This window comes from Lissotriton vulgaris, chromosome 1_1 (assembly GCF_964263255.1).
Source record: "Lissotriton vulgaris chromosome 1_1, aLisVul1.2, whole genome shotgun sequence".
NCBI classification, from domain to species: domain Eukaryota; kingdom Metazoa; phylum Chordata; class Amphibia; order Caudata; family Salamandridae; genus Lissotriton; species Lissotriton vulgaris.
In genome coordinates, this window is record NC_141685.1 from 955156823 (window position 1) to 956310255 (window position 1153433).

General features: G+C 47.1%; 2 protein-coding genes across 3 annotated transcripts; both read left to right on the forward strand.

The window, feature by feature from the left end:
• Positions 1 to 103327: 103327 nt before the first annotated feature.
• STAT2 (signal transducer and activator of transcription 2) lies at positions 103328 to 637880 on the forward strand. Of its 2 annotated transcripts, none has more exons than XM_086959626.1 (25): positions 103328 to 103483; positions 148337 to 148396; positions 179047 to 179236; positions 196186 to 196330; positions 197566 to 197664; positions 221135 to 221227; positions 221881 to 221959; positions 311698 to 311777; positions 324525 to 324673; positions 325379 to 325537; positions 360377 to 360469; positions 399138 to 399197; positions 401077 to 401097; positions 402913 to 403006; positions 405320 to 405376; positions 420402 to 420479; positions 421163 to 421261; positions 439132 to 439267; positions 460796 to 460845; positions 465979 to 466073; positions 527166 to 527305; positions 546252 to 546440; positions 547517 to 547574; positions 586008 to 586084; positions 635970 to 637880. In XM_086959626.1, the coding sequence occupies exons 3-25, from the start codon at positions 179064 to 179066 to the stop codon at positions 636056 to 636058; spliced, it is 2313 nt and encodes a 770-aa protein (XP_086815752.1). In that variant the 5' UTR covers positions 103328 to 103483; positions 148337 to 148396; positions 179047 to 179063; the 3' UTR covers positions 636059 to 637880. The 2 variants fall into 2 exon arrangements, with proteins under 2 accessions (XP_086815752.1, XP_086815745.1); XM_086959619.1 differs by having other exon boundaries at positions 103330 to 103483; positions 324504 to 324673.
• Positions 637881 to 939976: 302096 nt separating this feature from the next.
• IL23A (interleukin 23 subunit alpha) lies at positions 939977 to 973758 on the forward strand. The gene is made up of 4 exons (XM_086927636.1): positions 939977 to 940228; positions 966331 to 966426; positions 967705 to 967830; positions 973570 to 973758. Exons 1-4 carry the CDS (start codon positions 939977 to 939979, stop codon positions 973741 to 973743), a joined length of 648 nt encoding a protein of 215 aa, XP_086783762.1. The 3' UTR covers positions 973744 to 973758.
• The last annotated feature ends 179675 nt before the right edge of the window (positions 973759 to 1153433 follow it).

Sequence of the window (1153433 nt, forward strand, 5' to 3'; positions counted from 1 at the left end):
GTGTGAAAGATGAACTGTACATAATTGAAGAAAAGGTTTTGAGGGGTAACATTAAAGAACAAATGAATGCATTTGGCACCTGAAGGACACATGGGGAGAAATGTGACCAAGGCAAGATTGAGTGAGTGTAATCTGTGGCTGGGGATGGATTGCCAGGTGGTGGAGTTGGTAAAAGACTGTTGACTAATGACACAAATTGGAAAACCAGAACCATTAGCTCCAGTTGAAATTCCAATAAAGCCTTGAACTAAACTTGGACTAGATATTGCAGGCCTTTTGAAATTTTGGCAGGAGATTAAAGATATGTATTTCTGTTAGTGGATTATACCTCTAAGTGGCTGGTCACAAAATGTGTAACTTCAGTAAACACAGGAACAGTGACTAAGGGGCAGATTTACAAGCCCCTTGCGCCACGTTTACGCCGCCTTCCGTGATGCAACAGCGGCGTAAACGTGGCGCATCCCTGTGAGGCATTTACAACGTGACGCATCTAGGGAGATGCGTCACGTTTTAAAGCCCAGCGCCACAATGGGGGCGTTCCCACGCAGGGCGGGCGTTCCGGCGCCTGTGCGCCTCGCAAAAGTGCATGCGTGAAATCTACAAGATTTCACGCAGGCACTTCCGCGATGCTGCTACGTCAATTCCTTACGCCTGCTTCAAGCAGGCGTAAGGACTGACGCAGCATGTTAAGTATTGGGCGGCCCTGAGCATTGCTGGAGTTGCGTCGCGCTTGCGACGCGACTCCAGCAATGCGCCGCCCTTACGCCGCGAGATGCGTCACGCATCGGCCTACCCTTGCGCCACGGTGCACCGCATTGTAAATGCGGCGCATCTGCCGTGACGCAAGGGTAGTTTTGTGTGACGCATTTGTTCTGGCGTATCTCTGCTGATATGCAGAGATGCGCCAGAACTCGTAAATATGCCCCTAAGTTTCTTACTAAGGAATTCTCTTGTGAAGGAATACCAAAGTGTTTGATAACAGACAATGGTGTACAATTTGTTTAACAGGAGGTGTGTATCCCTTAGAGCATTGTCTGTTGTACATTTCAAGACAGTTTTCTACTCCCCACAGGTCAATGGTTCGGCGGAGAGTATGAACAAGGTGGTGAAGAGTTGTGCACAAAGAGCCATACTAACGAAAAGATCGTTGAGAGAAACATGGTGGGCTCATCGCAACACACCAAATGGTGTGACTTGGATGTCACCTTTTGTTGCATTGAGGGGCAGGAAGCCACAGAATAAATGTAACCCTCCTTGGATGAACTCAGGTGCGAGAAAGGATGATGTGCCTCACTCTGAAAAAGAACTGAGTTTTCATAGAATAAAACACCAGGAAAAGTATAAGGCTCAATTTGACAAGAAACATTCTGTGTATTAGCAAGCAAAGAGGGTTGGTGACACAATGTTGGCCAGGAGGTCGAGGTTAGTGAAGAACGGCCGCTCCAAGTTCATGGGGGCCTTCTTCACCTCTGAAGCGAAGAAGCGCGCAGTTGTGTTGTATTCAGGTGATGTGTGGAGCATGTCATTCATGGTTGGCCAAGTTCTCTGATAACAAATCTGGAACTTACATGAAATATTTATGCAGGGAAAAAGTCTCATTATGCTACATAATAGCAGGCTGAGAGAATCTACGGTTGACAATGATGCTCGCAGGGCCAGGGTTAGGCCAGCCTGGCTCAAGGACAATGTGACTGATTAGGTATTGATCATACCCGTTTTATATTTACATGTATGTATACTGTATTCCAACGGTATGAGTAGTATTGATGATATCTACTTTCCAAATGCATTTCTGCTCTGCTTTAATTGCATGTAGCTGCTTTTTATTTATAATTCATTTTTGTATTCTTGTTTTATGTTTTGCTTTTTGTATATATGGTATGGGTGGGAAATGATAATTCATTCTCATGTCCTTGTTTTATTTTTTGCCTTTTGGGTATATGGTATGGCTGGGAGACGTGTTATGGTTTAGTGATGATGATAAGGTATGTAATGAAGGATTGTATTGGAACCTTCTAGAGCCAGATTGCTGGAATGTTATCTAGGCCAGTGCTGTCCTCACAATGCCCCGTGCGTCAGTCAGTCTTGTAGCTGAGGATCAAACATTGTCAGTGGAGTCTGGCTATTGGATGCGATGGTGGTCCTTACTTTAATCCTGCATTAAAGAAGCCTAAGAAGACATTTCAGACTCTGGTGTCATCCTTAATCAAGATCTTAACAATCGCCTTACTAATTCTGCACAAAAGGACAGAACCTGCACTTCAATCCTGTAACAATCGCATGGTTCGCTTTATAAATGCAAATACCATCACCACTAGAACAAGAGCTGGTCAACAGTGCCGAGTTATTACAGCTGGAGAAGACGGGGAGGCCTCCAAATGACATCACAGCTGGGGTCGGCAGGAGACTCACAGCTGGATACCACAGGGCTCCCTCGACTCAGGGTAACCCTAAGCCTTCCGGAAAGACATGACAATGCAACTTGCCTTTACACGCAGGCAGATTCCATATTCGCTTTCTAGGAGTGCTGCACTGCTGCCCAGAGTACAGAGCAGGTGGGGACCTAACATCTCGCTGAGTCTTCTTCCGCTGTTTACTACTCATTGTTGAGCCACTGATTGTGTTTCATGTATTTAATCTCAGCATGTGACAACACAGCTCACTTTTCATCATCTGTAACTCTTCCTATTGCGTTATGTCACAACGTGTATGTTTTTCAGTGTGTTATATATGTTTGTTCAAATTTACATGTAAGGTTCAATGATCCATTTTCAGGGTTTCCATTCTTTTGATGAGTGTTCTGAGCCCTGAGGTTTCTTGAGGGATCGGTAAGGAAGTAGAGGTCATGTTCTGCTTTGCTTACTGCACATGGGGCATTTCTATAGACCTCAAGGAATCAATGCTGTTGTACTGTATTGTAATTGTAATAATATGGTTTTTCATAACCTTTTTGAGATGATGAAGGTTATCAGCAGATGGTAAGCATGCTCCACTGTGGGGGAATGATTATTTGTGTTTAATTGAAAATGTGGCCTATATGACAACAGTGTTGGCGTCTTGTGTGGGTTACCAGGATGGTGCTCTAATCTTATTTTAGGTCGCTGCACTTAGGACTGTAATGGTGGGAAATGGACCAGTAGAGAAGCAGTTCTCTGCTTTACCTGGACGTAAACAGTAATTGCAGATGTTCTATATAACCCCTTGGAGCTAAGGCTAGCTGCGCAAGATGGCGGCAGCACCTTGATGGCGGCAGCACCTTGAGGGAGCTCATCGCTGGCTGCTGCAGACCAACCTAGCGCCTGCTGCCCCAGCTCTCTCAGAGCGATGCTGCACACCGCCACCAGGGGGACCTGATAGATGAAGCCCGACCCTGGCCTGAGAGGAGTGCCCTGATTGGAGGATGGCGACTGCCAGGGCTGCCATCTGCGTGGGCCCCTTGGAGCTCCAGCCACCACTAGCGAGGTGGCACTGGCAAGGGCTCTCTTCTTCCCCATACTGCGAGGGGACAACTGCTGAGGGGAATGCCAGAGACCGGAAAGCCTACAGGGACTGACCCGGGGACCGAGCCACATTGAGGCGAGTATCCTTGCACCTGGCCCAGGCACAACAGATCCCACGGCAGCCCCCAGCTAACCCGCTGACCAGCACCTTGGGACAGGATACACTGGAGGGCCCCAAGAACTTCTGCTGTGGACCCCAAATAAAAAACAACAATTGATGGACGTATTGCTGAACAATTTCAAACGCTCACCCCCCCATTCTATGCCCTGAGTTGTATTCCGCCCGTTTCCTGCTAGATTCTGTGCCCTTTTACTATATTTTACAGTATTTCTGCCCGTGTCTCCCCTGCTGTACTGTACCCTGTGCCCTTCTCCCTCCTTCCCGCCTCTGCGTCCCCTTCGTCCAGCTCCAGCCTCCCAGCTGCTCCTCCCTCCCACCTCCCCTTTTTATGGCGGCTGCTGGCGCGTTGCTGCCGCGCCTAAGGCAAGCCGTCTGTGCCCGTCCGCGCCTGGACCGCACCCAGCACCAGACCCCCTGACCCCCCAAATGCCACAACGACCACCGCCACTAGGACGCCAGCACCCTACACGCGCTCAACGATGGATAATCACATTCCTGCTTCCTGGCCGCCCGAGGCGCACACCCAAGGACCCTTCTCCTGCTGGAGCTGCAGCTTCAGTAGCCTCCGAGCCGCCAAACCGCCCACTGAGACAGGACACAACCACCTCAGATGCATACTTCTCAACACCCGCTCCGCCCGCAACCACACCATCGAACTCTGGGACCTGCTCAACACATCCTCCCCGGACGTCGCCTTCCTGACAGAGACCTGGCTGAATGCCTCCTTGGCACCCGACATCGCCATAGCCATCCCGGACGGCTACAAGATCACCCGTAGGGACCGCACCAATGGAATAGGAGGAGGAATCGCCATCATTCACAGGAAAACCCTCAGGGTCTCGACCAGCACCGACGACACCCTCAGCACCACCGAACATCTGCACTTCCAGACCCACACTGACCCCAACACCACCCTTAGAGGAACCCTCATCTACTGACCCCCCCCGGACCCCGGCCTCAGTTCAGTGACTCCTACGCCAACTTCGTCAGCACGCACACCCTCGCCTCCGCAGACTACATCCTCCTCGGAGACCTGAACTTCCACCTCGAGAACAATACCGACAGCTACTCCACCACCCTGATCGACAACCTCGGACTCAGACAGCCCACCCACTCGACCGGGCACACGCTCGACCCCATCTTCTTTGCAAGCACCCACGTCACCTTCAGCCACACCACCGAACTTCACTGGACCGACCATCGCTGCATCCACTTCTCCATCCAGAAATCCACCACGCACCACCACACTCAACAGACCCCCGACGCAGCTGGAGCATAGTCACTGCCCTAGCCCGAAGCACACCCTCCGACCCCATCGACACCAACACCGACACTGCCTCCCTTAACCTCAGACAATGGATCGACGACTGCGCCAACACTCTTGCCCGGATCAAAAAACCCTCCAACAGATGCACCAACAGGAAAGCCAGCTGGTTCACCGCTGACCTCCAGGCCTCCAAGCAGACCTGCCAAAAGCTCGAGAAGAAATGGCACGACGAACAGACACCTGACAGCTACGCAGCCCACAAGAATGCCATCCGCAGGCACCATCACCTCATCCGAACCGCCAAAAGGACCTCCTTCAAAGACCGCCTCGACAACAACGCACACAACAGCAAAGAGCTCTTCAACATCGTGAAGGAACTCACCAACCCCAGCACCAACACCAACGACATCCCACCATCGCAAGACCTGTGCGACTCCCTAGCCACCTTGTTCCATCGCAAGATTGCAGACATCCATGACAGCTTAAACTACCAGACCCCCGACATCTACCTCAGGCCCCCGCCCACCGTCCGCACCTACCCACTGCTCACCTAGACCCACGTATACGATGACGACGACACCACCAAAATCATGAACACCATCCACTCCTGCTCTCCGTCAGACCCATACAGCACCACATCTTCAACAAAGCTAGCGCCACCATCGCACCCCATCTCCGCAAGATCATCAACCTCTCCTTCGATACCGCGACCTTCCCGGAGAGCTGGAAGCACATCGAGATCAACGCTTTACTCAAAAAACCCAAGGCGGACTCGAGGGACCTCAAGAACGTCTGGCCCATCTCCCTACTCCCGTTCCCGGCGAAGGTCATTGAAAAGAGCATCAACAAACAACTAACCCGCTACCTCAAGGAGAACAACATCCTGGACCCGTCCCAGTCCGGGTTCCGCAGCAACCACAGTACCAAAACTGCCCTCATCGCCGCCACCGATGACATCAGGGCCCTGCTGGACAACAGAGTAACTGCAGCCCTCATCCTCCTGGACCTCTCAGCCGCCTTCGACACCGTCTGCCACCACACTCTACGCACACACCTCCACAATGCAGGGATCCGAGACTAGGCCCTGGATTGGACCACCTCCTTCCTCTCCGGCAGAACACAGAGTGTCTGCCTCTCGCCATTCTGATCCAAAGCCTCCGAGATCATTTGGGGCATACCCCAAGGATCAACCCTCAGCCCGACACTGTTAAACATCTACATGGCACCACTCGCCCACATAGCCTGATCACAGGACCTCAGCATCCGCACCTACGCTGACAACACCCAGCAGATCCTCCCCCTCACCATAGACCCCTCCACCGCCAAAACCAACCTCCACGAAGGAATGAAAGCTGTCGCGGAATGGATGAAGGACAGCCAACAAACTGAACTCGGACAAGACGAAAGTCCTCATCTTCGGCTCCACCCCCTCCACCTGGGACGACTCCTGGTGGCCGACCACTCTGGGAGCAGCACCAGCCGCGTAGCTAGGGGGGGGCGAGGGGGGCGGACCGCCCCAGGCGGCACTGTTTTGGGGGTGGCAGCAGCGCGTAACTGGTGTGCCTTGTTGCGGTGGCCTTTTTATTGTACCGTGCTGCTTGTACAGTGCTGCTCTGACACCTTCGGGTAAAAGAATGCATTAAATAAAATCCTGACGTTGAGGCTGTGCAATGATGACACATCCGTTAGTCTGGTTCGGTGGGGGGACGTCACGGCACGTCACGTCCTGCTTCCAAAGGCGGGGAAGATAGTTTTTGGAGCAGGAAGCGACTCGGCCTGGCTCTGCGGGCGCCACCTCTATTATGGAGGTTGAAGCACCTGCCTCCTGCTCACAGCTGCAAGGCCGTCCTGTGCTGTCTCACTTATCCATTACCGAGGCGAGCTGAGCTCACATCATGGAGTCGGTGACCGGCGGTTCCAGCAGCGTCCGCCAGGACAGTCAAGACTCTGAGGACAGCCCCGGACCAAGAAAGCGGGTGGCAAACTGATTTGAAGTAAGTACCAGCCACCCGACTTTCTATTAACACCATGCTGCTGCAGAAATACACGATCTTTAAAACGGTGCTGTCTGCAGAGGCACACGCTCTTTGGGGGATAAAATAATCAATAGATGAATACAGAAGACTGGTGATGGTGACTGGCAAGATGGGATGCACAAGAGGGCTCTAAATAAAAAAGAAAGTAAAGAAATAGGCGGCCTTCAGGGAGAGGCTACGAGCAGAAGCAAGAGAGGGGCACAAGAGATGGTAAGTCATGGAAGAGGGAAAGAAAGCACCAGCAGCAACAAGAAAGATGATGGGGGAGTGAGATAATTGAAGAGGGTCGAACATAATAGCATGGAGAGCTTGAAATGGAGATCAGAATGAGACACAGGTTTGGGACAGTGGTGAGTGGAAGGTTGGTGATGTAAGAAGTTGAGAAATGAAGGGCAGGGGAAAAAATGAAATGTAAAGCAGGAGGGGCTGATTGGGGGAAAAGAAAATGATGAAAAGAATGTAAGGGGAGAGCAATGGAATGAAGAGGGAGGGAAAGGAGAGCGTAAAGGAGACAAGGGTTGTCTTCCTTGGCCGGGGGACATGATGACTGCAGACAGAAGTGTGAGAAAACGAGAGTAAGAAAGAGAGAAGGAGGCAAGAAGGGAAGGACTGAGGACGTGAGAGAGGGAAGGGTAGGGTGGAGATACAGGGAAAGAATTAGTAAAGAAGTGAAGAAAGAATGACTGTGAGTGGGAGGGAGACAGAAGAGGAGGCTAGAGGGGGAAGATTTGGGGAGAAATAAGAAAGAGACTGGGAAATGGAAGGAGAGAGGGGAGGAAGGGTTAGAGAAAAAGGGATAGGGCCGAGAGGGGCGGAGGCTGTCCTATCATGGAGAGGGGGGGGGCTGTTTAAATAAGGGAATGGGGCAAGAGGAATAGGGGAGGGGTAAGGGTTCGAAGAGGGAAAGAAGGGGTGTAAAGAAAAGTACGAAGCAAATGTAGGAATCCAGGAGGGACAGAAGGAGAAAAGATTGTGAGAGAAAGTATGTGAATAAGGGCGGGAGTAAAGGAGTAAGAATGGAAGGGGAAAATAGAGGTTAAACAATGAGGAAAGGAGGCCGCTGAAAAAGAGTGGAAGTGAGAAAGGGGGAAAATATAAGGACGAAGGGAGTGAATGAATAATGGGACGTATGAAGATGGACGAAGGAAGAAAGTGAGACGGAATAAGGCAGAGAGACCTGACTAGAAGAATTAGATACATACTATGAGCAGACGTGTCAGTAACAGCTGTAGTGTTCCTGGTATATCCGCTCTACGAAGTAGGGGAACCAGATACCCATGTTTCTAGCAGGAGCAAATCCCTGAACTTTCCAAGGATGGGAGTGAGGTGGGGGACCAGTGAGTGAACACATTACACCTACAATTGTTTGCATTAGTTCACAATCACATGATATTACTGTGGTGAGTCGAAGCCCACTTCCTATCCAATTCTCGTAGACATACAAAAACCTTTTCCGTGTATTGACAACACATTCTTTTTGTCTTTATTTTGCACTTGACTTTTATACAGTGCGAATCTGAACCGAAGAAACGCTTTAAAGTAGCACCAGTCACGTGGCACTGTTCACAATTAGTTTTTAGGCCCGGGCAGATTTGAGTAATGGAATGATTTGCAGGTCCAATATGCTTCATGACCGGGTGTGCGCGCTATCTACCATACATTGTGTTATGCGAAGGCCTGACGATCTGGGAAACTGTCATATCAGCTGAAGTTGCATTACTCTGGGCTGATTTGAAAAGTCGCTGTGCAGCTACAGGTACACACAAAGAGGAAATATGGAAATAGGATGGTTTTGGCGGAGCGTAAATTCAGTTTCTACTAAGTAGAACGAAGTGTTTTTACCTATGTGCTTGTTGTTATGTTACACACAACATATAAAGTAGGTAATTTGCATGCTTTATGACTCTTCAATCAGCCCGAGTTTCTGTTGCACATACCTTGCCACGCATTTGAGGTGAGTAAAATATATATGCACATAACAACAGCCCCTTCTCAGGCAGGAGACACCCGATTTTTTTATGCCAAAAATTGCTTTATTGTAGCGCTGTCCTGCCTGAAATGCCGCTGCTTTAATATGTGAGTGCTGGCTCACAGGCCACATGGATGTGCCTGCTGTCTCGAAACGGGTCTCTATCGGGCTGTTTTTTTTTTGGACCTGGCACTTTTTTCCACACTGCAGTGACAGCAAACTGCTGTCACTGCAGTCCGGAAAAAAACGGACCACCTGTGCCAGGGCTCAAAACAGAGCCCGATAGAGACCCGTTTTGAGGCACCCTTTAAAAAACTGCCGGTGCTCAGACCCTTTGAGACCCGGTCCACTTAAAGCGCTGTCTGAGGCTTTCATGCACCCCCATGCTCTATTCTGTCTCAGTGTTAATTGCTTAGACTAACAATACAACTTCAGCCTCAGGTTGTGAATAAATAACGGTCGGCACCGCACACCCTGCTGTTATCTGCAAATCCATTTTTATCAAATTGCTCAGTGTGTCTTTTTGAGATAAATTACAGTCTGCAGAGGGGTTGTGCCCTTGTACCCTTCCATTTCCAGTGCTTTGCAGCCGTTTAACAATCTTCTTACAGTTTCACGGTGCTCAAATGGGTGTAATTTCGGATATTTGTGTTTCCGTTGTTTTTATTGCTTGATTTTCCCTGCGAATAAAGTGTCGCTCATAGTTGTTGAAATGTCACTCATAGTTACGCTGACATTATAAAAATGTCACACTTAGCAATCTGAAACTTTGGCAGCTATGCTTCCTTTATGTCCGGCCTGCTGTTGTTCGCCATACTTCCGGTGCCAGCTGCGCCCCTCCACATGCACAAACCATGAGCTGAACATTGCAGGCATTGCTCTGCAACTGCAGAAACGTAGACATGGCTGTCTGTTGTACAGTAGGGTGTCGGAGAACATTCCATAAAGTATAGAACCCTGCGAATGCTGGTAATTTCTAACTTGCACAGACATACAGTTTTACAGATAAAACTAATATAGCTCACAAACGATGTGTGGAAATCAGGTGTCAATCAATCAAACAAACAGGATTTGCATAGCGCTACATATCACCTGTGAGGTTATCTAGGCACTGTGGGGTGGGGGCAGTGGTGCTGTTGAGGGACGGTAATCGAATAACCATGTTTTTAGGCCCTTCCTGAAATCCTGCATGGTGGCAGTCTGTGTGTTCTCCTTTGTAGTGCCTGTCACCGGTGTATTTAACTGTGTAGCCTTGGACTGTGTCATGTATGTGCATGTAACTCGCATGATCAAGGTAACTATTAGCGGCGATACTACGTGTTTCTCAGTCCTTTTTCCCCAGCACCCCTCACCCTCCTCCCAGGGCGGCATTCTGAGGGATAGCCCCGGGCGCCACAAGCTCTAGCTACGCCCCTGAGCAGCACCGACCCCCACCGACCAAACACGCAACCTAGGATTGATCCTCAACTCAGCACTCTCAATGACCAAGCAAGTCAAGGCCCTAGATTGGACCACCTCCTTCCTCTCCGGCAGAACACAGAGTGTCTGCCTCTCGCCATTCCGATCCAAAGCCTCCGAGATCATCTGCGGTGTACCCCAAGGATCATCCCTCAGCCAGACACTGTTCAACATCAACATGGCACCACTCGCCCACATAGCCTAAACACAGGACATCAGCATCCGCTCCTACGCTGACAACACCCAGCTGATCCTCCCCCCTCACCAGAGACCCCTCCACCGCCAAAACCAACCTCCACGAAGGAATGAAAGCTGTCGCAGAATGGATGAAGGACAGCCAACAAACTGAACTCGGACAAGACAGAGGTCCTCATTCTCGGCTCCACTCCCTCCACCTGGGACGACTCCTGGTGGCCGACCACTCTGGGAACAGCACCGACCCCCACCGACCACACACGCAACCTAGGGTTGATCCTCAACTCAGCACTCTCCATGGCCAAGCAAGTCAACGCCGTCTCATCCTCCTTCTGCAACACTCTCTGCATGCTCCGCAAGATCTACAGATGGATTCCCACTGAAACCAGACAGACGGTCACTCAGGCCCTCGTCAGCAGCAGGTTGGACTACGGCAATGCCCTCTACACAGGAGCTTTGACCAAGCTCCTGAAATGACTACAACAAATACAGAACGTCTCTGCATGCCTCATCCTCCACATCCCTCGCCGCAGCCACATAACAACACACCTGAGAGTCCGGCACTGGTTCCCCGTCAACAAAAGGATCACATTCAAGCTCCTCATCCACGCACACAAGGCACTCCACAACACTGGACCCACATACCTCCACAGACGACTCACCTTCTACACCCCGAACCGCCGGCTCCGTTCTGCCGACCTCGCCCTTGCCACCATCCCCCGAGTCTGAAGAGCAACCTCCGGTGGCAGAACGTTCTCCAACCTCAACGCCAAGACCTGGAACACCCTCCCCATCCACCTGCGGCAGACCCAGGACCTGCTAACCTTCAGGAGACTTCTCAAGACTTGGCTGTTCAAGCAGTAGACCACCCCCCCCCCCCCCCCCCCAGCGCCTTGAGACCCTCACAGGTGAGTATTGCGCTTTATAAATGATTGATTGATTGATTGATTGATTGGTTGATTCTGAGATCTGGGCCTAAATCCATGTTTTTTTTTGCTCACCCCGCCATTTCGGTTTGGAACAGTCATATGCAAATCAGTTTTGACACTGCTTCCCATGGGGACAGTCTAGCCTGAACTGCCTGGCCAGGTCCCCACTGGACCAGAAGCAAGCCTCCTAGGTACGGTTTCGGGGTATCACCCCTCATCTGCCAGGATAGCCTGAATCCAGTGGCATGGCAAGCACGGGATCCACTTTTGGGCATACCTGCTGTGACAAATGCAAAAATAACAATTAATGGACAGAATGCTGAACAATGTCAAACACTTACCCCCAGTCAGAGATCTTGTCCTAAATCCATCATTTTTTTTGCTTCATCATGCCATTCCAGTGTGGATCCAGCAAAATAAAAATCAGTCTTGACTCTGCTCCCCATAGGAGAAGTCTAGCCCGAACTACCTGGCCAGGTCCTCCCCGGACTGGAAACAGGCACCCTAGGACAAGTTTCAGTATATCAGCCCTCATCAGCTAAGGCTAAACCGGTCCAAGTTGCTTGTGTGTCAGTTTAGGGAGGATCTAGCATGGCAATTTTGGTTGGAATGTTGCCAAAGGTGCAGGGTGGAGACAGATTTACATATGGCTGGGTCCAAACTGAGGCGGCATGGTGTCTAAAATAACAATGTATTGGGATGCGGCCCAATTGATTACCAGTGGCTGAGATTAATTCAAGCCATCGATCATCACTGTTTTGTATACGTATGGCGTACCCTCCAAGGCAGCGAAGAGAGCCATGGCTGCACTGCACCTCTGGGGGGACTTACTCCAGAAACCTGAGGATGATGAGCTGTGTGTCCTTGGCCCTCCAGGGCTTCCTCCTGCTGCTTCTCCTCCCAGGGCGCAGGTGGGGGGCCCTTTCCCTTGCTCCTCCATACAACCCATTAGTGCTGGCAGCGTGGCTTCCTGGGAGTCGACCCCACACAACCATACACCCCATTACCTCCGCTTCGGGGATTGCCCTTGGGAGAGATGGATTGACCGGGTGGCACCTGGGGGTCTGAAAGGAGTCGGGCATCGTAACTAATGGTATGTGGAACCTCGCAGAGTTTTTACTCTGAAGAATTCGGTGAAGTTACATAAAAACTCTAAGAGTTCTACGAGCGGGCGGACTCAGAACATCAGGCTGATTTTTAGCACCGGGAGCTTGTTCTGCATTGCAAAATCAGCGCGACTGGCACCACACGACATGCCAGAAGGCCCTACGTCTTTGCTGGTGCTCGAGTAGATTTTCTACTCAAGCAGCAGTTTTTTCACCGCGAGCGGCATGTTTCTCACTCACTGGGTGCCATCCTAGCGCCCTAAAATCACACCAAGGGACACCAGTTCTCACTCACTTCCGCTCGCCAACTTAAAGCTGGCGAGCTGCACATGAGAAAAAAACTCTGCTACACTGCAGTTGGTGGAGTTTTGCTGGAACGCCACGTTACAAGTGTAATGCAGAGTGGGCAAAACTCCACAAACTCTGCAGGTGGAGCAGAATTTATCACCCACCCCTAATCCTAACTCTGGGAGACCTGTTTGCAAAGGGGGAACTACTGCCCTTCTGAGAATTCCCATGACCGTACGACTTATCGGAGGGAGAGCGCATCTGGGCAATCTTGCAATGACACTGGGGGGGTTGTGTCCTGGAACCCCCTCAACATCCATTACTTCACACATTACATCTGATGGGCCAAGGGAGACGTTTAGTAATGTGGCTTTATAGTGCCTCTGGGCAGGACCCATTGCCAGCACTTGCAAGCTTATGATCTGGGTGGGAAGACTTCCTGTGCCAGCTATTCCACTACTCAGACTGGCTTAATGTGCTACGTACCCTAGTAAACTTCCCCACAACCCTTGCTTCAAATATATACAATTCTGCCTCCTGCACCAGGCCCACCTAAACCCCCACCAACTCCACCACATTTATCCCATGGTTCCCGACGAGTGTCCCAGATGCAAAACAGAACCGGATGTGGTGCACATGTTTTGGTCCTGTGTGTAGCGCTCTAGAGCTTAAAGAAATGGGCCACCTCCACCAGCGCACTCACAGATTCAAGTGCGGCCGCCCTTCAGTGAGCTCATTAAACCGTCGACCGCAGCCACACGGTGGGCACATTGGGTTGGGCGTTTGAATTATTTCATCGCAACCAGAGAAACAGACGGAGCAGTGAAGAGGTCCCAACTCTTCATTTTGGAGGAGACGAAATCTACAAACTGTTTGCACATCTCCCAAATACCGGCGCAACAACCGACAAAGACGCGGCAGTCAGAGCCCTGAATTCTCACTTCGACTCGCAGCTCAACCCTCACTACGAACGGTTCAAGTTCAGGCAATCCAGACAAAGAGAGGGGGAGACGATGGATGCTTTCCACGCCAGGCTCAGGGAACTGGCGAGCACGTGCCCGGAAGATGATCAGGCTAAGGAAGTCACGGCACAACTAATCCAAGGCTTCCGCAATAAGACCTTGAGAACACTCATACTCAGACAACCGTGCATCACCCTAGACGAGATCCTGCTTCTCACGCGGTCGCACAAACTCTCTGATATTCGCGCAACAGCAATGGAGGCTGCCCTCAATCAGCAGACAGACGCAAGCACCCACGTAAAAAACAGAGCGAGTGGACGGCATCCGCACACCAACTCAGAGCGGGCGAGGGTGATGGCCCAGCAGAACAACACGACCCACGCCATGTGGATACTGTGGCAAAGAGGAACACAACCCAGACGGATGCCCGGCGTGAAGCAAAACATGCTCAAAGTGCGGGATCCCTAATCATTTCGCAAGCGTGTGTCGAGGAGGATTCCGAGGCAAGGGCACCGCAGGGAAGAAGTCAGTAACAGGCGCGGTGAGGCACCTATCGCTGGAGGAACCAACGACGTCATGGTCAACGAAGGCACCGTCTCGCACCTATCAATGCCTAGATGACTCCTCAACTGATGAGGAAGGAGAATGCTACTTCGTGTCCTTTTCGAGTGACCTCAAGCGACGAAGAAGACCGCAGCCAACATATAGTATTGAAATAGATGGATCAGTGGTGACAGGCCTGATCGACAAGGGAGCCACGGTCAATGTGATGGGCCTGCAGCACTATAAAAGTTTAAAACCCTGGCCGCAACTCACACAGTCCAAAATCCGGATTCTGACATATGGCAGCCAGAAGCCACTACCCCTCCGAGGGAAGATGGTACCAGAGGAAAAGGCAGAGGACAAAGAAGTCACGACGACGTTTCACGTTGTAGACAGGGAGGCAGACCTACTAGTAGGAAGCCATAGTAGGAAGCCATACAGCGGAAGACCTGCAACTAATAGAATTCGCAAATGCGGTGAAGATGCTCCAGACGGAAGGCATATTAGAGCTATTCCCTCAACTTTTCAAAGGACTGGGAACCATCAAGAAGCACCGGTAAAGCTCCACCTCGACAAAGCAGTGCAGCCAGTGGCACTACGACATTGGCGGATCCCATTCCCCCTGAGAGCGCTGGTTGAGCAAGAACTACTAAAATTAGAGCAGCAAGGCTTGATTGAGAAGGTGTCCGGCCCCACCCCATGAGTGTCCCCCATGGTGATTGCCGAAAAACCGAAACAGCCAGGCAAATTAGGATCTGCATCGACATGCGGATGCCGAACAGAGCCATCAACCGGGAGAGACACCTCACACCGACAGTAGACTACATCCTCGCTGATCTGAATGGCTCGCAATGGTTCTTCAAATTAGATCTCAATGCCGGCTACCATCAGCTGAGACTATCGGAAGAGATTAGATATATTACGACATTCTCAACCAATCTTGGACTCCGCCGGTACAAGAGGCTCAATTTTGGCATTTCATCAGCCGCCGAAATATTCCAGAACACCGTGAAAGAAATACTATCAGGCCTCCAAGGCGTGCTCAATGTGAGCGATGATATTTTGATCCACTCAAAGACAGTAGAAGAACACCATTGGCGACTTAGGGCCACGTCTTCCAAAGTTTTCTATGTGAATACCGGAGCACCCCGCACTGCACCACGCAACGATCTCCGTGGTCACTCATGCTGGCTGGCCATGGCGGACACCCGGGTCGCTGAGCCGTATGACCCACAGGCCGCCCCTGAAAGAAAACTCAACAACAATGACAAAGCCAGTCAACGACGAAGGGCCGATCCCGGGTGCTAATCCGAGGGGACTCCATGTTAATAGGCGCAAGGCGACCTAGTGGAAAGTTCCGCACCCCCTGAGTCAGGGTCATGGACTGTGAAGTCAATGAAGGGCACGACCGTCACCGCAGAGAGGAATGGAGAAGTAGTAACGCGTAATGTGTCCTGGTTCAAGCAAGTACCTCCGATGGCTGGAGCATCATCTGAGCCAGGAGATATGCCAACAAATACCGACCCTGACATGACCGTCTCGGATGCTGGTATCAGCGAGCCTCCGGAGGACACGCCGGTGCGGCCAGCAACCCCGAGCGGGAGAAACAGGCACGAGGCCGCGTTACGGAACCCTCGGCCCAGCCAGAGACTTGCCGACTTTATGTGTTAATTGCTTACAGTTTAAAATGTTAACAAAAGACTGATTTGGGATGGGATGTAGCGCTCCAGTGTTTCTGCCCCAGGGTAGAAGGCAGGAAGTACACCCACACTTTGTAGCACTCTCTGGCCAGGCGTGGCCAGAGAGCTTAAATAAACGGGCCGGGGTCGCTCGAGACTTCCGGTCCAGACCACTGTACCACTGCGTAGACCTCCCTCTGTTACACTGGCATAAGTGTGTGATCAGGAGCGTTGATAGCCCCCAAGTATCCTTACACAGTGGGCCCTTAAGAAACTTTTGGAACCCTGCACTTGAGGATATAGCGAGAGCCGCGGATCAGGAAACACTGACTACCGCCAACACCTCTTGCCTGTCGCCCAAAGACAGGGAGGGCCAGGACTCGCTTCACAGACCTGGCGCTCTTCTGGGCCTAGAGAGCAATAGCGATGAGGTGGAAATCGGCCTCTCCCACATCGACCCTATATTGGCATGACAAAGTGGCCAAACGGGCACAGGCAGAGAGCTCCGCCCTCCGCAGAGAGGAGTACCAAGGCTTACGACAATTCCCTATAGCAGACCACTTAGACTCGATCCTTCATGACCTCATACCCCAAACTGGAGACGATTCCCAGTCCTCTAAGAATACAGGAGGCAAGTTTTGTACTATCACTCATGCCAGCAACCCTCTCCTGTACAGGACTGCGGGACACTGGCGCCTCCAAACCCCTTCCACCACAAGGCCGCAGGCCTGGCTCCCTCCTTTCCCACCTGCAATGCCTCAGGCTCTTTCACCCTCCTTGGCTGCAATACCTGCAACTACACTTCCAATGAGTTTCCAGTGGGGTTAGGGAAGAGGGTTTTCTACATTTGTGTTTCGTTTTTTAATTGTTGCTGAAAACGACACTACCATGCAGACCCGGGTCATCTAGTTAGGTGAAGAGCCTGCTCCAATGGCTTACTGACTTTGCTCTCTACACACTGTCTGCCGGTATATTCCTGTTTAATAGTCTATTGTGCCTGCACTTTTCTGTCTCAATAAAAATAGGTTGTTTTTTTTTTAAAACCTTGGAGCTAAATGTGAGTTCCCACGCGCTGCCCCACAAGCATGCACGATCTGTAATCCGCCCTGGCACATTATTTCAATCCAGAAATGGCACAGGACGGCACAGAGGAGCAGCAGCCATGGAAAATGCTCTGCAGACACTACTTGGGGACATAGGTACTGCCCGTAATAGTGCACTGGCTTTTAGGCAGCCAAAGCTGTATAGGGTCCTTTCAGGAGGAAGAGAAGGCGGACCGATGGCCATGCACTGGTAAGGGGCAGCCTGCAAGCGCTGTACAAGGTCCCTAAGGGGGGAGAAGCATCCGCATGGTATGCAGTCGATAAAAGCAGCCATTGTAAATTATATAAAGATTCTGTTTAGGAGGGACAAAGTGTAACATCTAGGCATACTCAGCACAAATGCGGCCGCAGCAAATCCTCTTTAGAGTCTACCTGGAGTGACAGAAGGACAGTCTGCAGCCCTGCACCGGGTCCCAGGCAACAACCAGGCTGCAATCAGGTGAACAGGCCCAGAAAACTAAGAATTGAGACAAATAAAAGTGGAAAGTCATACCTGAGCCTCCGGCCTAACACGCAGTGTGTTAATGACCTGCAGCCCTTTGTCCTCAAGAGTAGGCAGTGCCAGGCAGATTTCAGTATTTTTAGGTTTTGCCTGGCGAAAGATGCGCTCTGCGCATCTTTTTCGAGCAGGCGAAAAACCTAATGATTATAGTAGGGGAGACAGGAACGGCCCCCGTCTTTCATTGGCTAGCTCCATAAATGGAGGCTAGCCATTGGAAGACGGGCCTGTCCGTCAATGCCGGACCAGATTCGGGGGCATTCCCGAGAATTTTTGGCTTTTGGTTACGTCAGCCGAAAGCCTGTTCTCGGGAACGCCCCCGAATCTGGGTCTGCATTGAGCCGACACCCGCCTTCCTGCCGAAGGAAGCAGCCGTCCGTCTACAGCCAGGGCCGCGCTGGGATTGGCCCAGCAGGCCGAGCCTCAGCCGTGTCATCGGGAGGAGGAGGAGTGTTTTTTTTTTGCTAATGTAATGTTTTTCCCTCTCTTTTCCAGGTCCATCATGGCCCGTGTCTTCTACCTGCAGCTGTGTGCACCGCTGTGCAGGAAGTGGTTCCGACGGTATGTATGCTGCTATGTTTTTATCTTTGAGGTAAGTCATCTGCTTTATTTTGCTAATGTAATGTTTCTCCCTCTCTTTTCCAGGTCCAGCATGGCCCGTGTCTTCTACCTGCAGCTGTGTGCACCGCTGTGCAGGAAGTGGTTCCCACGGTATGTATGCTGCTGTGTTTTTATCTTTGAGGTAAGCCATCTGCTTTATTTTGCTAATGTAATGTTTCTCCCTCTCTTTTACAGGTCCAGCATGGCCCGTGTCTTCTACCTGCAGCTGTGTGCACCGCTGTGCAGGAAGTGGTTCCGACGGTATGTATGCTGCTTTGTTTTTATCTTTGAGGTAAGCCATCTGCTTTATTTTGCTAATGTAATGTTTCTCCCTCTCTTTTCCAGGTCCAGCATGGCCCGTGTTGTCTACCTGCAGGTGTGTGCACCGCTGTGCAGGAAGTGGTTCCGACGGTATGTATGCTGCTGTGTTTTTATCTTTGAGGTAAGACATCTGCTTTATTTTGCTAATGTAATGTTTCTCCCTCTCTTTTACAGGTCCAGCATGGCCCGTGTCGTCTACCTGCAGCTGTGTGCACCGCTGTGCAGGAAGTGGTTCCGACGGTATGTATGCTGCTGTGTTTTTATCTTTGAGGTAAGCCATCTGCTTTATTTTGCTAATGTAATGTTTCTCCCTCTCTTTTACAGGTCCAGCATGGCCCGTGTCTTCTACCTGCAGCTGTGTGCACCGCTGTGCAGGAAGTGGTTCCGACGGTATGTATGCTGCTTTGTTTTTATCTTTGAGGTAAGCCATCTGCTTTATTTTGCTAATGTAATGTTTTTCCCTCTCTTTTCCAGGTCCAGCATGGCCCGTGTCTTCTACCTGCAGCTGTGTGCACCGCTGTGCAGGAAGTGGTTCCCACGGTATGTATGCTGCTGTGTTTTTATCTTTGAGGTAAGCCATCTGCTTTATTTTGCTAATGTAATGTTTCTCCCTCTCTTTTACAGGTCCAGCATGGCCCGTGTCTTCTACCTGCAGCTGTGTGCACCGCTGTGCAGGAAGTGGTTCCGACGGTATGTATGCTGCTTTGTTTTTATCTTTGAGGTAAGCCATCTGCTTTATTTTGCTAATGTAATGTTTCTCCCTCTCTTTTCCAGGTCCAGCATGGCCCGTGTCGTCTACCTGCAGGTGTGTGCACCGCTGTACAGGAAGTGGTTCCGACGGTATGTATGCTGCTGTGTTTTTATCTTTGAGGTAAGCCATCTGCTTTATTTTGCTAATGTAATGTTTCTCCCTCTGTTTTACAGGTCCAGCATGGCCCGTGTCGTCTACCTGCAGCTGTGTGCACCGCTGTGCAGGAAGTGGTTCCGACGGTATGTATGCTGCTGTGTTTTTATCTTTGAGGTAAGCCATCTGCTTTATTTTGCTAATGTAATGTTTCTCCCTCTCTTTTACAGGTCCAGCATGGACCGTGTCTTCGACCTGCAGCTGTGTGCACCGCTGTGCAGGAAGTGGTTCCGACGGTATGTATGCTGCTTTGTTTTTATCTTTGAGGTAAGCCATCTGCTTTATTTTGCTAATGTAATGTTTTTCCCTCTCTTTTCCAGGTCCAGCATGGCCCGTGTCGTCTACCTGCAGCTGTGTGCACCGCTGTGCAGGAAGTGGTTCCGACGGTATGTATGCTGCTGTGTTTTTATCTTTGAGGTAAGCCATCTGCTTTATTTTGCTGATGTAATGTTTCTTCCTCTCTTTTCCAGGTCCAGCATGGCCCGTGTCTTCTACCTGCAGCTGTGTGCACCGCTGTGCAGGAAGTGGTTCCGACCCCGCTGTGCAGGAAGTGGTTCCAACGGTATGTATGCTGCTGTGTTTTTATCTTTGAGGTAAGCCATCTGCTTTATTTTGCTAATGTAATGTTTCTTCCTCTCTTTTACAGGTCCAGCATGGCCCGTGTCTTCTACCTGCAGCTGTGTGCACCGCTGTGCAGGAAGTGGTTCCGACGGTATGTATGCTGCTTTGTTTTTATCTTTGAGGTAAGCCATCTGCTTTATTTTGCTAATGTAATGTTTTTCCCTTTCTTTTCCAGGTCCGGCATGGCCCGTGTCTTCTACCTGCAGCTGTGTGCACCGCTGTGCAGGAAGTGGTTCCGACGGTATGTATGCTGCTTTGTTTTTATCTTTGACGTAAGCCATCTGCTTTATTTTCCTAATGTAATGTTTTTACCTCTCTTTTCCAGGTCCAGCATGGCCCGTGTCGTCTACCTGCAGCTGTGTGCACCGCTGTGCAGGAAGTGGTTCCGACCCCGCTGTGCAGGAAGTGGTTCCGACGGTATGTATGCTGCTGTGTTTTTATCTTTGAGGTAAGCCATCTGCTTTATTTTGCTAATGTAATGTTTCTCCCTCTCTTTTACAGGTCCAGGATGGCCCGTGTCGTCTACCTGCAGCTGTGTGCACCGCTGTGCAGGAAGTGGTTCCGACGGTATGTATGCTGCTGTGTTTTTATCTTTGAGGTAAGCCATCTGCTTTATTTTGCTAATGTAATGTTTCTCCCTCTCTTTTCCAGGTCCAGCATGGCCCGTGTCTTCTACCTGCAGCTGTGTGCACCACTGTGCAGGAAGTGGTTCCGACGGTATGTATGCTGCTGTGTTTTTATCTTTGAGGTAAGCCATCTGCTTTATTTTGCTAATGTTGTGTTTTTCCCTCTCTTTTCCAGGTCCAGCATGGCCCGTGTCGTCTACCTGCAGCTGTGTGCACCGCTGTGCAGGAAGTGGTTCCGACGCTATGTATGCTGCTGTGTTTTTATCTTTGAGGTAAGCCATCTGCTTTATTTTGCTAATGTAATGTTTTTCCCTCTCTTTTCCAGGTCCAGCATGGCCCGTGTCTTCTACCTGCAGCTGTGTGCACCGCTGTGCAGGAAGTGGTTCCGACGGTATGTATGCTGCTGTGTTTTTATCTTTGAGGTAAGCCACCTGCTTTATTTTGCTAATGTAATGTTTCTCCCTCTCTTTTCCAGGTCCAGCATGGCCCGTGTCTTCTACCTGCAGCTGTGTGCACCGCTGTGCAGGAAGTGGTTCCGACGGTATGCATGCTGCTGTCTTTTATCTTTGAGCTAAGCCATCTGCTTTATTTTGCTAATGTAATGTTTTTCCCTCTCTTCTCCAGGTCCAGCATGGCCCGTGTCGTCTACCTGCAGCTGTTTGCACCGCTGTGCAGGAAGTGGTTCCGACGGTATGTATGCTGCTGTGTTTTTATCTTTGAGGTAAGCCATCTGCTTTATTTTGCTAATGTAATGTTTTTCCCTCTCTTTTCCAGGTCCAGCATGGCCCGTGTCGTCTACCTGCAGCTGTGTGCTCCGCTGTGCAGGAAGTGGTTCCGACGGTATGTATGCTGCTGTGTTTTTATCTTTGAGGTAAGCCATCTGCTTTATTTTGCTAATGTAATGTTTTTCCCTCTCTTTTCCAGGTCCAGCATGGCCCGTGTCTTCTACCTGCAGCTGTGTGCACCGCTGTGCAGGAAGTGGTTCCGACGGTATGTATGCTGCTGTGTTTTTATCTTTGAGGTAAGCCATCTGCTTTATTTTGCTAATGTAATGTTTTTCCCTCTCTTTTCCAGGTCCAGCATGGCCCGTGTCGTCTACCTGCAGCTGTGTGCACCGCTGTGCAGGAAGTGGTTCCGATGGTATGTATGCTGCTGTGTTTTTAGGTTTTGCCTGGCGAAAGCTGCGCTCTGCGCAGCTTTTTCGCGCAGGCGAAAACCTAATGAGTATAGTATGGGGCTTGGAATCCGCCCCCTTCTTCCATTGGCTAGCTCCATAAATGGAGGCTAGCCATTGGAAGACACGTTTGTCTGTCAATGCAGGACCAGATTCGGGGGCGTTCCCGAGAATTTTTGGCTTTTGGCTACGTCACGCTACGTCAGCCAAAAGCCGGGAACGCCCCCAAATCTGGTCCGGCATTGCCGGCACCCGCCTTCCTGCTCGGGGCAGGGGAGTTTCGTGAAAAACACCCCGAGCGCTTCATAGCGCTTTTCTGCCCTAGCGAGTGCTCACCTCGCTTTTTTGTAATTAAATTGTCCCCTGGCAGGTGCCTAGGGACCTTGCCTCTATTGTTTATTTTCACCTCGAGGGAGCCCACCCCTCGGTGAATTCACTCCCCGTCTGCAGTAGCTGAGACGGGCCGCCGCGCTGCCCGCGACGACCCAGAAGCTGAGGGGGCGACCCGGAAGTCCCGCCCCCCCAGCGCAGACAAGGAGAAGCAGCTGCACCCACCGGCAGGGCTCCATGGTGGAAGAGGAGCCCCGCCGCCGCCCGTGAGAGCACCCGGCCCCAAGAAGCGGGACCGGGTGAGGAAGAGCTGCAGCGTCCAAGTACCGGTGAGTGCGGCCGCAGAGAAGGGAGGAGCGCCGGGACACGTCCATTACCCGGAACTCGCTACATGGACGCGCGGACCGGATGAGTCTTCTGACCTTCTGACTCAGGTGAGAGCCATCCCGTCCACCCGATGCTGACCGCAGTAGCCCCTTATTATCTCTCTCTGACCTCATTCTTATTTTCCCTCCCAGGTCGCCTCGAATAGTTCTAGACGCACCCGTCCAGTACAGTACTCCCACCTTTGGCACGGGGTGCCCTGGTCGTTTACTGTACTTTTTACCACGTGGCCGACTTTGTATCCAGAAGTCGCCACCACGGTAAGACCCCCTGCCACTGTCAGTCATCACGCCGCTCGCACTCTCGTCCTCTGATAATCACCCCGTTCTTTTTTCTTTTCTTAAGTCTTCCGAAGAGCACCTGGACATCCACAGAGCGCAGCAGGTGAAACGTGCATCATTTTACATTCCTTCCGACTAGCGGTTCTTCCATGATTTCCTTCCCCCCCCGCCCTCCTCTGTGACTTGTATACCTTTGTGGGGTTCTTCTTGTGTTATTGACACACGATATTAATATCCTCTTTCTATGTAGACTAGACTAAGGTCTCTCCCAGAGACTGTTTTTAGACCATGCACTACTTGAGCTTCTTACATGTCACTATATGACACTATATTACCTTCTCCTGCCACTCTCCAGTGTCACCTGCGTAACTGCCTTTATTCATTCTCCAGTGTGTTTGTGTGCTTAATACACGTATCATTACGAACTCTCGTCCTTTTCATTTACGTGACCCCCCTTCTATTTGCCTGTAACTACGCTTGGGCTCGGGCTTGCAGTGTGTGTGGGGGCTTGCAGTGTGTGTGGGGGCTTGCAGTGTGTTGGGGGCTTGCAGTGTGTTGGGGGGCTTGCAGTGTGTGGGGGGGCTCGCAGTGCGTGGGGGGGCTCGCAGTGTGTTGGGGGGCTTGCAGTGTGGTGGGGGCTCGCAGTGTGTTGGGGGTTCGCAGTGTGTGGGGGGGCTTGTAGTGTGTGGGGGGGCTCGCAGTGTGTGGGGGGGCTCGCAGTGTGTGGGGGAGGCTCGCAGTGTGTGGGGGGCTCGCAGTGTGTGGGGGGGCTCGCAGTTTGTAGGGAGGCTCTGTGGGTGTGTGGCGGGGGCTTTGTGTGGCTGTGTGTGTGGGGGGCTCTGTGTGGGTGTGTGTGTGGGGGGCTCTGTGTGGGTGTGTGTGTGGGGAGGCCTCTGAGTGTGTGTTGGGAGGGCTCTCTGTGGGTGTTTGCGTGTGTCATTTGCGAGAGATAAAGCTAGTGGCATTGTAAATGACAATGCCATTTATATTAAAAAAAACATAAATAAAAATATTGTCAAGAGCAATGCCAGTAGCTCAAACTTTACAAAGGCAAAACCATTGCATTGTAAATGCTTGTTTGTTTTTTATGGTCCATCTAGGAGCAAACAAGCATTGGCACAGCCAATAGGTCTTGCTGACACAAGAGCTAATGGATTTGCCAATGTTTTTTAGCTATGTTGTACAGCATTGTGGCTGCTTTTCAGCATGGCTAAAAGTTTGTGGTGTACGGTAGAGTAGAGTGGCATACAGCAGAGTGGAGTCGCTTAGAGGGAGGTAGGTTTGAGTGGAGCGGTGTAGAGTGGAGTAGCATAAAGTAGAGTGGGACAGTTGTGGCTGTAAGTAACTTAAACAAGTAACTGAACTTAAAATCAACATAAAGGTATGAGACATTAAAGGGATGAATAGATGAAAGGTAATGCAAATAGGTAAGTGGCAGCAAGCATTATGAAGGTGTAAATGTTTTTTTAGAGTGGCATTTATATGTTATGAAAGCGAAATCATACCCACGTAAAATGTAATTTTATTTTAGTTCTACGCGTAAGTCGCAAGATGCTGGCATAAATAAAACAATTCCAAAAATGCATTTGAAAACAGAATGAATGGAGAAAGCAGCACAGAATCTGAAAATAGTGGATGTTTCCTGAAACACGTACCTCAATCACAGCACAATCAGTTGACGGTCACTAATTAAGTTGAATCAATCCATACCCCACAGAAAGAAAAGGAACTAACACCTGACACGCTGTGACGGGGCACGGGGGCCGGAACCTCAGACTAATGCAGAATGGTGGACAGCCACACCTCTTTTACCGTGCCCCTTGTCCCCACAGAATACACCAGCGTCGTGGACCGAAGAGGACGAATCAGTCTGGATCCCAATCAGTAATTCGGAAGGTCCCTTTAAAACTTCTGACCCAGGTAACGAGTCTCCACCCCCTGAGAGCGTAACGGCGTCAAAAGCCGGAAAGACAGAAACCTCATCGGACGGCGTTTCCCAAGGAGCGGAGGCCCACGTGGAAGACGACGGGAGTTTCCAGGACTCGGAACAGAAGGAGAACGACACGCCAGGAGGCCAACGGTTTCACGCTTCGCCCCGCCACGTTCCCACGGGAGGAGCGTGGCTCCAAGAGGTACGGGGCCGGGTAGCGGGTTGGGTCGGGCGGAGGAAACAGCAGTGAATGTTTCTGTAGAAAAGCCCTCTATCCTACACCCCTGCACGAGCACTTCCTTTCCCCACCTGTTAGGGGTAGACTTAAGTAGTGCACGGGCTCACAACGGTTATTCCCTCACTCCCAGTCCCTTGAGAACCGTAACCACCTTTCTCCAGGAGCAAAAAGTGCCCTATTCTTGGGGGCACCCCTTCCGTCTCATCTTGCGCTGCCAAAATAAGCGGATTCAAGTGCATTCTCTGGAGGCGGCGATGGATCTTCTAGCCCTGGACCGCCCGGAGCCGGCATCTGGGAGCGGTGGCTCGACTGGCAGACGACGACGGTGCTCGGCGGAGTGGCAGAGAGTGGGCAAGCCATCGCAGAAGGGAGCGCCGGACTTGTCCGCAAGGTTGCACGAACGGGATGCAGCGGTCGCCTCGGTGGCCCAGGTCACTGATGCAGCAGCAGATCAAGATGAAGCAGCTTCATGAAACCAAGGGGGCCATCTGCAGGCGCCGGAGGGGGCCTCCACTCTGAGGTAACACTTGTGTTTACTCTCCATGATCGTGAGGGAGCCTGACGACACGATCTGGAGGGACAGTGACTGGTGCCATATCCCCCTGTCCTTCAGACTTTTTCTATTTTGTTCAGTGTATTGTGTTCTTTCTTTGGGGATGTTGGGGGGTTGGGCGGGGTGGGTTGGGGGGGACAGTGGAGGTAGCGAGGGTAGGTTCATAGCGCGTATTTTGTGGACTATGCTGGCGGGGCGGGTTGGCCGATGGGGGGAGGGTAGCTTGGGATGGGGGAGTCCTGCAGGGTGGTTTGATCTTGCCGTGGGCGGGGGGTTGCATGCTGCACTGGGGCCCTGGAGACGAGTTGGGAGGGGGGGACTGTTCGTCTGGCTCCACACCATGGTGGGCGGGAGCTACCGACCTTTGTAGGGCTATCTCGTAGGACCTTCCAATGTCAGCCTTAGCCTTAGGAACATGGAATGTGAAGGGGCTTACCTCCCCACAAAAACGCCAGAAGGTCTGGAAGTATATCATTGATCATCATCTCGATATAGTGGGCCTTCAAGAGACCCACCTGCCCAAAAAGGAGGATTCCCGCATTAAGCACAAGATGTTCCCATTAATCTACAGATCCTCCGCCGCCACGAAACACAGGGGGGTGGCCCTTATGTTTCCTTCGACCCTACACTTCCAACCTATGGGGGTACAGAATGACAGAGAGGGTCGCTGGGTCATGGTTAAAGACCTCTTGAGGGGTAGACTCTGCACATTTCTTGTCCTGTACGCACCTAACACAGGGCAAAATGCCTTTCTGCATACGCTGCTGAAGGCCATTGTTGATTTTGTAGAGGGGCCGTTGATTGCTATGGGAGACTTTAACATGGTATGGCAACCAGACTTAGATAGCACACACTCCCAAAGATCAGCTACGGGCGTGTTCTCCCCCGACACGCAGCAACGGATTTCTGACCTGGGCCTTGTTGACGCCCGGCGCTTCCTATACCCCCAATCCAGAGATTTCACCTCCTTCTCCCACGTCCACCGCACCTATTCCCAGATCGACCACTTCTTAGTGAGCCAGTCTCTGCGGGGGGATCTGAGGGAGGCCAAGATTTACCCACTTTCTGTTTCTGACCACAGCTTACTTGCGATAGGGCTCCAGTGGGGAGTGCGGAATAACGGTAACTCCAAGTGGTACTTCCCAGCCTCCCTGGTTCGGGACAAACCCTCATGCACCTCCTTACGGGGACTCCATAACGAGTTCTTCACACTCAATGCCTCAGGGGACACGTCAATATACACCACGTGGGATGCCTTCAAGGCGTATCTTCATGGACACTGCTTTGCACTGAATGCCGCTCTTATTCGGCAGCGCGGTTGGGAGCGGGAACACCTAGAGGCAGAACTCTCATCCTTAGAGCAGGTGCATAAGGAGAATCCATCCAGGTTGGGACTCAGGCGACTAACGGCCGTCAGGGGTAAACTCCGGGCCCACTATGACAACAGAGCTGAATACACCCTGCTGAAACTGCGGCAGCTCTCTTACTCCCAGGGGCAATAAGGTGGGGAGACACCTTGCCAGACAACTGCGCAATAAAAGGGAACGTGAGTACATTGGGGGTATTCAGACTTCACTGGGTGAGGTGACACATCAGGATGAGACAAAGGCGGAGCTCTTTGGGGCCTTCTACAAATCCCTTTATACAGGGGAGCGCCTGGAGGCTACTGCCCAAGCCGTATATCTGCAGGGGCTGATGCTGCCTCAGGTATCGGCAGAATGGAATGAGGCACTGTCCGCCTCCTTCTCCAGGCACGGCGTGCTGACAGCCATTAAGGCCTTAAAACCCCACAAGGCTCCGGGGGTGGATGGGTATATGGCCATCTTCTATAAAACTTTTGCTTCTGAATTATGCCCGCACCTGGTACAACTATTTAATCACGTGGCAAAAGAGGGCGGAACCTCCCGCACCATGGCGGAAGCACTTATTTCCGTCATCCCTAAGCCCGGTAAAAACCCGAGTCAATGCGCGTCCTATAGGCTGATTGCCCTCCTGAATCTGGACGCAAAGCTCTATTTCTCCATCATCGCCCAACGGGTCAACGATCTTATGCCGGCCCTTATAAACCCGGATCAGTCAGGGTTTATCAAAGGGCGCCACACCCATGATAATACAAGGAGGGTTGTACACCTTATTGAGAAAACAACTAAATTTAAAATCCCAGCGGTCCTGGTGGGCCTCGACGCCGAGAAGGCGTTCGACAGGGTGGACTGGGGGTTCCTTTTCAGCACCCTGGCTGCATTCGGCTTCTCCTCCAAATTCATAACAATGATACGAGCGAACTATCTCTCCCCCCGTTCTCGAGTGGTGGTGAACGGTCAGTTCTCTCCATTCTTTGACCATTCCAGAGGCACTAGGCAGGGGTGCCCCCTGTCACCGCTGCTATTCGCCCTTAGCATCGAACCTCTGGCAGTGTCGATGAGAGCTAACCCTGACATCTGTGGGATACCCTTCACTGGGGAATCCCACAAGATCACTCTCTTTGCGGATGATGTTCTCCTATCCCTATCAGATCTGGCTCATTCTCTCCCTCATGTGCAGGCGGCATTGACGCGCTTTGAGGCAGTAGCGGGTTTCAAGGTCAACTATGACAAATCCTATGTCCTCAACCTTACGATCCCCCAATCGGACATCCCCCATCTTAAGTCGCTCACTCCCTTGCCATGGACAAACTCCTCCATTCAATATTTGGGCATCCACTTGACCCCCACATTGGGGAAATTGTACTCTGCAAACTTCCCCCGCTACTTGCTAAGATCCAGTCAAATCTGGCCAGATGGAAACCCATGTTCATCTCCTGGCTTGGGAGGATCAATGCGATCAAAATGACCTTCCTTCCCAAGCTCTTATACCTGTTCCAGGCCCTTCCTATAGACCTTGATGCAGAATTCTTTCGGCGGGTGCGGTCAATGATGCTGCGCTTCATTTGGCAAGGGGGCCGCGCGCGTTTCTCTTTCACCATCCTACGCAAACCGAGGAAGGAGGGAGGTGTGGGACTGCCAGACATGCATATGTATTATAAAGCGGCGCAACTCTGCATGCTGGTCGAGTGGTCACAACAAGAATCAGAAAAACACTGGCTGCATATGGATAGAAGCGTGGCTGGGAGGACGATTTGGGATTTGGTGTGGCAACCCAAATGTGACCGACCAAAGAATGTTTACCTCAGCACCCCCACTAGCACCGTCCTGAAGGTCTGGGACTCTGTCTCTAAAGATGATAGATGGACCACCTTTCCCTCCCCCTTCACGCCCATACACTTCAATCCTGCCTTCCCCCCCGGCATCCCTTGAGGGGCCCTTCAGAGCTTGGAAGGACGGAGGGTGTCTGGCTCTCACACACCTGTTCCACAATTATGACCCACTCACCTTTGAGAATTACAAGAGGGACTAAGGGGTATTGGAGAGCGAGCGATACCATCACGCTCAACTACTACACAGGGCGCTCTTGCCCCAGGTGTGGGAGGCTGCCACCCGACCCCTCACGCCATTCGAGGCCTTTCTGACCAAGACTGCATCCATGAGAGGGGCAATCACTTTCATCTATGGGTACCTCCTCACCACTGCTACTTCCCCTAGGCCCAGGTATATGCATATGTGGGAAGGGATCCTCCAACATGACTTCTCTGACGCCGAGTGGTCTCACCTATGGTCTGATATTGCCAAGTTTAATCACTTGGTGGAGCTTAGGGAGGCACATATGAAAACCATGATGGATTGGTACTTACACCCCGCCAAATTGAAGCTGATCTTCCCGGGTACCTCTGATAGGTGTTGGAAGGGATGTGGGTTCTTAGGGGACTTCCAACACATCTGGTGGGACTGCACCATTATCCGCCCCTTCTGGGAGGAGATTCTGGCCCAAATTAAGGATATCCTGGGATACCCTATCCCTACCTCGATGGCTGCCACTCTGTTGGGCCTCCGTAATCCTGATCTCGAACACCAGACCAGAGCAGATAAGAGGATTTTGTGGTTCAGCATTGGTGCATCCAAAATTACTTTGGCGGCAGCCTGGAAGAAGAGGGAGGCTCCGGCCATATCTCTCTAGCATTCAAGGTTGTGGGGGTTGCTTTGTATGGAGAGGATGGCTGATATATTTTTAGACGACTTTAAAAACTTTGAATTTCGCTGGGGCCCGCTGGTAGCATTCCTCTCCAAAGGCCTGCCATCCGCAGTCTGCCCACCTAGCACCCGCAGGCTACACCTGTTTCAGGTCTGAATCCCTGTCGCTACACATCGGGTTCATTGTCTACGCTATTTGCTACCACCACTGGGGAGGGGGGAGGGAGGGCGGGGGAGTGATTAAATGTGTTTTCTTTGTTTGTTATGGCATCCCGCCTAGTGCTCCATCACATTATGGCGTACAGAGCCCTATGCCCTCAGCAGGGTCTCCTAGCACTATTACGAGCCGATCGTGCCAATCTAATAGGGGATTAACTGAGGTTTTCGCGTTGGTGGACTCCAGTGCACCTGTGACTTTTCAGCGCCCTCCACCCTAGGGGCCTACTGGCTACTATCCCATATGCTGGAAGAGTGGCACCACCCTGGGCGTTAGGCCGATTACAAAGACTTGAACGCAGATGGCCCATCCCAACTCTGTTGTGTCGCCCTTGGACGCTTGTTTGGCTAACCCCTGCGTGGGCTGAAATGCGGGATTGTCGCATGTTTCTTTCTTCTGGTTTTTCTTTCTCTTCTACTAAATGATCAATAAAAAACACCTTTGACAAAGAAGCGCCGTCGATCTTCGACTTCCCCTCGCTCGTCGCGGCTCAGGGTGCGGGTGGTGCCACCCCCGTGGCTCTGGGGGAGCCTGCGACATTGCCACCGGCCTACCCAACCTTTCTGGGTCCGGCGGCGCTGCCTGCACAGGTGCAAGAGTTTCTTGCTGCCATGGCCTGACTCTTTGGGCCGTCTGGCCCCGCCGCCATGCCTTCGGGCCCCATGGGCCTGACTGGGGGTCCTGTTCTTCGGACGCCCATGCTGCCTACTGCTGACGTTATTCCTGGTTTCAGCGCTGAACCGGACGCGGCGCCAATTCTGACGCCAATGGGGCCTTTCTACCCCTACATCCGTCCTCCTTATTTTCAGCCTGTTTCACAGACTTCAGAGGAAGGGGAGGACTGGGAGGGGTCTGAGGACCCTCTTACACAACAGTGTGGTGATGATCCGGACTGGGCATAGGATTTGGGGGAATGCCAGTGGTCTAGACACCTCACCTGACCTTGACATGCTGTCTCCTCCTTCTGTGGCTACGGAGGAGGGAGCCAGTTATGCAGTGGTGCTTCGTAGGGCAGCCAAGGCTCTCCACCTCGAACTCCCTATAGTGGCCGTAAGGACTAACCTCCTGACTGCAGTGCTTTAACCACTGCAATCTCTTCAGAGCCCTTGCTGCCTTTTAATGATGCACTGTCTGACGTTCTTTTGGGCTCTTGATCCTTGCCCAGCACAGGCTCTCCTATGGACAGGAACTTGACCCACCGCCGTCGCCCGGCTCCGGGCGACCTTCTCTTTCTCTCCCAACACCCCACCCCTGAGAGCTTGGTTGTCCAAGCCTCTGCATACCAGAGCGCATTCCCTTCTGCACCTCCGGAGAGGGAATCCAAGAAGCTGGAGCAGCTTGGCAAGAAGCTGTTTTCATCTGCCAGCTTAGGGCTGCGGTCAGTGAACACTGCAGGCCTCTTGGGTTGTTACTCCTGACTGCAGTGCTTCAACCATGCTATTGCAGCTGGGAGGGACGCAGCTTGGTTCACCATCCGCTGTGGCTGTGGGCTTGATACCGCCGACACGCTAGGCAGGGTGATTTCCACAATGGTTCTGGCTGAGAACAACTGGCTTCTCGGGGGATGTCCAGAACACCTTGATGGACGGGCTATGGACTCTGGCCTCCTGCCTTCATACCATCATGTGTAACACAGCGACACTCAGGTACGATCGCGCTGACCTCTTTACTATAAGAGATAGTCTTCTGGTGTGCAATCATGTCCCTCTACCTCCTCTTTCGGGACCTTATGAATGTACGTGTGGCTGTTTCACTCTGGCCTCCCCTATTGGGGTGCGCCCTGCTGAGGTGACCGCCCGAAGCACTCATACGGATTGTACCGAGCGAGTACTCAATATATGGAGCTTGAATGTTAGATCTTTGGTCAAGCACTATCAGTCACTCCGGGACATGATAGATACGGACTCTCCTGATATCATTTTTCTTACCGAAACTTGGCTGCAGGACGCCGACACCGCCATAATAAATCTGGCCTTCCCTTCTACCTATACGGTGTTTACTTTGAACCGCTCATCTAGGGGAGGTGGTATAACCATGGCGACTAAATCCTGCTTCCCGGCTGAGTGGAAAGCTCAGGACCTTCCAATGTGTGAAAGCGCCTCTTTTAAGGTAATGGTCAGTCATCAATTTACCTTTAGTGGCGTACTTATCTATCGTCCACCTGGGAACGACACTGCTTTCAAGGCCGCTCTTGCTGATGTGGTTAGCTCGTTGGCTCCTAGATGTGCTAACTTTAACATAGTAGGTGACCTAAATATACATCTTGATCAGACGTCATCTCTACCCATCAGCTCCCTGCTAGCGGACCTTGAAGCGATGCAACTTAACCAACTAGTCACCTCCCCCACCCATATAGGAGGACATATACTTGACCCCTTCTTCACCACCTTAGTTCGGGCTAGAACATCTGACCCGATGGCGGTGGGTTGGACGGACCATATGTTGGTTAAAGTGTCATGTCCCTTAGATAACCCACAACTTAAACCTGTGGATAAACAGATCCTAAAGCGCAATTGGCGTAAACTCAAGCTGGAGGAGTTTGTCAGGATATTGGAGGCACAGCCCCTAGGCAAACCGCAGAATGTGGAACAGGGATACGAACAGTTTTGCAACTGGGTCCTCACTGCCCTCGATTCTCTTATACCTCTGCGTTGGTCTAAATGTCACGCTAAAACCCGCAGCCCTTGGTATAATGAGACTCTTGCCGAGCTCAAGAGAACCTGCCGACAAGCTGAGAGGGCTTGGAGGAAATCCTTTGATCCCACGTTAAAATCGCTGTACTTTGCCCAGCTTAAGATCTACCACAGAGCTATCTGTCAAACCCGGGCTGCCTATTACGCAGCTGAGTTTTCCAACAGCCCTAACCCTTCCAAATTAATCTTCAAGGTACTCAAAGACCTGATGAGGAAACGGGCTACCTCGCTAGAAATCTGCACGGACTCGCACTGTGAAAGTTTGACATCCTTTTTCGTGGAGAAGGTGCAGGCAATCTACCGAGGATTTATACCATCTGTTCCCGGGGATGCTCCTAGTGATGTGAAGGTCTCGGTTTCTGAAACTCTGCCCTCCTTGCCGGCCATGTCTAACGAGGTATTTGACACTCTGAGCCTCAAAATTAAATCTGGCTCTCCCTTAGACCCGCTGAAGCCGGAGTTTTTTACTCTTCTCCTGCCCCTCTGTCGTGAGCCCATCTTGGACCTGATCAATCTCTCCCTCAGTGAGGGCGTGGTTCCTTCCTCCTGGAAGCAAGCTGTGGTCAGCCCTATTTTGAAGAAACCCAACCTAGACCCCTTGCTCCCGGAGAATTACCGGCCCATCTCCCTCCTGCCTTGGACCGCCAAGGTCACTGAGGCACACGTGAACTCCATCCTGTCTGCCCATCTCTCTCGTAATAATATTCTTGACGAGAGTCAAAATGGGTTTCGCTCACAACACAGCACTGAAACTGCTTTGCTTTTTATGACCGAGCATTTGTGATCAGTGCTGGATGCGGGGCAGACTGCGGCGCTCCTATTGCTAGACCTGAGCGCCGCGTTCGACACGGTGTCTCATGACATTTTGATGCGGCGCTTGGAGGAAGTAGGTATTGTGGGGAAGGCTCTTCAGTGGTTCCGCTCTTTCCTCTCGGACCGGTTTTTCAAAGTAGCCATTCCACCTGGCCAGTCCTCTTTCCACTCTCTGGGTCTGGAAGTCCCTCAGGGCTCTGCCCTAAGCCCCACATTGTTCAACCTGTATGTGAAACCGCTGGCCGCTGTCGTCAGGCAATGTGGCCTTACCATGACATCGTACGCCGACGACACGCAGCTGGCGGTGACACTCAGTGGGGACCCTGAGGTGAATACGCCCAGATTCCGTGCAGGACTTATAGCTGTGGCAAATTGGATGCGTAGCAACTGCCTACAGCTTAATGCTAAGAAAACCGAGGTCCTGATTTTAGGGAAGCAGGCGGAACTTTGGGGTGACCAGTGGTGGCCTCCCGAATTGGGGGTGTCCCCCATTCCAGCGGCCGAAGTTAAAAATCTGGGGGTCTGGCTGGATTCTAACCTCTCTTTCACCAGTCATACGAAGAAGACAGCAGCTACCTGTTTTGGTATTCTGCGAGGACTGAGACCTGTCCTCAAATTCTTTGACCCTCCCACTCGGCAACTGGTGGTTCAGGCCTCTATCCTTTCTCGGCTGGACTACGGGAGTGCCCTGCTGCTTGGAGTTAATCAGGCTGAGGCTACTAGGCTTCAGAGGGTGCAGAATGCTGCTGCACGGGCCATTGTTGGCCTTCCGAGACGTTGTTCTGTCTCCACTGTCCTGACCTCCCTTCACTGGCTTCCGGTCAGACAGAGAATCAAATTTAAGGCTCTCTGTCTGAAATTTAAGATCCTGAAGCTTTCCTCCCCTCCTGCCCTCGCGGGCCTTATTTCTCCGTATGTCCCCACGCGGTCCCTCAGGTCTGAATCTCACCACCTGGCGATTAAGCCTAGGTTCAGACTGAGTAGGATGGGAGGACGCTCTTTTCGTATTCTGGCGGTTGATCTATGGAATTCCCTGCCTGTACACATTCGTGCCCTAAATAGCCTGACTCTTTTCAGACGCGCCATTAAAACCCACCTGTTCGCCTCTGTTAATTGATTCCTTTTCTTTTCAGCTTTGACCTGTTATGTTGTGGTACCTGATCAGGCGCCAGGACGCCCCTTCGCTGGGGCAGCTGTGCGCCGAATAAAAGTTATTAACATAACATAACATAACATTCCTTTTAATGGCATTCGTCTTTTTGGCAACAAAACCGATAGTGCGCTGGAGCGTTTTGAGGATTTACGGGCTACGGCCAAGTCCTTGGTCTCTTGGCCACTCGGCATCCTCCACCTTCTGCTTTTCGCTCCTTTCGTGGACACGGAAGGGGTGCCCCAACACGTTCATTCCAGAGCCACAGGCCTGCGCAGCATCAACCTCAGCGCGGGCGCAGACGTGGGAACCGCCAAGGCCGTTCTGGGGGCCAGTGGGCGGGTCAGTTCACCCCCACCCCCGCAGCATCCATTTCGAAGCCTTCCTAGTCCGACCTTTCAGGCCCATCAAACTCCAGTGGGCAGCAGAATATGCCATCATCTCCCCCACTGGCGCAACATCACTTCGGACAGGTGGGTGCTGTAAATAATCTGAAGGGGCCATTCCCTCTCCTTCAAGACTACCCCTCCAGTCATACCACCTCGGTACCACCGCATGTCGGGGGACCATCTTGCGCTTCTTCAGCAGGAAGTCACGGTCCTCTTGGCCAAGGGGGCCATCAAGTGCGTTCCTGGGCCAGAAGTAGGTCTTGGCTGCTATTCCCACTACTTTCTGGTCCCCAAGAAGGACAAGGGCTTGCGTCCTATCTTGGACCTCAGGGACGTCAACGGCTTCCTCCGGAAGGAGACGTTCAAGATTTTGACACTAGCTCAGGTCTTGTCTGCCCTCGACCCTGGAGACTGGATGGTAGTGTTAGACTAGCAGGACATATTTCACATCCCCGTCCTGCCGGCCCACAGGCGTTACCTGCGGTTCACGGTAGGCCACGAGCATTTTCAGTTTACCGTGCTCTCCTTTGACCTTACCAGTGCCCCTTGGGTGTTCACGAAAATGATGGTGGTGGTCGCAGCTCATCTGCGCAGATCGGGGGTTCCAGTCTTTCCCTACCTTGACGACTGGTTGTTGAAGGCGGGCTCACCTCAGGCAGTCATCTCCCACCTCCAGACTACGGCCAACCTCCTGCATTTGCTGGGGTTCTCCATCAACGTGCCCAATGTGCACCTGATTCCCTCTCAGAAGCTCCTCTTCATCAGAGCGGTTCTGGACTCGGCACAGTTTCGAGTTTATCCTCCCGAGCAGCGAGTCCAGGATATTCAGGCTATGATTCCGATCTTTTAGCCTCTATCCCGGGTTTCGGTCAAGATGAGCCTTCGGCTACTGAGCCTGATGGCCTCCTGCATCCTGCTGGTGGATCATGCCAGATGGCATATGTGGGCTCGGCAGTGGGACCTGTAGTTCCAGTGGGCGCAGCATCAGGGCAACCTGAATGATTACGTTCAGATCTCGGAGGGCGCTGCACGACAGTTGCAGTGGTGACTCACAAACCGTGATTGGGTCAATGGCAGATCCTTCTCCCTTCCCCAACCGGAGCACACAGTGGTGATGGTCGCGTCCCTCCTGAGATGGGGCAGCCACATGGGAGAGGCGGAGATCAGAGGCCTCTGGTCTCTGGCAGAGTCCCGACTCTATATCAACCTTCTGAAGCTTCGGGCGATCCGACTTGCACTGAAGACATTCCTTCCCTCTGTCATGGGGAGAGTAGGGCAACAGAACCGCCATGTGGTACTGCAACAAACAGAGTGGGTGCGGTTGTGGACCCTATTTCATGAGGCTCTGCGCCTCTGGACATGGCTGGAACATCAGGGTATTTCCCTGGTGGTTCATCACCTGGCAGGATCTCTGAACGCCAGGGCGGATGAACTCAGCCGCCGGTGCATGTTGGATCACGAATGGCATCTGAACTCGGCAAAAGTCATTGAGAAAACCGTCAACAGACAACTGACCCACTTCCTGGAGGAGAACAACGTCCTGGACTCCTCCCAATCCGGCTTCTGCAGCAACCACAGCACAGAGATCGCCCTCATCGCCGCCACTGGCGACATTAGGACCATACTGGACAAGGGCGAAACCATGGCCCTCATCCCCCTGGACCTCTCGGCCACCTTTGACACCGGCTGCCATCAAACCCTGCACACATGCCTCCATGACTCAGGGATCTGAGGCAAAACCCTCGACTGGATCACCTCCTTCCTCACTGGCAGAACCCAGAGAGTCCGCCTCCCCCGTTCATATCCAAAGCCACCACGATCACCTGCGGCGTACCCCAAGGATCATCCCTCAGCCCGACCCTGTTCAACATCTACAATGCACCACTTGCCAACACGTCCAAGCGCACCACCTCGACATCATCTCGTAGGCTGATGACACACAGCTGATCCTCTTCCTCACCAAAGACCCGGACATCGGCAACCTCCACGAGGGAATGAAGGCCGTCGCAGATTTGATGAAGACCAGCCGACTGAAACTGAACTCAGACAAAACAGATGTCCTCTACCTCGGCACCACCCCCTCCGCATGGGACGACTCCTGATGGCCGACCATGCTGGGAGCGCCCCGACACCCACAAACCACGCACGCAATCTGGGTTTCGTCCTGGACCCAACGCTCTCTATGACCCAGCAAGTCAACACTGTTTCCTCCTCTTGCTTCAACACCCTCTGAATGCTCTGCAAGATCTACAGATGGATCCCCAATGAAACCAGGAGAATTATCACCCAAGCACTCGTTAGCAGCAAACTGGACTACAGCAATGCCCTCTAAGCAGGAACCACGACCACACTCCAGAAGAGACTCCAACGCATACAGAACGCCTTCGCACGCCTCATCCTCGGACTCCCTCACCACAGCCACATCATTACTCACCTAAGAGATTTGCCCTGGCTCCAGGTCAACAAGAGGATCACCTTCAAACTCCTCACCCACGCTCACAAAGCACTTCACAACGCCGGACCTGCATACCTCAACAAACGACTGTACGTCTACACCCCGAACCGCCAGCTTCGCTCCACCGACCTCGCCACCGTCCCACTCATCCGACGAACGACCTCCCGCGGCAGATCATTCTCCCACCTCGCTGCAAAGACATGGAACACCAGCCCTGCCCACCTACGTCAGACCCAGGACCTGCTGACCTTCAGAAGATGGCTCCAGTAGCTGCCACCCCCCCCCCACCCCTAGCGCCTTGAGACCCTCAAGGATGAGTAGTGCGCTCCACAAATACTTCATTGATTGATTGATTGAGTTTGCTGTACGGTGCAGGTAAGAGCAAGGGGGTTGTGTTGCTCGACAGGTGACTTGTTCCTAGAGTGGGGGGCAAAGGAAGGGGTTGTGGTGGTCGAAAGCAACTTGTTCTGGGGGTGGGTAGTCAACATCCTACTTGCTCACCTCCGCCACCCCTCTCCCAGCTACGCACTGAAGACTTTTAATATCTTTATTCGTGGGTGAAATGTAAATATTACATACCTGGGTGTGTTGATTGCTTAGATTGAGCTGCTCCAAGGAGGAAATCTATCTTGGTTTCATTCTGACTGAGCTACCTGTCATTCATCCAGGTATGAATTTCCTGGAAGATTAATTGTATCCTCTCTCAGTCTTGATTCTGTATTTGTGGACAGGTAGAAAATCACCTAGAAGTCGCCCACACAATTACGGCATCCAACCCAAGAATTCGTAGAAGCAAATGCAAAAGTTGCAAGTAAATAATAAATAATAAAGGTGATCAAAAATCCCTGGAACATTCTATATATGGTCAATGGGTGCAGGGTAAAATGACATTTCCTGTGCAACTAACCAAGATTGTCAATTACAAACAAAAGAGTGAAATCAATTTTCAGCCAGATCCAATAATGTTACCCCTTTCTCTTTTTAAGAGAGCAGATGAGAGTAGTCTAGTGTGTTGAACAATGATAAGCCTAGACGAATGAGTAAGGACCCTCTGCTTTATCCAGAATTCTCACCAATGATGACTGAATAACAACCATGGCTGTTTCAGTAACTCGGCTTGATTGGAAGCCCAACTGCGAATCCCCACAAACACGCAATATTTTGAGAAAACCATTAAAAGGAGGCACAGGGTAGAGGGCACATTAAAACAAGTATGGAAAAAAGTAATAGATGGTGTAGAAGCACTAGAGTATAGGTAGCCTAAAATGAATATGTCCATCTGTAATGCAACCAGCGCTTATGTAAAGTTCTCTGATACCTTCGGATCGAGTTTGCGCTATATAAAACTGTCAGAGGCCCAGAATCAGCTCTGCAGCCCCGCACTAATAAAAAATATGTAGTCTCAAACATGATGTGTGCTTCCAAAATCCTAAAAGCACACGTCGTGCTTTAGATTTGCTACATTCATTTTCCTAACAGTGTGCGGCTGCGAGGCTTATGTGGGCCTTTGATGTAGTATTCATGTTAATTGCAGTGCACATTGGCAATTAACAAGAATACTCTTTTAAAGACCCACATCTGCCCGCAGCCGTGCACTATTAGGAAAATGAATGCAGCAAGTGAATGCTGGTGAATGCGAGCCCCCCCACAGGCCGTAAGTGAAAACTTACCTGCCGCTCCCACGTGTCAACATCGTCTCTACCTCTGCCTCCTGGCCACAACCAGGAAATTACTGTTTTTAGCGCAGCTCACGTTTTAAAAGCGACGCCGCAAACGGTCTTGCGGGATGTCATAGTATGCGCGCTAAATCCAGGACACTGTGTGCTTGGGGGGACTTTGGTGCACACGCCCGTGTGCGCACCTTATAGGGAACAGTGATCTTTACCCTCCTTTGCCATTCATTATGCCTAAGTGGGACCTTAATTTGGTTTTGAATTTTTTGATGTTCACTCCTGTCGAGCCTCTACACAATTATCCCTTTAGGCTTCCTACCTGGAAAACAGCCTTCCTTGTGGCGATTACATCTGCTCGCAGCATGATTGAGCAGCAGGCCTTTTCATCTACGCTTCCTTACCTCTCAGTCTATCCTGACAAAGTAGTGCTTCACACTCAGGCCTCTTTTCTTCCAAAAGTGGTCACTCCTTTTCATGTAGGCCTGTCCATCACTTTGCCTACTTTTTTGGCTCTTCCGCATCCCTGTAAGGAAGAGGAGCGACTTCACCAACTGGACCCAAAAAGAGAATTGTCGTTCTACCTTGACCGCACTAAAGAGTTCCAGGTGGACGACCAACTCTTCCTGGATTATGTTGGTACATAGAAAGGTCGGGCAGCGCAGAAGTGGACCATCACCAAATGCGTCATGCTCTGCATCAAAATCTGCTATGCACTGTCCAAGAAACAACCTACTGAGGGTTTGCGTGTTCATTTCACCAGAGCTAAAGCAGCCACCACTGCATTAGAATGCAGAGTTGCAGTCCTGGATATCTGCCAGGCAGCAACGTGAGCTTCCCTGTACACGTTCCCCAAACACTACTGTCTGGACAGTCAGGTCCGCAAGGCTGGGCATTTTGCCGGTTCGGTCCTGCAGGACTTTCTCATTTGAAATTGGTTTGCAGACACTCCTCCAGGGATGGTATTGCTTAGGTATCTATTTTAAGGTAAGGAATCTAGAGCTAGAAGTCTCTATCAGATGAACAAGTTACAAACCTTCTGTAACGCTTTATCTGTTAGAGACTATATCTAGTCCAAGATTTCTTACCGGACCATCCATCTGCCCCGCTCTGCTAACAGATTTCTAGAGACTGGGATGACCCTTTTTTCAGGGCCCTAGGGCCAGATGTAGGTCGGTCGGTAACGGCCAAAAATCGGTATTTTCGGCCGTTACCGATCGGTAAATAGGTGATCGCTATGTAGGGGGCATTATTTTACCGAATCGGTAAAATTACCGATTCGGTAATTTTACCGATTCGGTAAAATAAAAAATCGGTAAATTTACTGAATGTGAGCCACCCAGATGTAGGTGGGACTCTTCAGAGTCCCAAAGGCCTTACCGAATCGGTATTTTACCATCAAATCCAATTTGATGGTAAAATACCGATTCCGGGGTGCATGCACATGTGTGCATGCACACCTATGCCATGTGACAGGCAGACCTGCCCTTAGGGCATGTATGCCTGCCACATGGCACCCGAGCCTGTTTTGGGGGTGCCAGAGGGTGTCAAAGTGACACCCCCTGCACCCTTGTGTAATTCGGTATTTACCGATTCAGTAAATACCGAATCGGTAATGCCCATTCATTCCTATGGGCTTCAAAGCCCATAGGAATGAATGGGCATTACCGATTCGGTATTTACCGAATCGGTAAATACCGAAATCATCCGATTCGGTTTTCCAGCACATCTGGAAAACCTACATGTCCCCCCCATAGATTTACCGATTTTTAATTACCGAATCAGTAAAATTCGGTAATTGAAAATCAGTAAATCTATTTCACCTACATCGGGCCCCAAGTTATGGCACACAAGTGGTCAGTGTTCTTCATGGCTCCGCACTTGTGGCGTGGAAAGTCGTTAAAGGAAACTGAAGTGAAACACGCCTGGGTGGCGCCTATATAGGTACTGCAATGTTACTTACGGGCCAGACGCCGAGGGATGTGGAGCCAATTGATGCCACCTTCTAGTGCGCAGGGGGTACTACTCACAAAAAAATCTTCTGTATCCATTCTGACACCCAGGGGAAATTCTATGGTAAGGAATCTTCACCTAGATATAGTCTCTACCCGATAAGGCGTTAACTGATAGTAAGTAACTTGTTCGTCAGGGCATGTAAAAGCACATACCCTTCTTTTTAATATACAGCACCCTCCCTTAGGGCTCAGTATGCCAACGTTAGGGGTGACTTACATATATTAAAAGGGAGGGTTTGGGTTTTGCCATTACTTTAAGTGGCAAAGTCGGGTTATAAACTGCTATACCAGTCTGCAGTGGCAGGCTGGGAGACATACTTTTGCTTCGTCACACTTATGGTGGTACACTAAGTGCGGCAGTACACGAAGGACACTTCAACTTAGAGGGCCCGGGTACCCTTGGTACAAAATAGTATGGTCTTATAAGTAAGTTAACTTATCCAAAGGACCCCCCCCTGCACCCCTGAAATGTATTTTTCGCATCATGTTACACACACACATGTCCTAAGGACATGTGCGTCCGTAACATGACTGCTTAAAAAAAGCATTTTTAAGCATTTTTACACCTTTTTCCAAATTTACCGAGTGGTTCAACCACTCGGTAAATTTAACCCCCTAATTGCGAATTCGCAATTTGAAAAATATTCATGCATTGCTTTTAAGAAATCACATATTTGCGATTTCTTAAAAGCAAATGCAATTTTAGAAATCGCAAAAATGATGCAAATTCTAAAATTGAATGATGCATTCCAAAAAGCTATTTTGGAGTCGCAAACGGCCGATTTTAAGGAATCGCACCGTTTGCGATTCCAAAATACTTTGATGCATGTGGGGGTATGTCTCTTCTCTTCCCGTCGAGGGTATTGTCAAGATAACTGTTTATTTGGCTAGGCTCTGTAAATAATATATTTGAATGGCGGGCGCGTGTTCCAGTGGGTGAAGGGAATGTGGCTGCGCTGGTTCTATGGCGCGCTTGGCACGGGTCACGCCCTTATTTATTGGGGAAAGCAAACCTCTGTGTTTAACAAGCATTTTCAATGCAATGGTTTCGCCTTTGGAAAAGTTTGAGCTGTTTGCATTGTTAATGACAACATTTTTATTTATGTGTTGGTTTTGAAAACAGATAAATAAATGGCATTGTCACTTACATTGTTATTAGCTTAATCTCTGCAGTCTCTAGAACTCCATAGCACACCCTAGTTACTCTACACTCCCTAGCACTGTGCACTCCCTAGCACTCCCTAGCTTCCCTAGTCACTCCGCACCTCTTAGCATTGTGCACTCCCTAGCACTCTCTAGTCATTTCTTAGCACTCCTTAGTCACTCCCTAGCACTCTGCACTCCCTAGTACTCTGCACTGTCTAGCACTCTGCACTCTCTAGTCACTCTGCACTCCCTAGTCACTCTGCACTCCCTAGTCACTCTGCATTCTCTAGTCACTCTGCACTTCCTAGTCACTATGCACTCCCTAGTCACACATGCACACTTAGAGCAACACACTCCCCCAGAGCCACACACTCCTCCCAGAGCTACACACACCTCCCCCCAGAGCCACACACACACCACCCCAAAGCCACACACACACCATCCCAGAGCCACACACACATACACACTTTGAGCTACACATATATATCCAGAGCCACACACATACACACTGATTACAAACACACCCAGAGCCACACCCAGATGCACACACAGAGCTACACATACATACCCAGAGTCACACACACACACACACACACATAGAGTTATACATACACCCAGAGTTACACACACATATACGCACACATACAGAGCCACATACACACCTAGAGCCACATACACACACCCAGAGCCACACAAAGACATACACACACAGAGCCACACACACATACACTTAGAGCCACACACACACACACACACACACGCGCACACACACACACACACACACACACACACACACACACACACACACATCCTGAGCCACACACACTCACATCCACACACACACACACAGAGCTACACACACATACCTAGAGTCACACACACACACCTAGTGACACACATACACCTAGAGCTACACGCACACATACAGAGAGCCACAAACACACCTAGAGCAACACACACACACACACACCCAGAGCTCTACAAACACACACACTCAGAGGCACACACATACTTAGAGCGACACACACACACTCATAGCCAGGCATACACATACATCTAGTCAGCGTTACACACACACACCCACTAATAGCTTTACACACATACACACCCCTCGAGACATACATACCCTCAGAGCCACATACACACCTAGAGCCGCACATACAGACACATACACAGAGCCACACAAACGCATATACCCAGAGCCACACACACACGCTTAGAGCCACATACATTCTTAGAGCCACACACACACTCATAGCCATACATACAGCAAGAGCGACATACACACCCAGAGCCACGCACACACACCCAGAGCCACACACACACCCAGAGCCACACACACACCCAGAGCCACAAACACACCCAGAGCCACAAACACACCCAGAGCCACACACACCCAGAGCCACACACACCCAGAGCCACACACACACACCCACCCAGAGCCACACACACCCACCCAGAACCACACACACACTCAGCAGAGCAAGCACAGCGAGGGGGCAGGGAAGCAAGCACATCGAGGGGGCAGGGAACTAAAAGTAAAATACTAAAAATAAAATATTCCATGTCGCAATTAAAGTTACCATCACCCAATCACTAGTTAATGACTGTAAAAACATCATCATCACCTATATACCGAAGGGAGGAGTAAAGAACCTCAGGATTCCACAAACAATTTTGCTGCACCTCTTCAGTGGGTGATTAGGAATGCAGAAATGGGAAAGAGACCTTCAAGCATTGGTACCAAAAATCTTGCTAAATTAGAGGCTTTGTACTATCTCAAATCATAAAGACCTGCATGCTCGGGGCTAAAGTTACTTGTTCATTAAGACATACCTTATCTTTTCTGAAACCATACTTTACAAACCTTTTTGATATCAGCCAACATCAAAGTGGGCACTAAATTGCAGATGTGCATATTAGAGATGCAATTTTTCAGGAAAAGTAGTCACCTCCATGCAGTCTGCTATCCATTAGAAATCCTGCAGTTTGGTGTTTGGAACTAAAGTTGAAGAAATCTAATTGGCAGCCATCATTAGTACGAGAATCAAGAGGGAGAGAGAGGACCAGAAAGCTAGTCCAGATCCCCGGTTTATATGTACGTAAATCAAAAGGAGACTAGCTAGAGATGGGGTTAGTCTGACATTAATGTTATTATTGTCATAGCGACTCAGTATCGTTTTGCCAATTGGCAGTGGCACCTGTTGGGTGTCTTTGGAAAGCCCTCACCCACCAACCTAGTTGGTGGCATGCTTCATCATCGGGCCCACCCAGTGACACCTAGCGTGTCCCGGGTGTGCTTCGACGCCTGATTACAGCGGAGCAGGTATGTCACTGTGTGTGCGGTGTAGGGTGTTCAGGTATGACGAACACATCTCCTATTTTAATTCACACATATTTTATTGTCCTGAAGAAAGCCAGATTAGTAATAAGGCACTGGCTGAAACATGTTGACACTCATAGGACGTAGGAGGTCGTAACCCGCTTCTAACGTCCCACAGCCTTATTTTTAACCGCTGACGGAGGCCCTTTTAATAAAGTATCCTCACCCCAGGGACCATCCGCCAAGCCGTTTTAATTTCACATACCTGAACACCCTACACCGCACACACAGTGACATACCTGCTCCGCTGTAATCAGGCGTCGAAGCACACCCGGGACACGCTAGGTGTCACTGGGTGGGCCCGATGATGAAGCATGCCACCAACTAGGTTGGTGGGTGAGGGCTTTCCAAAGACACCCAACAGGTGCCACTGCCAATTGGCAAAACGATACTGAGTCGCTATGACAATAATAACATTAATGTCAGACTAACCCCATCTCTAGCTAGTCTCCTTTTGATTTACAGCCATCATTAGTAGCCACTGCTGGACTGCAATTTAAGATTATGGTTGTAATGTTGTGTTATTTATTTATGTTTATCAACAACGTCCTGGTGTATTGCAATAAGGCCACATATGCGGATCTGCACCAGAGCCCCAAGACATTTGCTTTCTTCCTTGAAACAATTAGCATCCCAAAAGGCACTCTAAACGATGCCAGCACGTTCACTACTACCACTGACTGCACTGAGAATACCAAGCCAGGCTGTGAACAATCAAAGCAAGGGAGCCAGTTTCCAACAAAGTAGTGGTCCGTACCGCCCAGAAAATGTTTCCATTTGCCCTTTCCATATTTTAAAAGTTAGGTAATTCCTCAACAGATTTCCCCATAGAATTGGAACTTCAACTGGCGCATGCCTGGCTACCGCTCTGCCGAGGCCATGGATAGGATGAGCACGTAGTAAGAGCACATTTAAGACAGTGACTGGCCCTGTCATAATCTCGCGCTGCCTCCAGCCTCCCCCCAGAGCGCGCAGTGCTGCTGTCATGAACACTAATCCACTCCTGAGTACAAACCCACACTTAAAGAAACTCACTCACCGTATGCGCTCGCATGAAAAACATAAGCTCTGAAACAAAACGCCTGGGAGAAGACACGGTTACGAGAAAGGCAACATATGCCACACACCATGAAGTTAAAGGGCGAAATGTAACAGAGAACGCATCACTGATTCCAATTACCCAAATAATTCTCGCATACGTTGTCAACAAAGAAATATTGTCTCTGCCTGTAGAGTTAAGCAATTGAAAGACAGGGTCAGTTTCAAAGTCTGTTTTAAACTACAGCCGATGCTAACTACCCGCCGCATATAAACCCCCGACTCACACACAGGCACACTCTCTTTCTCGTTACTCCTCATCTCGCGTCTCACGCTGCCATAAGAGACAGACAATTAGTGTTGTGTAAACAGCGCCAGTCTTGCACTGTTTACACAAAACTAACGGGCTGTCGAAAAGCAGCGGTGTGTGTGTTTGTCAGGGGGAGGATTGTGAAAGGAATCCTAGTCCCCATGCCGGCGAGCCCCACCGCCACACACTGGTACAAATTAACCACTGAATGTACCTCAGGGGAGCACTTGATGATGCGCCTCTGAGGAACACTGAGTGGCGTGCCTCGTGGCGTGCCTCATGGCAGCGCCTGGTGCTGTACATCAAGGCACTGGATGATGTTGTTCAGGGCCATGGGTTGTAGATATTAGCGGCTCTGTGATTTGCAGTGAGGGACAGGGTGAAGTCAGAAGTTGTATGAACACATGTGCAATATAGCACACACTTCGATGTGCTGTAGTCAGGCACACAGGGTGCTATCATAGAGGGCTCAAATTCACCACATTCTGTACTACAGGCACACGGACAGCGGGAGGGGGTGGGCAGGCACATGGACAGCGGGAGGGGGGCGGGCAGGCACACGGACAGCAGGAGGCACACGGACAGCGGGAGGGGGGCGGGCAGGCACACGGACAGCGGGAGGGGAACGGGGACACGAACAGTGGGAGGGGGGGCAGGAACGGGAAGACGGACAGCGGGAGGGGGGTGCGGGAACGAACGGGCACACGGAAAGCACTCACCTGGACCTGGACTTCCTCCGGCGGCGGTCGGCCGCGGAATGACGAAAAGAAACCTCGACGACCCAAAAAATAAACCCCGCCCACCGCCGCATGACGTACTAAAAGGGGCAGGATGAGAAAAACATTGCCGGAACGCCCACGAATCGCCTTGGTGAATGATGGACGCCTCTGTCTTCCAATGGCTAGCCTACATTTATGGAGCTAGCCAATGGAAGAAGGGGCGGATTCAAGTCCCCCATACTGTAAACAAAAGTTTTCTCCTGGGCGGGGCACTGCTTCGCAGTGCTACGGCCAGGCAAAACCTCAAAAGCATCCGTGTCAATAGCTACCAGGTCTCGCGAGCACCATCCGCCTGGCGCCTGTGAACATGCCTCTGTGCAGGGGCATTGAGGCTCGGCTCAGCGCGAGCTGCGTGGGCCGACAGACGGCCACAGACCGGAGCAAATTACCGGCCCAGGCCGCCCTGCACAAAAGACTTTCTTTTATCTGTCTGAGAAGACACCATTTGGGCAGACACCGTCCACACACCATGCCAGCTGCTGACTGCCATCTTGGGGTTGGAATTACAGCCTACCTAGTGGTGGGAATAAAAAAATATACTCCGGGAGACCACACAGTGGGGCCAAGACAGGGGCGAAGTTATGATAGGCAGCGTCACGAGGAGCAGAGCCAATGACAGTGGCCATATGCTCTGGCTGTATGTTGCTATTATTTCCACAAACACTGCCCCGACAAAAAGTCAGAAGAAGTAAGAACGTGTTAGTTAAGCTCGTTTACTTAATTGTTCGCTAACCTACTGTATTTTGGGGTAGTTTATGGAGTTCATGCACGTGCTGCGGAGACCTGTGTGTTTATTCCGTGTGTGTAGATTCCATGGGCCTCATTTATGAAAAATTACGCATCGCTGCGTGAAAACAGCGATGCATCACTTTTCACTGCGCACTCCTTGCGACATTCCTGATGCGTCATATTTAATGTATGAGGCATCATGTCGCAAGGAGTTACAGATACGTCAGTATTTCTGACGTATCTGTAAGCGCAAAAGTGACGCATCGCTGGATTGTGTCACAAAAGTGACGCAACTCCAGCAATGCGTCCTTTCACATGTGGAAAGCCCCATGTGAAAGGGCTTGTGTCAGTCTTACGCCTGCTGTGAGGCAGGCGCAAGATTGTGACGCAACAGCGTCCTAAAAGTGACGCAGTGAAATCTCATAGATTTTACTGCGTCACTATTAGGAGGCTTTTTGCGGGGGAACGCCCCCTCTGCATACATTATACCTGACGCAGGTATAATGTGGCGCAGGGGTTTAAAAAGTGGCGCATCTACCTAGATGCGTCACTTTTTAAATATTGCGCAACAAGGCGCATTTTTTACACCGCTGGTGCGTCACAAAAAGTGACGCACCGGCGGCGCAAAACTGACGCAAGGCCTTCATAAATAAGGCCCCATGTGTACACTAGCATAGGTGGTTAATGCACCGACTGGAGAAATGTGTGATTGAAATCTCTCCTCATAAGGATGAAGCACGATAAAATAGAACAGATGGTTAATGTGATTCTGTAGAAGGTGATCTCTGTGTATAGTCATAATCTTGTGAATAGTGCCGCCCATGTGCGGGGACCCCGGAGCAATCGAAATAGTATCTTAAGTTTTCTTCCTCTACAGTCCTGCATAGACACTTAAGAGAAAATCAAAGACAAATAATGCAGCCTAAAACTACAAGGCTACATTGGCCAGCACTTCGTCTGGAAGTGAAAAAGGAAAGCCAAATAATGTCAAAATTTACACATTTTGTTAAGTTTCACACATAGAGAAATTCCCCTTCACAAAAATCCTTTGAAATGATAGAGAGGAAGGGTTGGACAGACAAGCCCCCATAGGCAGCAAATATGTGTCTGGAAAAGGGATACCGTGTCTTTAAGGAACTCTCCAGAGACCTTCGGTATCCCAGGATACACAGCCAAAGGCCTTTTATTTCAGTTCTTTTTTCCGACTCCTGCTAGTAGGATCCTGGAGCATTGAGCTCTACCTTTTTGGGTATTACTTCAATTTTTGCCACTTTTCCAGTTGTTTGAGTGTTTCACTTGATGTATGGGGTCTTCCTCTTCCAGTTGCTGTGCTTCATCGGCGAGTTCCCGGTCGCGGCGGCGCCGACGCTCGTCCGCAAAGAGGTCTTCCTCCAGAGCACCCTCCTCGGGGCCTGCTCGTAAGAAGAGAGTGCTTAGGTCACCGGAATCTGATTGTTCACGGACCTATTCGCCCTCTAGGCCCAGGACTCCTACGCCTCCTACTCTTCCGCCACTGCCTCCGAGGAAGCCTCCTCCTCCTCCGCCTCCTCCTCCTCCTCCTCCTCCACCGCCCCCCCGGCCTCCACAACCACAACCTGGGGTTCTGGCTCCGACTCCTCCGCTTCCGCCTCCTCCAAGGCCGGGGTTTCCTGCGAGACCCAGGAGGTCGAGGTCAAGGTCTAGAGGGAGGTATCGCTCTCACAATGAGCGCCGCTCCTCGACAAGGTCCTGTAATCACCATCGAAGGGAAAGGTCACAGTCCCGTCACATGGACTCTTCCAGTGACCGGAGGTGTTCTCCGACGTTATCGGACTCTCCTCCTATGAGAGTGTTGCCTGTGGACGACATTGTGACATTCCAGGATGTGCTGCCAGAAACCGGTCCCCGGAAGCTTGTCTCCTTTCTGGTGAAGAATTGGCTTGGTAGTTTGGTCTGCCCTGTTCCCATGATGCACTGGGCCAGGGACAGACTAATTTGCATATAGCCAGGTTCTGAGCTGGGATGGTGCAGTGAGCTAAATAACGGTGATGGATCAAGCCCTGATCTTTGGACTGGGTAAGAGTGGCCTGCTTAATTCAGACACTCTGTTCATCACTACCCCCTTTTCTGAATCGTGCTGCTGAGGGGGGCACCTAAGTTAGGGATCACATTGACGGTACCCACTCCTTCTACCTCTGTGATCTTTGAGACTTTGCACAAAAGACATCTCTCTCGCCCTTTGTTGCCTTTGATGCCAGGACTGGAGGAACCGGCCATGGAGCTGCTTCTGACGCCGGCCTTGTTTAAGTCGGCACCATCGCGACTTCAAAAGAAGTACTGGTCCCCGGATTCTGATCCGGTGTTCTTGAGGTCAGATCCTGTCCTGGATTCTGCAATTGTGACAGTGGCAAAGAAGCAGCATTCAACTGCCCCTTCGTCTATATTCCCTCCGGACAAGGAGAGCCGTCAGATGGACTCAGCTGGACGGAAAGTCTGCAGTACGGCTGCCACCTCAATGAAAGCGGCGAGTGCCTTGGCGATCTTGGGTCGCTATGACCGCTCCTTGTGGGAGTCCCTGCAACAGTTTATTGAGCTCCTCCCGAGGGATAGGCGAGAAGACTTCCAGGAGATATTGAACGAGGGCATGATGGTCTCAAATCAAGTCATCAGCTCGGCGGCAGACGCCTCTCTCCTGGCTGCTCATGGGTACTCATAAAAAACAGTTGGAGTAGGGTCTAAGGGGAAGTAAAATCTTTAAAGACCAAGATGCTCATGGGTACTGCCATGGCATCAACTTGAGACGTCATTCCTGGTTGAGCCTTACCTCTCTTAAGCCAAAGGCGCAACAGAGGGTCGTGAATTTGCCATTCTCGGGATCGACCCTCTTCGGTACGCATGCGGATGAGGAAATGGCCCACATGAAGGCGGAAGTAGAGACGCTGAAGGCTGTTGGTTTGGAGAAACCAAAGGAGCAACGGAAGTCCTTCCGTCCTTTCCAGAGGCGGTACGGTTCCCAGAGGGCAAGGCCGTTAAGCTGGCCAGCAGCAACAACAGCAGCAGCAATCCCAGCGACAGCCTTTCCAGAAGCGTCAGAGCTGCTGAGGCGGCCAGCAGTCCTCCTCGGCGAACAAGGGCCCGGCCAGGTTTAAAGAGTTACTTCCCCCTCGTCCGTTACCCGCTCCGGTGGGGGGAAGCATACAAAATGACTTTGCAGAGTGCAGAAAAATTACTCAGGACAAGTGGGTCCTGAATATTGTTTGCAATGGATACAGTCTTCGTTTTGTCAGCCCTCCTCCAGCAATTCCACCGGTTCGCTCGCAGTACCAGCTGCGCGAGCTTCAAGCGGAGGCTGACACCCTGTTAAGAAAAAGGGCGATAGAAGACGTCCCTCTGTCTCAAAGGGGAAAGGGTCTATACTCCAGGTTCTTTCTGGTACGCAAGAAGGACAAAAACAAGTTCAGGCCCATTGTGGATTTGCGACAAGCAAACAAATGGATTCGCAGGGAGAAGTTTCGCATGCTGTCTTTGCACCAGATTTATCCTCAGCTGCAAGGAGGAGACTGGCTTTGCGCAATAGATTGGCAGGATGCTTACTTCCATGTGCCCATTGCACAGAAACACACGAAGTTGCTGCGCTTTCTAGTTGGCACCAATCACTATCAGTACACCATACTACCATTTGGACTGAAGTCTGCACCCAGGGCTTTTTCAAAATGCATGGCAGTGGTGGCAGCGCACCTGAGAAAGAACAAGGTGTTGGTCTACCCGTACCTGGACGACTGGTTGATCAAAGCCTCCACTTTCCAGGAAGCGCAATTGCACTTCAACAGGTCGGCCGTTCTGTTGAACCAGCTGGGGTTGCACATAAACATGTCCAAGCCTGTTCCGACTCCTGTTCAGTGCCTACAGTACTTGGGATCCTCCATCGATACTCTTTCAGCAAGCGTGTCTACTTTGGAGGAGCGACGCTTATTGATCCTTCGGAAGGCTCAGGCTCTCATGTCCGTTGACAGTGAGGATGGTGTCATCTCTCCTGGGGTCGATGGCCTATTGCATCTTCCTCACGCCACATGCACGCCTCCACATGAGGCCGCTGCAGGAATGTCTGGCGGATCAGTGGGACCAGAAACGAGGGAGCTGGGACGACAGGATCCGACTGTCTCTACACGCTCAACTATCCCTGAGATGGTGGTGCTCAGCAGAGAATCTCCCCAAGGGGGTTCCATTCCACAAGAACATTCCCATTCAGACTATAGTGACGGATGCTTCTCTTCACGGCTGGGGAGCGCATTCAGACCATTTACAAATCCAAGGAACGTGGTCCCCGGCAGAATCCACGTATCACATCCATTTTCTGGAGCTCAGAGCTGTTCACTTGGCACTGAAGGCTTTTCATCCGTCCTTCCAGACCAACTCCTTGCTTGTACAGACGGACAATATGACCACAAAGTATTACCTCAACAAGCAGGGGGCTCGAGATCGTGCACACTGTCACAAGAAGCGCAGGCGATCTGGCACTGGCTGCTAGCCAGAGGACTGAAGATAACAGCTACCCATCTGCCAGGTGTGCAGAATGCTCAGGCGGACGCACTCAGCAGCCTGATCCAAGAAAATCACAATTGGGTCGCAAACGACGAGGTGCTAGGAAACATCTTCGACAGATGGGGCACTCCAGAAATAGATCTGTTCTCCACCGCCGAAAACAGAAAATGCCAAGACTTCACCTCCAGGTTCTACCAACCGGGGACTCTGGGGAATGCGCTATGGATCAGCTGGTCGAACCACTTTCTGTACGCTTTTCCACCCATTCCCCTGATTCCAGCAGTACTCATAAAGCTGTCTCAGTCCAGAGCACGAATGATCCTCATTGCTCCGGAGTGGCCTCGACAGTGGTGGTTCACAGACCTGCTCCACCGGTCTCTTCAACCCCACTTGCAGCTGCCGTGTCTGCCTGACCTCCTCACGAAGTTCGGGGAGCAGATGGTGCACCCAAACCTCTCATCGTTGAGTTTGGCGGCATGGCTCCTGATATAGTGCAATATGGACACCTGAATTTACCTGATGATTGCATGGAGATACTCAAGGAGGCGAAGCGACCTTCCACAAGGACTTCCTATGCCTACAAATGGAAAAGGTTCTGCATCTGGTGCAAGTCCAAGAACTATGATCCTACCACCTGCAAGGAAGATGTCATCCTTCCATACCTCTTGCATTTGGCTCAATCTGGCCTTAAATTTTCATTCTATTAAGGTTCACCTCACAGCCTTAACTGCCTATAGGAAATGCCCTTCACAAACATCCATCTTCCAGATTCCTGTGATTAAAGATTTTTTGGAGGGATTGAAGTAAGTGTTTCCCCCTGTTCGGCGTCCTTCGCCTTCATGGGAGCTGAATGTGGTGCTGTCTCGCTTTATGAAGGAACCTTTTGAACCTATTCATAAGGCTTCTCTAAAGCATCTGTCCTGGAAGATGGCCTTCCTGGTGGATATTACATTGGCCCGCAGGGTGAGTGAAATCCAGGCCTTCTGTTGTCAAGACCCTCACACTGTATTTCATGCTTCTAAGGTAGTGATGCGAACTCATCCGAAGTTACTTCCTAAAGTGATTTCTGATTTCCATGTCAATCAGACGATAACCTTACCTACGTTTTTCCAACATCCTTCCACTCCAGCGGAGAGGTCTCTTCATTCCCTGGATGTCAGAAGAGTTTTGAAATTCTATTTGGATAAGGCCAAAGACATACGTAGGTCAGACCAATTGTTTGTCAATTACGGATCGGTCAGGACTGGTCTTGCCACTTCCAAACAGTCTATCTCTAGGGTCCTGTATCCAGTTATGTTACCAAAAGGCTAACAAACCCTTAGGGGGTAGGCCTAAGGCTCATTCCACCAGGGGCAAAGCGGCTACAACAGCTTTGCTACGTAATGTTCCCGTTGCAGATATCTGTAGGGCTGCCACTTGGAAGTCGGTCCATACCTTTGCTAAACACTACTGTCTGGACTCTGATGCCAGGGCAGATGCTCAGGTTGGGCAGGCTTTGTTGAGAAATATATTTGCATAGTAGGGGTGTTGTCTGTTTCCTCCACCGCTGGTTTGGTTGTTGGGATGGGCTTGCCATTCTATTCACAAGATTATGACTATACACAGAGATCCCCTACTACAGAAGGAGTAGTTTCTTACCTGTAACTCCAGTTCTGTAGTAGGGGTATCTCTGTTATAGTCATAAGTGCCCGCCCTCTTCCCCGGTGGAGAAAATGATAATTGTACCATATGCTACAGGCCTGGCTTTGTACACCTTCAAAAAGAACTGAAAGTAAAAGGCCTTTGACTGTGCATCCTGAGATACCGAGGGTCTCTGGAGAGTTCTTTAAAGGCACGGTATCCTTTTTCCAGACACATAATGGCAGCCTGTGGGGGCTTGTCTGTCCAACCCTTCCTCTCTATCATTTCAAAGGATTTTTGTGAAGGGGAGTTTCTCTATGTGTGACATTATTCGGCTATCCTTTTTCACTTCCAGATGAAGTGATGGCCAATGTAGCCTTGTAGTTTTAGGCGGCATTATTTGTCTTTGATTTTCTCTTAAGTGTCTATGCAGGACTGCAGAGGAAGACAACTTAAGAGACTATTTCGATTGCTCCGGGGTCCCCGCACATGGGTGGGACTATTCACAAGATTATGACTATAACAGAGATACCCCTACTACAGATCTGGAGTTACAGGTGAGAAACTACTCCCTTCTAAACATGGTTAGGTGTAAGTCAAAGATAAGTTATGGGAACTCTGGACTGATGCGTTTGTAGTGATCCGGGTGTAACCTGGCGGTCCCAGTTATAATATTGTAAATTAGTAGCGAGTTCTGCACCCCCTGTAAACAGTGGTATCTAACCTATAAGGCACATGATTGAATCTAAGAACATTATACTTACTCCGTCATTATTTAGTCAAAGGTTGATAACAAGGCTCCACTGAGTAATAATAAACATGCATGAAGCAAGAACAGATCTGGTTGTGTTGTGTCCTATGTAAGTGGTCACTGGTCGTGTAATCCATACAGTCATATCGGAGAGGTGCACAACACACATAGAGCGTTAGTATTTCTAAAAAGCCGGCAAGGGGATAATTTGTGTGAATCACTCCCTTTGTTTTGCCCTGGTCAGTGTGAGGGAGGCTTCAGCAAAAAGAATGCTTACTGTTCATATGTTTTTCTGGTCTTTATATAAATGTGGATACTGCAACCATACGGAACCTTGGGAGGGGATCGTGCTTTTCTACATATTCAGTTTGCCAACCTACTTAGATTACCTCTCGCACATTAATTATCAAGCAAGAACTTGTAAAGGAGAGTGCCTCTGCCAGTTAGTGTATATAGTATGTTGCATGAAATCAAGCTGCGAGAAGGTACTGTGTGCGTCTAGGAATGCCCCCCATTGCGATCTCACTCTCTCATCAGTGTAAGATGACCCAGGACAGCCTGGGACTGAAAAGGGCCGCTGCTATGCAGCCCTCCTCTGCTCATCATACCCGGCTTCTTACCCGTGAAGAGGATCCGGTGACTGGGGGTGCTGTGCAGCGAGAGGCGGTGTGGGATGGAATAGAGGCCGGTGATTCTCTTCTGACCTGGACGGTGGCTGGCAGAAAGAATGCGGGACAGCAGACTGCACCGCTGAGTGGCTGATTGTCAAGGACGCTCTGTTGCTGAGGGTCACCTCGGCTGCATTACCGCTTGTGACCTCACTTGGCACGGTGGGCGCGTGCCCTTTCAGGGACGGCACAATGACTCCCTGGGAGTTCTTTCTGTGTGTTCTCACCGCCGCCATGGGTCAACAGAAGGAAGAGGCCGAAAGAACTATAGGCACCACGCGGGCAGGTTCTGTCCTCTCCTCAGGCAGGCACAAATAAATATATACAAGAGGAATCGTTTTACATTACCAGTTTTTGGTAGTTCCCCCATGGCACAAGCAGGCATCCACTTCTGTCATTACTGCTGATCGCAGCAAAGAGACAGAAGTGGATGCCTGCGTGTGCCCCGGGAGGACTGACATAAAAAAACAAGACGCTGCACTTCGCACTGGCAGTAGGGGGGAGGGAGAGAGGAGGGGGCCTGCGCATGATTCCCTTGCGGGCTCGAGCGCTGATACCATATGTTTGCAAGTTAATTACAAACATATGACAGCGCTCAAGCCTGCAAGGGAATAGCCACAAGTACACGCGTTGCCATTGAAGGCAATGGAAGGCGTGCACTGTTGTGGCTTAATAAGGGGACTGATGGCATTAGGTCTCCTCCTATGCAGCGCATGCGCGCTGCGTAGGCGAGACCTAAAAACTAGCAGCATTAGCCCAAACTTTGGTGTTGATCATGCAAAAAGAGCCATTTTATTACACCATTCCACCTCAGTTTCGACCCAGCCAAATGCAAATCAGTCATGACCCTGCTCAAATCGGAACAGTCCAGCCTAAACTGCCAGGCCCGGTCCTCCCTAATCCAGAACATTTGCAACATAAGCACAGTTTCTCCCTGATTGGGGCTCTTCATTCGGGTGTACCTTGGATCCAGTGGCACAGTGAGCATGGGTCCAAAATCTGGGCATGCCCGTTGCGCTCAGGGCATTGCACTGAAGTATACAAAACAGTGATAAATGATATATTTGAATTAATCTCACCCACTGGTAATTACTCTGGCTGCATCCCAGTCCATCTTTATTTTGCACACCATGCCACCTCCATTTGGACCCAGCCATTTGCAAATAAGCCCTGGTCCTGACACAGTTGGAACAGTCGGGCCCGAACTGCCAATCCAGGTTCTCGCTGAACCAGAATAAAAACAACCCAAAACTGGTTTTGACATAGTTGGGCCTCGTCAGTAGAGTGCAGCTTGGTTCCAGTGCAGGGACAGGAACTGATGTGGTTATAGCTTATAGAAGCAATGAAGGACTGCATGATCTTCATATCATCCCTGGAAATGATTAGTCTAATACCATAAGAATGTGTAAGGGGGTATGGTGTGACTGTATTGCCACTCCCATGCCCCCTTCCTGGACTCTGTATCTTCTGATGGACCTCCGGGGCAAAGTCATCCTGATTTGAGATCAGGTCAGCAGCTGTTGATGGCATAGAAAATCCTGGAAATGATGGGAAATTTCAGGATTTGCTGAAACATCTACCTTCTTCATCGTTCTACCTTGGGCCAATCACAATAAACAATAAATATATTTGCTGTGATGAACAGGATTTTGACTATTTTTGTGGACAGTTCAGTTTTGGCCTACTAAATGGTTAACTCTCACAGATGGGCATTTTCTGCTGCCATGCCTCTATTACTAATTGTAACAAATTGGATTCTTATTTGGTGTGAGTGACTACCCATCTCAAGGAAATATCACAACCCTTATCATGGTGAACCCTGAAAGTCACTAAATTAATCTGAGCTCAATCCCTGCGTAGCTAAAACATAGAGAGAACAGGCTTAACTTAGGGCAATGTGTAAAGTATTTACACCGCACCAACATAGTAATAAAGTTGAAATACAACACAATAAAAATCCCAAACCGAATTAGAAGACGGAGTAAAATTTAATAAACAAAATTACACTAATGTGACAAGAATCCAATAAAGGGAACTGGAGATATAACCTTTTAATGTTTTAAGTAGGCATCAAGAAGCACACACTGCCAGTAATAGTCCATGTTCGCCGAAGACCATTAACCAAGGCACAATTTGATGCTGACATGATAGAACGCTGGTTGTATATACCAACCTGGTTCGTCGTGGTAAAAGATTTTTCCTTCTGACTTTACTCCTTTAAGTCCCAGTCCTCCACTGGATTACACTTCTAAAACCCCAGCACCTCAGGGAAAGTGTAGGAAAGTGCCCATTTTTGCATGGTTACCCCCTGAATTTTTTTTCCAGATACCTGATGCCAACTTGACTGAGTGGGTGATGAAATCCTGGTAACCAGGTCCCAGCACATGTGTTCTTTCCTAAAACTGTACCTCTGTACCCACAAGTGGCACACCTCTGGGCTCCCTGTAAGTCCCTTGTAAAAGGTACCACTGGTACCAAGGGCCTTGTGACCATAGAGGGACTCTAAGGGCTGCAGCATGTATTATGACACCCTCAGAGACCCTTCACCTTAACACCTCCACCTTGCCAATAAGGACTGGGTGTTCTGATGCACACCAACTAAAGAGTTGCCATGCCCACATCCTTGTGTGCCATGCCCACCAACACTGTCAGGGGCATGGGTAAGTCACCCCTCTAGCAGGCCTTACAGCCCTAAAGGCATGGTGCACCATACCTAGGTGAGGGCAAAGCTGCAAGAGTAATATGCCCCTACAGTGTCTGCGCCATTCACAGACATTGTAAGTGCAGTGAAGCCATTTTTAACTTCACAGCTCCATTTGGACACAGAACTACCGGGAAAACCTAGCCAGGAAGGGAGCTCTGCACACCTTTTGTCATCCACACCCCTCAGGTGGGGAGGGGAAGTGAATGCCCCCTCTCAGTCCCGCCATCTTGGAGATGGGGGGACCCCTCCAATCAGGAAGAGGCTTATGCCCCCTTCTCATTGGATGGTGGCATACTAGGGGGTGTAGACACCCCATGGAAGGCACCCATTGGCCCCAACCTGCACATCCCTGTAACGTCCCTAAATCTAGTATTTAGGAGCACCCTTGCCTCTTCAGATTCAACGTGACAAGAAGAAAAAGGACCGAAGAGCCGTGCTGCAGAAGTGGAGAATGACAACAACTGCTTTGACCCTAGCCCTACCAGCCTGTTTCCTGCTCTGCAGCCCTGTGAGCCAAACCAAGCGTGTCCTGCAGCCAGCAGCCTCCAAGAACCCCTGGGGCCTACCCAGCCTTCCTAAAGAACTGTTATCCCCTGTGGACAACAGATTTGTCCAACAGCAATCCATGCCAAGACTCCAGATCCAGCCGGAACAGCAAGTCCTCGCCACTCTGCAGCCGACACACATGGCACAAGTCTGAGTGGCCCAACACATCAGCTAGGTCCCCCTCGGTGATCCTGACCTGTGTTCCAGCATTGGACGACCTTCGCCTCGACACCTGCAGCCTCATTCTGAAATTTCACCAAAACTGCGACCGGAACAGGTGAGAAGAACCCGATACAAAAGGACACACATGCACCATGCCCAACTAGAAAAGTAATCTAAAAGTACTGTAAATTTAATTTTAAGTGTTTTTTTAACAGCTTACCAATCGTTTTCTCAACTGCTAGTAATCTAAATGTTCCTACCAAACCAGTATTCACTGTCTTTTGAAAAATAACATTTTATGAAGAGTTTAACTTACTCGCTACTTAAGTCAATCTTGGTTCTAGAAATAAAACAACAAAATAACAACTTTTTATACAAACACTTGGTCTGGATTCAGTCTTTGAGCATACAACATCATTTCATGCCTCTGAGTGAACCACAGATGCTTAACACTAACCGCTGATAAGCCTGACTGCTCAACCACACTATCACAAAGAGAGTTGGGTGTTATCTACTTTAACCTCTGTTATACCTTTGGGGATCTACTGCACACCATACCTCACTTTGGTTTATTATTTACAGAGGCAGCTTCCTACAGGAGGCAATTAGAAACTGATAGGGTGTCGGCAGAGGCCAACAGTAAGGTCCAGTCCAAGTCCAGTGGCAACTGGTCATGTGGGCAGTTGCAGGAAAAGGCTTATTGCAGCTTGTTGGGTCCCTGTAGTTTTAAAAGGTGGTCAGCCTTATAACTAAGGGTCCCTGTTTGTCTGTATTTATTTTTAAATGTGGATAAAAACTGAAATTGGGGGCTTTTTGAGTGATTCTAAATACACTTTGCCATGACTGCCAGGACAATATTGTGTGGATTGATAGGGAAGGGGGTTAAAAATAGAAAGACACTTTAGTAAAGAGGCTTTAACAGCAGTAGATATGCACAATTCTAATACTGAAATGTGCATATTTTCATATAAGTGCATTGATTTATCTTCTGCGGGTGTTCATATCACAAACCAGGGACGCATTCAAACATGACTGCATATTTATTGGTTAAATAAATGTGGAAATATACCAGTTTCAGCGTTATTTTTTTCACAAAAAATACATACCATAAAACCGGGAGCCCTACTTATGACCCTTGGAGTTCACTTGTTTGTCCCAGGTAAAAGAGGGAGCAGGTCCAGTCCTCCGGGGACCCCTTCAGATCACAGAGATAGCAAGTTCAGTCCTCTTCCGTTCTTTCTCAGGTCCAGGAATCTTGGGTAGTGGATGTCTAGAGATGACACTTTTATGCCTAGCAGAAGCTAGTGGGTGAAAATTATTCCTGGGCACATCCTAGCCAATTGGGTAAAAGTTTCTGGTGCCAACCCTATCTACTTGGGCATTTTCAAGATGTCTTCAGCCATACTAAACTTGGGCTGTGTGTGGGGGGGGGGCGGGATACACAATGGTAATCTTAGTGTCCTCCCACTTCTAACACTAAGATGCAGTGTGGCACAGTCACTGGGACCACAATAAATTCAAAGACAGAAGTCTGGTGGAACAAAAGTAGAGTTGTGCATCAACCAGACAGTGGACACACAATAAATGTGTTGGCATCCTGTCTCCCTTGCTTTTAAGTGTGCCCACAGTGTTAGATGTAAACACAGAGATAGAAGTCTGGTAGAATAAAAGTAGTGTTTTCCAGCCGCCAGACAGTAGATATACAAGAATTGTTTTGGCATTCTTTCTCCCTTCCTTTAAAGTGTGTCCTTAGTAATATATGTAAAACCCAGCAAAACGGTTAAGCAAGATTTGACATTCAAGCAGAATTTGTTATGGCAAAAAGGATGCCCATACCCACCATATTGTGTCAGGTTCAGAAGAGTCCTCTCTGGCTGTTCAGTTTGGTCTATTGTTTGCTTCTGGGAGGCACTTTGTGCCCTTTTCATACCTATTTAGATGCTAATTCATGGCTGACAGAAGTGGGAGAGCAAATGCAAATTTAGCCTCCTGGAACTTCAGGGATAGAAAATATAACTTTCTTAAAGTTATGTTTCCTTACCATTTATTTAAAAGTGGACTTCACAATTGAATTGGATTTTTAATAACTGTGACAAATATATGTTTAATTATTTTTTAGCTAGTCCTATTCCCGAGATACAGTATTAGGATTTTAATCTATATCTGATATTTTTACCTAGGACAGCTAAGTCTGCAACAGGAACATTTGCTTTTGGGTGCTAGTCACTGTAATAACATGTTAGCATTACATTTCTACATGCCCAAGGCCTACACAGGGGTGACTCATTAATATTTAAAAGAGGGGTTTTGACCTGCCAAAAAGGTTTATTTTGACAGGTCAAATTGAAGTTTGTATACTGCTACTATCAGGCTACACTGGTGGGCCTGAAGCCTAGTTTGCACAACCACTGTAGTTGATGGCACAATAGATGCTGTAGTCCACTAGTGACATTTAACTTCCAGACCCTGGGTACATTTTGTACCATATACTAGGGACTTATAGGCAAGTTAAATATAGTGTGAGGATTTGGGTATATTATATGGTATCATTGTACGACCTTAATGTGCAATACACTCGCAAAAACTGCCCTGGGTCCAGTCAGTCTCATTTGTAAACCATCCAGCTCAACATTGGGTAGCTGTGGCTTTGAGCAGCAAGGCTTAAACAATCATTCAATCAATCAAGAGTATTTGTAAAGCGCGCTGCTCACCTGCTAGGGTCTCAAGGCACTGGCGGGGGGGGGGGGGGTTGCTACTGCTCGAAAAGCCAGGTCTTGAGTTTCTTCCTGAAGGAGAGATGGTCCTGGGTGAGTCGTAGGTGGGTGGGGAGGGTGTTCCAGGTCTTGCCCGCCAGGTAGGTGAAGGATCTTCCTCCGGTGGTGGTTCTGCAGATCCGTGGGACGGTGGCGAGGGCGAGGCTGGCGGAGCGGAGCTGGCGGGTTGGCGTGTAGAACGTGAGGCGGTTGTTGAGGTATTCGGGGCCCAAGTCGTGGAGAGCCTTGTGTGCATGGGTGAGGAGTCTGAACGGGATCCTTTTGCTGACGGGGAGCTAGTGCAGGTCCCTCAGGTGGGCGGAGATGTGGCTGTGTCGGGGGATGTCAAAGAGGAGTCATGCTGAGGCGTTCTGGATGCACTGGAGTCTTTTCTGTAGTTTGGCGGTGGTCCCAGCGTAGAGGGCGTTCCCGTAGTCCAGACGGCTGGTGACGAGGGCCTGGGTGACCGTTTTCCTGGTTACAGTGGGGATCCAGCGGAAGATCTTACGGAGCATGCGGCGAGTGTTGAAGCAGGAGGAGGTAACGGTGTTAACTTGCTTGGCCATCGTGAGGGAAGAGTCAAGTATGAAGCCCAGGTTGCGTGCGTGGTCCGTGGGCTTGGGTGGGGGGCCCAGAGCAGGAGGCCACCAGGAGTCGTCCCAGGTGGAGATGGATGGGGCGGGGATGAGGACTTCCGTCTTGTCTGAGTTCAGTTTCAGGCGGCTGAGCTTCATCCAGTCTGCAATGTCTTTCATTCCGTCCTGGAAGCTGGCTCTGGCGGAGGTGGGGTCGTTGGTGAGGGAGAGGATCAGTTGGGTATCGTCGGCGTAGGAGATGATGTTGAGGTTGTGCTTGCGTGCGATGGCTGCGAGGAGGCTCATGTAGACGTTGAAGAGGGTGAGGCTGAGCGAGGAGCCTTGAGGTACGCTACAGATGATCTTGGTGGCTTCTGCGAGGAAGGGCGGGAGACGGACTCTTTGGGTTCTGTCGGAGAGGAAGGAGGTGATCCATTCCAGGGCCTTTCCATGGATCCCGGCGTGGCAGAGGCGGGTTGTCAGGGTGCGGTGGCAGACCATGTCGAACGCAGCCAAAAGGTCGAGCAGGATGAGGGCGGCGGTTTCTCCGTTGTCCAGCAGGGTCTGGATGTCGTCGGTGGCCGCGATGAGGGCGGTCTCGGTGCTGTGGTTCGCTCGAAATCCGGACTGCGATGGGTCAAGGGAGCCGTTCATCTCCAGGAAGGCTGTCAGCTATTTGTTGACTGTTTTCTCGATGACTTTTGCAGGGAAGGGGAGGAGCGAGATGGGGCGGAAGTTCTTGAGGTCTGAGGGGTCGGAAGTTCTTGAGGTCTGAGGGGTCTGCGGTAGGTTTCTTCAGGAGGGCGATGATCTCTGCGTGCTTCCAGCTCTCCGGGAAGGTGGCGGATATGAAGGAGTTGTTGATGATGTCCCGAAGTTTGGGTGCGATGATGGAGTTGGCTTTGTTGAAGATGTGGTGTGGGCAGGGATCGGCTGGGGAGCCCGAGTGGATGGTGTTCATCGTGTGGGTGGTATCTTCTGTGCTGACCTGAGTCCAGGCGCACATGGTGGTGGTGGGGGGTGTAGGTTCGAAGGTGGGGTACGTGTTCTGAGCGCCGAAGCTGTCGTGTATGTCGACGATCTTACAGTGAAAAAAGGTGGCCAGAGAGTTGCAGAGGTCTTGAGAAGGTGTGATGTCGTTGTTGTTGGGGTTGGAGAGGTCTTTCACGACGTTGAAGAGTTCCTTGCTGTTGTGGGTGTTGTTGTCCAGTCGTTCTCTGAAGGATGACCTTTTGGTGGTGCGGATCAGCTGGTGGTGTTTGCGGGTGGCGTTCTTGAGGGCTGTCATGTTGTCCGTTGACTGGTTGTGGGGCCAGGCTTTCTCGAGGTCACGGCAGGATTTCTTGGAGTCTTTGAGATCGTTGGTGAACCACGCGGCTTTCTTGCTGTTGAGGTTGCTGGGAGGGTTTTTCAGTGGAGCAAGGGTGTCGGCGCAGTCAGTGATCCACTGTGTGAGGTTGAGGGCTCCTTCGCTGGGGTCCGTGGTGTTGGTGGGAGGGTTTAGGCGCAAGGAGGTGGTGAGTTGGTCAGTGGTGATCTTGCTCCAGAATCTTTGGGGGGTTTGTTGACGGCGGTGGTGGGTCGTTGTTTTCCTGAAGTTGAAGTGTACGCAGCTGTGGTCGGTCCAGTGGAGCTCGGTGGTGTGGCTGAAGGAGATGTGGTTGCTGGAGTAGAAGACAGGGTCGAGAGTGTGGCCGGCGTAATGGGTGGGGGTGTTGACCAGTTGCTTGAATCCGAGGTTGGTGAGGTTGTCTAGTAGGGCGGTGGTGTTGTTGTCCTGGTCGTTCCCCAGGTGGAAATTGAGGTCTCCTAGGAGGATGTAGTCGGGAGAGGTGAGGGCGAGTGGGCTGATGAAGTCTGCGATGGCCTCGCTGAAGTGTGAGCGTGGTCCCGGGGGTTTGTGGATGAGGGTTCCTCTGAGGGTGGTTTTGGGGTCGGTGTGAATCTGGAAGTGCAGGTGCTCTGCGGTGGAGAGGGTGTCATCGGTGTTGGTCGTGATGCGGATAGTGTTTCTGTGGGCGATGGCGATGCCTCCTCCGGTCTGGTTGACACGGTCCCTCCGGATGATCTTGTAGCCGTCCGGGATGGCAATGGCGATGTCGGGGGCTGAGGAGGCGTTCATCCAGGTTTCCGTGAAGAAGGCGACGTCTGGCGCTGTTTTGTTCAGGAGGTCCCATAGTTCGACGGCGTGCCTGTGGATGGAGCGGGTGTTGAGCAGGATGCACTTGAGGTGGTTGTTGTTGGCGGCTGTTTTGGCTGGCGCAGTGCAGGACCGAGTGCAGGTGAAGTAGCAGGCGTGGCAGGTGAAGGCTCTGTGGGTGCGTTTGCGTTTCAGGGTGGCTTGGTGGCAGGCTGGATGTCGGCCGGTGTTGAGTGCTTGGAGGGTGGTGGTGTCATAGCTCAGTCGGGTTGGCTGGATCTGGCGAGGTCCAGGGGTTCTGGCGCTGGTTGGGGTCCAGGCGCGGACGGGAGTAGACGGGCTTGCCTTTGGCGTGCCTTCGGCGCGCAATGGGCGCGCCCGCTGCGCGTGTCCGCTGCAAGTACGCGCTGTCCCCGTCATTTATGGCATAGTGGGAGGGAAGAGCAGCTGGGAGGCGGGAGCGGGGCGGCGAATGGGGAGCGGGAGACAGGAGAAGGGGGCGGGCCGCAGGAGAGCAGTGGTGGGGAGCAGAGGGGGGGGGGGTTGGAAAGAGTGGGAAAGTGGAGCGGGGAAGAGCGAGGGCAAGCCTGGGCAAGCCTGGAGAGCGAGGGCAAGCCTAGGCAAGCCTGGGGAGCGAGGGCAAGCCTGGAGAGCAGGGGCCCTAAGGAGAGGCGGCAGCAAGAGGGCCAAGCAGGCAGCGGCAGCAGAATCCGGGCACACGGGGCCGTTCGGTAGTAGAGTGACTGGGTCAAGGGTCACTCTACTACCGACAAAGGATCTAATGTAAACATTTAAAAGCACCAAACAATGAAATAAGATGGTCAAACAACATGAAAGAAATCTTTTGATGGAGGCAAGTGTCCCTCGTAGGCGATCAATCTAGACTCAGACACTCCGGCGCAACTTTTGGCCGCTAAGGATCAGTCTCTTAGAGTGCCCAGCGATGAATCTCCAGAAGTGGCTACTGACTTGTTGAGTTGGGCTACTTCAGCTTTGATGGCGCTGGTGCTGAGTCCAGGGGGTCAGCCGACTGACCCTTGGGTCACTTCTTTGGTCTGGGGCTTGGGAGCAACTTTTTATCAAGCCAGGAGCCAGAGGCACACTTCTCTCTTTGCTAGCCCAAGGTGCGACAGATGTAGTCCAGCAGGCGGTGCAGCCTCTCTTTGTCAGCAGGGCCATCCCCCTTTGATCCTTTCTCCAGTTCTTTAGTGATCTGAGGTTCAGGGTGCCATATAAATGGGCAGAAAGTGCCCTGAGAGGATGATGTGGTCACTATCAATGGGTTACCAGGATCTGTTATGTAGCATTTTAGGACCCTAGTGTAATTTTCCAGATCCATGCCCATATATAGGTATAAATCACCATATCCTTGTATATTCATATAAATCATAACCATATTTAGACTTAGTCCATGCAGTCCAAATACGGCATGGCTACTTCCACTAGCTCCGAAAATCCACAACGATTTCTTGGAAAACTCGCCTTCAGCAGTCAGGGACTTCCCCTTGCTTGAATATTGGTTTGTCCAAGAACTCATGGAGTTTTCAAAGAACTGCGAGTCTTTGATGACATTATTATGTCCAATTTTACGTCAAACTCAGCACCTTCAAGCTATAAATATGCCCACACTTGTCCTAGCAAACACACAGTGGTTTGGAGCAGTTCGACCACCGTGTTCGACTATCTACTTGTCCGACGCATCTCGCTACAGCAAGTGCCGAAGGAAGCCGACCCTCCAGCAGACGCACTGAGAGAGACTCTGTCTTTTCTCTTGCCGGGAAATCCAGCTCCAGTGTTTCCAAGCTACCCTTGCGGGTTGTTGGGAAATCAAGTCCTGAGAGAGAGATACCAGACCTCCTTCATTCTAAACCAAGGTACTGAGCTGATAAGACTCTAAGAGAATTCTTGGATAGATTCTTGGCAAAGAATACTAAAACTAAGCTACACCTCACTTACTTCTTCCCTCGTACTAAACTTAGGTTAGGTACACTGGGGTCGGCGTATTTTAGAAGCACCAGTTGAGTACTTTTAGTCATGGTTATTTATGTATGTTATTTTATATGGCTAAGAAACTATACCATGCTTTTACAGTATTATTTTATAATACTCTTCGTACTGTATGCATAGTACTTTGCGACCCGTATTACGATTGAAGCAGTTAATTTCTTCTGCATGAGAAAGAAGACTGTTCAATAATTGCTTTTTATTGAAAATGCCCGTCTCTCTATTTCTCTGCACCTCTGGTGGAACGAAGCATGCACAATTGACTGAGTGGAATATCTATCAACTGTTTCAGCGACTCTAGAGATTCATTTCTTAATCTTGGGCAACAAATTTGTCATGTTTATGCAGTTGTAAGACACTAATCCCTTCTTGTTTATTCAAGAAAGTTTCTAGTGACCTCTGAGCTAGCTGGCACTCACAATTAAGTCTAATATATTCGATAGAGACCTAGTCGACCTCAGTCCTACGTCTAACCCCTTCGAGGCTGATGACGAGCTGGGCTCGTCATGGTGTAGCCTCCTCGCAGACTGATGACGAGCCCAGCTCGTCATGAACAATGGGTTTTTTTAAATCTCAGCATACAAGCAGAGTAAGAGCAGCGCGCATGTGGCTAATCTATAGGATATATTATTCCAATGCGCAGAGCCTATTGGGAATATAGGAACTACACTACAGATCCCTCCCACACTTTGACGACTTCTGGCTATGTGTGGCATCTAGCAATCCCAGAGTGCATTAGTCTGCCCACTCCCAAGATGTCTAAACCCTTCCTTGGATGTTAGGAGTTTGGTAGCCCATCCTAGAGGTGTGGCTACCTGTGGGCTACACATCCACAGGAAAACTGGTTTGGCACTGGTTTCACCTCTCTGTTCCCTTCACCAGCTTGTATACCTGGACAAAGGGGCAGCCCTTCAGAAGTGTGATCGCCATTTGCTCATCAAAGGCGTCTCCACCTTTAAAGCTCACATTTTGGGCCAACACCATGAGTGTCTTCCTGCAAGAGGGGAGTAACCCATCTCCTTGTAGAAGGCTTATTTTGTTCCTGAGCCTAGGAGTCATTCATACAACTCTACAGGAGGGCAGAAGGCTGTCTGGTGGCCAACAGCAGAGTGAGGTCACTGGACAAACTGGTCAAAAGAGTGGCAACTTTCTAAAAGTTGTCTTTTCCAAAAAGTGACAATGAATTCGACTTGGGCATCAAGTCGGGTTTAATTCCATGATTAGTTCGATACCTCAAAGTGCCCATTTTAGTAGTCCCATTCAGAAGTTAGCTGGTCTTAGGAGTAAGCTGGTAACTCTGTGTTAGCCAGTGGTGTAGCTAGAGGGGGGCGGACAGCCCGGGCGGCGCAAGTTTCAGGGGTCGCAGCCTCCCCCATTGTTACCCAAATAGCAAGCCCCCCCACTCCTCAAGGCGTTTTGCCGCGGGCGGCAAATGGGGAAAATTTGCCAGCTCCCCTCCGGCTCTCCACTGTGGCCGCCGCGGGGCGGCAAAAACAGGGACCACCTCGGCGGCCAGAGGGCTAGCTAGACCACTGGTGTTAACCAATGGGGCGACTAACTTTTCCACAGCAAAAAAGATACTTTTGGGAGTTTGCTGATAGAGCATGTTAAATACATATGTCCTACTTAGTAATATACAGCTCCCTTCCTCAGGGTTTGGTAGGCCTTCCTTAGGAGATATACATATATATTGCAGTCGCCGCTCACATGACTCGCAGGTGGGGGCTTCACGCTGGGTAAACAACTTTTACCACAAATCTTTCTACCCGCAGCGAATCACAACGCTGTTGTTACAACGACCGCGTTGTGATTCCGCATACCATTACTTCGTAAGTCAGAACAACGACTTGCGGAGGGGGGAGAAGGTGTTGGATTTAAAATCCAACACCTTCCCTATTGTCCGCACAGACTGGAGTTGGAATAGTAATGATAGTTCAGAAAAAAAGGGGTTTTGAGTAACCAGGGATTGTCAAGGTGCTCTGCTAAAGTGGACGCAGTAGTTGAAAGAAGGGAAAAGATGTTGCTGTATGGTGCACATAGGCGAGGGGGGTTAAGCCCTGTAACCCCCCCCAATTGAGTCAGGAAAAACCCTCACAACACGAAATACATGCAAAAACCTAGGCACACATTAAATGGATATAATGTTCTGTTACTGGAGACATGTATAATACATTATGCAAGCCAACAAATACGGAGATGATTTCTTGATGAGTTTGAATTCGTTCAGTCTTTAATTTTCAAAACAAACCAGCCGACACGTGTTTCGTCGCATTTGGAACAATCTTTCCGCGACTTCCTCAGGGCTGGGAAAAATACAAGTGAAACGAAGACACATATGTATCATAATGTAACTGAATGTCAGTCTACATATATGTCGTAACTTAGATCATGTTCAATTTAAAATTTACTGGAGAGAGAGAACCCAGAACTTGTAAACTGTTTTTTTTAAAACACAACCGTGCTACCTACAAAGATTATATACGGACGGTGATGGTAGAGGAACAACATCGCGGAGACACAAAAAAATGCTAAAAGTGGAGGTTTTTATAACTTACCCTCTTCGTGAAATGTGTCTATCCAAAATTTCTTTGTGAAATGTGTCTATCCAGATAGCATGCTTGTGCATAGAGTAAGGTTTAAACAAAGGCAAACCATGTTCGCGGGAAAATGGAAGACATCTAACCTGTATTGAAAGATATTAAATCAAAGGATTGTCTGTGAGGAGAAAGAAAAGGGCAAAGAGTAAAACAGAGGGGAAAGAAAATTCTTTTTCCTTGAAGATAAGGGCAGTTAAAGAGTGAAGGCGAGATGAGACTTCTTCAGAAAAGGACCTATGTTAGACTCAGAGAAATGACACCACATGAAAAAAAGTGATGCCATAAGTCGAAAAGGAGGGTGACCAGGATATGTAGGGAAAGAGAGAGGAAGAAAAAGAGATTAGAGTAGGACGGTACATGTGCCAGAAAAAAATGAAAATGGAATAGTGGGATAGAACTTCTCAAGGAAATAAGCATTATATGCATAAAGGTGCTCACCGCTCAGCTGGTAATAATTCCGACCCGGCCGGGCCCGAGACAAGTGGTCAGCTGCATATATTGAGCAAGGAATCTAGGAGACGACGGGTAAAAAAGGGGGGAAAGAAAAACCCTTTTAGTATTGATAGGCTTACACTGTAAGTCCCCAAGCAGCTGTAAATGCGTTCTTGGTGTGTTACCAACTACGGGTGGAGTAAACGTGAGAAAAAAAGGGGGGGGGGGGAAATCTCACCTGGTCATATACAGGAAATCAACGTGAGATGAACTAAAAAACACTCCGACATTCAAAGGAAAACCCAAAGGTATTGCTGGAGTGATTACGGAAGGACGGCTGTGGTATGGCCGACAACTGCAACAAACATTTACAATGCAATGGTCTCGGCATTGTTAAAGTTACAGCTATTGGCATTGCTCATGACATTTTTATTTATGTTTTTGTTTTTAAAACATATAAATAAATGGCATTGTCATTTACAGAGCCAATAATTAATCTCTCGCAAATGTGAGACCTATTGCATTTGCACCCACACACAGAGCTACACACACAAAGCCACCCACACACACATACAGAGCCACCCACACAGAGCCACCCACACAGAGCCACCTACACAGAGCCACCTACACACACACAGAGCCACCCTCACACAGACCCATCTACACACACACAGAGCCACCCTCACACAGACCCACCTACAAAAAAAGCTACCCACACAGAGCCACACACAGAGCCCAATACACACACAGAGCCCAAAATACACAGAGCCACACACACACACACACACACACACACACACAGAGCCACACACACACACAGAGCCACACACACACAGAGCCATAACACACACACAGAACCACACACACACACACACACACACACAGAGCCACACACACACACAGAGCCACACACACACATAGACAGAGCCACACAGACAGAACCACACACACACAGAGCCACACACACACACAGCCACACAAAGCCCAACACACACACAGCCCAACACACACAGAGCCCAACACACACAGAGCCCAACACACACACACACAGAGCCACACACACACACACACAGAGCCATACACACACACACAGACATCCCTCAGTGTAGGTCAGCCACACGCCCATCTCTGCCCAGTATCACCCCAGGGAACAGAGGCAAGAAAAAACGCTCACACGCAGGGAACAGAGGCAAGAAAAAACGCTCACTACAGGGAACAGAAGCAAGAAAAAATGCTCACAAGCAGGCAACAGAGGAACTAAAAAAACGCTCACAAGCAGGGAACAGAGGCACTAAAAAAACTATCACAAGCAGGGAACAGAGGCACTAACAATTAGAAGAAAAAAGTAGCCAGGGCTAGAAAGCGTGAGCAGTAGAAGGACACTCACAATGAAAGGAAGCAGTAATTGGTCCAAGCTACAGAAATACACGAAGAGAAAGTGAAGCTGGCATGCACTGACCTAACAGGAGCCAGCAGATAAGTGACGATGAAGTCAACAAAAGGTAAGCAATGGGTAAGCTCCAAGCCCCTTTTAAGTTAACCTTGTGGTCTGATTATATATCAAATGTAGCTCTAACTATCAGAACGTGGGCCACATATAGGGTACACATGACAAACGTGCGGCAGGAATGTTTCTCAGTTAATTTTTAAAAACTGACTTTTAATAAATACTATCAATGCAAAACAATTTGATGTGCTAAAGTGAAATGCTTCTGTGTGTTAAAGAAATATACTTTTAATTTTAAAGACACCTTACATTCAAATAGGATGTTTGCTGCATTATTTGCATGCCAAATATGTTCACACCTCGGCTCGTGCACTGGCTCTTAAAGTCAAGCCAAGGGCAGCCCTTAGCTTGGCTCCCCATTAATTTGTTAGCTCGCTCAATTAAAGTACGTAACATCAGAGCCCACTACCACTTCAAGATTACACTTGCCCAAAAAGTTACCATTTTCAATTATTCTGTATCGACATTCAGCAATTTACCGTTCCTTATCAACTAGCAACTGATCGGGAGTAAGGGCTTGTTCGGGTAACGTCCGCGCTATATAATAAGCCACAGACACGCCAAGTTAAATGTTTGTGCCCTCGAGAGGCAGCAAGCCCCGTCCTTTTCAGACTGGGGGGCGTGTTTTTGCCTGAGGAGAAAGAAACGAAAAAACACTCCCCTCAATCCAAAAAGGACGGGGCTTTACTGTTCCTTATCAACAATCAACTGATCTTTCAATGAACATAGAGTTAAAAAGGGAACTGAAAATCTGGTCATCCCTTTACAATTCCTAAGAGACAATTCATGCTTTGATTAGTAAGTTATATTTATGACAGGGAGTATGAAAGGCCCAGTTAGTAAGTTATGAGGGACTTGGGTACAACTTTTAAAGAACATTGCAGGGCTCCACGCATTTTAACGATCTCCGCTTCTTTCAGTGTTACTAGTCTGTGTGTTCGAGATTCACACCACTGACCTCGCTTTTAATTACGAGCACCGCAGGCTAGCAATAGAGGGCCAGGCCTCGTTGTTTCTCCTTCACGTTAATTCAGCAGCACCGACCATGCTTGTGTTCACTGCGTGTGAAACTTCACACAGAGAAGTCAGTAACACAATTAAACTTCACACTCTTGCGACAGCGGCTGCTGTGGACACGCTAACGCCATCCCACCAGGTAGCGAGGTGCATGAAGGTGGCCCTTACCTCTCGTCTCCGGACAGACGAGCTCCCACGGGTGACTGCCCTCTCTCCGCTTCTGACTCTCCCATAGCGAAAACGAGGCAAGTAAGGGAAAAGTTGGATTCAGAGTGAAAGGCAGGCTGTGGGGCGGTACTAGGGAAGTCTCTATCGATATACTGCCGAGTAATGCCTGCGATTGGTTAGAAAAGGAACCGCCCTGAAAGAGAAAGCCCGCCCATTCCCAAAGTGTAAACTGCCTGTTGCTGCTGCTCAGGTGCAACGGAAGAAGCCCTCCGCGCGCGACAATAGATGCGGTCCAACCGCCCGTGTGCGGGCCCTGCAGGACAGCCTCTAGCTCACGTCTATTTCTCAGTATTTAAAACATAGCTCTGTGCGTCCTTAGCAACAGCGCATTGTCACATGACAATGAATTCACGTTATAGCAATTTTTCCACCGGTGAGGCTTTGGGAGTAAGGGCTTGTTCGGATAACGTCTGCGCTATATAATAAGCCACAGACACGCCGAGTTAAAAGTTTGTGTCCTCGAGAGGCAGGCGCTGTATAATAAGCCACAGACACTCCGAGTTAAAAGTTTGTGTCCTCGAGAGGCAGCAAACCCCGTCCTTTTCAGACTGGGGGGCGTGTTTTTGCCTGAGGAGAAAGAAACAAAAAAAACATGTCCCTCAATCTGAAAAGGACGAGGCTTAGCTGCAAAAAATGACATTACAAAAACCTCTTCTTCAATGGCTGGCCGCCGTTTAGGGAGCCAGCCAATGGAGAAGAGGGGCGGGTTTAAGCCTCGCTACTCTGAGGCATAAGATCTCGCCAGCGAGACTGCACATGCGCAGCCTACGCTAGCTGAGACCTAAAAATGAGACAGCACTAGTTTAAGCAAAAAGCCCCATGCTATACTTTAGCACCTCCAAAAAGCAAATGACCACGTTACTAGTGAGCCCAAACTTACCAGTGTGTGGCAGTTGGTCTCGGTGGACATTGTGGGGGAAAAGGAACAAACAAGGAGGAACGGATAACTCCTCGTGCTCCGGTATCTGGAAAAAGATAACGACGTCAGTAGAAATTCGACGTCCGTAAGTGGAGACAAATCTACAATGAGAAATGTCCTAATTGTAGAGTGGGGATTTAATCTTACCTTCGACTGTGTGAGTCAAAACGTCTTGTCCACGGGTCACTGTGTTCCTGGTTGAGGACACGTGATCTGTGACGTCTGGTTCTTCTCTTCGTCTGTCAGATTCCTTCTAACAGTAGTGTGTTTTGGATACAAAGGCAGTTGCCTCATTACTCCACATTCTTTTTTGAGTTTTATAGTTGCTGTTTTCGATTTTCTTATTGATCTGTGGTACTTTGTCACAGTTGAAGTTGGTTCACAAGGTCAGCTCAGTGATGAGCCGCGGGAAGCGGTCAATTGGGTTTGCAGAATTGTCAGCATGTTTCCTCAAAGAGTCTTGTCTTTGTCTATCAAGTACAATCCAAAAGAATTCCCAAAACCCGGGACTTATGTAAGTGATTATCTAACAGGCATGCGACTTTGATCCGCCTAGATTCTCAGGGAGTAGAATCTCGGAAAAACACCCGATATTAATTCTATATTGAGGTGTTTGTTGTCTCTAATGCCTTACTGTCCTAAGACAGACGATCTGGTCTGTCAATATTTACTGATTGTGGGGGGTTCAATATATTTTCAATATATTTTCAACTCGGCGCAACCAAAAAAATGTATCAGCCCTGCATAGAGCCATACACAGACCCACACATATACCAAAATAATAAATGAAAAAATGTGTGGCGGAGAGGAAGGCACCTCACGGGCGAACACCCTCGGGGCAATCTGGTCAGATGTTTACCAGAGACTTGGCCCCTTTCTCATCATAGGCGGCCGTTCCTATTCCAGAAAATTGGTGAATAAGTGAGAAGAAAGTAAAGAGAAGGTGCATAGCAAGGAGATTTAGAGCGTGACTCCTTGAACAAACAAAACAGAGTGAAGGATAAAATCAACAGCCACACCACTTGAACTACTTTTATTTATGAAGAGGGTGTGAGAAGTTGAAATAAAAAGGCTGGTTGCTTAAATTTGCATACCACTACCTGTGACCAACATGTTTCACTGCCCAGAAACCTTTATGGCAGATTCATCAGGGTCAATACTCTGTTACTGCACCCACTTCCAACATCTTTTAAACAGGAAGCCTTATTCAGCTATGCTCCCTCGTACCAGCTGAACAAAGGGTACTCCGCCAAGCAGTCGGTTGTCACATCAACCGTACACAAAAGTAACTGGGGCGTTGTATCATCCCAGGAACCATTTGTCTATCAAGTACCTTCTGATAGTGCTAAGTTTTGGATGCCTGCCGAGGCGATTTGCCGTCAGACAGTGAATGGTCCCGTGACCTGGAAGCACATTTATACTCATTTCCGGTACGCTATTTTGAGTGATGAAAGAACTGGAGCGTAAAACGCCCCTCAAGTCATTGCTAGAGCGCGAAAGTCTTGACAACCAAAAGCTTCTAATATGATGCGTCCATTCGCCATATGTGGGCAGTTAATGGACCGATAATGCGTTACTGAAACTGTAAATGACTCAATTCCTTATCTGGAGTTTGGGAAACATACCCAGTAATGGAACTCCTCTGTTGAAGTGAATCCAAAAGGGGTAATAGTAAATGAGACGGCCAATGGTATATACGGTAGTTCCACAAAACGTATAAGTACTGTATATGTACTAAGAAAGAGAAGAAATGTAGAAAAGGAATAAAAAGAACTGATAGCAAAAGGAGGTGTGTACAGGGGGACATGATATAATGGACACCCCTGTGACTTCTCATAGCTCAATGCAAGGGTATATACGTTAAAAATAAGTCATACCCCGTAATTAGACAATAGTAAATACATGGGAATTGTACCCCTTTCATAGTGTATTCAAAGATACAAAATTAACTTTTCACGTTACAATCCTGTGTTGATGTAGATGTATGACCTAAACACGTGATGTGAGAGGAAAAAGGCACTGGTGAGTATACTCTCTCAATGGTTACATATCGAGCTCATTATCTCAGTGATTGGACTTATGTAAAATTCTGGCCGGAGACAAATCTAAAGAATAATACATGGCAATAATGGCAAGAGAAATAGAAAAACAGGATGAGGGCATAATACAACTTTTACGGAATTGCTAGTATATAGATTATGGAATTGTTATGGGAAAACCCTAGAGAAGAGGTAGGAGGGAATCTGTTCTTCATGCGAAATTCTGTGTATTGATATTACATATTAAAAAAACAGTATTACTCACATACTGGGTCGCAATGGTTGTCACAGAACGGTCGAATATAGTGCATAGAAACATTTCATAATGAAGACATTATTTAATGTCAGGTCATATTTACAAACAAGAAGGTGAGCGTGAGATCTTACATTGCACGAATCACATTTTTCAAAGTGAAGACATTGCTGTACGTCTAGTCATGTTGAACAGTATGTGAAAGTTGTTCTATCGTTCGGAAAATGACAAAAAGTTAGTGACAGAATAATGATTTCAGCAGAAATACAATTGGGAGACACGTGTAGCCAAACAACAGTTCTTGCAAGGTATAACATTTCAAGTCTTTAAATTGTACGCATTTGAGAAGTTAATGGCGTGCAATACTTTCGAATGGGGTATTCCTTCAGTCCGCTAGGAAATATTGCATCTCATGGTCATAATTAAGGCCATGTTCTACTGTACATAGACTCATTATCCACGTTGCCTCTGTGCTTCTCAAACAGAGCTCCCTGTTGCCACCCCTTATATTAGATTATGTCACATCAATATCAAAGAAAAGGACCTTTTCTGTCTGTCCCCTGCGCTGGACATGCCGCCGCATGTAGTGCCACAGGGTATTTGGGGTCCTGCTTCAGAATAGCTCTGATGTGTTCAGTAATTCTATCTTTTAAGGGTCTGATTGTGCTGCCGACATAGAATTTGCCACACATGCACTCGATAATATATATCATGAATCTCGTCGTACAATTGATATTGGTTTTGATATCAAATTTAACTCCGTCCACATTAGAAAACTGCTTTGTGCTGTGTTTAGCCCACCTACATACTGCACAGAAACCACACTTATAGAAGCCAAGGGTATGTGGTCTCAACCAGGTGGAGCCAGTGATACTACGTGGTATGGTGGGACTCAATCTGTTCCTAAGTGTCTTACCCCTTCTGAAGGTGATCTGCGGGTAACTTGAGATATGTTCTTGGATAGTTGTGTCCGCTAGTAAGATGCCCCTGTGTTTCGTGAAGCTCTTCCTGATTGAATGGTGTAAATCATTAAAATCTGTGATCATGCGTACAGGTTGTTTCTGATGTCTTGTGCTGATATGTGACCTGAGTGTGTCTTCTCTCTTGACCTTCTTAAGTCTGTTCTCAGCTGTGTGTAGTTTAGGGGTTGGATAACCCCTTCTCCGGAATCTTTCATTCATTTCGTTAAGGCAATTGTGAAATTCAGTCTCTTCACTGCAGTTTCTTTTGACCCTTAGAAACTCGCCGTAGAGTATTGCCTGTATCTGATGTGGTGGGTGGGAACTATCTGCATGTAAATCTGCATTGCAAGCAGTTTTCTTCCTGAAAAGCTTGCTCTGAAGTTTATTCTGTCTGACATATAGTTCGACATCAAGGAATTCAAACTTGGTCGTGCTTGATTCCATGGTGAATTTCATCCCCCATGTATTGTCGTTAAGGTGTGTGAAAAATTCTTGCAGATGTTCTTCTGTGCCAGACCATGGTAGTAGACAATCATCGATATATCTTCTTAAAATAATGGAGTCGATCCAGTTTGCCCCTTTCGGGCCCCAAATCAGATCTGACTCTAGAGTGCCCATAAACAGGTTTGCAAAGGATGGTGAGAATTTTGATCCCATGGCCACCCCCCCCCCCCTTGTTTGTCTGTACCAGTGTGTCCCAAACATGAAAAAGTTGTTATTTAAAATGAGTTCCATCATGGAAATTAACATGTTTGTATGCTGTCATAGGGTGGCGGGTCTATTCTGTAAAAGTTGTGTGATTGAGCGCATTCCTAGGTCTGGGCTGATGCTTGTGTACAAAGCTACCACGTCTAGAGTGGCTAAGATGGCACCAGGTTGCCACTCCAGATCAGCCAGCACACTGTGTCCTGTATGTAGGAGGGAAGATTGCGAACTAATGGCCCTAAAAACAAATCAACATACTCCGCAAGCCTCTCTGTGGGCCCACCAATACCAGATTGTAGCGTGGGTGTGGGGTCAGAGATATACCGGAGACCTTTCTTGGGTAAACTGGGTTTCATTTTTAATAAAGCTCTTCTGCTGCGTGAGGTCAGTCTTTCCCTGGCGAATCCGGATTGGTCCGTGGTTGCAGTGGGTATAGCCTGTTCTGGTGCGGGGAACCCTTGCTGGCCGTAGGCAGGTCTTCAGGAGTCATCTCCTCACCTCCCGTCGTCGTCCAGCCAAAAGAAAACCAACAAGAGGGACCGCCGTTAGTTCACAGTATTAACACTGCTTGCCCTTAGAGGGGGAGACTGGAGTGCAGGGGACACCGCTGAAAAGTACTGTACAAGCTATCTTACAGTGATGGGGCAACGTGAGGGAATGTAAAGGGAAAGGTATGGGAAGGGAAGGCAGGCAAGGGAGGCTAGGAACGTAGGGAGAAAGGAACACAGGAATGTAACGCGGGTACGGGGAAGTATATTTACAGATATCTACACATGAGGGCCACCTCTCCTCCCCACCCAGGTCGACAAACGCCGCCGTACCTGCTGAAGCCACACTCCTCCCTCGGGAATGTGGCACGGCGCTTCGCGGGGACGTTGGCCTCCTGGCTGTCTCTCGCCGTCTTCTCCTTCACTCCTCCGCTCACGGTACTCCTCGCCTCTTCTCTCGCTCTCAAAACTCCGAACTCCGCTCTCCTCGCTCCGACCGCCTTCTTCCTCCGGGGTGACGTTGCACGACGAGTACAGGATTTCCTGGCTCTTGACCATTCCGGACTCCGGGACGTCTTCAGTGGGCGTGGTCTCGTCTTCGTTGTAGAACGCCCAATTAAAGGCACCTTCCTCCTTTTCAGCAGTGTCTACGTCACTCTGCCAGGTTTCCCAGTCTCTCTGGAGGGAAGGAGGGGATTCAGCGTCAGCGACCCACCAGTCATCAGGGTTCGGTTCCCTCCCCACCTCACTACACAGATACAATTGGTCTATCTGGCGGGAAAGGAAGGTGTTTATGAACCTTAGGTAATGTGTAAAGCCATGGAAAGGATGGTCTGAAGACTTTCAGATAAAGAAACTCCTCATCATGGGTTAGTCCAGCCGCTTTCCACGTCACTAGTTTTTTGTTTATTTCAATAGTCAGAGGTCCTATCGGGTTGTAGGTCATGCGTTCATAGCAGGTACTGTCTCCCAAGTGACTGTGAATTTCATCCAGGTAGTCCCGTTGGTTCATGACTACCACTTTCCCACCCTTGTCGGCTTCCCTAATCATGATATCTTGGTCATCGCTAAGTGATTTTAGTGGATGTATGTTGATACCACGCATACTTTTAGCACGCATACCATTACCACGCATTTTTTACAACGCAGGACCCATTACCACGGATACCTTTACAACGCATTACACTACAACGCAGGTACTATTACAATGCATACCATTACAACGTAAGTATAGGTAAGTATATAATATTTTAAAATAATGTAATTAATAATAATTTAAATATTTTAATTAATTATTAATTATTTTATTATTAAATATTTTAATTGATTATATTAATTTTTATTTATTCTTTTTTAAATATATATATATAAAATATCCCTGTACCCCAAAACCCAAACCCAACCCTGAAACCTAAAAATACCCCTGTACCCCAAAACCCAAACCCAGCCCTGAAACCTAAAAATACCCCTGTACCCCAAAACCCAAACACAACCCTGAAACCTAAAAATACCCCTGTACCCCAAAACCCAAACCCAACCCTGAAACCTAAAAATACCCCTGTACCCCAAAACCCAAACCCAACCCTGAAACCTAAAAATACTCCTGTACCCCAAAACCCAAACCCAACCCTGAAACCTAAAAAAAACCCTGTACCCCAAAACCCAAACCCAACCCTGAAACCTAAAAATACCCCTGTACCCCAAAACCCAAACCCAGCCCTGAAACCTAATAATACCCCTGTACCCCCAAACCCAGCCCTGAAACCTAAAAATACCCCTGTACCCCAAAACCCAAACCCAGCCCTGAAACCTAAAAATACCCCTGTACCCCAAAACCCAAACCCAGCCCTGAAACCTAAAAATACCCCTGTACCCCAAACCCAAACCCAACACTGAAACCTAAAAATACCCCTGTACCCCAAAACCCAAACCCAGCCCTGAAACCTAAAAATACCCCTGTACCCCAAAACCCAAACACAGCCCTAAAACCTAAAAATACCCCTGTACCCCAAAACCCAAACCCAATACCCTTAATAAATGTTATTTAAAAAAGATAAACTTACCCATAAACTTACCTAAGCTTACGTTGTAATGGTATGCGTTGTAATAGTACCTGCGTTGTAGAGTAATGCGTTGTAAAGGTATCCGTGGTAATGGGTCCTGCGTGGTAATAGATGCGTGGTAACAGTACTTCGTGCTAAAAGTTGCGTGCTAACAGTTACATACCGATTTTAGTGCCAGACGTTCACCTCGTGTCAAGTTATCCTTATACTTAAAAGAGTTTTTTCCCTGCTTTCTGTCATGTTTTTCAATATCTTCGAGGACACGTTTATAAAAATTATCAATTGTATTCCCGCCAGGGAGAGTGGGGGGTCCACCTGGATTTAGGTCTAAGTCCACTGGTTATGCTGTAATCAGACTCAATGTTGAGTTCTTCCAACAGTATCTCCATGCCGTAAGGTGTCTGTTCAATATCAGTAAGGGATAAGAGTAGATGCGTTGCTTTAATATCATTTATTGATAACACATCAGACCCAAAATCCGTAGGAATATTTTTAGATGCTTTATGCACAGTTTTGTTACAATCAAAATGTCTTTTAAGTTTAAGACCTCTGACAAACTTAAATAAGTCGATCTTGAGTTTACAAATGTCACCTGTAGCATAAGGATTAAAACTAGGTCCCCTACTCAGAAGGGAAATCATGTCAGGAGTTAAGGGTTTTTAAGAGAGGTTGATGACCTGTACCTCACTGTCTGGATTAGCCATCAGTTCTTGGTTGCTCCTGATCTCAATTTTTTCTTGTAATCCTCTGTGTTTGCCCCTCCTGCCCCTGTGGGTTTTGGATCTAATCTTTCTCGTATTGGTGGTGTTCTGTTGCCTTTCCTGATACGTTGGACCTCCCGTAAAAAAAGAGGACTTCTCTTGTCCTACGCTGTCCGAATTCTCTGCTTCACTCTCACTGATGCTTATGGCGCTCAGAGAGGTGTTGCTTGAGAAGACTGAAGTCTGTCCTGTACCTGATCTGCCTGTTTGATCTGCCTTAGTTACATTGTGAACAAATGAATCATACTTCTTAGCGTAGGTAAAAATCATGCCTTCTTTATAATCTGTCTCATCTCTCTTAAGCAGTCTCGCCTTCCTATTTTTGATTTTTTGATCTCGTTCTGGTGTTTAATTAAAATGTCCTCCAGAATGGCATAGTTTTTAACTGTTGCCTCTGGAAGATTCAAATCTTTGATCTCTTGTTCCAAGGTAGTAATCTCAGTCTGGAGTTAGTTTACTTTGCAGTCTGCACTCTCAATTAAGATGTCCATTAAAGTATTGGAGTTGCAGGTCAACCCCTCTTCCCATTTTCCTAGAAGATCTATATCAAGGTCGTCATAAGTCGGAAAGATTTGTGCTCTGAGACCTCTCGGAATTCATTTTAATCTTAGGTATTGTTTCATTGTAGTGCCGTCCCACCACTTGAAATGTTCTTGTTTTTTAAATGTCTCTAATTTTCTCTCTCTCCAGTAAATTTTAAATTGAACATGATCTAAGTCACGACATATATGTAGACTGACATTCAGTTACATTATGATACATATGTGTCTTCGTTTCACTTGTATTTTTCTCAGCCTTGAGGAAGTCGCGGAAAGATTGTTCCAAATGCGACGAAACACGTGTCGGCTGGTTTGTTTTGAAAATTAAAGACTGAACAAATTCAAACTCATCAAGAAATCATCTCCGTATTTGTTGGCTTGCATAATGTATTATACATGTCTCCAGCAACAGCACATTATATCCATTTAATGTGTGCCTAGGTTTTTGCTTGTATTTGGAGTTGGAATAGTAAAATATACTATTCCAACATCCAGCGTCCCCCCCCCCCCCCCTCCACAAGTCGTTGTTCCGACTTGCGGAGTAATGGTATGCGGAATCACAACGCGGTCGTTGTAACGACCGCGTTGTGATTCCCTGCGGGGAGAAATACAGCAGGATAGCATCATACATTGTTCACGCTAGGGTTCACGAGGGGGATGTTACTTTTTTTTTTAACTTACCTTACCAGCTCCTGCGATGCTTCCGCTCCTGGCTGGGTCCCGTTCCCGTATTTTCCTGGAACAGGAAGCTGGCATCAGCCCTCCCCTCCCCATAGCCAATCACAACGCTGCAATGGCAGCATTGTGATTGGTGCGGACAGCGCCCAGCCGGGCGCCTATAGGGAGGCCATTTTCTCTATGAAGTCTGCATGCAGCCTACATAGAGAAAGTGTAGAGTGCGCATGACTGGTTTGGTCGGCCTCAGAGGGTCGACCAAACAATTTGGGCCCACAACAGTGGGCAAGCCTCTCCTCCCCGACCTGCCCACCCGCCCCTCCCAACCAGGCATACCCTCCCACCCGTCCCCAGGCATACCCTGCCTTCTGCTTTCTCACAGTGCGATAAACAGAAACAAAATAGTATTTAAAATACCATTTTATGTTTCAGCTTCTCGCACTGCGAGAAAGCAGTGGGGCGATGCTCCTCGCACTATTGGAGGAGCCACCCCTGATATATTGTTAAGGGAAGTGGGGTGCTTTGCTGTTGGTTTAAATGGCAAAGTAGAACTAACAGTGTTAAAACTGCTCTTCCAGGCTGCAGTGAAAGGATAGGAACCATTTTGTACCTTCTCACATACAGGGTGGCACAACCAGTGCTGCAAATCTGGGTGGACACTCTGTTGTACATGCCCGGGGTACCATATACTGGGTACTTATAAGTAAGTTTAGGCCAATTGGGGATAGCCAATTTAAAATGAATTTTATAATGGGTTAGAACACTGACACTGAGGTCTGGTTAGAAGGCCTCAGTGCACTCTCAGAGTAAAAAAAACAATGGCAGCTGTTCAAAATTGTAGGGGGGACCATGCCAAAAGAGGCATTTCCTTGCATATACCAATTAGGTGCATGCTAATTTGCCCATTTTAAAAGGGGGAGCATGGGCACTTTACCACTGGTTAACAGGGGTAGAACACAAAGAGTGCTAAAGCCAAGAAAATACAGGGTCCGGCAAAAGACAACAAATCTGGGGTGATCACACAGAAAGGGCAGATTTCCTACACTAATGTTGCAGTGGATAAACATCCATTGGTTAAGAAGTTGTCGAAAATAATTTGTGTGTTGGTTCCCTTAGAACCAAAGTATTCGTCCTTCTCTGATGTGAAGTGGGATCTTAGGTTCTTTGAGAATTGGCCTTCTAACACAGACCCTTTTGAAAATAACTGTTAACTTGGCATTGTTGCTCTGCTTTCTCTCCTGTCATGGTGAGTCTGAAAACTCTGGATCTTGACTGGGGACTTTTTGTTCCTGAGTGTGTAACTTTTATTGGGGGAAGAAGAACTAAACATTGTGTGCCAAATTTAACAAAGAGTTGTGTTGCTCTTGTGCCATGCAACAGGGTGAAAAAGAGATGCAACTCTTAAATTAGATTTATGAAGCCCCGCAAGTGCCCCAGGGAGGCATTCCATGAGTGGAGCATTGGTGTTCCCATGCATACACCCAAGGATGTTGGCACATTTCCAGATTTTCTTTCATCAAAAGGGAGGGAAGAGGAATTGAGGTCCATTCAGTTCCCCTGGGTAGATAACGAAATAATCAACAGTGGGAATGGACACTGGTATCTACAATAACCATTGGTTATTTTTGACAACCCTCATAGACGCTTGTTGATTCTGGTGTTAACGTTGCGGTATATCTTTTCGTCCGCCCCTTATCAAGCGTCAGGGCATAGTCATTGGTTTGTCAAGTAACGTGCTATATGCCTGCCTCACCAGAGGCAACCTCAAGTTAGTGTAGAAGTGTCCAGAAATTCAGGGGACAGATCTCGGGAGGTAGTAGGTAGAAAAAACGTTAAAAAAACAGTGACACACCAGAGGCAAAATTTATTTTAAAAAAAAGGTGGGTACTGTTGGTTAAAAAAATGGTGTTATATTAAGTAATCGAGTTACCAGATTACCATATTACTCTTAAAGACAGGTCGACATGTTTCAGCTCACCTGGGCCAAAAGGTCTTTGGAGCTTTCGTCAGGACAAAACAAAAAACAAGACAATGAAAATGGGTTTATCTACTCACACAACTTGTGTAGTTTTCATAGAATAATACGAAGATCTCATATGGAGATTCCTGTGGTATGGGAAAAAATGACAATTCAACAAAGAACGTTACATGGAGCAATGGCATATAGCGCGCTTACAAAGCTTAAAGCTAAGAGAGAAGAACACTAGTTCCTCAAGTAAGGTGCACCTATTGCGGGCACTAAAGAGGGACGGGGGTCCAGAAGAGGAAGACAAATAGGAGGTACAGTTTACTGGAGTTAAGACATTCTAAAGGGTAAGAAGGCATTGCGCAGCAAGAGGGTTTGTTAAGTTTAAGAAAAGTTGCAGGTTTCAATAAGCCAATGGTGGAAGCTACGAGGAAAGTAGTGCGTGAGTAGCAATTTCTCACATACCTCCGTAAGTAGTTAATTTCTCCACATCAGGTTGCAAAAGAGTCGCTACTAACGTGGTCTTTGCTACGAAGATGAAATAAACAAAGGAGTTTAAAGGTTAGAGCCTCAAGTGTATAAGAGTAACAAAGGTCAGGAGGCGTTTGTTGACGGAGCTAGCCGCCATTCTTATCCGCGTGTAGGAGAGCATTCACTCCTAGTGCTGACTCTGCCCCTGGAAAGTAGGGAGGACCTACCGTTTGCACTATTTATAGCGGAAAATAGAAAAGGGGTTACCAGGAAGAATAGACCTACTTAAAGATGGTGGGTCTGTGAAGGTAGGTAGTGCACTCATTGGAGTAGGATTGAATGGAAACATAAATGAAACCTGTACTGTAGGATCGGAGAAAACAGTGTTGCGTATAGTTTCCATTGAAGAGATCGATGTTATATACGAATTCTCAGGATCGAGATTCTAGGGGGATACTTATTTCATTGGTCAAAAGTTTTCAGGGAACAGATTAAGAGAACTGGTGCCATGGAATATTGTCATTCATCCCAGATATGTGGGTTTTGAGGCGATTGACCCATCGCTGTTCCTTTTCGAAAAGGATCTGTTCAGCATTTTGGTTTTTGTCGTGGAGCATCTCAAGGATTGTCCATCTGAGGTCATCGCATGTGTGTCCAGCATCCACAAAATGTGTGCAGAGTTTTGTGGTATTTTTCTTCAGTCTCACATTACTTCTGTGCTCCCCTATGCGTATTTTAACTTTTCTGCAGGTCATGCCCACATATTTCAGTTGGCAGGGACATGTGACAAGGTACACCACATGTGTTGAATTGCAATTCGTGTGTGCTCTTTGGGTCCAGATTAAGTCCTCGGTAAGCTGTAATGTCTTAGTGGTCTTAGTAAATTTGCACACGCCACAGGTACCACAGGGAATATGTCCTGTTACGGGGGCCATGTTGACATTTCTGATGGTAGCTACAGTGGAATTCTTCTTTGGGCGAGTGTGGACCAGCACATCCCTCAGATTTTTCGTTCTTTTATTCGCGAATCTTGGTTTCGGCCAGTTGAACGTTCCTGAAGTAACTATCCTCCAGTTTTTCCTTATTAGTTTTTGTACTTCGTAACTTGCTGGGCAGTAGGTTGTGACACAGGTGACCAGGTCTTTTACCGGTTCTTTTTCGTGGATCTGTAGCAGACATTCTCGTGGTTGGTTCTTGGCTCTCTTGCTGCATTTTGCAATAACTCGGGGTGTATAGTCTCTTGCTCGGAGTTTATTGCTCAAGACTATGGCTTGTTCTTTATAGTCACATTCTTTGCTGCAATTGCGTTTGTGCCGGAGAAATTGACTGTACGGCAAGTTGTCTCTGAGTGGTCGAGGGTGGTAGCTCTGATATGACAATAGACTATTTTTGGCCGTTGGTTTTGTGTAAGTCTTAGTCTCTAGTTTACCGTTTTCAGAGAAGATGGTCAAATCAAGAAAGTCAATGCTTGCGTTGCTGGCGGTGAAGGTGAATTTGAGCCAGCGATCTTTGCTGTTCAACCATTCCATGAATGTGGTTAGGTTTTGTTTTGTTTCCCAAATCAACAGAATGTCGTCAATGTATCGTTTCCAGTATTTCATACTGGAAACGTACGGGTTCTCGTTGTTTAAGACAAACTTCTGTTCAAATTGACTGACGTATAGTCCTGCTACTGACGGCGCAAAGGCGCTGCCCATGGAGGTCCCGTGGCACTGTAGAAAGAGTTGTCCATTATATTCAAAATAGTTCTCTTTTAAGGCTAACCTACAGCATTCTAGGACAAAGTGGCGAGGAGTCCGGTGGGACCATTCTTCTTGAAAGAGTAGGTCTTCGAGCATTTGCATGGTATCATCTTGTGGTAAGCTCGTGTACAATGACTCGACATCTAGTCCTACTAGGATCATGGTCATGGGGTCGAATTCTTTGTCTGCAATCTGTATCAGCAAATCGCGAGTGTCTTTTAGGTATGTCAGGGTTTTCTGAACAATCGGTTTTAGATATTCATCCGCAAATTTAGAGAGGGGTTCGAGGAGTGAGCCAATCCCCGACACAATTGGGCGACCTGGCGGTGGTAACTTGTTTTTATGAGTTTTAGGAAGTGAGTAAAAAAATGGTATTTTCGGTACTCTTGGTGTCATGAAATCAGCTTCCTTTTTGGATATCCATCCGTTTATTTCTGCCTCATGAATCATTATTGCGATGGTATTTCCAAGTCTTGCGGTTGGGTCAGAATCCAGTCTTTTGTAGAAAATTTCATCAGATAATAGAGCAAGGCATTGCTGGTTATATCCTTCCTTCGTAAGGATCACTACCCCACCTCCCTTGTCTGCTGGTTTGATAATTATGTCATCATTATCTCTTAGCTCCTCGAGGGCTCGTCTTTCTCTTTTGGTAAGATTTTGGAAAGGTTTTTTCTTTTTGTCCAGATTGTCTATTCCTTTCAGAATGGCCTGCTCAAATGCTAATATTTCGATTGGTACATTGTTTGTGGGGGGTAAGAATTTTGATTTCCTCCTTAACGTTGTATCTCCATCATTGGTAGACTGGGGCGATCCGTCAAAGAATGCTTTGTGTTTTAATGTCCTACAGAATTCAGACAATTCACATTTGAGTTTGAAGGGATCCAGTGTGGGGGTTGGGACGAAACCAAGGCCTTTGTTCAGGACTATAGTTTGTTCTTGGGACAGAATGGTATCTGTTAGGTTCACTATTAGTGATTCTTCTTGTTCTGTTCCGTCTGTGCTGATGACATGCTGCGGGTTTGTACATTGGGAGGACGATCCTGCCATGTTATGTTTTTCTTTTGCCTCTTGGTTCTTTGACGGATCGCCCCAGTCTACCAATGACTTTCCAAAATCTTACCAAAAGAGAAAGACGAGCCCTCGAGGAGCTAAGAGATAATGATGACATAATTATCAAACCAGCAGACAAGGGAGGTGGGGTAGTGATCCTTACGAAGGAAGGATATAACCAGCAATGCCTTGCTCTATTATCTGATGAAATTTTCTACAAAAGACTGGATTCTGACCCAACCGCAAGACTTGGAAATACCATCGCAATAATGATTCATGAGGCAGAAATAAACGGATGGATATCCAAAAAGGAAGCTGATTTCATGACACCAAGAGTACCGAAAATACCATTTTTTTACTCACTTCCTAAAACTCATAAAAACAAGTTACCACCGCCAGGTCGCCCAATTGTGTCGGGGATTGGCTCACTCCTCGAACCCCTCTCTAAATTAGCGGATGAATATCTAAAACCGATTGTTCAGAAAACTCCGACATACCTAAAAGACACTCACGATTTGCTGATACAGATTGCAGACAAAGAATTCGACCCCATGACCATGATCCTAGTAGGACTAGATGTCGAGTCATTGTACACGAGCTTACCACAAGATGATACCATGCAAATGCTCGAAGACCTACTCTTTCAAGAAGAATGGTCCCACCGGACTCCTCGCCACTTTGTCCTAGAATGCTGTAGGTTAGCCTTAAAAGAGAACTATTTTGAATATAATGGACAACTCTTTCTACAGTGCCACGGGACCTCCATGGGCAGCGCCTTTGCGCCGTCAGTAGCAGGACAATACGTCAGTCAATTTGAACAGAAGTTTGTCTTAAACAACGAGAACCCGTACGTTTCCAGTATGAAATACTGGAAACGATACATTGACGACATTCTGTTGATTTGGGAAACAAAACAAAACCTAACCACATTCATGGAATGGTTGAACAGCAAAGATCGCTGGCTCAAATTCACCTTCACCGCCAGCAACGCAAGCATTGACTTTCTTAATTTGACCATCTTCTCTGAAAACGGTAAACTAGAGACTAAGACTTACACAAAACCAACGGCCAAAAATAGTCTATTGTCATATCAGAGCTACCACCCTCGACCACTCAGAGACAACTTGCCGTACAGTCAATTTCTCCGGCACAAACGCAATTGCAGCAAAGAATGTGACTATAAAGAACAAGCCATAGTCTTGAGCAATAAACTCCGAGCAAGAGACTATACGCCCCGAGTTATTGCAAAATGCAGCAAGAGAGCCAAGAACCAACCACGAGAATGTCTGCTACAGATCCACGAAAAAGAACCGGTAAAATACCTGGTCACCTGTGTCACAACCTACTGCCCAGCAAGTTATGAATTACAAAAACTAATAAGGAAAAACTGGAGGATAGTTACTTCAGGAACGTTCAACTGGCCGAAACCAAGATTCGCGAATAAAAGAACGAAAAATCTGAGGGATGTGCTGGTGCACACTCGCCCAAAGAAAAATTCCACTGTAGCTACCATCAGAAATGTCAACATGGCCCCCGTAACAGGACATTTTCCCTGTGGTACCTGTGGCGTGTGCAAATTTACTAAGACCACTAAGACATTACAGCTTACCGAGGACTTAATCTGGACCCAAAGAGCACACACAAATTGCAATTCAACACATGTGGTGTACCTTGTCACATGTCCCTGCCAACTGAAATATGTGGGCATGACCTGCAGAAAAGTTAAAATACGCATAGGGGGAGCACAGAAGTAATGTGAGACTGAAGAAAAATACCACGAAACTCTGCACACATTTTGTGGATGCTGGACACACATGCGATGACCTCAGATGGACAATCCTTGAGATGCTCCACGACAAAAACCAAAATGCTGAACAGATCCTTTTCGAAAAGGAACAGCGATGGGTCAATCGCCTCAAAACCCACATATCTGGGATGAATGACAATATTCCATGGCACCAGTTCTCTTAATCTGTTCCCTGAAAACCTTTGACCAATGAAATAAGTATACCCCTAGAATCTCGATCCTGAGAATTCGTATATAACATCGATCTCTTCAATGGAAACTATACGCAACACTGTTTTCTCCGATCCTACAGTACAGGTTTCATTTATGTTTCCATTCAATCCTACTCCAATGAGTGCACTACCTACCTTCACAGACCCACCATCTTTAAGAAGGTCTATTCTTCCTGGTAACCCCTTTTCTATTTTCCGCTATAAATAGTGCAAACGGTAGGTCCTCCCTACTTTCCAGGGGCAGAGTCAGCACTAGGAGTGAATGCTCTCCTACACGCGGGTAAGAATGGCGGCTAGATCCGTCAACAAACGCCTCCTGACCTTTGTTACTCTTATACACTGTGAGGCTCTAACCTTTAAACTCCTTTGTTTATTTCATCTTCGTAGCAAAGACCACGTTAGTAGCGACTCTTTTGCAACCTGATGTGGAGAAATTAACTACTTACGGAGGTATGTGAAAAATTGCTACTCACGCACTACTTTCCTCGTAGCTTCCCCCATTGGCTTATTGAAACCTGCAACTTTTCTTAAACTTAACAAACCCTCTTGCTGCGCAATGCCTTCTTACCCTTTAGAATGTCTTAACTCCAGTAAACTGTACCTCCTATTAGTCTTCCTCTTCTGGACCCCGTCCCTCTTTAGTGCCCGCAATAGGTGCACCTTACTTGAGGAACTAGTGTTCTTCTCTCTTAGCTTTAAGCTTTGTAAGCGCGCTATATGCCATTGCTCCATGTAACGTTCTTTGTTGAATTGTCATTTTTTCCCATACCACAGGAATCTCCATATGAGATCTTCGTATTATTCTATGAAAACTACACAAGTTGTGTGAGTAGATAAACCCATTTTCATTATCTTGTTTTTTGTTTTGTCCTGACGAAAGCTCCAAAGACCTTTTGGCCCAGGTGAGCTGAAACATGTCGACCTGTCTTTAAGAGTAATATGGTAATCTGGTAACTCGATTACTTAATATAACACCATTTTTTTAACCAACAGTACCCACCTTTTTTTTAAAAATAAATTTTGCCTCTGGTGTGTCACTGTTTTTTTAACGTTTTTTCTACCAACTACCTCCCGAGATCTGTCCCCTGAATTTCTGGACACTTCTACACTAACTTGAGGTTGCCTCTGGTGAGGCAGGCATATAGCACGTTACTTGACAACCCAATGACTATGCCCTGACGCTTGATAAGGGGCGGACGAAAAGATATACTGCAACGTTAACACCAGAATCAACAAGCGTCTATGAGGGTTGTCAAAAATAACCAATGGTTATTGTAGATACCAGTGTCCATTCCCACTGTTGATTATTTCGACATTTCCAGATTTACCATTACTGGTAGACCTGGAAATGCAACAAAATGCTATGCATCCCCAAGGAAGGCGTAACGAGGACAAATATCTTTATTTCTTCTAGTTTTTTCCTCTTTTTATGTGTGCTGCACTCTGCAGCACACATAGAAAGAGGAACATGCCTTAGGGGATTGTTTTTGTGCAGGAAGGTGCCCTTTCTGAACTAAAACAGTCCTGCTTACAATGCATGCATTTATGCGCCATGGTGCAAGGGGGCCTTGTGGGCGCTAGGCAACACATTGTGCAACAGCGCAGGGGAAAAGACAGGAATGCACCGTATAATGGTAAATATGGTGCATTGCTGCCCTTTCCATATCATGCAGCGCAGCAAGGTAGCCTGCTGCACTGTGTGATTTTTTTTATAAATATGCCCCCCAATGTGGTCTATTTCTTTCTTTCTTTCTTTTTATGGCTGTGCAGGTGTTATGTTAGCTTCATAGTAGCACTAGCAGCCCGTCCCGACCTTGTCCGGGAGCAATCAGGCTTCCCCAACCCCGGCCCGCCCCAACATTGTCAAGAAGCCCGGGCCCCCGCTCGGCCCGTCCCCCGCCTGCCCCGACCCCCGCCTGCCCCGACATTGTCCGTGGGTCCCCTTACCTCAGCCGCTGCTCCTCCCCCGCGCTCCTCAGTTTACCGCTCCGCCGCTCCTCGCTCCTCACCACCACTGGTCACCGCTCCTCCCACCTGTCCGCTGCTCGTCACCTCACCGCTCCTCCGGCCTGTCCGCTGCTCTTCACGTCACCGCTCCTCCCCCGCGCCATGTCCGCCACCCCTCGTCGCGCTCCTTGATGCCGCTCCTCCCAGCGCTCCTGACGTGAGCACGCACGTCGCGGCCGGCGCTACTTCAGAGCGACTACTTTTTTTTTTAATGTACATTTTTTAAATAATGTTTATTTTTTATTTATATAGCCTATAACCATCTGCACACCCTGACGATTACAACGGTGTGTCGGGTGTGTGGATTGGCGCTGTGGTTCCCGAGTTTACCCACCTCAAAGCCTCAAAGTTCTTCCTTTATTTTAGTAGTATAGATTATCGTTGCTTTCAATCCTGTGATAAAATGCGTAATTCTAACCATTTACTTCTGCAAGTTTTAATTCTGTTAAAGATACAGAGTCGAGGTTTATTTCCATCTCTGATTTACATTTTTATGTTTATGATAGTTGCCTGTGTAATGATTATATGTATTACTTGTTCTTATAATGGCCTGTTGAAATGTTTTAGAATAAAACGTTATTGTTTCTTCAATAGTTACATTTCTTTTTTTTTTTAGGAAACGATATAGAATGATATGTCTTCACAATAAAGAAAACAAAATAGCTGCACTGAAAAATTTTAGGAATTTTATGGAAAATATTTGATTGACTGTTTCACATGTTATGTAGCGTTCGGATTTCTGGAAGTTGTATGGTTTATTACTTTGCTATTGAGATGTTTTTATAATATGCTATTAACCCCTTGCATGCTCGGGACAGCCCCCGGCCATCATGCGTCATGGTGGGCATGTGCGGAGGACAGCCGGGGCCGTCCAAATCCCGCCCACTATTCAAATCGCCCGCACAGTGCAAAAATTCACGCTGCATGCAAGGGGTTAAAAAAAGTAAGTATCGCATAATCTACACCTCTTTCTCCTTAAAAGATTTAAAACTTTCAGGTGTGAAAGTTAAGAAAATTTGTATTAAATGCGAAAAGGGTTTGAATGCTAATATTTTCTTTTGTGTTTAACTTATTTATTTTGAAAAGTAAAAGCTTGAAACAAATCACGTTTGTTGTAAAAACTTACCAAAATGTAATGTGATTCCTTATCTTTAAGGGGTATCAAATCAAAAAGGTAATTGCAGAAAATACTGGCTGTAAATGAAGCTGTTTCAGGAGACTCATTCCATTAGATGGTTCTACAGTCTGGGCCTTTTAGGCTGAAGTATTTTTCCCATTTATTAGCTCAATTTATTAGGTGTTTTGTGGAACTCTATGCACAATATTTTAAAATTTTATTTTGATACATTGTTTTCTTAATTTGTGTTATTCTTCACGTCAAGCCTTTCTCATGAGTGTGGGCTTTCTGTGCACTTTTATGGCCTTCATTTCAAGGGCTGCTTGGTTTTAAGTCTTGCTTAGAAACCGCATTGCTTTCGTACCAGCCTCATGCAACCCCAAAAAGAAAAACACCATAAATGTTCAAAATCTATTTATGTGCATACACAGAGAGCCTTTGGATCAGCCCACTTCATCCATTTGTCTGCTCAACTGTCATTCACATTTTTCACCTGCCTCCAATAGTTAAGTTAGTGGGTCAGGCCACTAAAGCATTGGTTCTATTGCACTTAGAATGACAGCATTTTGCATTATAGCATGTGTACAGCCTCCTAAGAAATTGTGCACTTGGTCCACAGACCTTGGTCACTCTTGGCAATGGAACAGCTTACTACCAATATGTATGGAGCTCATTTGCATTTTGAGGCCAAGTGGAGACCTATGTACTGACTGATGTGTGAAGTACTGAATAACACTGTACCACCAGTGGTGGTCCTTGGGCCTCTTTGAATGAGACAAAGTGACTCCCTTCAATGAGCTGTGAAAGCTAAGAGTCAGAAGACAAAGACTATAGGGCAAGATCAGGACAGGGCAATACTCACTAAAACTTCTCTACCGACCCTACGCACCAGGGCACATCCCTCTCTTACACTCTCTCCCTCTTCGATATTCTTCCGGAATCTTCAATCTAATCAGGTTGTCATTCAGGTGTGAATCTTCCCAGTATGTTCTCTCCTTTCCTCATCAGCAGTAGCTCTTGCCTCTCTCTTTCGCACTCTCAGCATCGATGAAGAAGATGACTATCTACCTAATCTTTTAGTCACTCTAGTTATAGTCTTCATTTCTGCATGTTCCATCCTCAAAAGTTGCTAATATCGCTGGATCATGGACTGTAATTGGCCTGGGGTAGGGGAGTTGTCACCACATCATTCTGTCATGTTTATTTTTTTTATAAATTCTTTTGTCTAACAAACCCTTCCTTTTTAGCTCATTTATTATTCTACCTTATTTCTTTTCACATGTATTTAATGTTTCAAAATAAAACATATTTCAATAGTGTTCCACAGTCGAGAAAAGCGTTCACACAGTGACTTGTCCATGGCTCTTGGCAGCCTGTCAGCAACACGGTCAGCAGGTCACATCATTATCACACAGCACATGTCTAGCTCGTGTCCATCTTCACCTCCATCTTTTTTCTTTGCATATCGCATTAGGCCCAAACCTACAGTATTAATAAAGGAATCATAAACAGATTTTAATTTCTCAAATACATGATTTTCACTTTTCACCGCCCACTTCTACTCTATCCCATGTTAATTTCACTTTCTTTAAGCAAAAACATTAGCAGCAACAGCTCTCTTTAAGTTCAGGCAAGCATATGCCAGGTATGCGTTGCCTCAAGACCTAATATTAGTAATTCTTGCACATGCGTGAGAGTTTTCCCTCTCAAATGGGTTAGTCACATGGTTATCTACGTAGTTCTGACAACATACAAGACAAGGTAGATTTGCTATAAATGACCTGCACATCAAAAGTGTCTCTTTATTGTAATAGTTCAGCAACCATATACAAACATCAAGTGTTGAGTGCAACTTTGATGTCCAGCGCTCATCCGACTTGGGCGTCAAGTTCTGTATCCACAATGAGGGCAACAGATAGCACATTAACAGAAAAACACCAGAGCACATCACATATGGGTAACTTTCATCCTTGTGCAATCTGCACTCTTCTTCAATCAATGTTCTTATAAAAAGAATTTTCAATTCACGTAGGGTAGATCAGTCTGAATTTATTCGTGCATACAATATCTAAAATTCCAAGTCCACGCGAAGTCGATAAATTTAGCATTCATCCATGTTTGAAAACAACTTGAATCCAAACATGGACGAATGCAACATTTATCGACTCCGCGTGATGGAAAGTATTATGGCTCCACAACAAGGGTGATTACAGAAGACTTGGAATTTGACATATTGTATGCAAGAACGGGTGCTGAAAATCTAATGTGAATCTTACACTAAGTATTTTGAATATTGGAAACTTGAATTCTTGGAAAATCATATCCTCGGATATAAATAAAGTGTTCAATACATCGTGAATAAGCCTTGAGGAAGACCGCATAGGGCGAAATGTGTGTCGGCTGTGGAACATTGTGTTTTCAAAAGAATAAATTCTGACTGGTCTACGCTACGTGACTCTCATGGATTGAAAATTCTTTTTATAAGAACATTGATTGAAGAAGAGTGCAGATTGCACAAAGAATGAAAGTTACCCATATGTGATGTGCTCTGGTATTTTTATGTTTATATCTATGTAGTTCTGGCTTGCACATGCACAAAAGTGTTTTTACGGTTTAAAGTGAGGTTTGGTCACGCTGCAATTTATTCTTTGTTATTTAAGCGTGCATAAAGCTCGTTTCTCCATATGTGAATGTTGTGCTCATGTTATTTTCATCTTCTTTTACTCTTTCTGGTGATTAGTACTTGTTAATGAGAGATTGCTCCAAGCAAGTTTCGTTTTCTTGAATCCTTGCTCCATCAACATCAAGTTTTTTCCCAGAATTTTTCCATCCTTGTGGAGGTTTGACTGTACATCAGATTTTGGAGCTGTATCATATGAATCTGCATATACAGGGGTGATATAATGAATGCGGCTGTCATTCTTTTTGCCTTTTTCCTATTAAAATATCAATAATAATAGTTAAGCAAACAATGGGCACCTCAGTATCATGGCTGGTGGGCTTACATCTTTCTTTACTTTTAATCTATTCCACAGGTTTGGAAAAATATATATATATAAATAAACCATTGCCTGTTTACCAGACCTACTGATTTTGTCAATCAATCAATCAATCAATCAATCAATCATATCATTTGTAAAGCGCACTACTCACCCATGAGGGTCTCAAGGCGCTGGGGTGGGGAATGCTGCTACTGCTCGAAAAGCCAGGTCTTGAGGAGTTTTCTGAAGGTCAGCAGGTCTTGGGTCTGCCGTAGGTGGATGGGGATGGTGTTCCAGGTCTTTGCGGCGAGGTGGGAGAACGATCTGCCACCTAAGGTCACTCTTCGGAAGCATGGGACTGTAGCGAGGGCGAGGTCGGCGGAGCGGAGCGGGCGGGTAGGGGTGTAGAAGCTGAGTCGTCTGTTGAGGTACGTTGGTCCGGTGTTGTGGAGTGCCTTGTGTGCGTGGGTGAGGAGCTTGAAGGTTATCCTCTTGTTGACCGGGAGCCAGTGCAGGTCTCTCAGGTGGGGTGTGATGTCACTGCGGCGAGGGATGTCGAGGATCAGGCGTGCAGAGGCGTACTGGATGCATTGGAGCAGTCTCATGAGTTTGGCCGAGGGTCCTGCGTAGAGGGCGTTTCCATAGTCCAACCTACTGCTGACAAGGGCCTGGGTGACTGTTCTTCTCGTTTCAGTGGGGATCCACTTGTAGATCCTACGGAGCATGCAGGGGTGTTGAAGCAGGAGGAGGAGACGGCGTTGGCCTGTTTAGTCATGGAGAGGGTGGAGTTGAGGATGACCCCTAGGTTGCGTGCGTGGTCGGTGGGTGTTGGAGTGGTTCCCAATGCGGTCGGCCACCAGGAGTCGTCCCAGGGCGAAGGGTTGGATCCGAGGATGAGGACCTCTGTCTTGTCCAAGTTCAGATTCAGTCGGCTGTTCCTCATCCATTCAGCAACGGCCTTCATTCCTTTGTGAAGGTTGGTTTTGGCTGTGTGGGGGTCCTTGGTGAGGGAAAGTATCAGCTGGGTGTCATCGGCGTAGGAGAGGATGTTGAGGTCGTACCGATGGGTGACGTGGGCGAGCGGTGCCATGTAGATGTTAAACAGAGTTGGGCTGAGGGATGAGCCCTGGGGTACGCTGCAGATGATCTCGGTGGATTCGGAGCGGAAGGGGGGAAGGCGGACGCTCTGTGTTCTGTCGGAGAGGAAGGAGGTGGTCCAGTCCAGGGCCTTCTCTTGGATTCCAGCGCTGTGGAGGCGTGTTCGTAGTGTGTGGTGACAGACCGTGTCAAAGGCGGCTGACAGGTCCAGGAGGATGAGGGCCGCCGTTTCTCCGTTGTCCAGCAGGGACTTAATGTCATCGGTGGCGCCGATGAGGGCAGTCTCGGTGCTGTTGTTGCTGCGGAACCCGGACTGGGAAGGGTCCAGGATGTTGTTCTCCTCGAGGTAGCGGGTCAGTTGTTCGTTGACGGTCTTCTCGATGACCTTTGCCGGGAACGGGAGCAGGGAGATGGGCCGTAAGTTCTTGAGGTCCTTGGGTTCCACCTTGGGTTTCTTGAATAAGGCGTTGATCTCGGCGTGCTTCCAGCTCTCCAGGAAGGTTGCTGTCTCGAAGGAGGTGTTGATGAGTTTCCGGAGATGGGGTGCAATGGATGTGCTGGCTTTGTTGAAGATGTGGTGTGGGCATGGATCTGACGGAGATCCGGAGTGGATGGTGTTCATGATTTTGATGGTGTCATCGTCGTTGATGTTGGTCCAGTAGAGCAGGCGGTTGGTGCGGATGGTGGTCGTGAGGGCGGAGGTCTCAGTGGTTGTCGGGGTGGTCGTGGCGTTGAAACTGTCGTGGATGTTTGTGATCTTGCGGTGGAAGAAGGTGGCCAGCGAGTCGCAGAGGTCTTACGAGGGTGGGACATCGTTGGTGTTGGAGCTGGGGTTGGAGAATTTCTTTACGATGTTGAAGAGCTCTTTGCTGTTGTGCGTTTTGTTGTCAATTTGTCAATGGAAGTAAGACCTAGTCAGCAAGTGTGACGAACTTGATAGCCAAGGGCAGTGTCATGAATTTCTGTCCCAGAAGCAGGTGCTATGGATTAATACATTTCCCCCCAAACTGGCTAATTAGGTCCTGCCTAGGCAGCACATGCGCGGTCTCTTGAGATATGCTGGTTCTACTATATGGGCTTTCAGCACATCCATCTGTTTTGATTTGTTCCTTCATGTACCTTTCGAAATTCCTTTGTTTTCATTGGTGAACAGTTGACATTTCTCCTTTATTTTGCTGTTTTGGTCATGCCCTGGAGGCTGGCCCTGTTACATGGATCACTTCACTATTGACCATATCAGTTAGTTTCGGCGCACAACGTTTTTTTTAGCTGGGCTCATTTGGCTTTGCAAACGCGCTCAGCCAATGGCTGCGAATCATGTCCTTATTTTGTTTTCTACTGTCTTTAGTTTCACAAGCACTTTTCCAGCCAGAGACTATGTTGTTTTTCATCCTATATAATGTTTGGTTTCATTAGCTCAAATGTCCAAACCTTGAATAATATACTTACTTAATGAAAGTGTAGTTTAAGAAGATGGCTGAGAGTAGGATCAATCTATTTATATTGTGCTTTTGACAGCGTGATTATTTGGATACAATTAAAAAGGTAAACATGCCGTTATTGCTCTGTTTTCTGAAAATGGAAGCAGCTTGAAGTTGTGTGCTTTTAACTTCTGATGCTTTCTTTTAGGTTTGAATCCTTGGTGAAATATTAAGAATATCAAGAGATGCCTCCTCGTGCTATCCAAATGCGGCACATAATGTGAGGTTACTTAACAATATATCCTGCAAGTAGACAGTGGAACACCCCCTCAGCATCACCACCGCACCACTTCAGCACCAGTCAGTTTCTCTCATCACCACCTCAGCAGCTCCTTCACAGCACCACCTGAGCATCACTCAACAGCATCTGAGCACCACCACAACACCCTCACAGCACCACCGCAGCAGCAGCAGTGCAGCACCAACTCAGCACCAGCGTACCGCCACCTCTTCACCAGTGCAGCACCACCTCACTACCAGCGCAGTACCAACTCAGCTTCAGTGTAGCATCACCACCTCAGCATCAGCACAGCATAACTCAGTGCCACCACAGCATCACTCAGCACCACCTCAGCGCAGCATATCAGCATCACTCAATTCCACCACAGCACCACTTCAGCATCAGCACAGCACCACCTCCCTACTTCAGTGCACCACCACCTGCACAGCACCAACCCAGCACCAGCGCAGCCCTACCACAGCATGAGCACAGAACCACCTCAGCACCAGCTCACCACTAACTCAGCATCACTCAGCACCACCTGAGCAGCAGCAAAGCATGACATGATCACCACCAAAACATTACTCAGCACCACCTCAATATCACCCAGCACCACCTGAGCACCACCTCTGCACAAGCACACCACCACCTCAGCAACACCTCAGTAGCACTCAGCACCACTTCCATATCAGTGCACCACCACCACTGCAGCACCATCTCAGTATCAGCGCAGCACCACAACTACACTAGCACAGCACCACTTCAGCACCAACACCCCACCACCACCACAGCAGCACACCACCATCTCTGCATCAGCCCTACCTCCGCATCAGTGCACCACCACCGCCCCACCTCAGCACCAGCGCAGCCTCACCTCAGCACCAACGTACCACCACTTCAGCATCAGTGCAGCACCACCTCAGCATCAGTGAGGCATCATCTCAGCACACCACCCCCTCAGCATGACTCAGCAACACCACAGCATCACTCAGCCGCACTACAGCATTACTCAGCATCACCTGAACATCAGCACAGCACCACCTGAGCATAATCATAGCACCACCTGCTCATCAGTGCACCACCATCAGTGGAGCACCAACTCAGCCTCAGCGCAGCACCACCTCAGCATCAGTGCATCACCATCTCAGCATCAGCACAGTACCACCTCGACATCAGCATATCACCATCTCAGCATCAGCACCGCACCACCTCTGCATCAGTGCACCAAAACCAGAGTAGACCCACCTCAGCACCTGCGCAGCTCCACCTTGACAGCAACTCAGCACCAACGCAGCACCACTTGAGCATCAGTGCAGCACCACCTGAGCACCAGTGCAGCATCACCGAAGCACCAGCGCAGCACTACCTCAGCACCAGTGCAGCACCACTCACCATCTCAGCACCAACACAGCATCACTTCAGCATTAGCGCAGTACCACCTCTGCATCAGTGCACCACCACCAGTGCAGCACCACCTGAGCACAGTGCCTCACCACCATAGCACCAGCGCAGCACCACTTCAGCAGCATCTTAGCACCAACACAGCACCACTTCAGCATTAGCGCAGCGCCACCTATTCACCAATGCAGCACCACCTCAGCAGCAACTCCGCACCCACACAGCACCACCTCAGCACCACTGCATCACCTCATCACCAGTGCAGCACCACCTCAGCATCACCTCAGCATCAAGAAAGCATCGCTCAGCACCACCTGAGTACCAGCTCTGTACCACCAGAGCACTGGTGTAGCACCACCACCTCAGCATGACTCAGCATTACCACAGCATGACGTAGCACTGGCATAGCGTCATTCAATGCCACCACCGCATCACTCAGCACCAGCACAGCATCTCCTCAGCATCACTCAACACTACCACAGCACTACCTCAGTATCAGCACATCGCCTCCTACATGTTCAATGCACCACCAACACAGCAGGAACTCAGCACCAGAACAGCCCCACCAAAGCCTTGTTGCAGCACCACCTCAGCAACAAAGCAGCACCACTTTAGCATTTGCACAGCACCAGTGCAGCATTACCTCATTGCCAGTGCAGTACCAACTCAGATCCACCTGAGCACCAGCACAGTATCAAACAGCGCTACCAAAGCATCACTCAGCACCTCCTTAGCATCACGCAGCACCACCTGAGCACTACGTATGCACAAGCACAACACCACCTCAACATCTACACCTCACCACCTCAGCCAGCACAGCGCCATCTCAGCACCAGCACAGCACCACCTCCACATCAGTGCACCACCACCACCAGCGCAGCCTCACCTCAGCACCAGCGCAACCCCAGTTCAGCAGCAATTCAGCACCGCTTCAGCATCAGTGCAGCACCATCTCAGCATTAGCGCAGCATCACCTCAGTATCACTCAGCATCACCTGAGCCCAACCACAGCACCATCTAAGCATCTGCACAGCATCATCTCAGCATCAGCACAGCATTACCTCCTCATCAGTGCACCACCACCAGTGCACCACCAACTCTGAACCAGCGCAGCACCCCCTCAGCACCAGCACAACACCACCTCAGCATCAGCGCAGCACAACCTCAACATCAGCAGAGCATCATCTCAGCAACACCTCTGCATCAGTGCACTACCACCAACGCAGCAGCACTTTAGCATCTGTGCAGCTTCACCTCGGCACCAGCTCAGCATAACTCAGCACCACCACAGCATCAGCACAGCACCACTTCCTCCTCAACAGTGCGCCACCATCAGTACAGCATCAGTGCAGCACCATCTCATCACCAGTGCAGCACCACTTCAGCATCAGTGCACCACAATGAGTCAGCACCAGTAAAGTCCTACCTCAGCAGCAACCCGGCACCAATGCAGCCCTCCTTCAGCATGAGCGCAGCACCACCTCAGCATGAGCGCAGCACCACCTCAGCATGGGCGCATCACCGCAGCACAGCAGCAACTCAGCATCACTCAGCACCACCACCTGATCACCAGCTCAGCACCATCGAGGCACCACCACCTCAGCATGACTCAGCACCACTACAGTATCACTCAGCACCAGCACAGCATCACTCAGCACCAGGGCCGGATAGGGAACCACAACCAGCCCTGGCAAAGTGTTCGGCTGGCCCCCCCTACCACTGGGGGGGGGGGGGGGGTTGGAGGGGCCGCCAAGCTCTTTGCTGGGGACGGTTTTCGGCCGACTTTGGTACAAGGCCGATTTTGCAGCTATGCTGCAAAAAACGGTCCTGTAACAAAAACGGCCCCCAGGGGCTCACAACCGGCCCCCACCCGTGCGGCGCACCGGTGGATTGCCCGGTGCCCGCTATGGCCAGTCCGGCCCTGCTCAGCACCACCACAGCATCACTCAACGCCATCTCAGCACCTCAGCATCACTTAAAACCACCACTGCACCATATCAGCATCAGTGCACCGCACCACCTTCGCATCAGTGCACCACCACTAGCACTGCATCAACTCAGCACCAGCACATCACCACTTCGCGCATCAGTGCACCACCACCGGTGCAGCCCCACAACAGCATTAGCGCAGCACCATCTCACCACCAGCACAGCACCACCTCAGGGCAACTGAGCACCAACACAGCACCACTTCAGCATTAGCGCAGCACAATCTCAGCACCCTTACAGCATCACCTTAGTACCAGCATAGAACCAACTCAGCATCACTCAGCACCACCTGAGCACCAACACAGCACCACCTCAGCATCAGTCAGTACCAGCTCAGCATCATTCAGGACCTCTTTAGTATAACGCAGCACCTCTGCACAAGCAAACCGCCATCTCAGCACCACCTCAGTATCATTCAGCAACACCTCAGTACCAGTGCAGCACCAACACAGCATTAGCGCAGCACCACCTCAGTACAGCACCACCTGAGCACCACAACAGCACCACCTCCGCACGAGCACAGCACCATCTCAGCACATCACTCCCTCCCCACCAGGGCACCACCAGTGCAGCTCCACCTCAGCACTAGCGCAGCCCCACCTCAGGAGCAATTCAGCACCAACTCAGCATCCCTTTAGCAGCAGCGCACTACCTCAGCATCAGTGCATCACCTCAGCACAGCAGCAATTCAACATCATTCAGCACCACCTGAGCACCAGTGCAGCACCACTACCTCAACATGACTCAGCACCACAGCATCACTCAGCACCACCTCAGTATCACTCAGCATCACCTGAGCATCACCTCCGCACCCGCACACCACCATCTCAGTATCACTCAGCACCACCCCAGTCTGTACTCAGAATCTGGCATCTGTTGATTCTTCCCCTAGTGTCCCTTCGCTGCTCGTATTGTAATTCAGGTACTATTTACCAACCTTCGCCCTCCTGTTGTTTATGTGCCCCTTCCCAATAACAAAAAAAGCTGTAACAAACAAGCATTAGAACAGGCAAGAAGAAGTTGCCAGCATTGCAAGGACAAAAAACTAGAAGACATGTTTATGTTCATTATTTTTTAATAGGGTCGTTCAGTTGCACATAATGTCTTCTTGGTTATATATAAGGTAACAAAAATGCTTAAATACACTTCTACGTCCTCCATAGGGCCTATCTAACACCCGGTAAAATTAGGAAATATTTCGGAGCGGCCGAAGCAGCGTGCCCCAGATGTACCACAGAGGGAGCGGAAATGGAACATATGTTTTGGTCCTGCCCTGACTGAGGGATTACTGGCGGGCGATTGGAGACTCGCTGAACGAGGTGACAGAGGGAAGCCTACACTTTGATATGGCTGTCAGTATACTGCATTGGTTCCCACACGCTCCCAAAAATAGAGCTACAAGCAAATTTATTGATATGGGCCTTCTCCTAGCCAAAAGGGAAATCACGAGGCTTTGGAAGGCGAGAACGGGTCCCACACACAAGAGATGGGCTAATGAGTTCTTGAAATGGGCGGCTGCCGAAAGCACACTACGATACCAAATGGCACGCCGGAGACCAGACGACAGGACGATGGCTGCAGCGGCTGCATGGGAAACGTTGGTGCAGGCCTTGCGAGATAGTACATTGCAAGATGATGAGGGGCCACAGGACCCGGACGGGGACACTCCCCAAGACACACCAGGCACATCACATACCTAGACAACTATTAGCTCCGGATGACACCCATAGATGTAGACTGAACAAGCTCTAATGCGTAGGTGATGGAATCTAGGGGGGGAGGGAAGTTGGGGATAGTTTGCGGGATGTAGAGGGGGATAAGGGAGAAAAACTAAAAGCGGACATGGGAACTCCTTACGAAATGGATGCAACTGTATTTTGCACTACTGCTTATGACATTTCCCTGATCAACGCCGCCCAACCTCTGGGTTGTGGGTTCCAAGGCTGTGTAAGGAGCTGAATAATGATAGATGCAAGAGGAGGTCAAAGATGCAATGTTTACATAAAAGCATTATGTGTGTCATAAGTCTGCAATAAAAACTATTTAAAAAAAAAAAGATAACAAAAATGCTTGTAAAGCTTTATATTATAACTTTTCAACATGCTGACAGCAGCCACAATGCTCTACAGCATAGTTTAAACACATTGGCGACGCCAATAGCTCTGTTTAAACATGTATAAGCAGTGGAAGCTTGGTCAGTAAGATTGGGGGGGGGGGGTGAGCTCCAGATATTCCAACAACAACCCTGCCATATAATGTTTAAATACATTATACAACAAGCAGGGCGCATGAGAGGGGCATAAGAGTGAGTGGAAAGGGAGAGGAATGAGGATTGATAGAAGTACTAAGACATAAAACACAATATTTTGAAAAATAACCAATATTTTGAGTACTTTCAAAACAGAGTGTATGTGCGTTTTTGTCTGTGTAAGTAAAAATTCCTGATGAAATCCAACTGACCTCATAATACCCGACTAGTTAAAAAAAATAAAAAAATAAAAATTGTTAGGTTGGTGTAAACCATCAAGCATCCCGCCTGAAGCTAAGTCCCTGCTTGTAAGGTCCTAAAGGTGATACCTATTGGCTATGCCAGTGCTTGTTTTTGACTGAGATTTATGCTCCGCGCTGCAGCAGATTTGTTGGTGCAAGCCACCGCCGCGAGCCACCCGATCTGTTAAACGTCACAAAGGCGTTTTTTTTTGTTGTTGCTTCGCTCGTGCCTTCGCAGAATCGCAGCTGCTGAATGCGTGAAGCAGTCCTGCCGACTTCCGCCTGGACTGTCTCATCTTCGACGCCTACGTCGTCTATCTGTGAACTGGTCTACTGCCTGGGGGAGCTGCAAAAGGGGTGAGTCTGCGGGATCTATATGTTTATCATGCCCTTTTCTACGGGGTGTGGGGTGACATACAAGTGCACTCACCACTCCTGTCATTGAACGCTTGCTATATAATAACAGCTTTCTGTCTCATTGAAGAGTCGGGCCATTGAGACCCGCGGGGACGTTGACACCACCTTTTTGGCTACCATGTATTTTCATTGTAAATACTGCCTGGGCTATAGAGCAATCTGATCGTGCCCGAAGGCCTGGCAATTCCATTTAAGTGTAGGTGTATGGACTAGTTTTTGGCTGTTTGTGGGCCTCTTTTATGGCTCGTGTTTCCGGCTTTTACTGTTCATTTCTATTATATTACTTTAAACTTTGCAGGCAACAGGCACAAATGGATGCAGTCTCCCATCCCTTGCAAAACACATTAAAACATTTACACATTTAAAACTGGCCAGATTTGCATAGGTGTGCCACTTTTCAGATATGTGATTCGTTTATGGGGGCCACTTTGGTGCACGACCCTATTTTGTATTCCAATACGACCCTGATTGTCAACTTGCTGTCGTGCTCAAATATTTATAACAGAGATTGTTTTATACGGTGGTTTTCTGCCAAACCTGTTCATTCTCTAGGTTTGCAAATAAAAGGTTAGTTTTGGTGGTGCCAGTGCGCCTGCAACGCTTTGAGTGGAATGGAAAACCCAAAAGGGCTGCATATGAAGCGCGTCTCTAAATGGAGGGTGGTCGAAAAATCATAACAATCAATACTTTACAAGAAACATGGTGTATGGAATCGAGTATATTGTATACGACATTAAAAGAAAGACCTTGTGTATCAGGGTAGCATTAGTAAGGCGTGCAATGTGGTATGAGTTGCAACAGCATGAAAGCCGATTTGCACTGTCTGCTCCGTTTAAATGCCCCCAGCGACCTTTCTGGAGGCAGATGGGACCCTATTACCAAGGGGACGGAAGTGTCATTACCAGTCTCTTGCTGTACCGGCCCATTATTGTGTGCAGATTGGGCAGGGAGGCCCAAGCAGAAGTGGCCTAACTTATTTTCACTCAGGTGTTTTCCACTAGTGTGAACTTATCCGTGCACAGAGTCATGGCAGCATTTGCAGGGACTAGACGCGATTTCACTACTACTAAACCAACACGAATACCTCAGCTTACTATGTAGTGATCTCCTAGTTACAACGTTCCATAAAACTCTCTCTTGGCTATAAACTTGCGCTGTCTACCACGAGGTCCAATTTTTTTTGTCATTAATTTAAAATGACTGATTTCAGACTTTAAACGAGTTTCTTGATTACTATGAAATTAAGTAACCGGCTTTAAACGTGAACTACAACCACAGACACTGTGCTTCGCTACACAGATATAGAACTACAATTGTCTGCAACCAAAGCAATATTTAATGTATAAGTTGTTCAAACTTGTAGATACAAGTAATGCAAAGCCTGTACTATTAGAGCAAGCGTTGTACGGACATGCAGTGAGCTGTGATCTGAGCTTGCTTTGGTAGCAGTGATGCCAGTATTAAAACATGTTCAGATCTTTGCAATATTTAACTATTTGAGGCTACTTATGCTCCATGATTATATGCAAATACACGGAGAAGTCTTAAATCAAAAGTGATGATAGCTTTCAAAATTAAAAAGCACACAAAAAATGTGCAACTTTATAAAAAAATGTTTTGCTAAACTTATACAACTCTGGATACAATTTCTCTAAGGATTCACTTTGTAAAACGTGTTTGATGCATACCACTAGTTTTTACTTAAAAAAAATAAATGAGACTCATTGTAGAAACCATTATCGGCAATATTATGGAAAACTTGAAAATAAATGAGGATGCCGATGCTTGATGAAAATTACAAACGTACACTTGCAGATCTACATCCTGGCACTAGTACCGATTTCGGGCTGCTATGACTTCACAACATTTGGCCTGAAACAAGTTTTTAGGCCAAATGTTGTAGCAACTTTTGGTGACCTCTATTTTCAACTGAGGAAATATAAACACGTATGTTTTCTCTGCTGAGTAATTGCATAGTCACTTTACCTACACCACATTTTCCCCCATCCAGGAAATAGTTTTGCTCATGCCCGTGGTAAGAGTACATTTCCAACCTTTTTCAGTGTAGAAAGGGAATTATGGCCAGGGACTGCCGAAGGACCCCCATCCTTCCGTTAACCAACATTATTAACAGGACATGAGAGGGATTTATTTGGAAGGCGTGGGGTCGATTTTATTAAATCATACAAAATAAATCAAAAATTGAAATAAACAATATTTACACAATCACGCTGAAAACGTTACAATTGGTATATACAGATATCAGATGGCTAACCTTAACATACTTCTAGTACCAGGTATTTCCTATCCGAAACTAACATATCAATCACATTCATCAATCCATTGTAAGTCCTCTAGACAGTGCTGTGCTGCAGCTGTGCCTCTGTTCACAGTGGTAATTCCCCATTCTTAGACCTTTAGTCAGTGCTGCTAGCTGCTACTCTGGTTCCAGTGGTAATTCCTCATTCTAAGTCCTCTAGACCGTGCTTCAGCTGCTTCTCTGGTCCCGGGGGTAATTCCTTGTTCCTAGTCTCCCAGTCCTCTAGGAAGTTCTGCAGATACGTCTGTGGTCCCAATGACAATTGCTCATTCTTAGTCCTCTAGGCAGTGTTGTAGCAGCGTCTCTTTTCGTAGTCGTAATTCCTCATTCTTAGTCCTCTAGCCAGTGCTGCTGGCTGCGTCTCTGGTCCCAGTGATAATTCATTCTATGTCTTCTAGACAGTGCTGCAGTTGCTTCTCTGGTCTTAGTGTAACTTCTCATTCTTAGTCCTCTAGGCACTACTGCTAGCTGCTTCTTTGGTCAAATCGGTAAGTCCTCATTCTTAGTACTCTAGACAGCGCTGCTAACTGCATTCTAAGTCCTCTATACAGTGCTGTTAGCTACTTCTTTGCTCCTGTAGTAGGTAATTCCTCATTCTAAGTCCTCTAGACAGTGCTGCTACCTGCTTCTCTGGTCTCGTCAGTAATTCCTTATTCTCCTCAAAACAGTGCTGCATCCGTGTCTCTGTTCCCAGTGGTAATTCCCCATTCTTAGTGTTCTGGCAGTGCTGCAGATGCGTCTATATTCCCAGTAGTAATTCCTCATTCTTAGTAATCTAGACAGTGCTGCAGCTACTTCTCTGGTCCCAGTGGTCATTCGTCATTCTTAGACCTCTAGGCAGTGCTGCTAGCTGCTACTCTGGTTCCGTTGGTAATTCCTCATTCTGATTTTTCCAGACAGTGCTGCCAGCTGCTACTCTGGTCCTTTAGGTAATTCCCTTTTCTAAGTCTTGCAGACAGTGCAGCTAGCTGCTGATCTGGTCCAGTTGTAAATTCTCTCATTTTAGGTCCTCTAGGCAGTGTTGTAGTCCCTTTGCTTCCTGTGGTAATTCCTTATTCTGAGTCCTCTAGTTGTTTATGGGCGCAGTGGACATAGAACAATAGTAACTTTTTTTTGCCCCAAATATTTTGGTTTCCTGCTCTTGTGTAGAGCATACTATGGAAGAAAACAGAAAGTACGGTTAAATAAAAAAAAATAGTAACTTTTTTTTGCCCCAAATATTTTGGTTTCCTGCTCTTGTGTAGAGCATACTATGGAAGAAAACAGAAAGTACGTTTAAATAAAAAAAAAAAGATTTCTATCCCTCCACACTAGTGACCCAGCGTCCCAATCTAGTGGTCCACAAATTCCCCTGGTTGTAGGGTAAGTGAACTCTTTTACCACAGAACTGCTGTCCCTGGTCATCTAACTCAGGAGTTCTGAGGCAGATGTGCAGGTAAGGCGTGGAAGGGGACGTGGGTGCTGCGTGCTGTGATAGAGTGGGGTTAATTTGTTTTTAGCAGAACTCCTCGGTTCATGATTTGCATGGAAGTTCTAGGACGCTATATTGAGGGACTAATAAGTATTCTATAAGGCAATATAAAGTAATTCCAATTGGAGGAGCAGTAGTAGTGGGTTGAATCATGCAGCTCATGTTTGCCAGCGAAGAAGCCAGTTAAGGAGGGGAGTTCACATTCAAATAGAGGAAGTGTAATCAATTGAGAAGTGATACCCCAGGAAAGAGTGCCTTCTGATTGATTCCATTAATTCAGGAGATATAAGAGCGACGTAAGGCTATTGAGTGTACCATATCTTGGGAGTCATGAGGAAGACCAGTAAACCCACAAGTCATATGGGAAAGGGTAAGGTGCAATATGAAGAAAAAAGTGAAGCCCTTGAGAAAGGATTAGAGTCCGAACTGAAGGAAAACAAGCATTGGCATAGCCAATAGGTCTCGCCTTTGCGACCTTATAAGTGTTTAGCCATGCAACACTTGATGTTGTTGCACCAAGGATATCGTACTTGATAACTAAACACTTATAAAACCCAAAGGGGAGACCTATTGGCTATGCCAGTGCTTTTTATTTTTTATTTTTAAATGACAAGCAGGGCTATCAGCTCCGGCTGGCATTTAGTCCACCGCATCCCACGTAGACGCTTCCATCTTTGAGAGAGGTAGAGAGGTAGAGAGAGAGAGGTAGAGAGAGAGAGGTAGAGAGAGAGAGGTAGAGAGAGAGAGAGGTAGAGAGAGAGAGAGGTAGAGAGAGAGAGGTAGAGAGAGAGAGAGGTAGAGAGAGAGAGGGGTAGAGAGGTAGAGAGAGAGAGGTAGAGAGAGGTGGAGAGAGGTAGAGCGGTAGAGAGGTGTAGAGGGGTGGAGGTAGATAGGTGGCGGTAGAGGGGTAGGTAGAGAGAGGTGTAGAGGTGGGGGTAGATAGGTGGAGGTAGAGAGGTAGCTAGAGAGAGGTGTAGAGGTAGAGAGGTAGGTGTAGAGAAGTAGAGAGAGAGAAAGTTAGAGAGGTAGAGAGCGAGGGGCAGAGAGAGCGCGAGGGGTAGAGAGAGAGGTGGAGTGGTAGAGAGGTGGAGTGGTAGAGAGGTGGAGTGGTAGAGAGGTGGAGTGGTAGAGAGGTGGAGTGGTAGAGAGGTGGAGTGGTAGAGAGGTGGAGTGGCAGAGAGAGAGGTGGAGTGGCAGAGAGAGAGGTGGAGTGGCAGAGAGAGAGGTGGAGTGGCAGAGGTAGAGGGGGAGAGTTGGAGAGGGAGAGAGGGAGAGAGGTAGAGAGAGGGAGAGAGGTAGGGATAGAGGTAGAGAGAGGTAGAGAGAGGGAGAAAGAGAAAGGGAAAGGGGGAGAAAGGGAAAGGGAAAGGGGGAGAAAGGGAAAGGGGGAGAAAGGGAAAGAGGTAGAGGTAGAGGGGGAGAGTTGGGGAGAGTTGGGGAGAGTTGGGGAGAGTTGGGGAGAGTTGGAGAGAGTTGGAGAGGGAGAGAGTTGGAGAGGGAGAGAGTTGGAGAGGGAGAGAGTTGGAGAGGGAGAGAGTTGGAGAGGGAGAGAGTTGGAGAGGGAGAGAAGGAGAGAGGGAGAGAGGTAGGGATAGAGGTAGAGAGAGGTAGGGATAGAGGTAGAGAGAGGGAGAGAGGGAGAGAGGTAGGGATAGAGGTAGAGAGAGAGGTAGGGATAGAGGTAGAGAGAGGGAGAGAGAGAAAGGGAAAGGGGGAGAAAGGGAAAGAGGTAGAGGGAGAGAGAGAGGTAGAGGGAGAGAGAGAGGTAGAGAGAGAGGTAGAGGGAGAGGTAGAGAGGTAAGTAAGAGATAGAGAGAGAGAGGTAGAGAGGTAAGAGAGGTAAGAGAGAGGTAAGAGAGAGGTAGAGAGAGAGGTAGAGAGGTAAGAGAGAGGTAGAGAGAGAGGTAAGAGAGAGGTAGAGAGGTAAGAGAGAGGTAGAGAGAGAGGCAAGAGAGAGGTAGAGCGGGAGATGGAGATGGAGAGGGAGAGGTAGGATGAGGTAGGGAGAGGTAGAGAGAGTTAGAAAGAGAGGTAGAGAGAAAGAGGTAGAGAGAGAGAGGTAGAGAGAGAGAGGTAGAGCGAGGGGTAGAGAGAGAGAGGGGTAGAGAGAGAGAGGGGTAGAGAGAGAAGGGTAGAGAGAGAGGGGTAGAGAGAGGTAGGGGAGGTAGAGGGAGGTAGAGAGAGAGAGGTAGAGAGAGGTAGAGAGAGAGAGGTAGAGAGCTAGGGAGAGAGAGTTAGAGAGGTAGAGAGAGTTAGAGAGGTAGAGAGGGAGAGGTAGAGGTAGAGAGAGGTAGAGAGGGAGAGGTAGAGGTAGAGAGAGGTAGAGAGGGAGAGGTAGAGGTAGAGGTAGAGAGAGAGAGGTAGAGAGAGGGAGGTGGAGAGGTACAGAAAGAGAGAGCGGTGGAGAGAGGTTGAAATGCAGATGTTCACCCTGGTACAACAGTTATAAATCTTTGCAGTGTTTTGGGCATTTTTTTTAAGTGATTTTTTTTACACGATTGTGAACACATTCATGCCTCCCGCCCTAAGGACTTTGCCACGAGTGCACAAAGAGTCGATGTGGGTAAGACAAAGAATGGCTGCTCAGCTTTTCACGTCTTTCAAATGACAACAAACAGAGCACGGGCGAATTTTGACAAAGCAAATCAAGTTAGTTACTAGTTAGCGCTGAGAAAAAGCAAACTGCGGCATTTGGTGCTTTCTTAAAAGCAAGTTATAATCAACCGCCAATGTGGCGAAGAACAACAAGCATTGGCGTTTATTAGTCAAACATAGACGCGAGCACAGTGTCAGGGTTAGGGGGCAACGCAGGGGGCAGGATTACATATATATATCTCATAAACACCTTCAGAACTCAGCAACAGATTTCACTGATGGCCAGGGTGTAAAATTATCCCTGGACGTGCATGAACCCTACTTTGAGATGCATTTTATTGAGCCATGGCTTTCTTTATCTCTGCAGTTGTCTCTAATGATGTACAACTCAAGCATAGGAGTAGAAAAACTAACCCCTGAATCCGAAGGGATGGATAAAATAAAAGGAGTAAAACCAAGGAAACAACAAGAAGGAAGGAAGACAAATTACAGGTTTCCTTTTCCTCTTTAAATGCCACAGCCGCAACATCATCCTCAATGATAGACGGGTTATTATTAATGCAAAAGGCTTTACAAAGAGTCTTCAAAACCTTAGTTTTAAATAATGACGAGATCAAATCACAAACCAAATTGTTAAAGAGTATTGCATGTGAATTAAGGAAAATTAACAAATGTAGGCCTACCTTAATTAGGCCGGTTGAGGTAACATCTAGTGAAGATGCTCAGGTAATGGGTCTAGATGTGTTTTCTAAGGACACATTGTTAGAAAATGAGGGAACGGTGTACATCTCTTATAAACCTATGTTAGTCAGAAGGTGAGGAGAATGGCTCTATGCTAGCAAAAGGTTTAGGCAAAGATATAGAAGAGACAGAAGACTTATTAAAGCAAGAGAGAAGATATCTTTAAAGACAGAAGTAAACTACAAAGGGAAAAGAGGAAATTAGGGAGGAAGATGAAGACGCTAGAGAAGGCAGCTTCAATATGCAGTGTAAAGAAATCCCAAAAGAGGGTCAATCTGAAGGTAGGGGCAAAGAAATCTGCCTGCATTATTAGGAATGCTAAAGGGAATGAGAATATAGTAAATCATGAAAAAATCTCAGTTAATCCTCATAAGTTTAAGAAGAAGCATAGGAAATTCCCTGATTCGATGGTGAATGCAAATGCTGATCTGACAAATGTATATAAAAGTAGATAATGCTGTGAAGAGGCAAGGAAACAGACTAGGAAATAGAGACTTGGGGATGGAGAAAATTACTGTATATGCGTGGATATTACTAGAAAGGGTAAGAAAGGAAAAGCTAAAACTATTAAACTGAGGCAGCCTCTTGCACATTTTCAAAAGTTATTAAACCCTGTCCTGGAGCACCTCAAAAGATCTGAAACACATAGGCTTTGTAAACGACCAGTATTGGAAAGAGGTGACAAAGATCTGTTCTCTCCTTTGGTGAAATAATTGGTGGTGGAAGCAGAGCACAACTTGATTAAGATTGAAATATAAGGATAGTGGGACACAAAGAAATAGACAGGTTGGGGAGGAGAGAGTTCTTAAGGAATCACACACCCTTGACCAGAAAGCACATTTATGCTTCTTGGGAGGGAAAATTACTAAGACCAAATAGAAAACGTGAACGATAGAGAAGGGGAAATCTCACTCCCAGTACATATTATAAATTGTAAGGGTTTTCAGTCAGAGAATTGTTTTAATACTTTCAGTACTGAGGCTGATGTTACATGTTCACTAAGTGATATCGACTAGGATAAAAGTATCCCTCACACCTTAATGGTCTTATGTTGGAATGTTCACGGGCCAAAGGGGCTCATAAAATGAGGAAATACACAGAGGCTACATTACAATATATTATGTTTTCAAGAAACATAGGCGTGTGGGGATTCCACCACATTTCCATTATTTGACAATTCGTGCCTGTATACTCACTGGTGTCCCCTAACAAGCAGGGGAGAACATATGGATGTCTTGTGAGTTTGGCTTCAACCAGTATTGCAAGGGACAATAGTATTTAAGAAGCAAAACATGACTGGATCCAAATTAGCGAGGTGAGACTTTTCACAAATTCTGCTCAGTTGCAGTCTATTATACTTGTAAATGTGTATGTCATTGGCAGATAAGAAGTACAATGATATCCAGTGAGTAAATTAAAAGATTTTTCCACATTATTAACGTATTCTATGCAGAGTTTGGTTTTGCTTAAGGGTGATTTTAATGCTAAATTGTGTTAAAAAAAATGAAGTGGCATTGGAACATGTTATACCTCCAGCGGTATTTAACCCCTTCGATGCTCATGACGAGCTCAGCTCGTCATGAGGTACACCTCTCGTACACTCATGACGAGCTGAGCTCGTCATGAACAATGGGAATAAATCGGGATCAGCACAGGAGGGGAATACCATCAGCATTGATGGTGTTAACCACCAATCAATGTCCAGGTTTGATTAAAAGAAAGATGATGGAGGCTTTAATCAACTTGGGGCTGATTTGCCTGAATGGGCGTTTTTTATCGGGATATTCCGGCGGAAATAACTTTTAGATTTGGGGAACAGGAGTGTTGCATTGATTATTTGTATATTCCCATATGGCATTTTGATTGCCGCTCGCAAAGAGGTTTCACTGACCGTGTGTCCAGCGTCCTGCCCACAGCTACAGGAGTAGCGCCAGAGACTGTTTGCTGCTCTTTTGAACATACCGAGGAGGAGAACAGCTTTGTGGCCGCAGTAGGAGGTGAGAGGCGCGGCGCCCGGGACTGCGAGGACCAGCAATTATCACCTGCAGCTGGATCCTCTTCCCGCGTGAGCCGCGCCCCCTCCCAGTGCCACGCCTCCAGTAAATCAGCCTTTACCTCTCGCGGCCCCAGCTACGCGGGTGCCGCTCGCAAAGAGGTTTCACTGACCGTGTGTCCAGCGTCCTGCCCACAGCTACAGGAGTAGCGCCAGAGACTGTTTGCTGCTCTTTTGAACATACCGAGGAGGAGAACAGCTTTGTGGCCGCAGTAGGAGGTGAGAGGCGCGGCGCCCAGGACTGCGAGGACCAGCAATCATCACCTGCAGCTGAATCCTCTTCCCGCGTGAGCCGCGCCCCCTCCCAGTGCCACGCCTTCTCGCCCTCAAACAGCACTTAAGCAACCTCATTACCGCGCATCGCGGGACGCGCGCGGGTCGCAGCCCGGGCGAAGCCCGGGCCAAGGGCGGGCCCGTTAGTGCCCGATAGTGTCCGGTCCGGGCCTATCCCCTTGGTTCTCCACGTTAGATCGTCCATCTTTCTGTACCCAGGATCTCTCTTATGTCTACCATGCCGGGAAGAACAAGAAGTAAAACAAAGAACGCTCAGGCTGTAGCCCAGATCACTGGCCCTATAGATCTATTTATCACCAGGACCACCGAGGTAATTGACCACAGTATATCTCTCCTGGAGCGTAGAGTGTCACTTGACCTCATGAACGCCAAACGTTTGTCCCTGGATCTTACGAAAGCTAAACGATCGTCCTTGGGTCCTTTAGCATCTGCAGCTTCACCCATTCAGCAAATTCCATCTAGCTGTACCCTGGCCCCACTTGTGACTACCGCAGATACTAACATATTGCCATGTCTGGTTGATCTATCTGTAACACAACTCGAGTCAGAATCATTACTATCTGATGGTCTAGAGGTCACCCCGGACCTAGAAGCCTGTCAAAGTCAAAGTTTAGAAACAACCATTGATAATCACCTCAGAGGTGTAAGGGAAGGAGCAATCCCCAAGCAATGTAACTCTCACTCATCCGAAAACACAGTAGCCACCGTTCACCTCACGGTACCCGAGAAGGTACCCAGAGGGGATCAATCCAATCAATCCAAACAATTGACACAACGAGCCCCAGCAACGACACTTCCCTCAATTGAAAATAATATTTTACCACCTCCTATATTCACTGAGGATACCGACAATTCCTGTAAAAATTGCAAAACCATTTCGCAATTAGCTATTTTAATTAAAGATCTCCTTTCACAGCAGCTTAAACCCATACAAATCAGTATAAGAAATCTGGAAGCCCAATTGGCTATTCTATCACGAACCCACCCCAGTACGAATAACCATCAATTACCCAAGCAAGGGTCACATAATCCTACTCATTCTTCAAAAGCTTCCCATCCACAACAAACAATCGCTGTAAACAAACAACCTGCATCGACTATCCCTCCCGCCCAAAAACCAAAACCCAGTCCCCTGATACAAAACCAGCAAGCTTTAGTGCCCAGTGCACAAAAGACCACATCTACCATGGAGTTGCCCCATACGCCTAATATAGGCCCTGAAAAAACAGGCAAAACGGGGAAACAAGCAACTAACGTTACCACAAATCATTCCATAAATAAACCGACACTTTCATCCCATAAACCACCAGCCACACAACCCAATCTGTCAACAAAAAAGATAGTAAGACCTAGGCGCCTAGTGCATCTCCCAGTAGAGGCAACCCCTTATACAATTATTATCACAGGCGTACCCGAGTTAACAGAAGGTATGACTGAAACTAATTGGTCGCTTAAGAACAAGGTCATGCAGTGGCTAAGTATAAATAGACCACTAGAACCTTATCACTCTGGAGGGATTTCCACAGTCCGTAGAGTAATATGGATAGGGGACGAACCTAAGTCGATCCACGGAGTCTGCATTATAGTATCTTGCAGGGATCCATCTACTGTGGACCATATCTGTTCATGGCCATCTTTGGAGAAGAAAGGTGGATTAGACACCCATCATCTTTCCTTCTTCTATCCTCCAAAGAATACCCACCAATATACTTCCATTTCGAATTGGCAGCACCCCCAAGACGATCAATGGAACCAGGTGGGTAATAGCTATAGTCAAGGAAATAGAAACAGAAATAGAACCAGAGAATGGCACAATTACACCTGGCAAGGTAGATCCTATCAACCATTCGAGGGCTGGCAGGGAATTCCAACAAGAAACCGCTACGACTGTCTGGAGACGGTCGATTGACCGTTAAGCTCCCAAAAACCCGAGAGAAAGAATGCTCAAGCCCAAGTTCATACTATCCTTCCGTTATCGAATTTCATACCTCAGTCAACACCATCTAATTCCGGAAGTCAATTACAACAAATCCTCCCTAGTAATATCAACTCCCACCTCGAGACTATTGTAGATATTTACACTGTCATACCTAACGAAGTGACGACGGAATTCACAACTATCCCCACGGACAGTACAGATCAAAATTATCACCAACCAAATGATTTGATTAATACAACTAACTCTCTTTCTATATCAACAACGCAACTTCCCAGTGAAACCCCTGCTATACGTACACCCTCTGATTCCAATAAACTGTTTCTCTCTATAATGTTCTGGAACGTAGCAGGGTTGTTTGCTAAATTAACAATAGAATCTTGGCACGAAACAGTAAGGCAACATCAAGTACTATGTTTACAGGAAACATGGTGTACTGCTGCAAATCATTTAACGGGCTATAAAACCTTCTTTACCCCAGCAGTTCAGGGAGCTTTGGGAAGACCTAAGGGAGGTCTCGTGATTTATGTCGCTAATACTCTCCCCCTCTCTTGTATTAAAATGCTAAAAGAGTTTCCTTCATACCAAATTATGCAATTAAACTTCACTAATGATTCCACTTACATTCTTACCAATATTTATAATAATCTAACAACAACGGACTGTGTGATAACTCTAGTGGAGATTGCCACATATCTACTATCCCTGTTAAATGACTCTAATTCCAATACAGTACACTTACTATGGGGCGGCGATTTCAATCTACCACTCTGCCCAATCTATAAGAATGGAAATTGTGGATTGCATAACGAACACGGCACCCCTATGCCCCATTTTGCACATACGATCTGTGGTAATAAGTTAAACGAGATTCTATTCTCCTTAGATCTGGACTATGCAAACGAGTTAGTAGAGCCCCTGAAGGATTTTTCACCCACTTTCCATGGAAGAGGCTTTCTAACTACTATAGATTATATTTTGTCCTCTCCCTCACTTAAGGGACAAATAACGAATTTTGAAACCGGGACAAATCCTACGAGCGATCACTATCCAACTAGTGTAACAATCACCCCAAAAATGGCTAAGGTACATTCTGTCAAAACGAGTCTTCTAAGTCAAAACTCATTATTTATGAACAAGCTGAACGGCTACACAGTTAAATGGGCCAAGATCGACCCGACCGAAGTAACTGAGAAGATTCTGGAAAAATCCAAGCCCTGGATACTCGAATGTTTATCTCCAGTCGCCACACCTTGGTCAATTACCAACAGCTTTAAAAACATCCTGGAAGCAATCTATAATGAACTTTTTGTCAAGCTAAAGAATACAAAGCCCACCACCACGAGATGGTTCGACGGCTCTCTCTAGATTAACAGAAGCCCTACACAGATCCACTAGAAACCAACTGGAAATTTCTAATTTAAGGAAACTTTATAACCTAGCCATACGGGAACGCAAAAAAGAAATAAGAAAGATCTGTGGGCACAACTTCATGATAGTTCCCATAGAAAGGACAGCGCCCAATTTTGGCTAGTTTTAAGATCTCCTTTCCTGGCCGACAATGCAAAAGGTCAACATCTGGATGTAGCAGTCTCAGAGGATGACTGGGTAAAACACTTCTCTAAAATCTTCGGTTCTTCCTCACAAACCCCCATGGAAATTGGAATAGAACCTAGTGAACCCTCCATTCTGAAGAATAACACCTACCCCATAAACGTCCACTTTCATCATAGTGAAGTTGTTAAAGCAATTAAGGCATCAAAACCAGGAAAGGCTCCGGGTCCTGATGGAGTTCCAATGGACTTTTTTCTCCATAATATAGATCTTTGGTCTCCGATAATCACTCAGGTCCTTGCAGCAGTAACATCGGATGGACTCTTTCGGTCCTGGTCCACGTCAATCTTATTGCCCATCTTTAAAAAAGGCGACCGCAATGACCCAGCATGTTATAGGCCAATTTCCCTTCTGGATTCCATGGGCAAAATTGCAGGCCGAGTGTTCCTGAACCGTTTACAATCTTGGGCCCGGGAAAACAACATCATGACCGACCTGCAATACGGTTTCCAGAAGGGGCTCGGGACAGTGGAGCAGGCCCTGAACCTTGCCCTCTTGACAGGGAAATATGCTGGCTCCAAAGGAGGTAACATCTTCCTCGTCTATGTCGACCTTAGTGCGGCATTTGACTGCGTCCAACACGGAAAGCTTTGGAAGATCCTCAGTGATCTTGGAGTGGATCCCCCCTTAATAGCTTTTCTTCGCGAACTATACTCAAACGCTTCTGGGCGAGTCAGATTCGGTATTAATGGTGAGCTGTCCCGCTCATTCCCAATAACAAAAGGTGTGAGACAGGGCTGTGTATTGGCTCCCTTCCTGTTCAATCTTTACACCAATGGACTAGAGCAGGCTATGCTGGAAGGGAGCCAGGACCTACCTCAGATAAACCATCGACCAATACGACATTGTTATACGCTGATGACTCAGTTATCCTGGCACGCACATTAAATCAACTTCAGAAACAAATCAACAATACAGTAGCTTTATGGACTCACTTGGTTTGAAAATCAACATAAAAAAAGACTTTTACAATGCATATCGGCCCTAGGGTTAAAAATCCAAAACCAATAGTGGTGGACAAGACTAAGCTGGAAAAAACCTCTGTTTACCACTACTTGGGAATTCTTGTGGATGACGCTCTGAATTGGCGTCAAGCAACGGTGACCAGAAACCTTCTGTTCAGGCGTTCAACATCGGCCCTGATGTCATTTTCAAGAAGTTGGGGAAACCTGCACCATCGGAACTCTTGAAGATTTACTATGCTAAGTGCCACAGTGTGGCCATCTATGGAGCAGGAGTGTGGGGACATGCCCATATTGAACACCTGCAAACAACTGAGAATTAATTCATTAAATATGTGCTGGCCCTCCCGCAAAGTGCTCCGAATTTTGCCTCCCACAACGAGCTGGGCATGGAATACATAGTAGACACCATCCGTTGCCAACCTATTTTATTGTGGCAACGTGTATGGTCCAAACCCGAGTGCCATCTAACACGTTCCTTGATCACAGACTGTTTAGCCTTAACAAACTGGCAAAAGATTTCGTGGCTGGTCTATGTAAGGAACTTTTTTTACGACCTCGGCCACAAGTCATATTTTGATGACCCCCCCACTATTGAAGACATCTCCAGGAAACAGCTAAAACGGATGTGTTTGGCGCACTTGAGAGAGTTGAGAAACCAGGTGGAGATTATAAAATCTTCAAATATCCAGATCTGTGCGATACAACCTCTGAAAAGTATGCAACCCTACCTGTCGTTTTTTCTATCAAATCATGAAAAAATTTTATTAACAAGATTTCGCTTCAATATTTTTTTCCGATTGGTCTCATTCCCTGTAACTCACAACTGGTCTCGTATGCTCATGAACTGCCCATGTGATGGAATGTCTCCACAAACAACAATCCATGTTATTCTTTTCTGTAAGTATTATACAAATCCCCGTAAATCTTGGATACTTCCGCTTCTTCGATCTGTCGGACTGAGACAGTGTCACCTTGCATTTTTGTTTTTGCAACGTTTGGATTCACCGCATGTAGCCAAATTTGTAGCAAGGTTCTTAAAGGCTACCCTCGTAATCCGTCAAAAACTTATAAACTGAACAGATGAACCTAACTAACAAGCTCTTTTTTATCTCTTTTCTTAAAAACTCTCTTATTTTTAAACCTTTGTATATGATTAAATGTTTGGCTGTCCCTTTTATTAACTATGTACTTTTTATGATTATACAAACTGTAATCGAATAAAAGTTATTGAAACTGAAACTGAAACTGAAACTGAAATTTAATGTATGAAATGAGAGTGGTAGTGATAACTTCCCTTCAGTGTGGATTTGCGCCAGTAATTGATAAGGGCATTAGGGCCAGATGTAGGTAATCCCCGATTTACCGATTCTTAAATACCGAATCATACCGATTCGGTATTTAAGAACTGGCAATCGGGATGTAGGTATATTTACCGAATTAATTACCGAATCGGTATGATTCGGTAATTAATGAATCGGTATTTACCGAGTCTGTAACTGCCATTGTTTGCTATGGGCCTTGAGGCCCATAGGAATCAATGTCAATTACCGAATCGGTAAATACCGATTCGGTAATTGGGGGAAATATTGAAGGGTGGCAGGGTGTCACTTTGACACCCTGTTGCACCCCTCAATTGTGCATGGGTGCACATGTTGCTGACATACATGCCCTTAGGGCATGTATGTCTGCAACATGACACTGTTTCAAAAGCAAAAAATATGCTTTTACATGGTTTTCTTAATTTACCACCAACTACTAGTTGGTGGTAAATTAAGAATTCTTAAACCCTTGTAGCACTGAAAACAGTGCTACCTACATCTGAGATTACAGAATCGGTAATTTTACCAATTCGGTATTTTACCGAATCGGTAAAATTACAGATTCGGTAAAATTACAGATTCTGTAATTTTACATGCCCCTACATACCAATGTCCAAATACCGGTCGGAAACGGCCGAAAATCGGTATTTTCGGCCGTTTCCGACCGGTATTTGTACACCTACATCTGGCCATTAGATCCTTATTCCCAATTTGGGTGGAATGTTCTAGAATTATAGTTAGTTGGATGCAGAACAAATTGAACTTCTTGCCCATTGCATACACATAAATTGATGGAGTTGAATACAAGTCAAGTAGGTTTTAGGTCTCGCTTAGGCAGCGCTTTGCGCAGTCTCTTCGAGACATGCTGTATTCAGGTATGGACATTAAGCTCTGCCCATTTTCTGCCCATCTTTTCAATTGGCTCCTATTACTGTCCTTTGTAAATGGTGGCTTTTGAGATGTGAATAGGTTTAGTTGTCCCTTCTTAGTACCTCCCTCTTTTCTGTTGTTCTCTCCCATGAGGACAGCCAAGTGGCGGCTCCTCCGCTATGGCGGAGGAGTGTCGCCCCACTGTTTTTAAGCAGTGCGAGGAAGAAGAAACATAAAATTATAATAACTTAGAGTTATTATAATTTTATGCTTCGTGCAACTTTACAGGCAGGTGGGCAAGGCTGCTCTTCTCTTGGAGCAGAGCAGGGGAGGAGTGGTTTGCCCCTCCTAAGTGCACAATTTCAGTTTGGTCCAGGCCGCCATTCTCTGGTTGAGCGTCGAACCAGGACGCTCAAAACCAATCACAATACTGTGTTGCAGCATTGTGATTGGTCAGTGGGGCCTGCTTGCTGTTCCTCGAGTTCCACGAGGAGAGCAGGGAGCAGAGACGCAGGACCTGGTGGCAAACTAAGTTTATTTTATTTTATAATATTTTCTTTCATTGCTACTAAACTAAATAAATAAAAAAATCGTGGAGGACAAAATCGGGTTAGTTTTGGGCACAACGCCTTCAGCTTTAAAATGGCGGGCGTGTGTTTGTTTTGTTCTACACTGCTTGCCAAAAACAACTTTTACTACACTCTAACGTGGACTGTAGTAAAAATTGTTTTTGGTGTATTGCGTAGAACAAAACAAAAACACAGCTGCCATTTCGCCATTTTAAAGCTGAAGGCGCTGCATATTTTTTCCAACTTGTTGCGTTTGGCTGTGAGCAGAGTCAAGCATTCTCGTCCATTAACTGGACACTGCCGGACATGCGTTTTTTTGTGTTTTTTTTTACAAATTAAGCACTGAACCTGAGCGCGACCTGTTGGCCATTTTCCCTCTCTGATGGCTAGTTTCCACCGAATGTATGACGTTACAACGCATAATTTTACAACGCATACCTTTGCAACACATTTTTACAACGCAACATCCATTACAACGCATTCCATTACAATGCATACTACCTTTACAACGCATAGCATTACAACGCATAACATTACATTGCATGTATGGTAAGTATTGGATTGTTTAGGGGTAAAAAATACTATTCTAACTCCATGGGGTGCAACAGTAGGGTAAGTGTTGGATAGTGTAAGGGTACTATGTGGTGTAATGGTATGTGTTGTAATGGTATGTGTTGTAATGGTATGTGTTGTAATGGTATGCGTTGTAATGATATGCGTTGTAATGGTATGCGTTGTAATGGTATGCGCTGTAATGACTGCGTTGTAATAACATGCGTTGTAGTGGTATGTGTTGTAGTGTCATGCGTTGTAATGGTTGCGTTGTAATGGCTTGCGATTTAATGGATGTTGCGTTGTAAAAGTTGCGTTGTAAAGGTTGTTTCCCGTTTACACCCACCCTAAGGGTTTTGTATTGATTTTCTTTATCTTCAGTTTTCCAAAACCCTTGTTGACACAGGAAACTTTTTACTGTGCTTTTTGTACTTTTTTGGCACTGTTGGGCGGGTCGCAACATCTTTTATTGGCAGGGGGCGTGTCCTCTTTTATTGTCAGATGACCCCGTCCAATGGGTTTGGGGTCACTGAAGCAGAGGTGGGCAAAATCCTTGGTGGGTGCCCAGAGACCCGGCTCTGCTCAAGAAAAGTGAGTACTTCCCAGGCCCTGCGCAGTGGGGGGAGTGCACAGGGCCTTACCAATGCACAGCATGGCCAGTAGAGAAGTGATGTCACTCACTAGTGGGACAAAGGTTGCCAACGTCTTACCTCACAGATCAGTAATCAAGCCAGGCCGGCCTGCCCTGGTGTGCTTCCCAAATGCAGAACTCACTGCCCGTGTTCCTACTGTATGAGAACGAAGCAGATAAATATTGGCCACCCACAGCCCTAGAGGTTCCTTAAACACGGTGTTGTCATCTTCAAACTTCTCACATGGAATACCTAGGTTGTACTCCTCTGAGTACGCATTTGCATCAATCAATGCCCATACTTGTTAGTTAAAAAAAAATGATTTCTATTACATTGTTCGGAATATGAAAGGAAAATATAATTTGTAGAAGTGCTCCTTTACAGTCGGGAAGAATACAGAGAAATGATTAAATGAAGGTAGAACGAGATAAAAGAAGACAAAAAGAAACATTCAAATGTGTATGTCTAACTTTCATCACTTGGGGGGGGGGGGCGGTGGTTCATTTTAGGTAATTTCTAGAATTTGATTCATACGCAAGTATTTACTTCTTCCTAGCCATCTGACACATCTAAGGGGGCGATCACAAGTGGCCCAGTACATGGGCGCATTAATACTCAGTGCACGATTACCGTACAGTATTTCCTCCCCAGCTCAGGTCATCCTGAGTTTTGCAGCTGGGATATGGAATAACATGCAGGAATCTGTGCTTTTGAGCCAAATCAGGCACGTTATTTGCTAATTTTGCCCAGAATATCACCCTGACATTTTGCTTGCTTTCTATTTTTAACTTTGTCATTTTTAACATGCATAATAACATTAACTTCAGAAAAATATGTGAATGCAGTATCACAGCATTATAATATTCCAGACAGCCGTCCAGCTTGTTCTTCTATCACTTGAGTTGTGCTACTAAGACTACAAGCACAAAGTGCATTCTTTGTATCTGGTTTTGCCAGTGCTTCACAGTATGGAACAGCAGTGTAAAATGCTTGCAAACCAAATAAACAGACCTTAAAAACGTTGTCATTTACAACACCAATAGCTCTAACTTTCACAAATGCGAGACCTATTGCATTGCAACTGCTTTTTAGGGCTCGCCTGGCGTTGCAGCGCGAAGCGCTGCCACCAGCGAGCCTTATTGGCGTTGTGTTGCCTCCCCAAGTGGTACAGACCGGTGCATGAGCAGACTCCGGTCTGTAAACGCGCTTCCTAGAAACGGGCGAAGATTGCAGGCGCCGCCACTGGCACGAGCCGCAGGGAACGCCAACGTGCACGCTCACTGCGTCACGCTCCTGCCCTCCCGTGTCTCTTCCAAGGCTGTTCTGCGCTCCAGACCCGACTTGTTGTCCTTTGTTCCTTGTTTACATAACGCAACTAGACCTGAAGGGCTCAGAGCGCTTTACATGAGCACCAGTTGCATTACAGACAAATACATTAATTTTTAGGCACAGAGATATTAAGTGATTCGCAAAGAATCCCAGGATGTTTAAGTCTCCGCCACACACTAACCTGGTTCCCTAGCTGCAAGGTCAGGCGCTCTAGCCGTGACGCCACACCCTATCGTTTGTGTTAATAGACCGCAGCTCGAATTAATAGTCATCCCAGTTTACTTTTAAAGCTTTCAGTTGGAGTAAAGAAAATACGTAAAAGGTCACCGGTATGAAAAAACAACAACCATACTGCGTGACCGTAGCCACTGACGTGAAAAAGGAGCATATATTGACCAATAAGACGAGGACGCGCACCGACCAATCGCCATCTGCGTGAATGGACCAATCATAGAGTTACTTACATTTGTTTCCCAGGAACTGTATATTACAGCCGGTCCATCTGTTCTGCACACTGAGGGCTGTACCTAGGACTGTGCAGAGATCTCTTAGTGAGTGCACGGTTGCAAAATCCTCTCGGAGATTACCAGGAGAAAGGATGGCAGCGGCAGAGGCTCAGAAAGTGCTTGTATACAGTGGAAGAGGAGCTCTGGGGTCGAAATGCGTGGACTATATCAAATCGAGGAACTGGGTTAAATGATTTACTGTTACACCATCAGTAACCAACTGTATCTGTTTCTCACTTAACAGTAACCGTATGCTGCATGCCTTTGATTAGTTGGAAAGAAAAGTGCCGCTGAGGGTCAGCATACACTTTTAAATGCAGATGAGATTTGCAAATTCGTCATATCTCTCCCAGTAGCAATTGTTTTGTTGTCAGTGTTTAGAAGCAGCTCCGACTCATGTTATGTTATGTTATGTTATGTTAATTAAACTTCTATAGCGCGCAGCTGCCCCAGCGAAGGGGCGTCCCGGCGCTTTGACCAACAGAGAAGCCAGCTACCAGCGGAAGTAAAGGGCAGCACAAACAGTAGCAGGGGCAGTAGCAGAAATTAGATCCTAGATGGAAAAAGGTGCGTCTTGTGCACCCTCCTAAACAAAAGAGGGTCATTAAGAGCACGGATATGGACTGGTAATGAGTTCCAGAGTTTTGCCGCTAAATAGCGGAAGGAGCGCCCTCCAGCTCTACAACGCTTAAAACGCGGTACCATGACCAAGCCTTGTCCTTTAGACCTCAGAGAGCGTGAAGGGACATAGGGGGTCAACAGGTTCTCAAGGATTTTGGGAGTGTCCTGTTTGAGAATTTTAAAGGATAGGCACAGTGTCTTGAATTGTATCCTTTGGGCCATTGTGAGCCAGTGCAGCTTCCAGATGGTTTCCTTCGCCGAACAAAACCTAGGTAGGCCAACCAAGGCCCTGGCCGCAGCATTCTGTATGCGCTGCATCAGGGTGATTTCCGCCTGGTTTGCCCCCAGCAGAAGAGAGCTGGCGTAGTCCAGCCGGGACAGTATGGTGGCCTGAATTATAAGTTGCCTGATGGGAGCATCAAAAATTTTCAGGATTGGTCTGATACCACGTAGAATGCCAAAACACGTGGCTGCAACTTTTTTGGTGTGGCCAGAGAAACTGAGGGAGGGGTCTAGCTAGACCCCCAGATTTTTTACCTTAGTCACCGGTATGGGTGTCTTACCCAGGACCGTAGGCCACCACTGATCGCCCCACAGATCGCTGTTCTTACCGACGATCAGGACCTCCGTTTTATTGGCATTCAGCTGGAGATATTTAGCAGTCATCCAGCCTGCCACTGCCGCCAGACCATCCCTGAACCTGGAGGCCTCGTAGTCTGAGTCCCCAGAGAGTGCCACCGCCAGCTGCGTGTCGTCAGCATATGGTACCATAACCATGCCCCACTGCTTGGCGACAGCAGCTAGCGGCTGCACATAAAGGTTAAATAGCGTAGGGCTCAATGCTGACCCCTGAGGCACTCCCTGCTCAATAGGATGGACTTGGGATTGGAAAGGAGGAGTGGCTACCAGAAACGATCTTCCAGAGAGGAACGATTTGAACCATTCAAGGGCTAGGCCAGTGATCCCTGCCTCTTCCAGGCGAGACCGTGTCGAACGCGGCACTGAGATCAAGGAGAACCAGTGCCGCCGTTTGACCAGAGTCAAGCACGGATCGCAGATGTTCTGTCATCGCAAGGAGGGCGGTCTCGGTGCTATGACCAGCCAAGAACCCATTCTGGGAGGTATCCAGAATGTTGTTAGTCTGGAGGGTGTTTGGTGAGTATGCTGTTGGCATGTGCTTCGGTCACCTTAGCAGCCCAGGGGAGGAGAGAGATCGGCCGGTAATTCTCAGGCTTGCTCGGGTCCAATGTAGGTTTCTTAAGGATCGGGGTTACAGAAGCTTGCTTCCATTTAGTTGGTACTGTACCCGAGGCAAATGAAATATTAATAAGTTGGCGTAAAGGACGCAGGCACAGCGCGGCAGAGTCTCTAAACTGTGCAGGCCTAAGCGGATCGGCGGGGGAACCAGATTTGACTTATGGAACATGCGTGCATGTTCCATATGTGTATTGCTGAAAGTAAGTAACAACGATACTTCACATTAGCGTATTCTTTTCTCGTTTGTCCAGTTAATTTCTTTCCATGTTTTATATTGTACACAAAGTAGTATTCTTTACTATATCAGTTTTATGTATGCAACTCCGTTTTCGTTTTTCTGGCATTGTTTAAACGTTTTATATAGACCCCAGTATGTCTGAGCAGCAGTGTATGGGTTGGCAGGTCTGTGACTGATTGCTGCTCTTGATAGTGTCACAGCGAGACTTCTCGTCTCTCACTCTGTCGGGGTGGATGGGTCTCACATGTTTACTCGCTGACTCAATATACATGAATATTTATTGTGAGCCTTGTCAGATCAGTGGCCTCTTGTACTTGAAATTCACCCTGTTACTGCTAAAAGTTTGACTTTTGTTCGAACTCGTCCTTAGACTTTGCGATACAGCTCTGATAGGAATAACCTGGACTTTGACTTCGCCATGGACACTCTCACAGAGGTCGGTTCATCAGAGGAGATTCAACCCTCGTTACACAAATATGACTACACCTTGTTAGAAAACGACCAGCAGAGCTCAGTAAAATACCCGAATCACTTTAGCATTCTCTAGATTCCCGTCCATAGAAATTGTCTTCCACAAGCACCCGTAGACAATAATATTATTTTCAAATCTTGTATTTTCAGTGATATGAACACCGAAGACCCTGATTTTATATTAAAAACAGAGCTTTGGACTATACCATTTCCAGCTGAATGGCAATATTTCTATCCATGTGTTCCCATGTGTGTCACACAGTTTGGTGCGTACTTTCCCTCCATGTTAAAGAGCAGTAGATGTTTCAGCACCCAGGGTAATGTGCTGCATAGCTAAATACATTTAAGGTCCAAAAGGCGAGACCGATTGCATTGCAAATGCTTGTTGTAATTGGTATGAGGAACTTATGTCAGAAGTGGTTACCTGCTTGAAGGTTGAGTTTAAGAAGTCTAATGTTCTTACACAACACAAACGTTTACCAGAAAAAAGGTTTAATTGACTCATTATCAAACGTTAACAAGCATTTGCAATGTAATTCGTCTTGCCTTTTGGACCTTATAAGTATTTAGCTATGTAGCACATTACTGTGCAGCATTTACTGTTCTACTGTGCTCGAAGCAGTGAAAGGGTGCAGTACCACAGGCTATCACTAGGAGTCCCTCGGGACCTCTTTTGGCCACATAAGGTACTGCACCCTGCAACTTAGTTAGAGAAAGGATATGGTGCACCAGCCAGAGCTGCCAACTGGGGAGCTGAGGATCCGTGTTTGAGTCTGGTATCGGCTCAACATCCTGTGATTATGGGCTGATCCTTTCATTTCCCCTGAGCGCTTGTATACTAGCGCTATATAAATGAAAGCTACTAATTTAAAATAATGCTAAGAAATCAATGCAGCAATCTCGGAGGTGGGGGCTGGCAAGCAGTGTTGTTAGGGTGCAGTACCACAGGCTGTCACTAGGTGTCCCTTGGGAATTCTTTTGGCAACATAAGGTATTGCACCCTGCAACATGATAGGGAAAGGATAATGGCGCAGTAGTGGCGGCTGCCGACTGGGGTACTCTGGATCCGTGTTTAAGTCTGGTTTCTGCTCAACATCCTTTGATTATGGGCTAATCCTCTAATTTTCTCCGAGCACCTGGATATCAGCAATATATAAATGAAAGCTATTACTTTAAAATAATGATAAGAAATCAATGCAGCATTCTCTGAGGTGGGGCGGGCAAGCAGTGTTGTGCCAGGGGGTGGGAGAGAGGACAAAGGGGGATTAAATGAGGGCACTGCAAATCATGCGTAAATTGACCAAATGAAAAAATTAGCAAAACGAGCAGTGGCATTGGAGGGGTAAGGGGGCCTGCGAGCAGTGTAGTGGGAGGGGTGAGGGGAGGCACATGGAGATTAAGGGACGGCAAGCAAATGAAGTGGACCGAAGTTTCATTGAACAAGTAAACAGAACACCTAACGAACAAAGAGGCAGGCCAACCAAAGAAAAGAGTGCTCTCAAAGTATAAATAACCTGAAGAGTAAGCACACATGTAAGATGGGCAGTCCTTGTGGGAGGACATAAAATTCCAAAAGAAGGGACTACTAAGGGTATTCACCAAAGGAAAATCAGCATTTCTAAAGGACAGCAAGAGGAACCTGTGAAAAAGATGGCCGTTTTTTGAAGCCCATATCTTGGATACCGCATGTCACAAAGAGAGAGTGCATGTGCTGCCTTGGCGAGACCTAAAAAGCAAACAGAAAATTGAGATCGCGGAAAGAAGGGCCCTTAGATGGCTTCCAGAAGAGGGGTGTTAACTAGGATCAAGCATTAATATACATCATTATTAAGCAGAAAAAGAGGGAATTCCACATGGAAAAATGGCAAACAATGTTTAAAGTGATTCAGTCTCAAAACATCAAGAAATTTTGGAAGCTAATTCAAGATGGAACAGGCACAAAATCAATGTAAACAAAAAATAAAATTGCATGGTCCCTGAAACCAATTGGAAAAAAATTCTTGAACAGAGATATAGTAAAGGATATAATGATCATCCCATAGTAGAGTATGGATGTTAGGAGGATTTTTTTAAAGAGTATAATGGTCATTACGGGCCAGATGTAGGTAAATCTCATTTACTGATTCATAAATACCGAATTTTACCGATTCGGTATTTATAAATCTGTAAATGAGATGTAGGTAAAAATTCTGTATTTTTTACCAAATCGGTAAGATTCGGTATTTACCGATTCGGTAAATACCGAATCGGTATTTGCTATTGAATCCTGTGGGCCTTGAAGCCCATAGGATTCAATAGCAAATACCGATTCGGTATTTACCGAATCAGTAAAAATACCGAATTGCTAAGGGGGACAGGGTGCCACTTTGACACCCTGTTGCACCCCTGTAACTGGCTTTTGCGCCATGGGGCATACAGACATGCCCTTAGGGCATGTCTGTGTGCCACATGGCACAGGTGTACATGCACAGATGTGCATGTACACAAGAATTCGTAATTTACCATGCAATTGTATTGCATGGTAAATACCGAATCCTAAAGGCCCTGTAGCACTGTTAAAAGTGCTACCTACATCACAAAATACATTTTCGGTATTTTTACCGAGTGGTAAATTTACCGAATCGGTAAAATGTACAGAATCGGTAAATTAACCGACTCTGTAATTTTACCGATTCTGTAAAATTACCGAATATGTACGTTTTTTTAGCCCCTACATCTCCATAGCCCTTTACAGGTCGGAAACGGCCGAAAATCCGTATTTTCGGCCGTTTCCGACCGATAAAGGGCTACCTACATCTGGCCCTAAGACTTACCAGAGGAGCTGGCCCTTACAATTTGCCCACAGTGACAATTAAGGTTGAACGCGACTGGTGGGCATTACTTTTTCTCCAACTTTTTAGAATAGTGATAACCACTGGCACTATGTCTGAAAGTTGCGATAATAACACCATTTTTGTAAAAAGGGGACCACAAAGACCCCACAAAGTATAAGCTCATTAGCTTTTTTGACATGAGCCTCAAAGTGTTCTCTGCATTTTTTTTAACAATTTAGGGCAGCACATAAGCATTATGAAATGTATACTGGTAGAGCAGGGGGGGCTTTAAGAAAGGTAATTCGACTATCGATCACTGCTTAGCTAATGGTCTGTAGCCAAAAAATCAATTGAGATAGTGGGCAATGTATATTACTGCTTTGTCTATTTTAAGACTGCCTTTGACTTGGTGAATCGCTTCGCGATACTCATGTGGAACGTCAATGGGTTAGGCAACAAAATCAAATGGGCCTGGTCTCTGCTTATCTTAAAAGAGTTAAACTCAACACACTGTATTCACTAGGGGTTCGAGGGGGGTAGCAGTTTTTGTCAGGAAGTCTCCCCCATTTCACGTCACCCAGCAATGGGTGGACCCAGACGGGACCTACGTAGCTGTACAGGGCACCTGGAGACACAAGCAATTTTTTCCAGCAAGTGTCTACGCTCCCCCACGATTGCAACATCGCACACTGGACAAACTCGCAGGACTCCTACTACAATCCGGGCCAGCCACAAATATCCTAGGGGGGGACTTTAATTATGTAATTGAACCAATGAGAGACCAAACACAAACACGACCAGGACCCATAGCCCCACGGCACTGGCGCATTTCCAGCAGAACCTGGAGCTGACCAATCTATGGCGTCGATAACATCCGGGGCAACAGGCCTAATCTAATTTCTCCGGTGCCCATAGGGTGTTTTGGAGGCTTGACTACCTCTTTGCTCCGGCAGGGGAGGTAGTGGGGATGGAGGCAGTAGAATATTTGGCCAGGGGCATTTCTGATCGCTCACCATTCATGTTGACAGTGGGGAAGAGGACTGACAGCCAACCGGCGACTTGGAGGTTAAGCTTGTGGGCCCTGAAGGACAAAAAGGTGATGGACGAACTAAGGGTAGAATCAGACCTGTACTTTCAGGAAAACATTGGTTCAGTTCAGTTGGCGTTCACCCTATGGGAGGCCTATAAGGCAGTACTCCGGGACAGGGCACAGAATATTGTTTCCCACAAACGAAAACAAGAACTTCTGGAGCTGGCGGCTCTAGAGGGCAGCCTGCTACACGTAGAGAGTAAGATTGCTGATATGGTCGATACCCGTGCTTATTGCCAACTGGAAATAATCAAAAAAGAGTATCCGGCATTAGCGACTCACGCAGTCTAGTCACAACAATTGGCAGTGCAACATCGATTGTATGAAACAGGGCAGGGAAACTGCTTGCGTGGTTGGGCAAGAAGGAACTTGAGGCGCGATGGCTGTTGTCCATCCAGGAATGCCAACACATATACCATTCCAGCAGACATAGCAGGGGCCTTTGCATGATATTATAAGGATCTTTACGCAGCTAAAACGCAGGCAAGCGTGGAGCAAATCACTCATTATTTGGGCACAATCCCGTTGCCATCACTGTCCCCAGAGAATAGGGATAGGTTAGAGGAAGACATAACTCTTGAGGAAGTGGCGGAGGCTATTGGCCACCTAAAACCGGGGAAAACCCCTGGTCCAAACGGACTTCCGGGGGAATTTGTTTAACTAAATAGGGGCTACTAGCCCCATATTTATTGCAGATGTATTTGGAGTCAAAAGAGCAAGGGATCCTATCTCAGGATCTCCGGACGGCCACAGTGGTGGTAATCCAACAACCAGGGAAACCACCACAGGAATGTGGATCCTATTGTCCCATATCTTTGCTTAATGTTGAAACTAAGATCCTGGCTACCATTTTTGCAATCCGCCTCTTGACAGTTATTACCCCCTTGATCCATAGAGATCAATCCGGGGTCATGCCAAAGCGAGCCACCCGGTTTAATTTGTGCCGCCTGGCGAACTTGATGGACACGGTCCAGGGCCGTGCTACTCTACACCTGCTCCTCTCCTTGGATGCAGAGAAGGCATTTTACACCATTAACTGGCCTTTCATGTGCTGTGCCCTAGAAAAATGTGGGTTTGGTCCCACGTTTAGGGAATGGTTGGCTTTTCTATATACTGCAGCCGAAGCTAGGGTTCGAGTAAACTGGGTAACATCCTCGAGTTGGGCTATTCAGCGAGGTACTAGGCAGGTCTGTCTCCTATCTCGTCTACTATTTGCGCTCATTCTGGAGCCCCTGACCTGTATGATCCGTTCCAGCCAGGGACTGGGTGGGTTTATAGATGACTCCCGCTATCCTGAGTTTAAACGCATAGCGCTATATGCGGACGATATCCTGCTTGACGTGACGAACCCGACCAAGACTCTTCCTAAGATTCTTCAGAACTTTGAAGCGTATGACTTTCATGACTGCTATCGGATCAATTAGAACAAATCCACTTTATATCCAGTGGCAGGGGTGGCGGACCCCTAGCCCTACACGAGCTGCCTGAAGGAGTCCCCGGAGGGGTTCACATACCTCGGATTGTACATCACTACTAACTCCGTGACCAGCCTAGAACATAATGTTCAACGTATCCTTGACAACTTCCGTGAGGATGTCAAAAGATGGAGGAAGCTCCCTCTAATGATCATGGGACGGGCAGCAATGTATAAGATGATCACTCTCCCACAAATGCTATAGATTTTACAAAACACATATTATAAAATCCCAGAGGGGATATTCACCTCCCTTAACAGTGAACTCCGTACGCTTCTTTGGGATGGGGCCAACCGCGAATAGCGCTGCAAACCCTACAACGGATCCAGTACAACGGGGGCTTGGCCCTACCTGATATCAGGGCTTATTATAGGGTGGCACACATTATTGTAATTAGTGAAAGGGGTCACGCACCTAGAGATCACCCTACTTATTTGTTAGAACGACTGCAGTTCAGGGATCGCACACATCTACACTACCTTTACGGTGGGTAGGGTTGCACTGACTCCTCCCAGCCACTCAACGGACGATAGAGGCATGGAAACAGGCAGAGCAGCAAATGCAATGGGATAAGAAACCTACTAGGGATACTCCGCTATGGGAGGGGACCAGATAGAAGGAAATTGGGAAGTTAAGAGGTTTTCGTCACTGGGATTTAATAGGAATCTCCAAGGTGGGAGATGTCATTGAAAGAGGCACATTGGAGCATTGTTCGCCTCTCTGCATGCCACTTATCAACTCGACCAGAATCAGGCCTATGCTTACCTTCGGCTGTAACATGCCTGGCATGCTGAAGGGTTAGATACGGAGACCCTGCCGGAGTATGCCCCCCTAGAAGGCAGACTCCTTCAGGAAGAGATCCAATGTAAAGCTATCTTGCTAACGTATAAGACACAAATCAATAATATTCTTGACCATCTGGCCCCACTCAGAACGAAATGGGAGCGCACTACTGGCTCGTTAAAGGACCTGGACTGGGAGGCTGCTCTTATGCACCCTTGTGAAGTGGCAATTAAGCTGCGGTTGCGCCTCATACAATACAAGATCCTACACAGGACATATTTTGATAGGGCAAGGCTGCATGCAATGAGTAGGGCGGCCAGCCTGGATTGCCTTGGGTGCCATGTAGAGCGCGGTACATTTATACATACCATCTGGGAATGTACCAAGATTCAGGTCTATTGGAATAAAATGGTGTGCGAATTAAATTAAAAACGGGGGGCTCAACATGAGCTGGAGCCTTGCTCCTTCTTACTGGGATTTGCTACTGAAGTAGATCTTCCACGACATAAACTGCTGCTGGTCAACCTGGGATTGATAGTTGCTACAAATTATGGGTAGACGGTCGGAGCGCAGCGATGACGCGCAGCGGGTGCGCGCCGGAGGTGCGCCAGAGGTAAGCCCGTTTGCGCCCGTTCGCGTCCCGGGCGCGCCCGGTGCGTTTGCCTCGGCCACTTATCGGGCGTTGGACCCTCCTGCAGATTCTCAAGATCACCAGTCGGTCACCAATGGGGGTAAGGACTGTTCTATGATCCTCCCTCCTTCTTTAGTCCTTTCTTGTGGTCTACTGAATGTGCGATCTCTGGTAAAACACCATGTGGAAATTGCTCTTCTGATAGACTCTTTACATCTAGATGTCCTTTTCCTAACAAACTTGGACTAAGTCTGACTGTGCTGTGGAACTTGGGTGGGCCTGCCCTCCGGGTTATCTTATAAAACACTCCCCTCGAACAACTGGCAGGGGGGGCGGTATAGGTTACATATTTAGAGATTCAATCTCCTTCATTCAGTTGGAGGTGAAGGATGTACTGGGATTTGAGACCATGGGCTTTTCTATCACGGCCCAGAGTGGTACTCTGGTAACAGGACTATTATGCTATAGGCCTCCCGCCTCAACCACCACAGCCATTCAGCCATTGATTGATCTTATCTACGACCTCTCAAACTCCCATAGTAGATTACTAGTGTTAGGTGATTTTAACCTCTGGCCTTCTGGCCCTCAAGATCTGGCATATAGAGAACTTTGCCAAGCATGTAGCAACATACAACTTGCACAGTTGGTTTCAGCACCTACCCACGTTAAAAAGGGCATACTCTAGACCTTGTATTTGCCGACAAAGATCTAGTCGTAGTGGGAGAGGTCATGGAGCAATGCTGGACTGATCACGCACTAGTTCCACTGTCTATCTCTCTGCCTGGTTCACTAAGGATAAGCGACCCAGGTGCCACTAAGATTAGTAGGCAATGGTCTCGTCTTCTGAAACATCCAACTAGACCAATCCTGCTGCCCAGGCCATTTGCGGTGAAGGACGGGGTGGATAAAAGCTATCCAGTCCTTTGCCAGCAGATTGTGACATCGCTGGACCAATTGGCTCCTTTAAGGAAAGTGAGGGACAGACCCAGAAGAACTAATGCCTGGTTCACTGAGGATCTTGGACAGCACAAACTTCGCTGTAAACAGGCGGAACGACTTTGGAGGAGAGACTATAGGGAGGCAGATAAGGTAGCATATAAAGCGACCTTGCAGGAATATAAGATTCAGCTGAAGAAGGCTAAGGCTCAATTTTTGGCAGACACGTTGGCCAAGGCCCCTAACAAATCGCAGGCATTGTTTAAAGTGGTCAACAACCTAGCCAATCCATCTTGTACTGCTCCGGCTATCCCCGTCTCCCAGAAATTGTGTGACGCTGTGGCCTCTGCGTTTGAGGAGAAGAGTAAGAAAATTCTGAGTGGACTTCAGATCTCTGGTCAGCCTACATCTTTTCTGCCCCTCCTCGCAGAACCTCCTCCCGCGGAGACCCAGCTGTCCTGTTTTCCTAGTCCTTCCCTGGAGGAATTCTGCCTTCTGGCGAACGGTGTGTCTTCAGGATCACCACTTGATCCTATGCCCCACAAGATCTGGAAGGCATTCCAAACTGAGCTGTTTCCACCGCTCCACGCCATTTGCTGCCAGTCACTGAGCACAGCAGTAGTTCCAGATAGCTGGAAGAGGGCAATTGTTACTCCATTGCTGAAGAAGGCCTCCTTGGACCCTTCAAGCCCGACCAATTACAGGCCTATTTCGCTTCTGCCTTTTATAATAAAGGTTGTGGAGAAGTGGATCACGAAAACACTAACCAGCTTTCTGGAAAATAACTCCTGCCTGGATACTTCACAGTTTGGCTTTAGGCCAGCTCACAGCACGGAGGCTGCTTGGTCACCGTGCTGGACGATCTACGAGCGCGTGTCGACATGGGCAAGTCAGCATTTTTAGTGCTGCTTGACATGTCGGCCGCGTTCGACACGGTGGACCATGCAGTACTACTGGACCGTCTCCGGAGCACAGGAGTAACTGGCCTGGCCTTGAGATGGATAACATCTTATCTCAGTGACAGACAGCAGGCAGTGGCATTACCACCTTTTCGCTCTGCCATGCAGCAAGTGGGTCAGGGTGTCCCCCAGGGGTCGGCGATTAGCCCGATCCTGTTTAATTTGTACTTGCGACCTCTGGTTGCCCTGATAAAGTCATTCGGCATATCTGTCATCAATTATGCCGATGACACTCAATTGATTTTTTCATTTGAGGGTACCAGGGCAATATCGAGAGACACCTTCCACTGCTGCATGGCGGCCACAGCAGAGTGGCTGCGAGCCAACTCGCTTCAATTTAATGGATCCAAAACGGAGGTTCTCCATTGCTCCTTAGACCGTACCCCTCGTCCGCTTCCGGACGATTTTTGGCCTACATCTATTCCAGGTACGGTAGAGGCTGCTGAGTCAGCCCGCAATTTGGGAGTTTTGTTTGAATCCAATCTGCAGCTTGAGGCCTCTGTGAACAGAACCGTAGCGGGCTGTATGGGCGTACTTCGTGCCCTACGCAAGATCCTACCGCTTCTCCCCAAGGAGGCAAGGGCAGAGGTAGTGCGCAGTTCTATTCTTAGTCGATTAGATTACTGCAACGCACTACTTCTGGGAGCACCAAAAACCTTGATTCTAAAGCTTCAGAGGATCCAAAATATAGCGGCGAAATTGGCCCTATCCCGTCCTTGATCTGCCTCTTCCTCTGGCGCATTAGCAGACCTCCATTGGTTACCCATCCATTAGAGAATCTTCTTCAAGGCGCTCTGTCTCATCTTTAAGGCCTTGCACGGACAGGGGCCGATACCGCTCCAAAACCTTTTTTCCTGGTATTGCGCTGCCAGACCCCTAAGATCCTCCTCCGCGTTTCTGGTGACGGTCCCCAGGATCAATAGAGTGAGGATGGGTGGGCGTGCTTTTAGCTTTACGGCCGCCACTCTCTGGAACACCCTCCCGTTGACACTGAGGTGTAGACAAGATTTCATCCCTTTTAAAAAGGATCTTAAGACCTTTTTGTTCCCTAGAGCAATGTAATTGGTAGCATGCCCGCAGGACAGACGCAGTCTCAGCGCCAGGATACCCTTTGGGTGGCAGCCGCGCTTAACAAGCAAATAAATATATATATATATATAAAAGGGACATAGCTCGCCATTGGGGTGCACCTCAACTCCCTATGTTAAAGGAATGGAGAAACAGCTTGAACTTGTATATGGTGGCACAGAAAATTACGTACGCAGCAAGAGGGTGTCCTCGAAAATTTCGTAAAATATGGTCAACATGGTTTCGCTACTATGGACGAGCTAGGATCAGAGAGGGAGGGATTGGATCCATCAGGGGGAGAGCCGGGAGGATTGCCTAGATAATCACATTGCCTGATCTATTGTGGGAGCCTTTGGTTAATGTTTAAAATGAAACCCAAAATGTGTGCATACGTAAAAATGCAAAGTAGAACTATGCTCGTTTTCAGAGGGAGTGTCGCTTTTTAGTCTGTCTTCCACCGAATGTCCATGTCTGCTGATTCATGCTTCAATTGGTTATTGTTTAAAAGCAAATAAAAATATTTTTTTTTTAGAGAAAATGTTGCTTACCTATCTAATCGATTCATGGAAGCAATACAGACGTGTACCCTTATATTTTCAATTTGCCTGACCCCTGTCAATGGAACATCATCATGAAATGTAGATTGGTATTAACCCAATACTGTATGGTATGAAGATACGCAACTGTTCTGTTCATTGCAGTGGTTACAGTAAATGTGGTATTAATATGAAATGTAGTAGGGTGCGCATTTTATTGGATTGTTAGTTATATATTGAGGAAAAGCTTGGATTGTTGAAAGCCATTTTAAATATGATATCAAAACACGCCAGGCAGCGTTGACATTCTTAAGTGGCATGAAGTTTTTAGAGTTAATAATTTCAGAGGGAAATCTTTTGCAAGCAATAGTAAAGGATATTAAGGGGGTCTAATTTATTTTAATGTTTTTATTTATTCATTTTAATGTACTTACGTCTTGATATTTGAGCATTTTATAATATTTAAAATGATCAATTAATGTTTATTATATAGGCTTGTGTTTATAGTTTAATGGACCATGGACCCTTACCTTTGACTCTCTCTTGCTCTCAGAATTGAATACCCCTTCACATGTTAGTTTGTGGGTGTGCACAGAGTGGTTAATTAGTAAAAGAATAAAGGGTGGTGCCCAAAGCGCAGCCTAGAAGCCTGTAGTTAGCACTATTAAATGCCAGCATGACAAAGTCTTGAATCATGCTTCTTTAATACACTACTAGACACTACTTGTTCATTTATCTCACTCTTGCAGATTCCCACTTTCTCCATTTGTGACTGTTTTCTCATTTTTTTTCTTCCTCCATCTTTTTGTTTTGTGTGTGTTTTTTTTCTCCATCCTGCTCTCTGTCAATGGCTGATGCCGAAAAAAAAGTGCACGCCCCCCCCCATAAAAAGTGCTGGTGGCCACCACCTGCAACCACCTGCTCAAATTAAGCACAATACAGATTCGTAGGACATTCCAACCCTGGAACTACTGCTTCATTCCTACCTTCTAGCCCCTCTATGTAGATCTGCTGAAAGGTGGCAAATCCAGAGCTGTGATAGAATCCATATTCTGTGATAATGAGCCCTGGCATAATTAGACAGACTTATCAAAGCTTTGATGTTTAGAGAACGCTGTGATAATTTTTTAACTCTCTGCATAACACCAAAAGTGACTTTTTTTTTACAAGACAAGTAGATTTTCTTCGCTTTTGGTCACTTGAAAAGTAGATATTCTATAAAATTTTCAACCCTCACTCCCAGTCTCCTCTTCACGTCACTTTCCCCTGCAGTCTCTACCTCTGCGTTAGTCCCTTGCCCCCGTTCTCTTCCCAATTCTTTCATTGTGAAGTTCCTCCATGTTTCACACTTCACCTCTTTCTTCATCATCAATGTCTCTCTCTTTTTTTTTTAATAAATCTTTTTATTAAACAATCTCGACATCAATGTACATTGCCACAATGATCAATGAGTAGGGTACAGCAGATTACAAAAAAGCATATGGTTACAGTAGAATAATTCAGTGGAAATCACGGGGAGGAGGATCGTCGCTGTCTAGTTCGTGAGGAGGAGTACAAATGTCACCACAATATGCATTCCAGGGGGCCCATATCTTAGACCATTTCCGGGGGCAGCCACATAGACAGTCTTTCCAATCACTGTCTTTTTCTCAATCGGTACCCGTGGGTGCATAAGTGGCTCCCAGAGCTGTGCTATATTCCTCTTGGCGATCATGCAAGCGAGAGTGACCCCTTGTGAGGCGTATGTATTGAGGTCAGTTGGTTCCCAGATGTTGAGAAGGCACCTGGGCGCTTCTGGCTTGATTTCGACCCCCAATGTTTCGCTCATGACTGCGTGAATAGCACGCCAGTATTCCTGGATTAAATCACAGTGCCAGAGAATATTCATGAATGTGCCTGTCTGAGTGCACTCCCGCCTACACGAGCCATCTGTCAGCCCACCCATGTGTATTAATTGGGGTCCAGTCATATAAACCCTGTGAAGGATCTTTAGTTGTACTAGGCGAAGCCGTGCCCAGATAGCAACAGTCCTGGGGAGGTGACGGTCGTCTGTCAATTTTCGTCATCTAGTTCGAACCCATCCCCAGTCCATTTTCACGCAGTGCCAGTAGGGGGGTCACCTATGTTACTGACCAGCTTTCGGTAGGTAAGGGAAATGGCCTTTTCGGGTAGGTGTCCGTCTAACAGCCTGTCCTCTAATGGGGAGCTTTCTGGGGGAGTGGTGTCACGGGCTAGTGTCGTCTGCAGTGCGTGTCTGACTTGGAGGTAGTGAAAGCGCTCAAAGTTTGCAACGCATTATTGGCTTTGTAGCGTTGCAAAGGGTTTCACGCCCTCCGAATTCCATAGGTCTCTGATGTGAGAGATGCCAATTAGGTCCCACTTGTCGAAACCCTTGGAGTTTCTCAAGTCCCCTAATTTTTGCAAGTCGAATAAAGGAGTGGCGAGAGTCAATATTTTATTCCAGCTGAGGGATTTGGTTGCAGCATGCCAAATTTTAACTGTGTGTTTTGAAGGGCCGGTAAGTAGGCACCTTTCTGGTTTGGAGTACAATCCCCGTTTGGGAGGAGCCAGCGGTCCATATTGAAACCCATATTGGCCTTATGTGCAATGATTAATAGCCGTAAGGTGTGGTGCTCAGTAGTACCTCTTAATGTCGGGTAACCCAATACCGCCGTCATACCAACTGAGCGTAAGTTTTTGCGAGGCAATGCACGGTCTTCCACCCCACAAAAGGTCTTGCTGGTGCGATTCGATCTCTTTAAAGTATGTGTTCGGGACAGGATCAGCAGAGTTTTGTAGGGCATATAGGAAGCGGGGTAGGGACATCATTTTAAAAAGGGCCGCCTTGCCTAATAGCGAGAGCGGGAGCGTCTTCCACTGCTTTATGTCACTTCTAAGTCTCTGCAGTAGGGGGGACAAGGTTACGGGCATGTCCGACCAATTGATCAAGAGAAATAAATATGCCCACATATTTGAAGCCTTCTGAAACTATGGGTATGGTGTAGTTCCGGTGTAGTGGAGAAGGACCCCCATATAGAACATAGAGGAGAGATTTCTGCCAGTTCACACGGAATCCGGAATATTTGCCAGAAGTGGCTACGATGTCAAAAACTGCAATAAGGGGGAAGTAAGATACAGAAGTATATCGTCCGCATATAGAGAAATGCGGTCTTCCGAGTCCGCCGACCATCCCATCCCTCGAATCATTACATCCTTAAGGATCCATGCTGCAAGGCGTTTGAGGGCCAGAGCGAATAGCAACGGAGAGAGGGGGACACCCCTGAAGGGTTCCTCGGCTGAGCTTAAATGTCTCAGATTTTTTATTACTTCAACTACTTGTGCCATAGGCCCACTATATAGCAGATGCACCCATTGACAGAAAACCGGTCCGAATCCCATTTTTCCAAGTACGGCAAAAAGATAAGACCACTCAAGTGCATCAAATGCCATAGTGGTGTCTAAGGAGACTATGACTGAATCCTCGCGTATAGTAGGTGCCCTACCCAGCGCCCCATGCAGTCTGCGCTGATTCTGAAACATTTTCCTTCGTGGCATAAATCCGGATTGGTCAGGATGTACAAATTCCCTGATTACTTTGACTAGTCTGTTGGCAAGTATTTTAGCTAGGATTTTGGGTTCTGCGTTCAGAAGGGATATGGGGCGGTAGGAGGCGCAGTCTGTTTTGGGCTTTCTCTCTTTATGGATCGTTACTATAGTGACGATTCTCTGATCAAGGGGCAGCACTCCCTTCTCAAGACTGTCTTCATACATGAGTTTCAGATATGGGGCTAATTTGTCGGGCGGAGCTTGTACAGTTCAATTGGATTTCCATTTGGGGCGAGGGCCTTGCCCGGGTGGAGTGTTCGTATTGCCAGTCCAATTTCGTCAGTGGTGGGGGTACTGTCTATGAATGTTCGGTCAATCTCTGAGAGTGTTGGAAGTGAGATATCTCTATTTAGGTCCGAGGAGTCTGACTCTGTGTAAGGCGCCACCGAGCTGTAGACTGTGTGGAAATGTGTTGCGAAGTGGTTGACTATGTTTTGGGGGACCGTAATAGGCGATCCGTCAACATCTCTTAGTTCTGGGACGAGCCTACTGGCATGTTCGTGTTTTTTTTTTTTGTCAAGCCAGGCAATTAATTTCCCGGCTTTGTCTCCCCAGTCATAGATGCGGTCTAGTCTGTCTTGCCCCAGTAGCTTTGCCCGTCGGTGACCAGAGCCAGATAATCGTCTTGGCACAGACGAAGTGAGTGCAGGGCTTCTGGGGTAGTGTCAGAGTTCATTTCTTGTTTGAGGCGGTAGATCTTTTGCTCGGCCTCCGAGATGTCTTTAAGCCTGTCTTTTTTTGGATCCTGCTATGAGAGAGAGGGCCTGGCCTCGAATCACGGTTTTAAAGGCCTCCCACAACGTCTGAAGGGACTCAACTGTACCCTCATTTTCCAAGAAGTAATTGTCTATAGATTTGTTATGGTCTTTACGGATGTTTGGGATTTTGAGGTACCAGGGATTAATAGGTGCAATGCGTCCTACTTGCGTGTGGTCAAGAACAATGTGGACCCATAGGGGGGAATGGTTGGATATACCTCTGGCCAGATGTCGGATCTCATGGATATCAGAGACTTGTGACGATGGGACAATTATGTAGTCAAGGCGTGAAAGGCTATTGTGGGCCTCAGAGTGGAAAGTGTGTTGGATCTTGTCTGGGTTGTGAATTTTCCAACCGTCCACTAAACCCATCGCCTCTAAAAACCTTGGAAATGAGTGGGCGGCCTGGGGTAGTGTACGAGGAGGTTGCCTGTCGAGTGAGCCCGACAAAACTGAGTTAAAGTCGCCGACTAGTACTAAGTGCCCATCTGGCAGCACAAGCAATATAGCACTGAGGTCGGTGAATGTTACGGCTTGTAGCCCTGGCGGCGCATATATGAACATGAAAGTGAAAGTTTGGCCCTCCCAGGTGCCTGTGATCCCCGCATATCTCCCACGGTCGTCTACATATGTGGATGTAATAGATATGGGGAATGATTTCCTTTGCAGAATACCCGCCCCTCTTGAGCTAGATGTGAAACCTGCATGCGCCACCATTTGGTATCCATATCTGTGCATTGCCTTGCATACATTGCCTATTAGGTGAGTTTCCTGGAGCAGTACAATTTCTGACGAGAATCTCTTGACATAGTGTAGCACCATCATCCTTTAATTCTGTCCCCCAACCCGTTAACATTCCAACTTAGGACTGATTTCGTTGTTCCGCTGTGCACCCACGGATTTGTGGGTATAGCGTGACAGGTTACATCGTGAGCAAGAATTGTACCATCGAGATAAACGAAATACAGTAAACAAGAAAAAGCAACCCCTCCCAACAATCCCCCCACCCTGCTTCCCTGCACTCTGGGATCTGAACTGCCCATTAATAAAAAATGCAGAGTGCATGTCGCCCAATATTATGACTAAAAGAACAACGTGGGGGGAGGCCTTAATGCCCCATATGCCCTCCCCTCCCACCGTTGTGGATTCTTGGTGCATTATGACAGTAAAATATCCAAACATAAAACATTAGCTGCTGAAGTATGCATGTTCCCAGTTCAGGATTGTCGAGTGTCAAAATACTGTGGCCAAGGACCAGATCACAGAGTGAAAAGGAGGCCCGGAACTGCCAAAAGCAAGTTGATCAAAGGATACTTTGCGCTTCAATGGTCACTAGGTCCTCACTCCGGCGATGCCTTCAAGGTGTCCAACCAGTGAGATGCGACCTCAGGCAAATCGAAAAACCTGGTTTTGCCATCAACCTCCACACGCAAACGAGCGGGGAAGAGCATGGCGTACTTGAGACCCTTTTCTCGCAGCCGTCTCTTAACATCCAGGAACAAGCGTCGGCGCATATGCACTGCTCGAGTGAAGTGGGGAAAGAAGGTGATTTCTGAGTTGTCCAGCTGAACCGGCGGGGCGACCCTGGCTGCTTGAGGAATGGTGTCCCTATCTTTCTAGTTCAGCAATCTAGCCAGGATCAGATGAGGCGGGCCACCCGGCCTTGGACAGCCTCCTGGGACCCTGTGTGCTCTTTCGACCACGAACATTGTGGACAGACCCTTCGGCTGCAGCTTTGTCGTGATCAGAATTTCGATGAACAGGTCAACGGCAGGCCCCTCCGCATTTTCCGGCACCCCGAGGGCGCGGATGTTATTGCGTCGCAAGCACCCCTCAGTCATCTAGCTTATCCTCAGCGAATCTTCGGAACGCCTGGAGCTCCCTGACGTCCGTCTGCAATTGCTATGTGTCTTCCACTAGACTGGTGGTGGTGAGTTCCAACTGTTTTCCCTTTTCCCTATTTTTGGTGAGGTCCGCCCTGATCAGCGTCACTTCAGATGATAAGGCATCAATGGATGTGCGAACCCACATTATTGCCGCCATTAGGTCTTTCATTGTGGGTTCAGAGGGGTCTTGCTCTGTGCCGCCAAGCTGCTTGTCACTAGCCCCTTTCCTGTCAGGTAAGTCAGCCTTCAGACAGGTGTAGCGATCAAGTCTACTCTATTTAGAGGCCCTCACGCCTTTCGCGTTGGACATGGTGAGGGCTGAATCAGCGCACAAGGCCAAAAAAGCACTGACTGACTGGCGGGCGTGCCTGGTAAAGGATATCTCCCCGCAAAAGTAGCACAGGACAGTGGACCGAAGGCCACTCCGGGGTGGGGGCCCAGTGCGCTGGACACAGTCCGTTGGATACAGTTTGTGTGCCCTAGGCTGCCTCTCGCTGCGGCACCCCCCTTTGTATGCGTCGCGAAGGCCCCCTTCAGCCACAGGGAGCAGGTTCAGTGTGGGTGGCCCGAGAGGCCGTGGTTCAGAACGCCAGAATAACAAGGGCCCTGTTGCCCCTTGCGGAGCAGGCTTGCCGTCGCAGTTTAGGTGAGTGGACCAGAGGAGGCAAGGTCAAGAGGGAGGCAGCGCAGGGGGCCCCCAGAAGCTGGAACAGACAAGGCTCTATCAGCGAGGGGGGGCACACCCGAACCGCTCACCTCCGTATGGGCTGTCTCGGGGGCTCCACTGTTCTGCACAGCAAGCAGCAGCTTCAGGCGGGGGGGGGTGAAGGTCAGCAAGGCCAATGGACAATGAGCCATGAGTTCGCAGACAAGGCCACTTCCTCTGATGTTCCTTCTCGCCAGGGCACTACCAGAGCGGCCCTCCGGTCACATGCGGCATCCCCATGTCGGCAATGGCCACACCGGGTGCCGGCCCGTGCAGTGAAGGGGTCCAGGCCGTTCACAGTACCGCTGCAGCCCCGGGCAGGTCCACTGTTGCGCCTCAAGGCCCAGCTCCACACCGCCGATGGCCGCACCAATATCACAGGCCCGGTGATCGGGGCCTAGCTCTGGCCTGCCAGACCAGTGCTCAGATGTTGGCCGCAAAGCAGGGTGTTACGCTGCTGTTAGGTGGCGCACTTTTTGATGGATACTTCTAGTAGCACTCTTCTTATCTTGGGAAATTTCCCCAAGCACTGGACTAGATCATGGAAATGTCTACAATAGCTACTGAAAGTTTGCAGTTGGTGATATTGGCCTCAGTCACAGCTCACTTCTGCCTCTAGACATGAGACAGAGTCGATATAGGCACCCCCTCATCTTGCTGACGTCCGCTCTTATTTTTTTGTGCCAGAAGACAAACATTGGCAGTGCTTCTGCGCTTTTTATTTTGAACAAGTTTGCTAATGACTTTTTTGGCTGCATGCAAAAATATGATCTCCGAAAACAGCAATATTTAATCAGTGCTGCGCGTTTTAGACACAGATGCATAGAAACCGTATGATGTCCATTTTTGGTGTCTTGGCACCAACCATGACTCTTAAGTTCTTAGACAGATGCTCTGTAGTACACCCAAGAGCCATCTGGATGCAGGAAACCAAACTATATATTTCTGAGTGTAAAATACTGGATCACTACCGTTCCTATTCTCCATCTACAGGTAAGTCCAAATAAAAATCTAAGGATACAGAGAAAACATTAGATACCAGTGTTTCTGTTGCTCATGGTCTGAGCCCCTAGTGTTGCCCTCAGATTAGATGTGTTGATTCTCCACCAGCTTTGGCGTAGAGTTCCCAGCCTGTTCGATGGAAATGGTCTCTGACGGGCTATAATGTTTGCCATGAAAGCAGGCAATGTTTTAATGACAGCAGACCTACGTCTCGTTCCATGAGATTACTTTCCAATGCTTGCTGATTCCATTAGTAGTATTGGAGGGTTGAGGATACCAAAGAGGCTCGCCTATTGCCAGGGGCAATCATCCCAGCCAATTCAGCAACCAATTAAATTGTTTGTGGCTGTAGCTGCAGGTCTGAAGGTAGAGAATGAGATTACAATTGACAGTTCCATTCCAGCCAGTCCTCCTCTTCTTCCGGCACCACTTCCAAACTTTGTTAGCTTCCTTTCCAGCAACCAGTTGGAGCCAAAATCCAGAGTCCTCTCACCTCACCCAACTGGCGTTCTGTTAGGACGGACCAGTGGGTTCTTTCAAATTGTTAAACATGGTTATGCTCGTCCCTTGCTGGATGTACCCTCACATTACTCCAGTTTGTGCACTCACATCACTAGATCATGCTGCTAGTTTCTCCAAAGATATGATGATGTTGCTCTCTAAGGGAGCGATTGTGTCTCTACCGCGGATCCTTGAGTGCAGAAAAAGTAAGACAGGACCAAGTGCAGCTGATGTTCGTGCCCCTGGATTGGGCTTGGAGACATTTGTACTCTGAAGTGTTAACTCTGAGCATCGGTCCTCTACTTTGTCTTCCTCTTGTGACTATCAGGTGTCCCAGAAGCAGAGCAGGGTGCGCCATCTGATCCTTCACAATCTACACCTCTGTCTGTTGCGTTGAGCAGAACCAAGTGTGTGGTTTTAATCTTCTGTCATAAGTAGTGGATGTTTTTGTGGCTGCCCACCACCCTTGCACCAGCTCCATTCAGTCACGCTGTTGAGCTCAGTGTTTCTCTATGTGTGAGGAGAAGCAAGTCAACCCGCTGTGAGCCAAAGTTTCTGATCTTCTCCCTTTTGCTTTGTCTTTGGCCTGACAAGGCTTTGTTGTGTGCAGAGTTATCTGCCTTCTTGGCCTTCTCTCGTTTGCCTGATCGACTTTCATTGTTCAAGTCACCGATTGTAATGTGTGTTTTTTAAAAGGCCTCCTAATATGTTTCCCACAGTCCCCCTTTGTCATGCCTTTGAGCTTTTTCACAGTTGTACTTTGCATTTGCTTACTTTAAAGATTCTTTTCTTCGTTGCAATTAGTTGTGTGTGTCCCATCATGGAGTTGCCAGCATTGTCAGTCCAGCCTCCGTATACTGCTTCTTCTTCCTAGCACGCTGGTTCTTAGGACAAGGGTATCCTTTCCTCTAAAACTGGTGATGTCCTTTCTTATCAGACAGTTCATCCACTCCCCACATTTTTGACACATCCCTCTAGGGGAGGAAAGGTTACACCAGTAAGATCCTTAGAGGTCCTTTGGCTCCTACATTAATAGAATTAAGGAGTTCCAGGTGGATGATCAGCTTTGTGTTGGTGCAAGGAAAGGTAATCCACAAACAGACTATCGCAATGGATTTTCCTGCTTATACAACTGTATTCTGAGTTGCACAAGAAAGATCCTTCCAAAGGTCTTAGGGCTCACTCTGCCCGGGCAAAAGCTGCGACTGCAGTATAGTCCTGGGGTGTACCTGTTCTGAACATTATCGAACTGTAGATTCCTCAACACCCATCCACCTTCCCATTCTGCGAAGGGGGCTTTCAGAAACTGATAGGTCCCTTGTTAGATTTGCCTCTACCAGCTAAATACAATCTGTCAAATATGGCCTACCTCTGTGGGTTCGGAAAACAAAGTAAAGGAATTGGCAGCCGTGTGCGGGGATCACACCCATATTGGCTCCGTGTCGTATGCCTGGAGGCGGAATGGTGCACAATCGAGACTGATGGCACCAGCTGTCAGCACAAGGTGCAATTGCAAGAGTTTTCCCGATACTATCTGACACCTGCGGAGGTTGACTTGGTAATGAATATGCAGTTAGATAGATTATCAACCAGAAAAGGAGTTATCAAAGGCAAGTAACTTATCCAACATGAATATAAAACCTGAAAGGGGACAGTTTGAATGTATTCTTTTTATGACTGCCAGTGCTGGTCACTGACAAGATTAGCCCCGCTTGTAGTGTTATAATTAGGACATTTGCAGTTTACAATCCAATATAAATGTACTCCTCTTGAGGTGTTTGTCAAATGCCGGGACACTACGGCCATTTCAATTGAAATAGTGCTGTGAGCCTTTTTGGGCCCCTTCTCAATGAAGGGGCAGGTGGTTTGGACTGATCCTGCGGGGCTAATCTGCTGGACTCCACCCTGAGGCGAGGTGACAGGTGTTGGCCTAGGAGACTCCCAGGTTCCCTCTGCCCTCAGGTGATGGCTCTGGCAGAGGCTGAAGGCACAACCAGGGAGGTATCCTGTGCTTGCAGGAAAATGATGATGACCAGCACCCCCCGGGGACGAACAATTATAAATATAGTGTCAATAGAAGAGCAAGCAGGAGCAAGGAAGAACGAAAGATTGGTAAATAGACAAGGGATACAAGGAAGGAATATTGGAAGGAAGGGGGGGTTGATGAGTTAGTGGATGTATAGGTGAAAGGATGGGAGAGTAAAGGGATGGATGAATGAGCGAATAGTGGGACAGGTGAACAAGCACAGTAAAGGGATGGGTGAATAGGTGGATGGACAGGTGAAAGGATGACAGAATAAAGGAATGGATGAGTGGGTGAAAGGACAAGTGAATGGATGGCAGAGTTGATGCATTAGCGAATGGATTGCAAGGTGGATTGATATGTGAATCGATGGCAGGGTGGATGAATGGATAGATTGATGGCAGAGCTGATGGATGGATGGATGGATGGATGGATGGATAGGAAACTGGATGATAGGCAGTTGGATAGCAGAGTCGATGGGTGGTTGAATGAATGGATGACAATCAATAGATGGATGATGAACGGATGACAGAGTGGATGAATTGATAGCAGAGTGAGTGAATGGATGGCTGAGAGGTTGGGTGGATGAATAAGTAACAGAGGAAATAGATAGATAGATGAATGGCAGAGTGGATAGATAGATGGACTGGGGAATGATTGAATGTTAGATGAAAGAATGAATGGATGACAGAATATAAATGTGCAATAGTGGACGTCAGCAGATGGGTAGAAGGGAGAAAGTATGAAAGGATAGAAAATCCAAGGGAACTCTTGTCTGGAGGGTTGGGCTCACTTGCTTTGCTTGCTTGGTGCCATTAGAGCTTTAGTTCAAGGTGGAGGGTATTTATATTTTCTGGCTACTCCCTTGAGCACCACATTTATTATGATTTGTCCTGGAGACCCCTAAACTGTGCCCCATTAGTGCATGCATTTGAAAAGAAAAATAAACTCCTGTCCTGCAGCTGAATGATCCATCCTCACTTTTCTCCTGGGAAGTAAAATCGCAACCTAGCCTCTTTTCCCACAGTTTCGACCTCTTTCAAACATATTTTTTTTAATCTTCAAAAAATACATGTTCACAGTTTAAGTGCAAAATTTCTATTTACATCTTAAATAACCAACTCATGATTTTAACACAAGTGCGTGCTACACGTGACAGACACATTGTCATTTTTGACTGTCCTCTTTATCATGCCTGCAAGCAGGTACTCTATAACCCAACAGCTGCTTTACAAGTTCAGTATTTATTCTTAGATTGAAAATATTGCACAATTTCAAGTTATCCAACTTTTGCCTTCATGTCTGCCTATTCCGTACAGTGTTTTGCACTTAAGTATTTTCACCATTTTCAAACTTATTTTCAGTTCAATCTGAATCATTCTTTGACTGTTGAATAATTGGAGACTCCATTGAATAAACCAAAAATTAAAGTGCTAAACGTGAGAATGGTAACATAATAAATACAAGTGACCGACCTTTCGAAAGTCATAGAAAAGTAAAGCCCTTTTCATGCATCACCTTCCAGTACTTGGTGGGATTGTACACCTGCATGTCAGTGTCTACCTTCATGAATCCCACCCCTTAAACCCATTGTGAATGATGAGGTGCAAAGAGAGTAATTGCATTTAAATGTATATTTAATATGTAACAGGATGTGTTTTTTCTAGGATTCCAAGGAGAAATCGGCGTTGAAGCCTGTCAGACTAGCCACAGCATCATGTCGTAAGGTAAGGAATTGGAATATTGTCTTAAGTAAGCATCCCTATAACTTTACTCTCTCTCATACTTGTATTTTTCATTTAGTATGCTCTGTCGTGTTGTGGAACTCTTACAGTGATACCCAAAGCTTCTAAATAGAGCTTCTGGAAAGAATTGGTGTAAACTTGCATTGTCACATCTTCCTGGGGGTGGCTCCCTTTGCTGGAAGCAGGGTTTGCCTTTGAAGCCCTTGTAAAATGCCAAGGGAGGGTGAAGGTAGCTCCTCCAAACTCTTTTGATTGGAGCCAGATAAAAATTCTAATCTGTATAGCTATCTTCTGCATAAGGATAGGCACTGCAGACTGTTGTTTGGGGTTAGAAATATTGTCAATTTGTTGAATGCTCTCAGTAGTTTGATAGAACTTAAATACTGTTTTGAGGAGACAACTATTTTTTTAGGTTGACTCTGCGACATGGCTTCCGCTACTTGCGCATGCTCTCTCACTTGCAAGACTATTGTGTATAGCAAGGGGATTGCAGCCCGCCCATTGCTTACCATTCATGGGCTTCTTTGTCACTCTTCTTTGGTGCCCCTTTATTGGTTAGGATAAACTAAACCGTCACTTCCGTTTCCTTCCTGGAGCACGGACCAAGCACAGATTGATTCCACTTAATTAGTGGCCGTCCACTGCTCGCACTGTGATTGAGGTACTATTTATTTTCCCCTCTCCTACTCCCCCATGTGCTTCATTCCCCTCCCACCCCACCTACCCCCTTCTCTATGTTGCTGGTGCCCTAGTGATATATATATATATATCTCAACAAGTTTGCCTGCAGGAAAGGAGGGGCCCACATGCAAGGTAACGTTCAGCCTTTTAATAACCTTGTTGGAAGCAGCAGTGAAATGGATGCAAATTTCAGCAACAGCATAGAAGTCCAGCCTGACGCGTTTCGTATCTCTACTTCATCAGAGGCTCGGTCTTGTTCAAAGGCAAACGATTTTAGGCAGCTACACAGCATTATAACTCCCGCCTCAGTGGGCGTGACCAGCCAAATGGCATCCTGATATTTGTAGTTACCTGTCCTCCCCAGTGGGTAGCCTGCCCTTGAGCACACGAATTGTCAAAATTAATCCACAGTGGGGTGTGCTGCATCACATCACAAAACGCAGCTGTCCTTTATCTTCCAACAGTGGCCCCTTGCTCCCTCTCGGTGGCGCTGTTAAGGCGTCTCCATGGTGGGCTATAATGTTACCTTGCTTTTGGGCTCCTCCTTTCCTGCAGGCAAACTTCGATGGATTTTGAGCGGCATGCCTGAGCCGCGGAGTGAGCCCTGGGGCTGTGCTAGCCCACCAGGGAGACGCCTTAACAGCGCCACCGAGAGGAAGCAAGGGGCCATTGTTGGCAGATAAAGGACAGCTGTGTCTTGCTATGTGATGCAGCACACCCCACTGTGGTTTATTTCTGACAATTCGTGTGCTCAAGGGCAGGCTACCCACTGGGGAGGACAGGTAACTACAAATACCAGGATGCCATTTGGCTGGCCACGCCCTCTGAGGCGGGAGTTATAATGCTGTGTAGCCGCCAAAAATCGTTTGCCTTTGAACACAAGCCCGAGCCTCTGATGAAGTAGAGATACGAAACGCGTCAGGCTGGACTTCTATGCTGTTGCTGAAATTTGCATCCATTTCACTGCTGCTTCCAACAAGGTTATTAAAAGGCTGAATGTTACCTTGCTTATGGGCTCCTCCTTTCCTGCAGGCAAACTTCGATGGATATATATATATATATATATATATATATATATATATATATATATATCTCTCGGCCTCAAAACAGGATATGAAGAGGAGACAACGTCAAATGTGGTGAAAGCTTTTTTATTTTTCTTTATCGCCGCTTTTCAACGCGTTTCGCCTGACCCAGCAGGCTTGTTCACAAATAAAGTTTCGAAGCTACATACAACATTTAAAGTGCAATGGTATCATGTGACTCATCATATGACCCGTAAAATTCATAGAACTGAACAACAGACTCATTTGCAATGCATATGATGTTAAATTCCATAGTACAAACACAATTCATTTGCATTGAAAGCGCTAACTTGGTGAATAATTACAAAACTATTCCTAGTTAATAAAAAGCATTTTAAATTCCAAAAGAAATTATTCAATTTAGAACGCAAATAGTCGCATTCGTCATTATGACATAATATTCCGGAAATATATTAGTTATAACCTATTCATGTAAACAATTAAGCCCAAGTGGGCATAAACACATTGAACAATTCAGGACTTAGTTAAGCCCCTTCTTTTATGCCAATCATTTCTTAGAATACGATTGTATAATGGCATCTAACCCCTTCCGTGTATCTATCTTATTGTCACATTTATATACAGATAAATGTTTAAATAGCATAAATATTATTCATTCTTGAGGAATAAATTCTGCTCTCACATTCCACTCAATGCTGAATTACATTCACAGTGATGTAGTGTGGAATAACAACAAAAAGCTTATTAAGCATAACAGTGCTGCCCCAGTGGGCAAGTCGTTCAGTTCATCATAAAGTGAAAAAAGCAAAATTAAAATTGTGATAAACAAAAATGAGGAATGGATGCCACTCTCTAGGAAGCAGGGATATGAAAATTATTCTTCACTTCAATGTTAATTCATATTCATAGGTGCGTATACAGATCCTCTTCAATATTTAATCCATATGGGCTTTTAGAATTTAATTCTACAATGTACCATGATTCGAGCTTACGTAGCCTCTTAATCCTGTCCCCCCCTCTCTCATTAACAGGTATCGAATCATTAACAAAGTAGGACAGACTGCTTGCATCTTTGTCATGAAATCTTTCAAAATGCCGTGCGACCGGGTATGATCGATCTGCATTTTTTATCGCCCTCAGGTGTTGTAGTACCCGTTGATGGACAGGTTTAATCGTGCTCCCCACATATTGCAGATTGCATTTACATTTCAAAACATAGATGGCGTAATCTGTTTTGCAATCATATTGTCCCTTTATCTTTTTGATCCTATTGGAGAGACCTGGTTTGTATGTACTCACATTCTTCCCATGTTCACACTCTTTGCATTTACTGCATTTTAGATATACTTTGTTTTGCAGTGTTCTATAGCGCAAACTTGAGCGCTTTACAAATGTACCAGTTACGTTACATTCATGATGTTTTTTGTTTTGTATTTTATTTAGGCATTGGGATACTATATTGCACAACGTTACATTTGTGTTTTTTTTTTTTTGCTTGTTTGTTTAGACACAGGGGATTAGGCACATTGCTAAGAATCACAGGATGTAGAGCCAAAGCTGAGACTTAAACCTAGTTAGTTCCAAAGTCAGCAACTCTGGCTGTAACGCCACATCTTCTCATATTGGCACCTCAGTATGGGTCACTGTTTTCTGTTTTATGGGGTTGATTGAGAGGAGGGACACGTATCAGAATGAAGCGATGCATTTGACTGTCTTTCTTCTGTTTTTGCCTCTCACGGAGCCACTGTCTTTCCCTGGCCTGCCTAGGACGCAGCACTCCACTGCAGTGTGTGCACTAATGCTTCCCTTCACCCAGTTTTACCAGGCAAAGCTGCTATTCCAGCTGCCAGACAGATCCTCCTAAAACAAGTACCGGATCATGACACAGCGGCCTTACAGAACAGAACTACCTAAAACGTAAAGAAATCCTTGTTGTTTACTTGGAAATCCATGGGGGAAAAAATACCCTTTTCCAGGAAATTTCCAAGCTAGTTGGAATAGAACATCATCCTGTGACGTACGTTACCAGTACATTATTTCTTGCTGTTTTTTTGGTGACCTTTAAACGATCAAACGTGTGTTTTTATATCTCCCAACTTTTTGTGTTCTCACCTTTTTTTAGGTCTTGCGCCTAGCGTTGCAGTGCGCCGCAGCGCAAGAGCTCTTGTATGGGGTGCTGAAAGCTGACCACACGCTCGTGCGTGTGGTTTTGCTTTCGGCAGCAGGTATTGGCTTTAGCGTGTTTTGAAAAAAAAAGGCACGCAATTGGGCAAAAGCGGGCGCATGTCCCGGCTTTGCAACTCCCATTCCTGTCCGAGTCTAGCACTCGCAGCAGCGCGTTCGCCTCGCTGCCGCGCTCCCTCGCCCCCGCTCCTCAGTGGCACGCTCTAGTGGCGTCGCGCATTTCTTTTAATCCGCAAAGCCAGCCAATGGCGCTGCTCGCCTTTATGCAAAATGCATGCTCGCCCCTATGCAGCGCTTCATTTTTTTTGTTACCGATGGAGGCCGTTCATGATGTTTATAAAATGCGCGGCTCGCCCAACTAAGGTTGGTTTGTCCCAGTTACATGAAATGCTGCAACTCCATTTTATCAACAGTTCTGCAGTCTCCATGTTCAGAAGACACAGCACGGCCCCGGGCAGGTCGACGCCATGCACGCTTCATCGGAACCCACAGCAGCAATTTCCACTATAACAAGGCTTTGGCTTGTTTTACAGATGTGTGACCTGACGGACAGGAGAGACGGTGTAATTTGCCCAAGATTGCACATCGCTTTAAATCCCGGTTTCTCTGTGCTCCCACTGCGCCCCATGTATGTTGCTATAAGGGCTCTCCTGTTGGTTTTCCAGCCAATTGCTTGTTTTAATAGTGCCGGGTTCGCCAGTTCCAGGGCCTCTCGGAACTTTAGGTCTGGTGAGGTAACTGAGGCATGAAGGGGCTGGTGAGGCATGAAAGGGGCTGGTGAGGTTGCTGAGGCATGAAGGGACGTGCAGCTCGAGTCATGTGACGCGGGGTAAGTGCCTTCCAATCCACTGCAATCACAAGACGATTGATACAATGGAGCAGTCTGGCTGACAGTGTTTGATCTTCTCCTTAACTGTCCGTCTCCTGAGCTTCTCCTTCCTATTCTTGCCGGGGTTCAGATTTCCTGTGGACTCCCAATCGCCCCCTGATTTTATCTTGTCTCTACCCTCGATGGAACTTAACACTCCGTTTTCCCTGCTCCTTGGTTACATCACCCGGGCTTTGTTCCCTAGGATCGGCGAAGTCTGAAAGTGAAACCACCAGGGCTCTTCCTCCTGAAACTGCTTTCAGTTCTGAACTAACACATGTGCTCAGCACAAAACAAAATCGTTTTTGGCCACTATAGGTGTGGCAGGGTATACTCAGACATGAGTCCCTTTCTCACTGCACCATCAGGATTCAAGCAAGCCGGGCCGAAGACGGCTGAAATGCCAGAAACCGGTCCCCGGTAGCTTGTCTCCTTCCTGGTGAAGAATTGGCTTGGTAGTTTAGTCTGCCCTGTTCCCATGATGCACTGGGCCAGGGACAGACTGATTTGCATATAGCCAGGTTCTGAGCTGGGATGGTGCAGTGAGATAAATAACGGTGATGGATCAAGCCCTGATCTTTGGACTGGGTAAGAGTGGTCTGCTTAATTCAGACACTCTGTTCATCACCACCCCCTTTTCTGAATCAGCACAAAACAAAGACATCCAATTCACCCCTCCCCACCCCCCTTTTGTACCAGCAGCCTCAGACAGGTACATAGACCTGGTCTGTGTCTCAGAGTTTCTCGCTGGACTCTGAAAGTTGTAATACTACTGAACGAGTAATACGCGCACACCGTTACTGACAACTGTTATGGAAGATTGTGAAAATGGCTTTTATGCCAGCCCTGGACTTGCACCTCTGCATTTTCTATTCTGGGCTTTTAGTTTCACTTTCAGTAATGCGTACAGGATTCAAACTTGACAGCCGAACCTACAAAACTTGCGCATTCATGATGAATAATACCTGTAAAAGCGTTGAACTATCTGGTTCCTGCTTACATTTCACCTGTTTTACTTAATCTTGCATTCCCTATGAGTGCTTGCTATTTCTAAAATGTTAAATTTTTTTTGTTCAGCCAGCATATTACTATTCTTTCCCCTCCTTCATAACCTATTTCCTATTTTCTGGTTATTCAGTGCTGCGAAGCATAGGTAACAGTGCTATGTAAATATCATCACTCCACTGCATACAAAACAAGCATTTGCAATGCAATAGGTGTCGTATTTACGAGAGTTTGAGCTAATGGCATTGTAAATAGCAATGCCTTTTTTATATATGTGTTGGTTTTTACAAACCGATAAATAAAAGGCATTGTCATTTACAATGCCATTAGCTCAAACTCTAGCAAGTGTGAGACCTATTGCATTGCAAATACTTGTTGTAGCTCGTTATGGATCTTATTTGCTTTCCTTTGCCTATCGCTTTGAGTTTCACTTGCAAAGCCAACCACAAACACCTCCCTAGCCGGCCTCCTTTTTATTATTAACCTTGTCACTGGTCGGCTCCTTCCACTAACCACACTTGTATGGTAGTGCTGTACTAGTTGTTCTGGATCACTGGGGGAGGCACTGTCTCAGCAAAGAGCTATTAACATATATTTATATTGCTTCTTTTGAAAAACGTGTTCATTGAGTACGCTCCGCCCATGTCCCCTACACTACAGGCGCTTACACCACTACTCCTTTAATCCCTCCCTGACCATACCCTCATAGGCAGAGACTTTAACTCTGTACTGGGCCCCCAGATGGACTCAAGCAACTCTTCTACATGCCGTACATCTGACTTGCCGGCATGGGTCTCCTCCTTGGCCCTTCCGACGCGTGTTTCTTACTCCAACCCCAGGCTAAGAAAATGTACTTTCTAGGCCCACTTTCATAACTCCACTGCTCGGCTTGACTATCTCTTTATACCCTCCATGTATACTGCTGGGTTGATCGACTCCCGCATCCTCCCACATACACTGACAGACCACGTCCAATTCACCCTGGCCCTTAGGTCCTCCAGGCGTCAGCAAATATGCCACTGGCACCTTAGCACATGGCGACTGACAGAGGCTGACTTTGCAGAATTCCTCTTTAAACAGATCTCCGTTTCTTTGACACCAATAACAATTGGTCGACTCTCTTACCAGGCTATGGGAAGCTCCGAAGGCAACCCTCCATAGCCAGAAAATATCTCACCTGACAGCTGCCTGATTCAAAGAGGTTGTGTCCCTCAAGCACAAATTGCGCTCAGTGTAGGAGGCCAATGCTGCAAATCCTACCACCCTGTTGTGACACTGGGTGGATTTGAGGAGGCTGACACTTCCCCTAAAGCAGCTGGACACAGCAACCTTAGCACACCTTGCCTCACAAGGCAGAATCTACCAGAAGGGAGACAAGGACGGAAAACTCTTACACTGGCTGGTGAGCAAGGATTTAGCTCCCCGCCTTGTTCCCACCTTAATGTCGGAGGCAGGCTGGGAGGTGTCAGACTCTCAACTGATTGCACAGGAATTTGCATGCCACTTCGTGAGCTTTTACCTCAGCTGCCTGGTGCACAAGGCTGACACAGTTTAACAAACAAGGGGACCCGATAAGGTAGCTTTGGACCTCGGGTAACTACTTATTTCACAAAACAAAGTTCCTTAGCTGACAAGCGATACTGAAACAACATTTACTATAGACTTAGATAAGTACTATAAGTATTCTTCCAATGCCTAGCCGGACAATGGAATGTTTATTACATCAATATAAAGGTATGAGCAAAAAATAGAAGTAGGAACAATTACAGAAGGGCACAGTCCTGTACCCAGCATGAAAGAAAAGAAATAAAGACAAAAGGTGTGAGACAAAAACAAATTATCAGGCAATAACTTTGGAGCAAATGGTGGCTTGCATTTCATTACAAACTGAAGCAAGCACAAACCAACAGTAACCACAATACATATACTCAATGGTTAACTTGCGGCACTGTTTGAAAAGTCGACGTTTCGATCCCTAGCTTCTAATATACTGGGATCATCTTCAGGACTAATAATATAATTGCCTGGTTAGTTTTAGCCTGTTGGTATAAGAGGAGAGAAAAGAGAACAAAAATAGGTGACCCTTAAGAATCATTTTAGATTGAAACATACAACATGTCAACAGCAGTTGTTATGGAAGTGGTCTCTCCAACCTAGACGGACTGTTTTCAACTTTAAACAAACTCATAGTGTTGTTGTGACACTCGGTGCCTGGTGATTTCATGCACTGAAGTTGCCTAGTACAATGTCCACATAAACGTTCAGTTGTGCCTGTGATGGTGATGATGGAATAATATTTGCCAATAGTAACAATTATGAACCGACAGTGAGTTGAACCGAGCCATTTCGCTTGTGTATATCTTAGCTCTTGGAGGTTCTATACGTATTTTGTGTACGTGAAGCAGAGTCGGTCAGGTCTGTGCTCTTAAGGTGATGTGAAGAGGTGCAGAGATCGAAGGCAGAACGTGATGTGAAGAGGCACAGAGATCTAAGGCAGAAACAACGCTGGGACTCTGGCTCATGGTAGCAAGTAATAAACCTCATTCAAAAAGATGTTTACGAAGTGTCTAAATTCAGCGCAGTGATAATTGTGACAAGGTGCTAATGTGAAAACATAGCGGATTTGATCTCGGGCTCATGGTTGCAATTATTACGTTCAGATTTGTGTTTGTTGAGGCGTGTTTAACATCCGGCGCAGTGCAGATAACGTTTGGAAATTATATTTAAAATACGGCGCAGTGCGAGTGATGAGATTTGTGGCAAAGTGTTGGTGTAATTACAAGGCGGGTTGGGTGTGTAGGAACCGGGGGGCTGGATATGGCTAACCTTATATAGGCTTTGCAGGTAAAAGCTAAGAGTACTTAAGGTAGTATTGGTCAAGACATCGGGTGGTGTTTCCTAGAAAAAGGGAGAGAAAAGGATATCTGGTTGCTCGACGGCTCGAGGGGCGAAACCAGTAGTAGGATGGCACTGGCGAGGGACATATACCTTGGATGTCTTGTTGTTAGAATTGTTTAGGATCATCTGTAATCGATGTTGGTCCGGGTACCCGTGTGGGCCCAACTTCGGATTTGGAGATCAGTGTAACCGCGAACAGTGGCGGTTTGGTTCCAATGGAGCTGAGGAAAGAAAAGGAGGTGTTTGAGCTTAGGGCAAGACTCAGCGGCCATAGAGGTCGGGTGGCGAGTCTTGTCAGCCATGGCGGTCCGGTAACAGGAGGGGAGAGGAGGGGGGTCTGCACGGGCGTTGGGCTTACCTCTAGTGAGTCTCGTGATGGGAGGCTTCAGTAACCTACGTCCATTTAGCTGGTTTTGACAGTGGCTCGGTGGAGGCCATGGTAGAAACTAAAAAGGGGACTGTTACAGCGCATGGGTGGTGGCCATCTTGGAATGGGGTAGTTCCAAGGGAAGGGGGGCTCGAGTCGGGGAATAGGGCGTCGGCCATATTGGAGTAGTGAAAAGAATCCGGGGAGGAGAAGAATTAATGGGCCATGTGATTGTGTTGAGTGCCCGCAATCTAATGGTATTGATGTGACTTGGTGAACTTGTGACTTAATGACATATCAAGACAATGCAATGGTGTGACAATATACTAAGCATAAACCATTAATTCTGGACTTTGTGCATTGTGGTATATACATATTTTCAATTGAAGTGGCAAAACCAGCCAACGGTGTGTTAGGCTGATTTTGAAATTTCCTCAGATTTCAACAGTCTGCAAGTTCACATTAGTGCAGCTGTGTCCTTGTATAGCGGCCAGTTTCTTGGATTCAAAGGACTTCACGCAATACAGTTCATTTATGATTTAAAGTAAGGTTGTCCAGTCTTCTGTTCTGTTTAATCCATTTCTTATTTGATCAAAAAGAATTATGGATTTTAGTTCCTCTCTGTTGAGTAATTGGGCCATATTACCACCCCTTTGTGGTAGTTTCAAAATTTTCAGGACTGTCCAACGAATGTCATCCTCGTTGTGGTTGGCATCCGTTAAATGATCCACAAGGGGGGCATTCTGTGTCCTGCATCTGATGCGGCTTCTGTGTTGGCTGATTCTTGTCTTTACTTTTTGTGTCGTTTGTCCAATATATACTTTCTTGCAAGGACAGTGAATTAAATAAATCACATTAGAAGTGTTGCAATTGGAAAATGAATGACAATTGACTGTGGTGTTATTGAACGTGAAACTTTTTCCTTCAATTGTTTATATACAAATATTGCATCCCCCACATTTAGAATGCCCAACATTGGGGGACCGACCCCAGGCTAATTCAAGAGTGGAAGAGTTAGCAGAGATGGGCAGAGCTGCCCTAACCAAATGGTCCTTTAGATTTCTACTCTTTCTAAATGCGAACAAAGGTTTATCGATATTTAGAATGCCTGCATTTATGATGGGCCAATGATGCAATATCATTTTGCGTAGTTTATTGGACACAGGTGAGAATGTAGTGACACATGCTATTCTTTCTAACTCTTTCTTGGGTTTGGGGGTTAGCAGGGTTTCTCTGGGGCAATACCATGCTCGTTTGGAAGCATTTTTCACAATTCTTTTTGGGTAACCACGGTCTTTTAATTTCGAGGTAAGGACTGCTACCTCTCTGAAGTAATCCTCTTTACACGAGCAGTTTCTTCTGATTCTCAAAAATTGATAGTACGTAAGAGAGTCCCTTAGAGCCCTAGGGTGGTTACCGGTGTAATTTAAGAGGGTATTGCACTCTGTAGGTTTTCTATATAGGCGTGTGAGTAGTTTGTCATCAGAGTGAAAGATTGTCAAATCGAAGAAGGCAATCGAGGAATTGTCAGTGGAGATTATAAAAGACAAGCCAGAACAATTATTGTTCATCCAATGTAGGAATTGTCATAGATCATTGATGTCATGTCTCCATATAATGAAGATATCATCAATGTATCTATGCCAAAAACAATTGACTGGAAAGAATGGGTTGGTAGGGGTCAGAATGACATTGGTTTCGAATTGGTCCTTAACAATTATTGCTAAATTGGGAGCATAAATTGCCCCCATTGAAGTGCCTTTGTTTTGCTGGTAGAAGAGGTTGTTAAATGTGAAGATATTACGGGTGAGGCAAAGTTCTAGAAGTTGTAAAATTAATGTGGTTGGGACAGCATGGGGGCGTAAGTCCAATGTTTTTTGTATCACCAAAAGGGCTGCTGTCTGAGGGATATTGGTGTACAAGGACTCTACGTCCATACTGCATAAGGTCTGTGATGTGGGGTTGCAAGGGTGATGTTCGATCAAGTTTATCATCGCCATTGAATCTCTTACGTAGCATTTGGTTGTTGGAACAAATTCTTTGATAGAGAAATCTACGTATGAACCAAGTGGCTCCAAAATGGAGCCGCATGCTGAAACAATTGGGCGGCCTGGGGGATTGGTTGTGTTTTTATGGATTTTTGGAAGAGTATATATAACAGGCGTGCGGGGGGATTTGACATTCAGAAAATTGAATTCCTTTTTGGAGAGGAAGCCAGCATTGAGTCCCTCTGTAGTTGTTTTTAAGATCAACCCTTGTATTTCTTTTGTGGGATTGGATGCTAGTCTAAGGTAATGATCTTTATTATCTAATTGACGTTGGATTTCTGCTATATATGCCACTTTCTGCTGTAGCACTATTCCGCCGCCTTTGTCTGCACTTCTGATTATGAGCGTTTCATTTGTTTTGAGTTGATTGATCTCCAGTTTTTCTTTGAGTGTGATGTTGTATGGAATAAACCTTTTACTGTTCTCTAGATTTGATAGGTCTTTAAGAACCATTTTTTCAAATGTCAGAATTTCTGTGGGTATCATTCCTGGCAATGGCGAGAATGTAGAGGGAGGGCGTAAAGGAGTGTGGGCGGTATTGTCCGGCGTGGGATGGATTTGAAAAAAGGCTTGCAGGCGGATACGCCGAAAAAATCTAAGAAGTTCCGTCTGAAGTTCCATGAGTAAGGAGAGTTCGTCTTTAGCCAGTGAATGATTGGAAAGATTAAAGATGGGGATAGCATCAATGTGTTGCATTACCAATACTCAAAAAAATACTATCCTTTGTCCCTACAGTCCCACCCAATTTCATGGAACTTCAGACGCTGGGGTCAAAAACGTATTCAACGTCTGTTGCAGCAAGAGAGTTAACCCATTGTATCCATCTCGGATGTAAAGCTTTAACATTTGGGATGCTTGCTTTGGTCACTGCCTCTAGGGCAGATACAGGTGTAACGATCATTATGCGTTTACCCTGCGCGAGAGCTCTTTCTTTTGCTACTGCAGTTTGAACCGCTGTCAGAATTTTCTCAGTAGAAGTGAACTTCATTTCAGCTTGTGTGTACAAGTGTGATTTGTATGCTATTGGTACCTTTTCTCCCTCATTAAAGGTCAGGTACGTGAATCCGCATCTTCCTGGGATGACTCGGATTACAAGGTTGCGAACGTTTTCGCGTGTCTGTAACTGATTTTTAGCTATCATGTCTGTTTGGACTGAACGCTGAATTTCTGTGTGTGCTTGAGTCCAATTAGTTGGTTTGAAATCAGGTTTGATTAGTTCGTAGAGAGGTTTAACCCTTTCTGCGTAATTTAGAACGCGAGTTCTTCCAAAATTCAGGAAAACTAGAATGGACTAAGTTTTTGGAGCCGCACACATTTTTCTAGAAAGTTTGCTGCCTGGCTTTTGCCTTCACTCGATAACTCGTATCCTAAAAAATAGGACATTGAGGTGGGCAATTCGTAATTTCTTAAAATTGAATTTATACCATTCAGAGGCGAACCCAAGTATTATAGTGTTCACTCTTTCCAAGTGCCTGTCCAAGTCGCATCGGTAAGATAGATGTCTTCGACATAAGACAATGCCTCATCATTGTACATTTGTAGTAACTCTGTTACACTGGCTGAAAATAACCCTGGACTATTCTTGAATCCTTGGGGGAGACGGCAACATTGTCGCTGCGTCCCCATTATTGGGAAAGCGGTCAGATGCCTGCTTTCAGGTGCAATGTTTTGACAGAAAAACCCATTTAAAATATCTAATGTGGTTTTATATTTTTTGCGCACGATGTTATTCGTCAGTGCTGCACTGTGTGCATTTTGCACTGCAAAGGTTTTGCAACAAGAGTTTAAGTGTCTGTAATCCAATACTAGACAATATGAATTGTCTGGTTTGGAGACAGGAAACAAAGGATTGTTCATTGACGAGGTGCATGTTTCAATCATTCCTTGATATTCAAGTTGATTTAAAATCTCCCTGACTTGTTTTTTAGCTTCTTGCTTAACTGGGTACTGCCTTTGTGCAGCAGGTTGATTTTTTTAACTGGATTTTATGGTGAGGAGAATCCTCATCCCATCCAACATGATTTTTAGGTTTCGACTGCAAAAAAGCTGCGCAAGCAGCTTTTGCGCAGGAGAAATCTAATGATTACAGTATGTTGCTCGGGAATCCCGCCCTCTGTTCCATTGGCTAGCTCCATAAATGGAGGCTAGCCATTGGAACAGAGAGGCGTCCGTCATGGCCGGACCAGATTCGGGGGCGTTCCCGAGAATTTTTGGCTTTTGGCTACGTCAGCCAAAAGCCGGGAACGCCCCCGAATCTGGTCCGGCCGGGCCGCAAGCATATCGGCTTTGCCAATGCCTGGTTGCTTAAGATGTGGTTTCCATAACGGAGCCAACTATTATAGTATAAAGGTGGAGGAGTACGAACAGCGCGATGCAAGCCCCCTGTAGAGGATCACACGATGTCAGAGTTAAAGGTGGTGGGCGGAGTTTCGTTTTTTTTGTAAATGTGTGTGTTTTCGCCATTCTGCGGGCGGGGGGGAGAGGAGAGGTTACTTTTGAAGAGTCCCGCATATCTGCATCTGGGGTGTGTGCTCAAACCCAGAATCCACAAGACGAACACACGGAGCCCGATTCTACTCTTTTAAAGATAACTGCCTCCCCGGGTCCTGTATAACCCTGCTGCCTTTTAAGTCAGCAAGATGTTACTCTCTCCTGTGCCGCATATCTGTCTCTGGTGTGTGTGCTCGAACCCCGAAAGTATCCGAATGACGAACGAACGGAGACTTGCTCCTGTCTAGTACCCTCCTGCCACTTCAACCCAACAAGCTGTTACTCCCCACAAGTGCCGCATATCTGCATTTGGGGTGTGTGCTCGAACCCCGAAAGTATCCCAATGACTGAATAACGGAGCCCGAGTCTGCTCTTTTAAAGAAAACTCCCCTCCTCCTGTCATGTACCCTCCTGCCCCTTCAACCTAACAATAGGTTGCTCTCTATGAGTGCCGCATATCTGCATCTGGGGTGTGTGCTCGGAACGCGAAACCAGGCGAACTCACAAGACGAACTAACGAAGCCAGAGTCTACTCTTTTAAAGATAACCGTCTTCCTTCTTGTTCTGTACCCTCCTGCTCCCCTTTAACTCGGCAAGATTTTACTCTCTGCGAGTGCCGCATATCTGCATCAGGGGTGCGCGATCTAACTCCGAAACTATCCACATGACAAACAAACATCTCGATTCTGCTCTTTTAAAGAAAAGTCCCCCCCCCCCCCTCTTGACCAGTGCCCACCTGCCCTTTCAGGCCAGCATACTCTGTACGCGTGCCACATAATTGCATCTGGGGTGTGTGTTTGAACCCAGAAAACACCCGACTCCGAAAAACGAACGAACGATGTCCGATTCTGCTCTTTTAGAAACAATCGCCCTCCTCTTTCCCTGTACCCTTCTACCCCCTTCAAGCCAGCAAGTTGTTACTCTCCACGAGTGCCGCATAATTGTATCTTGGCTGTGTGCTCGAAATCAGAATCCACCCGAATCTCACGACGAACTAACGGAGCCCGATTCTGCTCTTTTAAAGATAACCGCCACCCTTTCCAGTCCAAAACGTGTACCAGTAGTAGCAAATAGTGGACACCGGCACTAATTTTTGGGGAGCGGAACCGCAAATCAAATTTTGACGCAGAACAAGAGTGAATTCAAAGAGGTGGAAAGACAGGCGAAGAGATAGAAGGGAAAACAATGACAAAGGGAGAAAGCGGGGATGAAAAAACATGCCAGAGAACAAAAGGGAGAGAGTGTGGATGAAGGAAGGGCTAGGAAAAGGCGAGACCGGGCTGGGCTAGCATTCAACAATCAGCAGCATCGTGAAACGTTTGCCCCAGCACTTATAATTTTACAAACTGAGCACGAGCACTGTCTTGCCACCCTACCCTGCCCCTTTCCAAGAATTGTATTCTCTAAGAGTGATACATATCTGCATTTGGAGTGTTTGCTCAAACCCCAAACTACTGACAAGACGGTAGAACCAGCATGAGTTCCAGTGGAGGTGGCAGCTACTCCCTCGGCATGCCACGCGCCTGCCTTCTACGGGGGCGTCTGAACCCCGACATTGCCCGAGAGTACAGGGCCTGACCCTGGCTCGCACACTCCACCTGCGACTGTACTGTTCAGCATTACAAGGTCTGTGGGTGCGCTTGAACACCCCCACCCAAACTGCTAGTATGCATGAAGGGCACATTGGCTCTGACCCTTCCAACCACCACTGCCCCTTCTGCCCGCCCATCCGCTTTGTACTGCCCTTTCTTCAGCCCTCAAACAAGGATCCCACAGCCGGAGTATGTCACGCATCAGGAGTACACTATGGCCGCAGTACATGAGTGATCGCGAACCTCCGAAACAGTCCAGATGTGCAGGAGAGGGAGGGGGGTCTTGACGTTGCACCCCACTTCCCCGTTGCACACCCCCGTCCGCCCGTATAGCGCAATGTGACATGTGTGTCGCACACTTAGATTGCGGCATGACCGTTATTTTTCTGCGAGGGTCCCGATCCACGAAATGATCCAATGTAGCAGGATTTACAAACTTTGTGTCACCCTGACCCACCAGTTCCAACTCCAAGCCCTCAGCACCCACTGTCCTGCAGCGGTCTTCCACGAGTGCCAGGGGAGCTGAAACGGGTTGACGTGGCACGGCGACCCTGGACAGCAAAGAGTGGAGTTCGCAGGATACATGGAGTGGGTTTCACACGTCGTTTCAACGGGGGAGCCGGGCATTCTAGAAGGCACGCCATGGCCACTTTGAACATTGTTACAATATTTGGTCAAAGGAAAAAACATATCCTTCTTTGAAAACAGGAAGAGTTGGCATTGACAATCTAGTTCCCCCAGAAACACCCCTAAAAAAGCTTACAGTTTAAAGGTGAATAAAACCTGCATAGAACCGGTCCTCGTGCTCCTACTGTGTTTTGTGTGTCACTGCCATCTATGGGCTGTGAGAGCTGTATGGGCTGTGAGAGCTGTGTGAGCTGTGTGGGTTGTGAGAGCTGTGTGAGCTGTGAGGGTTGTGTGGGCTGTGTGGGCTGTGTGGGCTGTGTGGGCTGTGTGGGCTGTGTGGGCTGTGTGGGCTGTGTGGGCTGTGTGGGCTGTGTGGGCTGTGTGGGCTGTGTGGGCTGTGTGGGCTGTGTGGGCTGTGTGGGCTGTGTGGGCTGTGTGGGCTGTGAGGGCTGTGAGAGCTGTGAGAGCTGTGTGGGCTGTGAGAGCTGTGTGGGCTGTGAGAGCTGTGTGGGCTGTGAGAGCTGTGTGGGCTGTGAGAGCTGTGAGAGCTGTGTGGGCTGTGAGGGCTGTGAGGGCTGTGAGGGCTGTGAGGGCTGTGAGGGCTGTGAGGGCTGTGAGGGCTGTGTGGGCTGCGTGGGCTGCGTGGGCTGCGTGGGCTGCGTGGGCTGCGTGGGCTGTGTGGGCTGCGTGGGCTGTGTGGGCTGTGTGGGCTGTGTGGGCTGTGTGGGCTGTGAACTGTGAGAGCTGTGTGGTCTGTGAGAGCTGTGTGGTCTGTGAGAGCTGTGTGGTCTGTGAGAGCTGTGTGGGCTGTGAGAGCTGTGTGGGCTGAGAGAGCTGTATGGGCTGAGAGAGCTGTTGGCAATGTAAATAACAATGCCATTTATTTATAAGTAAAAAAAAAAAAAAGAAATGTCATGAGCAATGCCAATAGGTCTAACTTTTCCAAAGGCGAAACCATTGCATTGTAACTGCTTGTTATATAATGCTGGAGTCTGAGCTACTGCCCATTTTCTGGCATAAGTATATTTTTTATGAATTGGAATATGATTTGAGAAGTCTGGCATAATTATCTCTTCGCCATATGGGCACTCTCTGACAAATTCAGGTGGCCAGTCTTGTTCAGCTAGAAGAATGTCATAGCCCTTAGAGAGCTTTTCCCAAAAGAGTGCTCTTATTTTTCTAGTTATGTCCCCCCTCCATCCGGAGTGTTACTTCATATAACTTGTGGGGTACACTAACCCTGGTGTCTGCAGTTTCAACCTGAATGTATTCATTCAAGTCCACTGTCTCCAGATGATCCTTCAGGATCCTGCGAACTATGGTGACTTCAGCTGCGCTGTCTAGCATTGTTTGAGCCCACTCCCCGTTCTTGAGTTGTGTCTTCAAGATCCTCGGCATGTCTGATTTTTATGCTTGCTACCTTCTTTTTAGGAAATTGAGCTTTTTTACTTTGGTGAACGGGTTTTTTGTCTTTTGACTTGACGCGTTCCTCCTTGTTTTCTGACCGTCCTCTTCTTTCTGATTTCTGCGAGGAAGTCTGAAAAGATCGAGCGGGACGTGTATCATTATCTTGATATCTGTCAGGTTTTTTCAAATTATCCCTATTCCTAAGGTTATACCTTTTTTCAGAGGGCTCCCGTTGGGGAGACCTACCTCCCCTTTGGGGAGATCTTCCTCTGGACTGAGAACGTTTCTCTATAGGAAGAGTCTGTTTAGTGTTTTCCTACTTCCTTTTAATAGTAGTGAGATTATTTTTAATAAACACCTTTTCAGGATTTTCTGTTAATTCAGATTTTACTGGTTTACAATCCAAACTATCTCTTCCTAATTCTTCATAAGATTTTTCAATAATTCTAGCAAGCTCATACGGTTGATCTGTTATATCTGTTTCTTTTAACTTTTGGCGGATTGCCACGGATGCTGCTTCACCTTTAATGTTAGCTAACAACATAGCTGAGACCTGTTTGAAATCTTTCAGTGATTTCATACCTAGATTTAAGGCCGGTTCTGGACCGTATTCATTTTGAATCTGCCTCAGAACGTTTGGTATCACCGCCATGGACTGTACACCATGTGTTTTTGTGTAGATTGAAACAAAGACTGTACCCCAAGTGTCACAGTCCTCCACCTGTGGTGCTATCCCCTTTGGTAAACCGATTGTCAGAATTCTGTGTTCCTCCTGAGGTGTACTATCAGGGAATACAGCCTCTATCTGAGTAATTTTCTGAGCTCTCTTCACATAACCCCGCAAAACGCCGACCGGGCAGAGGCCTTGAGGCCGGCCAAGTGCCAAGTGGTGAGCCCTGTGGTATGCGTGTAGCGAACGAGTGGGAACACCGGGAGGAGCAAATACCGGGAACCACTGCGGAAATCAGCAGAGACAGCGGATTTCCCAGGGCAACAAGGAGTTGCGGTCTAAGGACTTCGGGGTAAGCGAAGAGTCACCAGTGCGCCAGCATCTGCCTTCCACCCTGCCATCTTCCTTTCTGCTCCCCTGCACCTCTGTACATCTGCCCCGGCGTGTCCTAGTGAGTTTCGAGGCAGAGGCAGTTTCGAGGGGAGATTGAGTTCAGGTCCTGCGGAGTGAACACGTGAGCAGAGGTAGCATTGGCAGTAGCAGCGGCGGTGGTGAAGCGGTGGCGGCAGTGGGAGCCCAGGAGAACAGCGGAACTGCGAACGCGAGAAACCGCGAGCCGCACCAGGTGCTACAGTGCTACAGCTACAGAGAAAGTCAAGGATCACAGCAGGAGTGGCGTAGGAGTTGCCCTACAGCGGTGTTGCGGTAAGCCTCGGATCCAGCGATTTGTAGCAGGACTGTCACATAGAGGCTGCACACAGAGGTTGCAGCGTGGAGCCGTGGGAATTGCAGGAGGCTGCAAGGGGGCTATAGCGGTCTCTGCCAGGAGAGCGGAGTCCCTGTCTCGGGCTTCCTGTTTCACCAAGTGCAGAGCTGCAGGGGACGGAGTCCCCACCACTTAGAACACCGTGGTCTTACCTTAGGCTAAAGCCTCAGCTTCAGTTTTGACTTGGTTTGGGCACCGGGCACCAGTCCAGCCCAGTAAGCAACCTTTGCAACCCCAGGTGAAGCACGAACCGTACTGTATATTTCAAGAGCATTTCAGCGGTTGAGGTGGTGGGAGTGGGTGAGAGGCGTAAGTCTCCACCCTATGCGCAAGATGACTTCAAAATAAATTACGCTCCGGTCGCGTACTTACCTCATCTCCTAGCTGTATAAGGAAATTGAGGTGATCATATAGTGTATGTATAGGTTTTATCACTGATCTACCCCTAAAACCCCGTTGATACAAAGTGGTGCAAAGCAGTGCAAACATGCATTTGCGCTGTGAAAAATTCACTTTTCCAGCATAAAACATCTTTTGCGCTGGATAGTTAATAGTAAGCTTGGCTTTGCGTCATGCTAGCACTGTTGTAATGCCGTAGAAAGTCTGGGCCCTAGTTCTCTTATGTTATGACTGTTAGGGTGTATGATTATTGCATGGTATTGCATACATTTTCAGTGAAGCTCTGTAGCCCCCCGCTTTAGCTAACTGAGAGGGCCAAATTGTTAAGGGATGCTTGACCATTATAGAGGGAATTAGCTATCATTTACCTTTTCCTCACAATATTCTAGTCTCAAGTAGATGAGACCAACTTGATGATCAGCTTGAGGACACGGTCTTTCTAATATGCAGAAGTAAGAGCTTTTAAGCTTCGACTGAAACAAAAGCTTTACGCTTTCACAGTTGAGTGAATTACTTAAAACGTTCTTCATGTTGATGCTCATTTCATTTACATGGGAAGGATTCATGGATATGCTCACCATTCCCTGATCTGAGCCTGTAACTAAGAATGAGAAGAATGACCTATCTCAGCAGTGATTGCTTAACCCTCTGAATTGAAGTATGCTAGTTTTCAATGCAAGTATCTGTCAGGATTTCATTAGTATGAGATTCGGAAACTGAGTCCTCTGTCGTTGATTAGACAAAAGACTCCTAAAATGCAGAGAACATTAGCATATCTGAAACATCTTTAAAGTTGCAGGTCAGAGCCAACTTCAGCCTCCGCGGGGGCTAGTAAGAACGGTGGGGCCAGCTGGGGGTGGGGCCAGCTGGGGGCGGGGGCAGATTTCCAGAGACGACCACAAGGGAAAATTAAATAAATAATTAATTTTCCCTTGTGGTCATCTCTCGAACCCCCCCCACTTTTACCTGCAGCGGCTGGCCCACTTTCACCACTCACACCAAGGCACCAACAAGGTAACTATCAGTTTTTAAAGTGATTTTCAGAGCCTGCCAAGTAAACTGAATGGAACTGATGTATTAAATCCTGAACCTCATGAGAAAACGCTTTCATGGACTCAATCGTTGAAGAATTCGTTGCAAAGAGAAACCCGGTGGCTCAGCAAATACCTCAACTCCACGAGATTTGTTTTTGCAGCCAATTTGCTGGCATCTTCAACCACAATGTTTTTTTGAAAAGTCATGGATTTGAAATATATGCTGAATGGCAGCGAGTACAGAATGAGTCAGTATGCCTTGTTTGCCATCTTAATGAATATGATCATGTCTCCCATGCAGCTAGACCACCCCACTGCCCTGAGTTTGAACATAACGTTCTGGAATAGCTTGCCTCTTTAGAGATGAATGATTGTCTCCCACATTGCCTGCAAGGAATGTCCAGAGCCACTCCTGTTAAGCTTTCCTAGCATGTGGTAATTTTGTCATTGACTGTTTTTAGGTCTCGTCTAGCGTTGCTGTGCACATGCGTAGCAAGCTTTGCGAGATTTATTGTTAATGAGAACTTTTAGAAAAGGACTTTAAGCCCCGCCCCTCATTTCCATTGGATAGCATCAGCGTTTATGGTAAACGCTGGCTTCCCATTGGAAAGGAGGGTGTTTCGTTGCCTCCCTTTGGATTTTTGGTCTGGCCCTCCCGGACTGACTCGCCTGCATCACGGCTGTCGCGGCAAGACTTTTCTTATCTGCGTGTTTATTTATCAAGCAGATAAGAAAAGTCTTCACAACAGTGCTCCTGGCTTCCTGCAACCAAGCTGCCTTCACGCTTGGAGCATGCGGGCTAGCCTGTACATCTCTCTGCTCCCCCTCCCCTCTAAGCCTCTTTTTTTCCTCTGGCTGGTTCCCGAATCCTGGGGGCTAACGCACCAGCTTCCGTCATGTGGACGAGGAGCCTCCAGCCCTCCCTCTCGTCAGCTGCAGATCCCCCCAGAGCCCCCAGCAGCTCGGGCTATTCATTAAGCTCGCTCCCCGAAGGCAGCGCTCTTTCTATTTGCGTCTCAACCCCTGCCCGCCCCTTCCCTGAGACTCACACTTCACCCCTCATCCACTGTAACTTCCAGGAAGTTTGAGAGAAGTTTACACCTAGGCGAGCTCAGACGATGTAGTCTGCCTGCTCCCCCAAAGCACAGAGAAGCCTGCTGCATCTTGCAGCAGAGTCTTTCATGTTTATGTAAGTTTCAGGCGCTTTGATTCTCGCATTCGTCGTACTATTTGAGAACATGTGGGCAATGAGGAGCATGGGGGATGGTGGTACAGGGAGACATCTGTGCGTTCCTTGTCTGTCCCTTATGTCAAGGATATTATAGGAGTTGACGGTTAAAATACACAGTTAACGCTCAGCGGCCAGGGTGCCTCACTCCGGGCTCCAGGGTTCCCGGTTCGGTCCCTGGTGACGGCGGCAGGTTAGCCTAGCACCATGTGACTCTGGGCAATACCTTGCTTAATCTTCCCGAGGGCCCCCAGCGCCGGGACACCACTTCAGAGGTAGCTGTGCGCTTTACAAATACTGGTATAAAATGTCATAGTCCTGCCACAGCTGCCCTGGGGCTCTGCCGCGTATCCGATATCACTGGGCACTGCATAGCTTTCACGGCGCTTTGTTCTCAGGCGGCTTTCCTTTTCATGCGCGCACACAAGCGTATCTTTATTAAATTGTTGCCGCTGTTTACTTTCAGCAGATAAAACCGGCTTCTTCTCATTGTGCAATCTCCTCTCTAAAGGGGGGTTTACTAGCACAGCTTCATGCTCCCTTTCGCTGCTTTGCTGTGACAACCGCCGCACTCACCCAGACAGACCAAGTTTTATTATAGGGGGTGTAAAGACATCCTGGTATATTAAGTCCTGGTATATTAAGTACAGGCTTGTTTTGCCTTATTGGAAACCCTCTCCTGAAACGCTGGAAACAGCGCAACAAAACCATAAAAAATAATGTTCACATATTGGAACGTTTTCCGTCATACTTTTCAAATGTTTTAATTTCTTAGGAACGGCACCCCAGTTCTCTGTTAATCTCTCTTTTAGCATTTGTTCTCTCTTTCATGTGACCAAACCTCGCTCACTTTCCTGTCTCTCATTGTTCAGCCTGTGACGATGCTGGGCTACGTCAGCTAAAGGGTGGAAAATACTAACACTGCCTGTAAAACAAGCATTACAAATGCACTAGGTCTCGCCTTTGATTAAGTTAAAGCCATTTGCATTGCTATACAATACCATTAGCAAAGCAAATGGCTTTAACTTAATCAAAGGCAAAACCTAAACAGAACGGTCTCTCAACGGCAACTTGGTAGTAAGGATGTGTAGTTAAACGAGTCTCTTAAAATTAAAGAAGCTTAGCTAGGTAGTGAAAAGCAGAGTCTTTAATTTACATCCAAAATAACAGTTGAGTTTCGATTTTTCAGTTCTCTAGAAGAAGCTTGTTCCATTTCTGAGTTGAGAGTGAATATACACACACACACACACACACACACACACTCTTTCTCGCTCTGGGCTCCTTTTAGACTAGGAGTTATTCATTTGAATTGTCACATGGATTTGACAGAACTGGCCAGTGCATAACTAGTCGCTTTTGATCACCTAAACCATAAACCAGCCCCATAGTAAACAACATGGAAAGCTTAGTGAGCTTTGCAACCTGCAGTTTATGTAAGAATTAATATGACACATTTTGTGAGCCTAAAGATGCCCATATCACAGCATTTTTCACTCACTGGAGAATAGCAACATCTTTTCTTAGGAGAAATCTAAATGGGGTAATTTAGAAGCAGCATAATCTTTCGCTTATTATCTTGTTCCACTAGTTACATTTTAGCCTGGATAAGTACATTAATTCTGTGGTTGCAGAAATTTGTGTTGCTGCAGCAGTTGCTAATTAGCTCACCATATTAAAAATGGAGCGTTTCTAAACAAATTCCTAATTTCATTTATATGTAAGCAATATGGAGTATTTTAATTGAAGCTGTCCATTAGTGAAAAGACCTATTATCAGTTTACAGTGGGCTTAGAGCCCACCCTTTGCTTACCGTTGGTTGGATCGGCTGTCACTCTCATTTGCTTGCTTTTCATCAGTTGTGTGGGCTTTCCTTCCACTTCATCTGTTTGTTTCTCTCCTGGAGCATGGACACATTTCTTGTATCCTTCCACTGCTCACTTTTCAGACGCTTCTTTTTTAGGTCTCGCGACCTATCAATGCGCGCAAGCACATTGAGCGGAGCGAGAATTCAAGTGCTCAAAATGCTCGTGAAACCAAGGGTTTCGTTCGTGCGGTTTTCTTTAAGTTCACGTGAATCACGTGACCAAACAAGCACGCCCATCAGCCTCCCTCCCTCCTAATTGCATTTTTTCACGGCCGCACAGCACATCAAAGGGCTTCTCCCAGCGTGTGCTGTGCGGCTTCTCCTCCCCTAATTATTCATGGCTGGTTGTTCTCTCTCTACATCTACTCCTCACTTCTTTAACTAATATCATGTTCACACAGTCTCCTTGTCTCTGGCAGCACAGTGTGCTCAATCTTTCCCGTCTCCCTCCTTCCATCTTTGTCTTCCTATCTTTGCAATCTGATGTGTATGTTCCCTTCTCGTTGTCTCCCATTTTCTGCCCTTCCTCCATTGCACTTTCTACCACTCTGATTCTAACCTCTCCTTGGTGTTTCAGTGTTTTTAATCCCCACTTCTTCTATAATCACCCCTGCATTTTCAGGTAGCTCTCTCTTTTCATTCCACACGCAGCTATTCTGTTCATCTCTCTAACCGCCCCCACGCCCCTCTCCACTATCTTCTCTGCCTGCCTCTTTATGTGCTTGCTGACTTCCGCGCTGCCCTTCTCACGCCATTTTCTCCGAGTGTGCTTATAGTATCTCTGCTCCTCCTCTGACTCTGCCCCCTCTACACTGCCTTCCCGGGTCCATCTTGGTGTTCTCGTCTCTGTCCTTGTATGCTGTTCCTTCACACCCCTTTTTTGACTGTCCCTCCCTTCCGAGTGATCCGACTGTTTCTTTCACGCTCGCCAGCCCCCTTTCTCGCTCGTTTCTGTGCTTCTCCCTCCTTACTCGCCAGTATATCTCCCCGTGGGGCCTGCCGGCTGCCGCCCCTCGGCCCTCCTTCCTCTTATTCTGTTACCCTGTCTCCGTCACGACCTCCATTGTTACTGCCCCTCTTCCTTATGATGCCCGGAACGCCACCGCCTCTTAGGATTTCGATCTGCGCCGGGATTATTTCAATAGCCGAGTTCGCATCTCTCAAGACCCATCTTCTACGGCACCCTCTTTCTGCACCCCAAGCTACCCACGTAGTGGTCTCTAGCAGTCCCTCCTCTGACTGCTCGTCCGTGGGCTACCAGCATTCCACCGCCCTCCCTCGGGAGGGGGGGGTCTCTGTGCCCGACTCTCTCTCCTGCTACTAGTTTCTCTGGTATTTTGTGGCCCCGGGGCGTGTGCCCCGCTCCCCAGTGAGCTGTCTCGGTGCTTGGCTGTCCCTCGAACCTCTTTCCACTGCCTCTTCGTGGTCACGGGATTGTTTCCCTCTCCACCGTCCTGTCTCCGTCTCTGACTGTCTCTAAAAGCCCCCCCTCCCTTTCATTCTACCCACAGTTGGGACATTATTCATGGACAGGACGCTTGGCTGAAAAATCCGCCTACGTGACATCGGCGATGTTCTTCAACCCGCCCCCTCCCGAAACACACACAGTCCCTTTCACTCTCCTCCCACACCAAACCCCTCCCGCGGTATTTAAATAGATAAAGAAGCCCCACCTATGAAGCCTCCTGTAACAAGCACTGGCGTTGCCAATAGGTCTCGCAGTAGGAAAGTTGGAGCTATTACAATTGCAAATAACAATGCCTTTTATTTTTATTTTCATTTTAAAAACATAAAGGGCTTTGTCATTTACAAAACCATTAGCTCCAACTTTCCTACTGCAAGACCTATTGGCAACGCCAGTGCTTGTTTTCTAAGCACTCCACAAGAGTGCAGGTGTTTCCAGCTGTGTCCCTTGTGTACTTCCCCCTGCTGTTACAGTCATGTTGCTCTTTCTCTGTATGCACACTTCTCCCCATCTCCCTTTCGTCATATGCTTGCCCTCAGTGCTTCTCCTCTCTGCGTTATTTTGGTCGGAATGCTTCTCCCGATCTCCACATTGGGCTCTCTCATCCATTTGTTCCCCCCAATATTTCTCTCTTCAGTTGCTTCCCCCCTTCATGCCCTAAGTTCTACTCCCTCCTACCCATGCCCCTGTGTGGCTTCCACCCGCCTCACGTGTTCCTTCTCCCGACCGCTGTTATTCCAGTTTTCCTCCTCTGTGTTGCTACACCCCACCTACGCTACTTTTTTAGGTCGAGCCTAGCACATGGCACATGCGCTGCTCTAGGAAAACGACCTCTTGGAATCATACTGAACTTTTCACACGCTCATGCGTGTGTTTTTTTTGTTAGCAATTTTTCTATTGAGCTTTGCGTGCATCTTTCTAAAAATACAGCACGCAATTGGGCAAAGGCGGGTACATGTTCCACCTTTCCCAGGAATTGTATCCGCCCACGGCCTACGGCTACGAGGAGGGGCGCCATCTGTTCGGGGTCATGTCACCATCTGATCTTAATTAGCGCATTCGCAGCGCTGCTGCGCTCACTCGCCCCCGCTTCTCTCTCACGCCATTCTTTTTAACCAACCCTCCCTTCACATGCCACATGCACACGTACAGCCCTGCCAATAGTCTGTTTGTAAGTGATAAGGTTGTTGCATTATTGCCTAGGAGACGGTCAATAATGCTAGTTGCGTACTGCATTTTGAGGTATCTCTTGGCTGTTCAGTTGTAGACATTTCAGCGATTGTCTAGCCACAAAAATATGCCTGTGGTGTTGATGTACCTGTAATTTGAACGACTTCCATTGATTCAAAAATAAATGACCCCGAAAGCAGTTCTGAAAATTCATCCGGTTTGAAGATTTTTGGCATCTCATTGTTCTACATCTGTGTCATGGGGCCATGTTTTTGCCTGCTGTCCCTCCCATTAGATGAGCAATTCGTTATTTAAATGACGTTTAAATGTTTTTTGATAATAAAATTATATGCCCAGTGAGTATCTCTGTATTTCTTTATTTATTTTATGGCCATTATTCATTCCCCTTCAAAGTAAAGCTTCCCGAAACAGATTTCCGTCCGGTGACAATATGAACAACATATTTAAATATTAGCATTCTGTAAAAAGTAGGAACGGCCTCTCAACCCCGAGTAAGCCACATGTGGGTGTATTTTGCCCGCAGTCCTGCGTGCGTGCTTGGCGGGCAGACCCGCTTGTGTTTGGGCCTGTTACCTTGGAGATCAGTGTATTCCGAAGAGGTGCTCTCGTGAAGTCACGCTGGGACGACCCCTTTCCCTGCTCCCTGACTGAAAGGCAGAGAAATAAAGACACAAGTGGGTAATAATGTGCTGGATGGCTTAACACTTATAAGGTCCCACAGGCGAGACCTATTGGCTATGCCAATGCTTGTTTTCTTTTTGTTTTACCAATCCAATTCAGATTAGTAAACCAAAAAAAATGTTATGTCAGTTTGCATTTTGTAGACCCGCCCATGTTTGCTGCATGCACCCACAAAATGACATGGCTGGCTGTGTTAAATGCTTTTTTCTCTCTTTTTTTAAATGATGTGGCACAGTATCAGAAATGCTGTACAGCGTGGCTAAAACCATTGCCAAAGATCATAGGTCCTAAAGGAGGGACCAATTGGCTTTGCCAGCACTTGTTTGTGAGACAACAAGAGTGCGGTCGTGTGAGTTAGCTTGTGCTAGCTTTTTCAGAGTAGTAGTCTCAGACAACCAGCAGCAATATAACAACCGCCACATCAGCATCCTCACACCTTTCAGAGACTAGTAATCGGGATAATGTACTGCATGGCTAAACACTTAAAGATGACACATATTGGCTATGCCAATGTTTGTTTTATGCAGACTCGCACACGGTGCTCTGTATGCTGAATACACACGATGAAAGATAGGAAATCATAACAGGCCGTGTTATGTATAATTGTAACATGACTGCAACAGAGAATTGATAGTCCTGGAGGTTTAATTTCATTTTTATAAAGCACAAGGGAGAGTGTAACATCCTGCTTACTGCTGGGATGAGGGCCCATATTTAGAAATAAAGCATGTGCGCTGGACTGTAAAGGTAAGAGGACGTTTCCTGGGTTGATGGTGACCCGCGATCACACATAATACAATAGGGGCCAGAGTCTCAGCCAACATCTCTGGAATCCATCACTCAACTTGTATGTCCAAACTTTGTTATACCATTTGTTCAGCAACCCGAGTTAAACCCTTGGAACCCTACCTCTGCATCCAGATAAAGTGTTTTAAGGTCTGACGTGATACAGCTGCTTTCGCCTCTCTTATGTAATTCCCAGAAAAAGAGATTTAAAAAGCAATTGTGAGAGAGGGTCTTAGGCTCCATCCACACGTTGATCTTCTCTACAAGCTTTTCATTTAATTTGTCCTAAGGTGTGTGTTTCTACTGAAAAAGAGTTCTTATATTATACAGCTTATGCTCTCTATTATGATCCAAAAATTTTAAGGTCACAGGCCAGTGATCAATTCTTTTGGACTGATTGGGTAATTAGTAAAAGTTTTCATATACCATAGGTCTAGTTTGTTTATTATGAAAAATTAGGCAGAAGCAGTAAGACTGCAGTCTTTATTGTGAATAATATACAGATCAGATCTGCCATAATTTTAAAAAAAAAAGAACCCTTGCAAGTTAAATCATTATTTTATAATGCTCTTTACCTCCCCTTTGAACACTTTTGTGATTTGAGAGGAGTGGGTATTGAGATTTATGTTATGAGCCTCTTTGTAATGAGTTGTGTCATTCCCCATCTTTCTCTCCTCCCTTCAGCTCTCAGGAAGCTACTCTATGACAATCTGTGTCCGCTGCGTTCAGCTTCTGAGGCCCTTTGGTCTGTACAGACTCTTTGGTGACATGAGTTTTTATTACAAATGTAATCTTCCATTAGAATGGCGTAATTATTAGTCATATTCCCATTGTTGTCTAGTACAGGCTGTGCTATGTAGCCCCCTTGTTTCTGTACCTTCTGTGCTCCTTTATTCTAAGCTCACCCCATTTCGGGGGTCTCCTAGTTTTACTTCCTCTGTAAAAACACAATTTTAAAATCTCTATTGACTTCAGTAAATCACAATCTCCTATTTCATATTTACAAACCAAGTTCTTGATGTTGTGTGTGCAGGATGGCTTTCTGCTTGTGACAAGTGTTCTCCCTGCAGTTGTCTTTTGTAACCTTATTTCGTAGCAGCGCGAGAGCCGTGATTATTGGATCGCTTCTTGATAATGTCTTGCCTCTCATGGTATGAAAACCTCTGCTTAAAAGTGGATCAGTGCTTCCTCTGTTTCTAAGGGCTATGTTCTTTTCTGTGGTGGCTTTCATTCATGCAAAACATATTGGTGATATGAGAGGATTGAGAGCAGGCTGGATTGCTTGTCTTGTGGTTTTACGGGTGAGAGTTATATTTAGGTGTCCTGCTCCAGTAATGAAGTTTAGAACCATTGCCTTTTGGGGATCCCCAAGAAGCCACAGAAATTAAATGTATTGCTTGTTGCCTACTACTCGTTTTTCGAAGGATCTCCATTATCTGGGAGAAGTTTTGGGTAGTAGGAGAGAATTGTTGTGCGCTGTTATGTTCCCCTGGATTGTCCACCACCATAGTGCGTGATCCTTTTAAATTGGTTGGAGGTATCTGCTATTGGTTGTATATTGCGTTACTGTTTTTGCTTTAGGGAACACAATTGTTGATGCGTTGCTTATGCTATACATATTATCAGTTATACTTTGGAGTAATTGCCATAATTGAAGGGCTTTGTAACACTGCAAAACTCTATTCTTTTTTCTGCTTTGTATTTTGGGGTAATTGTTAATGGAAAATAAACTTTAAAAAAAAAAAGGAAAATGATTCATGTTCTGCTGGCCAAATGGTATCTGCTGTTTTAATTGGTGGTGCTGTAATAAATAAATAAAAGGCTTTCACGCCTTGGGCCTTTTTTATTACAATTAACACACTCCCTGACCATAAAAAGCCATGATTTTCAGTGTGGGTCAGGTAGTCTTGAAGTCCATTGTCCTATTACAAACATTTATTTCAATGGACCCATTGCCTGTAGGCAAATGCAGTCACAAGTCAAAGAACAATTTGGAACACAGAAAAATATAGTAATTCAAAATAATCCATTTATTAGGTTTTGTTTTTTCTTCTACAGTCCTGCAAAATATGAATAGGAAGCACTATTAATTCCTTCCGGAAACAGGATATTGAAAATAGGTGAAATTGTCAACATCATAAATACCAATTCTATGTTTTGTGAAGGCTATGAAGCTAGATAAATCTAGTGCATGTGGACTGCTGCGCAGCTAGCTTTGGTAGATGTACATCAGGCACCTATTGCTCTATTGAGCAACAGTGATTGATTTCACCTCCTTACCTGTTCTGTCACTCTTTGGTTTACTTGTGGGCACTGGGAGAGCTAGTCTCTCGGTGCCGGTTTTCTGGAGTTGCCTGGCACCACCTTCGCCTATGCCTATTCCCAACTCCCCTAGATAGCGCCATCTTGGAAGGGCTAAATAGCCTTTTTCAAATGATTTTGTGCGTTTTTTTCACCTTTTACTTTATTTATCCTCTGTTCCCAGTATCTTTTTCACAAAGGGGAGCCTGTGTAGGGCAAGCGGGTTGCTGGGCCCCAAGTTTGACCCTTGTTTATTTTGACCTTCTGTTTTTAGTTTGCGCTTAGCACCGGCGTGTAGCCACGCCCCCTCATATGCAGGGCTATTTGAGGATGTCTACAGCGCATCCCCAAACAGAGTTCATTGTATCACCAAGGGGTGATTATTCCAATGTGCGTGGAGACTGAAATACTCAATCACCCAGTGGAAATATGTTTTTCTCAAAATAAGACCTACATTGTGATGGCTTCTTGATAATACAATACTGTGTCTAACTTACATTTTATTTTTGTAGCCATATGACATGAAATTTGCATCCATCCATCTGGCATAAATGTTTCGGCCTGTCACTCAACCTGTCTGCCTCTCCTTGTGTCTGTCTTTGGGTGTGTTTTTTGTATTAAAGCTACAGAGCTATAGAGACAATGAAGCTTCCTTAAGCAGTGCCAGGATTTTCAGCATAGCCTTGGTAACAGCGAAGAGGATCTGTTATCGGTCAGCATGGGTAGCTCGCTTTATAAGCGTGTTGGTGGTGTGGTCTCTGTTCCTCTGATTTCTTGAAGTGAGGTCTCTGCAAGGTTTGCTTAGCAGTCAATATGTTTTTGCTATTTCTATTCACTGAAGCTCCTCTGCTGTGTTTACTGTTTGAAAAGGTGGCTTCCTCATAGTCTGTGAACAGTTTGCACTGGTGAGTTGTCCTTCCCGAGCTGTTTGTTAGGTATGCAGGGTCATTTGAGCCCCCGCTTGGTGATGTGGATGGATAGCAGCCGAAGGGCATCACAAGACAACTGATCATGCCGTATTTCTTTCCAAACAGGTCTTTATCTGCACTGAATGCCCCCTGTCTGGCGTGCCACCCTCCCAGCCTGTGCCACCATGAGCCAGTGGCAAGTGCTATGCCACTTGGACAGGGCGTACCATGAGCAGGTCCTGCACTTGTACAGCTCTGAGGTCCTGCCTATGGAGGTGCGCCAGTACCTGGCTGCTTGGATTGAGTCTCAGGACTGGTGAGTGTAAAACATCCCCATTCCCACTGTTTGTTTATGAGCCTATATTACTAATTCAGCAAGTGTTCTTCTTCCTTGTTGGTTGCCATATTAATGTTATGTGCGGTTAGCTGAATCCTCTCCACCGTATGAGGATGCTTGTGAACAAATTGTCTTGAAGGCAAACATATACTGTACAATTAAGCAGAGAATTATTTCAAATAAGCAGAGAATTATTTCAAATAAGTTAACCAGAAAAATATACCAGTTAGGCCCAAAGCAGCCAATGACAATGACGCTGGGCACCCAATATTACAACTTTTCATTTTCAAAGAAAACTTCCATACCCAAAATCTTCATGACAGCCTGTTGCACATCATGTGCATCTAGAACAGTATCATGCTGTGCAACAATTTTTTGTTTGTGGAAAATGTCTTGATTGAGTTTTTGAATGATAATCGAGACCCCCCCCCCCTTCCAACATAGTCACACAGGGCCCAGTTACATTGCATGAAAAATACAGAAAAATACGATGACAAAAACATTTTCGAATGTCAGAAATATTGGCTTTCTTGAAGTTTCTAAAGAGTATTGGCACCAATAAAGATTTCAGCACCAAATCTGGACATTGAGTTTGACACTCTCTATTAAGCTGCATACTAGGTGAGATTGCAGAATCGTCATAGAAGGATAGCTTTCTGGTAGCCATTACTTTGCCGAAGAGAATTATGTAAATTAAAAATAAGTAAACTTATGGTAGTGCACATAATGTCTCGTGTTCATGATAGCCAGACATTTAAATTGCTTTTTGTCTTCAAGAGTCTTTGGAGATCTGTAGGATATAATTTACATTTCTTTATTGTCAGCAGAGTATTAATGTATTGTATAGACCAGATTAAAAGGTTCAGGGAATGGCCAAAGCTATTCTACCCTTGTGACACCTAAGGAGATCACAAAGGCTATAAAGGCACAGTGGTTTGAAGGCTGTGTACAACTGCGCTGCAAGAAAGCAAGTTAATGAGTGCAAGGTAAGCCAAGAGCCTACTTCACCAGAAGTAGAAGGGCTGCATTAACTTTCGTAATGTTGCAGGCTAGGAGTACATGCTGTGTTTTTTAAACTTGCTCTACTCTTTTGTTTGTAAAGCACGTTGCAGGAAAGATTGTGGGCTTTTGTTTAAGTACTCATGTTAATCACAGCCCCTTCACGAGCTGTGATTAACACGAATACTTAAACAAACGTCCACAATCTCTTTTGCAGCCATGCTTTACTAACAAAAGAGTTGAGCAAGTTTAAAAACGCAGCGTATACTGTCTGAAAGTGCACGCTGTGTTTTTAAACTTGCCTTGCTCTTTAGTTAGTAAAGCGCGGTGCGGGGAAAAGTGTGGGCTTTTGTTTAAGTATTCATGTTAATCACAGCTCGTGAAGAGGCTGTGATTAACATGAATACTTAAAGAAAAGCCCACAATCTGCCTCGCAAGTGCTAACAGCCCCAAGCCCCAAAGCCAGCCTTACCTGAACTCCCGAGTCCTGACTCGCCTCCGGCACATTACCGCATCCAGGAAGTGACTGATTTTCACGCAGCTCGCTTTTTTCAGGCAGCGACCCGACTCTCTCGCATGATGTCCTGTGTGTGTGTGTGCACATACAGCAGTGCGCGCTCACGTTAAGAGAGGTGCGTGCGCGTGCACCTTAATGGGAACAGTGCTCCCAACAAACAATAACAACTGAAAATTAGAATTTGAGCAAAAAAGAGTTAGGGTCCATTTCTGATATGTCCATGTAGTCACTAGAGGGCTCGTGGGTGCGGCTCCCAAATCCGAGTCAAAGCGAAGCCAGAGAGAAGGGAGAAGCTGTATGCAGATAAGCGGGAACAGGACATCAGAGGAGGACCTGCCCCCCCCCCCTCTTCCCCCCCATAAGGGTGATGCTGGTCTCGAAGAGGCTCCAGCTAAGGTGTAAATGACCTGTTTCTCTCTGACTATAGTGTCTTGATTCGGTCTGGAGCCAGTCGGAGGAGCACTTGGGCCTCCCCTAAGTCGATTGGTCGATTTGTCTGTTCCTTCGCAATCTCGGGTGGCTGCGGGAAAGTTGTCCCCCAAGTCCAGTATGCAATGTGCTTCCTCCGGGAACCTGGTTTGGTGCAGTTTCCCCGCGTGTTTAAAGATGATACAGAAGGGATGCCCCCAGGAATAGCGCACCCCAGCCGCGCAAAGGTGTGTGGTAATGGGGAAGTCTTGGTGTTTCTGGAGGGTGGATGCCACTATGTCCTGGTAGAGGACCAGGTGAGAGTCTTGATATTGTAGAGGGTGTTTAGCTCTGTCCTTCTGGAGAATACGCTTCTTTAAGGGGTAGACGTGGACACAAGTGAGAATGTCTGGTGGAGGGGCTTTAGGCAGGCCCCTGGGACCCACTCTGTGTGTTCTATCCAGTCGAATATTTAGCTCGGGCCCGCTTCCAGGATGGAACAAAAGAGGTCCTGCACGAAGGTGATGATGTCTGATCCAGAGGGAACACCACGGATCAGACTATTATTCCGGTGGGATCTAGTCTCCAAATCTTCTATGTGAACTTGGAGATCCAGGTTCTGGTCCCTAAGGTGTAAGATCTCCTGTTGGAGTTGCTCCAGCTCCTCTTCTCTGCCCATTTCATGGTCTTCAAGCGTGGAAACCCTCTCGCCCAGCCTGCCCAAATCCCGCTGTGTCTCTTTTAACTCACGAGGGACTTCCTTCCTAAAAGAATGAAGGTCCTCCCGTAGGGAAGCAAACAGCAACTCCAGGTAGGGGTGGGTGATCGACTCGTCCACGGAGGCAGAGGGCCCCTCCGGCGTCCGCGCAGGCGTGTCTACCCCAGGCCCTCTGGTGGGCTCTGGTAACATGTCTCTGATGTAGCGATCTTTTTTTGCTCTTGCTGTAGCCATTTAGGGGCAGAAGGGAAGCCAGGGACCAGCCGCAAATTCAGCATGGGAGGTTACCCATTGTCTCAGCAGGCACCCTGAAGTCAGAGCAGCCTCTAGCAGCAACCCTCCCGAAGCCACCCTGCCCGTTGCTCACCGCTGCTAGGATGCACCAGTCAAAGAGTGCGGGCCAGAGCTATCTTCAAACCAGTTCCCAGACGCACAAGTTCCCACCCATGCAGTGATATCTGGAGACTCCCGCAACCTTGAGCAGGGCTATCAGGAGCTATCAGGCACACTGTGGTCGGGTCACAAATGTCCGTAGTCGGGCGGGCAGCAGGGCGAGCTCCAGGGGTAGCCTGAGAGATCAAAAACGCTCACCTTGTTAACAGAAACAGAGCCTCTGTGCTCGATGTCAAAAATGCCCGGGCCGCGGAGCAGCCAAGAGGGCCCCCCTCTCGCCGCCCCCTTCGCTCTTTCAACAGGCCCCAGCTGTGTGTATCCTTGGGGTGCTGCCATCAGTGCAGGAACACCACCTGCTGTTCAAGCTTTGGCCAGAGCCATCACAGGCACAGGGTCTTCTGCTCCCCTGGTGAGGGCAAATCGCATCTCCAAAGGCACCTGGGAGGCCCCTGTGTACACGACCAGTCAGGAGATACCAAAAGAGCCAAGAGGCTGCCTACAAAAAGTTCTCGCTGCTGGAGCTCGACAGGGCCAACAGCTGCTCAGGCCCATGCTCCGGTTGCAGCCGGTGTGCGCTTCAGCCTCCGCAAAACTGTTTTCTGGCACCAAAGCAGGATGACAGCCAGGGCAGACACCACTCTATTCTCGCAGCCACCCCACCCCAGGCCTCCACAGGGCCCTGGGTGACCGTCCAGCAAAGTTCTTGGGAGGCGGTGGGGAGATGGAGAGGGCACCAAACTCCTGTGTGGATCCGCCCCCTACCGGTGACCCACACACTGGGCCCAGAGCTCAGGACGCACCACAGCCTGCACCCCGGGTAGAGAGCCCGCCCCAGGGAAATTCCGCAGCTTCGACCACTTCCTCCTACCAGGGCAATTTGCTTGGATCCTCAGGGATCGCGACCACCTCACCAGGGTACCATGCCACCAGAACCAGCCTCCCCATGTAGCGTCAATCAGGTGCGCCCGCTACTGTCTCCCCTCCACTCCTCACCGTCAGTCTGCCCCAGAGCACGCCACCACCAGGGCAGAAACTCCTCTGTCTGCCTCAGTGTATCGTTGTGGTCTGGACTCTGCAGGAGTCCCCCACTTCTTAGCCATCCGCACTCGCGAACGGACGTCGCGGCGGGCCAGCTCCAGATCTCTAGAGCTCATGGCCTGACGCCCTCTCTCAGTAGGTCATGCAGCTAGACCCGCTGCCCCGGTACCTAATCCAATCTGCATTCCCCACAGGGGAGACACACCGTAATGCTCTATGGTGCCCAAAGCTTCTCCTCCAACCAGGCTGCACAAAACAGTGTCTCGGGCTATGAAACCCCATGCAATGCTGCACTAAACGGCCTGGCCCAGCGCGGGGATAGGAGAGACACAAAAACACGTCCCAGCCGTCTATCTTGGCCGCACCCCAGGCACATCTTTTTTAATCAACAGGGATACCCCCCTGCTGTAATTTGACTACAGCGAGGAATACATCTCCGCCCACCATCGGGCCTTCAATCTAGTGGCGGTACCAGCAGTCAAATGAGTCTCCTGCAGGAATCATATGTCAATATTATGTCTCACCATATAGGCATGTACAAGTAGAGATTTGCGGTAGTAATTCAGGCCTTGTATATTCTAAGTAAGAAATCTGACACTAGAAATCACAGTGTACTATCGTAAAGTCGTGTCACGTAATATTGCTTACCCAGGGCTCCAGTCAGCAGCACAGTGGTTTGCATTGACCCTAACGTAGGTTAAGCTCCACATTAAGTTCCAACGTCAAGTCTGAATGTTGTCCGGGGTAGTTGGACCTGCATGAACATTCCTCCCCCTTGCACTCCCCCACAGCCCCCAACAATAGAAACATTGCAACCGTCAAACTCCCTACCACCCACTCCAATCCACCAATCAATTTGAGACAGCGTACCCCCCCCCCCCACCTCCCACTTTCCAAGAAACCCAATAACACAACAAGGTGGGATTACCCCCTTGGGTCATGGATCGCCTGGCATACGACGCTGTCACAAGGACTAGGGTGGCTGAGTGGTCGGTTGCGGGATTGAGATATATTGCCTTACTCCTAGCAGTTTGTGCTACACCTGCCTCTACAATCATCCACATTCATGGATGCCCACCATCACAGTTTGCCCTCTCCTCCGCGTCCTGGTAGTAGTCCCGGTAAGGGCGGCCTCCGCGACTTTCAGTCATTGTCGCTTGTGCAGCCCTCTTCTGCCAAGTGGGAGAATTTGGATGGGGCTTGCCTGTTCTTACTCAGTTGCTTGGCCAGTTTCATTGCCGCCGCTGGCTCCGTGAATGTTTGCGTGTTTCCTTCATGTGAGATTCTGAGCTTGGCAGAATGAAGCCGAGCATATTTCACCCTCACTTGGCTGGCAGGAAATCTCATCTCGCTGCCTGCACCGCCAGTGTAAATTTCGGGTAAAACGAGAGGGTGTTTCCCTGAAGGTGCATCTCACCATGTTCTCTATTATGGGGCAAGCCTGGGGCTCCGGGTGGCGGCCCCAGCCCCAGAGTTTTGTGTACCCTCTCAACAATAAAGACAGCAGATAGGTCATCTCCGAAAATCTCTTGCAGTAGATTTCCGAGGTAGTCTTCCATTCTAGTGATGGCTGTACTCTCTGGATTGCCAGTAATACAAATGTTATTTCTACGAGAGCGCGATTCCAAGTCCTCATTTTTAGCCCTTATTATTTCAAGTACTTGGTCCATTTTCAATAATTTATATCTGTCTTCCCTTCCTGGTCTCCCAGGTCTTGAGATTTGCGTCTCATTCTGCGTGATGCGTTTGTCGTGGGTGCCAACCCGTTGCTTGACCTGATCCGGCCTGGCAGTAAGGAGGTTTAATTTGTTGTCAGTGGTTTTCAGGCTAGACTTCACGTCCATCAGCAATGATCAGATGTCTTTGTCTGGAATTGTGTTGTGACTGCAGCTTGCACGCCCTGCCCCTCACCATCCTAAGAGGAGTCACCCAGTCGCTTGTGGCGCCGTCCATCAAAAATAAGTTTGGACTGTTTAGCATCAGGCTTGCCCATGTCCAATCTCCACAGTCTGCATGTGTGCCACCTCTAATAATGCAAAAAGAATAATTGATGGACAGAATGCAGAACAATGTCATACATTCATGCCAGTACAGAGATCTGTGCCTAAATCCATCGTTTTTTTGCTCACCATGCCATTCCAGTTGGACCCAGCCATATGCAAATCATTCTTGACCCTGTGCCCAACAAGAACAGTCCATCCTTATCTGCCAGGCCAGGTCCTCCCTGGACCGGAAACAAGCATCCTAGGACCGGTTTTAGGCTTTCAGCCCTCATCAGCCAGGATAGCTTAACCACGCCTTGGCATATCCGTCCCACTTGGTTTGACAAATGCAAAAAGAATAATTGATGGACAGAATGCAGAACAATGTCATAAATTCACCTCATTACAGAGGTCTGGGCCTAAATCCATCGCTTTTTATGCTCACCATGCCATCCCAGTTTGGACCCAGCCATCTGCAGATCAGTCTTGACCCTGCACCCAATGGGAACAGTCCAGCCTGAACTGCCAGGCCAGGTCCTCCCTGGATTGGAAACAGGCATCTTAGGACCGGTGTTGGGCTTTCAGCCCTAATCAGACAGGGGAGCTTAACTCCAGTGGCATGTAGAGCACGGGACCCACGTCTGAGCATACCCATCGCACTCGAGGTGACAAATGCAAAAAGAACAATTGATGGACAGAATGCAGAACAATGTCATACATTCACCCCAGTACAGAGATCTGGGCCTAAATCCATCTTTTTTTCATCACCATGCCATTCCAGATTGGACCCAGCCATATGCAAATCAGTCTTGACCCTGCGCCCAAGGAGAACAGTCCAGCCCGATCTGCCAGGCCATGTCCTCCCTGGACTGGAAACTAGCATCCTAGGACCGGTTTCGGGCTTTCAGCGCTCATCAGCCAGGATAGCTTGACTCCAGTGGTATCGAGAGCATGGGACCCACGTCTGGGCATACCTGTCCCACTTGAGGTGACAAATGCAAAAAGAACAATAGATGGACAGAATGCAGAACAATGTCATACATTCACCCCAGTACAGAGATCTGGGCCTTAATCCATCGTTTTTTCCTCACCATGCCATTCCAGTTTGGACCCAGCCCTATGCAAATCAGCCTTGACCCTGCACCCAATGGGAACAGTCTAGCCCGAACTGCCAGGCCAGTCCTCCCTGGACTGATCACAAGCATCCTACAACCGGTGTTGGGTAATAATGTCAAACGGTTCAGGCTCTGCCTGCCAGCACCAGTGACCCACTGGGTGAGTGAGGCTGCAGCGTCACCGTCAGTTCACAATGCTAGAGAGCTGGCAAGAGCCGCCCACAATGTACTTTTCGTCCCGGGTTCAGGAAAGCAACTACTCCTGGTGTGTATTTTTCTGGCTTGTTGTACAGGGGGGGACAGAGCCAAGTGGGAGGTCTGGATCTCAGCTGCGGCGCTCGCTCCCGTCGTGGGGTGCATCCACCTCGAGGTCCTTGGTGCACTAGGCCTCTGCGCTCCTTCTCCGACCGCCACAGGCGCAGTAGTTGCGGCTCCCTCGATCTTCCGGTATCTCCATCTATGCTGTACTCGGAGCCCTCAGGCACATGGACGGTCCGGTTCTGGGGTGCGGACTCTAAGTTCACTGGATTGTTGGTAGCAGGAAGTCTGGTAGAGTGGGGCGGTTTCCCAGGCGCAGGGAGGGCTGGGGAGGGGGATGCGGGTGGCCCATACCAGTCGTCTTTGTAATAGTGGCTGGCAGGAAAGAACCAGCTGGGCGAATGCTGGCTCTCAGGACCTCGTGTGGGGGTATAGTGGAGGTAAGGCCTACATGCGGACACAGACAAATAAGGGGGACAACCACTCGGGAGCTCGGTCTGTGTTGTCAGTTACGAGCACTGACGTCACGCTTTAATTCTACTCCCTGGTCCGTGCTGGGCCCAGGAAGTTGATTGAAACAATGTAGTGTTGGGGCCGGGTGGCTCACTACATCATATCTAACCAAAAGGTAGTCAAACAATATTGCAACAATGTAGTGTTGGGGCTGGGTGGCTCACTACATCCCATCTAACCAATGAGTAGTCAAACAATAAACTAAAATAAAAACCCAACGTAACAAACTAATATAACAAACATGGCGAAGTCCAAAGTATTCAAGAGGCAGCTCACAGTTCGTTTCAGTTTAACACAAAAAAATCTTTCAGTCGTGTGCTGGGTTGTGGGTTGGTTCGGAGCCGGTACCTTTGGCCTCCTCTGGGAGTGGGTACCTCTTCCCGTCCACATCCTGCTCCTTTGGCGGCCTCCAGGGCCGGAGTCTCTAGTTCTTCACCTCTCTCCCCGATAGGCGATGACTCTGGATCCTCTGTTGCTCCTGGCTCCTGATTCCCACCGGTTCTCCACCTCTTCTTCTTCCTGAGCAATCACAGGTACGGTGGCTTTCTTGAACCAGGATGCGTTCCGCACTAACTGGTTGGGGCCTCTTCTCGCTGTGACCATAGATCTTTTTACTTGTGCCACCTCCCACAGCTCTCGCTCAAATGATGTCTGAAACTTTGATCCGGGATGTCTATCTTTGACGACTACGTAATCTCCCCAGTAGATTTCAGATGGCTTGGCCCTCCTTCGCTGACTGACACTATCATTGATGCGTTGTCTCATTGCCTGAGTGCGCACCGGGTCCAGCACTGCCTGCGACCATTTTTCACTTGTGGGAATCACGTCTCTCGCGGCCTGCTGCGTTAGAAGGTCACTGGGTGCGCACTGGGTGGTACAGTGCGGGGTCTGGCGGTAGGCCCTTAAGTACCGATGTAGACACCCTTCCAAGTCTTCGGCCTGGTTCACTTCAATTGTCAATGCTTTGTTAAGAATTCTCATGAACCTTTCCACATCCCCGTTGGCTTGCGGCCATAGGGGTGTTATTCTGCGGTGTCGGATGTTGTGCAGGTTCAGGTATTCACGGAACTCTTGTCCCTGGAATGGCGGGCCATTGTCGGTGCGTACTTCTGCCGGTATTCCGAGGAGTGCGGATGTTTTTTCCAGTACTGGTTTGATGCTTTCAAACGCGATCGAGGCCACCACTTCCACCACTGGGAATTTGGAGTGATTGTCCACCATGACCACATTGTGTCTCCCGTCCGGGAAACTTCCAAAATCCATGCTTACATAGTCCCAGGGTGTATTGCAGGGTGCTTCGGTAATGACCGGGGTTGTGGGGGTTCCGCCCCTGTTATCATACATGCATGGCATCCTCTGACCTTTTCTTACACCATGCAGTCCACGCCCGGGAACCATACCTTGGCTCTCAGGCTAGCTTTGGTCTTCTCAACCTCTTGATGTCCTTGGTGGGCAGATCCACAGTTCTTTTCCATAACTTGGCAGGTATCACCATTCGCATGTCCCTTAGGATCACCCGCTCACAGCCTTGAAGGAACAGCTTCCACTGATGGTTGTGTAGAATCTGTTTGACTGCCTGTAGGCAGATGTCTTCTTTGGTTGCTCCCTGGATTTCCTCCAATGACCGCGCTCCCTGGCAAGCCTCTGCCACAATTTGCTTCACAAATGACTCTGTGCCTTCGTCAACCTCTCCCCGGGTCACCGTACCGATAGCCAAAGGGTGCCTTGATAAATAGTCCGCTGGGTTGTTTTAATGTTGTATTTGCACTGCCCATCGTTCGATCCGGGGCGGTCCATTTTGTGCTGTGCCTGCGCTCAAAGGTACCAATGGCTTGTGATCGGTGACCACGGTGAAGTTGTGACCCCACAGATAAATGTCAAAATTCTGACAGGCCCAGCGAATTGCCAACGCTTCTCGCTCAATATGAATGTACTTGTTCTCCACTGTAGTTTTCGCCCGACTGGCATAGGCAATAGGCACCCACTCTTCTCGCTGATCCCTCTGAAGGAGTACAGCCCCCATTCCCACCTGACTGGCATCCACAACGAGCTCCGTCGCCTGCCCAGGCTTGAAATAGGCCATGTGGCCCCTTGCAGCAGCGCTCGCTTGATCTCATTGAACGTCCTGGCCTCCTTGCTGGACCATTGCCATCAAACGTCTTTCTTTGTGAGGTTTCTGAGGGGCTCAGAGAGCGTGGCGAGGTGAGGTATAAATCTGCCGCAGTAATTTGCCATCCCCAAAAAACTCCGGACTTCTGATTGGGTTTGAGGTATGGCCGCAGCTCTGATAGCTTCCAATTTGGCCGGATCCAATTGCAATCCATTTGCAGAGAATCTGTACCCAAAGAATTCAACTTCATTGGCATAGAATTCACATTCGGCTTTATGTAAGGTTAATCCTTGCTCCGCTAACCTCCTCAGCGTCGCTCTGAGCCGAATATTGCGATCTTCCAGTGAGTTGGAGAAGATTAGAATGTCATCGCTGACATTTAGCACCCCCACCAGTCCTGACAGGGCCTCCCTCACTGCATCTTGAAACACTTCGGCTGTTGAGGAGACCCCAAAACTGAGACGTTTGAACCGTCGAGCCCCACATGCATTTAAAAGGTAATTATATATCGACTTTTCTCCGCTAGCACGAGCTGATGATATCCTGAGGTCAGGTCCACATCAATAGTAGGCGTGATGTGCCTCTCCCTCTGAATTGCTGTATTCCGCAGTCTCATATCCACAGAGGCGGGATCGCCCCTGGTTGCTTGGGCTTTGTTGTGATCATCAACGGTGACACCCACTGAGTGGGCCGTGACACTTTCTCTATCACTCTCTCCCTTTCCAGGTGCTCCAACTCGGCCCACACCAGCGGACGCAGATGGAGTGGCACCCTGCAATGCCATAGGGCGAAGGACTTGATGGTGGCATCAATATGGAGTTGCATTTCTACACCTTTCAGACACCAAACCACAACATATTTCAGGGAACTGAGGGATGTGCCGTGCAAACATCACGAGCCCGACATCTTCCGCTGAATGACCACCCAGTATTGACCCTGTCCGGTAACAGGTTACATGAAATTGAGTGCGTGCTGAATGGTTCCTGTGTTTGACCTCCACCTCTATCACCCCTGAAGAGGGATGGGCACGTCACCGCCGTAGGTGAAAATGTTGGCCTTCGCGGGTAGCAGTAACGGCTTGGGCACGAGTGCTTCGTACTGTTCTGCATCAATAATGTTCACAGAACAAACCTTTATCAATGAGTGCCTTTACACTGTTGTCCCCAATCCATATCTGACACACGGGCGGCAGTCATCTGCTTGTGTTGATGCCTCGTATGTTTGACACTACGAATACTTCATCGTCTTCCTCGTCCTCTGTGATGTGCATTTTCTGGCACCGACTGTCCATGTTCTCAATCTCCTGCACGGCCTTCACACTCTGCTGTAGTTTTGTTCCTCGTTTGTGGCCAGCCCCTGTGCGAGCTGCACTCATGCACATCTTCGCAAAGTGTCCATATTTGTTACATCGCAGGCACTGTTTTCCTTTTGTGGGACACCCTCTCTGGGAATGATTCACTAAATCACAGTTCCAGCATCCCTGTTTGCCTTGGCGATCAATAGTGCCCCCGGGGCTGACACCTCCTCGACTTGCACCCCACAATCAGCTGTGCTCTGGTTTCAAACAATAGGTCACTCCCCACGCAGGAACTTGCCAACTACCGCAGGCGCGCGAAGAACATGTCAATGGACTCCTCCGCCCTCTGTTTCACCTGGCACAGTTTAAAATGTTCAAATTCTGGATTGACCTGCGGGTCAAAATGCTGATCAAGCGGTCTCACAGCTTTGTCATAGTTATTGCTGTTCCCCGTGTCTGGAAGGTCCTGGAATAGGTCGTAGAGCTCATCTCCCCCCATAAGCAACATAGTGGATCGCTTAACTGCATTGTCTGTTTCTCTGGTAGCCACAAAATAATTTTCTAACAGACCAATCCATTTCAGCCACCTGGGCGCCGCCATGGCCGGATCTGCCAACTGGCTGAAAGGGGGAAGTGCCTTCACCGCCGTCCGTGAGCTTGCCATGCTTTTTGCTGCACCAGCCTCCTGTGCAGCCCCCTGCGCTTGTGGGTTGCTCATTGGTGAACCGGTCTGTCTCTCCTACGTGCCCCACTGTCCTCCAGTATTAACTAGGTGCCCTCCTGCATGTTCTTGCTACCCTGGTGTGCCCCACCTTCTGCACCACTGCCACCACACTCCACAATGCTGTGGTTACCACACTGCTACAGTCAGCCGCGAGCATGTGGGTTCATCTTGCTATCTAGGCACTTCTCCGTGGTTTGCACAGGCCTGACTGCTCCTCCTTGGCTCTCAGTGGGTTGCACGGGCCAGACTGCTCCTCCCTGGCGGCCCGGTGGCACCCCCACCAGCGCGCGCTCCTTCTCTGCACACGCGTTATGGCCGGGAACAGTGCATGAGCTCCTGCGCATGCAGGCCTGTCACGGTAGGCCTGCTCTCTTCTGGGCCGTCCCCGTCACACAGGACCCCTGCGGTCGCCTTACCGCAGACTTCAGTGCTCGCCACTTCCACCTGGCTGCTCTCGGGCCACGCGCCCACTCCAATCCTCCAGCGCCACCGCTCAGTATGCGGCCCGCACCAGCACACACTACCAATGCGTGCGCGCGGGACGATCACCACCCTCGTCGCCAATGTAGTAGTGGCTGACAGAATGGAACCGGCTAGGGGAATGCGGGTCCTCGGAACCTCGTGTGGGGGTGTGGTGGAGGTAAGGCCTACAACATGCGGATGTATTCACTTTATTCTAAAATATACAAAACCGGTCAATTTTAAAAAAACATAAAACACAATGAAATACACAATTGTAAAAGGCCACCTAATGTGGTCGGGGAGAGAGTTGATCTAAAGAGACACTTATATCTGTCTTTAGTCTGTCATTTCGGACTTTCATTTGTCAACACTAAGAGGAAAAGTGTTCCTTTTGTTCAGTCAAATTGTTGGCAATGCCGAATATGACTTTGAGGTTGGCGTCGACGCGTTTCGGAAGCTTAAAGACTGATAACGGCTTCCTTCTTCAGGACAATTTGCTTAAGTACTCTCCACACGTTGGTAGTAAACCTAATGCATAAATCACATGAAATGTAACTGTTAGGGGCTTTTGGCCTTTACACAATTTCCTATGTAACAGTACTATATGTATATTATGCGCTATTTCATAAATCTTAAAGAGAGTTGTACAACGACAATTCCTAATCTCAATTGGTTTGTCAGTCGTGTTGGTTCATTTAAGTAAATTCATTTGTTTCCCAATTTCATGTTCCAGCTTAGACACTAAACATTTCATCTATATAATTCATTATGCACTTGATTTCGATCATGGTGAAAGTTAAGATACACACAAATACAGAGAGATACAGAACAGCATATTAAACCAACCCAAAAAATCTATGTATCTAGATCCAAAAAGAAAAACTCAAATGGGACTATTTTACATTCATTTTAAAATATTGGACACTGCGAGGTTAACTTAGACCACATAGAATGCTTATTTTGGAACAGACCACATTGGTATACCCCGTTTGGGACCATATCTTTACATCCTGAATAATATGCCCTTTATTTATAAAACCAAACCACATACAAAGGGACCACACCTTTTTTTTGTTACTATAAAAATAATTTTTTGCTTTCTGGTTCATGTTGACACCGTTCTCTTACTTCAGAATGTCACATTCATACTGCACCCATGCGCACTGGCAGCAATAATACACTGACCGTAATCGTTAATTCTTTCCACAGAAAGGCCACCAGATATGTAGCGACCCTCTGTTTTTCATCCGTAGTAGTCACCTGGATTTTCTTAATTCATCTATCTAAAAATAGAGCAGTGTCTTATTTAATGATGGCTGGCACTAGTACCCTCATTACGTAGTGTACTAAGGTTAATCATATGGTTACCTCGATGCGTGGATGGATGTTTTTGTTGCAATACACGTCTATTTCAGTAACAATATTGTTCGTCTGTTGTGGGCTTTGCGCGTACCTGTGGCGATAACAAAAATAAATGTATCGCGTCATGAACCCTGTGCCTCAACTCATAGACTAATACTAAGCTTTCTTTTGAAAAAAAGAGTCGGAAGTAGAGATACCTTATGACTCGCACAGTACAGTGATTGACTTAAAATAATTTTTGGGAAACCTTTCAGGAGATGTTTTTTTAATATTATATTAAAAAAACATCTCCTGAAAGGTTTCCAAAAAATTATTTTAAGTCAATCACTGTACTGTGCGAGTCATAAGGTATCTCTACTTCCGACTCTTTTTTTCAAAAGAAAGCTTAGTATTAGTCTATGAGTTGAGGCACAGGGTTCATGACGCGATACATTTATTTTTGTTATCGCCACAGGTACGCGCAAAGCCCACAACAGACGAACAATATTGTTACTGAAATAGACGTGTATTGCAACAAAAACATCCATCCACGCATCGAGGTAACCATATGATTAACCTTAGTACACTACGTAATGAGGGTACTAGTGCCAGCCATCATTAAATAAGACACTGCTCTATTTTTAGATAGATGAATTAAGAAAATCCAGGTGACTACTACGGATGAAAAACAGAGGGTCGCTACATATCTGGTGGCCTTTCTGTGGAAAGAATTAACGATTACGGTCAGTGTATTATTGCTGCCAGTGCGCATGGGTGCAGTATGAATGTGACATTTTGAAGTAAGAGAACGGTGTCAACATGAACCAGAAAGCAAAAAATTATTTTTATAGTAACAAAAAAAAGGTGTGGTCCCTTTGTATGTGGTTTGGTTTTATAAATAAAGGGCATATTATTCAGGATGTAAAGATATGGTCCCAAACGGGGTATACCAATGTGGTCTGTTCCAAAATAAGCATTCTATGTGGTCTAAGTTAACCTCGCAGTGTCCAATATTTTAAAATGAATGTAAAATAGTCCCATTTGAGTTTTTCTTTTTGGATCTAGATACATAGATTTTTTGGGTTGGTTTAATATGCTGTTCTGTATCTCTCTGTATTTGTGTGTATCTTAACTTTCACCATGATCGAAATCAAGTGCATAATGAATTATATAGATGAAATGTTTAGTGTCTAAGCTGGAACATGAAATTGGGAAACAAATGAATTTACTTAAATGAACCAACACGACTGACAAACCAATTGAGATTAGGAATTGTCGTTGTACAACTCTCTTTAAGATTTATGAAATAGCGCATAATATACATATAGTACTGTTACATAGGAAATTGTGTAAAGGCCAAAAGCCCCTAACAGTTACATTTCATGTGATTTATGCATTAGGTTTACTACCAACGTGTGGAGAGTACTTAAGCAAATTGTCCTGAAGAAGGAAGCCGTTATCAGTCTTTAAGCTTCCGAAACGCATCGACGCCAACCTCAAAGTCATATTCGGCATTGCCAACAATTTGACTGAACAAAAGGAACACTTTTCCTCTTAGTGTTGACAAATGAAAGTCCGAAATGACAGACTAAAGACAGATATAAGTGTCTCTTTAGATCAACTCTCTCCCCGACCACATTAGGTGGCCTTTTACAATTGTGTATTTCATTGTGTTTTATGTTTTTTTAAAATTGACCGGTTTTGTATATTTTAGAATAAAGTGAATACATTTTTTACAGTACTAGCAGACTGGGTGGTTTTCCTTTCTGGTGAATGTTCGCCCGTTCCACTTAGATGAATGGTATGAATGGTGTGTGAAAGCTGAGTCCTGATTTATGAGCAGGTAACAATATCTCCCATTGGGAAATCTCTTGTTTTACTTTTAAAGTATATTGGTGCTCTATTTCCCTTTGGGTTATCAAGAGCCCCTCTCTTTCTTTTCTTACCTACAACATGCGGACACAGACAAATCAGGGGGACAACCACTCGGGAGCTCGGTGCGTGCCGTCAGTCACGAGCACGGACGTCACGCTTTATTTATACTCCCTGGTCTGCGCCCGGCCCAGGGAGTTTATTGCAACAAAGTAGTGTTCGGGCCTGGTAACTCACTACTGTCTTGTTGGCCACTAAACCACGGGGCCTGCTCTAAGCGTATCAGGCAGCGCCTCTCACACCTCCACACCCAACGACCTGCACACCCACCTGGTAGTTGTTGCAGCTCCGATCACTCCGGCAGCCCCGGTCGTGCAGCATTGACAGCAACAGCCCCCCGCTGCCTCAGGTCTCGCACAACGCCTCGCTCTCTGGGCGCCCCAGCAGCTCCTATCACTCTGAGCCGTCACGTCATGTAGTCAACTCCATCGGAGCCAACACACTCCTACGGCAGCTCCAGACTTCACCCAGTTGTCCCTCTTCATGTCACTACAGGTCTGCGATTCCTCCGGATCTATCGAGTTAGGGAGGCCCCGTGGTATCTATCGAGTTAGGGAGGCCCCGTGGTAGGCCACTATATCCGGGGGATACCTGGCGCCACCCGGCGTGGATCAAACGGAACGGAGAGAGGCTTCAATTGCGATAGTGTGTCTCTGCATCACTACAGACTGACTTTCCTGCTTTTTCAGCCTGGGTAGAGTACTTCTTTTTGTCACATTATGCCGGATTTAGTAGCTCGGCCGGCAGAGCCCACTTAATGTGCGTCCATCTTGCAGCCAGGCAAAGTAACGCCCCATGCTGCACAAATATTTTAAAGGTAGTTGATGAGTACTTAAATTGCCAGGATCAGATACCCACCACAATAGGTGCAATGTAAAAGCTTGAAGTGTTTTTCTTTTTTCCATTCACTCCCTAACTGTAGACCTGCAATTTTCTCACACTTTATGCCAGCAGGAGCAGTGAGTGAGGAAGTCCGGTCAGGAGCACCCAAGTGGTATTGCCTCGCCTATCCTAATAAACCATCTCTCTCTCTCTCTCTCTCTCTCTCTCTCTCTCTCTCTCTCTCTCTCTCTCTCTCTTTCTCTCTCTCTCTCTCTTCTCTTTTTTTTGCTCTCCCCCAGGAATCATGCCAAGCGAGAGGCCTCTGTAGCTCGAGTCCAGCTTCAGAACCTGCTCGAACACCTGGACTACCAGTACAACCGCTTCACCCAGGAACATAACATCGTAGAAAGACGCAGCATCCTCAAGTTCAAGCAGGAGATCCAGGTACTGGGCAACAATCTACCAGATCACAGACCATATGCACAGAATAGTGTACCAAGAACGTCTCTTTCACAAGTAAATGGTCTTTTAAAGACCTGTGAAGTACTCGGGTGCGGCTGTGTGTGTGCCCGGGAAGCTGTGTCAGCCCCGCTGGGTTGGTTCTGGAGCCCTTTGATCCCAATGTTACTTGCATTATACATGGAAATTATGGTCTGACTGCTGTACCAGAGTTTTGACTGTATACTATCAAGTCTTTGATTTATGAGTGAGTTGGAGGACATGGTGGTGGAAGGAAGTTGGATGAGGTTGTGGCCTTCCTTGAGGGTTCTATTGGCAGGTGGGAATTTGATGCATAGGGTAGTGAATATGCACTACATGAAATGGTGGGTGTTGGGAAGGGATGTTCACATCCCTGGGTGCATGATATGGGGATGCTCGAGGGTTGGGTAGTAGAAGGTAGTGGGGTTGGGAGTTCATGGTGATGGATATAAGATTTGGAAGTGGAAACCCATGGTGCAGGTACTGGGCAGCCCATAGATCCTGCAGATGGAGGATGCTTCCTTTCATGCCTCAAGGGTTGAAATACATACAGGGGGTCACAGATACTCACAAACAAATGCAGAGGGGACGTCACAGAAGCATAGCTACACACTGGAAATGGCAGCTACACAAAAACAAGGACACGCTGGGAATCGCAAGCACACACACACACATGTGTGCTGAACAGAGACACACAAACTGGCAGAACTCAGTGCGGGGCAGAGAAACTAAAAGCTAAATGAAGCGCGTGGTGGGAGCGTGAGAGACAGAGAGGTGACGCCATGCGCGTACACATTGCCTGTCCGGACGCGCACATGTTTTGTCCCCTTCGCACACCAAACCGACAACAAAAAGTCTCGCCAAGGCGAAGCAGGGCATGCGCTGCGTTCTGTAGGTGAGACCTAAAAATAGATGTACTGCACTGGGGCTTTGGGTTCCTCTGGAACCAGCCTGATTACGGTACTCCAAACCCCATGCCGGTGCCTTTTCAGCTGGAGCTCTCAGTTTCCACAATAGTGGATATGCATTGATGCCATCAGTACCAAAGGATTCATGCTCTAGCAGTTAGGCACATTGGCCCAATTTATTCTCCTTCCATCATTGTTATGGGACACCTACACTCTGCAGCTGCCTTCTCACCGGATTAGCATGTAACTTGAGATAAAATGTGTGTGTTTTTTTTATTTATTAATCCACAGGCTCAGTATCAGGAGCGCCCAGTAGAATTAGCACAGATTATATTTGATGTCCTCGAGGAAGAGAGAAAGATCATATCTGCAGCCAAGGATGCTGAGCAGGTACATTTATTACGCTACCTTGTTTTTATATAACCCACACTTGTCTATTACTCGGGTGTAAAGAAATAGTGGGAGCAGGAACGTTATAATGATGTTAGAGAGAGAAAAAGTTGCTTCTTTAGAGGATTTGCTGGCAATTTAGGGTAAATCAAGCAACTGAATTTTGTGGTTCACGCCCTCCGATGTACGAGATTTGTGAGCTCTGTAAATGAGCCCTAATCCAGGCCCTGATGAGAGCAAATAATAAAGAGTTGGGGTGATATTTGTATTTCCGTTTATGCTCGCTGCATAGCATGTGCTGATTGCTTGCATTATTTTTGTTGTGCCTTCAATTTATTTTACCAAGGTGCTCAGTTTTCAATCTACACCGAATTCATATGTTCGAGGCATGTGGACTGCTGAATTCATATCTTAGCATAGATCGCCGCCTAGTGTTGGGTCCGGATGTTTGCACCTTGTTGTCCTGGAAGAGTCTTCGAAGTATCACGAGATAGGTGACTCCTCCCCTGGGCTGGGCATTCTCTCCATCATCAGATTGTTTTTTTCCGCCATTGGGTTCAGATGCTATTCTTATACTCCAACTTTGGAACCGAAATTTTGCAACTTTCAAAAGGCCAAAATGCCTTCTACCTCGATGGTATTGTTCTCATTCGGTACCCCTTGACTCGATCAAACTTTCCATCTCGATCCGGTCGTCGACGCGGGCTGTTGGGCCTTTTCGACGCCACGTTGGCTTGCTGTTGATGGAAAGGAGCCCGTTTAAAAGGTGACCACAATGTCACTCCAAATTCCCACATACTGATAAACACACAGTATGCAACAAGTGTTTATCTCCCGAGCACAACGAAGATAATTGCCTGGCGTGTGCTCAGTTCCGATCAAAGAAAACTATCCGGAACCGATGGGCAGCTTGGCAAGAGATGCAGCGGCAGGCACCAGAACCGGAGAACATTTTCGATGACTAACACGACCTCCTAGAAGCGGTGGACTCTGACCTCGAAATCGTCACCGTAGAGGACCAGTCGGACTCCGATGACCAGATCACACCGGGGCAAAAAGTGAGTACCGAGCCCCCAACCCCGCTTACACCCAAACACAAGGCTCCGGTCGAAGCATCGCCTAAAGGCCTTAGCCGAGATCGACAAACGCCTTCAGAGACCCCGCCTTCCGGCTCGGCTCCGAAGCACAAACCCAAGCCTTCTGATACCCCGGGAGCGAGCAACACTCTTCCCAAAAAGGTCATCAAACCGAAGACGGTTGTCGAGCCGAAAGCCATCGAGCCAAAAAAGAGCCTCGAACCAAAGAGGGTCGTCGATCCGAAAACAACAGTCGACCCGGAAAAGGCCGTTGAGCCCAAAAAAAGTGTTGATCCACGAAAACAGGATCACACTAAAAAGCCTGTCGACCCAAACAAAGCCGTCGACTCGACAAAGAACATCCAGCCGAAAATGGTCGTCAAGCACAAAAGATACGCTCAACCATTGCAAGTTATCGAACCGAATAATCCGGTCGATCCGAAAAAGGTTGTCGAACCAAAGAATATCGCTGAACCAAAAAAGGCAATACAACCGGCTAAACAAGTCGAAAAATAAGTCATCGAACCAAAAAAGATCGCTGACCCGAAAACAGCAGTTGAGCCGAAAAAAGCTCCACAGTCAAAGGCCCTCGAGCCAAAAACTTCCCACAAACAAGTGACTAAGCCAAAACCATCGGCTCAGAAACCACGGACAGTTTAGGAAGAACTTTTCCATCCTGATCCAGTGAGCGAGGAACAACCTAAACTGTATATAGACCCTGAAACAGGACACGTTACAGTTTACCACAGGAAAAAGAGACAATTGGACACTGATACTCCTTCCCCTGTTCCTCCAAAGAAAAAAGACTTTTGGACAAGGATGAGGCCTTTTACTCCTCCTCCTTTCTTCCCTAACATGCCTTTTGTGCCTTACTCTCCTACACATTCAAACTATGATGAGGCAGACAACACAGGAGAAGATCCTCAGGATAATTTTGGAGAACCTGAGGATCCAGATGTATGGGATGACCAGAATGATCCTTATGATACACAACCCATCCCTGACACTTCCCCATACCCTACAAAGCTGTCACCTATTGACGACACTATTGTTTTTAACCAATTACTAGATAGGGCAGCGAAATACCATGGTGTAGACATGCACACTGACCCAATAGAGGAGGATTTTCTATTTGCCACTTTTCCTACTTCTGAAAAAAGTTTACGGACACTTCCTATGTTGAAAGGGGTACTAAAACACGCGCCTGACATATTGAAAGACCCAGCCAAAGCACATGTACTCAATCCCAAAATTGAGAAAAAGTATAAATCAGCCCCTACAGACCCTTCTTATATTAAGTCACAGTTGCCATTAGATTCACTAGTTGTGGCAAACGCTCGAAAGAGAGCTAATTCACAAACAGGAGATGCTCCCCCTCCTGACAAAGAGTCAAAGATATTAGAAACCTCAGGCAAAAGAGTAGCTTCACAGGCAGAAAATTCCTGGAGGATTGCAAACACACAAGCTCTATTAGCACGTTACGATTGAGCACATTATGACCAACTTGAAGGTTTACTACAACACCTTCCAGAACCTTTTAAAGCTAAAGCTAACGACCTGATACAGGAAGGCAAATTTATAACTAACGCTTCCATTGAATGTGCACTAGACACAGCTGACACAGCAGCCAGGTCCATTAATACTAGCGTATTACTACGCCGGCACGCATGGCTACGCATATCTGGCTTTAAAAACGAAGTGCAATCCACCATCCTCAACCAACCAGTTAACCAAGATTTCCTGTTTGGCCCTGCAGTAGATACCATCTTGGAAAAAATGAAAAAAAGATACTGAAACTGCTAAGTCTATGGGCGCACTTCAGTTTCAACAACCCAGAAGTTCCTTTTGTCGCTCCTCCTTCAGAGGCTCAGGGAGAGGCAACACATCACATACTTCTTCAACATTCAAAAGTAACACCCAGAGTACCTTTAATAAAGGCTCAAACAGAGGGGGTTATAGAAGCAATAATAACAAGGGCAGAGGACGTGGCGGCAACAACACCAGAGCCTCCGCCGCCACCAAACAGTGACTTGCTCACACTCCCTCCAGACCACTTAACACCGGTCGGAGGCAGACTACAACAATTCCTACCAGTCTGGAACAACATTACCACAGACAGGTGGGTGAGACAAATTATCCAGTATAGTTATTGCCTGGAACTCACTTCTACTCCACCCAACATACCACCCAAATACCGTCCTATGTCCAAAGAACACATCACGCTGTTACAACAAGAGGTCACATCCATGCTACAAAAGGGAGCCATAGAGCCAGTCCCCTTTCACCACCAAGGAACAGGAGTATATTCTCTATACTTCCCAATTCCCAAAAAAGATGGATCCCTCAGACCCATACTAGACCTCAGACCTCTGAACCAATACATACTCTCAGAGCATTTCCATATGATTACTCTACAACAAGTCTTCCCGTTGCTACAGCAAGGCGACTTCCTTGCTACATTAGACCTCAAAGATGCATATTTTCACATACCTATACATCCAGCTCACAGGAAATATCTCAGGTTCACAATAGAAGGTCAACATTACCAATTCAAAATGCTCCCCTTCGGGGTAACTACAGCACCAAGGGTGTTCACAAAATGCCTAGCAGTAGTAGCAGCACACCTCAAAAGGCAACACATCCACTTGTTTCCATACCTAGATGATTGGCTCATAAAGGCCAAATCATACGCACAGTGTGCAAGCCACACGTCTCAGACAATCCAGCTGTTGCACAGTCTGGGGTTTTACATAAATTACCTAAAGTCACACCTACAGCCCCCCCACATACAACAATAACTGGGAGCTACAATACATACCTCAGTGGCAAAGGCATATCCAAATCAGCCAGGATAGCCAGCATACAAACTCTCATTCAAATGTTTCAGCCACAGCACTCTCTGCCAGCTCGAGTGTTCATGCAGCTCATAGGCATGATGGCCTCCTGCATATTCATTGTCCCTTATGTCCGACTTCAAATGCGTCCATTGCAAGAATGCCTAGCACAGCAGTGGAACCAGGCTCAAGGACAACTTACAAAACTCTGCAGTGGTGGAATCCACAAAACCTTTCCAAGGGGCGACTGTTCCAAGAGCAGTATTGACAGCGGACGCATCACTGACAGGTTGGGGAGCCCACCTACTTCAATACACAGTCCAAGGGTTCTGGACAATCAAACACAAGACACTGCATATCAACCACTTAGAGTTGCTAGCAGTATTTCTAGCACTGAAAGCATTTCAGAAATACTTGTACAACAAGGCTGTGTTAATCCGGACGGACAACAAGACAGCCATGTACTACATCCAGAAACAAGGAGGGACACACTCTCCACAGCTTTCTCACCTAGCACAGAGCATATGGAAATGGGCAATTCCCAAAAACATTTTCCTCTCCTCGCGGAACGCCTGCCAGGGAAAGACAAACAAATAGCAGATCTGTTAAGCAGACACAGCCAATAGCTACATGAATAGGAGATTCACCCTCAAGTTCTCCAACCATTCTTCCAAGAATGGGGGCATCCAGAGATAGATCTGTTTGCCACAAAAAAAACTCAAAATGCCAGTACTTTGCCGCCAGGTTCCCACACCCGTTGTCACAAGGCAATGCGATATGGATGAACTGGTCTGGCAGATTTGAGTACGCTTTTCCACCAGCCCCACTGATTCCGCTGGTGGCACGCAAACTACGCCAACAGTCACTCACAATGATCCTGGTTGCTCCCACATGGGCAAGACAGCCATGGTACACAACGCTCCTAGAACTTTCAGTAGTTCCCCATCAAAGACTGCGCCTCTTGACACATCTTTTAACTCAGAACCATGGAGAAATCAGGCACCCAGATCCCAATCAGATGAATCTAGCGATCTGGCTGCTGCAGTCTTAGAGTTCGGATACCTTAACTTGCCTCCTGATTGCATGAACATTATCAAGGAGGCAAGGCGCCCAACTACTAGAGCATGCTATGCAGCTAAATGGAAAAGATTTGTAATTTATTGCAATAATAACCAAATCAATCCATTGGATGCTTCCATCCAAAACATTATCTGTTACCTGTTACATCTTCAAAGGTGCAATCTAGCATACTCTTCCATAAGGCTACATCTTGCTGCTATAGCAGCATATCTCCAAAACAGACAACACATGTCCCTGTTCAGAGTACCACCAATCAAAGCTTTTATGGAAGGACTTAAAAGGATAATCCCTCCAAAGCATCCACCTTCACCAGTCTGGAACTTAAACATAGTACTCACCAGACTTATGGGACCTCCCTTCGAACCACTACATTCATGTGAATTACAATTCTTAACATGGAAGGTGGCATTCTAGATTGCCATTACCTCCCTCAGGAGAGTGAGTGAGCTACAGGCACTAACCATTCAAGAACCTTTCATGCAGATACATAGCAATAAGGTAGTACTTCGTACAAACCTTAAGTTCATGCCAAAGGTTATATCCACTTTCCAGATCAACCAGTCAATAGAATTGCCAGTTTTCTTCCAAAACCTGCAGTCAGTGGCTGAAAGAGCCCTACACACACTAGATGTAAGAAGAGCTCTGCTATATTATGTTGACAGGACTAAATCATTCAGGAAAACAAAGCAACTGTTTATTGCTTTTTCTTCACAACATAAAGGTAATCCCATTTCAAAATCAGGAATAGCCAGATGGATAGTTAAATGCATTCAAATATGCTATCAGAAAGCTAAGCACACTTTAACAGTTCCCCCAAAAGCCCACTCTACGCGTAAAATGGGGGCATCCATGGCTTTCCTCGGAAATATTCCCCTAGAAGACCTATGTAGGGCAGCTACATGGTCTAACATACACACTTTCACTAAACACTACTGTGTCGATGTGCAAACAAAGCAGCAAGCTGCTGTAGGCCAGGCTGTCCTTAAAACTCATTTTCAAACTGCTTCAGCTGGGGCAGGTGACCACCGCTAGAGGAGATACTGCTATACAGTCTATGCTAAGATATGAATTCAGCAGCCCACATGCCTCAAACGGAAAATGCTACTTACCAGTATGTATCTGTTCTTGGCATGTTGGGTTGCTGACATTCATATCGCCCACCCTCCTCCCCGGTGCCTGTCACAGCTTCAGTAATCTTCCTACATCCACTTACATGGTCATTCGTACTTTTCTATATTCCATCTTTGCCACAATGGCGAAAAACAATCTGATGATGGAGAGAATGACCATGCGCACTGTAGTCCAGGGGAGGAGTCCCCTATCTCGTGATACTTCGAGGACTCTTCCAGGACAACAAGGTGCAAACATCCGGACCCAACACTAGGCGATGATCTATGCTAAAATATGAATGTCAGCAGCCCTACATGCCAAGAACAGATGAATACTGGTAAGTAGCATTTTCCTTTAAATCTGCTTCTCCATTATGCTTCAGGAGTCCATCTTCCCTACCTCTCTGTGCTACTTGATCCACAGGCCTCCTCCTACTCTAATCCCATGACTGGTGCAATTTCTCTTCTCCTTCCTCTTTTCCAATCACTTGCTTGAGTTAGTTACTTTGGCTTGATTAGACTTCTCATCTATCTTCCTCTGAATTTCTGTATTTTATTAACCTCCCAGTTTGTCGAGCCTGAGCAGCTAACATGCAAATCCAGTTAGGGGCGTAGAAGTTAGGAGGGAATTCCTGTAGCTGCTTCCATTGTGTGGTCCTCTTAGGGCTTGAAAGAGCTTGGTGCTTGATAACTTTCCTTGTGTCTCCTAAGATAAACTGCCAAAATAGCTTATTTGCCTTTGCTGTTCCCATTGATATAATTAACATTAACTGCACCTCCTTGTGGCTTCTAAGTCCCGGCCATATTACCTTCTCCCTACCAATACTACTTCCTGAGTCTCACTGTCCTCCGGAAAATTTAGTATTTTCATGATTCATCTTAAGTAATCTCTGAAGTGGCACCATCTTCCCATTCTTTTCATTTCCATTGATACTGAGTCACTTCTTAGCCTTAAATAACTTGCTGCTTTTTTAGAAAGCTGCACATTACACCGGTCACATCCCCTTACTGGCCCTTGTAGCAATAAATAATCTAAATGGTCTTTAGGAAATTGTGTCTACTGGTTGTACATGGATTGTTACCAGATGAAACTCAACCTCAGACAAATCTGGTGGGTTTTAGTAAGCTTCATTTTCCTCTGGACACACCTGTCGACTTCAGAGCCTAGGATAGTTTGAGGACCTCTCAGACCGAGGCAAATTTAATGCCATGCCAGTATCTGCATCCTGTGACGTCACTGTTACTCTATTCCCACAACCTCACGTATTGGATACTTTCATCCTCAGGATATTTCTGAGCACATTCAAACAGTGGGGCAAGTAACCGTACTCTTGCATGTACTCCCAATTCAAGAGAAATTCATTACTGTTCATACTCTCCCCACTTCCCCATCCCTTTTCTGCTAAGGCGCTTGTTAACCTAATTTTTCAATCTCTAACATCCTCCTTGCGTCACTGTCCACCTTCTCTCGTCTCTCCCAACTCCAACCTGTTGCTGCTCTCATACCTTTTTCTCCCATCACTTATAAAACGCCATCTCCCTTTCCTTCTCCTCTCAACTGTTTAAAAAAAATGCTGGCCCAGCACCACATTGAACTCAACAAAAAGGCATCTCTCATATCTAACCTCTTTATGATGGGAGACATCACAGGCTGGTGAGTAACTGGAGATGGTGACTGTGTTGCAGTAGGCACCAGGACTCCCACAGTTCAACAGTTGTTTCTAGTGTACCTCCAGCCTTATTAGCTGGCAGCAACTGTGCTATGGAAGAATGGATAGGACTTCCATTCTACTGGGTCTGCTCGGCAGGATTTGGGGGACACAGTACTGGGGCTCCGATTGACCATGAAAGTATTGCTTGCACACATTTGTTGCCCCCTAACCCCACCCAGCTAAAAGCTTCAGCCAATGGATGGCGGAGTAGTGTGGGCATGTGGTGCTGACAGGTGGCAACCTTCCCTGTGACTGCAAGAAGTTGCTCTGAGCTAAGTGACAGCCTCTGCCACAACCCGCGCCAGTACCCCAGCCAATGAAGGATTCAACAAGGACCTGCTCCATCCTCCCTAGCAAAGTTGTATCCATTTGCAAGTTTCAGTTCCCAAAAGTAAGTGTAATTGGTACCTATAGACCAACATCAGCCAAATGTATTCCCCTCACTTGCTCAGCCCATTGTTTGTGTGGACCACCAGAACTGGAAACTTGGGGACTTATTTGTAGCTTTGCGAACAAGGACTCATTCACAAATGTGACAGATGTTAGTCCATCATTATAAATGTGTCATTGACTACATGGTGGATGGGATATCTGCAGCACTATGACCGATTCTCTCCCCCCCACCCCTTCCTCGTTGTAGACCCCACCAAATTCCTACACTCTCACCAGATTCCTCTTGTCTTCCCAATTCACCCACCCTACATTTCTAATTTTCTTACTTTCCAATAATCTCCTAAATCTCCACACTTTGACCACCCCACCCCATCCCCTACCTAACCTCTTCTCTTTGACTTCCCACTCCTATCTTTTCCCTGCTCTACGACTCCTAACACCGACTATGCTGTATTTTCATCTTTGTAAGATCACTGAGAAAGAATCTGTTCTAATCATAAACATTTCACCCTTACCACCACCAGCGTCCCAGAGTTCTCTGGTGCACTGTTAGGTTCTATGTTGGTTAGATGCTTACCTTTATCACACCTCTGTGTACTCTTTCCGGCTAATCTACCACCGACCCCCCCCCCTCTCTTGCTGACAATTCTGCCTTGTCTAAAGCCTTTCTTTTTTTTAATAAATTTGTTTTATGCAACTGAACAATAATACTTAAGAAGTCATGTATGGTGCAGTAACAGAAGTAGAACTCAAATTGTTGCAAATATAATCATTATCATTGGACCCATTTCCCCCTCCTGGCCAATGAAAGCCAATATATGCTGTTGTCAACTGTCCTCGTTGTGAGGGGACTGTGTCTTGGACCGAGAAATGGTTGTCAGTAAGTTGGCCGAAGAGTCTTATGAGACATTATAGATTCAGGTCTCTGCCGAGGTCTCATGCATCGTGTGACCAGTGGACTGATGAGTCTTGATTCCCTATATCCAGCCCAAAGTGTTTTCTCCATGGGTACCATATCCTTTGAAATTTCTTTGGGCACCCCCTGCTACGATATGTGACTTGCTCAGCCGTCATGTACATGTCCATCCCCTTAATCCATTCCTGTATGGACGGACTGTCAGCCACTCCTCAGTTTCTAACTATGTCCCGTTTGGCCACCACCAACCCCAATGAAGCAAAGATCAACTGGGTCCTAGTGACGTCCACCTTGCTAGGGATCCCCAGGAGCACAAATTTCGTTACCATTGGTAATGTCACCCCCAAGACCTTTCCCAGTAAGCCAATCACTTTCGTCTAGTATGGCCTGAGTATAGGACAAGCCCAGAGCGTATGGTAGAAGCGGCCTTGACGACCACCTCCCTGGGATGCATCAATGCCGCCTACCATTCGATATTCTCTAGGGACCCCACGTCCCTCTCCCATCTTGTTCAGAGACCTAGTAAACCGTCATGAAGATTATTATTATTATTTTTTTAAACATTTTTATTTGCTTTTCCATAACACATACACATAATGAGCAGTATCCCATCTCTGGAATCCCTTTAGTTTACTCAATTCCCTCAGCCAACTACATCGCCACAGCAGCGTCTGCCTCGTTGGCTTACGCTCCCAGTCCATACATCTCGTCGCCTGTTCCCAGACATCTACGGTAACTCAGGTGGCTGGAAGCAACCTACTCTTTCCTGAGCCCCCATATAGATAGTGGAGGTATATGCGCTTTGCCATGACATGCCTCTCTAGTGCATAAGTAGGGTGTGTGGCTGGGGCATGTATCCAATCATTAATGGGCGCTAAATGTTCCTCCCAATAATAGGCCTCTATGTTCCGTAATGAAATCCCCCCACTATACTGATGCCTCTGTAGGGTCGTCAATGCCACCCATGGATGTTTACCCAACCACAAGAAGGCCCTCAGTTCCGCATTTATCTCTCGGAATAACCTTATCGCGATGGGGAAGTATTCGTTCTGGAGCGCATAGAGATACCTTGGGAGCGTCATCAACTTGAATAGGGCCGTGCGGCCCAGAATCGTGAGGGGGAGGAGCCTCCATCTAGAGGCGTCTTCCGCAAAGGTATCTGAGATTCTTTTAATGTTTTTTTCATAGGAGAGAGCCCTATCCAGTGTCACATATACTCCCAAATATACAAACCCCACTCCTGTCATTTGCAGCCTTCCCGGCAGGCCCGCCCAGTCCTCTCGACCCCCAGGATCATACAGAATCGACTTATGCCAATTTATACAGTATACAGCTCTTGCCCCGTATCTATCTAATTCTGCAAAGAGAGCTCCTATCGTCGTTGCAGGGTGCATTATATACAGGGGGACATCGTCCGCATACAGCGATATCTTCTCCTCTACCGTGTCCGCCTGCCCTATTCGGACCCCATCATATGTCCCCATTTTGTCTAACCGCGCCTGCCAAGACCTCAATCGTGAGGGCAAAGAGCAGGGGAGAGAGGGGACATCCCTGCCTGGTTCCCCGTCTCACCGGAAAATCACTTGATAGTATCCCATTGACCGTAACTTGTGCCCTGGGGTCAGTGTACAGCAATTTTACCCAATTCCGAAAATTGGGGCCAAAGCCAAAGCGCAGCAAGACCCCATCTAGGAACGGCCAATGGACAGCGTCAAACGCTTTTTCTGCGTCTAATGACAAGAACAAATGTGCCATTCTATGCTGCGCTCTGTCCCGCATAACCGCCTTAAGGGCCTCCCAGAACACTATCCTCGAGGAGACCGTGCCCTCATTTTCAGCAACATAGACTTTTACGTCTGCCCGGAGGCCTTTTACCACTTCTTGATTCTGCAGATCCCAGGCCGTCAGTCTCCAGAACCTGGCTCTATCTTTCCTACCCCTTCCTATCACCGCCAGCAGAGGCGAGTGGTCCGATACACCTCTCGCCTGGTACTCTGCAGTGTCCTGTACCGCTAGCGCCTGTCTTGCCACACAGATATAATCCAGATGCGAATACACCCTGTGTACACCAGAGAAGAACTAGAACGCCCTCCTCTCAGGATGGAGCCATCTCCACATGTCTATCAGTCCTAGTGCAGCCATAGTCTTAGCAAGCAGGGAAGGTGTTTGGGCCCTGGTCCTATCTCCCGTCCTGTCTGCCCCCGGAACCATCACATCATTAAAATCTCCCCCTAGTATCTGCTGGGTATCTTACATGTTCAATATGATTTCTGTGACTCCCTTAAGTGTAGCTGCTTGCAACATCGGTGGCGCATATGCCGAGATGATAGTGTATTCCTGTCTCCTCCAGTGTTCCCTCACCCCCACATATGTACCCTGGGGATCTATCCAGGTCTGTGCTACCTGAAACGGTGGATTCTTTTTAATCAGGATAGCTACTCCCCTGGAGCCCGAGGTGAAGCCGGCATGTGCCAACACTTTATATTGTCCTCTAGCCAAAAAACTACACTTGACTCCCTGCAGATGTGTTTCTTGCAGTAGGATGACATCCGGGCCCATTCGCTTCAAGTATGCATTAACTAATCTCCTCTTTATTTTACTGCCCAGTCCGTTAACATTCCAGGTGAGTATCCTAACCCCCTTTAACGGCTGTACTGTGTCCGTCGCACTATCCTGTGTCTGGCCCTGTGTCATGATATTAGCTGTCTGAAGTCTGTTGCAATGATGCAGCTAAATCCAGAGCACTGGTGGCCACTGCGTCATGCAACCAAACTGTCACCCTCCCCAACTCCTCGGTGACGGGGCCTCTAGGTCGTGAGCTGTCTTGGATCTGTGGCAACGGAGCAGCTAAATCCCAAATACTGGTGGCCAATGTGTCGTGCAACCAATCTGTCACTCTCCCATCCTCCTCGGAGACGAGGCCTCTAGGCCGTGGGTATGTGTGATCAGCCTGACCTGCTGTAACAATCCCCCCTCCCAAAACTCCCAGTCCATGCACATTGTCGAACCTTCCCCCCCATAAGTGCCCCAACTTGCAACAACTGCCCCACCCTCAACTACCCCCCCCCCCTCCTGACCCACCTTCACCATAGGCTCTGTATAGAACTTTCGGGCTGAGAAGTTCTGTCGCCCACTCCAACCACTCCCCCTCTACAAACTCAGCCCCCGGATCACGTCCGGGAAGCGAAGAACACTCCCTTCACCTGTGTTTACACATTCGAAGGCTAACTACCCAAAGAAACAGTTAAGCAAGAAGTATAGAGGTTGTAACCACTTGCGTGCAGTCCGGCTATAAGCCTGGTTCAGTTTCGTCCATGTCGTCCAAGTTCATGAATGTGAGTCCTGAGTGGCATCCTGCGATATTCCGGCCGTCTTGGCTGAGTCTTGTTCCATTTCGTGAATTGCAGCCACCAGCGCCAGTGTCATCCTCACCCTCCGATCGGTCGGTTCTCGCCAAGCAACGAAACCTGGAGCCTCCAGGATCCTCGAGGACAGAGGAGGCTGAATTCCTTCTTTGCCGGCGTGCTGGGCTTTGCGTTGGATACGGGGTCGTCTGCACCCTTCTGTTGCCCCGTGTTCCTCTCTGTCTCTGTGTCTTTGGTTGCCCCCACTGGGCTCCAGATGCAGTCTCATCTCTTGCCGGCCCTCCCTTCTCCCCCTCAGCTTTCTGAAAGGGGGGACGCTCCTCCAACCACTGCCACACATCCTCCGGGCGAGTGAAAAAGTACGTCTGCTCCTTATACATAACTTTCAACTTCGCCGGGAAGAGCACCATGTATTGAATCCATAAGTCTCTCAGTTTTGCCTTTACTAGATCAAAGGAGCGCCTTTGTTTCTGCACCTCCTGGCTATAATCCGTAAATATCATAATTTGCGTATTCTCCACTCGAATCTCTCCAAGCTTTCTGGCTTCTCTCAATATCAGGTCGCGGTCGGCGAAATTGAGAAAGCGGGCTATTACTGGTCTCGGTCGCGCCCCCACCGGTGGTCTCGCAATTAACGCCCGATACGCTCGTTCTATCAGAAAGCACGCGGAGAACTTCGCTGTCGGGAAGGTCCTCTGCAGCCATGAGTGCAAGAACGCCGCCATATTGTTCTTCCCAATTCCTTTTCTGAAGCCCACAAAGCGTAGGTTGTTGCAGCCGGCCCTATTTTCTGAGTCATCCACCTTCCACAGGAGTTGCCGATGCGAGGCCTGGAGTTCAGCCATGTCTTTCTTGAGGGTATGTATGGAGTCCTCCGCCTCTCCTACTCTGGTCTCCGCTGTGGTTACTCTCTCGGTTAAATTGCGAAAGTCCTGTCTTAGCAGAGTGACCTTAGAGCCCACCTCCCCAATCTTGACCTCCAGGCCTGCACGGGACGCTTTTATGTCGTCCCGCGATGCTTGAATGGCCCTCATCAACAAGTCCGTGTCCGGGCGCTGCCCCGTGACCTCGGTCACGGCATTGGGAGGTGGGGCGGCATATCGATCCAGGGTTCCCTGCCGCGGGGTCCTAGCCGGCGCCTCCTTCTTACCCATTCCGGTGGACTGGCAAGTGTCAACGTCCCCCTGTCAGATCTTCTCCTTTCCCCGTCCGGCCACTGCCTTCAGCCCGGAGCACCAACTCTACTTTTCCCAGTTTTGCAGGGCTCCCTGCAACAGAGCACTCGGATGTCCTGTAGGTCGGTGCCTCTTCTCGCCCGAAAACAGGCCTCTTCAATCCGCCCCCCGGGACCCAGCTCCAAAGCCTCTAAGGGCGTTCAGTTGCAATCACCAGATCCCAGTGGGCATGAGAGGAGAATGTGAAGGGGGGGGAGGGAGGGGCACGGTGCAGTAGCCCCCACGTCGTTTCCCCAGCCCCAGTCACCGGGTTTCCAAGCCGCTCTCCGCCGAAGCGTCACTTCGGAGTTGTCCCACCTTAGCCTCGGTCCGTTTCCCACTAAGCGCCTCTGTGTCCCTCAGCTGCCAGGCCCGCCCGCCCAGCGAACCAAACCGCTGCAGGTCCGAGCGCTCGGGAGGACTCCTCCGTACCGGCCGCTGTCAGGTACTCACAGCCTCAGCATCAGCAATGTCAGCAGCCGCCTCTGCTCCACAACTGCACCTCCTCACTGATCAGGGTCACCGCTGTCAGCGCCCCAACACTGTGCCCGCGTGGTTCAGGCCCGCGCAGGGGATTTCCTGAGCCACCTCCGCCGACCTCCGTTAGTGCCTCTTTCCGCCGCAGCTGCTCCGAGGCCCCCAGTGTCTCCGTCAGCGGCTGCCAGTACTGCAGTGCCTCTGCTTCACAGCCCGATACAATGTCCGCCGGGCGTTATCCCCCGGACACCTCCTCAATGCGCAGTCAGGCAGTCCCCTGCTCAGCAGTCCCAGCCTCTGCAGGTCCGGTTCCTTCAGCGGGCCGCCGCTATCTTGAGACTAGCGCCGCAGCGTCCCGGAGCCCGCTCGGAGTTTCTTACTTGTTTCTTGCGGTCTCACTGTGCGGCGCTCCCCTTTTCTTGCCTCTGTACATCGACGGGATCTTTGCCAGTCTTTCAGTGTCCAGATCTGGACTGAAGGACGCTGTTGTGAAGTCGGATCACAATCAGCTCGCCGGAGCTGCGGAGGCAGTCGACTTACTCGGCCATGCTGTTGGTCACGCCCCCTCGTGAAGATTATTATTGATGGTTTTATATGTGAAGGAGACCGCTTTACCAAGAAGTTCCTCCCGTAGGAGCCTATCTTTTAGGGAAGCGTATTCCAGGAGTTGCTCATGGGGGATGCTTTCGGCCTGCCACGCGTGTCGCAGTTGTGCATACTTAAGGAATTGAGAATCGGCCATATTATATTACTGTGCTAATTTAGTCCAAGTTTTAAGTTAACCTTTTTAGGTCTCGGCTAAGCGCGTGGAAGCGCGTTCTCGCCGAGAACCTATTGTCGGCGTGTGTGCTTCCCAGGAGACCATCCTGGCCGCGCGCATTGCCTTGGAGGCGATTTCAAACTGACACGCACTCAAGTACGAGCGCTGTTGCCAGTTTCTTGCAATGCGCGCGTTGATCCAGTACGAGCGCTGTTGCCAGTTTCTTTCAATGCGCGCCGCTCCAATACAACACACTCATGCACAGAAACACACACACAAGGGCACACACATATAGAGACACCACCCCCCCACATACACACACGCGCACACACACACACACACAAGTGCACCAAGCCCCCCCCGCCCCCACCGTCACCGTCGCACACATACATACATACACACACACGAGTGCACCAAGCCCCCCCAGCCCTTTGGGAACTTACCGGGCCAATGTCGCGCAACCTCCTGCTGGCGGCTCCAGGGCTCTCAACCGCGCCTGCCTCCTCTTCCGGTCCGGACCAGGCCCCGCCCCTGTCACAGGCGCCCTTGCCTGACTTCCGGTGCTGGCGCGTCGGGATTCCGGTGGTGTAGACTTTTTTTTTTTTTTTTTTTGGAGGAAGTGAGTTTGTGTCAAAATATATTTACCGCTGATCCTGCTGAGCCGGGGAGACTTACATCCGGTGTTATTTCATTAATGCCACAGAGCACAGGAATTCGTTCTGTTTTTGTAAAGGGAACGGACAGATTCAAACATGCTCTCCTCAAGAGTTATAAAGCGTCCACAGCACGGACTTACACAACTTGAAGGAACAAACAATGAAGCGTATGTACTGGTATCCCCGTGTTCATTAGTAAGCGCAGGATCCTTTTTTGCCCCGAACTGTGTAGCTAACAAACAGCTCTCTGATACATGGCGTTATTTTTGTTCTATTGGCAAATATCAATCTGTTAGGCCAGCTTTCTGAGACCATCAGAACTACAAGCCTGCTTCACCTCGCACTTGCCAACGATTGGGCAATTTCCATCCGCCTCCTGTCGAGTCTGTTCTCACGATGAGGGTCCTCCTAAGAGCTGGGGTGAGAGTACGGGCTGGAGAGAGGAGGTGCGTTTCATTGACATGAAAAAGAATTAGAGGGGTTCCTGTAAAGGTGTACGTAGAAACTGACGGATACAATTGAAAATTAGCAATAGGCGCAAAACGCAAATATGCCTGTGCACACAAGAGCTCTGCACACCCGGCATTTATGAAAAATAACCACAAAAACTGCACATATAAAGGGAAGCCCTCGGCTTATATGGATCCCTTTTTGCACGACTCGACTGTCCATTCCACCTGTGCCTTCCACCATACCAGTTGCGTAGCCAGAAACCCTTTTTATCGTTACCTCACTTGTAAGCACGCAGGCATGCCATACTAGATGGAATGGGGAGGAGTGTACCAAGCTGTACTACAGAACGGTTAAGAGAACCATTAAAGCAGGCTTTGTGCTTTTTCCCGTTCAATGTCTCAGGGTCGTCCGCAGGATTGGAGCCATGTCAGTGCCAGGTCTGCGCGTGTACCTACCTGTCCCAAGCTTGTCTCTTTTGGGTCCCTTTTTAGAATAGCAACGGCGGGCACAGGGGGTGAGTGGCAGAAAACGTGAAAAGCCTTGGTGCAAGGTCATCGGTTTAGAGAGAAGAAACGTGACCGCACAGATCCAGCCCCGAGGGGACGCCGAGAGAATGTGTCCCTGTGTATCTAGGGTGCGTTTCCACCAGCTGCCCGGGGCCCGGCGCTGTTTGCTCAGCCTGGCTCTGCTGATAAGCCAGGATTCCAACTTGTGCAAGAGCTTTTGACTGGATTAATTACCCCCGCCTCTGAAAATCAAGTAAAAGTGGCGTTTTGTAAACAGAGTTAGATCTTGCAGATTGCGGGGGCGGGGCAGAGGTGACACGCTTGGGTGACTTTATTGGGCGGGCGTGTCAAGGATTAAAGGGACTCAGCGAGGGCAAATATGAGGGCTGACCTAGTAGCGCTCTTTACAGCACAACTATGTAAAACGGAGTCCCGTTGTGAGATGAGACGTGGCTGAGGTGCATCATCAGAGCTGTGTGAATAATAACTGCGTCAGCCCCGTGCGTGAGGTGCATCATCAGAGCTGTGTGAATAATAACAGCTGTGAGCCCTGTGCCTGAGGTGCATCATCAGAGCTGTGTGAATAATAACAGCTGTGAGCCCGTGCCTGAGGTGCATCATCAGAGCTGTGTGAATAATAACTGCGTCAGCCCCGTGCGTGTGGTGCATCATCAGAGCTGTGTGAATAATAACAGCTGTGAGCAACAGAATACTCTTGCACACACTCTCACTGCTCATCAACTCAAAGTTTGCTAAAAAATGTATGCAACGCATTGTCATACACAATGCCAATAACTCAAACTTTAATGCTTCGAGACCTATTGCATTGTAAATGCTTGTTCAACTATGTCCCCTATCGTGGAAATGCCAAGGAGGTCCCAGGCCTCGAACCCCAGTAAGTTTGCAGATTTCTCTAAGCCTGGCCCCCTCCCAAAGCGGTGTGGAACGCGTAAGCCACTTCGTCCAACCCAGGGTCCTGCTAGCCTGCTTCCTTGCCATTAGTGTCACTTAAGTCGCCGGTAGCAGTCTTGAGCTTCCCTTTCCCCCATATACTTAATGTAGGTGTGTATGAGGTTGCATTTTCTGCCTTTCAAGACAGTATGTCGGGTGATCTCTATGTTTGTGCATCCATTTGTTGATGGCAATCAAGTGGGATGCCCAATAGTAGGCTTCTACATCAGGGAGTGCGATTCCTCCATTGTAGGGGTTGCGCCTCAGTGTCTGTAGCGCGATTCCAGGGTGTCCATCCTGTCAGACTAGAGATAAAATTTTGCTGTTGATTTTGGAGGGGCGTATAAGAGTTGCAGCAAGGTGATCATTTCAAAGAGAGCAGCGAGACCCAACAAAGTCAACGAAGGTCTTTTCATCTCTCTGTATCATCCTTAAAGTTGCCCAGGACGACATGCAGATTCTCGCGTCTGCACATCTCCACGTGGGGCGTTTTAACACAGATACCCAGATACTTAAAACCTCTCGACACCACTATCAATTCCCCAGGCAATGGGGGTGCGTCCGATGGGCTGTGTACCGTGGATCTATTCCAATTGATTTTGTAATCAGAGTGTTGTCTGTATTCGGTAATCAAATCAAAGAGAACGTAAAGGGAGATTTTCTCCTCTTCCGCGTCTGCGGGTGTGATGGGGAAACCCCGGATCGAAAGAAGAAGCCTAATAGCGCAGGCAAGAGAATCCAGAGTAAGGGCAAAAAGGAGGTGCGATAGGGGACAGCCCTGTCTAAAGCCTTTCTTGACCCCATCGTCCTCGACAATAGCAACTTATGTGTCTTTGTAAACCTCAGCATTTAGTTAGATATACTCAATGTAACCCCAACAGATCTCTTTTACTGAACTAAGAAGCAATATACATGCACCAACCAATAAATGGTCTGTTCACTCTGCCAGTCATACCCTGGGTGCAATCTTAGCACTTCACAGAAAACACTTTTTAACCTGCACTGACTGCCATGCCATCACCTTTCACCTCAGTCAACCAACCATATGGACTACTCAAATTTCCCCGAAGATCAAGACCTGTTTATGACCTTGGAAGAAACCAGGGGCTAGATGTAGGTAAATCTTATTTACCGATTCATAAATACGGAATTTTACCGATTCGGTATTTATGAATCGGTAAAAAAGATGTAGGTAAAAATGGGGTAATTTTTACCGAATCGATAGGATTCGTTATTTACCGATTCAGTAATTACCGAATCGGTATTTGCCATTGATTCCTATGGCCCTTGAAGCCCATAGGAATCAATAGCAAATACCGATTTGGTAATTACCGAATCAGTAAAAATACCGAATTGCCAAGGGGGACAGGGTGTCACTTTGACACCCTGTTACACCCCTGTTTCTGGCTTGTGTGCCATGTCTAAGGGCATGTATGTGTGTCACATGGCACAGGTGTACATGCACAGTTGTGCATGTACACAGGAATTCGTTATTTACGTGGAGAAGTGTGGCTCACTGGTTAGAGGAGGCAGACCTGGAAGCAGAGGTCAGCCCGGGACCAGGGTTCAATTCCCGGCTCGGCGGGGTCTTGAGTCCTAAAATGTCCATGGACTCGACAATTCTCGCTCCGGTGCCTACTCGATTCACGGGTTCCCACTCTGCGACTCTGGGCAATAGCTTGCTTAATCTCCACAACGGCACCTCGCGGCGGGATGCCTGGCTTTGACCTTGCGGATACCCTTCCGGGGTATCTCACAGGGGAATACCAGGACGGGTTCCCTAAGCAAGCGCCTTGATGCCTTCGGGTGATACGTGCGCTATATAAATCGCAATACATTTACATTTACATTTACATTTACCACCCAATGGTATTAGGTGGTAAATAACGAATTCTAAAGGCCTTGTAGCACTGTTTAAAGTGCTACCTACATAAGAAATTACAGATTCAGTAATTTTACCGATCGGTAATTTTACCGAATCTGTAAAATGACCGATTCGGTAAATTTACCGAATCTGTATGTTTTTGCTACCCCTACATACCAATGTCCAAATACCGGTCGGAAACGGCCAAAAATCGGTATTTTCGGCCGTTTCCGACCGGTATTTGGACACCTACATCTGGCCCCAGATCTTTGATTGCATCTAAAACCTCCCTGTTCCTTGCAAGTCAACACAACATAGGCTGGTTCGCCTAAGAACTTAAATAAGTAAACACAGAACCCTTCAAACACGTAGGACCAAACAATGTACAAAAATGACAAACTATAATTTCTGAATCCACTGTAGGCTATAGAAAATTGGCCTCAGAAAAGGTAGAGACACCTATCATGGCACACGCTACCAAAGCCATCTGCTCATCCAGAAAACTGAGCACTTTCAAAAAATTCCATAACTTTCAATGAACCTTTGCTTCTACAAAGCCAAAAGCCGAGCCCTTGATCCAAACCTCATGGTCAAACTCCCACCTCACTGTTGATCAAGCCATCTTATTCATGCAAATGGATGATGGCTACACCATGCTCAATAGCCTCATTTACTCCTCACTCACCTTCCTTAGGGGGACTCTACGTGCTGCTTCACGCCTCTTAAATTGCATGAAGAAATGTGACCACATTGCTCGCACACTAATTGAACTCTACTGACTCTGCATGCTGGCTGGCCCTCATCAACTGCACCTTCTACAAAGCCATCACATTCAGAAACATCTGATATCTGGCTAACGAGGTTACCACCCCTGTGGTGCCTCTTAGCACACGTGCAGCCGCTGAAGAAATGAAAAAAAACACAAGGCAGCAGGCCATCTCCATTTATGCACTGAGGATCTGGAATTATGTCCTAGTATCCAGCCTCACGCTCCCACCCTAACCCCTACTCCAGTATAGGAAATAGTTGAGGATGCATGTCTTGAAAAACTCTACATGGTGACAAAATAGCAATATACTTCCACTCTCAAAACTTGTCTACCCTTCTAATCACTTGTTGACAGGACAGAGCTCTGCAGCCTTTCGGCTATACACATGCTCATTTGAATCACACACACACATAAAATACACATTCCTTTGAGACCTCCTAGCAACAACCACCAAGCCCAAGACTCCTTGCCCCAGCCCTCCTCCCACTTTCAGTTGACTGCTCACCAGGTAAGAGTGTTCATCTAACACTCCCTCGCCAGCATATTTAGATATGAACCTCAACATTTCTTACATCAAGCCAACAAACAAGTGTTTGACTACTCAGACCTGTAAACCTCAGGATTTCTTGGGAAAGCTTACCGAAAGAATGGCCTTCTTGCAACTTTTTTTTTGTAAGAAAACAACATTCTTCCCAACTACCAAATTGGATTTTCCTCTTCCGCTTAAATAAAACCTTGCTGATTGCTATATAGTACATCATCGTATCAACAGTCCATCAGAGTGGAGCCGCTGCTCTCCAACCTTACCTACCCTTGGTTTATGATCTCGCTCCACCATTCTGTCTTACAGAGTCTGGGTGATCTCAAAATACGAGACATTCCATTCATGGCCTCACCTTTCCTACTCTATGAGACCACAGCATTGTTCCCCTTCTCTTCAATGTTTACTTCATTACTTTCTGAGACTTTGTTATATCCTTCGACCTCACAAGTACCCTGTCGACACCCTTATAATCTTCAAACTGAAAACATTCTCTGACTTGGATTTTTGCTGTTGAACTCTTTGGTTGCCAAAACAGGACCACCCAAGGGTTCAATGATCTCTGGAACCTGGAACTTCCCAACTGCCTCCAGCAAGGTGAGGAACTTTGAGATGATTCAATTCACTCTCTCTCGTATCCCAGGTAAACCAGATTCTAAATAACAATGACCTTACAACATGTATCCTACTCCTACAAGATCTTGGAAATCCAAGGTAGTCCTCTGTGCCTAGGTTTTGCCAGTGAATTGTACCCTAATGTTCCAGGTTTTGATCTGCACATGCCTCAGACTGCTAAACCTTCCAAGTCGTAACCATGACACTCTTGTCTTTCAAGCTCTTCAGATCCAATCCATGGCAGATTTATCTCCTTGAAGGCTCACTGCATCAACCTTTCGAGCATCAGTGGTTCTAGACCGATCTTTATGCAACATAAACTCCACACACAGTGACCAAGAAGGGTCATGTCATCGGAATTTGCACCACTCTTGACCAATGCCTGGTTTAGAAATTCAGTGCTTTTTTATTTAGATATGGCTTGACTCTCATACACTATCCCACCATAAATTACAAATCTCTCCTAATCAGGAATTCTGCATAGCACTAAAAAATTATTTGTTTCTCGCTGTATCCCACTCACCCACTTTTGTCATGAATCCAGGGCCACCGAAATTGCCTGCTCCACTAGTAAGGCACAACTGAGGCATCCGACTTTAGCCACTCATCTGAAGATGGTACATAGCGACATGTGTGACCCTAACAACCATAGCATCTTCTGCATCAGAGACCTGTGTATGTGCAGTACCAAGTCTGTGGTGACAGGACTGGAGCACCCCTCCAGCCCTCAGGCACAACACCCAATTCTTCCCATATAGATCACAATCAGGCCAACAGATTGGAACCACATTGCTTTTCTAGTCATACCCATGATGTGAATGAATTCTAAAAATGATGTAATAAAGTATAATGAAAGCTGAGTAGAGATGTATAATTTCAGTGTCAAAAACGCAGGCAAAATTTTTCCCTTTATTCAGTGCATATTTAGAACCCACTCATTCGTTAGAACAGTTTTTAAACTTTTGTAGTTATTAACCTTTTTCCTTCTCTGATGTGTTTGTTTAATGTCTTACTTTAGACCGCCCTCCCGAAAGCACAGCTCACAGAGCTCGCTCATTCACTGTTCCTATTTATAAGCTCAACATTACCTAGGAGCCAGAAGCCCTTCCCGCTTAAGCTCCATCCTACTTCTCCTGTCCTTAACTTGCTTAACCAAATAATGGTTCAGTTTGAAAGGCTGGGGTGATATGGAATAATTTTCTTGGTGCAAAAACAGAAGGAAATCTGTACTAATCATTGGGTATCTAGCGCTGTTGTGGAAAGCTTGACATCCTGTTCACTTGTCACTGATCTGCGAGAGTTCAGACATTGAGTCTTTTGGTTGTGGGGCCATGCTTTGTGACAGTGACCTGGTTGCTTGTGACACAACTTGATCTTGGGCACTTTACTATCTTGGTGTAACTCTGCTTTAAATAGGGAGCTTAGTCTCATAACCCCTCCATTCACAATTACATTAATTCCTAGCTATTAAAGCATAGCCCCACATTCAGAAGGCTTCTTAGCACTGAGAAACAAGTCAGACAGTGAGTTATTATTTCAGTAAGATGGGACGTGCCTGGCAACAGTAGTGTTCAGTACTAATGGTCCAACTTTTCAGTGCTTTCGTAAATTGAAAGTTGTAGCCTGCCTTGCAAATGGGATTTGTATGAACGCATAGGACATTACATTGCAATCTCTAGCACTTATTTTTGTTTTTTTTGCTAAGCATTGCAATGTTGAACGATTAGTGCAAAAGGGTGATCAACTTGGTGTTCATGGGACAGGCTTTCATGAGAAGGGTTTAGGTCTTTGCTTGTTAAACGCACTGCTCAGCCTACATAGTTTTGTAAATTCTTTTTATTTTTTGGCCTAGAAGCCGGTGATACGATACCAGTCAGAGTGACGTGGTTTTGCTTCTCCAAGGAAAGCAGGAGCCCCGCTACAGCATTCATGTAACTTCTTGTTTATGGCTTCAGATTTATGTAACGGACAGGGCAGAATTTAATCCTGAAGAGGCTAATGCTTTCATTCTTTTTACTCTTTATGGGAATGCCTAGAGGGGGAATGTGGAGTTAAGGGAAGATGGCATTTTTTCTTATTCTAGAGTGCCAGCTTAGGTTCCTTTGCGAGGGCCTGCTATTGCATTGGTGATGTTGGTGAACCAAAATCTCTCTCTTTAATGTGCTCCTCCTCTTCTCAGAGTCTTACAGAACACACGTCAAATATTACAATGGTGAACCAAAGACAACAAGAGCTTGACCATCGAGTGATGGAGATGAAACAGAAGGTGCAGGTAGGCTCAACAGCATGCATTATTCCTCATGCAAATTTACTGTGCACAAGTCAGTACCTGCAGCACACACTGCTATCTTTGTCAGGGACACATGTCTCACCCAGCTTTTGCACCTCATTTCTGTCTTGTAGCACCAATTGTCAATCCATGACTTGGGCTGACACACAGCTCGGCCTGAGCACACCCTTTGCTTCATGCTGTTGCTGTTCTGGAATTTGCATACTGCAGCTAGTTTACATCAGATCTGATTTACCAGAAACCATGCTCTTTGTTCTGTAACGGGACACACTCAGAGACACTCTCCCCCACCACACACATAGACACTCTCTAGCAAACACTCTTCCACACACTCCCACAAACACACAAACACTCTCCTACAAGCGTTCTCTCCCACACTCACACTGTCTCTTCCACAAACACATACAAACACGCAACCTTGCTTTCCCCACAGCAGCCAGTGGATTTCAGTTCTGACTAGAGCATCTTTTGCTGTCCCATTGTTAGGACACACAGACAGCTCTGCTAATACACTTTATCCCTGACTGGCTGCACCCACTTTTAATTCAGCAGTGAAATCCACACCTCTGTCACTTCACCTGTGTATGGACCTCTGCTAAGACCAATCTCTTTACTTGAGCTCAATTTCTTTTCAGGTCATTGGTCAAGAAGTGAAATCCCTGGAGGAACTGCAGGAGATGTTTGATTTCCGATTCAAAACCTTCCAAGCTCAAGGTGAGTTTGACTGAGTCATCGCCACACACCCACTAATGTAGTCTAGTCATCACCCCTCTCCTCGTGAAACCAATCCACATGACTCACCCTGTCTTGGAAATTGTAAGAAATTCCTTTATTAGTTATGGAGGATGTTCACCCACCTTACGTAATAAAAGCAGCCCTTGTCGGTGACTAAAGTCACTAAATGAATCTGAGTTCACCCCCTGGTAGTTATGCCAAGGACCAGAAAGGCTTAACTTGGAGGCAATGTGAAAATTATTTTTGCAGTACCAAAACAGTATTGTAGTCACAATGTAAAGGAACATAAATCTCAAACCAATTAAGAAGTATAGAGCCAATTTTAATACATTAAATGACACCAAAATGACCAATATCCAATGCTGAGAACCAGAGAAATTAGTTTTTCAAGTTTTAAAAAACAATTATCAACAAAAAGCGTTAAGCGCCACCCACGGTCAACTGGTCATGGTGGACTGGGATCTAGGTGTGATTTGAGGCCGCTGCGATGGACTGTGGGTTGGATACACGAACCAAGTTATACATGATCATAAGTTTTACCTTTGGCTTAGTCTAAAAAATTGAAGTCCACAGTCTTCTGCTGTGCAAGGCAGCAGGCCGTAGCCTGTCCCCGAGAAGGGCTCCACAAGATTGGATAACTGTTGGATTAGGTCCCAGTGAAGCCATTGGTTTTTGGCAGTAAATGAAAGCCCTAAACAGGAGGAATTCTATTTTCGTGCTTGTTAGAAATGGGATTTCTAGCCAGCTGAGACTGGCGCCAAAGCAAGGCAGAAACCACCAATCTAGTCAGGATAAGGGAGTTACACTTCTAAAATAACCCCTGCTCACCCCCTCGGTAGCTTGGCACGAGCAGCCAGTCTTATCTTAGAGGTAGTGTGTTAAGCATTTGTGTGAGAGAGTGCCATCTTTCTTGCATTGGTATGCCCCCACTTTTTGCTGAATTGCTGATGTGCTTTGACTGAGTGTGCCCTGGGCTTGTGCCAATCCGGTGCCCAGGGCCTGTGTTTCTCCCCTAAAACTGTATTGAAGCTGAAACCCAATTGGCACCTCTGGCCACATGTCAGCCCCTGGTAAATGGTACCCTAGGTACCAAGGGCATTGTGACCAGAGAAGACCCCTAAGGGCTGCAGCACTTTTTTTGCCACCCTTTGGGGCCCTGCACCCTGACACCCACACACACTGCCTTTTCAGGCTGAGTGGCCTGGTGCAGAACTAAGCAAAGTCTCGACATGGCACACATCCCTGTGTGCCATGCCCACACACCCACTGCCCTGGCATACATCAGTCACCCCTCTAGCTGGATGCCCTATGCCAGTGGTGTGGGCACAGGTTCATGAACCCTGTGCCCCTACAGTACCGAGGGCCATTCCTGGGCACTGGAAGTGCAGTGATGCCATTAACAGTATATGGTGCTGGGAGGTTGTCATTACGAACTCCACAGCACCATAATGGCTACACTGAAGACTGACAAGTTTGATATCAAATTTCCCAGCACATTAAACCCACGCTGATGCCAGTGTGGGATTTACTGTAAAATGCACTACAGAGGGCATCTTAGAGATGCCCCCTGAAAACTAACCTACAATCCACGTCTGGTCTGAGAGGCTGCCACACAGCAGAAATGTTGCTGGACCCCTAGGTGGAGAGCCCCGGTCGCAACAATGCACATCCTGGGCGAGGTGCTAGACCTCCTCCACCAGGATGGTCAGGGGGAAGCTTCAAAAGCATACCGCCTTTGTGAGCTTCTCCAGACCACTTGCTGTACTCAGCAACTGTCCCCACCGGTTCGGACCCCCACCCTGGCGGGAAGACTGGCGGGAAAACCTACGCCAGGAAAGGGGGTGTGCCAGCCTGTGTCAACTTCACCCCTCAGGTGGGAGAGGTCAGGTGAAGCACAACTCCGGGCTCCGGCCATCTTGAAGATGGGGAGCCCTGCCCAATTAGAGATAGGCTCCTGCCCCCCTCCCACAGGAGAGGAGCAGGATAGGGGGGTTACTCACCCCAGAACAGGCACCTTTTGGTACCTGCCCTTCCCCTACTTGTAAGCCCCTAAATGTAGTATTTAGGGGCACCCTGAACCTTCGTTCCTCAGATCCCGATTTCGAAACAAGAAAGAAGACCAAGAAGAAGAAGACCTGCTGTGCGGCTGCTAACAAGAGGACAACACCAACGGACTTGGCTCCAGCCCTACAGGCCTGTTGATCCTTGAACCTGCTCCTGCTAAAATCCTGGCGTCTCTTTCGGACAGCAACCTCAAGAACCCCCGGAGGACCTGCCTGCCTTGACCCTCTTAGAGACTGGGACTCCCAAGAGTAGGAGCTCTGCTCAAACAGCAATACCCCTGGTGCCAGCCTTGAACCGGAAATCCAGCCCACTCTGCACCCGCCGAGCCCAACCTGTGCCCAAGTGGCCAAAGACCCTGAGGACGTCCCCCTGGCGATTCTGACCTGAAACCCAGTGACCAAGGACCCTCCTTGACGACCCAGATGACGCCTGCAGACTCGGAACCAGGGACCCCTCCTACCGCGATCAGCAGAGGGTAAGATTTCCCGACGTCCAAAGACACCCCTGCACCCGGCCCCCCCGGCCTCCTGTGCCCAATCTGGGGTGCCAACCTACTCTCCAAGATCCCAACTTAGCCCTCGAAGTGTTGGTCGCTCCAGAAGATCCACAGTCCTGGGGCCTGCAGCCTTTGTTCCCTTTTCAAGATCTCCATTGAATAACATTGGTCACCCAACGGCTCAAAAGCACCCTGCACCCAGCCGCCCGAATGCCCCTGGTAGTGCAACCTGTGTCCTATCCTACTTCCCCCTTTGCCCTGAGCAAGTGACCAGGAGCCCAGCTCCCACAGCCATGGGGCCTGCTAGCCAGCAGCCAGCAAGCCTCTCATTGCATAACATTGGGCCTAACTATCTCTGCACCCGGCTGCCCCTGTGCCGCTGAGGGTGTACCAACTGTACCTACCTGACCCTGGGAGACCCTTGAGTCTATGCCCTGGACCTTACCTCTGCCAGTTGAGTACTTACCTAAAAGCCGATAACTCACTTTTCTTCCATAGGCTAACATTGACTGGTTTCACTTGGAAATTCTTCTAAGTGTGGAGTTTTGAAACTTTAAAATATTCACCTAAAATCAGCCGAACAACAAATTCCGATTTACTCACCTGTTATCAAGAGAGACCTCAGTGCTGCATCTTTTAGCCCCGCACCAACTCTTAAAAGTAATTTTAACCGTACTTACCAGTAACCTGAATTTTCTTCCATAGGAAACCATTGACTGTTTTTCTGTGAAATTTCTTCCAAGTGTCGATTTTTGCAAACTACAAATATTCCTTAATAATCGTACCAACAACCAAAACGTAATTACTTAGCTGTTTTAGATAGAGGTTCCGGGGCTGCACCTAGGAGTCCAGTACTGGATTACAAAAGTAACGTGAACCTACTTTACCTGCAATTGAATTCTCTTCCATAGGAAACCATTGGCTGTTTTTCTGTGTAATTTCTTCTCTCAATTTTTGCAAACTACAAATATTCTTTAAAAATCGTACCAGCTACCAAAACGTAATTACTTACCTGTTTTAGATAGAGGTCCCAGTGCTGAACCTAGGAGTCCAGTACTGAATTAAAAAAGTAACGAGAACCTACTTTGCCTGCAAATTCAATTTCCTTCAAGTTCAAAATTTGTATAGCGCACTACTCACCCAGAGGGTCTTAAGGCGCTTGTGGGAGGGGGGGTACTTTACTTGTCGAATATCCAAGTTTTAAGTTGCTTTCTGAAGGAGAGGTGGTTCTGTCTAAGGCAGAGGTGGGTGGGGAGAGAATTCCAGGTTTTGCCCGCTAAGTAGGAGAAGGATCTTCCCCCCATGGTGGATCTATGGATGCGCGGAATTGCGGCGAGGGCCTGATTGGACGATCGTAGTAGGCGGGTGGAGGTGTAAAAGGACAGGCGCGTGTTGAGGCATTCGGGTCCTAGGTCGTAGAGGGCTTTGTGTGCGTGGGTGAGGAGTCGGAACGTTATCCTCTTGTTGACGGGGAGCCAGTGGAGGTCTTTCAGGTGACCGGAAATGTGAGCTTAGCGGGGGATGTCTAGTTAATGTTAATGTTAATGTTATGGGTATCTTATATAGCGCTCGGCTACTCCGAGGAGTGTCCCAGCGCTTTCTAACCCACAGCAAACTACCAAAGAAACAGAAGAAGGGCAAAGGAAAAAGATCGATTATTGTCCATAGAGCCACGTTTTCAGACCTTTCCTGAAGGCCAACAGGTTCGAAGTACAGCGGAGCGACAGGGAGAGGGTATTCCATAGCTGAGGAGCCAGATGTTTGAAAGAGCGTCCCCCAACCCTTGCTTTCCTAACAGCAGGGACAATAGCCAAACTAAGAGATTCCGATCTAAGGGATCTTGTGGGTTTGTAGAAAGCAAGGCGTTTCTGGATATATTCGGCTCCGACCGCATGAAGTGCCTTGTGCGCAAGTGTGAGTGCCTTAAAAACAATCCGCTTTCTAACAGGGAGCCAATGTAGGGAAAGAAGCAGGTCCGAGGCTTTCGTACAACAAGGCATGCCAAAAATCGCCCGTGCCGCTGAGTTTTGGACTACCTGAAGCTTTTGTAGTAGATAGTCCGGAAGACCCAAATATAAAACATTTGAGTAATCAAGCCTGGAGCAGATAAGAGCCTGGACCGTCGTTTTCCTATGCACCAAAGGGAGCAAGGGAAGAAACTTGCGCAATATTTTAAGAAGACCATAACAGGTGCCAGTCAGGCCTAGAATCTCGGACTTAAGAGATAGGCTGTTATCAATTTTAACCCCAAGATTCTTGGCAACCAGAGAGGCGGACGAGGGTGGGAACATGTTCACAGGCCACCAATCCTGCCAGCTGGGGTCAGCCTGACACCCGAAGAAGAGCACCTCAGATTTATCAGGGTTACACTTGAGGCTGTTCAGCTGAAACCAGTCAAAAACAGCCCCAAGGCACCCGCGGATGCTCTCTCCGTTGAACTCCGCCCCCTTCCACAAGTGAAAAGGAGCTGGGTGTCATCGGTGTATGACATGATCTGAGCCCCAAAGGACTCCGCCAGCACCGCCAGAGGGGTCATGAAGATATTAAACAGAGTCGGGCTAAGCACCGACCCCTGTGGGACTCCGACCTCCAGAGGCGGCACTTCGGCGGAGTGAGGGGGGGCCCAGACCATCTGCCGGCGACCAGCTAAATAAGATCTAAACCAGCTCAACACCGTCCCTCTCAGACCGATCTCATGAAGTCTAGTATGAGTCTGGCTGAGGCGTTTTGGAAGCGTTGGAGTTTTTTCTGTAGTTTAGCTGTGGTTCCGGCGTAAAGGGTATTTCCGTAATCCAGTCTGCTTGTGACCAGTGCGTGGGTGACCGTTTTTCTTGTTTCGGTGGGGATCCAGCAGAATATTTTTTTGAGCATGCGTAGGATGTTGAAGCATGATGATGAGACGGCGTTGACTTGTCTGGTCATCGAGAGGGAGGAGTCCAGGATGAAGCCCAGGTTACGTGCGTGGTCCGTTGGTATGGGTGTTGTTCCCAGGGCCGGTGGCCACCATGAGTCGTCCCAAGCAGAGGGGGATGAGTCTAAGATCAGGACTTCCGTTTTGTCCGAGTTCAGTTTTAAACGGCTGTTCTTCATCCACTCGGCTATATCTTTCATTCCTTCGTGTAAGTTGGTTTTGGCGGTGTTTGGGTCTTTGGTGAGGGAGAGGATCAGCTGGGTGTCGTCTGCGTAGGAGATGATGTTGAGGTTGTGTTGGCGCGCGATGGATGCGAGGGGCCTCATGTATACGTTGAAGAGGGTGGGACTGAGTGAAGATCCTTGTGGTACGCCACAGATGACTTCAGTGGGCTCCGATCTGAAAGGGGGAGGCGGACTCTCTGGGTTCTTCCGACGAGGAACGAGATGATCCAGTCCAATGCTTTTCCTTGTACTCCGACGTTGCTGAGGCGTTGTATGAGGGTGCTATGACAGACTGTGTCGAAGGCTGCGGAGAGGTCAAGTAGGATGAGGGCAACTGTTTCTCCTTTGTCCAGTAGTGTTCGAATGTCGTCTGTTGCTGCGATGAGGGCGGTTTCGGTGCTGTGTTTGGCTCGGAAGCCGGACTGTGAGGGGTCGAGGGATTTGTTGGATTCGAGGAAGGCGGCGAGCTGATTGTTGCCGGCTTTCTCAATAACTTTGGCAGGGAATGGGAGGAGCGAGATGGGGCGGTAGTTCTTAAGTTCAGTGGGGTCTGCTGTGGGTTTCTTCAGAAGGGCGCTGAGTTCGGCATGTTTCCAGCTTTCCGGGAAGGTAGCGGAGTTGAGGGAGCAGTTGATGACGTCTCGGAGATGGGGTGCGATGGAGGAGTCTGCTTTGTTGAAAATGTGGTGGGAACATGGGTCGGTTGGCGATCCTGAGTGGATGGAGTTCATCAGGCAGATGGTGTCTTCAGTGGTGATTGGGTTCCAGGCGCAAAGGTTGTTAGAGGGGGGTTTTGGTTCGGAGGTGGGTGGAGTGGACTGGTCTCCGGACTGGTTTTCAAAGCTGTTATGTATGTCGGCGATTTTGTTGTGGAAGAAAGAGGCTAGGGAGTTGCAGAGGTCTTGGGATGGGGTGATGTCATTGGTGCCGGCGGTGGGGTTGGTAAATTCTTTGACGATGTTGAATAGTTCCTTGCTGTTGTGGGCGCTGTTGTCAAGTCGATCCTTGAATGCTGATTTCTTGGTGGATCGGATCAGTTGGTGGTGTTTGCGGGTGGCGTTCTTGAAGGTGGTCAGGTTGTCAGTGGTTGGGTTTTTTCTCCAGGCTTTCTCGAGGGTACGACATAACTTCTTGGATGTCTTAAGGTCATCGTTGAACCAGGGGGCTTTTTTGCTACTTTGCTTGATTTGATGGTTTTTCAAGGGTGCTAGTTCGTCGGCGCTGTGGGTGATCCATTGTGTGAGGTTGGTGTTTGCTTGGTTTGGGTCCGATGATTTGGCAGGAGGGTTTTGGTGAAGCGAAGTGAAGAGCTGGTCGGTGGTAATTTTGTTCCAGTTTCTTCGGGGGATTGGTTGTGGGAGGTTGTGGGTCGTGGTCTTTTTGTAGTTGAAGTGAACGCAGCTGTGGTCCGTCCAGTGGATAGCTGTGGTGTGGTTGAAGGAGATGTGCTTGCTAGAGGTGAAGATTGGGTCGAGCGTGTGCCCGGCATAGTGGGTGGGGGTATCAACAAGTTGTTCGAGTCCGAGATTGGCCAGGTTGTCCAGAAGGGTGGTGGTGTTGCTGTCGTTTTTCTTTTCCAGGTGGAAGTTGAGGTCTCCCAGTAGAATGTAGTCCTCGGAGGGGAGGGCGTGTGGGCTGATGAAGTCAGTGATGTCTTCGCTGAATTGTGTGCGGGGTCCTGGTGGTCTGTAGATGAGTGTGGTCTTGGGGTCGGTGTGGATCTGGAAGTGAAGGTGTTCGGCGGCTGCGAGGTTATCGTCTGAGCTGGTCATGATGCGGATGGAGTTCTTATGTACGATGGCAATGCCTCCTCCTGTTTGGATGGTGCGGTCCTTTCGGATGATCTTGTAGCCTTCCGGGATGGCTATGGCGATGTCGGGAGCTGATGAGGTGTTCATCCAGGTTTCTGTAAGGAAGGCGACGTCCGGCGATGTGGTGTCGAGTAGGTTCCAAAGTTCAATGGCGTGTCTGTGGACCGAGCGGGTGTTGAGTAGGATGCACTTCAGGTGGTTAGTGTCGGAGCTCTGTTTGGAGTCTGTGGATTTGGTGTGGGTCCTGATACAGTCGAACTTGCAGGAGTGGCAGGTGAAGGGTCCATGGGTGTTGGTAATTTCCAAGTGTCAACTTTTAAAGTACCATAATATTCCTTAAATATCTCTACTGTAACCAAAACGCTTTTACTTAACTGTTTACAGCTTATGTCCCGGGACTGAACCTAGGATCCAGTCCTGTGGTTAGAAAAGTAATCTACAAAGTTTAATTGCATTTACCCAGAAATTCCCATTGAGCTCAATGTTGCATTGTGTTTGAAATTGTGTTGCCTATTGCAACAAGCTGTAACTATTGCATTCAAAAAGTCTATTGCCTATTTGAAAAATATTTAACTAAAGCAACTCATCCTGAGAAAATATATTTTGATACCTTGTTGGTTCTAAAATAAAACAACTATATCTTTTGATACAAAACCATTGTCCTAGAGTTCAGTTCTTGAGTGTGTGAGACCATTTGCTGACTGAGTGTGTACAACAAATGCTTTACACTGTCCTCTGATACTGCCACTTTAGAGAGTAAGGTTATATTTAATTTTAGCCTCTGCCAAACCTCTCAGGACTGGGTACGCTATACAGACTGTACCTTACTTTAGTCCAGTATATATAGAGTCATTTTCCTACAATTTGCACATAACCAACAGTAAAACAGTCTACGCACTACAGAAGGACACCACACCAGTTTAGAAAAATATCAAATTTTTGTATACTTAAAACAAGACCAAATACGATAAAAATCCACAATACTATACTTCAAAATCTTCACTGCTCAAAATATGCTTTAAAAATAGTTCCTTGATGTCGATAGCTCTGTCCGGGGCTTTCACGGCGTCGTGAACAATAAATCCCAAAACAGTTCTGGTTGACCGTGGAGTCGCAGGCCAGCTACAGTGTCGGGAAGACCCGCAAACAGTACCTTTCAGAGATGCAACGCGATGGGGCCCTTGGAGTCACTCACGTTGCAGGTCGAGCTCTTTTCTGATGGGATCCGGAGCGCCTGCGCCAACAGGCGTCGGGTGCTGTGGTGTGAAGCGCAGCGGTGCGGTGTACGCTGCCCCCAGGTTGCGGTGCGAGCAACGGCTCGTGGCTGCGTCAGATGGCGTCGTCGGTGAGACAAGGGTCGCCATGCGAGATGGAAGCGGTGCTTGTCACAGTGCTTGCAGGTCACAGTGCAAGCAGCGGCGTTGTCGTTGCTGAAGCGCTGTCGTCGGCTGATGAACTAGAGTCTATGACACTGACGTAGTTGGGCCAAGGCTGCGCTGTGGGTTGAGGGCGGTGTGTCGTGTAACTTACGAGCAGTGCCCCCGAACAACGGTGCAGTCAGCGGCGTCTATTTATGCGGGAATTGGCGGCGTCAGGATGGCCACGGCGTCTTCGTGTAGCGAGGCGGTGTGGGCCCACAGTCGCGGTGCAAGCGGCGGCTCGGTGATGGCTTCAGCAGGCGTCGTCCGTGAGACCAGGGTCGCGGTGCGGCATGGCAGCTGTGCCCTCTGTGGTGCCAAAGCTTCGGCGTGAAGCAAGGTGGTGCGGAGTGTGGTGCCCACAGATCCCGATGCGAGCAGCGACTCAGTGATGGCGTCAGCAGGTGTTGTCGATGAGGCTAGGGTTGCGGTGCGGCGGTGCCCTCTGCGGTGCCTTCAGAACACGGGGTCGGCAGGGTCGGCGTAGACGACGTCGAGTGGCGTTCCAGGCGTTTCAGCACAAAACACACAGTCCCCAGTGCTGCGGGTCGAAGAACCTAAAGTATTTGCTGTTCCTACGACTTCGTGAACAGGGGGCAAGCTCTAACTCGAGCCCTTGGAGAGTCTCACCAATTCGGTTGCAGGAAGTTCAGTCCAGGCCTTTCACTGCCCAAGACAGAAGCAGCCACTGCAGGTCAGCCCAGCAAACCATGCAGCACAGCAGACGTTCCTTTTAGCAGTTTCTCCGGCTCTTCTTTTATGCAGTCTTCTTGATCCAGATGAGTTCTAAAGTTCAGGGGTCTGGGACCCAGTATTTGTACACAAAAATCCTTTGATCTTCCAGGCAGAGGGTGTCGGTGTTTGGCCAGAACCAGTTGGGCCTTCTCTTGTGTGAATTCCTGGCAGGAGGTGGAGACGGCTTTGTCAGAGGCAGACCAGTTCCTTTGAGGTGCAAAGAATTCCCCTCATTCTTCCAACATCGCAACCCAGGTCTATTTAGCCCTTTCCTGACCTACCTAGATTATCGGGAGCCACCCTGCTCCCTAGCCATCTGTCGTCAAAAAAGACAGACAGGCAATCCAAATTCCAGCAGAGGCACGCAGGATGACCGAGTAAAATAATACCCACTTTCTAAAAGTGGCTTTTATGAACTCAGAATGAAAAGGGCACTCTCGCTAAAGGCTGCGTCTTTAGACACTGAGTTCAGGCATACCAAACTTTATCCACTTATACCTTTTTCGGGCTACGTACGTGGGTGGCACAATCCGTGCTGGAGGTCCACAAGTAGCGGTTGACTCACAAGCCCCGGCACCTGCAGTGCACTGACAAGTAAGTCACACATCCAAGCATAACACAATTTACCGCAGGAGCACCAGCACTTTAGAACTGATCAGCAGTACGAAAAGCACCCAGAAACGTTATACCAGCAAAAACAGTCGAAACCGGGAGGGCAGAAAGCAAAAACTCGGGGGAAACTTGCCAAAAGATGCCAAGTCTAACAGTTCTCAAGGAAGGTCGCTTGCTGGCTTGATACAGTTGATGCCTTCGCCCAGTTAAGATTTCTCTGTTCACTCTTAGTCACTTTTTCAGAGCTGACTTCTTCCAGTGGGGCAAGGCTGCAGGAAATAAGGGCTACAGGATACCAGATATCTTCTCCGTTAGATGCCGCCGAATCAGATTTGCTGCTGCTCGGAGCGGGAGAAACCTGAATCTTCAGCCCAGCTGCAACGCATCTAGGTTGGAACGGTTTGTCTGGTTTGTCCCAGCCCTCTGGAGGTCTTTGAAGCCAAATAGTTTCTAAGCTCCAGGTTTTGCAGGATGAGAGGAGGAGTGCCCTTTGACACAGCCTGGGTGGTCCCAGAGCCTCAGGAGTGACTTTTGGGGGGTCAAGACTCCACTTGAAACAGGTCAGCTGGGCAGTTTCAGGAAAGGCCTCAGGTAGCTTGTTGTGTCCCTGTAGCTTCAATAGGAGGTCACGTCTTTGTCCTGGGTACAAAAGAGAGCAGGTCCAGTCCTGTAGGGCTCTTCTCAGGTCTCTTAAAGCTGGGTGAATCCCCTTCTGATCTTCCTCAGGTCCAGTAGTGTTCTAAAAAGAGTACAGGATGTCACATTTATGCCTCAAAGCATCTAGTGGGTGTGGGTGACTCCTGACGTCTCCATAATCAAGAGGGTAAAAGTTCCCATGTGTTACTCTACCCACTTTCACAGCATTTCATGTGTGCCCTTCGGCAAACGGTGCCACAGTGAGTGCCCCTCTGTGCCTAAATCCTAAATGGTGAAACCATTCTTCACTTGGCAGAGCCTGTGGACCCACCCAAAAGGTGTGGCCAGGAAACTAAGAAATACAACCCCTCCTCTCTGGTAACTTCAAACCAGTTCTGGGAGCAGCTCACTCCCCACTGGGATTAGAGCCTGACTGACTGGGGAAACAAAGGAAGAGCCCTGTCCAGGGGTAATCTGACATCTGAGTGTGATAGGGGAGGTCCATTCGAAGTTAATTACCTTTCTGGGCACTGCCCAAATAGCCATCCTTCCAGAGCAACAGAAACACTTCCCCACACCTAAGCCTTGGTCTCTGCTCTGGGAGCAGTTTTTACACCTCATTCAGGGTTGAGCACTAGGAGGGCTGCAGCTGAAGGCTAATGGAAATTAGCTTCCAGTGGCTTTAAGCAGGGTAAAGGTAACTTTCTTAAACTTTCTTTATGTTGGGGTGGGACATCTTCTGAATGGCTCTGGAGAGCATACTTCCTTGCCCAATGTTGATCTCATGTCAAGTCGCTTTAAAGTAGTATATGTTCTCTTGGGCTCTACTTCAGGGAACATTACAATCATGCATGTCCACTTAGGGTCTTCCTTTTTACATGGAGCATGTAATGTAATGTAGAGCTTTGTTCCGAGGTCGAAGGGCATGTAATAGTGCACCCCTCTTTAACAGTGAGTGGCTACTGCCCTCTCTACTCAGGCTGTCGTAGACTGACAATAGTGGCATTAGTATGTACTCGGAGGCACCTGTACCCTTTAAGAGGGGGTGCCTACCAGCTCCTTCCTGGTAAAGTCTGTGCAGTCTCAGTGGTATTTGGGATGTGTGTATTGAGAGCCAGTGGGTTTACTGAGTGAGGATGGTGAGCCATTGTGTTTGTGAACAGAGCTGGTATCTGTTCTACTGGACATTGCTGCCCCCCCGCCCCCTATTCTTAATAGAAGCTTGGTGAGTTGGGGTAGGCACTAGCTAGTTTTTATTTACCTAGGCCTCATCTGTATTTAGCTAGGGCCCTAGCGAAAGGGAGGGGGTTGTTCCAGCTGTAGTTGCTGGAACAACCCCCTCCCTTTCTGCTGAGTGTTAGATAGGGCCTCCTGGTCTAGGGTTAATTAAAATTCCTCTCTGCGGGATAGAACAGACAGGTACCAAGATTGGGTGAGCCCTCCTCACAAGGACTGATCTCGCAGGGAACCTGCAGGAAATATGCCCAGGATTAGAGGGCAAAAGTGGCAGGCCTCTTGATTAGAATGATCTGTCTTTCAAGGTATGATAAAAGTCTGGCCCCATTGCCCAGTTTTTGTTCAAGACTTTTCTCTTTTTCTGACAAGGCACCCACTAGGTGTCGCCGAGGAAGCAGAGAGTCAGGAGTTGAGTCCAGGAGTTATGTTGCAATTCTCCTTTCAGACCCAGGGATAATAAGGTAGAATTTGAGAAGGGGTCTCTGTGACGGATTATCGGTGAAAGAAATTTAGCAGTCTGATGGAAAGAGCTGGGCTGTAACGCGTCAAGCGGTGTCCCAGCGGAGAACGAGCAGTTAGCAGCTTGTGGAGGCTCTTATTTGTTTGGAACGCAAGGAGACTTCAGATAGCTGCACAAGATAAGGTATCTTGGTGCACAGCAACATCGGGGAAGACGGAGGACGTTACATTTTGGCATTGAAGTTGAGGTCCTTCGCTCCTGATCCCTCCCCTGTGCTGTGGGTGCTTCAACTTACCATCTGTTGCTGGGGGTCTAGTGACCTGTTAATGAACTTACTATTCAAACCTTAGGTCCCTGCCCCAGGACTTGCACAGTCTCCAGCTTTGTCCTTGCCTGTTCTGAATTAATAGCATCATCCCCTCGGTTGCCCTGCTGTTAGAAAATCTAGACTGCGACTAGAGGGCTTAGTGGTACAGGCCTTCTTTTCTGTCACCTGAAGGAATCTGGGTGGGCTGGCACCATTGCCACCCACCACCTTCCTACGGCTAGCCCAGTGGATATTGGACTAGTTGACCTACAGTAACTGTGCCAAGACACCAAGCACCCCTATACAGAACCCTGACACCTTCAGAGCTGTGTCATTGGCAAGGAAGAGTGGGCACTTGTATTGCATTGGGTGGTAGAACAGTGGGTGGACCAGGAACATTTGACTTCATATGACTGATGAAACCATACCACGGAAATACAATTATTGGTCCCATTGCTCAAGCGTTGAAAATTAACCCTGTGCAACATGGTCTGTATAATGCATCTTTAACTGTTTTTATAGTGCTTGGCGTCCAGGTGCTATATTACTGTTTGGGGTCAGAGCTCCGGCCCAGAGGATGGTAGAGACTTTTAGTTTTCACTTTTTATCTCAGTTTTAGGTGTTCCTTGTATGTATTGAAGTACTTTTGTCTATTTTTATAAAGTAAAGCAGTGATTAGACATTTATCTTAGTAGCTGGTATTACGGTGTAAACTATATTCTGAATGTCTAACCCACCTCACCTCCTTGAGTAAGCCTTGGATCGCTCTGTCTCACTACCTTGAAAAAAGCAAGTGCATGAGGAAGAGTACTTGGTTATCCAGTTTGGTATCCTGCAGTATTGTGGCCTCAGGACCCTAGTGGTGAAAAACTCCAATTGATATAACTTGTGCCCAGTAACCCCTGACTGCCCTGGTGCCTCAGGACCTCTTTGTGTTAAACATCATAGTTCTTTAGTGAATTGGGCTTTTAGTAAATGCTACAAAGAATCCATGAAGGATTCTGCCATGTTTAAAGGGGGAGCACAAGCACCTTACTACTGGTTACCATTGGTAAAGCGGAAAGTGATCTACAGTCAGCAACAACAGGGTTCAGCAAAATGGAAAAAATACAGGGTTTTCCAACAGAAAAGGCAGATTTCCTACAGAAACTAGTAGGCACCACTTTTGAATACTGGAAGCCAGTGTATACCCCTCACACTCATGAACGCTAATTAACATTTGGGGAAGCCTGCCAGCACACCTTGCAAGCTCATCCCTTTTAATCCTTGTCCCTTGCCACTGAAGGAAACTAATAGCCATCCCTTACTTGCTCAAGGACCCCAATTAGCTTCCCTTGCCCTCTCCTTGAAATCAGTGGGTTCTAATTAACTAGTCCATCAGTCATCCACCATTGAAAGCTCACTTGAGGGGCCCAGTCAGCACACCTTTTCAGCTATTTTGCCAGTGTTTACCTAGTGTGTTCATCTGGTTAACAGAATCAGTAAGAAGTCTGGATCAAAACACTGGGATTTGGTTTGTTGCACCGTAGAATCCATTGAAAAGAATACTAAAACTCAACATATCAGATATTGTGGTACAACAAAAGTTTAGCACTGAGTCTGGACACGCAGTATTGCTATTAGCTGCAGGTGGTATCTTCACAGAGTAGCCTCTGCGGTACATTCTTGCTGTGAGTCAGAGATCTAAGAGTGCTCTTCTGTTCAATTCTGAAACAATCTGTGCTTACTAGATTATGATTACAATCGTAAAGTCATCACAGGTGTGTGCTTCTCTCTGTCAGTTCGCCAGTTTTCTTTTTTAGTGCATTATAGTAGATGCTGTTTCTCAAAGTTTACTAATTTTTGATCTTCAGTTTACTTACATTTCTAAATTTTTAGCAAATATATACTAGCTCAGTCAATTGTGTAAATCTCCTGAAGTGAGTTTCACATTTTTTTCCATTCAACAGAGTAGTTCTTCCATTCAGCGATGATTGCAGGCTGCTTATATAGTGCTTTGGTTTATCATGAAATAAAGAGTTTGCTTGTTCACCGACACAGGCAACTTAATTTGATTTCCTTTCTGTTAGGAAGCTATTAATCTCGTCCAGATGGATGTTGTGTCTGTTCTCCTCTGGCACATTATAATAGACACAGTTCAATTTATGCTCAGTTTAGATTTTTTTTTGCAGAGCTTAAACAGTTACCTCATTACTCATCAGGACCATCTTTAAGTTCTTTCCACTAACACTCACGTGTTGTTGTGGTTCATGGTGAATGGGTATTCCTCGGAAATATGAACCAATTGCAGAACCTGGCACCCACGCATGTTCCTCATTTTCTAAGGCATGGGCAGTAATTGTAGCATGAAATGTTTTGGGAAGAAACTACGAAATGTTCAAACTGTGAACATGTGCTGGGCTGTTTATGCCCTCCATACAAACAAGTGCAGTCTTGTTGGTTAGCACCTCATGGCATTTGTTGGGATTTTGCTGTTCTTGTTTTGCCTTCTAATTTATGGCGTGCGCGAGGAAAAAAGGGTTCAAGCAGGACATCCAAGACTAGACGGTACCTAATGAATATCAACATCTACAGGTCCTCAGTCTCCTCCAAGGCTTCAAAATACAATTGCCACAATTCGATCGACATCTGGTATATAATGTGCCTCGTGGATCATTGCAAATAGAGCTGTTTGGCGTGTAGGCATTTCAAATTTAAATGGACTATCAATAACCATTGTTACTTTAGGCAGACATTATATGCCATTGGAATTGAAATATTACATGTATTAGCTTCAGGGGCATAGGAGGACTCTGATGAGGTTTCTGATGAGGACTCCTACGGTCCTTTAAGAGTAGCGAACCCAGACGAAGAAACACAATTCTATAATCATCAAAGATTTGTAGAAGTATTTGTGTCAAACGAAAAGTAGAGGCTACTATGCCTCCACCTCGTTGCAAAATGATCACTGCCTACACAAGAGTGCCACTCTGATCGAACAACTCCTGATAGAGGGGCTGAGCTCATTCTGTCCACATCTCAGTTCCGGTCACCTGAGGGTTCCTGTAAGTCTGCCTCAAAATACACTGTGATTCAGTCCTGGAAAACCGTTTCAACCCCAAAAGAGAATCAGCCTTAAAAAAAATGGTCCGAGGCAAACCCTCTTCAGGAACTGGTTCACAACCTAGTGATTTTAGGCGCAGAAAGAAGACCCAGCACAGAAAACAGCCAGAGGATAAATGGTGTGATATCTTGACTCCATCACACCACCACAAAGCAGATAGTCTGCACTATGGACAATAATCCTTTATTTATCAATGCTCTGCAATTCTATTGCAAATTGTGCTATATTTCTTTTCCATGAACGAGGAATTCCAAGTGTTTACTTCTGTTTAAGAACACTTGTCAACTGTAGCTGCTTACTTCAAAAACAGATACATTATTCTGCTTGTAAATTTTCAGTTCTTAAATTGTTCATTTAAGGGTTACAGACATGTATCCCACCTAGAGCATCCAGTGAGCATACATGGAATTTCAAATTTGTCCTAATCAATATACCAATATATTTACTTTACTTAAGGCCTTTACATGGAAGGGTTTTTTTTGGTCGCAGTCGCTTCCTTATGCAGAGTTAGAGAACTTCAAGCTCTATCTGTGGAAGCAACTTTCAATCAAGTCCATAACGACATACTGGTCTTCCACATTCATGCATGATTCCTTACAAAGGCTTTATCTTTTCATCTCAACCCAAATCATTGAACTTCTAACATGCTTGTAAATCCTTAAATCCTTTCAGACATGACAGACAGATCCCTACTCATTAGATGTCAAGTGAGTACTCCTATTCTGTCTCCTCCTCCACCTCCCACTTTGGTTTACCCATTTCTAAATGGAGCATAGAAAAGTAGGTTGTGTGGTGCATTCAGATGTGGTACAAATAGTCAGACAGACAACTTACTCCTCATCACATCCCTTTATATGTTTACAAACCGAACTGTGTTGTTTCATGCAAAAAAAGCAGCCCAAGTGGATCAGACTGTTCTAAAAACATTATGCATTACAACTACTACTGCTTTCCATCCAATACATTTGCAAGGTGACCTGGATCTTCTTTTAAGATAGTACATAGCACGTGATTTACAACAGCACGAACTGCAATGGGAAAATGTTATGTTCGAGGCATGTGAGCTATAGACAACATGCTGTGCATACTCCTGCCATCTAGTGTTGGGTCCGGATGCTTGCACTTAGTTTTTCTTCGAAGAAGTCTTTTCCAGTCATGAGATAGGTGACTCCTTTCGGTGATAGTGCGCATGTGCATCGACTCCATTGTTAGATTGTTTTTTTTTCGGCATCGGGTTTGGGTGTAAATTACTGCGGTCCGGTTCAACACCATTCCTTCGGTTTCCCTCGGTGCACAAGACACTCACTCTCCAATGTATTGTTTCCGATCGCGTCTCACATTCTTTGTGTATCGTATTTACTTCTTAAAACTATCTTTCGATTGGATGGCTTGTGGAAGGCCTTTGGGCCTACCCGCAGTAGATGGAACAAACTCCCTTCAAATTCTGCCCTTGGTGTCTTGCGAAATACCTGCGCACCGACTCACACGAAGTGTGCAACCTGTGTTTCTCTCTGGAACACAGAGAACAGGACTGAGACTCGTGCCAGCGCTTAATTTGAGCAGGTGCTTTCAGGTGCTCAGCACCAGCACTTCTTTCACAGGGCCGGGGCTACAATTTCTGACCCTGCAGGTGGTGGTCTGGATATTAATTGTTCAAATTCAAAATAAAAACATAGGAGTGGACGTGCAGCCCTTCGGCTCCGCCGGCCCCGGAATCCCGCACCGCAATCCTGTCTGCCATCCTGGTGTTTTTTTCGAACCGAAATGTGCGGGAAGCGGAGCTGGTTCTAATGGTGTTCCTCTGACCTCTCCACCCGCCCGGATACAGAAGTTATTGAACGGCTCGCCCTGGCCCGGGACCCTGTCTGCTCCGCAGCGCACTGCGGACCTTGCGGGCTTCGACACGGCCGATCTGCTGCGGAGGTGGTGCGACAGCACGGAGTCATTCTCACCCGCACACCGGCCGGTCACCGCCTGCCGCCAAGAATAACCGTGTGAGCGCTGGGTTGCACGGAGGTAGAAGGGAGGAGTGCCTGGTCTGCGAGTCCTTTGTCCGTGGCAGCCATGATTCTGATCAGCTCCTATTGTCCCTCTGGCCGGCATCGGTGAGCCCCACTCGGTTCTGCCTGATCCACCACACTGCCGCTGACTTCCAGACTACGCTGCAGATCGAGAGGTATTGTTTGCCCGGGGAACGACAGCTGCTGCCCGGTCGCGTTCTGCGACCCCCCTTCCCCCCCCCAGTGCTCCGGTGGATTGGGGGCAAGATGGCGATGCCTGGTATTTGCCACTGTGAGGACGACTACGCGCCCTCTTCACGGAACAGCGGACCCGCTTGCGTACAGGGGGCCGGAGCACATTCTTCCCCCGGACGTGCAGAACTATGGGAACTACAGCCTGAATGGACCTATAAAGACGTGTTGGCGACCTTGGGTGAGCTGCGATCGGCGATGCTACACAACTACAGTGTACTGGGTGTTAAACTTGATGCATGTGCCCACGCGCTATGTCGGGAGCGGGGGATCCATCCCTTACAAAGTTTCGACTTGGAACTGCTACAGTCTACCACCACACCGCCGCCTCGGAATGCTACAGTGGAGGTTAAAGTAGCCATTGCTGCGGCTTGTAGCGACTTGTTGCCAACCACCAGGTCTGTCGTTGCTACACTGTCTCCCCTTTGTTCCGTGTCTGACTGTATGCATCGTTCCATGGCTTCACAACTTTGGGCATCGGCTGCTTGCCCTCATGCCTCTTCATCTGCTCACTTATCACGGACTTTGCTCTCCCTGCTCCGTGACTTTTGTTATCTGGATACACCGGAGCAGCCTGCGATCGAGGGAGGTTCATTTTTTGGGGCCAGGCGCCGCTCTTTCTGTGTTTATGCACCTCCCCCCTCCTCTGGGTGGCCATTTTCTCTCGTCCACTTGGACTGCACTGGACTATCACGGAGAGTGGGTGAGAGGACGAGCCCCAGATCGGGCCAGGGCTAGGCGGACCCCTTTGTTGAATTGCCGGGCGGGTGGGTGGAGACTGTATGGGACCCGAATTTGGCCTGTTTAATTACGGATTGTGAATTGACTCTCCCTAATTGATAGACTTCTGCTGATTTTACTCGATGCCGATATTGGGGTGGAGAATGTTTATTGGGCCGGCGGTGTCCACGCATATGTGTAACTGGCCCTCCTCCCGGCCTTTCTTTAGTGGGAGTCCAAGGATAGAATTCTTTTCTTACTCCCTATATCACTGGTTTATATTCCTTTTGCTTTCTCTTTTCTTTCTTCTTCCTTCTTCTCTTCTCTTGCTGTATTTCGGGTTTATAGGGCGACAGACACTCTGCTGGGGGGGGGGGTAGGCCATAGCCTCTGCATGTGTGATGGGTGGGGGGTTATATTTTAGTACTTGTTAATTTCTATGGTGCCTATTTTTGCTTCTTTTATAATTTTTCTCCTTCTCTTGGCCCGTGTATAGGCATACTGGGAGATGGGTGGCGGCGGAGATGCGAGTGGGTTGTTGGGATTGCTTCTCTGTGGTATGGATATCTTGTGGCCATCCTGCCTGGTCGGGACTTGCTTGTTGAGATTTGAATTGGTCGGAAATTGTAGCTACTGTCATATCCCACCTACATGGACCTTGTTCTTTCTTTTATTATTTTCATGAGTACGGAACAACACGACCTGACCCTACTAGTTGCACAAAAACTTAAAATTAACCTTCATTGCTCCTGTGTCATGGTATTGCGGCGCTTTCCAGTTCGCTTTTTGTATAAGTAATTGATGTTATGCTGTATTACTTTGTCGCCTTATTGCATGCACTAGTGCTACATGAGAGTTCGTGGCCGGCCGGATGGTTGTGGGCCCGTATTTGTCCTGTTTTTGTGCACAATAAAGGTTTTCAAAAATTAAAAAAAAATAAAATAAAAATAAAAACATACATTGCAAGGTGACTGGCTGGTAAATGTTCATAGACAGGCCAGCATGCGCCTGTCCAGGCAGGCATGATTGTGTATCACCACGTTAGTGATGATGTCATCACGCCGATCACAAATCCAAAAAGTCATCGACAAACTATGGCTTGCATTCTATTCCCTGAGTCTGCTGCATCCTGCCACTGCCTGAGCCTAAGCCTCCCATTGGATAATTATTGCTGGGGGCTGGCTCATGACGGAGTTGAGGCAAGGAAGCTGCAAGGGCGCATTTGAAACTTGGGAGTGAGGGCTCTTGAGGAAGAATAAGCAAAACTAAATGTGGACTTTCCACTTGCTGCGTAGCCAGAGTAGCATATCCTGCAGCCCTGCATTGCTGCTATCCTCAACGTGCTCAATGCGGCTGTGGGCCAACACAGCTTTTGTGCGCCATTGCGTCACCTGTAGAATCGGTGCGCTGCACCGCAGCATGGTAATTGCTGACCGTGCATGAGTCCAGTAGGCACCACAGCCATACTTACCGGTATTGGCAGCATTACGGCTGGGGACAATGCCTGTGCTGTAGCAGGCAGGGTCACAGCAAGCTGAGCAGTGGATCCCGTTGCCGTCGCCATCCCTGAACCTACTAATTACAGGCAGCACTAGCATTGACATCACCTGCTGTGCTCGAGCAGCTGTCAGTTCCGCTATAAACCCAGTCATACCTCACTGATCAATATTTGCAAAAAAGGCATTTTCATTTGGTGTACATTTTGTTTTTGCACTCGGTGTAGGTAAGAAAGTAAAACACGCCATCTTCCAATTCTTTAGGAATGACAACAGGAAAACGCAGAGTTCAAAATTGCAGTGACATTTACAGGCTGACAACAGGGGTCACAGGCAGCAGCAGTGTTATAGATGAGAGAGAGAGGAGAGCAGGAGTAAAGAGAAGAAAGAAACAGGAGAGGAGAGAGATAAGACATAGCTAAGTAGAAGAAAATGAGAGCAAATCAGATACAAGGAGAAATCAGCCATGATGTGAAGAAGAGAGCATTAAGAAGAGAGAAGATAGAATGAAAGGATGTAGAGTACAGGACAGAGGAAAAAAGCAGACAAATGATAAAACGGAGACACTGCTAATCACTGCTGGAAGAGTGATAGTAGAGCCAAGATGAAGGGCAGAGAGAGCAGGGCATGGATAAAAGTGAAGAGGAAAAGGGGCAGGGCTAGAATAAATAGAGGGCAAATCAGAAATACAGGGAATAAGGTAACATACCAGGTGTGACAAGGATGATCGAAAACAATTAGAGAGGTGAGAGGATAGACTCTTAGAGCAAAGACTTAGGGGACAGACAACAGATCAAGGTTAGAAGATAGAGACTGAGACAGTGAGAGTGTTGAAAGTTGGGCTCACCGGAGGAAGAAGTGAGCCGTGGCCTCCTTGGCAACATTTTCAGCACCTACACTTCTTTGTTTACAAATTGCTTTCTGCTCCAAGAAAACACTTTGCGACCGTCAGGCTCGACGTTTCGACATGCAGGGCCAGCACACACGCTCCATTTCGGACATCTTCGGCCTACAATTGGACGAAGAGGCCGGGGTTGCCATGGGAATCGAGGAGGAGCACAGTACCCCTGTCACGAAAGGAGTGCCTCAAGGATCCACTCTCTCTCCCACACTCCAACCTTTTTAGGTCGAGCAGACCTACTCTCAATGCGTGAGCATTGAGAGTGTCTGCTTCAGACCTTTTGTGGCCCGTATTTAGGAATGTGGACAGCTACCAGACGCGCGCTTTGACGAGGTCAGATTTCACCTCGGGAGCGAGCGTCTGGTAGCTGCGCATGCGCGAATGAAATCCCTTGCTCACACACACACAGGCAGCCCCCACCCCTCTGCACGCACACACACACACACACACACAGGCGCGCGCATGCACACGCAGGCATACGACACACATACAGGCACACATACAGGCACACTATCCCCTACCTCGCATTCTCTCTCAATCACACAGTCACGCATGCGCACACACATTCCCACACACGCGCGCTCACACTCCCCCTCCCCCTCCCCCACCCCTCCCAGGCATACACACAGGCACGCACGCACTTCACTTCAGCCCTGGGCCCCACTCACCGACTGCACTCTTCCGGCGGGCTCCTCTCGCGTTCCGCGCGTCTCGTCTCCTCTTCACAATCGGGGCTCCCTCAGGTCCGAGGAGCCCCGCAACAGGCGCCACACTCCTCCTTCTCCCCGGCCCCCTCCTGGGGACCCGGGATGATTCGGACCGGCAGGGCGCTCCATGCGCCGGCAGCTCGCCTCGCGGACCTCGGGAGGCGGGACTTCCGGTCGGCCGCGACCGGATTGGCCGGCCGGCTAAGAGCTTCCGGGTCGCCGCGGGCCGCCTCCTCCCACCCAAAGCGGCCCGTAACCATCGATTTCCTCTAGTTTAAAGATTGCGGTGGGTTGACCATGAATTCAGAATCCTTTTCGGAACAGGGAACAGAGGATACCGAATTTGCACGGTATGCTATATTTGGCTGAATTCGAGAATGCTTGGTTTACCACTTAAAGTTACGAGGCAAATGCGATAATTACTGCTACAAGCCATGGTGTATTATTGCCTGGATTTGACAAGGCTAACTATTAATTTGAGGTTATGCCTGCTAATTGTGTGATGATGTGGCCTAAAAGGGACGATTGCTTCAGGTTATGCCTCATAACTGTGTAAGAATGCGGCGAGAAACTGACTTAGACCATTGTCACAACGGCCGATATAGTGTATTGCTTTACAATTGGCGAAGGCGAGATTCCCCCTAGTGTGTGGTTCGCCGATTTCCTTGTCAACATGTCCATGGCGCTACGGTTAACTCAAATTCCCCTTGATTGAATGTCTTTAAATATGAGGGACACACTATGTGTGATGGAATTTTGCTCCCCTCTACCCTCCCCCTTTTGTAGTTGTTTAAGCCGATTTGGTTGTAATGATTTTGCTAACCCGGATGCAGGAAGTATGACAAGGACAGAGGGCGCTCTGTGTGTCCTCAGTCCACCATCTCGGCACTGGCACTGCACCTCGCAGCCTTCCTCTCTTCGGCACAGCGCCTCGCAGCCCTCCTCGCTCGGCACAGCGCCTCGCAGCCCTCCTCGGCACAGCGCCTCGCAGTACTCTCCTTTGCAGCACAGCACCTCGCAGCTCTTGTCCACTTGTCCGGCTGCCATCAGGACTCTGCAGTGTTTCACGCGATGCACGTGCTGCGGTGCTCGGCACATTTCAGAGTGGCTGGTGGGTGGGGATTGGATAAAAGGTGTGCTCAGCTGTAGACATTAACAGCCCATAAAGGCCTTTTAATAGCCCTCCTGCCCTGCCTTCCTCAAACACCCCATCCTCGGTTCAGAGGAGGCGTTCATTGCTGGGTTACTGACACCCCTCCTCGCCCCTTCTTGCCCCCTCCCCGACCCAGCAGACGGCACCGTGAGCCCCCGGTGGGGCTGAGTGGGGATTATCTGGGCAGGGGGTGGGGTGTCCAGGTACCACGTGCAAGACCACCTGGCAGAGGCGCCCCCCCCCCCAGCAGGGAGGGGGGCAGTGTGTGGGGGGGGAGCAGTGTGAATACCTTGGAACCTCTGCGAGGGTGACTCCCCCGTCCAGACACCCGAGGCGCTACCCGTGGCACGCCTTTCATCTTGTCTGACGTGGGCTCTCAGCTCAGGCTTTTGGCACCGGGAGGGCAATTTGGCGGGGTGGGGCACTGTAGGGGAACAGTGTGAATACTTTGGAACCTCTGCGAGGGCGCCTCCCCTCTCCAGATACCCGAGGCGCTACCCGTGGCACGCCTTTCATCTTACCTGACGTGGGCTCTTTTGGCACAGGGAGGCAGCAGCGCCACAGAGAAGCCAATAAATAAATAAACATCCATCGGTTGTGTGAAAAATACCAAAACTCCAAAAGCAAAACACTTGAGTGCACGCCTTCAGCAAGCACGGGACCCGTCATGCCAGCTGTGCTCAGGGGCTGTACGGGCCGCCTACGTCATTAGTTACAGTGTGTGCGTGCCACAAGCTACCGTCACCAACCCCAACAGTGCGCATCTTATCGACCGCAGAATGATGAAAGGCTTAGCAGGCATAACCTTCATCAGCAAAGAGACAGACCCCAGCAGTGCGCATGTTATCGACCGCAGAATGATGAAAGTCTGAGCGGACATAGGATTCAGCAGGCAGGAAACAGACCTCAGCAGCAGGCACTAAACCCCTTGAGCTGAGATGAGCGCAGCCTTGTGATGGCAGAGGAGACTCCGAAGCTGCGCTTACCACGTTTGTCTCTCGAGGTCCCAAGGCTCCACATTTCACGTGTGTCTCTCGAGGGCCCGGGGTCCGCATTTCATTTGTCTCACTAGGCCGCACATTCCACTGTTCACAAAACAAGGCCTTTTAAGAATGTTGCTGGCCTCGGGGTACACACTTCCTCGCCTCCAGTCACGATTAACAGTTGAGCTACACAAACCCAAGCACTTTAATAACGTGTTCTTTGAGTAAACACTTGGAATGACCCTGTTGTGGCCTCGAGGCACTTTACTGAGCCACTAAGGCCACCGATTAAAGAGCGGGCTCAGGAGACGGCGCCCCTCTCACACCACTCTCCCCTCTCACCTCTCTCCTCTCTCACCACTCTCCCCTCTCTCACCACTCTCCCCTCTCACACCACTCTCCCCTCTCACATCACTCTCTCCCCTCTCACATCACTCTCTCCCCTCTCACATCACTCTCTCCCCTCTCACACCACTCTCTCCCCTCTCACACCACTCTCTCCCCTCTCACACCTCTCTCCTCTCTCACACCACTCTCCCCTCTCACACCTCTCTCTCCCCTCTCACACCACTCTCTCCCCTCTCACACCACTCTCCGCTCTCACCACTCTCCCCTCTCTCTTCTGTCCCCTCTCTCTCCTCTCTCCCCACTCTCCCCTCTCACCACTCTCACCACACTTCCCCCTCTCACCACTCTCCCCTCTACCCTCTACAACTATTAGCATTGTAAATGACAAAGCTATTAATTTAGCTATTTTCAAACCAAACGCATAAATAAAAAATTTGTCATTTACAATACCGATAGCTCAAACTTTCCTAATGCGAGACCAATTGCATTGCAAATGCTTGTTATCAATCAATCAATCAATCAATCATATCATTTGTAAAGCGCACTACTCACCCGTGAGGGTCTCAAGGCGCTGGGGTGGGGAATGCTGCTACTGCTTGAAAAGCCAGGTCTTGAGGAGTTTTCTGAAGGTCAGCCGGTCTTGAGTCTGCCGTAGGTGGATGGGGGAGGGTGTTCCAGGTCTTGGCGGCAAGGTGGGAGAACGATCTGCCGCCTGAGGTCGCTCTTCGGAAGCGGGGGACTGTAGCGAGGGCGAGGTCGGCAGAGCGGAGCTAGCAGGTGGGGGTGTAGAAGCTGAGTTGTCCGTTGAGGTACGTTGGTCCGGTGTTGTGGAGTGCCTTGTGTGCGTGGGTGAGAAGCTTGAAGGTTATCCTCTTGTTGACGGGGAGCCAGTGCAGGTCTCTCAGGTGGGGTGTGTTGTGGCTGCGGTGAGGGATGTCGAGGATCTGGCGTGCAGAGGCGTTCTGGATGCGTTGGAGCCGTCTCAGGAGTTTGGCCGAGGCTCCTGCGTACAGGGCGTTTCCATAGTCCAACCTGCTGCTGACAAGGGCCTGGGTGACTGTTCTTCTCGTTTCAGTGGGGATACACTTGTAGATCCTACGGAGCATGCGGAGGGTGTTGAAGCAGGAGGAGACGGTATTGACCTGTTTAGTCATGGAGAGGGTGGAGTCGAGGATGACCCCTAGGTTTCGTGCGTGGTTGGTGGGTGTTGGAGGGGTTCCCAGTTCGGTCGGCCACCAGAAGTTGTCCCAGGCCGAAGGGTTGGATCCAAGGATGAGGACCTCCGTCATGTTCGAGTTCAGCTTCAGTCGGCTGTTCCTCATCCATTCAGCAACAGCCTTCATTCATTCGTGAAGGTTGGTTTTGGCGGTGTGGGGGTCCTTGGTGAGGGAGAGTATCAGCTGGGTGTCATCGACGTAGGAGAGGATGTTGAGGTCGTGCCGATGGGCGACGTGGGCGAGCGGTGCCATGTAGATGTTAAACGGAGTTGGGCTGAGGGATGAGCCCTGGGGTATGCCGCAGATGATCTTGGTGGCTACAGAGCGGAAGGGGGAAGGCTGACGCTCTGTGTTCTGCCAGAGAGGAAGGAGGTGGTCCAGTCTAGGGCCTTCTCTTGGATCCCAGCATTGTGGAGGCGTGTTCGTAGTGTGTGGTGACAGACAGTGTCGAAGGCGGCTAACAGGTCCAGGAGGATGAGGGCCGCCGTTTATCCGTTATCCAGCAGGGACTTGATGTCATCGGTGGCGGCGATGAGGGCAGTCTCGGTCCTGTGGTTGCTGCTGAACCCGGTCTGGGAAGGGTCCAGGATGTTGTTCTCCTCGATGTAGCGGGTCAGTTGTTCGTTGACGGTCTTCTCGATGACCTTTGCCTGGAACTGGAGCAGGGAGATGGGCCGGAAGTTCTTGAGGTCCTTGGGGTCCTGTTTGGGTTTCTTGAGTAAGGCATTGATCTCGGTGTGCTTCCAGCTCTCCGGGAAGGTGCTGTCTCAAAGGAGATGTTGATGACTTTCCGGAGATGGGGTGCGATGGATGTGCTGGCTTTGTTGAAGATGTGGTGTGGGCATGGATCTGACGGAGATCCGAAGTGGATGGTGTTCATGATCTTGATGGTGTCATCGTCGTTGATGTTGGTCCAGTAGAGCAGGCGGTTGGTGCGAATGGTGGTCGTAGGGGCGGAGGTCTCAGAGGTTGTCGTGGCGGTCGTGGCGTTGAAACTCTTGTGGAATTTTTTATAACCTCTTTCTGTCATTCTGAACCTTGATAACATTCAGTAGCACATGTATGCAGATGACACGCAATTGTACCTGAAGATCTCCTCTCAAGAGGACATAAAAACTCTAAATGCTGCACTTTCACAAACCCAACCATGGTTAGCTCAGAACCATCTGCTGTTAAATACTCTCAAAATGGAATTCCTTTTGATTTCCCTCCAATCACTCGGCTTCTACCCTGGATTGGCTTAAACAACTCACCGCTCTGAACTGCACCCCTCATGTTGTAGACTCTGCCAAATCAATAGGCATCCCTTTGAATAAACACTTAAACATGCTAGCGCACATCAGTGCAGCTAATAGGGGAGCCAACTTTCAACTTAACACCCTTAAGAAAATCAAACCTTTCCTCCCCCTGAAGACATCAAGCTGGCGGTTCAATCCTTGGTTATCTCTAGGTTGGAATATGGTCTGGTGACCCTTGCTGTACTTCCCAAAGCTAGCTTGGCCCCACTCCGAGCAACCCTGAACGCATCGGCAAGACTCCTCACAGGCTCCAGAAAGCATGACCACATCTCCCCTGACCTTTTGCAACTAAATTGGCTATCTATTGAAGACAGAATCTGATTCAAGATAGCTTGCCTGACCCATAAAGCCATACATAATAACATTCCGATCTACTTGGCAAACAAGCTTGAACTCTTGGGCACTGGCTGAAACCTTAGAAGTACGTCCACCCTACTCTTGAAACCACCAAGATTAAAAAAAGAATAAATATTACAATCGCATTTTTTCCGGTCTGGCTTCAAGAATGTGGAATTCCCTGCCTCCTGCGATCAGATCCAATCCCTCCACACTATCTTTCAAGAAACTGGTCAAACGGCTACTCATGAACAAACTTTGACAACATCCACTGACTCTCACGTTCTTGTTTGTTAATATTCTGACTCTTATAGTAATGCACAAGTGCGCTTTATTGTATTCTGTTTTGGTCAACTGTTTTCGTGCTGTAGGACACCTCTGATACCAACAACTCTTAACGTACTTTGTTTCCCAACTTTGTTGTAACCTTCACGTACTGTCCCTTTGCGTTTGTTACCCTGGTTTTCCAATTTCTGTACAGCGCTCTGATACCTGTGTGGGTCTTTTTCGCACTTTATAAAACTTTTCAAATAAAATAAACAGACCCCCCCTTGTCCCAAGATCCACCTCAACACAAAAAGAAGGCTCCAGTCCAACCCGCGCCCTCGGGCTACAGTCGGCACCGAGACCACGCTTCTGACCCCCAACTTCCTGGCTCAGCACCAAAGCCTACAAAAAAGCCTTCCGGCTCCGAAAAGCCTCACTCCAAATCGCGCTCCGAGCTGAAACCTTCAGGGTCGAAACAAAAGTCTGGCTGTGAGCCACACCGTTCGGCACCGAAACACACTTCGGATCCGAAGCCATCAACGCCTAAGACTCCGGCACCGAAACATTTGGCGCTTTAACAGTCAGATGTGACAAAATCGCCCAAAAAAGTAAATTTTCGACGCTCCGATCGACAAACCGGACCCGAAACAGAAGGTGTTGTACATTCATCCTAAGACGGGACACATCACCACCTAAGTGACTTTAAAAAGACAGACTGATACAGAAGAGGAATATCACTTTCCTTTGAATAAGAGAAGCGTTGGAGCTAACCCTTCCCCTCTTCCTCTTCCCCCTCCTCTTCCATCACCTCCTTCCCCGTATTTTCAACCAATTTCATCTGAACATTCACCACCACTCACACCTGACAATCAGGAAGATGGGGATGAAGATTATCAGACAGTACCTACAGACCCATGGGACGACTACAACACTAATTCTCCCACAGGCAATGATCCCGACTTGTACCCTACCAAGCCCTCTCCACCGGATGACAGTGTAGGCTACATTGAATTACTGGGTAGAGCTGCCAACTACCATGGGGTGCAGCTGCACAAAGAATCCCTAGAACAGAATCTTTGGAACCCTTAGCAGCACACAAATGTCATCACACACACTACCTATGCTCAAAGGGATGATCATCATGTAAATGATATCTTAAATGACCCTGTCAGGGGTCGTATTCTTACCCCCAGAGTAGATAAGAAATACAAGCCAGCACTATCTGAACAAGTATATGTAAGGGGACAATTACCATTGGACTCCCTGATTGTGTCCAACACGTGAATAAGAGCCAACTCCCAAACTACAGGAGATTCTTCACCCCGGCATAAAGAATCTTATTGATGCTTCGGGGAAAAAGGATGGCCTGTCAGGCAGCAAACTTCAGGCGCATCCCTAACATCTCTAACATCTGGTTTTGACTTTGAGACAGCCAGAGGAACAGGCCGCCAGGAACTTCTGCTCTTGCTTGCAGGAACTGGCGGCGTGGATGGCCAATAACTGCCTCAAACTGAATGGAAATAAGACCGACGTACTGATTGTGGGGAAGGCTCCCTTGGTGTGCACCTCGGCCTGGTGGCCCCCAGAGCTAGGCCCTCTACCCACTCCGAGTGAACAAGTGAGGAATCTGGGGATACAGCTTGATACCAAATTCTCATTTGAGCACCACACTAAACGGGTGGCAAGCACCTGCTTTGGGATACGGAGGGTTCTCAGGAAAACACTGGACTTACTGCCACTGACAGCCAGGAAAACCATGGTCCAGGCCTTAATAACATCAAGGCTGGACTATGGGAATGTCCTCTATCTGGGAGCCAATGCCAAGTGCACTCAGAGGCTGCATCGCATACAGAATGCGGCTGCACGCCTGGTCTTGATGCTACCTAAGAGAGCACCTTCGAAGAGAGCACTGAGAACACTATACTGGCTTCCGATTAAGGAACGTGTAATGTTTAAAGCCTTATGTGTTGGCCACCGAATCTTACAGGGGAAAGGGCCCACCTACCTCCACAACCTGTTAACCCCTTACCACCCATCCCGACAGCTGAGCTCTAGCGGGGCGGTGCAGGTTCAGGTTCCAAAAATCAGAAGAGTGAGAATGGGAGGGCATTCCTTTCATGTCTTGGCAGCCCAACAATGGAACAGACTTCCTCTGAATCTCCGGCTGGAGAAGTCAGAACTGGTATTCCGCAAAGAGCTAAAAACTCACCTATTCCCCAAAGAGTAGGGAGGGGCTGGACGTTGGGACTGGTGGAATGAACAGCAGCAGAGGTTCTATGGCTCTGACATTGGCTTCTATAGCGCGGGGACACACTAGTACAGTGTAACCAGGCGCTTTATAAATTCAATTATTATTATTATTATTATTATTATTATTAACACTCAGGGTTTGCTAGTGCGATATGACCATGTGCACTGGGAAGAGATGGTACAATTGAGCCTATTTCTGCCCCAAGAACATAGATCTAAAGCGCAAGACCTGGTGCTTGAGGGACATTTTTATTTTTATTTTATTTCGTATAATGCATTTTACAGAGCTGTTTGTCAACAGCATGCAACTTATGGAGATATTGCAACTAATACACACCTCTTACGCCCACAACCCAGCGGGCCGGCAGCGATGTGTAGTTCTTGTTTCCTATCGTTTATAATATCTGCAATCATTCCAAAATGTGCTGACATCTAAAATGCATATACCCTATAGATATTAACTTAGAACCAAACCCCCCTTCCCCCCCCTGCCTACACCGAATTGTCATTGCACCAATCTATATGTCATGTCTCTGCTGTTAACGCCCTGGTTCCGCTGACCCACAAGATACCTCATTCACTCTCCACTCCGCCGCCCTCTGCCTGGAATCTCATATGTGTCCTTATAACCATAGGTGTCGGTTCGGGCAGCTGTTCCACAGCAACCCTAGTCATGACTAATGGTCTGGACAACGCGGAGGTCTGACCCACCCGAGTCCAGCCAGCTCACAAAGGGCCCCCATATGTCAACCAGTCTGGATCTGCTTGGAATTAGTTCCCAATAATGGGAGAGCTGATCCCTACAGTAAACTACAGTGTTAATCCATGCAGCGGCCGTGGGGGGGCTGCTGTTTTTTCCAATGTATTGCCACTTGACGTTTAGCCAACAGTAACAGCATGGCCGTAAGTTTGCGAGTGTTCTTTGGGAGATTAAGTACAAAGCCCAGAAGCGCTGTCAAAGCAGTAGCCTGTATCTGATTTTGAGTGATCTGTCTAATGTATCTGATTTTGAGTGATCTGTCTAATGAGTCTAAACACCTCTGTCCAGAACCTTGCTATCGGGCCACATTCCCATGATAAGTGTGCAATCGTAGCACTCTGATCTCCGCACCTCCAACAGCTAGTGTCTGGATGTATGCCCATGCAGTGTAACTGAAAGGGTGTTCGGTACAATCTATGTAAAAAGTTAAAATGTATAAGACGCAATCTGTAATTTGGTGAGAGGTTTTCTAGTTGCGAGCAGCAGAACTGCCACTGCTTGTCTGTAAAACAATGTTAGTGTCCCGCTTCCACTCCGACTTGGACGTTGACTGCACAATAGGTGTCTCTCCTTGCGTTATGCTGTAAATGCGTGTGATCAGTTTACGAGGAGAGGGGTTTGACAATAAATTTTCTAGCGCTGGTAGCATAGGTGGCTCTTGAGGAAATGTCTTGTATCTAGCTCGGCATGCGGCCTTTATCTGGTAGTACAGCCTCATGTCTGATGCCGATGCGCCCTTGTGGGACACATCTGCTGTAATGTCATGAATTTCCCGTCTGGGTATATATCACCTCCTTTCACCAATGCATTTGCCTTAGCTCGCATTGCAGCTGCCTTATTCGTTAAAGGAAATAGGGCCTGGTTCCCGCCTAACTGCATGGAGAGAGCATATAGTTCCTCCAGATTAGCTCTCCTTGCAATCCCCCTCCACGCCCAGCGTGTCGTTTCAACCGTGTTGATTTCTCAATGCGGCCTCTTATAAGGCTGGTATACTGCAGATGGTAGCGGAATAGGGGCCACTCTGTAAATTTCTATCGCCACATGTGGCTGATATGGTGTCGTGTGCTGCCAAAAGTGTAGGAATTGCGCCTGAGCGCTGTAAGTATATAGCTCAAAGTTCGGAGTTCCCAGTCCACCCTGGTTAAATGGAAGTGTCAACAAATTCCATGAAACTCTGGGCTGCTTTCCCGCCCACACTTAGTCAAGAATGCGAGTTCGGAGTCGCCTATAAAATTGAGCGTTCAGCGGCATCGGGATATTGACAAATAGATACAGTACTTTAGGCAATATCATCATTTTGGTGATAGCTATACGGCCTATCAATGATAGCGGCAGCAATTTCCATCTCTGAACCTTACTTTCTATCCAGTCCAATACTCTACCATAATTTGCTAGCCAAACTTCTTGTAGTGATCTACTTATCCATATTCCCAAGTATTTGACTTCACCACTGGCCCACTGTATAGGAAATTCTGTGTCAACCTGAGCAGTAGTGTCAGTAAGCGGAACCATTATGGACTTTGACCAATTTATTTGAATGCCAGTCAGCCCACCATATCTAATCAGTTCTCTCATGACTACTACAAAGTTTTCCTTGGGATTGGTCAAATACATTATCATATTGTCGACATATAGCAATATCAACAAGCCTCTGGATGTGAAACCTATGCTCACTTGAGTGAGAGGCTCCATATTGAGCATAGTTCACGCAAAGCCCTCGCCCATGGCAAAGGTCTATATTCCCTCTATCAGGCTACGGGGAAAAGGCACTTCTCGTGCTTATTGGAGGTGTATAGATCTAAAATCCCCGCAACAATACTGTATGGCATAGAACTTATAGAGGTGAAATATTGGGACTTTTGCCATAAGATTGAGGGGAAACTTCTAAGATCTCTTTCTTCCCTAAATACTGCGTGCTCTTTGGCCGCCTGCAGGCTCGACTTCGGTCTTAGGAGCAGCTGGGTACAGGGATTATGTGCCCTAGTAAGATGGGTGGCCTGCCTGGCTAGAGCAGATTTAGGGACGATGAGAGCCCTCCTCAGAAGTGAACTATTGGGTAATTTTAAAGAGTTTTCTCAACTTGTAAGTAATTTTAGAAAAGCTGTAACCCTTCTAAAATTAGATGAAAACACTCTGTTTTTGTACTCTCCCTTACAGTTAAAACTCGTTTTAAAAGAGGCCTCGTGGGACCTATGTTTTCAATCTGATAAAAAGTTAATCTGTGAAAAAAGGAATGTAGACCTTCTCCTTAATTCCTATGTGATGAAGTTGCCCCAAACCTATGTTACATGGAACCTGCCGCATGGTATTCGTAGATTTTCGTTTCTTTTACGTTACGACTTAGTACCTTTAAATCTACTCTTATCCAAATGGTATGGCTCCTCTTCCATGTGCAATTTATGTAAATTGAGTACCCAGGACTGTATGCATGTTTTACTGATTTGCCCCGCGCTCCGTAAACTGCGTCTCAGATGGTTAAAATTTATTTGTATCCGCCTGGGCATTTCCACCTTGAACGGCTTTCTGCATGCACTTTATTGCCCTCCTAATGAAATGTTCTGTTTCCATATTTGTAACTTTTTTAAAGGTTTTTTAGCTATTTATTAACATGCTTTTGGAGATGTTTGACTTTGCGACCTGCTGTAGATTTGTCTTTGTATGTTAGTTTTGTACTTAAACATGTTTCTCAAACGTCATAATCTTTGATATGTATTTGTCTTGCTTTTTACCCTGTAAATTTTATGTGGCCCTCTTTTGAGAGCCAAAACATAATAAATAAAATTGATTGAAACCTATGCTCCTATGTGTGTGATGTTGTCTTAGCCTAGCCGTCAGTCGTTCCGTAGCAATTGCAAACAATAGAGGTGACAAGGGGCAGCCCTGGCATTTCCCCCTAGTTATCGCAAAGGATTCTGACATCTGCCCATTAATTCGAAATCTCGTCGTTGGATTCGTGTATATCAATTGTATCTGTTTAATAAATAGACGGCTTAGTCCCATACGAGTAAACAGGACAAACAAGAATTTCCATTCTAAGGAGTCAAACACTTTGTAGCATCTAATAGTGCAGCAGAGGCCTGTACATGGGGGGCCAAATAGTGGAGAAGCCGAACATTGTTCTCAGATTGTGTGAGGTTGATCGACCCGGTATAAAACCTGATTGATCACATAAAGCTATCTACGGGAGTATCAGCTGTAATCTATTTGCAAGAAGTTTGGTGTATATCTTCGCATCTAAGTTGATAAGGGATAGTGGGCGATAGGAATTGGGCACCATGGGATCTTTGTCTGGCTTCAGTAATGCTATTATAGTTGCCTCACACAGTGTGGGAGGAAGGATGCCCGTTTCCATAGCTTCCAAGTACACCTGTAGTAAACTGGGAGCAAGTATATCAACGTATTCCTTGTAAAAGGCCGCCGTCAGCCCGTCTGCCCCAGGAGCCTTCCCGGCTGGCATACTGCTTATAACTTGCCTAACATCCTCCACAGTGATAGGAAGCTCCATATATTGCCGAGCTCTGTCATTAAACCAGGCTAGGGATAGTGTGTACAAATGTTCAGCTATGTCAGTCTGGGAAGGGTTGCGTTTAGAAGTATATAATGTTTCGTAGAAGTGGGACATTGTTTTCAAGATTTCTGTTGGTGTCTTGACCAGTTCCCCATCAGCCGTGCAAATTTCTGTTATATATTCAGCTCCCCTAGGTGGCCGGAGTAGGCCCGCTAGTGTTTTCCCTGCTCTCTCTCCCTCACCATATCCTCTCGCCTGAGCGTATTTGTGTAGATATGCTGTTTCCCTCTCCGCCTCTGCCTGAAACTCCGTCAATTTAGTCCTAATCAATGCCGTGGTGGCAGTGGATGTAGACCGCAACTGCGATCTTTCCAACTCCCTGAGGTCAATCTCCAGTCTCACCAGTGTATTGCGTATATCCCTAAGCACTCCTGTTTTAAGTGCAATACATTCCTCCCTTATCATTGCTTTAAACGCTTCCCATAACATACCAGATGAGTCCACCGTACCCTCATTCAGTGTGAAATAGTCTTCTATTTTCCCTTGCAGTTCCTCTCGGTCTAACAATGCATCAGAGGGGAGCCTCCAGCTGAATGGTGTTATGTACGGCATTGGTACTTTAAGTTGTACCTGGGTGGGTGCATGGTCTGATAGTGCGTGGATGGTGTGAAGCATTAGTAACCCAGGTGTGAATGTCCCTAAAGACTAGCCAAAAATCTAGCCTCAACCAAGCATTGCAGTGATGTCACACATGTGCCTTCCCTTAGCGTTGGGTGTAAGGCTCTCCATGAGTCGACTAACTGGAGGTCAGTTAAGATATCTTGCAGCATGGCCGCCGCCTTTGGGTGATGCTCACGTGAGGTTCCTGTCTGTCAGCCGTGTCTGAAAGAACTACATTAAAATCACCACCCCATATGACTGCTGTGTTATTCATTGCCTGCACTTTCTGCCAGATGAACGAAAAGAAGTCTGGATCATCCGTGTTTGGGCCGTATGTGTTTACAATTATCGTGGGTGTATTGTACAGAGTGCCTTGAAGCAGAATGTATCGACCTTCCCTGTCTATTATTGTGTGTTGGGTTCGCCACTGGAGTCCCTTTCGAATCAGCACTGCAACCCCTCTAGAGTAGGACGAGTATCCAGCTTCCACAACCTCACCCCATCTAGTGTTACGTAGCATGCCAGCCGTCGCCCTCGTCAGGTGTGTTTCCTGAAGTAAGCAGATGTCTACCCTATGTCTTTGGAGATAAGAGTGTACTAACCTCGATTTTCGTCGGTCATTGAGACCCCTAACATTCCATGTGAGGCAAGTTATGTGAGTCATAGTGGATATATACAGTACATAGTTCTTAGGCACATTGTTTGCAGTATTTCAACCAAAACAGAGGAACTGGGCAGTGTAAATACAATACAGACCAGATTTGCAATACAACTGTTGCAGCATGGCGGTCCATACATTTCGGTGCATTGCTGGTGAATTTGTATTACGCAACTTGTAACATTCCCTGGATTTTCCCAGTAGTAGAACATACCCAACTCCCCCTTCCCACCCACACCAACACCCCAATCAGGTTGTGAAATCCCCCCCCCCCCCCCCCCCCCCCAACTCCCCTCAACTCCGAACATTTACCCCACAGTGGTGAACCTAAGGGATTCATCCCATGGGGAAACGTGTGGTCACCGGCGGGTCTCCCCTTTGCTTATGACAGGGTGGCAGACCATTCTTCTTGCCACCTCTAATCTCGTAGCCCATATAGTTCACAGTGGTTCTAGCACATCCGTCTTGGCTGTTGATAATACATACACACAATCATGGCCTAATTTCAATGTGGAGAATTCAACTATCCCTCTAGCTATCGAATACCCAATATTTCAACAACACATGCATACAAACTTATCTGAATATCCAACGTAAATGCATGTAGGTCTCAGTCATTATCACCAAGATGGTTATAAGCTTGTGGATCAGTCGACGACGCTCTTTGTTTGTGGTCCTTGGCCATTTGCTTCGCATATGCCAACGCAGCCTTGGCATCAGTAAAGAAGGTAGGCTTGCCATGACCCTGAATACTCAGCTTGACTGGGTGTATTAACGAGTACTTGGTGCCTAGTTGTTGGAAAATCTTTGCGGGCATAAACTCCCTACGGGCCACTTGTACTTGCAGTGTGAAGTCCGGGTACATGGCAATGTCATTGCCCTTGTATTGTATGGCACCTTTCTCACGCGCCAGTCTAAGGATCATATTCCGGTCTCTTTAGTTGAGTTCTCTCACCAATATAGGTCTTGGTGGAGCGCCTGACCTTGGCCTGGGGCCTAGCGTTCTATGAGCACGTTCTGTTAAAAACATTGCAGACAAATCTGATCCAAAGAGCTCTGACATCATTGTTTCAATATATTTCTCCATATTTAGTATGTCCGTTGTTTCCGCAATTCCCGTAATTCTTATGTTGTGCTTCCTCGATCTCGCTTCCAAATCTTCGTATTTTTGCCTGAAGACATTCAGCACACCATCCATATCACACAATTTCTTGTCCATGTCCGTTTGTCCTTCTTCTGTCTCCGTCACTCTAGTTTCCAGTACACTCATGCGACCTTCCTGCTTTTCCACTCTTTGTGTTATCGTATCCATTGTCTCTGCAAGGGAGTCCATTTTGGAGTCTATTCCTTGAAGGCTTGTCTTCAAGTCCTTAAACATGGACCGGATATCTTTTTCCGGCGGTGTGGCACTAGTAGTATCCTCGGTTTGACTTTGTAGACTGGGTTCTCCATCCGCTGTTTTGTTGGGTTTCTTATCGAAGGCGATCTTAGGTTGTTGTGTGTCTGGCTTTCCCATCTTTTCCTCTACAGGAGTTGTCAGGTGACTCTACTCTGTTTCCTGCTCACTTGGTAAGCAGCGCCTGGCACAATTGCGTGGCACGTATCAGCTTTTATCCCTGCACCACTACTCTGGTCCACCTACTCTCCAATGCCATATAGCAATGAGTCTCCACATTTCTCGCAAGGTGGCTCACCTGTCCCCGTGCCCAGCGTTTCTCTGGGAAGCGTGTATGCCTCGCACTTTCAGCCACACACAGTGACCTATCCACTCTTTGCAGGTGGGTCTGCCTGCCACTGCCACCTGAAGCTCCCTGCACTTGCTCACAGCCCGTGCCCTTGGCGGTTTCAATATAGCGCAGGCTTGTGCTCCCAAACCGTGTCTTCCAATGCTGTGGCGCAATGTATCACGTTATGGTCAGCATCCACTGCTGTACCAATGTCACTGGTTAGCGCAGTTCTATGTGGGATGCATCCTAGTCAGTTTTCACCTCAGGGCATCTGCAATATCCCACCCATGCAGTCAGGCACTTATACCAGTTATTTCCTTCTCATTGGGAGTCCTAATCGACTATGCTCACTGTGGTCCGCCTGCCATTACTGTGTAACAGCTCATTTTCCTACTGGAGCCAGAGTCTTGTTTGAACCTCCAAAGGCGCCTCTTTGTAATGTGCCACTCCGCAGTTTGAACCTGGCCGCAATCGGCCGGCACTCCTCTCACGATCACACGTACCCAGCCAGCAGCACGCACTGTGTGCTATTTAGGCCGTGTCTAGTGGGAAAAGGTGCAGCCCTCCCGGGTCGCGTATTTCGTGGTGGCTCCCAGCGTTCCTCTCTCTGCGCAGTTGCGGGTCATACAAGGGAGGTGCAGGCATCCCTGCCGTCCCCTGTAAGGAACATCAAACGCTGCGCTTCTTACTTGTGCTTTATGTCGCCAGCTCACCGAGGGTGTTTCTCTGCTCCTCAGGGTAGCAGCGTACATTGCAGCCAGTCTTGGTTAGTCCTCCCGCGGTTAATGCTGGGCAGTCCCGCTGAAGTGCGCCCAATATATCCCTCACTGCGGTAACATCGTGCCTGCGTAAGAATCTGGAGTCACAGGCTCAGCAGTTCATTCTCCGCCATGCCCGCATCAGCACTTCCGTCGCAGCGCATCCCGCTGCCTTTAATCGGCGCCTGGGCCAGCAGTTACCAGAGTCCCCTGCTTCGTTCTGCAGCGTCTGTGGTAGGCCCCCAGCCTTCATCTGCTGTGCCAACGGACGTGCCCCCTTGCTAGCGCTGTTTGCGCAAGTCCTTAACCTACTCTGGGCACTCGATCTGGGCAAAATTGACGAATATTTAGCGGATTCATTCAGGACGGCCAGCGGAGCCGCTCTAACTCACGGCCATTCCGCAGCACAGCGAAGCCACGCACCCCTGCATGAGGGACAACTTATTTCAAACAATACAATCAGGTGCTGCCTAGATGCTGCAGACACTGCTGCTAGAGCTGTAAACACCAGTGTCCTTTAAAGGAGATACGCCTTGCTATGCATATCTGGATTCAAACCAGAGGTTCAAACCTCCATATTAAACACACCCTTTGATAAGGAACACCTCTTTGGCCCAGTGGTAGATTTTTCACTGGAAAAAATGAAGAAAGACACTGAAGTGGCCAAATCCATGGGAGCTCTTCAGTCAACACAAGCCTGTGGTTCCTTTTGGTCCTCTTTCTACCGCGGAGGCTCCAAAAATACCTCCTCAGAGACCACCTCCACCTACAAGGCCAATAACCAACCCTCTGACTCGAAGGGTTTCTTCAGAGGTGGTTGCTGTCAGGGTTGCTGGATATGTGCCGCTGGATACGTGCCCCCACAACAAAGTAACTACAAAGATGATGACTCCCAATTCGACGCATGCGCGTGAGCAGGCCAGGGGGATAAGGATGTACTGGCCTAGGACTGTGACGCTTTGGGTTCCAGCTTTGGGATCGTGTAGTTTGTTTCCGGGGCACTTACCTGCATTTCCGGGCAGTCGTTCACCTCGTTGATATCCCTCGTTGAGGCAGCGTTCTCTTCGGTCAGATTCTGCTCTTAGGCATTGCTTTCCTCCTTCTAGATCCCGTCTTTGTCTTCCTGGCGGGCTCGATTGATTCCTGTACAAAAGAAAAGACATTACGCAAAGCTGCATTAAGGTTATTTTTGTAACGCGCTTGTTCGCTGTCTTGTTCAAATATTAGTTGTGTTATCCATATACTTATCTGACATGAGTTTCAAGTCGTGGAGATCGACTCTTTCTTTTTTTGTTATTATCTTTAATTCCTGAAAGATCAGGAATACATTTAATTTACTTGACTCTAAGGTGGAAAATCCTCCAGAGTTTTCCAGAGCAATACATGATGTTGAGAAGGACATTCTGAGCAATAGTTCTATGTGTTTAGGTGGGTTGATTACTATATATTCACTGCAACACCTCTGCTCCTCATATTTGAATACGCTGCTTACCATGCTGTTTTCTCTATAGATACACACACCCTCTCTCTCTCACCCCAGTGATCAGAATATATGGAAGAAAGGAATCAATCCGGTAGACAACGGTGCAGATAGAAAGATATTGCTGATAAACAGAAAGACTATACATGCGTACCTCTTCTTCTAATATTTCTTTTCACAGACTTTTGCTTTTGGTCAACTAATCCTGTTTCAGACTGGGGTGCGACGTAGGAACTTTTGTGTTTCTCCTCCTTGTTTCTTTTCCCTTCTTCCCCAAGTTGCTATTGATACTTTGATTCTGTTTAGTGTGATATGCACTTCGGGGAAGTTGTGGACCTTTCTTCATTTCGTGACGTTCCTGCAGAAATGTGAGTAAAAGAATGGTACTTGACCGATCTGACAGTTACAGAGGCAACAACGGCAATGGCAGGGGTACAGGTTTAAACACATGCACCTACACTCCAATACAAAAGAGTGTCTTGCCTACACCTCCCTCCGACCACTCAACTCCTGTCTGGGGAAAACTTTCCGATTTTCTACCAATCAGGCAGTCAATAACAGCAGACAAGTGGGTACTACAAATTATCCATTCTGGTTACTGCCTCGACCTCACCAATACTCCTCCAAACATCCCCCCAAACTTGCACAAACTTTCACCAGTTCACCTACACCTCCTCAAACAAGAAGTACAGTCTCTCCTTCTAAAAGGAGCTATAGAGAGGGGCTACAAAGCCCATACCACCGCAACATCACTGGTCGGGCGTGTACTCTTTTTACTTCCTAATACCCAAAAAAGATGGTTCTCTCAGACCAATATTAGATCTCAATCATTAGCATTAGCATTAGCAAAGTGGCTGAAAAGATTATCAATCACCAACTCTCCTCCTTCTTAGAATCCAACAATCTTCTTCGTCATTCCCAGACAGGGTTCAGACCAGGACAGGGAACGGACACCGCACTCCTGGCCGTGATCGAAGAGGCAAGAACCATCCTAGACGCAGGAGGATCAGTGGCAGTGATCCTCCTGGATCTGAGCGCCGCTTACGACACGGTGGACCACGCCATCCTTATCCACGGTCTTAACATGGCAGGAATCTCTGGTACCGCTCTGCCCTGGATCAAGTCCTTCCTAGAAAACAGAACCTTCCAGGTGACTGACGGCTCGGTCAGTTCCAGAGTTTTCCTTCTTCAGTGTGGGGTTCCCCAGGGCTCCTCCTTGAGCCCCACACTTTTTAACATATACATGTCTCCCTTAGAAGACATCGTAACACCTTTCGGCATAAAGGTAGTCATGTACGCCGACGATACCCAACTGGTCTTCTCTATAAACCAGTCGACCAAATGATTGGACAACTTGTCTTCCTGCCTCCAGAATATGTAAATGTAAATTGATACTTGTATAGCGCACTACTCGCCCGCAAGGGTCTCAAGGCGCTTGTATGAATACCGCTGTGGAACCCATCCTGGATTTCCCTGTGAGGCGTCCACTCCTGGGCACCCCCAAGGTGGAGGCCAGGCATCCTTAGCGTTGTGGGGGCCGTTGTGGAGATTAAGCAAGCTATTGCCCAGAGTTGCAGAGTGGAACTCCATGATTGGAATAGGCACAGAGGCAAGAATTATCAGGTCCGTGGAATTTTTGAGCCCAAGACCCGCCGAGGCAGGGAATTGAACCCTGGTCCCGGGCTAGACCTCTGCATCAGGGTCTGCCGCTCTAACCATTGAGCCACACTTCTCCAATGGATGTGCGACTCTCGCCTCAAACTGAACGGAGAGAAGTCTGAGATCCTTTTACTTGGTGACCCACGCAAACTCCCTCCCTCCCTGACTTGGCCACCCTGTATGGGATCTCCTCCCACCCCCAAAAATGAAATCAAGAGCCTTGGTATCTGGATGGACCAGGACCTCAATTTTAAAGTCCAAGCAAGAAAAACCGCCGGCACATGCTTTGGCCTCATACAGATAGCTCGAAAAATCCTTCCCTTAATTCCCTTCCAGTCCAGGAAACTGCTAATGCAGGGTCTAGTTATCTCTAGACTGGACTACGGAAATGCCCTGTACCTAGGTGCCCCAACATCGGTCATCAACAGACTACAATGTGCCCAGAATGCCGATGCTAGGCTCCTTACCGGGACAAAATCCAGATGCTCTGCTAAACCCGCCCTCAAATCATTGCACTGGCTCCCAATTCAGGAAAGGATTACCTTCAAAACCCTCTGTATCTCACACAAAATACTTCGTGGCAGAGGGCCCCCCCCATCCTAAGACCTCTCATTGACCCTCATAAATCCAACAAACAGCTGAGATCAGATTACCTCTCCTTGGCCAGTGTCCCCAGAATAAGAAAAGCACGTTCAGGGGGACGTCTCTTCTCATATAATGCTCCAAAGTTATGGAATACCCTTCCGCTCCCCATCCGAAGGGAAACCAATCTACTGGTCTTCCGCAGGCTACTGAAAACCTGGCTCTTCCCATAAAAACTACCCTCTGGATCATGCAGGTCGAATGTCAGCGCTGGGACGCCCTTGGGTAGCTACGCGCTTTACAAATCTGAAATCAATCAATCAATCTTTGCATACAGCCTGATTATTTCCACATGGTAACACTTCAACAAGTACTACCTCTTCTGCAGAAAGGTGACTTTCTGTCTTCTCTAGACTTAAAAGACGCCTATTTCCATATTCCAATCCACCCTGCTCATCGCAAATTCCTCAGGTTTGTGTTAGCGGGTCCACACTTCCAGTTCAAGCTACTCCCGTTCAGAGTCACCACTGCCCTGCAGAGTCTTCACAAAGTGTCTGGCGGTAGTAGCTGCTCACCTGAGAAGACAAAGCATCCATGGCTTCCCATACTTGGACGACTGGCTCATCAAAGCCAGCATGTACCAGCATGTATCAGCACACTTTCAGAAAAATTCAGTTACTACATCAACTAGGGTTCACAGTCAGTGTGGTAAAATCACATCTCCAACCAGCCAATACTTAGGACTACTTAGGAGCCACTCAAGATACTCGCAAATCTCTGGCGTTCACCAACGCAGACAGAATTCGCAATATTCAGGCTTTAGTTCTCCAGTTTCAAATCAATCATCTGCTTCCAGCTCAGGTTTATATGCAACTGCTGAGAATGATGGCATCTTGCATCATGATCGTCCCCAATGCCAGGCTTTATAAGCGTTCATTTTAAGAATGCTTAGCCAGTCAGTTGAACCAGTCACAGGGTCTATTAACCGATCTAGTGTTGGTAAGCTGCCGTAATCCTCGCTCTCTGCAGTGGTGGACCACACAAAATGTATCAATAGGACGGCCCTTCATAGACACGGTTCCATAGATAGTACAAACAGCAGACGCGTCCCTCACTGGTTGGGAAGCTCATCTTCAACAACACGCAGTGCAAGGCCTGTAGAGCCAACAGCAAAAGTTGTTCCATATCAATCATTTAGAGTTGTTTGCAATCTTTCTAGCTCTCAAGGCGTTTCAGACTCACCTGGAGGTCAAAGCTGTTTTGGTTCGTACAGACAACATGACAGCCATCTATTACATACAAAAACAGGGGAGACACACTCTCTCCAACTGTCCCACTTAGCCCAAGACATCTGAAAGTGGGTCATTCACTACAAACTTTATCTCCTAGCGGAATACCTCCCAGGAGTGAACAACCAGATTGCAGCCCTCCTCAGCAGACAGAAGCAGCAAATACACGAATGGAAACTTCACCCTCAAGTTCTCCCCCCATATTTCCAGGCTTGGGAAGTCCTTCAAATAGATCTGTTTGCCACACACCCAAACGCAAAATGCCAAAGCTTCTCCTTCAAATACCCACACCCGCGATCCAAAGGCAATGCACTATGGAAGAACTGGTCGGTGATATTTGCCTACGCTTTTCAGCTTCTCTTCCACTCATTCCATTAGTGGTTCGGAAACTCAGGCAAACATCTCTCACACTAATCCTACTAGCTCCACTAGGGCATGTCAACCTTGGTTCATAACCCTGTTGGAACGGTCTATGGTCCCGCATCGAAAGCTGCATTTGACCTCCAGTCTCGTCACACAGAGCCATGGAGAAATCAGACACCCAGATCCCAAACAACTGAACCTCGCGATCTGGTTCCTGAAGTCATGGAGTTTGGTTATTTAAACCTTCCACCAGAATATAGGACTATCATTAGGGAGGGCCTACCACAAGAGCCTGTAATGCAGCAAAGTGGAATCGATTTGTTATTTATTGTAATAACAATCATATCTGAAAGAAACACACAGTGATAGATTCCTGACCTTAGAATTACCCCCAGGTGTCCGACTGGGCCGGGAAACGTTTTTCGTCAGCAGTACCCCTTCGTGTCGGTAGGCGTCGTCGTGTGGCTCTGCGTTCGTCGTTGGCGCCGGGATGACGTTGCTGGAGCTACTTAGACGTGCCCACTCACGCTGACATCCATTCTTTCTTTTTCCGTGCTAGCAGGCGCAGATCCGGGAAAAGCTAGTACCCCCAGTCAATTTTTGACTGAGCTTTTTCAAGGCCTTTTTTCCACATTTCTTAGAGTCAATCGACTCCTGGTGTCATAGGGATGCTCGGCTTCAAGAACTGCAGGGACTGTCACCGCATGATGTCGGTGACAGACCCGCACCTCGTGTGTCTCTTCTGCCTGGGGCGCGACCACGACTCCCAAGTCGTGCCCTGACTGCGGGGCCATGGCGCCCAAAGATTTTGCGGGAGCTGTCTTCCAAAAGTTGCTGGAAGGCCGGCAGTCGGCTCCGCGCCGCTCAAGGTCCCGGTCCCGTGGGAGGTCAAGGAACCGGTCGCGAAGCCGTCACCATTGTTCCTCTGGATCTAAGTCTTCGCACTTGGGGTCAGTTAAGTCGAAGCATTACAAAAAGTAGTCAAAGAAGCGCAGTCGCTCTTCGACTTCCCCTCGCGCGACACAGCTTGACGTAAATAATTAATTTACTCTCTTAATTTCTATGCAGGTAAGTACTTAATCAATAATAACTCAGTTCGGATGAAAGAAGACAGAGTCCGTGGTGTTAGAGTTCTAAGGGTTTTATTCCTTAAAAAGGAATGGTCATGGCCAAGATATCATGTTCTGACCACCACACGGGATGTCAGAAGGGATAGAGCGCGCTAACATTTTATTAACAGTACATAGCTTATATACTTATTGTACATCATTGAGAATAATATAGGAGGCGTAACAGCTGAGAGAAAACAAGATAACAGTTTACACGTGGTATATGCGCGTAATCAAGAGGCGTGAACTAGAGGTGTGTTCGGGTAACGTCACTGATGGGTGTCACAAAGGGGTGGCACTAACAGAAATTGTTGCAATGTCAGCAGAAATCGGAAGCTTGGATGCGCGCGCAGCTGCATGACGTGTAATTGGAGGGGTGCAGGGGATTTGACATTTACACTGACGGAAAGAGACAGAAGTCTGGCATGTCAGATCAACTTGTGCTTCTATCATATCTGATATCTGATGTTTAGGAACTATACTATCTGGGCGGAAAGGTCTCTAGGGTAGAAGCTATTCTATGCTAACTGTGGATGCGTGTATAAGCGCCTGAGTGTCTGCATGTGAAGCGTGGGGGCACGGGCCTTCCATGGGAGCCTGGTAACAGAGGCTATGAATTACTTGAATTAACTGCACAAAGACAGGCCGGCCCTTTGGCTCTGCAGCTGGAGAGGGATGTTTACAGGATCTAGTAGGCAGGAATGTATTTTCGGGGAGGAAAACAGATAACTCGAAGGTTATAGTCAATCTTGGCAGAAAACAGGCTGAACTGAGCGCGAGGGGCCGCGCTGAAAGTAAGTCAGAGTTCACGAGTACGGGGGCTGCCTGGGCAGAGACTGCCAGAGTCAGGAGCCACAAAAGAGGCTCGGTGGCAGAAATTCAGGGCCTACTTCAGCCAGAGCTGGAAAACATAGGAGTATACTACAAAAAGACGTTGGCATAGCATACTTAGGAACGGACCATTCGACCCATTCATGGTGGATCTGAAAGAGGACATGTTAACGTTGGACGCAAATGTATTTGCGTCTTCATAGCTGACACAGGAGGGAAGTTACATGCACTTTAACTCGTACATGGAGTCGGTGGGGTACTCGCTAGGGAACACAACTTGACCATAAAATTTTATATTACCTCATTCCCTCCTTGTTCCCTACGGACCCTTCATCATATATCGATCCTCATAAATCGGTCAGTCTGTTCTTGTAACATTATATGTTCATCTTTCTTTCTTTGACTGTTTGAGAGACAACTGGAATGTTTAATGCAGGAAGTGGCACACAGTCCACATATCGCTGGCCCACACTGTAGGCACAGGCAGCAACTGAATACTATGACTAGGCCAATGCCTAGGAAGGATAGGATCTTCCATCCCCAAGCTGTTAACGTTGTCCAGAACCAACCGGACCAAGTCCAGGTGCCTGGATTCTGATGTATCAGGTTTGCAATTTTATGTAGACGGGTAATAGCTTGATAGACAGATGGGGCATTTTGTGGAATAAAAACGCAGCAACTTGACCCGATGACCTTACAAGCTCCACCTCGATCTGCCAAGATGACGTCAATCACGAGACGATTTTGAAGGACAACAACCCGCATAGCAGATTGTTCCTCTGTTAAGTTACCTAAGGCGGAGGTAGTTTCATGTACTACTGCTTCAAGTGTTCTAGTTAATCTACGTATTAATTTACTGTTTTGGACAGGTCCTAAAAAGAAAAAGAATCCTTTATTGAAATCAGTGTACTGTTCCCATGCCGTTTCTGTGTAGTCGACAAGTGGGATATCTCTTTTAGGTCTATTCTGTACTAGATTCGTATTTCTATGGTAATCAGGGGGAGCTAGAAAAACAGGTGGCAGAAGGAATGCAATATAACAGGTACCATCCCAATCTGGAGGCAAACGTATGTATGCGGTATGACCACAAACAAAATAGGAGTGACTGATAGCTTTAAAAGACGATTTACCATGATCACTAAATTCGACCACAGTAGTGCATTTACTATGACCTACGTGTACTGAACCTTTCTTGCTAACACATAGTTCACCCGTGACTGGTAATACTAACATATGGGGCAGAACTGGAGCAGCTTCGGATTCAACGGTAAGGATCATAAGGCTAATTGTGTAGTTACCTAATCCATATACTTCATTCTCTAGATCAGTTCCTGTGCGAGTGGGGAGTCCCTCCTTGTCAGGGTAACAGACATCTAGCAGGACTGAGTTCAAATTTCCCCAAACCCAGCCTCCATCGAAAACAGCAATATCAGGATCTAAGGAATTAATTATTTTAAACCATGCTCCACAGGAGCCATTGTGGGTGAACGGGTACGGAAAGAGGGGCAGAGCTCCCTTGTAATTCTGGTAGGGAGGGAGTCGACCACATATCCAGCAGTTGGTAGCATTATTTGTCTGATGGGAGTGGTGTAACATACTAATGAATGTATTGTTGCGCAGCGCAAGTCTGTAAGAGAGTTCGTGTGCAGGAAGTTCACTAAAAGTGTGTTCAGCAGAGACATTGTAAGCAGATTGTTCACGCCTGAAAATAGGCCAATATATAGGTAGCAGAATGCTGGCAATAATAATTGGAATACTTAAGAAAAACATTATTAACAACGTCACTATACAGTGACTACGCAGTGATTTGCAGTATGTACGTTTCTTTGCTTCTCTCTCTCTATCTCGATCTAGGGGATACATGTCAGAAACTATTTAACCGATTCACCTAGGGGAGGACTTAAACAATTAAACTGTCTGACTTGCTAGATCGGAGTTTCATTCGATATAGTTCTTGGGGAGTCTTTTCTCGTTCGGACACTGTAACGTCTTTTCTTTCAACACAGTCTTTGGTGGGGGTGGACGAGTCAGAGTCCTGTTTTAGTCCGTTTTTTAGTTCATTGCAAAGTTTGATGTGACTCGTGTGAACCCACCCCTTTCTCCCCTCAATTTTCACTGCAGTCCTGGTGGTGAGCAGAACGGTCTTCGGGGATTTCCAGCGGGGCTCCAGCGGACTTTTCCGGTCGAAATTCCGGACGAGTACCAGGTCCCCAGGACGGACCTCGTGCTGCTTTACGTCAGTGTTGTCGGGGAAAGCTGCAGCAACCTGTGAACGACATGATTGGAGTGCAGACATCAAGGAGGCAAGGTAATCTGTCAACATGTTAGAATCAACATCCGTAATCTTTTTTGGTATGGGCGTCCCCCACATATTCGGTGGTCTGCCAAAGACCACCTCGTACGGGGATAGCCCTGATCTCGAATGGGCGACCATTCTCATGTAGAATAGTGCCACGGGCAGGGCGACTATCCAGTCGACCCCTTTCTCCTGACATATTTTGGCAAGGCGGATCTTTAGTGTCTGGTTATGCCTTTCAACAAGGCCTGCGGCTTCTGGATGTCGGACACAATGGAACTTCCACTGGTATCCCAGCAATAAGGAAACTTCTTTCATTAGTGCGGATGAGAATGGCTGACCATTATCTGAGTACACGACACGGGGCAAGCCGTATCGTGGGAAGAATTCACGAACCAGCTGCTTGGCAGTGGTCGGAGCTGTGTAATCGGGAACTGGGTATGCTTCAGTCCAGCGGGACAGAGCACAGACAATTACAAGGACGTATTTAAAACCTCGACAACGGTCCATCTGGATATAATCCATCTGGAGGACTTCAAAAGGGTGATCGGGAGGATGAAATCCACCTTGCTCTACAGGAACGCTTTTACCTGGATTGAACTGACAACAGATCATGCAAGTACGCACTTTCTGTTTTGCTGCTGCTCGTAAGTGTTTGTTGTACCAGAGGTTCTGTAAACTGTCTAACATCGCCTTCTCTCCTAGATGTGCCGGGCTATGTGCTGTATTTATCATGACTTGAACCATTGAGTCAGGGAGAAACCATATAGATTTTTCCTTCGTTATCCAGCCTTGATCGGTCTGGATCCCTCCTAGTTCAGTCCATTTCTTTATTTCATCTGGCGTAGCATGTGTCTGAATGTCGATAACATCTAGTGTGGGATCCCTGACTGTCATACAGTTTGTCGGATCTGTTGTACTTTTCGTATCATTCGTCTGAGTGTGAGTCAGTGCTGTATATTTTGCTGTCTGATCTGCCAGGTCGTTACCCTGGGAAACAGAATCTGTGACTTTAGTATGTGCTTTACACTTCATGATGGATATGGCTGAGGGCAGATGTATTGCTTCTAACAGTGCTTGAATGAGGGGACCGTGCTGAATCTTGGCCCCATGGGAGGTCAGGAAACCTCGTTCTTGCCAGAGGACTCCGAAGTCGTGTACAACCCCGAAGGCATAACGGGAATCAGTGTATATGTTAACATTTCTGTTCTTGGCTAGAATACAAGCTCGGGTCAGAGCGATGAGCTCTGCTGCTTGAGCAGACAGTGTGTCAATACGGTGTGTTTCTTTAACTTCAGTTTCAGTGGTCACGGCATACGCGGCCACTAATTCTCCTGCACTTGTTCTCATACATGAACCGTCCACATAAAGTGTCAGGTCTGGATTTGTCAAAGGAACATCTGTTAGATCTCGTCTAGGTTTTGTTACTGCATTAATGATCTCGATACAATCATGTGGAGCTGGATCTGTCGTAGCTGAGGGTAACAGTGTTGCGGGATTCAATATACTGCAGCGTCTGATTTCTATGTGTGGCTGGAATAATGTTAATTCATAACCTGTTAGTCGTGCTATAGTCAAGTGTTGAGTCTGGGTTCTGTTTAACAGAACCTCTACAGAATGTGGAACTTGTACTGTTAACTGATGACCTAGAACAATTGAATCGCTCTGTCTGATTGCTAACGCTGTTGCTGCTACTGACTTTAAGCACGCAGGGAGTGCCTGGGCTACTGAATCTAATGTACTAGAAAAATAAGCACAAGGCTTATGTGAACCTGCTTGATCTTGAGTGAGGACAGACAACGCTGTACCATCACGTTCTGTAACAAAAAGTGTAAACGGTTTGCTGTAACATGGTGTCGCTAAAACTGGTGCTTGACATAATGCTTTCTTTAAGTCTTCAAAAGCTTGCGTGTGTTCCTGAGTCCAAGGGAGGGCAGTCGAAGTCGCTGCCTCCTGTGTCGTTAACTGGATGAGTGGTTTAGCTAGAAATGCATACTGGGGAATCCATTGTCTGCAGTACGAGGTGAGGCCTATGAAGGCCCGCACTTCCTTTTGTGTCTGGGGTTGTGGCATATTTACAATTAACTGAATGCGATCGGGAGTGAGCTGTCTCCCCACTTTGGACAGCAAGTGACCCAAGTACACAACTTGCTGAACACAGAATTGTAGCTTCGAAGGAGACACCTTGTGTCCCTTGTCGGCCAGGAAGTGTAAAACTGTCAGCGATGCTTGTTCACATTCGGGCTCACTTCGTGCGGTGATCAGCAGATCATCGACGTATTGCAGTAAAGCGGTGTTAGCTGGCATTTGAATGCAATCTAGTTGTCGTTTCAGTGCTTGACTATAGATGCTGGGGCTTTCTGTGAATCCTTGAGGTGCGCGCGAAAATTTGAAACTGCGTCCTTTTAAACTGAATCCGAAGAGATATTGGCTCTCTGGATCAATAGGTACGCTGAAGAAGGCGTTCTTGAGATCAATTACAGTAAAGAACGTTGCTTCTGAATCAATAGCAGTCAATAGAGAGGAGATATCGGGGACCACAGGATACTGTGGAATAATGCATTTATTCAATTCTCGAAGATCAATCACCAGCCGATATACTGGCGGTGCACTGGGATCAGTACGTTTAAGAATCGGAATGATGGGGGAGTTACAGATATTGGAGTCGGTCTCGACGACCACTCCTTGGGCAATGAGCTCTTCAATGATTTTCAGTAAAGCCACTACAGCATCGGGTGGTAACTTGTATTGTCTGATTCTAGGTAATACAACACCTGCCTTGAGTGTAATGCGGTATGGTGTAATGTGCATACAACCTACATCAGCTGGGCCTTTTGCCCATAAGTGATCTGGTACATTTTTCAATCTGACATCAAATTCACGCAGAACATAATGACCCTTGAAATCCCGCAGAAAGAGTCTAACTCCCTCCGGGGAACAGCATATTATAGCTCCTAGAGCCTTCAATGTTTTAATTCCTAACAGATTTTCTGGACATGATTTCGTCAGTAACAGGTCTGTAACACGTGATAATGGACCCACAGCCAGGGGGACTGGTTCAGATACTTCATTTACAATGGGTTGTCCTGAAAAACCAAGGGAAACATTTTGTGAGCCTGAGAGGGGGGCCCCTGGAACTTCATCATGGCTGATTGTCGTGCGACTTGCCCCTGTGTCAATTAAAAACTTTCTGTCTTTTCCCAATACTTGACTGTGTACGTAAGGACCTTCTTGATCTACAGGAATCTCAATAAGAGGCAAGCCACCTTCCCTCTCTAGGCTGTTTCATGTGTATCGGGAATATTCGGGATAAGCGGACTGGGCATACTGATACATCTGTTGTGAGACTTGCTGAGTTGCGGCAATGGGCTGTGGCTGTGGTACTGCTACGGTCTGTGCTGTGTGAGATGGAGCATGCATAGGCTGTGTGTTCTGCATATCCTGTTCGTTCTGTGAGGTCTGTTGATGCCCATGTTCATGTCTAGGCGGATGCGGTCTTTCTTTAGTTTTGCCTGTCGCTATGTTATGTTTCAGAACTGGGCATTCATGTACGTAGTGACCTGGCTGCTTGCAGTAATTACATGTCCCTTTAACGGGAGCTGTAGTGTGACTTGTCTGGGTCGCACCCTTTCTGTGACCGTCGGATGGAACCGTTTGTGCTACTAACATTTTCATTTTCGTGTCTTTCATACGTTTCTGTTCCTGATCTTGTTCTTCTCTAATTCTGTTTTGATGATATTGTAACATCTGTAACATCTGTGATGGCGTGTTTGCCTGCCATGTACTCTCGACTTTATACACTCGATTTTTAACTAACGGTAAGGAATTCTCGACTAACTTTGATACAAAAAGATGCGGGTACGACTCGCTACTTGGCTGGAGGCCACTATTAATAATGAAACATTTCTCGAATCTTGAATAAAAGTCACTAGTATCTTCATCATGTTTCTGTTTACAGGACGAGATGGCGTCCCAATCCTCCTTTCTAGTTGTCAATAATCTGGGCAGAACCTGTACTATCAAACCTGGTAGTGCTTTAGTTTTGTCCCCAAGGCCTAACCCTGGAACCCGTTTTTTCTCTTCCTCTTCTATTTCTGCCCAAGCAATCTTTGTGTCTCCCACCTCCCATTCCTTTTCCTTTAATTTCTCGAAGATACCCGTAGGCAATAATACTTTCAACATTTTCATGATATCATCATATGTGTAATCTCCCATCAGTAACATATCTTTAAGCTCTCTGTGAAAACCTGCAGGATCTTTATCATGGCATGGTACTAGTTTCTTCATTTCTAACAGTTCTAATTTAGTCAGAGGCGTGTGTACATACACGCGTTTCAAAGTCTTATCCTCACCCATAACAGGGTGTACTTCTCGTAAGGGGTTCTGACTTTCAATACCACTCCCGCATTGCATGTGGTACATTTTCCTTTCTGAAGGTGGGGCGGGAACATATTCAGAGCTTACAAAGGTATCATATCTATGTCGCTGTTCTAGAATTATTTGAATTAATTTAGTGCTTAAGCCTCTCCATCTATCCATGAGTAGGGCTTCTAATGTTTCGTGTAAGGGACCTGGATCAGAATAATGTTTTCTGTATTTGATGAGAAGGTGCTGAATCATATATACACCTGCTAATTTCTGTTCGTCTGGGGAGAGGTTCAGAAATGTCTGCGCCACTGTGTCGTCATTATATATGTCTGCATTTTCGGCCCATGATACAGCTGATCGGGCTAGTTCTTGTTCATCCATAGAATTGAGTACATGGTACCCAACTCGATCTCGAAGTCTTTTATCAGTTTCCTGAAACTGGTGTTCGGCAGAATTCGGATTTGTTAAGGCAGAGAAGAAAACTCTCTTGCTTTCTGGACGGATACCCTTCCTAAGGTAAGTTCCCTTACCTACATATGCTATCGTTCCTACATTTCTTTCGGATTCTTCCTGTTCTTCTTCCTCCTCAGAGGGAGCCTCGTCTTTCTCTTTCTGGTGTACTGCTATCACTGCTTTCCTAATTTTCTTGTACATAGCGTCTATGCAATTCTGTCTGTCATGTCTTCCATCAGCTATATTTTGACCCCACTTATTCAATGCGTCTAATTCACTTTGATCTGTTCCGGGCCTGTCTCGTTCTCTTATTAGACAATTTATAAAAAATCGTAGTATCAGCGCTTGTATGCCAACTTTCTGTTTCTCCATGGCATCCTTAATACTGTCAGGGTCTTTCCCTGTCTGAACAAACTCATATATTCTGTCTAGACGCTCCTTCATTCCTACATAACATAACAGGCTGTCAGCAGCTGATCTTAACCGTAGTGATGCCAGGATCATTAGATCTTCTCTACCAGGTACTGGATCATATCTACAAACGGACATGTTTTCTCTAAAAGCTTCATAACGGGGAGACCTGTGAGTGAGTGGACTCTGCATGTCCCTGATACTGAGTCTGCGAGCTAATGGAGGGGTTTGAAAACCCGCGGTCGCACCTCCTGAAGCGGATGCTTGATCATTACCTATCTGTGGAGTCTGTATCTGAACCTGAATTTTCCGTTTAGTGTGATCAGGTAGGCCTTGTTTCGGTAAGTCAGTTTTGAGTACAGGAAGTGGTGGAGCTGGCGGAACGGGAGAGGTTTGTTGTGGGACTGGCGAGGCATGATCTGGGGCCGGGGTCCCGCCCCCGTCCCTGTCGGTAGGCAGGGCACGGACAGGCAGATTGGTGTAAGCTGGTGCTACATCCTCTAAGTATGAATTTAGGAATATGTCTTTAGTAGTCTTGTGCATTACTTTAGTTGGAACTAATGGTGGCGGCAAATTTTTCGGTATTTCTGAAATGGCGTCAGGTGTACCCTCGGCCAAAAGATACATGTTGTTCACTTGACTGTTTCGGATGCGATCTATTTGTTCTGATTTTACTCGAATTCCTTCAATAACTAATTCGTTTTCTTGGGCCTTTTCTGATTCTTTAAGTCTGTCTTCTCTACGGAGTGCTCTTTCAGCACGCTTATGTGATTCCTTACGCCAAAATTCTATGGCGTCTTTCTGAGATTGTCTGGCTTTCTTTTTCCGTAATGCTTCTTCTACCTTTATGATGCACTCAGCATCCCATGTTCCGTTAACTGGCCATCGGTATCTTTCCTCTAAGTGCTTGGTGTAATCGGTCCATAATTCTAGATACAGTATGGCGTCTATGCCATGCTTATTATACATAAAATTACCTGGAGTGTCCCTAGGGGGGATCGGAATTTCTTCCTCTAACATCCCTTTCCTAGTTCCTATCTGCTTTAACTTGTTAAAAAACGGCATTGTACCTATTTGATACTGAAATACGCAATTCTTGATTCTGAATGTAACTATTCATACAAGGAGACACAATAATGTACAACAAAAACAATCACATTCATACCACGACATTAATCACAAAAAACATTTGAAACATAGATGACTACCCCACTAAATTGGAAGTACTGCTCAACAGTACAGAAACACTGGTATAACAGTGCAAAAATTCAGAACTTCGGAATACTAGATATACTAGATATACTGCTAAACAGTACAGATACACTGCCTAAAAACAGTGCAGACCGGACTTGCGTACCCAAACCCGTCTAGATACGACCCAGCAACGGTACTCACCGGGAAGCACGGAAACAGAAGGCCTCGGAAAACTTCGGAAAACTTCGGAAAACTTCGGAAAACTTCGGAAAACTTCGGAAAACTTCGGAAAACTTCGGAAACCTGGTGGGCCTCTTGACACCTCGGACCTTGCTTCTTTCGGCTAGGCTCTGGTCGGGATCCTCCGCACTCCTCACCGCCTCGTCTGGGCACTGATCGCAGTCTTCGTCACCTCCGTGGGTCAGAGGTAGATGCAGGAAATCCTGCCGATACGCGTATGTTCCGGCTAACTGACGGCAGGGGACACAGGTTGCAACGCACCAACCGGCGCGTGAGGTGGGGGAGGGGTCCCTATTCGGGCGCCAAAATGACGTAAATAATTAATTTACTCTCTTAATTTCTATGCAGGTAAGTACTTAATCAATAATAACTCAGTTCGGATGAAAGAAGACAGAGTCCGTGGTGTTGGAGTTCTAAGGGTTTTATTCCTTAAAAAGGAATGGTCATGGCCAAGATATCATGTTCTGACCACCACACGGGATGTCAGAAGGGATAGAGCGCGCTAACATTTTATTAACAGTACATAGCTTATATACTTATTGTACATCATTGAGAATAATATAGGAGGCGTAACAGCTGAGAGAAAACAAGATAACAGTTTACACGTGGTATATGCGCGTAATCAAGAGGCGTGAACTAGAGGTGTGTTCGGGTAACGTCACTGATGGGTGTCACAAAGGGGTGGCACTAACAGAAATTGTTGCAATGTCAGCAGAAATCGGAAGCTTGGATGCGCGCGCAGCTGCATGACGTGTAATTGGAGGGGTGCAGGGGATTTGACATTTACACTGACGGAAAGAGACAGAAGTCTGGCATGTCAGATCAACTTGTGCTTCTATCATATCTGATATCTGATGTTTAGGAACTATACTATCTGGGCGGAAAGGTCTCTAGGGTAGAAGCTATTCTATGCTAACTGTGGATGCGTGTATAAGCGCCTGAGTGTCTGCATGTGAAGCGTGGGGGCACGGGCCTTCCATGGGAGCCTGGTAACAGAGGCTATGAATTACTTGAATTAACTGCACAAAGACAGGCCGGCCCTTTGGCTCTGCAGCTGGAGAGGGATGTTTACAGGATCTAGTAGGCAGGAATGTATTTTCGGGGAGGAAAACAGATAACTCGAAGGTTATAGTCAATCTTGGCAGAAAACAGGCTGAACTGAGCGCGAGGGGCCGCGCTGAAAGTAAGTCAGAGTTCACGAGTACGGGGGCTGCCTGGGCAGAGACTGCCAGAGTCAGGAGCCACAAAAGAGGCTCGGTGGCAGAAATTCAGGGCCTACTTCAACCAGAGCTGGAAAACATAGGAGTATACTACAAAAAGACGTTGGCATAGCATACTTAGGAACGGACCATTCGACCCATTCATGGTGGATCTGAAAGAGGACATGTTAACGTTGGACGCAAATGTATTTGCGTCTTCATAGCTGACACAGGAGGGAAGTTACATGCACTTTAACTCGTACATGGAGTCGGTGGGGTACTCGCTAGGGAACACAACTTGACCATAAAATTTTATATTACCTCAAGCTGAGGGTGGTGCCACCCCCGCGGCTCCGGTGGAGCCTGCGATGTCGCCACCGGCTTACCCACCCTTCCCGGGTCCGTCAGCGATGCCTGCACAGGTGCAAGAGTTTCTTGCTGCCATAGCGCGACTCTTTGGGGCTCCCTACCTCGAGACCATAGGTCCCGACCCCTGCGCACATTTGCCAATAGGTTTTACCCTGCTGTCATTAACACTATATACTTATTGATACAGATTGTTTTACTTCATATTTGAACATTTATTATGACACCATAAATATTCACTTGTTGTGCTTAATATTAAATCATAAAACACATATTACATACAATACATATCATGAAATCATTTGTTCATCACTTCAGCACACCTTCGGGCCCCGCCGGTCTGACTGGGGGTCCTGTTCTCCCGACGCCGGTGGCTTCGGCTCCTGCGCCGCTGTCGGCTTCGGCCTCAGCGCTGCCCCCTTGGATCCGTGCTCTGATCCCGGGCTACACCGGTTGACCTGATAACACCTCCACCGGTGTCGACCCTGCCTTCTGCACCACGTCCGACGTCATCTGGTACTACTGCCGCCGTCTAATCCCGTCTTCAGCCCTGAACCGGACGCTGCGCCGGAACGGGAGTGAACCCACAATTGAAGTCCCACTGAACTGTGATTTTGGATACAGGCATCTCCTGACATATATTTGGATTGCCGACTCCATTAGTTAGAACCTCTTGATTCTTTCTGTCATGTGTGGCCGGTCCTGTAGGCACATGCTGCATTAAGCCATAAATACTTTTGACCATGTTCCCGTTTGTGTGGCTATAGGTGAACTCTTCTCTATAGGACTCCACAACCTTCAGAAGCCAAGCCAAGCTCCAATAAAGGTCCGGCACATACGCTGATTCCAACGCAGATGGGGCCTTTCTACCCCTACGTCTGTCCTTCTTATTTTCAGTCTGTTTCACAGACTTCAGAGGAAGGGGAGTATTGCGAGGAGTCTGAGGACCCTCTCACACAACAGTGTGGTTATGACCCGGACTGGGCAGAGGATTTGGGGCATGCCAGTGGTCTAGACACTTCGCCTGACCTGGCATGCTGTCTCCTCCTTCTGAGGCTACGGAGGAGGGAGCTAATTATGCAGTGGTGTTGCGTAGGGTGGCCGAGGCCCTTCACCTCAAACTCCCTAAAGTGGCTGTCAGGACTAACCTCCTGACTGAAGTGCTTCAACCGGCGGCAACCTCTTCTGAGCCCTTGCTGCCTTTAATGATGTACTGTCTGACGTTTATTTGGGCACTTATGGATAGGAACGTGGCCCAACCTAATCGCCTAGCCCCTCTTCCTCTCCCAACACCCCACCCCTGAGAGCTTGGTTGTCGAAGCCTCTGCATCCCAGAGCACATTCCCTTCCACACCTCCGGATAGGGAATCCAATAAGCTGGAGCAGCTTGGCAAGTAGCTGTTTTCATCTGCCAGCTTAGGGCTGCAGTTGGTGAACACCGCATGCCTCTTAGTCTGTTACTCCCACACTGTGTGGGGCACGGTAGCGCAGGTGCTGCCCACTTTTTACGAGGAGGCCCAGATAGTACTCGCCCAAGTTATTTCAGCTAGGAGGAACGCAGCTAAGTTGTGGGCTTGATACCGCCGACTCGCTGGGCAGGGCGATTTCCACGACGGTGGCGCTTCGGCACCACGCCTGGCTGAGAACAACTGGCTTTTCGGGGGGATGTCCAGAACACCTTGATGGACATGCCCTTTGATGGCAATCGCCTTTTTAGCAACAAAGTAAATAGTGCGTTGGTGCGCTTTAATGACTCACGGGCTACGGCCAAGTCCTTCGGCCTCTCGGACACTCGGCCTCCTCCACCTTCTGCTTTTTGCTCCTTTTGTGGCCACGGAAGGGGTGCCCCAACATGTTCATTCCAGAGCTACAGGCCGGCGCAGCAACAAACTCAGCGCGGACGTGGGAACCACTGTGGTGGTTCTGGGGGCCAGCGGGCGAGTGAGTCCACCTCCACCCCGGCAGCATCCACTTCAAAGCCTTCCTAGTCCGACCGTTCAGGCCCATCAAAGGCCAGTGGGCGGCAGAATACGCCATCATCTCCCCCACTGGCGCAGCATCACTTCGGACAGGTGGGTGCTGCAGTTAGTCCCAAGGGGCTACTCCCTCCCCTTCGAGACTACCCCTCCAGTCATGACACCTCTGTACCACCGCATGTCGGGGAACCATCTTGCTCTTCTTCAGTAGTAAGTCACGGCCCTCTTGGCCAAGGGGGCCATTGAGCGCGTTCCTGTCCCAGAAGTAGGTCGTGGTTGCTACTCCCACTACTTTCTGGTTCCCAAGACAAGGGTCTGCGTCCTATCTTGGTCCTCAGTGACGTCAACAGCTTCCTCCGAAAGGAGAAGGTCAAGATGTTTACGCTTGCTCAGGTCTTGTCTGCTCTCGACCCTGGAGACTGGATGGTAGCGTTGGACTTGCAGGACGCTTATTTCCACATTCCTGCCGGCCCACTGGCGTTACCTACGGTTCACGGTAGGCCACAAGCACTTTCAGTTTACTGTGCTCCCCTTTGGCCCTACCAGTGCCCCTCGGGTGTCGCAGCTTATCTGTGCAGATCTAGGGTTCCAGTCCTCCCCTATCTCGACGACTGGTTGTTGAAGGCGGGCTTGCCCCAGGCCGTCGTCTCCCACCTCCAGACTATGGCTGACCTCCTGCATTCGCTGGGGTTTTCCACCAATGTACTATCACACCATTCTCACCCTCTGCGGGAAAACAATCTAACAATGGAGTCGATGCCCATGCGCACAATCGCCAAAAGGAGGAGTCACCTACCTCGTGACTGGAAAAGACTTCTTCGACAAAAAAAAGTGCAAGCATCCAGACCCAACACTAGATGGCAGGATTATGCACAGTATGTGAATCTACAGCTCTGCATCCCAAGAACAGATGCTTACTGGGTAAGTAACAAGATCCTTTCCTTTAACAAGCCATTTGTAGCTTGGTATGTTGTAGAAGCAGATGCGCCACCCACTTACCCTCTGGTCATTAATAGCAAGCTTTACTACATATTTCATACTTTTCTAAAAACACATAATCAGAAATGTATTTCGATTGGGAACAAAGAACGACCATAGTCTTGAATAGATGACCACAAAAGGCTTTTCCATTAAACCTTTGTAAAACTCTGAACCCAATACTAGATGTCAGGAGAGTGCATGTGATCTTCATGAAAAGCTGCAAACAGTAAGTTACATGTAAGTAACTTTTATCTATCCATTCACCAAAAACTTGTATATTTAAAATAATGGAAATAATTGACATGTCAGAGAACTAACTAACAGGTGTGTGGGAAACTCAGCCATACTCGTTGAAGTAATTAGTGAGAACTTTGGCATGTTGCAGGAGCTCTCAATCCCGCAGACACTGGCTTCTTGCAGTAATTGGTGGAGGCCTGAGCATGTGTGTAGGGTGCTTTTAAACATTAACATCAGTTCACCAAAATGCCATTTGTAGAGAATTTGATGCACACCCACACATCGGATCGTCTGAGAAGGCCATATCACATGAACTTAAATATTAACTGCATGAATAATATAACACAACAGAGATAAATGTCTATTTTAGACACTACTTGAAATATAATTAGTGTGCTTACAAGCTATGGAACCATTACTAATTATCTGATAGAGACATCTAGCCACCGATTCATTACCTTAGAATTCTCCCCAGGCATCAGACTTGATCCGGAAAAGTTTCCCAGCAGAATCTCTGCGCATCAGTTGAGGGCACCCTGCATCTCTGTATCGATGTTGAGTGAGTCCATATAAGCCCTACCCCAAAGCGTTGATGTCAGTATCTTCTTTTCCGTGTTGCAACGAGGATCAGGAGAAGCAGTTTCTCTGGTCATATTTTGGCCTGATATGAAGTTTATTTCATCTGGAACTGTGCCTTTTTTCTGTGCCTTCTGCCTTTAAACCTAGTGAGTCCTGTACCCGACACATGTTGAGCATGGACCGTCATTCTGTCTGTATGTGGTACTTGGGCGAGCATCACGACTCCTAGGAGTACGACAACTGTCAACAGATAAAGCCGAAGTTCTTGACGGTGCTGAAACTCACCTATCTTAGTCTCCTTCCCAATCAATGGTCTCTTCACAGGGACGTTCTAGGAGCCATTCCCTTAGACATCGCTTGTCGTCGACGTCCCTTTGTAAGCTGCATCGCATGCGGTTTTGCTTGCAACATCTCCCGGCTTCGTCTTCTCACAGCATGGTTTTCCACAGCTCTTCACGCCCTCAAGCTTAGGCCCCCATGCAAGTGTCTCTCCCATGCCTCCCTGCCTTTCTTGGAGCCGGGTCGACTTTAACCCAAGTGAGTAATTATTATTGTGCTCTCCAGGCGACTTCACCTTCCCCTGGAACACCTTCGGGCCCTAAGGAGGTGACGGGTGCTTTGACTGTGCCTACTCCAGCGGATTTTCCCTCGGCAAGTAACGCCCTTACACAAATAGACGCAGGTGCACTTTCCTTCGGCGTTCACACCTGTGGCGCTGATTGACTCAGACTTGGATTTGGGGCTCACTCCTGTGGTGCTGATCGACACAGAGTTCGCACCAGTGCACAACCCTTCGGGATTGCTCGTGCGACATCAGGCTCCCCTCGCCTCATTCTGTCCACGGTGCTGTCGGTGTTGTCAGAGACCCTTCCACTGTCTTCTCCCGACGTCGGTATGACGCTGGATTGGCGTCGATTGACATTGAGTACAACTCCAATTGGTGGATAGTTGGGTTGCTGATTTTGGTGAAGCAAGTGGGTTAAAGTCTTTACCTTCTTCTGGCCTTCTTTCTCCTTCTGGCCGGGTCACGGAGAACAGCTCTGCTTTGGTGGAAGGGTGGATGTAGTTTTAGTATTGTCCCTTCCTTCAGTGGTGAAGTCCACAGACCCCCTCATTGGAGTTATTCAACCTGGCCAATCAGGTGTGGAGACGGTATTGCCCTTTTGTGAGGCGCTACATGATGTTTTGTTACGGACTTGATCTAAGCCAGATACTGGTGTCCCTGTGGGCCGTGCTATTGCCCACCAACACCGCCTTGCACTCACAGATTGTCTCCTCCATCCCAGCTTCGTGGTGCAGGTCACTACAGCTTCTCATGATTTGGATTATCTGTCTCATACTCCACTTGACAGAGATTCCCGGAGTAGGACTCTTGTGGAAAGCATATTTTCTCTTCCAGCACTGCTGCTTTATATTCCATTAACACATCTTGCGTCCTCTGACGTTTTCCTCGTGCTTTTATAGGATTCATTAGCACATCTGTTGCCATCACTCCCGGAGGCTAATCGGAACGATTTGGCCCAGTTGATTTCTGATGAGCAGCAATCTGCTAAATTAATCATTCGGTGTGGGATGGACACTACCGATTTGGTTGCCCGTACTTTGGCTTATTCTGTGGCATTGCGCAGGCGGGATTGGCTTTGTATCACTGGACCTGCAGAGGCTGTCCGATCTACTTCAGTTGACATGCCTTTTGATGGCCTCCATTTATTTGGCACTCATGCTGACTCTGCTTTGTGCTGTTTTAGAGACATTCAGGGGGGTGCTCAGTTTCCCTGCTCTCAATCTCAATTGTTATCCTACAGCCAAGTTGTTTATGTTTGGCTTGTTTTTCTATGTTGCGTCATTGACTCACATCTGTGTTTTTTGGAGGGCCCCTATGTGGGTCGGCTCAGTATAGCATGGCACCCGGAGTGGTGTTACTTCTTCTGTAGGTCTTGTTCTTTTTTGTATTTACACTGTTGACAACAGGTTGTCTTTCTTTGTGTAACCTTATGGGGGTCTACTACCTATTGAATAGGTTTTTCTGTTATCTAAGCTGAAAGGCCCCTTGCCCAAGAGATCTTTTTTTCTATGGTATTTCTTTCTTGAACGAGATTGATTGCCGGTGTTACCTGCTCTTGAGGGCCATTTGCAGTAGGCATATTGCCATTCTTTTTACTAATTTGCTATCCCTTATGGGATCTTGTGTTTTCGCTTAGGGGAAGGTTGTGTACAATTTGTTGAGATGCTACTACTGGTGCATTGTTGGTCTCTCCTGATTATCTCAGGGAGTACCCATCATGTTAAAGGATTTTCCACTGGAGCAGTGCAGCAGCTGGTAGGTCATCTACTCCGCAATCCATGTTCTGGGCCTGGCCAGTGATTTCTGTGGGGACCTCCTTTGCTTGTGTTCCCATTTTCATACGGTGACCGTTGTCACCTTTCTTTGGCAGGTTGCGGAATGTTATTTCCTCTGTTATATATTCGTCTTGTTGATCTTCCTTATGGGTGGTTTATTCCACATGTTTGATCTGCCAGCCTTGTGTCCTTGTACTGACTCTTTCTGTCAAGTCCTGAATACAATTGTTGCATATATGCAAAGTAGTTTTCCTTGCTGCCTATATTTGGCATGGCGTCAAGGTGTTTACTTTTCTTTCTCTCGCCATGCTCCTCTACTACTTATGTGCTTTAGGGTTCCATTCCTGTTAGAATTGGTTGTTCTTTCTCAGACAGTTCTGGTTGGTTGTGCTACACAGTGTCATATAGCCTTCTCTTCGGGTAACCAGTGTTATTTGTGGAGTTCCTTTCTTCATTTGGTTTTTTCCACTTTGTGGTCATTCTAGTTTCTTTTTACTGCAGTTGTGTCGATTATTTGGATACACTTTAGCATATTATGTGCAGGACTTGGTCCTGGCAATTGCTTTTGCTTTCATTCATGGCCCTTCTCTTTCCTTCAGTTTTGATGATTCTTGCTTTTGGTGGAATTTCTGTTTAAACGAAGGAATATGTATTATTTTTATTTCAATTGCCTCTCCTTTCAGGTTGGCTTTTTCATTGTGCGCTCAAAGTTTTGGACATTATGCCTTATGCAGCTTCTTTTCTCTATGGGACTATGTTTTTTACTTTTACATCTGGTAGCCTTCACTGTTCCATCAGTATTGGCCTTTACTCACCCTGGCCAATTTTAGGCCCAGTTCAACTTTGTATTCTTTGTCATAAGGTTCCTTTTCCTGTTGTTTTCTTTTTTTCAGGATGTGGCTCTTACTAGCATTTTTCAGGCTTCTGATTGGCTACCATAATTTATTAATGCTTCACAGTTTTTTCTTTTTTTTTGAGGGGTGTCATTCCCTTTCTCTTCTCTTTTTCTCTCTACTATTTTGCTGATTGTTCAGCCACATACTACTTATATTTATGAATTTCGGCAGGGTGCTGCTGTCGTTCTTTCATCAGTAAATTTTTATATATCTACTATGGGTATGATAATGTTCTGTAGACATGTGTATGTATTAGATATGGGTATATATATCTGTATCTTGAGGTTTATATGTCTATATTTCTTTCGTACACGACCTCAGTGTCACCTTTTCGAGATAGTTTTCCAAATACTTTTGTATGCATTGCTTTTCTACTCTACCTCTCTGTGGTTATCCCTGTTGTGCGTTTCTAGTGGTGGTCTTCTGGAGTTCTCCTGGGACAAGACTTATTTTGTTGTTGTTTTGTCCAAGCAGATTTGTAGTGAAAACGTGCCTTGAACTTCCTCCTCTGCACATGTGTTCGAGATTTCTTCTCTGTGTTTTCACCCCATGTAGTCTCAATTGCTGTTGGTATGCAGGGCTTTCTTCTGTTATGGTTACTGTGGCCCTGGTCTTCCGGGCTTCAGCTATTCATAGCTGTGTGTGTCTGCTATTCACCGCAACGTCATCAGCGTAGGCTAATATCTTGCATGGCCCAAGAGCTGTACTGACTGGAGTGATCTCTGGTGCCGATTCTATCTTACGTATTAAGGGATCCATATAGATGGCAAATAGCAGAGGAGAGAAAGGACATCCCTGGCGAGTTCCTCTCTTGATTTTAAATTGACCAGTTATACCCCCGTTTATCCTTAATGCTGCACCTGGGTCCATATATAGAGTCTGAATTGCTTTCAAATACCCTCCTCTAATCCCAACTCTAACTAGGGTCTGCCACAAATACTGCCAGGAGACCCGATCGAATGCTTTTTCCGCATCCAAAAGCATAACTGCCATCGGGTCTCCCGCTACCTCCGCCACATCAAATAAAGTTATAACTTTTCTGATATGGTGAGTTGTCCCTCTACCAGGAATAAAACCATGTTGATTATCACTAACCAGGGTACTTATAATTCTTGCAAATCTTGCAGTCAGTGCCTTCGAATAAATTTTGGTGTCATTATTCATCAATGTTATTGCGTGAATGCGAGAGCTGAAACGCCCATGCGTAGACCTGAAGATCTGGTCCCGCCAGCCCTCCCTTCTCTCTGCGGCGTCTTATTTTCTTCCAAGAGATTCTTGGGCTCTTACTATTCCAAATAAAAGTAGAAATCGCGCTCTGCAGCTTTGAAATTAACTTAGGATCAAAAAAGAGTGGAATTGAATTGAATAAAAACGAGATCTTTGGCAGAATACACATCTTTACCAGATTAACCTTGCCTAAAATAGTGAGCGGAAGGTGTGACCAATCTCTCATGTGTTTACGGCACTGCGCTGCTATTTTGGCTAAATTTAAAGAGGCAATCAAGTCAATGTCTTTAACTATATTTATCCCCAGATATCGTAGTTGAGGTCTTTATGTTTCATTGTGTGTAATTAAGTTGATATTCCAAGACATTGACTCTGTTTTAGAGGCGTTCACTTCGTATCCTGAGATTTTACCAAATTTGAGAGCTAAGTCTATGACCTCTGGATATGCTGCATTAATATCTGTCGTAAAAATCATTATATCATCGCATAAAGTGCCACTTTTTTTTCCCAGTCTCCATCGACAAAAGGTTTGATAAGTGTGCTGTCTCTTAGTGTTTGCGCGAAGGGCTCTATATATAAATCGAAAATATATAAATCGAAAAGGAGTGGAGACAGGGGACAGCCCTGTCGGGTTCCTCTAGTTACCCTAAATGGCGCTGTAAGGCCCCCGTTGATCAAGATTGAAGCTGAAGGACTGCGATATAGCAAGTTGATTGCTCTACGGAATTTATCTCCGACGTTAAATTTTTTCAAGGCCTCCAACAGGTACAGCCAGTTCACCCTGTCGAAGGCCTTGGTAGCGTCCAACGTGAGAATAGATAGGGGAAGAGCTTCTTTTATGGCCACATCTACGGATCCTACTAGTTCATACGTGAGCTCATATAGCTGTCTCCCTCTTATGAAGCCTTTTTGGTTGGAGTGTAGTATGTCAGGCGCAACCTGGCTAAGCCGTTTGGCCAGTATAGTGGCAAAAATTTTGTAGTCTGCGTTTAAGATTGAAATAGGCCGATACGAGCCACAATCAGAGGGAGGCTTCCCTGGCTTCAAAATGAGGGTTATTGAGGCATTGTCCCAAGAAGCAGGTGGTACTTCTCCATCCCTCAATATTTGGTTAAATAAAGCCGCTAAAATTGGGGACACCTCTGATATCAAGTTTTTATATATTTCGCTCGGTAAACCATCGGTTCCTGCCGCCTTGCCCCCTTTTGCTCCCCTTATAGCCTGCTCTACTTCAGCAATACTTATTTCCTCTTCCAGAAGCCTGCTCTGTTCAAGTGACAAGGATGGTAGGGAGATATCCTCTAACCAGCTCGTAATGTCATTAGGTGTGACATTGAGATCTTCGTGATAGATTGATTGAAAGAATGTTTTGAAGGTTTCCCTGATTTCTGCGTCACTTGAAAAAGTGCCCTTTTCTGATGTGACGGAGGCAATGTTATTTCGAACCCGGTCTGATTTGACTTTCCAGGCCAGTAATCTTCCTGCCCCTTCCCCATATTGGAAGTGAGAGAGTTTGCTTGCCTCCCATTTCTGTAAGACACGCTTCTCTAGGACCGATGACAAGCTATTCTTTAGTCCGTCTAACTCTGCAATTTTCAGAGATAAATCGTGATTGTCTATAGTTCTACCGGTATCGATGTCGGACTGAATGGCAGACATGCTATTCTCAATAGAAGATACTTCTTCCGTGTACTGCCTTCTTCTATGAGCCACCCTGTTCTTAACGATACCTCTTAGTGTGCACTTGAAAGCGTCCCAAACTATACCTGCTGGGGCTGTGTCTATGTTGATAATGAAAAACTTGCGCGCTTCTGATTGAAGAAACTCTATATCATCCGTTGATGTGAGGAATGATCTATCAAAGGACCACAATCTAGTGGGAGGCTTACCACCCCACTCCAGTTCCAGCTTCATCGCGGAATGGTCTGATAGGTGCGATGGAATATAGTCTACTAAGATGATAGAATCGACCAAAGCTCTGCTAGTTAGGATAAAATCTATTCTTGATCTATGTCTATACTTGAGGTTTCTAAACGAAAAACCCTGCCTCTCTAAGCCTCCAAATATCGACGTATCGTATTGATTCATTAAACCTAATAGGCAGTTTCTAGATTTGGAGGAAGCTTGCTGTCTACTATTAGGAGATTTGTCCAGTAGAGGGTTCAAGGTGATGTTAAAATCACCGTTTATAATCACTGGCTCTGGAAATCTTAAAAGGTGTTGAAATAGAGATTCTAGTGCAGAAGGATCGTCGCAATTAGGCCCATAATAGCCTGCTAATGTTATTGCCGTACCTCCTGTCTCTACTGCTGCAATGGCCCATCTCCCTCCGGAGTCTACTTTCTGCTGTAAAATTTTCAAATTCGTAGGTTTTTTGAAAAAAATAGAAACCCCCCGCGTGTTTAGTGATTGAGATGTTGAGATTGAAGATTCTATCCACCTATTCCTCTTGGCTAGCTCAAATATTTCGCTTTCAATTAAGTGTGTCTCCTGGAGTATAATGATCTCAGCATCAGCGTCTCGAAGGTACTGCATGATTTTATTAGCGCGAGGTCTGGTGCGGAGACCATTGACGTTCCAGGATAAAATCCTGAGCCTACTCATAGTTTTGGGAATAGGGGCTAGATTGAAAGACTGCCAGTTTGTAAAGTTCCTTGTTTATCTGCCAGCAAGAAGTAAGAAAGATTGGGAGAAAAAACGTACAAAAATACGATGATTCCAGCTCTATCAAGAATGGATATTTTTTTCTATTTTTATTGTGCCCCTTCACCCCCCAGTGACCCCTGAAACCCCCCCCCCCTCCCATGGGAAACCCTTGAACTCACTGTCCGGAAGTTTCCGGAAGTAAGTGCCCCTTGCTCTTCCCCGACCCCACCTCATGTGCCTCTCAATATATTGTAATAACTCGCCTTACAAATATAATTGTGTATTTTTTGTTTGTTTTTTAGTATGTATATATTTTTTTTTCTTTTGATTTTTTCCTCCTTTTTAATAGATTATTGTTTTTACTATCACATCTAAGAGAAAGGCCTACACCTATATTATTGTCTTCTTTTTTTTATATTGTGAGTATTTATGTTTGTGTGTATATATATATATATATATATATATATATATATTTTTTTTTTTATTTTTTCTTCCCCTACTGCTGCTTTGGTTAAGCCTGAGCCTGAGCCTATGATAGTGGGGAATTACATTAGGGAGAGATTTTTATCGGTTGAAGAATAAAGCATCTTTTACCACTCAGCTAGCCCCCTTCTCCTTCCTGCTGCCTAAAGACATTAAGAGTTCGTCTGCAGCTTGCACTGATCGAATATTGTGCATTTTATTGTCCAACATAATCTTAAGGGATGCGGGGAAGCCCATCTGCACCGTTGCACCCAGTTTGCGAAAGGCGTCCATTCTTCTGCCTAGCTCCCACTGTTTATCAAGGGTGAATCTGGACAGGTCGGAACGTATTTGGAAGTTAAAACCTTTGCCTGTTAGTGATTTTTGCTTTAAGGCTAGGTTCAAGATATGCTCCTTCAAGGAGTAAGTGTGAAAGTTTACGAGAATTTTTCTCGGCTTTGCCCTCTGCGGGTTGCGCCTGAATGGGTCCCTGTGTATTCGTTGTATATCTGTTGCTAAATCCTCAATTGAGTGCGGGAAATTAAGAGATTCTTTTAGTAACGAGATAATGAAGCTCTTGATATCAGTGCCTTCGCTACCTTCAGGAACGTTCAGGATGCGTACATTACTGCGCCTGGCGTTATTTTCCAAAATCTCCATTCTCTCAGATAAGGCCAGATCTTCCCTTTTTAATTTCAAAATGTCTTCCTGGATGCCCTCAGCTCGCATAGAGATGTGTCCCACTGTTTCTTCCAAGGCTTGAGTTCTTACCGACAGACTAACTATCTTTTCATCTAGAGACTCGCAAAAATTCCTTATTTCTCTTTGATTTGAGGCCGACTCTACAAAACCTTGCTTAATCTCGGCAGATAGTGATGCAAACATCTGTTGCAGCGAGGCGACTGAGATGGGTGCTAAATTGGAGTCTAAAGCTCCATTTACTTCCATACCAGGAAGAAGATTGCCAACATCAGAATTAGAAGCAGGATTGGAAGCCAAAAAAGGCTCTGAAAGTACTCCGACTTCCAAGTTATTTTCAGTGTTATCTGAAGCTAAACTGCTGGGAGGGTCTTCACAACTACTCTCTGAAAGTGAGGGCGCAACAAGCGGTGTTGTAGCAAAAACTTTCTCTGATCGTGAAGCGGTGTCTTCAACAACTGGACCTGCTTGTCCAGTCTGATTGTTGTGTGGGTCTCCGCCCCCCCCCCCCCACAAACAGGGATGTACTGAGGAATGTAATGCAAAATCAGAGTCAAATTCTTCATGCTGGACTATGCTATCTGTAGGATTAATGAGCGCTGTGGCTGAAGCTAAGTCATGTTCAAGTGACGCCAAATCACTAGCCCCTGGGTTGAATTCAATAGAAGTACTATCCCTCCGTTGATGTTCTTGTCCAATTTCCAGCACTTGAGGGATAACACTGAAGTAAGAGCGCAGGGATGGGGTAATTCTAGGGATAGGGACAGGAAGAGGCTTCGCCTTACTACGCTTTCTTCCCCTCTTTGCTTTTACTTCAGTAGAAAGATATGAGGACGTTCTCGGGGCCTTCAGGTCAGGGGATACTTTGGCGGAGTTATGGAAACTCTCTGAAGCTTCAGGTATCTCCCTTACTGGCTTCTCCCCTGAATTAACATGCCTTTACCCCCCCTTTTGCGGGAAGCACTAGCCCTCTCCAGGCTCTTCGCTGCGCTTTTACCTTTATAGTTCTTGTCAGACTCTGCAGCATTCATGCAAACGGGGGGTAGGTTTGTGGCGCTCAGTACAGACCCACCACTCTTGCCTTTTACCTCATATACGCTGTCTCTGCTGGCTTCATCCTCCTCCTCGAGCGATGCACCCACGAGTGACCTGGTGGAGATATCCGCTGTAGAAAGGCACGGTGTAACGCTAGGAGCATACGCGCCCTTACTGCCTCGGCTCGTGTGACTCGTGTGGCTTGAATGGGAGTCTCCACGAAGGCTCCGTAACCGCCTGTTCCTACGGAGCTCCAGGGCGGCCTGTCTCCAGTGCAGCAGCTCAGGTGCGCGCTGGCCGCTCGCAGGGCGTTCACCACTGCCGGTCTCGGACCTCCCTTCCCCAGTGCCGCGGTGCACGCTTTCGTCAACACACATCAGAGCGCAGCTGTGTAGTCCGTGGTATCCGCAAGCCTGTAAGTAACAGCAGGCAAGATGTGCACAAGAATTGTTCGAAATTTTTGTCTTCGGCTTTATTATAGATGTTTAGCTGTTCGTAATGGTGCTAACAATTCATGATAGCGAGCCGCGTAAGACAAGCTCAGGCACTCGAACGGGAGCGGAGCACTGCAGCAGTCAGCCGACTGCCGCCATGTTTCCCCTGACTGACCTATCTATATTTCTTTCGTACACGACCTCAGTGTCACCTTTTCGAGATAGTTTTCCAAATACTTTTGTATGCATTGCTTTTCTACTCTACCTCTCTGTGGTTATCCCTGTTGTGTGTTTCTAGTGGTGTTCTTCTGGAGTTCTCCTGGGACAAGACTTATTTTGTTGTTGTTTTGTCCAAGCAGATTTGTAGTGGAAACGTGCCTTGAACTTCCTCCTCTGCACATGTGTTCGAGATTTCTTCTCTGTGTTTTCACCCCATGTAGTCTCAATTGCTGTTGGTATGCAGGGCTTTCTTCTGTTATGGTTACTGTGGCCCTGGTCTTCCCGGCTTCAGCTATTCATAGCTGTGTGTGTCCGCTATTCACATTCTTGCTGTGTGTGTGTCTCGCCCCTCCTGAGGCGGAAGCCGGGAGGTTGCTCTGTGATTACTGCTTTCCTCTACCCTCTCCCCACTGTGCCACGAAATTCTCACATTTTTAAACTGTTTTAATATTATTTTAATCTCGCCTGAACTTGCACTTTGCCTCGATTTCGGAGCGCATTGTGCTTCATTTCCCTCGTCTTTCTCGCATTTGGGGCCAGTTCGCAGCCGATTGAGGTGCTGAGTCGGCTGGCCCCTGGGATCAGTTTACAGCGGCCATTTTGGAGTGGGAGGAAGCGCTTTGCTCAGTCCAGCACTAAGCATAAAAGGAATGCATATGGCTCTGCGCAGCGGACGCGCCGGACCTGAGCCGGAGTCGCGACAGAGTCCTGCCCGCCTGCGCCCGTCAGTGCTGAGGAAGCGCTGAGAGCTGGGCAGGCTGCTCAGCTAGATCTAGATCTACTCTGTACATACCCTGCTATCCTTCAAACCCTCAGCAATACTTTGTCATCATACGGTCCCACCTGAGGGTTTCCCGGAGGCCCTTAAGTGCTTATGTACGGGGAAAGAGGCTATTCCCCGCCTTCATATCCCCCAAAATAGACACTCTAGACCGGGAAGGTACAAGCCCCCCCCAGCTTAGCAAAGAGACTGGGTTCCTTATTAATACCAGATCCCTAATTAAAAACAATCTCGCCTTCAGGGATTTTACTTCAAATAGAAAACCTCCCTGGGTCTTTATTACGGAGACCTGGGCAGCAGATCACTCTGGACCAGAACTCCTGGATGCTATCCCGGAGGGTTATTCGCTGTCCAGAATGGACAGAGTAGGGCGAAGGGGTGGGGGGCTGGGCATTTTACACAGATCCTTTATAAGATGCCGAACTGAGCACCTTTCTTTGCCATCTGACTCCTTTCAGGCTCTTTATTTTGTGCTCAACTCCTCCCCCTCAATCTCCTTCGCTGGGATGTTGGTCTACAGGCCTCCTGGCCCCTGGCCTTCCTTCTGTCAGAAGCTTCTTAAGCTGCTCGAACCCTACATTGATAGACCCAACTTCACCATTCTTGGAGATTTTAATTTTAATTTAGATATAGAGGATTCCACAGACACTGCTTCCCTGAAGGACTCATTTGCTTCTTTTGGTCTAAACCAGATAGTAGAGGGCCCCACACATTTAGCCGGTCACACCTTGGACGGGGTCTTTACCAATGACCCCAGGGTAGAGACTGGGATCCCCCTTCCTCTGTTCTGGTCAGACCATATGGCTATCCCCTTGGACTTTACATACCCCAGCTTCCCCACCTCCTTAGCAGTCCCCTGTAAGTGGGAACCCAAAAGAAACTTCAGAGGGATAAATAGTGAACTATTAGCTCCCCTTTTGCCCAGCCAACGCCCATCATTAGCAAATGACATTGACTCTGCAGCTTCTGATCTGCATAATGCTATTCCAAAAGCGGTGGATAAACTGGCCCCGGTCAAACAGACCTATTCTGCTAGGAAGCGTCCCTCGGCCCCTTGGTACTCCGATACTCTCAGGTTACTGAGGCAGGGATGTAGGAGACAAGAGAGGCTCTGGAGAGTCAATCTAGATCCAGATGAAAAGAATAAACACAAACTCCTACTCAAAGATTACAAAACTGCGGTTCTTGCAGAAAAGAAACTACATTTTTCTAAACTGACTGCTTCCCTCAGCTCCCCTAGGGAACTGTTCAAAATTGTTGACTCTCTGTTGGCTCTGCAATCCCCTAATCCGGTAACAGAAACCCAGGAACTTTATGACCAGATATCCTCCTTTTTCCACACAAAGATAGCTGACATTCACTCAAGCTTAGAAGCTCTTAACCAAGAATTAGGATCCCCCCCTGCCCCACTGCCATATCTTGTCACAGAAGACCCTACAGAGCCACCACAGGGTAGCTCCTTTATTTTCCCCCGGTCACTCTAGAGCAACTTAATGTGCATTTAGATAGTCTTAAATCAGGTTCTCCCCTCAATCCATGTCCTCTGAAGGTCTTCAAAGAATGTAGAGATGTTTTACTCCCTGCGTTCCTGGAAGTTATTATTCTGGTCATCCGTCAAGGTGCCTTTCCGACTTCCTGGAAAATGGCCATAGTTAAGCCCCTTCTTAAAAAGGCCTTGTTGGATCCTAGGATCCTAAAAAAAATTCGGCCTATCTCACTACTCCCGGCACCCGCAAAAATGCTAGAGGCCCACTTAAATCACCATCTGAGTGCCTTCTTGGAGAACTCCAGCCTTCTTGACTCCTCCCAGAATGGCTTTCGCAGGTCTCATAGTACAGAGTCCGCCCTGACAGTCGTCACTAATAACATCCGTGCTAAGGTCGACAGTGGCCAGACTACTCTTCTGGTCCTGCTCGACCTTACTGCCGCATTCAACACCCTATCCCCCCCATCCTAGTCGAACGGCTCAAGGAGATAGGAGTGGACGGACCGGCACTTAGTCTTTTGAAATCTTTCCTGGATGGCCGTGCACAAAGGGTCAAGCTGGGTGACTTTCTTTCCCCAGATAAACCTGTGCAGTGCGGGGTGCCTCAGGGCTCGTCCCTGAGCCCCTTCAACATTTATGTTACACCTCTTGCCAGGCTTGTAAGATCTTTTGGGCTGGAAGTTCTCTCCTATGCTGAGGACACCCAGATCATGGTCTCTTTTTCTCAAACTGCTGATATTACAGCCCGAAACTTTAATAATTGCATGGAAGCGGTTGCAAATTGGATGGTGAGGAATTCCCTTAAACTGAATGGGGAAAAAACGGAGGTGCTGATCTTTGGAGGCAAGGAGGAGATTTGTTCAATGGACTGGTGGCCTCCCACCCTTGGAGCCTGTCCATCGCCCTCCCAGTCTGCTCGGAACTTAGGTGTTATTTTTGATACCAAGCTCTCCTTCCAAAAACAAGTTAGCAGGACGACCACTACCTGCTGTGGTGTCCTTAGAACCTTGAGGAAATTAGTACACTATCTTTCCACTGATGCCCGTAAACTGGTTACGGTGGCGCTAATTTCCTCAAGGCTAGATTACTGCAACTCGTATCTTGGAATCAATAAATCCCAGATACAGCGTCTACAAACTGTACAAAACGCAGCAGCTCGGTTTGTTGCTGATGCCCCGAGATTTGCCTCAGCCACCTCTATTAGGAAGGACCTTCATTGGCTTCCTATCCAGGCCAGAATGTAAATGTAAATGTAAATGTATTGGCATTTATATAGCGCACTACTTACCCGTAGGGTCCCAAGGCGCTTCGACCGCTGCGAAACCCTTCCTGGCTTCCCTGAGAGATGGTCCCTTAATGGGTATCTCCAGGGTGAGACCAGGCATCCCCGGCGGTCTGGTGGGGCCATTAGTGAAGATGAGGCAAGCTAATGCCCAGAGTTGCCGAGTGTGATCGCTGATCAGAGTGGGCACCGAGGCGAGAGAATTATCGAGTCCGCTGACCCTAGTCCAGAAACCTGCCGCGCCGGGAATCGAACCCTGGTCCCGGGCCGTCCTCTGCTAGAGTTCAAGGCCCTGTGTCTCACCCATCGTGCATTGCACGGGCTTGGCTCTGAAGACATTAAACCCCTGGTGACCCCTTATGTCCCTGGCAGGACTCTTCGCTCAGCCAATAAATATCTTTTGTCTGTTCCTAAAACCAACAAAGTCAGATGGGGCGACAGAGCCTTCAGCTCCCGTGCTCCTAAAATTTGGAATTCTCTTCCGGCTGAGATTAAGGAACTCACCTCTCACTCTCCCTTCCGAAAGGCTTTGAAGACCTGGCTCTTCAGGGAGGCTTACCATTAACCATTCTCCCCGCTTTCCCCTCACACAGCTTTCTTTTTCCATCTTTAGTGCCTTGACGCCTACGGGTAAAGTAGCGCTATACAAATTCTCCCTCAACTCAACTCAACTCATAGTTCCAGTTCCCACTTTGGGTCTGGGTAATATTTTGAATCATATTAATTAGTGTTTTTCGACACATTGTTTTCCCATTGCCATGGGTTCTGCTTCCCCATATCTCTTATTTACTGTTATTGTCTGTGGTTCTTCTATGTTGTTTATGGTGAGGTGTATTTTTCCACCTCTCCTGATTTTCTCACTCCACTGGTCAATTTTGTCTTTCAGTAGACCAGTTGGTTCGATGTACACATTTTTTGGGAAGGTCAGTTCGCATTCCCACCTCCAGGAATGATGTATCTCTGGTATCTAATTCTAAAGTAAGGATCCTACTGCTTCACTTCTCTATCAGATGGACACATTACTTACCTTGGGTAATACCTATTCTACTAGAGACATGGTCTAGCCGCAGATTCCTTACTGACACACCCATCCTCAACGTTCTGCAAATTGTGTTCGTTTTACCTACAAGATCCGTTTCATTCAAATCATTTTATGGTACATTACCACTTGTGGTGGTTGATTCAAAGATGTATCTATCTGTTCGAGGCATATGAGCTGCAGATTGCACACTATGCATAGATTGCCACCTAGTGTTGGGCCCAGATGTTTGCAGTTTGTTTTGTTGTAGAAAAGTCTTTGGAAATCACAGGATAGGTGACTCCTCCTTTGGATGATACTGCGCATGGGCATCGGCTCCATCCCCAGATTGTCTTTTTCCGCCACCGGGCTCGGATGTGTTTCCAGCGCTCCGTGTTGAAAACGATTTCCTTCGGCGCGCAATACTCACCAACTTACAGGAAATAAGTTTCGAACGCTTTTCCACTCAACGCTATTCTTCAACATCCAATACTTCGATTCCGGTCGTCGTCGACGGCCTTTGGGCCTAGCTAGGCCTCAACTCCAGCTCATGGAAAGGACGCCATTTAAAAAGTGTCCTCAATGTGGGTCGAAGTTTCCCCACACCGACCTTCATGAAGTGTGTAACCTCTGCCTCTCCCCGGAGCACAAGGCCAAAGACTGTCTTGCTTGTGCCTCTTTCCGCTCCAAAAAGACTATCCGGGACCAAAGAGCGAGAAGAACAATGGCTCGATCTTCAACTTCCATTCCGGACAACATCTTTGAGGAAGGCGTCAACGTCCCAGAACAACACGACGTCGACAGCAGTTCCGAAGAAGAAGAAGAAGAAAAAGTAGATTCGGAAGTCGAGGACATCACTCCAGCGCAGCGGGTCGTAAGTAAGACCGTCGACCCCAACCCTTCCTTGACACACCCAAAGAAGGCCCCGGTTACACCCTCGCCCACAGGCTCGGGTGCACACTGACAAACTGCTTCTACTGCCCCACCTTTGGGCCCGGCTAAGAAGACAATTAAGCTTTCAAGCAAATCGGGCTTGATTCAGCCTTCGCATGGTTCCGGCGCCATCATACCGGCACCGAAAAAGACGACGACACAGGCTACGCCGACGTCCAAACCATCGGCACCTCAACCCACTACTCCTTTGGCACCAAAACCCAGGTCGGAACCAAGCAAAGCGCTTCGGATTCCAAAAAAACACCGGAACCGAAAAAACAACCGGAACCAAAGAAACCGTCAGATCCAAAAACAATACCGGATCCGAAAAAATCATCGGAACCGAGAAAACCTTCGGAGCCGAAAAAAGCTTCGGAGCCGAAAAAGGCTCCTGCTTCCCCGGCAAAGGACATTGTCAAAAAACCAAAACAACCCGCTTCGGGGCCGAAACCTTCACCCGCACCAAAAGATCGGACTCCAGCAGAAGACTTATCTTACCCAGACCCCGCTCAAAAGACTCTGGCTAGAGACCCAATCACTGGACAGTTGATTTTGGCCTCAAAGAAGCGACCACTGGACAAACCAGCTCCAGATCCGCATGCAAAGAAGAAGGACATGGCTACCTCGCCTTTAAGACTGCCTTCCCCTTCTCCTCCACCTATGCCATCCACCTATGCCATCACCACATGCTCCCATACCACAGCATTCCCCAGTATCCTCTATAGTACAAGATGATGACAACAGGGATGATAACTGATGATATGGGGGGTAACATACCTGATCCAGCCACGCCTACAGGATCACCTGACCCATGGGATCATTATACCACCCCAGATGTCCCCAATGTCCCTCAGGATGACTTGTACCCCTCAAGGCCTTCCCCACCAGAAGACACTCTAGGGTTTAACGAATTAATACACAGGGCTGCACAATATCATGATATAGACATGCATACAGACCCTGTAGAGGAAGACTTCCTATTGGATACCTTTGATAATGCACAAAGGTCCATATCCATTTTACCAATGCTTAAAGGAGTGATTAATCACGCTTCTAAAGTCTTCAAAGACCCAGTCAGGACTCGGGTCATTAACCCTCTTATAGAGAAAAAATATAAAGCTGCCCCTTCAGACCCGGCATACATTAAAGGGCCGGTACAACTAGACTCACTTGTAGTTTCCAACGCACTCAAGAGAGCAAACTCGCAAACATCGGGTGATGCCGCACCACCATATAAAGAGCCTAAGTTACTTGACGCATCAGGAAAAAGAACTGTGTCTCAAGCAGCAAACATGTGGCGTATTGCCAATACACAGGCATTGTTAGCCAGATATGATAGGGCACATTGTGACTAGTTAGAGTCACTAATGAGACACCTCCCTGACAGGTACAAGGATAGAGCTAACTAACTCATCCAAGAGGGTAAAAACATTACAAACACCTCCATTAGGTGTGCCCTGGATGCAGCAGATACTGCGTCTAGGGCTGTTAACAACAGCGTTACTACTCAGACATGCCTGGCTACGTATATCAGGTTTCAAACCTTAGGTACAAAGTGCCATTCTTAATCAACCGTTTGATGAGCAACACCTATTCGGACCCAATGTCGATGTATCTCTTGAAAAAAATGAAGAAAGATACAGACACCGCTAAATCTATGGGAGCCCTGCAGTCGCAGGCTCCCAGACGTTCATTTCGTCGCTCATCCTATGGAGGTGCCACTAGAGGATATTCCTCAGACACAGCTTCTACCTCATACAAAGCCCCCACACAGTCCACTTACGGCAAGCGCTACCAAAGGGGTGGTTACAGGGGTAACAATAATAACTCCAGCTCTACCTCTGTCCCATTTCACTCCTGTCGGGGGAAGACTCCAACAATACCTGCCAGCATGGGAAAACATCACATCAGACAGGTGGGTGTTACAAATAATTCAATCAGGTTACTGTCTGGATCTAAAGTCTACCCCCCGGACAGCACTACCAGTTCAAAGTGCTCCCATTCGGAGTCACAACAGCGCCAAGGGTGTTTACCAAATGCCTAGCAGTAGTAGCAGCACACTTAGGAAGACAACATATTCATGTCTTCCCGTATCTGGATGACTGGCTCATAAAAGCCACCTCATACAGCCAGCGTGTACAACACATGCACGCTACCATTCAACTACTTCACGACCTAGGATTCACAGTAAATCACACCAAGTCGCATCTACAATCCTCACACATAAAACAGTATCTCAGTGCTACATTAAACACCCAACTAACACTAGCTTATCCCTCTCCAGCCAGGATAACAAGATTACAAACTCTCATAACAAAATTCAAACCGCAACACTAGCTGCCAGCTCGAGTGTTCATGCAGCTCTTAGGAATGATGGCATCTTGCATATTTATAGTACCTCATGCAAGATTGCAAATGCGTCCACTGCAAGAGTGCCTAGCACGACAATGGAACCAGGCCCAAGGTCAACTGACAGACCTAGTGTTGGTAGACGGTTGGACTCATCGTTCTCTGCAATGTTGGAACACCAAAAACCTTTCCAAAGGGCGACCGTTTCAAGAGCCAGTTCCTCGAATAGTCATGAAAGCGGTCGCATCGCTCTCTGGCTGGGGAGCTCACCTACTGCATCACACCATGCAAGGCAGGCGGACACCGCAACAAAAGCTACTACGCATCAACCACTTAGAGTTGCTAGCTGTGTTTCTAGCCCTAAGAGCTTTTCAAACTCAAGTGTCAGGCAAAGCTGTCTTAGTCCGCACAGACAATATGACCGCTATGTACTACATAAACAAGCAAGGAGGGACACACTCTCTGCAGCTCTCTGTTAGCACAGCAGATATGGAGATGGGCTATAGCACTAAAGATCTTCCTATTAGTCCAACACGTCCCAGGAGTACAAAACACTATGGCAGATCTGCTAAGTCGACAAACACAGCAAATCCACGAGTGGGAACTTCATCCACAAGTTCTTCATCCGTTCTTTCAAATGTGGGGACAACCTCAAATAGACCTCTTTGCCACCCACGAAAACGCAAAATGCCCAATCTTTGCCGCCAGATACCCACACCCATTGTCCAAAGGCAATGCAATATGGATGAACTGGTCAAAACTATTTGCGTACGCTTTTGTTCCTCTCCCACTACTTCTATTAGTGGTACGCAAGCTACAGCAACATTCCCTAACGCTCATCCTAATCGCTCCAACTTGGGCCAGACAACCATGGTACCCCACGCTGTTACAAATGTCTGTAGTACCACACAAAAAACAAAATCTATCTCCACGCCTATTAACGCAGAACCATGGAGAGATCAGACACCTGGACCCAGCGCAGCTCAACCTTGCGATCTGGCTCCTGGGGTCATAGAGTTTGGTTACCTCAACCTTCCCCCAGAATGTATGAACGTTATCAAGGAAGCTAGACGCCCCACTACTAGAGCATGTTATGCTGCTAAGTGAAAAAGGTTTGTCATATACTGCCAAAACAACCAAATTAATCCTTTAGACGTGTCTATTCAACATATCATCGGATATTTGTTACACCTTCAAAGGTGTAATTTAGCCTACACGTCTATTAGGTTACACCTTGCAGCCATTGCGGCATACTTGCAAAATAGGCAACATCTATCTCTCTTTAGAGTAGCAGCTGTTAAAGCTTTCATGGAAGGACTCAAAAGAATAATTCCTCCCAGAACACCACCTGCACCAGTGTGGAATTTAAATGTGGTTCTCACACGGTTAATGGGACCTCCCTTTGAACCATTACATAAATGTGAATTGCAATTTTTAACCTGGAAAGTAGCTTTCCTAGTAGCCTTTACTTCCCTCAGGAGGGTTAGTGAACTACAAGCACTTACCATTCAAGAACCCTTTCTACAAATGCATCATAACAAAGTCGTTCTTCGTACTAATCTAAAATTCCTTCCAAAAGTCATTTCACCATTTCATCTAAATCGATCTGTTGAGCTGCCCGTATTTTCCTCGCAGCCTCAAACAGTCGCAGAAAGAGCTCTACACACTTTAGATGTCAAGAGAGCATTACTGTACTACATTGAAAGGACACAAGCTTTACGTAAGACAAAACAACTTTTTATGTCTTTCTCACTGCCACATAAAGACAATCCCATATCAAAATCAGGGATCGCTAGGTGGATTGCTAAATGTATACAAATACGTTATCAAAAAGCCAAACGTACATTAACAATCCTACCAAAAGCCCATTCCACCAGGAAGATAGGGGCTTCAATGGCATTCTTAGGGAACATTCCCCTAGATGATATATGCAAAGCAACTATATCGTCTACACCGCACACATTCACAAAGCACTACTGTGTAGATGTGCAAACTAAACAACAAGCCACTGTGGGCCAGGCTGTACTAAAAACTCTGTTTCAAACAACTGCAACAGATACTGGTGGTCACCGCTAGGTGTGGGAACTGCTATGTAATCTATGCATAGTGTGCAATCTGCAGCTCATATGCCTCGAACGGAAAATGCTGCTTACCAGTATGCATCTGTTCTTGGCATGTAGAGCTGCATAGTTGCACACGCCCACCCGCCTCCCCGGCTACCTTTATCTGTTCCAGTATTATCTTACTTACATACATATCACATGGACATCACTATCTCTTATACAGCTCCATCACTTCCCTAATGGCGAAAAACAATCTGGGGATGGAGCAAATGCCCATGCGCAGTATCATCCAAAGGAGGAGTCACCTATCCCGTGACTTCCAAAGACTTTTCTACAACAAAACAAACTGCAAACATCCGGGCCCAACACTAGGTGGCAATCTATTCATAGTGTGCAACTCTGCAGCGCTACATGTCAAGAACAGATGCATACTGGTAAGTAGCATATTCCTTTTGGCACACTATTTCCATAGCAAGTTTCTACGGTGGCTCCGCGTTTTGGCATGGAAATTAGTTTTGGAAGAAACTGACGTCAGCGCATTGGGGAAGGGCTTATATGGACTCTGTCGATGTCTCATCTGGTTGACGACATCGCTAGAGTAACACAGCACCCCCAACTGACGGGCAGAGGTTCTGCTAGAACATTTTCCGGATCCAGTCTGGCGCCTTGGACGAATTCTAAGTAAGGAATCTGCAGCTAGACTATGTCTCTACTAGATAATGCCAAAGGTAAGTAACTCGTCCATTTGAAGCGGAGGAAGTAGAGCTCCAAAACACAGAATAACGTAGAACAGCACTTGAAAACCTTAAATTATTTTGCTCAAACTATCATTTAATGGTTTACATAGTGACTACCTCAACAAGAAATGTATTGATAGATCAAAGAGGCAATTTTATTTTGTAAAACAGTAGTAGTTATGTCTACCTTGCAAGGGGTAATTCATTTGCAAGCACTTACTTCTACTAATTAGACACAGCTTAGTCATGTGTTGCTCACTTTCAAACCTGCAAACATTTGCTTTTTGAAATAATTTGTGCGAACTTGGGAATGTGCCTAGGCACTATGAGTTTTGTAGTGTTAGAGTTCAAATAAGTTTCCCGTAAGAAAATAATTGGAGGTTTTAAAGTAACTAGCCACCTAATCAAACCACCATATTTACGTCTATTCAAAATTCCATTAACGTTGACAGAAAGAATTTGACAATTACTAGATGAACTCATTCACAAAGTAAGAAAGATCAAAAAAACGCAACATCTTGCAATTCTATTTTAAATTGATTCTTGCACCATTTAGCGCCTTCCTCATAGCATCTGCTCATTTTCCAACTACCCCCATGCCATATCCTCCCACCCCACCCTTAGAAAATGCGGCTTTCCCCGCTGTCCACATTCTTGCCCCCAAAACCTAGTTTTGGTGCCCTGGTATGGCACAACAAGTGACCTTCCCCCCAACCCCACGAAAACAAAACTAAAACCTACAATTCGAAATCCATAAAAAGTAAGCCCTAAGACCGAAATCCGGAAAAATTAAAAAATTAAGATTTTGCGAAAAGAAAGCAAGATCTAAATGCTTCTATCCTTACTGACATCTGCAAAGAGGCTTATTAAGAAAGCAAAACAGTAGAAGGCAAGAACAAATCATTTCCCCGCTGAAATTAGCTTTAGGAGCTCATGCGCCTCTTCCGTACTTGTAAATAAGTGAAACTTCCCCTGCTCAAGGACTTTTAGTTTTGATTGTTGCGCAATAGAAGCTTGTGCCCCTTGGGCTTTAAAGAGATATAGCAACTTAACAAACTCTTTACGCCTCCTTGCAGCCGTCGCCGTCATATGAGAAAAAATTCTACATTTAGCTGCGTTCTTAATTTCAAATTGTCTCAACTTAATTGCCTTGGACAGAATTGTTTCCTTAATACGATAATCCGCAAAATGAACCAGTATAGTGCGGGGGAACTTATCATTCGGGGGAAGATGAGCTGGGACCCGATGAGCCCTAGTTACAGTTAGGTCGCCAGAGAGCTCAGGGATCACAGTCTTCTTTATAAAAGATTCGACCCAATTGAGAGTATCTGCTCCTTCGAGCCGCTCCGGCAGACATTTCAATGTGTACTTAAATAGTTATCTAGCTATACAATTATACATCCTCTTCATTTCCATGTTAGTATCAGTGTTTTAGCACATATCAGTCTTTGTTATATTGATATATGTGTTGATGTATATGTTGTCATTCGATCTCCACGCCCCCATTATGTAGGAGATTGCTTATATATGGTAAATAGTACCCAATAGCAATAGTCCTCTTCAAAGCTTCTTACATCGGACCCCCCTTCGCCCTACAGGGCTAGGTAAGACAATACCCATCCTTTCCACTGCATCTCCCATCACCTAAGGTACTCCTCTTCCCCCTAGACCCCCACTTGCTCGTAAGAGAGGTAGGGGGGCTGTCAGTGCATTCCCCATCAGTTCCTCTTCATCTCGAGGACTGACAAGGTTGTCTTGTATACCTTCCAGGATCTAATTAACCCCTCCTTCTGTTTTGGCTCCTTAGCTAATCGTTTTTTTCTGCACCGCATGATTCTTCCTATCTCCACTCTTCTCCACTGATTTTACCTGACTCTGGAGAACCCTCTCACTTATTTCCAGACTATAGTTAAGGACATGAATAGTTTATAGTTTTGGGCTGACTCGCTGACCCACTGTAATTGTGTCATCTTGTCAGCATAATTTTATTTTTGTACTTTATTTTTCGTTTTGCGTACATACATTATTTCAGAAGCTGTTACATTAAGTTTCTACAGTCAACAAAAGAGGCAATCAATAGGTTGACGATCACAGTACCATTAACACTAACATCATCAGATGTAAGTAGAAGGGGGTAATGACCTTGTGCATTAGGTCTTATACATCACGTCAGGGAGAGCATTCCACCAACAGTGCAACCATTAGGCACAGCATACTACATATCTCAATCTTATGACAATACATCCCATTTGTCTTTGCCGAAACGGGCCCATGTAACCCAAATAAAACGTAATTAAACTTGATCAACCAATCCCCGTGCTCTCAAGCTCATCACCTGTCTCTTCCGTCGCAGCTTGGTGAGTGAGGTGTGCCCAGAATGGGCCCCAGATATCTTTGGTTCTGCAATGCATTGATATGAGAGCATTGAAATGCTCTGTTTGTGTATTGCAATAGGACAGATCAGTGTACCATTCTTTGAGTGTGGGTATCGGGGCCTTCATCCAATGCAATGCTATCCTCCACTTTGCCATCAACAAGCCCAATGCCAGTAATTTACGCATTCCCTTGGGCAAATCTTTGACTTATCCCAGAAGATCCACTATTGGGGTTGCTGTAATTCTCACTTCTGCCATGTCCTGTAGCGCAACAGAAATTCTGGATTCCAGGGCAGTTGCTTGCAAGATGTGTAAACATTGCCCCAGTTGACCCTCATCTTTCGCATTTGTCATCTTCCCTCAGCCCATATCTGTATGGACAGGCAGGGGTGTAGTACACTCTTTGCAGGAATATAAAATGTTTTATACGATGCCTTCCGTTTTGTGAGATAGATTTCCTGCTAGCGGCACAATATTCCCTAGCTCCTCGGTGAGGTCTCGATCTAGTTGAGTGTGCCATTCTTGCAATTCCTTCATATTTAGGGACCTAATACCCAATTGTGAGAGTGTATACAATGTTGAGATTCCTCGCTGTAGGAATTTGGGTCGCAGTAAATACGTTAAAGGAGTACATTGACATGGCTCCAGAATTTCGTACCCGAGCGCCGCTCGAAGCACCTGCCTAGCGTGGTCATAATGAAATCTTGTAATTATGGGAGCACCCAATGATTGTGTTTGCAGCATGTCCCATTGCTTGACCACCCCTTCACTGAAGTAATCACCCATAGTCCTAATATCAAGTGCATGCATGGCAAGGACAAATGACTTCTCCTGCTATATTGGCAACCATTCGCACCACTCTAGTGGTAATTTCGGGGAATAAAGTAGGGTAATGCCCTGCATACCAGCAGCCATCCAAAGCAGAATTCTTGTGGTCCCAGCCGTATCTATCGTATTGTATCTCCTCCTGGGTTTACTGTAAAGTACTGTGGGAGTGACAAGGGACCAACTGTGACACTTTCAACATACAAATGGGGAATATCCTGAGTTCTGTGTAGCCAATAATATGCATGCACTGTTGTGCAGTGCAGTAATACAGCTTAAAATTCAGGGCGTTGAGACCCCCTGCAGAGTAAGTTTTAGTCAGTGTCTCCCATTGAACACGAGGTTGTTTCACGGCCCAGGCGAGCCTAATCAAAAAGGGACCTCAATGTACTAAAGAATGATTTTGTTAGTAATATGGGTATATTGACAACTAGAAAAAGGAAGCGTGGGAGTACTATCATTTTCATGAGCAAGATACGCCCCAGCAGCGACACAGTAGGCGGATCCATTTCTCAAAGGACTCCAAGAGCTTTTGTATATCCCTGCCATAATTCCCATGGACCACCACGTCCAGATCAGTGTGTATTTGCACGCCCAAGTAGCGTGTGCGATCTGTTGTCCATGTGATGGAGTAATCTGACTGGACTGGAAGATATTGGGGTAAGGGGGAATTCAAGCGATTTGCTCCAGTTAATGTGCAAACCGAAGTGATGTCTGAAACGCTCAACCTCCTGTAGAATTGGTGTTAAGTTTTGTACTGGGTTATGAACATATAGTTGCATTTCGTCTGCGTATGCAGTGATTACCAGATTATAACGTGGGAACTGAATACCCCGATGTCTGTGATATTCGCACAGTGCGCTCGCCAATGGCTCTGCAGTCAGTGCGTACCGCAAGGGGGAAAGTGGGCACCCTTATCTTGTACCTCTCGTTATGGGTATTGGTTCTGATAGCAATCCATTCACACGCATGTGTGCAGTAGGCTTCTCATACAGGACATCTACTAATTTAATGAACGCTTCCCCCACCAGTCTCAACACAGCCCTCAAGAAGCGCCACTCAACCGAATTAAAAACCTTCTCAGCATCGAGGACTATTGCCGCAGTAAGCTCCCCCGGGTCAATACAGGCAAATGTACCAAAAAGGGTACATAAGTTACGTGTCAATAAGTTAGTGGGTACAAATCCAGACTGCTCCGGGCGACCACTGTTGGAAGTAGGTGAGCTAGCCAATTCGCCAGAATTTTGGCAAATAACTTGGTCTCTGTGTTAAGCAAAGATAGTGGTCTATAGGATGAACATTGTTGTTGGGGATTATCCTTCTTCAACAGAGTTGTCAGAGTGGCCTCGCGCATACAGGGGTGGCATGATTCTGTCTTGCGCCATTTCCTCATGTAAGTCAACCAGATGCGGAATGAGCTGATCCTGAAATGCCTTGTAGAAAGCTACTGTTTGCCCGTTTGACCCGGGAGCTTTGTGGTTGGACATGGTTTTCAGCGCTGAGTTATCTCTGTCAGACGTAGGGACGCCATCAAGTGCTCTTCATGGGAATTTGACAGCCACTTCATTGCTATATATGCCAAATTATCTTCGTTGGATTCTTCTGTATTCAATTAGCGTGAGGGATAGAGCTCTGTGTAATAGTTGCGGAATCGGTCTGCTATCTACGCTGCACCGCTTAGCACTGCACCATTATCATCACAGCTCCAGCACCTCGTTCATCTCTCCTGCCGGACTGGTCAGCACGGCCAATGTGCCGCTGGGTCTCTCTCCCTCCCATACACTCTTGCAACAGCATACTTCCCAGGTGAATAACTTCAGCTTGGGCTTCTTCATTGTATTCATCAATCCTAGCACGTAACAGAGCGAGCACATCGGGGGAAGGATCTTTAATGGATAAACGCTCCAGCTCTGCTAATTCGGTCTCTAGTTTTTGTAGTCTCCCTCTAATGGTGCGAAGTACCCCAGCATATTTTGATATGTGTATTCCCTGCATATAAACCTTGAACATTTCCCATATGGTAGCCATTTTAGTGACACTGCCAAGATTAGTAGTGAAATAATGGTCTATTTCCTTTGATATCTCATCCTTAAATCCGTTGTCCAAATGGGAATACTGGGGAAAACGCCACGTCTGAACCCTGGGTTGTAGGTCATCAATTTTAGCGAAAGAGGCGGCCTGCACCGCAAAGCCTGGTACACACTGAACAGATCTCTGGCAGACGCAGCGCTGTGACTCAGCCTGAAGGGACGGAGGCAGAGTTGAACGGGGTGACCGTGCATCGGCCCGAGCTGCCATCAGGTCAGTGGTCACTCGTAGTCCGGGGGGGCGAGAGAGCCTGTACACAATCATTGCCTCCTCAGCCGCATTGTGGAACCGCACAACGGTTGCGACTTTGAGCCTTGGGCAAAGCGAGGAGAACACAGGAGTGACTGTGGCGCGAGGCTGAGGACGTGGTGGCTGCCATTTCCTGGCAGCGTGGAGCGAACTGGTGAGGTGAGCGGAGGCTCAGCGGGGAGGAAGCGGACATCTGGTGGCAGCGGGAGGCACTGCAGAGGGCTTCCATTGCTGTTCGAGACACCCTTGCGGCCCCAATAGCACTACTTTGTTTACCCTGTGGGGAAATTTAATTCAGCGGTGCCTTTTGGGAGCACTGGGTCCCCTTACACGTCAGCAGACCAGCACTAGAAGAGGAGTATCTCCCGCTCCACGCGTCACTGGAGCGCCTTGCTGTGCACAGCTCCAAAGGAGCATAGGGACCCAGTCTGCAATATCAGTGGTGACTTAATGATCCCCGGCCGTGCCTGACTCCAACATGACGCCCATTCTGCTGCAGCTACAGGAGGGACAGTGGTGGCCCACTCCAACTGATGTTCCACTTCCTTCACCACCAGGGAAGCTCATGGTTGCTCATAAACCCAATCCTGGGAACTGGCTTATCTCCAACAACAAGGGGCATGAGCATCAATCTGCGCCTGACCCCAAAATGGCTGCCACTGATCCCCTCCCATCAGGATACGGAATCTGTGAAACTACCTCTGACCATGGAGACCTAGCTTTTTGACCGATGCCCGGTGGAGCTACTTGATAGCTAAAGAGGAGATGGGCTGTGGACTACCTCTTCAGCCGTCATCTACTCAGCTGGTCTTTGGACAAAACTTACTTCGTCTCTCCGTTGTATTCTTCTCCTACCCCTTTACTCCACCCCTTTCTCCTTTACGCTCCATTTATCCCTCCTCTTTGCTCTTTAAGTGTTTTCTTATTGAGACCTAGCTATTTGGCTGATGCCCGGTGGAGCTACCCAATAGCTAAAGAGGAGATGTGCTGTGGACTTCCCCCACGGCCGTCACCTACCCAGCCGGACTTTGGGCAGACTATCCTTCGTCTCTCCATCCTATCTACCCCCTACCACTTTACCCCTCCTTTTTAGCCTTCTAAGGTCCATTTATTTCGTCTTCTACTCTCTTGAAATGTTTTCTAGTAACTGATGTAACGTGTAACAGATGTAATTTTGTAATTTCTGTGGAACCTTATGTAAAGCGCTCTGATACCTCCGGGTCTAGCCAGCGATATATAAAACTCTCAAAACAAATGAAATAAAAAATACTTTTTTAGCTGTAGCTTGACTGGGAAGTGATCTGAAAATGTATGTGGCAGATGCTCGCATTCTGTAATGAAGGGTATTAATTCTCTAGAGGCCAACCAATTATCTTGCAAGTATGAATATCATATACTGACGAGTAGTGTGTGTACTCCCTGCCCATGGGGGTGCGATACCGCCATACATCCATTAAACCCTCGGCTTATGCCATTGACGCGATGGCTTTAGCTGCTGACGATTGACTATGGTGGGGGCCCTTTGAATGGTCAAGTGTGGGGGATTGCACCAGTTAAAATCACCCCCCATGGAGTGGGCATTTTCAGATATGGGGAGAGCTTATTATGTAGCGAACTATAGAATTGGGGGTTATCATAGTTTGGCCCATATACTCCCACCATGCGCACGTCTAGATTTCCCTTACAACGCCATACAACTACACACCTTCCCTCAGGATCTGTTTCTACTGCATGTATTTTAATGTTAGTGCCTTGTCGGACCCATACCATTACTCCCCATGCATGTGTGGTGAATCTAGCTGCTACACAAGTGCCTTTCATCCGTCTCTGTGACAACAACCTGGAGTTAGGTGCCAGATTAGTTTCCTGCATCACTGCCAAATCAATCTGCTGCCTGAGCAAATATAGGACCACCTTACGTAACTTCCGCTTATCATTTAACCATCTGATGTTCCACGTTAAAAAGCTTTCTGCGTGATCTTCCTTTGCAGTTGTTGAGTCATACCCCCTCACTCATGCTTTACCAAATGTAATGCAGCAAATTAATGACTGATCTTTAATCCCCCTCCATGTCGCGTCCCCAAACATTTGACGTGACAACATGTTCCCCTCCCTTTGTACCTCTGAGTTCTACCCAATAATGATGTGTATTACACATGTGAGCGGTGAGTGCCCAACTACCTGTTGCGAACTCAAACATCGCCCCAAATATTATTTTAAACTACATAGTTATCCATGGCCTGCAACTGTAAAGCATACTCAAAACATAACACTTGAACATCAGGTCTGCAGAATATCCTCATCCCATTGTGCATAAAGGGGCTCACAGCCCCTACCCACAGCTTCTTGGCATTCTAGTATATAATAATCAGTATAAAAGGAACAAACTTTATCCCTACTTGGGGGTGCGGCATCTACCCTCCCCTCTACTTACTAATTAAGGATGTGCATCCATACAATACAACCTAATCCTACCACTGGCGTTTTTACTGTTCATCAATTTTATGACTAGCAAGTAGCTCATCAGTCATTTTGATCAAGTTATCCCGCAGAGTTCTTATCCCCAGAATTGTCCTCTTGCACCTGCTTTTTGGGTTGCGCTTTGGCATAGCTCTTGAGCACCTGTTGTGCGTTGTTGGGGTCCATGTAGATTTTGGCTTTGCCATCGACAGTAACCTTTAACCGAGCAGGATAAAGCATAGCATAGTCTATGTTAACCTCTCTCAGCTTACGTTTGATGGGAGCAAATCGCCTTTGTGCCTCCTGCACCTGGGGGGTGAAGTCCAGATACAAAGACAGATTAGAGCCCTCATAGTTAAGTGTCTGAAGCTCTCTTGCTCTTTGTAATGCTGCGTCCCTGTCTCTGTAATTCAGTAGAAGAGCTATAATTGGTCGTGGAGGGGCCTCATGCAGAGGTCTAGTGAACGGTGGGCGCGCTCAACTACAAAAATAGTAGAGAACACATCACGACCCAACAGCGGAATCAGTAGGTTTTCCACATATATCTCTGTTTCCGGTCGGGGTTGACTCTGGAAGCCCCACTATACACAGGTTGTTGCGCCTGGAGCGCACCTCAAGATCTTTGGCCTTAGCTTGCAGTATCTCCAGCAGTTTCCCCATTTGTTTCTGGGCACCTAAGGCTTCCACATTGTGATCTTTGATTTCTGAGACCCTCCTCTCGGCCATATCAATTCTCTCAGCATATCTTGTCTGCATTAGTTGACATGCAACAGCGCACACCACTAGGTGACATAGGGGATACTGATGAGGGGAAGAATGTGGTCAGACATAGGCCAACTCTCAGTCCCTCCTATTGACAAGCCTCACTCAACGGTGGAGATTAGCTTGTGGTGCCAAGGATCAATAGGTCTTCCCTGTGGCAGCAGTGTATAAAACTGAGAGCTTTTAGTGGGAATTTGGGCGTGAATGTAGGTCTTTTTCAAACCTGCTGATTTACTCATCGCTGTAGTCAGTGGGTAGCATGTGTAGGCATATTGAGGACTTACACCTACAGACATTCACTTTTTCGCTGTACCGACTAGGCACTTAAGCAATTGTTTGCAGAGTTTCAAAAATGCAGTCTTGCACTGTTTGCCGTAGCTAGTACAAGTTCGTACTGGCATACTGAGCTGTATTCCACTTAGGCACATGCTTGTTGCTAACATTAGCAGTATCTTGAACTATATACATTTTCTCTTTGCAGCATTAACATACGTTTGTGGTGGTGTGTTAGGCATAATGTGCTAACTTCGGCTGGCTTGTTGGTGACTCTCCCACCTTAAGACAGTAATTTCTTTTATTTTTCAGAACCTCTAATAAAGGCATGTTGGGCACTTCTGCTTATAGAAGTTAACCTGACTTTCTTTAGTAAATTCAGCCATTCAGATGCTCTCACGTAACTCTGTGCATCATTCAAAAGTAATTCAGGCACCTTTTTCCCTCTTGCAGTCGCCAGTAACCAGCCCATCGGGCAGAAAATGAAGATTATACTACAGGGCATGCTCAACAATCTGGACCAATGCCGAAAGGTAAGTCTGAATGGCAGCGGCGAGAAGGATTGACAAGGGAATAGAAGGATGTGATTGTGACCAGACAATTTGTTGTAAAACTGCCGCCAATGTACAGCTTAGGTTTGTGCAAATTCCACCCCATTGAAATAACATAATTATTTTCCTTCTAAATTTTCGTAATTATTTTACCATCTGGATTTGGGCTTTTGTGAAATCAAATATTTCTGTTGTCTGAGTGCTATGAGGGGTATGGGTAGAAGGAGAAAGGTGAGCAACGACACACAGGTTCAGCGTAAACTTCAAGGATAATGACAGCGTGCATAAATGATGCTTGAATTCATCCTTTAGATTGCATGGGTAGGTCCCAATATTAAGATCTGTCTTAAGCATTTGACAGGTAAATGGGCAGGAAATGAGAAGAGAACGTTCGCCCAAAGAGGCATTTTTTACGAAGATCCAACAGTTGATCCCTTGGCCAGATGGAAGAGATGTGTCTTTAGACTTCTTCATAACTTTTAAGAAGTCTTGGAATTTAGGAGGAATGGAAAAAGAGCTGAGGGCTGAGCAATGATCCCGCTGGAATGATCCAACAAATGAGAAAAGTACGAAGGAGTTGGTCAGGGGGATTGATTTTAAGCGACAGAAGAGTTTTGTTAGGTAGCCTTGTGCATAGGAAGAGAAAGACTTAAGGGCTGGGCACAACATTTTGAATTGCTATTGCATTTTGAATCGGGTCCCGTGTAGTGATGTGAGGTGAAATGTGATGTAATAAAGATGAGTAGCTCCAAATTAATTTAGATCATTTGCAGCTTGAGGAGTGTGATCATTAGTCAGTGTACAAATATCTAGATCTGAAATTGCTCCTTGGAATGTGAGGATGCACAGACAGCACGTTCGGGCATAGTTGGAATGACCGCAAAACATATCAACTGACTTACTTTTGGAAAAATGGGAATGCTAACCCAGAGTACCCTTAAGAACTGAGTGTTTGACCCAATGCAGAGAATGATATTGACACTGGTAACAAGTGTTGGAAGGATACCCAAGTGCTATTTGAACCAATGTCGTCCTCTGCCATCAGGGCCTGCATTTTTTTAAAGACAATACCGAACTCACCTCTCTCCAGTTCACCACACTTAATCAGGAAGTTCTTTGTCTTCCTGAGCTTTTTATTGCCCACCAATCGTGATCATTTTATGCTTCATGCTCAGTAGTATACATCTTGTGCAATCTGTCCAAGGCTGCAATCAATTTAGTAAAAACAACATTTTCCTAATCCAATGTCTGATATGTTTTAAGCAATACTAATAAATAAATCTGCCAAAATATAGATTTTATATTAATTCCATGGTATGATGTCAATGCCAGAGTACTATGGTACATCAATTAATCCCTTTAATATTCAGTATATGTTCAGTAACTAAATAAAAATCATATAAAGGGCTGACTAATTTTTAATTATACATTTATACGTATTGCCCTGCATATACACACATGCTTCTGGGTAGAAATGTAGCAGTAGTCCAATTTAGAAAGGTCACAGTTCAGAGTGTGTGTGTTTGTTTGTGTGCTTGTATATGTGTGTGTATACAGCTAATGATTTAAGATGTATGTCTATAGAAGTAAAATCTAATCCTGCAGCTTGTAAATGAAGCAGATAACATAGAATGTTTTGAGGTGATACATTTAGTGGATCAATTTCTTTTGAGTGACAATAATGAGCATAGTGTTTCTACTTTGCTGCATAGCATGCCCGTGTTGTGGGTCTTCTTGCTTCTTTTAAAATATCCATACATTCTGGTGATATATTTAGGTAAACCTCAGGAGCCAAATTGCAAGATTGGGTGATCTGGGATTTGGGTGTCTTACTGCTCATTGGTTCTGAGTGAGGAGGTCCTGTCTGTTGGATAGTAGTTGGTGTGGGACTATTGACAATTCTTGTAATGTTGTGTTCTGTGGTTGCCTGGCCCATGTAGGAGCAACTAGGATGAGTGTCAGGGATGTCTGCCTCAGTATGTAAATTACAAATGGAAGCAGGGGGAGAGGTGGAAAAGTGTAAGCGAATATCCCTGACCAATTGATCCAAAGTTCATAGCCTTTGGACTGTGGGTGTTAGAGCCTAGAGGCGATGATTGGCTTTCTGCATTTTGTGGGGTGGTTGCAAACCGGTCTATGTCCTGTTTTTCCCATTGTTGGAAGAATGGGTTTAGGTCTTGTATATTGAGTTCCCACTCGACTTGTTGGCGTGTCCTGCTGAGGAGATCTGCCAAGTAGTTGTATACTCCTGAAATGTCCTGTGCACACAACTGACTGTTGTGTTGTGGAGCAAACTTCCTGATTTTTTGTGCTAGGAAAGATAACTGTGGAGATTTGCATCACCCCCCCCCCCCCCCCTTGTTTTTGCAGCTAGCACATGGTAGTCATGTTGTCTGTTTTGATTAAGGCTACTTTGCCTGTGAGGTGAGGAAGAAATGCTGTTATCGCTAGATGAACAGCTAGCAGCTCTAGGTAATTGATAGGTAGAAGAGATTGACTGTGTGTCCAGTGTTCATGTACAGTAATTTCCTTTGAGTGCGCTCCCCATCCAGTCATTGATTCGTCCGTTATTATGGTTGTTTGCGGAGCTGGGCCTATAAACGGTGGTTCCTGTAACAGGTTTTTGGAGTTCCGCCATTGCAGAGAGTTGTAAACTTGACAGCTGATCAACACTAGAGCCTCTAATTGACCGTCCGCTTGAGACCACTGTTGCATTAAGCATTGTTGTAGAGGGCACATATTGAGTCTCGCCTGAGGTACTATGGCTGTGCATGGTGCCATGGTCTCTAGGAGATGCATAATTGTTCTCATTACTTTTTGTTTCCGAGACTGAAACTGTGGCAGCAGAGTTTTGAAAGTTTGTATTCTGGCTGCATTTGGGTAAGTTGCTTCTGTTTGACAATTTAGGATGGCTCCTACGCAAGGCTGTATCTGGAGAGGATACCAGTGGGAATTTACTGCACTGATTGTAAAACCAGTTGGTGTAGTACATTTATTGTTGTTTGTGTGTGTGTTGCAAACATTTGTGATATGTGTTGCTTTTGATAAGCCAGTCGTCTAGATATGAAAAAATATGTATGTTTTGTCTTTGCAAGTGGACTGCTACCTCTGCGAGTCATTTCATAAACACACCGGAGGCTGCGGTGACCCCTAACCGGAGCACTGTGAAAGTATTGTCTGTTGAAAGCGAACCAGAGGTATTACCTGTGTTCTGGGTGAACTGGTATGTGAAAATGGGCATCCTTTAGGTCTGATGCAGTCATGAAGTCTCGCTGTTGGAGAAGTGGAACAACATCCTGTAGAGTAACCATATGAAAATGTTCTGAAAGGATGTAGCAGTTTAGAGGTCTGAGGTCTAGGATGGGTTTTAGAGCTCTATCATTGTTGGGTATAAGGGTGTAAAGGGAATAGTCCCCTGTCCCTTGTTGTTGTAAAGTTACTGGTTCTAATGCTCCTTTGTCTAGTAGAGCTTGAATTTCCTCTGTTAATAGTGTTTGACGGTGTGATGATAGCCTGTAAATGCGAGGTGAAATGTTTGCAGGTGTTGCATTGAGCTCCAGACAATAACCATGCTGGATAATATCTAACACCCATTGATCACATGTGATATTTATCCATGTGGGAAGGAACTGTTGTAGCCTTCCCTCTATAGGATCCCCTTTATTACTCTGTAGAGAGGCTGTTTGATGTGTCTTGTTATAGGTGGTGGATGTGTCAGTGAACAGGAATTGGCATCTCTCAACAGGTTCATTGCGGGCTTTGTAGCCAACTCCCACTGTGTAAGGCCAAAGTCTGTGTGCCAGAGAGGTTGAGCAAACAGGATGGGTTGTTTGCATTGCCTAGCCATAAGCCAAACAGTGCAGCCAACTTGTGCTGCTCATGATCAAAGGCAGTGCACAGAAGGGCTTTAGGGCATGTGACATACAGCTGGAGATCTGCAGATCTCAATTGGCACAGCCCACGTGTAGAAGTGCTCTGGGTCACTTACTCTAGTCACTTTGCCAATGTAGAGCACAGGCGAGATGCTGACCACTCGCTTATACTGCTGTTGTCTCCTGACCTGTGTGCTCAGGCCGTGTTTAGTACTAGATGACACACCTGCTGTCACATTGTGTGTGTGTGTGTGTGTGTGTGTGTGTGTGTGAGCGTGCATGTGTGTGGCAGCACTGAGTGCTCACCATATAATAACACAGCAAAATAAAAGTTACAGTCTAAGAAAACATGCAAACAGAATAATTTGCAATATATGTATGTGTTGAAATGCAATAACACACAAATGAGGGGCCTAGGGAGATTTAAAGACCAGCAGGGGATGACTCCCCTTAATCAAAAGCAAAAACACACAGGGGCCCCTGGGTGGAATGGAGGAGTGCTAGAGTGTCCTTTTTACAGGATGGTTACCCTCACCCACCTGTAGGTGGCAAGCTTCATCATACGTTAACTTCCTTGCATTACGAACCTGGTTGCAATGCGGGCTACCACCCCCTCTCCGAGAGAGAGGAGCTCAGGGATGTTTTTAGTGTTAGAAAGAGGTCAACTAAAAACTGTAGATGAGCAGGGTGTGGTGAGGACAAAAGAAAAGTAGAAGTGTATGAGGGATCAAACTAACTCCAAGGTATGCCAAAACTTTATTGGGGCATCTGAAGTTTAGGGCTAAAAAGAATACTACGGTAGGAGGGAATTCAACCTATCATAGAGTAGCAAGGGTCAGCATGTTTCAGCCTCCGTAGAGGTGTGGCGGCTTTTACCAGGACCAAAATGAGATGTAGGTCGGTTTGCCTGTGTCGCTAAAATAATCAACCTTAAAAAGAGATGCAATCCAGCTCTGATTGCATCTTTGATCACAGTACTTAGATGCCGCCTCTAGTTTGCGCTGAGGTTGAGGTGGTATTGATTACCTGACATTGAGGGTAATACTACATACAGTGGAGTGTTGTCCACAGTGGCGGTCCACCCCAACCACTGGCCTTGTATATCATTCCTTTTATGGATGATATTTTTTGCGACACATGCAAACCGACCTATATCCTACTTTGGTCCTGATGAAAGCCGCCACACCTATTTATCTCTGTCACTGCTACTGTGTGCCAACCACTGCATTAATTAAACTAGTGGGGGAGCAATATGGCAGCTGCTTGACCGCTGTGCTAGCTGCTATGGTGGCTCTAGCCCTAATGAACAAAAAGATGATGGAAGGATCGTCTTGTATTAAAAGAATAATATGGAGAAAGAAACATGCCTTATTGATCCTTCACGGCTCTGTAGGCAGAGTGGTTTGCAGCTTCAAGGAACACGAACCGTAATCACGGCGGCTTTTCGGTTGGTCGGGCCGTGATCCCACAGGAAATGGCATCTAGGCTCAACTAGGCAGGGAAGGACGTCTCTGCAGAGGGACGAGCTTCGGCCAAGGCCAGTCTGGGCGTTCCGGCCAAGAAGCTGGAGGACGCCACTGTTTCTGCAATGACGGGAACAGAGCAAGAAGCCTGCAAAAAGCAGTGGAAAATCAGCATAGATACGGGCGGCTCCAAGCAATAATTAATTGCGTAGGTCTTCTCGTCAGCCGCCTCAGGGACGAAGCTGCCCTCCCAGCAAGTCTAAAGCGGAGAATGTCTCATCTGCTCTCGCACAAACAGGATTGAGTGGTGGGGCTCAGACGAACACCCCGCTTGTGGATACAATGTTGCAGCAGTTAAATTGCTTAAGGAAGGATTCCAGGGCTCATGGTTCCCGGAAAGGAGGGAGTCCTCTACGGACCTAGCTGCAAACTCAAAACATTTTACTTTATTCTTACTCCCAGGTCCTAATCTGTGTGGTATTCATCTGAGGGAAACTAATTCAAAGAATGTGCTGGGGTCTCCAGAGTTGGGGGAGAAGTTTTTCTCTTTAATGGACGAGTCTGACATATTATCATCTAGCGTTGTGCTCAGTTATGAGGAGTCCAGGACTGAGGGCTCGACAGTCAGCCCTAGGGGTAATCACAACAAACTTTCCACTCAAAAACAGAGAAAGAAGACCAAAGCAAGCACGCTATCTAAAATGGGACTATTCTGCTACCAGTCAGGTTTACAGTGAGGATGGGGGAGGAAAAAGTTTATCCCAAATTGTCCCCAGCAACTCCCCAGGTCCCATAGACCCCTCCCACCTCCTAAGGAACTTATCTACTCCCCCTATAGCAAATCCAAGGGGAGGCCTGGTTGGAAAATCGTAGGCAACAAAACAATTGCAAGGGTCAATTAGGAAAATCAGCAAAATCTGATCAGAAATGAAGGCGAGAGTGAGCCTTGTGGAGGAAAAAGCCGGAGTAATAGAGGGGAAAGTCGCGAAACTCCAAAAGCATGTGGAGGCACAGGAACTTGAAATGAATGATGTAATGTGGAAGCTTGAGGAATTTGAGAATCAACAGTGTCAAAATAATCTTCAATTTCTGGGCCTAGCAGAAAACCCTGAGGGAAATGATATTAGGGGCCAGTTGAAGGTCGGCAAATACCGTTCGGTAACGGCCGATTTCGGCCGTTACCGACCGGTATTTGCTAATGGAGATGTAGGGGCCTTAAAATATACAGAATCGGTATATTTACCGATTCGGTAAATTTACCGATTCTGTAAAATACCGAATCGGTAAATTTACCGAATCGGTAAATACAGATGTAGGTGGCACTGGAAACAGTGCCACAGGCCATTACCGCTTCGTTATTTACCATGTAATACTATTACATGGTAAATAACAAATTCCAGTGTACATGCACATCTGTCCATGTACACCTGTGCCATGTGGCACACAGACATGCCCTAAGGGCATGTATGTGTGTCACATGGCACACAAGCCAGTAACAGGGGTGCAACAGGGTGTCGGTGACAACCTGTCCCCCTTGTAAAATCGGTAATTTTACCGATTCGGTAATTACGAATCGGTATTTGCTATTGAATCCTATGGGCTTCAAGACCCATAGGAATTAATGGCAAATTCAGATTCGGTAATTACCGAATCTTACCGATTCGGTATTTTTACCGAATTTTTTACCTACATAGCAATTACCGAATAGTAAATACCGAATCGGTAAAATTCGGTTTTTACCATTCGGTAATTTGCTATTACCTACATCTAGGCCTAGGTCTTTTATGGTGGAACTTCTTACTTGAACTTTCCCGACTTACCTCAGTGGGACTGGGACACTGAGGTGCAATGAGCTCATCATTTCCTGATGACGCTAAGGAAAAACTAAGTGGCAGGACAACCTGAACGACCTCAGCAATTTTTGTTTTCTTTGGTAACTTCCTCCTCTGGCAAGCTATATTCGAGCAAGACCAGAAGCTTAGCGCACCTACAAGGGGCATACATTCTTTGTCCGCCCGGACGTTTGCCACACCACTGTGAAAAGGCGGTGGGGACTATGCCAGCTCATCTCATCCTTTCAGGGATTTAGCAGTGAGGCATATCTTTTAAGCCGGGCTTGTCTTAAAGTAATCTTTAATCGGAAGGTGTTGATTTATACGTCCAAAATTAAAGCTAGAGTACCTGAAGGAGATCAAAGGAGGGTCCGGGTTGGCAGGATCAGAATGAAAAGTTTCCTATGATGTTATCTGTCGGAGGGCTTTTGCAGCTGGCAGTCTATGGACGTTAAGCAGGGGGGGTTTTATTTACTTGACTTAATATTTTTACTTCGACCAGTGGGGAAGAGGTGAGGTCGTTTTTTGGGAGATCCACGATTGGCGCACCTTGAGGCAAGTGTGACTACAGGGTCCCTTCCGATGGGGCATTCCAACCCCTGACTCTAGGTTTCAAGGATATTCCAAATTTTTAGGTAGAGATTGACATAGGTCATCCTACATGGCGCTCATATCTTAATCTGAAGAGATTTGATAGGAGCACTTATATCTTGTCTTGATGAATGCCATGGACGTTCCGGGCCGACATGGCAGAAACATGTTAACGGCACGGATGGGGATGGGGTACTAAACCCATCGGGTCCCCACGCTTTACTTTTAATATTAAGCAAACACCTAACAAATAAATTATATTTGGCATTTGTATTAATTTTTAACCTCTCACTTTATCATGGGCCCCCCACTTAGTTCTTAGAAATGCCTCCCTCTCTTCATGTGAAGGCCCGCTCTCTACCAAATGCCGTTTCTAGAGAGCGAGGAATGCCAATGACTAAGCATGACACCTGGGGGTGTGTGAGGACAGTCTAGTTTTCACATATAAAATCAGATATTTATTCAGGGTAGCTTCTTTTGTGTGTACGTTCCCTAGGGTCTGGGGAGATAAATATGGTTGTTGGGTCATTGCTGAGTGCAAGTCTCCCAGGGTGGGAGTCACACTTTGTTCAGTATATGGGTCAGTCTTAGATGACCCTACGTTTTTTGAGTGGTTAAATTCTGAGTTATCTTTATGGCTACTAATCATATGTGCGGATTTTAATATCAATCTGAATGTGGACTTGGTGGCCATGGGGGATAAAAATTATAAAGGCTGTAAACCTAAGGTTCTTAGATCTCTGCTGGATCTAAGTTCAACCCACGATCTGCGGGACGTTTGGAGAGAGAAATTTCCCTTGGGTCATAGGTCCCACATAAAGTATATGCAAAGCTGGACAATTTTTTTATTTCATCAAGATCTTTTGCAGGGTAGCAGAATAGAGAAATGTCCCCTGGTCATGTCAGACCACAGCCCGTTGGTATTGGTACCAAGAACAACGGCTGGCCCGGCTTATCTAGGAGAGGATATAAGCCAGGCCAGCTGTGGTTCTTGGTCTTTTGAACTGGATGATGCATACCGTAATCATATGCAGGATTGGATCCCAGTTTTTATGTCAGAAAACATAGGCAGTGCTTCCGTCTGGAAAATCTGGGATGCCTTCAAAGCTAGGGTTCGAGGGGAGACCACCTGGTACAGCTGGGCCCATCAAAAAAAGAAAGACTCCATCTGGGTGACCTATATAAAGGGTTGTAACTTGCAGGAGCTAAGTTAACAGGAGCGTTGGCCTTGGATATGGAGACTCGGACGGCACAGCTGAAAGTAGCCGTCGCTAAGGCAGCGATAGTGAACCTTTCGACAAAGAAAGCTGCAGACAAATTTTTGGCACAGAAACATCTATATTATGAATATAGTCTGAGGGTGGGCCACCTCTTGGCGGTCCAGACGAGGCAGTAAATAGCCCAATCTAATTTTCGAGAAATTGAAGGCTGTCTGTAATAAACAGCAAAATCGTGTCTCCTTGGCAACACAGCTTTTTTCCAGGTTAAGGAACAACAAACAATATCAGGCGGGTAATCACACTTTTCGATGCAGGTCAGTGAAGGGAGACCCTATGGCTTTAATACTCTTGGATGCTGTAAAAGCATTCAATAGGGTCTCCTGGTACTATCTCTGGTTTATGATGGAGAAGATCGGCTTAGGGGCTGGGTTAGGCATAGCCATGAAAGCATTGTATCAGGAGTCTATTGCCAGGATTTCCATGATGGGTGGCTTGTCGGACCTTTTAAAGATACAGCGGGGCACAAGACGTGGATGCCCCTGCACTCCCTTGTTGTTGACCCTTTATATCAATCCTCTGATAAGGAGGATAGCAACAAAAAGTTAATACAGCCTAGGCCACAAGATTGGGAACCAAAAGTATTGGCCCACACTGACGATTTGACAGTAGTCACTACAGATCCCTGGGTGGCATTAAGAAAAATAGATGAAGAGGCTAATCAGTTTAGCAAATTTTCGGGATATCTCTTAAATCTGCATAAGACCCAAATTGGTGAAAATAGAGAAGTGAAACTAGAGGATAGACGTGAGGTTGACGGTGCTACCCGTTTGAGGGTAAATATAGTAGCTGAAGTAGATAAAATTGTACAGATAAATTTATATCCATTAATGAAAAGAACTAGGGTAGAATTTGGTTGAATAAATAACTTAGGAATGTCTCTGATAGGAAGAACTAACTTGATTAAGATGTTTTTATTGCCTAAAATACGCTACTTTTTAGAGCTATCCCTCTCGAAGTAGGGAACCAATGGTTTATGGTTATTGAACGGGTGATCTCTAGATTTCTACGGGCATACACTAGGCCAAGAAGGGAACTGAAATATCTGACCCTCCAGAAAGAGCGTGGGGGGCTAGCTGTACCCAATATAAGAATATACTACTGTTCCTCTGCCCTGTAACAGATGTCTGTTTTGTTGGGATAAAATGATAGGCTCATCAAAAGTCCCACCCCGTATGAACTTCTGATTGGAGATGCGGCATGGGGAGTACTTTGGCGGCAGCTTAAGTATGGGTACCTCAAAAGAGTTACATTTAAGAGAATCCGTTGCTCTTGGGCAGCGGTTCGGAAGAAAGTAGGGCTGGGCTGGCTGAACTTTTACATCCATTACATCCATTACATAAAAACCCTAATCTCCCAGTTATCTTTCGGGACTCCTGTATAAATCGATAGGAAGAGGGCGGACCTTCAAAATTAGGAGTTTCCTTCCAGGAGGGAAGGCTATCTCGTTTGAGATTCTACGGCACAGGTTTAATCTAGGGCACCATTAGTTCTTTAAATATCTTCAGATCCGTGATTTTTTGCTGAAAAAAGTGGGAGGTGCCGATGAATTATCTAGGATTGAGCTGGTTGATAGCGTCTTGGTTACGAAAACCCCCCATCGGGAGGTTTTATCAGCTGTTAATTGGGTTTTTGACAGATGATACAGAAAAGCAGGAAAAGTGGTGGGAAGAGAAGGTTCAGACAGGAACAGATGTCCTCTCGGAGTCCCGAAATCTTGCCCAGTCTGTCTTAATTTCTCTCTCTTTGCAATTACAGCACTTTAAACCCTTTTGCAAGTTGTACCACGTTCCAGGGAAAGTAGCTAAGTGGGGTGGAACCAGAAATGTGCATTGTCCCCGATGCCACTCTTACGGGGTGGATCTGATACACATTTTCACAACCTGCCCAGCCCTAGGGGGCCTGATAGAGGACATTACTGAGTTCCTGGAGGGAAGAATCGTTCTAAGTATAGAATTGAGCCCACAACTCATATTACTTGGGGTTAGCAATTAATTAATCCTTAGCCAGGCGCAGGCATTTGTGTTTATTGCAATGAAGACTTTTAGGCTGTGCTTGGCTACAGCATGGCAAGACCTTTCTCTGCCTTCGGTCTAACAATGGCTTGCCAGTCTATTGGCTATTTACACACTGAGGTGGCAGTATATGCAAGAAAAGGCAAGGGTGCTAGGAAGAACGGGTCCAGGGTGCGGGCTCCTCTAATGGGCTGGATAGCTACATTCCAGGAGGGATAGTAGAGTATCTTTTTACTTTTCTAAAATGTGAGAATGGGTGTCTGGTGGGTAATTTCTTCCGCGGGTGTCTTTTCTGTGGGGAAGATAGGAATATGTGTATAAATGTTTGTTCTGTGTATATGACCTGATATGAATTAATTTAGGAATGGATTTTCCACTTAGAGGAGAGGGTAAAAGTAAGCCATAAAATGTGCAATAAAGATATGTTTACATTTAAACAAGAAAACTAGTGGGTGCTGCTAAATTATAAATAGTATGAGCACAGCATGTAAACCAAGAACATATTTAAGAAGTGCTGCATATATGTTAAATGCACTTGTTTAGTGTGGAAAAAGTTACTTGCCTGCTATTATCATTTTTCAGCTGCTTGTGTTATAGATTCATATGTGATCCTCCCAACAACCGTAATGCACACAATTAACAGAATAGTAAAAGGCTTCGCCTTCTTTAAGCACACAGGCATGTACTGCATTAGAGAGTAACTGCCTTACCAAAGGTTGTTATATTTGTGATTTCAAGGAATGTGAGCAACAAATGTTGCAAGCCAAAATTAAAATGCTTCAAAAGAAAAATAAGATGCAATAATCTGAACCCAACATCAGATGACAGTAGAGTATACAGCACTTGAATCTCCAACAAAATTAACCTGCAACCCTTATTTTACAGATAAATAGTTAATTCAGCAGGCTCCTCCGTTATGGCGGAGGAGCTTCACCCCGTTCTCAGCGAGTGCAGCAGGCACACACATCAATCAAATGGTAAAAAATACCATTTTATTTTGGTCACAGGCTCATTCTGTTACAACTTTAGGGGGCAGGACTGATTCGTGCAATTGCACTGTTACTGCAGCCCCTGCCAGTGTGCAGCCGGTCAGTCTGACATGCACACTTCAGCCTGCACAATCCCAGGGCTGAGAAACCGCCAAGGGATTGCAGCGACAGGCCCCCAGCTGCAAAATGTGTGCTGGGTTAGCCTGCTCCAAACCAATCCTGGAGCTGCTCTGCAGCTGCAGGATTGGTTGGAATCACGTTGTACTAGGGAGTCCTTCCCTTAACTGCTGCCTGCTGGAGTCACCGCCAAGGAGAGAGACACCGGATGTGGCTCCGTGCAATATATAAGGTGAGTTTTTGGGTCCTCGGGTCCCATCATATTTTAATGTTGCCCGTTGCCACTGAGTTAATTCCTTACTAGTTTTGTTGTTGAAGTGTCCGTTCAAGAAGATCTTCTTTTGAGCTGATGCCTATTGCAGACTGATAGGAAAATCCAATTAGATGTGTGGCTGCATTTCATGGACCTGGATTAGTAGAAGGACGGAAAGAACTGCAGCAATAGAATCTTATTTTAGATTGCTATAGTGAAGGTGAGGTTAGCTATGAGCAATAAAAGCTTTGATCCAGGTGCTTGTGCCTCACATTTTGTCTTTTTCAATGGGATTTCAGATGTATTTTTCAACTCGACAGGAAATTCTGGCCCGGCTGCAAGAACTTCTGGGCCGATGTGAGACTCTAGTGCATTTTCTTGAAGAGGAGCTTGTGGAGTGGATGCGTCGGCAACAGGAGGCCTGCATTGGAGCCCCAGTTGATGTCAGCCTGAACCTCCTGGAGAACTGGTAGGTGTCACCTTCTGAGAGCATCAGTGTGGGCCTTGGGTTGCATAGATGCTTCAACGTTTTACGTTCCTCTATTACGGGGGTGGATAGAGTAAGCAAGCCGCTCACTTGACCATTGAGAGAAAGTTCATGTGATAACATTTTCAGGGACAGGCAAAGTTCTGAGTAGGAATGAGGCATGTAAAGTCATTTCAGATAACCCCTTCACATGCACGGCCCCTGTATACAGCACAATATTTTTGTGATGACACCAACCATTTATTGGGTGCTATGGCGCCATTTTGTTATGCAAAACCCCCACCTCTCTTGCCACGCATGGCCACTGCAGCTGAGGCATAGCCCCATTTTGAAAAGCCAGTGGATAGATTTCAGTTTGTCCTTGTGCTGGTTCAAGGGTTTGATAACTCAGTTTATAAACCAAAGTGATAACTCAGTTTATAAACCAAAGTACTAAGAGGTCAGTGGTTATCTAAGGACGCACAGAATGTTATGTATGTGAGTTGTGATCTGAGGTCACAGCTTCGGCAGTTTGAAATCAACAGCCTTCCCGCTACAACTCTTGTCAAATATCTGTCTTGAGAGCATCCATCTCTCTCACTCATTTTCCCAACCTGGAAGCAAACATATAGGAGATATTTAGAATGCTCTCTACAGTCTATAGTTACATTTGTGTTTGTAAGCTTCTGAGTTGATGCTTTTTTGCAGGTTCACTGGGACAGTAGAGGCTTTCTTCCAACTCCGCCATCTGTTGAAGGACCTGGCAGATCTACCTGAGAAGGTGTCTTATGAGAATGATCCACTAAGAACGGGTGCAGTCATTCTGCAGCAGCGTGTCCATGAACTGCTGACCTGTCTTCTGAAACGGTAATGGGGAAGCGAAAGAGGGTTCTTGTACAATCGGGTGCATGTTAGGCCATTACAGTCAGCTCTAATCTACTATTTCCTATTCTCTCCTACACCCTTGATCCTGCCCTTTGCAGTCTGTCAGGGAGTAGTTTGATCACCCATACTCTTTAAATTGTTCCACTTGTTCCTGATATTACATAGTTAAGTGTCGGGATAATGTATTCTGGAGGAAAAAAAGGCTAAAAAACAAGCATTTGCTCAGCATCAAGCAGTAACATTTAGACTTTAAAGTCAATAGGATACAGTCTTTTTCTTGAATCTGGGTCAGTACTTCAAATACAGTTATCTGTAATCGGATAAAGAAGAGCCTAAAATCCAGGGGTTGTATTTTCATGGGAAATAGCAGAGTTCATACATGGGTGAACACCTAGATAAGAACCTGTAGCAAAACAAAATCAAAGTGTTTCCTAAAAGCACTATTTATCGGACATTAATCATATGCATAGATTGTTGAAGCCATGATGACATGTCCTTGGATGTTTTTCTGGACATCCCGAGTGTTTTCTACCCAGTGGACTTAACAACCCTGCAAACTCATTGGAGATATTCCAGTTCATTGTTCTAAGGCATCAGAGCTGTAATCTGACATCAGAGAGCACCGGAAGTGCACCACTCTTTGTGAAGATGACTACTGTTCCCTCTAATCAGGATATGAGACACGGTGGTGGCACCATTATCCATAGCCGCCCTGTCTTGCAGCCCTTGCAGGCCTTTTACCTCTGGCTTTATGGAGTAATACTCTACTAAATCCTGTAACTAGGGTTCTGATGATGTCCTGGATGTGCATGCAGATTGATGGTTTGTGTGTTGGTTTCCCGTGTATACCTGCATTGTTGAACTGTGCAATTCAGTGAACTCTGTTTGTGTTTGTTACTAGATGATGGTCTTGTTCATGTGAGGCTTCTAATGGACATTGAGTACTTGGTCCTACCCAGTCCTGCTCTGAAACCAAATGTTCCTGTGGATGGGATGCTATAACCCATAAAGAGCCCCTTTGATGTGGCCACAGAACCTCTTATAGAATGATACCTCTGTTTCCTGCTTCCATATTCGGGATAACTTTTATTTAAGAAATGGCCATCCCCCCGTTAGCTGTTCTACTTTTCTTGTGACCCAACCTAAACCAGTCTCTTGAGTGGTACCAGGACTACTTGACCTGGACAAAGTTGCAGACAGTTTGATTGGTTAGGCCTGGCCTATGCGGAGAAAAAGAATACTTCCTCCCTAGCCAGCACACTGATGGAGGAGAGACGTCTGAAGGACCAGAAGTTGGACTGTGATTTAATCCTATGCTTGAGAAGCTTGCGGTCGATGACTTGCTAGAAGCTGTGGTGAAATGAAGACCTACTGGGCTGCTGTATAAGTGGAGTGCCCTTGCCAACAGTGACTGACCGGCCTTTCGGAACAGGCACCTGGAAGAACCTGCATGAGTCTCTAACAGAGAACACCTAAAATACTGTCAGATTGATAGAAGGCAACACTAATTTACCTACATTACAGTACTGATGGAGAACGGTCTCTTTTCATTCTCCCTTCATGGAATTTTTAATGGGTACATCTACCCCTACATTCCTCATTCTTTGAATCTCTTTCTAGGTGCCGGACTGGTCTGGAAGAGTTTTCCACAGAAATAGCTCTCTAAGACTGCCAGGTGGTGCCATACGACTACAGCTGCAACTCTGCCACCTTGAAATGACCAGATTATAGCATGTTTGGTGCTTGCCGGAGCTCTTACATCAGTGAGGCAATTCCTCACAATGTCCTTGTTAGACTTAAATGAAATCTTCATGCGGTGTTTAAGCTCGGATAAAGTGAAATCCTTTGTATATGTTTAATAGCAATGTAATTCACATTTGACTAGAATCCTTCTACTTGGAATGTGCACTTTTATAAAGTTATTATGGGAGTTCCCAGGCTGAAGATAAGGGCATCCTTTCGTGATCAACCTTCAGTTGGTTGTGGGAATTTATTACAACACTTTTCATGTGTGGTAAGTATAATTTCTTGGCAAATTCTAATACATCTTAATATTTAAAAGCGTGGCCTAAAGTAGACATTGTACAAGACACCAGCCAACAAGAACACTGCACTTTAAAGCTATGCTACAACTATATGCCTAGAATTAGCCATAAGGTAATAGACACCCTTGGAAACCTAGTGAGTAGAGAATTGTCTCAGATACGATAAAAACAGAATCTACTATAAAAGAAAAAAGCATTCTTCACAAATTGGCTAACAACCATCAGGCCCCTTACACAATAGCAGACAAAGAGGATGCAGTGGTTGCAATGGATACTCAATATTAGAAACAGAAAGCCCTAGAACAATTAACCGATTAAACAATATACCTGAAATTGGAATCTGACTACAGTTGAATTCATAAATATTTTGAACCGGATTCTAGATGAATCTGAATAGATGAATTGGATTTATAGAAACTACGTGTTTCTACTACAAAAGCATTATAAAAGTATATAGATATGCCTTTTCTCCATAATCCATAAAGATGCAAGACATCTTCCTGTTTTGGCCATTGTACCCAACCTTGGGTCTATCGTTGAGACTACGGGCAAATACGTAGACTACTTGCAACCTATTGTACAAAACAACCATCTTACTTGAAAGATACTACCCAACTGCTCAGTAGTCTTTCAAAAGTTGATCTAGCACTAGAAAAGCATGCCGCCTTTTTCACATTAGATGTGAAAACACTTTATAAATCCTTTCCGCATTCAGATGAACTTGATCTTGTTGAATGGTTCTTTTAAGAAACACCATACCAGGAGCTCAACCAGTCTTTATGCTGTCTTGCTGCAGACCTCAGGTGTCTAACAGTTCAGTTACTCTGCTTGTCCTCTCACTCCTCATTGCACTCCAGCTGCTCTTAACTGTTATTTTTTCAGCTGCTGGTTTTGGCAGCATTCAGCCTTCCTTACCTTTGTTCAGGCAGCACTAGGTTAACAGACCCTTGCTGAACGGAAGCAGATGAGTACAAATACAAAAGCGGAGGATTGAGTCTTATGTTCCTCCATTAGACTGAATCCAGAGAATTTTTCTTCAGCAGTACTCCTGCGCATCGGTAGGTGGCGTCTGTCGACTTCGCGTTCATCGTTGGAGTCGTGTTCGCCGGAATGACTCCGCAGTATCTAGTTAGATGCCGCCCCTCTGTGCTGACGTCAGTTCTTTCTTTCTTTTTCCACGCCAGTCGGTGCAGATCCAGAGAGCGCAGTACTTCGAGTCACTTTTTGACTCTATTTTGGCGACTTTTGTTGACGTCTTTGAGTCGTTACGACTCTTGATGCGCAGGGATGTCATCTTGGCGGACCGGTTTCAAGGCTTGTGACTCCTGTCACAAGCTGATGTTGGTGACGGACCCCCATCTTGTGTGTCTCTGGTGCCTGGAGCGCGACCACAACTTGAAGTCATGCTCCGAATGTCGGGCCATGACCCGAAGTCTTTGCAAGAGTGGTCTTGAAAGTTTCTGGAGGCCCAGCAGTCAGCCCCGCAGGGCTCAAGGTCCCGGTCAAGAGGGAGGTCGTGGAACCGGTCGCGGAGCCATCACCAAAAGTGTTCGTCTTCGGGTAAGCCGCCGGTTGTGTCCCCAGCTAACGTTGACCCCGGCCTCCCCCTCAAGCTGGACCGATGTCGCCTGACGTCGGTACCGGTACCGGTACCGGTACCGACTGGTACTTTTGTACCCCTGTTCTCCCCTGGTGTTCCCTATCGCCCTGAGTGGCTACCATAGGAGGGTGAGGTAGACTGGGAGGGGTCTGTGGACCCTTTGGCAGACCAGTTGGAAGAACCGGACTGGAGAGAGGAGTTGGGTGAGGCCAGTGGTCTGGACATTTCCCCAGACCTTGGCAACCTTTCTCCCCCTACCGTGGCTACGGAGGATGGTGCGTCATACGCAGTGGTGTTGCGTAGGGTGACTGAGGCCTTAAACCTCGAACTTCCTACGGTGGCGGTTAGGACTAACCTCATGACCGAGGTGCTTCAACCGACAGCAGCCTCTTCTGAGCACCTGCTGCCATTCAATGAGGCCCTCACGTACATCCTTTTGGGCACTTGCTCCAAGCCCAACACAGGCGCACCTGTGGATAGGATGATTGCCCAACGCCACCGACCGGACCTTGCGACCCTATTTTACTCTCCCAACACCCCACCCCTGAGAGCTTCGTGGTCCAGGCCTTGCCTTCCAAGGGCTCATTCCCTGCCGCACCACCTGATAGGGAATCCAAGAAGCTGGACCATCTTGGGAAGACTTTTTTTTCTTCCCCCAGCTTAGGACTGCGGTCGGAGAACACTGCAATTCTCTTGGGTCGTTACTCCCACTCTGTGTGGGACACAGTCACGCAGGTGTTGCAACAGTGTCCGGAGATGGCCCGGCCCGTGCTCTGCTGTACTGGGGACGAAGGGAGAGAGACAGTGAAGTTCGCCATCTGATGAGGGCTGGACACCGCCGACTAGCTAGGCAGGACGATTTCAGCGTCAGTAGCCCTTAGACACTACGCCTGGCTTTTCGGGTGATGTCCAGCTACACTTTTGGACATGCCCTTTGATGGCCCTCGCATGTTCGGCGACAAGACAGAGAAAGTGCTCTATCGCTTTAAAGACTCCAGGGCTATGGCCAGATCCTTGGGCCTCGCTTCTACCTCTCGCCCTGCGCAGTCTGCTTTTCGCCCCTTTCGTGGCTACGAAATGGGTACCCTGCCACGTTCCACCAAGAGCCACAGGCCTGCGCAGCTGGGGACGTGGGACCCACCGTCATGGGTCAGGGAGCCAGCGGCCAGGCCAGTCCACCAGCGCCCTCTCTGCAGCAGCCTCCAAGCCCTCCTAGTCCGACCTTTCAGGGCCACCATTCGCCAGTGGGCGGCAGGATTCGCCATCACCTCCCCCACTTGCTCAACATCACGTCAGACAGGTGGGTTTTGCAGATAGGCCGAAGGGTCTAAACCCTCCCCTTCAAGACTATCCCTCCATCCATGCCACCTCAATTCCATTGCATGTCGGAGAATCAACTGGCCCTTCTCCAACAGGAAGTTACAGCTCTCTTGGTCAAGGGAGTCATTGAGCAAGTTCCTGCCACAGAAGTAAGTTGTGGTTGTTATTCTCACTACTTTCTGGTGCCCAAGCAGGACAAGGGCCTGCATCCTATCATGGATCTCAGGAACGTCACTGCTTTCTCCGGAAGGAGAAGTTCAAAATGTTGACATTGTCTCAGGTCCTGTCTGCCTTCTACCCTGGAGACTGGTTGGTAGCGTTGGACTTGCAGGATGCTTATTTTCACATCCCCGTCCTGCCCGCCCACAGGCGTCACCTACGGTTCATGGTAGGTCACAAGTACTATCAGTTTACCGTGCTCGCCTTTGCCCTTTCCAGCGCCCCTTGGGTGTTCAGGAAAGTGATGGTGGTGGTCGCAGCTCCTCTGCGCAGATCAAGGGTTCCAGTGTTCCCCTATCTCGATGACTGGCTGTTGAAGGTGGGCTCGCCCCTGGCTGTTGTCTCCCACCTCCATACTACGGCCGACCTCCTGAATTTGCTGGGGTTTACCATTAACGTGCCGAAGTCACACCTGATTCCCTCTCAGAAAGCTCCTTTTCATCGGAGTGGTTCTGGATACAGCACAGTTTCAGACTTATCCTCCCGAGCAGCGAGTCCGGGATATGCGGGCTATGATTCCGATCTTTCAGCCTTTATCCCGGGTTTTGGTCAGAATGACCCTGAGACTACTGGGCCTTATGGCCTCCTTCAATCCTGCTGGTGGACTATGCCTGGTGGCATATGCGGACTCTGCAGTGGGACCTGAAGTTCCAATGTGCACAGCATCAGGGGAATATTTCTGATTGTGTCCAGATCTCAGAGGGCACTGCACGCCAATTGCAGTGGTGGCTTACGAACCAGGATTGAGTCAACGACAGATCCCTCTCCCTTCCCCAACCAGAGTTCACAGTGGTGACAGATGCATCACTGCTGGGGTGGGGCGGCCACATAGGAGAGGCGGAGATCAGAGGCCTATGGTCTCCGGGTATTCCGGGCTCCACATCAACCTTCTGGAGCTTCGGGCGATCTGTCTTGCACTGAAGGCATTGCTTCCTTCCGTCAGAGGGAGAGTAGTGCAGGTGTTCACAGACAACACCACCGCCATGTGGTACTGCAACAAACGGGGCGTGCTGGGGTTGCAGACCCTATGTCAGGAGGCACTTCGTCTTTGGAAGTGGCTGGAACATCAGGGCATGTCCCTGGCAGTTCAACACCTGGCAGGTTCGCTGAACGCTAGGGCGGACGAACTCCGCCGCTGGCGCATTATAGATCACGAATGGCGTCTTCACTCGGAAGTCGTGCAAGGTCTCTTTTCAACGATGGGAAGAGCCTTGGTTACATCTATTCACCACCAAAGAGAATGCGCAATGTCAGCTGTTCTACGCATGGAATTTCCGAGCCGGCACTCGCTCGGCGACGCTTTTTGTCGCGAGTGGAGTTGTAGTCTTCTATACGCTTTTCCGCCTATACCACTTCTGCCCAGAGTGCTGAAGAAGATCAAGCGCGGCCGGGCCGAAGTCATTCTTGTGGCGCCGGATTGGGCACAAAGATTCTGGCATCCTGAGCTTCTACAACTGGCCATCGATCCTCCGATCAGACTGCTTCCGGGAGGATCTTCTGTCGGAGTAGGAGGGGACGTTCCTCCACCCAAACCTGTCCAGACTCCCCCTCCTTGCGTGGAGATTGACTGAGGGGCAACAGTTGACACCTTTTGACTTTCCTCCCGAAGTCTGTAACATTATATTGGCAGCCAGAAGTCCTTCCACCAAAATGGTATACGCCTGTAGATGGAACAAATTTGTGGCATGGTGCGCAGCAAAGCCTGTGGATCCCCTTTCTGTCCCCTTTTCAGAGGTTCTCCTCTTCATTCTTTCTTTGGCCCAGCAGGCCTCTGCTCTGGGCACTCTTAAAGGCTATCTTTCGGCCATTTCGGCCTTCCTTCGGTTGCCTAACCAGCCTTCTCTTTTCAAGTCTCCTATTGTAAATCGCTTCCTTAAGGGCTTAACTCACTTGTTTCCTCCAATTCCTTTCGTAATGCCCCAGTGGGACTTGAATCGTATGTGCGCTCCCTTCGAGCTGCTACATAACTGTCCTCAGACTTCTGACCCTTAAAACTGCCTTTCTGGTTGCCATCACCTCTGCTCGCAGGGTGAGTGAGCTTCAGGCTCTTTCATCTAAGCCTCCTTTCCTTGCTGTTCATCCGGACAAGGTTGTCCTTCGGACTCAACCTTCTTTTCTTCCCAAAGTGGTTACCTCGTTCCACATAAGACAGACCATAACTTTGCCCACCTTCTTTCTGCCCCTGCATCCTTCTAAAGAGGAAGAGAGGCTCCACCGCCTGGATCCAAAACGTGCGCTTTCATTCTATCAAAAAAATTCTGGGTGGATGACCAGCTCTTTGTTCAATCAATCAATCGGGGAATTGTAAGCGCGCTACTCACCCGTGAGGGTCTCAAGGTGCTGAGGGGGAGGAGGGTCCGCAGATCTTTTTAGCCGAAGAGCCAGGTCTTGAGGGTCTTCCTGAAGGTGTTCAGGGAGGGGGCGCATTTGATGTGTGCCGGTAGCTCGTTCCAGGTCTTGGCTGCCATGCTCTGGCTCTGTGGATGCCAGGAGTCTTGTTGGCTATGTGGGTGCCAAGAAAGTTCGGGACGTGCAAAAGGAACCATCTTCCGATGGGTCGTTCTTTGCATCAAACACTGCTATTCCTTCGCGGAAAAGGAACCTCCAGTGGTGTTGCCCGCCCATTCCACCAGGGCGACGGCAGCCACTACTGCTTTGGGACGTGGAGTCCCCCTTCATGGCATCTGGCAGGCAGGTATGTGGGCTTCATTGCACACGCTTACCAAACACTACTGCCTGGACAGCCAAGTCCGGAGAGATGGCTTCTTTGACAGTTCAGTTATCCAGGACTTTCTTGTGTGAACTTAGTTCGCAGATCCACCTCCGGGTTTGGTGATCCTGGGGTATCTATTCGAAGGTGAGGAATCCCTAACTAATTGTCTCTTTCAGAGGAACACGTTACTTACCTTCGGTAACGATATATATCACCGCCCCACCCATCCTCCCCATTCTGCGAACTGACTTCTAGGGTAAGGAACTTCCCTTCAGGGCCTTAGTTTTGTGCACCAGTGGTCAGTGTCTTGCATTGCTCTGCGCTTCTGGCGTAGAATGTTGTGTTAAGAACTGACGTCAGTGCGCAGGGTGGTGTCTAAGTGGATACCGCAACGTCATTTCCGGCGACCACAACGCCAATGACGAACGCTGAGTCGACCAACGCCACCTACCGACGCGCAGGGGTACTGCTGAAGAGAAATTCTCCGAAATTGTCATTCGCTGCATTATTTGTGTATTTTTCACCTGTATTGTCCTGCCTTGAGATCGTGTGCCCGTGTTTGTTGTTAATTGCTGCATTATTTATCTGTTTGTTTATACCCCTGCATTAGCTGCCTTGAGATCGTGTGCCCGTGTTTGTTGTTAATTGCTTCATTGTCTGTTTATTTTTGCTCCCTGCATTGGCATTTGTGTGGCTGCCCCGCGTAGTTATTTGGTCGGTTTCACCCGACCCGGTCGGCGCTTCCGCCCCAGCCGCCATTGCTGTTGTTGTTGTTGTTGTTGCCCAGAGCCCGCCCCCTCCACCACGCACCCGCCTCCCAGCTGCTCCTCCCTCGCCCCTCCCCCCTCCCACTTATGACAGATGCTCTTGCGTGCAGCGTTCACGCGCAGCGGTCGCGCCCCATGCGCGCCGATGGTGCGCCAAAGGTAAGCCCGTCTACGCCCGGACCGCGCCCAGCGCAAGACCCCCTGGCCCTTGTACCACCTACCCCACCCGGATTACATACGACGCCACCGCCCTCTTAGCCCTAAACCCCGGTCGTCTCCCCAACTGCGTCCAAGCCGCTCCTAGACACACCCATGGACCCTTCTCCTGCAACTCCTGCAAGTATGACGGCACCAAGACCAACTCCTCACCCACTAACACCAAACAGAGATCTGACACCAACGACCTAAAATGCATCCTGCTCAACACCTGCTCAGTCCACAGACACGCCATCGACCTTTGGAATCTACTAGACACCATCTCTCCGGACGTCGCCTTCCTAACAGAAACATGGATGAACGCCTCTTCTGCCCCAGACATCACCATTGCCATCCCGGAAGGCTACAAGATCATCCGTAAGGACCGCACCGACCAAACAGGAGGAGGCATCGCTATCGTCCATAAGAACTCCATCCGCATCTAAACCAGCTCAGACGTCAACCTTACCAGTGCCGAACACCTTCACTTCCAGATCCACACCGATCCCAAGACCACACTCAGAGGCACCCTCCTCTACCGACCACCAGGATCCCGTGCACAATTCACTGAAGACATCACTGATTTTATCACCCCACACGCCCTCCCCTCCGAGGAATACATTCTACTGGGAGACCTCAACCTTCACCTGGAAAAGAGCAATGACAGCAACGCCACCACCCTTCTGGATAATCTCGCCAACCTCGGACTCAAACAACTTGTCACTACCCCCACCCACATCGCAGGTCACATACTCGACCCTATCTTCACCTCCAGCAAACATGTCTCCTTCAGTCACACCACAACTCTACATTGGACGGACCACAGCTGCGTTCACTTTAGCTACAATAAGACCACAACTCACAACCATCCTCAACCTACTCTGCGAAGAAACTGGAACAAAATCACCATCGACCAGATCTCCTCATCGCTTCTTCAAAACCCCCCTGTCCACTCCTCAAACCCCGACCAAGCAGCCATTAACCTCACCCAATGGCTATCCAACAGCGCCGACATCCTAGCACCGTTGAAAAAACGCCAAATCAAGCTAGGCAGCAAGAACGCCTCCTGGTTCAACGACGATCTTAAGAAAGCTAAGAAACTCTGTCGCTCCCTCGAAAAGGCCTGGAAAAAAGACCCAAACACCAGCACCAGGGACGCCTTCAAAAACGCCACCCGCACACACCACCAACTAATCCGGTCTGCCAAGAAAGCCGCACTCAAAGACCGACTAGATAACAACGCCCACAACAGCAAGGAATTATTCAACATCGTCTCAAAGAGTTTACCAACCCCTCAGCCATCTCCAACGACATCACCCCCTCTCAAGCCCTCTGCAACTCCCTAGCTTCATTTTTCCACAACAAAATCGCAGACATCCACAACAGCTTCGACAACCGACCCGGAGACCAACCCACCCAACCCTCTGCAGGACCTTCACCCCCCTTGAACATCCTTAATGACTGGAACCCAATCTCCACTGAGGACACCATCCGCCTGATGAACTCCATCCACTCAGGATCCCCCACAGACCCATGCCCTCACCACATCTTCAACAAAGCAGACTCCATCATAGCACCACACCTCCGAGACGTCATCAACTGCTCCTTCAACTCCGCCACCTTCCCGGAAAGCTGGAAACATGCCGAACTCAGCGCCCTTCTGAAAAAACCCACAGCTGACCTCACCGAACTCAAAAACTACCGCCCCATCTCGCTCCTTCCATTCCCGGCCAAAGTCATCGAGAAGGCTGTCAACAACCAGCTCGCCGCATTCCTCGAAACCAACAAATCCCTCGACTCCTCACAGTCCGGCTTCCGAGCCAAACACAGCACTGAGACCGCCCTCATCGCAGCCACAGACGACATTCGAACTCTACTGGACAATGGAGACACAGTCGCCCTCATCCTCCTCGACCTCTCCGCAGCCTTCGACACAGTCTGTCATAGCACCCTATTACAGCGCCTCAGAAACATCGGAATCCAAGGAAAAGCACTGGATTGGATCACCTCGTTCCTCACCGGAAGAACCCAAAGAGTCCGCCTCCCACCATTCAAGTCTGAAGCCACTGAAGTCATCTGCGGCGTGCCACAAGGATCTTCACTCAGCCCCACCCTCTTCAACGTATACATGAGCCCCCTTGCGGTCATCGCACGCCAACACAACCTCAACATCATCTCATACGCTGATGACACTCAACTGATCCTATCACTCACCAAAGACCCGAACACGGCCAAAACCAACCTACATGAAGGATTGAAAGAAGTAGCCGAGTGGATGAAGCACAGCCGACTAAAACTGAACTCAGACAAAACAGAAGTCCTTATCCTAGGTACCTCCCCCTCCGCCTGGGATGACTCTTGGTGGCCAGAGGCCCTTGGAAAAGCACCCATCCCGACGGACCACACACGGAACCTGGGCGTCATCCTCGATTCTTCACTCTCCATGTACAGACAAGTCAACGCCGTTTCATCATCCTGCTTCAATATTCTTCGCATGCTCAAAAAAACATTTCGCTGGATCCCCACCAAAACTAGAAAAACTGTCACCCACGCTCTGGTCACGAGCCGCCTGGACTACGGAAACACCCTATACGCCGGTACCACCGCAAAACTCCAGAAAAAACTCCAACGCATTCAGAACGCTTCAGCCAGACTCATACTAGACATCCTGCGTAAAGACCACATCTCTGGTCACCTGAAAAACCTCCACTGGCTCCCCGTCAATAAAAGGATTACTTTCCGCCTCCTAACCCACGCTCACAAAGCACTCTACGAACTTGGACCCGATTGCCTTAAAACACGACTCTCCTACACCCCCTCCCGCCAGCTACGATCCTCCAACCAAGCCCTTGCTACTGTAGCTCGCATCAACAAAACCACCATGGGAGGTACATCCTTCTCCTACCTGGCAGCTAAAACCTGGAACTCACTTCCCACTCACATTCGCCTCACTCAGAACCACCTAGCATTCAGAAAGCAATTAAAACTTGGATATTCGACAAGTAATTCCCCCACCCTTCTTCAAGCGCCTTGAGACCCTCTGGGTATGTAGTGCGCTATATAAATCATTTGACTTGACTTGACTTGACTTGACAGATATATTGTTACTGAAGGTAAGTAACTTGTTTGTTTATTCATAATCACTTGTTAACAGTGGAAGGTGAGTACTTGCGTGACACCCTGTGATACTATTACACAGCCCCAGAAAGTCTCTACAGACCCAAACTGCTGCATAGAAGAGCTGAGTAGCATTTTTGGGTCTAAGCCTAGCTAACATTATCTTGGGATCATTCAGAAAGTTTGCCTGGGAATGCATTCCACCCGTTGCTTACGTTTTGCTTTGTGGTTTGTAACTCGCGTTTGCTTGTTTTCCATTTGCTGGCTTTATTTGTTTTAGGCTGCCCAGCTTGAGTTCATCCCTTCCAATGTCCAAACTCTATTTACTGTATTTTTCCACCAGTACTTAATTTCTGTGATCAGGCCTTTAAATCTTGTTCTAATCTTGTCACATTTTCTGTGCATTCAAAGATAGAAGTCAAATGTCAGCGTCTGTTTTCCACGGAGCTTGGTGTTTACTTTTCTTTCTCTGACTTCAAAATGAGAGGATTTATGTGACAATCTTGCTGGGTACTTGGGGTGTTCTGTACAAAGTAAAAAAAAAATTCTAGCGCAAAACAAATTTTAAATGGACTGGTAAGATATTTCAGAATATGGAAAGAACGAATGAAGTAATTTTTTTTAGTAATTCTGGAGTGTGTTGGAAACAAGTATTTGAATGTGATCAAAACAAATCAATACACTAGCTGATGACATTCCACACATTATTAATTATGTGCTGTATATTTTTATCAGTACAACTGTATGTCTGGGCAAATGTAATGGCTATTTCAAGTGAAAATGGGGCGTCTGTACTGGCAGGGTGCTACCACACCATGTTTACTCCACTTTACCCCATTCCACTCTACTCTGCACCACTCTACGCCACTGTACTCTACTCTGCACCACTTCTCACTAAGCCACGCCACGTCACTTCACTCTACACTACTTCACTCGACGCCTCTCTTCTCTAAACCACTCTACACCTCTGCACTTTACCCCACATCACTGTACTATGCACCTCTTCACTCTGTGCCAAGCCACTACCCTCCACACTGCATTCTATGCCACTTCACCCTACTCTGACTCTATGGCACTGGACTCTATGCAACTTCAATCCAGCCTGCACCACTCTATCCCACTGCACTCTACTCCACTCTATTGTAAGCCAGTGCACTCTGACACTGCACTCTACTCCACTTTACTCAAAACCAATACACTTTACACCAATCTACTCTGCACCACTGCACTCTACGCCATTATACTCTACACGGCAACACTCTGTGCCACTCCACCGTTGTACTCTACTACACTCTATTCTGCAAAGCTGTACTTTCTGACACTGAATTCTGCTCCACTGAACTCTGCACCACTTGCTTTGTCCACTGCACTCTGCACTCCGTGCCACTCCACTGCACTCTATGCCAATCCACTCTACACCACTATAATACACTGTGCATCACTGCACTCCAGGACACTGCCCTCTATACAACTTCTCTCTGCAGCTCTCTACTCTATGCCAGTGAACTCTACCCCACTCTAGTATGCACCACTGCACTGCTGTACTCTGCATCACTCTACACCACTGCACTCTACTCTTTACCACTCTACTCTACACCAATGCACTCTCCATGAATGCACTCTACACCACTGCACTCTATGGAGCTGCACTCTACTCTGCGCCACTGCACTCTACTCTGCACCACTGCACTCTACTATGCGCCACTGCACTCTACTATGCGCCACTGCACTCTACTCTGCGCCACTGCACTCTACTCTGCGCCACTGCACTCTACTCTGCGCCACTGCACTCTACTCTGCGCCACTGCACTCTATTCTGCACCAATGCACTCTACAACACTACACTGTATGCCACTCTAATCTATTCTGTATCACTTCACTCTGCTCTGCACCAATGCACTCTACCCTGGACCACTCCACTCTACAACACTCTACGATACTCCACTCTGTGACACTCTACTCCACTCTATGCCACTCCACTGTACAGCACTCTAGTTCACTCTGTGCAACTGTACAATACTGTTCCACTCTATGACGCTCTACGCAACTGCCTATGCGCCACTCCATGACACACTACTCCACTCTATTCCACTGCTCCACTCTATGCCACTCCACTCTACAACACTACTCCAATCTGCCATACTCTGCGACCACAATGCCAATGATGAACGCGGAGTCGACCTACGCCACCTACCGACGTGCAGGGGCATGCTGAAGAAAAATGCTGCCATTCCATTCTCTTACACTTCTCCACACTATGACAAAATACTCCGCTCTACCTCACTCTACAGCACTCTGCAACATACTCTACGCCACTCACTTCCACTCCACTCTATAACACTGTTCTCCACTCTAAGCCTCTCAGCTCCACACCCTCACACTTTACAACACTCTACTCCCTCCACAACACTCTACACTATTCCACTCAACTCTTCACTACACCACCCTATGACTCTCTCCTTCCATAACACTCCACTCTACTCAATTTATGAAACTCCACTCTCCATTACCCCTCAAACTTTTTGCCATACTGGTGTCCAACATGGCTAAAACAGATTGGCAAAGCTAATTGCTCTTGCATAGGCGAGACCCTATGGGTACTACTTCCAAGACCAGCACATTTTATCTCTCAGATGCCTATCAGGGAGTGAGTAGGATCATTAGAGAACTCTGTTTGTACTGGACACCTGTCATTTATTGTAATCCTGTTTTATTCATTGGTGTGAATGAGATGGCCAGATTTTAAGGCTTGTACTAACATGAGCTTATTGATTTCCACTTATTTTTCTGTTGCTCATAGTAGGTTTAGATGGAATGTTTCCACTCTGCAGAATTTTGCATTACAGATTAGCTAGACACACACTTCAATCAGATGACCTTGTAGAGTTCCTCGGATACTAAACCAAAGGAAATGCAGTAGGCAACAGCGTTTTTGTACTTTCTGAAACTAAAATGAGGGCATTCTTGCACTATACACTGCAGTTGGCCCCTGCTTGTGCCATAGACTACAGTATAATAAAACATATAAAAGATACATGTGCTGGGGGGGTCAAAAGAGATGGACTGGATAATAGAGGGATGCTAACCGGCAATTCTCAGATTTCATGCTTTAAGGTAGGAGGTGGGCTAAACATGGCTACCATTGAGATAGTAATCATTGGGCAGTACTTGCAATATAATAGCTGTATGTGCTTTTACAAGTAGGAAGTTGGGTAGGATATTAGGCTAATAAAATATGGATGTGTGATGAAATATGATTGGAGTATATCTCCTGTTGAGTCTAATCATTGTATTCACTAATTTGTAGATCATTATTGTGGTAGTTCTTATTTGCGTGATCTGTAGAAGTATAGTAATGTATTGTGTACTGAGTATATTGTCAAATACCAGTGTGTGCATGTGTGTGCAATAATTTCTGATGGATACTTCTGTCTGCAGATTCCTCACCTCTTGAATCTCCCTAAGACGTTAGGAATGATCTAGAAATATAGCAACAGCTATCCTGCGACAGTAGGTGGCGCTCTGATGGGACATCATTAGGACATATGTGGTTCTATGAGAAACTCTGGAATCATTTTGTTTTTTTGAACTCGTCGACACAGATCTGATACTGCTTTCTTTGAAAGTTCTTCTGTTTTGAAGATTTTGCAGTGTTGTAGTCCATCTTTGGTTGCCCTAGCTCTCTTATTGGTCTTTGTTTCCACGGCAGCTTCACCGTGTGTGGCACTGAGTTCTAGACTGCTTTCGGGCACTGGTCTGTTGGGTCTTACCGCCCTCCGGTAGTTGCCAGATGTACTCATTATTATGGTGTTCATGACAATGTTTTCATCAACCTTATGCCTCAGGTTTTGTGAACCATGTACTACTTCTGGTGGGAGTTCTTTTTGTGGACCAAGCCTAATTGGACTGGTGTGTGTGCCACGTTCTGGCTTTCCTTAGATTGTTCCCCTTCCAAGGTGTGGAATTTTGTGTTCTGTTGGTGTCCTCCTTCGGGTAGAGGTGGTTTTATTGGGATAATCAATGTGATAACCTGTTACAGGGCTTGGTACATCTATTGTTCTGCACTACATTGTTTGTTAAGGCCTGTGACCGGTTGGATGGTTCCTGTTTGAATTTAACATTATTTATCTGTCATACCCCTCAGACTATCTGTTTTCTCTTTTCATGTATTTTGTTTGCGTATAGCAGGGTCTGTGGCATCCTGCTTACCTACGGACTGTTCTCTACTCTTGATCCTCTTTCGGCCCCTGCCCCCTTGAGTGGCTCTTTTCTCTCTTGGTTTTCCATTGCTGTCACATGACGTTCGAATGTCTGCATTGTCTGTTGCAGTACTTTGGGCAGTGCAGTGTGGGGTTTTGCTTCTGGTCCTGCAGGGCCTTTCACTATATCCTTATTTTGTTTTTCTTTGCCTACTGTTCTTGGTTGGTGTCTCTGGCTGGGTGGGGGGGATGTAGTTTTCGCATCCGATTTTGATCTGCAGTATAAATTAGATTTGCTTTGTGGAGGTGTTACGTATTGGTCCCACAGAATTCAATCTGTTGTGGACAATACAGGTGGTGCATTATCCGGCAACTATGTGTTGGGTCTTTCTTTCTCATTCTGTGCGCTGTGGGGTGGTGGCTATATGTGGGTGTATGATTTGTAGCAGATTAGATGTCCTTGTGTTCTGTTTTCACTCCTGTGGATGGTGGTCAGTCACTGTCTTTGAGAGCCTGGCTTATCCTTGGTTCCTGCCTTGAATTCACTTGGCTTTTGCTGTGATTTCTGTATTTGGCTTTTTCTACTGCTTGTTGTGGGTTATCACTCCAGGGCAGGTTGCAACCACAGCAGATCTCTACAAAGTGTTGCCTGCCTCCCCCTGATCGACCAACGACTGTTGTTGGGCCACAATTACTTGCAGGTCATGGCTAGCACTGACTGCCATCATCAGACTTGCTGTTGTAAATGAATCTCGGACCCTAGTGTAAATGTTCCCGATTCATGCCCTTATATAGGTATAAATTATCCGATCCTTATATAGGCATAGAAATCATTACCATATTTAGACTGAGCCTATGCAGCCCAAATACGGCATGGCTACTTTCACTATGTTCCAAGAATCAGCAATTATTTCTTAGAAAACCTTGCCTTCAACAGCTAGGGACATCCCCTTGCCTGAATATTAATTTATGTAGGAAATCTTGGAGTTTTTGAAGAACTGAGTCTTTGATGACGTTATTAAGTCCAATCACACGTCAAACTCGGCACCTTCAAAGTATAAATATGCCTAGATTTGCCCAGACAAACACACAGTGGTTTGGAGCAGATCGACTAACTACTTGCCCGACGCCCTGCAGCAGCAAGTGCCGAAGGAAGCCGACCCTCCAGCTGACGCACTGAGAGACTTTGTCTTTTCTCCTGCCGAGAAATCCAGCTCCAGTGTTTCCAGGCTACCCTTGCGGGTTACTGGGAAATGGAGTCGTGAGAGAGAGATACAAGACCTCCTTCATTCTAAACCAAGGTACGGAGCTGATTAGACCGTAGAGAATTCTTGATTAGATTCTTGGCAGAAAATACTTAACTTAAACTACTCCTCACTTACTTCTTCACTTGTGCTAGGATTAGGTCAGGTACACTGGGGTAGCCGTATTTTAGAAGCACCAGTTGAGTACTTTTAGCCATCATTTTAACACTGTATGTATTTTATCCGTTTTAAGGCAATTTATGGCTTTGAAACCATATCATGCTTTTACAGTACTACTTTATAATACTGTTCATATTATATACTCTGTACTTTATTACCAGTATTACGATGGCAGCAGTAAATTTCTTATGCTTGAGAAAGAAGGCCATTCAATAAATACTTTTATTGAAAACGCCCGTCTCTCTATTTTCTCAGCACCTCTGGTGAAACGAAGCATGCACAATTGACTGAGTGAAGTAGCTATCTATTGTTTCTGCGACTCTAGAGATTGATTTCTTATTCTTGGGAAACAAAGTTGTCATGTTTATGCGGTTGTCAGAAACTAATCCCTTCTTGTGAATTCGAGAAAGTTTCTAGTGACCTCTGAGCTAGCCGGCACTCTGATATATACGATAGAGACCTAGTTGACCAGGCCTACGTCTAAACTATAGTATATGTTATTCCAATGCGCAGAGCCTATTGGGAATATAGGAACTACACTACAATGTCTGGCTTTGGCACTGAAAAAACAGCACAGGCCACATGCTTCCGAACCCACTAATGCTACATCGGATTTGATCCAACCTTCTGAAACAAAACCTTCAGCATCAACACACCATTCTACCTCGATGCTGAAAATACCAGCTTCGGAAATGAAACCCTCATAACCGAAGATATATGACATCGGAGCTGAAATCGTTCACCTTCAGCAAACATGCACATTCTTCAGAGTCTGTGGAACCAGTGTTTCAAAAGCTTCAAGAGGAGTTGGATTCACGACAGAAGCATATTATGATATATCTGGGCACTGGTCGTATCATTGCGAGACCTCCTCACTCATAAGCACAGCCAGCTAAAAGATAACTATCATTTAAAGAAGCTTTGCAAGTCCAAATTCCAGCAAAGTACAGGAAAAAGGTGAACAAGGCCACAAGCCCAGCGCTCATCAGCCCCACCACCAACGCCAGCCGTGCACCTCACTCCATTACCACTGCCTTCGCCTGTTCAACCCATAAAAGACTCCCCAGCGGGTTCCTTTCTCTCCTACACAGGGGACGGAGACAAATTTTACATTCCAACACAGGATGACCCTTGGGACGCATTCGATGCGGAGCCGCCTGCAGATACAGGCCCAGATCTCTATCCCACTAAACCCTCTCCCCATACAACACTACCACCTACTAGGACCTGATAGGCAGAGCCACCGCCTTCCGCAAGGTTTCACTACATACTGAACCCTTAGAGGATGACTTTTTATTTGAAACCCTCTCATCTACTTAGTGTTCGGCACAACACTTGCCAATGCTTAAAGGCATGCAACAACACATGCCTGATATATTTAACGACCCTGTTAGGTTGCAAATCTTCACACCCAGTAATGACAAGAAATATAAACCGTCACCCAGCGACCCCTCATACATAAAAGGACAACTCCCACCTGACTCATTAGTAGTTGGCCTCTTATCCCGCTACAACAGGACCCACAGGTACGAAATGGATGACATCGTACAATAGCTCCCTGAAGAACACAAGAATGGGGCGTACCAAATTGCCTCAGAGGGAAAGTTAATCTCAAACACCACAATTTGCTGTGCCCTTGATGCATCTGACACCACAGCTAGAGGCACAAATGTAACTATTCCCCTTCATAGACATGCCTGGCTACAAGTCTCAGGGTTTAAACCTGAGGTTCAACAAAACCTGTTGGCTCTTCCCTTCGACGGGGAACCCCATTTTGATCGAGTGGACTCCCTTCTAGAAAAAATGAAGGATAATTAGAAGGCCACAGTCATGGGGGTTTTGCTAAATCTATTGCAATGTGGCTCCTTTCGCCACTTCTCTTATTGTGGAGGATCCAAAACCACCTCCCCTGAGACCTCCACCTCCTATCAGTGAACCCAGGCCCAGACGTCCTCTCATAGGGGATACTACAAACTCTCTTACCGGGGTAATAATTCCATGGGTAGAGGCAAGAGTGGCTTCACCAAACCCTCTGCCAACACCACCACCAAACCTTGACATGCCAGCCATCCCCCGACCACACAACTCCTGTCGGGGGTCAGCTACAAGTGTTCTTTCCCTTCTGGTAGAACATCACGTCTGACCAGTGGGTGTTGAATATTATCCAACATGGTTATTGTCTGGAACTCACTTCCATACCTCCAAACATTCCACCTCGCAAAACCAAGCTCTCAAAGGGCATCAACAGTTGCTCAGGGAGGAAGTTCAGACACTGTTGAAACAAGCATTTGCAATGCAATAGGTCTTGCATTAGTAAAAGTTGGAGTTTTTGGCGTAGCAAATATTAATGCAACATTACTAGCTCGAATTTTGTTAATGTAGACCTATAGAGTGTAGTTTGGTACAGTGAAGTGGTGTAGTATAGAGTAGAGGTAATTATTATAGAGTGTAATGGAGTTGAGAAGTTTATCGTTGAGTGGTGTTGAGTTGAGTAAAGTGGAGGAAAGTTTATAGAGTGGGTTTGTGTGTGCTTGTATTATGATATGATATAGTAATATTATGTATGAATGACTGTATGATAAATATAGGTTGGTGGTACTACATTTGCTCTACCAATTTATTTATAATGTGTTCAGTTGTGCAAGGTGACTTTACTTGTAACTGCTTGTTTAGTTGCCTGTTTAGGCTTTAAGCAGTGCATATAAAACAAGTTTAAGCTGTTCGCATTGTAAGTGACAATGCCTTTTATTTATATGTTTTCAAAACCAACACTTGGATAAAAGGTTTGTGATTTACCAGTAGCTCAAAGTCTTGTAAATGCGAGACCCATTGCATTGGAAATGCTTGTTCATTGTAGCACACATAATCGGACAGTCAAGGCTTCTCCAGTGTGCCAGAATTAAATGTATACTTGACAGTCTGTTGTTCTGCTGAGGCATAATTTTCTGATAGACACATGCATAGAAGATATAGTGTTGGCCACCGTCTCATAACCAGAAGCATTGGACACCTTCGTGAGATATCACACACACACACACCGACACCACACCGACACCACACCGACACCACACCGACACCACACCACACCACACCACACCACACCCCTGGTCTCATTCTTATTTCTATCATGCACTGTCTTATAATCAAATTAGTTGTATATAGAACTCCAAACCCTTGACGAGGGTATCAAACCCTCACACTGGCCTGTGTAATAAGAGTCTCAAGAAAACATGTATAACATGTATGAATGACTGTATGAGAAATATAGGTTGGTGGTACTACATTTGCTCTACCAATTTATTTATAATGTGTTTAGTTGTGCAAGGTGACTTTACTTGTAACTGCTTGTTTAGTTGCCTGTTTAGGCTTTAAGCAGTGCATATAAAACAATTTTTTTTTAAAATTATTTTTATTGTTGCATCGGAAGTATCACATATGTATAAATTAGTATAGGGTCGGGTGTCAACATTCCGCCCTGGCCGTCAGTTATGCAACTTTTATTAACTTTTTGTGTTTAAATAACATATTTGTTTGCATACCACACAAATCATGAGAACACTTAGCTCTTGAACTTGGAACATAAAAACAATATAAGAAAATCAATCAAATCCCCCGAAACAGCCGCGTGCCTACCCACCCCGATCCCCTTGCCCTCCCTGACACATTCCTCCCCCTCAGTGCAACATCCACCCACCTCGCATAGATAATCCGCGCCTTGAAGGTCTTGCCCGGCTATCAGAGCTCTCCTTCGTGCTGTCCGCTGCGGTCGGAGCTCCCCCTCCCTCCATCCCCACCCCGTGAAGCCTCATTCCAGTCCATGGTATTGTCTCCATTTTGCCCATACCCTCCGAAACTTTTTTGGGCAGCCCCTGGCTTTGTAGGTCACTCTCTCAGCCGCCATGTACATATCTAGTCCCCTCCTCCATGCCTCCAAATCTGGTCTTTCGGGTGCCCCCCAGTACCGTGCAATATCTCTTTTCGCTACAACGAAAGCCAACACCAGAAAGATAAGCAGAGGGCGAGTCAGGTCCACTTCTGTCGTCATGCCCAGCAGCGCCAATCTAGGGTCACGTGGTAGATCTACCCCCAGTACCTCCTCCAGTTCTAGGAATATTTCCTCCCAATATGCCTGTATGACCTCGCAGCCCCATAGCGTGTGGAAAAAATCGCCGTTCTGCTGGTTGCACCTAAGGCACGCTGTGTCAGTTATCTTCCCCATTTTAAATAGTCTTACCCTGTCAAAGTAGGCTCTGTGGAGCACCTTGAATTGAATGAGTCGGAGCCTTGACTTAATCGCGACCTCGCGTGGGTGCATAAGTACCATTTCCCAATCCAAATCCTCCATGACTCCCACGTCTACTTCCCATTTGTCCCGTAGGACCTGCAGGTCTCCTAGTATATTGTTGGTCAAGGTTTTATATGTGAGTGACACCGCCCCGCCCAATATTCGTTCCTGTAGTAGTCTACCCTCTAGTGGTGCGTATTCCGGAAGGTCTGTAAGTGCGATGTTTTGTGCTCTCCATGCGTGCCTCAGCTGTGCATACTTGTAGTACTGGGTGTTGTGCAAACCAAATTCTTCCCTTAGCGCCTGAAAGGGTTTCACATATAAAACAAGTTTAAGCTGTTCGCATTGTAAGTGACAATGCCTTTTATTTATATGTTTTCAAAACCAACACTTAGATAAAAGGTTTGTGATTTACCAGTAGCTCAAAGTCTTGTAAATGCGAGACCTATTGCATTGGAAATGCTTGTTCATTGTAGCACACATAATCGGACAGTCAAGGCTTCTCCAGTGTGCCAGAATTAAATGTATACTTGACTGTCTGTTGTTCTGCTGAGGCATAATTTTCTGATAGACACATGCATAGAAGATATAGTGTTGGCCACCGTCTCATAACCAGAAGCATTGGACACCTTCGTGAGATATCACACACACACACACACACCCACACCACACCACACCACACCACACCACACCACACCACACCACACCACACCCCTGGTCTCATTCTTATTTCTATCATGCACTGTCTTATAATCAAATTAGTTGTATATAGAACTCCAAACCCTTGACGAGGGTATCAAACCCTCACACTGGCCTGTGTAACAAGAGTCTCAAGAAAACATGTATAAATGGGGTGCAGTGTATCGCTCACATCGGTGGTCCCCGGCGTCACTGCACCTGTGGCACCATTATTAGCTATATCCCTGCCTAGGGAGGGGCAAGCTTGCGCACTCGCTCGGTGGGGTAGGTATGAAGGTCCCACTTGTTCCAAAATTCCCTTGCCGCCCGCATGTAGTTCCCGTCTGCTGCTGGAAGCCTTGAAGCTCAGCGGGAGTTGCCATAGGCCTCCAGAGCCATGCGCCATGTGCTATGCATGCGAGCCACCTCCGGGACAAGGGTTGCCGTAGATATCATGGGGGAGAGCAGGACGGCTCTTGAGACTGGTGAGCAGGTAAAGAGCTGGCACTGGACCACATGGTTTCATGCCTGGAGGAGCCCCAACTTTAGAGCAATGCCATCCAGGGTTGCCAGACCCGGCTGCCATTTTAAAGACCCATTTAATTATCCCTCCTCTGAAGTATATTGGCGCTCATGCATAATAGTCAAAAAATGTCCCCGCACCACAAACAGAATTACATATCCAACCTTTCTGCTCATTTACGCTTTTCATTAACATGTTTCCGGTTCTAAAGAAATGCCTCCTCAATGAAAACTGCTAAATGGCTCAACCCTAGTTGCAGCCTCTTATTTGGAGAATCTTTTCTCCTCAGAATCAATGTACACCCAAGAGCTGTGGTCATGCAAACGGCCAGTGGGAAACACTCAGGGAGGGTTGGGTGGTCTAACCCAAGCGAACGCAGAGCTTGTTATCCTAAAACGTACCCTCGATGTTGGTGTAAAGGGGGTTTCCGGCACCGCAGGTGGGTTGAGCATCGTAGATCGTAGTCATTAAATTGGGCTCCGCTGAGCTACCACCCAGGGCCGTGCCCCCACCTGGAGGATCAGAGCAACTCCCCATAGTGATTATTTGGCCATGGTTTGCCTATTTTCGGGAACGGCTGGAATACAAGAGTACCCCTCCTCCTCTACCCTCCTGGCTGGTCCCTCCTCGCCCTCTCCATGGTTACAGACACCTGCCGGCGGCTGTGAGAGAGCAGCTGTGAGGCATCCCCGGCTGGGGCCTCCCCTGCTCTGTGCGGAAGGGAGCAGGGACCCTTGAGTCTCGCACACCCACACGACCACAGCATCACTCTCACCCTACCGTGAGGGAGGCGGCCTCTCCCCTCACGCTAGGGAGCTGCCTGAAACAAATGTAAAGGTGTTGTGTGTCAGGGGTTGCATATGTGTGTAGTTAGCAGTGTCTTCTCATACAGGTACACAGCCCTATTTGTTTGCACGTACGTACGCACTCATAGGCGCAAATGCACAATACATCCAGATACTACTCTGTGCACACTTTTTTTTGTTGAACGAACCTCAAGCTCAGCCAACATGCACATACATGAAGTGGATGCATATACAATGTTTCATGCACACGCCCCTCAACTACACTGATGCGCATCATACACACCTTTATAGTATTTTACAAGACCATCTCATACTCAGTGACACAGAACACGCAGACTTCCTGAAAACAGTCCCTCAGATGCAACACTGAGCACACAGACCGCCAGCACCGCTTACCTGCTGCAGCTTGTGCCAGGTCAGGAACCGGTGCCAGCGCTGCTTCTCTGTGAAATGGATCCAAAACAAACATGGCCGCGAGTGGTGTGCACGCGCCCGCCACAGCAAGCCATGTGGTTTCAATTATCGCGCCCTTGGTCTGGGCATGATAATTGAAACCAAATGATAGCCTGGTGAGCGTAATAGACACCAATAGGCCGTGGGCGGAGCTATGCTCTCGCCTTTGGCCTATTGTGTGCTGTCTTTTATAAAAAGACGCACGCAAAGGCCAATAGCGGGCCACAAAATGAAAAGCACACTCTCATGCATGTGCCATTCCGAGGTCAGCTTTTGAAACCCTATTTTTACCTACTAAATGTCTCGCGATGCGCAAGTAGGCATGCACACTGCAACACTACAACACTACAACACTGAGACCTAAAAGGGGCCATGGAACCTGTGCCATTACACCATCAAGGCACAGCAGTCAATTCACTCTACTTCCTTATGCCTAAAAAGGACAGGTCCTTAAAGCCAATCTTGGACCTCCGATCCCTAAACAAATACATTCTCTCAAAGCACTTCCACATGGTCACTCTTTGAGATGTTATTTATTTAATACAACAATGCAACTTCATGGCTGCACTTGACCTGAAGGACACCTACATCCACATTCCTATTCACCCAGTGCATCGCTGATACCTCAGGTAGTAATAAATGGGCAGGACTTCCAATTCAAAATGCTCCCCTTCAGGGTCACTACAGCCCCCATGGTTTTCATCAAATGTCTTGCAGTAGTAGCTGCTTACCTACGCAGGCAAAACATAACATTTTCCCCATATTTAGATGATTGACTTACTAAGAACTTAACACGTCAAAAGTTCTTCCAACACAGTCAGACCACCATAAACCTACTTCATCAACTAGGTTTTACCAACAGTGTAGCCAAATCTCACCTCAAACCCCTTCAAATACAACACTACCTGGTAGCCATCCTCGACTCACATCTGGGGATAGCTTACCCCTATGCCGCCTGGATTCAATCCTTCCAAGCTCTCATTCCCCAGTTCCAGCCTCATCATTAGGTAACAGTGAGGACAGTTATGTGTCTTCTCGGTATGAGGTCTTCATGTATAGCCATAGTACCTCATGCCAGACTCAACATGCGTCTGCTTTAAGAGTGCTTAGTGCACCAATGGACTCAAGCGTAGGGTCAATGGGAAGATCTAGTGTTGGTAGGCCATCAAGCTTGCCACTCTGCAGTGGTGGAACACCAACAATCTCCTAAAAGGATGGCCTTTCCTAGGCACAGTTCTTCAGAGGACATTAACAAAGTACGCCTCCCTCACGGGTTGGGGAGCACATTCACAAAATCTGACTGTTCAAGGACACTGGACCACCAGCCAAACACATTTCCATATATATCACCTGGAGTTGCTCACTGTTCATCTACAGCTCAAAGCCTTCCTTCCCCATCTAATTGGCAAGGTGTTCCTGATCAAGACAGACAACATGCCTGCCAACTATTATCTGCAAAAGCAGTGGGGCACCAGGTCCCTCCATCTCTCTCATCTAGCCCAGAACATCTGAAGGTGAGCTCTTCGATACGACAGTCACCTGTTAGCGGAATGTCTAACGGGAGTGGACGACCACTCTGCCGATTTCCTCATCAGGAGGCGCCAACAAGTCCACGAGTGGGATCTGAACCCGCAAGTCATCTTCCCATTCTTACAGCATTGGGGTCACCCAAACATAGACCTTTTCACCACAGCAGAAAATGCCAAATGCCCATACTTCGCATTCAGGGTCCATAGTCAAGGGGCAATGCACTATGGATGAGATTGTCTGGGATATTTGCTTATTCATTTCCACTGCTCCCACTGCTTCCGTTTGTGGTTCGCAAACTTTGGCAGACCTCTCTCACCCTCATCCTGGTGGCTCCCACATGAGCGCGACAATCATGGTTCATCATGGAAGAACTATCTGTAGTTCACCACCATGTACTCCCCAACAGGCAAGACCTTCTCAGGCAGAACCATGGAGAAATCAGACCCCCGACCCAGGCACCTCAGCCTTGTGATTTGGCTCCTGAAGTCCTAGAGTTTGGTTATTTAAATCTACCACAACCTTGTATGACATTTTCAAAGAAGCACAATTGCCCATTACTCAGGCGTGTTGTGCCGCTAAGTGGAGAAGATTTGTTCACTACTGTCGTTCTAAACACATTGATCCTCTAGAGGCCAATGTTCAAGACATTATTTATTTTATTCATGTACCTCCGGTCTAGCTTTTACTTCTATAAGCCTACAACTTGCTGCAGTAGCAGCATATCTACAGAACAGACCACACTCGTCACTATTCAAGATTCCAGTCATTAAAGCCTTCCTGTAGGATCTCAAGAGTCATTCCTCCCAGGATACCACCAGCTCCTACATAGAATCTCAATATTGTGTTAACAATTTTAATTGGCCCTCCATTTGAGCGCCTCGACTCCTGCCCCCTACAGTTTTTATCTTGAAGGTAACATTCTTGGTTGCTTTCACTTCATTCAGACATATCAGTGAGCTTCAGGCATTAACTGTAAAAGAATCCTTCTTCCAATGGTAAACAAATAAGGTGGTACTACGTGCCAATCCTACATTTTTTCCAATGGTGATGCCTCAGTTCTACCGAAATCAATCTATCACATTGCCAGTATTTTTCCACAACTTGACTCGTTTGCGGAAAAGGCTCTAGATATATAAAACGCTCCCTCATGTACTATATTGATAGAACCAAAACATCTAGAAAAACACTCTTTGTTGCCTTTTCAAAACCAGACAAAGGAAGGGCCATTTCTAAATCAGGTATTTCAAGTTTGTTGGATTGTCTAATGCATCAAGCTTAAAAACTCGTCCTATCCCTCCAAAAGCTCACTGCACTAAAAAAAGGAGCTTCAGTGGCCTTCCTAGGAAATATACCTATCGCTGCAATATGAAAGCTGTTACATGGTCTATGGTGCATATATTTACAAAATATTACTGTAGCAATGTGCTAGCCCGTTAGCGAGCTAATGTAGGCCAGGCTGTTCTATGTGCACTATTTCAAACTGCAGCTCCCACAGGTTAGCCACCTTTTATAGAGGAGGACTGCTATATAGTCTTATCTATTCAACAAAAAACAGGAGCGACCCATGTCCTTGCGAACTGGGCAGCCAAATGACAGTTGTTCATAAGGAACTCATTTAGACCAAAAACCTTCAGTATTGGCAATACATTAATCTCCTGCACCATTTAAGCAAAACAAACATATAATGTAGTCAACCAATATTACAATTAACACCACCAAGCAATATTATTTCCTCGATTTTAGAGAACACATACGACTCAAGAGCATACTGCACCACACAACCATATTTTTAAACTACACCCACTTCAGCCGAAGTGAGCGTGTTTTATTTGCAGTAACAATAAGAAAACATGGAAAATTCTACTTCTGTTGTGTATTAACACTATTTACAACATTAAAAAATAACTTGACTTATGTGACCCCAATGGAGTGCCCATAACCAAACAGTGAAATAGCTATAGTGACAATGTTTAAAACAAGGGATTGGATATTTGAATGAAAAGGATGTTCTTCAGGTATCAGATTAAATCATTCATTCTAGAATATGTTTCTAGTATTCTGGGACTATCTTTTTCTCATTAGTCGACGGCGTTTTGACTCTCTCTTAGTACTGGGTCTCTTCAGAACCGGGATTCTGGGGACCCAGGCACTATGAAAATGCCAAAGGTGTGATCCGATAAAGTTGGTAATAAGAGAACTGAGTGGCCTCCTTGGCTATAATCAGTTCCTATTGTACTGAAAGTTGCCAGCCAATGTCGAAAACGAGGTGTAATTTACGCTCCTGCTATTCTGATGCCCAGGGATTCCGTAACTACGACAGCTGCCTTGGATATCCGTGCATGTAAATGTCAAGGTATTTGTAGAGCGCACTGTCACCAAGCGGTTTCCTGGCGCTATTACTCATACCGCTGTGGAACCCCTCCTGGCTTTCCCTGTGAAGTGTCCACTCCTGGGCACCCCCAGGGTGAAGCCAGGCATCCACAGCGCTGTTGGGGCCGGTGTGGAGGTTAAGCAAGCTATTGCCCAGAGTTGCAGCGTGGGACCCATGATTAGAATAGGCACCGAGGCGAGAAATCAGGTCCGAGGAATTATGAGCCCAAGACCCGCCGAGGCGGGAATTGAACCCTGGTCCCGGACCAGAACTCTGCATCAGGGTCTGCCGCTCTAACCATTGAGCCACACTCCTCCACATAATATAATGCATCCACTTATAGGATCTCTCACCGCTTGGCATTAAACGATTGAATCTAATCACGCCTTTGGCATGCTTAGTGCCTAGGTCCCGAGAATCGCGGCCCTGAAGGGACCTCGTTCCAAGAGAGGGTCGAAATGTCATCAAATATTGAGAAGAGGATAGTCTCAGAATACTAGAAAAATATTCTAGAATTAATAATTTAATATGATATCCGAAGGACATCCTTTTCATTCCAATAATCAATCCCTTTTGTACCGCTTTTGGCCGCCATAAGTGTGGCAGGGTATGCTCAGACGCGAGTCCCTTGCTCACTTCGCCACTGGATTCAAGCAAGCCGGGCTGAAGACGGCTGGAATGCCAGAAACCGGTCCTCGGAAGCTTGTTCCGGTCCAGGGAAGACCTGGCTTGGCAGTTCGGGCTAGACTGTTCCCATGAGGCACAGGGTCAGACTGATTTGCATATAGCCATGTCTGAACTGGGGTGGCAGAGTGGGCTAAAGAACGGTGATGGATTAAACCCAGATCTTTTGACTGGGTGGGAGCGCTTGATTGATTCAGATGCTCCGTCCATCACCACCCCCTTTTGTACCGTTGTTTTAAATATTGTCACTACAGCTATTTCACTGTTTGGTTATGGTTACTCCACTGGGGCCACATAAGTCAAGTTATTTTTAATTTTTTTTAAATAGTGTTAATACACAACAGAAGTAGAATTTTCCATGTTTTCTTATTGTTACTGCAAATAAAACATGCTCACTTCTGCTGAAGTGGGTGTAGTTTAAAAATCTGATTGTGTGTATTCTCCTGAGGTATACGTGTTCTCTATAATCGAGGAAATAACATTGCTTGGTGGTGTTGATTGTAATATTGATTGACTCTATTGTATGCTTGTTTTGCTTAAATCCTGCATGAGATTAATTTATTGCAAATACTGAAGGTTTTTGGTCTAAATGAGTTCCTTAAGTTTATCTAAGCATGTGTATCTACAGCCACAGATGCCTCGAATGGAAAATGTTACTTACCCAGTAAGCATCTGTTCATGGCATGTAGTGCTGTAGATTCACATGAGCCCAGCCTCCTCCCGGACACCTGTGTTTGTTCCAGTTACTTTCAATACTTATCCTACATTCTTTTTGCACGGTCATCTCACTATACTGCACTATCCTTCACACTCCATTCTCACCCGTCTTGCTTGAAAACAATCATGGAGTCGATGACCATGCAGATTACCAGCACAAGGAGGAGTCACTATACCTCGTTTGAAAGACTTTCTTAGAAGAAAAATAACTTGCACACATCCAAGCCCAAGACTTGGTGGCAGAATTATGCTAAGCATGTGAATCTACAGCACTACATGCCAGAAACAGATGCTTTCTGGCTAAGTAACATTTTCCTTCTGGAGCATGCTCTATATACCTGCAGATTCCTCGCCAGCCCGCCCGCCCAATTTACACTCTGGGGATTCGTTGTGGTACTGATGTTAATTTTGTGCACTGTGTTCCTTTATGTTCTTCAGGGTTGTCTCTCTAAGGGTGTGGGGGTAAAAGTATGAGACCTGACAGAAGAGCACTGTGTGGCGCCATGTGGGGCTCTGTGTCATCATGTCTAAGAGGTGCTAGAGGAAACTTGGAACCATGGTACCACCTACCATTTTAGGAGAGTGCTTGCAGAATTTCAGGATCCAGTCCGAAGCCTGGGATAGTGGTGGATGAGGTGAGGAAACTGCAGATTGAGTATTCACCAGAAAGATCATTACCAACTGTAAGCAACTTTTTGTTCGGGTTTCGGGCCGAGCATCCTCAATATTTACACAGGAGAGAGCTCCAACAGGTTTGTCCAGCTCCCAAACATTCCTAGCAAAATTTGCATTACTCATTTGTAGGGCTGAGACCCCTTCCAATCTTCCTCTGCTGGAAAAGGGTCAGTTTCCTTCGAAGGTATAGGGAATCTTCTGGGTGTTCCTCAATATTCTAGGCAGGGCCGGCTTTAGGGCAGTGCGACCAGTGCGGCCACACTGGGTGCTGATGTGTGGGAGGCGCGCTGACCTCAGGGGATAAGTAATAACTTATGGTTTAAGAGATATGGGGCGCTTTTGCCCCGGTGGGAGTGAGAGAATCTGAGGAAGGGGGCATGGGGTGTGGGGGTGCCAAAAATGATTGTTGCACTGGGCGCCCCCACGCTAAAGCCGGCCCTGAATCTAGGGAACATGAAATGGGAGAGGGGCTATATTTGCACCAGATATAATAACTAAGAGGGATAGTTCCCAGGTAGATAGAAGCTGGAACAGCTTTACAGCTACTGTGCAGGAAGCCACAAGCCCAGCACAGCAAATAATCAGCTTGGCATCCAGACAGTGATGCAAACCAAACCAACTGAATTGGTATATTTATCATGTAGATGCCTATGCTATATTTAGAGAGAACATGTCTTTCTTTTCTCAATACACGGACATCTGGAGGAAAGTAGCTTACGGGGTAAGGATGCTTCATGCAATAAACATAAATTAAATCAGATATATACCTTGAGGTATGCTGAAACCCCCGGAACGGAGGCCAGAAAAACTTTGCATGCTCTGTGGCAAGAGCAAAAGCAAAATATAGGCACTGTCTAAGGAACTGCTGTCCATTATACCATGATGTATTGATTTTACAATTGTTTTTCCTTATGTCTGCTGCAATTCACAGCAATAATGGGATTTGCATGTCATTTCCGTGCATTGTTTTCCAATAAAATAAGCGGTTCACATATATTATCAAACTTTGTGGCCTCACTGAACCACATAGAATATCTTCTAATAAAACTGAGATACCCATTCATATGGTCACCATCATCTGTCAGGTCTGATAGGTAACTGGACCAACACATCCACTGTGGGGATCACTCACCTTTTCACCCTGCTGTGGTTGATAGAATAATTATTAATGGGTTGTTTAAACATACACATCTGTTATCTGTCAATAATGTTGAGAGATGCTGAGGGGTGAGAATACGCTCTACAAATGCACTGACTAAGATATTTGCAGTCATATCTGTTGTCATTTACAGGGACATTTAGAATTTTTAGATGTTGTAGCATTACCTTAGGCAGGGCTCTCACCCCCACCAAATTTGTGGTTTGCACCTTCTTATTTAGAGGTGGAGGAACCATCAAGTTTAAGGTAGATCATTAGCTAGCACTGGCGTTTTGAAACCCATGACAGGCGGAGCATTCGCGACACATACGCCGGTCTGTGTGTATCCGAAGATACACCCCATGCAGCAGGCTTTACAACATTTTGCCTGCATGGGACCTCCACACAAAGCATGGGAGTCTTGGCCAGGGAAAAAAATCAGTGGCCCCCTCACGAAGGCAGGCAGAAACCTCACGTCAGGGCTGTTGACCAATTTTTCTCAAAAGTAAACCCTCCTTACTGAGTTTGCTTGTAAGATACAAAAATAATCTTAAGCTTACTGTGCAGCCCACTGGGCATTACTATTTTTGTAGTAGCATTGTAAATGGATTTATATAGCGCTTACTACCCCAGATGAGGCGTGACAATCTTTAAGCCAAGTAGCACGATGCTCCGGAACCCAAAGTTAATCCAGTATTATTGGTTATTGTTAGCTACTGGAATTACTCTTGTGAGCCCAAGCAAACAATTCCTGGCATTCGTTTCTTTGTGGTGGATTAAACTAATTGAAATTGTTACTGGTCATTAGCTGGGCATATGTGACACACAAACATTGTTGGTGTTCTTGATTGATGATCTAGTGGAGATTAGGTATTGTTAGGTTGCAGAGGCAGAGCTTTCAGAGGAGGACAAGTTGTGATCTTGTAGATAGGTGTAAGTAGTTTGCATAAATAGAATAATAGAGTTATGGCAACCATGCATGTAACAGAATAATGTGTGTTCACAGAGAGAAGGCATGCAGAGCATGTAAAGGGAGAAGAGGGACATTTGAAAAAATAAAGAAAAGACGACAATAAGACGATTTAGGTAACGGTCAGTTTTTCATGCCATATTTTAGAGATATGGAGGATCTTTTTTGAGATAGAATGCAATTTAATGATGCAAGACTGTAGAGAAACATGGCATGACTTACGTATGAAGATAGTGCTATATGATCAGCTTCTCCAGGCAGTAGAAGTGTATGGCTTGCATTTCTGAGGGTGGAGCTCCAGACACTGAGGTATGACGGTTGGTGACAGGGCTCCCTTGAGAAATTCAGCGAAGGCCTTGTTAGCAAAGTGCTTCTGATTAGACTTCCTGAAATACTGCCCTTTAGTAAATAGTAAGGGTGAGGAGTGTAACTACAGACTTTGTTGCACAAGGTGAAGGGGGCCCGTAGGTGAGGCCCTCATTTTGTCCTCCTTGAGTACACTTTCAGTCTGGCTGCCTAGAGCAGAAATCTCACATCTCTTTGCGAGTGTGTTGTGGGTGCTCCCAAGCTGTCGACTACCCTGCTGCGAGGGCACCACTACACAAAGGCTGTGTCTGGAGAGCCGCCTGGAAAGGATATATGAAAAGAGGACTCCCCCACACCTGCTCTGATGCATGAGACCGTGGATGCCCTTGCACCACGAGTAATGTGAAATTCTGTGTTTATACAACTATAGGCAGATTGTTTAACGTACAAACACCATACACAGAGCTTAAAGGATATGGGCTGCCCTGCTGGTCAGTTGTGGGCTGAATTAAATTTACACCATCTCACCCTCACCCCAAGAGAAAGTTTCGTTTTCCAGAATTAATAAGCACAACAATGTGGCCCTTAATTGGAAACTGATACACATTGCTTGCATCTTTAAGAGCATTCTGATTCTGGGTGGAGTCATGCTGTTTTCATGTAGCTGCAGTATAAAAGTGTTGCATTAACCCTTAATAATCAAGGATCGCTGCACACCAATAACTGGCCAGCTGATGTACCTTAAAGGAGAAGGTGTCACAGACTTTCTGGCAGTATTTAAAAGACATTGCTGTGCAGTCGGAGTTGTAAGCAGAGTAACCAAACTGAAATCATTCAGCGCATCACAGAGATCTCAGAACAGTAAAATAAGAGAGCATTGGGGTGGGGACGCAAATACCCCTGTTTATGTCTCTTTAAGCATGTAATCACTTTTGACAGTTCATTTGGGGACTCCCCTCCTCTGCTACTGTTGTTCAGTCATCTCCAATCCGTTTACAGATACCAGTGCGAGAGAATGTGGCAGCTGTGCAGACGACAAGGCAGGGGCTGTCAGCCTAGCCCTCCACCTCTCTTGCCAGTGTAATACTGTCATCAGTACTTTTAAGAAATTTAATTCAAAGGCTTTGGATGTACTGCTTTTCCATCACTATATTTTATTAACACTCAAAACACAATCTTAGTATTACTGTACTCATCCTAGGACCTCAAAATCAAGCCTGGATGAGTCCGCCTAACCATAATTACAAAGGTTGGGGAACATAAAAACACAGTGACCCTGCTATCGCTGCTTGACTTACCAAAGACATCCGGCACACGCCCCCCCCCCCCAGATGGGTAATGCCCCAGTGTTGGCGCAAGAAGAGGTCACGCCATCTCGTCTTCCTCCCATCCTACCACACATACGTTGGATGAAGGTGGTCCTGCTGTGTTGGGACCATCCCTTTCTTAGGCCGGTGCCCTACTTTTAATGTAAACAAACATGACCATTTGGAACACATTTTTTTACAATTTTCCCTCTCTAACACTGAGCTGGTATCTTCCAGCTTGTGGCTTGCAAGTCTGAAAGACTGGATCAAGCTACCTGCCATTTAAAGGGATGTATGACGTTACAACGCATACTTTTACAACGCCTACCTTTACAACGCGGTTTTTACCACGCATACCATTACAACGCATAATGCTTTTAGGCGCTGGATAGTGAATAGTTTAATTTACTATTCCAACTCCAGTCCCCGTGGATAGTAGGGAAGGTTATTGGATAGTAAATTAACCTATTCCCTATCCTAGAGCGCCCACCAGAGCAATGTGCTGTAATAGTTTGCGTGGTAAAAGTTGCGTTGTAATGGTAGGTCGTTGTAAAAGTTTCGTTGTAAAGGTTGTATACCATTTAAAGACCAAGGGATTAGTTTAACAACGTTCTTTGAAGTCGAAAGAAAAATAGCGCATCATGTTTACCTCTCTGGGAAACTGATATTGCTGCATTCTGTTCAGAATCACTACTTAGCAGATGTGACTCGGTCATATGATATGGGTTCTCAAACAAGTAATGGTTAACCAAAATTCCTCTTGTCCCCTTGTCCTTTAGGGCCTTTGTGGTGGAGGACCAGCCCTGCATGACTTTCCCTTGTAAGAGGCCATTAGTGTTACGAACCAGCGTCCGCTTCTCTGTCAGCACAAGGTGAGTTGAGTGTTGCACACATGCGATTAGGTAGCACAAATGCGTATCCAAAATCAGTTTGTTAAAATAATTTTGTATTGGACTCTCCAGTATGTTTTGTGATATTTCCTTTTGTTGGCACTCAAGCAAATATGTCTGCATGTGCAATCTCATTTCAGCTGGGTTATAACCCCTTTTGTTATTAAAAGCACCAAGAGAACACTTAGTTTGTGATGCAAACTGTATTCAATTAGATTTTTTCTTGTATCTGTCCTTTTGTGAGCACATAAATAAAAGTTGTACTTTTCAGTGAAAATAAACTATTTATATCAATGCCACCAATAAGTCTGCATTACAATTCACACTAAAACTAATAATTTGAAGAGTTACAGTTCCTAAATATGAGGGCTGGGTCAGGTGATGGTAATCAAAAACATGAAACTGAGGTTAATTAAGCCAAAAGACAACAGTGTAGGGCTTGTGTGTGCAGGTTTGAAGTTTTTCCCAGTGTTGTTGATACCATGTTTCTCATAGATAATTCTAACCACAGATTCTCATCTTTTGGATAGTCTCTAGGCATCAGACTGGGTCTGGAAGATCTTCAAAAGTACACCTGTGCGCTATAATGTGACACATTTCCACTCCAGAAGTGTCATGTGGAGTCTCAAGGGTGCTGATATTAGTTTATTTTGTTCTATTCCACCTGATGCAGATACGGAATTACCCTATGTCTCTTTGAGAGTGTTTTAGCTTACAAATATTTTCTAAAAATCAGTGTGCTAGGTAAAATTTAACCCCTCTAAAACTAAATGGTCCAAACCTCCCAGGGACTTTTGCAAGCAAATGTGTGTGACAGATTCCTATCAAATGTGGTGCCTGGAGACAGAACATGACTTGAAGGTCTGCACCAACTGTCTCTATATTGCCAAGCACTGGAAAACTCCACGCCTTAACTGATCAAGGTCGAAGAAAAGGTCCTGGACCCGGTCTCACTCCCAAACTCATTCCTGTGGTTTATCTTCATCACACTAAAAGTCTTCGGCGAAGTTGAAAAAGTTGGACTCGACCCCCTCCCCCTACTTTCGAACTGTAGAGAAAGCGCAAGGCCATCAACGTTCTTGGTCTCGCTCTCTAAACTGATCTCCTTTCAGAGCCGATTCCGACCCTTGTTCCGAGCCATTACGAATTCCTCGACCTATTGGTCACACCCCAGCAAATCCAGGACTTTCATAATGCGATGCCGCACCTACTTGGCTCATTACCTACACCCTCTGTAGCACTTCCGGGCCCCAAGAAATCACAAGGACCTCCATCAGGAACTCACCGGCAGTTCCGTCCTCAGTGCCTGTTGGACGCTCTGGCCTTGCCACAGACTCTGATCCTATCACCAGGGCACATGTCGGATCATGGAGCATTGACGCTGGATGATGAAGTGGTGCAGATTTTATCTTGAATGAGACCACGGCCTGATCTGTCTGGGTCTCAGCCTTTGGATATCCCACCTGACTCCGATATACTGCCTTTGCCTCATGGAAGGGCCCAAACGTTACATCTCTTTTCAGACCAGATTCTGATAACCACAAGTATGATACTGGGGATGATATTACCCAACTATATACCAAATATAACTAGTCTCAAAATCTCCAGGATGCCATTGGCCTGGAGACCTCACCAGACACTGTATTAATTTGCCCACCTGTCCCTACTACAGAAGATGGCACAGCTTTCAGAATGGTTATGCAGAGAGCATGGAGGTGAAGACCAACTTCCTCACTGAAGTTGCCCTTGCCTGGGCCTACCACTGCGGAGCCAATACTTCCATTTAATGAGGGCCTTACAAGCACCTTTCTTCGGACCCTTTTGAAACTCTGTTCCAGACCCCCAGTGATCAGACAAATTGCGATTTTGGGGCTCTCGGCCAAGCATATTTTGGGGACTCCTGTTTGGAACAGCTTTGAGTTTATGATCCAGTTTCAGCTGTTTCATGCCATCTTTGGCCAGGTCACTGACAGTGCACAGGCACACTCATCCAAATTCTGAATGTGTTTATATCTAATTTTCAGGGATAACGATGTGTGTTTTCAATATTGTAATGCAGCTTCTGTTTTGCTACAGATACATTTTTATGGATGTTGCATGAAACATTAACACAATATTATAATTCACAGATCACCCATTTTGAAAATCAATGAAAGGAAACCGGTATTTATACCAATTTGTTGAAGAATTTTTCAAGGTAATCGGGGCAAGACTCTCTGCAGAACAGAGCTGGCGTTATGAGGGGGCCCCCTAAAGGCTGGGGCCCTGGGCCAGCGCCCACTTTGCTCATACCTTAAAACATATCAGATTGCAGGACGCCATGGCCGGCCCCGGGATCCCAAATTTGTTTTGACTCCCCACCACACGCCAGAGAGCAGTGCAGAGCAGAGAGTGTAGGCCTCATGGAGTAAGGTCAGCCTGAATGTGTTACCTACCACTATGAAAAAGTGGCTCTATATATAATTGACTAGAATGAAGTACAGTGTGTTTAGAGTCCACCAACCCCAGAGGTATAACAGAGGCTAAAGTCAGAACTGACCTTACTCTCCAAAGTGGTAGCTTGGTCGAGCAGTAAGGCAGTACTAGAGGACAGTGTAAAGCATTTGTTGTACACATTCAGTCAGCAAAAGGTTTCACACACTCAAGGACTGAACTCCAGGCCAATTGTTTTTATATCCACAGATATAGTTGTTTTACTTTTAGAACCAACAGTTTTAAAAATATACTTTTCTGGTTATGAGTAATCTCATGTAAATACTTTGCAAAGGGGCAATAAAGGTTGTGCAGGCAATGATTACAGTATAGATAGTAAGCAACACAGTCCTGAAACACACTTTAGCATTGAGCTCAATGGGTTTTCTACATATAAGTACAGTTGATTACTTTATAGATTACTTTGGGAGTTCCAGGACTAGGTTTTAGATTCAGTCCTGGGGTCTAAGCTGAAACCAGATTAGCAAAAACGTTTTAGTTACTGTAGTGAATGTTCATGAATTTAAAGCTGTTTTAAAAGTTCACACTTAGAAACTTTTCAATGTAAATCTCACAATGTTATTCAATGGGAGGAAATTCAGGTTGCAGGTAAAGTATGATCGCGCTACTTTTGTAACCCAGCACTGGTCTCCTAGGGCCAGCTCTGGGGGCTTAACTCAAAACAGGTAGGTAATTGCGTTTCAGTATTTCGTATGATTTTTAAAGAATATTTGCAGTTTTCAAAAGTAGACACTTTGAAGAAATTTCATAGACAAGCAGACAATGGGTTCCTATGGAGAAAATACAGATTACTAGTAAACCCGCTAGGGGTTACTTTTGCGGTTCAGTACTGGGCTGAAAGGTACAGTACTGGCTTCTCCCCTGAACCCAGGTGAGTACTTCGGAATTCAGACTTAGGCTGATTTTATAGGAATATTTTCAGTTTTCAAAACTTCACACTTTCGAGTCAAAATGAGTCAATGTTATCCAATGGCAGGTAAGTGAATTACCGGTTTCCAGGTGAGTACTTGGTTGTTGAAGGTAAGGTTCTGGGCATAGACTCAGGGGTCCCCCAGGGTCAGGTAAGTACAGTTAGATCAGTCCCAGTGGCACAGAGGCGACCGGGTGCAGAGGTAGGTAGGCCGAATGATATCCAATGAATGAAAGGGGGCCTTCGGTTGGTGGCTGCTGGCAAGCAGGCCACGCAGCTCTAGAAGCTGGGCTCCTGGTCACTTGCTCAGGGCAAGGGGGGAGTAGGATAGGACAAGGAGGTCACAGCCAGTGGCACTCGGGCGGCTGGGTGCAGGGTGCTTTTGAGCCGTCGGTCGCTCAATGTTATCCAATGAGGATCTTGAAAAGGGAACAAAGGCTGCAGGCTTGGGACGGAGACTCTCCAGGGGCGACCAGCACTTCGAGAGGTAAGTTGGGATGTTGGAGCACAGGTAGGTACCCCACAGGGAGGCACAGGGGGCTGTAGGGCGCTGGGTGCAGGGGTGTCTTTGGGTGTCGGAAAAGCTTACCCTCAGCTGGTCGCGGTTGGGGTGCCCCCTGGTTCTAAGTGCGCTGGGGATGCTCAGACGTGGGTCCCAGGCACTCCACACCACTGGAGTCAAGCTAGCCGCATAAGTGCCCTGGTTCTGAGTCCGCAGGTGTCGTCTGGTTCGTCGAGGTGGGTCTTTGGGCACTGGACTTCAGGTCCCAGTTGCCGGGGGGACGTCCTCGTGGTCTTGGTTTGGTTGGGCCCGGCCCAGGCTCGGCTGGTGCAGAGTGGCTGGTCAGGACCTCCCTTTCTGGCACCAGGTGGGTTGTTGCAGCAGAGCCTCTGCTGATGGGAGTCCCAATCTTCAAGAGGGTGAAGGCAGGCAGGTCCTCTGGGTGTCCCAAGGTTGCTGTCCGCAGGGGCCGCCGGGTTTAGGCAGGAGCAGGTTCCAGGATCAACGGGCCGGTAGGGCTGGGGCCAAGTCAGTTGTTGTTGTCCTGTTAGCAGCTGCACAGCGGGTCGTCGTCTTCTTTATCTTCTTTCTTCTTCTTGGTATCCGAATCTGAGGAAGGAAGGTTCAGGGAGCCCCTAAATACTAAATTTAGGGGCGTTACAGGTAGGGCAAGAGCAGGGACCAATGGGTCCCTGTCCTGGGGTGAGGACATGGTGAGTAGCCTGCTCCTCTACTGTGGGAGGGGGGAAGGAGCCTAGCTGGGATTGGGCAGGGCTCCCCATCTACAAGATGGCCGGAGCCCGGGTCATGCTTCACCTCGCCTCCTCCACCTGAGGGGTGGAGTTGGCAAAGGTTGGCACACCCTCCTTCCTGACGTAGTTTTTCCCGCCAGTCTCCCTGCCAGAGTGGGGGTAGAACGGGTGGGGGGGGGCAGTTGCTGTGTACAGCAAATGGTCTAGAGAAGCTCTTGAAGGCAGTATGCCTTTGAAGCGTCCCCCTGTCCATCCTGGGGGAGGAGACATAGCACCTCGCCCCGGATGTGTATTGTTGCAGGCCCAGGAAAGCGGGGGGCTCTCCACCCAGGGGTCCAGCAACATGTATGCTGTGTGGCAGCCTCTGCAGCCACTCAGCCTAGACGTGGATTGTAGGTTCGGGTTTTGGAGGGCATCTCTTAGATGCCCTCTCGTGCATCTTACATATAATCCCACACTGACATCAGCGCTGGTTTAATGTGCTGAGAAGTTTTGTACCAAACTTGTCAGTCTTCAGTGTAGCCATTAGGTGCTGTGGAGTTCGTAATGACAACCTCCCAGCACCATATACTCTTAAATGGCATCACTGCACTTACTGTAGGGGCACAGGGCTCATGCACCTGTTCCCTCACCTCTGGCATAGGGCACCCAGCTAGAGGGCTGACTGGAGTATGCTAGGTCAGTGGGGTCTGTGGGCATGGCACAAAGGGATGTGTGCCATGTCGACTCTTGTTTTAGTTCTGCACTTAGACACTCAGCCTGCAAAGGCAGTGTGTAGGTGCCAGGGTACAGGGCCCCTGAGGGTGGCACAATAAGTGCTACAGCCCTCAGTGGGCTTCTCTGGTCACCATGCCCTGGGTACTTAGGGAACCATTTACTAGGGGCTGACAGGTGGCCAGAGATGCCAATTGGGTATTTTGTTTCAGCATAGCTTTTCTTTTTAGGGAAAGAACGCAGGCCCTGGATACCTGATTGGCATGACCCAGGGCACACTCAGTCAAAGCACATCAGCAGTTCAGAAAAGAAATGGGGGCTTACCAAGGCAAGAAAGATGGCACTTTCTCACAACCACTCCACCAGAATGGGAATCCAAGCACTTGGAAACAATTGGGAAGCACATGTTTCCTCTTCTAGTTTGGTTCTGCGCTTGGTTAATGCCAGCTGCCTCCTGGGGCATTACAACCACGCCTTTGGATTCTAAAGTCCAATCTTGCCTGGTGTCCCTGAAGATTTGCATCCACTCTCACACAAGCCATTCAAGACTGCTGTAAATTTACTATTCAATTTGGCTTAGAAACTATGGGTTACCTTGTTAGGGCAATTGGCACTAAAATGGCTGTTGGACGCCATGTCTGGATGAAGTCCATGGGCTTTTTCAGTGACATACAGTCTACCTTGATGGAGAAGCTCTTTGATGGCTCCCACCTGTTTGGGGGGACAAACTGACTCGGCCCTTGAGTGCTTTAAAGATAGTAGGGCCACAGCGCTGTCATTGGTGTGCGAGCTCCTCCATGTGAGCCTCATCACTAATTTCTTCCCCTCTGAGGGTACAATAGGGGTTTTAAATACTGCCATCCGATGCAGCCAGTCAGGCAAACTCCTCAGCTCTTCTGTGGCAGTCCGTGACTGTAGTACCCACAGACCACATGGTCAACAGGACCAGTGTGCAGCCCAGTATTCAATCCCTCCAGCTACCACAGCCTCAAAACCTCTTTGTGTCCTTCACGACACACAGCCACCTGTCTGAATGCAGGGTCTTGCACTTTCTACCAGTGTGGCTGGTAGTGAACAAACAAGTAAGTCCTACAAATTGTACATTGGGGTTATGCCCTACCATTCACTGTCACCCTGCCTCATCTTCCACCTTCCTCAGAACGGCTAACTGAGGACCATCTGCCAGCTGGAGGTGCAAGCCCTTCGGGCTAAAGTTGCCTTAGAAAGGGTGCCAGAGTATGAAGTAGGCTGTGGATGCTACTCCTGCTACTTTCTGGTACCAAAGAAGGATGGAGGTTTGTGTCCTGTTTTAGATCTTCACCATCTCAATGCCTTCGTTTGGGATCACAAATTCAGGAAGCTCACCTTGGCCCAGGTCTTGTCTACCCTCCACCCTGGAGACTCTGTGAAAGCGTTGGTGCTGCGGGACACTTATTTTCACATCCCCATCCTTAGGGTCCACAGGCATTGCCTACTGTTTACGGTATTGCAAGAGTATTTCTAATTCTCTGTGCTCTCCTTTGGCCTCACCAGTTCCCAATCGCGTGTTAATGAAAGTGATAGCGGTGGTTACTGCTTTCATCCGGAGGTTATGGGTCCCAGGCTTCCACCTACCATGATGACTGGCTGTTGAAGGCAGTTGCCACCCACCTCCACACTATGGTGAACCTCCTTACATCATTGAGGGTCACTTTCAGTGTGTAAGAGTCACTCCTTACTCCTTCAAAGATGCTCCCTTTCATCGGTACCATTCTGGACATGGTGCAGTTGTTTGCCTTCCCCCTAGAACGGAGAGCCCAGAACATATGGACTATAATCCTGATGTTTCAGCCACAGTCCTTCATCTCAATGAAGATGACTCTGAGGCTTCTTGCATTAATGGCCTCCTGCATCCTAGACTAATGCATTCGAGGTGGCAAATGCAGGTTCTGAAGTGAGATCTGAAGCCACATTGGGCATTTCGGAGGAGTCTGCAAATAATTTACAGCGGTGGTTGCAGGATCACGATTGGGTCAATGGCAGACCTCTCTCCCTACCCCACCCAGAGCTCAAGGGCGTGATCAATACATTGCTTCTGGGTTGGAGAGCAGCAGCATCTTGTCTCCTGTGGAGGCCTGGTTCCACCGCAACCTTCTGGGGCTGCTGGCTCTCAGCTGCTGTTGAAAGTCTTCCTACCATCCATAGGAGGGAGGCTGGTGCAAGAGTTCACGGACAACACCATGTAGTACTGTAACAAGCAGTGTGGGTGGGGTCTTGGACTCTGTGCCATAAGGCATTACACCTCTGGAATAGGCTGGAACACCAGTAGGTTTTTTTTGGTTACACCACCTGGTAGGATCTCTAAACTCCAGGGCAGACTAGCGGATCACAAATGTCAGTTGCACCCAAAGGTGGAGCATGATCTCTTCTGTGAATGGGGAGGACATTGGCTTTATCTTTTCACCAGTGCACAGAATGTGCAATGTCAGCACTTTTGTATGTTGGGATTTCCATGGCATCTGTCTCATAGATGTGTTCTGTCTAGAGTAGATCTCAGAACTCCTGTATGCCTTACCTCCGATAACTCCCCTCCCCAGAGTTCTGAATCAGATCAGGAATTACTAGGCCCAAGCCCTCCTGGTGGGATTGGATTTATCAAGGAGAGCATGGTAGGAGGAGCGCATGGGCACAAGCATCTGTATTACGATCAGGCTGCCTCTTCGGGAGGATCTTCTGTTGCAGGGAATGATCCTACATCTGAACCTACCCACTCTCCACTTCCATGCTTAAAGATTGAGTGGCAGCAGTTGACTGCGTTTGACCTACCGCCCGATGTTGTCTGTTATCTTGGCAGCCATATGTCTCCTGACAAAATGTGTATATGCCTGCCTTTGGGATAAATTTGTGAGTTGGTGTAGTGACTGCCTGATTAACGCACTTCATGCCATACTGTCTGAAGTGGTGGAGTTTGTCTTATTTTCAGTCCAGCAAGCCTTTGCTTTGGGCACCGTTATGGGATACTTGTCAACCTCTTTCAGCTTTTTGCAGTTGCTCGATCAGCCTTCTTTGTTTCAGTCACCTGTTGTGATGCTTGCCTTGAAATGTTTTTAACATATGCTTTCACCGTCTTTGTTTACCATGCCCTAGTGGGATTTGAATTTGGTCCTTACTTTCCTCATCTGTACTTATGTTGACTGCTGCATAGCTGTCTCCTTCGGCTTCTGACTCTAAAGAGTCTTTCTGTCTTTCATATTGCCTTTCATGAGGCCATCTCCGTCAATCTACCATACACAATGTTTTACCCGGGAAAACTAGTCCTGAGAACTCTTGCATCCTTTGTCCTGAAAGTGGTGATTCCATTTCATGTTGGGCTAAATATCACACTGCCAGCATTCTTCACTTCACTTCACCCCTCTAAAGAGGAGGAGAGACCCCACCACCTGGTTCTTAAATAGCTTCTAGCTTTTAGGTAGATGTTATCAGAGAACATTGCGTGGATGATCAGGTGTTTTGGGAATTTGCTGGAGCGAACACGGTCAAGGGAGGTCAGCAGAGGACCACCTCTTGGTTGATCATTCTCTGAACTAAAATCTGCTGTGCAATGGCCAGGAAGCATCCCACAGAAGGTTTGCAGGCGTATTCTGCCAGAGCCAAGCCTTCTATTACTGTGTTGGCATGCTAGGTGCCTGTGGTGGATATTTTCCAGGCTGCTACGTGGGCGTCACTCCATACGCACAGTAATCACTATAGTCTGGACAGCCATGTCCATTGAGATGGGCATTTTGCTCGCTCAGTCCTGCAGGACTTTTTTTTTAATGGTTCACAAACCCAACACTGGAGAGGTACTGCTTTAATATCTATTAAAAAGGTGTGGAATCAGCAGTTGGAAGTATCAGAAAAACAAGTTACTTCACTTCGGTAAAACTCTGATCGAGGCATATGAGCTTTAGATCATATGCTTTAGCATAGATCGCAATCTGGTGTTGGGTCCGGATGTTTGCACTTTGTTTTTGTTACAAGTAGTTTTGTAGTCACGAGATAGGTGACTCCTCCTTTCGGTGATAGTGTGCATGGGCATCGACTCCATCCTTAGATTGTTTTTTTCCGCCATCGGGTTCGGATGTATATTGCTGCAGTTCGGGACTGTTTTCGGACCCCTTCTACGCGCAATCCACTACTCTCGACGATATAGCTATCGATCGCGTCTCCTCATTCGAGGCGCAAAGTCTTCGAAAATTCTTTCTATCGGAGAACTCGAGGCAGGTAGTCGGGCCTACCGTGCCGGCCACGCTAGCAGTCGATGGGATGGACTCCATTCAAGCTATGTCCCGGGTGTTGTGCTAAATTTCCATGCACCGACTTGCATGAAGTGTGCAACCTCGGGTTGTCCCCGGAACACGACGAGAAAGACTGTGACACTTGTCGATCATTTCAATCGAGAAAGACACTTTGTGATCGTTGGGCTTTGCGCCACGAGATGCAACATCAGAGCAACTCTGTTCCGGACATCTTCTGCAAAGATTCCGATACCCAACACCCAGCTCAATGACCAGAGGAAGAAGAGCAGATCTCTGTGTCCGAAGCTGACTCCGACATGGAAGAAGAAGAAGACCTCATTGCGGGTCAGCATACCGTGAGTAAAGATCCCCCTGTGCCCATTCAACAAGAGACAAAGGCTCTGGTCCACCTTCGCCCTCTGGTTCAGGTCGGCACCGACAAAATGTTTCCGATGCCCCGCCTGCCGGCCCGGCTCCGAAACAAAAAGAGAACACCTCCTGGCTCGAGCCAGCCCCACTCCGATGCCGAACCGACACCTTCGGCACCAAGACATAGGACCAAGCATCCATCGGTCAACATACCTTCAGGACCAAAGATTCCACCTTAGACACCGAAAGGCTCAGACCCGAAACCTTCCACTGCCAATAGACTTGGAGCCAAAACCCTACAAGGCTAAAGACTCAAAGCCGAAACCCTCCAAGACCAAAGACTCTGAGCTGAAACCCTCCGAGGCCAAACGCTCGGAGCCGAAACCTTCGACGCCCAAAGGCTCTGGGCCGAAACCTTTGGTGCTGCAAGCACCACATAAAGAGAAAGACGCTCTCCCTAAAGAGCCTCCGTCCAAAGAGCCAACTTTGAACCTGAAGCTGAAAAAGCTGGTGATAAACCCTAAAACAGGACATATTCAGGCAACCTTTCCAAAAAATGGAAAATTGACCTACCAGAGGACTATCCTATGCCTCTTAAGAAGAAGACTGGGGTACTAACCCTTCCCTTCTTTATATTTTACCTCCTTTACCTCCTCCTAATCCGAACCTGATTATCACACCATTAAATTCACCACCAACACCACTTACACCTGACCCACAGGATGAAAGGAATGGGGATGAGGATTAGGATCCACCACAAGACACTGACCCTTGGGAGGATTACCACACAAATCCAAAGCAGATAATGTCCCTGATTTGTATCCCTCCAGACCCTCCCCACCTGATGACAACACTGGCTTTGTCGAGCTCCTTAACTGGGCTGCTCATTATCAAGGAGTAGAGCTTCATATCGAGCCTTTAGAAGATTTCCTCTTTGAGACACTTGCATCCTCACAAAAAACTACTCATACCCTGCCAATGCTAAAAGGCATGTTAAAACACACAGACAAGGTATTTAAAGATCCTGTAAGGGCAAGAATAATCACACCTAGAGTAGATACAAAATACAAATCAGCTCCTACTGATCTGTTTTATATTAAAGGTCAGCTGTCCTTAGACTCTCTTGTAGTCTCTAAAGCACGCAAGAGGGCTAACTCACAAGCCACAGGAGAGACCCCTCCTTCTGACAAGGAGTCCAAGGTTATTGATGCCTCGGGCAAAAGAGTGGCTTCACAGGAAGCAAACAACTGGCGCATTGCCAACGCCCATGCGCTGCTAGCTTGTTATGACAGGGCTCATTACGACAAGTTAGAAAAAATCATGCAACATGTGCCTGACAAATATAAATCTAGGGCTAATTACCTTATTCAGGAAGGTAAACTCATTACTAATATCTCCATTAGGTGTGCACTAGACACAGCAGACACTGCAATTAACACCAGTGTACTATTACACAGACACTCTTGGCTCAGAATTTCTGAATTTAAGCCATAGGTGCAAACCTCCATACTTAACCAACCCTTTGACAAAGAGCATCTTTTTGACCCAGCTGTTGATGCCTTGCTGGAAAAGATGAAAAAAGACACTGAGGTCGCAAAGTCCATGGAGGCTTTACAGTTTTTGGCAGCAGGGGTTCTTTTCGCTGCTAATTTAACAGGGTACAGGGGTGGTTCTAAAACGGTGTCCACTGACAATCCCTCCTATTACAAGGGCAACACCCAACCCCACTCGTCCAGAGGTTATTCTAGAGGAGGTTTTAGAGGAAACAATGGTAGGGGAAGAGGTAGAGGTAATTCCACACGCACTCCCCCCGCAAACAAACAGTGACTTCCTTCCGCTACCTCCCGATCATTCCACTCCTGGCAGCGGACGTCTCTCCCAATTCCTACCTGTCTGTAATTCAGTCACCTCAGACAAATGGGTGCTACAAATTATCCAATATGGTTACTGCCTGGAGCTTACATGCACTCCCCCAAATATTCTTCCAAAAGCACATGCAATGTCACCGGAACATCTCACCCCCTGTATTTCTTAATTCCCAAAAAGGACGACTCTCTCGGGCCTAAACTAGACCTCAGACAGCTGAATCTGTGCATACAGTCGGACCACTTTCACATGTTCACTCCAACAGGTGTTCCCACTACTTCAGCAAGGCGATTTTCTGTCCACTCTAGACTTAAAGGACGCCTATTTCCATATTCCCATTCAACCTGCTCACAGAAAATATCTCAGGTTTGTGGTAGACGGACAACATTATCAGTTCAAAGTTCTCCCATTCGGTGTAACTACAGCACCCAGGATTTTCATCAAGTGTCTGGCAGTAGTCACAGCTCATCTAAGAAGACCGCACATTCATGTCTTCCCTTACCCAGACAACTAGCTGATAAAAGCCAGATCACAACAAAGTTGCCTACACCGCACTCGAAAGACAGTCCAACTGCTTCACGACTTGGGGTTCACTGTAAACCTCACTAAGTCTCACCTCCAACCATCCAAAACTCAAGTGTATATAGGAGCCACAGTAGACACTTTCAAAGCTCTAGCCTACCCCAACCCAGTCAGGATTCGCGACTTGCAAGCTCTAATATCACAGTTTCAGCCTCAACATTCATTACGAGCCCGAGTGTTCATGCAATTGATCGGAATGATGGCCTCTTGCATTTTAATCGTTCCCTATGCAAGATTTCAAATGCGTCCCCTACAGGAATGCTTAGCACGTCAGTGGAACCCAGCTCAAGGTCATATATCAGATCTGGTGTTGGACCTTTACATGGAGAGGCCATTTGTTGATCCGGTTCCACAGATAGTGCTAACAGCAGACACATCCCTCACTGGTTGGGGAACTCATCTGGATAAACATACCATTCAGGACATGTGGACTCTGCAACACATAAACCATCTAGAACTGCTTACAATTTTTCTAGCATTGGAAGTCTTTCAACTTCATCTAGTATTCAAAGCTATCCTGGTTCGCACAGACAACAAGGCACAATGTACTACATACAAAAGCAAGGGGGGGACGCAGTCTCTTCAGCTCTCACAGCTAGCACAGAGCATCTGGAGATGGGCCATACCTCAAAAAATATATCTCCTTGCAGAACATCTTCCAGGAGTAAACAACCAAATTGCAGATCTGCTCAGTCGTCAACGACAGCAGATCCACGAATGGGTACTCCACCCTCAAGTACTCCTCCCATTCTTCCAAATGTGGGGCTTCCCATAGATAGATCAGTTTACCACCCACCTAAACGCAAAATGCCCAAACTTCTTGTCAGGCATCCACACTCATTATACAAAGGCTATGCACTATGGATGAATTGGTCAGGGATATTTGCTTACCCTTTTCCACCTCTCCCACTCATTCCGTTAGTGGTTCGGAAACTCAAACAGCACTCCATGACGCTTATCCTAGTTGCTCCCACATGGGCCCGACGACCTTGGTTCACAACCCTATTGGAGCTATCAGTAGTTCTCCACCAAAAACTACACCTTTCCCCCAGGTTTCTTACTCCGAACCATGGAGAGATGAGACATCCAGATCCCAATCTGCTCAGCCTTGCGATCTGGCACCTGAAATCCTAGAGTTTGGCTACCTTAATCTTCCGCCAGACTGTATGAATGTTATCAAAGAGGCTAGATGCCCTACTACAAGAGCATGCTACGTAGCAAAGTGGAAGAGGTTTGTTGTTTACTGTAACAACAATCAGGTCGATCCACTAGATGCTTCAATCCAAGACATTTGCTATCTATTACACCTACAATGCTCCAATTTAGCGTACACATCCATACGCTTACATCTCGCTGCAATAGCTGCATATCTGCAAAATAGACAGCACTTGTCACTTTTTAGAGTGCCCGCTATTAAAGCTTTTATGGAAGGACTTAAGACTCATTCCCCGCAGACCTCCACCTTCTCCAGTGTGGAATCTCAACATAGTCCTTTCAAGACTCATGGGTCCCTTTGAGCCATTGCACAAATCTGAAATACAATTTCTCACCTGGAAGGTAGCCTTCCTTATAGCCATCACTTCTTTAAGAAAAGTCAGTGAGCTTCAGGCACTAACCATAGAGGAACCATTTTTACAAATACACCAAAACAAAGTGGTTCTTAGGACTAACCCCACATTTTTACCTAAAGTCTCTCATATCAACCAATCTGTTGAGTTGCCTGTGTTCTTCCCTCAACCAGATTCAGTGGCAGAACGTGCCCTTCACACATTAGATGTTAAGAGAGCATTACTATACTACATAGAAAGAACAAAACCTTTTAGGATCACTAAACAACTTTTTGTTGCTTTTGCTCCACCACATAAAGGCAATCCCCTATCAAAATCAGGCATTGCAAGGTGGATAGTTAAGTGCCTTCAAATATGCTACATTAAAACTAAACACACATTAACATTTTCCCCTAGAGCGACTCTACGCGGCTTCTATGGCATTCTTCTGGAAACATACGCATGGATGACATCTGCAAAGCTGCAACATGGTCTACACCACTCACATTCACAAAACATTATTGTGTTGATGTGTTAGCAAAACAACAAGCTAGTGTGAGCCAGGCAGTTTTATGAACACTATTTCAAATCACTGCAACAGCTACAGGTTAGCTACCGTTTCACAAATAACTGCTTTATAGTCTATGCTAAAGCATATGATCTACAGCTTGTATGCCTAGAATGGAAAAGGCTACTTACCCAGTATGCTTCTGTTTTTGGCATATAGAGTTGTAGAGTCATATGCGCCCACTCACCTCCCCGGGTACCTTTACCTGTTGCAGTGATATCTTACTTTGATACAATTTACATGGACATCTATCTTTACTACTTTACTAACGCCATCATCCCCCTTTATGGCAAAACAATCTAAGGATGGAGTCGATGCCCATGCACACTATCACCGAAATGAGTAGTCACCTACCTTGTGACTACAAGACTTCTTTGAACAAAAACAAAGTGCAAACATCCGGTCCCAACACCAGATGGTGATCTATCGTAAAGCATATGACTCTAAGCTATATATGTCAAGAACAGATGCATACTGGTTAAGTAGGATTTTCCTTCTAGTAGATAGTATAACAACAGATTCCTCACCGGCCCTCCTATGCTTCCTGTTCTGTGAATTGGACTCTCTTCATCCTAAGGTTCCATGTCTGGAGAACTGCATACTGATTTAAACAAATGTATTATTGGGCTTTGTGTCTGGGGGCACTGACAGCATTGAAAGCAATACAACATAGGTGTGGAGCCCCGCAACGCCACCTGATGGCGCGCAGGGGTACAGCTGAAGATTTTCCATCTCCAGTTTGACGCCTGAGGAATATTCAAAAAGTGGGGAATCTGCAGTTAGATAGAGTTTCTACCAGGTATACATGTTTGTCGTGAATTAAAAGCATAGAAAGAGGGGGCTGGATCAATGGCAGTTGTTCAGGATAATTACTGGCAAATTATTGTGTTCCATTGTATTGCAGCATTTGCACAGCAGTTTTTTACCCTTCGGATACAATAAAGTGACCTGGTTTACATAGTTCCCTGAATATACTTTTCGAGTGTGTGTCTGGAAGGGTGATGGATGTTGTATGTCCATGGTGAGAGATGTGTATTGATGTCCTTGAGATTTAGAGGCATGCATCACAGAGCACAAGCATGTAGTGTTGCAGAGTGGGAGAAATACATACTTACTAATTAATTTCCATAGATCATAATCTGTAAAGTGATGAGATGATCAATCTTTTAATGTTTTACATAATTGGAGGTGCTTGTCAATCCTCCTTATTACAACAGGCATTGTTTTTCCAACTTTGGCTGACTGAAAGCAGAAGGAAGTTTCAACAGTTTGTATCTTTTCGAAGGAAGATATTTTCAGTACTGATGCCAGCTATGAGCACAATGGTATGTGCATAGTTTTTTATTAAACGAGGAGTATCTAGGCCAGTTTATTGCTCAGTCAAGTATGCACCTTGCTTTAAAAGTGATCCTTCTATCTCTTGTGAGCCAGTATAAAAAGATGTAACCAGGAGAGATAGGGTTCTGCATCGGTAGGCTGAGAAGCAATCTGGCAGCTGTCATGTGTATATTCTGTAGCTTCCAAAGTATTACCAAAGGTGCTGCAAAATATACCCATGGACATATTCAGCATGAAGGGTCCCATTGAGATTGTAGCATAGACGTTTTGTGGAAATCATGTGTGGAAGTTTTCTTTAGACCATGAATTTACTAAAGGCGTAAGTTATAGATTGGGATTCATTATCACCCCTAAATTCCTCATTTCAGTTGAGTGTGGTTGTACAGATCATAGATTCTGGACCCAAATGATCGATGTATGATGATTAGTGTAGTTACCACATGTAGAATTCTCAGTTTTTGCAGTGTTGAGCTTAAGGTGGTTACCAGGCATCCATTATTTGATGACATGTTCACGTTTCCTCATGGTACCAGAGTCAAGCTAAGATTAGCTTTCAAGCTTTAGAATGATTAGTTGTTGTCCGCATTTGAAGCAGAGATTAAAGGAAGATATCCAATCAGGTAGTCCACTGATTTTGTTTTTAGACAGGAGAGGAGCAGTGGTTAAACCCTAAGGTGTGCCAGCTGTGGAATGTAATAATTGAAAGGTGAAGGGGTTGAAGTGATGCTGTAAGCCTGCTATCAGTGATGTATGATATAATCTGTTTTAGGACTGTTTGTAGAAAGCTGGCTCTTTATGTGATATATCAATAATCTGATAATCTGTGTCAAGAGTCCAGAGGTTCCTTTATGAGTGGACAGGGTCTTCCTGTGCTATCCCAAAGTGCTCTGTTTGGGAATAGTTTGATCGAGCAGCCTTAGACTTAACACAGAGGAGTGCAGGACATTTGCAAATACACACAATGATCAATAAATGACATAAACGACTCAAGAAGGCGATCCACACCAATTTATAAAAAAACAGCAAGCATCTTTATATTTGGTTAGGCATCAGAGAAAATCATCCAGATTCGTATGTTTTTAAACGTAAATTCATTTCACTGTCAAAAGTGGACACAGTACAATTTCTGAGTTCTGCAATGTTATCCTATGGAAGGAAGAATACGTTTTGCAAACAGCTACTTACAAGACCAACCTCCAGGATTTAAGATTCGTGGTCCAAGGCAGCGGCAACAGTACACCACCACCAGCAGCACGAGGGCGGCTGGGTGCAGCGTGCAAAAAGGCATCAGGAGCCTAATAGGTTTCTTTGGAGATTGGTCACAGCGGAAAGAGGCTGCAGACTCTGGCTGGAAGGCCAGGTAGGGTCAGCCTACAGGGAAGTTCAAGGTTTGCGAAGCTATGGGATGTAGGGACTGCTCGGTTCCTCTACATCACAGCGACGGATGCAGAGGTACCTTTAGGCGTTGGATTTCCTTACCGGGAGCAGTTGTACTCACGGGGGCCTGCATGCAGAGGCTGCAGGCGACGTTAGGGTGTCCACAAGGGGTGAAACAACAATGGATTTGAGGGCCGGGGGATCTTGTGGACACCGGTAGCCCACTTCAACTCAGGTCAGGGGCGACGCATGCAGTGACCGCTTCAGTTGTTGAATTTTGATATTTTGAAAGCCTCCGAGTCTTTGCTTTTGGAGCTCCTGCAGGATGCAAGAGGAACAGGTCCTCTCTTCACAGAAAGTCTTGGCGTTTATCAAAGGCAGGCAGTCCATTCAAGGTTCTGGGGTCACCTCTGCAGGACGAGTCAACTTTGCCGCATTTTTCAACGAGGGGTACAGACAGCCCGGCAGGGTTGGTACCAGGTCAGCTGCTTCTTCTCTCCTCTCTGCTTTTGTGGCTCTTCGGTGTCCTCTCTCTTCTTAGGTTGTCAGGATCTGCTTCTACGGTGCCAGGGGTTCCTCTAAATAATTAATTTAGGGGAGTGTGGGATAGTACCCAATGGGCTACTGACCCTTGGGGCCACTACGCCCCCTATATGACCACTTCCTGTGGGAAGTGGGCATACCCCGATCCCTGAATTCCTTAGTATGCCATCACAAAGATGGCTACTGCTGAAAAATCATGTCCACCTCACAGTAGCCCACCTCAGGGGTGTTCCCAGCCTGCAGGTGGAACGCTTACCTGACTAGCTAATTTTCCCGCCTGTCCAAGTGCCAAGGGGGCTCTAGACGGGGGGGGCTTCCTCTCCTGTGAGGGAAGCCAGATTTGCATTCCAAAGGTAGCAGCTTCTTTGAAGCTCGCCGGCCCAAGGAGGCTAATCCACAGGTCATCCTGTGGGAGGGGTTGTTGCACCCTCTTCCCGGACAGGCTTTTGTTCTGGGTCTCCTGAGAACAACTCCTCTCACCCTAGGAGGTCAGAACAGCATCTCAGGTGGCAGGCTGGTGGAAACTAGTCAGCATGTACACTAGAGGCTGGTAGGTTTTCAGGGGGCACCTCTAAGGTGCCTCCAGGTGCATGTATTGGTAAATCCACACTGACATCAGTGTGGGTTTACCAATTTGAGATGTTTGATACCAAACACCCCTATTTTCAGTGAATCCATCATGTAGCTGGGGAACTTGTTTTCACCAGTGTGCAACACATGTTTTAAAATGGCTTCTCTGGTCACTTGTACTGGCATTAAGAGGAATGAACAGCACGAGGGCATATCTGCTCATGAAGGTATGCCCTCACATGTAATATTCATCAACCTGCCCTAGAGATATTAGGCCTGCTGTTGGGATGACTTAAAAATATGACATGCAGTGGTAGGGGACATGGCACACAAGGATGTGTGACGTGTTGTGTTTTCACTTTTGTCTGCAGCAAGACAGGCCGCCTACAATGGCAGTCTTCCATGTGCTTGGCGAGGGGTCTCTTACAGTGTCTTAACCCCTTCAGCGCGGCGCACATTTTCGCGCTGTGCTGAAGGTTCTAATGAGCCTATCGGCTCATGACGGAACGGTTCCGTCATGAGCACAGCTCAACCGACGCTCATGACGGAACCGTTCCGACATGATCATGGAAGGGGTTAATTTGTGCTGCAGCCCTTGGGGACCCTATTTTGTACCTCAGGCCCTTGGTACCAGGGTACCATTTACTTGGGACTTACAGAGGGTGCTAAAGGTTTTGCCAATTTCAGGAACTAGTACAGTTTTGAGAAAGAGCTCTGGCACTGGGGACCTGGTTATCAGGACCACAGTGCATTTTCAGTCGAAATATCGTCATTTACCAGACAAAAAGTGGGTGGGACCATGTCGAAAAAGGGCATTTTCCTACACTGTTCCTTAAATTTCTAAGTCATGAAGGGTCAGATGTACAAAGCTTTTTGAAATAATAAACCCTGCGATTGGCAACATTGCAAGGTTTGCTTCGTATCATGAATAAAATCACTTTTACGAATTAGAAAATGCTTTCTGACTCTCAATAGGGCTTTTTCAAACCTTTGCAAATTGCAAATAGAAGGTGGTGTGCAAGGGGCTTTCCCTTCCTATTTGTGCTTCTGAAGGGGATGTATCAACCACAATTGCAGTTACAAACCATTAATCAGTTAGTAACTCTAAGTATGTGTAATTTAAAAAAAGGGGAATCTTTCCTGATGGGACAGCATTTCCCTTGAGAACAGTGTTGACTGCTGCAGGAGGGGGAAAGGTGGTAGTCAGGAAGACCATTGCCTTTCCTCCTCAATAACTTCCCAAATGGGAAACATTTTTTAAGCAAAAACTTTGTCTTCATCATATGTCGATTGCTTTAAAAAATGTTTCAAGTTTAGAATGCAAATGCAGCATCAGATGTATGTCTACTGCCCCAGCAGACCTTCTTCCCTGCCTTTATAGGTAATCACAGCGGGCCACAAGTTATGACCTGCTTAATATTTTTTGGCAGGTTGTTTTTTTGATCCCCTGTGAATGGACAGTTTGCAGTCTGGCCTATTATTACTTAGGTCTCATTGGAAAAGTAAATTCTTAAATACAAACTATGTGAAAGTCTTAAGTTTGTGAATGGTAATAGTACACTTGGCCATAGTCTTTAAAAAGCATGGGTTTACAAACTGTGTTAAAGGCTGATGTGGCATTGAGCAGTAGGAGGGCTATTACTTCATTTGGACAATTAGAAAAGAACACCCTGCCAAAGTAGATGATAAAGGGTCCTGTACAGGATCCGATTCTGGTAAGAGGGGAGCAATATCAAATGAATATCAATAACCAAGACAGCAAATAGATGATAATCAGTTCATTTATTTTATAGAGAATAGGTGTTTCTTTTATTATTATTTGTTTTGATGTGATCAGTCATTTTTAAGAAACAATCAACAGCTAGCAAATTCTAGAATTAATAAAAACCATCAGAGAAGTTCATCATTTCATATGGGGACAACATTTTTTCAAGGGATTAGGTGTTCCAATCACTCTAGGGTATTTAAAGGGGCTCAACAGACACTCACATCTTACAGGGGTCATTCATACTCATACAGGTTCAACCGCTTCACACAGGTAGATCTTGTTTTGCCTGCAACAAAAAAGTTGGGCTTATGGTTGCATGGACGGGGGTGCAACTTAGGAAGGGCAGGTTGGGTGGAATATTGTTGCTGTTCTAGATGGTAGCGCCAACGCGCGTTTCGGTGTGAGGCACCTTTGTCAGGGCTGGCAGAGAAGATGGGGAGAGGGGAACACACAAGCTGTCGCTAGCAAGGGACCAAAGGTCTAGTGCACACTTTTATTCTTGAAGGTCCTAATATCTTCGGGTATCCGTGGTTCGGGAGGTTAGAGGGTTTTACTGATAGTGTCACGGAAGGGTGGGCCACGTCTAACAATTAGAACTCAATCGGGTTGGAGTTCCGGTCTAGGTGCTTCCTGCGATGTAGAGATGCAATGTAGGGAGATTCCTGATAAATACCAAGCCCTGGGAGCTGCGTCTGCGATGGAAGGAAAGTGGAGAGCGGGAAGCTTCCACTGTCTTTCGTTTTCTTTCAGCGAGCCCGGCATGCTCATACGGGTCTCTCAGCACATGGAGTATCAAGGCGCTCCCAGACGGCAGGGGTCGATCGTCTCAGGTTCCTATCAGGGTGACGTGGAGTCCGGAATCGAAATTACTTCATTTGGGTCTGAACTGGGCTGGCAAAGGGAGTTCAAGAACGATAATGTATTCAACCCAGATCTGTGACTGAAAAGTTTCAGTGCTCTGTCCATCATCTCCTTGTGGTTGCTTTGTATACCCAGACGTGGGTCCCTTGCTCATTTTGCCACTGATTCAAGCTAGTCTGGCTGATGAGGAGTGTTACCCCGAAACCAGCCTCAGGATGCTTGTTTCCGGTTCAGGGAAGACAGGGTTTGGCAGTTCGGGCTGGACTGCTGCCATGAGGCACAGGGTCAAGACTGATTTACATATGGCTGGGTTTGAACTAGGGTGGCGAAGTGAGCTAAAGAACGATGATGGATTCAACCCAGATCTGTGACTGCGGTTGAGTGTCCTGAAAAGTTTCAGCGCTCCGTCCATCATCTCCTTGTGGTTGCTCTGTTACTTCATTTGGGTCAACAGTTTTTATATCATCCCGCAGTTCTATTAATGATGCCGCTGTGCCACAGCACATACAGAAACCCTTTTGTCGTCAGCAGGTTGTTTGGCAATGAATGCAGATATCTATTTGAAGTCAATTTGCCTAAAAAAGAAAGATTGGCTGTTGGTCAGTAGTGTTTAGTGACAAAGTGATCCTGTACAAGCTGGCTCTGTATATACTATAAGGTATAGTGTGCATAGAGTCCAGTAGACCCCAAAGGTAGGCAGAGGTAAAAGTAGATAATACCTTGCTCTCTATTTTTGGTAGTATTGGCGAGCTGTAAGGCTTTATCCAAGGGTAATGCTAAACATTTATTATACACACTCAGGAAAGAAATTATGTCACACACTCAAAGACTGAACTCAGACCAATTTGTTTGTATAAAAATATTATTTCGTTATATTTATTTTCTAGAACCAAGCAAGCCTGGCAAAGGTAAGTGTAAATGGTACTTTCGCGGGCAGATTGAACAATACAAGCAAGCTGAATGAAAATGACTGTGTTAAAGGTTTGTGAATACTTTGAATGCAGGTGAAATTACTGTTAGATTACTTTTGATTACTTTTGAGAGTACTTTTTAGAGTACTTTTTCTACTAGTGTGTTATGCCCAGATATCACACTGGTAAGGCCACTGGTTAGTCTGGGAGGTTAGAGACTTCAGTTCCTCCACAGGTAACACAGCACAACAATTACGACAGCTTGAATACTTACTTATAAAGGAGGTTAACCAGCGACTCCACACAACAACCTTGATGGAGTACTACAAGGTTAAGAGGATCCCAAGAGGGTTGCGGATTGCCTTAAGACCCATGTTATTCAAGTTCAATAAAGCCTTCATGTCGCGTTGGTACGCAATATTGAATACATGTTCCTTAGACCTGATCCTTTTGATTATCGAGGAAATATCATCAATTCTGGCTGAGCGATCACTTGTTATCAATAAATTGAAGGACGAAATTTCCCAAAAAATGGACAAAGAAGACTGGAATAAGGTATTGGAAGACATCAATAGGAACCTTGATATACATGCTAAAGAAGTTCACAAACGCAAGATTCGAAAATTCCGAAGGGATATTATCGATTATAAATTAGACAAGGTATATACTTGGGCCGAGACTTGCGCACAAAAAAGGTTTTTTTTTAAACCGGGAGCCACCTCCTCAGAGGAGAGCATAGTACCTGATCAGGATTTGACCACTCAGCGTCCTAAAGCCACAGTAGTACAACAGCAAAACATTGTTCAACTACATGAAACGGCAACATCATCAGGTGCACAGCAACCTTTTTTAGAAGAGGGCCCTTCCTCAAAATTACCACCAGACAAAATTCAGACACCCGCAGAGATCGCACCCGCAGGGGAAATAGTAAAAAAAAGCACCAGAAACTGGCAGACCCCAGAGGAACCTTAAGAAGTAGAATCCCTAGTAAGGAACATTTCTAGTAGAGCTTTGAGTAAGGATGAGTTGCGAATCTTGAACAAAGGGATTTCTTTTGTTCCTAGATATACTTCTAATGAATTGGAAACTGAAGTATCTTTATTCAAATTTATGCGAAAACTACGTCTCAGATGGTTTTTCTCTACAACAGGATACATCTATCACTTTTCAACCAGCCGACCAGGATGGAGCCTTGGTGGTTCTAGATACAGTCTCAGGTGGATTCACATGTACAAGATGAGGAAACACATATTTTACTCGAGAAGGATCCAACGTTCAAAATGTTAACTTTATTGACCAACATTGTGACGAGCGCTGTGAACAGAGGCATTATTGATGATAACACTGGCAAATTTCTTGTGAACTCTACACCCAAGGTCCCGCATATTTATATGCTTCCGAAAATGCATAAAAACAGACTGAAGCCACCGTTCCGACCCATTGTTGCAGGTTGTAGCTCTATACACAAACCACTTGGCTACTATTTGGGTCATCACTTGCAACCATTGGTACAGCCATGGGAGACGTACATTAAGGACACCACTGATTGCCTATTAAAATTGGAAAAAGTACGTCATATATTTGATGTGGAGGTGATTTTGTGTACCATTGATGTAGTTGCCCTGTATACATCAATAGCCCATAATGAGGGCATAGAGGCCGTTGAATGGAGGTTACTGGCCTCCTTAATAACATCTGACAAGAGTATTTTCTTACTTGATCTGTTGCACTTTGCGCTATATCACAGTTACTTTACTTGCCCAAAAAGATTTTACCTACAGAAGACAGGCACATCAGTGCGCTTTCCTGGGGCCCCATCATATGCCGACACGTTTATGTCTTACTTTGAACATACACATATTCTCACGAATTCAAGATGGAAGGACAACGCAGTTCTATTCTTACAATATATAGATGACATACTTGTCATTTGGAAAGGTTCACAGACCTTAGTGGAAGAATGCACTGCTGAACTCAATGGTTTCAATCCTAGAATTCAATTCACATATGACATTCAAAATGAGAGAATCCATTTTCTGGATATAGAAATTCGCAGAACCAACTCAGGTTTGCAGACATCAGTTTATAGGAAACCTACAGATGTAAATAATGCGCTTCATTTCTCAAGCGCTCATCTGTATTCCCTCAAGCTGCATTTACCAGTTTCTCAACTCACAAGGATAAAAAGGATTACATCAGATGCACAAGCTTGTACTGACTTGATGCAGGATCAAGTGATGCGATTCAAGATCAGAGGTTATCCTGATCAGACTCTGATAAAGGCTGCACAGAGGGTAGCCTCCAAAACAAGAGAGGATCTATTAAAGCCATCTGAGAGGCACCCTAAAACCCGCGAAGTCTGTTTTAAAGCATCCGATACAAGCATTTCAGATGAAATCTATCATCAGAAAACGCGGGGAAATCATAGCTCAAGAACCAGATTTTGTAAATGTTTTCCAAGGTTTTCCGATATTTGCTCATAATAATATTAATAATAATAAGGAAGTTTATAAAGCGCCTGGTTACGCCCAGCGCTGCAGTAAGTGAGAGATTCAGAACCCCGTACCCAGACTGAAGTGCCAAGGTCTATTAGTGAAGGAACAAGTATGTTTTAAGCTCTCTTCTGAACCTCTGCTCAGAAGGTTCTAGCCGGGGCTCAGTAGGGAGTTTGTTCCAATTCCTGGCCGCCAGAAGCCTGAACGATCTGCCACCCATCCAAGTTTTCCTAACTTTAGGAATCACCACCAGGCCAGTTCCGGTAGCTCTAAGAGAGCAGATAGGCCTGTAACACGTGATGAGAGTTTGCAAGTGCCTGGGCCCGGAGCCTTGAATAATGTAGTGGCACATACAAAGGCCTTAAACACTATCCGCTTCCTAATAGGAAGCCAATGGAGTGCGTCCAAGGCTTTTTTTGAAGCGGCCCTTCTAGGAAGCCTAAGGACCAGCTGAGCCACCGCATTTTGCAGCACCTGGAGCCGACCGAGACTCTTAGTTGTGGCACCTAGATAAAGTATGTTGCCGTAGTCCAGACGTGAGGTGACAAGTGCATGAACCAGCGTCCTCCTAGCTTCCATAGGAAGAAGGTCCATGGTCTTACGCAGGCCCTTGAGGACGCTGAAGCACACTCCCACCACACGTCTAATCTGGGGTTCAAATGTGAGGTCCGAGTCTAGCCATACCCGCAGGTTCTTAGCCTGGGAGCACGGACTCGGAACTGGGCCCAAGCAGGAAGGCCACCATGCCGATGACCACACAGACGGGCCTCTCCCGACCACGAGCACCTCAGTCTTGCTACCGTTCAACTTCAGGCAGTTGTCGTCCATCCAGGAGGCAAGCTCCTGCATACATTCTCTGAAGTTGGATGCAGCAAGATCCGGTGCCGGCGATAGCGAGACAACCAACTGCGTGTCATCGGCATATGACACAATCCGTATACCGAAGTTCTCCACTATGCCCGCCACTGGGGACACGTACAAGTTAAAAAGGGTGGGACTCAGGGCAGAGCCCTGGGGGAAACCCTGATCCAGCTTCACAGCTCCAGAATGATGGGCTCCTAACCTGACCTGGAAACTACGTTCCGTCAGAAAAGATTGTATCCATTTTAGTGCCCCACCTGAGACGCCGCCCTTATTCAGACACTGCAGCAAGGTGTAGTGCGCTACAGTGTCAAAGGCGGCACTCAGGTCCAGAAGGATGAGGGCCATTGTCTGCCCCTCATCTACACACTGCTGGATGGCCTCCGTGGCCATAAGTAAGGCTGACTCAGTGGAGTGGAGGAAAACCAAACTGCGTAGGAAGGAGAAGGTTGGTTTCCTCCACATAGGCCATAAGTTGTGAGTTTACAGCCTTCTCGGCCACTTTTGCTAAATAAGGCAGCAGCGACATAGGGCGGAGGTTGTCCAATTTCTCCAAGGTGATGTTGGGCTTCTTCTGAAGTGGAAGAATCACGTCCTGCTTCCAGACATCAGGCACCTTGTGCGTGCTGAAGGATACATCAAGGATATGCCTGATATAAGGCTCAAGAGAGACAATAATCTCCCTGAGCAGTTTAGGTGAAGCCGGATCCCTCGGTGAGCCAGACTTTATGGAACTGCAGATCCTACAGAGCAGCTCAGGGGGAGGAGTGGTAAAGCTATCTAGCCTTCGATTTCCCCCACCATCTCCCATCACTTCCACAAACTCTGCGCCCTCCTTCCTGGCTCCCAGAAAGGAAGAGTATATGACTTCCACTTTCCTTGCAAAGAACCCCGCGATACAATCGTAGGATTCCTCTGAGCTATCCAAAGGAATAGTGGACGATGTCAGAGTAGAAATCTCCATATAGATCTTAAAAAGTTCCTTCGTGGAGTTTTCTGCTGCCTCAATTCTTTCCGTGTAGTAGACGGCTTTGGCCCGTCTAATAAGCCCATGGTAGATTCTCCGCTTATTATGGTACTCCAACTTGGCCTGACTGAGAAAGGCCCTCCTCCACAACCTCTCTAAGCGTTTGCATTCTGTCCTAGCATGGCGCAGATCATCGTTATACCAGGGAGCCGATTTCCGAGGTCTTCTCACGGTTTTATTCAAACGCAGAGGAGCTACACTATCAAGGGCTTCTACTATGAGTCTTTCTAGATTACGACACGCTCTTTCAATGTCAGCACCCCCCAGCGGCCCACCTAAAATAGACCTAAAAACTTACATGAACTACTGAAACCCAATACCAATGTTGTAAAACAATCGACCAAGGGAATGAGGAAATGCTACAATTGTGGACAAAGCCGAAATGTAATTGTAGGAGACATTTTTACGCATCCACACACAGGTAAAAAAATGAAACTACACCACACATCAGACTGCAACACAGAAAAAGTAGTTTACGCCATCAAGTGCCCATGCGGATTGGTTTATGTAGGGCGAACAAGTTGTAAGGTCGAAACGCACATGGTAGAGCACAAGAGTAGGATTCGGAACAAAAACACTAGCCCTCCACTGGTTACAAGCTTCACACACCATCCCATCCTAGAACAGGTAGCTATGTGTTCAGGAATAGATGTCAACACCGTGTTGGCGCATAGGGAGACACATTGGATAAAAGTATTAGGTACAGTGGCCCCAGGAGGGCTCAACGAACACTATGAATTATTGTGTTTTCTTTGATACTTTAACTCCACCTTTATACCTATGTACAGGATTTGCACTCTATCTTTTCACTTAGGTACTCGTTTTACACTTTCTTTCTTACATAGTAGTTGGCTGATAACTTTGCAGCGAGTTTGGAAGTTTCATATTTCGATATTTGAACCTTAACACTTCTTGCATCTCTCTAAGTTTCTTGCCTCATTGGTGGTCTAATAATGTTTATTGAATCCTGTTATCTACAGATTGGCGTTTTGCTAAGAGCCAGTGCACAAAGTTTGCAGCTACAATCTCTTTGAAAATACTAAATATTTGGTTTAGACGTTATTTCTGCTTTGGGGGCCAATTTGAATTGAGGCTGGTTGCTTTTAACTTTGAACTCGCATGTTACGGTCTGTTCTCCTTCTTCGGTATTTGCCTTTCGTGTGTTGATTTAACATATTCTAGTATACTTGTGTATTTACAGATCGCTGTTTGCGTGATACTATTTACCTTAGATCTTGCACGCATTTGTCTGCATACAAGTAGTAATAATCCAAGGGGCACGTCACTGTTACATTTAGTGTCTTGTCTATGCGATTAATGTTTATTGAAAAATAATGCAGAAATCGCGATGTCTCTTACAATATTCCCTGAGTTACGCTGCCGCGGTTCCTTTAATAACGCTTAGCATGCTGGGATTAGTTGCATAACATGGCTAACACTGGCATCAGTGTGAGTTTAATGTGCTGAGCAGTTGATACCAAACTTTCCAGTTGTCAGTAAAGCCGTTATGGTGCTGTGTAGTTCATAGTGAAAAACTCCCAGCTCTATATACTCTTAATGGCTACTGCACTTACTGTGTCTAAGAATTGGTTTAGACACTGTAGGGGTACAGGGCTCATACACTTTAACCCTCACCACTGGTATGGTGCACCCTGCTAGAGGGGTGGCTTACCTATGCCAGGGCAGTGGGTTGTAGGCATGGCACACAGGGATGTGTGCCATGTCAACTCTTCACTTTGTTCTGCGCCAAAACATGCAGCCTGCAATGGCAGTGTGTGTGTAAAGGTACAGGGCTTCTAAGGGTAGCACATTACATACTGCAGTCATTAGAGGCCTATCCTGGCCACCGTGCCTTTGGTACCTATGGCACCATTTACAAGGGACCTACATGTGGCCAAAGAGTGCCAATTGAGTTATGTATCAATGCAGTTTAGAGAAAGAACTTTGGCACTGGGTACCTGGTTGGCAGAAACCCAGGGCGCCCTCAGTCAAAGTACATCAACAGTTTGGAAAAAAAGTTAGGGCATCGAAGCAAAATAGAGGGCACTGTGTTACTAATCCAAGCTACATTTTTCTATTATAGCTTTAATGAAAGTTGTTTTGAGTTCTCTTGAAGGTTCCTGTCAATAAAGAATAATTGATTATGGACCTGCCTAGGGTGACTGAACACTTGAGGAGAATGTCTTTGAAAATATGGGCTGTGTTTGAGTACACTGGTGAAGTGGGTGAGCTGCCGTCTTTTTTGTTCTGGTGAAATCTTCTAAAGTAAGAGGGTCAAATAGTAGTAATATCAGGCCAGTATTAGATTTGTAGATATATTGATGGGTGAGTACTGGGTCATGGTGTCCTCATTTTTATTCTTAAAGTAAAGTTCAGGGTGTTTTTATTTTTTATTTTCAGAGAAATTGCATGCCAAATTTATTTATTTATTTATTTTGAGAGTTTTATATTGCGCTGGCTAGACCCGGAGGTATCAGAGCGCTTTGCATAAGGTTCCACAGAAATTACAAAATTACATCAGTTACAAGTTACACCAGTTGCTAGAAAAACATTTCAAGAGAGTAGAAGACGAAATAAATGGAGCTTAGAAGGGTATGGTGGTGGGGTAAAGTGGTAGGAGGTAGATAGGATGGGGAGACGAAGGAGAGTCTGCCCAAAGTCCGGCTGGGTAGGTGCCGGCCGTGGGGGAAGTCCACAGCCCATCTCCTCTTTAGCTATAGGGTAGCTCCACCGGGCATCAGCCAAACAGCTAGGTCTCAATGGGAAAACACTTAAAGAGCATAGAGGAGGGATAAATGGAGCGTAAAGGAGAAAGGGGTGAAGTAAAAGTGTAGGAGGGAAAATACAACGCAGAGACGAAGTAAGTTTTAATGACATAGCCCCTGGGAGTGGGTCAAATTGTATCAATGCATTCTGGTTTTGAAATTGGTTAATACTTTTATTAAGTTCCTTCTTTCAGCATGCAGGTATTGACATATGGGGCAAGTAGTGTTTTTTTTCACGATAATTGCAGGGGCGGGATGGCTTCTGGACCAGAGTCTGAGTGCTATCCTTTCATTGTTGTTGTAAGGTGTCTTTCAAGGGTCTTTCTGTTAGTTTTCAATGATTTCACCTCTGGTGTTTGCCAACCAGGAGTCCTGTACAGCATATTTGCTGAGATTCATGTGAGTGGTATGAATTCACAAAATAAGTCCATTTGTTACTATGTAGATGGGTAAAAAGGTGAGTGAGTTCCATTTATATTCATTTGATGTACCTTTTTTTTTACATATCTTCTGAAAATTAGGCATATATCCAGCTCTCCTGAATCAACTTTTGACACCCTCGCCTCTGTCTTCTTTCCCCCAGCAGTTGTAAAACTGCCTTTCTCGCAGATACTTCTAACTGCAGATTCCTCACCTTGTAAATCCCCCCAGTAGCCGGAGGGGGTCTGGAGATTTTTTTCCTCAGCAATTCCCTTGCTTGCCGGGGTGGTGGCATCATTTAGCTCAGTATCGAGTCAGTCTGGCTCTGGAAGTGATGTTGGGCAACATATAACAGTACCCCTGTGCAACGTCTGTTCCTTTCTTTCTGCATCTTCCAAAGCACATCTAAAGCATGCTCCTTCAATTCTGACACTTGACAGAAGCTTTCTTAAAAATGGTATCAGTGTGCAAGGGACATCTCCCCCTAAAACAACAAATTTCAAACCGTACAAGGAGTGCCATAAACAGATGTTTGGGCTGGACCCTTATGAGGTCTTTGTCTGGGCTCCTTGCATGACGTGAAACCATGCGACAACTTTGCTTGGATGAATCTAAAGACCACTCATGATCATAATGCCAAACTCTTCATCGCCAAACGCTGCAGGAAAGCACACAAGCCTGGTTTTGGTTTATGTCGAGGATTATAGATGCATCCAAGGCTACACTCAATAAAGGTCTTTGACTTACCACATGAATTTGAGTGAGAAGAAATCAAAAAAGAAACCTAAAAAGTTGAAGCGTGACTCCCCGTCTTCCAGCCACTCTCATCGAGAGAAGTCATGCAGATGTCGGTGTACCTTAGTCTCGATCTAGCCATAAAACCGATCCAATCCCTCAGCTCGTCCCAATCCAGCCCAATTCCAAGGCCATCTGAAATGTTGCAACAGACCCAGCCCTTCAAAGAGGCCATGTTGCGTATCTTTGGTATCCTTCAGCAGCACTGCTGGGCCCCAAGGATCTTTATGTGCCTCCAGTTGTACTAACACCTATGGATCCTTCCCTGACACCAGCTGTTCCTCAAACCCATTCCAAGGTCTGACTCCTGCTCCTACATTCCACCCGGCACCAAAACCCTTGCTTGTTTCCCTGTGCTGCAAAGCAGACACCGGAGGGAGAACCTATAGTCCTATCTGATTCGGAAGAGAACCCATCACGACCTTCACTAAAGTTGCGCCCAACTAGACCTCAACCCCAGCCTCATTCGGACTGAGAAGGTACACTTCCTTTTCCACAACACTTCTCAGACCCTGAGTCCCATGAGGATGATGATGACTATTGTGATAAGTCCAACTACTAAGTAGATGAGTGTTTATTTATGGCTCCCCAAGATGCCTGGGCCTGGAATTTTTCTCTTCCTGCTGAACTCAACTATTCACCTGGCCCTTCTGCAGAAGAATCTGCTTCCGTTCCATGGTTATTAGGAGGGCTGTGGAAGTTCTCTGCCTCCAAATGACCTCAGTGGAAGTCGAAACAAATGTCCTAACTGAGGTTTTGCAGCCAGGGCATATTTCTTCAAGGTCACTCCTCCCTTTTAAGAAAGCCCCCACAGACCTCTTGATGGGTACTTGGGCAAAACCAGAATCCCCCCACGCCCCTCCCCCCTTGTCAACAGACAAATTGCGTGGTAACATGGCCCAGCTCCAGGGGATCCACCTTTCCTCCTCCAGCATCCCACACCAGAAAGTCTTGTAGTAGAAGCATCTACAGTCAGGTTGAACTCAAGCTTGTTCCCACCAAACCTCCCGACCGTGAATCCAGACTCATGGAGGCCTTTGGGACAATTATGTTCTCCAGTTTCAGCCTCTCCCTCTGATCTGTTAACTCTCATTGCCCCCTGGGATTTTACTTGCATAGGTTGTGGGACATGGTGGGTGAGATCTTGCCCATGGTCCCTGTTGATGTTTGGGCCAATTTGTCACACATAATACAAGATAGCCAATACACATTCCAAAATATGTCTTCAGGTCATACTTGGGCAATGTGACTGTTTGGGTCAGGCACTTTGTACCTTCATGGTGCTTCAGCTCTGCTCATAATTAAGAGCCACAAGCTTCTCAAGTGATGTCCAAGCATCACTGATAGACATGCTATTTGATGGCACATGTCTCTTTGGAGACAAAGCAGACTCAGCCATGAAGTGCTATAAAGAAAGCTAAACCACAGCTCGCTGTATGGGCTTTTTAGTGCCCAGGTGCCAATTTCCCGGCAGTATCACCAATTTTGAGTCTTCAAAAGGCGCAATAAGCAGAGGCAATGCAAAAAACCTGCCTCCACAACAATAGACCTCCTAATGCTTTCGGGGATGAGCTGGGGTTCCAGCTAACAGTTTACCTGCCCTCATGGAGAGCTCACTACCCAGTATCTTGCCATCCCTCCGACTTTGTCGCCACTCCAAACGGCATTTTGTTAACCCTTTACTGTACATAGTAACCCTATGTGATGCGGCATCGTCCCCTACCTCGCTTGGGCCGCATCTCTTCGGACATTCGCCCCTCATGGAAAACGACCTCGAAGCATCCTTGGATACATCCTTAACGACCAGAACCCCACCCCTCTGTCCTCTTTTCCAGGAACCAATCAGGAACGTTCTCTCTCCGGAAGCACACCACCACGACCCCGGAAGTCCCTCCTCTAACCCAGACCCGGATGCTGGAAAAGCCAGAAGCAGGGACCAGACCGTAGTCTGAGAAACTATCTTGTGGCAGGAGACCTAGACCGGAGCGGTGACAGAGAAGGCGACCAAAGAAGACGTGTGGAGCGAGGACTGGTGGAGTCCACGGAGGTGGCTGGGGAGCGGCCGCAACTCACAGGAGAGTTGCGGCGGAGCGTGTGAGTACCTGAGAACAGCCCCTGTAGCCTATTAGGTGCAGTGTATATAATTCTCTTTAGAGTCACCCTGCCTCTCGTTATCACTGTGAATATTTGTATAGCACTGTTTACCCTGTACAGCACTATAGATAAAGAGTATCCCCTCACGAACCCCTCACAGGACACACCTTCCTCCCTCGCGGTCGCTTCTATGCCTCTCACGTTTACCCTGGTGTTGGTTACGGTTCGTACTCAGTGAAGTCCGGCAGGACTAACGGCTCCTCTGTTTTTCTTCTTTCTCCCGATAACCTCTGAGGACACCCCAAGCTCGAACCCCCTCGAAGGACCAAGACCCCAGCGTGATCCGGACCAGACCTAGACGTCGCCCAGTGGAGCCACCTTTTTGTTTTCTCAATACCTCCTTACCATATTGTGTGCATCCTGTGGAAATAAACAGTCATTGCCCACTATATCCGGCCTCCTCGCTTGTAATTCCGGCCCGCGGTCACCCCACGCCCACACCCTATTAGAGGCCGAATAGGTTATTACTTCCACGGGTGGCAGAGCATCACATCGGACTGATAGGTGCTTCAAATCTTCCACTACAGTTACACCCTTCCTTTCTTGTCAAACCCTTCAAACATACCACCTACACCACAAATACTTCCGGAGGACCACTTGTTCATCTTACTTAGGGAAGTTTAGACTCTCTTAGACAAGTGAGTCCTAGAGAGAGTGCTGACAGAAATAGAGACTGGATGACACTCCTGTTACTTTCTAGTGCTAAAGAAGGACGGAGGACTTAGTCCTATTGTAGATTTTCACCCACTGAAAATGTTGCTCAATCCATAAGGATAAGTCCAAAATGCTCACTCTAGGGCAATTTCAGTCTGGCCTGATCCAGGTGACTTGATGATGGTGTAGGACATGAGGGCACCTATTTTCACATCCTCATCCTGCAGCGCCACAGACGTAACCGAGGGTGCCAGGAGGACCATAAACATTTTCAGTTGTCAGTGCTACCCTTTGGCCTCACCAGTGCCCCACAAGCGTTCATGAATGTGATAGTCGCTGCACATCTTTGGAGGTTGAGAATACTTCTCTTCCCATACCGCGATGAATGGTTGCCAAAGAAGGACTCACCCTAGTCAGTCGTTAACCACCTCCAGCTGATAGCCTGTTAACATCCTTGGGAACTTCCATAAATGTGCTGAAGTCACAGCTGACTTCTCCTCAGAGGCTCCCTTTCATTGCAGCCATTCTGAATATGGAGCTGAACGGAGCCTTCTTTCCACCTTAACAGTCCAGGATATTCAGGCACTGATCCTGATGTTTCAACCTTTGACTTGGGACTTACTGAGAGCATTTCCCGGACTACTTGGTCTCCTGCATCCTGCTAGTGGACCATGACAGGTGGCCACTGCTGTGGGATCCTAAGCCTTAGTGTGCTCAGCATCAGGGGGACCTGTCCGATTTCATTCAGGTGGCTGAGGAGACTTCAAAAGACCTGCAGTGGCGGCTCCTGGACTGCACTTGAACCAATGGAAGACCTTCTCTATACCCCCACAAGGACTAGCCATTGTGACAAATGCATCATTGCTGGTTTAATGACGGCATCTAGGAAAGGTGGCAATCAAGAGCCATCAATTTGTTGGGGTTGTGGACTGGTGGCTTGCTACTAAAAGCCTTACTTCCAAGCATCAAGGGGAAACAGGTACTGTTCCTCACGGACATTACCACTGCCTTGTGGTACTCCATCAAGCAGGGACGAGGGGTGGTTTAAGGGTCATCTGTCCTGTGCCAGGAGGCTTTACACTTCTGGAACTGGCTGAGCCATCATGGGCTCTCCCTGGTTGTGCAACACTTGGCAGCATCTTTAAATGTCAGGGCGAACAAACTCAGTCAGCATTGGCTAGCGGATCACAAATGGGGACCACACTCTAAGGTGGTGTAGGACATCTTTCAACAATGGGGAGAGCCTTGGTGTGATATTTTCACCACCATCAAGAACGTGCAATGTCAAAACTTTTTCACGTTGGGAGTTCTGAAGGCAGTTCTACCTCAGAAATGCCTTTTGGCTAGGATGGATCTCTGGGCGCCTGTACTCCTTCAGGCATTACGTCTCCTGACCAAAGTTCTGAGGAAGATCAGAAGTGACCAGGCCCAAATCATCTGGTAGTCTGGGAGTCAGCTACTTGTTGGGCTTATCTGCCTTTTTACGATTGCCTATCTGCCAGCTATCTCTGTTTAAATCACCTATTGGGATGTACTTTCTAACAGCGCTTACCCATATGTTTCTGCAAAAACCTTTTGTAATGCCTCAGAGGGACCCTGAATTTGTTGCTCATGTTCTTGATGTGTGCCTCATTTGAACTACTGCACAGCTGTCCTTTACTGTACTTACCCTGAAGACAATGTTCCTCTAGCGATCACATCAGCTCGTCACATGAGTAAGCAGCAAGCATCATCTGTCCAGCAACCATCTTCCACATATTTTCCCGACAGGCCATCGCCAAGGAACTAAGGCAGCATTTCTCCCAAAAGTTATGATGCCTTTTCATTATAGCACTCTACTACTCCGCTGATGTTCTTTGTCCCACCACATCCGTCCAAAGAGGAAGAGAGACTCCATCATTTGGTCCCAATAAAACCAAGGCCCATTAGTGGGATGATCAGCTCTTTGTGGGGTTCCCTGGGACTAAGAAGGGCAAAGCAGTGCAGAAACTGATCATCTATAGATGGAATGTGCTTTACATCAAGATCTCCTACACACTAAACAAGCATTGGCATAGCCAATAGGTCTCGCTGTTGGGACCTTATAAGTGTTTAGCCATGCAACAGTTAATGCACCAAGGATATTGTGCTGCATAACTAAATACTTATAAGGTCCCAAAAGCGAGATCTATTGCCTATGCCAATGCTTGTTTGACTGATGGTGTGGAAAAATTGTTTTTCTTACTTTCTGGTACCTGGGGAAGTTCATCTTAGTTAAAGATGTATCTGCTATTCACCATGTTTCTTATTGTAGGTCACACAGCAGGCTTAGGTTTGCAAGGGATCATGAATTTATAGGACTTCAGAGAAGTGTCCAGCGGTATGAAAGGATATTTGAAGCTGACCAAAAGCTAACTTGGCTTCGGTTTCCTACAGATAATGTACACAAAGGTAGCATAAGTAATGTGTGCACCATAACGAAGTAAAGGGGCAGCTGTATGTGCTCCCGAACATTTGGTTACATAATAAAAAGAAATACTTTCAAGAGATAGAGGGATGAGAAGAAATAAGTGATGTGCAACATTTTAGGGATATCACTTTGCAATTTAGCTTTCTCCAAATAATCTTTGTCAAAAGGCTTTGTGTCCCTGGCCCTCCACCTCTAAGCCAGGCCTTGAGTGTTCATCTAATACACCTGGCGGAAGGGGAGCCAGACGGAGTGATCCCACACATACCGGATATGCGTCACTGGAACAGCTCTCTTGTCTTACTTTCTGGTACCTGGGGAAGTTCATCTTAGTTAAAGATGTATCTGCTATTCACCATGTTTCTTATTGTAGGTCACACAGCAGGCTTAGGTTTGCAAGGGATCATGAATTTATAGGACTTCAGAGAAGTGTCCAGCGGTATGAAAGGATATTTGAAGCTGACCAAAAGCTAACTTGGCTTCGGTTTCCTACAGATAATGTACACAAAGGTAGCATAAGTAATGTGTGCACCATAACGAAGTAAAGGGGCAGCTGTATGTGCTCCCGAACATTTGGTTACATAATAAAAAGAAATACTTTCAAGAGATAGAGGGATGAGAAGAAATAAGTGATGTGCAACATTTTAGGGATATCACTTTGCAATTTAGCTTTCTCCAAATAATCTTTGTCAAAAGGCTTTGTGTCCCTGGCCCTCCACCTCTAAGCCAGGCCTTGAGTGTTCATCTAATACACCTGGCGGAAGGGGAGCCAGACGGAGTGATCCCACACATACCGGATATGCGTCACTGGAACAGCTCTCTTGTCCCTTCGCGTGGAAAAGCTTCAAGGAGATTAAGTTCTCCAGATAAGAACCCGTTTTACCCACCTGCTCGCTCGGGGGTACTAAAGGGTACGACTTTAGGCGCCTTTGGCAGCATCAATCAATGAAATTCAACAACAATAAACTCCTAATGCATTGGGGATTACGTCTTAATAAAACGCAGCCCTCCTCCATGCTGATTGGTGGGTTTTAGTGTAATTCATAGCACGAAGAGGCACTTTTAGGTGAGGCTGGAATGAAATGCACGACACCTCATTCAGACAAACTGTGATATTTAGATAGATTTAATACCGGGTTTAAATCGAAAAAAAAACAAGAATTTTGCAATGTTTCTACAAAGTGAGGCGCGGCCGGCATGTAATGTTGCCCTGAAGGGCTCCGGAACTCTGCGATAGGAATAAACCTTTTAGCGTCAGCTTTTAAGTTCTTAGTATGTGTCCCTACCGGGGGAGGGATGGCGGACACAGATATTTTAAGGGGGAAGCAAGGGTGTGGAAAGATTAAAAAACAAGAAGCGCGAGCAACAAGCCCGAGAGTTCTGTGCACCCGCAAAAAAAACACGCGAGTGGTGCCCCTGCAAGAAGGATTGGCCAGGGCGCTGAAAGCTGGCGGCTGCGCGCGTGCACGAGCACGAGCGAGTGAAAGCAAGGCCGTGTGGCAGCACTTTTAAAAGCCCTAACTAAATGCGTTGCTGAGCAGCGCATGCGCTGGCTCAGGCGACACCTAAAACCAGCCTCCAGGCTCATTCCACCAGAGCCAAGGCTGCTACCACAGCGTTGGTGTGTGGAGCTACTGTTTTGGAAATCTGCCAGGTGACTTTGTGAGCATCAGTTTACATGTTAACAAAGAACAACTGTCTGGATAGCCAGGTTCGCTGGAAAGATATTTTGCCTGTTTGGTTCAGCATGACTTTTTGATCTGAACCATTCCACATCCCCATCATCCGGGATGATACTGCTTTAATAACTGTTCGACTAGTGAGGAATCTGCGGTTAGAAGTATCCATCAGAAGAACATGTTACATACCTTCAATAAGGCTCTTTCTGGTAGATACTCTGTCTAACCGTAGGTTCCACACCATCCCACCTACCACTCCATTCCATATTATTGACTCTTTTCTACATCTAAATAGGTCCCAATTGGAGATATGCACTCTGTCAAATCTGATTCTCGAACGGCAGCACATCCGATGGATAGGTCTGGTATTATTAGAAAATGACTTCGCCGCACATGGGTGGGGGTTGGATGTGGCCACAATGCCACTTCCAGAACCGAAAGGAACTGTTGCGAAGCTACACAATTCCGGGACTCAAAGGAATTGCTGAGAAAAAAATCTCTTAACCCAGTGTGGTACCCAAGGTTGTTTACAAGGTGAGGAAACTGCAATTGGAGTATCCACCAAAAAGAGCGTTAACGAAGTTAAGTAATTTGTTCTTCAGCATCCCGCCATTAGACTCCTTGTGACTTCTTAAAGTCATTGGCTGCACCTACTGGTTTCTTAATAACCCCTTAGGGACTCTGTTCCTTAAGTGGAGAGTGTGCATTGTGAAGTATAAAATGTCATTTTACAGGGCAATTTCTGTAATGGAATAAAGATACATTATCAGCAGGGATCTCGCACATAGAGGTTGTCAAGATACTGTCTGCACACTTCCCAATATTGACAGTGAAGGGGTCATAAAGGCATGAGAATATAATAGGTGGTATAATCTACACGTTGACACGCCTCACCTTTGGTGATGTCATCTGTGGAGTTTCCATTTGTTCTTGTGAGTGCAGCTCGTCTTTTGTACGTTGATTCAGACTTGCAGCTTATAACTTTGGCTTATGTTACTTTAATATCTAAATCCACTTGGCAGTGAGCTTCTGAGTTCTGCACTAATCATGGATAATATGCCTTCCGGTTCTTCAGGTAGATATGTTTTCTCCAGTCATCAACTTCTAGAGAAACCAAGCACGAAGAGTGTATCATGTATGGCACTACCTTCAAGTAGACATCCGCAAAATAGTTAGTGATTTCCCAAATTCGTCTATTTTTCTGAACTGTTCACAAGTAGTTTACCTTTTCTTGTGGTTCATTGAGCTTCTGTTATTTGTCATTAACATGAGAGAAGATTGTGCAATATATCTGCTCGACTGGTGATCATGCGATGAAACTATGCTTTAGACCACAAGACGCTGACATCAGCTGTTGGGTTGACTGAATGTGCACCTCTTTGTCTGATTACACTGCCTTTGTGACATGAGTGCTTCCTTTCCCTCAGGCTGCTGGTGAAGCTGCAGGAACTCAACCATTCCTTAAAGGTGACGGTTTCCATTGACAAGTGAGTAACCAACATCAAAGAAGAATGTTGCTGTAACGTCTCCTCTGATTGGACCCTGTACTACTCAGCCCGAGGCTCCCTGAACTCCGAGTCTCTCTGAATATTTAGGAGTCTTCTGCACTGCTTGATAGCTACTTGAAATACTCTAGACATTGATGCTGTTTCCTTGAATCAATGAAGAGGACACAGCCGTTCCTGCATTCCCCTAGATTGGATTTTCACTGGCTGACCTCTCTGAACGTGATACACGTTTCCCAATTCCTCTTGAAGTGATACATATTTTTCTGAGCTTCTCTGAAATTAGTTCCATCAAAATATTTTTCAGATTAATAGCAGCTCGAAAATTGATGCCCCCTCCCGAGAATGCATAAAAAAGCTTCCACATGGTCTTATAATTTACACGTTAACCCGGCTCTATCTGAAATGGAAATAAATATCCACTAAAACGGTGTTACCCATGTCCCTTTTACATGGTTAAAATTACGCCTTTAAACTCCTGAATCAAATACACCCCCCATCCGTAGAATTGTATAACATTTTCCTCCATTTTTCATGTAATTGTGTATAGCAAAACCCTAGGCTCTATATACACGTAGCACCAATTCATGTGTCGTTTAAATAAGCCAGTGCTATACATTTCCTTCAAATGAACAGAATTACCCTGCAGCTTCATGAATGGAACACGACTGGTGCTATGTAAAGCGCTCTGATACCAGATACCGGGTCAAGTTCGCGCTATAGAAAACTCCGTAAAAAAAATGATACCTTGCCTTTTCCGAGGTCCAATGACTAAGCCTACGTTCACTTGGTTAGCACCCTTAAATTTCATATTAAATGTGATACCGGTTTTACACATTTTTAGAATTCCTTTAAAATCTAAAATCTCCCAATTATGTGCTAGGGAAGCCTTTTCAAAAATGTTTCCTGACAAATTTAGAGCAAACTGTGATAGAGCAAGCATAGTCACTTGGATGCATTTTACAGTTATTTCTCCAGGTTTTTACAAGTATGCTTTCCCAGGCATATTAAGAAGAGGGGTTGGCCACGTAAATTTTAGAAACAAAATTGTCAAAGGTTCTTTATTCAATCGTGATGGGTTCAGTTCTGAATTCTGCACCAGTAGTAGGTTAGAAGCCACATATATGCACTCATACATACAATCAGTGCCAAGTAATGTGTGACATAGCTGCCATGGTGACATCTTTGCCAGACATTGTGCAGGTTTCATTACATGCATCTGTACAGCATTATGTGAGCTGGAAATGTTTCTGTCTTTGCGTAGTCTCTCGAATCTGCCACTTCGCTAATGGACATTGCATTCATCATACCGCACACCTTACAATAACATTTGAGCAAACAACAAGTGGAGCTAAGGTCTGGCATAAATTCAATCCCCACACTATATTCCATATTTTGACTGTGATCTCTGCACATTTGCAAGGTCTCTCTACTTCATAAGAAACATATTAGCGGGCAGTTGTAGTTTGTAAATGTCTGATGCCTGTGATAAGTGCAGGATGAATTGACAGTTGAGGTGATGGAGACTTGGGCTGTGCAGGGCCTATCCAACCCTCATTAGTATCCTAAAAAATACCTTTTAAAAGGACTTGTTTTAAACAATACGTTTTTTAAGTCTTTTTTTAACTCACATTGGCTTGTACAATTTTTTTTAAAAAAGGTGTATTCACTTGTTATCATAGACTAAATATATATTTCCTTTCCTGGAAAATCCCAGTCAGATGAGCCCAGTTTCAATAAACTACAACTTGAGATCTTGCCAAATGTTTAAACCACCTTTTGATTAAAAAAAAAAAAGAACCCCTTTAGACCTGAGATGGAATCATAAAAATCTAAACGTTTCTGTTTTTTGATTTTGCAGAAATCCTCCGTCTTCCAAAGGGTAAGTCCCTTCCTACATCTGGTTATGTTAATGTTCTTACTGAATTACCATTGGTGTGACCTATTGGCTGTGAGTGTGTTCCTGACTCAAGTTAAGGTTGCAGTGGATGTCCCGCACACACTGGCAGTTTCAAGGAGAGTTTAGGCGCACAGTAGTTCAAGTCCAAGGTGGGTGTCTTCAAGGAAGTGAGGGACAGTCATACCTGCAAGAGTGATAGTTGAAGTTAGAAGGTGGTGAGAGAGGCATAGCTACATGAGTAACCCCTCCTGCTGCAGGTGAGATGAGATTATTACACCAGCTACAAGTGTAAAACACCACTGCTAGAAGGTTACAGGTGCAGCATTTCTTAGTACAAGAGTGAATCCCACCTTTATGAAGATGCCAGAGGGGTTATTCTCGTACTCAAAAGAAACCTCTATAGTTACAGTGAGGCGGGAGTTTCATTTCTAGCTTACAGAGATCCGACTACTACACAGAGGCGAAATAGTCATTGCTAATTACCAGCTTTCTCCCTGCATGTTTCCGCTTGCAGTGAGTGTCCTAACCAGGACTGGTATGCATGGATTGCAAATTGTGTCCCACACTTATGCAATCCTGAGGGCTTTACTGGTTAGAGAATACAAATCGGACTAAAAAATGATAGCATTTCATTTTTATGTAAAAAGGAGAAAGCTGTAGGGGGCCCTAGGATGGAATACTAAGGTCCTAATATAAAAATGAAAGTAGTTAAAAAGCCTATATATATTTTTTTTTAAGAGGAAGAAGGGGTACTGGATAAAGAAAAGATAGTGTTGAGGTAATCTGTTTCCTATTTATTCCATTACCTGAAGGAAAGATGAAGAGGCGAGAATACAGAAGGAAGAAGATGGTCAGGGAGAAATCTAAGAGGGCTAAGATGAGCAATAGTTGGGGGAAATACTGAGCTGAGGGTTAGAAGAAAGTTGTGCAAAATACTCATTCAAGCATAATATTAAAAAAGCATGCAGAGATGAAGCACGCGGGCAAGGAAACTAGAAACAAGCACTGTCAAAGCCAATAGGTCTCACCTTTGGGACCTATTGGTTTTGCCATCTGTGTTTAGCCAAGTTAGGCAGCATTGATGGTGCTGTGCACCATGGCTAAAGAATAAAAAAAAATTGACAAGGCCAGCCTCGTATTTTTTTAGGCATGCACACTTCACCTCTGTGTGCCTACAAAATGAAGCAGCTTTTGTATTTACCTGCCCACGTTGGATCCATGGCTAAGAAGAAAAAGAAGAAAAAAACATAGAAAAGCAAGTTTTATTTAAAGAGGCCAGTGGGAACCAACACAGGGGGATGTTCGGAAGCAAAAACTAATAATGTATGTGGGGAGAAGAAACACAAAGTGCAGGGGTACGGAAGCAACAGGGCAGGGGGACAGAAGCTAAACATAGGGCTGGGGACAGAAACAACACTGAGGGTTGTGGGATGGAAGCAACACGGAGAACGTGGGTGGGAGAAAAGCAAACTGGCAAGATAGAGCAACATGAAGCTGCCAGGCAGCAGCACACAGTGAGTGAGAGGAACATGAAGCGTGGCGAGGGGTAGAGAAGTACACAATGGCGACAGCTAGAACACATGTGCACTCTTGTGGAGGGCTTAAACAAAAGGAAGTTGTGCAAAAGCTAGCAATGTAAAGACATAAATAAAGGGCCCATGCTCCGAAAGAGGGACAAACACCCCTGAATGATGTTTGACTATAAAGAGGAATTACAATGTCTGGTGCTAAATTAAAACCGTATTGACTGCTTTTTAACACCCTTGGTATCCATTTCTTTTCTGTGATTGTCGAAAGGTATCGGAAGTTCAATGTACTGGGCACCTTGGACAAAGTGCTGGGCATGGACGATGTGCAGAAGAAGGGTCTTGTGGCGGACTTCAAGTTCTTGGTAATGTCACTATTACATATAATGCTTGGAAGGGACGGGTATCTACTGTTAGCACCAGGCTACCCTCTCAGGGCAACAGCGCTTACTGTAGATAATTTTCTATCATTCATCACTAACCATAGCTCCTTGTCCTAGGTAGTGCATAGATCGCTATAGGCAGTATGTAGCCTGCATGCAGCAAGGTTTATTTATTTTAATACCTCAAGTCTGTGCATGTTAATGAAAGTAAGCTCTGATTGGGTTCTGACAGCGTGAGAGCAGTGGAAGGCTCCATACCCAATTCTGCCCAAGATAAAACAGTAGAGGCCTCTCAGGAGGGAACAGTGGTAATCATCTTGCACTCCCTGTGTAGGAGGGAGCAGAGAAAGCAGTCCTGCTCACCCCTGCTCATGAGGGAGAAAGGTGTCCTTCTTCACTCCAATATCTCAGGGGGGGAACGTGGGAGTCATGTTAGCCCCCCAACCTCGCCCCCCCTAGGGTACAACAGTGGTAGTTATTCTACTGTCAAACCCAATAGAGAGTGGTGGAAGCTATCCTACTCTCACCATCTCTGGAGAGAGCAGTGAAATCCAGCCTCTGTCACCCACCAGCGACAGTGTAATAGAAGCAATCCTACGCACTCCCTACAAGAGAGAAGTGAAAATGATGTTAAACTTTTCAACTTTGAAGAAGGCCATTGGGTTTTGGCTATGTCTCTTTGCACACTAGAGAGTAGTGAAAGAGAGCTCACTCTCTATGGCCAGCATAGAACTACAGAAGCCTTCTGTCCTCTACTGAGGTGAGGATGATAGAAGCAATACTACCCTCCACTCCTCTACCCTGGAGAAGAAAAGATTTCAGTGCTCCGTCCATCATCTCCTCGTGTTTGAATATTCATCCTAAGTTGGCAGGGTATGCCCAGACGTGGGTCCCTTGCTCACTTTGCCACTGGATTCAAGCTAGCCTGCCTGATGAGGGGTGGTTCCCCGAAACTGGTCCCAGGGTGCTTGTTTCGGTTCCAGGGAAGACCTGGCTTGGCTGTTCGGGTTGAACTGTTACCAACGGTTAAGGATTCAACCCAGATCTGTGACTGGGGGTGAGTGCCTGAAAAGTTTCAGCACTCCGTCTTATCATCTCCTTGTGTTTGCTCTGGAGAAGAATGGAGGCAATTCTGCTCTTCCCCACCCAGAAGAGCAGTGCCCCTCCCCCCCCCCACCCTGGAGAGAGCAGAGGAATCGATCCTTCCCTCCCCTCTCACCGCTCAGAAGAGTAGTGGAAGCAATCCCCATCTTCCTCAACCAAAACAGAGCAGTGGCAACCATCCTAATCTTTCCGCTCAACAGAGTATCAAAAGCAGTCCTACTCCCCTGATCCCCCACAGGCGAGAGCTGTGAAATCCCCCCTTTTCTTCCATGTCCTGTTCCAAAGAACAGGATTATAGCCCTTTTGAAAGAGAGCATGGTCTGCTCTTCAATCACAGTGGGTGGCAACCTCCAGATCATGTGTGGCAGGTTGGGCGGTGGCACCTGTCTTTCTAGCAGCATGGCAAATTCTCCTTTATGATGTGCTTGTCTTTTAGTTTTGTTTCCATGAATCAAACCTCTGCAGGCGTGATTGACGTGAAGCTTATGTAGAAGCCTAGAATAACCTCAGAAGTGAGTCTAATGACAGACAGTTAAAAGTTGAATAGGCGCCGGCGGGAATAGTGACAGGTAGTTAAAGCTAGCGTTCAGCTCTTTTCAGAAGATAACCGAGTTTTTGATACAAATAGAGAGAGACTCATTAAATGTGCTCTGTAGAAACCTGGAGTGTGCTGCAGAAATTGACAGTCTTGTTACTACTGATAGTATTTTGGATTGTGGGTCATATTCTTGTTCTTAAAAAAATGCAAAATTGTGAGTTGATTCATTGGTAAGATATGTGATGGGAGACGGTAATTTAATAACAAAAGAACACGTGTTCAATGGGGACCCAGTGAGGGACGGGTGAGGAGTGTAAGGGCAGAAGAGTTGCACGGTGTACAGTATGATAAAACATGATGATACAAATGAAAAGATAACGTTTTTCTTGGAGAGGTTTATTCTTCACCTCTGTTGCCCCTGAGCTGCCTGTTTTTCGACATGGCTGTGCCTGATTATGTCATCAATGTGTTACCAATTGCAACATTCTATTGGTTGGTAACATGAAGTTGTCTGTACAGGACAGCTACTTTTCAGCGAAGCTGAATGGTTGTGTCAACACTTGTCCATACTGGCTTTGTGCAGGGAGGGCTTATGGTATGACCATGGCTCATATTCAGACTGCGTTTATCTATTTTTTTTCTCTTGACTGTAGACTCTTAAAGAGCAGCGAGCTGGAGCTGGAGGCAAGGGAAGTAAAGGAATTAATGATGTAAGTATGCATCTTTAGTCTGTGTCATTCCCAGCTAGGCAATTTCTTCCTTATGCTGGCCTGTGAGGACCAGAGCTTTTATAACGCAGTCCTAGGCTTTGCAGTAGACACATACATCTTATTACAGGCCTTTGGACAGACCCCATTCTTATGCTGTGAATTTGTGCCGATTTTTAGGGAACTGTGACTGACATGCTTGCCTCTCAGCCTGTTCTTAGCGTAACATCCGGCTGCCTGTAGAAATGCAGCACTGCCCTTTTTTTAATGTACCTTCTCACACTTCGCAAAATTGAATAGATTATCTTTTGCAATATTGGACATGTGTGTGAATGTATGGGTTTCTAAATATATTGACATTTTTAAAAAATGGGCCCTGAAACAACCATTAAAACTGCACATTAATTAATAGTTTTTCTAAACCAAAACTGTGTGGCAAAGATTTTGTCACTCTGTGTGACAATATATCGTTTTATGTGAAGTCTGAAACCTTTTAAACAATTACGGCACTCCATTTACTTATATACACGTCATAAAAGGTGTAATGTTAAGACAGATGCCCCTGCTACGGTTGCACCAGCTGTCTGCAAACTTTAAAAAAGTTATCTGAAATGGAAGTTTCCAAGGCATCTCTGCAGCAAAGGGGTTAATATAGAAGGACATTTTTAAAAACCTGTCCCACTACAAATAATCTCCATTAGTAAAGTGGATTTCTAACATGAGAACTGTGTTGTCAAGAGGGAAGCATGTTTAAACTTCTCTTTAGTAACCTTTTGCTCTTTGTGGTGTTTACTCTCTTAACTCTTTGTAGGTATAAAGGCATTAGAGAAGATATAAACACTGAATATGTTATATTGTTTAACATTGATTGCATCAGCTTTACAGGTGTATGATGATCACTCGCATTACGTACATTGTGGACACATTGTACCTCTCCAGTCAATTTTCTTTTTTTTTCTAACAATTGGTATTTTGTTTGGTTTTACGGTGTTCCTGGACAGTTGTTAACAAAAATCATTCAAGATCCTGAACTCTTATTAAGAACATGAGATTAATTTCCTCGTTTAGTATTCACTCTAGCATCAAAAGAGGCTAATAGTTTTCATGCAGTTTTCTTGACGTTTTCATGTAGTTGATAACAGCAGAGGTTAAGTGAAGTAAGCTCTAAAGCTTTTGCACAAAACAGAGTTAAAAAAGAAACTGCCAAAAAGAAAAGGGAAAAATCTCTAATAAGTAGGCATGATAAAGAAATAGAGCTTTAATTTGTAATAGTCAGCAAATTCAAATTAAGAAATCAGAACTCCGTGCCTAAACTCACCTTACAAGCAGACCTGTAGCGATCAATCTTGAGTGGTTTAATAAGTTAACAGATTTATATATCTAGAAACCCACACTCGTCTGCTAGTGACAATGTGTCAACCATTGCAGTTTAAAGATGTCTCGTGAAGATCAAATCTCCAAAGTCAACGTGTTACATCTATGTAACTATAGAAGAATTTTGTACAGGATACGTTCCAGAAGCTGTAGACTGTTCGAATGTTAGGGTATGACTGTAAGTCTTAGTGAAGTCAGTTGCTTCTGACTTGAAAACGTTGGAGTGCACACTATATTCCGCTTGGAGTTTTAGAAATTATCAGCTTGTCGTCCGCAAACATTGGAATGGGGATTTTTCTTCCAGATAGAACAGGTGCATCTGTTTGGATGGCATCAAGGAAGTTTGCGACTACATTTATGAAAAGAGAGAACAATGTGGGAGCCAGCACACATCCTTGACGGATGCCCTTTCGCACAGGGAAGGGATCTGTCTAATTTCCTGGCACCCCCCAAAGTATTTGTGCGTAATTTACATAATGGAGGTGGGCAATCAAGGAAAGTAGGTCGAGTGATATCCCCATCTTCTTCAAGACCTCCCACAATTTATTCTGTGAGACCAGGTCAAAAGTGGATTTGAGATCGACAAAGGCAGCATGCATGCTAGCCTTGCCAGGAACTAATGTCCACCAATATATAAGGACAGAACGAAAGACCTGGTCAATTGTGTTAATATGGGCCAAAAAACCTGCCTGGAGAGGGGTAAGAATGGTATTTTCATTGATCCAGGCCTGAACCTTGGCCAAAATAAGACTGGCCACCACTTTTTGTATCAAATCTAAAAGGCTTATTGCCCTATAGTTACAGTGCATGGATTTGTCTATGGGAATTATCCCCTCCTCTCCCCCCCAAGTGGCCGGGATAGGTGCTCCTTGGGCTATGGCATTAGCAAGTAATAGTATAGAGTTGGACCATTTCGATCTATCGAACAGAAAAATATCGGCCGATACACAGTCCATCCCTGTTGTTCCACCTCCTGTTAGTGCTCTGAGAGCCCCTCTAACGTCTGCCTCATCAAATACCCTGCCGGCAGGGTAGGGATGGATTGGAAATGGTAAACTCTCCTCGCTTTCGTCACAAGCATATTGAGTGGCAAAGTGGGTAACCCACACATCAGGGTCGACGTGATTTTCCTGGGGCTGTACTACTCCTCCCTTACCCCATTTAACCACGTTCCAGAACCGCTGGGAGATGTTGCTATCACAGGCATGTTTTAATTCATGCCATCTGTCCTCATCCCAAGCTTTTTTGGCACGATGAATAGCATTCCTATAGGTAGATCTAGCAATTCGCACTCTAGCCACAGCTCCCAACTTAATCGCTTCACTAAGGGCATTACGAGCATGTCTTCATTCATGGTTGTACCAGTGTTGTTTTGGCTTAATAACTTTTGCTCTAGCCTTCCTCGGTTTTTGGAAGTACTTGCATATTCTTAAGAACAGTAAGTTGTGCAACTGTGTGAATTCTTTGGCCAATTTGAGGTTAGGGAGGCATGTCTCCATCGCTCTAACTGTGCTTTCCAATTCGCTACTTATGGAGGATAATGTTTCCGGGCATTCTGCAATCATGGGCCATTCGACTCGGCGCATATTGTTTGAGAGCAAAAGATCACTGGTGATAGGTAGGGTATCAGGTTGTGCAAGTGCCCTTAGGTCCCTAAATATGAACCTTGAACATAGTGGATCGTGATCACTCTCCATGGTGCCTGTATGGCCGTTTCCTCAAGGGTATGCCAAAGGTTCAAGCTGACTAGGAGGTAAGTTTTTTACTGGTATCCTTTGTAACTTGTAACTGATGTCTGTTTGCAACTATGTGGACCCTTATGTAACGCGCTCTGATACCTTTGGGTCTAGTCAGCGCTATATAAAACTCTTTAAATAAAATTAAAAAATCAATGCGACTAGAGTGGTAACCATTATTAAAAGTCTTTGACCCTTGTCTACCGGAGTTGAATCGACCGGTGGCTGCCCTTAAACCATGTTCTAAAGAGAGAGCTTTTAGTTGAATGGCAGCTTCAGTCCAACTTTTAATTGGGTGTATTTCCAGGAGCGGGACACCCAGAGCCGGTCCTAGGCCTTCTGAGGCCCCGGGCGAAAGGGAAGATGTGAGGCCCCTCTAATTGCATATTGCGTCGCAAGAAGTGACATCACAGAAAGTGACTTCGCAGGACTTGTGATCTTAGTTATTTGGCATCACTGTAGCAAACTAATGTGGATATTAGTAACATGGACAAAAAGTAGAGGGGATGGAAAACAGGTGAGCAAAAATCCATGAGTGTAACACTTGCCGGATCCTTGAATGATTAGCTGGACATGCCCCCAAATTCCAAAGGAACCAGAGGGTCAAGAAAACAGCAATATAAATTTCACAGGCTTTCACTATGGTTCTGCTTTGTGAGGGAACCATGGTCCCGATGTGTGACCATCGTTAATCCATCGCTTCACGGACATCAAATGTCCCCGTCATGGAGGGCAGGTGTCATTTTTGGCCTCTATGTTCACAATGTAGGTATCCCTGTTCCCACCTCCACTCTTGTCATACCTCTATCACTGAAGGAATGTATTACACTTGCTTTTGCACTTGGCCATTGCATTATTGTGTGTCGTTTGAATAACACAAATGTAAGGTTGGTAAACCTGTGCAGATGTTTATCCCCTGGAGCTTTGGGGCGGAGTCCAAGGAGGTAGGACTCAAGGGTGGTGGGCAACCCATGGCCCGCCTTTTCAGCTATGGTGGCCATAATCTCCATCCACCTCCGTTGTTGCGGAGGACGGTCCAAACTATATGATAGAACCCTGCTTCTACAAGTTTACATCGTGGGCACTCAGGTGGAGATGTAGGGAACATATGCTTGATGTGTTGGGGGTAAATATATGCTTTCCCCACGTCCATCAGGTAGTGTGCTGATAATGCCTCGTATAACATTCGGCGCCCATCCACCCAACTTCAAAATCCCTCTTCTAGGTCCCAATCAAGCCCTAAACATACTCTCTTGGCTTCTGGATGTACAATTAAACAAGCCCCATCTGCCATTAGAAACTTTTGTCCTCTTTTGTATTCTTAAAGCCCTCAGGTATATTTACCCAGGGTGAAGGACACATTCTGACTATAGAATTTGAAACTCACCCCCACTAAGCCTTCAGCAATCCAAATGTTCATCAATCTCTCACGCATTCAAATGTTCTGGTAAGCCAACAGCCCCTCCTTCCACTTCTCCACTGACAGCCTCCCATGTCCAGATAGCCTCATGCTCTCCTTCTTACTGTGGACAATCTCTCGGCCTGAAAGAACTGTAAATCTGGGCTGACACAACATGTATCTTACATAACATGGCATGACATAAAAAACAACGCAAACCTACACATTAAAGAAAATGACATTCCCTGCAATCACGATGCCGCCACACATTGATGCGGTAATTATGTGTGTTCTATTTTTCAGTCCTCTCCCATTGGGCTGCTAGTCTGGTCGGATGGGGGAGAGCTGTAAAACAGCAACCCAGCAAACACCAACAGCAAAACATTTGTTCCTTGGTGCACCAGCACGCAGGTGGTCAGTGCACTCCTGTACTGAAGATAACCTCTTTATGGTTGGGTGGTGGCGGTCAAATAAATGCACCTTATGTGGAGCGCCACACAGGCAGTAGCATACCGCTGTGTACATTTCTGTTGGAAACATCAATTTTGAAGACCATACATTTGTGGCTCTAATATTAGCGGTTTCTTAACACTGGTATCACAGGCAGGTGCCAGGCCGACTCCGAGTGAGACGCTCGCTCCCCACTCACATCTGCTTTGATCTGTAACTGTAAGCCTTGGCAGTTTCAATTCGACCCTATATAGTTCAGTTCCAGAGATAGTAAACTGTCTGTGATGAATCATCTTACCTTACCATCTAAGACTTTATGCCAATGCGGCCCGAACCTACTCCGGACTCCACCCTGCTCTCGGCTGAAGAGAATAGCGACTGTACAGGCCAGGAAGCGCATGCGGCGTGCGTGCTGCGTCACTGCATTTTAGCAGCAAAGCGCGCGGGCGGGGGCTGGCCAAAATCATGTCCAGGGCAGTCATTGGTAGCGCTTTCGGGGGCTACCATATTGACTGCCCTGGGACCCAAATCATTAAACACCAGCAGCCCACGTCCATGCCTTGCCTAGAGTGCCGCCCCCTGTTTGTGTGCTAGAAATGCACAAATGCACAAACCACTGATTGTGCTGATATATGACACCTGCGCGTATGCAACAAACAAATAAACTGTGTTTTCAACAATCTCCTTGCATTCCCAGAGTAGAGAACCACTACACAGCCACGCGAAGTGCTCCCGCCTGAGAGTGGAATTTAATGCGCTAATGGAAAGCGTAAAAGCAGTAAAGCACCCTCACTTCGCTGCCGCGCGATACGCGGGGGGAGCGAGGCTCACAAAAGTCCACTGTTGCCGGAGAGGAGGGCCAGGTATCAGATGGCCACAGTCCCTTGGGTGGGGGTTGATGGGACTGGGGGACACAGTCTCAGTCCTGCAACCCTTAGCGGTTTCATGGCGGTTGGAGTCAGAGGAGTTCGTGTTCTGAGTGGCAGGCGGCAGCCCCAATCATGTGTCAGCTGCTACCCCAGCGCGCGCTCCATCCCTGATTCAGGGCTCAAGAAGGCACCGGCTAGAACAGAAAGCAGACAGGACTCTCAGCTCGGTTTATTGTCTGTACCTTCCACTCCTTGCCCAGGGGTCCAAACCTGTGATGTCATCGCGGGTAACAATGTGAGTGATGTTACTTTCGCTGCACTTGCATTTTAGGCATCAATGCCCTAAAGGCACGGCACCACCACGCCAAAACTAAGGCACCACCACCACTAAGCTAGGTGGTGGTGCGTGCTTGCACGGTAACAATAGACTTCCACTAACTAACTGCCTGCGCGAGTGCGTTCCGCGCTTTTCCCGCATTTTGCACGGTGACGATGCACTTTTACTAACTAGCCGCCTTACTGCCTGCGCACTGCGCGCAGCGCTTTTCCCGCATTTCATGTCGAGCCGGGCCCCCTTCTCTGTGGTCTACTCTGCGGGGCAGGTGGCGTGGCCCCCCAAGCGCGAGGCCCTGGGCAGCTGCCCATACCGCCCATGCCTAGGACCGGCCCTGGGGACACCCCAGTACTCATCTTCCTCCCTCGCTAGGTCATTATCCTCTGTATCAAGAGGTTTGAATGTTTTGTTTAGATCCCCAGCTACGACCACTGCAGCTTCCCCTGGGACTGCGTCTAAAAACCTGCCTATGGCGTTAATAGTTTTGGATCCCTGCCCCCAACTAAGACCTTTAGTGTATACATTTAGGATGACAGTTGTTCCATATGGCCCAAGCGCCACCCTGATTGGAAGAATTTCACTACACTCTGAGCCCTATGTCTTGTCTTACCCAGATTGTAAGGCCCCCCAGTGGACGGCCCCTAGCACCCTGTGTTGCCGGGATGTAGTAATTTAGGTAGCCAAGATGGAAAGTGGCCCTATGGACTAAGTTTCCTGCAAGGCACGACTATCAAATGTTTCTATAAAGTTGTTCCTATCTGGAGCAACACCCCTATTCCTCAGCCCCGCAATATTCCTGGATAATATTGAAATAGTGTATGACATTTGAAGTATGTTGGTAGTGTGGGGGCACTAAGGGATGTAGGTCCTGATACCTGATCTAGCTGACTCCGAATGCTACCGGGAAGTCTTGTCTCAGTTGGAAGATTCCCTATTGTGACTGGGATGATATGCTCACTGGTGTAATCTATCATAGCTGCCAGCATGGAATGCCCGGGAGAAGGAGGAAACCATCAATTTATTTCACTTAGCGTGGACACAATAGATTGAGGAGCAGCAAGATGTTTGAAATATAAATTCGCTGGTCCCACCTGGGGGTCTATATTTGAGACGGATATTAGTTTTAAAGAGATGTTGAGTCCGTAAGTCATAAAAGATAGAGTGCCTTCTAGCCCTAACTATATCGTCCCTTATTAAGGATCGGCATCCCCAAACTCACCAGATCCAATGGATAGATTTTTTAATCTGTGACGCCTCATCCTCTGTATGGGTCTAGGTGCAAACTTAGGTACGTTGTTCAAGTATATTATCTGCTTCCGCACTGGGGGGATGCCACTTTCATGGGGATGGGAATGCATATTGGCCTGGGGCGGTGGGATGTTCGCTAGAGGGACCTGCACCTGTTTCGAGACTGGAATATTAGGGCGGTGGGGCCGCCATATTAGCTTTATCCCCCTACAATCATGATGGACTCCCTTGGCCCTCCCTTGGATTGTACTGCTGCCACTAGCGTCTCTGTTTATGCCCTGGTGTCCCCCTGACAAAGTCGATGATTACCTAACCCGCCCTTGCCATACGCCAGGCAGATGACTTTGGATACTAGATTTTCCTTTAGTAATTTGACATTGTTATGTACCTTACTGAAGGATTCAGTGAGACAGCCCACTACTGCCTTGAGTGCTCTAATTTCTTCTGTCAAATTCATGATTTGGGCTGATAACGAGCTGAGCACTGTCAGCTTGCTGCATGTGGGATTTGTATGTGTGTCAATAGATATATTTATTTTGTACACTTACGTCTTCATTTCGGACATTACACAGAATAAACATCTGTCAATGGGCAACAAAGTTGGACCATTTCTCAAAAGCATGTGGAGCCATTAATGGTCTTCCAGTTAGAGATAACACCCACATTTATTGCCTGAAGCAGTGTCTCCTCATTCTAGCCAGTCATGAATGCTGAAATCCCTACCCCTATTCAGTCCTCAGAAATGCACCTTATTTTCAAGTGTTTTCCTTAATTAGGGATAATTCAGTGGTCATTGCAGGGTCTCCAGTATAGAAAAGACTCTGACTTTAACAGAGTAGGGCATAAGTACAGTAATAAATATTATTTTAGTATTTTTATGATGCTTCACGCCCTTCATGGGGCCCCCAAAGCGCTTTCTTGGTGGTTGAGTTTGTGAATACTGAGTAGTGATGTATAATGGTTAGTGTTTTTTTTTCTAGTGTGCCTATGTGTAGTATGTTTAGTGTTGTGCATATGATATAAAGGAGTGCTCCAATTGTGTTGCAGCTACCTTGTAGTAGTGCTTATGCAGGAAAGTAGATGTGAAAGAGATATAGGATCTCAGTTTGCATACATGTCCTTTTACATCCTATAACCTGCACCTGATGAATCACATGTTAGGTAGCAGGCAGGCGCTACTTTTAGGGTCTAGCTGGTTGTTGATTATCTTTATTATGTTGGAGAGTAGCTAGGATTGTTAGCAGTCCCAACATGGCACTTTCAGCATTCCAGTTCTCCTGATCATATTGCTGTAGGTGGAAATCACAACCATAGGCTGCTGTTGACTCCATAGCTGGGCAGGCTCAAGACCTATCTGGGAACAGCTTATTGGTGTCAGGGGGAGATTGTACCAGAGGTTTGGTTTCTGGACAGAGAAAACCAGCCAATGTGTTTTTTTCTGAAATGATGGAAGTCATGTGGTTACTGATATCTGAAGAAAACAGGTTAGTATTAGATTCCTGACCTTAGAATATCCCCAGGCGTCAGACTGGATCCGGAAACTTTTGCGTAGCAGTACCCTTGCGTGTCTGCGGCTCCGCGTCCTTCGTCGGCGCCGAGATGACGACGCTGGAGTACTTAGACGCCGCCCTCGCGCGCTGACGTCAGTTCTTCTTTTTTCCGCGCCAGCAAGCGCCGATCCGTAAAAAGTGTTACCCTTAGTCAATTTTTAACTAAACTTTTTCGATAATTTTTGATCTATTACGAAGTCTGTACGACTCGGACGGTGCCGGTAGGGATGCCCGGGTTCAAACCCTGCCCCGACTGATGTCGGTTACCGACCCCCATCGCCGGTCCCTTCATTGCCTAGGCCTCGACCATGACGACAAGGCCTGCTCCGACTCTCGAGCCCTGACGTCTAAGGCTAGGCGGGAGCGGTCCCGCAAGCGGCTCGAGCTCCGGCAGTCGGCCCGTGCCGCTCGAGGTCCCGGTCCGCGAGGAGGTCGAGGGACGGTCGCAGGGTCGGAGCCATCATGACTCCGGGAGTTGTCCACGATCTTCGGGCTCGAGGTCCTCAGGGAAGCAAAAGAAGTCGAAGAGATGTCATCGCTCTTTCGACTCCCCCCGACGCTCGCGCAACTCGGCCGGGGGTTCGGGCGACACCGGCGGAGCCGCGGTCGTCGCGGCCTGCTTCATACCCGACGGTCCCTGGGCAGCACGCGACGCCGGAGGAGATCGAGGCCTTCCTCACAGCCATGAGGTCGCTCACTCCTCCGTCGGGCTCCGCAGCGCCTTCGGGCTCTGCGGCCCCGACTGGGAGTCCCAGCGGGTCGGGTGCTTTGGCTCCGACCCCGTCGGGTGCTTCGGTCCCGACGCCGCCGGTGACCTCGGTCCCGGCGCCGCAGGCTCCCGCAGGATCCGGTTCCGGATCCGGGTCGCCGCTGGTCGACCTCATGACCTCGCCGGCGTCTGCCCCCTGGCGCCGCTCCCGATACCTCCCTCAATTCAAGTCCGGCGCCAGTCGGCGCCGTATCCGACGAAGCTAGGAGATTTCTACTTCTATGACCCGGCCCCATCCTTTGGTCCTGAGTTTCAGGAGATGGGTGGTGGGGGAGATTGGGAGGGGTCTGAAGACCCTCTGGCATGGGAGTGCCAGTCTTCTCAGGACTGGACAGGTGAGCTAGGGACGCCAGTGGTCTGGACTCCTTGCCAGACACTGGTTTTGTCTCCCCTCCTACTGTGGTGTTGACGAGGGCAGCCAAGGCCTTGGGCCTGAAGCTCCCCGTCGCGGCCGTGAGGACTAACCTCCTCACTGAGGTCCTTAAACTGCAGGCAAGCTCGGCCGAGCCTCTGCTGCCATTTAATGTGGCCTTGTCTGACGTTCTTCTGGGCACTTGGTCCAGGCCCGCTACAGGTCAGTCTGTAGATAGGAACGTGGCCAGACTCCACCGCCCTTCTCCGGGCGACCCTGCTTTCCTGTCCACCCACCCCACCCCCGAGAGCCTGGTCATCCAGGCCTCTAACTCCCAGACCGCATTCCCGACGGCTCCCCCCGATCAGGAATCCAAGAGGTATGAGCAATACAGGAAGAAAGTATTCTCCTTCCTGAGTTTGGGATTGCGGTCAGTCAACACCGCATGCCTCTTGGGCCGCTACACCCACTCTATGTGGGACACGGTCGCGGACGTACTGCCACAATGTCCGGAGGAGGTCCGGACTAAACTCACCCAAGCCCTTGCGGAGGGTCGAGATGTGGCACGGTACTCCATCTGGTTTGGGCTGGATACCACGGACTCACTGGGCAGAGCGATGGCAACGACGGTGCCGATTCGTCGCCACGCCTGGTTGAGGTCCGCCAACGTCTCGGCTGATGTCCAAAACACTCTTATGTACATGCCGTTTGATGGTCGTCGCCTCTTTAGCGACAAGGCAGACCATGCGCTTGAGCGCTTTAAGGACTCGAGGGCTACGGCTAAGTCCTTGGGCCTCTCGGCCCCGCGCCAGCCATCAGCTGCCTTTCGCTCCTTTCGTGGCCAAGGAAGGGGTGCCCCCACACGTGAAGCCAGCCACGGACCGCAGACTACCGTCCAGCGCAGTGGCATACGTGGAAACCGCCGTGGCGGCGGTCGGGAACCACGGCGCGGCCAGTCCACACCTGCCCCTGCAGCATCCACCTCAAAACCTTCCTAGTCCGAGCTTTCAGGCCTATGTGACGCCAGTGGGTTGCAGGGTTCGCCATCACCTCCTCCACTGGCGCACTGTTACAATGGACAGGTGGGTGCTGCAAATCGTCTGAAGGGGCTACTCCTTCCCCTTCGAGGCGACCCCTCCAGCCATGCCACCGTAGTACCACAGTGTGTCGGGGGATCACTTGGCACTTCTCCGCGAGGTATTTACGCCCTCTTGGCCAAAGGGGCCATCGAGCGCGTTCCTGGGCCAGAAGTAGGGTGTGGTTGTTACTCCCATTACTTTCTGGTACCCAAGAAAGGCAAAGGGGGCCTACGCCCTATCTTGGACCTGCGGAACGTCAACGGCTTCCTCCGGCAGGAGAGGTTCAAGATGCTAACACTAGCTCAGGTCCTAGCTGCCCTGGACCCAGGAGACTGGATGGTAGCGTTGGACTTGCAGGCCGCTTATTTTCATATCACCGTCCTGCCGTCCCACCGGCGTTACCTGCGGTTCACGGTAGGCCACGAGCACTTTCAGTTAACCGTGCTCCCCTTCGGCCTTACCAGCGCCCCACGGGTGTTCAGGAAAGTGATGGCGGTGGTCGCAGCTCATCTGTGCAGGTTAGGTGTTTCAGTCTTCCCCTACCTCGACGACTGGTTGTTGAAGGCGGGCTCGCCCCAGACAGCCACCTCCAGACTACGGCCGACCTCCTGCACCTGCTGGGGTTCCCCATCAATGTGCCGAAGTCACACCTGTGTCCCTCTCAGAAGCTCCTCTTCATCAGAGCGGTTCTAGACTCAGCACAGTTTCGGGTTTATCCTCCTGAACAGCGGGTTCGGGATATTCAGGCTCTGATTCCGATCTTTCAGCCGTTATCCCGAGTTTCGGTCAGGTTGACGCTGCGGCTTCTGGGGCTGATGGCCTCCTGCATCCTTCTGGTGCATCACGCCAGGTGGCGGATGCGGGCTCTGCAGTGGGACCTGAAGTTTCAGTGGGCCCAGCATCAGGGCAACTTGTCCAACCATGTCTTGATCTCAGAGGGCACTGCAAGACAGTTGCAGTGGTGGCTCACGGACCGCGATTGAGTCAGCGGCAGATCCCTCTCCCTACCCCACCCGGAGCACGTTGTTGTGACTGACGTGTCCCTCCAGGGATGGGGGGCCACATGGGAGAGGCGGAGATCAGAGGCCTCTGGTCTCCGGCGGAGTCCTGGCTCCATATCAACCTTCTGGAACTGCGGGGGATCCGACTTGCACTGAAGGCATTCCTTCCCTCTGTCCGGGGGAGTGTAATGCAGGTGTTCACGGACAACACCACCGCCATGTGGTACTGCAACAAGCAGAGCGGGGTGGGGTCGTGGACCCTATGCCAGGAGGCTCTGCGCCTCTGGCAGTGGCTGGAACATCAGGGCGTGACCCTGGTGGTTCAACACCTGGCAGGGTCCCTGAACGCCAGGGCGGACGAACTCAGCCGTCGGTTCATGATGGATCACGAATGGCGTCTGAACTCGGAAGTGGCGCAAGGCCTCTTTCAGCAGTGGGGAGAGCCTTGGTTAGATCTATTCACCACCGAACAGAACGTGCAATGTCATCAGTTCTGCGCGTTGGAATTTCTAAGGCGGCACTCGCTCGGCTGCACTTTTCGTCGCGAGTGGAGCTGCGGTCTGTTATACGCCTTTCCGCCTATACCACTTCTGCCCAGAGTGCTGAAGAAGATCAGGCGCGACCGGGCCCAAGTCATCCTTGTGGCTCCGGACTGGGCTCGAAGATACTGGTATCCCGAGCTACTCAGTATGTCTGTTGATCCCCCGATTTGTCTGCTTCTTCAGGAGGACCTTCTGTCGCAGCAGAAGGAGACAGTCCTCCGCCCGAATCTGTCCAGTCTCCACCTCCATGCTTGGAGATTGAGCGGCGACAGTTGAGGCCATTTGACTTGCCTCCTGAAGTTTGTACTGTGAATCTGGCAGCCAGGCGTCCCTCCACAAAGTCGGTATACGCCTGCAGGTGGAACAAATTTGTGGCATGGTGCACAGCAAAGGCTGTGGATCCTCTCTCTGCACCCCTTTCTGAGGTTCTCCTCTTCCTTCTTTCTCTTGCCCAGCAGGGCTCTGCTCTGGGTACTATCAAGGGTTACCTTTCTGCCCTTTCCGCCTTCTTAAGGCTACCTGATCAGCCTTCTTTATTCAAGTCCCCGATTGTAAATAGGTTCTTGAAGAGCATCATTCATATGTTCCCCCCTGTTCCTTTCGTGATGCCCCAGTGGGACTCGAACCTGGTTCTAACTTTTCTGATGGGTGCTCCTTTTGAGCCGCTTCATAACTGTTGTCTTTGTCTTCTTCCGCTTAAGACTGCTTTCCTGGTTGCCATCACCTCTGCCAGGAGAGTGAGTGAGCTCCCGGCTCTTTCCTCTAAACCTCCTTTCCTTTCTGTCCATCGGACATAGTTGTGTTGCGTACAGACCCTCTTTCCTGCCCTAGGTAGTCACAGCCTTCCACATCGGGCAGTCCATCACCTTGCCCACCTTCTTTCCGCCTCCGCATCCCTTGAAAGAGGAAGAGAGGCTCCACCGTCTGGACCCAAAACGTGCACTCTCCTTCTATCTGGATCGCACTCGCCAGTTCCGGGTGGATGACCAACTCTTTGTTAGTTACGTGGGCGCTAAAAAAGGTCGGGCGGTGCACAAGCGGACCATCTCTCGGTGGGTCGTCATGTGCATCAAGGTATGCTACTCCTTGGCTAAGAAGGAGCCTCCTGTTGGGCTGAGGGCCCATTCCACTCGGGCCACGGCAGCTACTACTGCCCTGGGCTGGGGAGTCCCCTTGCAGGACATCTGTCAGGCAGCTACGTGGGCCTCGCTGCACACGTTCGCAAGACACTACTGCCTGGATAGCCAAGTCTGGAGGAATGGCTTCTTTGGCCGTTCCGTCCTTCAGGACTTTCTGGTGTGATTATTGGTACGCAGACCCACCACCGGGGTTGGTATTGCTGGGGTATCTATTCTAAGGTAAGGAATCTAATACTAATCTGTTTCTTTCAGATGCACAAGTTACTTACCTTCGGTAACGATATATCTGTAAGAAACAGTAGTTAGTATTAGATTCCTTACCGACCCACCCATCCTCCCCGTTCTGCGAACCGATATCTAGGGTTAAGGTCATCCCCTTTCAGGGCCCTAGTTTCTTGGCACCAGTGTTGGTTTTTATCATGGCTCTGCGTTGCTGGCGCGGAAAAGCTGTGTATAAGAACTGACGTCAGCGCGCAAGGGCGGCGTCTAAGTACTCCGGCGACGTCATCCCGGCGCCTATGACAGCGGCGACGGACGCGGAGCCGCAGACGACGCCTACCGACGCGCAAGGGTACTGCTACACAAAAGTTTCCGGATCCAGTCTGACGTCTGGGGATATTCTAAGGTAAGGAATCTAATACTAACTACTGTTTCTTACAGATATATCGTTACCGAAGGTAAGTAACTTGTGCTTTACTAATGGTTAGTGTAAATCAACATCTACACTGGAGTTTTTAAGTCAAACACATGTAATGCCTCTAAAGAGATGCAATTATTACGCTGGTCCAGGATCCTGGAGAAGTTGTCCTTCTTGCAACTTCAGAAGTTCTTAGATGCTAGACATATTTTGTGTGAAGGCAATCTGGTTGAACAACGCATGGCTCCTGTCTGAAAGGTCTGCAGTCACTCTTCCCTGAAGTCTTCACAACATCTCTGGGAGCTTTTGCTTTTCAACTTACTAGGATTCCTTTCACATCCCACGTGTCAATTTATTCACATGTTTTCCTTTTCCCAGGAAATGGCTAGGTGTCTTTTGACATTTGATTGTTGGTCAAAGACTGCATGCGATAAGACGTGATTTCCAGACCCATATTCATTTTGTTACCCTGGCTGATAGGATTCAGATGTTTGTTGGTAAATACAATTATGGCTCCTGAATCATTGGCTGAGTGTTGTTTTGTTCCAGGGGCTGGTGACAGAAGAGCTACATCAGATACATTTTTCCATGAAGTTCAAGTACCAGGAACTGGAGCTCGACCTGGAGGTGTGTACGAATCGCCTGAACCTTGCTATTATGCTGGCCACCTCACTCCATGTCATCACAGACCTCATTTCCTTTCCTAGTCTTTTGTGCGTTAACTTAAGCATTCTTTGTGATATTGTCTTGTAAGTTTCCATTGAACTAATTGTATTAATGTAACAAAAAGCAGTTAATTGTGGGTGAAATGCTCAGGGATGGAAACAGTGTCAGTGATGACATGCAACGTGCAGGTTCCCATATCCACTAAACCGCACAGCTAACAAAGTTGCTACTTTTGATTGTTTGCGGTAAAAAAGTTCCCACATTGTTTTCCTGCAGAGAAACAAACATTATTGAGTATATATTGAGTAAGACTTATAAACCTTGGAAAGTAATTTTTTTAAATCAAAGCTGCAGAGCTTGAATTTTTGAAGATTTCTCTAGAGTTAAGATTGCTCGGAATACAAAATTTTACCCACAAGGAAAAAAAAATACTCACTGTACATTATTCGGTCACTACAGTGGAGGCTGAATAAAGGAGTTCTTTGACTGTGGGCAACAATATGGTTGGATGTCAATTATAATTCTGTAGGCACAGATGTTAATGTTCTCAGAGGAGGCAAGGAGTGCAGTGTTGTTCATCAGTATTTTCACCTAGCTTCTGTTGGTGGCTATCAGTAAACCCTTTCCTTCTCTCTGTCTTCCAGACAAGCACACTGCCATTGGTGATCATTTCAAACGTCAGCCAGCAGTCCAGTAGTTGGGCATCTGTCATCTGGTTCAATCTTCTGTCTACAGAAACTAAGGTAAGATGCTTCAAAGGGTGGAGGCGTGCAGGAAAAGGGTTGATGTGGAACTCTTGGCCTTTCTCCATTGTCTCTAGTGTGAGGTAACCTTTTGAGGAACAATCTGATGTCTAAGTGTATTTCCTCCAACTGCTACAAACCGGTTGTAAGATCTCTATGATGTCCTGGAAATAGCACCAAAGCTTTTATAGTTTGAATGACCTTTCCACAGCAGAACTAGCTTCCAGTTGCAGTTGTGGATGTGACCGAACCCCTTAGCTATACCAAATGGACAAGACTACTGGAATTGTGTGAAAAAGGAGAACCAAATGATGCAACACAATAGGCTAAATTATGCAGCACATTCTGTGGCAATGTTATCTAGCTCTTTTAATTTTCACAACCCTTGATGCAAAAGGAATCCCACAACTCTGCAAAATACAAAGGTTTTGTCCTGTTTAAACGTATGGTAGCTCCATTGTATTTTTATCGACCCTCAAACAGTAAAATAATTTGTGTCAAAACATAGTGTTGCACTGAGAAAGAAAGCATTCACGTAATAAAAGTTGTATTTTAAAACAACAAGGGAACACAAAAGGATCAGCCAGGTACATTGGGAAGTATTATGTGAGCAACAGTGGTCCCGGGATGAAGGAATTTTTGTAAACAATAAATATAGACTCAGTCATAGCTATATTGAAATGACATGTCCAGCCGGACAGAGGTCTAATATTTACTGAGGAGAAATGAAAATGAATTTTTTTCACAACAATACACAAAATGGGCCACCAGCCTGTGACCTACTGAACCCAAGAGAAGCGTTTACAACAGGGAAAGCGACACACAAAGGGCTTTAGGCAAAGCTTTACGGTTAGTTGTGCCTATTCAGATGAGCAGTGTCAGGGAGGGCAACAAATCGCTTCATACACCTCTACAATTTAGGTACACACAAGGTTTCAATTGTATCAGGTGTCTTAAGTGTTGACGGCGTTTCGATGCGACTTATAATTTGCGGATCATCATCAGGACATTTGATATTGTGCCTAATACGTAAGAAAGCCTCAATTGCCTAGGGAAGGAAGGGAAAGAGAAAAATAAAAGATGCGAAACATTAAGGTAAGCATAGTATGGTGGAAAAATTAAGGAGTGACAGTCCTGCATGCAGCTCCAGACAAGGGTCCATGTGGCTCAAGGTGAATTCCATTAGCTGTGGTGCGGGTGGAAGTGATTTGAGGTGGTAAGGTTAGATCATGGAGGCTTCTTATGTGTATAGAGAAGCAGGAGTATGGGGGTGTATAGTTGACTCAACTGCTTGACAGGTTGTGTGCGCTGTGTCTGAGGGAAGGTAAAGGGTCCTGTATAGGAATGTGGGTCCTAGATAAGGGGTGAGAGTAAAATAACGTGTCTAGGGTGGGAGGTTCAAAAATTATCTGGAGCGAAGTGTCTATTGGAAAGTGAGCAGTGAAGCCTTCCTGTCTTCAGTTCTTCATATAATATGGAGCATAATGAAACCAATTAAAACGTAATAACATTTCGTTCAGCCGTAGATATAGTGAATTGTATTAAGAGAGCATGTGACTACATCATATTTATCATGTAGCGTCAACTGGCATATTTATAGGATTCAACCTCAGGTATGAGTAGAACATATTGACCATGCAACGTCAGATGGCATATTAATAGGAAAATTAAAGCATGAAGACCCAATAGGTGTGACTAAAAGATATTAACCATACAGCGTCAGATGGCAGATTAATAGGGTTGTACATATAGCAAAATGCAAGAAAAGAGATTAAGTGCCCAACTGGTGTGGATAGAAGCGTGCACCCGCATTAATTGATGGGACTGAGCGGTTTAGCATGCATTCGCGATCACTTAAAAACGGCTAGGGCTGGTTACGATGAAACGAACGTAAGCACCCTCAGGTCTGGATAGTCCAGAGAAATGGGCTGTATGAGTACAACCTACAAGGGGGATAGCGGAAGCATTCTCAGCTCGCCCTGTCAGTTGCTGAGACTTCCAGTAAATAATTGCTGGCGGGGAATTAAGGATGCGGTAGCATGTAGCTACCCCTATGGGTGGGGAGGAGCCTATCGTTAGTATGCCATTGAGGGGCCTTGAATTAAATTGAGTCAAGCATGGTTAAAAAATTCACCCGGTCGGTGCGAGTAATGTCGTATTACTCGGAGGAGGATGAACCGGCGCGATGGCCTGGGGAAGAGCGGAGAATTGAATTTAAAAACGGTTTAGGAGCCTGGCAAATAAGGGAGTGCACATAGTAGAATAAGTTCTTACCAGTCTATAGGAGTCACTCACGGCACAATGGCGGGATCTGGAGTGAACACAGGGAGAACCAGGAAGTGGTTCTTAAGGGGTGGGGCATGTAATCTCATTGGCCCGTTAAATCAGGTGCTCGTGATAGGGTGCAGCAAGGGACATGGTGATCATAAGAAAGGAAGGACTTCTACTAGCTCGGAGTGGGGGCCATATTGGGTGATGTTGAAAGCCGAGGGTGAGACTGAGTGGCATTATGAACAGTAATTTATAGAGTACAAGTTGATAGGACTAGAAATACAGTTTAAAAATGGTCATTCAGCAATATTACAGTAGAGAATGATTGGGCTTCAACCAAAACAGTATTGAGGATGATAATTCACAATAGTGCAAAATGTACATTAGATTAAAGCTGTCCAGTCCTTAAGGCGGTTTAATCCTGTATTTAAGCTGTCAGTTTTCAGGATCCATTTTAATTCCTCTTTGTTCAGAATTCTGGCAATGTCTCCACCTCTTGGAGGCAATTTTTATTGATGGAATAATAGTCCATCGAATGTCGTTTTCTGAATGTTCTTTTTGTGCAAAATGTTCCACCAGTGGTGCTTTCGCTGTTTTGCATCGGCTCCTGCTACGATGTGGACTGATGCGCAGGCGTAATTTTTTGGGTGGTCTGTCCTACATATATCATATTACAGGGATAGAGGATGGCATATATCACATGACACGTGTTGCAATTTGTAAACATTTTCAGTTCATTCCTGACATCCCCAAACACAAATTCCTTACATTCAATTGCAAATTCGCAAACCACGCAGTTTCCACACTTTGAATGTCCCCTCAGAGGTGCGAGGGACCATAGATTATGCAGGGTAGGGTTGCGCTCTTTTGTGGGTAAGGCTGCACGTACCAAATGATCTTTAATATTCTTGCTTTTTGTGAAAGCAAACAGTGGGAGATCGAGGTTTAGTGTGCCTGCATTCAAGACTGGCCAGTTTCTTCGAATAGTTTTGCGGAAAGCATTGGAGACTGGGGAGAAAGTTGTTACACAGACAAGGCGGTCTGTGTGTGTTTTTTATTTAGGCTTGAGTAGGGCATCACGTGGGCAGTACCATGCCCTCTTCATTGCATTACAGACCAGCCGTCGGGGGTAGCCCCTGAAGGTAAGCTTGGAGCATAGTATTTTGGCTTCAGAGAAATAATCAGTTTTGAGGGCACAGTTTTTCCTGATTCTAAGGAATTGAGAATAGGGGAGACTGTCCCTGAGGGCACGGGGATGGTTGCTGTTATAGCTGAAGAGCGTGTTTCGTTCCGTTGGCTTGCGGAATAATCCAGTTATGAGAGGTCCGTCTACATACTTAATAAGTAAATCGAGGAAGGGGATGGATGTTTTATCATATGTCAAAGTGAATCTCAACCCATCACAATTGTTAACTAACCAATGATGAAATGATTCTAGAGAAGGTAGATCACCCTTCCATATAAGAAAGTATTGTCTATGTAGCGCTTCCATTGGGAAATACCTGCATAGAAGGGATTAGCATCAGTCAAAATATTGTTGCATTCAAGTGAGTCCATATACAGAATAACCAGGTTGGGAGCAAAACTAGCCCCCATTGAGGTACCTCTCACTTGTTGGTAAAATTGTTCTTCGAATAGGAAGAAGTTCCTTGTGAGGCAGACCTCCAACAATTGCAGGATAAAGGTAGTAGAGACTGTGTGTGGTCTAGATCTCTGATTGAGTACACTCTCCATGACTAGCAATGAGTCCTTTTGCAGAATATTGGTGTGCAGGGACTCTACGTCCAATGTACACAAGGTCTCGGTTTCGGGGTCAAAAGGTTGGGTTTCAATCAGGTTAACCATAGACATACTGTCCATAATGTTGCATTTGGTTGAGGGTACAAAGTCTTTAATAAAAATGATTGACATACTGTCCCAATGGTTCCAGGGGTGGAACCACATCCAGGAACAATTGGGTGACCAGGGGGTTTGTGTAGTCTTTTATGGACCTTGGGCAAGGTATATATTACAGGGGTGCATGGTGATTTGGTGTTAAGGTACTCATATTCATGCTTGCTCAAAAAACCTTCCTGTAGGCCTGCGTCTGTGATCTGCCTTATTAGGGACTGTAACTCCTTAGTTGGATTAGTCAGTAGCTTACATTAGTGGTCAGTGTTCGACCATTGAAGGTTAAGTTCTTCTTTATAGTTGTCGAGTTCTTGAAGAACTATTCCCCCACCCTTGTCGGCTGGTTTAATGACCACGTTTGGGTTTTCACGTAATGAGGTGATGGCGGACTTTTCCTCTGTGGAGATGTTATAAGGAATAAAATGGTGTGAGTCAGCCAGACGCGATGCATCTTTAGTACCATCTTTTCGAAAGTTATGATTTCGCTAGGAACCATACTTGCGAATGGTGAAAAGGTAGAAGGTGGTTGTTGGACACCTTGGGTGGGCCTGGGTTCTGTAGAAAGTAAGCGTGTAGCCTAATTTTTCTGAAAAACCCGAATAGTTCTGACTGTAGGTCCAGGAAGTTGGGACCTGGTCACCCAATTGTTTCTGGATGTGGTTCCATCCTGGAACCATTGGGACAGTATGTCAATCATTTTATTAAAGACTTTGTACCCTCAACCAAATGCTACATTAGGGACAGTATGTCTATGGTTAACCTGATTAAAACCCAACCTTTTGACCCCGAAACCGAGACCTTGTGTACATTGGACGTAGAGTCCCTGTACACCAATATTCCGCAAAATGGCTCCTTGCTAGTCATGGAGAGTGTGCTCAATCAGAGACCTACACCACACACAGTCCCTACTACCTTTATCCTGCAATTGTTATAGGTCTGCCTCACAAGGAACTTCTTCCTATTCGAAGAACAATTTTACCAACAAGTGTGAGGTACCTCAATGGGGGCTATTTTTGCTCCCAACCTGGCTATTCTGTATATGGACTCACTTGAATGCAACAATATTTTGACTGATACTAATCCCTTCTATGCAGGTATTTCCCAATGGAAGCACTACATAGACGATATTTTCTTATTTGGAAGGGTGATCTACCTTCTCTGGATTCATTTCGTCATTGGTTAGATAACAATTGTGGTGGGTTGAGATTCACTTTGACGTATGATAAAACATCCATCCCCTTCCTCGATTTACTTATTAAGTATGTAGACGGAACTCTCATAACGGGATTATTCCGCAAGCCAACAGAACGAAAAACGCTCCTCAGCTACAACAGCAACCATCCCCGGCCCTCAGGTGCAGTCTTCCCTATTCTCAATTCCTTAGAATCAGGAGAAACTGTGCCCTCAAAACTGATCATTTCTCTGAAGCCAAAATACTATGCTCCAAGCTTACTTTCAGGGGCTACCCCCGACGGCTGGTCCGTAATGAAATGAAGAGGGCATGTTACTACCCACGTGATGCTCTACTCTAGCCTAAATCAAAAACACACACAGAACGCCTTGCCTATGTAACAACTTTCTCCCCAGTCTCCAATGCTATTCGTAAAATCATTCGAAGAAACTGACCAGTCTTGAATGCAGGCACACTAAACCTCGATCTCCCATTGTTTGCTTTCAGAAAAAGCAAGAATATTAAAGATCATTTGGTACGTGCAGCCTTACCCACAAAAGAGTGCAACCCTACCCTGCATGATCTATGGTCCCTCGCACCTCTGAGGGGACATTCAAAGTGTGGCAACTGCGTGGTTTGCGAATTTGCAATTGAATGTAAGGAATTTGTGTTTGGGGATGTCAGAAATGAACTGAAAATGTTTAAAAATTGCAACACATGTAATCTGATATATGCCATCCTCTGTCCCTGTAATCTGATATATGTGGGATAGACCATCCAGAAAATACGCTTGCGCATCAGTCAACATCGTAGCAGGATCCGATGCAAAACAGTGAATGCACCACTGGTGGAACATTTTGCACAAAAGAACATTCAGAAAACGACATTCGATGGACTATTATTACATCAATAAAATTGCCTCCTAGAGGTGGAGACATTGCCAGAATTCTGAACAAAGAGGAATTAAAATGGATCCTGAAAACTGACAGCTTAAATACAGGATTAAACCGCCTTGAGGACTGGACAGCTTTAATCTAATGTACATTTTGCACTATTGTGAATTAACATCCTCATTAGTGTTTTGGTTGAAGGCCGATCATTCTCTACTGTTATATTGCTGAATGACCATTTTTAGGTCGAGCTGACGTAGCATTCATGCGAAAGCATGAATGCTGTCATCAAGACAACTAATGTTATCCGTATTTAGGAAAGTGGACAGCAGAGTGTCACGCGCTTTCCCAGTGTCGGATTTCACCGCGGGAGCGCGCCTCTCAGACGTGCTTGCGCAGAGTAACTCACAGCCCCTGCTCACACAGACACAGCCAGCCCCCACCCCTCTGCATGCACGCACACACACAGGCGCGCGCATGCACACGCAGGCACACAGCCCCCTCTCACACAGACACAGCCAGCCCCCACCCCTCTGCATGCACACACACACACACACAGGCGCGCGCATGCACACGCAGGCACACAGCACACATACAGGCACACAGCCCCCCCCTCCCTCCCCTCCCCTCCCTTTAACTCACCGGAGTCGGACTCGGGCTCGCACCATCTGTTAAGGGAGCCCCGCAGAGCACTCGAGCTCCTCTGACACTCTATCAAAAAGCGGAGCTCTCCCCATAGGAATGGGGGCCTCGCAGTCTCCCCGCTGGTCTTCACCCGGGCCCCCTCCTGGGACTCGGGACTTCATGCGGCACTTCTCTTCTCCGGGCTCGCGCTCCGACCTGAAAACGAAACTGAAGAGTGGTGCATGCGCAGGCAGCCCCCGCCCTCCCACTCCTCACAGGCCGGCGAAAAGCTGATGGTAGCGGAGGACTGGTTTAGTTTTGTATAGCGCAAACTCGACCCGAAGGTATCAGGGCGCATTCTGAGCACCAGTTGCATTATAGACTGACGCATTCTTTTTTAGGCACGGGGAGACTGAGTGATTTGGCCAGAGTCACCAGCTTCAAGGTCGGCCTTGGAACAGAAGGATGCAGAAACTTCCGCTATAACATACTACTGTGCCCAGCCCTCCCCATTCTACCCTCCAGGGAGCCCAAGAGACAGCGCTACCTACAGTTGTCATTCACTTCCAGGGTCGTGCTCCTGTGGCATGTTGTACTCCCGGAACGCCGTACCCCTGCATGCTACATGAGCTCGCATGCACAGTTCCAGCCACGCGAGCTGCCGCTGCCCCTGTCTTGCCCCAGCGCTGCTTTGGTCAAACGCCTTCAACACAACAGACGGCCTTTGTCGTCTCCGACCACCCACAGCACAGCGAGTTAAACACCGTCATGCCACAGATCAGGACTCAGCGTCTCAAAGAGACTGCACAAGGAGTTTGCATTTAGTGTACTGGGGTGTAACTGTGATTTAGTGGTTACATCGTTGATTGTGGAACTCGAGGCCTGGGGCTGTAACCCTGGGATACCCCCTGACTCAAACATTATAGTCACGGGACTCGCACTTCTCTCCGTGAAGGCAAGGTCCATTCCGTGCGAACCTGGGGGCGCTCAGTGATACGCGCGCACCACGACAGTCGCTATGACCTCTAGGTGGGTCACTAAGCCTCTGACTTTGTACCACACACTTTACCAGCAAGAGGTCTCAAGGCGCTGCTTCTCATAACCCTTGGCTTCATTAGGCGCTGCAGCACGTGGCACCTGCCTTCATTAATGGAACCAAGAACAGGGTACTTAAGAAATACACTCAGCCCTGTCTCTCCTGTCTTTGCATTTCCCTGTCGTGTTGCAATTATAACGGGAGAGAGGGGAGGGTGTATGCATGCCTGTCACAGGATGTACCACTTCCATACATTTCACGGGGCAGCGTGAGATCTTCCGACCGACATATCTGTGCATCCGATTCACGCTCTGCACCGAGCATCTAACTATAGGGTGGAGGAGACAGAAGAAAGGTGCTATTATGGGGCATAACACTGGATGTAGCCTGCATGATGTACGTTTGCACCCCAGCGGGGTCAACTCAGTCTTTCATCATTCCAGGGTCGTACAAAAAGAATGCCATTGAGGTTGGTTTTATCAACATATCCTATGGATAGCAAGGTAAAGCTCCAAAACGGTGTCAGTAGGTGCAACTTAAAATGAATATATTGTATTCCCCCCCTGAACCAGCCTGCCAGCGGTATGGAGCGCTTAAAGGATTACCAATAAAAAACAGTGACCAGCACTTTCTGGTTTGCATCTGCCACCCCATGCTTCCTTTGTGCACCCTGGATAATCTTGTCTTCGCATTCACTGCCCTGCTCTGGGCTGTCGGACCCCCATTGCCTACTGTGTTCAGGGCTGGTGATTGCTGCCTTTGTGAGCTGGCGAGTGAGGCTGTAGGGCCATGCTTGCTGAAGCGTTGGTATCTGTTTTGCATTATGGGAGGCGCTGTGTCACATTTGCGAAAGTTATAACTATTGGCATTGTAAATGACAAAGCTATTAATTTCGCTATTTTCAAAACCAACACATAAATAAAAACTTTGCCATTTACAATACCAATAGCTCAAACTTTCCTAATGCGAGACCTATTGCATTGCAAATGCTTGTTAAACTGTATTTCTAGTTCCTATCAACTTGTACTCTATAAATTACTGTTCATAATGCCACTCAGTCTCACACTCTGCTTTCAACATCACCTAATATGGCCCCCTGTTAGACCTGTCAGCCCTAGGGTGGTCTTTCCCTATTTTTTTCGCTCTTGCCTCATTTTTTCCCACCTTCTTTTTGTTGACCATAGGTCTCCGGGCACCTTCCCATTGCTAATCAATGCTAAGGTGCAGGTGCTCTCTTCCCCCAATATGGCTGCCACTGACCCCTGCTACTTCAGCGTGGTCTTTTTAGACTCACTCTAGTAGCCAGGAGCTGGCTGGAACCCCTAAACAATGTTGCAACACCAGCCTGACTTCCCTGCCCATAGCTAGAGTGAGGACGCTCCTGGAACCTTCCGGAATAGGGGAGTGGTCACCAACTGCCATCTTAGAGAGTGGTCACCTGACCTGGGACTATAAAAGAAAAGGGAGGGAAACTTTCCAGTCAGTTGGGGCATCACTGACCTGGGGGACCCTACGCAGGAGACTTAGGCGGTAGGGCCTATTCAGGAACCTATACCACTGGGGGTGACAGGGTTTAGGCACTGCCCACCAAGCTGTGTGAGGAACACTGAACTAGCCCACTGATCTGGCCCGGCGGGAGGGGAACCCTTGGACCACCTGAAGTGACCTGCTGACGAGCCATCAACTCAAATCCCCCCGCCCCTCCTCAAGAAACTAAGAATCTACTTCACAAGGGCACAGGAACAAACAAGCGCCGAGAAGACCCCCTTTCTGTGCCCCCAAGGCCTACTGGGGATCAACCAGGTACTCGGCTGTGCCACCTCTACGCCCCCCTGCCTTCACCTGGGCCCCTGCGCTGTCCTGCCTAACTCCCCCTGACTGAACTACCTATCCTGCTGGGACTGCTACATTGCCCGCCTTGTCTACTCAGCGCTCTCCTACTGTGCCCTGAGAAGCGCTGCAATCTGTGCCAGAACTGGTGTCATTGCCCCCGAAGCGCCGCAAAGTTTAAGGGCGCTATTCCTGCCTTGCTAGTGCGCGACTCCCTGAAGCGCTGTTGCCGATTGAGCGCTGTGACCCCTGAGGCGCTAGAGGTGCCAAGCGCCATCTTGCTTATCGCGCTGTGCCCTGAGAGAGGGAGTGCTGAACTGCCCCTGAAGAGCCGGGGCGGAGAAGCGCGGTTGCTAGGCTGCACTCACCGCTGCGGCCTGAGCGCCGCTCGTGGGAGACCTCCGCTGCCTGTGGTGGCCCTGAAGTATTCCTGCCTTGTCCGGGATCTCCCTCGCGCGGCCCCCAGAGTCTGAGGAGGGCCGCTGCGGGATTGCGGGGAGGCTGCGCAAGGCCTTCGAGGCCAAGAATACCGTCATCACGTGACGGGGGCGCCAGCCGCGTCATCGGCCGCGCCCCCGTCATTGAGACCTACTAGTGGAAGGGAGGTGAACCCGCCCGAGGGCCGCGCTGTCATTGGCGGCCGTGGCGTGCCTTCCCCAATCGCCGCATTCTGATTGGTCCTGGGCCTGGGGAAGCCTCTGGAGGCCCGGGACCATGAGAAGAGCCAGCGTGGACGCCCCGGAGGAGCCCGAGTGACCCCACCTGCCCGCACAGGCCCCTGGAGGGCCGGAAATTGATTGGAAGGCCGCGTGAGGCTTACCAGGAGGGCCCACTCTTCCCCGAGACCTCCTCTCTTCGAGAAACACCGCAAGGGCTCCTCGAGGAGCCGAAGACTTCAGGTAACCCCTGGGGGAGGAGGGCGGCAAGCTCGAGTGGACGCGGGGCTTCCAGGTTGCCAGAAGGAGGCCTGAGATCGCCCATCCCCCGGGAAGACTGTGGTTGGGCCCCGGTCGCCCCAATGAACCCCAAGAGAGCCCTCTGGACATGGGTAAGGCCCTCTAGTGATTGCTGGGCCACTACAGTTAACCCCTGCCTGGGATCAAGTTAAAAGCCAGCTAATGTAGGCCCTGATGCCTGGGTTATTGGTTGCTTGATGAAGTACTTTTGCCTGGTGCATTGTTTATTCCTGTGAAATGGAAATGTCGCTTTCAGGATGAAATGATCCTTTATGCCTAATGTTGATTCTTGATGCCTAGTATCTATGCTCATTTTACCTTAGGCACTGCTTATTCTTGCCTTACTGAAACTCTCCACCTACGGTAAATGAAATGTTTATTCCTGTCTGATGAGTGGGCCATCACTGCTAAATGAAAGGTCCCTATTTGCTCAAGGAGTTGGGTATTCCTATGTAATGAAATGTTTATCCCTGATCCATGAAATGTTTATTGCTGAGCAATGCAGCGTTTGATTTCCTTGAATGAAATGGTTGCTTTATATGAGGAAATGTTTATTTCTGAATAGGAAGATGCTAATTAATTGCCTACAGTGACATAATGAAATTTTCCCGCTGAGGACAGGTGCTAATGAGTTAATGCATTGAGTAATTGCATACCCTGTATTTTATTCCAGATAAAAGCACATTGTTTTAAAACAAAACTCACTGGTGTGGTCTCCGTCACTGCGTGCATTTATTCTCTCAGTGGATGCGTGTGCTGTGTAGTCACTTAACACCTAAGCTTTCGGGTGCCTACCTGCTCGGGCCAAGCCACCCCCCCCCCCGGGGAACTGGTGACCCCAGTTCCTACACCCCCACTCCGAGTTAGTAGCAGTCCTTCCTTTGTTATGATGACCATGTCCCTTGCTGCACCCTATCACGAGCACCTGACTTAACGGGCCAATGAGATTACACGCCCCACCGCTTAAGAACCACTTCCTGGTTCTCCCTGTGTTCACTCCAGATCCCGCCATTGTGCCGCGAGTGACTCCTATAGACTGGTAAGAACTAATTCTACTATGTGCACTCCCTTATTCGCTAGTCTCCTAATCCATTTTTAAATTAAATTCTCCGCTCTTCCCCAGGCCATCGCGCCGATTCATCCTCCTCCGGGTATTACGACGTTACTCACATCGAACCGGTGAGTTTTTAACCATGCTTGACTCAATTTAATTCAAGGCCCCTCAATGGCATACTAACGATAAGCTCCTCCCTGCCCATAGAGGTAGATACATGCTACTGATTCCTTAATTCCCCCCCCAGCAATTATTTACCGGACGTCTCAGCAACTGACAGTGCGAGCTGAGAATGATTCCGCCATCCCCCTGGTAGGTTGTACTCATACAGCCCATTTCTATGGACTATCGAGACCTGACACACGACAGGGTGCTTACGTTAGTTTCACCATAACCAGCACGAGCCGTTTTTTAAGTGATCGCGAATGCATGCTAAACATATAACATAAGTATGGTTGCCCTAAAACACCGTCAAGTCTCAGGGGTCCTGAACCTGGAACACAGGAAGTCGTCGACTAAGCCAATTAAGGCAGTGCTCCAGGTCTATGAAGCAAAAGCTCTGAGCTCAGCGCTTTACGGCGCTGAGCTGTGGGGCTTTGAAAAATGTACTCCGCTATCTCTTTCTGAAAATAGATTTCTGAGAAATGTTACTGGTCTTCCGCAGAGTACACCCTTGAACCCATTAAGATACGACTTGGGAAGAAGGGCCGTTGCAGATATAGCGAGGTTATGCCCTGTTTTGTACTGGCAAAGAATTTGGCCCACGCTGGAGCTCTCACATTATGCCGAAGGTCTCATGGATGTCATCAAATTGGATGCTTTCCATGAGATTGGCTGGCTAAAAAAACTCTGTGAGACCCTGACAGGAATGGGTATGCGAATGTGCTAGGATGACCCGGTGGTAGCACTGTTTCCATCGAAACAGACATTAAAAGAGATATAGTGGGAACAGGTGGCGTTCCGTATTTGGAGTGACGTAGATTCCTCTGGAATGACGGGGCGTTTTTTAGAGGCAAAAGTTATTCCCAAATTAGAACCATACTGGGATTCCATCACTAAACCTGGAGACCGGAAGCTTTTCTTCCAGCTTAGAGCTGGATCATTGCCACTTAAATCTCTTACTGGAAGGTGGGCTGGGGCAAGTGGGGACATTTGCCCGGCTTGCCAGAGACATCCGGAAACAATTGCCCATTTTTTGTTCACTTGCCCTGTCTATGAAGTTCCCAGACGAGTTTGGCTAACCCCAATGTGTAGAACTATGGGTACAAAAAGTAGTGCAGTAGCACTAAGAATAATATGTACCAGCACTCTGCCATTAATTTTGACGGTGGTAGCCAAATATCTCGGGTGGGCTTGGACTCTAAGGCAGAAGCCCATGTTGTGATCATTCTGTGTCTTTTTTAGGCTGAACATGAAGCTGGAAATGGGCTCTATGGGTGAATTTCACATTTATGCACATTATTTGTACTGTGATAGATTTTACATTTTTATTGTGTTCAAGGTTTTACCATGATTTTTTAGAATGTATATATTAATCAGTTTTAACATTTAATAATGTGAAGTGCAGGAGGTAATTGTTTTTTTCCCTGTGTGCTTTTATGAGTGTAATTCGAATAAAGCTGAAATTGACTTGACTTGCATGCTAAACCGCTCAGTCCCATCAATTAATGCGGGTGCACGCTTCTATCCACACCAGTTGGGCACTAGGGGCCCGATGTAGGTAATTCTAATTTACCACTTCTTAAATACCGAATCATACCGATTCGGTATTTAAGAAGTGGTAAATTAGAGCAGGGGAAATGTAGGTAATTCAGAATTGGTAAATACAGAATCGGTAAGATTCGACATTTACCGATTCTGTAAATACCGAATCGGTATCCCCCATTGATACCTATGGGCCTTGAAGCCCATAGGAATCAATGTGGAATACCGAATCGGTATTTACCGATTCGGTAAATTCCGATTGTTGCAAGGGTGCAGGGGGTGTCACTTTGACACCCTCTGGCACCCAAATTCCGGACTTGTGTGCCATGTGGCACACAGACATGCCCTAAGGCAGAGGTCTTCAAACTTTTTGATGCCGAGACCCCCTTGTAAAACCTTTTTAGGGGTAAGGACCCCCTTCCGACAAAAGTTTCTAGAAACTGGTACTCCTCATTATCATCTTTTGACAACCATAAATGCGCCTGTTAGACCTCATCACATCCATCCATCATTCATCCACCCACACTTTCACACATCCATCCATCCTTTCATCTTTCCATCCATACATCCATCCTTTACCCCTCCACCCTTCCATCCATCCACCCATCATTCATCCACCCACCTTTTCACACATCCATCCATCATTCATCCATTCAACCTTTTATCCATCCATCATTCATCCATGCAGTCTTTTATCCATCCATCCATCCATCCTTTCATCCATCCATCCATCCATCATCCGTCCACCCTTTCACCCATACATCCATCCACCCACCCTTTCATCCATCCACCCACCCATCAGTCATCCCCCCACCTTTTCACACATCCACCCATGCATCATTCATCCATCCATGCATGCAACCTTTTATCCATCCATCCATCCATCCATCCTTCATCTGTCCACTCTTTCATCCTTCCATCCATCCACCCTTTCATCCATCCACCCTTTCATCCATCCATCCATCATCCGTCCACCCTTTCATCCTTACATCCACACATCTATCCTTCATCCATCTATCCTTCATCCATCTATCCTTCACCCATCCACCCTTCACCCATCCACCCTTCACCCATCCACCCTTTCATCCTTACTTCCATACATCCATCCTTCATCCACCCACCCCTTCATCCTTCCATCCATACATCCATCCATCCTTTACCCATCCACCCTTACATCCATCCACCCATCATTCATCCACCCACCTTTTCACACATCCATCTATCCATCATTCATCCATGCAACCTTTTATCCATCCATACATCCATCTACCCTTTCATCCTTCCATCCTTTATCCGTCCATCCTTGCATCCATCCATCCACCCATCAGTCATCCCCCCACCTTTTCACACATCCAACATTCGTATAGGCAACCTTTTATCCATCCATATATCCATCCATCCTTCATCAGTCCACCCTTTCATCATTCCATCCATCCACCCTTTCATCCATTAACCCACCCTTTCATCCATCCATTCATCCTTCATCCGTCCACCCTTACATCTATCCTTCATCCATCTATCCTTCACCCATCCACCCTTTCATCCTTCCATCTATACATCCATCCTTCATCCATCCACCCTTTCATCCATTCATTCACCCATTATTCATCCACCCATCTTTTCACACATCCATCCATCCATCCATCATTCATCCATCCATCCATGCAACCTTTTATTCATCCATACAACCTTGTATCCATCCATACATCCTTCATCCATCTACCCTTTCATCCTTCCATGCATCCACCCTTTCATCCATCCATCCTTTCATGCATCCACCCTTCCTTCCATCCATCCTTCCATCCACCCTTTCATCCATCCATTCATCATTCATCCACCCACATTTTCACACATCCATCTATCCTTCATCCTTACATCCATCCATCCACCAATCATTCATCCACCCACCTTTTCTGTGCCTCTCTCATGTGGGGGGGGGTCAGTATCTCACTGCTCTTCTTCCTTCTTTCCCGATCATGGGAGGGCACCTCTGTGCCTCCCTGCCGGGGGCGGGGGTGGTGTCATGGGACCCACAGCTCCAGGCGCGCAATATGCATTGACCTCAAAGGGCTACACTTCAGCCTGCTCCCCCAGCCCCCCTCCGTCCCCCCCCCCCACTTCTCCTCCTCCCCCAGCTCGAAATGGCTTCAGGGACACACACACACAGTCACACCCTAGTACTTGACAGGTCTTTAGAAGGCCTTTTACTTGTTAATGAGGCGTTGATGTTTTTCACACCTGCGTGCTCTGGCAGAATCTGCGACCCCCTTCCAAGGACTCCACGACCCCCCTGGGGGTCGCGCCCCACAGATTGAAGACCTCTGCCCTAAGGGCATGTCTGTGTGTCACATTGCACAGGTGTGCATGCACAGATGTGCATACACACCTGTATTCGGTATTTTACCACCCAATAGGATTGGGTGGTAAAATACCGATACGGTAAGGCCTGTGGGACTCAGAAGAGTCCCACCTACATCTCAAAGTCACCGAATCAGTAAAAATACCGATTCGGTATTTTTTCCGATTCGGTAAAATAGGGCCCCTACATCAGGAATGTCCATTTACCGGTCGGTAACGGCCGAAATCGGCCGTTACCGGTCGGTAAATGGACACCTACATCGGGCCCTTAATCTCTTTTCTTGCTTTTTGCTATATGTACAACCCTATTCTGCCATCTGACGCTGTATGGTTAATGTTTTAGTCATACCTATTTGGTGTTCATGCTTTAATTTTCCTATTAATCTGCCATCTGACGCTGCATGGTCAATATGTTCTACTCATACCTATGAGGTTGAATCCTATTATTATACCAGTTGACGCTGCATGATAAATATGATGTAGTCACATGCTCTCTTAATACAATTCACTATATGTACGGCTGAACAAAATGTAATTATGTTTTAATTGGTTTTATTATGCTCCATATTATATGAAGAACTGAAGACAGGAAGGCTTCACTGCTCACTTTCCAATAGACACTTCGCTCCTGATAATTTTTGATCCTCCCACCCTAGACACGTTATTTTACTCTCTCCCCTTATCTAGGACCCACATTCCTATACATGACCCTTTACTTTCCCTCAGACACAGCGCACACAACTTGTCAAGCAGTTGAGTCAACTATACACCCCCATACTCCTGCTTCTCTATACTCATAATAAGCCTCCATCATCTAACCTTACCACATCGGATCACTTCCACCCGCACCACGGCTAATGGAATTCGCCTTGAGCCACATGGACCCTTGTCTGGAGCTGCATGCAGGACTGTCACTCCTTAATTGTTCCACCATACTATGCTTACCTTAATGCTTTGTATCTTTTATTTTTCTCATTCCCTTCCTTCCCTAGGCAATTGGGGCTTTCTTACGTATTATGATTCAGAAAAGGGGGTGGTGATGGACAGAGTATCTGAATTAAGCAGAACACTCGTACCCAGTCAACAGATCAGGTCTTGATCCATCGCCGTTTTTTAGCTCACTGCACCATCCCAGCTCAGAACCTGGCTATATGCAAATTAGTCTGTCCCTGGCCCAGTGCATCATGGGAACAGGGCAGACCAAACTACCAAGCCAATTCTTTTACTGGAAAGGAAACAAGCTTCCGGGGACCGGTTTCTGGCATTACAGCCGTCTTCGGCCCGGCTTGCTTAAATCCTGATGGTGCAGTGACTGGGTAGGAGTATTCTGCTTAGTTCAGATACTCTGTCCATCACCACCCCCTTTTCTGAATCAAATTCTTACGTATTAGGCACAATATCAAATGTCCTGATGATGATCCGTAAATTATAAGTTGGATCGAAACGCCGTCAACACTTTAGACACCTGATACAATTGAAACCTTGTGTGTACCTAAATTGTAGAGGTGTATGAAGCGATTTGTTGCCCTTCCTGACACTGCTCATCTGAATAGGCACAACAAACCGTAAATCTTTGCCTAAAGCCCTTTGTATGTCGCTTTCCCTGTTGTAAACCCTTCTCTTGGGTTCAGTTGGGCACAGGCTTCTGGCCCACTTTGTGTATTGATGTGAAAAATTTTCATTTTCATTTCTCCTAAGTAAATATTAGACCTCTGTGCGGCTGGACATGTCATTTCAATATAGCTACAACTGAGTCTATATTTATTGTTTACAAAAATTCCTTTTTCCCGGGACCACTGTTGCTCAAATAATAATAAAAGTTGTGCCATACTTTATTACTCCTTTTTCAATTCCAACTTTCTTGCTCCTAATCCTGGTCAAAAATATAACATTAACAAAGGTGTGAATGGAATTTAAGGTAGAATGAGAAGAATGTTTTGCTGTAGTGGAAGCACCCACTTTTAATTGGTTGATATTCCTGCAATACAAAGAGTTCTCCATGGGTGGGATGGTCTGTGGGGCACTGTTGTTCCCTGTTGCTATTGAAGTGGCTCCATTCTCTTCCCCCACCTTTTTTTGTCCGCAGAACCTGACATTCTTTTCCAATCCTCCTGTTGCTGTCTGGACTCGCTTGGCCGACGCATTAAGCTGGCAATTCAGCACCACCACTAAGCGGGGACTTAATTCTGACCAACTTTCAATGCTAGCTGAGAAACTATGCGGTAAGGTACCTCTCTTTCTGGTGGACATACAACTCTCTTCGTTCTTCTCTCCAGCATCTGTGTTTATCCCATCTGAAATTTCCCATCCCAGTCACTCGGTTCCAGAGATAGACATAACATTGGCATCCTCTTTTTTTCCTTTTTCAGTCTATTCTGTCTCTCCATCTCTTTTTCTTTCTTTCATTCTTTTCCTCTCCTCCTCTCTCCCGCCCCCCCCCCCCCTTTTCTCGCTTTCTTTATTATAGTCACTAATTTTGGTATTGTACAGGCACTTCTAGGGTTCTTTCTTCAGAGCCTTCACTAAATATAGTTTTTTTCTGGTAGAGACTTCCAACCACAGATTCCTCTCCTTATGAATACTTCCTCAGTGTGGAAACTTTGGAACAGTACATCTGCGAGGCCTCCGGGTAGTTATGCGCTATACAAGTGTAATTTTTCATTTCTTTTCATCTGTGCTCTGCCATTTGCAGCCTTAAGGTTCCCCACTGACGCTAATACGCACAAGAAATGACTTGCGGAGACAGTATAGGCTCCCCTCCTGTACTTGAATGTCATTTCCTTTCTTTCCGCACAACCAGATGCAAATTCCGGAGCTAACACTTGTCTCTTTTGAGACTCATTTTACCTCAAATTTACACTGGGTGAAATGTCACCTCCTGAGACAATAGATTTTAAACCTTATAAAGACTGTGGTTAGCAAATCTCTGTGGCAGATCCACATCAGGTTTGCCTGTGGTGCCTGGGGTCAGGTCATGACTCTAAGGCCTGCAGTAATTGCGCAGCGATGAATTTGAAGGTTATACAGGACCGCGAGGTGAAGTCATAGGTCACCAACCATTGCAAGACCCCCACATCGGGGCCTAGGGCAAGTCCAAAGGTAGATCCAGTTCCCAGTCTAGAAGTTGGTCTCGAGGTTGAAAATAGTTGCGCCTAAATCCAAGCAGGACTAGGCCCCTTTCCACAGCTTTTGTACACCTGAGAAGGCGTTAGTGCATCACCATGCCTCTCAATCCTGCTGCCAAAATCAGTTAACACCAGGGACAATCCCTTCCGACTCCTGGTGCACCTGTTGGCTCCATAATACTGAGCCTCTGTTGCCTGTTAGTGAGGCTCTTACCAACACTCTTTTAGGATTATGGGACAAACCTTGCTGTGATCCAGCTATGAATCGTCTGGTTGCACAGCACCATCGCCCTGCACCCGGTGACCCTGCTTTTTTGACTCAGCACCCTTTCTGTGAGACCTTGGTGTTACAGGCTTCCACCAGTCAGACAAACCTGAATATATTCCTGACTACTTTCCAGCATAGAGAGTCTAAGAGAGTAGAGACCTTTGGGAAGCGGGTATTTTCTTTTCATACGTTTTGTTTTTCGGTCAGTCAATGGCAATTGCCTTTTGAACTGCTATTCCAGTGCTCTCTAGGATTCTCTAGCTCAAGTCCTCACAGGTATCCAGAAAAAACGTTGCCCTATACTGACCCAGGCTATGCAGGATTGCTGTGAGGCCAAGAAGTATACCATCCGCAGTGGCCCGGATAGCTCGGATTCCACCGAGCGAGCCATTGCCACCAGCTTTGTTATCCGTCGCCATGACTGGTTGAGATCAATGGGTTTTTCTGGCAGTGTTCAGTTGTCCCTTATGGACATCCCTCTTCATAGCCTACTCAGAACTAAAAGTGGTAGCAGATGCATTGCTTCTGGGCTGGTTGGCCAGCTGGGAGAGATTGAGATCAGACGCCAGTGGTCTCTGGCTGAGGCCCCGCTCCACATCAAACTCCTGGAAACCCATCCGTTTGTTGCTGAAAGCATTCCTGCCATCCATGGAAAGGCTGAATGAAGCAGGTGATCACAGGCAACACCACCACCATGTGGTATTGCAACAAACAGTGTGGGTTGGGTAATGGACTCTGTGCCAGGTGGCGATGCTTCTCTGAAAATGGCAGACCATCAAGGATCCTTTCTGCTGAGGAACCACCTTGCGGGAACTTTGAGTCGTCATTGTCTAGCAGATCACGAGTGGCAGTTACACCCGGAGGTGGCACAAAGTTTCTTTCACTCATGGGGAGAACCTTGGCTCAATCTCTTTGCCACTGCCTAGAACTGGCAATTTAAGCAGTTCTGCACTTTCGAGTTTGCAAGCCCTCTCTCTTGCTGAGAGACATTCCGCCTACCAGGCACTCAGACATCTGTATGCCTTCCCACCAACACCTCTCCTGCCCCAAGTTCTGAAGAAGATCATGAATGGCCGGGTCCAGGTCATCCTAGTGGCCCGGCATTGGGAAGGGAGCATATGGTATATGGAGCTCCTTGTCTTGAGCTTCTGTCCTCCGGTTGTCTGCCCCTCTGGGAGGATCTGATGTTGCAACACCTACATGCTTGGAGATTGAGAGGTAACAGCTGATAACATTTGACCTTCCTCCAGGGGCGGTTTATGTCATCTTGGCAGCCAGGAATCCCTCAACAAATATTGTTAACGTCTGTCTTTGGGTCAAATTTGTGGTTTGGTGTGGTACTCAACAGACACCCCCAACCCCTCCCCCCCCCCCCCCCAGGCCAGTTTAGCTGATGTTTTGGTGTTAGTTCTCTGGCTCACCCAGCAAGGCTTTGCACATGGTTAAAGGGTACTTTGCACTTCTTTCCACCTTCTTATAGTTGCTGAAGCAGCCCTTGTTACTCAAATGCTCGTTGTGATGCATTTTTTAAAGACTCCAGCATTTGTTTCCTCATCCTTTTGTTATGCCTCAGAGGTCTCTTAACTTGGTTTTCACATATCTGATGTGCACTTCCTTAGGGCCGGTGAACAGATGTCCTTTGTCGCTTCTAATCTTCAAGACAATGTTCCTAGTTGCCATAACATTGGCACAGGGATAAGCAAGCTCCAAGCTTTGTATGTGAACCTGCTGAATACCACCTTCTTCCCAGACCAACGTGTTCTGCGGACTCAGGCATCCTTCCATCCAAAAGTAGTGATGTTGCTCCACGTCGGTCAAACCATCAACTTACCAGTGTTCTATGCTTCACCTCAATCCTCTGAGGAGGAGGAACATAGTCCATTTCCTAGACCCCAAAAGGGTGCTGAGGTTTTACATTGATCGTACCAGAAGACACCAAGTGATCAATGTAGGAAAGGGCCCCTTTTTGATATAGTTACCCCCACTGTTTGCCAGGTATTCAATGCAATTTGTATTTGAAGTGCTCTGGGTTCTTGCTAACCAGGACCCCAGTGCCAGATCTCTTTCCCTAAAACTGTGCAATTGTACCCCAATTGGTACTACCTTTAGCACTCTTATACGTCCCTAGTAAATGGTACCCCTGGTACCAAGGGCATGGGTTACTAAAGAGGGTCCCTTAGAGCTGCTGCATGAATTGTGTTACCCTAAAGGACCTCCCACCAAACACAGGCAGACTGCCATCGCAGGCTGCGTGTCTTCGTGCTGACAATAGTGAAATCATGTCATGGCACACATCCCTGTGTATTAACTTGAGAAAAAGCTAGATAACCAAAGCGTACTAGTCACACCATAGACTACTGGTGCTCTAAGGCTTCATAGTGAGCAATATCAATCAAAATATTCCAAATAGTCAAATGATACAAAATTAAAAAGAGATCGAAACAGTAATGTGATAATTCAAAATGATTTAATGAGTTGGTTGTAGGCTTGTCGTGTTGTCACAAATGTTACATCACACTATGAAAATCTATAATTCTAAACTTGAAAAGGTGTTCACGGTTGCAACACATGACCCAATGCATTTTGGGTGAGAAGCACTCTTCACCCGGGGTAACTGTGAATGCAAGAAAAGACTAGCTAATTATACATCTAAGAAACCATCACAGGTTCAAAAAACAGGCAATATTGAATTTGGAAAGACTAAATTCCATCTAAATCCTTAGGCCAACTGTTATTGCGATGCTTGCTAAATATTACTGCAAATTGTTGTGAACTAGAGCGTTGTATTAGCAGGCTATAAAAAGCAACACACAGAATCAAGTTAATTCAAGGTAACGTTATTCGGTTTCAAACAAAGACCATAAAAGTTCATAAAATCATCATAACAAATTATGATTTCCGAAATCTCTGTACAAAGCAGCAGAATAAACAGTTCATACACGTCAATTCATTATATAAAATGCGGGAGAAGTGTACACCTTAAAACATTCCTATAGTAAAAAATAACAGTCTATATTACAAGGTACTTATCACAATTACAGCATGCGGCTCCCTCCATAAAAACACTTCAGTACTTAGAGTTGTGTGTTAGAAAGTTACACTAGTTGGGTTCCGTAGCAAAGCCTATTACCGTTTCCTAATCGCCATAGGTACTTTAATATAGTTGGAAACCCTAGTGCATATATCATAAGCGGCCAGTGAAGATAAATAATAAAGCCCTAGAACACAGCCTAATTTCTTTTAAAATCGGAACAAAAAATCTCCCTCTTGGTTCTTTATATAGGGGGCAAAATAGCATAAAGTGCACAGTGCTCTGAGCTGCCACGTTATCACATGGGCAAGGCTTCAATTTATCTTCCCACCCCTATTGTTTTGGGAACGCAACCAAAAAATGCAAGTTAACTAAACGTAATCTAGTTAAATAAAATCAAGTCTGTACATTTGTCGTAAATGTCAGGTAAAATTGCTGTTGATTAGGAGATAAACAAAGGCGCCCGTTACGTCCGGGTTAGAACCAGATATCTTCGCCCCTGTAGAGTTTACCTCTTTTATGATATTTGTAGCATTTTTAGGGATGCTGTCTGGACAATCAAAATAATGACTCAAATCCTAGAGCCACTTGCAGCGTGGATATGGTGGGACCCCATGATTAAAGGTCTTAGCTGGACCGAATCCTGGGAGGACCGCATATCATTATATGCTGACGATATCCTTCTTTACATGACTCTTCCTCAGCGGTCAATCATAATTCTTCTTAACATCTGAGATTTTTGGAAGGGCCTCGGGATACACAATCAACTGGTCCAAGTGGGTTTTGTTTGTCCTTAAGGGACCCCCGCCGCGGCTCCCGGATGACTGCCCACTGGTGATCACTGATGAACCCTTTAAATATCTAGGGGTGTGGGTAACACCTAATCAAGAGGCCTTCTTTCACCGCAATTTATCGCCTCCAATTGAGCGATTCCGCACGGAAGTGAGGCATTGGCACACCCTACCACTGACTCTATTAGGGAAAGCGGCGTTATTTAAAATGATGACCCTACCACGACTATTGTTTATCCTTGAAAATACACCGTTTCTTGTGCCTCCAAAATACTTTACGTCCATAAACACACTGGTCTCCGGTCTCCTGTGGGGGGACAAACCGGCGCGCATTTCCCGGAAGAAGTTGGTTCGGGGATGGTTTGATGGAGGCATATCACTTCCAGATATCCAATTGTATTATTGGGCAGCTCAATTAAAGACCATAAACTATTGGCTCCATGCTCCACAGACTGAGCCAGCGTATATAGCGGATAGGTATGACTTAGGGGGCGGAGGAGTGCCGGCTGCGCTTTATGACCCCAAGGGTGCGGCGGCCCTGCTGGGCCCCACGGCATATACAGTGAGGTTGTGGTATCTGGCCTCTGCTCGCCTTAAATGTAAAGACAAGATCACGCAGATGACGCCGCTTTGGTCGTCGCAACTCCTCGGCTGGCTCTGTATCAGTAAGGGATTTGAGGCCTGGGACTTGATAGGCATATCGATGGTTGGAGACCTCTGGAGGCGGGGTGCCGTTCTTACTTTTGACCAACTAATGGATCAATTTGACTTAGTGCATACGGAACGTTTCCGCTATTTGCAGGTTAGCCATGCTCTCAAATCGGTGATTCCACCGGATAAGGACTACCCGAATCCACTCCTTTAGAAGATAGATTGCTTACGGAGCATATGCTCAAAAAGGCGACCTTGCTGGTTTACCGTAAGCTGGTCAACAATATGCCTGACCCTACTGTGAGACTTAGAGCTGCCTGAACTGCGGAGGTAGGCGAATTTGATGAGTCAGACTGGCAGGCCGCACTCTCCTCTCCTCGGGAGGTTGCTGTGCCGTCACGACTCAGACTGGTACAACTGAAAGTTTTACATAGAGTCTACTATACTAGGGTCACATTACACAGGATAGGGAGAATTGCACATCAGTATTGTCTGAGAAGCTGTGGGGAGTAAGGGACCTTCTTCCATACCATTTGGGATTGCCCCCTGATTGCCTGTTTTTGGTCCAAGGTTTTGCGAACTATATCACAAGTTGTCCTCGAACCGCGTTGCTGTTTGCTGAATATTTGGGAGCCTAATGATCTTAGTCACTCCCTACATGACTGGGCTACGCTCGGCATTATGTATGCTAAACGAAATGTGGCTAAAGCTTGGGGTTCCCCCTTGGTACTCACGCTCAGGGACTGGTGTGCTGATTTTGACTCCGCGATGGTTGCCGAAAAGACGGTGTATCTGAATCGGAAATGTCTGCGGAAATGAGCCAAGATTTGGGGAGCATGGAATGAGTATAGAGGGTGCATCTGCGAACCGCCTCAATTGAATAGTGATACTGATTCTGATTAGAGGGGGGAAGGGGTGGGAGGTCCTGGGAGCGGGGTGGAGGTACTAAAGCGCTGCCACAACTGTACTGCTATTTCCTCTTTAAAATGCTCTGCTGTATCTATTTTGATTCTCCTTTTTTATTTTGTCCTATTGATCATGCACTGAATGTCTTCTGAAATGCCCATTGTTTATTTCTGTATCAATAAAAATTGTTTAAAATAAAATAATGACTCAAACCTAACTTACAGAAGCTGTCCATTACGAATCGAAGCTAAGGGATAGAAAGTGCTCCATCAAGATTAATACAATCCTTAATAACCTGTAGAATACTATCTCTTCAGACAGCCACATTTTGGCCTGTAATAACAGAGGGGCAATTTCTATGCGATCCTCTACAAAATCAAGCCCCAGCTCTTCGTGACAGAAGATTTTGGGGGCACTGTTTGGAGTCATCAATAATCTTTTAATACATTTGTTTTCCATTACTTGATGCTGTCGGTTGTTATGGTATCCCCACACTCCTGCCCCATATGTTTCAACAGGCACACATTTGGATTTATACAGGCTAACCAGGTCACACACAGGCATATGGCCCAACTTTCTGGCAAAGCATAAAAGCCCCTCAACTACCCTGCCTGCCTGTTGCACCCTTGCCGTAACTAACGGGTCCCAACTCAACCTATTATTAAAAACATTCCCTAAATAGTTAAAATTATTCAGTTTATCAATTCTCTTGTCTCCCACCATATGTTTCCTTGTTTTTGTCATTTTGGGGCCATACACCATGATATACGATTTTATAAAATTCACTTTTAGATCAAGAGCCAGCATAAAATCTGTAAATGCATTAGGCAGTTTTTGGAGGCCGAGTGCTGTTAGTGTCATTGACACAGTGTCATCCACGTAAGAGAGTAGGTGGACCCGTGTGCCTCCAATACGCGGACAATCAGTTTTTTTATCTATTAAAAAGGCCTCCAAACCATTGGTGTAAATTAAAAAAGAAAGGGGGCATATATACATCCCTACCGTACACCTCCAGAATCATAGAAAGGTAGTAACAACCCTTAGCAAGAACGACTAATCTCTTCATTGGGCAAAAGAAGAAGTAAACGTAAAAAACAGATCACAGCATTCACTGGTCCTGGTGGACGGAATCCCAGCGTGCTGTCAAAACCGCCTGTTGTGTGCAAACCCGAAATGGTGAGTTTACAGGGCTATGCATGTGAAGTACAGAGTAAAAGACAGCAGTGCATATAATCAATTCCTGGAGTGAACCATGAATTATACGAAACAAACAAATCAGAGAAAACAATGGAATCGCTGCAAAGTGAGTCGGAACAATCCCCTTCCAAAACTAAACAATAGGCAATACTATGAAATAAATGTTGGATTAATGATACCAACGCCGAGTTAGTGTGGCGTGTGAAGTAAAAATACCTTTGGGATTCAGCATAGTGTTCAACGGTAGCCATGTGATGAAACACTGGACCAACTGTTGACTCTGTAAACCAGGATATGTAGTTAAGTAGTCTGATGCAAAAGAATCATGCCTGATAAGGTAAGATGAAAAATTGTGATATACCTGCAGAGTGCAAAGAATCCAGAGCCTCATGCTGCAACGAGATGTAGTGACAAGGAGGTGTGCCCCGAGGGGAGTGCCAGAAGTATCTATAGAGAAAATGAGGAGCAGCGTTGTGGTACAAACAAAGTGCGTAAAGACTAACAACAGACTATCTGAAGACTGGACCGGCTTCCTTGGCTCCATGGATTTAGAAATGCCGTGGGCACTATCCCCACTGAGTGAATGCAACCGTGAATTTAATAAAAAAAGATAGGAGACGTGTAGATTGGTCGACTCGTCGCGTTGTGGATACAGAGAACAGAGGTGACTGTCACATCAACCAGTCATACTACCTTGCATTGCCATAGGTAGAAAATGAAGAGATGGCAGCTTAACAAGACCTAATGTTCATTTGGCAATCTTAACAACATACACATAAGTTGTAATGATAATAAGTATGGAAAAGCGAAACTGCATGAACTGATGCAACATTCATGAAATGCAAAGCATAACAGTCATGCACATAAGCTGTGATGACAATAAGTATGGCGCGTTCAACTTGTCATCCTGTGTTAATTGTGAGAATTCATGCATTAGATTATCGCTGTTGTTTGGTTTTAACCAATGTCACTTCACGAAAATTATGTTTTCCTTGGTATTTTCTTGCATGTCACTTTGTAAGTATACCTCCGCCGGTGAATAGGCATTGCTTTGATATATACTAAAAAGTAGAGGTGGGTGACCCATCAAATTAATAGGGAGAGCCAAGCCAAGGGTCTGGCTCGATTCTAGGATCCTGTGCCCAGGCTTAACCCTGAAAATGTTTCCTAAGGAACTCATACAACAAGCATCACGTATAAAGGAATAAAACCTCTTCAAAGAATTCAAAAAGTCTGTTTCTTTAACACCTGGAAGCTTTGAATACATCACATTACAGCACTGCATTGAGAAGTACTTTTTAAAAGAACTAAGAGGCAAGACAGTTGTGTAAACCCTGTACATGGCCCAGATTATTACAGAGCAACATGATACAACATGATAGTTTATTAAATCAAACACAATAGGTTTTGTACAGCTTGTATTCTGAACTTACTTATTTTAAATATCCTTCTTACATGATAATGACAAAAAAGGAGTTTTGGTGGAATGGAATATTTGCCTAAGATCACTTTGTGCAAATCGGCCACTAAATTGGCATCTATGTGCGTATCCTTTTAATGTTCACACTTTAATTTTACTTTTTTGTGCATTTTTATATCATGTGAAGTCGACTAGGAGGCTAAGAGCCCTATACACGAGCACCAGTTACATTGCAAAAGGTCACATTCATTTTTGACAGGCACGTGGAGTTTAATGATTTGCCACAAATCACAAGATGCTGAGCCGACACAGAGACTCAAGCCTGGTTCCCTAGTTCTGTAGTCAGCAGCTTTGGTCATAACGCTACATCTTGGATAGAGGGAGGGTGGCATGCAGAATCCATTTGAAAGCTCGGCTCGCTGTGGGCTCGAGGCACCAACATGAATTCGAGCTGAGTCTGAGACAGAGCCAGGCTTCAGACACAAACCTGGCTCGAGCTTTCAGTGGCTTGCACACCTTTACTCAAAAGCTGAGGAATCTGCAGTTAGAAGTCTCTATCAGTAGGACAAGTTACTTCCCTTCCGTAATGCTCTGTTCGAGGCATATGGGCTGCAGATAGTACATTATGAATAGATCGCCATCTGGTGTTGGGCTCGGATGATTGCACTTTGTTTTTCTCTTGGAGAGTCTTTTGTATCTTGGTGACTCCTCCCTTGGTTGGTAGTGCGCATGGGCATCGGCTCCATCCTTAGATTGTTTTTTTCCGCCATCGGGTTCGGATGAGGATCGAGACGCTCCAGATCAACTTCAGAGGAAAGTGATTTATCGGCGCGTATTCCCTTTCCAAATCGACGGTATTGTTATCGAACGCGTTTCATTTCCATTCCGACGCGTTGCAAATTCAAAATCGAAGAGAAAAAACTTGGACCTACGTCGACGAACAGGAGGCCTTTCTCGACGCAGTCAAGCCCGGAGTCCATGGAAAGGACTCCATTCAAAAAATGTCCAACGTGTGGTGCTAAGTTCCCACACAAGGACCTACACGAGGTGTGCAACCTCTGTCTATCGCCTGAACACGAATCCAGGGACTGCGAAGCCTGCGCAGCATTCTCCTCCAAGCTAACGATTAGAAATCGTCGAGCTCGAAGACACGAGGTTTCCAGAATGCAGTCGGAGGCGATCCCGGAGCTGTTCGGAGACGAGCAAATTGAGGAAGAAGAGGATCAGTCGGGGTCGGAAGGGGACCAGTCGGAGGTTGAAGAACTCATCGAGCAACAAACCGTGAGTGACGACGTCCCCTTACCGAAAAACCGACCCCGTGCGGTACCGACCCCGCCTTCGGGCCCGGTCAAACCGCAGAAAAAAGTTTCCGACGCCCCGCCCTCGGGCCCGGCAACGAAACCGAAACTGAAACCAAAACACTCGGACTCCCACCATGTCGGATCCGAGAAAAGGGCGACATCGACTTCGGCACATGGCTACATACAAGGGAAAGCTCGGTATCGAAACATTCCATGTCGAAACATAAATATGATTCGTCGTCCAAGATTCACTCGATACCCAGGAAGTCGGAATCGAGTAGACATTCGGTGCCGAAAACACCAAACACTGACGATCGAAAACATAAGCACCTTTCGGAACCAGGACCTTCGGTACCGATTCAGGAGCAACAGACAGATCCCAAACAAAAGATCTTGTTTATCGATCCGCAAACTGGCAAAGTAGTCACGAAGAAGAGAAAGAATGAACAGACAGAAGATAAATCTCTTCCTTCAAAAAAGAGAACAATGGGGACAAATATAACTCCTCCTGCTTCTCCTCGACCTAAAGTCACACCCTCTTCTCCTATTCCTCACACTAGGCCAAATATTCCTACACCTTCCACACCAAGACCATCTACACCTCAGTCTGATGTAGACAGTGATCTAGGGGAGGGAGAACCTCAAGGGGATGACGAAACCATCCCAGATGAGGATGACCCATGGGAAAATTATGACGTAGGGTCAGATGAGGACAACGACCCAGAGTTATATCCCTCAAAGCCTTCACCACCTGATGATAACACAGGGTTTGTGCAGCTCATTAATAGGGCAGCAAAATATCATAAAGTAGATATACATACAGAACCTCAAATAGAGGATTTCCTGTTAGAGACGCTACCTAATGCACAAAGAACATCAGGTACTCTTCCTATGTTGAAGGGTCTTCTCAGTCACACAGAAGAAATATTCAAAGACCCAGTGAGGGCTAGGGTGTTAAACCCAAGAATTGATAAAAAATATAAGGCGGCTCCAAAGGATCCAATATTTATTAAAGGGCATGTACCTCTAGACTCGCTGGTGGTCTCAAACGCTCGTAAAAGAGCAAACTCATTATCTACAGGAGAGGCTCCTCCACCTGATAAAGAGTCAAAATAAATAGATGCATCAGGCAAAAGAGTAGCATCACAGGCGGCAAATAGCTGGCGTATAGCCAATACACAGGCACTACTCGCACGTTATGATAGGGCACATTATGATGAATTAGAAAAACTCATCACACATCTCCCCAAAGAACATCAGAAAAAGGCAGATCAGTTAATACAGGAAGGTAAAATAATAACTAATACTTCCATTAAGTGCGCCCTAGACGCAGCAGACACTGCAGCAAGATCTATCAACACCAGTGTCATGTTAAGGAGACATGCATGGCTTAGAATCTCAGGATTCAAACAGGAAGTACAAACGGCCCTACTGAACAAACCATTTGATCAGAAGACACTGTTTGGTTCAAGCACAGATGAGACCTTAGAAAAAATGAAAAAAGATACAGAAACGGCTAAGTCAATGGGAGCATTGCAACAGCCAACACAAAGAGGTTCCTTTCGTAGATCCACCTATAGAGGGGGCTCAAAGAATACAGGAACAAATCAGCAATCCACCTCTTTCACACCAACATCACCCAGAGGTAATTCAAGAGGCAGTTACAGAGGTAACAACAACAAAGGTAGAGGCCGCGGAAATAATAACAACCGCAACGCCTCAACACCAAAACAGTGACTTCATAGAACTCCCCCCAGACCACATAACACCGGTCGGGGGACGTCTATCACAGTTCCTACCTGTCTGGGAGAACATCACATCAGACAAGTGGGTGAGACAAATTATCCAACATGGTTATTGCCTGGAACTCACAGCTACCCCACCAAACATCCCCCCCAAACAGCGTCCAATGAGTCAAGATCATCTGACATTGTTAAGAGAAGAAGTACTAGCACTTCTACAAAAGCATGCAATAGAGAAGGTCCCAAAAGATCAACAAGGAACAGGAGTATACTCTCTATACTTCCTGATCCCCAAAAAGGGCGGGTCCCTAAGACCAATATTAGACTTCAGACCTCTCAATGCTTACATAAATTCGGAGCATTTCCACATGGTCACGCTCCAACAAGTACTCCCTTTACTGAAGAAAGGGGACTTTCTTTCTACACTGGATCTAAAAGACGCTTACTTTCATATCCCAATTCACAAAGCCCACAGAAAATACCTAAGGTTTGTATTAGAAGGACAACACTATCAGTTCAAAGTCCTTCCGTTCAGTGTCACAACAGCACCGAGAGTTTTCACAAAATGCCTAGCTGTGGTGGCAGCACACCTAAGAAGACAACAAATACATGTCTTCCCATACTTGGACGACTGGCTAATAAAGGCCAAGTCAAAAGAAGAATGTCTTCACAACACACAGAAGACAATTCAATTGCTGCACCACCTAGGGTTCACGGTGAACTACAAAAAATCACACCTGCAACCAAACCAGATTCAGCAATACCTGGGGGCTACAATAAACACAGAAAAGGCAATAGCATACCCCAACCCAATCAGGATACAAACAATGGTCGGGTTAATACAAAGATTTCAACCACAACACTCACTACCAGCACGAGTGTTTATGCAACTATTAGGCATGATGTCCTCCTGCATACTGCCAATACCACATGCCAGACTACAAATGCGTCCACTACAGGAGTGTCTAGCGACACAGTGGAATCAGGCTCAAGGTCAGATTACAGATCTGGTGTTGGTAAACGACCGGACGTATCGCTCTCTGAAGTGGTGGAACACGGAAAACATTTCCAAGGGACGGTCGTTCCTAGAGCCAATTCCACAAGTGATAATAACAGCGGACGCATCGCTCTCAGGATGGGGAGCGCATATGGACAAATACACAGTGCAGGGGAAGTGGAGTGTGCAGCAAAAGAAACTGCACATCAACTACCTAGAACTATTAGCAGTATTTCTAGCACTAAAAGCTTTCCAAATGCAAATTACAGTCAAGGCAGTCCTGATCAGAACAGACAACATGACTGCAATGTATTATATTCAAAAACAGGGGGGGACACACTCTCTCCAACTATCCAAACTAGCACAGGACATTTGGAGATGGGCCATTCCTCAAAAGATCTATCTGTTAGCAGAACACCTACCAGGAGTTCAAAATCAGATAGCAGACATCCTAAGCAGACAGTCAGAACAAGTACACGAATGGGAGCTGCACGACCAAATACTGCAGCCATTCTTCCAAAAATGGGGGCAACCAGAGATAGATCTGTTTGCCAATCATCAGAACGCAAAATGCAAAAACTTCGCATCCAGGTACCCACACCAACGGTCCCAGGGCAATGCACTATGGATAAATTGGTCAAACAAATTTGCTTACGCGTTCCCTCCTCTACCACTAATTCCGTTACTGGTTCGGAAGTTGCAGCAACACTCAATGACAATGATACTAGTGGCACCCATGTGGGCAAGGCAGCCGTGGTTCACCACACTGCTACAACTCTCACAAGTACCACATCAAAAGCTAAGATTATTACCCATGCATCTTACACAGAACCATGGAGAAATAATGCACCCAGATCCCAAACAACTGAACCTAGCGATCTGGCTCCTGAGGTCATAGAGTTTGGATATTTAGATTTACCACCAGAATGTATGGAAATCATTAAACAAGCAAGACGTCCTACCACCAGAGCATGCTATGCAGCAAAATGGAAAAGGTTTGCTATACACTGTAACAGTAAGCACATCAACCCTCTGGACGCATCCACTAAACAAATCATTTGCTATTTACTACACTTGCAGCAATGTAACTTAGCATACACCTCTATAAGAGTTCATCTCGCAGCTATAGCGGCGTACCTACAAAACAGGCAACATCTTTCCCTGTTTAAAGTACCAGCAATTAAAGCTTTCATGGAAGGACTCAAAAGAGTCATTCCACCAAGAAGACCACCTTCCCCAGTCTGGAATCTCAACATAGTACTTACCAGACTAATGGGGCCACCCTTTGAACCTATTCATAGGTGTGAAATACAATTCCTCACATGGAAGGTGGCCTTCCTCATAGCTATCACGTCACTTAGAAGAGTAAGTGAGTTGCAGGCTTTTACAATTCAAGAACCATTTATGCAGTTACACCAAAATAAGGTGGTTCTTAGAACAAACCCAAAATTCTTACCAAAGGTAATTTCAGCATTCCACATCAATCAGTCAGTGGAATTACCGGTTTTCTTTCCAAAACCACAAACAGTAGCAGAAAGAGCCCTACATACATTAGATGTTAGAAGGGCCATATTGTACTACATAGAAAGAACACAAACTTTCAGAAAGACAAAACAGCTATTTGTTGCGTTTTCTCCAACACACAAAGGCAATCCCATCTCTAAAGCGGGCATTGCCAGATGGATTGTAAAATGCATTCAAATATGCTACTTAAAAGCAAAGAGAACATTAACTGTTCCTCCTAGAGCTCACTCTACACGTAAACTAGGAGCATCTATGGCATTTTTGGGAAACATTCCACTAGATGACATATGCAAAGCAGCTACCTGGGTTACACCGCACACCTTCACAAAGCACTATTGTGTAGATGTGCACACAACACAACAAGCTAGAGTGGGACAAGCAGTATTAAAAACTTTATTTCAGACAGTTGCAACAGACACGGGCGACCACCGCTAGGGAGAGAACTGCTGTATAGTCTATTCATAATGTACCATCTGCAGCCCATATGCCTCGAACGGAATATGCTACTTACCAGTATGCATCTGTTCTTGGCATAGAGGGCTGCAGAGTGGTACATGCCCTCCCAGCCTCCCCGGAAACCTGTGTCTGTTCCAACATTATCTTATTTAGATACACTTACATGGGCATTCTTATCTGTATTCTACTACACTACTCCATCTAACCCTACTATGGCAAAACAATCTAAGGATGGAGCCGATGCCCATGCGCACTACCAACCAAGGGAGGAGTCACCAAGATACAAAAGACTCTCCAAGAGAAAAACAAAGTGCAATCATCCGAGCCCAACACCAGATGGCGATCTATTCATAATGTACCACTCTGCAGCCCTCTATGCCAAGAACAGATGCATACTGGTAAGTAGCATATTCCTTCTGGTGGAGACTCTAACCATAGATTCCTCACCAACTATCCCATCCTCCACATTCTGTGAATTTTCCGTTAAAAAGATCCCAAGACAGGCAACCTGCACACTGGTCGATGCAAATTTGCTGTTGAAGCTCTGGGTCAGGGAGCACGGACAGCATCGAAAGCAACTGGCGTCACCTCACGGGAGTGGTACCTCTGCTGGCTCTGCACGTCCTTTCCGGAACAGTGTCAGTTCAGAGCTGCACAGTGCCACCGGACTGCACACAGAGGTACTGCTTAAACGTTTTCAGATCCAGTCTTACACTTGAGGAAGTATTCAAAAGGTGAGGAATCTGCAGTTAAATTGAGGCTCTAACAGAGCGGTACCGAAGGTAAGTAACCTGATCTTCAGAGCAGCTGGACAATTGAGTCTCTCGATCATAGTCACAGCATTCATGAGAATAAAAAGGGATTTGGCATTACTCTGGCAGCACTCACATGAGGGAATGCTGGGTGGACCATGTCACTGGAGAAGAGCGGACTTGTCTTAAACCTATAAAATGGGCCAGTGCAGTGGAGCTAGCAAGGATAGCGATGAATACACCCAGGGTAGCGGAATGGGAAGGATACCTTTGAGTCAGCCGTGGCAATGGAAAAATGGTTGAGTTGGGCAAGAGCAGAGTCAGTTTCCTAAATCACTGTTTTTTATTTAGCATGCTCTTAAATTGCAATATATGTGTGATGGTATTGCATTGCTCATTGACAGCCCTATAAAAAGAAGGGTGTTAGCTTTACAGTGCACTTCAATCTCTTATACTGTGATTTCTGGCTCAGTAGATGCAACTTCACTCTCGTGTTTTGTGTGCTTCCATGGGTAGCTTTCACATGAGCAATATACTTCAAAGAAGCAAAATTCCCTCAAAATACTCAATAGTAAATACACAAGACTGAGGTTAGTTGATTATCTTGACACTCCTTATCTGGTAAAGAAAATGATTCTCTATTCTGAACTAGACGGTTTGGTAACATTAGGGCTGTGGAGTTCCTGGATGAGTTTCTCCTTCACAGCCTGTCATTATTAAGACTAGAAACCTTAATTCTAGAGCAGTCCCTTTTGGAGTGGGAAAAAACATAAATAAGTCTTTTGTTTTCAACTCATTAGATGCAAAATACAAACTACTTTATGATGATTGGTAACATATCCGCCAGTCGGCAGTAGTTACTGCTGCTTCTTCGGTGCTAGATCCAGAATCTAAAGTTTGGAAATATCAGAACTAAAAATCATATCCGATAACAAAATATTTCTTTATCCCATTACAGATTAATACAGCACTCCGCAAACTTTAGAACTGAGGTAACAGAACAGTTGTCTATTTGCTCTTACCTGAGGTGGAAGATAAGATTTCCTTTAGGCTGTCGAGCACAAAAGGTTGCTGTACCTTTGAGACCAATAAAAGCCTCACAGATGCTTGGGGCTGTTTGCAGGGACATGCTTGGCTTTGAACTGCTTATCTGATTTGTAGCATACATAATAAGGTGCACAGCATGTTGTCAAGCAGTAAAACCTTTATTTTCTACATCCTTCGAGGACCTGTAACATAACAGGCAGCTTTTTAAGTGGTGGAAGCAAGCTGACTCCACCACAAAACTGGAATTTGGCTCACAACCACAGTTCTCTCCCCCTAGGATCAATCTGGAATCTCCGACGGTTCCTATTGTGGAGTCTTTCCCTTGGCCAAATTCCTGTAAATTGTCTATGGGCCATGGCATTATATGGACATCCAGGGTGCTTACAGCCAAGTTCCCATCAAGTAAAAACACTGAAACTATCTGTGGTTTGTAGTATGTGTATAAATGCTTTCAGTACAGATGCTAGCTACTGAGCCTAAACCCTGCAACTAGTATTTTCAAATTCTCTTTCTTTTCTGGGTGTCCACTATGCTTTGATGGGAAGCATATTCACCGTCTTTTGCCTCTCTTCAGACAAAGGTTGTTCAGTACGCTGTTGCAGACACTGGAAAGACTTCAGAGATTATGAAATATAAGAATGTTTGATCAACCAGAATACATCCCAAGTGATACCATGTAAAAGGATTAAATTAATCACAACTTCCTTAGGCCTGGCTTATTTTCCAGGATGAATTATTGTGCTTGTTGGACTTGGCACTTTCTACAGGGTCATCCCCAAACTTTTTTGCCTTCATCTTTCTGTTTTATAAACACTTGTTTGTTGCCTTTTTGGACTCTGCACACTTTACCATTGCTAACCAGTGCTTAAGCACTTGTGCTTCATCTCTCTTAATCATGGTGAAATTGGCTTACACCCAATTAGCACTTTTAATGTACTTGTAAGTTCCTAGTAAAGGAGAACTACAGGTACCCAGGGCCTGTAAATTAAATTCTACTAGTAGGTCTGCAGCACTAATTGGACCATTCACATAAGTAGCCCTTTAAAAATGTTTCAGTCCTGCCAATGCAGCCTGTGTGTGCACGTTTAAACTGCAACCTCGATCTGGCAAGATAAACTTCTTGCCAGGCCTAAACCTTCCTTTTTATAACATAGCTCACCCCTGTGGTAGGCCCTAAACAGCCGACTGGGCAGGTGCATTTTATTTAAAAAGTTGGCAATGTACTTGTAACTTTTGCATGTCCTGGCAGTGAAAAACTCTTAAATTTGTTTTTCACTACTGTAAGGCCTACCTATCCCATAGGATAAAATGTGGCTACCTTATTACATTTAATAAGTGCTAACTTAATTGGGAGCGAGTATAAATATTGAGTTTGGTGTCTAAAGAATTGTACTTTAAAACACTCTTTAATAGGTAAGTGTGATCTTAAGTCACAATTTTGAAAATGCCACTTTTAGAACGTTGCCATTTTCATGTCCTGGAAAGTGAATGTCTGTATATTGCACACACCTATTTATTTATCTGTAGCTTAAAAATAGTGTTTGAAACTTCTTATCTCACTATTTGTATGTTTAGCATGCTGGTCAAGATCTTGTGGCTGCCTACCGCATGAAGAAAGTATACCTTACTGCAAGTGCCACTGTTAATTTGTAACCTAGCCGCACAGCTCTCGAATGTATCACAGATATTAGCACAAAATAATCTAGTGTCAGAAAGGTTTGATCAAAAGTATTCATTTTCTTATTCATCATGTAGACTGTTCATATTATGTCAGTTTAAAATATATATTCACAGAACGTTTCCATTTGTGTTTTGTACAATAAACATTACAGCAAACTCAAGGAAATCAATCTTTCGGCCTTTTTAACAAATGAAATCACTTTAACTGCAATGTGTTAGGTGCCTAATGTATTTTGGGATTCCTATCTCTTCTTCAGGGGACACTGTGAAAAATAAACAACAATAAAAAGGGAGGCAAACTTACACACATCTTATTGATTTGTGCTTAGTTTCAAAATGATGCACGTTTTAATCCAACAAACTAATAACTGTGATTAAAAATGTTATGCATGTCTCAAGAGACGGATTATAGGCCTTATTACGGATGCAAGATGACCACTAAAGAAGATTGCGGTGCCTAATAAAAATGAACCCATGCTCGACAGAAAGAGAGTAACAGTTACCATCACCAACACCAGAAAATGTGTGACAAAAGATCCATAATATTTGAAAAACTGAACTTCACTGAAAAACAAACGTGTACCTTGAGATGAGATCCTCTAACTTCAACAAATGCCTGCTGTGTAGCTTTGTGAAAAGTTTTTGCTAAATGCCTGAGTACTTACCCAGTAAAGACTAGAGTCAAAGTGCATTCCTTCTACCAATCAGTGTGCACGTTCCTCGTGTATGTGATCTAAAAATAAAAACTGACCATCAACTGTGGTGCAGATAAATAGTTTCACTACTCATTTCTCAGTATGATGGACAAATGTTCATACCTGTATTTTGACTGCTTAAGTGCAAACTGTTGTTATGCTACATGTGTATCTCAATTAGGCAAAGAGTTGATTAATCAGAGGATTCTAATGTTTGATGATTTATCAGATGGTTGGTACATGCTATATACAGTATGTGTGCTTCTTGAGAAAAAATATTGGGAAGCAGTTCAAGAGCAAATTACTTAGGTTTTGCTACCTGTAGGCTTTTGAGAATAAAGTCGATCTCCTTTGGCAAACATGAATTTATGTAATGTGCCCAATAAAGGGGATCCATGTAAATTGAGGAACCATGTGCTAACTGTGACAGCCAACCACCACAAATTATATGCCACTTTTTCATTGAGATTTGAGGCTTCAAAACACTGTTGTGGGTGGTTATTTCATCCTCCAGTTACTTATGCACCAACTCATTGGGTTTTAATTCTAGTCCTGATGTGTATCATGCACAAGCCTTCTTAGCCAAGGACCTTCTTAAACACAGGTATGCCTGTCTGGAAGATGGCCATGCAAGTGGATCTTACTTATGCTGGGTGCATTAGCAAACTCCAGACCCTCTGTGAAAACCATAAATTGACTTACTTAAAAAAAGGTCATTCTACAGTGGATTACTTGATTCTTCAGAAAGTCAACACTTTGAAAGCCTACACTTCAGGATTCTTTGACAGGAAAAAACGCTCAATAACTTGAGTGTTTGTGGAGTACGAATATTCTACCTCTACTCCACTATACAATCTGAATATTTGTTAATTAACAACCATGGCATAATTCAGGCAACTGTGTCCTGGAATTCGATGAGTTTAAGATGCTTGTGAAACTTCATGTCCTTTGTGTCCAAGCAAGGCTGGGTTTCGAGATCGCTCAGACATATATACCTAGTGATATGAACCCACTACAGAATTCTGGAGGGCAGTAACATTGGTCACTCCTTATACTTCTCTCAAGCATTGTTCTCTTGTTACGGGATTGATGAAGTATCCTGCATCCTGCTTTTGTGCCGTACGCTTTGTTTTTGTCAATCCTGCTTAGCATATACTACTTCCCACTTTCTTTCAGTGTAGAATCAGGATCCCAGCCAGTACAAAGAATGAAGGCAATCAACTAAAGAATAATTATCCTGAAGCTGATTCTGCCTCTTCCGCTCTTTGGTTGTCCACTTTTAGTGCATCAAGTATAAAAGAAACGAAGAATTGAGGTGGTGATGCATGCATGGGTATGCTGGACCAGTGCTCGTGAAAGAACCCTTACTTCATGTGGGGGGTGGGGGGGGGGGGGGGGGGGTAAATGTTTTAAGTTGTGGTTATTTTTTTTCTGGGTGCTAAAGTGATGGAAGGAACATTTTTGCTGAGTTGTATATACAGAACTGTTCTAAAATTAAGCTGATATGCCTGTTTCTGTTCAAACCAGGATGTGAGACAATAACATATTCTGACTGTCCACTGGGAGTCACTGCCGCACCAGTTTGTAAAAATGTTAAACTATGACTGTCCACTCAGTCCCATTGATGTCTTTCTTCTCCCTCCAAGGTCCCACTAAGGCTACTCTGAATGATTTTTTGGGTTCATTGTTGTTTGTCTTCTCCCTCATGCACCTCAAGCAATGCGATATTAATTGTTCATTAAAAGTCACTGCAGAATAGAGATATCCTCCTTTCATGACCATAGCCAGTGCCAAACCATGATTAGTTACTGCATTCTACTCCTAGACCAATGTCTGCTCCTTCCGGGACCTAAGCCAGTGTCATTTGACTGACCACTGGGTTTACCTCTTGCACAAGTGTTAGGTCCTTTATGGACCTCAGTCAATGCTATGCTTTGACTGGTGATAGGTTCACACTGCTACATCAGTATCTGTCTGCATATTCCTTCCAATTGAAGCAAAGGCCTGCACTGCTGATTGATCCCACCATCCTCTCTGTCCTCCATTCCAGAGGACTCCAAACCTAACCTCTACAACAGATCACAGCAATTTCCACGGAACCAAAAAGAAGGTATTTTTTCTTTGTTCTACTGTTGTGTTAGTATGAAATATTTCTTTCTTTTCAAAGGGCCTCATCCGAAACCAGACAGCCAGGTTAAGTGGACAAGATTTGCTAAGGTAGGTAACATAGCCCATGAACCTGGAATGGGCTGCTATCTGTGACCTTCCTTGTCAATGTCAATGTTTTTGCACAGAGAGCACCTCAACCTTTACGTGTTTTCATACCCACAATTGAGCCACCTTGGTGTTTACTTTATTCTTGCACATTTAATCTGAAGTGTCTGTCCTCCTCATTCATTGTAGGCTTAGCCTTCAGATAGCTTTATCTGTTTATTATTGAAGACCTATTCTTTACAGTGCAGTATATAGAGTTGGGTCAGCCTCATAATTGAATGCTTTCTTATCATTCAGTTCAATGCCTTTCCTCCCTTTTTTTGTTTTTTTCCACCTTGGGAGCATAGTTTCTTTACCATTCTTTTGTTCATTTGTATCGTTCCGCTGGTGACATCAGGAAACAATTTATTCGTAGCATGTGTTGGCTGCAGATATACATGCTATGCATACTCCTGACATCTAGTGTTGGGCCCGGACTTTACAAGTTATTTTTCTTGAGGAAGCTTTATGATTCTTGTCGTTCGTCGTTTCTCCTTCCCCTCAAGGCATTGCGCATGTCGAAGTCTTTGTTCCTCAGAAAGCTTTTTTCCCCATCGGGCTCGGACGGATTACATTGAAGCTGTTCAAGATTCAACGCCACGTGGCCTACAGAAAAGAAGTAATCACCAGAATAGATTTCTACACCGGGGGAGGGCTTACTGGATTCCGAATACAGTCACCCGTCAAGAATGATTGTGTCCAGGTGATGGAGAAGAAGAAAGAATTGACGCACAACACTGATCATAAAGCTTCCTCGAGAAAAACAACATGCAACGTCTGAGCCAAACCCTAGATGGCAACTTTTTTGGAGGGCCTCACAGCTCTCGTTTAGTGCGAAGTTGCTCCACCTTAGGAAATACTCTTTTATGCAAGTGATTTTTAGGTCTCGCCTGGCGTTGGAGCGCATGCGCTCCTCGCCTACCAGAGCTATAGTAAACAAGTTACTTTTGCGAAGGGGACTCAAGCCCGCCTCTCCTTTCCATAGGGTAGTGTCAGCATTTATGGTAAACACTGGATTCCCATTGGAAATTAGGTTTTTAGTTGCCTCCCTTTGCTTTTTTGTGGACTGCCTCGCCTGATTCACTGTCGTGAAATCTTTTCTTATCTGCTTGTTTATTTAACAAGCAGATATGAAAAGTCTTCACGCCGGCTCTCCGTCATGCTGCCTGCACGCACCATTCGGGCTCTGTGATTGGGCATGTATTACAAATCACGCTGCCTTCACGCACCATTCTCTCCACAGAGACGTCACTGTCCCTCCTCCCGGCTGCGCAGTTGTACTTGTTATCTCTTGGAATTAACCACCCGGGATGGTTGCCTTTTTCACACAAGTAGGATAACTGTTTTTCCTAAATAAAAAAATAGAAAAGGTATGGCACGTCGTGCTACTCAGAACCCGCCCACTACGACCGCTGGTTCGTAGCCGTCCTGTAGTTGGGCAGTGTTTTTGTCTGGCGCGCGTACTACATGCCTGCTGTTTCTAAGTGGCGTTAACGATAGGGTATGTGCTCTTGTCTTGCAGTTTAATGGAATAGAAACTCGACACTATGAGGCTGTTGAGATCTCACCCTTAAGTGGTGCTCACTTTGATCTAGACCTGCATCGCCTTCTCTTTCTCTCCAGATTTCTCTTTACCTTCGAGGCCTCTCTCTGCCCCTGTGCCCTGCCTCTGTGCTCCGTCCAGTCAACTCCTGCTGCCCCGTCCCGCACCCCCTGTCCCCCTGACCTGGATAAAGCTCCAAGCACTTGTCTCTCAGCTGTCGGTGGAACTAACTATCTGTAGCTCAGCCGATAGGCTTTGTTAGAAGGGAGCACTTTGGGGCTTCGCTATATTGCGTGATTGTAGGCTTGGTATAAAGTGTTGCAGAGGGCCGATGATCCGCGAGGGAAAATACCCCACAAGGCAAGCACACATTAAAAAAAAAATAGCATTGGTAGCTGAGTGCATAAAATTATTGATGGGGTCCGAGTGTGACGGGTTTATCCACTTGAAATGTGTTAAATCTGATCCATTTTAGGAATGGTAAGGTTATTTTTTAAATACAATAAACCCATAAGAATATACGCGGGTTTATGTGGTATCAAAAAACTAAAACTGGCGGATTGGGGGGGTCTCTCACAAGGGCGTGGTCGATGTAATTAAGGGCGCAGCTTCAAAAACATGCCAAAAATCTGTACTTGGCATAGTGTACCACTGGATACTGCTTGTCATTGCATCCAGATATAGAATACAAAAAGTAACATTACACCTTCAAAAAGCTGGGACTATTGGCTTTGTCAATGGTTGTTAGTTGCATAAGATAAATTAGCAACACCAATGGCTTTGTTGTATATAATATTGATACTGTTTCAATTCTGAAAGGATGAGACTGCAAGAACTATAACGAGTGTCTTTGAAGTTATATCACAGTCAGTGAAGAGATGTACATCTGCAGAGTTAATATCTTTTTTCATCCTGATGATGAGGGCAAAAATGGAGAGTCTGATAGAGAACAGTCTGCGCAATGGCAGGACCCTGCCCACTTAAAGCTCTGGATATACAGTTTAAAAATCTATGGCCAGTCACTGCTCTCTCTGCCCACAAACTACCTGTATACTCACATATAAAGATTACCACAGCATCATGCCCCTATCCTTTCTGTCTACACACTACCGCTTTTGTTGATACTTTACTCCCTACCAGTTCTGCTCACACATTGCTTCCTCTGCTGACTCACTGACAACTGGTCATACACTGCCCCTTCTCATCAGAACATGCCCCATCCCATACGCTGTTTCCTGGATATTCTGCTCATACTGGTCCCTGTTCTCCTCCTCTACTCCCTCTGCTCCATGGCCCTTCTTCTCACACACTGCCCAATTTGCACCCTGCTCAACAACTAAACCTTCTGCACACAGTACCTTCTGCTTACACACTGCCCCTTCTATGCACACAACTTCCATTCTGTGCACACAAACTCTCTTCTGTTCTCACACTTCCACTCTGCCCCTTGCCCCTTCTGCTCTCACACTGGTCAAGTCTAACTGACTCCCAAATCGGCTCCCTGTCCATTCTGCTTGAAAAATCCCCCCTCTTTTCACAGACTTCCCAACTGCACTCTGCCCAATCTACCGGCCCCCATTGACAACACACACTACCCCATCGGCTCCCTCAGGGCACAAGTCCTAAAAAAAGAAGTGGGGGTACTAACCAAGTTAGGCAGTATGCAAGTAACATTCATGGTGCTTGAAATCACAGCACACCATCATGGAGCGGCTTCACAGTAAGTGATACGAGATCTTATCACCGTACACATATGTTTTGCAGGTCTGTTATGAGTAAATTTCAGCTTATTATGAGATTTAACAAATTGAATTTGGATCTGGGTTGTGCCAAAAAAGTGAAGCATCCCGACCCAAAATGTTGAGCTATTGCCATTGTAAATTGCAATGCCTTTTATTTATGTTTTGGTTTTTAAAAAACATAATTAAAAAGCACTGTCATTTACAATACCAATATACCTCATACTGCTCTCCACACTTTCCTACATTCAAAACAACACTAAACTCATCCACACTTCATTCCTTCTCCCTATTTAATATCCGCGCACCTTTCTTCTGCCGCATAGTATTCTAATCCTCACTATACTTCATTAACCCTCATGCTATTCTTCTAATAATTCTCTTACCTAAATCTTAAGCACTGCTCCTCTCCTACTAAACTATACTTTAAACTACTACACAGCTAACAAATACAATTCTAAAAACATAAAATCACAACATATCACAAACTTACACTGATTAATACAAAGATATAAAGCAATACCATTAGCAAAGCAAATTGCTTTAACTTGAAAAACGAGACCTATTCCATTTCCAATGCTTGTTTTTAAACTCACCGCTCCAAGTGGCATCTGCCATCTTGGTGGTAAATAAATACCTAACTAAAGTGTCTACCACATCATTCAGTAGGGACACTCATGCGTTGCGACACATGCCTACCCATGTCATCTTCCATGTGAACTCCTTCTGAATGATGCAGTTGCATGACATCTAGATGTGTCTGAGTGCAACATTTCATTGTGTCTTTGTTTTTTAATTTTTTTGTTTTGCCCCATCGGCAAAACAATGTGCCTTTTTTGTCATTCAAGAGAACAGGTCCCCGAGGTGGAAAGTATTGGCTTTACCAATGCCTATTTTAAATTTTTTTAGCATAACCTGGCAGCTGCACTATGCTACTATGCCACTCGTTTTCCTGCTGCACACTGCTGCTGTGCTGCTCAGTTCTATTTGCAGAGCATCCATGCACAGAATTAATTTCTGAATTTATTGGTAAATTAACAAAGTATAAAAGAAAAAAATACAAAATGTCCACCACTCATGAACACTTATGCGCACATACCTACAACCATTTTTGGTGGATTATTAATTTTTACTTGCGAAAACATATTCCAAGATGGTTACCCTTCCCCGCTTTCCCCGTACGCTTACATACTTGTGGATTCACTGGCTTGCATCTTCCATTTCTTTTTGCAAACTATTTAAAAAAAAATCAAAATAGGTGCTTATGTGCATACACACCGCCACCCACATGTGCTTCTTCTTAGCCTTTTTGAAAGAGTATTGCATAGAGCTTTTTTAGAAAGCTTAAGAAAATGTATTCCTAAATGGCACCTGTGGGTACGCAGGGCCGCCAGCTGAGGGAAAAAAACATTGTGAAAGCCAGTAGCACGCCACCTGAGTTTGAAAGGTGAGTCCTATTAGCTTTTGCAATCCTTTTTATTTTAGTCCTTCTGTCCTCACTTCAAGAGCATGGCTTTTTCTCATCAGATTGGTCTGCAAAGATGGTGTTTAGCGCCAAAATAGTTGTTGAAAGTGAGGTTGTGCCATTGATCGTTTTCTTGACACCACGCAACTTCGAAACAGGTGATTGTTACAGATAACTTTACTTTTCTGTTTTGTCCCCATTCTCTAACTTTGCCTCTTCCTGTAGCTCATTTTCATTATGTAGATTCCCCATCGACTTGGTCAGCCTTCCTCTCCATTGTCTCTTTGAAACTCTCTTTCCAATAGTTTCCATTGGCTTTCTAACCCTGTTGACAATGTCTTCCTACACAGGAGAACGTATCCGGATATAACTTCTCCTTTTGGACCTGGTTTGATGGGGTCCTGGAACTGGTCAAGACACATCTGGAGGATATCTGGAATGATGGGTAGGTGGAGGAGTTCAGCAATGATACAGTAATTCACCACTTTTGCATGCCAACTACCCGGCCAAGCCAATGGGAACATTTTCTACACGGACATGTTCAGCCACTTCCATGAATAATGCTCAAGGTCACCCATACTAAATGTGAGGCCTTTTCTTGGATCTTGGGGCAGACAAAGGTTGCAGACAGTGACATTTGTGGTTATTGTGGTTAACTATTGTATTGCAGAGTCACAATAAGTGTGCAGTCAATTTGAATAATCAAGATGATGCTCCTCTTCAGGCACTTTACGCTCTCAAGATAGTGATTATGATTAGCCGTGGCTAATTTCATGAGTTGGTAGGGTTTAGAGACACTGATTCAATGTGACTAAGGGCCATAAGTATCAAGCCATTTTTGAATCGCAAAGGCCGAAATTCGCAGAATTTAGGCCTTTGCGACTCGCAAACGGCTGTTTTGCACGTTTTGGAATGTATGAAACATTCCGAAAATAAGGAATTGCAAACTTGTGCGATTCCTTATTTTTCCATAGCATTTAGGGAATCGCAAATTTGCGATTCCTTAAATGCTGTGTATGTAGCCAATTCCAAATCTTTATTTCGATCACATGATCATAAAAGATGTACAAAATTACCACATCAGTTAAAAATCCAGAATATCAATATGTCATTAGCATAAAATACATTGAAGGTTAAAAGGAAAATAATAATGATAAAATAAAAAGTGCCAGTGAATCAAGGGGTGAGAGTTTTTCAAGAGTCTCCAACCATCTTTATCAATCGGGTTCGGGCATACCACATTGCAGTTAGAAATTTTGCCAAGGCAAACACAGTTGGCGGGGATGAATCAGTCTTTAAAACTCTGTATGCGGGTAAGAATGTTCTAATCCCAAGTTTTTGAGGAGGGGGACAAGCCAATATTTCGTGCTTTTCTGGTAGGCTCGACAGAATAAAACCAAGAATAAAACCATGTGCACATCGTTCTCCTTTGTATGGGCACATGCAGGGCACGTCTCTGTGGCAGGCCGACAGGACCATGCTTTAGTAAAAGACCCTAAAGGAAGGGTCCCGTACCTCCATTGCAGGAATAGTTTTCTTGTTAGAGCAGGAGCCATGCCATCCAAAACGCTTTCAAGGTTATATGAATCTTTAGTTTTAAAGAAACAATGTGTCAGGGATCCCTCTCGAGTGCTATCCAGGGCTCGGAGAAGCATTTTATCATAATATGCTCTGGACAACGCTTTCCTCGGCGTCCTGTTACTTGTGCTTTCTGGGTCTGACCATAGTTCTGGTAATCCAAGGGTCTCGCAGGTTCTCTTGATGTAATTTAACCAAGGCGTCTTGGTGGCGCTGGGAAGGGATAGAAATTCCTGTAGCTCAGTTCTATAGGTGGTAAGATCTTGACTGCTCCAAAGACAACGCCAAAAGGTTAATGGTGTAAGCCCTAGTTCATCAGTAATGGGCCTCAGACCCAGGTTCAGTCTCAGGGGCAGGAGTGGAGTACTTGGGGGAAGAGCTGTCAGCTGCCTAGGGAATTTGTTTTCTGTGGTCAGCAAATTGGACGACGGAATGTGTCCCCACAACCCTCCCCCGTAGGTGACTTTCCCCGCGCCTGGGCTTTATAAATTTGGATTGCAGGGCTGTGTGGGCGATATGATGACTTACTCGCAATTCTCATAATGCCACCCGCCTTCTGGGCCAGTTTCATGTTTGCTTTTGTCTGGTGTGCCCCCCACGTAAGATTTTGATTTAGGGTTATCCCCAGGTACTCTATTGTGTAAACCCTTTCCAAGCGCACTGTGCCAAGCAAGGGGTTGGGGCGTTTGAAGGACATGGGGTTTAGGATCATGAATTTAGTTTTCTGCGGGTTGATTTCCAGTCCCCTTTCTGTGCAGAATTCCAGGAAGCCATCCAACACCCGCTGTATGCCCATGGGGGATTTGGACAGCAGCAGGGTGTCGTCCGCGAACATAATTGCGGGCACCCTGCTGCCGGTCAGTTTTGGGGCATCAGTGTTGGCAATCCTTGTCAGGTGCGCGATTACCCCGTTCACAAAGAGGCAGAACAGGGTCGGTGCAAGCACACACCCCTGTCTCACCCCTCTGCGAACGGGGAATCTTTCAGTTAAGTTACCGCTTCTCCCGCACCTGACGCGTGCGAAGTTATTTTGATGTAGTTTTATCAGGATTGCGAGGATGTCTTTCGGGACGCCTAACTCCTCCATTACCTTCCACTTTTTTGATCTTTGCACCAGATCGAAGGTGGCACGTAGATCCACGAAAACCGTGTACAAAGTGCCGCCCTCGATCAGTGCAGTCCTCCAGTAAATAAGATGTAATCTGAATATTTGAGCAATTGTAGACACCCCCCTCCTGAATCCTGCCTGGTATGGGCTCAGGGTATCTGTCTCCTCCAGCCAGTTCTGCAACCGGTCCAGTATTAGCCTACCGAAGAGCTTCTGTGATACGTCGATGAGGCTTATTGGGCGATAGTTGGCTGGGAGCAGGGGGGATCCCTTTTTGAATATTGGAACCACCTCTGCACCCAGCCAAGTATCCGGGACCTCAATTCCCTTGAGGACCGCATTAAATATCAACAGGAGATAGGGGGCCCCTATCCCTGGCTCCTGCTTGAATAGATCGCCTTTGCAAAAAACACAGTTGATGGACAGAATGTAGAACAATGTCATACATTCACCCCAGTACAGGGATCTGGGCCTAAATCCATCGTTTTTTTGCCCCCCACACCACCCTGGGTTAGACACTAGCTATATGCAAATCAGCTCTGACCCTGTGCCTCATGGGAACAGTCCAGTCCGAACTACCAAGCCATGTCTTTCCCAGACCGGAATCAAGCATCCAAGGACCGGTTTCTGGCTATCAGCCTTCATCAGCCTGGATAGCTTGACTCCAGTGGTGTGGAGAGCCTGGGACTCACGTCTGAGTATACCCAGCACACTCTGGGTGAAAATTGCAAAAAACACAGTTGATGGACAGAATGTAGAACAATGTCATACATTCACCCCAGTACAAGGATCTGGGCCTAAATCCATCGTTTTTTTGCACTCCACACCTCCCTGGGTTAGACACTGGCTATATGCAAATCAGCTCTGACCCTGTGCCTCATGGGAACAGTCCAGTCCGAACTACCAAGCCATGTCTTTCCCAGACCGGAATCAAGCATCCAAGGACCGGTTTCTGGCTATCAGCCTTCGTCAGATGGATGGTCTGATGAAGGCTGTCCATCAACTGTGTTTTTTGCAATTTTCACCCCGAGTGTGCTGGGTATACTCAGACGTGAGTCACTGGCTCTCCACACCACTGGAGTCAAGCTTTCCAGGCTGATGAAGGCTGATAGCCAGAAACCGGTCCTTGAATGCTTGATTCGGGTCTGGGAAAGACATGGCTTGGTAGTTCGGACTGGACTGTTCCCATGAGGCACAGGGTCAGAGCTGATTTGCATATAGCCAGTGTCTAACCCAGGGTGGTGTGGAGTGCAAAAAAACAATGGATTTAGGCCCAGATCCTTGTACTGGGGTGAATGTATGACATTGTTCTACATTCTGTCCATCAACTGTGTTTTTTGCAATTTTCACCCCGAGTGTGCTAGGTATACTCAGACGTGAGTCCCAGGCTCTCCACACCACTGGAGTCAAGCTATCCAGGCTGATGAAGGCTGATAGCCAGAAACCTTTCCTTGGATGCTTGATTCCGGTCTTGGAAAGACATGGCTTGGTAGTTCGGACTGGACTGTTCCCATGAGGCACAGGGTCAGAGCTGATTTGCATATAGCCAGTGTCTACCCCAGGGTGGTGTGGAGTGCAAAAAAACAATGGATTTAGGCCCAGATCCTTGTACTGGGGTGAATGTATGACATTGTTCTACATTCTGTCCATCAACTGTGTTTTTTTAATAGATCGCCTGGCACCCCATCGAGCCCCGGGGCTTTGCCTGTTGACAACCCCGCAATAGCTGCCCGAACTTCTTTTTCAGTAAAAGGTTCACCCGCCGGGTCACTCGCTATAATGCAGTGGGGGGTACTCAGGGCCTCATCCTCTATTGCATATAAGGACTGGAAATGGTTTTGCCATATGCTCGGGGCACTATTGGGTTCAATTGCCGAGGGGAGATCTTCTGATCCATTATTAACTACCCGCCAGAATTTACGAGAGTCTTTGGTAGCTAATGCGCCAGAGAGTTCCTCCCAGTGTTGTTGATCCCATTCGGCCTTGGCGTTTGCCAGCAGTTTCTTATATGCCCGTCTTCTGGCTTGTTTCTCCTCCCGGCTTCTACACACCTTAATTGCGAGTAGAAGTTCTCGTTTGGAGTCCCGGCATTTGGCATTGTACCAGGTCTTCCTGTGTGTCCTGCTAGTTCTACCTGCACCCTTTACAAAAAGATCTAGCTCCATGGTGTTTATTGGATCTTCATGGGTTCAAAGTCTATTACGAAGCTATCCCGTGGTGAGGTAGATCACCTCCGAGCACCGCACAAATGACTACAAGAGTCTACTTCATTTCACAATTTAATCATTGTTAATACATCAAAAGTTCATCGCTTGTTCAGCATTCCATTAATTTCATGGCTTTTGCTTTAACTTTCACCATAAGTCTTTCTCAAGTTCTTACATCCAATACAAGTAAATAGTAATGTTTATGTGTCCCAATGCATTTCGGGCTCTATTGTGGCCCTTCGTCAGGGGATACTCTACAAAAAGAAAAAGGAGGATTGCTATGAGTTATGGGTAAGAGTACATTGATGTTTTTAAAAAACAATGTCTGTGATGGTGAGACATGAGTGTCAATGTCATTAAGACGTGCATAAACCCGATATATACAAATCTCATGAAAGCATGCCGGCGACTGAATTCTAGAATTCATGTGCTCTGGGTGATGAGATTGTAGAAAGAACCCAAGTGAAGCAAACGAAGTATTGTGCAGATGAAAAACGTGGTAAACCCGGCGTGTATAAAAACGGCGTGTATAAAAACGGGAGCGCTTTAAATCATAAACCCACCCAGTAGTGCAGCGTGTACCTAAAGTGAACTAAAGTCATGCAAATGTTCGATGCATGCTAAGAAACCAAGTCATGGACTCACATGAGCTCGCTAGTGGCTGTCGAGGCCTGAAAAACAATGCGTGACAAACGTCCGGTTAAAACCCGGTTTAATATGATCAAACGGACGTGCTGAAAGAGTCCTCCGGAGAGGTACTTTGTCGGTAACGACGATGTAAAAAGATCAATGTGTGGTGGTCCCTCCGTATGGTGATCCCTCCATGTTATCGGGAAGTAGCCTCTGTGGGGAAGTTCAGGTGAAGTATACGCTGCTTGGACACTACAGCGATTCCGCCGTAGCACGCCACAGACCATTAATTGGAAGAAAACCGATTACTATAAGCAGTGCCAGCCCAAATCATTTTCTTTGTCAGTTCACTATCTTCATGGGTTCGCCCTAACTGCTCTCTATTTTTCCCATTGCTGAGTTCCTCACCAAGAGCAAATGCCTTTTCCAGCACTGGGGTGATTCTGGCATAGAGCCTGGGTAACTGAACGTCACTTGTGGCCAAATTTCCCCACCTTACTCTCCTTCTGTTGTTCTCCAGGAGTAACCCTGTCTTTGCACTTTGTTTGTCCTGTCCCATGTCCTCGTTACCTGGCATGGCATATTCAAGTTCCAGGGCGTTATGGTCACTGTCCCCTCTATCAATTACCCTGAAATCAACGATTCGTGACCAGCATGACAATTGGACTAGGACATAATCTAGTCTGGATTCACTTCCTACTTTATTGAAGGTGCATTTACTTGGGATATCTGATTTGATGCGCCAATTGCAGGCCCTTAGGCCGTAATTGAGAGTAAAGGCGGTTATCTGCAGTGCGAGGGAAGTCCAAGCTCTTGGTAGGGGTGCCGCCGTGGCAGGTATCAGCCATCTTAAATCCTTCTCTAGGGAGGGTCCATCAAGAAGGCCAGGCAATGGCTCGTAATGAGAGTTCAGGTCCCCTCCAACCACGTAATGGAGCTCCCTTGGGATTTCGTTGAAAAAAGCGGAGAGTTCCTCGATGGAATTTGATTCTCGTGGTGTAGCTACAGGTCTCGAATAGACGTTTATTATCACCATTTTAGAGGAGTTTGGCCATTCTAACAGGACAGGTAATATGTCGTCAGAATCCACAGTTAGGCATCTGGCCTGGCAGCCCAATTGGGAAGCTACCCAAATTGCCAGCCCTCCTGACGGTCGTCCCCTACCCCCCCATTTAGCAGGTTTTGAAAACACTGCGAACCCCTGGCATGTATTCTCTTGCCCAGGTTTCCTGGAAGAGGCAAATACTTTTTGAGTTAATAAAGGAAGCCCACTCCTGACAATCCATTTTATTACCCAGCCCAGCTACATTCCATGAAATCAGGTTCAGTGTTGCAGGTCTTGAGGATGGTAGCTCGATTTCGTAATGGTTGTTCTCATTTGTGCCTGGATTTGCCATTGAATGTTGTAGCAATTCCCCCTGGCCTGCCCCTAAATTACTGCCATTGCCAGATGTATCTGCTATAGAGTGGCCGGGGTCTCGACAATGTGCAGGTTCATTGGGAGCAGCTATCTGTTCCCGTGAAGCCGGGGCTTGTTCAGGGGAGGTGGTTCTATCCTCACTACCATCTATAGGATGGAAGTGGTACTGGTCCCTGCCTTTGGACTCGAGCAGTCAATCAACCATTTCAAGGCTGCTGTACCTGTTAGAGGTGGGAAGGTAAGCTGGCTGGTGAATTCTATAGGGCCTGGGAACTCCTCTCATTCTTCCCCCCCATCCGCCCCTCCTCCTAGTGCTAATCTCCCAGCCCTCCTCATCGCCATATGGGGGTAAATGCTCGGGCACCATACTCCTAAGATAGTAGGGGTCCCTCCTCCCTGCACAATTGCTCTCCCATTCTCCCAATATTTCCTGATGATACCCCCATCTCTGGTCTTCTGATGTATACATACTCGATGGGTAGAAGAATGAGAGAGGGAGAGACTGGATGTGACTCCCTTGGTAGTCAGGGGACCAACTGCAGATGTAGGAGGCTGTCCTGGGTTCTCTAAAACTAACCAGGACACAATCGCCACTGATTGTTTTTCCCATGTTTCCCACCCAGGTAGCCCGTCTTACCATAAGAACATCGCTAGTTGTGCCTTGTGGGAGAGGTCTGTATATAGACAGCCAGTTGATAACTTTGTTCTTAAGGGAGGCGGTCGTCTCTGTGGCGGTAGGTTTTAACTCGGGTACACCCGCTAAAATCACTGTGTAGGGGGACGCCTCAGGTGGTAGGTTCACAGGTTTGGTTTTGCGGGGATTATTTGGCATGTTATCAGGGGGTTTTGAATCACTCTGTGGTTTATCAGAGGGAATGGCATTATCTTTAGGATGTGTAATTATGTTTGGGGATGAAAGTGATGGTGCCTGGGTCTGTGTGGGTGGGTTAATTGTATTTACGGTAGCAAAGGGTTGAGGGATCTTATTTTGGTTGGGTTTGTGTTGTGTATGTTGAGAAGTAGCTGGGCCATTTTTGTTTGCCAGGGTTATTGGCTCCGCACCCTTTTTAGGCTTTGGATCCGGCCCCCCTCTGGCTCCCTTGCTTTGTAGTTTCAGGCTATCTGCCAGCTGGACTGTAGATTTTTCAATGTTAACCAGCCTAGCTTCTATCTTTATCAGACGGGCTTCAAGGGAGCTTAAAAAGACCTAAAGAGTGTACCTATATCTGCAAGTGTGATATCCTCACTAGAGGATTCCATTGAAATATTGTTGGAGTGAGATGGTGTGTCCATAAGTACAATAACAATGGGTGGGGCCTCTACGCTGACCTTGGATGAATGGCCGGAGCTAGTATCGCCGGAGCTAGCAGCGTCCTTTACGGGATTGGACTTAGGAGTTTTTGGCTTACTTCCTCCCTTAATTTGCCCCCCTTTCTTTCTTTTTTGGATAGCTCCTTCCCTGGCTCCCCTTAAGAGATCGGAAACGTTCTCACTAATGGTAGCTATGGCCGAGTCATGGCCAGGGATTGGAAGTGGGGTTTGTGGTATTTGGCCCGTCGGTAGGGTCATTAGGCTCATATCCTCGAGATCATTTAAGGCTTCGATTGTGAGGTCTGGGTTAGTAGGTGACTGATTGACCCCCGAGGCCCCATGGCTAGAATTGTTAGCCTCTGGCCTTCCCTCAGAAGTCTTGGCCAGAGCCATTGGGCCCATTGATGATCTCCTTACCCAGTCAGTTTCCTGAGAAATACGTCTCTCAAGCACAGCAATGTCCTCAATCAGAAGTGATCCTGCTTTAACAAAATAGTTGTCGATGGTACCTTTAGCGGCTCCTGCCGCAGCCAGCGAGGATTTGCTCCTTGTTTCCCTGGTACACATTCCGACGACTATATGATCAGGTCCTTGTGGGGAATGGGATGATGGAATGGTCTGACCAGGGAGAGTGGCCCGGTCCCGGTCTCTCCCGTCCTCGAACGGCCTCAAACGGCCCGCCCTTTGCCCGGGCTTCGCTCTGCGCGCGTCCCGCGTGCGCGGGTGTTGGACTGTTTATGCACGTGTCCGCTGTGGGCGTGGCTTACAGGGAGAGCGGGCTAGGTGTCAGCTATTGGCCACGCAGGGACTCCTGGTTGATGGAGTCCCTGCCGTCACGCTCGCAGCCCTGTTTCGCTGCCACAGACCCCCGGTGGATGCCCTTGTGATGCGGGACCCGCGGAGCGGCTCCGGCGAACAGAGTCCGGGGCTCAGGAAGCAGAGCAGTGCAGGTTGGTCAGAACAGCAAGTCCTGTGGTCCGCTTATTCCAGGATACCAAAAGAGCAATTTTAGCTTGAGAATTTTGTTTAAGAATTTGCAAATTACCACCAACTTTCAGTTGATGGTAACTTGCGAATTCTTCCAGAAATGCACAAATTGGCATTTTTAAAGGTGGCATATGATGCACACACATGCCCATAGGGCATGTATGTGCGCCATATGCACACACATGTTCTTTTCAGGGGTGCAGCAGGGTGTCTTTGAGACCCCTGCACCCTTGCAATAATTCTCAAATTGCGATTAGCAAGTTGCGAATTCGCAATTTGAGAACTATTTTGCATTCATTCCTATGGGCCTCCTGGCCCATAGGAATGCATTGGAAATTATTCCTTTATTGCGAATTCGCAAAATGCGAATTCGCAAATAAGGAAGCTTAAGGAATCGCAAATAAAAAGCGATTTTCAGGTACATGCATCAAACTCGGCATTTGCGATTCCTTAATTGCGATTTTTAAGGAATCGCAATTAAGGAATTGCAAATGCCTATGCATCAAGAAATCGCTAAATAAATTGCGATTTCTTAGAATTCCTTAATTGCGATTAGCATTTTGCGAATCGCAATTAAGGAATCCCTTCCCATTCATTCCTATGGGCCTAGAGGCCCATAGGAATGAATGGGAAGACAATCTCAATTTGCGATTCGCAATTAGCTAATCGCAAATTGAGATTGCGATTTCAAGGGTGCAGGGGTGTCCAAAGGACACCCTGTTGCACCCCTGAAATCAAACAATGCACATATGTTGTGTACACACATGCCCTAAGGGCATGTGTGTGCACAACATGAAAGTTAAAAAAATGCAAAAAATTGCATTTTTCTAACATTTCGCAAAATTACCATGAGGTCCAACCTCATGGTAATTTTTTCTCTCTAATTGCGAATTCGCAATTTTTTTTAGTTTCATGCATTGCTTTTGAGGAATCGCAAATTTGCGATTCCTTAAAAGCAATCGCACTTGAAAAAATCGCTAAAATAGCGATTTATTCACTTTTAAGTTGATGCATCCCAAATAGTGATTTGGGAATCGCAAACGGCCGAATTTTGCGATTCGCACCGTTTGCGATTCCCAAATCGCTTGATGCATGTGCCTGTTTGTTCATACATACCATTTTGCATTTCCTAAATAGTGATTCCTTAAAATTCGCTATTTAGGAAATGCAAAATAGTTGGATCATACATATGGCCCTTAATAGTTAAGACAGTAACTTCCATATCCAGTTAGTTTTATAAAAAGAAAATAATAATTACTGCCAGCTAAGTAAACTGTATGGTTATAATGAGGAAAGATTTATGCTCCTTCTCTGCCCAAGTCACAACATGAAATGTATCTATAGCTTCTTTGCATTAGGCGCTAAGTTTTCATTTAGCATTTAGCCCTGTGGCCAATGTTATCCTATTGGGAAATGTTTCATTTGACTCCAGACCCCTCTGGAGCATTCAGGATTCATAGTTTTAGAAGATTTTAAATGAAGTGATACAGCTAAGGGTGAATGTACCCAGGCTCTACTTGATGGCCCAACTTGCAACTCAAAGTATGCTCTAAGTAAAAGCCATTACACTTTAAAATAGGCTCTATCCACATTATAGAGACACAGTTTTGTTTCAGTAGTCAAATTTGACACCTCACTTCATATAAAGTACAATTTCTGCACTCTTACTAACGTTGTCCCTCTTCCATTGACTAACCTGCACCGCACTTGAGGCAACAGACCTCAGTAGAAGATATAATAGTTTGCTAATTGTGGTGCATATTGACCAGCTGGGTGAACAGTTATAAGGGGGAGCACAAAACAATTGACTTTTAGGCATAAAAAATGTGATTTCCCCTAGGAGATTTTTCTTCACGCAGAATTCCAAAACTGCTGAATGAATATTGACCTCATTTTTATGGAACAGTGGTGACCTTTCTGTCATTAGTGCCTTTTCGTGGTTTGATGAAAATCTTCATCCATTTTGAAGGAACAAAACAAAAATTGTGTGTCCAGAGCATGTCAATATACCTCTATATCTCAAATAGTTTGTGAGCAACAGGTAATTGACTGCATACAATAGAAAATGGCATTTGCGCAACATTTTATGCACTTGCAGTCAACATTCACTGCCCACCCATCCCAATGTTCGCAAAAATTGGGAGGCAAAGCAGCAAAAGTAAAGCGATAGAACTGGAGAGCCGCTGCTAAAATATTCATTCATTGGCAGTCTTTGGTTCAGCCAAGTTTGCATATCTCTCTCTTGTATCTTTCACCCCCTTCCCCATCTTTCAAGGACCAAGGATGAATGCAATCACAACCTTCCACTTTATGTGGATGTATTAAAAATACTCCCTCCGCTGCCTAGTATTGCAGCATGGTAGGGTTTGTTTTATTCCCTCCTGGGGATTGCCGAGGTGTCAGTGAGAAAGGACAATTTGCACACAACCCTCCCTTGCCTTACTCAAAAGCAGACACATTGTTCTTTAGGATGGGATATATGCTTTAAGCACAGGGTGAGGGTGGGTAAAATTCCCCCTCAACTTGCATTGCCCACGTGTGGAGGGCTTTTCTTTCACACCTCTCTCATTGTACCCAAAGAGAAGGGGGAAATACACTTCTGCATTTGCCCAATGGTGTAAGGGCCTTTACATACAAAAGCCCCTTGCTTTGGGTGAGGGTGTGTAAAAAGAAAGAGCAAGCATTGGCTGCTGCCTCACTTCTTTGACCTCCAAAGTGCTGCAAGGCACAGACAAACAGGCTGGTTTACATCTGTCAAAGCATTGTGTTAACATTTAAGAGCATTACATTGGAACTCATAAAAAGCAGCTGTCCCAGCACTGTGTTCTGTTTCATACCATGTCTATCAAGGGATTATTACCCTAAAGATTTTTATGCATGTTCTCTTTTTAAATCTAATGTGATTAAATATAAGGAAAAAACATTCTGTCTCACTGGACAAAAATAGAAATGTCCGTTGAAGTTTCTAAGTTTAAAAGACGAAGCCCAACCATGTTGAAAACTGGTGCCTTTTGGTAGGAGGAAAGTACGCTAAAAGAAAAGGCTCAGTGGCTACAAGATACTGACACTAAAGGTCAAAGATGTTTCCTAGTTAACCTTACAGATCTGGAGTTCCTAGAAAATATCCTTGGTAGGACATCCAAGAATGCGAAGTCTGCATAGCATCGAAAACAAAGACTGTCTAGCCCAAACATTAAATTCTCTAAAGTGGATGCTAAATCCTTGATGTTGGAGGCTTGTGAATCAAGTGAAAAAGCGATAAGAAGAGACAGTTGACATCTAAATGCTCAAAAAAGAGATGATATACAATCGAACAAAGAAAATTGACATCAAAAGATCAACAAAAAAAACATGATATCCCAGGTAGTGTCAAGCGCTGGAAAATCTGTAAGACTCCTTTCTTCTACATTTGTGGTTCTTAATCTTTTGACTTCCGTAAACCCCCAACTGAATCACTACTGGAAGAACGAAACTCCCACCTAGGCAATTTCTATGATTTGAACTTCAAAACAATACAAAAATACAGAAACAATTGGTGGATCACAGGATAAGAATCACTGTTTTAGATAAAACAAAAAAAGATACTGGTATTGAAAATTCCCAGGTCGTCGAAACAACCGCTAAGTCTGATTAAAGTTGATAGAGGGGGCATCTCCTCCATAGTATGACTAGGGCTAGGCTGTGAAGCCAAATGAGAAGAATCACCAAAGGTAGTCAAAGTGGAAGGCCTGTCAGTGGAGGACCTGTAACTCGATTGACCTCCTCCAATAAGTAAAGTCACAATCAAAGGTAAAGTGTGGGAGATTTAATAAAACAATTACATGAAGAGTATCAAAAAAGTTCTACGGCATTGGTGAATAAAGACAAAATAGTACTCAACACATGCTTAAAATCAGTTAAGACAGAACAGAAACTACTGGTGAGCTTTCAAATGGGGCACTGCTGGGGCACTGTTGAGGAGACATGCCTAGTTAAACATATCAGGGATTAAAAAAAGATTTTTCTGGCATACACTATAAATGCTCCTTTTAATGGAGAACCCCTCTTTGTCTACTATGTGAACACCAAATAGACACTATGTAAAATAGCACAGAATACTTCAAAGGGGATGGGTTTTATAAACTACAGGATTGTTCAAAAGAGGAACAATAAATCTAAAAAGAGGTCAAGGACATCCGCAGTGTGCATCTAACCCATCCCAGTTACACAATTTATCAAAGACAAACTCAGTGACAGCAATCTACTCTGACAAAACAAATGTTTTGAGGCAGAGAAAAAAGGTAGGAACAAGAGAATCTTCAAATTACTTGCTCTTTTTTAGTTTTTTATTTGGTTTACCTCAGAAGTTCAGCAAAATAACAGCCTTCCTCATTAACTCATCAAACAGATACAATAATAACATTTCAACAGCCAATTGATAACATAGCATTTCAAATAAGATCTGAAAAATTGTGCAAATTGGCTCCACTGAGGGGGGCCATATATCATACAACACACACATAGCAACAGGAGGATTGCAACAGTTATGGAGTTATAATTTAGAAAAAATGTCATGAGACATTGCAGGTTATGCAAGATAACTAAAATTTGTACAAAGTAACAGGAGCTATGGGGGGAAGCATAAAAACAAGATATGATTGAGCAATTGATTGGCATAAAGTGTTAGTGCAACACCTAAGTTTAAAAAAATACATTATAACAGGCATTTACAATGCAATGGGCTCGGCATTATTACAGGTAGAGCTATTGGCATTGCTCATGACATTTTTTTAAAAATCATAAATAAATAGCATTGTCATTTACATTGCCAATAGCTTCATCGTTAAATAAATGGCATTGTCATTTACAATGCCAATAGCTTAATCGCTCGCATATGCATGACCTATTGCATTAACACCCACACAGAGCCACACACACACACATACAGAGCCACCCACACACAGTCATTCACATAGAGCCACCCACACACAGCCACACACACACACACAGAGTCACACACAACCACACAGACACACAACCACACACAGAGCCACACACAGAGACACACACAGAGCCAGAGACACACACAGAGACACACACACAGAGACACGCACACACACACAGAGCCACACACACACACATACACACAGACAGAGCCACACACACACAGACAGAGCCACACACACACAGCCACACACACACACACAGCCACACACACACACACAGCCACACACACACACAGCCACACACACACACACACACACACACACACACACACACAGCCACACACACACAGAGCCACATACACACACATAGAGACACACTCAGAGACACACACACAGACACACACACACACAGCCACACACACACACACAGACACACACACACATAGAGACACACACACACACACAGAGCCACATACACACACATAGAGACACACACACAGAGACACGCACACACACATTGTGCCACACATACACACAGACAGAGCCACACACACACAGAGCCACACACACACAGATCCACACACACACAGAGCCACACACACACAGAGCCACACACACACACAGCCACACACACACACAGCCACACACACACACACAGAGCCACACACACACACACACACACACACACACACACACAGACACTCACACAGAGACACGCACACACACACAGCCACACACACACATACACACAGACAGAGCCACACACACACACAGCCACACACACACACACAGACAGAGCCACGCACACACACAGACAGAGCCACACACAGAGAGCCACACACAGACACAGCCACACACAGACCCCAAGTGACAGTAAGCACTTCTGAGCCCGCCTCCCCCGAGACAAAATAGGTATTATCTGCTCATTTCAACCTCCCAAATTCCATGTTCTGGAGCCGCTGGACCAAACGTCGCCCTTGGAGAAAGCTAAAAGCGCTTGGTTTTGCTCATGACCTGCCTGACAAACAAAGCAAAGTTTGTCTCTTTTCTTCTGTACTAATGTTTTAGCTCGGCTTCAACACACAGAGGAGTTCTATAAAGTTATCTCCGATGCACTAAAGAAATGAAACCTATCTTAAATAAGTCTAGTTGTTTTCCTAAAAACAAAGTTATCTTACAAATCGCTGTAATTAGAGGGTATCAGGATCTTTATTGCTTTTAAAATGTGTTTCTGCGAACTACGTAAAATATGGACAAGTATGCAGTATAATCTCACTTTTATTCGGGAAGAATAGGATGTTTGTGAATGTGACTGGGGGAACCTTAGCAGCAACACTCCATGACAACCCCCCACCCACACACCCCGCCCCCCATCGCAAAATGTAATGCCCGTGAAAGAAGTGTCATATGGAAGATAGTCCTGAAAGCACGATTAAAAATGGAATCTAAATATAGTGTATGGTTTAAACTATGCACCAAAAATGGTGATGATATAAGATGAACCGAGGCGTGACATATAATATGCAATGCACTGTGCGCAATGACAGATTCATTAGAGAGCACGATGTAACGCAGGCACTAGCGCATGCTATGCGATATGCACCTTGCATTGCAATATGCAGAAGGCAGTGTTGTGTAACCTAACTAGTCTCTAAAGTTGTAATATAAAATATGTGCTGGGGCGTGTAACGTTGCATATGCACTATTTACTGTAATACACCACACGCGCTGGGAATGTGACAAAGATATGGATCATAGATTTTAATATCTATGGCAAAGCGCCGTGCGTTATAACATAGGCATCGAGGCACTCAACACCCGTGTGTACTGCATAGTGTGGAAGGCATGCTAGATGTGGCAATACGACCCATGCGATGGCAAGTGTGTCATGACATATTCACTGGGTGGTGTTACAGTGCACATGGGCATTCGCACTAGCTGGTTGCATACAACACAGCGGTGTGTGGCACAGGGCGGGTACTGGTGGGTGTACCACAGCATCGGGCTCAGCCAGGAGCGCGCTGTGGCTCTCAAGCAAGGCTCGTCTCCTTTCCAGAGTAAAATAAACAGTATTACACATCCGGCGGTGCTTTATTTGTTTTATTAACCGTGAGGTGTGTGGGGGTGGGGGGTGAGGGGGTTCTTGCATAGTTTTTGTAGAATCCCGTGTGAATGGCTTGTTGTGCGCGTGTATTGAATGTGCCCGTTAACAGTTTGTATAAATAAACAACAATGGTGTGTATTTGTGGGTACGGGGGAGCGGGAGTAAGCGCTGTAGGGTCGTCATACACGTCAGAGCTTCACTAGCTGTGTAAATACATTCCACATGGATTTATTGTATGCACGGGGCACAAGGGGCTTGTAAATAAGCCCCTAAGAGTATCCGATGTTGGCTCTTAGATAGGTATGAAACTCGGATGAGCCCAGGATCACACAACGTAGTCACAAGAGATTAGAACCCAGATTGAAATTCATTTAGCCGCATTCATTTCCCTTCTGAGGTGAATTGCACAGCTGCACGTGTATTTATTGTATTGAGAGAAGGTACATTTACACGCACATGGGGTAGTGTTAGTGTGTCTGATGCGTATATTGTGCATGGGGTGATTTCACTCTATCAGACACCTCCCTGCAGGATCCCAAGCGCCCCCCGCACAATCTCGGCACCTTAGATCTTTTTGTCTTTCTGAAGGGATATCGGTGACACAGCTATTCTGTTCCGAAAGGCTTGTGGTACCATCAAAGGCCGACATTAACCCCCCCTCCCCCTCCCCCGCCCCTCCATGCAAAACAAAGGAGCCTAATGGCTGCACCGCGAGCGGAGCGTGCGCACGGATGGATCGCAACAAAGCCACGGTGCGAGTGTGTGTGTGCAGGGAATCCAGCCTTACTATGGGGTAGAGACGATCTCAGCTGTGGGGCACCAAGGGCTGTCAAGAGAAGTCCAGAGGCCAGCATCGAGGTAAGATAATCGTGCCTATAATTAACTGGTAGTGACTCAGTATGAAGAGCCAAGAGAAAGCCCCCCCCCCGCCCGTCCTGCAGCCGGGGAGGTCAGCCAAGTAGCTCCTATTTGCGGTACCATAGATTATGGCATCGGCCCCCAGGGAAGCGTCACCACCCCACATTAGGAACTGTGCCCCGACGAATTCAGCACGGCGGCTTCTGGGGCCAGCTGCTGCTGAACCCTCCAGTGCCCTCAACACAAATCGCAAAGGCGATCTAATCTTAGCGAGAGACAGCCTCGGAGGGGGGGGGGCTACCTGCCGCCGCTTACAGGTGCACAGCAGTGTTAGCGATCCCCCTTGTTGTCTATGTGGGGAGGGTGGTGTACATTCTGGATTCATTCAGCTCCAAGAATATTCGATTATCCCGAGACAATTCTGGCCTTGCCCTGAGGCAGTGGCGTGTGCTTTGCATTTAGAGGAGTGACGTCGGTGTTTCGCCACTGGGTGAATGCTTGGTATGGTCAGCTTGCTATGTCGGTGTCTGTGCACCGGAGTTCATTTCATTGGCATGGTACAGGCTGCGTATCCTAGCCTCCTTGCCTGCCCAGTGCTACAGTCCGGACGCCCGCCTAGCACCGTAGCCCGGAGCGGAATCGACGCGCAAGAGTGGTAAGAAATAGCGGGTGTGGGAAGCAGGACCGAGGAGAACCCGCCTGCACCGCCACAGCCCACCCCGCAAAAAGACTGCTGCTTAATTGTTTGGCTGCAATAATCCCCCCGCACCGGAGATCTGTTGCATAATGGTAATGAGCTTCTTCTCCGACTGAGCACCAGGAGAAGGCCTGTGAGTCATACGTGGATGCTGCAGCTGGAGCAGGGCTAGGCTGGGCTCTCTCCAAACAAGGCCATGGGCAGCACTGGACAGAGGAACGGAGCACTATAATAGAGGGGGCACAAGAGCCTGAAATATGATATTTTGTAAGTAGAGAAAAAACAGGTGCCAGGTGGTATTTCCTCAGCTTCGTGTAATTTTTTCTCTCGCCGGAGAGCAGGGAAACAAACAAAAAACAAGTTACGGGCTTCACTTCTTCCCCTGCCTGGAGCTCTTAAATCCCCGCGGGAAGGAGGGGGCAGTCGGGGAGGTTTTTGGGAAAGCCTTCGCACACTGTGAGAACTTGGAAGCCACGCACGGGCAGCTGGCGACGGTGTGAGCATGGATGCTGCGAGGAGGGAGGGGGTGGGGAGAGCAGAGAAAGCGGGTATCAGTGCGCTTCCCGCTGCGCGGGCTGGCTTCAGAGCATAGCTTCTGTAAATCACGCTGTTTTCATTGATTCCACTCTGAAAGTACATTAACTCTCCTCGGGGCTCCGAAAACACTTGCGCGACTGTTTGTAACACAGGGAGCTGCTCACAGGAGCTCTTCCCGGATTAGAGCCTGCGAGGAGGGCGAGCGCCGCAAAGATAAAGACCGTTCACTGAAGAATGCGCAAAATCAGCAATAAAAGCGCTGTGTGACAGGAACACCAATGCCCCTTTTTACAACTACTGGCTCGGATCAGGAGAGCCCAGAAAAAGTGCTGTGTGAGCCTCTTTACCGGGAGAGCAAAACAACCACTCTAGACAAGAGAGGAGCGCTCCACATGACCATGTTTCTCCGAGGCAAGGCGGAAATGCCTCGGAGAAACACACGGCCATTTTCGGATTCGGGGGCGTGTTTTGCTGTCCTGAGTGACGGACGACGTCACTGTCTAAAGAACAGCAAAACTTACGCCCCCAAATCCGAAAAAGACGGAGCTTCTTTGGAGGGACGGCTCTCTCCTCCAATGGCTGGCCTCCGTTTAGGAAGCCAGCCAATGGAGGGAGAGCCAAAAAGAGGGAGGGATAAAGCAGCCCTCTTACTGACAATAAATCTCGGACTTCCGGTCTGCCGCCTCGACCTAAAAAGGGGGGAGACCCAGGATATTCGAGAATGACCAGATAGCCTATATATCCTGAGCGCCACAGAAGGACAAAGAGGCTGATTGTATGCTTTAAAAGGTAACTTTAGGGTTCACCATGGTTCAGCCATTGAAAGACTAAGCTCCATATCCAGGCTCTCCATTTCTGAACCTTTCAACCCTTACACTCGTACAGCTTAGTTTCTAGCGTGTAAATAGCTAAGAATCTAGATTTCTATTCATAAAATGTGGGGGGCTCCGGATTATGCCATCTTGTAGCAATGCACATCCGTATTACTGCCATCACAGTAAATAAAAGATAGCCCTCCTTTTTTGCGGGCTCATTTCCTGCTAAATTTAAACAAGATGGCCATTGGAGAGGAACTTTCCTAAGGAAGCTCCAGGCTAAGGATACACGTTACTTGCAAATCCCTGGAATAGCCAAGCCATCCACCACCCATTTCCTCCTAAAACGAAGGAATACTGTGAGATTAGGTGTTCTGGACTGTCTCTGATTGAGTTTGTGAGTGCGAACACTGATATAATTCATAATTCTAGGACATAATCTTACCAGATGGAAAATTCTCGGCATTGAGACTTTGCCACTTCAAAACGCCAACTGGAGACTGAACTGGTAAATGGACGCAATTGCGAACGGCCGCCTTCAGCTGTTCAGCAGCAGTCTCCTGTCGCCTCTCCGGTCGCCAACTGCCTCGAAATTCTTGCTGCCCCCAATGGTGGGATGGCTATCAGCATGGGCCTTGCTTTTGCAGCTCCGACCCCATTGGCCTTGCAGACCTTGCTGCCAGTTAAGTGTGGTCTGGCTACAACCGCAGGATCATGCTGAGCGTCCCCCAGGCTTGTCCCGCTCCTAAGGCTCGTTGCCTTGGCTGGCTGAGAGGCCTTTACCGTAGTTTTCTACTGGAGGCCACACCTGGGACAAGTGCTGTTGGGACACCGATCTCGGTCGTGGATGGAGTGGATGGATATCAGCAACAGCAGCCTGCAGATGCAGCTCTGACCCCACTGGCCACACAGTCCATGCTGCCCGTTTTGTGTGCTATGGTGATCGAACCGCTGGTTCTCGGTGAGCATACCCATGGGCCTGTGGCGTCCCCAAGGCTCTCCGCCATCGCCGGCTGGTGAGGCTAATTTTCAGGAGATCTGGTTGAGAGATCGTTCATGGGACGGATGCTGTCTTGGCATCTTTCGTTGTTGATGACTCTGCGCCTGGAACCCTAATTATACTGTTTGTAATGTTTCAGTGAATCTGGCCTGGTCCCCTGGGTTTCTGTCTCGCGGCTGCCGGGGGAGACTGTCCGGTTCTTTGACTGTGGCGGCGCGCTGAACTTGGACTTCCTGTCCGCGTCCTTTTTGTACTCTGCACCTGTTAGATCAGGGCTGTCCTGTGTCTCGCCTCCGACAACCCTCAGGCCGACTCAACCCCGATTTTCCTGTGGGACCCTGCCGCTGCACTGACCCCGGGGCCTTTGTGTTGTAATACACCTGGTGCTGCTGCCTTTCCATTTTCTTTTGCGATCCTACTCTAGCTGGGTGAGCGGGTAGAGCTGGTTGTGGCTGCCTCACTCCCCAGCCTCCTCCTGGTCCCTCGCCTTGCCGGTGATCTTCCTCGCATGGTAGTGTGCTAGAGAAATTGGGTACAGCCGTCTGGTGTCTTGCCTTCATTATCAAGACTTTATGGTGCCCCCGCCCATTATCTCTACTTTGGTCACTCTTTGATTATCGTGCTTTGCTCCTGGTTGGAGGTACCTGTGTTTGGGCCCTAGCATCCCCTCCATTTTGTGAGCCTCCCTCCACTCTACCTTTGGGGCTTCTCAAGATGGCGACTCTGAATCGTTATTGAAAGGAAAAAAGGACTCACCTGTCACTGATTTCCGTTGAAACAGAGGTAGGACGTACATTTTACACTGAAATTAAAGAAAGAATTCCTACCTTATGCACAAGCAAGCACTACTGAGTCACTACTGGTCGTCCATACTGAACAGTAACCTTTTGATGTTTCTTTTAAGTCAAGTAGCTAGACATAAAGTTTGCATCTCTGTCAGATACTAACTCCTTAGGAAACGCCACTCTTGAGAACACTCCCAAGAGGGTTCTTGCCACAACAGGTGCTGTGGTGGTCCTAAGGGGAATTGCCTCTGGGTACCTAGTGGCATGATCCACTACCACTAGGATAAACCTGTGCCCAAAGGCAGTTTGAGAATCCATTGGTCCAACAATGTCAATCCCCACTCTCTCAAAGGGAACCCCCACCACAGGTAGTGGTATCAGGGGGGGCTTTGTAGTGCCACCTGCCTTACCACTGGTTTGACAGGTTACACAGGAGCGACAAAACTCCTTGGTGTCTTCAGACATGTGGGGACAGTTAAAGTGTGGGGCAATCCTGTCGCCAGTCTTGTTCTGGCCTAGGTGTCCTGCTAGGGGAATATCATGGGCTAGTGTCAGTAGGAAGCCCCTGAATGCCAAAGGTATGACCAACCTCCTGGCTGCACCAGGCTTGGGGTCTCTACTCCCCAAGTACTTCCTAGAATTCACTCCTGAGGCGGAAGCCGGGAGTTAGCATTGTTTTTACTGTGTTTAACTTTGATTTTACCTGCTAAACTCCCCTAACTCACTCGAGCAACACCAGACCGGCCAGCCGATTTAGGGCTGACGCGGAACACTGTTGCCAGGGCGACGCCGCCTTCCTTCCTGCGGACACGCCCACACGCGCTGACCACGCCCCCTCATACTACAAGAGCGAGCGCTGACCACGAGCGCACGTTCCTAGAATTCACTCCTGAGGCGGAAGCCGGGAGTTAGCATTGTTTTGACTGTGTTTAACTTTGATTTTACCTGCTAAACTCCCCTAACTCACTCGAGCAACACCAGACCGGCCAGCCGATTTAGGGCTGACGCGGAACACTGTTGCCAGGGCGACGCCGCCTTCCTTCCTGCGGACACGCCCACACGCGCTGACCACGCCCCCTCATACTACAAGAGCGAGCGCTGACCACGAGCGCACGTTCCTAGAATTCACTCCTGAGGCGGAAGCCGGGAGTTAGCATTGTTTTTACTGTGTTTAACTTTGATTTTACCTGCTAAACTCCCCTAACTCACTCGAGCAACACCAGACCGGCCAGCCGATTTAGGGCTGACGCGGAACACTGTTGCCAGGGCGACGCCGCCTTCCTTCCTGCGGACACGCCCACACGCGCTGACCACGCCCCCTCATACTACAAGAGCGAGCGCTGACCACGAGCGCACGTTCCTAGAATTCACTCCTGAGGCGGAAGCCGGGAGTTAGCATTGTTTTTACTGTGTTTAACTTTGATTTTACCTGCTAAACTCCCCTAACTCACTCGAGCAACACCAGACCGGCCAGCCGATTTAGGGCTGACGCGGAACACTGTTGCCAGGGCGACGCCGCCTTCCTTCCTGCGGACACGCCCACACGCGCTGACCACGCCCCCTCATACTACAAGGGCGAGCGCTGACCACGAGCGCACGTTCCTAGAATTCACTCCTGAGGCGGAAGCCGGGAGTTAGCATTGTTTTTACTGTGTTTAACTTTGATTTTACCTGCTAAACTCCCCTAACTCACTCGAGCAACACCAGACCGGCCAGCCGATTTAGGGCTGACGCGGAACACTGTTGCCAGGGCGACGCCGCCTTCCTTCCTGCGGACACGCCCACACGCACTGACCACACCCCCTTCCCATGGCACACGCTGGTCAATAAATTATGTGCTACGATCGGAAGCGCAGCGGACGAGCGCAGCGGGCGCGCCGATTGCGCGCCAAAGGCGCGCATAAGGCAAGCTCGTCTGCGCTCGTCCGCGCCGAGGACGGGCCAGGGGCCACTCCCCTTGCTACACTAATACCACGACCACCATTGAATACGGTGAGACGAAAATACTCAACAGCTGATCTACTAGAACTTAAGCATACTGCCGCTATACCCCATGCTCCACCTTTCCTAGAATATTCCAATCCCATTGTAGGTCCAATCCGATGTTCAACATGCACTAAAATATCCTCGAAACCTGATAAAGCTGTCCCTTCACAGATTCAAGCAGCGCTAATAAATGCTAGATCTCTCCCCAAACACAAACTAGAAATCGCCGACTTGATCGACGCATACAAACTGGATCTCTTGTTCATCACAGAGACCTGGGGCGATGAAGCCTCTGGACCCGACTTTAGAGCAGCCACCCCCGCCAACTTCAACGTAAGCAGATTGGACAGGCCAATAAAAAAGGGTGGTGATGTTGCGATAATTTATAAAGATTATTTCAAAATCACAACGAAACATCTAACTTGTCCGGAATAAGAATCTCTCCTTTTTTCGTTATGCCTCTCCACCAAATCTTCCTTCAAGGGCATATTAATTTATCGCCCACCGGGCTCAAGAGCCAAGTTTCTAGCAAATTTAGGCAATTTAACTGAAGCAGCTGCAGATTCCTCCCATTTTACACTACTAGGTGATTTTAATTTTCACCTTGAAGCACTTGATAACCACAATACCTCACAGCTACTAACAGACCTTGCAGCTGCTGGCCTGACTCAACTGATAACTTCTCCCACGCACCAAGCAGGCCATACGCTAGACGGTCTGTTTACTAATAGCCCCTTAGTAAAGGTTACCCGAACTATCCCTCTCGTTTGGACAGACCATGCAGCGATTTTCTTCACGGTAGAAACTAATCCCCCAAAACCTACATTCACAGCCCCCTCCCAATCTTCATACAGAGATTGGAAAAACATCAATCTATCGCACTTAGCGGAGATGATGCAAGAAAATCTCATTCCTGACGAGCATGACCCCATCATTTTTTTTTTTTTTTTAAATATATTTTTATTGCAGGAATCAGTAAATCAGTACAGTAACGACCAGCATGGTATCATAAGCAATAGTAACAGAATAAAGCCCTCTGGCCCCTCTCCATAAAGTCTGTACACAGCCAACCAGCCCACAACCCTGGGGTCGGGCGGCGAATTGCAATGGGGGTCAGTAGGATGCTGGAGCTGGTCCGGATAATGCACTGTCCGTCATCTGCTTTTCCAAACAAGCCTAAAACCCCCAAAATAAACCCCCTCCCCATAAATGTCTACTAACTAAGAGAAACCCCCCCCCCCCCACCACCAGCGCCGGGGAGCTATCAACATAGGATCTGCTATCGGACCCACGGGGAAGGCAATAGGACTGTCAGTACTAACGTTCACCGGGACTCGGGGTGAGTCGCTTCTTCACTTTCAGAGTCGCTAGGGGCACTATAATCCCTGAGGGCCTGCACCAATATCTCCCACTCCAACGCGGCCTCCTGCGCCTTCTCATTACCCTGCCTCCAAGCCAGTTGATATCTCAGTGCGCTCTCTCCCGCCGCCCACTTCACAAGCTCACTGTGCCATCTGCTGCCCGCCGGACCAGCTCGTGCCTTCCAGTTCCTAGTCACCTCTCGTTTAGCAAGGAGGAGCCCCAGGTCGATAAACTTACTAGAAATTTTATTCCTGGGGGTATGGGGAAACCAGTGTAGGAGCCCCACCGCCGCATCCAATGATAAGAGTCTCCCTGTCACCTCCTCCAGGGTCGTCGCTACCTCCTGCCAGTAGGATGTCAGTCCTGGACAGGCCCATAACATGTGTAGGAGGTCCGCCTCCTGAGCCGGGCATCTAGGGCATTCCGCCGAGGCCGTGGCAAAATAACGCCTGACTTTCACCGGGGTCAGGTACGCTCTATGGAGGACATAATAGTGGACCAGTTGGAAACGGGCGCTGCGTGTGCCCTTCCAGGCCCGTCTCACCAACTGGGACCAGGTCGTTTCCGGGATCTCCCTACCAATGTCCTCCTCCCAGCGGGTCCTCAAAGTGGTGAGAGGAGCCAATCCCTCGGTAATCAACCTGCCGTATAGGCAAGTGACCGCCTTCACCGTGCCCGCCGACATCATTACGTACTGGCACACCTGAGATAAGTGGGGTTCCTCCTGCCCGTTCTTCCAGTGTGCCTGGATCGCTCGTACAATGGCCGAGTGCAGCAGAAAGTCACCTCGGGAGATCCCAAAGCGGTCAATGAGATCCTGAAAGGACAAGAGCGCGCCGTCCTCGTACATATCACCAACGAGCTGTAAACCGGAATCCTCCCAGGCCGCCAAGCGTGACCAATCCCCTCCGTGGGGGAGGGCCGTCAGCATCCCCAACGGTATTTCAGGCGCATATGGTGTTCTCAGTTGGCCTCGGGCGTGGGCCCGATTCCAACACAGGCGGACAGTCCGCTCCTCCATCGACAAGTCCCGCAGGACTAAGCGTTGTCGCAGCGCTATAAAGGAGAGAACATGCCTGGCCATACCTGTCCCTCTTCCGTCTTCCGGGCCCCGGAATTCCCTGGCGATCTCCTGGGTAAAGGTCTGGAGCTGTGCCGCCAGATAATACTTTTCGAAGTCCGGCACAGCGAGCCCCCCCTCGTCTTTCGGCCTCATCAAGGTATTGAGGGCCACCCGCCGCCGGCCCGTTCCCCAGAGGAATCCGACCACCATAGAGCGTAATCGACGGAACGTGGCCGGTGGGACCCAGATCGGCAAAGTCCGGAAGTAATATAATAACCGGGGAAGCGCCACCATTTTGAGCAGGGCGATGCGTCCCGCCACTGAGAGCGGCAGCGTGGCCCAAAAGTCCATGCAACCTCGGAGTGCTCGAATGCAGCGGGCAATGTTTCCATCTAGGAGGTCGGGTTGTTCGTGGTAAACGAATACCCCAAGGTACTTAAAGCAGTCGGGCTCCCATCTAATCTCCCTACTCAGCGCAGGGGCGGGGGTACCCCTGCGTACCGGAAAAAGACAGGTCTTAGACCAATTCACTCGGAGGCCCGAGACCTCTCCGAACTCCGTGAGCGCCAATTCCGCTCCCCGTAAAGCGTCGACCGGGTCCTCTAGGAAGAGCAACAGGTCGTCCGCATAAAGCGAGACATAATGCGGGCCCGCAGACGTCCATAAGCCCGTATAGTGGGCTCCCGAGCGAAGGTGCAGCGCCAGTGGCTCCACCGCCAGCGCAAAAAGAAGCGGGGACAAGGAGCACCCTTGCCGTGTGCCTCGTTCCACCGGATACCGCGATGAAATCAATGGGCCCGCTCGGACCCTGGCCGAAGCAGAAGCATAAAGAACCGTGGTCCATCGGACAAATCCCTCCCCTAGGCCGAGTCTCCGTAACACCGTGCAGAGGTAGTCCCACTCTAGGCTATCAAAAGCCTTCTCCAGGTCCACCGATAAGACTACCGGGGACGGGGCATCCACAAATGGTTCCCCTAGCAAACGGAACAACCTACGAATATTCATAGTCGTGTTCCGCCGTGGGATGAAACCGGCCTGGTCCTCATGCACCAGAGAACTCATGTGTCCCAGCAGCCTCGAGGCCAAGATGCTGCTCAGTATTTTGTAGTCCACCGTCAACATCGATAGGGGACGGTAGGACCCCGGGTCGGATGAGTCTCGGCCCGGTTTGAGGAGAGGAACCACCAGCGCCTCACACATCGAACTCGGGAGTCGCCCCAGCCTCTTCGCCTCCCTGTAGACCACCAGTAATCGAGGGGCTAGTAGGTCAGCGTAAGCTGCATAAAACTCCACTGGTAGGCCATCTAGGCCCGGGGTCTTGTTTCTCGCCATCCGTTTAATGGCCCCGCGGATCTCCCCTAATTCAATGTCGGAACCCAGAGTTTTCGCCACTTCCTGCTCCACCGTGCGGAGCTCCAGTGGGCGAAGGTAATTATCAAGCCGGTCTGGGTCACGTGCGGAGCGACTGCGGTATAAACCTTCATAATAATGCCGGAAGCAGCTAAGAATCTCCGGTTGGGTGCATACCTCGGTTCCGTCTGCCCCACGCATATTTGTCGTCGTTTGGGACTGGCGCGTAGGGTTGGCCAACCACGCCAACAACGCACTCGCCCTGTCCCCCTCCGCGATAGACCGGACCGTATAGGCCTTATAATCAAAACAGCGGAGCCGTTCGACCTCCACTGCCACCTTCTCCCTCGCCTCCGCCGTTTGTGCTTGCAATTCCGGGTGTCCTGGGCGTCGAATCTCAAACTCGCGGAGTTCCCGGTCCGCTGTGTCTAGATCAGCCAGGATGACGCGCCTCATGCCCACCTTCTTGGAGATACAGTAGCCCCTCACCACTACCTTAAAAGCGTCCCATTCTAACGCCCTAGTACTCGCGGAGCCGCCGTTGGACGCAAAATAATCCGATATTCTCTCCCCCAAGTCCGCCTTGAAGACACTGTCCTCGAGGATCTCGGTCGCAATTTCCAGGTGGGCACCGCCGGCGTCCCCGGAAACCAGCGAAGGTCCAGTAGGAGGGGGTTATGGTCCGAGATGGTCCTCGATAAGTACTCCGATCGGACCGCTGCCGAAACCAGTTCGGGCGATCCAAGAAATCCATCTAGTCTGACATGCAACTGATGGAGGCTCGAGAAATATGAGTAATCCCTAGTTGCGGGGTGATGCGCCCTCCAAACGTCCGTCAAACCCCAGCGGGTCTGCCAATCCTGACGACCCTTAGCCGTGCGACGGACGGGGAATCGGGAAGCGGGGGATGCGAACGGTCTATGTCCACATCCCCTACGGAGTTAAAGTCTCCCCCCAGCAGGAGGGGCCCGGCGAAAAAGTGGGCCAACGAGCCCGATAACCTGGAAAGCAAGGCAGTCTGGTCTACATTAGGAGCGTATACACAGCAAACGTTCAGGTCCCTCCCCCCTAGAGTGCCCGAGATGGCCACGAACCGCCCCTCTGGATCTAGTACTGTCCTCGTGACTTGGAAGGGGACCCCTGCCCTGATCCATATTAGCGCCCCCCTGGCATAAGCAGAGTACGACGTGGAGAAAACCTGCCCCCGCCACCTACGCTGAAGCGCCGCCCCTTCCGCCTTGTTCAGATGAGTTTCCTGTAGCAGCGCCATTTGCACTCCCCTACGCACTAAATAAGCGTGGACCTTGTGGCGCCTGGACATAGTGTGAAGCCCCCTTACGTTCCAAGTAATACATTTCAAGTTAGCAACATCAGCCATTGTCCCAGATTGTTCTTGCACAGTCCCCCCATCCGGGTCCCGTCAAAGAAAAGACATCAATCCTCCCAGCGCTGATGGCGGCCATTTTCCCCAACCCAAACCAAGCAACCCAAAAACCAACCAAACTCCCCCCCACCCACCCCAGAACAGGACCCAAACTGCACCATCTAGATCCCATCCAAACCTCGTCCTCCATCAACCCCAGAACCCCCTCTAATCCTACGGTCGCCACCGTAGGAAGGCCTTATGGGCCAGGTGCGGGCTGGGCGGAGGCAGTGGGCCCTCGTCGCCCAGGCCACCAGGACTATAACAAGCCCCAAACAGTGTCAAGACCTCCCGGGGCAAAAGCAGAGGCCCCCCAACCCTTTCCCCCTCGTTGTCATCAGTAAGGAACGGCAACCGCCTCCCCCCTGCCGGGCCCCCACCCAAAACAAAGCAGTATACCCCGTTACCCTTGTCCATCCAAAAGGTCCTCCACCGATTTCGGTGTGATCACCGGTGTATGGGCACTATCTGCTACTGAACCCTCCGAGTCCGATGGTGCTCCCTCATCACCCGGGTTTTCTTCCTCCTCGATGACTTCCTCCCTTGCTCCCGACAACTCCGACAATACTTCCAGCACTCCCCTCCGTTCCGATGATGTCTCCGCAGTCGAGGGCCCTCCCGTGCGGCCGCGGCGATTCCTGACCCTCTTGGATCGCCGCCTTTGTTCCGGCTCATCTGCTTGTTGGGACGAGGAGCCAAAGCCATCTTTCCCTGTCCTGTACAGGTCGAGCCAGACACAGACATCCTCCGGGGTGTCAAAGAACTGGGTTTTGTCATCGACAATGATGCGGAGCCTTGCAGGATATAGGAGTGAATACTGAATGCCCTCGCTCCTGAGCTCGCGCTTAACCGCCAGGAAGGAGAACCGCTTGCGCTGCGTCTCGTAGGTGTAATCTGGGAAAATGTTCGCCTGACTGTTCGCTACTTTGAACGGGCCATTGTGCCTGGCGGCATTGAGGATTAAGTCCCTGTCTCGGAAATGCAGCAACCGCGCCACCACCGGCCTCGGGGTGCGTCCCTGCTGTAGGGGCCGTGCTGGGACTCTGTGGGCCCGTTCCAGAGTGTAGAAGGAGGACAGTCCCTCCGGGACCACCGTGTCTCGGAGCCAGGTCTCCAAGTATTGCACCATGTCGCCATCCTCGATCTTCTCCGGCAGGCCCACCACTCGGATGTTGTTCCTCCTGTTGCGGCCTTCCGCATCCTCCGCCCTCCGTTCCAGGGTCTCAATTCGGGATAGGGCATCCTTCATCGTCGCAGCCAAAGTTCGCTGCGCCGGCTCCAAGGTTTTCACCGTGCCCTCCACCTCCTTGACCCGGTCTGAAAGTTTGCCATGGTCCGCCCTGAGGAGGCCCAGGCTCGTCGCCACCTGAGCAATGTCCTGTTGGAGGGCTGATCTCGTAGTCTCTATCGCCTCCAGGACACGGTCGAACTGTTGCTGCATCGGCGCGCCACTAGAACTTTTTGGGTCCCCATGCTCCTCTTTGTCCTGGGCTTCAGAGTCCGAGGCGGTCTGGGTGGATCCCTTGGCTCCTCTGGGTTTCCCCATGCCTCCAGGGGCACTCCATGAGGGTCCCGTAGTAGGCGTCTCCGTGTGCGGGTGTCGACCACGACCTTCCCGGGTGCTTGTTCTCAATTCGGGTCCGGGCGACCTCCTTCTCCAGAGCCTGTGGAGACTCCGCCGCTTCGGCTCACGCCATCGCCACGGCGTCCGAGGGCACCGATGAGGGGGCGGAGACAGCCGTCGTCGAGTCGGGCAGACCCGTTCACCCACTATAATCCCGGGGTGAGGGCCACGTACTCCCTCGGGTGATCTGTGGCGCCAGAGTGTCGCGCCTCCCATGTAGGTGGACTGGCCAGGAAGACGTAGCTAGTCGCGGAGTCGCGAAGCGAGCCACCGCTTGGATCACTGGGCGTCCGCTCCCGGTGCCCTCCACTGCATGGGCATCCGCCCGGCCGTCCAACCGAGTGCAAAACCGTTGCAAGAGGTCCCATCCAGTAATGTCCAATGTCCAGAACAGCCGGGGAAGGCGAAGCAGGGCGCCAGTCGCCACCCGCGGCACCTCTTCAACTCAGTAGTTCCGAATAGGGGGACAAAGGGGTCCGGGCGCCATGTTGGGTCGCACTCCGCAACTCCGCAAACTTCGGTTTTACTCCGAAACTACCCTCGTCCGAGCTTCACCAGGGGTCCCGGCAGGTTTCCGTCGGCACGCGCAGCAGAATGCGGGGTCTGGGGTGCCCCGCAGCCTCCGATTTTCAGGATAATTCCGGGCTTAGTCCCGGAGCCGAGCTCTCAGGCGACCATCGCCATCGGCGCCCAAGCCACGCCCCCCGCATGACCCCATCATAGCGTCTTCCACCTACTTGAGGAACCTAAACATGGCTTGTAATAAGCTAGCCCCCATCAAAACCTCCTATCGAAATAGGAAAACACCATCAGCCCCATGGTTTAATGAAACCCTTCGAATGCAGAAACAACACTGCAGGAATCTTGAAAGGCACTGGCGACGCAACTATAGTCCTGCAGACAAAACGACCTATAAAAACGCCCTGGCCATCTATAAAGGACTTATAGTTGCTGAAAAAAGCCGCTACTATACCTCTCAAATCGAGCAAGCAAAAAACTCAGCAGGAGAACTTTATAGTGTGGTCAACACTCTGTCCAACCCCCCGGTACCACGCCTAGAAGGCTCTCAGTCTTTAGTGGATGCCCTGGCCAACTACTTCGAGGAAAAAGTCAGATCCATTTTCATCACCTTTACGCATTCTGCTCCCCCTCCCTTTTCAGAGGCTCCTCCTACTAATATCTCGCCCTCCCTACTATCCTTCGATACTGTCAATCAGGATCATATTAATCGCTTGGTATCCAGCATCAAATCCGGTTCCCCGCTTGACCCTTGCCCTCCAGCTATTTTAAACCGCATCCCTGATGCAATTTCCCCTGCTTTGACCACAATCTGCAACGCCATGTTTGCATCTGGCGTATATCCTTCAGTCTGGAAGGAAGCCATCATCAAGCCCCTCCTAAAAAAGCCTACATTGGACCCTCAGCTTCCAGCTAGCTACAGACCCATCGCCTGTCTCCCCTTCCCAGCCAAAATTTTCGAAAAGTCTATCAACATCCAGCTTTCCAAATTCATCAACGATAACAATCTTCTTGATGAGTCCCAGTTTGGTTTTAGACAGGGACATGGGACGGAGACGGCACTACTAAAGGCCGTAGACGAAATCAGAGCAACCATGGACATGGGAGGAGCAGCAGTCCTAATACTTCTGGACCTCTCGGCTGCTTTTGACACGGTCGATCATGTCACTCTGATCGACCGTGTCTCAGCTCTAGGAATAAGAGGCAAAGCTAAAGATCTGATTGCCTCATTCCTAGCTAACCGCCCTCAGACCATCAAGATGGGCAATTTCACCTCCCACACCTTCTCCCTCCCTTGTGGTGTTCCTCAGGGCTCCTCGCTAAGCCCGACGCTGTTTAATATCTATGCGTCGGACTTAGCGAGGGTGATAAAATCTTATGGAATTGCCCTCACTACGTACGCCGATGATACCCAACTAGTACTATCGGTGCACAATAATGGAACATCCGTCGCAGCCAACTTTCAGGAGGGAATGAAGGCGATAAGCTCCTGGATGTCATCAAACTGCCTCAAGCTTAACTTCGACAAAACGGAGGTGATGACATTCAGGAGCCTGCACCCAGCATGGTCTCCTCAGTGGTGGCCACCTCAGTTGGGGCCCCCACCCCAGCCGGTGGCAAAGGTCCGCAATCTGGGAGTCATCTTTGACAACAAGCTGACATTTCACCAACATGCCAACGCCGTTGTTTCATCTGCTTTCTATACCCTAAAAAAAATAAAAAAACTGCTTCCTTACCTTCCACAATCAGCGGGAAAAACTCTCATAAGCACACTAGTGTTCTCGAGAACCGATTACTGTAATTCACTTCTTCTGAATGCGCAGGAAGGAGTTCTCAATAAATTACAAACAGTACAAAATGCTGCAGCCAGAACGTTACTGTCTATCCCAAAATTCTCATCCATTTCCCCGTACATCAGAAAACTCCATTGGCTCCCCATCAGGAGCCGAATCAAATTTAAAGCTATGTGCATAGCTTATAAGACCCTGAACAATACAGGACCACAGTTTTTAAAAGAAGCTCTCCGTCCAGTTGAACAACATAGGATTCTACGGTCCTCTTCAGCCTTTCAGTTGAAAGTCCCCCGCACAAAAAGGGCCAACTGGGGAGACAGACGCTTCACCATTGCCACGGCCAAACTGTGGAACACTTTACCTCTCCATATCAAAACTGCCCCCACACTTCTAAAATTTCGTAAAAGCCTCAAGACATGGCTATTCTCCTCCTTCTGAATCCTCTGTCTAGACACAGCTATCCTCCACCTTTAACTCCCCTGTCACCTCTAAGTGAGTTCTGTGAATTTAGCGCCGAGACACCCTTATGGGTATTTGTTTGCGCTTTAAAAATTGCAAAAAATAAATAAATAAATAAATAAATACTCTCTGAATACAGGAGTCCATCATCCCAATAAATCTTATGGGTGCCAATAGCATTCCCAGCAGCCTCAGCAGCAACTTGCTGTCTGAGGGGTTCAAGAGAAGGGCAGCTCTGCTTCGCCTGACTCAGATCTGCCCTGGAAGGACCCCCCTGTCCCTAAGAACTCAACCTGATCAGGCTCACGCTCCTCTGGGACAGTTCCGTCTTCAGGCCCACAATCATCTTCCTCAAAAGAATGATCATCACTCTGAGTCGGGGGGAGGCACTGCCTTAACCCTACTGCTCCTTTTCTTGGTAGGCGCCTGGTCCATTATTCCAGAATCCAGGGCCTGTCCAGTGTTAGACTTTCTGACCTGTGACCTAGTCACTGCAAGGACATGTTCTGAGATTCCTAACATTTCTGCATGGGAATATATACTCCACTTCAGACCGGGCTGAAGTCTCTAGGTCATTTCAAGCAAGCATTCAACAGGGAGGTCTGCACTGATCACAACTTTCTTAATGCCAGTTACCCCTCCCCAGGAGAAATTAACAACTGCCAGTGCATGTGTAGTCCTGACATTGCTAGCATTGATCAGTTAGTAAGTCTCTCCAAGTATGACTTGTCCAGAGTCCACAAAGTTTGGGTTCACCATTGTGACACTTGCCCCTGTGTCCCTGTAGGCTTCTGCCTTTTTCTCATTTATCAAAGGTGTTCGTCTGTACTTGCCCAGGATACTGGGCCTCACAGAGGAGGTCATATCCATGCCTCCACCACAGACTAAAACAGCTTGAGTTGGAACTCTGACTAGGCAGAACCCATCTCATATCCCAGGGTCAACCCTACTACACCCTTCTTCTGAGAACGACCACTTGTAGCTAAACTAGGGGGAACAGTTCCCTTAGAGGCAATGGTGGCTGGAGCGGTCTCCTTTTTGGTGCAGTCACTGGTCCAGTGACTATTCTGCTTACAGACTTTGAACCAGGGTTTCTTTGGGCCTTCTTTCTTTTTCGAAGATTGGAAGTTCCCACCATTAGAAGCTTTTTTTTTTTCACAACAATTTTATTGATAAAGATGAGCATATGAAATAGAGTGGCACCCCACATTCAGGATGATACCACCAGACATTTTGATACAATCGCAACATAGGACTGAGTGTCCAATCGAGGAACCAATGCAAATCAAGGATACAAGGAAACATTTACCCCACCTTCATCTCTTTAGTCAACCACCCACCCAACTCCCAGAACCCTCCCTGGAACCCGCCCTAACCCCATGCATGTGTGTACGAACTGTGCTGATGTAAGGTCTTGATGAGGCAATTGTATGCGTAGGAAATGGGTTTCGCCGGACCATATGGGGCTAAAGGTCTTCCTCTTGTTCCGCCGGGGGGTCCAGTGTCAAGCCCCTGTAGTCCGCCCACCTCTTCCATACCTTAAAGTGCTTGCGGGGGCATCCCCGTGCTTCAAAGATCGGTTTCTCCAGACCCATACAGAAGTCTATGCCAGCCTTCCATGCACTCAGGGGGGGGGGGGGCGCACGTCCTTCCATGCTCGGGCCAGGTCCCTTTTGGCTACCACTAGCCCCAGGAGGAGCAGGTGTCGCTTCTAGATATTGCCACCAACCCCCTCCAGTACGGGGGAGGGTCCAGCCCAGCACCTCCGACAGGCATCCCCATACACCCCTCCAGAAGCCAATCAGTTTGGAGCATGACCATACTGTGTGGAGCAGCGTAACCACCTCCACCCCACATCGCAGACACTCTGGGGACTCAATCCGGCCCGCCCTCCACAGCCGCTCACGGGTATAATAGGCTCTATGAAGAATCTTGAATTGTATCAGTCGAAACCGTATTGCGATAGCCGCTCCCCTCGGGGATTCTAATGCCTCCCGCCAATTATCTTCATCTAATGGACCGACATCCGCCTCCCAGGTTGTCTTCAGTGGAAGAAGGGTGGAGGAGCAGTGGGTGACCATCGTCTGGTAGATTCGCGATACTTTTTTATCCCCGAGGTCACCCATGAAGACCTTCGCCTCAATCGGGCTAAATTCAGGGAGTGAGTCAAGGTTAGTGATACTGGGCGTCAGTGCATGCCGGAATTGTAGGTATCGAAAAAATTGAGATGAGGGCATATCGAATTCGGCGCTAAGTACCTGGAAGGACTTGAGCGTCGTCCCGGACATCACCTGGCCCAGCTGCGAGATACCTATTGCGTCCCAGCCATCGAAGCCTGATAGCTTAGACAGTTCGGGTAGTATACCGTTACGCCACAGTGGCGTTTCCGCGGTCAGTCTGCCCCACCAGCCCATGCGACGCAAGGCCTGTCGCCATACAGCAAAGACAAGTTGAGTGACCCTCGGCAACGAACGACGCAGCCGGGGTGAGTAGAGGATACGGTGGAGCGAGTTATCGCCCATCAATGTACGTTCCAGGGCATAGGCTGGGTCTCCACCGTCACCATACCACCATTCGTTCAGAATGAGAAGATGAGCGGCTTGATAATACGACTGCAGATCCGAGGTGGCCAAGCCCCCACAGTAGGTGGACAAAAAACACGTACGCAGTGCCACCCTGGCGGCACCTCCAGCCCAAAGAAAGCGGCCCAAAACCGAGTTGACCTGCCTAAACCACTGGGGTGGGATAGGATACGGATGATTCTGTAGTTGATAGAGTAGGCGCTGGAGCGCAACCATCTTGAAAATCGCAGATCGGCCAAAGATTGACAGGGGCTTTCGAGACCAAGTTTTTACATCCGTCTGGACCCGCTCCCAGACGGGCAGGAGGTTGCGTTCCCAGGCCGTGTCCGCCGAGTCCGAGAGAAACACCCCAAGGTACTTCAGACCAGCTGTAGCCACCCGCAGCCCCGAAGCCCAGGGATCCGTCACCGTGCCTCCTTCCAGCACACACAGAGTGGATTTATGCAGGTTCAGATACAAGCCTGAAGCTTCCCCAAATAGTTGCATAACCTCTTGGACACGCGGGCCGGAGCGCTGAAAGTCGGTAAGAAAGAAAAGGACATCGTCCGCGTATAACGCAATCTTATCCGATAGGGTGGCATTCCACACAAAGCCCAGAATCAGCGCATCCAGGCGCACTCTGGCAGCCAGGGGCTCCATGGCCAGAGCAAATAAGTATGGGGAAAGAGGGCACCCCTGTCTGGTCCCGCGGCCAATGCGAAACGTCTCTGACACCGCCCCGGCGACCCGCACCGAGGCTGTGATGTCTGTATATAGGAGCTTGACATATGACAGGAAAACCGGGCCTAGGTTGAGACAAGGCAGCAATGTAAATAAGTACGACCAGCTAACAGAGTCGAAGGCCTTGTTAATGTCAGCCAGCAACAACGCCGCCTGTTCCCCGAAGGCCCCAACAGCGTCGATTGCCGCCTGCGCACGTCGGATATTGTGTCTCGTTGCCCTGTGGGGCATAAAACCTGCTTGGTCCGAATGGACTAGGTCCGTGATATGTGGAGCCAGTCGGTTCGCCAGGGCCTTGGCCAATATCTTAGCCTCAATATTAATTAAAGAGATGGGTCTATATGAGTCATGGCTATCTGGGGGTCTACCAGGCTTCTGAAAGACCACTATTTCAGCATGGCGCCAGTCCGGGGGCAGTACACCCCGTGCACGTGCCAGCTCAAGCACCCGGCGATAGTGTGGCCCCAGCTGCACATGGATTTTTTTTTTAAATTCACACGGGAAGCCATTCGGGCCAGGGGCCTTACCAGCATTGAGTTGCCCCAGAGCGTCTCCCAGCTCCTCAGCTGTGAGGGGTGCATCTAGGGCCTTCTTGGTCTCATCCGATACCGGTACAGGCGGCAACTCTGCGAAAAAACGGGCTAGCTCGCCCTCTGACAATTGGTCGCGCGGGGCATACTGGGCTGTAAAGTATGTGGCGAAGCTCGCCGCCAACTCGCCTGGGTCGGTCAGGACCTCCCCACTGTCATTCGTGAGACCCGGCAGCATGAGGGGCTGGAAGTTGCATTGGCACAGTCTATGGAGCATTGAGCATGACTCGTCCCCCCATTGGTACACCCTACTTCTCGTGGCCAGCCACGCCTGTTTGGCTTCATCCATCAACAGGGATGCGTATGATTGCTGTGCCTGTAGAAGCAGCCGTAGCCCGACTTCATCGCCTCCCTCGCGGTTTTCTTGTTCCAGGGTCGCCACTCGCGCAGCCGCCTCTGTAGTCTGTTCTCAACGCTTCCTACGGGCCGCTGAGCACCATGCGATATCTACCCCCCGTATGGTAGGCTTCATAGCCTCCCACACCACTCCCACATCGACACCCTCTACCAGGTTTTCACGCCAATAGTGGTCTATGGTTTCTCGCAAGTGTTTAGTACAGGCAGGTTGCAGGAGATGCCACGAGGACATTCTCCATCGAAACGGCTGCCGTTTCCGAAGGAGGTCGACTCCAACTGAGACTGGGGAGTGGTCGGATAGGCCCCTCGGCAAGATGTCAGCGCTCTTCACTCTACACAAGCATTCTCTAGGCACAAACACACAATCCAACCGCGAGAAGGAGCCATGTACAGCTGATACATAGGTATATTCACGGGCTGCAGGGTGCATATGCCGCCAAGCATCCACCCAGCCCAGCCCCTCACTCATAGCATACAATCTGGTGGGTGGAGGGGAAGGGGGGGGGTCTCGGTCACTGCCTGACGTCTCCGGCGATCCACACATACGTCCATCACGTCATTCCAATCTCCCCCGATCACTGCCAGTGATCCGGAGACATCCTCCCACACTGCAAACAACCTCTCGGCCAGGGCCCACTGCAGTGGGGGGGGGGTTGGGGGGGGGGGCGTAAACACTCCCAAACACCACAGGCTCCGTGCCCACCATGCCCTTAATAAACAGGTAACGACCCTGAGGATCCACCCATTGCTTCTCATGGACGTACGCCACCCTGCGGTGTATCAATATGGCTACTCCCCTAGATCCCCTGGAAAACCCCACATGGAAAACCTGCTGATAACCAAACCGCTGTAGGCCCAGTGCCTTTGTGCCCATCATGTGAGTTTCTTGAAGCAATAGTACATCCGCAAGTTCCTTTTTCCCCCAGCGTAACACCGCCCCACGTTTAATTTTGTCCAGGAGACCCCTGACATTCCACGTAATCACTCGCATAGAGTCTTCAGGGAGTCTATGAGTCGTTTCAGCTATAGTCCATTGGGATCCACCATGCGAGCCCCCTACGCCAGCGCCACCCATCGCACACCATAAGGAACATCGTTGCGACACACACATGCATTCTACTGTCTACCCCAAAAAAAAACCCTAACCCCTCAGTCCCACAGTCCCCAACGGTTCCCATCCCCAACTCAGCAGCCACATCCCCGGCCGCCCACGCCCCGCCTCCCCCACCCTATACCTCAATGAACAATGAAGTACCTGTCGCGGCATGGGTAGTCTCGAGACCAAAACAGAGGGCCCGGGCCCACCCATACCAATGGATCCCAACATCCCAAAAAGAACAGTGAACTCACCCCCCCCCTCCCTCGTTGTCCCTCTCACTAATGGGAGAGTGGTAGCCCCTACTATGTAGTCCCCGAACCCCCCACCCCACAACCCTATCCACGATCAGAGGACAGAAGCAGTACTGTCTCAAGGCAGCAATACAGGTCCCAGGCGACCGGGTGCACCCAGCCAGGATTTACAGCATTAACAGCAGAAGAGGGAGCCGAGGCCCCGGAGTCCTCAGTGATCTGTTCCAGACTGATCCGAATCCTCGGTTCTACCATTGCCCTGTGTGCCATCGACTGAGGCCGCGCGCTTGCGCGATTTGGAGCGCTTGTTCCGTCTGTTCTTTGCCGTCCGGTCACTCTGTGCCTGTGATGACCCCTCAGGAGAGCCTGGATTAAGCCCTGGTTGGGAATTCGGTCTGAGCCGCACTGTTTCATCCGTCCACCTGAAAAGGTCCTCCGGTGTATCAAAGAACAGTGTCTGTGATTGGAAGATCACCCTCAGACGCGCCGGGTATAGCAGGGAATACTGGAGCTTAAGGCCTCTCAACTTTGCCTTTGCGGCCAAGAAAGAATGGCGCTGCTGCTGTACAAGTTTGGTATAGTCAGGGAAAATCATTATCTTGTGGTTTTCATAGAGGAGGGCTTCCTTGGTTCTAGCTTCCCTCAGTATGGCGTCCCTGTCATGATAATTTAACAGCCTAGCGATTACCGCCCTAGGCCGTTCGCCCTCAGGTGGCCTTTGCGTCAAGGCGCGGTGTGCTCTCTCAATAATGAAGCAGGCAGATAGCGTCCCTGGGGGCATCCATGTCTCTAGCCACTGCGTGAGGAATTGTTCCATGTTGCCCTTTTCACAGCGCTCCGGAAAGCCAAGGAAGCGGAGGTTGTTACGGCGTGCCCGCCCTTCGGCATCCTCCACGCGGAGCGCTGTGTTCCGCTGCGCAGTTTCCATTGCCGCCATTTTCTTTTTAAGGGTACTCACGTCTTCTTCCACAACCGACACCCTTGATTCGGCCTCAGTAATTCGCGCCACGGCATTTCTCAGGTCCTGGCGCAGCAGGGTTACGTCTGCGCCAACTGCCCCTATTTTGGCGTCTAGCATGTCCCTTGACTGAGTGATGGCCGCCATAAGGGCCGCATTGTCCGCCCCCCCTCCAGGTGGACCACCCCCCCGACGGCCCAGGGCCCCCACAGGGCCCCGTAAATTTATCGATCGTTACTTGCTTGGTGGGGCCTCCACCTCCTCTGGTCATGACTGCTGAGATTAGAAGGGCCACGAAAAGTGAAAATGTACGTGCGGGGCCCCAACTGCCCTCGTTGAAGTCTATCCAAAGGGGGGGAATCAATACACAGTCACTGGCCCCAGGGGTGGGTCCCGGAAGTGTCGCTCCGGTATGGCCCAGTTCCGGACTCAGAGCGCGGCGGGCCTCGATTACTGCCCCCAAGAGCTGCCCCCCCAGCCGCCAACGGGCAGGGCCTCCCGCGACCAGCAGCCCTCTCCCTGAAGGTGTACAGGCTGAGTGTGTCTTGCGCCACCGCGCCGGTGTCTCCTCCGGTCCTGGGGGGGTAGGGGGAGGGCCACTACTCACTATTTCCGCAGGGCGACTGGCGACTATTTCCGCCAGTCGCCAGTCGCCCTGCAGGTGTGCCCCGGGCCGTCCACCGCTGGGCGGGACCACCAAGACGTCCGTCCCTCTCCGAGTCCGCAGGCCCCCGGTTGACACGGGGGCCGCGAAAATCGAGGTCCCGGCTGCGCCTGGGCCACCAGGCCGCCGCAACTGTTCCCGACTGTTTGCTGCACCCGGGCCTTCTCTCGATCTAGCCGGGCCCCGGGATAAGAATCGCCAGCAGTTCCTCTGCATCCCTCAGCGTCTAGGATCGCTGAATGTCGCGGCCGTCACCCGGCCAGTCGACTCACTTCACGGGAGCACCAAAATCGAGGCCCCGGCTGCTCCTCAGCCCTCCAGGCCGCACCTCTCGCCTCGCAGCCCAGCCCGGTCCAGGAGCGCGGGACCACCGCCGAGCACACCGGAGGATCCCTGGCACTTCTGGCAGCATTCGCCCCTCTTCGGTTGTGGGTTTTGGGGTCAGGGACCAGGATAATTAGCCGGATTAATGGCGGGCAGGCGGGAGCTCTAGCAAGCTGCGACCGCCATCTCCGCTTGCGTAGCCACGCCCGCCCATTAGAAGCTTTTGGGGAACCTTGTGAAGACTTCTGGTCTTTCCCTTTCTCTCCACCCTTTTGATCTTGCTTCTTTTGGTCACCACCTTGGTTCTGTACCTTCTGCTTTACCCTGGTTCTGACCCATTTGTCTGCCTTCTTTCTCAATTCTTAGGGAGAGGTCAGATCAGAGTCCTCCAGGTGATGATGCAACAGCTGGTTTTGACAGTTATTAAGAATTTGTTCTCTCATGATCAGATTATACAATCCTGTATAGTCACACACTTTACTGCCCAACAACCAGCTCTCCAGAGCCTTAGTAGCACAATCTATAAAGGCAACCCAGTCCTGAGTCTGTGCCTTCTGGGTGTCTCTGTACTGTATTCTGAACTGTGCTCAGTTGTTAAGCCAACCCTATCTTTAAGAGCTCTCTTCAGGACCGTGTAATCATCCGCATCCTCTTCTCTTACAGTGAGGAGCTTATCTCTACCTTTGTCTGCAAAGGAGAGCCACAAGATTGCTGCCCACTGCTCCTGGGGTACCCTCTGTACTTTGCAGGCCCTCTCCAGTGCAGTGATCCATTTGTGGATGTCATCCCCATTCTAATAGGGAAGGACAATCTTGCTAAGGTTTCTATGGTCATAAGACTTCTCAGTACCACTAGGGAAATTGCTTCCACCATGAGGCTCTAGCCCCATTCTTTTTCTCTCTCTTACAAGACCTGGGGTCTCATTTTCTAAGGCTACTTTCTGTCTCCTTATCCTCAACTGAGCTTCCTCCATTCTCACCTGATGCTCCCTCTTCCCCTGGGAGGTATTTCTCCTATGGACAGAGGGAGAGGACCCTACAGATGTACCAGAATGGTTAGATTCCTGGGAAGGAGATATTTCCCTTCTGGGCACACCACCAACCCTTCCTGGGGGGACAAACATAGGTCCATTTTGGCCCTCCTCATCTCCAGGCAGAACTGGATTCTCCAGGTCAGGGACATTGTCACCTTCCTGGTTTCCATCAGTTAGAGTCCAAATGAGGTAACTCATCAGCGTTCTCTTCCTCTGATGTACCCACCATATTGCCTACCTGTTCAGGATCTGATGCTGTCTTAAAGTCATCAAGCAATAACACCTCTATAAGGCGTTGGGTATTGGGATTCTGTCCTGGCCTCAATTATCTCATGGCACACAGAGCCCTTAACTCTTGGAAAGGGAATGTGTCATACTTAGATGTCTGTACTTGACTGACTTCTGGGAGAGACCCACTTTGAGGACATGACTCGTGAGGTGTGGTATTGGTTTCCTACTAACCTCTCTTGAGTTGTGGTGAGGGTGTGCTAGGCCCTTACCACACACAACTCTAAGTTCAGTAGAACTTACTGTATTATAAGCTTGGATTATATGTACCTATGGTACCTTTAGGGGTTTTTTAAATGATATTCTCAAGATTATCTGGTAAAACAATGCAAGCTGGAATCCCACACGCTGCACACCAATGTGAGAAGTTGGGCTGGCATATGATGTCCACTGTTCTAGGGGGCACCTTGCACCAGTCCAAATGACCCTTCTTGATGGTAGGTTTAAGAAAACCTTTTTAGAAAGCTATCCTAGTGGTAGCTGTGGAGAGCATCCTTCAGGCTAAGTCTTGAAGGAATGTAAAGCAGCTTGTTTTACCAGTCTATAATCCCTTGAATAATAAAATGAAAGGAGATCCACACCAGGTATATATCAAATATATATGTATTTATTCTAAATACAACCCCTCTAGTCTCTTTATGAGGCTAAAAGTAAAAGTGAAATACAAGAACTTAAATAGCACACAGTAAATTAGCACAGTATACGTTTTGGCCTAGGGGCCTCACAAACCAATTACTAAGAAAATGGTATAAGAACCCCATGAGGGATAGAAGTTAGGCCTAGGGCCTGTAGAACCTCTGGGGCAACCAGGAACCACCCAAGGTAGGGACGCAGGAGACCCACAGGGGACGCATGCAGTGTCTAAACACAGCCGTGAATCACCATTGACTTCTATGGCGAAAGTTAAAGAATAAGGACACTTGGGAGTGGACTGCGGTAGAACCCCTTCAGTACTGGACACTTCGAGAGTCAAGACCCATGGGAGCACCGAAGTACTTGTGTTACCTCACCCAGGGAAGCCGAGTGCATAGGTGTCTTTCTGTGTCCGGTTTCGTAGTCGTTTCCAATGGAGAGCTGCAAAGAAGTGCTGCAGGAGACCAGGTAAAAAGTGTCCGGATGGATCCAATGGTGGGACGGAGATCTGAAGCACCTGAAAGCAAAGGGGACAGAGTCTGGGTCATTACCAGGACCAGGAGACCAGGAGGGCGACAAGAAGATGCCAGCTGATGTTGGGTGCTTTAAGGTGATGCAGGTGAAGCTTGACTCTTCAGCCAAGAGGACCAGGAGGCGTCAACGACAATCAGGAACTGGATTCAAGCTGTCCCAGGTCGAATGTCAAGTGCTGCAGCGTCTGTATCCGGATTGGACCCAACAAGCCTTGGCAACAGCAACCCACGCAAGATGACAAGATTGGCTTCAGTGCAGACCAGCAAGGTCTGAGGGACTCACCCTTTGGAGTGAAGTCAGGGCACGTCTGGAGCAACTAGGAAAGCCTAAGAAACAAAGGATTTACCTTCGTGGGGACCCACCAGTCAACGGACTAGGGATCGCAAAGGCGCCTCGAGCGGAAATGCTGAAAGTGGGCCCAGGGAACACTCGTGGAGTGTAGGCCCACAATCTTCGATGCAATAGGAACTCAGGGCTTGGACTACAAGTAGCCCAATGCACAACTTCGGGAAAGCTCGAGAAGTCAATGCACTAGCAAATGTGCAGGATGTCCAGGAGTTCCGGTCCCACGTCTCTCATGATAGCTACATGTCTCAGCTTTGCTGGGGACTCGTGTCAGCCTCGGAGATGTCTGGAAGTCTATGTTCTGTGTCGCAGATTCTTCGGGATTCGGCAGGAGCCTCGAAAATGCAGAGCGGCAAGATGCTTCTTTGGTGCCTGTTTGAACAGGGGAGTCACTCCTTGACCCCAAGGGAGATTTCTTCCAGTCAATATGGAATGTCGAAGGTCCAAGATTTCTGTATCAGAGTTTGTCCAGGGTAATATACTTATACCAAGTTTAGAGGTTATACTAACTCTAGGGTCCCACCTATGGGAGGACCTGGGGAGGGGGTGGTTACACCCCTTCCCCTTTGTCCAGTTGCGCGCTAGAGCTGGGGCTGAGTGCCCCAGCAACCGGGTTGAACTGGGAAATGCACGGGGACACCTTGGGTGTCCCAGGCACTGTCTGGAAAGCATTCACTGAATCCAACCCACCCTGCCCCAAAACACTAAAGCCTGTCTGGGGAAGTGCTAGCACCTCCCTGGACAGGAAACCTATTGTCTAGGCCTCCCCTGCCAGAGTTTTGTCCAGCAGCAGGAGGTCAGACTCGTGTCTTTGGCAGCAGCATCCATTTTGTGATGCTGGGGCTCTTTAAAACTATTACTGGGAAAGTAAGTGTGTACATGTCTTCTCCCTCTAGAAGGGTGGAATGCTACCCCCGCCGTCAGAGCTGGCGGGGGGTAGTATTCCAAAGTGTTTTACACCAAACACGACATGTTTTGATAAAGCCTTTCCAAAGTTAGCATTAACCGCGAGGATTATAATGCACTTAAGAGTATATGGTATAGCCATATCACAGAACAGCTATAAGGAAGGGATTCCGAAAGCTGCAGAGGGGCTCCGCTCATGCTAGGGCACCCTCTCACACAAAACCAAGCACTCTGCCTTCAGGATTGTCAAGACCTGCCATAGAAGTGACTTATAGATTTATATGTGTCTGTTTTAAAGGGTAGATATAGGTATACAATATATAAGTACGGGCTGCTTACAATACCTTACCCTGGCTGCAAGTGCAGACCTGTGGTGTCATTTTGGAAGGCTTCCCAGGGGTGGCATAATACATGCTTCAGACCCTAGTAGGCCTCTGGGGTACCTATACCCTCAGTACCTACGGGATCATATACCAGGGACTCACAAGGATAACCCAGTAAGCAATCTGGAGTGTACCTAATGTACATGCAATCCATTTAGAGAGAGAACAGCTAGGCTGGGGCGCTGGTTAGCAGTGCAACAGCCAGACTAAAGTCGATAAACCAGTGAAACACAGCAAAAAGTGGGGGTAACCATAGTAAGCAGATCCTACTCTCCTACAGTGGGGTACACCAAAAATAGACCTATTTGCAACACACCAAAATGCGAAATGCCAACACTTCAAATCTAGGCAACCAGACAATTGGTTACAAGGGAATGCGATATGGATAAGTTAGTCAAAGACATTTGCATATGCTTTTCCCCCGATTCCACTGATACACAGGGTACTCGGGAAATGCAGGATCAGCAACATGTCACTGATACTAAAAGCACCTCAGTGGGCGAGACAGTCATGTTTCTTGCAAATAGTGGAGATGGCGAAGGCACCAGCACACAGATTCTGAAAACGAAGGGACCTGTTAACAATGCAGAACGGAAGGGTGCTACACCCAGAGACAGAGAGCCTCAGCCTGGTGGCATGGCTCCTGAAGACTTAGAGTTTGCACACCTCAAACTATCGGCGATCACAATGGCAGTGCTCAGTGAGGCAAGAAGGCCTACCACAAGGAAATGCTACGTAGCATAGTGGAAGAGATTCTCATAATGGTGCATTAGGGAAAAATTGCAAAGGAAAATCACAAGGTAGTCAACAATGCTAAAATACTTAACACATCTACTGCAAAGTAAACTAAGCTACACATCCCTAAGGGTACACTTAGTGGCGATTGTGGCTTACACTAGAGGAGAAACGGGGAAAAGTTTCTTCACCTCCCAAGTTGTAAAGAGATTTCTAGAAGGGGCGAAGAGGATCGCACCAGAATGCCAGCACCAGCATGGAACCTCAACGTAGTGCTGACCCAATTGATGAAGGCACCATTCGAGCCAATGCACAAGGCTACACTGCACATGCTTATGCTAAAGACGGCCTTCTTAGTGGCTATCATATCGGAGAGTAAGAGAGTTGCAGGCGCTAACAATTCAAGAGCCCTACCTGCAGATACACAGTGATAGGATTTTAATGAGAACAGACCCACACTTCATGCCAAAGGTGGTGTCTCGGTTGCGCATCAACCAAACAACCCAAATACCTAGTTTTTCCAAAAACCAACCACAAGCACAGAGAGAGGGCTGAACACACTGGACGCTAGGAGGGCAAACAGTTTTTTGGACGACCAGTTACCAAAAATACTATTGCACAATGGATTGCACAAACCATTCAACTATGCCTCAAACAAGCTGAGCAACAGTTACAAGGAGCAGCTCGTGCTCACTCGTGCTCACTCAACAAGGAAGAAAGGAGCAACTATTGCGTTTCTGGCTAATAAACCAATTCAAGACCTTTGCCAAGCTGCAACATGGTCTTCAGTGCACACGTTCACTAAGCACTACTGTGTGGATATCCAAATGATCAAAGAAGCGCAAGTGGGACAGAAGGTCTTAAAACACATATTCAGTAACCAGTGCTCATCTTCCACCCGGCCACCACATTAAGGGCAAACCGCTACAAAGTCTATGCACAGCATAATGAATCCAGAAAGATTCATGCTGCAAAACGTATAGTTTCTTACCTGTCGGTGTAGTTTTGCAACTTGAAGACTTTCTGGATTCACTAGCGAATTCTCCCTTCTCCACCAGAAAGATGAGACAGGAGGAAAGGGATTAAAGATGAACAAGAGGGAAAACAAGAATAACACCGGCAAGAAAAAAGAATTCAAAGATGGCGGCCAAAGGTGGAAGCTTCCGTAGGAAAACCTTTGGACTCTTTGAATTTCGCTTTCCCAGGTCCATGCAGATAGTTCAGGAAAGGCTCCTTTGAACAACTCGATAATAAATCTACGTTGGTCCCCTCCCTCTGCCCCCTCAGGTATACCAAGTACTCTCAGATTCTTCCTTCTCAGCCTGTATCCGTCATCTGGCCTTCCAAAGATTTCACCAATTTTCTGCCATTTTTTGCTTTATCTTCTAGAGTACTTATTCTTGCTTCTACTTCCACTATCCCTTTTGTGAATTCCGTACATGTTTTTGCAACTTTTCTAATTGCTGCTTGTACCTTTCTATTTGCACGTGAGTTTTCTTGCTGCCTGAATGCATCTCATCTTGGTGCGCCATAATACTTTGATAGATTATATCCAAAGTAGATGTGTCCGAGTGTCCTGGTCCCCCCGAAATCATGACTGAAGAGTTGACTCCTTCTAGGCCTGGAGTGCCTGAAAGGTATTTTACTTCTCACAGTTACAGCCTCTCCCTGTTGAATGCCTTTTTCTGGGGGCGCACCTTTGTTGCTAAGGATATTCTCATGCGAGCCTTGAGAGTCTTTCCTTCTAGAATGATCAATTGAGTCGGGATCCTCTTAATTTCCATCAGAATGAGCAGAGAGTGAAAAAAACAAGTCCCTAGCGTCAATAGCTTAACGTCCTTCAACGTTGTTATTACCCTCCTGGGTTACACCTTCCAGGTACAAGAATTGATCTCTCGGTAAATCAGGAAGGCCCTGTGGCTCTTTATCCAACTGTTGTGGCGCCCTTTACCAGGGGGTTTCCTTTGTAAGTGGTTTAGATTCAGCCAGAACGGTAGTAGACACTTTTTTCTTTAAATACTCTGATGCTGCTGCTGTTTTTTTCTTTTGGCTCCCTGAGCCCTGTTCTGTCAGGTTCGCCAAGTGTTTCCCTCCGGTTCTCTCTTCACCACTCCGCTTTGTCTGGATGTAATTTTTTTACTGGGAGCAGCTTCAGCCGCTCGGGCTTTGGCCCCTCCGGCCTACTTGGGGGCCATGGGGAGGATTTGCTGCAACGTGTCTCAGCAGCAGCCCAGTCTCCACCTCGACAGTTGTAGCAGCACTCCGGGTCCTCTGCTCGCGATCCGCAAACAGAGCGCTCGTACCAGGTGACCAGCCCAGGATCTGTTCCCCTCTGCGTACTGCAACCCCACAGATTCCCGAATATCGAGCCGGAGGCTGATCTGGAGAGTAAGCAGCAAGGTGTCAACTAGCTGCACATACAAAATCTGTAAGACTTTCGTAATCCGCGGTCCATATTCGAGGTGAGTTTCCGGTATTGAGTGAGGTAGGGGAGTGCACCCTCTCTGGCAGCTCATGCTGCTGCCATCTTGCCTCTGTTTCCAAAATGACTTGTTCTGTGTGCATGCACACACAAAACATCTGTAGGAGCCAGAAGAAAGGACTTCCACAGGTGTTAGCAGTCAATAACTAAAGTCAGTTACAAAATGTAGTTCAATATGCATCTTGTGTAGCGCTTATGAACAAATACCAACAACAAAACTAAAGGAGCAAAAGCACAAAACACAGACATTTAGTCCAGAATCGTCTCCAGAGCTGCAGAGAGGGTACAAACAAAAGAAAAGTACTAAGAACAAGGATCTGGCTTTCTGAATTTTTAAATAAAAAAATCTGTGCAGTTACTGTACAGGATTTAATTTCATTTTTTGGAGAAATACGACTTTCTAACAACTATTGATTTGAAGATAGCTAATGTTTGTGATACAAAATGTGCATCACCAGTTCAAAATGTTACCCTTCTGCATAAAATCAGAAGGGTTTGGGTGGTGGTAGCAGCACATCTAAAATACCAAGTTATCCATGTATATATTCATACCAAGATGATTAGTTGATAAAGGGTAACAAAATGATGGAATGGCATCTGAATATACAGAAAGTAATATTGTGCTGCGTCAGCTGGGCTTAACTGTGAAAATGAAAAATCATCCCTTCACCCAGAAAAACAGAAGGCCTTCTTGGGGGTAGAGAGATAAATATGCACACAGCTTTAGCCTTAGCAATAATAAAAAGAGTGATGGGGCTTCAGCAGCAGACTTCCCTTAACAAGACGTTAGTGCCCAACATGGAGGGTTGTGATAAAACTGTTAGGAACGATGGCTTCATATATTCAGTTAATTTGAAAGCCATACTGCACATGAGACCAGTTGATGAGTGGTTGAACAATCGATGGTCACAGGTCAAGGAGGCCGTGGAGGTTCTATTGGTTTCTACAAACTCAGGGTGTCAGTAAATCGCAGTAGTGGCAACAGAACACATAAACATTTTAGGCACTAGGAATGTTTTACTGGCTTTAAAGGCTTTTGAGAAATGCAAGCAGAAAGAAGTGGCACAAAACAAATCACACAACAGCCATATTGTCCTCAAACAGCAAGGAATGGTATCATACCTCCACTCTAAGTGGTCACAGAAAAGTTTGAAATGAGCAATAGCAAGAAAGATAAACATTGTGGCTCACCATTTACCTGGGACACAAAGCATTTATACAGACAAGCTGCCAAAAAGGAGTGTCAAACGAGTGGGAACTAAAACAAGGCACGGTCACTCAGATATCCACCATCCCCTGCTCCGGTCCCTCTCACATCGACACTGGATGAGGATGTACAGCCTATAATACTATCCGACTCCAACCAACGTTGCGCCTGGCACTGACTGGCATGCAACCTCCTTTGCAACCTTCAAGGTCACTGTGCCACTCTTTACATTCAGTGAGGCACTTACTGATACCCTTTTGGGCACCTTGGCTACACCCTGTTCAGGGCCTTCCGTCAATAGAGAGGTACCCCTTTGACATAGTCCTGCGCCTGGCGACTTGGCCTTCCTAACTTAGCGTCCCATTCCGGAGAGTTTGGTGGTTCAAGAATCCACCAGCATGGTCAGTCAAAATGCTTTCCCTTTCACTTCCTCAGGCCGTGTGTCTAAATAAATGGATTAAACAATAGGGTGTGCAGTTCCTCTTGAGAAAAAAAGAGAGAATTTGTAGTGTTCCCGGTCATAGCAGTAGGCTCCAATAGGAGCAAGTGCCATCACGTACCCCAAGAGGTGTAATGTTTCATCATTTGGGCATGCTTCTCATCAGACCGGTACTGCAATGCCCGTTAGGCACCCACTAGGGGGCTTTTTGCCTGAGAACTTATATTCGCCGTATTATGAGGTGTGGGTGTGTGGTATATGTTGTGTGTGTAGTGTGGTGATCAAAAGTGGATTAAAATAGGTGAAGTGATGCTTGTCATAAGAATATTTTAACTGTAAAACTGTGGTGCTCAATTGGGATACGATGGTCTTAAGGAGTAATGTGAGTCATTAGTTGTAGAATGAGGTCAACATGTTTCTTGCCTATACCTGTTGAGAATGGCTTAAATGGCAATTCTTCAGGATCTAATATCATTAACCTTACACTACTCAGTGACTAGATTCAGTAGCTTGTGTTAAGTACTAAAGTAATCAGTCACACATTGGGAAACAAAGTGCACTTGTAGCTTGTCCTAGAAAATTACCCTCATTAGGGCCAAATCGGACCCCAGGAGGATAGGGCAGAGTGAAACGCCTATTAGAGTCTCAGACGCGAAGCGGCGTCTATCTTGAGACCTATTTGTAGAAGCGCGCCATGCCGTGCTTTCACTTTAATGGCGGCTGCTGTATTCTGAATATGACGAGCAGCGTCTAAAGAAAGGGTCACGGCCATCAGGAAAGTGAAAGCACCGTATAGGGGGCTTTCACCCTCCAAAAAAAAGAAAAAGGTTTCGTAGCTCGGCCACTAAAGTTAAAGCAGACCGTGCTGACAAATAAGATGAATAAAGATGCATGACCGCTATAGTTGAAGTGGACTGCGCTGGCAAATTAAATAAATAAAGAAGCACATTCACTATAGTTAAAGTGGACCACCGCCATTATAATAAAAAATTTTAAAAGGTCAGCGTGCTGCATTGTAGATCTAAAAGAAACAAGTTAAGCGTAGGATTCCGTACCTTAGAATTACCCCCAGGCATCAAACTGGGTCCAGAAAGTTTTCGTCAGCAGTACCCCTGCGCGTCGGTAAGCGTCGTCGCGGGCCTCTGTGTACGTCGCTGGCGTCGTAGTCGCTGAGATGACGTCGCTGGAGTTACTTAGACGCCCGTGCGCGCTGAAGTCAGTTTTCTCTTTCCTCGCCAACAAGAGCAGATCGGGAGAGAGCAGTACCACCAGTCAATTTTCGACTGAGTTATTTTTGGGACTTTTGTCTCTGTTTTTTGAGTCTTTGACTCCTGGTGTATAGGGATGCCTGGTTTTAATACTTGCAAGGCTTGTTCCTGGACGATGCCGGTGAAGGACCCGCACCCTGAGTGTCTCTACTGCCTGGGGCGCGACCACGACTCAGAGTCGTGCCCCGAATGCCGGGCCATAGCTCCGAAAACTTTGCGGGAGCAGTCTCGAAAGTTGCTAGAGGCCCGGGAGTCGGGTCCACGCCGTTCAAGGTCCCGGTCCCGTGGGAGGTCGAGGGACCGGTCGCGGAGTCAGGACCACCATTGTTCGACAAAGTCTTCACACTCTGAGTCAGGTAAGGCGAAGCACAAGACGTCAAAGAAGCGTTGTCGCTCTTCGCCTTTCTCTAGCCTGCCGCTCGACACGGTTGAGCCTGCACAGTTGCCGACAGCCTACCCACCCTTTCCGGGTCCGTCAGCGACTCTGGCCCAGCTACAGGACTTTCTGGCAGCCATGACCCGTCTTTTTGGCCCATCGGGCCCCGCCTGCATGCCTTTGCGTCCGACTGGGGGTCTTCGTTCCTCTTGTTCTCAGGCCCCGACATCGTCGACGACTCCGGTCTCAATGCCGCGAGACCCCCATGGATCCATGCATGGATCCCAGCCGATGTTGGGTGACCTCATATGACCTACATCGACGTCTATGGCCTACACCATCCCCGGTTTCCACCCCGATGTGGAGACGGAGCCAGCCTGGTGTCGATCAACGCCGATTCTGATGCTGATGAAGAATTTCTATCCCTTTCTCCATCCACCTCCCTCTTTGCTGCCTGCCCGGCAGGTTGGGGAGGACGGGGAGGACTGGGAGGGGTCTGCAGACCCTCTCGCAGCCCAATGCGAGTTAGACCCAGACTGGGAAGAGGATTTGGAGGACACAGGTGAGCTGGATTTTACTCCAGAACCTGGTCCACTGTCTCCTTCTACCGTGGCTACGGAGGAGGGTGGTACATATACTGTGGTGTTGCGTAAGGCAGCCGAGACTCTCCACTTCGAGCTCCCTACAGTGGCCATCAGGACTAACCTCCTGACAGAAGTGCTTTGGCCGACGTCTTCCTCTACGGAGCTGCTGTTGCCTTCCAACACAGCGGCACCCAAACAAATTTGTTTCAGAGCAACAGGCCTGCACAGCAACAGTCTTAGCGCAGCCGCAGTCTTGGGACCTGCAGAGGTGGGTCACTTGGCCAGCGGGCAAGTCAGTCCACGACCACCCCTGCCTCAACTGCCTCCAAACCTTCCTCTTCCAGTGTTTCAGGCCCACCAAATGCCAGTGGCTGGCAGGATTCGCCATCACCTCCCCCTCTGGTGCACCATCGCTTTGGACAGGTTGGATTTACAGTTAGTCTGAAGAGGATACTCCCTCCCCTTCAAGACTACCCCTCCAGCCATGCCACCTTAATACCATCGCATGTCGGGGATCACTTGGCAATTCTCCAGCAGGAAGTTGTGGCCCTCTTGGCCAAGTGGGCCATCAAGCGCGTTCCGATGCCAGAAGTAGGTCATGATTGTTACTCTCACTACTTCCTGGTTCCAAAGAAGGACAAGGGCCTGCTTCCTATGTTAAACCTTCGGAACGTCAATCACTTTCCCCGGAAGGGGATGTTCAAGATGCTCACACTTGCTCAGGTCTTGTCTGCCCTAGACCCGCAAGACTGGATTGTAGCGTTAGACTTGCAGGACGCTTACTTTCATATTCCTGTCCTGCTGGCTCACCGGTGTTACCTGCGGTTCACGGTAGGCCACGAGCACTTTCAGTACACCATGCTCCCTTTTGGCCTTACCAGCGCCCCTCGGATGTTCACAAAAGTGATGGAGGTGGTCGCAGCTCATCTGTGCAGATCGGCGGTTTCAGTCTTCCCCTATCTCGACGACTGGCTGTTAAAGGCGGGCTCACCCCAGGCAGTCTTCTCCCACCTCCAGACTATGGCAACCTCCTGCTTTTGCTGGGGTTCTCAATCAACGTGCCGAAGTCACTCCTGTTCCCCTCTCAGAAGCTCCTCTTCATCGGAGCGGTTCTGGACATGGCGCAGTTTTGGGTCTAACCTCCTGAACAGCGAGTCCAGGACATTCGGGCTTTGATTCCGATCTTTCAGCCCTTGTTCTGGGTTTCTGTCAGGATGACCTTGAGGCTGCTTGGCCTCATGGCCTCCTGCATCCTGCTGACCAATCATGCAAGGTGGCATATGCGGGCTCTGCAGTGGGACTTGGAGTTCCAGTGGATGCAGCATCAGGGGAACCTGTCCGACTATGTCCAGCGGCAGATCCCTTGCGTCCCCAATCGGAGCACACAGTGGTGACGGATGCGTCTCTCCTAGGATGAGGCAGCCACATGGGAGAGGCGGAGATCAGAGGCCTCTGGTCTCCGTCGGAGTCCACGCTCCACATCAACCTTCTGGAGCTCCGGTCGATCTGACTTGCACTGAAAGCATTCCTTCCCTCTGTCAAGGGGAGTGTAGTGCAGGTGTTCACAGACACCACTACAGCCATGTGGTATTGCAACAAGCAGGGCGGGGTGGGGTCCTGAACCCTATGTCAAGAGGCTCTGTGTCTCTGGACATGGCCGGAACGTCAAGGCATTTCATTGATGGTTCAACACTTGGCAAGTTCTTTGAACGCCAGGGCGGACAAACTCAGCCGCAGGTGCATGATGGATCACGAATGGCGTCTTCACTCGTAGGTGGCACAAGGTCTCTTTCAACAGTGGGGAGAGCCTTGGTTAGATCTATTCCCTCTGTCAAGGGGAGTGTAGTGCAGGTGTTCACAGACAACACCACAGCCATGTGGTATTGCAACAAGCAGGGCGGAGTGGGGTCGTGAACCCTATGTCAAGAGGCTCTGTGTCTCTGGACATGGCCGGAACGTCAAGGCATTTCCTTGATGGTTCAACACTTGGCAAGTTCTTTGAACGCCAGGGCGGACAAACTCAGCCGCAGGTGCATGATGGATCACGAATGGCGTCTTCACTCGTAGGTGGCACAAGGTCTCTTTCAACAGTGGGGAGGGCCTTGGTTAGATCTATTCGCCCCTGAAGAGAACGCGCAATGTCATCAATTCTGCGCGTTGGAATATCCAAGGCGGCACTCGCTCGCCTACGCTTTTCGTCATGAGTGGAGTTGCGGGCTATTGTACGCCTTTCCGCCTATACCATTTCTACCCAGAGTGCAGAAGAAGTTCAGGCGTGACCGGGCCTAAGTTGTTCTTGTGGCTCCGGACTGGGCTAGAAGAGCTTAGTACCCCGAACTACTCAGTATGAGTGTAGGTCCCCCGATCCATGTGCCTCATCGGGGGGGATCTTCTTTCGCAGCAGCAGGGGACGATCCTCCAATCGAACCTGTCCAGCCTCCACCTACATGGTGGAGATTGAGCGGGGACAGCTGATTCCATTTGACATGCCTCCTGAAGTCTGTGATATCATTCGGTCAGCCAGAGTCCCTCCACTAAATCGGTATATGCCTGCAGGTGAAACAAATTTGTGGTATGGTGCACAGCTAAGGCTGTAGATCCCCTTCTTGCCCCTCTTTCAGAAGTACTTTTGTTCCTTCTTTCTCCGGCCCAGCAGGGCTCTGCTCTGGGCACAATTAAGGGCTACCTTTCTGCAATTTCAGCCTTTCTTAGGCTTCCTGATCAGCCCTCTCATTTTTGGTCCCCTGTTGTTAATAGATTTCTTAAAGGCATTACTCATCTTTTTCCTCCTATTCCGTCCTTACTTATCTGATGTGCGCTACTTTTGAGCCGCTTCACAACTGTCTTTTCCGTTTACTGACTTTGAAGCCTGCTTGCTTGGTTGCCATCACCTCCGCTAGGCGTGTGAGTGAGCTCCAGGCTCTTTCCTGTAAGCCTCCTTTTCTGTCTGTTCATCCGGACAAGGTTGTGCTTCGCACTTGTCCTTCCTTCTTGCCAAAGGTTGTTAAAGCCTTCCACATCGAGTAAACTATCACCTTGCCCACTTTTTTTCTGCTTCTGCACCCTTCTAGAGAGGAAGAGAGGCTCCACCGTCTGGGCCCAAAACGTGCGTTTTCATTTTACCTGAATCGCACACAATAGTTCCGGGTGGATGACCAGCTCTTTGTTGGCTACTTAGGTGCCAAGAAAGTTCGGCCTGTACACAAAAAGACTATCTCCCGCTGGGTCTTCTTGTGTATCAAAGCCTGTTATTCTCTGGCTAAAAAGGAACCTCCAGTGGGGTTGCGCGTCCATTCTATTAGGGCGACGGCAGCTACTACTGCATTGGGACGTGTTGTCTCCCTGCAAGACATCTGTTAGGCAGCCACGTGGGCCTCTCTGCACACTTTTACCAAGCATTATTGCCTTGACAGTCAAGTCCGGAGAAACGGCTTATTTAGCCGTTCTGTTCTCCGTGACTTTCTGGTGTGATCTTAGTTCCCAGACTCACCACCGGGGTTGGTATTGCTGGGGTATCTGTTTAGGTAAGGAATCTGTCACTAACGAGTTTCTTTCAGATGAACAAGTTACTTACCTTCAGTAACGAGATATCTGTAAGAAACATTAGTTAGTGATAGATTCCTTAACGCCCCACCCATCCTCCCCGTTCTGCGAACTGATTTCTAGAGTTGAGGTCATCCCTTTAAGGCCCTAGTTTTATTACACCAGTGGTCCATATCTTGCATGGCTCTGCGTTCCTGGCGCGAAGAGTCGGGTACAGAACACGTCTGCATGTGTGAGCACGTCTAAGTAGCTCCAGCGACGTCATCTCGGCGACTACGACGACAGCGACATACGTGGAGCTGCATGACGACGCCTACCGATGCGCAGGGATACTGCTGACGAAAACGTCCGGATCCAGTCTGACGCCGGGGGGTAAATCTAAGGTAAGGAATCTATCACTAACATGTTTCTCACAGAAATATCGTTACGGAAGGTAAGTAACTTGTTCAATAGTACGTTGTGAGTGGAATAGGGGAAAATCATTAAAGAAAATAGTGCTCACAAACTAGATAAAGCAGACTGTAACACCACAAGTAAAATGTCCAGTCCTTATGAGAGGTTACAAATGCAGACAAGGGCAGTACCAAGTAGGGACTACAAAGCCTATTTATGAATCGAAAGCAACAATTTAGAAAAAACAGTAACAAGAGCCAATAGAAAAGATGGCCGGAAAATGGGTGTAGCTTCAAGTCCATACCTGAACACAGCATGCGTCACAGAGCAGCACTACCCAGGCTTGACCCAAAAACCTTCTCCGTACATGATGATTTTTTCTTCTGTATAGACTACCTTAGTTCAGTCTAAATTGAAGGTTCTATCCAGAAGCTCATATAGTATATTTGACAAGATCCAGGATGCTCAATTTTTTTCAATGGGTTAAAAAAGAGTTGCTCACATGAGAGGCTGAGGTTTAATCTCATGGGTCCATGTTGGGTTTTGGGGGTTTTCAGGATTAATTTTCATTGAATAAATTGTATTAAATATTGGTATTTGGGTATTTAGTTAGATGGTAACGCTAAGGCAGTTACAGGATAATTCTCAGGTGGTAGCCCTGGTTTGCCAGATAAAGGGTAGTTTCCCACAGTGTGTCGGGATCTGGGGGCTATACCATCTGCTGGGGCCGAAGAGCCTTGACACTTTGTCATGGTGCCAGGATCCTTGGTTCAGTGGGGAGAAACTGATGGCTAGTACTCGGGTGGGTTACCTACTACATCACCAGCGTGGGTGGAGGGGTGGGTAGAAAGTGCAAGGGGGTTGTTGCTGTGTGAAAATGAGGATACTTACCAGGGTTAGATTTCAAAACTCAGTTATTGGGACTTGTTCTGCTATACGCATTATTGTCATTTTTTTATTACAAGCAACAAGTTGAGAGTACCATGGTCCCTTTGGAAACTTTTTTACATTATAACACTTTATAGATTTTTTGGACTTTTTATTTTAATGGCTTGGCAGTCATGAATTACTATATTGTTACTATTGTTAACATATTTAGTTTAATCGTATATGTAAGCATACGGTAATTTCACAAGTTCCATTGGGCCAAAGGGATGTTTTAATTCACTATTTGGAAGCTGGTTTGATAATATTTTAATCTGAGCTGTATTTAAGCCACCACAGATACTCTTATGGGTGATAGTTTTTTTCCCTTCAATGCTAATGGCTTAAACAATACTCGCAAAGCGTATGCGATTGAATCAAGGATATTGACTCACTACCCTTCGATTATTCTGTTTCAGGAAACACATATCCTCACATCCATATTAAATCATTTTAAAATGTTTAAAACCTGGCCTAGTTTTAAATGTTTTTCATCATCAGTGGCCTCACACAGTGGAGTGGTGGTTACTTCAAAGAACATCCCAATGCAGGTACACTTGTGGCAAAATGACAAAGCTGGCCCGGTGGTGCTTGGTTCACTGTACTGTTGCTTCTGCCTGTCTTACCTTAATCAGTGTTTACTCCCCGGGTGAAGGCAATCCAGACGCCCTCTGCTTTATTTTTACCATTCACATATATCGTATACTGTGGAGATAATTATAGGTGGCAAATTATTATATATTTTAGATTTTTAAAGAATCCCAACATAAACACTAAAGTCCTAACCTAGAGTTCACCTGACCAGTTAACGTGGTCACAAATGTGATGGGAATCCCATCTGCCGAGTTACAAGTTCACTATTCCTAATGGCACTTGAAATACGGCGGATGGAATATCTGTCATGTTTGTTACAAGTAATTTCCATCTGAACTATAAATTAGGCCCTCGAGCATTGGGCAAAAAGCAACGAAAACCTTAAGTGGCTAGAGCAAAAGATCAATTAAAGGCTGAGTAAAGGCTCATAGATCCATGAAGGGCTTGTTTCCCTCACAAGCTGTAATATACCTCTGTCTCCGCTAGATTTTCTTCAACCACCCGTATAGATTTTTTCTTACCACTACTTCAGTTAAGTTTGTAAATATGGTGGTAATACTGAATTATTTGGGGGGGATTATTCAGCCATGCAATTACAGATCTGGGGCTTTAACAGAGATAGGGCTCCTAGAAGATCAATCTTCAACAAAACATATTTAGAAAACAAAAGCTGGTTTAGGGAGTATAAAAAAATGTTTCAGATTTTTTGGCAGCTAATGTGACTCAGCCCTCCCCGGAAGTGGTTGTGAGAAGTTGGCCTGATATGTGATGTCCACTATTCTAGTGGGCACCCTGTATCAGTCCAAACAACCCTTATGATGATGATTGTAAAGTCAACCTTATAGTCCAGCTATCCTAGTGGTAGCATGGACAAAGCAGCCTTAGGCTAAAACTTCAGAGAGCATGTGAAGCCAGCTGTTTTACCATATGTAACCCCTTTAATACCAAATGAAAGGACACCACACAGGTTATATATAAAATATATATGTATTTCTTACTAACACAACCCCTCTGAACTCTTTATGAGGTCAGAGGCACAAGCACATAACAAGTTACTTAATTATCATACAATAAGTTGCACCAAATACAGTCGAGCCCTAGGGGCGTTGCAAACCATATACTAAAATAGTGGTATAAGAACCACGGCACGAACAGGGAGTAGGCCTAGGGCCTAGGGAATCGCTGGGGCTACACTGAACTACCAAACGTTAGGAGGCAGGAGGCCCACGGGAAGCGTGTGCAGTGTCTTAACACACAAGTGGGTTCTCATAGGAATACAATAGGAACGTAGGAGTCAGAAACTAGTTGATTTAGGACACTTCCGGATGAAGTAGGAGAAAGCTACTGAAAACTAGGACACTTGGATAGTCAATACCCAGAGGAACACCGGAGTACTCGCGTTACCTCACCCACAGGAGCCGGGTGCATAGGTGTCAAGTTGTGTCGGGTTTCGTCGCTGAATCCTATGGAGACCTGTAAAATGATGCTGCAGGCAACCAGGAGAGAAGTGTCCGGTTGGAGCCAAGGGCGGATCGAGGATGAAGAGTACCTGAAAGCAGAGGGGACAGAGTCTGAGTCACTAGCCAGTGACCAGGAAGGAACCAGGCGATGTCGTGAAGCAATCAGGTGATGTCGTGAAGCTTGTCTCTGCAGCCACGAGGTCCAGGAGGCGTCGACGACGACCAGGCGCTGGAATCGAGCTGTCCCACGATGGATGTAGATGTCTGCGGTGTCAGGACCCGGATTGGACCCAACGAGCCTTGGCAAATGCAACCCACGCAGGAATCGAATATTCGCTTCGAGGCAGAGCAACAAGGTCTGGGGGGCTTCTCCTTTTCAGGGAAGCAGGAGCAAGCTTGGAGCAACCAGGCAAGCGGTGTAGATTCAAAGGTTTGCCTTCACAGCCAATGGGCAAATGACCGGTAAGGCACGTCGAGCTCAAAAGCAACAGCAGGCCCCACGCAGCACTCGTGGAGGGCTGTGCGTCGGTGCACATGTGGCTCGGAGCTTCTCAATCCCCAATGCACAACTTCGAGGGTGCCTCGGAAGCTGCACAATTAGCAATAAGCAGGTTTTTCAAGATGTCCGGTCCCACGTCTCTCGTCACCTCCACGGGTCTCAGCTCTGCTGTAGATGTGCGTCGGGGTCAGAGAAGTCTGGAAGTCCAGTTCCTGTCTGCCTCTGTGCTCGGGCTCCGGCGGGAGCGTCGACAAAGCAAACCGGCAAATCACTGGTGGGGCCTGTTTGCACAGGGTGGTCACTCCTTGACCACAAGGGAGATTCTTCAGTCTTCTAGTTGGAGTAGAATGTCGAAGGTCCAGAGTTTCGTTTCAAGTTTCAGTTCAGTATAATCTAAAGTCTCTAGACTCAGCTCCTACCTATATACGAATTAAAGGGGCTGGATTACCTACTAGGTCCCTCCTATGGGTGGGACCAGGGAAGGGGGTGGTTACACCCCTTTCCCCTTGTCCAGTTTTGCGCCAGAGCTGGGGCTGGAGTGCCCCAACAACTGGTTTGAACCGGGCTATGCATGGAGCTCCTTGTTTGCCCCAGGCAGTGTCTCATTCCATGCAGCCCTCCCTGCCCCAATACACTATGGCCTGTCTGGGGTGGTGCTAGCACCTCCCAAGACAGGAAACCTATTGTCCAGGCCTCCCTCGCTGGAAGGATTCCCAGCAGCAGGAGGTCAGACTTGTGTCTGTGGCAGCAGCATCCATTTTGTGATGCTGAGGCTCTGGTTAACTTTAACTGGGATTAACCGAAACAACATGTCTTCTCCCTCTAGAAGGGTGGAATGCTACCCCCGCCGCCAGAACTGGCGGGCGTAGTATTCCAAAGCGTATGACACCTTACATGACATGTTTTGATAAAGCTAAACCAAAGTTAGCATTAACCGCGAGGATTATAATGCACTTAAGAGTATATGGTATGGCTATATCATAGAACAGCTATAAGGACATGGTTCCGAAAGCTGCAGATAGGCTCAGCTCATGCTAGAGCACCACCTCACATAATACCAAACACTCTGCCTTCAGGATTGTTAAGGCCTGCCATAGGAGTGACTTATAGGTATATATGTGTCTATATGTAACGGTAGGTATAGGGATACTATACCTAAGCAAGGGGTGATTACACGACCTGGCCCCAGCTGAGTGATCAGCCAGTTGTGTCAATTTGGATAGCCAGCCAGGGGTGGCATAATACATGCTGCAGCCCCTGGTAGGCCTTGGATGCACCTATGCCCTAGGTACCTATAGTACACTATATAGGGGCTCATAAGGTGACCCAATATCCAATTGGAGATGTACCTAAAGTACATGGAGTCCATTTTACAGAGAGAGCAGATAGCCTGGGGCCCTGATTAGCAGGATCCCAGGCCCACTAAGTCGAAAACCAGCTAAACACTAGGCAAAAAGTTGGGGTAACCATATAGTCAGATATCCACCTTCCTACAGTGGTTATGCCAATATTATTATATCATGAATTTTGTTCCTAATTCTACATATCAGCAAAAGGTGTGAGGAAAGTAATCTTGTTGGTTGATACCTAGCGTGGCAGTCCCTTGAAAAGGTTGCCCAAAATGCTCTAAATTTTGTAAGGTGCATGAAATCTGGATAAAGTATTTTGCATAAATATTCCAAGTAATACTATGTTTCCCCTGTTGGGATATTATCATTTGAATGGCACAGCAAGGACATTTCAGAAGCTGATTTACACAGCTATGTCAGTGGCATTTCACTAATATTAAAGTGGTGGAAGACTTCATTAGTTCCATCTTTTATGGACTGGTATGATAAAATAATTCAAGTCAGACAATGTGAAGATTTATATGGTGAACCTGCCGGTACCTGTTCAAAAGTCATAAAGAAATAGGGCACATATTTTGCTAAAGATAATGTCGAACAATACATTTTTAAAGATGTAACATGATTTTCTTGTTTAATGCTTTGTATATTGTTGGGATCTACAAAGGTATGAGAATGCTGTTTCAGTTAGGAAAATTGGTTAATTTGCACTTTATTAAGAGATGTATTTTAGAATTTTGTGTAATTACATCTGTCTTGTAGATGATGCAGATTTTTGTACCTTTTTAACGTAATAAAGATGTTGCAGATTTTTTGAGTGATATCTAGGCACAATTGCACTTAAATTAAGTCTGCACTTCAGAATCATTATTAATTCTTGCATTTCCATTGAATTTGATCGTATTTATGGTTTCCTTTTGATTATTTATACAAATGTACTGGGTACTTATGTATGTTAACAGTTTTTGATGTAAGCTTCTGAAAGTAAAAAGAAAATGTAAACAAATAAAAATAATAAAAGACCTCATATATGCCTGGTCTGCAGATAAAAGGACCAGAGGGAGTAGGACTAGTTGACTAAATGTGAGAAAGGTGGGTGTCAACAAGCTACCTGCTATCCTTTAGTTTTTTTGTAATTTTAAGTGGAAAAGTAAAATGAGAACAAGTTTCATGGGCCATGTAACTGGTCATTCATTCCTGATGACTTCTCATAAGTGTACAAGAAGAATATTTATTGGCGCCGGACTAGAGGGACCTTTCAAACTAGATGAAAACTGTGTGTTCCCTTTTCTTTGGCTCACTAGATTTAGCCTTTGGAGAGATGGCATACAAACGGGTCATGATGTTATGAAGCAGTGATCTGACCTGTTTTAGTAAGGTGATTCCATGGGTAGAGCTTTGTCCATCTTAATAAAGCTGCATGTTCTGGTTAGTATGTTTGGACTGAGCAGCACTCAATTTTTGTTTTCACTCCTTTAGGTGGATCATGGGTTTTGTGAGCCGTAAGAAGGAGAAGTTACTGCTGAAGACAAAAATGGCTGGTACTTTCCTCCTACGCTTTAGTGAGAGCTGCAAAGATGGTGCCATCACATTTTCATGGGTAGAATTCCAGCCTAATGGTAAGCATGCTTATCACTCCTCTTGGGTTTCCAAGTGTTCTTGCCAGTATCTAAAGGATTATTGGTGTTCATCACAGAGCAATCTTCATTAGATTCGCATGTTTGACTCAATTTGTTTAATGAATCAGAACTGCCTAAATTAAACTCAAGTGGTGTTTAGAAGTCTTGCCTTGCCATACTTCGGGATTCTTGTGCATCGGTAACAAGCACCTCAAGCAGTTTGCATCTGTGAATGATGTGTGTAGCTCTAGATCATATGGAATATTTAGGAATTTGGTGTTGGTCATTTCATCAAAACAAAAAATTATTCAAAAGAGTTTTGTGTGTGGCAAAAAAGTGTGAAGCTTTGATTGATGTATGAGAGTCGACCAAACACTGCCTCCTGGCACTTTCTATAGTTTCCCACACTGGCCCCATTCACATCACCACCTTCCACATTCATCTTGTCCATATAAGCCTTCAGTTACCTATTCACTTATGGCCCCAACCCAGACCCGCCTTCATCTACTCCTTGCAAGTCTTTAGTGGCTATGTTTACATTTATACTTTGTATTTCTCTTTTGCTGGTGTATATTGGCCTTGTCAGCTCCTTCCTACTAACTTAGCCGTTGATGGGCCCTATCCACAAACTTGGTTACCTCTTCTTTCTTTACATAGCCCATAATGGCTCCAGCTAAGTTTTCATCCACTTTCTCCCCATTTTCCTGCATGTCCTTTCACAATTCCCACCGACATTCACCCCCGATAACCATGTGATTTCCACTGCTTGGTCATTGAGAATTAAAAGAAACAGTATGTGGTTTGTACAAAGCACAACTGTAGAAAGTAGAGACCCCGCACCTGGATTTGCTCTCAAATGAGCTTCTTGGTCACTCTTCAGTAAATATGAGCATTGGTCTAGACTTAGCAGGCTCTTTCATTTTGGGCCAGAAGACGAGGGGCATTACTCAGACTGGTTATAGACATTTGATTTATGTTGAGGGGAGTTTAAGGGGTAGAAGGAACATGCCAATCGTTTTTTGGCACTGAATTCGCCTTTGTCTTCTTGGCTCCCTGTTAACCATGTTGGTCTGTATGGGTGTTTGACTCTTCCATTTTTCTGTACCTGTACCTGTATCATCCAGTCTCCAGACCATGCTGACAGTGGCCACTTCTCTGCCTTCCTCTTTATCCTTCATCACTGCCCACTCCTCTTTTGATGCTACACTCTTGTTTGATTTTTACTTCTGGCTGAGCCACATTTCTCTCTTGTTTTTGTTCCCAACAAATGTCTGTTCTAGATTAATATGCTATGCGTTTCTCCCATCAAGTGGTCTGATTGAAAATTCTCAGTGCTCTTCTTAAACTGTATTTTTAAGAGGAAGTGAGTGTTGAACCAAAGAAAATGTATTCAATAAGGCTTCTCTTTGATGCTGAGCCACAGCTCCGCCTTCCCTCGCCATACCTATTCACCATTCTCACATTGGTTTTCCTCCAATGGGTCACTTTTCAATGTTCAGAGTGGGTACTTTTTTTCCAAAATGAAATGGGGAGATTGTTTTTTCAGCATGAGGTACTGACAACAATAACTGGGTCATGAGATATTGATAATTTTTCAACAACTGATTGAGGGAAGTCTTATTATAATGGCGACATATTTGATATGTTGGCATCTTATGAGACAGCCACTACATGTAAGTGTATGAAAAGGGCATAGGAAGCATGGAAGTGACAAGACTCCTCTCTCTCTCACTACTTCTGTTGAAAGTTAAAAGAGTGCTTCCATTATGTAATAGTCTTCCATGCACAAAAGTGTCTCACCCTCTGCCAAGCCAGCATTGCATTGATTTGTCTTGTGTTAAGACGCGCGCCTTCCTGAAATGTCATCTTACCAAAAAATCGATCTGCTTCCGTTCATTCTATTCATGTCCCCAAAATGGTAATAGCCTATAAATACCTCATACCCCAACATTACTACTTCATCATACCCCAGCGTGACTGCTTTCTTCATGTGTTGGCCATGGGTAGCAAGGGGGGTGTATTTGTGTGTGTATACACATGCACTTATATTACTTGCTCTAAACCTTTTCTCTGCCAGTGTAGGAAGCTTGCTCTGGTTCTGCCTATGCTGTACATGTTCTGTGTGTACATGGAAAGCTTGCAGTTCTTCATGTACGAGAAGCTTACTCTGGTTCTGCTGTACATGTGGTATTTCGGCTGTTCTGAGCTTGCACTACTGATGTTCTTGTAGTACTTCTTATCTTTCTGTGTGTGTGAATGCTTTTTTTTTTGCAGTAGTCCCGCCTGTGCTTAAGTGAAGCTGTGTTACAATCCTGTGTTTGCATCGTGTGTAATTGTAGGTCACACTCAACATATTATCCTTTCAGCTAGTGTTGTGTTTGAAACATTGCAGCTTGTTTACTTCAAAGATTTAGTTTTGGGTTTCAGAAATCATTTGTGATCATGTTGCGCAAACCCACAATGCATCCGCTAACAAGCTCCACCTGATCAAATCAAGAGAATAGATATTACGAAATAATTTCGACTATACGTCTGCCACGAAAAGACTTGAAATCTATTAAACTAACCCTCGAATCCTACATACTCATCATCGAAGTCTTAAGTTAAGGACTCGTTATAGAGTGTGGGTTGGAAAAAAATAATTTTTGAAATAAATCATCAATAAATTGCAAAGTTAGCAGAACCTGATAGCATAGGGTTTGGAATCTGGGCTCTTCGAGATCACAATGAATAAAACTGTTTGACATGTCTGTGTTTCTGTAACCAGTGTATTTGTAGGTGGATTTACTACGCCAATATGGCGATGAAAGTTCGGGACAATATAGCTTCAGAGTTTGAGAACGTTGATGAGTACCCGCATTCCTTGTGGAATTCACAACCAGTACTGTATAGCTAATTTTTGGGAAGTGTGGTCTGAACACAATTTCATTACATGACCAAACCAAAAAGCAGTGGGATTCTGCATCAAGTTAAAAAGCAAGTGATGTCTCCATACCAGGTTGAGGGAGAACACAAGACATGACTAACAGAGTGCGGGCGGACATCCTTTTGTGGAACCGGACCGCCCGCCATTGGTGCGGTATCCCGTTGGTGACATTAGGATGCACCCACCACACTGGCGTCCTGCATTCTTGACATTGCGGCGGGCGGTGCTCTCAGCACCGCCCGCCGCAATGCCAAGAAGGCATGTCGTGCACTTCCGCGCGGTGCCTGCCATGTTGTGCATGGAACTGCAGGGAGTACCATAGGTACCCCCCATGTGCACCCCCATCCCCCAGAATCCCTGGGGGCCCGCTACGGGCCCCCAATGGGGAAAACCGCCTGCCTTTCCATTGCGGAACCGGCAGACGGTCTTCCCGTCCGCCGGGGTACCCCCTGCCATGGTAATGTGGCGGGGGGAATTCTTCTGCGGGCGGTGGTTTTTTGTGGGCGGATCGCCACCGCCAAGCGGGCGGTGGTGATCCGCCCGATACCTTAATGAGCCCCTAAGTCTCTGCTCTGGTCAGCTGAGTGGATCTGCCTCAAAGCATGAGGTGATTCAGCCCCAAAAATAACTTCAACACCAAAAGAAGATGGGCCTCCAAAGACTGCTTCTGAAGACACTTCACCTTTGTATCCTGATGCAAGACCATCTAAATTTGGACACTGAACCACGATACACTGACACCAGAAGATTGCCATGACTTAACAAAACATAGTTTTATCAGTGTAGATGCAAGCTTTGTAGTTGCAAAACATATCAAAATTGATATGTTTAGGCTTACAAAAGTTGTCAAAGCAACTCATCCTACATATTATAGTTTACCACCTCATGGCAAGTCTGGTTTAAGTGCAAAGTTTCTCTTGATGGTGCTATTTCACCACATTTGCACCAGATGTATAAAGACCACTTAACCAGATAAAGAGCCAATATATAATTGTACACTTTTTTTTCAACATGATGCCACATACTCATAATTTTTGTCATGTGTTCACACGGATGAAGAGGAGGATCAAGGTCAGCCATGTGATGCCATTGTCCAAGCATTGAAGACACATGATATAAATATTAATTGGACCCTTGGAGAACCAAATTAGAGAATCACTATGAGTGCTAAGGGTTTACCCAGATTTGCTACCTATGCATAATAGCCAGATTTATCATCCCAATCCGCAGTCACTCTGTCTACAGATTTGGCAACTGAGGTCAAGTAAATGGCTATTCTGAAGGAAGCTCGTTGCCCAACTTCGCATGTGTGTTATGTTCCAAAGTGGGATTTTGTTCATTACGACTAATGTGCCTCCTCGCCTCCACTCACAGCAGGTCCAACTTAAATTATAAAATACTTTTATTCTCCTAAAGAATGTGGAACAAAATGTAAAAAAACTGCTACAGCACTAGTAACTTAATTTTGAATTACATCTTTAATTACTCTAAAAATATTTAACTAAATTACATTTTTTCTGAAGTTGTAATAAAATTTCGACGTCAATAATGGATTAAAATGTCAATTATATTTTAATAAAAATAAATGTTATATTAATGTATAAATTCAAAACAGGTTACTATAGTTTATAATTAAATAAATGTTTTATGTTACCTTATTTTTAACATTAAATTATATTTACGTATATTTTTAAATATTTTTGATAATTTAATTTAACATTCTTTCCTGTGTATTTGAGAAACTTACACTCACAAATGTATCTCCACCCCTTTTGACAAAGTTATCGAGCTACACTAAGCCAAGGACTTGAGGAAGCCTACATAGAGGGTACAAGTCTTCCTTGGATCAGGTCCTACATACTTAATAGAACAAATGTCAGCAATGCTCTTCCTTTCTCATCCAACCCTTGCAGAATAAATGCATGAGTCCCTCAAGGCTCTTTCATCTCACACATGCTTTTCCACATCTACATGAAATCATTACTGGGAATGATCAGCGATTTTGAGTTCAGCTGTTATAAACGCAGATGACATGCAGATACTTCTTAAATTGGAAAGCCCCAAGGACACTGGGAACTCAAAACATATTTTCTTGCACCTAAGATTTCCCTCACAAGTTCCAAACAACAATCGCTTTTGTCCTATGAAAACTGAGTATGTGAATAATCTATATCATGGCTCACCTTTATCAATCATAAGAAGATTGCAGAAAATTCTGAACTCTGCTTCCAGACTACCCCAACATGTAAAGCCACAAGCACACATCTCCCATGCCTTGAGGGCCCTACATTGGTTACCAGTTGCCAGAGGATCTTCCTTTAGGCTGCTCTGTATCACCGACTAAAGCAATACATGGCAAAGGACCATTTTTTAATCTTTAGGAAAGTCACAAAATACACACAGCTAAGGAACCTTCACTCTAAACTGGCACCCTGCCTCACAGACCCAGCATACAAGAAAAAAACACTGGGTCGAACATCTTTCTCTGTCCAAGCAGCTAAACCTTGTAATTTGTTACCCTAAGCATAAGATCCATTGACAACCAACTCAGCCTCAGAAGATTAGTCACTAGTTGGTTCTTGCCTACATAACCGCAATACAGCAATGTCCAAGAACAGTAGATACAAAACATTACAACTATAACAACTGTTTAGTGCTTTTCAGACTGTATGGCGCTAGCCAGTCTCATGGTAACTCAACACTGTCTTGAACCAGCTAATGCTACCTCCCTTTGAGCTGTTCCACAAGTCACATCTTAAGTGCATCAACTGGAAGAGGTTCTTTTCTCCTAGTGATTGCATCAGGAAGTAGGGTAGGGGAGATGCATGCATTCCCCATAAAGGAACCCTTCCTCCGATTGACAATGGACAAAGTAATTTTAAAACCAATCCTCAATTCATACCTAAAGTCCTTACTGACTTTCATCTGAATGAACCCATTATGCTACATCCATTCCTCCTGAATCCAACAACTGCAGGAAGATCATTGTACTGTTCAGACGTACGCAAATGCATTAGGTTCTAAATGGACAAAACAAAGCCCATCTCATCAGATCAACTGTTTGTCTCTTATGGCCAGCGCCAAAGGGGTCAACCGATGTCCGCCTGTATCACCTTTTTATATAACAAAGCCAAGTGTCTGCTCCAGGAGAGAGTGAGGATGCATTCCACCAGGGGAGTGTCTAAGACTGCTGTACTTTGCGTTTGTGTTCCATTGTAAGCATATCCCTTGCAGCTACCTGGAGGAGCAGGCACACATTCACTAAGCACTACTGCCTAGATGTGAATGCTGAAGCAGGCTCAGCAGTGGGACAAGCAGTCCTCCAAAACCTGTTTCGGTAAAGGTGAGCCTGCACCCGCATTCTTATACTTTATTGTGATTGTACTACACTGCCTACTTGTTTGTCTGACTGAAGTATATGAATATATGAAAGTTCCAATGCTGGAGAAGAAATTGGTTACTTCTGTGTAATTCCAGTTCTCCAGCCCATAGTATATTTCATGTATTCACATGGGACCCTCCCACCTCCCCAATCAGAGTCTATTTATTATATAATATACTCACACTTTGTACTTTAAAATCTGAACTATCGTGACCTCTGGAGGGACTAGAAGTGCTAGCTCTTTCACCTCTTTGCCTGAAGTTTGGATTGCTTCAAATTAGGTGGCTTTGCTACTAAACAACGACTGTTTTTGAGGCCTTTGGCCATCTTAACACTTTTTACTACTATTTAATATTGCTGTGGATTCTCTGCCTGATGACAGGGAATGATTCAAGCATGTGACCATTTGAAAGATACCAATGCTTGAGAATTTGAGTTACAAATACGTAACTAATTTCTTCCATGTCAATTCACTGTCTTACTTTGAAAAATGAAAGGGATGTCAATACAAAATAAGAAAATTTACAAATAATTAATCTAAGTACGGTTTCTAGTTTTCAGTTAAAGCAAATTAGAACCGATAATACACCACCAAAAGGGAAAAGTTGCTTTTCAGAAGTAAGAAAACACCAGATTTTGCTGCACTTTTACAGTTTTGACACAATATGATGTCAAAACGGTGAAAATTTACCGTCTAGCTCTCAGCAGTTTCTTTGATAGATGCTCCCGCTATGACTCTACTTACGCCATCCTAAGCCACTTAATGTTCCTATGTGACACCCCAGTAACAACCTTGTTCTAGATTTACCTCGTGATGGTATGAAAAGCAGGCCTTTAAGAGCTCACCCTCTCCTACAGAAGGTTTAGCCGTCATTTTATGAACATCTTCAACAATCATCCATAGGGCCATGTGCAAAGGGGTTCATGTGCCGGTTTTGTTGAAACTGCACTGCCTACTACCCATAAATTAACACAGAAAAGCTACAAGATTGTTTGAGTTGTTAAAGCATGAAGAGGCAGCCATTGCTCGGTGTTTTCTAGCATATGCTGCAGACAGGCAATTTGAGCAAAAAGGGTGCATGGATCATTGTTGAGCCTGAGCACCCATGTAGAATGTCCCAGGATCACTAAGTTCAACTTTTACTCCTACTTCCTCAATTACAAAATGATTTGTGGAACATAAGATATTTAAACAACGCTTCACACTTGGCCACATACCTTTTACAAACACATCTGGCTTGCTGTCCTACATTTATAATACTGAGCTGTGCTCATCTTTTCCCCCAAGATGGAAAATGCACTAGAACAGTATACCCTGCACAGGACACAAAGTACAACTCTTCCGAATGCCCATCAAGAGAACAGTCCTGCACTATTTTCAGATAACCAAAGGCCTACATGCTTGGTAGAATTCTGTGCAGCTAGATTTCAAATATAAACAAAATCCCAAAGGCATGCCCCAACAATGTAAAATAAACATCATTCACAGTGGGTGTGAACTGCACAAGCAAACACCCCAGGGCATATTGCGGGTAACAAAGCTTTTTTTTAACTACCTCAGCCCTTTATTTTATAGCAGCACTGTTGACTGTTACTAAAGGACCTAGATCTAACAATATGTATATTAATTCCTTTGCAGCCTCCTTCCTTGGGACTAAGTAGAAGCAGAATAAATTAGAATCTGACATTATTAATACATTTATGAGCCCAGTCCTTTCTTGGGTTCTAGTGCACTATGAACAGGGTTTCACACTGGCTTGCAATAACAGAACACCAAGCACCCCACAAGGAATATTTAATGTCCTAAATAGAAAGTCTTCATTGAGATGATGTTTGCCATTCGTCTGAAGACTAGAATAGCAGAAACATGAGTAAATGCTCTACGTTAACTTTTTACTGCTTCAGTCAAATCATAATGAGGTGCAATCTAGTTTCCATTCATGCACATCCTTGATGTTTGGTGGGACTGGATTGCTGTAAGGATGAGCACGAAGGCTGATAAATGAGGCAGACAAGGAGGTGAAACAAATAACAAAAAGTTGTTATAAAGAGCAAATTGAAGGAGAGGGTGCAAAGAGGATTCGAGCAAGACAAAAGGAAGAAAGAATTGACAACAGGAATGAACAAGGGAGAATAAAAGTAACCTTCTGCGTTCTGTACAAGCAGTGGAAAAAAAATGTCCTCATTTCTTTTTTTTGTGTAGCAAAAAAGTGTAAACATGGATAGCCACTGATTTGTTTACAATTTTTAAACTCATTATAAAACAGGGAAACATTTCCACAGGAATTCACAACAAGTAGAAATTGAAAACAAGAAAGCCTAAATATAAGCCAAACTAGACCCAAATGTCTTTATAACTCCCTTGTGCTAGGCACAGAATTTTCAGTGATGATTTGTGCTATCCTATAGGAGATACTGTGGGGCATCTGACCTTTTCAAAAGTGTCAGCATCTCTTAGGAAAATATGGAGGTGATATATGGAATACTGGCAGGGATACTGGCACACAAGTTCTGCTTCTAAGTATCAGATTTGGTCCCAAGGGATAGTCTTGAATTAACAGCTGTCATCCCTAAAGGTAGTTTAAGACAAGGATTAAAGGAGGGCACACACCTAAAGTGATATGCTCAATAACCCACCACACAAACAAGATTCCCATCCAGAAGAAGGTTCTTAGGGGTTTCTGGTGGTGCCCTGCTGGACTCCGTGCCCAGTTACTTTTGTCCAGTTGAGAGGCACAGTTAAGTTGCTGGAGTCCTCGGACCAGTTAAAAATCCATCTGGTGCATGGCTAGTGATGGATTCCTTTGAATTGTCCATTTCCAAATATGTATCACAAATGTGCATTTTCTGCAGGGGCCTATATCAGAATATACATGTTATCATAGACATTTTCTGATGGATTTTATCATGCACATCCTAATCATGCAAATTAAAAACTTCAACAACTGATGACAAATGCTCTTTAAACAGAATTTCTCATCATCCTTCAAGAGCAAATTTGATTCTAATCACATGGAATGTTTGAAAGTACAGGGTTTCTCACCAGTAGCAACAACAGTGGCTAAATACTTAGGTTTCATTCCGGCTGCTAGCCTCATACTAACACCTCACATGGTCAAATCCTCAGACGTCTGTCTCCAGTCCCTCAAAAAAATAGAGTACCTCATCTCAAATGATCATCTGAAAACAGCAGTTAATTTTTTAGTTGTATCAAGAATTGATTTGGAAATTCTATTTTTAGCAAAAGCTTTGCACCACTCAGTCTTTCTAAACTTGACTGCAAGTCTTTTACACTCTACAGTCAGATCTAATCACATTACCCCTATTCCAAAACACACATTGGCTACTCATCACAGCCATAATCACATTCAATATTTGCTGCCTTGTGCAGTGAGCCGTTCCCCAAAACACCCTGTCCTATTTAGCCAATCTTCTTATCCTCTCTAGCAGATCAAGGAAACCTAGCAGTGAGACCCCTTCTTTTACGGCCGCCTACATTCAGAACCAATACTGCAAAGGAACAGTTGTTCTCTGAAGAGGTCACTGTAAACTAGAGCTCGCTGACCCTCAATCTGAGGACACTGATCTCACTCTCGACCTTCCATAAGCAGCCAAGGCTCACCTGTTAAGACAACTCCTAGACTAAATTTCATACAGATTGTATAACCCCTTACTGTAATTTTAGCTTTTACGAAACTAAAGTTTTCTCAAACTAAGGTAGACGCTAGCATGATGGTTTAAACAGTTCTGGAGTCAGGCAACCCTCCTCTAGTCAAAGTAACCTGACACTATGCCTGTACTTGAAGATAAACTTTCTTATGCTTTCTCAAGTGCTGCAAAGGACGTAAGGTGCACCCCATGTACTCAGCCTTCTCAATCCTGAAGGCGATGGAACAGGTACTCAGCCCAGATGCCCACGGATCTTCTCCTGGGCAGCTGGGCTGGGGTGGCTTCTTGACTCTTAGGCAGAAAATCAAGTTCTTAGACTGTACACATGTTGTTCTTTCCAGTCTTTTTGGACTTCTGCTAGCTTCTGGAGATGTGATGTGATCATTCCTCTGGGCAGGTGCAGTCTAGTCCTCATCTAGGCAACCTGTAGGATTTCTAGGCCCAACACAGAGGGAGAATGGCAACCAGGCAGAGATGTTCCGGTATTAGTCCTTGTTTTCCTTCCTCACACATATGGGAAGGGCTTCTTGATGTCTTCCCGATGAAGGTAAAGCATGTACTGGCTAATGAGGCCTATACCAGCAGTCCTTTGGTGGCCCAGGTGGGCTGTCTGAGCCAGTCACCGGGTTTACTACATTTAAAAGTTGAAACGCTCCTCCAATTCTGCAGGAGCATGTTAATATTGTTGCTGATCAGATTTCATCGGAACCCTTCCCATTGTCCACATGGGGTCCAGTTTGAGGTGACCGGGTATGTATTAGCCCCGGTCAAGAACCTTTTTGTCATGGGAGATGGCCCAAACACAGGAAGGCACACTGGGGTTGCAATTAGCTAAGGCCTTGCAAAGGCTGGGGAAATCTAGACTGGAGACTTGGGGAATAGACTGGAGACCTCCCCAGGTCTAGTTGTTTTTTCAGGTGGGCAGGGACAGCCCAGCACAAAATAAACTACTATCTTATGTGGCACATGCACATTGTGTTCAAAAGACCCCAATGCAAAGATACAATAAACACTCTTCATGTATGTCCAAGGCATTATGAAGGCAAATAACCACAGTTGGGGGAATGAACAAGTTTGGTAGGGACCACACAGGTACAGGTATAAAGACCTGAACTATATTTAGTTGACTCCCATGTCAGTTACTGCATTGCCTGGGTTGAATTGGTGGTTGACATTGTCACTCTGGGGGGGGGGGGGACTTTGGTTGTACCCATGACAGAAGAGTGCTGGTTTACTCTGAACAAAGATGTTGATTAAACAAGTGAACACCTCCAGTGAACTCACATGACTGTCATGCTGCTTGCGATTGTAAACTTTCATGGCAGTCCAGAAACTTACAAAGGCATGGAGACATGGTTGGAGCAATACGAAATGTAGACAATTTGTGTTCCAAGAGGGATTATGATCAAGAAATGCAAAGCTCTTGCTTGACAAAGATAGTGTTAGCACCAGCATGGGTTTGAAAGTTAAGGTGCTGCCTCCTACTGGGGGTATCTTTAGTTCTGCAGATTAAGATCAGGGTATACCTTAGGCTACTCAGTTGGGGGCAGAGATCACTTTACATGTCATTCCAAGCTCAATAGACATAGTAGTAGAGTGCTCCTGAGGTCACATAGTTTGATGCCTTTTTTCTCCATCTGAATGTATGGAAGTACTCCATACAATACAGTGGAAATGATTTGTGGTATCGTATCTAGGCAGTCGCACCTTAGTTTTGCAGTTCACTGCTCCGTATATTCTTAAGTACCTTTTATACCCATCAAAGAAGCACTATCGGATTCCTCATTCAGAGTACATCACTTTTTTAGTAGTTTAACAAAATGCCCTAAATGTACTTTGCCATTAAGAGGACGGTCTGGACAAAATTTTTAATTTTAACATCTTTCTCTGTTGGCTCATGTATCACCTTTTTGAGCCTACACAAAGCAAACATTAGGAAGAATATGTTAAAAGAACGTTTTGTGTTACTGCCCCTTCTCTAAGACCAGTAAGTAAACTTCAGGCACTGACTCTCTTCCAGTTTCAGAAGAATGAGGTAGTGCTACATACACACCCAAGGTTAATTGCTATGCTTATGTTATCTTTTTCATGCCCCCTCGTAGGTTAGGGGTGCAGTTAGCAATAATGCAGAATGCAGAAGACATAAGGGTTAGGAAAACCAAAAATACTGTCATACACCCAAGGAAGGAATTTACAAATAATTAATCTAAGTACGGTTTCTAGTTTTCAGTTAAAGCAAATTAGAACCGATAATACACCACCAAAAGGGAAAAGTTGCTTTTCAGAAGTAAGAAAACACCAGATTTTGCTGCACTTTTACAGTTTTGACACAATATGATGTCAAAACGGTGAAAATTTACCGTCTAGCTCTCAGCAGTTTCTTTGATAGATGCTCCCGCTATGACTCTACTTACGCCATCCTAAGCCACTTAATGTTCCTATGTGACACCCCAGTAACAACCTTGTTCTAGATTTACCTCGTGATGGTATGAAAAGCAGGCCTTTAAGAGCTCACCCTCTCCTACAGAAGGTTTAGCCGTCATTTTATGAACATCTTCAACAATCATCCATAGGGCCATGTGCAAAGGGGTTCATGTGCCGGTTTTGTTGAAACTGCACTGCCTACTACCCATAAATTAACACAGAAAAGCTACAAGATTGTTTGAGTTGTTAAAGCATGAAGAGGCAGCCATTGCTCGGTGTTTTCTAGCATATGCTGCAGACAGGCAATTTGAGCAAAAAGGGTGCATGGATCATTGTTGAGCCTGAGCACCCATGTAGAATGTCCCAGGATCACTAAGTTCAACTTTTACTCCTACTTCCTCAATTACAAAATGATTTGTGGAACATAAGATATTTAAACAACGCTTCACACTTGGCCACATACCTTTTACAAACACATCTGGCTTGCTGTCCTACATTTATAATACTGAGCTGTGCTCAGGACACAAAGTACAACTCTTCCGAATGCCCATCAAGAGAACAGTCCTGCACTATTTTCAGATAACCAAAGGCCTACATGCTTGGTAGAATTCTGTGCAGCTAGATTTCAAATATAAACAAAATCCCAAAGGCATGCCCCAACAATGTAAAATAAACATCATTCACAGTGGGTGTGAACTGCACAAGCAAACACCCCAGGGCATATTGCGGGTAACAAAGCTTTTTTTTAACTACCTCAGCCCTTTATTTTATAGCAGCACTGTTGACTGTTACTAAAGGACCTAGATCTAACAATATGTATATTAATTCCTTTGCAGCCTCCTTCCTTGGGACTAAGTAGAAGCAGAATAAATTAGAATCTGACATTATTAATACATTTATGAGCCCAGTCCTTTCTTGGGTTCTAGTGCACTATGAACAGGGTTTCACACTGGCTTGCAATAACAGAACACCAAGCACCCCACAAGGAATATTTAATGTCCTAAATAGAAAGTCTTCATTGAGATGATGTTTGCCATTCGTCTGAAGACTAGAATAGCAGAAACATGAGTAAATGCTCTACGTTAACTTTTTACTGCTTCAGTCAAATCATAATGAGGTGCAATCTAGTTTCCATTCATGCACATCCTTGATGTTTGGTGGGACTGGATTGCTGTAAGGATGAGCACGAAGGCTGATAAATGAGGCAGACAAGGAGGTGAAACAAATAACAAAAAGTTGTTATAAAGAGCAAATTGAAGGAGAGGGTGCAAAGAGGATTCGAGCAAGACAAAAGGAAGAAAGAATTGACAACAGGAATGAACAAGGGAGAATAAAAGTAACCTTCTGCGTTCTGTACAAGCAGTGGAAAAAAAATGTCCTCATTTCTTTTTTTTGTGTAGCAAAAAAGTGTAAACATGGATAGCCACTGATTTGTTTACAATTTTTAAACTCATTATAAAACAGGGAAACATTTCCACAGGAATTCACAACAAGTAGAAATTGAAAACAAGAAAGCCTAAATATAAGCCAAACTAGACCCAAATGTCTTTATAACTCCCTTGTGCTAGGCACAGAATTTTCAGTGATGATTTGTGCTATCCTATAGGAGATACTGTGGGGCATCTGACCTTTTCAAAAGTGTCAGCATCTCTTAGGAAAATATGGAGGTGATATATGGAATACTGGCAGGGATACTGGCACACAAGTTCTGCTTCTAAGTATCAGATTTGGTCCCAAGGGATAGTCTTGAATTAACAGCTGTCATCCCTAAAGGTAGTTTAAGACAAGGATTAAAGGAGGGCACACACCTAAAGTGATATGCTCAATAACCCACCACACAAACAAGATTCCCATCCAGAAGAAGGTTCTTAGGGGTTTCTGGTGGTGCCCTGCTGGACTCCGTGCCCAGTTACTTTTGTCCAGTTGAGAGGCACAGTTAAGTTGCTGGAGTCCTCGGACCAGTTAAAAATCCATCTGGTGCATGGCTAGTGATGGATTCCTTTGAATTGTCCATTTCCAAATATGTATCACAAATGTGCATTTTCTGCAGGGGCCTATATCAGAATATACATGTTATCATAGACATTTTCTGATGGATTTTATCATGCACATCCTAATCATGCAAATTAAAAACTTCAACAACTGATGACAAATGCTCTTTAAACAGAATTTCTCATCATCCTTCAAGAGCAAATTTGATTCTAATCACATGGAATGTTTGAAAGTACAGGGTTTCTCACCAGTAGCAACAACAGTGGCTAAATACTTAGGTTTCATTCCGGCTGCTAGCCTCATACTAACACCTCACATGGTCAAATCCTCAGACGTCTGTCTCCAGTCCCTCAAAAAAATAGAGTACCTCATCTCAAATGATCATCTGAAAACAGCAGTTAATTTTTTAGTTGTATCAAGAATTGATTTGGAAATTCTATTTTTAGCAAAAGCTTTGCACCACTCAGTCTTTCTAAACTTGACTGCAAGTCTTTTACACTCTACAGTCAGATCTAATCACATTACCCCTATTCCAAAACACACATTGGCTACTCATCACAGCCATAATCACATTCAATATTTGCTGCCTTGTGCAGTGAGCCGTTCCCCAAAACACCCTGTCCTATTTAGCCAATCTTCTTATCCTCTCTAGCAGATCAAGGAAACCTAGCAGTGAGACCCCTTCTTTTACGGCCGCCTACATTCAGAACCAATACTGCAAAGGAACAGTTGTTCTCTGAAGAGGTCACTGTAAACTAGAGCTCGCTGACCCTCAATCTGAGGACACTGATCTCACTCTCGACCTTCCATAAGCAGCCAAGGCTCACCTGTTAAGACAACTCCTAGACTAAATTTCATACAGATTGTATAACCCCTTACTGTAATTTTAGCTTTTACGAAACTAAAGTTTTCTCAAACTAAGGTAGACGCTAGCATGATGGTTTAAACAGTTCTGGAGTCAGGCAACCCTCCTCTAGTCAAAGTAACCTGACACTATGCCTGTACTTGAAGATAAACTTTCTTATGCTTTCTCAAGTGCTGCAAAGGACGTAAGGTGCACCCCATGTACTCAGCCTTCTCAATCCTGAAGGCGATGGAACAGGTACTCAGCCCAGATGCCCACGGATCTTCTCCTGGGCAGCTGGGCTGGGGTGGCTTCTTGACTCTTAGGCAGAAAATCAAGTTCTTAGACTGTACACATGTTGTTCTTTCCAGTCTTTTTGGACTTCTGCTAGCTTCTGGAGATGTGATGTGATCATTCCTCTGGGCAGGTGCAGTCTAGTCCTCATCTAGGCAACCTGTAGGATTTCTAGGCCCAACACAGAGGGAGAATGGCAACCAGGCAGAGATGTTCCGGTATTAGTCCTTGTTTTCCTTCCTCACACATATGGGAAGGGCTTCTTGATGTCTTCCCGATGAAGGTAAAGCATGTACTGGCTAATGAGGCCTATACCAGCAGTCCTTTGGTGGCCCAGGTGGGCTGTCTGAGCCAGTCACCGGGTTTACTACATTTAAAAGTTGAAACGCTCCTCCAATTCTGCAGGAGCATGTTAATATTGTTGCTGATCAGATTTCATCGGAACCCTTCCCATTGTCCACATGGGGTCCAGTTTGAGGTGACCGGGTATGTATTAGCCCCGGTCAAGAACCTTTTTGTCATGGGAGATGGCCCAAACACAGGAAGGCACACTGCGGTTGCAATTAGCTAAGGCCTTGCAAAGGCTGGGGAAATCTAGACTGGAGACTTGGGGAATAGACTGGAGACCTCCCCAGGTCTAGTTGTTTTTTCAGGTGGGCAGGGACAGCCCAGCACAAAATAAACTACTATCTTATGTGGCACATGCACATTGTGTTCAAAAGACCCCAATGCAAAGATACAATAAACACTCTTCATGTATGTCCAAGGCATTATGAAGGCAAATAACCACAGTTGGGGGAATGAACAAGTTTGGTAGGGACCACACAGGTACAGGTATAAAGACCTGAACTATATTTAGTTGACTCCCATGTCAGTTACTGCATTGCCTGGGTTGAATTGGTGGTTGACATTGTCACTCTGGGGGGGGGGGGGCACTTTGGTTGTACCCATGACAGAAGAGTGCTGGTTTACTCTGAACAAAGATGTTGATTAAACAAGTGAACACCTCCAGTGAACTCACATGACTGTCATGCTGCTTGCGATTGTAAACTTTCATGGCAGTCCAGAAACTTACAAAGGCATGGAGACATGGTTGGAGCAATACGAAATGTAGACAATTTGTGTTCCAAGAGGGATTATGATCAAGAAATGCAAAGCTCTTGCTTGACAAAGATAGTGTTAGCACCAGCATGGGTTTGAAAGTTAAGGTGCTGCCTCCTACTGGGGGTATCTTTAGTTCTGCAGATTAAGATCAGGGTATACCTTAGGCTACTCAGTTGGGGGCAGAGATCACTTTACATGTCATTCCAAGCTCAATAGACATAGTAGTAGAGTGCTCCTGAGGTCACATAGTTTGATGCCTTTTTTCTCCATCTGAATGTATGGAAGTACTCCATACAATACAGTGGAAATGATTTGTGGTATCGTATCTAGGCAGTCGCACCTTAGTTTTGCAGTTCACTGCTCCGTATATTCTTAAGTACCTTTTATACCCATCAAAGAAGCACTATCGGATTCCTCATTCAGAGTACATCACTTTTTTAGTAGTTTAACAAAATGCCCTAAATGTACTTTGCCATTAAGAGGACGGTCTGGACAAAATTTTTAATTTTAACATCTTTCTCTGTTGGCTCATGTATCACCTTTTTGAGCCTACACAAAGCAAACATTAGGAAGAATATGTTAAAAGAACGTTTTGTGTTACTGCCCCTTCTCTAAGACCAGTAAGTAAACTTCAGGCACTGACTCTCTTCCAGTTTCAGAAGAATGAGGTAGTGCTACATACACACCCAAGGTTAATTGCTATGCTTATGTTATCTTTTTCATGCCCCCTCGTAGGTTAGGGGTGCAGTTAGCAATAATGCAGAATGCAGAAGACATAAGGGTTAGGAAAACCAAAAATACTGTCATACACCCAAGGAAGTAAAGGTATAAGACTTTGGAGATTTCATTGCATACAACATACAGTTGGCTGTCTTCAGAAATGTAGTTTCCCCATACATTCTAGAATATTTCCTTCTTTGAACTAGCTTTCAGAGCTGCTCTTTTAAGTGTAGCTCACTTTCCTATCTCTTCTATCCATTTCTCAATTTTAAGCTGCCTGATCCAAGACAGACTTTGGACAAGGGGTTGTACCATGTATACAGATGGGCTGCTAATTACAAAATAAACAATCAATACTTGGACCAAAAGTAGACTCCATTAGGGCACAAAGATCAGCGTTCACCTTTATAGAGAACAACTCTCTCATTGAAATAACCAAAGCAGCAACATGGAGTATTACACACACTACATATCATGCTATTTTATAGACTCAAATACAAGGAGAGACAAGCCAGTGGAGTAAGTGGTGAGTAAAGTCTTCAAAACTGCTTTGATCTCTTTCCCTCCACGCTGAAAAAATGCTTATTACTCTATGCAAACCACTTGAATTGTTTCCAGATTCATGCTGCAAACAGACTTAGTTGCCTGTTGTTTACTTAAGATGGTATAGATTCACATATAAATCAAATCACCCTTATTAAACATTAAAAATACATACAAGCACACATCTAATTATGGTGCAAAAACAAATCTGAAGATGGCAGCTAGCTGTGTCTCAACTTCAAAGGAATCCCATCATATAACCCTGGCCCTTGCCCCTTTTGATGCCCACCTTAGCCTGAAAACCTTTTTCAAGAAAAAAACAATAAGAATGTCTGACTCCTCAACTTGATGGCAGAAGTATGCTTATCATGAGAGCCTACACCATTTCAGACTGCAAAACTGTTACTACATTTAATTCTCACCTTGACCATGTCCCTTCACATGAGCCTTCCACAGATTTTGTAGTTCAGCAGCTCTCCATAACCGCCCCATTCTTTCTCAAACCGGGAATCAAGAGCCAGTAAGGACAGGGATTACAAATATGATATAGTGAAGAAGGGATACAAACTCAAGGGTTTGTGTCAATCTCCATTCAGGGAGAGGCAGTAGCTCGCAAGACGCTTCATTAACAGTTTATTTACAAAAGCATAATCAATTTACTGTATTGACCAGGCACTTTGTTCTCCATGCCTAGATCCCAACAACCCCTACTGCGGATGTACACTGATATATCTACAGCCCCAATGGTCATCTTTAGCCAAAAAAACATGTAAGACATTCATTGACCACAGTGCAGACACTACTGTACTCCAATTCACACAGACGACCTTACATGTCACACAAGTATCGAGCTGTAGTGACCAAGCCCCTTTTTATCTAGAACACATGCTGCTGCCTTCTGGATCTTGTTGTCTTTCCACAAGAGCTGTAGGGGTCCTGCATTTTAATGCAGACTTCTCACCTCTCATTCTCCCCTCTTCCCTCACTTCTTTGTTTTTCATATGCTCTGTTTGGTAACCTGCTGTTCTACCTTCTTCAATTTGCTTAGGAGATCCCACTGTACGCTCCGTTGTGCCATACACCAAGCGCGACCTGTCATCGATCCCGCTGCCAGAGATTGTTCGAAGCTTCCAGACCTTGGTTGAAGAAAATATTCCAGAGACCTCCCTACTATATCTGTACCCGGATATCCCCAAAGAAAAGGCCTTTGGCAAATACTATGCAGAGTACAATGCAGGTGAGCTCCTGGTCTCTCTACCACCTGTTCTGCTTTGAAAGGTGGTTAATGACCCAGCACTTCCTGGGGATTCGGCAGTGTAGGAGGTGGTGTGACTAGTTCTCTGTAACTTCAGAATCTGCGCACAATCCTTTGGACTATCTGTGAAATGAGGGCCAAAGGCTTAGTCAGGAGTGAGAATTAACCAGGCAGCACTGGGTGAAGGGAGAAACAGAACTGAACAGGAAAAGAAACAGAGGGCTCTTGCAAATGATAAGTTGTGCTGAAAAAATGATCGGCAAAATGCAGTGGAGGAAGGAAATGAGAAATACCATGCAGATGGGAGGGAGGGACAATCAACGGTCTACAGGGTAAAGGCTGTGAAATGGTGAAGAAGTAAGGCATTGAGGAAAGGAAGTAGCAAGGCTGTGAAAATAGGAAGAAAATAAAGACTGCGGGTTGGGTGAGAACAAAAGGCAACAAAAATAGAGAACCTGCGTGGAATGGTAAGAGCAGGATGTGGATGGCAGCAAGAAAGGCCATGCAGAAAGATAAAGCGGAAGAGGACCAAAGGAGAATATGATTAAAGGAGGGAGCACAAAGACAATAGAAAAAAACATTAGGATCTGCGATAGTGGAAGAAGTAATAACCAATGGAATGATACAAGCATGGTAGGGGAGAAGGAGGGAAGGCCTCATACAACGTGAAGCAGAGGAATTGAGGTCTTGCTTTTGGCCCTTACCATAATGCAAGAAAGGTACGAAGGAGATTCCACTGCTAAGGAAGGAGGGATGACATTCAGAAAGGCATTGACTTGGAGCTAACAGGGAACTCAGGAGCTGCAGGGAGAGTTTAAACTATGCAGAGGGAACTAAAAAGGAAGGAAGTGGAGCAACAGCAAGGGTAAAAAAAATAAAAAACAATGCATGAAAAGTGTAGTGGCAAAAGAATGAGAGACATTTATGATCAGCAGCCATGGAAGGGACCTCTGTAGTCTATTCAAATTCTTCACCATGGCCTAGTTTCACCACAGGCTCCACAGAGTTCAAAATTCCCAATTTCATTCTCTGTCTCTCTCTGCCTTCTTCTATTACAGAGTGTTTGGAAGAGTATAGGCGGTACATGAAGCGCAGGCTTATCGTGGTATCTGAAAGGTGAGCCTCTATCATCCTGAGAAATTGTTGTCATAACATTTTTTTGTCTAATTGCAGCAGTGCTCCCTTTGGCGGTGTCCATAGATCTCACAGTTGTCCTGCAGATGCGTTTATTATATTACATTTTTGATCAAGGTCTTTTTTTTAAATAGGATTTGACATAACAATAAGACCATAAATTTCCCCTCAGTCAAGTACTTTTTGATATTAATTTGAAATAGCTGTTCCCTTGCCTCCACCCCATTGCTGCTATAATTGATTCTTCTGTCAGTCTTTGAGCAGTGATTGTAGATCACTCGTCTATTATGCAATCAGTTTAACTGGGCAAGTGTCTCTCTGGATGCTATAATTTTTTTATTAGTTAGGTGGTGTTGGCACGCTAGTAATCAAATGGGTGTACTACTCTTCGTCTGGCGGGTACATATTGCTTTGTTTAATTTGTTTCAGGTAATCAGAGTTTCCACTCCCCCTCCCAACCCGTTTCTCTGCTTTTCTGAAGTCACAGATTTGGTTTCTAAAAGCCAAACATTGCCATTGCGTCTGAAACCACTGTGTTGCACTTGGGGGCTCTTCTTTCTCTTCCAGTCTAGAGCAATTAGGAACTTACTGCCTCGTCATCTGCCACTGGAGGACTCTATGCATTACAAATTAGGGACTGTCTGCCCAGTCATTTGCCACCTGAGGACTCTATGTATTGCATGTTCTTGAACCGAGTTCTCACCCCACAGGCCTGCATAGGGTTGTCCCTTACCCGAGAAAAATACCACCAATCTGTTCATGTTTTAGAATTCTGCAAGGGTACAGACTTGATACTTTAATGCAGATTTTTAGAAAAAGTCTGTTTTCATTTTTAACATAGTTTTTATCTCTTTGTTTACTTTAGTTAGTGGTCTGGGCTCATTAAGGCAGCTGAAGAACACATTTTAAAGTCCTTTCTTCTTATATTTACTGTTTAAGTTATATACTAATGAGGGGTAAAATATAGTATATTTAATGTATTTTGTAAATGTTTTACTGGTTGGGATTGTTCATTCCGATACAAAATGGCCAGGTGGCAACACCAGCCCCGCAGCATCGTTTCCAGCTCATCTGGCACCTGGTATCCCAGCACCTCCTAATGTGACTGAGAATCTCCTTCCAGAACGGTCATTATTTGTAATACCCAGCATGTATATACCATCGTACCTCTCTGCCTTACATCTCCAACATTCATTATTTGCTTCTGGCACTTAAGAGTGGAGGTTTTTGGGTGTAATGTACCATTGATAAAGTACTTTGTAGACTCTCTAGGGCATTCTACCCGCCTTTGTCTGAGATTTCCCTCCTCAGAGCTGTCTTCCATCTCTCTTGGTATCTCCATTGCGACTTAACATGTTCTTCTCTTAGAGCTTTATAAATGCCTAAGAACATGCCCCTTAGGTGTGTTCTTACAAATTTCTTCCACAGGGCTTTGACTTTTTTTGTCTTCTGCCTTATTTGTGGGGTGTAAGTTTTGAATTGGTTTTGATGGAAAATGCCTGAGAGATCAAATTCCCACTTCTGTCATGTCTTAAACTTTCCCCCTTGAAGCCCCCGGGGGAAGAGTGAGTTATCTTGTAAACACGTGTTAGGGGAGGGGAATGTAGTGATCTTCCCCCTTTTTGGTGATTCTGTCCAAGTGCTGCAGCACTGCGTTGACTAGCATAGCTCGTATGCGTTTTGCAAGCATTGATTTCTAGCTAACCAGATACTCCATAGAGATCTGCTTTCTACGGCTCGGTCCATGGGAAGTCACCTATTGTCGGATTCTCCTACTGTCCACTCTACAAAAAAGTGAAAGTGGGATGCTTGAAAGTAGCGAATGACATCTGGGCATGTTTATCCTCCCTTTCATGTATTAACTGTAGGCCTACCTCTCGTCCAAACAAACTGCATCGTTTTCATCTGAATTATTTTCATTTCTATTGGGATTGACATTGAAAGTGGCTGGAGCAAGTAGAAAAACCTAGATAACATATTTTTCTTCAGTATATTTATCCTATGAAATGTACAGGTTGCCACATTTTAAACTCTTCCAGGATTTTTCTCTTTAGGGTCGGCCAATTTACTGCACACGTCCCATCAACTTGATAGTATGCTGAGGTCCGAATATCTAATATTTCCAGTGGGCCAGCAGAAAGGGCAGCCCACTCTCTTTTCTTGCTCTAGTTCTTCTGGAGTCCAGGCATTTTGTGTCAGATTTCTGTTTGATTTTACAAAGTCTTAGACTTTTTCAAAGTTTTGTAGTTCAACAAGTGGTTTGGTAATGGAATTCAGTGGGTCAGCCAGAGTTAGTACAACGACATCGGCAAATACAATTATTTTGTGTTGTTCAGATAAGAATCTAATGCCTTTAAACCTTGCTCTCCTTATTCTGTCTGGCAGTGGGACCACTATTAGTACAAAAAGCAGGAGTGACAGGGACATTCCTACCTCTTACCCTTTGGTAGACTAAGTTGGTCAGAGCATCTCCCATTTACTCACCCTCTAGCAGTTGCTGATGCATATCCCGCAAGTATCCACTTTCTCATGTTTAGTCTGAGACTCTTTCATTCCAGTACCACTCTTGAAAAGCCTCAGCTAACTTGGTCAGATGTTTTTTCAGCATTCGAGCTTAGGAGGATCATTGGTATCTTTTTCCGTAGTCTTCTCTATTAAGTGTGCATTTTAATTATTTAAATCAGGGTTCACCCAAAGCTAGTCCTGGAGGGGTAGATCCATGCCAGATTTTTAGCATATCTACATTCAGATAAATCTAGTTATCTAAAAATTCTGGCATGGATTCGGGCCTCCAGGACAGACTTTGGAGAACGTGCATTAAATGATCCCTGACCGCCCTTGATAAATCCAGCTTGATTCCAATATATCAAGTATGGCACCCATTATTTGTCAAGTCTATTCATTAGTATCTTTGTATGCATCTTGGTGTCCAAATTTAAAGGGGGTGTCTGCCTTTAGGAGACACATTCAGTTGGGTTATTTCTTGGTTTAGTGATGAGGGAAATGGCCACTTCTCTCAGAGTTAGAGTTGCACCGTTCCACTGTAGTACATGGCTGAAAAAGTCTGTGGTGATATTCCTATTTGTAGGAGAAAGGTTTTTATAAAAGAATACCATGATGCCATTGGGATCTGGTGCTTTATTTTGTTTTATTGCTTTTCTTATTTCTACTTCCTCTATTGGCCTTCTTTTGCTTTCACCTCCTCTTGTATATAGATGTTGGTAGAACTCCCTAAAACCAACTTGCTTCCTTTAGTTTTCTTGGTAGCCCAGGTTCCATCTTGGTTTTTGATCCCTAATAGTTTATCTAAAAGGGTGCTCACTATTTTACTCAAAACCCTGGTACAGGAGGTCTAGAGCATGTATGATCGTCACATGGCACCTTTTGTTTTTAAAAAAATTGCTTTTTGAAAGGAATTCGCAACTTACCACCAACTTGAAGTTGGTGGTAATTTGCGATTCCTTAGGGACAATTATCAATTTTTTTTTGCATGATACATTGCATTTAAAGTCGCAAATTGTGCGATTCCTTAAATGCAATCGCAAAGTAAGGAATCGCAAATTGTGCGATTCCTTATTTTGAACCACATTTGCTTAATACATACCATATTGAGAATTCGCATTCCCAAAGGCCGAAATTCTGCGAATTTCGGCCTTTGCGAATGCGAATTTCAATGATACATATGGCCCGTTGTATTATTAGCTTTGCCATATGAAGAAGGGAATTCTGAAAGAATGCTTTAATAGAGTTTAAATCAATTCTGTAAGGCCCAATGCTCAAAGGATATCTCAGGGTGTAGATGCCATAGTATCAGTATATTTACATAGTCAAGGGTCCCTACCCTCCGAATCACCTACTAGGCTTTTGCTTACCCTGGCTGGTAATCACGAAATGCCATGGGAGAGGGATTGTATCCCCCGGGGGGCTGCGTGAAGCTGTGTCTGATTAGGAAGCAAAGTAGCCAATGGGGCTGTAGGACTAGTGTTCTATGAGATGGCTCTGGTGTAGCACATGAATTCCAGAAGCACTCACAGGTGCTGCAAGGCCCCAGATGAGTGAAACTGAGCACGTGCAGGTGTGCTAGCAGCGGTGGAGCTCATATGGACCATCAGTAAAACGAGTGCACATAAGTGCAGGCAGAGCGTTGCCTTCATTTCCTAAGGCATGAGCGTACATCCTGGTGTGAGAAACACTGGGGATGTACTTCCCAAATATCCTCGAATAAAGAAGTCACATTCAATACTGAGGAATGTATTGTCAAGGCACGTGCGAGACTCGTGAGAAAAAAAAGATTTTCATTGAATTAGAGTCTTTTTTGCTAGAAGCGCTGACAGGGGAAATTGTATTAAAATCTGGGATATTAAGGGAGTTCTTTACACAAATGTAACCCATACATATAGAAATTTTGTATATGTATATCAACACTTGGAAAAAACGCGTATTTCTTCTTTTACACTGGGACGCAGGTCCAGTGCCATAATATGAGGTGTCTGCAAGTTTTTCTTTATTAAAACCATGTACGGGGAGGGATAAAGTCGGAGAATTAATTGTAATATCAGTAGGTTGTCCCGAAGATCTGACATCTGCGCAAGCTTGTTTGTGGAACTCTTACTCTCTAAGAAGAGTCTTCTATGAAGTTAATGGCAGATTTCCCTCTTAAAAAGTGAGAGATCTATATATGATGCTCCTGGTATAATGCTAGTGAGGTGAAATCATCAGTAAGAACTCAAAATGAACAAGATCTACTGGAGTTTCAATTGCTGCCACAGTATCTCATACTTAAGCCCTCTTTTATTCGTATGCAGTTTATCAACCCACTTCAGTTCTTTCTCTAGGAGTTTGTTGTTGATGCCTGCTTGAGGAGTGAGTTTTTCAATGTTTGACAATTTTATGTCTTTGTCGCTATGGTTTTTCTCCAAGAAGTGTGTAGTCAGTTTCGTGGAAGCTCTCCTACACCATACCGTACTCCTGTGCTTACTGATCCAGATTTGTACTTTTCTGGTGGTCAATCCGATATTACGGAGGCAACATGGGCATGTGATGATGTATATGATATTGCTACTGTTCCAATTAGTGTGTGTTCTCTGTTTCCACACAGTTGCGAGTCCCAGTTGTCATGTTTTAATCTGCTTAGTTGGAGAGCATACGGAACAGTATCCGCTGGGGTAGTCCCCTGTCACTGGAGGAAGGTCCCACAGTATAGTCTGTCGTTCAGGTGTTATTTGCCATATAATGCTATGGACCAATTTTTCTCTAATGCTTTTGTTTCTTTTGAATGAAAATAGTGGTTTGGTAAAGGACAGCTGGTTGGATGTGAGTATCCGCCAGTGCTTGTTTACAATCTTTTGATGGTGTAGGACAAGAAGTGGTAAGTGCTGACGAAGCTCAAGATGTCATTAACCAGTTTGGTGTTGGTTTCAAGCAAGGCCTCTCTCAGGACAGTATGTGCCTTTTTTTTAGCTCTTCAGGATATTCTTTTTCCTTAAGCTTTTTGGTGAGAATCTCTGCTTCTTTTTTGAAGACTCGCACATCAGAGCAATTCCTCCTAATTCATAAGAACTCCTAATTCATAAGAACTCCCCATGGGCAGATTGTCTCACAGGGCCTGGGGGTGTGTGCTGTTAAAGTGCAGGAGGCTGTTTAATCTGTGGGCTTCTTATATAGGGAGGTGGTAAGTCTGCCACTCTTGGCTGTAATTTTGATGTTGAGAAAGGATACAGTATTCCTGTCTGCTGTCATAGTGAATCTCAAGTAGGGATTCCTGTTGGTGAGCCATGTTTTGAACGGTTCAATTGTTGTATCATCATCTACTAGCTTGGCACTACAATATGTAAACATGGTCTGTCTGTTGAGCCGATATACATACACATATACACACATACACACCCTTTGGGATATGGCCATCGAGAAGTTGCCTGCAGTTCCAGAGGACCACTGGGACTTTTTGGCTCAGGTGATAATTGTATTTTTTTTAGCACAATTTTATTAGCATTTTCCAATACACATGAAACATTATGTAGTTAAATTTTCAGTTATATATCCGCCGTCAGATTACTTGCATATCTTAACAAGTGTGGCTCAGGTGATACATGATGGGCAGGAAGCAATCAAGTATGTGATCCGTGCTGGTCTGGATACGACAGATTGCATTGGCAATGTGGTCAGTACTAGTGTTGTCCTTTGTAGAGATGCTTGGGTGATGTCCACTGGGTTTTTCTGCAATTTGCAGGCTTCTTTAATGGGCAAGCTCTTTGAAATGTCTCACCTCTTTGGAGAGAAAGCAGACTTCACTTTGAAAGGCTTTAAAGACAGCAGAACATTCGTTCAGGAAATGTAGGGGCTGTTCCAAGGGGTTGGCGTAAAAGAAGAGATAACTCTTTGTGAGCCAGTGATGCAGCTGACAGGCCAGTCCTTTCGGGGTTGCAGTCGTTGAGCCAGCCGATGAAGCGTAGGTCAGCAAAGGCATCTTCCTCTAATTCCTCTTCCCCTGCTACAACGGACACCCAACCGCTTTAGTTTTCACTTAGTTATTCATGCCCAACAAGTGGGAGGCAGAATCCAGGACTTCCTCCCAGGTTGGCGATCCATCACATCCGACAGAAAGGTTTTACAAATTGTACACGTAGGTTATGCTCTACCTTTTCTGTCATCCCAACCCTGTATTCCTTCTACACCGGAACAGCTGTTGATCCTGCTAGAAGAAGTAGGTCTGCTGATCGCCAGACATGGTACCGGACTCTGAGAAAGGTAGGGGTTGTTACTCTTGCCGTTTTCTCCTTCTGAAAAAATACAAGACATCAGTCTTATCTTGAACCTCCGGACCCTGAATGCTTTTTTGTAGATGGACAATTTCCAGATGCTCACATTGGGTCAGATCCTATCTGCTCTGGATGCAAAAGACTGGTGTCCTTGGACTTAAAGGATGTGTATTTTGATATATGTTCCTGCAGTCCCATAGGGATTGCCTGCTGTTCAATGTGGGACAGGTGCACATTCAGTTTGCTGTGCTCCTATTGGGCCTCAGCAGCACCCCTTCGATGTTCGCAAACATGTTGACTGTGGTCGCTGCCTGTCTTTTAGAGGTCGAGTGTTCTAGTGTTCCCACACCTCAGTGATTGGCTGCTGAAGTTGGGTTGTTTGCCGCAGCCAGTTGTGGACCACCTTCAGACTAATGAACAACTTAAAACATTGCTGGGCTGCACCATAAATAAGCAAAACCCCCACCTGAATCCCCAACAGAGGCTTCCTTTCTTTGGGGCAATCATGGTCACCGTGCCGCTCTGGGCCTTTCCTCCACAGCAACTAGTGTAGGACATTTGGCCTGTGACCCCGATGTTTCAGGTTTGGCATTGCATCCAGGTGAAGGACAGTTATGAGGCTTCTTTGTCATTTAGCTTTGTGCATCCTCCTTGTCAGCCATGCAAGATGACACATTCCAGTCCTGCAGTGGATCTTAAAATAATAATGTTTTTTCGGCTGCCTTCTCATCATCATCCAGGTCTCGGAGGGTACTGCTAAAGATCTGCAGATCGCACTGTGTCCTGTAGCGGGCCAGAGGTGACAGTGGTGATGGATACATTGCTGCTGGGTTGGAGGGGGTTCTGTAGAGGAGGTAGAGCTGCTGTAGAAGTTCAACTCAACCTGCTGGAGTTTAGGCCACTCATCTGGCCCTGAAAGCCTTCCTGCCATCCATCGGGGAGGCAGATGCAGGTTCTCTCAGACAACACAACTGCCATGTGCTACTGCAAAAAGCGGGCGGAGCGCGGTCCTGTGCCTCGAGGCTTTGCATCTCTGGAGGTGGCTAGAGTGTCAGAGCATCTTTATGGCCATCAAACACCTAGCAGGGACCCTGAATACCAGAGCGTACAAACTGAGCCAACACCTTCTTGCAGATCACAAGTAATGTTGCATCCAGAGGTAGCGCAGGACATGTTCCACTAGTGGAAAGGAGGCCCGGTAGATGTAATGTTATTTGTATCTATATAGTGCACAAATCACCGGGAAGGTATCCTGGTGCTGAAGCACAAGCTTTATGGGCCGAAACAGGGTCGGAAAGTAGCTTGCATTTGATTAGTTGACATATCTCACAAATTTTTTGCATTGAGTGTGCTTTATGGTTTTCGTAAAACATGCATCCTCCTTCCAAATTAACTCAGGTGACCTGCCTTTTTCCTTCCCATCCACAAGTATCATTATCTTTCCTGCAGTTTACCTTAGGGTAGAACATTGCTTCGTAAGCCAAGACAAGCAAACCTTTATTCTGACAATAGGAAGTTTAGAAAGTTTGCTCTTTTTCTGAAAATCCATATGGTAAATATATCTGGTAAAGACATCTAGCCACAGATTCCTTACCTTTGAATTTCCCTGGGGTGCGGCTGGATCCGGTAGACTTTTGCTCGAGCAATACACTTGCACGGCGGTAGGTAGTAGCAGTCAACGTCTTGTGACGTCGTTCGCGCCTGAATTGACATCCTCGTCACCTATACAGGCACAACCTCGGCGCGCTGTCAGTTCTTTTCTTTCCGCGCCAGCTAGCGCACATCTGTGAAAAGAGCTTGTTTGAGGCATATGAGCTGCAGATCACACACTAGGCATAGATCGCTATCTGGTGTTGGGCCCGGATGTTTGCAGTTTGTTATTGTCTTGGTACAAGTCTTTGGATGTCACAAGATAGGTGACTCCTCCTTTGGACAATAGTGCGCATGGGCATCGACTCCATCATCAGATTGTTTTGTTTTTTTCCACCATCGGGCTCGGATGTGTTCGACGGGTTCAGTTCGGTGTCGTTACTGATCTGCCTTTTGACGCGCAATCCTTTACCCTTTCTTCTGTATTGTCTTTGATCGCATTTCCCATTTGACGCGCATCTCTACAAACTTGAACTCTTTGGTTCCAGACGGCGACGCAGGCCTTCGGGCCCATCTGTGCCATCAGGCCCTTTGGCTCATGGAAAGGTCTCCTTTTAAAGAGTGTCCTCAATGTGGATCCAAGTTTCCACACGCCTATCTTTATGAGGTGTGTAACCTTTGCCTTTCAACTGAGCACGAGGCCAAAGACTGTCCTGCTTGTGCCTCTTTCTGCTCCAAGAAAACTATACAAGATCGTCTAGCTCGAAGAAGCATGGCTCGATCATCAACATCAGTACCTGATGATATCTTCCAAGAAGGCATCAATTTACCGTAGCAGGGGCACATCGAAGAAGACACCTTTAGTTCCTCCGAAGCCGAAGAATCCAATGTCAAAGACATCACTCCAGGGCAGCGGTTCGTAAGTACTGATGTCGACCCCTCCTCCCCCTTCCATCCAATACAAAGGCTTCGGTAACACCTTCACCTTTGGGCCTAGGTGCACACCAGGATAAAACTTCCCTTCACCCCGCCTTCGGGCCTGGCAAAGAAGTCAACATATAAGCCTTTAGGTCACTCGGGATCGAGCCAGCCTACCGTCGGTGCCAAAATCCCATCCACGGCACAGACAACAAAAGACTAAACCGAAACAAAAATCATTGTCTTCCTCGGCACCAAAGCCTGGTTCCTTTTGGCGCACTCTGCACTGAAATCTTCAGAGACTGAACCTTCGGATCCAAAAAAATCGGATGTATGTCAAGACATCGCATACTAATACCGCGCGTGCCATTACAACGCAGGTGTTACTACGCGATGTCAATGACCTCGCATAACATTACATCGCATACTTTTACAACGAGTATGGCTTTACCACGCATGCCATTACAACACAAAGGCATGCGTGGAAAAGCCATACTTGCAGTAAAAGTTTGCAAGGTAAGTAAAATCCCTTCCCCTAAACCTACACAACACACTACTTCCACCTCTACACTACCCCTAACCCAAAACCACTACCCCTACCCCTACACCAGACACTACTCCCACCCCTACACTAACCCTAACCAAAAAACACGACCACACTACCCCTACACCAGACACTACTCCCACGCCTACACTAACCCTAACCCAAAAACAGTACCACACTACAACCACTACCCCATCCCTACACAACACACTACTCCCACCCCTACACTACCCCTACCCCTACCCCAACCCTAAACCTAAATTAAAACACACACAGCACAAACATTACCATACTACTTATACAGTACCCTAAACACTACAAAAGTAACCTCCACCCCATGCGCAAACCCCCTTACCTCTCTCCTCTCAAGCGTCGCTGTCGGATCCTGCTTCCTTCTTCCTGCTTGGTTCTCGTCGTTGTGAGGAAACAGCCTAAGTTTCCTCACAACGACTTGGATTGCCGCCCCTGCCGCCATTACATCGCATGCGTTGTAATAGCGCATGCGATGTAATGGTATTCGTGGTTTTACCACGCGTTGTAACATCGCATGCGTTGTAACGCATGCGATGTAAAAGCACATGTGGTAAAACTCGCGTTGTAATGGCTGTTCCCCGAAAAAATCATCGGAACCAAGGAAACAACCGGTTCCAAAAACCACTACCATTGAACCTTCGGATCCGAAAATATAATCAGAACTGAAGAAACAACCGGTTCCAAAGACCACTGGCACACACACTTCGGATCCGAATAAATCATCGGAACCAAACAAACAACCAGTTCCAAAGACCCCAAGCAAACCTTCGGAACCCAAGAAAACTCCCGATTGCAAACCTAAGGAGCATAAAACAACTCCAAAAACTGTGCCACACAAAAAATCGGCACTGAAAGAACAAACTCCAGAAGAGGAGCTTTTTCGACCTGATCCAACCTAAAAAATTCTGGAAATAGACCCATAAACAGGTCGTCTTAGAATTAGTCCTTCCAAGAAAAGGAAACTAGATAAACCTACACAACCTCCAATTACTTTAAAGATGAGTGACATTGCTACTTCTCCTTCAAGGATTCCATTTCCACCTCCTCCTCCACAATACATCTCTCCTATACCATCTCCATCACCCTCATTAACCCCAGAGTAGAAAAGAAATACAAGTCTGCCCCAACTGACCCTGTTTACATTAAAGGCCAGCTTCCCTTAGATTCCTTGGTGGTCTCCAACGCCAGGAAAAGGGCTAACTCCCAGACCTCAGATGATGCTCCACCGCATGATAAAGAGTCTAAACTCTTGGATCCATCTGGTAAAAGAACAGCATCCAACATATGGATAATTGCCTACACACAGGCCTTACTGGCTAGGTACGATAGGGCGCTCACTGACAAACTAGAGACCCTACGACAACCCCTTCCAGATCAATATAAAACAAGGGCCAATGATCTCATCCAGGAAGGTAAACTAATAACCAATACCTCCATTTGATGTGCTCTAGATGCGGCAGACACAGCCTCCCGAGCTATTAATAAAGTATTCCCTTACGCAGGCATGCCTGGCTACGGATTTCAGGGTTCAAACCGGAGGTTCAGACTACCATATTATAGCAACCCTTTGACCAGGAACATCTATTTATTTAACTTTTTTAATTTAATTTAATTTAATTTTTTAACTTTTATGCAAGGAATAATGATTCTTCAACATATACAACAGTGGGTAAGTGGGAACAAAATCAGAACACTGCAAAAGACATACATTAACAAATATGGCTGCAAATACATTAAGATCAAATCATGAAAATGTGTTGGGAACAAACAAGAAAACAGCAAAGCGAGCAAGAACAAGAGGAGAAATGGAACACATGATAAAAATAAAGAACAATCTCTTAAATCCACCCTGCCACGGGAGCCCACATTTTCGTCCCCCTTACTCTCTTCCTTTTCCCCTTGGTCTTATAAATTGCAACTTCAAGGTTGTACATCGCCAGAAGTCTTGCCCGCCAGGAAGTAAATGAATGAGAGTCAGCGGAAATCCAATCTTTCGTAATACAAGCACGCAGAATCACCATGCAAATAAACATAAAAGAGGTCATAAATTTAGATCTTATTTGCGCTTCAGAGTCTAGCTTGACTCCTATCAGCACTAGCTCCCCTGTAATAGGAACTGGTGATCCCATTATTAATGCAAGAAAGCATTCAATAGAAGATAACAAGTCAGCCAGTTTAGAGCACGAATAAAACATATGCACAGCATCTGCGGCAAATGCACCACACCTATTACATTTAGTTCCAGCTCCTGTGCCCCATTTAGAAATGTTACCCGGGGTATAGTACAGATCGTAAATAGTCCTGTAATGCTGTGCTCGCATCCTGCCGGTCAACAAAACTTTGTTTGCTAGGAAGATAGACGTGTTTAGATCAATTCCCTCTGTATTTAAGTTCCTTGCCCACTTCTCTTGACACTGCTGTAAATCATCTGGTAGAAGCTTTATCAGATCTGAATAAAATAGTTCTATGGGCATTCCTTTCCACATCCGCTCTATTAGTATTACATATGTTTATTGAGAGTACAACAGGTGGTGAGACAACTACTGGCATTTTCCGCATGACAGCTACCATCCAAGTGCAAACCCTCCATGCAGTGCTGAGGAGTACCCACGACTTGACCACCTTTGTGAGAAAACAAATTTATACACAGCAAGCCGCCTACAACCCAACCAGGGCCGGCCGACACATAAACAAAAGGTGGCGAGTGCGTTACCCTGAGGCATAACCACAGCCCATCCCACTGAAGGTCCCGAGAACTTGATGGATGGTCTGTAGTGCAGCTGCCACAGCCTGGCACTCCGTCTGCAATCGGTGGTTCCCGTCAATATTGCATATCCGCCACCCGGTGCCCCTCGCTCGAAAAAGGTTCAATAAACCACCCCAACTCAGAACAAAGCAGGGAAGAAAGGAAAGGGAAGGCCTAACAGTGTCAGTTTCAATGTCTCTAGAACCTCGAACCCACCCCCCCCCACTCATCCTACCTCCCCCCATGACCCCCCGAACGGTGGGTCTTGCTTACTATCCATTTCGTACAGGCGCTCGGGGTCTAATACCTGTAGGACACAAGTTTCGTAAGCTTGTCTGTGAGGCCCATGTGGTAGGCTGAGTGTCGTGCCCTGTAATAGACTCCCTCCCACTTTTTGTGTGTCAAGGCTTTCCCCAACTCCCTATCCCAACGCACCCTGCCTGCATTGTACGTGTGTTGGTGCTTCTGCATCAGCATCTTATAGAGGTCTGTGATTAGTTGCTTGTCGTCGGTGCGGGAAATTAGCCAGCGTTCAAATTTAGTCAGGAGTCTATCCGCCGTCGGCCGAACTGTGGCGTCGAGCGCCCAATGCCTCACCTGTAGGTAGCGGAGCCTTTCGGACTCTGGCAGATCAAACTCCAGTCGGAATTGCCGAAAGGGTATCATCCCTTCCGCATCATAAACCTGATGGAGAGCCCTACAGCCGGCCGGTTTCCAGCGCGCAAACGCCCTCTCATCCAGCCCTGGGTGGAACTCCGGGTTTCCTATGATGGGTGTTAAGGGGGAAGGGTGGGTGGTGAATTCCTGCCTAATCCCCACTCGGTCCCAGATCTCCAGGGGAACCCGTGTGATAGATGATGCGTAGAGGTTTGGCGGCCTATGTTCCCGCCTCATGAAGGGAACTTCCTGCAGCATCCGTCCCGCAACTGCCTGGTCCTGAAACAACCAGTGTTTTCCTGACTCCCACCTGACCCATTCAACTAGATAACGGAGCTGGGATGCCTGAAAGTATGTCGCTAGATCTGGGATCCCGATTCCGCCCTGATCTGGTGCCAGCATAGTGATCTGGCGTTTCATGCGGGGTTTACGCCCGTTCCAAATGAATTGCGACAATTCAGACTGCGTCAGTTTTATCCAACCCCGAGGTGGTGCAAGAGGGATCGTCCAGAAAAGGTACAGGATTTGGAGTAGGACCGTCATCTTCACCGCAGCCACTCTGCGCAGCCAAGACAGCGGGTAATATTTCCAGCGGTTCAGTTCCTTTCTGACCTTCTGCCACAGTTTGGTGTAATTGACGTCTACCGACTTCTGAAGAGAGGGCACTAGCTGAATCCCTAGGTAGGGGACCGTGTCCGACGTCCACGGTATGGGGAACAGAGCCTGTAAATGGGAGCGTGTAGCGGGGTCAAGAGACAGGTCAAGGGCCACCGATTTGGTCATATTGACCTTAAAGCCAGAGACCCTGCCAAACCTCTTTAGGACCGATATGCATGCCGGCAAGGAGCTCCTCGGTTTAGCGAGGGAAATCAGCACGTCGTCGGCATATAGGCTGACGGTGTGGATGTTGCAGCCAAACTTGATACCCTGCACCTCCTAGTCAGAGCGCAGGAGGTGGGCAAGAGGCTCCATATATAGGGCAAACAGAAGAGGGGATAATGGGCAGCCCTGCCTAGTACCGCGTTCGATATCAAATCGAAGAGACGTGCACCCATTGACACGAACCGCCGCTGTCGGGAATTTGTAGCAATTGAACACTCTGTTCCGGAATTTAGGCCCTATCCCCGCCTTGAGTAGCACCTTCTCCAAGTAGGGCCAGTGTACCCTGTCAAACGCCTTTTCAGCGTCAATGGTCAGCATCATGTACTCACCCTCCGTCCGTGCTGCTTTTTCAAGGAGATGAAAGGCCCGTTTGGTATTATCCGTGGTCTGGCGCTCCGGGATAAATCCGGATTGGTCCGGATCAATCAATCCCCCATATACGGCCCCAACCTTGCGGCGAGGATCCCTGTATATAGCTTAAGGTCCACGTTTAGGAGGGAGATGGGCCTATAGGCTCCACATTCGGCCGGATCCTTACCCGGCTTAGGTATCACAGCGATCGACGCCTCTAACAGATCCCGGTGGATCGCCACCTTCTCTGCGAAGGACGTGAAGAGTCGAGCGAGAATTGGCCGCAGAATGTTTTGTAAAAGCTTCCCGGGAAACCGTCCGGACCCGGGGCCTTTCCTGATTTAAGCCGGGAGATAGCCGAGATAACCTCCTCTGGGCGGACGTCTTTTTCCAGGCAGTCAATTTGGTCCTGTGTCAACCTGGGCAGGGTAACACTCGCCAGGAACTCTGATTCCGCCTCTTGGCAAGCAGGGTCGGCTTTGTACAATTCCGCGTAGAATGCACTAAATGTCTCTGCTATGGCTTGATTTCCGTACACAGCTGTACCATCACCCTTCCGTATTTCCCGCACCTCTCTACGTTGAGTGACCTCGCAAAGCTTGTGTGCTAGCAAACGCCCACACCTGTCCCCGCCTGTGTAGAATGCATGTCGCAGCCGTAGCGCTGCCTACTCTGCTCTATCGAGGTCAAGCGCCGCGAGCTGTTTTCTGACCGCTTTTAATTGTCGCCAAATCCTCGGGGCCCCTGTTCTCCGGTGCATTTGTTCTAACTCCCTGGTTTTCTGCGTGAGCTCCTCTCTTTTAGCTTGACGTTCCGCGTTCTCTGCCGTTGAGAGTGAAATGAATTCCCCCCTGAGAACTGCCTTAAGCGCGGACCATTGCGTGGCCAGCGTGGTGTCGGTGTTGCTATTGTGCGCCAAGAAGTCCTCGATTGCACCGTGGATTTTAGAGACTACGACTTTTCTTTGCAGGAGTGAGTCTCGAAGGCGCCAAACCCTGCGCGGACGTTGTGTGTCAGGCATGGAGAGGACGACTCTGACTGGAGAGTGGTCGGAGAGCGAGGCTGTGCCGATGTCGACACCAATGGCTAGGGACTTTACTGCCGTAGAGACCAGCAGATAATCGAGGCGTGCATAGGTTTGATGCGCCGCCGAAAAATACGTGTAGTCTGATTCCCCAGGATGCAGCTCGCGCCACAGGTCTATTAGGCCTAAGTCCTTCAGTCTGTCCCTACCAGCCGCCGTGAGTACCCCCACCTGTGTAGTGCGTTGGCAAGACCTATCTAAGACGTTGTCGAAGACTAAGTTCAGATCCCCTCCTAGCACTATGTGGTGATCAGTGGTGTCCGTGACTTCTGTGAGTGCCCTATGCAGAAAGTGTTCCTGACCGTCATTGGGCCCGTATATCGATCCTATCGGGAGTGTCCTGTCGCCTAACGTGAATCTGTAGACTAGCAGGCGCCCTCTGATCTCAGCAAGCCTCCCCAGCACTCTTCCCTTAAACTTTTGTGCCACCAAAATTGCAACCCCCGCTTTCTTGTCCAGGCAGGAAGAGAAGAACTGGTGTGGGAATTTACGGGACCTCAACCTATGACAATCTCTAGCTAGAAGGTGTGTTTCCTGTAATAGGCATATGTCCGCCCCAGACTGTTCCAGATGAAGCAGGATCGCCTTGCGCTTAACGGGGTTATTAAGGCCGCGGACGTTCAATGTGAGAACAATCAACTCATCACCCTTCATCTATAAGAGTATTTCCAGTCCTGTCTTCTGGTGGAGCCCTGAAGCGGCCAAGGCCGCCAATCTCCAACTCGCCTCTGCCTCTGCCTCGTGACTTCAACATCTTGACCCATCGCTGCCCCTGTCGAGATCGAACCATGGACCATTTTCCCTCCCCAACCCCAACTCCCCACCCACCCCCCACCCAACAAATACTGAATGTCATTGTCTCTCATCCTAGGATGAAAAGAAGGAAAAACAGGAATAAATGTAAGGTAGTCTTACTAGTCCGGTCGGGAGCGCCTTCCCGCCAACGGCCATGCGGCCAGAACGAATCTCCAGGACAATTAAGCGGCAGTGTGCCTCTCATCCCGGGGACCCGGCCACGCCGTCCGTGGCCACTGCTTTTACTGCGGCTCGTTGACCTGCTTCAATTTCCGTTGCTGGGGGTCTCTTGACTCGCTTCCGTCGCCTCTGGTGGCTCCACTGCGGCTTTCTTCCGTCAGTGCTTGGTGCTGATCCTTGGGCCTCGGCCTCTTCCTCTGGCTTCTCAATTCCCAACAGCGTGCAGGCCTCCGACAATGAACAAAGTTGGTATTGCTTGTTCTCCAGTTTGAAGACTAGGCGGAAGGGATGGCCCCAGCTGTATGGGATGCTGTTCTGCTGTAGATAGGTCGTGACGGGCTTGAAAAGTCGACGCTTGTGGAGCGCGAGCGCCGCCAAGTCCTCAAACAACTGCGGAGATGTGCCCTGGAATGATATCGGCTGATTCTGGCGTGCTTTCTGCAGTATATCCTCCATGGTACGGTAGTCCTGAACGCACACCAAAATGTCCGGAGGAGGTGCGGTCCCTGCCCGTGGCGGTCCGGTCCTGTGGGCTCTATCCAGCTGTAAAGGGGTGTCCAGCGGTCGCCCCAGCACGTGGTTGAACAGTTCCCTCGCGTAGCGGAACACATCTCGGGTGGCGTCTGACGTTGCTACATTACGAATGCGAATGTTGTGGCGCCTCGAGCGATTTTCCAAGTCCTCCAGGTGAAGTTGTAAGTCTACCTGCTGATCGTGCAGCCGGATGATCTCCTGCTGTTGGGCCGCCAGTTCTGTATCTCTGTCGTCGCTCTTGGTTTCCAGGTCCGCCACGCGCTCCCCTATGCCGTCCATCTCGCGCCTCACCTCTCTGATTTCGTTGGTGAATTCTGTTTTGAAAGTCTGTATGTCGTCCCGCAGGGACACAAAGAGGGACTCTAGAAAGGCCTTCGTGATGGGTTCCGAACCGCTGCCGGAAGCTTGGTCCATCTTCTTCGGTGCTGGGGTCCCCGCGTCCTTCTGTGGGGGTGTCTGCGATTTCGCGCATAATTCCTTCACTGTTTTGCCCCTGGGGGGCCTGTTAATCGACATCCCGTGGTTCCTGCGTCTGTGTGGCCGAAGCAGCAGCCTCCGCGAGAATCCCCCCGAGTCCAAATTCTCTCCCGTGGCCACGACTTGATGCCTGTTCGTCCCCTTCCGGTGGGATCTCGCCTGTGTCCCCTGCAAGGGCGCCGTGACTCCCCCGGTGCTGGTGGGCTCACGAGTGGCCTGTCACGGGTCCACGTTCAAATGGCTCCTCTGCTGTACGGGTCCCTGTCCCCTCACAGGCAGGCCCCTCTCACTCCGAGCACTCAGCCGCCCTCTCCGTCACCCGTGTGAGTCTCTCCTAGCTCTGCCACCTCTAAAACCAGCCCCCCCCCCCCTGTCGCGGTGCTGGTGTGGGCGCCCCCCGCCGTCAGGAAGGCCAGATGTTGCCAGCGGGCCCAAGTCCGAGGCCCTACTCTCTGCTGCCCGTCCGGGCCCTCACCATCGATTTCGACAGAGGGGGGCATAGTTATCCGGGACTTTGGCTTGATTGGAGCACCCTGGGGAAGCTGCTTTGCCCTCGGGCCAATAAGCCCGCCGAGGGGTTCCTCCACCCCAAGCCCCTGCACTCTGCTCCACCCAGGACTCACCGCCTTGCCGCCTGCGAGTCCCGGGACCGGCCCTGCGGTATGTCTCCTCAGCCGTCTGTACCCCGTGGCGTCCGACTGCTGCTCCGCTGTCTGCCGGGACTACCGCCCGGCTCCGCCGCCACCCGGGAGCCTCCGCTGCCACCGCGGTCTCCTGCGCCGCCCCTCTGTGCTTGCGGGAGACACCCGCCTCAGGCCTCACTGGTCTGCCGCTGCCGGAGGCGCGCCGCTCGGCCACGTTCCTCACGCCGAGGCGGCCTCGCTCCCAGGTCAGATGGGGGAGGGAAGCCTCGCGCCTTCGGCTCCGCTGCTGTCCCGTACCGCCACTCACTGCTCCGCCGCCGCAGTCTCCGGGTTCGTCCTGCTCTATGGACGATTCCGACTGCCCAAAGCCTGGAGCAAGGGCGTCGGAACCAGTGCTGATACAGGGCCGTTGGCAGGAGCTGAGGCGAGACACGTCCGCTCACTCCGCCATCTTGGCCACGGCCCAGCCATCCGCTCTATTAAAGGAAATTTTCTGAATTGAGACATTTCAGCCGGGCCTAGCGTACTAATAAAACTACGGATTTGCAAGTATATTAAAAAATCATGTTTTGGCAAACCATATTGTAATTGTAACTCTGTAAAGGACGGAAATTGGCCATTCGGACAAATATCTCCTAAGCGACAGATCCCCTTCTGCCGCCATCTAACAATAGTTAGATCTCGAAAAATAAGGAGTACACCTGCGGCTTCCAAAGGGTGTAAGCATTTATATTCAACAGACCCAAATGCCGCTTTTCCCGCCTCCGTACAGCATAGGCTGCCTTGTGAATTTTAAACTTAGTTTTTTTAAAGTAGCTGGGTTTCAGAACTTTAGCCAAACAACCATTAGCCTCTTCACCCAGCCCAAACTCGTATATTGAGGGGCTATGGCAAGGCAAAGGCCTAGCCCTTTCTCCAACAACCAAAGGGGAAATAAATTTCAAAACTGCCTCCCAATAGTAAAACAAAAAATGCGGGATGCCCCAACCCCCACAAGTTCTAGGGATCACCATCTTTTTGTACGCCCTTCTGTGCCTTTTGTAGCCCCATAAAAATCTAGAGCTAATATTCTCAAGTCTTTTAAAGCACAATGCTGGGAATTCAAGTGGGATGGCTCTGAACAAGTAAAGGAACTTGGGCAGCACGGGCATCTTTAAAACATTCGACCTCCCATACAGCGATAAATGAAGATGGTTTATTCGCTCTAGCGTAGAGTTCACTTTATCTAATACAGGGTTCATATTAATTTCAGGATTCTTATTAATTGGTGAGCAGAGCTTAATTCCAAAGTAGGTGGCTTCCGAGACGGTGGGTATACCATCCGGAGATTTGCCCCTGACACATAAGATCTGTGTTTTAGGTAAATTTAGCTTGTACGCAGACAAGAGCCCAAACTTTGATGCAAGGCCTTTAGTTATTGACAATGCGGAGGGCGGTTCAGTAGTAACAATCACAATATCATCCGCATAGGCCAGAGCTCTATACTCAATGTCTCATACTTTAATTGGTTTAATATCAATAAAATGGTTTAATTTAGATAAAAATAAATCAATATATATAAAGCAAATAATAAGGGTGAGCTCAGGCAGCCTTGTTGTGTTCTGCCGCTAATTGTGAAGAGATCAGACTCTCTACCTGATAAACGTATACAAGCAGAAGGTAGCTGATATAAAGACTTCACTGCTGCAATATACCAGGTCCGAAGCCCTTCAGATGTAGAACCTCCCACAAATATGGCCAAGACACCCTGTCAAATGCCTTCTCGGCATCCAACAGGGCGATTCCAATAGAGGTCTTTCTAGCTTCTGCCCATCAAAGCTATCACACGCCGCACGTGGTCGGTCGTGTCGCGCCCGGGGATGAACCCCTGCTGGAATGGTGATACTAGGGTTGAGATGATCCTTAAAAAGACGGACGGCTAAGATTTTGAAATATATTTTACTATTGGCGTTGATTAATGAGATAGGTCTGTAAGAGGATGGTAAAAGGGGGGGTTTATCTTTTTTTAAGAATACTGTTATTATTGATTTCCGCCAGGACAGTGGGACTAATCCCCAAAACGTCCCCAGCATTTGCTCTTTTAGCACTGACAGAAAAGTTCTAAAAAATTCAAGCGGGATCCCGTCTGGTCCCACCGCCTTACCTACCACAAGCGAAGATGTTGCTGCCTCAAGTTCCTCATAAGTAATATCGGCCTCTAGCTCTTCTTTTTGTCCGATAGTTAATTTAGGAAACTCCTTATCCCCCCAAAACTCTGCAACTTTCTCTTCTATTTCCATGGTATCCTCATTTAGGTAAAGCTGGCTATAAAATTTGTTAAAAATCTCAAATACTTTCGCAGGTTCCGTGTGGATTTGCCCATGCTCATCCTGAATTGGGGTCCCTTTGTTTTCCAGTCCGCCTCTACGCGGCCTTTACCTGTTGTCTTCAAATCAGTCCCGGAGGACTGCAACACTATCGCCTGCACTAGCGCCATGGACTCCAACTCCCAGAGTCCCCGCCGGCGCTAGCAACGCAAGCTCACCAGCACTTCGCACCAGGAGGTGCTCAAAACTGGGCTCGGGCTCCCGCAGCGCGGGTCCCTACGTTTTCCAGCCCGCCTCCACGCCGCCTTTACCTGTTGCCTTCAAATCAGTCCCGGAGGACTGCAACACTTTCGCCCGCACTAGCGCCAGGAACTCCAACTCCCAGAGTCCCCGGCGGCGCTAGCAACGCGAGCTCACCAGCACTTCGCTCCAGGAGGCACTTAAAATAGGGCTCGGGCCCCCGCAGTGCGGGTCCCTTTGTTTTCCATCCCGCCTCCACGCCGTCTTTACCTGTTGCCTTCAAATCAGTCCCGGAGGACTGCACCACTTTCGCCCGCACGAGCGCAAGGGACTCCAACTCCCAGAGTCCCCGGCGGCGCTAGCAATGCAAGCTCACCAGTACTTCGCGCCAGGAGGTGCTTAAAACTGGTCTCGGGCTCCCGCAGCGCGGGACGCACGCTGGCAAAGCCCGGGCCAAGGGCAGGCCCGTCCGTGCCCATCAAAGGCCGGAAGAGGCCGGGCAGGGCCACCCCTTTGCTAGCATTCGACCTTCCTCCTGAAGTCAATAATGTTATTTTGGCAGCCAGACGTCCCTCTACCAAGACTGTACCCGCCTTAACCCTGGGCGGAGCTGGCATAGTGCCTCTCCGCTCCGCTCCCTCCTTGCTCCCTCCCCACTCCCAAATTATTTAAAAAGATATAAAGAAGTGACTTACCTGTCTTTCTGCCGCTTCCCCTGCCGAGATGCTCCCCTTCCTGCTCCTCTCTCGCGTCATCCATCTTCTTTAAAAAAAAAAACACTACAGTATAAATCTTGCGCATGCGCATACGCAACGCGTACAACGTGTTTTTTTTTTTGAGAAGTTTGACAACACGAGAGAGTAGGAGCAGGAAGAAGAGCGGCCAGGCAGGGGAGGCGGCAGAAAGATAGGTAAGTCCCTTCTTTAAATCTTTTTAAATGATTTGGAGGGGGCAGGGGGCGGCTAACTTTTGCCTACTCCGCGTTCGCCACGGAGCATGGAGTAGGCAAATCTCTGCAAACTCCGCTGGTGGAGCGGAGTTACCCACCCAGGGTTAACACGCCTGCCGGTGGAACACATTTGTAAAATATTGTATAGAAACATCAATTGATCTTCTTTCTTCTCCCCTCTTGCAAGTCTTATTGTTTATTTGTACCCTTGCCCAGAAAGGGTGTGCTCTGGGAGCTCTTAAAGGGTACCTTTCGGCCTTGTCTGCCTTCTTGAGGCTGCCAGACCAACCCTCTTTATTTAAATCCCCTATTGTAAATAGGCTTTTTAAGGGGCTTGTACATATGTTCCCACCTGCCCCTTTCATCATGCCACAGTGGGACCTTAATTTAGTTCTTACCTTCCTAATGTGTGCTATGTTCGAACCTCTGCACAACTGCCTAATCTGGATGCTTACCAGCAAAACAGACATTTTAATGGCAATAGCTTCTGCCAGGAGGGTGAGTGAATTGCAGACTTGTCATACAAGCCTCCTTACCTGACCATCTTCCCTGATAAGTTGGTGCTCCGCACTAGGGCCTCTTTCATACTGAAAGTGGTAACACCATTCTACGTGGGATAGTCAGTCACCTTGCCCACTTTCTACGCTCCTCCGCACCCCTCTGTAGAAGAGGAGCGACTCCACCGTCTGGACCCAAAAAGAGCATTCTCGTTCTACCTTGACTGTTCTAAAGAGTTCGAGGTGAATGAGCAACTCTTTGTGGGGTACGTTAGATCAAAGAAAGGTTGTGTTTTGCAGTATAGGACTATCTCGCGATGGGTCATCCTCTGCATCAAAATTTTCTCTGCTCTAGCCAAAATGCAGCCTCTTAAAGGCTTTTGGGGCTCATTCCACTAGAGCGAACACTGCTACCACTACCACGGCATTGCAATGTGGAGTTCCAGTCCTCTACACTTGTCAGGCAGCAACGCGGGCATCCCTGCACACGTTTACCAGAGCTAAGGCTCCTACCACAGGATTGCAAGGTGGAGATCCAGTCCTTGACATTTGTCAGGCAGCAACATGGGCATCCTTGCACACGTTTACCAAACAACAGTTAAGTCCGAAGGGACGGCTTTTTTAGTAGCTCTGTCCTGCAGGACATGCTGGTCTAACCTTGTCCACAGCCCCCCCTCTGGCGATGGTATTGCTTCGCTATCTATTCAAAGATAAGCAATCTGCGGCTAGATGTCTGTATCAGATGGACAAGTTACTTTCCTTCGGAGCGCCTTATCTTGTAGATATAATATAGCCACAGATTCCTTACCGACCTACCCATCCTGCACGCACTGCAGACAGGTTTTTAGGGTCAGGGATGTTCCCTTTCAGGGCCCTAATTGTTTTAAACAGCGCAATGTCTGTGCACTTCATGGCTCTGCACCCCTGGCATGGAGAGTCGTGAAAAGTAACTGACTTCAGCGTACCAAGGTGGCACCTATATAGGTGACGCAGACGTCAGTTCCGGAATGTACGACACCACAGACGTCCCACTGAGTCAACTGACTCCACCTACCAGTGCACAAGGGTATTGCCTGTGCAAAAGTCTTCCGAATCCAGCCTGACGCCTGGAAAATTCAAAGGTAAGGAATCTGCAGCTAGATCATGTCTCTTCCAGATCAGGCATTACCGAAGTAATATAATTTGTCCTTTAAGGTGCTTGTTCTGATTATAATGCTGGCTCAAAGCATTTGTGACAGTACAGCTTTCCAATTGCTCACTTTTATAACTGTGAATGCTGACTTCAGAATTCATCTTTCTAACCTGGATTCTCTGCAGTTTTTTGTTGGATACCAGGTCTTTTAGAAAGCTAAAAACAAAAGCTCAAAATGCATTCCACACTTTACATAGCATAAATTATAACAAAGACTGTTAAGACCCTAAAATCAAAATGGAGAAATGTTTGTCTAATAGTTAAGTCTTTGCCTGTTTATCCAGGAATTGTGGCCCCAGTGCCCACTTTTTATCAATCCATCCAGCCCTGGGCAAAACAAGTTAACTCCTTATACCATAATTCCAGCATCTCTCAAGATTGGGAGTATGTCTAAACAGGTTGTAAACCAGTACTAATCCGATTGAAATCGAACCTTTATGCGACATTTTTCCTAAATGGTGATACTTTTGTAGCTAATGATAAAAATGTGTACCTACAGTTTGTAGTCTTTCAAAACAGAGCCATGAACATCTTCTGTGTTTTGAGAAAAATAAGTCAGTCAAAAATCAAAATCACATCAGTAATATACTTGTAACATTCCATTGTGCAAAATACAACATATAAAAACACCGGAAAATAATACAAAACATAGGCTCAGTAGTAGAGTAATTATGAGAGGTCTCATAAGTCCAACAACATATCTGGCTGAGACCATGCCAGACTTTTTTTGAGTCCTTCCTTCTTGCGTCCAACTGATATAAAAACAGGTAAAGAGTAACAGAAAGTTATGCAAGACCCAAAGAGCAATTGTGAGTATACATGAAATAGAGACATAAAAATTCATAAAAACTACACAGAATCATTTCATAAGCAAAAAGTGGCCCTAAATGACCTAAAGAAGTGCTTATTTGCTGGTGTCCGCCCGACAAAGAGACCCCCACTGATTAGAACAACAAAGATTTTCTTCTGTTCATAGCGAATTTTAAAAAGGAACAAATAATGTTATGTTATAAGTGTTTTGTAGCGCGCTCAATTATTCATGAGTGTCCTGGCGCGATTTGCACTACAGGCTAGAAAGGGGAGAATAATTAAATGACCTGATTAAAAAGATGAGTTTTAAGTAGTTTCTCAAAAATGAGAAAGTCCGGGGTGCGGCACAACAGAACAGGAAGACTTTTCCAAAGAGTGGCTACCTTGACCGAAAGTGACTGACTCGTCATCCTAGAACAGCGGAAACGGGGAGCGGCCATCAGACGGTGGGAAGCAGAGCGTAAGGATCGGTAGGGGATGTAGAAGGCCAACCGTTTCCTAATATAGGAGGGTCCTAAGTCATGCAGCGCTCTGAGCTAAAGTAAGGGCCTTAAACTGCACCCGCTGGGCCAAGGGCTGCCAGTGGAGGTCGCGCAGGTGTGACCTTATACTAGATCTCTTAAAGATGTTAAATAAGAATCTGGCCACCGCTTCTGGATCAGTTGGAGTTTGTTGCCAATAAAAAGCGCGTTGGCGTAATCCACGTGGGACAAGATGAGAGCCCGCGCCACCATTTCCTTCTCCGGCTGTGGAAGCATAGGGAAGAATCTGCTCAGTGACTTAAGTGTGCCAAAACAGACACCCGTCACTCTCTTAATGTGTTAAGAGAACCTGAAATCCTCCCCGAACCAAACTCCCAAGTTCTTAGCCGGACCACCCTCAAAGTGGGCGAGGGAAGTCAGGGGGCCACAAGGCTTCTGTAAAACGCTGGGGAAATTGATCATACAGCAGTATCTCCGATTTCCCCTTGTTGCACATAAGTTTAGCCTGTGCAAAACAGCTCTGTGCAGCCCCCGTACTCAAATCGAAACCATTCCAAGTAAATAGGAGCTGGGTGTCTTCAGCGTAAACCATGATTTGGCACCCAGGTCCTCAACCAGGGAGATCAACGGAGTCAAATAGATATTAAAGAGCAAAGGGCTCAGAGTCGAGCCCTGTGGAACTCCAGTTGATACCTCCCTAGCCGAGGATGAAAAAGGGGGCATCTAGACCTGCTGAGTATGAGCATCCAGAAAGGATCCTAGCCAGGCCAATACTGCCCCAGAGATGCCAATGGAAGAGAGACGGGCAAGAAGACGGGCAAGAAAAAGCTGGTGAGGCACCGTGTCAAAGGCGGCAGGGAGATCTAATAAAACAGAGCCACTCTGCTGCCCCGTCCAAGCACTCCCTAATTGCCTCTGCCATCTCCACCAGCTCTTTCTCTGTGCTGGAATATGTTCTGAAGCCAGGGTGAGCAGGATGCAAAGCCTCAGATGTTTCCACAAAGGACTCCAGTTGGCAAAATGCCACCTTTTGCAAACTTTGGCCAATGCTGGCAATAAGGAGATCGGGCGATAATTAGCGGGCCCAGAGGGGTCCGCAGTAGTTTTCTTAAGAAGAGGGAGGTTGGAGGATGGAGAATTAAGTTGTTTCAAATCAGGGCAGCACCACATTTTCTACTTCCCTGTTCCCTAATAATTGGGATTCAAATCCTTTTAATGAAAACTAAATAAAATTGACCCAAAAAAATTAAATGAAGCAGGCTCTGGGGGATGATTCATCACAAGGGCATATTAAGATTTTAGTTGAATCAAATTGACCAAGAGGGAAACAGAGATGCCATCTCACAAAACCCAACCTAAATCGGATGAAGAGCAATCTGTCCCAGGTACTATCGACCCACTCTAGGTACTGCTCCTAGGTTGGTGTCGTTTGGAGCAAAACATACTCCCTTATAGTAATTTTTTAGTTTTCGTTTTTCTCCCTTTGGCAATGCCTCAACACCTTAAATGTTTTTTTTTAACCCAGACCGTATCAAGTTTAGTCATGGCAATGGGATTAGAAAAGAGGACGGGCCTCCCCAGGTTTGTCAATTCCGTCTTAATGTATTTGAGCCAGGGGATTCTCAGTCCTCTGTCGCATGATAGGCAGTCACTGATGACCTTCCTGTTAAATGAGGCATGTGGGTTCTCCCAAATAGAACACCACAGGGCATGGGGGTGCAGGAAAGTAGAATCTGCTTTTATGGTTACCCCCACATTTTGCCTGGTGAAATGCTGTTTCTGACTAGACTGACTGGAATCCTGCTAACCAGGACCCCTGTCTCAGTGGTTTCTCCCCTAAATTGGTAATGGTAAGTACTTGGGTACCTCCCAGATTGGATACTGGTGTGCCTGTATAAGTCCCCATTATATGGTACTGAGGTACCCAGGGCATAGGAACCCCAGAGGTCCCCCATGGGCTGAAGCATGTATTATGCCACCCATGGGGGACAACCCAAACTATAACTACAAGCCTTCCATTGCAGGCTTTGTAAGCTGATGCTAACACCGCTTATGAAAGATATAGGACACTGCACTTGAAATCTATTAATGAGCCTTAAAGCAGGCCTTTCATTCCTGAAATCTGAAAGAAACACGTTAGTGTTAGATTCCTTACCTTAGAATATCCCCAGGCGTCAGTCTGGATCCGGAAACTTTTGCGTAGCAGTACCCTTGCGCGTCGGTAGGCGTCGTCTGCAGGCGTCTCCTGCGGCTCCGCGTCCGTCGTTGGCGTCGTGCGCTGTGATGACGTCGCTGGAGTATATAGACGCCGCCTCCGCGCGCTGCCGTCAGTTCTTCTTTTTTCCGCGCCAGTGGACGCAGATCTGAAGAGCGGTACCCGGTCTTTTGACCAAGTTTTCTCTAGTTAATTACTATCTTTGTGCCTGGTAAGGATGCCCGGTTTCAAGAATTGTGACGGTTGTGACCGCACGATGTCGGTCACGGACCATCACCGCCTCTGTCTCCGGTGCCTGGGCCCCAACCACGACGTCGACGCCTGCGTTGATTGCCGGGCTCTGACAAGCAAAGCTAGGCGGGAGCGGTCCCGCAAGCTGCTCGAGCTCCGGGTGTCGGCCCCGCGTCGAGAGCGGTCTCGGTCCGGCCGGAGGTCCAGGGAGCGTTCAAGGGAGCGGTCGCGGAGCCGCGCCGGACGCTCCGGAAGTCGACATCACTCGTCGAGTTCGTCAGGTAAGAGACACAAGAAGTCGGGGCGTCGTCATCGTACCCCCGACTCTCGCGCGATGCGGCCGGGGGTTCGGGTGACCCCAACCCCGCGGCTCCGCGAGAGTCGCCGGCGCGGCCTGCCCCATACCCTCAGGTCCCTGGGCACGGTGCGACGCCTGAGGAGATAGAGGCGTTCCTCATGGCCATGAGGGCCCTATCTTCTCCGGCGGGTTCCACGGCGCCTACGGGCCCAGTGAACCCGTCCGGGGGCCCTAGCGGTTCAGCTGACCCTACCTCGACGCCGTCGGATGCTCCGACACCGGCGCCGCCGGCGGCGCCGATTCCGGCGCCGCTAGGGCCTTCGTGGTCGACGCCGGATGGACGTCCATCCAATCCGGCGCCGATTCCATCGGGGTTACCCCCGACGCCGCCCCCGCGCGACGCCGGTTCCTCGGTGCCGGCTTCGGGCGGCACCGGGGCTCCGGCGCCGGCTCCGGGCGGCGCCGTCCCCATACCCTCACCGAATCCGGACGCGGAGTCGGACCGGCGTCGCCCGACGCCGGGCTCGACCCCGATGGGGCCTGTCGACCCCGTGGAGCCGGTCTACATAGTTGACGGAGGAGGGAGCTGCCTATTCAGTGGTGTTGATGAGGGCTGCCAAGGCCTTAAACTTTGAGCTCCCCGTCGCGGCCGTGAGGCCTAACATCCTCACTGAGGTCTTCAAACCGCGGTCATGCCCACAGGAGCCTCTGCTGCCGTTTAACGAAGCCTTATCAGACGTTCTGTTGGGCACTTGGTCCAGGCCCTCTTCAGGTGCGCCTGTTGATCGGAACGTGGCCAGACGCCACCGTCCTTGTCGGGACGACCCCAAGTTCCTGTCCACCCACCCCACCCCTGAGAGTCTGGTGATCCAGGCCTCTACCGCCCAGTCCGCATTCCCGTCGGCCCCGCCCGATCGGGAATCCAAGAGGTATGACCAATATGGCAAGAATGTCTTCTCGTCCCTGAGTTTAGGACTGCGGTCTTGCAACACCGCTTGCCTCTTGGGCCGCTACACCCACTCTGTGTGGGATATGGTCGCGGAGCTGCTGCCAGAATGCCCCATGGAGGTGCGGGCAAAACTCAGCAAAGCAGTTGCTGAGGGCCGAGATGCAGCTAGATATTCTATTCGATGTGGTCTTGATACGACCGACTCGCTAGGCAGAGCGATGTCCACGACGGTGGCGATTCGTCGCCACGCCTGGTTGAGATCCGCCAACTTCTCGGCAGATGTCCAGAATACATTGATGGACATGCCGTTTGATGGCTGTCATCTGGTTGGTGACAAGGCGGACCACGCGCTGGAACGCTTCAAGGACTCCAGGGTCACGGCAAAGTCCTTGGGTCTCTCGACCCAGCGCCAGCAAACAGGTTCGTTTCGCTCCTTTCGTGGCCAGGGAAGGGGTGCCCCCACACGTGCTGCCAGCCACGCACCGCAACAATCACTTCAACGCGGTGGCGGCCGTGGAAACCGCCGTGGAGGCGGTCGGGGTCAACGGCGGGGTCAGGCCACATCTCCCCCCGCAGCATCTGCCTCAAAATCCTCCTAGTCCGTGCTTTCAGGCCCACGTGACGCCAGTGGGTGGCAGGGTTCGCCATCACCACGCCCGCTGGCGCACGATCACATCGGACAGATGGGTGCTGCAAATCGTCCGAAGGGGCTACTCCCTCCCCTTCGAGACCACTCCTCCAGCCATGCCACCGCAGAACCACCGTGTGTCGGGGGACCACTTGCAACTTCTGCAGGAGGAAGTTACGGCCCTCTTGGCCAAGGGCGCCATCGCGCGCGTTCCTGGGCCAGAAGTAGGACGTGGTTGCTATTCCCACTACTTTCTGGTACCCAAGAAGGACAAAGGGGGCCTACGTCCTATCTTGGATCTGAGGAACGTCAACGGCTTCCTCCGGAAGGAGAAGTTCAAGATGTTGACTTTGGCTCAGGTCTTGGCTGCCCTAGACCCGCAAGACTGGATGGTAGCGTTGGACTTGCAGGATGCGTATTTTCACATCCCCGTCCGGCCGGCCCACCGGCGTTACCTGCGGTTCACGGTAGGCCAGGAGCACTTTCAGTTTACCGTGCTCCCCTTCGGCCTTACCAGCTCCCCACGGGTGTTCACAAAGGTGTTGGCGGTGGTCGCAGCCCATCTGCGCAGGTTAGGGGTTTCAGTCTTCCCCTACCTAGACGACTGGTTGTTGAAGGCGGGCTCGCCCCAGACAGTCGTCCACCACCTCCAGATGACGGCAGACCTCTTGCACGGCCTGGGGTTCTCCATCAATGTGCCAAAATCACACCTGTGTCCCTCTCAAAAGCTCCTTTTCATCGGAGCGGTTCTGGACTCGGCGCAGTTTCGGGTTTATCCTCCGGAACGGCGGATCCGGGATATTCAGGCGTTGATTCCCATCTTTCAGCCGCTATCCCGGGTTTCGGTCAGGTTGACGCTGCGGCTGCTGGGACTGATGGCTTCCTGCATCCTTCTGGTGCATCACGCCCGGTGGCGGATGCGGGCTCTGCAGTGGGACCTGAAGTTTCAGTGGGCCCAGCATCAGGGCAACTTGTCCGACCACGTCTTGATCTCGGAGGGCACTGCGAGACAACTGCAGTGGTGGCTTACGGACCGCGATTGGGTCAGGGGCAAGTCCCTCTCCCTTCCCCAACCGGAGCACGTTGTCGTGACGGACGCGTCCCTCCAGGGCTGGGGAGGCCACTTGGGAGAGGCGGAGATCAGAGGCATCTGGTCTCCGGCGGAGTCCCGGCTCCATATAAACATGTTGGAGCTGCGGGCGATTCGTCTAGCACTGAAGGCATTCCTCCCCTTTGTCAACGGGAGTGTAGTGCAGGTGTTCACGGACAACACCACCGCCATGTGGTACTGCAACAAACAAGGCGGGGTGGGGTCGTGGACCCTTTGCCAGGAGGCTCTGTGCCTCTGGCAGTGGCTGGAACGTCAGGGCGTGACTCTGACGGTTCAACACCTGGCAGGTTCTCTGAACGCCAGGGCGGACGAACTCAGCCGTCGGTGCTCGATGGATCACGAATGGCGTCTGAACTCGGACGTGGCGCAAGGCCTCTTTCAGAAATGGGGAGAGCCTTGGTTAGATCTATTCGCCACAGAAGAGAACGCGCAATGTCATCAGTTCTGCGCGTTGGAGTTTCCAAGACGGCACTCGCACGGCGACGCCTTTCGGCGCGAGTGGAGTTGCGGTCTGTTATACGCCTTTCCGCCTATACCACTTCTGCCCAGAGTGCTGAAGAAGATCAGGCGCGACCGGGCCCAAGTTATCCTTGTGGCTCCGGACTGGGCTCGAAGGTACTGGTATCCCGAGCTACTCAGCATGTCAGTCGGTCCCCCGATCCGCCTGCCCCTTCAGGAGGACCTTCTGTCGCAGCAACAGGGGACGGTCCTCCACCCGAACCTGTCCAGTCTCCACCTCCATGCTTGGAGATTGAGCGGCGGCAGTTGAGGCCATTTGACTTGCCTCCTGAAGTCTGTAATGTAATTCTGGCAGCCAGGCGTCCCTCCACGAAATCGGTATACGCCTGTCGGTGGCACAAGTTTGTGGCATGGTGCACAGCAAAGGCTGTGAATCCTCTTTCTGCCCCTCTCTCCGAGGTTCTTCTGTTCCTTCTCTCTCTTGCCCAGCAGGGCTCTGCTCTGGGCACTATCAAGGGCTACCTTTCTGCCCTTTCAGCCTTTCTTAGGCTTCCTGATCAGCCTTCTTTGTTCAAGTCCCCAATTGTAACGAGATTCTTGAAGGGCATCACACACATGTATCCACCTGTTCCGTTTGTGATGCCTCAGTGGGACTTGAACCTGGTTCTAACCTTTTTGATGTGTGCTCCCTTTGAGCCCCTTCATTCTTGCCCTCTCCGTCTCCTGACTTTAAAGACGGCTTTCCTGGTTGCCATCACCTCTGCCAGGAGGGTGAGTGAGCTCCAGGCTCTTTCTGTCAAACCTCCTTTCTTGTCCATCCATCCTGACAAGGTGGTTCTGAGGACTAGACCTTCTTTCCTGCCCAAAGTAGTTTCTGCTTTCCATATCGGGCAGTCCATCACCCTCCCTTCCTTCTTCCCGCCTCCGCATCCTTCAAAGGATGAAGAGCGGCTCCACCGTCTGGACCCAAAACGTGCGCTTTCATTTTACATGGATCGCACACGCCAGTTAAGGGTGGATGACCAACTGTTTGTTGGCTACGTGGGTGGGAAGAAGGGACGGGCGGTACATAAACGGACCATCTCACGGTGGGTCGTTCTCTGCATCAAAGCGTGCTACTCTTTGGCTCGGAAGGAGCCTCCTGTTGGGCTGAGGGCCCATTCCACTCGGGCCACGGCGGCTACTACTGCCCTGGGCCGGGGAGTCCCCTTGCAGGACATTTGCCAGGCGGCTACGTGGGCCTCGCTGCACACATTTGCGAGGCACTACTGCCTGGACAGTCAAGTCCGGAGGGATGGCTTCTTTGGCCGTTCTGTCCTCCAGGACTTTCTGGTGTAGGAATGTATTGGTTCGCAGACCCACCACCGGGGTTGGTATTGCTGGGGTATCTATTCTAAGGTAAGGAATCTAACACTAACGTGTTTCTTTCAGATGAACAAGTTACTTACCTTCGGTAACGATATATCTGTAAGAAACATTAGTTAGTGTTAGATTCCTTACCGGACCCACCCATCCTCCCCGTTCTGCGAACTGATACCTAGGGTTAAGGTCATCCCTTTCAGGGCCCTAGTTTCAAATGGCACCAGTGTTGGTTCTCTCATGGCTCTGCGTCTTCTGGCGCGGAAAAGCTGTGTACAAAGAACTGACGTCAGCGCGCGGAGGCGGCGTCTATATACTCCAGCGACGTCATCACGGCGCACGACGCCAACGACGGACGCGGGGCCGCAGGAGACGCCTGCAGACGACGCCTACCGACGCGCAAGGGTACTGCTACGCCAAAGTTTCCGGATCCAGACTGACGCCTGGGGATATTCTAAGGTAAGGAATCTAACACTACCTAATGTTTCTTACAGATATATCGTTACCGAAGGTAAGTAACTTGTTCGTCAGGGTGTTCAGTTGCATGTGTGAAGGGTGCCCCTGCATGAGCAGGACACCCCTACAATCTTCGGAGTCTATTCTCCCGGGTTGTAAATGCATTAGCCCTTACAATACAAAGAGTGGCCATGCCTCATTATGCAATGACCATCTCTAAACTGGCTGTAAGGAACCCTGTCATGTTTGGTGTCAAACATGTTGGAATCATACCCTCACACCGTAAACTGTGTGGAAGGTATGATTCCATGCACTGTAAAGCTCCTCCAGGAGGCCCTCAGTGCTCCTGGTACCAGTCTTCTAGACCCAGACAGCACAGCATGGCTGCTGACGGCCAGAGACACAATTCTGCCCTCCTGCTGCTGAGCCAAGCTCGAGCAGGGGAAGGGACACCAATAGGTATCCTATCACAGGGAGGTGTGACTTCCTCCCAGACAGGGTTTAGAGTATTGGGGCCGGTTGGGGGCGCTTGCCAGCTCCACTCAGTCTGCTTGAGGGTGCACATTTGGTGCCCTCCTTGCATAGTCCAGTTCAAACCAACTCAGGGCGCCGTTGGCTCCCGCTATGGTGCGAAACTGGACAAAGGACATGGCAGGATACTCCCCACTGGCCAACCCCTCCCCTGGGAGGCAACCCCAAATCGTCCCAACCTTTCCCTTAAGGTACTTAAGGTCTTACCTGTGGGTGGGTCTCTAGATTCGTCGTAGGACAAGATTCCTTTCAAGACACCACTTCTCCGACCGTCTGGGCACTCTGGACTTTGCTGGACTGCGCTCTGTGCATCAAGACTGCAACTAGGAAGATTCTTGCTGCTCCTGGTTTCGACGCTCCCTGCTCGTCTGCTGCAATTTCCATGCCAGTGCTCCATACAGGAGCCTGTGGACATCCAAGACACCTCAAGGAATCTCCCTTGGAGTGAAGGAGTCACTTCCCTGCATCTGCAGGCACCGCAACTAAGCTGACCGGTCTGCTGATCCTGTGCTTCCACGGACTCTGAAAGGCTCAGCAACACAGGTAGTGGTTCTCCACATCCCTCAAGGCCGGGCCAGTCTTCTCACCAAGTTTTAGGCCAGTATCTCTCGTCAGAGCCGCAGGAACCGAACCCCTGTGCACTGCGTCAACTTGCTGTTGCAAAGGCTTGTTTGTTGGCTTCCTTCCACCAAGATCTTCGGCCTCAAAGTAGCTCCAACCTCAAGCATCTCCTATGACCAAGATCTATGGACCCCGCATCACTTGCATAATGGGCCTGCATCTTTGGGGCGCTGCTCGAGGTCCTCATGTGACTCCAGTGCCTCAAGCCTGTGAGTCCTCTTGAGGGTCTTCCACGTTGTTTGCAGTTGCCAAGGCTTGTTGGTGCTCCCAAATGACACCGACCCCTCAACTCTCGACATCCAATGTGGGACAGCTTGCGAACGGCTCCTGGACTTCCACAGAGTCGCCTGGTCAGCAGAGCTGTAGCTCCAAGGTCATAATCAGCTCTCCTGCAACATCCGACTTAGGTGGGCATTTGTCTTCCGGGCCTCCAGGTCATTCCCAGTTGCCAAAGACTCTGTCCCTTCTGCTTGCAGGTACTTCTCATCTTGAATCCACCTTTGGGTTCTACCTGACACTGACGCTTTCTCCAGCAGCGGCATCTTCCTGAATTCCTCCATTGATTTTGACTGCAGTTTCCGACGCCATTTCACAGCTATGCACCCGGCTTCCTTGGTGTAGGTATCCTGGTTCCTAGGGTATTCACATTTGGGGTGGCTCGTCAACCTGTCTTCCACAGAGTTTCTTCAGGGTCTACTGAGAAGGGTCCTTCTTCTTTATAATTGCAATATCGACTTACCCATTGACTGTTTTGAGCCCTCGATCGTGTTCCCATTCTGCACAGGCCTCCGTGGGGTTCCTGGTTACTTACCTCTAGAGGTTCCTTGCGCCCCGACATTTCTACATCTTCTGGGTATAATCTCGACTGGAGTCATGGTTCACAGACCACTATTTTAGTATATGATTTGGTCTCCCCTTGGCAACCACTGTGTATATGTGCTACTTACCTGTTTCTATTGTAAAGTATGGTGTACATTGTGTAAATCTCCGGCCAGGAGATATCTGTATGTGTTAGTGAGTGTCTTATAATAAATACTTTTTTTTATAAATACACTGTGTGGTTCTTTTTCACTTAATGTTTACTAACAAGATTATGTTCTGGTGAAACAAGCTGATTTACACTCCTTCTGGACTACGCCTGAAGGCTGCTCTCCACAGCTACCACTTGGAGAGCTTTCTAAGGTTGTCTAAGACCACTAAAATCACCATAAGGGTCTTCTAGATAGGTGCAGGGTGCCCACGTACATAAGTGCAAAAACTACTGTTGATGGACAGAATGCAGAACAATGTCATACATTCCCCCCAGTTCAGTCATGGCCATATGCAAATCAGCCTTGACCCTGTGCCTCATGGGAACAGTCCAGCCTGAACTGCCAAGCCATGTCTTCCCTGGACCGGTATCAAGCATCCTAGGACCGGTTTCTGGCTATCAGCCGCCTTCAGCCAGGATAGCATCATCCCCTTTGTTATTGCTTTGTTCGCTCTAAGTTGGCAGGGTATGCTCAGACGTGGGTCCCTTGCTCACTCTACCACTGGATTAAAGATAGCCTGGCTGATAGGATTATGAATCAGAAACTGATCCCAGGATGCTTGTTTCTGGTCCAGGGAAAACATGGCTTGGCAGTTCGGGCTGTACTGTTCCAATGAGGCACAGGGTCAGACGGATTTGCATATGCCATGTCTGAACTGGAGTGGTGGAGTGAGCTAAAGAATGGTGATGGATTAAACCCAGATCAGTTGACTAGAGGTGAGTGTTTGATTTGATCAAACACTCCGTCCATCATCCCCTTTGGTATCGCTTTGTTCGCCCTAAGTTGGTACGGTATGCCCAGACGTGGGTCCCTTGCTCACTCTACCACTGGATTCAAGATAGCCTGGCTGATGAGGATTATGAATCCAAAATCGGTCCCAGGATGCTTGTTTCTGGTCCAGGGAAGACCTGGCTTGGCAGTTCGGGCTGGACTGTTCCCATGAGGAACAAGGTCAGACTGATTTGCATATGGACATGTCTGAAGTGGCGTGGTGGAGTGAGTTAACGAATGGTGATGGATTAAACCCAGATCAGTTGACTGGGGGTGAGTGTTTGATTTGCTCAAACGCTCCGTCCATCATCCCTTTTGGTATCGCCACGTACATAGGTGTGCACCATATACCAAGCCATTTTCTCACAGGGGGCATTTTGATAGTATCCGCCACTTATTCATCCCCAAGCTCCTGGTGCGTAATAAAGGTTAGGAATGCAGATGGGGCGCCTAAGAACTGCCTAAGCACCCTATTCTGTTCACCCTGAAGAGTATGCCCTTGTGCCTGACCCATAAGTGTGAATAAGGAGACAGTTACTCCTGTATACCTCTAACAGAGGGGCATCGGTTTTTTACTGATGCAGGAGACTAGATTAAAAATATTCCCTTAGTCAATGCTAGTTGTTTAAATCCCATACAAACTGGATTGTCGGGCTGAGGCTTACAATAATTGTCCCAAAAGGGGGTGGTGATGGACGGAGCATCTGAAAAAATCAAAACACTCGCACCCAGTCAACAGATCTGGGTTTAATCCATCACCGTTCTTTAGCCCACTCTGCCACCCCAGTTCAGACATTGCCATATGCAAATCAGTCTGACCCTGTGCCTCATGGGAACAGTCCAGCCTGAACTGCCGAGCCATGCCTTTCCTGGACCGGAAACAAGCTTCCTCGGACCGGTTTCTGGGATTACAGCCGTCTTCAGCCAGGCTTGCTTGAATCCAGTGGCAAAGTGAGCAAGGGACTCACGTCTGAGCATACCCTGCCACCTTATGGCAAACAAAGCGGTACAAAAGGGGGTGGTGATGGACGGAGCATCTGAACCAATCAAACACTCACACCAAGACGACAGATTTGGGTTTAATCCATCACCGTTCTTTAGCCCACTCTGCCACCCCAGTTCAGACATGGCCATATGCAAATCAGTCTGACCCTGTGCCTCATGGGAACAGTCTAGTCCGAACTGCCAAGTCATGTCTTCCCTGGACTGGAAACAAGCTTCCTAGGACCGGTTTCTGGCATTACAGCCGTCTTCAGCCCGGCTTGCTTGAATCCAGTGGCACAGAGAGCAAGGGACTCACGTCTGAGCATACCCTGCCAACTTATGACGAACAAAGCGGTACAAAAGGGGGTGGTAATGGACGGAGCATCTTAACCAATCAAACACTCACACCCAGTCAACAGATCTGGGGTTAATCAATCACCGTTCTTTAGCTCACTCTGCCACCCCAGTTTGCCATAAGTTGGCAGTTCGGGCTGGACTGTTCCCATGAGGCACCGGGTCAGACTAATTTGCATATGGTCATGTCTGAACTGGGGTGGCAGAGTGGGCTAAAGAACGGTGATGGATTAAACCCAGATCCGTTGACTGGGTGTGATTGTTTGATTGGTTCAGATGCTCCGTCCATCACAACCCCCTTTTGTACTACAATAATTGTACAGCATAAAACGTATCAGCACCACAGAAAAAAGTAATGATATCTTATTTTTCTGAGTGGTTTGTCAACGCAACACCAAAATCTCTACGTTACGGTGGTTTGTGTGTGAGCACCTCGTACTTGTATCATATATATTTGGCCGAATTATTTAGTCCAATTAATTCTAGTGTTGATAAAATAGTAGCATCATCAGTTATTTTGGCCTTGTCAAATGGTTATTGACCTGGTCCTTTATGCCAGAAAATCATGTTGATCGGCAACACTTCTGTAACGAACTGGCATATGACCAGTCGACTAAGACATGGATGATGGGTCATTTTCCTGTATCTGAGAAATTCTGGTTCGGCATCAACTTTTCTGCTTGTCTTGATTAAGAATGCTAGCTGAAGGTTGGCTTTGTATGTAGGAAATGCTCTTGTAACGGAAAATAAAGTAAAAAAAAGAACTGCAGACTGGCTAAAGCTGCAGCAAAAGCCAAGTTTACATTTTATCAGCTGCATTCCTCCAGTATGGCCACCTCAAGATTTTAAATCTTTTGGCTTTGCTTTTGTGTTGACATGTTTAGCCAAGAATAGCCCTCCTGCACAGATAAGCAGTGGTATGTATTAGCAAAGCTCCGGCTAGTGAGGATCGAAGGAGGTTCAATGCTGAGGTTCGTTGCCAGCTAAGAGCGCTTTGCTTTTCACTCTTTGTACTGTGTCTTCCCACAGTTCATTGTTTAGTCATTGCCTACAAAGCTCTACACTGCAACAAACCTCAGTACTTCCCCCTTCTTGACAACTTATCATTGAGCAGAAAGTCACTCTTAGCAGTCCTGGGTGAAATCGTGATGTCCAGTCAGAAAGTCTACACCTAGTGCTGGACTGGGTATTGTGGCTTTAGCACCAGGTATTTATAGTACATTCCGCATATTGAATGCAGTCTTAAGACTGAAATGATCAATGTATATATTATTGTACCGCAGGGTTTCTTCTTTGCTCTTGATTTAGGTTTTCTTTGTTGCTATAAAATGACAACTAGATACAAAAGGGTCTCTCCCTGCTATAGGTGAGCAAGACATGAGTTTCCCATTAATTTGTATTTTTCTTCATTATCTTTTCAAAGCAGGTTGTAAGAATTTTTATTGACTTCATGCTTGTGTTTTTTAGAATGTATCCCGGTTTACTGCATGTAGTAGGTACACATGAAGGAACCTATAAGCTGTAAGGAGCGGACAGTAGGAAATCATGGTGAAGCTATCAGTTAATAAAAAACATTTGATATTGGAAGGCCTACCATCAACATATCTTTCCTTTACTTGTGTGCATTTTTAGTACGTTGAGGTGCAGTGCCAAGCTCCACTTCCACAGAGACCCATTCAGCCTCCAAATCATTAACCGTCGAACGTGGTTTAACACAAATGAGCATTCTCCTCTTGTGTTCTTTACAGACAACCAGACATAATAGAGTCCCCGCCGACAGGTGATGATGAAGAGCAGAAGACCCCACCCTTTGAGGCAGAGGAATGTAAGTAATCCTTCAAAAAGTGGACTTTGCTGTCGGTCATATTAGGGAAACGTAGTTGAGAGGTTGCATCCCCACTGGTCAAATTCCCAGACCCCCAGGAACGGTAGCAGCGTAAGCGTATCTGTTACTTTGGTGACCCTTGCAAGGTCTAATACCTGAAGTAGCTGGAAAATGATAGCAGAGGGGGGTAATATTGAGGGTTGACTTAAAGAAAGATTTAGTGACACTTGAATGCCCCCAATTGTGGTCTGAATAATGGGCCCTGCAGTATAGGCGGGAGAGCAAACATATTAACGTGGCGAGCCAAGCCTTGGGTCTGGCTTGGCACTAAGAGCCATTGCTGAAGCTAAACCATGAAAATGTTCAGCATGTAAATCATGAAACAAACATCATAAGGAGATACAGTTTATCATATTGTTATAACATGCAGAGTCATTTCTCTTTAGTACTTCATATTATCTCTCTGCATTGAAAATGATTGATTAAAATTATTTTTTCATTAAACATGAACTTAGAAATATTCATGCGTCACTCCGCTGTGAACTCTTAGGGAACTCAAAGCCAAGTTAGTTTTTTATTTAGTTTTTTATGTGCATCCTATGTGTGGCCTAGATTCCTATTATACATGGAGAACTATTATAGTCTATTAAATCAAACAGAATATTGTTTTAGTGTGCATATCATAAACTGTCATATTTCAAGGTGCTCTTTTATGCACTAATAAAGAATATGGAGACACGGTGATATAAAATGGGCTAAGTTCACACAGTGTGGAGAAGCCAGGATTGAGTCTAGGTTTTCTGGTTTCAAGTTATGCAATTCAATCATTTAGATGGGTGTCTCTTTCCCTCTCCTGTTTTACATCAAAGGTTTATTTGTTGTCTTAAGAGCAAGTGGGAGAAACCAAATGAAACTTCAGCTCGTTTTGGGCTTGATGGACCAAGAGGACCTTGATCTGAGCCTGAGACGGGCATCTGGCTTCAGCCTTCAGTGGTTTACCCACCTCTGCCAAAGAGTAGGAAGACGTCACCCTACCTTACAATAATAAAGCCAAAGTTAGAGCAGACACTATCTCCCACAGTATCAATAATACAGAATGTATTGCTTGTAAATTCTTGCTGTTGTATTAGATCTTGTGTCATGTTCTATATGCTGGAGCGTATTCCCATTTCCACTCACATCATTGTAAATGTATACTGAGTTAAAAGCATGCTTTGCTTAACATTATGTGATATACAGGAGCTTTCACCTGCCTACCCGTCCCACCCACTAGTTTAGCCATACTTTTGATTTCATTCTCACCAACAATCCTTCTGTCTCTTTGTAGGAAAGTGAATTGTTATTTCTGGTGGGTCGTCCCCCGCCTCAAGGACTAATAACACTATCCTTTCAGGGTGAACCCCAAAAGTAAATAAAATAATCTTAGCTCAATTCCCTCATAATTCGGCACAGAGCAGGCAGACTCACCTCAGGGCAATGTGTGCAGTATTTTGGCACTACCCAAACAGTAATAAAGTTGAAACACTAAACCATAAAAATCCTAAACTAAACTAAAAAGATTCAATTGTAATAAGCAAACTGACCAAGATCCAAAAAGAACTTGAGAGATGATTTTTTAAGGTAAAAATAGCACCAAAAAGCATTGAATGCTACTGATAGTCAATGGAAGCTGTAGACTGGTACCTAAGTGCGATTTTAGGCTGAGGGCAATGCAGTGCGGGTCAGATACACCAAGCAGGCTCATGCTGGACAAAGATTTATTTCCTGATTGAATTTTTTTTGTGAAGCTCCAAAATCCTTCAGCAGGGGAAGCTGTCAGCTGGATATGAGGAAGATGTATCAAAATCGGACACCTTTGCTTCCTGTTGGCTCCAGAGGTCTTAGAAGTCCAAAACATTTTTAAGTGCTAACTTTTCAGAGTTTCTGCAGCAGCTCCCCTCAGTAACGTCGTAGGCTCCCAGCACCCATGGGACTCTCTACAGCAGAGGCCACTACCAAAGTCTAGTCCAGGTTCAGTTGGTACTGGTCAGCTATAGTCAGTTCAGGAACTATACCACGTGCATTACCTGCAGTTCTGTCCCTGTAGCTTCCCAGGAGGTCAGCCAGTTGACCCTTGGAGGTCACATCGTTTTCCTGGGTACAGGGGGTAGCAGGTCTTGCCAGGGGTCCTCCCAGGTCACAGACAGTAGGTTTAGTCCTCTTCTGATGTTCTACAGTTTCAGAAATGTTTGATGAATATGTTTTGGTGTGCCACATATGGTTGGCACTAGCCAGTGTGTGTAGATAACTCCTGGACACTGCATATCCAATGTAGAAAAAATTCCTGGGATCAACCCTACTCACGTTTTCAGCAATTCCTGTTTGTCCTACTGCAAACAATACCACAGTGCCCTTACTCCTAAATTTCAAGATGAGGAAACCCTGTCTCCCTTCTGCAGAGCTCTTGTGTGTGTGTGTCCACCCAGGTGTGGCCAGGGAAATGAGTAGTTGAGAGTAGCTCCTCTCTAGGTTTGGTGCCATCCTCAATGGAGGGGACAAACTGTTGCCTTCTCCGGGTCTCACCATACATTTACTTATGAAAGGACAGGCCCCTTTACAAGTTAATAAAGTTACAAGGTCCACCGTAATTGGTCTTCCTACTAGAGGAAGAAAAACCGTGCACATATCCAGGGCATTGTTCTGTAGTAGGGGAATCTCTGTTATAGTCATAATCTAGTGAATAGTCCCGCCCATGTGCGTGGACCCCGGCAATCAAAAATAATCTCTTAAGTTGTCAAAACATGCAGAAAACTGCAAAGACACTTAAGAGAGAATTTAAAGACAAATAATGCAGCCTATATCCACAGGCTACACTGTCCAGTACTTCAACTAGAAATTCCACCAAATAACACCACACATAATACAGCCTGCCCAGTTTCTACCATAGAGAAACTTGCCTCCCCCAGTAAAAGACACTGGAATGATAGAGAGGAAGGCATGGACAGACAAGCCCCATAGGCTGCCATTATGTGGCTTAAATAGGATACTGTGCCTTTAAGAGAACTTTCCAGAACTTCTCCCAGTATCCCAGAATGCATAGCAGGTCCCTCTACTTTCAGTTCTATTTGAAGGCGAAGCACGCCAGACCTGTCGCATTCCGTACATGACGAAATATCTCCACCGGGGAGGGGGGCGGGCGCTTATGACTATAACAGAGATACCCCTACTACAGAACTGGAGTTACAGGACAGAAACTACTCCTTCTGTAGTAGGGGATCTCTGTGTATAGTCCTAATCTAGTGAAAAGAATGGCAAGCCCATCCCCACACCAAAGCGGCGGTGGAGAAGAAAATAACGCCACTACTGTGCGAACAAATTCCGCAGCGAAGCCTGCCCAACCTGAGCGTCTGCCCTGGCGTCAGTGTCCAGGCAGTAATGCTTAGCAAAGGTATGAATAGACTTCCAAGTGGCTGCCTTGCAGATTTCAGCAATCGGCACGTTACGGAGCAGAGCCGTCGTGGCAGCTTTGCCCCTGGTGGAATGAGCCTTAGGCTTACCTCCTAAGGTCTTATTAGCCTTTTGGTAACATAATTGTATGCAGGACACAATCCACCTAGAGATGGACTGCTTAGAGGTAGCAAGACCCGTCCTGACTGATCCATAATTAATAAACAACTGGTCAGACCTACGAATATCTTTTGTTTTATCCAGATAAAATTTCAACACCCTCCTAACATCCAGGGAATGGAGAGACCTTTCCGCTGGAGACGAAGGGTTCTGAAAAAACGTAGGCAAAGTTATGGTCTGGTTGACATGAAAATCAGAAATAACCTTGGGAAGAAATTTAGGGTGAGTGCGCATAACAACCTTAGCAGCATGAAACACAGTATAAGGTTCAGTACAACACAACGCCTGAATTTCACTCACCCTGCGGGCTGATGTAATGGACAGGTGCTGCAACGAAGCCTTATGAATAGGTTCAAGAGGCTCCTTCATCAATCTGGACAGCACCACATTCAATTCCCATGAAGGCGAAGGAAGCCTGACAGGAGGGAATACTTTCTTCAATCCTTGGTCGGGACTATTCACTAGATTATGACTATAACAGAGATACTTCTACTACAGAACTGGAGTTACAGGACAGAAACTACTCCTTCCTGCTGTGGGAGCAGTTCTCACTCCTCATTAAGGCGAAGTATTGGCTGAGCGGCTGCTGGAGAGCTAATGCAAATTAACCTCCAGGAGCTTCAGGCAGGAAAAGGTAGCTGTCTAAAAGTTAATTTTTCAAAATGTTTATGAAACATTTAATTTCACCACTGAATTGGACTTAGAATAAATATGAAAATTAGTCTTTGAATGACTTGTAGCCATTTCCTGACAAAATGTTACACGAGGAGCATGCCTACTTTCATTTAGCACTTTTCTCTTTTAAATATCCAGAACCCTACCTTGAGGGCGACAAGGTGTACTTAGGGGTGACTTATTGATATTTAAAAGCAGGGTTTGCCACATGTCATAAGGGGTTATTTTACAGTTATTAGAAGAAAACCTGTTCACTCCTCAATGTACTCCAATTAATAAATAGTTTAATCAAAATTTCATTGGTTAGTGTGCTTGTGGTATAATCCTCCAATTATAGCTGATGCAAAGTCAAACACAATATGCACATATAGAAAACTACATGTGTTCCCTTAAGCACTACTTCAGGTACTGTGAGTAGTCTCCACTGTTAATCAATATTATCGTAGTTTTTTTCCATCCGTCTTAATGACCAAAAAGTATTTTGTTTCCATAGTGTGACAACCTCCAGGTGTGTAACCCCTTCATTCCTTAAATTTCACCATTAACAGACGGCTTTACAATCCCGTGCTCTCTGATCCCGAGTGCATTTCTGGCCTGTGAGACCTGTCATCAGGGGGGAAAGTGTTTTTAAAGCAGTAGAAAACAATAACACAATTAAATATTTTGTATGTGGTACATTTCAGCAATAATTTCCAATAGTAACTTTAGATTAGCACATAACAAATTAAATAATACAAATCCACCATTTATAGCATATGCCAATTTCATGCATATCTTCATTATTTCTTATCATCAATTTAAATCAATCTGACACAAATCAATATGTATGTACTTAAATCGAGTGCTATCCTACAACCTAAGGTATGTGTCTGAGCACGCATAGAACATGGACTCCTTCTTCCTGGCCGCTTGCAATGGAAGGTTCTAGGTGCCTGAGAAATAAACGAGTTAGGATCCACTACAAAATACAAATTATAGTGTAACCCATTTGGTGACACGTAAAGCTCAGAGTTGATTGATGGGATTAAGTATGGATTTATTCAAAATTCAAAGCCAAGCTGATCTAAATCAGTCACAGAAACATAGTATAAAAGTACAGAATCACTAAAGGATATCCGAAGCAACATATAAAATTGATCCTCAATAACCGAAAACAAATTCGGAATTCGGTAGCTGCTATACAAAGAATGAGAAATGAAGTCTGATGTGTACATTGAAATTTTCTATACTCTTGCCTATACATGAGGTTGTCTACTGAAACCTACTAAACCCTATTCAAACCTCGGAATCAGATGTTGCAAAGATGTCTGTACCTCTTAGAGACTAAAGAAATCTGAACAAAGCTAAAGTGTAATACCCAGTTATACCCACCCTAAGAACCTTTGAGAATTCCAGGTCACGTCCAATTATTTCCCCTTGTCAAACAAACTTGACAACCACACTTGAGATTTCTTTCCTTTAGTCTACACATTAAAATATCCTTAAATTCTTCCTGTCTCCTTATTCCGCTCAGACTTTAGCACCTTCGAGTCTCATGACAAGCTCAGCTCGTCATGAGCCACAGTGCTCGTGTGCTCATGACAAGCTGAGCTCGTAATGACCGTTAGAACGCTCGTATGCTGGGCAAATTCCCCTTCTGTGCGAGCGTTCTAAAGAAACGGGTGTGGACACGCCCACTGTGGCTCATGACGAGCTGACCTCGTCATGAGCACGGGGGCGCTGTGCGCACCCCCCACCCCCGCCCCCCAGCACAGCAGGGGAATTTGCCCAGCTGTGAAGAGGTTAATCCTCTGTTCCTTCTTTAAATCCTCTTATCTTTGCCAAGAGATCCTACTTGTTAGTCTCACTATCTGTTTCACACAATGCGCCTTTCTTTATCCATGAGCTAATGCAACTGCACCTGCAGAGGAAAGAAAAGCATTGCATCCAAAGCAAGCATTCACGTTAAAAATGAAACATTGCGAAATCCAAAAGCTTAAGGCCTTTGGTCTACTTTAGTACGGCATGCATTTCAGTACACATTTTAAATGCATGATTACAGGTACATATACAGCTGCAATATAGGGGTAGAGCTCTATTCAAATGGATACATTTCAAGTTATAAAATAAATGGAGAGTATTATTTAAAGAAATATGTGAACATATAAGAAATACAATGTTATTAAAACCACACAGATGTAGATATATGTGGGAACTATAACTCTTTACTGTAAAGAAATCGTTAACATACACACTCCTATAAATGTCGAGATTACACAGTAGATTCACTTTCTGTTACTATTCAAGTACACTACATCACGTTAATAAGGTAACATCTAACAAGTAGATAAGGCCAAAAGGAAGCATATATGTGGCCTAATTAAACATAAAAGGGTGAAGCCAAAGTTATGCTGCTCCAGGTCCATGAAGGTCTCCTAATATCCAAACAACCATATGAATATCAGCTCATTTTCATATTGGTAACTGGGTAATAATCAATAATGAAGCATTCTTAAAACCCAGTACTCATTAACATAGTGTTAGCACCCCAGTCCGTCCTTCATAAGGACCAAGAGGTGTAAACCCAATATCAACCCCATCGGTAAATCTGCACATACATGCAAGCAAGTGGTGAATCCTCCTTTAACTAGCATGATCAAACTAACCAAAGTGGTTCCCCAAATTTCACTTACCCAAACAATTAGGCTTCAGGTTTTCTCCTAAAAACTCCTGTGTCCAAATGCAAACGACCTCGCTACTTATCAGCTCCCTGTTCGGAGATAACAGGACTTTCCTCATGTGTCTGATGTATCAAAGAGTGTTTTCACATTGAAATGTGTATCGGGGGAAGAAATAATTTTTTCAGCATTAGCTTGTCCTCTGTACTTGCTAAAAAATATAAAAGCTACCTATTTGACAGTGTTGATATCCCTAGGTAAATGAATTCAAGACATACTGATATGAATGCATCTGTTCTACAAGGGAACATGTGTACCCATAAAACCATTGTGTAGTGCCTGACATAGTAACAGGGCCTGCCTTGTGTGTCTGATGTATCAAAAATCGTTGGCCATATTGGAATAGAGTATCTGGGGGAGAAATACATTTCTTATCATTAGAGTGTCCACTGTAATTGCTAAAAAATATGAAAAAAAAGCTACCTGTTGGACCGTGTTGATAACCCTCAGTAAATATGTTCAAGACATACTGATATGAATGCGTCTGTTCTACAAAGGAACATGTGTACCAATAAAACCATTGCATAGTGCTAAACAGAAAACAAATAATTCCAGGATTAAACATGAGCACATAGTAAAAATTCATAGAAAACAGCTGTATTCAATGCGGTTCTTAAGACCTTTCAGTAGTTCTGTTTGCAGTTTCCTGATCCAATATAGTTCTCTTCGTAGCAGTAATTTTCTAATATCAATCCCAGATTTCAATAGCACGACTTCCAGTACTGGGTATTTCAAATGACTGATGTTGTGTCATACTGTATTAGAAAGTACCACTACAGTAGATGAAGGGTTCTTAGTTCTGATATTACTCTAGTGTTCAAATAGCCTGGTTTTAATTTTCATTTGTGTTTTTCCTACAGAGGCTAAAGGGTTATTTTAACAGGTCTGCACAGCAGATTTTAGGCTGCTGCAATCAGACTGCACACAGGGAAGCTGTGTTTAACAGACCAGCCCTGTGGATGGCACCATAAATAAATCAATCAGAGATAAGCCGATTTAGGCATTTTTAAAGCGGGAGTAAAAGACACAGAGGAAAAAAACTGCAAAAAAAGGGTCCAGAAAAAGGAGAAAGATCAGGGATGACCATGCAGAAACGGCAGATTTGCTACACTCTTCATGTATCATGGATGCTCTTCCTCAGTCCGAGTGCTGCCTTCCTTCAGTTGCTCTCCCACAACAGAGTGTGTCTGAGGTGACTCAGTGGCAAAAAACACAACGGATTACAGTACTGCCCTAAGTAATTATGCTCTTATTCTCCTCACTGTGATGGCCTAAATACATCGAGGTACTCCTAGACATGGTTCCCTGTAGGAAGCTGGCTCTTTATATAGTGCACCAAAACGAGGTACAATTTGTAAAGATTCCAAGCAACCCTAATTGGTTTACAGAGTCAAAAATGTTAACACTAAATGGACTCTTTTGTGGTAGTATGGGCAAGCAGTTTAGGCCTATCAGAGGGTAGTGCTAAGCATTTGTTGTATTCACAGAGGCAATACATGAGACACACACTCAAGAATAAATCTAAGACCAATGTAGAAAAATAAGTATTATTTTTATTTAAATTTTGACGCTAAGAACTTCGTTATCAAGTAAGTACTTGTATTGAACTTCACAGGTAAGTAACCAGTTTACTTAAATGCGTCTTTAAACAGCAATGCTTTACTGTGGGAGAAAAGGCATATATTGCACACAGGTACTTATAGCTAGTTTCCATGGGGCTCCCTAGGGATTTAGCAGCTACTCGTTACCTGCCCTGGGGCATCTGGGTGCAGAGGTGCTGGTCAGGTTGGTAACCTGCCCTGGGGCATCTGGGTGCAGAGGTGCTGGTCGGGTTGGTAGCTTTGTGTGCAATGCTGGTGGAAAGAAGGGGTGCCACCTAGACACAGGCTGCAGAGGGGGGCTTGGTGACAATTCTGGGAACTCCCAAATGGAGGGGTCGGGTCACAAGAGTCTTGGGGACAAGGGGGCACAGCTGGTTCGTCGATATCTGGGCTGGGGCATTCAGGTGCAGAGTGAATAGGTCGGCTGGGCTCTTTGCATACTTGGTACTTGCGGTTGTCTGTCTTGCCGGTTTAGGGTGCAAAAATCAGGACTGCTGTGACACTCTGGAATTAGGTCTCTGCAGACGTCCCTCAATGACTGCTCAGTCTCGGAGCTGTTAGAGTACCGACTGGACTTAAAACAGGCCTTGGCTGCTGCAAAGGGTCCTGTACCCCGAGTATTGGTCCTGTGTAGCTCTGGTTGTTTTTGGTGTCCTCTCACTTACTGGGGGGAAAGATCTGACCTTCAGGAGCAATGGTACTTCTACCTGGGAAACTGCTGCGTCAGGCTGTCTGGGGAGCGGCAACTCAGTGAATCAAACTCTGCTTCTTCGGTGCCTGCGGACTGCCGTGTAGTAGCTCCTTTACTCCAAGGGAGATTGCTGGCAATTTGCGAAGGGTTGGCAATCTGCCGATGTTCTTAGTAGTTGCTCAGCTGCAGCACAAGTCACTTGGTCACGATTGTCGAGGCTGGTGTGGGCAGGCAGGGTTTGGTGCTAAAAGTCCAAAGTAGTCTTCTGTTCTTGTTCTCTTGCGGCTCCTCTTTGTCCTCTCCTTCTTGATCCCTAGAAATATGAAATCCTGGCATCAGGGGGTGCCACTAAATACTCAAATTAGGGGTGCTAAGGGGAATTACAGGTAGTAACCAATGGACTACTTACCTTTAGGGTGACTATTCCCTCTATAGGACCACTTCCTGTGGGAAGTGGGCATAACCCTGACACAGTGAGCCTAATTCCACCATAAATAAAGATGGTGGAATTCTCCTTTTTGTGTTCACATTAGGCGCCCACCTTAGGGGTGGGACTGGCCTGATAGAAAACTCACTTCATGACTAGCTAATATTCCCACTTATCCTGGTGCCAAATGGCTGCAGGGCAGGAGGTGGCATCTCCCAAGTCTGGGGGAAGCCAGGGTTGCATATAAAAGGCAGCAGAGGCCTTCAATGTCTCCTACTGTGATATGCTGATTACTTAGCTATCCTGCTCGAAGGAGGTGACCGCAACTCTGGCCAGAGCAGGCATTGTTTCTGCCCTCAGAGAGCGTGGGCCGTCACCTGCTGGGGGTTAGAAACCTGTCTTTCGTGGCAGCCTGGTATACACTAGTCAGCCAGTACACTAGTAGTCAGTAGGTTTTAAGGGGGAACCTCTAAGGTGCCCTCTGGTTGCATGTATTAATAAATCCATCACTGTAATCAGTGTGTGCTTATTAATACGAGATGTTTGGTACCAAGCATCTTGGGTTTCATTGAAGCCATCATGAAGCTGGGGAACTCGTAATTACAAATGTCTAGCACATGTACTTAAAATGGCTTCCCTATTCACTTGGGATATCTAAGAATCAACTTAGGTATCACAGGGGCATTTTTTGCTCATGCAGATAAGTCAAAACATGTAGTATAGTGCACCCTGCCTTAGGGCTGTAAGACCTGCTGTAGTGGTGACTTACCTATACTGCATTCAGTGTCTGCATGTATGGCACACAGGAGTTGTACCATGTTGTGTCTTCACTTTTCTCTGCATCTTGTCACGCAGCCTGCAATGGCAGATCGCATGAGTGTGCTAAGGGTTTTTTTAGGGTGGCACAATGCATGCTGCAGGCCTTAGCTGTTTAGTACCCCATGCCCAAGGCACCAGGGGTGCCATTTACTAGGGACTTACAGGGGTTACTAAAGGTATTGCCAATTGGGGGAACAATTGTACAGTTTTAGGGAAAGAGATCTGGAACTGTAGACCTGGATACCAGGATCCCAGTGCACTTCTGTCAAAAATTGCATCAGATGCTAGGCAAAAAGTGGGGGTGATCATGTTGTCCAAAAGAGGCAAACGAAAGAGAATGAGACTAACCTTTGCAAGAGAGTCTTCATCATCTAAGTAGAAATCCTGCAAATTCTATCTGCACTGGCATGGTCAGTCCCAGGTCTGTGCTTCACTGTAAAGTCCATACCATTTAGGGAGCTGGACCATCTAAAGAGTTTGGCGTGTTCCCCTTTCATCTGCATCAGCCTTCTGAGAAGCCTGTGTGGGCCTGGACAAGGAAAGGATTACCAAACAGGTATGGTCTCCGCTTCTTCAGGGACCAAACCACAGCAAAGGTTTCCCTCTCAATGGCACTCCAATGCTGCTCTCTGGGGAGTAAACTCCTGCTAATGAAAGCAACGGCTGGTCATGGCCATCATCACTGGTCTGGGATAAGACCACTCCAATCCCATGTTTAGAGGCATTTGTCTGCACTATTAACTGCTTTGAATAATCTGGAGCTTTAAGAATGGGTGCTGAGCTCATTGCTTCCTTCAGCTCACTGTCTAGTTTATCTTCTTTGGCACCTTCTTGGAGGTAAGTTCTGTGAGGGGTGCCACAATGTGCCATACCCCTTCACAGACCTCCTGTAGTACCCAGTCAAGTCAAGGAATGCCCTGACTTGAGTCAGGGTTGTTGGAACTTTCCAATCCAGAATTGTCTGGATCTTGGGCTGTAAAGATTGAACAATTGAACTTGGCCTTCACCTACAAGGTGGCCCATGTATATAACTGTGCCCTGCCCTATCTGGCACTTGCTTTCCTCGATGGTGAGGCCTGCAGCTTGCAGAGCCTTCAGGACATTCCCAGGGTTGACCAGGTGTTCCTGCCAAGTGGAACTATAGACAGGAATATTGTCTAGATATGCTGGACTAACATTTTCCAACCCAGCAAGGGCTTTGTTCACCAGCCTCTGGAAGGTGGAAAGGGCATCCTTTTGATCCAAAGGGCATACCAGTGAACTGATAATGCCCATCTGGGGTCGAGAATACAGACTTTTCTTTTGCTCCCTGGGTCAGACCAATCTGCTAATACTGTGATGTCAAATCAAAGGTACTGAGAAATTACCATCAGCTCTGGGAATTAGGTGTTCATCTGTCTTGGTTACTGCATTGGGACCCTTTAGTCCACACAAACCCTCAGCTCTGGTTTTCAAATTCTTGGAAAGTTTTTGGATTGCTGATTTCAGCCCTGATGCGCTCCTTAACTTGATCAGGCTGCAGTTGTTTTTGATAGATGTGCTGTTTCCAGTGTCCACATCATGGTACTTCAGGTTGTATGATCAGGGGTTAGGGAGAAGAGCTCTGCATACTGCTCCAGGACTTGCCTGCAGTCAACCTGCTGTTGAGTAGAGAGGGTGCCTAAGAAGACAACTTCATCTACTGACCCATCTTTTGGGCAATAGGAGAGGAGGTCAGGGAGCGGATCTCTCCTTCCTGATCCTCATCAGTGACCATGAGCATAGTCACATCAGCCCTGTCATCGAAAGACTTGAGGCGTTTGACATGGATGACCCTGTGAGGGTTCCTGCAAGTGCATAGGTCTACCTGATAGGAGATCTCACCTTCCCTTGCGAGGATAGAGTAGGGACCACTCCAGTTGTCCGGGAGGGCCCTAGGTGCCACAAGCTCCTTCTGCTGCCCTGATTGGAACTCCACCAGTACAGCCTTTTGGTCATACCAGAGCTTCTGGAGCTCTTGGCTGGGCTCAAGGTTTTTAGATGCTTTACTCATGTACTCAGCGGTACAAAAGGGGATGGTGATGGACGGAGCATCTGAACCAATCAAACACTCACACCCAGTCAACAGACCTGGGTTTAATCCATCACTGTTCTTTAGCCCACTCTGCCACCCCAGTTCAGACATGGCCATATGCAAATCAGTCTGACCCCGTGCCTCATGGGAACAGTCCAGCCCGAACTGCCAAGCCATGCCTTCCCTGGACCGGAAACAAGCTTCCCAGGACCGGTTTCTTGCATTACAGCCGTCTTCAGGCAGGCTTGCTTGAATCCAGTGGTAAAGTGAGCAACGGACTCACGTCTGAGCATACCCCGCCAACTTATGGCGAACAAAAATGTACAAAAGGGGGTGGTGATGGACCGAGCATCTGAACCAATCAAACACTCACACCCAGTCAACAGATCTGGGTTTAATCCTTCACCGTTCTTTAGCCCACTCTGCCACCCCAGTTCAGACATGGCCTTTGGCTTCAACGGGACTAAACTTGGGAAGAGACTCCAACTCTGCTACATTGGGAAGAATAGCATGATATTGAAAAGTTGTTTTTTCAGCATTTGATATTCCTGCTGAAGATCCTGAAAAGATTTGAGAACGGTGCCCCACATAACATCCCCCAGGGTAGAAATCCCGATATTATCCCAATTGCGGAAGCCCCCCAGACCCGCGAACTGCGTCAGTGGTCTAAGCGAGGTGATATGGGAACGCCTTGGCCAATATCTTGGCCTCGATATTCAGCAGTGAAATGGGACGGTATGAAGAATGTTGGTCCGAAGGGCGGCCTAGCTTTTGAAAAACAACCACCCTGGCGTGTCTCCATTCCTGCGGCAGGCACCCACGCTCAGTGCCTCCTCCACCACCTGCAGGAGATGGGGTACCCGTTGCAGGAAGTATCTCTTAAAGAACTCACAGAGTAATCAATTGGGCCCTGGGGCCTTCCCTGAAATCAGGTCACCCAACGCTGTACCCAGTTCCTCCGCCGTAAGTGGGAGATCGAAGGTCTCTTGGGCTTCATCAGAGAGAGACCGAGGCGGAAGATCTGTAAGAAAACGAGGAACCATGCCCTCTGGCAGGGACTCCCATGCGGCATACAAATCGGCATAATAAAGCGCAAAGCTCTCCACAAAATCTAAGGGATCACCCAATGTCCTCCCATCTGGCCCCAGAAGCCCAGGCAGAATCAGGGAACTCCCCGCCCCCTTGCATAGTCAATGGAGCAATTTACTGGACTTATCTCCCCATTGATAGATCCTGCTGCGGGACGCGAGCCACGCCAATTGAGCCTTATCCAGCAACAAGTCTGCGTGCGATTGCCTCACCACTAACAGTTGTCGACACGCTAGTGCCCCTCCCTCCTCTCTACCAGTGCGTTCCAAATCCAGCAGATGGGCCTCTGAGCGCACCAAGGACTCCTTCTAGGAGCGCCACGCCGCGAAACAGTTTGAAATGTCCACACCCGAATAGTCAACTTCATTATTTCCCACAGCGGCGCAGTGGTCGTCACCGAGCCCACATTGACATCAAGATAATGTGCAATGGCCTGCCCCAAATGAGCTCTGTATTGGTCATCTTGCAAATGCCAGGGGGAGGGGCGCCAACAAAAGGGTGGCCTCGCAGGGCAGAGCCGTAACCTTAGCGCAACCGGGGAGTGGTCCGATAGACCCCTGGGGAGGATCTCCGCATCCAACACTCTCCCAATTATGGCAGCTGGCATGAAGTCATAATCTAGCCGTGAAAACGATTCATGCACCGCTGAAAAAGAAGTGTAGCCCTGCTCCTCTGCATGCTGTCGTCGCCAGGAGTCCACCCAGCCCAAACCCGACACCAAAGAGGATAATTTAGTTGGTTGGCCCACAGTTGGCGCCCCCCCTCGGCACCATCTTCCTCGAGCCCCATCCATCACATCATTCCAGTCGCCACCCACTACCCCCAACCCGTCCGGAACATCCGCCCACAAAGTCACAATGTATTCAGCCAATGTCCAGGAACGGGGGGGGGGCGTAAACACTACAACAACCTCCCCCGGGTGTCTGCCCAAGTCCTATAGATACGAGGCTACACATGGCAGCAGTAAGACAGTGCAGTGAAATCAAAGCAATCCCTCAAACCGTAATCAGAAAAAAAAACACTTCTGAGGAACAAATAAACAACTCACAAATAGTGATCCACAACATCCCCTGGAACCCCAACCCCCCACCCCAATACCTCTAAACCACTGAAGTATCTGTCTCGTTGGAGGCGGCATGGTGACCCCAACGGGAGGCACCGTCCCACCTCCGCCAATGGATCCCCATAAGCCCCCCGTTGCACACCCGGGCTGTCCCCCGGACCACAAAGGCCAACAGGGGATAGAAGCCCGATCATAGGCTTCGACAGTTGAAATAGAAATGTACAAATGGTAGTCCACCAGGAAAGCCCCACATAGGTCACGAGGCCGGCTTCCCCGTGCAGGGCATTGATGCCGATCTGCTGGCATCTCTATGAAACTGTGAGCGTCGTGTAGAACCTTAACGTCTGTGTCCCTTATCCTTGGGTTTAGGCGGCCTGTGAGTGAAATCACTTGTTGACAAGTCAGTCTCCAGTCTCGGCGGTGTATGCGAACGCACCTTTACCATTTAGACAGTCCATTGAAAGACATCCTCAGGAGAATCAAAGACCAACATGCGTGACTGGTAGACCACCCTCAGCTTAGCAGGAAACAGGAGGGCATATGGCAGCTTTAGGTCCCGAAGGTGGGCCTTCGCCGCCGTGAAGGATTGGCGCTTCTGCTGGACCAGGAGAGTGTAATCAGGAAATATATGGATACGAGCATTATCTAAATGCATTGGCTCCTTAAGGCGGGCTTGTTTCAGGATAGCGCCCGATCATGATAATTTAGGATTTTCGCTATGACCGGGCGTGGTCGGGCCCCCGGTGGCGGCTTCTGCATGAGAGCCCGATGCGGCCTCTCAATGATAAAGCAGTTAGACATGGATTCTGGGGGAAGCCAATTAACGAGCCATTTGGTCAAGAACTGTTCCATGCTCCCCCCCTTCGCAGCCCTCTGGGAACCCCACAAAGCTCAGGTTGCTCCTTGATGCCCTTCCTTCCACATCCTCAACACGAGATGTCAGGCCCCTAGTGATGGTCTCTGGAGACGCTACCTTCTTCTGCAATATACCGATCGAGTCTTCCACTCCGGAGACCCTGTTTTCCGTCTCCGTGATGCGTTCAGTAGCATTGCGCAGGTCTTGACGAAGGAGTAAAACCTCAGAGCCCACCTTCCCTTTTGGTCTCCAGGGTTGTGCGGGATTGTGTAATGGCCTCTAAAAGGGCAGCATTGACGGGGACTCCTCCTTGTGCACCCCCCTGCACCGCAGGCAAGGCCACCGGCTCCGCGAGGCGTCCTATAGTGCTCTGCTTGGTCGAGCCCCCTGTGAGCCTGTCCCATGTCATAATGGTGCTAGATCTCCAATTACACATGAACCCTCAATGCTACAATTTGTACAGTACCAATAACTAGCCACACCCCTACTCTGCAAGGGCACGTCGGCACCACACAAAAGTAGGTCACCAGTTCGCAGATAGGAGGGTTCTAACCGGGCCACCCTGAAGTTCGCAAAAGCTCTACGCAATCACTCCACACGCAGCCCAGCCCAGTCGGCGAATCAGACAGTAGGGAGAAGAAATCTCGGCCCCAGCGGAGCCACCCAAAGCCAAAGGCGGCACCGAAGGCTTCAAAGAAACCCCCATATGCGCACACGGCCCGAAATGACCGCCGGATGTACGCCGGATGCACGCTGAAACAAGCATGGAACTCTACACCCTAACACAAGGGCCCTCACAAGCACCCTCTAGTCCACCCACGTGTGGCTCGATCTGGCCACTGAAGTGGGGGCAGGGCAACCGGGAAAAAGTCCACTCAGGGAGCCACGGATCCCACTAGGCTAGGGGGCTGCAAATGTTGATGGGCCGCAGCGGGAGGACTCTCCGCAGGCCCACCGGGCCGCCTCACCCCCACCTTAACAACACGCCAGCACAGCCCTCAGTTCAGGCTAGGCAGGGGACCCACACACCCTTCGAACCAATGGGCCAGGGACTCCACCGGAGCACAGGACACGCAGGGCCCAAGGCGGCAGAGCGTAGCAGGAGAGAAGGCGGGAGGGGACGCTCCGCAGACTCACCCCGCCACCTCACCCCCTCTGCTATTGTCGATCGATGCCGCTCAGTCCGCCACGTCCACACACCTCAATAAACCCACTGCCGAGGGCCGATGCCGACGATACGGTGCAGGGCATTGTCTCCTATCTCCTGCGCGCCCGGCCCAGTTACTCCACACCGCCTCAAGTAAGTCAAAGGGCCCACCAACTGCACACCTCGACCAGACGTGCCAAAAAACGCCCGGGACGGATCGATAGCCTCACCACCAGGGAGCTGTCGCAGGTCGCACACCCTCACAGCGGCAAACAACATCGAAGTGGGATAAATTAAGTATTTCAGTAGCGAGCTCAGCGGAGAGCGCCTACAATGTGACCGCATTGGTGGATCGCTAGGCCACGCCCCCACAGCCACCTAATCTTTTGACTAAAAAGTGACAAAATCTACCAAGATCTGACTCAGGGGTTTTGTGAGTCTCCTTGAACCTAATCCTGTACTCCTCAGTGGGGAGTCAAAAGCCCTCAATCAAGGTATCTCTCATGGGGTCATAGGACTCAGCATCTGTCTCACCCAGTCTATCCCTGTCCTTTCCTGAAAACAGCTCCCAGTGTTGAGAACTCCAATACTTCTGGCTGAGTTTCCTCATCTCACAAGCCCTCTTAAAGGCTGTAAAGTATTTGGTGTTATTATCACCTTCTACATATTTGGGGACAATCCCTTTGGGGATTTTAGGGTCTAAAGCTTCATCTTTCTCCCTATTTAAAATGTTGCTGCCACCAGAGATGGATGCTAGGCCCAATTCAACTCTATTGTTCTCTGAGGCTAAGATTTTAGCTTCTAGAGCTATCCTCCTCGCTGCATTTTCTTAATCTGGGGTACTACCAGAGGCACGCCACATAGAGGTACTTGTCAGTAGGAGAATTTGAGGACTCCTCATCTTCACTGACATTTCCCTCCTCTTTGTCATTAGGGTTGTCTTCCATTGCCATGGCTCTATGATGCTTAGCAGGCAGGGCCTGTAAAGGAGCCTTGTTAGGTTTAAACCCCATGGCAGGGTTCCATGCTTTGCAGAGGTCCTTAAGTTGGGTCAACTTAAGTTATCTTGTAGGGACTCAGGTTGAGTGCCTGGTTAGTATCCTCTGCCTCAGACATGGTATTAGATGAGTTGAGACCCTTTTAGAATTCAATAAAAAGAAATGATCATACTAACGTTTTAAAAGGCCTAACTGTCTAGGATACTTTGTAATTTCTACTACAATTGGACCCAAATAGGCTCCATACAGCTATCTACAAACAAGACTGCGATGTCTGGTGTGCATGCTTTTATTCCTGGTTCAGTTTTTGCCTAAAAGAAACGGTAGTCCCAGAATAATGGCGTGGCTCAATTTTCCAACCCATATACAAGACAAGAAAGGCCAGTACGACTCCCCCAATAGCTATCACAATATCGCCCTTCTGGTTATACACTCAAAACTCTTAGCTAGTTTACTACTGGCAGAGCTGGAAGCTTGGGCAGAAAGAGAAAAATTGTCTTCAAACTGGATTCAGAACCAAATCTAGAACCACAGATAACTTAGTCACGCTATCAATGATCGAAGAGAAATAAATCATCAATAGAAAACCGCTCTTATATTCCTGCTTTGTGGATTTCTCCAAACCATTTGACCACGTAAACCGTAATCTCTTATAGGGAAAACTGTCCGACAGGAACATCCTTGCAAAACTACTATGTGCCATCCAACTATTGTACTCAAACAACAACAACTGGTCAAACTTGGTTCAAACAATGGCTGTTGGTCCAAAATAGTAGTCAAAAGTGGCCTGAAACAATTGTGCCTCATTGCCCCACTGCTCTTCAATCTGTTTATATCAGACCTCTACAAAGTCAAATCACATCTACCAAGACTGGGACTCGCCAGGTGACCTCATTATAATATGCAGATGATATAGTTCTGATGAACTTGACAGGCATTGGGCTCCAGAGGTTCTTAAACAATCTCCACGATTACTGCGCTAAAAATGAAATGGTGGTGAACCTCACAAAAACTCAGATCAATGTGTTTGGAAGGGTGGTACAGAAGAAAGGTAATTTACTCCTGGGTCAACTGGTGGTCTCAAGAGGCACCTGTTATAAATATCTCTGTGTTTGGCTGCAGGAATGCCTTTCCTTCTGCTTACATTTAAATTCACTAAAGCCAAATACCTCCTCATTAATTGCAGCCTTTCAATCGATACTTTGCAAACTTCAAAGTCCTACCTTGGCCCGTTTTCTTGCTGTGATAAAAGCTAAACTTATTCCAACAATTAGCTTTTACTCGGTGGCTGTTCTGGGGAAGCTCTTTTTCACCTGTTCCCAAATCAAGGCAATTCACATTCTTTTTCGCCTACTGCAAAGTACTGGCTCAGCACCATTGCGGCTGGAATTTGGTCTGCTAAACCAAGTATTAGTACAATATGGTTCTTTACTTAAGTACATGTAATTACTGCGGCTATCTGACCGATGGACACTGTGTGCTGAAATATGGGAAGAAATCCAAATGGCAACTCCAAAAACAAACAACTTGCCGCAGGCTTTCGATCTGGACATGGACATGAATGCCCTCGAGGCAAATGATTTATAGGAAGCAACACTGTTGCACGCCCTCTTTAAAAAATGCCAAACAAGCAAGTAAAAAAAGATCTCATAGTTGAGGGACAAGAGAGATTTTAGTAAAAGAAGCCATGCATGAAAAGTCATCAACTCTTACAAATAACCCCAACCGCAAATATACTTAACTATTTTAATTAGACTTTTTATTAAAATCAAGTTCCTTCAAGCACGCTTCGTCTTGGGCCAAACTATCGAATGCGTACCAAAATGGGCTAGGAAACCTTTGTGTTCTAAATGTGGTCTTTGTCTTTTCCATACAGAAAGTCTTTTTCACATTGTGAACTTTAGGCTTTCCTTCGTAACCTTTTTAATCAGAACGGTATTAGAACCTCCTTTACTCTTTCCTCTAAAAGGCAAATGCCTCAGTGCCATTGTGGCTTTCATAAAATTAATCACAAAAGCTGATAAGCTGCTATTTGATAAAGACTGGAATGAGAAGAAAGTACAAACAATAGCTCCCCTCTTTTACCTCACTGTTGCTTCAGCACTTTATTCACATAGTATGGTAGCGGCTGCATAGGTCATGATGGAGAATAACAAGGTCCAAAGGAATACAAGGGGACACTACTTATGAATATCCTGATCTGATGCTTCTTTTAAGTGTCTTGTGCACTTTATTGCGAAATTTGCCACAACCTGAAAAGTGGACATGTCATTTTTAAATAAATGTCAAACTGTAGATGATCCAGGTTGAGGGGAGAAGAGTAAATATAGCAAGCTTGATTTGTTTTTCCTCCAGCCCGAGTAAATGTTACATCGTCACACCTGTATTTTATATTTGGTGTTCTAGAAGATGCCGAGTAAGATAAGAGACATCATTGTAGTACTAGGGAGCGGGGCGACACTGCTGCCCAGAAGAGTTTTTTTTTTCCTCTTTCCTGTTCTCCTTTATGCTTCCCTGTACTATTAGCACTTCCTGTGCTGTCACATGTTGTGAGAAAGTGCCATCTTTCTTGCATTGGTATGCCCCCACTTTATTCTGACTGCTGATGTGCTTTGACTGAGTGTGCCCTGGGCTCCTTCCCACCAGGTACCCAGGGCCTGTGTTCCTTCCCTAAAACTGTGTTGAAACTCAAACCCAATTGGCATCTCTGGCCACCTGTCAGCCCCTAGTAAATGGTACCCTAGGTATCCAGGGCATGGTGATCAGATAAGACCCCTAAGGACTGCAGCACGTATTGTGCCACCCTTAGGGGCCCTGTACCGTGGCACCCACACAATGCCTTTGCAGGCTGAGTGCCTAAGTACAGCACTAAACAAAGAGTCGACATGGCAAACATCCCTGTGTGCCAAGCCCACAAACCCACTGCTCTGGCATACATCAGTCACCCCTCTAGCTGGGTGCCCTATGCCAATAGTGTGGGCACAGGTGCATGAGCCCTGTGTCCCTACAGTACCCAGGGCCAATACTGGGCACTGTAAGTGCAGTGATGCTAATAAGAGTATATGGTGCTCGGAGGTCAACATTACAAACTCCACAACACCATAATGGCTACGCTGAAGACTGACATGTTTGGTATCAAACTTCTCAGCACATTAAATCCACACTGATGCCAGTGTGGGATTTAATGAAAAATGCACCACAGAGGGCATCTTAGAGATGCCCCCTGAAACCTAACCACAATCCATGTCTGGACTGAGAAGCTGCCTAGGCTGCCACACAGCAGACATGTTGCTGGACCCCTGGGTGGAGAGCCCCCGCTCTCCTGGGCCTGCAACAATGCACATCCTGGGCGAGGTGCTAGGTCTCCTCCCCCAGGATGGGCAGGGAGAAGCTTCAAAGGCCTGCCACCTCTGTGAGCTTCTCCAGACCAATTGCTCTACCCACCAACTGGCCCCCACCAGTCCTGACCCCCACCAGTACTGACCCCCACTCTGGCGCGAAGACTGGCGGGAAAAACTACGTAAGCAAGGGGGATGTGCCAGCCTGTGCCAACCCCACCCCTCAGGTGGGGTAGACAAGGTGAAGCACGACCCCGGGCTCCCGCCATCTTGAAGATGGGGAGCCCTGCCCAATCACAGCTAGGCTCCTGCCCCCCTCCCACAGGAGAGGAGCAGGCTAGGGGGTGTACCCACCCCAGGACAGGGACCTATTGGTCCCTGCCCTTGCCCTACCTGTAACGCCCCTAAATTCAGTATTTAGGGGCTCCCTAAACCTTCCTTCCTCAGATCCCGAGAAGAAAAGAAGAAAGAAGATCAAGAGGAAAAAGACCCGCCGTGCAGCTGCTAACAACAGGACGACTACAACTGACTTGGCCCCAGCCCTATAGGCCTGTTGATCCTGGAACCTGCTCCTGCCTAAATCCCGGAAACTCCAGCGGACAGCAACCTTGGGACACCCAGAGGACCTGCCTGCCTTGACCCTCTTGAAGATTGGGACTCCCATCAGCAGACGCTCTGCTGCAACAACCACCTGGTATCAGCCAGGAAGCTCCAGACCAGTCCACTCTGCACCCGCCGAGCCCAGCCTGTGTCCAAGTAATCCAAGACCACGAGGATGTCCCCCCAGCGACTGGGACCCGAAGTTCAGTGCCCAAAGACCCTCCTCGACGAACCAGACAACGCCTGCAGACTCAGAACCAGGGGCCCCTCCAACCGCGACCAGATGAGGGTAAGCTTCCCGACACCTAAAGACACCCCTGCACCTGGCACCCTACAGCCCCCTGTGCCTTCCTTTGGGGTACCTACCTGTGCACCAAGATCCCAACTTACCTCTCGAAGGGGTGGTCGCCCCTGAAGAATCTCCGTCCCCGAGCCTGCAGCCTTTGTTTGTTACCTTCTCCATTGAATAACATGGAGCGCCCGACGGCTCAAAAGCACCATGCACCCAGCCGCCCGAGTACCGCTGGCCATGCCACCTTTGCACTATCCTACTTTCCCACCTTGCCCTGTGCAAGTGACCAGGAGCCTAGCTCCCACAGCCGCGTGGCCTGCTAGCCAGCAGCCACCAACCGGAAGCCCCCTGTCCCTCGTTGAATAACATTGGGCCTAACTACCTCTGCACCTGGCCGCCCCGTGCCGCTGAGGGTGAACCGACTGTACCTACCTGACCTTGGGGGACCCCTGAGTCAATGCCCAGAACCTTAACTTCACCAGCCGAGTACTCACCTGGAAACCGGTAACTCACTTACCTGCCATTGGATAACATTGACTGGTTTGACTCAAAATGTCTACGTTTGAAAACTTAAAATATTCATATAAAATCAACCGAATTCCAAAGTACTCCCCTGTGATCAGGAGAGAAGCCAGTACTGTACCTTGTAGCCCAGTACTGAACCGCAAAGGTAATCCTTATCGGGTTTACTAGTAACCTGGATTTTCTCCATAGGAATCTATTGTCTACTTTTCTATGAAATTTCTTCTAAGTGTCTACTTTTGAAAACTAGAAATATTCTTTACAAATACTACAAAATACTGAAACATAATTACTTACCTGTTTTAAGCTGAGACCCCAGTGCTGGACCCAGGAGCCCAGTCCTGGATTACAAAAGTAACAAGATCGTACTTTACCTGCAACCTGAACTTTCTCCCATTGGATAACATTGCCAGATTTCTGTTGAAAAGTTTCTAAGTGTGAACTTTTAAAATAGCTTTATATTCCTTAAAAAATCACTGCAATAACTAAAACGTTTTTACTAAATTGTTTTCAGCTTAGACCCCAGGACTGCATCTAGGATCCAGTCCTGGAACTACCAAAGTAATCCACAAAGTAATCACCTGTGTTTATATAGGAAAACCCATTGAGCTCAATGCTAAATTGTGTGTAGAATTGTGTTGCCTACTGCAACCCCTGTACCTATTTACAAAGTTTATTGCCTTTCTGAAAAGTACTCGTCTGAGACCTCTCATATTGAGAATAATATATTTTTGCACGTGTTGGTTCTAGAAAATAAAACATCTATATCTTTGATATAAAAACAATTGGCCTGAAGTTCAGTATTTGAGTGTGTGAAACCTTTTGCTGACTGAGTGTGTACAACGAATGCTTCACACTGTCCTCTGGTACCGCCTTACTGCTCGACCAAGCTACCACTTTAGAGAGTAAGGTCACACCTGGCTTTAACCTCTGTTATACCTCTGGGGTTTGTGGACTCTATACACACTGTACCTTATTCTGGTCCAGTATATATAGAGCCACTTTCTCACATTGGTGGATCAGCGGTGGGATACAAACTTGCATTTGTTGGACTACTTGGTTACCATCTGATCACACGACAGAACTCCTAAATTGCCTTTAGAATTCTGAAATTGGTTTTTTCAAAATACTAAAAGTCTGGTAGGGCCTTGCTTAAGTCCCATTAGAATTTTAGAGAAATAAAAGTCACTATAGTCAGGGTAGAGGGTTAGAACTATCAGGTTAGAATGTCTCAACCCCCAACTATTAGTGCAGATAATATTGCACAGGACCAGGTGGAGGAGCTCGACCTCACACCTTACTTACACTTACATTTCAGAGAAGTAAGGTCCTTATGCAAACTGAAAAATATACCAATGGGCCTGTATTCAACCAAAGTAGGGCTCCAGGAGCTCTTGGCTGAGTATGCTAAAGACCACCCCTTTGAACAGGGTGACGACCAGTCAGAGGAAAAAGAGGTGCTAGAGGAGGGGGATACTCCCCCTCCCCCCCCCCATCATCTCTAGGGAGAGGAGGTGCCCTTTACCCTTAACTCCAAGAATCACCCTCTGGGACCCTAGGAGCTACACAGGTGGGCCAGGGCCCAGAGCAAACATAGGGACTAGTCCCAATGATGAGGACCACTTCTTTGCAAAGTTGGCCAAGAGATTAGATCTAGAGTCCAGACTCCTTGCTCTAGAAAAAAAAAGGAATGAGATGGGTATAGCTCCCATCTCTGGTGGCAGTAATACCAATAATAAGGATAAAGAGCAATCTTATGATCCTAAGATCCCCTAAGGAATTGTCCCTAAATTTGAGGAAGGTGATGATATCACCAAGTGGCTCACAGCCTTTGAGAGGGCTTGTGATATCAGAAGATTGAAGAAACCTCTCTTGGGGGCCCTCCTGAGGGAACTGTTCTCTGGTAACTGCAGAGACAGGCTTCTGACCCTCTCTGGGCCAGATGCAGGGTCCTATGACCTCATGAAGAAAACTCTGTTTGAGGGATTTGGACTCACTACTGAGGAGTACAGAATTAGGTTCAGGGGGGCTCACAAAACCCAGACCCAATCCTGGATATATTTTGTAGACTACTCAGCAAAGACACTGGATGGTTAGTTAACTGGACACAATGTGCATAATTTTATTGGACTTTATAATTTGTTTATGAAGGAACACATTTTGAGTAATTGCACAAATAAAACGTTGCATCAGCATTTGGTAGACCTAGGTCTAATTTCTCCCCAAGAATTGGCAAAGAAGGCAGAACATTGGGTCAAGATAAAGGTGACAAGAACAGCCACTGGGGGTGACCAAAAGAAGGTGGTTACAAAACCTCCCCAGGGGAAAGGTGGTGAGAATCCCCAAGATAAAAAGTCTGAGTCTTCCAAAGGGCCCCAAAAACCTGTACAGGTGGGTGGGTCCCAAACTACTCCCTATGTGCCTCAGCCCTATAGGGGGAAGAACTTTGATCCTAACAAGGCCTATTGTAACAACTGTAAAAAGTTTGGACATTTAACTGTAGACAAAAACTGCCCCTTCAATAAAGCCCCTAAGGCACCCAATACAGCTACTCCAGGGACAGTGAATCTACAGATGGGATCAGAGGAGTGCCCAGAGCAAATCTAGGAATACACTCATGCTAGTCTAGTCTCCTTGGGGGAACTGGAGTTTGCCACTGTAGCTGGTTGGCCACCCAACTGTAAAAAGTATTTGCAATACCCCTCCATTAATGGAACTAGAGTAGAAGCCCTGAGGGATACAGGTGCCAGTATCACTATGGTGAAGGACATGCTGGTTTCCCCAGAGCAATACTTGATTGGGAAAAAGTATCCAGTCACCAATGGTGACAGCATTACCACCCAACGCCCTATGGCTATGGTGACATTAGGTTGGGGGAGGTTACTGGCCTGAAACTGGTAGTGGTCTCTCCACAATTGCCAGCTGACTGTCTGCTTGGAAATGACCTGGAAACCTCAGCCTGGGCTGAGGTTGAGCCCTGGGCTGAGGTTGAGCAAGTAACCCATGCAGCCATGCTGGGTATCCCTAGACTGGTTTCTGTGCAAACCAGAGCACAGAGCAAAAAGAAGGGTGAACAAGTAGGTTTGGAGCCTGAAAGTATGTCCCTACCAACCAAGAGAAAAAGCAAGAAGACTGGGGGACCAACTTCTACACAGCAAACCTCTCAGGACCCCTCTCCTCAGGGAGAGGACTTGGAAACCCCCCCCCCTTACCAGGTTGGACTCCTGGGCCCGGGGTACCCACTAGGGAAGAGCTGTGCTAGGGTCAGCGAGACTGCCCCACTCTTGAAAGCCTGAGGCAGCAAGCTGTTTTAGAAGCCCATGGAGATGTCAGTGGTACCCACAGAGCTTATTGGGAAGAGGGATTACTGTATGTTGAGGCAAGAAACCCCACTCCTGGAGCTACCAGGAGGGTGGTAGTGCCACAGAAGTACAGGGAGTTCCTCCTAACTTTAGCTCATGACATCCCCCTAGCTGGACATCTGGGGCAGAACAAAACTTGGGAAAGGCTAGTTAGCCACTTCTACTGGCCCCAGATGAACCAAAAGGTGAAGGAGTTTGTGAGCTCCTGTGTTACCTGTCAGGCCAGTGGCAAGACAGGTAGCAAACCAAATGTCCCCCCGATACCACTGCCAGTGGTGGGGGTACCCTTTGAAAGGGTAGGCGTGGACATTGTGGGTCCACTTGAACCTCCCACAGCCTCAGGGAACAAATTCATTCTAGTAGTAGTGGATCATGCTACTAGGTACCCTGAAGCAATTTCCATTAGGGTTACTACAGCTCCTGCAGTAGCGAAGGCCCTCCTGGGTGTCTTCACCAGGGTAGGGTTTCCTAAGGAGGTGGTTTCAGACAGAGGTTCTAACTTCATGTCTGCTTACCTGAAACACATGTGGAAGGAGTGTGGGGTGCAGTACAAGTTTACTACCCCATACCACCCACAAACCAATGGTCTGGTTGAAAGATTCAACAAGACATTGAAAGGTTTGATCATGGGACTCCCTGAAAAACTCAAAAGGAGATGGGATGTCCTGGGGGAGGAGGCAAGATGGCGATCTGACTCGGATCGCAGTGCTCACGCATCAGCGTACCTGACCAGTCATGCGGGGGAGAGCTCTGGACACGCTTTCATGACGATCGGGAGAAACAAAAGTAATGAATAATCTGTGACCAAGCCAGACACTACCTGGAACACCCTATCCACGGGGGCAATCGATGACTGGATGATGCAGTCCCGCGCAATACACAAGAAATAGCGCAGGGTGGTGGTGATCGCAACTGAGCACAGCCGAATGGATCTGAATTCATCCACGCGCCGCGCTATCTGGGCTTCCTATTCATATATCGGATGGGCAGTCACAAAACATATTGCCCAAGGCTCATTGTCATCTATATCTACACCCAAACCTGACTGTTGCTTCTGCTTCTGCCAGTCTTACCGGACAGCGACCGCGGAGATCCACAAGGTCGGAATGCAGGCTTCAGCAGCGATGGCTCCAAAAGTTGCTGCTCAACCTCCCCTTTCGGCAGCTGCTCGTGCGAGGGCGGAGAGGCAGGCTCAGCCCGAGGCCGTGGAGCGCCGTGGAACAGAGAGACTGCCCGTGGCACAGGATAAGGCTGAGAAGGCAGATGCATCTGTGCGGCACAGGAGGAATGAAGCAGCACCCACAGCACCCGACAGTCCCAAGCCGCCCGGAGTGGCCCGGAGGAAAGACATGAGGAAGGACGCCACGGGACCGACTGTAGTGGAGCTCATGCGTAGAGGCTCCAATACGCTTCCGGGTCAGGAGAGGCAGCGTCAGGCATCACACGCCTGCAGTCCAAACAGCCCTAATAATCCCACACGCACCCTCTCAACCACCCCAATCTGACTAACGACGATAACGGGTAATAAAACTGCTGAATGAGAAGGCTCTGAAGACACCGCTATGGCAGTAGGCTCCTCAATCTCATCATTAGCATAAGCAGCCCCGAGGTGAGCGCAACCACAAATCTAAGCATGAATAGTAACATTGTGGCAATTTTTGACTATGAGATGCCCCTTACAATAGAAGGAGACCTTGGTCTGAGTGAGAGCAGCCATTTGGGGGCAGGCGAGATGATAGGTCCAGCCAAGGATCAAGCACTGCAGCAGGCTGGCATTGGTACTGGTGGGCATGACACTTCCAAACAGTCTGTTACAATAACCACAAATTCTAGCCAGGACTCCAACAATGACCAGGTTTTGATTAATGCTGAGGGATGTGTATCAGCTAACGCTAGGAGCAATCATGACAAAATCAGCACTATACATAATGATCCCGAAAAGGAAGCCAGCGATTTCTTTTCCTTTTCGGATGAGGCTGAAGTTGAAGCTGAGTGGGGTAACTCGTCAGCTTCTTACTTAACAGACGAATCTGATAGTATGTCCGATGGTGGAATGGAACCCTTGACTGTTAAAGCAAAACAAAAAACGACCAACAAGCGGGGCAAGAAGTCTCATGGGGCAAGTTTAGACTGTGACCATACTCACACTGAACAATTGACCCCAGTGATTCCAGCAGCTCCTGCAATTCCAGCACCCGCATCTATTGACGCAGTCCTACAGGCGATAGCTGCGCATCGCGAAGAGACCTCACAAGATGGGCGCAGGGCCCAAGCAGCACTCCGTAAAGTACAAGGTGTAGTGCGAAAGCTGGTCAAAACGTGTAGCTCTTTCGGGGACCGTCTGACGGAAGTAGAGGCCAGAACTCTCGCTAACGAGACGGAAGTGGTTGCCATGCAAGAGCGGGTTGAGGCAAATGAAGCGCAGATAGGGGACATCAGATGGAAACTGGAGGATTTTGAAAACCGCCAACGCAGAAACAACTTGCGCATTTTGGGGGTTCCTGAGAAAAGCGAGGGAGAATACACTTGTTCCTTTTTGGTAAACCTCTTTCGGGACTCCCTCCCAGAGCTTTCCAACTGGAACTGGGGCGCCGAAGTCCAGCGGGCCCATCGCATGCCTCTACACCTAGGAACTCCTGCCAAACCTGGAGCATACCCGAGGGCTATCCTAGTATACTTTGGCAATTTTTTGCTCAGACAGGCAATGTTCGAGAAGGCCAGACCTGAAGCAAAGCGTACCTCCAAAGGCATCACATACTTTTCACGTCCCGATTTCTGTCACACCACCGTCGAGAGAAGGTGGAGGCTGTGTCAACTTATAAAACCTTTCCAAGACAAAAAAGCAACGGTGTATCTCAACAATCCTGCATGCCTCAAGGTTATCTACGAGGGCCAGACAAAGTTTTTTGTCTCTGAGATTGTGGCACAAGAATATCTTGACAGCTTGAAATAATCCTATCAACGAATACAGAAGAATAATATTCGTTTTCTAAATTTATGATCAGGGGAAGGGATTTAACTTCAGCCTGACGACTAGTTGATATTGAATGCTTTGAACGCTGTCCGCCAGTATTAATGTTGGCATTTGTGGGGCTGGCGGGTCACTAATTCTATAGTATCACACGAGGTGTTGGTCACATATACAGTATTAGCCAGGTTAAGCGCTCTTAATGATAACGCGTATGATTATTCACTATAATCTATGATACTAACCAAAGAGCTCTCTTGATTTTTTCTTTTTCTTTTTTTTCTCTCTCCCGCATATTGGTGGGGACCTGATAGCGGGCTGCACCCCCATCACATTCAGACTCTAATGGAGTCTTTTTGCCATAATTTGGGAGGAAGCGGGGAGGGAACGGGTGGGCTGAGCAAGGGGAGGCTGGGTGGGAAGGGTAACAGAACAACAAAAACGAAAACAACTCCATGTCAAATAAATCGCACAGTGAACATCCGTAATATGATGAGTCACAACAAATCAATAACAAATAACAGTTTAAAATGTATAAAATGTATGGGGGCAGGAATCTTGTTCAAAGGAAGTAATGTGTTTATTGATAGACTAAAGGGATCAAACTATTTCGATTCATGGGGAGGCTAACTATATGTAGCTGGAATGTAGCAGGGCTACATGATAGAGATAAACGGGGGCAGTTGTTTGAGATAATCAAACGGGACTCTTCAGACATTATATGTCTTCAAGAAACCCACCTATCCTGGGAGAAGCGAAATTTACTAAAAACTCAAGGTTATAGCGTTCTAGCAACCACTACCCAAACGACTAATACCAGGGGGGTAGCCATATTAGGTAAGAACCATTTAGGGAAACCTATACGCCAAGCTCTAGATCAACATGGCAGACAGGTAATAATAGAGCTCTCTCTCGGGGTCACCATTTGCTCAGTGTATGGCTCAAACCTAGACGATCCCTCGGTCTTTGCGAGTCTTGAGCTGGAGCTGGCTAGTTGGCCCGGCCCACTTATTTTTGCAGGAGATTTCAATATTGCACTTGGCTCTTCCTATAATGACCTAACTAAGCATAAATACTCCGGTCGGAAACCACGAGTATTTAAGGCAATCAGCTCACTTACAACCAGCCACAATCTTGTTGATATTTGGTCCCTCAAACATCAGGGGGACCCTGGGTACACATTCTTTTCACACCCCCATAACAAATATACCAGAATCGACTATATATTTACAACTAGAGATATTTCAGGTTTAGCAGCTATTATTAAATATCCTAAGCTAATCTCGGATCACAACGCCCTGGCTCTCACTATTAATATAACCTGTACTACCAGAAAACCATTTATCTGGACGTTTGATAGAAAATTATTGGTCAATAGTGACTATATTACATTTATTAGAAAATGGGCTCAGAGCTACTTCGATATAAATCGGTATAGCGCTCCAAGAAATATCGTATGGGATTGTTTTAAAGCGGCTCTTAGGGGGGAGGCTCTAAGCTATGTAGCAAGAATTAAGAAGCAACAGACCTCTGAATATACCAAGAAAATAGGTGAACTAGCCAGATTAGAAGCTGCTCGCACAACTCTAATCGCACAAAGAATAGATGGGTCAAGCCTACTTCGCCAGATATTAATTCTTAAAACCGATTTAAACAAGGGCTTAACTCAGAAGTCCGCCGAAACATTTAGAACACGACAAAAAAATCTCTACGAAAATGGTGAAAAAGTTGGTAAACAACTAGCTTTACGAACAAGACAAAGGGCCTCCTACAATGCAATCTCATCTATAAAAGAGAATGACCAAGAATTTATCCAAAGTGAAGATATAGTATTAGGTGTTTCAACGCTATTATCAAATTTTATATCAAAACGATATTGCTCCCACTAGTGAAGATACTAAGAAATTTCTGAATGACTTTTTAACCTGTACAGATAATAGTCTAGATAATACTACTAAGCACGATCTTGAAAAGGAGATCACACTAGCAGAGATTGAACTTGCACTGACAGAATTGGCCCCGGGGAAAGCAGCAGGTCCAGACAAAATACCGCTGGAGCTATACAAGATTTTAGGCAAATTTATACTACCTCTGCTACTTGATTTATTTCTAGGGATACAATGGAGCGGAAGTACACCCGTATCTTGGAAAGATACCAATATTATTATTTTTGCCAAAAAGGGAAAACCCACAGATTCCCCTTCATCCTACCGCCCAATCTCACTGATTAACTCTGATTCCAAATTATACGCTAAAATTTTGGCCAACCGGCTAAGGGGGGTCATTGCGCATCTGGTCAGCCCGTTGCAACATGGCTTTATCCCAGGGAAGGGGACCACTGATCATATCAGCAGAACAATCTTATTATTTGATATTATGTCAGCAACGGGCGGCCAGATGTCAATGATTCTTCTCGACGCCGAGAAGGCATTCAATAGAGTTTCGTGGGATTTCATGTGGGCCATTTTAGAACGCTATAACTTTGGATATCGCTTTATTAAATCACTTAAAGCTATGTACGTCGACCCGAAGGCTAAACTTCAAATCATGGGGTACGAATCGTGCACCATTAACATATCAAGAGGTACTAGGCAGGGCTGCCCGTGCTCACCGATATTGTTTGCCCTTTACATTAACCCCCTCATACTAAAACTTCTATATAATACCAGAATTAAACCAGTGGTGACTGGATTATATGAAACAAAAGTTTTAGCCTACGCCGACGACGTCGCAATTCTAAAACCAGACCCTGAGGGGGCCATTGCTGAGATTGAGGCGATTACGCACTTGTTCGGATCCTACTCAGGATACTCCCTCAACAAAAGCAAAACGGTCATATTATGTACAGGAAATATACAATGTATGGACACCAGAAAAACTGAAATAGCCACCTATTTAGGGGTTTGCATAACCACTGAGGTTCAAAATATTACGAAACTCAATTATGAACCTCTAATTAACTCCATCAGACAGGACTTAACAAGAGTAAATAGTCTTCATCTATCTATTATAGGGAGGGGGAACTATATTAAAATGACTGTTTTTCCTAAGATATTGTATCTATTTCGTGCAATCCCTTTATTAGTTGAAGACAATTTTATTAAAGTCCTGGACTCCCAGATTTCCAAATTTGTCTGGCAATACGGTAAGATTAGGAGGTCACTCAAATTTTTATCCTTACCATATGACAGAGGGGGACTTGCAATTCCGCAATTACTCTTATACTTTTGAGCAGCCTTTCTTCAACAACTCGCTCCAATGATTAATCCAGCATCCAATTTGGACGAGTCAGACATACCCTCAGTATATGAACTAGCCCTTAGTCACAGAGCCAGAGGATTACTCTTAAGACAACTCGAACCCAGCTATTTAAAAAAAGTTAAATTTAAAATTATCACTGGTGCATGGAAAGCCTGGTCAAAAATTGTAAAGCATATGCAAATCCCTAAATTAAACCGCTATACCCCTCTCTGGCGATCATCTCTGCTTCCACAAAATGTGAGCGATATGATATCTACCAGCTGGGAAAGCAAGGGAATAATCTCCCTTCTAGATTTTTTAGGCACAGACATGAAGTCTAGCTTTTATACCCTTCAGAATCAGTTTAATATACCTGTGACGGACTATATAAAATTCTATCAAGTAAGAGCTGCTGTAAATTATAAAATGTCTACTATAAGCTGGGGCAGAGTACCTCTTATCGAGAACATCCTCAGGCCTTCCACCAGAATTGGCATATTATACACCCTCCTTCAAGAAAAAATGCCTGACGATTTAGACCACACTGAAACTCTATGGTCAAGTAAACTTGATAATCCAGACGTTGACATCGATAAGGTCTTAGCATTGACATCACAATTGCTACTCTCCACGAGTCTAAAAGCACAACTTTATAAAACAATATACAATCTTTACTATACCCCAGAGAAATTGTATTTGTGGGGTAAAAGATCTAATGATCATTGCCCAAGGTATAATAGTGGACCGCCCACGCTTCTGCATATGTTTTATGAATGTAATAAGCTTACATTATTTAAGAAAATGATATGGGAATTTTGGGGGGAGGTTTTCGGACGAGAACTTCCTGAATCACCCACTATTTGCATGCTTGGGTATGATAGCACGTTAAAGCTAAATCCGAATGAGGAGGCTACTCTTTTTATCGGAACTGCGGTATATAGAATTATACTTGCTGCACGATGGAAAGATAGTGATTCTCCGAGTTTCCAAATGTGGCTAACTCGTTTCCTATGTGTATATAATCAGGAGACAGCAATATATGCCACCAGGGGCCTGAAATCCAAAAGACGAGGCGAAAAAATCTGGTCCCCAATCCCCGCTTGGGGTGATGCAGTAATCTCAGTTTGAATGTCCTAAAATTTTATGTCTGACATTATTTGATGCCCGCATTTACTTACTTTTTTTATTTTTTTTCTTCTTGCTTGTTACCTAGGCTTAAGACATTATTTTATTACAATTGTTTTTTGCATTTATTTTTATGCTTTCTCTTTTTTCTTTCTGTTATTCCGTTGCGTAACGTATATCTTTTGCTGTATTGGAGTTGTTTTCAATAAAAAAAAATTTTTTAAAAAGGAGATGTGATGTCCTGTTGCCATGCCTGCTTTTCGCTTATAGGAAAGTGCCTCTGAAAGGAGTGTGGTTTTCCCCCTTTGAGCTTCTGTTTGGTCATCCTGTAAGGGGACAACTTTGCCTTGTGAAAGAAGGTTGGGAGAGGCCTCTCCAAGAACCCAAACAAGACATTGTGGACTATGTGCTTGGCCTAAGGTCCAGAATGGCTGAGTACATGGACAAGGCATCCAAGAATCTTGAGGCCAGCCAGGAGCTGCAGAAGCACTGTTATGACCAAAAATCTGCCCTAGTTGAATTTCAACCTGGACAACCGGTGTAGGTTTTTGAGCCAGTGGCACCAAGGGCTCCCCAAGACCGATGGAGTGGCCCTTACCCTATCATGGAGAAAAAGAGTGAGGTCACTTACTTCGTGGACCTAGGCACCAGCAGGACATCCAAAAGGGTTATCCATGTGAACCGCCTTAAACTATACAATGACAGGGCTGACCTCACCATGTTGATAGTGACTGATGGGGAACAGGAAGCAGAGAGTGAGCCTCTCCCTGATCTCCTCTCTTCCAGCCCAAAATATGGGTCAGTAGCTGAATCTTTTCAGACACCCTCTCTCCTCAACAGCAGACTGACTGCAAGCAAGTCTTGCAACAGTTTCAGGTCTCTTTTTCTTGACCCCTGGTCTGACCAGCTGGTGTACCCATGATTTGGACACTGGTGACAGTAACCATGCCAAAATCAAAATCTATTGACAATCAGACAAGTCAAGGAAAGCATCAAAGCTGAAGTCAGCAAGATGCTGGAGCTAGGGGTGATTGAACCCCCTGAGAGCCCCTGGGCTAGCCCAGTGGTTCTGGTCCCCAAACCTCATTAACATGGTGGAAATAAAGAGATTAGGTTCTGTGTGGATTATAGAGGACTCAACTCTATACCAGGACAGATGCTCACCCCATTCCACGAGCAGATGAGTTGATAGATAAGCTAGGGGCAGCCAAATTCCTCAGTACCTTTGACTTAACTTCAGGGTACTGGCAGATTGGCATGGCCCCAGGAGCCAAAGAGAAAACAGCATTCTCCACCCCTGATGGGTACTATCAGTTTACTGTAATGCCTTTTGGGTTAAAGAATGCCCCTGCCACCTTCCAGAGGTTGGTGAACCAAGTCCTGACTGGATTGGAGTCCTTAAGTGCAGCTTATCTTGATGATATTGCTGTCTTTAGCTCCACCTGGCAGGATCACCTGATCCACCTTGGGAAGGTTCTACAAGCCCTGCAATCTGCAGCACTGACTATCAAGGCATCCAAATGCCAGATAGGACAGGGCACTGTGGTGTACTTGGGCCACCTTGTTGGTGGAGGCCAGGTCCAAGCCTTACAACCCAAGATCCAGAGTATCATGGACTGGGCAGCACCAACCACACAGACCCAAGCCCGGGCATTCCTTGGCTTGACTGGATACTACAGGAAGTTTGTGAAGGGATATGGGTTCATTGTGACTCCCCTCACAGAACTTACATCCAATAAAATGCCCAAGAAAGTAAACTGGACTGTTAGCTGCCAAAAGGCTTTTGACACCCTGAAAGAAGCAATGTGCTCTGCACCGATTCTAAAAGCACCAGACTACTCCAAGCAGTTCATAGTGCAGACTGATGCCTCAGAGCTGGGGATAGGAGTAGTCTTCTCCCGGTAGGGGGGTTGTGTGAGAAAGTGCTATCTTTCTTGCATCAGTATGCCCCCACTTTTTTCTGACTGCTGATGTGCTTTGACTGAGTGTGCCCTGGGCTCCTGCCCACCAGGTACTCAGGGCCTGTGTTCCTTCCCTAAAACTGTGTTGAAACTAAAACCCAATTGGAATCTCTGGCCACCTGTTAGCCCCTAGTAAATGGTACCCTAGGTACCCAGGGCATGGTGACCAGAGAAGGCCCCTAAGGACTGCAGCACTTATTGTGCCACCCTTGGCCCTGTACCCTGGCGCCCACACACTGCCTTTGCAGGAAGAGTGCTTAAGTACAGAACTAAACAAAGAGTCAACATGGAACACATCCCTATGTGCCATGCCCACAAACCCACTGCCCTGGCATACATCAGTCACCCCTCTAGCTGGGTGCCCTATGCCAGTGGTGTAGGCACAGGTGCATGAGCCCTGTGCCCCTACAGTACCCAGGACCATTCCTGGGCACTTTAAGTGCATTGATGCCATTAAGCGTATATGGTGCTCGGAGGTCGACATTACGAACTCCACAACACCATAATGCTACACTGAAAACTGACAAGTTTGGCATCAAACCTCTCAGCACATTAAATCCACACTGATGCCAGTGTGAGATTTAATGAAAAATGCACCACAGGGGTCATCTTAGAGATGCCCCCTGAAACCTAACCACAATCCACGTCTGGACTGAGAAGCTGCCTAGGCTGCCACACAGCAGACATGTTTGCTGGACCCCTGGGTGGAGAGCCCCCGCTCTTCCGGGCCTGCAACAATGCACATCCTGGGCGAGGAGCTAGGTCTCCTCCCCCAGGATGGTCAGGGAGAAGCTTCAAAGGCCTGCCGCCTCTGTGAGCTTCTCCAGACCATTTTCTGTACCCAGCAACTGGCTCCCACCAGTCCTGACCCCCACTCTGGCGGGAAGACTGGCGGGAAAAACTACGTCAGGAAGGGGGGGGGGGGGTTGTATGACACCACAACGCAAGCTATTACCACGCGCTGTTTTTACACCGCAAGTCGTTACAACGACTTGCGTTGTAAGCGCTGGATAATGGAATAGTTTAATTTTCTATTCCAACTCCAGCCCACGTTACAGTAAGGAAGGTGTTGGAATAGAAAATTAAACTATTCCCTATCCAACAGCGCCCTCCAGTGCAAGACGTTGTAACGACTTGCATTGTAAAAGCAGCATAGTAATGGCAGCGCGTGGTAATGCCCGCGTTGTAAAGGCTGCTCACCGAAGGGGGGTGTGCCAGCCTGTGCCAACCCCACCCTTCAGGTGGGGGAGACGAGGTGAAGCAAGACCCCGGGCTCCGGCCATCTTAAAGATTGGGAGCCCTGCCCAATCACAGCTAGGGTCCTGCCCCCCTCCCACAGGAGAGGAGCAGGCTAGGGCGTGTACCCACCTCAGGAGTGGGAACTATTGGTCCCTGCTCTTGCCCTACCTGTAACTCCCCATAATTCAGTATTTAGGGGCTCTCTCAACCTTCCTTCCTCAGATCCGGAGAAGAAAAGAAGAAAGAAGATCAAGAGGAAGAAGACCCGCCGTGCTGCTGCTAACAACAGGACGACAACAACTGACTTGGCCCCAGCCCTACTGGCCTGTGGATCCTGGAACCTGCTCCTGCCTAAATCCCGGCGACTCCAGCGGACAGCAACCTTTGGACACCCAGAGGACCTGCCTGCCTTGACCCTCTTGAAGATTGGGACTCCCATCAGCAGAGGCTCTGCTGCAACAACCCCCCTTGTATCAGCCAGGAAGCTCCGGACCAGCCCACTCTGCACCACCGAGCCCGGCCCGTGTCCAAGTAATCCAAGACCACGAGGACGTCCCCCCAGCGGCTGGGACTCGAAGTCCAGTGCCCAAAGACCCTCCTCGACGAACCAGGCGACGCCTGCAGACTCAGAACCAGGGGCCCCTCCAACCACGATCAGCTGAGGGTAAGCTTCCCGACACCTAAAGACACCCCTGCACCCGGCGCCCTACAGCCCCCTGTGCCTTCCTTTGGGGTACCTACCTGTGCTCCTCGATCCCAACTTACCTCTCGAAGTGGTGGTCGCCCCTGAAGAATCTCGGTCCTGAGCCTGCAGCCTTTGTTCGTTTGTTACCTTCCCCGTTGAATAACATTGAGCGCCCGGCGGCTCAAAAGCACCCTGCACCCAGCCGCCCGAGTACCGCAGGCCGTGCCACCTTTGCCCTATCCTACTACCCCCTCTGCCCTGAGCAAGTGACCAGGAGCCCAGCTCCCACAGCCGCGTGGCCTGCTAGCCACCAGCCACCAACCGGAGGCCCCCTGTCCCTCATTGGGCCTAACTACCTCTGCACCCGGTCGCCTCCGTGCTGCTGAGGGTGAACCGACTGTACCTACCTGACCCTGGGGGACCCCTGAGTCTGTACCCAGAACCTTATCTTCACCAGCCGAGTACTCACCTAGAAACCGGTAACTCACTTACCTGCCATTGGATAACATTGACTGGTTTGACTTGCAAAATCTTCTGTCTACTTTTGAAAACTTAAAATATTCATATAAAATCAACCGAATTCCAAAGTACTCACCTGTGATCAGGAGAGAAGCCAGTACTGTACCTTGTAGCCCAGTACTGAACGGCAAAAGTAATCCTTATCGGGTTTACTAGTAACCTGGATTTTCTCCATAGGAATCCATTGTCTGCTTTTCTATGAAATTTCTTCTTTTCTATGAAATTTCTTCTAAGTGTCTAATTCTTAAAACTAGAAATATTCTTTACAAATCCTACAAAATACTGAAACGTAATTACTTGCCTGTTTTAAACTGAAACCCCAGTGCTGGACCCAGGCGCCCAGTCCTGGATTACAAAAGTAACAAGATCGTACTTAACCTGCAACCTGAATTTTCTCCCATTGGATAACATTGCCAGATTTCTGTTGAAAAGTTTCTAAGTGTGAACTTTTAATATAGCTTTATATTCCTGAAAAAGTATTGCAATAACTAAAACGTTTTAACTAAATTGTTTTCAGCTTAGACCCCAGGGCTGCATCTAGGATCCAGTCCTGGAACTACCAAAGTAATCCACAAAGTAATCACATGTGTTGATATAGGAAAACCCATTGAGCTCAATGCTAAATTGTGTGTAGAATTGTGTTGCCTACTGCAACCCCTGTACCTATTGTGTTTACAAAGTGTATTGCCTTTCTGCAAAGTACTCATCTGAGACCTCTCATATTGAGAATAGTATATTTTTGCACCTGTTGTTTCTAGAAAATAAAACATCTATATCTTTGATATAAAAACAATTGGCCTAGAGTTCAGTCTTTGAGTGTGTGAAACCTTTTGCAGACTGAGTGTGTTCAACAAATGCTTCACATTATCCTCTGGTACTGCCATACTGCTCGACCAAGCTACCACTTTAGAGAGTAAGGTCACACCTGGCTTTAACCTCTGTTATACCTCTGGGGTTTGTGTACTCTATACACACTGTACCTTATTCTGGTCCAGTATATATAGAACCACTTTCTCACACGTGCACTATATATTGAATTTTTATTGACAGGTCATTGAGAAATAAAATGTCTACTGAAGATCTTACTGGATGGGGTGGGCAAAGTAAATATTGTTTTGATGTCTTCCCCATTTTAGTGTAATTTGAGCAGAAATTGTACCTTGTCACTATTGCACTTTATATGTGGTATTACATAAGAGGCAGTGTAAGACAATAGGTAACCATGTGGAACAAGAGGGGACAGGCTGTAGTTGCTGCCTGAAAATAGTCCTCCCTTTGCTTGTTTCTCATTTATGCTACCCACTCACTGCTATCATTCCCCAAGCTGCCACAAGTGCACTTTACAATGGGTTTTCTAGGTAGAGGTAGTACAAGACAGTTAGGGATGCAAATGAATTAGATAATGTAGACTGATTCTGCTTTCCCGAGCAAGGGTGTTGTTTTATTTGTCTGTGAATGTTTCAACAGCTGTGATGTGTAATCTATGGTTTTAATTAACCAAAATAAACATGATTTGATTTGACAATTGGGCTGGAGGACATAACCAAGGCCCTAACAGTCCATATGTGTACAATTTGGAAAAATTGAAATAAATTCAAACATACATTTTTTTAGCTAATGCCAGTTGTGGATTTACCCTGTGGAAACACCTTTGACAAAGTGGTATCAGCAAATGCAAAGTCTTGTATCCCACCCCTGCCAAAAATGTAGGAAGCGGGCTCTTTATACAGTGGATCAAAACGAGGTACACTGTGTAAAGACTCCAGACAGCTCTTATTGGTTTACAGAGGCAAAAATGATGATACTATAGATGCTCTCTTTTGTGGTAGTGTTGGCTAGAAGTTTAGGCTTATCAGAGGGTAGTGCTAAGCATTTGTTGTACTCATAGAGACAATAAATGAGACACACACTGAAGAATAATTCCGAGACCAATAAAACAAAAGTCGTATTTTTATATGAGTCCTGATACCAAGAACTTCGTTATCAATTAAGTACTTTTTTAACCCCTTCCATGCTCATGACGAGCTCAGCTCGTCATGCAGTACACTGCTCTTGTGCTTATGACGAGCTGAGCTCGTCATGAACAGTGGGATTAAAGGGATGTCAGCACTCTGGAGGAATTGCCTTAGCATTCAAGGTGTTAAATATTGAATTTCATAGGTAAGTAACCAGTTCACTTAATTGCGTCTTTACGCAGCAATGCTTCCTATGGGAGAAAAGGCATATATTGCGTTCACGTACTCATGGTTGGTTTCTGGGGATCTCGTAGAGGGCCATGTTCCAAAGTATCGCTAGCAGTTACTAGTTACCTGCCCATGGGCGTTCGGGTGCAGAGGTGCTGGTCAGGTTGGTAGCTTGGCACGCTACATTGGTGGAAAAAAGGGGGGCCACCAAGAAACAGGCTGCAGTGGGTACTTGGGGACAACCCCTAGGGCTCCTTATGTGGGGGCTTCGGTTACCAGGGTCTTGGGGACAAGGGGGCACATTGTTTCTCAGTACCCAGGCTGGGGCGCTCCGGTGCAGAGTTGATAGGTTGGCTGGACTCTGTGCGTCCTTGCGGTTATCGGTCTCGCTGGACAAAGGTGCAAAAATCAGGATTGCTCAGGCACTCTGGAAGTGGATCTCTGCAGTGCTGACGACCCTCAATGGCTGTTTAGTCTCGCTGCTGGTAGATTCCCAACTGGACTTAAAACAGGTCTTGGCTGCTGCAAGGGTTCCGGTAACACAGGTATTGGTCCTGTGTTGCTCCAGTTGGTCCGAGTGCCCTCTCACTTAGTGGGGGCACAGATCTGAACTTCAGGAGCACATGTACTACTTCCTAGGAAGCTGCTGCATCGGTCTGGACAGAGAGAGGCAACTCTGTGAACCAGACTCTGCTCCTTCTGTGTCTGTGGACTGCTGGGGACATTACTGGCAATTTGTGAATGGCTTGCAGTCTAGCTTGCAGGCTTGCAGTCTAGCTGGGTTCTTGGTAGTTGATCAGCTGCAGGACGAGTCGCTTGTTTGTGATTGTTGAGACTGGTGCAGGCATGCTAAATTTGGTGCCAAAGGTTCATAGCAGTCTTCTATTCTCGGTCTCTTGGGGCTCTTCTTTGTCCTCTTCTTCTTGATCTGCAGAAATCTTGGCATCAGGGAGGACCCTAAATACTCAATTTAGGGTTGTCCAGGGGAGTGACCGGTAGTAACCAATGAACTACTTACCTTTAGGGTGACTATTCCCTCTATATGACCACTTCCTGGGAGAAGTGGGCACAACCCTGACCCAGTAAGCCAAATGTAACCAAGAATCAATATGGTGGAATTCTCCTTTTCATGTTAACATCAGGCGGCTCACTTTAGGGGTGGAACTGGCCTGATAGGGCCTTCTGGCTAGTTGATTGTTCCACCTGTCCTGGTGCCAAATGGCTGCCGGGCAGTAGGTGACATCTCCCAAGTCTGGGGGAAGCCAGGGTTGCATATCACAGGTAGCAGAGGCCTTTGAAGCCTCCTGCCTTGACATGCTGATTACTTAGCCATCCTGCTTTGAGGAGGTGACAACACCTACGGCTGCAGCAGTCACTGTTTCTGGCCTCAGAGAGTGTAGGCTCTCACCTACAGGGGATCAGAAACCTGTCTGAGGTGGCAGGATGGTTTACATGACTGGTAGTCAGTAGGTTTTCAGGGGGTGCATATATTAAAAAAATCCATCACTGGAATCAGTGTGGGCTTATTAATACGAGATTTTTTTATACCAAACATCTTGGGTTTTAGTGACGCCATCATGTAGCTGGGGAACTCCTTATTACCAGTGTCCAGCACATGTAATTAAAATGGCGTCCCTGTTCACTTGGGATATCTAAGAATCAACCTGGACATCACAGGGGCATATTTGCTCATGCAGATATGTACACATGTGTATTAAAGTGCACCCTACCTTAGGTCTGTAAGGCCTGCTGTAGGGGTGCCTTACCTATACTGCATACATTGTCTGCAGGCATGGCACACAGGAGGTACGCTTTGTCGTGTCTTCACTTTTCTCTGCACCATGTCACGCAGCCTGCAATGGCAGTTTGCATGAGTGTGCTGAGGAGTCTATTAGGGTGGCACAATATGTGCTGCAGCCCTTAGGGACCCTCTTTAGTACCCCATGCCCTAGGTACCAGGGCTACCATTTACTAGGGACTTACAGGGGGTGCTATAGGTATTGCCAATTGGGGGAACAATTGTTCCGTTTTAGGGAAAGAGATCTGCCACTGGGGACCTGGGTAGCAGGAACCGAGCACATTTCTGTCAAAATTGCATCAGATACCAGGCAGAAAGTGGGGGTGACCATGTAAAAAGAGGGGACGTTCCTGCAGTCATGTGCTCACTGTGCCATATAAATGAAGCAGTGCCTCTCTGATTAGGGCATAAACAGGTCAAAACAGGTCTGGTTGCTTTTTTCCCTATTTAGAGGAGAGTAGGCTTAGCAGTTGGTGATGGAGTGTTCCTATTAGAACAGGTAGAAGACTAATTTGCATATTGCCTGTTCCTGTGTGAGGTGGCATAGTGAACGACAAAAGATGGGTTAGCATGCAGCCCAGAGAGATTAAGTATAATATTCCTCCCATCACCTTTTTTTCCACAGTACCGTTTAAAAGGCTTCAGTTTGGGGTGTAATTTCTCTTCATGATTTTCATAATTGAACAATACTTACCTGGCAAACACAATGTAGCACATGTTCATCTTGACAAATGCTTGCCATGATTAAATGTTAGGATTATAAATGGTCAATTTATAATTGACAATAATTCTTATTGACACAATTACAGGGATTCTACAAAAAATCAAGCGAGCAAAGAAAGGAAAATAAAACGGAAACTTCAATTTATAAAAAAAAAAATATAAGAACCTAAAAAAGTTTTGGAGTAAAAGAGAAGCAGGGTACTATAGTCTGTCTTAGTTGTTTCCTGCAATATTTTCACAAGGAAAAAAAACTTCAAGGAACACAGGAAAAGAAAAACTAGAGTTGATCTTTGTACTTGCTTACAGATAGCGATGAGGAATAATTGGATAATAAGTGGAAGAAGGACAGGGCAAAGATTGGCGAGTTACTATAGCTTTCTACTCCCTGTTCATTTAATTTCAATGTACACAACGGTACCGCAGAAAATGAAACCAAAATGAATGGATAGAGCCTGCTTAAAGAACAGCCAGGTAAAGGCAGCAGCAGTGAAGGAAGGAAGGAATGGAACAATCCAGTGGACATAAACTGGGGCAAACAATTAAAAGGGGGTACTGGGACAGTACCCACTGCATTGAACGTAAGGGAACTTGATGTAGCAATCTGAAAGAGACACATTAGTGTTAGATTCCTTACCTTGGAATATCCCCAGGCGTCAGACTGGATCCGGAAAGTTTTGCTTAACAGTACCCCTGCGCGTCAGTAGGTGGCATCGTATACGCCGAGATAACGTCACAGAGACTGCTTAGGCTCCACCCATGCGCAGTGGCGTCAGTTCTTTTTTTTTCTGCGACAGTAAGCGCAGATCCAGTTAGAGCACGTACCTCAGTCATTTTATTACTATCTTTTTGAGACTTTTGTCTCGTGTTGGTTGTTTCCCTGGTGCGAGTAGGGATGCCTGGTTTTAAGTCCTGCGGGACCTGCCGTCGCAATAGGTCTGTGACGGACCCTCACTACGTCTGTCTCTACTGCCTGGAGCACGATCATAACTCCCGGTCCTGTCTGGACTGTAGGGCCATGGTCCCGAAGGCCTTGAGGAAGCGACGCCGGAAGTTGCTTGAAGTTTGGCACTCATCCCAGTGCCGTTTGAGGTCCAGCGGTCGTTCCTGTGACCGCTCGCGGAGCCGCCATCACCGCTCCTCAGGATCTAAGTCTTCACCTTCGGATTCGGGTAAGAGACAACACAGGAAAAAGTCGAAGAAGCGTTTTCGCTCTCCGACGTCGACCCGTTGGTCCCCGGATGCGGATGAGGGGGACAGGGGTTCCACCACTGCGGCTCCTTCAGAGCCTGGGACTCATGCGGCCTACCCACCTTACCCGTATCCGTCGGCGACTCCCCCACAAATGCAAGAATTCCTTGCTGCCATGGACCGCCTGTTTAGGCCTCAGGTTCCCGCCGGTGAGCCTTCGGGCCCTGCGGTCCCGTGTGAGGATCCTGCTGGTCCGTCGCATACTCCGGTGGCTCCAGCCCCGGCGCCGCTGGATCCTGCACCGCTGGCTCCAGCGCCAAGAGGTCCCATGCTGCTCCGCAGTGGATACCGCTGGATCCGACTCTGCCTCGGTTCCCGGACGTTTTTGTCCCCACCTGGGATCCGAAATTGGAACACGGCGCCGGCTCTGCCAGACCGGCGCTGTTCCCGGCGGTGTTTCTTCCCTCCACGATCCCTGCCCCGCTAACGCGACCTGTGCCGCCTGTCCTGATTGGGAGAGGTCCGAGGACCCTCTTGCTAGTCAGTGTGATTCTGAGCAGGACTGGGTGGATGACTTGTAGGAGGCTGGCGGCCTTGAGGTCTCCGCTGATCTGGGGTTTGCCACTCCCCCGCCCACTATGGAGGAAGGTGTCTCGTATACGGTGGTGCTCCGTGCAGCTGAGGTTCTTAACCTCGATTTTCCCAAGGTGACCCTTAAGACTAATCTCCTCACTGACGTGCTCCAGTTGGCGTCCACTTCATCGGAGCCACTACTGCCCTTTAACGATGCCCTCACTGAAGTCTTGTTGAGCACTTAGTCGCGGCCAGCCACAGGGGCTCCTGTGCATAAGAACGTTGCCAGGCGTCACTGACCGGCGCCGGGTGACCCTGCCTTTCTGACCACTTATCCCACACCGGAGAGTCTAGTCATTCAAGCTTCGACATCCCAGAGTGCTTTTCCCACGGCTCCACCGTATAAGGACTCTTAAGAAGTTGGAACAGTTTGGCAAGCGGTTGTTCTCGTCGGCCAGCTTAGGGCTGCGGTCGGTGAACACTGCATGCCTTTTGGTCCTCTATTCACACGCGGTGTGGGATACCGTTGCCGAGTTGTTGCCTCAGTGCCCGGAGGAGGTTCAGGCTGCGCTGACTCCCTTGGTATGGCAATTTCCACGACCATGGTGTTTCGTCGCCATGCCTGGTTGCGGTCCACCGGGTTCTCCCTGGACGTCCAAAGCTCGCTCATGGACATGCCTTTTGACTGCACTCGCCTGTTTGGTGATACGGCCGACAATGCACTGGAGCGTTTTAAGGATTCTCGAGCTACGGCCAAGTCCTTGGGCCTTTCCACCACGTGGCCGGCCACGACTACTTTTCATTCCTTTCGTGGCCATGGCAGAGGCACCCGGCCCGTTTGTTCAGCCAAAAGCCTGCACAGACCCAACCTCAGCGTGCCAGTGGGCGGGGAGGTCGCTGGGGTGACTCTGGGGGCCGGCGTGAGGGTCAGTCCACCTCCACCCCACGACATCCACCTCAAAACCTTCCTAGTCTGAGCTTCAGGTTGCACCCCACGCCGGTGGGTGGCAGGATTCGTCATCACCTTCTCCATTGGCGTTCTGTCACTTCCGACAAGTGGGTGCTGCAACTCGTCAGGAGGGGTTACTCCCTCCACTTCGAGTCTAATCCCCCGGTCATGCCGTCTCAGTTCCACCGCAGGGCGGGAGATCACTTTGCACTTCTCTAGCAGGAAGTTATGGCCCTCTTGGCCAAGGGGGCCATCAAGCACGTTCCAGGGACGGAAGTAGGATGTGGTTGTTATTCCCACTACTTTCGGGTCCCCAAGAAATACAAAGGGGGCTTGCCCCCCATCTTGGAACTCAGGAACGTCAAATGCTTCCTCCGGAAAGAGAAGTTCAAGATGTTGACTCTGGCTCAGGTCTTGACTGCCCTCGACCCTGGAGACTGGATGGTAGCATTGGGCTTGCAGGACGCATATTTTCACATTCCCGACCTGCCGGCCCATTGGCATTACCTGCAGTTCAGGGTAGACCAGGAGCATTTTCAGTTTGTGGTGCTCTTTTTCGGTCTGTGCCCTTCGGGTGTTCACGAAAGTGATGGCGGTGGTCACAGATCATCTGCGCAGGTCAGGGGTGTCAGTCTTCCCCTACCTCGACGACTGGTTATTGAAGGTGGGCTCGCCCCAGGCAGTCGTCGCCCACCTTCAGACTACGGCTGACCTCCTGCACTTGTCACACCTGAGCCCCTCTCAGAAGCTACCCTTCATCGGAGCGGTTCTGGATTCAACGCAGGTTCGGGTTTATCCCCCTGAGCAGCGAGTCCGGGATATTCAGGCTATGATTCCGATCTTTCAGCCTCTATCCTGGGTTTCAGTCACGGTGACCCTCTGGCTCCTCGGCCTTATGGCCTCCTGCATCCTGTTAGTGCAACATGCCAGATGGCAAATGCGGGCTCTGTAGTGGGACCTGAGGTTCCAGTGGGCACAGCATCAGGGCAACCTGCCCGATCACATCCAGATCTCGGAGGGCACTGCACGACACTTGCAGTGGAGTCAATGGCAGATCCCTCTCCCTTCCCCAACCGGAGCACACAGTGGTGACGGATGCGTCCTTCCTTGGATGGAGAGACCACTTGGGAAAAGCGGAGATCAGAGGCCTCTGGTCTCCGGTGTAGTCCCGGCTCCATATCAACCTTTTGGAGCTTCGGGCGATCCGATTTGCACTGAAGGCATTCCTTCCCTCTGTCCGGGGAAGTGTAGTGCAGGTGTTCACGGACAACACCACCGCCATGTGCTATTGCAGCAAGCAGGGCGGGGTGGGGTCCCGGACCCTTTGTCAGGAGGCTCTGCGCCTCTGGACATGGCTGGAACAGCAGGGCATTACCCTGGTGGTTAAACACCTGGCAGGTTTGTTGAACGCCAGGGCAGACAAACTCAGCTGCAGGTGCTTGATGGATCACGAATGGCGTCTGAACTCTGACGTGGTGCAAGGTCTCTTTCTGCAGTGGGTAGAGCCTTGGTTAGATCTATTCGCCACCGAAGAGAACGCGCAATGTCATCAATTCTGCACGTTGGAATTTCCAAGGCGGCACTCACTCGGGGACGCCTTTCATCGCGAGTGGAGTTGCGGTCTGTTGTACGCCTTTCCGCTTATACCACTTCTGCCCAGAGTGCTGAAGAAGATTCGGCGCGACCGGGCCCAGGTCATCCTTGTGGTTCCAGATTGGGCATGAAGATTCTGGTATGCCGAGCTACTCAATATGGCGATCGATCCCCCGATCCGACTGCCTCTTTGGGAGGATCTTCTGTCACAGCAGCAGGGGGCGGTCCTCCACCCGAACCTGTCCAGCCTCCACCTCCATGCGTGGAGTTTGAGCAGCGACAGTTGACTGCTTTTGATCTTCCGCCCTAAGTCTGTGATGTCATTCTGGCAGCCAGGCGTCCCTCCGCGAAAACAGTATACGCATGCAGGTGGAACAAGTTTGTGGCATGGTGCACAGATAAGTCTGTGGATCCTCTTTCTGTCCCTCTTTCCGAGGTTCTTCTGTTCCTTCTTTCCGTGTCCCAGCAGGGCTCTGCTCTGGGCACTATCAAAGGTTATCTTTCTGCCATTTCCGCCTTTCTATGGCTTCCTGATCAGCCCTCTCTTTTTAAGTCTCCGGATGTCAACCGTTTTCTGAAAGGCATTACGCACACTTTTCCTCCTGTGCCGTTCATCATGCCTCTATGGGACGTGAATCTGTCTTGACATTTCTGATGTGCGCTCCCTTCGAGCCCCTTCATAACTGTCCCTTGCGTCTTCTCACTCTCTAGACGGCTTTCCTGGTAGCTATCACCTCTGCCAATAGAGTCAGTGAGCTCCAGGCTCTTTCTTCTAAGCCTCCCTTCCTTTCTGTTCATTTGTACAAGGTGGTTTTAAGGACCCGTCCGTCTTTCTTGCCAAAGGTCGTCACACCTTTCCACATCGGGCAGGCTATCACTTTGCCTACCTTCTTTCCCCATCCTTCTAAAGAGGAAGAGAGGCTTCACCGTCTGGACCCAAAACGTGCGCTCTCGTTCTATCTGAAGCGCATAAAACAGTTTAGGGTGGATGGCCAGCTCTTTGTTGGCTACGCGGGCGCCAAAAAAGGTCGGCCTATTCCCAAATAGACCATTCCTAGCTGGGTGGTTCTTTGCATCAAGGCCTGTTACTCCTAGGCTAAGTAGGAGCCTCCTTTGGGGCTCCGTGCCCATTCTACCAGGGCAACAGCAGCCACTACTGCCTTGGGCGTGGCGTTCCTCTGCAGGATATTAGTCAGGCAGCTACGTGGGCCTCGCAGCACACGTTTACTACACATTACTGCGTTTACAGTCAGGTCTGGAGAGACAGCTTCTTTGGCTGTTCTGTTCTCCGTGATTTTCTGGTGTAATCTTGTTCGCAGACCCACCACCGGGACTGATATTGCTGGGGTATCTATTCTAAGGTAAGGAATCTATCACTAACGTGTCTCTTTCAGATGCACAAGTTACTACTTGTGTAATGATATATCTGTAAGAGACATTAGTTAGTGATAGATTCCTTACCGCCCCACCCATCCTCCCCGTATCTTGCATGGCTGTACGTTCCTGGCGCGGAAAGTCGTGTACAGAACTGATGCCAGCGCGCATGGGTGGCACCTAAGTAGTCTCTGTGATGTCACCTCGGCACATACGACACCAGCGACTGACACAGAGCTGTAGGACACCACCTACTGATGCGCAGGGGTACTGCTAAGCAAAACTTCCTGGATTCCGTCTGACGTCTGGGAATATTCTAAGGTAAGGAATCTATCATTAACTAATGTCTCTTACAGATCTATTATTACACAAGTAGTAACTTGTGCATTGAGTAGAGAAAGGGTGACCAGGGCTCTTAAAATGCTTCCGACAAATCCAAGCTGACAAAATCAAAAATAACATTTTTGTCATGTCTTAAGTGAATCTTTACGATAGCAAATTCTCAGCATATGGTATAACTCTGGACTCTGCGGCCCAAAAACCTTAAAATGTATATCTCAACACAAATGGAGCTGACATTCCACTGAGGTCAGAGGCCAGAAGCTGCAAGCCTTTGGCTTGAAAAGTGCATAGGTACAAACCATCTTCACGCATATCAAAGCTAAGGAGATGTTTTTGTAGTGGGAACTTCACCCACTTTCACTCAATTGTGTTCCCAACCTGCAAGACTATGATTCCAGTGCAGTTTGATGGCAATATAGCAAAAAAAAAACAGAATCTTCTCAGACTAAGCCTGGAGACAATCTAAATGCATTGCCCCTGTTGGCACTAGTAGCAGACTGTCCTATTAGCCAGCAGGTCTGTTTTTTACCTCACTGATCAGCGTATTTTCATCAGCTTGACAAAAATTGAAATCCACATCCTTTACCATCGATCAGCCCTATATGCTGCTGTTTTCCTCCTTCCCTCTTACCAATACATGTGTTTGTGCTGAAGGGGGAAGGTGGCGGGCGGGTTTACTGTGCCCTGTTCCTTGAAAGTAAGGCACCATAAAAGTGTTGTGAACTTCAGCTTGCCAACAACAAACATCTTGAATGGCACCAGCTTCTTGGCGTGCTCCAATCTGGGTTAATTTCTGGGCACAAGACTTAATCAGCTGTGCACTTGGCACAGGATGATTTACTGGTCAGAAGGGACTTGTGGGACATGCAGCTGCTGATTCTCTACAGTTGTGCACCTTGCAGTAGAGTCTATTATTAGTTACTCCGCCGTAGGCTTTCTGTCGGAAACAGACTCCACTACCGCACTTCACCAGTGTAAATGATTCTGTCCAAAAGGGAACGGACTCTCAAACTGAGGGCATTTTGGTCTACCTGTGGAGTACAGTGAAGGGCCCAGTGTGATTCCCCATTATCTCTGTTTCTTATTAAAACTACCTCCAGGGTTAGTCTTGCGTGGACAGTGTTCAGAATACCTGGATGTAGACACCCCAGATCAGTCTCCGCTTCAACACAGATTGATGAGCCAAGCTGGCTTCAGCTAAAAAACGCAAATGCAGCTCTTGCAACCACTCTCCTGTGAGAGTATGGCATTAACTGAGCCCTGCAGCGCAAGTTAGAGCAGGAATCCACTCAGCAGCTGAGAAGGCTTACTAGTGGCATTTCCCTTTGGTATTGGACATTAGGGGGGAGTTAATAGGGGTTGGCTTGCTCAACAGCCACCAATGTGAGGGTTCACCACTTTTGTAAGCTTTGGTCACAAGGAATGTAATGGGAGGGGTTGAATGGTCTATCAGACTAGGACACAAGGGAGCACCATTATTGTGTTGAGTGGAAAGGATGTAGAGATCAAGTGTGCACTTTGTGTTGGGCCTGTTACTTCTTCTTTTCACGTTTGCTCTCTGTGTTTCAGCGCTCGACTTCTCTGTACTCGTGCTGACGGGTGATGACGATCCCATGATGCCAATCATAGACAGTGATGGTGAAGAGGACGGCTATTGACCCAGGGATCTCTGCCTTCTTGCACTGCTTTGGATTGTGCCCTGAAAATGATCAAGATTATGGGCTCTTCAAGTTCAACTTGCTTTCCCCATTTACAATAAGAAAACCACTCCACCGCCTCTGCTTTTAATTCACTGTTTTCCCTACTCATGACAGCAGGCCAAGTTAGCAGCTTTTTGGAGGACTACTGCATAAGCAGATCCAGACCCTGGACGAGACGGTGTGCTCCAAGCAGGAGTGTTCCGTTATCTGAGTTGGAGAGGGCAATGCTTGACTGGAGGCCTGAGCTTGAGTGCTCCCTGTAGGAGCTGCAGCTTGCCTCACCTTAGCAGGAGACCATGCTTGGAGAAACCCGTACAGCCTAGAGCCCCTCATGCCAGTAGAAGCATGCTCTGCAGGAGCCCATCCGATCCAACAAGAAGCATGACCCGACCCTCACCCCGACCACCAAACAGGAAAATGTATGTGTACCTTTTGACCGCAAACTCGCTCAGAGTGAGGAGGAGCAGAGAAAGAGTGGCTCTGAACACACAGCATAAAAGAGGAGTGAGATCTTTCAAGGGGAATAGGCTCTCTAGTGGAGAGTCAAGCTTCACTGCCACCAGAGACAGAAGAAGCCTACCAGTCATCTGACAAAGCAAAAACAGGGATGAGATTCGGATATAAGACTGCAGTCTCTTTTTAACTTTTTAGTGTGGGGTGGGAGATGGTATGGCACTGGAAAAGGTGTACTCAATGGCTTGACCTCAGTACCTGATACAGCACTTAACAACCTGAACCTTTAGCACTGTCCAAGACACCATAAACTACAGAAAGCCTTCAAACCTAGCCCTGAAGCCCAGGCCCCCTTGAATGTTTTCCATCGAAACTGAAAATGTATCAAATAGATATCTTTGCTCTGTTCTAACTGACTGCCCTCTGAACCTGGCAATCTTCTTGGGTGTGGTATTTTCGCACTATCTGTAATATAGCCCTATTTTTATGGGAATGGAACTCCAAGGACAAAAAGGGTGTCTAGTATGTGTGTGGGAAAAAATACTTGCTCTCCAAAAACGAGAATGTGTGGAAGCAAAAGAGATTTCACTAAATGTGGTGTGTATACTGGATGCAAAAATTTTCACAGTTTAAAGCTGCCTAAGTCATCATAGTCTCTTATTTTAATGATAGTTTCATGTGACAGTGTTGGTTTGCAGGCATGACTGATGCAATATTTAGTCCCATTATACCATTAATCATTTCTTATTTTAGTGTCTTATCTGGGGCTTTAGAGCCACTAAATTAATATCACAGGAACTGACACATTCCTATTGTTCCTACTAACCATTACAAGACATTACAGAACATTATGTTGAACAGACTGATTTTCACTAACCAAGCAAATGACACCAGACTACCTCCAGCCCAGTCAAAGAGAATTCCTCAATTGTACGGAAAGGATACCCAGGCACAAAATACATTTTGGGACCGTACAAATAGTAGATCTGTGCTATACAAATGCTGATAACATAACATAACATGCCTGCTAAGAGAGGAATGTCGGCAAGAAAGAATAACTTTCCAACATTTTCGTTCCAGGGCAGCTTGTGTTTTATATTGCCGAAACTCTGCAACTTTTAATGGTGAGAATATGTCACCGAGCCACCAGGCCTGCCTCTTCTCTATGTGCCGTTTTATCCTGCCTTTTAGTACTCTAAACACATTTCAGAGTAATCATTGCATCCGTTTGTGGAACCTTTACTACCTGCAATAACCACATTTAACCACTAGCCAAAATTGTACATTGTTAGAAAGTGAAATAAATCAATTTTTCAAATAAGTAAAACTGTGTTGACTCTATTTGAAAGAAGATTCAAAGTAAAGGCCTTGCTCTGGGGTCTTTCCATGCCTCCAAAAGCCCAATGCATAAATCTCCTTGGTATTATTCACTGGCAGTGCTGATATTTCTCATACTGATCCTATTCACACTTGTTCTCTGGGGAACACAAACGTTTTGCAGAGTTAATCTGCTATACATCAACATACTTTTTTATAGAGGGAACCTAATTTAGGTTTATAATGAGAAGCACTAGAACAGGGGTATAGGCCAAGATAGCTGCACTTTATCCAATGTTTTACAGTACAGTTATTTGTTGTGGGGGCCAAGAACCTGAAGTCCTATACCCCTAGACTCCCAACATTTTTACAATCCAACACAATGGTTCAGCACCCCACAAAATACACAATTGACAATGGTAGTCAAAACAATAATCAAGAAAAACAATTCAGTAGGACTTTAAAGTTTTCTTTCTTGCGATTATTCAAAGTCTTCAAGTAAAAAACGTAGCCAACGCGTTTCGTCCGAAGGACTTCTTCAGGGCGAAAGATATTGAGGACGTTGTTATTCTCTCAAGACTTTTATGTTCAGAGCTTCAGGTGTACGTGGCATTAATGGCCTTATTATAAAGGATAGTAGTAAAACCCTCCTAATCAGTGTGCATCATGGTAGATAGGCCATCAGAAAGATTTCATTATCCACTATGAATCTAGTTAAACCATGTATTGATTTCCAGTTGAAAAACTCAGTAACCTTCTGCTTCAAAGTCAAGGAATCTGAGGTTTGGAACTGCTTCCCCCACCCCCTTGGTCTTCAAAATAGTAATATTGGTGCAGAACACCCCAAAGTCAGCAATACCTTAGACTGAGCTTATTTTGTGAGGAAATCAAAACACACTTAAAGCTTTAAATTCACTGACACAGAAAAAGGAAAAGGGTACACCTCAAAGTCTGTAGCTGAAAATGTGTCTTCTGGGTTAGTCTGTTGCTGAAAATTGTCTTTTTGGTCGAACACCACAAGGACACAGAGGACACTTGAGAATTATAGCACAACTCAACTTTTCGGCAAAACAATATGAATTAGATTTTTATAGAGCCATTTTGCACTCATTAATACTACATTTTATTGAAATAAAAACTCTTTTGACTAGACCATAGTATTTGTGTTATTCATAGGAAAACTGTCCATAAAAGGCAGGAGGACAGCCAGAACCTGAGAGGTTGAAACATCATTCACCAGTACCAATGACAACGAATCAGCTGACCCATGAGGATGAAGATAAGAAAACAGGTCACTCTGGAAATAGAAAAACCAAATGTTGAAAATATTGAGAGGAAGAGAAGGAACAAATGATTTGAGAGGATCCTATAGCATATTCTCTTGAGCTGGATCAGGAAGGGTACTCTCCAAGTCCTCCCCCCACCTGATTATATTTCTACCTATCATGTAGTGATGAGGAGGGTGGCTGAGACTTACAATGTTAAAATGGTGGAAGAGCTAGAGTACTGTTTACTTTTGGAAACAATTCATTTTTCCCTATAGTAGTCATGTCTTCCCAATCTTGCTAAGTGTCATCCATAACATCAAGGAAACCTTAAGACAACCTACTGCTACGTCATGCACATAGTGAAAATATAGGGTCTCTCTTCAATGTCCAGCATATATTTGCTTACATTGTAAACCGGATTTTCTAATTTTTGATGCAGTGAGGAAAAGCCATGGAGGGAGATTGAGGAGCTGATCTGATGCATTGGCTTCTGGAAGAACCCAGGTAGAGATTGACTGCAAATTTCTGAAGGGGAAAAACAATCATACGTACATTCCTAAAATCTACTCTTCGTTCTTTTCATCCCGCTAACATGCAGCTAAGTACAGATTCTGTGGTTCATCAACATGCATGATTAAGGATTTTTGGTTGTAAACCGGGAGTACAACTAATTCTAATAACATCCCCTTAGGGGACTGTATGAGAAAGCACCAGTCATGGATTAGAACAGTGTGTCAAAATCTAATGTGCCAAAGTCTGTTTTAGTGTAAGTCATTTCTCCAGCTTTGTATGTTTGATAGAATCATATGCTTTGGAACGTATGCTTTTTATTATTCCAGTCAACAGACTATGAATCTTCAGTAAAATAAAATAGCAGCTACATAACATCAAAGATACAAGCAACAGCATCACCTTTTCTCTCTAAACATGATTATCTTAAAGGACTATACCATAGCATTCACTTTCAACCATGAGAAGACTGCAACAAATCCAGAATTCAGCAACAAGACTACTTCTAAATGTCAACACATGAAGCCACATCTCTACAGTTCTTCAGGATCTACACTGGTTCTCAAATGAAAAATGATCCTCTTTTAAGTTAGTATGCATAAGTCACAGAGTAGTAAATTGCAAATTTACAAAATTCCTTCGATCAAATATTCTAAATACCCCCAACTGAAGAACTTGCATTCCAGCCTGGCACCACACTTGATAATTCCTGCTTACAAGAAGACACCTATTGGTGGCACTAATTTTCCATTCAAGTTGCTATACCTGCAAAGATTAGAGACAATCCCTTAAAGTTCAGAAGACTGGTTAAGACCTGGTTATCCCCAGTGTGATCTATCAGAAAATCTATATGATCTTGTTCACAAAAACGAGTGTCATCACAATTTCTGGTCTCTCTTTCTACAAACAGATGCACCCTACCTGAACCTCTTAGCTCAAGGATGAACTAAATCAGCACAAACCCTTTACAAACTTCAGTTTACCCATATCAGGGGAGAGCCATATACCCCTACAAACCTAGCACCCATGCTCTGTTTCAATCACATACAGAGCAGACTGCCCAGTGCAAATCACAGATCTTCATTCCCCCAAATCCTACCTGATAATCTAAAAAGACCATCTATAAGAACATACCACAGTGCGTCACATTGGAGCCAAGTACGAAGTCAAAAAGAATGGAACTAATCTTCATTGTCAATTTAACGTTTCAACGATAACAAGCGATCCTTTGAGTAACTATTCCTTGCAATATAACAGTATATAATTTCCTCGATCCAATCCACTATCCTACTTTACATGTGCAAGAATTCTCTCTAATAATAACACCAAACTCCTATTCACTTAATCTACCTCAAAGGAATTGCAAGAAAATGCATGGAACAGTTTCATGAGAGCACAATACTAATCCCTGTCGCCAACAATAACTGATACCACTGGATTAACCACTAACATTGGGTAATGGAGTAGCATGCTACCCACCATAAAGCAGTTCAAGGCGTTGTCAAGGTTAGTAAGCAGTGCATAAATGCAGTTAAAATACATAGAACACTTTGTTTGGTGTTTTAACACAGCTATGCTATAAGCTTCCTTTTTCATTGGCTTTCAGTACATTTTTCATCAAGCAAAGTGAGTTGGCTTCGCATCTTGATTTCATATTTAGATTTGCCCCATTTTCGGTATACCTATGATTGCAATAGATAGCTATGATTGTTTTACAGAAAAAGCTTCACTCAGATACAGTAACCTCTCTAACAATTGACAGATAAAATTAGATACCTTTTGTGGTGCTTTCATGAATTATTACCACACCTACAGCCATAGACATGAAGGGACTTGGTTTTTTACCAAGGCTGTTCCGGTGTGCTAAGGACTCAAATACTTGCTGTGATTCTTTTTAATTTGGTCATGACTGAACATCACAAGCAAGAAGAGCCCCTTTTATGTAATGCCAGTCTTCTGGAATAACGAAACTGCTGATTACCCACACTCTGATTGTGTTTACTGACTGCTTTTACATCGCATAGCAGAGGATTGCGCCGTTTTGTCAAGGGTTTTCCTCTCTAGAGGAAGGCGGTGTATTAAGTCTTCTGGCGATGATTAGTTGTGCCATTCTCACCTGTGGATATATAAACTGTCAAGACTTCAGATCTTCGGCAATAAAAATGAAGCAGGCTAAAATGTCAAATGCTCATGGCCTGATAGGAATAGTCCTTTAACCCCTTCGCTGCTGATGACGAGCTCAGCTCGTCATCAGCCACGGTGGTCGTGTGCGGATGACGAGCTGAGCTCGTCATCTAACGCGGCTTTATGAAAAAAGCCGCACAGCGGAAAAATAACCGCCGCAGCGATGCGGTTAAAGAGGCACTATACCCTCCCAAGCTTTTAGAAAAGATCTGTTAAGCCATTCTACCTTGCTAACAACCTTATCAGCCAACACCTTTCAGTGCCCTAATTAGCCAAACCATTGTTGGCAAAGACCGCACATTGCTCTTCAGTGATTTCTTTGTGAACGATTATCATGTCAACCAAGTATCCGCATGGCCTGTGTCTTTGGTGCTTGGTTTTGGTCATGACTCGCAGTCACGATGTAAATGTGCCATATTTTAACCGAAGGCAATTCAGGGGTAGGAGTCAAAACTACTTCACTGAACATAGGAAGAGGGCTATGAACGAAACATAGTTCACACTTGCTGGGACACTTGTGATCCCCTTCAACAAGTCAGTCTCGCATAAAGTTTAATTCCTGTTGAAGTCTTTGAGAAAGTGAAAGCTGTGCCATAAGCACATGAAAGCTAAGCAGGCCTTGACCCCATCCCGCAAATCGCAATCAAGGGAGAACCGGTGGCGTGTGAAAGTGCGGATAGGTCATCTCAACAACTATGTGACGACATCTCAGGTTTTTTCACTGAGAAGATTGACGTTCTCTATGGAAAAATTGAGGCATCTATGGTACCTATAAGTAATCACGGTATTCACACGCCAGTAGTAGGTGCTAATCCTGACATGTTTCTTAAATTTCCGAATATCACCTTGTTAGAGGTAGAGATGTTGATCGATAACATCAAAAGTGGGAGCCCCTCAGATCAATTACCAGCGAGAACAATGGGAGTGGTGGGTAGAGCATTGGGTCCGGAAATTCTGAACCTTGTGAACCTCTCACTCAACACGTGACGTGTCCCACGAGAGTGGAAGAAGGCTCTAGTTAGACCCATCCGGAAGAACATCTCCGTTCCATGGACCAATCTGTCCAATCTCAGACCCATTTACCTGCTGCCCTTCTTGGGTAAAATCATCGAAAAGCATACTAATAAGCATTTGTCTAACTTCCTGGAACAATCTGGAAGCCTTGATCCCTCACAGTCTGGTTTCAGGCCGAAATATAGTACTGAAACGACCTTGCTGTCGATAACTGATGATCTCCGTATGTACCAGGACAGGGGGGTTTCTGTTGTCCTGGTGCTACTGGATTTATCTTAATCCTCTGTTTTTGAGGGAACAAACCAAGAGAAACTTCGTGATTCGTCCGGGTATATCACTATAACCCTTTTATTTTTAATTTTTTATCTTTTTTTGTTTTGATGTTTGAAAAAGACACCTTATTGTTTTCTATTTTGCTCGATAAATGCTTATTTACAACTTACAGTTATTTACAATTCACAATTATTTACAACACAAAAACATACACATAACTGGTTGTATATACAAAGTAATTTGCTTTGATATATATACACTTAGATATTCAAAATATGAAGACAAAATCATTCATAATTACGTAAGGACAAGAGTCAAAAGTTTACACTCGAAGTTTAGACTAGACAATTGATGGCAATATTAAATCAATGAACTACAGTTTGATGTAGTAAGCTCAAAAAAAGAAGAAGAAATAGACTTTAAATTAATTCATTCAGTCTATTCAACAAATAAATGTCTAATCTTTTTTTCGCCAACGCGTTTCGAATCCGGTATGGCAACTCTACGGATTCTCATCAGGGCTCTGCCTTATTACGGTGTATCTGCAAGTGTATAAAGCAAAGCTTGTTTTAGCTACATTTTGAAAAAATGTTTCAGCTTCCAACTGCACTTAGACCATGTTCCTCTTATTACCTGTTGAACCAGCCGTCGCCGGTCAGGGGTAAAGTGTTGGTCCTGACTACGGGCCCGATGTAGGTAAATCCCATTTACCGATTTTGAAATACCGAATTGTACCGATTCGGTATTTCAAAATCGGTAAATGGGATGTAGGTCCCAACATCTGGATTCGTTACCGAATCCTTAACAATTCATTAATTACCGATTCGGTAAATACCGAATCGGTAATGCCCATTCATTCCTATGGGCTTTGAAGCCCATAGGAATGATTAGGCATTACCGATTCGGTATTTACCGAATCGGTAATTAATGAATTCACAAGGGTGCAGGGGGTGTCACTTTGACACCCTCTAGCACCCCCAAAACGGGCATGTGTGCAATGTGGCACACAGACATGCCCTAAGGGCACGTCTGTCTGTCACATGGCACATGTGTACATGCACAGATGTGCATGTACACAGGAATCGGTATTTTACCATGGATTTGTATTCCATGGTAAAATACCGATTCTGTAAGCCATGTGCCAATGGAAAATTGGCTACCCACATAGCATTTTCGGTAATTTTACCGAATCGGTAAATATTACCGATTCGGTAATTATTACCGAATCGGTAATAATAACGATTCGGTAAAATTACCGAATATGTGCACCTACATCTCCCTAGCCCTTTACTGATCGGAAACGGCTGAAAATCGGTATTTTCGGCCGATTCCGATCGGTAAAGGGCTACCTACATCTGGCCCTGAGTTTCTTATCTTTTCGAAATCTAAAAATAAATATAGGTATCATGACCTATTTTATCTCATTTTGTTTGAGCAGAATAGTGGCACATGTGTTATTGACATACCTTACTGGATCGTTTACTTGATCCTTCGTGTTTGCCAATATGACTTTTTTTCAGTCCTGTATTTCACTTACAGCCTGAAAATAATAAAACACTCGTTTTAGGCGTTTGAAAGTACAAACAGAGAGAGAAAGGCACCTGATGCTCTACTCGGCATACCTGTTCCGAATGACTCCTTGCTTAGGCTGTTCGTGTTATATTTGGATACAGCGGTAAACGTTCTTTAACAATGCGGGCAACACTTCCGAAGTCCTTGATATTCACACTTGTTTTACCTAAAGCAAATAACATTGTTTTACTAGACTTCGGGGGGTACATTTAAGCGGGCAGTTTTAACCTGTGCTGTCTCTGGACTTACTTCAACACGCTGCAACTCGGCGTCTGGCTCGCAGTCACTGGGTTTGGCAGCCATGTTGTAACGTGGTTTTAAACCTACTTTAATCCACTCGCGTGGCGGCCATCTTAGAGTGGGGTGGCTAGAGAAGGCCATCCATTTAGATGTGGTTAGAAGGTGAATTTCAATCACGTGTTTACCATATGCGCATTTGACATCGACCCTTTTATATAAATACACTGTACTGAATATAATTTAGACTCTAGATATTTCAGATAGCGAATTAAGTCCGCTTAGTGCACTGTTAAACTTCAGTATCAGATATGCCTCTTTTTTCAGTAGAAGTTTATCTTGGTCAATGGGTCTCGACTGTTGTAGTACATATAGAATCGACCATTTAAAGTCGTTCTCAGTGTGTTTATTCTCAATAAAGTGCTCCACCTTATTCTTGATTCTTGATTTATGTTGTGTTATGCGCATATTCACTTGTTGTGTTGTCTTGCCTATGTAGATTTTATTGCATGGGCAGATGACTACATACACCACATTACGTGTTTTGCAGTTTGAGAAGCTCAAGTGTTTCCACTTAATATTCCCATGTTGAAATTCCTTCCCTTCCACAGTAGTCCCACAGGCCGCGCATGTCCCACATTTATGATGTCCCTCGATGGGTTTCATTCCCCATTGCGACAGTAAGTCGCTCTTAGGTTTGGGTAATGCTATCTCAGCTCGTACGAGATGTTGCCCGATACTTCTGTTCTTATGGTACGCAAAAAGGGGATGGGGAAAGGGACAGTCCAGATTTTCAAGTAAGTGCCAATTTTTTAACACAGTTTGTCTGAATTTATTGGTGTCAGGCCCAAATGTGGTGACACAGACCAGCCGGTCTAGTTCTGCCTTTGATTTTATCTGTAGTAAACATTCACGTGGTGTACATCGTGCCCGCTTAAATGAGTTTTTTAACAATTATTTAGGATAACCTCTGCTTTCCATTTCGTGACAGAATGTGTCAGCATGTCTCTCGTATTCTGACAGTTCCGTACAGTTTCTCCTGATACGGAGCAATTGGCCATAAGGTAAATTGGCCTTCAAATTCCTGGGGTGGTCGCTTTGGTGGTGCAGGATTTATTTTTGTCAGTCTGCTTCTTATACAGAGAGGAGACTAACTTCCCATTTGAACATGTGATTTCCACATCCAGGAACGTCATTCTTGTGTCACTAACCTCTATTGAGAATTTAATGTCTGGATGTCTAGAGTTAAGCCATCCGTGGAACTCAATCAACTCCGTGCGGCTCCCCTGCCACAGGAGCCACACGTCGTCGATATATCGTAGCCACTGCTTGATGTGACTGCAGTACGGGTTGTCCTTTTCAATGAATTTTTTCTCATATTCAGCCATATACAATATAGCCATTTCAGGAGCATAGGGGCATCCCATAGCAGTCCCTTTGGTCTGCATAAAGAACTGCTCATTAAATCGGAAGTAATTTTTGCGCAACGCTATTTCTGCCAATTTAAGAATAAAGCTGGTCGGGACTCGGTGTGGTCTTACACGAGCTTCTAAATAAAGCTCAATAACTTCCAGTGCCTCTCCCTGGGGTATCTGTGTATAAAGGGACGTGACGTCCATGGTCACAAGCAATTGTGACGCAGGATTAAAATCAGTTCCTTCTACTTTAACTAGGAAATCCATTGTGTCTCTGAGATATGATTTGACAGAGCTAACAAAGGGCTTTAAGAAAAAGTCCACATATTTAGCAAGTGGTTCAAGGCAGGAATCGCACCCAGAAACAATGGGTCGTCCTGGCGGCTCATTTAGTCTTTTATGAATCTTACGGAGGAAGTACAGGATTGGAGTCCTGGGATATTTTTTGATTAAAAATTCACCTTCTCTCACACCCACATAGCCCTCATCTAGCCCCACTTTTACTATGTCAGCTATCAATCCCTGAATGTTTTTCACAGGATCTTCCTGTAGGCTTCTGTACCAGACTGTATTGCTCACCTGTGTGTTGGCTTCAGCAAGATATTGCTCTCTTGGCCAAAGGACTACAGCTCCGCCTTTGTCGGCCTGTTTGACCACTATCGACTGGTCATTCCTCAAGTCATGTAATGCATTTCTTTGTCATTTACTTATATTCTGTTGGAAATATTTTTTCGTTCTCTCTAGTTTGCCGATTGAGGAAAGCATGATCTGTTCGAAGGCATAGATCTGTTTTGGAATTTTTTGACTAGGTATAAAGGTCGATTTATTGCGTAACCCAGTAGTTTCTTTTTCAATCATCGGTGGCTGGTTGGCAAAAAAGGCCCTGAGTTGAATTTTACGACAGAATTCTATAGTCTCTAACTTCATTTGAGTAAAGTCTGTTTGTTGACCGGGGACAAATTTTAATCCAAGATTTAATACAGATTCCTCATCTTCTGTGAGTATTTTAGCTGATAGATTGACTATTGTGGATGGTGCATTTATGATTTGTAAAAATTCCTCCTTGTCCGCATCTCCCATGGTACCTTGAATCTGGTCTTTCCTTGCTGGTCCTTTTCTAAAAAAGACACCTGCTTTTTGTTTTGGTTTCCACGTTTATCAGTGCCCGATGAATCTGATGATGATGAGGTTTCGGAAAAGGTTTTAAACCTATACGGGACCTCCCCTGATAATTCTGCAATGCTCCCCCTGACTCGGGTTGAGTATAATACACGTCTTTCAGAAATGGATATGCTTTCTCGAGCGTAAATGCCTTTGAGTCTCTCTCGTATTGTGCAATTTTATTATTCAATGTGTTGTCTTTAAAAGTCACAAGTTCTTTCTCTATTTTTTCTAATAGCGCTTTAGCGTCAGATATTGTGGGACTGTCTTTTATAGCCTGGGTTAATGTTTCTATTTCCTCAAGTTCTTTTATACTGATTTTCTGTGCAGTTTCTATGGTATGGACCATCAGGTCCCTACTGCATTTTGTGTTAATGCAACTGAATCCCTTTCTATATTCAGTGTCCTCAGTAAAGATTACAGGGACATTCTTCACCTGTAATCCCCAGGGCATAGTTCCACCTCTCAAATGTTTTAATAGAAAGTGCCCGTGTAGTTCTGTCCTTAAGTGTTTCTTGCTCAGCCTTATTAGTTTATCTGACTCATTCTGCTGTTGAGCCGAAGAGCTCAAAGCAACATTGGAAAATGCAGAGGAAGCAATAAGGCTTTGTATCCGTTCTTCACTGAACGATAAGGTGTCCTTCTCAGCCATTCCTTTTTGGAAGGATAAATTATCCCTCCTGATTTGATCTTATTAAAGCCAGCAGGCAGCCTGAATTAATTGTGTGCCCTTGAAACTCTCGCAGGGGTGTCCCGCTCTAACGTTTGAAGAATGGGGGAGTCAGGTCCTGGGACGTGGGGCTAGCTGGACCATTAATAAACTAAGAATACAGATTGCCAACCACACACTTACTTTAATCCTCTGTTCGTTGGCGAAAAAAAGATTAGACATTTATTTGTTGAATAGACTGAATGAATTAACCCCTTCGAGGCTAATGACGAGCTGGCCTCGTCATGGCGCTTACCTGCCGTGCGCGGATGACAAGGCCAGCTCGTCATGAAACAATGAAAAAGAATAAAACCCAGCGCAGGACGGGAAAACGCCTAGCAGCCATGGGGTTAATTTAAAGTCTATTTCTTCTTCTTTTTTTGAGCTTACTACATCAAACTGTAGTTCATTGATTTAATATTGCCATCAATTGTCTAGTCTAAACTTCGAGTGTATACTTTTGACTCTTGTCCTTATGTAATTATGAATGATTTTGTCTTCATATTTTGAATATCTAAGTGTATATATATCAAAGCAAATTACTTTGTATATACAACCAGTTATGTGTATGTTTTTGTGTTGTAAACAATTGTTAATTGTAAATAACTGTAAGTTGTAAATAAGCATTTATCAAGCAAAATAGAAAACAATAAGGTGTCTTTTTCAAACATCAAAACAAAAAAAGATAAAAAAGTAAAAATTAATGGGTTATAGTGATATACCCGGACAAATCAGGAAGTTTCTCTTGGTTTGTTCCCTCAAAAACAGAGGATTAAAGTAAGTGTGTGGTTGGCAATCTGTATTCTTAGTTTATTAATGGTCCAGCTAGCCCCACGTCTCAGGACCTGACTCCCCCATTCTTCAAACTGGATTTATTGGCAGCGTTCGATACCATTTCTCATAAGATCTTGATCGAACGACTGACTGTGAATGGATTGGGTGGCAAGGCACTGGATTGGATAAAGAGCTTTCTCTCCGACCGCACTCAATGTGTCACCATGGGTGAATTCCGGTCGGAGGAGGTTAAGATCACCAAGGGGGTGCCACCGGGCTCATGTTTGAGCCCAACTCTTTTTAACACCTATGTGGCCCCCCCTGGCAAATATAACAAGAGCCTTTGGTTTCTATCCAGTGTCTTACGCTGACGACACCCAGCTGCTTTTCCCATTTAAATCTTTGACCCCGGAGGTTAAACAATCTTTCTCCGCGGGGATGAAAGCAGTATCCCAGTGGATGTCTTCCAACTTTCTTCAGTGTAATGTTGGTAAGACTGAGGTGATGCTTTTCGGCGAGGCCAAGATATCATGGTCCCCTGATTGGTGGCCTTCAGATATGGGGCCAGCTCCTGAACCAAAACAAGTAATTAAGAACCTTGGGGTTCGCCTGGAGCCAGAGCTGACTCTGAAACAACACGGAAATAATACGGTGGGGTCCTGTTTTCATGTGATAGGACTCCTCCGTAAGGTATTCCCGCTCCTTCCGGACTCCATTAGAAAGACCTTGGTTCAGGCTTTAGTGATCAGCCGGCTTGATTACTGTAATGGTCTCCTGGTGTCTGCTAACGAAGAGGTGCTGGACCGACTACAGGTGATACAGAACACCGCAGCCAGGTTGGTCCTCAATGCTCCCCCCAGGTCTCCATCTAAACCTCTGCTGGAAAAGCTTAATTGGTTATCTGTTCGCCAAAGAGTGAAATTTAAGACATGCTGTATAGTACATAAAGGACTGCATGACCTAGGACCTTCCTATTTGGCAAAAAAATGTGTTCCCTATGTTCCCACACATACCCTTAGGTCAAGTGATCAGTTGCTTCTAAGGGTCCCTAAGATTAGCAGGACTAGACAGGGTGGCAAGGCTCTGTCAGTGGTGGGCCCTATTTTGTGGAACAGTCTTCCCCTCCAACTCAGGCAGGGTTCAGATCACCTTGCCCTCAGAAAAAAACTGAAAACGTTTATGTTTCAGGTCTAACTAGTTAGGTCAAGAGGTTGCCAAATATAATTCTTTGTCCTGTACTACTATTGCCCTTGTTTTTAGCTGTGTTGTCCCTGAGCGCGGAGATACTCCTTTGGGAGTTTATTCAAGCGCTTTATAAACACGCAAATAAATAAATAAAGGTTCTATGGTACCAAATAAAAGATCATATCCCACAAGGCTCTTCTCATTCGGATCTGGTTCTGCAATTGGTCCATGGACACCCTGAACTCCCCAGACCATTGTCGACCCTGCAGCAAATACTGGCCTTCAAGTTTCAGCTCTTTCCGTCCCTTCTGGTTTCCTCTGGTGTACCTTTGAACCTCATGGAGCTGTGAGATGCTCCAGTTGGACTTCTATTGGCTGACTCTCCCTTGGTGCCAATTAACATTGTGAACCCGTCTGACATCGGTTCAAATTTCTACTCCAGCCCCAGAGTCCACACCAAGTCCTCCCATGCTGGCTCCTCTAGCCCAGGACCTGACTCAAATCCAGTTTCTGACCCGAGCCAATGTCTGCCACTTCAGCGTATATTACGCTACAAGATTACAAAAGCGCAAAAAGACAGTTTGTAGCCAGGTACTAATCTTTGGCATTTGCCTCATTGCCCTCCTAGTAGAGGCTCGAGACCTTATTTGGATTCAAGACTGATGTGGTTCAGAGCATGCAGAATCATGACACTCATGATGACGAGTAGGCAGACATCCTGCTCCTTCCTCACATTACTGGTGATGGGCAATATCTAGAAATACAGAACATAACTGGGCTTGATGTTTTCTCCAGAGACTAAACTAGACTCTCCACTTGTGCCACTAATGGGAGAAAGTGCCTCTTTCACAGTAGTTTTGCGGAGGGCAGGAGAAGTGCTAAGCTGACAGTTGCCTTCTGTTGAAACTAAAGTTAAATTATTAACCTTGTCCGACCTCTTCTGAGCTACTGTTGCTTTCTTAATGAGGCTCTTCGAGACACTCACATGGCTACTTGGTCAAAGCTGTGCTTGGCTCCTCCTGTGATTTATCTTGTTGCCAAGAACAGCGCTTGGTAATCCCAATATCTGAAGAAACAGGTTAGTGTTTTTTTTTTTTAAAGAGTTTTATATAGTGCAAACTTGACTCAAATCGGGTATCAGAGCGCTTTACACAGCACCAGTTACATTACATGAGGACACATTCATTTTTGTTGGGCACGGGGAGATTAAGTGATTTGCCCAGAATCACAGGATGTTTTGGCGTCATTACCGAGACTCGAACCAAGTTCCACAGGTCCGAGGCCAACTCGTTAGGCCAACTCCTCTCTTCCTTACCTTAGAGTATCCCCAGGCGTCAGGCTGGATTTGGAAAGTTTTCGTCAGCAGTACCCTTGCGCGTCAGTAGGTGTTGTTTGCGGCTCCGCGTCCGTCGTCTGCGTCGTGATCACCAGGATGACGTCGTCGGAGTACTTGGACGCCGCCCTCGCGCGCTGACGTCAGTTCTTCTTTTTTCCACGCCAGCTAGCGCAGATCCGGGAAGAGCAGTACTCTTAGTCAGTTTTTGACTAACTTTTTGGTCTATTTTGGATCTCTTTTTCAAGTCGACTTCGACTCCTGGTGCCAGAGGGATGCCTGGCTTCAAGCCGTGCGACGCCTGTCACCGCCTGATGTCGGTGACGACCCCCACCATCGGTGTCTGTACTGCCTCGGGCCGACCACGAAGACAAGTCGTGCCCTACTGCCGGGCCTTGACCTCAAAATCTAGGCGGGAGCGGTCCCACAAGCTACTCAAGATCCGGAGGTCGGCTCTGCGCCGCTCGAGGTCTCGGTCGAGGAGGAAGTCGAGGGACCGGTCACGGACCCGCAGTCGTCGGTCGTCGAGTCATCACCACCACTCGTCGGGCTCCAAGTCCTTCGGTAAGTCGAGGCACTCCAAGAAGAAGTCGAAGAGGCGACATCGGTCTTCGGACTCCCATCGGCGCTCGCGCGACGCGGCTGAGGATTCGGGCGACACTGACTGCGCGGCTCCGTTGGAGCCGCAGGCGCCGCCTCCAGGCCCATACCCTCCGGTCCCTGGCTTGCAAGCGACGCCGGAGGAGATTCGTGATTTCCTCATTGCCATGATTACTCACTTCCCTCCGTTGAGGTCTGCCGGCGCGCCCCGGGCCCCGCAGACCCGACTTGGGGCCTTGGCGGGCCGGGTGCTCCGGACCCGGCGTCGTCGGGTGCTTCGGCCCCTGCGCCGTCGTCGACTTCGGTCCCGACGCTGCCGGCCCCCGTGGGATCCGTGCCTGGATCTTGGTTGACGCCAGTTAACCTTACGACTCCTCCGCTGGCGCTGACCCCAATGTTGTCGCTCCCGGCGCCGTCCTCGGATGACGTCGGCCCCAGTTTCAGCCCCGATCCGGTTCCGACGTCAGAACAGCGCCTCTCGGCGCCGTCTCCGGCGTCAATGGGTGAGGCCTTCACCTACGACCCGGCTCCGTCATTCCAGCCTGTTTGCCAGGACACGGATGAAGGGGAGGAGTGGGAGGGGTCTGAGGACCCTCTGGCACAGCAGTGCCAGTTGAGCTAGGACTGGGCAGATGAACTAGGAGAGGCCAGTGGTTTGGACACTTTGCCTAACACTGGATTCATCTCTCCTCCCTCCGTGGCTACAGAGGAGGTTGCTACGTATGGTATGGTGTGGTGTTGCGCAGGGCAGCCAAAGCCTTGGCTCTTGAACTCCCTGCTGCGGCAGTGAGGACTAACCTCCTCACTGAGGTGCTTCAGCCACCGGTAAGCTCCTCGGAGCCTCTACTGCCATTCAATGAGGCCCTCACGGACGTTCTGATGGGCACCTGTTCCGGGCGACCCTAGCTTTCTGTCCGTGCACCCCACCCCGAGAGCCTGGTGATCCAGGCTTCTATGTCCCAGACCGCATTCCCGACTTCTCCCCGGGATCGGGAATCTAAAAGGTTTGATCAGTTTGGGAAGAAACTGTTCTCCTCATTGAGTTTGGGGTTGCGGTCTATCAACACCGCTTGCCTTTTGGGCCGTTATACCCACTCTTTGTGCGACACGGTTGCGGACGTGCTGCCCCAGTGCCCGGAGGATGCCCGGGCCTGGCTCGCCCAAGCCCTTGCGGAGGGGCGGGATGCGGCGCATTATTCCATCAGTAGTGGACTGGATACCAAGGACTCGCTGGGAAGGGCGATTTCCACAATAGTGGGGGTTCTCCGCCTCGCCTGGCTGAGGTCCGCCAATTCCTCGGGCGATGTCCAGGCCACGTGCATATACATGCCCTTCGATGGCCGTCGCCTCTTTGGTGACAAAGCAGACAGTGCGCTTGAGCGTTTCAAGGACTCCAGGGCTACGGCCAAATCCTTGGGCCTGTTTGGCCAGCGCCAGCAAACTTCTGCTTTTCGCCCCTTTCGTGGCCAAGGAAGGGGCACCCCCACATGTCCTGCCAGCCACAGGCCGCAGAACCAGCCTCAATGCGGACGTGGGAACTGCGGTGGTGGTGCCGGGGGACAACAGCAAGGTCAGTCCACATCTGCTCCCGCAGCATCTGCCTCAAAACATACCTAGTCCGAGCTTTCAGGCCCATTCGATGCCAGTGGGGAGCAGGGTTCGCCATCATCTCCTCCACTGGTCTCCATCACGTCGGACAGGTGGGTGCTGCAAATCGTCCGAAGGGGCTACTCCCTCCCCTTAGAGGCGACCCCTCCAGCCATGCCACCGCAGTACCACTGCATGTAGGGGGATCACTTGCAACTTCTGCAGGAGGAAGTTCTGGCCCTCTTTGCCAAGGGGGCCAATCATGCGCGTTCCTGGGCCAGAAGTAGGACGTAGTTGCTACTCCCGCTACTTTCTGGTACCCAAGAAGGGCAAAGGAGGCCTACGCTCTATCTTGGACCTCCGGAGCGTCAATGGCTTCCTCCATATGGAGAAGTTCAAGATGCTGACTTTAGCTCAGGTCCTAGCTGCCCTAGATCCTGGAGACTGGATGGTAGCGTTGGACTTGCAGGACGCATATTTCCACATCCCCGTCCTGCCGGCCCACCGACACTACCTTTGGTTCACGGTAGGCCACGAGCACTTTCAGTTTACCGTGCTCCCCTTCAGCCTGACCAGCACCCCTCGGGTGTTCACGAAAGTGATGGCGATGGTCGCAGGTCATCCGCGCAGATCAGGGGTTCCAGTCTTCCCCTATCTCGACGACTGGTTGTTGAAGGCGGGCTCGCACCTCCAGACTATGGCCGACCTGCACTCGCTGGGGTTCTCCATCAACGTGCCGAAGTCGCACCTGTGCCCCTCTCAGAAGCTCCTTTTCATCGGAGCGGTTCTGGACTCGGCGCAGTTTCGGGTTTATCCCCCCAAACAGCGGGTTCTGGATATTCAGGCTCTTTTTTCTGATCTTTTAACCTTAATCCCGAGTTTCGGTCAGGTTGACGCTGCGACTCCTGGGGCTGATGGCCTTCTGCATCCTTCTTGTGCATCACGGCAGGTGGCGGATGCGGGCTCTGCAGTGGGACCTGAAGTTTCAGTGGGCACAGCATCAGGGCAACCTATCCGACCATGTCCTGATCTCGGAGGGCACTACGAGTCAGTTGCAGTGGTGCCTCACGAACCGCGATTGGGTCAGCGGCAGATCCCTCTCCCTACCCCAACCGGAGCACTTAGTAGTGACAGATGTGTCCCTCCTGGGATAGGGGGGCCACATGGGAGAGGTGGAGATCAGAGGCCTCTGGTCTCCGGCGAAGTCCCGGCTCCATATCAACCTTCTGGAGCTGCGGGCGATCCGTCTTGCACTGAAGGCATTCCTTCCCTCTGTCCGGGGAAGTTCAAGGACAACACCACCGCCATGTGGTACTGCAACAAACAAGGCGGGGTGGGGTTTTGGACCCTTTGTCAGGAGGCTCTGTGCCTCTAGAGATGGCTGGAACACCAGGGCGTCACCCTGGTGGTTCAACACCTGGCAGGTTCTCTGAACACCAGGGCGGACGAACTCAGCTGCCGGTCCATGATGGATCACGAATGGCGCTGAACTCAGCAGTGGCGCAAGGTCTCTTTCGGCAGTGGGGAGAGCCTTGGTTAGATCTATTCGCCACCGAAGAGAATGCGCAATGTCATCAGTTCTGTGCGTTGGAATTTCCAAGGCAGCACTGGCTCTGAGATGCTTTTCATCGCGAGTGGAGCTGCGGTCTATTGTACGCCTTTCCGCCTATACCACTTCTGCCCAGAGTGCTGAAGAAGATCATCCTTGTTGCTCCGGACTGGGCACGAAGATACTGGTATCCCGAGTTACTCAGCATGTTAGTCGATCCCCCGATTCGTCTGCCTCTTCAGGAGGACCTTCTGTCGCAGCAGCAGGGGACGGTCCTCCACGCGAACCTGTCCAGTCTCCACCTACATGCGTGGAGATTGAGCGGCGACAGTTGAGGCCATTTGACTTGACTGCTGAAGTCTGTGATGTGATTCTGGCAGCCAGGCGTCCCTCCACAAAATCGGTATACGCCTGCAGGTGGAATAAATTTGTGGCACGGTGCACAGCAAAGGCTGTGGATCCACTCTGCCCCCCTTTCAGAGGTTCTCCTCTTTCTTCTTTCTCTTGCCCAGCAGAGCTCTGCTCTGGTCACTATTAAGGGCTACCTCTCGGCCATTTCAGCCTTCTTGAGTCTTCCTGATCAGCCTTCTCTTTTGAAGTCCCCTGTTGTAAATAGATTCTTGAAAGACATCACACAAGTTTCCTCCTGTTCCTTTCGTGATGCCTCAGTGGGACTTGAACCTTGTACTGACATCTGGTGTGCGCTCCCTAAGGGCCACTTAATAACTGTCCTCTACGTCTTCTGCCTCTTAAAACTGCATTCCTGGTTGCCATCACCTCTGCCTGGAGAGTGATTGAGCTCCAGGCTCTAGCTTCTAAACCTCCTTTCCTCTCTGTCCATCCGGACAAGGTTGTTCTGAGGACTCGTCCTTCTTTCCTGCCCAAGGTGGTTCCAGCCTTTCATATCGGGCAGTCCATCACCTTGCCCACCTTCTTTCCGACTCCGCATCCCTCGAAAGAGGAAGAGAGGCTCCACCGTCCGGACCCAAAATGTGCGCTCTCCTATCTAGACCGCACACGCCAGTTCCGAGTGGACGACCAGCTCTTTGTTGGTTACGTAGGTGCTAAGAAGGGACTGGCAATGCACAAGCGGACCATCTCTCGGTGGGTCGTTTTGTGCATCAAGGTTTGCTACTCCTAGGCGAAAAAGGAGCCTCCTGGGGGATGTTACCGCCCATTCCACTTGGGCCATGGCGGCTACTACTGCCCTGGGTCGGGGAGTCCCCTTGCAGAACATCTGTCAGGCAGCTACGTGGGCCTCGCTGCACACGTTTGCTAAGCACTACTGCCTGGACAGCCAAATCCGGAGAGATGGCTTTTTCGGCCGTTCCATTCTCCAGGACTTTCTGGTGTGATCTTGGTTTGCAGACCCACCACCAGGTTTGGTATTGCTGGGGTATCTATTCTAAGGTAAGGAATCTAACACTACAGCACTCAAACAGTTTATGGACAGTCAAGCCACAGCCTGTTACTTGGGACTCTCGTCTCCAGCCAAGCAGTTCAGCCAACAGAATTGAACGTTTAGGGGGGTACCTTGGAGACATCACAAGTCATCTCAACCTGTGCAGCAGCAGATCACCCAGTCCTTTTGAGGCAGAGGTTGTGGCAGCAGCCGGGGCTAATTGGACTAGCAAAGGCAACTCCAGCTCTCCTCTAACTTTCTTTCTAACTGCAGAGGTTGTCAAGCCACTTTAACTTACCCTAGCAGGCCCGAGACATAAAGAGGCATTTCCTCCCCGGCTATGCCCTATCTTTTCATCCCCTGCTATGCCCTATCTTTTCATCCCTGCTCAGTGTTTCTCCCATATCATAGTGGACCATTTTGAAATCTTGTTGCAATAAGTCCGCCCTCTCCTTACCGAGCGTTCCATCAAGCCAGTGTCAGACAGGAAGGGGTTGGGGGGGTTACTCATGCTATTTCCTTGTTACTGAGAAGGATCGAGGCCTCAGACTAACTGGGCCTCTGGACATTGAATGCCTTTCTGAGGGAAGAGAAATTTAAAATGCTCACTTTGTCTCTGAATCATCCTGCTCTGGACCCAGGAGACTGGAAAGTGTCCCTGGATTTCAAGGACATGTATTTACATATGCCTGTGCTGCAGTCCCACAGGCATCAACTGCAGTTCATGTTGGGGTCAGTACACTTCCAGTTCACTGTGTTCTCCTTTGGGCTTACTTTGGCCCCCCTTGTGTTCATGAAAGTGATGTTAGTGATCTCTGCCAAGCTTCAGAGGTCAGGAATACATGTGCTCCTCCATCTCTGGATAGCTGGCAAAGTCCTGAATCTGTGGGCTTTAGCATGAATGAGCTAAAGACTCACCTGAGCCCCACACACACATTCCTTTTGTTGGGGCTATCCTGGACAAGGTGGTGTTCAAGGTCTATTCACCCCCCCCCCCCTCTCTAGTGAGTCTGAGACTTTCAGGATATGACCTCAATGTTTTGGCTCAGTCCTTGGTCTCAGTAAGGATGGTTTTGAGGCTACATGGACTTCTGGGCTCTTGCATACTCCTCACCCAAACGCCAGATGGATCACTGCTCGGCTGGGGGGTGTGCGTTCAACTAGAAGAGGTGAAGATCAGAGGCCTCTGGTCTCCAACAGAACACAAACATGAGCGCTATATGGTATTGCTAGAAGCAGAGCTTAGTGTGGTCAGGATTCTGTGAAAGGAAGCATATATCTGGTCAGACAAGCAAACATCTTTTTGAATACCAACAATCCAGCAGGGTTCCTGAAATCCAGAGTAGACGAGCTGAGCAGATGTCGATGGTCGGACCATGAGTGCTGTTTCTATCCCTAGGAGGTGCAAGATGTCTTTGACCAATGGGGTGTGCCCTGGCAAGATCTATTTGTTATCGTAGAGAACATATAGTGTCCAAACTTTTGCACATAGAGATTTACTCCGGAGCACTCACAAGAAGACTTATGTTATCTGTGATGAGACACAGGGCCCCTGTATGTGTTTCTACCACTACATCCGCAGCTCTGAGGGAAATCAAGAGGTGCTGGGCCCAAGTCATCTTAACCACCTTGGACTGGGCCAAGAGGGCATGTTACTCAAAGCTCCTAAGCATTTGCCCTCCAATCTGGCTACCACCGTGGGAAGACCTCCTTTCTCAGCAACAGGGCAGTGTCCTTCACCCAAGCCATCACAGTCTACAACTGTGTTCCATTTGCGACCAAGGTAGGTGATGTTATCCCTGAGGCCAGACGCCCTTCCATGTAGTCCATCTATGCTGTGGGCTGGGAGAAATTTGTTACGTGATGTGGTACTTGACACATGGAAACCTCCCTTAACCTCCGTCCCAGCAGGACGAGTTTGCGGATGCGTTAAGGTATATTACTTCTTTTCCCTTGCAAGGCCTTACAGTGGGCACATTAAGAGGTTCAATTTCAGGTCTTTCTGCTTGTTTGTGTTTATCTGGCCAACCGTTTCTGTTGGAATCACCAGGTGTGACGCTATGCAGTGTCCTAGAGTCAACCGCCCTGTGGGCTTATTCCACCAAAGCCAAGGAATCTACAGCATGTGTGTGAGGAGTACCGGTTTTAGACATTTGCAAAGCTGCAACATGGGTGTCGGTGCTCGCGTGTCAAAACTTTTCTGGCTTGACAATTCTGTCTGGTGGGAAGGCCACTTTCCAGCTCAGTTGTGCAGGACTTCCTGGTCTTAGTATTTGTGTTCTGGTAGTTTTAAAGCACTGCATTCAGCCAAAGGTAATCAAGGGATTGGATCTTGTCACACCACAAATTATCAGCTCATCTTTGAAGTTTGAAAAAGCCAAGTTTCGAACGGCTTCCTAAAATTCTGCAGGATTGATTCCACATACAATTTGAATAGCGTGCTATTCAACAATTTTGCTGCTGTGACTCAAAGAGCACATTCACCAATTGTAACTGATCTGTTTAGGAACAACCAGTAGAGAGGCAATTTCAGAGCTCTGAAATCTGTTTAGTATGTGTAGAAAATAATGCCTTTAATAGAGGAGTAAGACGGTGGTTGTACAGAGATTTATGTACCAAACAGAGACTTAAACTTTATTCTTTGCCTCCCAAGAACCCAGTAAAGTTGAGCTATTGATGAGGAAATTGAGTCAAATTATCTGACATCAAATATAAACCTGGCAGCAGCATTTAGAACAAGTTGTAATTATTTAGCAATTTCTCAGGAAATTTCCAGCTTTGCCACCGGAATTGCTGTCGACTCTAAAAGTATCTTTTTATCATTGGTGAATATACGTAGAGTTCATAAGACTGAATCAAATGAGCCAGTGGCACAATACATAGATTAAAGAGCAGGGAGTATAACACTGACCACTCGGGTACCCCACAGGTCCAGATTCTGATTTCAGATAAATAGGAGTCCAATGTAACTTGGTTAGTACGATTTGTCAGAAAACAACAGAAAAGACTGTGCCTCTGATACTGAACCATCCGAGTGATGATTGAGAGTATCAAAGGCTGTCATCAGATCCAGTGATATTAAGGCTGCTGGGATGTCTTTATCTCCACAACTCTGGGACCATCCATAACCACTGTCACAACCCAGTTTAAACCTCCTCAGTGCTGCAACCTACTTGGAAAACATCTTGGCAGGGACAGAACACATTTTGTGACTCAACAAAAACATTTGATTGAACAAAGAATGTTCTAAAATTATGGTCAGTTATGGCAATTTTGCCTTTAGTTAATAATGATCTAAATAAGGATTGTTTTCCACAATAGCAACATCCAGGCTCTTTTTAGTTCATTAGTAGCACAGTTTGATATGACGGAAGAGTTAAATATAGCATGGAATGCGGTATACAGTTTTAGAAGAAGCTCCTTACAAAATCTGTCTGGAAGTATGTCTGCGCCCGAGCTAGATGGTCTGCTGTTTCTTTATTTAAAAAAAAAAGCAGCCATCATCTGTTAATAAAGAAAAGTGAACCCACTGCCCATAGCCTTCACTATTGGGAGGTTCTGCTGTGGTATGAATTCTATATTTGAGAGATCTTCAGTTAAAAGTATCCACAGAAGAACAGGTTACTTACCTTCAGTAATGCTTCTTCTGATGGATATTCTCTCTGACGTAGGATGCCTCACTGCTCCAACCCCCACCTTGTTCTGTTGGGTGCACTCCTGAACAACCCTAATAACGTTCCAAAGCTGTTTTTGGAATACTGTCACCTATCATTGGTTTTGAGTGTTCTGCGTCTGAGGGCACAAATGTCAGCATGCAGGGGTGGTGCTTATATACAGTTCCACTCTGTCACCTCTGATAGAGACCCCTAGCTGCAATTTCTTACCTTTAAAATACTACCCAGGTGTCAGACTGGATCTGGAAACTTTTCAGCAGAACCTCTTCGTGCTGGAAGGTGGTGCCTTGCGGTGCTGCGTTGATGTGGTTCCATCTACAGAAATGACATTTGACGCTTATATGGGTGCTACTCCTGTGCTGGCACATTGGTTCCTTTCTTTCTGCATCAATAGACGTGGATCTAGAGCTCTCTTTGTGTCTTTCAGAGACATTGTACCTCAAATTTCTCCAGTGTGCAAGAATGTCACCCCGAAAAACTACAGAATTCAAGCCCAGTAGGGACTGTTGAAAACAAATGTCTGACAGATTCCCATCAGGTATGCTTGTGGTGGCAGAGGTTGATACACAACTCCAAGGCCTACTCCAACTGTGCGTAGATGATCCCAAATGCCATCAGGAATCGTGGGGCAAAACTCAACGTCACCAAGCAAAAGAGCACTCCGTTATGACGCTCCAAGTTACGGTACGCAGCTAAGGTTTGTTTCTCCTCTCGTTCCTGTGGTCATCATAACCACTCGAGAGGCCGATCTTTGTCGCACTCCAAGTCTTCAGGTAAATCTAAAAATAAACACAAGAAGTCAAAGCGTGATTCCACTCCCTTGTGTCACTCGCATTTGCCTGAGCATGGGCGGTGGTGGGGTCACTCTTCTCGATCTCTCTCCCAAAGTCAGCAGGCTTCGGAACCGATCTAGCAACTCGTGTCAGTACAATATGAATTTCCAGGGCTGAATGCCACCCCATTCCAGATTGAAGAGTTCTGCTCAGCCATGTTTCGGCTCTTTGGATCCTTGCTGTCTCCCTCTGGTGCACCTCTGGGCCCAAGGAGCTGCATCTGGAATACCGCCAGCGGGTTCACGCTCGGCGCAAGATGGACACTCTGAGTCTGTCTTGCCTCTGGCTTCACTGTCGACTCCGCTTCTGGTCCCTGGTTCTTCAATACCCATGTTGAAGCCTGTGGAGGAGGAGGACTCTATTGTTTGCTCTAAAATCGTGTCATTGCAAAGTCCACCTTGGGCATACCAGCCCCTTGGGGAAGGCAATCCACTTTGCAATCTCCCTTTGGTACCTATTTTGATGAATATGACCAGGATGATGAGTTTGCTCAACTCTACAATGATGACAGTTGGTACGAGGACTTGGCGTAGGCTAGTGGCATTGATACCTCTCCAGAGATGGCTCTAGATTCTCCTCCTGTGCCTACCACAGAGAAATCTGCTTCCTAAGCTATTGTTATGCATAGGGGAACCCAAGTTTCCACCTCTAGCTCCCATCCATGGACGTAAAACCAATGTTCTTACCGAGGTCCTGCAACCAGTACAGACTTCTACCGAGCCTCTTCTCCCATTTAATGAGACACTGATGGACACTTTAGCAGAGACCTTGACCACACCTTGCACACCTGTCAGCGATCAAATTGCCAGGCACCATTGACCTGCTCGGGGCAACCCTGCTTTACTGTCACAGCACCATTCACCCGACAGCCTTGTGGTACAGTCCTCCATGAGTCAGTCAACCCTGAAAACATTTCCTACCACTCCCCTGACGGAATATAAGCGAGTGGAAACATTTAGCAAGCGGTCTATTCCTCCACCAGCCTGTCAATGCCATCTACTTTTTGGGGTTCTACTCTAATACCCTTAGGGACTCGAGGCACAAGTGCTCCCTGGTGTGTTTGATGTCCTGTCCTGGCTCAAGTAAGTCAGGATGGTCGTAATGCGGCCAAGCTCCCCGTTTATTGTGGCTTGGAGACCATCAATTTAATTGAGCAAGCTATTGGCACCAGTGTTTCTATTCACCGCCATGCGTGGCTGCAATCAACTGGGTTCTCAGGTGGTGTCCAGTCCTCCCTGATGGATAGGCTCTTTGACAGATGCAAAAAAATCCTAGGACGTCTAGGTATATAAGTGTACAGATAAGTCAGGCCAGTTGTCAAGAAGGAGCAGTAGGAGAGGGTTGGCAAAGTTATATAGAAAGTATATTTTTATTTGGTATATTTAAAAATCATATTAGAAATGACCAAAGGTCAAAACAATATGATATTTTAGAAGTGATTCTACTTTAGTTTACTAAAAGAAACCTGAGTGTATTTCTCTTCATTGTAAGGGGGTGCCCTCATAAACCAAGGTACGTTAGTCTTAGTTGAGTCAGATACTGTACAATCGGCAGATTATATGGCTTATCAAAGGCCTTGAGTGTACATAACAATAGTCATGGTCAGTCTCCAAGTCTCCAAGTCAGGAATGTAGGTTTTTAAATATATTAGTAATAATAATTGAATACGTTGTTGTTATAATCTCTATGAATGCCTAGATAACATAGATATATTTTTTTATAATTGTGTTTCAGGAATTAAAAGTGTGTCTCCTGAAGAAGGCGGTTCCCTGCGTGCGTCGAGTTCTTATGCTTGTTTTATTATTGTTGTGATTATCTGTATGCTTTTGTCAATATATCCCTTTATTTTATGTATTATGAATTTTATGTTAATTCTTTATGATTATTGTATGTAATTTTGACAAAGATATTTTAATACCTATCATATTGTTTTGACCTTTGGTCATTTCTAATATGATTTTTAAATATACCAAATAAAAATATACTTTCTATATAACTTTGCCAACCCTCTCCTACTGCTCCTTCTTGACAACTGGCCTGACTTATCTGTACACTTATATACCTAGACGTCCTAGGATTTTTTTGCATCTGTTGCTACCCTGCCCTAGGAGTCTATAGATTGTCACTACCCAGGGGGTCCTTGCTATTCTCAGTTGTTCAGTAGGCTCTTTGACAGGCCACACCCTGCATGTCCCTGTATGTGGACAAGACTTATTCCGCTCTTGAGCAATTTAAAAAAAAGTAAGGCTACAGTTCGCTTGCTGGGCCTCTCCACTTCTCCTTGCCAACCACACTAATTCCAATGCTCCTTTTGCGGTTTTCAACAAGGGACTTCTTACCGCTAGCCTGTTGAACTCGCTCAAGGAGACCAAGCAATTTCGTAGTTGCAGCTACGGTGCCCATGCAGCCAAGCTCAGTGTGCCACCAAGTCCACCAGCCCACCAGCCCAAACCCTCAATCCGCAGCCCCAGATGCAAAACCTCTTTAGTGTGCTCTTGACAAACCTCAGCCTCCCAGTGGGAGGCAGAATCCTGCAATTTTTTCCGGGTTGGTTTGTGATCACTTCGACACGTCCTGCAGATAGTTCACAGGGGGTATGCTCTCCTATTCATTACTTCCCCACTGCACCAACCCCCCGTGACTGACAGAAGACTATCTCTCCATTTTGTGGCATAAGGAGCAAGCTCGTTCAGGCAAAAGGGCTCGGGGAGGGTGCAGATACTGAAAGTAGGGCTTGGTTGTTACTTTCAATACTTTCCGGTGCCCAAGAAGGTAGGACGCATCGCCCTAGATTAGCCTGGCCCCCTCTCAACGTCTTCCACCAAAAGGAGAAATTCAGGATGATCACCCTAGCCCAGGTCTTGTATGCCCTCGACCCCGGAGATTGGATAGTGGCTTTGGGACCTGCAGGATGCCTATTTTCATATTCCCGTCCTGCTGGCCCATAGACGCTAGTTGCCGTTCTTGGGGGGGACAGGAGCATTTCCAACTCACTAGTGCCCCTCTGGTGTTCATGAAAGTGCCAGGAGGGACTGTGCCTCTGAAATGATTGAACCCTCAAGGAATCTTCCAGGTGGTGAACCACCTTGCAGGATCTTTGAATGCCAGAGCCAATGAGTTCAGACATCGACTCCTAGTGGATCATAAGTGCCATTTGCACCCTGAAGTGGCGTAAGGTCTCTTCAGCAAATGGGGAGAACCATGGCTTAATCTATTTGGCACTGTCAAGAACCCACAATACTAGCAGTTATGCGTGTTGGTGTTTCCAAGGTGCCTCTCGCTGGGAAAGGCATTTTGCCTAGTGTGGATCTTGGGACTCCTGTACACCTTCCTGTTGATACCACTGCTGCCCCGAGTTGGGCATGGAGATTAAGGTATCTGTGGACTTGAGCACCTTTCCCCCAATCAGGCTGCCCCTCTGGGAGTACCAGACAGACTTCTCCAAGTGGCCTTTGTAATGTTATATTATATTATGTTATGTTATGTTAAATTGACTTGATAGAGCGCGCAAATCACCCTGGGGCATCTCGGCGCTGAAAGAGGGTCAAGAACAGAAATTTCACGCGGGGGTAGTTAGAATAGATGAGCTTTAAGTTGTTTCCTGAATTTACAGTAACTGGGACAGGAACCGATGTGAAGAGGAAGCTTGTTCCAGTACAAGGGGGTGAGATAGGAGAAAGCCTTACCGCCACTGTGAGTAAGACGGATGCGGGGGATCCACAGCAGTGCATTCGAGCTGGATCTTAAAGTACAACTGGGGGCATATGCTTTTATGCTCCTCTGAAGATAGAGTGAACCTTTACCCAGGAATTGTATGTAAGGTAGCAGATTTTAAAATGTGTGCATTTCCTCATAGGAAGCCAGTGTAGTTTTTTCAACAGCGGCGCCGAAGGGATGCCTGCCAGGCAATTGAGCACAAGCCTTGCAATCTCCACCTTAATGCTTGGAGATTGATCAGTGACCACTGATCACTTTTGGCCTGCCTCTGGAGGTAGTGGATGTCATCTTGGAAGCCAGGCGTCCCTCGACAAAAACTGTACAGGGACAAATCTGGGGTTTGGTGCGGCACACACCAGATTGAACCTCTTCAGGCCAAGTTAACTTTCATTTGGTTTGTTTTGCCTCTTGCCTGGAAAGACTTTGCTTTGGGCTCAGATAAGGGGTACCTTTCGGCTCTTTCTGCCTTTTTACGGTTGCCGGACCAACCCTTATTATTCAAGTCACCTGTTGTGATGTGGTTGTTGAAAGGTCTCCAACACTTGTTTCCTCCCTATCCTTTTTTTTTTTTTTTTGGTGTTCAAATCTGCTTTATTGATAAAAGTACAGTAGGATACACAGCTTGAGGCGCCCACAACCCGGAGGCCGGCAGCAATAGAGGAGTAACATTACACAGCCTTGTAGCCGGCATCCCGGGGGCCCGGCGGCACATTACAGAGATATATAGCGTCTCAGCAGCGTCCGGTGAAGCAGGCCAAGTAAGGATGTGCAGCAGTCGAACAGGTTTTTTGTGAGCGAGAGAAGAGTCTCACTCCTTTTTTGTAGCATGGAAAATAAGAACCAAAAGAACATCCCAACGAGGTTACAACTAAGCGGTAGTGCATGACTGTGCGACGATAATGTATGGTAGTGTTGTAGTGTGGCGGCTCTGCCAGGTGCCATCGCGTGGGGAGGTGACTGTCCCAGGCTCAAATTCCTAGTATAGCGGCAGTTCGTGGGGTGACAGTGCCAGAATCTACGGGGGTATGCAGGATAGTTCTCCCCAGAGGGGGCCTTCGTCTACATGGCAGGGAGGGAGCATAGGCACAGGAAGGGGCGAGGGGGCAGCACTGTGTAGGCAGGGGCCACTCGCTCTACGAGGAGACAGCAGGGGCAGAGAGGCCCGTCAAGTGGAGGAAGGCAGCACGCTTCCTCCATAGTCAAGAATCAAAATGTAGTGAAAAATGTTATTGTGATTGGGAAGTGGTAGGCTCATCGCCCGATTGCGCATCATCGTCTGAGCGTTTAAGCAAGTAGTGTACCAGTGGATCCCAAATGTTCCTAGGTCTACTTGTGAGAGGCAATAATTCAGAAAAAGTGGTATGTTGATCTTGGCAATATGTTAAGTCAGTTAGCCAGTCTTTGAACTTGGGCGCTCTGCCTCTGCTCCAACCGCAAGCAACACGTCGCTTGGCCAAGAGGAATGCTATGTCGGCGAATTTTCTGCATCCCTTAGATAAGTGCTTTGTATATCCAAGGATGGCTACCAGAGGGTCCGCAGGAATCTCCTCATCCACCATCTCCGCAACAGCCTCGATGACCTGTCGCCAGTAGTCCGCAATCTGGGGGCAGGACCATGCCAAGTGGAGAAAGTCAGCATGCTCGGTTCGACATCGTTCACAGCGGTCACTATCGGCCAGCCCGAACCTGTATTTCCGGACCGGTGTGTAATAAATCCTCTGCAGGAATTTATAATGTATAATTTTCAACCTGCAGCTGGCAGAAATGCGGGAAGTCAATGTACAGCAGTACTTCCATTGGTCGTCCGAGACATCAGTGTCGAGTTCCGCTGACCAGTGCAATCGGGCAGCAGAGATCGGTAAAGGAGCAGCTCCGCGATATTGGCGGTAGAGCCCAGAGACCAAATGGGTCCCATCTTGTGACTCCAAAAGGTAGTGTAGCGGTGGCAAGGTCGCAGGTTCAGCAGGGTAATCGGGAAGGATGTCCCGCATCCCAGCGCGCAGTCGAATATAGTAAAAGAGTTCAAGGGGCGTGTGTGCTTGCATTTTGAAAAAAAGATCCGCCGATTTGAAAAGTCTGTTGTGAAACAGATCTCCCCAGCAGGTGATATGGAGCTTGTCACAGAGCTGCCGGAACCCCAGTTCCGATAACAAGGCAAGCTGTGGGTGATAGGCAAGAGGAAGTCTAGGGGAGTAGGGCAGTGTGCAGAGCAGCCGCCGAGCGATGCGTCGCCACGCATCTAGTGTGCAGGAGACCGAGGTATTCGAAGTAGTGATGGGAGTCTCGGGACAGTGTATCAGGCCATTCAACGGAAGTGGGTGTGCTATCCAGTCTTCCACTGCTATGTGTGGCATGAAGGGAGTAGGAGCCATCCAGTGGTAGGCAAAATGCGCTTGTGCGCACAGGTAGTATGCTTCGAAATCAGGGATGTCGAAGCCGCCTTGGTCATAGGGAAGGGTCAATGTGGACCATTTTAATCGGGGAGATTTGCCACCCCAAAAGAGTCTGCGCAGTTCCGCGCGGAGTGTCTTGAAAAAAAAGGCACCAGGGTAGTAGGGGATATTGAGGAAAAAGTACAGGAAACGGGGCAATATTACCATTTTTATGAGGGAGGCCCTGCCAGCCATGGAGAGTGGCAACGTGATCCACCTATCGACGGAGGCAGCCAGTTTAGTTATGGCTACTCCATAATTGGAGCGGAGTGTCTCATCCTTATCTCGTGCCACACGGATCCCCAAGTAGCGAAGATCATCTCGGCACCACACCAACGGGTAATCTAGTGGGAAGTCGCGTATCGCATCCGTAAGGGGAAAAAATTGCGATTTAGCCCAGTTGATGTGAACACCTGACATTCCTCCAAAAAGGACGAACTCACGAAGTAGGGGGTTAAGGTGTAGATCCGGGAATTTGACGTATAGTGTGATGTCATCCGCATAGAGCAGGGGTACTCATAGTACGGCCCGCAGGCCGCTGGCGGCCCGGCAAGCCTTCTCTGGCGGCCCGCGGACCTTTCAGACATCTACCCGAGTTTTTTTTTTTTTTTAAAAAGGCTATCTGCAACCAGAGCTCGACTCGGAGACTCTGCTGCCTGTGGGGGCCGGGCGATTTCCGCTGTAGTCAGAGTGGGGCTGCAGGGGCGCTGAGAGGTGAAAATAGCCTCATTAACATGCTAATGTTCAGACCATTAGCATGTTAATGAGGCTATTTTCACCTCTCAGCGCCCCTGCAGCCCCACTCTGACTACGGCGGAAATCGCCCGGCCCCCACAGGCAGCAGAGTCTCCGAGTCGAGCTCTGGTTGCACACAGCCTTTTAAAACAAGCCATCAAGGCACCGATGCAGCCTCAACATGGAGGGTGTCATACCCACAGTCTCGGGATCGGTGAGGGTTCTCACCCCAGGCCCTCGCAGCATCGGTGAGGGTGTCCCCCGCTCTTCCCCCTCTCCCCCAGGCACCGATGCAGCCTCAACATGGAGGGTGTCATACCCTCAGGCACTGCTGCAGTCTCGGCATCGGTGAGGGTGTCTCACCCTCAGGCACTGCTGCCCTCTCAGCATCGGTGAGGGAGTCACACCCCCCCGCCCCCTCTCCTCCCCGGGCATTGCTATACTCTCGGCATGGAGGGTGTCACTCCCTCAAGCACTGCTGCAGTCTCTGCATCGGTGAGGGTGTCTCACCCTCAGGCACTGCTGCCCTCTCAGCATCGGTGAGGGAGTCACCCCCCCCGCCCCCTCTCCTCCCCGGGCATTGCTATACTCTCGGCATGGAGGGTGTCATACCCTCAGGCACTGCTGCAGTCTCGGCATCGGTGAGGGTGTCTCACCCTCAGGCACTGCTGCCCTCTCAGCATCGGTGAGGGAGTCACCCCCCCGCCCCCTCTCCTCCCCGGGCATTGCTATACTCTCGGCATGGAGGGTGTCACTCCCTCAAGCACTGCTGCAGTCTCGGCATCGGTGAGGGTGTCTCACCCTCAGGCACTGCTGCCCTCTCAGCATCGGTGAGGGAGTCACCCCCCCGCCCCCTCTCCTCCCCGGGCATTGCTATACTCTCGGCATGGAGGGTGTCACTCCCTCAAGCACTGCTGCAGTCTTGTCATCGGTGAGGGTGTCACACCCCCACGCACAGCTGCATTGCTGCACTTTCGGCATGAAGGGTGTCACTCCCTCAAGGCAAGCACTGCTGCACTCTCGGCATCGGTGAGGGTGTCCCACCTTCAGGCATTACATTTTTTGTGTGGATCCTGTTAGGAACACATTTTATTTTTATTTCCCAGGTTTTACTAATTTAAGCCCTAGGTTGCCTAACAATATTGAATTATATGTTAAAGGTTACGACAAAAATACACAAAAGAGAGCTAGAGAGAAAGTTCATTTTCCCAAGAAAGCCTTGGAAGGTGTGTATGTGTGTGTGGAAGAGGGGGGGGGGGGAGGGAGGAGCATTTCAGGAGGTCAATGCAGATTGTCAGAATGCTTCCAGCCATGCCATTAAATCTGGACTGGACACAGCTCTACTCCGTTGCCCATACTATGAGGACATCCATTTGTATCTATCTGCATATTTGTCTTCGGATGTCCAAATTCACTGAAGACGTCGAAACCAATCTGATGGACCTTACCTTTGTTAAAGTAGGAGGGAGGGAGGGAGGGAGGGAAAGGAAGGCAGACAGAGGGAGGTTGACAGCGGGAGGAAAATGGAGGGAGAGGGAGACAGAGGGAGGGAGAGCTAGAGGGAGGGAAAGGGAGGGAGAGGGAAAGTGAGGGAGGGAAAGGGAGGGAAAAGGGAGGGAGAGCGAGGGAGAGCAAGAGGAAGGGAGGGGGAGGGAGGGAGAGTGAGGGAGAGCGAGGGAGCGAAAGGGAGCGAGGGAGGGATGGAAAGCAAGGCAGGGAGGGAAAGGGAGGCAGATGGAGGGAGACAGGGAGGGAGGGAGACAGAGAGGGAAGGAGACAGAGGGAGGGAGGGAGGGAGACAGAGAGAGGTAGGAAGACAGAGGGAGGGAGGGAGACAGAGGGAGGGAGGGAGACAGAGGGAGGGAGGGAGACAGAGGGAGGGAGGGAGACAGAGAGAGGGAGAGAGGCAGAGAGAGGGAGGTAGTGAGAGAGTCTGAGTGACTGAGACAGAGGGAGAGATGGAGAGAGATGGAGAGAGAGAGTCAGAGGGAGACAGAGAGTCAGAGGGAGACAGAGAGTCAGAGGGAGACAGAGAGTCAGAGGGAGACAGAGTCAGAGGGAGACACAGAGACAGAGAGAGGGAGAGGAAAAGGGGGAGGGAGAGGGAGAGGGAGGGAGCGGGAGAGGAAAAGGGGGAGGGAGAGGGAGGGAGAGAGTGAGAGTGAAAGTGAGGGAGAGAGAGAGGGAGACAGAGAGAGTGAGTGAGACAGAGGAAGAGAGGGAGTGAGAGAGTCAGAGTGAGTGAGACAGAGGGAGAGATGGAGAGAGAGAGTCAGAGGGAGACAGAGTCAGAGGTAGACAGAGAGTCAGGGAGAGGGAGAGGGCGAGGGAAAGGGAGAGGGAGAGGGGGAGAGAGGGAGGGAGAGAGGGAGAGAGGGGGGGAGAGGGAGGGAGAGAGGGGGGAGGGAGGGGGAGAGAGGGATAGAGAGAGAGAGAGAGAGAGAGAGAGAGAGAGATGTGTGTCTATGCTGAGTCTGGTGGCTCAGTGGACGAAGGCGTCCGCTGCAGGGACCTATGATCAACCTCATGGTCACAGTTTTTTTTGTTGCTCTAGCCCCGCCCCTTCCCCACTGACCCCGCCCCCACCGGTGCGGCCCTCGGACACAAACCACACTTTAAATTTGGCCCCCGAGAGAAAGTTTGTGAGTACCCATGGCATAGAGGGATCATCGATTTGCCGCTGCAAGCATTGTACCGCTCCCGCTCGGTGTAACTGGCGCAGGCGGCACGCTAGTGGTTCAACCGCAATAGCGAATAATAGAGGCGAGAGCGGGCATCCCTGGCGGGTGCCTCTCGTAAGGCTGATGGGTGGCGACAGTTTCCCATTTATCAGTACTCTCGCCGTGGGATCCGTGTATAGGAGGCGCACCCAGGCTAAGAACAGTTTAGGGAAACCCATGCGGGCCAGGACCGAGAAGAGGTAGGGCCATTCGACAGAGTCGAACGCCTTGGTAGCGTCCAGGAAAACAGCCGCCACGGGGACATCAGGATGGACCGAGCGAAGCAGGGAGAAAAGGGTGCGGAGATTATGGGAAGTAGACCGACCCGCCACGAAGCCAGATTGGTCGGGCAGGACAACTCTAGTCATGAGCAGGGAGAGTCTCGTGGCAAGAACCTTGGCGAGGATCTTCACATCACAGTTTAGAAGGGAGAGTGGACGGTAAGAGTCACAGGAGGTAGGTTCCTTACCAGGTTTCAGGAGAGAGGTGATAACCACCTCGCGCATAGAGCGGGGTAACACCCCATCAGCTAACGATTCGGTGAAGACTTCGCGAAGCACGGGTGCCATGATATCAATATAAGCTTTGTAGAATTCGGCTGGGATGCCATCGAGCCCTGGGGCCTTTCCATTTTGGAGGGACATAATGGCCTCGCGAACCTCATCGAGCTCGAAAGGCGCTGCAAGGAACTCCCTATCCCTATCGCCATCGCTGAGCCAGCATAGCGCTACGTCGTTCAAATAGTCAGCGTATGGAGCATCCGCCTCCGCCTTGGGTGTGTATAGTGTCGAGTAGTGCGTCGTGAAGGCAGTGAGTATCGCATCCGATTCTCTAGTGACAGCGCCAGTCTCATCAGTGAGCTCTAATATGGTGTTGTGTTCTCGTGGTGTACGCGTGAGTGAGGCCAGCACTTTACCAGGCCTATCCCCTTCACAGTATTTCCGGGCCACCCAGTGTTTGCCCCGGTATTTCGCCTCCCTGGCAGCCTCCTCCTCATATTTGGACAGTGTGTCTCTAAAGGCTATCTGTAGGTGTGGGTCATCCCCCGCCGCCATTTGGATCTCTAGTGTACACAGCTCTCCCTCTAGTGTGGTGATGGTACGTAGAATATCTTGCAGGACCCCATGGCTTTTGGAAATGCAGAAACCCCTTATAGTGACCTTGAAAGCCTCCCATATGTGTTCCACTGACTCCACTGAGCCCCTGTTCCTAGGGAAGAAATCCCTAATCTCCTCACCCAACTCTGTGCGAAAAAGCTCATCAAGAAGCATATCTGGGCCTAGCCTCCACTGTGGTCTCGGACCGTCCCATCCAGGAGTCCGGAACTGCAGTCTGACAGGGCTGTGATCTGAATAGGTTCTGGGCAAATGGTCAACTCCCAATAGTTCCTTAGTGATGTCTCGATTTACCAAAAAATAATCCAAGCGCGCCCATGTCCCGGTGTGAGGTGTGAAGTGTGTGCCCTCCCGTCCGTGGGGATGTAGCTGTCGCCAGGCATCGAACAGACCACCTTCCTCCACCACTCCCTCCAAAACCTCCCTAGCTCGGGGCTTGTAGGAACTAACACCATCCGCTCTGTCCAGGGAGGGCACCAGCGCCAGATTAAAATCACCACCCCAGATGACATGTCGTGCTCCGATTGAAACAATTTTACCCCACAGTGTGGAAAAAAAGACAGGTGAGTCAATATTCGGTGCATACATTGAGACAAATAGATAGGTGTCACGTCCCACCCTGCCCCACAGCAAAACATACCGCCCTTCCCTGTCCACCTCCTCCCCAAAGCGGTGGAAAGGTACGCCACGGGCGACAAGAATCGCCACACCCCTTGCATATGACGAATAGGAGGAAAATGCGCGGGTCCCTGCCCATTTCAGTCCAAATGGGGTGTTTCTGCGTATGGGCATGTGTGTCTCTTGCAGCATAGCTACTTGTATATGATGTCTATTTAAGTAGGCAATAACATTCCTGCATTTCCTAGCATCGTTCAACCCCCGAACATTCCATGAAAGACATGTCAATCGTGCAGTCGAGTTCACAGCGGCCATGGGCATAGCGACAGTAAAGAAGAAGGTGCCCAAGTGGGCCAAACCATGAATCCACACCCGCACCCGAAGAGCCAAGTCACACACCAGGCCAGGAAATATATGCACAGTCCATGCAATGGTAACCTCACGAAGTCCAACCTCCCCCCACCCACCCCAGCATCCCAAACATGCCAGCAGCCATGAACCCCCCAAAAACGACCCCTCCTCTTTCCCCTCCCCCCCCAACTTCAGAGAGGCAAACAGCCAAACAAACAATAAGTCAGCGGGGAATACCCGACAGGGGTACATCTGAAAGTGCGCGCTGCCACTATCCGGCCCATAGCTCCAATCTGTACCGCCCTCGGTGGAGGCTAGGGCCGAGAGAGTGGTCCTTGGTATACGTTACCACTGGGGTGCAATGGCCAATAAGGTCGTCGCTCATGTATCTCTCCATCTCCCAAATGGTGAATCAGCGCCAGCCAGCGATTAGGTACGTTGCAGTCGTAGGTCGAAGTATGTAAAGGCCATTAGTCCTCATGGTGCTCTGGAGGTAGTTCATTGTTCTCTAGTTCGTCCACAGGTGCATGGTCGTCCCTGCGTGCTCTCCGGATCGACTTAAGGTAATCCTCGGCTTTCTGCGGGTTGGTGAAAAAGCGTTGCTTGCCCTGGTGAGTAACTCTCAGCTTCGCCGGGTACAAGAGTGCATAGTCTATTTGAGCCTCCCGCAGTTTCTTTTTCACTGGAAGGAATTTGCGCCGCTCATCCTGAACCATCGGCGTGAAATCAGGATAGATGGAGAATGTGATGCCCTCAAACCTCAGTGATCTTTGTGTCCGGGCTGCTCGGAGGGCCGTGTCGCGATCACGATAATTCAGAAGACGAGCAATTATAGGTCTCGGTGGTAGGCCAGGTTGGGGCATAGGCGCCAGCGAGCGATGGGCCCTCTCCACTATGAACTGGGACGAGAAAGCTTCCTCTCCGATTGAGCCCTTGAGCAATTTCTCCACATAGAGCTCCATTCTGCCCGTGGCAGTGGACTCCGGCACGTTAGTAATGCGAATGTTGTTCCGACGGCTTCGTGCTTTCAAGTCCTCATTCTTTGCCGCAATGATGCGGAGGAGGTTATCCATTCTCGCTAACTGTGTCGTGTGGGACGCGGCGGCGTCAGTGTTGTCGGAGATTCTTTGTTCCGCAGTTGTGAGGCGTTCCTCATGGCGGTCCACTTTATGGACCAAGGCGTCCAGTCGGGCTGTGACGCCGTCCACCTTCTCCACCACGGTAGCGAATCCTTGACGCATTTCCTGTATCAGGTTGGTAATGTCCGCAGCAGGGGCAATAGGACGGGCAGGTTGTGGGGGCGGCACGCTGGGCCCCGGGCTCATCTGCGTCGATGTAGTGCCCTTGCGAGAGTTATCGAAGCTCAGCTTAGGCTGGCGAGTGTCTGGTCGTCCCATGGTAGTGACCAGAGGCAAGTGAGAGTTCAAACAGAATAGGGAAGGTTGAAAGAGCAATGTGGGTGATAAGCAGCCAGTTGCAGGTCAGAAGGGCCTCAGGCTCGGAGCGCTGCAGTGTCACGCAATATGGACGGTGCCACCAGTAGCGCCACGTGTCCACCGAATGCACAATGATAGTGGCCGCCCGTTCTGTCTTGGGCACCCAGCCGTAGCCTCAGGAACCTGCCAGGTAAGGTGAAAGTCGAGGCACCGGCCACTTCGACGAGTTGCAGGGTCAAATCCAGGGAAGCGTGCCCCACTAGACACCATCGGGCGTAACGCGACTCACCGGGTAGCGCCTTTGAGGTATGGCAGCCGGTCACCTCGATTGCAGCCGCCAGCGCTTCCAGGGCTCGAAGGTCGCGCAGCGCCGTGCAGGCAAGCAGAGCGGGAAGCGACAGGGGGATCCTGCACAGATGGGGCTGCCCCGGCCCCCGGTCAATGAGTCTGGTGGGCAGCGCCGCGCAAATCCGGGCTTACGGCGCTATGGAGGACAGGCACGGCGATCTGGCAGGGCCGTGGCAGCAGGCGTCCCGGCAGGAGCAGTTCTCTCTCTGTACCGGTGAGGCGTCGTCCGGGAGGAGACCCAACGCGAGTTTGCAGCAGTCGCTTACCCGCTCAGCTCCCACCGCACGCCGGCTCAGAGGGGTTAGGCAGGCAAGGTCTCAGTGCGGCCTGGGCGCCTCGTGGCAGGCCCCGGGGTCGCGTAGCTGTGGCGGCCGAGCGCCCTCCTCATGCAGCTCCAGGGCAGGTGTCAGGCAGTTTTCGGGAGCCCGTATCTCCGGCCCTGAGGATCGCAGCCACTTCAAACTTGGGACGAGTGTAGGGAGCACCCTCTGGATGCAGGATCCGGACTCCTGGAGGCAACTCGGCACCCCGTGGCGTAGGATTAAGGCAGGATTAGTGTCCAAGGAGCGGGAGCTGCAGGTCTAGGCAGCCATTCCGCAAGCGCGCCCTCTAGCGCCCTTCTTGTTTCCTCCCTATCCTTTCATCATGCCTTAGTGGAACCTTCATTTTGTCCTCACATATTTGATATGCGCTCCCTTTGAGCTTCTTCACAGCTGTCCTTTGTGGCGCCTCACTCTCAAGACGGTGTTTGGCATCCGTGCGAGGGAGTCAGCTTTAGGCTCTTTGTGCTAACTCACTGTACACCACCTGCTTCTCAGACAAACTGGTTCTGTGTCCACAAGCATCCTTACCAAAAGTTGTGATGTTGTTCCATGTCGGGGGGAGGGGGATTTCTTATTTTAACTTCAAGCTGGGCCCAATACAAAGGACTCACTTAAAGGGCCATCAACCCCCTTTTCTTGGAGTCTCACCCCAGCTAGGAGCTATCTGGAGCCTAACTCCAATATGCTAATGTAATGGAAGGCACACAGCTTTTTATCATTTTGCAAGTGCTTAGGATAACGATGATTATGGAGGCACATTTTTGACTAAGTTCAACCTCTGTACAAATTTCACACGTATCTGTACAAGTAATAACACTATTAAAGATTTGAATAACCTATACTAGTTGTATTTCATTTCTTTCTACTCATCCCAACCTAAAGTGTCAAGACACCTTACACCACACACACATGGGCAATGAATCATACAGTACAGTATGTAAATCAGTGTACAGAAAACGTTACATAAGACAATGAGGGTTACAAGGTGTAGAAGCCACATTTATACAGGTGGGCATTCTATGTTGATAGTGCATGGTGTGGAGAAACACAAAGTAGGAATTTAAAATGTAATGCAGTGGTTGGGGTTGTCTGCTCTAATAAGAATTTTTTACTGCCCAAACTGACCCTTTTTAGAAACCTTTGAGTTTTGAAAGGTTGAAAAAAGCAATACGGTTCTACACCTGTGCCTTGTAGTTTGCATGTAATTCCTTGATGCCGGTTCATAGCTTCTCCAGTATTATATCTTTTATAGATTCACATGCTTGAATCTTCTCCGACGTCATGATGGGAAACCCACAGTAACAGTAAAATAGCAGTACCCAGCTTTAAACTTAATTTCCCTTGAAATGTAATAGTATTCAGTAACCAGTTAACATAATTTTAGAACATCTAAATTCCAGCCAATCAGAGCATAGACCCAGAGTATCCATCCTATGCAGGGCCACCATTCCTCAGATTTCATACCGCACGTCATGTGTTAGGGAGTCTCCCTGAGCTCTGCTCAGTCCCAGTGTTTCTACTTAACCCTTTTGAACTTCCACCTAGCAGTTCTTTTTCTATAACCATCCCTTCAGCTGAGACACAGCTGGAAGTGAGCGTACCTTTTCTGCTTTTCTTTGTTGTATCTAAGTCTAATAAAGGGTTGTTTAGGTCCTAAAAGACATGTGGAAAGTCCAGGCTTTTTGCTGAGGTTCCATATAAGGAATGCATGTGTTGACTGTATCTGGATCATAAGCCCGGAGACTGTAAGTACTGTTTTACTTTCGATTCAAAAACCCTCAAAGACCGTGAGGGAAGACTGTTTCTCTGGATTACAAAAGAGGAAGTCTGTGAAGGAATCAGACTGAGAGTGAGGAGAAGGCTCATACCTCCTCCAAGGAGAGAAAGGAAGATTTTTCTTCTGCCTAAAGAGATCCGAACAAATCAAGATCTCAGAGTAAGGGAAGATCTGTGGAGAAGAGGGCTAAAAAAGTACAGCCTGGCCCCTCTCATGCACAGCAAAGATCTGGCTTTGCGCCATCAGTGCCACATACTCCTTTCAAAGATGCTCCCTCAGAGAAAACTCACCCATCGACGGCCTTGTGGATGAGACACTTCCAGTCTACGACCTCTGACTCCACCAGATCAGGTACGCCGTCAACAGTCTCCACAGGCGACTTCTATGACATTGACGGTCAGGATGATGACGGCCATAGCATCATCGAAGATGGAAGAGGTGGTGTCATGGTCGGGGCTGCTGTAAGATCATCTCCGGCGACTGGAGCTTCACCATTGACGGTCCCGCTCAGCACCGTCAACTAGCATTTCCACCCTGACAATGCAGTCCGGTATACTGTCGACGGTAGTGTCTACGATCCCGTCGACAATTCCCGTTGACGAAGGGAAAAGACATGGCTGTTCCAAAGGTGATCCCTTCTCTTTTGCAAGACTTTTCTAAGATCTCTCCTTTGCTTCCTACTCACCCCTTGGACTTCCAGGAGTCAGAGGATGAGGGTCCTTACAGTCCTTCATATAGCCCCTAACAGCTTAGGGTCAAGTGCCAAGAATCTTAGGACGAGGAAGGGCTGGATGACCCGTTTAGATATCTAGAGGGTGTATTTTCCTTCTCTGACACAGCGCGCCACGCTTAGACACTTTCCAGGAGCATTATCTATATGAGGAACAGGAGGAATAGTGACAGCAGGAGCCCTTCATCATCGTCCCTATTTTATTGGTCACTGACTTGCATCTGATGCTCAGTGATTAGTACAAATGTTTTCCTGAGGCTAATGCTAGGCAGCAGCCACCTCCTACACTGGAGGTACCTACCGTCATTCCGTATCCACAGCCCACGCCTACGCTGCTGAGACATAAAAATCTACTGCCTTTTGAAATTCCTGTCCAGGCACTTCACAATAGTGACCAGCAGCTAGAAGAGGGAGTGCTGCAGTTGAACCCGGATGACCGGGACGAACAGAACGACTATGTGGGGCACACACCACCTTCTCCCACTCTGCCGATGGTACATTCTCCAGCGTCTGTTTCCATGACCTCTTAGAGGGGGCATCAAAACTTTCTGATCTTCCTATGCCCGTCAAGCAAACTGAATACAGCGCTCCACCAGAGCCATCCCTATAGTGGATTACCCGTGGCTGGAGGGCCTGCAGTTAATGAAGACCCTAGCCTCTGTTCCTGCTGTTATCCCAAAATTGGACAAAAAATACAGGGCACCTAAAGATTCTCCTGCATGCCTTATTGGCTTTCCACGACCTGACTCCTTTATTATGCAGATCCAAAAATCCTGCATCCCCATTTGCTGCCCCACTGGATAAGGAAGGATAACATTGGTAAGAGATTCTCTGTGCTGGCAGCAACAGCCATCAGGGCCTCCCAACGCCATGGCTATCATTGGGAGATATGACTGGCAAATGTGGTCCGACATCTCTCTCTTGCTGGAATATTTTCCTGAGGATAACAAGAAGGAGGCAAAGGGCATACTATTAGAAGGAGAGAGAGACTCTTCGGAGATCAGTGATGTGGCGCTTGACATGTCATTCCCTGCCTTTTGGCAAATGGCAGGAGTAGTGGTGTTGAGGAGGCAGGCATGGCTTAGAGCAACAACATTCCGCCTTGAGGTTCAGGCTAAGATGCTGGACATGCCGTTTGACAGCGAATATCTCTTCTGCAAGCACATAGATGAGGTGCTGCAGGCGATAAAAACTGACCCAGACACGGCCAACTCCCTAACTAATTTGCAACCACAGAATTTTTCTTCTTTCCAGGTAAAAGGGAGAGGCCAGTTTCTTTCTGAGCCTTAGCTCCAGCAACGTTTTCAACCCTACTATCAGCAGGGGTTTCGGCCGCAATATTCTGCACAGTCCTTTCACCAACCCTCAACGCCAACATATATTAAAGCACCAGCACGCAGACGCCCCATATCTGGAGGAAAATCTCAGGATGCCAATGGGAGACAATTAGGATTCACAGGCCCCCGTCACCGCAGTCCCACTTCAATTGGTCCAAACTTGCTCCAAATTCTTCGCTCAATGGAATATCATTTCTTCCAACAAATTGGTGTTAGACGTACTCCATCACGGTCACACCCTGGAATTTCGTCAACAGCCTCCGAATTTCCCTCCACAAAAGACTGCACATCGTCAGCCTGCACTTCTCAAAAAATAAATCAGTTTGCTTCTCTCCAAACAAGCAATCAAGGAGGTGCTTCGCAGTCAACATAACCTAGGCTTCTACTCTGATTTCTTTTTAATCAAGAAAAAAACAGGAAAAAGGAGGAAAAATAAGGGCCTCCGGTTGTTGAACAAGTTCATCAAAAATCAACCTTTCAGAATATTGTTGCGTCAGGAGAGTCTACTACTCATGGATACAGGAGATTATATTACCTTAGATCTTCTGAATCCATACTTTCATATTACCATACACCCGAAGCATCGTTGCTTTCGCAGGTTCGGGGTGGCAGGGTGACATTACCAATTCATGGTGCTATCTTTTCGGCTATAGTCAGCGCCCAGAGCTTTCACCAAGTGCTTGGCACAAGTGCGGCTTTTCTCCAGCGATCTGGTCACCAGGTATTTTTCTACCTGGACGATTGGTTGGTCAAGGCCCCATCCTTCTATTGTGCCAGGAAATCTACGGAAGCCTGTGTTCAACTTTTTCGCTCCCTGGGCCTCAATCTCAACAGGAAAAAGTCCTCTCTCACCTCGTCCAGGTCGTGGGTGTTCCTATGAGCGATCTTCAGTATCGCTCCATGGCCTATCCCACAGAAGAAAGTATTTCACGTCTTCGAAGGTTGGCACAGTCTCTCTTCTCAAAAAGGTGAAATTCTGTAAGGACTTACAAGTCAATGCTGGGGATGATGTCATACTGCATCCCATGAATCCCACACTGCCGCTTACGGATGAGACCTCTCCAAGAGCAACTTGAAACTCAGTGGATTCAATCTCGAGGCTCCTTCGATGACATTGTTTTGGTCACTTTAGAGATGACCGTGGCAATGTCCTGATGGGCGATCAAGAACAATCTCTCTCAAGGCCTGTCCTTCCTCCCAGCGAAACCGGATATGGTGATGACATAGGATGATTTCATGGAAGGATGTGGAGCTCAGCTTCAGGAATTTCAGGTCCATGGGAAGTGGTCAGACCAAGAAGCATTGTGTCCCATAAATCTTTCTGTATTTCTGGGCCTCCAATCAGGGGTGTGGAATTTAACAAAATATCTTCTTGTCCATGGGGCAGGTTGCTTCATAAGTCTACTTGTCCTGTAACAAAATCCACTTATCCCTTTGGTGCCATGTAGTGCAGTGACAAATTAGGGCAGCAATCTCATTATATATGATCTCTGATATAGCCTCTCTAATTATGCCAGTGCTCATACCATAGTAATGTTTGAATACTTGCAATCTCCTTATGTTGCCTCATTTCTGCAGATCTACGTACTGGAGCTGAAGGTAGTGGTAAGCAATAGTTCTATGGTTAGAATACCCTTTTGAGTCCGTGCAAACCTACTAACTTGCATGTTTTAAGGGTTTTCAAAAACTCGTCTCTAATCTTTTCCCATACTGAAATTTTTTGGAAATGTACTCCTGACAATGGCAGACTTAACCTTCTTCCAGAGTTGGTAGAAAAGTGGTTGGAGGGAAAGCGAACATGCAAACACTTAGATTTTAGCATGAGCAAATCTACACATGCAAATTTGCTCAAGCCAAAATGCAGTTCACAAATATTGTGTAGGAATACTATTTCTTGTCCTACTTCTGTAAATTCTTGGGAATTCATGAAACCCGTATAGCTGCATTTAGTGTCTTTAGTTAGGCACTTAGTGCAAGGGCATATACAATGGGTGCACTTTTGAGACTTTCTTTAATAAATGGGTCCCTTATTTGGTCTGGCGTTGACCATGACCTTTTGCGTTTATTAAAATTCTGTCTCTCTCTCTGTGTATCAGCTGGCTTCACTGTGCGTGAGAGCATTCAGCTCTCTCACAAATAGCATATCGGCACACAAAGTAACTTTGTTCTGTGCCAGTAACCACTGTGGCAATGTGTTCTTATTGAGACCCAAAACATTTTTGCTTTTGTCAATATGTGTTATAATGTCAAGGGCCCGGCAGCTCCCACACCGGTAAGGTTTTATAAACACCATGACAAAACAAGTCACACATTGACAGAACTAAAAAGCTGACCACCAGTTTCAGACCTACTGGCTTTGCCAATGCTTGTTTATTTGTGTTTCCCATAATCTTATTGAAATTGGTTACACTAAATATCCATTATGCTGCAAAGAAATGGTACCTGAAAATTTACTGTAGTTCAGCAAAATATTTTTTTCCTGCTTTCATTTTTTTTATAACATTTTATTTTGAATGCAAAGAATCATCAGTCTTGCTTTCAAGCTTCTGCAAATATTTGCATCAAATCAGGAAGCATTCTGGGAGCTTTATACATAATCTTACATTGCTAAACTTTGAAAATGCGTATACACATTTTTATACTGGAACCACTGTCAGTAGTGCAGTCAGAGCTTACACCATTTACTTAAAGCACTCACCCTAATAATAAAGGCTTTCAATGAATGAACCATAAATACAAGTTTGAACAGCATGAACATATGGACAAACATATTACCTTAACTGCAAACAGTGCCCTTCCCTGAGCCATAATGTGGTACTGCAAACTTGCAGCCAAAGGGTTCTGCAGGGGTTTGGGCCTACTTGTCCCAAGGACAAAATACACATGAAAACGTGGTGCCCTTGACCCCAAACAATTTGTCCTGGGTGTCGGCCTATAGGAATTCCACATCCCTGCTCCAATCTTTTCTGCCAAGGATCAGGGGATCGTCGCTACTCGTCTGCACGGATGACACCACACCATGTTCTACCTACGGAAGCAAGGGTGGATGAGGTCTCATGCCCTGTCAATCCTAGGGCAGCAGATTTGGGATTGTCTAGTAGCCCACATCATATCAATGAAAGTACAGCATTTACCAGGAATGCAAAATGAATGGTCAAATACCCTCAGCAGGGACACCAAGCAATGTAATGAGTGGGAGCTAAACGTGACTCAGCTATTAAAAGTATTGGGGGTTGCCAACCCTAGATCTATTTTCTACATCACTCATCCAAACATGCAAGTTTTACGTCAGCAGATGGCCTCAACCAGGCTCTCTGGGGAACGCCTTCCACTTTTCCTGGGAAGGAACATTTGCTTACGCGCTCCCTCCATTCCTGCTCATTTCCAAAGCTCTGCAGAAACTCAACTCCAGCGGGAGCCCTCCTACATTATTCTCATTGCCATGGCGTGGGAAAGGCCGTATTGGTACACCGAGCTGTATCGCCTATCAGAGTCTTCGCCAATCCTTTTCCAACCAACAGTGAATCTACTTTCCATTAACCAAGGCCAAGTGGTTCATCCACAGAATCACACGCTTCAATTATCAGCTTGGCTCTTCACCACATGGAATTTGGGGAGTTAGTGCTCTCTGACGATTGCCAATCTATACTTAATGGAGCCCAAGCTCCTTCTATGCCCAAGTGCTATTCGGCTAAATGGAAGTGGTTCTATTCATGGTGTGTCGAGCACTCTTGTGATGACAAGAGTGCTCTCTTCGCCTTCAGAGGACATATTAATGTATCTTTTGAGTCTCACCAAAGCTGGCCTTTCCCATTCGTCAATTAGCGTGCACTTGGCAGCAATTTCCAGATAGAGGAGATTATCAGGCCATTTGTCCTTGTGGTCCAACAGGCTGGCAAAGGAGTTTATGAAGGACCTCTTTAGGGCCTACCCATCGATAAGGCCTTCTCCAGTCCTCTGGCAGCTGAACATTGTTTTGTCACAGTTTATTAGGTCGCCATTCGAGCATACTCACAAATGAGGTTTCTTTCATGGAAGGTGGCTTTTCTTTTAGCCATCACGTCTGCTAGACGCATTAGTGAGATTCAAGCCCTCACTGCAATGGAGCCTTACCTGTAGTTTCATCAGGACAGAGTGGTACTCCTCACCAATACCTTCTTTCATTCCCAAGGTGCCTTCCATGTGCCATCTTAATGAGCCAGTGGTTCTGCCATCCTTTTTCCCCTCTCTGTCTATGCAGGCAGAGAGAACCCTCCATTTTCTGGGCATTGAGCGTTGTTTAAAATTTTACTTGCAGGGGGGCATGGCTTTGAAGCCAACGGAGATGGCCGCTGATTGGGAGAGCTCCGTGATGGCGTGAGGTTACGGGGGTCCTCCGGGCTGCAATTCCTGCAATCTGGACCTCAAACCGATCGCAAATGGATCGTAACTCCTGCTCCACCGTTTCCGACCTCCGTGAATAACCGGGGTGAGCAATGAACATGATTTTTTTTACTTTCTTCAGCGACCACGGCTGATGCATAATTGCGGCCGCCATTTTGTATTTCTCCCGCTTTCCTCGTTTGCCGTCTGACTGCCTCAGGCACCTTTTTGCCTCATAACATAATGCCCATCTGGCATTTCCTCAGGGTTTTTTCTTCAGGCTTCACCAGGCTCTTCTCCTATTGACTATTATCATGTGCAACATATACTCTGTCGCATAAAATATTTATATCCCTTTTTCTCCTCAAACGCTTATATATAAGTATTGTTGAAAACCACTTCTGCAGCTGGACTTTTATTATCAAAGCAGTAGTTTCTACAATATCACTGAGGAGGCCTCTCTCTTATATTTCATGGCAAAGCCCCGCTCTAACTGCAGTGGTGTTCAATCAAATAACTTTACCACTTTGGAGGACCTTAACCATTTCAGTTTTTTACAAGAGCATATGGAAGATGCAGTTTCTGGTCCTTCGGTTACAAGTGGCTCGACACCTAACACACCTCGCTCCAGCTCCAAACCAGGTTCCAAAATACCCTTCGCCTTAAGTTCTATGTCTGGCAAATGAGTCAAGAAGGACCCACCTTTTCCTACTACTCCTTCTTCTTCAGTTTCTATGGAATTACTTATTGAAGAAATTTGTGCTCTTATATGGAAGAAACCAATATCTGTCTCCAGAGTTTTGAAGACAATTGGTCACATACGGAGCAAAGAGTGCAAAATTTAGAAAGACAAATTGAATCTGTTCAAGTTGTCACCAACCAGGTTCATTTTTTACACAGATAACTCATCTTAAACAACAGGCAGAACACTTGGAAAATCACAACAGGCATAATAACCTACACATTTATGGTCTTGTTGAAGGACTCGAAGGCTCAGATCCTCCTTTTTCCAATCCTTTCTTCCAACTCTTCTTGGTTTTCCTGAGCCTCCACCATTGAATATTCAATGGGGAAAGGCCCTTGCTCTCCATCTTCTTCAGCTAAACCTAGAGGAGTTATCTTATATTTTCTGGAATACACTAACCTACTTAAAGTTCTGCATGCCACCAAACAGAAAGGGAAAATGTCTTGCAATGGTTCTAATCTTTTCTTCGCTCAAGACTATGCCAAGGCGACAGCGGATCTACGGAAAAAGTTCTTGGAAATGAAACCTGGCCTTAGAAATCTGACTGCTAGATATGGGTTGTTCCATCCTTGCCTTTTCAAGGTGACTTACAATAACAGAACCACAAACTATGAGGACCCTGTACTTCTTTAACATTTCCTGGACACCTGCAGCAATGAATCTATGGACATTCCTCGGTCATTGTTAAATTGCTTGTTCTATTAATGTCTGTTGTTGCTTGTATTTCTCCTTTTTGACCTACCCCTCTTCGTTATATCGTCATGTCCTTTGTTAATAATTTCTTTTTCCTTCTCTACCAGGTGCGGTTTTGTGGTCAATCGATATATGTCCCCCTTAACCTGTTCGGTGCTCATAACGGAGTGGTTCCGTCATGAGCGCCAGGTGGACTATGCTAATGACTGAACCGCTCCATCACGGCCCCGCCTGCTCAATAGAACCTTGAGCACATCACGAAAATGTACGCCGCACTGAAGGGTTTAATCAGCCTGGATGATGTCCCTCCATGCTGTCTTCGTCCTGGAGTCTTCGGTTCAACGTGTTGTCTCCCCGATGTGGCTTCACCAACCCCGCACTTGTTGTTTGTTCATGGTATGCCTTTTTGTTTCCCTTCTTTGTTTTCGATTGTCTGACCTGTATTGTCTACTTTTTGTATTCTGTGATGTTCTTCCCTTCTCCTCATCTTTGTACTTCGTAACTTTCTTCTTTTTCATGCTTATTGATATTTATCCTACTATCTCTTCTCCCCTTTCTTTTTTACTGAAACATTACTTATTTTTTCACACTTTTATCCTTTTTCTCTTTCTCATTAGTAAATTTAATAGTTTCACTGTTCGCTTATTAATTGTTCATGTTAACAAATTGTAGGAAGGTGGATACCTGACTATGGTTACCCCAGATTTTTTTGCCTAGTGTTTAGCTGGTTTTCGACTTAGTTCGCCTGGGACCCTGCTAATCAGGGCCCCAGGCTATATGCTCTCTCTGTAAAATGGACTCCATGTACCCTAGGTACATAACCAATTGGACATTGGGTCACCTTATCAGCCCCTGTACAGTGTACTATAGGTACCCAGGGCACAGGTGCATCCAATGCCTACCAGGGGCTGCAGCATATCTTTTGCCACCCCTGGCTGGCTATCCAAACTGACACAACTGGCTGATCACTCGGCTGGGGCAAGGTGGTGTAATCACCCCTTTCTTAGATATAGTATACCTATATCTACACCTATATCTGGACACATATGCACCTATAAGTCACTCCTATGGCAGGCCTTATCAATCCTGGAGGCAGAGTGCTTGGTTTTATGTGAGATGGTGCTCTAGCATGAGCTGAGCCTGTCTGCAGCTGTCGGGACCAACTCCCTTAACTGTTCCGGGATATTGCCATACCATGTACTCTTAAGTGCATTATAATCGTTGCGGTTACTTGCTAACTTTGGTTTGGCTTTATCAAAACATGTCGAGTAAGGTGTCATATGCTTTGGAATACTACCCCCTCGCCAGTCCTGGCGACGGGGGTAGCATTCCACCCTTCTAGAGGGAGAAGACATGTTACTTTGCCTAAACGCGGTTAAATCTAACCAAAGCGTCCGCATCACAAAATGGATGCTGCTGCCACAGACACAAGTCTGGCCTCCTGCTGCTGACCGAAACTCCGGCAGGGGAGGCCTGGACAAATGGTATCCTGTCACAGGGAGGTGTTACACCACCCCAGACAGGAGATAGTGGATTGTAGCAGGGAGGGTTGAATGAAACTAGACACTGCCTGGGGAGCACAAGGCTTCCCATGCATAGTCCAGTTCAAACCAGCGCTGGGACACTCCAGTCCCAGCTCTGGTGCAAAACTGGACAAAGGGAAAGGGGTGTAACCACCCTCTTCCTGGGTCCCACCCATAGAAGGGACCTAGCTGGTAATCCAGCCCCTTGATTTGGAATGAAGGTAGGAGCTGTGCCCAGGAGCAGGAGATTATCCTGAACGAAACTTTGATACAGAACTCTGGACCCTTCGACATCCCACTTGACGTGGAAGACTGAAGAATCTCCCTTGTGGTCAAGGAGTGACCACCCTGTGCAAACAGGCACCATCCAGCGCCCAACGGTTTGCTTTGTTGCAGTTCCCGCCGGAACTCGAGCGACAGAGATCGACAAGACCCAGCTTCCCTGACTTCTAACAGCCCGATCCACAGTCCCAGCGAATCTGAGACCCGTGGAGGTTGACCGTGCAGCTTCTGAGGCACCCTCGAAGCTGTGCATTGGGGTTTGAGAAGCCCCAGCCCCGAGCAGCTTGTGCACCGAAGATCTCCCTTCCACACTCATCGAGTGTTGCGTGGGGCCCTTTTGCATTTTCCTGCTTGACGCGTTGGTCCGGTCGCTTGCCCGTTGGCTAGTGGCCCCAGAACCGACGAACCTTAAAATTTACACTGCTAGTCTGGTTGTTCCAGACTGGCCCTCGCTCCCCTGGAAAGGAGCCACCGCTCTGACCTTGCTGGCTCGAGTAAGAAGCGATCTTCGAGTCCTGCGTGGGTTGCATTTGCCAAGGCCTGTTAACTCCAATCCAGAAGCCGACGTCGCCGACAGCGAGAGCCTTCGTGGGACAGCTCGTGCTCCACTCCTGGTCATCGTCGATTCCCCAGAGTCCACGTGGCAGTGGAGACAAGCTTCACGACAACCACCTGATTGCGCCCGACATCGCCTTGTTCCTTCCTGGTTCCATCCTGGTCACTGGCTAGTGACCCAGACTCTGTCCCCTCTGCTTTCAGGTACTCTACATCTTCTATCCACCCTTGGATCCAACCGGACTCTTCTCTCCTGGCCGCCTGCAGCATCTTAATCTCCAGGCTCCATAGATCTCCACGACGAAACCCGACACACTTTGGCACCTATGCCCCCGCTTTCTGTGGGTGAGGTAACGATCTAACACCAGTGCTACTGTAGTGGTTTACACCTCTAGTGTCCTAGTTTAAAGTGGGGTAATTCTATTCCAGTCGGAAGACTTCCAAAACAGTAACTCGATAACTTTTACGCACCATTGACTTTGCATTGGTGCATGCGTGTGCTTTAGGCACTGCACCTGTGTCCCGCGGGCCTCTCCCGACTTCATCACTGCTAGTCCCGAGTAGTCCCAGCGATTCACAACGCCCTAGGCCTTACCATTGTTCGAGAGGTGGGAGTTATACCACTATTTTAGTATATGGTTTGAGTGCCACCGGGCCTATCCAAAATTGTGCAACTTTTGAATGTTTAACTGTGCTTTTGTTTAAACGCTTGTGCCTCTGCACTCATAAAGAGTACAGAGGATTATTCTAGTAATAAATACATATATTTTTATAATATATAACTTGTGTGGTGTCCTTTCATTTGATATTACAGGATTGCATATGGTAAAACAGCTGGCTTCACATGCCCTCTTGAGTTTAGCCTAAGACTGCTTAGTCCATGCTACCCCTAGGATAGCTTGTCTATAAGGTTGACTTTACAACCACCACCATAAGGGATTGTTTGGACTGATACAGGATGCCCACAGAACTGTGGACATCATACATCAGGCCAACTTCTCACAAAAATGTTGGTCATATTCAGGGTTACTACTTGGAATGTTAAGGGAGTAAGTAATCCTATAAAAAGACAACAGGTATTAACCCACTTAGCCAAGCTAAAAACAGATATTGCTCTACTTCAAGAATCACACCTATCTGATGTTGAGGCATCCAAACTGAAAAGATGTTGGGTAAGCAATGTATTTTCGTCTCCGGCTCTCATTAAGAAGAATGATGTTCTGATTCTTTGTCACAAAAAAATTCAGGTTTCAGATGTTTATCAAAAATCGGACTCTGAGGGCCGCTGGGTTATTGGTAAATTTCTTATTAATCAGATACCTTTAGTTCTGTTCAATGTTTATGGGCCAGTTAATGTTGACAACGTTTTTTGTACTCAAATCTCTGATAAACATCATTTATTTGATGATGATTATATTGTTTTTGGTGGTGACTGTAATCAAATACTTGAACCAGTATTAGACAGACATTCCTCAGTTAAGTTTGTTAAAACTAAGATGCACTCATAATTTACTTCCACTATATGTCGCAAATCTCTAGTTGATATTTGGAGGCTCTGTAATCCAGATGTCCGGGAAAACCGTTTTTACTCCCCTCCGCACCAATCACAATCCCGAATTGACTACCTCTTTTTAAGTAAATCCTTAACCCAACAGGTTCTTCACTCCGAAATAGGCTCCTTTTTAATATCGGATCATGCCCCACTTTATGTTGATTTTGATTTGATACCTTTTATCCCACATGCTGGTAGATGGCGCTTTAATAATACCTTATTAATCGATCCTAATTTCTCTAATTCAGCTCCTTTATCTCTGAATTCTTCGCTCTCAACTTAACTCCAGATTCTTCCCCTGTAGTGGTTTGGGACTCTTTTAAGGCTGCAGCCCGAGGTTTTTTAATAAATTTTGTTTCACAAAAGAAGAAATCTTTTGAAGCTCAAACTGCCCAATTATTCCCTAAGATTAAACAATTGGAATATACTTATAATCATTCAAACACTGAATCCTCTTTAAAAAATCTTATCGATGTGAAATTCACCTTCAACAAAATGTCCACAGAACCGGCTTCCTCCTATCTTTTAAAGAGCAGTTCTCGTTACTATGGAGGTCAAAATAAAATGGGGAAATTATTGGCTAATTACTTGAAGATAAGATGAGAGTGGACCAAAATAGAATCTGTACGAAATGCTGCCGGTACTTCAATTTTTAAAGACCACAATATCTTAAATGAGTTTGTTTTCTTTTATAAACATTTATATACCCCTGAAAAACAACCAACTCCATTAAATCTTTCCTCTTATTTTCAATCAAGCGTTTTTGGAGAGCTTTCGGAGAGCTTCAATTGCGGAGCAGTAAACCGGAGCAGTAAACCCTGAGAGCCTCGAGTGCGGAAAACCTGACGCCCGGAACCAGGAGCCCGGAGCTCAGGAGCCCGGAGCATTGGCGCAGACGCCAAGGTTGGTGAGAGGCGCGGCGAAGAGCTAGGGGTGGTGGGTGCGGGCTCAGGCCACAGGGCTTGGCTTTGCGGTTCCCGGTCAGTGGCCGGGAACAGAGACACGGCGCAACAACAAGAGGCCGCAGCAGCGTCAGCACCAGCTGAGGAGGTGGGCAGGACAGGACAGGAGCAGTGTGCGGAGACTGTGAGGACTGCCCATTCACCAGCCCATTCCCCTGCAACCTGGTTTCTGCCTCTGAATTACAGCCCTACACCTTTTTCCTTAGGCATAGCATTAAAGCCTTAAAGCCCCTTTCACAGCAACTTCTCCCTAGCAGTCAACCTTTTATTTATTTATTTTTTTCAGCCTCCATCCACCTCTACAACTTCATTAAAAAAAAAGCCCTGAATACCATCGACCAGCCTCAACCTGCCACCACAGAAAGAGTGAAAGTGGTGCTTTAATGTTGGTCTACCCTGGCGGTCTACACTTGTTGCTTTGTGGTGGGTCTCCATAGAGTCACCAATCGAGCTGCCACAATCGCAATCTAACGGCGACTCCACAGAAAAATATAGCCTAGAAACCAATTAACAGCAAGTCAACAGCTAACAGCGAACCGCTAACAGCTACAGCCTTCAGCCTCTCGACCTCTCAGCCTTCCAGATTTTCAGCTTTTAGCCATCTGGTCCTTTAGAATTGTTTTGTGTCGCAAGGCAATGGCAACGAATAAAAACAACTGCTTACCTCTGCAGGCAGTAAGGAAACGAGACCTCAAGAGCTTAAAGGACAGCGGGGCATCAGGCCTCCGTACTTGGCTGCACGTAAGGGGGGGGGCATAGGAGAGGGTGCTTGAGCCAATAGCCTGTACTAGTCAAGCCTTGAACACGGGGCTAGCAGCCGGACTCAGGAGGTGGTTGCTAACCCAGAGAAATGAGATCGGGAAGAGTCAGACAGCCCCCTACCCAGAAAGCCAAGAGTGAAAAGCAGAGCAAAAGGAAAAAACAAGGTACCAAATAAGAAGATTACGACTCTAAACAAAATAGCCCTTTAATATCACCTCTGATAACAATGTTTAGAAATACAGAGGAAGGCACCAAAAGGAAGCCATCCCTGAGTGATAGATTGCTGCTGCTCAAAGACCCTGGAGCAGCCATTTACTCTACATCAGCGGAGATTCCTGGCCTCAAGACTCCTCTAGCACCCCAGACAACCTTGTCTCCGTGGAACGGAAAAAACAAGACACAAAACAAATCGATGCATAACTTAAACTGTACAATCGAACAATGGTGCTCGCAAAAACCAATCAGAAAATGGAAAAGTTTGGTCCAAACCCGGCGGACAGGGCGGAGCTGAGTAATAGCACTAGCGTAGCTATGATACATAAAGAGGACACAAGTCTGAATAAAGATTACCTGCAAGTGGATATGACAATAAGCGACGATACTAAGCTCAACAGTAATGAAGAAAGTTTAGATCATATGAATCATCCAAAAGGTTGGCAAAACTTAGACCACAAGGTGCCTAACCAAAAGGAAAAAGCTTATTCGCCAACAATAATCTTTAAAACAACTCAAGGCGACCATACCGCTTCAACCCCGAAGGCAGCAATTATCAACGCGAGAACAACAAGTGTTCAAACAGTCGCTCAGGCCCTCCAGTTGGACCAAGACGCCCAAGACGGCACGGACAACGATTGGCAGACTGAAATAAAGTCGGCGACAATAAAAGGCCTCAGGCAAACATCAGCTTCTGAAACGGCTACCCAAAGTGGAAGTAAGCAAAATGTTAACGCTCAAAATAACTTGGACTTACAAGGACTAAAAATTACTCAAACAAATATCAATAACAAGTCCTTCAGGGAGACAAAAGACATAAGTCATCAGACTAACCAAGATCAATAACTCAATCGAGAATCAAAACTGCAGCTACAACAAGGAGATATAGCCACCGATCAAAGTACTTTTCCGGAAATTTCTAAATCCCTATTGAATACATTACAGACAACAATAATAGCATTTAATATGCAAAGCGATAAAATGGACATACAAATAGATCTCATGAACATCATTGCATTACAAATTGCAGGGATTAACACCAAACTGGATAATATTAACAATCTGATTTCAAGAGTTCAGGCAAAATACTCAGTGCAGTGCGCATGTAGCCCAATAATTGACAAATTAAGTCTTTTGCCCACACTTCTCGAACAGATAATAACAATTAATAAATCAACTTTGGGAGGTAACGAAAAAAAAAGAACCTACAAACGTCAAAGCAGAAAACAACAAAGTTCATTTAAATGTGGAACCTCGCAAAGACGAAACAGATAACCAGTCAACTAGAAAAAGTGAACTACTTACTCAGGAGAAAATAAGTAATATAGAACAAAAACTGTCACGGAAACAAAAAAAACGTGACAGGAAAGCACGGAACAAAACGTCCCTACTCACAGAGCAGTTAACAACCAAGAATTATCCAATGTTCTGTTTAACAAAGATAAGTAAAACATCAACAGACTCGGTCAGCTCTACAGATGAAGATATGACTAGTAACAAGACCTTAGAAACGGCAGACAAGGACAAACTAGCAGAAGTTAACCAGATAACAGAAAGAGGTGGAGAGACAATCCGATAATCAAGCACAAGCACTGAGGAACAAAAGAAGACAACAAAAAGAAATGGCGATAACCAACATGGCCCAAAGAAAAAGGTCTCTCGAGCGGGTAGTATAACAAGTTATACATCAACAACGACATCAAAGGATACTAATAATCCCCAGAACAAAAGAGGGTAAGGCACAGACACCATCAATGAAGATATAACAAGCCATGATCAACTGGGACCCACGATCAGCAACAGATTAGCTCAAAACACATTTTTTTGAAAAAGCACTAGGAAATAAAGCTGCAAATAATCAAGGTCAACTAAAAAAACATGGAACATTATACTATGGAAAATTGTGAGGATGGATGGCGAGAGCTTAAAAACGATCCTGACAAACGAGAAAACCCAAGTTAGGTGACCCAAAAGTGTGGAGACAGCACGATAGATGGCTTAAAGACGAATACTCCAGAGGTTCAAGTGCTTGGCCGCGGCGAAAGCAACCCAATGGTTGGAAACTACGAATCCTCAATCGAAACAGAAAGGTCATAACATCGGAAGGAACATGGACCAGGTTTTGGAAACTACCTACTGTTTAGGACGCCAGTTGGACGATACCCAGGTCTCATACCCCACACGACAACATAAAAGTTGAAATGAAAAATAACAAAAAGCAAATAAATCAAAGTCCAAAATAAGGCAGAATTCTCAATGATACAGTTGGACGATACCCAGGTCTCATACCCAGTGGTGAGCGACAAGACCCAACACAACATAAAAATTGATATAAAAAATGACTAAAAAGCAAATTAAAGTGGAAAAAAAGGCAGATCACCCAACGCTACAGCAAGGTCACTGTAATGCTTCAGCGAAAAGGCAATTATTGCTAATTCCAGAATATGACTCAAAAGGCCCCTATGACATATTGAATAGGGGGAATATATTGAAATTAACAGCAACCATCCCAGCTCTAAATTATCTGATCTCTGCAAATTTATTGGCAGTAGAATTCATAGCTATGGAATGCCAAAGAAATAAGGAGCAAACATTGACAACCTGGCTGACTGAATCGGATGCTCAGCATATTATGAATGCTAAGGCGCAATTCGAAGCTTGGGGAATTAAACTGTTAAGACCTACGACCCCTCGCTATCCTGGCCCTTTAAATAGCAACTTTAATATCAACAGGAGCAACAGACAAAGGCAAAAAGATATATTGCCGAACAATCAAACACTTCTTAGAGGAGCAATAGGCAGCTGCCTGCCAATAGAATTGAAAAGAGTCACACAGAATGACTAAGCCCCCGGAATGCACAGGATTATGGACAACTGGGGCTGGTTGCCAGGTGTGCTAAATTCGAATCCAGGCCATTGACCGACGGAAAAGAAACTAGCCGTCCAAGAGTCAAGAAACATCCAATTACTTTCATGGAACATCGCTGGAGCAAAAAAATGGCTAGAGAACGGGTCCGGACTAAACAAATGGGAAAAATATGGCATAATAGCATTACAGGAAACTTGGGCCTTAGAAGACCTCCCTTTGGCAAATTACATACATTTCACAGTTCCTGTCATTAAAACCAAAACTTATGGTCGTCCGAAAGGGGGCCTGGCAGTTTACATATCCTCAGAGTTAAAAATTGATACCGAACAGATGGCCCCAGTAGGACCAAATATTCAATTGATCAAATTAACATCTGGGTCTGCGAGTAGAACCAAAACTGTCCTGCTAATAAATACATACGCACATCCCGAGGCTAGGAAAAAATCGTCCCACAACTCTCAACTGATTGCAACCATTACAAATATCTCTTATGGGACATGATACTTACAGGGGATTTTAATTCCAACTTAATTCATACCCCGGATGAGGACGATTTGCTAGCATCTGACACTATACACTGGAATGTTCCACAACAGTTGAAGGAAACGTAGAAACGGTTGACTTAAAACGCCTCAAATGGTCAAATGACACAATTGAAACACTCCAGTCAAAAATAAAAAAGAAGATATGTGCCAGCAAAGCAGAAGCCCAGACTAACATTCAAGCTTGGGAAAAATTCACGGCGGATGTAACCACATTAATGTCGACCGGACAAAAGCAGACAAAAAACGACGTCCTAATAAAAGACCTGAATAAAACAACTATGGCAGGGCTGCGAGCCTTGAAATGCAAACTCAAAAAATTAATAAGGAGGCTAAAAAGAACAGTACCAGACGCAGCTGCCTGGGATAGGGTACGGCAGCTTAGGAAACGCTATAAAAAAGAGCTCTGGGAAGAAGAAAGAAAGAGCAATGACAAATTCTGGGCAGAACTGCTTTGTAGCTCTGGGTAATCATAAATACACTACACAGACCAACGAATGTATCATCGTCAAACATACAAGAACGCGAGTGGGCAGAATTCTTATCAACGCGGTTAATAGAAAAAACAACTCTAAAAAAACTGAAGGAAATATCCAGACTCCAACTGAGGGAAAACTCCAACACATAGGGGTCCCTGAAACAATCAGCACAGAAGAACTCAATACTCCTCACACGAAAGAGCAATTGGCTATTGGGACAAAGCAAACCGAGGAAAATGGTTACCCGATACCACAGACAAGCTATCTATCCCTGTCAAGCGAAGGAATCAGACGTTTAATTAAGAAAGGCCGAAGTGATGGCGCTCCTGGCCCTAATGGAATCCCTCAAGCAATTTTTAAGCATGATACATCGTTTTGGAGTAATCACCTTCTTAGCCTATACCAAGACATAGAGCACCTAAATAGCATACCAGTAAACTGGCAAGGTTTGATACTGACCCTGATATTTAAAGGAGGAGAAAGATCAAATCCAGCACACTACAGGTTGATAGCCCTTCTGGATGTTGAAGCCAAATATTATGCCACCCTTGTGTTAGAAGAGCTTAAGGCCTGGTCTGATAATCTCAAGCTTATCCCACCCAACCAGACAGGCTTCATGCAAGGAATAGAGACGACAACAAGCATCTTAGGTCTATCACTAATTGCAAACAAGTGTAAGCAGAGGAAATTACATCTCTACCTCTGCTTTATAGACCTAAAAGCAGCTTTTGATAGCGTTGACCATCACCTACTCTGGAAAAAGCTTCGAGAATGGGCCATTCCGGAAAAGCTATTAAAAGGCATAGTGTTATTTTATTCAAACACGTGGCTAAGAATTAAGATAGGTGATGGGTCCAGATTATCAAGGAAGTTGACAACGACCAGAGGCCTTAAACAAGGGTGCATTCTGGCCCCTCACCTTTTTAATCTCTTCTTGTCTGATCTTTCTCAAAGGCTGGACAGTACTAACTCCCATCCACCGAAACTTGGTAAACTGAGTCTCTCGCATCTTGCATACGCCGATGACGTGGTGTTAATGATTCAAACAAAGATCGGCCTTCAAAGAAGTCTGAATGAAATGTCAGCCGATATTTCAGAAAACAAACTTGAAATAAATATACCTAAAACTAAAACAGTGGTGATTGGGAGCCAGCATAAATGTAAACAGACAATCTGGCTTAATGGTAACCAACTAGAGGAGGTAAAAAAATATAAGTACCTGGGATTCTATATTGATAACTCAAGAAACCTCACGGAGCAAAAAAGGTATATGACTCAGAGAACAAGCACCCTTATATTTGCCTTCAGTTTACTGGCTAAAAAATGGAAGGGTCCTTCATATGAACCCCTGCTAGCCGTAATGAAGGCAAAAATCTTGCCAACAATAACATACGCCAGTGCTGCCTATCATAAGGAAGATGGAGAGGTTTTAAATCAACTGATAGTTTCCATCTACAAAAAAACATTTCAGCTACAAAGATCGGCTTCCCCAGCCCAGGTATGCCTGGAATTCGGCCTAATAAATGAGGAAATAGGCAGAATGTATGCGACAGTTAAAACTTGGTATCGCTTGAAACAAAATGTTGCTACATCACAAATCAATGAAGACCTCTGGACAGAAGTAAGCGAGGACAAAACTTCCCCTTTTAATCAATACCTATTTGAATCCCTCTCAACTAAACGTACAACAGATCTATGGAATAAAAACCTCCCATACCAATCATTTAAACAAGCAATAAATAAAGTTTCAAAAATGTATTCCTCTCTACTGGACAAAAATACCTTTCGCTCACGTTCGCACGCGTGGATGGTGCCAAGCAAATATAAGTCCCTTGTACCAGCGCCATATCTGAGTGAAACATTCTCAATGAATGTAAAAAATCAATTATTGGCATTACGTTTTGGAAAATTACCATCTTTGGCAGACCAGCCATTCTGGGTGCATACAGGTCCTAAATCATGCCAGCTGTGCAATTTCTACAAAGAAGATTTCATCCACGTAATTTGCACATGCAAGGAACTGTATAAAGAACGAGTCATCCTTTTAAAAACAAGTTTTAATGAAAGAGGTATTAGGTCTTGTAGAGCTGCAATAATGGCGTGTCTAAATCCTTCAGATCCCCCACTGAATGGAAGACTGATTAAGTTCCTCCGAGCATTTACAAAGCGGTGTCAAAAGGCGTAGAAACGTGGCAAAGGAGGAAAATGGACAATCCCATTGCACTGAACTTTAACAATGAAATTTTAGAAGTATTAGAAGAAATGAAATGTGGCAAAGGAGGAAAATTGACAATCCCAGTGCATTGAATTTTAACAATGAAATTTTAGAAGTATTAGAAGAAACGAAATGAATGTATTGCTTAACTCTTTTTTCTTTTAACCCCTTCCACGCTGATGACGAGCTGGGCTCGTCATGGTGTAGCCTCCTCACACGCTGATGACGAGCCCAGCTCGTCATGTAACATGGGTTTTTTAAAATCTCAGCATACGTGCTGAATTCAAATAGCGCGCATGAGGTTAACCTGTTTTGCACAACAATGGTCTTCTTTTCTGTGTCTATTCTGGTTTTAAATTGTTAAGGTTTTAATTAACTAAACAATAAACATTACTTACTTACTTACAATCAATTGATCCACCTCCTTCTCATTATATTGGCTTTAATTCTTTGGAAACTGATATTACATTAACAGAAATTACTCATGCAATTTCCGCAGTAAGAAAAGGGAAAGCTCCTGGACCTGGTGGGTTTACCATTGAGTTTTATGCGCTTTTGGCTAACCTTCTTCTCCTTCATGTTTTATTTTTATTTAACTCCTTTATCACAGCTGGTTCCTCTCGCTGAACTTTTCAGGAGGCCTTGATATGTTTGATTCCTAAAAATAATAAAGGCCCTTTTCTCTGCAAAAATTATCGACCCATCTCCTTAGTAAACACTGATTATAAGATATTTGCAAAAAATCTTGCTCTACGTATTGATCCTATCCTACCTGAACTTATTGGCCCTGAGCAATCGAGTTTTGTAAAAGGTCGACTTTCTTCCGATAAATCTAGTCTTTTTCAACATTCTCAGTAAAGTTTCCTTTCTCAACTTCCTGGTTATCACCTTAACTCTGTGAATGTGAAATCTTACCTCTCAATGTGTTATGTCTTAAACATTACTTTATACATGCTGGTTTTTCTTGGCGACCTTTTAAAATAAAATACTTAGGTTTATGTTTTTTTTCAGATATTTCTGAGTCACTGAAACTAAATTTTTATCATATCACCACAACTTTCAATGCCACTATTATGCGTTGGCATCCTCTTTTTCTCTCTTGGTGGGGACGACTAGACTTGATCAAGATGATGCTTCCTCCTCTGATTCTATACATTCTCTCAATGATTCCTGTACATATTTCCAGATTTTATTTTAAAAGAATTGATTCTCTTTTAACAAAGTTTCTATGGAAAGACAAATCCCCTCGGATAGCTCTATCCTCTTTAAAGAAAGACAAACCTAATGGTGGCCCTAAATTCCCTGATTTCAGATCTTATCATTATGCTTTCTCGTTAAAACAATCTTCCCGTTGGCTTTTTCTCAAACCTTGTACTCACCCCCTGTATGGATTTCTATGGAAATATTTTTTGTTTCCCCCATTTGATTTTAAAGAAACTTTTGCCTTTACTAAGGTCATTTCCTCTTTTCGCTCCCCCGTTATTTTCCATACTTTAAAATTATCATCCCTCTTCTACCATCCTCTTATCCTTCTACTCCTTCTCTAGATCAGCAACCCATTTGGCACAACAACCTATTGCGTATATAGAACCGTACCATCTACTGGAAATCTTGGAGCCCCAAAGGGTTGTTTTGGATTTCACAACTTGTAGCCAATGACGTTCCTCTATCTTTCTCTGACCTTAAAACCACATTTTTGTTACCATTGTCCTTTAAATCACAATATAATCTTTTACTTCCTTCTCTTACTCAATATCTTATCACTCTATCATCTGCCCCTAAGCCATCCATGACATGTTCAACTCTTTTTCCCATGCTACTTTCTTCCCCCTCTGCTTTCTCTATTTACAAACACTTTCTTCTTTCCTCAGACAGAAACAAAACTAAGGCTGAATTTGCGTGGGAAAAGGATTTATCACAGTGCTGATCGACCCTCATTTGAGATAAATTGTGGTTCAAAATTCACAAAACCGCTAGAGCTGCTAATACTTCTTAAACCCTTTATTTTGTTAATCAGCGTCTCTTGTTTATTCCTGCAACATTAGCATCCTTCGCTTCGAAAACTTCATCTACTTGTTGGTCTTGCCCTTGCACAACTACTGACTTAAAACACAGGCTTTTTGACTGTCCCAATATCTCTCACTTTTAGCAACTAGTTTGGAATCAGATTAATACCATTTTTGGAACTAATATACCTTTTTCCCTCACCTTCTAATTTTAAATTCATAGATTTATTACTAGCAGTAGCCTTACATTTAATAACCTCAAATTGGAAACAAGCAGACCAAGTCACTTGTAAAGCCTGGTGGAATGCTGTATGTTTCCATCACAGGCTTGATACAAATTACGTAACCCCCATATCTCTATCTATTAAAATAGATCTTTTGTGGCTCCCTTTGACTACGTACCTAACCTGGGTTACCTCACCTACTATTCAACCTGTCAACCCCTCGGATGAAGTCCTGAAACCACCATAAATGCAGTGTTGTCTTTTTTCTTCAAATAAATCATTATTTCTCCTACTATGTATTTTATATCCCAGTATGTTATTTACCCTTAAATGTTTTTATGCTTACAGTGAATATGTCCATGTCATTTTTCTTCTAGTGTTATAAAGATATGATATAACCTTCATTCCCTGTTTCTTTTCCCCTCCCCCTGTCCCCTCTTTCTTTTCCCCTCTTTATTTCCCCCCCCATAGCATGGTTTATTGTAGCTACTGTTCTCTGGTTTTTACATGCAATTGAGCTACATTACACTTATTGTTATTGCTGTTTTTCTTATATTATCTTCTTGCTTAATAAACTCAAACGTATAAAAAAAAATGTAACTTGCAAAGTATGAAGGTTTTCCATAAATCAACCCAGCTGCTCATCGCCTTCTCCGCTCCTAGAAAGGGTTAGGCCTTGACACAAGCACGTTGGGTCTCCTCGACAATAATCTTCCGCCATGAGAAAGCGGAATGCCTGCTTGCAGATATAGTTACTGCTCTTTCCACCCGCAAGATGGCAGCTTCCTTGGGCCCTATACGCCAAAGTGTATTTAACAAACATCTGCAGGGGAGCGACATGGGCAAATGCCCATACCTTTACGAGGCAGTATTGCCTGGACACATGGCATAAGGCAGATATTGCAGCTGGACAAGCAGCCTTGCGACGACTATTCGCATAAGGTAGACCTTGTCTTATTAAGGTCAATTCCTTTTCCTATGCTTCTTTTTGGTGATTGTCTCTTTTTCTGTATTTGCATTGTCTGCTTGTGAATATTATTCTCTTTTTTGGGTCACATGGTGGGATGGTTCACCTGTTTTCCCCCCTCCTTTGTTGCTTATAAATGCTTACTATTCTGATTCAAGTATGTGAATCTATAACAGATGAGAACGCTCACACACATGGTTCATCATTGGTTCCCCTCTTCACACTGTAATCTCATGGTATCAGTGTGGGCTACGACTCTTTCATAAGAGAGGAGCGGAGGTTGTCACTAATCCTACAGATCTTATTTCTTGTATGGGGAGGGAGACACAAAGTGCAAAAATCAAAACAATAAGGTGAGTTCAAACTATCTCATGGTGGCCAGGACAACTTTTATTCCGGTGCCCCCAATGAAAGAGCTAAAAACCAAGCTAAGTGAAAAGGGTATGGATGTTCACTTATTAAATGGTCAACATGTTTCTCTCTTCCTTGGCTACAAACGTCTGTGGCATTTCTCAGGACCAAGTTCTAAAGTCACTCTGCTTAATAATTTTTAAAAAGACCATACTTTCATGGTATTGGTCAGTTTCATGGCTTTATCCTTGGTTATGATCCACCAAAATCTGAAAGAATAAAACACCACGGTGATAATCAGTCCACATCTCAATAAAAACTGAATTCATCCCAGTTACAACTATGTGCCCACCACCAACACTGCAAGCCTAGTGTAATGTGAATCCGTGGGACCTGGCGAAATTATTAAAAGTTCTTACCAACCATCATGTATTAAATCTACTCGAACTTCAGCGATCCTTTCAGAGTGAGTCTAAGGTGTGAAAGTAACATAAAGAAAAAGCAATCAAAATTAATAAATCAACGTACATTCCCAGTAAGTGATGCTCTGTTTGTGTTGCTTCATAAATAAAGTTTGACAATATTGAATCTTGTAAAAGCCATAGAATTTTAGGCAAGACAGGACAATACAGTAACATATGTTCGAAGAGAAAACACAACTGATTAGAAAGACACTCAAGCACATGTATATAGTTTGAAAGCCCAAAATGCCTAAAGTCAACGTATTCTCAAACCTCTTATCATCAACAAGGGATACTCCGCAAGAGCTTATCTAGTAGTCTGAGGCAATTTTTGAAGGGACTGCAACACAAACAGGGTATTGTCGAAGGCCGGCTTACCTACAAAGTCTAAGACAACCGCGTCACATAATGCAGGGCCACGGGGGAAGTGAAGACACAATCTAGTCTTCCCCTGGGGTAATTCGCACAGGGGGGGGCCAAGCTGGGGTTGGGGGGTGTGGTTTGGGGGGTGGGTATAAGAATGCAGGAGTGGCAGGAGTGGAAGGCGACGTCCTCTTCCTGCATTCTGGCATCGTTCAGGTGTGGAATAGTTATTTGAGGTTAAGTGAAGTGAGGTGAGGTGAGCTAGGGTATTTTAGGTCGGTGGTTAGCGTTTTTCTTCTTGAAGGCTTGCGTCTCGTGCCACTGTTCGGTGGTGTGGTGTCTGCGGCATCGGGAGTATGCGGTGGTTTGTGGCGGCGGGAGTCATGTCCGGTGTCTCTGCAGAGCAGGTAAGGGAGGCCTTGAGGGGGCTGGGGCAGGACGGGTGGGAGGACCTCCTCCGACCTGGTGTGCTCGGGGAGGCATGGGTCGGGCTCGCCCGCGCTCCACAGGCGGTCTCGGCCGGGGTTTCGACGGCGGTGGTGGCTTGTCTCGACGAGCCACCACCACCGGTGAAGAGCACGCTGGGTAGAGGGAGGGGTGCTAGGCAGCACGTTTCTGCACGCGGAGGCCGGCGGAGAAGCCTGCCTCTGCGTCTCGTAAAAGAAGATAGTGGAGCTGCAGGGCCCAGGGAGGGGGGTGCGGCCTGGTGCTCCCGCGATCCCGGTGCGAGAATGGGGGTCGGCAGTGGGGGAAGGAGGAGAGGCGGGGGGCCCGTGGTGCAACATGAGACTGCGGGCCCAGTGAGGCAGCTGTTGTGGGCCAAGGACGCACGAGGCAAGGCCAGGGTCAAGTGTTCACAGGTGATCTAGAGCAGGGGGAGGTCAGTGATGGGGGGGAAGTGGCGTGCGAGGAGGCTACCAGGCAGGTGGAGGCAGTGCCAATGGACCTTTCTAGGTGGTCCCGCCCCTGCACCCCCGCCCAGGTGGGGAGGGGCCAGAGGTTGGATGTGCTAGTTGGAGGCCTAGGGGGAGCCACACAGGCTAGTGTTGCGGTGCCATGGGTACACATGAAGGGGGTGGGGCCCCGTGGGCATTGCCCCCCATTGCTCCCCAGGTGGGATGCCATGCAGATTGCAGACAGGATTAGGGAGAAGCGCCTACTGGTGCAAGAGTCGGAGGCGCGTCTAGCAGAGCTGGAGGAAGTCAGGTTGGGGGCTGTCTGGGAAGAGGAGGCGGAATGGCCCCCCACACCTACCTCTGAGGAGGAAATGTGGGCGGAACAGGAGGAAAGAGATAGAGTGGCCAGGGCCAGGTGTGAAAGGGCATGGGTTCGGGGAGTTCAGCAAAGCCAGTTAGGGACGACCAGGACGGTGATGAGGCCCGACGATGTTAGAGCCCGCCCAGGTTGGAGCGACCCGGGGGGTAGGGGGGAATCCCAGCTGGCGGAGGTCAGCAAAGGGGTGGTAGGTGCGGCGGGGCGCAAGACGGCCCCTGGACGCCGCCTTGAAGCAGCAGAGGGGTCTTTGGCGGTCTTCCCTCCAGCGCGGGATTGGGGCACGGCGGCGTGCGTCGAACGTAAGAGTGGGTGTGGGATGTCTGCACAGAAATGAGTGAAGAGAGCGGTGCATGAAGTGATGTGGCAGCCTGTGGCGGATGAACCGGTGTTGGAGTTGGACTATGGTTCTGAGAGTGAGGACTTGGAGGACGGGGAGGTGAGGGATGGCGTTGACGGGACAGGGGGTGCAGAGCAACAGTGGTCTTGGTGTTTTGCAGGCCCCACAAAAGAAGGGAAAGGCGAAAGCGGATACCAGCAAAGCCACCAGCTCGAGAGGACGGTCAGGAGCGACACAGACACCTTTGGCAGGTGAGGGGGCATGGTGGTCAGCTTGGGAGGAGGGCCCGAAAGGGAGCAGGAAGAAGGCGTGTAGGTCGGTAGGTGTTGGGGATGGGTCTGTCCAGGATGTGGTGGGGCCTGTAGTGAGGGTTTCCGGGGGGGGCGACACCCAAGACGGGGGTGGGGTAAGGTGGTGGTGGCAAATGGTGTTCAGACTGACAAACCTGATGGGATGGATGACAAGACCAATGGGAAGGAGGACAAGGAGAGTAAAGGGGAGGACAAGCAGCTTAAGAAACTACCATATATGGGGCTAGCTATGCCACTGGGTTCACACTTGTCGGACAAGATTAAGAGCAGGATTTGGAAACATGAATATGTAGACGTGTTCAAGCTTCTACATAGGGAGGTGCAGGCCAAGGAAGGCTCGAAGGAAATGGAGTGGGAACTAACTAGGCGTCCCAGGGTACCAGTGAATATGGAAAACTGGACATCCGCTTTTCTCATTTATGCCAGTATATACTGCGAAAAGCATTTGGACAGAGTGATCCCCCTTTTGAAATACATGGATATTATTAGGAAGGCCCAGTTACAGTTCGGGGGGTTTGCCTGGTTCAGTTATGATGAGGAGTTTTGGGCACGGGTTAGCGTGAACCCTGACAAGCCATAGGGAGAAATTGATCAGGAGCTGTGGATGCAGTGGATGGTGTCGACACACTCGTCGGCATCCACGCACACGGCCAGTGGTTTGCCGGTCCCTTATCGGTCTTTTCAGCCGCGACCCGCCCAGTCTGGGGCGGGAGGGGCTACTGCACCCAGGGGTAATGCCAGTCAATCAGCCAAGCCAGGCACCAGCACTACATGTGCATGTTGGAGCTACAACAAGGGATACTGTTCGTGGTACCCTTGCAAGTTCAAACATGAGTGCTCCAAATGTGGAGGCTGGCATGCTGTCACTCAATGTTTCACCTTGGTCACCCCTTCGGAGCAGTGGAGAAACGCAAATGCGAAAGGTAGGGGGCAGCCTGGACAGAAGTTAAGGTGGAGGCGATGGGCCCGTGGCTCTCGTGTTACCCCGATAGGGAGGTGGCTTTGAAGTTGCATTGGGGTTTTCACAGAGGATTTTCGTGTGGGCTAACAGGGACCAAGGGTGTGGAGATGGGTGGACAATCTTAAATCAGCCATGGAACTACCTGGGGTGGTGGCGGCCAAATTGCAGAAGGAAGTGTTGGAAGGCAGGGTAGCGGGGCCGTTTGTAGATTGGCCCCTTGAACATTTGATCGTCTCCCCACTGGGAGTCGTGCCAAAGAAGGAGGCGGGTGAGTTTCGGATGATCCATCACCTCTCCTGGCCGGAGGGACAGTCTGTGATCTACTTCATCGCAGAGGTGGACTCACGAGTGCTATATGCATCGGTGGATAGTGCGATCCGCCTTGTACGGGTGTGTGGATCGTGGGCAGAACTGGCAAAGTGTGATATAAAATCTGCTTACCGCCTCTTGCCCATACGCCCTGCGGATTTCCCTCTGCTGGGGATGCAGTTTGCGGGGGCCATCTATGTGGACAAGGTCTAGCCCATTGGATGCGCCATTTCCTGTGCACTTTTTGAAGTGTTTAGCACGTTTTTCCAATGGGCTTTTACACAGATTAGCGGACACCGTGACGTAACTCACTATTTGGACGACTTTCTCTTCCTGGGGAGGGATCACTCCAGTGACTGTGGCAGGACCCTGTCCCAGTTTCACGAGATGGCGCAGCGGTTTGGAGTCCCCCTAGCGCCGAAAAAAACAGCTGGGCCCAGCTGCTGCTTGACTTTCTTGGGAATTGAGCTGGATTCCATTCATTGGTTGGCTCCCCTCCCACTGGCAAAGGTTGAAGAGATACAAGCATGTTTGCCGTGGGCAATTGGGAGGAAGAGGATTACTTTGAGGGCGGTGCAGCAACTGTTGGGTTTCTTGAACTTCGCTTGTAGGGTGGCGAGGGCTGGACGGACTTTCTGCAGGCGGCTCGGCATGGTCATGTCGGGGGCAGTTTTACCACACCACAGGGTCCGGATTTCCATGGGAGTGCGGGCTGACTTAAGGATTTGGCTGAAGTTCCTCACTGATTTTAATGGGGTGGCACTCGACTTTGTGGATAAAAAGATGATATGGCAAATCCAAATTTACTCTGACGCAGCATGGGCAGCTTGTTTCGGCATCTTTTGGGATGGCAGATGGTGGGCTGAGGAGTCGCCGGCCCATTGGATGAGGCAGGGACGGAGCATTGCATTTCTTGAGTTCTTTCCCTTGTTGGTGGCGTTGGAAGTGTGGGGAGCGGAGTTTCAGAACAGATCAGTGCTTTTTCATGTAGACAACATGACTGTGGTCGAATTGGTCAACCCACAACGGGTGAGGGATTTGAGAGTGCTACGGCTGTTGAGGAGTTTTATGCGGATGCTCTGTCTTTTTCGCAGTGGCAGCGCTTCCAGAGACTGGCGCCTGGAGTGGATCAGTGCAAGACCGAATTGCCGGCCGGCGACTGGGCCTTGGGGGAGTGAGGGTGCTAGGCCTGGTGGAGAAATTAGTGGCGGACTCAACGAAGCAGACCTACAGGCTGGCATGGGCAGAGTTCGGCTCCTTTATGGGTTCGCAGCGAGATGTGACGTTTGGAGATCGAACTGTGGTGGAACAAGGGGTGTTACATTTTGTTTTACATTGCATAGACAAAGGGTTGTCGGCTGCGACCATTGCGGGGAAACTGGCAGGTCTGTCATTCTATGGGACTTTGTTTTTCGGTTTTGACCCTACCAAAGATGTGGTTATAGGTAGGATGTTGCGGGTTTGGGGTAGGGAGCAGAGGGGGAAGGGAAGGTTGAGGGAAGCTGTTACTATTGATCTGTTGGTCCGGTTGGTTGAGGTGTTGCCTCGATGTTGTTATGATAGTTTTGAGGTTCACATTTTCCGTTTGTGCATGGTGTGGATGTTTTTTGGAGCTTTCAGGGTTTCTGAGCTGTTGGGGACAAGGGCCAAAAGTGGCAGGCGGTATGAGGAGATTAGGTTGGATGCTGGTCGGCTTGGGATTTGGTTGGGTCCGTCTAAGACGGATCAGTTGGGGAGGGGAAAATGGTTTTGGTTGTGTGAGGCTGGTTGGGGGGAGTGTGTCCGGTGGCTAAATGGAGGGCGTTTTTTGGTTTCCTCAGCGGCCCCAGTGGGTGAAATTTGTTGTCATGCGTCTGGGGCCAGAGTCACGGCAGCACAGTTGTTGGCAGTTTTGCGGATGGCAGTAGGCAGGTTGGGGTTGAACCCGGCGGGTTTCGGAACGCAGTCTTTCCGCATTGGGGTGGCGACAGCAGCGGCATGGTATTGGATCCGGAGGATCGGTACGTGGAAGTTTCTTTTTTGTGAGCGGTATGTCCGGAAGTAGGGTCATGTTTCAAGGGTTGGGTAAGGCGAAATGAAGAATGTTTTTTTTTTTACATGTCAGGATGTGTACTAATTTCTGTTTTTTTTCCTAGGTTGCGTGGGTGGCCCGGGGGCCAAGACAGTCATATGGATTGTGGGGCATTTGTTCGTGCACTGGGCCTCCAAATATGCAGAGCAACAGGTCTACGGCCTTCACCTGGGACTCAGAGGACAACAGCATGGGGTGCACTGGTGGGGAAAAGGGGTGATGTGATGGGGGGCACTATTGCCCTGGCTCGCGAAGATGGTCCCACTGAAAGGATGCCCTGATCTATTGATTATTCATTTGGGGAAACATTTCTTGATTCAGCTGTCGGGTTTGGCGCTCTTACAGCTAATGCAAAGAGACTTGGAAGTAATGAAGCAGATATTATCTGGGGCTTGTATTGCTTGGACTGATTTTGTTCCCAGAAGAGTTTGGGGAGGGGCGATCAAGCATGGGGCAGTCGAGAAAGCTCAAAGGAAACTAAACAGAGCTATGAGGGGTTTTTGTGAGGGCAGAGACATTAAGGTGATAGCACACCCCGGACTGAGACTGGAATTGAGACTACTTTTTAGGGATGACGGCGTGCATCTTTCGACTCTAGGGAATGCCGATTATATGATGGAAGTGAGAGATTTGGTGAGCAAGCTGTGGAATGAGGCGATCTGGTGTCACAGGACTGCTTGAAGAAATGGGGGGGGGGGGGGGGCGAAAGATGCACAGTAGCCGCCCTAAAGGGGATTCCTTGGGTGGCGGTACTTGGGAGGGGTGGGTGAGTCACTAGCGGGCGCGCCCACCTCTCGTGGGGTGGGGAGTGAATGAAGGGGGGACTGGAGGCATGAGGCTAATGACCGGATGATAAGAGTGAGCGGAAGAAAGGGTGGAAGAAAGGAATGGGCCATCAAGTGGAATGGAAGGTGAGTTTGGAGTGTACGAAGGTTGAGTGTTGTTGGGGGGGATTAATGTTATTTGGTTATTGTTGTGTTTGTGCAGCCTGGTCATAATAAATGGCCTTTTATGCCTTAAACAACAGTGTGACCTAATTATTGCGCGAAAGGCCAGCGGGAGTATCCGTCTCACTGGGACGTGTGTCTTAGAAACAGTTTCCCGGATGTACCGCCTCTTTATGTGCCAATGAACCGGAAGCAAATACTCTGCGCATGGGAAATATAGTTCTCACGTGTCTACCTACTATATGCAGCTGTGTTAGCATGGGTATAGGATTTGTTAACTATATCAAAAAGGATTACATGTCAGCATCTCCAGCACCGATAAGTGACGTGTATATTAAAAGCAAAGTTCCGGATATATCTCCCTTTTGTGTGGCAGTGAACTGGAAACTAATAATCAACGCATGGGAAATATAGTTCTCACGCGCTTACCCATTAAAAAAGTAGTGTCAAAAATTGTTTTAAAGGGAGGAGCCTGGCTCGCAAACATGATGGCCGCCTGACTCCTCGGCTCCGCTGACCCTCTTGCCATTCTCCCGATTTCCGCTTCATCCTGATCTTTGTTCTTGCACTGCTTGCCGGCAGCGGAATCGGGAGGCGGTCCTGGTCATGTCGATGTGCTTCTTGGGCTGATCCCGGCAGGGGAAGCGCCGAAACGCCCTCACCTTCCTCTCCTGCTTCCCGGATGGGATCGGGTCTTTGTCCTTTGTGAGCGTCCGACCCTGCACGGAACGACGGCGGCCATTATCGGCACTACGGAGTCGGCTGGCATGGCGTGGCAGCTGTTTTACACCCTCCGCTTCCCACTCCGCCTGATTCCTAGGCTTTGGGCACTCTAGCTGGAAGGGCAACATTGTTTCTCTTCGGCTCGGGAGCGGCTCTGCTGTTACATTGTTTCCCCGAGTGTCGAGGCGGGCGCCATCTTTCCGATTGCTTTCAGCTCCTGCAATCGTCGATCCTGGGCTGCTGCAGCGGACGTCACCTACTGCCCACGCCGCCTCGACACCGAGAGGAATGGATGGGGCTGCCCTAGTATCCTTTGACTTGTTTCGCCATGCTGAACATTGGCGGGGTGCTCAGGCGCCTGCAGGGGGTGACGGTAGCCGATTACCGGGGCAGCTCCACATTGAGTTGCCTTGGGTGCAGGATCAAGGTGCGTCCTCCCTCCCTGAGGAGCCACTGCAGCTTAGCGATATTTTGGGCGCCCTAAACACCTTGAAAGCTGCCATGTCTACAGCTGCCTGTGAATTGGGGGATCGGTTGGACTCGATGCTGACTGTAACTTTCCTGCCCTACCAAGGATGTCCTCGAAAGCCGGACACTACGCCACACCCTGTCTCTGGCCTTTGTAATGCCTCCGCCCTGGTTGCTACTGGTAAACTGGGGTTGCCGGACCCCAACATGGCTGCGGTGCCGGCGGGAGCACCTTCACGGAGGTCCAGCGCTTCTGGAGTCACGCTATGGCTGGAGTACCATCACTGTGCAATATATCCTATGGCTTCTCTACGGAATATTGGCGTGGCTCATTCCCTTTTCCGAGAACGGCTGCCACTTGCTTGTTTATCAGATCTTGGGGGGACTTGGCCGTGTGTGGCTTTTTCTCCTACCACTGCAGACCACCTGACTATGCGCTGGATGAACTTTAATGACCGCTCCTTCGTCCTGTTGTGGTCCCTCTGCTCCTTCACCTTCTCCAGACCGTCTGTTGTTCAGTTGGACTGTGTCGCTACACCGTATCGTAGGGGACAGGGTTGAGGGCGCCCCTTATCGAGTCAGGACTGTCCTACTTGTACTGCTGGGATGCTGTTGGACTGCTGGGAATGTTTCACGTTGGTATTGTATTGGTGGAGGGGTCGGGGTACGGGCGGCCGGAGTAATACGTGCCGGTAGCTTTTAGGTATGACCGTGTAGCTGTTTTCTATCCAGTTGGACTGAGTCGCTGCATTTTACCGTAAGGGGCAAGGTTGAGGGTGTCCTTTCTCAATTCGGAACTGTTTTCCTTGTATTGCTGGGGCGCTGACGGATTGCCGGGGATTTTGCAAATTGGCACTGTACTGGTAGTGGGGTTGGGGTAAGGGCGGCCGGAATAATGTATGCTGGTGGTTTTGGATATGTTCGTATGGCCCTCCCCCGGGCTTATGTGATTTATATTTCTTTTCTTCCTTTTCTCTATGGAACTCTTTCTCTTTTCTCTCTTTACTTGTTTCTACATTTCGGGTTCTCTTTTTGGGGCGACAGACACACTGCTAGGGGGGGGGTAGGCCATAGCCTCTGCATGCGTGTTGGGTGGGGGGTCTTCTTTGGTTTGTTTTTGTTTCTATGGGCCTTATTTTTCTCCTTTTGTTTCTTCTTTTCTTTTTTGCTTCTTCCTGGGTCAGTGGGTTGGTTTGGTGTTAGGAGGGTAGCGGCTGGCGTGCACCACTCTTTGTGTTTCACCATCCTGTTGTGCTAGCTCTGTGCCGCCATTTTGGCTATGTTTATTGCTCGTTGGATTTCACTGAAAGACGTTGCCCGCTTATTACTTAGATGGATGTTCTGTACACTGATCCGTTCTAGCTTCTGTATCTCCTTATATAAAAAATCTTTTAAAATTAACCTTAACTTCTCCTGACACTCGGTGCACGTGGAACTTAGTGTGACACATGTTGTATGCTTTTATGTACTGACGTGCTATCGAGTTGACGTATATTTTGCTACAAAGCTTACGAAGTGTCGAGGCCGGCCGGTTGGTTGTAGGCCCGTATTTGTTCTTTGAAAGTGCAAAATAAAGGTTTTCCAAAAAAAAAAAAAAAATTGTTTTTAAATTACTCACTTAGATCAATAATGGATTACGTGTCGGCATATCCAAGGTATGGTAAACACAGCGTTTTCATGCCTATATCCAGACCTGTGTTACATGTATGAATATAAAAAGTGTGTTATAACCCCAACTCTAAATCAGTAACACAATGAGCTAGCTACATAAAAACAAATCTGTGGTCTACATGTTATGTTGTGCCATGCAGCAGACACATTAACTCTCTATGCTACAACTGTGACTAGACAAAACACAAATTTAAAGCAAGTGCATTAACAACCATTTTTATCCTCTCAAAATTGCTGATCGCAAGAAGATCATTGCAGTAGGTGCCTTAACCCTGTAAATATTTTAAAATGTAGTCTCCTTGTGATCAGTTGGGTAGCCAGAACAGACTTACTGTCACGTTTGTACTTGCTGCCAATTTATTTGCCACAGAGTTTTTTTTTTAAAGTATAAGTTGACTGTTAGACTATGTTCTTGGGGACTTCATCCTCCTTCGGCTGCCACACTTTGACCCCCCCAATTGATAGGTTTCCGGAGTAAATTGTTTACAAGACTAGCACGGCTTGGAACTCAGTATAAAACCACCCTCTTCCTTGCATTGTAGGAAATACACGGTGAGGGTGACTTGCAGCCAGTGGTTACTGATGTGGCCCATCAGCACTAATTTCTGGGGACTAGGACTTATGTTTCCTCATCAGACATTTACAGAGGGCGAGAGAGAGAAACTCACTAGGGGGAAAGGTGGAGGACGGGAAAGGTGGAAAAACCATCACAAAGGGAGAAAGCAGGAACCTGCATGAGTGAGATAAATGGGCAGGAAGAGTCTGGTAGTGAATTAAAGTGCCATTAGGTAGATTGAAGACGGCGCAGCCTTGGTATTCATGTGCCGACATTTAATAGCACTGGCTGTAGGCGTCTTAGCAGAACTTTGGGCTCCGGAACTCATTCTTTTACAAATTAAACATTGGTGACTTGAGGGATGTTTTGTGGACTAGTGCATATTAAATGAGGGCCTATGCAGATATCACTTTGAATTGTCGATTTAAATGCTGAATATTCGTTTTATTAACAATTTCCCTTTGCATCTCTCATTTGTATGTCAATGCTGAAAATCAAAGCACTGCTCCAACCATTTTCTCCTATCCATCCATCGAATGAAATCTGATAATTTTTGCCTTAGGTCTCTTTTTCTGCCTTGTCTCTACCTTCAGAGTAATCTTACAATTTGTATCCCCACAGTATTGCTGGCCAGGAAAAGATCTCTGCAGCAGGTACGTTAACCTCATAAGATATTATAGGATTCAGCCTGTTTATGATCAAATAAGTAAGCCAGAACAGATGTACAGTCACATTTGTCCTTGTTGATATGACTGTGCCTGCCGCACCTTGAACCCTGATTTATAGGACCCTGGAGTAATTTGTTTCCATTTCCAGGACTGTCTTGATGCATTAGTGGAGTGCACACCACTAAGCTGGATTTCACCTCAATATATAGTAATTATCCTATCTTGGCCAATATGTTCCTCAATGGTTTGGGACTTCTACTACTCCTGGGTGCATTCTACAAAGAGGTCTACTGGTGATAAAAAGGGCCTCAATTGTCGATCTCCTATCACAACTTGGTAAACTCCATAAAGATGTATTACAGCTGCTGTCTCTGAAAAGATTATAGGGCTGGATTTAAATTAATCACATCAGGGAATACCTCAATTACAATGTTGTACACCATGTGGCTGAATCAGTCTGAGCTTATTCCCTCTTTAATAGACACAACTACTATTAAAATGAAACATTTGCTATGCATGCTCAAAAACATTTTGGGAGTAAACTAAGAATGGAATCTCACAATCAGTCTTTCACCAGGATCCCACAAAACCTTCTGAATAGCCTGTTATGTGGCTAGATATGAGTTCAGTGAGGAGGAAAGCTGATGTTATCACATCATCCATAAACAGACGAGTATGCCACAACATTCCACTACAATCAAAGACCAAGAATGCAAGCTCCCATCAGAAGGAGAGAATGTGGCCTAACAGCTGGGGTGGTCGACCTCGTAGCGGGGGAACCGGGTTCGAGTCTCGGCAGAGACGCTCAACATTCTGGGAATCTGGGCAAATCACTTATTCTCCCCCTGCCTAACCAAAAGAAATGAATGTGTCCATCTGTAACATGACTGGCGCTCATGTAAACTACTCTGATACCTTCGGGTCCAGTTTGCGGTATATAAAACTGCCCCCCAAAAAAGTCAAAAACTAAATATCAGGCACTGGGCGTGGCCACAGGGTGTACCCAATGGATCCAGCATTGCAAAAAATATGTGTTTGAGGCATATGAGCTGTAGAGCATATGCTTCAGCATAGATTGCCATCTAGTGTTGGGTCCGGATGTTTGCACTTTTTCTTCGAAGAAGTCTTTCCAAACACAAGGTAGGTGACTCCTCCTTTCGGTGATAGTGCGCATGGGCATCGACTCCATCCTTAGATTGTTTTTTTCCACCATCGTGTTCGGATGTGTATTGCTGCGCTCCGGTTTGGTATAATTTTCGAACTCCTTTGACGCGCAATCCTCTACCCTCAACGGTATTGTCATTGAACGAGGTTTTCCCATTCGACGCGCATCGTTTCAACTTGGAAAACATTCAATCAAAATACTCGAGGCAGGCAGTTGGGCCTACCCGTGCCAACCACGCTAGCAGTTAATGGAACGAACTCCATTTAATCTATGTCCCAGGTGTCATGCTAAGTTTCCACGCACCGATTGGCACGAGGTCTGCAACCTCTGCTTATCCCTGGAGCACAACGAAAAGGACTGTGATGCGTGTCGATCGTTCCGATCGAAAAAGACTATTTGTGAACGTTGGGCTTGACGCCACTAGATGCAACGCAGCGGCTCCATACCGGATATCTTCGGCGAAGATCCCGATATCCAACATCCAGTTGCAGGAGCTGGGGAAGAAGAACAGGTCTCCGTGTCCGAAGCAGACTCCGACATAGAAGAAGAATACCACATCGCTCCTGGTCAGTGTACCGTGAGTACTGATACTCCTAGGCTCAGTCAACATAAAGCAAAGGCTTCGGTACCCCCTTCGCCTCCGGACTCAGGTCAGCACCAACACATAGTTTCCGATGCCCCGCCCTCCATGAAGATAAACATAAATTAGAAGCCTTCCATCTCAGGCTCAAGGCGGCCTCATTCTTGTGCCGAACCAACACCTTCGGCACTGAAACATAAGTCGAAGCATCTACCAGTCACCACACCACTGGGGCCGAAGACTACATCTTGGACACCAAAGACTTTGGAGCTGAAAGTCTCTACACCTAAAGGTTCGTAGCCGAAATCCTCCACAGCTACAGGTGTGCAGGATTGTCATTAACCCTAAAACAGGTCACATTCATGCCACTCTTCCCAAAAACCAGAAGATTGATCTCTCAGAGGACTCTCCAATACCTCTTAAGAGAAAGGACATGGGTACTAACCCTTCTCCCCCTTACATTACACCTCCCTCTCCTCCTTCTAATCCGATTATCTCACCATCAAATTCACCACCACCTCCACCTACCACACAGGATGACGATTATGTGGATGGGGATATAGATGAAGAACAGGATATACCACAACATACTGACCCTTGGGAAAGTTATGATAAGGAACGGATACAGACAACAACCCTGATCTGTGTCCTTCTAGACCTTTGCCATCTGATTACATTGGATACGCTCAGCTCATTAACAGAGCTGCTCAATATCACGGAGTGGAGCTCCATAAAGAGCCTGTGGAAGAGGATTTCCTCTTTGAGACACTCACTTATTCTCAAAGATCTACTCACACTTTACTGTGCTAAAAGGCATGATAAAGCACACAGATGAGGTATGTAAAGACCTGGTTAGGGCAAGAATACTCACACCCAGAGCAGACAAGAAATATAAGCCCGCTCCTACCGATCCTGCTTACATCAAAGGTCAGTTGCCTTTGGACTCTCTTGTAGTCTCTAGCGCTCGCAAGAGAGCTAACTTTCAAACCACAGGTGAGCCCCCCACCCCCTCCTGACATGGGGTCCAAGCTCATTGATGCCTCAGGTAAGAGAGTACCCACACAGGCTGCAATTTATTGGCGTATCGCCAACGCTCAGACTCTGCTAGCACGCTATGATAGGCCTCATTACGATGAGTTAGAAAAACTCATGCAACACTTACCCGATCAGTACAAAGCAAAGGCTAATGACCTTTCCAGGAATGCAAACTCATCACTAATTCTTCCATCAAATGTGCACTAGATGCAGCAGACACAGCAGCCTGTGCAAAAACTACTAGTGTACTATTGCGCAGACATTCTTGGATTACGATTTCTGGATTTCAACAGGAGGGACAATCCTCCATACTTAACCAGCCCTTTGATAAAGAATGTCTTTTTTCGGCCAGCTGTCGACACCTCACTAGAAAAAATTAAGAAGAACACTGAGGTCGCAAAGTCTATGGGGGCTTTACAATTACCCAACAATAGGGGCTCCTTTCGCCGCTCCTTTTACGAAGACGGTGTCCACCGAAAATCCCTCCTCTTCTTACAAGGGTAACAACCAATCCCCCTCTTGCAGAGGTTATTTTCGAGGAGGTTATAGAGGAAACAATAATAAGGGGAGAGGCAGCGGTAACTCCACACGCACTTCCCCTGCCAACAATCAGTGACTTCCTTCCGCTACCCCCGATCGATCCACTCCTGTCGGGGGACGTCGCTCACAATTCCTACCTGTCTGGAACTCAATCACCTCAGACAAGTGGGTACTACAAATTATCCAGTATGGTTACTGCCTGGAGCTTACCAGCACTCCCCCAACTATTCTTCCAAGACCACACACAATGTCACCAGAACATTCCACCCTCTTGAAACAAAAGGTTCTCTCTCTTGAAAAAACAGGTGATAGAACCATTCCCATTACATCATCAAGGTACCAGAGTATACTCCCTGTATTTCTTAATTCCCAAAAAGGACGGCTCTCTCAGGCCTATATAAGACCTCAGACAGGTAAACCTCTATATCCAGTCATCCCACTTCCACATGGTCACACTGCTTCAACAAGGCGACTTTCTGTCCACTCTGGACTTAAAGGACACCTATTTCCATATCCCCATTCACCCGGCTCACAGGAAATATCTCAGGTTTGTGGTCGACGAACAACATTATCAATTCAAAGTTCTCCCATTCGGGGTACCTACAGCACCCAGAGTCTTCACCAAGTGTCTGGCGGTAGTTGCAGCTCATTTAAGAAGACAATGCATTCACGTCTTTCCTTACCTAGACGATGGCTAATAAAAGCCAGTTCATGACACAGTTGCCTACGCCACATTCAGAAAACAGTTCAACTATTTCACGACTTGGGCTTCACTGTAAACCTCACCAAGTTGCACCTCCAGCCATCCCGCACACAAGCATATCTGGGAGCCACTATAGATACTTGCAAAGTTCTAGCCGTGCCAAGTAGGGTGGCTGTTCTTTCTCTCTGAACGCCTCAAATCTATGGAATTCTCTGCCCCCCCCCCCCCCCCCCCCTGCGCAGCGAACCTAACATACTGGCTTTCCGCAAGCTCCTCAAGACCCACCTTTTCCCCAATGTTCCCTAATTAGTCTGTCATCCTCAAGCAGTCCAAAAGCGCTACGAGGCCTTAGGGTAGAATGTGCTATACAAATATAATTTCATTCATTCATTCATTCATACCCCAACACAGTCAGGATATGCAACATGCAAAATCTACTATCACAGTTTCAGCCTCAACACTCGTTACAAGCCCGAGTGTTTATGCAATTGATAGGAATGATTCAGAAAAAGGGGGTGGTGATGGACAGAGTATCTGAATTAAGCAGAACACTCCTACCCAGTCAACAGATCAGGGCTTGATCCATCACCGTTTTTTAGCTCACTGCACCATCCCAGCTCGGAACCTGGCTACATGCAAATTAGTCTGTCCCTGGCCCAGTGCATCATGGGAACAGGGCAGACCAAACTACCAAGCCAATTCTTTTACTGGAAAGGAAACAAGCTTCCGGGGACCGGTTTCTGGCATTACAGCCGTCTTCGGCCCGGCTTGCTTGAATCCTGATGGTGCAGTGAGCAAGGGACTCACATCTGAGCATACCCTTCCACGCTTATTGTGGACAAAACGAATCAGAAAAAGGGGGTGGTGATGGACAGAGTATCTGAATTAGGCAGAACACTCCTACCCAGTCAACAGATCAGGGCTTGATCCATCGCCGTTTTTTAGCTCACTGCACCATCCCAGCTCGGAACCTGGCTACATGCAAATTAGTCTGTCCCTGGCCCAGTGCATCATGGGAACAGGGCAGACCAAACTACCAAGCCAATTCTTTTACTGGAAAGGAAACAAGCTTCCGGGGACCGGTGTCTGGCATTACAGCCGTCTTCGGCCCGGCTTGCTTGAATCCTGATGGTGCAGTGAGCAAGGGACTCACATCTGAGCATACCCTTCCACGCTTATGGTGGACAAAACGATTCAGAAAAAGGGGGTGGTGATGAACAGAGTATCTGAATTAAGCAGAACACTCCTACCCAGTCAACAGATCAGGGCTTGATCCATCACCGTTTTTTAGCTCACTGCACCATCCCAGCTCGGAACCTGGCTACATGCAAATTAGTCTGTCCCTGGCCCAGTGCATCATGGGAACAGGGCAGACCAAACTACCAAGCCAATCCTTTTACTGGAAAGGAAACAAGCTTCCGGGGACCGGTTTCTGGCATTACAGCCGTCTTCGGCCCGGCTTGCTTGAATCCTGATGGTGCAGTGAGCAAGGGACTCACATCTGAGCATACCCTTCCACGCTTATGGTGGACAAAACGATTCAGAAAAAGGGGGTGGTGATGGACAGAGTATCTGAATTAATCAGAACACTCCTACCCAGTCAGCAGATCAGGGTTTGATCCATCACCGTTTTTAGCTCACTGCACCATCCCAGCTCGGAACCTGGCTACATGCAAATTAGTCTGTCCCTGGCCCAGTGCATCATGGGAACAGGGCAGACCAAACTACCAAGCCAATTCTTTTACTGGAAAGGAAACAAGCTACCGGGGACCGGTTTCTGGCATTACAGCCGTCTTCGGCCGGCTTGCTTGAATCCTGATGGTGCAGTGAGCAAGGGACTCACATCTGAGCATACCCTTCCACGCTTATGGTGGACAAAACGATTCAGAAAAAGGCGGTGGTGATGGACAGAGTATCTGAATTAAGCAGAACACTCCTACCCAGTAAACAGATCAGGGCTTGATCCATCACCTTTTTTTAGCTCACTGCACCATCCTAGCTCGGAACCTGGCTACATGCAAATTAGTCTGTCCCTGGCCCAGTGCATCATGGGAACAGGGCAGACCAAACTACCAAGCCAATTCTTTTACTGGAAAGAAAACAAGCTTCCGGGGACCGGTTTCTGGCATTACAGCCGTCTTCGGCCCGGCTTGCTTGAATCCTGATGGTGCAGTGAGCAAGGGACTCACATCTGAGCATACCCTTCCACGCTTATGGTGGACAAAACGATTCAGAAAAAGGGGGTGGTGATGGACAGAGTATCTGAATTAAGCAGAACACTACTACCCAGTCAACAGATCAGGGCTTGATCCATTACCGTTTTTTAGCTCACTGCACCATCCCAGCTCGGAACCTGGCTACATGCAAATTAGTCTGTCCCTGGCCCAGTGTATCATGGGAACAGGGCAGACCAAACTACCAAGCCAATTCTTTTACTGGAAAGGAAACAAGCTTCCGGGGACCGGTTTCTGGCATTACAGCCGTCTTCGGCCCGGCTTGCTTGAATCCTGATGGTGCAGTGAGCAAGGGACTCACATCTGAGCATACCCTTTCACGCTTATGGTGGACAAAACGATTCAGAAAAAGGGGGTGGTGATGGACAGAGTATCTGAATTAAGGAGAACACTCCTACCCAGTCAACAGATCAGGGCTTGATCCATCACCGTTTTTTAGCTCACTGCACCATCCCAGCTCGGAACCTGGCTACATGCAAATTAGTCTGTCCCTGGCCCAGTGCATCATGGGAACAGGGCAGACCAAACTACCAAGCCAATTCTTTTACTGGAAAGGAAACAAGCTTCCGGGGACCGGTTTCTGGCATTACAGCCGTCTTCGGCCCGGCTTGCTTGAATCCTGATGGTGCAGTGCGCAAGGGACTCACATCTGAGCATACTCTTCCACGCTTATGGTGGACAAAACGATTCAGAAAAAGGGGGTGGTGATGGACAGAGTATCTGAATTAAGCAGAACACTCCTACCCAGTCAACAGATCAGGGCTTGATCCATCACCGTTTTTTAGCTCACTGCACCATCCCAGCTCGGAACCTGGCTACATGCAAATTAGTCTGTCCCTGGCCCAGTGCATCATGGGTACACGGCAGACCAAACTACCAAGCCAATTCTTTTACTGGAAAGGAAACAAGCTTCCGGGGACCGGTTTCTGCCATTACAGCTGTGAGAAGTTGGCCTGATATGTAGTGTTTCCAATTCTGGAACCACTGGGTATCAGTCCAAACAAACCCCAAAGATGTCAGGTTGTAAGTCAACCTTGTTAGACAAGCTATCCTAGTGGTAGCATGGACTAAGCAGCCTTAAAGGCTTAACTTAAGAGGTCGTGTTAAGCGAGCTGTTTTACCACATACAATCCTGTAATCAAATGAAAGGACACCACACAAGTATATATTGTAAAAATATATGTATTTATTTCTAAATTACTCCCCAGTACTCTTTATGAGGAAAGGGGCACAAGCGTTAAATCAAAAGCACAGTAAAACATATAAAGTTGCACAATTATGGATGAGGGCGGGTGGCCACTCAAACCATATATTAAAAAAGTGGTATGAGGAACACTTATCGAACAGTGGTTAGGCCTAGGGCCTAGAGATTCGCTGGGAGCAGTCAGGACTAGCAATGCTGAAGTCGGGAGTAGCCCACAGGAGACGGGTGCAGCACGGAAAGTGCGGCTCGCACCAATGCAAAGTCAATGGTGCGTAAAAGTTGGATAAAGTGAATTAAAAGATACTTCCGCTGAACCTAGGAACACAAAACTTTAGACACAGACCCTAGAGGTGTGTACCAGTGTAAGGACACCGGCGTTGCAAAGTTACCTCACCCACAGGCCGTGGGTGCACAGGGTCGAAGTGGCGTCGGGTTCTGTCACGCAGGTTCTTGGTGCTTGGAGCTGTTGCAGCTGCAGGCGCTGTGAAGCAGAAGTGTCCAGTGCGATCCAAGGGTGGATCGAAGTAGAAAAGTACCTGAAAGCAGAGGGGACAGAGTCTGGGTCACTCAGCAGTGACCAGGGTGGAACCAGGACGGAACCAGACAATGTCGGGCGCAATCAGGCGATTGTTGATAGGCTTCTCTCCGCTGTCACGTGGGCTCTGGGGCATCTGCGACGTCCAGGAGCAGGTCACGATCTGTCCCACGTAGGCTCTCGCCGTCAGCACCGTCGGCTTCAAGATTGCAGCAAACAGCACTTGGCAAAAGCAATCCACGCAGAACCGGGAGATTGCTTATCACTCGAACCAGGAGGGTCAGAGTGGGGGCTCCTTTTTACAGGAGCTGGTGCAGATCTGGAGCAACCAGAAAAGCAAGTCGTATTTCAGTTTTCGTCGGCACAGGGGCCACAAGCCAGCTGGCAAGTGACCGGGCCAACGCGTCGAGCGCACACAGGCAGAAGGGCCCCACGCAGCACTCGTCGAGTGTGGAGGGGTGAGCTTTGGTGCAAGTGGAGCTCGGGGCTGGGGCTTCTCAAACCCCGGTGTACAGCTTCGAGGGTCACTCGTGGGCTGCACGGTCAGCGTCTCGTGGCCTTTTCAAGATGGCGTGCCCCACGCTTCCGGTCGCCTCCACGGGTCTCAGCTCTGCAGGGACTGTGGATCGGGCAGGTAGAAGGCAGGCAAGCTTGATCTCGTCGATCTCTGTCGCTCGAGTTCCGGCGGGAACTGCAACAAAGCAAGGGTCGAGGGCTGGATGGTACCTGTTTGCACAGGGTGGTCACTCCTTGACCACAAGGGAGATTCTTCAGTCTTCTCACGTCGTGTAGAAAGTCGAAGGGTCCAGAATTCGTTTCTTATGTTTCTTCAGGATGTTCTGAGTTGCATTGGCACTGCTCCCACTCTTATTCGAATCTGGTGGGCTGGACATCCTGCTAGGTCCCCTCCTATGGGTGGGACCCAGGAAGGGGGTGGTTACACCCCTTTCCTTTGATCCAGGCCGCGCTGGGACAGGGGCTGGGAGGCCCCAGAACCGGTTTGGCCGGATTATGCAAGGGGCAGCCTTGTGCTCCCCAGGCAGTGTCTGGTTTCTTTGAAACCTCCCTACTACAACCCACTATCTCCTGTCTGGGGTGGTTTGACACCGCCCTGCGACAGGAAACCCTTTGTCCAGGCCACCATATGCTGAGTTTCGGTCAGCAGCAGGAGGCCAGACCCGTGTCTGTGGCAGGGGCATCCATTTTGTGGATCTGAGGCTCATTTTAAATCAACCGCGTTTCAGCAAAGTAACATGTCTTCTCCCTCTAGAAGGGTGGAATGCTACCCCCGTCGCCAGGACTGGCGAGGGGGTAGTATTCCAAATCGTATGATACCTTACACGACATGTTTTGATAAAGCCAAACCAAAGTTGACATATAACCGCGAGGATTATAATGCACTTAATAGTATATGGTTTGGCATTATCCCGGAACAGCTAAGGGAATTGGTCCCGACAGCTGCAGACAGGCTCAGCTCATGCTAGAGCACCATCTCACATTAAACCACGCACTCTGCCTTCAGGATTGTTAAGGCCTGCCATAGGAGTGGCTCACAGGTTTATATGTGTCCAGATAGGTTTAGATATAGGCATACTATATCTAAGCAAGGGGTGATTACACCACCTTGCCCCAGCTGAGTGATCAGCCAGTTGTGTCAATTTTAGATAGCCAGCCAGGGGTGGCAAAAGATATGCTGCAGCCCCTGGTAGGCCTTGGATGCACCTATGCCCTGGGCACCTATAGTGCTCTGTACAGGGGCTGATAAGGTGACCCAAGCCAATCTAGTTATGCACCTAGGGTACATGGAATCCATTTTACAGAGAGAGCAGATAGCCTGGGGCCCTGATTAGCAGGGAACCAGGCCAACTAAGTCGAAAACCAGCTAAACACAAGGCAAAAAATCTGGGGTAACCATAGTCAGGTAGCCACCTTCCTACATAACCCCCCCCCAAACGAAAGGAGATAAGGCTATCCTTGGCCAGGTAAGCCTTTATTGCCTGAGTGGCCATATAAGGAAGTACCTGCACTAGCATGGGTACCCCCTGTCTCATGGTCCACTAAGCAGTCCCTCACCCTAGGGGTATTAGAGGGTCTCCACCATAGGGAATCACTACCTTGGGTGTGTTTATGCAAAGTTAAAGGCTGGTTTGGATATGGAGCATTGAAGTGAGGCTCCACTATTTTTGGGCTCAACTTCCTCCAATTATCTTCCACCATGTGTGCCTTTCTTTCTTCAACTGAGTTGCACTGAGCTCTCAGGGTCAACCTCTGGCTACCTAAAGCTGGAGGCTGGGTCCCTCTGTTTGGCTTGCTGGAGGGACAGTTCAGGTTTGGGCCCTTTGGGTCCCAGGTTTGGCTGTGCCCAACAGAATCCATCTGTGGGAGGTCCCTAACTGTTTTTAAGGGGGCTCCCTCAGGAGTTTTTAAAGTTTTCACCTTACTAGGCCTACTAGTTTTGGTGCCCCTAATCTGTTGATGGGGGTGCTTTATTTGACAGGGGGCCCTCTGGGTCTCACTGTCCTTCGTGTCCTCTGCAGCCCTGGGCTGACTAAGGCAAGGTAGAGAGGGGCAGGTTACCTGCTCCAGACTGGATCCCACCTGAGAAGGGTCCACTGCCATCAGAGGCTCTGTCAGGCCAGGCCTAACAACCTCTGGGGCAGTTCCTTCATCAGGGGTAAGATCAGTTCCCTGAGGAGGCTGATCCTGTCCTTCTGTCTGGTGAGGGGGAGATTTCTCTTCCTCCTCCATGCTCTCAGTTTGGGTGGAGTGATCCATCATTTCAGGCTTCACAACACACATATCTGTTTGAGTTTGGGCTGTGGCCATCACAGCCCCACCAACCTTTTCAGGAGGAGACTCAGTTTGGGTTTCTGCTGTTATCATAACAGCTTTGCTATTCTGTTTTGGAAGAGCTTCTGGTAAAGATGGGGCAGAGAGTTGCTCAGCCCTACCAACCCTTTCAGGAGGGACATCTTGAATTGGGGCTATAGCCAGTACAGCCCCACTAACCTTTCCATTGGAGTTTACCATTCTAGAATGGATTTCCTGTTCAACCTCAGCCCAGGCTGAGATTTCCAAATCATTACCCAGTAGACAGTCTACAGGCAAGTTTGGTGACACTGCCACTCTCTTTGGGCCAATGACACCTCCCCAGCTGAGACTTACTACTGCCATGGGATGATTTGTTTGGATGCCATCAATGTTTGTTACCTGGTATCTGGCACCAGGTAAAAGTTGCTTAGAGGGGACTATACAGTCAGCCACCATGGTGATGCTAGCCCCTGTGTCTCTGAAAGCTTCAACTTTCAAACCATTGATGATGGGTTCTTGTCTATATTTGCTCAAGGTATTTGGGCAAACAGAGAAGTTGGCAAGCCCCATGCCAGTCTCATAAACAAGATCATTTGGGGATGGGGACCTGGATAGGCCAGGGTCCCCTTGGGCTCCAAAAGTAAACCCACCCAGATTCCTGGGTGTGCTCCCACTTCCTGGGGGATTACTGCTGACAGTAACAGGAGGTGTTGGAGCTGGCTTTGGAGGTATGTTTTCTTTATTGCCATTCTTGGGACAACAGCTGTCTGTTTTGTAATGCCCAACCTGTTTACAGGCATGACAATAAGGCTTTTTCTCAGTTGATGAAGTGTCTTGGGACCCACCCCCATTCTTGGAGTTTTGGGGCCCTGGGGAAGTCTTTTCTTTACTTTTATCCCCACCCTTATCTTGAGGCTTGGTAGACTCCTTCTTCTGGTTGCTGTCCTGATTCTTAGGCCTAATCCTGGTTCTGACCCATTTATCTGCCCTCTTTCCCAATTCTTGGGGAGAGGTCAAATCTGAGTCCACCAGGTGCTGGTGTAAGAGCTGGTTCTGACAATTACTTAGGATCTGCTCCCTCATAATCAAATTATACAATCCTTTGAAGTCATGTACTTTGCTGCCATTTAGCCAACCCTCCAGAGCCTTAGTTGCATAATCAACAAAATCAGTCCAGTCCTGAGTCTGTGTCTTCTGGGTGTCTCTGAACTTTAACCTGTACTGTTCAGTGGTTAAGCCAAACCCATCTATTAGGACACTCTTCAGGACTTTGTAGTTGCTGGCATCCTCATGTCTGACAGTGAGGAGCCTATCTCTCCCTTTCTCTGAAAAGGAGTACCATAAGATTGCTGCCCACTGTTCCTCAGGAACCTGCTGTACCATGCAGGCTCTCTCCAGAGCAGTCATCCATTTGTGGATGTCATCCCCTTCCTGATAGGGGGGCACAATCTTTGTCAGGTTTCTACTATCATAGGACCTGGGTTTCTCTTTAGGAATTTTGCTGCCACCAGTGGCATCTAAGCCACTTAATTTCTGTTCCCTAGCCAAGGTAAGTTTAGCTTGAGCCAAGGTAAGTTTAGCTTGAGCCAGAGCTACCTCCTCCCTCTCTATCTGGAGTTGGACAGCCCTCATTCTGGCCCTATGCTCTTTCCTCTGGGAGGGAGTCATCCCTCTCTGAGATTCTCTTGAGGCACTAGAAAGGTGAGAGTCCCCTGATAGAGATCTCTCCCTTCTGTTACCTGGGAGAATTTGGTTATGAGATCTGGGGAGGTGCTGGCCCTCTCCATTCCCATGTAGGTCTAGGTTGGCCTGGTTAAGCCTGGCAACCTGTACCTGGTTTCCCCTCTGATCCTGATCTTCAGGCTCTTCTACATCAGAGCCTTCCTCTTCCTCTTCCTCTTTCTCCTCCTCTTCTTCTTCTGGAAGATTCTCATTCTCAGGGGAGTTTATCCCTTCACCTGATTCTAAGGGAGCCTGACTCACCTTATCTAGGTCATCCTTTTCTAGGAGAGCTATTAGGGAAGGAATGGTAGGGCCTCTGCCCTTTTTTAGCCCCCTGGCTGTGCACAAGGCACTCAGGTCTTTGTGGCTAAGGTTGTCATATCTGGATGTTGTCCCTATAGGATCAACTTCTACAGGAGCAGAGCCTGAGGCTCTACCTGTATCAGACATGACTGCTAGTGAGGTGTAAGTGATGCACTTACCTACACTAAGTGTTTTCCTACTGTACCTTGCTAGTGAGTTGTAGTCAGGGTGTGCTAATCCCTTTAATCTACAACTACTAAGTTCAGTAGAACTTAATATGCTAAGCTTTTGATTTATATGTACCTAGAGGTACTTGATGTGATCTTTCAATTTGATAAAGATTGCAATGGTAAAACAAACAGCAAGCTCAAATCCGCACCGCTGCACACCAATGTGAGAAGTTGGCCTGATATGTAGTGTTTCCAATTCTGGAACCACTGGGTATCAGTCCAAACAAACCCCAAAGATGTCAGGTTGTAAGTCAACCTTGTTAGACAAGCTATCCTAGTGGTAGCATGGACTAAGCAGCCTTAAAGGCTTAACTTAAGAGGTCGTGTTAAGCGAGCTGTTTTACCACATACAATCCTGTAATCAAATGAAAGGACACCACACAAGTATATATTGTAAAAATATATGTATTTATTTCTAAATTACTCCCCAGTACTCTTTATGAGGAAAGGGGCACAAGCGTTAAATCAAAAGCACAGTAAAACATATAAAGTTGCACAATTATGGATGAGGGCGGGTGGCCACTCAAACCATATATTAAAAAAGTGGTATAAGGAACACTTATCGAACAGTGGTTAGGCCTAGGGCCTAGAGATTCGCTGGGAGCAGTCAGGACTAGCAATGCTGAAGTCGGGAGTAGCCCACAGGAGACGGGTGCAGCACGGAAAGTGCGGCTCGCACCAATGCAAAGTCAATGGTGCGTAAAAGTTGGATAAAGTGAATTAAAAGATACTTCCGCTGAACCTAGGAACACAAAACTTTAGACACAGACCCTAGAGGTGTGTACCAGTGTAAGGACACCGGCGTTGCAAAGTTACCTCACCCACAGGCCGTGGGTGCACAGGGTCGAAGTGGCGTCGGGTTCTGTCACGCAGGTTCTTGGAGCTGTTGCAGCTGCAGGCGCTGTGAAGCAGAAGTGTCCGGTGCGATCCAAGGGTGGATCGAAGTAGAAAAGTACCTGAAAGCAGAGGGGACAGAGTCTGGGTCACTCAGCAGTGACCAGGGTGGAACCAGGACGGAACCAGACAATGTCGGGCGCAATCAGGCGGTTGTCGATAGGCTTCTCTCCGCTGTCACGTGGGCTCTGGGGCATCTGCGACGTCCAGGAGCAGGTCACGATCTGTCCCACGTAGGCTCTCGCCGTCAGCACCGTCGGCTTCAAGATTGCAGCAAACAGCACTTGGCAAAAGCAATCCACGCAGAACCGGGAGATTGCTTATCACTCGAACCAGGAGGGTCAGAGTGGGGGCTCCTTTTTACAGGAGCTGGTGCAGATCTGGAGCAACCAGAAAAGCAAGTCGTATTTCAGTTTTCGTCGGCACAGGGGCCACAAGCCAGCTGGCAAGTGACCGGGCCAACGCGTCGAGCGCACACAGGCAGAAGGGCCCCACGCAGCACTCGTCGAGTGTGGAGGGGTGAGCTTTGGTGCAAGTGGAGCTCGGGGCTGGGGCTTCTCAAACCCCGGTGTACAGCTTCGAGGGTCACTCGTGGGCTGCACGGTCAGCGTCTCGTGGCCTTTTCAAGATGGCGTGCCCCACGCTTCCGGTCGCCTCCACGGGTCTCAGCTCTGCAGGGACTGTGGATCGGGCAGGTAGAAGGCAGGCAAGCTTGATCTCGTCGATCTCTGTCGCTCGAGTTCCGGCGGGAACTGCAACAAAGCAAGGGTCGAGGGCTGGATGGTACCTGTTTGCACAGGGTGGTCACTCCTTGACCACAAGGGAGATTCCTCAGTCTTCTCACGTCGTGTAGAAAGTCGAAGGGTCCAGAATTCGTTTCTTATGTTTCTTCAGGATGATCTGAGTTGCATTGGCACTGCTCCCACTCTTATTCGAATCTGGTGGGCTGGACATCCTGCTAGGTCCCCTCCTATGGGTGGGACCCAGGAAGGGGGTGGTTACACCCCTTTCCTTTGATCCAGGCCGCGCTGGGACAGGGGCTGGGAGGCCCCAGAACCGGTTTGGCCGGATTATGCAAGGGGCAGCCTTGTGCTCCCCAGGCAGTGTCTGGTTTCTTTGAAACCTCCCTACTACAATCCACTATCTCCTGTCTGGGGTGGTTTGACACCGCCCTGCGACAGGAAACCCTTTGTCCAGGCCACCATATGCTGAGTTTCGGTCAGCAGCAGGAGGCCAGACCCGTGTCTGTGGCAGGGGCATCCATTTTGTGGATCTGAGGCTCATTTTAAATCAACCGCGTTTCAGCAAAGTAACATGTCTTCTCCCTCTAGAAGGGTGGAATGCTACCCCCGTCGCCAGGACTGGCGAGGGGGTAGTATTCCAAATCGTATGACACCTTACACGACATGTTTTGATAAAGCCAAACCAAAGTTGACATATAACCGCGAGGATTATAATGCACTTAATAGTATATGGTTTGGCATTATCCCGGAACAGCTAAGGGAATTGGTCCCGACAGCTGCAGACGGGCTCAGCTCATGCTAGAGCACCATCTCACATTAAACCACGCACTCTGCCTTCAGGATTGTTAAGGCCTGCCATAGGAGTGGCTCACAGGTTTATATGTGTCCAGATAGGTTTAGATATAGGCATACTATATCTAAGCAAGGGGTGATTACACCACCTTGCCCCAGCTGAGTGATCAGCCAGTTGGGTCAATTTTAGATAGCCAGCCAGGGGTGGCAAAAGATATGCTGCAGCCCCTGGTAGGCCTTGGATGCACCTATGCCCTGGGCACCTATAGTGCTCTGTACAGGGGCTGATAAGGTGACCCAAGCCAATCTAGTTATGCACCTAGGGTACATGGAATCCATTTTACAGAGAGAGCAGATAGCCTGGGGCCCTGATTAGCAGGGAACCAGGCCAACTAAGTCGAAAACCAGCTAAACACAAGGCAAAAAATCTGGGGTAACCATAGTCAGGTAGCCACCTTCCTACAACAGCCGTCTTCGGCCCGGCTTGCTTGAATCCTGATGGTGCAGTGAGCAAGGGACTCACATCTGAGCATACCCTTCCACGCTTATGGTGGACAAAACGATTCAGAAAAAGGGGGTGGTGATGGACAGAGTATCTGAATTAAGCAGAACACTCCTACCCAGTCAACAGATCAGGGCTTAATCCATCACCGTTTTTAGCTCACTGCACCATCCCAGCTCGGAACCTGGCTACATGCAAATTAGTCTGTCCCTGGATTCAAGCAAGCCGGGCCGAAGACAGCTGTAATGCCAGAAACCGGTCCCCGGAAGCTTGTTTCCTTTCCAGTAAAAGAATTGGCTTGGTAGTTTGGTCTGCCCTGTTCCCATGATGCACTGGGCCAGGGACAGACTAATTTGCATGTAGCCAGGTTCTAAGCTGGGATGGTGCAGTGAGCTAAAAAACGGTGATGGATCAAGCCCTGATCTGTTGACTGGGTATGAGTGTTCTGCTTAATTCAGGTACTCTGTCCATCACCACCCCCTTTTCTGAATCGTTTTGTCCACCATAAGCGTGGAAGGGTATGCTCAGACATGAGTCCCTTGCTCACTGCACCATCAGGATTCAAGCAAGCCGGGCCGAAGACGGATGTAATACCAGAAACCGGTCCCCGGAAGCTTGTTTCCTTTCCAGTAAAAGAATTGGCTTGGTAGTTTGGTCTGCCCTGTTCCCATGATGCACTGGGCCAGGGACAGACTAATTTGCATGTAGCCAGGTTCTGAGCTGGGATGGTGCAGTGAGCTAAAAAACGGTGATGGATCAAGTCCTGATCTGTTGACTGGGTATGAGTGTTCTGCTTAATTCAGATACTCTGTCCATCACCACCCCCTTTTCTGAATTGATAAGAATGATGGCTTCTTGCATTCTAATTGTTCCTTATGCAAGACTCCAAATGCGTCCCCTACAGGAATGCTTAGCACGGCAGTGGAAACAGTCTCAAGGTCAGCTGACATATCAAGTGTTGGTGGACTGCCGCATCCATCGCTCTCTGCAGTGGAGGAACATACAAAACCTATCCAAGGGGAAGCCATTGGTTGACCCGGTTCCACAGATAGTGCTAACAGCAGTCGCATCGCTTACTGGTTGGGGAGCGCATCTTCAAAAACATACCATTTAGGGCATGTGTACTGCACAACAAAAAACAACTCCACATAAACCACCTAGAACTATTAGCAATTTTTCTAGCATTGAAAGCCTTTCAACTGCATTTAGTAGGGAAAGCTGTCTTAGTTCGTACAGACAACATGACAGCAACTTACTACATACAAAAACAGGGGGTGGGCACACTCTTTACAGCTTTCACAGCTCGCTCAAAACATCTGGAGATGGGCCATACCACAAAAAATATATCTCCTGCAGAACACCTCCCAAGAGTGAACAACCAGATTGCTGATCTGCTCAGTCGTCAGCGACAGCAGATCCACGAATGGGAACTACATCTTCAAGTCCTTCTCCCATTCTTCCAAATGTGGGGCTACCCAGAAATAGTTCTGTTTGCCACATACCTCACCGCAAAATGCCCAAGCTTCGCCTCCAGGAACCCAAACCCATTGTCCAAAGGCAAAGAGCTATGGATGAATTGGTCGGGAAGATTTGCTCAATCTTTTCCACCTCTCCCACTAATTCCGTTAGTCGTTCGGAAACTCAAACAGCACTCCCTGACACTGATCCTAGGTACTCCCACATGGGCCCGACAATCCTGGTTTACAGCCCTAATCCAAAATGTTCTTCCGAGCACTCTTAATGTAAAATATCACAGTCCTCCAGTTGCGGTTCCCACGCTTGTAGGGTGTAGTTTATTAATTCTTCATAGGTTTTCAAATTTTCCACAGCGCAGCCAACACGTGTTTCGTCCTGTCAGTACTATGACATCAGTCATCCTCAGGACCTCCTCTGTATCTCCAGGTATATCTCAATCCAACTAAAAAGCGAGCAGATGTCTAATATCTTAAGATCAGTTTCCTCGTGCACTTTAAGTCTATACTGTTTGACCTCGCAGCACTGGATGAGCGGGGGTCAGATAATCTTAAACTTCAGATTCCAACTTATGGCCCGTCACCATTATCACGCCAAAACTTCATGACACGAAGAGAGATATAGAGAACACAGACACGTGTTTCATCTGAGACGATTTATGATAATGGTGACAGGCCATAAGTTGGAATCTGAAGTTTAAGATTATCTGACGCCCGCTCATCCAGTGCTGCGAGGTCAAACAGTATAGACTTAAAGTGCACAAGGAAACTGATCTTAAGATACTGGACATCTGCTCGCTTTTTGGTTGGCTTGAGATATACCTGGAGATACAGAGGAGGCCCTGAGGAAGCTCTGGACTGCTGTTTACTTGACTAAGCACTATTCAGAAAGGTGCAAGCAAATATTTACAAGATAAAGTAAAGGAAAAGGAGCACAGAAGGTGTCATGCAAACTTATCTTTAGGAACATCTTCATTTTTAAAGACAATGTGCAACAGACATGTAGAAGTATCTTCAAAAATCAAAAAGCTATTTCTCTACCGTGGAAGTGTTAGACCTTAGTACATCAGATTACACCTCTGCCTTGAGTGACATTTATTAGAAGTGATAGTTTTCAAACATGAACTGAAAAACATTCATGCCCCCCTCCATCTCTGACGACAATGCCATTAGTGAACAAAGAGGCAAGTCAGTTGGTATGTGCATCCTATATCTGGCCTGGGTTGTTGTGTATGGAACAACATTATAGTCTATTATCAAAAACAGTAGTAGTACAGCACACACCCTGAACTTGTGTATTTTAAGGACCTCTTATATACAGTGTAGCATTGTCGGTCTCTGTATCGGCGTTCCTTTGCACCAACAATGCTACACTAAATGCCAAAGAGGTGACACACACGGACCTGGCACGTTTATAAAGAGAACGAAGCATTCTTCTTACTTTTGGCATAAGACTGACCAGTCCACGCCTGGTCTCGAACCTGGACCATTGGAATTTATTTAATTGCCCTAGGATATTGATATACAGCTCTGAGGAAGGAATCAGGGTGGTCTACTGGCCTCCCTTATATAGCAGAGGTGTGCTTTATATTGGATCACAGAGAGACACACATCCCTGAAGAAGTCGTTATATTCGATGAAACACGTGTTGGCTACTGGGAAGAATTTGATGTTTTGAACACTGAAAATGATCTACAATAAATGATCTCTGGAGTCCAAGATTGGGAACACCATCATTTTCGGTTGAAATTGGAAGTACTAGAGAACATACTTTGGACGAATGGAAAACTGTGAAAACTCTAAATATTTAACCGGTACATAGTGTGTGCCTAAGGGTTTTGTATGACTTTGTTCAGGACCCCTCATTTTCAGGGTGTCTGATTGGAAGTGTAGGGTAAACATTTCTCCCTCGTGTGCACCACTCTCTAATTAGAAATTTAAAATACTGTGTTAAACTTCCTGGTGAGCGTCATTATTAGATACGGCTTTTACCCCCGTAATATAATAGACGTTCACTTTGAATGTGAAAGGCTATTCTTAGAGAAGACAGAGTCCTTACTACAGCACTTTAAACAAAGTATAGCTCTGACCTCAGACATTGGGTCTGCCAAATAGAACAATACATTTAGGCTGTTCCTTTTGTGGAAACATCATTTAAAAAAAAAAAATTAAAAACATTTTTATTTGCGTTTTACCATATAACAACAAAACAGTCATGTCATCATCAGTCCACATATCCCGTCTGCCCACCCTCCACCCCCCTATCCATACCATTAAAAACAATACTTCAGTGTTTATCTCACAACCTTTCACCTGCCCAGTCTGTAACCCAGTCTGCCGTGCTCCACCCGGGATCCCTTGCCCCCCCCCACATCTGTGTATACATCTGCTTCCCTCTCCCCTGCTCACAGGCCCCCGTCAAGACCATGATATTTCCTCCACTTATTCCAAACCCTGCCAAATTTTTGTTTTTATTATCAAAACAACCAAGGGCTTTGACTCTATTCAGTGAGGCAGAGTCCAATGTACCAAACTAACAAAACAAGTGCCAGCACTGAAAACTAAATTGCCTAAATAATTTTTGTCACAGACTAGAAACGTTAATTTTTAGTCATGTAGTTGAATTAATCAACATTTGGTTTTTATTTTTCAATTTTTGCAAAGGAATGTACAAAACTTTTTTATAAATATGTGCAGTCAACATAGACAAACGACGTCAATAAACAAATAGAAGTGCTCCACAACAAAGTTACATCCACCCTCTTTCACAATCACTCCCTCAATCACAACCAAATTCTCTTCCCACACTTGACAAAACATACATATATTTGTGCAGACAAAAACAATCATAAAAATTGTGATGGTGTCTACGTGAAACTTTTTATAGTAGTTCAACTTTGACAATCATATCTTGATAAATGGCTACGTGAAACCTTAATCATAAAACAAAATAAGCCACTATATAGTCATGACTTGTACACTTCTTATTACAAGAATTTGATCAAATAAAGCTAACTTAACCACGTAGAATACACCAAAACAACAAGGTTAAGTTAGCTTTATTTGATCAAATTCTTGTAATAAGAAGTGTACAAGTCATGTCAAAGTTGAACTACTATAAAAAGTTTCACGTAGACACCATCACAATTTTTATGATTGTTTTTGTCTGCACAAATATATGTATGTTTTGTCAAGTGTGGGAAGAGAATTTGGTTGTGATTGAGGGAGTGATTGTGAAAGAGGGTGGATGTAACTGTTGTGGAGCACTTTTATTTGTTTACTGACGTCGTTTGTCTATGTTGACTGCACATATTTATAAAAAAGTTTTGTACATTCCTTTGCAAAAATTGAAAAATAAAAACCAAATGTTGATTAATTCAACTACATGACTAAAAATTGACGTTTCTAGTCTGTGACAAAAATTATTTAGGCAATTTAGTTTTCAAATTGTTGTTTTTGGGCAGCCCCGCGCCTTGTATGTTACCCTTTCAGCCGCCATATAAAGGTCGAGGCCTCTCCTCCATTCCTCCAGCCGTGGTGTTGTTGCTTCCCTCCAGTATTTTGCCACATCTCTCTTCGCCACTACCAGAGCCAGGGTCAAGAAGATCAACAGTGGGCGGGTGAGATCAACATCATTGGTCATGCCAAGTAGGACCAGTTTTGGGTCCGCCGGTAGAGGAGCTTCCAGCAACTCACCCAGTTCTCTAAGAATCTCCCCCCAGTAAGCCTGAATCTGCGGACAGTATGTGGAAGAAGTCTCCTCCCTCTCTGCCGCATCTTAGGCAGTTCGTATCTCCTATCTTTCCCATTTTATGGAGGCGCACCCTATCGAAATAGGTCCTATGTAGGATGTTAAATTTTGTGGAAACATCATTGACCGTGCCTCTAACCCCTTCCAATCCATCCCCTCACACAACCATCCTGGCGACCGAGTTTTCAGACCCTGTTGGTGAAAGGAGCCATTGAGAGGGTTCTACCAGGAGAAAGGGATTTTATTCCCACTGCTTTCTGATATACACAAGAGATGGTGGCCTAAAACCTATGTTGAACCTCCTGCACCTGAAATTTTTTGAATGGGGCTCCAGCGCAGGTGCTGGAGCCAGGGAATCAAATGGACTGTCTGGTGTTCATGGATTTACAGGATGCCTATATTTACATCCTGGTCCTTCAGAAACACCAGTGTGAATTTCATTATGGGGCAGAGTTCGAGCGGTATCCGCTTGTGGTGCTTTATTTTGGCCTTTTGACAAAGACTATAAAGTTACGGCGGTCATCACAGCTCATCTACACAAGGCAGGTACACATACATTTCCTTATATGGAGAACTTTCATTAAATGGAATTCTCAATATGCAATCATTCATCTCACTTGCAACTTGTTGTTCCAACTGTGGTTTTTAGACAATGTTTAAAAGACTAATATGGTTCTGACACAAAGGTTACTTTTTTCAGTCATTCTCCGCTTGACAACAAGAAAATAGTTTCCTCCAATTTCGAGGTACAGCACACTCCGGCTATGGTTCCAGTATTTCAATGAACAGCTTCTCTTCTATCCACCAATTGCTCTGATTACTGGGCATTGTTGCGACTTGCATTTTTCTGGTGCCTCGTGCTTTGATGAGGATGAGACTGCCCAAGAGGTGTCTGCAATAGTCAGTGGAGCCAACATCTGGGAGACTTGTCAATTGTCCTGGCAGTGACATTCTTCAGTGGTGAATGGATCTGCAGTATCTAATGGGTGGTCAAGATTTTCGCTCTCGCCTGCCCCAAGTTACAGTGTTGACAGACCTTTTGTTATCACGGTGTTGAGGTCACCTGGTGGACCAGTCGATGAGTACCCTTTGGTCTTACCAGGACAGCCCTTTCACATAAATACTTTTGAACTGCAAGCCATCACTGTCTCTGAAGGTGTTTTTTTCCACCAGTAAAATGCAGAAGTATTCAAATTCTCATAGACCATTATACCACCATATATTATCTCAATAAATACGGTACTCTGGAACTGAGCTGCCTGTGTCTAGAGCAGTGTTTTCCAACATTTTCTGTAATAAGAGCTACTTATGATTAATGAAAATTATTCTGAGTTACTAATTTTATTAGTGTTGTAATAGGGACCACATCAGAAAAGATTACAGCAGTGGCCACCATTTGCAAGATTTTTAGGAGTGATCGCCTGTTTATCAGGCACAGTTGTTAGCAGTAATATAACAAGCATTTACAATGCAATGGTCTCGGCATCATTAAAGGTAGAGCTATTGGCATTGCTCATGACATTTCTTTTTTTTCTCTCTGCACTCAACAGCACACACCACTCTGCTCTGCACACTCACTCTGCATTCTGCACTCACTACTCTGCACTCACTACTCTGCACTCACTACTCTGCACTCACTACTCTGCACACTCACTACTCTGCACACTCACTACTCTGCACACTCACTACTCTGCACACTCACTACTCTGCACACTCAATACTCTGCACACTCAATACTCTGCACACTCAATACTCTGCACACTCAATACTCTGCACACTCAATACTCTGCACTCAATACTCTGCACTCAATACTCTGCACTCAATACTTTAACACGGCTCACACCTTACTGGACTTTGTGGTGGGCTAGCTATAGGGGTCATTCAAGTCTGTACTTTTACCATGTCAGCACCCACGCCATTGTAGAATGTCTGACCTGATATTGGAAGCTGAAGCATGCCAACCGTCTGGAACAGGGAGAGGACAGTGTAAGATGTGCAAGTAAGCTGGGGACTATCCTGTCCTCCACAAAAAAAACAGCCCAAGAATGACGAAATAATTATGGCTCTGCAGCACTTTTAGTGAAATTATTCATTCCGTTGTTAAATTGCTATCTGTGCATTGATTAAATCTGGGCTGAATTGTACAGTTTCATGCTGGGTAAATAACTTCATTTAATGTTTTCAGTTGCTGTGCCAGTCAAAATGTAAAATATTTAGAAGAGAGCAAATGTTGAACCGCTGCGTAAATAACTGGCCTACACATGCTTACTGCCAAACTAATCCTGCAACATAAATAATGAGGGTTTGCGTTTCAGTTCACAAACTTTCTAAGTACACACTTCACTGCAGCAGCTTTAATAAACTTTCAGAGCACAGAAGGAGTCTAGTTGTTAGGTCGCAGCTACGGATCCACAAACCGTGGGAGATAATGCATCGGTGCTTTGGCCCTAGAAAGGTTTGTGGACTCAATTCAGTAGCCCTGATGGACATATAAAAAGAATGCCTATTAAACTTACGTGCAACAGTCTGATTGCTCTGGACTTTAGCCTTACGCAGCAAAAATACGAATGCCTGGGTATGCATGCGGAAGTCAGGCAAGGTCGCCTGTGACTGGGGCGGGGCCGCGTCCGGACCGGAAGAGGAGGCAGGCGGAGGAAATGTGTCTCTTGGCCCGGGGCTCCTGTGAGCGATGGAGAGCCCCGGGGCCGCCAGCAGTAGGTTGCAGAGCCGCAACGTCAACTCTGCGGAGGGGCACGAGGCACATGCCCGCTGCCTGCCCCTACCGCGTGGTGAGAGCGGAGTCCCCCGAGATTGCCACAGTAAGTACAAAAGGAGGAGGAGGGGGGGGGGCGGTGCACTCGTGTGGGTGTGTGTGCGCGTGTGTATGTATGCGTGTGGGGGGGTCAGTATGTATGTATGTGCATGCGTGTGCGCTTGTGTGTGTGTTTCTGTGTATGCACATGCGTGTGTTGTGTGGGAGCTTCGCGCAGCGCTCGTACTTGTGCGCGTGCCAGTTCCAAATCACCTGCGCGCGGCCAGGATTGTCTCCTGGGAAGCACACACGCCGACAATAGGTTCTCAGCGAGAACGCGCTTCCGCGCGCTTAGCCGAGACCTAAAAAGGATTTGCGAATGTTGAATGCCATTTTGTGCATAATACAGAAGAGCCATAGCTGCAAATCCCGTGCCTTAAAACAAAAAGACTCATAATTTATCACAGATTTATATTTTAAAAATTCAGCCATTTTTCTCCAAACATTAATTTATGAGTTCTGAAAATAAATGCATTTTGTCTTGAATTTTTGTATACCTATATTGACTAATCCAAGCCAAAGCTTTTAATTTATTAAGTCGGGCTACAAGCAGGAGATCTACTTACAGATTGTTGGAGAGCTACCAGCGCCTCATAAGCTACTCGTTGGAGAAGCCTGATCTAGAGGCTATGCACATTTGACATTAAGCCCTGGCAAGTAGTAGGTTTTGGTAGCCAACCATTTGGCGGGAACTTGGTCCGTGATGGACGCCCACAGCAGACTCAAAGTGGTGAACCACAAGTGGGAGATTAATGTCGATTTGAGCGTTTTTACTGCAGGTGGTGTATCCTGGGTGTAGAACTCTGCATCAAAGGTCAACAAACAAAATGAGGGCTTTGTTCCTTTTAGTTTCCTCAAGAGGATTGATTGGGAGAAGTGTTCCACATGAAGATGTCTTTTATCCTTCCTTATGCATTACCACCCATTTCTTTAAGAAAAATAAGACGACAGAGAGAAAGTGATGGCACCAGATTAGATAAGGAGGACTTGGCATTCCAAACGGCTCGCACTCTGGACGATTTGCATTATAAAACCGACTGCCAGCATGCTTGGGTTAGTAGTCTTTTGTTTTTCTGAAACAAACCCCTGTTTGGAGAGTTTGTTTCAGAAAAACAAAAACATTTGAAAAGGTTGGTGAACAGCTATCCAAACTGATGATTGCCGTCCACCAAGCTTTTTGTACATTGAAACGAAGTACTGTGCTAGCGGTTCCTTTCAGTGTACAAAGATGACCAATGGGCTGGTGGTCATCTCTAAATGTGATGGATGGTGGTCTATCAGGATGGTAAACGTAATGTCCTCTGTCATCCTGACGGATGGAGTACCATCTGTCAATCTATACATGAGACCCTAAGTTAGTTAGGGTGCCAAGAGTCTATGTATCTTATTCCAGTGGTTATTAGAAATCTGATCATCTGGGTCCAAGCAGGATGTAGAGGCCAGTTAAGGATCCAGCATGTCTTAAAGCTTTAAATGCAGCAGATGTGGTAATGGATCAGTTCCCAAGTGGTGCCTACAACAGGGTCTACTATTTCTAATGTCAGTCTTTGTCAAACTTATCTTTTGATAGGGACAGCCACAAAGGCTTCACCGTTGTCACCAGGGTTCTAAGCTGTAGAAATAAGAGGCAATCATTATTTGAGACAGTGATGAGATAGTTCAAATGATGCAAAAATGAGTATCCCCGGCCAATGGAACCAAAGCGGAGTAACTGTGGCGTGAAGGTGCAAGAACATTAGGGGACGGCAGGTGCCCTAATGTAAAGATGGGTTAGAGAAGGTGCAGGCTCACCAATGAAAATGCAGGAATGTTTCTCTGCAGCTCCAGGATCCAGGTAATGATTGCCTTTGGTCTTGCTTTGAAACCAGCTGGGATTAAGTTTCTCCTTTCCTTGGCTCCTAGGTAATCACAGTTATTTGTGGTCTGCCTAAGAGAGATCTCTGATGAGCTGGAGTTTTGTGTAGATCTTGGATAACCAAGAGTAGCATATCTCTTTAAAGGGGCTGTTCAGCAGCTCCTGTACAGTAGATCACAGCAGAAAGGGGCTGCAGGCTTGCATGCCTTAACCCCACCTGAGAGAAGACGGCTTCCAACAGAGATTCTGTCCCGGGCAGTGTGTCTTTTCAAAACTCATGTGAAGGGTCTCCTCGATATGCACACGCTGCTGGCTTGATGGGGCCTTAATTTATTCAACTATGTTGGCCATGGTGGAAGTCTAAGCTAACCAATGTTTCCCAGTCAGAGAACGGGCATCTTCAACGCTTGTAGTTTTCTTCTGGAATGACCCAAGATCAAAACCACTCTGAACTGCTCAAAGGGTGGCAGAGTTGAAGACCACTGACAGCCAGCAAAACAGGAAGTGTGACTGGTGGATGTTTCACAATTTCCAGAAACCTTCTGCACACAAAGTTAAGTACTGCGTCCCCCTCAATAGCTAAGACCGATTTCAGGAAGGGGGTCCTGAGAACAGGGATGTTCGGGCTGCCATGTCTACCATGGGCAAATGATAGCCAAAAGGGAAAGCACACACAATTGTCATCCTTGTATGAAAATAGGCATGGGGCAGGATGGAGGTTTACAGAAGAAAACAGAGAGGTTATCTCCCTGCCAGGGGTGTCGGTTAAAGAGTCACATACACTTGAACTAAATTTTCTCCCGGTAAGGAGCGTCGCCAGCTATCTCATAGCCTGGGATGAAGGGTGCAGTATTCACCATTTTAAAGTAGAGTGACAACTTATCTAGACTCTGCTTGTGATCAGCACAGTACAACATGGAGCACCTAAGAGGACTCGGATTGTCAAGCTTACTGGAGGAAAAGCCCATTGCAGACCAAAAGTGATGAACAGGGCAGGGCAGTGTAGCTTTTCCCAACTTTCATCAGCACAGTATCCACCAGTGCTTTGCAACAGGAAGAGTATTAACTCTGTAAACTAATCAAACTAGGCTTTAAATGTCCACGTGCAGGGACTTTTAGTTAAGCAGCAGTTTGTTTTAAGCCTCTTTGGAAAGTGTTTCAGGTACGGGACAGTGCTGTGAAACTGTGCAGCACATCAATAAGACACGTGGAGCGTGTAATTGCCTTTATTGTTACTGGAAGGTGCTTTTCTCCAACTCTCTTAAGATTGTATTGTAGTTCCGTTTGTCTGTTGCTTCCTACCTTTATTAGGCATTTACGTGCATTACGGATGGGGAGCACCCTACACCATGGTGTAGTGCTTGGTGTTGTCTGTGCTGTGGGCCTAGGTGGAAAGTGTTTTGGTGTAATGCATGTGTGATCAGAGTATTGCTTTTGTCGTGTCTTGGGTCGCAGCGCTTAGCAGTGTGATGGAGGAGACTGAGTGAGCGACAAATCACTCTTGCGTTACCTTAGCGCACTGCTATAAGTCACTCTCCAGGTCCTGTGTTACAAGCACCTCCTGTGCAATGCACAGCCATTAGGACTCAGGGGTGGTTCGTCCGCAATGTCGGAGGAGCTTCGCCCCACTGGCTCAGAACCAGCAAGTGAAAAATAAAATGACATGTTACTATCTTTTTATTTTCACTTGCTGGCTCTGAACCCGCGTATGTAGGGAGGGGCGGGGCAAAGGCATGGAACGGGGTGGAGGAATGCTAAGGGCATGTGTGTTTGGCCAGCTATCTCAGGCCAACCAAACACACATGCGCACTTCGGTTTGTCCAGCCCGGCTGCATTGAGCAGCCGGGCTGGCGAAACCCCACAGCCTCCCTGACCTGAGGGGAGCGTCTTTTCAGCCCGCTCAGGCTAATCCCTGCATTGCTTTTATAGAAGAGCAGTGTGGGGATTGTACAGGGAGTCTGTGACGCTGCCCCAGTGCCTGCTGGGACAAGGAAGTTCACTGAGGCGCGATGCGACTCTGGAGGCAGCCAGCAGGTTATTGTAAGTGTTTTTTTTCTTTCCAAATGATTACCCTGCCCCACGCGTTTCCCCTCCCGCGCTCCCCCGTGCCCCTTCCACTCACCTCACCACCTCTTAATTGTGTCGGCCGCCAATGCTAGGACTTCCGCTCAGTAAATCCAGTTGTCCTAGTGCGGTAGAGAGAGGTCAGCGATCCGACTTGATGGTCTGCATCACAGTCTCCCAATACACAAATTATTGTTCTCAAAGAATTTTTAGATTGTTAGTTTAGAAAATGCTGAGGGAAAGGGCAACACCTACAGGGTGAACTGTATTAAGTCCTCCAGGCTGCCTTTCGTATTGTGTCCCTTTTGGCATTGAATAGTTTGGTGTAGGTATATTAGGGGGTGCTGAGATTCTTGTGGTTGTTGGTGTTGTCCACCTCACAGCTAGCCAGGATAGAAGTGGTTTATCAGGAGCACCAAGAGGGTATAAACGCTTCTCCATGGGAAACACATATTGTTTTGCATTTTGCAGTCATGCTTACTTGTCACACCATTTGTGAGGAGTTGTCATGCACTCTGTTACACAGAAGTTACAGTGGTCTCCCAGACTGTCATGCAGTCTGTCATCATGGAAGGTGTCCTCAGAGGTCTGGAAGTCTGTCATGCGGGGTCATCATGGCGATTGTGCTTGTGGAGTGATCTTGCAAGCGCTCTTGCAGGGGTCAATCTAGTGCAGAGGTCTTTAAACTGGGGAGAGCCCCCTCCCCTAAATGATCACAGGGCGGCCGCCAGTCTCTGGCCTAGAGAAGCATCACGCTTTGTTTTAAGTGTCAAAAACATGAGCAGCAGTATGCCACTTTGTAATGGGCCATCAATAACAACTTTTGTCATTTATATCATGACTGGGAGTATGTGTAAAAAGGGATCACAGAGCTTAACTGCAATGTTTAAATATGTTTAGAAATCTTCAAACATTGCTGATTTAGCAGAATAATTGTGCAAAAATTGAAGGGGAGCCCGTGGATTTTGTTTCTTGCAAGGGTGGCGCAGCATTAAGAAGTTTGAAGACCACTGCTCTAATTTATATTTACAAGTGAGCTAAATTGGCGTCAGTGAGGTACTTTATGCAGTATCAGTCTGTGTGTCAGTCTGTGTGCTAGGCAGTAAGTGCTATGTGGAATCTCGCTGCTTTGACCAGTGAGGTAGGGGACGGAGACTGAAATATTCCCTACAAGGCTGTAGAAGCCATGTTGTGAGCTAAGGCACAATTGGACGTGTAATCTTTTCTGCAGAACTATCCCATTAAAGTGCCCTCTCAGGTTTTGCTCTAACTGAAACAATGAAAATTAGTTTAACCAGCACATTTAACACAATAAGGGCATGGAAAAAGCAAGATTCTCGTGTAGAAGAAGTGCAGATGGTGTTACCAGGATACAAACATATCATTTTAAAGGTTTTGCCTAAATGCATCTCAAACTCAAGATTTTGCTTTGCATGCATTTCATTCTTTGCCCTAAATCCTCTGAATCTACAAGTACCCCCTCCCTGTTTTCTGCCTCCTGCCCCCAAATCCCCTCTTGCTTCGCATCTGATAAAAGGCTGTTGAGTGGGATATTTGTAAGACCGCTCCATTTAGAGTGCTCCTTCCACAATCTCTGTGTTGCTGCCGCCTTGTGCCACCCCACCCCACCTTCTCTTCTGTTTCTTTTTTACCTCCCTTCATCTTACTGCTAGCCATACCTCCTTCACATCATTCTCCAATGTTCAGGTGGCATAAAGTGCTGCGTAAATGAGTAAGATAACACAACATTTTACTTCAAATGACTTTCTACTTAAGACTGTGCGTTTGTGGTCCCTGTTGCTTTGAACACTGCAGGAGAACTGGTAGTCTTCTGTTATTGTAGGACATTGTGCTATTTTAAAAGCACTTATATAGAGCACATTATGCCATAAGTATGGCATCGCAATGAAGCCTGAGAGCATTCCCAATATGTTTTCGAGATATCCATCCCACACAACAGGCTGGTGAGTTTAGTAAAGATTTGCCACAAGCCACAAATACACATCTGCACACTCCGAGGTACTGAAGCCGAGACCCACTTCCACTGGCACAGTACTGCTCAGCACAGGGGAAATCCTGCTTCAAGTCGGCAACTCAATCATTTTGCATGGGCATGCAGAGGAGAAGATTGTCGCCTACAAACATAACACGGCCAGCCCACCACACCACCCATATACAAAATCACAACCCAAGCAGCATGAATGGCGAGCTTGCATTCTGCAGCAGTCACACCAGGTGTCAAAGAAGAGGATCGAGACACCTTTTTATATTATATACCACTAACAACACAGCCATGAGGTGGCCCGAGCCCATTAGTGAAATAGAGGTACGTATCCTAGCTTTAATAGACACAAGGGCCTCTGTGAATGTGATGTACTATCAACAATTCCAAGCACTCAAAGGTTGCCCAAAGCAATGCCTAACCAAAACAAGAATCCACGCATACCGAGGTCTCACACCATACCCCTAGTTGGAACACTTGAAGCAAACAAACAACATAACACTAAGGAAGCGACAGCCAAGTTCTATGTTACCAAGAGCACAGGGGGCGCCCTCTTCAGTTGCCACACAGCAGAAGAACTCGAGCTAATCTCATTTGCTTGTTAAATCCACGACTGCCAAGTACCCCAGATTGAAAAGAATCTGAATATGTCTTAACAGGCATGGGGTACCTGAAGAATTACCAGGTGAAATTACAGATTGACATAACTGTGAAGCCTGTCGCGCTGCGTTACTCTTGAGTGACCTTCCTCCTTCGATCCCTGGTGGAGGAGCTAGAGCGGCTTGAAACCAATGGTAATCACGCCAAATTCAGAGCAGCCAGGTGCTGTGTGCATCTGTATAGACATGAGGCTACCAAATCAGGGCACCAAATGCAAAAGGCACATCACCCTAACAATGGATGACATAATCGCAGTTCTGATGCTTGATTAGCGCACAAACATTGTTAGTGCGTCCCTGTGATTAGGTACACCTTTGGGTTCGTCACAAAAGGACAGATTCCGTTGTTTCTGTTTATGATTATTTATTGTTGTTATAAATTTAACAAGTTCATTTGTGTTGCATTTCCATAAGGCAAATATTTATTTCATATCCTTATTTGAATTGATTCCAGTGCGCATTTGCAATGAGAAAACGAAAACGCTCCGATGCATTTCGGGCAAGGCCCTTTCTCAAGGAGCTCTGTTGGTAAAAATAACATCATTGGTATACGCTGTAATTTATGACATTCATCACCCAAGGTCAAAAACTGAGATAACGTACAAAACATACAAACTATATCAATGCATTTTAAATTAGTTTTAAATTAATTCATATTTAGCGTGTGTGGTGTTGATGAAAAAAGTACATGGTGACATAGCAAGGTGTGGGCCACCTAAGGGTTCAAAACCAAGATAAAGAAACATACCGGGTGTATTCTATTCGCGGCAAGGTTCGGAGCAGTCACTGGCTTGCGCTGTTAAAGAAAACAGCGGGATTTAGAATGTGACAACTGCGCAATGGCTAGTCCAAAAAGTGACCCAGGGCGATTTTACGGCTTAACTTACTTAAATGTGTAGCTCAAGAAGTTTCGGGAATGTTCTTTCGTGTGTTGACTCGAATTGACGCTGAGCTGAACTGGGTGTGGGTGTGTTCCCGCGGTGATGAGGAGTTTAAACCTGGCAAGAACCCGGAAGGTTTGTGATGTCAGGAGATAGAAAGCGGACTAATAGGATTGGTGAAATATGGCAGCCATCTTAGCGTGGGTTAAGTTGAGAGACTAGCAGTGAATGTACTATCTGGGGGGAACAGGTGAAACGTGGTATACAAAGTGAAGACATGGTGTATGTGAAAGATGAGGGGGTATGTGTAAAAAACTGATACGAACACGAATTGGCAAATCAATAAAAAATCAATAAAAACAAATCAATGGGAAACAAACCACACAATTTGTAATGCGTTGCGGTATCATAGTGAATTCTACAGGTAGCAACTGAGTTCAATGCGGTCATTAAGACCAAATGGTTTCAGAGATTGGGACCGATAAATCCAGGCTGTCTCTCGTTGTAATAAAGTTTTGTTGTTGTCTCTGCCTTCACTTTTTGCAACCAACTCTAATACCATGAATTTCAGCTGGGCAATGTTGTGTCTCTGTTCATGGAAGTGCATGGCTATGCTGGATCGTTCGTTTTTTGTCCGTATGTTAGATTTGTGCTCATTGAGTCTTATTTTGATTTTTCTCTCGGTTTTCCCTATGTAGATCTTTCCACATGGGCACTTTAATAGGTAGATGAGGTTCATAGAATCGCAAGTGGCATTGACGTTCACCTTGATGTTATTTCCCCTCATGGAGTGGCATATGCTGCTTCCTCTTATAATGTTATTGCAACTGTTACAGTTGTAACAGGGAAGTGTTCCATTGTATGTTGTCTGTTTTGTGGATTCCCTTGATAGACTCTCTTTGAGATTAGCTGCTCTGGTGTAAGCAAAAATTGGGGGATCTTTAAACATGTCTTTGAAATCAGGCTCAGTGGGACTCAGTGGTCTTTGAATATTGACGTAAAAGCTGGATACCACTAGCTCCTCCTCTACACCGTAAGCTGATATATTACCACTTTCTCGACTCACGTGGGTCTAAGGTGTAATAAAAGACTCCGTTTTGGATATCCACTGTGACAGATATTCTGCAAAGTAGTGCGAGAAACCCTCTCAGGGCTAGGTGAAGTAATGAATATCATCAAAAATATTCCTATCTACTCAAGCTGCTGCTGAACATCATCACCTAAAGACAGCACTACAAAGAATCTCTCAACATGGTCTTATTCTGCATCAAGACAAATGCAAATTCTTTGAAACCCAAGTCGAATTCTTTGGGTATGTCTTCCCTAAGGACGGCATCTGTGTTGATCCCTAGAAATCCATCAACAGTAGAAGAGCGCTGACGCCCAGGTCAGCAACTGAGGTCAGATGTTTCCTGGGGATGGCAAAATATTCTGCCTGCTTTATTCCCAACCTGGCAACATTATCCAAATCCCTAAGAGTCCTGGCGAGGGGACATGCCAGGTGGGATTGGGGTGAGCCCCAAAAAAGTAGGCATTCGAGAAGTTCAAAACAACATTACCCCATAACACGACAATGAGCCACTTTGACCCCATACAAAACACTGAACTGATAGTCGATGCCAGTCTAATAGGACTAATTGTTGTCCTTGTCCCAGGGCATGGAGGGCAGATGCCTTTGCCAACCGAGCTCTTACTGACGATGAGACCAGCTATGCTCAAATTGAGAGGGAAGTGTTGGCCATCAAGTGGGAGTGCACTCACTTCCACCTGCACCTCAATGACAAGACTTTTAAGGGCATAGCCGACCACACACCCTTCGTAACTTTATTCCAGGATACATCCCAAAATCCCCCACCGAGAATAGATAAGTGAGTTATACAGTTGCAGCTAGAAATCATATATAGGCTGGGTGCAGACAATGCTGTTGACTTCCTCGCTCACCATCCAAAAGGTGACACCACCACAGAAACTTTATCAGGTGGAAAATACAGAGGAATCATTTAATGTAGTTCAGCACCCTTTTTTGTGGAAGACGTTATTAAGTTCCTGCTGAAGATCATTCAATACAGAACTCATGATATATACAGTTAAGAAAATTCATATTCTCCAATAAGAATGTTTTGAAGAAAGTTCCTTTAAAATTGAAAGCTACAGGTATTGGAAGAATTTTCTTGTGCTGAACCACATCAGTTTAAAGGGGTTGAACTTTTGGTTCGGTGCACCTTACAAGTGTTCAATTATTTTTCGCACGGTAGGGTCAGGTGTGGTAGGATTTTGCCTCAACCTCTTCTATATATTCCTTTAGGAAAATGCAGAGGAATACATTAAGATCATTGTACAAGCAGCCTGCGCCTGAGCTTTAGACCTTAGCAACATTACCCGTCAAATTCACGGAGATAACTGCCTGCAGAAAGTAAGAGAGGCACTTTGGGGGAATAAGTTGCATTATTTTCGGAACAACCTGCAAAAACACAATGGTAAAGCAAGTGAAACCCTGAGGCAATTCTGGAAGACAAGGTCTGACCTCCACCCCACGGAGCAAAGCCTTCTGTAAAGAGGTTGGTGGACCGTCATCCCCCGAACAATGCATCAGACTGTTGTGGCATAGGCACACCAAGGGCACCATGGCATTGCTCGAGACAAAAGGTTTGGTTTCCCGGGGTGGATCATTAAGTGGTAGATCTGATCCAGGGAGGGCATGCTCGTCAATTGAACAATGAACCAGAACAACACGCCAGAGTCATGACTGAAGTACCTAGTGAGGCCCTGGCTTTGCGCCTACTACAGGAGCATCCTCGACAGGTGGAACATGCTAGTTGCTGTTGACATGTACTCCTGGTTGTAGCGCTTGTAGAGATTATGGTGTTCTAACACGTTCTGCCCCAGCTAGAGAAAACAATTCAGACATTTGGAATATCAGACAAAATAAGAACTGACAAAGGCCCACCTTTCAGGGACAAGAATTCCAGACTTACCTGCATAATCGGAAGCTAGTTCCCCAGAGAAACACACCCAAGTGTCCGCAGGCCAACTGGGATGTAAAGAGGTTCATGAGAATACATAACAAAGCACTATAGATTGGTGATATAGAGGGGAGGACCCAGAGAGGAGGCTCCACAGCTTCCTGTGAGTCTACCAAATTACCCTGGACTATGTGACTCATTGCTTGCCACCATCAATGGTTTTTGATGGTGGAGTAAGGAACACCATTCCGGCAGCAAGAAATTGGCATGCCTCCAGCCTCGCTGTGAGTGCCACTCAACCGAAGAGGGTGCAGAACAACAATACTTCCAGGAAAGAGCTGGCAGTAGGACACTGAGCCCATGGGATATAGTATTACTAATAGACTTATCTTTGCCACTGGACTTTTCGCACTCCATATGAAAGGAGCACATGGGAATTGGTCTCCGTGAAGAGGACATTGGAAACTGCTCAAAAAGGATGAGAGGGTGACTTGTAATATATTGTGGCTCAAACGTATCCCACCATCCCCCATAGACTTGATCATGCTCAGCGTGTGATCCTGACCATGCGGGAGCGTAGGCTGAGTAAGACAGCCTGATGTGGCCATCGCCCTCTTAACCCACCACATCACCATCAAAGGTGGTTGAGGGCCCTTCCATACTTTCTCTGGAGCTCAGAGAACCACCGCCTAAGGAACAGCTCGGCTTTGTAGGGGAGAGGAACAGGCACTCCACAGTGAACTGTACCATCTTTGGCCACAACCAGTGCCGAGCCAGAAAATGAAAGACTTTGTGCGCCCCTTGTCCATCTCCTGAAGGTCAGAACTGTATCACTTAAGAGCAGCAGGAACGGACGGTGAGAAGGAGGGTGTGCTTCTGATATGGAGGACAGAAGCTTACCAAAGCGAGGAGGGGCGGATGTGGTGTATTATCGGGCGGGTGTGAAACCAACGGCATGACGTCACATGCAACAACGGAATAGATAAATGGGTGTTGTAAAGTCGTGGGGACTTAGGCCCACATACTTTATAAATAAAGACACTGACACCATATGTTTGGTACTTAGAACTGGCCTCGAGCACGTGCTCTCGGGCTCTTTCATTGGCAGGGACCGAGTCACCTGACTAGTGACGCCTGTGTTGGATTGGTGTGGGGTGGGTGTATGCGCTAGCCCTCATGGGAGAGGCTGGCAAAACACTAGACACAGCAGGCGCCTGAGTCCCTAATGCAAAGCCATTGTCCAGGTCTTATTGCACGTAGGCCTTGTGATCGAGCCTAGATACCACATTCCTGCATGAACATTCGCTTGACTTGTGTTTTAATTAGTGCGTTCAGGGAGGGACCAGAGATCACCAACGAAACAGACACCCACTCAAAACCTGCCCATCATTTCCTCATACTCAAGAGCAAGTGTAAAGGTAATGTAAAGTGTAACGTTTTTTGTTTAACGTGACTCGCTGCTATCACGCAATAACCACTCTACGCATCAGTTAGCGTAAAAGGCCATTTATTAGGACAGGCATGACATTCACAAATAAACATAACATCATTAACTTAAACAATCCCCCCAACATCCTGCCTTTCACCCATCATCCACTCACGTGCTCCACCAGCCACTCCCAAATCACACCACGACCTCTTTGCATCTCATTCACTTCCCCTTTTCACTTTCCAACTCCTCCATCATCTCCATCCATCGCACTCCCATCTACCACTCCCCCCCCATCCTGCACCTGTAACCCCCTCCCTGGAAGGGTGATTCTGCCTCGCCTTCTGACTGGTCACCAAGTCCAGCACCGTCATATTGTCAACATGAAACAACACCGACCTGTTCCTGAATTCTGGGCCCCACACCAGCAGTGCAACCAACAAGGGAAAGAACTCCAAAAACGCAATGCTCCTGCCCTGGCGCAGCCAATGAGCTGGCCACTGCTCCGCACACCAGCGACCGTCCCAGAAGATCCCGAAACCAGCCGCTCCCGCCGCGTCCGAGTAGAGTTGAACCTGCCACACCATCCTGTCAAGCGCAAAATCCAAAGATACACCATTGAAGTCTTCCAGGAACACCAGCCACGCTCGCAAGTCCGACCAGACCCCCAGCGTGACCCTGACCCTGTGGTGTGGGAGGGCCGCTTCCGACATGGCCATGCCGAGCCGCCTACAAAACGTCCTCCCAGCCCTCACCACTCTGCAAGCAAAGTTCAACAATCCCAACAAACGCTGCACAGACCGTAACTCAAGCTTTCGAACCTCAAGCGCGCCTCACAAGGCATCCTGCATCTCCGCCACCTTCCGTGCTGGTAAGCGCGCCTGCCAAGTGACCGAATCCAATTCAATACCAAGGAATGTCAAGCCACAACTAGGCCCCTCTGTCTTCTCTGGTGCCAACGGCACCCCAAAATCCTGTGCCAACAACTGAAACTGCTGCAGAGCCGTTCCACATTCGCCAGAGTGACCCGCGCCCACTAACAGAAAGTCATCCAAATAGTGGGACACCAGCCGGTGCCCACTGCGGTCCACCAAGGCCCACTGCAAAAAGGAGCTGAAAGTCTCGAAGAGCGAGCAGGAAATCGCACAACCCATCGGCAACACCATGTCCACGAAGATGGCCCCGTCAAACTGCATGCCCAACAAGGGGAAGTCCACCGGATGAATAGGAAGGAGGCGAAAGGCCGACTTGATGTCACACTTGGCCAACTCTGCCCCCCTCCCACAAGATCTCACCAAACCAATGGCATCATCCACTGACGCATACAGCACTCTGGAGTCCTCCTCCGCGATAAAATCATTCACAGACCCTCCTTCCGGCCACGACAAATGATGAATCAATCTGAACTCCCCAGGCTCTTTCTTGGGCACCACCCCAGAGGGGAAACAATGAGGTCCGACATCGGCCAATCAGTAAAAGGTCCCGCAATCCTGCCCTCCGAAACCTCCTTCTCCAGTTTACGCGCCACAACCTCCGGCAACTCCTTGGCGGACCGCAAGTTCTCCGCCCAACGCCTCTCCCTCGGCCCCTGATACCCAATTTGAAAACCTTCCACAAACCTCCAGTACAACCGCAGCGCCGCTTCCTTATCAGGATACCGGGAGAGCCATGGACCCATGGCCTCCACCTTAACCGGAGTATGAGCCCTTCGGCCCAGGCTGCCCCCTACTGTTGGCAAATTTCCACTGCTCTGACGGCGTAGCCAGGGTGAGGCACTGCATAACTGGGTGACGCCCCCCGCACTTTGAACATTCATGTTTGAACTTACAGGAGGGACGGTTGCAGAAACCCTTATTGAACCCCCAACAGGCCCTGGAAGACACTGGCTTGTACTGTTGCCCCTCTGCCCCAGACCACACATTTTGGTTTCCTTGCCCACCTGTAGCTCCCTGACTGTCCGCCCCAGACTGGGCGGGGCGCGACTGAAAAGACCGATAAGTGACCGGAAGACCACTGGCCGTATGCATAGACGCCGCCGCCTGTGTCGAAGACATCCACTGAATCCAAAGTTCCTGATCCACGTCCCCCAAGGCTTGTCCGGATTAACACTGACCCTGGCCCTGAACTCCTCGTCGTAGCTCAACCAGGCAAAACCCCCGAAATGAAGCTGCGCCTTCCTGATTATGTCCATATACTTGAACAATGCAATAGCCCGATCCCCGTACTTCTCACAATAGATACTCGCATAAATCAAAAAGGCCGACGTCCAATTCTCTATCGTCACCGGCACCCTCGGCCGCCTGGTTAATTCCCACTCCTCTTCTTTAGACCCTTCTTTCGCCTGAATATCCCTATGCAGGAGCTTAAACACATCAACATATTCATGCCTCCAGATCCTGGCCTTCGGTCTTATCCAACAAATGTGAACCCAGCGGCATCGCCAGCCCCATGTATGGCAGCTTCTTCCGAAGCATCTCAACCCCTTCCTCTTTTCCCACGGCCTCTGTCTTGTCAGTCTGCGTGCTGGCCGTCGCGACCAGCTTCCCCCCATCAGCCGGCACCGGCACCACCCCACCTGTGGTCCCAGCCCGCACAGACCCATCGCCTCCCCCCACCGACCGGCAGGGCTTCTTCCTTCCCCCTTTTACCCCCTCTGTCCAGGCATCCCACCAGGCGCCCTCACCTGACAAAGTTGCAGGAGCGTCCCTCTCCTGCCGCCGTGCGTCCGCCGGCCTCGAGCTCCCTTTGGTGGCCCGACTGGCGCCGTCCCGTGCCTCCTGGAGAACACCAACCTTGGCCGTTGTCACCCTAGCTGTGCTCACACCTCCATGTTCACGCAACTCACCCTCTTCCAACTCATCCTCCTCATCCTCATAGTCCAACCACTCATCCTGCACATCCAGCAGCGCCACTTCCGTCAAAACTCTCTTAGCACCCTTCCCTTTCACTCCAGGCATAAATTCGCACTCCAACATCGCCGGTGCCCGCTCCCGGCCGCCGCGGACCCCCCTGCTTCTTCGTCCCGGCGTTTGGAGGCCATTTTGCGCCCCGCCGGCCCACCCCGGCCTCTGCCAGCTGTCCCTGCTGGCTTGTGCCCCCCCCGAGCCGTATGCGCTTGGGGAGGCCCCGGTGCCAACAGGTCTCTGATCCGTCAAGGCAGTCCCTGAACCTTCCACCCAGACCCACTGCCCTGGGGCCCCCGGGAGCCCCCTGCCTCGACCCCCAGATGACCACCTGCCACGCGCAGGTGCCTGGGCCCCATCGCCCCTGGGCACCCCACCCGCCTTCGCCTCCCTTGCTTCGCATAAGCTCTGCCACTCCCTCTCATATTCCGCAATGACACGACGCTGGTCGCGGGCCCTCTCCTCCTCGGTCATGTGCACCCACCTGTCGTACATGGAAGACTGCCCTGACTCCCCCAGGCCTCCCCGCCCGGGCACGGGTGCCGCAGCACTCCCCGCCGCCTGCCCTACCCCCACCTGCTGCTGCGCCTTTAGAGGGCCCTTGCCCTTGGAACCTTGAGGCCTAACAACCCCTTACCGGCCCCCCAAAAGGTCGACCGGCTGCTCAAGGATGGTGAACCCCTCCTCTCCCCCAGACTCCCCCCTGACAGCGTGAGAGCAAACTCCTCTCCAGCCGCCACCTCCCACTCACCCAGGTCCTCCCCCCCCCCCACTGCTCTCACTGCTCTCGTCATACCCTACCAACTGGCCCATACTCCTTGACACCCTTGCCTGTGACGCCAGCGAAGCCTGGCCCTGCCCGGGCTCCCCAACAGCACGCAGGGGGCCCTTGTGCCCTTCCCCTTCGGCCCACTTCCCCGGCCTCAATCCTGGCAGGGAGGCTCAGCCGCCTCCCCCCTTTCTTGGGTGCCTCCTGCTGCTTTTTACCCTTCCCTCTCTTGGGCACACCTTCACGAGCCCCAGAGGGCTCATCCATACATACTGCGACAACAGCAGCCACCCCAGTAGACGCTGACCTAGGCGTGCGGGTCATACCGACCCACGCCTGGTCCAGGACACCGGGCTGGAGGAGATCCGCCCTCCCAGCCCGGCCAAGCACTAGTAGCGCAGCCCGCACCGCCTCCGCATCGGGCGTTGCCATTATGAATCCTGAGCGCTCGTTCCGTCCGCGAGATGCGTGAGGTTTGGCACCCGCGCTCGGTCCGTCCGCGAGATGCGTGAGCTTTGGCACCTACGCTCGCCGTACCGGGGCACCAGTGGCGACACGCTGAATTTTATGGTAAATAGCACCCCGCCTAACTACAGACACAGTAAACTAAGCTAATCGTCGCACCGGGGCACCAGTTGCGACGTCCACAACACTTAAATATCACTCCGCCTACCTAAATCACACTCCGCCTGCACACCCAAAACTAACTTCTCCCTGAGGCACCGGGGACAGGAAAAGGAAGTCGTTCCCCTCCTATCCCCCTAAATAGCCTCCTAACCCCTCCCGCCCCTGACCTAACCCCCTACCTAACTTCCTGCCTGTCTAAGCCTCGCGCGAACACCCCGGGGAAAAGACTGGTCTACCGACCTGCTTTCCCCGGGGGCCGCATACTACATCCGCCAAAAATATTATGGGGCAGATTTATGAAGGGCTTGCGCCACGTTTACGCCGCCGTTGCGTGACGCAACGGCACGGAAACGTGGCGCATCCCTGCGCCCTATTTACAACGTGACGCATCTAGGAGGTGCGTCACGTTGTACAGCACTGCGCCATGAGGAGGCGTTCCTGCGCAGGGGGGGCGTTCCTGCGCAGGATCGCCTCCTGAAAGTGGCTGAGTGAAATCTATGAGATTTCACTCAGTCACTTTCAGGGCAATGCTGCGTCAAAACCCTGCGCCTGCTTGAAGCAGGCGTAAGGCTTGAGGCAGCATTGAAAGAATAGGCCCCCCCAGAGCATTGCTGGAGCTGCGTCACGCTTGCGACGCAACTCTAGCAATGCGCCACATTTCCGGCACAGATGCGTCACGCATCTGTGCCGTTTTTGCCCCATGGTGCGCCGCATCATAAATGCGGCGCACCATGGGTGGCGTAGCTGTGGCGCACTGTGGCGCATGTTAACTGGCGCATCCCTCGGGATGCGCCAGTTAACATAAATCTGCCCCTATGTGTTTTCAAAACCTTTTAACTTTTCCACCTTGCACCACTAGATGGCAGGAGTGTGCCAATCTCATTGGATTTCTAACAGATTGGAAGACCAAATACAGTGAATAACCTTTTCACATCAAACTGGAGTTTGTCCTAAAGTACATACGATGTAATAGCGCAGGGGCTGCGTTTGGGAACGAACTACCTGCTGGTCGTTAACGATATTCATTGGCAGATCTGTATGTGTCAATGTCATTTATATTGTTTTAGTCAATAAAAACCATAACTATGAATATCCATACGATAAAAAAAAATATATCCATACAATAAAATGAGCAATCGCATTAAAAATTGTGTTAAAATGATTGGTAAATTCATTTGCTAAAAAAAAAAATATTAATTTCATACAAACTCGGGCATCTTAGTGACGTGCCTTCTGTCCACTGCACCCCCTTGTGCAAAGGGGACCTCTTAGTCTAAAAGGTGTGCACGGCCAGGAATAAACAGTCAAAGGGCCTCGTATAGTGCAGGAAGATGTTAGCTGAGAGAGCTGACACACTGGAGAGCACGAAGATTCTTTCGTGAACGCGAAGTGAAAAGTGCTTTGTATAATACGTACAGTTGTTAAAAGGAAGTTGGCATGCAGGTCAAAATCGAAGTGCGTTAAAGAGTACAAAAAGGCATAATGGGGATAGTTGACCTGATAAAATAACACAAGTGCTACCTTAGAGGTCTAGCTCCTGAAGTGGTCATAGTGATGGTTATTGCCCCTGACTCGACTACAATTCCCCTGTTAGTCCGAATGCACCTTGATGACACGATTCAGGCCATTATCCGCTTTTGGATTATTTTGGGATTGAGGGCCAGTGTTTTGCGGTCCAAGCTAAACCCTAAGATCTTTGTCACATTTTCCGGACCTCGATAAGGCACTGGAACCCGAATGAGTGCAGCATAGCAATGATGCCTCCATGCAAGTACGAGCGGCTTGGTTCTGGAAGATTGGTTTCAGCACTCAGTAGTATCCTTCTCAGGGCATCTAGCTTGGGACAACAACACAGAAGGTGCAGCCATGAATCCCCTGATGGGCACTTGAGGGATTAAAGTCAGCCACTGGTAAGCTTAATAGACACCTGTACAACATCTCTGTATACATCGGTCTGTTTATGGCTTCTGATAGATATTGCTGGGGGTTCCTAAACCAGGTAAGACTTGTTCAGGGGTAGTAAAATGACAGAGTTCTTTAGGGAGTATAAATCCTGGGAACTCGAAATTGACTTCAGTTACCTGTCAACAACGTTTCCCAGGGCGTGCAGGAAGTGTTGCCTATCTTTAAAGCTGTCTCTTTGGCTTGGATGGACTTGGTGGCTTCTTGCAATTGCTGGTGCCAAGTATTGCCCGGGGTCTCGAAGATGCCATCAGATGTGCTTTTAGCGAGTTGGCAGGCACTTTCAGGACCCAAATGTAGTATTTCAATATATTGGAATTGCAGGCTAAAGTTTATTTCACCAATCCAAGTTCTAGTCTAAGTCTTGTCCCGTGGATATGGCGGAGCTGTTAGAGTGTGAAGGACTGGGTTTTCCTAAGACTTAGCGGTGCCAGGGGACAAAACCTAAAACCTTCGTGGGTAACCTGTTCCGGCGTACAAGTGACAGAGACACGGGACACTTCCTTCGGCGTCAAAGATTCGAGGTTTATTTACTGCAGGGAACACAGAAATCACAGGAAGTACAGCGTGTGTATGTTCGAGGAGACTGCTTCAAATTGCTACTGTAGGTCGCTCCTTTTATACACATTTCTGTCATACGTTAACATGGTACACAAAGGTTTACAACTTGGTTCCCAACATTATCCCCGAGAGGGGTCGCTTTGATGTATTCAGGGTCCGGAACATAAGTACGGAAACATTAGGTAGTTCCCAACTGTAAAAACCCATCTTCCCACCATTAGTAAATTCCAATCAGCAATAAACAGATCGAAGAAGGAACAAGGACAGGTGCAGAGGAAGCAAGAGTCTTGGGAATCCCAGGGTCGCGAAGCGGACACCGTCCGTTCGCTGGCTACTTGAGGGCAAGAGACAAAATGGATGCCGTATCTAAGATGGAACCCGTGGGCTCGGATGAAGAAACCCACGAAACAAACGAACGGTTTAGGTTAGCACAGCGAAACTGCGCACACTTACTAAACTCATCATTTGCGGTTCATAGATACCAGACTCGACCATATTCGTACGAGTCGAAAACACCACTTACAATTGTCACGGAACCTCAGACGCTCCTTTTGCCCTCATGTAGGCAAGCACTAGTCGGAATCATATTCGATATTCATCAAACCGTCTAGATGTTGCTGCAACATAATTCTATCCAACTGAGCAGCTTTGGTAACAGGCGGCTGTCTTATACACGTTGTAGCACAGAGGCCACATAAGGCAGGACCACACTGCACACAAAGACAACACGTGAACAGAAACGCGGCAGCAACTCCGATGATCATCAGAATCTTCCAACCCCAAGTCGACATCAGGCCCCAAAACCACCCAAGTAGCGTCCAATCCCCTACGTCCACGTGTATGGACTCAGAGATCTTATGCAACTTTGAGATGGCTTGATAGACAGTCGGAGCGTTATCTGGAATGAAAATACACCAGCTCGAATGGATCACCTTACATACTCCACCTCGATCCGCTAATACAACGTCTAAAACCATTCGGTTTTGTAACGTCATGAGCCTATCCGCCTGAAGTTCTGTGGTGATATTACCAAGGGCACTGGCAGTGATATTAGCTGTCGATTCCACCACTCGAGTCAATTGTCTCAGGTTCCTACTATTAACCATAGGTCCCCAAAACGGAAGAAACCCTTGAAAAAGTCTCCTGCCTCTTGACCGGCAGTGTCTTCTTCGCTAATCACGCCTCTCACAACTCTAGTCTTGTGATAGTCTGCATCAACAGTGAACGTCGGAGGCAACAAATTTGCAATATAACATGAGCCCACAAAGTCAGAAGGCAACCATGTATATGCACGATCATGACAGACAAAATATGTACCCTTGGCAGCCAGAAACACAGGGGAAGAGGACATCGGCAGAATATAAAACTCGGAGCAAGCACTCTCTCCGAGACGAGCTCTCGCTCTTCGGCCACGACCCATTAAGCAAAGATTACCAAGGTGGGGTACGACCCATATCGGGGGCGAGCTTCTAAGCTGTTTTTCACTCACGAGCGCACTATACTCAACCTTACTCAGGACCCTATAGGCTTGTATTTCTTCCTCTGGGATGAGCGACGGGTCATAGATATCCCTATCTAAATCCTCTATCGCTGTAGCCAAAGGCTTGTTATACGAGCCAGGACCGAGGTAGGAAGAACGTGGCTCTCGAATGGGGTAGGAATCTAGTGCACTTCGAAACATTGTTTGAAATGCTCGAGCTGAACCCTGGGAACTATAAGGAAGGACCAGATATGGAATTCCCTTATCTGTTGTATGTGGCATTAACCCACACACCCAACAATTAGTAGTGTTAACCACTAACTGGTGCTGATGAAGGAGCTGAATAAAGGAATTATTTCGGAATTCTGCACGTCTAGCCTGTTCGTGTTCGGGTAAGATATGGAAGGAATGAGGGGATATAGTGGAGGTATGTTTAGGTTCAGAAGTAGGAGTAGGTATGGCAGAAGATAAGAAGTACAACATCATATAATACACCCCACCCGCCAATAACAAAGAAACAATTAGTAACAGGAGGAACACCTGAAACATAAAGCATTTGGTACGGGTAATTTGTTGCAGTTTGAATCTTTGTGCCTGAGCTTTTTCCAAATCCACAATTTTTGAGAACGCCATTCCCTAAAACCGTCCGCAACGTTTCTTGACGCACTTCGTTCTGTGTAGCAGTAGTCAATCCCTAGGAGTTCCTAGGAACCGACGGCCTTTGACCTAGTGTCAAGACCTACTAACCAGAAGGAAGTACACGCGCGGCCCTACGGTTCACCTGAATGTAAGGTAGTTTATATACAAGTATGTACAAAAGTCTCTCAGTTGTGGAAGCAAAAAACACATGTGGAAAAACTCAATATTTACAAAAATCACAATAATACGTGTGTTTGGACTGATCGTGGCAAAGGGGTTACGTAGATATCAAAAGGATAGAAACGAATCTGTTTATTAGTCTTTAGGATTGGATCGCAAAAAGTATCGCCTCTTTCCAGGACGTGTCTGTTCATCAAACAAGGGATCCGATGAGGGAACAGAGTTCTGTCGATCAGTCGATTGTTCCGATCTTGAGTCGTGTGATGATGAATGTTCAACAATGTCTTTCTGCTGCACTGAGGATTCTCCAACAGGCTGTGCGTCACTAAAAGGTACAAAGGTCCGCAGTCCTTCGGTTTCAGATGAAGCAATGCCCTTCCTCACCCACGAGTCCGCCGGTAAAGGTATAGGTACCTTCTTAGTGTGGGTGGCATGCACCCAGTGTTTGCGTCCCTCCAAGCGGACAGCAGTTCTCGTGGCAAGGAGGACCTGGTAGGGTCCAGTGAAGCGAGGTTCCAGATTCTTCTTGCGAGCGAAGTTTCTGGTAACCACCCAGTCTCCCGGTTGGAGCTGGTGGCCTGGACCCTCCGTCTGCGTCGGCAATGCTTCAAAGACCTGTTGATGAATTAGCCTCAGTTTAGCAGTCAGATCGTAAAGATAATCAATCAACATCGGGTACTCAAGATTAGAAAACACACTTGGTCTAGGGACCCCCCAAACATTCGCAGGACGACCGAACACTATTTCATAGGGACTAAGCCCTACTCGGGAGTGTACAGTCGCCCTTGTTGACAACAAAGCTAAAGGCAAAGCGTCAGGCCAAGAAAGACCAGTCGTGGCCTGAATCTTCGCTAGTTTGAGTTTAAGGGTGCCATTATACCCTTCAACCAAACCTGCTGACTGGGGATGATTGGCACTATGGAACTTCTGAGTAATTCCAAGGCCCTTACACACACTCTTCATTACACTTCCTACAAACTCACTTCCGTTATCCGACCATACAATTCGCGGCATTCCATACCGAGGAAAGTATTCCTTCAGTAGGATTTTCGCAGTGGACATAGCAGTGTTGTCTTTAAGAGGGTAGGCTTCAATCCATCGGGAGAATGCGCAAACCACAACTAAAACGTACTTCAGGTTATTGCATCGCTCCATATGGATGAAGTCTAGCTGGATCACTTCAAAGGGACATGAAGGGGGTGCAAAATGGCCAGCAGGTGTAGGGATTCCTTTACCAGGGTTGTACATCATACATATCATACAATTCTTCACCAATCTTTCAGCACACTTCGTAATACCATCATTCTTCCACACGGGGGACAACAACTTACAAATACCTTTCGCACTAATATGTGCTAACCCGTGTGCCATTGTCACAACAGCTAGCACATATGCGTCTGGCAACATCCACCTCTTGTGCTCCGTCAAATCAATCCAACAACCATTCGCATCCAGCTTTCCCGTACTTTCTTTCCACTTCGCCTTTTCAGTCTCGGTGGCCTCATTCTGTATCGCTTTCACACTCTCGATAGTATCCTCACACATACTCGTTTCTGTAGGCCACCTTACCGAACTCGTCACATACATTCTAGTGCTAAGGTTCCGGGCAGTCTCCTTAGCAGTCTCATCCGCAAACGCATTACCACGACCGACATCATCCATCACCTTACGATGCGCACTACATTTAACAATCGCTACCTGCTTGGGCAAAGTAAGTGCATCCAAAAGATCATTCACAAGTTGTCCATGCTGAATCTTCGTACCATGCGACGTCATAAAACCTCTCTCTCGCCACAATCGTCCAAAGCTATGCGCAACGCCAAATGCGTATTGACTATCAGTAAACACATTCACCCGTTTCCCTTTCGACAACACACACGCTCTAGTCAGAGCTATCAGCTCCGCAGCCTGAGCAGAATTTTGATTCAATCTCGCAGCCTCCACAACAGTGTTCAAAGTTACCACAGCATACGCAGTCATGACATCACCATTCGGTAATTTAAAACATGAACCATCCACATACAAAGTCCCATCGGGATCATCCAAAGGAGTGTTTTTAAGGTCCACGCGACCTTTTGTTTCTTCCTCGGTCCTTAAATAACAGTCATGAGCTGTTACTTCGTCCGACTCTGTACTAATTGGCAATTAAGTCGCCGGGTTTAGGACATTACAGCGTTTTATCTGAATATGACTTGCCAAAAGCGTCAACTCGTACCCAGACAATCTTGCACTCGTCAAGTGCTGAGTTTTCGTACGATTTAGGAGAGTGTCAACTGCATGCGGAACCATCACCGTAAGCATATTATCCATGACCAATCCTGCTGATTGTCGGATGGACACCGCAGCTGCCGCTGTTGCTCTCAAACAACTCGGCAATGCTCTAGCTACTGGGTCCAAGGTCGAGGAAAAATATGCACATGGACGTTGCTTATCACCAAAAGGTTGTGTCAAAACACTCAACGCACAACCTTCTCTCTCGTGCACGTATAATGTGAACGGCTTACTGTAGTCAGGGGTACCTAACACAGGGGCCGAACACAACGCGTCATGTAATTCAGAAAAACTTTTCTGACATTCTTCCGTCCATGGTAAAGGAGTTGGAACATCCTTACACGTAAGAGCCACCAATGGCTTCGCTAACAGTGAAAAATTCGGGATCCACTGTCTGCAGTATGACGTAATGCCCAAAAAGGCACGCACATCTCTCTGAGTTGTTGGCACAGTCATCCGGGCAATCGCAGCAATTCTCTCTGGGGTCACCCTTCTTCCCTCCTTTGACAATAAGTGACCTAGATAGGTTACTTCTTGACAACAATATTGAAGTTTAGAAGGAGACACCTTATGATGTAGGTCACAGAGATGTTGCAAAACGACACCGTAGCAATTTTACAAATGTCCTGAGTGTCTGCAGCAACCAATAAGTCGTCAACATATTGGATCAAGGCTGCACCAGCCGGCAACATAAACGCATCTAGCTGGCCTTTTAAGGCTTGACTGTATATCGATGGACTTTCACAGTAGCCCTGGGGAGCACGCTTGAACCGGAAGCTGCGTCCACCAAGAGAGAAACCAAAAAGGTCTCTGCTCTCCTCAGCAATCGGAATACTGAAGAACGCATTCTTCAGATCGATCACCGAAAACCAAGATGCCGATGCTGGAATCAGAGTCAGTAGCGCCGTGATGTCGGGCACAACAGGGAACTGAGGAATCACAATTTTATTTACCTCCCGTAAATCGATAACAAAACGATAGACAGGTGGTTTCAAAGGATCAGTTCGTTTCAGAATAGGCAACACAGGACTGTTACACACGTTTCCCCGCGTCTCCTCAATAACGTCTTTCTCGATCAAATCATAGATGATCGCCAACAATGCTCGTTCACCATCAAGAGAAATACGATACTGGGGAATACGTGGCAACCGCACATTAGACTTCAAATGGACAACATAAGGGGAGATGTCAAGCAGGCCCACGTCATTGGGACCTGTTGCCCACAAAGATGCAGGAAGAGAACTCAATTCCGGTGGAAGCTTATCGAGAGACAAGTACATTGGAGAGATAACTCTCTCACCCAAAGTAAGCTTCACTCCCGCAGGAGAACAATACAAAGTCGCATACAGACGTTTTAGCAAATCCAGGCCCAAAAGATTTTCACGACAACCAGTGGTTAAAATCAACGGAGCTTCGAGCTCACGTGGCCCAATTGTAAGAGGCAAAGGGCGTGAAACTGGATTGCTAACAGGGGCGCCAGAGAATCCAACTGAGACATTTGTTAAGCCAGACAAAGGTGCGCCAGGGAGTTTCGAATGCATTATGGAACTTTTCGCTGCACCAGTGTCCAACAGAAAAGGCTCAACGACGCCCGAGGTGGCAACTGCGACGTAAGGCCCTCTCTGATCAACCGGAACTGATACCACTCCCTCTCCTTGTCTAAGGCTGTCCTAGTAGTTACCGTCGTCAGTTCCCAGATCCACGTAATAATCATCCACATTGTACTGAGCAGATCGCCCTTGCGACGATCCACGTTGATCAAAACAATTATTGGAGTCAGAAGTGTTAGTGGAACGATCGTTCTGAGCACCGCGACCCCTACCACGTGATGTCTGTTGAGAACCACCACGACTTCCTCTAGATGTGTTACCATCATTACGCTCATTCAAAACAGGACAGTTGAATTTTATATGACCCTCTTGTCTACAATAGGCACACTGATTGTATCCTAGTGACGATCTTTGTAAGGAGGAATCATTTCGTGGTTGTGACCTATTTGATTGAGACTGCGATCTATTACGTTGCTGTGAATCATTCTGATTCGAACGCGGAGGATACGCCTGTTGTAACAACACTTTAGTTTTGAGTTCTTTCGTCTTTTTGTCAGCACGATCGTTCTCCTCTTTCTCCCTATTCTCATAATATTGAGCCGTAGCCAATATCTGAGCGGAAGTAGAAACAGCCCACGCACTTTCAGAATTTTTTAATTTGTTGCTCAAGTCAGGCAATAGATTGGAAACAAATTTGTCCACAAACAACCTCTGACCACCTTCGGTACCCATATCTTGACCACTGTGGTCGATGAAAGCCTCCTCGAATCTCGTGAAGAAATCCGAGACACTCTCATCCTTCTTCTGCTTGCAGGCGGACAGTTTGTCCCAATTCACCCTCATAGCTGGCATAAGAGTTTTCATTAGGGTAATTATTCTCTGAGGAAGAGCAGCAATAATCTGTTCAGGTTTAGCCCCACCAATTTGTCGTGCATCCGCCGCAGTGAGAGTAGCCCAATCACCACCTAATTCGTTTGCATGATCTTCCTGACGAATCTTAGCCCATACCGGTTGCGGCACGATATTGCCAAACAGCATATCGATATCGGCAAGATTCATTATCGTAGCATCTACGAGCTGCGACAATTCCTTATAATACCCTGCAGGATTTTTGCGAGGGTCAGGCAAAGATTGCTTAACCTGTAACACTTCCGATCGTTTCCATGGGAGATGTATCCATACTCTCTGGAAATACGGTAGAATAATGGGGTTAGCATTAGGATCGCCAGGCATATACACTGGTGGAACTTCGCGCATGGGGTACTGACCAGATGCTCCTAACGGTCCTTCAATGTCTTCCACAAACAACGCTCGAGGCATCATAGTAGGACGAAGGGACAGTAATTGCTCGACTGCACGTCGAACATTGGTACCTATGATCATTCCGCTTGAGAACTGAAGCTGTAGATTAGTCAAGGCAGTCATCACATCATCGGATGCATCAGCCGATATTAGGTCACGCAAAGCTTTGCACATCTCTTCAAAAACAAATCTTTGTGTCAGTATATTGAATTGCTCAAACGTTTTCAATACCGCACATGGAGCATTCCTAGCAGGACATCTCACCCAACCCATAGCCATATTACACAATGAGTCACGCTCCCTACCACCAGGAAGCTGACTACGTCTTTGAGGACCGTCCGAACCAGCGGACTCAAGAATAGGACCAAGAGAATGAAAGAAGTTAGCAGCTACAGAAGGAGTACGACGTCGTACAGACGGAGACAAAGAATAGCCCAGAGGGGTAACAAGAGAAGTACCAGGAACGGAAGGAACAGCAGGAGAAACCAGAACAGTAGAAGCAGCGGGAGCAGGAGTATGAGGAAGTACAAGCGGAGGAGCAGTAGGGACAGAAGCAGGTAGAGGAGCAGGGACAGCGGGAAGTGCAGGGACAGGAGCTGGTTGAGGAACAGGTACAGGAGGAATCACAGGAACTGCGGTACCCTGTACATACGGAGGTGGTGACTTCATGAGATAAGACATTAAGGGGTCCTCGGTACCATCCTCCTTTTTGTCCGTATCCGCCGGTAAAGCAGGATAGCACTTATCGACAGACATACGTTGTAATCTATCAAAGACTTCTTTTTCCTTTTCCTCCTTATCTCGCTGAAACTGCTCTGCTTTCTTCACAATGGTAGCAACACCATCTCTCTGACTACGTTTTAACAGTCTGATTTCTCTCTGTTTGGCTTCTTTACGCCACAACCGAAAACCATCAAACATGGCCGGCCTTGATTTTTTCTTAAACAATTTAGTCTCGAGATTATCTAAGATCGGAGTCTCGAAACTACCATGAGGTGGCCAACTAAGGACACCATCTTTTTTGGTATAACGGATCCAGTATTCATTAAAAGTAATCGGACCTAGTCCGTGTTTGCTGTAGAGCTCATAAGTGGGAGTTCCAACCGGAGGTATCGGACATGAATCCTCCAGTCGGGAATCCGTACCACAACGGCGAAAACAACTGAACAAAGTACTACGGCTAGGCATCTCGCACACTAGCTGAGTTTCACAAACTTCAAGGGTTACGGGATTTACCAAGTCCCAGCAATGAACAAAACCCTCGGTTTTTGGCGTCTGCAGGCGTCAAATATTACAACAAAGAACCAAGTACTAAGAACCACAAATGCAATGGAACCATGCAACAACTAAGCAACCACAACTAAGGACTCTGGGAGCGACCCACAAATACTTAACTCATAGATCGATGGCGTCACCAGGAAGGCCCGTCAATCGTCTCGCAGTACCAAGGTCTACGCCAGGCGCCAAAACAGGTCTACAGTCAGGGCAGCAGTCCGTCGCAGCCGTCAGGAGGCGGGAATCTTCGCGGGAAAAGTCGTCGGGCCACTTATTTCGACAACAGGATCGATGAAGCGGGGTGCACCTTCCCTCGGAGATTTCACACGAAGTTCCTCACGATCGTCGGGCTTGGACCGGTACCGCTGATGCAGCCCCACATGGGCGCCAACTGAAGGACTGGGTTTTCCTAAGACCCAGCGGTGCCAGGGGACAACACCTAAAACCTTTGTGGGTAACCTGTTCCGGCGTGCAAGTGACAGAGACACGGGACACTTCCTTCGGCGTCAAAGATTCGAGGTTTATTTACTGCAGGGAACACAGAAATCACAGGAAGTACAGCGTGTGTATGTTCGAGGAGACTGCTTCAAATTGCTACTGTAGGTCGCTCCTTTTATACACATTTCTGTCATACGTTAACATGGTACACAAAGGTTTACAACTTGGTTCCCAACATTATCCCCGAGAGGGGTCGCTTTGATGTATTCAGGGTCCGGAACATAAGTACGGAAACATTTGGTAGTTCCCAACTGTAAAAACCCATCTTCCCACCATTAGTACATTCCAATCAGCAATAAACAGATCGAAGAAGGAACAAGGACAGGTGCAGAGGAAGACAGGACAGTGGGGAGATCGGAAAGGGTGTAAAAAGGGGTTGGCCTCGGGAAACACGAGCTACAGGCATCAAAGGGACGCGCCTAATGAGATGCACAGCTAAGACAATAGACCGGCAAGGCAAGATGAGCCTCGAGCGGGGCCATCTGCCTTACAGTATCATCCCCCTCATCATAAAGACACTTTCAAAGGAACATGTGTCTTCCGCAAGAGTCTTGGGAATCCCAGGGTCGCGAAGCGGACACCGTCCGTTCGCTGGCTACTTGAGGGCAAGAGACAAAATGGATGCCGTATCTAAGATGGAACCCGTGGGCTCGGATGAAGAAACCCACGAAACAAACGAACGGTTTAGGTTAGCACAGCGAAACTGCGCACACTTACTAAACTCATCATTTGCGGTTCATAGATACCAGACTCTACCATATTCGTACGAGTTGAAAACACCACTTACAATTGTCACGGAACCTCAAGTGTCTTTTTGTGACCCGTGCACTGGATCTGATCTAGGCTGGAGGTGCAGGCCCCAGGGTAGGCCTGATGTACTTATTATAGAGTAGTAAGGAGAGGCGCCTTTATGACCCTAAGCATGGAGGCTGCATAGATGCTTTTTAATATTGTATTCAGTGGGTTGATACTGTGAATGGTTGTTGCACCTTTCTTTTTCAGGGAGTTTAAATGAGCAGTAGGTTTAGAAGTCTCTGGGAACAGACACCCAGGTAGTTGTAATTATTGGAAGTATTAATGACCTTGCTGCCTATATGCCATCTGAGGCCAGTGGCGGCTGGAATGGATCGCGGGTGGAAGGGTGGGCGGGTCGCGCGGGGTGAGTTGCTCATATTAAAAAAAAACCATTACAAATAAATAAACTTATCTTTGCACCGGGTCCTGTGTCTTTGCTACTGCTCTCCTGATGGAACAGGAAGCAGGCTCCACTGACCAGCGTTGTGATTGATTAGCATCCAGGCACCTGACCAATCTCAACCTGCAGTGCAGCGTTACAATTGGTTTAGAGCATCCTGGCTCGACGATCTACCAGGGAATGGGGGACTGGGCTTGTTCTCTACTCAGGCTGTAATGCAGTCTGCATGGAAAACAGGGAAAGTGTGCATGACTCGTTTGGGTGGCCCTAAAGTGTCGACCAAACAGTCATTGCATGTTTAGGAGTGGGCAAACCACTCCTCCCCTGCCCTGCTACGGGAGCAAAGCAGCCCGCCCACCCGCAAAACAGCACGAAGCAAAAAATGTTAATAACGCAGTCATCATTTTATGTTTCTCAATGCTTAAAAGCAGTGGGGCGATGCTCTTGCGCCCTAGCAGGGGAGCCACCACTGTCTGAGGCGTTTTCATTTCTGTAGCTCACAAAAATCTGGACTTTGGTCTTATCCTGATTTGACCTGAGGCGATTTTTCCCATTGTAGAGGTATAGACTACTCGAGCCATTGTATACAAGCTTTAGAGTGGTCCCTTACAACTATATCGTATGCGTATTGAAGGATATGTAGATTGGATTGGCCCAATTTTGGATGAGCTAGGCAGCCACATTCCATGGCTTTGCCTAAATCTGTTAAGGAGGAGAGGAGTAAGAACACAGCCCTGCTTCAGGCCACAGTGGGCGTCAATTTTAGGGGTAACAGTGTACGGTCCTGTTTTCACTTGCACCCACGTGCCTGTGTCGAAGGAGATTTTTGCCCCTACTAGTGTCTAGGGGACGCCCCGCGCATCCCGATTTCTCCATAACGTTTATTATCCGGTCGACAGCCGATTCTTATGCTGTAGCTGTCCGCTAGAGAGCACCGGAGAGCAGAGAGGTGAGAGGCAAAATCGGCAGAACGCAGAATGCCAGACCGAGCGGTACGCACAGGTTACTGCGGGAAAACGGGCTACCGGGCTACGAAGCTACCGGCGGCCGGGGCACCATTAACATGATCGGCCTGCCGCGATACACAATTTGCCCTGCCTAGCCCAGAGAAAGCACCGCACCGCTGGGGGACCGCGGGAACCATCTTCTGGACATTGCCCGCCGAAAACCACCCGCCGACGCTACCGAAGCTACGGAAACTGAAGCTGCGGACCTCGCCACAACATCTCCCCTCCACCGCAGCTTCTGGGCCACACCTACGCCGCCGAGCAGCCGCATGTGTCTTTTGAGGGAAGGGGTAAGGGGCAAGGGGTAACCGGCTCCAACCCCCGGCCTCGCCCAGGCCCCAGGACCTGGTTATTGCGGGGGGGCCTCAGGATTACCATCGGACAATCCCTTTGACTGCTGGATCTACAACTGCCACAACAGTCACAGTAGCAGCGGTTCTGCTAACCTGGCCCTTCTATCATTCATGGTTAACCACAGCAGAGCTCGACTGATCTGTCCCGGGCCTGTCCCACCCCACCTCAGAGCCGCGGATAGCGGTGCCTAATACCTGGCCGCGGCAGGAGCAAAAGGAGAGGGTGTGCTGCGGTGCTGTGGGAAGCAGCTGACAACCACGGGGGTTTAAGTGGTTCAAAGTGTTACCTGTGTGCAGGACGAACCGGAAGGGCAAGACCCAGTGTTAAGGGGAGACGCCACACCGCCACCAAGCCGCCAAGGCAGAGGGGGGCCACCAGTCAACAGATGAGAAGCCTCTGCCCTGGTCCTTGTTATCTGGCTGTCTTCCTCCACCTCTGGGCACTCACCACTCTTGACCGGACAGGAGGAGTGTAGTCCCCCCCCCCTGTTAAACCGGCGATTAATATTTTGCGGGCTCGCTATGGAAAACTCCAAGCAACTTAGAAAACTCCCACGGAGGAAGGGCACTACCCTCCGCTCCGCCTCCCCCGGTGGGGCTCAACAGGAGTCGCCACCACCCCAAGTCAAAACGTCATACACAGGCGGCCCACCATCGCAATCGCAACCTCGATTAGTGACTTCTTTGTTAAAACCCCTGTCCAAAAGGGTTCCTCCCCTACCCAAACATCTCAGCAGGATACAGACTTAAAAGCTGATGTCCAGACTGATAACCACTGCTCCCCCGGACCTGCCTACACTAAAAACCCAACTCCGGAGAAACCCTCTCTACCCTCACCCAAATCTTCCATCACTCATGAGACACTCCATGAGTCACTCCATAAGACACATCAGTTGCTCATCCTCTCCCAGGAGGTCGCCGTCACGACTCATGACAGTTCTTTTGTCTCACTGAGTGCCTTCTCTGTAGCTCCAGGAAATCCATCCTCACCAGTTTTCAGCTCAGACTCTGCAAACATCACCATTTTAAACACTGCGACTAAGCTAGAAGTCCAAGCCCAAGTCTATGGCAGCGTCCTGTTTACACCGTCTGAACACATTAACATCGAAGGCTCTATTACAACCCAGCCCAAGCTCATGCTGAGGGGCACCCTCAATTAGTCGGAATGACCCCCTACCTTCAAAAAAGAGCCCCAAAAATGATTGCCCCTCATTATCTCACAAACTATCTAACCGATTCCTGGCCTCTTTAGAAAGCCGAATTGAAGAATCACTCGCCCACTCACCGGGCTTCAGCCCTTCCTAAAACTCCTTCAGAATCCCTCCAGAGGACCAGGAATCATCCGTGTTTATTTTGTCGGACCCCACAAACTCTATCTCCATCTCACTGACATCCCTCCATGCCAAACAAGACGCGATTGCCAAGGCCACGCTTTGGCAGTCGCAGAAAACGGAGCTGCAGATCGATCTAATGTAAACTCTGGCCTCAGCACTGTCGGATCTGGGCTCCAGGATAAGCACCCTCGAAGGTTTGGCGGGGACAATGGGCAATCGGAGTTCCTGTCCCTGCAGCCCAATAATCAACAAACTCTCATCCCTCCCCGAAATCCTGGGCGCAATCTTGAACAGCGTAGAGTGCCACAGCATCAGACATGGAACATCTCCGCCCACGCCCCTGCAAGAGTCTCAAACTCCATCCATCCTTGAAGAGCCTCTACGCTCCGCCACACCAGCCGGCCCATGCACTGTGAGAAAAAACACTCTCCCTCGCGCCGACCAAGCTACCAAAAGTTTGGCCAGTCTTTCATCAGGGACTAGCCCCGGCTCGCTTACAGCGGGCTTGGAACTCACTGAAACCACATCAACGCAAGTATCAACCACGCGACCCGATCGCTCCGACACTACCCACACGGGTCCAACTCACAGCGTTTTAAGCCTCCAATGAAAACTTCATTGTCAAGGAGGGAGCGAAAAAAACTTAAAAAACAATCTAAAAAACAACGCTTAGCGAAAAGAAGAGCGGGGCTTGAAGGGTTAATAAATCAAGGGGTCTCCCCTATTTCCCCATTTTCAACCCGCCTCTAAAACCCGAAATAAAAAATATCGAGACAAGTACGACCCCTGTGGGCTCAAAGGACACCAGCGAACAGCCCGGGCCATCAACCCTGGGCAGTCCCGGGATCACAAGAGCTACTGAAGCGCACACCACAACTACAGTAAACATATCACCGCCAAACAAATCTACAGGAACAAGTACCCAAGATTACAGCATTGGGAACCAGAATAACCCTGTACAGACCACTGAAGCAATAATGGAAGACCGGAAAAGTCCACCTAAACCCCAGGTAATGGCAGAAATCACAAACGTGGATCTTCATAGCTCAACAGCGGGCAAGGCAACAGACCACTGTGCGCCCCTTCCATCAGAAGACCCAACTAGAGCCTGCTGGGACTTCCACATGCACCTGCAGAGGCATTTTTTGCCTCAAGTGCCACAAGTCTCTGGAATGACAAGTCAACCGGGGGGGACTATTTACCCACCTGAAGCACGCTTCCAACTCTTGATGGCGACAGCCCCTTCACCTGGAACAGCCAGGAGTCAGGATCACCAGATCCTGGAAAAGGGAGCAGAACTAGTCTTTTATTCACACTAGGAGCATAAGGGCCCACACGACACTCTTAACAGATGCAACCTCCTCCTCCTTTTCAACTGCTTTCCAGCGCTGGCCGGGGTCACCTCCTCAGACCTTATATCAGTCAAGTTCTCCACAATACCAGGGAAAGGGGGCTCAGAGGCCACCACTACAATGTGGTCCCAGGATTCCATCAGGAATACAATTTTCAAGGTGGCCAATCGATTTGAAAACTGGGGCATTGAAATGTGGGTTCCTACTTAACAAAAATACCCCACGTTCTTCTCCCACAGGCCCCTGCGAAACAGCTCACCAGTGTACTGAAGGGGTCCCGGGGCGCAACCCATGCTTGGCTCCCAGATGCGTCGATAGCTGACAATCTCCTAAACATTGCATGCTATAACAATCAATGTATGATAAGCTGCAAACTTAATTGCCCTGTCCCCCATGCCAACGACATGCCCCACGGAAACTCCGTCCCAGAGCCGTCAATCAACTTCGCGCAGCAACAGCGATCCTCCTAACAAGAACACCAACTGGCCCGATTCCAAACTAACTATCATATCTTGGAACACGTGCGGGCTAAAGTCAACCCTTGCTTCAAAATCAGCCGTGGAATTCCTGAACAAAAGCGACATAATTTGTTTTCAGGAGACCTGGTCTCTATCTCCATCGCCTCTGCTTGGCTATTATGAACTCTTTCAACCGGCCGCCCAGGTCAATTCTCATGGAAGACTCTCAGGGGGCCTTTCTATTTTCATCAGTCACAGGTGCAAGATAACGGCCACACCTATCCCTCGGAACCTGACGGCAGGGCAGACGGTCCTGATCACCGGTCTGTCATTTTCAGGCAGGGCACGCTCTATCCTCCTAATTAACATTTACCACAATACAGCAAAAACCGCAAAATCAACTGTAACTGATCAAATGATAAAACAACTGGAAGATCTTTTAGTGGAATTTGCATCCACGGAGGTACTGCTACTGGGAGATTTTAACATCAAAGACCTCGCAACCAACGGCCTCTTAGCAAGGAAAAGCAAACAGCAAGAAGCGATGACCACTTTTCTAACAACTCATAACTTCCGCTCGGCTCAGCAAATTTCGCTGGAACAGCACCCGGACGCTCATTTCTTGCCAACATTCAGGAGAATCTCAACTATCGATTATATTTTTCTCTCACCGCTCCTGGGCAATCATCTGGCCAGGATGGAAATTCCCTATCGTTTCGAGAGCGACCACAACCCCATAATGGCTACACTGCACCTGCAAGTGCAAGTCGCCCTCGAAACGACAGAAGTGGGGCATTCAACGCGGGCCGAACTGCACACCATGGTTATAAGAATCAAATGGGATTCACAGGGATCTGCCAAGGTGGGAACCTGGCTCAAGGGCGAAACACTTAACTTCAGACACAGTGCTCCGACAGAATCACACTATCCTGTCAGAGCCCGCGGTTCATCACAGAACACTCGGGCCACATCCGAAGCAAACCTATGACCCATTGTTAGCCTCCCAACGAAAGATCCTCAGGAAGGCCGTCCGCCAGCACAAACTGACTGGAACCGTACACACTGCCAACAAGGTGGCATCGCTGCGGACGACTTACAAGAAATCCTTATGGGAGACCAAGAGACTCAAAGAACAGTCTGAGTGGGTAAAAATGTTCGCCCTACTCAAGGGCAAAAGCCAGTCCCAGTTTTGGAATCATATGAACAAACTCCGCTCCACCAACAAGACAAGAGGAAACGCAGTCTGTGAAGAAGCCTTGGCCCTCCCACGTGTCCGATCTTTTTCGCAGTGACTCTGGGGACCCCGCAGTTATTGAATTAAGAGATCGCACTGTTTCCATTCAAATAGAAACTCTCGAACTGACCACTGCAGTCGAGGTCGCCAAGTATCTGCAAGCCATGAAAAAAGATGGAGCTCCAGGGCCCAACGGACTCCCTGCCGGGATATTCAAAAGTGCCCCGGAAGAGTGGGCGGACCTGTTGACTCCCCTATTTAACAACGTGTTCGCGACAGGCCAGCTACCAGACTCTTTGTTAGGTTCGACTCTATGCCCCATATTCAAGAAAGGAGACCCTGCGTCACCGGCTAACTACCGCCTCATTGCCTATTAGATCTGGAGGCAAAGGCATATGCCCGATGTCTTCTTCGGTTGCTTGAAAAATGGGTCGTAGAAAATAACATAATTCCATACTACCAAACTGGGTTCCGGGCATCGGCCTCCACAATAGACAACATTACTACTCTAGCCATTCTGAGTCTAAAAGCAGTACAAAAAAAACATCTTCCACTCTATTGCTGCTTCATAGACTACAGCGCGGCTTTTGACAAAGTGTGTCGGAACATCTTGTGGAGGAAGCTGAACAAATGGGGGATTCCGCATGACCTACTAGGAGCACTAATTTCCCTGCATAAGGACACGTGGGTGCGAATTAAAACCGGCCCAAAGACACTTTCTTCAAGAATTGCCGTCGATGATGGGCTAAAGCAAGGCTGTGTTCTTGCTCCGCTGTTGTTCAATCTCTACACAGCTGATCTCGGTACATTCCTGGAGAATAGTAATCTTCTCCCGCCAAAACTAGGACCCGCCAAAAAGCCTCTTCACATATTACAATACGCAGACGACATCGTAATAATGGACCAAGCAAAATCGGGTCTCCAACGGGCACTAAGTACGCTCCATATATATAAAACCGCCAATGCTCTGAAAATCAACCAGGCAAAGACGAAGGTACTGGTATTTAGCAGATGCAAGAATAAGAAAAGGCTGGTATGGAACATCGGGCCCGCCAGGATTAACACAATAGTAAAATATAATTACTTGGGAGTCTGGTTCAATGAGACGTCCAGGCCTACAGCTCACCTAGCTGCCTTGCAAAAGAGAGCAGGCACAATTACATACTCCCTGACCCGGCTGAACCAAACCCTGAGCAGCCCTTCTGCAGAAGCAATCCTGAAGGTGACTAAAGCTATTCTACTTCCTGCGTTAACCTATGGACACCAGGCCTTTCCTGGCGCATGCTCCCCCAGTCTTGAGCTCGCCCCAAATCTCCACCTACAAAAAACTTTTCCATCTGCCAAGTTTCATTCAGCGGGCAAGACTACGATTGGAGCTGGGTCTACAAAGACAATCTCTTTACTGCGAGGCCGACACCCTGAAATATTTTATAAGGACCCTAAAAGCAGGTGATAACACTCTTAATTCCCAGCTAAAAGGAATCCTGTCTAGTCCTGGCAATCCCTGGAACACCCAGATTGTAAAGGCCATAAGAGTGTTAGAGATTGACAAGTCATCTCTCCTCTCAGTCACTATTCCATACTCGGCCTGGAAAAGCGCCATCAACAAGCAAGTCAAACTTATCTCTCAGTCTATGGATCTGCAGGCTGTAAAGTCATCAACCATTCTGCTCCCCTTGAACTCTTCGTATCTTCCTGGGATCCCACAAGCATATTTCCAGGAAAATTTAAGCGCAGTGGCTCGGAAGAATATAATGTTTATGCGACTTCTAGGCCTGCACTCGATGGCCTTCAACAAATGGGCTCCAACAAGGAAAGGGGGCCTGTAGGCTGTGCAAATACCACTCTGAATCATGGCTGCATCTCCTGTGCTGCTGCCCGGCACTAGCAGCCCCCAGAAGGTCCCTCTTGAAATCCTTGTTTTTAAAATGGGGTGCTAGGACGTGTTGGAAGGCCTCGGCCTTGTGCTTTACATCTACTGACATCCAAGTGCTCGCAAGGTTTGGTAAATTTGTGAGACTTTTGGACAATCTTCTATTACCTCCCTTGGCCGCCATGCTTCCTCCCCCTCAAAGACTCATTACAGACTTTTTCCGTCCTTTGGCCCAGTACCCCTTGTCTTAATTATTTTTATCAGGCCAAGCACAGCAAAACGTTCACACAGGCAACTATAACGCTGTTCTTTCAATAAGCATACCGGTCTCTAAGCCTGGAAAATTGTTTTTTAGCCCTGTTTTTATATGATAAATGTGCTAAAAGCTAAATTTTATAACTGTGCTAAAGTAGATTCTGTATAGCAATGGTTTTAAGTAACTGTGCTAAATTAATAAAACTTTAACATAACGTTTAAGTGACGTCAGGCTGTGCAGTAGCAGAGGTGGTGTAGGTAAGGGGTGAGCTGCCTTCACAAATCTGTGTGACTCCCAATCCTGAAATAGCAGCAAGCGTCGCACCCATACCATATTGTTCATTCTGTATATTAAAACAGATTCATGTTTAGAATGAATCCTAGTCCTCTGTTTGTATCATCCACGAATTCAGGGTATTGTTTCAGCAACACGATACCTTTGTTACACTTGGAAGTCAAAGTGCCACAAGTCAATGTTCTAATGTAGGCATCATGGGGTCAGCCCTTTGTCCTGACATAAACCCTTTGTTAACCTCTATTCAGTGCTGACACACTGCCGGGAATCCGAACCGTGGAAACTAGAGAACGAAATCAGGGTTCACGGAGGCCTTGTTCCTTGGCTGCTGCTTTCATGGGACCTGGGATCTGGGACAGCCAGGTAGTGTACGGGACATGACATGGCGAGCAAGGGGTAGTAACTGCTACTCCTGATTGAAGTCCACGTGTACAGTAGAAGTCTTGATATGTATTTGATTCCACATCCTGTGATTCTGGGCAAATCACTTAATCTCCCTGTGCCTGAATGTGTAATGTAAATACGGTGCTCGTGTAAAGCGCTCCAATACCTTCGGGTCGAGTTCGCGCTATATAAAATATGCAACAACAACAAAAAAAAGTAGCCCTGTGGTTTACAGGCCGGGATTAAATGTAAATGTACTTATATAGCGCAACCTGTCACCCAAAGGGCATCCTGGCGCTTGCTTAGGGAACACGTCCTGGTATTCCCCTGTATCCACAAGGTGAAAGCCAGGCATCCCGCCGCGAGGGGCCGTTGTGGAGATTAAGCAAGCTATTGCCCAGAGTCGCAGAGCGTGAACCCGTGAGTCGAGAAGGCACCGGAGCGAGAATTATCGAGACCGTGGAATTTTAGCCCAAGGCCCGCCGAGGCGGGGAATTGAACCCTGGTCCAGGGCCGATCTCAGCTTCCGGGTCTGCCGCCTCTAACCCCTGAGCCACACGTGTACTGATGTGAGTTTGAGATTTGTAACTTAAGGACCCTCTTCTGCTGGAAGGGAAACTGAGGGGCGCTGAAGCAGCTGTAGGTATGAGCTTTATGTTGTTTACTCATTCTTTTCCTAAACTGCTCTGACATGAGATGTGGGTGGCAGGTCCGTTCCTGTCCACCCCAGTGTGCCTAAGGCCTGGGCAGTCCAGGCCCATGAGTTTCAATTCACTAAAATGCTAGATGTGCGAAAGTGACATCTTAACACTTTTAGACCCCAATGATGTCACATGGTTCACTGACCCACCCTTGGCCTCACTTGCTCGCTATGTGGTGATGAGGGGGCCAGGGGAAGGACTGCAACAGAGCAGGATAATATGAACCAGTGCTCTCTCTGCCAGTGCGCCTTGAAGCCTCCAGTGGAGCGCCCTGGGCTGTGGCAAACCATGAATCCCTTCCCACTGCTCTGCCAGTGCCCCCATGGGCGCCCGTCTCAGACTAAGTGAGGTGCAGAAGAGAAACTATATGTGTTGATTTTAAATGCTAGTATGTGGGTGGGTAAAATATATCAGTTACAAAAAACAATTATCGCAAAAGAATACGTTTTAATTAGGATTTGTGCTTTTCTGTATTACGTGTGCACATGAATTGTTTGTATTACCTTTTTAGGTGTGATATCAAACTGTCAGTAAACTGAAACAGTAGAGGAGCTATGGATAATAATAATAATAATATGTAGCTTATAAAGCGCACAGCTACCCCCAATGGGAGTGCCCCGGCGCTGAGTGAAGAAAGGAGCGGCAGGAGGTTTAGCAGAATAAGACCTGCGTGAAACTACGGGAGGTTAAAAAGCTGTGGGCCTTATTTATGAAGGACTTGCGCCGCCGGTGCGTCACTTTTAACATGGGAAAAAGTGACGCACCGGCGGCGCAAGTCCTTCATAAATAAGGCCCCGTGTTTTTAGCATTTTCCAGAAGCTAAATTCCGAAGTGGCCTTTCTAATTTGTAACAGTAGGGCATTCCAGAGAGCCGTGGTTTTAACGGAGATTGAGCATCCGCCCATTCTGGCTTTGGCATAGCAAGGGGTAAAAAGGAGTTCTAGATGATTGGACCTAAGGTTTCTTGTTTGGTATGATTAATAGATTCTTTTTCGTAGATAGTGGGGGCCAGCTCCATTTATTGCTCTGTAAGCAAGGGTGAGAGCTTTAAATTCCGTCTGTTTCCTCACTGGTAGCCAGTGTAGGCTACGCAAATGTGGCGAAATGTGATGTCTTAAAGGGACATTTCTAATGAGCCTTGCCGCTGTGGTCTGTATTGTTTGTAGCTTTCTAAAAAGATAGGCTGGTAAGCCTAGATATAGACTGTTGGCATAGTCCAATTGCGATGTGCACCTCGAGAGCAGAAAGAGGGGAGGGAACTTGAAAGAAAGGGAAGAGAGTAAAGAGGGGGAAGTGTGTTTGTTTTGTGGAAGTTGGCACTAGTACTGCCCACATATTTTGAGAAAACCTCTTCAAAGACCAGCCACATTCTTGAACTAGTGGCCCTGCCAGCCGCAAGGAATCTCCCAAAGAGAGATGAACTTTGAAGCTGCAAACAAAAATCTCATTCCATTTTACTTGAAGAAAAATCAGAACTTCACACCCAAGAGTGCAGCAACAGGGCAAAAAGGGAGCTTCATGAGGTCTCGAATAAAGCATTCTGTCCCCCTTTTATTACACCCCACAAAGGTTGGTAATGAGGACTGGTATATCTCTATAAGAGACAGAACCCCCAAAGATCACCATTTATTTATCTTGCTCGTGCCCTACAAAGCAGGCAAGGAAAGGCAATAAACAGGATCCCTTAATGGGAAGAAGCAAACAACTCTTATTCAGTGCTTAATTTGTAAAAAAAAACATATGTGCCAGTGCTCTCGTCAGTAGGCCTGTGCAGCTTGCACCACGCATTGCCCCAGTCATACTGCCAGCTCTATTTCAGGCCCCCAAACCTATAAGAATGGCTTGAGCGGAAGGTGGTAGCTATTTTTAATGTGTATTGAATTAATAAATACCTGTTGGTGTGGTCATCTTCAAATTAGCCAGACAGCGCCACCTTGTGGCTGCTGTCACAAGCGCTGGTGTTGACAATTAAGTGCCAGTGACGAGGACCTGAAACCACCGGCTCAAATTAAGCACTGCTCTTATCGAACAAAAAACAAGGCGTTCTCCCTCAAGTCCCAAATGCTGCTCTAAGGTCTGATGTGGTGCTGACTGTGCTGACAACGCAAATTTTCACCAAGGGACAGGCCGAATGTGAGCCCTTTACCTCATTGCTTCGTCTGGTGTGTCGGGGCCAGTGAAAGCCACAAGAAAGTATGTGACAGCGCAACCCTAGTCTCGGAGACACCAAGCACAGTAAAAAAAAAGACTCATACTGATAAAAACCAGCCATGTGGTTATGAAGTGGCCCTTCAGCTATTTTTAGGTAGCCGCCTCCCTGGCATTTTCTTGATTGCTTAGCATGGTCACTCTGCCCTGGCTAAAAGGGCTGATGTCAGTTCTTTGCAAGGGATAGGAGTGTGCCGCCTGGCCCTGTTGTTCTGGCCTGCCCTTCCCCTTCTCAGAGTGGACTCCACAATCAGTGAGTCAGCAGGGGTGTAGCTTCAGGAGTGGTGTTTGGGGTGTTACACCCCCACTCCTACATTTATTTTCAGATCAATGGTTGGGCACAGGTGCTTTCAGTCGGGTAAGGTGAGGTGTCTGTCGGATTTCACCTGGGATTTTTGCATACATACACTGAAAAACACCCACACACTCGCATCTCTGTTTCGAGAGTCCTAAAAAAATTTTATTCCACAAAATATTGTGGTTCCCTCATTTACTAATCCTATTAAACCGTATTCCTCTCCCTTTCCACTGCCTCTGCAGCTTCACTCATGCGCCCTGCTTGTCATATATTGTATTTTAACATTATATGCCAGAGTGATGGTCGGGAAATCTGATGCTCCCACCCCTCTCCTCCCCCCATGTTACTGACCAAGCTACGCCCCTGCGAGTCAGTTTGGGGCTGCTCCAGTATTTGCTGACGCCTTCGCGTAGAGTGCCAGGCTCTCCGGGGCCAGTGATTTGCCCATAGTGTACCCATACTCAAAGTCAAGTGTGACTAGTGCCCCCTCAAGCTAGGCCAGTGAAGACTGGTGGTTCGGGGCAGCTGATTCTAGGTTCCGAAACAAAGGCCTTTTACCTGTTTCTGTGGTAAGGCGTCCTCCTCCTTGGTGGATTCCACTCAGTACTTCAGCACTGGGCTTCTTTCCCGTGTGTGCGTGTGGTGGCATGCAACCTGTGGGTTCTGCAGCAGAAACACCAAATTGTGATGTGAATGTGCTCCATGAAAGACACAAAGAGCTTAACAAAATAGTGTTTTTTCTTCAGGTTTCTTTATTAGACCAACATCGGCCTTCCAACAGCACACAAGCTCGCCTCCCTCTCTATGTTATGGCCTGGCATTTTCTCTCTGTCCAGCTTCTTCCTTGAACCTACAAACTGAACACTTGGTCCCCGATGGACTTCAATGCTGCTGGCTAAATGCTGCCTCCTCTAGACAATACATTGCACTTCAATTGAACTTGATTAAAGAGTTGTGCTGCACCAACACAAAGAGGTTATTTGCTTGGAACAGTACCCTTAAGTGTTTCTCTTCTCCTTCAAGCACAGGGTGAAGGAAAAGCCCTGCTTCCTGTACCCGCCCTGGAAGAAGAGGAAGCTGTTTTATCAGTTTGTGAAGAGAGACAAGCAGCTAGGCCCAGTGGAAACTTTGACATTGCCATATGACCTGGGCGGCCAAGCTTTCCCTGAACTTGAGCTCTACTATTATTGGGTGCAGGCACACTGCACATTTATGGCACCGCCCACATACATGGGGCATCTGGCGATTGAGCAGGACATCGCACATCCCATCCTGAATGAAGTGCTGATAGGGCAAGCCCTGCATTTAGGCAGAACAGAGATTTTGTTTAAGTCATGTTGTTGCTTTTTGTTGGTGTACTAAATAATTGGAGTCGGAATAGTACATTTCACCCCTCCCTATCCAACACTTTCCCTACTTTTGTTTTGATTGGAGACGGAGTAGTAAATGTTACCCTTCTGTACTGCAACAGTTTCCCTTCTGTTGTAGTGGCTCAAAGGGGCGTAGTAAATAAAACCTATCTGTAATTAAAGATGAAGTTTTTTATTTTTGTGTTGCGTGAAGTGCGAATTGTACATTTTGTAATATATTTACTATAATACTTTAGGTAGTTGGAATAGTATTTGTATTACATTTTACATTTGATTTTTTATTTGATATTTCTATAATTTATATTATTGTCTTTTTGTTTATTTAACATTATATTTGTAATTATTCATGTTTATGGAGTTGAAAATTTTGTTGCTACATTTTAAGAATCTTAAGTTGTTTAGTTTTTTAATTTAATTAGAATGGTATGTTTAAAAATATTTAATTAGTATATGTATATATAAATATATATATATATAGTTATAATATTACATTATTTAATAATTTTAAAATTAATATATACATATAAATTATTCGTTTATAAAATGTTTTTATGTTGATATGTGTATATATATATATATTTAGTATTATGTGTGTGTAACTTTTTTAGTTGAATTAATTTATGTTGTGAAAATATATATTACTATATTAAATGTTTTAAATTAATGATATGATTTACTTTATTGAATATTTATTAATTTACTTTATTGAATATTTATTAATATACTTTATATATATTGAAAAAACTATATTTAGTACAACAATATTAATTACATCAATATTTTCCCCCAATTTATTTGTACTTACCATTATAAGGATTTGAAGACGATATTTGTATTTATTTATTTATAACTTGTATATAGCGTTAGCTAGACCCGGACATATCAGAGCGCTTTACAGAATCAAGAGCCAGGTAATAATCCAGTCACTTAGTAAATGATGCGCAACAATCTTAGGCTCATGTACAAATAACAATAAACACACATGGAAATATTAGGCAATGCGGGTGGAAAACAATATGTATACAGACTTCTTATGGGCAAGTAGCCAATTATGAGTCCAGTGAGAGATCGACTTTCAAGGTCAAAAGAGGCAAACAGAGGTAAACAACCAGCTGTTTAACGGGTCAAAGAGAGAGACTGATAAAACCGAGGTCAAGAATTGCTCAAGTGTTGCAGTATTTGTTGAGGAGATGGTGTTTTAGGTCTGTTATGAAGCCAGTGATGGAGGGGTTGCATCGTAAGTACCTCGGGAGAGAGTTCCATATGCTGGTAGCGATAATCGAGAACGAGCGAGTCTATGTAGATTTCTTTCTTAGTTTGAAAGGGACGAGAAGAAGTATGTTGGAGCTTCTCAGTGATCTGGTTCTTCCTGCTTTAATGAGTTAATTACCTAAATATTCAGGGGTGTGTGAGTGAATGGTTTGTGGGTGATACAGGCAGTCTTGAAATTGCATCTTCCTTCTATAGGAAGCCATTTGAGGGTCTTGAGTGCAAGCGTGATGTGATCATACCATTTAATATCTATTATGAGTCTGGCTGCTATGTTTAGTACTAATCTGAGGGGGGCGAGGTGTGATTTCGTTGTCCCTGTGAGTATAGCATTCCCGTAGTCAAGTTTGTAGAGGACCAGAGATTGAACGACCCATTGGAAATCATCCGAGGGAATGAATGGTTTGATTTTTTAAGGTGTTTCAGAGTGTAAATTGCTCCTTTGGCCGAGTTTTTGATGTGCTCCTTCATTGACAAGTCTTTATCCAGAGTGAATCCTAAGGATTTAGCCGAATTGAAAGAGTGAGAGTACAATTTAGAGCCTTCAGGTCAGTGATCCAGTCTTTGATAGGAAGGTGGTTACTTTTGGGGGAGAACAGGATAATTTCTGTTTTGGTGGGGTTAATTTATGATGGTTGGAGTTAAACCACGATTGGATATTACACAGTGTGACATTGAGATGTCAGATGTCTCTGGGAGATTTTATTTTGGTAGTACGGTTGAGTGTCATCTGTATAGTGGTAGAATTTGATTCCAGCTTGCTTCAGGATGATAGAAAGGGGTTCCATGAAGAGATTGAACAGTGATGGGGAGAGGATTGAGCCCTGGGGCACACCAAGAGAACCAGTGTGGGTTTCAAGAGGCAAGACTTGTTTTGATTTGTTTTGATTGGTGTTGAAGGTAAGAAGTGAACCATTTTCAAACAGTGCCATTAATACCGGAGTGGATCTTCAAGGATTCCAGTAAGGCTGTGTGGTTTACAGTGGTAAAGGCAGCTGATAAGTCAAGTAAGTTAAGTATGCATGCATCACCATCATCTAAGGATATATGGATGTCATTGGTGATATTAAGCATGGCAGTGTCTGTGCTACAGCCTTTCCTTAACCCTGATTGGAAGGAGTCAAGTAGGTTGGAATCCTCAATATGCCAGTTGAGCTGTTGTAGGACGCATTTTTCCATAGTTTTGGCTAGGAACGGGAGGTATGAGATAGGTCTGAGGTTGTTGAGATCATTCGGGTCAGCCCTGGGAATTCTTGGGAATGAATCTTTTGTAAAACCTACAGCATGTGTAAGCTCGGATGACTTCTCACTGCCACTCTGTAATGAGATATCCCTGTTTTTCGAGAGTAAAATCAACACCATATATGATAAAATCTTGAAAGCCACTAGTTCCAACTGTGGCTACCCTGTCCCCACCGCATCGCAACAAAAAATAGTATCTTTACTCTCTTTTCCCCCAGTTTCCAACACCGATCTCCCCCTCCTAACTAACGATATAAAATCTGGCTCCCCTAATGACCTCATACCTGCGAAAATGATGGCCCCTCTAAACTCCTTCCTAGGCCCATATATACAAACCATCATAAATCAATCCCTTAGCGAAGGACAGGTACCATCTGAGTGGAAACAAGCAGTAGTCAATCCCATTCGGAAAAATACCACACTACCCTGGTCTGACCTATCAAACCTCAGACCCATCTCCCTCCTACCCTACCTCAGTAAACTCACCGAGAAGCATGTTAACACCCACCTGTCGAAATACATCGAGGCAGCGGAGGGCCTGGACCCATCCCAATCTGGTTTTAGGCCCAATCACAGCACTGAATCAGCCCTCCTCTCCGTGACCGACAACATCAGGATGTCACTGGATAGGGGGGGATCAGTGATTTTAGTGCTGTTAGATTTATCCGCTGCCTTCGACACGGTATCACATGAACTTCTTCTCGAAAGACTGAGTGATGTGGGGGTAGGAGGAACGGCTCTATCATGGCTGCAAAGCTTTCTTTCTGGCCGAACTCAAGGTGTCAGATTGGGCTCTCATTCTTCACCATCAAGAGTGCTAACTAAGGGAGTGCCACAGGGCTCGTGCCTTAGCCCCACGCTTTTTAACATTTATGTGGCCCCCTTAGCAAATCTGATAAGATCCTTCGGATTCACTCCGGTGTCATACGCTGATGACACCCAGCTTTTGTTTCCCTTTCAAACTCTCACACCAGCAATTCAGTCATCATTTGCTGACGGAATGAGAGCAGTAGCACATTGGATGGCTCAAAACTTTCTTCAATGCAATGTGTCCAAAACCGAGGTCATGCTGTTTGGAGGGGCGACTCTTCTATGGTCCCCAGAATGGTGGCCCCTGGAGCTAGGCCCTGTTCCCAACCCTAAACCAATAGCAAAAAACCTTGGCGTCAAACTAGACCAGACGCTCCTGCTCAAGGAGCACACCACTCAAGTAGCAGGTGCTTGCCTCCATGTGGTGGGGCTTTTGCGATGCGTCTTTCCATTTCTGCCAGATAATCATAGAAAAACTCTCATCCAAACCCTTATAATAAGCAGAATGGACTACTGCAACGGACTTTATGTATCGGCAAATGAAGAACAGCTAGATAAACTTCAGGTTGTCCAAAATACGTCAGCTAGACTGGCCCTCAATGCCCCTCCCAGAACGCCTTCCCGCCCTTTACTTCGCCAACTTCACTGGCTACCAGTAAAGCAGCGCATCAAATTTAAAATCTGTAACATGATACACAGATGCCTGTTTGGTACTAGCCCCAAATATCTAAAAGAAAAATTTGTACCATACACCCCTGGACGTACACTACGTTCTAGCAACCATCTACTGCTACAGGTCCCAAAGATAAGAAGAGCCAGACAGGGAGGTCGAGCCCTGTCTTACAAAGGACCTATCCTCTGGAACTCCCTACCCACCGAACTGAAACAGATCAGGAATCTAGAACCATTTAGGAAAAAACTGAAAACTTACCTCTTTACCTTGCCATAATATCCATTTAATCTCCCCCCTTCAGCTTCAATTCATACAGTAAACTGTCTAAATGCAAGCAACAGTTGCAGAGATATCCCTTCGGGAATTGACTCAGGCGCTTAACAAGCAAATAAATAAATAAATAAATAAATGGTGTGATTTGATATAGTTGAAGGGAATCTGGTACACAACCTGAGGCAAGAGAAGAATTGATGATTTTTGTCCAACACGGGGTGATAATGTGGTAATGTGTACTTTTTTAGCAGGGAGGGGATCTTTGGTGAGAGAAGTGGGCTTTAGTTTCGCAATAACCTTGAAAACCTCAAGTTCTGTCATGGGTTTGAAGACCCACCAATTGGTGTTGTTTTTCAATTGGATTTTGAAAAGGTTGCCGCTAGTTCCATTAGGAGCCATTTTCTCTTTGGAGAGGTCAAGAGGAGTGACTGAGGTAGTGTAGGGAGTGTCTGAGAAGATTGGTTGTAAGGGGGGTGGGGTTCTGACTTGAAGAAAAACTTGCTCAATTTTTGTTATTTTGTCTGTGAAGAAACTGGAAATTTCTTCACAACGTTCATTAGAGGCTTTAATTTCATGTGTGGAGGAAGAAGTGGTTTGTCGTTTGACAATGTTAAAGAGTTCTCTGGACCTGTTCTTTGCACGGTCAAGTTGGTTGCGGAAGAAGGTGGCTTTTTCTCTGAAGCTGTGCTTCTTGTATGTCATCCTTGCAGTTCTGAGTAGAGTAAGATGTACTGACAATGGGTTTTGCCTCCAGGTTATTTCAGCTTGCCTAAGATGTCTTCTATCGTTGTTGAGATCCAAGTTAAATCAAGATTTTGATTGAATTGATAATAGTTGTTTTAATTTGAGCGGTGCGACTAGGTCGAGATCCTCTGTAATAGCAGTGTTGAAGTGGGTGATCAGTTCATTTACGTTATGTGAGGAAGGGTGATGATGTAGTTGTTTAAAGATCTTGTCTTCAAGATCCATAATGAGACTTGTTTGAGGTTTCTGGTCCATTGCTTAGGTTTATTTGATGAGTTTAAGTGTGGTTTGATGGGGGTATCAATGTTGAACAGTATTGTAGTCTGACCAGTTTATAGGTAAGATGGCGCGAAAGAAGACCAGTTCATTGTTGGTGATATTTGCGTCAAGCGTAGCGCCTTTGATATGTGTTGGTTTATTGCAGAGTTGATTTAGGTCATTCATTTATAGAAGGTTCATGAGGCGCCTCGCTGTGGTGTCTTCGGCATTTTTCCAGTTTAAGTTAAAGTCTCCCAGAATCCCATCCTTAGTGTCAGTTAAGGAGAACCGAGTTAGGAGGTCCGATAACTCATCAGCGAAGAGAGCGTGATTCCCAGGAGGGTAGTGGATGGTGTGTAGTTTGATAGGTGGGGAGCCATTACCTTTAAGTTTGACGCCAAGGTATTAGAAAGTCGAGTATTCTGCATTATTTAGTAAGGTTAGATGAATTTAAGCATTGTGGATTATGGCTAGACCTCGACCGGTTCTTTCCAGTCTGTCCTGTCTTATGATGGAGTAACCAGGAAGGGTAAGTAGATCAATCATGGCATTTGAGTGATCATTGAGCCAGGATTTTGTGAGGAAAAACAATATCAATTCTCTCTCTGAGTAAGGTTTCTGCAATATCTGTAGCGTGTTGAGCAGTTGACAAGCATGCAAGATAAAGGGGAGCTAAGACTGTGCATAATTGATCTGAGTACAAGCGGCATGCCTGGGCGGGTGGGGGGGAGGTAGGAGCTGCGGGAGGGCGGGGAGAGTTGCATGGGGTGAACTATGCTAGAAGATGAGCCTTGAGGGGAGGCCTCACTGTACTCGACGGAAGGCAGCAGCCTAAAAGCGGAACCTGGGACTGCTATGACTATTACCCTTCTATCTTATAAGAGATACTGCTGGACAATTGCAGTTGGAAACATGGGATTAACCTGATCCCTTGGGGTTCACGAACAATCCGAATGATACCTGAGATTTGTTTAACCATGTCATTTGAAAAAGCTATAAAATGTGTCAAAAGAAAATGCAAGATAAAGGGGAGGGATTGTCTTTAGCAAGTTGTAGAGTCTGAATGGTGGTGAATTGTGCAGGGGGTCTGGCTGAGTCAGTAGTTACGTTGGATCTTTTTGTCATCAATAGTTTGGTTGGGATATTTAGGGGGTCGATATTCTGTCACTTAAGCCTCGTAGAACTCTGTATGGAACCCATCTCCCATGGGTGCTTTGCATGTGGGGAGCCCTGTTATTTCTGCCCGGATCTCATCCAAAGTAAGAAGTTTCTCCAGAAACTGTATTCAGGTTCCTTCAGTCCATGCCAGAGCAATGCATTTGAAATACTCAGTAAAGTTATCTCTTGGTTGGGCGACCCTTGAGGTATGCTGTCCGGAGTACAAATCGACTGGTTCTGTCATGGAGGGCAGCGTAAATTCCATGGTGTTTCGCTTTATTTCCTGCATATATGCTTTAAAGGCCTCTCACAGCATACCTGGTGACTACAGATATCCTTAATTAACTAGGAAGTAAATTAATTTTTTGCTTTTTAAGTTCTTCAGTGACTGCACTATCTAATAGCGCCTGTATGGAGAGGTGCCAGGTGAATACAAAATGCTTATGAGCAAGAGATTATGCTATTGGTTTGATTGGCTAGTGGTCAAAAAGCATGCACAAGAGGAAGCTGCTCTACACATCTTGTCCACCTACAGATATTTGATGTGCCCAAACAATAGTCCTGATGTGTCAGGTCCCACTAGCTGTAGAAGCATGCAATCATTCCATCGAGGAGGAAAATATGGTTCTCCCGAGATCTCGCAACCCAGGAGTATTCATGATATGGGTAAGACTCGTTGCTACAAAGTGATGTATATGTATTGTGGCTCTGGAACAGTCGCCCCCCCCCTCCCACAATAGCACTGTTTGTGGTGCAAGGGTATTACATTTATTACATAGGCACTTTATGAAACCTGAGTCATCAGCGTTGAGATAATAAGAATTAAGAAGTGTAATAGGCTTTACCCCCTCTAATCCCTGGATGTATCTATCTTGAGGATCATTTGCCAGGTGCAACAGTCTGAAAGGTAGCATACCCCTTCCCCAGAACAGCTGTCCCACGGTCATACGAGGAGTAAGTGGAGAATGAGCGGTGGCAGTTCCACTTCAAAGTCCAGGGCGGGTGCAATAGTGCCGCAATGTGCATCTCGTGCAGGCAAGTGATGTTAATTTTATGTGGATCGAAATATGCCGAGACCTGTCATGCTTGGCGAGGGTTCTTGAGGCTTCTTACATTCTTAGTTAATAATTGGAGTGGGATAACATTGCCCGTTCTATTCAACGGTGTACATCCTCCATAGAAAGGGAGCTAGCGGTAGGTTCACTCTGCTTAGTGCAGCTATAAAGGCTGTTATACTTTACGTTACTAACGAGAAAGTAATCAGCAAAGTGAACTCTATAATGAAAATATCTAAGAGATACCCAGCTGTGCAACCCTCACAACCTGCACCTACCCTAGCCACCCCAACTTGCCAGTGAAAATACTCCAGTCCAAACAATCAGACACAACCATCAGTACCCCAAACATAAGATAATCAAACATAAACATTCTTACTGGGTCCAGATGTGGGTTTACTCATAGAGGGAGTTCAGAGTGCCAGCCTCTCAACACCACTTACATAGGGGTGCTTGCCATTCAAGAGATAATGAACAACTACAAAGAGCAGAATTAATAATTTTTATGTTCGCAGTTCAGCAAGGTAACTGCCAGTGATAGCCAATAGTCTTATCATACATCATTTCCTGTGCCACCATCATCTCTCACAGATCCATTATCTTGAGCAGGAGGAATTCTTGAAGGTCTGTCACTAATCAAAAGTGCTACAATGAGAGTTCCTCATAGTTATTTTTGGGGGTATTGTTATCCCCAGTGGCTTGTGCAGCTAATACTAAGGGGGTCAGTATTTTGTGTCGCTTGCTGGATCCCAGGGGTGAGTGTTAGGAATCTCATTCTATATCACTAGCGCCCTCCTCAGGTGACTGTGATCCGTGATGTAGGGCAGCTCTCAAGTCCTTAATGTGTTTTTTACAAGTGGTTCGGTTTTCTGCAATGAAGCAAAAATGTGGGGGTTTTCCCTGTACATGATCTTGAGACATCACATGCCTGGTACATCATGGATACTGCATGCGAGCCTGATGCAGCTTCTGCTTGATGGGCAGGTACTCCCAGCAAGCCTCCTTGAAGGTCTAGAATATAGAAAGTGCGGGTTCCTTCTGCATCAATGTCTGCTTTTCATGGGCAAGGGGCATGACAGTGTCTCTATTCCTGAAGTTGAACAGTCTAGCAGTGGTTGGGCACAGGGCCAAGCCTTAATGGATGTCTGCAGCCCAGCGAGCAAGGCGCTCTCTCCACCACAAAAAGCAGGGAGAATTTGTCAGCTCCCAGTAGTGTTTTAAAGAGTGATTCTACATAGTTTGCCATGTTGCCCGTGTTGGTTGTCTCAGGGATGCCCACTATGTGCAGGTAGTTATGTCTCTACCAAGCCTCCAGGTCATCATTCTTTTCCATGAAAACACTTTGACTTTGCTCATGTCTATCAGTTTTTCATTGCAGCCAGCTGTGTCCTCAAGGAAGTTGGAAGTTCGGCATTCAGCTGTGATGATGCGCTTTTCGTGTTTGGCAAGTGCAGTTATTAACTTGTACACTCTGATGATCAGTATTATCTATTGAGGATAAATTTTGTTTCATATGGCACAGCAGCATTGTTATGTCAACATCATCTATATCTGGTGAGGGTCCTTGTGACAAAGACACTTTCTCTGAAGAGGGCACTCTACTTGCTTATTTAACCTCAAATTGCAGTTTTGTCTGCTTGTCGAACTTTCCTATGTTGGCTGTTGCTGGTGAAAGAGACAATTATTGACGAGCACACATGGTGCCACAGCAAGATTTCACCTCGGTATCCCCTTCTGCTTGTCATCATTATAAATCTACAGTCTGCTGAAGATAACTAGTTGGCCATCTGCCAGTTTGTGTGAATTTGCATCATGTAAGACTACCTCATATTGCTCTATCGGCAGGCCCCTCAGGTAGCCCAGCCTTTGGCCTCAAGAGCTATAGTTCATGCAGCCTCCCCCTATGTAGGCACTAGCAAAACTTTTGCCATCCAGATCGCTTGTGTGTCAATGTATGCATGGAACACAGTGGTGCCTCTTTGTCCCTCAAAGCCTTGTCTCAGCGGACCCAGCGGCAGTCAATGTTGTGTAGGCCTGTCTCAGTTTCTCAACCAGACAGCCCTATTCAGCATGTAGCCCGGACAGGTGAGGGAAGGGGCCCGGTTTCAGCCATGTACCTAGCCTGCATCAATTACTCCATGGGCCGCCATGTTCAGCATGTAACGCAGGTAGTGAAGGAAAAGCCCAGTTCAGTGAAATGGGCGGTCTCTCTCGCCATGCAGCGCAGGCAGGTGAGGAAAGGAGGGGTCCTGCCCCCAGACTGTCACTGTAACACAGGGAGGCACAAACATGCTCCCCCTCTAATATACGGTATAAAAGGGGGTGGTGATGGACGGAGCATCTGAATCAATCAAACACTCACACCCAGTCAAAAGATCTGAGTTTAATCCATCACCGTTCTTTAGCCCACTCTGCCACACCAGTATAGACATGGCTATATGCAAATCAGTCTGACCCTGTGCCTCATGGGAACACTCCAGCCCGAACTGCCAAGCCATGTCTTCCCTGGACCGGAAACAAGCTTCCGAGGACCGGTTTCTGGCATTTCAGCCGTCTTCAGCCTGGCTTGCTTGAATCCAGTGGCAAAGTGAGCAAGGGACTCACGTCTGAGCATACCCTGCCACACATATGGCGGCCAAAAGCGGTACAAAAGGGGGTGGTGATGGAGGAAGCATCTGAATCAATCAAACACTCACACTCAGTCAAAAGATCTGAGTTTAATTCATCACCGTTCTTAAGCCCACTCTGCCACCCCAGTTCAGACATGGCTATATGCAAATCAGTCTGACCCTGTGCTTCATGGGAACAGTCCAGCCCGAACTGCCAAGCCATGTCTTCCCTGGACTGGAAACAAGTTTCCGATGACCGGTTTCTGGCATTCCAGCCGTCTTCATCCCGGCTTGCTTGAATCCAGTGGCAAAGTGAGCAAGGGACTCACGTCTGAGCATACCCTGCCACACATATGGCGGCCAAAAGCGGTACAAAAGGGGGTGGTGATTGACGGAGCATCTGAATCAATCAAACACTCACACCCAGTCAAAAGATCTGAGTTTAATCCATCACCGGTCATTATCCCACTCTGCCACCCCAGTTCAGACATGGCTATATGCAAATCAGTCTGACTCTGTGCCTCATGGGAACAGTCCAGCCCGAACTGCCAAGCCATGTCTTCCCTGGACCGGAAACAAGCTTCCGAGGACCGGTTTCTGGCATTCCAGCCGTCTTCAGCCCGGCTTGCTTGAATCCAGTGGCAAAGTGAGCAAGGGACTCACGTCTGAGCATACCCTGCCACACATATGGTGGCCAAAAGCGGTACAAAAGGGGGTGGTGATGGTTGGAGCATCTGAATCAATCAAACACTCACCCCCAGTCAAAAGATCTGAGTTTATTCCATCACCGCTCTTTAGCCCACTCTGCCACCCAGGGTCCGAGGCTCTCCACATCACTGGAGTCAAGCTATCCAGGCTGAAGAAGGCTGATAGCCAGAAACCGGTCCTTGGATGCTTGATTCTGGTCTAGGAAAGACATGGCTTGGTAGTTCGGGCTGGACTGTTCCCATGAGGCACAGGGTCAAGGCTGATTTGCATATAGCCATTGTCTGACCTAGGGTGGTGTGGAGTGCAAAAAAACGACGGATTTAGGCCCAGATCTTTGTACTGGGGTGAATGTAAGACATTGTTCTGCATTCTGTCCATCAACTGTGTTATTTGCAATTTTTACCCCCCTCTAATATACAGCACACTCTCCAGATATTCATGACCATGGATGTCTCCAACACCATCCACGGCTCTGGACTCATTACGGGACTGATCTGTCCGCCCATTCTACTCTCTAATTCTATGTCAGGACCAGAGGCTTTGGACTATGCTTTCTCTTTCTTCGCTGTTTATTAATATTTATTTTGCAGCAGCCAATTAAAATGTAATATCCATAAAACTACATTTCCCAATAAACCACTCATGACGTCATCTTCAGACAGCTAATCAGGACATGTCTAAACCGATATAATGTATGGACACCATATTTAAGCCTCTTTCTTTGCTGCTCTGCATTAGCGATAAGTGCTATGATACTCCCTATTTTATTCATGTTGTTATTTGCTGATATTGTTTGCTTTTGATTCCTTTTAGCACAGCAGGCGCTTGACCGCATATATCACACCCGATGTGGGTGCCAGAAGGCAGGTAGCAGAATGTTTTATCGCTTGGACCTCTGTCCTGTTTTTAGCTCCCTGCCTGCAGCCTGTGTGTTCACATACTGGGCTGAAGCCCTAGTATTCTGGGCATTATGAGCACGCTGCCTCGCAAGATAGAGCTGGTGCCTCTAAATAGCATTGGAGTGCACAGCAAATGCTTCCCTACGCCCACGGGGGAAGTGGAACCGGATATACAGGCTTAGCCTGAGGGGCCAGTGTCACGTTATATATAGTGCCTCTTAGCAGTTCTGCTTTTGTGCCATCATTGGATTTGCCCCCCCCCCCGCTGCTGGTAATTGCCATTCGACCTTCTCACCGCACCAGTAAATATCTGCCTAACAATGGCAGGTGCCAGTTTTTTAAATAGGGTTACCACCCTGATATGCAGGATTACCCATGCCTCTTTGAAGAGAACTTGGTGGAGACCCTTGATGCCTCCGTAACACATTCCGTAACTCAGGCCCTAGCAGCTGCCCTTCAGCCTATCACTAGTCACCTTAAAAGCTACGCCCTCAATTCTGCCCCCCCCTGGCAGGGCCCGCACAGATAATGATGTACCATCCAACTATTGCCCCCCATTGTGATTATGAGTAGCATTTACCACACATTTACCTCAGATCATGCTTACTCTGCACTCAACAGACCACTAGAGGGAATTATTCCTCTGCTTTCTGCCTTATACGACCCCGACTCTGATCCCCCCCATTTCCCCTCCTACAGACACTGATGAGTTGACACCCCCACCCAAGAAATGCCAGAGGGCCCAACATAACTCTTCCCACCCCACTACATCCCTCCACTTCTGCTGAATCCCCTGGATTTTGATCTTGATACCATTATACACCCTTGCTCCTCAGCTTGGGTCCCTCTCCCTCCTTTCACACGTTATGCTCACAAATGCATCGGGAAGGAATTTGATAAGGAGGTTCGCAGTAGATTGCACTGTGAATGCTCCCGCCCTGACATTGTGGACAGAGTCACTGATCCGCCAGAAATAGACCCTAATTTTGCAACCTTCCTTAAGCGCTCTTCCATGGATCCCAAGAAGGGGATCGACAGGTCTTGGACGGCCTGTCAATGTACGTTCTTTGCCCTTACTGGACCCTTATGCTAGATTATAGAGATGGCCGGTTCTGCTAAAGATACAGGTTCTCCTATAACCTGACGCCTTAGCTGGATGGGCCCAGAGAGCGCTATGTATGCTAGGGAACACCAATTGTGACTGAGCACCGTAGGGCCATACTCATACACCCAAAATTAGTGGAACTGGCCAATGAAGAACCAGGCGCTAAGGCGAAGGTCCTCTGTAGGAGAGTAGGATATGCTTACTATGGTTACCCCACCATTTGCGGGTATTTCACTGTTTTTTTAACTTTAGTCTGGCTGGAGCCCTGCTAACCAGGACCCCATCCTAGCTGCTTTCTTTCTAAATTGATTGCATGTACATTAGGTACACTCCAGATTGGCTACTGGGTTACCCATGTGAGTCCCTAGTATATGGTACCTTAGGTAGTAAGGGCATGGGTACCCTAGAGGCCTACCAGGGGCTGAAGCATGTATTATGTCACCCCTGGGAGGCCTTCCAAAATGGCACCACAGGTCTGCTACTGCAGCCTTGGTAAGGTGGTGCATGCACCCCTTACTAAGATATTGGCTACCTATATCTACCTTTAAATCACTGACACATATAAACCTATAAGTCACTGCTATGGCATCAATCCTGAAAGCAGAGTGTTTGGCTTTGTGTGAGACAGTGCCCAGGCATGTGCAGGATCCCTCTGCAGCTTTCGGAATCTATTCTCTGTAGCTGTTCTGTGATGCAGCCAGACCATATACTCTTAAGTGCATTATAACCTTGCGGTTAATGCTAACTTTGGAATGGCTGCATGGAAACATATTGTGTTTGGTGTCAAACACTTTGAAATCCTACCCCCCCCCACCCCACCAGTCCTGGCGACGGGGCTAGAATTCCACCCTTCTAGAGGGATAAGACATCTACACACTTACCTTACCGGTAATAGTTTAAAAGAGCCCCAGCATCACAAAATGGATGCTGCAGCCACAGACAAAAAGTCTGACCTCCTGCCGCTGGATGAAACTCCGGCAGGGGAGGCCTGGACAATAGGTTTCCTGTCACAGGTAGGTGTAGCTACCTCCCAGACAGGCTTTAGTGTATTGGGGCTGGGTGGGTGCATTCAGAGAATGCTTTTCAGACAGTGCCGGGGGCACACTTGGTGTTCCTGTGGATACCCCAGTTCAAACCGGTTGCAGGGGCACTCAGCCCCTGCTCTGGCACCAAACTGGACAAAGGGAAAGGGGTGTAACCACCCCCCTCCCGGGATCCACCGATAGGTGGTCCCTAGAGTAAGTCCAACCCCCTATCTTAGTATAAGTATAGGATTGCTACGGTGTAATCAGACAGCGTCGCGCTAATACACGAGTTTGAAGACTTTTTCGGAGAAAACAAGCCTTGAATACTCGCAGTTGGTTTTTGGATTCTGCTGCCCTGTTCCTATTGTGTTGGAGGAGACCTGCCTTTGCCAGGACTGAGATCGTGTGTTGGAACTTTGGTCATCAGCAGGAGACCGGGACTGCGAGGCCCACTAGGCAGTGCGTTTTCCACATCCCGCACACCTGCCGCCTCTTACCGTGTCTCCTCCCCTCTGCTCTTCCTGCCACCTGGCCCTTTAAAACACGACTCGCGGCCCCCGCTCCGCGGGAGCCGCTCGCAGTCGGTTTTTGGATTCTGCTGCCCTGTTACTAGCGTGTTGAAGGAGACCTGCCTTTGCCGGGACTGAGATCGTGTGTTGGAACTTTGGTCATCAGCAGGAGACCGGGACTGCGAGGCGCACCAGGCAGTGCGTTTTCCTCATCCCGCACACCTGCCGCCTCTTACCGTGTCTCCTCCCCTCTGCTCTTCCTGCCACCTGGCCCTTTAAAACACGACTCGCGGCCCCCGCTCCGCGGGAGCCGCTCGCAGTCGGTTTTTGGATTCTGCTGCCCTGTTACTAGCGTGTTGAAGGAGACCTGCCTTTGCCGGGACTGAGATCGTGTGTTGGAACTTTGGTCATCAGCAGGAGACCGGGACTGCAAGGCGCACCAGGCAGTGCGTTTTCCTCATCCCGCACACCTGCCGCCTCTTCCCGTGTCTCCTCCCCTCTGCTCTTCCTGCCACCTGGCCCTTTAAAACACGACTCGCGGCCCCCGATCAGCGGATGCCGCTCGCAGTCGGGTTTTTGGATTCTGCTGCCCTGTCACTATCGTGTTGGAGGAGACCTGCCTTTGCCGGGACTGAGATTGTGTGTTGGAACTTTGGTCAACAGCAGGAGACCGGGACTGCGAGGCCCACCAGGCAGTGCGTTTTCCACATCCCGCACACCTGCGGCCTCTTCCCGTGTCTCCTCCCCTCTGCTCTTCCTGCCACCTGGCCCTTTAAAACACGACTCGCGGCCCCGCTCTGCAGGAGCCGCTCGCAGTCGGTTTTTGGATTCTGCTGCCCTGTCACTATCGTGTTGGAGGAGACCTGCCTTTGCCGGGACGGAGATCGTGTGTTGGAATTTTGGTCATCAGCAGGAGACCGTGACTGCGAGGCCCACCAGACAGTGCGTTTTCCACATCCCGTACACCTGCCGCCTCTTCCCGTGTCCCCTCCCCTCTGCTCTTCCTGCCACCTGGACCTTTAAAACACGACTCGCGGCCCCCGCTCCGCGGGAGCCGCTCGCAGTCGGTTTTTGGATTCTGCTGCCCTGTCACTAGCGTGTTGGAGGAGACCTGCCTTTGCCGGGACTGAGATCGTGTGTTGGAACTTTGGTCATCAGCAGGAGACCGGGACTGCGAGGCCCACCAGGCAGTGCGTTTTCCACATCCCGCACACCTGCGGCCTCTTCCCGTGTCTCCTCCCCTCTGCTCTTCCTGCCACCTAGCCCTTTAAAACACGACTCGCGGCCCCGCTCTGCAGGAGCCGCTCGCAGTCGGTTTTTGGATTCTGCTGCCCTGTCACTATCGTGTTGGAGGAGACCTGCCTTTGCCGGGACGGAGATCGTGTGTTGGAACTTTGGTCATCAGCAGGAGACCGTGACTGCGAGGCCCACCAGACAGTGCGTTTTCCACATCCCGTACACCTGCCGCCTCTTCTCGTGTCCCCTCCCCTCTGCTCTTCCTGCCACCTGGACCTTTAAAACACGACTCGCGGCCCCCGTTCCGCGGGAGCCGCTCGCAGTCGGTTTTTGGATTCTGCTGCCCTGTCACTAGCGTGTTGGAGGAGACCTGCCTTTGCCGGGACTGAGATCGTGTGTTGGAACTTTGGTCATCAGCAGGAGACCACGACTGCGAGGCCCACCAGGCAGTGCGTTTTCCACATCCCGCACACCTGCCGCCTCTTCCCGTGTCCCCTCCCCTCTGCTCTTCCTGCCACCTGGCCCTTTAAAACAAGACTCGCGGCCCCCGCTCCGCGGGGGCCGCTCGCAGTCGGTTTTTGGATTCTGCTGCCCTGTCACTAGCGTGTTGGAGGAGACCTGCCTTTGCCGGGACTGAGATCATGTGTTGGAACTTTGGTCATCAGCAGGAGACCGGGACTGCGAGGCCCACCAGGCAGTGCGTTTTCCACAACCCGCACACCTGCCGCCTCTTCCCGTGTCTCCTCCCCTTCAGCCTGTTTCCTGTATTTTAGGTGGACTCATCGCGCGTGTGCGGGACACAGCCCGGGACGAAGCCCGGACACAGGGTGTGCCCTCTGAGGCCCTCCGAGGCCTGTAGAGCCTGGACTGGGCCCGGACCCCTGTTCTTTCTCATTTTTTTATCTTTTCCCGCTGTTGTGTTAGCCTATTGCTATCGTCCCTGTACGGGTACTATTTTTTCTACCATCAGCCCTTTGTGCATTAACTCTGGATTATCTCCGTGATATCCATCAATTTTAGGTACTGTTAATTTTATTTGTATTTGATACTAATTCGATCTTATATTTTTTTTTTTGGGCCGCCATCTGCCACACTTGCTAAAAATCATGTCTACCCGTGAAACTCGTAGCCTGACTGCGGCAAGTGCAAAAACCAAAAAATTAACAGGTACTTTGGATAATTTCATTCTTCGCACTAATTCTTTAATTGACCAGGGAATTATCCTTATGGAAAGGAGGGTCTCGTTGGACCTCGCTCAAGCCAAAAGGTCCTCATTAGGCAATATAGCCCTAGCGCGCTCCCCAACCAAAGCTCTAAGTAGCTCTGACCCCCATCTTATTCAGTCAGATGCCAGGCCCCACACCTCAACCAGCACCTAATTATCCCCCCTAGACACTCTACCCGTGACTGCACCAACTTCGACTCCCCTTCTGGCTAACAATCTATTATCGATACCAGTTGTAGTTCATCATGAGACTAATCAATCCCAAAAGGGCAGTTTGGAAGGTGCAATCCCCAAAACAACTTAAATAACCCACAAGGCCAATACTGTCAACCTAATCTCTCAAGAGATGTTAGGACATAATGATGGCATGGCAGGTGCAAGTGACACCACTGAAGAAGGGAGGGTCCAATTGGATGATAACGACAATGCAGGGAGTGATAATGTTAAACGTGTATCCCACCCCCTGCCATTGGGTATCCCAGATGATAAAATCTCTAACAGTAGTTTGATTAGCATCCCTGACGACAGTAGTTGTGACGAATCTTCAGTGGATTTAGAGGATAGGAATGCTTCATTTTTTAACTCTTTATCTGACCTTATTAAGTCCCTACTTTTGCCCCTGGATACTAGACTGCAGGGCATTGAACACCAGCTTGAGGCCCTTCTTCTAGTACAACAACCCAAGGAAACGAATCATGTCCACGTGGCCTCCACTGCACCACCTCCTGCTCGTAGCCTTCCGCCCAACTCCAAGAAGCATTCTGCAGGAGTTAATCCCACCCCCAAGGCCCGCCCTCCCAAAATACCTATCCCTAGGGGTAATAAAGTTTGTACCAATCAGCCAACTACTGTTGCACCCATTAACCCTCAGAGTGCAACTGACTCAATTACCCCTGCCCCTAAATCCTCCTTACCCCCCTGAGAAGCCAAATCCACGCCGGAACATCAGTTTACCACCGGACGCCTGTCCATATGTGATAGTCTTGACAGGCGTCCCTGAACTTGCCCCTGCCATCTCCGAACCATTCTGGGCACTTAAAAACAAAGTTTGTCATTGGTTAGACAGAAACTATCCTTCGCCTCCCGGAATAAACAATAAAATGCTCATGGTGGAGAGAGCCCCTTGGGTAGGTGAGAAAAAGAAAAGCCTAAAGGGAGATTGTGTTGTTGTCACATTTGAGGACCCACGTTTGGTGGAGCACATTTGTTCTGGTCCCCCATGTGACAATAACACCACGATTATGGTCAAACCCCTGTCACACTTTTATATGTCTACGGATCATCATGATAATAGGTGGAGTTGGTTGAGGTCTTCCATTAGTGGGAGAGGGAGGAATAGGCTGGAGCATCCAAATTACCAGTTTTCCAACAAGTGGGGTGGGAACGACGAAGAAGGTTGGAACCTAGTACGAAGAAGAGCAGGGAGACCCATTTTGGGTGGCCAACAGTTCAATGGGGATTGGATGGGTCCTCAGCTTAACTATCCTCTATTCCCCTGTTACAATTGATACAGTGGATTGGAAGGGGTGGACTGACTCCCAATCCAGCCCCCTGAACAATCTGGTAAGAGAGTGGTACCTGTTTCCCCGGGGGTACGTATTAATATTAGTAGAGATGGCTTACCAGTATGGGTACTACCAGCCCAGGCAGAGGAGAAAAGGAACTTAGTAAACCAAACAAATTGAAGGAACTAACTGCAGCCCCCACTTCCATTAACATCCTGTCTTGGAACATAGCAGGTTTTAAAAAAAAACCTTGACAATCCAGATTGGAATGATTTTATAAACACTTTCCATATTTGCATGTTCCAAGAAACTTGGTGTCCCCTGCCACAATATAAAAATGGGTACTCAACCTACTATATTCCTGCAGTTACGACTGGGAAAGGTCGTCCTTCTGGTGGCCTGCATATCTGGGTAAAGATAAATTTGAACTGTGTTGCCACTTCCCATATTACAAATTCTAATGATATTCTGCATATTTCCATAAAAAGCCCATCCGGGAGTACCATACTAGAACTCTTTTGTGTATACGCAAGAGGTTTACAGGGTGGCCAAATTTCACGCACACTAGAGTTGCTAGATAGGAAGTTATCTACCCTCCCTCCAAGATCTAAAATACTAGTGGGGGGGGGGATTTTAACTGTACTTTCGAACCCCTGGATGATGAGGAGATATTGGGTTTTAATTCAGAGGATTGGAGACAGATTATACCACCCCGAGCCCTTGCCTCTATTAAGAAATGGACTGCCAGAGCAATTCAGTTAAACGCTCTGGTTCTAGAACATAACCTACGGGCCTTGAATGGGCGAACTGCCTCCGATCGTGATGGAGCAATGACCTTTAATAGACTAGGCTGCCCATCCCGGATTGACTATATCCTTCTGGACATTCAGTCATGGGTCAATCTAGTCGATATCAAGGTTAGGCAATCAACAGATAGTGACCACAACCCATTATGTATGGAATTCCATTGGGTAAATGGGTTCAGCAAAAGTGGAAAGCCAGAGTTGATCACTAAAGAGGTCTTCCCCTCAAACTGCAATCGTAAGCTTAAGTGGAATGTAGTTAGGTGCGAATAGGGGAAACTTAACAGTATTAAAGAGCTAGTTTTGGCTGAAACTCATGGCTTGGCATCTGTTGCTCTAGCAGCCCCTCATCCTTCTGGACCAAATTTACCAGCTTTGTACAAGAACTTAACAGATAAAATAGGAAAGTTATTTTCCAAAAAACCTAAGGGGACGTCCTTGATACATCAAAAACCTAATAAGGGTAATCCCTGGTACACGGCAAACTGCAGGAACAAGAGGAAAGCTATTACGCTGGCCATAAAAAGTAAGGACCCCATAGCAGTGAGAATAGCTAGACAAGACTACCATAGAAGTATAACAGCAGCTAAGAAGGATTGGGAGGAGGAGCACTGGCAGGAACTTAAGGCTGCAGCCTGTGGAAAAAACTCCATTCTTTTTTGGAAATTAATTACTGCTCTTGATAGAAGAGGGGCAGAGCAGATTTTAAATCACATAACTGAGCACCAATGGTATTCTCATGTTTTAAATTTGTATTGCGAGGTCAACGTTGAGGGCCACCTAAAATCCCCAGTTACGGCAATTGAGAGTGAGTCCATCATAGAGCTAGGTACCAAGGAAGAGTCTTTTTCACCTCGAGAAGTTCAAGACGCCATCCTAAAAATAATCCCGGGAAAGGCTGCTGGCCCAGACGGCCTGCCGGGGGACCTATTATTGCATGACCCCAAATTATGGGCTGACCTTATAGCCAGTTTAATGAATTTAATTCAGTCCGGTCACCCTGTACCTGAATCCTGGAAGGGTGCAGAGGTCATTACCATATTTAAGAAAGGTGACAGAGAGGACCCTGCCAACTACAGACCAATAAGTCTAATTGATACCATCCAAAAAGTAGTCTGCAGGGTCATCATAAACCGGACAGAGATATGGTTAATGGAGGAGGATATCTTGACCCACTTCCAGGCGGGGTTTAGGCGCAATGTAGGCGCCATGGACCAGGTTTTTCGGTTCTGTGCAGTCTATTGGAAGTCAGTGTCTATTACCAGGGGTAGTTTATACCTGGCTTTCATAGACTTGAAAACCGCTTTCGATGTCATCCCACGTGTTAAACTCTGGGAGGTCCTCTTGGATATGGGGTTCCCTAGTTATCTGTTGCAGTTTATCAGCAAACTCCATGAAGGAAATTATGCAAGGATTCGATGGGGGAATCAGGGCCAATTGACTAGGAGGGTCCCAGTCAGAAGAGGGGTGCGGCAGGGATGTGTGATGTCCCCGACCCTGTTCTCCCTCTTTATAAATGGGGTGGTGGACCATTTGAGGGAGGACCCAGCGGATGCCCCTGTCCTTGCCGGTGAGAAAACACCCACACTCCTCTTTGCTGACGACACCCTCCTGATGTCCAAAACCCCCAAGGGCCTGAAAAAACTGCTTGATCGTTTTAATGTCTTTTGCAAAGACCGTGGGTTAACGGTGAACACTGCGAAAACGAAGCTGATGGTTATGTCTGCCAAAAGAAACCATAGGAAGGCTTATCTCTCTATGAATGGGTCCCCCCTAGAGGTAGTGGACGAATTTGATTATCTTGGGGTTAGGCTCAGTAACAACATGAGCTGGGAATCCCATTTGTACAAAATGGTTTTAAATCTTAAATGGTTCTCTGGTGCAATACTAAAGAATCAGCGACTTTCAATTAGTAGACCAATAGACCCTGCCTTGGCAGTCTATGAGGGGAAAGCGTTAGCTTCTGCAGTTTAGGGATCCGAATTATGGGGCGCTGAGAACACCAAGGCATTGGTAGTGGCAGAGAATAAGTTTATGAGAGACATAGTCTCGCTCCCTCTCTCGACCCCTCTGAAACCATTATTTCTTGACATGGGTAAAAGATCGATCTCTGAAATAGTTCAACTCCGAACACTGCTATTCTGGGTGCGCCTTAGAAGGACCCCTGAACTAGCAAAATATGCTTTAGTGTTGGACGAGCTAATTAGTTTGAATGTTTCAAACAAAATAAAGTGGCTAAGCAATTTAAAGAAGCTTGTGGTATCGATAGGCCTGAGTGGCTCCTGGGCCTCCCAATCCCCCCACCCAAACAATCAGTAAAAGAATTATACTGGGAGTGGGTAGAGGCCAAGGTTTTGCATAACCCAAACTGGGGTCCCTTAACGAATACATTTTTTGAACACAAGCTCCTTGGGAAGTTAGAGCCATTTCTGGATTTCATCCAAACCCCTCGAGATCGAACCTTGTTCCTGAAATTAAGATATGGCATCCGTCCCCTCAAAAAATGTATGGAAGGGTGGAAGGATAGGAGGGAAGATGATTTAAAATGCCCAGGTTGCCCATGTACGGAAGAATCTCTAGGCCACTTTTTTTTTTGCATGTGAAGCGTACAAGCAGGCTAGAGTTAAGTGGCTGAAGCCAGTCTGTAGAGTGTTAGGAGTTAGGGACCATAGATCAGCTCTCCGCATTATTTTAACAAATACTACCTCTATGTTTATTGTCTGCGGGGTTGCTAAGTTTTTGGCTAGCGCCTGGATTATTCAGTCAAAGTTGTTGTCCCATCCCTGCACAGATCCCCTTTTAGTATGAATTTAATTATGATATTTTTCCCTCAGCTCTTAACTGTTTGTAATGATGTCATGTTTTTAGGAGGAATTATGTATTTTTATGTTTGTACTTTTATGATACATGTATCGAATAAAGTATTACAACAGAACAACATAAGTATAGGAACCCAGTCCTTAGGACTTTAGATTACCCTGGACGAAACTCTGCAACATATATCCTGGACCTTGAACATTCTATTTCGACTAGACGACGGAAGAATCTTACTTGGGGTCAAGGAGTGACTCCCTTGTTCAAACAAGCACCAAAGAAGCATCTTGCCGGTCTGCATTTCCAAGGCTCAGGCCGATCACGATGGATTTGCGACTCAGGACACAGACTTCCAGACTCCTCAGAGGCCGACACGAGATCCCAGCAAAGCTGAGACCTGCAGCCCTCACGAGTGACGTGGAACTGGAACTCCTGGACACCGTGCACATTTGCTAGTGCATCGACTTCTTGAGCTTTCCCAAAGTTGTGCATTGGGCTACTTGTAGTCCAAGCCCCAAGCAGCATTTGCACTGAAGATTGTGGGTCTACACTCCACTAGCCCGCTTCTAGCATTTCGGCACAAGGCTCCTTTGCGTTCCCTGGTCCGTCGACTGCTGGCTCCCCATGAACGTAACTATTCTGTTTCTTGGGCTTTCCTGGTTGCTCTAGGCATGCCCCGACTCCCTTCCAAAGGGTGAGTCTCTCAGACCTTGCTGGTCTGCACCGAAGCCAATCATTGCTTTCTGCATGAGTTGCTGTTGCCAAAGCTTGTTTGGTCCCATCCGGAATCTGACACCGCAGAACTCGACATCCTTTGTGGGACAGCTCGAATCTAGCTCCTAGTCGTCCTCGACACCTCCTGGTCCTCCTGGCTGAAGAGTCAAGCTTCACCTTCTTCACCTGAACTCACCCGACATCGGTTGGCCTCTTCTCATCGCCTTCCTGGTCACTGGCTAGTGACCCAGACTCTGTCCCCTCTGCTTTCAGGTTCTTCAGATCTTCGATACACCCTTGGATCCACCCGGACACTTTCAACTTGGTCGCCAGCAGCACTTTGCAACAGATCGCCATTGAAAACGATGACGAAACCCGACACCAAAAGACACCTATGCACCCGGCTTCCCTGGGTGAGGTAACTCGAGTACTCCGGTACTCCCGTGGGTATTGACTCTAGAACTGTCTAGTTCTAAAGGGGTTTGCTCCAAGTCCTCTTCTAAGTGTCCTTTATCTGTAATTTTTTAACCACGACTTTCCCCATAGAAGTTAATGGTGATTCACGGCTGTGTTTAGACACTGCACGCGTCCCCCGTGGGTCCCCTGTGTCACTACCTTGGGGTGGTTCCTGGTGGCCCCAGTGGTTCTACAGGCTCTAGGCCTTGTATCTATGTCAGTTGTGGTTCTCATACCACTTTCTTAGTATATGGTTTGTGATGCCCCTAGGGCTAATCATATAATGTGCTAATATACTGTGTGCTAAATAAGTTTACTAAATGTACTTTTGCCTCTAGCCTCAAATAGAGACTAGAGGGATGTGTTTAGAATAAATACATATATTTTATATATATACCTTGTGTGGTTCTCCTTTCATTTGGCCATTCATGAGATTATAGACTGGTAAAACAAGCTGCTTTACATTCCTTCAAGACTTAGCCTGAAGGCTGCTCTCCACAGCTACCACTAGGATAGCTTTCTATATAGGTTGTCTTTAAACATACCATCAATAAGGGTCATTTGGACTGGGGCAAGGTGCCCACTAGAATAGTGGACAGCATATGCCAGGCCAAGTTCTCACAACCTCCTCTTTGAAGTTAGGTTTATGAAGGATACTGGTAACTTCATACAGACCTTCACAGTGCTTGATAAAGAACAATCATCCATCCATAAAGATTTCCACAATCAACACCTTTTTGGGCAGGCCAGCCATCCTAGAGGGCGTTCGACTGGCCACCTTTACACTCCAAGCCATTCCAGAGCCTACCATGGCGGAGGCCATAACTTTGGTGCTGGGGTAACCAACTTCTATCCAGCCAGACCCTGAGGAAGATAATATCGCTACCAAAGAGGGCACCCCTCCCAAAGGCAAGGAAATGTCAACGCCTCTTCAGGCGTTGCAGGTAAGCCATATTTCCCCTTTATCCGTTCAACTGGGGGACAGGACACAACTCTTCTTCCACAATTGGTAAGCCATTACACAGGACCTGTGGGTGCTGGAGGCTGTTTTCACCATCAGCCCCTCCTTCCACACCCTCTCCCTTTTTCCCTTCAAAATCGAAATTTTATTCAAAATGAACTGGCTAACTCTTCCAGAAAGGGCTGATCTGTCCTTGCCACCCCGATTCCGTGGGGTTTTGCTGCAATGTTTTCATGGTTCCCAATAAAGAGAATGGTCATCAATATGAAAGAGTTAAATTCCTGTACTCTGTACCACCACTTCCAGATGGAGTGGATTCACCTCCTTGGAGGGGGCCATCTTCAGGACAGGGATTGGATGATCCGTCTCGATCTGAAGGACACATATATTTCAATCCCTATCTTCCCCCCTCATTGCAAGTTTCTCCAATTCACGTGGGAGGCTCAATAGTTTAATTTCAAGGTCCTTTCATTTGGTCTGTCCTTGGCACCATGGTGCTTCCCCAAGGTGATGCATCCGGTAGTGGAACAAATTACTTGCCAAGTGTGTGCATCTTATCATTTAGCCCGATGACATCCTCTTAATGACACAGGAAAAAATCTCCTTGTAGCCCATCATTCGTGGACCAACCAATTGCTTCAGGATTTGGGTTTTCTGATCAATCAAAAGAAGTCCAGTCTTTGTCCCACCCAGTGCACAGAAATTCTATCTGCCCTCTCCAAAGACAGAATTTCTGTCAGAGTCCTAGCCACAATTGTGGGGCTATTAGCGTCTTCCATACAGGAAATATTCCCAACTTCCTTACACTATCGGGCTTTACAACGTCTGAAGATCGAGCATCTTCAATGAGGTCTTTCCTATTATGAGATGATCAATCTCACTCCAGACACCAGAGACGAGCTGCAATGGTGGTTCGATCACATGGCCACCTTGATTGGCAAGGCAATTTTTGGCTCCTGTCCGGAGGTGGTGATTGAATCGGATGCCAGCCAGTGGGGTTAGAGATCCTGGTGCAGGAACGCCTCCATGGGCGGGCGACGGAACTCCAACGAATCTCAGCTCCATATAAATTGCTTGGAGCTCTTAGTGAGCTCTTTGGGTATCAAAACTCTGCCCCTCCCACCTATCCCATTTTTGTGTATTACTGAGGAGGGACAAGATCTCCACAGTCCAGTGAATCAACAAACTGGGCGGGACCAAGTCCCAAGTGCTGGTGGAGATTGCCATAGAATTTGGGCACTACTGTCTTCAGCATCACATCTTGAAGATTGCTGAATATCTCCTAGGTCAGTATAGTTGCGGACTGGAATTCTCGGCGTCTTCAAGACTCCAGCGAATGGAAATTACATCCGTCCATATTCCTCTTACTTCAGAAGCAATGGGGCCCATGCAATACAGACTTTTTTGCCTCCTGCCTGTCCAACCAGCCTCCGAAATTCTTTATAGGTGCCCGGACCCTATGGTTCTGGCCACAGACGCCTTCTTTCAGGATTGACACGGCCCTCTCCATTGTGCCTTCCCTCCCTTTGTCTTGATTCCAAGAGGATCAACCCAAGCCAGCAGTCAGCAAGCAGAACTTATTCCGATTACTCCATTATGGATTTCCCAACCCTGGTTCCCTGTACTACTGGGGTTGTCTTGCTCGTGTCCCGCCCAGATTTCTCGATTTTCCTGATCTTCTTCTGCACCCGTCAGGAGCCCGACATCCTTTACTGATGTAGGGCCATCTACATCTCATGGCGTAGCCCATTTCAGGGACGCTTGGCTCCTGCCTGACCTTTCTGAACAATCTGAGAGATTCTTTCTCTGTTTCTTGTCCAACGCCACACACAAGTGTTATGCCTCTGCTTGGTGATGCTGGATGGGTTGGTGCGACCAGCAGAGTGTGGATCCCTTGGGGCCCCCCATTGTCTTTGTGATAAATTTCCTAGCTGGACTAGCATCTTCAGGATTGACTTACTGTTCTGCATCTCAGCTGGGCACGCATTGGTGAATGAGAAACCGTTAGGTGATCATCCATTAGTGTGCTGAGTTATGCGAAGGATTCATTTGAGCAATTCTGAGAGCCAAATACAATTATTCATGGGATGTGAATGTTGTCCTTTCTTTCCTATTGAGATGACTGACCAACTTTGACCTTTCACGGAAGCAGATGTCAGCAAAGCTGACTATGCTGCTTTGTTTGGTATCTTGCAGAAGAGTGTCCGATGTTAAGCCTCTGGATTTAACCGGTACAGTGTTTACTCCCAACTAAGGGGGTCATTAGGATGACGGGCGGACTTAGTCCGCCCGCCATCCTATCGGATAATGGGACCGCCCGCCATAAGGGCGGGGGTCCCGTGGGGGGTATTAGGATGCGCCCGCTACAGTGGCGGGCGCATCCTGCATTTTTAACATTGTGGCGGGCGGTACTGGGGCAATCTGCCCGCCATCCTAATGGGGCCCTAGGTTTCTTTTAATTTGTATAGGAGAACTAAGACAGATTCCAAGCTGATTAGATAACCACAATTTCGGAACAATCCCAAATTGTGTATTGTGCAATGTTTTAAAGAATATGAGGACTGGGCTAGAGAATTCTGCCATTCTCATGGCGGGCAGTTATGAATTTTCCTTCAAAAGCCTTTTCATTCGGTCTCCTCTGCCACTTTGGCTAGATGGGTGAAGAGGCTTTTAGGAGAAGCAGGTGTAGAAACCAGTAAATTTTGGGCGCCCTCTGTCAGAGGAGCAATGGCCTCCAAATCATTTTTCCTTGGTTCTCAGCTACAAAACATTATGAAGGCCGCTGACTGGTCTTCAGATTCTACATTAAAACATTCTATTGCAAACCTATTGTAGATGTAGCCTCAGGGGTTGTAAATCAGCTTTAAACAAGCATGATCTGAAGCCTCCGGTCCTGACATAGTTTAAAAACTTTTCTAGCTGATGCTGATAAGAATTTTCCATTCCATGAATGAGTTAGAGGCCAGTATTATCCCACCCGATTCATCTTTCCAGTTATATCTGTGAGTTTGTATGATGTTTATTGCCCGCCTCTATGCTTAATTAATTTGATTGTTGAATTCTTCCAATGCTAACTTAAGGGTATTGGCTTCATGGAATGTGGACTTATTCCAGTGTTCTTGGAAATACACGTTCTTTCTTTGTTCTAGGTTCTGAGCAGAAAACAGCATGAGTGGATTTCAGCAGGATGATCCAAGAATCCTGTTCTGATTCGAGTGTTTTGAAGTTTCCAGTTTATCTAGTTCTCCGCATTCTCAAGTTTATAAGACTGTTTGCCATCATTGGCAAAGAAAAAGAATTACATATGGCGTCCGTACATCATATCGGCATAGACATGTCCTGATTGGGTGCCTGATGATGACATCGTTAGTGGTTTATTGGGAAATGTAATTTTGTGGAATATTCAATTTTAATTGGCTGCTGTGAAATAAATGTTAATAAACAGCGAAGACAGAGAAAGCATAATCTTCGCCTCCAAGTTCTTAATAGAATTGAAAATTGGTAGACGCTTCAGCTAGAAACTATTTTATCCTGTCACGATATCCAGAGTGGTTTGCTGGTTTCTCTTCCCACTGTGCAGGTCGCCAGTGGCTGCCACAACTTAGTCAGGACCACACGGCGGAATCCGCCATTTTGGGCTGACCGGGACATTCTGAAGATCGTTTTCACAGCGTGGTATGGGGTGCAGCATGGAGCCCCTGTAGGGGCTGATTAGCAGAAAATGCCACTGTGATACAGTGTAATTTTTGCACCAGCACACAGAGCTTCCCCAAAGTGTGGCCATTTTGGAACCAGGCACTTTGGCAACCCAAAAGAGCTATGTATGGGCTCTGTTAGAGCATTAAGTAGGCTGGGTCCTGCCGGTGCTAAAAAGCAGGTGTTGTGACAGGTCTCTATCGGGCTCTCCATTTTTGCCCTGAACCTAAGGGTTAAACAAAATCTTAACTCTGCTGCAGTGCCACTCTTTACTGCCAGTAATGTAACTTCAAAGAGACTCATTATAGCTGTTTCGCAGTCTCATCATTTCAAATCCGAAACATTTTCAGTATTCTATAGAATGAAGCCATAGTTGTTGCTTATTCATCTTGCACAACTAACAACCATAGACAAAGCCAATAGTCCTGGCTTTTTGTTTGTGTAATGGTACTTATTTTATATATCTGGATGCAATGACTGAAGCAACACAATACCAGTCGGGCGGCACACTATGCTAAGCACAGGTCTTTAGCTTATGTGTTTTTAAGCCGCGCCCTTAATTACAGCGTCCACGCCCCTTTGAGGCCCTAGGCTCTGTCATGGAAGATCGGGGACTGCTGCAGGTTGTGATATAAGTGCAGAGGTGAAAGTATTCATGTGTCCTTAGACTGGTGACCGTGTGAGTAAGAAGTCAGGTGGGCATAAACCACTTGAGAAATTTGAAGTTTCGGGAATGAGGACATGTTTTTTTCCTTCCTCCTCCTAGAATTTTTCTACACTCATTGTTTATTTATGACACCAAAGTAGGGAAAATTTGCTGAGGTTGTTTGTTCGGTTTCCTTTACTTGGTTCCCAAAAAGGAAAGTATTTCATCGTTGTGGTTTGAAACGCAACTGTGCCACGCTTGTCAGTCTGGTACTAGGAGGATGCCACCGTCATTCTCCACTTCCTGCCATATAGAGGGTGTGTGCTGGCACTGCCAGCCTGTACATTGTGGTCTACAGACTACAGAAAGCAGTTACTAGTACCGTCAGGAAATGCTACTTGGTGTATGGAAGGTGCTTCTTTGGGTCACTGTCAGCCTGTCCTTCTTGATGCATTGAGTGTGGTTTCTGGGTACTATCCGCTCGTGCTTGGAGGTGTATGGTGGGGGGCTACTGGACACTCTGTCTGTGCTAGGTGTATTATAAATGGTGTTTGTTGGCACTGCCACTCAGTTCTTCTTTGTGTGTAAAGAGTTGTTGATGGACACTCTCGGTCTGTGCTTATTGGCTTACGGAGGGTGATTCCTCAGCATTGTCCTCACTTGCTTCTTTGTATATGGAGAGTCGTTGTTGAACATTGTGAATCTGTTTGTTGGCAAACGTGGGGTGGTACCGACACGTTATGCCTCTTCTTGGCATATGCACGGTCAGTGCTGGTCATTGTCAATCTGTGCTTGTTGGCACAAACCGGGTGTTGGGTGGGATTGGCCGCTTCTGCTCCTTGATGTGCGATATGGATGGGTGTTGGCACTCTCAGCCTTTGTGCCTTGACTTACGATGCGTGGATACTGGCATTGTCAGTCTGTCCTCCCTGGTGTATTCTGTGTATCAGGCTGTGCTCCTTGTTGTATTTGTACCTCTTGTGAGTATGGAGGGAGGGTGTCAGGAATATAGAGACTTTTGCTGATCTGGTGAGGGCAAAATGTTTTGCTATGTTAAATGGGGGGACTATAAACACATGACCTTTCTGATGGAAGGAGAATGCAACAGTTTGCGCCCTTGTGAAAAGGGCGTTGGTTAATAGTATATTCTATTCATTCTCTCTTTAGCAAACCACTGTCCTGGGCATATTGACAGCTCCTCTCTTCCATTTTCCTGAGCACTGAACACATGAGCACGAACACCCCTTCACTTTCATACTCATGTAACAATGATATTAATAATTATGTAATAAGTTGTTGGTTTTACAGCCCTCCTTACTGAACTTCTGTGATTACTAAAGACTGTAAATATCACTGTAATGGTGCTCACTTTACTGACCTCAGAAGGGTATCAATCTTGCTGGGATTCAAACTTGTTATCTTTTCACCACACGTCTCAGTGGCAAATGTTTAAATGACTATTTAGCACCAAAATAAATGTAGAATAACTTTTCGATTTTCTGATTCCACTTAAGCGCTCTGTTTAGATTATTACATTTAAGTGAACATGTATGAATAATAGCTGTCTTAGTTACATATCCTAACATGTTTTCACTGATTACATTGTTCTACACCTCTCAGGCCAAAGCAACACATCTTAAACCCCACCCCTAGGTAAAAAATAAAATGTGATACTTTAGCACCATCCCCTGCTGTTTGTCCGACTTTAAGCATAGAACACGCCAAAGCAATTACATGGGCGTCACATAAACAAGCTGGTACGAAATTCACTACATTAACTATCTGGATTACAATGGATTGGTTGTAACAAAAGTACAGTCTAATGAATGTACACTTGGACCATCAGACTTAGTTTTAATCTAACAATATGAAGCCGGGTTGCCCAGTGTGTTAAATTCTACCACCACAGTGCAAAACTAGCTCCTAGTCCAGCAAGCACGTTTCTCTAAGAAAGCCCCATCTTAGCGGGGGAGTTTCGCCTAACAGGAAAAATAAATTAATAATAACAGTATGTTATTATCATGTTCTTTTTCAGTACTTCTTTGCAGGGGTGAGGCAGGTCTGACTGCCCACAGAGCAGGGGGAGGGGTGGTAGGCACTCTCCAAGTGCGCATGGCGATTTAGCCAGCCAAACTGTCATGCACACTTGGCATGTTCTCCACCAGGCTGTGTTGCACAATCTGGGTGGGGAACATGCGCACACTCCTAGTCTGCGTCTGAGCACCAAATCACGGCGCTCCGACGGGCATCAGCAGCGTTGTGATTGGTTAGGGGAGCCTGGAAGCCTGAGTGCTTCCCGTTCCTGCCTCCGGCATCAGCATAAGAAGAAGAGGACGAAGGAGAAGCGGCGGCCGGCAGGTAAGTACATTTCTCTTCCGTATATTTTTTTCTTTTCCTTTTTTTAACCCTCCCTCCCTTGCCCCACCACTACTGCCTCATAGCAGCCACTACTGTCGTTTACCAGCTAGCAGCGCAGGCTTGAGTCAGAAGACTACTTCAGAGAATTTGTGTTAAGGGTTACCAGCACCAGTACCATCACAACTCTTGCATCAAGAAACTACTCAGTAAAATAGAAAGTATAAAACAACAAAAAAGGATCAGTTACTTGAAAGTTATAGCTTCTAAAAGTGACAGTTCCATTCCACATGGTTCCTCCATTCTGCATGGACTGTCAATGCATGTTTCTGCACAGTACTCCCAAGTGGCTACTGGAGGATTCTTCTTCTTCGTCCAGTCACACGGTACGATTCCCAGCTTCAGGCCGCCTCTAGCCTTCAGTCTGGTTGAAGGGGTTGGATGGGAGTCAGTTGCCTTGTGCAGGCAGGCACGGACACCGCTCACAAACTTCTCAAAGCTTCTGAGGAGGTGGTCTGGCTTGTGCCTCCACGACAGACAGAGTCTCTCTGGTCATTCTGATTCTGCCTAAGCCAGTCGACAGCCCCCCTCCTCTCCTTATCTGCTCCCCGGCCCAGTCCCTGGGGTAGGCACCAAAGTGCTCAAGAGAGTCCTCTTTCTGGGTACAGCTCACAGTGCGTGTAAGGAAGCACTGCCACTCACTGTCCAATTCCAAAAACGAATCTTCACGAAGTCCAGTGCCAAACCAGTTATAATTGGTCAACTGGTCTGCTTTAAAAGAAGATTCCCCGGTTGTTCCTTGATGGTCGTCCGGCTGAGACAACTTGAGACCAGTCTTGACAGTGAACCCTTTATAGAATAAAACACACTTCTTGGTCAGTGTGGGTCTCGCTCCCACCCACAGGAGAAGCAGATTCCACCCGCTCCTCAGTCCTGCATCAGGCAAACCTGTGTGGTTCTGTCTGTCCATCTCCTTAGATTTTCAGCCTAGTTCCAGTCTGGTCTCAGTAGCTATCCCCCCCACACAACCTCCGCCCAACCGCCACCTCAAAGGGTCAGAGCAGCAGCATGTCTGTCTCCTGTCCCACTCAAGGGGTCTCCCTGAAGCACCAACAGAACCAGCACCTAGCAGAGGAGGGTGAGGAACGCCCTATCATAATCCCTCACACATGGTTGTATTACATAGGCACGCATGGCAGAACCGCGCATGCCTCTACAACTCGGCTGGTCCCAACCAGGAATGCATCGTAACCAAAACTTTCCCGATCTCCCTCCTGCCCTGAGCCCTAAAACCGACCCCACCCCTAAAAACGACCCTAAAATCCCTGCCATGGATTCCATCTGACTGACCACTGCCGCTTACCTGATTACCTCAGACCGTTAGCTCCACTTTTAAGCCACCACTGAAGGCATCAACCAGTGAACCCAGATGGGTTATGGTATGAAACAACATCATAACTCTTTCTGATGGATACATCTTCCCACATATTCCTTATCTTATGTATATTCCCCCAGGCATCAGACCGGTCTGGAAAACCTTTTCCCCAGGATGGACCCTCCAGTGCTGCTATGTAGTTTCACACATCTCCAGTTGTGCCCTTGGAATTGACGTCACTGTAGTATATTAAACACCAAACAGCATGCTGATGTCAGGTACGGTTTTTGTATGCCTCATTGACATGGTCTGAAGTTCTTTCTTACCCTCTCGCTGACAAATTTCTCAGCTTTTCATTGAGTAGGTCAAATATCGCCTCAAAGAACTTCAGGCTTGAAGATGTGCATATGAAGCCACATGAATATGTCTCTCTTGGACCACCATTGTGACTTAATGTGGTGCCTGGAGTTGGTACATGACGCTGCAGTCTCTGACGTTTGTGATTTTGTTCACTCAACAGCCATTAAAGAGTGGGTGGCCAAGTTGTTTTTGCCTAAGGTCTGCAGGGAGGCTCCTTGGCGTTCTCCTAAGAGATCTTCGCACAAATAAGCACAAGGATTTTCATAGTTCTCTTTTTCTTTGAAGAAGCAGTCCCATTCTTGATATTACTCCCCTATGCCAGACTAACCCATGGCACCTAAGAAGCCAAAACCTGGACTTTCCAGCAAGCACTGTTGAACCTTTTCCGGATGTCTCTGCAGCCCTGTGGGCTACTCTCCCAGGAGTGGATCCATTCATGTATATTTGATGATACCAGTAGCTCCTACCTAGACACCTCCTGACACCAAAGCTCCAAGGGCTGCTGACCGGGCACCTAAGAGGAGGTCGAGACCAGCCACGGCACTGGCCTCCATTTGTTCGGGCTCTTCTTCTGCACCAATCTTGGCGTCTATAACACCGCTGCTCTTGGAGTCGACTGACACCAACTAAGGAGTCAGTTAGAGAAAATCAGGGTGCTCTTCGAGAAGTTGTGCGGTTTGTATTCAGATGCTTTAGCTATAGAGAATAAGGGCTATGGCTGTATAGAGGTTGACAACTTAAATGCCAGCGGTCAAAATACTTCCCCAGAGTGGGACGTTTCTTACACCTTTGGCTGTGCTTTGTTGGAGGTCTCCTCTCTCATAACGGTTGTTTGGAAGGCGGCAGAGGCATTAGAACTGACTTTACCATCTGCATCTGCAAATCAAATCTGATAGAAATCTTGCTATACCCAATGCGCTCTGAAGACCCTTGCTTCTGTTCACTAAAGCTGCCCTAGACCCTATAATGGCTTCATGATAGGCACCCTTTTCATGCTCTGTGGTTTTGCAGTTGTTGTCTTTCCACCTATCACTGGAGAGTCTGGTTGTGAAGACAATATCTTGTATGTAGAACCCAAACACCTTCACTATGCCCCGCCCCCAGGAGTCCAGGACCTGGATGCCCTAGGTTGCTAAGTTTTTGCTTCCAGCCCTTTGACTGTCCACACAGCTAACAGCATCTGCCTTTTATGCATATATGTCCATACTTTATGGGAACTGCCTAAACTTACAGTTGTTAGCCTGCCAAAACATGATTAAACCATTCTCTGACCTGGTCAGTGATGGCGTAGATGCATCAAAACAGATCCTGAAGAGTGTGTATTCAACTCTGTGGTCCCATCGCAGACGCGACAATAGCAGGCTTTCTTTTCACTTTTGACTTTGTCAAGAACCCAGTGGTGGCTGCCTCGGAACCGGGGTGGTGGATGGCTTAAAAATAATAAACTTACCTTTATGCCGCCTCTCCTCCATCCTTAGATGAAGAGCAGCAGATCACTGGTAGCACCGGAAGCACTCAGGCTCCCGTACACTTCCAGCCAATCAGCATCATGATTGGTCTGAGAGGTATGTTTGGCTGCCCAGGCAGTACCTGGGAGCCTGGGCAGGTTCTCCATGAGGCTGTTCTACACAGCCCTGCGGAGAACATGCTAAGTGCGTATGACGGTTTGGCCGTCCCAAGGGGGCCGGCCAAACCATCATGTGCACTTAGAGGAGTGCAAACCACTCCTCACTCTGCTCTACATCACAGAGCCGTGCCGGACCTGGCTCTGAGTCCCGCATAGAAAAATAAAATGATATTGTCCTGTTATTATTATTTTATTTGTATTTGTTGCACTGCTGCAGTAGCAGTGGGGTGATTCTCTTCCGCCTTAGCGGAGGAGCTGCCACAGCAAGAACCCCATGTAACTCAAGACGTCTGGGGCTAGACAAAGGCACCAAGAGTGCAGCTCTTTCAATAGCCCTGACCCCTTGCAAACCCACAAGCCGTAGAGAAGCCAAGCCCCATGATTTCAAGATTTCAAACAACATGAGAAGGAGGAGATCCGCAGGCAGCCGAAAGACAGTGCAGACCAAACTAGCAAGATACCTGATGGGAAGCAATGGTCCAAACAACACAGGCTTTCAGATGGCCAAGGAAGGCATAAAGCCCAATGAGGTTAAAGGATGCAATTTACTAGAGAAAACCAAAGACAAAGGCAAGAAGGAAGGACTGAGAAACAAAAACAATGGATCATCAATAAAGGACTGCATTATGAAAGTCCCCAGACCTATGTCATCCATCACAAATCATGTTGAAAAAAAATTCCATCCTCTGGAGTGAAAGAGGAGTGTGCCCACAACTTGCAGCACAGCAGACCCTAGAGGAAGATGTGATACATATGTCTGCAAAGCCTCCCAATCTACTCCTACAGGAGCCGGAGGAGTGCCTTGCAGACCTAGCTAAAATTGGACTTTGATGACAAAATCATAAAACTGAAAAGGAAACCAATTGTTTCCAAGGGTTACTCTCTTTCTCATCTCTCCATTATCACAGAAGAGAAGTAATTGCACAACCATCAGCCGCAAGCAAAAATAGTAACAAACCGCCCAACCCTGCCCTAGCAGATGTTGGGCTGACACCCAGGCTAAAAACCGCACATTAAGAAGGGTAAAGGCGTCAAGTGTCTGAGAAAAGGAAGGCTGAGCTCATCAAAGCACCACTCTAGCCTCACCTCGCTAACAATAAAGAAACAAGAGATAAAGACAAACAGCAATATCAATAAAATCGTCAGCAAAACACTACCAATAACAAACAAGCATTGGCAAAACAATAGGTCTTGCCTACTCAAGAGCTACTGGCTTTGGCAATGTGTTTTGCCATGTTTTTCAGCAGGGTGGCTGTGGCTCAGCATGGCTAACAGTAAGTGGTGCGGAGTGTCCTAGAGTGGAGTGGGTGAAGTAGAGTGTCGTAGATTTGATTTGTCGGAGTAGAGTGTCGCAGAGTGGAGTAGGGAGAGTAGAGTGTCCTAGAGTTGAGTAGAGGGGAGTTTAGTTCAGTGGTTTAGTGGCAGAGAGTGTGGTATAATGCAGTGTCATAGGTGTGCAGTGTCATAAAGTGGAGTGGGGTGGAGTAGGGTGGAATAGGGTTGAGTGGATTGGAGTGGATTGAGGTAGTGGGGTGACCTAAGTTCTGGGACACCCCCGCGCCGCACGGCCACCAGCTGCTGCGTGTGCCCCCCGCCTATACTGCCTCGCTGCCCGGCTGCCGCCTCGTGACCACGCCCCCTCCTTCAAGCGGCGTGGTCCGTGCCCGCCGCTTCTCTCCCTGTGCCCCTGGTGTCTATTTTGTTTAGTACTGTTTAAATTGCTGTATCTGTCCTTGTGGATTGCCTGTTTTGCTGTCTGTATTTTGCTTAGCATTGTTTTAATTTGCTGTATCTTTCCTTCTGTTGCGCCTGTTTTTGCCGTCTGTAGCCGCCCTCCGTCTTCCCTCCCCGCTTCCCGCCACCACCGCTGACCCCGCCCCTTTTTTCTTTCTGTACCCTCCCCGCTCCCGCCTCCCAGCTGCTCCGCCCACCCGCGCACTTCGCCATATATGGCGACCGTGCGAACGCGCAGCGGTCACGCGCAGCGGGCGCGCCGATTGTGCGCCGAAGGCGCGCCAAAGGTAAGCCCGTCTGCGCCCGTCCGCGCCTGGACCGCGCCCAGTGCCAGGACCCCTGGCCCACGAGGACCCCGACCGACCCGCCTGACGTACACCGCCGCCTCCCTCATTGCACTCAACACCGGCCGAGTCCCGGGATGCTACCGAGCCACCCCACGACGCATCCACGGACCCTTCAGCTGCAACACCTGCAAGTTCACCTGCATCCGGACCTGCCCGACACCAGCACCCGCCAAGCCGAACACCAGCAGCAACCACCTCAAGTGCATCCTGCTCAACACCCGCTCCGTCCACAGACACGCCATCGAACTCTGGAACCTCCTAGACGCAACAGCCCCTGATGTTGCCTTCATCACGGAGACCTGGATGAACGCCTCCTCAGCGCCAGACATCACCATCGCCATCCCAGAGGGCTACAAGATCACCCGGAGGGACCGCAACCCCAACCAAGTGGGAGGAGGCATCGCCATCATCCACAGGAACACCATCCGCATCACGACCAGCACCGACAACACCCCACCCTCCGCTGAACACCTGCATTTCCAGATCCACACCGACCCGAAGACCACCCTCAGAGGCACCCTGATCTACCGACCTCCGGGACCACGCACTCAATTCAGCGAGGACATCGCCGACTTCGTCAGCCCGCATGCCCTCCCCTCCGCTGACTACATCCTCCTGGGGGACTTCAACTTCCACCTGGAGAACAACAACGACTGCAACACCAGCACCCTGCTCGACAACCTCGCCAACCTTGGACTCAAGCAACTGGTGAGCACCCCCACCCACCCCCACACACTCGACGCCATCTTCTCATCCAGCAAAGACATCGATTTCAGCCACGCCACAGAACTCCACTGGACGGACCACAGATGCATCCACTTCACCTTCAGAAGAACGACAATCCACCACCACCAGCAACAAGTTGCTCGAAGAAGCTGGAACAAGATCACAGCCGACCAGCTCGCCACTTCCCTGAGCCAGCACCCTCCGGCCAGCTCAGCGAACCCCAGCCAGGCCGCCGACAACCTCACGAAGTGGATCAGCAACTGCGCAGACGAACTCGCCCCTCTGAGGACCCCGCCCAGCAAACCCGGCAGTAAGAAAGCCCCATGGTTCACCGACGAACTCAAGAGCTCCAAGAAGAACTGCCGAGCCCTCGAGAAAGTCTGGAGAAAGGAACCCACACCGGACAACAGGACCACCCTCAAGCTCGCCACCCGGAAACACCACCAACTGATCCGCACCGCCAAGAAAACGGCTTTCAAGAACCGACTGGACAACAACGCACACAACTGCAAGGAACTCTTCAACATCGTGAAAGAGCTCTCCAACCCCAACGCCGGAAACAACGACATCACCCCATCGCAAGACCTCTGCAACTCCCTCGCCTCCTACTTCCACAACAAGATCGCGGACATACACAACAGCTTCAGCACCCATCCGACCCACGCCACGACCACAGCAACGCCGCCCACCACCACCCTCCGAACCTGGACCCCGATCAGCACCGAAGACACCGTCCGCATGATGAACTCCGTCCACTCCGGATCTCCGACTGACCCCTGCCCTCACCACGTCTTCAACAAAGCCGACGCTGTCATCGCACCCCACCTGCGGGACATTATCAACACCTCATTCGACACCGCCACCTTCCCCGAGAGCTGGAAGCACGCCGAACTCAGCGCTCTACTCAAGAAACCTACGGCAGACCCCACCGAACTCAAGAATTACCGCCCCATCTCTCTACTCCCGTTTCCAGCCAAAGTCATCGAGAAGACCGTCAACGAACAGCTGGCCGCCTTCCTCGAGACGAATGGATCCCTCGACCCCTCGCAGTCCGGATTCCGTGCCAACCACAGCACCGAGACCGCCCTCATCGCCGCCACCGACGACATCCGAGCCCTGATGGACAACGGAGAAACAGCGGCCCTCATCCTCCTAGACCTCTCCGCGGCTTTCGACGCGGTCTGCCACCGCACCCTAGTGCAGCGCCTCAGCAACGTCGGAATCCAGGAGAAGGCACTGGAATGGATCGTCTCCTTCCTCGACGGAAGAACACAGAGAGTCCGCCTACCACCGTACAAGTCAGAGGCCACCGAAGTCATCTGCGGCGTCCCTCAAGGATCCTCACTGAGCCCTACACTCTTCAACGTCTACATGAGCCCCCTCGCGGCCATCGCACGCCAACACAACCTCAACATAATCTCCTACGCCGACGACACCCAGCTGATCCTCTCCCTGACCAACGACCCCGCCGCCGCCAGAGCCAACCTGCACGAAGGGATGAAAGAGGTAGCCGAGTGGATGACGACCAGCCGCCTGAAACTGAACTCAGACAAGACGGAGGTCCTCATCCTGGGCTCCTCGCCCTCCGCCTGGGACGACTCCTGGTGGCCCCCCGCCCTGGGCACCGCACCCAAACCGACGAATCACGCACGCAACCTGGGCTTCATCCTGGACTCCTCCCTCTCCATGACCAGGCAAGTCAACGCCGTCTCCTCGTCATGCTTCAACATCCTGCGCATGCTTCGGAAGATCTTCTGGTGGATCCCCACGGAGACCAGGAAGACCGTCACCCAGGCCCTCGTCACCAGCCGACTAGACTACGGCAACGCACTTTACGCCGGAACCACCGCCAAGCTCCAGAAGAGACTCCAGCGGATCCAGAACGCCTCAGCCAGACTCATCCTCGACATCCCACAGAACAGCCACATCTCCGGACACCTGAGAGACCTGCACTGGCTCCCCGTCAACAAAAGAATCACCTTCCGGCTCCTCACCCACTCACACAAAGCCCTACACGATCAAGGCCCGAGCTACCTCAACAACCGAATCAACTTCTACGCTCCCAAACGCCACCTCCGATCTGCCAGCCACGCCCTCGCCGCCGTCCCACGCATCCGTAGAGCCACAACAGGAGGAATGTCCTTCTCCTACCTGGCCGCCAAGACCTGGAACTCTCTCCCGGCCGACCTGCGCCTGACCCAGGACCACCTCTCCTTCAGGAAGAAGCTCAAGACCTGGTTGTTCGAGCAGTAACGGCACCCCCCCCCTCCCCCTAAGCGCCTTGAGACCCTACGGGTAGGTAGTGCGCTCTACAAATGTCTTTGATTGATTGATTGGGGTGGATTTAATTGGAGTAGATTGGATTGGATTGGGGTAGTGGATTTAAGTGGAGTGGTGATGATTGGAGTGGGTGGACTGGATGGGATGGATTGGATTGGAGTGGATTGAATGGGATAAGGTGGATTGGATTGGGGTGGATAAGATTGGTTTGGGGTGGGGTGGATTGGATCAGAGTAGGTGGTTTGGAGTAGGGTAAATTAGAGTGGAGTAAATGGGGTGGAATGGAGTGAAGCGGAGAGGGCAGGTTGGATTTATTTATTTATTTATTTATGCGATTTTTAAAGCGCTGCAATTACCCATAGGTGTCTCGGCGCTGTGAGCTAAGTCTAATACCAGTAATGTAGATCTCTGAAGCAGTATTTTATGTATTTTACGAATGATCAAGTCATTGAGAAAACAACCATGTCTTTAGTTGCTTTCTAAAAATAATCAACGTGGGACTGGATTTTATACTAAGAGGCAGGGAGTTCCATAATTTTGCAGCTGCGATGGTAAAACATCTGTCTCCCCAGTTAACTTTCCTTGTTCTGAGTATATGAAGCAGATGAGCAGTATTGGAACGAAGCGTTCTGGGGGTTGATAGAGGCTTGAGTGAGTTCCTAAGAAATTTAGGTCCAGTATTATTTATTGTCTTGTAGACAATACAAAGGGACTTGAACTTTGTGCGACTTCTGACCGGAAGCCAATGCAGTTGGTCCAAATGTCTGGAAACAGAGCTGAATTTTGGAATGCCCAGTAAAACTCTAGCTGAAGCATTCTGTATCATTTGTAGTTTAGAGATGACCTTTTCTTGTACATTGAGGAAGAGGGCATTGCAGTAGTCAGTGCGTGAGAACACCAGTGTAGAAATTAGTGTTTTTCCTGTAGTTGTGGGAAGATATGGAAGAAGTTTCTTTATTTTTCTTAAGATGTTGAATGATGATGAGACTACAGAATTCACATGATGGTGAAAAAGGAGTTTATCATCAAATATTACTCCTAAGTTTCTGACTTTACTGACTGGTTCAGGTGGAGTGCCCATTTCCTCCGGCCACCATAAGGGAGACCATAAAGGCTGAACCTTACCAAACAGCATTACTTCCGTCTTTGATGAGTTCAGTTTTAGACAGTTGGAAGCCATCCAACTGCTGATTGCCCTCATGCCATCTTTGAAGTTTGCTGCTATCTTGGGACCGTTTTTATGTATGGATAATACCAGCTGTGTATCATCGGCGTATGTTGTTAGGTTAATGTTGTATGCTTTTATAACCCTCGCTAAGTCCGAAACATAGATATTAAAAAGGGTCGGACTTAGTGAGGAGCCCTGTGGAACTCCACAAGGAAATGTGAAGGTAGGGGAGGTGAATAAATCCAACTTAACTGCCTGTTTGCGGTCGGCCAAGAAAGATGCAATAAGATCTTTGGCCTTGTGTTTAATACCGATGGCCTCGACACGGCCGATCAAAGTAGAGTGATCGACCGTGTCGAAAGCCGCCGATAGGTCCAACAAAATCAACACAGCCTGTCCACCGTTGTCCATCGTGGTTCTTATTTCGTCTGCAGCCTTGATCAGGGCAGTTTCTGTCCCATGACCTTGTCGGAAGCCGAACTGAGTGTCATCTAAAAAATCGTTACTTTGAATGTAGTCAGACAGTTGTTTATTCATGACGGATTCAAAGATTTTAGCTGGGAACGGCAATGAAGCGATAGGACGATAGCTGGAAGGTAATAATGGATCAAGCGATGGTTTTTTGAGAAGTGGTTTAATAATGGTATTTTTCCAGATGGTTGGATATAAACCAGTTGAAAACATAACGTTACAAATGTGTGTCAATGGTAAAGTAATGGTGTCTGGGATAGTGTTGAGTATAGAAGGGTGACAAGGGTCCAATGGGGAACCGGATTTAATTGACGAAATTAATTTATGGATGCATTGTGGGTGGATCTTAGTGAATTCCGTTAGCGCTGATGAGTTCAAGTTTGTTTGTATGTTGATTGATTCAATGATATTAGAGTTTGGGGTGAAGTCCTTGAATATAGAAGTAACCTTTTCAGAGAAGAAGTCAGCCAGTGTATTACAAAGAGTTTGAGATGTTTCGGTGGGCGGGTTTGATGGTTCAGCGAGATGGTTAACTACTTCGAACAGTTTTTTCATGCTGCATTTAGCCTGATTTATTTGGGTGGTATAGTAGATGTTTTTTTCTGTAGTTATTCTCTGCTTATAGTTATGGATTGAAGTGGGGTGGAGTATAGTATGGTGGGCTGTATGGATTGGATTGAGTGGGGTGGACTGAACTAGGGTAGATTGGATTGAGGTAGAGTGGGGTGGATTGGAGTAGGATTGGGTGGATTGGACAGCAGGGAATTTGGCTGATTGGAGTGGGGTGGAATGGATGAGGTGGATTAGGTTGGAGTGGGGTGGATTGAAAAGGGTTAAGGTTGTGTGGATTGGATTGAGGTGGGATGGGTTGGAGTGCGGTGGGTCGGACTGAGTGGGTAGAATGGAGTGGGGTGGAATGGCATGGGGTGAATTGGATTGGATTGATTGCAGTGGGGTGGATTGGATTGAAGGGAGGTGGATTGGACTGATTGGGGTGGATTGTATTGAGGTTGGGGTGGAGTGGACTGGGTTGGGATGGATGGATTGGATTGAGGTGGATTGGGTGTGGTGGGATGGGATGGGGTGGACTTGAGTGGGGTGGATTGGACTAGGGTAGATTGAACTTGGGTGGGATGGATTGGATTGGATTGGAGTAAAGTGGATTGGATTAGGGTGAGGTGGATTGGATTGACCTGGGGTGGATCGGAGAGGGGTTGATTGGAGTGGGGCATATTGTTTTGGATTGGAGTGGGGCACATTGGAGTGGGGAAGATTGTTTTTGATTTAGTGGGGCAGATTATTTTGGATTGGAGTGGCACATATAGTTTTGGATTGGAGTGGGGCAGATAGCTTTGGATTGGAGTGGGGCAAATTGTTTTGGATTGGAGTGGGCAGATTGGAGTGGGGCAGATTGTTTTAGATTGGAGTGGGCATATTGTTTTATATTGAAGTGGGGAGGATAGTCTTCGATTGCAGTGGGGCAGATTGTTTTGGATTGAGCGGGCCAGATTGTTTGGATTGGACTGGGGCAGATTGGAGTGAGGCAGCTTGTTTTGGATTGGTTATGTGAGGAATGATTGGGGTGCATTGGTTTAGAGTGAGCTGGATTGGATTGGAGTGGGCCGGATTGGGGTGGGGCAGATTGTTTTGGATTTGAGTGGGATGGGATATATTAGAGTTGGGCCAATTGTTTTGGATTGGAGTGGGTCAGCTTGGGATGTATGACGTTACAACGCATACTTTTACTCCGCATACCATTACAACGCGGTATTCACAACGCATACCACTACAACGCATAGCGCTTTGGGGTGCTGGATAGTGGTAAGTATAATTTACTATTCTAACTCCAGTCCCCGTGGACCCTAGGGAAGGTGTTGGATAGTAAATTAAACTTACCTCTTATCCTAGAGCGCCCCCCAGCGCTATGCGTTGTAATGGTATGCGTTGTAATGCCTGCGTTGTAGTGGTAGTGCATTGTAAAAAATGCGTTGTAACAGGTGAATACCGTCAGCTTGTTTTGGATAGGAGTGGGGCTGATTGAATTGGGGAAGATCTTTTTGGATTGGAGTATGTCTGATTAGAGTGGGGCACATTGTTTTGGATTGGAGAGGGACAGATTGAGTGGAGCAGATTATTTTGGATTAGATTGGGTCAGATTGTTTTGAATTGAGATGGGGCAGATTGTTTAGGATTGGAGTGGGGCAGATAGTTTTGGTTTGGCATGGGGCAGCTTGTTTTGGATTGCAGTGGGGCAGATAGTTTTGGATTGGAGTGGCAGATTGTTTTGGACGGAGTGGGGCAGGTTGTTTTGGTCTCGAGTGAAGTAGATTGAAGTGAGTCAGATTGGTGGGTTGAAGTGGGGTGGATTGGATTGGGGAGAGAGTGGGGTGGATTGGAGTGGGGAAGATAGGATTGGGGTGGATTGGTGTGGGTGGATTGGATTAGAGTGGAGTGGAGTGTATTGTGGTGGGTTGGAGTGGGGTGTATTGGGATGGAGTGGGTGGATTGGGGTGAGCTGGATTGGCTTGGAATAGAGCGGGTTGGAATGGGGCAGCGTGTGAGAGGCTGGCCTGGTATATGATGTCCACTAATGTAAGTGGGCACCTTGCACCAGTCCAGACAGCCCTTATGGTGATTTAAGAGGTCTTAGACAACCTTAGAAAGCTCTCTAAGTGGTAGCTGTGGAAAGCAACCTTCACGCTTAGTTCAGAAGGAGCGTAAAGCATAGCACGAAATACACATTGGCCCCAGGGGGGGACGAAACCGTATACTAAGAAAGTGGTGCAAGATCCACGAAAAGTCAGGACGATGTCAAGAAGACGTAGAATTGCTGGGGACCCCCAGAGCCACCCAAGGTAAGTAGATAGGGACCCCACGGAGAGTGTGTGCAGTGTGGGAACATGACTGCGTGCTCTGTATAAGTCTATGTGCAAGTCGCGGTTGGATTTTTAAAGACTAAGATCCCTTCCCAGTGTACCCTGAGGAAACCCAGTGGAAGACGAAGGTTGGAAAGCCACCTCACCTGTGGATACCCTAGTACCCATGTTACCTACACCAGGGAAGCCGGGTGCGTACGTGTGAAGGGGTGAAGGGGTGTCAGAAGCCACTGTCGAATCCAGTGGAAGACTTCAGGAAAGTGCCGCTGTAGAAGAAGAAGGAAGTGTCTGGTGGAATCCGAGGATGGATTCTTGATGAATGGTACCTGCAAGCAGAGTGGACAGAGTCTGTTACTCAGGGGTGACAGGAGACTTGGAAGACGAATGCCCTCCGATGTTGAGTGTTGCAGGATGGATGACGAGGACCTTGACTCTGCAGCTAAGCGGAACAGGCGATGATGAGGAGGAGCTGGAGCCATGCACGAGCTGTCCCATGAAGGATATCGAGTGCTGAGGGGTCGGTGTCTGGCGGGAGCACCAACAAGCCTTGGCAAAGGCAAGCCACGCAGGTATCAAAGAGGGAGCAATGTCGGGACTAGCAAGGTCTAGGGGACTCACCAGAGTCAGGGGAGTCAGGCAGGTTCCAAGCAATCAGGGGAGACCAAAAGAAGCAAGTGTGACCCTCAAGTGGACCCACAGGCCGGAGGCACTGAAGTCGCAAGAGGAACTCAAGCAGCTCACCAAAAAGATGCAGGCCACAATGCACACATAGCAGTGTGGCGGAAGATTCTGGTTACTGGAGGTGCACGAGGTTGGGGCTACTTGGAGCCCGAAGATCTTCTTGGAAAGAATCCAACAAGTCTTTGCAACTGCAAGCTGGACGCTGTGCACAGGGGTTTGGTTATTGCAACCCCCATAAGGGCTACTGGTGTCAAACTTGGTAAAAGGGTAGAGCAGGCATCAAAAGCTGTGGAAATCTCCACCTGTGTTGCAGAGCCCATGGAGTTCGGAGGAACTCAGGATCTGCAGACCGATCTACTTCATTGTGGTGCGCGAAAATTCAGGGGAGTGACTCCTTCACTCCAAGGGAGATTTCTTCAGGTGTCTTTGATGCTTCACAGGCCTTGGAAGGTTCCTGTATGATACAAAGGCACACACGATGCAGCAGACTGGAAGGGAGATGGAGTCAGGTCCAAAAGAAGTCCAGCGAAGTCCAGAGTGCCCAGACGGTAGAAGAGCAGTGGGGTCTGATCTGAATCTTATCCCACGACAAATCTAGGGACCTACACCCAGTTAAGCCCTTAAGGGGGACATGGGGGAGGTTACTTCCACATCCTGTTTCCAGTTTTGCGCCAGAGCAGGAGCCAACAGCTCCCAGAACTCGTTTGAACTGGACTATGCACGGGGACACCAAGTGTGCCCTTCATGCAGACTTTCTGGCCCTGGCAAACGTACCCACCCGGTCCCAATAAACTAAATCCTGTCTGGGAGGTGGTCACACCTCCCTGTGACAGGATGCTATTGTTCTACCTTCCTCTGCTTGAGCTTGGCTCAGCAGCAGGAGGGCAGAAATGTGTCTTTTGTCGGCACAACCATTTTGTGCTGTCCGGGTCTAGAAGACTGGTACCGGGAACACTGAGAGCCTCACAGAGGGCTCTTCCAGTGCTTGGAATCATACCTCCCACATTATTTGTGGTGTGGGGGTAAGATTCCAACATGTTTGATACCAAACATGATCGGATTCGTTGCAGCCTGTTTCGAGATGGTCATCGCGTAATTACGCGGTGCCCCTCTATATAGCATATAGCTGCTTCACTGACAACCCAGGAGAATGGACTCCATAGGCTGCAGGGGTGTCCTGCTCATGCAGAGGCACCCTCTTACTTAGAACCAAGCACCGTGCCTTTAGGATTGCAAAGGCCTGCTACATGGGTGACTTATAGGTTTTAAGTGCAGTGATCCTTTGCTATAGTAAATCTATTATTAAATCCAGGACACAGAAAGGTAAATAGGATCTTCTTTATTCTTGTGACCATAAGTGCGTACTCGAACCTCCTCGACCAGCAGCAACTGCCGCTCTCAGAATTCCTCACAGAACTTCCCAACCACAACATGCTGTGTTCCATCTTCTATAGCAAACTAAGAAATGCAAATGCAACATATCTCCTCTCTTTAGTAAACAATAAATAAACTAAATAAATATACAAAATGTAAATATGGAATAACATCTTGAAATACAGTTGTGACATAAACAAGCATACTATGTACACATATAAATATGGAATATCATCTTGAAGTAGCCAATAACGTGGACCTCAGCTTCTACTCTCCACTTCAGCATCATAGCACTTTGTTAATTTCATGGCATTCCACACATTTCCACCATCCAACTCCACAGTATTACCCCACACTCTGAACACTCTGCATGGGGTACACCACACTGACTCTCCCTTTCTACCCAACCTTCCTTTCCTATACCGGACCCAATCGCCCGTCTTAAAAGATGCATTTTTGCAATTTGTAGATTTTCCATGCCGGAGCTGATATTCTTACTGGTACTTTTCAACCCTCTCCTTCACTTTGTCCTTTGTAACCTCTGCATCATAAGTCACCTCTTTCTCTTTGCACATCCAACCTGAATATACTACTGAGTGTGGATTTCTACCTTTTAACAAACTAAATGGTGCGACATCCGTGGCAGAGTGAGGAGTTATTCTATAGTTCCACAACATTTTCTGCACCTCTTACTTCCAGTCCAAATTACTACACACAATCAATTGTATACATTCCACCAAAACATGATAAGACCTTGTTAGAACTGGGGTCTTTAGTTGGCATAGGTAGGTACCATTGTCCAAATAGTCAGGGTAAGGAGGAAACACTCTTTAGACAACCTCTGCTCACCCCCTTGGTAGCTTGGCACAAGCAGTCAGGCTTATCCAAAAGCAATGTGTAAAGTATTTGTTCCAACACTCACAGTAACACAGTGAAAACACCACAAACTGACTCCTCAAAAGTTTAGAAAAATAAAGGTATTTAATCTAAACTACACAAGACCAAAATGATAAAAATCCAACATACACAGTTCAAGAATATGGTTGCGAAAGAGTTCTTAAAGTTGCAATAAAATAATCCACAGATGCGTGAAAAGTTCACAGTTGCGTCACGTTTAGCCAATAGTACCTTTAAATGCGACAAAGTTCCAAAGCAGAAGCTGGTGCGCTGGCAAACAAGCGATGCGTTGCTCCTGAGACCATGGGAAGGCGTTGGCGACAGTCCTGCTGCAGCAGCGGGCGTGTTGCGATGAATCCGGTCTGTATGGGGAGGAAGGCAATTACTTGTATGGTTTCCGGTGCGTAGGTTCCGTAGGAAGTTTGTTCTCGCAAAGGCACGATGCGATGATCTGTAGGGGCTGTGACGATCTCCGGGGCGACGATGCGTGATCCAGCGCCAATCTTCCTCTCGCAGCTCCTCGATGGGATGGTTCTGCGACGATGTTCGCAGCGACGTGATGCGGTCCCCAAGCAAGCGGTGCGGCGATCTCACCCAGCAATGACAGGCTCTGCCACGATGCTCGCAGCGATGGTGATCTTCCCGCAAACGAAGGATGCAACGTCTCCGGCAGCGGCAACAGGCACTGCGACGATCTTGGCCTTTGTAGCGGCGGGAATTTCATCGTACTGTCGGGGATGCGCTCCGCAAGCGAGTGATGCAATAACTTTTCTGTAGCAAAGTCTCTCAAATCTTGGTTACCGGCTTCCCAGCACAGGTACAACTTCTAGAGGCACCACTGATATTCAAGGTATTAAAAGACCTCATGGCTAAGAGGACAACGGCAGCAGAAATATGCTCGGACTCCCACTGTGAGAGTCTGGCCTCTTTTTTCCTCGAGAAGGTGCATGCGATCTATCGCACCTTCCCGACTGGCTCGTTGAATCCAGAGCGAGCCTGTTGTATCATGGGAGATAGCGAGTGTCTTGACACTCTGCCTTCCTTGACAATGGAGGCCTTTGATTCCTTGAGCCTAAAAATTAAGTTGGGTTCTCCTGCGGATCCGCTTAAACCGGTTCAGCTTAGGAATATGCTGCCGCTATGCCGCACTCCGGTGTTGTCTCTAATTAACCTGTCGCTATCCTCAGGTATAGTGCCTATGAGGTGGAAGCAGGCCGTAGTTACACCTATCTTGAAGAAGGCTACCCTGGATCCTCTCAAACCTGAGAACTACCGCCCTATCTCCTTGCTTCCCTGGGCCACAAAAGTTGCTGAGGCCCATGTGAACAGCATCCTGGCAGACCATCTTACCAGAGCCAACATTCTTGACCCCACTCAAAATGGGTTCCGCGCGGGCCACAACACGGAGACGGCCCTACTTTCTATGGTCGAACACCTGCGTTCTGTGCTTGATGCGGTTCGGACTGCGGCACGTTTGCTATTAGATCTGAGTGCCGCGTTCGACACGGTCTCGCACGGGATTTTACTTCAGCGACTCGAGGAAGTAGGAGTTAAGGGCTCTGCCCTATGCTGGTTTCGTTTTTTTCTTACGGATAGGTCGTTCCAGGTGGCGATTCCACCCGGCAAATCCAAATCTTACCCGTTGGCCCTGGGGGTCCCTCAGGGATCATCGTTGAGTCCCACTCTATTTAATCTTTACGTTAGACCGCTGGCTGCGGTCGTCAAGCAATGGGGCCTGACGATGGTCTCATATGCCGATGACACGCAGCTGGCGGTCACGTTGAGTGGGGACTCTGATGTGGAGGCTCTCAGGTTCCGTGACGGTGTACGGGCAGTGGCCAATTGGATGAACTCTAACTGTCTCCGGTTGAATACTAAGAAGACAGAGGTCATGGTGGTTGGCAAGCAAGTGGGGCTGTGGAGTGACAACTGGTGGCCTCCTGAACTGGGTATGACCCCCTCTTCAGTATCGGAGATAAAAAATCTTGGAGTCTGGCTTGATCCAACACTCAGTTTTACTTGCCACACCAAGAGGGTGGCGGCCTCCTGCTATGGCACTATTAGAGGTCTTAGGCCTATACTTAAATTCTTTGATGCCCCCACCAGACAGCTGGTGGTTCAGGCATCAGTGTTGTCCCGGCTGGACTATACCAGCTCGCTCTTGGCAGGGATAAACCAGGCTGAACTCACCCGTTTGCAGCGAGTGCAAAATGCTGCAGCCAGAGTAGTGGTAGGTCTGCCCAGGCGGTGCTCAGTTTAAAAAACGTTGCATTCGCTTCATTGGCTTCCTGTAAATCAGAGGATTAAATTCAAGGTCCTCTGCCTTGCATTTAAAATCCTCAAGGGTATGTCCCCTCAAATACTGGCGAATCTTTTAACACCTTATGTTCCTCTGCGATCCTTGAGATCTTTGGGTCAGAACCTGGCGGTGATTCCGCGCTTCAGGTTGAGTAGAACTGGCAGCCGCTCCTTCCGAGTGTTAGCCGCGAAGTGGTGGAACCTCCTTCCCTCTGAGAATCGGGCAATTGATGACCTTCTTCAGTTTAGGCATGCCATCAAAACTTTCTTGTTTGGTTAATTTTAGGCTATTTCCTCTCCCCTTTTTTTATCGGTGTTGTGTTGTGTTTACCTTCTCATAGCGCCAGGACGCCCCTTCGCTGGGGCAGCTGTGCGCTGTACAAATAAAAATAACATAACATAACCACAACTGGCCCAAGCACTCTAGGAAGGACAGAGCTCTCTCGTCAGAGCTCAGGGAGGCTGGGCGTGAAGTCCCTTTGTTCCTGGAACTTCAAAACAGGGAGCCAGCTCACAACAGGCCCTTGGAGATTCCTTCAAGTAAGGGGACACAGCAACAACAACGTCGTTCCCCCTCTCCTAGGCAGCAAAGCAACTGCAGGTCAGTCCAGCATCACACAGCAGGGCAGTCCTTCTTCTTCAGTCTTCCAGCTTTCTCCTTGGCAGAGGTTCCTTCTTGTTTCCAGGATGATCTAATTTTCTGTAGTTAGGCGTCCTGTACTTATACCCCTAAAAGTCTTTGTTCCCTTTGTGCAGGAGGGCTCTTAGCCTGGTCTGAACCAGTTCTGGGTGTTCCTTGAGCACTTTGTTTTCCTGGCCTCTCCTTTCCTTTCAGGGAGAGAGGCAGGGTCATCAGCCGCCCAGCAGGGGGTGGAGCCAGCATTTTGGGAGGCAGGCACAGCCCTATTTAGGCCCAGGTGCTATCCCCTCCCACCACTCAGGATGCAGATGCAGTCATTCAGCCTAGGGCTGACGCAGCCAGACTCCTGGGGGCTCCCAGCCTCTGTCACTCTCAAACCAGACAGTCAATTCACAAACAGGCCAAGGCACACAGAAAGGTCAGACAAGAGAACAGCAACTTTCTAAAAGTGCTGTTCTCAAACACGTGATTTAAAAACTACCTTTCCTAAAAGATGTGTTCAGGGATACCAGAATTTTATGTCCTATCTTGCTCCTATGGGAAGATATACTGGTAGCCACCGTAGCCAGCATTCCCCATGATAGCCTAGGGGGCAAGATAGCCTTACAATAGTGAAAAACGAAAATGGCTGTAATTCACTACCAGAGCATGTCACCTGCACTAGTACATGCTCTACCTCTCACACACACTGCACCCTGCCCAAGGGGGTACCTTGGGCTTTCCATAGGGGTGACCAATGTGTACAGAAAGGGAAGGGTTAGGCCTGGTCAGTGGGGACACTGACCAGGAGGACATGGCAGTTCACAGACTGCACACAGGCACTGCGGTGGCAGGCCTGATACACCATTTTAGGGCTACTCATGTGGGTGGCACAATCAGTGCTGCAGGCCCACTAGTGATACAAAAGGGGATGATGGACAGAGCGTTTGAGCCAATCAAACACTCACCCCCAGTCAACTGATCTGGGTTTAATCCATCACCATTCTTTAGCTCACTCAGCCACCCCCGTTCAGACATGGCTATATGCAAATCAGTCTGACCCTGTGCCTCATGGGAACAGTCCAGCCCGATCTGCCAAGCCATGTCTTCCCTGGACCGGAAACAAGCATCCTGGGACTGGTTTCGGATTCATAATCCTCATCAGCCAGGCTATCTTGAATCCAGTGGCCAAGTGAGCAAGGGACTCACGTCCGAGCATACCCTGCCCAGGCCCACTAGTAGCATTTGTATCACCAGCCCTGGCACACTCAGTGCACTTTTCTAGGAACTTCCTGGTGATACAAATATGCCAATCATGGATAACCAATCACAATAACAATTTACACAGGGAGAACTTGCACTTTGACACTGAACAGCAGTGGCAAAGTGCCCAAAGCATCTAAACCAGCAAAAACGAAATCCAGCACAGCATCAAAAATACAGGAAGTAGAGACAAAAAGATAGGGGGAAACCACGCAAAAGATGCCAGGTCAAACATGTGTCCCCTCCAGCTGAAAGTGGGGAAAACTACCCACCCTCTTGGGAGTTCTCTTCACTAAGGAGGAAAAACCTGGATAGACTATCAGCATTGGCGTGTTCTGTGCCAGGGCGGTGTTCCACCGTGAAGTCCATTCCCTGTAGGGAGATGGACCACCTCAACAGTTTTAGGTTCTCACCCCTCATCAGCATCAACCATCTAAGGGGCCTGTGGTCTGTCTGAACACGGAAGTGAGTCCCAAACAGGTAGGGCCACAGCTTCTTCAGAGCCCAGACTACAGCAAAAGCTTCCCTTTCAATTGCACTCCACCACTGTTCCCTGGGGAGTAGCCTCCGGCTAATGAAAGCTACAGGTTGGTCCCAGCCCTCGTCAGTGATCTGTGCGAGTACTGCTCCCACACCATGCTCTGAAGCGTCTGTCTTCACTATGAACTCGCTGGAGAAGTCAGTTGCCTTGAGCACCGGTGCTGTGCACATGGCAGCCTTCAGGGTATCAAAAGCAGTTTGGCAGGCTTCGGTCCAATTCACTTTCTTGGGCTTCTTCTTGGAAGTCAGCTCTGTCAAGGGGGCAACGATGGTGCCATATCCCTTGATAAACCGTCGGTAATACCGGGTGAGACCTAAAAAGGCTCTTACCTCTGTCTGGGTCTTGGGGGGCTCCCAAGCCAGAATGGTATCAATCTTTGCCTGTAGGGGCGCCACCTGGCCGCTCCCTACCTGGTGTCCCAAGTACACGTCAGACCCCTGCCCTATCTGGCACTTGCTGGCCTTGATAGTGCGGCCTGCCCTTTGCAGAGCCTTCAACACTTCACAGAGGTGTTGCAAGTGTTCTTCCCACGTGGAGTTGAACACAGAAATGTCATCCAGGTAAGCTGCGCTGAATTCCTCTAGCCCGGTCAATACCTGGTTAACCAGTCTCTGGAACGTGGCAGGGGCATTCTTTAACCCAAAGGGTATGACTCTGAACTGGAAGTGCCCCTCTGGCGTTGAGAATGCAGACCTATCTTTGGCCCCATCAGTTAAGGCAATCTGCTAGTACCCAGAAGTTAAATCAAACGTACTGAGGTACTGGGCAGCTCCCAACCGATCCACAAGCTCATCAGCTCGGGGGATGGGATATGCGTCAATCTTCATTACCGCATTGAGCCCACGGTAGTCCACACAAAACCGGAGTTCTGGAGTGGCACCGGGCACAGCAGCTTTTGGCACTAAGACCACTGGGCTTGAGGGCTCAATCACCCCTAGCGCCAACATCTTGGAAACTTCTTCCTTGATGCTGGCCCTTACACTGTCATCTTTTTATTTCTTCCTGGCTAGCTTCTAGGTTCGCCTGAGCGAGCTTCCTGAAGCGTTGTCTGGTTGCGGATGGCCAGCACATAGCTGAACACCTCCTGGGGGACTTTCCCGTGGGACTTCTCCCATCCCTCCTTCACCAGAGTGAGAGGTGCTCTTACAGGGTGGCCATACAGGAGTTCAGAGGGACCGAACCCTAAGGACTTCTGAGGCACCTCCCTGTAGGCAAACAACAGGCATGGTAACAAGACGTCCCACCTCCGTCTCCTGGGCTCCGCTAGGCTCATTATCATACCTTTCAGGGTGCGGTTGAACCTTTCAACCAACCCATTTCCTTGAGGATGGTAAGGAGTGGTGAACTTATAAGTTACCCCACACTCCTCCCACATAGACTTCATTTACCTAGAGATTAAGTTGATACCCCGGTCAGAGACCACCTCTCTGTGGAACCCCACACAGGAAAAGATACCCATCATTGCATGGCCGACCACGGGTGCTGTGATTGTCCTGAGAGGGACTGCTTCCGGGTACCGGGTGGCATGGTCCACGAAGACCAGGATAAACCTGTTGCCTAAGGCTGTCTTGGGGTCCAGGGGCCCCTCGATGTCGATGCCCACCCACTCAAAAGGGGTGCTCACCACAGGAAAGGGTTGGAGGGGTGCCTTGCACTTCCCTCCGCTCTTGCCACTGGCCTGACATGTTCGTCAAGATCTACAGAATGTCCTGACATGCTTCCTCATCTGGGGCCAGTGGAAGTGGGTGACAAGCCTGTGTAGGGTCTTGTCTTGCCCCAGATGTCCTGCGAGAGGCACGTCATGAGCCAGACCCATTAGGAAGTTCCTGAAGCGCTCGGGTACCACCAGTACATGGGCTGCACCGGGCTCAGCGAACTTAGGTTCACTATAAAGCAAATCATCTTCCCAGTAAATGAAATGATCCTTGGCCCCTAGGCCTGCTGCCTGGTCTGCAGCCTGTTGTCGCATACCAATGAGAGAAGGGCACTCCTTCTGCGCCTTGCAGAACTCCTCCCTGGAGGGGCCACCCTCTAGCTGCCAATGGGTCAGCTCAGGCAGTTCCCCCAGTTCGGCCACTTGTTCCCCGGTAGGCTCCAGGGCATCCCCCTCAAGTTCTGCTTCCTCCAGGGCCATGGGAACCACGGGGCGGGTTTCCAGCGCCCCCTGCCTCCATTGTTCTTGGCAGGTCTCTGGGCCACTGTTTCAGGCTCCAGTTCTGCTGAATCACCCCTACTGGCTGCCATAGCACTCGTGGTCACACAGATCCACGCAGGCAACCCTAACATCTCCAGATGAGTTCGGTGCTCTACATCCTTCCATGAAGAACTCTCCAGGTCATTCCCTAGCAGACAGTCTACAGGCAAGGCATCACTGACCACAACACACTCAGTCTCTCAGAGCCTCTATCTCCCTCCCATTGATGGTCACCTTCTGCCCGTATTTCTTAGTGGGCAGTAAGGTTTCTTGGACCACCTCTTGGTCTCCTAAAGAGACAAGGGTCATAACTGCTAGCTCCCCCATCCTGTCAAAAAGGATACACTGGTTCGGCCCCCTCAGGAACAGAAGCTCTTACCCCAGACCCCAGACCCCCTCAAGCCAAGGCCAGGAACTACCTTTTAGTAATGCAGTCCATAGTCCTAACCCGGGGGGGAAAGGGGAAGTGGACAGACAAAACAAGAGAGACTGCTTCCTCAATGGGTCTGCCTCTGGAGTCTTTCTGGTGAACTCTCTGAAAGGGAAAAGACAGATTTTTAACCTCCCTACGTTTTACTACAATCCTATTTTATTCTATTCCCTGAACTCTGAGTCTTACCGTTACAGACTGGGAAGCTAGCCACTCCCCTTAGTGTCTTGTCTGGAAGTGTTATATCTGATTAACTGGAAGAACCCTTTGAGTACTTTGGAAACCTTTAACAGAAGAAATTGCTCCTGACACTCTCTGGACTGCGAAACTCAAAAGTCTTTAACTGAAAACTGTGAACTCTCTCTCTCTCGAAGTTTCCTGGACTCCCTCGAAGATAAATTCTCAGATGCTACAGTCTTTTAAAGTCTTTGAATACTCAGAAGCACCAACAAGTCTTTACAAATTACTTCTCTTCAGTAATAGTCTCTGATAGGCTCTACGCGCAATATGCTCTTCTGCCTCCTTGCTAGGAAGAGTTCTTTAGCGCCCCTGGTTCATAGCCTGAGACTTTTCTTGTAAACCAAACTATTACGCTTACTTGAATGTCTTTGAGGGAACTTCTCTTGACTGAAGTCTTCCCAACTCTGACTCCTCCTCACCACAACTTCTCCAGACTCCGGCGTCGACGCACTTCTGGTCACGAAGTATACTGAGGGAAAAAATGTTCGTTAAGAAGTGCTACTTAAATTCTGAAATAACATTTCACAGTTACTTTCCTTTTAGTATCTGTTCTGAAGCCTTGTCTTTGAAAACCTTGTCAAATAGAACTATTTCTGTGAGAGAGCGTGAGGTAGCTCTCTTCTCCGGTGAATTTTTTAGTTGAAGTGCGCAGCACGAATTGCGCGCATGCGCGAAGTACAGACACTCTAGAAACAATTGCAAAGCTGACCGCCGATCGGGAAACGGAATTACTTCCGCATTTCCAAGATGGTGAATCGCCGCAACGCTGCCACTAAAAATCGTAATGAAGTCTTCCAGCAAGGGTGTCTTAGTTTGTAAATTCTTTTTGAACACCCTTTTTGGCGAGATGATGAGCGGATCCTGATAGTACCTCCCACCAAGGAGGCTCTCCCCAACTTGGGTTTTGAAGGATGAAGCCTATGAAATTCTCTGAGCAATTTTGGAGCATGTACATTTTCATAAGGCTCCCATGATCTTTCCTCAGGACCAAAATTCTTCCAATCAATCAGATAATATAGTGTGCCTTTCCTGAACTTAGAATCTAAAATTTTATGTACCTCAAACTCTTCTTCACCATCCACCTGAACTGGTTTAGGAGTCAACCCAACTCTCAGATTCACTGGACTCTTCTTAATTAAAGAAACATGAAAGGTAGGATGAATCTTCAGATATGAGGGTAAATGGAGCCTGATTGTCACTGGACCTAACATTTTCTCTACTGTGAAGGGCCCTAAAAATCGGGGTTGAAATTTCCGATTACTTTTTAATTTCAGGTTTTTTGTGGACAACCACACCTTTCCCCCGGACAAAATACTGGGTCTTCTCTCCTCTTCTTGTCAGCATATTTTTTATAAGATTCCTTGGCTTTGATCAGATTTTCTTTAACTTGAGCAAGGGATCGCTGAACCTCTGAAACTATTTTGTTTACTGCAGGGACTGAACTCTCTTCTTTCTCCACAATTAAGGTAGGATGTCTACCATAATTTACATAGAAGGGCGAATTACCAGTGGAAGAGTGAACTGAATTATTATAAGCAAACTCCGCAGCCCACACCATCTCGGACCATTCCATTTTTTGATCCAATAGGTAAAGCCGGAGGTACTGCTCAAGTTCCTGGTTCACTCTCTCCGTTTGGCCATCCGTTTCTGGGTGGTAGCTAGTGGAGAAGCGAGTGTCAATTCCTAACTTGTGGGTAAAAGCCTTCCAAAAATGTGAGATAAACTGGGTTCCCCTATCTGAGACCAGAATTTTGAGAATTCCATGCAAACGCACAACAAGCTGAGAAAAAAGTTGCGCTAACGATGGGGCATCGGGAACCTTTTTTAGAGGGATGAAGTGTGCCATTTTAGAAAATACATCTACAAACACGAAGACAGTAGTGAATCCAAGACTAGGAGGTAACTCCACAATCAGATCCATTGACACTGTATGCCAGGGGTAAGGCGGCACAGGTAATGGCTTTAACTTGCCCTGAGGTGATCTCCTATCCGCTTTTCCCCGCAAACACCTCTCACAGGTAGTCACATATTGTCGAATCCGCGGTTTCATGTCTGGCCACCAAAAGTTCCTTTCCACTAATTCTGTAGTCTTGAGAATTCCTTTATGCCCTGACAACAAGTGATCGTGGCAAGATTCCAATGCGTTTTCTTGAAGCTCTGATGTCGGAAGGAATAAACGTTGATCTTGATATGGCAAACCATTCTTAATCTCTCGACCTTTCTCTTTCTGAGACCAATCTTTCATTTCTTGAAGGGACATAGCTTCCTGCACCTTGTCCGCCAGAACACTAGCATCTGCTACCATGATGATTTTTTCTTTTGGGATGATACTCTGCTCTTCTCTTTCTGTCTTCTCTGAAATGGTGGACTCGATTCTAGATAAGTCATCCGCTTTAGCATTACTCTTTCCGGGGCGGAAGGTAATGACGAAGTCAAAGTCCGCAAAAAACAATGACCATCGCAACTGCCTCGCAGTTAAGGTACGAGCAGACTTGAGGAATTGCAAGTTCCTGTGGTCCGTAAAGACTGTAACCTTGTGTCTAGCTCCCATCAAATAGTGGTGCCATTCCACAAAAGCACTCTTCACAGCCAAAAGCTCTTTATCAGCAATAGAATAATTGCACTCAGGAGGATTTAGCTTCCTAGAGTAATACGCCACTGGATGAAGTTGACCTGAAGCTGGATGTCGCTGAGACAAAATTCCTCCAATCGTAACATCAGAAGCATCAGCCTCTACATAAAAAGGGTCTTCAGTTCGAGGATGCATCAATATCGGAGCTCGGGTGAAAGAATTCTTAAGAAATCGAAAAGCCTCCTCAGCTTCATCTTTCCACTCAAACTTGATCCCCTTCTTAAGGAGTCGAGTAATGGGGGTTACCTTATGAGAAAAGTCTGAAATGAACCTCCTGTAAAAATTTGAAAACCCCAAAAAACTCTGAACTTCCTTCACAGACCTTGGAGAGGGCCAATCCTGAACTGCCTTTATCTTAGGGACATCCATGCTCACTCCATCAGGGGATAGCACAAAACCCAAAAACTCGACTCTGGTGACATGGAAGGCGCACTTTTCTAACTTGACATAGAGATGATTCTCCATCAACTTAATCAAAATCGCTCTCACATGAGGAATATGTTCTTCCAAACTATTGGAGAAAATCAAAATGTCATCGATATAAACCACAGCCACTCGATCCAAAAACTCTCCCAACACATCGTTCACAAAGTGTTGGAAGGCTGCAGGGGCATTACAAAGGCCATATGGCATCACCTGGTACTCGAATAGTCCATATCGAGTTCGAAACGCCGTTTTCCACTCGTCTCCAGTGGCCACTCTGATCAGATGATAGGCCCCCCTAAGGTCTAGCTTAGTATAGACCTTAGCATTCTTTACTTGATCCAACAATACTGAGATCAATGGTAGTGGGTACCTATTCTTGACAGTCACCTGATTTAGTGCTCTGTAATCGATGCAGGCACGAAGATATCCATCACGTTTTGGAATGAAAAAAAGAGGCGAGGAGACAGGAGACTGTGAAGGACGAATAAATCCATTGGCCAAGTATTTGTCCAAGTACTCTTTCAAAAATCGATTTTCAGTTTCAGTGAGAGCATAAATTCGACTGCAGGGCAAAATAGCTCCGGGCTCAATGTCTATTTTGCAGTCGTAAGGACGATGCGGAGGAAGCGTTTCTGCTTTTTTCTTATCAAACACAGTTGCTAAGTCCTGATACTCCACTGGGATTGATTTTGCTTCCACCATACAAATTTGGGCCGGATGAACAGAGGCTAAGATCTTGACCTGTGACTCATCTTCTGGAGTTTTCACTAGACCAAAACAATTTTCGGCACACTAAGGAGAGTCCATTTCAATTGTTCTTCGACTCCAGTCTATTCTCGGATTATGCTCAGTTAACCAGGGAAGTCCCCCAAAAATTTTTTAAGGGTGAAGAAAAAAAGAACTTTATTTTTTCAGCAGAATAAACAATACGTTCCCTCCCCAAAATTGGCATCAAGGTATAGAAAATACATGTGTACACAGTTCACCCCCCCAGCACGGCTCCAACAGTTGCAGATAGAACAGGAAATGCAAGAATCAGATCCACGGGATACAGTGCAAGTACAGAAACTGACATAAGGAACATGTGCGTAGCCATCAGGGTAGTACCCCAGCCCCTACTCTCCCTCCCCATCCCCCGCCACCCCTTCCTCAGGTTCCGATTCCTCGGACGAGAACAATGCAGCACTAGTAGCATCAGAGTCGCTGTCAGTCGACCCCACCGCACACATCACACGCCATGCAAGCAAGTCCTCCTGTAGCCGCTCATCCCTACGCGTATGCTGCATGTGCGTTTCTTCAGCCAATGTCCATTCCCCCACATCCCGAAGCCATAATGTCATATCTGGCGCCCTTTGTCCCATCCAGGTTATAGCCACCCGCCGTCTAGCCAGCACTAAGAGCAGCTGCAGCATTTTATATGACAGATTCCTCTTCTTAGGTTTGGGGACCAGGGCTAACAAGCAATGGATCGGGGACAGGTCAAGACGCAGTCCCGTGACTCCCCGGATGTAGGCTACCACTACCCTCCAGAAGTCCCCGACTAGTGGGCACTCCCAAGCTAGATGGAGAAATCCGGCTCCCACTGAACCACACCGAGGACAGGCATCCGATTTATCCGCCGCGATGCGGCCCAGAGCAACTGGGGTTACGTAAGTGCGGTACATGAAATTAAAATGGATTAGTTTGAAACGTGCGTTACACGATACCTTCTTGGTGAGCGTCCCTATCCGCCTCCGCTGTCCCGGGTCCAAGGCAACCCCTAAATCTGCCTCCCACGCCGCCCAGGACGGAGACACCGGAGGCGCCGAGTCGCATCTCATCGCTGTATATAAAAGCGTTATCAATCGCCGTCCCGCGCTGCACGATAGCAAGATATTCAAAGTATGGGACACCTGGGGCGCCTCAGGGAACTGTGGCCACGTCGCTCTCGCCATGTCCCGCAGGCCGCCATAGTGAAGGTATTGGCCCTCAGTAAGACTGAAGGCCTCGACAGCTCTCTCCAGGGTCACAAAGGACTCGTCCGGATACAAGTCTGCCAATGTGTCGCAGCCGCCCTCACGCCATTCCCGAAACGACATGTGCTCTTCCATTAGAGCGACCGGTGCCAATATCCATATCGGCAGCTCCCTATGAAAAGGGGCCCGTCTCAGCACTCTTTCCACCACTCGCTGCCAGATCCCCGCAGTATGCCTCACAATATACAGCAGGTGGCCTTCCGCTCCTCTGCCACGCATCAGAGCCAATTGCAACGCCCTCTCATCTGCACTACCAGCCAGGAGTTGCAATTCCCAATTATCCGCGCCCACGAACCAGCGCGCAGCCGGTATAAGTTGGCCCGCGTAATAGTAGAGATCAAAGCGTGGGGCCTCCAAGCCCCCCTCCTCCCAGCGTCTGACCACCGTACGCAGCGCAACTCTGCTGCGTCTGCCTGCCCAGAGCAGGGAGGTAAGCATCGTATTAAGCTTGTTGAAAATTCGAGGAGGAAGAGGACAGAGGGTATTCTGTAGGATATACAATATTCTAGGCAGCATCACCATCTTTGAGACGGCAAATCGTCCCATGAGTGAGAGAGGAAGTGTATTCCAAAAGGACACAGATTGTTGTAGGGAACTGAGCACACGGTCGGCGTTGCGGGCCAGCAATTGTTCATCAGAGACAGCCACCTGAATACCCAAATAGCGGAAGGCCTCCATCTCCCACCGTAGCCCCAGGGGCGGGAAACCCACACGAGGGTCTTCACCGCATCCCGCAAGGGGAAAGATCAGGGATTTCTCAGGATTAAGACGCAGCCCAGAAGCTGCACCAAAGCGTTCCAAGTGGCGTAACAGGATCGGCAGCGACTCCCGCGAGGAGGTCAGGTAGAACAACGCATCGTCCGCATAAAGCGAAACCAGGTGTACCACATCCCCCACTCGTATTCCCCAGGGTGCCATCTCCGCGCGTAGTGTCACTGCAAGGGGCTCAATCGCCAGAGCGAACAGGAGCGGTGACAGGGGGCACCCCTGGCGGGTGCCCCTGCCCAACATCCACTCCTCCGAGAGGGCCGCTCCGAGCCTGACCCTGGCCGTATGAGCACTGTAAAGGATACGAATCCAAGTGCAGAAAAGGGGCCCCATCCCCGCTAACCGAAGCACCTCCAATAGGTACCCCCAGCTAACTGTAGCGAAGGCTTTAGCCAGGTCTATCGAGACCAGGACCTGAGGATCCTCCCTATCGCGCACCTCATGTAGAACGTGGTTCAGACGCCGGAGATTCATGGCGGTGTTGCGGCCCGGAATAAACCCGCACTGATCAGAATGAACCAAGTGTGCCATATGTGGAGCCAGCCGGGTGGCCAAGATCTTTGTAAGAATTTTGGCGTCGGTATTGATTAAAGTGATCGGCCGGTAGGCCGCAGGATCACAGTCATCCCCACCACGGTTTCAGGAGCATGCAGACCTCACCCTGCTGCATGGTGGGCGGGAGCGCAGCTCGCACCATCGCTTCATGGTAAACCTGCAAGAGGTGGGGCGCGAGAGTGTCAACAAACGCCTGGTAAAACTCTGGGGGAAATCCGTCTCCACCCGGCGACTTAGCCTTCGGCAGGGCGGCCACCGCCACCTTGACCTCATGAAGCGTCACAGGAGTATCCATGTCCTCAGCATCCTCTTTAGAGAGGGTCTGAAGGGGCAAATCCCGGAGGTACGGCTGATAGGACGCCTCTGTCACCAGGGGGTCAGCAGTATAGACCTTCTGCAGATGTGTGCGGAGCACCTCAAGAAGGTCCCGTTCCGAGTGTACTAGGACCCCAGCGGTATTTCTCAATGCAACAATCCGCGCAGGGGCCGATTCTCTTTGGAGAATCCAGGCCAGCAATCGGCCCGACTTGTCCCCCTCACGGTGAAGGCGTTGGCGATATCGACCAAGAGTGAATCTATCTAGCCGGTTTAGGATATCATGGACGCCTTCTCGGGCTGTCCGCTCAGAGTCCATGTTCGACCCATCCGGGTCCGGTAAGGACTGGTAGTGGCCGAGGCGCTCCTCAGCACTCGCGAGGTCACGGAGCAGCTGTTTGCGAACTCCATATGTCAGACCCATACAAGCGCCCCGCACGACTGCCTTAAGGGCATCCCATTTGGTTGCAAAAGGGATATCACCCACTTCCCAGTTCAGGTCCAGATAATTACGCAGGGACGTCTCCACATGTTCCCGTCCCACCGGATCCTGCAGAAGATCCCCTGGCATCCGCCAGGTCCTTGGGCGGGAGGAGCGGTTCACCCACTGCACCGTGCACGTCACGGGCGAGTGGTCGGATAAGAACCGGGCCTGATGTGTGACCGATAAAACAAGGGATGCACCAATGTTGGCCGCAAGGACCCTGTCGAGCCTGCTATGTGTGTTATGTGTGGGGTATAGCAAGTGTAAAGCTTCAGTCCCGGATTGCCGAGTCGCCAGACATCCACAGCACCCAGATTCTCCATTACCTCCCGGAGTCGTGCCGTCATTCGAGGTTTTGTACCCGCCCGGGGGGGATGCCTGTCCAGCAGTGGATCCAGTACACAATTAAAATCTCCAAACCAGAGTAGGGGGGCATCCAGGTCCGTCGCTATAAGCTCCTGCAGGCCGGTAAAGAAACTCGGGTCATCTATGTTAGGTGCATAAGAGTTCACCAGCAGGAAGTCCCTCCCATCCAGTTTCACACGTATAAGAACATATCTGCACTCAACATCAGCCTCAACATACTGGACTGCTAGGGGTACCCCCGGAGCCACCCAGATCAGGACCCCCCTAGCATAGGTAGAGAAGGAGGAATGGAACACCTGACCCCTCCATTTCCTTGCCAATTTAAGAGCACTCTCCTCATTCAAATGCGTTTCCTGCAGGCACGCCACTGATACTCCATGCCGACGAAGGAAGGATAGCACCCTATGGCGCTTGGAGCAAGTACCCAGGCCACGCACGTTCCAAGTTAAAAATTTGAATCCCATAAGCGTCGGTCATGCCCACCCGGGCACCCAAGTCCAACTTCTGCAAACAGCCTCCCAGGGGCACGAACAGTAGTACACACTATGCCAAAAACAAATACCCCCCACAACTCCCCCCAACCCCACAGTACCCGCAACCACCCAACCCCAGAAACAATCCCCCCCACCCATAAGGAGGAATGACTCAACAGGAAAACACATCATCCCGGTCATCTCACGCCAGTGCCTTCCAAAAACAGAAGGACTCAACACCCCACCAGAACCAGTCCCCCCCCCCACCCGCGAGCAAGAGGACAGCAACAACCAAGAACGCTACCCTGCCCTTCCCCTGCCAGTGCCAGGACGTGCACAGCCACCCCATACACCCCACGCACCCCACACTCACACACAACCAACCAAAACCACCCACCCTTTCCCCCAACTCCCCGAGGACCCAATGTTCCAGGACAGTCTCTGGAAATGTTCATGAAAGTCAATACCAATGCTGGGCGACGGTACGCCATAAACTCTTGGACCTCTCACCACATCACCACGGCCAACATGGTGTCCATCCTCTGTTCAGCCCACCAATCATTGTTCCCAGTGCCAGGCAGAGACAGCACCGGGCAGGCAAAAACCAGGAGGGGCGACCCACCCAACCTCCCAGGGCAACAACATTTTAACAAGACAGTACCTCATAGCAGAGTTCACTCAGGCCGTGTTTCGGAGAGGGCGGTTTCCGGTATCACCGGGGGAGCAGAGTGTACCTCCAGCAAGGTTTCCTGCAAGGTATCCGGGACCAGGATCTCCCCAGGTGCAGTGGCCTCAGGTGACTCCGGAGCGGCCCCCGCCGTCGATGGTCTCACGTGGAGCGCCCCATCCTCGCCTACGGTAATCCGGGGCTCGGGAGAACCACGGGATCCAGACCTGCGTCTCCCTCTGCCTCGCCGGCGCCTCGGGGGCCGGGTCCCCCATGTCTCGCGGGGGCCACCCCGCTCACCAGGAGGCAGGTCGTCTCCCCGTATCTCGAGCCACTCCCACACTTCCGCCGGGGACTCAAAGAAGTGAGCGCGTCCTTGGGAGAGCACCTTGAGTTTGGCCGGGTAAAGGAGCATGTATTGTAGCTTCATGTCCCGAAGTTTCTGCTTGACCCCCAGGTAGGACTTCCGTTGCTCCTGCACCTGTTGAGTATAGTCGGGGTAGATGGAAATACGACTATTTTCAATGGTGATGGACTCCATTTCTCTTGCGGCCCGTAAAATACAATCACGATCCTTATAATTTAGAATCTTTGCAATGATGGCTCTAGGTGATTCGCCCGGGCGTGGAGGGGGAACCAGGGCCCTGTGTGCCCTTTCAATAACAAAGACACTGGACAGTCCGGTCGGGCATAGCTGGGTACGGATCCACGTCTCCAAGAAGCGTTCAGCGTTTCCCGCCTCAAGGCGCTCCGGCACGCCTAGGACCCTGATGTTGCTCCGACGGGCCCTGCCTTCCGCATCTTCCGCTCTCCTCTCCAGTGCACGGGTAGTGGACGTCAGGTGCGTGACCGATTTCTGCAGGGAGGCCACTTCCGTTTGCAATTGTGCAATGTTGCCCTCCGCGTCTGAGACCTTGTCCGCCACCTTACGGAGGTCCGTCCGGAGGAGATTTACATCATTCGACACAGTCGCGATCTGTCTCTCCAAGGCAGAGTGAGATCCCTGGATTGCCTTCAGGATCTCTGCCCGGGAGGGTTCATGCGGTCCATCGCCCCCATCTTCCGGTCCCGTCTGCCTCGTGATCCTCTGCGACGGCAGTCTTGGGGTGGTATACTGCACGATGGTGTTGGGTTGGGAGGATTTCGCATTCCTATCCTTGTGGGTCGTCATCCTGGGGGGCAGACCGGGAGCCCCCACGAGGCGCCTCAGCTAGGGCTCGCCCGGTCCCACCGGGGAGGCACAGATCCCAACAGCAGAGCGAAGGCGGGAGGACCGGTGGAGAGGACAATTCAGCAGGGCGTACCAGGCAAATCCGGCCCAAGCGACGACCCCCACTACTAGCCAAGGGAGAGCGCGGCAACCAGTGGGCAAGAGGCACTCACCGAGCAGGGCGGGAGGACCTCCAATAATCAGGGTAAAAGCAGCTCACCGCCAGCCAGCGCACCTCGGGCGAGCCCCCTCCAGTTCCAGGGGCAACAATGTGATTTTCGAGTCTTCGGGGCAGCACAGTCCGAGTTCCGCTGCCACACAGGGGGGGAGGGCCGCTCCGGCAGCCGGGGAAAATAGCACGTAGTTTATGGGGGGGCCCCAAATCGCCCGTGCCCCCCAGGAGTCTACACCGCAGGACGCCACTAGTTACAGCGCCAGTGCAAGTTCCATGCGGAATGCTCTCCGCAGCACCCCGCAGCAGGGACAGAGGCCGCAATCCCCACAGCTACAGGGGAACCACAGGGGACAGGCCGCCCCGGCTCCCAGTGCAGAGGCGGGCCTTGATGTAAGCAGGTCCGGCGGGTCAGCTTCCAGCACTCGGCGATTACACCGCCTCAGTCCCCAAGAAGTCGCGCAGAGCCCCAGGCACCAGCGGAAACACCCACCCCGCTCTGCACTCCACAGCCGGGAGCTCCGGTGTAGGATCGGGTCGGTGGGGGGAGGGGCCAGCACCTCAACCCCCTGCACAGGTCAGCGGGAGTCACCGGACCCCAGCACAGCCCTCCACTGGCCTCACAGGACGTCCACCACAGGTCACCGACCAGCAGGAGGTCTGCCGTGCACGCGAGCACCTCCCCAGCTGGGAGACTTCCTCAGCAAGCGGGCCGCTCGCACCGCTACTCTCTCGCGCAGGCCCAGTCCGCGGTCTCGCGTACAGACAGGCGGAGCTCACCGAGCGCCGCGGTGTTCTCCGGCGGCTTCAACGGGGCATCAGAGGCTCTCCTGGCGACGTGGTGGTCCCAGACGGGACGAGAAAGGATCCGGACCGTCGGCACCCCTATGGAGGGTCCAGCAAGGATCTCTTTAGCAGGATACAAAGGGTCCTCGGACGGAGCTGGTGAAGCTCACGTCCTGTCGGCCATGCTGCTTGGCCACGCCCCGGGAAGTCCCAAAATTAACTGGAACTGCGGAGCATCAATTAAATTAAAAGTGATATACTCCGAATGTCCTTTAAGCCCTGTCAATTAAACCAACTCAGTTTCATGAGTAATGGGGCCAGAGGACAAGTTGGTGCCATCCACAGCACGTACAGGTTCAGGAATTACCTTTTTTACAAATTGGATTCCATGTCGCCGAGCATATTTCAGATCACAAAAGTTGCCTGTTGCTCCAGAGTCAATCATGACAGATACTTCCTTGATCTCTTGATCTCGAAAATTAACCACAAAAGTTGCAATCAAATGCTGTGCAGCAGACTGTAGGGTATTCATAATATGCTGTGATTCAGGAGTTGACTTTGATGTCGCTTCTACCCGTGCAACTCTCTCTACGGGCGAAGCCGATCTTTTACTGGCAGAGAAGTTTTCAAATCGCTTGGGACATTCTCTTACAAAATGTCCAGACACACCACAATATAAACACAATCGCGAGTTTCTCCGTCTCTCCTTCTCCTCCTTAGACAAAGGCCCTCTAACCGATCCAATTTGCATGGGTTCTTCATCAGATGGTGCATCTGAACTCTTTTGAGATTCCCTTCGTATTTCATCAAATCGAGGAGGTATGGGACGAAAGTCTCTTCTTTTTTCATGTTTTCGTTCATTTAGTCTATGATCCAACTGCAATACCAAATCTATGAGAGCTGAGACTTCTGTGGGTCGTCGTGGGATTTGGACACGCGCATCTTTTAATTCGTCTCGAAGACCTCTGTAAAAAAGTGCCGCTCTTTTCTCCTCTGGCCAATTGGTTTCTACCACTAACATATTAAAGTTAGCCAAATAACCAACCAAATCTCGACTTCCTTGTTTAAGGTCCAACAATTCCTTATCTGTAGATTGCGCGGCGGATCGTCGATCAAAAATTCGGGCAAACTCCACTTTGAAATTCTCATAGTTTGTTAGGATCGGATCCTTTTTGGTGACCAATGACATAGACCAAGCAGCCGCGTCTCCCGTCAGATACGACAATATGAAAGCCACCTTAGCCTGATCATCAGTAAAAATTACAGGACGACACAAAAAGTGTAACGAACACTGTGTCAGAAAAATCTGAGCCTTCATCGGATCCCCCCCATATCTCTCTGGGGACGCTAATGGAATGATTGGGGAGATGGAGTGAATTACTTGAGTTGATATCCCAGACGAGGATGACTGCTGTGGTGCCGAAGGTCTATCTCGATATAAAGATCCTGCTGTCACCAAACTTTCTAACCTCTGATGAGTCTGCATGGACTCCTGACTAGATCTCTTAACTTCCTCCCTTAAGGCCTTGTTTTCCTCTAGAGCATTATTTAATTGTACCTGCATATTACCTAAAACTTCATTTAAAGCCTTCAAGTCAAAGCCTTCCGCCATTCTGTCCAGGAGGGGACCTAATTCCTCAATTCACAGGCAGGCACTTCAATCTCTCAAAAACGATACACTGGTTCGGCCCCCTCAGGAACAGAAGCTCTTACCGCAGACCCCCTCAAGCCAAGGCCAGGAACTACCTTTTAGTAATGCAGTCCATAGTCCTAACCCGGGGGGGGGGGGAAGGGGAAGTGGACAGACAAAACAAGAGAGACTGCTTCCTCAATGGGTCTGCCTCAGGAGTCTTTCTGGTGAACTCTCTGAAATGGAAAAGACAGATTTTTAACCTCCCTACTTAATGTTTTACTACAATCCTATTTTATTCTATTCCCTGAACTCTGAGTCTTACCGTTACAGACTGGGAAGCTAGCCACTCTCCTTAGTGTCTTGTCTGAAAGTGTTATATCTGATTAACTGGAAGAACCCTTTGAGTACTTTGGAAACCTTTAACAGAAGAAATTGCTCCTGACACTCTCTGGACTGCGAAACTCAAAAGTCTTTAACTGAAAACTGTGAACTCTCTCTCTCTCTCTTTCTCTCGAAGTTTCCTGGACTCCCTCGAAGATAAATTCTCAGATGCTACAGTCTTTTAAAGTCTTTGAATACTCAGAAGCACCAACAAGTCTTTACAAATTACTTCTCTTCAGTAATAGTCTCTGATAGGCTCTAGGCGCAATATGCTCTTCTGCCTCCTTGCTAGGAAGAGTCCTTAGCGCCCCTGGTTCATAGCCTGAGACTTTTCTTGTAAACCAAACTATTACGCTTACTTGAATGTCTTTGAGGGAACTTCTCTTGACTGAAGTCTTCCCAACTCTGACTCCTCCTCACCACAACTTCTCCAGACTCCGGCGTCGACGCACTTCTGGTCACGAAGTATACTGAGGGAAAAAATGTTTGTTAAGAAGTGCTACTTAAATTCTGAAAGAACATTTCACAGTTACTTTCCTTTTAGTATCTGTTCTGAAGCCTTGTCTTTGAAAACCTTGTCAAATAGAACTATTTCTGTGAGAGAGCGTGAGGTAGCTCTCTTCTCCGGTGAATTTTTTAGTTGAAGTGCGCAGCACGAATTGCGCGCATGCGCGAAGTACAGACGCTCTAGAAACAACTGCAAAGCTGACCGCCGATCGGGAAACGGAATTACTTCCGCATTTCCAAGATGGCGAATCGCCGCAACGCTGCCACTAAAAATCGTAATGAAGTCTTCCAGCAAGGGTGTCTTAGTTTGTAAATTCTTTTTGAACACCCTTTTTGGCGAGATGATGAGCGGATCCTGACACATCCACTGGAAACCAAATCCCCTCCCAAAGCTACACTTGCTAACCCTGGGGCGGGAGCACCAGTGGGTGCTGGGTTTTTCTTGGGACACCTGGATGAAAAGTGGCCCACCTCGTTGCAGTGATAGCATGCAGAGGGACCTTGGTTATCCTTTCTGCCCCTAGGGGGCCATGGCTGTCTAGGTCTGGGGGGTTGGGACTCCTTTCCCTGGTGGGAACTATTTTGGGCCCCTTTAGAGAACTCCTTTTGGTTACCCTTGTCACCCCCACTCTTCTGCTGGGGACCCTGCCCACCTTTGGCTGTGGTACCCATAATTCCTCTGTAACCCTGGTACTGGTCCTGCGGTCCGCCTCCTTAGCAAGCTCAATGGGGTCTGTCAGCTTGCTGTCTAAAAGATGCTGGTGCAGCTCTGGAACACAAAGACTACTCAAGTGCTCCCAACTGATTAAATGCAATAACCCCTTGAAATCAGTTACCTTGCTGCCCTTCATCCAACCTTCCAGTGCACGCGAGTACAAATTCACACATTCCATCCAAGTCTCAGACTCTCACGTCTTGGAGTTCCTAAACTGCAGTCTGTACTGCTCTGGAGTAAGTCCATACCTAAGACAATGGGCCTCTTTCATATTGGGGTAGGGCATGGCACCTGCTAACTCTAAGGGCTCTAGAGCACTCCTCCCAGTAGCCTCGAAATGTTTCCACAGGCCCGCCCCCCAATGCTGTTCAGGCACACCATTCATTCTTAATGCAATTTCATAAGAAGTAAACCAGGCATAGATATCCTCACTCCTATTATAATTCTGTACCAGCTCCTTGGGAATATATACTTTACCCCCCTGAACTGGCTGTGCGTTGCCACCATTTGAAATGGAACCCACCTGCTTTCCCTTGATATCCAGTTCTCTCATGCTCAACTTATGAGCCAAAAACAATTTCTTTTCCTCCAGAGCACGGGCATTTGTACTCTCCTCCACCGCCCTGTCTCTTTCCGCTCTTTCTCTTTTTCCATTTCCATTCTTAATTTCAGGACCTCCAAGTCATGGTCCTTTGTTCTCTGATTTTCCTGTAACTCTTCTTGGGTGAAGCCTCTACTAGAATGGTTGCTGCCAGGCCTTGAGCCTGGTCTGCTCACAGGCAGATATGTGGGTTGAAAACCACTTCCTCCATGTACATTATTTCCCTCTTGGGCCTCCCAATGGGCCTTCAAGATTCTCTGCAACTCCTCCTTCCGGTGGCTGCTCTTGAAGGGGCACTCAAATTGGTCGCAGAATTGCCTAAGCTGTGTAACTTTGTAGGAATACATATCCTCAATGCAAAACTCTAATTCTGCCTCCTCCACACTGGGTGCTTTTCCATTCACAGACATGATGCTTAGAAGAGTTACTCAAAAAAAGAATCAAAAAATCAAAATGTTGTATGCGGTGGCGTAGTGGACTGCACTCACTAGTGATGTACACCGATCACTCTGGGTCTAGTACAAATACAAGTTCAAATCCCACCGCTGACCAACAATTTTAGAACTGGGGGTCTCTGGTTGGCAGAGGTAGGTACCACTGTCCAAATAGGGACCCTAGCTTCTAGTCCAGGTAAGGAGGAAACACTCTTTAGACAACCTCTGCTCACCCCCTTGGTAGCTTGGCACAAGCAGTCAGGCTTATCCAAAAGCAATGTGTAAAGTATTTTTACCAACACTCACAGTAACACAGTGAATACACCACAAACTGACTCCACAACAGTTTAGAAAAATAAAGGTATTTAATCTAAACTACACAAGACCAAAACGACAAAAATCCAACATACACAGTTCAAGAATATGGTTGAGAAAGAGTTCTTAAAGTTGCGATAAAATAATCCACAGATGCGTGAAAAGTTCACAGTTGCGTCACGTTTAGCCAACAGTACCTTTAAATGCGACAAAGTTCCAAAGCAGAAGCTGGTAAGGTGGAAAACAAGGATGTATGACGTTACAACGCATGCTTTTACCACGCATGCTGTTACAACGCAAGTATTACAACGAAAACCTTTACAACGCATTACACTTGGGGGTGCTGGATAGTGAATAGTTTAATTTACTATTCCAACTCCAGTCCCCGTGGACACTAGGGAAGGTGTTGGATAGTAAATTAAAACTATTCCTTATCCTAGAGCGCCCCCCCAGTGTAATGCGCTGTAATGGTTTTCGTTGTAATACATGCGTTGTAACAGCACTGCGTGGTAAAAGTTGCGTTGTAAAGGTTGCATACCGGAAAACAAGCGATGCGTTGCTCCTGAGACGATGGGGAGGTGTTGGCGACAGTCCTGCTGCAGCAGCGGACGTGTTGCGATGAATCCGGTCTTTATGGGGAGGAAGGTGATGACTTGTATGGATTCCGGTGCGTAGGTTCTGTAGGAAGTTTGTTCTCGCAAAGGCACGATGCGATGATCTGTAGGGGCTGCGTCGATCTCCGGGACGACGATGCGTGATCCAGCGGCGGTCTTCCTCTCACAGCTCCTTGATGCGATGGCTCTGCGGCGATGTTCGCAGCGACGTGATGCGGTCCGCAAGCAAGCGGTGCGGCGATCTCACCCAGCGATGACAGGCTCTGCGACGATGCTCGCAGCGATGGTGATCTTCTCACAAACGAAGGATGCACCACAACTGGCACAAGCACTCTAGGAAGGACAGAGTATCTCAGCAGAGCTCAGGGAAGCTGGTGGTGAAGTCCTTTTGTTCCTGGGACTTCAAAACAGGGAGCCAGCTCACAACAGGCCCTTGAAGATTCCTTCAAGTAAGGGGACAAAGCAACAACAAAGTCCTTCCCCTCTCCTAAGCAGCAAAGCAACTGCAGGTCAGTCCAGCATCACACAGCAGGGCAGTCCTTCATCTTCAGTCTTCCACTTTCTCCTTGGCTTAGGTTCCTTCTTGTTTCCAGGATGATCTAATTTTCTTAGTCAGGGGTCCTGTACTTATACCCCTAAAAGTCTTTGTTCCCTTTGTGCAGGAGGGCTCTGAGCCCGGTCTGAACCAGTACTCGGTGTTCCTGAGCACTTTGTTTTCCTGGCCTCTCCTTTCCTTTCAGGGAGAGGGGCAGGGTTGTCAGCTGCCCAGCAGGGGGTGGAGCCAGCATTGTGGGAGGCAGGCACAGCCCTATTCAGGCCCAGGTGCTATCCCCTCCCACCACTCAAGATGCAGATGCAGTCATTCAGCCTAGGGCTGAATCAGCCAGCCTCCTGGGGGCTCCTAGCCTCTGTCACTCTCAAACCAGACAGTCAATTCACAAACAGGCCAAGGCACACAAAAAGGTCAGACAAGAGAACAGCAAGGTTCTAAAAGTGCTGTTCTCAAACACAGGATTTAAAAACAACCTTTCCTAAAAGATGTGTCGATAAATTCTGACTTCAGGGATACCAGACGTTTATGTCCTATCTTGCGAAATCTAACACAGCATCAAAACCACAGGCGGTGAGGGAGGAGCTTAGCGCACATCCAAGATGGTCGCGTGAGCACAGGGCTCCCCGGACCCTCGCCACTCTTCGCAATTGATCCTGATGGTATCCTGAATTCTTGTACGGATTCTCGAAGATGAACCTCGACTGAGTCCATAACTCTTTTCAGAATTTAAATCGGACTTGGGCAACCGAAACCGAAACTACGACGATTTGAACTTTTGGGGCCCACCTGGAGGCGAGCCGGGGGCTTGGCGACTTGTGGATCAGGGACGAAGTTGAACAACAATGGCAGTGGGGTCTCCTTGGCAGCCCTACCTCAACTTTCGGTTTCGTTTCTGGATCCAGGAATGGTCTGATTGCGAGACCGTTTTGCTCGGTTGGGGACCAATCCAGCCTTCATTTAGTGTAAGCACTGCCTCATTATCACAGCCTTTTAGGTCAAGTTGTGACTTTGTCTTGGCCGTACGAGCCAGCGTTTGTGGTTTGTTGGTGCCCTGCCCGCAGGCGGCCATTTTCACTAGGTCTCGCGGGCCCCTCCGGGGCGCATCTTCCAACATGGCGGGCAGGGGTGACGCCGAGAAGCGGAAGACCAAGGCGCCTCTTCGTGGGGGACCGGTCCAGACAAATATTATGGACCGGTACACTCAAGCCAAAGGATCCCCCGGGCTCTCCAGCCGTACCCCGGAGGACGCCAGAGAGGACCCGTCCGCTCCTGTCGATTTGTCCCTGCAGGACATTATGGGCGCCATCACCAACATGAAGGAGACCATCGGCCAGCAATATGAGGCTCTGGCTCATAAAATTGACACGGTCGCCATTGATGTCACTCTGATCAGGGCCGACCTGTCCAAGACCAATGAGAAAGTGAAGTCACTAGATCTGAAGACTTTCAGCCTCACGGCCGATGTGTCTGAACTCCAAACCGTACTTAACAATCTCAAATCGGCCAATGACCTGATGTCCCATCGGCTGGAGGATTTTGAGAACAGGGCAAGACCAACAACATCCGCGTCATAGGTGTTCCAGAAAATCCCGAGACTCACTCGGTTGACCTCCTAGTTGAAGATCTAGTCCTGAACCATCTTGCCCCTTCTGGACTGTGCAAGTTTTTCACAGTGGAGCGTGCACATCGTGTTCCAGGTGGTAAGCCCAAGCCGGGCGCTCCTCCAAGGCCTATCATCGCAAAACTTTTTCACTTCAGAGACCGTGATGCGATCCTGCAGGCATCGAGAGTGAGCGGCCCGGTAAAATTTGAAAACTCCACTGTCAATTTTTTCCCGGACTTCACTCAACTTGTCCAGAGACAAAGGATGGGCTTTCAGGGGGTTAAACGATGTCTTCGGGACTTAGGACTAAAGTATGCAATGCTTTTCCCTACTAGGCTTCGAGTGGAATATGAGGAACGGACCTTCTTTGTCGATCGACCGGAAAAAGTGAGTGACTGGTTGGATTCCCTGCCTGGCCGAGGCGATCGGACGGAGCACCCTGGCGGTGCAGAGGGTGGTGAGCCTACACTGAAGTGACTTTTCGGCCCCTGACTTCCGAACATCGGCCATTTCTCAGCTGGGTGCCATTTCTATTGTATATTATGTCTTATTGTTGTCCACGTCAGGGTGGCGGGTGGAGACGGGCCTCTTTCCCCCTCCGGGGTCTTTTTGTAGAATGGGACTGTTAGGGCGACAGGCACACTGCATGTTGGGGTGGCTTCTTAGTCTACTGCAGGGGTGCAGGGAGGGGGGAGTTGTAACGGGTTTTGGTTGGGGGTTGGGATGGGGTGTTTGTGTATGTGTTTTTCTTTCTCAAGGCGACATATTGGTCTCTTCTCTGCTTCAGGTGTCCTACTCTTTGTGGGGTGACTCATGCATCACTTGTGGGGATGGGGGGTAGTGGGTTGAGGTTGATATCTTGGAACGTCAATGGATTGGGGGATCGTATAAAACGGGGTGTTGTACTGCAATATTTGCGTCGTTTGTCTCCTGATGTGGTACTCTTGCAGGAGACGCACTTGGTGGGAAATGTGTGTCATGCTTTGAATAGGCGGGGGTATCGCTTGGTTGCACACTCCGGGTTCACCACTGGTTCCAGAGGTTTTGGTATTCTGGTCCGGTCTTCTCTCCCTCTAGAGATTGACAACGTAATCCTTGACGACAGAGGGCGTTATGCTGCCCTCACTGGTAGGTGGGAGGGTAAGCCTCTTTCATTGGTTACTTTATACGTTCCCCCGGGTCTCCAGACCTCTACTTTCTCGGATGTTGGCCGGATGATGCTGGAGCTCCCTGATAGTCTTCTCCTCATGGGTGGGGATTTTAATTCTGTGCTTTCAGTCGGCTTGGATCGCCACCTCTCCAGGGATCTTCCCAATTCCCAATCATGGCTCGGTGGGCTCCTGGACACCTTTGGTTTGGTGGATTGCTGGAGGTTAATGCATCCGACACAATGTCAATACACCTTTCACTCCCGGGCTCATGGGAGTCTCTCCAGGCTTGATTACATCCTTATGCCTGCTGTCCAGTCTTCCTGTGTTGGGGAGATCAGACACTTGGCCCGGGGCATTTCAGATCATTCTCCTTTGTGGCTTAGTTTTGATACGGGGATACACGCTGCGGGGCGGATCGCCCCTATCAATCCTTGGTACCTGCGCAATCCCAAGACCCGTAACAGCCTGATAAAGTCCCTGGATCACTATTTCCTGGAGAACAAGGGGTCCGTTTTGTCCTCAGTGTCCCTGTGGGAAGCCTTCAAAACTGTTATTCGTGGACAGGCCCTATCTTTAATAGCTGAGACCAAGAAAGCTCGGAATAGGGAGGTCGTGAGTCTGGAGGCGGAAATACTAGAGTTGGAGGCTGACTTAGACTTAGGCGTCACCCAGGATAGACTCCACGCCCTTAGTTTGAAGCAGTTTGACTATAAATCCCTTGTTACAGATGCTGCCAAGACAATGTACAGGGAACAGCAAGGTAGACTGTATGATGTTGGGGATAAGGCGGGTAAATTGATCGCCTGGCTTGATAAGAAGGAAAGAGCGAATCATGTGGTCCCTGTGATTCAGACTTCGGATGATGTGAATGTTACTGACCCTGGCGAGATTGTTGAGTGTTTTGCTGACTATTTTCGAGTGGTCTACTCCCCGGTGTCCGATAGAGACGAGGATGACTCTTGTTTATTGCTGAGGGACATCGCGCTGCCCTGCCTGTCTGAGGAGGATCGAGAGTGCATGGAGGCCTCGTTGTCAGTCGACGAGATTGCGACCGCAATCCATTCCCTCCGTTCTGGCAAAGCTATGGGCCCAAATGGCTTGCCTATTGAACTGTATAAACTGCGCCCGGACAAAGTCGCGCCATATCTTCGCGATATGTTTATGGAGTCACGTGATCTTGGCACCCTCCCTTGTGACCAGCGTCTGGAACTATCGTCGTAATTCCCAAGGAGGGCAAGCCTCGTGATCGTTTTGCGTCATACAGGCCTATCTCCCTATTGAATGCTGAGCCGAAGATTCTCGCCAAGGTCCTCGCTAATCGTCTACTCACTGTAATTTGTGACCTGATCCATCCGGATCAATCCGGATTTATTCCGCACCGGAACACTGCTCTCAATTTGCGGCGCCTACATGGCGTTCTCACTAGGGCGGAGTCTCTTCCGGAGCCGGCCATCCTGGCTTCCTTGGACGCCACGATGGCCTTTGATACGATAGAATGGCCGTATCTCTGGGCCACTCTGGCGAAGTTCGGTTTCGGGGCGGAATTTATTAGTTGGGTGAGACTTTTATATACGGAACCGCTGGCTCAGGTGGTCATCAATGGTAGAGTTTCCCAGTCCTTTGCTCTCGGGAGGGGTACTAGGCAGGGGTGCCCGCTGTCCCCCCTGCTCTTTGCTCTTGCTCTAGAACCGCTTGCAGCCTGGCTCCGATGGGAGCCGTCGATAAAGGGCATTCAGTGGGCCCCCGATTTTGAAGATCGAGTCTCGTTGTACGCCGACGATATCCTTTTGTACCTCACCTCCCCTCGTAAATCCCTTAACGTCCTGTTCGACGTTCTCACCTCTTTCGGCAAGAACTCCGGTTTGATCATTAATTGGTCTAAATCGTGCGTGTACGTCATCTCGGGCGGCGTTCCCCCCCTTACCGAGTAGGTTTCCCATTCAAATTTCACAATCCGGCTTCAAGTATTTGGGAGTTTATATATCGTTAGACCCAGCTGCCCGCTACGAGCACAATCTCCTTCCTCCTCTCCGACGATTGAAGTTGGACGTGGCTCGGTGGCGTAGATTGCCGTTGTCGCCACTTGGTCGAGCTGCACTCTTTAAAATGATGTCCCTGCCTCAATTTCTCTACGCCCTTCAGAACTCTTTCGACGTTATTCCGGCGGGCTACTTTCGGGAGGTGTAGGGTTTACAGAGGAGACTTGTTTGGGACGGTCGCGCACGCATCGCTCTTGCAAAACTAACTCTCCCCTGGTATGACGGGGCATCGCGCTCCTGGACATCAGGAGGTATTATTGGGCCTCCCAGTTGTCCGCCATCAACCACGCAACGTATGCACCTGGTCTGAATCCGGCTTTGGAGATGGATAAATATCAGTTGCCCGGCGGAAACTTCAACAGAGCGCTCTACTCTCGGACGTAGGGGAGGAACCTAACGGGACCCACCAAGATTGCGGTGCGTGTGTGGAAAGATGCCAATGCGGCCATGGGATGGAATGATCGATTGACGCGAGCGACCCCTTTGTATGCTTCTGAAAGACTGGGATGCCTCTGGACAACAAAATGTTTTGAGAACTGGGATATGATCGGGATTAGCAGAGTGGGTGATCTCTGGGTGAAAGGCGCGGTGAAGACCTTTGCGGTGCTCCAAAGTCAGGGCCGTTTCTGCCATTAGGCAGGACTAGGCCGCCGCCTAGGGCGGCAAAAGGGGGAGGGCGGCAAAAAGCAGTTTGGGAAATCCCCGAATGGCTGGCCTTGGACCTCAAAGGCCATTGGGTAGCTGTAGCACGCCTTCTACAATTTGACATGACGTGCAGTCACGTTCAGCGTCACCAGCGGCGGCCGTGCGTCGACATTTAACATTGCTTTGAAGATCCAGGGCTGGAACAATTGCGAGGCATCTGGACTTGTTCACTTAGGAGCTTCCACAGCAGAGAGAGTGATGGCGCCTAACAGACCGGGGGTTCTCCACACAGCCAGGTAAGGTCTGAGTGGCAGCATTCCTGGGAAGCTGGGCGGGAACGGGGATGGGGGGAAATACAGCACACTTTGGAGAATGTCGCAATGCCCTTTTCCGGTGCCCCTAGAAGTTGCTTTCCTCCTTCGCCTGAAGCGTTTATTTTCCACTCAGCATTTACTAATTGTATTTATCTTTCTGCAGACGGCATTTCTTTCAAATGCAGCCTGCAGTATGAAATCTAAAACATGTTATTAAGAAAATAAGCACCCCTGATCCTGTTCAGTTGTGCAGGCCGGGGCCCTAGCAAATTGTCTTCAATTGCTGATAAGGGTGGCCCATAAGAACAGGCCTGCCATCAAGCAGGCACGCTTATCAGCAATGGAAGGCAGGTTACCGGGGCTCACCAGCGACGAGTGGGAGTTTATGGTCTTGGTCTGATACATATGGAAAATAAACGCCACCGACCATAGAGCCAGTGTCCCCGCCCGGCCCACAGTACTGGAGAACCGCTGGATTATCAGGATCTAGGGGCTGGCCTTGCTACATATAACACTATCAGTACGTCACAGGATCTGCACCACGCGCGCTGTTTCTTTGCTTTCCAAAGTTCCGTTGAGGCACTCCGGGTCGGGCAGGCGAGCTCTGCACCATGCCTCGCCATGGTACAGCCTTCGCCCGGCTAATGACTTCCGTGTTTTCAGACAAACTGGGGAACACTGCAAAATATTGATCAAAGCTTCTGACTTCAGATGTTTTGCTGTACGAACAACAGACGAGCCAACAAACTAACTGGAAAAGCCGAGCCAGAGCCAAGGGTCTGCCTCGGGTCTTAGAGACATGCACGACCTGAGCCCTGAAAACATTTGCTAAGTAATCATACAACAGACGTCACGTAAAATATCATAAAGTCGTTTCAAAATTCAAAAAAGCTTCAACATTAATAGGGCACATTATAGCAATGCGAAGTACTTTTAAAAATTGTACTTTTCTACAACTGGTAGTAACAATTCACATATTTAGAAAGAGGTTTCATAAGTGATGATAAAGAAAAACGGAGTTTTGGTTAAATAAAGTCTTTGCTTGCGAGCACACAGTTTGAGCGAGGAAGCCTCGATGTATCCATATTTGTTTGGTTACACTTTGGTCATATCAGCCGGGAAATAGGTCTCTATTTGTCATTCCCTATATTGAAGTTTTTTTTTTCCTCTTAGCTCCTTTTCTGCCGTTTTTTAATGCAGTGCGCACTCGACCGAAGGCTGTCTTTACATGAGCATCATTTACATTACCTCCTCGTCAGCCCTCCCCGTCCCAGTCCTAACTACATGAGCATAGCTCCTCCCACCAGAAACTCCCAAGCAACTTGAAACCCATCCCTTCCCTCCAGGCCACACCCATACCCTGAGGCATATAACCCTGTGACCTGCCAATCAACAACCTGTTTGTTTTTTCTGCGGAATCACTTCCGAGCGGTCTTCGTCGAGGGGGGCACTGGAATTGGCCTCCTATCTGGTAAGTGTGGAACGGGATGCTAAGCGCCCGTTTTTAACCCCTATTGTGCCTGTTTTTCTTTTACCTTGATGGCATTTGCTTTGAGTCCCTGCTGTAGCGGGACCGTGGGGTTGGGGGTCCGGACTGCCTGCTGTGGGGTGGTGACTCCCTGCTGCAGCCTCCCCTCTTCCGGGTTCGTTCCCTGCTCTAGCCGGTACACCCGGGGAGGGAGGGGGGGTGTGTGGCAGGCTTTTTCAGCGCGCCGAGGGCGAGCCGGATTGGCTTCTCTGTCTTTCCATACTCTCGGTGCTCGTTTCTTCGAGCCCGTGTTTTCCCCCTTTTTATTTATGCTTCCTGCAATCCTTGGTGGAGTCTGGGGTTGCGGAGAGGGGGGGGGGACTGCCTTTGTTTGGTCCGTGGGGGCCCGATATTTAGGTTCAGTCCGACTTTGATGATTGTTTCCTGGGTTAGTGTTCTCTTCCCCGCGTTTCTGTTGTTGGAGCTCCCTCTACTGGCGGTCCAATTTGCTTTATTGCCGTTTTTTGCTGGAGGGATTTGCATGGGGCTTGATTTCATATCTTGGCCTCTTGCTGCTCTGCTGTGGAGGGGCCCTAGGGTGTTTTTCCCTGTCCTTGGCCTGTTTCTGTTGTCTGTGAGGGTCATGTGGGGTTTGGTGGCTCTGCTCTCCTGCAGTTCTGCTGGGGCGTTGGGGAGTTCTTACCTCTGGGTTCACTGGTTCCTGGGACGGGGTCTTCTGGGTTTCTTCGTGTCCTTACAGTTGGGCCCTGTTCAGTCTTTTCCTTTTGGAGTTTGGTAGTCTTCTCTGATAGGGCGGTTTGAAGGCCGGCCTTCGGTCCTGTGTAGGGATTGGCTCCAGGTCTAGGTGGCTTTCCCTGGTTGGCCCTTGGGGATTTTTGCTTTGATTGGTCTGGGTATATCTTGGGGTCTGGATTTCTGTTCTCCTGTTTACAACATGGAGGGTAGAGGTGCAGACGTGCGTGAGCTCGGCTGTGAGGATGGGGAGGTGGTCGCTGGTTCTTCCACTGCTCCTTCCATGGCGAATATTCAAAAAATGATTGAGGCTGCTGTGGCGGCGGCCTTTGTGGCTCATGATCCCAAGGGGCCTAAGAGACAGAAATTGGATGCCTCGGCTGAGGTAGATCCGGACGTTGACTCTGATGAGGAAGTGAAGGGTCGTTTTGTCCAAGGGGCTGACCTTCGCTGTGTTATGCAGCATGTTCGAGACAATCTGGGATTCCCTGATCCTGTGGAGGGTGGAGAGTCTGAAGACTTCTTCGCCAATTACCTGAAGACAGATCCGGAAAGCCTCCCCATTCATACGTCTGTGAGGAAGGTGCTGGAGGGGGAGTGGAAGGATGTTGACAGGCATGCCTTTCCCCGGTTTCTGGCTAAGAGGTATCCCTTGCAGGGCTTCGCGGAGGAGTTTCCGGCTGTGGTGAAAGTGGATTCTCTGCTGGCTGGTATGGCATCTCAGAGCCTGGTGGTGTCTGAAGATGCGGTGCCTTCTGATCCTGGGGACAAGCGTGTCGAGGGGGCCTTGAAGCGGTCCTTTGCAGCCTCCAATCTGGCTGTTCGGTCTGCTGCTTACACCAGCTATCTTGTTCAGTCGCTTCTTAAGGACTGTCAGGGTATTTCTGCGCAGCTCATGCAGGAAGAGGATCCCTCTGAGTCTTTGTCCATGTTGGAACAGCAGTTGCGTTTCATGGCTGACTTGTCCTTCGACTCCCTTAGTGCTGCGGCGGCGGCTGCTGGTGCCTCGGTTGCTGCTAGGAGGCAGTTGTGGCTTAAGTCTTGGAAGGCGGAAGCTGCTCAGAAGGCGGCCGTGATGAAGATTCCCTTCACGGGCTCTAAGCTGTTTGGGGAGCCGTTGGAAGCTTTGATTAAAAAGACAGCTGAGGACAAAAAATTGTTGGCTCCGGTCCGCTCTTCTCAGAAAGGGAAGTTTGCGGGTTATAAGCGGGCTTTTGGGCAGGCGTTTTAATCTAAGATGGCTGCTCAGCCCTTTCGTGGTAGAAGACGTGGCCGGGGTGTCCCTTCCTTCCACAAGTCCCGGGGTCAACAAGGTGCTTCCTCTTCTGCAGGTCCCTCCAAGTCGTGACTATGTGATGGATTCCTTGGAGGTGCCGGTTGGGGGTCGCCTCACCTCTTTTTTACCTGTCTGGGAGGAGTTCGTTCGGGATCTGTGGGTTCTACAGGTGGTACGGCTGGGCTACAGAATAGAATTTGGGACTCCTCCGGTGGATGTATTCAAAGCTACCCCTGTTCCCAGGTCTCTGGCAAGATGTCGTGCTCTATTGGACGGAGTTCGGGACTTGGTGTCAAAGGGTGCTGTGGTGAGAGTGCCTGTGAGTCAACAGGGTCGGGGGGTTTACTCAATCCTGTTTTTGATCCAAAAGCCAAATGGGGACTTCCGTCCGGTCCTGGATCTGAAGGCGGTGAACTTGTGTATCCCTCATCGGTCCTTCAAAATGGTGGCTCTGCAGTTGATTCTTCCCTTCCTGTCGGTGGGTGTTTCCTGGCTTCTCTCGATCTTCGGGACGCCTATTTTCATGTGCCAGTGCACGCGGATTCCCAGAGGTTCCTGCGTTTCTGTGTAGGGGTGGATCACTACCAGTTCCAGGTATTGCCCTTTGGCCTGTCTGCCTCTCCGAGGGTGTTTACTAAAGTGTTGGCGCCCTTGGTGGGTTTGTTGCATGCTAAGGGTATACAGGTTTTCCCTTACTTGGACGATTGGTTGATTTCTTCCTCTTCTTTCCTTCAGGCTCAGTCACATTCCCGGGAGGTTTGCAGTCTCCTTCAACGGTTCGGGTGGATTCTGAACTTGGAAAAATCCCATCTTCACCCCACTCAGGAACTGTTGTTCATAGGGGGGGTGTTCAACACCAGGTTGGGGAAGGTCTTCCTGTCGGAGCCCCGCAGACTGACTCTTGTGCACGAACTGAAGAAGGTGTTGGGGGCTCGGTCTTCCTCGGCTCGCCAGTGGTTGCGTGTTCAGGGGCTGATGTCAGCAACTGTGATGATTGTTCCTTGGGCCCGCTTACACTTATACCCCCTTGTGAATCATCTTCTGGAGCATTGGGATCCGGCCTCTCTGAATTACGAGCTGTTGGTTCCGGGGAGTGTGTCCATCGCCCGGGAGTTGTCCTGGTGGCTGGTGGATCGGTACCTCTTACAGGGCTCGCCCTTTGTGTCCCAAGTGAGGTTGGTCCTGACGACCGACGCCAGCGAACTGGGTTGGGGTGCGGTCTTGGGTCAGGAGTCTGTGCAGGGTCTTTGGTCTGTGCCGGAGGCGGAGATGTCCTCAAATTGGCGGGAATTGAAGGCGGTTCAGTTGGCGTTGTCTCATTTTCTGCCTTGGGTCCTCCAGAGGGATGTGATGGTGCGGTCGGACAACACGGTGGTGGTGTGTTATATCAACCGCCAGGGGAGCGCGAGGGTGGCTTCCCTCAATTTGTTGGCTCAGAGTATAGGCCTGTGGGCGGAGTCTCACTTGTTGTCTCTGAGGGCTTTACATCTGCCTGGGATTTTGAACTCGGAGGCGGATCGCCTGAGCAGGGTGTTTCCCTCCCTGTCGGACATGTGCCTGTCTCAGGAAGTCTTTCGTTGCCTGATGGCCCGGTTCGGGATCCCGGTGGTGGACCTGTTTGCGGCCCCGGGGAACGCCTTGAGGGAGACGTTTTGTTCTCTGGTTCGCTCTGCCGAGGTTTGGAGGGTGGATGCCCTGTCCTTCCGGTGGGAGGGGGGCCTGATGTATGCCTTTCCCCCTATTGCCCTGCTGCCACGTGTTCTGCTGAAGGTCAAATTGGATCGGGCTTCGGTGATCCTGGTGGCTCCGGATTGGTCCAGGCGGCCTTGGTTCCCTCTGTTGTTGAAGTTGGCAGTGGGGCCTTGCTGGAGGTTGCCGGTGGTCCCTTGTCCCTTGTCATTTCCCCCTCTGTCTCTGGAGTGTCTGGTCCGCCTGAGACTGGCGGGTTGGCTGTTGAGAGGATGAACCTTGTGGCGTTGGGGTGTTCTCCTTCTGTGGCGGAATTTATTCAGAGGTCCAGGCGCCCTTCGACTCTCAAATCCTATGCCCGGCATTGGGTTTCTTTTCAGTCTTGGTGTACGGCGCGTGGGTGGTCTGCATTGGAGGTGGATCCGGTGCTGGTCTTGGACTTTTTGAAGGACGGCTTTGACTTGGGTCTGGCTGTGTCCTCCCTGAGGGCTCAGTGGGCTGCTGTTCGGGCCTTTCGGGGTTCGGTCTGTGACCCGGTGGTTCCCCTGGTGTCCCGTTTGTTGCGGAGTTGCTTCCTTCAGAAGCCTGTCATTCGGTCCTTTGCTCCTAGTTGGGATCTGCCTCTGGTTTTCGGGGCTTTACAGGGGGCTCCCTTTGAGCCTCTACTGGAGGTGTCTTTGAGGTTTCTGACGATCAAGGTGCTGTTCCTGGTGGCTATTACGTCGGCTAGGCGGATTGGGGAGTTGGGCTCCTTGCTTCGTTCGGCCCCTTTTTTACGTTTCTTTCCTGATCGGGTGGTGCTGCGGCCTGATCCTTCCTTTGTTCCCAAGGTCCCTTCCTCTTTTCACTGCTCTGCGGATCTGGTTTTGCCTGTTTTATGTCCTGATCCTCTTTCAGAGGTTGAGGTGCGGCTGCACTGTTTGGATGTTCGGAGGGCTCTTGAGATCTATTTGTTGCGTACTGGGCCGTTTCGTAAGGTGGAATCCCTTTTTGTGACCTTTGGCCTGGCTGGTCAGGGTCTTAAGCCTTCTGGGGCTACCCTCAGTCGTTGGCTACGATGGGCTGTGGGTGCTGCGTATGGGGCCTGTGGTGTGTTGGCTCCAGGGTCTGTTCAGGGAAGGTCGACTCGGGGGGTGGCGGCTTCCTGGGCTTGTTTTCAGGGGGCTTCCATGGCTGAAATCTGCAGGGCTGCTACCTGGAGTTCTCCGCACACCTTTATGTCCCATTATCGTTTGGTGGTTGGGGGGACTGATTCTGCTGGGTTTGGGGACGCTGTGTTGCGTTCTACTCCGGTGGTGTGACTTTCTGTGCTTTAATAAAGTCTGTTTTTTGCTACTGAGTGAAGCCGATTATTGCTTTGGTATCTGCTCATGTAGTTAGGACTGGGACGGGGAGGGCTGACGAGGAGATAATGACCGGTTACTCACCGGTAATATTCATTACTCCGAGTCGTAGCCCTCCCCGTCCCAGTCCAGGTTCCCATCCCTCCCTCCCTGTTTCGGCTTCTTGTGCTTGTTGGGTACAGGTTGTTGATTGGCAGGTCACAGGGTTATATGCCTCAGGGTATGGGTGTGGCCTGGAGGGAAGGGATGGGTTTCAAGTTGCTTGGGAGTTTCTGGTGGGAGGAGCTATGCTCATGTAGTTAGGACTGGGACGGGGAGGGCTACGACTCGGAGTAATGAATATTACCGGTGAGTAACCGGTCATTACACAAGCTCACTTGCATTGTTTATAGGCACGGAGAAATTAAGTGATGTGCCTAGAACCACTGGATATTGAGCCAAACCTGGCTTCCAAAGTCTACATCCTGCAGCTGTGAGAGTAATGTTTTATCCTAGGTGGAGGGAGGCAGACAGAAGCCACAAGAGGTTAGCCATTCTATTTGGAAAATGTGATAGGGGGAGAAAATCTGTCCAAGTATGGGCACTTTCTTTTCTCACGTTACCAAAGATTGAAAGTTTTGATGGGATTTGGTAACTGGAGCAATAGAAGCTGTCACAGAGAGGGGGCCCTGCCTGCCCCTGACAGATGAGGCTTAAAGGCTGCTCAAACAAGGCAAAGAAAGCCAGAAGCCCCTCTGACGGACAACAAGCACTGACAAAGCCTGTGGGCCTGGCTTTATGCTTATACTGCGATGTCCTTTGTGTATAAAGCGAACCTGGAAAGAAGATTCGTCTTTTTTATTTGTAACCTTATTACATTGCTGCAGCATTATTGTTGGAAGATAATATTTTGTATGAATCGGATTGTAATACATTTAAGATTAAATAAAGCAAGGGGTTGCTATCTGCTGACCAAGAGACATTTTGTAAGGCCAGTTGTGAATTATTTTAAAAAATGGGCGTAGGTTACATAGCAAGCCAAGAAGGATGAAGCAGGAGAGTCGCACGAAGAGTCCAGTAGTGTGCAGAATAGGTCTGCGGGCAGGAGCCACGTCACCGCTTTCGGACAGTCACTGACTGGTTGGTATTGCCATGTCAGTGCATTGCATGCACGTTTATCTGTTGCCATTTTTAGGTCCTTCCTGGGCCTATATTGTTGACCTCTAGGCTGCTATGGGCAACTGTCCACCTAAGTTCGACACCTGGGACCAGGATTTACAGCGGGCCAGTATGAGCAAAATCAAGTAGGCCTGGTGTTCGCTATATCTGCCTTTGGTGCCTACTTACCTAAGCGTTACAAGACGGATAGCTACTTTCTTGCCAATTAGCTTTTTCCACCGCAGAGTCTTGAGCAGAGGACCACATGAAATCTTCAGCTTCTCTTTTTGGGTGGGTCAATTAGGATATTTTTAGGGTCAAAGTTCCCTCGATTGAAGGAGGACAAGATGGCGCTGCTACTGTTTCCTGAGATGGGAGGGCAGGGGTTTGGGCGGGCCCATTTCGCTTTACTAGCTAAGTCCCACCCTCTCCCCTTCTTCCCAAGGATGGAGCTGTGCTGTAACACGGCTCACTCGGCCATGAGAGGGTTATAGCTTCAAGACCCAGGCAGGCCATCAGCAAACGTGTGCTGAATCCAAGGCAGGTCTGTGTCCTCCCTTATCTCTCATCTCTAGTGCAGCTCAGTCCCATGCTGTCCTGTTTCTGATGCAGTATACCAAACAGTTTTTTTTCTAGAAATAAAAAATAAAGTTGAGGGCAAGGGCGCCCCAAGTATTTCGTTAAAGCCATCCACAGGCCTGATTCCAAGACTCCATAGTCTGGACTCCACCTCATGCCACTTTCTTCCTCCGCCGTAAACTTCCCATCTCCTTATAATACACTTGCAAGCTCTTTTTCAGCCCTCCCGCTCCCTTTGTCACTGTTTCCACATTTTTCTCTTCTTCCTTTCAGCCTTTCTCATTTCGATCTCTGGGTCAAAGTCTGAAAATGAAAGATAGGTCTCGGTGCCTAAAAAAGAAATGATCCTCTGAAAGCAGTCTCTCTTCCATCATGCCGGTGTAAGCTAGTCTATAAATCTAATGCATTAATTCTTCTAGCCTGGATGACAGGGGGAGAGAGTGATGGTAGTAAAAGAGAGGGGGCGGCATTTGTCAATTCTCGCCTAGGGTGGCAAAACACCTAGAAACGGCCCTGTCCAAAGTGAGTACGAGCTAAGTGATAGGGAGTTTTTCCGGTATGCACAGGTTTGCCACGCTTTGCTGTCTGTCTTCACAGCCGGCGTTAATGTTCCTGAATCTTCCCCACTCGAGGACCGTATACTTGACGGTCAGCTGCCCGACAGTATGATCTCCTTGATTTATAAGAAATTAATTAACAATCGGGCAGATCTCCTTGTGAGTCTCAGGGAGGCCTGGAACGGAGACGGGTTGGAGTTGGATGACGAAGACTGGCAGTCTGCTCTATCCTCCCCGAAAGAGGTCGCCATTCCCGCCCGTCTCCGTCTCGTCCAGCTCAAAATTCTTCATCGTGTGTATGTCACGGGTCCTCGTTTGGTTGCTATGGGTTTTTCCTCGGATGGGTTGTGTAAGCGCGGATGTGGAATGAGTGCCACCTTTCTTCATATCCTTTGGGAGTGTCGCGAGGTGGCGGCGTACTGGCAACGTGTGCATGCGGCAATGCAATGTGTCACCGGGGTCGCTCTGCTGCCTGAGGCTCGTAGATGTTTGTTGAATGTGTGGGAGCCGAATGATTACAACGTTGCCCAGGCCCGGTGGGCGGCACTTGGGAACATGATCGCAAAGAGTGATATAGCGCAGCTGTGGGGTTCCCAACGGCCTCCCACCGTGTCAGTATGGAGGGAGAACATGGACTCGTGCATGTTTAGAGAGAAGACGGTATATTTACTAGGGGCAAGCCTAGGGCGTGGAGTAAAATTTGGGGCCAATGGAATGCCTATCGAGGGAACATCTGTACGCCCCCGTTTGAAGACACTCCGGACATTTCTCTGTCCCCCTGATCCTGAGGTTCCCGAAATAATTTACTCTTTTTTTCCTGATTGTTAGACTTCCTCACTGCATCCCCCCCCCCTGGTCATCTCTATTTCCCTCCTGATTCTCTGTCCGATACTGCAGGTCCCCCCCATCGGAGCCCGAAATAATCTAAAATGCTTTTCGCCTTAAGTTTTGTTTTTCTCTTTTTCTTTTTGTTCTTTTTCTAAAAATTAAAAATATCTTTATCCTGACTACATACTGTGTTGCTGAGATATGTATCCTGTACTCTGCTGGACCTCTAAGGGATCAGTCGCTGCTGTGTGAGGTCATATAACTGCTTTACATGTACTAGCGGCCGGCCCCTGTGGTTGTAGGCCCATACTTGTAATGATATTGTTTTGCACAATAAAGTAAAAAAAAAAAAAATACAGGCGGTAGAGGCAAAAATATAGGGGGAAACCACGCCAAAGATGCCAGGTCTAACTAACCTCTTAATCAAACCATTCTCCCTAGGATGACATAGTGCTGTACGATGATGCACAACCCCATTAACCTTCAAAAACTCCATCATCTGACTAGACACAAACTGAGGACCATTGTAAGTAACTATCTCCTTCGGCCATCCTTCATGCATAAATACTTCAGTTAAAAACTCCACCGCAGCATTGGTATTCACGCAACTTACAAACTTAACCTGAGGCCACTTAGAAAAAGAATCCATTAACACCAAGGCATACTTACCTATACATCCTTTCAGAACAAACGGGCCACAAATATCCGTTCCTAGCTTCTTCTATGGCCCATCTGGAATCTTCACAGGGGTAATCGACATCTCTTGGGATTTATGAGTTTTATTACACCTAGCACATGGCAAACAACTTCTCACTCTCCTCTCAATCATACGGTCCATGCCTGGCCACCAGAAATGCGCTCTCGCCTTTCTTTTCATCCCAGACATGCCACCATGACCATCATGTAACAAATCTACTACCTGATCTCTTAGCTCTTCAGGGACCACCAACCTTTCACACCTTTGCAATTTACTATCCAACCAAGTCAATTCATCCCAAATCGTTTTGTACTCATCCAACATAACCATCTTCTGCCGGTCCCTTGACCAACCCACAGATAAACACTCCTTAATAGTCTTCATAACACTATTGGAGGATTCATAGCTAACCACTCATCTTCTTGAATAGCATCTTTTCCACACTCAGACAAAGAGGCAACCACAATATCCTCATCCTCCTTATGACCTTCTTGTATTTCTTCACCTCACAACACAAGGTAAATGCGACAAACAATCAGCATTGACATTATTAGGGCCAGGAACATACTTTATCTGAAATGAAAATTCTTGCAAATAATATAACCACTTGGCTAATCTAGGCGTGGCTTTACCAGCACCCTTGGGAGAAAACAAATCAACCAATGGTTTATGATCTGTCCTTAACTCAAATGAATGGCCCCCATATGTAATTCTTGAAATGCTTGATTGCCCACCAACATGTTAGCAAAGAACTACACAAATGCCAATACTGCTACCTATATTGAAAATCCAACAACATATGCCATAGACTACCTTTTCGGTCTGAAATAAATCCGTTTCTTTATTTAAATATTTTCACATATCAAAATTCTGCAAATCTTTACATCTTTAACACATTGCACCTCAAACTTTATTATTTAGTAAAAAATTCCTTAAACATTCATCATTCATCCATTCTTTCCACTTTCACATTCTTTTCATCCCACATTCACATTCAGCCATTGTACTGCCAGCATTCACCCTAAAAAAACTCTGAATATCCTTTTTAGACTCGTTAAACCTTTCGAAAACAAGCCATAGAACTCTATTTATAACAATAAATGCTATAACTAACAATGTTGACTTTGTCTGGTACTCTTATGGCAAAACAAAACATTGGTCTACGCGTTTCGAACTCCTTCCACTTGTGGAGTTCTCGTCAGGACCATCAAGCTGCAAAACAAACAAAGAAACTCTTACAATCCCTCTAGATACTAATCCTCTTCCGCAAACCTCTATGCCTTATTCATACAAAACCTCTTACCTTCACTCAGCATTCACGAAATCCGTGCACGTAGCCAAAAGTGAACCGCGGTATGTAATTATGCCGTTGGGCCGTACTTCCGGTTTATATGGACTTCTGGGAAATGTAGTCTTTTTTTTTATGAGAGCAACTGATGAAGCGGGCAATAAAATATTTTATTCTGACTTGTGGATTCAATTCCCCATAACATGAACTAAAGCAATTAATGAGCTGTTGCATGATTTGTTTAATTAATTCAACCTAGATTAAGTTTGCACCACACATATACACGCGGGAAACTAATTACATGTGCTCTTGTTGCTTTTGCAAGTCTGTTTTTGTAACACATTATTAATATTGTCATGTTTGTTATGTCTGTCCTATTGTCTTTGTCACTATTAATATGCAGCTGATCATTCATGGCATGTGCTTTTTATATGTGCTTACATGTATGTCCTATGTTGTGTTTGTCTGTCTGTGTATCATTTAATTATCTTTTTATTCTTTCAGAATCATAAAGCTGGATTACATGAAGAATAGTGGATATTTTATGTGCTGCTTTAAATGTTTGCTTTTGCTAAATGTCTTTTTATCAGTGGGTTAATTAATAATTAGCAAGGGACTGGGTGGTACAGAAGGGTTTACTTTACTTGAATTAATCACTCTTTTTGTGTTTATTTAAATATTAGCTCAAGAGTGAGATGAGGCCTAGTCTTTGCTTTTGGAGAAAAGTTGGTCGGCCTGAACTGAGCAGAAGCTGGAGCCAAGCGTACACTTTGGAATCTTTCCATGCAAGAGTTTATTGAACTTACTTCTTGTGGCTCTGACTTATTAAAAAAAAAAGAGGCTCTAACAATGGAGCTTGTTTCCATGGACTGCTCTGGATGTTCCTATTCAAGGCCGAGGAAGTGACAGGCATGAATTTGCCGAGCTTTAGGTGGAAGTCAGATTGGCAACTTTTTGTTGCAAAACCTCGGAAGCTGATGTCACTCTATGGACAATGGCATAGTGGCGCGCATATTCTCTGGACTGATAGCTGAGGTGGCCTGACAGCCATCATCCAATCATAGTGCTGAACTTTTCTAAAATATTACATTTAGTTAGTTTTGAGAGCGAAAAATGATATAAAATTGGCTCTCTCGAAGGGTTTGGGACTGTCTTTTCCAGAGGGGCGAAGCGCTGTCGGATTGCCTTGGGATTATTGTAAGCATTCAACTGTTCAATATTTGTTTCTCTTTCAGATTAGAAAACTAACTTAGAGAAAATGATTTGATTTCTTAAGTTCATCATTTTGATCAATTCTAACTTGACAGCTTACATTGTGCCTATGATTATGTGACTTGAATTAATAAAACTAAATGCTTGATTTTAATAAAGAGAGTTAATAAAGATTTTTCAATTATGAATTTTAACAAATACACTTTTCAAAATGACAAGCTGGTCTTGTTTATTGTAGATAGTTTATTGCTTAAAGTCATACAACATAATGATCCATTCACCTCACTCTCTATGTTTTTATGGGCCTGGTATTGATTGGTAAGTGTGATAGTTGATTATGTCATATTTTATAAAGAATTTTAGTTACTGGGCTGCAACAATTTGGTAGCAGAGGATGGTTATATGTTGTTTTTGACATGCATGTTACATATATGTTGGTATAGACATAGGATTGATGTTTAACAACTGTTAAGTTTTTTTTGATTATGTCAGATTGCTATATGTAGTCTTAAGGAATCTTTCCAGTAGTGTGAAAGATTCCTGGTTAATTGCCGGCAAGGTAGTGTGACTAGAAGAGTTACACAGTGCATTTGTCTGTTTCAAAATTGTGGTATAGAATATATCACGTGTTGTGGACATACAACACAAGTTTAGGGACCTTAGATTGCATGGTTAAATGTATAGTGAGGATTGCCTATGAAATTGTAGCATTAAGCAGAGGGACCTGGTGAGCCTATTATAAAGCTTTCTGTGAAGAGAGTAGTAGGATTTATCCAAGCTTGAGTGAAGGGTGAGATAGCGTCGTCTATTTCTTATCAATGCCTGACGTTTTCTGTGGTTGGTTCAAGTCCTGCCAAGATCTCGTGTGTGTATGATCAGGGTTTTCTTGTTTGAAAGTGTGTGAATGGTTTGTAAACTGAAGAGTAGGGTAAGAATTACTCTATTAGCATTTGAAAATATTCTGTGAGAATAGCGTCGTCTATTCCACACTGAGAATACTTGAATGAATGTTTAAAACTATCTCTTTGTTAGAGAAGCAGACAAATGGTTTGTTTTTAATGTTGTTATTAATTGCTTTTTTATAAAATGATTGGAAACGTTTTTTGAGCCTTATGGTAAAGAGCACGCTATTTTAGAGTATTGTAAAGTGTTTTGCGCTATTTAAATGCATTTAGAAGCATTGTGTGCTATTAAAATCCTTTAAAAAGTGCCCCGATCGAAATTTGTAAGGGAGGGGCTGTTTAAGGAGTAAAAGCGTGTGGGGGAGAAAGCCTGCAGCCACAGCTGCTGCATGCGTCAGAGCCTGCCGCGCTTTGATTGGTTTATATCCCTGGAGTGTCAGAGCAAGCGCTCCCATTGGTCGAAGCGTGATCAACATTTCATCCTATTCTTTTTCTCTTAAATTGCACTATTTTAGAAAATAGTGATCTGATTAGTAGTGTAGTTTTGTGGGCTCGACCCTATCCCCAGATTCCCTGTTGATTGATGTGCTTTCCTTTTAGTTTATACGTGCTTTCCTTTTAGTTCACACACCGCCTACCTTATGCTTTTGCTCGTTGTTTTGCTCATTATTTAAATAGAACATTCCTCGCTGAGTTTGGTCATTTTATGAATGAAATCTGTGTCGCGCGAGCATTTTGTGAAGGAGGGGGGCTGGAGCGAGTGAAAGAGCTATCAGCACGTCAGCCGCCGCGCTGGTATTGGTTAAACGCTCCGTCGTGTCATAGCGAGACCGCGCATTCATTGGGTGCTGATGCGTCGCGTCAGAGGCAGTGCTGCGCTCTAATTGGATGAAGCGCTTCGTGCAAATCACGAGAGCCGCGTTTCACTGGTGAGGCTCCGGTGAGGCCTCTGTGTATGCTTTGTTAATTAAAGATTTGAGCGAAGCATCGTGAGCTGCGCTTAGTGTTGCGCGCATCGCATTGAAAGAAGAACGCGTGTGAAAGAAATTGACTGCTGTAGTTGTAGAAGGAGACGCCCTTTGTTCCACGTGACAGAACCGGGTCGCGCACCCATTGGTTGGTGACGCGCACATCCCTGATTGGCTCCCAGCGCATCCTGGAAAGGTTGGTCGTGCACCCATTGGTTGTTGACGCGTAGCGTCACACAAGGGTCGCGACCTCATTGGTTGAGGCTTCGTGAGCCTCGAGGTTGTTTATTTTTTATTTATTTATTATTTTTTTTTTGTGTATTACGCTACACTTGTGCCTGCTGCTTGGGGATTTGCAAAATTAAGAAGCAGGCTTAGATTTCAGTGTCAATGTTGTTAGGCTGTGACTTGGTGAAGGAAGGCTTGTGAGCTATTGAGTGAGGCTTCGTGATTGGGCCAGTGACATAGAAGGGCCGCAACCGGATTGGTTAAGGCTCTGGCAGACATTTTGGTTGGCTGAGCAATATAATAAACACACGCTGATTGGTCAAAACACTCAAACACATTGTTTACCTTTTGCCAGAATTTATTTTTCCACGCTAATAGTGCTCAGAGCTTCATTTTTTAATTTTAAAATTATTTTTGATGTTTACCACTATTAATAGTGAATAATACAGCAACAGATACCCTGATTAGGATAATAGCAACAAAGGTGATTAAAGTAAGGACATTAATTATTTAATTAATACAATATTAGATAAAAACAGTTGTTTAGAGTTACAAATAAAATTATAATATTTATAGCTTTTGATAAAACAGCATTAAAATACAAACATGAGTTATTGGGATGATTATAAAAAAAAGCCTACATGGTTTCAAAAGGTGAAAAATTATTTTAAACCTGACAAGAAAATTGAGACACGTGGTGGTAAATTACTTCATAAGTACAAAACACCTGCAGCCTATATGGAAGGTGAATATGGTTATCATACTGTAATTTGGTTTGATAACTGGATGCAGTATACCAACAAGCATTGGAAATGCAATAGGTCTCGCATTAGGAAAGTTTGAGCTACTGGTATTGTAAATGGCACTTTTTTTATTTATGTGTTGGTTTTGAAAGTAGCAAAATTAATAGCTTTGTCAGTTACAATGTCAATAGTTTTAACTTATACAAATGTGACACCTATAGCATTTGTAATGCAAAGTGTGTTGTATTTACGTGACTTAGATGTCTTGATATAACAATGGCTTTTAATTTTGTAAATAATTAATACTTAAATAAAAGTTATTGTAATTTATAATGGCAATAGCTTAAACGTTTGTAAATAACTTTTGGGAAGATTATGTTCAGTGTATTTTATTGTGACGAAAATCCAAGAACATTGCATTTGCACCTACACACACACACACATAGATGTGGTGGTGGTGGATCTGGGGGATATGGTGGGGGTGATGGTGGTGGTGGTGGATGTGATGGTGGTGGATGTGTTGGTGGTGGATGTGATGGTGGTGGATGTGATGGTGGTGGATGTGGTGGTGGTGGATGCGGTGGTGGTGGTGGATGCGGTGGTGGTGGTGGATGCGGTGGTGGTGGTGGATGCGGTGGTGGATGTGGTGGTGGTGGTGGATGCGGTGGTGGTGGATGCGGTGGTGGTGGATGCGGTGGGGGTGGATGCGGTGGTGGTGGATGCGGATGTGGTGGTGGATGTGGATGTGGTAGATGTGGATGTGGTTGTGGATGTGGTGGTGGATGTGGTGGTGATGGTGGATGTGGTGGTGATGGTGGATGTGGTGGTGATGGTGGATGTGGTGGTGATGGTCGATGTGGTGGTGATGGTGGATGTGGTAGATGTGGCGGTGGTGGTGGATGTGGCGGTGGTGGTGGATGTGGCAGTGGTGGTGGATGTGGCGGTGGTGTTGGATGTGGCGGTGGATGTGGATGTGGATGTGGCGGTGGATGTGGATGTGGCGGTGGAGGTGGATGTGGAGGTGGAGGTGATGGTGGAGGTGGAGGTGGATGTGGTGGTGGATGTGGTGGATGTGGTGGTGGATGTGGATGTGGAGGTGATGGTGGATGTGGAGGTGATGGTGGATGTGGAGGTGATGGTGGATGTGGAGGTGATGGTGGATGTGGAGGTGATGGTGGATGTGGAGGTGGATGTGGAGGTGATGGTGGATGTGGAGGTGGAGGTGATGGTGGATGTGGCGGTGGTGGATGTGGCGGTGGCGGTGGATGTGGCGGTGGATGTGGCGGTGGATGTGGCGGTAGATGTGGCGGTGGCGGTAGATGTGGCGGTGGTGGTGGATGCGGCGGTGGTGGTGGATATGGTGGTGGATGTGGTGGTGGATGTGGAGGTGATGGTGGATGTGGAGGTGATGGTGGATGTGGAGGTGATTGTGGATGTGGAGGTGATTGTGGATGTGGAGGTGATTGTGGAGGTGATGGTGGATGTGGTGGTGGATGTGGTGGTGGATGTGGTGGTGGATGTGGATGTGGCGTGGATGTGGATGTGGTGGTGGATGTGGTGGTGGATGTGGATGTGGAGGTGATGGTGGATGTGGAGGTGATGGTGGATGTGGAGGTGATGGTGGATGTGGAGGTGATGGTGGATGTGGAGGTGATGGTGGAGGTGATGGTGGATGTGGAGGTGATGGTGGATGTGGAGGTGATGGTGGATGTGGAGGTGATGGTGGATGTGGAGGTGATGGTGGATGTGGTGGTGGTGGATGCGGTGGTGGTGGATGCGGTGGTGGTGGATGCGGTGGATGCGGTGGTGGTGGATGTGAATGTGGTGGTGGATGTGAATGTGGTGGTGATGGATGCGGTGGTGGTGGAAGTGGTGGATGTGGTGGTGGATGTGGTGGTGATGGATGCGGTGGTGGTGGAAGTGGTGGATGTGGTGGTGGATGCGGTGTTGGATGCGGTGGTGGATGCGGTGGTGGATGTGGTGGTGGATATGGTGGTGGATGTGGTGGTGATGGTGGATGTGGTGGTGGATGTGGTGGTGATGGTGGATGTGGTGGTGATGGTGGATGTGGTGGTGGATGCGGTGATGGTGGATGCGGTGGATGTGGTGATGATGGCAGTGGATGCGGTGGTGGATGCAGTGGTGGTGGATGCGGTGGTGGCAGTGGATGGGGTGGTGGCAGTGGATGGGGTGGTGGTTGTGATGGTGGATGTGGTGGTGGTGGATGTGATGGTGGTGGTGGTGGATGCGGTGGTGGATGTCATGGTGGATGTGGTGGTGATGGTGGATGTGGTGGTGATGGTGGATGCGGTGGTGGATGCGGTGGTTGTGGTGGTGGATGCGGTGGATGTGGTGATGGTGGATGCGGTGGATGCGGTGGTGGTGGTAGTGGTGGTTGTAGTGGTGTGGTGGTGGATGCGGTGGTGGTGGATGTGGTGGTGGATGTGGTGGTGGATGTGGTGGTGGATGTGATGGTGGTGGTGATGGTGGATGTGGTGGTGATGGTGGATGTGGTGGTGATGGTGGATGTGGTGGTGGATGCGGTGGATGTGGTGATGGTGGATGCGGTGGTGGCAGTGGATGCGGTGGTGGTGGTGGATGGGGTGGTGGATGTGGTGGTGGATGTAGTGGTGGTGGGTGTGGGGGTTGTGGTGGTGGTGGATGCGGTGGATGTGGTAGTGGTGTGGTGGTGGATGCGGTGGCGGTGGTGGTGGATGTGGTGGTGGATGTGGTGGTGGATGTGGTGGATGTGGTGATAGTGGATGCAGTGGTGGTGGATGCGGTGGTGGTGGATGCGGTGGTGGTGATGGATGTGGTGGTGGATGCGGTGGTGGTGGTGGATGTGGTGGTGGATGCGGTGGTGGTGGTGGATGCGGTGGTGGTGGATGTGGTGATGGGGGATGTGGTGATGGGGGATGTGGCGGTGGATGTGATGGTGGATGTGTTGGTGATGGTGGATGTGATGGTGGATGTGGTGGTGATGGTGGATGCGGTGGTGGATGCGGTGGTGGTGGATGCGGTGGTGGTGGATGCGGTGGTGGTGGTGGATGCGGTGGTGGTGGTGGATGCGGTGGTGGTGGTGGATGTAGTGGTGGTGGGTGTGGTGGATGTGGTGGTGGTGGGTGTGGTGGATGTGGCAGTGGATGTGCAATAGGTCTCGCATTAGGAAAGTTTGAGCTATTGGTATTGTAAATGACTTTTTTTTATTTATGTGTTGGTTTTGAAAATAGCGAAATTAGTAACTTTGTCGTTTACAATGTCAATAGTTTTAACTTTCGCAAATGTGACACCTATAGCATTTGTAATGCAATATGTGTTGTATTTACGTGACTTAGATGTATTGATATTACAAATAACAATGGCTTTTAATTTTTTGAAATAATTAATACTTAAATAAAAGTTATTGTAATTTATAATGGGAATAGCTTAAACTTTTGTTAAGATTATGTTCAGTGTATTTTATTGTGACGAAAATCCAAGAACAGAAGTCAAATATTAACATCTTTTTGTGACGTTTGTAATAAAGCTTGAAACATTGAGAGAACATATTTGAACCTGTTGTTGTTGAATGGTTGCACAGATTGATGTTGTGGTGCCCCGAGTGATGTTGTGGTGCCCCCGAGCGATGCTGTGGTGCCCCCGAGTGATGCTGTGGTGCCCCCGAGTGATGCTGTGGTGCCCCCGAGTGATGCTGTGGTGCCCCCGAGTGATGCTGTGGTGCCCCCGAGTGATGCTGTGGTACCCCCGAGTGATGCTGTGGTGATGCGATAGATAGAGTGAGGGCCATAGATAGATAGATAGAGTGAGGGTCATAGATAGATAGATAGATAGAGTGAGGGCCATAGATAGTTAGATAGATAGAGTGAGGGCCATAGATAGATAGATAGATAGAGTGAGGGCCATAGATAGATAGATAGAGTGAGGGCCATATATAGATAGAGTGAGGGCCATAGATAGATAGAGTGAGGGCCATAGATAGATAGAGTGAGGGCCTAGATAGATAGAGTGAGGGCCATAGATAGATAGAGTTAGGGCCATAGATAGATAGAGTGAGGGCCTAGATAGATAGAGTGAGGGCCATAGATAGATAGAGTGAGGGCCATAGATAGATAGAGTGAGGGCCATAGATAGATAGATAGAGTGAGGGCCATAGATAGATAGATAGAGTGAGGGCCATAGATAGATAGATAGAGTGAGGGCCATAGATAGATAGATAGAGTGAGGGCCATAGATAGATAGAGCGAGGGCCATAGATAGATAGAGTGAGGGCCATAGATAGATAGAGAGAGGGCGATAGATAGATAGATAGATAGATAGATAGATAGATAGATAGATAGATAGATAGATAGATAGATAGATAGATAGATAGATAGATAGATAGATAGATAGATAGATAGATAGATAGAGAGAGGCCGGAAGAAAGTAAATACTTTGACAAAGGGCAGACAAAAAAAATTTCTGCCCAGAGGACATAAGTGACTAAAATATAAAAGTCTGAAATAACTTGAGTGCTGGTAAAGACCAGTCAGAGCTTGATTACGTTTGGAAGTTAAATTACTTTTTGAGGGCCGAAGTAACTCAGTCTGTTTCAAATGCCAGAAATAAAATGAATATTTTTGAAGGCCAGTGGTAACTCGTTTATTTCTGGGCGGCTCGGCGAGTTAAGCAATAGATTAGGGCATTTGGTGCGACCTGCAGACCCGGGTCCGAGCTCTGCACGGCATGTCGGCCTTTCATCCAGACGAGGGTGATAAATGAAGTCTCATTAAATTGGGTAATGGCAGGAACATCTCTTTGTTACAGTGGAAGAAACCACAGGCTCGATGTGAAACGCGATACGGTTATGAAATTGTTCATGTCGGTGCATTTTTCGTATATATGAAATGGCAAAAGATAAAGAGGCGGAGAATAGAGAAGGAGAGAGAAGAGGGCGAGAGGAAAGGAAAGAAAGACGATAAGATGAAAGCAAGAAATTCGAGTGAAGAAGTCAAAAGGGGAGTGAAATACCAAGAGTGAGAAAGATTTTTAAAAAAGTAGAAAAGGCACAATAAACGTACCCCCCATTATCATGTGCTTGGCTAGATGCTGGTGTGTTTCACACTGTCATTCCCTGTGCAGTGACCTCTCTTCTTAGCACTCTAGAAACACTCATTACCACATTTTAACAATAGCTATAATATGCATGTCAGTGCTAGCCGCTGTGCAATGGTTACACACTTCACCAGACAGAGAGAAACGCGTTGCTCTGAAGCCTGAGTAGTGTTAAAGCTCGGAGCTCTTTCCAAATACTGTAGTTATCTTGGCTACTGTAAGCTCTTGGCATTGCTGTGGGGGGGGGGGGGGGGGGGGAGAAGAGGAAGTAAAGTGAATAATTAGGGGAGGAGAAATGCCTGCCTGAGGCAGAGCGCATGCTGGGGGAAGCTTCAGATGCCAGTGGGAGGGAGGCTGATTGTTGCTTTGATGTGGACGCACAGATGGTGCCTGTGGGGGAAAAATGTTTCAAACGTCAGACTTTTGCGACTGAACCTTTTATGTATAAGACATGGATACGTGTTTGATAAAATCCTTTTAGACTTAAGGTTTTATAACTGGGCTGTTTATTCTTTTATCTAAATTAATTAGATTAACCACCCGTTTAGCCTTGTGTGTTCTTCTTTTAAGTGGACAAAAAGCTTCATGTTAGTTTGAAATGAAGTAGCCAAATAAATGTATAATTGGTAGCAAAAATATGAAAAGTAAAAATGGAGCTATTGTTTCCAGGGCTACCACCTAGATAGGGTTTTCTGCTCTCCGTGAGTGGCTTGTGAGATATTTGTAGCCTGCACCATGTGTGTCATTGTGTAAGAATTTTCCTGCAGGCTGCCTTCAAATTAGCATTAATTCCTTCTGGCCTACGAGCTCGTTAAGTGCATCAGTGCGCGGAGTAATTCCAGGGTGACATACTACATCATTGATGTTTAACCTGAAAAAAAGGCTTAACATTCAGAAACTGAAACTGTTTCACTAATTATTACATCACACATAAAAACGAATGTGGAGAAAGTTACTGCATGTGCCTTTGAAAATGAAACGAACAGAATTACCTTAAAATGTCCACTTTTATTATTTAGCAGCAGCCAAGTCTGGGAGCCACTCAACCACCGCCCCCATGCCCTGTTGCTGCAGCCTGCCATGTTGAATGGTACAGTATGGCAGGGAAAATATGCAGTGCCAAGAAGTGAGGGCCAAAGCTTCCAGCTTCTGCAAAGTCGTGTGTGCTTCGCTGCAGGAATGGACACGGCTGGCCTTATCTTAATCTGCCCTGTGACTGCCCATAACAGTGAGCGCTCTGCTAAATATAAAGTGCGGTGCCCGAATATATACAAGTTTTGTGTGCACCATTAAATAAATGTTTTTAAAAGTGGACGCCATGCAGAATATCCACGGCGCTCGAAAACATACAATGAATTCCCGTGACTAAAAAATCAATCAAATGAAGTATTAAAGCACTAACCTTGGTGTTGCTCAGTGGAGTACTGTGCAGAAGGCATATCCAGGGCTAGACAATGTAAGTGTCTTGTATGAACTAAAATAATTCACGGAGAGCGGAAGGGGCGGGCAGAGAGATTAAACGAGCAGACATCCGTGTACTGTGCAGCCCCTGCTCGGACTCGTGATTGTTGGAGCTTGTCATCGTCATCACAGTGGGTAGCCAACCGTGCGAATGCCCAGCACACTCTGTGATTGTTGAGCATTTTTGAGAGAAATCTGCCTTGACCCTGGGGATATGAAATGTTTCTGGGCAGCCTGTTGGGTACTGTTGAAGGGAAGGGTAGGTGTTTTTGTTCACATTCTTATACCCGCACCGTACACACGTGCTGTGATTAAAATCTGTGACGTGTGCGTTATATTGATATAGGTATCAGTGGGAGTAGAGACTAGAGAGGCCTTAGTTGGGTGGGGGCAGTGGGAGCATGAACATTTGTGTGAGAGAGAATGGAAGGGCAGTTCTATAGTTTATGCTTGGGTACAACTTGGTAATGCGCCCTATTGCCTCTTAAGCTGCGTCACCCTCAGAGGCAGGAGACGGTAAATGGGAAGAGATTTAACTGCACCCCGAACCACCGCAGTTTCTTGTAACCCGGCCAGACGAGGCCATTAAGAGAATGTTCTTTCTTTAAAAGGTGGTCATTGTTGGTGAAGGAGCATTTTTAGGTGGCAGAAATTTTTTTTAAAAAGCGCTTTGCCCAGTACGTGTGTAGCTGCCAGTGGCCATGTTAAAACAAGTCCTTCCGACAGCCTGAAGTAAAGAAAAAATGCGAGACCTATAGCATTGAAAATGCTTGTTTAGCACTGTCGACCGTTCAGTATTTTTTGTAGAAATGGAATGAACAAATTGGTCAATTCACAACAAAATATGTTGTTTTTAACTTAACTTTGTGTTTTTTTCTTATTGTATTAGTTTGTGTGCAGGGGTGAAGGAGTTAAGCAATGCCGAAAGCAGTGTGAATGCTGGATGTTGTAGGACTGAGCTTCTCCCTGTTGCTTCCTACAACGGTGGTCACTGCTGTTGGAATAAGTAATCATGTGCTCTTTGTAGGATTGCAAAAAGAGTGCTTTAATGCAGAACTTGGAGAGTATTTTATGCATAAATACAATGTACAGCAACGGAGATAAGATAATATTTTGAGTGTCTGGTAATTATTTTAGAGAATATGCAAGAAATAAATGGTGTACGTTTACTGAGGGTTTTTGCCCTTGCCGGCCTTTTTGCTCGAGCAAACGGGCAACCTAAACGAGAGGAAAACAAATCCTAGTGAGAAGGCAGAATTGGCAGGAAGAGAGGGGAACACCACGTGCACAGAGGGAGAGGAGGGGGTCGATGTCGAGAGAGCTTCAGGTGTGGAGAGATGATGATTGGGAGTCGGAGGGCAGGGAGACATAATGTGGCGAGACTGTTGGAAAGAGGGAGGTGTTTCAATATCGTTAGTAATGGAAAGAGTTGCTACCCACACTCAATGGCACGTACAGTTAAAAGCCTATCAAGCAGGAATTAAAGATTGGGATGCATATAATTTAATATTAGTAAACCAGGATTGACACGGCGGGCAGGGGAGGGGGCAGAGTGGGGAGAGCGGCATGAGGGTGTGAAGCACCAGGGGCCTGAGACGCGGCCGCCTTTGATGTGGTAATGCGAGGCAAGCGGCTGGTGGCATTGTGCACGCGCTTTCACATGCACTGGAAGAAATCGCCTGGGAATCGCCTGATCTCGGTAAACTCTGGTTAAGTGCCTATATATCGAGCTCCCGCTCTCAATGCGCATGCGCATTGAGATAGGTCGCTCGACCTAAAAAGGATGGTGTACTAGCCTGGCCAGAAGATGGGTCATTTAATATGAAAGTTTTACAAAATCTGAGAGGAAAGATGATGGATCTTGTCCCAAAGCCAAGACCTACACAATTTGAAGCCTTAGTTGAGTGGGAGGTTGAGATGATGGAACTGGAACGTGAAAGCAAGTGTTCAGCACCTAAATATTCAAAATATGTTGTAAATAAAGAGACACATGAGGATAAAGTGAGACGCTGGAGAAAGGCAGACATGTATGATGGTCTGTATCCCATAAGAATAATGATTAATGAAGATTTAGGACAAAAGACAGCTGGAAAAAGAATTGATGAGGAATTGGATGATGCAGTTTTAGAAGATATTTATGCCACTAAACCTAAACCGCCACCTTATCAAGCAGGTTCTCAATCTACCCCGAGAGTTTCTACAGAAACTTCTCCAAGTGCACCTCCTAGAGAAGTTGAGGAAGGTTCTCCCAGATTTTTAAAATTACCTGAAAGAGTAGGCTCAGTAAATAATTGTAGTACACCAAAAAGAAGCAGAGTTGCTCATCAAGAAAATAATTCTGTAAGAAATCAGGAAAGATTACCAGCTGAGCGAGAAATTTCTAGTTACAATAAAGCAAAACAAGATTTAATTGAACAATTGACAAAAGGCATGGAAGCAGTTACAGTACCAGTAACTATTGGTCCTGTGGTACCAGTTTTTGACCAAGGAGATAATAGACAAACAGCCTTAACAGTTCCATTAAATGCAGAAATTCAAAAGGTTGCTGAAAAATTTTATTCAGAACTTTCAGAGATTCATAGAGAAAAATCTATGATGCCAAATTTAACACTACATGGAAGTTTGTCAAGTTCGCAAACACCAACTGTGGCAGATTCAGACTCAGGTTTGTCAGAAAAAAGTTTAAACAGAACAGAATTATCTCAAAATGGAATGTCCCCTGAAGCTCCTGATTATAAAAAGCTTGATGTAGCTAAATTAAAAGCTGACCTGGAGGAATTAATCATTGGCACAATTGGTACTGATAATTTGAAGTTGTATCAGGATGATGAATTGTTGTTTATTTGTAAAAGTATTCAGTGGAAAACTAAAAACAGGTATGAACAACTGGAAGAAATGGCTGCTGAGTTAGAAATTGATTTGAGCAAACAAAAACATTTACAGAAACATTACAGGGTGGATTTCTCAGAGAGGGACATTGATAATTTAAATGCTGCTGGAAGAATAACTCACATAAGAGAATTAATACGTTTTCTCAGAAAATTAGGTGAATTAGGTAAATGGAGGATAAAATGGTGAAAGAAAGAACAAGATAAAAGACTAAGAAATGATGACATTTCTGAATTTCCAATGAGAGAAATAGCTGGAGGAGGGTATGTGCATGTTCCTTGATCCAGACAGGATATTCTCCTGTTTACCAATGATTTTCCACGTTTAAGGGAGAAACCAGTGGAGTGCTACCGACAGGTAGACAGATTCATAAGGGTGTCAAAGGTTCTGTGGATTGATCTGGATGGATTCTTTGACATTGTTGTTCCATCAGATCTTTGGACAGAATGCAAGATTTCTGTGGATTGGCTAAAAGAAGAACCTGCCCGAGATAAAATCACAGGTGCCCCATCAAAAGATGTCATGGATCTTTATAAAAAAGTAATTTATTGGCTGAAAGGGAAAATTCCCCCAAAAGAAGTGGACTGGGTTAAAATAGATGAACAAACCAGGAACCAAAAGAATCAGTTCATTCATTTTATGAAAGGTTACTGTTAGTCTTTAAACAGTACAGTGGCTATGAAAAATTAAGTGAAAAAGACATGAGCCACTTTATATACAGATTTGTATATGGCCTGAGACCTGAAATTGGTGACATGATTAGAAATGGAATTGTTTGTTGGCAATCATTATCAGTTGATGACATCCTGAGAAAAGCAAAATATTGCAGTGATGAGATAGATGCAAGGCAGAAGAGTCTTAAGGAGAAGGCAATGTGGGCACAGGTGAAGGTAGCTGAACAGCAACAACAACAACAGTTAGGCTCTATGCAACAGGGAAAGTTCAAGGTAATTTTAATAATACTAAGCCAAAATTTAATGTAAATGTTGAAGAGCTGAAACAAAAGCTCCCATGTTTTAATTGCGGCGAAATTGGACACTGGAAGCGAGAGTGTAAAAACCCGTCCAGAAATTTAAAAAAAGATTCATTGAATCCACAGGTGCAGTGTGAGTTAAGTCCGCAGCAACAGCAACAGCTACAACAGCAACTGAATGAGTTAAGTCAGCAGCGACAGCTACAGCGACAGATAGTGAACCAGACACAGCAAAGCCAGTTTCAGCAACAAAATCAGGTACAGCAGAATCAAATTCAACAGAGTCAGTTACCTCAAGCACCATTCCCTGGTAGTGCTAACACACAGAGATTTTCTCCTGAAACAGGTTTCTGTGGAAATAATTCGGTTAAAAATGTATCAAAAGTTAACATGACAAATGCTTCTCAATTTTGGTTAAGTGACAAAAAGGTGAGTGATTCATCAGAGGATTACTCATGACGGTGCCTGAGAGAGGAGGAAGTGTGTGTGCTTGGACCCACTCTTGAGGTAGATCAGTCTGGTCCATTTGTTAATGGTAAAGTAAATGATAAAGATATCACTTTCCTTGTGGACACAGGTGCTACCCGTTCTACTGTTAGATCAGCAGAAATAGAAAACCTTCCTCTCTCGGGTGAAACAATTCAAGTTGTAGGTGTAGCTAATCAGCAAATTAAAACAAGTTTGACAGATCCAGTAAAAGTGGAGATAGGCAACTACAAAGATAAACACAGATTTCTAGTTTGTGACAGCAGTCCTGTGAATCTGTTGGGTCGTGATATATTATGCAAAATGAATTGCAGAATATATTGCTCACCAGAAGGTATTGAAATGCAAACAGCAGAAGAAGATGGGCTTTACAAATGGACTATGCTAATGGTGGAAGAAGAAAAAACACCAATATTTCCTGTATTTGATAAAAATGATTTGCCAGAAGAGCTCAAAGAGCCAGTTAATCCAGCAATTTGGGACCTAACAGGAAATGATATGGGTCTTATGAAAAATATTGATCCAGTAAAAATTACTGTTAAACAGGGAATTGATTTTCCAAATGTTCCTCAATATGAAATGAAGGCAGAGACAATTGAAGGTGTCATTCCTGTGATTGAAAAATTCATAAGTCAAGGAGTGTTAAAAGAAATTGAAAGCAGCCCATGCAATTCACCAATTATGGGTATTAAAAAGCCGAATGGAACATACAGAATTGTTCAAGATTTAAGAAAAATTAATCAGATAGTTGTTCCCTGCTGTCCAATTGTTCCAAATCCTGCAGTAATTTTTTACCAGATTCCACATGATGCAGAATGGTACACGGTCATTGACCTGTGTAACGCCTTCTTTACAGTTCCATTACATCCAGTTAGCCAGAAATGTTTTGCTTTTAGGTTCCAAAATAGGATTCTAGCATGGTGTCGTATCCCTCAAGGGTATACTGAGAGTCCATCTATCTTTAATCAATTATTAAAGAAATCCTTGGAAGATCTAGTATTGCCTGGTAATTCCACATTGGTACAGTACATTGACAATTTGCTTGTGGCAGCCAAAACACGAGAACATTGTGTTACTGATACTATTACCTTGTTAAATCGTTTGGCAGATGAGGGACATAAAGTCTCACCAGCAAAATTGCAGTTTTGTAAACAAGAAGTGAAATATCTTGGTCACAGAATTGCAAAGGGAACCATAAAGGTGACAATTGAGAGAATCAAAATGATTCGAGCAATACAACCACCGACAACACAGAGACAGGTGAGAATGTTTCTAGGAATGGTTGGTTACTGTCGACAATGGATTAGTGGGTTTTCAGTCATTGCAAAACCACTTCAGAGATTAACAAAGGCAGATATAAAAGATCCAATCAAATTGTCAGAAATTGAGCTGGAAGCTTTTGAGCAGTTAAAAAAGAGCTTATGTGAAGCTCCTGCTCTGGGAATGCCAGATTATGAGAAGGAATTTGAACTCTACTGCAGTGAAAGAGAAGGTTGTGCATTGTCAGTCCTTATTCAGAGGCATGGAAACTTGAGAAAACCAATTGCATACTTTTCAGCTGTTTTGGATCCTGTTGCAAAAGCTTTGCCAGGTTGCTTAAAAGCAGTGCACTACAAAAATAGGAGTCTAGAGGGAAAGACAAACAGAACTAGGACGCCCTCCACTCTGTAAGCTAATCAACAACACCAGTCCTAGTTCTTGTGGCAATATTCACTTATTGGACTGTAAACATCAATGGTCGACATTCGTTACCCAAGGGATCTCTTTAATCTCAAGATAATCCAAATGTTTCAATCTACTGCCTCTTTAAAACAACAACCTCTCTGATCTATACAAACAAGACAGCACAGACAAAAAAATGTGTGAAAAGCGAGCTGGCACCTCACGGGCGCACCACCAATGGGACCCCTGGTTGGTACTCACCAGGATGGCCCTGTTCTCATCATTGGTGCCATCAAGCTATAACAAAAACGTGTCTCGAACCCCAAAAATAAAAAAGACAGTGGATGGTGCAGTGGACACAACTTATATGTGACACAACTAACAACATGTAACATTTAACATATAAGTCACTGCGCAACTAGGACAATAAACTTTACTTTCGTTCCTTTCTTTGTTGCAGACAGTAAACACACCTATACTAAAAAAGGAGAGAGTGAATACTACCTATCGATTCACACTCTACTTACAGCCGACATGTTTCATTGCCTTGGTTTCTATCAGGCAATTTCTTCAGGGCAATTCACTTTAAATGCCACTGCAAGAGACACTGATTCTTGGGTGCTGTAACACAAACAAACAGATATGTGGTCACCTGGTATCCCTCCCTGTGTTCTGCATACCAAGCTATATATCAAACCACCATGCTGTATTGGTAAGTAAATAAATGCCATTATTACCCAGCACGCAGTTTTGCCTCTCATACCAGTCATGAAGTCACGAAAATTCGGAATCCAGCCCCCTTAGGTGAGCATGGTCCTATCTCCCCGTTAGAGAAAAATACTGAAATGCAAAAACCACAGCACACTCAGTTATCTAGGTATTGGAGCCTTCTCCTACCTTGTGAAGTATATACAGCCTGGACCTAGATAAGCTAAAGGTTACCGGTGACAGAGTAGCGGTCGGCGTCCTCTCAACCCTCGAACGCCGACCGAGTGCACCCCTGCTCATTTACCGGCGTCAGTGCCGAATTTCGCGCACTGCGATTGGTCCGCGATGTCAGGTGACGCGGGACCCGGCTGCCGGTATTCGGGTTCTCTGATTGGTCCCTAGGTTCTATGCTACTAGAGTGCCGGTCTTCGGGAGAAGAACGCGGCCATATGTGAACGGACCCCAATGTCTGATGTTAAATAGGATCGGGGGGCAAAGCATGTATAACCTTTTTAATATGCGCCAATATTTTAATGAAAAATTTACAAGTGGCGAAACTGCGCATAACTACACTTTCGGTGTACGAAGGGAGTAAATCGCCTAAACGTGCACTTTAATAATAAATAATTTTGATGTTAGCTGATGGCGAATTCTGCTGAATTACAGGATATTCTGGAGTTGTTATTGCAGAGCCACATCTAGAGCATTGGCCACACAGGAATGGTTTTACGATGCCCCCCAAAGCTTTGTGTTGCAGTGTGTGGAAATCGCTCTCACAAGGAACTTTTTTGCTATAAAGACGACCTTTTCCTACAAGTGACGGGAACGTCTATGGGGGCTACAATGGCACCTAGCCTTGCCTGTATCTACGTGGGCCAATTTGAGGAGCACATCATCGAATCTGACATCAATCCCTTCAGAGGCCATATACGCCTCTGGAGGGATACATAATACATACATAATCATAATACACCTTCTCTGATGAGGCTGAATATATGATATGTCCACATTAGTAAGATTGAGATATTCACAACATCTTATCTGATTAGGCTGAACAGGTGATATGTCCACATTAGCTAATATTAACTCCATCTCGAGTAATACAGTGTTGACAGTTTTACATCACCCATAGACTTTACTAACATGGCAACCGCTCTGATAAAACTATGTTAGTTGGCTCTGCAATAACAACTCCAGAATATCCTGTAATTCAGCAGAATTCGCCATCAGCTAACATCAAAATTATTTATTATTAAAGTGCACGTTTAGGCGATTTACTCCCTTCGTACACCGAAAGTGTAGTTATGCGCAGTTTCGCCACTTGTACATTTTTCATTAAAATATTGGCGCATATTAAAAAGGTTATACATGCTTTGCCCCCCGATCCTATTTAACATCAGACATTGGGGTCCGTTCACATATGGCCGCGTTCTTCTCCCGAAGACCGGCACTCTAGTAGCATAGAACCTAGGGACCAATCAGAGAACCCGAATACCGGCAGCCGGGTCCCGCGTCACCTGACATCGCGGACCAATCGCAGTGCGCGAAATTCGGCACTGACGCCGGTAAATGAGCAGGGGTGCACTCGGTCGGCGTTCGAGGGTTGAGAGGACGCCGACCGCTACTCTGTCACCGGTAACCTTTAGCTTATCTAGGCCCAGGCTGTATATACTTCACAAGGTAGGAGAAGGCTCCAATACCTAGATAACTGAGTGTGCTGTGGTTTTTGCATTTCAGTATTTTTCTCTAACGGGGAGATAGGACCATGCTCACCTAAGGGGGCTGGATTCCGAATTTTCATGACTTCATGACTGGTATGAGAGGCAAAACTGCGTGCTGGGTAATAATGGCATTTATTTACTTACCAATACAGCATGGTGGTTTGATATATAGCTTGGTATGCAGAACACAGGGAGGGATACCAGGTGACCACATATCTGTTTGTTTGTGTTACAGCACCCAAGAATCAGTGTCTCTTGCAGTGGCATTTAAAGTGAATTGCCCTGAAGAAATTCCCTGATAGAAACCAAGGCAATGAAACATGTCGGCTGTAAGTAGAGTGTGAATCGATAGGTAGTATTCACTCTCTCCTTTTTTAGTATATGTGCGTTTACTGTCTGCAACAAAGAAAGGAACGAAAGTAAAGTTTATTGTCCTAGTTGCGCAGTGACTTATATGTTAAATGTTACATGTTGTTAGTTGTGTCACATATAAGTTGTGTCCACTGCACCATCCACTGTCTTTTTTATTTTTGGGGTTCGAGACACGTTTTTGTTATAGCTTGATGGCACCAATGATGAGAACAGGGCCATCCTGGTGAGTACCAACCAGGGGTCCCATTGGTGGTGCGCCCGTGAGGTGCTATCTCGCTTTTCACACATTTTTTTGTCTGTGCTGTCTTGTTTGTATAGATCAGAGAGGTTGTTGTTTTAAAGAGGCAGTAGATTGAAACATTTGGATTATCTTGAGATTAAAGAGATCCCTTGGGTAACGAATGTCGACCATTGATGTTTACAGTCCAATAAGTGAATATTGCCACAAGAACTAGGACTGGTGTTGTTGATTTGCTTAAAAGCAGTGGCTGCTGGAGGAGCTAAGATGGCGGCGGGGACGGACGTCTAGTCTCCCGGCTCCCCGAGCCTTTGTTCCCAGCACAGCTATCCTGTCCACTATCCTGTAGTTGAGTACCGGCGGGATGATGGCGGAAGTGCTCGGATGCTAGTGGCGTTCCTCCGGTGTCTCTACCTGCCGGCTACCCTGCGGTTTCATCGAGATGCCTGCCGACGCCTGCCCTGGCCCTGGAGCCGAGACCTGCGTCACAGCGCGCCGCCTGTGATTGCTGCAGCTGAGGTGGCTGATCGCGCTGGAGAGGAGCGGACATCCTGCAATCAGTGAGTGGATGCGTGGTCGCCTGCACCGGGCGCTTCAGCGGAGGTTGAATATTGGCCGGATGGACTTTCTCTTACCTCTCTCCGTCTGTGGGGCACTGGAGGTGAGCCGCGCTTTGTTTCCTCAGAGTCAGAGGGATCCCGGCTGCCGGGACTCGATCCTTTGCTCGCCTCTGCCTGCGACGGACAAGGGGGATCTCCTCGCAGGGTGCCGTCTACGATCACGGGCCCATACCGATCCGGGGGGGCTGGCCACCGCAATATAGCGCTGAAACTCGCCTGATCACCTTTGACACCCCCTGACGGCATTACTATGGCGGCCGGCTCCTCAGCGGATATGGCGGACGGCGCTTCGGCTCCTGTCCGGCACGCCCAGCACAGACCCGATCGGAATGCAGACCTGCCTGTCGCGCCCCGCACTACGGAGTTACTTGGAGACCACTCGACAGTAACCTGCGCTTCTGTCCTTGGCGCTCTGGCTCAACTGAGGGAAGAGTGCCGCGAGAGATTGAGATTACTGGAAGAGAAACTGGACGGATTCCCCACCAGAGTGGGATACACTTTGCCAGTCCGCTCTCCTCGCTGTGCTGATCAGCCTCAGCTGAATTCGGTCAGTGAAACATTGTTGCCGAGTGACTGTGTGAAGGAACATCTTTCTGGCGGAGATACTACGTGTGAGTTGAGATCTGACTACCCCAGTGCTGCTACAGTGTCTCTCTCTCCGATGCAGCTCCTTGCCTCGCCTTTGTTCCAACAACTGACTATCCTGTCTGACTGCGCCTGCCCTGTGGAGACACTTATAACTTCTATTTGGCACTGTAATATTGCTTTGAAACTACAGCTCCCTTTGGTTGTTGGCTCTGTTTGGGACTGGCGACGTCCATCTTGTCTCTGGTCATCTCTTCTTTGCCGAGTGCGGCCATTTTACCTCTTTGTTCTCACTGGGGCGGGCCTTCTTGTTATCCCCGAGGGAACTGGCTTTTCACGGAGGGTGGATATGGCGGGACCTCCAAGATCGGGCCAGGGCTAGGTGGTTTCTTTAGTGGAGTAGACGCACCGGCGGGTGGGGACTTGGTAGGGACTGATTTTTTGTCTGCTTTGTTATTGCATTGGAAATGACTCTCCCCAATTGCAGTATTGTTTGATATTCTCAACGTGCCGATAATGCTAGGGGTAGAGGATGTTAATGGGGCCGGTGGTGACCGGGAGTATGTGGAATGGACCTCCTCCCGATTGGTTTTTTCTGGGAGTTATAGATAGGAATGCTCTTTCTTGCTCCCTATATTTCAATGTTATAATTCTTCTTTCCTTCTTTTCTATCTTCTTCCTATATTTCGGGTTTACTGGGCGACAGACACACTGCTGGGGGGGGGGGGGGGGGGTAGGCCGTAGCCTCTGCATGCGTGTAGGGTGGGGGGCTGGGGGATGGGATTTTAGTTTCAGGATTTCATTTTCTATGGTGCCTTGAATTTTTCTTTGTTATGTTTCTCTTTCTTTATTCTATCTTCGGTCCGCGTTCGCTGCAGCTGTGGGTTGGGTGGCGGGTGGTCACTGATATGATGTTAGACGCATAACTCCTGTTACATAAATTTCGTGCTGCCGTGCTGCCGTATGGACTTGACTTTGGGTAACTTGACTAAGTGGTAACTTTTCTGCTACTGCTGCTTCGCGCTTGCACGGACTCCTTATCTTAGCCTTTTATTTGTATAAAATTTTAAATGTCGTTTCAGAGCTGCAACTAAAATGTAAAACAAACCTTCATTATTCCTGAGACACGGTACCACACGTTTATATAGTTCAACTTTTGCATGCCAGTATGTCGTACTAAGGTGCTACTGTGTCACCGTAATACTTGCCTCACTGCTACAAACGTATTCGTGGCCGGCCAGTTGGTTGTGGGCCCGTATTTGTATTCTGCCAAATGCACAATAAAGGTTTACAAAAATTTTAAAAAAAAAAAAGCAGTGGCCGCAACAAGTGTAAGTCTTGAGCAAAGTGAGGGTATCATTATGGGATTTCCTGTAAAGGTATATGTACCTCATTCAGTTGAGATTCTCCTTACCAGAAGTAGAACTCAACATTTAACAAGCAGCAAACTGACAAAATATGAAAAAACTATTTTGGGTTCAGACAATGTGTCAGTTGTAAGGTGTGTGAACTTGAACCCTTCCACATTATTACCTGATGGAGTTATTACTGAGGTAAGTAATGAGGATGACATTGATCATGAATGCCTGGATATTGTAGATTACTGCACAAAACCAAGACAGGACATAAAAGATGTTCCATTACCTGAATCAGACATAATATATTTTGTGGATGGATCTTGTTTGAGAAATGATGAAGGGATTCTGAGAGCAGCATACTCAGTGTGCACAGTTTCAGATGTTGTTGAAGGTTCACCTTTGGATGGAATTCGTTCCGCTCAAATTGCAGAATTAATTGGTTTAATTCGAGCCTGTGAAAATGCAGTTGGCAAAAGAGTAACCATAGTGACTGATAGTCAGTATGGTTATGGTGTTGTTCATGATTATGGACAACTGTGGTCCAATAGAGGTTATTTAACCTCTGCAGGAACACCGATTAGAAATGCGAAATTGATTAAAAGATTGATTGATGGCATTCAGTTACCAGAACAAATAGCAGTAGTGAAGTGTTCAGCTCATAAAAAAGGTGATGATTACATTACCAAAGGAAATGCTTTCGCGGATGAGATGGCAAAATATTGTGCCAGAAACAATTACGCAATCAATCTGGAAAAAGACGAAAGTCACACAATGAATTCTCTCATGCTAATTTCTGTAGTTGAGACATGGCAGGAAGTAAAAGATTTACAGGATGAGGCAAGTGAGGAAGAGAAAAACACATGGCTAAAAGGTGATTGCAGACCAAGAGAGGAAGATGGAATCTGGGTACATAAAGATGGAAGAGTTGTAATGCCAGATAGCATGATTGCTGATATGGCACGATTGTGTCATGGTCAAGGACATGTAGGTAAAGGGTCCATGATTAGATTATTTAGAGAAACATGGTACAATGTAAAATTCAGAACAATTGCAGAGTCACTTTGTCAGAGATGTTTGACCTGCCAACAGATGAATCCCAACAAAAAAGTTGTTGTAAGCATGGGAACCATAGGACGGGAGGGTGGTCCTTTTACAAGATTGCAGATGGATTTTATTGAAATGCCAAGGCATAATGGTCTACATTATGTTTTGGTATTTGTTTGTCTGTTTTCAAGATGGGTGGAAGCTTTCCCAACTCGTCATGCTAATGCTGTTACTGTAGCAAAATTACTTCTTAGGGAAATCATACCTAGGTATGGATTTCCAGTCACTATTGAAAATGATCGTGGATCTCATTTTGAGAACAGTTTGATGAAATTGGTTTGTGAAGCTTTAAGCATCGAACAAAAAATGCATTGTGCTTACAGACCACAGGCATCAGGTGTTGTTGAACAGATAAATGGCACTATCAAAAATAGGATCTCAAAAATGTGTGATGCTACAGGAATAAAGTGGACAGATGCACTTCCACTTGTTCTAATGTCAATGAGAAGCATCCCAGATAAAAAGACAGGTCTTAGCCCACATGATATTGTGATGGGCAGAGTGATGAGGCAAGCATTTGTTCCAGTTGGCAAATTAATGAGTATTAATGATAGCGCAATTTTCGAATACTGCCAAAATCTATCTGATGTAGTGCATTCTGTATTTCATCAGGTGGGAACTGACATTATTTCAAAAGAAAAAGTACAAGCTCATGATTTGCAACCCGGTGACTGGGTGAGAACAAAGGTTCACCGAAGAAGGAACTGTTTATCACCAAGGTGGCAGAAGCCACATCAAGTGATTCTGATAACAACAAATGCAATAAAGTGCAGAGGACTGAAAAGGTGGATTCATCCAAGCCATACAATTCGTGTGTCAACTCCTGAAAATTCTGATGAAGAAAGTTCAGCTGATTCAGATTCAGAAAGAGACCCAGAAGATCCTGATTCTGATTCTGATGATCAACAAGAAAATCAACATCAAGAAAATCTAGATGAAAGTCAGAACTTGAATAAAGAAGATCTGAAAACTGGAAATCGAGGTGTTGATGATGATGATTTGCTTGAAGAAGAGTCTCTGAGAGAAAAGAGAGATTCAGAAGAAGCAGAAAATTCTGAGCGAGACGAACATCTGAGCGATACTATTGAAAGGCAAAGAAGAAGTAGCTCTGTAAACAAAAAGCTTGAAACTGGGAAGCTGAAGGTGATTCCTGAATAAGAAGAATTGCCGAGTACCAGTAAAGGTATTGTTTCAAACGGAGTGAAGTTGCCGAGTAAAGAAGTTCCTAGGTACAGATTTGATGTCTCTGATACAGACACTGAAAGTGATGAAGAATCTGAAATAAGAAAACACAGAAAAAGAGCTTGGAAATCTGAATGTAACGAATGTGTGCCAAAGAAAAAAGTCTTGAGAAAAGGAGACATTTGGCCTGAAGATAATTTGAAATTCAAACTAGTGAAGAAATCAAAGGAACAGGTTAATAAAATTTCTAGTCAAGGAAGTGAACTTGAAAAGAAAAACGAGGGCGAAATCAAGAAAATAGAGGTTATCACTCGTAAGACAAAAAGAGTAATTAGGGGGGAACATCACTTACAACGCATTTTTTACAACGCACTACCATTACATCGCAACCATTACAACGCATACCATTATAACGCATTGCGCTGGGGGGCGCTCTAGGATAGGGAATATATTTAATTTACTATCCAACACCTTCCCTGCTATCCACGGGGACTGGAGTTGGAATAGTAAATTAAATAATTCACTATCCAGCGCCTAAAAGCATTATGCGTTGTAATGGACTGCGTGGTAAAAACCGCGTTGTAAAGGCATGCGATGTAAAAGCATGCGTTGTAGTGACACCAATCCGTAATTAGGCCAAATCAAAAATACAAATCTCCAGAGTGGACTTATATTGTAATTCCACCTATTGTTGAAGTGGAAAGCAGTGGTCAGGAATTTTTAGAAAGTGACAGAGATTAAAATTGTTAGAAATTAGTTGAGGATTTATTTCCTGGCATAAGGCTGAAGAAAACTTGTTAGGTGACTTTAGGTCGAAGAAATTCTGTTTAGCTGAAGAAGACATATTTTGTGACACAAGGTCGAAGAAAAACTGTTTAGGGTCAAAATCTTTTTTAAAAAAAAATTTTTAAAAGGGGGGATATAATTTTGTTAGTTATACTTACATTCTTAGTTAACATTTTTGTTTTTAGAAATGCCTAGATCAGATACTTCTAGGTGCTCAATTTTTAAAAAATGCTGCAAAATGACTTCAATTTGTGTGATATTATTAATTTTACTTTGGCTAATTTTAGCTGTGGTCTATCTTTTTGATGTTAATAAGCAAAAATCTAAGACTAATATAACTAGTAAAGTAGAGTCTAATCATGAGAAGCATGCTGGCAAGTCCAGTAGAGTTATTAATCATGATCCAGAGTCTCATCAAGATAGATCTATTGGTGATTTTTCAACCAATTCATTTTCAAGGCTTTTATCTGAATATGTCAAAGTAATGAATGTCAAAGATTGCTATGTGTGCGTAAAATTACCTGCCTCTGTTTCTAAGGGGGTGACATATAATATGTTACCTCTCACTTATGGCATTACCTGTAGTGTGATTGCTAGCCTGTTTTATCAAACTGGTCGTCTGGAGTATTATTACTCAGACTTTGATGAGGTTTTTGCAAATCTCAAAATTGTAAATAGCTTAAACAAAGTAAGGTCTGCAAAGCAGATGAGGGAATTCTTTTTAGTTACTAATTAACTAAACTATGAATATGCCTATAGAAATAATTTAACATGCAAAATGAGAGCTGACGAAAAGACTTTCCTTAACATGGTTGAGGAGAGAAGGGCTGTTTACAAAAGAAATGAAAAACGAAAACATGCTAAATCCAAATACTGGCAGTTAGAAGATGCTAAATTGAATGGTGTTAATACTAATGCAGCGATTCATATAGATGAACCAGTTAGTGGTAAATTTTGCATCGGAAGAGATAATACTCTCTATGATAATCTTTTTGTGGGTGCTAGTCAATGTGAAGATACTTATCGTATTGAAGGGGGATGGGGATTCAAGGGTGGAAAGGATCCAATTTTCCCTGGAATTTATTTTATTTGTGGTAATAAAGCATATTTTAGCCTCCCGGACCACTGGTACGGGACATGTTATCTTGGCCTGGTCTTTCCAAAAATATTTCATGTTGACAGAAATGAAAAGGGTACCTTTGAATTTGGTGAACACTTGAATCAGAATAGGTACAAAAGAGAAAGTTTCACCGAAATCCTGGGAGACATTTTTGGTGCTGTTATTCCTATGGTGGGGATTACAATGAATTCAATTAAAATTAGAAAAGTTTCCACAATTGTAGATAGGTTGTCAACTGATACTGCAAGTGGTTTCCAATTGGTTAGCACAGAACTTGTTGCTACCAGAAGTATGTCAATGCAGAATCGTCTTGCTCTAGACATTCTGCTTGCAAAAGAGGGTGGAGTCTGTGGGGTCTTGCATGTCCAACATTGCTGTACTTATATACCTGACAAAAGTCGGGATATAGAGTTACTTGTTAAAAATATCACACATTTCCATGAAGAAATAGAACCCATGGAGGAAGAGACTTTTACTGAGAAAATTGGGAAGAGAATGGAGGTTATTAAAGATTGTTTTTCAGAACTTGGCAGATCAATATTAGGCAAAGTGTTATAGTGATAATGCTGCTAAAAATTAGTTGTTTGATCCACAAGAGGAGGAAGCATCAGAATGAAAAGATAAGGATTTATAAACTCAGAAAGGAACAAGAAAAGGAATATGAATTAGAAGAAATGCGAAGAGTTCAGTTTGATAGAAATAATCAGACAGCTGAAATAGGGGTTTAGGGAAACTAATATCGAGAGAATTCAGTGTGTGTTGTCTCAAAAATGGGTAAAAAAAATTCGAAATTTTTTGTGTGTTGTTTGGTGATTTTAAAATCACCAGATGAGGGAGTTGATGAAGCGGGCTTCAGAAAATATTTTATTCTGACTTGTGGATTCAATTCCCCATAACATGAACTAAAGCAATTAATGAGCTGTTGCATGATTTGTTTAATTAATTCAACCTAGATTAAGTTTGCACCACACATATACACGCGGGAAACTAATTACATGTGCTCTTGTTGCATTTGCAAGTCTGTTTTTGTAACACATTATTAATATTGTCCTGTTTGTTATGTCTGTCCTATTGTCTTTGTCACTATTAATATGCAGCTGATCATTCATGGCATGTGCTTTTTATATGTGCTTACATGTATGTCCTATGTTGTGTTTGTCTGTCTGTGTATCATTTAATTATCTTTTGATTCTTTCAGAATCATAAAGCTGGATTAAATGAAGAATGGTGGATATTTTATGTGCTGCTTTAAATGTTTGCTTTTGCTAAATGTATTTTTATCAGTGGGTTAATTAATAATTAGCAAGGGACTGGGTGGTACAGAAGGGTTTGCTTTACTTGAATTAATCACTCTTTTTGTGTTTGTTTAAATATTAGCTCAAGAGTGAGATGAGGCCTAGTCTTTGCTTTTGGAGAAAAGTTGGTCGGCCTGAACTGAGCAGAAGCTGGAGCCAAGCGTACACTTTGGAATCTTTCCATGCAAGAGTTTATTGAACTTACTTCTTGTGGCTCTGACTTATTAAAAAAAAAAAAAAAGAGGCTCTAACAATGGAGCTTGTTTCCATGGACTGCTCTGGATGTTTCTATTCAAGGCCGAGGAAGTGACAGGCATGAATTTGCCGAGCTTTAGGTGGAAGTCAGATTGGCAACTTTTTGTTGCAAAACCTCGGAAGCTGATGTCACTCTATGGACAATGGCATAGTGACGCGCATATTCTCTGGACTGGTAGCTGAGGTGGCCTGACAGCCATCATCCAATCATAGTGCTGAACTTTTCTAAAATATTACATTTAGTTAGTTTTGAGAGCGAAAAATGATATAAAATTGGCTCTCTTGAAGGGTTTGGGACTGTCTTTTCCTGAGGGGCGAAGCGCTGTCGGATTGCCTTGGGATTATTGTAAGCATTCAACTGTTCATTATTTGTTTCTCTTTCAGGTTAGAAAACTAACTTAGAGAAAATGATTTGATTTCTTAAGTTCATCATTTTGATCAATTCTAACTTGACAGCTTACACAAGAAGTCAAAGAGACGTCATCGCTCCTCCTACTCCCCCCGACGCTCCGTGATGCGGCCGGGGATTCGGGCGACACCACCCTCGCAGCTCCGCCAGAGCCGCAGGTGTCGCGGCCTGCTTCATACCCGCCGGTCCCTGGGCAGAACGTGATGCCGGAGGAGATCGAGGCCTTCCCCTCGGCCATGAGGTAGCTCACTCCTCCGTCGGGCTCCGCGGCGCCTTCGGGCCCAGCGGCCCGGACTGGGTGCCCCAGAGGGTCGGGTGCTTCGGCCCGATGCTGTTGGGTGCTTCGGTCCTGACGCCGCCGGCGACTTCGGTCCCAATTTATAAGGAACTGGTACCCTGGTTCTATGGTTTATATTCTTATTTGTAGCAATAGGAAATAAGGACAAAGTATCCCCTATTTAGTATTCATATTACTATGACCACAATTTATATATTTTTCATACAATCTCATGTCTCGTCATGAACCGCACCACGCCTTTAGAATTTCACTAAATGATTTTTTATTTTATCAAATGAAAAGATTTTTTACTTTATATATTTCATTTTCAATTTCAAACACATTTGTATATACATATATTCTTTATATATACACAAGAAAAGCCCTTCGTTTCAAAATTAGGATGTCTCACTAAAAAATAAACAAGACATTCCTATAGAGATCTAACAGACTTATGTGAGGGAACAACAGGTATATATTATTCAAACCCAGTATCTTTTTAAATCCCCCAACAAATTATTTAAATTAATCAAGTTTTTTTCAATCTGGTGTCTCTTTAAAGTCGACGCGTTTCAGCCAATCGATTCTGGCCTCTTCAGGACTAGGGCTATTCGTAATCCATCTCGGGTTCAAGATCATCTGGGGCCGGGAGTCATCTTCGTGTTAATTCAGGTTTCCTCTCTTTCACTAATCTTTGTTTTTATCAAGTTCGTGAATTTTGCTAATGCGCTGCCGGTGCTTAGATGATATAAATCTCTCCCCGACAGCGTTTTGCTTTTAGCTGACCGCCTCTTCGATTTTTAACTCAACTCTTGTATTGAATCGTGCACTCGACCCAGCTGGTGTGGCCTTGCTCTATCCCCGGAGTGTTTTTTTGCTTTACATGCGTGTCTCTTCCTTCACAAGCGATGTAATCGTCGTTCTGGCTGCTGTCGACTTCGGTCCCGGCGCCGCAGGCCCCCGCAGGATCCGGTTCCGGATTCGGGTCGTCGCCGGTCGACCTTACGACCTCGCCGATGCCGGCCCCCAGGGTGTCACCTTCGGCGGCGCCATCCCCGATCCCTCCCTCGATTCGGGTCCGGCGCCGGACCGGCACCGCTCGGCGCCGCTCTCAATGCCGATGGGAGATTTCTAGTACTATAACCCGGCCCCATCCTTTGGCCCTGAGTTTCAGGAGATGGGTGGCGAGGGGTATTGGGAGGGTTCTGAGGACCCACTGGCACGGGAGTGCCAGTCTTATCAGGACCAAGCCCACTACAGGTCAGCCTCTAGAGAGGGACGTGGCCAGACGCAACCGCCCGGCTCAGGGCGACCCTTGCATCCTGTCCACCCACCCCCGAGAGCCTGGTCATCCAGGCCTCTAACTCCCAGACCGCAATCCCGATGGCTCCCCCCGATTGGGAATCCAAGAGGTATGAGCAATACGGGCAAAAGATATTCTCCTCCCTGAGTTTGGGGTTGCAGTCAGTCAACACCGGGTGCCTCTTGGGCCGTTACACCCACTCTCTGTGGGACACGGTCGCGGACGTGCTGCCACAATGTCCGGAGGAGGTCCGGACTAAACTCGCCCAAGCCCTTACGGAAGGTCGAGATGCGGCACGGTATTCCATCCGGTGTGGGCTGGATACCACAGACTCACTGGGCAGAGCGATGGCAACGACAGTGGCGATTCTTCGCCACGCCTGGTTGAGCTCAGCCAACTTTTCGGCTGATGTCAAAACACGCTTATGGACATGCCGTTTGATGGCCGTCGCCTCTTTGGTGACAAGGCAGACCATGCGCTTGAGCGCTTTAAGGATTCCAGCGCTACGGCCAAGTCCTTGGTCCTCTTGGCCCGCGCCATCAAACGGCTGCCTTTCGCTCCTTTCGTGGCCAAGGAAGGGGCTCCCCCACACGTCCTGCCAGCCACGGGCCGCAGACTCCATCCAGCGCAGTGGCAGACGTGGAAACCGCCGTGGTGGCGGTCGGGGACAACGGCGAGGCCAGTCCACACCTGCCCCTGCAGCATCCGCCTCAAAACCCTCCTAGTCCGTTATTTCAGGCCCATGTGATGCCAGTGGGGGGCAGGGTTCGCCATCACCACCTCCACTGGTGCACTGTCACATCGGACAAGTGGGTGCTGCAAATCATCCAAAGGGGCTACTCCCTCCCCTTCGAGGCGACCCCTACAGCCATGCCACCGCAGTCCCACCGTACCGCGTGTCGGGGGATCACTTGAAACTTCTTCAAGAGGAAGTTACGGCCCTCTTGGCCAAGGGGGCCATCGAGCGCATTTCTGGGCCAGAAGTAGGGTGTGGTTGTTACTCCTACTACTTTCTGGTACCCAAGAAGGGCAAAGGGGGCCTACGCTCTATCTTGGACCTGCGGAACGTCAACGGCTTCCTCCGGAAGGAGAAGTTCAAAATGCTGACACTGGCTCAGGTCTTAGCTGCCCTGGACCCAGGAGACTAGATGGTAGCGTTGGACTTGCAGGACGCTTATTTTCATATCCCCGTCCTGCCGGCCCACTGGCGCTACCTGTGGTTCACGGTAGGCCACGAGCACTTTCAGTTTACCGTGCTCCCCTTCGGCCTTACCAGCACCCCACGGGTGTTCACGAAAGTGATGGTGGTGGTCGCAGCTCATCTGCGCAGGTTAGGGGTTGCAGTCTTCCCCTACCTCGAGGACTGGTTGTCGAAGGCGGGCTCGCCCCAGACAGTCGTCAACCACCTCCAGACTACGGCCGACCTCCTGCACCTGCTGGGGTTCTCCATCAATGTGCCGAAGTCACATCTGTGTCCCTCTCAGAAGCTCCTCTTCATCGGAAGTTTCAGGTTTATCCTCCTGAACAGCGGGTTCGGGATATTCAGGCGCCGATTCCAATCTTTCAGCCGTTATACCGAGTCTCGGTCAGGTTGACGTTGCGGCTTCTGGGGCTGATGGTCTCCTGCATCCTTCTGGTGCATCACGCCAGGTAGCGGATGCGGCCTCTGTAGTGGGACCTGAAGTTTCAGTGGGCCCAGCATCAGGGCAATTTGTCCGACCATGTCTTGATCTCGGAGGGCACTGCAAGACAGTTGCAGTGGTGGCTCACGGACCGCGATTGGGTCAGCGGCAGATCCCTCTCCCTACCCCAACCGGAGCATGTAGTTGTGACGGACACGTCCCTCCTAGGTTGGGGAGGCAACATGGGAGAGGCGGAGATCAGAGGCCTCTGGTCTCCGGTGGAGTCTCAGCTCCACATCAACCTTCTGGAGCTGCGGGGGATTCGTCTTGCACTGAAGGCATTCCTCCCCTCTGTCCGGGGGAGTGCAGTGCAGGTGTTCACAGACAACACCATCGCCATGTGGTACTGCAACAAACAGGGCGGGGTGGGGTCGTGCACCCTATGCCAGGAGGCTCTGCGCCTCTGGCAGTGGCTGGAACATCAGGGCGTGACCCTGGTGTTTCAACACCTGGCGGGCTCTCTGAACGCCGGGGCGGACAAACTCAGCCAACGGTGCATGATGGATCACGAATGGCATCTGAGCTCGGACGTGGCGCAAGGCCTATTTCAGCGATGGGGAGAGCCTTGGTTAGATCTATTCGCCACCGAAGAGAACGCGCAATGTCATCAGTTCTGCGCGTTGGAATTTCCAAGGCGGCACTCGTTCGGAGATGCTTTTCGTCGCGAGTGGAGTTGCGGTCTGTTGTACGCCTTTCCGCCTATACCACTTCTGCCCAGAGTGCTGAAGAAGATCAAGCGCGACCGGGCCCAAGTTATCCTTGTGGCTCCGGACTGGGCACGAAGATACTGGTATCCCGAGCTACTCAGTCTGTCAGTCGATCCCCTTTTCGTCTGCCTCTTCAGGAGGACCTTCTGTCGCAACAGCAGGGGACGGTCCTCCACCGAACCTGTCCAGTCTCCACTTCCATGCTTGAAGATTGAGCAGTGACAGTTGAGGGATTTTTGGCTTGCCTCCTAAAGTTTGTGATGTGATTCTGGCAGCCAGTCATCCCTTCACAAAGTCGGTATACGCCTGCAAGTGGAACAAATGTGTGGCATGGTGCACAGCAAAGGCTGTGGATCCCCTTTCTGCCCCTCTTTCTGAGGTTTTTCTCTTCCTTCCTTCTCTTGCCCAGCAGGGCTCTGCTCTGGGCACTATCAAGGGCTACCTTTCTGCCCTTTCCGCCTTCTTAAGGCTACCTGATCAGCCTTCTTTGTTCGTCCCTGGTTGTTAATAGGTTCTTAAAGGGCATCACTCATATGTTCCCCCCTGTTACTTTCGTGATGCCTCAGTGGGACTTGAACCTTGTACAAACTTTTCTGATGTGCGCTCCCTTCGAGCCACTTCATAACTGTCCTCTCCGTCTTCTTACCCTTAAGACTGCTTTCCTGGATGCCAACACCTCTGCCAGGAGAGTGAGTGAGCTCCAGGCTCTTTCATCCAAGCCTCCCTTCCTTTCTGTCCATCCGGACAAGGTTGTGTTGCGGACAAGACTCTCTTACCTGCCCAAGGTAGTCACAGCCTTCCACATTGGGCAGTCCATCACCTTGCCCACTTTCTTTCCACCTCGGCACCCCTCTAAAGAGGAAGAGCGGCTCCACCGCCTGGACCCAAAACGTGCGCTCTCTTTCTATTTAGATTGCACACGCCAGTTCCAGGTGGATGACCAAGTCTTTGTTGGTTACGTGGGCGCTAAGAAGAGACGGGCATTGCACAACCGGACCATCTCTCGGTGGGTCATCTTGTGTATCAAGGCATGCTACTCTTTAGCTAAGAAGGAGCCTCCTGTTGAGCTGAGGGCCCATTCCACTCAGGCCACGGCGGCTACTACTGCCCTTGGTCGGGGAGTCCCCTTGCAGGACGTCTGTCAGGCAGCTACGTTGGCCTCGCTGTACACGTTCGCAAGACACTACTGCCTGGACAGCCAAGTCCGGAGGGATGGCTTCTTTGGCCGTTCCGTCCTCCAGGACTTTCTGGTGTGATCATTGGTTCGAAGACCCACCACCGGGGTTGGTATTGCTGGGGTATCTATTCTAAGGTAAGGAATCTAATACTAACCTGTTTCTTTCAGATGCACAAGTTACTTACCTTCGGTAACGATATATCTGTAAGGAACAGTAGTTAGTATTAGATTCCTTACCGCCCCACCCATCCTCCCCGTTCTGTGAACCGATATCTAGGGTTAAGGTCATCCCCTTTCAGGGCCCTAGTTTCATGGCACCAGTGTTGGTTTTTATCATGGCTCTGCGTTTCTGGTGCGGAAAACCTGTGTATAAGAACTGACGTTAGCGTGCGAGGCCAGCGTCTAAGTACTCCGGCGACGTCATCCCGGCGCCGACGACTGACGCGGAGCCGCAGACGACGCCTACCGACGCGCAGGGGTACTGCTACACAAAAATTTGCGGATCCAGTCTGACGCCTGGGGATATTCTAAGGTAAGGAATCTAATACTAACTACTGTTTCCTACAGATATATCGTTACTGAAGGTAAGTAACTTGTGATTTATTTATCAACTGATCCCTTATTATCTTACCCCGTAAGTAACGGAATTTACATGTAGAAGCCAAAGTTCTCAATACCACAATGTATTGATCCACAGACTCCCCTTTCATCTGCTCTCTAGAAAAAAATTATAGTGCTCATAACGATCTTTATCTGTGGTTTATAATTGCTTTCCAAAGCTCTCAGAGCTTGTGCAAATTCATCATCATCCTCTTCCTCATCTGCTTCATTGTCTTGCTCCATTATCTCACGGGCCAGAATCGGCAATAATTTCAAAACCTTTCTTCCTTCTGCCCCCAAGTATGTTTAAGAATAGCCAATTAGCATTTGGGCGAAAATACATCTCCACCAATGGCATCAAAATAAGTTTAAAAAGTTTCTTGCCAATCTTCCCACAACATTGATGGATCGCCAGGAGATGGTAAAAATGCAGGAGGCGGTGCTATGGACTCGACTGGCCATAACTTTGTGGGTTCTGCAGTTGCTGCTAGCTACAATAGTTGTGCCACAATACCCTTAAAACAACAACATTTAAAGTACCTACTTAAAAAAGATTCCAATCCGTTACAGAGACGTGCTGATGTCCCACGTCTCTAAGCAGATAGGCACTGGAGCGTGTTGCAAAATCAGCTGTGTTTGAAAGCAGCTGATATGCGTGCCCTGTTGCGTTGCCGGTGTTTGGACAATCACACCGCCATCTTGAAGTCAGGCGGAAGTCAGGCAACCCTACAGCTATGACGTAATCACACCCCCGGCGCTCCTCCAGAGCCGATGCTCGCTCTGTGCTTGTTCCTCTGCTTTTCGCTAGTGCTTGCGTCTCAGCCATTCGTCAGCGCTTGTAATCTTGCATCTTTCGCACCACCGTACCTGCCGCTTTTGCAATGCTGATCAAGCTGACAAAAGTGACCACAAGGAAACTCATGATGATCGGCAGCAGGCGCCACCACGTCACATCAGCTGACAAAATCCAATCCTCTGAACGCCGGATGCAAGCGTACACGGAGCCTGTAGAGAAGTCTCCCTATTGTTCCTCGATAATCACCGGGATCACAGGAGTGATGGAGGACCAGTCACTCATCGCCAGTATTAAAACCAGGACGAAGAAAGGTAAATACGAACTTCTTTATTCTTGTGTCCATAAGTGCATCCTCCATCCTCTTCGACCTGCAGCAACTGCCACTCTCAGAATTCCTCACAGAATTTCTGAACCACAACATGCTGTGTTCCATATTCTATAGTAAACTAAGAAATGCAAATGCAACACCTATATCTTCAGTAAGTGGTGCATACACCAACTTACACAGGCTGCAATAGCAGGCCTGTAGTTCCATTTGCATGGTTTCCCATAGGTGGCATAATGCATGCTTCAGCCCATGGGAGACCTCCGGTGTACCTATGCCCTGGATACCTTAGTACCATATACTAGGGACTGATACTGGTACCCCAGTATCCAATTTGGAGTGTACCTAAGTACTCAACACAACAATTTAGGGAGAACGCAGATAGAATGGGTTCCTGATTAGCAGACTAGTTAAACTACAGCTTCGTACAAGGCAAAAAGTGTGGGTAACCATAGAAGTAGATCCTACTTTTCTACACAAACCCCCTCCAAACGTAAGGAGATGAGACTAACCTTGCCCAGTTTAGTCTTCAATTCTAAGTGGAAATATCTGGAAAGTCCATCTGCATCGGCATGGTTGCTCTCATGTCTCTGTTCCACTCTATAGTCCATCCTCTCTAGGGAAATGGACCACCTGAAAAGTTTGGTGTTTTCACCCTTCATCTGTTTAAGCCATAAGAGGGGCTTATGTTCTGTCTGAACAATGAAGTGAGTGCCAAACAGGTAAGGCCTCAACTTCTTCAGGGCCCAGACTGCAGTGAAGGCCTCCCTCTGTATAGCTGACCACCATTTCTCTGTGGATGTCAACTTTCTGCTGATAAAACCTGCTGGTTGATGCTGGCCCTCAGCATTAAGTTGTGACAACACAGCCCCTACCCCAACTCAAATTCATCTGTTTGGACAATTCATGTTTTAGAGTAGTCAGAACTTTGCAGAAAGAGAGCAGTGCACATGGCCTGCTTGAGGTAATCAAATGCCTTCTGGCAGCTAACTGTCCACTGAACGTTCTTGGGCATTTTCTTTGATGTAAGATCATTCAAGTGAGTCACTATGGAGCCATATCCTTTGACAAATCTGCTGTAATACCCAGTCAGGCCAAGAAAGCTCTGACCTGAGTCTGGGTAGTTGGAGCAAACCATTCCATTATGGTCTGGATTTTGCTCTGAAGTGGTTGAATGTTATGTTATGTTATGTAATGTCTCTTTTATAGCGCACGGCTACCCCAAGGGGTGTCCCGGCGCTTTGGCAAAGAGAACTGAGGCAGAGAAAACACAACACAGCTACTCGCAGAGGTCACTAAGAATCATACGGAAAAAGCCAAGTCTTCAGCTCCTTTCTAAAAGAAAGGAGACTGTTAGCTTTCCTTAAAGAAACAGGAAGCTCATTCCAGCAACGTGCAGCCAAGTAACGGAAGGAGCGACCTCCGATCCGGGCGAATCTGATAGGAGGAACATCGGCTTTGGCCAACAAGGCCGACAGTAGCGTCCTCCTCGGCGCATAAAAGGCCATGCGCTTCCTGATGTATTTAGGGCCAATAGAATGAAGGGCCTTAAAAGCAAGGGTCAAGATCTTAAATGTGATTCTTTTAGAAATAGGCAACCAATGCAATCTATTGAGCAATTCGGATGCTTTTGCCCTGCGCGGAAGGCCAAAGATGGCTTTTGCCGCCGAATTCTGAACAATTTGCAAACGGGCCAGCAGATATTTAGGCAGCCCTAAATAAAGGGCATTGGCATAATCCAATCGGAATCTGGCCTCCACCCACAAGGTGGCCCAGGTACACAACCTTACTCAGCCCTATCTGGCACTTAGTAGCCTTGATAGTGAGCCCTTATTTTTACAGAGCCTCAAAACATTCTTCAGGTGGACCAGGTGATCCACTCAGGTGGAGCTAAAGACAGCTATATCATCAAGATATGCTGCACTATAGGCTTCCAGGCCTGTGAGAACTTTATTCACCAACCTTTGGAATGTGGCAGGCGCACTCTTCAAGCCAAATGGCATTACAATAAATTGATAATGTCCACTAGGGGTTGAGAATGCTTTTTTTTGGGTTGGCATCCTCAGCTAGTCTGATTTGCCAATAGCCAGCAGTAAGGTCAAATGTACTTAAGAACTTGGCTGAAGCCAAAGTGTCTAAAAGCTCCTCTGCCCAAGGAATTGGCAGAGCATCGGTCCTAGTGACTGCATTGAGTCCCCTGTAGTCCACACAAAACGTAATCTCTCTTTTTCTACCCTTGGTGTGAGGTTTAGGTACAAGGACTACTAGGCTAGCCCAAGGGCTATCTAAGGGCTCAATCACTTTCAACTCCAGCATCTTTTGAACCTATGTCCTGATGCAATCTCTGACATGGTCAGGCTGCCTGTAGATTTTATTCTTGACAGGTAGAAATCTCACCTGTATATACTTCATGGGTACACCAGCTAGTTTGACTAGGAGTCAGAGAAAACATATGCCTGTATTGATTGGGAGACCTTCCTGCAATCAATCTGCTGTTGATCAATGAGGCTGTCTGCCAAGGCTTATCCATCAACTGATCCATTGTAGTATAGTTCCTATATTCCTAATAGGCTCTGCGCATTGGAATAATATATCCTATAGATTTGACGTAGGACTTAGGTCGACTAGGTCTCTATCGAATATATCAGACTTACAGCCATATTCATGAACCTGAATTGCGCTCGCAAATGGCCAGATTCTGAGAATCTGGCCGTTTGCGAGAGCGATTTTTGCATTTGGGATTCATCATCCCAAATGCAAAAATCGCTATTTGAGAACTCGCATATTTGCGAGGAATTGGATTTAAGGAATCTCTAATAGAGATTCCTTAAATGCAATTCATCACCCCATTAGAAATTGCGAATTCGCAATATTTGGTTGCAATTTACCACGAAATCTGACTTCGTGGTAAATTGCGATAAACGAGTAAAAAGCACTTTTGTGCATTTTTTACTTTTGCATGTTGCACACACACATGTCCTCTGGACATGTGTGTGCGCAAAACCTGTGCAAATGTACATTTGAGGGGTGCTACAGGGTGTCCTTTGGACACCCCTGGCACCCTTCAAATCGCAATCTTATTTGCGATTAGCAAATTGCTAATCGCAAATAAGGAATACTCCCCATTCATTCCTATGGGCCTTTTGGCCCATAGGAATGAATGGGGAGTTTTTCCTTATTTGCGATTAGCAATTTGCTAATCGCAAATAAGGAATCAGTAGGAATCGCAATAATTTTTGCTAATTCTACATGAGTCCCGTTTTGCGAGTCCTTAATAGCGAATCGCTATAATTCGCTATTAGGGCCTCGCAAAACGGGAGATTGATGAATATGGCTGTTAATTGTGAGTGGCAGATAGCTCAGAGGTCACTAGAAACTTTCTCGAATAAACAAGAAGGGATTTGTTTCTGACAACCGCATAAACATAACAACTTTGTTTCCCCAAGAATAAAACTGATCTTCAGAGTCGTGGAAACAATAGATAGATATTTTACTCAGTCAATCGTGCATGCTTAGTTTCATCAGAGGTGCAGAGAAATAGAGAGACTGGCGTTTTCAATAAAAGGGTTTATTGAACACTCTTCTTTCTCAGACAGGTAAAATGAACTGCTACAATCGTAATGCTGGTTGCAAAGTATAATGCCTACAGTAAGAAGAGTATTATAAAATAATACTGTAAAAACATTGTATGGTTCCTAGAACATAGATAAATACATACATAATAATAAAGGCTAAAAGTACTCAACTGGTGCTTCTAAAATACGCCTACCCCAATGTACCTAACCTAAGTCTAGTACGAGGGAAGAAGTAAGTGAGGTGTAGCATAGGTTTAGTTTTCTTTGCCAAGAATCTATCAAAGATTTCTCTTAGGGTCTAATCAGCTCCGTACCTTGGTTTTAGAATGAAGGAGGTCTGGTCTCGGGACTCGATTTCCCAACACCCCGCAAGGGGAACTTGGAAACACTGGAGCTGGATTCTCAGCGAGAAAAAGGCAGCCTCTCGATCAGTGCGTCAGCTGGAGGGTTGGCTTCCTTCGGCAGTTGCTGTAGCGAGCTACGTCGGGCAAGTAGATAGTCGAGCTGCTCCGAACCACCGTGTGTTTGCTAGGGCAAGTGTAGGAATATTTATACCTTGAAGGTGCCTAGTTTGACGTAAAGTCGGACATAATAACATCATCAAAGAACCACAAGCGAATGGTAGTCCTTAGAAAACTCCATGATTTCTAGGACAAATCAATATTCAAGCAAGTTTTCCAAGAAATCGTTGTGGCTTTTTGGAACTAGTGGAAGTAGCCATGCCTGTATTTGGACTGGATGGTTTATGTTTAAATATGTTATGTTATGTTATGTTAGTACAGCTCTTCTATAGCGCACGGCTACTCCATGGAGTGTCCCGGCGCTTTGACAAAGACCCGAGAGAGAGAAAATCCAGGGCAGATGCAGGGCAACAGAAAAATTACTGGGTAAAAAGCCATGTCTTCAGCTCCTTCCTGAAAACCAGTAGATCGCTGATTTTCCTAAGGGAGACAGGCAAGGAGTTCCAACATCTTGGTGCCAAGTTATGTTATGTTATGTTAATAACATTTCTATAGCGCACAGCTGCCCCAGCCAAGGGGCGTCCCGGCGCTTCTGGTAAGGTCATCAAACACAACACATCAGAACAGTGGGAAAGGCACACAGAAAAGAATTTTTAAGAGGGGTGAGGAAATAAATGTGTTTTAATGGAAAGAGCGGCCTCCGATTCTAGCCCGCCTGATGGGAGGAACAGAAGCCATGGCCAAGGATGCTGATCTCAAAGTTCTAGAGGGCAGATAAAAGGCAAGGCGCCTCCTGCTGTATCTGGCCCCTGCAAGATGAAGCGCCTTAAAGGCGAGAGTCAGCGCCTTAAAAGTAATCCGTCTTGCGACAGGGAGCCAGTGAAGCATTTTAAGCAACTCCGATGCACTCGCTCTTCGATGAAGGCCATAGATGGCCCTTGCAGCGGAGTTCTGCACTAGCTGAAGACGCGCAAGAAGAAATTTTGGCAATCCCAGGTAGAGCACATTCGCATAATCTAGACGGGAGCCTATCAAGGCCTGTACAGTGGTCTTTCTATGCTCCAGGGACAGGATCAGAAGGAATTTCCTTAGCATTTTTAAAATGCCAAAGCATTTCCCTGTGAGCTCGTGAATCTGAGGCCCAAAGGAGAGGCCATCATCAATCTGGAAGCCAAGATTCTTCGCCTTGGAAGAGGCATCTGCCGGAGGGTACATGTCGAGAGGCCACAAGGCCTTCCATCTTGGATCAGAGAGCAGCCAAAGAAAAGCAATTCCGATTTATCAGAATTACATTTCAGACTGTGCTGTTTAAACCAGTCAAAGACCGCTCCCAGACAGTCTCTGATCCGCATACCATCAAAGTCAGAGCCCTTAGTGCAGGTAAAAAGGAGCTGGGTGTCATCAGCGTAGGATACGATCTGGGCACCAAACGACTCCGCCACTGCCGCCAGAGGGGCCATATAGATATTAAAAAGGGTGGGGCTCAGGATGGACCCCTGAGGCACCCCCACCTCCAATGGCGGCATGTCGGCGGAGAAATGTGGCGCCCAGACCGTTTGCCGGCGGCCGGCCAAGAATGACTCGAACCACTTCAACACCACTCCACCCAATCCGATCTCCCAGAGTCTTAAAAGGAGACCGTCATGGGGAACGGTGTCGAAGGCCGCCGACAAATCCAGCATAAATAATATGGCCTTTCCACCAGTATCTAGAACTTCCCGGATGGCATCAGTAACTTCAAGGAGAGCAGTCTCCGTACTCATGTTGGTACGAAAACACGACTGAGTATCGTGAAGAATGTCATTACTCTCAATGAAGTTAGAGAGGGAGATGTGAACATGCTTCTACACCACCTTTGCCAAAGCCGGGAGAAGGGAGATCGGTCTGTAGTTAGCATGGATTAAAAGGTCCAAATTGGGTTTCTTGACAAGCGGCAGGATCAAGGCATGCTTCCAGGCCTGGGGAACCACTCCCATGCTTAAGGACAAGTTGAGCACCGGGTTAAACAGGGAGTTTAAGGCCGTTGCTACTTTTCCAAGGCATTTTGCGGGACAAGGGTCCTGCGGAGAACCAGACTTGAGCAGGGTGAGAAGGTCAAGAGAGGCAGGAAGGGACAAAGGTGGGAACTTAGAAAGAGAGGGGCCGTCCTTTACCAAGGATGGGGACCGAAAAAGCCTGTGCTCAGGTACAGATACTGAACTCGAAACGGAAAAAGTATCTTGAATAGCTTTAATTTTTGAGGTGAAAAAGTTTGCAAGTTGACCGACCCATGCTTCCGTGTGGGAGTGGGAAGGCGATATCGAGGTGGGGGAAGTAAAATCTTTTACGATGTGGAATATTTCTTTGCTCTTATTCGCCGCATCCTCTATTCTTTTGTCAAAGTAAGCTTTTTTCCCAGCCATAATATGGCGATGATAGAGCTTGATGGGCATGCCTATATAAGGGCAATGTGATTTATACCTACATAAGGACATGAATCGGTAAATTACACTTGGATCCTAAAATGCTACACAACACCATCAGCAGGGTTTTGTGAAAGGACCTCAGGGAGGGTGTTACACTCTTCTTCCTGTCCCTCATCACTTGTCATGAGCAAGCCCATGTTAGCCCAATCAGAAATTCAAAAGGGCTGTAGCCAACCCCCTTCTGAGGGACCTCTCTGTAGGCAAAGAGAAGGCAGGGTAGAAGGACAGCCCATTTTCGCCTAAGCTTTTCTGGGAGGCCCATGATCATACCTTTTAGGGTTTTGTTGAATCTTTCAACTAACCCACTGCATTGTGGATTGTAGGGTGTGGTGAATTTGCAATTCAGTCCACACTTTCCACATTGCAGTAATATACCTTGACATGAAGTTTGTAGCTCTGTTAGTTAAGACCTTCTTAGGGAAGCCCACTCTGGAGAATATTCCTAAGAGGGCCCTTGCCACCACAGGAAGTGGTCCTAAGGCGTATGGCTTCTGGGTACCTAGTAGCATGGTCCACCACTAGAATGTAACTGTGCCCAGATGCAGTTGGAGGGTTCATGGGACCAATGATATCAATCCCAACCCTCTCAAAGGGAACACCAACCACTGGAAGTGGGATCAAGCGGAACTTTGTGATTACACGTGACTTGCCACTAGCTTGGCAGGTGATACAGGAGCGACAAAACTCCTTTGTGTCCTCAGACATGTGAGGTCATTGAAAGTGAGGGACAAACCTGTCCCGAGTCTTAATTTGTCCAAAGTGTCTTGCTAGGGGAATGCCATGTGCTAGGGTGAGCAGGAAACCTCTAAACTTCTGGGGTATAACCAACCTCCTGGTTGCACCAGGCTTGGGGTCTCTACCCTCTGAGTATAGAAGTCCTTCCTCCCAGTAGATCCTATGGGACCAAATGACATTCCCGGCAGCCTCAGCAGCAGCTTGCTGTCTGAGGAGTTCAAGAGAGGGGCAGGACTGCTGTTCCAAACTCATATCTGTTCTAGAAGGGCCCCCTGCCCCCAAGAGTTCACCCAGATCAGGTTCAAGTTCAACTGGAGCAGTTCCTTCACAGAGGCTCTGATCCTTTCCCTCAAGAGATGGGTCCACACTCTGAGTCTGCGGGGTAGGCCGAGTTTTGGCCCTTCTGCTCCTCTTCTTGGGCGGCACCTGGTCCATTGTTCCAGGATCCAGGGCCTGTTCAGTGGAAAGTTGCTTTGCTTGTGACCTGGTCACACCAAACACACCTGCAGAGATGCCCAGCATTTCTACATGAGTCCTGAACTCTATCACAGCCCAGGCTGAAGTTTCCAAATCATTTCCCAACAATCTACTGGTAGGTCCGAAGAAACCACAACCTTTTTAGGTCCAGCTACCCCTCCTCAGCTGAAATTAACAACTGCTCAGGAATGGTCAGTCCTGACATTGTTAGCATTGGTCACTTGGCACATTTGTCCAAGTATGATCTGGTTAGGAGACACAAGTTTTTCTGTCACCATAGTGATACTGGCCCCTGTGAACCTGTAGGCCATAGCCTCCTTTCCTTTGATCAACAGCTGTTGCCTGTACTTGCCCAGGTTACTGAGAATGACAAGTAAGGTGGCATGATCTATGACACCATCTCAGACTAGAACAGCCTGAGCTGGAGTTCTGACTAAATCAGAACTCAAGATTAACCCTACTATTCCCTTGTTTCCTGGACTACCACGTGTACCTGAGCTAAGGAGCACAGTTGCCTTAGGGGCAGTGGTAGTAGGAGTATTGTCTTTGGCTTTTGGACAATCAGCATCTTTTGCACAATTGGTTTTGCACTTACAAAAGTAACACCAAGGTTTATGTTTGCCTTTCTTGTGGCTTGTGACCCCCCCCCCCCCCTCACCCCCAGATGCAGATTTTTGGGGCCCTTGAGAAGACTATTTTTTGTCTTTGCCCTTGTCGTCACCCCTATCTTGAGTTTTAGAAGAATCTTGTTTCTTCTGGTCACCACTATTGTTCTGGTTTTTCTGCTTCACTCTGGTTCTGACCCACCTATCTGCCTTCTTTCCCAATCCTTGGGGAGAAGTCAGATCTGAGTCCACCAGGTACTGATGCAAAAGCTGGTTCTGGCAATTATTAAGGATCTGCTCCCTCATAATCAAATTATACAATCCTTGGTAGTCATGCACTTTGCTGCCAAGCAACTAACCTTTCTGAGCCTTAATAGCATTATCCACAAAGACTACCCAGTCCTGGGTCTGTGCTTTCTGGGTGTCTCTGAACTTAATCCAGTATTGTTCAATGGTTAAGCCAAACCCATCAATGGTAGCACTTTTCAAAACTAAGTAATTATCAGCATCCTCTTCTCTAACAGTGAGGATCTTATCTCTATCTTTGTCAGCAAAGGAGAGCCACAAGATAGCTTCCCACTACTCTTGAGGAACCCTCTGAACTTTACAGGCCCTCTCGTAAGCAATTATCCATTTGTGGATGTCATCCCCAACATGGTATGGAAGGACAATCTTGTTCAGGTTCCTATGTTGAAAGAAATATTCCTTAACTCTAGGGACACTGTTGCTGCCACCATGAGACTCTAGTCCCAACTTTTTCCTATCTCTCTGGACTTCTAGGGACTCTCTGTCAAGGGCTAACTGCTCTTGCCTGAGCTCAAGCCTTGCTTTCCCAAGCTCCAGGAGTTGGTACTCCCCATCCAAAGAGTTCCCCCTTCTCTGAGAAATAGAGGTCCCTGCTGAGTGTTATGAGCCTATTGGATTCTGCAGAGGAGGATCTAGACCACCTTGGTCTACTCTGCATCTTCCCAGGAGGATCAAAGGGGGCATCCTCTAAGCCACCTGTGTTCTCCCCTGGGAGGTCTGAATTGTCCGGGTTGGGGTCATCATGCTCCACCTGGTCAGGGTTAGATTCTAGTTCATAGGGGTTCTCCCCCGGACTACCCTCCTGCCCTGTCCCACTCACTCTATCCTGCTTATCTGACCCACTGGTTTTCCTAAGGTTATCTAACAGTAACACCTCCAACAGGTGTTTGAGTGTTGGCTCCTTTCCCTGTATTCAACTTTCTAGAGGCACACAGTGCTTCCAGTTCTTGGAACAAAAGGTCACTGTATCTAGTAGTCAGAGAGCCACTGGCATCTCCTTTGGAAGACATCCTAAGTGTGGTGAGGCGCTATACCTACCTAACCTAGTGGGAAATAAACTCTCTGAAGTTGGAGAAAGGGTGTACTAGACCCTTACCTATCCAACCCTAAGTTCAGTAGAACGCACTTATTCTAAGCTTGTATTATATGTGCCTAGAAGTAGTGATAGTTTTTCAATTAATCAATACTAAGATATATCTGGTAAAACAATGCAGGCTTGAATCCCAACTGCTGCATACCAATGTGAGAGGTTGGCCTGGTATATGATGTCCACTAATGTAAATGATTCAGAAAAGGGGGTGGTGATGGACAGAGTATCTGAATTAAGCAGAACACTCCTACCCAGTCAAAAGATCAGTGCTTGATCCATCACCGTTTTTTAGCTCACTGCACCATCCCAGCTCAGAACCTGGCTACATGCAAATTAGTCTGTCCCTGGCCCAGTGCATCATGGGAACAGGGCAGACCAAACTACCAAGCCAATTCTTTTACTGGAAAGGAAACAAGCTTCCGGGGACCGGTTTCTGGCATTACAGCCGTCTTCGGCCCGGCTTGCTTGAATCCTGATGGTGCAGTGAGCAAGGGACTCATGTCTGAGCATACCCTTCCACGCTTATGGTGGACAAAACGATTCAGAAGAGCAGTGGTGATGGACAGAGTATCTGAATTAAGCAGAACACTCCTACCCAGTCAAAAGATCAGGGCTTGCTCCATCACCGGTTTTTAGCTCACTGCACCATCCCAGCTCAGAACCTGGCTACATGCAAATTAGTCTGTCCCTGGCCCAGTGCATCATGGGAACAGGGCAGACCAAACTACCAATCCAATTCTTTTACTGGAAAGGAAACAAGCTTCTGGGGACCGGTTTCTGGCATTACAGCCGTCTTCGGCCGGCTTGCTTGAATCCTGATGGTGCAGTGAGCAAGGGACTCATGTCTGAGCATACCCTTCCACGCTTATGGTGGACAAAACGATTCAGAAAAGGGGGTGGTGATGGACAGAGTATCTGAATTAAGCAGAACACTCCTACCCAGTCAAAAGATCAGGGCTTGATCCATCACCGTTTTTTAGCTCACTTCACCATCCCAGCTCGGAACCTGGCTACATGCAAATTAGTCTGTCCCTGGCCCAGTGCATCATTGGAACAGGGCAGACCAAACTACCAAGCCAATTCTTTTACTGGGAAGGAAACAAGCTTCCGGGGACCGGTTTCTGGCATTACAGCCGTCTTCGGCCCGGCTTGCTTGAATCCTGATAGTGCAGTAAGCAAGGGACTCATGTCTGAGCATACCCTTCCACGCTTATGGTGGACAAAACGATTCAGAAAAGGGGGTGGTTGGTGATGGACAGAGTATCTGAAGATGGCTGTAATGCCAGAAACCAGTCCCCGGAAGCTTGTTTCCTTCCCAGTATAAGAATTGGCTTGGTAGTTTGGTCTGCCCTGTTCCCATGATGCACTGGGCCAGGGACAGACTAATTTGCATGTAGCTAGGTTCTGAGCTGGGATGATGCAGTGAGCTAAAAAACGGTGATGGATCAAGCCCTGATCTGTTGACTGGGTATGAGTGTTCTGTTTAATTCAGATACTCTGTCCATCACCACCCCCTTTTCTGAATCGTTTTGTCCACCATAAGCGTGGAAGGGTATACTCAGATGTGAGTCCCTTGCTCATTGCACCATCAGGATTCAAGCAAGCCGGGCCGAAGACGGCTGTAATGCCAGAAACCGGTCCCCGGAAGCTTGTTTCCTTCCCAGTATAAGAATTGGCTTGGTAGTTTGGTCTGCCCTGTTCCCATGATGCACTGGGCCAGGGACAGACTAATTTGCATGTAGCCAGGTTCTGAGCTGGGATGGTGCAGTGAGCTAAAAAACGGTGATGGATCAAGCCCTGATCTGTTGACTGGGTATGAGTGTTCTGTTTAATTCAGATACTCTGTCCATCACCACCCCCTTTTCTGAATCGTTTTGTCCACCATAAGCGTGGAAGGGTATACTCAGATGTGAGTCCCTTGCTCATTGCACCATCAGGATTCAAGCAAGCCGGGCCGAAGACGGCTGTAATGCCAGAAACCGGTCCCCGGAAGCTTGTTTCCTTCCCAGTATAAGAATTGGCTTGGTAGTTTGGTCTGCCCTGTTCCCATGATGCACTGGGCCAGGGACAGACTAATTTGCATGTAGCCAGGTTCTGAGCTGGGATGGTGCAGTGAGCTAAAAAACGGTGATGGATCAAGCCCTGATCTGTTGACTGGGTATGAGTGTTCTGTTTAATTCAGATACTCTGTCCATCACCACCCCCTTTTCTGAATCGTTTTGTCCACCATAAGCGTGGAAGGGTATACTCAGATGTGAGTCCCTTGCTCATTGCACCATCAGGATTCAAGCAAGCCGGGCCGAAGACGGCTGTAATGCCAGAAAACGGTCCCCGGAAGCTTGTTTCCTTCCCAGTATAAGAATTGGCTTGGTAGTTTGGTCTGCCCTGTTCCCATGATGCACTGGGCCAGGGACAGACTAATTTGCATGTAGCCAGGTTCTGATCTGGGATGGTGCAGTGAGCTAAAAAACGGTGATGGATCAAGCCCTGATCTGTTGACTGGGTATGAGTGTTCTGTTTAATTCAGATACTCTGTCCATCACCACCCCCTTTTCTGAATCGTTTTGTCCACCATAAGCGTGGAAGGGTATACTCAGATGTGAGTCCCTTGCTCATTGCACCATCAGGATTCAAGCAAGCCGGGCCGAAGACGACTGTAATGCCAGAAACCGGTCCCCGGAAGCTTGTTTCCTTCCCAGTATAAGAATTGGCTTGGTAGTTTGGTCTGCCCTGTTCCCATGATGCACTGGGCCAGGGACAGACTAATTTGCATGTAGCCAGGTTCTGAGCTGGGATGGTGCAGTGAGCTAAAAAACGGTGATGGATCAAGCCCTGATCTGTTGACTGGGTATGAGTGTTCTGTTTAATTCAGATACTCTGTCCATCACCACCCCCTTTTCTGAATCACTAATGTAAATCGGCACCTTGCACCAGTCCAGACAACCCTTATCGTGATTTAAGAGGTCTTAGACAACCTTAGAAAGCTCTCTAAGTGGTAATTGTGAAGAGCAGATTTCAGGCTTAGTCCAGAAGGCATGTAAAGAAGCTTGTTTTACAAGAATGCAATCTTATAGTATAGATTAAGAGAAAAAGAACCACACCAAGTATTTATTAAAAATGTGTATTTATTAAATAATACTCTCTAGTACGCTTCAATATCCCCAACACGGAGATAAACACAATACGTTAGTAAAGAAACACAGTAAATAGCATAAAATACACAGTGACCCCAGCGGGGGACCAAAACATACACTAAGAAAATGGTATAAGAACCATGACTTGAGTCAGGACGATTTAAAGAGGACGTACATTTGCTGGGGGCCCACAGAACCATCCAAGGTAAGTACATAGGGACCCCACTGAGAGTGTGTGCAGTGTGGGAACACAATTGGGTGCTCCATACAAGTCTATATGCAAGTCGCTTTGGATTTTTAAAAATTGTGGACCCTTCCCAGTTGCCCCTGAGGAAGCCCCATGGAAGTCATAAGGTTGGAGAGCCACCCCATCGGTGGATACCCTAGAACCCACGTTACCTACACCATGGAAGACGGGTGCATATGTGTGAAGTGGTGTCGGAAACCGCTGTTGAAACCAATAGATGACTTCAGGAAAGTGCCGCTGTGGAGGAAGGAGAAAGTATCCAATGGAATCTGAGGATGGATTCTTGATGAGAGGTACCTGCAAATAGAGGGGGCAGAGTCTATGTCACTCAGGGGTGACCAGTAGACCTGGAAGACCAATGCCCTCCGATGTCGGGTGTTGCAGGATGGATGACAAGGACCTTGACTCTGCAGCTGTGAGGACCAGGTGATGCTGAGGAGGACCAGGAGCCATGCACAAGCTGTCCCACAAAGGATGTCGAGTGCTGAGGGGTTGGTGTCCGACGGTAGCACCAACAAGCCTTGGCAAAGACAAGGCACGCAAGAATCAAAGAATGAGCAACGTCTGGACCAGCAAGGTCCAGGGGACTTACCAGAGGCTGGGAAGTCAGGGCAGGCCAAGAGCGATCAGGGGAGACCAAAAGAAGCAAATGTGACCCTCAAGTGGACCCACAGGCTGGAACCACTGGAGTCGCGAGAGGACCTCAAGCAGCTCACCAAAAAGATGCAGGCCACGATGCACACGAGCAGGATTCGCGAGCTGTGGACAACCATCACCTGTATTGCAGAGCCCACGGAGTCTGGAGGAGCTCAGGATCTGCAGACCGGTTGACTTAGTTGCAGTGCCTGCAAATGCAGGGGAGGAACTCCTTCACTCCAAGGGAGATTTCTTCAGGTGTCTTTGATGCTTCACAGGCCTCGGAAGGTTCATTTTTGATGCACAGGCACAGACGATGCGGCAGACTAGAAGGGAGACAGTCAGGCCCAAACATAGTCCAGCGAAGTCCAGAGTGCCCAGACGGTAGAAGAACAGTGGTGTCTGATCTGAATCTTATCCCACAATGAATCTAGGGACCTACACCCAGGTAAGCCCTTAAGTACCCTAGGGAAAGGGTTGGGAGATTCAGGGGACCCTCCCACGGGAGTGTCTGGACAGGGAGAGGTTACTCCCATGTCCTTTGTCCAGGTTCATGCCAGAACGGGAGCCAATGGCTCCCAGAACTGGTCTGAACTGGACTAAGCAAGGGGATACCAAGTGTGCGCCTTATGTAGACTGGCGTTGGCAAGCCCACCCACCTGGTCACAATACACTAAATCCTGTCTGGTCACACCTCCCTGTGACAAGATACCCATTGTTCCACCTACCTCTGCTTGAGCTTGGCCCAGCAGCAGGAGGGGAGAAATGTGTCTCTGGTCAGCAACAACCATTTTGTGCTGTCCTGGTCTAGAATACTGCTACCGGGAACACTGATAGCCTAACAGAGGGCTCTTCCAGTACTTGGAATCATACCTCCCACACCCTTTATGGTGTGGGGGTATGATTCCAACATGTTTGATACCAAACATGATAGGATTCGTTGCAGCCATTTTCTAGATGGTCATTGCATAATTACGCGGTTTCCCTCTATATAGTATATGGCTGCTTCACTGACAACCCGGGAGAATGGACTTCGAAGGCTGCAGGGGTTTCCTGCTCATGGAAGGGCACCCTCTCACTTAGAACCAAGCACCCTGCCTTCAGATTGTAAAGGCCTGAGCTATGGGTGACTTATAGGTTTTAAGTGCAGTGACCCTTAGATGTAGTAAACGTATATCTTCAGTAAGTGGTGCATGCACCAAATTACACAGGCTGCAATGGCAGGCCTGTAGTTCCATTTTGCATGGTCTCCCATGGGTGGCATGATGCATGCTTCAGCCCATGGGAGACATCTGGGGTCTTATGCCCTGGGTAGCTTAGTACCATATACTAGGGACTGATCAGGGTACCCCAGTATACAATCTTGAGTGTACCCAAGTACTCAAAATAACAATTTAAGGAGAAAGCAGATAGACTAGAGTCCTGATTAGCAGGATCCCAGTCAGACTAGTTGAAATACATATTAGCACCAGGCAAAAAGTGGGGGTAACCATAGAAGTAGATCTTACTTTCCAACTCAGAGTATTTTGAATTGGAGTGGGACTGATTTGAGTGGTGAAAAATGCAGTGGGTCGGATTATTTTGGATAGAGTGGGGAAGATTGGAGGGAGATGGATTGGAGTGGGCCAATTGTTTTGGAATGGAGTGTGGCAGATTGCTCTCCATGCCACTGTAGTCAAGGTAGCCTGACTGATGAGGGGTGAAAGTTAAACACCGAAACCGGTCCTAGGATGCTTGTTTCCAGGGCAGGGAGGACCTGGCTTGGCAGTTTGGGCTGGACTGTTCCCATGAGGAGCAGGGTCAAGAATGATTTGCATATGGCTGGATCTAAACTGGAATGGCATGGGGAGAAAAAAAACTATGGATTTAGGCCCAGGTCTTTGTACTGGGGTGAATGTATGACATTGTTCAGCATTCTGTCCATCAATTGTTCTTTTTGCAGATTGGAGTGGGCAGATTCTTTTGGATTAGAGTGGAGCAGATTGGAGTGTGGCGTACCAGAGTGGGGCAGACTGTTTTGGTTTGGAGTGGAGCAAACTGAAGTGGATTGAAGAGGGGCAGATTGGAGTGGGATGGATTGGAGTGGAGCCGACTGGAGTGGGCAGATTGTTTTGGAATGGAATGGGGCAGATTGGAGTGGGGTGGGTTGTTTTGTATTGGAGTGGGGTAAATTGGAGTGGTGCAGATTGGAGTGGGGCAGGTTGTTTTGGATTGAGTGGGGCACATTGTTTTCGATTGGAGTATGGCAGATTGTTTTAGACTGGATTGGGCCACTTTGAAGTGGGGCAGATTGTTCTGGATTGAAGTGGAGGAGGCTGTTTTTGATTGAAGTGGGGGGAATTGGAGTTAGACAGATTAGAGTAGGGGTGGGTTGAGTGTTGTGGAGTGGATTAGTTTGGATTGGATTTGAATGGGTTGAGAGGTTTGGATTGGAGTGAGGTGGATTGAACTGGTGTGGGTGGAGTGGATTGAGTGGGGCAGATTGTTTGGATTGGAGTGGACCAAATTGTTTTGGAAAGGGGCAGATTGTTTTGGATTGGAATGGATAGATTGTTTTGCATTGGAGGGGAGCATACTGGAGTGAGGTGGTTTGTGACGAATAGCGTGTGGTGGATTAGAGTGGATTAGATTGGGGTGAATGGTTTGGATTGGAGTGGGTGGATTGGATTGGTCTGGAGCAGATTGGAATGAGTGGGTCGGATTGGTGTGAAATTGCAGTAGGGCAGATTGTAGTGTTGTGTATTGAGGTGTACTGCATGATTATGAGTTAAAATATCATTTCTGAAATTACACATAAGAAAGAAACAATGTTGCCTTGCAATAAAATAATCCTCATCTTTTGTGAACAGTGACCACGAGCAAAAACAAAAGAAAATATGAGTGCAAAGTGAGAAAAGAAGACTTTGAAAAATAAAAGAAAGTTTACTATAGAAAAAAAATCTTTGCAAATTCGTTTGTCCTGCTGGGCACCTTTTGGGCAGTCACACGCCTTCTGTTTACAGAGCAGCGGACGGGCACTGATTAAGTTGAATCAATCAGTGCTTGGTCCGGCTCCACAGAGAGGAAAGGAAATAATGTTAGGCTTGTCCTGTCGAATTACAAGGCTGTAAAGAAGAGTGCCACACAAGCCAACAAATGGTAAGCAATGGGCAGGCTCCAAGCTCTTTTATGTATACAACAGTGTCTTGCAAGTGAGACACATGCGCTAGCGCATGCTCTAGCAGGCTAGACCCTAAAAAGGACACCAAAGAACAAATACAAAAGCCAAAGTGTCATGAATTAAGTAAAGCCCCAGATCATTGGTAAATGAACACATACAAAAAATCTGGATCTACTAATGCACAATGTAATAGTGGCGGCTGGTGACATTTGAAAGTAGTGAGGCGTAAAAGTTCAGGATGAGTGTCACCAATTTTGAATGTTGTGTCCATGGTTTGAACTGACCACTCTATTGTCCTCTGTACTGGTTGAAAATGCCTACAGTCAATAGCAGCCACCCCTAATCCTGTATACTAGCTATGCAAGGCCAAGCACCCACTTAAATCTTTCTCACTAGATACTAGTGCCAGACAAAGTAACTTATGAAAGCAACTCACGAGTCCTCAGATGTACCCACTTCCTAATACATGTCCGATATCACGAATAACAATGTACAAGGCAATGTGGAACAAATCCAAGAATGGCCGGTTAAACAGAAGCAATAAACTATATGGAGCACCTAAAAAGCACTCTGTCATCGCAGTTAACTCCTAGCCCTACCATGGCCCACTGGCATGCAGAGACAGTGTGATGTGGATGCCGGGGCTTAGTAAATTCTTCCAAAGCACAGCAGCCAACCCTGTGGCACCAAATGTCGAATTTGGAATGGAAAATAATCAAATAGAAGCCGCACAGTGGAGACAGCTCACAGACAAATTTGTAGTACAAATGCTCTGTAAAACGAAGCCAAGCTGAAATCCCTTTTATTTAGTTCAATAGTGGAAATAGGCTCAAACACACCTTCGCCGACATTCCCCAACAGGCAGAGAGGTTGTCATAATTTAGTGGTCCAGTGACTTCTGTATTTTACTATTCGAAGCAAAACCGAACGGAACGAAATCTGACCGATTTTTCTTTCTAGGCCGAAAGTTCCAACCCTAATTAGCACATTTTAAAAAGAATAATAAACATCCTCGTACATTTCCAGGCTCTCGGGTGATCTATATAGAAAAAAAAAGTGCGTGTCCTGATAAAGCTCAGTCCACGACACAGCATAGGGTTTTTTTATTTTTTTTTGGAAAACCTTTTTTAATACTTCAACCAGTTACAAATAGGGGCCTACAACCACCAGGGCCGGCCGCTAATCAGTTTCATCACAGCAAGTCAGTTAGGATGAGACTCGGCCTCCCGGGAAGCGAATGTACCACAACTACAATTAAAACTGGCTATAGAACATACCATGCGAATGACAGGATTCTAAAGGCTCCATTTTACAATATAAAAATAGAAGGATCAGGTGCCATACAATATCACAAAGTCGCATAATGGGCGGGCAAAATAGTAGGATTTCCACAATTAGATTGATCTCATTTAAGACAGTGGCGCTAAGGCATACAATTCAGGATAAACAAGCATACAATCACAGTTCGCACCAGTTAACCGCCCGCCCAATGATACTGAGATATCGTGAAAAGTATAGGCACAGATAAAAAAGTCAATAATTGACAGAAGAATGGACCCACTACACTGACCCGAAAAGGGAAGAAGCGAAAGAAAAGACAAGGAAAGATACGAAAGAGAAAAAAGGCCTTATAAACAATAAGGGAAAACAAAATTCCCCTCCCCCAACCCCCCACCCTGCACGCCTGCAGATGACTACGGCCTACCCCCCTAGCAGCGTGCCTGTCGCCCCAAAGAACTGAAACCCGAAATATAGGGAGAACAAAGAGAAAGAAAGAAGAACTAAACCCCTACCCTAAAAGTAGAAATGGAGGAGGGCTATATCATACGCATTCCCGGTCTCTCCCCACCGCCTTAACAAAGAATCCCCCACAAAGCTGACACAATCGAGCAGACCACAATAGAAAAGTACACCGGAGGAAACTATGAAACCCCGCCCCGGTCTCCGTTAACCTATTAAAGCAATCCCGTTACCGATGAAACCATAGTGTGAAACCCCAAACAAGAGTCTCAGCCTTGGCCCCGTCGATCAAATTTGCTGATTCCCTCCGATAAGTAGAGCCCCATCGTCAAATTGTCAAAATGCACACAGAAGTTGCCAGAATATGGTCTGTTAGATGGAGAAAGGATGGCAAATCCCAAAGTAGACGGCCGGTACCAACGATGCCCCTCCCCGACCCCAAGGCCAGGCACTGTCCCATCCGCCATCTTGATGGACCAGCTGGGAAGGGGGTGCGACACAATCCAACACAGTTCACAGTTCCGACCAAAAGTTTTCAGAATGGGAACAGCAGTTAAATGTTCCGCCGGCTGTGAAACCAAAGATTCCGACCATATAGTTGAAACGCCGATCTCAGCATGTTCGAACAGTTCCACTTCTGTAGGGGCAGGCACAGCTCCAAGCACCGGGTCTGAATGCACCGCTGGGGTGTCTGCCGGGAGGTAAGCTGGCCGCCGGGTCCCGGGTAACGAGTCAGGGTCCTGTCCCGACCCTCTAATTCCATCCGCTGCCGACATCAGATTCCAGACCTGGGCCTCCATAGTCACCTGAAGTGCCTCGAGGGCCGCCAGCACTGACCGCAATGACGGGCCGCACTTAGCCCGCTCCGCCGGGTTCCGCATAACATCAGGCATAGTGATCCCCACGGAGAGTCGCCTTCCCCGGGGTAAGATTAGTCGGAGCAGGAATGAACCGTGAGGGACAGATCGTCAACATGCGTTAGTGCGCGCCAAGTCTCCAACCCAAAGGCACCGGAGATGCAAACGATAGGCCTCCGGGTCAGGGACCCCCGCCACACCGCCTCGGGCGTCACTCGTCTCCTCACCTCCGATACGGTACCAGGCAGCAGATCGGCAGCAAAGCAATCCAAAAGATGTCAAAAGTTCCATGGACCGGACCCTGCCGCCCTCACCGGTCCGCTGTTGTTCAACTAGGATCCGGCTAGACCAGCACTCGAGACCCCGGCTTCCAGACTGGGTTAGGCCTCAAATCAAACCTCGACATTACTCCACTCCACAATGTCGGAAAAGTCTCGGGATCGCTCCATCGGACTGCAGATTAGTTCATATACACGGAGATGGGGCGGTAAATCAGGATCGATGACAGGATCTTCGAGCGAAAGACGGAGGTCAGCAGAGCCGGGAGACTAAGCGACCATCTTGCTTGCTGTCGTAGCTCCCAGCATAGGGGTCTTAAGAATCTGCAGGGAGCCCCCACTAATGAATGTTTTGATACAGCGCATACTGCTTCTCTTCTGCCATTTCCGAGCGCTGGGAATAACAGATGTTACTATCACCCATTTTATTGGTCTCCAGTGTATTAACCTGAAGAATAGAAGGGTGGATCCGCCTTGTTGGAATGACCTGCAGATAAAAGTGACTAAAATTCAATTTACTGAGCTTGCAGACTAGTGGAACCATTACCGTCACCGTCCCTTATTAAACCAGCTTCACCAACATCAAGCGTCAGAAGAAAAGGAACACAAAGTGCCTGGGAACATAGCGCCTAGCAAATATCGTACTTCAACTTAAGGGGGTTCTGCCCTTGTGTAGGAGGTGCCGCCTGCCTCTGTCTGAATAATACCACATTACTATGGCTTCCGTAGCATGGCAGCAGAGTCTGTAGAACCAAGGACAGGAACATATTAACAGCGACGGTGGATGGACGCACCATGCCAGGGGATTATAAAACGAATAAACATCACTGTACATTTGTGCTCTTTTTTCTTCTACCCAGTGGCGGCCGGCGGCATGAAGCGTGGGGTGGGGGGTGCGAGGGTCATAGTTATAATTACAACTACAAATTTTAATAAAACTTAACTTACCTTACCGGGTTGGGAGTCCAGGAACGCCTTAGCTCCTGGTAGTGGCCGGGTCCGACTCCGGAACGTTTTTACTGCCAGGAAGCAACCACAGGCAGCATCCCTTCTTGGGCCCTAAGCCAAATACAACGCTGCAATGGCAGCGTTGTGATTGATGTGGTGCAGGCGCACAGCACCTTAGCCGGGAGCTTAATCGGAGGCCATTTCTCTATGTAGGCTGCATGCGTAGTGTGCCATGCAAGCGTAGTGTGCCATGGTATACAAACCGGTAACAGTCTGTAAGTGGAAGCATAGTGTGCCATGGTATATACATGGGTAATGCTCCGGAAGCAAATGCCTAGTGTGCTATGGTATACACACCGGTAATGGTCCGGAAGTGGAAGCACAGTGTGCCATGGTATATACATGGGTAATGCTCCGGAAGTAAATGCCTAGTGTGCTATGGTATACACACCAGTAATGGTCCGGAAGTTGAAGCGTAGTGTGCCATGGTATACAAACCGGTAATGGTCGGAAAGTGGAAGCATAGTGTACCATGGTGTACACACCAGTCATGCAGCAGAACTGGAAGTGTATTGTGCAATGGTAAACACACTAATAATGCTCTAGTATACAAACCGGTAATGCTCCGGAAGTGAAAGCGTAATGTCCATGGTAGACACAACAGTAATGCTCCGGAAGTGGAAGCTTAGTGTGCCTTGGTATACACACTGGTAATACTCTGGAAGTAAAAGTCTATTGTACCGAGGTATACACCGGTAATGCTCCGGAATTGGAAGCATAGTGTCCATGGTATACACATTGGTAATGCTCCAGAACTGGAAACGAAGTGTCCAATGGTATACAAACTGGTAATGCTCCGGAATTGGAACCATGGTGTCCATGGTGTACACACCTGTAATGCTCAGGAAGTGGAAGCGTAGTGTCCATGGTATACACACCGGTAATACTCAGGAAATAAAAGTCTATTGTGCCATGGTATAAACCAGTAATGCTCCGGAATTGGAAGCATAGGGCCAGATGTAGGAAGGCTATTACCGGTCGGTAACGGCCGAAATTACAGAATTTCGGCTGTTACCGACCGGTAATAGGCTTTTCTGATGTAGGGGCCGAAATTAAGGATTCGGTAATTTACTGAATCAGTAATTTAAGGAATCGGTAATGTAGGGAGCACTGAAATGAGTGCTTATCCCATGTTATAATTCGTTATTTACCACCAACTACACCGGTAATGCTCCAGAAGTTGATGCGTGCATTTTTATACACACCGTTAATGATCCAGAAGTGGAAGTGTAGTGTACCATAGTATACACACCAATAGTACTCTTAAAAGTCTAGTGTATCATAGTATACACTGGTAATGCTACGGAAATGGAAACCTAGTGTCCCTGGTATACACACCGGTAATGCTCCGGAAGTGGAAGCATAGTGTGCCATGGTATACACACCGGTAATTCTCCAGAAGTGGAAGCGGAGTGTGCCATGGTATACACACCGGTGATGCTCCGGAAGTGGAAGCGTAGTATGCAGTGGTATGCACACCAGTAATGCTCCGGAACTGAGAGTGTAGTGTGCCATGGTAAACACACTGGTAATGCTCTAGAAGTGGAGCATTTCCAGTAATCGGAAGTGGAAGCATAGTGTACTAGGGTATGCACATGGGTAATGCTTCAGAAGCATATTGTGCCATGGTAAACACACTGGTAATGCTCCAGAAGTGACAAACACAATGGTAATGCTCGAAAAATGGAAATGTAGTGTGCCATGGTAAATACACCGGTAATGTTCTGGAAGTGGAAGCGTAATGGCCATGGCATACACACCGGTAATGTTCCAAAAGTAGAACCCTAGGATGCCATGATATACACACCGGTAATGCTCCGGAAGTGGAAGCCTAGTGTGCCATGGTATACACACTGGAAAGGCTCCGGAAGTGGAAGCGTACTGTCCACGGTATACACACTGGTAATGCTCCGGAAGTGGAAGAGTAGTGTGCCATTGTATACACACCGGGAATGCCCTGGAAGTGGAAGCTTTGTGTACATGGTATACACATGGGTAATGCTCCGGCAGTAAAAGTCTAGTGTGCCATGGTATATGCACCAGTAATACTCCGGAAGTGGAAGCCTAGTGTGCCATGGTATACACACAGGTAATGCTCCGTAAGTGAAAGCGTAGTGTGCCATGGTATACACACTGGTAATGCTCCAGAATTGGAAGCCTAGTGTCCATGGTATACACACTGGTAATGCTCCAGAAGTGGAAAGGTAGTGACCATGGTATACACATCAGTAATGCTCCGGAAGTGGAAGCGTTGTGTCCATGGTATACACATGGGTAATGCTCCGGCAGTAAAAGCCTAGTGTGCCATGGTATACGCACCAGTAATGCTCCGGAAGTGGTAGATTAGTGTGCAAAAGTATACACACCGGTAAAGGTCCGGAAGAGGAAGCATAGTGTGCCATGGAAAAAACAAGGGTAATGCTCCGGAAGTAAATGACTAGTGTGCCCTGGTAAACACACCGGTAATGCTCCAGAAGTGGAAGCCTAGTGTGCCATGGTCTACACATGGGTAATGCACTGGAATTGGCAGCGTAGTGTGCCATGGTATACACACTGGTAATGCTCCAGAAGTAAAAGCCTAGTGTGCCATGGTATACACACTGGTAAGGCTCCGGAAGTGGAAGAGTAGTGTGCCATTGTATACACACCAGGAATGCTCCGGAAGTGGAAGGGTCGTGTACATGGTATACACATGGGTAATGCTCCGGCAGTAAAAGCCTAGTGTGCCATGGTATATGCACCAGTAATACTCCGGAAGTGGAAGCCTAGTGTGCCATGGTATACACACAGGTAATGCTCCGTAAGTGAAAGCGTAGTGAGCCATGGTAAACACACTGGTAATGCTCCAGAAGTAAAAGCCTAGTGTGCCATGGTATACACAGTGGTAATGTTCCGGAAGTGGAAGTGTAGTGTCCATGGTATACACACCGGTAATGCTCCGGAAGTGGAAGCATAGTATGCCTTGGTATACACCGGTAATGCTCTGAAATTGAAAGCACAGTGACCATGGTATACACACAGGTAAAGCTCCTGAAGTGGAAGAATACTGTGACATGGTATAAATACCGGCAATGCTCCGGAAGTAAAAGCCTAATGTACCATGGTTTACACATGTAATGCTCCGGATTTGGAAGCATAGTGTCCATGGTATACACCCCGGTAATGCTCCAGAAGGGGAAGCGTAGGGTGCCATGGTATATACACCGGTAATGGTCCGGAAGTGGAAGCATAGTGTGCCATAGTATACACACGGGTATTGCTCCGGAAGTAAATGACTAGTATGCCCTGGTATACACACTGGTAATGCTCTCGAAGTAGAAGCGTACTGTCCATGGTATACACACCAGTAATGCTCCGTAAGTGGAAGCGTAGTGTGCCATGGTATAAACACAAGCAATACTCAGGAAGTAAAAGTCTATTTTACCATGGTATACACTGATAATGCTCCGGAATTCGAAGCATATTGACCATTGTATACACACCGGTAATGCTCCGTAAGTGGAAGCGTAGTGTCCAATGGTATACAAACTGGTAATGCTCCGGAATTGAAGCATAGTGTCAATGGTATACACAGCTGTAATGCTCCAAACGTAGAAGCGTAGTGTACCATGGTATACACACCGATAATGCTTCGGAAGTAAAAGCTTAATGTACCATGGTATACACTGGTAATACTCCGGGATTGGAACCATAGTGTCCCTGGTATACACACCGGTAATGCTCCGGAAGTGGAAGCATAGTGTGCCATGGTATACACACTGGTAATGCTCCGGAAGTGGAAGTGTAGTGTGCCATGGTATACACACCGGTAGTACTCCGGAATTAAAAGCCTAATGTACCATGGTATAAACTGGTGATACTCCGGGATTGAAACCATAGTGTCCCTGGTATACACACCAGTAATGCTCCGGAACGTGAAGCATAGTTTGCCATGCTAAACACACTGGTAATGCTCTAGAAGTGGAGCATTTCCAGTAATCAGAAGTGGAAGCGTAGTGTGCTATGGTATGCACACGGGTAATGCTTCAGAAGCATAGTGTGCCATGGTAAAAACACCGGTAATGCTCCAAAAATGGAAATGTAGTGTGCCATGGTAATGTTCTGGAAGTGGAAGTGTAATGGCCATGGTATACACACCGGTAATGCTCCAAACGTAGAAGCGTAGGATGCCATGATATACACGCCTGTAATGCTCCGGAAGTGGAAGCCTAGTGTGCCATGGTATACACATGGGTAATGCACTGGAATTGGCAGCGTAGTGTGCCATGGTATACACACTGCTAATGCTCCAGAAGTAAAAGCCTAGTGTGCCATGGTATACACACTGGTAAGGCTCCGGAAGTGGAAGAGTAGTGTGCCATTGTATACACACCAGGAATGCTCCGGAAGTGGAAGGGTTGTGTACATGGTATACACATGGGTAATTCTCCGGCAGTAAAAGCCTAGTGTGCCATGGTATATGCACCAGTAATACTACGGAAGTGGAAGCCTAGTGTGCCATGGTATACACACAGGTAATGCTCCGTAAGTGAAAGCGTAGTGTGCCATGGTAAACACACTGGTAATGATCCAGAAGTAAAAGCCTAGTGTGCCATGGTATACACAGTGGTAATGTTCCGGAAGTGGAAGTGTAGTGTCCATGGTATACACACCGGTAATGCTCCAGAAGTGGAAAGGTAGTGTACACATCAGTAATGCTCCAGAAGTGGAAGCGTTGTGTCCATGGTATACACATGGGTAATGCTCTGGCAGTAAAAGCCTAGTGTGCCATGGTATACACACCGGTAATGCTCAGGAAGTGAAAGCTTAGTGTGCCATGGTATACACACCAGTAATACTCAGGAAGTAAAAGTCTATTGTACCATGGCAGACACTGGTAATGCTCAGGAATTGGAAGCATAGTGTCCATGGTATAAACACCGGTAATGCCCCGGAAGTGGAAGCATAGTGTGCCATGTTATACAAACCAGTAATGCTCCAGAATTGGAAGCATAGTGTCTATGGTATACACAGTGGTAATGCTCCAAAAGTAAAAGAGTAATGTGCCATGGTATACACACAGGAAATGCTCCAGAATTGGAAGCATAGTGTGACATGGTATACACACCGGTCATGCTCTGGAAGTAAAAGCCTAGTGTACCATGGTATACACCGGTAATGCTCTGGAATTGGAAGCATAGTGTCCATGGTATACACACAGGTAATGCTCCAGAAGTGGAAGCGTAGTGTGACATGGTATACAAACTGGAAATGCTCCGGTAGTAGGAGCATAGTGTGCCATTGTATACACACCGGTAATGCTCCAGAAGTGGAAGCAAAGTGTGCCATGGTATACACACCGGTAATGCTCCAGAAGTGGAAGCGCAGTATGCTGTGGTATACACACAGGTAATGCTCCGGGACTGGAAGCGTATTGAGCCATGGTAAACACACTGGTAATGCTCCAGAAGTAAAAGCCTAGTGTGCCATGGTATACACAGTGGTAATGTTCCGGAAGTGGAAGTGTAGTGTCCATGGTATACACACCGGTAATGCTCCGGAAGTGGAAGCATAGTATGCCTTGGTATACACCGGTAATGCTCTGAAATTGATAGCACAGTGACCATGGTATACACACAGGTAATGCTCCTGAAGTGGAAGAATACTGTGACATGGTATAAATACCGGCAATGCTCCTGAAGTAAAAGCCTAATGAACCATGGTTTACACATGTAATGCTCCGGATTTGGAAGCATAGTGTCCATGGTATACACCCCGGTAATGCTCCAGAAGGGGAAGCGTAGGGTGCCATGGTATACACACCGGTAATGGTCCGGAAGTGGAAGCATAGTGTGCCATAGTATACACACGGGTATTGCTCCGGAAGTAAATGACTAGTATGCCCTGGTATACACACTGGTAATGCTCTCGAAGTAGAAGCGTACTGTCCATGGTATACACACCAGTAATGCTCCGTAAGTGGAAGCGTAGTGTGCCATGGTATAAACACAAGCAATACTCAGGAAGTAAAGGTCTATTTTACCATGGTATACACTGATAATGCTCCGGAATTCGGAGCATATTGACCATTGTATACACACCGGTAATGCTCCGTAAGTGGAAGCGTAGTGTCCAATGGTATACAAACTGGTAATGCTCCGGAATTGAAGCATAGTGTCAATGGTATACACAGCTGTAATGCTCCAAACGTAGAAGCGTAGTGTACCATGGTATACACACCGATAATGCTTCGGAAGTAAAAGCCTAGTGTTCCATGGTATACACAGGTAATGCTCCAGAATTGGAAGCATAGTGTCCATGGTATACACACAGGTAATGCTCCGGAAGTGGAAGCGTAGTATGCTGTGGTATACACACCAGAAATGCTGCAGAACTGGAAGCATAGTGTGCAATGGTAAACACACTGGGAATGCTCTAGTATACACACCAGTAATGCCCTGGAAGTGGAAGCGTAGTGTCAATTGTATACACACCAGTAATGCTCTGGAAGTTGAAGCGTAGTGTGCCATGGTATACACACCGGTAATACTCAGGAAGTAAAAGTCTATTGTACCGTGGTATACACCAGTAATTCTCCGGAATTGGAAGCATAGTGCCCATGGTATACACACTGGTAATGCTCCGGAAGTGGAAGCGTTGTGTCCAATGGTATACAAACTGGTAATGCTCCAGAATTGGAAGCATAGTGTCCATGGTATACACAGCGGTAATGCTCCAAACATAGAAGCATAGTGTGCCATGGTATACACACTGGTAATGCTCCTGAAGTAAAAGCCTAGTGTACCATGGTATACACGGGTAATGCTCCGGAATCGGAAGCCTAGTGTCCAAGGTATACACACCAGTAATGCTTCAGAAGTGGAATCGTAGTGTGCCATGGTATATACACAGGTAATGCCCTGGAAGTAAATGCCTAGTTTGCCATGGTATACACCCCGGTATTGCTCCAGAAGGGGAAGAGTAGTGTGCCATGGTATACACACCGGTAATGCTCCGTAAGTGGAAGCGTAGCGTGCCATGGTATATAACCCTCAGCAAATTCCCAAGGCACGTCTGTTGCCTCATCGCATTGTCTCCTAAGGTAAATGCATGCCCCTGGCCTTGCCCCAGCTTGCCTTTTCCCCAGGGTCCCGTTGTGGGTTACACGGTTATGACTGACACTTGTCTGACACAATCACACACGTATGACTGGCCCTAGCCCAACTCACCTTTTTTATGCATGCGCGCCGTGTACGCCTGGCACTGTCCAATTGGCACTTACCTGCAAGGATGGCAGGTATCACCTTAAGCAAGGCATGGATACCCTACTGCTTTGTTGTTCCTGGTAGAGGTCAGCTTGCTAATCAATGTCCTATGTGTCCCCTTTGTTCCCCTTTGTAATTATAGGCTTGTACATTCAGGCAATACATTGGTTGTCCTGATGATGATCCTTGATTCTTACTGGACCGAAACGCCGTCGACAGTTGATGTAGTCTAAACACCAGTTCACTATTATGTGCTAAAATTGCGTTTTTTCTACATGAGCGAAGCTAATTGATTCTATCTTAATTCTAGCTGCTCCCCCCTTTTTAAATTGCCTGAGAAATCTCCTACCTGTAGATAATGCTCCGGAAGTGGAACTGTAGTGTGCCATGGTAAACACACCAGTAATGCTCAAAATGTAGAAGCGTAGTGTGCCATGGTATACACACTGCTAATGCACCAGAAGTGGAAGCGTAGTGTCCATGGTATACACACTAGTAATGCTCCGGAAATGGAAGCGTAGTGTGCCATGGTATACACACCGATAATGCTCCGGAAGTCGATGCGTCGTGTCCATGGTATTCACATGAGTAATGCTCCGGCAGTAAAAGCCTAGTGCGCCATGTTATAGGCACCGGTAATGCTCCGGAAGTGGAAGCCTAGTGTGCCATGGTATACACACAGGTAATGCTCCGGAAGTGGAAATGTAGTGTGCCATGGTAAACACACCAGTAATGCTCCAAAAGTAGAAGCGTATTTTGCCATGGTATACACACTGCTAATGCTCCAGAAGTGGAAGCGTAGTGTCCATGGTATACACACTGGTAATGCTACGGAAGTGGAAGGGTAGTGTGCCATGGTATACACACCAGTAATGCTCCGAAGTGGAAGCGCCCTGTCCATGGTATACACATGGGTAATGCTCTGGCAGTAAAAGCCTAGTGTGCCATGTTATGCGCACCGGTAATGTCCTGGAAGTGGTAGCTTAGTGTGCCATGGTATATACACCGGTAATGCTCCGGAATTGGAAGCCTAGTGTCTATGATATCCACATTGGTAATGATCCAGAAGTGCAGCGGTCTGCTAAGCTGACATGACTATGCCTGCCTTGCAGGTGTGTGCTGCCTTTTTAGAAGATGGCTATTATTTAAATAACGAACTTGTAATTTAATGAACCAATGCGAGATAGCGTGAAAAATTAAAAAGTGCGTGAAACAAATAAAGGAGTAAACATGAAAAAGAACCACAGACAAGTGTGGAAGAAAAGAACGTGCGGCCGCGACAGTGACCGCGCTATGTTTAATTTGTAACAAGATCCAGGACAAGGGAGGAATGCAGCTGGGAGCCTGAGTGTGGCTGCTCGGTCCAGACAGCTGGAGGCCGTGTGAGTGAACATTTAGAGAAAAGGTGGGACATACACCTGCCTTTGGCCAATTGTGTGCTTTCATTTTTGAAAGCCACATGCAAAGGCCAATAGAATGTGTGGAAGTTGAAAAACCACACGGAAAAGTTTCGGGGAAGTCTGGAGCGATTCCAAGAGGCGTCCCCATAGGCAGCGCATGCACGCTGCGCTAGGCTCGACCTAAAAACAACATAAAAAGAAATAACCGAAGAGAAATGCATGGGAAAAGAATAACAGACAAATGCATAAGTAGATTCATTTTATATTGAATTAAAGGTACATGCATAACCGGTTTGTAATACGTAATCGATTTGTAACTGGATAAAGACGTGGCTGGATAAACAGACACATATATTAAAGACTAAACAAACAGATCGTTTATTAGCAGTACGGCTTGGAGCAATGCTATTAGAAAGCAACTAATAAATGAGCAGAAGCAGCTGGGAGCTGTGCCGTCTGAAACAACTAATTAAAAAACAAGATAAGGACAAAGCGCTTTGTTAAGGGGAATCCAGCAGTGGCAAGCCACAAAAAAAAAACACAAGCATTGACAAAGCTGCGATGTGAGAGGGCTGACAGGGACTTTAGTATACAACCCCTACCTTTAAGTCCTCCGAGCACTGTGCAAGCAGACATTAGTTCCATGAGGCCTAGAAAGAAGGAGTTAATTATGCCAGCTACCTCTTGCGCACAGGACGTGTTGCCTAGCTGGGAGGCCCCGGTTAATGGGGACAAAGAGAGGCGGGCCTCAGCCCCAAAAGGAGGCCCCTGAGAACCAGGAAGACGCGCTGAGCCCGGAGGAGAAGGAGAAAAAAGATGCCATGCTATGGGATCCTGTTTGGGAGCAGAGCACCTCGACCGGCGAGAAGGAGACCACGGGAAGCCTCGACCCTTGAGACCCGGACGAAGACGGAAGTCCAGAAGCCTGGTTGGAGGAGAAATGGACACCCCCGGAGAATGCTGGAGGCTGTCGCGCTACGTGACCCGGGAGGGGGGAGGGAGTGAAGGGAGGGAACCGGTAAAAAGGTTACCTCACTGTATATTCACTGTAAATACTCGACATCGTCACAACTTTACCGCACAGCGCCTGACTCCTTATACTTTGTCACAAACCCCACCTCTGCAATAAAGCACCTCGGCTAAAACCTGTACTAAACGCTCCAAACCCCTGCTCCAGCCTCCATTTCTTCTTTATAATGAAGGTACGGCTTGACCTGGCACCGGTCCTCTTTGTTAAAAAAAAAGGTCCGCTTTGTTAAAAACTGAAGTTAAGGGATTGGGAAAATAACCCCCCCCCCCCCCCCCCCCACCCCCCTTGCCCAACGTGGAAAGTGTGTCCAAGAGTTTTGGACATCTTGTAGAAAATCCCAGGACCTTGTGTTTTCTTTCCTTTTCTTTTTGGAGTCTGCACAACTAACGCACCGTTGGGGAATTGTGAAGGGTTCTATCCTGACAATCATATAAAGGACTGGAATAATTTACTGCCCCTTTATGTTTCTCTCTCTCCTTCGTGAGCCTTCTGGGATACCCACTGAAGAAAGGTGAACCAGAGTGGATGAAGAAATCAGCCACAGCCACGGGGGCTCATCCTCCGCATATGCTGACTCTGTTTTTGTTATCCCTAATAAATTCTCGACTTCATTGAGCCCCAACTTCGGCCTCCTCGTTTCTTCTTCCGCCCATCCCTCTCACACCCAGCTAAAAGTTTGGGAAAAGCGCTATGATGCAGCCAGTGCTAGCTGCGTTACATTGTTTTTTTTTCTAGGGGAAGTACTGTGGGGGGAAGGGAATAGTGTAGGAGAAGAGGGGCAAGCAACATGGGGTGGTGGCAAGCAACAAACTGTGAGGGGGACGGGACATGGCACAAGCAGAAACAAAGGGCAAGGAAAGAGCGACATGGGGCAGCCCGACGCCCAGGACACATTGTTTGGAGTCAAGGTCAACAAGTTTAATGTGTATTTTGTCCTTGGGACAAGTAGGCCCAACCCCCTGCAGCACAAACCCTTTGGCTGCCAGTTTCCAGTACCACATTAAGGATCAGGGAAGGGCACTGTCTGGAGTTAAGTTAATATTTGTGTGCATGTGTTAATGCTGTTCAAACTGGTATTTATGGTTCATTATTTGAAAGCCTTTATTATTAGGGTGAGTGCTCTAAGTAAATGTACGTTCTGACTGCACTACTGACAGTGGTTCCCAGTATGAAAATGTGTACACACGGTTTCAAAGTTTAGCAACATGAGGATATGCATGATGCTCACAGAATGCTCTCTGATTAGATGCAAATATTTACAGAAGCTTGAAAGCAAGATTAATGTTTCTTTGCTTTCAATATAACATGCTCCTAAAAAATGAAAGTAGGGAAAAAAACATTTTGCTAAACTACTGTAAAATTTCAGGTACCATTTCTTTGCAGCGTCATTTAGTAAAATGTGTTGATGCATGCTAATATTTCCCAAAAATATTCATATTGGAAAATTTGTGTAACCAGTTTCAATAAGATTATGGGAAACAAAAATAAACAAGACTTGGCAAAGCCAGTAGGTCTGACATTGGTTGTCAGCTTTTTAGTTTTGGCAATGCGTAACTTGTTTTGGCATGGCTTTTGTAAAACCTTATTGATGTGAGAGCTGCCGGGCCCTCACCATTATAAAAAACATTGGCAAACGCAAAAAAAGATTTGGTCTCAAAAAAGCACACACTGCCACATTAGTTACTGGCACTGAACAAAACAACTTTGTGTACCAATATGCTCCTTGTGAAAGAGCAGAATGCTGTCATTCACAGTGAAGCCAGCCGATTCTGAGAGAGAGAGAATTTTAATAAACACAAAAGGTCATAGTTAACGCCAGACCAAATTAGGGGCCCAAATTATTAAAGAAAGTCTCAAAAGTGCACCTTTGGTATATGGCTTTCAGGAATTCACAAGAATTTACAGTAGTAGGGCAAGAAATTGTACTTCTACAAAATATTTGTGATCTGCATTTCAGCATGAGCAAATATGCATGTGTAGATTTGCTCATGTGTAAACCTGGATGTTTGAAAGTTCATTTTCACTCCAACTACTTTTTCCCAACTCTGAAAGAAGGTTTACGTCTGCCACGCTCAGGAGTAAATTTCCAACATTTCTCAGTATGGGAAAGATTAGAGAAGATTTGTAGAAAACCCGTAAAACATGCAAGTTAGTATGTTTGCACAGACTTAAAAGGGTATTCCAACGCTGGAACTACTGCTTACCCCCATCAGTCCCAGTATGTAGCTCTCCGGAAACGTGGCAACATAAAATTATTACTAGTATTCAAACACTACTATAGTATATGCCCTGGTATAATCAGAGAGGCTATATAAGAGACCTTGTATAATGCGATGGCTGCCATAATTTGTGGCAGCACTACATGGCACCAAAGGGACAAGTGGATTTTGTTACAGGACAAGTAGATTTATGAAGCAACCTGCCTCATGGACAAGTAGATATTTTAATAAATTCCACACCCCTGAGTGGAACCCCCCCCCATTACTGGCCGTAAAAAACACACACATCTATCCACGGGAGTGAGTGTGTGTTTATCAATATAAACAAGGGAAGGGGATCGGCAGGAGGAGAGAAAAGTACATGAAAAGCAGGAGGGAGGAGAAGACCGCTGCAGCCAAGAGGGAGCAAGCATTTGCATACGTGAAGAGCTGGTCAAAATGAAGAAAAGGTTCCTGAGCCTAAAGTAAAATAGGAGAAGTGGAAGAGGCAAGTCCTGAGGGTGATACATGGGAGTCAACAATTAAGAAAAAATGTCAGACAAGCAGGAACCATTATCCAATTAGAAGCAATGTTTTTTAAAGGACACTGACAAAAGGTAATCAGAAGCTGGAGGCTATAAGCTCCCTGACTTAATAATACAGCATGTGGCGAGACAATGCATGCGCTGCCTGGGCTGCCTAAAAAAGGGCATAAGAAAAACGAGGTGAGTGACGCAGGCAGGGCCAGGCAGTATCTTAACCCTGTAATATATTTCAAAATGTAGCCTCTTTGTGACCAATTAAGTAAGCACAAACAGATTCACTGTCACATTTTTCCTTGTTGCCAATTCTTTGCAGATTTTTAAAAATGAAATGTATATTTCTAAAAAATATATGTGTCCATTGACCAGGGGTGTAGCTTGGTCAGTAAGATTAGAGGGGTGTGAGCTTCAGATTTTCCACCAATCATGTTGGCATATAATGTTAAAATACATTATACAAGGGCAGGGCGCATGACAGGAACTTAAGGGGCAGTGGAAAGAGAGAGGAATGTAGATTGGTAGGGGTACTAGGGGCCCGATGTAGGTAAAATGCATTTACCGATTTTAAAATACCGATTTATACCGAATCGGTATTTTGAAATCGGAAAATGATATGTAGATGAAAAAAATCGGTAAAATACCGATTCGGTAGCAATCGGTATCGTGATTCGATACGTACCGAATCGGCATTTACCGAATCGGAATTTACCGAATCGGCGAATACCGATTCGGCAAATACCGAATCGGTAATAGCAATACACCCCCATGGGCCAAAAAACCCATAGGAACGCATTGTAAATACCGATTCGGTATTTACCGAATCGGTATTCGCCGAATCGGTATTAGCCGAATCAGTAAATACCGAATCGGTAAATGCCGATTCGGCGAGCAAGTAAAACTGAAACTAATGACAACAGCCAATGAGGTGGAACCACCCTCCCCCACCCTAGCAGGGAGTGGCTACCCAGGCAGGTGCAACTCATTAGAACTTTCTGGAGAGGCAGCCTGAGCTGAGCATTCAGAGTGAGCAGCAGTGGTAGCACTATCCAGATCTCTGTGAAAATGGCAAGCAGCTCTGAGAGCCAGAAGGCTGAGCGCAAGCGGAAGGCCAAGTTCAGCAGCATGGAGCTGCAAGTTTTGGTGGAGGAGGTGGTGAGGGTACACAGGCAGCTGTTTGGAAGGCTGTCCCTCACTGTCCCAGAGAGCACCAAGAGGAAGCTGTGGAGTGCAATAGGGGAGAGAGTGAACGCTGTTGGTGTCACCCCCAGGAGCCTGGACGACCTCAAGAAGAGGTTTTACGACATTCGCAGCCTCACCAAGAGAAAACTGGCCGAGCTGCACAAGCAGGCAGGACTAACTGGTGGAGGCAGGAACCCGGCGCCACCCCTCACTGACCTGGAGGAACTCGTGGCCACGACCATTGAGAGCGAGAGTGTGGTGGGAGTTGGGGACCTGGACAGCTCATCCAGAGCTACAGCTAAAGGTAAGAAGCATGCACAGCATGACACACCCTACCAGACACCTCCCCTTTAGCCCCAATGCACAGCCAAACCCCAGCCCAGTACTGCTAGCAACAGACATGAGCAATGCATCATGGTTAATGTAGTCAGCAAAAGTAGTAAAAAATGCCAGTGCAGAAGCCTAATAAAATGAACTGTAAAACTGAATCAAAGTATTGGAAATGAGATGTGCAATGCTTTTATTGTAGTGACTGTAATACATTAGCACTCAGTTCACAAATGCTTCTTTATACCTAGGGACACCATCAGGCGGGGGAGCAGCAGCTACACAAGCTCCAGCTCCAGCACCATCAGCCAGTGCGGTGGCAGGGCCAAGCCCCAGTGCACCATCACAGGAGGAGGAGGAGGAGCAGAACAGCAGTGCCCTGGGCAATGAGGAAGACACTGGACATACCCTCACATTTCCCCACTCCCCCCGACTGTCTCTTACGCCCCCAATGCAGTTCTTCCCACAGAACTCACCCCCACAGACCCACCCTGCACCTGCCACATTTCCTGCAAGGAGGACAATTGTTGCTCCATTAAACATCATGGAGGGAGCAGCGGGTCAGGCTCCAGCAACCAACCCTGTAACACCTGTGGCACCCCAGCCCACACAGCAGGGCAGCAGCAATCCGCGCAGGGCACGCACATCCAGCAGTGCTCTTCCAGCACGGGAGGGCAGCGTGTTCCAAGGGCTGGAGGGGAGTATGGTCAGGATCCAAAGGATGCAGGCAAAATCAATCCTGGCCTGCCAGAGCCAATTGCGGGTGCACAACCTGCAGATGGGGGAGATGACACAGGGATTTAAGACATTTGTTGATAGCAACAAGGACATTGCAACTGGTCTAGGGCGAATGACCACTGCCATCACCCAGCTGTGCAATAAAATGGAGGAGCACGAGCACTGCAGGCGCAGGGATGCCGGCGTGCAGAATAGGGCTATCAACCGCCTTGCTGCTGCAACCTATGCCGCCGTGGGGCTAACATGGAGGACTGCCTCACCCAGAACACGGCAGAGGTGACTAGGGGCATGGCCCGCATCACCACTGCCATGGAGGCACTGATAATATCTAACACAGTGGTGAATCCTGCCCTGGACGTGGGCGAGGCTGGGGACAGCAGCAGCCGCAGCAGCCCGGCCAGCGCAGTGTCTAAGCCGCGCCGGAGCACCAGGCCCTTCGCTGAGGCTGCCGGACACACAGAAGGGGGTGAGCCACATCCTAGTGGGTCTGCTAAGCGCAGCAAGAAGTAAGACTGCCAGGGCGGGTGATGCAACCCGGACAATTTACTTTTCCCACATATTGTTTACCTATTTCATTTGTTGCACATCAGTGCAGTAATGTTGTTGCAACATTATTAAATCTTTTTTTTTTCAAACATCCATTGACCTGTCTGTGCATCTGTACTCACTCAGAAATAGTTTTCTGTAATCTCCTCACGTCTGTATCTGCCATCACTTGGCGTAGACACCCCAGCAGGTAGTGGTTGTGGCACAGCAACGTCGTCATCATGGTCCTCGTAGTCTGACAACTCCACCTCAGTGCCCTTCTTCACCGCAAGGTTGTGCAACATTGCACAGACAGCTATGATCTTGCAGCAGGTGATGGGGGTATACTGCCTTGCACCTCCACTCTTGTGCAAGCATCTGAATCTGCTTTTCCAGATGCCAAAAGGTCCGTTCTACTACATTCCTTGTGCTTTTGTGGGCCCGGTTATACCTCCTTTGGCTGGGTGTAGAGGGGTTGAGGTAGGGGGTGAGTATGAATGAGCGGAGGGCATATGCACTGTCGCCTAGAAGGAAAAGGGGTAATATTACTCACATGCATACATGTATTTTACATTGCTACTTTGTGTTATGGGGGTCTGATGATGTATCTCACCTAGGAGGTATCCTTCACCAAATTCCCCAGCCGTCAGCCGTGCATAGATGCCGCTGTGTTGAAAAATGTAGGAGTTGTGGGTACTCCCTGGGAATTTTGCAACCAGGTCTGTGATGGTGCACTTCGCATTGCAGATCACCTGCACATTGATGGTGTGCGTAGACTTCCTATTGCGGTATATGTATTATGTGTCAGCAGGGGGGCAAATCGGAATGTGCGTGCCATCTATGCAGCCGATGATTTGGGGGAATTGTGCCATCTGGTAAAAGTCTGCTTTAGTTTGTGTCAGTTCCGCATGGGTTGCAGGGAAAGATATGTATTGGTCCATCCTCTGTATCATGGCGTCAAGGAATTTGTGAAAAAACCTTGACAGGCTGCTCTGGGTCACCCCTCCTACCGCAGCGACTCCACTTTGATAGCTGCCAGACGCAAGCAGGTGTAGGCTGCATAGCACCTGCACGTGCGCTGGGATGGCGTGTGCCCTTGGGGTGGGGTGGTCCAACAGTGGTTTGAGGTCCCTGATGAGCTCCAGAATGGTGTCTGAGTCCAGCCTGTACCTCTGTAGGATCTCTGCCTCTGTGAGCATGAACAGGGTGATCCTCTGTCTGTAGACCTGTTCCTCTCTTTGCCATTCCCTCTCTTCTTCCTGCTGTAGCCGTAGCCGCCTTGCAATGACATAAAATGCCGCCATCCTGCAAGTTGCAATGCATTTTGGGTCTATTTTTATAGGTTGCAGGTGGTTACCACCTGATTGTAATCCATGGTAAATACCGAATTTGAAATACCGATTTTGAGGCAAAATCGGTATTTCTGTGCTTCCCTACATCTCAATCAGAGTTTTGCCCTGTCCGAATCGGTAATTTACCAATTCGGTAACTCTACCGAATCGGTAGATAATCCGAATCGGAATATTTACTGATTTGGTGTCTCTACCGATTCGGTACATGGACCGATTCGGTATATTTACCGATTCGGTGTCACTACCGATTCGGTACATGGACCGAATCGGTATTTTTATCGATTGGGTATGTTACCGATTCGTTCTTTTCACGATTCGGTGTATTTCCGAATCGAATTATTTCCGATTCGGTAACTATACCGATTCGGTATAAATACCGATTCGGACGGTTTTCATCGCCCTACATCTCGATGGCTGGTTACCGATCGGGAAAGGGCTACCTACATCGGGCCCTTAGTGAGGGAAAACATAAATGTTGTAAACTTACTAACATTTTTCAAGACTTTCAAAACAGAGAAAGTGAGTGAGTGTGTCATTTTATCTGTGTATATGTAAAAATTCCAGGTGAAATCCGACCGAGACCTCACAGTATCCGACGGAAAGCACTTGTACCCAACGATTTACAAACACCACCCTGAAGCTATGCCACTAACGTTGACTGTTAGACTCCGGGTGTCTAACAGTCAAAACCCGGTGCCCCATTACCTCTGCCACACCTTGTCCCCTAATTTATGAGTTCCTGGAGTAAACTGATTTCAGCTCCAGCACTGATAGTAACGCCATTCAAGTTCAATGTCCATTAATGGTAGTGCCACGGACTGAGTAAACACAGAGGTTGTCCTCATTTCATTCTTCCGTTTTCAAGGATTGAGTATACCTGGCCCACCACCCGTCATTACCTTACAGCCATTTATTTGCCCGTGGCTCCATCCATTATGATTAGGCACGGTTCATTATTTGTAATAATTATTATTTGTAATCTATGCACAGGCATTCAGCCACCCGGCTATCCACTTGCCTATACACTGACTACACCCTTTAGCGCCGAGAGGGCGCGGTGGCTGCACTCACCCATAGGAGATCCCTGTCGGGGTGACCTCAGTGCCTGTGAAGGCGCAAACATGAGTAAGACAGTAAACAGGGAAGCTGCTACTCATATGTCAAAAGTCTGTCACCTCAAACAACAATAGGAACCGTGGGCATTTTTAATTCCCTTCCACGGGGACCGGCACGGGGAAAACGATGCGTGTGTTGAAAACCTCAAAATCTGCATGGAGGGACGCGATTCCTGAAAAGCATGGCTGGCGACGCCGATGACGTGAGGGCGCGAGGGCGCAGCGTCCAGGCTTCCGCGCTGGGGACGGTGGAGCCTTATCTGGAGGACGTGGCCGCGTAGGTTGCTGGGGTTGCCTCGGGCACTCCAGAGGGGGAACCCCCACCCCACACGTGACCTACCTGGGAAGAATAAAAGGAGCTGTTCACCGCCTCTACGGCTAGAGACAGCAGCACGTCGAGATGCAAGCTGGCACGTGCAAGAAACAAGGCTAAACCAGGACACCCAGGCAGAAGGGGCTAACTTACAAGGGCAACAACACTACATACAGCGCAGAAGACAAAGTCCTCACAACTCGAGGTCACGCATTCGAAGAACCACCCGCGCTACACCGACAAAAGACTCGCACACACCAACAGTGAATGACAAGAGGACCCACAATACACTAATGGCGCACCACAGAACTCGAACCCCCCAGAAAGTCCGGAAGACAATGCACGCGGGCCACACATCCCCCCAGCTCAAAGTACTTCACGCTGGTCCCAGAGTCGGAGAACGGGGGTTCACCTTTACTGCTCGGGCCTGCTTACTGCTGGCAACTTTACTCTACACGTTAAGCCAATGTGAGCAGAATATTGGGGCGACAGCCCGTCCGCTTAAGAACCACAAGGCCAACTGGGGTGAATGCCAGAAGGAATCGGGGAATCTGTACTTGGGCGCCCTGGACCTGTACAAAGCCACCCGGGTAAGTGCGCCTGCCCTCCCTTCACCCCCCCTACCCCCCTCCCCCCCCCAACTACGTCCTGGGTTCCTTTTCCCCACATTACACTACTCTCACATCTTTTCAGACACTCCTTCAATCTTATTTCACTTTCCCATTCCCTTTTCCCACATTCTTCTCACATTTATTTGATCACAATTCCTTTCTCCATCATTCACCCTTTGTTTCATTCTATTCTCACGTTTCTTTTCGGATATTCCCTTTCTCCCGCATTCCTCTTCCATTCCTTCTCTAACAATACTTTTCTAATTCATTCAGTTTCTCCCATATTTCTTTTTTCCCTTATTCCTCTTCTGCCGCATTCCGTTTTCTCACATTTCTTTCCTCGAATTCCTTTTTCCCTCCGTCTTTTAACAAATTCTTTTTCTCACATTCCACATAACTGTTTCTTATTCCACTGTTCACATTCGACTTCTTGTATTAATTTTCGGTCATTCAAATTCTCATTCTTTTTTATACTTCCATGACGTGCAACTTCTTGCATACTTTTTCTAACATTCCACTTCTCTCATTTCTTTTCTTGCATTACTTTTCTCTCATATCACTTCCCACACAGTCACTTTCTCTTGCATTCTCTGTCCCTCATTCTCAGGCCTCTCTCATTTTACCCTCATGGACTATAACACAAAGTTACAAGTCCGGAAGAACTCTTGCATGACCATACATCTAAGGTGAATCAAACAATCAATGCACCAATAAAACTTTGAAAAAGAGCTGAAAAGGAGCCTGAAGCCTAACTGTTAGTAAGATGCATATGTAATCTGGTTCTCATATACTGAAACAAGTGAATTAAGAGAATTGAGAGTGAATTAAGAAAACATTGTTTGATGAATTGAAAATTAAAATAGAGTTTAAAGGAAATTTGATTGGCCTTGATGTATGTTTCTGCAAGGGTCCCTGTCAAGTTCCAAAAGACTTTATAGTGTGCTCTAAGAGGATCCTGGAATCCAACACTATCAGGTAAAACACCCACTTTGGTTTGATTTGGGAGGTACAGCTCAGGTGTTGCAAATACTGCAGAATATAAGTACAGCCTTAAGCTTCTGTTTGGTAGCTAGCTACAACACCTGAGATCACAGGAAAGACAATCTGGCTAATTACACTTTTAAATAATACTTGCATCTCACCAGGTAATCCAAAGTTCTCAGGTAAGGAGTCATGTACACTGACCTTTTTTTTTTTACATCATCTAAGGATAGATATGATCCAAATTTTGCAATGTCGCCACGTGAGCAAGATGTTGGTGTGCAGTCTTACTATTGCACTAAGGCCCTTAGATGTACTAGGGCAGGTTTTGACCAGACTGTAATCCCCTGGTCTTGGGGTGTCCCAGAGCTAGAATGTTTGGATAGCCACGGTCTATGAAAACAGTTCTACTTTAGATTTTTTTTACTGCTAAATGTACCGATGTAGAGACTGAAAATCTGACATTGATCCAGCCTTGGTGATAATTACTGAACAATACTCCATTGTCCAGTACGGATAGCATTAAGGGGTATGCCATGATTCTAAGTCTGTGCGTACAAGGAGGTTTTGGGTCCAAAAACCTGACCAACCAGGACCTCAACAATTGCGAAAACAGAAAAGCAATTGGCTGGCCTGACTGCTTAAAGTTACAATTAGAACACACACAGCCAATAAGTGCTGCGTGGCCACGCCTTCTTTTTAGCAAAATATTTATTTTTAGTGGAAAGACAAATTTTCAAAGTTCATGAGAAGATGACATCAAAGGAAAAACACACCGTCAAGACAGTTAAATCAAAAAACAAAAACATGCAATTGTGTGCACCATGAATACAGAATATACAGGCACGAATAATAAATCATTATACATTAAATAGACACCATAAAACAGCTTGGAATTCCATACATATAATCCAAATCAATTGAAAATGAAGAACATATAACATGAAAAATCAAAATGAAACCAGTCCTTTGAATGGAATACCGGTGGACAGGCGGAATACAAGGTGGAAAGCAACTGCCTGCCTATCCACAAAAACCTGTGACTACGTGTTCTGTCTAGTTGCACACAAGGGCCCACGTCGGTGGGGTGACTTGATCCCAAGTTGCACACTTCCTTCTTGTCACAGGCTGGGGGTCTACGCGTTTCGAACCTACATGGTCCTAGGTTCTCCTCAGGACAGGGACTGGGTAGAGTATTCACTGTAGGGAGAGTTTAAAAGAATGGTGTCAAACTGGTGGTCTCACAATGTATAGAACCTCTCTATCTCATCGTATTTGCATGAAAAGGAAAAATTTTACCTGCATCCCGAGCACAATGAGTTGCACTGGTAGCAGCAAAAACTGTAGAACAGGGCGATAACTGTATATGAAAAAATGAATGAGAGGGAAGGCAGTCAGAGCGGGTGATTAGTAAGCTGGGGCACACTGGCTGAGCTTGTATGTAAACAGTAATGGCTCGATTACCTGCACAGAAAGATCGGTGTCAGGGGATCAGGGCGTCCGCGCAGCGGTACGCTGTTGTGGCTTGTGTCAGCACTCACATCCTTTTAAGATGCTGGGGAGAGAAATTCCAGGAGTTGTTGTCATGTGCTTATCTAGGTTCCTGATCGATACTGTGACCTTATGCCCCTATTCGGCTATAAAGCCCTTTATTCCCTATATTGGCATAACCGTTCAAGTGCGATTTTCTGAAAAGTCATCTCTGGCCTCACACGAGCAGAGCCACAGAGCCACATTCCAGCATGACTCTCTGCTACTTCCTTTGCGACCAATTAGTGCAATGACAGAGCAGCAGTCACTATCTGATATTCCTAGATAACACTCCGAGTTCTTCAACAAGATAAAAACTTAGCAAACCTGGAAATCCCCGCTTGCTATGTTTTGATTAGTAATGGAACTCTAATGAGCAACTGATAACTATCACTTCCTAGTGACATCTTTAATTGACGTCTTATGTCCAGCAAACTTGCGTCAAACCCGGCACCTGTCAGGTATAAATATTACCAACGTTGCCTTAAGCAATGAGCGTTGCCTGTTGCTGATGCCAGCTGCCTGCATGACCCCGTGTTGGTAACAACTAGCACTCTGTCGCTGCAGCCTGCTATCCTGTGGTGGTGAAGCTACTGATTACCATTATCGCCGCTACAGCGCAAACTGTGGTTCAGTACGCTTGAGGAGCCGTGCAGCCGTCCTCTGCGAAGACATCCAGCCCAGCTGCCCGCGGACGCTGTCACCCCTCCTTCCTCGACGCGCTGAGAGAAGCCGCTGCATTTCTCGTGCAGAGAAATCCAGTCCCGGCGCTTCCGGTTTACCCTCGCAGGTGACTGGGATATCGAGAGAGACCCCTGAAGGAGATACCAATCCTCCATCATTCTATTCAGAGGTATGGTGTTGACTAAACCCTTAGACGAGAATTCTTGAAACAAACCTTGGCAAAACCAACTTAACTTAAGCTACTTACTTACTCCCCCTTCTCACGTGTTAGGCCTAGGTCAGGCACACCGGGGTAGGCTTAGTTAGAAGCACCAGTTGAGTATGTTAGCCTAATGTATATATGACTGTATATATGTTTTATTACTTTTAAACCATTGTATGGCTAAGAAACCATATCAATGCTTTTACAGTTCTATTTCGCAATTCTTATCTTACTGTACGTACTTTTTATAATAACAGTTATTGCAATTGTGGCAATACATTTCTCTTGTATGAGAAGAAAGACTGTTCAATAAATGTTACCCTTTATTGATACACGCCCGTCTCCTCTTCTCTACATATTGTGAAAGTAAACTGCACTAGACTGACTGAGTGAAATCTATGTCTATTGTTTCACACGACCCTAGAGATCGACTCTTGATCTGAGGAGCAAAGTTGTCATGTTGCACGGTTGTTGGAAAACTGAATCCCTTCTTGTCTGTGCCAGGGAAGCTGATCACTTCCTATGCAGAGAAGAAAGTTTCCAGTGACCTCTGAGCTAGTTGGTAACACAACCCAATTAAGTTTAGCATAGTCAGTGGAGGCCTGGAATATAGCCAGTTCCACGTCAATACTACTGTTTATGTTATTCCAATGCGCAGGGCCTAGTGGGAAACTAGGAACTACACTACATGGCGCACTAACGTTTGGTAAGGCGATAAACTAACGTAAGACTTGTAGAGTAACTCAGTCGTGCATATTTCACACCCCTTTCTCCCGTAAATACTCCAATAGACGTCTGGAGTGGGTGAAAGGTTAAAATCCGCCCGACCTTAGTAGGAAGAGATTCCTATGTAAAGCTCCGGTTTATTCAACGTTGAAGGATACAGTGTTCCAAAATATTGTGCATCTAATCTTTGTCTCCTTGGAGACCTACTCTGCAAACCTGCATTTATAAAAAATGTCAGTAGAAAACAACGGAACCTCTGGGGCCGCAGTAGATGCGACTCAGCAAGGTCCCGAACAAGCAGACCCGGATGCTATTATCATCCCGGTCCAGTTAAGAAGATCTATAACTTTAAAACTTATAGATAACGGACTGCCACCTCAAGGTGGTACAGTAATTTTCGTGATAGAGGCTCACGAGTATCGGCAGACAGAGGTATTCTATTCATGGATAAACTTTCCAGCGGTAAACGCTATAACACAAGAGTTTCACTATTACAAAATAGAGGAACCTCCGGATGAGTACGCCCCTTTCGAGGAGGTTGAAATTCCACTTAAATTTCAAGAGCACCTGCTCTGGTTTAATGGCGCCCTAAAACACAATGATCACATTACCAGGCTCGGTCCACTAGGTAGACCAGGAGCCACGTGGCCGGTTCTAGCCAGCTACACACCACATCCTGACATTGCAAGAATGTCTAAAGAAGAGCTGTTAGCACAGCTAAACACATTAATAAAAATACATAGGCAATTAGTCCAATATGTAATACGGACTGCAACAGTCCAGCCAGCTGTTAATACACCACAGCTGACCCCTCATCAGGGGAACACAAATAAAATTACACCACAGAACATACAGTCATGTCTTGGTAAAACACCCGTAAAACGGGAACAAATTCCTTTCTGGTTAGCCCAGAAAATCACTCAAATAGAGGCAGTATTTCCTGATACTACCCCTATTGAGAAACACAGAATCTTGACCATCTGCCTTCCTATGGGAATCGCACCACACGTGGAGGACTGCGACACTTGGGGTACAGTCTTTGCTTCCATTTACACAAAAACACACGGTGTTCCGTCTATGGCGGTAATACCAGACGTGCTAAAACAGATTCAAAATGAATTCGGTCCAGAGCCCGCTTTAAATCTAGGTATGAAATTACTGAAAGATTTCAAGCAGGTCACGGCTATATTATTAGCCAACGTAAAGGGAGAAGCAGCATCTGTGGCGATTCGCCAGAAGTTGAGGGAAACAGATATAAAAGATCCTGTTGAGCTAGCAAAAATCATAGAAAAATGCTATGAAGAATTAGGTAGAGACAGCTTGGGTGGAAAACCAGTTAAGCCCCAACTGCTCGAAAATCCAGAAAAATTATTTATTAAAAATAATTTAAACACTCCTAAAAAGAGCTGGGATGGAAATAAACAATCCACTCCCAAGGAAAAAGTTTTCCAGTCCAGAGGAAGGTCTCCTCGACGGAGGGAAAGAACTCCGACTCGAGAACGCCAGTCTCCCCAGAGGGAGCCCTCTGAGAAAAGATATAACCTTAGAAATAGGGATAATCTGAAAAAACCTGATAGATATCAAAGTATTGATACACGTCCATCTCGATCTCTTCCACAGAATTCGGAAAGAAGAGGACGGTCAGACCCAGGAGAGCACACCAAGTCCAAAGACAAGGAACCTGCTCAGAGTAAAAAATCTCAATTTCCTAAAAAGAAGGTAGCCAGTATTAGAGTAATCAACCATGCCGAGAATACTGAGGACACAGTTGAAAAACGGGGAGTGGGCATTGACAATGTTGGACAGTGCAGCAGAGATCAGTATAGCGCGCAAGAACTTGATGAGTCATCTGGAGACAGTGGACACGAATGAATACATTCAGGTTGAAACTGCCGACGCCAGACTTAGCGAGCCCCATAAAATATACAAAATAACATTGCGTATAGAGGGTGATAAGACTAGGAAAATTAATGGTCTATTTTGGGATAAGCTCTCAAAAGGCTATGATATTCTGTTAGCTGAAAAAGATTGGCCCCCGGAGTTTGTCAGGGAGTGCCCTCGTGGCGAAGAGGTGATTATGCCTGCCTTCTCGAATCACATTCCGATTCACAAAAAATATACATATGCAAGGAAATGGGCAGTAGCCCAGGCTCCGGCATTGTATAAAAATCATGTAGGATGGGATGAGGATTCACCTCCTCACAAAATCCAACTAAAAAGTGAACCAACTGCCCAACGGCAGTATCCCATAAAGCAAGAAGCTAAAAAACAGGTCAGGGAGATCTTAGATCAACTTGAGTACCAGGGGGTGATTGAAACATGCACCTCTCAAATGAACAATCCTTTGTTTCCTGTCTCCAAGCCAGACAATTCATATCGTCTAGTTTTGGACTACAGACATCTTAATACATGTTGCAAAACTTTTGCAGTACAAAACTCGCATAGTGCAGCCCTAATGAACAATATAGTTAGGAAAAAATATAAAACAACATTAGACATTTCTAATGGTTTCTTTTGTCAAAACATTGCACCAGAAAGCAGATACTTGACCGCTTTCTCCGCATTTGGGTCGCAGAAAAAATTCTGTCGACTCCCACAGGGGTTCAAGAACAGCCCAGGATTATTCTCAGCTAGAGTAACAGAGTTACTACAAATCTATGATGATGAAGCATTATCTTACGTAGATGATATTTATCTCACAGACGACGACTTGGATACTCATTTGAAAAGAGTGAACACCATTATACTTGGGTTCGCAGCAGAGGGTTACAAATTCAACTTTAAAAAGTCTCGAATTGCCCATCTGACAGTACTGTTTTTAGGGTACGAATTATCAAGTGAAGGGAAAAGCCTAGCGGACAACTTCTTAGAGAAGTGCGCTGTACTCCAAGCTCCAAAAACGCTGAAGAATTTACAATCCATTCTAGGTTTTCTGAATTTCGGAAGAACTTACATTCTAAATTACGCAGAGAGGGTTAAACCTCTCTACGAACTAATAAAACCTGATTTAAAACAAATCAATTGGACTCAAAAACACACAGAAATTTTGAGATCACTGCAAACAGACATGTTAGCAAAAACAAAATTAGATACACGTGACAACTCGATCGATCTTGTAATCCGAGTCATCCCAGGAAGATGCGGATTCACGTACCTAACCTCTAATGAAGGAGAAAAGGTACCAATTTCAATTAAATCTCACTTGTACACACAAGCAGAAAAAACATTCAGTCGCACAGAAAGAACTGTGAACGCAGTGCAGATCGCATTAGCAAATGAACGAGAACTAGCACACGGCAAACGGATTAATATCCTTACAGCGGAATCCGCCTTCGAGGCGCTATTCAGCCCAGTAAACCTGCCTACAGTGTCACTGGATCCAAAATGGATACAGTGTATAGATTCTCTAGGAGCGGAAGACGTGAAATACTATTTCGCCCCGCAATACGAAGAACTAAATGATTTAGAATATGAAGAAGAATATCCTCTGCCAATCGAAATCCTGCCTCTCCCACAATACGCCTGTATAATCTATACAGATAGCTTTGTACAGCATTTCAACGTAGAGAGAAAATCCTACGATGCAGCATGTGCGATCATTAAAGGTCGTTGGCTGTGCGGTAAATTCAGACCGAAAGTAACAAAAACTGAATCAGTAAAGTACTGTTCGGTTCAAAGAACTGAAATCAGATCTTTAAAGATGGCGCTCGAAAATGCAGAACGTGAATTCCCGACACTTATAGTGTGCGATTCTCATTTTTGCGTCAACTCTTACAACAATAAGCTGCAGACTTGGATCGAAAACGACTACAAAGATGACACAGGTGCCACAATAAAGCATAAATTGCTTTGGGAACAAGTAGCTCTTTTACACAAAGAACTACAAAAGACTCACGTGATTCACGCACAGAGTCTTCAACGTGATGGCGTTCACGTTGCAGGGAATTCATTGGCTAGTACAGCCAAAGCGGAAGCAACTAAACCGGCTTCCGTAGCCACAAAAAAGCGTACAGATAAGTACATAGACGGGGAAACCATGCTGGCAGTAAAAACGACCGTAAAAGGCGACTGTGCAGCACTACCCGTAAACTATCCACTCAATTATGCATACATAATCGATGCAAACTCCGTTCCTTTTGCTCGAATCCCTGGAGTGGGGGATAGAGTAATTCCAAACACGAACAGGAGAATATTTTTAATAGCAGACGCACACATGGGTTTGGGTCTACGGCACAGAGAGATCAAGGAATCACTGACTGAATTACAATCAGCATTCTGGTGGCCGGGAATGAGTGTAGAACACCAAATATATGCAAACAACTGTGAAAACTGCAATAGGGATCGCAGTGGCGAACCTTGCTACCGGCTACCAATCAGAAAGAGCGTAACGCTGCCTACACCCCATCCTGCGTCCTATTAATAGTTAAGACGAAAAGCACTTAAAAAATGAGGCCTCCAGCGCTCGGCTGACGCTAGAACGGTTATAAAAGATTTGCGAGTCTTTATCGGCACATACGCAATTACCACGTTCCATTCTGACCAGGGTCCTGCTTTCAGCTCTCGAGCCTATAGGGAGGCCATGGCCAGCATGGGAATTGGGTTGCGGTATTCTTGTCCGTCGCACCCCGAAGGGAATAGTGTGGTAGAAAGAAAAAACCGGGATATAAAGCAATCTATAACAGCGAAGGTATTAGGTTCAGGCGCTGGGTGGGTCAAACATTTAATAAGTGTCCAGACTAGTCTTAACAACATGCCAAGAAATTCTCTAAAAGGTTTCAGCCCATACGAACTATTGTTCGGAATTAGAATGAACGTTCAGGACCTCGATAGTCAGATGTCAGTGGTACAAAAAGAAACAAAGCAGTTTGAAGTAAAAGACCGTTTGGCTGTTTTACAGGAACTGAATGAAACAAGAAAATCATTAAGCAACATAAAGTTAAAGCAACAGCCAAGTACCACTGACGAGGCACCACCCGCAACAGCCCCAGCAAGGCCTGTCTGGATTCCAAAGATTGGGGATCTAGTCAGAGAAAAGATCGCGGTTAAGAAGGAATTTGGGCCTTCTTACAGAAAAGCAGTACCTGTCTTGGCAGTCACCGGAACAAGATCAGTTGTGCTACCGTCCCTTGCTGGTAAAAAGGAGAACAGAATCGTGTCCATCGATCTGGTAAAACCACAAGCATGTGGCCTATAATCAACAGTAGGCCCAGTGGACTCCCAAGAAACAACAGAATACCCAAACTTGCAACAATCCAAGAGGTTCAAACTGAAAGACTAATCACATTCGATCAGCCTGCAGTGCACAATGAAGGACTATGCAATACAGCCATGGAACTCGTGCCTCTTGAAACACAGATTGAAACAGTTCGTCAAGAAACAACACCAGTCTACAATGATGTGGCATCAGAAAGTGCTACCGAAAGACAGATTGAAAGAATTGACAGAACTGCCTCTGGTTATTTTATCAACTTCGACAACTTCTCTGAAGATTTTAACGACCCCGAAGTGATGCCAGAAACAAAAAAGTCTTTTAAAGAAAAAGCAACGGAACTCTTTCATCAGCTGAAGGAAATCTACCTTGTTTCCCCTTGGTTAGAGTTCTGGTTCGGTCTAGGTGTATTTTTCCTCCTGCTTTGGCTCATCATGGTATTATGTTTGGGAAAATTCATTGAAGGAAAATATATTACAATGGACACAGCAAGTCAGAACATCAACCTAGTCCTGAAACCACACAGATCATCACACGTGAAGAAAAGAGAACTGTCAACAGTAAATGTCACAGCAATTCCAATACCTGGTGGGGTAGTATGGGAAAAAACAGACTATGAGATCTATGGTCCGGTCGAAATCCTGAAGTATCCTCATCAACTAAAGGTTTCCTTAAGTGACTTTGTTACACCTAGTACATTCTCTGATGATTGGGACTTTAACAGTATTAATGACATGATGTCTGATTTAGTTATGTCAGCTAGATTCACAGATCATGATTATTTACAAGGTTCATCTAGTTATGAGCAGTTATTCTGTTACACCCACTATGGGGATCATTACTTGCATAAATCTGCACAGCCTAGAAATGTTTTTATGTATAATCAATGGGAACATTGTTCTACACCACCTAAAAGCAGTTCTAGAGCATTTTTTGAGAAATTCAAATACTTCTCAGGGTTTAACACCAGTGATGCAGAAACGTTTTATTTCAAACTGTTAGATAAAACAGGAATGAAAACAATGCTGACAAATTCTAAATTGATATATTCAGAAGCATTTTATGACAAAATGATGACATTTGGTTTTGATTATTGGAAAAATAATATTGAAACGAAAACAATTTGGGGTACAAAAGATTGGCAGGTGCAAGGCATAGAAGCACTATTTAGAACCTGCATGATACCAGAACAAATGTTGTTTTTAAATGACACAATACACCAAACATCTTGTCTTGGCCTAGCTAAGAACAAAGACCTTAAAACACCGTCTATACCAAAGCCAATAGCTGAGAATGCAACTGCAGATAATGAGTTAGACGTGTCACACATTTTACATTTCAACAGAACACATCCTGATTGGAATAAGTGGTTAATCTGGCCTACAGACACAAATAACTGTCAAGATAGGTTCCTGAATAAAACACAGGGTTTAAAAATGACCAGATTAGACCCTAGATACTCCCAGAGACAACATCCAGGGATTATAACCACATACAGTGTAGGGAAACTCTGCCTAGAATGGCTAACTACATCCACACTGGCTGAAATTAAGCAACACTTGTCTTTATTAAAAGATGGTGCTGATTTGCGCGATTTCATTCTTGGACCACGCAAACAGCGTCAAAAGCGTTTCATAGCGACCAGCATCTATGCTTCATACAACGAGGCTTGGAAAGTAAAGCAAATTGAAACTGCTGAAAAGATACGAGAAATTGATCGTATTAATTTGGAGAAATCACTTTCTGTGGTAGACAATGGGTTAATGACTGTCTTCCAGAATATATTCGTTGGACAATATTGTATCATCTGCCTTTGATGTGATAGACAGAGATTTGCTTATGTTACAACATGGCCAGTCTCAACTACGCTCTATTATAGAACTAGGCTGGACGCTGCAAAATCTTCGTTCAGGCTATGTGCCTTGGCGTTTAATCAACACAACGTCATTGTTTTCCATTTTTAACCTTACTGATAAACAGATCAGTTTGGCACAGAAAGGAGCAGACTATACAATCTTGAGCATCGAGAAACTCGAGCGATTACCATTGACAATGTCAGAGAGTCCTGTCATTGAATGGATAATACACGGGATTATCACAATTCCGATAACAACTTTCCGATTTCATAAGTGCCTTGAGTACATACCTGCTGGCCAATATGAACAATTGGGTAAAGGATACTTAAAATCCGAATGGAAATTACCATACACTCATTCTTGCTATAGTGACAGCTACAAAAATGTATTTCTTAGTGGTGAGAACTGTAAACACTCACTAAGCGGTATACTTTTGTGTCAGGGTATTAATTTACACGGAGCATGTGATGGAAATTCAAATAACCTTTCATGCCACCAGCTAGTCACACCTGCAACTCAGATAGAGCCCTTCTTTATGCAACTCGCAAACGGGAGTTACATTCTAAGAACGGATCACAGGTGCTGTGGCCTCGCGCCCGGACTAAGTTATCTAGTAGAAGTAACGTCCATGGTCAAATGCTGTATGCAAGCATTGTTCCCGAGCGGGCCTCCAGACATAGTGACTCCCATCTGGCCTCGTCTGAATCTCTATTCTATACGAATTGATACATTAAGCAAAATGAAATCTGTGCTTTTACAGACAACAGTGCCTATAACGTCATCTAAAGAGACGTATGATCTTCTAGTCGCAAGGACGGCTACTGAGGTCCATGACCTTTTATCAACAAATTGCCCCGTGCATTTCGTACAAATGCTCGACCAACTCCTTAACATGTCTAGTGCTACAAGCATCCCAGGCATATTTAAGACAGTCTTTACGGGACTGCTAACACCCTTCCAGGCAATTTTGGGAATCTTTCCTAATTTTGTGCACTCCATCTTTGGTGGTATTCCACTATTTTTGGGACTCATCGCAGGGATTCTATTTTTGACCCTCCTGCTTCGTTATGGCAAGCCTCGGCTCAGACATAGCTCCCATGGGAATGGAAGAGACAATCCTAGCAATGCGCTACAGGGACAGGATAACTAACGTCCTCGGATTGGCCAGGCTGAGAGATCTAAACATGACCTGGTTCCTTTCATTCAGACCGATATGCCAAAATTGCATTTTACCTGTGCTACGGTGTATGCTTTGCGGCGATGAATGCGTGTTGGACATCTGTCTTTCACTTCCATCAGCAGTACCAATGGACGTCGATACTTTGCTAAGTCCAATAACGGCTCACGCATTGTGTTGTCCCCAGCGGCTACCAATCCTGATGACGGCATTCGTGGAGACTCCTGTACTACAGCCAAGTGGTAACAGTGGAGCGAGTGACAAAAGCAACATCATCCAGGTACAACGTTCTGTGAGCAGGGCTGGTCCTGTCTTCGATGACAGCAATCATTCTCACACCTGCCAAGTTACAGCGCTATCTAATTTGGTTGAACTATCACCTGATTTTGTAGACCAATTCTTTGCGAGCCTGTCTGATACGATGTTCTCACCCACAGAGAAACAATAACTTTTTGAAAAGCTTTCCGACACACAGCGTTCCTATGAACTCTGGATTCGGCCTTCAGTTTTGATCAACAAAAAACTGCCAGGAGCTTTGGTAAACTGATTTTTCTTTGAATTGGACAATTTTTAAAATATTGACCTTTTTCTTCTTTTTGGCACGAACAATTCTTTGCTTAACGTAAAAACTATTCTTAAAGAACAGAAGCTTCACACTTCTATTTCTAAACACATCTAGAGACATAACAACATTACACCAGCCTCTAGCACACATGTTATTACAATGCATTTTTATGTGATGATTTATCTCGCATTTCTTCTGTCAGAGATACTTCATGTGTAAATCTTTTTGCATAATCGTTCATTGATTTTATATGCAATACCTTTTGAATGATTACTATGCTTTAAAACTACGTACAGTACCTAAATTCCATGTATTACAAGTACGCCTATTTCGAATGCATTTATGTATTTTGGGGTGGGCTATGTTACACAATGTTACACATGCATCTAATTGCTTAGTTTTAGTAATTTTGATGGACATGAATTCGTGGAGTGGGTGTCATGTGCTTATCTAGGTTCCTGATCGATACTGTGACCTTATGCCCCTATTCGGCTATAAAGCCCTTTATTCCCTATATTGGCATAACCGTTCAAGTGCGATTTTCTGAAAAGTCATCTCTGGCCTCACACGAGCAGAGCCACAGAGCCACATTCCAGCATGACTCTCTGCTACTTTCTTTGCGACCAATTAGTGCAATGACAGAGCAGCAGTCACTATCTGATATTCCTAGATAACACTCCGAGTTCTTCAACAAGATAAAAACTTAGCAAACCTGGAAATCCCCACTTGCTATGTTTTGATTAGTAATGGAACTCTAATGAGCAACTGATAACTATCACTTCCTAGTGACATCTTTAATTGACGTCTTATGTCCAGCAAACTTGCGTCAAACCCGGCACCTGTCAGGTATAAATATTACCAACGTTGCCTTAAGCAATGAGCGTTGCCTGTTGCTGATGCCAGCTGCCTGCATGACCCCGTGTTGGTAACAACTAGCACTCTGTCGCTGCAGCCTGCTATCCTGTGGTGGTGAAGCTACTGATTACCATTATCGCCGCTACAGCGCGAACTGTGGTTCAGTACGCTTGAGGAGCCGTGCAGCCGTCCTCTGCGAAGACATCCAGCCCAGCTGCCCGCGGACGCTGTCACCCCTCCTTCCTCGACGCGCTGAGAGAAGCCGCTGCATTTCTCGTGCAGAGAAATCCAGTCCCGGCGCTTCCGGTTTACCCTCGCAGGTGACTGGGATATCGAGAGAGACCCCTGAAGGAGATACCAATCCTCCATCATTCTATTCAGAGGTATGGTGTTGACTAAACCCTTAGACGAGAATTCTTGAAACAAACCTTGGCAAAACCAACTTAACTTAAGCTACTTACTTACTCCCCCTTCTCACGTGTTAGGCCTAGGTCAGGCACACCGGGGTAGGCTTAGTTAGAAGCACCAGTTGAGTATGTTAGCCTAATGTATATATGACTGTATATATGTTTTATTACTTTTAAACCATTGTATGGCTAAGAAACCATATCAATGCTTTTACAGTTCTATTTCGCAATTCTTATCTTACTGTACGTACTTTTTATAATAACAGTTATTGCAATTGTGGCAATACATTTCTCTTGTATGAGAAGAAAGACTGTTCAATAAATGTTACCCTTTATTGATACACGCCCGTCTCCTCTTCTCTACATATTGTGAAAGTAAACTGCACTAGACTGACTGAGTGAAATCTATGTCTATTGTTTCACACGACCCTAGAGATCGACTCTTGATCTGAGGAGCAAAGTTGTCATGTTGCACGGTTGTTGGAAAACTGAACCCCTTCTTGTCTGTGCCAGGGAAGCTGATCACTTCCTATGCAGAGAAGAAAGTTTCCAGTGACCTCTGAGCTAGTTGGTAACACAACCCAATTAAGTTTAGCATAGTCAGTGGAGGCCTGGAATATAGCCAGTTCCACGTCGATACTACTGTTTATGTTATTCCAATGCGCAGGGCCTAGTGGGAAACTAGGAACTACACTACAAAAAAACCTGACCAACCAGGACCTCAACAATTGCGAAAACAGAAAAGCAATTGGCTGGCCTGACTGCTTAAAGTTACAATTAGAACACACACAGCCAATAAGTGCTGCGTGGCCACGCCTTTTTTTTAGCAAAATATTTATTTTTAGTGGAAAGACAAATTTTCAAAGTTCATGAGAAGATGACATCAAAGGAAAAACACACCGTCAAGACAGTTAAATCAAAAAACAAAAACTTGCAATTGTGTGCACCATGAATACAGAATATACAGGCACGAATAATAAATCATTATACATTAAATAGACACCATAAAACAGCTTGGAATTCCATACATATAATCCAAATCAATTGAAAATGAAGAACATATAACATGAAAAATCAAAATGAAACCAGTCCTTTGAATGGAATACCGGTGGACAGGCGGAATACAAGGTGGAAAGCAACTGCCTGCCTATCCACAAAAACTTGTGACTACGTGTTCTGTCTAGTTGCACACAAGGGCCCACGTCGGTGGGGTGACTTGATCCCAAGTTGCACACTTCCTTCTTGTCACAGGCTGGGGGTCTACGCGTTTCGAACCTACATGGTCCTAGGTTCTCCTCAGGACAGGGACTGGGTAGAGTATTCACTGTAGGGAGAGTTTAAAAGAATGGTGTCAAACTGGTGGTCTCACAATGTATAGAACCTCTCTATCTCATCGTATTTGCATGAAAAGGAAAATTTTTACCTGCATCCCGAGCACAATGAGTTGCACTGGTAGCAGCAAAAACTGTAGAACAGGGCGATAACTGTATATGAAAAAATGAATGAGAGGGAAGGCAGTCAGAGCGGGTGATTAGTAAGCTGGGGCACACTGGCTGAGCTTGTATGTAAACAGTAATGGCTCGATTACCTGCACAGAAAGATCGGTGTCAGGGGGATCAGGGCGTCCGCGCAGCGGTACGCTGTTGTGGCTTGTGTCAGCACTCACATCCTTTTAAGATGCTGGGGAGAGAAATTCCAGGAGTTGTCAGTGCCCGCAGGGATCGACAACCAGACAAAACCAAAGTTGGTCATAGCATAATATATTCAAGTGCGGCATGAAGCCTACCTGAACACTGTCTGAAAACGCGAACGGCTTCAAAGGTTGTTTGACGGGTAGGGCGGGAATCAATCTGCCGCAGGCACTCACTATGAAAGGCAAAAATCGGGCATATGAGGTATTATATAAAAGAGCAGATGCTTGCTCTGCTGCGGACGGCGGACGCTGTCAGCATTTGACTTACATATTATTTGAAGATCGAGTCCACTAGTGAAGACGTTCCAGGAGTCCTTGGTGCAGGCTCCCAAGCCGAGTGGTAAATGCTCAATCTGTAGGAACCGGGAAAGCGAAAAAGGACACTATTGATGACCGGGGCTGTTGGTACTAGTAGTCCAACGGAGAAAGGTGTTCTGTAGTCAGGCAGATGACGAGTGCACAACAGTGTGAAGAGCGGGGGTGATATTTGTATAGTATTTAATGTGTTAAGTGTCCTGGTGGTTAATGGTGTCAAATGTCGCTGAAAAGTTTAGAAACACTAAAAAACCAGGCTGTACACTCAACAGGCTGTTATACATATCAGGGAGGATCTGCACTGCTCCTTGAGCAAGAGTGCTAGCTAGACCACCTGAGAGGCAATGCATCTTCCCAGACTCATTCTAGGTGCGTGTCGGCATTTCTCAGCAACTTTGCCCATAAAGGGGAGATTTGGCTTGGGAGGTTAACCCGAGCAGCCAAATTATTGTGGTCGGCGACCATGAAATGAAGCTTCCTGTTTTAGAATTCCTTAACACATCTGTGTTAGCAGTGCTTGCATGAGCATTAGCATGTATGTATTTTACATCTCCTTGGTTATCCACATATATATGATATATTTATTTAACCTAATATTCTAGTTGGAATTAGGACTTGTAAATTCTCAAGGTTTGGAATATTTGTGCACCTTCAAAGCCTCCTTTCCACTTTTGAGGCTTAGCATGGAAACATGATTAATTCCATGTTCAATCAGAGAACCTGCTTTTTGTTGAAGGTCATTCTTATACACGCCCCCAAATACCCCACCTCCTCCCATGGGAAGCAACCAACTTTTTGCAAGCAAGAAGTGGCTTTTTTTCAAGCCGTACCTCTATTGGCTATTCATCAGGACCTAGGAAGTTCCATGGTACAACTCCTGCTCTGTCACACTGTACATACACTTATTGCATGCTAATAAAGGTGTATATGCGTTTACCACCTATCTGGTGATCACTGTCTGCGTTGATTTAGATTGCTTAGCTATTGTCTCAGGGTTCTTCCGGGGGAGAGTGAAGCAATGGTCACAAGGACGTCTGAGCTTCGCCTCTAGCCTTCTACCTATTTGGTTTAACCACCGGGTAGCGGACATGAGTATGACTCTATTAGCATGAAATAAGTCTGCATCCAGTGTGACAGAGCAGGCGTGGTACCAGGGAATTCCCTATGTCCTGATGAAAAGCCAATAAGGGTATTGCTTGAAACATGTCGGCCTTTTAGGAAAACGGGTATGTGACACCCCTTCCCTCCCCCCCCCCCCCCCTCCCCCTCTGTAGGCAGCAGCACGCCCGCAGTGGAATGGGATGGACCTAATGATGAAGCATGCTACCAAGGGGTAACCCTGGTGGGCAAGGGTTTTACAAGAAAACTCTTTTTTTCTCCACTGGATGGTTATTCTCCTCGGCTTCACTGGGTTCTTGTTTTTTGCTTATAACTTATTTTTTTTGCTGTCTAAAATACTGATCGATTTGTGAACAATGAATGTAAGAAGCACAAAGGTAATCATTTTAGCCATTTAGTTCCCGTTTATATATTTGACATGTTTTACTTAATCTTGCATCCCCTAAGGGTGTTCCAGAATGTTGGGTGTCAGTATGTTTTTTCGTGCAGCACACTACTCTCGGATAGTGCATACTTTGAACCGAGTTGCCCCTAGGTGTTTTTAACCAGCCCGATTGATTGGCCTGGATTTGAGGCTGTAAGCAGTGCGAGTTTCTCACTGTGCCTGTCACTGTGCCTGAACGTTGTTCAAAATACGTGGCCATCCAATGCTTGGCCTCTCTCTGCAGAAAACACAAAATAATGGTCTCGTATTCCGTTTCCAATTGTGATTCTGTGCAAATGTGTATAAAGGAGGTACACAGTTGGCAACATACTGACAAAGAAAAAGTAAAAGAAAATGCAGTGGGCGCTTTGTGTGTTTGAAGGCTGGTGAAATGAAGGAGATGCAAGGAAGTGGATTCAGGAGAGAGTGAGAATAGAGTGCTAAATAGGAAAGAAATGGAGTGTAAGATATGTAGAAGGAGGTGATGTGAAGTGACTAATTGAATCACAGAAATGTAGTTAAGCCGTGCCCTTAATTACATAGACTACAAACCTGTCAGAGCCCCCCTCACACACACACACCCTTTTTATCCCACTTGGGGACGCGAACAGACACTTTGCTGCTGTATTAGCGGATTGCTTGGAAGACTCCATACCTCGCGGAACCCGCTTCGCGGGTCCCACATCGCCAGTGGATTGTATCCTGACCCCTGGAAGCTGCTGTGGGTGCGGGTTTGGACTGCAGGGCTGCGAGCGTCAGGACCGGGACTCGGTATCCCAGGAGTCCTGGCAAACCCGAGCCCGACACACCTGGGCCGCTCTCCCTGATCGCCCCGCCCCACTCATTCAACATATTAAGCCCCGTTTGCTGACACTACGTGGGACGCGAACAGACACTTTGCTCCTGTATTAGCGGATTGCTTGGAAGACTCCATACCTCGCGGAACCCGCTTCGTGGGTCCCGCATCGCCAGTGGATTGTATCCTGACCCCTTGAAGCTGCTGCGGGTGCGGGTTTGGACTGCAGGGCTGCGAGCGTCGGGACCGGGACTCGGTATCCCAGGAGTCCCGGCAAACCCGAGCCCGACACACCTGGGCCGCTCTCCCTGATCGCCCCGCCCCACTCATTTAACAACGGATTGCCCTATATAAGTAATTAGCGAATCCCGCTGCGCGGGAGCGCCCGGGGCGAAGGGCGGGCCCTCTGAGGCCCTCCGAGGCCAGAGGAGACCGGGCCGGGCGTCATTCCTTTGATGTCTGTTCCTGCAGGCTACCTCTATAAGGAACGTTTTAATGTGGTGTCCCTGTAGCCTTATGTTTATCTAGTTATTCTATCGTTCTCACTTTCACATTGTTGTATATAGGGTCAACACAATACCCCTTTGCCAGTATTTTATAGTCATACTTTGTTTTGTATCGTAGGATGTCCTCACCCATCATTGTATTACCTGCTGAGGGAGGTGCCAAACTGGGGACGCTGGATGGTTTTGTCATCAGGACGGTCTCTACGGTCGATAGGGTCTTAGCCCTAGATGAGCGACGCGCCAACAGGCGCCTCTCGATTGAGCACATCAAGAGTAAAAGGTCCTCATTGGGCCCAATTCTTCCAGGCTTGCCCCTGTTAACTGACAGCGCTGCAGGCCCAATAAGTCCTGAGCCCTTGCTCGATTCTAGCATTCCCCTATTATTTCAGGACAGGGTTACCCCCCCAGAATCTCTGGTTGCTTCCAACTCCGTCATTAACCTTTCCGCCTCGCTGGTCAGTATCTCAGACGAGGTGGAACTTATGACAGACTCTTTGCTAGCAACAACTGAGCCACCTTCTAAACCCAATATTCAGGCTGTAGTCACGGAAGTTAACCGTTGTTACGGTCCTCCGCCAAAGAAAAGGAGAAGGAAGGGGCATGGTACAGTTCGAAACGCGTCTTCCCCCTGTACCAAGCAGAGTCATCTCCCACCTCCAGCTTTAAACCCTCCGTCTTTTACCCCCACTCTCTCCGCAGACCAGCAAGTTCCAGACTTATTGGGGAGCATCAAAAAATGATTAGATCATTTACTTTGCCCCTGGTGGAGAGACTTAAGAGGATTACTGCTCAGCTGGGAGATCTAGAGAAGGCGTTTAAGGCATTACATCTGAGCAATAAGGGCTCAGGTGGGGAACCCTCTATCCCTTCTTCCACCACCGTCTCCCGGGGCTCTGCACCACGGATTCAGGATAAACCTACCAAACAGCCCATAAGTGCCACGCCGCAGGCCACTGCAGCACCCAGGCGCGACACTAACGGGCTGGATAAGGACACCAAGGGGAGTGCGACACCCATTTGCTCACAACCTAAACCCATGGGTGCAGATGTTACTGTCAGACCCCATATCCCTAAAAGCCAAAGAGTTAATCTGCCCCCTGAAGCGGCTCCCTTTGTGGTGGTTTTAACTGGTGTCCCAGTTTTGGAGGTGGGTAAGAGGGAAGACCAAGTTCAACTAAAAAATAAGGCCATTTATTGGCTAAGACAGAATCGGCCCTTACCTCTTTACCTAAATGGAGAAATACTAATGGTACGGCGACTTGCATGGCTGGGGCCTACCCAAAAAAGTATTATGAGGGACATCGTTATAATCAGCTTTAAAGATAAAAGGGCGGTTAGCCATATTTTAAATTGGTCCTCCCCCAAAAGCAGTAGCTTGATCACTCCTCGAGAACTGCCTTACTTTTATCCCAGAAACTTGTTAAGTTCAGTGGCTAACCCAAGATTGTGGGCACCCAACGTGAACAGTACAACCAGGCCCCTGATGCACCTGCAGGCCAGTTGTATGAGGAGACAACGTTATCACCCTGAGGGACATTATCGCGCTCCTAGACCTCCATTCGACTCACAGTTAGCAAACTTTGCTCTTCCTGTTTATCCGGCCCACCCTGATTCTTGGACCCAGCACTTTAACCATCCTCGTGCATTATCTGTTCCCTGAGACAGAATAGGTTGTCTGGGAGCTACCCTTTCTATCAGGAAAAGGATTGGGTCAACAATAGCAAAAATTCAGAGTTCCTTCTCCTGGATTCACTATTTATCAAATCTTTAATTGGTCATGGGGTCTTCCCTAAAGAGGCAAGGGGGTTTGTAGTGTTACAGTAGTTACCAAATTTACACTTCAATGAAAATGGTGCCCACAGGTATCAGCAAAAACATGAAACAATAGTGTTGTTGTATAAAAATATTGATCAATTATTTATTTAAAAAACATAATACAAACAATTTATAATAAGTCACAACATGTACAAAATTACAAATTTATTCTAGGTTCACGATTCAGTTATTCTACTCCAGGTGCGAACATCCTGGTGATCTTTCTTGTATTTCAGATTGAACACGTTTCTTCTTGTGCTCACTGTCTTTCCTTATCACTTATTTCTTGTGCAAGTGTCTTTAGTTGAGCATCACTTGTTTTGGAAAAGATTGGGGACACGCTTCAGTCCGGTCCGCTTTACTCTTGGTCTTTTGAGAGTGATGGAGGACGCCTCTGGGAGCTACCTTCTGATAATTTCATCCACCATTAACTCTGTATGGTTAGAATGAATATATCTTAAGTTTGTTTCTTTCTCCTTATAGCTTCTTCTTTGTGGGGCTTTTTTATCACATTAGCGGTCCACTCTGTCAAGGATAGCTGAACTGCACGGCGTCCTCCACCATCCTGGGCTCGTTTGGAAAGAGGCGTCCTCCATCACTCTCAAAAGACCAAGAGTAAAGCGGACCGGACTGAAGCGTGTCCCCACAAGAAATAAGTGATAAGGAAAGACAGTGAGCACAAGAAGAAACGTGTTCAATCTGAAATACAAGAAAGATCACCAGGATGTTCGCACCTGGAGTAGAATAACTGAATCGTGAACGAGTCCTTGAAGAAGGTGCAAAATAAAGAGGCACCGAAACGCCGCGTCGACACTTTTTCGTTCCTATGTCCCAGTAATTTTTAACAAAAATCTTTTTAAAATGATGAATGTTTTTCGCGTTTGTAAAAACCTAGAATAAATTTGTAATTTTGTACATGTTGTGACTTATTATAAATTGTTTGTATTATGTTTTTTAAATAAATAATTGATCAATATTTTTATACAACAACACTATTGTTTCATGTTTTTGCTGATACCTGTGGGCACCATTTTCATTGAAGTGTAAATTTGGTAACTACTGTAACACTACAAACCCCCTTGCCTCTTTAGGGAAGACCTCATGACCAATTAAAGATTTGATAAATAGTGAATCCAGGAGAAGGAACTCTGAATTTTTGCTTATCTGTTCCCTGGTCATCTAACCGGTTTCAAATCCCCCTCCATAATTGTTACGAAAGTATACGAGATCTGGAGGGTGTGGACTGACTGAGTTGCAAATTGCATGTACCAGTTCGTCCGACAGATTCCACAAACCCAGTAATATTTGACAGTAGCCCAGTTATCGATCCAGGGCTGCATCATGTCACTGGTCCCGCTTTTACTCCTGGGCTGCGTGATGCTATGGGTCCAGTCACTACCTGTAGTCCAGGCCTTGTCAACCTCGAAGTTTCTGAAGTCAGTACCCGTAGTTACCTCACGCAGTCTCAGTTCTGACATTCTTGAAGTCCCTGAAGCCAGCATTTCTAGACAGATACGCGAGCTTTCTGATGATCGTAGAAATAAGGTTCAAGATGTTAAACATAGCTTTCAAGGGAACATCGAGTTCCTATTTTGGAACATTTCAGGGATCAAGGATAAGGTATTGGATCCCTCTTGGGTTGAGTTTGTCAGACCATTTGGATTTCTGTGTTTCCAAGAAACCTGGACAACGGAGCCTGTTCATTTAAACGGGTTTAGAACCTTTCATGCAGCAGCCGTACCCTCTAAACTTGGGAGGAATATGGGTGGACTATGTATATACATTTCGAATCTGTTGGGTGTTGTGAATATCAAAGTAGTTAAACTAGGAACATGTCACCAGGTTTTATTAATTCGGATGGTCTCCAAGGTCGATATTATCCTGATTAACATTTATACCAATTTGCACAAACGTTTAGTCCCAGAATTGGTATCCTCCTTGACTAAAGACATACACGGTATCATTACCCCGAAAGGGAGGGATTGTATTATTGTTTGTGGGGGGGATTTCAACCACAATCTGTGTGTTCAAGAGCGGGGGGGTTGTGGATTCACTGGGGCGGGTGCAGAGGTTTACATCCCCACACTTTTCCCATTTGGATGGGGGTGAATCCCTGAACGATATGATGGCATCTTTTAATCTAGACTTTGTTAATAGGCTGTGCTCCCCTTGTGTAGATTTCAGTGCAACCTTTGTGGGGAGAGGGCTCGGTACTACTATAGACTTTATTGTTGCCTCAGAAAGTCACGCCACCTGGTATGCAGATTACTCTACTTATTCTGTAGGATTCAGCGACCACCTCCCCCTTTCCTTTGTCATTAACATACCTCAGGCTAAGTATAATTCACTGATAGAGAGACTGTCCTGGTTGAAATCTTGTGATATGCCTAGACAAAATGGTTACGTTATTAAATGGAGTCAGATTGATCCGGAGGCCATGTATGCCAAGATAGTTAGGGGATCCTTGGAACCAATCGAAAGGTGTCTAGATGTAGAGACCTCTCATGAGGAGACCCTGGCTGCCTTTGAGGCCATCTCACGGACTATCCGAGATAGCCTGTCCCGACAGGGGAAAGGTCATACTTCTAGGCCGACGACCATTTCCTGGTTCGACGCTCCCTGTTCTAGGGCGTATTCACATCTCATAGCTGCATTACATAAAAAGATCAGGGACCCGGTCGAGGTGGCGAACTGCAGGAAAGCTTATCGTCTTTCCCGGAAGAACTGTAAGAATAACATTAAACAGGAGGCCTGGAATAATCTGGTCATTGCCGCACAATCTAAGGACAGCGCCCTATTTTGGCGAGCAGTTAATGCACCCTTTTTTAATGTACCAAATAATGCAAGGGTAGAGGTTGCCATTAGTGAAGCTTCCTGGATTGACTTATTTTCGGAAGTCTATAACCCGGAGGGGTCTCCAAAGCTAGTTGATATGGAGGGCTTAGATAGGGAGGCATCCTGGACCTTTCAACAAGTTAACCTGGGCATCTCAATCGGCGAAATGTCTGTTGCCATCGAGCAGAGTAGGGGAGGTAAAGCTCCAGGAATAGATGGGGTTCCTATCGATTTATTCAAACACTCAGTCGATTTATGGTCCCCATACTGAAGAGAGTCCTGGACGCAAGTTGTGAGTTGGGGTTTCCTAGGACCTGGTCTGATTCCATCATTATTCCCATTTTCAAGAAGGGAGATAGGGAGAGTCCCTCTTGTTATCGCCCTATCTCCCTTCTTGACTCCTTTATGAAGATCACGGGAAGGGCCGTCCTGAATCGGTTATCATCTTGGGTGGAAGAAGCAGGTGTTCTATCCCCGGTTCAATACGGTTTTTCGCGAGGGGATGGGAACTGTGGAACAGGTCTTGAACTTTACACTCCTTCGAGGGAAATATGTTCAGGCTAAGGCAGGTAAACTCTACGCGGCATTTGTTGACCTGAGTGCCGCATTCGACTGCGTTAAGCACGATCGACTGTGGAAGGTGCTGGAGGATCTTAAAGTAGAAGAGGCCATTATTTCTTTTTTAAGGCAACTATACGCTGGGGCAAGGGCAAGGGTGAGATTCGGAACTAGTGGAGAATGCACCAAGCCGTTCCATGTGAAGCGAGGAGTGAGGCAAGTGTGCGTCCTCGCGCCTCTCCTTTTTAACTTATATACAAATGACCTAGAGGATGTTTTGGTGTCCAAAGTTACCGACTCACCCAGAATGAATTCCAAACAAGTGGTGTCTCTATTATATGCAGACGACGCCGTCATTATGGCGAGGACAGAGAGAGGTCTGCAGTCAGCCTTAGATGCTTATATGAATTTTATGGAATCCAGGGGATTGACTTTAAATGTGAAAAAAAACCTTCGCAATGACGTGCGCCAGGGGCAAGTTCAAAACCTGCAAACTGTTTGCACGCAGGGAAAAAGTGCAGACTACTAAAGCCTTTTCATATCTAGAAGTAGTCCTTGAGGGTGGGGGACACTGGGGTTCAGCCATAAGGAGTAGGACCCTGTTGTTTAAAAAAGCGACTACAGCACTTATGGCCTTCTCATGAAAAATGGCCAAAAGACCCACTGAAATCCTACTTAAAATTTATATGGCCAAATGTGTCAGTACAGCCATCTATGGGGCTGGCGTTTGGGGCGTTCAAGATACTAGGGAATTACAAGTAGTAGAAAACGCTTTTTTAAGGTTTATTTTAGCCGTTCCATTTAGTTTATCGGTGTTTAATTGTCATGCCGAGTTGGGGGTACGACATATCAGTGATCTGATCGCGATGCAGCCTCTGTTACTCTGGCACAAGGTTTGGACCGCAGCAGATTTGGAACTCAACAGAGAGACCATTCGCGATGTTAAGGCCCTTGATAAATCCAACAATATAGCGTGGCTATCATATATCCAAAAGTTTTGCCAAGACATGGGGAAACCTGAGTTCTTTACTGCACCAGAGGGGTTATCCAGGATCTCGAGGAAAGATCTAAAGAATAGCTGCTGGTACCATTTGGAATCCTTCGGCTAGGGTCTGAGCTGAATAAGGAATCGGTTGTGCAGCACCAATTGTTGCTTTCTTCGGCCAACATGCAACCTTATTTGAACTGGTGTACCAGGGGCTTTGACAGGTTCTTACTTACTAGGTTCAGATTTAACATCTTTTTTCGCCTAGTTTCATTTCCACAAATTAACGACTGGTCTAAAATGCTCACCAAATGTCCATGTGATGGGAGGGCTGAACAATCAACCCTCCATGTGATTTGTTTCTGTAGATTTTACCACAAAGAGAGAGTCCAATGGATTAAACCACTTTTGAAAAATCACGGAACTTGGCACCAGTGCCGCCCAGCCTTATTGTATCTCCAGTTACTAAATGATGAATTGTGTGTGGCTACTATGGTTGGCTTTTTAAAGAGTGTTTTTAGAAAAAGGAAAAGTTTAATGTGTTCATAAAACTTTTATATTCGCAGTCTGTTTTAAATGTAATGCTATTTTTGGGTACATTATGTATCGATTTTTTTCTCTGATGTTGCTTTTATGATTTTTTAATTTACAAAAATTGAATAAAGCTTTTCTACCCTACCCACTCAAAGCGCTGCTAGTGGCTGTTCTGGAGGTCTGTATGTTGCGCTGGGGAGTGAGTGTTCGTTGATTTTTAGCCTCTTAAAGATGATGTTTGCTGCACACCATTGCCGCCGGTCAGTGTCGCCTCGTGTTTACCGACTCCCGTACTCTTCTCTTTTGCAGACTTCCCACAGCTTCAGAGCAGACTTTACAATGGAGATCCCCCGAGTGAGCTGCGACCACCACTGCGACCCTCGGACCCTCAGGAAGGATCCACATGTAAGTTCACCCTCAGTCTCAGCGAGCCGCACTAAGTCCGAGCACAGAAACAACACATGGGGAGGAACAGCAAACAGGGGATGCTCTGGGCAGAGTGGATATGAAGGGGGTCTCGAAGGGGGCCAGGGCCACTGATATGCCAGGCACGTGCCTGGTTTTAGGCAGAGTTAAATCCCATCTCAGGTGCCTCTAAAAAGCACACAGAATCACCTTCTCATTCTTATTTTCATTTGCGAGGTTTCTGGAAATAAACTGGAAAACATTGGCAGCTGGTTATTTGTCCTCTAGTTGTTGCAGTATTATGTTATGTCCCTCTAGCGAATGATGTTACTGAGGTTATGTCTTTCCTTAATGTGTTTGCTCTGAAGGAGGGCCATTTGAGCCATTGATTGTTTCAGATGCAGATAGTGAAGGTCATTCTGGTGTGGATTTCCATTCAATTCCAACCAAAAAGCAATATCTGCTGCCCTGGCTTGCAAGGGATGTTTTAGTTCTGGCAGTGTGTTGCCCAAGGATCGGACATTTTCTTTTCTGCACCTCTGGATTCAGTTTGGTAATTTGTAATACTTCTTTCACCAGTTTCTGGACTGGGGTCCCAAATTCGTAGAACTTTGAAGGGTTCCATTGCTGGGTGTCTGTCGAGGGTCTCTTTCAGTAGGTTGCCTTTTATATCTCTGTTGATGATCCCCTAGAGTCACCATGGTGGTCTACCATTGCCCATGTGTTTGTTTTTGTAGGCCTTGACTGCTACTGTTCATTTAATGTTGTCTGTGTGGTTGAGGGTCTTTGTTCCTTTTTCAATCTGTGAGCTCTTGCTCCTATTTCGTTGTGGGGGGCCTCATTATTGTGAGTTTGTTTGAAGTTCTGGTGAACCTCAGTTTTCTCCTTCATGTCAATTTTATCTCTGTGAGAGACCCTAGTTTTGTTCTCGCTTCAGGTTGCTAGTCTTGAATATATGAAGAAACATTGTACTCCTGTCTGAAGATGGAGGATCTGATTGATATGCAGCGCAAGGGCGGGCCCGGTGTTGTTATCATTATCTTGCTGTGGATTTGCCAGGATCCATGTTTTCTTTCCAATCCTTCATCAGCTGGTCTCCTGTATGTTTATCCCACTTTAGCGCAGTATATCTGAGCTATCTAGTAAACAATCTCAGTGTTGTTGAGGCAGGTAGTGGTCTGCAGAAGATTGCTGTTGAGGGGAGGTATCCCTGTATGGGAAGGCATGAGGCGTCATCTGTTTTTTTCCCCTCTCACTCACCTTCTATTTTCCTTCCAGATATGTCTGCGGCAAGTTCACCACGTCCTGCACTGGTATCACAATGCTTTCCAGTTGGAAAATGTCTTTAGCAGCTTCGAAGAACGTTTGATCAAGGGCATAAACCACTCACTGCACAGGCTGGAGGTGAGAGGGAGCTCAGATCCAAGCAGGAGTATTCTATGGGAGAGGGGTGGGATTGGATAGGAGTGAAGGAGCCCCTTGTACCACCCAACTATCTGACAACAGCAACCCAACATGGCAGATCCCCAGTGAAACAGCCCTCTTTGGAGTTGCATCAAAGAAGAGGAGCTCTTATTTTGTGTTGCAAAGATTCTGCACAATCAGACCCCTCCCACCGGTATTCTCATCCCCTGCTCAAATCACAAAGATGTATTTAAAAAATAAAAAGACATGCAGGCCATTACACAGTCAACTTGATCACGAAACCCATTAATAAAAGTCTACATAGGTGCCCACAGAAATAGAAAGATGCTTACATTGATAGGGAATTACCAGTCCCTTGAGATTCCTTAAGAAAAGATTACATATCTAATGAAACAGTGTCAGGAAATGGTGGATAAATGTAGCCAACGCTTGTAGCTCTGCACTGTATTGGGGAGAAAGTTTGACAGCAGGACCATGCGGGGCAGTGTAATCTGACATCAGTTGGTTAGGTACCCAGTTGCCCAACTGCTGCCCTTGTTCATCTTTTGTGTAAAAGGAGCTTGCGTTGCTGCTGCCCATCCTGTACTCCTTCTGTGCACGATGGAAACTTGCACTTTTTTTTAGGATTGTCCTGTCCTGCTTATGAACACTGCTGCCTGCTCTAGTTAGTGGGAGGCTAAACAGGGAGATGTTTCAACCTTGGTAATGAGGATCCAGGACTGAGTCTCGTGCCGGCTCAAGATCCTATGATTCTCGGCAGATTACTTAGTGTCTTCGCGCCTTAAAGAAATCTGACCATGTTTATTTATTTATTTATTTAATAAAGTTTTATATAGCGCGAACCAGATCCCGAGGGATATCAGAGCGCTTTACAGAAGAACAGTTGTAATTACAATATTCAAAGACAAGTGATACACAGCGAGAAAGAGAGTGAGAATAAAACTCCAGCACGATATCGCATAAGAGTACCAAACAGATATAGTTACAATAATCACAAACAAATTATACACAGCGAGTAATGTGAATAACAGGTCAATAACAGGCTGCTACAGGGGGCAATGCGAAATTAAGGTAAAATTTTTGTTCATTAGGAAACTTTTGGCTTCAAGTTTGAAAGCAGTAATTGATGATATTCTGCGCAATTCCGGTGGAAGAGAGTTCCAGATCTTTGGTGCCGCACCTGAGAAGGCTCTACGACAAGTACTCTTTTTATTCATGATACGTGGTTTCAGAACGAAGTTGTTAGCGCTTCTTGAGGCTCTCTTACCACATGATAGTTCAAGCTTTTGTGCTAGGTACCTGGGGGTGTTGTCATGCAGGGCTTTGTGGGCTAGAATGATAATCTTGAACTGGATTCGAGCTTCATAGGGCAGCCAATTAAGAGACTTTAAGACTGGTGAAATGTGCTCATTTCATTTAGTACCAGTAATTAGTCTGGCCGCAAGGTTTAGTGCAGACCTTAGAGGAGCCAGGTATTTGGGAAGGCCACAGAGCGTAGCACTGCTATAATCTAGTCTCGGCAAGACAAGTGCTTGGACTGCTTGTTTGAAGTCATTTTGTGGAAGGAAGGGCTTGATATTTCTCAATGTCCTCAACAAGTGATTAGCTCCCTTACATACATTGCTGATATGATTTTTCATATTCAGGTGCTTGTCCAAGGTGATTCCAAGAGATTTGGCAGAGTCTATGATGAGAGGGGTGCAGTTGAAAGCAGTGAGGTGAGTCAACCAAAGGTCTAGCTTGAAGGGGTGATTCGAGGGAGAGATGAGAAGGAACTCAGTTTTGGATGTGTTGAGCATGAGATGGTTCTCAGTTAACCAATTTTGAGTAGACATTAAGGTAGAGTTGAGTGTTATGATGTTATTCAGGGATGAAATTTTCAAGTAAAGTTGTGTGTCATCAGTGTACATATGGAAGGGAATGTTCTTGTCATTTAGAGAATTAGCAAGAGGTTCTAAGAAGAGGTTGAAAAGGATAGGGAGAGGGCGGAGCCTTGAGGGACACCCATGAGTACTGGAGAGGGCTGGGAGAGGGAGTACTTTGCCTTAACTCTTTGTGTTCGTTGGTGGTGGAAGGAGGAGAACCATTGATGCACCAGACGTGAGAATCCCATCCTGTTCTTCAGAGTGAAAAGGAGGTTGACATGATTAACCGTGTCGAATGCGGAGGAAAGATCTAGGAGGATCAGGAGGCAGGAGTCATTTTGGTTGAGTATATTTAGTATGTCGTCCATAACGTGCGTAAGTGCCAATTCTGTGCTGTGCCCCTTCCGAAAGCCTGATTGATGTTGGTTAAGGAGTTGGAATTTATCCATGTGTCCGCAAAGTTGGGATTGTACACATTTTTCTAGAAGTTTAGCTAGAGTGGGGATGTTAGATATGGGGCGGAAATTATTGAGGTCAGATTTCCCTGCTGTTGTTTTTTTTAGTATGGGTGATACCTGTGCTGCTTTTAGACATTCTGGGATCGTGCCTTGGGAAAGCGAGGCGTTTATTATCCTTGTCCATGTGGGGATGAGAGCGTTCTTGATCTCTCTGAAAATGGTCGAGGGCAATGGGTCCCTGAAGTGGTTGGATGGATTGATGTTCTGGAGAATCACTGTAAGGAGTGAATGAAATCCATGAGGCCTTGTTCTTGATGATCAGGCTAGTGGGAATGGGCTTTTCAATGACAAGAGGTGGTGCGGGCCCAGGAGCTGGTATTAAAGCCTTCTTGGATGTAAGTTCACTGGAGAGAAGTTGTGATTTCTCAATGAATAAAGCAGAAAATTAATCGCCAGATGGTGGGCTGACAATGGAGATAGAGTGATTTGTACCAGCAGTTGATTGTTGTTTGACCAGATCAAAGAGTCTCCTGGGGCGATTTGCGGCTTGATCAAGTCTCATGTTGTCTGAAGTATTCTGTCTTAGCGCACTTGATTTGCTTGTTGTAAATACTCCTGACATCTCTAAGGAATTGTAGGTGTTCTAGAGAGGGATTGGACTTCCAGGCTCGTTAAGATGCCCTAAGATTGCGTTGTTCCGTGTTTAGATTGTCGTTATACCATGGTTTGGATTTGTTTGTTGAAGTATTTTGTAGTTGAAGTGGTGCAATATCATCCATGATGTTAGAGATGGTCGAGTTGTAGGCGTCAGTGAGTAACTGAACCTCACTCCAGTCGGCTTGGGAGGAGAGGGCAGTTTTACAGTGGTCAGTCAGCTAATTCAACTGGGTTAATTGAGCTGAAATCCCTTTTCCAAATCTTGGATTTCTTTAGATGGGCCTTCCTCAGCTTCACCTCCATGTTGATATAGAAGAGAATGCAGTGGTGGTCTGACCAATCGCAGGCGGTAATTAATTCAAGTGTGATGGACTGACCTTTTGAGATAATGAGATCTAAGATTTCACCTTTGTTGTGTGTTCGTTGGTCACAGTGCTGCTTAAGTTCATGATCCTTCAAAAAGTCTTTAAGGCAAGTAACCGCTTGATCATTAGGATTAGACCAGTGGAGATTGAAATCGCCCAAAAAGATTTGGGACATAGCTGAGTCGATATTACTCAAGATGATCTCCATTAGTTGTTCAATGAAGGAAAGGTTATCTCCTGGGGGGTGATAGAAGGTGTGAAGTTTGCAGACCGGCCGGTTGTTACTTACGATGTTGAGACTTAGATATTCGCAAGCTGATGGCGAGAGGACTCTATGTGGGATATCGAGAGTGTGTTCCTGTGAATGCAAGCTAGGCCCCCTCCAAGCTTCATGACTCTGTCTAGGATAATGATGTCGTGGGTAGGAGGTACAAGGAGGTCTAGAATAGGAGTGGAGGCTGGATTAAGCTAGGATTCAGTAAAGATGATAATGTCAAGCTCATTGTGCTCAATTAGATCGAATATTTCGGAGGCATGTTTGCTGGCTGACCTGCAATTGAGTAGAGCACATTTCAAACCTGGAGGATTTGTGGCTGAGGGAGTCTGTTTGACATTCACTCTCTTGAGATTGTCTTTATTGATGACTCTAGTATTATAAGGCGGTTCTCTGTGCAGGTTAGGATGTGTGGTTTGTATTTGCTTCGGTGGGGTCAAGTTGGGGTTGGACCTAAACGAAAAAGAGATGTGAAGGTCGTTAAGGTCATTGTATGCCAAGGACTCAGCTCTTCTAGGCCGTGTGGGCACGTTAGCTAAGGGAATGGTTTGCACGACGGCTGAGGTTACCAACTGGTCCAAGCAATCCCTAACAATAGGGGAGGTTCTAGGTGGATTCACAGAGGTGAGTAAGGAACTGCTCTTTGGGAAAAAATCCTTTGAAAGGACTTTTAGGTCATGTAGTTCGGAAATGAGAAGGTGCAGCTGGATATATATATATCGTCCAGGCGCGCACCTAAGTCTGAAAGGGGAATAGGCTGTGTTGATAGAGCAGGGGAGTCTCTGTGTAAGCCTGCGGGCCCTAAGGTGGAGTTGCTCCTGGGGAGGGAGTGGAACATGGGGAACTAATGGGTCACGGTGAACCTTGGGAAACAGAGATGTATCGTTAGCGATAGTGGTCTGACCATATCTATGGAGGTCCTGAGCAGTTCCTACGAGAGATCGAGGGTATGGCAAAACATGGTCGGCGGTCAGGAGAGTAGCGTTAGCAACAGGGGTCTGACCAAATTTCTGAGGGCAATTACTACTGGGGATCGAGGGAAAGATAGATCAAGGTCTGGAGTCAAAGATGTAACGTTAGCTACAGTGGTCTGACTATATCTCTGAAGGTCCTCAGTAGGACCTCCCGGGAAAGGAGGGTGTGACACATCCTGGTCGGAGTACGGCATTAAACCCATCACCCACATAGTATGTGGCTTAGGGGGAGGGATGAGGGGAGAGTGTTCTATTGATGAAGGCAAAGATACAAGATCAACTGGGGATCTCGCCTCACGCGGAGCAGAAAGGGTCGGACTAGGTGACTGTGTGCTGAGAGGACTCGAAAAGTTCCTCACTTGGTGAGGTAATGAGAATAGGGAACTGGGTGATTTCTCCATGCTGGGAACAGTACGAGCCGGATTAGCTGGATGTGCACCAAGCTGCCCTGAGATATTTATCACCTGTTGGGTCGCAGGACTAGAAGGTTGGGGCACTTCCACCAGGGACTCCGCTGCACTGTGAGCATCTATCAGTGAGGAGTAATTAACAGGGAGTGAGGGTCTAGGCTGAGAGGTGGGGGAGTACTGGTGATGTCCTGATTGCTGGAAGAAAGGGGGTGAGTGTTATTGGACTTCGTCGAGGCCACGTGCTTGAGTGACGGGAAGAATGTGGCTATCTTAATTAGATTGGTATTAGACGCTTGTATAAGGATGATCCCATTGTTGTAGAGGGTGATAGTGGTGTTGGCGTTGAGGGTGGGGTAAGGAGCTGTATCAATTTGAGACCATGGGGCGTTTTCCTGGTACTTACTATTCGGAGCATAGAGAAGAAGACTTTACGCCAAGAGGCTCTTTTTCTGTTGTAGAAAATAAGGTCATTAACTCTACTACCTTTGTTTGCACAATGATATTCGTCCGAGATTAAAGTTTCGGGCTTAGACCTTAGTAAGTGATGCTTGTGGTTTTTGGCAGCGTTTTTCGAAAGCTTGGGTGGGTAGTAGAGACCATGTGGAATGTAATTTGTGCTCATGTAAAACGCTCTAATGCTATTTGGCCAAGTTTGCGCTATGTCAATGAAAAAAAAAATCAAAATACTTGAGTAATATTGTTTGTTCCCTTTTAGGTCTCCCTAGGTGCAGCTACTAAGCAGAAGATCGAGGCACTGGTCATCCCCCCTGTGCAAGATTGGGAAATAAGTTACTTTGCCCAGCATGTTGCCCAGAACCTGCTCATCTTCTCCAGCTTAGTCGCTCGCGTCTTCCACCCCGGTAATCCTGCCAACCACTCAGAGCAGTAGAGCTGGTGAATGAACCTCCCCACTCGGAGCAAACGTGGCTCACCACTCTGGATCAGCACAAGGTCACAAGGGGCGACCACCTTTATGTGTTGACTGTGACAGGGAATCTCTGTTTGCGGTCAATTCTTTATTTACTTTTAAACAAATTTTTTTCATAAAAAAATGTTTGTCTCGTTACAGAAGGAGATATTAAATATATAAGTGCCTGGTGCATGTTCAGTACGCCCAAGTGGGCGACGATCGACTCGGTACCCGAGTTTTAATACAACTGGATCTCTGTTATAATTTTATATGTTTATTATTTATTTATTTATGTATTTTAAAATAAGAAATAACATATTTGAAAAGTGTTAAAATAATTCAGCCTGTAGTGCAAAAATGTAAAAAATAACTCGTACATAAAAGTTGTTTGCATCACAGACTTCTGAATTGGCTACGATACCATAAGAAGTACTGGTTGAGAACTATAAATGACAAATAATATGCATCACATTTGAATTATGCCGTCACATACAGATCTGATGTCTGCACAATACATTGTACCCATAAAATGTGTATTAATAATACAAATGAGGTTTCCTGTATTATCTATTTATTTTTTATTTATAACTGTTGATTTGAAAAATGTGTCCATGTGTTTTGCCTCCCCTGGGGTACATGTACTAAATAAACCATGCAAACTTACTTTTTGGCATTTTCCTTTTTACAGTTTAATATGCATGAGAAAAACAGTAAATTATCCAGCAAAATATATTAGCTTATACACTACTTACGTAGCGCCTCATCCACCATTTTCAGTGGCCCTTTGGTGCTGTTAGCAATTGAGAAGCCCTATTTCTTGACCCAGTCTGGAATACGCGCCTGCTGGTGGATCACGTCATGCGAATTTCAATCTGTGCCTGTGGGTTTGTACCCCTTACTTGATTGTGTGGCCTCTTTAGTGGTTGGGCTTATATTAAGCGTTAAACCAGTAGCTGTCAACAGTAGGGTGTTTTTTTTTCTCCATGGACTCCGAGTTACAATCTAGAAAGTGCAAGTGAAGCTAGAGCTGTCCATGATGTCAGTGAGTCCTTGAGGTGATAACCAACCCGTTTTTTGAAGGCAAACAAGAACAATGACAGTGAAGCTCAATCCATCTGTGATGTCTCCCAGAACCTTTATGAAAAGCTCTTCTGAACTGGGGGCTAACCCCGTGGCGGCTGGAGACATTTGAAAGCTGTGCGGTGTAAAAATTAGGGATGACTTGTGATTAGCGACTAAGCATTGCCTATTCTTTTAATTTCGCCTTGACATTACTTTCAAAACTATGTACCCCATCACATCACTTGTACAGAATCACAAATACAATTGAAATACGTGACCTCTGTCCTGTGTGCTCTGCAGGGAGGCCATGGACAAGATGGCCATTTTGACTCGCCGACAGGCACTGAGGGAATCTCGCAGTGCCCTCAACCTCAGTTCAAGATTGTAGCCTGTTATAAACATGTGGTGCCACTAAGTTCAAAGTATGTACTGTACAAGAGTAACATGCTATATGAAAAAAATACAGAAACAACATCCCAGAAATAGCTAACACTATGCAGTATTAACTAAATGTACCCACAAATAATTTTGACTTGGAATCTGAAGAGACCTCCACCCCAATTACTCGAAATGTTAGTGCCCACCCCCAATCCCCTTCCTTAAATGTTTGTGGCTAAATGCACTCAAATCCTACTACCTGTAGGTTCTTGTGATGACAGTGCATTACAGCATCCAGTCTAATGACTTACTTCGTCAGTTGTATTGTACTCATAGACATAGCACATTATTAAACAGATCTAACCTCCCAGCCATGCACCACTGTAGTGTTGATGCCACAACACATTTAATTGCACATACATGTCTTGGACCTACATACATATCGCTTTATTCATACAGCACATTGCCCCAGTGAAAGATTACACTGCTGTTGCAAACCTGCTGTCCAGCCTCCCCACAAGCTGGCGCATTAGACATGTTGGTGTTAACTAACACCGTCCCTTTGTCTGATTTTGTTCATGGTATTGTGCGAGGTATCTTACATTTTAAATCAGTCCGACTTGGAGAGAAGTACTGCAAATGCGAAAATTTAGAAACCACTAATGCCTAGATGGAAAATATTGAGGACCTTTCATACCGTGAGGCCATTATTTAAATACCTGAACATTAATCTCTTTTTTCTAGCTTGTTGTTTCCAGGTGAAATATCAATGTAACCAGACTTATTCGCCCGATTCAATAAAACCACATTTTAAAGCCCTTTTAACTTTTGGGAATTCTTACAGCTATGAAGCACTGAGTGTGTGTTTCACTAACTGCCTGACAGGAGTCATTTGTTTGCTCAAGCGAGCGTTGTGGCTGGATGTTACCATTGTTAACACCTAATTATATCACTCAACAAGTGTTTGTTTTTGTCTAAATATATGAAAACACATAATAGAATGTTACCTCGATGCAGCTGCGGGGCGTGGATACGCGCGCTGGGTTTCAGAGAAGGGAGAACTAACTACCAATCCAGGAGCTGCTCTCATTAAGCCCTGGAAGTGAAAGGAGTAGGCTAACCCAGCGCTCTTTTTGAAACTGGGGGCCTGTGTCTGTGCCCTACCCGGCTGTCTAACGCTGCTCTGGTTGGAGAGGTCTGAAATGCGCATGTCAGGGTGGCCGTTGCAAGACAGCCGGCCGATCTGACATGCGCACTTGAAACTTTAAGCTGAAGCGTTCCTGCTGTCAATCAGCAGGAATGGCCCTGCCCTCCACCCTCACATTTGGGCTAGACGGGTGTGCTTGGCACTTTCCAATAAAATGGTAATGATCAATTTATTTCCATTTACTTTTTCTACGGTTGCAGGCTTTCAGCATGCCGCACTCCTCTGCCCTAGAGTTAGGGTGGCGCACCTCTGCCATAGAGTGGGAGCTGCCTCTGTGCTAACCATGAAAATGAAAGCAAACCTCGATCTATGATGTAAGCTAGACCTTTTGCAGGTGTGGTGAGGGATCCTATGCTTTTAGGTATTAAAGCCTGGTTAGAAGAGGTGTTATTGCAACTATTGAAATGTCACCACAGTGAACAAACAGGATGCCTTTTTACTGCTATAACGTCACCAGGCAGGACATGTGGGGGAAGTTGATGTTTTGAAAGGAAGCAGTGGTGAGCTGGGCTTGGGTGTGGTGAAGAAGGGTATAGTTAGTGAGGCAGGGTCAGTGTGATTCAAAGGTCTTTGATTGAATGCGAAGAGTGAAAAATAGATAGCAGGAGGTGATAGTGCACTCCTACAGCTTTGCCGAAAGAGAAATGTTTTCTCACTCCTGCGGAAAAGCCACTTGAGCACCCCTTTTCTTGTTGAAAAGGATCTTCACACCTTATTTGATGTTGATAGGGGGTCATATGTCTTCTCTCATGGTCTGGCACTCAAATGTGGTGGTTGGGGTGGGAATGTGCCCTGCATGGCTTACAACAGTGTTCTCCTACCTTTAGTGCCCACCTGCGATCATTTGGTATCATGGTTTTTTAGGTCTCGGCCTGATCCAGCGCATGCGCTGGTCTGGCCGAGACATTTAGTAGGCTGCTTGGGAAAGTGCTACTTTCCCGACGACCAGCTTACCATCGCGCGCACAAGCACATGCGCGACGTGCACAACACCTATTTTGTTGCGCGTGTGCGCACAACTCGCGTTTTATTTTTTTATTATTTCATTTCGGCCCGGCCGCGCGGCCATTGCTTGTTTTTATAACTGCCTGTAAGTATCACGGGCATGGGAAACTCTTATGACGACTTCCAGACCTCTGCCTGGCTCCACGGGCTGCCGTGAATCATTGCGCTGGCACACCCCACATTCCAAAAGTGGTTGCAGCTCAGACATGTGACTCTGGATGTTTAGATTACCGCTGATCTATTGGGAAACGATAATGTTGGAAGGCGGTTCTCTCTATCTAACGTTCGTGGATCTTAAATCCGCGTTTGATATGGTAGATCGAGATCAGCTGTGAAGCTTATTGCTTTAGATGGGAGTACCACCCTATCTCTGCCAACAGCTTAAACGACTCCATGATGGCACTTTTGCCAGGATAAGATTTGGGAATGGTGGTAAATTATCAGCGCCCTTACCCGTTGAGAAAGGGGTGAGACAAGGCTGCGTCCTTGCACCAACACTTTTCTCCCTCTTCCTCAAAGGTCTAATCAAGGATCTGTTAGCTGTTAGGGATATTGATTCCCCAAAACTTGCTAGCCACAAAATTCCTGCATTGATGTTTGCAGACGACACACTGCTCCTCTCTAAAACATTTATGGGGATGCAGTGTGTCTTAGCCGAATTTAGCACGTTTTGTAAGGAAAGAAACCTGGAGGTAAATATAAAAGAAACAAAGAATATGGCCTTCCATGCTGATTCTACTAATTGTCCCCACCCTAAGTTGGATTCTAAGCCTCTAGAGAGGGTCCCGGTATTTGATTACCTGCTACTGTTGACAGAAGGGTGCAGATAGCTCACTCCTTTTTATGCCTCTGTAGTGGATATTTCAAACTGAAGATAAGCCGGCTGTGAGGAGCATCACTCTATACAAAGGCTGTATTTGGAAGTAGCCTGGAAAAAATACATGAATGTTATTAAAGTGGGTGATGCTAACCCACTTCTTCCAGTTCCAAGTTCTCTCTAACCAAGTAAGGGAGTGCACCACAAAATAATCAAAGGACTGTGGAACCAGAGCTTTCACAGTTCTACACCAGGCCAGCTAAGGTGAAATCTTCATAACATCAGTCTCGTAATGCATTCTAATATGAAGCACGTCTAAACACAGCAGAGTCATCATTATTAATGTAGTAAGTGTAAATGTATGCACAATTAAACTAGTATACATATAAACAAACATCGGCAATACCACACATCTTTCCTCCAATCAACAAAACAAAACTCATCATAAGAATTGTTGAAATAGTGAACCAACATACAAAATAAATGGCACAGAGAGACGCACACACAAATATACTAAACAAAGTGTTTGAAATATCCAGGTCTCCTGAAAACCATTTTTCCAATACACTGGCTCTCACTACCATTCCGGCACTGCATTCTATGCTCTCTAAGGGAACCGATTTGGAAGCTATATCACAAGAAACCCCAACATCTGCAAACTTATAAACCCTGATTAAATTACAAATCCTTTCATCTGAGCCGTATAAGGCATTTTAAAATTTACCATTACAATTTAAAAACTACAATGTTTAGTAAATCTAGAGAACTTTTGACACCCACTGGGGGTTTAATTCGCACCCAAAGACTCACAAATTCACATTCATCGTGTCCCTCCTTTGATAAGTTCATTACATGCTTTTCCTGCAACTTCTTTCTTCTCATTCTCTCTCCATGAATCATCAGCAGGCACATTAACACACCCGTTCTTCAAGTCCAGCCAATCTGGAAAAAGTTTACAGTTGGGAATCCTACATCTGAGCAAGTCAAATAGAGGTTTACCAGTTGTTTGATGCCTCCACCTTTCTGATAGTTTATCATTCCAGTCTACACCTGACATGCTAGCTAACTGAATACCTTTCTTTACTGTATCATTCAATCTTTAAACCATACCGTTACATTCAGGGTGGTAATTGCACCTTGCCCAGGCTCTAACCCACATGTTTTTTTAAAAGTCATCAGTTTCTCTCGATATTTATTGCAACCATTATGAGCAAGTACAAACTTGGGATGTCTTTATTTTTAGTGAACCCTCTTTCAATAAACGTTTCACACTGCTAGTGATTATATTGTTTACCCACAGTGTTTATGGCCAACATAAATACATACGGGAACAACAACACACCTGACAATGGCCCTATCAAATACATTGAAACTTCTTCCCAAGGAACACTGCAACTTCCTGCTTCTTACTGTTGGTGTACAAGTCTTCATAACCTTATTGCTTTTAGTACATTCTTAACATTCCCTTGCTACTTTTTCTGTCTCCAAGTCCAACCCTGGTCTCCAAAAATCTAACCTTAATTGTTGTTTGGTTTTGATCATGCCAAGGTGGCCCCCCGGACTAATTAAAAAACATGCCTCCTCAATGCACTTGGTGAAATTAACTAGGAGCCTCTATAATGCAGACCTTCCTTTCCTGATTTAATCACCCTTGACGATCCGGAATGGTTTAAGCTCACTGGTCAACCGCGACTTCACAGGTCATTCACGCCTCAATGAACCAGTACTAAATTTTTACCGCATTTTCCAAATGTCTCCCGAAATAGCCCCCCACAGTAATAACACTATTTTTTCCGTCTTCCCAAAGTTTCTCATTCAAGATTTAATTGTTCATTTCATACACTACCAACCAAGATAAGCAATCTGCCACAGATACTAAACAAATACTGTACCACAATGGTGCATTCTTGTAAAGAGTTAAACAACTTCCTGATCTTTGCTGACTCCATATTAAGATCTATTTTCTCCAAAGGTTCATGCAGAAGTTTGTGATCAGAACACACTATGGACAATCAGCTCACCCCCCAGAACCCTTTTAAATTCATTAACTGTACAATGTTCTACCAAAGCTCCCTTCTCAATAATCAAATATTTAGAGTCAGCACTTTTCAAAGCTCTAAAAGAAAATTCAATTATTGGCTCTGCATCATTATCTACTTGGGCCAACACTGCACCTAAACCCTTTGCACTGGTGTCGGGGTCATTGGTAATTATACACTCCCTACCTGGAAGAAAAGCCTTTAGACTATGTGCCTTCATCAGATCTTCTTTAACTGGTTGAAATCTAGTCCACATTCAACCCTCCATTCAAATTCTACACCTTTCCTGAGTAATGTTCATATGGCATGAGTTTTATTTGCTATCCATTTTAAAAATCTGCTATAAAATACTAAAGTCCTTAGTAAAGAAAGTCCTCATATTTTGGGGGGCGCTAGAGAGCGCGCAGCAGTATGACCGCACCTCAGTGAGGCTCCTGCTTCCTGGGATCTAAATCTGACAATTATCCTGTGTAGGTGAGCTTGATACCTCGGTGAAAGCACAGAGAAAGAGTCCTGAAGTCTTCCCCATAGTCCGGTGGAAACGGTGGACTGATTGGGATCTCGTGGACGTGTGAGCAGCAGCGAAGAAAGTGACCGTGCTGATCCCGGAGGTGGAGTGGTGCTGCGTGATGGCGGCAGACACCAGGAAATGCCGGGGCTGCACACGAGATACTAGGCCACCCAGCCGGCACTTGCCTGCTGCCGGAGGATAGTGCACGACCTATGTAGGCGAGGACTTGCTGTGGGACTCAGACGAAGCTGAGATAACCCCCCCGGAGGGACTGGGGAGCGTGCCTCGATCTCTCCCAGCGTTTAACATGTTCAGGGCGGAATTATTAAAGATCACAGGGAACCCCCGTAGAATATCAGGCACACGACCCGGCATGCATGGCGGGGGGAGCGATGGACGCCTCTGCGGAAAAGAGCGGATTGAGATGTTAAAGATCAGTGGGGGTATGTGGAGTACCCAGCGGGTTGACGTAAATAAATAATTTACTCTCTTAATTTCTATGCAGGTAAGTACTTAATCAATAATAACTCAATTCGGTTGAAAAAAACAGAGTCCGTGGTGTTAGAGTTCTAAGGGGTTTTATTCCTTAAAAAGGAATGGTCTGAATCAGAATATCATGTTCTGACCACCACACAGGGTGTCAGAAGGGATAGAGCGCTACATTTTATTTACAGTACATAGCTTATATACTTATTGTACAACATTAGAAACAGTATAGGAGGCGTAACAGCTGAGAGAAGACAAGATAACAGTATGCACGTGGTACAATTACGTAGGCAGAAGGCGTAAACTAGGCGTAACTGGAGGTGTGTTCTAGAAACGTCACAAGTAGGTGACACATGTGGGTGGCACTAAACTAGAGATGTTGCAATGTCAGCAGAAATCGGAAGCTTGGATGCGTGCGCAGCTGCGTGACGTGTGATGCACGTGGGACTGGAGGGTGCATGGGGACTTGACATTTACACTGACGGAAAGAGACAGAAGTCTGGCATGTCAGATCAACTTGTGCTTCTATCATATCTGATATCTGATGTTTAGGAACTAGACTATCTGAGCGGAAAGGTCTCTAGAGCAGAAGCTATTTTATACTAACTGTGAGTGCGTGTATAAGCGCCTGGGTGTCTGCAAGAGAAAGCGTGGGGGCCTGAGCCGTCCATGGAAGCATGGCAACGGAGGCTATGAATTACTTGAATTAATTGCATAAAGACAGGTCGGCCCTTTGGCCCTGCAGCTGAGGAAGGATGTTTACTGAAGCTAGCAGGCTGGAATGTATCTTCGGGGAGGAAAACAGATAACTCGAAGGTTATAGTCAATCTTGGCAGGCAGCAGGCTGAGCTTGAGCACGGAGGGCCGCGCTAGAAGTAAGTCAGAGTTCACGGGTACGGGGGGCAGCCTGGGCTGCTTGCTCTCAGAGTCAGAGAACAGAGAGGTCTGGATGGCAGAAATTCAGGCCTACTTGGGCAGAACTGAAAAACGTGTAGGATGCACCTTAAAAAGACGTTGGCAAGGCCTACTTAGGAACGGACCATTGAACCCATTCATGGTGGGTCTGAAAGAAGACATGTTAACGGTGGACGCAAATGTATCTGCGTCTTCATAGCTGGCACAGGAGGGAAGTTACATGCACTTTAATCTCGTACATGGAGTCGGTGGGGTACTCGCTAGGGAACACAACTTGACCATAAAATTTATATTACCTCATTCCCTCCTTGTTCCCTACGGACCCTTCATGATATATCAATCCTCATGAATCGATCAGTCTGTTCTTGTAACATTATATGTTCATCTTTCTTTCTTTGACTGTTCAGGAGACAACTGGAATGCTCAATACATGACGTGGCACACAGTCCACATATCGCTGGCCCACATTGTAGGCACAGGCAGCAACTGAATACTATAACTAGACCAATGCCTAGGAAGGATAGGATCTTCCATCCCCAAGCGGATAACGTTGTCCAGAACCAACCGGACCAAGTCCAGGTGCCTGGATCCTGATGTATCAGACTTGCAATTTTATGAAGACGAGTAATAGCTTTGTATACAGATGGTGCGTTTTGTGGAATGAAAACACAGCAACTTGACCCGATGACCTTACAGGCTCCACCTCTATCTGCCAAGATGACGTCAATCACGAGACGATTTTGAAGGACAACAGTCCGTATAGCAGACTGCTCCTCTGTTAAGTTACCTAGAGCGGAGGCAGTTTCATTCACTACTGCTTCAAGGGTTCTGGTTAATCTACGTATCAGCTTACTATTAGATACAGTACCTAAGTAAGGGAAGAAACCTTTATTGAAATCTGTGTATTGCTCCCATGCCGTTTCAGTATAGTCGACAATCGGGAGATCTCTTCGGAGTCTGCTTTTTACTAGATTGGTATTTCTGTGATAATCTGGCGGAGCTAGGAAAACAGGTGGCAGTAGGAATGCAATATAACAGGTACCATCCCAGTCTGGGGGCAAACGTATGTATGCGGTATGACCACACACAAAATAAGAATGACGGGTAGCTTTAAAAGACGATTTACCATGATCACTGAATTCGACCACAGTAGTGCATTTACTATGACCTAAGTGTACTGAACCTTTCTTGCTGATACATAATTCACCTGTGACTGGTAGTACGGACATGACGGGCAGTACTGGTTCGGTTTCGGATTCTACAGTAAGGATCATAAGACTAATTGTGTAATTACCTAATCCATATACTTCATTTTCTAGATCGGTTCCTATTCTAATGGGGAGTCCCTCCTGGTTAGGGTGACAGACGTGAAGCAGAACTAAGTTCACGTTTCCCCAAACCCAGCTCCCATCGAAAACAGCAATATCAGGATCTAAGGAATTAATTATTTTAAACCATGCACCACATGAGCCATTGTGAGTGAACGGGTACGGAAAGAGAGGCAGAGCTCCCTTGTAATTCTGGTAGGGAGGGAGTCGGCCACATATCCAGCAGTTTGTAGCGTTATTTGTCTGATGGGAATGGTGCAGCATACTAATGAATGTGTTATTGCGCAGCGCCAATCTGTAAGAGAGTTCATGTGCAGGAAGTTCACTAAAAGAGTGTTCAGCAGAGACATTGTAAGCAGATTGTTCATGCTTGAAGATAGGACAATATATGGGAAGCAGTAAACTGGCAATGATAACTAGAACACTTAGAAAAAACATTATTAACAGTGTCACTATACAGTGACTACGCAGTGATTTACAGTATGTACGTTTCTTTGCTTCTCTCTCTCTCTCTCTATCTCGATCTAGGGGATACATGTCAGAAACTATTTAACCGATTCACCTAGGGGAGGACTTAAACAATTAAACTGTCTGACTTGCTAGATCGGAGCTTCATACGGTAGAGTTCTTGGGGAGTTTTCTCCCGTTCGGTAACGGCAAAGTCTTTCGCTTTAACACAGTCCTTGATGGGGGTGGGCGAGTCAGAGTCCTGTTTTAATTCGGTCTTGAGTTCATTACAAAGTTTTATATGACTCGAGTGGACCCACCCCTTACGTCCTTCCAGTTTCACGGCGGTCCTGGTGGTAAGCAGAACGGTCTTCGGAGACTTCCAACGGGGCTCCAGCGGACTTTTCCGGTCGAAATTCCGGACGAGTACCAGGTCCCCAGGACGGACCTCATGCGCCTTTACATCGGTGTTGTCAGGGAAGGCTGCGGCAACCTGTGAACGACATGATTGGAGTGCAGACATCAAGGAGGCAAGGTAATCTGTCAACATGTTACTATCAACATCCGTTATTTTTCTCGGACTGGGCGTCCCCCACATATTCGGTGGTCTACCAAAAACCACTTCGTACGGAGATAGCCCTGATCTTGAATGGGCGACCATTCTCATGTAGAATAGTGCCACGGGCAGGGCGACTATCCAGTCGACCCCTTTATCCTGACATATTTTAGCAAGGCGTATCTTTAATGTCTGGTTATGCCTCTCTACAAGGCCAGCTGCTTCGGGGTGTCGGACACAATGGAATCTCCACTGATATCCTAGCAGTAAGGAAACTTGTTTCATTAACTCGGACGAGAATGGCTGTCCGTTATCTGAATACACGACACGAGGCAAACCGTACCGTGGGAAGAATTCACGAACCAGCTGCTTGGCAGTGGTCGGAGTAGTGTAATCTGATACTGGGTAAGCTTCCGTCCAGCGGGACAGAGCACAGACAACTACGAGAACATATTTAAAACCTCGACAGCGGTCCATCTGGATATAATCCATCTGGAGGACTTCAAAAGGGTGATCGGGAGGATGAAATCCACCTTGCTCTACAGGGACGCTTTTACCTGGATTGAACTGACAACAGATCATGCAAGTACGCACTTTCTGTTTTGCTGCTGCTCGTAAGTGTTTGTTGTACCAGAGGTTCTGTAAACTGTCTAACATGGCTTTCTCTCCAAGATGGGCAGGACTATGTGCTGTATTTATCATGCTTTGAACCATTGAGTCAGGAAGAAACCATTTAGATTTTTCCTTCGTCATCCAACCTTGATCTGTCTGGATCCCTCCTAGTTCAGTCCATTTCTTTATTTCATCTGCAGTAGCATGTGTCTGGATATCGATTACGTCTAGGGCGGGATCTCTAACTGCCATACACTGTGTCGGTACTAGTGTCTTTGTCACATCAGTAGTCTGGGTGTGAGTCAATGCTGTATGTTTTGCTGTCTGGTCTGCCAGGTCGTTACCCTGGGAAACAGAATCTGTGACCTTAGTATGTGCTTTACACTTCATGACTGATATGCCCGAGGGCAAATGTATTGCTTCTAACAGTGCTTGAATGAGGGGACCATGCTGAATCTTGGCACCATGGGAGGTCAAGAAACCTCGCTCTTGCCAGAGGACTCCGAAGTCGTGTACAACTCCGAATGCATAACGGGAATCTGTGTATATGTTAACATTTCTGCTCTTTGCTAGAATACAAGCTCGGGTCAGAGCGATGAGCTCTGCTGCTTGAGCAGACAGTGTGTCAATACGATGTGTTTCTTTAACTTCAGTTTCAGTGGTCACGGCATACGCGGCCACTAATTCTCCTGTACTTGTTCTCATGCATGAACCATCCACATAAAGTGTCAGGTCTGGATTTGTCAGCGGGACATCTGTTAAGTCTCGTCTCGGCTTTGTTACTGCATTAATGATTTCTATACAATCATGCTGAGCTGGATCTGTCATATTTGTAGGTAACAATGTTGCTGGGTTCAAGATACTGCAGCGTCTAATTTCTATGTGTGGCTGGAATAGCGTTAATTCATAACCTGTCAGTCGTGCTATAGTCAAGTGTTGAGTCTGGGTTCTGTTTAACAAAACCTCTACAGAATGTGGAACTTGAACAGTTAACTGATGACCTAAAACAATTGAATCGCTTTGTCTGATTGCTAGTGCTGTTGCTGCTACTGACTTTAAGCACGCAGGGAGTGCCTGAGCTACTGAATCCAATGTACTAGAGAAATAAGCACAAGGCTTATGTGAACCTGCTTGATCTTGAGTGAGGACAGACAACGCTGTACCATCACGTTCTGTAACAAAAAGTGTAAACGGTTTGCTGTAACATGGTGTCGCTAAAACTGGTGCTTGGCATAAAGCTTTCTTTAATTCTTCAAAAGCCTGTGTATGTTCTTGAGTCCAAGGGAGGGCAGTCGAAGTTGCTGCCTCCTGCGTTGTTAACTGAATGAGTGGCTTGGCTAGAAATGCATATTGAGGAATCCATTGTCTGCAGTACGAGGTGAGGCCTATGAAGGCCCGCACTTCCTTTTGTGTCTTGGGTTGCGGCATGTTCACAATTAACTGAATGCGATCGGGAGTGAGCTGTCTCCCCACTTTGGACAGCAAGTGACCCAAGTACACAACTTGCTGAACACAGAATTGTAGCTTCGAAGGGGACACCTTATGTCCCTTGTCGGCCAGGAAATGCAAAACTGTTAGTGATGCTTGTTCACATTCGGGCTCACTTCGTGCGGTGATCAGCAGATCATCGACGTATTGCAGCAAAGCTGTGTTAACTGGCATTGTGATACAATCGAGCTGTCTTTTCAGTGCTTGACTATAGATGCTGGGGCTTTCTGTGAATCCTTGAGGTGCGCGTGAAAATTTGAAACTTCGTCCATTTAAACTGAATCCGAACAAATATTGGCTCTCTGGGTCAATAGGTACACTAAAGAAGGCGTTCTTGAGATCGATTACAGTAAAGAACGTCGCTTCGGAATCAATAGCAGTCAGTAAGGCTGAGATATCGGGGACCACAGGATACTGTGGTACAATGCATTTATTCAATTCTCGAAGATCAATCACCAGCCGATATACTGGCGGTGCATTGGGATCTGTACGTTTAAGAATCGGAATGATGGGTGAATTACAGATGTTGGAGTCGGTCTCGACGACCACTCCTTGGGCAATGAGCTCTTCAATCATTTTCAGTAAAGCCACTACAGCATCGGGTGGTAACTTGTATTGTCTGATTCTGGGTAGAACTACACCTGCTTTAAGTGTGACACGGTATGGTGTAATGTGCATACAACCTACATCAGTTGGGCCTTTTGCCCACAAGTAATCTGGTACATTTTTCAATCTGGCATCAAATTCTCTCAGGACATAGTGTCCCTTGAAATCCCGCAGAAAGAGTCTAACTCCCTCCGGGGAACAGCATATAATAGCTCCTAAAGCCTTTAATGTTTTAATTCCTAACAGATTTTCTGGACATGATTTCGTAAGTAACAGGTCTGTAACACGTGATAATGGACCTACAGCTAGGGGAACTGGTTGCGATACCTCATTTACAATAGGCTGTCCTGAAAAACCAAGGGAAACATTCTGTGAGCCTGAGAGGGGTGCCCCTGGAACTTCATCATGGCTGATTGTAGTGCGACTTGCCCCTGTGTCAATTAAAAACTTTCTGTCTTTTCCCAATACTTGACTGTGTACATAAGGACCTTCTTGATCTACAGGAATCTCAATAAGAGGCAAGTCACCTTCCCTCTCTAGGCTGTTTCATGTGTATCGGGGATAATCGGGGTAAGCGGACTGGGCATACTGATACATCTGCTGTGAAACTTGCTGAGTTGAGGCAATGGGCTGTGGCTGTGGTACCGCTACTGTCTGTACTGACTGTGCTGATGCATGCATAGGCTGTGTATTCTGCATGTGCTGTTCGTTCTGTGAAGACTGATTCTGGTTATGGTCTTGTCTAGGTGGATGCGGTCTTTCTTTAGTTTTACCTGTTGCTATGTTATGTTTCAGAACTGGGCATTCATGTACGTAGTGACCTGGCTGCTTACAATAATTGCATGTCCCTTTAACGGGAGCTGCAGTGTGACTTGTTTGGGTCGCACCCTTTCTGTGACTGTCGGATGGGACCGTCTGGGCTACTAACATTTTCATTTTCGTGTCTTTCATGCGTTTCTGTTCCTGATCTTGTTCTTCTCTGATTCTGTTCTGATGATATTGTAACATTTGTAACATCTGTGATGCCGTATTTGCTTGCCATGTACTCTCGACCTTATACACTCTATTTTTAACTAACGGTAGGGAATTCTCGACTAGCTTTGTTACAAAAAGGTGCGGGTACGACTCGCTACTTGGCTGCAGGCCACTATTAATAATGAAACATTTCTCGAATCTTGAATAAAAGTCACTAGTATCTTCATCATGTTTCTGTTTACAGGACGATATGGCGTCCCAATCTTCCTTTCTAGTTGTCAATAATCTGGGCAGGACCTGTATTATCAAACCTGGTAATGCTTTAGTTTTGTCCCCAAGGCCTAACCCTGGAACCCGTTTCTTTTCTTCATCCTCTATTTCTGCCCAGGCAATCTTTGTGTCCCCCACCTCCCATTCTTTTTCCTTTAATTTCTCGAATATACCTGTAGGTAACAATACTTTCAACATTTTCATGATATCATCATACGTGTAATCTCCCATTAGTAACATGTCTTTAAGCTCTCTGTGAAAACCTGCAGGGTCTTTATCGTGACACGGAACTAGTTTCTTCATTTCTAACAATTCTAACTTAGTCAGAGGCGTGTGTACATACACGCGTTTCAAGACTTTATCCTCACCCATAACTGGGTGTACTTCCCGTAAGGGGTTCTGTCTTTCAATGCCACCCCCGCATTGCATATGGTACGTTTTTCTTTCTGGAGGTGGGGCAGGAACATATTCAGACTTTATAGTAGTTTCGTATCTATGGCGTTGTTCTAGAATTATCTGAATTAATTTAGTGCTTAAACCTCTCCATCTATCCATAAGTAGGGCTTCTAATGTTTCGTGTAAGGGACCTGGATCGGAATGCTGATTTCTATACTTGAGGAGGAGGTGCTGAATCATGTATACACCTGCTAATTTTTGCTCGTCTGGAGAGAGGTTCAGAAATGTCTGCGCTATGGTATCATCGTTATATATGTCTGTATTTTCGGCCCATAATATGGCGGACCGAGCTAGTTCTTGTTCATCCATAGAATTGAGTACATGGTACCCAACTCGGTCTCGAAGTCTTCTATCAGTTTCCTGAAACTGGTGTTCGGCAGAATTCGGATTCGTTAGAGCAGAGAGAAAAACTCTCTTGCTTTCTGGACGGATACCCTTCCTAAGATAAGTTCCCTTACCTACATATGCTATAGTGCTTGTAGTCTGTTCTGGTTCTTCAGATTCTTCTTCCTCCTCGGAGGGAGCCTCTTCTTTGTCTTTCTGGTGTACGGCTATCACTGCTTTCCTAATTTTCTTGTACATAGAGTCTATGCAATTCTGTCTGTCATGCCTTCCATCAGCTATATTTTGACCCCACTTGTTCAATGCATCTAATTCACTCTGATCTGTTCCGGGCCTGTCTCGTTCTCTTATTAGACAATTTATGAAAAATCGTAGTATCAGTGCTTGCATGCTAACTTTCTGTTTCTCCATGGCATCCTTAATACTGTCGGGGTCCTTTCCTGTTTGAACGAACTCATATATTCTATCTAGGCGCTCCTTCATTCCTGCATAACATAACAAGCTATCAGTAGCAGATCTTAACCGTAATGATGCCAATATCATTAAATCGTCCTTTCCAGGTTCTGGATCATATCTACAAACTGACATGTTTTCTTTTAATGCGTCAAGACGGGATGAATTAGAGGAATGGGGGGATCTGTGCGTAAGAGGACTCTGCATACCTCTGAGATTGAATCTGTGAGTCGGTGGCGGGGTCTGAAGACCCGCGGTCGCACCTCCTGAAGCGGAAGCTTGGGCATTATCTCTGTGTGTAGTCAGTATCTGAATGTGTCTTTTAGTAGGATCTGATTGAAGTGGTTTCGGCAAATCAGTTTTAGGTGCGGGAAGTGGCGGAGCTGGCGGAACGGGACTAGTCTTTTGCGATGTCGGCGGAACGTGATCTGGGGGAGGAGTACCACCCCTGGCCCTGTCAGTAGGCAGGGCACGAACAGGCAGATTGGTGTAAGCTGGAGCTACATCTTCAAGATAGGAGTTTAGGAATATGTCTTTAGTAGTCTTGTGTATTACTTTAGTTGGAACTAATGGCGGCGGCAGATTTTTCGGTATTTCTGAAATGGCGTCGGGTGAACCCTCGGCCATAAGATACATGCCGTTTACTTGGCCATGTCGGATACGATCTATTTGTTCTGATTTTACTCGAATTCCTTCAGTAACTAACTCATTTTCTTGAGCTTTATCTGATTCTCTAAGTCTGTCTTCTCTACGGAGTTCTTTTTCAGTGCGCTTGTGTGATTCCTTACGCCAAAATTCTATGGCGTCTTTCTGAGATTGTCTGGCTTTCTTTTTCCATAATGCTTCTTCTACCTTCATGATGCACTCGGCATCCCATGTTCCATTTACTGGCCATCTGTGTCTTTCGTCTAGATGCTTGGTGTAATCGGTCCATAATTCTAGATACAGAATGGCATCTAAGCCATGTTTATTATACATAAAATGACCTGGAGTGTCCCTAGGGGGGATCGGAATTTCTTCCTCTAGTACCCCTTTTCTGGTTCTTATTTGCTTTAACTTACTGAGGAACGGCATTTTGCTTTACTTAATACTGAACATCAGATTCTTAACTGCTTGGTTCTAGACACAACTAGTTTAACGAGAACACAATAATACACATGAAAAACAGTCTCTCATACAACGACATTGATTACATAAAAAGACATTTGAAACATAGATAACTACCCCCTATACTAGATGTACTGCTCAACAGTACAGATACACTGACGTAGCAGTGCAAAGATTCAGAAATTCGGAATACTAGATATACTGCTAAACAGTACAGATACACTGCCTAAAAACAGTGCAGACCGGACTTGCGTACCCAAACCCGTACAGATACGACCCAGCAATGGTACTCACCGGGAAGCACGGAAACAGAAGGCCTCGGAAAACTCGACTGGACTGGACTCGGCTCGACTCGGAACTTCGGAAAACTTCGGGAAGACTTCGGAAAACTTCGGAAAACTTCGGAAAACTGGGAAACCTGGTGGGCCTCTTGACACCTCGGACCTTGCTTCTTTCGGCTAGGCTCTGGTCGGGATCCTCCGCACTCCTTACCGCCTCGTCTGGGTACTGATCGCAATCTTCGTCACCTCCGTGGGCCAGAGGGAGATACAGGAAATCCTGCCGGTACGCGTAGGTTCCGTCAAGCTGATGGCAGGGGACAGAGTGTGCAATGCACCAACCGGCGCGTAAGGTGGGGGAGGAGTCCCTGTTCGGGCGCCAAAATGACGTAAATAAATAATTTACTCTCTTAATTTCTATGCAGGTAAGTACTTAATCAATAATAACTCAATTCGGTTGAAAAAAACAGAGTCCGTGGTGTTAGAGTTCTAAGGGGTTTTATTCCTTAAAAAGGAATGGTCTGAATCAGAATATCATGTTCTGACCACCACACAGGGTGTCAGAAGGGATAGAGCGCTACATTTTATTTACAGTACATAGCTTATATACTTATTGTACAACATTAGAAACAGTATAGGAGGCGTAACAGCTGAGAGAAGACAAGATAACAGTATGCACGTGGTACAATTACGTAGGCAGAAGGCGTAAACTAGGCGTAACTGGAGGTGTGTTCTAGAAACGTCACAAGTAGGTGACACATGTGGGTGGCACTAAACTAGAGATGTTGCAATGTCAGCAGAAATCGGAAGCTTGGATGCGTGCGCAGCTGCGTGACGTGTGATGCACGTGGGACTGGAGGGTGCATGGGGACTTGACATTTACACTGACGGAAAGAGACAGAAGTCTGGCATGTCAGATCAACTTGTGCTTCTATCATATCTGATATCTGATGTTTAGGAACTAGACTATCTGAGCGGAAAGGTCTCTAGAGCAGAAGCTATTTTATACTAACTGTGAGTGCGTGTATAAGCGCCTGGGTGTCTGCAAGAGAAAGCGTGGGGGCCTGAGCCGTCCATGGAAGCATGGCAACGGAGGCTATGAATTACTTGAATTAATTGCATAAAGACAGGTCGGCCCTTTGGCCCTGCAGCTGAGGAAGGATGTTTACTGAAGCTAGCAGGCTGGAATGTATCTTCGGGGAGGAAAACAGATAACTCGAAGGTTATAGTCAATCTTGGCAGGCAGCAGGCTGAGCTTGAGCACGGAGGGCCGCGCTAGAAGTAAGTCAGAGTTCACGGGTACGGGGGGCAGCCTGGGCTGCTTGCTCTCAGAGTCAGAGAACAGAGAGGTCTGGATGGCAGAAATTCAGGCCTACTTGGGCAGAACTGAAAAACGTGTAGGATGCACCTTAAAAAGACGTTGGCAAGGCCTACTTAGGAACGGACCATTGAACCCATTCATGGTGGGTCTGAAAGAAGACATGTTAACGGTGGACGCAAATGTATCTGCGTCTTCATAGCTGGCACAGGAGGGAAGTTACATGCACTTTAATCTCGTACATGGAGTCGGTGGGGTACTCGCTAGGGAACACAACTTGACCATAAAATTTATATTACCTCAGGGTGAGATAATTGGCACAGTGACGCATAATCTGAATGCGTGGGCCAGTGAGAAGAGGCCCTTCTCCTTGTCCTTAGACTACCCCTCCCGGCGCTGCACTAATTGGAACTAGGGTCCCCACGCTTCATAAGGCGTGATACTCTGAAAGCGAAAGAGAAGAGGCATCGAGATAAGCGGTGGCAAAAGAACAAAAAAAAAAAAGGGGGGGAAACAATATAAAATAAAGTAAAGCCACGGTGCACTTGGGAGCAATTTGGTTCCGCCGGACAACTTGGTGCAACGTGTGGGCAGAGAACACTCCAGTGCCCCCATACCCGAGATAAGCAGCCTGAAGTAGGGAGAACACTGCGGCGCCATCCTCCCCTCCCCCCCTCTCATTGTATTTGATATATGAGACAGGAAGCCGGGGCATGTTGCTGGTGAGAAGTTGGTAATCGGACAATATACAAGATTAGGAGACAGCGACATTGCAGTGAAAACTACGTCTTGTGCTGTGGCCTCCCACAAGGGATAAGGTAGCAGAGCAGTGCAGAGGTAGGGAAGGAAAACAAGACATAGCGGTCCCTCCCCACAAAGGAACAGCGTGCACGAAGCGGGCCCGCAAGCGGCACGTAAGAAACAGTTGCAGTCGAGTTGAAGTGGGTGGTGCCATGTGTGCTATTGCTGCACACTCAGTAGGTTAACGGAGGAGCACCATCCCAAGAAACGTACATGATGGGCCGCCCAGACGCCAAGCACCCTAAACTGAACTTCGACGCCGGGAAAAAGGGAGCGAAGCACGTGCAGGAGGGTCCAGACCAGGAACCGGTGGCGCAGATGAGCGGTAGCCCTAATGTTCAGGCATCGGACATAAACAATATCCTACAAGAGATCCGTCAAGGGTTCGCAACGGTGGTGGACAAGGTGGATCGGATGTCCTCCAGGATGGATGCCATTGCGCACAAATTAGATGGCCACGAGGATCGCATCACTGAGGCGGAACGCCGCATATCGGTGGTCGATGACATCACCGCCCAACACTCGACTCAGCTTACAAGGCTGGACAAACTTCTGCGCACGTTTGTAGCCAAGAATGAGGACTTGGAAGCGTGCAGTAGGTGCAATAATATTCGCGTTATAGGAATACCGGAGTTGACGAACACTGGGTGCATGGAAGAATATATTGAGAAACTACTGTTGGCAGCTATTGGCCAAGATGCGTTTTCTTCACAATTCATCGTGGAAAGGGCGCACAGATCACTTGGACAAAGACCTGCACCCGGTACCCCGCCGCGTCCCATCATCGCACGGTTGCTAAATTATCGAGATAGAGATGTGGCCCTCAAAGCAGCAAGGAACAAGCAATCGCTAACCTATGAAGGCAACACCTTCTCCATATACCAGGTCTTTACACCTATGGTGCAGGAGGAGAGCCGGAAATTCTTAGATGTGAAAAGGAAATTACGAGTCGCTCAAATTGACTATGCACTATTGTACCCGGCGAAACTTAGAGTTACTCATCAAGGGAAACAACACTTTTATACAAAACCGCAAGCAGGTCGAGGAGTTCCTGTGGTCGGTGAAATGAGCGAATAGGGGAGGTAGTGGACAAGAGGCTCAACAGCGACGAGACCGTGACGAAGAGGAAGAACTTATGGAATAATAGAACTGCTGAGATGCGTGTTGATCTTATAGATCGGGCGCTAGTCAACTGATATATGTTGGTGCCTGAATTTTCTTACGAGAGGTGAGACCTTTCCAAATGGCTTATCTACATGTAAGTTGTACTATCCCAGGTACCGCTCCCCCTAGCCCGGGCCTTTTATAACATCACACGAGGGCTTCAGGGGAGTGGAAGTACTGCGTGACTGTCTAGACATGTCCCCCAATGGGTATTCCCCCAAGATGTCTTATGGTACAGAAGTTGTGGGAGAAGTACCAAATTAGTTTCTGTTGAGGGGAGGAGGGGTGGGATCAGGATGCTGGCAAGTTTGGGTTGCTTCAGTGGGTGGGGGGAGGAAGGGCAAAGAGGTTGGGTCGGAGGATGTGTGGGTGGGGTTGGGGGTAGGTTGTTGTGGAGTGGTACACATGAACGTCATGCTTTTAGTCTGTTCAAGCTGCAATGATAGTAGCGGTGATAAGCGTGGCTCAAATCCACCCGAGTGACTTACCGCACTCACCTATAGGTATTCTGTAGAAAGTCAGCCGGACAGTGGAGAAGAATAAACAACAGTCTTTATTAGGCCAAACACACTCATATGAGAGGGCCCTGTCCGACCTCACTCCTAGGAGTGCGAACGAGAGGACTGACTCTCTGCATCACAGCAGTACATTATAATGCAACACAGTACATTGGGGTACGCCCCTTCTGGAAAATTACTGAAACCCAGACAGAGGAACAATGTCCTCATACAGTAGGCATCTGCACCTGCAAGAGATACATCGCTATCTTTAATCAAGGTCGTGGAGATAGGCTTCAGCGTCTCTGGGGCATGAGAATATTACTGATAAAGAGACTTGTTAGTTTCGGCCACCGTTAGCTGAGAAACGAAAACTGCTGTCTTAGTGAATTTCTCTATTCCTACGGGAGGGGCAGATGAGCGAGTACGACTCGCAAGCTCAGGGGGTATACAAAATGGAGGCACACAGGCTAAGCTAAGGAACTAATATCATCACACATATAAGTGAATAATAATGTCAAAGCAAGAGTAATGTATCAGTTAGTCACATGATGCTAACTTGCATATAAGGATAGGGAAGGTTGGGGCATCGAAAAGTGAATTCTATCAGACCCTCCTTTTAGCATCATTGGCTAACTGCAGCCATATATTTATTTGCCAAAAGGTAGCGCCTTCACATCCATTCTAAGGGCAGAGCATCATATTTATTCAAAAACATCATCTGCAATAATCATCATCCAATTTGCATCAGGAAAGTCAGTAATGATAGAGGCAGTATATTGACCTGACACCTTCTTTCGTGGTCGCAAATTCGTATCACACATTGAGCAACATGGGGGAAGGCAGTATACACAAAGGCAACATGTCAGTATTACGCTCACCACACCAACTAAACCCATCAATATTTTCCAACCCCAAGAGGAGAAAGCGCCCCAGAGCCACCCTTGTAAGGACCATGTCCCGTTATCCTGATGGAGTTCAGTCGCTAATCTATGTAATTTCTGTACTGCCAAATTAACAGGTGGAGCTGAGTCTGGAATATATACGCAACAAGACGTCCCGATGACGCGACAGGCCCCGACCCTATCTGCCAGGATGACGTCAAGCACCATCCTATTCTGAATCGTAAATAATCTCATAGCCTGAATCTCAACGGACATGTTAGTCGCAATGTCAGCTTCAATAAGGACTACTTTTTCCATCACCCTGGACAGCCGTCGAATGGCCCTACTGTTAAATATCTGACCCCAGAAAGGCAGAAGGCCCTTAGAAAAATCAGTCCATTGCTGTAAAGAGGTGTCCGTCTGGTCAACGTCATCTACCTGAAGTTCCCTCCTTTTACGCTGCTCTTGTGGACTGGGAAACCTACGATGAGTCTTGTGATAGTCGGAGGGTGCCACGTATACAGGAGGAATCATATAAGCTAAGTAACATACCCCTCCCCAACCTTCAGGCAACCATAAGTATCCATTATCTCCACACACAAAATAGATACTGGGGGGAGTAACCAAAGAGGGGCTGAGAGGCAAACGTATTAATGCCGTCACGTTACAAGAACTATTACCAACCTTGATGGGGCCCCTACCCTCGATACAGAAAAATGGTGGCGGACCCACTACAGCCAGGGGTATCAGAGACTTAACACTGTCATTTCCCCTTGGTGGGTGTCTGTAAGTCAAGGAGGAATTCAGTCGTAGAAAGCTTTCCCTAACTTTGTCAGTGTCATTTGGAATTAAAAACCGGCCCACCTTTTTCTCACACGTCTCTATAAACGTCTGATCAAAACGTCCGTCAGTATATATCCGTCCAAGGGAAGAGGGAGGCAGAGGACGTACCCGCATTGTCATTGTCGATCCCCTATTCTGCAGTCGAGGAGTCAGAAAATCTGGCTGTTGAAAATATTTGACCAGACCTATGAGAGAGTACCACCCCACACAACTATTCACAGGTGTCAAAGGAAGCGCTAGAAATCTATCCTTCTTGTAAGCAGCAGAAGGTAGGAGCCCACAAACCCAACAATCCGTAATGTTTGTGGTGGCATGAGCATGGTGCAAAGTCTTTATAAAAACATTTTCTTTGTAACCTCGTCTAAGCATTCGTTCACCATAATCTACAGTAATAATGTTGTGTTCAGGAACAGCAGTAGGTGTGGGTGCAAACACATGAACGGGATAGGCTTTATCGAAGAAAAACAATATACCAAGAGTCACTAGAAAAGCAATGAGCACTATAACAAGGAGTACTATTTTTCCTTTCCGGGAAAGGGCCAACCAGGGAAAATCAGGCAAGGGTCTTGGAGGAGCCGCAAAGGGCTGCTCCTCATCAGGGATGGGGCGACCAAAAGGGTACATATTTAAAATTGCAAAAATATATCAAAAAATGAAAAAATCACTTCTAAAAAAATAGTCCCAGACTATCCGCCGAAACCGGCCAGAGGGGTTCTTCAACCCTAAAAATGGATCTTCTCCCTGTGTCCTTCAAAGCCTCACAGGCAGGCTTTTACCGTCCATACCTTAATCCCACGTCGCTTGACACACAGCAATTTTGAAACAGAGGAGCACTTAATCTGGGCCCCTCACCACTCTATAGTCTCATAGAACACAATCTTCGGCTAAACACCAGGGCTCTTACAAGTCCATCCCTACCACTAAATCTTCTTTTATATCAGAATGTCCACTAAGCCCTTCTTCCAATGTTTAGTCCAGTACACTTTCACTTATTTCGGGGCCGCAGATTATAGCGAGTGCTCCCTCGCACTTCGGGATCAGAAAACAAAACAGGTCTATCCGTAGCATGCACTAAACTCTCGGAATCAGCTCCACTAGTAGCAATGGGAGCAACGGAGCCCTTTGAAGCACTTTGTTCTGCACGTGACTTTAATTTTGTCTTGTCACCTTGCTCCTCTCCCCTCAGTGAAGCATCCGAGAAGGGAACATATCTGGGTATTTGCTCATGTTCCTCGTCAGCAATTCCTTCTCTGACCCACTGGTCGTAGGGTAGCGGCAGCGGGACCCTTTTAACGTGGGAGGCGTGTGTCCACGCCTTCCTGCCTTCCACTCGAAGTGCTGTGCGCGTCGTCAAGAGTACCTGGCGTGGCTCTGACCACCTGGGCTCCAGACAGGATTTCCGTTGGTATTTTCTTACGACGACCCAGTCCCCTGGGTGGATGGCGTGTCCAGGCCCCTCCGGCAGCGGCTTCAGGGTGTCTGCTACCTGCTGGTGAATAGAACGAAGATCTTTAGTCAAAGCATACAAGTAGTCTATCAACAGAGGGTGTTCAATTTCAGAAAAACACTTAGGTCTGGGTAGTCCCCAAACGTTGGCCGGACGGCCAAATATAACTTCGTGTGGGGAGACACCCGTCTTGGAGTTAACAGTTACTCTGGTAGAAAGCAATGCTAAAGGAAGGGCATCTGGCCAACGGAGTCCTGTACTCTCCTGTATTTTGGCCATCTTTAATTTTAGCGTTCCGTTAAATCGTTCCACAAGTCCTGCGGCCTGAGGATGTTGGGCCGCGTGGAACTTTTGGGAAATCTGTAAACCTTTACATATCTGCTTCATCAATTCCGCATTAAAGGACGTACCATTATCACTCCAGATCACCCTAGGCAATCCAAAGCGGGAAAAGTACTCCTTAATCAACATCTTTGCAGTAGAAATAGCTGTGCAATCCTTTGTTGCCTCCACCCATCTGCTGAAAGTGCATACAACCACCAAGACGTATTTGAGATTGTTGACCCTTTCCATTTCAATATAATCCATCTGAATCACCTCAAAAGGGAAAGAGGGAGGTGCAAAATTTCCCACTGGGACAGGGGTACCCTTTCCTGGATCGTGCCTCAAACATACCATGCACTGTCGGACCAAGTGAGTCGCCACTTTAGAGATATTTTTATTGCTCCAGACTGGGTCCAACAGCTTGCATATACCCTTGGCACTAATATGTGCAGGCCCATGAGCCATCGTCACCACTGGAAGAACATATGCGTTCGGAAGTAACCATTGTCTCTTATCGGTCACATCTGTCCAACATTCATTAGCATCCAATCGCCCCCCACCGTCCTTCCATGTCCTCAATTCATCTTCAGTCACTTTCTCTTGTATATTTTTTACACTCTGTACAGTATCTGCAAACATGTTAACATCTGGCACCCATCTAGCTGGGCCTGCCACAAACATCCGTGGTAATTTTGTCCGAGCAGTCTCTTTTGCCGTTTCGTCTGCAAAGGCATTGCCTCGTCCCACATCATCCACTATTGTCTTGTGTGCGCTGCACTTTATCACTGCCAGTCGCTTGGGTAACGTCAATGCTGCTAACAGTGGTAATATCAGCGGACCATGCTGTATGCGTTGTCCATGTGAAGTCAGAAATCCCCGTTCTGCCCACAGTCGCCCATAATTATGAGCCACGCCAAAGGCGTATTGGCTGTCAGTATAAATGTTCACGTCCAGTCCCTCACTCAATTCACATGCTCTCAGTAAAGCTATAATTTCTGCAGCTTGGGCCGAATTGTAAGGTATCCTAGAAGTCTCCACTACCGTCTGTAATGTTGTTATTGCATATGCTGCTGTCGATGTACCATCTGCAAGTTTGAAACAAGACCCATCCACATACAACTCCCCATCCGGTTCATCTAAGGGCTTGTCCGTCAGATCCACCCTCCCCTTTGTCTCTTCTTCAGTCCGAAACAAACAGTCATGTGTGTCATCGTCCTTTGTATCCGTGGGGATAGGTAACAATGTGGTAGGATTCAGTGTAGCACACCTTTTTATCGTCACATGAGGTGCAAAGAGGGTCATCTCATAACCGGTAAGACGAGCACTCGTTAAATGCTGCGTCTGTGTTCTGTTTAGTAAAATGTCCACAGCATGCGGTACCATTACTGTGAGGTCTGAACCCAATACAAGCCCTGCCGATTGTCTTATAGAGACCGCAGCAGCCGCCGTGGCTCTCAGACAACTCGGCAGCGCTCTTGCCACATCGCAGAAAAGTAAGCGTAGGGTCTCTGTTTCCCTCCGAAACATTGTGTTAAGACAGACAACGCGCAACCTTCCGCCTCGTGTACATAAAGAACAAAAGGCTTCTGGTAATCAGGTGTTCCCAGAACGGGTGCAGAACATAAAGCAGTTTTTAGTGACTCAAACGCTTCCTGACATGCAGGGGTCCAGGGTAGGGGTTCGCGCACTTCTTTGGTAGTCAGATACAATAGGGGTTTTGTTAGTAACGCATAATTAGGTATCCACTGGCGACAATACGATGTTATGCCCAAGAATGCGCGCACCTCTCGCTGCGTGTTAGGTATCTTCATATTATTTATCGCTTTTATGCGCTCTGGCGTCAATCTCCTCCCCACTTTCCAAAGGAGGTGACCTAGGTAGGTAACCTCCGTTCGACAGTATTGAAACTTTGGAAGGGACACCTTATGCCCCCTTTTTGCCAAATGATGCAGTAATTTAATTGTAGCATCCCAACAACCCTTCTCGTCGTCCGATGCAATCAGGATATCATCCACATATTGCAACATAACGTTGCCAGGTGGAAGTTCCAGTTCATCCAATTGTGCCTTCAGTGCTTGACTATATATGCTCGGACTTTCTGTGTAACCTTGGGGAATTCTCTTAAACCTGAAGCTTCGGCCAGCCAATGAGAATCCGAAGAGGAAACGGCTGTCTTCATGTACTGGGATACTGAAGAAAGCATTCTTCAGGTCCAGGACAGAAAAATATTTAGCAGATGGGGGAATCATTGTCAATATCGTAGTGATGTCCGAGACCACCGGGTATTGTGGCTCCACTACTCTATTCACATGGCGCAAATCAATCTCAAACCTATATACATCAGGAGTATTATCAGTAGCTTCAGGCGACCGTCTTTTAAGGATCGGTAGTATGGGGCTGTTACATATGTTCGAATCCGTCTCTTCCACTACACCTGACCGAATCAAATCTTGTATTATTTGCAACAGGGCTTTCTCTCCCTCCCTAGGAATTCTGTACTGTGGTACCCTGGGTAGTTTCGCCCCCACCTTTACCCTTATTGATACCGGGGTGATATCCATTTTACCCACATCTGTATCATTGACAGCCCACAAACTGTCGGGTATCCCTTCAAATTCAGGTGGTAGAGGGTCATCTTTAGAAAATCATTGTAGCGGGCGAGCAACAGTCGGGCTTAACGTGAGGTACACGCCATCCGGAGAACAATAAATGGTGGCGTGCAACCTCTTCAATAAGTCTAAGCCCAGTAAATTTTCTCCACAATTCGATGTCAATAAAAACGGTGAATCAACAGTGAAAGGACCAATCGTTAATGTAAGGGGTTTGGAAATGGGGCTAATCACCGGGGTACCTGAAAAACCCACAGAGATATTGTTCTTGCCAGACAGAGCCGCCCTGGGGACCCGAGAATGAGCCACTGAACTTTTCATTGCACCCGTATCCACTAGAATTTTTTGCTGAGACCCCAATAAGTCTGCCTCGACATAGGGTCCCCTCTGATCAACTTCCACAGGCACTGGTCCCTCGCTCTGTCCTACGCTGTCCTAGTTATGGGAGAACCCTGTCAGATCGTCCACGGAGTAATCATCATTATAGTACTGACCACCGCCCCTTTGCAGCTGTTGCCTGTCTGCACCATTGTCGAAGTAATTACCTCCCGGCCTCCCGCCTCCATCTGATCGCGCACTCTGTCTCCCGGAGTCACCACTACCTCTTCCTCGACCTCGTCCTGAACCGGCATTTGACTGAAACAGAGGGCAATCCCTCCACCAATGCCCCTCTTGTTTACACTTCGCACACTGATTCGGTCCCAATCTTTCCCTACTTTCACCTCTGCCATAGCCGCCACCACCACGTCCTGGTGCCGCACCTCTTCCTCGACCCCTCGACACTTGCTGTAATAAAACCCTAGTCTTCAAATCCTTAGCCTTCTTTTCCTGCTTGTCCTTACTCTCATTTTCTCTATGTTCATAATACTGAGCCATGCTAAGAATGCCAGAGGGGGAGGACGTCGTCCACGTGCTCTGCGACGCTTGCAATCTTGCTGAAATCTCAGGCAACAAGTTCATGACAAACCTATTAACAAAGAGTCGCAACCCTCCATCCTGTGACACATCTTGCCCACTAAAATCCATGAACGTCTCTTCAAACCTCGTAAAGAAGTCCGAAACTGCCTCATCCTTTTTCTGCTTACAAGCCGTCAACTTGTCCCAGTCTACCTTCTTCGGGGGAATGAGAGCGTGCATGTATTTTATTATGCGCCCCGGCAACGCCAAAATCTCAGCTTTCGGCTTTTCTCCTGGCTTACGCTCCTTATCCCAATCCTGTAACTCCTGCCACGTACCACCTAGTTCTTCCGAATGATCTGTGCCCTTCACCTGGCGCCATACATCGACCGGGACCAGAAGCCCAAAAAACAGTTCAACATCAGCTAAAGTCATTACAGTGGAAGACGCAGCTTCCGTCAATTCTTTATAGTACGCAGTCGGGTTCTTTCTAGAGTCCGGCAACTGGGCCTTTAAAGCTAACACCTCACTTCTCTTCCATGGTGTATACACCCACTGCTCCTGGAAATGTGCATCTACCCTATTCCTGGTGACAGCCTTCGTGACTGGGTCTACCATCTCGGGTATCTCGGGATGAAAGATAGGGTGCACTTCATGCATTGGATGTATACCTGGAAAATGGGGCGTACCTGCAGAGGGCAATTCATTTCTATACTGCAATAAGGCACGTAAACTGCGCATCACCTCCTTCACCCCAGTATTCGTTCTGTAGGCTCCGCTCTGTATATCTCGTAAAGTCGCCGGAGCCACACCTCCATACCCCTGCTCCCATAACGTTATCAATACATTTGACATGTGCCACAAAGCGTGCTGTTGCATCAAAGGTTCAAAATCTTTCATTGTAGACCAAATGTCTTCAAACGAATAAATGTTATTCCTAGCCCACTGGCATGCCTGGTTGGCCACTATACTTTTCTCGTCCAAACCAACCGTAGAGCGCGTAAGCAACTTTCGTACTTGTGAGAACAGTCCGCTACCTGCGCCTCGACTCGGCGTTGACATCTCCTGACCAGGGGTGGTGCTAGCTGACGCAGTAGGGAGTGCTAAAGAAAATGGGGAGGGAGCGGGCGAAGTGGTCTGGAGCAAAGAAACGAGGGGTGTCGAGGGCGGGGAAGCAGAAATCGCTGCGCCATGTTGGTGCGGGGCACTTGCTAATGGACCCGGAACCTCACTAGTAGAGGCGGGGGCTGGCAGAGAGGGGTACAATGACTGCGGAGCATAAGGAGGAGGGGGTCGAGTACTCAAAATATCTTCCATTTCATCCTGTTCGTCCTCTCGTACTACATAACTTTTATTTTCTTTCAACCTGCAAAGCCTATCTGCGCGCTCCAAACGCTGCTCATTCTCATTCTTAGTATGTTCTCTCGCTTTCTGCGCCATTGTCTGCGCGGACTTTTTAAAAGCCTCTTTCTCTTCTCTCAACTTACGCTTCCTGGCTTCCTTTTGCCACACTCTTAAAGAATCAAACATGCTTTGACGGCTACGCCTAGCAAACAATTTGTCCTGCAAATAATCCAAATTAGCTTCTTCAAAAGAACCCGTCAAGGGCCACTGCAAATCCACATTGTCAGCGGTGTACCGGTGCCATAAAGTGCCAAACAAAATCGGGGGCAATCCATGCTTGATATACATATCAAAGCTTGGAGTGCCCTCAGGGGGTGCAGGTTGGCTCTCAGCCAGCCTAGAATCTGAAACACGACAGCAACATCCAAAACATCGTAACTTACTAAAACACGGCATCTCTACTTTGGTGTAAAATAAAGCACTGCTCCTCAAAATTCGTCACCTCGAATCACCAGCCCGAGCTCATTCATACACACATATAATTATACGTTAGAAAATCACACACACACACACACATAAGATTCCTCCAAACACGTGTTACCAAATGGGACAAGGCCCGTCGACCAAGTCCTGGGGAACCTGGACCCTACCGCAGACCGAACAGTACACTAACTGTTCTGAGGATGGAGAACACATCCGCTCCCCGTGCGGCACTACGGATCACTGCGCACTTTACCACGGGAGACCCAGAACTCACCTCCACTGAACCACCACTCTAGGAGTTCAGGGTAAGTTCCGGAGTCCACCCGCAATGAGCCACGCCTTCACCACAGTACCACCCGGTCGGATTACTACAAACAATATATCCAGATATTCTCCCACCCTCGTTAAGTCTGTCAGAGCACCTGTTCGCACTCTGAGTTCCCCGGAGCACACTAGCCCCAGGAGCACACCGGCTCCTCAAACCACCGGAGACACCCTAGTCTCCCGGAACACTCCAGTTCCTTAAACAATCACAGGTGGACCACTCACCTTCTGTACGCGGTACCGACCTCTACCGTTCTCCACCTCCGGTTGCCAGGACCAACACGGTCAGCTCCGAGTTCCGCCTTCTGGACCCCGGCGTAAGATCCGAACCGGGACCTCTCCCGATCAGCAGGGTGGGGCAGCGCTGCGAGAACCAAGCTCGGCATCAGATGGGTACCCGGGCCCACCGTGCCGACCAGCGGGTCCCCGGTCTTCTGCTACCCACCTACGGGTGAGAAAGATCTTTATCGCGGGGTCCCTATTCGGGCGCCATCTGATAAGCGTGGCTCAAATCCACCCGAGTGACTTACCGCACTCACCTATAGGTATTCTGTAGAAAGTCAGCCGGACAGTGGAGAAGAATAAACAACAGTCTTTATTAGGCCAAACACACTCATATGAGAGGGCCCTGTCCGACCTCACTCCTAGGAGTGCGAACGAGAGGACTGACTCTCTGCATCACAGCAGTACATTATAATGCAACACAGTACATTGGGGTACGCCCCTTCTGGAAAATTACTGAAACCCAGACAGAGGAACAATGTCCTCATACAGTAGGCATCTGCACCTGCAAGAGATACATCGCTATCTTTACTCAAGGTCGTGGAGCTAGGCTTCAGCGTCTCTGGGGCATGAGAATATTACTGATAAAGAGACTTGTTAGTTTCGGCCACCGTTAGCTGAGAAACGAAAACTGCTGTCTTAGTGAATTTCTCTATTCCTACGGGAGGGGCAGATGAGCGAGTACGACTCGCAAGCTCAGGGGGTATACAAAATGGAGGCACACAGGCTAAGCTAAGGAACTAATATCGTCACACATATAAGTGAATAATAATGTCAAAGCAAGAGTAATGTATCAGTTAGTCACATGATGCTAACTTGCATATAAGGATAGGGAAGGTTGGGGCATCGAAAAGTGAATTCTATCAGCGGATTGAGTTGGAATTGGTACGCATTTACATATTTCATGATAATTGACACTGTGTACATGATACGAGAAAGTGTTGGGCACTATCGAGTTAGAAGGACTTACAGAGGACTACAATATTTTCCACCATGCAATCCAAGACTGTAAGTGATTTAAATATCATTACATGGAATGTGAGAGGACTGGGGGATTCGCGAAAGAAGCGACAAGTATTATCCTATTTAGATAGACATCAGATACATGTGGCTTTCTTACAGGAAACGCACTTTAAACATCAGCTTACTAACCCATTTGCTAGTAGGTGGGCGGAACACAGGGTATTCTCTTCCTACTCTTCGTATGCGAGAGACACGGCGATTCTAATAAAAAAGGGCACGCCGTTCACCTTGGAGGGGGAGAGATATGATGCACAAGGGAGGTACTGTGTAGTCTGGGGAAGACTGGGCCATGATTCAGTCACTTTGGCTTGTTGTTACGGTCCAAATGTAGATGACCCTCAGTTCTTTACGGAGTTATGGGCCCATATAATGGACATAGGATCTAATCACATATTGTGGGGTGGGGATTTTAACGTTACACACAGCCCGGATGTTGATAGATCGCACCCAGCCCCACATCATTATACTAAGGCACGTGCAGTGTTGCACAACAATCTCAGGGAAAACAATTTGATTGATGCCTGGTGACAATTTCATCCTGCTGTCCGAGAAGGTACACATTTCCCGCACAGGCGGCAACATGGGCGAGATTAAATTATATTTTTCTTTTGGTGGAGCTATGCCCTGCGGTTTCAGATGTGCAACACTTGGCTAGGACCTACTCAGACCATGTCCCTGTGCGGATTACTTTATCCTCGGAGGGGTTTGGACTACCGCGATCTTATTGGCGGTTACAACCTACTATGCTGCTAGACACAGTTTTTCAAGAAGAACTCAGGGAGGAGGTGCAAGACTTCTTTGAGAGAAACAAGGATACTGTTGACAGTGTTGAAACCATATGGGAGGCATTTAAAGTTACACTGAGGGGGGTTTGTATAGCGAAGGGAGCTGGGGTGCTTAAAGACATATTGAATACTCTGTCCTCACTTGAAGCCGAGCTCAAGTCACTAGAGGGGTCCCTTGCCCTTTGCCCAGATAAAGTTCTTCAATCAAAACTCATGGAGAAGCTTACGGAATATATGGAAGAGGCCCGTAGAGAATCCCGGTTTCGGGGCCGTTACTGGACAGCCCGCCGTTATGGTGAAGGAGAGCGGCCGGGTAAGGCACTGGCCGCGACGATTAGAATGGCACGAAGCACAAATGTGGTGCTAGAAATCGAGGGGGTAGTCGGGCTGATGAATAGAGATACGGCAAATATTCTTAACGCCTTCACGGCACATTACGCTAAATTGTATGCTACCACGAGGACGGACAGGCTTGACTTAGACGAGGACGTGTCTCTGGGGTGGTTGAGTGATATACAGCGACAATTTTTGAGTACCCCGATTGAATTGGATGAAGTGCGAGACGCAATAATGCACATGCAATCTGGAAAGGCCACGGGGATGGATGGTATCCCAATAGAATTCTACAAAACTTATATAGATTTGATGGTTCCAATATTGCGGGAAGTGTATGAGGATGCCCTGGAGGTGGGACATCTCCCCCCCCCTCTATGAGAGTGGCCCTCATTACTTCGCTGCTAAAACCAGGGAAGCCACAGCAGCATTGTGACTCTTATAGGCCTCTGTCCTTGCTGAATTTTGATGTGAAAATAATAGCAAAACTTATAGCCATGCTTCTTAGTCTCCTTATGGAAAACTTAATATTATCTGATCAATCGGGATTTGTTCCGGGTAGGGCGACATCTCACAACTTGAGGACCTTTTTTACAGTCATGAATAATGTATCGGATGACTTACCTTGGCAGCTCTTTTTTTAGATGCTACGAAAGCTTTTAACTCCATAGAATGGGGTTATGTATTTGGAGTAATAACAAGCATGGGCTTACCGCCTATTTTTCTTTCCTGGATTAAATTATTATACTGCTCGCCAACGGCTAAAATAACCATCAATGGGAAAATATCCCCAGAAATTTCCATTACAAGAGGCACGAGACAGGGTTGTCCACTGTTGCCATTACTCTTTGCGATTGCAGTGGAACCGCTTGCGGCAAAGTTGCGACAACACCATAGGGATAAAGCACTGAAGTGCAATATGCGACAGATATTGATATCCCTATACGCGGACGATATCACACTATATATTCGGGATCCTCAGCAAAACATGAACCCTGTGCTTAGGGAGTTTATAACGTTTGGCAGACTTTCCGGTGTCCAAATAAATTGGAGCAAATCGTACCTTTTCCCCCTCACTGCTGTGACAACCAAAGTCAACGTGGATTACCCTTTAGCATGGTGCGCAGATGAGTTTCAATACCTAGAGGTTTGTATATTAAGAGACCGGGACGAATTAATGCGCCTTAATTATGGGACGACTATGGTCCGCATCTCAGGGAGCATAACGCGCTGGATCACCCTGCCCTTGTCAATGGCGGGAAGGGCATCTCTAATCAAGATGGTGATACTACCACAACTACTTTATTTATTTTTGAATATCCCATTTTACCCAGGACATTATTTTTTTAAACAATTGCGATCTGAATTGACCCGCCTGGTGCGGGGAGGTAAGAATCCGAGGTTACAGTGGACTGTTCTCACTAGGCCCTATCTCCAAGGGGGATTCGGTATTCCCGACTTTGAATTATATTATTATAGTGCACAGGCGCATTACGCCTTCTTTTGGATCCATCAACCTCGATATATGCCTCAGGTAGCGGCGGAGCACTGGCTTGCCCTGCCGATCCCTATTGAGGGTGCATTGCATACCCCACCCCCTGGCAGAGACAAAACACCGACGACAGTGATGAGTACGGTTAATGCTTGGTTTCAAATAGGCAAGCTGTTAGATGTGCCTATGCTCTACTCGCCGCTTCTGCCACTGGTTTACCACCCTGCCATGCCCCTCCTACAGGAGGCGATTTTTCACAAGTTCTCAGAATGCACACATATTAGAACTTGAGGAGACTTATATCACGAGGGAAAGTTCCGAACATTAGACCATGTGTTTCAGGGTATACAACAGTCACCTCTTGACGCATTCCTGTACATCCGCCTCCGGCAGGGGCTTAGATCTGTCACTCCAGACTTTCCTAATGAGCCCCCAGTCCTTGCACCATTGCAGCAGATTCTTCATGGTGCTACAGCTAAAAACCTAGTTTCTGTGATATATAGGACGGGGCATACGCTGAGGGATTGACCAGTTGTGATAGCAAAAGCAAAATGGGACCAGGAACTGGGTGTAACGCTGACGGATAGGCAGTGGAAATTTTGCTCACAGCAGACTGAAAGGATCTCGGCGAGCAGCAAACTTAGAATTATTCATTATAAGTTCCTGCATAGGCTATATTACACACCTGCACGCATGAATAGATACAAACTAAGAGACTCAGACCGTTGCGATAGATGCCATGCCCCGGGAGCCGATTTCTTGCACCTTGCATGGGCTCGTGAAGGAGTGCAGGCATACTGGCAGCAGGTTTTTACAGTCAATCAATCAATCAATCAATCAATAACATTTATAGAGCGCGCTACTCACCCGTGAGGGTTTCATGGCACTAGGCGGGGGGCGCTGCTACTGCTCGAAGAGCCAGGTCTTGAGGTGCTTCCTGAAGCTGAGATGGTCTTGGGTCAGTCGTAGGTGGAGGGGGAGGGAGTTCCAGGTTTTCGCAGCTAGGTAGGAGAAAGATCTTTTTCCAGAGGTGGTTCTGCGAATACGTGGGACGAAGGCGAGGGCGAGGTTGGTGGAACGAAGCTGGCGGGTGGGGGTATAGAATGAGAGTTGGATGTTGAGGTAGTCGGGCCCATGTGGTGGAGCGTTTTGTGTGTGTGGGTGAGCAGTCTGAACGTGGTCCTTTTGTTGACGGGGAGCCAGTGGAGGTTTCTCAGGTGGGTGGATATGTGGCTGTGGCGAGGGATGTCGAGGATGAGTCGTGCAGAGCTGTTTTGTATGTGTTGGAGCTGAGTCTGCAGTTTGGCGGTGGTTCCTGCGTATAGGGCGTTCCCGTAGTCCAGTCGGCTGGTGACCAGGGCCTGGTTGACTGTTCTTCTGGTTTCTGTGGGGACCCATCTGAAGATCTTTTGAAGCATTCGCAGGGTGTTGAAGCAAGAGGACGAGACGGCGTTGACTTGTTTGGTCATCGTGAGGGAGGAGTCCAGGATGAAACCCAGGTTCCGTGCGTGGTCCGTGGGCGTCGGTGCAGTGCCCAGCGCCGAGGGCCACCATGAGTCGTCCCAGGCGGATGGGGATTGTCCGAGGATGAGGACCTCCGTCTTGTCTCAGTTGAGCTTGAGATGGCTGTGCTTCATTCAGTCTGCTACCTCTTTCATTCCATCCTGGAAGTTGGCTTTGGCGGTGGCTGGGAGAGTATCAGCTGGGTGTCGTCGGTGTAGGAGATGATGTTGATGTTGTGTTTTCGTGCGATGGTGGCAAGGGGGCTCATGTAGATGTTGAAGAGTGTTGGACTGAGTGAAGATCCTTGAGGTACGCCGCAGATTGTCTCGGTGGCCGCGGACCGGAAGGGGGGAGGCGGACTCTCTGGGTTCTTCCAGAGAGGAACGAGGTGATCCATTCCAGGGCCTTTCCTTGGATTCCAGTGTTGCTGAGGCGCTGTATTAGTGTGCGGTGGCCTACAGTGTCGAAGGCTGCTGAGAGGTCCAGGAGGATGAGGGCGGCGGTTTCTCCGTTGTCTATCAGGGTTCTGATGTTGTCGTCTGTGGCTGCGATGAGGGCGGTCTCGGTGCTGTGGTTAGTTCGGAATCCGGACTGGGAAGGGTCGAGCGAGTTGTTCTCCTTGAGGAAAGCGGTCAGCTGTTTGTTGACGGTCTTCTCGATGACTTTAGCCAGGAAGGGGAGAAGAGAGATGGGTCAGACGTTCTTGAGGTCCATAGGGTTTGCTGTGGGTTTCTTCAGGAGGGCGTTGATCTCTGCATGTTTCCAGCTCTCAGGGAAGGTTGCTGACGTGATGGAGCTGTTGATGACGTTCCGCAGGTGGGGTGCGATGGTGGTGCCGGCTTTGTTGAAGATGTGATTGGGCACGGGTCGGAGGGTGAGCCCGAGTGGATTGTGCTCATTTTTTTGTAAATATCTTTTTATTGCAGCAAGATCAGAAATGCAGACAGTAAATTTAAGCCATTCCCCTTGGTGCTCAGTGAAAGCGCCGCTCCCTCACCCAAGTATCACACAGCCATTCAGCTCGCACCCCGGAGGTCGAGCGGCAAAGTCATAGGTACAAAGATACTGCGCTGGATCGTACTGTACATGGCTGTAGCCACCAAGTGGGTGGGAAATGGCCTAGCTGCTTTTGGGTCCTAACACTCCCTCTTCCATGTCCCAAGACCAGTGTGAGCCAGGAGTCCCCGTACACCCTTCGTGAACAAAACCCCCTCCCCTTCCCCGTAACCCCCTCAACCATTCCTACCCCGCCACCCACGTCTAGGATCCCCCCCCAGCTGCTCCCCACCCCTGCCCAGTCCCCCCACCCCCCCAGGCGTGCCAGAGTATCACCTAACCGAGCTCTCAACCCCTTCACCAAGATCAGCTCCGAAACAAGGCCCCAGGATTTATCAGCAATCATTCGTAAATCATCACAATGGGACGCAAGGGTAGCGAAATAGCAGCGCGGGCCTATACTGTCCCCCCGTCAGGCGGGTGTCCCGCAGGCGCCGGGCTATGCACCGGGGAGTCCCCCTCCTCCACATCCAGGAGCGTGAGATCAAGGACCAGCCCCTCCCACGCCCTGGCTCTCTCCAGTGCCATGTCATTGTCTAACCTAAGCGCCGCGCGCAGGCGAAGTTCACCCTCACATCTGGCCCATTTAAGCAGCTCAGCCTTCCAGCGCTCTACTACGGGGCCCCGGGACGCCTTCCACTGGGACGTAATGGCCCGCTTCGCCAGGAGAAGCCCCAAGTCCAGGAACTTGCTAGTGACTTTATTCTTTGATGTGTGTGGGAACCAGTGTAGTATGCAATGTGCCATGGTGAGTTGCAGGTCCCTCTCCGTCACCTCCCTCAGGACCTCCACTACTTCCTCCCAAAAGGGCCCCAGCTCAGGACAGGACCAGAACATGTGTTGGAAGTCTGCGGGATCCGCCGGGCAGCGCGGACAGGACGCCGGGTGGGCCGGGAAGTACTTATGTAGTTTGTCAGGGGTCAGGTAAGCCCTATGTAGGACATAGAAGTGCACCAGCTGGAATCTCGCGTTGCGCGTGCCATTCCGGGCCCCCTCCAGTATGCCATTCCAGGCCTCCTCGGGGATCTCAGTCCCCAGATCGGCCTCCCAGTTCGCCTTCAAGGCCAACAGTGGAGCGATGGATTCCGAGAGCATGCGTCGAGATAGGCACGTGACCGCCCTGACCGTCCCCGTCATCATCACGACGTACTGGCAGCCCAGCGACAGCGTCGGCTCCGACATGCCCGCCCCCCAGTGCTTGCGAATCGCCGCCGTTAACGCCGCATGTAGGAGGAAGTCCCCCCCCGCCAGCTCAAAGCGCTCCTGCAGGAGATCGAAGGGCAACATCCCCCCGTTTTCGTACAGGTCGCCCATGGAGGAGAGCCCCCGCTGATCCCAACCGGCCAGCCCGTGCCACGAGCCCCCGTGCGGCAATGTCTCGCAGAGTCTAAGTGGGATCTCAGGTGCGTACGGGACCGTGACACCGCACCTCCGGCGGTATCTGTTCCAGCATTTTCGGGCCGTCGCAAACTCCTGCGTGAGGTGGAAATCCCCCATCGGAAGTCCCAGGACAATCCGGGACAACACTTGGACCGGACCCGCTGGCTCCCCCGACCCGTCCGCCTCTCTCCTAGCCCGCGCCACCCACTGCGTCAGCCACTGCAGCTGTGCCGCCAAGTAGTAGAGCTCGTAGTCCGGGACAGCTAGACCTCCGTCCGCCCGAGGGCGGAGAAGTGTGGCAAGGGCCACCCTACGTCTGCCCGCCCCCCACAGAAAGCCGATGACCATCGATCGCAGCCGTCGAAAGTAGCTCGCCGGGATCCAGATCGGGAGGGTCCCGAAGAAGTAAAGCAGCCGCGGCAGGGTCACCATCTTGAGGAGCGCCACCCTCCCCACGAGCGACAACGGGAGCGTGCCCCAAAAGTCGAAGTTCCCTTTAGCGTGCCTGATCGCCGTACCGATATTCCCTTCCAGGATATCGGCACTGTCATGAAAGATCGAGGTGCCAAGATATCGTAGGCTCCTCTCTTCCCAAGTCACGCCTTCCGTAGTCAGCGGACATGTTCCCCGTGGGCGGGCCGGGAATAGGTGAGATTTCGCCCAGTTCACTCGAAGGCCGGAGACCTTACTCAGCGATTTCAGGAGAGTCTTAGCCCCACGCAGGGAGTCTGCCGAGTCCGCCAGGAACATCAGTAGGTCATCAGCGTATAATGCGATGTGGTGTATTTGGCCATAGACGTCCAGGCCCTGATATGCCCGGCCCAGCCGGGCCCGCGCCGCGAGGGGCTCGACAGCCAGGGCAAACAGCAAGGGGGAAAGAGGGCATCCCTGACGGGTGCCCCTGCCCACCCCACACATCTCAGAGATGACCCTCCCTGTTCTAACTCTTGCCGTCGCGTTTGTATAGAGCAGCCTCGTCCAATCGACGAAGCCTTCGCCAAGGCCCAGAGCTCGTAGCACATGGAAGAGATAAGGCCATTCCAGGCTGTCGAAGGCTTTCTCCATGTCGACAGCAAACACCACTGCCTCGTCGCCGTCGTATGTGTCGGCCTCTAGGATATGCAGGAGTCGTCTCACATTAAGCGCCGTGTTGCGGGCCGGGATGAAACCCGACTGGTCCGCATGTACCAGCATGGGCATGTGGGGGAGCAAACGCGTCGCCAAGACCTTGCTCAGGATCTTGTAATCCAGGTTGAGCATGGACAAGGGGCGGTACGCCGATCTGTCCCATGGCTGCTTACCCGGCTTCAGTAGGGGGACAATCAGCGCCTCCCTCGTGGTCGCAGGGAGACAGCCCAGTCGCCTCGCCTCGTTGTACAGCCACGTCAGCCGGGGCGCTAGGAGATCTACGTAGGTAAGATAGAATTCTGTAGGGAATCCATCGGTGCCCGGTGTCTTGTTTCTCGCCATGCTCTTGATGGCGACCCGCACCTCTCTCTCCTCGATCTTGTCCCCGAGTCGTTTTGCGTCCTCCTCTTCCATTTCCGGCAGGTCAAGACCCTCCGTAAAGGTCTGGAACTCCTCCACCGAAGGGAGGACCCTGCTGCGGTAGAGCTCTGTATAGTAGTCGTAAAACAGCGCGTTGATCCCCTGCTGATCAAATCTCGCCGCCCCCGCGTGGTCTCTGAGCTCAAGGATGACCGAGCTCCGGCGGGCCGGGTTGGCCAGCCAGGCCAGTAGAGCCCCCGATTTGTCGCGTTCCGAGTGCGCCCGCGTGAGGTAGGCCTTGTAATCAAAGCATCGGAGGCGCTCCACCGTTGCCGCCACCGCCTCCCGCGCCCCCAACAGGGCCTCGTGAATGTCCGGCCGTTCAGGCCTCTCTCTCTCCAGCCTCCGCAGGGTCTCGTCCTCTTTCTCAATTTCTACCAGTAGTGTTCTCCGCACCCCCGATGACGTCGCAATGCACTGGCCCCGTAGTACGGATTTGAAGGCGTCCCATTCCGTCGTGGCCGAGCCCGCCGTGCCCGCGTTAGTTTGGAAATACGCCTCGATGCCCGAGGCGATCGTGGTACGGAAGAGCTGATCTTCCAGTGCCTCAGGGCGGAGTTTCCAAGCCGGTATTCTCGGGCGGATCTGCGACCAGCGCAGCCGCACGAGAAGCGGGTTGTGGTCAGAGATCGAGCGCGTGAGGTACTCGCTGTGGCACACTTCCGCGTGCACGTCCTGTGAACACAGGAAGGCATCAATACGGACATGTAACTCGTGGAGGGCGGAGAAGAATGAGTAGTCCCTGTCCGACGGGTGGTTAGTCCTCCAGGAGTCAACCAGTCCCCACTGTCGTTGCCAGGCTGAGCGCGCGAGTGCGAGTCTACCAGCTGGTGCGTTCGGAAGGGGGGGATGGGATCTATCCAGGGCGACGTCGGCCACACTGTTAAAGTCGCCGCCCAGGAGCAGGGGCTCCACTAGGAACTGGGCTAGTTTATTGGACAGTAGGGAGAGGAATGCAGTTTGGTCCACATTCGGGGCGTACAAGCATCCCAGGTTAAGGTCCCTCCCGTCCAGCTTGCCTCTCACCATTATAAATCTCCCCTCCGGGTCAATTACCTGTTGTGTGCACTGAAAGGGGACCCCCGCCCGTATCCAGATGGCCACCCCCCTAGCATAAGCAGAGTAACCGGTGTGAAAGACCTGCCCCCTCCAGCGCCTCTGCAGTGCCCTCCCTTCCTTGTCCAGCAGATGAGTTTCCTGAAGGAAGGCTATGTGTATGCCCCGCCTGACCAGATGGGAGTGGATCTTATGGCGTCTATGCATCGAGTGCATCCCCCTTACGTTCCATGTGAGACATTTGTAGCCTAGGTCGGATCCCATGGTAGTGTCCACCAAGCCCCGTTCGCCCTCTCAGCAACCCCCCCGGCACGCCTAGGTCCCACCCTTGTCCCCCCCCCAACTTGCATAATCAAACTACCCCAACACCCACACCCCCGGACAGACAACCAACGTGGAAACCCCATCCAAACTCAAGTATCCGAAAGCGTGTCACTACAAAATAGGACTGGAGAGGCAGCGATGCCGGCTCCGTACGGGCCCGAAGCCCCCCGCCCCCGCCCCAACACCCCTAACAACAAACAGGAGAGGTCCCCCGACTCTCCCCGTCCCCAAGGTCACAGTAAGAAGTCCCGGGGGGCACCCGCAACTCACTGCATAGCGTCCGGAAGCGCCCCCCCCGCCTGCACGCCCCAGTACCTTACTTATGTGGCCGGTCTTCCACGAGCCGCCTCAGCCAAGGATACCATCCGCTGTCTGGGGAGTCACCACCGGCATGTCTGTCTCTGACAGCTCGTGCCCACTGCTGGAGCCAGGGCTGGGAGCACTGGCCTTCGACTGCTCCGACGTGCTGCTGGAGGGGCTGGCGTCCCCCTGGCTGATGGCCGCCACTGCCTGCACCGCCTTGGCTCGTTCCTGCTGCCAGCCCGAAGGGGAGCCAGAACGTCGCGCCGGTGCCGTTTCCGTGGAGTGTCTCCTGGGAGGGGTCCGTGGTGTGTGGGCCGTGCCCGGCTCCCCCCTCGCGTCCAACCAGCTCCAGGCCTCCTGTGGCGTTGTGAAAAAGTGTGTGCGGTCTCCATCGACCACCCGCAGTCGCGCCGGGAACAGCATAGCATAGGGCAGTTGCAGCGATCTCAATTTCCGCTTGACCGCCAGGAAGGAGGCTCGTTGCTTCTGCACATCCCTGGTGAAGTCCGGAAAAATCATGACCCTGCCGTTGTCGATTCTCAGGTCCGGGACGTCTCTCACCTTCCGCAGTATATGGTCTCTGTCCCTGAAGTGCAGGAGGCGCAGTACAATCGGGCGCGGAGGCGCCCCCGGTTTGGGGGGACGCGCAGGGACCCTGTGTGCCCGTTCAATGGCAAAGAACGGCGAGAGCCCCTCCGGGGCCACCTCAGATCGCAGCCAGCCCTCCAGGTAGGTGACCGCGTCCCGCCCCTCTGTGTTTTCAGGGACCCCAACGAGGCGGAGGTTATTGCGCCGAGAGCGCCCTTCACTGTCCTCCGCTCGGAGCTCTAGCACCCGTACCTTCTGCGCCATATCCGCCAGTGACTTTTTCAGCTCCACCACGTCCCCTGGGAGACTTTTCAGGGTAACCTCAGAGGTCGCCACCCGCTCCTTCAGCTTCCTGTGGTCGTCCTTCAGTAGGGTCAGGTCCGACCCAATGGTGTCTATGCGCTTCTCAAGAGCCTCCCGCGATGCCACAATCGCCTGCATTATGTCTCCCAGGGAGGGGTCTCGCGGGTGGGACGAGCTCCCGGCTCCCCCCCCTGGTGGGACGTCATCGACAGGGTGTCCCGGGTCGTCCAGCTTCAGGGCCTCGAAGCCCTTCTTCCTGTTGCCTCGTACCATCTTCGCGGGCAGCGCTCGTCCGATGGCTCTGCAGTGGCCGCCGACACTCCCGCTCTTTGTCCGTCTCAGGTCCGCCGACTCCCTTGCTCTCTGGGCCCGCGCCTTGTGGGGTCCAGTCCGTGGAGCCGACCAGAGGCCAGGTCCCGCTTCACCAGCGCCCCAGGTCTGGGCACCTAGAAGGCTCCGGCAGGGTGTGCGCCACTGAGCACCAGTCCCGATGTGCCCCGCTGTAATCGGGTGACCCCGGCCAGTTAGGCGCTTCCTCCCGTCTGTAAGTTCAGCGCCTCATGTGGGTGGGGAGCCAGCATCACATCCCGAATTTCCCTCGTCGCCCTCTTCGCTCCTGTGCCACCTACCACCTGTGGCGCAGGCTCCCTGGCTATGCCACCGCCAGGAGGGCAGGACAGGTGCTCTCCGCAGGCCCAGCACTCCCCGCGGCCACCGCGGCCCCGCAAACGGCCGCCAGGACCAGATATGCGCCTCTTCCCGCCTTCAAGGACAAGCCAGTCCTTATCCCCCGCTCTCCTCGTCGACTTCCACACTCGTGTGCCCCCAAACCACCTGTGGTGCAGGCTCCTCGTCTAAGTCACCGCCAGGGGGGCGGGTCAGGTGCCCCTCGCTGACCCAGTGCTCTGCGCGGGTCCAGTGGGTCCACAGCCGGCTGCCAAGGCGATCACCGGGACTCTGTCGGCGCCATTTTGAAGTCAGGCAGGCCGATCGTCCCCCGTCCTCTGAGTCCGCCCGCGAGGGTGCCAGCCTCTACCCCTCACCTCCGCTCGCTCCCGGGGGGTCTCGTCTGGCCAGCGGCCCGCCAACACAGCGCCAGAGGGCTTCTCCTCCTCTCCCGGGCTCCGCCGCCAGGCGCGTCACAGCAGGACGGCGGCCGCCATTTTGGGCGCTCGCATCCCCGTGTGCCGCGCTCGCTGCCAAAAGTCTGGCGGGGGCAGCTACAGGGGCCCCCCGTCCTCCAGAGTCTCCCCGCGTGCCCCTGATGTCCACCTGGGCACTGTTGAGGGGTCGGGGAGTCCGTCGGGGCGCAGGATATGTGGTGGTGCGAGGCGGGCACGGAGGAGCTCCGGAGTCCCGCTTCCACCTACATCGGCGCCTTAGCCACGCCCCCTGAGTGGATTGTGCTCATGACGTTGATGGTGTCTTCACTGCTGATGAGGGTCGAGGAGTTGATGGTGGTGGTGGGGGTCGCTGGGTCGGTGCCCGGCAGTGGAGTTTGGGGTCCGAAGCTGTTGTGTATATCTGCAATTTTGCGGTGGAAGAACGTGGCGAGGGAGTTGCAAAGTTCTTGTGATGGTGTGATGTCGTTGTTGCTGGCGTTGGGGTTGGAGAGCTCTTTGACGATGCTGAAGAGTTCCTTGCTGTTGTGGGTGTTGTTGTCCAGTCGCTCTTTGAACGAAGTCCTCTTGGTGGTCCGGATCTGCTGATGGTATTCGCGGGTGGCAGCTTTGAGGCATGTCAGGTTTTGTGTCGTCTGTTCTTGGCGCCAGGTCTTTTCGAGCGTTCGGCAGGATCTCTTAGCGGCCTTGAGGGCGTCAGTGAACCATGAGGGTTTTCTGGTGGTGGTCTTGCTGTGGGGGTTTTTCAGAGGGGCAAGGTCGTCGGCGCAGTTAATGATCCACTCTGCGAAGTTGCGGGCTGCGCTGTTGGTGTCGGGTATGTTGGTGTTGGCAGGAGGGTTCTGGCTGGCTCAGAGATGTGGTAAGCTGGTCAGTGGTGATTTTACTCCAGCATCTGCGGGGGATTCGATAAGTGTGGTGGTGAGATGTGGTCTTCTTGAAAGTGAAATGTAAGCAGCTGTGGTCGGTCCAGTGTAGTCCCGTGGGATGGTTGAAGGCGACGTGGTTACTGGCGGAGAAGATGGCGTCGAGGGTGTGGCCGGAGAGGTGGGTGGGGGTATCCACCAGTTGCTTGAGTCCGAGGTTGGCGAGGTTGTCGAGCAGGGTGGTGGTGGCGTTGTTGTTGTTGTTCTCCAGGTGAAAGTTCAGGTCTCCTAGGATGATGTATTCTGGTGAGGCTAGGGACTGCGGGCTGATGAGGTCAGCGATGGTTTCGCTGAATTATGTGCGAGGGCCCGGGGGTCTGTAGATGAGCGTTCCTCTGAGGGTGGTCTGGGATCGGTGTGGATCTGGAAGTGTAGGTGTTCGGCGGTGGAGACGGTGTCTTCGGCGTTGGTCGTGACGCTGATGGTGTTCCTGTAGATGATGGCGATCCCTCCTCCTGTTTTGTTGGCGCGGTCCATCCGGGTGATTTTGTAGCCGTCCGGGATAGCTATGGCGATGTCGGGGGCTGAGGAGGCGTTCATCCAGGTTTCCGTGAGGAAGGCGACATCGGGTGCTGTTGTAACGAGGAGGTCCCAGAGTTCGATGGCGTGCTTGTGGACGGAGCGGGTGTTTTGGAGGATGCAATTGAGGTGGTTGTTGTTGCTGTTCGCTTTGGTGGGCAGGGTGCGGGGTCTGAGACAGGTGAATTTGCAGGCTTGACAGGTGAAGGGTCTGTGGGTGCGTCTGGCGGTGGCTTGATAGCAGGCGGGCGGTCGTCCGGTGTTGAGTGCGATGAGGGCGGTGCTGTCGTATTTCAGACGGTTGGGTTGGGTCCGGCGAGGTCCAGGGGTTCTGGCGCTGGGCGGGCCCTATCAAAGATGATAAGTAGTACGGTGGAGCCTTCCCCGGTATTGACATTATTAGGTTACGTTGAGCCGCTACAAACGACACACAGCAAATTTGTTGCAATGGCGCTACTGATGGCTAAAAGAAGAGTGGCATGTTGATGGGGCAGTGGGACAGCACCTAAATTCAAAGATTGGATAGACGATCTAATTTATTGTCAAGAAAAAATTGTGACATATGCTGAGTTACTACCAGTGACGTCCCGACCTAGGGATATTTGGGGCCCATTACAGTGCTATTTGCTGATGCGCAATGATTCCAGCCCTCAAGATGAGACTAGATCTGAGCACATAGAATAATACACTGTGATTATGTATCCATGCTTTGTGTGATGGTGTTAGATAACGCGCTCACTTTTGTTTTTATGGTATGGTGCGCTGCTGAGTTGGTGATAGCCAGTAGATAAGGCTGGACTGTGTTGCATAATGGAGTGCGGTGAGAGGCTTGCAATGTATATTCAATACTGATTCCCTGTTGATATGTCTCTACTGTATACTATCCTGTGAAAGTTTACTACAACTGCAGTGTTATAATGATCTGAACCTGGATTGCCAGGGTACACTAAATATTAATATGTGAATTGATTACCATGCTAGAATGTATATAGGTATGATTTCATGATCATATGTAGCTGCTATATACTGCTTAATGTATTGGATATTGTAAAATGTGAACTGTGTATGACTAAATGTGTACCATTTGAGTTTGACAAGAAAATCAATAAAAAGGGTATTAAAAAACAAAACTATTGAACAAGATTAGAGGGACTTATTGTATAAACAAATGTATGTCCTGAAGATGGTCTGATGGATGAAATCACCATAACATACCGAAACGTCGACTGTTACACCCATTTCCATAGCATTTTAGTTGTTTGAGGATTTGTTCTCTATTGTGTTACATTCATCTTCCTCCCTATATACGTTTGGAATGGTTGTTTACACTTATGATTGGTAGGCTCTTACATGTATCCTCCATCATGGTGTTTTATTGTCTTTAAATGTACCCCTCATAGTTCTGTTAAAACTGTGTTTCCAGAAAAAAAGAAAAAAAAGTCCTAATTTTTTGGAGCCTAAATTTCCATAATAGTATTCACCAAGTCATATTTAGGTTGAATTCCACCGCATCAGACAATGTGCCAAAGATTTGAAATTTCTTCTTTACCAAAACACAATTTTTTGGCCTGCAACGTCAGTCTATGATTTGAACTACATGTGAAAATCCAGAGGTTTTGGGCTCCTCATGACTGTGAGCGGACTTTGCCTTATCAATGACTGCCGCATCGCCGCAATTGGGAAGTTCAATGATGACCTGCTCTTCACACAAACGACACACCAATGATGGACGGAATGGGTAACAAATCAAAACATTCACTCCCAGTCAAGAAATCTGTGATAAATCCATCTTCTTTTGCTCACCATGCCACCCCAGTTTAGACCCAGCTGTATGCAAATCAGTCTTTCTCCTGCTTCTCATGGAATAGTCCAGCCCTCCCTGGACCAGAAACAAGCATCCTGGGACTGGTTTCGGGGTTTCACCTCTCATCAGCCAGGTTAGGTTGACTCTAGTGGCATGGAGAGCCCAGGACCTATGTCTGGGCACCCCCAGTCTGGAGATCTGGGTTAAATCTATTGTTCTTTTGCTCATCAGCCAGGCTAGCTTAAATCCAGTGGAACAGTGAGCCCAGGATCCACGTCTGGGCAAAAGCGGCGCACTTAGGACAAGAAAGCAAAAGACACACAAATGATAGACTGATTGCGGAACAAATCAAAACATTCACCCCCAGTCACGAGATGTGGGTTAAATCCATTGTTCTTTTGTTCACCATGCCACCCCAGTTTAGACCCAGCCAAATGCAAATCAGTCTTGACCCTGCTCTTCATGGGAACAGTACAGCCCAAACAGCCAAACTAGGTCCTGCCTGGACCAGAAACTTCACATAAACAGCGACCGCTTGAGTCTTTGGTCCACATAAAGATCCAATGTGACTTGCTATTCAACTTCATGCCATGAAGCAAGGCACCTGAAGTAGATGGATTTCCAACGATGTTCTGCCAGTCCTTTGCAAAACTGCTCCCTGACAGATTGTTAGCAGTTATTAATGAAGCCAGAGAACATCGTGATTTATCACCGTCCACCAGGGAGGCCATAAAAACGATGGTATTGTAACCAGATACAAATCCCCATACCTATATTGGGTAATATAGGCTTTTGTCCGTGGTTAATGTGGATACTAAGATGTGGTCTAATGCCCTGGCCTGCAGATTGTTCTGAGTGGTGGGTATACTAGTACATAAGAATCAATGTTGTTTTATTCCAGAGAGGGGTAACAACATGAACCAAGAATGACTTAATCATGTGATGCACAAAGTAGAAGGTACTGAGGTGGAAGGTGATTTGCTGGTGCTCAATACTGAGAAAGCCTGTAACACCCTGAACTTGGAGTGTGTGGACTGTGCTGAGCGAGATTGGATTTGGCTCCAGATTTATAGGGTGGATAAAACTGTTGCATACAATGCTACCAGCATGGGTATAAGAAAGCTGGACCAGACAGAGAGGTACCTGGTAGGGATGCCCTCTGTTGCCTTGGGTGTCCTTGCTGGTGATGGAATTCATTGCCATATGTCTGAAGAGAAAGATGCAAGTGGGGAATTAAGATTGGAAATACTGAAATACAGTGTCCATATATGCAGAAGATACTTTAATGCATCTTCTGCAACCACAGAGATTGGTGTCTATATTGATGCACACTGTGGCTAGATTTGAATTGGCCTTGGATCTCTATATTAATAAACATAAGACAATCCTCTTCCGTTAGCAGACCTCCATGAGAAAAGGTTGGCGGACCTGCCAGATGATGGAGTACCCTGGGAACTGGATAGGTTCTGTTATTTGGGAATCCAGATAGCTCAGACACTTGACAAGCAGTATCATGGGCAGAGTAGTACAAGGGCTTATATTGTCAGTGGCATTACGGAATACACTACTGGTGTCGGTTATGGAAAACGCTACCGGTGTCGGTTATGGAATACACTAAAGGTGACATCCCCAACAGCTTCGAGGATACTCCCAGCTTTCAACCCTCCCCACCCCCCTCAGATCCTACTCTGCCAACTAACAACCTCACCGCCTGGAACCCAATCACCACTGAAGACACCATCCGCCTAATGAACTCCATCCACTCTGGCTCGCCAACTGACCCCTGCCCCCACCACATCTTCAACAAAGCGGACTCCATCATCGCACCCCATCTCCGTGATGTCATCAACTGCTCGTTCAACTCTGCCACCTTCCCAGAAAGTTGGAAACATGCCGAACTCAGTGCCCTTCTGAAAAAACCCACAGCAGACCCCTCAGAACTTAAAAACTACCGACCCATATCCCTCCTCCCATTCCCGGCCAAAGTCATCGAGAAAGCCGTCAACATCCAGCTCGCCGCCTTCCTTGAATCCAACAACACCCTCGATCCATCTCAATCCGGGTTTCGAGCCAAACACAGCACCGAAACCGCCCTCATTGCAGCGACTGACGACATCCGAACCCTACTGGACAACGGTGAAACAGCGGCCCGCATTCTACTCGACCTCTCCGCCGCTTTCGACACAGTCTGCCACAACACCCTTATACAGCGCCTCAGCAACATCGGAATACAAGGAAAAGCCTTGGACTGGATCACGTCATTCCTCGCTGGGTGAACTCAAAGAGTCCGACTTCCCCCATTAAACTCTGAGGCCACTGAAGTCATCTGTGGCGTACCACAAGGATCTTCACTCAGTCCCACCCTCTTCAACGTCTACATGAGTCCACTCGCCTCCATCGCGCGTCAACACAACCTTAACATCATCTCTTACGCCGACGACACCCAGTTAATCCTTTCCCTCACCAAAGACCCTAACACTGCCAAAACCAATCTTCACGAGGGCATGAAAGAAGTAGCCGAATGGATGAAACATAGCCGCCTAAAACTCAACTCAGACAAAACGGAGGTGCTCATCCTAGGATCTTCCCCCTCTGCCTGGGACGACTCCTGGTGGCCTTCCGTTCTGGGCACAGCACCCGCACCCACAGACCATGCACGTAACCTTGGCTTCATCCTAGACTCTTCTCTCTTGATGTCCAGACAAGTCAACGTAGTCTCATCCTCCTGCTTCAACGTACTTCGCATTCTCAAAAAGATCTTCCGTTGGATCCCCCTCGAGACAAGAAAGACTGTCACCCACGCACTGGTCACGAGTCGACTGGATTATGGTAACACCCTATACGCCGGAATCACAGCAAAATTACAGAAAAAACTCCAACGCATCCAAAACGCATCAGCGAGACTCATATTAGACATCCCTCGCCAAGATCACATCACCGGACACCTAAAAGACCTCCACTGGCTTCCTGTCAACAAAAGAATTACATTCCGCCTTCTCACCCACGCACACAAAGCCCTCTACAATCTAGGACCCGAATGCCTCAACACTCGACTGTCCTTCTACAAACCCACCCGCCAACTAAGATCGTCCAATCAAGCCCTCGCCGCTGTCCCGCGCATCCGAAAATCCACCATGGGGTGCAGATCCTTCTCCTTCCTTGCTGCCAAGACCTGGAACTCACTCCCCACTCACCTCCGCCTTACTCAGAACCACACCTCCTTCAGAAAAGAACTTAAAACATGGCTATTCGACAAATAATGAACCCCTTACCCAAGCGCCTTGAGACCCTCTGGGTGAGCAGTGCGCTATACAAATACCTGAACTTGAACTTGAACCTGAACATGATGCCTTTAAGTCCTACGGATTTTTTTGTGCCTGATACCCAAGTCCACCTTTAAGGAGAGAAACAGCCTGTTGATTTCTTTGGTATGAGCTGACAAGAGGAGATCGGCCCTGGTTTACCTCCTCGACCGTCACCTACCCAGTCGGACATTGGACACAGTTCTCCCTGTCTCCCCGCTGTTTCTCTTTCCTCTCCCTTCTTCCCACGAATTACTGTAACATTGTTTTTTTGCCTGTGCTTTACTATGCCTTGGTAATATGTAATTTGTAACTTGTAACGCATTGATCCTCATGTAAAGAGCTCTGATACCTAGGGGTCCAGCCAGCACAATATAAAACTCTTCAAATATAAAATATAAAAAATATAAATATAAAACATGGAAATATAAAATTTGAATAGGAGTGAGGGGGGCATTCGGTTACCAGATCGAATATATAGCAGCGCAGTTATCTGACAGGTCTCCTCAGGTTACAACGCATTCAACAGGTATCAGTTTGAGAAGGTGACAGGGAGGAGGCAATCAAAGTAGGAGATTTGTATCGAGGTTGTCACCATCATCATCAACAGGTGGTGTTTATAACTTTTAAGGAAGTCCAGCAGACATTCAACCGGGCCTGGGTCCAGTTTGCCGGGCTAAAGGAGATTGTGCAGGTGATATTGCCAGGTTTTCCAGATCTACTGGAGTCTTCTAGGACCCTTGAGCTGCTGCTAGAAACTGAGTCAAGTAAGGACCTTGTCGCTTTGAAAAGTGACAGAAAAGAATATCCTTTAACCCCTTCGATGCTGGTGACGGAACCATTCCGTCATCAGTCACAGTTGAGCTGTGCTGATGACGGAATGGTTCCGTCATGACCACACCCTGTTCTGCATTGTCCAGCACAGGGGAGGAATTCAATAAGCAGCCAAGGTGTTAAAGAGAGATGGCCGTGGCAGGCAGACTTGCAGGGGCCCCTGAATGAGAGCGAATGGAGAAAGGCGGGTGCTGGTGCAAGATGTAACTAGTAACGACAGGTTTAAAGTGTCACATTGTATTATTTACACAAAACCAATCCTGCACCACTGAGACTTAGCAGAATATCCCTGACCACATCAGCAGCCAGCCAGAGTTCCGATAATAGTTCCCTCATTCTTGCACGACATCGACATGCTGAATGCTGGCAGATTACTGAAAGTCAATAATGGCAAAAAGTAGTCATGTAACTAGTTTAAAGCTGGCCGGCCACAGGAAAACCCTGGCCATTAGGAATAATACCCATGTTAAAAAAGAGAGAAGGAAAGTTCAGACCAGATTTAAGGCTCTTGGGCTGCTGCTGGCTAAGAGAAGGATTGCCATACATTGGATCTTCCTTATAGGACCTAGGATCCAGACCTGGATCGGAGATATATCCGAGCGGACAGTCGCTGAAGAGTGAAGTATGAGAGAAGTGCAAGTGTATGAGAATGCAGAGGAAGACCTTAAAGCATGGGCAGTAATGATAGGTCAATTGACAGTAGATCCAGACGAAGGACCTATGTAAGATGAGGAACAAACAGAACACGGGGTGGTAACTGATGCCATCTCATGGCGTAGGAGGGGAGAGGAGAGACCTTGGAGAGCAAATACTCCTAGTGGCCGAGTTGGGCAAGCTGGCCCTTGGACGGATAGGTGTGCATAAAATTTGTTGGTCCACAGGATCCTCAGGTGGAAAAGAAACTTGTACGGTCAGGGAATTGTACTATATATTTCATTCTTGTAGAGCTACGGACATTGGTTGGAATATCATAATGCTATGTTGCTGCATTCACATGTATTTCTGAAGCTAATGTTATTATGCATGTTAGAAAATGAAAAATTAAAAGCAAGCAAAATGTCCGGGTGATATTCTGATCAAAATTAGCAAAGTGCCTGATTTGTCTCGAACACACTTTTTCCAGCATGTCATTCCCTATTCCAGCTGCAAAATTCAGGATGACCTGAGCAGGGGAAGAACTACTGTGCGGTGAGTATTACGGCGTCCATGTACTGTGCCACTTGAGATCGCCCCCTTAAATGTGTCACGGGGCTAGGAAGGAGTAAATACCTGCCTTTCAAACAAATTCTAGAAATTACCTAAAATGAACCTCACCCTACAGAGTGATAAAAGTTGGACATACACATTTATATTTTTCGTTTTTGCTTGTTTTATCTCGTTCTACCTTCAATTAATAATGTGTCTGTATTCTTCCCGACTGTAAAGGTGCACTTCTGCATATATTTTCCTTTCATATTCCGAACAATGTAATACAATTCTAATTAATAAAACTAACAAGTACGGGTATTGACTGATGTAACTGCGTACTCAGTGGAGTATAACCTGGGTATTCCACGTGAGAAGTTTGACGATGACGTCATCGTGTTTAAGGAACCTCTTGGTCCGCGGGAGGCCAATGTTTACCTGCTTCAGTCACATACCGTAGAAACCCGGGCAGCGAGTTCTGCATTTGGGAAGCGCCCGGGGGCAGGCGCGGCCTGAAGAGATGACAGACCTGTGAGGTAAGACGCCGGGTACCTTTGTCCCACTAGTGAGTGACATCACTTCTCTGCCGGCAGCGCCGCGCGCTGGGAAGGCCCCGTGCACTCCCGCCACGCGCAGGGCCTGGGAAGTGCAGAGCAGGGTCCCTCCAGCCGCGTAGCTAGGGGGGCGAGGGGGGCGGACCGCCCCAGGCGACACCATTTTGGGTGCGGCGGCCGCAAGGGACTTGCAGCCGGTTGCGGCGGCCTTTATAATATATTTGGGGACACTACTTTACTACTTTACAGTAGTGTCCCCAAATAAATTATAAAGGCCGCCACAACCGGCCGCCAGGGCTAGGCGCGCGGCCCGTTTAAATTGCGCAACTGCTGCCTGCAGCGTACGTATGCACGCACGGCACGCCACCACCTAGAATAGGCCCGTCGCACGCAGGTTGACTGAGGCGGGCGGGAGGCTGCACGCAGGCTAACGCAACTCCCCTTAACACTCAAAAGTCCACGACCCCAGCAGACAGCTCAGTATTGCTGGGGACGATCGGGAGCACTTCACTTCAGACACCACCATGAACAGACGAGGTAACAGATTTGTGACTGCACTGCAGCTGGCCTTCGCACCCATTTACCAGATGAAATTGACGGGCCTCGAACCCTACTCCCGTCTGCCCCGAAGTCTGACGCCTCACTCATTATGCCACGCGGTCCGCCATCGACCGCTCCTATCCCCGTATCGTAATTAACCAGCTGCGCCTCCCGTGTCCTCATTGTCGCTCCCCCCTGCCATGCCACATGACGAAGGAAAACACCTCCTTATATTACCTGAGCTCCTTTGATTAGCGACTGCACACTTTCACTGAAATGTAATAATGCCCCATAATTTTATTCTGTCAACCCTGGGATGCGAACCTTGGTTGCCTGCTTCACAGCCATGGTGCCTTAACACGCTACTATTATCTGATCCAGCGAAACCTCATCGTGCCCCCAGCGGCCTTCATCATCATGACGTGAGCCTAAACGCTCTCATTGACTCTTCTTTTATTATGCCACAGATTTTCTTCACAATTGCCCGACATTTATCATATCATTTTTTTTAAACGCGCCTTTAATTCAGGGTCTGGACAGCAGCGTGCACGCAATCTCTTCAGGTCATCGCAACAGCTGAGACCTTTGCCCTTCCCCAACCCCCCTCCCCTGCACACGTCCAGGTTAGGCTGGGTTATATTGGCATTTGGGTGGCACTTAATTTGTTGGAAGATAGTTGATAAACACTCAGTTGCTAGTGCTTACTGCTGTAGAAGAGACTTTTCAAAACGTGCCTTTGAAAAAGAAAACAGACTCCATTACACTAATAATTATACCGATTTTAAGAAAATGTCAAACATAAGCAGTCTGAAACCTTGGGAGCTATGGAAGAGTCCTGCTCGCATCGTCAGACATGTCAGGCCCAGCTCTACAGACTAACAAAACTGCAGCTAGAAGCCTTATCGATAAGCAACTCTGCCTTTCTTCTGCTAGGTCTCTGCTGTTAGAGCTCAGGGCACAGCAGTCGAGTCATCACCTAGAAGGAGAGCCTGTATACACAGCATACACTTGGCTAGCACTGCATATCTCACAGAAAAGCACGTGGAAGCTTGAAGACGCAGTAACGAAGAGGTCAGAAATGTCTTTTTTTAGTAAAAAAAATATTTTGAAGTTCTCTGGTTACGTGTTTTTTTTAAGACAAGTTGTGTTCTTATTGTATTCAGGTTCGATGCAAGGGACATGAATATCGTTGCACACTGCCTAGTTGCGCAACTCCTTCCTGTAAAAGTGGTTACTTTCTTAACCTGTGCCAGACAGCCTCCCTTTGGCATTCAAACCCCAAAATGCTTTATTACCGTCAGCACATTTCATTCATCATCGTCAAAGTGAAATGATGGGCTCCTGCACAAAATTGTTTCTTGGAGCATTTTTATTGCTTTTGTTAATGACAAACTTTCAGGGCAATTGTAATTCATGTTCCTGACACCCAGGCAATACCACGTATTTCGTATTGCGTTTTTCGGCTGGGTGTCTGCAAAATGAGATACAACTGCCCTGTGCTTTGGAGCAGTTTTAGTTTTTCGTTAGTCAAACAGGTGTAATTATTGATGTTTATATGTTTTTCTTGCCTAATTGCTTGATTTTGATTGCGAAAAAATGTCACTCATACTTGTTGAATGTCCCTCATAATTACACTGAAATTATGAAAATGTCACAAGTAAGCAATCTGAAACCTTGGCAGCTATGGTATCCTGGTGCTTGCGAGCCGAGGACGGGACATTTAAACTAAAACAGGCAGAAAGCTTCCTCCGCCGCAAGAGCACTGTTTGTGGAATGGGAGGGGAACTTCATATGCAAGAAACCGAAAGGTGAGCAGTTTACCTTGCAAATGAGCGATGGAATTAGCAGGCATAAAACGTATAAGTGCAATAAAACTCACTTTCTTTCAAGACTGGTGTTGTAAAACAGGCAATTGGTTTAATCTTAAACTTCAGTATTATCAGGTTCGGGGGGGGGTGAGGTAACTGTTTGATGGTGTGCTTAGAAGCACGTTGACTTTTTGTCAGGAGAAATTTAATTGTGGTCGAGATTTTGTCAGTCTTCGTTTCTGAGCCTATAATTTTGCAGTCAATGTGCTTACGTCTGGCCTAGAAACGCCTCATGTTATCCCAAACGTAATGAAAAAATAAATACAGGGCTTTTGGTTCCACCAATTCATCCATTGGTCTGTTCATACTGTCAGTCAGATTTACTTCCGCCCAGCATGGTATGGGCTCAGTGCGTCAGTCAACTTGACCCATTTGCTGATGTGCACTGTGAGTGACAGCACTTTACCAGCGTGTATGTGCTTAGCCGCCTGAAAAGGATGGCACTTCAGTATCAGGGGAGGTATGTCAGGCTGCTGAGACACTGCTTCAGTTTCAGTTTTTTATACATTTGGCAATTTATTTTTGGATATTGCAAATGTTTATAGAAAAAGACATACAAAAAATGTTCACACTTTTCAAGGCCTGGTCTATTTTCTTTGCCAATCCTGGTTTCATCAGGTTCTCAGAAGCTACTCTGGGTCGTTCAAGGACCTGTGGAGACTTATTGATCTGTTTCCCCATGTTTTGATGGTTTTAAGGTTTGCTCATGCTATGTATCTGCATTGCAACATCTCATCACACCTTATTGTTGGTTATTCTGAAATGGAAATACAGTGTGACAGAATGACAAATGAAGGGGTGCATTTGAGTACTGGGATCAGAGCTGTCCTGCAATTCATTGTAGTGGGACGTGTGTGACACTCAAGGAGGGTTTGGTTGTGATCTGGCCAGATGTTACCCCTGCACACTAGGGTTGCTTTGGTTTAGCGCATGGTGATGTGCGCAGGTTAGTGAAAAAGCTAAAAACTCATTCCTCTGGCACTTGGACGGTTAGCAAAGCAATCCGTGTCCTGTCATTTGTACATCCCAACATACCTGTCAACAAGGAGGCGGCCTCATGCCCTGACCACAGAGCTGATGACGCACCACACAAAGTCTTCCTGTACAGACTGTGCAGCTCAGGGCCAGCTTTAGCACTGGTGGCATCCAGTCAATAAAATGATCTTCAACAGCTGGTAACTGTATGCAGGGCCGGTCCTAGAACTCCTGGGGCCCCGGGCGAAAGGGAAGATGTGAGGCCCCTCTAATTTGCATGTAACTTGCAGTCGCAGCCGGCATGACTCGCGTGTGGAGGGTCTCGTGGGAGTTCGGGAGGTGGGGAACAGGAAGCAGGGAGCCTCCCTCCCCTAAGCCAATCCCAATGCTGCAATGGCATTGCAGCCTACATAGAGAAAGGCCAGAGTGTGCATGACTGGTTTGGTCGAACAGTCAGCGCCCTTAGCAGTTGGCAAGGCACTTCCCCCTGCCCTAAAGCAGACCCGCCCGCCCCCAACCAAACACTTCTGCTTTCTCGCAGTGCTAGAAGTAGAAACATAAAACGGTAATTTTAGCATTTTGTGTTTCTGCTTTTGCGAGAAAGTAGTGGGGCGACGCTCCTCCGCCCTAGTGGAGGTCCCGCCCTTGGTAAGATCACAAGAAGTGACATCTCAGAAAATGACATTGCAGGACTATTGATCTTATTTGGCATCACTGAAGAGACCTAACGTGGATATCAGTAACATGGACAAAAAGCTAAATATACAAATGAAATAAGTCCATATATTTTAAAACTGTTAAATGGATTACATTTGTCTCATTAGATGGAAAAGATAGGTGCAGGTCTCACAAAGATGTATATTATTTACTCCTCGTTAACGGATTGTTTCCAGATGAGTGCATGATACACTTTCCAGTTCTGCCTCATAAAGGGGGGAGATCCTGTTGAGGTAATGAGGGGCGGGATCATTCAAAATATAAAATTACACAAGAAAAAACCTCTCACGCCATGGATATAATTGCACATTTCAAAAGGCTCACTTATCTTTCTGTGCCATTATTGTGCTACCTCAGGATGACATTAATGCTTCGTAATTTGTTTTAACGTAAGTCCTCTCACCAGATTCCCACACTCCCATGTTAAGAGACGTAGGAAAATCTTTTTTGTGTGTGTGCTATTTACTCGCCAGAATTATGTTAAGTGCAAAAACACAACACATATAGTACAAAACTACAAGACACAATTGCAAACAAATAAAGATTGTACATAAACAAAAAAAGACTTAGAACAACCTAGACCACTGCTAAATCATACATTGACTTGAAGGTATGCTACAGATTCAAGGGGTTGTCAAATCAACGTTTTTGATTTGGTGGTAGAACTGTAGGAAGTAGAAGTGGCCAGCTTTAGCGCTGGTGGAGCCCTGTGCGACAATGTTGGTGCCCCCAATGACTTGCTCTGCCACGGATTCCCTCACTACCACCCATTAACAGTGCCCCTCAAGTCTCCATAACTACACTCTCTCTCAGATGCATTTAATTTGCACGGTCATTCGTTTTAGCTCTGTGCGCCATGCACACACCTTAGCGCTGAAGCGCTAGGGTGTGCGCATGAGTGTAGCATAGGTTTTGTACAGAAGGGTACCCTTCTTGTGCAAAATACTCTGCTGGGTGCGATACATAGCTTTTCCCACTTTGCATACGTGCTGCACAGTGTAGCGCGCATGCAAAGTCGCAAAAGCATGGAGAAATGAAAGCTTTTCTCTTGTTAGCGCCTGCTTTCAAGGGGCGTTAACTTTTGTCGCAAAACCATGTTCACAAATCTTTGTAAATATGGTTTTGCGTCAAAGTGTATGGGTGGTTACATGGGAACGCCCATGTACCACTCCCTCGGTGCAAAGTAACGCAAAGCAGTGCTTTGCGCTGCTTTGCACTACTTAGAGGGTCCTTTCCAGCGCAAAACAAGTTTTCGCTGGAAAGAAAATAGCAGCAAAGAAAAAAATTGTGCTGGTTAGCGTCACTCTTGTGATGCAAAACCAGCGCAAAAGGATTGAAAATCTCCCCCTTCATGTTTTATCTCTCTCTCACCTCTACCCTCCATTCGCTGTTTCTGCCTCTCAAGCTTCCACCTCTCCCCTACATGCCTTGCTATTCACCACTCTTCTCTCCGGCCTCTTACCCTGCTTCACCTCTTGTGCCAGGACGCAATACAGGTCCCTGCAGCACAGATGGTCACACAACAATTCTGAGGGCCCCATCTCACCAGGGGGATCCCATTCAGCCTAGGGCCAATGAATATCTGAGAGATGTGGGAGACTCTGGGGTCCATTATTACATTCTGCAGAACGGGTACCCCATCATTTTGTGTTACACAACTGCTCTTGTGTTACTTTTCAGATGCGTAAAGCAATGAATGGTGAGTGGCTTGAGGGGTTATATCACTTGGGTGTATCTTGGAGGGTTCATTGCACTCCCCTTGGGTTGATAAGGATGAGTGTGGGATCACCCCCCATCCCTCCCCATAACTGAATGTTAGCATATCCACTAAACTTTTAAAGACCAAATTGCTCATTCTTCTTTCAATTCATGTAAATTACATGAAAATAAAAAACACCAAGCGCTTATAACTGGAGTTTATTATTTATGTTTAACTCCTTTTATGTTTGTTTTGTATGAACATGCTTGTTTGAGAAAAAAAACAGTTGCAAAAAAGCGAAAAGAATAATAAGCCCTTTATCCATTTTCTGTCTTCTCCCTTCCATGGAAGAAGCAGCGCCTTTTGTGATGTGAGATCACTCTGTGTTTTTGTGTTGGGAGCCCTGCAGGATGATCTGCGTTTCATTCATGCAGGGGCAGGGCTCACTTCACACCTCACAGTTCAAGTAGCTGCCTAACTGCTGTTATGGAGATGCAGCGATTAGGCTGATCACGGCCACAAACACAAACCCGCCTTGCCCACTCTGCAGCATCTGAAAGGATGGGGTGTCATATTGCTTTTTCATTCCATGGCGCGGTGAGGGGGCCCCGCCGTGGGCCTCGCACACTACACCATGGCTGTAAACCCCAAGGGAGGCGGCTCCCCCCCCTGTCACTCTTACAATGGCACACTTTAAAAAAAGTTGATGGGCTCGTGGGGGGGCCCCATCAGCCGCGAGGCTCTGGGCAGCCGCCCACTCTGCCCATGCCTAGCGCCGGCCCTGACTGTATGGCACCAACTTATGATGCATTTGAGCTAAAAACGTTTTATGTAGAGATCTGCAATTTATATAGCAGATGGCGGATTATGTGGAAAGTGCAGCAAATCCATATTTTTGTGGATGCAGCTCCAGATTCCTGCCATATTTTCAAAGTAACTGATATGTAAATGAGTCCTGTTTAGATTTGTGGCATGTAAATATATACTATACACATATTCTGAAACTGTATCATGGATCAAGCCTTGCTGGCCCAGCCGCGTATTGATGGCCACCGCTGACTTAGATCATCTTTCAGTGAATATTTAGGGCATTCAAAAATTTGAATGACCTGAAAACATCCTACAGCACCCCATTGTTCCCGCTCTACATTAATTAACCCTGGTGTCATACATACTGTAGCCCTTATATAGTGTATTCAACTGTGTAGCCTTGGACCATGTCATGTATGTGCATGTAACTTGCATGGTTGAGGTAACTATCAGCAGCGATACTACGTGTCTCTCTGACCTGTTTCAAGTGTTCAACGTCTTTTTTCCCCTTTTTCCCCTAGGGGGCGGCAATTTGAGGGATAGCCCCGGGCGCCACAAGCTCTAGCTACGCCCCTGGGTCCCTCGACCTACAAAGGCGTTTGCCCGCCTCTGCATACAGTGAACCCCGAACCCGCCTGGGCGGGGTCATCTGAAGCTGAAAGATAGATAGGACACGCCTCCTGCCAATCATAGATGTCGTGGCCAGCAAAGTATGAAAAGCACAGCAATAAGTTTCAATTTGTCGTCAAGGATTTTGGAAAAATTGTACCTATTAAACTGAACCTGAAAGGATGGAAGCCTTAGTTGGCGTCTCTCTGATTGGTGCTTGAGACCTGCAGATCAAAGCAGAAGTCAGCGGTGAGTGTTTACTGACTGTCATCCTTTTAAAGATGGCTCCAGTGGTGCAAGGCAAAGTGATAGGGCCCTCCTACATAATGTGAAGAGAGGCCTCTTACTCTCCCCCATCTCACGGATATTCGTTGATCTAAATGGAGCGTGTTGAAGGTTTGAGGAGCCCATAAATCAATGTGCAGTGCCCGAGTTTTAGTTCAAAACACGTGTATGCACTTTAATTGAAGATACAACAGGTATCGGTTTCCTTTATTTGAAATGACATGTACATCGCATACATGTCAGTGAACTTAGTATACTCATTACTTTACATCGTAGATGATGCGAGTGCACGCTTTTATGCCGTCAAGACGGCAACGAAACAACATATAGCATTTCCATCCTGAATTTTTCGTTCAAGAAACAAAGTCTACATTTTATTCCACACGAAAAACTAGACCATAAGTTGGACTAAAAAAGAAAAATTCATACCTCACATCACTCTATTTAACATTTTGGTATGTTTAGCAGGCTATTCGCTGACCCTTTCATTTAAAAGCTGCAGGTATAGATGGTTTTGCCAAATGAAACAAAACTACATGGTCAATCTCATCTTGCCTTTACTAATTTTACTTCGAAGTCCCCACACGAAAAAAGAAGCACCTACAGTGTAAGGAAGCTGTAGTAGGCCGGTGCTCCAGTGCAAAAAATGTAAGTGATGTATAAGAGCACCAACCAATGAGGAGCCAGCAAAGAACACTGACACACTCAATCAAGTGGCTTGTAAAGTGCGACTACTCCTACCGTAAGGTTCTCAAGGCTCCGGGGGGGGGGAGAGCGGGGGGGCTGCAGATGCTTCTAAGGCACTGTGGTTCAGTTGAAGAGCAGGGACTTGAGGTCCTTCCTGAATTAGGGCAGTGACAGTGATTGCCTTAGGGGAAGAGGCAGGGGGTTTCAGGTTTTTGCTGTGAGATTGGAGAAGGATCTTCCCCCGGTCATGGTCAATACGTAGGACGGTACTCAGGGCCAGTTGGGCAGAGCGGAGGTTTCTTGTGGGTGCGTGGAACGAAAAGCAGTGGTTGAGGTATGCAGGGCTCGTGCCATGTAGGGCTTTGTAGGCATGTGTGAGGAGCTTGTAGGTGATTCTTTTGTTGACTGGGATCCACTGGAGGTCTCTCAGATGGCTGGTGATGTGGCTGCGGTGGGGAATGTTGAGCATGAGTCTGGCAGAGGCGTTCTGGATGCTTTGCAGTTTCTTGAGGAGTTTCTTGGTGATGCCAGTGTAGAGTGCTTTGCCATAGTCGAGTCTGCTGCTGATGAGTGCATGATAGACCGTCTTTCTGGATTCGATGGGGATCCACTTGAAGATCTTTCGGAGCAGACGTAGTGTGTGGTTGCAGGATGATTAGACGGGACAGGAGTGAACCTATGGTAAGCAGCAGGCGGGATTAAACACCTATAGTGAATACACAAGGTCTTGCAACAGCGCATAGGCACTGATGATATACCTAAAAATGGCTAAGGAGGCAAGTATGCATTGGCATAGCAAATAGGTCTCGCCTATGGCTTTGTAAATAGGTTTTAGCCTTGTTGTACTTTGCGGCTGTATACTCCCACAATTCCAATGGCCCTGTTGATGGTGCAGAAAACCTGTCTATCTGTCTCCCTCCCTCTGTCGCCCCTTCCCTCTGTCTGTATCCCTATGTCTGTCGCCCTCTATCTCCCTCCCTGTCTCCCTCCCTCTGTCTCCCGCCCTATCTATCTCTGTCTCCCTCTGTCTCCCGCCCTATCGGTTTCCCTCTCTGTGTATCTCTATCTCCCTCCCTCGGTCTCCCTCCCTGTCTCTCTCCCTGACTCCCTTCTTCGGTTTACCTCCCTCTATCTCCCCTCTGTCACCCTCTGTCAGTCACCCTCTGTCAGTCACCCTCTGTCTGTCACCCTCTGTCACCTCACCCCAGCTTCCCAGGCACACAGACAGCCTCACCCCAGTACTTCACAGGTCTTTAAAAGACTTTAATGAGGCTTTGTTGTGAATCACCTGGCCCCCATAGAGCAGAGTGTCGCGCCACACTGCTGTGGCCGTGTTTGCTGGCACTTACATTTTTATTTATTTAAACACAGGTAGGATGTCTGCAAGGCACGTTAAAGGCAGACGGCCAGTTGTCATTCTTTATGTGATGATCAGCAGCAGACAGAATGACAATGGGCCTGTTCACAGTCTGCTTGAGGTCGGGAGGGGCTGCTACAGCCTCTAGAGTTCAAAGAGAAGTGCGAGAGGCCCCAAGTGAGAGAACATTTAAGGGGCACGGGAACAGCATAGCCTGCTGTAATTATGAAAATTAAGGGGACCAAAGGTATCCGTAAAAGGAATGTTGACGGCCTCCCTGTGCGCTGCCTGAGTGATAATACCAGTGGGCCAGCATCAGACAAACCCGGCAATCTCGGGGGGGGGGGGGGCAAGAGCACCCCCTTGCTCCCCCCTGCGAACGCCCATGCCAGTAGCCAGGAATAAGAAAACGTTTTAAAGGGAAAGTGTGCCTCAAGGTATGTATTGTGTTGTCTTTAAAGCAACAGGGCCCTCAATTATCTCTTCCTCCCAGACCGTGTGAAATGGGTACAAAAAAGAGCAAAACTCGAACATTCAGAGCTTCTTCAATTCACTTCAAACAGCACTTGCACTCCAGTTAGCTGAAGCCATCCACCAATACACACACTAGCATTGGCAAAGCCAATTGGAAGCGGTAATCCCAGGTATTGGCATTTGTGTTGTCAATGTCTTTTAGCCATGTTTAACTACTCAAATACTGGGAGGATATGGGGGGGGCGGAGCTTGCCAGCAACCAAAATGGTCACATAAGGCCGGAGCTCCGCCATGCACAGACTAAATATACTGCATTAACCGAACTCAGAGCGTGTATTCGTGCTCTCTTCCCTCTTCTCAAAGTGCCCTGCGAACGGAGTATCCAGCGACACCTGAATCGCGGAGATCGCATGAGTCTGTGAGCGCTGGCGGCCGAAGAGCCCGGGGATCCAGGAAGGCCGTGACGCCGCGGGCTCAAGTTGACATCGAGTCCGAGCAACGTGACTTGGCGTGCGGCCACAGGATATGAGAGCAACTCGGAGACACGGACCACAAGACTGCCAACTACAGCGGATTGCAGCACCTTGAGACCAGGGAATCAGTCGGCGGCCGCGTGTGGGCCACAGCAGTGGAGGTGCCCTGTCGTTGCCGCAGCTGGAGGGCTCCTCGTGTGCAGTACCCCCGGGGTAAGTTGGCCCATGACGCTGTGACCCCGGGTGGCTACTGGAGTTTGCTGCGGAGCGGCGGAGGATTTCCCTACAAGAGGCCGTGATTGGGAACGATGGCCCCGGTGAAAGAACAGTGAAAGACGGGCACACGCAAAGGGGGAGAGAGGGCCCTTACACACGCCAGATCTATAGCGCTGGCTACGTGACTGTAGCACACACGCTTCGTGTGGCAGCCGTTTGTGCTGCACTGCTCGACATGCTGGCGGGAGGCAGCTGGGCCCTCCCCGGAGAATAGCTTGGCGGACGATCAACTGCTGGTGCGCTACAACAAGAAGCAGCCTGGGAGCGCGAGCCTGCAGTGGGCCTCTGCTTCCGCTGCACCCGGCTGGAGGCGACCCTAGACTGGTCTGCGGAGCCCTTTGAATATCCTTGGCTGGGAGAGCGCGGCGGCAGCCGCACCTACGGCGGTGAATGTGTTCAATGTAAAGCGGAGGGAGTGCGGATTCGCCGGCCACTCCTCATAAAGCGCGCCCTAGGTGGGAAGCTGTGTACATTCACCTGAAGGAGAGTCGACGGGCGGAGCGGAGTTGTGGCCTGCACCAGTCGCGAGGGGGAGCCTGACTGCTGTGCAGCAGCGGCTGCCTGGCGACGGAGTCATGTGAAGGTACCCCCCGCGATTGGAGAAGCGAAGACACCTTGTGTTGAGTTGAGGGACCCCCCAGTCCCGGGAGACCCCCCCCCCCTTTTTTTTACCGGGTCATGACCCATCCTTTGACGAGTGGACAGAAAAGCGCACGATGGGCAGAGGGGATAAAACGCAGATTAGGCTGCCCTTTGCGCAAAGAAGGCTACAACAACACAGCCCGCTCCTAGAGAGCAGAGATGCTGCGAAACCTGAAGAGGTCCAGGTGGCGAGCTCGGACATTAAGGACATGCTATTATCCATGGAACAGAGTCTCCAGTCTAGCATCTCCGCGCTGGGCACCAAAATGGATGCTATGACCTACAGGATGGACCGCATGGCGGAAGGCCTGGATAAGCACGCAGAAAAACATGATATGGCGGAAAGGAGGATTACGGAAGTAGAGGAGGTGCAAACAGACCTGGACACGGCGCATAAAAAGATGGAGAGAATGATGCAAGTCCTGCAGGACAAGGCGGAGGACTTGGAGGCGCGCTTGCGCCGCAGTAATCTCCGCATCACGAGCCTGCCGGAGAGCACACACACGGGCCCTATGGAGCTGTTTGTGGAGAAACTACTCACCACACTCCTGGGGGACGGAGTATTCTCAGACATGTTCATTGTAGAACGTGCACACAGGTCTCTAGGCCTACGACCCAGGCCGGGTGCTCCTCCTCGTCCCATAATAGCGAAGCTGCTTAATTACCGGGACAGAGACACTGCTCTTAGGTTGGCCAGAACCAAATAATCGCTTTAATATGAAGGTACAGCAATATCGATATATCCGGACTTCACGGCGAAGGTTCAAGAAGAGCGCAAGCAATTTATTCCTCACAAGAAGTGCCTTAGGGAAATGGGCCTGGACTATGCGCTGCTATATCCCCCCAAATTACCGGTCAATAGACAAGGTCACTCGCACATATTTACAGACCCCAAAGAACTGCAGCAGGCTATGAAACGTTGGTCGAGGGACCAGAACGCGGACAAAGCCGGAGGGCCGGACACTGGAGAGGGCAGCATTCACCTGGACGACCAGGAATGATGGATCACTGTGATATTGGTGGCAGGCCGATCTCCGGGGAAGCAACTGGCGACTGCCACTCTGTGGTGCCCTGCGGTGCGATCTCCGATGATGACGGACTCGTCTCCGAGAGCTGAAGACTGTTGGCAGATAAGTGACTAAAAGGGCGGGGGGGGTGGCGGATCGGACACTTGCTCACTGTTTGGTATTTTACTGATCTGGACACCACCACACTGTATTGATCTGAGCAGATGATGCATGTAGTGTGGAGGACACGGTGAAGGGAGGAGTAACGGATACCTTCAGTACTGTTTAGGCACAAAATACGTTGCTCTGATTACACAAAATGTGCATGGCGGAGGCAGGTGGAGGGCCGCACAAGTAGACTGAGACTTTGGAAGAGACGGAAGAGTTACTGTGTGTTCCGCCAGCTAGAACGATATATTCATGCTACATTAGGCCGGCTCACTACTACCGCTCAACCTTACTACACAGATGACCAGTGCTACCGAAGTAACTGCAGAAGGCGCCAGGGAGACCCTTAGGCAGGGCTCGACAAATCTAAAAAATCTCACTTGACCTGCAGGTCGAGTGAGTAGACTTTTCTACTCGACCTAACAGCAATGCACTCGACCCACAATTGATTGCATGGCTCTGCCCACATGTTGGAAGCCAATTGAGTACATGTTTTCAGAACATGTGCATCCACAAAAAGTGCTTTTTTGCTCTATTCAGTGATCACAGTTAGGACTTGCCTGACAGTGCAACTGTTCTACTTAGTACAGCACCAATGTCATTCTAATTTGTTGCTTCCACAATAATGCAATGCAGCATATAATGCCAATTTGCACGTAACGCTTTACAGATTCATTACAACATTGACATTCATTTTCAACTCACATGCGCAATATAATATATCGAATCTTAAGACCAAAGGAAAAAATTCAGTGCAGCGTACTAAGCTAATTACAGATTACCAAATCAAATGTGGACGAGGCAATGCCTCGGTTAAGCATAACCCAAAACCAGAGAGGTTGGTAAATAACATAAATAATTAAGACAGCGAAATAAAGGAAGTTGCAATGCTACCCAAGTGGCAACACCAAAAACACGTTTGAAAGTGCTTATAGATGGGGTAGAGTCAGTGATGTCACTGCTGGTCTGAGAGCTGTGCCGGCTCCACCTTTAAAAGACACTCTTACAGCATCTGCTCACGGACCCACTATGACCAGGCAGAAGCCCACCTCCCACCCCACGACAGGGCAGAAGCACTTGTCAAAGTCGGATGTTTTGTTCTTATTTAACTTTGGCGCTGGGAGCAGCAATAACTCTTGGGGGCCTAGGCCGGCAGGAAATTTAAAACATTCCTGTCACAGCTTGCGCCTGAAGGCGCCTAGTCCATCCTCGAGAGGCGCACAGGGCATGCCAGCGTCCATTCAGAATTATTCTCCGGTATTCAGAATGACAGAAGAAGCTGTGCCGCCGAAAGGTCACTGCCATCGGCACTGGGGAGGGGGGGGCATTTGAGTTGCCGGAAAAACACTCAGCAAGAGGGAAGATGTCCTCTCGGTCTAATTTAATTACTGATGCAAGGAACTACATGCCGCATTACAGACGGCATAAGTGGCGCTGCGGGTCCAACTCCCCTGCTAATCATTGCAGTGAATCAACTCAGCCCACCCTGCAGCGGCACCGAGCCCGAGGTGAGCAGGGGATGCTGCTAGATTACATTAATAAATCAAGCAGGACACGTCAGTCATGAATCACACTCACGGACTGAAAAGTCTTGCAGAATGGCATAGTGAACTCGCACACCGGCAGCGACGCGCAAAGAACAATAACTGCCACTAGCTGCCCTACTCAGACAGTGACTAGTTCCCTCAGCAAAATCAAAAAGACACTACTGTGATAAGTTTTGCGGTTGGCCTGGGCTGAGTCTCACAGCAGCAGCTGTGAACATATAATGCAGCCAGTCACGACTCGGGGTTGACCTGCGAGGGTGAGACATGACTGATCAGTCAGCTCAGCCTCGTTTGATGAAAAGAAATTTAACGTTGTCAAAAGTGACTCACCTCTGCCAAATCGCCCTGCACTCTGTCCCGAGTCCCGACTCCACCGAGGAGAGCGCGTGGTGGCGTGCTACGTCACTGCTGCACTTTAAGCAGCATAGCGCGGGGGCAGGCCAGGGCCGTCATTGGTAGCGCTTTCGCGCGCTACAAGATTGACGGCCCTGGCACCCAAACAATAGGCAGTGTGTGCATGATGCATGATGCCCCCTAACGCCTTTCACCGCGCACCGCATCACCTGCACTCCACCTATTGTGCGTGCGTGCATGATACATGCTGCCCACTAAAGCCTTTCATCGCGCTCCCCACCGCAATGCTGCCACCTAGAGCCTTCCACATGCTACTGCACCTACCAGATAGCACTCGCCAGGCCGGTCAAGTAGGCCTTGAAACTGACTCGACCTGCACAAAATTCACTCGCATTTGCGAGCGGGCGAGTACATTTGTCGAGCCCTGCCTTAGGGCACTGACGTGGAATGTGAGGGGTATGAACGATCATCGGAAACTTAGGAAGGTGTTGAATTATCTACAGCGACATCATGTAGATTTGGCACTTATACAGGAAACACATCTCCCCCTTGTAAGCAGAATGCTTCTCAGCAGGGGTCTGTCGGGTAACACCACAGTGGCAGGATTCACGACACACTCCAGAGGGGTACTGACATGGATAAACCCTAGATCTAAATTAACGTTGTCCTTGCTGAGGGCAGACCCAGAGGGCAGGTACCTAATATCGAGATGCACGGGGAAAGGGCATGAACTCATCGTGGTTAATGTGTATGGGCCTAACTACGACTCCCCAGACTTTTATGAGACTCTAGCGAAGTTCTGCCAAGAATACTCCATGGCGCATATGCTGTGGGGGGGGGGAGACTTCAACCTGGTGATGGATCCAGAATTAGACAGGTCTTCAGGCCCTCCGCGAAGACCCTCTGCGGCGCCCATGAAACTCCAAGCTGAACTCCTGTCCTTAGACCTAGTGGACGTGTGGAGATGCAGGAACTCTAACAGGGGTCGATACACACATTACTCAGCCTATCATGATATCCATACCAGAATAGACTACTGGCTGGCCTCCTTCTCACTTTCTAGACACATACAAACATGTACGGTGCTGTCACGCACCCTTTCGGACCACTCGCCGCTTCTTTTGGTTCTGGAGACTCCGCTTAACAGAATTCCTCCTTTCACGTGTCGATTTCCCCCGTACTCGTTATTAGATGAAACCTTCAGAGGGGAATTAGCTGCAGAGATTGATTTCTTCTTTGATACGAAGATAGGATCGGTAGACAGCTTCCAAACTGTGTGGGAGACGTTTAAGGTGTTTATACACGGCATTGCTATGGCAAAGCACTCAAGCGTCCTTAAATCTATTCGCCAGCGTCTGAAATATCTGGAGACGCAGCTAGCCGAACTAGAGAAGCGTCAGTTGAGTGGCTCTGATCCCAACACGACGGAAGAAATTAAGACCCTCATTGCTGAATTCAATGAAGAGGCAGACAGGGAAGTACGCCACATGGGGAAGTATGAGACGGCGCGGACATATGGAGAGGGCGAGCGTCCGAGCTCCCTCTTAGCTAAACTACTGCGTAACAACAAGCTCACCCCGACATTATCGGAGCTGGAAACGGCCACTGGTGACACCGTGACGGCAGATGAAGAGATACTAAAAGAGTTCAGGGATTATTACTCAAGGCTGTACACATCCAGGACGGAGAATCTTGAGGCAGACATGGACGATTACTTGGAACATATACAAATGCCTTTCTTAACAAATTCACAACGGGAGTTCTTGATGTTCCCTATACAGAAAGACGAGATATCGGAAGCCTTAGAAAGCATGCGTACGGACAGCGCCCCTGGGGCAGATGGCTTGACAGTGGGGTTTTACAAAGCGTTTACAGACAAACTGGTTCCCCACTTGTCCACTCTCTTTGATGATGAATGTGTGGAGGGCAGTATGCCACAGTCAATGCGAGAAGCATTAATAGTGACTATTCTTAAACCTGGCAAACCCCCGAACGCCTGCCGTTCTTACAGACCGTTATCTCTACTGAATGTGGACGCAAAATTATATCCCAAGGTACTGGCTACACGGTTGGCGTTATTGGCCCCTGAGTTGGTGGCGCCGGAACAAGCGGGCTTTGTGCCTGGCAGAAACCTCACTTACAATATCCGTACTGTTCTGGGAACCATACAGCATGTTAGACAGGACACAAAGGCTATAGCCATCTTCCTAGACATGGAGAAGGCCTTTGACTCAGTGGAGTGGCCATTTATGTTGAGGGTCCTGCGACGGTTGGGACTAGGCGAGCCGTTCCTGCAAATGATAGGGGAATTGTATTAGAAGCCAACGGCCAGACTATGCATAGGCGATCGAGTATCTGAACCTTTTGAGATCAGCAGGGGCACTAGACAAGGATGCCCGCTCTCGCCACTATTATATGCACTGGTGGCTGAACCTCTGGCATGCGCACTGCGGGAATATCATTGGCACCAGGGGGTAAGATTCCCAACATATAAAATCATCGTCTCGACCTATGCGGATGACACTTTGTTGTATGTCCGTAATCCAGAGGTAAACTTAACTTCGATATTAAGGGAAGTGGTACGCTTTGGCGCGCTATCTGGGCTCAGAATAAATTGGACAAAATCGGTGGCATTCCCGTTGACCCCAGTGACGGAACAATTTGATATGGAATACCCGCTACAATGGTCGGCGGAACCGGTGCGCTATCTGAGTATCATGATCCATACGGATGCGGAGGTCCTTTTCCACGACAACTATGGCGTTGCGTACAGTAGGTTGGAAGAAGACGTAGACAAGTGGTGCAAACTCCCGCTGTCCCTAATGGGCCGCATAGCCATCATGAAAATGGTGGTGCTACCTCGGTTTTTATTTTTATTTAACAACATACCCCTTGTGCTATCGAAGGCCTTCTTCAAAACCTTGACAAAGCTCTTGATTCGGCTGGCCTGGGGAGGGAAACAACCAAGAGTGAAATGGACGACGCTTACACTAGCGTATGAGCTGGGAGGCCTGGGGGCGCCGGATATGGAAAGATACTACAGAGTTGCTCAGGCAGCTCACCTGCACATGTGGATACACGGTAGTGCAGACATACCCCGTGTTCGCATGGAATGGCTTTTTGCGGACCCGATCCCGCTGCCAGCCACGATATGTGCTCAGCCGGACCGCAGAATAAGAGTCCTGGACTCGATCATCGCCACTAATCAGGCATGGCATGCGCTACTTCAGGCCAGAGACGGTGTCTTGCCTTACTCCCCTTTAATGCCTATAGAGTGGGCACTGTGGCTAACCTCAGTTGAGGAGAAAGGTGTTGTCCGAGCGCTGCACGGGATAGGGATCAAAGTAGCGGGTGATTTGTTTGCAGATAGCAAGGTGAAAACTTGGGATCAAATTATACAGACACCCGGCAAGACGTCACAGTTACAGCCTTTCCAGTTTCACAGAATTTGCAGCGCGTTGCTGGACCTCTTGGGTCCGGACCTGGAAGAACCTCCAGAGGTACCGGAACTTACTGACATCATTAAAACAGTCCCCCCTCAAAAATTAATAACGAGCCTCTACAAAGCAATCGGAACACACAGAGAACAGCAACCTTCGAAAGCCAGAATAGCATGGCAGAGGGACTTGCAGATCACGATTGATGATAACATGTGGAAGTACTGCTGCATGAGCACCAAGAGACTGTCCTTAAATGGCAGGCACAAGCTAATACATTTTAAATTCTTGCAAAGAGTGTACTACACTTCGGAAAGGCTACACAGGTACGGCCTCAGACAAACCGTTGATTGTGAGAGATGCCATGTGCCAAACGCAGACTTCATACATCTGGCGTGGGGATGCCCGAGAATCCGCAACTTCCCGGACGATGTATTCGCAGAAATGGGTGCGATATTAGAGACGGAGCTGCCAGTGGATGGCACTCCTTGGCCACTCCAGGGGTTTGCCCGTGGCGGTAAGACGACTCACAGACATGGGCATGCTGATGGCTCGTCGTGTAGTGGCACAGTGTTGGATGAGGGGACCGCTGCCAGCTAAGAGGCGGTGGGCGCATGACATGCTATATTGCTGCACGCAGTCGGAACATTATAGCGAGCTACTTCCGCCTACGAGTCGCCCAAAGAATTTCTGGAGCCTATATCAGACCTTTAGGAGCACTAGGGAGGCAGTCACTGACCCACAGGAAGACAGACGAGAGGAGGCGGGATCGCAGAGAAGTTAGGTTGGTAGAGACCCTTACACACCCATAGAGTGGGAGCTCCTAGGTGGACGGGGAAGGAGGCTAGCCATGGGCTACAGGACACAAGGCAGGTTGGCGGTAACTCGGGCACAGCAGTTCGAGGGGGCCCTTGGGTTCTCTGATCGTTAGGAGCACGTATGGTCACATTCAATATACAATGACAGGGGGGGCACTACACTTAGTGTAGGACCTCTAGGAGATGGCGGGATAACAGGGCAGGGCGTAGCTTGGGGAACAAGTTAATTGAGTTGGGGGGAGGAGGGGTTTACATACAGGGGGGGATAGTTAAAGAGGGTAATGCACTGGCGAGCATTGCTACAGGACGCACAAAATCACACCTCTGACATATACTACACTAGAGACTCATTCAGAAAGGAGCGGACCTATTAGACACCAAGGGACCTAGATAGTCGGGGATTGAGTGTGACAACAGACAATCCGGATTGGTAATGTGGTCCTGTGTTGAACGCACCGCCGGGCCTCAGGAATGTCGGCGAATTGGCTGTGTACCATCGGACTGCAACTAAGTCCAGCTATTAATGTTTAGCTGCCGGCCCCTGGGGTTGTAGGCTGCATGCTGTTTATAATCTTCTGATGGTAAATAAAGGTGTTAAAAAAAAAATACTGGGAGGATATGAAACGGTAAACACTTAAGTGACTTAAAAATTGTGCAGATAGATAAATAGACAGAGAAAATATAGATAGATAAAAAGATGTATAAAAGATAGATGGGTAAATAGATAGATAAAAGATAGACAGATAAAGGATTGAAAGACAGATAAAATTTATAGGTAGATATGCAGATAGATAAAATATAGATAGATAATTGTGAACGTCTTTTAGAGACAGGAGACAGCACATGCCCTGTCTAGAGCAGAGAACTAACAAGCATTTACAATGCAATGGTCTTGGCAGCATTAACGGTAGAGCTATTGGCATTGCTCATGATTTTTTTTCTTTTTCTTTTCTTTTTTTAAATCATAAATAAATGGCATTGTCATTTACATTGCTAATAGCTTAATCGCTTGCATATGCGAGACCTATTACATTAGCACCCACACACAGAATAAGTAGGAGAGTAGTAGAGTGAGTAGTTGATAGTGAGTAGGATAGAGTTATTAGTAAAGAGAGTATTAGAGAGTGAGTAGTAAAAAGTGAAAGAGTGAGTATTATATAGTGAGAGGTGTGACTGGATGTGTTCTGGTCACCGCAACACCACTTTTCCGCACAAGTCTGCGTACGTTCAGTGTTTGCCATTTTATTTAGAGAAATGCAGGGGGGCTCAAAATGTTTTCTTTGAAGCAGGGAAATAAAGATTCTCTCGCCCCTGACTGGGGGATTCGCCCATTCTCTGTACAGTGCAGCCCTTGTCAAAATGGTAATTATTCATGGAAAACTGCCTACTTCTCGTGTCCTCTGAAATAAATTCTGGAACAAAGGTTAGAATAAAGCAAGGAGGAAAACGTCACTTGTACTTAAAAGCGAATTCCCAACGAACAGTCACACTATGAAAACCTTCTCATTGGAATTCCTTGAGCTGCATCATCTCCTGGATCTGGTTCCAAAGTGACCGAAACTTCAAGGAACGTAGGGGCATATTACCAAGCAATAGCGATAATTATCGCTATTGCTTGGTTAGAGACAATAATTTACCGCTAAGCTGCGGCGATTTTTATCGCAAATAAACCTTGGTATTACCAAGGTTTATCGCTGATGCGATAAAAATCGGCCGCAATGCATGAATATCGCTGAAAAGTCAGCGATATTCATGCATTACCGAGCTAATGCTCTTAGCCATGTTATCCACCTCCCATTGGATAACATGGCTAAGAACTGCTCAGGGCAGGTGTTAGCTTTTGGAGATATTCGCGCTTAGCGCGAATATCTCTAAAAGTTGGTAATAGGAGATAGCGATGTTAGCGACTGTTTCCAGTTGCTAACATCTTGGCAGGCCCACTTTGCATGTCATTAGTGATAAATATCACTGACATGCAAAGTGGGGCCCAAGATGGTCGCTATCTCCTACTAGCTGTCGCTAACTGGTGTTAGCGACAGCTAGGTAATAGGGAGATAATTTTATCTCCGCTTTCTTGGCTTTTAAAGTAAAAAAAGCGGCGATAAACCCCCTTGATAATATGCCTCGTAGTTTCTAGATCTAATAACTGGCACAACAGCTTGGTGGGTTAAGTACATGCTCTAGACACAGCCTATTATCTCCCTTAGGTGGATAATACCTGGCTTTAAGTGGGATGAAAGAAGTGAGAGGTTTCCAAAAGGGGCAAACACCTACATAATTAAGTGCAGTGCTTAAAGTTAAACTACATATCTGTGATTTCCAGTGTGCCACCTGACCGGTATTTAAACATTACTGAGGCCTGTGGAAGGGGGCAGTGGTCGTCAGCGTCTCAGTTACTCCTGTTATGATCACCATTAGACATGTACTCCCTTTTTCTCCCCATATCTCGCCCATCAACAGATCTTACATCTCTTTCCACTCTCTCCTTCCTGAATGTACCTCCCATTGTCTTCACTTCCCCAACCCAAACACACAACGCACCCACCCACCTGCAAGCCCTGCATTTTCTTTCACTTCCGCATGGGGGGGGGCTACTCTTCCGTCAATGGGGCTCTGTCCCACTCCCCGAAATGTCAGGGTTCGGAGATCCAGGGGTGGCGGGAGTCTTTCGCCATTCATTGCCCCTCATCCACGCCTTCAAGGCACTCCTGGGGTCAACTTCAGAAGCGGGGTGGGGGCCGGGCTTTGGGGTTAATGTTACATTACCAGAGCTTCCTTTCACAGGCTCATTCATCTCAAACGGAGGGCAGCAGCTGCGCAGTGCACAAGGGCACGCGCTCTGCACTTTATGAGCAGTGGAAAATAACAATGCACAAGCACGTGCATTCTGTGCAGGGCGTGTTCACTATTCTGCTACAGTAATGACCATTCTTAACTATAGTGCATTAGGGCACGCACAACTATGCTACACAAAGAAACACCATCTCTGTCTTGCACAATTATTCACAAAGCAACCACTCTCGGGGTGTGGCTCGACGACAAACTTTCCTTCACTCCCCACACTAAACGTGTAGCTGGTACATGTTTTGGTGCCCTGCAGTGCCTCCGACCTATCTTCAAATTTTTTGATGCGGACACCAGACAGATCATAGTCCAAGCTTTGGTTCTCACCAGATTGGACTATGCCAGCTCTCTGTTTTTGGGCGTGAATCAGGCAGAACTAGCTCGCCTTCAGCGGGTTCAAAATGCGGCAGCCAGGATGCTGGTCGGCCTTCCGAAGTTCGTCTCTGCTCGTCGAACCATTCAAGATCTCCACTGGTTACCTGTAGGTCAAAGAATTAAGTTTAAAGCTCTCTGCTTAACCTTTAAAATTCTTAAGTTAGCCTCCCCTCCTATCATCTCGCAGACAATCCTTCACTATGCCCCTTCCAGAGCCCTTCGATCCTCAGGGTTAAATCTAGCCATTGTTCCACGTTTAAAAAAAGCTAGAATAGGTGGACGTTCTTTTTCAGTGTTGGCGGCAGCTCTCTGGAACTCTTTGCCTGCCCCACTCCGTTCCATCCCTGACCTGCTCCCTTTTAGGAAGGCATTAAAAACCTTCCTATTTTCCGCAGTTTAGTCCCATTCCTGTCTGGTTACCTCTGCTGTGTTGTGTTCCACCATCTCCTAAAGCGCCGGGACGCCTCTTGGCTGCGGCATCTGCGCGCTATATAAAATAAAATAAAATAACATAACATAACTATAACGGCTATGGTATCCCCATGGTGCCATCACTGAGGTTCCTGAGGTTGGCTGCTGCTGGGTCGTGGTGGAGTGGGTGGCTGCCTGTGCTGCGCTGACGGTGCTGTTCGCACGGGAGCCCCCCCCCCTCCATTGATCCTGTCTGTGGTGCACGCGAGGGCATTATTGCAGTCGGCGAACCTGGGGTGCACGTGAGGGCATTACTGCGCTGACGTTGCTATTCGTTCGGGAGTGCCCCCCCCCCGTGCACGTGAGGGCATTACTGCAGTCGGCGAACCTGGGGTGCACGTGAGGGCATTACTGCGCTGACGGTGCTATTCGCATGGGAGTGCCCCCCCCCATCCCCCCCCCGTGCACGTGAGGGCATTACTGCAGTCGGCGAACCTGTGCCTCGGGACGGGTTTGTGCCTGGGAGGTCGAGGACCCACCAGAAGGGCATTACTCTGCGCAAGAAGTCAAAGGTGCCAGGAGTCGATGAACAACTGCAGCTATGCACTTGATGGCCAGTCCATTGACAGACAACTATGACAACACTGGCAAAATCAAATCAACATGCTTTGTGTGCAGAAACAACAAAAGGCATTTATTTCACCCCACCCCACTCGCTGGCTTACATTTTCAAACAACCTCCTTTGTTCAAAATGGCTGGGGCCATAAAACTGTAGCAATAAATCCCCTCTGGTAACTCTGCTGCCCGCGAGGCTCCTCATCTTAACTCCTCCACACAAGACCTCCAAAAGTAGAGATAAGACCCTCCCCCAGCAAGCTAGGAGCTAAGCTTGCTCAGATGGAAAGTGAAACTGCCCTTCCCTCGAAGTAATGACAACAGACAGAGGACTAATGTCTCTAGCTCCCCTATTGGTTCGGCCATTTTAGACTGGTCTCTCCTTGGCGACCATCATGGACTAGTCATCTTTCAATATCTGGCATAAGAATTGGACTTTTTAGACTATTTATAATCGTATTATACACATTTTATGTAACTTGCACCCACTCCACTATTCCTTCAGCTATAATGCACAGATCGCTACCTCTTATATTTCTGGCTGCTCACTAGTGTCACTTTTGACTCCTGATTGCAGTGTATTTTGATCCAGACTCTTATATCTTCTGGTTTGCAGCTGTATCAATTGTTATCAATTGTTATCAATTGTATCAATTGTTATCAATTGTATCTGGCTATTGACTCATGTACCTCACATATTTTTGACTATTCACTATTGTTCACCTTCGATTCAGGTATTTTACAGTTTGCATAGGTACTTTATTCCAGTATATTTTTAGTATTGTACGTCTACTTTATTCTGCATTTGACTTTTGTTTGCAAGTGTATTTCGCTACTGACACATACTCACTACTGTCACTTTCGATTCAGGTTTTTTACTGCCTGCATAGGTATTGTATTTTATTCCTGCATATGATTAGCATCATACGTCCACTTTATTTTGTTTGTAACCCACATCGAATTTACTGCTATTCCTGCAATATACCAATTAATTCCTCATGTAGACCTGTCACATTGATGTAACCTGCACTCATTACACCGTTCCCTCCCGGATACACTGATTACTACTGCACATATTTTGGGTGCCCTCCGGTACCGCCCCTGTGCCAGGGAAGTTATTGTCTGCATCTATATTCCGCTCCTGCTACAACTTTTATCCCTGTTTGCATTGACGACTACCTCATATACCCTGGCTGTCACTTGTGTCACTATTACTCCCTGCAACCGGCGACTACTGGGCACCCACACGCTCCTACCTATTCCGTCACCCTAACATGGAGCTCATCGGCAAGCACACATATAGAATCAACTACCCACCCGCACTCACCAAAAACGCTGCAAAACGCTTTAAACACAATCTACTGAGGTCCCACCCTGAAACCCCCTTTGCAGACACCTACTTCTCACCGGTCAATGGTGCCGTAAACATTGATATCATCTTCCACACCACACGAAGAGCTCAATGGAGAAAAACGTTCCTCTCCTTACTCACCGTCTCCAATGCTAGGAAATCCGCTCATGGCCGAACACTCACCATCACACCTTCCCAACTCTTCCCGGGCAGAACCACCATCACTATCTATAACAACGGGATTGTCCTTATCCAATCCACAGACAGGAACCTGGAACTACTAGACAACCTGTTCCCCACTTTCATACAGCACCTCTCCAAACCACGGACCCCCACTCACAGCACTCACAGCACTCATAGCACTCTCAGTCCTATCACCCTTGATTTCACAGCCCCCAATCACAACCATTCTCTCCTAGCTCAGCCCCTAAACGACACGCACCTCTCCTCTACCCCCGTCACCACAGTCATTCCTCCACTTACTGTAGCCACATCACATTCCTCATTCACAGACTCAGACCTCTCCCCCTCACACACCAGCCGCACCCCCCCACCAACATCTTGACCCCCACTCATACCACAACCATTCCGCTCACCCCTGACACCACTTCCCATACCAACAACGCCGCTAATCTAGCGCAGCCCCAAAACGACACGCACCTCTCCTATACCACCGGCACCTTAGCCATGCTCCCATCCACTGCTGCTACCCCACACCCCTCAATCACTGACATTGATCTTGGCCCCACATACACCAGCCGTACCCCCTCCCCCCATACACCAGCCCACATTCCCATTCTTTTCACCCATGACATCACAGCCCCCACCCACATCCCGCCTAATCAAGCTAAGCATCTGTTCGACAAGCTCACAGATAAACCCCACCCTTTATCCCCCCCCATTCTCAGCCCTCACCTCCACTCATTAACCAACCACGCAGAACACGCCACCCCTATCTCTTCAACTACGACTCCTCAACAAAGAACCACATACAATCCCACCTCCCCCCCCATTCTCACCCCTCACTACCGTACATGCGCCCCCTTCACCACTAATAAACGCCCATCCTCCACCCTGCACTCTCCGCCTACCACCAATACCCTCAACCACACCTCCAACATCTCCCCGATGTCACCCACGCCCGACCCTCCCATCCCCACCCCCAACACAACGCCCGACCCTCCCATCCCCACCTCCAACACATCTCCCACACTGGACCGCACTACGACCTCCCTCCTCCAGCTCAAAGAAGACATGCACATCATCAAACAACAACTACTCTGCCTATCACACTCCAGTCACCCCTCACCCAACACCCTCCACCAGATCAAACAAGACATTCACATCATCAAACAATTACTCAGCACACATCCCAGACAGCCCGTACGCGCCTCCACCATCACCTCCCCTCCCAACTGGACCTCCACCCGGGTGGCGAACTCTCGCACTCGACTCCCACCGCACTGGACCACAATCCCTGTTCACAACCGCGAAAACCGCCCCCATCGCTCCTGTAATCCTCTCTCGGACCTCGATACAATCGCCCTCCTCCGCTCCTACGACCCAGCTCCCCATAGCAATACACCCAACACTCTCACTGCCATTCCTACGATTCACTCCAATCCCCTTAGACCCCCCACACTGAACAACAGAATAGCTATCCATAGTAACCTGAGTAAAGTCCCCCTCGCTCTAGAACCCCCTTCCACCCTCGACACACCCCGTCTCAAATGCACTCTCCTCAACTGCAGATCAGCCGCAAAACACTCCTTCGCTATCGCCGATCTCATCCTAAAACTGGATCTTGACTTAATCATCATGACTGAAACATGGCTAACAGAATCTTCTACACCTATAATGGACATTCTGGTTCCCCCCAACTACCACATCACTAGACTTGACAGGACTGGCAATAAAAAAGGTGGCGGAATCGCATGTATACACAGGCGCAACCTCTCTGTCCTGAAAGTAACTTCCCCCTCCCTACCCTCCCCAACCTCCTGTGAATACATCTGCCTCGATATTATCAGTGAGGGCAAACCGATTTGCACTCTTCACGGCGTTTATCACCCACCCGGCGACAACCTTACCTTCTCCCAGCAAATCATGGATATGATCTCAACCAACTCCGGGCGACAACTCACACAAATATACCTTGGTGACTTCAACCTCCACTGGAACGATCATAATGATGCGGTGGTAAAAGGTCTGAAGAATTTCCTTAACGCCCTTGACCTCACTCAAATCTGCAATAGTCCAACTCACAAGAAAGGCTCTATCCTCGACCTTATCATCTCCAAAGAAGCCTCTATCCAACTCGAATCTATCCAACCCTGTGACTGGTCAGACCATCATATTATCACATTCTTCATCAATGAAAAAGTTAAATTTAACCCTGTTCAATCCGCCAGGCCCAAAATCTGGAAAAGAGACATGAAAAAACTAAACTCAAACTCTCTGCCCCCCAACAGCTGCAACTCACTACTTCCTCCTACTGGCGTTAAGGACGTCCAATCCTTGACTGATCACTATCTTAATACTATGTCCTCAATAATTAATGAAGTCGCACCCTTGCAGCTAAAAAAAGCCTCCGCAAAAATCTCCAATCCCTGGTACGACGGGAGTCTCAATGACGACAGACGCGCCATGCGAATGGCAGAGCGCACCTGGAGATCAGCTCCCTCTGCACTGAACCTAAAAACCCTGAAGAAAAAGAGAAATGCCTACTTCAGGAAAATAAAACGCTCAAAATCAGTCTTCTTCAGCCGTCAGCTTGACCTAGCCAAAAATCGTCCGAGAAAGCTGTTTGAGCTTATCCGAACGCAATCCAAAGAACACCCCCAACCTCTCAACACTATGGGTGAAGCTCCCTCCTGCGAAGACTTCGCCTCTTTCTTTATCCAAAAAACTGACAACATAAAGAATGATCTACTCATGGATGCAAGCCGCTACCCCAAACCCCACTGCATAGCACCAACTAAACCAAAAAACAATGCCACCTGGTCAACCTTTGTCACCTACACGGAAGAAGAAATTGGCAAACTGCTCAGCACTCTGAAACCTTCCAATCCCCTCATGGACCCCCTTCCTGCTAACGCTGTCAAAGTCCTTACCCCGTCGCTCCTTCCACTCTGGACTAAAATCATTAACAGCTCACTTCAACAAGGGTCCATTCCCGACTCCCTCAAAGTTGGACAAGTCACACCCTTGCTAAAGAAACCTACAGCCGACCCCTCAGACCTCAACAACTACGTCCCATCACCAACATTCCGACTCTTGCCAAACTGCTAGAAAAATGCGTACAAATACAATTGTCTAAACACATTACTCAGTTTGATCTTCTCAACTCTCATCAATCAGGCTTCAGAGCAAATCACAGTACTGAAACTGCTATGACTCACATAATCGATGACGCCCTCCAAATCCTAGATCATAACGATACCTGCCTCCTCATCCTCCTGGATCTCTCCTCCGCATTTGACACCGTCAAACATGAGAATTTACTCGAACTATTAAACACAAGAATGGGCCTATCTGGAACTGTGCTCAAATGGTTCACGTCCTTTCTGCATAACAGGTCGCAGAAATTCAAGAGCAACAACCTGATGTCCGCGCCAAGACCTGTATCGCTAGGCGTACCACAAGGATCCTCCCTATCCCCAACTTTGTTCAACCTAGTTATGGAACCTCTCACCACCTTGCTACAAGAATCCAATGTACACTTCCACATGTATGCTGATGACACCCAACTTTATCTCAAACTTCAATCACCCAATGACATCACGCTCTTGAACTCAACGATCAGTAGCACCCAATCCTGGCTGGCCGCTAATCATCTCAAACTTAATGCCCTCAAAACAGAGTTCCTTTTGATCTCACCTCCCGCGAAGATCACTACCGCACAAATGTGGCTTAAACACCTAACGGCACTCAATGTTCAACCCACCATCGTGGACTCAGCGAAATCCTTGGGCATAACACTCGACACCAATCTCAGCATGCAGGAACACATCAACAAAGCAACTAAGGGAGCAAATTACCAAATCAACACCCTTAGGAAACTTAAACCCTTCCTTCCAGCCAAAGACTTCCAAACTGCGGTACAATCACTTGTCATACCTCGAATAGAATACGGCAGCACCGCCCTCTGCGGTCTCCCCCTAGCTACTACGGCACCCATAAGAGCCTCTTTAAACGCCGCAGCGAGACTTATCACTGGATCAAAAAAACACTCTCACATTTCCCCTGACTTCAAATCCCTGAACTGGCTGCCTTTTGAAGCCAGGATACACCTGAAAATCGCTTGTTTGACGCACAAGGCTGTCCACCTTAGCTCACCTAGATACCTCGCTCAGAAGCTGACGATTTCTGGAGGATCCAGAAACACTAGAGGCACAAACAATCTTTTGCTAAAGCCTAAAAGATTCCGCAAAGAAAAAACCTACAAACGCTCTTTCTCAGGAATGGCTCCCAGGATTTGGAACTCACTCCCCCCTGATCCTCATGGCTAAATGCACTTGAACCACTACTGGGGATCAACTTCAAAGACTCCGTGCTCATCTGTACTACTTGTTCGAACCCTTTGCTTTTGTTTGACCTTGAAATTGACTACTTGATTGTTTATGATATCATTTCACTGTACTTTTAACACTATAGATGTATCTGTGTATATCTGCACCTCTCCTATGTAAAGCGCTCTGATATCTGCGAAGATCTTGTTCGCGCTATATAAAACTTTCAAAATAAATAACATAACTCAATTTCACTAGCAAACAAAAAACATGCTGGCTATCTTGGCGACAAAGGCCAAGATGGCCTTTCTCCACTCCAGACAACCTTGTCCGACTCTGATCTACAGAAGCACACAAGGCACTTTGTTATCACAAATGAAGTAGCAAACCAGCCCCTTTGAAAACAAGACAACCTACAAGGATTGATCAACAGATGGCAAATGTTGGACTTGGCCCGCAGGGCAGGTTCACCCCTAGACTTTTTGCCTTATTTGTGACCCTGTGTCAGTGATTTTAGGGTCCCTGCGCACTTTCCCCTGAGTCCCAGAGTGAAAGTGCGTGCGTGAAGTATGGCTGGCCTGCCCTCCCATAGGAATGGATGGGGAATGTGTGTGTCCCTGGTAGTTCCTGATGCGTGGGGAGTGCAGGCTCGAGTTTGGTATGTGTAAACTTGTGAGAGTGAATGCTGCAAGATGGTGTCTGCGGCATGTGTGTGTCTAGTTGGGAAGTGCTACTTCTGGACATTGAGATATGTGTGCAGTGAGGGTGCTGGAGCGAGCTGGCTGGCATGCCAGGCTCCAGGAAGTCTGGATGGGTCTGCCCGGTGGTGAGTGGGAGATTAGCATGAGTGATGTGTGGGAGGAGTGTACCTGTGTCCTGGATGGGCTGGGTTTTCCCCACACAATGCTGGCTCCGCCCCCCTGTGGTGTGTCTAATGACCCTAGCCTCCCCAGTGAAAGGAATGGGTGGTTGGGCCATCAAGAGTGCTCCAGAACCAGCTGCGACTGGTTTTCCCCCCACCCTGCACATTGTAACAAAGGATTTACTGTATAAAAAGGGGCTGTGTCCCCACTGAAAATGTTCTACTTTGGAATCCTGCCAGAGGGGGCTTGTGCCGCTGCTGGGGCCAGAAGGACCGCCACTTGGGGAGTCTCCCTGCCTGGAGACCCAGTGTGCTGGCTCTGGCCCAGCCTTGCCCCCCCTGCCTGCCTCCAGCCCTGCTGGAGCCCTGTCCTGTCCTCCAGTGCTGGGGAGCACTGAGGACTTCTTGCCTGAGAGCGCTGCTCTCTGCCCTTCAGCGCTGGGAGCGCTGAGATCGCCTGCCTAGCGCTTGAAAACGCTGGATTTTTGCCCGAGCGCTGTGAGCGCTGTATTTTGTCCGCCCCGTGTGGTGATTTGGCGGCGCGGGTGCCACCCCGCTCATTGCCGCTTTACTTTGCCCGGTTTGATTGATCTACGAGGGAGCCCACTCCTCGGATCACCTGGGAAGCCGCCTGCCTGCCTAAAGCGAGCCGCCGCGGACCCGGAAGTGGTGAGGCGGCCGACCAATCACCGCGCGGCCCGGGAGAGTCAACCCGGAAGTCCCGCCTCCATCACCGAGCCGCGAGAGAGCCTGCCGAGGCTCCCCGAGTGAAGAGGAGAGCCCCGGGACCAGCGGGAGAGACCCGCCGTCGCTGGAGAGCCCAGCGCGAACCCGGTGAGTGCAGGTGCCTGCAGAGGAGGGGGGGAGCGTCGGGACACATTGCCGGTGTCCGCCCCGCCCCCTCTCTGTAGCGCGACCTCGCGCCTGTAGTGAATAAGAGCCAGAGAGGCTCTTAGGGGGCATTGTTGAGCGACCCGAGTCCCAAGAGGGGGACTCCAACACGAGCCTAAGAGAGGCTCCAACGACCGGCGCATTTCTTGTTTGGCGAGCCAGAGAGGCTCGCGAGTACATTAACTACGAGCCCAGAGAGGCTCTGAGGGGCATTTCGTCCGTGAGCCTGCGAGGCTCTTGAGGGGCATTTGTCTGTGATCCGGGTCCCCAGAGCGAGGGACCCCCCAGCCCAGCGAGGCTGCACCCTTTTGTTGCTGGAGCCCTGAGAGGCTCAGCAGCCCCCCCCCCCTTACTGGTGTAAGAGAGCCTGAGAGAGGCTCACCAGTGCCACAGTGGTGGTTCTTTGAGCCCAGAGAGGCTCCAACTTTGCGCTAACATTCCCTGCTCCAGTTGCCCAGCACTTTGTGGGCAACTGCCACGTTTAGGCCCTGACATTGGGACACCGGGACAGTCACAGGTGGTGACTTGTGAGTTTGGCGAAATTGTTATTGATTCTGCACCTCTGAATGTATTGTTTATGCGTCATGTGCCTTTACACCTCTGAATGTTACGACATCATGTGTTTTGCTTTTGCACCCCTACAGGTAGTGTGACGTGTAGGTGGTTGTTTTCTCCCTAGTACAGGTGGTGCTAGTGAGGCCCTGTTACCAGTGATTACTGGTTGTATGCTATTACTGAAAGTATTGCTATTACTGAAAGTATTGCTTTATTACTGAAGGTATTGCTAAAGTGCTATTACTGAAAGTATTGCTTTATTACTGAAGGTATTGCTAAAGTGCTATTACTGAAAGTATTGCTTTATTACTGAAGGTATTGCTTTATTACTGAAAGTATTGCTGCTAAAAGTGTTGATACCCTTGACAGTGGTTCAAGTGGCCCTGTCCTGTACAAATATCCCTTGTAAATTCCGCCCGTGCCTGTTGGCACAGTGTAATAAGATGTGTGTTTTATCTGATGTATATTTATGATAATACAAAGGCTATTTTTACATAACCTTGTGTGGAGTGTTTCTTTGTGGTGGGCCTTGGGTGTTGTTGCTGGGGTGCGTGCGCAAATACTTAACTCACATCGCCTCCAAGTTTAGCCTTGACTGCTCGCGCCACGTTACCTAGAGGGCGAGTGGGGGTTGCCTTGGTGTGTGACTCCCTTGCCCTGACACTTGGAAATGGCGATCCCTGACTGACCTCGACGCGAGTCTTGGCCGGCCAGGGTCCCGTCTCCAACATTGGCGGCAAGCGGTGGGATAAGGATTTGTGTTTGCGTTGTACCACAGTGGCAACTGGCCACTACAAAGCTCTGCATTTTAGATGACCACATTTTAGGGATTATTGTGTTTTTGGTAAAATTCCATTATTGCTTCTCCTGAAGAGTGTAATTTGATAATTGTGTTCAGTACATTTGTCCCCCGCCCTGCTTCCAGAGTTTGGTACCTGTGTCACATGTGGTCAGGTTGAGAAGTCAGGGGTGGTAGAAACTGCCTTACCGATCCGAGGGGAGGGTGTGTGTGGATGAATGGTGTGTTTCCCTGGACGCATGAGTGAGTTCTTTTTTAAGGAGAGTGGAAGTTTTGGAATTGTGTACTCCTACTTCAGATTGCTAGTTCCCTTGTGTTGCACGTGTTTGTGAGCATCCTGTCAAGATGGAATCTCCTTTTAACCTTTGTGGCCTGTTTAAGTACAGTGGGCATGAGTTGGTACGGTTATGTAAGGAGAGAGACATCCCAGTGAGTGAGTCAGACACCCAGTCCAAGCTTAGGGATAACATGATCCTGTGGCAGAAGAGTGACTGGGAGCGTGAGCACAGTGAGAGGGAAAGGGCCCGGACCACACACCATGAGGGTGGTGGGTCTGAGGGGAGCCCTGAAGAGTCTGATGTGGAGAGTGAGTTTGACAGTGAATGGGCGCCAGCAGAGAGCGAGTACCCCCTAGATAGGGAGTCCCTTGCTGGGTCCAGTGTCAGATGTAGCACCCCATCCCTTTCCCTGTCCCCAGAGGAGTGGATGGATAGGAGAGAGGAGAGGGAACACCAGCTGGCCATGGAGAAGCTCAGGTTAGAGCATGCCTGGAGGATGGCGCAGCTGGGTGTGAATGAGCGGATTGCAGAGGCTGAGAGGGCCTTGGCCAGGGAGAAGATAGCCCTAGAGTGTAGGTTATCCCCTGACCGCAGTCAGAATTTTCTGGATTCCCCAGGGAGGGTGGAGTCCAGTGGTGGCAGCTTTTTAAGTGTTGGTGTTGACAGTCCCACTCCCAGTTCCCAGAGTATGGTACCTGTTTCCCCAGAGGAGGAGTTAAGGTTGAAATTCAGGGGCAGTAGGAAGCTGCCTCACCAGTCTTGGGTGGAATTTGAGGAGGACTGTTGTGAAGCCCTGTGTGATTGGGTACAGGAGCCCACGAAATGTGATTGGGACATATTGTTCGATATGTTTCTCAGAGAGCAGTTGCTCAGTTGTTGTTCCCCCGGGTTGCGGCAACACCTGTTGGGGTGTGGATTGTTTGAACCAGGGGAGCTTGCAAAGGAAGCAGACCGCTGGGAGAGGGCCAGAGGTTCTGTGCAGTCATTGGAGAGTGAGTCCAACAGCAGTGGTACAGGGAGCTTCCAGCCCAGCGTGGTGGAAGAGGCTCAGTGTAGCCCAGCTAGGTCCCAGTATAGTGAGAAGGGTGAAGGGGCTGACTGCCTGGCTCAGTGGAGCAGGAGTCAGGGGGTGGCTGAGAGCACCCAGAGGCCCGAAGCCCTGTCTCAGAACTTGGGTGGTTTCTTGAGGGAACACCAGGTTGGGGACCTAGGCTGTCCTGTTAGTACACTTGAGGAGGATCTCCTAGTGTCTAGGGAACCTGGAGCGTCTGTAACCAGAGCTCCAGGGGTTCCAGTGTCCGGCAGTGTCGCTCCAGTTGGGAGGGCACAGAAGTCCGAAGCGAGGAGTGATTGGGGAATGAGTTTCCCAGTGGATGCACCAGTGGACCAGAGACTAGCCAGTTGGGCTAGATCTTCTTGGGTGGACCCGGGTGGCGCCACTTCTGGTCTGGGGGATCTTTACGCACTGTCAGGTGGACAGGAGGCGGGAGATCTGCGCCAGACAGACCGTCACACGACACATGGGTCATGTGTCAGCCTCAGGGGGATTGCATGTGAGTCCCCAGAAGTCCTGGAGTGCCAGGCAATTATTCCACCAAAGGTTTTAGACCGGAGGTTGGGAGGCCAGGTTCAGGTTCGGCCTGACCTGAAGGGTAGGACGACTGTAACCAGTGTCCTGACCGGTTCTTCCAGAGGAACTTCTCCAGTTGGTAGAGGGCAGACCTCTGGAAGGGGGTGCAGAGGGCGGGAAAGCCCACCTCTGACCCCGGTGCAGCCTGAGGGGTTAAACCCTGGGTTGGAATGGCGTGCTAGGTGTACCCCTCGCAGGAGGAGGAGGAACCCTGGAAGAAGAGGTAAGGGGAGGAGAGCTTTCCCTGAGACTCCTGGTCCGCCTGAGGTTGTAGACCAAAGGCTGGTGAACCAGTGGCAGTCTAGTCCTGTCTTGCAGACAGGGAGAGTGGAGAATGGACACTATGTGCCAGGGGTTACCACCCCCCGCTCTGCGAATTGGCAAGGACCGGTGGCACCTGGGTGGCCCAAGGCCTGGTCCTGGCCGCGGACAGCTGAGGAGTACCAGTGGGGTAGCCCAGTTGGTCCTTACAGTAGCTTTAGAAGGAACCCTAGGGGTTCACCGTGGCATAGAACAGGAGAGTGTCCCGGCAGTGGCGGGCCTGCGTCCGTGTTCTATCGCCCCAAGCAGGGAAGTCCATCACGGTGGTGATTGTTCTCCCCTGCGTTTTGGCTGGAAGGGGGTTGTGTTGGACTTGGCCCGCAGGGCAGGTTCACCCCTAGACTTTTTGCCTTATTTGTGACCCTGTGTCAGTGATTTTAGGGTCCCTGCGCACTTTCCCCTGAGTCCCAGAGTGAAAGTGCGTGCGTGAAGTATGGCTGGCCTGCCCTCCCATAGGAATGCATGGGGAATGTGTGTGTCCCTGGTAGTTCCTGATGCGTGGGGAGTGCAGGCTCGAGTTTGGTATGTGTAAACTCGTGAGAGTGAATGCTGCAAGATGGTGTCTGCGGCATGTGTGTGTCTAGTTGGGAAGTGCTACTTCTGGACATTGAGATATGTGTGCAGTGAGGGTGCTGGAGCGTGATTGGCTGGAGCTGGCTGGCATGCCAGGCTCCAGGAAGTCTGGATGGGTCTGCCCGGTGGTGAGTGGGAGATTAGCATGAGTGATGTGTGGGAGGAGTGTACCTGTGTCCTGGATGGGCTGGGTTTTCCCCACACAATGCTGGCTCCGCCCCCCTGTGGTGTGTCTAATGACCCTAGCCTCCCCAGTGAAAGGAATGGGTGGTTGGGCCATCAAGAGTGCTCCAGAACCAGCTGCGACTGGTTTTCCCCCCACCCTGCACATTGTAACAAAGGATTTACTGTATAAAAAGGGGCTGTGTCCCCACTGAAAATGTTCTACTTTGGAATCCTGCCAGAGGGGGCTTGTGCCGCTGCTGGGGCCAGAAGGACCGCCACTTGGGGAGTCTCCCTGCCTGGAGACCCAGTGTGCTGGCTCTGGCCCAGCCTTGCCCCCCCTGCCTGCCTCCAGCCCTGCTGGAGCCCTGTCCTGTCCTCCAGTGCTGGGGAGCACTGAGGACTTCTTGCCTGAGAGCGCTGCTCTCTGCCCTTCAGCGCTGGGAGCGCTGAGATCGCCTGCCTAGCGCTTGAAAACGCTGGATTTTTGCCCGAGCGCTGTGAGCGCTGTATTTTGTCCGCCCTGTGTGGTGATTTGGCGGCGCGGGTGCCACCCCGCTCATTGCCGCTTTACTTTGCCCGGTTTGATTGATCTACGAGGGAGCCCACTCCTCGGATCACCTGGGAAGCCGCCTGCCTGCCTGCCTAAAGCGAGCCGCCGCGCTGCCCGCGGCGACCCGGAAGTGGTGAGGCGGCCGACCAATCACCGCGCGGCCCGGGAGAGTCAACCCGGAAGTCCCGCCTCCATCGCCGAGCCGCGAGAGAGCCTGCCGAGGCTCCCCGAGTGAAGAGGAGAGCCCCGGGACCAGCGGGAGAGACCCGCCGTCGCTGGAGAGCCCAGCGCGAACCCGGTGAGTGCAGGTGCCTGCAGAGGAGGGGGGGAGCGTCGGGACACATTGCCGGTGTCCGCCCCGCCCCCTCTCTGTAGCGCGACCTCGCGCCTGTAGTGAATAAGAGCCAGAGAGGCTCTTAGGGGGCATTGTTGAGCGACCCGAGTCCCCAAGAGGGGGACTCCAACCCGAGCCTAAGAGAGGCTCCAACGACCGGCGCATTTCTTGTTTGGCGAGCCAGAGAGGCTCGCGAGTACATTAACTACGAGCCCAGAGAGGCTCTGAGGGGCATTTCGTCCGTGAGCCTGCGAGGCTCTTGAGGGGCATTTGTCTGTGATCCGGGTCCCCAGAGCGAGGGACCCCCCAGCCCAGCGAGGCTGCACCCTTTTGTTGCTGGAGCCCTGAGAGGCTCAGCAGCCCCCCCCCTTACTGGTGTAAGAGAGCCTGAGAGAGGCTCACCAGTGCCACAGTGGTGGTTCTTTGAGCCCAGAGAGGCTCCAACTTTGCGCTAACTTTCCCTGCTCCAGTTGCCCAGCACTTTGTGGGCAACTGCCACGTTTAGGCCCTGACATTGGGACACCGGGACAGTTACAGGTGGTGACTTGTGAGTTTGGCGAAATTGTTATTGATTCTGCACCTCTGAATGTATTGTTTATGCGTCATGTGCCTTTACACCTCTGAATGTTACGACATCATGTGTTTTGCTTTTGCACCCCTACAGGTAGTGTGACGTGTAGGTGGTTGTTTTCTCCCTAGTACAGGTGGTGCTAGTGAGGCCCTGTTACCAGTGATTACTGGTTGTATGCTATTACTGAAAGTATTGCTATTACTGAAAGTATTGCTTTATTACTGAAGGTATTGCTAAAGTGCTATTACTGAAAGTATTGCTTTATTACTGAAGGTATTGCTAAAGTGCTATTACTGAAAGTATTGCTTTATTACTGAAGGTATTGCTAAAGTGCTATTACTGAAAGTATTGCTTTATTACTGAAGGTATTGCTTTATTACTGAAAGTATTGCTGCTAAAAGTGTTGATACCCTTGACAGTGGTTCAAGTGGCCCTGTCCTGTACAAATATCCCTTGTAAATTCCGCCCGTGCCTGTTGGCACAGTGTAATAAGATGTGTGTTTTATCTGATGTATATTTATGATAATACAAAGGCTATTTTTACATAACCTTGTGTGGAGTGTTTCTTTGTGGTGGGCCTTGGGTGTTGTTGCTGGGGTGCGTGCGCAAATACTTAACTCACATCGCCTCCAAGTTTAGCCTTGACTGCTCGCGCCATGTTACCTAGAGGGCGAGTGGGGGTTGCCTTGGTGTGTGACTCCCTTGCCCTGACACTTGGAAATGGCGATCCCTGACTGACCTCGACGCGAGTCTTGGCCGGCCAGGGTCCCGTCTCCAACAGCAAATAACATACTGACTAACTTCTCCAATTAATTTACGGCACCAATCTACTCCAAATTCACCAAAAGCTTTCTTCGTTCTAATCACAGCAGCAAAGCAGCCTTTGCCTACAGTGTCAACCTTCACCAAGTGGATGGCTAGAAAAACTATGGCCTGTTCGCGTATGGCACATGATATCTCTTTCTGTGGCCAGCAAGCAAGCATTTTGGAGGGCAGGCAGAGCAGGCACCTATGAAGACCTGGCTTAGAAGTTCGAGCTGAAATATTCCCATGAGGCACAGGGTCAAAAGTGTTTTGCCTATGGCCATGTCTGAACTGGGGTAGCAGAGTGGGCTAAAGAATGATGATGGTTTCGATCCAGATCTGTGACTGGGGGCGAGTGTCTGAAAAGTTTCAGTGTCCGTCCATCATCTCCTTGCGTTTGCTCTATGAAGGCAAGTACAATGTGGGACTACACCCACCCTTGTGGAGTGTTCGCTAAATGCCTGAAAAGTCATCTATGGTCTCCAACTCGACAGCAGCACACAACACACACACACACACACACGCAACACACACACACACACACACACACACACACACACACAAGGAGACCATCCATGGCTCAAGAGGCATCCACTTCAACATTACCAAGAACCAGTAAATTAAACAGACTCCTCAACATCTGACTCATAAGTTAAGCAAAGACACGGACCTTGTGACTCACGCCCTGACCCCCCAGTACATCAGACAATGCTGCTTGCCAATGAAGTTTGTTACCATCATCCACAAAAGCAGAGTGAAATTACCTAATCACAGATACATCTACTAAAGCAAGCTCCATACCAATACCCAACAAACAGTGGCAAAGCCAATAGATCGGGTGCTAGCCTGCCACCCTTGTGGTTTTGTTAGTGCTTGCTTTGACCTTTTTTTGAAAAAAACGTTATCGTTGGGGGAGCTGTCCTCATCAACAGAAAAATGGCTAAAAATATATTTTTGGGGGGATGGTCTCAAAAAGCAAACTATCGGCATTCCATGGCGCGGAGTGATCGGTTGGTAGGTCGTTTTTCTCCTTGGAAAAGAGCCGAATGCCGTCATTTGAAGTTAAATTAGCTAATGGCTGAAGTGAGCCGACCCACTGTTCCATGTTGTATGCTGTAGTGGGCAGACAAAAAAGCGCGAATGACAACAGATCAATGGATGAAAAGGGCCGACTGAAAGCCTGTACAGGCATACATAATTGTAGTAAATTCTAAATGCCCTACCTAGCTAGCACTAGATGTAAAAAGAAATATAGGAGGGCACAACAACTGTGTTTATATGACTACACCCACTCCCCGATAACCATCAAAAGCTTTGACAGGAACCACTAACATCAAGGGTATTGGCAAGTAAGAAACAAGTTACAGAGCAGGAGTGTAGTCCTCACGTATCCAAAACTCAGAAGGGCGTCTCTACACTGGCCGAGCCCACAAGCGCCTCTCCACTATAAGGAAAATAGCCGCCATTGGCTCAGTGAGCTAAGGGAGCGCTGCGGAGTTCGACGTGCGACTGATTTTTACCCAGCGGTTCAGAAACGTAAGAAATGCGACACTGGACACAATTTCCCAATAAATAAATAAATTATAAAAAAATGTGTAAAACTTATTAAGGCCCCCAGTTGCATTCGACTGCTAATGATATATATATATATATATATATATATATTAACTTTCGAAAAACTGCACACATTCTTTTAAAGTAGCAAAGCTGAGGTAGGACAAGTAGCGACAAAAGGAGGAAATTCTAGCGTAAACTAAACAGCGAAGGACATAGAAACAAGTGACAGACAGCAAGGCGAAAGATCGGCGGATGAACAATGGAAGGGGTGAGGGCCGAAGAGGGAGGGTGCGAAGACACTCTATACACCCAGGGCAGAGGTGCCCGGGCACCCCATCTGTTCAGCACAGAAAGGCTGCTCCTGGGGAGGGATTTACCTGCTCAATCATTCACGCCCTCTCGGGGGAATCCCCCCTCCCTCCTCCTTCCCCCTCGAGGCCGTCTTCCCCCGCCCCTTCTAATGAATCCTAATGAAGAAATCTACCTTCGCAATATCCAGCTCCAGCAACTGCTCTCCTGCTGAATCGTCCCGGTACGTTTGCTAGATTTGTTTTTGGTAGGAGGCAGACAGACTTGTGGAGCACCCGATCACCGCACGTACACTGTACGGCACGCCCTGTGGGCTTAATACACAGTGAGTGCGGCGTGGGCAGGGTGCTGGCTGCTGAAAACCATTGTGCAGAGCCTTAAGTGAAGAGAGGAGAGGTGCGTCCAGCTACTGTGAGAGCGGCCATCTTAGATGCGGACACGAGAGGAGTCTTGGCCGTGCCTGTAATCCTGACAGCGGCACGGCGCTGTGTGCTCAGCTAGATACTGCCCAACTCGCTGTCTGGAGAGATCAGGAGCAGCTGCAGTTACCCCTTATGTGCAAGTAATCACCGGGAAGCCTACCAAAGCTCGCGAGGCCACAAGCATCCCTCAGACACGGGGATATGAGCGCCTGCAGAGCCAGAAGACACACAAACACGTTTCTCCGAGGCGAGGCAGGAATGCCTCGGAGAAACCAGTGTCTTTTTGCGATTCGAGGGCATGGTTTTCGTTCTCTCCTCTTCCTATTGGCTGGAAGGTAAAATTCCAGCCAATGGGAAGAGGAGAGAATGAAAACAAGAAAGAACCTTAAAAAAACGCCCCTGAATCCGAAAAAGACGGGGCTTGGGCCAAGTGACGCCCCTCTCCTCCAATGGCTGGGCAGCATTTACTAGGCCAGCCAATGGAGAAGAGGGGTGGGTTCCAAGCCCCCTCTATGAAACATTAAATCTTTGGGCTCCGCCAACACTGCTTACAGCAGTGTGACGGAGTCCTCAACCTAAAAATAAGGTATGGTTTCTATTTTACTGCTACCTACTAATACATTCCTGCTAAAATGCTCTACAAGAGGAAACAGAAGACAGTGAAGAGATGCCCATAAACATTAACAGCAACTACATTCAATCCGTACTGAGACTCAAAAAGAAAACATCTTGGGCCTGTTTTAGTGGTTTAGTGTTACTTTGAGTTTGTTTTATTTTTTATAAATTTAAATTACATCTTAGAGCTTCATGAAACCAACACAGACTGTAATAATAGTGAAATGCTGTTCCTCCCGCTGACATTAGTAAGAGCCTGCTCAGTCCTGGATACTGAATCATGATATGGCTCTCATTTTGCTCTAATTTCTATGGCACACAGACCAGTCCGGCCAGGGGCGTAGCATGGGTGGGACCACAGGGGCGGTTGCCCCAGGTGCAAAATTCATAGGGGCATTCTTAGGGGTGTAACATTTTAAAAGAAAAGTGGAAGGATACTTGCCTTGCCCCAGGTGCTGGCATCCCAGGCTACGCTGCTGAGTTTGGCCTATTGTTTTTGTTCAGAAACATAAAAGGTTTTTACAGACCTTTCCTGAGCAATGGGGTGGGGGTTGTAAAAGGTGATGCAACGCACCCAGAAGGAATGTCATGTACGCAATTAGGGGCAAACTTCCAGCTAGGGTGGTAGGTTTCAAATGCGGTGGAGAGAAGCAGAAACTCTCCAGCTCCCACAGACCAGAAATCCATTTAAAGCACGAAGGCCATCACTACTTATCGATGCTGCTGGGGATCATTAACTCTTTCAGTGCTTGGGACAGAGCAGAAATGCAAAAGCGTGTCCGGTGGCTCCTACCCACAAACAAGAATGTAAAAGCACGCTCAATGTTAATGTCCTCTCTCTCTCTCTCTTGCACCACTCCTTGTTCTTCTCTCGCCCTCTCCCGCTGCAGGGTGAAGTCACAGGTGAAGCGCGTGGAAAGAAAATAAAGAGCACTCCCTGGAACAAGTCTGGATTGACGCCCTCTGGAAAATGTGACAAGAAAATAACAATATTTAAAGGCTTCTTCGTGGAGGAAGTGTAATCTGGACGCTGCATTCCTCAGTCTGTAGATGGCACTGGGAGATTAGGTGAAATCAAATGTTAACAGTGACACCAACAGGATTCAAAGAAAAAACGGTCCCACAAAATAACAGATAAACTACCAAAGTGTAAAGATACAGTACTTGGTCCCTACTCTGAAAGCCAAAAAGGAAGGAAAAAGAGGCAGGATTGACCACTAGCAAGCAAGGATTTTTAAAGGACACTGAAACAAACAAATGAAAAGCAGGGTGTTGGCTTTAAGCCCACAAGAGAAGTACATACTAAAGTATATACAACAGGTCTCAAGCTTGACCTAAAAAATAGGGGGAGTAACCAAGTTAGGCAGTATGCAAGTGACATCATGGAGTGTGACATCACCGTGCATGACATCACAACGTGTGCCATTACAGAGAAGAGTGGCTCAATGGTTAGAGCAGCAGACCCTGATGCAGAGGTTTGGCCCGGGACCAGGGTTCAATTCCCGCCTCGGCCTGTCTTGGGCTCAATTTCCTCCAACCTGATAATTCTCCCCTCGGTGCCTATTCTAATCATGGGTCCCACTCTGCAACTCTGGGCAATAGCTTGCTTAATCTCCACAACGGCCCCAACAGCGCTGGGATGCCTGACTTCACCTTGGGGGTGCCCAGGAGTGGACATTTCACAGGGAAAAGCCAGGAAGGGTTCCACAGTGGTATGCGTTACAGCGCCAAGACACCCCAGTTGGGGTATTAGTGCGCTTTACAAGAAAAAATACAAATTACATTATGTGACATCACAATCCATGACCTCACAGAAAGTAACACCACAAGAAGTGACATCAGATCCTAAGACTTCACACATATGTTAAGCAGGTCTATCATGAGTACATTTGAGCGCATTATATTTAACAAATGAGATTTTATGTTGGGTTGTGCCAAAAAATGTACACAACCCCAATGCAAAATTTGGGCTTCAACTTATACATTTTTTTTAAAATTCTGCCACAAAGACATTGGCAACAAGGAGAAACATGGCTGTAAATCTATTCTGTGTAATTGATTGCAGTCTGCCTTTTAAAACATCTCATGGGGCTAAGGCACCGGCAGAAGAGATTTTTGTGTGCCAACTAAATCTCAGGGAATCATAATAAATTTAGGATGACTCCGGAGGTTAACGTATTTGAGTATGTCTCCCACAAAGCATGTTATGTAACATGCAGTTAACAGATATTTATTTTATGTAAATGAGTAAGTGGGTTACTGCTTTAACACAGAGATCCTTTTGGTACTTGCAGTTCATAAATTGTAATCCTTCTAATGTAGCCCAGTGAGCTGTGAAGGACATGTCGCTCCTACACCTTGTAACCCTCACTGGTCTTAGATAACACATTATACACATATGATTTATTGTCAATGTATATTTTGTATGTGTGATGTAAAGGCCTCTAACACCCTGCATTGAGAAGAGTAGCGCTATAAAAGAAATAAAACAAAATAGTTTTATTTAAAATGGTTATTTGTGTAAAGACGAGGACAGACCAACACATCTGACATTCCTACAGCGCATGCATATCTCTTACATGAAAGGACTGAACAAAGTCAGACCATGCCTATCATAAGTACCTGTGAAATGATAAGCTGTGTGCCTTTGTTTCCATTCCATCGCATTTAGTTGTGAGGCTCCTGATAGCTCTTGGCCAGGCTTCTCCAACAAAAGGAAGCCTGGTAGCCCCTTAACGTTGGACTTAGCTGCAAGCTTAGCTGGAATCTGATAAGCCCCCTTCCCGCCTGCACGTTGTTGCTCTGAACGAAAACAGACAATGTGCAGGCACTAAGTAATGTGCCTCAGTGTCTGGAAATTACACCAGGACAAGTTTAGTATTTTTCTGTGGTTCCCAACCTCTTGGCAGGGTAGACGGCTCCACCCTTTGAAAAGAGTGGGTTGACACGGTCTACCCCATGTGTAGCCTCGAATTTGGCCATGGGTATTAGTCATTTTTATGATTGTACATTGAAATATAAAACTACTGCTGTTGTGCTCATTTCAGAATTACAGACATCGCCATCATGTGGCAGACTGACCTAAGCGCTAATGTTGATAATAAAGTGCCAGTGCTGAGCACTTGAAACCACTGGCTCAAATTAAGCACTGGTCTCTTTGCAAATACATCTTGATTCAGTCTGAAAGTGGACATAGGAATGCATTATGTCCATTGCTTACAATTGGCTTCTTGTTTTGTCACTCAAAGTTCAATTCAATTCAAAAGCATTTTTTAAGTGCATGGCTATCCAACGGGCTTCCCAGCGCTTGAAGGTCTGTCAGATTCTTAGAAAATCAGGATTACTTAAACAAGTGTGTTTTTAAGCTGTTTCCTCAAACTGAGTAAATTGTCATTCTGCCTGAGCACTAGAGGAAGGGAATTCCATAATGTGAGAAACCAAGTGTGCAAACGAACACCCCCAACTCCAGGCCTTATTTACCCTTGGTACGACCAGCAAATTTAGGTTCCTGAATCTTAAATCTCTTATGGGTCAGTAGGGGTGAATCAAATGATGTAGAAATTTCGCCCCCGTAAAATGAGGACATATTCCACATTCAGTTGAATGGCTGCAGGGAGGACAGTGAGCAGCCTAGCACTGCAGCGCAAAAGAACAAGATGACAGTTACGTTTAGTGCGCGATGCACTACTTTGGATTGTGGGGAGGGACCCAGTGGAGGTGCCTGTGATGTTGGTGGGCTGTCAGCCAACAATACATTAAAATGTTCAGACTTTCTAAATGAAGAGGCAGATAGGAGTGAAAATGTTTAAATAACCTTGAGCCCTAAGGGGAGATCAAAAGTAAAAGGGCAAAACGGAAACTTAACACAACCCACCCCCCCCAGCAGATATGTGACTTATAATTCTAAATGTCAGGGGTATGCACACATCGAGAAAGCGCTATGCCGTCTACTCCTACATTAACCGCCTGAAAGTACACAATATTTTCCTCCATGAGACACACATTATACTAACCAAACTAGAGAGCATGAACACGATGGAGGGAACACTTTATAGCCATCACCTACTCCACCTACTTGGATGGTGCCCTTATCTGGATCCAGCACAGAGTTCTCTTCCAGGCCTTGGATACCATAATGGATAGACAGAGAGGGCCGCTTTGCCATCGCGGAGGGCAGTGTGGATGAGGGCAGTGTGGATGGCTCCAGAGTCCTTCTTGGCAGCATCTACACTCCCAGTATGGAGCAAGAGTCCTTCTGGGTGACGCTTTCCAGGGTACTGGCACATAATACAGGAATACCTTGAATTCTGGTTGGCGACTACAACTGCTCACTCGATCTGTCCATAGACTGCTCCCGCCCTCCTCTGCCACCTCTCTTTCCTACAAATAACAATATATTAGTGGAGGGCCTGATGGATATTTATAGACCAGCCTAGGTTGTACCCCTCTTCAGAGCTAAATGAACAACAAGAAAACCTAGGGGTCTCTACAGGAAAATATCTTGGAAATTCCTTATTAACTAACCAGACGTCTAGCGGAGTACATCAAGTTAGTGTCAAGACTAATTAGTTCTGACAGAAGACAATTGTAGTTCCAGCAGCATCGCGAGAGGACGCTCTTGTTCGAGGGCCTGAGATACCGGCTCTGTTTGCTTGTTTTGTTTCATATTATTTGAGACACTCTCCAGGCATGCGGACATATTATATTAAACATCAGGTAGGGTTTGCTCACTTTAAAATACCTTCCTTTTTATCATCGTATTGTGGTAAATAAAATATTACCCAGACATAATTTCTATACATTAATAAGGATAACTCATAAAATGAGAGGCAGAGTCCGTGGTGTCCGAGTCAAAAGGGCTTTAATACAATGACTCGAGTCAGGGGAGAATCGGGTTCCATTACCTCTAAGGTTCAGGAAGGGATATTCTTAATGTTTTATTCACATAACACATTATATATAGTAGAGCCATACAATTGCGATGCATAGAGAAGGCGGAACGCTCTAGGCGGAGCAAGTGAAAGAGAGATAAGAACACATGGGCGTGAAAGTAGGTGTGTACGTGGGCGTTCACCTGATGAGTCATAGGGGTGTCACAGGTGGGTGGATGCATAGAGGGGGTCTGCAGGGTGAACAGGAACCTTTACCCTACATGTGCGCGCAAACTGGTCATGACGTGAATTTGACGTGTAACTGGGGAGAGCTGGGGGGAAGATGACTTTAGCACTAGTAAAGGAGTCTGGAGCCTGGAGTCTGGGATGTCAGAACGACCTGTACCTTTGGCATATCTGATATCTTGTGTTTGGAGGATGTTGTCTGAAGTAAAGGTCTCTCGAGCAAAAGTCGTTCATCACTAAATGCTAGTGTGTGCATATATTTCTTCGTGCATTGAGGAAGGACCATGGGCCTTCTATGGCAACGGGTTCAGTAAATCATGTACATGGAGACAGGAAGGCTAGGCTCTGCACTCGGTAGGCGGAATATGTTTACCCCTTTCACTAGACTGGAATGTGTTTTTCTTTGCGGAGCTGAACAGATAACGTGTAGGCAAAAATACCGTCTTGGCAGGCAGGCCAGGCCGGGCACCTCTCGGTTGAGCAGGGAGTAAGGGAGAGGTCAGGGATGCATACCTAAACTGCAGCTTTCAGAGTCAGAAGAGGCTCAGAGCCTGAATTCAGGGCCTGGCTCGGCTAGGCCACAAAAACGTGTGCTTCTCGATTGTTAAACGTGTACCATGTAAATGCATTGGCAACGTTGGCCTCAGTGCAGATTTAACGTCTCATTCATGGAAGGCCTAATAACTGGCATGTTAACATTAGACGGAAATGTAGGGACATTATTATTACAGGCACGGGAAGAGAATCACATGATAACATGGACATACAGGGAGCATAGGTACAGAGATAGGGTGCGAGTGGGGGACACACTGGTCATATAAAATTTCTATTTCCTCATTCCCTCCTTGTCCCCTACTGTGCCCCTTCATGACACATCTATATTCATGAGACCATCTATTTGTTCATATAGCATCATTTGCTCATCCTTTTTCAATTGTGCACGGGAACGCGAACGTGGACGGGGAATACAGGCAGTGGCACACAAGCCGCAAATCGCTGGGCCACATTGCAGACAGAGACAGCAACTGAATATTACGAGCAGTATTATTCCTAGGAATGACAATACTTTCCATCCCCAGGCGGATATCACACTCCAGAGCCAACCGGACCAAGTCCAGGTGCCTGGATTCTGGTGTATCTCGTGAGCTATCTTATGGAGTCTTGTTATTGCTGAATATACTGATGGTGCGTTATTTGGAATAAACACACAACAACTGGAGCCGATCACTCTACAAGCCCCGCCCCTATCGGCCAGGATGACGTCAAGAACAAGGCGGTTCTGAAGAACAACAAGTCTCATAGCAGACTGTTCCTCAGTCAAGTTAGTCAGGGCAGATGCAGTCTCATTCACTACTGCTTCGAGTGTTCTCGTTAACCTGCGTATGAGTTTACTGTTTTGGACGGGACCTATGAAGAAAAAGAATCCTCTATTGAAATCTGTATATTGTTCCCATGCTGTCTCAGTCTGATCGACAACCGGGGACTCGGTCTCTCTCTTGTGTCTTACATGTACGAGTTGGGAATCTCGATGATAATGGGATGGGGCTAGAAAAACAGGTGGCAGTAGGAACGCAATATAACACGTTCCACCCCAGTCTAAAGGCAGACGTACATAGGCTGTCTGACCACAAATAAAATAGGAATGGCGGGAAGCTTTGAAAGTAGACTTTCCTTTATCATTGAATTCGACCACAGTATTACAATCACTGTGTCCTAGGTGCACTGAACCATTCTTTCTAACACATAATTCGCCTTTTACTGGTAAGACTGTTAAAACGATGAGCCTGTATTGGTTTCGGACTGGACGTTCAGAAACATGAGACTAAGGGAAACATTCCCTAATTCGTACACTTAATTTTCTAAATCTGTTCCTTTTCTTTGGGGAAAACCATCCTTGTCGGGAAAACATGCCTTATTCATTACTATATTCAGGTCCCCCCAAATCCATTCACTCTGGGAACTTGTGAACTGTCTATCTTGTGTTGATGACATTAAAGCAAACCATGCTCCGCACGAACCATTGTGCGAAAACGGATAAGGAAAGAGGGGCAGAACTCCCTTCATTTTCTGATAAGGTGGGAGTCGGCCACATACCCAGCAATTCGTTATATTGCTGGCCTGGTGAGAATGGTGTAACATACGAATAAAGGTATTGTTGCGCAGTGCTAGTCGATAGGACAATTCATGGGGTGGCAGGTCACTGAATGTGTGCTCTACGGTGTCATTGAAGATAGGATGTATAGGTGAACCAAAAGGAGGAAAGAAAACATGTAGCATCAAGCTTATACATACAATCGATATACTTAGAAAAAACATAATGATCAGAGTTACTATGCATCTACTGCGTAGATTTTTACAGTACTTTTCTTTCATCTCTTTCTGCCTATCTCTCTGGCTATTTGGGTCTACGATCTTATACATGTCAGGAACCTGTCTAACCGCTTCACCCGAGGGGGACTTAAACAATTAAACGCTGTCTGACTTACTAGACCGCAGTTTCTCTTTATACTCCTGTTGCGGAGTCTTTTCTAGCAAAGGGATTTTAGAGTCAATGTTAAAGGAGTCCTTAAAGTCTTTTTCTGACTCACGTCCATGGAAACGTTTCACGTGGTGGGCATGGATCCAGCCCTTCCTTCCCTCGACCTTGACGGCGGTTCTCGTTGTCAACAGGACCAATTTGGGAGCGCGCCAGCTGGGCTCCAGAGGGCTTGAACGGTCAAAGTTTCGGACACACACCAGGTCTCCCGGAACAATTGCATGGGTCTTCACCTGGGTGTTGTCGGGGAAGGCGGCTGCAACCTGTGAACGACAAGAAAGGAGTGCAGACATCAAGGAAGCCATGTAATCTGTCAGCATAGTACTGTCGACATCGGTTATCTTTCTTGGCATAGGAGTACCCCACATATTCGGCGGTCTACCGAAAACCACCTCGTACGGGGATAGTCCGGTTCTGGAATGAGCTACCATACGCATGTAAAAGAGGGCAACCGGCAAGGCTACCATCCAATTCACGCCTTTTTCTGCACAAACCTTCGCTATTTTTGTTTTAAGGGTCTGATTGTGTCTTTCGACGAGACCTGCTGCCTCTGGATGTCGTACACAATGGAACTTCCACTGGTACCCTAACAGAAGAGATACTTGTTTCATCAGTTCAGAAGAGAATGGCTGTCCATTATCTGAGTACACGACACGGGGCAAGCCGTATCGCGGAAAGAATTCTCGGACCAACTGCTTGGCAGTGGTCACAGCAGTGTAATCTGGGACTGGGTACGCTTCTGTCCATCTAGATAGGGCACATACAACTACGAGGACATACTTGAATCCTCGACATCTATCCATCTGAATATAATCCATCTGGAGGACTTCAAAAGGTTGGTCAGGAGGATGAAATCCACCTGGTTCCATGGGAATGCCTTTGCCTATATTGAACTGACAACAGATCATGCAGGTACGCACTTTCTGTTTTGCTGCTGCACGTAGATGCTTGTTGAACCAGATGTTCTGTATACTGTCTAACATGGCTTTTTCTCCTAAGTGTGCTGGACTATGTGCTGTGTTAATGATAGCTTGAACCATGGAGTCAGGGAGGAACCACGTGGTTTTGCCTTTTGTCATCCATCCCTGATCTGTCTGGACCCCTCCTTGTTCAGTCCATTTCTTGATTTCGTCTGGAGTGGCATGTGACTGTATATCGAGTACATCTTGTGAGGGATCCCTGACTGTCATGCAATTTGTCAGTGATGTTACTTCAGTCTTTGTCGTGTCAGTTAAAATATCTACTTGAGTCTGGGCTGTATGTTTAGCTGTTCGATCTGCCAGGTCGTTACCCTGGGAAATGGTGTCTGTGACTTTAGTATGTGCTTTGCACTTCATGATGGCTATGGCTGTAGATAAGTGTATTGCATCTAACAGAGCCTGAATGAGGGGACCATGCTGTATTTTGGCCCCATGGGAGGTCAGGAAACCTCTCTCTTGCCAAAGGACTCCGAAGTTGTGTACGATTCCGAATGCATACTGTGAATCCGTGTATATGTTTACTTTCAAGTTCGTGGCTTGTATGCAGGCTTGGGTTAGAGCGATGAGCTCTGCTGCTTGGGCAGACAGGGTGTCTATTCGACGTGTCTCTATGACTTCAGAATCAGTGGTCACTGCATATGCGGCCACTAACTCTCCTGTACTTGTTCTCATGCATGAACCATCTACATAAAGTGTCAGGTCTGGGTCGGTTAATGCGATGTCTGTCAAGTCTTGTCTTGGCTTCGTCACTGTATTAATTACTTCTACACAGTCATGTGGTGTAGGGTCTGCTGCGCTCGAGGGTAAAAGTGTATCAGGGTTCAGAGTATTGCATCGTCTGATCTCTATGTGTGGCTGGAACAATGTCAGTTCATATCCTGTCAGTCGTGCTATAGTCAGGTGTTGTGTCTGTGTCCTGTTCAAGAGAACTTCCACTGAGTGTGGAACCTGTACTGTCAGAGAATGTCCTAACACTATGGAATCACTTTGTCTGATTGCTAGAGCTGTTGCTGCAACTGATTTTAGACATGCAGGCAGAGCCTGGGCCACTGGATCCAATGTACTAGAAAAGTAAGCACAAGGCTTATGTTTTCCTGCTTGATCTTGTGTAAGGACAGATAATGCTGTGCCATCGCGTTCAGTGACAAAAAGTGTAAAAGGTTTGCTGTAACATGGTGTCGCTAAAACTGGTGCTTGACATAGAGCTTTCTTCAATTCATCAAATGCGAGTGTATGTTCCTGGGTCCAAGGGAGGACAGTCGAAGTCGCTGCCTCCTGTGTTGTCAACTGTATGAGTGGTTTGGCTAGATATGCATACTGGGGAATCCATTGTCTGCAGTAAGAAGTGAGGCCAATGAAGGCCCGTACTTCCTTTTGTGTCTTGGGCTGTGGAAGATGTGCAATTAACTGAATGCGGTCTGGTGTCAACTGTCTATCCCTCTTGGACAGCAAGTGTCCAAGGTATACCACTTGCTGGGCAGAGAATTGTAACTTTGAAGGGGACACTTTGTGCCCCTTTTCTGCCAGGAAGTATAAGACTGTCAGTGATGCACGCTCGCAGTCTCGTTCTGTACGTGCTGTGATCAAAAGATCGTCAACATATTGAAGTAATGCAGTGTCAGTAGGCATGTGAATACTGTCTAGTTGTCTTTTCAATGCTTGACTGTAAATACTAGGACTTTCTGTGAACCCTTGAGGAGCCCTCGTAAATTTGAAGCTACGTCCATTTAAACAGAATCCAAAGAGGTATTGGCTCTCTGGATGGATCGGGACACTAAAGAAGGCGTTCTTGAGATCAATTACAGTAAAGAACGTCGCTTCGGAATCAATTGCAGTCAGTAGTGAGGAAATGTCTGGGACCACTGGGTACTGTGGTATTATGCATTTGTTCAATTCTCGGAGATCAATCACTAGTCTGTAGACCGGTGGTGCATTCGGGTCAGTTCGTTTAAGAATCGGAATGATAGGAGAATTACATACATTGGAGTCAGTTTCTACAACCACTCCTTGTGCAATGAGTTTGTCAACAATTTTCAGTAATGCTACAACAGCATCAGGTGGTAACTTGTATTGTCGGATTCGTGGCAGTACAACTCCTTGCTTGAGTGTGACTCGGTATGGTGTAATGTGCATGCAACCTACATCAGTCGGACCTTGCGCCCATAAATACTGTGGTACATTCTGTAGTCTGGGGTCAAAATCTCTCAACACGTAATGTCCTTTAAAATCACGTAAAAACAATCTCACTCCTTCCGGAGAACAACAAATCACTGCACCTAGTTCTTTCAATGTCTTTATACCAAGCAAGTTTTCTGGACATGATTTGGTAAGCAACAAGTCTGTAGTGTGGGACAATGGACCAACTTCTAAGGAAACTGGCTTTGACACTTCGTTAACAATAGGCTTTCCTGAAAATGCCAGGGAAACGTTCTGTGAGCCTGAGAGGGGTGCCCCTGGAACCTCGTCATGACTGATGGTAGTTCTGCTCGCCCCTGTGTCAATCAGAAATTTTCTGTCTTTCCCCAATACATGACTATGTACATAGGGACCTTCTTGATCCACAGGAACCTCAATAAGGGGCAAGCCAACCTTCCTCTCTAGTTTCATGAGTACTGCTGGTAATCTGGGTAGTCTGACTGTGCATACTGGTACATTTGTTGCGTGACATGTTGTGTGGCAGCAATAGGTTGGGGTACAGCTACTGTCTGTTGCGTGTTCTGTGGCGTTTGCGTGTTCTGCGGAATGTTATCCTGTCTAGGAGGACGCGGTCTTTCATTCGTTTTTCCTGTAGCTATATTGTGTTTCAGGACAGTACATTCATTTATATAGTGACCTGGCTGTTTACAGTAGTTAGTTCCCTTTGACAGGTGCCGCGCCCTTTTTCTGGCCATCGGCTGGAACTGATTGAGCAACTAGTACTTTCATTTTCGTATCTTTGATGCGTCTCTTTTCGTGTTCCTGTTCTTCTCTAATTCGGTTCTGGTGATACTGTAACATTTGCAACATTTGGGAAGGGCTATTTGCTTGCCAGGTACTTTCAACCTTCAGTACTCTATTTTTTATCTGGGGTAAGGAGTTTTCTACCAATTTGCTCACAAAAAGATGTGGGTACGATTCACTACTTGTCTTCAGTCCACTGTTAATAATAAAACATTTTTCGAATCTAGAATAAAAATCACTAGTGTCTTCATCTTGTTTCTGTTTGCAGGCTGAAATAGCATCCCAATCTTCCTTTTTAGTAGTCAATAATCTCGGCAAGACCTGTATCAATAGCTCGGGTAATTCTTTAGCTTTTTCCCCAAGACCAACACCTGGGCCTCGAAGTTTATCCTCGTCTTCTAATTCTGTCCAGCTGATCTTTTTCTCACCCACCTCTCAATCTTTTTCTTTAAGCTTTTCATAAATGCCTGCTGGTAACAGTACTTTCAATAATTTAATGGTGTCAGCGTAAGTGTACTCCCCCATGCGGAGCGTGTCTTTTAATTCACGGTGGAACCCCCCTGGATCTTTATCATGACAGGGCAGTAATTTTTTCATTTCCAATAATTCCATTTTCGTCAAGGGTGTGTAAACGTATACTCGTTGTAGCTCACCCCCTGCAGTTTTAACGGGATGAACCTCTCGTAGGGGATTCTGGCTGTCTATGTGAAAAGTCTTTCTTTCTTGATGTGGGGCAGGAATCAAGTGTGGTGTCAGAAAAGTTAAATACTTATGTCGTTGATCTAAAATGACATTAATTAATTCGGTACCTAGGCCTCTCCATCTCGCTAGGAGTAAATCATCCAATAATTTATACAAGGGACCTGGATCAGAATGCTGACTCTCATACAATGTGATGAGATGTTGAATCATGTAAATACCAGCTAAACGCTGTTCTTCCGGAGGAAGACTCAAAAATGTTTGCGCTACTATGTCATCCTTATATATGTTAGAATTACAAGCCCATTGTACTGCTGACCAGGCTAGTTCCTGTTCATGCATAGTGCAAAGTTCACTACTTCCTACTCGTTTTTTCAGCGCATGTTCAGTAACTTGGAATAAGTGTTCGAGGGAATATCTTTCTGGTATTGGAGAGAGAGAACGTTTATTGTAATCTAGGCCTATGGGTCTGTCAAACGGTCTTGCCCTACCTACATAATTCATTTTAGTAATTTCCTCTGTTACTATATCGTCTTCATCTGTGATTTCATCGTCCTCTTTCTCGGCTTGTTTCTCGGCTTGTTCTTTCTTGTGTACATCAAGAATTTCTTTACGAATTTTCCTGTACATACTTTCTATTCTGTTCTGTGTATCATGTTTACAAATAGCTATATTGTCACTCCAAGTCATCATACCTTTAGTCACTTCCTTATCTGGCTGGTCTCGTTCCCTGATCAAACAATTAATCAAAAATCGTAAAAGCATAGCTTGAATCGCCACCTTTCTATTTGTCATGGCCTCATGTATACTTTCTGGTCTCTCCCCCGTTCTAATGAAGTGGTAAATTCTGTCTAAATGTTCTTTCATGCCTGGTAAAGTGATCAAATAGTCTGCAACACGTCTTAAACGTATTGAGAATATGAGCATTACGCCCTCGCCTGGTACTGGATCATATATACAATCGGAAAGTGATTGCCTAAGAGATGTTGGTGTCATTGGTTTTGGCGTACGTTGCAGTGCCAATTCTCGTAATGTTCGTTTTAGTGGTGGTGGGGTGTGCAGTATGTCTCTAGTGGGCTCCCCTCCCGATGCCCCTAGACTTAAGTCGCCTTGGCTTGAATCGTCTTTCTCTGTCAGGGCTGCTGCTAATGCGGGTTGATCCTGTGCTGCGGGTGGTTGGCGAAAAGTATTGGTAGGGATATCGGCAGGAGGATTGGTAGGGTTGGGAGGAGGAAGAGGAAAATCTTCATTTACATACTCCGGAGCAGCGTCATCTAGATAGGAGGAAAGAAAAATGTCCGCTGCTGTCTGTTTATGACTACGGAGTTTAGTCGGGATCAGTGGTGGCGGCAAGTTACTAGGTACTTCCGGGGTCACTTTGGGTAGGCCCTCGGCGAGGATGGGATACATGCCTTTAATAAGTGCATTTCTTTGTCTATCGATTTGTTCTGTCCTAACCCGTTCACCTTCTTCTTTTAGCTCTTTTTCTTTGGCTCTTTCTGATGCTTCTCTACTTCTCTCTGCTTTGTTTATTTCTTTCTCTGTTCTTCTATGCGCTTCTTTACGCCACAACTCTATGGCGTCCTATTGGGATTGTCTAGCTTTCCTTTTCCACAGTGCTTCCTCTACTCTCATGATGCAATCAGCATCCCATGTCCCTGAGACAGGCCATCTATATTTCTCTTCCAGATCCTTCGTGTAATCTACCCATAAATCTAAATACAGTATGGCATCTAGGCCATGCTTCTGGTACATAAAATGTCCAGGAGTGTCCCTAAGCGGGACGGGAACTGCTTCTTCGAGCATCCCTTTCCTGGTCCCTATCTGACGTAATTTCGGAAACAGCGGCATGTTTGAACTAACTTGAACAAAAACACAATAATCACAATAATAGACTGCGAACAATCATTCATACCACAACATTAAAGCAATAGAAACAGATACTAACGAGTACATAGAAAAACACAGTCCTACAATAACCTCGTTTACTGTATGCACTGCTAGAACAGTACAGTCATACCGGTCTCATAAAGAGACACGTCTTTACCGCATCCACCTAAATGGACACGTCTTTACCGGATCTGTGTACCCAGACTCGTCTTGACCGTACTCAAATAAATGAACCCGTCTATATGCGTTCCCAACAACGGTACTCACCGGGAAGCAAAACTGAAAGCCTCGGAAACTCGATACTGGACTGGACTGCTACGGCTTCTTGCTGCTTGCTGCGCATGCGCCTCGGAACAGGTGGGCCTCGGGACACCTCGGACCTTGCTCTCTCGGCTTGGGCTCTGGTTGGGATGGTCCGCAATCCTCACCGCCTCGTATGGATGCCTGGCCACAGTCTCCGTCTCCTCCGTGGGCCTGAGGGAGTTGGCAGGAAATCCCGCTGACGTGTACACTGGAATCCGTCACGACTATAGAAGGGGTCAGGGTCTGCGCCTACATCGCTGGCGCGTGGGGGAAAGGGACCGTCCCTATTCGGGCGCCAGATTAATGTGGTAAATAAAATATTACCCAGACATAATTTCTTTACATTAATAAGGATAACTCATAAAATGAGAGGCAGAGTCTGTAGTGTCCGAGTCAAAAGGGCTTTAATACAATGACTCGAGTCAGGGGAGAATCGGGTTCCATCACCTCTAAGGTTCAGGATGGGATATTCTTAACGTTTTATTCACATAACACATTATATATAGTGGAGCCATACAATTGCGATGCATAGAGAAGGCGGAACGCTCTAGGCGGAGCAAGTGATAGAGAGAGATAAGAACACATGGGCGTGAAAGTAGGTGTGTACGTGGGCGTTCACCTGATGAGTCATAGGGGTGTCACAGGTGGGTGGATGCATAGAGGGGGTCTGGAGGGTGAACAGGAACCTTTACCCTACATGTGCGCGCAAACTGGTCATGACGTGAATTTGACGTGTAACTGGGGAGAGCTGGGGGGAAGATGACTTTAGCACTAGTAAAGAAGTCTGGAGCCTGGAGTCTGGGATGTCAGAACGACCTGTACCTTTGGCATATCTGATATCTTGTGTTTGGAGGATGTATTGTCTGAAGTAAAGGTCTCTCGAGCAAAAGTCGTTCATCACTAAATGCTAGTGTGTGCATATATTTCTTCGTGCATTGAGGAAGGACCATGGGCCTTCTATGGCAACGGGTTCAGTAAATCATGTACATGGAGACAGGAAGGCTAGGCTCTGCACTCGGCAGGCGGAATATGTTTACCCCTTTCACTAGACTGGAATGTGTTTTTCTTTGCGGAGCTGAACAGATAACGTGTAGGCAAAAATACCGTCTTGGCAGGCAGGCTAGGCCGGGCACCTCTCGGCTGAGCAGGGAGTAAGGGAGAGGTAAGGGATGCATACCTAAACTGCAGCTTTCAGAGTCAGAAGAGGCTCGGAGCCTGAATTCAGGGCCTGGCTCGGCTAGGCCACAAAAACGTGTGCTTCTCGATTGTTAAACGTGTACCATGTAAATGCATTGGCAACGTTGGCCTCAGTGCAGATTTAACGTCTCATTCATGGAAGGCCTAATAACTGGCATGTTAACATTAGACAGAAATGTAGGGACATTATTATTACAGGCACAGGAAGAGAATCACATGATAACATGGACATACATGGAGCATAGGTACAGAGATAGGGTGCGAGTGGGGGACACACTGGTCATATCAAATTTCTATTTCCTCAGTATAACAAAGGGTTTCTTTTACATACAACCCACACTGATTAGCTGATTACGAATGCTTCTGACCATTCTTAAAGGCTGTACCTGTCCTGCTCGTTGCCTACCCCTGACTCAGTACCGGCCAGAGGCAACGACGGACAGGTAAGCAATACATCTGTTTCCCACTATGTGTGGTTTTTAATAAACCCTGTTGGGAAAATGTTTCATTGCAGATATATCTCTCTAGGGGTTGTCTTAGTGAGTTCTCTGCCAGTCTCCTAGTGAAAAGGGCTATTCGATCAGGATCTAGCAATGGCCTGCAGAAGATAGTTACAACCTGCCACACTGGAGGGTTTGAGTGCTGTGTCTTGATGGACAGATCTATGTAAACGGGACTATGACAGGAAGTTGGCTCTGGGAGTAATCTGCGTGATAACCTGGGCTAGGCATATACATGACAGAGCAGGATAGGCTTATTCTCTCTGCTGCATTTAAGGTCAGGTTGTCTTACTTCTACAGAGCGTGGTCTCACAGTTCCTGAGCCAGGTCCAGGAGAGGTGAGGTCTTACACTGTAATACTTTGGACATGTTATTTTAGACATTTCGTTTTTACAACAGGGTCACCATGTGATTTTTCAATTGTAGATGTAACAAACACACCAGGTGTCACCGAGGAGATTTAACAGTCAACGGAAAATATATCCTTTGCTATTATAGATTTATATTCACTATTATATTTTGCGTTGACACATTATTTACACTAAATGCAATAGCACTATTAATGAGAACAGAGGCCCTGAAGAAAGCCTGGGTCCCCTTTTCCCATTAGGCTGAAACATGTTGGCCCCCATGCTGATATTTGGTTAAACTGCTATGATATTGCACTGTTCTTGGTTTTAACAGGACGAGGCCATCTTCAATAAAAATTCCTAGTTTCGGTTCTCTATCCTATTTTAATTCACCACTTTTATTATTTCTTGCACTGCACCTGATTCCATCAGATCAATACCACATGGTCCAACAGTGATTGTGGGTCAGAACCCTAATCCACCATAGGGTACGATCTATGTCTCAATGATCCAGAGACACACGACCCTAAGAATGACCAAATGATAACATTGATCATTACAAGTCTTTGATGGGAATCCTACAAGAGTCTTGATCTACAATCACAGGTGGCCCTTTGCGTAATATTTCTTGTCTTCTGTCAGAACTAATTAGTCTTGACACTAACTTGATGTACTCTGCTAGACGTCTGGTTAGTTAATAAGGAATTTCCAAGATATTTTCCTGTAGAGACCCCTAGGTTTTCTTGTTGTTCATTCACCTCTCTTTCCTACACACAGAAAGATCTTTTTCGGAAATGGGTCCACCAGTGGGCGTTAGTAGATGTGTGGAGATTCTTACATCTTCGTACGCGAGTCTACTCCTACTTGACAGTTCATGATGTATATGGGCACTGTTATAAATGGGGGTCTCTAGTTGGCAATGGTTTGCACCTATGTCCAAGCAGGGACCCTTCTTCCTAGTCAGGGTAAGGGAGTTACACTCCTAAAATAACCGCTGCTCACCCCATTGGTAGCTTGGCACGAGCAGTCAGGCTTATCTTAGAGGCAGCATGTAAAGCATTTGCACATAACCAAACGTAATACAGTGAAAACACTACAAAAGGACAACACGCCAGTTTAGAAAAATATCCAATATTTTTATAAATTCAAAACAAGACTAAAACGTTAAGAATCCAACATACAGTACTTAAAAATATATACTTTGTAAGATATCCTGAAATTTGAAGAAATATCTCAGAAATACAGTTCTTTCGAGTCAGTAGGTCCATCTTGCGCTACCGTGATGCTGAAAATAACAGAGTCTAACAGTTGCAGCCGACTGCGTCGGTAGGGCCAGCTAAAGCATGGACAGACTTGTGAACAGTACCTATTCTCACTGCGGCTGGCACATTGGTGCGAGCCAGTCGGGGCAACCGTCACGGTTGCGTTGCAAAATGAAAGCTGTCCAGGGTGCGGTGCCCTCACACTGTGGTGTAGGCAGCAGCTCGGTGATGATCATCCAGACCGCGTCGGTGAGACGAGGGCTTACAGTGCGAGGCTAGGCGGCGCTCGATGCGGTGCTGGCAGGTTGCGATGCGTCGGTCGGCCCAGACTGCTGTGTGGGACGAGGCGGTGCGCCATGAAACTTAGGAGCAGTGCCCCCAGCCACGATGCGGTCATGGGTGTCGAAGTCAGCAGGCATCAATGGCTTCGGCGACAACAGAGTGGTGTAGTGAAGCGAGGCGGTGCGGAATGTGGTGCCCACAGGTCAAGGTGCAAGCAGCAGCTGGGTGGAGGCAGCAACGGTCGTTGTCGTCAGGGAGATCAGGGTTGCGGTGCAAGATGCGGCAGTGCCTTCTGCTGTGCCTTTAGGACATGGAGCCAGCAATGGAGTTGGTAACGGAGTTGGTTGCTTCTACCTTCCCTGTGGCAACTGAAACAGCAGTTCAAGAAGCGGTACCGAGAGGCTGGTGAAGTCTTTGCAGTCCCTGAGACTTCAGAACAGGATGCAAGCTCTACTTCAAGCCCTTGGAGATACTCCGCACAAGTAAAGAAAGTTCAGTTCAGTCCTTTCATTGCCCAAGGTAGAAGCCGCAACAGCAGGCCAATCCAACAAAGCAACAACACAACACAGGGGCAGTACTCTTCTTCCCAGGTCTTCCAGCTATTCTTCTTGGCAGGTTCCTTGATTCTCTGAAGTCTTTGATCTCCCTGAGATTCCAACAGGAGGCAAGCTCTACTTCAAACCCTTGGAGAAAACTCTAACAGCAGGGATATCCTTCGGGATCAAGTTCGCGCTATATAAAACTTTATAAATAAATAAATAAAATAAAATGATGAAAGTGCTATCCAGTCCTTTCCCGGCCCAAGCAGAAGCAGCAAGCAGTAGGTTAACACAGCAGAGCATGCAGCAAAGTGTCGGTTCCTCCTGAAAGCTTTTCCAGGTCTTCTTACTGGCAGGTTCCTTAGATCAGAAGTAATCTGAAGTTACGGTGTCTGGGCCCCAATATTTATACTCAGTTTCTCTTCGTTCTTTTGGGCAGAGAGTGTCTGTGCTCAGCCTAAACCAGTTCTGTCCTCTCTGGTCCAGCTTCCCGGCAGAAGGTGGAGACAGCATTGTCCAAGGCAAACAGGGCTTATTCAGGTGCATTGGAAATCTCCTCCCACCACTCTAAATGCAGATCAGGCCTATTCAGGTGCTAGTGAAAACTCCTCCCACTACCCTGAATGCAGCCCAGGTCTACTCAACCCAGCCCAGACTCATTCAGGAAAGGCAGGACACACATCAACCCTCCCCAGTGGCAGTCTGAGAGAATGCAAATCCTCATAGGGGGTTGGTGGGGGACAAATCCAGCCAACTTCTTGCATGGCTGGTCAGCTAGTCACTCCTTTAAATCACTTCGCCCACAGGTGATAGCCTCCATGCTCAACACGATATCCGTGCATTCTTCACCTACTACTCCTCTATCTATGCGTCAACCCTTCGTCCACCTGCAGAGGAGGTCAGCTCGTTCCTGTTGAGGAGTCCTCTTCCATGTGTCACGCCTATTAGCAGAGAAAACCTCAATGAGCCCCTCAGGATTCCAGAGAATAAACAGGCCATCTGGTCTTAGCTAGAAATTAAACCGCTGGCCTTGATGGTCTAACAGTTGAATATACAACACCTATGATTCACTTCTCGAGCGCCTGGCTTAGCCGAGATATAAGAACACGATTGATGAGTTAAGAGACTGCCTTCATCTTTTCAAGAGTCCCTCTTAATATCACTATTGAAGCCAGATAGAGACCCAGCCCAATTTGTTTCTTACCGACCAATTGCCTTATTAGACACAGATTATAGGATCCTGGGTGAAATTCTGGCTGAGCCCTATGCCCAGCTCTTTCCAACCCTAGTTCATCCCAATCAAAATTGCTTTATACCAGGGCGTAGCACCTCACACAACATACGTTTTCTGTTTCATCTGATGAAGCTCCTTGTCAATTTCCCTATGCAGCCTGCTTCACTCTTGACCTGGAAAAAGAATTTGATACACTGGAATGGGAATACCTCTTCCAGTTGTTGCCCACCATAGGGATATGTGAATGTCTCCGAGCCTACACACAGCTGGTTTACACTGACCCCATCTCCAGTGTTCGTCTGGGACGGCAAGTCTCCCTGCCATTCGCTTTAAAAGGGGCGCCACACAGGAATGTCCCTTCTGCTCCCTATTGTTTGTGTTAGCGATGAAGCCGCTTGCTGCTAGACTTCAATTAGACGGTGCAGCCTGGGGGATCTCAGTAAATGGCGTAACCCATGCTTTTTCCCTCTCTGCGGATGATCTCACCCCATCTATACCACACTACAATATTTTACATGCATCGCCGGCTTGCGAGTCAATTGGGCACAATCTTGTGCATTTACCCTGAGTGACACTCTGCCCCCAGTCGAGGTGCAACTGGGAGGGCGGTTATTAGACTGGAGACTGGAGGGGTCCCATTGTCCAATACCTGGGAGTGCACCTTTACCACTCTCCCACTGACCTCTTTGAGGTAACCTCTGGAGGGCCTGTACAACCCTGAAATCACAGGTAAAATTCTGGAAAGGCCATAACTGAAAAAATATCTTTCTCCAAGATGATTGTCCTTTCCTTCCGTCTCTATTATTTTACCAACCTACTCGTTGTTCGTCCCTGCAGATTTTCCCATGACTTCGACACAATGCTCGGAGACCTTATTTTGGGCACTATACGCTGTCGCATTGCGAAACACAAATTGCAGTTACCAGCAGTCAGAGACTACCTTGTTTGAAGCTCCAGTGGGTCTCGGTTGCTGCTCGCACAAGGCAACCTAGTCAAAATCAGTGTGGGCTCAGGTACCCTCCCTCCTTTAGTGCTCACGTAAGGAAACCTAGTCAAAATCAGTGTGGGCTCAGGTACCCTTCCTCCTTTAGTGCTCCAGAGACAGCTCTTTTGCCTCAAATGTTGTTACATGTCGCATTCACTCACAGATGCATCAGGAAGGTAACTTGTATTACCGGCCAAGTCCCTCCACATGCCCCAGCATTCCCCCTACAGGCCCTTCCACGCCCCCCTGGTTTCCATTCTTCATCAGACTTAGCACCCTGGCTCGCCTGCTCTCTATCCACCATTGGCGACCTATTTGCAGATGGCCTTCTCGACCAACTTGTAGATTAATTCGCCCTCTCCAGTGGTCAATACCTGATACATCATCATCAACACCGCACATTTTGCACCCTTTGGTCTTTAGTAGATGCAGAGGCCCATATCTGCCCTGTTGTAAAAATTCTACTAAACATGGGAACAGGCTGTCATCTTATAAGGTGGCTTTACAAGGCAATAAGAGAGCACACTAGGGTCTTGCTGACATTGCTAAGGGACACATGGGAAGCCAACATAGGGTGAGCTTTTCATGATACTCAATGTGACAGGGCACTAGGGGCCCGATGTAGGTGGCCGTTTCAGGCCGTTTACCGACCGGTAACGGCCGATTTCGGCCGTTACCGACCGGTAAATGGCTCATCGGTATTTAGGGGCCTAAATCCAAGGCCACATGTAGGTAAATCTACATTTAAAGAATCGGTAAAATTACAGATTCTGTAAAATACCGAATCAGTAATTTTACAGATTCTGTAAATTCCATATGTAGGTGGGACTCTTCTGAGTCCCAAAGGCCTAAACGAATCGGTATTTTACCATGAAATCCAACTTCATGGTAAAATACCGATTCCGGTGTGCATGCACATGTGTGCATGCACACCTATGCCATGTGGCAGGCAGACCTGCCCCTAGGGCTTGTATGCCTGCCACATGGCACCCAATCCTGTTTAGGGGGTGCCAGGGGGTGTCAAAGTGACACCCCCTGCACCCTTGTGAAATTCGGTATTTACCGATTCAGTAATTACCGAATCGGTACAGCCTATTGATTCCTATGGGCTTTGAAGCCCATAGGAATCAATAGGCTTTACCGATTCGGTATTTACCGAATCGGTAAATACCGACTTTTACCGATTCGGTAAAAGGGAACATCTGGATTCCCTACATACCCACCCCTCACATTTACCGATTCTTAATTACTGAATAGGTAAAAATCGGTAATTTTCGGTAATTAAGAATCGGTAAATGTTACTTACCTACATCTGGCCCCTAAAGTCCTATACCGGTTCTCCTGCAATTCCCGTTTCAAAAGCATCCTTTTCACTATTCTCCACAGGGTCTACTTAACACATCAATAGCTTAATTGCTTCTTCCCTAACCCTCACCTGGGCTGTCAACAGATCTTCAACACATGTTGTGGTCATGCCCCGCCCTCGCCACATAATGGCGCACGATCCACAGAACATTCTAGGAAGTAAAAAACTTCCTGCCATAAACACTTGGGGGCAAATTTACAAGCCCCTTGCGTCACCTTTCCGCCGTTGTTGCATCACTTTTGTGATGTGGCTGCGGCGTAAAAGTTGCAGCCCATTTACCACGTGATGCATCAAAGGGAGATGTGTCACGATGTAAAGCCCTGTGCCACGTTACACCTGCATCAGGTTTGATGTATACAGGGTATGCGTTCCATCGCAAGAATGCCCTGTAAAAGCGACGCAGGAAAATCTACAAGATTTCACGGAGTCACTTTTACGTCCATTCTGCGTCAAAACCCTGTGCCTGCTTGAAGCAGGCGTAAGGAGTGACGCAGCATGCTAGGCATAAGGCGCCCCTGACCATGCGAGAAGTGTGGCTCAGGGGTTAGAGGCGGCAGACCCGGAAGCTGAGATCGGTCCTGGACCAGGGTTCAATTCCCCGCCTCGGCAGGTCTTGGGCTCAAAAATTCCACGGACTCGATAATTCTCGTTCCGGTACCTACTCGACTCACGGGCTCACACTCTGCGACTCTGGGCAATAGCTTGCTTAATCTCCACTACGGCCCCTCGCGGCGGGATGCCTGGCTTTCACCTTGTGGATACCCTGCTGGGGTTATCTCACAGGGGAATACCAGGACGGGTTCCCAAGGCAAGCGCCTTGACGCCTTCGGGTGATACGTGCGCTATATAAATCGCAATACATTTACATTTACATTTACATTGCTGGAGTTGCGTCGCTCTTGCGACATGACTCCAGGAATGCGCCACCCTTACGCCATCAGATGCGACACTCATCTGTCTATCCCTGCGCCACACATTGTACATGCGACGCATCTGTGGAGGCGCAAGGGTAGAATTGCATTTCACATTTATACTGGCTCATCCCTGCTGATATGCAGGGATGCGCCAGTCCCTGTAAATCTGCCCCTTGGTGAGCTTGCGCCATGGACATATTCAAGCATGGGAAGCGCATAGCAGTGAGGTCACGCTTTGCCAGCCATAATCTTCTCACCTAGCGAACCCCCACATGACACTGGAGATCGAGTCAAGCCCCAGCAGCTGAAGCCTGGTATGGAGCTGTGTAGTGTTGAGGGTGAGTTGAGAGGGAGGACTTTCATTTTGAGGATGTCTGTCAAATGTGCAAATGCCCCATTTCCCCTGCATGGGACACCCACATCGGCCACTTTCCCCAATTAACGCGGAATAATGACCATCTCCCATGAACCTCGACTTGCTGCTTCTCTAGCAGCAAACCTCCTTATAATTACAGCTGTCCCTTTATTCCTCCTTGCCCTCCACTCACTCCGGTTAACACTAGACCTGCTGACCAGCCCCACTCCCTTCTCTCCTGGGGACCTCTCCTGCACAAATACCAACGTCGACGCAACCACACCCGTTCGCCTGTCGCACACTTTGTACCTTACCAACACTCTCTCACTTCATGACGTCCTGGTCCTACCCCGCCCCTTCCAGCTCTAGGCTCATGGGGGCCCTGGGCAAGGAGCGTAGGTAGGGGGCCCCGGAAGAGGGTTACCCGGGCGGGCGGAGCGCGGAGGCCAGTAAAGAGGGGGGGGTCAGGGTGTTTGGAAGTGGAACAGAGCCGGAGGCGCCAAATCCCTGCCAGGGGCCGCCACACAAATATGTATCCATCCTCAGAGGATTATTATATTAAGGATATATATTGGCGTGGTGGCCCCTGGGGTTTGGTGGCTCTGTGCAGGTGCACAGCTTGCACATGCCTAAGGCCGCCCCTGCCCCTTCCCTCCCTTCGCTGTTTTCTCACTCTCCCCTGGTTTATGGGCACGGCTCCACTGCATTAAGTTTAGGCACATCCTCCGAACTGATCTCCTCAACATGGATCTCACAATATTCATCTGCTCCTCCGGAGCCCTTATGTCTTACATTACCCGGCTGTCGTCTTACTGTTTTGATGCAATCTATATGTTGTATGGACTTTTCACTCCTCTGTTATTGTTCAATGTAAAATCCCAATAAAAACGCTTGGTAAAAAAAAAAAGAAAGCTCAGGTGATAATTGCAAGCCCCCCTTCCCTGACGATTTTGGATTTTTTTTTTTTTAATTCCACAAATAGAGAAAGCAGCTTCGAGCCACCACATATCGCATTAATCACTCCACTCCACACAATGCAACTTTACTCCAATCAGCACCACTCTCCTGCACTTTACGCCACTACACTCCATGCTAGTTTACTCCACTGAGGTGGAGAAGTGTGGCTCAATGGTTAGAGTGGCAGACCCTGATGCAGAGGTCTAGCCCGGGACCAGGGTTCAATTCCCTGCCTCGGTGGGTCTTGGGCTAAAAAATTCCACGGACCTGATAATTCTTGCCTCGGTGCCTATTCCAATCATTGAGTCCCACTCTGCAACTCTGGGCAATAGCTTGCTTAATCTCCACAACGGCCCCCACAACGCTAAGGATGCCTGGCCTCCACCTTGGGGGTGCCCAGGAGTGGACACCTCACAGGGAAAGCCAGGATGGGTTCCACAGCGGTATTCGTACAAGCGCCTTGAGACCCTTGCGGGTGAGTAGTGCGCTATACAAGTATCAATTTACATTTACATTTTACTCCATGCCAATCCACTCCATTCTACGCCACTCTACTGCACTCTAGAACATTCTATGCCACTCGACACTTGACTTCATTATGCCACTCCGCTCCACAACACACTACTCAACTGTATACCACTCCACTTTAACTCACTCAATGACACTCAACACACTCCACTCTACGCCACTCTACCCCACAACACTTTCCAACACTCCACTCCACCTTATGCCATACCACTCTATGCAACTCTACTCCAATCTGCGCCACTTCTCTCTACTCCACCCTCGCCACTCCAGTCCATGCCGCTCCACTTTATTCCACTGTATGCCACTCCACTCTACACCACACAATGACACTCTACTGTATTCTTTGATACTAATCCACTCTGTCACTCTACACCATTCCACTCTACCACATTCTACTTCACTCTATGACACTCCACTCTACAACACTCTATGCCAGTCCACCCTACTACACTCTGCTCCACTCCACAAAACTCTACTCGATTCCACACCACTCCACTCTACTCTATGCCATTCCACCTTTATACCACTCCATTTTACTCCTTTCAGCACCACTCTTCCACGCTCCACTTTACACCTCTTTATTGTATGACCCTCTATTCTACTCCACAACACTCTATCCAATCTCTGTCACTCCCCTCTACAACACTTTTCTCCACTCTACGCTACTCCCTTAGAGGCCACTCTTCTTTTCACCACTCCACTCTACAACATTCTACTCCACTTTATGCAACTCCACTCCACAACACTCTACTCTACTTCAGTATGCCACTCCACTCTGCGACACACTACTCCACGTCACTCTACTCCTCTCTTTTCCACTTCACTCTATAAAACTCCACTTTAATTCACTCTATGACACTCTTCGATACACCACGACATTCCACTCTTTGCCACTATACTCCACAACACTACTCCACTTTACGTAACTCCTCTACGCGCCACTTCACTCCACACTACACTGCCACTCCATTCTACCCCACTCCACCCTACACCATGCCACTCCACTTCACTTCATTCCGCGACTCTATGACACTCCACTCCACATCACTAATTTTTAGTAATGCTGAACAGCAGCCATGCTGGTGTACAATATGGCTAAAACACATTGTCAACGCCAATGCTTGTTACATTCTTGCAAGCAGAGCCACCAGTTTAATTATGTTGGGCCCCCAGGCAAGATATATGTCCGGGTTGAAGTTTCGAAAAATGTGTTCTGCTAATTCAAGTTCTCACGATGATAAACAGTATTGAAAGTAGATACTAGTTTTTGTCTTGCAGCAACATTTTACATTGGAATTCGGTACAAAAACAACCCCTACCTTGCATTGTAGGAAAATCACGGCGAGGATGACTTGATGTTTGGTGGACTAGGCCATATTATAAAACAAAGACCTACGCACATAGCAGCAAGAATAGTAGACTAAAATGCCAAATATTCGTTTGACAAAAAAATCCCATTTAGGCTCTCATTCCTACTTCAGGAGTAACAAGCATTTACGATGCAATGGGCTCGGCATCATTAAAGGTAGAGCTATTGGCATTGCTCATGAAATTTTTTTTTTTTTTTTTTTTTAAATCATCAATTTACATTCCCTACACAGAGCCACTCTCACAGACACACTCAACAGCACACAGCACTCTGCAGCACTCTGCTGCAGCACTCTACTGCACTCTACTGCACTCTACTCCACTCCACTCCACTGCACTGCACTCCACTGCACTCCACTACATTCCACTACACTCCACAACACTCCACTGCACTCCACAACACTCTGCACTCCACACTTTGAAGTGTGAGCTTTGTGCACATGCTCATAATGAATTTGAATAAAATGCATTACTTATAACATGTTTTAAGTAGACATGCAATCGACCTGGCCTCACCTGGATAAATTACGCATCATATCAGGTGTCCCTTCACTTGTTAAAAAACGCTTTTCCTTTTCAGAGAATAAAAAGTGGAAAACTAATATCGCAGGTGGTCATGGGGCGTCTAAAATGAGTCTGCATAGCAACAGGTGCCTAACCATTTGCGATGCCCAGCTGGGTAGAGGGGAGGGCACGATGCGACAGTATTTCATCTGCACGCTCTGACACCTGCTGGTAGCCATTACACCAACTACTCGACATACGATTATCCGATAATACAGGCCTTTGCAGGTTGACATTCCTGTGCAGTGGCAGGCTGACTGTTTCGTACGCTATCGGATGTAACCGCTTAAATTATAGTACGCAGTCCCTCAAGGGTAGATTAAAAACTAGAATAATGCCCTGGGGGGGGGGGGGGGAGAACAACACACCGAAGACTGGAATCAGAATAGGTTACCAGGACTAAGTGGGATAAAAAAAATTGGGGGTCCCTCAAAGGGGCGTAGCCTATGTAATTATGGGTGTGGCTTACAAATACAATCTAAAAACTGCTTAGCATAGTGTGCTGCCCGAATGGTATTTTGCTGCTTTTCATTGCATCCAGATATATAATAAAACAAGTATCATTATACCTACAACAAGCCAGAACTATCCGCTTAGTCAATGAATGTTAGTAGTACAAGTTAAATAAGCAACAACTACGGCTTCGTTGTATAGACTATTGAAAATGGTTCCGTTCTGAAATGATGAGACTGTGAAACAACTCTAACGAGTCTCTTTAAAGTTACATCAAAGATATAGGAGTGGCACTGCTGCAGAGAAGAGTTTTTTTTTCCAACCCGAGGGTGGATGCAAAAAGGGAGAGCCCGATAGAGACCCATCTCAGCACCTGCTTGCACCCGCAGGACCCTGCCCACTTAAAGCCCCGCGTAGAACAACATTAAGGAAAATCTATACAAATAATGCAAGACTCCTGGCCATCCACTGGCCCTAATGCTCGTTCTGCCTTTATTCAGTTGAAGGTACTTGGTCCTCAGATTTACTCAAGGTGGGTCAACACAAAAGCCCGGTCTCCTTGGACTTCTCAACCCACCCTTACTGGTCTAATGGGCACCCTCCAAACAAGCGAAATGTCCGATACCCTATTAGCCATCTGCATTCGGAGCATAACATTGAAATACAGAAGCGTTGGTACTTGCTGTACAGAGTAACCTGTTAGCGCCTGTGGCGTGCTGATCGATACTCTGCCAATTGGATCGCCCTCCAAAACCGGAGTGGCAATTTTTTCGTAAACTCAAGAGGTTGGGAGGTGCGCAGAATGGACAGTGTGACCGGTATAAGTGGTAAAATATACTGAGAAAGGTACATTCGGCGATGCAATGATGGTCCCAACAAAGGGGGCGGCGGGGGCGTTACAAAAATATATCCCAAAATGTAAACTGCTGGGACAACCCATCCTGGGTGTAGGGAGTTTGAGGATAAAGCTACAGCCGTGGGCGATTAGGGCTCGTGTAGAAATGGTTTAATCTGCTTACAAAAGTTCAATAAAAGCTCGCTTTAAAGTTGAGGGGTGAACCTCGATTCGAGCGGCTTCACAAAGCCCGCGCCTTCCCGCCAAAATTTCAAACCGCGGGCTGATCGCTGCAGTCGCAAACCCCCGCCTCTGTCTAATAGGATGTTTCGGAAGGTGAGTAACCCAATATACCCTTGCGGGCTCGGGCAGTGTTTAGTAAAGTATAAATTGGCCAGCAAGGGATTTCATTTATATGAGTTTGCAGCACTAGTTTAGGACTTGTTGAAAAATAATCAAAGTACCTAAATTTGAGTTCAATCAGCGGCTGTTCGAATAAATTTAAAAGTTTCTAACAGTGAGAAAACACAGGATGTTACCACACTAACATCGAAAATAAAGTAAATGAATAATAAAACATGAAACCAGGATAGTTTTCTTGTCTGAGGAGTTATTATTTTTGGATTCAAGACAAAGAATAATTCTGTACACAAAATCAACAATAACATAAAGCAGGGTACATACAAAGATATATAATGGATATTAAAGGTATTGGTTACTTTTCCTATAATATATCCAAGAAAACTGTCCAGACTGCTAAAAAGGTGACAACTTGATTTCTACTATCAATCAGGAGAAAATCAACAGTCGGTACAAATCATACAGTGCAGAATTGGACTATGTGGGTCGACGTTTCGGTCTTATCTTGATCATTTACAAGACCATCATCAGGACGGAATATTGATATATACAAGGTTGCCCCTTTTTTTATTCCAGCTCACGACACTTATAAGTTTAAGTGACGGCCTCAGCTAATTTCTTTGAGAAGCGGTGAATGTGCAGACTCAGTTATGAGTATCACGCACTTGTGCATACAGCAGTTTTGCGAAAGACCGATTCTGATGGTTTATTCAAATCGCAGTTCTTTTGCCAAGTATTCACAGTTATTTATCACAATCGCGGGGCGTCAGCAACGAACAGTCCGGACTGTTCGTTGCTGACGCCCCGCGATTGTGATAAATAACTGTGAATACTTGGCAAAAGAACCGCGATTTGAATAAACCATCAGAATCGGTCTTTCGCAAAACTGCTGTATGCCCAAGTGCGTGATACTCATAACTGAGTCTGCACATTGCCCGCTTCTCAAAGAAATTAGCTGAGGCCGTCACTTAAACTTATAAGTGTCGTGAGCTGGAATAAAAAAAAGGGTCAACCTTGTATATATCAATATTCCGTCCTGATGATGGTCTTGTAAATGATCAAGATAAGACCGAAACGTCGACCCACATAGTCCAATTCTGCACTGTATGATTTGTACCGACTGTTGATTTTCTCCTGATTGATAGTAGAAATCAAGTTGTCACCTTTTTAGCAGTCTGGACAGTTTTCTTGGATATATTATAGGAAAAGTAACCAATACCTTTAATATCCATTATATATCTTTGTATGTACCCTGCTTTATGTTATTGTTGATTTTGTGTACAGAATTATTCTTTGTCTTGAATCCAAAAATAATAACTCCTCAGACAAGAAAACTATCCTGGTTTCATGTTTTATTATTCATTTACTTTATTTTCGATGTTAGTGTGGTAACATCCTGTGTTTTCTCACTGTTAGAAACTTTTAAATTTATTCGAACAGCCGCTGATTGAACTCAAATTTAGGTACTTTGATTATTTTTCAACAAGTCCTAAACTAGTGCTGCAAACTCATATAAATGAAATCCCTTGCTGGCCAATTTATACTTCTGTCTAATAGGGGCCCTCCTCCTGGGGTGCAATTAAAAGTAAGCGTAGTGGGGCATTTAGTCGCCACCCGTGCGCCCTCCTCGGCGGTAGTTTCCGCCCTGGTTTGGTGACACACGACACCCAGACAGACAAACAAGGCGCCCCATGTGCCGGTCCGCGGAATCCGCCGCCCCACCACTGACAGCCATGCACATGGCCTCCTCGCCACCACTTCCGAGAAAGCACAATCTAGGCACACGAAGGAAGGAGAAAAGAAAAGGCTACACGTCTACAGTGTACGGTACCGGAAAGAGCAGACACACAGACAGCGTGCATAAAATCCAGCAGGGGAACCCCCAAAGAGAGGCCGCCTACACCTCCCCTTTGTTAAGTGATCAGGCACACGATAGGGCGTCACACGGCAAATAGAACATTTGTTGTCTTAAGAACGTGTATACCTACTTTTCTTCATGCCTTCCGGCGTTTAGACCGCCCGTTATGTACATAACGCTTAGATCTCACGCTTGCCGTGTAGGACGTTCGTGTATGGTGTATAGGATGCGAACGTCTAGATCCTATTGTACTAGAATCCCCGAGCTGCCAGCGGTCTACGGCGTCTGGATCAAGTGTTCCCTACATTCTGATATTAGAACATTCAGTTCGAGAGATGGTGCCAGCCTCGGCAAAAAAAACAAAATGGCGATTTCAAGCTCGGAGATTTTTCGGATTTGGGGGCGTGTTCCTGCTGTTCAAAAGAGGCGTGGAAAAAAGTGGAAAGAACAGCAAGGAACACACCTCCAAATCCGAAAAGGACGGAGCCTATTTGGAGGGACGGCTCTCTCCTCCAATGGCTGGCCTCCGTTTAGGAAGCCAGCCAATGGGAGAGAGCCAAAATGAGAGGCGGGATGAAGAAGCCCTACTAAGAAACATAAGACTCGCTACTTCCGGTTCTGACGATCCGGATAGTACCTCGCCCTAAAAATCAAAGCACTGTTCTAAGGATTTTCACCAATACGTCTCATGAAATCTGATCCTTTTTATAGGTCTCTTTCTCTGCTTGTCCCCCCTCCCCTCTTTCTATGTGTACTCCTCTTGTTAAACAGTAACCCCCATGTTTGTTTCTTAAAAGAAATGGGTAGGCATGTACAGGAGGAGCACAGAGGTAAAACGAATAGTATAGTGAGAGATAAGAAGCAGGTAGGGAGATGGTAGGAGGAGAGCAACATGGTAAAGAGAGAAAGATGAGGTGCCAGAAACATACTGAGAGGGAGGAAAAGTTAGACCGAGATACAGAGATAGGTAAGGTGTTAGAGGAAGCTGGGGAGTGGGAGAGAGCTAGAGATTGGGAGAAGTGAGCAGGGTGAATGGAAGAAGAGGGGCGGGGTACAGGGAGTGAAGGAAATGAAGAATAGGTATGCGAGTGAGGTTAAGAGAGCTCTGAAAGACAGAGATGAGGTGAGAGAAAAGAGGCGACGCAAAGAGGCAGGCAAGGAAGAGAAATAGAGGTGGTTGCTACAAAGAGAGATAGGGTGAGCTAGAGAGTTGCGAAGTAGACAGAGAGAGAGAGAGAGAGAGTGCCAGGGGTTAGGTAGGTTAATGTATAAAGAGAGGTACAGAGGTGTGAGGTGGAGAGGGGCAGAGAGAAAGTAGGGTAATGATGGATCGAGAAATAGTGGTAGAGAAAGTGAGGCGGTGAAAAAGGAGTGAGGTATTGAGGCAGGTAATGTAGAGGGAACAAGTAGAAAGAGGAAGAGAGGAGGTGAAAAACTGAGGTGGTGAACGAATGTGAGGTAAATTAAGAGGTTAGGTGGAGGAGTAGAGAGATTTGAGGGAATGAGATAAGTTAGGTGGAGTGTGACAAGTGTCCGTAGAAACAGGGCAGAGAGAGGTACTGACAGACGTGATGTAGAGAGACGGAGAAAAAGTGAGAGATAGTTGAGGTGAAAGGAGATAAGTTTGAGATGAACGAGAGACACCGAGGTGAGATGGAAACATGAGTGTGGTGCAGAGGGTGAAATGAGGTAGAATGCTGAGGTAGAAAGAGGAGTAAGAGACATGCAGAGGTGGACAGAGAGGGAGAGTGAGAAAGAGGTGAGGTAGTGAACAAGAGAAGGAGGTGTGTTGCGAGAGGTGAGGTAGATATAGGTATGAGAGAGAGAGTTGAGATAGAGTGAGGTACATAGAACTGTTGGAATAGAGAGAGAAAGAGAGAGGAGAAAAGAGAGATGGGCGAAGTAAAAGACATGAGGCGAAGTAAGGGTAGAGCAGGAGACAGAAAGATTTTTTAGTTTTATTAAATTAAATTACCGCCATTGCCTGAGAGCTCTATGGTTAAGGCTCGACATGCCAGGCACGTGCAGCTGTCAAATTAAAAAATAATCTATTTTCATGCACTCTGTTATTTTTTGCAAGGTGGTTCATGGGAGGTGGGGGCCGTCTGCAGTAGCCCACTTTGTCCAAGCATTACAATTACTCTGCTTGCGAGACAAGTGGAAAAAAAACACTAATTGACAAAGTCAATAGGTCGTGCATCTGAGACCTATTGGCTTTGCCAATTGTTTTTGGCGATGTTGCACAGCTTCAGCAAAACACATATTTTGCAGACGTTTTGCAGCATTGTGCAAATGAAATATAATCAGAAAAAAGGCATAATGATGTAGCTGCAGCCATTCCGTCAGCATGCATATGTGATGATGTACGTGTGTGCCCGTGCCACCACGCATGCAGTCGCCTATGAAATAATACGCTTATTTTATTTATTTCTAGATCCAAGATAGATAGGTAAATAAAAAAAGATGAACTTGGAGTAGCCAGATTGCTTTTTGGTAAGGCAGAGGAGGCTCAGGCGGCTGCTGCCCCCCACCCAAATAAATTAAAAATGAACAAAGGACAATGGGTGGTTAACGGAGAAGCAGGTGAGGGGGGGTGGGGGAAGCAACATGAACTGAGCACTGGGGATAAAATAAAAATAAAGCTGGGTGGGAGAAGGAGAAAAGCCGCTCACAGGTGCACCACGGATGGGTGCAGCGGGAGAAGCACACGAGGGAGAGAGCAACAGGTAGCATTGGTGGAACTGGGAGTTTGGTTGCGGATCGGTACACAAGAGAAGGTGAAGGTGTAGGGTCGCCTATTTCAGGAGGTGGAGAAGCACAAGAGAGAGCGAACGTGAAAACACATGCATTCTCATGGAGCATTAGACCAAAAAGAAAAAAGTAGTTCCCTAAAAGTGAGCAGTGGAAGATTACAAGTCAGCCAATCAGAATGGATGGTAAAGAGGATATGGTCCAGGGGCGGGGCACACACAAGAAGAAGACAAGGTATCGAATAAGAAACAAGCAACTGGGGGTGACAATGAATAAAGCCAACCATTGGTTAGCAATGGACAGGCTGGCAGCCCACTGTAAGTTTTCAGAAGGCCACAAAAGGTCTTTTGCAACCAGAAAGACTGCTATGTCTGGTAGGTGAGACCTAAAGGAGATTAATGAGTAAGCAGAAATTACATTGAATATTAGTGATACTTTGATTACTTAGCTCCTGATAAAGTTATGAAACATTTACAATTTGAGCACTGGAAAAGTGCTTGGGCCTTTTGCCATATATTGATATCTCTGTAGGATCCGTTAATGTTACAAACACATGTAGACAACAACCCGAGAACAGGTTTCCTTAACCCCTTCTACGCTGATGACGAGCTGGGCTCGTCATGGCGTAGCCTCCTCGCACGCTGATGACGAGCCCAGCTCGTCACGTAACATGCGATTTAAAAAATCTCAGCGTGCGAGCGGAATTCCGCTAGCGCGCATGAGGTTAACATTGTTGAGCAGTTGTAAAATACATTTTAACTGGCTAGAAAAGTGACTCTTTGAATTGGTTTAGTTTATCTCAATCACTTTTTTGTCGGATATTAACACTTCTGCGATTTAAATGGCCAATAGAAACTCCCATGGCACCATTCTTATTAGTTGAACTTGCATGTGCAGAAAGCTTGTCTTGTCTGTGTTTGACTTACAAACGCAAGGAATTCATAAAAGTTTAACTTGTACCGGTAAATCGTTTTATTCATGAGCGATATAAACCCATGATGTCTTAATATATGAGAGTAAGGGGCATATTATCAAGAAAGGGCGTTACATTATCGCCGCTTTTATCAGCAGGAAACTGCCGAAAAAGCGGCGATAATGGGCTTGATATTATGCTCTATGAATTCCAATCGAAGCCCATGTTAGATGTGAAGACATCTAACATGGGCTTCGATTGGAATTCATAGAGCATATTATCAAGCCCATTATCGCCACTTTATCGGCAGTTTCCTGCCGATAAAAGCGGCGATAATGTAACGCCCTTTCTTGATAATATGCCCCAAGATTCTCCAAAACGTGGGGAGTCGATATTCTGGAGAAGGGATGCCATGGTCAGTTTGGGTGTAAAAAACAACAATATCTCAATTGGATTCACTTTGGTAACAGAAGCGTTCGTATGTACAAGACATTACAAAAGATCTGAACATAGAAGAGAGACTCGGAATTTCAATTGATTTAGAAGTGCATATAGCATCATATATTTGGAGACATATTTTCACAAAGACAATTAGGAAACAGTTTGAGAAAACAGCACTGGAGGCATATAATGCTTATGGCAACCCAAGGGGGCTTAGTGTGCTACGTGATAGTGAGACAAACGGTGACGGCGCAAGTGACATATGGGTGAAAAAACAGCGAAGGACGCAAATTTAACAAAGATGAAGAACAATATATACAGAGTTGCTGGTTCCTCTTTGGTGAATGGGTATTTACAATTAGTTTGGGAACCAGAGGGAGTGTTGCGCCATGAGTTGCGCTGTATTGTAGGTCGACGGCGTTTCGATCCTATTGATTTAGGATCTTCATCAGGACCGGGTTGCCGAATGATGATGGTGAACTTGGTAAAGGCACAGTAACGGAGCCCCGTTAGGCCATGGGAGAACCAAGAGGAGGAGATGGTTGAGGAGAGGTATTGTCACAGGATTTAATCAGTAGATGCATTAATGGGTCCAAAAACGGAGCTCCGTTCTGGAACAGGTGGGGGGAGGAGATATTGGTCAGCGGTAGGGTCCGGTGATCCGCTACCTGTATCCCGGGTTGGGACCGTAAATGAGCACAGGAACGGAGCCCCGTCCTGGCTGTAAACGATTAATTGGTTGGATTGGGCGCAGCAGGGTCAAGGGATCCACTGGCTAACTCCTGTATGGGAACCATAGCGACAGAGTGGAGCAGCCATCCGGGTCAAAGGGATCCTGGATCGGTCTGACGATCTAATCAGTAGACCTCGATCCGCATAGATGCTGGACATACTTTTTTAATTGGATAAATAGACTGTGAAGTGATAAGCCTTATGATTTTTGTGGCATAAAGTTAACACTTCATTTTAAATGTCTCCCATAATCCCAGCAATTTTACAAACAATTCTGTTTTTTAAAACAAATTGTCCCTGGGCACAAACCTGAACCAGGAACTTCCTTTTACATTTCTCCCATTTTGATAATGGAAAGAAAGTTTCTGGCTTTAATTTGCGAACTTGCAGCTAACAGCAGCAGCTAGCTCAGACAGATGTAAAAAAAACAGTCTGAATGCTGTCCTTTTTAAATCTAATCATTGAAATAATAGATTTTTTAAAGCATTTCATGTGCAAGTAGAATCTGCTTTCTTGCACTGAGCTCCCTCACCTATGCAGCTATCAGGCCAGGCCAGGGCTTACTGATCTGCGGCTCCTCCTGCAGGTCAAATATGCAGTGCCAGGCTGTTGCAGTTCAATTCTGCTTGCACCACCTGCAATATGCAGCTACCAGGCTCCGGCACTTGCTGCTCCGCTATGGTACAAGTCACACAGGATGAAAAGCGGGGTGTCAGGCTGCAAAAGGCATGCAGCGCGGAGATGGAGTTCAAGAGCAACATCATCTTCTTTGGTTCGCCCCACCCCAGCTAATTCAGTTCAGCCAATCTGAGCAGCTGGTTTGGGTTAGACCGGGGAACGGCTTTAAAAAAAAAAGGCCTAAAAATGTGAAAGAGAATAAAGGGCTACAAAACAGAGATGCTGGGTGTGAGCTACCCACTGTGTGTCTGCGAGCTACCGGTAGTTCGCGATCGACCGGTTGGAGACCCCTGCAGATCAGCTGGAACAACCAGCAGTCTTCCTTAATCACCTCCAAATTAGTGGCAAAATGAGAGATCTTCCTCCCACTGGAAAGTGACATCATGAGGTGAGAAGTCAAAATGGTTTGTGGGTGGCAAAGCCCACAGAGGATGCTGGGGACTGCATCTCCTGCTACAGCTTATAAAAACTCCTTGATGGACCCCTGCCTTGAAAGAAAGGCCACCTTTGCTGTGGCATTTATACAAACTGAAATGGAAGCAATTCTTTGGACTGCAGATCTCTGGAATGACCACAGAACGTGTGATACATCCGGCGGAATTGTTGTGCAGGGGATGGGTGACGTACCGGGTGAGTCATGGCCATGGCCTTGCTTTTCTTGACATGAGGAACTGACCTTCTTTCCATATACTTGCTCCCCATCCAGGGGCATTTCCATGAACGTTACCTGGATGTCACCTAAACTCTAGTGGAACGCATCCAAGCATGTTGACGCAGCACAACAGCCGTACCCATAGACCAAGCAAATGTTCCCTCTTGAATTACATTTATTTAGTAGGTGCTTTTGGGGACAAGACCTGCATTTTGCACAAGAAATAAAAATATAATAATAACAGAATAATAAAGACAAAGATGCAGCAAATAGTGAGGCCAAGTCATATTACTGACAGAGATCAGTCCTTAGTGTCCTCCATTAGCTTGGGAAGAGGGCACATTTTGTTTGGCTTGTCCTAGCTAATGCAGCCTCCTCGTACACAAAAACAGATTCCGCATAGCACACAAGGAGCGGAAAGTATAAAAGACAAAGTCCAGGTCCTTTCGCTTGATGTGACCAGGCTTTGGTAGCCCCTGATGGTTTTCAGAAGAAGGTCTGCTTGCCTCAGTGGCAGTATGGTGGATGTTGGCCTAGTATGCCATGAAGATCACAATGAAAGACAATGGCTGAAAGACAGATTGTTTTTTACCCCTCTTTTTCCAGTTTCTCATAACTTAGGTCCCTCCTATCAGATAACTGCTGATATGCTCTGCCCTTGCAGATGCCGCAGGAGACATGGCTGGTATATTGCTAATCCGTCCTTGCTGGTATCTCAGGAGGCATGGGTGCAACACCAATGGAATTTCATTTTTCAAGTTCTTTTCATCCTGTACCAGCTTTGATGGGAAACCCTCCGGTCTGTTCTGTTATGTCCTCTGTGTTGTCGCTGAGGAGAAAACAGGTGCCTTCTTCATTGCTGTGCACCTGTCCCTGTTCAAGTAAACCTTTGAAGGCATAGCTTCTGATCCTGTCAACGTGGACTGTTTAGCAGGAAACGCGCCAGGTCTTCAGTTTGACCACTGAAGCAGGTATCTGAGGAGGGGTAGTTTCTTTGCATTGGAAGAACTCTCAATGGCAGTGTGCAGATAGGACTGGACGAGTTGTGAAATATCTAAGTGGTCCGCCTGGCCTAGTGGGTGAGAGTTCTCTAGGTCTTTATGCTTCTATTCCATTTGGTGTTTGGTGAACTGTTTGCTGATGATCATCTTCATTTTCTTTGTTGACATTATCTTGGTCAGGATTATCTTGAGATAGAACTAAGCTGAACTTCTTTCTCGCAGCAGATGGTAAATTTTGACTTTCGGCTGAGCTTGAAATGCTCTCTTCAGGCTTTGTCTAATAGATTTCCCCCTGCAAATTTCAGTCTTTTCATTACCAATTTTACTGGGGCAATTTGGCAGCCACTCTGAATGGAGGGGAACAGATTCCAGAGCACCGGTGGGAAAAACTGATAATTCCATCAGCAGTGACCTCCATATGTTCTTTCGTTTGCCCTAGTTTTGGTGTCATTTTGTCCACTCCCAAAGCTTAGTACTAGAGGCAATTTAGCTTCCTACTCTTGCCTGAAAGACTCGGTGGATGTTATGCGAAAAACTGTGACTGTGGATTCATGTCATTCTACGGATGGCATTTATGCCCACATGCATCAAAGGAAATTGCATTCGCAAACGGTGCGAATCGCAAAAATCGGCCGTTTGTGAATGCAATTTCTTGATTTTGGATGCACCAACTTTGAAGTGCATTTTCGCATTTTTAGGAATCGCAAAAGGCTTTGCAATTTCTAAAATAAATGGCTAAAGTTGCGAATCGCATTTTTTGCGAAAAAATGCTATGCATGAAAATTTGCAAAATGCGATTTCCTAATAATTCGCAAATTGGAATTCTTAAAGTTAGAAGAAGTCAAACCTGGTGGTCATTTTACTAACTTTGTTCACAACAGGTGTCATTCATCAGGACTGCGGGGAACATCCTTTACGATGCAGATTTTACTCCGCAGTACCCTTACAACGCGTCTTTTACAACGCAAGTCGTTACCACGACTTGCGCTGAAGGGCGCTACAGAACAAGGAATAATTTAATTTACTATCCAACACCTTCCCTACTGTATGTAGGCTGGTGTTGGAATAGTAAATAAAAAAATTCCTAAGTCTGCACCCCTCCAACGCAAGTCGTGGTAACGACTTGCGTTGTAAAAAACGCGTTGTAAAGGTACGCATGGTAAAACCATGCATCGTAACGTCGTACATCCTAGGACTGCATATAAGGGGCCTCAGAAAGCATCCAACTCTTTTTCAGAATGGCAGTACTTTTCTTTTTGGCACGCAGGCAGAGGTTAAGAGCAGCTGCAGAATGGAGGAGAAAGTTGATACAAGAGAGAATATTCAGAGTGCGCATTACCTTACTAGGGCAGACTGAAGCAGAAATCTATGATAGGTATAGGCTCAATGCTCACTTAATATTAGATTTAATTGAAGAATTGGACCCAATCTTGCAGAGGAAAACACGCAGGACTCAAGCTATACCAACCCATGTTCAGGTATTGTGTTCACTGCACCTCCTTGCTTCTGTGTCATTTCAGGGTGTAATACCCATTGCTGGTGGTGTCTCCCAGAGTTCACTTTCCAGATTTTTTAATGCCTTTCTAAATGCCATGTTGCAAAGGATAAGGCATCACATTAAGTTTCCTACTACACAGCAGGATGTGGTGAAAACCAAGTTAGATTTCTATAACATGGCTCATTTCCCACATGTTATTGGTTGTGTATATGGCACACATGTTCCCATTTGCCCACCCTCTGAGAATGAGTACATTTTTCGCAAGAACATTCTCTTAACATCCAAGCAGTTTGTAATTCTAAAACTATAATCACAGACTTAGTGGCAAGTTACCCTGGAAGTGCCCATGACTCCTACATTTTTAGACACAGTGCCATCCACGCACGACTGGTTGCTGGCGAATTTGGAGATGGATATTTGCTTGGTAAATTTAATTTCTCACTTTATAACACATTCATGTTAAATCTAGACACATGTCATTCGTGCATTTTATCTGTCAGTATCATTTTTTGTAGGTGATAGTGCCTATGCAGTGAGGTCTTATATATTAACACCATATCTCAATACAACAACCAGGAAAGAGCAGCAGTATAACCATGCTCACATAACAACCCGCAATGTAATAGAGAGAACTTTTGGTGTGATGAAATCTCGTTTCCGCATACTACACAAGACTGGAGGAGCCTTACAATATCGTCCAGAAATTTGCTGCAAAATAGTAGCTGCATGTGCAATGTTGCACAACTTAGCAACTGAGAGAGGCATAGAACTGGATGAGGAAGATGTACTACCTCAAAATAACAATCAGCCACAGCAACCCCAACCACGATTACATGGACCAGAGGCAGCAGAGGGAAGAAGGAGAAGGGCAGAGATAACACAAAATTATTTTGCATGCACACCTGAATTCGGTATTTTACCACCCAATAGGATTGGGTGGTAAAATACTGATTCTTAAGGGCCTGTGGCACTCTTAGGAGTGCCACCTACATGTGGATTTACCGAATCGGTAAATATACCGATTCGGTATTTTGCAGATTCTGTAAATTTACAGATTCGGTAAATTTACAGAATCGGTAAAATATAGGCCCCCTACATCTGAAAACCCATTTACCGGTCGGTAACGGCCGAATTCGGCCGTTATCGGCCGGTAAATGGACACCTACATTGGGCCCCAGATGTCTAAAAATATATATGCATATATTTTAATCTATTGAAATAAAATAATACACAGGGTTAAAAATTACATTGACATTTATTAAACATATATTGCACAAAACCAGGGAAGACAATCCAATTTTCTCTCTAACAGCCAGATCTTTCTTTTTGGGATTCAATTATTTCGTTTTAAGGGAACACACCCAATAAGCTGCCTTTACAATGGGGCTAGTCTGTATATTTGGCTCATGTGTACAGACCTTCTACAGCACTATACTCTTAAGTAATATTTGTCCTTGTCCATCACAGAATAAAAATGGTCTATCTAAAGTAAATATCATAAGCGTGGACCCACACCTCACAGTACCGATACAAAGTAAGCAAAAACAAGCATTTGCAATGCATTAGGTCTCGCATTAGTAAAGTTTGAGCTATTAATATTGTAAATGACAAATTAGTTATTTTGTGTTGGATTTGAAAATAGCAAAAGTAATAGTTTGGTCATTTACCATGTTAATAGTTTTAACTTTTGCTAAGTGACACCTATAGCATTTGTAATGCAATATGTGTTGTATTTATCTGACTTAGATGTATTGATATTATAAATAACAAAGGCTTTTATTTTTTTTAAATAATTAAAACTTAAGTAGAAGTTATTGTTATTTATAATGGCAATAGCTCAAAGTTTTGTAACTAACTTTTGTGAAGATTATGTTTAGTGTATTTCATCGTGGCGAAAATCTAAGAATTGAAGTGAAATATTAACTTTTTTTGTAACACTTGTAATAAAGTTTGAAACATTGATAGAACACATTTGAACTAGTTGTTGTTGCTGTTCTTTGATTTTTGTGCTCCTTGACACTCTGCACACTTAATACTCTGCATAGCCTTACACTCTGCGCACCCTCACATGCTACATAATTAAGTGCATTTAATTCAATATACATTCCAAATACTACCCAGTGTCACATATATACATGCCACATAATTACACTGCACTGAATGCAACATACACTGTAAGTACTATTCAGTGCCACATAATTACATTCTACATAATGACATTGTACTCAATGGAACATACATTCCAAGTACTACTCAGTGCCACATATTTACACGCTGCATAATTACACTGCAGTCAATGCAACATACATCCCAAATACCACTCAGTGCCACATAATTCCACGTTACATAATTGTACTGCACTGAATGCAACATACACTCCAAATCCCACTCGTTGCTACATAATTACACACCACATAATTACATAGCATTCAATGCAACATACACTCCAAATACCACTCAGTACCACATAATTACACTCTGTATAATCACATTGCACTCAATGCAACATACACTCCAAATACCATTCAGTGGCACATAATTTTGCGCCACATAATTACACGCAACATAATTACACTGCACTCAATGGAACATACATTCCAAATACTATTCAGTGGCACATAATTACACGCTGCATTTTTACACTGCACTCAATGCAACATAAATTCTAAATACCGAAATGTCACACGGTACCACATAATTACACACCACATTATTACCCAGCATTCAATGCAAAATACATTCCAAATACCACTCAGTGCCAGATAATTACACTCTATATAATTACATTGCACTCAATGCAACATATACTCCAAATAACATTCAGCCACATAATTGCGCGTCACATAATTACATGCAAATAATTACACTGCACTTAATATAACATACACTCCAAATACTATTCAGTGTCACATAATTTCACGCTACATTTTTACACTGCACTCAATGCAACATACATTCTAAATACCGAAATGTCACTCGGTGCCACATAATTACACACCACATAATTACACAGTACTCAATGCAACATACACTTAGTGTCACAAAAACATATACTACATAATTACACTGCGCTGCATGCAACATACACTTCAAATAATACCACTCAGTGCCATATGATTATATGCTACATAATTACATACCTCATACTTACACTCTACGCAATGCAACACAGATACACTTCATCTATTTGCCTACCTATCACTCTCACTCTATCTATCGCATTAATATAGCATTACTCAGCACCACTACAGTATCAGCCAGGGACACCACAACATTACTATGCACTACCAAAGCATCATTGAATGCCATAGCATCACTTGTTGCCACCACAACATCACTCAGCGCTACCATAGCATCAATCTGTGCAACTATTGAACAACAACTAGTTCAAATATGTTCTCTCAATGTTCTAATAGTTATTACAAATGTCACAGAAAGATGTTAATATTTCACTTCTGCTCTTAATTTTCGGCACAATAAAATACAATGAACATAATTTTCAAAAAAGTTAATTTACAAAAGCTATTGCCATTATAAATTACAATACCTTTTAGTAAAGTATTAATTATTTTAAAAAATAAAAGCCATTTTTACTTGTAATATCAATACATCTAAGTCATGTAAATACTACACATATTGCATTCCAAATGCTATTGGTGTCCCATTTGTGAAAGTTAAAACTATTTGCATTGTGAATGATAAAGCTATTAATTTAGCTATTTCGAAAACTACCTCATTAATAAAAACGGCACAGTATGATGTTAGCATGGGGGGACTAGGAGTATATTAGTGGGTTTTTTACAGAGGTGTTGGTTTGTAGACATGCTTGGTGTTGGAAGCTAAAAGATATGAAGGGGCTAGGGGTGGGGGTGATGCAGTGAGCTGGATGGAAGTTGAGTTTCTGTTGGGTATGCTGTACACGGAGGGAAAAAAGATTGTAGGTTATGTATAAATAGATGCGCATGTGGCTGAGGATGTCTGAGACTGCGGGGGGATGAAGGTTATGGACGGAATGTAGGGGGGTGGGGTGGGTGTTAAGTACGTAGCAGTGGCAGAAAGTGAAGGTGAGATGTGGGTCCACTTGTAGACGAACTGTGCTAGTGATACAGATTTTAATAGAAACGCAGAAAAAGCAGTCATATGTTTTTTGTGTCTGTTTTAAGGGTTGTTATCTGGGGTGCTACGCAGGCAATTGCTCCGAACAAGACAAGGATGGAAATAATGAAAGGCACGTAGAGATAGAAGCCAAGAAGACTAGGAGTAAAGAGTATGCATTTTTATAAGGAATCTCTGGCACTCTACAAAGCCATGATCACAAAGGCGAAAAAAGACTATTACACTGACCAAATCCAAAAATCCAAACATTCCAGTAGACGATTGTATCAAATCACAAAATCACTGTCAGGCAATTCCCCGGATCTCACTCCCCCCCCCCCCGTCACAATCTTTATGTGACTCCTTAGCCTCTTTTTTCTTTACCAAAGTTGACGATATCTATCAGGCATTCTCGGCAAAATCACTCCCTAGGACAGTTAATTCCTTCACTCTACCTCCAGCCAACACGTTCCCCAGCTTTCAACCAGTCACAATGGACCAAATCAAAATCATAGTGTCCACTATTAAATCAGGATCGGCCCTGGACCCTTGTCCACTCTCAGTGCTTCTGCCGGTAATGGACTCCATCATCCCATTACTCACCCAAGTCTGCAACTCCACTCTACTTGCAAGCACTTATCCAGACCCCTTAAAAAACACCCTACTAAAACCCCTGTTAAAAAACCTTCCCTGGATAAAAATGAGCTAAAAAACTACAGGCCCATTGCGAGTCTCCCGTTTGTGGCTAAGGTGATCGAAAAAGCCATGAACATTCAGATCTCTGAATTCATTGAAAAACACCATCTCCTGGATGACACGCAATTTGGATTCCGGAAATACCATGGGACAGAGACAGCCTTGATTAAGGCCGCCGATGATATCAGGGTAATCCGGGATCAGGGGGGAACAGCCATCCTGGTAATGTTGGATTTATCAGCGGCCTTCGACACGGTCGACCATACCATCTTGGTCGATCGTGTCGAGGGATTCGGAACTCTGCTAAAGATCTAATTGCCTCCTTCCTAGCCAAAAGAACGCAGGCTGTCATCTTAGGCCCATTTCAATCGGCACAACTTTCATCTCCCTACGGAGTTCCTCAAGGCTCATCCCTTAGTCCGACACTTTTTAACATCTATGTGTCGGACCTTGCTAAAACCATCAAAGCACACGGGATGAGCCTAACCTCCTATGCCGATGATACCCAGTTGGTACTGGCAATCAAAGGTGACGGAGATCAAGTGGCTGAAAAATTTAAGAAGGGAATTGTCGACATAGGAGAATGGATGGCCACTAATTGCCTCAAATTAAACTCAGGTGGTCATATTTGGACCTCTTCTCCCAGCCTGGCCATCAAGTTGGTGGCCAGATGCCTTCGGTACCCCTCCCACCCCAACCGCCAAAGTTAGGAACCTCGGAATCATTTTCGATGAAGGTTTACACTTCATGGATCATGCCAATAAAACAGTTTCCACAGCTCATCTAAAACTAAAGATGATCAGAAAAATTCGACCTTTTCTCCCGGAGTCAGCCATCAAAACATTGGTCACCTCCCTAGTATTTTCTGCTCTGGATTACTGCAACGGCCTCTTTCTCAACGCTCAATCCAGAGTAATAACCAAACTACAAACTATCCAGAACGCAGCAGCTTTCTGGCAAAACAAAATATGAAGCAATATCAAGAAGCATAAAGGATTACCACTGGCTCACCATTCGAAACGGAATCCATTTCAAGTCCCTTTGTATCGTGTTCAAAGCGCTCAATAACCAAGGACCTCACTTTCTGAAAGAGCAGCTGCAACCGTACAAACCTAGCAGAATGTTACGTTCAGCTACCCTCGGCCAACTGGTCATTCCTCGTACAAAGACGGTATCCTGGGGTGATCGACGCTTCTTGGTGGCAGCCCCGAAGCTCTGGAATACTCTACCCCTAAACATCAGGCAGAGCCCCTCCCTCCTTCACTTCCGTAAGCTCCTAAAAACTTGGCTGTTCGATCAATGATTCCTCCGTCCCCACGTTTCTCACCACAAGTAACTGGTTTTGTTAGCGCCAAGACGCCCTAGGGTATATGCTGCGCTTTATAAATATCAAAAATTAATAAATAAATATTTAGTGTCTTTGCTGCCATGGGCTAATGGGTGTTAGGCATGGGCCTGGGTGTGTTTGTTGTGAGCGTTGTAGGAGCAAGGGGAGGTATGCAGATTAAATGGTAAGCATTTTTGCGGCAGGGATGCTGATGCTGTGTTCGGTGCAAGAGTTCACAGTGTGTCTACAAGCGAGGACATCATGGAGCTACACTATGGAGCTTCCTCTGTTAGCTTTGCTTGGATAGGAGGTGGGACAGCAGCTGCACAAGCATAATACGTATGTTTAAAAATGAGGAGCACGAGATATGAAGGCTGCAGTTGTAGCAAAATTGTAAAACAGCATGAGGCATAGCGCAATATTAACACATGCTGTTTGTGAATAGGAGATGCGAACGCATATTTCGGAACGCAATTGCGAACAGCATGACTTGCAACGCAATTTTAACATATGCTGTCTGTGAGTTGTAAATGCAAACGTGTTTGTATGAATGCATCTGCAAACTAATTATGTAATGTAAAAAGCGCGACGTGCAAATTGTTGCTGTTGAGTGTAGTATTGCGGATGTACAAGGTGTGGCTTCATAGGACAGTAGGTAGATGGTGTTTAGGGATGGGTGTCACGTAGTGGCTTTTGTGTGAAGCCTTCAAGATAAGAATGATGAGTGCGTGGGTGTTGCGCAAACAATTCACCCGTACAATAAAGGGAAGAAAGTAATGGCACGGAGAGATGTTATTTAGGAGGTATTAGGAGTAGAAGGTGTGTTTTTTTACAGAGCTAGTTGTATTGTGTTCACGCATTTGTTTGTGCGATGAATGACATGAGTGGGCTAGAGATGGAGGGTGGTTCTAGCTAGGTGGATTGAAGTTGGCTTGCTAAGACAGTGGTGAGGTATTTGTTGGGGTGGGGGCAGGTGGTGGCTTATGTGCGTATTAGCTGGCATGATAGTGCTGAGTGCGTGTGTGTTGCTCGCTTAATTTTCTTGACAATAAAGAGAAGAAAGTAACGGCACGGAAGGATGGTGTCGAGGGTGGCCTAGGAGTAGAGGGTAAGCTCTGCTACAGAGCTGGTTGAGTTGCAAGCATGGTAGTGTTTGGGGCTGAAGGATATGAGGAGGCTAGGGGTAGAGGGTGATGTTAGTTAGGTGAATGGAAGTTTAGAGTTCATGTTCTGCATGCTGTATACTGAGGAATAGAAGATTGCATGCAATGTGTAGGTAGCTGCGCATGTGGCTCAGGGTGCTTTAGACTGCGAAGGGGTGTAGTATAGGGAAGGAATGTGGGTTGTGGAGATATTTGGCACGTAGCAGTGTAAGAAAGTCATGGTATGGTGGCGGCGAAGTTTTATACGAACAGTGATGTTTAAAGTTAGTAGCATGGATATGTGAGAGATGTAAGCAACTGACTTGCTGTCTGTTTGTACGTGTTTGTTGCTCGTGTAATGCTTCAAAGATGCAATTGTTGTAGTCTAATACATCATACTTGTAAAGTAAACACCAGTGGCATATGAATTGCGATGTAAAGCTGTCTACATTTAAAGCTGAGCATAATGCCAAAGAAGTTTGTACAAATTGTTTTTTTGTTGTGTTACGTTTGTGAAATTACAGTAAAAAAAAAAAAGAATGAGAAGTCAGAGTGGGGCGGGGGAGAGCTCTTTGAAATGTGAAGCTCTCGGCGAGGGGGGAGGAGAAGTGAGCGGATCCCTTTGAAGCACGCACGGCCTCACGGCCGTGAAAGAAGTGTGAACAAGCAACAAATGGCTTTCATGTGGTGATGCGAGGCAGGCGGATAGAAGCGCGTTCACCAGACCACATGCACTTCTGGAAATCCGCATTTGTTTAGCTCTTAATTTAGCCCCAATAGTCGTGTCCTATTAATTCCTTGCAAAATGGAATAGGACGAGACCTAAAAAATCAACCAGAAGGTCTGTATGTCTTTCTCAAGTGCACTTTTTCTAGTGTTAGACGCTTTTTCTTAGAGGTCTTCTTTCAGTAGGTTGTGGATGCTTCATGGCTTCTTGATTTCATTTGGTGCTCCATCTCTCTGGGCTACAGCTTTCAGACCTTTGTTCACCATTTTAAATTTGTCTTCTAACCATTCTGAAATTGTGCTCTTTCTGTGCATTCTTTTATTTTTATAGAATTGTTTTGAGACAAATAGTATTAGGGAGTTCATATGCTCCAAATAGCTTAATCCTCTTTCCATAGGTGGTTATTTCGTACTTTAGGTTTTAAACTAGTTTGTATGTGTCTGTAACATTTTGCCATTCTTTGATTTTGGTTTCTAAGGCTTGGTTCCATCTTAATCTTATTAGAACACCGATATCCAAGATGCTGCTCAGGTCTTGGTATGTCCTTTGGTTCTTAGGATATGTTTTTTTTACATCTAAGGACAGGCCATTACGATCGCTTTTAACTTTCTATAAGACACTAGAATTTCCGAATGAGGACCAGTCCTTGAACCTAAAGAGAATAAAGTTAATGACCATCTGTGTCCGATGAGCATTGTAGGTTGTAATACGAGAGCCTCGTTTTGGTACAGGTTGTGGCTCGAGACCAAGCCTTCGCTGGTATAGAATTGTAGGAGTTGTTTGCCTCTTGCTTCCTTTTTTGGATATTGGTTGAACTGATGCAATACTAATTGCTGATTTCAGTTCCATTGTTTCTTCTGAATCCTTCCCTTAAGCTCCCATTTTTCAGTCAAAACCACCACAAAAAAAAGATAATAGGTTAGGTTTTGGCTTGGAGGCTTTGAACATTGCTTCTCTGATGCAAGTGAGGCGATTAAGGAAGCCCTCAAGGGTTGTATGACACTACAACGTGGGCTATTACCACGCGTGCCATTACAACGCTGTTTTTACAACGTAAGTCGTTTCAGCGATTTGCGCTGTAAGTGCTGGATAGTGGAATAGTTTAATTTTCTATTCCAACTCCAGCCCACGTTACAGTAGGGAAGGTGTTGGAATAGAAAATTAAACTATTCCCTATCCAACAGCGCCCTCCATCGCAAGTCGTTGTAACGACTTGCGTTGTAAAAGCAGCGTAGTAATGGTAGCGCGTGGTAATGCCCGCGTTGTAAAGGCTGCTCACCCCCGCAAGACCCTGTTGTTGTCCATAGAAATGTATTATTCGAAATGTGGAATTATCTTGAACGGGGATGTTGCACATTTGTATATTCCTGTGGATATGATCTCATTCTTTGATTTTGAAACCGTTTTCAATTCTGCATGCTGTTTGTAGTCCTCCGCTGTTTCTTGTGGAAGGCAGATGTTTGGCGCATTTTCCATTGTTGATGTAACCTAGGATTTCCTACGCTGTATATAACCAGGATTCCTTAAGAACTAGAGTTTTATGGTTTGCCAGATGACTCAGTAGGTCTGTGTTCCCTAATTTTTGTGGGATGCCGGCCACGCTCCATGATAAGGGTGTTGTTTTCTTCACCAGGTCCACCTCTTTGAGTCCTATCTTTTTCAATTTTGATTCTAGTCAGTCCAGTTGAGTTTGATTTTCTTTCTCGGGACGTGACATTAGATCTTGTTTTGAAGTTGTATTCAACATATTGGTTTGTTGTATACTAAGCATCCTCTTTACTTTGGATTTTAGATTTTTGGGTGATGCAACAGTCATATATGGAGGTGTTTTCTCTTTAGGAACCTTCTTCCTATATTCTGAGGCTCTGTCTTCTCATTGATACTTGTGCTTGTCATCCAAAACGTCTTCAGATGTTTAGGTCCAATTATTATTCTAGTTTCATAAAAGGAGAAGGTAAGAGGGCCAGATTTCAGTATGCAGTAATTAGATCAGATTTAAGTTTCTTGTTCACACGAGGATAAAGTCATCTTTTGGTCAAGGGCCTGAGATTTGTCTTTTAATAATTTAAAAGTCACTCGTTTTAACAGTACCACCACCCAGAAGTGTCTCTTGATCACATGTAGGTTTTTTTTCTACTGATTGAGAGTCTGTTTTTGTTTTCTGGGACTTAAGGAAGTTGCCGAGGCTGAAGTTTCGTGCATCCAATAGCCAGTTTTTTACTGTTTGGCCCTCTGGTATACTCTCATAGACGTGTACTACCCTCAGGTTTTCTGTAACTTGCACTCTTCTATTTTCTGGCCTTTAGTCACTTATATAATAATAGGCATCATGTTCGTGTGTTTGCTTCTCTTCTACTGAACTGTCTGAGTGGGCCCTTTCTATGCTGTGGTAACGGAGAGTAGGACTAACTTGGGCTAGTGTCTTTTCCTCCGAAACTCACTGGCAGGCAGGGTTTGAGGAAAGCACGATGTATCTTCTAAGTGGATTTTTGTGGCATAGCCAGATTGCATTCCCCAAGTTAAATACTTTGGTCGTATTGTTATTTTTCGGTTTGATTTCCATTTGAGGGCTTGTTTCAGTACATGCTTAGCCTTTCGCATTTGTATCTCTTATTTTGAGCTCTGTTATGTCATTTTGTAATCCCATCACCTCTTGGTTTATGTTATCCATCAGTAGAATTAGTTTTGTTTATATGATTTTTTTTTCTTTTTATTAATACCATTGGTTTGTTTTTGTATTAATTACCCTTCAGGACTCAGGTGCTGTTTGTTCTATCTCACAGCTTCAGACTAAACTTTTATCTTAATTTATTTCCAACTTGATATTCTCATGGAGGTTCATTTACATCTGCAGTTGTGGATAACATTACCATGGCACTACGATTCCACTTCCGGAACATTACCATTGTGTATACCATGGCACACTAGGCTTTTACTCCTGGAGCATTACCAGTGTGTATAACATGGCACACTACGCTTCCAGTACCGGAGAAATACCGGTGTGTATATAATGGCATCCTAAGCTTCTACTTTTGGAGCATTACTGGTGTGTATACCATGGCCATTACCCTTCCACTTCCGGATCACTGGCACACTATGCTTCTGAAGCATTACCAGGCGTGCATACCATAGCACACTATGCTTCCACTTCCGATTACTGGAAATGCTCCACTTCTAGGTCATTACCAGTGTATTTACCATGGCACACTACGCTTCCAGTCCCGGAGCATTACCGGTGTGTATACCACGGCATACTACGCTTCCACTTCCAGAGCATTACCGTTGTGTATGCCATGGCACACGACGCTTCCACGTTCGGAGCATTACCGGTGTGTATACCATGGCACACTATGCTTCCACTTCCGGAGCATTACCGTTGTGTATACCAAGGACACTATGGTTCCAATTCCAGAGCATTACGAGTGTATACCATGGTACACTAGACTTTTAATTACGGAGTACTACCGGTGTGTATACCATGGAACACTACACTTCCACTTCTGGAGCATTACTGGTGTGTATACCTTGGCACACTATGCTTCAACTTCTGGAGCATTAGCGGCGTGCATAACATGTCACACTACGCTCCCACTTCCGGAGCATTACCGGTGTGTATATCTTGTCACACTACGCTTCCACTTCTGGAGCATTACCGGTGTGTATACCATGGACACTATGCTTCCAATTCCAGAGCATTACCGTGTATACCATAGGAACACTAGGCTTTTACTTCCGAAGCATTACCGGTGTGTATACCATGGCACACTACGCTTCTACTTTTGGAGCATTACGGCTGTGTATACCATGGACACTATGCTTCCAATTCCGGAGCATTACCACTTTGTATAGCATTGGACACTATGCTTTCACTTCCGGAGCATTACCGGTGTGTATACCATGGACACTATGCTTCCACTTCTGGAGCATTACCGGTGTATACCATGGTACAATAGACTTTTAATTCCTGAGTATTACTGGTGTGTATACCATGGCACACTATGCTTCTACTTCCAGAGCATTACCGGTGTGTATACCATGGAAACTACGCTTCCATTTCTGAAGCATTACCGGTGTGTATACCATGGCACACTAGGCATTTACTTACGGAGCATTACCCGTGTGCATACCATGGCATACTACGCTTCCACTTACAGGACCATCACCGGTTTGTATACCATGGCACACAAGTCTTCCACTTCCGGAGCATTACTTGGCTGTATACCATGGCCACTATGCTTCCAATTCCAGAGCATTACCCGTGTATACCATGGTACACTAGATGTTTACTTCCGGAACATTACCGGTGTGTATACCATGGCACACTACGCTTCTACTTTTGGAGCATTACCGCTGTGTATACCATGGACAATATGCTTCCAATTCCGGAGCATTACCAGTTTGTATAACATTGGACACTATGCTTCCACTTCCGGAGCATTACCGGTGTGTATACCATGGACACTATGCTTCCAATTCTGGAGCATTACCGGTGTATACCATGGTACAATAGACTTTTACTTCCTGAGTATTACCGATGTGTATACCATGGCACACTACGTTTCCACTTCCGGAGCATTACTGGTGTGTATACCATGGACACAACGCTTCCACTTACGGAGCATTACCGGCGTGTTTACTATGGACACTATGCTTCCAATTCCGGAGCATTACCTTTGTAAACCATGGTACACTAGGCTTTTACTTTCGGAGCATTGCCGGTGTTTATAGCATGGCACACTATGCTTCCAATTCCAGAGCATTACCGGTGTATACAATGGTACACTAGGCTTTTACTTCCAGAGTACCAGAGGATTACCGGTGTATATACCATGAGACACTATGCTTCCACTTCTGGAGCATTTCCGGTGTGTATACCATGGCACACTACGCTTCTACTTTTTGAGCATTACCGCTGTGTATACCATGGACACTATGCTTCCAATTCCGGAGCATTACCGGTTTGTATACCATGGCACACTATGCTTACACTTCCGGAGGATTACCGGTGTGTACACCAAGGACACTATGCTTCCAATTCCAGAGCATTACCGGTGTATACACCATTGCACACTATGCTTCCACTTCCGGACCATTACCGGTTTGTATACCATGGCACACTACTCTTCCACTTCCGGAGCCTTACTGGTTGTATACCATGGCACACTACGCTTCTACTTTTGGAACATTACTGCTGTGTATGCCATGCACACTATGCTTCAAATTCCGGAGCATTACCAGTTTGTATAGCCTTGGACACTATGCTTCCACTTCCGGAGCATTACCGGTGTGTATACCATGGACACTATCCTTCCAATTCCGGAGCATTACCCGTGTATACCATGGTACACTAGGCTTTTACTTCCGGAACATTACCGGTGTGTATACCATGGCACACTAGACTTCTTTTGAGTTCAAAAAAGTTTTTATTGAAACAGATATGATAAAAAGTTACAAAATAAGTCAATTAAGATGGCAAATAGAATGATACAATAAAACAGATAATAATAATAATAATAATACGAAAGAGAGAAATTTAAAAATGAAGCATGGCTGTAAGTAAAACTGGCAACTGGCAAATTAGAGAAAAATGAAGGACATAATAAAAATACAATATAAATAAAAAATTCAAAGTAAAAGAAGTACATCTAAAAAGTTAGAGGAAGTCATGGAGGTTTAGGAACTTCTTGTTGCTTCGGAGATTGAGACAGAGAACACCTAGCATTCATATAAAAAAATAATGTAATTGGATTCCACAATTCTCTTCTTTTTGCAGCTAAAGTTAAGGGAAAAACAAAAGTCGTATCCAATCTATGGTTATAGCAAACAGCGTACCACCAAGCCTGATATGATATTTTAGTGAAATCTTTTCAATTTTCGAGCACACTACACTTCTACTTTTGGAGCATTACTGCCGTGTATACCATGGACACTAAGCTTCCAATTCTGGAGCATTACCAGTTTGTATAGCATTGGACACTATGATTCCACTTCCCGAGCATTACCGGTGTGTATACCATGGACACTATGCTTCCAATTCCGGAGCATTACTGGTGTATACCATGGTACAATAGACTTTTACTTCCTGAGTATTACCAGTGTGTATACCATGGCACACTACGCTTCCACTTCCGGAGCATTACTGGTGTGTATACCATGGACACTACGCTTCCACTTACGGAGCATTACCGGCGTGTATACCATGGACACTATGCTTCCAATTCCGGAGCATTACCTTTGTAAACCATGGTTCACTAGGTTTTTACTTCCGGAGCATTGCCGGTGTTTATACTATGGCACACTATGCTTCCACTTCGGGAGTATTACCTGTGTGTATAGCATTGGACACTATGATTCCACTTCCCGAGCATTACCGGTATGTATACCATGGACACTATGCTTCCAATTCCGGAGCATTACCGGTGTATACCATGGTACAATAGAATTTTACTTCCTGAGTATTACCAGGGTGTATACCAGGGCACACTGTGCTTCCAATTCCAGAGCATTACCGGTATGTATACCATGGCACACTACGCTTCCACTTCCGGAGCATTACCGGTGTGTATACCATGGACACTACGCTTCCATTTCCAGAACAATACCACTGTGTATGCCATGGCACCCTTGGCTTTAACTTCTGGAGCATTACCTGTGTGTATACCATAGCACACTATGCTTCCACTTCCGCAGCATTACCCATGTGTATACCATGGCACACTAGGCTTTTACTTCCAGAGTATTACTGGTGTGTTTACCATGGCACACTACGCTTCCACTTCTGGAGGATTACTGGTGTGTATACCATGGCACACTACGCTTCTTCGTTTGGAGCCTTACCGGTGTGTATTCCATGGACACTATGCTTCCAATTCCAGAGCATTTCCGGTGTATACCATGGTACAATAGGCTTTTACTTCTTGAGTATTACTGGTGTGTATACCAAGGCACACTATGCTTCCACTTCTGGATCATTACCGATGTGGATACCATTGACGCTATGCTTCCACTTCCAGAGCATTACCGCTGTGTATACCTTGGCACACTAGGCATTTACTTCCGGAGCATTACCCGTGTGTATACCATGGAACACTATGCTTCCACTCCGGAGCATTACCGGTGTGTATACCGTGGCACACTACGCTTCCACTTAAGGAGCATTACCAGTGTTTATGCCATGGACACTATGCTTCCATTTCCGAAACATTACTGGTGTGTACCATGGTACACATGACTTTTACTTCCGGAGTATTACCGGTGTGTATACCTTGGCACACAATGGTTCCACTTCTGGAGCATTACTGGTGTGTATACCATGGCACACTATGCTTCCACTTCCGGAGCATTCCTCGTGCGTATACCATGGCACGCTAGGCTTTTAATGCCGGAGCATTACCCATGTGTATAACATGGACACGACGCTTCCACTTCCAGAGCATTACTAGTGTGTATACCATGGCACACTACGCTACCACTTCCGGAGGATTACTGGTGTGTGTACCATGAACACTACGCTTCATCTTCCGGAGCATTACCACTGTGTATACCATGGCACACTAGGCTTTTACTTCTGGAGCATTACCCATCTGTATACCATGGCACACTACACTTCTACTTTTGGGGCATTACTGGTGTGTTTACCATAGCACACTACACTTCTACTTCTGATTACTAAAAATGCCTCACTTCCCGAGCATTAGGGGTGGGTTTACCATGGCACACTCTGCTTCCAATTCTCGAGCATTAACGATGTATACCACGGTACAATAGGCTTTTGCTTCCTGAGTATTACTGGTGTGTATACCATGGCACACTACGCTTCCAGTTCCGGAGCATTACGGGTGAGTATACCATGGACAGTATGCTTCCAATTCCGGAGCATTACTGGTGTATACCTCGGTACAATAGGCTTTTGCTTCCTGAGTATTACCGGTGTGTATACCATTGCACACTACGCTTCCAGTTCCGGAGCATTACGGGTGTGTATACCATGGCACACTAGGCTTTTACTTCCGGAGCATTGCCCATGTGAAATAACATGGACACTACACTTTCACTTCCTCAGCATTACCGTATGTATACCATGGCACACTAGGCTTTTACTTACGGAGCATTACCAGTGTGTATACCATGGCACACTTTGCTTCCACTTCCGGAGCATAACCAGTGTGTTTACCATGGCCGGCGAGGTAAGTGGAAGTTGGAAAAAAGCAGTAATCCAAACTCTCCATGGGGCTGTTCATGTAATGAATCAAACAAGAGTGCAAGCCACTGTCTCCGGTCTCTCCAGCAGCATTTCACACTTTCACCGTCAAAGTGCAAGATGCTGCTTAACGCTGCTGGAGGGAGCGGAGTCAGACAGTTTGACCACATACATATTCCACTCTAGTCTATTTGCTGTTGCTAGCATTGGAGCAGTCTGCTATGAGCTGCTTTTCTCTGTGGCCAGTATTAAAAAGACTAATTGCATAACAACAGCTGAATTATTGAATATGCATATAATTGCACTTCTGCAGTACAACCTGTTTAAAAAAAAACAGACCGACATGTATAGGTTCCTACTGTGTGAGAGGGTAATAATCGGGGCCACTGGAATTATGTGGCAGGGGAGGGCAAAATATGCAACAGGGTTGAGGAAATTATGTGGCAAGAAAAGGCAAATAACGAGGCACAATGCAGCACATTTTGTGACGTTATTACTTTTCATTATTTTGTCATTTTGTAAACATGCTAACACTGTCTGGGCTTTGGATTCACCTCATTAGTACCATTGTAACTCCCAAATATAGCAATAAGTAGCAGATAGGTGTTCAGTCCTTTGTAAAGGGCTTGCATTGGTTCTTGGATTCCCACTTCCGGCAGTGCCGCATACTTCAGTCTGTGTTAAACTAGGATAGGTCCACGTGATGTGACATTACATTAAACAAATCTGTGCCTGGGCCACGGGATGAACAACGAGGAGGAAAGATAGCGGGCTTTCTCCCCTGGTCTCTTTCCTGTTGTGAATAGATTCCATTTTGTGTGGGGCATCTGCTTTTGGTGAATACCATTCTTGTGGACAAGTGCCTTCTCTGGGTTCTTAGGTCTTCACGATCTGGCTAGGGTGCAGGCTTATGTGTGGCCCAGTGGGAGCTTTAAGACATGGCTATGGCCACTGCAAAATATTCTAAAGGAAAACATCACAAAGTTATTGAAACATATCTGTTAAGGAGCTTAAATAATCGTAGCACAATAAAAAATAACTCAACTCTTCAATAAAAATGCATTGAATGGAATCATGTTATGTGCCTTGGAGTATTAATGTTCTTTCCGAATTAGTTATGAGATTTAATTAAAACAACGTAATTTATTAATTTCAAATATTGTGGTATATAATGTTATAGCCTGCTTGCCGAGCGAACACATTCATATGAGTTACCATGCTACAAAATCACTACGGATAACAGAAATATTTGCAGTGCGCAACACAAATGCTCAAATAATAATACAACATTTGGGGGGAAAGATTGGACCCTGAGATGTACAGTACGTCATAGGGTGCCCTACTGCCTTTTTCTTTTATTTTTTAATTCTTTTTACTCAACAATAAAATCGACAATCCACGGTGCAGTTACATGTCATAATAATGTTCTCTGGCGCAATATCACAAGTTCCAAATACATCAGAAGTATTACATATTATTGGTAACTTGTCTCATGACATTACTGGATCATCTTGAGCTGGTGATGTCGGGGGGGGTACAGATTTCACCTCTATATACATTCCAGTCATTCTAGATGAGAGACCACTTTTTCGGACTTCCCCTTGCTACATATACAGTTTTCTCCCAGAACATGCACCAGTCCATATCCCTCTTCCAGGCTGATACGGTCGGGCCTGAGTAGCCCCCTATAACTGGGCAATATTACGTTTCGCAACCATTAGTCCCAGTGTGACCCATGTTATCCTTTTGTTATTTAAATCTGTAGGTTCCCAACATTAAGGAGACATCGTTTGGCCTCCAAGGGAAGAGTCTGGTTAAGTACCTCTCCAATGACCTTGTGTATTTTCCCCCAGTATCTCTGTATGTGTGTGCACTCCCAGAGTATATGCAAGAATGTTCCCTCACTACCAAAGTTTGTCCTGCATGCGTCGTCCACTGCCCTCCCCATTCGTACTAGTCATGGCCCTGTTATGTAAATGCAGTGTAGTATTTTGAGTTGTACCAGCCTTAGCCTAGCCGAGATTGCCACTTCTCGCGGGGAGGTGACCGCTAGTAGCCAATCTCCGTCATCAATAATGATGCAATCCCTTTCCCATTTTTCTTTTGGCTGTTGGAGAGGGTCGCCGAAATTGTTTACTAACTTTTTATATATTAGGGAGGTAGCTTTTGTTGGCAAGTACCCATCCAAAAGTCTGTCCTTGATAGGCGAGGATTCCGAGGGGGCATCGCCCTTCTGGAGGCATATCTGTAGTGCATGCCGCACCTGCATATATCTTAAGTGTTCAGTGTTGTTCAATTCGTGTTCCTGTTGCAGGGAGGGAAATGGTCTAACGTCCCCCTTAACCCAAAGGTCAACTATCTTGGATATTCCGATGAGGTCCCATTTGTTGAAGCCTTTCGAATTCCACAGGTTACCAAGCAAATCAGAGTCCCACAGTGGGGTGGCTAGCGTTACTCTATGCTCCCAACCCAAGCTTCTGGTAACTGCATGCCAAACCTGTACAGTGTGTTTAGTTGGTCCCGTCAGATACTGTCTCCCTGCCTTCGTGTACAGGGCCCTGTTATAATTCCCTCCTGGGTGTAGCCATCGGTCCATTGCGTAGCCCGGATCATCAGCTTGCCTGTACGTGCCATGATTTATGGCAGCTAGATGCGCTGCCCAGTAATACTTTTTAAGGCCGGGGAGACTGATACCGCCATCGTACCAAGTGAGGTTGAGTTTGGAAAGTGCTCTACGAGGCTTCCAACTCCAAAGCAGGCTCCTTTGCAAACTTTCAATTTCTTTAAAATAGCTCGCTAGGACTAAGTCCGAGGAGTTCTGTAACACATAGAGAAACCGGGGCAAGGACATCATTTTAAATAGGGCCTCTCTACCCAGCAATGAGAGCGGGAGTGTCTTGCACAGCTCCGTGTCCCTCTTCAGCCTCTGTAGGGGTGGGAGGAAGTTACGTTCAAATTTGCCTGTGGTGTCGGTTGTGACATAAATACCTAGGTATTTAATGCCCTATGTGGTGATTTGTACAAGACAGTCCCTGGGAAGGTCCGGAGGGGGTCCCTTGAGGACGTATAATATGGATTTGCTCCAGTTGATTGAATAACTGGAATATCTACTCAATATTGCAAAGATGTCCAGTACAGCTACCAGAGATTTTTTTGGGAGGCTAAATAAAGCAGGACATCGGAAGCATATAAGGAGATGCGGTCCTCCAATGTGTCTGACCATCTTAGTCCTCTTATTACCGGGTCCTTCCGTATCCAGGATGCCAGGGGCTCCAGGGCTAACGCGAACAAAAGAGTGGAAAGGGGGCATCCTTGCCGAGTTCCTTTACTCAGCGGGAAGACTTCCGATTTTTTGTTGTTTACGACGACTTGGGCTAGAGGCTGCGAATAGAGGAGTTGTACCCATTGAATAAATTGTGGGCCAAATCCCATTTTGTCAAGGACAGCAAAGAGGTAGGGTCATCAAGCATATCAAATGCCATTGTAGCATCTAATGACACAAGTACCGCTGCTTCTTAAATGGTGGCTACTCCCCCCAATACCCCGTGTACTCTGCGCAGGTTAAAAGCTGTGTTACGCTGAGGCATAAAGCCTGATTGGTCCGGATGTACCAAATTACTAACTACTTTGACCAGTCGCGTAGCCAATAGTTTAGCCAAGAGTTTCTGTTCCGCGCTCAGTAGAGAGGTTGGCCTGTATGAAGTACACTTCGTCTGTGTCTTACCCTCCTTATGGACCATCACTAAAGTTGCTATTCTGTGGTCCTGTGGCAATTCCCCCCTGTCTTTACTCATGGCTCACAAGTGTTGGGCAAGTATATCAGGTCTAAGCTTGTAGAGCTCAATCGACAAGCCGTTGGGGTCCGATGCTTTCCCAGAGTTTAGGTCTCTAATCACCTGTGCTATCTCATCTGTTGTGAGAGCGCCCTCCAGATATTCTAAGTCTAGGTCCGAGAGTTTCGGTGACGTTATATCACGTAAGAGACCATGTGAGTCTTATCTTGTATAAGGAGTATGCGAAGAGTATATCTCAGCAAAGTGGGTTGCGAATGTGTTAGCGATCTCTTTAGGGTCTGTGATTGTTCGCCTCTCCCTGTCCGTCAATGCAAGCTCCAGTCTGCTCGCTAGTTCTTTTTTATCTAGCCTTGCAATTAGTTTCCCTGCTTTGTCACCAAGCTCATAGATTCTACCTGAGTTTCTCTCCCCATTTCCATGGCCTTGTTTGTCACTAAGGCCTTATAGGCATCCATTTTCAGTTGGAGGATATGGACCTTATCAGAGGTGGGATTCTCTGCTGTTTCTTCCTCCAATTGTAGGATTTCCTCTTCCAAATCCACCTCCTCTTTTGCTTTTTCTTTCTTCACCCTGTCGTGTCCTATCTAGGACCCCGATCAATATTGTGATCCTATGCCCCTAATACGGCTATAATCCATCCATACCCCTATAATGGCATAAACGATCAGAGCCATATTTCAGAAACTCGCCTCTGCAGCTCATTACAGTATATGACACAGCAGAAGTCACTATCTAAGATTCCTAGATTACACACCGAGTTCTTTCACCAGATAAAACCCCCAGCAACCTGGGAAAGCCCCGCTTGCTATGTTTTGATTAGTAATAGAACTCTAACGAGCACTGTAAGAACGACCGGTTCTTAGTGACATCTTTATTGACGTCTTATGTCCAAAAACTTACGTCAAACAAGGCACCTTCCAGGTATAAATAATACCAAGGTTGCCTTAAGCAAACACAGCGATGGTGGTAGAGAATACAGGAGCAGAACAGCTGTCCCTTGCAGAGCCCAGCAGATGCGAGAAGCCCACGGACGCTGCCCCTCCTCCTCCTTGACGCGCTGAGAAAGACGCTGTCTTTTCTCCTGCCGAGAAAATCCAGCTCCGGCATTTCCAGCCTACCCTTGCGGGTAACTGGGATATCGAGTCCTGAGAGGAGATACAAGACCTCCAACATTCTATTCCAGAGGTACAGTGTTGACTAAACCCTTAGAGAGAATTCTTGAAGCAAACTCTTGGCAAAACCAACTTAACTTAAACTGCTACTTACTTACTCCCTTCCACGTGTTAGGCTTAGGTCAGGTACACTGGGGTAGGCGTAGTTAGAAGCACCAGTTGAGTACGTTAGCTAAATGTATATATGAATGTATATCTTTTACTCATTTTAACCATTGTATGGCTAAGAAACCATATCAATGCTTTTACAGTATTATTTCGCAATCCTCCTTTTACTGTACGCACTTTTTATAATAACAAGTCTTGCAATTGTGGTAATTCATTTCTCTTGCATGAGAAGAAAGACTGTTCAATAAATAATACCTTTTTATTGAAAATGCCCGTCTCTCTATTCTCTGCATATTGGTGAAAGTAATTCTTGCACAACTGACTGAGTGAAATAGCTGTCTATTGTTTCACACGACTCTAGAGAATGACTCTTATTCTAAAGGAGCAAAGTTGTCATGTTTATGCGGTTGTTGGAAAACTGAATCCCTTCTTGACTGAGCCAAGGGAGCTGATCACTCCCTATTCAGTCAAGAAAGTTTCCAGTGACCTCTGAGCTAGTTGGTACAAACCCAATTAAGTTTAGCATAGTCAGTAGAGACCTGGAAGACCGCACTTCTACGTCTACACTGCTGTTTATGTTATTCCAATGCGCAGGGCCTATAGGGAAAATAGGAACTACACTACATGGCGCCCAACGTTTGGTAAGGCGATAAAACTAACGCAAGACGTTAGAGTAACTCAGTCGTGCTTTTTCACACAGACCCTTTCTCCCGTAAATACTCCAATAGACGTCTGGAGTGGGTGAAAGGTTAAAATCCGCCCGAACTTAGTAGGAAGAGATTCCTATGTAAAGCTCTGGTTTATTCAACGTTGAAGGATACAGTGTTCCAAAATATTGTGCACCTAATCTTTGTCTCCTTGGAGACCTGCTCTGCAAAAAACTTTCATTTATACAATGTCATTACTAGACAACGGGACCGCTGAAGCCGCAGTAGATGCGAATCAACGGGACACCGGTGTTAATGAACCGGGTGCGATAATCATCCCGGTCAACATAAGAAAAACTATAACGTTAAAACTTATAGAAAATGGACTGGCCACACAAGGTGGCACAGTCGTCTTTGTGATAGAGGCACACGAATATCAGCAGACAGAGGTATTCTATTCTTGGATCAAATTTCCAGCGGCAAACGCTGCAACACACGAGTTCCACTATTACAAAATAGAGGAACCTCCGGAAGAGTACGCTCCTTTCGAGGAGATTTAAATTCCATTAAAATACCAAGAGCATCTGCTTTGGTTTAAAGGCGCCCTAAAACACAATGATCATATTACCAGGCTCGGTCCACTAGGTAGACCAGGAGCAACGTGGCCGGTTCTAGCCAGCTACACACCACATCCGGACATTGATAAAATGTCAAAAGAAGAACTTTTACTACAGCTAAAAACATTAATTAAAATCCATAGACAATTAGTCCAATATGTAATGCGGACTGCAACAGTCCAAACAGCTGTTAATGTTCTACAGCTGACCTCTCATCAGGGGAACACAAGTAAAATTACACCACAGAACATACAATCATGTCTTGGTAAAACACCCATAAAACGGGAACAAATTCCTTTCTGGTTAGCGCAGAAAATTAATCAAATAGGGGCAGTATTTCCGAATACTACCCCTACTGAGAAACACAGAATTCTGACCATCTGCCTTCCAATGGGGGTCGCACCACACGTGGAGGACTGTGACACTTGGGGTACAGTTTTTGCTTCTATTTACACAAAAACACATGGTGTTCCGTCCATGGCGGTAATACCAGATGTGCTAAAACAGATTCAAAATGAATACGGTCCAGAACCTGCTTTAACTCTTGGTATGAAATTACTGAAAGACTTCAAGCAGGTCTCGGCTATATTACTAGCCAATATAAAAGGAGAAGCAGCATCTGTGGCGATCCGCCAGAAATTGAAAGAAACAGATATAACAGATCAACCAATTGAGCTTGCCAGAATTATAGAAAAATGTTATGAAGAATTAGGTAGAGACAGCTTGGGTAGAAAACCAGTAAAACCCCAACTACTCGAAAATCCTGAAAAATTATTTATTAAAAATAATTCAAACACTCCTAAAAAGAGCTGGGATGGAAATAAACAATCCACTCCCAAGGAAAAAGTTTTCCAGTCCAGAGGAAGGTCTCCTCGACGGAGGGAAAGAACTCCGACTCGAGAACACCAGTCTCCCCAGAGGGAGCCCTCTGAGAAAAGATATAACCTTAGAAATAGGGATAACTTGAAGAAGCCTGATAGATATCAAAGTATTGATACACGTCCATCTCGATCTTTTTCGCAGAAATCGGAAAGAAGAGGACGGTCAGACCCAGGAGAGCACACCAAGTCCAAAGACAAGGAACCTGCTCAAAGTAAAAAATCACAATTTCCAAGGAAGAAGGTAGCCAGTATTAGAGTAATCGAACATGCCGAGAATACTGAGAACACAGTTGAAAAACGGGGAGTGGGCACAGACAATGCTAGACAGTGCTGCAGAAATCACCATAGCTCGCAATATCCTGATGAGTCATCTGGAGACAGTGGACACGAATGAATACATTCAAGTAGAAACTGCCGACACCAGAGTTAGCGAACCTCATAAGATATACGAAATAACACTGCGTATAGAGGGTGATAAGACTAGGAAAATAAGGGGTCTATTTTGGGATAACCTCTCAAAAGGCTATGATATCCTGTTAGCTGAGAAAGATTGGCCCCCGGAGTTTGTCAGGGAGTGCCCTCGTGGTGAAGAAAGGATTATGCGTGCCTTCTCGAATCACATTCCGATTCACACTAAATCTATATATGCAAGGAAATGGGCAGTAGCCCAGGCACCAGCATTATATAAGAATCATGTAGGATGGGATGAGGACTCTCCTCCTCACAAAATCCAGTTAAAAAGTCAACCGACTGCACAAAGGCAGTATCCAATTAAGCAAGAAGCTAAAAAACAGGTCAGGGAGATTTTAGATCAACTTGAATATCAAGGGGGGATTGAAACATGCACCTCTCAAATGAACAATCCTTTGTTTCCTGTCTCCAAACCGGACGACTCATATCGTCTAGTCTTGGACTACAGACACCTTAACTCATTTGGAAAACATTTGCAGTACAAAATTCGCATAGTGCTGCACTAATGAATAACATAGTTCGCAAAAAATATAAAACGACATTAGACATATCTAATGGTTTCTTTTGTCAAAATACTGCACCAGAAAGCAGGTACTTGACCGCTTTCTCAGTAATGGGGTCACAGAAAAATTTCTGTAGGCTCCCACAGGGATTCGAGAACAGCCCAGGACTATTCTCAGCCAGAGTAACAGAGTTACTACAAATATATGATGATGAGGCATTATCTTACGTCGATGACATCTATCTAACAGACGACGACTTGGATACTCACTTGAAAAGAGTGAACACCATAATACTTGGGTTCGCTGCAGAGGGTTACAAATTCAACTTTAAAAAGTCAAGAATTGCCCATCTGACAGTCTTATTTTTAGGATACGAATTATCAAGTGAAGGGAAAAGCCTAGCGGACAACTTCTTAGAGAAGTGCGCTGTACTCCAAGCACCAAAAACGTTAAAGAACTTACAATCGATTCTAGGCTTCCTGAATTTCGGAAGAACATACATTCTAAATTATGCGGAGAGGGTTAAACCTCTCTACGAACTAATTAAACCTGATTTTAAACCAATCAACTGGACTCAAAAACACACAGAAATTTTGAGATCACTGCAAACAGACATGTTAGCAAAAACAAAATTAGATACACGAGACAAGGCAATCGACCTTGTAATCCGAGTCATCCCAGGAAGATGCGGATTCACATACCTGACCTCTAATGAGGGAGAAACGGTACCAATAGCTTACAAATCTCACGTATACACACAAGCAGAAAAAATATTCATTCTCACAGAAAATACTGTGAAAGCAGTACAAACTGCAATAGCGAATGAACGAGAACTACCACACGGCAAAAGGATCATTGTCCTCACGGCAGAATCCGCCTTTGAGGCGCTATTCAGCCCAGTAAACCTGCCTACAGTGTCACTGGATCCAAAATGGATACAGTGTGTAAATTCTCTTGGCGCGGAAGATATGAAATACTATTTCGCCCCGCACATGAAAAAACTGAATGATTTAACTTATGAACAAGAATATCCTCTGCCAATCAAAATTCTTCCTCTACAACAATACTCCTGTATAATCTACACAGACAGATTCGTACAGCATTACAACGTAGAAAATAAATCCTACGATGCAGCCTGCGCGATTGTTAAAGGTCGCTGGCTGTGCGGCAAATTCAGACCGAAAATAACAAAAACTGAATCACTGAGAAACTGTTCGGCTCAGCGAGCTGAAATCAGATCTTTAAAGATGGCGCTTGAAAATGCAGAACGTGAATTTCTGACACTAATCGTGTGCGATTCGCATTTTTGCGTCAACTCTTACACTAATAAGTTGCAGAGCTTGATTCAAAATGATTTCAAAGATGACACAGGTGCCACAATTAAGCATAAAATGTTTTGGAAACAGGTAGTTCTTTTACAGAAAGAACTACAAAAGACTCACGTGATACACACTCTAAGTCTTCAACGTGATGGCGTTCACGTTGCAGGGAATTCATTGGCTAACACAGCCACAGTGGAAGCAACTAAACCGGCTTCCGTAGCCACAAAAAAGCGTTCAGAAAAATACGTAGATGGGGAAACCATGCTGGCAGTGAAAACGTCTTTAAAAAGCGACTGTGCAGCGCTACCCGTGAACTATCCACTCAATTATGCATACGTAATTGATGCAAACTCCGTTCCTTTTGCTCGAATCCCTGGAGTGGGGGATAGGGTAATTCCAAACACGAACCTGAGAAAGTTATTAATAGCAGACGCACACACGGGTGAAGGTCCAAGGCACAAACAGATGAAGGAATCCCTGACTGAATTACAATCAGAGTACTGGTGGCCGGGGATGAGCGTGCAACATCAAATATATGTAAAGAACTGTCCCGAATGTGACAGAGATCGCAGTAATGAAGCGGTCCAGTCTGTTGCCCAATTACCGTTTATAGACAAGGTAATGCTATCTAGATGCAAACCAGCGTCCTATTAATAGTTTAAGACTAAAATTCACTTAAAAAATGTGGCCCCAGCGCTTGGCTGACGCCAAAACTGTTATGAAAGATCTGCGAGTCTTTATCGGCACATATGCAATTGCCATGTTCCATTCTGACCAGGGTCCTGCTTTCAGCTCTCGAGCTTATAAGGAGGCCATGGCCAGTATGGGCGTTGGATTGCGATACTCTTGTCCATCACACCCTGAGGGGAACAGTGTAGTGGAAAGAAAAAACCGAGACATAAAGCAATCTATAACGGCGAAGGTATTAGGTTCGGGTGATGGGTGGGTCAAACATTTAATAAGTGTCCAACTTAGTCTAAATAATTTGCCAAGAAATTCTCTAAGAGGTTTCAGCCCGTACGAACAATTGTTTGGAACTAGAATGCATGTTCAGGACCTCGATAGTCAGGCTTCAGTGGTAAAAGATAAGAATAAAGACTTTGACATCAAAGATCGTTTGGCTGTTTTACAGGACTTGAATGAAACAAGAAAATCCTTAAGCAACATAAAGTTAAAGTAACAGCCAACTACCACTGAAGAAACACCACCTGTCCCAGCAAGACCTGTCTGGATTCCAAAGATTGGGGATCTAGTCAGAGAAAAAATAGCGGTGAAGAAGGAATTTGGGCCTTCTTACAGAAAAGCAGTACCTGTCTTGGCAATCAACTGAACAAGATCAGTAGTACTACCGCCTCTTGCTGGTAAAAAGGAGAACCGAGTTGTATCAATCGACCTGGTAAAACCACAATCATGTGGCCTATAATCAACAGTAGGCCAAGTGGACACCCAAGAAATAACAGAATACCCAAATTTGCAACAATCCAAGAGGTTCAAACTGAAAGACCAATCACGTTTGATAAACCTGCAGTGCACAGAGAGGGACTATGCAATAATGCCATGGAACTCGTGCCTCTTGAAACACAGATTGAAACAGTTCGTCATGAAACACCAGTCTACAATGAAGTGGCATCAGAATGTGCTACCGAAAGACACATTGAGAAACAAATTCCAACAATTGACAGAACTGCCTCTGGCTACTTCATTAACTTCGATACCTTTTCTGAAGATCAAAACGACCCTGAAGTGACGCCAGAAACAAAGACTTTTAAAGAAAAAGCAACAGAACTCTTTCATCAAATCAAAGAAGTCTATCTAGATGCACCATTGATTGAGCATTGGGTTATCTCAGGAGTATGTATACTCCTACTAGGCCTAATATTGGTTTTAATTTTAGGAAAGTTTATTACAGTTCAATGGACACAGCAAGTCAGAACATCAATTTAGTTCTAAAACCACACAAATCATCTCACGTGAAGAAAAGAGGACTATCATCAGTAAATGTCACAGCCATTCCAATACCCGGCGGGGTAGTATGGGACAAGACTGACTATGAAGTATATGGCCCGGTCGAAATCCTGAAATATCCTCACCAGTTCAAGGCTTCATTAAGTGACTTTGTAAAACCGAGTACATTCTCTGATGATTGGGGTTTTGAAAGTATAAATAATATGATGTCTGATTTAGTGTTGTCAGCAAGATTTACAGAACATGATTATTTACAAGGTTCGTCTAATTATGAACAGATGTACTGCTTCTCACATTACGGAGACCATTACTTACATAAATCTGCACAACCTAGAAATGTTTTTAAATATAACCAATGGGAACATTGTGCTACTCCACCTAAAAGTAGTTCTAAAACATTCTATGAGAAATTCCAGTACTTCTCAGGGTTTAACACAAGTGATGCAGAAACGTATTATTATAAACTGTTGGATAAAACAGGGTTGAAAACAATGCTGATAAATACTAAATTGATATATTCAGAAGCATTTTATGAAAAAATTATGACATTTGGTTTTGATTTCTGGAGAAAAAACATTGAAACAAAAACCATCTGGGGTACAAAAGATTGGCAGGTACAAGGCCTAGAAGCATTATTTCGAGCCTGCATGATCCCAGAACAAATAATGTTCTTAAATGACACAATTCACCAAACATCCTGTCTTGGTCTAGCTAAGATTAAAGACCTTAACAAACCGTCTATTCCAAAGCCAATACCTGATAATGCAACAACAGAGGATGAGATAGACGTACCTAAAATTTTACATCTAAACAGAACACATCCTGATTGGAAAAAGTGGTTAATCTGGCCTACTGACACTGTCAAGATAGATTCCTGAACAAAACACAGGGGTTAACAATGACCATACAAGACCCTAGATAATCACAGAGACAACATCCAGGGATAGTAACAACATACAATGTAGGGAAACTGTGCCTTGAATGGCTAGAATCATCCACACTGGCAGAAATTAAGCAACACTTATCTTCGCTTAAAGATGGTGCTGATTTGCGCGATTTCATTCTGGGACCACGCAAACAGCATCAGAAACGTTTCATAGCGGCAAGTATATATGCGGTATACAACGAGGCTTGGAAAGTAACACAAATTGAAACAGCTGAAAAAATACGAGAAATTGATCGTATTAATTTGGAAAGATCACTTTCTGCTGTGGACAATGGGTTAATGACTCTGTCCTCTAGAATATATTCACTGGCCAGTATTGTATCATCTGCCATCAATATAATAGATAAAGACTTGCTAATGTTACAGCATGGCCAGTCGCAATTGCGTTCTATTGTACAGCTAGGCTGGATGCTGCAAATTCTTCGTTCAGGCTACGTGCCATGGCGTTTAATCAACACAACGTCATTGTTTTCCATCTTTAACCTTACTGATAAACAAATCAGCTTGGCACAGAAAGGAGCAGACTATACAATCCTGAGCATCGAAAAACTTGAGAGATTACCATTGACAATGTCAGAAAGACCTGTCATTGAATGGATAATACACGGGATTATCACAATTCCGATAAAAACTTTTCGATTTAACAATTGCCTTGAATATATACCGACTGGCCAGTATGAACGATTGGGTAAAGGGTACATTAAGTCAGCATGGAAATTACCATATACACACACATGCTACAGTGACAGCAACAAAAATGTATTTCTTAGTGGTGAAAATTGCAAACATTCACTAAGCGGTATACTTTTGTGCCAGCGTATTAATTTACACGGGGCATGTGAAGGAACTTCAAACAACCTTTCATGCCACCAACACGTCACACCTGCAACGCAGATAGAGCCTTTCTTTAAGCAACTTTCTAACGGGAGTTACATTCTAAAAACGGATCACAGCTGTTGTGGCTTGCTGCCAGGGAAAGCATATCTCGTAAGCGTAACTTCCATGGTCACTTGCTGTATGCAAGCATTGTTTCCAAACAGCCCTGGAGACTCTGAGACTCCCACTTAGCCTCGTTTGAATGTCTCTTCTATACGAATTGATACTTTAAGCAGAATGAAGTCTGTGCTTTTACAGACAACAGTGCCCATAACGTCATCAAAAGAGACGTATGATCTCCAAGTTGCAAGGACAGCTTCGGAGATACATGACCTTTTATCAACAAATTGCCCCGTGCATTTCACAGAAATTCTTAGCCAAATTCTAAATATGTCAAGTGCCGTAGGCATCCCAGGCGTATTTAAGACCATTTTTTCGGGACTGTTAACACCATTCAAAGCAATCCTAGGAATTATTCCTAATTTTGTCCATTCAGTCTTTGGCGGCATACCCCTGATTTTGGGACTTGTAGCAGGCATTTTATTTTTGACCCTCCTGCTCCGATATGGCAAGCCAAAACACAGACATGACTCCGGCAAGGATGGAAGAAACGATCCTAGCAGTACGCTACCAGGACCGCATAACTAGAGTCCTTGGATTGGCCAGGCTGAGAGATCTGAACATGACCTGGTTTCTTTCATTCAGACCTATATGGCAGACCTGCATCTTACCTGTGCTTCGATGTATGCTATGCGGAGAAGAATGCGTGTTAGACACCTGTCTTGCACTACCATCAGCAGTACCAATGGATATCGATACTTTGCTAAGTCCTGTAACGGCTCATGCATCGTGTTGTCCCCAGCGGCTACCAATCCTGATGACGGCATTTGTTGAGACTCCTGTGCTACGACTAGGTGGCGGCAGTGAAGTGATACAAGAAAGCAACATCACCCAAGTACGGCCTTCTGTGAGCATTGCTGATCCAAACATCGATGATAGCAATCATTCTCACACCTGCCAAGTTACAGCTTTATCGAACTTGGTCGAACTGTCACCTGAATATGTAGACCTATTCTTTAAGAGCCTGTCTGATATGATGTTTTCCCCTGAACAACAACAATGAATTTTTGGAAAAGCATTCCGGCGCACAGCGTTCCCATGAGCTCTGAATTCGGCCTTCGGTTTTGATCAACAAAAACTACTGAAAAGCGTTTGGAACTCTATTCCCCCGTTCACCATGACATTTTTTTTTTTTAATTGAACATTTTTTCAAAATATTTACCTTTTTTTATCGGCACGAAAACTTTTGCTTAAAGTAGAACTATTCTCAAAGAACAGAACTTCTATTTTTAGGTAAAGCTAGAGACATAATAACTTTACCTCAGCCTCTAGCACATGTTACAGCAAATGCATTTATATGTGATGAAATAATCTTGCCCTTCTTTTCTGTATACAGAGATATTTCATGTGTAATTTTTTCGCAAATGGTTCAACTGATTACATATGCTATAATTTTTGAATGATTTCTATGCTTAAAGACGTACAGTACCTATATTTTTATGTATTTCAAATACACCATTTCAAATGCAAATATGTATTTTGGGGTGGGAAGTATTACACACGCATCTTATTGCTTTAGTTTTAGTAATTTGATGGGCATAAATTCGTGGAGTGGGTGTCATGTTCTATCTAGGACCCCGATCAATATTGTGATCCTATGCCCCTAATACGGCTATAATCCATCCATACCCCTATAATGGCATAAACAATCAGAGCCATATTTCAGAAACTCGCCTCTGCAGCTCATTACAGTATATGACACAGCAGAAGCCACTATCTAAGATTCCTAGATTACACACCGAGTTCTTTCACCAGATAAAACCCCCAGCAACCTGGGAAAGCCCCGCTTGCTATGTTTTGATTAGTAATAGAACTCTAATGAGCACTGTAAGAACGACCGGTTCTTAGTGACATCTTTATTGACGTCTTATGTCCAAAAACTTACATCAAACAAGGCACCTTCCAGGTATAAATAATACCAATGTTGCCTTAAGCAAACACAGCGATGGTGGTAGAGAATACAGGAGCAGAACAGCTGTCCTTTGCAGAGCCCAGCAGATGCGAGAAGCCCACGGACGCTGCCCCTCCTCCTCCTTGGCGCGCTGAGAAAGACGCTGTCTTTTCTCCTGCCGAGAAAATCCAGCTCCGGCGTTTCCAGCCTACCCTTGCGGGTAACTGGGATATCGAGTCCTGAGAGGAGATACAAGACCTCCAACATTCTATTCCAGAGGTACAGTGTTGACTAAACCCTTAGAGAGAATTCTTGAAGCAAACTCTTGGCAAAACCAACTTAACTTAAACTGCTACTTACTTACTCCCTTCCACGTGTTAGGCTTAGGTCAGGTACACTGGGGTAGGCGTAGTTAGAAGCACCAGTTGAGTACGTTAGCTAAATGTGTATATGAATGTATATATTTTACTCATTTTAACCATTGTATGGCTAAGAAACCATATCAATGCTTTTACAGTATTATTTCGCAATCCTCCTTTTACTGTACACACTTTTTATAATAACAAGTCTTGCAATTGTGGCAATTCATTTCTCTTGCATGAGAAGAAAGACTGTTCAATAAATAATACCTTTTTATTGAAAACGCCCGTCTCTCGATTCTCTGTATATTAGTGAAAGTAATTCTTGCACAACTGACTGAGTGGAATAGCTGTCTATTGTTTCACACGACTCTAGAGAATGGATCTTATTCTAAAGGAGCAAAGTTGTCATGTTTATGCGGTTGTTGGAAAACTGAATCCCTTCTTGACTGAGCCAGGGGAGCTGATCACTCCCTATTCAGTCAAGAAAGTTTCCAGTGACCTCTGAGCTAGTTGGTACAAACCCAATTAAGTTTAGCATAGTCAGTAGAGACCTGGAAGACCGCACTTCTACGTCTACACTGCTGTTTATGTTATTCAAATGCGCAGGGCCTATAGAGAAAATAGGAACTACACTACAACCCCTGCTATTTGAGAAAGCGCTTGTCCTCTTATTACTGTTTTGAACACTTCCCACCATGTTTGGCGGGAGCGCACCGACCCCTCATTGTCCTGGAAGTACTGCTCTATTGAGTCGTGTAGTGCTTTATCTATTCCTGGGTTTCGGAGATACCAAGGATTGATTGGCATGATCCGTCTCACCCTATGTTGGCTGATTACAAATTGAGCCCACAGTGGGGAGTGGTCAGATATCTCCCTCGCCATGTGTCTGATTTCCTGAATGTGTGCAAGCTGGTCAGCAAATAGTCAATTCTCGACTGGCTATTATGAGCGCCTGAGTGAAAAGTGTGTTGTATGGTTTCGGGGTGATATGCTCTCCATGTATCTACCAATCCCAGTGATTCCCAAAAATTGGTGAGCCAAAGGCTCAATGGGCGTAGGTCTTGTGGAGGGTGTCTATCAAGGGTACCGGAGACCACAGATTTCAAATCTCCTCCCACCACCAGGAGACCTTCTGGCACCATCAGTAGAATGGAGCTCAAGCCTTTGAATACAAGGCGCTGGAGGCCTGGTGGCACATATACCGACATAAGGGTCAGCGTGTTTCCCCCCATAGGGAATGAGTTCCTCAATAGTATACATATGCCCCTCGACCCCGAGGTGAACACTGAGGGGTCGATTCCGATTCGTGAAAAAAAACGTCCGTACGATTTGTATCCGGAGCCCACTCCGTACGAATCGTACCCGTCCGTCCGAGTCACGTAGTACGATCCGTATTCCGTGAATCCGTCCGAATTGTCGCGATCCGTACGTATTGCAAGGCTGAAACCGTGAACCGCACACATGCCGTACGACCCGATGAGTACGATCCGCACCAGGGTATAAGAACGGGATTCATACGGTCCACGTCAGGTAAGGGCGAGTCGTACGGAAAAGCACACAAACACATACACACCATATGGACCGTACCCCCCATGATCGCAGGGGTACGGTGCGTACCCCTGCGATCATGGGGTGTATGCACCTTACCCCATGTACGATGGGTGTACCCATCGTACATGGGGTATGGTGCGTACACCCAGCGTACATGGGGTACGGTGCGTACACCCCATGATCGCAGGGGTACGCACCGTACCCCTGCAATCATGGGGGGTATGCACCGTACCCAGGGGGGCCGTTCCGTACCTGTTTCGGAGCGAACTCTGCTTTTACGGCTGTTTTAGCTCCCATAGAAAAAGGGTCGTACGGTGCGTACCCGACACGTATCGTACTTGCTGGGTCGTAAAAACTAGCCACCAACCGTACAGATGTCGCGTACAGCGGGTTCCGAGGGAGAATCGTACAGAGATTAGAGTCGTACGGTCTCTGTACGACTCGTATGGAGTATGGCTCCTGGTACGAATCGTACTTCGTCGTACTACGGGGGACGTTGCAGGGTACGATTCGTATGGGAAAAACGTTCCGAACAGCTATTCGGAGCGGTTTTTCCCGAATCAGAATCGGCCCCTGAGTGTGCGACTAGCCTATAACCCCACCGATTAAGGGCTCTACACGTGTTTCCCACCAGATGTGTTTCTTGAAGCAATACCACATTAGGGGCGTGGCGTTTGATATTCTGTAGCACAACAGTGCGTTTAACTTTGTCCCCCAGACGATTCACATTCCAGCTCACCATTTAAAGCTCTTATTCCATTGTGTCATCTTGAGTAGTTAACAGTTTTCCTTCGCGTCGGAACCACGTTGTCTTGTCGATGAAATAAAACAAGCATACCATAACACCTGAACCCCACCCAATGCCCCCCACCCTGCTCCTCTGCACTCTGAGCTTGGAACTGCCCATGATACTAACAATGCAGAGTGCTTGTTGCCCTAGAGTTAAACTAATAGAAGAGAATTTGGGTGGGGGGGAAATAAGCTCTCTCCACCCGTCCCCTCCCATCACAAATATACTGTAATTGATCACCCGGAGTGAGGCTGGCTTTGTACAGTACACAGTGGGCAGGGCAAGCCACCCGGTCCAAATCCACCCCAGCCATGTTGTAAATTGCCCACTAACCCCAGGCGGATGATAGTCAATGATGTCCCCAGGGCTTTAGTGTCAGTTCGAAGATCTCCGGGCGCCTCCATACCTCTTATTCAGTTTGAGAGTTGTGTTCCGCAGATCCTCTCCAACTATCCAGCCAGTCGGCAGCCTCCTCCGGAACATCAAAGATTCTGGTTTTTCCCCCGGCCTCTACACGATGGCACGCCGGGAACAACATAGCTTACTTTAGGCCTTTGTCTCTCAGTCTCTTTTTGATCGCTAGAAAGAATCTGCGCCGTCTTTGAGCTGCCTGGGTGAAGTCTGAAAGAATGTGATGGTGGTGTTCTCTATACGGATCGGGGGTGCTACTCCGGCCGTTTGTATGATGGCGTCCCTATCCTAGTAGTTCAAGAGTCTGGCCAATATGGGACGGAGGGCTCCTGGCCTTGGATTTTCCTCCAGGTACCCTATGTGCTCTTTCCACCACAAAGATGTTAGAGAGACCTTTTGACTGTAGTTGGGTAGTGATTAGGTTCTCGACGAAGAGATCCATTGATTGTCCCTCTGCTTTTTCCAGCACTCCAAGGGGCAGATTTATGATAACTGGCGCATCCCCAGGGATGTGCCAGTTATTTTGCGCCGCTGCTCCGCCACCCATGGTGCGCCGCATTTACAATGCGGCGCACCATGGGGCAAAAACGGCACAGATGCGTGACGCATCTGTGCCGTAAAGGTGGCGCATTGCTGGAGTTGCGTCGCAAGCTTGATGCAGCTCCAGCAAGGCTCGGGGGTGCCCCATCTTTACAATGCTGCGTCAAGACCTACGCCTGCTTCAAGCAGGCGCAGGGTTTTGACGCAGCATTGGCCTGAAAGTGACTGAGTGCAATCCTATAGATTTCACTCAGCCACTTTTGCGAGGCGCACCTGCCCTGGAACGCCCACCCTGCGCTGGAACGCCCACAAATGGCGCAGGGCTTTACAACGTGACACATCTGCCTAGATGCGTCACGTTGTAAATGGGTCGTAGGGATGCGCCACGTTTACGCCGCAGTTGCGTGACGCAAACGTGGGACATTCCCAACATAAATCTGCCCCCAAGTATGCACACGTTATTCCGCCGAGAGTGACCTTCTTAGTCGTCCAGTTTGCCTTTGGTGAACTTACAGAATGCGTGCAGCTCCCTGATCTCGAGTTGTAGCTGGTTGGTGTCTTCTACTAGGCTTGTCGTGATGATTTCGAGCTGTTTGACAGTGTCTCTATTCGTAGCCAGGTACGCTATAATTAACATGACTTCAGAGGAGATCGTGTCCATCCTCTGTTCCATCGATGCACGAATTTCGCCAAGGGCTGCCATGACATCTTTCAATGTATGTTCTGGAGAACCACCATCAGGTCCCCCCAACGATTTGTTTCTGGGTGTGATTTCGGTCAGAGATCCCCTCAGGCAGATGTATTTATCCAATTTATTAGTTTGATTGGACTTGGGGCCCCTGGAATTCGACATATTAGCAGATCTGGTTCCACCGTCGTAATCTTTCCGGATGTCTCTGGAAGACAGGAGATCCAAAATGGCGGCCTCACCCGTCTACCGGACTGCGCCACTGGGGCCCCGTGTGTTAGGGGGAGAGGCATCACCCCGGCGCCTTCACCAGTCCCGGTGTTGTAGTTGTCTGTGGGGTTCGCTGTTGTTCAGGCCCACTTGTCCGGGGACCCCCATCCGGCCGCTGGGCCCCCACCACTCTGATATGTGCACGCTAGTGGCAGACACTGTGCGGTAGCTACCGCTGAAGTAGGCCCCTTCTCTAAAGTGAAGGAAAGTGAGGCAATTGGCCCCTTGATTACGGCAATTGCCGGTGCATCTAGTCTCTTCCTCCTCGACTCCAAGAGTCTCAGGATCGGCCGCCGGATCGGTACACAGACAAAATATCGAGTTTTAAATTTCGATATACAATTATATCGAAGTTTAAATATCGATGGGACATAATATAGAAGGTAAGTAATATCGACAGTCTTAATATCGATAATAGTAATATCGAAGTTTTAAATTTCGATGTCAGTAATATCGAAGTAAATAATTTCAATGTTACTAATATCGATTTTTAAATAAATTTTGTGTATATTATATTGTATTTCTTATGTTTTATTATTTATTTTTAATGTAATTTAATTAAATATTGTCTTTGAGTACTGTAGCGGGTTGTGGGTTTATAGGGGAATAGGGTGGGAAGTAATTTAATTATGTTAAATTAATTATTAATTAGTAGGAATTATTAATTAATTAATTGAGAATAATTATTAAACAATTTTAAATAATTGAATAATTGATAAATATGTTCTGTAGCGGGTTATGGGTTTATAGGGGAATAGGGTGGGAAGTAATTTAATTATGTTAAATTAATTGTTAATTAGTAGGAATTATTAATTAATTAATTGAGAATTATTTTTAATTAACTGATTAATTGATAAATATGTTCTGTAGCGGGTTATGGGTTTATAGGGGAATAGGGTGGGAAGTAATTTAATAATGTTTAAATAATTATTAATTAGTAGGAATCATACATTAATTAAAAATAATTGGTAATTATATTTAATTATTTTGGTAATTAATTTCAATTAGTTGATTCATTGATAAATATGTTCTGTAGCGGGTTATGGGTTTATAGGGGAATAGGGTGGGAAGTAATTTCATGATGTAGAATCAATTATTAATTAGAAGGAAGCATACATTAATTTTTATTAATTGGTAAATGAATGTAATTAATTGGTAATTAATTTTAAATAATTAATTAATTGATAGATGTGTTCTGTTGCGGGTTTTGTGTTTATAGGGGATTATGGTGGGAACTAATTTTAATGTAATTAAGTAATGAATAAAAAATAATTGTTAAGTTAATTTTATAATTGTTAATTATTTATTAATTGGTAATTAAATATTATAAAATGGTATGTATTTCATGATTTTTTTAGGTTATATATATTTTGCTAATCATGTTTTTAATAATTATGTATATGTATTGTAAATGTTTTATATTTATTTAATAGATCATATTTGTATTATTAAAAAATAAAAAAAAATTATAAGTATGTAATTTAAACCCCTACGCTATCCAACACTTTCCCTACTGTTGCACTCTCTGGAGTTGGAATAGTAATTGTTACCCCTACGCTATCCAACACTTTCCCTACTGTTGCACTCTCTGGAGTTGGAATAGTAATTGTTACCCCTACGCTATCCAACACTTTCCCTACTGTTGCACTCTCTGGAGTGGGAATAGTAATTTTTACCCCTACGCTATCCAACACTTTCCCTACTGTTGCACTCTCTGGAGTTGGAATAGTAATTGTTACCCCTACGCTATCCAACACTTTCCCTACTGTTGCACTCTCTGGAGTTGGAATAGTAATTTTTAACCCTACGCTATCCAACAAATTCCCTACTGTTGCAATCTCTGGAGTGGGAATAGTAATTGTTACTGCTACGCTATCCAACACTTTCCCTACTGTCGCACTCTCTGGAGTGGGAATAGTAATTTTTACTCATACGCTATCTAAAATGTATTTAGCTTTTTTATTAGTATTATGTTGTTATTAATTGTTATTTATGTGAATATTTTATGTAAATAAATGTATTAGTAATGTATTACATTTCTATTTGTTTATAAGTTATGAAAATAATTAAATTAGAGTTATTGTTAATGATAAATATAGTATGTATTATATATTTATTAATATTAATTTGTATTACATTATGTATTAATTTTAAATATTAGAGTACATTTTTAAATATGTTTATTACATTTATAAGTATTATTTTTTTAATATTACATTTTTATTATATTAAAAAAACGATATTTTACAAAAAACAATATTTTTGTCATTCTATATTTTTTTCGATATATTTGTACTTACCTTGTTAGGGATAGGATTCCTATATTTTTGACTTCGATATTTTTGTTCCGATATTTTTGTATATCGATATTAGTGTTATCGATATTTTGTCAGACATTCGCTGGATCGATGGCAGTAAATCGCCAGAGAGAGACCCCACCCCCTCGGGACCTTTCCTCACTCGCGAGCTCACGCTCTCAAGAATCTCCAAGCCCCCGGTCAACCTTACCGGTCCCGCACTCTTGACCTGTCAGCGCTAAGCTCGTCTTCATTCGGGGAGTGCCATTATACCCCTCGGGGCTCAGGTCGCCTTCATCCGGTCTGCCCTCTGAGATGGGCATCTCTAACTCGGGTACAGTCCGCCGGCTATGCCGCAGTAGGGTGTTTCCACCGAGTCATTGCTCCGATTGATGTTGCGGCGTTACTGTGCGTCATTTCTCGGCCCTGCTTGTGTGGCTGGATAGGTCTCCAGACAATGATTGAGTGCAGTCCTCCAGTCGCTGTGCCTCCCTGGGCTTCCATGCCACTCAAGTTCCCGGCTTCTGTGGGCTTCTGTAGGCCCGTGCTCGCCGCAGCCGTATCTTTAGAACCCCTGGTCCCGTCGACTCGAGTTTGTGCTCAATCTGCCCGGCTGCGTGCCTGCAAACTGAATTTTACCACGGGCACAGATTGTTAGGACGGATATTGCGGGAAGGGAGAGCCAGTTGCGGAGCGACTCTAACCCGCGGCCATCTTGGTTCGCCACTTGACCACGCCCCGCACTACTGACTTTTAATATTTATTCCTTGCTATCTCGTGTCCAGCCTGACAAATCACAATAATTTTTATTTCCCACAGTAGATTTAATTTCTAAAAGGATATATCATTAAATAAAGAAATATGTGAGGTACTCAGCATTCTAATCTCAAAGTCTGTTACATATACACACACATACATCCCATCAACACACATCTTGTCACAACTCACCACTACATTCCACACCATGCTAGTGCCCTTACGTCACTACACTAAGCACAACTTGCACACAGACTTTACAGTACTAAACACTGCAGCTATATTGCTATATAACATACCTTAAAACATTGCCAATATCTCTGGCTAAACACTTATAAGGTCCCAAAGGTGAGACCTATTGGCTATGCCAATGCTTGCATGTGACTTCAAGTTGTTTCATGGCACCTGGTGTAGGGGACTCTTGGTCAATCACCAATATTCCAGGAGTGCGGAAGGATGGACCGGTAAGATTAGTAGGAGAGGCATGGGCATTCTTTGGTCCTCCTTTGACAGTGAATCTGAATCTGATCTGAAGAACTGATTATTTATCTAGGTCTTTGCAGAGCGCTATTACTTCACTGTTGACTGAGTCTTAAAGAAGGAGAAAGACAATATTTGGCAGGTAACAATGCCTTCTATAGACAGCTGCCCTCCTGCTGTCTACTCCAAAGCCGGTCCGCTGAGAGAATTGTCAGCACCTCATGAAAGAAAGTGAAAAAACACACTTTTTCTAGATTTTCGCCCGTAGTTCAAGTCATAGACTGACGTTGCTGGCCAAAAAGTGGTGTTTTGGTAAAGAAGACATTTTGAATCTTTGTCACACTGTCTGCTGCAGTGGAATTCAACCTAAATATGACTTTGTGGATACTAATATGGAAATTTAGGGCCAAAAAATAAGGAGGAATGACTTTCTTAACTCAGGATTTAAGTGTTTTACAAAAGATTTTTTAAATGGTTAGCAAATAAAACTCATACCATATGAACATTACTCAGGAAAGGTGTAGAATTTGAATAGAGTGTTGAATGTGGACTGGGATTTCAACCAGTTAAAGAAGATCTGATGAAGGCGCGAAGTCTAAAGACTTTTTTCCCAGGTAGGGAGTGTATAATTACCACTGACCCTGACACCAGTGCAAAGGGTTTAGGTGCAGTGTTCTTCCAAGTAGATAATGATGTAGAGCAAATAATTGCATTTTCTTTCAGAGCTTTGAAAAGTGCTGACTTTAAATATTTGATCATTAAGAAGGAGGCTTTGGCAGTACATTGTGCAGTTAATGAATTTAACAGGGTTTTGGGGGGGTGAGCTGATTGTCCATTGTGTGTTCTGAACACACATGTCTGCAATAACTTTTGGAGAAAATAGATCTTAATATGGAGTCAGCAAAGATCAGGAAGTTGTTTGACTCTTTACAAGAATGCATCTTTGTGGTACAGTATTTGTTTAGTGTGTAAACTCATGTGGCAGATTGCTTATCTTGGTTGGTAGTGTAAGAAAGAAACAATTAAATCTTGAATGAGAAACTTTAGGAAGACTAAAATATGGTGTGATTACTGTGGGGGCTATTTCGGAAGACATTTGGAAAGATGAGGTAAAAATGTAGTACTTTAAGATATAATTGGTTCATTGAGGAGTGGATAACCTGAGAAGTCGAGGTTTACCAGTGAGCTTAAACCATTCTGGATTGTCAAGGGTTATCTAAATCAGGAAAGGAAGGTCTGCATTATAGAGGCTCAAAATTAAATTCCCCAAGTGCATTGAGGAAGCATGGGGCATATTACCTAGAAGTGCGTTAGTAAACGCACAACGCACATTCCCATATCGCCGGCTATCGCCAGATTTTTTCACCGTGGTAGCGCGCAATTAGCAATGCGCATCACGTAGGCGATATGAAATCCGGCGATATGGCACATTAGCGCATGAAAACAAACATTATTTTCATGCACTAATGTGTGCATTGATAATATGGGGGGGGTGGAATCAGTGTTATGATCCACACCCCCATGTTATCAAAGCCCTAACACCTGATCAGAGCAGTCGTTGGGAGACCTGCGATAAACGAGTTTATCGCAGGTCTGCCTGCCCCAACGCCTGCCTTGGTAATAAGGTGTTCCTACCTCCAACTACATTTTACATGTGGTTGGGTGCGGGAACGCCCACTTTGCATGTCATTAGCGATGTTTGTCGCCGACATGCAAAGTGGGCTTGAGCCAGGCGTTAATATGCCCTTGTGGATAGGGCTCTAGAAGTATCGCCGCTTTCTCGGCACAATTCGCCGAAAAAGCGGCGATACTTCCCCTTGCTAATATGCCCTCATGTTTTTTGATAAGTCCGGAGGGGGGCACCTTGGCATGATTAAAACCAAACAACAGTCGAGGTTAGATTTTTGGTGACCAGGTTTGGACTTGGAGACAGAAAAAGTAGCAAAGGAATGTTAAGAATGTACTTAAAGCAATAAGGTCATGAAGACTTGTACACCAACAGTAAGTTGCAGGAAGTTGCAGAGTGTACCTTGGGAAGAAATTGCAATATATTTGATAGGACCAGTGTGTTGTTGTTCCCGTATATATTTGTATTGGCCAAAAACACTGTGGGTAAACAATATAATCGCTAGCAGTGTGAAAGGTTTATTGAAAGAGGGTTTCCTTAAATAAAGATATCCCAAGTTTGTACTTACTCATAATGGTTGCAATTTTGTTCGAGAGAAATTGATGAGTTTTAAAAAAAATGTGGGATAGAGCCTAGAAAAGGTGCAATTACCACCCTGAATGTAACGGTATGGTTTAAAGATTGAATGAGACATTAAAGAAAGATATTTAGTTAGCTACCATGTCAGGTGTAGACAGGAATGAAAAACGATAAGAACGGTGGAGTCATAAAGGGTTGTCCTCACATCAAACAACTGGTAAACCTCTATTTGACGTGCTCAGATGTAGGATTCCCAACTGTAAGCTTGTTCTAGGTTGGAAGTTGCAGGGAAAGCATGACATGAAGTTTGATCAAAGGAGGGCAAAGATTAATGTGAATTTGTGTGTCCTTTGGTGCAAATTAAACCTCCAGTGGGTGTCAAAAGTTCTCTAAATTTCCTCCGCTTTTTAGTTTTTGAATTGAAATGGTAAATTTAAAAATGCCTCAAAAGTCCCAGATGGAAGGATTTGTAATGTAATCAGTGTTTATAAGTTTGCATATGTTGGGGTTTCTTGTGCTATAGCTTCCAAATCGGTTCCCTTTGAGAGCATAGAATACAGTGCTGGAATGGTGGTGAGAGCCAGTGTGACGGCAAAAGGGTTTTCAGGAAACCTGGATATTGCCAAGGCTTTGTTTAGTAAATGTGTGTGCGCGTCACTCAGTACCATTTGTTTTGGATGTTGGTTCACTTCTGCTCATCTGCTATTTCAACAATTCTTATGATGAGTTTTGTTTTGTTGATTGGAGGGAATGTGTGTGGTATTGCTGTTGTTTGTTTATATGTATACTAGTTTAATTGTGCATACATTTACACTTACTATGTTAATATGATGACCCTGATGTGTTTAGACGTGCTTCATTCTAGAATGCATTATGAGACTGATGTTATGAAGATTCCACCTTAGTCAGCTGGCCTGGTGTAGGACTGTGAAAGCTCTGGCTCCACAGTCCTTTGATTATTCTGTGGGGCACTCCCTGACTTGGTTAGAGAGAACTTGGAACTGGAAGAAGAGGGTTAACATCACCCATTTTAATATAATTCATTTATTTTTTCCATACTACTTCCAAATACAGCCTATGTGTAGAGTGATGCTCCTTACAGCCAGCTTCTCTTCAGTTTGGAACACCCCCCACAAAGGCATAACAAGCATTTGCACGAGTTCAAGCTATTGGTATTGTAAATGGAAATTCCTTTTCTTTATGTTTTAAAAAAACAAACATAAAAGGCATTGTCATTTACATTGCCAATAGCTTAAACTCTCACAAATGTGAGACCTATACATTGCAAATGCTTTTAAAAGCACCCCATGCCGCGCTTTCACTTTAATGGCGGCTACGCCCCAATCTTTAGACGCAGCTTGCCTAATGAAAGGTGTGAAGCTGCCATGAAAGTGAAAGCACAGTATGGGGCACTTTTCCAAAATAAAAAGCATTTGTTTGTCAAGTTGGCCCAATTGGTAATACAAATGTAAAAGCGGGGCCATGCTGAAACCATAGTGCGGCTCCCGGAGGTAAAGCGGGCCCCTTAGAAGGAAAGCACTTTGTGACTGCAATAGGTAAAAATCATTAAAGACAATCGTGCTCACAGACTGTAGATAAAACAGACTGTGTAACAACAGAAGTAAAAAGTCCAGTCCTTATGGGAGGTTACAAATGCAGACAAGGCAGTACTAAGGATAGACTACTGAGTCTATTCATGAATCAAAAGCAGCCATTTATAAACAACAGTAACAGGAGCCAATTGAAAAGATGGGCGGAAAACGGGCAGAGCTTCAAGTTCATACCTGAATACAGCATGGCTCGCTGAGCAGCACATGCACTGCCCAGGCTTGGCCTGAAAAAAACAGCAGCACAGGGCCAAGTCTGAAAAACATTCTGAAGTTGACTGCAGGGTAAAGTAGGAAAAAACAAAAGGAAAAGAGGGCAAATGGAAGAAACAAAATGTGTTGAGAAAGACAAAAAAGAAAAAACAATAAATACAGAAAGGAAAGGAAAATAAAAAATTATTAATAAAAATCTAAAAAAATGAAATGCAAAGGCAGCAAGGGGGAGTTGACCCATATCGTGACAACTATATCTTGAATGCAATGTTTCCAGATGCGTACAGAACAGTTTGCATCAAATGAAATCACAAAATGTAAGTTCAATTTGCTCCCACATACATATACACACATATGAGACGGCCATTGTCAATCTTTTGACAAAGACCATCATGGCCGAAACACATTTGTCAGCTACAGGGCTTGAACAATGAAGCAACGTAAAACTAAGAAACTCAAGTGTGCGCCACAACTTTGTGTGAACAGAGGTTCTGGTGAAAAAAAGACACACATATATATATATATATATATATATATATATATATATATATATATATATATATATGTGTGTGTGTGTGTGTATTTTTTTTAACAAAAGAACAAGTGCTGGCTTTTACTTTCAGCCTAAATTCTCTGTGTATGATCAAGCGAGTTGTAGGGCAAAGTAATTGTGTAGCTAAGGACCAGATGCCTTGTCTTTGGAGCAGGGGGAAGCTCAGTCAACATGTCACTTGCACAATGGAGACGAGCGTCATTCCACTGAAACACACCGGACTCAAGCTCTGCTGAGGCAACACATAGGAAGTCTTCAGAATGTGAAAACAGATCTGCGTGACTACACTCATGCCTCACTGCACTGGAGGCGAGTGGTCTTGAGACAAGAGAGCTTCTAGGTGTGTAGTAGGCATAGCACCAAACTGTCCTGTTATCTTCCGAAACAACGAAAGACGGACACACTACATACAGAGAGGAGGTTTTGCAGAGCTTTCCATTACCAAATATCTCAATTACTGAAGCAAAACAGAAATGTGGACCATATCCTTGGCCAAGACCCCACAATCTGACATGCATTCCTCCTTTTGTGTTTATTTTTTAATCTCTGATCTTACAGTATTTATTGGCTTAAAAGTCGCTTTCAGAAAATGAAACCAACCGTGTTCTTTACCTGTGCTGCTCTACTTCGGGCGGGCCATAGCACTTTGTTATTGTTTTCAGCCCTTATTTTCCCTTTGGCACCCCACTGTAAGCAACGGGGTGCTCCCGACTCACTGCATCTACAACATTCTGGTGACAAGGATGTTGAGTTGGGCAGGAGGGTCGTTTTCCGAGGAGTTGACAGGACAAGGCTAAACTTGCCTCCAGTGTGCGGACGGAAAGCAGGACACCGGCCTGTGAAAACACAGGGGACGAGAGACAGCTAGGACTGTGCCTGCAGGTTATGTAGATGGAAAGGACATGAGTAGTCCTTACGTTGTGCGTTGTCTGCCTGCAGTAACTGGGCGGAAGCTATGCAGTGGTTCATACGGGTTCTACGAGAGAAGACTAATAACAAGTGGAAGCGCGCCGTACCCGCACACCATAGGAGTGCACATCTCCTGCACGCCGCGAACCATACACATACACATCGCCTGTCTGGGCGCGTGCACATTTCCTGTCCCCTTCCGCTAACAAAACCGACAACAATAGATCTCGCCATGGCAAGCAGCGCATGTGCTGCGTCGCTAGGCGAGACCTAAAAAGGAGTGAGCTATCTGCACCCTGCTGTCAACAGTACCACTGAACAATAACCAGGAAAGAGACAAAAGGCATTGATTTTTTCTCTTCCTTCCCCAATTCAGTCTCTAGGTCTCCTTCCTCCAGTTTCAGGAATGCCAGCAATGCACTTCCACTGCTGGAGAAAACATCCTCCCCTCTATCTTATGTACCTGGACAGGCCAGGGGATTCCACAATGGAAAACACTGGCCTGCATTACTCTGGACTCCCTCATACACATAATGTATGCCACACACAAGCACATGCACGTTATGTACTGGGATATTAGCGCTAGAATCTGAGTGAACACATAAAAGCAGTTCTTTAGATGGTTGGGCCAGTAGGTCTCTACTCCTGAGTCAAAAATAAAAAGGGCTAGAAAACAGGCTAGAAAAAAAGAGATTAATGTTCAGGTATTCAAATAATGGCCACACGGTATGAAAGGTCCTCAATATTTCCCATCTAAGCATTAGTGGTTTCTAAATTTTCGCATTTGCAGTACTTCTCTCCAAGTCAGACTGATTTAAAATGTAAGATACCTCGCACAATCCCATGAACTAAATCAGACTAAGGGACGGTGTTAGTTAACACCAACATGTCTAATGCGCCAGCTTGTGGGGAGGCTGAACCGCAGGTTTGCAACAGCAGTGTAATCTTTCACTGGGGCAGTGTGCTCTATGAATAAAGCGATATGTATATAGGTCCAAGACATGTATGTGCAATTAAATGTGTCTTAGCATCAACACTACAGTGGTGCATGGCTGGGCGGTTAGATCTGTTTAATATTGCGCTACGTCTATGAGTACAATACAGCTGACAAAGTAAGTCATTAGATTACATGCTGTAATACACTGTCCTCGCAAGAACATTCAGGTAGCAGGTTTTAAGTCCATTTAGCCACAAAAATCTCAGGAAGGGGATTGGAGGTGGGCACTAACATTTCGAGCAATTGGGGTGGAGGTCTTCAGAGTCCAAGTCAAAATTATTTGTGGGTACATTTAGTTAATACTGCATAGTGTTAGCTATTTCCAGGAAGTTGTTTCTGTATTTTTTCATATAGCACATTACTCTTGTACAGTACATACTTTGAACTGTGTGACACCACATGTTTATAACAGGATACAATTGAGCGCTCTGGAACTGAGGTTGAGGGCACTGCGGGATTCCCTCACTCCCTCTCAGCGAGTCAAAATGGCCATCTTGTCCATGGCCTCCCTGCAGAGCACACAGGGCTGAGGTCACGTATTTCAGTTGTATTTGTGATTTTGTACAAATTGGTGTGATGGGGTACATAGCTTTGAAAGTAATGGCAAGGCGAAAGTAAAGGAATAGGCAATGCTTAATTGCTACTTACGAGTCACCCCTAATTTACACCGCAAAGCTTTCAAATGTCACAATCTGCCACTGGGTTAGCCCCCAATTCAGAATTGCTTTTCATAAAGGTTCTGGGAGACATCACAGATCGCTTGAGCTTCGCTTTCATTGTTCTTGTTTGCCTTCAACAAACTGGTTGTTTATCACCTCAAGGACTCACTGACATCATGGACAGCTCTAGCTTCACTTGCACTTTCTAGATGGTAAACATTGCTTACCACAAATCCTTTTCCCTGCACAGAATTACAATGTGGTTGTTACAACGAGCGCGTTGTAACAACGCATACCATTATTCCGCAAGTCAGAACAACGACTTGCAGAGGGGGCAGAAGGTGTTGGAATTTCCGGCGAACACCCATTACAGCGATGAGAAAACATCGCGGGTGCATTACAACGCACATTTTAAATCGCGACAACGTTTACAATGCATGCTTTTCCATTGCGCATGCTGATACATCGCATCGCGGTTTTCCACAACGCATTTCAACAGTGGCTGCATCCCTCGTGAACAGAGTTTTCTGCAACGCAGTGAACATGTCTTAATTGATTAAAACGCGTTAACAACGCATTTCTACGGTGGCTGCATCCTGCGTGAACAGAGTTTTCCACAACGCATTGAACATGTATTAATTGATTTAAAACATTTTAACAACGCATTTCAACAGTGGCTGCATCCCGCGTAAACAGAGTTCTCTACAACGCAGTGAACATGTATTAATTGATTAAAAACGCATTAACAACGCATTTCAACGGTGGCTGAACATGCTGGACAATCTACAACTGTTCACCCTCTTGAAACAATACACACGTCAACATCCTATTTTATCCATTGACAAGATACACTAGAAAACACTCCTTCCAGGATCAGATGCATCATATTTCTTGCACAAAAACAATAGGAACCATCACTAAACAAAACACTACACTGACCACACACACTGACACCATATCACCATGACCCCTGGCACTGAGAGACTCCACAATCGGGAAAAAGCCGACCAGGCTTCGAAAATGCTACGAGGCCATGCATATGACGGAAGCGTGCTACATGAAATGCTGATGACGTGATGTAACCTGCCTTTGCAAAAGCAAAACAGGAACATCAAGACGGTGCATCCCAAGAGGCAGTACTGTCCTTTTGATCATTTTTCAGCAGTGCTAACAAGTGGCAGTCGTTTATTCACAAGAGAAGAGGGAATTGCCACTTATACACGACGTACCGGTCTTCACTCATCAGTCTTTACTGAGTCAAT

What these genes read in the sequence shown, in the direction of transcription:
- IL23A (XM_086927636.1), top strand. Translation starts at nt 939,977, where the DNA reads ATGCACGCGGGCCACACATCCCCCCAGCTCAAAGTACTTCACGCTGGT. An exon ending in CCCTCAGGAAGGATCCACAT is followed by an intron (nt 966,427 to 967,704) that starts GTAAGTTCACCC and finishes TTTTCCTTCCAG; the next exon opens with ATATGTCTGCGGCAAGTTCA. An exon ending in ACTCACTGCACAGGCTGGAG is followed by an intron (nt 967,831 to 973,569) that starts GTGAGAGGGAGC and finishes GTTCCCTTTTAG; the next exon opens with GTCTCCCTAGGTGCAGCTAC.
- STAT2 (XM_086959619.1), top strand. Translation starts at nt 179,064, where the DNA reads ATGCCCCCTGTCTGGCGTGCCACCCTCCCAGCCTGTGCCACCATGAGC. An exon ending in AATCCTCCGTCTTCCAAAGG is followed by an intron (nt 401,098 to 402,912) that starts GTAAGTCCCTTC and finishes GATTGTCGAAAG; the next exon opens with GTATCGGAAGTTCAATGTAC. An exon ending in GAAGTAAAGGAATTAATGAT is followed by an intron (nt 405,377 to 420,401) that starts GTAAGTATGCAT and finishes GTTTTGTTCCAG; the next exon opens with GGGCTGGTGACAGAAGAGCT.